General features: G+C 38.8%; 5 protein-coding genes, 1 long non-coding RNA gene and 1 pseudogene across 37 annotated transcripts in view; 3 read left to right on the plus strand and 4 right to left on the minus strand.

Moving 5' to 3' along the window:
• Positions 1–40,697: 40,697 nt before the first annotated feature.
• On the plus strand, positions 40,698–49,860 carry ANKRD1 (ankyrin repeat domain 1). Its single transcript, XM_082423910.1, has 9 exons — positions 40,698–41,110; positions 41,770–41,949; positions 42,860–42,997; positions 43,125–43,232; positions 44,278–44,376; positions 45,907–46,005; positions 46,148–46,246; positions 46,384–46,482; positions 49,016–49,860. Exons 1-9 carry the CDS (start codon positions 41,084–41,086, stop codon positions 49,124–49,126), a joined length of 960 nt encoding a protein of 319 aa, XP_082280036.1. The 5' UTR covers positions 40,698–41,083; the 3' UTR covers positions 49,127–49,860.
• A 14,716-nt stretch (positions 49,861–64,576) lies between these two features.
• RPP30 (ribonuclease P/MRP subunit p30) lies at positions 64,577–92,573 on the minus strand. 4 transcript variants are annotated; one of them, XM_082423921.1, is made up of 11 exons: positions 92,453–92,572; positions 90,899–90,954; positions 90,295–90,351; positions 89,010–89,084; positions 86,286–86,357; positions 79,321–79,410; positions 70,358–70,474; positions 69,775–69,804; positions 69,362–69,399; positions 68,896–68,975; positions 64,577–65,391 (listed from the first exon to the last, which is right to left on the minus strand). In XM_082423921.1, the coding sequence occupies exons 1-11, from the start codon at positions 92,532–92,534 to the stop codon at positions 65,282–65,284; spliced, it is 807 nt and encodes a 268-aa protein (XP_082280047.1). In that variant the 5' UTR covers positions 92,535–92,572; the 3' UTR covers positions 64,577–65,281. The 4 variants fall into 4 exon arrangements, with proteins under 4 accessions (XP_082280047.1, XP_082280049.1, XP_082280050.1 ...); XM_082423923.1 differs by lacking the exon at positions 89,010–89,084 and having other exon boundaries at positions 92,453–92,573; XM_082423924.1 differs by lacking the exon at positions 79,321–79,410 and having other exon boundaries at positions 92,453–92,573.
• A 14,525-nt stretch (positions 92,574–107,098) lies between these two features.
• On the plus strand, positions 107,099–787,414 carry HTR7 (5-hydroxytryptamine receptor 7). 12 transcript variants are annotated; one of them, XM_082423804.1, is made up of 9 exons: positions 107,099–108,037; positions 190,899–191,657; positions 477,586–477,680; positions 634,620–634,700; positions 731,155–731,339; positions 765,906–765,968; positions 766,361–766,454; positions 783,954–785,036; positions 785,763–787,414. In XM_082423804.1, exons 1-3 carry the CDS (start codon positions 107,493–107,495, stop codon positions 477,614–477,616), a joined length of 1,335 nt encoding a protein of 444 aa, XP_082279930.1. In that variant the 5' UTR covers positions 107,099–107,492; the 3' UTR covers positions 477,617–477,680; positions 634,620–634,700; positions 731,155–731,339; positions 765,906–765,968; positions 766,361–766,454; positions 783,954–785,036; positions 785,763–787,414. The 12 variants fall into 12 exon arrangements, with proteins under 12 accessions (XP_082279930.1, XP_082279934.1, XP_082279932.1 ...); XM_082423808.1 differs by lacking the exon at positions 477,586–477,680 and having other exon boundaries at positions 783,954–787,414; XM_082423806.1 differs by lacking the exons at positions 477,586–477,680; positions 634,620–634,700; positions 731,155–731,339; ... (2 more) ...; positions 783,954–785,036; positions 785,763–787,414 and adding exons at positions 193,278–193,406; positions 201,576–201,594.
• Positions 127,400–306,051, plus strand: LOC309642336 (heterogeneous nuclear ribonucleoprotein A1 pseudogene; annotated as a pseudogene). The gene is made up of 3 exons (XR_014268605.1): positions 127,400–129,863; positions 130,191–151,367; positions 300,798–306,051. The product of XR_014268605.1 is annotated as a heterogeneous nuclear ribonucleoprotein A1 pseudogene (transcript).
• On the minus strand, positions 385,976–434,751 carry LOC309642536. Its single transcript, XR_014253248.1, has 2 exons — positions 413,196–434,751; positions 385,976–410,172 (listed from the first exon to the last, which is right to left on the minus strand). It is a non-coding gene; the product is annotated as an uncharacterized lncRNA (long non-coding RNA).
• Positions 681,260–950,078, minus strand: LOC309642373 (uncharacterized protein). 17 transcript variants are annotated; one of them, XR_014253109.1, is made up of 9 exons: positions 932,972–948,117; positions 930,343–930,746; positions 763,126–763,162; positions 756,508–756,618; positions 720,989–721,223; positions 707,299–707,432; positions 705,476–706,051; positions 700,407–700,972; positions 681,260–685,650 (listed from the first exon to the last, which is right to left on the minus strand). XR_014253109.1 is itself a non-coding variant. In XM_082423953.1 (9 exons), the coding sequence occupies exons 1-5, from the start codon at positions 933,073–933,075 to the stop codon at positions 728,923–728,925; spliced, it is 312 nt and encodes a 103-aa protein (XP_082280079.1). In that variant the 5' UTR covers positions 933,076–950,078; the 3' UTR covers positions 700,139–700,972; positions 705,476–706,051; positions 707,299–707,432; positions 720,989–721,223; positions 723,598–728,922. The 17 variants fall into 17 exon arrangements, 3 of the variants coding, with proteins under 3 accessions (XP_082280079.1, XP_082280080.1, XP_082280081.1); XR_014253110.1 differs by having other exon boundaries at positions 681,260–685,647; positions 932,972–948,115; XR_014253111.1 differs by lacking the exon at positions 681,260–685,650 and adding an exon at positions 698,968–699,926.
• A 148,294-nt stretch (positions 950,079–1,098,372) lies between these two features.
• Positions 1,098,373–1,153,433, minus strand: part of KIF20B (kinesin family member 20B) — a 71,245-nt gene continuing 16,184 nt past the window's right edge. The window contains exons 10-30 of the mRNA XM_082423519.1: positions 1,153,018–1,153,180; positions 1,152,170–1,152,460; positions 1,148,106–1,148,245; positions 1,147,690–1,147,828; positions 1,146,369–1,146,597; positions 1,145,509–1,145,561; positions 1,142,348–1,142,501; positions 1,131,893–1,133,132; positions 1,131,413–1,131,551; positions 1,125,057–1,125,176; positions 1,122,716–1,122,776; positions 1,117,059–1,117,184; positions 1,115,974–1,116,101; positions 1,113,983–1,114,138; positions 1,109,938–1,110,114; positions 1,108,062–1,108,172; positions 1,106,465–1,106,662; positions 1,103,768–1,103,869; positions 1,103,211–1,103,361; positions 1,099,768–1,099,910; positions 1,098,373–1,098,620 (exon numbers count right to left, since the gene is read on the minus strand). Of these exons, the coding sequence (XP_082279645.1) occupies positions 1,098,543–1,098,620; positions 1,099,768–1,099,910; positions 1,103,211–1,103,361; positions 1,103,768–1,103,869; positions 1,106,465–1,106,662; positions 1,108,062–1,108,172; positions 1,109,938–1,110,114; positions 1,113,983–1,114,138; positions 1,115,974–1,116,101; positions 1,117,059–1,117,184; positions 1,122,716–1,122,776; positions 1,125,057–1,125,176; positions 1,131,413–1,131,551; positions 1,131,893–1,133,132; positions 1,142,348–1,142,501; positions 1,145,509–1,145,561; positions 1,146,369–1,146,597; positions 1,147,690–1,147,828; positions 1,148,106–1,148,245; positions 1,152,170–1,152,460; positions 1,153,018–1,153,180 (4,099 nt within the window). The 3' untranslated portion in view covers positions 1,098,373–1,098,542. The remainder of the gene's footprint in view (positions 1,098,621–1,099,767; positions 1,099,911–1,103,210; positions 1,103,362–1,103,767; positions 1,103,870–1,106,464; positions 1,106,663–1,108,061; positions 1,108,173–1,109,937; positions 1,110,115–1,113,982; positions 1,114,139–1,115,973; positions 1,116,102–1,117,058; positions 1,117,185–1,122,715; positions 1,122,777–1,125,056; positions 1,125,177–1,131,412; positions 1,131,552–1,131,892; positions 1,133,133–1,142,347; positions 1,142,502–1,145,508; positions 1,145,562–1,146,368; positions 1,146,598–1,147,689; positions 1,147,829–1,148,105; positions 1,148,246–1,152,169; positions 1,152,461–1,153,017; positions 1,153,181–1,153,433) is intronic.

Consider the following 1,153,433-nt stretch of genomic DNA (forward strand, 5'->3'; position numbering starts at 1 on the left):
CTGGCCAATGGAATGCGGCAGAGGTGATGACGTCACCTCTTCCGTGATCACAAGGAGTTCAGCCCCCTCTCCCCCATACAACCACTACCTCATTGTGACACAGGTGAGAAGTAAACTTTTCTTGTGTTATTCCAGTGAGATTTGAGGGTAGCTTGTTATAGCACTCAGAATAGACGCTTTCATAGACCAAGGTTAGAAATACTAACTTTGAAGAATTCTTCGTTACTATGTTTACTATGGCTTAAAGTTCAGACCGAGTAAATTTCTTGTTGACTGTATATATACACACAGAGTAACTCCCATCAATACAATGCCTATTGTCTGGTGACCCCAGAAGGGCTTGCAATGCTGGAGTTCTTTGTTCTTTTCCATGCCACCCTGCATTGCATTGCATGGGAAGGGTTTTAAATAGTTCATACCATTTTAGTGCACATAATATGAAAGAGTGTTCCCCACTGTGCAAAATTCATTCCTCTCTGGTTCCTTCTGGGTAGTGGTATCAACCAAAGCTCAGACTTACCTCTTCCCATCTTGGCATGTGAGCCACATAAGGCTGTATGCAAGCCTGGAAGACAGAGGCCTTTCTGGATCTCCCTTGTTTGAAGATATCTTTTATTCCTGAGAGATCCTCTCTGTTCGTCTTCAGCATCTGTGGAGCAACAGGACAAAGTCATAAATAGAGAGGCAGTCATTGGCTGTGCATAAGCTGAGACCTCTCCTGAGCCCAGTAAGTTCAGACAGTTCCATTATTTTTGAGAACTGGAGAGCTGGAGCAACAGTACAATATAGATTAGTGGAAAGGGCAAAGTATTAGGTTATCGACCTGGATTATTATTATTTATTTATTTATTTATTTTTATATTTATTTACTTACTTACTTACTTACCTGGATCTTAATCCAGACTCTTCCATTAACTTGCTGGGTGACATCAAACAAGTTACAACTTCGCTTGACCTCTGTCCTTTTGTTTTCTTACCTATCATAGCAGGTAGTCACTTTCTCTGGCTAACCTGATGGGATTCTTGAATTGTTACAGAACAAAACAGAAAATATGTATAGAAATAGGGACTTCCCTGGTGGTGCAGTGGTTAAGAATTCACCTTCCAATGCAGGTGGTGTGGGTTCGATCCCTGGTCGGGGACCTAAGATCCTATATGCCTTGTGGCCAAAAAACCAAAACATAAAAACAGAAGCAGTATTGTAACAAATTCAATAAAGACTTTAAAAATGGTCCACATCAAAAAAAAAATATGAAGGAAGTTACATTGGGAAAAATGTAAGAAATTATTTAAAGAAAACGTCTGTATAGTCAAGTAGTTATATTATAGACTGGCCAGACCTCTGTCAGAAAGAATTGCTCTTTGAAAATGGACATTTTTTTCTTGGGGTTCATTTGATGGTTTTCCCACTTTAGTACACGTACAAAAGTGTGGTGCAATGGTTTATGTGTGGAATACATATCACCACTTTTCTGGCTACCTTGTCAGATTAGAGTTCTTACTCAGTTCCAATGTCTACTCAAGAGTATTAGAGTTAAGTTTGCCTATGTTAAAAACTATTAAAACCATGGCTAGACAATTCCATGTCTGGGAATTTATCCTCTGAGTAGATATAGGTGAGAAATGAAACATATTAGAGGCTCTTTGGTGTTTGGAATAGCAAAAGAATACAAACATCTAGATTTGCACCACAAAGGAGGACTAGTTAAATCAACTGTGAACCATCCACGCGCTGGCAAAATAGGTAGCTATGAATGTTGGAACTCTGATATACTGATACGGAACATTCCCTAAGAAATTTCATTAAGCTAAAAAAGCAAATTGCAGAACAGTGTAAGATTTGTGTCAAAAATTTTTTTTTTAAGTATTTGCTTGGGTCTGCATAAAATATCTCCGAAAGAATATCAAAATGCTGGTATTACTGTTTGCCTCTGTAGAAGAAAATGGATTGGCTAGGAAATAGACCGTAGAGGTGCCATTTCGTTTTTTTAATTTAAAACCTTGTGAATATATTAACTGTTCAAAACAAAGCAGAACAAAACCAAAAACAGGATTAGATTCAGTTTGTTTGTTTGTTTTACAATAGTAAGACATATATAAAATTTATCATTTTAACCATTTTTAAGTGTATGGTTCAGGGGCATTAAATACATTCATATTGTTGTAGAACCATCACCATGCATGTCCAGAACTTTTAGATCCAGTTCATTTTTGATTCAGAGCTGCTGTACATTTCCATAAAGGACAAGAAACTTATATTCCTTCCCCAGGAGGGAAAAGCATCAGTGGAAGGTTTTTCTGAAGCCTTCTCAACTCTTCACTCCCCCTCCCCAAGGGTAGGTGAATGACTAAGCTGACTGATGATCTGGGAGAAGACTGAAATTCAGCCTTTTCTGGATATTCTCTTTCATAGTATCCTGCCGTAGGACGCACATATTTTCTGCTCCACCAATGAGTAAACTCACTTAGGCAGTCCCTGCCCCTGCCCAAGAAGGCCTGCAGTTCTGGGAAAGTGAGATCAACTCAGGAAGAAAGCATAGAAAGCTTGTTTGGGTGAGACTCAGAAAGGTATGCCTTAATTTGTCCAAGACTGATTCTTACCAATCAGCCTTCTAGAAAAAGAGTTGGTTGCAAAGATCCAAGGAAGCAAGTTACAGCCCCGGATTGAAAGCAGCCAATCCCAGGTAATCTCTAGGCTTGGATCCAGTCTCCTGAACAGGCCAGGAGAAAGGTGGTACTTCCCCAGTCAGGAATCCAGGGATGAGCCTTGCTGCTACAGCTGCAGAGGCAAAGCCTGGACCCATCCCCCAACCCCAATTATGCAAGGGCAGGGGCCAGGGCCAAGGTTCTACCATTCCAGAACCTTGTGTTGTACTCTGACCACCAGTCACTCCAGAGGACGGCTTGCTGTTTCTTTAATAACATAGCTTTAAACTTCACAGCCTAAGAGTCAGGGTCTGTTTCCTGGAATCTGATGTCTGGCTCCACTCATCACTGTCTTCTGCCCTAGAAGGCGGAGGGCAGTGGGGACCCACACACCTGTTACTGTTCCTGTCTCTGTGTTTTCCCCAAGGAACACTGCCCCATCAGAGCTGGTGTGTCTCCTGTCTGGTCATTTGCCACGTTTGTATGTAACAGCCAAGTCAGTGCTAGTGGTAATTTGCTGACATTTTCATATTTTGACCCCTATGTCTAAATCTCTGTCCACTCCAAATTTGGAAGGGGGGTATGGGATTGCTTTATCATGACCTACTTAAATGCCAACAATTTTTATTAAATTGCTAAACTATGACTTTGGCCACCGCCTGCTCCTGTAGACTTTCTCCCAGCTATTTCAGAGAATCCCTTATGGGGTGTCTGATGTCCCATGTCTATTAACAATATTTCCTTGCAAAGCCACCAAGCCCCCACCACTGCTGCCCATGGTACCCAGGGATTGCTGCTCTGTGGCACGTGGCATTTTGTATAATGCTTTCATCACACTGGCCTCTGGGAGGGGCCCTGCTCTGCCCTTCCTCACTAGGACCCAAACATGTCCCAGATCATTCTTCATTCCCCACAACCTCGCTTAGGCTGAACTTGACTCAAGGTTTGGGGAAGCACAGGAAGAGAACTGACAGCTAATATAAGATATGGTTTCTCTGAATCTATGCTGACTTACAGTTGCTTAAATGTTGACCGGCCTACAAAGAAGTCATCTCACACATCTTTGGAAGTACTACTCAAAGCATGGCCAGACCCACTACTCGAGTTTCAGTGAAAGAAAGGAGCGTCTCCTCCTCTCTAGTCTGAGCTCAACCTTCTCAATCTTTATTTCCTGTCCTAGGATCTACTTCTTCCAAGGGTGACTGACAGCACTGATGTTCACTCTTTTCAAGAGAAACATAGCCCTTCCCCACAGGAGTATTTCTGGGCAACCACATTATAACACAGCAGTCTTATAATAGTACTTTCTGAGCTAACCAATCTTCAGTAATACCATGGGCAGGAGACCAGAAGTTCAGTCCAGATTGAATACTGCCAAACCCAAACCAGTCCCCTTGGTAAGGTGAGGTCATCTCCGGCTCACCATTCCCACCGTTTTGCCTTCTGGCCTCCTGTGAACATTGCTGAACAAGAACACACCCGTTCAAGTAGAACACATATATCTGCCAGTGGGTAAAAGAAACCATTTTTCTAGGAGAAACATATCTGCAGAGTTGCAGCTCTTTCTGCACCATCAGTAGTCACCTCTTCCCTTATCTTACAGAGGATCTTAGCCTCTGGAGTTAATAATATCTCCATTTTAGAAAGCCACACTTATTTTACATTTTTGTAGTATAAAGACTCATTCAGATGGTTTCCTAAGAAACAGAAGTCTGTACTTTTTAAATTTAAGTTTCTACTTTTTGAGTGACATAAAACTACTTGTGGTTTTAAAATTTCAGTTTTTCCAGGTTGTATTCATTAAGGTTTCAAATAAAAGTCTCAGGCTGGGCACCACATACATGCTAATTTCAGTTGGAATCCAAACTCCTTAGCATAACTTTCAAGACACAACACACTTGGGCCTATCTTACCAGCACATATGAATGTTATCTTCCCATCACCTCAAACATGCGTATATCTGCCCAAGTTGGGGAAAAGCCTTCCCAGAAGATGCTACACTTACATCTTTATTCATGCCACATTCCCATCTAAAATTCTCCTGATCACTCAAATCCTCCCTGATTTGATGAAGTCTTTTACTTCATTTGATGAAGTTCATTTCTCCCTTTGGATTTCTCCAAGGGTCCTCGGATTCAGCCACCCACCCACCTGCCCAACAGGAGTACATCAGAGGCCTGCCTTGTCCAAGATGCCACGTTGGCTCTATAGGGTTTCCAGAAATAGGTAACACATGGGTCGTCCCTCAAAGAGTTTACAATTTTGTAGAAAAGTATACAAACAACAAAGTCATGTTACTTTTCCACTCAAGAACTGTTTACGGGGCTTCCCTGGTGGCGCAGTGGTTAAGAATCCGTCTGCCAATGCAGGGGACACGGGTTCAAACCCTGGTCCGGGAAGATCCCACATGCCACGGAGCAACCAAGCCGGTGCGCCACAACTACTGAGCCTGCGAGTCACAACTACTGAAGCCCACGTGCCTAGAGCCCATGCTCTGCAACAAGAGAAGCCACTGCAATGAGAAGCCCTCGCACCACAAATGAAGAGTAGCCCCCGCTCGCCACAACTAGAGAAAGCCCGCACACAGCAACGAAGATCCAACGCAGACCAAAAAAAAAAAAAAAAGAACTGTTTACATTTCTTTTCTCACTTCAAATCTTCAATACTCTTTCTCTTGTTCCTCATCCCCAATAGTCAGAGGAGTCATTTTGGACAACAACATTATTTACCCATTCTATAGCTGATACACATTTGGTGGTGTTTTTTTTCCTTCCAGTTCTTAGTCATTTCAAATAAATTTGCTATAAACATTAAAAAAAAAAAAAAGAAAAGAATAGTCATTCTCTGATTCCAAACAAGTCCCATGCCATACAGAGAAAATAGATGCAATCAGATGAGGACACCTCATGTTCCCAACACCAAATCCATCCGCCTACCTGCACTGGTAACCAGATTCTCTACCAGCCCTCTGTCCTTGCTCTTACTTAAGCTAAATGCTTCCATTTAGACCCAGATCCCTCTGCAATTATCCCCATTCTTTCCTACATCATCAGTTTTCCTCTCTATTGGCTCATTCCCATCCACACACAAATATGCCTTAATATCACACATTTGAAAAAATCCAAACACACTCCTTTGAGCCCACACCCTCTGCCAGCTACTGCTGCCTTCTTCTGCTCCTCATTATAGCCATGCTCTGCAAGAGGGTTGTCTACAGGCACCGTCATTGCTTCCTCACCGTCCATACTCTCCCAAACTCTCTCCACACCCAGTTGTGATTTACCCACCATTTTGGGGAAAGGGCTCTTGTCAGAGTCACCAATGGCCACATCCCTCGGCCAGCTCTGTCTTCGTCTTTCTTGGCCTCTCAGCAGGGTTTGGCCTGACTGACCTCCCCTTTTCCATGGGGTCCTTTCCTCTAGTCCTCTGGGCCGCCCACTTTCCTGGCTTCCCCGCTGTGTCATTGGCTACTGCTGCTGAGCCTCCTTTCCTGAGTCCTTTTTTTATACTAAATTTCTAAATGTTGAGGACCTCAGAGCTCTGTCAGGAACTCACTTCTCTTCCTTCTCTGTAAACTCCTTCCCTAGCTAATTTCTTAGACTCTTGGGCTTCAAACACCAACTATGCACTGATTACACTCAAACTGATATCTCCAACCCAGAACTCTTGAACTCCAGACTTATTGATCCAACTGCCTAGATTCATTTGGATGTGTAAGAGTCATTTCTAATTTAACCTAGGTTCACCCCCTCCAAAAAAAAAAGCCTATTGATAATCCTACATACACCATATGCCCCCCAAACAACAACAATCTTCTGCTCCCTGCCAAGACTTCCCCATCTTACAAGTGATGCCACTAGCCAGGGGCAGGTTTTGTGGGCCTAAAGCTGAAATAATTTGTAGAGCCCTGTTTAACATAAAGAATACAAAATTAAAATACAAATTGAGTATGAAGATAAATATTCATTTAGGCTGAGAAATCAAATGAATTACAAATTTCAAAATGCTGAAAAATACCATAATCATCACAAAATCAAGAAAGATCACGGAAGGACCTCCCTGGTGGTCCAGTGGTTGGGACTCCGTGCTCCCAATTTGGGGGGCCTGGGTTCAATCCCTGGTCGGGGAACTAGATCCCGCGTGCTGCAACCAAAGATCCCACACGCTGCAACTACGGATCCTCATGCAGCAACTAAAAAGATCCTGCACACCGCAACAAGGATCCTGGGTGCCGCAGCTGGGAGGACCGGGCGTAGCCAAATAAATAAATGAATAAATAAACATTAAAAGAAGAAAGATCATGTAATGTTTTATTAATTGCCTGCCTGGCACACTCTGTAACACTTTTCTCCTTACATTTTGGCTGTGCTCTCTTTGACCACCTCTTTGTATAACCACACTTTCTACAAGCAAGAGAGATCAGCTCGTTTCTTTTGCTAAGTTATTCAAAATTAATTTTCTAAAATTATGGATAATTTCGAAACATTTATTTTACCATCACAACTCCTATTTGGTAATAAAGCAAATTCACTTAAAACTTGATAGGCATGGAGTTTGGACTAACCAGAACTGTGGCAATAAGAATTCCCCTTCAAAAATGGACCTCATTTTGAGAGATTTTATGTGGCAGTTTTCATAGCCTGGTACGTGTATGGTGGCTTGGAGCAATGACCCATGAGTGGGGTCCATATCATTGCTTATCCAGGTAGATTTTCAGATTGGTGTTCTTGGTCACTTAGTGCCATGACCTGAATAGCTGCCCAGTACTTCTGGGTTCAAATTTTCTGATGTTGAAATATGTCCTAGACATAGTTAAGCAATCCTACTTTTCGGATTTATCCTACAGGTAGATTCTTTCCCTTTCTCTACACTCTATATCTCATCCATCAGTAATTCTTGTAGGCTTTTTCTACAAATTATTGCCCCAATTCAACCCCTCCTACAGCTTCACTCTTCTCCTCTATCCTGAGCCACTGTCCTTCCCCTTGTGGACAACTGCCTTAGTCTATGGCCTTGCTGCTGGCTGGCTTTATTCTTAATTCCCTGTCATCGGCTGCCTCGTTTCCTAGCATCTGGAATGATCTTTCTAAAGCACAACTCAGCTCCTATCACTCTCCTGGTTAAACTTCGAATGGCTTTGGGCTGCACTGAGAATAATATGCAGTTCCCTCAGGGCCCCACCCATTCTGGCCCTGCCTGTTTCTCTGGGCTCACTTCCCTCCACTCCTCCCCCCGGCACCGTGCTCCAGCCACACTGGCCTAATTCCTGCCACTCCAAACGCACAAGCTTATTCCCAGCAGGGCCTTTGTACTTGCTGTTCCTCCTCCTTAGAATGTGCTTCCCCAGCTCTGTAAACTGCCTAAGCTCATCCTTGGACTCAAATTCAGTGGCACCTGTCACGAGGCCTCTCCCATTGCCTTATCTCACATAGCACCCTCCCTCCAGGATTTTACCATTTGCTGCTTCTTTACAGCACTGTTTAGTACAGTTCCTATATTTTAATAAATTTTTCCTTCTTTACTGGAACATTGACACTCAAACTGAGATGCACATTTTGTTTCATATGTTTAATAAGTACCTTTCTAAGGGATGAAGGTATAAAAAGTGAGTTTTAAGGGAGCCTTTTTCCAGAGCCTTAATTTCCATATGACTATTGACTGGCAGAGGAGACATCATGCCAGTCCTCCTTTCCCTACTCTCATCACAATTGTGCTTCTCTGCTTTACGTGCCATTCATCCATCCTGAATCTCACAATGGTTATAAAAGTCTGCGGCTTACAGAAAGGGGCAATTGAAATGGATAGTTTTGAGAAAGTAAATGACTTTAATGATAGGATTTAAAGAATCATTTTCTAAGTATTATGATGTCCAATGCTTTGCTTTCAGCTAAATTAAAGGAGGCCAAGGGACTTCCTTGCTGGCGCAGTGGTTAAGAATCTGCCTGCCAGTGCAGGGGACACGGGTTCAAGCCGGGGTCCGGGAAGATCCCACATGCTGCGGAGCAACTAAGCCCGTGCGCCACAACTACTGAGCCTGCGCTCTAGAGCCTGCGAGCCACAACTACTGAGCCCGAGTGCCACAACTACTGAAGCCCGCTCACCTAGAGCCCGCGCTCTGCAACAAGAGAAGCCACCCAATGAGAAGCCCGCGAACCGCAACGAAGAGTAGCCCCCGCTCGCCGCAACTAGAGAAAAGCCCGCGCGCAGCAACAAAGACCCAAGGCAGCCAAAAATAAAAAAAAATTAATTAATTAAAAAAAAAAGGAGGCCAAGTAATTTTTTCAAAGATCACTAAAAATTATTTTAACACGGATCACTGTGATTTTCTGAATAAAACTTAGAATATACAAGAATCATATACATATGAATATACAACATATTATATATTAATTATATGTTATATTAATTAGAAGAATATATATAAGAACTTAGAGTCCAAATATAAATAAAGACTATAACTAAGAATATAATTAAGTTGAGAAAACAAAATCCTTTCCATTCCCATCTAATTAGTTATGTGAACCAGGTTTATTAATGCTTATGCTTATAAAAACAAAAAGAAGAAATAGAATTGATGTTGAATCCTGTCTCATTCTATCAGTAAGTAATACTCATCCATGCGTATATGAACTAACTGAAAAAAACCAGTCCCATCTATCTCATTAAGAGGAAGCTATTTCATAAAATGTTATGTCTTATGTTTAATAAGTACTTATTATAATTTGTAATATAGTATGTTGTTTTGATCAATTATGTATTAATATCTATGTAATGTTAACTGAATTCAGATGAAAATTTTAACACTAAGAATTTTATAGCCACAAGAATAAAAAGAATTAATTTCGATTTATGAAAGTATATTTGTTCAAGATAAATATCAATAAAAGACTTCCAAATATAAAAATATATTACATTAGAATGAAATTCTATGGAAGAAATGAAATGGAAATACAAGGAGGAAAAGGGAGAAATTAAAATTCATGCCTATTAGAGATGAACCGGTTCATACATTTTAAAAATGGATAATGGCCATATAAATAAAAAGAGTTGGTTGGACACTGCTGGGCTGCACCCCGCAGGCGTATAAGGCCTGTGCGTGCCCAGCTTCAAGACCGAAGAAATAGCCCGGAGTCAGCAACACAGACATCAATGGTTTAACGGAGGGGGGAGCTTACATGTCTGAAGCAAGGTCCTGGAGCAACACCCCACTGCGTCAGGTAGGACACGGTGGCAGTCTTCACTCCCGGGGAGAAGAGGAGGTTACCAGTTATAAGGGAATTGACGTCAGGTGGGCTCATTAGTTACCAGGGAAACCAGTAGAGGGGCACGCCCCTCACTGGTCCCTTTGATAAGAACAATCACCAGCTGGGGCCTGGGGCAAGTACGTAGGAAGGTCAGTCATGACTAGGGTGTAGGGGTCAGTCATGACTAGGGTGTAGGTGAAGCAGGCACTAGTCAGGCAGGAGATGTACGGAGAGCAAGAGAACAGCCAACTTGAGTGGCCTGACCGTACAGACACACAAAATGCTAGAAACCTAGCTTCCAAGATTATATTCAGAGGGTGAAGTGTTATTAGGGATTTTATAGACTTTTCCATCTCAATGGGAGCAGAAAACCTTTATTAGATATACTTCTAGGGTGCAATTATCACACATTCAACTCACATGTGTTAAGAAACACCTTCTGTCACCAAGCAGGGGCCGCCTGCCTTTGAAATCCACAATGCTAGCCACACGGTTAGCGCTGCAAATCATAACTACAGTGAGGTACCACCTCACACCAGTCAGGATGGCCATCATCAAAAAGTCTAAGAATAATAAATGCTGGAAATGGTGTGGAGAAAGAAGACCCCTCTTACACCGTTGGTGGGAATGTAAACTGATGCAGCCACTATGGAGAACAGTATGGAGGTTCCTTTAAAAACTAAAGATAGAACTACCACATGACCCTGCAATCCCACTCCTGGACATATATCTGGAAATAAAACATAATTCGAAAAGATACATGCATCCCTATGTTCATTGCAGCACTATTTACAATAGCCAAGACATGGAAGCAACCTAAATGTCCATCAACAGATGAATGGATAAAGAAGATGTGGTATATTTATACAATGGAATACTACTTAGTCATAAAAATCAATGAAGTAATGCCATTTGCAGCAACATGGATAGACCTAGAGATTATCATAGTAACTGAAGTAAGCCAGATAAAGACAAATGTCATATGATATCACTTATATGTGGAATCTAAAAAAAAATGATGGAAATGAAATTATATACAAAACAGAAATAGACCCACAGACATAGAAAACAAACTTACGGTTATCAAAGGGAAAAGGGGGGGTGGGATAAATTAGGAGTTTGGGATTAACATATATACACTATTATATATAAAATAGATAACCAATAAGAACCTACTGTAGAGCATAGGGAACTATACTCAATATTTTGTAAAAGCCTATAAGGGAAAAGAATCTGAAAAAGAATAGATATATATGTATGTATAACTGAATCACTTTGCTCTACAGTTTGCTGAAACACTTTGTGTTAGTTTCCGTACAGCAGAAACTAACACAGCATGGGGACTTCCCTGGGGTCCAGTGGTTAAGACTCTGAGCTTTCATGCAGGGGCATGGGTTCGATCCCTGGTCTGGGAACTAAGATGCCACATGCCACATGGCACGGCCAAAAAAAAAAAAAAAGAAAAAGAAAAAACTAACACAACATTGTAAATCAACTATAATTCAATTAAAAAAAATAGCAATCTCATCTAAAAAAAAAAAAAGAAATTCATTAGATTAAAAATCCACAAAAATCCTGTGTCTCTGTCAGATCGCAGGCAGGAAGGCGCCTTTAAATCAGGGAGGGATCCCTTCTAGGAAAACTAGAAAGGAAGCCTCCCTCTCCTGGCCCACTCTCTTCTTTGCATATGACATAGTTTTATGGCATCAGAGTAAAAATGGTTTTAATAGACAATGATTCATCCATCTAATTACCATAGAATATAAGATGCAGATCAGCTTCCCAAAGCAAAGGAATTGTAACTGGTTTATGGCCGCCAACCATTCAGTCACCTAGAGGTACAGTGTGCAGCTTGTTTATCTTAGAGGGGTCACTTTGACCAAGCGTGTTAGCAGAGAGCCATATACAAGATTGGCATCACTCCCCCCACTTTAAAGCTGTCCTTGTTGAATTGGGCTTTGGTATTAGGTCATCAATACGCTTCGCAAGATGTTATAAGCAACAGTCCCATGTAAGTTATTAATGCATTGTTGGATTTATTGTAAGAATATTGTTGAGGGTGTGATTCACTGTTTCACACAGCATCTTTACAAGGAGCCCGAGGGGGAAATTCCTTTCAATTTTTATAATCAGGAATAGTAATCTTTCTCCTGAGCATTTGCTTAGTTTTCTTCTTCTGAGTCCTCTAATTAATGTTAGTGAGCAGACTCCGCCCCTGCGGACTGCTATGGAGTGTGAGGTGAGTTTGTGGGCCGGCTCTAACCAGGATACTGAGTTCATGGCAAGCATTTTGTGGGTATGCCCGCTCACCTTACTACTAGTCTTATTTTTTCTTCTCTATGCTAATTTCTTTTTCTCTCTCTACTTTTCTCATACACTGAATTAATCAGGACCCTCAGCTGAGAGTGGCTAGAAACTCAACTTAATGAAGAAAAAAGGGACTATATTAGGTCTACTAAGAAAACCCACGAGCTGGTCTAGCTTTAGCCATGGCCGGAACTAAGAATTCAAAAATTCTCATCAGTGGGGACATCCCTGGTGGTCCAGTGGTTAAGACTGAGCTTCCAATGCAGGGGCACGTGTTCGATGCCTGGTTGGGGAACTAGGATCCCGCATGCCGAGTGGCACGGCCAAAAATTTTTTTTTAATTTTAAAAATTAAAAAATATTCTCATCAGTACTCAGTCTCTTTCCTTCCATCTCTTAGCTTTGCTCTCTTCTATGGTGCCTCCGTTCTCAGGCTCCTGCCTCCCCACCTGGTGGTTCCTGGCACCACCAGGCTTACATCACCCTACAGACAGCAGTGCCAGTGGAAGAAGAGCTTCTTTTTCCCCATGATTCCAATGAGATCTCAGGAATTGAGTTTCCATGGGGGACTTGGCCAAGCCCCAGAGACCAGGCTCATGGAATTCTCATATTGGCCGGGTGTAGGAACTTGTGATGAGATGGTACCAGATTCACCTGAGAGGTAGCTAGTTCTCTCCAAGAAAATGTAGGTGAATAAGGATAAAATGGACATAGGGCAGGGACTTCCCCGGCGGTCCAGTGGTTAAGACATCGCCTTCCAGTGCAGGGGGTGCAGGTTCGATCCCTGGTCGGGGAGCTAAGATCCCACATGCCTTGTGGCCAAAAGGCCAAAACATAAAACAGAAGCAATATTGTAACAAATTCAATAACGACTTAAAAAAAAATGGATATAGGGCAGGCAAGACCCAAAACCCCACAGTAACAATTTATATTAAATTTTATTTTTTAAATGGAAGCATGTGCACTTTCACAAGCTCCCTCATATCTTTTTAGAACAAAGTGGGGTATTAATAAATACATGGGAAATCAAATTGTAATTTGATTACAATTACAGTGGCTTAGTGAACATGAAATCAGAAGAAGGGGAATTGCGTGTATGATTCAAATATTTTATGGCTCCAGGCTCTGGGAGCTGAATCATCTGTCTGTACAACCCGGACAGACAGGTCACACCTGAGGGTCAGCGCTGGAGACACATTGCAGGTTCTTTCTTCCTGGTCTGTCCTTTACTAGAGCTACAGTTGTCCGACCATCCTTATGGGTTATGGTAATACCATTCACTCCATGAAGCTTTAGACAAGTCAGTGGAGACAGAATTGCCCAGCCTTCCAGCTTCAGGCCTGGAAGCCAATCTGTCTTTTGCCTGTCTTTGTATACATCTCATCTCATCCATTATGGGCTGAACCTACTGAACATTTACAAGGGAGGCAAAAGATTCTTTTCTTTTCACAAAATGTTGTGTGCAAGGGGTGGTGGGAGGGCAGCTAGTATGCCCTTAGTTGCTGGTGGTGGGGCAGCCTTTGCCCTCAGATGGCTCACGGCCTTAGGTGGGGAGTGGTAGAGATGGATAAAACAATTACACTTGAGTTGTGTGTGGTATTCTTAGTATACAGGAAAGGGTAATTCAAGCAGCTTCTCTAGAAATCGTGGAGAAGGCAGTTCGATTTCTCAGGGGACCAACACTTCCTTGGAATCCTATGGAAGGATGCTGTGTGAATTGACATTAGCTCTTGTAATCCATTGTTATGAGGTTGGCTGAACCTCCACCATTACCTGCCTCCTATTCTTTAACCTGGAAAGGGGGAGAAATCAGGGATAATAGGCATCCATCATTGTCAGTTAATGCCAGGAAGCTTCACAATTACCCAGAATATGGAGGAGACAAACTCTCTCTGCTCGATAAGGCCAGAATTTTTATTTCACCAGAAACAGGACCAAAGTTCTGTTCAGAGAAGGAGTAGGAACTCCTTACCCAGGTTACACTGGAGTGGGTATTAGCAGAGGAAAGTTACTCTTCTGGCTCGCAAATAGTGTGTGATTTTGGATTTTAGATTATTGAGGAGGAAATTAATGGCAACCTGAAATGGAAATTTCCTCCCCCTCCCCCTCCCTTTCTCTTCTGCTGCATCCCCCTCCCCTCATCCATGGGACCAGAACTCACACTCCTCCAACCTTAACCTTCCACCCTGGAAGATGAGAGAGAACTGGCTGGAGGAGAAAGAGCTGGAGAAGGGGGAGGGCGTCCACGGGAGAGGCCCTGGGTGCCTGCAGGGTGAGGACTTGCTCTTTTCTGGGGTGCAAGGAAATTAGGAGAGGGGGCAAAGCCAGAAGGACGATGCACAAATAACTCTCCTCTTCACCTCTGCCCTGCCCCCCAGCTTTTGCAGCTCCAGATCTCTGAGGCAATAAGTGAACATTTTAGAAAAGAATTGCATAGCTCCTTAATGTCCAATACGTATTTGTTTCAGGAAAACGGGGCAGCTAACGGATAGCAGCAGCCCCCTCTCTGTATCTCTGTAGGCCACCAGAAAGCCAGAATCATCTAGCTAGACGACAACTCTGGTCCCAACAGTTTCTACTCCCAAGTAATTCCCTAGAGTCACACACTGTGGGAGAGAAGAGGAGAGACTGCCAGGTCAGTTACCTGAATTGAACATTCCTAAAGACAAAGCTTATTCCTTGATTGTCCTTCTCCCTCTTCCCCCAGCAAAGTAACCAGATTTGATGTGTTGCCCAGAGTGAAATTTTAATAAATGATTATAAATATTTTTTGCCAAAATCAAGAAAATGATAAACATTTACTGAACACGGGCTCCCAGCTTGGCACTGTGTCAACAGTGGTGGAGGAGATAGGATGAAGTATTGTAGGTGAGAAACACTGCATCTAAAGAGTTAAAGAATGTAACACAAATGACACACCACAAGAAAGCTAACCATTCAAGTCTTTATGAGAAAAACTTAGAGAGGTTAGGTGTATTCCCAAGGGCACATAGCTGGTAAGCGATGGAACCAGCAAAGCATTTTGCCACCAAGGGCAGCAGCGAAGGAACTCTGTGGCATTCATCAAACTCCAGGCTCCAGGGAGAAGGTTTTTGAAAAATTAGTGTCAAAGCCTGGGCTAGGATCTGGGCCTGTAACTTTTGGCTCAAATTATTATGAGGTCTGGAAATTATTTCCAAAAAGAAAGAAAGAAAGAAAAAAGGCCAAAGATGTCTGAATAATAGGCAAAGTTTCACTTTTTCTTACTGAAGTCTCTTTCTCAAATCTTAACGTGGTTAGCAGGTTCTGACACTGTCATTATTTCTAGCCAAACTTTTTAAATGACATCTTCAACTCAACAGGACAACTGTCTCCAGAATCATGAGCTAGGGATGTGGGAGTCTTCAGGCCTTGTTCCCATCTTTCAGGGAGTTGAAAGTTTTCTTTTTAAAAAAAAAATTAATTAATTAATTTGTTTGTTTATTTTTGGCAGCGTTGGGTCTTCATTGCTGCGCACGGGCTTTCTCTAGTTGCGGTGCACGGGCTTCTCATTGCTGTGGCTTCTCTTGTTGCAGAGCACAGGCTCTAGGTGCGCAGGCTTCAGTAGTTGTGGCACACGGGCTCAGTAGTTGTGGCCTGTGGGCTCTAGAGTGCAGGCTCAGTAGTTGTGGCGCACTGGCTTAGTTGCTCTGCGGCATGTGGGATCTTCCCAGACCAGGGCTCAAACCCATGTCCTTTGCATTGGCAGGCAGATTCTTTTTTTTTTTTTTTTAACAGATGTAACTTTATTTATTTATTTATTTATTTATTTTTGGGTGTGTTGGGTCTTCGTTTCTGTGCGAGGGCTTTCTCAGTTGTGGCAAGCGGGGGCCACTCTTCATCGCTGTGCGCGGGCCACTCACTGTTGCGGCCTCTCTTGTTGCGGAGCACAGGCTCCAGACGCGCAGGCTCAGTAGTTGTGGCTCACGGGCCCATTTGCTCCGCGGCATGTGGGATCTTCCCAGACCAGGGCTCAAACCCATGTCCCCTGCATTGGCAGGCAGATTCTCAACCACTGCGCCATCAGGGAAGCCCAACAGGCAGGCAGATTCTTAACCACTGTGCCACCAGGGAAGCCCAGGGAGTTGAAAGTCTTCAATCAACTCTCCCTTTCTTGTTATCCAGTGCTTTATCTTTTTTTTTTTTTACTGGTGATCCTAAGGCACCTTCAATTTAAGCTTCGTAGGCACTCCTTGGCAGCAAAGGCCATTAAAACCAGAAGCACAAGTAATCAAAACTCAAGACTTAGTTTTATTAAGAAAAAGGCTCACTGAGATATTGGCACTTTGTCATACACTGTGTCATCAGTTTGTCAACCCTGCCTACACCTCCTCCTCAGTAAAAGGGAAGTACAGGCATATCTCTGTTTTATCATGCTTTGCTTTGTTACATTTTTTACAAATTGAAGGTTTGTGACAACGCTGCGTTGTCAGATGATGGTTAGCATTTTTTATCACTAAAGTATTTTTAAATTAACGTATGTGCATTTTTCAGACATAATGCTATTGCATACTTAATAGGCCACAGCGTAGTGTGAATATAATTTTTATATGCACTGGTAAACCAAAAAACTCATGTGACTCACTTTATTGTGGTGGTTTGGAATTGAACCCACACTATCTCTGAGGTCTGCCTGTAGATATGCAGACAGAAGCCGAGATAAAAGGCCATGTGCCTGGATAGCTGGTAAGGAGGTCTGCCCCAGCCCCTGGGACCAGTCCCCATGGGGTCTGCTGCCCGGCCTGCCCTTGGGTTCCAGGAGATCCCCATGTGTCCTTCCAACAAACCCACCTTGTAGTTTTAAGATCATTTTAAAAGTCCTGGACAAAGACACCCCTGCTTTTTCCTTATCCATTTGTCATTGGACTCCTTTAAGAGATTCTATGAGTTACAGTTGACATCTTTGCCATGCCACTCTAGTTTTACGAGTTTACTTACCAGTTTGAAGTACAAGTTACTTGATTTTTGTTTTTATTTAATCAGGACATCTATTTGGCTTAACTCACAATGGAATATAACAGTAAGCCAGAGAGTAAATTGGGGATATTTGAGATAGGAAAAGATTATCTTGGGTTATAAGTCTGAATTCTATCTCTAGTCACAAATTGTGAAGGGGATTTCCAGATAGCTAAAAAAATGACTGGTTTCTTTTATTTATACAACATCAGCACATTCCATCATCTTAACTCTTAAAAATCTGAGCTGGGAAAACCAGGCAGACTAATTCAATGCTAATTTTACAGGTCAGGAAACTGAGTCTTAGAGAGGTTAAAGGTCCCATTAGGCTGCTTGGCCCAGAGAAAGTTATTTTAGGCCAGAATCTCCACCCCTGGCCTTGACATCGGTGGGAAATGGCTATTTCCACATCTCTTCTGTTGATAGGAATTTCCCTCATTGCCTTGGGCAGGGACCGCTATTTCTGATGTGTGTCCTTAGGGACAGACAGGGCTCTCTTCATGGCAACAACTCATCCTGTACATCATGGGATGTTGTGAAGTATTGATTAAGTTTTTTTTTTTTCCCTGCTCCTGAGTTTGCTTTATGGAGCAGAGATAATACTAGTGAGATCTTAAGTTCTCAGAGCTCCAATTCAAAGAAAGTCCCATTCCGGCTATAGGACCACTCCTCTCACCTGCTGCCACCCACCATCATCACCTGTGCAAGACAGGGGCTCATGGGGAGAAGAGATATAAGAGGGGACTGGAATCTGGAAGGAGGTTCCCTTTGAGAAAATGCATCATTTTCAAAGAGAGGCTGCCCCTCTCTCAGGGAGAAGGCCACCCACCATCTCTCCCTCCAGCTAGGGAAGTGAGGCCCAGGATAACTGTCTAAACTCTGGTGGATAGATTGCCATTTCGATCCCTAGAGATGAAAGTCTGCACTGACTCTTGAGCTACAGACCCACCCCAGTGGTCTGAGCCCAGGGGAGAGAGCAGGAGCAGGCGGGGAGGCAAAGAGGAATAAGGACATCACCCTCAAGTTCTCATTCCCCTAAAGGCACATAAAATGGAGCCCTCTTGCGCCCAAAGTCTCCAAAGGGTAGATGAGAGTGGGCACCAGAGGGAGAACAGGGCTGCCCGGGACCACCATAGTGAAGGGCACAGAGGTGCTTGCCCCAGATAAATGCGGGAGCTGCTTGGAGCTGAATAACTGCCCACTGGGGGTCACTGTGTCCAGCACGTGTCCAACCCATGGAGAAAGAGCCAGGATCCAGGGAAGGACTTTGCCTGAGCAGCCATATTCGAAGAGTTTGTCTTGTGGCGTCTTCCATCTCCATACTCCACATGGAAGCGCCACCCTCCCGATTACTCAGAGAAACCCCTGGGGGTCATCTCTGACTCTCCTCTTTTTCTCACACTCCACCACTTTTCCAGCAGAAAAATTTGGTTGGTTCTACCTTCAAAACACATCCACGCTCTGATCACCTTTCCTCACTTTTCCTTCTACCATCATCAAGCCACAGTCAAATCTCAGCTGTCTTATTGCAATAGCTTTCTAACTGGCCTCTCTCTCTTTGCAATCAGTTCTCATCAGAGTGGCCAGAAGATCCCTGTAAAACTTACATCAAGAGTTGTCACTCCCACCGTAAAATTTTACCTCCATGAGAGCAAGGAGTCAGTTTTGTTTGCGGCATCCCCAGAACATTACCTGGCACGGTGTTAACATTCAATATGTGAACGTTAGATATTGTCAGGTGTTATTAGGCATTATGACTGTTAGGTAATAAGTGAGGCATTATCATACTCGTCATTTGTAGAGAAGATGCCTGAAATGCCCCAGGATGAGAACTTGGGTCTTTTACCTCTTAATTCTGTGATCCCTCTGATACATTCTGGAAACTTGACTGCTGTGTTCGAGGCAGGAGCTCCAAGTGGGAAGATTCAGACTCAGGTTTTCCCAGATCTCACAGGTCCCAGCTTTCATTGTTAGAGGCCGGAAACTGTACGTTTCTGTTTCTGTGGTTAGGCTACGGCTGCGTCTCCTGCACAGGATGTCAGTTAACCATGGCAGTACTCAGAAAGCAAACTGATGCAAGGTATTTCTTCTCAGGTTCGTCTCGGAGCAGTTCAATTACCAGTGATGAGGACGCCGAAGGAAGGAATAAACTGTTTTCAGCTGTTTTCAGGCGTTCTCATCTGAATCATAGGCTACCAGTCTGTTGGCATGAAATCCTGAAAATCAGAGATAAGGAAGAAATCCATTGTGAACCGAGGGCATTTAACATAGTTCAGTGGAGACTTTTGGTTCTACTAATTATTTGCTCTCTAGACTGTTAAATATAATTACCTGAAAAATCACAAATGTGTACATGAAAAAAAAAAGTTTGAGAAGTTTGGTTTAGATCCTCAATGTTTTGAGAGGTTTTTGGTTTTTTGCTAAAACAGACATGTTTTGTTTTGGCTTCATATTAGAAATTATTTTTCACTTAACTGGAAGTCAGATAAATAAGTATTTTGGTTATCCATTGCTGTATAACAAGCCACCCTTAGACTTAGTGGTCTAAAATAAGGATTTGTTTTCCTGATCCTGCATCAGGAACACGTCCTAGCCTCTCCTTGCTTCCTTTGTGCCCACTCACCACCCAGCTGTATTCAGTTGGAGACTCAGTTGTGCTTACTTTTTTTTCTATAAAGGGTCAGCTATTAAATATTTTAGGTTTCTATGGTCATATGATCTCTGTCACAAATACTCATGTCTGTTATTATAACACAAAAGAAACAATAGACAATTTGTAAACAAGTAAGTGTGGCTATGTTCTAATAAAGCTTTATTTGTGACTAAAATTTGCATTTCATATAATTTTCATGAGTCACAAAATATTCTTCTTTTATTGATATTTTCCAACCATTGGAATGGTTAAAACCATTCTTAGCTCATAGGCTATACAAGAAGAGGTGGGCTTGATTTGGTGCACGGACTGTAGTTTGCCAACCCCTATTTACAAGGTCTGGGATGGTCTCACTCATATGCCTGGCAGTTGCTGGCTGTTGTCTGGGGCACCTTGGTTTCCCTCCACAAGGCCTCTTATCCTTGGCTTCGGTTCCTGGCGGTCTCAGGGCTGCATTCCAAGTGGGGGAAGACAGAAGCTACAAGGACTCTTGAGGCCTAGGCTCCAGACCTCAAACATCAACACCGTTATATTCTCTTAGTCAGAGTAAGTAACAAGTCCTGCTCACACTCAAGGGATGAGGGAACAGACTCCACCTCTTCTTGGGAGGAGCTATAAAATATTGTGGCCAGGGCTTCCCTGGTGGCGCAGTGGTTGAGAATCCGCCTGCCCATGCAGGGGACACGGGTTCGAGCCCTGGTCTGGGAAGATCCCACATGCCGCAGAGCGGCTGGGCCCGTGAGCCACAATTGCTGAGCCTGCGCGTCTGGAGCCTGTGCTCCGAAACAAGAGAGGCCGCGATAGCGAGAGGCCCGCGCACCGCGATGAAGAGTGGCCCCCCGCTTGCCACAACTGGAGAAAGCCCTCGCACAGAAACGAAGACCCAACACAGCCATAAATAAAATAAATTAAAAAAAAAAAAAAAAAAAAAAAGATGGCTAGCAGGACATCAGAGCCGTTTAAAAAAAAAAAAATATTGTGGCCATATTTTTCACTCTACCATAATGAGTAATTGTTATGGGTTAAATTGTGTCTCCCCAAAATTCAAATGTTGAAGTCTTAACTCCTAGTACCTCAGAATACAACCTCATTTGGAAATAGGGTTGTAGCAGATGTAAGTAGTTGAGATGAAGTCATATTGGAGTAGGGTAAACCATTGGAGTAGAGTGAGTGACCTTATTTGGAAATAGGGTTGTAGCAGATATAATTAGTTAAGATGAGGTCAGATTGGAATAGGGGATGGGCCCTAATCCAATATGAAATGTCCTTTATCAAAAGGAAAAATTTAGAGACAGACATGCACATGGGGAGAACGCCATGTGAACATGAAGGCAGAGATCAGGGTGATGTGTCTACAAGCCAAGGAACAGCAGATTGTCAGTATGTTAGTTTCCTAGGGCTACTATAACAAAGTACCACAAACTGGGTGGCTTGAAGAACAGAAATTTATTGTCTCATAGTTCTGCAGGCTAGAAGTCTGAGATCAAGGTTTTGGCAGGGTTGGTTTTTTCTGAGGGCTGTGAGGGGGAATCTGTTCCAGGCCTCTCTCTTTGACTTACAGATGCCTGCCTTCTCCCTGTGTCCTCATGTCTTCTTTCTTTTGTGTGCATCTGTGTTCAAATTTTCCCCTTTTATAAAGATATCAGTCATATTGGATTAGGACCCACCCTAATGACCTCCTTTTAACTTGATTAAATTTATAAAGACCCTACCTCTAAATAAGGTCACATTCTGGGGTACTGAGGGTTAAGATGTCAACGTATGAACTTAAGGGGAACATAAATCATCCCATAACAGCCAGTAAACCAACAGAAGTTAGGTGAGAGACATGGAACAGTCTTCCTCAAGACCTTCAGAAGGAACGAATCCTGCTGACACCTTGATCTCAGAATTCTACCTTCCAGAATTGTGAGAAAATAGATTTCTACTGTTTAAGCCACCCTGTTTGTGGTACTTTGTGATGGCAGGCCTAGAAAACTAATACAGTAACCATAAGTAAAAGGCAATTTTTCAAGAGCTGAAGCTGCAACTAGAAATCAATGACAGGTTATAACACATTGAAGATCTGAAGTTCAGCACTCAGATGCTTCTGTTCAAATCTGTTGACAGATAAAAATATTTCAGAAGTCATTTTGAAGGATTTTACATGTGTTAGTTACAAATACCAAGGGTTGGGAATCTTCACATATCACACTTTTTCAAAATAGAAATCCAGGCAATATTCTTGATCTTAATTTATATTCCTACACAAACATGAAAACATAAATTGAAGCAAATCAACAGTCAAAAATCAAAATATTTAGGGATAAAAAGGGGTATTTGATAACAGCTAGTCTAAATTCACTTAATAGCTGAGAAAAATGAAGTTTAAAAAAAATGTATGCTTTATCTAAATCCAGGAAGTTAGTCAAAGTGTTAGGTCATTTCCTGGGACCCACTATGCAAGAACTGTGATTTTTAAATTCTTGACCAAGTGCTCTTCCTGCCAGCCAGCTAGCTCGTCTCCTTCTTTTAAATTTAACTGAAAAATGTCATATTGCATAATTTCAATTTAGGGTTTATATATTTTTTTACATATATATTCTCATCTTTGTCCCAAATGATAGGATTTATTATCTCAGTTTTATAGATGAGAAATGGGAGCTCAAGATCACTCAAGATAACCAATTTGGACTTTCCTGGTGGTCCAGTGGCTAAGAATCTGCACTCCCCATGCAGGGGGCCCAGGTTCGATCTGTCTTCAGGGAACTAGATCCCATATGCCACAACTAAGAATACGCATGCCTCAACGAAGATCCTGCGTGTCGCAATGAAGGCCCAGCACAGCCAAATAAATAAATAAATATTAAAAAAAAAATGATAACCAATTTAAGTGGACAGAACTTGAACTCAGGTCTTCAGATTCCAAACTCGATCCACTTTCTACTACACTTCAGCTGCCTCCCTAATAATGAATGAAGACATCTCAGAATACAAAGCCAATTGGACCAGAGAATCAAGGAAATTAGCTCTCACCTTAAGTTGTGAAACCAAAGCTTCACTGTAAAAGCTCTATGAGTCAACTTATTTTTTAAACCAATATTTACTTATAAATATATTTTATGTATTTATTATATATTTAAAATATATATGTATGTATGTATGTTTATATACATGTATATTTCTCAAATTCCTGCCCTAAATTTGGTGAGAGGGATATGGATTCTCATTTTGTGGCATGAAAGACGAACTAGCATGGAGCGTATCCCATAGTGGGTGGAGTTTTCAAACACTGTTAACCATTGTCATCATATTGCTGTTTCCCCATACTGTGAGAGGTCACCAGTGTATTCACTCCTCAGTTGACCAGAGCACCCTGGTCCTTGAGCACCTGGGCTAAGAGGGAGCTATCAGTATTTTCTCATTTCTCATAACAGCATTACAGAGTTGGGTTTAGTGAAGACTGTGGGCTTAGGAACCAGCAGACCTGACTTCAGACTCTGGCTCTGCCACTTGCTAGCTGGGTCGACATAGTCTAGTTACTTAATCTCTACAAGCCTCAGGGTCCCCATCTATAAAATGAGGACGACAACTAGAAGTACTAGCACTGTACTCAGCACATGCTTCTCCATTTTAGTCATCAGTATTATTCATCTAAAGCATACTATTAACTGGAGGGCATAGCTAAGCATTAAAGCGATGGAGGACAGGGAATTGGACTGTGACAGCTACTGGTGTTCACTGCTTAATCACACTGCACAGCGTCCCGAGCATTTTTATTTTGGAAATTGTTAGCGTATTTTATCCCTGTTATCAGTTAAGGGGTCAAGTTCCTCTTTCTGCTTTGGCTGCTAGACAATCAGAACCAAATTAGTGACTTAACCCCAATGGCAGGGCAGGACTGGAAGGCCTGTGGATCTTTGACTCGACTTTTCTTTCTTCTTGATGATCATACTATTCAGTTTGTAGTTTTTTTTCTTATCATAGTTTTCATCTTCCATTGTATCAAATGGCTTCTTATAAACAACTTTAAGTCTTTTGTGGGACAAGGTCAGGCATGTAACTAGGTTACTGAAGAAATTTGACTTGTTGGAGTATAAACATGAAACATTTTGATTTCTTTCAATAGCTGTTCCCAAGTCCCAATTATACTCCATCGAATCATTCTTTAGGCTTTAACAGAAGTTAGGTATATTCCATAATCTTGCTGTCACTTTCTGCTGTTACAATTTAGCCTGATACAGTATAAAACTTCAATCTCTTACGTGGTTCAAAGCTCTATACCTTTCCTCTCCACTTGTCAGGGTGGTAAATATATACAGAGGGGACTATACTCAATATTTTGTAATACCCTATAAGGGAAAAGAATCTGAAAAAAGTAGATACATCTGTATGTATAACTGAATCACTTTGCTGTACACCTGAAACTAACACAACATTGTAAATCAACTATACTTCAATAAATAAAAAAAAGAAAGAAAAATAAATATATACACAGAGAGATTTATTGTAAGAATTGGCTCAGGTGATTATGGAGGCTGACAAGTCCCAAGATCTGCAGTGGCAAGCCGGAGACCCAGGGCAGCTGATGGTATAATTCCAGTCCAAGTCTGAGTCTGAAGGCAGGTGAAGACAGACGGATGTCCCAGCTCAAAAACAGTCAGGCGGAGATCAAATTCTCTCTCACTCAGTCTTTTATTCTATTCAGGCCTTCAACGGGTTAGATGAGGGCAATCTGCTTTACTCAGTCTATGGATTCAAATGTTAATCTCATCTAGAAGCACCTTCACAGATACACCCAGAATGATGTTTAACCAAATATCTGAGCACCCTGTGGCCCATCAAGTTGACACATAAAATTAGCCATTGCAAGTGGAGAAGGGGAAGGAAGAAACAGAAAACTTGTCTTCACTTAACTAGTTAAGGTCCTCACCTGTTGCTAATTATCCAGCTTAGGCCGGTCAATGTCCATGCCACCCATGTGATAGGTGTGCATGCAGCAGCTCTTCGGAGGATCCTGAAGACCCCCTGTTCCTCCCCCTGCTGTGTAACTCCCTGACTAAAACATTTGGCTCCAGCTCCATGTCCTCTGCTCCTGGGCTCTCCTTGCATCTCAGCTCCCACTGAAGGTGGCATAGGCAACATCCTCTTGGTGGGTATCTGCACTGGATAGACAACCCTCTTAGGTGGAATAACAGCAAGATGGCTCAAGCTCAGCTCGCTGCAGTGCACTGTGTCTAGCTGTCCCATGGGCAGCTCAAGCTCATTGCCAGGCCCAGTGGTGGGCATGCAGCTCCAAGTGGTGGATCATTTCTCTGCACCTTCCACATCTCTCCAATCCTCTTTGATGCAGAGACAGAGGAGCTGCTCTGCTGTGAATATCCAGCCGGGGGAAGGAGATGTCAATCTCCTTTTCATGCTTCTTCAATCTCTATACTCAATTCTCTTGGCACCTGCCCTCCTTACCATGTAACATCTTATTACAGATATAAATTAATTAATAATATTTAATATTATTAATTTATTGGTGATTTCTGGATATTGGAAATGTCAGATAGGGAGATGTTCTGTATTTTCCTTCTCATAAATTCTAGCTCTGTTCCTGTTTTATTGAACTATTTCACTGTGTAATACATTGATCACCAGGCCTACCATATTTACTTTGGTCCAGGTACATTTACTTTACCTTAGTTCATTCAATTCAGTTCCAGTTCAGTTAGAATCAACTCAATTCAAATTCTGAGAATTCTCAGAATTTCTGAAGCTGGTCTCCATTTCCTCTTCTGTAAAATTATGGGATCGCACAAAATAGATCCGTGATGACATAATTGTGGCAAGTGCGCTGCCAATCCTCACTCTGGTGTCCATGCCGACATGACTAATCAATCATGACACTTTTTTCTTGCCAAGTCTTGATCCATCCTGAGACTATTTTTCAAAACAACACTTCAGACTAGTAATGCTCAATTGATTGTAGTTGGCCCAGGAGAAGTCGCTCAAAGGACAAAAGTGAGATGAACCTTGGCCCAAGTTTTGGCTCTGTCAGTTCCCAGGTATGTGACCTTGAGGAAGTCACTTAACCTCATTGAATCTTAGTCTCTTTTTCTGTTAAAATGGGAACAACAACCTCTCAATCGCTAAATTCTAGAAAAGATCACCTGAGATAATAGATATCAGGCTTTGCAAATGTATAGGGCTTAACAAAGCTAAATAGTTCTTACTACAATGGTCTCCATAATCTTCCCATCTGGGACATTCATTCCCATTGTGGCTTGGAGTCAATTTTCTCCCTGTAGCTGAACTCCTGATGTCAAGTCTAGCCCTGGGACAGGTATTTAAAAATACAGACTGTAAGGTCAGCAGACCTGGGTTTGAATCCCAGATCTCTTCCTTCTTAGCTGTGTGAACAAACTGCTTTAACTCATCGGGCTCAGTTTCTTCATTGTAAAATAGGGACTATTAATCTTATCTGTATTAAAGGATTACTGTGAGATTTAAATGAGCTAATTAAACATTTATCCCATGATGTGGCATATGGTGAATGCTCAGTAAATGGTAATAAATAGGCTGGGTTGAGGGGAAGGTCCCATTACAGTTTAGAATTTGTCCTATAGGATGGAAGTTTCACACCCTACATAGCCCTTCCACAAGACTTAAAAAAACCTTTCTAATCAACTTCATGAGCCATGAATTTAAGGGATAGGCTTCCCTACCTTTTTGATTTGGACTCCTCTTTAAAAAAAAAAATCACAAAAGGAAAATACAGAAAAATGAAGCTGTACCCTTGACATACCGCACTATAGCCTATCTCCCCTAACCCTCACTGCAGCTGTGTTCTGCAGCTGATGTTAGTGCTGTCCATTTTAAAGTCTTTCTGCAGGTTCTGGAAGGATTCAATAAAAGTGAAATCCCTAAAATGCCATAGACGAATGCTTGATTAAGCAAAGTCCCTTAACAAAAAAGTTATTTCCCCATAGGTTGGTTGAACGTTTTTCCATCAGCCTTTTGCTCAAGGAGGACCTTGGAAAAATACTTCTCAGGTGGGTTAAAGCTCAGGCAAACAAAATTATCCTTTATCCTTCACTCTAAAGAACAAGTAATTGCAGTATTCTAGAATGTTCCTGGCATTAGCTACGGCAAGAAATGAGAGGAATTCTTGACATTTCAGAACTCTGATGTGGCAATTTCTTTGAACATTCTTTTAAAAGGAGGGTGAATTTAAAAAAAAAAAAAATCTTTCAATAGTTTCATTGTTGTACCTGAGCATTCCTTATCCGGTGGATTTACTCTAATTATCTAAATGATTCTAAGGAAGACAGTTTCCCCTCCAGTAAGGGCACAGCAAAGTGATCCTTACAGAGACATGAATGTAAATTGCTTTGGGATGGAAAATTGACTGAATTTTAACAAGTGGCTGGTGCCAACAGAGAGCCTCTGATGCCTTTTATAAACCGGGATCTGGCTACATCTCTCTGTCTCCTCTTGATCTCAGGAGCCTGGATGTGAGGTGGGCCAGTGTTTGCGATAGTCCTGAGTTTCCTGAGCACTGTGCAGGGTACAAGCACTGCTTGGCTACCATGATCTCAACCCTGGCTGAAACCCGTTACCGTATTTGGTCATCCTGAATGCTCACGCCGTCAATAGAAAATGCATCATAGCACAGGGGCAGCAGCACATCCAGAGCCAAAGGCAAAAGTAAGAAGAGGAGGGAGACAGAGAGAGGAATAGAGAAGGGCAGACAGCCTATGACTGACAGAAATACACTGAGCTCCATGAAGAGACACGCAGAGAAAAGAACTACCTACTGGCAGGCACACAGGGAATGAAAAGCAGAGGCAGAGAGTTAGGCCAGAGAAAGGGGGGAAAAGAGAAAAGAGAACGCAAGGAATGGAGAGGGAGAGATAGAAATAGGACCCAAATTAATATCTGCCTATCTACTTATAGGTATATACATGTATAGACATACACATACATAAATAAAAATACATATGTGTGCACGCATGTTCAATCCATCTACACACCAAAAAACTTTGTCAATCACCTAGTAGGGTTTCCATTCTACATTCCCACAGAGTTTGGAAGTATTTATTGTTTTTTGTGGGTTTTTTTGCCATGTGGCATGTGGGATCTTAGTTCCCCAGCCAGGGGCCGAACCCTTGCCCCCTGCCGTGGAAGCGCGGAGTCTTAACCACTGGACCTCTAGGGAAGTCCCGGAAGTATTTATTGGATTTGGATGTAGAACATAAGGTACCTGTGAGCTCAACTACATTAATTTTCCCTCAAGTGTTCCTAATTTATTCATTGCTTAATTTACACTTACCAGACAAAATAGTCTAGATTTGCACTTACTAGTTTTAGGTTTGCTTTAATATCAACTCAAATTGTGTCCCCCTCAAAAGACATCATTTAGAACCTAGGTGCCTAGTCCACAGACAACCTTCACCCTCATTAGCCTCTAGACCCCTTTCCTCTACTGGCTCAAGCCCTGCTGGAGAAGATGAGGTTTGTTTAAGAACTGAGTGCTTTAGTTCCTTACTTTTCCTTACTTCTCATCTGTGAGAAGCTCTAAGCTACATCCTCACTCTCTTGCCTAAAACATGGTATATATGAGTTGAAGTAACTGGGTTTCTTTCTGTATTTATTTCCATTTCTGGCAGGAAGGGGTTCAATTTTCTGGCATAAATTCCTTTCCTGGATTCATGCCCACAGTCCTGGAAGAGTTTAGCTATCAATCCTTTAAAGTTTGATTGATTTGTCATTTTCTGATGCTGGAATGAGTTTGTTAGGGGAAATTTATGAACACATTACCCTAACTGGCAAGGGCCTTGAGTGCTTGAGGATTTCCTGAAGAGACACTCCAAGAACCTTCTGTGGCTTTTTGTTTTTCCTTAGGATGTGGTGTGATCTTCACGGTCTATTTGTTATAATGCTTCCCTGACGTAAAACACTGGTAAAGCGTAAATAAGCTCTCCCTGAAATACTTTGAATCTTTCCAATCTGGAAGTCTGAGCTTAAGCTCCCTGCTTTAAATACACTGCATACAAATTATCCACTGGAAGAGACAGCAAATTCCTATCGAGCCCAAAGAGTACTTTTTACTCAAGGGTACCCGTTCTTAGCATGCCTGAGTACACAGATTTGGTCTTTAGAAATTTTGATGTTATGTTGTTGACTGCATAAAAATTAATTATTGGTAGAAATTCTTGTTGGATGGTGTTTTTCATCATTCTTTGTCTCATTTAGTGCTTTTTTGCTTTGAATTTATTTTGTCTGATACTAATATTGCCCCTTCTGCATATTTTGGTAGCACTTACATGGTATCTCTTTGTCCATCCCTTTATTTTCATCCTCTCAGTGTCATCCTGGTATAAGTGTGTCTCTTACAAAACAGCAGATAGTTTGGTTCGTATTGTTTTACCCCATATAAGAGCATCTGTCTTTCAAAAGAGGCATTTAACTCATTCATATTTATTGATTTGGACATATTCCTGCCACTTTATTTCACGTTTACACCTATTCATTTACTGACGTGCTTAGCAAATATTTTCTCTGCTTTCTTGTTGTTTCTCAGATATGGAGTCTTTGTAAATTGCATTTGAGTTGTGGTTGTAACCATAGTGATGTTGATGAATAATGAAAGTGCCGCTTTTGCTAGCATGCCTTGAAGAAAGAATACTTGTCCTGAAGTTAATGATGTCGGAACTTGGTGAATCTTCTTGAGAGTGATTGCCATCGGGGTCATGCGTAGTTGTGATGGGATTTAACTACAATAAAAGTGCTTTGGACTTGGAGTCAGCCTAGGGTTTGAATTTGCCCCTCACCATCAACACACACACACACACACACACACACACACATACACACACACCCCATTTGTTATGTGACTGTGAATATTTAATTAACCTCTGTACCCACTAATTTCCTCATCCGTAAAAATCCTGAGATGATTGAGGGGATTAACTCAGGGAACAGCAGTAACATGGGAAATCACTAGGCTTATTGCAGAGTCTTAACAATGTCTATATAAAAATAAAAACTCCATCTCTCTTGGTTTGTGGTGCATTTCCTTTTCGAAGCTGGGGTCTGGTTGGTATGCAGGAAAAGGAGAAGGCATGTGAGCTATGTTATCTGCTTGTCATCACAAGAGGAGCCAAGTGGCAGGCCATGGATTGAAGCACATCCGGAGCACTGGGGTGGGCCTGGGAATTCCACAGTGAAGACTGTGAGATAAGGAAGTGCCAAGGGGGGAAGCTGCTGAATGGCTTGGGCTTCTGCTGACCAGGGTCAGGGTCTTATGGGATGAGAGATGAGGAGGGAATGTGGCTTCCAGAGCCACCAAATAAGGAAGAATGTCATCTCTCTCCATCTCACCCAAGTGTAAATGTCAGCCACCAGAGCAACTCACCCCACACCATCTCAGGAACTCCAAACATGGTTTTGAAAGGATCTAGGACAAGCTCTGAGCTAAGTGGTACATTAGGAAACATTTCTTTTATTTTTCAATATGTTTTCTCACCTCTCAATTTTTTTTTTTCTTTTTCTTCTTTTGCAAAACATAATTTACCAAGAGGACAGCTGTCCTTTGAAGGCAGGAGTTGCTTTAAACACCACAAAGCTCCTGTGATCCCAGCCCCCTCGCCTGCCCCGCCTAGTGTGCTCTGCCCAGGTTGGCAGTTCTGATCTGTCACTCACCCAAACTGCTTCCCCAGGGAGCCACTGGGCTGAGCCTCCAGAGGTCATTTCCTTGCCAAACATTCCTTTTCAGTGAGAGGACGTTTTCATCCCCTGGTAAACAATCCCAGTCCACACAAAGCAGAGAGGGGTGCCTGTCCCTCTTCACGCTCTCCACTCAGTCCTGAGCCCGTTCCAACCCCAGAGGCGTCAGTCTGCTCTATAAATTCCTTTGTGAAACCTGAGCGCCTGGGCTCCGAAGGGGAGCAAAGATCTTGGAGGGGTTACAGTTTCCCTCCTCTCTAAAGATCTGCTTGTGTTGGCAGCAGAAGGGGATGTTCTTCCAAACAGGTTCTTCCCTTTCTTATGTGAATTCAGTTCAGAAAGCACTGCCAGTCTCCTTCCAAGTGGGAGAGGTAAGATCACCTCCTTTGCAGGTCTACACAGGAAAGAGATGACAGGCCTGGGGGGATTTTCTGAGTTAAGAGGGTCTGAACCTCTTTCTTCGACTGTCACTATTAGGAGGGACATGGCTCCACTTACAGGAGGTGTAGGGGTGGAGGCTGGGTTCAGCTTGAGCTTCATGTGATTTTTTTTTAAGAAAGAGAGAAAAAAAGAAGCAAAGAAGGAAGGGAGGGAGGGAGGGAGGAAGGAAAGAAAGAAAGGAGACAGTAAAAGAAAGAGGATAGAAGAAAGAAGAGAAGGAGAAAGAGAAAAAGAAAGAGGAGGATGGAGACATTTTTCGCGGCAGGACTTTCACTGAGCACCCTAGTCCCTCACCACCAACTCCTCCATTAACTTTCAGTTCATTCTTTGAATTCATATTGTATCATTTCTTAATATATACGTTTCCTTAACCCCAGAATTTAGAAACAAAGTAGTAAGCCATCAACTGGTAGAATCTTAGAAAACTCATCTTTGAAAAACAATGTATTGTTTTGGTGGCATTACAGGAGATAAAATGAAAAAAAGAAGTCAGCTGCGGCTCTCCTATAAGACTTTCCATTTCCCCATTTGCCCGGGGTCTACTGGAGCTTGTGGTCCAGGAGGTTCTCCCCTGAGTCCACGGGGCTGAACCCGTGTGTGCCGACGGGTGCCTACATCTTAACACTCTCATCAGAAGCGTCTCCTGGTCGTTTCCAGTTGGATTGTGGCGAATGCTGAGAAAGCAGGTCATGGGAAAGCCATTCTGGCTGAGTGACTCTTCTTTCCCCCAACCTTCTACCTAGCTGGCAGCACCAGGCGAGTGCTGGAGCCTCCTGAGGGAGCTCAGAACCACGCTGACAGGCAGGGCGCTGCTGGGCAGACACGCCTGCTCCCTGGCCTCCAGCCAGCACCCTGAGTCCAGGCTGGGGCCACCTTTTTTGTTTGTTTTTCATTAAACAATGTTTACTGAGTGCCTACTATGTGCCAGGGGCTGCTCTAAGGACTTGCGGAACGCCAGTGAGAGAAACAGACAAACGTACATTCCTTGCTTCATGGAGCTTATGTCCTAAGGTTCCTATTTTACTAAGAGGTTTTATTTATTTATTTTAAAATTTTGAAAGGGACAGAAACATGGAAATAGTACAGTGAGCACCTGTATACTCTTCACCTAGATTCAACTGTTAATATTTTAAAGCTGTGCTCTTTTTCTTTTCACCTCTCTCTCTCAACACACACACACACACACACACACACACACACACACACGCTTTTTTTGCTGAACCATTTGAAAGCAGGTATCATGACACCTCACCCCTAAATAATTCAGAACGTATTTCCTAAGAATAAGGACATTCTCCTATACTACCTCAAAATCATTATTACACACAAGAAAACTATCATTAAGTCAAATACAGTGTGTAAAATACAGCCCAAATTCAGATTTCTTTAATTGGCCCCAAAATGTATTTTATGGCTTTTGTTCCTTAAATTACAGGATCCAACCAAAGTTCACGCATCTTGTCTGATTGTTCTGTCCCTTTTGTTTCTTTTACTCTAGAACAACTCCCCACTTCTTTTTTGTTTGGTTTTTCAAGTCACTGACCTTTTGAGGAGCTTAAGCTAGTTGTCTTGTTGACTGTCCAACATTCTAGATTTGTCAGAATGTTGCCTCATGATTGGATTCAGGTTAAACATTTTTGGTAAGAATATTACATAAGTGATGCTACTTCTTATTGCAACACTTCAGGAAATGCATAATATCAGGTTGTCCCTGACAGGACTTAGATAAACATTTGTTGAATGAAGGAATTATATATATGATGTATGTATTTTTCCCCACAGTCTTAGTAAAGGTGGAGTGTTTAACAATCAAAATTCTGAGACCATGATAGGGATGGCTTATTTGTTTACTACAACTTCAGGAATATATATGTACACATACATACATATTTGTGTAAATCTAAACCCTGGGATGGTATTCCCAATTCTGGATGGAAATTAGAATCAGCTTGAAAATTTTTAAAAAATGCCGATATCTGGTCCCTAGCACTTCTCTTGATAAATCTGGTCACTTGTGAAGGTGGTGCCTGCCAGATTTCTCCATTGTAAAGGTGCTTTTTGATCCTTCGTATTTAATATGTAATCTCTGTGTGATCTTTTAGTACTATGAGAATATCCTGATGCCCAACGACCTTTTATAAAATGGTCTTAGCATTCATTGATGATCTTTGCTTGAATCAGTTATTTCACTGGGGGTTGTAAAATTGTGAACTTTCTAATTGTATCCTTCTCTCCATAACAATTAGCTGGCATTCTTCTGTAAAGAAGAGCTTTCCCCTTTCCTTTCCTTTCCTTTCTCTATTTATTTACTTGTTTATATATTTATATTATTTATTTATTATCACTATGGACTCAATAGATTATTTGTTTTATTCAGAAGTTACCATCATCATACTTTTTGACATGACATATCCCAAATTTGGAGAGCAGGAGCCCTTACAGCCGTTACAGCTGCATCTTTGGGCAAGTTCCCCATAGTCCATGAGTACCTCCTTGCTTTCCAGCACAGTGTAGTCTAAGCTCATCTTGTACCTTCCCCATTCCAGACCTGGAATCAGCTATTTCTCCAAGGAATGGGAGCCTATATATATTAAAGTGACCAAGGTATAAACCTCTGTATAGGAGGAGACAAAACATGAAATGATACAGTGTGGGCATTTAAGTACTTTGAAGGGAATAGACCACTAAATATCAGCTAGCGTGAAGAAAAATAACCAAGATACTTTTAAGCTGGGGATGGAGTACTGGCCTGGAAGTAGGGAGACCTCGATTTGGATCCCGACTCTGTGTGTGATTTGGGATGAAGTACTTAATCTCTTCTGGTGTCACTTGCTCCACTGTGTTTAATTTGGGGACTGGGCTAGACAGTACTGAAACCCTTTCTATGCTCCAAAATTTGATGTCCTGAAGAGTTTAACAATACATAGTTATAAGAAGGGTTTTGAGCCCATAGAGGGGATTGTTCCTGTCAGAGTTCAAGGGCAGAAACTTCACCTTTTAGCTTTTTCTCCTCTTGATCTAACAAAACTCATTGTAAATGTGCTCAATCAACGTTTTTGGTGGTGATGATCTTTCCTGAAGCTAGAATGAAACAAACAGACTGAACTGCCAAGATTTAGGTAAACCATAAAAAAAAAAAAAAAACAAAAAACTATGTTAAAGTAAAAGTTTAAGCATTGGGATGTTTACAAAGGGAGGTTTTAATCTTTAAAGTAAGAGGGTCCTACTTGCCTTAACCTGGCCCTTCCTGATGATCAGCAAATGGACTCAATGACTGCTCAGTGCTTTTCCTGGCCCTCGAGTTCTCTTCTTCCCAAAGAACCCAAACTTAAGATGTTTTGCAGCATTTTCTCTTTTATTAGGAAACTCCAAACTACACTAAGAAAAATTTTTTTCCAACACTCCTTGAAGTCAGAAACTGTATTTTAAAAATAATTCTCCTCTGCTTTAATAAATTGGCCAAAAAGCTTAAATGGACTTTCTTTCTATGTTTGCAGTGACAGAAGCACTTATCTCTCACCCCAAGTGGATGTCCTACGTAATTGAATGTGAAGTAATTCCAAAGTTGCATCAAAATCTTTTCAGAGTGTTACTATGACAATCAGACTTCTTTTTAAAAAACCACTTCAATGCAAACTCTCCATCATCCCACTGTCCATTCAGTACAATTTCATCGCATGAAGTAAGTTTAGCTTTTCAGAAAGCTTAGGGGCAGCAGGGGGAATCATTATGCACTCACATTAGCTGCTTCTTCCACACACCCCTTCTTCTCCGAGTGGTAAAAGGCAGTCCACTCGGGACTTCCCTGGTGGCACAGTTCTTAAGAATCCGCCTGCCAATGCAGGGGACACGGGTTCAAACCCTGGTCCGGGAAGATCCCACATGCCACGGAGTAACTAAGCCCGTGCGCCACAACTACTGAACCTGTGCTCTACAGCCCACGAGCCACAACTACTGAGCCCACGTGATGCAACTACTGAAGCCCGCACACTCTAGAGCCCACGCTCTGCAACAAGAGAAGCCACCGCAATGAGAAGCCCGTGCACCACAATGAAGAGTAGCTCCCACTCGCCGCAACCAGAGAAAGCCCATGCACAGCAATGAAGACCCAAAGCAGCCAAAAAATAAATTAATAAAAAAAAAAAAAGGCAGTCCACTCATCCTCATCACCATCTCAGAATGCTGGTTGTTAAAGGCTCTGCCTTACTAAGACTGGGAATTAGTACCGAAGCCTAAAAGAGAACACACTGAGGAAACAAAGTCACTGACAGCTCTTCCTGCTTATTGATACCTTTCCTGCACGGACTCTGGCAAAAGCAAGAACCTGGGCAGAGATTCTCAGAGGGGAAGGAGGAGGGAAGGAGCCTTATCAATATCTCTAAGGCCTGGGAAACTTTGGAAAAGCATATTACCACTTCTTTCATTGGTTTGGGCCCCAGGCTGATCTTGGCATTTCTATTCATGTTAACAGAGGGTGTGAGATCTTTATGTTTATCAAGTGGGGCATGTCTTAAAAATGGTTGAAATACACTGGGCAAGTGAAGGCTTTACCGGCCATTTCCTGTTTTAGAGGTTTTGGAGAATCAACTTTGTGGTCTGCATGTGATGCTTCACATGTGAGTGTTGTTTATTTCTATCGTTTGATTCAGTGATTTTGAGACCTCAATAAAACTTTAGGGGCCCAGAAATCATTTGGTTCAAAGCTCTCCTTTGGTAACTTGAGGAGTTGAAGGGACTTGCTCAACTAGTCCCAGGGCAGAGGCAGGATTAAAAGCCAGGTTCCCTAATTCCTCATCCTACACCCTTCATCCTTTACAACTTCATATATATACAACTGCTGCCTTCCCTGACCCTCCTTGGCTTTGTGCCAGAAGAAGCATATTATATTGCCTGCAGTTTTCCTTAAATAGCTCAGTAAAACTGAAAACTCCACAAGGGCAGGAGAGTTTGTCTCTTGTGTGCACTGGTATATCTCAGCTCTAAAAAATGCCTGACACATAGTAGGGCCAAATAAATATTGATGAGTAAATTTTACGTGTGTGTGTGTGTTTGTTTCCCATAGTCGTAGTAAAGGCAAAGCCTTTCACAATCAGAATTCTGAGACTGGGATAAGGATGGCTTGACTGCCTTCTACATCTTCAAGGATATACGTATGTATATTTATGTACATATTCATTTAAATCTATACCCTGGAGTGGTGTTCTCAATGCTGGGTGGAAATTAGAATCAACTGGAGAGTTTTGCTTTTTTTTTTTCCAAGACAATACCTGGATATTAAAGCAAAAATTCAGATTTCATTCACCTGGGTTGAGGTCAGGGCATCAGCACCTTTTAAAAGCTTCACAGGTGATTCTAAGATACACCCAGCCTTGGAATCACACCCTAGGAAGGGGCACTTCTGAGGTGCCCTAACTGGGAGGTTATACTTGTGGTTAGTTAGCATTCGAAAGATGCTAATAAGTTGCTTACACTCCAGAGTAGGTCACCCACCTTAACTATCTTTACCTCTAATTAGTATTAGCAGATTATTTGTTATTTAAGAAAGGAGGATTTAAGATATGTGGTTTGGCTAGAAAAGAATGTAAGACTCTTGCCAGGTGTCAACTAAATATTTAGCCTCACTATGTGTCAGGCACTTTGCTATGCCCTTTAGAGTCCTAGGCCTATATTCAGTAATAGGAATTGGTCAGATCTTGTGTTGGGTCATACACAAACGGTTCTGTCATCTGATTAGACTAGAAAGTTAGCTGAAATCTACTGCTAGAATGGTTTCATTTGCCTCAAGTGAACTTTTTATGCCGGGCACTCTTAGGATCTAAATGGGCAGGGGCTGCTTCATTGAGTTTACAGAACAGTCATGTGGCTGTGTGTACCTGTTGGCCGACATGAATCCATATGTGCGGCAGAATTTGGCTGGAGACATAATTTACAACAAGGCACCTGCTGCTGTAAGGTGTGGAGGAGAGACCTACAGCCTTCACCTACATCTACCAAAGGAGGCCGCCGATATCTGCCAAAAGGCAGCTTGTACCGGGTTGCTTACAGCAATGTGCATGCACTTTCTATACAGAGCCCTGGATACAGGAGGACTTTGGTCTTGACTCTGTCCTTTGAGAGGAGATGAAGGCAGATGTCACAACCCTGCTCAAAATGTCCCCAGTACGTGCGGCTTTTCAAATGCACGCGATTCCATCCCTGGTTGGCAGGGGAGGGGAAACAACCTTGAACCTTGTTTGCTTCAGCTTTATGACCTCCCTTTGGTATTTCTGAGTGTGTAACTGAGCCTTGGCTTCCTTGTAGGGACACTTGGGTTCCTAGTTGCGCAGAGTCAGCTATTTCACTGAGCCAAGAGTGGTGAGTAGCAGCTGGGACTGGGAAGGCAATTAGGAGGGATGGCAAAATGAGCAATTAGAGGTGCAGCAGCAGAACAATGTGGCTTCCAAGTCAGAATCTGGCTACAGTCCTCCAAGTCCTTCCTTTTAGTATCAAGGTGGGTGCTCTAAGGGCAAGGAGTATTAATAACAATAACATTTTATGTGCTATAAAATACCTTGGATTGTAGCAAATAAAAGGACCATTTTGAAAAACAGCCTGAATGTCCATAAATAGGAGTATGGTTAAATAAGCAAGGGTATGTCCACACAGAGAAATCCATAGAGTTGTTGAAGATAATGAGACAGACTTATCTGTGCTGGTAGAAGATGATCTCTAAGACAAGGATCAAGTGAAACAAATCAAGTACCGAATCAACACTCAGCAAGATTGCAACTAAGCAACCTTCTCTCTGTGTTGTTTTAATTTTCAACAACATATTTATACATTACTTACACAGTCAAGAAAATATAGTAAAAATAAAAAGTCTGAGTAGAAGTATAATATCCTAAAATTTGGAAAGACACAATTGTCCTTGGAGCTGAGCTGTGGCCCACGAACCCTCGTGGTGTCTGGGCATGTCTCTCAAACCCTGGAGGACGGCAATAGGTGCTTTAGGCCCTGCTTCTCTGCCTCTCACTTTCCTCACCTGTAAACAGGGTTATAATTCTGGTCTCACTGAAATGCATAAATCCTGAGGGGAGGGGAAAGGCTCGTCAGGTAACTCTGGCCAAGCTCAGGACCATTCCCCTGCTCATTCCGGCCATAGATAGTTGACACTGGGTTGCTAAATCATTCTAGAACCAACTTGCAGGTCTGTTGTCTTAATTCATCTTGGTAAGGAAAGGTTACGCCTAGTTTGAGGTTATGATCAAGCCAAATATACAAATTTCAGAACTTATCCCGCTAGGGGAACTTTTATGGGAGGGAAGCTCCTGAAAAACAAGTGACAGAGAACTCTCCTCTAGTTGCAAAGTTTGGTTCTCAGTTTTGATGAATAAGAATGATTTGAAAATACAATTTTGTCTGATGTGTTGTTAGGGAGCTAAATGTATCTAGAATTTCTTTCTGAAGAGCAAAATCCTCTCACGTTTTATAATGACAAATGGGATCAACATGGGAAAGGGGAGTGGAGAGGCTGGCAGTGATTTTCCTCGTCTAAAGATACCCGAGGATCTGGCCAGCAGGCTCCTTCTCTAAGTTCTGCCCATTCCATCAACCCTTCCTCAAGCGTTATCCTCTGCAAAGTTTTAATACTTCTTGGACTCTCCTGCATACAACCAGTCAGGTTTGAGGGGATGATTAATTGACCAGAGGAAGGAATGGGCTTGGGGAGCCATCCCACCCACTTTCACTTGCATTTTTTGAGGTGATCTGAACACAGAAGAGCCCTTTAATCAGTTTTGGTTGCGCCCTGAGTGGGTCTAGGTATGAACCACCATGGGAAATCTGCTCTGGCCTCAGTGATTCTCTGCTTCTGATGGATGGAATCCAAACTCGTCAACCTAGCATCCACCAACTAGCTGTGCGTCTGCAGCCAGTGACTTAACACATTTCTGTGCCTCAGCACCCTCTCTGCAGAATGAAAGCACTGGTCTTGTTTGAACTTTGAGGGCACTAACAGCTCTGGGATTCTATATCCAAGACGCTTAAACGACACACGACCCTTCCCTCAAAGATATCTCCTAAGGCTCCCCTCAGTTTGGGTCAGGCCTGGAACAAAAAGGCATAACACAAATGGTAGGAAAAGCTTAAATGGCCACTTCTTATTTAAAGAGACCAATGAAAATGGTTATAGCTGTCTCCACCTCAAAGAAAACACCAGGAAATTTCCTTTAAGTAAAACCTTTTAGGATAGAACATTAGGAGACCAGAATAGATAACAGGAGTTATTGGGAGGGTCCCTCTTTGCCAGCACTTTGGTTTTGGGGGGGATGTGTCAATGTCTCATTCTGAAAGTTCCAGAAAAACCATCAGTTCAAGGGGGAAGAAGAGACTGGCAGCCATGTTTGTTGTGTGGGCACGTTTAAGGGAGTGATAAACACAGGTCAACATAACATCCTAATGAACACACTTGTTTCATTCAGACTCTCACTCCCCCCCTCCTTTCTTTTACTGAGAAAAATTAGGTTTTAAATGGCTTTGGAGATAGTAACCTCAGTTTCTCCTTGAACTATAAAGAGACCTAAGTATTTTCACATAATTAAACACCTCAGAGATGAGAAACCAGAAACAGAGGTCTTTTCACCCCACCCCAAAGCAAAGCTCTTTGCTCCTCTGGCAACCTGCCTCAAGCCTTCATGCATCAGAATTACCTGAGTGCTTTGAAAAATACAGATTCCTAGGACTCACCATAAATCAACTCAGAATGACTGAGGTGGGGCCCAGGGATATGTATTTTTTAATTATTATTATTTTTTTTACTTACTAATTAACTTTATTTTTTTTCAGGAATTTAAAATTTCTTTTTTTTTTTTCCACAACTCACACACACACACTGTATTTTATTTTTACAAGAGATAAAGAAACTGACACCAAGCATTGTAAATGGATGACCACAACAAAAGCAACAATGGTTGCAATTACCAAACATGAAACACACTCACACTATGTCATAATATTGACATTCAGTCCAGTAATCCTCCACTGTAACAGCTCCTTTACTTTGCAGTGAAAATTGATTTGTATATTTTTTGCCTCTGAGTCCTTGTGGGATTTTTTTTTTTTTAATTCAAACAGAAAGTCACAAAAATTATAATCATCCTCATCAGTTCACTCAGTCCCATGTAATTAATTTTTTTTTTCATCTTGATCTTTTGTTAGCACTTTTATGAATTCGTCAGTTTTCCATTGACCAGCTCCCACAGGTTAGTCTTTTATCTACAGCACCTGAGCACTTTGGCTCTATGACCTAATCAAGGTTGTACTGTTACTAATAACCGGTCTCATATAACCTATCTTGGGACATTTTGGAAACTTTTTGAATAAAAATTGCTCCAGTAAGCATGCTGTTTTAGAAGACAGTGAGCATGTCATGTGCTAATTATGGCCTGTGACACCATAAAATAAAAGTGCATTACTGAATGCTTTCAATTTCTTATAATGATGGGAAGGTGGCATGTCATGGGGCCTTTTTAGCCCCAGACATCACCCCAGAGAATTCCAAACAGATATAGACAAGGGCAATTAGGACCCGGATCCTTTCCTCTCAGGCTGTTTACCCATGGGAATAGGATGTCCTGAAGCAACACTTCCCCCAAGTGACGTGTCGATAAGTCTGGTTATCAGAAAGATATTATTGGTGGTGTGATACACAGGGCATTTACATTTTCTTGATAGGGTTAGTCATATGAAAGCTGACAAAGAAGGAAAAGGAGCAGTGGTGTGGTGCAATGTCAACAGACAGCTGTCCCCTGGCTTCCCGATAAATAGGATGACTTGCATTGCTGAGCGGTGTGGTCACTGCCAAAGGAATGGCCCTCTCACATTTCTTCCTGATTCACATATTCAGTGGGGTTACTTGTCATCCCCTCCCTCTCCTGCTTCCCAGACACTGAGTCTGGAATGAAAATTCACCTGCCTCTGAGTTGGCCCCGGGTGGGGGGGGAGGGGTGTTACTTGGGTTCCCAGGTTGGAAGATTAGCTCACCCGGCCCTAGCTATATAAGCTGATCAGAGCAGGGGGGGCTCCCCAGGGCCGACTCAACGTTTCATCCCCCAGGAGGAAAACAGACAGACGTACTTCAGGTCAACATGATGGTTCTGAAAGTAGAAGAGCTGGTATGTAAAGCACATTATTTCTACGCAGTGAAAAATGGGGCAGCCTTGATTTTTATTTGAAAATTGAAATGCCCTTTTCTTTCTCGCATAATGTGCTGGTACTCTGAAAATATCATATATGGAAAATGGTTGGTTTATGTGATGAAATAAGTGAAACTGGAAAAAGGGAGCTGGCAGTAATGAATTCTCTACATATTTCCTATCTATTATCTTCTCCTTTGCTTTTATTACTAAAGTGTGTAATCATGTATAGTTATCAAAATGCCTTAGGGGAGAAGTTCTATTGCAAGAATATATGTCTGGAAACTATAACTCAAGGCAAGGGATCATCAACCTAAAACGAAAGAATTTTAAATAATCGGTGGGGATGGGGAGGACAGATTGTGATTTTCCTAGGAGAAATGTGATTAAATGGATTAAAAGTAGATTTAAACATTTCAACCTAACCTAAACCTTGATTTAACCAAGAGAGGGGGACAAGCATCTGAAGGTTATCCTGGAACACTGCAGCAACTCGTTGCTGCCTGAGATATGAGAATGTGCTGCATGGAGGCCACTGTCAGCAGGGAGGGAGGGCCGGGGGCTGCCTGCAGCATCCTCTGTGGAGAACGACCCCAGGACAGGCCTGCTACTTCTGACCCTGCCATCTTCCCTTGTAGGTTACAGGGAAGAAGAATGGCAGTGGGGACGCTGGGGAGTTCCTTCCTGAGGATTTCAGAGATGGAGAGTATGAAGCTGCTGTCACTTTAGAGAAGCAAGAGGACCTGAAAACACTTCCAGCACATTTTGTGAGCCTGCGGGAGCAACAGTGGAAAACTGATAAAGAGCGAGAGGCAGAGGTAAGACCCTTCCATGAAATTCATGAGTGGGAGGTTGGGGACGGGGCAGCGGATGGAGGTGCCAGACAGGAAGGAGAAGAGAGAGAAACCAAACAAATGCAACCATTCCAAAGATGTTTCTTTGCCAGATTCTAACCTATAAAGAGGCAACTTCTATGGGATAGGCTGCAGAAAATAATTCTTTGGCAAGACTATGACCTCTGGATTCCGAATCAATCACTGTATGTTCTGTGACTGTGTTTTGATTGAAAGACTTGGAAAGAGAAATGTGTCCAGTGAATTTCTGATGTCTTACACTGTCTAGTTAATCCCAAAAAAGGGAGCCTTCTTTTTCTTAGTAATGTGGTTTGTGGTCCACGGATCATTGTTTGACTGTGGCCGCTTTCTGTGTTGACAAAATGTGTTGCTGGGTGAATTTTCATTACTTACTAACCACAGATAAAACATGCATTTGTTAGCTGTAGTCCAGGATAGTCTATTTCATGAGCCCTGCTTAGTGGGCCACCTGAAAGACACTGGCACTGAAATTTTAGAGCTTAAAACTTATTAGTGGAGTCTTTTGGGTAAAAAAAAAAATTCATGAGCATGATACAAAATTCTACAGAAATCTGGGGTTTGTTTATGGAAATAATTACAAAATCATCACTTAGAGACTAGATCCTATCTCCAGTGAAAAGCTGATGCTATGAGCAAGGAAAGTGAAGATGAAGGCAATTAGCTGAAAAATTTGACCCCTAAGTACTTGAATAAGAAATCACTAAATCCAAGTCAAAGATTTATTATAAATTTTTTATCTTTTTGCGCAAACTGCTCACATACTTAGCTCAGACCTTGTAGATTCTGTTTTGACACAACCAGAATGCTTGTCAGTAGAACTCACTGTATTTTGAAACATGGATTTCTTTTTTAGCTCAAGAAGAAAAAACTAGAACAAAGATCAAAGCTTGAAAATTTAGAAGACCTTGAAATAATCATTCAACTGAAGAAAAGGAAAAAATACAGGAAAACTAAAGTTCCAGTTGTGAAGGAACCTGAACCCGAAATCATCGTAAGGGCTGCTTGGTTTTGCAGTATTACACCTCGGCATTAGGCTACAGGGGAGTAAATATCTGTGGAGGGTTTGATTGAATGTTGGAAAACCCATGGTAACTCTCACACTGTTTTTTTGGCTTTAGACAGAACCTGTGGATGTGCCTAGTTTTCTGAAGGCTGCCCTGGAGAATAAACTGCCAGTAGTAGAAAAATTCTTGTCAGACAAGAACAATCCAGATGTCTGTGATGAGGTAAGGCTTACACAAAGCACTGCAAAATCCAGCTCATTAATTTTGTGTTTCTTATGCTTTGCTGCAGCCTTGCTAATCTGGTGCCAAAAATCAATCCACCTGAAACAGTCTCCCCAGCTGTTGCCACATATGCCAATAGCATAACAGGGGAGTGCAGTGGTCCAAAAAAAGAAAATGCTGGATTAGAGCTATGGATTGCATTATTTTTTTGCACTCTAATATACTTCTGACTGCTTTTTCAGCTTGTCTTTAATTTTTAGATCTTTGAGATAGACTCTTAATATGGCAGGACCAACGAGTCACCAATGGAGAAATATATTATTAGCATTATCTTTGACTGGACTCAAGTACATCAGCTCTACACAGGGAATCTGTAGACTGGAGTTCAAGTGCTAGCTCTGTCACTACTTGCCTATTTGATTTTTAGCAGCCAATCTGCATTTTCTGGACCTCAGTTTCCTTATCTGAAAATAGAGGGCATTGGAGTGAAATAATGCCTAAAAGGTGTTCCAGCACAGTCTATTAATCCATTTATATGAAGCCATTTACCAGAAATCACTAATCCTTTTTGTATCCTTTCCCCCATGAATTGAAATGGGGAATCATTTCTGAAGTTGAATGAAAAATGTCTCCCATTTTCTTAAAAATGAATTGAATGCTTTTTGATATTCAACCTATCAACCGTCCCAGATGGAAGAAAACAGCCTGAACTGCATGGCAAATACTACAGAAACCATGAAGGCACAAAATATAAGAAAGGGAAATGTCAGCATTTAGGTAGTTTTGAATCTTTAAGCCCATGTGCCTCGATGTAGACCTCTAAGCACTTAGAAATGTATGTTGCAGGAGACGTAAATCTCAGTTGCAGAATAATTGTTCTAGACAACAATTTTAGTAAATTTGACATTTCTAATTCATAAAGAAGCACTCAAGTTTCTATCAACTAGGTCATCAGAGTCCCCAGCTTCATACTTCTTAGAAAGGATTTATGCTCATTTTTATATGCATTGCTCCCTCTCTCTTTCTTAAATCTCTGTTTTGACAGTATAAACGGACAGCTCTTCATAGAGCATGCTTAGAAGGACATTTGGCAATTGTGGAGAAGTTAATAGAAGCTGGAGCCCAGACTGAATTCCGTGATATGGTAAATATATTTCTTTGTCTGGAAGTGAGCCAAAGTAAGTAGACTATGTGAAACTTGAGAAAACCTACAATGGAAAAGGGGGCTGACTGTATTGAAAATTGATCTGCGAGAACTAGGCAGAAGCTCGTTTCTCCATACAAAGGGAAGTTGGGAGATGGGACTAGGTCATGTGGGAAGTATTTTTCACACATACTGAAAGGAGAGGAGTGTTCCAGGGAAAAGAAGGAAGTGAGAGCTGCTGGACAGAATTCAATATCCTCATCGAAGACTTGAGTCATTATCAAGTCAGTAGCCTTACTGAGAAGTAATGCAGTCAACACTTGCCTTTCAGCCTCCATGTCCTTCCACCATTTGTGGCCGCCTGCTCCTGGCCCCTTGGCTGCCAACAACATCTCAGAATTCTCTAGCTGCACACCTTATATGATAGATGCTGATTGTCATCAGTGAGATTTGGGGCTAGACTGCATACAAAATGAATTGCATCTACGGAAAGTAGCTGCTATTCAGACCTCAGTAATTCAACCACTGTGATTTCTACACAGACCGGTACACAGCATATTTTATGACCTGAAGATTGAGCTGGGAAAATGCTTTATTTAAATACAGCTCAATTTGACTTTTAAGCAAAGTGGAAAAGGGACTGGAAAAGTCCAAAGGAACTGGCCAAAATTGAACCCAAAAGATGTACACACAGAAAAACAAGAAAAGAAACAAAATATAAAGTTTGTATAGAAAGACACAAAAACTCATGAGCATGGGATTTGGAGGGCCAGGGATATACCAAACTTACTCCTATGAGTAAGTGCAGTGACCACGAGTGATGATGGTCAAGGTACAGAGGGTGTGCTGGCACAAATGGCAGGAGAGACCCAGCAAGGGATGAGGAAAAAACAACAGGGACAAGGATAGGTGTCAGATCCAGATGAATATCTTTTAGAAGGGACTACTTTTACTCTGCCAGAATTTTAAAATACATTTGTCTAGAACTTTTGAGTGCATATGGCAAAAGTGGTTAAAAGTTCCAGGCAGACTGTGGGTTGGAATATCTCTTCTGCCACTTACTAGCTGTGTTTCCTTGGGCAAGAAACTTGAATATTTTGGAGCCTTGTTTTTCTCATCTGCAAAACGAGCACAGAATACCCACTTCATAATGTTGCTGGGAGCATCACTGCGTCTGAAGTATGAGGCACTATGTCGGCACGAGGAAATTCCCAATAAATTGTAGTTCTTATCCTCTTTTAAAAAGATTTATTAGGTTTATTAAGAACCTCCTAATGATGCAAACACGCACATAGATACATACACAGGAGCGCATACACTCACATTCACACACTTAAGAGTTTAGCCAAAACATTTGGCAAGAGCCTTCGACTACAATAGTTACAATTGGCAACCTAGACGAGGACAGCCCAGTGTCACCCACGGATGCCCTAGCAAACCTGGCGTTCCTGGGCTTTAGAAACGAAGTACTAATTCCTCTGTCTAGGTTCTTCTTTCACTAACTCCTGTCCTTTTACCTTCCCGGTACAGCTTGAATCCACAGCTATCCACTGGGCAAGCCGCGGAGGAAACCTGGATGTCTTAAAACTGTTGCTGAACAAAGGAGCAAAAATCAGTGCGCGGGATAAGGTATTTCTCCTCCTCCTGGCCCCCTCCTTCTTCCCCTCCGCCTCCCTGTCCCTCCTCCACTTCTCCCCTTCACACACGCCTTGGGGTCTGGGCAGCCTCTGTCCTCACGCCCAGGGACACAGCAGGCTCTTGCATTTTGCAGTTGCTCAGCACGGCGCTGCACGTGGCGGTGAGGACCGGCCACTACGAGTGCGCAGAGCATCTCATTGCCTGCGAGGCGGAACGCAACGCCAAAGACCGAGTGAGTAGCCCGGCAGAGTTTGGCCTCCTAAAGCTTCACTCATTTACATATTTGGAATAACTGCCCCAGCCGGGCACCCTTGCGGGACCCACTTCCTGGCCTCAGGCTTACCTTGTCTGTTCACTCTGCTTCTCTAGGAAGGAGATACCCCCCTGCATGATGCCGTGAGGCTGAACCGGTACAAGATGATCAGACTCCTGATCATGTATGGCGCCGACCTCAACATCAAGAACTGTGTAAGTGCTCAAGCAAGGGGCCCTGCTTGCCAGCTTTCTAATGAACAAAAATATGGCTCACATACTTGGAAATATTCTTACAACGGTAGTGTTGATATTTCAGGGGTCTCTTGACGGTTTAAATGCCCCTGGTCATTCCCATAAGGACATTGCTGAGTTTGGCAAGGACTCAGATCACCTGGTCAGAGATGGGGAAGCCATAGTGACTGCTATGACCTCGGTGCCTAATATAGCCTGTAGTAATTCTTTAAAAATTTGGCCTTGAAGATAAAAGATGGCCAAACCGCCCACACTTACAGACATAAGCACAGTCTGCCTTGGCCATCCCTGGCTGAGCAAGGTCTGGGGTAGTCAGGAATAAAGACACCCACCATTGCTGAAGTTGTCAAAAATTCCACAGTGGTCAATGCAACCAAGGGCCAACGAACTCAAATTAATCAACATCTAATCCAAGTAATTCTGAATAGTCCTCCCCTCCTTACAACAGCATGACAGGCTACCACTTTTTCCAGGGGTAGCCATGCTTTTGCCTATATTTTTGAGATAATTTCTGTTCATTCTCCTCTTTGGTTTATCTGCACATCCCTCAAAATACTTTCCTATATTTAGGCCCTGAAAATGCTTGTATAAGTCCCCTTTATGAGTACGTATTAATTAAGCTTCATCTGTAAGCCAGGGAATGTAACCAAATTTTCCTCATGGTCCCGATTCCCAGTCAAGCATCATCTAAGCTTTAAAAATATCACTGGGAGGAATGAGTGTAAAGTACTGAAGAAGTAATTTGAAAGAAGCTTTTGGAGAACCACTTTACAAAGAAGGAAAGAAAACCCCAGTCATCTTATACTGTGAATAATTTCTTCCTCTTACTGTGTTACTATAAGACTGAGAGGAATACTTCATCATTCAAAAAAAAAAAAGAAGTCTTGGTGACAGGAACAAAAAATAAATGCAATAGAGACTGCGTTAACAGTCGGGTCCCCTCATTCTTGATATTGGGATTGGTCTCATCAAATAATTTAAACAAACTATCAGAAAGAGTAGATTCAATGAAATCCCCAAGGCTGCAGAAAATATGATTTTTTTTCAGGCAGTGAGAGACACTACCTGCAGAGATAAATAGCGTACAGATTTGGGGAGACTGTGTAAGTAGCCAGGGAATCATGAGATAAATTTCAATACAGAGGAGTTCGAGGAATTCATGAAAGAATAGCCCCAAATATACAAATAGGGATCAGGGCTCTGAATTATCAGTAAGACCCCAGCATAAAGGTTCTGGAACTGTTAATGTCACTGACCCAATGGATGGATGTTCCCAAAAAAGACCACTAAGCCATTGGACACCATCTTGAAGGGAACTGGAAACAATACATTACTGCATTGTTGTCCAAAACTCTGTCTTCATGTTTGCTGATGAGTGTCCCTCAAGGCAGGATGCTACAAGGTGAGAAGGTCCAGAATGAAGGTTGCAGGGCCACTAACTCAAATCCGCACAGGGCCCAGGCAGATGGGATAGATGACTTACATAGTGGCTGCTGGTGCCATGCACACAACTTACTTAAAGATAGCAGCCCTTCCCCAACTCCGTCCATTGCTGCTCCGTGAAACCACGGGAACTGTGCGGCCAGGTCTCCCAGTTTTTTCGCAGAGATCACACATTCAGTTGGGAAATCTCTTAATTTCCAACTGTTGCTAATTAATTCCAACTTTTAAAAAAAATCTAAGCTCTATTTGGGCCAAAACAGGTCTCTAGCTTTATTTGCATCTCAAAGCTGCCAGTCTGCCAGTCTCTGGGATAAAGAGAGACTTCTGAATGAATAGAGATGGAAAATTTTAGGACTTCTCAAATTTAAAGACAAGAATTGAGAGGTGACGCAGTTTTAATTGTTGTAAATATCTTGAGATGTATGCTTAAGGTAAAAAAATTTTGGTCTCAAAAGTTATTTATTCGTACATCATTGATATCATCTCCAAGAAAAATAAATTTCCCGGGAGAGACCAATGTAAGTTCTGAGCAGCTGTGAAAAATCTACCCCTTGGAGTGGTACTTGTGTACTTAAGCCAAGGTGTTGAAGCAGCTCATTCCCCACCAGTTTTTATCAATCAGGAATCATTTTCCAAATTGATAGGAACTGGTTCTTGACCAAGAGGGATACTACTACCTCCCCACACCCATTTTGCAGGATACTGGGTAAGTATGGAGGCATTTTTTGAGTTTGAAAATGACTTGGCTTACTCTTGCTGTTTAGTGTCTAGGGACAGGGATTTTTACCACCACCTGGGATATCCCACAGGAAAGAAAACCATTGCTAATCTGAAATGCCAAAAGCATTCCTGTGAGAAACAGTGAAGGGCTGGTTTGAATATAAACTGCAAATCACTCATAGTGGAAAACATAAAACACTTCAATAACATACACCTATCCATTACCTCATTAAATACACACACACACACACACACACACACACACACACACGAGATGAATTTATAGATGCCTCCCACCTGGAAGTCAAATTCCCTCCTCTATTTTGATTAGGCTGGGAAGACTCCGACAGATCTGGTGCTACAGTGGCAGAATGGAACCAAAGCAATATTTGACAACCTCAAAGAGAACTCCTACAAATCCTCTCGCATAGAGACATTCTGAGAAAAACGACGATAGAAGCTTCCATTGGCTTCTCTTCACTGCCCCAAAGAGCGACTCATCATGAAAACTAGCTTCTCTTTATCAACCTGTTGTAAAGCGGCACCTAATTATGTTTTGAGAAAGCACAGGGACGTAGGTATTGACATTTCCCTTAGTGAAACCCACTGTATTTATTTGTATTTATTACTGTTTATTTATTTATTTACTGCGATACCACTGATATTCAGATCCTTCGTGATCACCCATTTGGTGAACAAGCTTAGTTTGTATGTGATGCGTCAGAGCCTTCCCATAGGTAGTTCTTAAACCGTGTTAACCAGAAGTGCTGTCAGTGCCAACTTACGTGTCACCTCGCTCATGGAAGATGTTTCAAGGTGTTTTTGAAAGACAAAGGGGATTATTGCAGCCCTCTTTTCTCCTGAATTTTTCATGCTGAAGTGTGAGGCCGTGGAAAGCCTGTAGCGACAGGAAAGGAAACAGAATGAAAGTGATTCTGTGAGGACAGTAAAGCCGGCCATTCGACGCCTGGGCCTGGTAATTCTTACTAGGTCACACGCTGTACGTACCAAGGTAAAGAGAATGTCTTGAGTGTAAGTGGAAGGAGCGGGCCACTGGGCCGTGCAGAACTGAATGAGTTCAAAAAAGATGAAAGTAACTGCGAATTGTAAATGTGTAAATGTATATTATGCTGTATGTATATTTTATGTTCATAATAAAAGCAAATCCTAACCCTCTTTCCTCCTTTTAGTGGGAAAGAATCATGCAAAAAGGCCATTTAGATGGGGGTTTCTTTGTCTTCCAAGCTTTTCATATTAGGAATGTCCTGTAGAACCACACCTCTCAGTATTTAACGTGTACACAGATCACCTGAGGATCTTGTTAAAATGCAGATTCCGATTCCTCCAGTGTGGGTGGGGCCTGAGATTCTGCATTAACGACAAGCCCCCAGGCGATGCAGAGGTGGTGGTATGGCACAGCCACATTGAGCAGCATGGCTGTGAAAACCATAAAGATACCCAGGAGTTCAAGCTTTTTTGGCCCCAGTGATGGGGAGAAAGAGACCCCTGGTGGGCAAAATGATTACTGCAAGTTAAGGTGTTCCCTTAAGATGTTCCCCTGGGGCTTAACTAATCTGAGGTTTAACAATTATTGTGCACACCGGGCGGTAATGTCAAAGACTGCCCACGAGAAAACACACCTGGCCAATGATTGTTGACCTCCAAGGGGAGCTACTTTGCTGCCATGTGCTGGGCCAGGTGCTATGACCTGTGATGAGAAAACCAAATTGTCCCCACCCTGCCTTCCTGGAATAGATGAATATTAAAGAAATAATCACAGAAATCAATATACAGTAACAATCTGAAGTAAGTATATAAAGAAGTAAAAAGTACAGAGTGCTGAGAGTCTAAGCTGTGGAGGCCCATCATTCGATGGGGAGGCAGCGGAGGGGGTTTCTACAAAGACTTCTTTGAGGTGGAAACCTTTCAGGGGAGTCTGAAGGATAAACTGGAGTTAATTCAAGCACAGTGTTCCAGGCAGCAGAGAGAACACAGAAAAGGGCAAGGTTATGGGAAAAGTATGAAGGCCAACATGAAACACTCGCACTAGTACCCCTCCCAAAAAACACCCCAGATAGGATAAAACTCATAACCTCTTCGCTATGCCTCTAACACTTTGAGAGGGCATGTAGGCACAATGCATAACCAGAAGATCCTCCAGTTAGCTGATCATGGAGTTGTGAGGATGGTTTGAAATATTTTTGTACCTTTTCTATCTAGTCTCTGAACAATCTGTAGAGTCCACCTCCTGGGGGCGTTGGGAGCTTCATTCTCTCTGTTATCTCCCTCTCAATCCCCTTCTGCCACCCCCTACTCTCCCTTGAGGGTCCTGGCTCTAACCGGTCAGATCCTTAAGGCTTGGGGTCCTTCCATTTCTTCCAAGTAAAGCACCTACAACAGAGGCAGCATCTCCACTGCTGCAATGATGTCTCCCACAGCATAGCTTGGGTGTGTTATTATTTACGTGGCCAAGTTTATCCTTGATGTCTTCCTCAAGTTCCCCTCCCCACAAGAGCTGGAAGGTAAAGGAGAGAAGGAAGTAAGGGGTTAAAACACTTTTGTGTTGCTGCATATAAAGATCTGCACTAGTACAGAGGTAGGGGGCATGAGAATCAACATGGAATAAGTCCCATTATAACAAAGCCAACTCAGTGACCTTTGCTAACGGAAAAGATAAACACTTCAGGCAAAACCTTCAAGTTTCTGTCACACTGGCGGTCAACTTTTATAAGCTCCCTGTCTTCCCAACTAAGCCAGCTCTTTGCCCACAGTCTGCATCTTGTGTTCTTTTACCAGTGAAGGGAATGTCCCACTGGCCGATGGAGACTCTTGGAAGTTGTTCTAGACTTTCCCTTTGCCTCATCCCTCTTTCAACCAACCACCAAGACTTCTTATCAAGCATACTACCTAAGGGGTGCTGTAATCTGTCCACTTCCTCTCATCCTAGGGGCCACTCCCCTAGTTCAGATCACCATAGCAGCTCCCGGATTACTCAAATGCCCTCACCTTACTTCCCTCCAGCCTGTTCCTCAAGTTGCAGCCAGGGTGATTTTTCTAAAATGCAAATACGATCAAGTCATTCTCCACTTCAAAATTTTTCAGTGGCTGCCCATTTCTCTCAGGATGAAATAAAAGTGCCTTAACGTTTTCTAAAACTCTTGAAATCTGGATGCTGTTAACTCTTTATTCTCATCTATTTCTCATTACTTTCCTAGCTAAACAGCAAATTTCAACTCTACTGAATTTTCAGTTTCTTAAAAAATCCAGGCACTAGCTTTTGTTCTCATATACTGTGCCAACTCCCTGGAAGTCTCTTCTTCCCACCCCAATGCATAATTTCTCCTCATTCCTCCCCTTCAGGGTAGCTGTATGTCCTCCAGGAAGCCACCCTTAACTCTTACTTAGACTTTGTTAGTCTCAAGTGTGTTCCTGCTGTACTTTTTTTCTCCATGTCATAACATCTATCATACTGCCTTTACCCCCAAATGAAAAAATCTCCTCTCCCCTTGAACAAGCAATACATGCTCATTAAGTATTAAGCCAATTATAGAAATGAAGAAAGCAAACGTCACCAATAATCCTAATTTCGTGACACTGATTATTTCTGTGCACATTACATATGGGCACTGTACATTTAGCTTTATAACTCTGTTTTCAATTGAACAACTTATTCTAGACATCTTTATAAATGGTAGTCTTATGTTTCAGTGTACAATGGATCATTTAACCAATCCTATCATTATTGGGCATTCAGGTTGTTTCCATTTTCCCATTTTAGACATTGTTGCAATGAATATTCTTATCCATGCATCCTTTACACCTAACCAGTTATTTCTGAAGAAATACATTTATAGAAATACCTATAAGGTTGGTATTAAATTATTCCTTCCACAATGTTATTGCCTTTTCCCACAACCATGAAAATACTCATTTTATAAATCTTTTATTTTTTCAACCCGATCAGCAAAAGAAAGATATATTTTTGATGATTTTCCCTTGATTACTAAAAAAGTTCAGCATCTTCAGGTTTATTGAGCATTTTTCTGGGCCAATCTTCCTTGCTCAATTTTCTACTAAGGCAGGTTCCCTGGAAGCGGTGCTTGAAATAAGGATTCTTGTGGAAGTGATTTCTTGACAGTGGTCTATCAGGGACTGAGGGAAACAGGACAGGGCAGGAGAAGAAAAGAGGCAAAGACATGGTTTCAGAAGTCTCTCCTACACCTAACCCCATGGGGAGCTCAGGAGCATAAACTGCACCACAGAGGCCAGAAGGCCAGGCTGTAATGCCCTGCATCAGGCATTCACCGTGGGCCAACCTCCAGGGGAGGGTGAGGATAAACCATTAATATCCAACATGCAGCAGCTGGAGACGGGGTACCCAGCCTGGTAAAAAGGATCTGGATGGACACTAGCAGTATTTGTCATGTCGCATATTTGTTTTTTAAAAGCAATTTCTTTAAAGAAGCTAAAGATGCTACACCTCTCTGGAATATGCACTGTAAATGTTCCTTCCTAGTTGTTTGTACTTTTCTAACACTACATTTTTATAGACAAATTGATCAAGCTTTTATGTTTTCTGGCTTTGATGACCACGTTTAGGTCTTTTCCAATCCAAGCTTTTTTTTTTTTTTTTTTAAATAATTTCCTTTTTCTTTAGTATTTTACACTTAAAAAAAATTTAAATCTTTAATCCACCTAAATTTATTATGCGTGTGTACTGGGTATGACATAGGGAATGGACTTCTTGTTTTTCCTAAATGACAGAATAACAGTTGATATTTAGTAGGTACATTCTATATGACAGGTTCTGCTCTGGGCCCTCTACAAATTTTAATCCACTTAACCCTTGCCATAATGCCACAGGGAGAAGAGAAGAAGCAAGTGAGGCACAGAGTGGTTATGTCATTTGTCCAAGGTCACAGGTAGCAAGTACTAGCAAGTTGGAGTTTTAATACAGGCAGTGTGTCTTCAGTCTTTGCACTTAACTGTACTGTACTGTGCTGTCCTGCCTCTCCTGCCAGGTAAACAGTTGTTCCAACACCACTTACTGAACAATCCATCATTTCTCCCTATAACTGAAGTGTTCCGGACTCCCAGCTCTTTCATTCTTCTGTATGAATTTCTGTACCAATTATACAGTTTTAGTTACTAGAGTTCTGTTGTACTCTGTAATACTCACCAATATAAGTGTCTTTCATTGTTTTTCTACAAAATTCCCTGGCTATTCTCAAATTTTCTTTCAAAATACCAAGCCTAAAAACAAAACCTATACACAAGCAAACAAAAATACATACAGACACTTTGTTTTGGATTTTGTTGAATTCATAGATTAAATTGGGGGAGAATTTGATGTACCATGTCTCCCTTCATGTATTCCAGTCTTTAATTTCCCACGTGACTTTTATTTAAGAGTTTTCTTCACAGAGTCCCATCATTTCTTGGTAATTTATGTCTTTGTGATTAGGGCCACCTTTTTTTTTTTCCATTTAAAAATAGACTTGTTTTATTTTTTTTAATTTTTTAATTTTTTAACATCTTTATTGGAGTATAATTGCTTTACAATGGTGTGTTAGTTTCTGCTTTATAACAAAGTGAATCAGTTATACATATACATATATCCCCATATCTCTTCCCTCTTGCATCTCCCTCCCTCCCACCCTCCCTATCCCACCCCTCTAGGTGGTCACAAAGCACCGAGCTGACCTCCCTGTGCTATGCGGCTGCTTCCCACTAGCTATCTATTTTACATTTGGTAGTGTATATATGTCCATGCCACTCTCACACTTTGTTGCAGCTTACCCTTCCCCCTCCCCATGTCCTCAAGTCCATTCTCTAGTAGGTCTGCATCTTTATTCCTGTCTTGCCCCTAGGTTCTTCATGACCATTTTTTTGTTTGTTTTTTAGATTCCATATATATGTGTTAGCATACAGTATTTGTTTTTCTGTTTCTGACTTACTTCACTCTGTATGACAGACTCTAGGTCCATCCACCTCACTACAAATGACTCAATTTCGTTTCCTTTTATGGCTGAGTAATATTCCATTGTATATATGTGCCACATCTTCTTTATCCATTTATCTGTTGATGGACACTTAGGTTGCTTCCATGTCCTGGCTATTGTAAACAGAGCTGCAATGAACATTGTGGTACATGACTCTTTTTGAATTATGGTTTTCTAAGGGTATATGCCCAGTAGTGGGATTGCTGGGTTGTATGGTAGTTCTATTTTTAGTTTTTTAAGGAACCTCCATACTGTTCTCCATAGTGGCTGTATCAATTTACATTCCCACCAACAGTGCAAGACGGTTCCCTTTTCTCCACACCCCCTCCAGCATTTATTGTTTGTAGATTTTTTGATGATGGCCATTATGACCGACGTGAGATGGTATCTCATTGTAGTTTTGATTTGCATTTCTCTAATGATTAATGATGTTGAGCATTCTTTCATGTGCTTGTTGGCAATCTGTATATCATCTTTGGAGAAATGTCTATTTAGGTCTTCGGCCCATTTTTGGATTGGGTTGTTTGTTGTTTTGATATTGAGCTACAGGAGCTGCTTGTAAATTTTGGAGATGAATCCTTTGTCAGTTGCTTCATTTGCAAATATTTTCTCCCATTCTGAGGGTTGTCTTTTCTTGGTCTTCTTTATGGTTTCCTTTGTTGTGCAAAAGCTTTTAAGTTTCATTAGGTCCCATTTGTTTTTGTTTTTATTTCCATTTCTCTAGGAGGTGGGTCAAAAAGGACCTTACTGTGATTTATGTCATAGAGTGTTCTGCCTATGTCTTCCTCTAAGAGTTTGATAGTGTCTGGCCTTACATTTAGGTCTTTAATCCATTTTGAGTTTATTTTTGTGTATGGTGTTAGGGAGTGCTCTAAGTTCATTCTTTTACATGTAGCTGTCCAGTTTTCCCAGCACCACTTATTGAAGAGGCTGTCTTTTCTCCACTGTATATTCCTGCCTCCTTTATCAAAGATAAGGGGACCATATGTGTGTGGGTTTATCTCTGGGCTTTCTATGCTGTTCCATTGATCTATATTTCTGTTTTTGTGCCAGTACCATACTGTCTTGATTACTGTAGCTTCATAGTATAGTCTGAAGTCAGGGAGCCTGATTCCTCCAGCTCCGTTTTTCTTTCTCTATTGCTTTGGCTGTTCAGGGTCTTTTGTGTTTCCATACAAATTGTGAACTTTTTTGTTCTAGTTCTGTGAAAAATGCCAGTGGTAGTTTGATAGGGATTGCATTGAATCTGTAGATTACTTTGGGTAGTATAGTCATTTTCACAATGTTGGTTCTTCCAATCCAAGAACATGGTATATCTCTCCATTTGTTTGTATCATCTTTAATTTCTTTCATCAGTGTCTTATAATTTTCTGCATACAGATCTTTTGTCTCCTTATGAAGGTTTATTCCTATTTTATTCTTTTTGTTGCAATGGTAAATGGGAGTGTTTTCTTAATTTCACTTGCAGATTTTTCATCATTAGTGTATAGGAATGCAAGAGATTTCTGTGCATTAATTTTGTATCCTGCACTTTACCAAATTCATTGATTAGCTCTAGTAGTTTTCTGGTAGCATCTTTAGGATTCTCTATGTATAGTATCATATCATCTGCAAACAGTGACAGCTTTACTTTTTCTTTTCCGATTTGGATTCCTTTATTTCTTTTTCTCTTCTGATTGCTGTGGCTAAAACTTCCAAAACTATGTTGAATAATAGTGGTGAGAGTGGGCAACCTTGTCTTGTTCCTGATCTTAGAGGAAATGCTTTAGGTTTTTCACCATGGAGAACGACGTTGGCTGTGGGTTTCTCATATATGGCCTTTATTATGTTGAGGTAAGTTCCCTCCATGCCTACTTTCTGGAGGGTTTTTATCATAAATGGGTATTGAATTTTGTCAAAAGCTTTCTCTGCATCTATTGAGATGATCATATGGTTTTTCTCCTTCAATTTGTTAATATGGTGTATCAAATTGATTGATTTACACATATTGAAGAATCCTTGCATTCCTGGGATAAACCCCACTTGATCATGGTGTATGATCCTTTTAATGTGCTGTTGGATTCTGTTTGCTAGTATTTTGTTGAGGATTTTTGCATCTATGTTCATCAGTGATACTGGCCTGTAGTTTTCTATCTTTGTGACATCTTTGTCTGGTTTTGGTATCAGGGTGATGGTGGCCTCGTAGAATGAGTTTGGGAGTGTTCCTCCCTCTGCAATATTTTGGAAGAGTTTGAGAAGGATAGGTGTTAGCTCTTCTCTAAATGTTTGATAGAATTCGCCTGTGAAGCCATCTGGTCCTGGGCTTTTGTTTGTTGGAAGATTTTAATCACAGTTTCAATTTCAGTGCTTGTGATTGGTCTGTTCATATTTTCTATTTCTTCCTGGTTCAATACGGAAAGTTGTGCATTTCTAAGAATTTGTCCATTTCTTCCAGGTGGTCCATTTTATTGGCATATAGTTGCATGTAGTAATCTCTCATGATCCTTTGTATTTCTGCAGTGTCAGTTGTTACTTCTCCTTTTCATTTCTAATTCTATTGATTTGAGTCTTCTCCCTTTTTTTCTTGATGAGTCTGGCTAATGGTTTATCAATTTTGTTTATCTTCTCAAAGAACCAGCTTTTAGTTTTATTGGTCTTTGCTGTTGTTTCCTTCATTTCTTTTTCATTTATTTCTGATCTGATCTTTATGATTTCTTTCCTTTTGCTAACTTCGGGGGCTTTTTTTTTGTTCTTCCTTCTCTAATTGCTTTAGGTGTAAGGTTAGGTTGTTTATTTGAGATGTTTCTTGTTTCTTAAGGTAGGATTGTTATTGCTATAAACTTCCTTCTTAGAACTGCTTTTGCTGCATCCCAGAGGTTTTGGGTCATCGTGTTTTCATAGCCATTTGTTTCTAGGTACTTTTTGATTTCCTCTTTGATTTCTTCAGTGATCTCTTGGTTATTAAGTAGTGTATTGTTTAGCCTCCATGTGTTTGTATTTTTTACAGATGTTTTCCTGTAATTGATATCTAGTCTCATAGCACTATGGTGGGAAAAGATACTTGATATGGTTTCAATTTTAAATTTACCAAGGCTTGATTTGTGACCCAAGATATGATCTATCCTGCAGAATGTTCCATGAGCACTTGAGAAGAAAGTGTATTCTGTTGTTTTGGGATGGAATGTCCTATAAATATCAAACAAGTCCATTGTGTTTAATGTATCATTTAAAGTTTGTGTTTCCTTATTTTCATTTTGGATGATCTGTCCATTGGTGAAAGTGGGGTGTTAGAGTCCCCTACTATTATTGTGTTACTGTCGATTTCCCCTTTTATGGCTGTTAGTATTTGCCTTATGTATTGAGGTGCTCCTATGTTGGGTGCATAAATATTTACAATTGTTGTATCTTCTTCTTAGATTGATCCCTTGATCATTATGTACTGTCCTTCTTTGTCTCTTGTAATAGTCTTTATTTTAAAGTCTGTTTTGTCTGATATGAGAATTGTTACTCCAGCTTACTTTTGATTTCCATTTGCATGGAATATCTTCTTCCATCCCCTCACTTTCAGTCTGTATGTGTCCCTAGGTCTGAAGTGGGTCTCTTGTAGACAGCATATATACAGGCCTTGTTTTTGTATCCATTCAGCCAGTCTATGTCTTTTGGTTGGAGCATTTAATCGATTTACATTTAAGGTAATTATCGATATGTACGTTCCTATTACCATTTTCTTAATTGTTTTGGGTTTGTTATTGTAGGTCTTTTCCTTCTTTTGTGTTTCCTGCCTAGAGAAGTTCCTTTAGCATTTGTTGTAAAGCTGGTTTGGTGGTGTTGAATTATCTTAGCTTTTGCTTGTCTGTAAAGGTTTTAATTTCTCCGTCAAATCTGAATGAGATCCTTGCACGGTAGAGTAATCTTGGTTGTAGGTTTTTCTCCTTCATCACTTTAAATATGTCCTGCCACTCCTTTCTGGCTTGCAGAGTTTCTGCTGAAAGATCAGCCATTAACCTTATGGGGATTCCCTTGTGTGCTATTTGTTGTTTTTCCTTTGCTGCTTTTAATATATTTTGTTTGTATTTAATTTTTGATAGTTTGCTTATTATGTGTCTTGGTGTTTCTCCTTGGATTTATCCTGTATGGGACTCTCTGTGCTTCCAGGACTTGATTATATATTTCCTTTCTCATATTAGGGAACTTTTCAACTATAATCTCTTCAAATATTTTCTCAGTCCCTTTCTTCTTCTCTTTTTCTTCTGGGACCCCTATAACTTGATTGTTTGTGCATTTAATGTTGTCCCAGAGGTCTTTGAGAGTGTCCTCAATTCTTTTCATTCTTTTTTCTTCATTCTGCTCTGCAGTACTTATTTCCACTATTTTATCTTCCAGGTCACTTATCCGTTCTTCTGCCTCAGTTATTCTGCTACTGATCCCTTGTAGAGAATTTTTAATTTCATTTATTGGGTTGTTCATCACTGTTTGTTTGTTCTTTAGTTCTTCTAGGTCCTTGTTAAACGTTTCTTGTATTTTTTCCATTCTCTTTCCAAGATTTTGGACCATCTTTACTATCATTATTCTGAATTCTTTTTCAGGTAGACTGCCTATTTCCTCTTCATTTGTTAGGTCTGGTGGGTTTTTACCTTGCTCCTTCATCTGCTGTTTCTCTGTCTTCTCATTTTGCTTCACTTACTGTGTTTGGGGTCTCCTTTTCACAGGCTGCAGGTTCGTAGTTCCCATTGTTTTTGGTGTCTGCCCCCAGTGGCTAAGGTTGGTTCAGTGGGTTGTGTAGGCTTCCTGGTGGAGGGGACTAGTGCCTGTGTTCTGGTGGATGAGGCTGGATCTTGTCTTTCTGGTGGGCAGGTCCACGTCTGGTGGTGTGTTTTGGGGTGTCTGTGACCTTATTATGATTTTAGGCAGCCTCTTTGTTAATGGGTGGGGTCGTGTTCTTGTCTTGCTACTTGTTTGGCATAGTTTGTTCAGCAGTGTAGCTTGCTGGTTGTTGAGTGGAGCTGGGTCTTGGCGTTGAGATGGACATCTCTGGGAGATTTTCGCCGTTTGATATTATGTGGAGCTGGGAGGTCTCTTGTGGACCAATGTCCTGAACTTGGCTCTCCCAACTCTAAGGCACAGCCCTGACGCCTGGCTGAAGTACCAACAGCCTGTCATCCATGTGGCTCAGAATAAAAGGGAGAAAAAAGAAAGAAAGAAAGAAAGAAGAAGATAGAATAAAATAAAATAAAAAATAATTATTAAAAAAATTTTTTTAATAAAAAAAAAAGAGAGAGCAACCAAACCAAAAAACAAATACACCAATGATAAGAAGCACTAAAAACTATATTAAAAACAAAAAAGAAACAAACAAAAAAAAAACGGACAGACAGAACCCTAGGACAAATGGTAAAAGCAAAGCTATATAGACAAAATCACACATAGAAGCGTATACATACACACTCACAAAAAGAGAAAAAGGGAAAAAAATATATATATCATTGCTCCCAAAGTCCACTTCCTCAATTTGGGATGATTCATTGTCTATTCAGGTATTCCACAGATGCAGGGTACATCAAGTTGATTGTGGAGATTTAATCCACTGCTCCTGAGGCTGTTGGGAGAAATTTCCCTTTCTCTTCTTTGTTTGCACAGCTCCCGGGGTTCAGCTTTAGATTTGGACCAGCCTCTGCGTGTAGGTTGCCTGAGGGCATCTGTTCCCGCCCAGACAGGACGGGGTTAAAGGAGCAGCTGATTTGGGGGCTCTAGCTCACTCAGGCCTGGGGGAGGAAGGGGTAAGGAATGTGGGGTGAGCCTGTGGCGGCAGAGGCCAGAGTGACATACCAGCCTGAGGTGCGCCGTGTGGTCTCCCGGGGAAGCTGTCCCTGGATCACGGGACACTGGCAGTGGCGGGCTGCACAGGCTCCCAGGAGGGGAGGTGTGGATAGTGACCTGTGCTTGCACACAGGCTTCTTGGTGGCTGCAGCTGCAGCCTTAGCGTCTCATGCCCGTCTCTGGGGTCCGCACTGATAGCCACAGCTCGCGCCCGTCTCTGGAGTTCCTTTAAGCGGCACTCTGAATCCCCTCTCCTCGCGCACCCCGAAACAATGGTCTCTTGCCTCTTTGGCAGCTCCAGACTTTTTCCCAGACTCCCTCCCAGCTAGCTGTGGCACACTAGCCCCGATCAGGCTGTGCTCACGCAGCCAACCCCAGTCCTTTCCCTGGGATCTGACCTCCGAAGCCCAAGCCTCAGCTCCCAGCCCCCGCCCGTCCCGGCGGGTGAGCAGACAGGGCTCTCGGGCTGCTGAGTGCTGGTCGGCACCGATCCTCTGTGCGGGAATCTCTCCGCTTTGCCCTCCGCACCCCTGTTGCTGCACTCTCCTCCGTGGCTCCGAAGCTTCCCCCCTCCATCACCCGCAATCTCTGGCCATGAAGGGGCTTCCTAGTGTGTGGAAACCTTTTCTCCTTGACAGCTCCCTCCCACTGATGCAGGTCCCATCCCTATCCTTTTGTCTCTGTTTTTTCTTTTTTCTTTTGCCCTACCCAGGTACGTGGGGAGTTTCTTGCCTTTTGGGAGGTCTGACGTCTTCTGCCAGCATTCAGTAGGTGTTCTGTAGGAGTTGTTCCACATGTAGATGTATTTCTGATGTGTCTGTGGGGAGGAAGGTGATCTCCATGTCTTACTCCTTTGCCATCTTGAAGCTCCTCCCTCAGGGGCATCTTTTAAAATGGTATTTTATAACACGTTATTGTTAATTAGAACTATTGGCTTTTGTATTTATAATTGACCAGTTTGCTGAACTTTTATTGAAGGTACTGTCATCTTGTTGCAACTAAGTTCATGTTCTAACAAAAGCAAACTTTAAAGAAGCCCACCTGCTGCTCTTCACTGGTGACCAGCCATCATGCCCTCCTATTTTGAACAATAGGATAAGCACCTGTTCATAAACAGAAAGCAGGCACAACTGCAAATACGTAACAAATGTATTTGAAATACAGGTGCTAAAAAGCACCTGTATTTCTAACCTTTACCCAGTTGCTTTTCTTGAATTTTTCAAGAAGACTCACATTGTGCCATTAACTTTTCCTCCTTTCTAACATAACATGAAAGACCTGAATATTATACCTGGTACAGTTGGGGCTAAAACATAGTCAGTTGGTTGAAAAGCAGATTATGGTGGGGCATCAAAAAAAAGTTGAACATACATCCCCTTAAACATTTTAAGTTTAAAATATATAAATGTACACTCACGTGCCAATCTTTTAAAGAAAGGTCAAAGCCTATTCTTGGAAGTATGGCTCCACTGATGGGAGATCTACAGTTTGTTCTTGAGTTCCAGTCTCTTTAAAGAAGAAAGAAAAGTGATATTTCATTTAGCTTTGATTTGCATAATTAGTAATGTTGAGCATCTTTTCATGTGCCTATTGGCTATTGGTACATCTTCTTTGGAAAAATGTCCAAAGACATATTGGACATTTTTCAGATCTTCTACCCATTTTTATTTTTATTTTATTTATGTTTGGCTGCGTTGGGTCTTTGTTGCTGCACGCAGGCTTTCTCTAGTTGTAGCAAGTGGGGGCTACTCTTGGTTGCGGTGTGTGGGCTTCTCATTGCGGTGGAGCATGGGCTCTAGGCATGCAAGCTTCAGTAGTTGTGGCACGTGGGTTCCGTAGTTGTGGCTTGCAGGCTCAGTAGTTGTGGCACATGGGCTTAGTCGCTCTGCGGCATGTGGGATCTTCCCGGACCATGGCTCGAACCCATGTCCCTTGCATTGGCAGGTGGCCTCTTAACCACTGCGTCACCAGGGAAGTCCCCTCTGCCCATTTTTAAATTGGGTTGTTTGGTTTTTTGTTGTTGAGTTGTATGAGTGTTTTATATATTTTGGCTATTAACCCCTCATCAGATATATGATTTTAAAATATCTTCCCATTCAGTAGGTAGTCTTTTTTTTTAACCTGACAAAAACTTTTTTACATACACACACACACACATATATATATATGTATATTTCCAGATTCTTTTCCTTTATAGGTTATTACAAAATACTGATTATAGTTCCCTGTGTTATACAGTAGGTCCTTGTTGGTTGTCTTTTCGTTTTGTTGATAGTTTTTTTGCTGTGCAGCTGTTTAGTTTTGCATTTGTTTCCCTTGCCTGAGGAGATATATGCGGAAAGATAATGCTAATACCTATGGCACGCCTGATAGCCTGTTAGAATGGCTATTATAAAAAAGGCAAGAAATAAGAAATGTTATAGAGAGGATGTCGAGAAAAGGGAACCCTCATACACTATTGGTAGGAATGTAAATTGGTCCAGTCACTAAGGAAAACACTATGGAGAGTCTTCAAAAAATTAAGAATAGAACTACCATATGATCCAGCTATTCCTCTTCTGGGAATTTATCCAAAGAATATGAAAGCACAAATTCATAAATATATACATACTCCTATGTTCACTACAGCATTATTTATATAGCCAAGATATGGAAAAAACCTAAATGTCCATCAACAAATGAATGGATAAAGATGTGGTGTGTGTATATACACACACACACACACATATACATACACACACACACACACACACACATATAAAATGGAATACTACTCAGCCATAAAGTTAGAGGAAATCTTGCCATTTGTGACACCACTGATGGACCTTGAGGGTATTATGCTAAATGAGATAAGTCAGAGAAAGACAAATACTGTATGATTTCAGTCTTATGTGGGGGGAAAAAAAAGAAAAAGAACAAACTAAATGAAACAAAAACAAACACACAGATAAAGAGAACAGAGTAGTTGTTACCAGCGGGGAAGGAGGGATGTGGGGGGAAAGCAAAACGGGTAAGGAGTCAACTGTATGGTGATGGATGGAAACTTCTGCTGGCAAGCTGTTATGTACACGAGTTGAATTATAATGTATACACATAAAACAATGTTATAAACAATGTTACCTCAATTAAAAAAAAAAGAAGATGAAAAAAGAACTTATAAAGGCTCTGGAAAGCAATCCAAGTGCAGAATTTCCACTGGATCTCCTCTAAATCTAGTTGTCTTGCTCACACCTATTTTGACAGTTCTTTTTAATGACTCATCTTTTTCAAACTTTTCAAAAGCATTAATTTTCCAGGGAATTCCTTTTTTTCCCCTTCTGGTTCATCAGTTTTTATAATTTTAAATTAACTTATATTAATTGTACAATGCTAAATACAATGGCATAAAACAGACTTGTGAATAAACACACACCTAACTTTTGGTGAATCCAAGTGGGGTGAAGGCAGAAGCAAGCTGGCACTCTCAAGGAAGTGGCAGACTCTGGGTGTGAGGGTTCAGGAGCAGTGGCCATGAGTTTTATGGAGGGAGTGTAGTAGGCTAATCCATCATATTGCTTAAGAAGAAGTAAAGAATGTTTTATTTTTAGAACCATGATGCTTAATATATATACAGTATATAAAGAGAAATGAACATATACATGTATGTGTGAAATATTCTTCTATTTGTATTTTGTCAAGGGTTTTTATTCTTGTTTATTTTTTTAAAATCAGGAGTGGACTTTAAATTTTATCAAATGTCTTACTGGCATCTATTAAGATGATTCTGATTTTTTTCATTTGACCTATTAATATGATAAAGTATAGTACATTGAAAAGAACTGAAAAATCCTTACATTTCTAGAATAAATCTCACCCGGTTATGGTATACTCTGTTTTACCAATATCTTATTTAAGGATCTAAACTCATAAGTGAGGCTGGTGTAAAGCTTTCTCTTTTTAAAATTATCTTTTCTCTGACTCTCAGAACAGTGTTCTTAGTTTCATTTAAATGATGTTCTTAATATCAATATAGTATAAATACAGATATTTACAAAAAAGGCTACTTCTCCTTAATATAATGATCCTGTTATTAAAAAAATTATTTCCAAAGTTGATTGAGTCCAGTGCTTTGAGATTTTTTACTACAGCAATTAGAAAAATCAATATTAGGTTTTCAGGGGCTTCCAACTCAAAGGAATCCTATTTCAAGGACATCACGGAGGTAAGAAGCAGCAAAGGAAGAGGCCAAGTGTGATTTTACGTGCACTTTCCCTTTTCTTCCACAAATTTTATAGCAATTCCTTTTAGAAAGGACTTGGACTTGATGACTATAATGAAAGAGAGGCTTAAAGCAAGAGTAGATCAACCAAAAGCCAACCCCTTAACATAAGTTTTAAGAGTCCTCAAAATAACCACTTTTTGAGTAGTAAAATTAAAAAATAAGCCATGTGTATCAAGTAAAGCTGAAAAGCATGAACTTTTAAATGAGGAAGAAACATTTTTAAAGAGTCTCTTGAAATATTGAAACATCTTATTCAATTATACCTTCCATTTATCACTTAACGGAAAGGATAAATGAACTGGTCTTTGCTTTTCTCTTAAAATATCTAAATTCATTACGGGGGCAGCCTTTTTTTTTTTTTTTAAATGTTTTACTAGGTTTTGTTATTTTAATGGCTTAAATATAAGACTGCTTTTATAGACTACCAGTATCTAGCTCCAAGTGAAAATAGTGAATCATACGGAGGTTCCGTTTCTGTTGTGGCTGATGGATTCTCAAAAGGCAGAAGGGAGTGTTGACACAGACAGGGGGACTTGTTTCAGCTCTCACACTTGGCTTTCTTGCAGGCTGGAAGAGAATCATCATCTACTTCTGATGTCCGAGGTTTCTTCACCGTGGAAATAATTCCAAAAGCAGTTTTTCTAGTTTCTATAAGACAAACAGGGAAACCAAAGTGCCCGAAGTTAAGCCATGATTTCAAAAGAGGTGGTTTTAACAAGCATCCCCATGTTACTGTGACTTACAGCATGAGTAAATGATGAAACCATAATAAACTGCTATGACTGTTGATGCCATTTACAGTTCTCACCTTTCCCCACCACCAGCTTCTACAAATATCTGTATATTTTTAACATCTAGTTCATTCCAAAGGGACTACCCCAAGGGTAAAACTATAGGGCAGGTTATCTCTAATGGTCTGTCCGAGGCATCTTATGTAGCCAAAACCCAAGTTTCAGAGCTTGGTGCAGCACATGCTTAAAGTGTGGTAGAAAGACAAATGAATCAAGACGGCAACTACAACAGTCTGCTTCCCTGGTTGTGTGTGTGCTCACTTCATTTTACAGCACAGACCATTCATTATCTGTGTCCCCCACTAGATCATGATTATACCTCTGAAGAATCAATTGTGTGGTGAACATCCAACAATGCCTGGTTATTTAACAGGTGTTTAAGAAATACTTGTTGAGTGAATGAGGAATAACGCACATGGTTATTGATCTCTTATATATTGGTGACAGTGAACAAAGAAGAACGGGAATTATTAAATGTTTAGGTTAGGTTGCTAGCAGAGTTCAACTTAAATGTAGCTAACTTCTGCTAAAAATGTACTAAGGAGCCAGGCTCTGTGTCATCTACAGAGGATCTCAGGATGCCTAATAGAGTGCTTTCCTACCACACACTGAGATAGCACATCTGGGGCAAATATAATAGGAATGGAGGCACCACAAGAAGTAACTCTGCCTGGATGAATCTGGAAGGTATCATGAAAGAAGTGATGCTAAGAATAGGGAAGAAGGAAAAGGAAAAGAGAAGAAAGTGTTCCTTTGCAAAGGCATAGAGAGAGAGGTACGAAGAATCTAATATACTTTGGGGACGATATGGCCGGTGTAAAGGAGGAGCATGAAAAAATTAGGGGGAAACGAGGCTGGTAGCTTGTGAAGGGCCACAGTGCTGTGAAAAGAGATTTAAACTTAGTCCTTAGGAAACAGGGAAGGACTGGGGAGGAGAGAAAGAGTGACCCTTTGGATACAAAGGAGATAAAAATCAAAAGGATTTGATAAACATAAATTTAGTTAAGAATTATTTCTTATTTCATGTACAAAAGTCAATTCTAAAAGTTAAACATTACCTTCTCATTTATCAGGATTAATTTACCAAGTCTACTAAATCTTTGCCAGTTATTTAAAAGCATTTTAATTTACAAAAGGGACAAAACTGATCTCAAGGTCATTAAAATACCAACATAATCAGAGAACCTCAAAATAAAAAGAAATTGCCCATGATTTCCAAAAAATGTTACATTTAGAGATGTTTATTTTATCACTATGATTATGAATAAAAGTCTAAAAATCAGTAGAACGAATAAAAAATACAAAAATTAAATTGTGAAAATCAATACTCTGTAACAAAACAAAATGCATTAGTTTCAAAATTATTTTAGTTCCACCTCAGAAATATTTTTTTTTACATCACATGAACATTTACTTCTTAATCTAAGACAACGGATTATAAACCGTTGAAAAAGAAGACTTTTATAATTATCAGATAAAGTAACTCTTTTAGATCTTGAACCTCTTTCCTCTGTCCCCTCCCCACAACCTCCTTAGAACTGCTATTCATTGGTTTCTAGAATCTCACAGGACCCATCTAACTGTGATGCCTTGTAGCAAGCCTTCCAATGTAGAAGCCCAGCTACTGCGTGTCCCAAGTCTTCTGTTTTCCAGGTATCCATTCCTGCACTGCTTTCAACAATTGCTCTCATGATAAGGTTTTCACACCCTCCAAGAATTAACCATCTTCTGGTAGTGCTTCAGTGCAGTGCTGTCCTTCTTAAATGTGGCACTCAGGATGATACAGATGCCAGCCGGGACTTATCAGTGCAGAGGATAATGATGACACTTTGAATCTTCCTGCCTCAGAATCTTGTATTTCTTCTAATGTAACCTTAGGCTGAATTTGCAGTCCTAGTAAATTGAATTTTGAAACTGCTGTCTCAATTCATCCCAATGTCAACTAAAGTCAGGGTAATTATAACATCCTGTAGATATGCTGTTAATTCTGCAGGGACAGCAGGCATAAACTAGGACTGTCCGGGCACAACTAGAATGAATGGGAATGCTAAAGTCCACAAGGCTTCCTTTTAGTTTAGCTTCTGTAAAAGCCTAGCTTTATATATAACTTATTTTGAATAGCTGAGTTTTATGAAGCACAGATCTTCATATTTTTCCCTACTAAATTTTAAAAATTAACTTCCCTTCCTTGTCTCAGTCTGTTTTAGACCACTAATTGTTATCCAAAATCTTGACGATTCCTTACGTTCATTTAAAGTAGACAAAAATAATGGCAGAACTACCAGTGTGAACCAACTGTTCCCTAATTTCAAGAAAATCTTGATAAAGTTTTAATTAATTTGGTCATTCCCAGAGCTTATGTGATGGGTCTAGGCTATATAATACAATAATCTCAAACTAAAAATGTTGAAAACAAAAGCAAAATCATCTAATTCATGGTAAGTTAATACAGTAACCAGTTCTATGAAGTGGAAATCAGATCACTAAAATCCAGACATAATACACAAGCCCTCAATAACCTAACTATTCATATGCTAAATCACCCAGTTTATATGTAGCAACCAATTCTGAAGTTTAACATTCATCTGGGTGATATCAAGTCAATTACTTCTTGACCACTACCATTAGTGCTAAAAATTACAAAGAGAATGAAGATAAAACAGCAGATGAAAAGTGTAAATTGTTTTCTTTTAAAAAGCCTCATTTTTATTCTCCAAAGTCCTAGCATATCAAACACTTCTAGTTCAATTTTTATCATCTGATAAATAAGAAATTCAGTGCCTTCAAGTAGTGAAATTAAGGTGAGGAGGAAGATATATGTAAATGAAATGTGAGTAAAAAATGTGTAGTCTGTGCATAATTGAACATGTAAATCAAAAATGAGAAAAGAATCACAAGTTGTAATAAATGTGAAAAGTTATGATTTGAGTTTGTTAGTGGGATTTTTAAAAATGTATTTGGTGCTTTTGTGTTCCTCATAACTGGCTTAACATATATTTTTCACCGTTCAGTTCTCTAAAACAGTGATTTTCAGCAGGGAAAGCATGTCCCTATGGAGGAAAAAGGGAGATTAGAAGCCTATCAAAATGTAGGCGGGGACACACATGCAGAACTGGAAAGAACGCATTCAATACTCATTTCTGGAAGGCAAACTATGTTCATTCCACAAATTACAGGAAATAAAACCTGAAGTAAAGGGTGAGAAAGCACTGATGGGTATGGCTAAACAGGTTCAGAAAAGATGACCCTAAAGGAACTCTGAGGGGCAGGATAATGAAAGTAGATATGGCTCAACTGTTTCATAGAAATGACTGGTTCTTAACATGACCACTCGGTGTTTTTCTTGGAAGGACTTGCTCACCTCCGTGCAGAAGCACCGCTCGGCAGTTGGTGGACACTGCGGCCTTGGCGTCACTTTCCGACAGCCCAAACAGCAACCCTCTGGGGCGTCGTTAAAGATTTCAACCCAGCGTCAGCTGAGGACAGGAGACTAACAGAAACATAACTGACAATGCCAGTTCACCAGAGAGAGGCACTGAGAGAGACACTTTAATTCTATAGTTCTTAGTCCAAATGGAACAGGCATTTGAGAAAAGACTCATTTAACTCTAAGCTTTTATAGAGTCCGTCTTTCCCCCTTTTTCTATTTCACCCTTAATCCAGAAAACAAAAGGATGAAGTTTTCACAACCTGATGTAATTTGGTTTTGAAGCTATTAATTGATAAATTTATAGTAAAAGGTTAAAAAATCTTGTTAAAATATAACATACCAAATTCCAAATTTCCTAAAAGAAAATTACAATGACTTCTTACTCAGAAAAGGATACAAGTTTGCCACATCGTACGGGCCTCTTATTTCTAAAGGCTAAAATAAAATGAACAAAAAATAGATATGAAAGAAGTTATTTATAACATTTCAGTGACTTCATCTGCAGTAAACAGGATGCTTAAGTATCTAAAAACAAGGAAGTCAACTGCATAAATTTAAGTCCTTATAATTTTGACGGGTTACTTACATTTTTGAAAATATAAAAGATCCTTGAAAAGCATTTTGCAATAATTTAAAGGAAAAACTATTTATATAAACAAAATGTGAAGCCCCAAAGGAATGAAGATAAATTTTACTCTTCAGCAATTACAATGAGCAAATGCAATTAAAAATGAAAACATGCAATAAACCTTTATTACATGACTAATTTAACTTGAAAAGGGAAAGTAAAGTACTTAATGCCAGACTTACCCTTTCAGCAGCACTAGATATAATTACATTCTACGAAATAGAAAGTAATCAATATTAATCTTAGATAAATGTCAAAAAAATTGAAGTCTTATAATACAAATAACCAGTAATCAAGTTTTAACATAAATACCAACTTCTTCTAAAGTTAAGGTAAATAAAGTGAAAGGATGAAAGACCGCATGTCAAACTAAAGGCAGCCTAAAATAAGAAACAGAACAGAAGCCTTCCCAACAGATCTTTGAAAAGATGCATTAGTTTAAAAAACTAGTTGAAAAGGTCATATAACCTTAATTCAACTCAATGATGACAACTGTATCTAGATGATTCTTTCACAGTAGGTAAACGGCCAATTCTCCACTGAAAGATAAAGACTTTCAACACAACTTCTCCCCCCTCATATTATTCTTCCCTAGGATATTTTTCTTTCTCTTAAAACTTGCAGAGCTCATTGAAATGGGAGAATCTGTTGCTGAGCCTTGAGAACTTTCTGCTTTAAGGAAATGGGGTCAGCTTGATAACCCCAGTATATTAATAATAATAAACTGCTAGGTTTGAAAAATATCCTAAAATTATGGAACCATACCTTTCCTTTGCAGACCTGCATCAAATTGAGGGCGTTGGAAATTGTGTACCTTCTCATTGTGGAGTCTTTGATAGCAGGGCTATAGACAAGTTCAAAGCCCACACCTCGGTCAATGGCCTTCACAGGAAATAAAGAAAATAAACTGTCAAAGCTAAACACACACTGTCTTACTTTATTTTCACTGAACTTCCCCCTCACCTCCCTCCTCACACCCCTCCCCCCGCACTGCCCACCTCCTGCATGTCCAGGTACAGCCTTGAATAAAGGCGGATTTGTGCCCGAATGGCACCATCTACGGGAGAAGAAAACAGATCTGTGGCCCTGTCTCAACAGAGTTTATCTTAGCTGTGGGGAAGCTGACTTTATATAAACAAGAATCATCAAGAGGCTGAGGAGAGCAACGTCCCAGTGGGGTGGCAGCAGGGCTACTACTCCATGAACCATCAAAAGGAAACTGGAGATGTGTTCCCTACATGCAGGATAAACTGTTTGCAAACATAGAAAACCAAGTAATTTGACTCAAGAATGAAGAGACAAAGAAATGAGCTGAAAAATGTCCAAAGAACAGGAGTGGAATGCCTCTCAGGTAAGTCATTTATTATGCATATGTTGAAGGAAGAAACTAACAGCCACAGTTGAGTGCCATGCGCTAGGCACTGTGCTAAGAGTCTTATGTATTTATTTAACCCCTACGATACCTTTAGAAGGCACTGCGGCAGAGACAGCTAACTGCCCCGCTATCTCTTCTCTTCTCCCCTTTTTCTTTACTAACAGAGCCCCTGATCTTAAACGGGGCTCATGGATGCCCAGCAAAAAAGATGAAAGCAACCTGGGCCCTTGACAATTCTGCCCAGCTTACCATACCAGCTTGGCCTTTTACATGAGATAAAGAAACTTCTTTCTTATTTAAGATGTTCTTAAGAGGTAGGCATCCACAGGTAAGAAAACAGCCTGGAAGAAGAGGCAATTGGATCTACTACACTGTGCAGCTTCCCTGATGAGTGATTCAAATCTTCATCCATTCACAACAGATAGGTTTTTAAGCCAGCTGTGCGGGGGAATGGGTGAGCAAAAGCTGACATGGTCCCTCTCTTGTAAGAGCTTCCAGTTTAGTGGGGGAGACCATCAAATAATTAATTACACAAAAACACAAAACTTCCACTGTGCTAAGTGCCATCAAGAAGTCTGGGAGTGGGTGAGGAAGGACTTAATCAATTGACTAGCAGAGAGAGGAGCGTTTGCAGAGGGAGGGGGCAGTATGTGAAGAGGCTCTAGGGTTGGAGGAAGCATGGGAGCATGCAGAGGAAGTCAAAGGCTGGGGAGGAGAGAATGAGGAGAGCCCTGTGGTGGGAGAGCGGGGGCTGAAGAGGATGGGAAGTGCCAAACGGAGACAGAATTAATCTTAACAGCCACACGAAGCATCTAAGGATTTTAGCATGGAAGTGATAATCAGAGTCAGGACAGCAAAGTCGCTTGGTTGCAGCGGTCTTTCAAAGGAGCAAAGGGGGAAAAGCAGGCAAAGACCAGGCAGTATGGTCCAAGTCTCTGCCTGGCAAATGATTTTCTATTTATTACCCAGAGGATGAGTTGGGACTGGTCCAGCTGTGACTGCTGGAGGTCTACTCCTGAGTGTTACAAGGACTGGAAAAACCTGTCTTCTTCAGATCTGGCAGTCCACCCACGTTGATTTAATTCACATGTGCCTGGCAGATTCCTTCCGCTTACCCTTCCTGAACACAGACTTCTTTTCTTCTGCCCCACCCCCCAATCTTCCCTTTCCTTTTCTGCCTGCCTTGAGGTGCCCAGATTTTATTTTAGATTTCCCTATATATCTGATATTAGTTTAATTAGCATTTACATGCTATTTTCCACACTGCAACCTCCCCCTCTCCCCTTTTTAGACAACTTTTTCCTGCCTCCAATTCTTTGGCTTGTGTTAATTATATCTGGGAATGATGTCTGTTATGATACTCTTTGTGCCATAAATATATACCTCATTCTCCCTGCCTAACTTGTACACTTGAGAGCTGGTATCATGATACTTCTTTGTAACACAGAACTGTCTTTTATACAAAAAACATTTAATATATTTATATTCCGAGTGACTAAATAGTAGCTTATGGAAAAGAGGTCATGTGATAATGCTGTTCACTATGGATTATCCATCACAAAAGAAACCAGGGTTAACTTGGCAACCTGAAATCCACAGATAAACCAAAACATGTCCTTTAACCGTAGTCTCAACTATCCCCCTGGCTATTTCTCTTACCAAAACTACTAATTAGCCAAAGAGGCTTACTTACAGGTATTTCTTTTCCTCATCCCTCTAGCTGCTGAACTAAAACACAAGTCGGTAGGATGGAGAAGAGGGGACATAAAAGATGTGATGACACACAGAACTAGGTGACCAGGTCCCAAAGGATTCTGGAAAATTTGCTGCCCCCCACACTTGGGGACCAGATCAAAATAAAAACTCCTTTTTGTGGGGGTGGAGAGGGTTAAATGGGCATAATTATCCGCTTAATTATTTTTTAAGAAAAAAGTTCTGATTCTGATCTTAGTACATTAATCAAATTCACTTTCAAGCTGAAAACTCTCAGAGAAACTGAAGATAATGTGCTACTGAAGGTTGTGAACATTTCTTTCATAACACCTTATTTAAAATTTTTAGATAGATGAAATACAGACTCATTACCTGAGCTCCTGCTTCTAAGACCATTTTAATGTAAATTGCCTTAAGCTCATCAACTGATTGTTCATAACAGCCTTTTCATAAAGAATGCCAGTGCCCGCCTGATTGGCTTTTGTTTGCATCTCTGACCAAAGGTTCTGGAATAGGCAGATGATTTCTTTACTAATGAGAAATAACAGTCATAACGATGCTACATACCAAGAACAGGTGTGTGATATTTGAAAAGAGATGGTGATGGTAAAATTCCAAGAACTAAGCAAAGCTTAAGAGAAAGAAGAGAGAAAGGAAGTAGGGGGTTGATTACCGGGACAATATACAGATTCCCTGTTAATTGCATAAAAATTAGTTCTTTATTGAATTCGAAAGGATGATACTCTTGGTGTCATTCCTGGTATCATTCTTTGAGACAGGTAACTTGTTCACATGATTCGCAAATCAAGTAACATAAGAAAGCAATAAAAAGTCTTCACTGTATCTCTGCTCCCACTTGCCCCACCCACACCTCCCATAATCACTTTCACTAACTTCTTGTGTCTTTTTCCAGAGTTTCTTCATACAAATACAAGCAAACATGAATATATATTATTATTTTTCCTCTTTCTTACCCCACAGGTAGCCTACTACATTCTGGTTCTGACTTGAAGGGTTTTCCACGTCAGCTCCTAACTTCAGCATTGCTTTACAGCTGCAGAGTACTCCACTGCAGCGGTATGGCATTTACCCAAGCCTCTACTGATAGATTTTGGGTCGTTCCAGTCTATCTGTAGAATAAACACTAAAGTGGGATTGCTGGATATTATGGGTTCAATTGTTTCCCCCCATAAAAGGTTATGCTGGGGTCCTAATCCTCAGTACCTTAGGATGTAACCTTAATTGGAAATAGCGTCATTGTAGATGTAATTAGTTAAGATGAGGTCACACTGGGATAGGGCGGACCCCTAATCCAGTAGGACTGGTGTCCTTATAAGATGATGGCCATGTGAAGACAGGGAGAAAGAACATGTTGTAAAGACAGAGGTAGAGATGGGAGTTATGCAGTTGCAAGCCAAGGACCACCAAAGATTGCCAGCAAACCATCAAAAGCTAGGAAGAGACAAAGAAGGATTCCCCTAAGGTTTCAGAGGGAGCATAACCCCAGTAATGTCTTGATTTCAGACTCCCAGTCTCCAGAACTGTGAGCCAATACATTTCTGTTAGTTTAAGCCACCCCATTTGTGGTCCTTTGTTATGGTAGCCCCAGGAAACTAATACACTAGGTCAGAGGGTAAAGCATTTATAATTTTGATAGTTGTTGCCAAATTACCCACTGCCCCATAAGCATTGTTCCAATTACACTGCTACAATCAAAGTATGAGAATGCCTACTTTCCCACAGCCTCACAAAAGTGTATCATCAAACTTCTGGGTTTGTGCCAATCAGAGAGGTGATTTTAATGTGAATTTCTCTTAGCATGATGAATTTAAGCATCTTTTCATTTGTTAAAAGGCCATTTGTATTTCCTTTCCTGTGAAATGTCTTTTCCATATTCTTAATCCATTTTTTTGGATTGATCATCTCTCTCTTTTTTTTTTTTTTTTAACCGTATCAACTTCTAGGAGCTCTTTATATATTACAGAGATTAGTCACCTGTCTATGATATAAGTGAAACTATTTCTACCAGTCTGTCATTAGTCCTTCTAACTTTGTTTCTGATGGTTTTTTTTTTTTGGCCACACAGACATTTTTTTGATCCTGACAGGTTTGCTGGCACTGCTCCAAGTACTGGATCGATAAGGTATTTAACATAGTTAGGTTCACAATATGTGTGATGAAAAACAAAGTTTATAGAGCACTCACACCCAACTCAAGGATATATGGCAAGACTCCTGGAACAACCTCACTGCTTCAGATACTATTTACTGGATTTCTCCTAGTGGGGACTAACTGGACCATGAAGACAGAAATGGATTAGGGTTAAAGGAAATGCTGAGGGGACAACGTCGGAAAGAGAGCATAAAACATACAATCACTGGAAATGGCTCAATAAACTTGCAGTTATTGTTGAATGGCACTAACACTGTAAAAAAAAAAAAAATCAAAGGGAAGGTGAAGATACGTGCTGCTTAAAAAAATTCTTCTCAAAACCTGATTCATAAAGATCACGTTTTAAAATATGGAATTATTCTGTGCTTAACAAAGAGCTCTGCTGTAAAGTAATTTTAAATAGCATTTCCCAGTGGGAAATGACAGCAGATTTAGGATCAAAGCTTAAGTACAAATCCCAAGTCAACCTTTGAGAGAGACATGTATCTGTTGTGAGCCACAATCTACCTGAGTCTCAATTCCATCACCTGCATCAGGGAGGTAATTCACATCTACCCCACCCTAAAGCTGCAGGGCTAGAGCAGGTGTGAAAGTGCTTAAGCCTTAAAATGCTAAATAATTAGAAGCCATCTGGCTATCCAAGAAGAGGAGTTGAATTCAACTTTTTTGAAACCCAACTATTACATGATAAAATGATTCCCATACAACTTACTTAAGACTCCAGAGGAGGTTTGTAGGAGATTTTAGCGGGAATTGACATAATTGAAATTATGGTGCCCTAAGCATGTGGTGAAAATAACAAAAGGATTGGGAGCTGAAAGTTATACATAAGGAGTGCTTTGGTATGTTTTAGCTCCTGGGCCCTCCTTTATAATCCCAACCTCCTTCTTTTTTTTTTAACTTTATTGAGGGATCATTGACAAATAGAATGCATATATTTAAAGTCTACAACGTGATGATTTGATATACATATACTCTACATTGTAGAATGATTACTGAGATCAAGATAATTAACACATCCACCACCTGACATAGTTAACCATTTTTTTTGTTTTTTTTGTTTTTTTGTGTGTGTGGTGATTGTGGTGAGAGTGCCTAGGATCCTCTCTCAACCACTTCTGAGTTACAATACTGGACTACTAACTACAGTCACCCACGCTGTACATTAGAGCCTCAGAACTTGTTCTTTTTTTAAGTGAAAATCTATACCCTTTGACCTAAAATCCCAACCTTCTGAGCTGATAATTCTCACATGGCTTACAGCCTCTAGGTTAAAGGCTAATGAATTAAATATCTTAATGCTCCCATTTTTCACCACCCCATCCAAATTAAGATCTGTGCTCAATACAGTGATCCTTATAAAGCCAACCTATCCACTTTCATGGCCAAAGACAAGTTCATTCTCAGGGCCAAAAGAGCATGCAAGGACCAAGACTTAAGACTGAACTGTTCCCCACATTCACTACATCTTCTATACTTTCATGGTGAATATATTTCCATACTTTAATCATACAGCTCCATATCCAGAATAGATATTATTAGGTACAAATAATATACACATACCTATAGAACTACTATTATTTACCCTGAACAATAAGGTGGACACCTTTTATTGTATGTTTCTACCTTTTAATTTAATTTTAATTAATTTAACTTTTAATTCCAGTTTCTCTTAAATAAAAAGGAGGTGAATGAATTAATAGGGACTCTTCTGCTTCCTGACCAATTCACACTGCAGCCTACTTCTACACTAGACGAGGGCTAAAAATAATCCTGCACAGCCTTCCCTCTACTCCATCATGTAGTTTTTATTAAACAACATATGTAAAATGTTCATACCAGATTTTTAAAAAAGCAGACACTGTGTTAAATACTGCCTATCCCTCTCACTTGTCAAATTTTTACTTTTCAGAATTCTTAAATTGAAAAATGTGGGAATGAAGCCAAAAATATCCATCAAAAAATAGCACCTTCAGGAACTTACAGATGGAATCAGGAGGTGGGCTGTCCTAGCGCTGCCGCCTCCAGTGCACCTCCTCCTCGTGCTGCCCCAACGCCCCACTCCCCCCACGGCGGATGCTGCCTGCCAAGCCCTGACAGCCAGCTGAGGACTAACGGTTCACAGGATTTGGCTGTGTTCCCCAAGCTGTACCCAGACATACAAAATTAGACGTATACTCGTTCAATTGACAGATTTTAGGGAAGACCTCTTACAGGCAAGGTATTTGGGTAATTAAAAAAGGACCATGACACAGCTGGTGCTCTCTAGAAGCTCACAATCTGGGTTGGACAGCGGGGCACATTCCTAAGAAACCAATCAAAAGACGAAGCCAAAACAGCCACTGGGCAGCTTAACACTGTTGTGGGACATGAGGAGTTACGTGCTGTGCACTGCCGTCCATGCCATGGACTCGGCCTTAGCATCACATGCCACCATCTCCGCCCAGCCAAGGACACAGTATCGTATGTGGGTTTACTCAGGCAAAGCCGTCTAGAAAACGGCCTTCCTAGTTCATTAAGGTGAAGAGAAAAGTAAAAAAGTTGTAAGTTTAAGAGCAACTTATGGAGGGTGCCATCTACATGGAAAATGGATTGGCAGTGTGAAGTTGGTAAAAAGCCTTGGCAACCTTCTAGAGACAGAGTGTACTAGCTCTGGGGAGGAACAACATGTGAGGCCAGTAAGACTGTCATCACCTTGTGTACTGTGTTAGTTTGAGCCTTTTATCATGGTAGCTGGGGCACATCGGAGATCTCATCTGATGGGGAGTCAACCAGGTCTGTCCCAACCCTGTGTCTGAAGAGCTGAACAGCTTCTCCTTCTTCATTTTACCACTTTTAACAACATAGATCTCCAGTTCTAAAATGTGATGATTAAGGGTCTTTTTTTTTTTAGTGTTTACTTATTTAAGTACCAGCAAGAATGTGGGGAAACAATGATTTGAGCTTAACCAATATTGTTATATGTTCAGTAGTACTCTCATTATTGGTCAGAAAAGAGCTGTTTTATAGTTTGCCCTTTAAATATATAACTTTAAAATTTTGAATACTTTTCAAGTACAGCTTTAGTAGCATACACTTAGGGGTAGAACACAAGCCATCTTAAATTTTTCCACATTGGATTCAATTTTTCCATACCATACAGATCATTTTCTCCTCTCACTGTCTCCCTACTCTCAGCATCAAGCTAATTCCTTAGCAGTGGAGAGGGAAACAAAAATGGAAGAACTTGTGATTCTACAGAGACAAAAGAATAGGGGAGTTATCTATCCTGAAAAAAATCCATATATTTTTAATTTTCCAATTCTGACAGGATTGGGGATGTAATCTAGGCTGCCTGTCAAACCATCTTTCTCCTTCAACAGCACTTCTTGAGAATGGGAGAGAGCTTCGGAAGCCTCTATTCTAAAAAAGCATCCTAACTCCTCCCAGGATCTGGTTGCCAATGCAAATAGTTGACAGCTGTGCCAACCTTACAGCTCCCATTGTGAAACAATATCACTTTTATGATGGAGTAAGACATAAAAAGGTGTGACAGGTGGAAGATACGGAGTAGAGGAAAACAAGAGAAATTATGTAGAAAGGTAACGAGAAAAATTCTATAGCAGAGGAAGGAGCACAAGATCTGTTGAATGCATGGCCCCCCCTCTTAGGTTATCATAAAAGTAACCCTGGGGGGGCTTCCCTGGTGGCGCAGTGGTTGAGAATCTGCCTGCCAATGCAGGGGACATGGGTTCGAGCCCTGGTCTGGGAAGATCCCACATGCCGCGGAGCAACTAGGCCCGTGAGCCACAATTACTGAGCCTGCGCGTCTGGAGCCTGTGCTCCGCAACAAGAGAGGCCGCGATAATGAGGCCCGCGCACCGCGATGAAGAGTGGCCCCCACTTGCCACAACTAGAGAAAGCCCTCGCACAGAAATGAAGACCCAACACAGCCAAAAATAAATAAATAAAAATTAAAAAAAAAAAAAAAAAAAAAAAAAAAGTAACCCTGGGGTTTTGTGTGAGCCAGCATATTTCAATGCAAATTTTAATTCTGCAGAGACCACGCTTACCGTGCTTTCCAGGCCCCGCTCCCTTCAGTCCCTGCCACCCCACCTTTCCAGTTTGCTGGTGCCTTGGGAACCCTCTCTCTATTTTGTCCTACTCTTTTCTTGGCTGCTCTGTCCCCTTAATGTTCAACAATCAGACTGTAAGTGTCCATCATTATTAGCTATCCTCTTAGGAAATTTCCTTCACAAATTTGAGCTTCTAAGGCCTTTCAAACACATCTTGGTAATTCACTGGATATTTTTTATTTTAAGCTTTCTTTCTACCTTTAGTCAGTTTAGAAAAAAAAATCCTCTTTTTAAATTGCCTATTTATTACTAGTCTTTGTTTTTCCCCTCTAAGAACAGCAGTTTCTTCTGCCCCTTTTCCAGTGTGTTAATGCACATGTAGAGATTCATATAGAATGGAAAGTGTGACTTACCACATTAATAGGGGGTCTTTTGAAGTAAAATGGTAGCTTCTCTGCTACAGTTATGCAGACTAAATCCACATCTAAATGTGTACAAGCAACCTGTCAAGAAGAAAAAAACAGGTAAAACCAAAAGGAAAATTGGCACATGTTAAGAATGGGGTAGGGTCAAACGTGATACAAAGAAATGTAAATAGATATGGCTCACTCCACAGGCATTACATGGTTCTGTGTTCAAATACATCTGTCCCTTTACAAAGTCAATGGTTAGCCATTCCTTCACATTTGGTTTGAATGGTTTAGCTGTAATCTAGCTGAAGCAGTGATATGTCTATAGACCATCTCAACAGATAGGGTCTAGAGACCCTCTAATTCATGGTCAGCTACATAAGGAGAGGTTGCTAAGAGAGGCTCAGTTTCTGGAAGGTTACTTCAGATTGTTCTAGAAAAAGGAAACTAACTGCTCTGAAATCCAAGAAAAAATAAATAAGCCAAAAGGAATGTATGCATGGTCCACTTACTCCAGAAATTATTTATTTTTGTGCCAGTAATTGGCCCACGCCTGTGGCTCCTATCAGTCTATTGACTGGCCAAAGAAATACATGGCACTACCAATGGCATTTTGTTCAAATGCTAATAGAAAGAGAGCATCTCCATAAACGGTCAAAGCAGAGCTGTTATAAATCAAATGGCATTGAATGCATTTTTTTCAACTTTTAACTTCCCTTTCCTTTGTTCTCATTTTTGCTATTTGTTGATACTCTGCATTTACTTCCAAAAGAGATTTGAAGCTGCTTATAAAAAAAGACATTCAAGATAAAATAAATAGATAAGGAAATCAGGATAAAAGGAAAATCAGGGAAGGAACATAAAGCCAGGGAAAGGTTACTAGCATAACAGTGCAGGCCAAAAGACAGGGCTAGAAGCTGCATACCCGGCTCTCGTTTTGCCATTATTTGATTTACAGCAATAAAAGGAATTGGCTGTTTTGTACCATGACAAAAATAAGCCTTACTATCAATGCTGGTGTAATCAGGCTTGACAAACAAATCCAAGCTGCCAGGGTGGCTGTGCTGGCAAACTAACATCCATGGCACGGACCAAGAGAAAGGGGTCAAGAGGGGGTGACAATGCCCCATAGGGTCAGCTCGACCTTCAGCAGTGACAGGAATGTCACATCTTATCCTTTCTCTTCAGAATCCCCACTTCAGTCGTTCCTACCCCCACCCCAGGGCTCCAGGAAGCAGGTAGTGATCAGAGGCTGCCTGGCTTTAAGACAGTCGTAGTAACTTAGTAAGCCTGGGAAGTAATGATGGTTTGGCAGAAACACTTGGCTTATAAAGAATCTGCCCCATCCCAACTCTACAGCTGTCCAACTCATAAAAGAGTCATTGAAAATTTGATAAGAATGGATGAAGTAAAGGTCTGAATAGCAGATGAAACATAAAACACGCTCGGCTTCTGTTTGCCATTTTTAAACTACCAGATAGGCAAAGATGAAAAAGTTTAGTAATATACAGGTGACACAAAAATAAACAGGGACTCACAGGGTCTTTAAATCAGTACAGGGTCTTGAAAAGCATTTCAGCAATAGGTATCAAAATTTTATAAGCACACACCAGCAAATTCCTATAAGTATAGGAATGTATCCTATAGAGACTAGAAATGCATTCTATAGCCATATACCTTACAAATGCTTGAGGATATTGGTGAAAGGACAGTCGCTGCAACACCAATCACAAAAGACTAGACACACTAAACATCCCTCAACTTTACTTAACAAAAATTATGGCCCCTTTATGCAATGGAATATGCTGACTCCTTAAACGGAATGAGGTACCTCTCTAGTGGATATTATAGAACCATCTCTGAGATATACTGTCAGGTGAAAAAACCATGGTATTAGGAAGGAAGGAAGGAAGGAAGGAGAGGAAGAGGAGAATGAAGAAAGGAAGGACGGACTAGGTAAAAATACTTCTGAAAAGAAACACAAGAACTGCTAGCAGTGGTTGCCTCTGGAGAAAAGGCAGAGGGCGTTTTGGGTGGGAGGAAGGTGTACTTTTCAGTGCATACCTCTTTGCACTGTTTCAATTCATTATTACAAACACAAATTATTTTTCATTTCAAAAAGCTGATTCATTTCTTAAAAGCCTGTTAAACATTCTTCCCCAGAGTAAAGCTAAATTAGGTTACCTTTTTACTTATGTATTGCTCCTTTCTTCCCTCTTTTATGTAAGAGTAGTTAATTAAAAAATATCCCTTGTGTTGGTTTAAGTACATGCATTATAAGAAACTCTCAGTTACAAAGGATGGCTTCACTTGGCTCCCTCTGACACCTCAGACTTAAAATGTTTCAAACCGAATTCTTTTGTTATTTAGCTTTCTATTAATCCAAATGTTCAACTGATACATTTAGATAACTATAAAATAAGAGCTAATGTTCACACTATAATGAAATGCTTTCTAAATCATTAAAAAGATTAAATTAAGTCCAAATATATTTGTGGTTAAGAATTTGATTATAGTGGTTTTGGCAGGTTGTATATGAATTCATATCAACTGTTCTTAACCTTTTCTTTGGCCAAGGATTCCTATGAGGATTTAAGGAAGGTATTCCCCAAACTGCACATATACACACATACATTTATCTTTGATTTTATGGAACAAGCGGAATAAGAGAAGGGGGTTCAGTCTCCCCCAGCTCCCCTTCATGGACGTCAGGTTAGTACATTCTGATATTTTATTCAAGGGAGAGCCAGGCTTGCCCAGGGAAAAAAGAGATGCCCATAAATGGGGCCTCCCAACCTAAACTGTTTAAAAAAAAAAAAAAAAACCTCCCTGAAGAATTTATTTAAAATGGAGATTACCAGGCCCTACTCTCAGCAGTAAATTCAGTAAGCAGGGTCTAATAACCTGCGTTTTAAAAAAATTTTCCTGGCAAATCTGACACCAGCAGAGCCAGAGCACACCTTAAGAAGAACTGCCTTGAAAGATACGCCCTTTCAGTAGCCTCAGGTATTAGCAGCATATACTACAATAATGCTCTGCAAAGAGTAAGGCATGGATTTTGGAAGCAGGAAGAAAACAGAACTTCTATTTTCATTTATTTTTAATTCCTTCCCTTAAAATGTTTTGTTCAGTGTGTGTATATTATTTCATAAAGCACACTGATATAATGGAGCATGCAAATAATTTTTTTTTATCGGAGTATAATTGCTTTACAATGGTGTGTTAGTTTCTGCTTTATAACAAAGTGAATCAGTTATACATATACATATATCCCCATATCTCCTCTCCCTTTCATCTCCCTCCCACCTTCCCTATCCCACCCTCCTAGCTGGTCACAAAGCATCGAGCTGATCTCCCTGTGCTATGCAGCTGCTTCCCACTAGCTTTCTATCTTACATTTGGTAGTGTATATATGTCCATATATACACTACCACTCTCTCACTTTGTCCCAGCTTACCCTTCCCCCTCCCCATGTCCTCAAGTCCATTCTCTAGTAGGTCTGCGTCTTTATCCCCGTCTTGCCCCTAGGTTCTTCATGACTTTTTTTTTTTTTTTTTTAGATTCCATATATATGTGTTAGCATACGGTATTTGTTTTTCTGTTTCTGACTTACTTCACTCTGTATGACAGACTCTAGGTCCATCCACCTTACTACAAATAACTCAATTTTGTTTCCTTTTATGGCTGAGTAATAGTCCATTGTATATATGTGCCACATCTTCTTTATCCATTCATCTGTTGATGGGCACTTAGGTTGCTTCCATGTCCTGGCTATTGTAAATAGAGCTGCAATGAACATTGTGGTACATGACTCTTTTTGAATTATGGTTTTCTAAGGGTATATGCCCACTAGTGGGATTGTTGGGTCATATGGTAGTTCTATTTTTAGTTTTTTAAGGAACCTCCATACTGTTCTCCATAGTGGCTGTATCAATATACATTCCCACCAACAGCGCAAGAGGGTTCCCCTTTCTCCACACCCTCTCCAGCATTTATTGTTTGTAGATTTTTTGATGATGGCCATTCTGACCTGTGTGAGGTGATACCTCATTGTAGTTTTGATTTGCATTTCTCTAATGATTAATGATGTTGAGCATTCTTTCATTTGTTTGTTGGCAATCTGTGTATCTTCTTTGGAGAAATGTCTATTTAGGTCTTCTGCCCATTTTTGGATTGGGTTGTTTGTTTTTTTGATATTGAGCTGCATGAGCTGCTTGTAAATTTTGGAGATGAATCCTCTGTCAGTTGCTTCATTTGCAAATATTTTCTCCCATTCTGAGGGTTGTCTTTTTGTCTTGTTTATGGTTTCCTTTGCTGTGCAAAAGCCCCCATCCTAAGAAGCCCCAGCCAATGGACTCTGCTTACAGCCTTTCATCTTTGCCTTATCCCCTGGGGTAACTATGGAGAAAAAGGATTTATCTATGAGATATATTCCAGATACTCTGAGTGGAAAAGAGTATGTTATTTCCCATGGAAACAACTCTATTTAAGGTGGTTAGATTTTATACTACTAATTGTTAACATATGTGTATAGGAATGCTTTTATAACTCATTTTAGAGACCTTAGTTACAGAATATCATATCTACAGGGATACTTGTTTACATTCTAGATAATCAACTTACAAACCAAACAAATGAAATCACTTAACAGAACATAACCTGTTAAGCAACAAACTGCTTGCATTTGACCCAATTCCAAACCATGATATGCTTACAAAAGTTTTATAATTAAAAGAAAAATGTCTTTTTAAATTGATTTTCTATATAAAACAGGGAGAATGCCAACTTCAACTGAATCTTAAAGGATGGCTAAGATTTGGAAAGATAAGATGTTCTGATTTTAAAAACTGTTTTCTCTGCAGTCAATTCCAAACAAATACTCTGTCAATTATTTACAGCTTTCTTCCATCTTCCAGAATATTTCTGACTGTTCCACCCATCATCATGAATTATGTGTTCACAGTTTTGAATTAAAACTTGTGAATAATCTGAGAAAAACAAGTAATAAGATAAATTCACTAAATCAAATTATAATGTAGTCTAAGACTCCAAAGTCCTATCTCTATGACATAACTACTTTAAGTTTAGAGCAAATCATTGAGCCTAAGTCTCAATTTTCTTTTCTACAAAATGGGGATAATAATAAGCCTTTGTCCCAATTATCCCCAGGATTGTTGTTTTCTCTAATCACCAGTAAATGGCTATGGAAATTTTAAGTTGTATGCTCTTCAAAATTCATTCTAAAAACAAGTGTACAATAAAAAACTGGGTACACTACCAACTTTCAGTCTACAGTATAACTGAGTCGTTAATATTTAATAACAAAACTAAATTGCTGTTTAACAAATTTGGACATATCCATGGTCCATCTTAGGGTTTCGGCACTGAATCAGAATCCCCTGTGGAACTTAAAAAAAAGATACCCAAACTCAACCCCAAACCTACTGGATCAGAATCTCCAACAGTGGAGATCTGAATGTGCCTGATTTTAAAAGGTTCCACAGGGGTCTCTGATGACTAAGAACTACTCAATCCTACTCCCCTTTTTTCTGAAATGAAATTCTTGAGAATTACTATAACTGAGCATTTTAGAAAAGGAGTTACCAAAAAACGGGAATTCATAGATAACTTGTACTGTTTCTCTGCATTAATACAGTAAGTCCCCTATATATAAACCTTAAAATTACGAACTTTCAAAGATGCAAACGTGCCCCTGTATGCCAGCTGTTGTACTGTACTTTTCAAGGTACTGTACTGTAAGATTAAAAATGTTTTTATTTTTTGTGTTTGTTAGTTCTTTATGTATTATTTGTGTGAAAAGTATTATAAATCTATTACAGTACAGTACTATATAGCCGATTGTGTTAGGTGGGTACCTAGGCTAACTTTGTTGGACTTACAAATTGGACTTACGAATGAGCTCCTGGAATGGAGCTCATTCGTATATAGGGTACTTACTGTATAAACAATTAAGAATTGTTAATGTGAATTGAAAATGAAATTTGCCACACACCAGTCTCCTTAGTCAACAACTCCATCTACTGGATAAACTTAGGGAAAATCTTGTAATTTTAGAACAGACTTTGCTTAAAAACAAATTATGCTGTAAAATTAAAACATCAAAGACCAGTGCTTTTCTTTCCCCCCATAATATCCCTTTGGTGCATACACTTTCGGTAGATGGCTACTTTTCTGAACCTAAATAAAGACAACATTCCGAACTTCCTAAAAGTAGCTATACCTCACTTTACACAGTAAAACATATTCCTGAAAAACTATATTACAGTTGATTTTTTCTTTTCTGTGATCACTTACAATGCCCAGTGTGTTCTGTCTCAAGTTGACAAAATGACCATACACATTAAACAACTTTCCCTCCTGAAAAGTCATAGAAATGGCCATTTGAAAAGGACAAAAGAAATTAAATTCATAAAGGTTCTCTTATACAAAAAGGAATAGTATCAGCAGATGGTTGATTTTGAAGGATTTCTAGAAGACCAAAGGCTGACATGATCATGCTGGCATATGGACCACACCTCAGAGCACACAAATGAGAAAGCTAAAACAGAGAAGGGATCTTTTATGCCACAGTAGAACCTTGCTCCCTTCTTCTGTCACAGGCAGCAGCGAATAGTAAGAAGGGCAGAAACTGAAGTGCTTTTAGAGCTAGAAAGAGATGGACCATCATTTACCTAAGAGAAGTTTCAAATGAATGAATGAAGCAGAGATAAAGAAACAGAAGAAAACTTGATGGACTCTTTAAATCTCAGCCCACCAAATATCTAGCAGAATAAATAAAACAAAATATGTCACCCAAATACACCCTTGTGCAATTCCAGAACAACAAGTATAAATGAAAAATCCTCAAAGTTTCCAGATGAGATGATACAGGTCACCTACAAAGGTATAATATCAGACTTCTTATATAAAATAATGAGTACTATTTTCTTTTACTATCTATTACTTACATGGAAAAGTTTTTCTGTCTTTGGAAAAACTGCAACGATATCATACAGCCGGACTCTTGAGGAAGTTGCTCTCTAGTAATATAAAAAGAGTGTTACCATACAGTATCAACAACAACAAATGCATATGGAATTCTGACTAGTGTTCTGGCTGCACTTATATTTCAATTGTGTAACACTTCTAATATGCCACTGACATTTCTGCTTTGCTTTGTATGTTGTCAGAAAAGACTTTCTCAGCACATGAGACTCCAGATACCAACATCCATCCCACTAAGGAGGAAGGAATCATCCTCCTTCCTTCCTTCCCACATTGTTATGCTTTAACTGTGTACCAAACATTTTGTTTGAGATACAAAAATCAAATTAGATAGCTGCTGCTCTTACAAGCTAGTGGAGGAGCTTGCCAGAAATTTACTGAGCACCTGCTGTGTGTGGGGCACTGGGGATACAAAATCATTTAAGGCATATGTCTGCTCTCAGTGGAACTCACCATTTTTTGGTGAGACAAGAAATACACATGACTAAGTGTGATGTGATTAGGTTCACAATGAGAATACTGTTAAAAACAAATTAAACTGCTAAGCATGCAAGAAAATACCCGAGAGTCCTAAGAGAGAAAAAGAGGAATTTATCCGTTAAAGATTGTTTACAAAAGAAAGTCTCAAACTTGTATCATATGTGTATGCATGTGAAAAGGCTGGAAAAATATATATTCAAGAGTACAATCTCTGAGTGATGAGATATGTGATATTTCTTCTTTGCCTGTTGGCACCTTTAAAATTTTTTACCTCTTATTCTGTAAAAAGAAAAGGCATGATAAAAATTAGAGGAGGAAAGAGACAGGCTGGAGAGAAGCAGCAGGTACTGTGCTTGAGCAGGTAAGAAAACCTGCTGGGCAGATGTGTGCTGAGACAGGGCAGGCTCCAGGTCTCAGAAAAAGTCAGGATCCAGGACTCTTTGTCCTCTGCTTGCCCACTCCCACCTGGGATGTGGACAAATAGGGGCCACCAGGATGTTCAGGATAACAAGAGAAAATCAAACTCTTCATGACCATAAAAAGTCAGCTCCATTTATGTCTCCCTGGGCTTAGAGAACCAGAATGCTGCCTGCAGTTGTATACTATCCCAAAATTCAGCTTTCCGTAATTCCTTTAGCAATGCTGATGTTAGAAAGGAAGCCAGCCCTTCCTTGACTACGCCTGTTCTGTGAGAGAGGAGGCCATTCCAGCTAAAGATGAAGCAGCTCACCTGCTCAGAGATCTCACTTTCTCTCTCCCTCACTGGATCCGTCCCACCAGCACCAGGCGTTCTCAAGTCTCCATCTAACGAACAAAATCTAGACAGCAGGTTCTCATCTACCAGCTTCCTATGCCTTCTGTTCCTCCACAGAATCAAGTTTCTCAAGCAAAGTCAGCAGCACACACTGGCTGCATGTTCTCACGTCCCTATCATGTCCGTGGAAATGGCTTTTACTAAGGCAACTGATGACCTCCACGTCATTAGGAGACTTGCCCATCCGACACACGTTTTAGCCCTTCTCTGACTTGACTACTCAGGCACATTGATGCTGCTGAGCCTTCCCACGTTCCTCGCTGTCAGCCCCACCTCCATCTCTAATCCTAGCTCATCCCTCATCCTTTACTCCACCGTTAAATACCGAACTTCCTCAGGGCTCTGTCCTAGACCTTCTCTTCCCACATTGTATTTTTACCAAGGAGTCTCATCCAGTCTCATGATTTCAGTTACTCTCTACAGGGTGACCACTTCCAAATCAGTATCTTTAATTAGGGTCCCTCTTCTGAGGGCCACACCCTTTTTTTCCAACCCCGCATTTGACAAGCTCCATTGGAACTCTCACAATAACCCATCATGTCTGAAACATGATGATCTAAACTCACTTCTCTTTCTATGTCCCACCTCAGGAAATGGTACCATCTACTGACCTGGCTGCTGAGGCCAAGGCAGGGAGTCATCACCTTCTATCCAATCAACAAATCCATCCAAATCCTGTCAATCCTCCCCTCTCCCCCAGCCCAAATGCCTCTTAAATCCCCTCCTTTATCCCCTCTAATCTATCCTCTATAATGCAAACTTCATAACTGTAGCCCTTGGTTAAAACCTTCAAAGGCTTCTTCTAATTGCTCACCCAGACCCACCTCCCTAACCTCATCCCAGGACAGACAGCTCAACAGGCTCAACTCAACTGGTGTTTCATCTTCCAGAATGCACCATGTTTCTTCTTGGATTCAGGACCTTGCATAATCCATCCTGTCTGCGGAAACATTCTCTCCCCCACTTGGCACCTGTAACACTGATTCTTCTGGCCCCTGTTTGAACATCAGCTTCCTCGGGGGGCCTCCTGTTGCACATTCCTAGGACATCCCTTATTTGTTACCTCCCACTTTTTAAACATTCCTCCCATTTTTAAAAGGATTGTGCCTGTATTATTCATAGCAATATCCCCAGTACCCACCTATGTCTACTTCATGTAAGTTCAATGAATATCACTTGCTGAAAGATTCTTTAATTGTGGTATTCTTATACATGTGCCGTGAGTAGAAGAGATTCTGTTATACTATGTGAATTCTGAGCTAAGGAGAGCAGTCAAGTGTCACACGGGGGGTCAGGGGAGATGTAAGAATGGGAGGAGTTGGAAAAACAACAGTATTCAGCAGAAATCAATACAACTTACAAGGCCAAGAGAGAAGAAAAACAACTAACCTACCAAAACATTGCAGTGAGATGGATCCGAAACGATAATTGTCAGTCTAGTTAAAATCTTAATTGGTTTTGATTTTCCCTGTAATCAAAAAAGCACAAAATAGAAATGACTGATTTTCCTCCGTACCAGTGGGAAGTACTCATTAAAAGGTACTAACAATAAAGGATAGTGAAGATCAGTAAAACCTAGTCCTCACTCTCAAGGAATTTATAAAACAGGCGTACCTAGTTTTATTGTGTTTTGCTTTGTTGTGCTTCACTGACACTGCATTTTTTACAAATCGAAGGTTGGTGGCAACCCTGTATTGAGCAAGTCTATTGGCACCACTTTCCAAAAGCATTTGCTCACTTCATGGCTCTGTGTCACATTTTGGTAATTCTCCCAGTATTTCACACATTTTCATTATTATCATATTTGTTATGGTGATCTATGATCAAGGTGAACCTGGGCCCTCGCAGTGGAAGTGCCTAGTGCTAACCACTGGACTGCCAGGGAATTCCCTGATCACTGATCTTTGATGATACTATTGTAATTGTTTTCAGTGCCAAAAACCATACCCATATAAGACATCAAACTTAATCAGCTGTTGAAATGACAACAAAGGATTTAGAATATTATATAAACTTAGTTGATAAAGCAGTGGCAGGGTATGAGAAGACTAACTCCAATTCTGAAAGATCTGCTGTGGGTAAAATACTATCAAACAGCGTTGCATGCTACAGAGAAATCATAGTGAAAGGAAGAGTCAATTCATGCAGCAAACTCACTGTTGTCTTATTTTAAGAAACAGCCACAGCCACCCCAACCTTCAGAAACCACCACCCTGATCAGTCAGCAGCCTTCAGCATTGAGGCAAGACCCTCCACAGGCAAAAAGATTACAACTTGCTGAAGACTGAGACGATGGTGAGCATTTTTAAGCAATAAAATACTTTAAAATTAAGGTGTATACATTGATTTTTTTTTTGTTTTAGACATAATGCTACTTCACACTTATTGAACTACAGTACAACGTAAGCGTAAATTGAATATGCACCAGGAAACCAAAACATTCGTGTGACTCGCTTTATTGTGGTGGTCTGGAACCAGACCCGCAGTATCTCTGAGGTATACCTGTACAGCCAGAGAAAAAGAGATGTACATAATGTTTCGTGGAAGAGCTGAGTCTTCATGGAAAGGTAAGACTGGCAGACAGAGGAAGGGGCAGTACAGATTAGAGAACCACATATATGACTGGGCATGTCTGAACTGGATGAATAAGTACTATGTTTCTTAAACAAAACACCTACCTGTACAATTGGGAAAGTTGTAAAGAGTTCAGAAACAGCTACTGGTTTTTCAATTTCCTACAACAAAGAAGAATATTTTTTTTAAAAAGCTGATTTCTGACACTCAGAAACACTAAATAAGTTGTGTGTATGTGCATGTGTGTGTTTTTTAATGAAGAAAGCTGAAGCAGAGAAGCAGCTGAGAACATCAATGGATAGGAGGGATGAACAATAGTTTTTAGAATGAAACAATCTGTAAGGAACAGTTGTTGGCCTAAAGGGAGATATACATATTTACTAGTATGTTTGGGAGGGAAATCAATTAGTAATGAGTCCATGACTACAATAAAAAAGATTAAATATTGTAATTACAGTTTAATCAATAACAGTGCACTTTTAAGAAGTTATTGAAAGTTACTTAACATCAAATCAACTTTAAGAATCCTTACACCATGCCCTAGCACTTCACAAAAAACTATCATTTGTACAAATACGCATCAGCTCAACTATTAATATTAAAATAAGATAATGCACAAAGAGTGCTCGTCTGTAGCTTCAATATTACCAATATACACAAAATAACTATAAATGCTGGTTATTATTAACTTCAGAAATTGTATTTTACCTGTTTCTTTTCCTTAAATTCAACAACATGATTGATGGCAACAATTGAATAGCCCACTGAAAAGAAAAATTGAACATTCTTGTTAAATACAACAACCTTTTTTACACATAAACTCATCCCAATTCATGTCAAGACTAGAAGGTAGTAAGAAGAATGGTTATGGGCTCTGGAGTCAGACGGCCCATTTTCAAATCTAAGCATTACTACTTAGAAGTTACTTAAGTTTCAAGTTCTTCGTCTGCCAAATGGTGATAATAACAGAACTCACCTTATATGACTGGCAGAATCCAATGAGATAACACACAAAGGATGTTTTAGAACAGTGGCTGGCACAGAGTCAGGGCTTTGTTTGACTTTGGTGGTGCATTATTAGCATTATACCAAAGACACTTAACTTTGCACAACTCCTTTAAACCATCATTCTCCTTCGTGTCCCTTTGTTCATTTTCAGCCCATCAAGTGTATACTTTTTCACCTTCGTTCTTACTCGTTTCTTTTGCTTTTTACCCTTTCTACTTCAAAGGCCCTTTTGCTAAGGAGAAATGGAGTAACGAACGACTCCCTCACACCACTGTCCACACACGCCTTTGAGCTACCCACCAAGAGACTGGGAACTCTTTGAAGCCAGGGCCTTGCTTTATCAGCCTCAACAAAGCCCTGTTTTGGACATGTGGATTATCAAAAACATGCCTAAATCATGACTCCAATCTTTAAGTTATTTAAACACCAATGGGAACAACAGGATCTTAATATTAAAAGATAATGCATATTAATGCCAAAATAGTGGTCCCCCCTCTCATTAGTTTGTCCAGTTTCCTTCTTTTCTTCCTCCCTCAATTATTTACTGAGCAACCATTACTTAACAGGCCCTGCAGAAACCTTTATTTTTAACCCCCTCTATCCCCACGTAGACATTTTACAGTCTAAGGAAAGAGACAGCAGTCGCGATTAACTCCAGTATTTAAAATGGGGTCTTACCTCTCAGAGCTTTTGCTTCCCTTAGATTCAAATATGAGTAACATGCTAGCATTTTGGCCATGCTGCTCCCCTCTCACCCTCCTAGTATGTCCTCCGCCCCCACCAACCCTCCCTCTACATAATATTATTCAAACACTCGCGACCCCATGTCCCTCCCCCACTTCTCGGACCCATAGGTGCACCAGTTTCCTGCATTTGAGTGTCAGAACACTGTCGTGAGACGCAGGAAGGGGCGATATTAAAAGCACTGGTGTAGGAGACTACACTTGGAAGCCCTGGCTTCTGCCATCCCTCAGCTGTGGGGCCCTATGCAAATCCCCCGCCCTGTCAGGGCCTCAGTCTCCTCAATTTGCAAGAAATAAGGAGCTAGACTGGGTAACAGCTCCCCAGTGCTTTCGAGTTTCCCGCGCCCGGGATCAGAGCAACACCGCAGGGGCCTCAGCTTCCAGGGACAGCCGGGAGACCCCACGAGACCGGAACGAGGCCCGCCCGGGTCCCTCCCGAACGTGGCCCGACAGTCTTGGGGGACAGCGAGACTGGGCAGGCACCGCGGCCCGCGAAGCCGGGGAGACTCACGGTGAGCGGCATTCTCCACGAGCCCGCGCAGCGCCTTCAGGTCGGAACCCGCCCGCAGGTCCAAATCCGCAAACACCGCCATGCCGAAATCACGTGACGGCCGCACGCCTATCTGCGCAGCCGCCGGGCCCGCCCCCTCGGGCATGCCGGGAATTGCAGTTTACCTGCGCGGTCTGCCCCTCCCTCCCGTGGACTAAGGTTCGCAGGTTCCTCGCTCGCCTTCAAGTACCGGCAGAAATTAGTGTGCGGGCATCTACAGCCTCACTTCAGTCCTTCTTCGTCTTCTTCCGAATGAGAATGTTTGGTTTCTCCCGGAGGAGTTCACATCTTCCACCGTTCCTCCTATGAAATAATGTAGAAAGTGATTCTTTCAAAATGTACGTATACAGCGTTTATTGAGCGCCTACCGTGAACCAAACCCTTTTGCTAAGGGCCGGAAACGCTTAAAAAGTAGTAGGGAGCCCGTTTTTCTTTCCCTCCTCTAAAGTCCATTCCGTTGTTTATAAAATGGACTTAACGGGGAAATGGAGAAACTGACCTAAAAGACGACTGCCCGAGAAAAAGGTCTTTTTGGCCAGTCACATCTGGCGGTGCCACAGCACGCTACGCTTCCTTACAGTCAACGTCCTCAGCCACGAGATGACAGGCTTCTCTCTAGGATGAGCGGTTAGCTCCAACACTGGTTTAGCCAAAAACCGGTTAGACAAGGAGGGGCAAAATTAAAATGTTTTACAGTTTTCCATCTAAGAAATGTACAATCAAATCCCACGCATTTGATGTTTCTACATTTTTGAACTTCGTGTAAATGAACTCTTCTTAAAGATTGATAAATCAGTGATCCGAGAACATAAAACTGTGGAACTATAGTTTACATCAGTGCTTCTTAAAGGTCTGTGATGAAGGGCCAGGTCTCCGCCGCCCGCCGCCCCCCGCCCCCGCCCCCCCATTCTTCTAGGACCAGTACGTGGTCCATTGTGTATTACCAATAGGTAGATCTGGCCTCAGAAGACTAATCTAACATCGAACTGCTCTGTGCTCAGCTGAATAAGAAGAGTCCACTAACTGGGGGCTTGGGCATCCAGACAATGCCTAATGGCTGTGGAAGTTTCTAAACATTTCCAATTTCTGTGCTAACTTATCACAAACAATACAGAGTCTCTGGTCTATAGGGCCGCATCTTGATCTGTACTCCTCTTCATGATTTCTTTCTTGGTCTCAGAAGAGAATTTTAAGAGGGATCTGTCCCATGTAGTAGCATGTAATTCTCCTTTTGGTTTAATTTAGTAAAGAAGAAATCTTTTGCTTTCCCAATACTTGGTATTTCCTGAGTAAGAACAGAAGAAAAATGTACTTCTGCAAATAGAACAAAGTCATATAATGCAAACCCTTCGCTTTTCATCAGAAAATCTGGTGTTAATTTCACAGGTCTTCACCTATGACCACAAAATCTAGATTGGTCAGAAATATGTGTGGTGAAGGTGACTAAGATGACTCATTATTTGATGCCAGCATTAGACTACAGAGAGCTTCTTTCTTTGAAAGTCATGGTGCTGTTCCTGTGAACTCTACCCTTTAGACTTCTTTTCTCATCTTCACCCTGGGCTTAGGTGACAAGGAAGAAAAAGGGCAAGAAGGAAAATGGATGGATAACACTTGAGCACTTTACTGAGGGCAAGCCTATTTGCTAAGTAATTACCTACATATCTATTTAATTTTCAGAGCAACTGTGAGTTAAGTCCTGCTTTTTAGCAACATCTGCATTTTACATCTGAGTCATCTAAGGCTTAGTTAATCGTGGTAGACCTACATTTGGATCCAGGTAGCTTGGTTCAGTTCTCACTTGGTGTACTGTCTCCTGGGCAAAGCAAGCAGAGAGGAGAGTTGGAGGATGGGAAGGGAGGAGGGAGAGAAGAAGAGGGAAAGGAAGAAGAGAATGGAGGGCTGGAGGAAGAGGAAAGAGGGAGTAGGGAGGGAGAGAGGTGGAAAGGATGGAGTTGGAAGAGGGGAGGAGGAATGGGAAGAGGGAAAAGGGACGATGGCATAGGGGAGAGGAGCAGGGAAAAGGGGTCAGAAGTTGGCCTGGGGAGGGTGGGCTCCTAGAGCAGAAAGGATCTGGAGTTAGAAGACCTTGGAAATTTCTGACTGGAAGATAATAGTATTGTATAATTACTCTACATACTTCCTGTCTACTGTCTGATTTAATCCTCACAACCAGCCAATATTGTTATTGTTATTCCTGTTATATCAAGTAGGAGTCCTGGGCTCGAAGAGGATGACTCTTCAGTTATTTCCTCTTCCTTAGGGAGCTCAGAAAGAGAAAATGGGCTTTAGCATCCACAGCAATGTTCCAGCCCTTTTGGGTCTCCCTGAGGACCTCTCTTTCTTGGGCTGGCCCCTCAGTGTCAGTGCATGCTCAGTTGGTCTGTGCCCTTATCTTCTTCTGACTTGGCTCACCCTTCCTGAGTGAGCTGAGAAACACTCCTCTGGGCTCCCTGTCCTCTGTCAGCTTAAGGCTGAGGTGGGGCAAGGCAAGAAAGCAATATTATAACATGACTTGCACAGGTGTGTCAAAAATATCTGGCAGGGTCTTCCAGATTGAGGGAGAAGTTTGGGAGATTTGGAGAGGATGTGGGACAGTTTCCTGGAGGAGGTGATGCTTGAATTAAATTTTGACGCATGAAATCGAGGAGCAACAAGATGCAGAGGTCTGGCACGTATCTAGAACTGGCATAAATTAGGTGGTACTCGGTAAAAAGTTGCACACTTAATAAATGAACCCATGACCTCTTGTTTACCTTCATACCCATGTCAACCCAGTTGTAGCACTGTTGGATGTATTCAATTACCTAAACACATGGCCAGAAATTCACTGAACTATGCATGTGGTAGACTGACATGATACACCAGCAACCCAAATAGAACACCCCTTCTTGTTCCCAATGATGGAGCACTTACTGGAGCTCCTGTGCCGATGAGAAAAAGATGCCCTTCCTCCGACCAGACTCGCATTTGCCCCTATTCATCACATGGCTGGTAAGTCTGTACAGTGAATCACCTGTCCAGCTTTTCCCAGGGGCCCTGGTAAAGCATACTAGAGGAGTTAATTGCTAAGTCTAGAACTCAAATGGGACTCCACAGGACATCACCAATTCAAGGAGCCTCTCTCAATAATTCCTCCCTCAGAAACTCCCCTTACTGACCTGATAGCATAAGAATTTGTCCATCTTCTAGGCTGTGAGTATCCCTGCTTGCGATGGTAGGGTTTTTTTTTTTTAAGTGCGATTAAGATGAAAGTGAATTTTTTTTATATCTATGTTTCTATCAAAAGTTTGAAAACGAAACACAGGTGAAGAAGTCTAGTGTATTATAAAAATTATCATTGTACAAATAAGGAGTATTCCTACCTTTTTAAGATGCAAAGTATGCCTGTGACAAAAGAATACAACTTAAGACGTTATTACGAAAGAAATCCAAAGAAGAACTATGATTGGTATCTGGAAAAGATGTGTGATGGAAACGAATGGAAAGAAAAGGGCTAAAATTTCAGTACGGTTGTTTTTTTAATGCAAGTAAAATAAGTGATTGTATTAGTGTCAGGGTCCTCCAGAGAAACAGAACCAAGAGTGTATATGTGTGTGTGTGTGTGTGTGTGTATATATATATATATATATATATATATAGTGAGAGAGAGAGAGGGATTTTTAAAAAGAAGTCGACTTGTGTGATTTTGGAGGCTGACAAGTCCCAAGATCTGCAGTTGGCAGGCGGGAGACCCAGGAGAGCTGATGGTATAGTTCCAGTGTGAAGGCAGGCAGGCTCAAGATTCAGGAAGAGGTGATATTTCAGTTTGAGTCCAGTGAAAGGGGAACACCCCTGACTCAGCTTGAAGGCAGTCAGGCAGGAGGAATCCTCCCCTATTAGAAGGGTCAGTCCTCTTGTTCTATTCAGGTCTTCAACTGATTGGATGAAGCCCACCTACATTATGGAGGTTAATCTGCTTTACTCAATCTACTGGTTCAAATGCTAATCTCATTCAGAAAAAAATCTCAAACACACAGCCAGAATGTTTGCCACTTATCTGGGCATCCAGTGGCCCAGTCAAGTTGATAGAACCACTGCAGTGATGCTGCCTTGAATTGTTGTGTATTTTGTTTGGGGGAGGGTATAGCTGTTTTACAATGTTGTGTTAGTTTCTACTGTACAGCGAAGTGGAGTTCCCTGTGCTATACGGCAGGTTCTCATCGGTTATCTATTTTATACATATTAGTGTGTATATGTTAATCCCAATCTCCCAGTTCATCTCACCTCCCCTTTCCCCACTTGGTGTTTGTATGTTTGTTCTCTACATCTGTGTCTCTATTTCTGCCTTGCAAACCGGTTCATCTGTACCATTTTTTAGATTCCATAAATATGCATTAATATTTGATATTTGTTTTTCTCTTTCTGACTTCACTCTGTATGACAGTCTCTAGGTCCATCCACGTCTCTACAAATGACCCAATTTTGTTCCTTTTTATGGCTGAGTAATATTCCATTATATATATGTACCACATCCTCTTCATTCATTTGTCTGTCGATGGACATTTAGGTTGCTTCCATGACCTGGCTATTGTAAATAGTGCTGCAATGAATATTGGAGTGCGTGTGTCTTTTTGAGTTATGGTTTTCTCTGGGTATATGCCCCGTAGTGGGAAATTGTTGTGTATTAAGTGAAGAAAAGAACTGCTCAGGCAACTAAAACTTTCTTTTTTTACTGAAGACTAGTTTGCAAAGAATATTTATTGAAGGCAAAAGAAAGAACAGGTCCTAAACAGAAACTAGCATTTGCAAACTCTATTCTCAGTATGTTGGAAATATAGCTTAGGACTTGCAGGGTAAATTGCATGAAAAAACTAGGTTATTTCTGGCATTTTCTATTACAGCTGATAAGTAAGTAGATATATAAAAGTTATGTGTGTTGAGAATTTTGATATGACTAAATATCTTTTGGAAATGGTGCTCAAACAAGGCACATCATTAGGAAGTGGCTTATTTTTGTGTATGGAGAAAAATTTTGAGCATTTTAAAGTAGACGTGTTAGAATTGGTAACCATGACTACAGATGGGACTCCTGCAGCGGTCAGTGTTAACATCAGACTCATGAAACATAAGCACAATGCGACATTTTGTCAAGACACAGAATTTTAGCCAATTTATTATACTATAGGCCAGAACCACTTTGAGCTTTAAACTTAGAAACTATACAAATAATAGCCATCATAATTGACCATGACCCACACAGTCTGTGCTCCAAATAGCTGTAGTGCATATAGTGGATGCTGAGAAAATTTTGAAGTGCTGAAAGAAATTTACTTACTGATGCTATCAAGGAAAAAAATCTCCACCTCGGCTCACCGCAGGAGGCTGGACCAGATTTGCTTCTTTTGTCGATGCTATAACCCCTTTAAATACTCTCTCTCACGACCTTTTGAAAAAGCATATAAACTGATTTGTTCATATATAGCAAAATTGTGTCTTTGGGAAACTGATCTGGCTAGGAATAACCTAGCTCATTTTTGGCATAGAAACTGGTTTCCAGATGTGAAAATGGTCTAACTTCATAGTGCAGCACCAATGTGGAGTTGAAGACTATGATCCAAAAAAAGATACTATGATTTAAACCTTGAAACTTTATGACAATCTGCTTAACTTGCCCTTTTCAATTAATATCACTAATGTGATTAAAAATTACAAAAGGAAGTTTTTCTATTTAAGCACCTACATAATAGCCTCAATTTTGCATCTTGGCCCACAAAACCTAAAATACCTTCTATCTGTTGTAAATTACAGAAGACGTTTACTGAACCCTTCGTTATTTTTTTAAAAATTATTTTATTCAAGTATAGTTGATTTCCAGCTGTAAAATTACAGCTGTGTTAATTTCTGCTGTACAGCAAAGTGATTCAGTTATACATATATATACATTCTTTTTCATATTCTTTTCCATTATGGTTTATCACAGGATATTGAATGTAGTTCCCTGTGCTGTACAGTAAGACCTTGTTTTTATCTGCTCAACCCTTTTTAAATCAGAGGTCCACAACAGTGTTCAGACCCTCTATTCTACCTCTCAGCTAACCCTAGGGGGGCATTTGAAAATTTGTGTGGGTATGTTTTTTTTTTTTGCTTGTCATAGTAATTTGTTGTTTTAATCTTATCATTCACTATAATTGAGAAGTGAGGTGGTTGACACTAGCTTTTAGTAGGAAGGGGCCAGAAGTGTTAACTATGCTGCAGTGAATGAGAAAGTCTCATACAATGAACACTTGTCCCTCATCTTGTATGACTTTTGAATATCAAGCCAGACATTCACATGAGGTGGAACTTGCTTATCACTACCTGAGCCTAGAACCTAAATAGGTTTTACATATAAAAGCACGGCAATTTTTTCACAATTTTTATAGGCACAGAACTTTCTAGGAGTATAACTATTGAGTAAATAGAGGGAAGATTGTACTTTGCTTTGCTTGGCACTATGAGAGTTGGTTGGAACTACATATATAAGAGAACTATAAGAGTTGTTCCCCATTTCAAAAAATTATGTCATTGCAGCAACACTACTTTTGTTATTCGAGTTGACAATGTGGCACACCTGTATCACTCTGCATTTACAGCAGTCACATTCATGGTGATTCATATATGTACATATTACCAGACATACCCACACATACATACATATGTCATCTTATATACTATCTGATATATGTTAAATAAGTAAATATATATATGTATTTAGCTCTTACTTCAAAATATTATGCGTAAGTTAGAACTATTGAGAATATTCAGTTAGTTATCTTAAATCTATATTTAAACATATTAAAATATAAACATATTTGTTATAAGTAGATATAGGCATCTGCTATATTTTTGATACAGTGGTGCCCAAGCATTCATATACTTAAATACATATTTATTTATTCTCTCCTCTATTACTACAAAATATATTTTATTTAAAAAGCAGGTGCTATGGACTGAATGTTTGTGTACCCCCAAATTCATCTGCTGAAATTCTAACCCCAAATGTAATGGTATTTAGAGATGGGGCCTTTGGGAGATAGTTAGGTCATAAGGGTGGAACCCTCATGATGGGATTAGTGCCCTTATAAGAAGAGACATGAGAAAGCTTGCTTCTTCTCTCTTTGATCTCTGCCATATGAGCACATAGCAAGAAGATGGACATCTGCAAACCGGGAAGAGGGTCCTCACCAGAACCTGACTTCTCAGCTCCAGAACTGTGAGAAATAAATTTCTGTTGTTTAAGACACCCAATCGTTGGTAATGTGTCATAGCAGTCTGAACTGACTAAAACAGGGGGTTCTGAATCTCATAAGTTGAGAATTATTGCCTCGAATATAAAATCCATTGTGCAAAGAATTTATCTATGTTCAGAAGTATTTTTATTTCTGTACAATAGTTTTTGGTTATAAAAATGAATACAACTAAATATTGCTTCCAGTTGGAAGAATCAAGGTTGGATTCTGTACTGTAGACAATGATGCAAAATAATAATAATAATAATACCTGAAACTAACTCTGTACTTTATTTTCGTTCAGGAAAAAAAAATTCATCAAGTTTCCAGTCTAAATCAAAGGAATAAGGACTTCCCTGGTGGCACAGTGGTTAAGAATCCACCTGCCAATGCAGGGGACACAGGTTCAATCCCTGGTCCAGGAAGATCCCACATGTCGTGGAGCAACGAAGCCCATGTGCCACAACTACTGAGCCTGCGCTCTAGACCCCACAAGCCACAACTGCTGAGCCCATGCACCACAACTACTGAAGCCCGCGCACCTAGAGCCCCCGTGCTCTGCAGCAGGAGAGGCCACCATGATGAGAAGCCTGAGCACCACAAAGAAGAGTGGCCCCCACTCGCCGCAACTAGAGAAAGCCCGTGCACAGCAATGAAGACCCAACGCAGCCAAAAATAAATAAATAAAAGTATTTTTAAAAATTTATAAATCAAAGGAATACTGATTTTTAAAAATCAATTAAATATTTTTATTTCTCAAGTTGTGCATTTGCAATTTAAAATGTAGTCAATAACATAGTTTCCCAACCTTAGCACTGTTGCCATTTTGGGCCAGACAATCCTTTGTTGTGGGAGGTTGTCCTGTGCCTCTAACTACTGATGCCAGTAGCATCCGTCCGGTTGTAATAACAGTAGGTGTCTCCACACATTGCCAAATGTACCCCGAAGGGCAAAATCCCGGGCCAGTAACATTTAAGTGTTCATGCCAGGTAATTGTAGGGTCAGTGTCTGTTTTTTGGGGAGGGTGGTTTTAGAAAGTGAAAGGAATACATTTCCTGACTATAGGGAAGATGCGGTTTGCTTTTCCTCACGTAGTAGGGACCCTCAGGGAGGCGGGCAGACCTATTGCGGGATGGCTGCTCCGTTCACCGAGGGCCGTGGACCCTTAGACTCTGGGTGTACAGCCTCAGCCAAGGTTCCCATGCTCCTGAAGGACACAGGAGCAGCAGAGCTGCTTCGTGGGATTGTGTGGGCTTGGACAACAGGGAGCAACAGAGCAGCCTTGTGGAATGGTCTGCTTTGGGTATAAGACTCCAGGTCCATCAGTGGAACCTCAGGGTAGGGCAGGGGAAGAGGGAGCCACAATAATGACTGGAGCTGAATTGCCCATCAGATAAATAGGGTGGGGGCTCAGAGTCATATTTAATTTTAGAAAAATATGACCCTTCTTGCAGAGTAAAGTTCATACGTACCTTGCATGGCACACGTGATTCTTTATGATTGGCCCACAAAAGTCTACCCTCGCCGTTCCCACTGCATTTTATATGATGCAGTTATGGCAAGTGTTCCACATATTAATGGACCCCTGTTGGCATTGCACTCCCCTTTCCTCCAGTCTACTGATGAAACTTCTGCCTGAGAGGAAGTGTTAGCTCTGTGAATTCTTTGGTCTCCCCAGGAAGAGCCAATGCTCCTTTCCTCTGGACTCCCACATCTTTGTTTCATACTTATATTATGAGGCTTTTCATATTGCACTGTGTCTAGTCTGTCTCTTTCTCCAGGTAATGAACACCTGCAGAGTGGAGAATTTTGCCTTATTTGTTCATCCCTAGCACTTAGCAGAGTGCCTATTAATATATAGCTGGTACATGTTTATTGAATGACTGGATCAGGGATAGTTTTGCCTGGAAATGCGGACATGAACATAATGGCAATTTTCATATCACATATTATTTTGATGACTGTAGAAGGATTCCTGAAATTCTACAGGGGATTAGAAAATGTAATATAAGATGCAGCCTATCAATTCTTCAATGAAAGACTTTCTTACGTCTTTCTATTCTACTTATCTTTAAATACCACATGTCCCTCTAGCTTCTGCCCAATTCTCTGCTACTCTTTTGAATAAAACTACTCCAAAAGTTGTCTGCCCTCCCAGTTGCCATTTTCTCTCTCCTCATGATCTCTTGAACCCATTCTAGTCTACTTTTATTCCTGCCACTTCACTGGAATAGTTCTTTCCTTACTTGGCATTTGGCCGAGTTCATCAATTTCTTCTCCTTGAAACATCTTCCTCCCTTGTCTTTGAGCATCCAATCTCTCTTGGTTTTCCTCCTAACTCAATGGTCTCTCCAAAGGCTTTGTTGGTCTCTCTTCCTCTCCCCAACCTCAGGATGTTGGAGCATCCTAGGGTTAATTCCTCAGGCTTCTTCTCTATCTGCTCTTCTTCTTGAGAGATCTTCTCCTGAACTTGTATCTGTATATGACATCTCCACTTGGATGTCCAATAGGATCTCCAACTTAACGTGTCCTTTTCAAAAAGAACTAAGGAAAAAAAAAAAAAGGTCATGAAGAACCTAGTGGCAAGACGGGAATAAAGACACAGACCTACTAGAGAATGGACTTGAGGATATGGGGAGGGGGAAGGGTAAGATGTGACAAAGAGAGAGAGTGGCATGGACATATATACACTACCAAACGTAAAATAGATAGCTAGTGGGAAGCAACCGCATAGCACAGGGAGATCAGCTCTGTGCTTTGTGACCACCTAGAGGTGTGGGATAGGGAGGGCGGGAGGGAGGGAGATGCAAGAGGGAAGAGATATGGGAACATATGTATATGTATAACTGATTCACTTTGTTATAAAGCAGAAACTAACACACCATTGTAAAGCAATTATACTCCAATAAAGATGTTAAAAAAATTAAATAAATAAATAAATAAATAAATAAATAAATAAATAAATAAAAAAGAAAAGCTGAAAGCCACAATTCAAGCAAATGTGTTTCATGGTTAAATAAGTGAGTGATAAATTATAGAGATCCTCACTCATGGAATCACACATGGAAATTTATATCTCAAATTTGGAGACAATAAATAATATTCTTTTGGATGTGTCATTACTGTATACAAAATATTTTATTTTACATACTGATTACCACAAATAAATGTTCAAATAGCTCAAAAAAAAAAAAAACTCTTAAAACAATACCTGATATGTATTAGACGCTCAATAAATGTTGACTCAATCAATGAGTGAATGCTCGTATTATCTGTTTTTCTTTAAGGTGAAGGACTTAATTTTTCTTTCAATTAGTCCTTCAGGTTTGGACCATGGAAGCTGACATTGTCCAATTTGTTCCCTAAAAAGAGCTTTCCATGGAAGTTCTCTCTGTGTGGAATTTGTATGAGGAATAGATTCACCACTAGAGGGTGAGCATGTACCACTTATATTTCGAGATGGTCACGGTAAGAAAAAATGGAGTAATTAGAAAAATAAGTTAAGTGCTCTTGGATCTATCCATTCTCTGATTTTCTGTTCATATTTTCTTATTGTTGTTGAGAAAAAATTTTACAGGATACATTTACTTTGTAAAGAGAATGAACATTTTCTAAATAGAACCAAAGGGGGGAAAAAATACATTTTTTCTAGTTAGCATTAAGGGAAAATGCAAGTGAAAGTATCACAATTAAAGGACATATATATCTGAATCAAAACAAAACTCACCATTCACTTTTAAGCTGAGGAATTATTTTAAATCACGAACGACTCTTGGTTATAGGCATTTTTCTACACTTTGACAAACATTTATTGAGCACCTAGTATGTAGCGGGAATAAGAAAATATCCTTGCCTTTGGGGAGTTCACAGTCTGCTGGAAAAGACAGTCATGTAAACATAAAGCGTAATGCACCAGTAAGTGCTATAATAAAGATGTGAAAAAAGTGCTTTAAGAGCCTTCAGAGCCTAGAAAGGATGAGACTAGCCATGGCGAGGGGGATTGTCACAGAGATGGGGACATTCTTGTGTCCCAGACTACCTTTTATCCCAACTGGGCCTCCCAATATCTGTGTTGACAGTTGCTAGGATGTGTGTTCTGGCTCTGTGCTACTGCTCTACAACCCGACTGGTACACAGGGTAGGATTTGGATATTTATATGCACTAATCTTAGCACTATACCTATCTAAGCATCGTTTTCCTAGTCTTTTCTCATCCAATTCTGGGGTCAACACCCAGACAATTAGTTTAGTTGAGTGAGCCAATGGGGTGTACAAGTAAGTAGCTGAAAAACTTTGGAGAAGTGCAAGAGTAGTCCTATAGAAAGTCAGCCTCATTGGGCACTGGAAATTACTAGAGCCCCAGTCAGCATGACGTTAGTATGCTTAACTGACCAGTGTGTTGCCAATGAATCCTATGGCAGAGAAAGCTTTATTTTACTTGTGTTTCTTAAAGTAAATCTAGACTGTCAGAGTATGCTGGTTTATGGGAAAATAAACTCTCCTAACCTTATGTCCTCCGGATGGGTATGTGTGGGCTTGCAGAGATATGATTAAGCACATGCATTTAGATGAGCCAGATGTGTACCTACAGGAAGAAGAGCTTATAAAAAGACGATAATTCTTATTGTAGGATGCGGCTACTCTTCTGTACTCCCCCAGAGCAGTTTTGAGTGCAGAAGATTGCCAGTTGGAAACCTCAGAAAGCTGTCGTTTCAGGTACCCTCAATGACAATCTTAGGAAAACACTGTTATAGGAAATGAGAGTCTACACAAGGTTTGGTACTTTTTAAAGTAGCAGAGTTATTTTTTCAATGAAAGAAATCAAAGGGATTAAAAACTAAAGACGTGATTTGATTTAGATGCCAACCCCTCTCTTATTATCTCCAATATAAGAGCCAGAGTAGGCTGGCAGGGGGAGGGGAAAGGCAGCAACACCTTGATATGGATTTTAAAACCCCAGGAAACCAAGGGCAAAACAACACATTTAGGTGAATGTTTAGGTATTTTTATGAATATTTTGTGAAGCTGTATCTTTAGCATTTTTTGTGTGAGAAAATTATGGAAAAGGATAAATGAGATTTTAATATTTTTATTAAGATATGATTATTTGTTATTCAAGGTTAGAGGGGAACAGAAAATTCCAAATTGTTCTGTCTGGATTTTGGAATGATACAATGATAGATGAAATTTAAACTCAACATAAGCAAGGTAATGCTGCAGAAGCTGAGATTTTCAATAACTGTGTTTATGCACTGTGATAACTTATAAATTAAAAACCTAGCAACTCTCAGGAAATACACTCAGCCATCACCAGGGATAATATAAGTGACTTCTGTATAAAAAGGGGAGTTTGGACCTGATGCTATATTGAAAATGGAAGAGGAAGTAAACTTGAAAGTAGTATTTTACTGATTATTTGGTGCATTTATATGTTTACAATGAAAAAACAAAAGCAGAAATCATCAGAAGCAGCCATGAAACATAAGTGGGCTGGGTAAGGGCTGACCAGAGTGTAGGTGGCAAATTATATTGACTGTAAACTCAAATAAAAATTATTGCTTTTCAAATTCTTTGTATAATTAATTAATGTGGAATATTATTTAAAAGAGCCAAGACATAAAGTAAGCTGACCCTGATTAGAGTACTCAAGGTAGATTTAAAAAATGAGAAAAGTCAAAATGAGCTAAAATAAGTTAAAATGAGAAAAGTCCCAAGTAGCTTGTGAAATTTACTAACTTAAGGAATTTTTAAGAGTCCGTGAGACAATTCTAAACCTCAAAAACCAAAAACCTGAGACATTTCAATGTAGTCATGAGTGATCTTGAACAAGTCATTAAACTTGTCCCAGCCTCTATTTCCCTCTCTGTATTGCAGGGTGAACAAATGGTTTCTCAGATGCCTTCCAGCTACAAACTAGTATTCTTTTGTCTGAAATTATGTTTAATACTAACTTAAGTAAGGTTGAAGAAATTTCCTCACCCATCCTCTTAACCATGAAGTAGTATTGTTTTGTGGTCTACATGTTACGCTCCACTCTTCCTCTGAATGTGTTGATCCGCTTACCCCAGACAGAAGAGAGCCTCTGACATGTTCACAGTAGTGAAAGAGCTGTCAGCATTGGCCCATGATTTAGGGATTTATTTTTTCTACTTAAAAAAATTTTTTTTGAACGTGTAGAGGGAAGAATGTGAACATAGTAATCAGATAAACCTGGGTTTGAAACCTCTTACTTACCAGCTGATTGCAATAGCAACTGTGTTTCCCGATCTGGAAAAACAGGGCTAATACCCACCCTGAAGAATGAGGAGTGTTACCCAGCACTCACATCAATACATTTTGAGGTTTCTGTTCCTTTTCTTATTTATGATCCGCTAGGGTCTAACTAGAAAAGAAAACAGATTTGATTATTCTTAGTCTTTAAACGAAAGAAATCACTGCTGGCTTCCGATAAAATCTTTAAACAAAATGGAGTGAAATAAGTCTCACAAATAATAAAAATCAGCCACTCTGACAGGGTTTCCATACCAAGGCGATTTTAGGCAATAGGCATTAATTAAATCAACATACACATCCAGGATTCTGCAGAACATTTATAACCGGTCATTTCTTCTCTTATGTGCAAGATTTCCAGAATGCCATGGGAGAATTAACCCTCATTTTAATATATTAGGCATTGAAGTCTGAATGTAAAAGCAGCCAAGGTCTATTTTCAGAGCTGAGAGGCCTGTTTCTAGACGCCTGGAGGGTTGGTCACAATGGGTTTAAGCCCTCTGGAGGTCCCTTCCCCAGAGCCCCCATCTCCTCCTAGGTGTCAGGACCCGGGAGTCCCTCCCTCTCCCTTTTCTCCTTCTTCTGCGCTCCCACCCCCACCCCCATTCAGCCGCTTCTCTTTTTCCATCTTCGCTTTCTCCCATCAGTGGTCAAAATAGGAAACGGAAGTATGTTTGTTGCTTGGTGGAGTGCTAAGAAAGGCTTATTTTAAATTAAGATTAAAAAAAAAAAAATCCCTCCCCGGGTTCTTCATTTTGCAATGAGTCCGAGCGTCCGCGGGCTCCCTAGTCCTCCCCCCCCACCAAACTGTCGTTCACTAGTGAGGCGGTTCGGGTCTGTCGGAGGGAGTGTGAGCCTCCTGCGGAAAGATCCCCGGGCAAAGCGGCTCGGGATCCCGGGAGGCACGTGGAGCACCGCCCCCGCCCAGTGCCGGGGGGCGCTGGAGAGACGGCGGCCCCTGCCCAGCCGGGAAAACCCGTCCGGGAGCCCGGGGCGCGCGGGCAGCGGCCGGACGCGGCGGCGGCGCTGGCGGCGGGGACGCGGCGCGGTTGCCGCAGGGGAGCGGCGGCGGCGGCGGGCGCGAGGGGCGGGGCGCTCTCCGCAACTTCTGCCGCTGCCTCCCGGGCGCTCTCGGCCGAGCCACTCGGCGGCTGAAGGCTGCGAGCGGTGCGAGCGGTGCGCTGCGGCCAGCCGAGCCCGGCCCGCCGGCCCGCGATCCCGCGCGTCCCGGGGGTCCGTCGGGTGCTGGAGGCGCCTCCCGCAGGGAGTCCCCGGGTGGCCGCGCTCCCGCGTCGTCCGCTGCTGTTGGGGGACCGGGACGTGCGGGGCCGCAAGGCCGAGCCGGGGCGCCCCCCAGCGGACTGCACGGGCCCCATGGCTGGGCCGAGCGGAGCGGAACCGACGAGGTGAAGCCCCCGGGCCGGCAGCCGGAGCGCGTGGCGGGGGCGCCGGCTCCATGGGCAGCGACGCACAGCGGCACGATGATGGACGTTAACAGCAGCGGCCGCCCGGACCTCTACGGGCACCTCCGCTCTTTCCTCCTGCCAGAGGTGGGACGCGGGCTGCCCGACCTGAGCCCCGACGGCGCCGGCCCGGTCGCGGGCTCCTGGGCGCCGCACCTGCTGCACGGGGTCCCTGAGGTGACGGCCACCCCCGTGCCCACCTGGGACGCACTCCCGGACAATGCCTCCGGCTGCGGGGAGCAGATCAACTACGGCAGAGCCGAGAAAGTTGTGATCGGCTCCATCCTGACGCTCATCACGCTGCTGACGATCGCCGGCAACTGCCTGGTGGTGATCTCGGTGTGCTTCGTCAAGAAGCTCCGCCAGCCCTCCAACTACCTGATCGTGTCCCTGGCGCTGGCCGACCTCTCGGTGGCCGTGGCGGTCATGCCCTTCGTCAGCGTCACCGACCTTATCGGGGGCAAGTGGATCTTTGGCCACTTCTTCTGCAACGTCTTTATCGCCATGGACGTCATGTGCTGCACGGCCTCGATCATGACCCTGTGCGTGATCAGCATCGACAGGTAAGGGCCGGGCCGCCCCGTCCCGGGGTCCGCCTGGGGATGTGCTGGCAGCTCAGCCCCGCACACTTGCCTTTCCTGGTCGGATAAACCAGACTCCCTGCGGGAGGAAGGGCTGCGCTTAAAACACCCCCCCCCCCCCCCCCCACACACATCAACCCGACACCAACCAAACAACTTCAGTTACAGCGTAGCCTATATACACCTTTAAAAGAAGGGCTCGAAATGTTCTGGTTTACAGTAGTGAGAATTTTAAGACCAAAGTTAAGAGTATTTTAAGCGTTAGCAGTTCCACCAGGGGGTCCCTTGGCTTGGTTTTCAGAAGGGAGGGATTTGATCCTCTCTGAGCCTGACAAACCCTTGCTGTGAGCCTGAAAGAATCAGTTCTTACTTTAAGAAATCAGCAGGAGAAAAGCCACCTTGCTTTCCTGATTGTACGAGATACTTCTCAGGCCAATAAAAAGACCTAGAATGGTCCCAAAATTGGGGGGTCTACATGTTTTAACGTTGCACCTCTATGATTGCTGATTCTGAGTCACATTCTTTTGGAAGTCTGGTTTTACTCTCTGGCAAGGCTGTCTGTATCCTACAGGCTTACTGGAGCGTTATTCCCTGTCTGAATGGTTGGTTCTAGCATTTCATCATATCCCTTGGGAATCTTCTCTTGAGAACTCCCCCGCTGGAGTAATTGAAACAGAGGCTGACCGTCTGTCAGGGATGCTGGGGGGAAAAAATTCCTGTCTTGGATGTCAGATTGGAATAGGAGACCTGCAAGGTTTCTTCAGACTCTAGGATTACAAGATTCTGCAGTGGAGCTAGTTGTTGGTCCTAGAAATATTGTGTAGTTGACAACTTGAAGTATGGTCCTAATGCTCTGGCAACAGAACAACTCTTTGCTTCTCTGGAGACTGAAATAGTAAACCTTAATATTCACAGTTGGAATTTTGCTAGTGTTTTAAAACCAGCACAGGCTGGTATCCTGTTGTGTTTAATGATACAGAGAAACAGTTGCTTATTTTCTTAGTGGACCTACAGAACCTTTAAATGTGTAGACCTTCCAGCAAAGGAGAGATAATTGATGCCTCCACACTTAAAATGAGAGTGTCTCAAAGGATGGTGTAGCACAAAACTGAGGTTTTCCTCCTTTCCTTCCTGTAAACACTGCTATATTGTGTGTGTGGGTTTTTTTGTTTTGTTTTTTTAATATTTAACATGTTGTGCTGTTTTACTGCTTGGCCAGGGTTTATAGTTACTGAAGGAAGGGGATATTTTCAGGGAAGAAAAATACATTGTATTTGCATTTAGTTAAAGATCTATATTATTTTAAAAAATTGATCCTGCCATTTTGTATATTATGTTAGGAGCTTCTAATAGCAAACAAGGAATTATTTTTAAGAGTAGAGCATGAACTGCATATGTGAGAATATTAGCTCCAAACTTGACAGCTGAAGTTCTGAATGACTGTAGTTAAGCATGACCACAGATATGCATTTACAGTCTGGCTGTGGCAACAGAAACTGGGAGAGTGCACTCAATATACATAGTAAGTATATGCTTGAATTATAAGCATAAAAATCCGACTGTTCATCCAACAAAAACGGTGCTTCTTGCATGAATGGAGTCCTTTTAAACGGAACTTAGTGTAATAAAGCGAATAACAATTTCTGCTGCAAGTAATGCATTTATAAACTTTTTTCATTTCATAATTGATAAATGATAAACAAACAGCACAGTGTGCTAATTTGTCTCCTAGGATGACCAGGTTTGGGTGGGACCGTGCTGACATTCCTGTACATGAGCTAAAGGTTTTCTCTGCTCGTGATGCACGTGTGACTTAGCAGCAGCAGGAACGTCTCCAATACAGAGATGAGGTTAATCCTTTCTCTTTTTTTAACATCTTTATTGGAGTATAATTGCTTTACAATGGTGTGTTAGTTTCTGCTGTATCACAGAGTGAAACAGCTATACATATACATGTGTCCCCATATCCCCTACCTCTTGCATCTCCCTCCCACCCTCCCTATCCCACCCCTCTAGGTGGTCACAAAACACCGAGCTGATGTCCCTGTGCTATGCAGCTGCTTCCCACTAGCTATCTGTTTTACATTTGGTAGTGTATATATGTCAATGCCACTCTCTCACTTCATTCCAGTCCCAGCTTACCCTTCCCCGTGTCCTCAAGTTCATTCTCTACGTCTGCGTCTTTATTCCTATCCCGCTCCTAGGTTCTTCAGAACCTTTTTTTTTCTTTAGGTTCCATATATGTGTGTTAGCATATGGTATTTATTTTTCTCTTTCTGACTTACTTCACTCTGTATGACAGACTCTAGGTCCATCCACCTTGACAAGAGCTTCTAATTTCTTTGCCAACTATATCCTTATGATTGTCTCAAATTGTGTTAACATAAGGATAAAGATTCTGTCTCTTAGTTTTTTTATGAGAATTGCCCCATTGGTGAATTCTGCTTAACAGTTATTTTAGAAGATGAACATGTCATTTATTTAGATAAAATGAAGAATTTATAGCATCGGAAGACACAGATTGCCTTTCTTCCAAGAACACACAGAACTAAAAATGAGAAAAAGGAAAATGCATTTGTTATCGGTTGATTGATAAGGCGCATTATTTCTATTTTTTCTTCAGTTCCATTGTGGAATATGGCCAACGATATAAAAATGTGCTAAGAAAATATGAAAAAGATTTAATCTTCATTCATTCATTTATCCATTCTCTCTCGGGTACCTAATATGTGTTATGCCATGCTTTGTGCAGCATAAGCAAAGATGAATAATAATGTTCTAAGCCCATGCTATGTTACAAGAAGTTGGTTACCTGTTGGGCATTTAACCTGTCTAAAATGGAACCTTTGATTTTTCTTAACCCCTCCCCACCATGCTGGGATGCTTTTCCAGCCTTTTCCAATGGAATTTCGTGCCCTTCTTCTTCACAGGCTTCAACACTCTGATCCCCACCCTTTATAGATAATGACCCATGATCACTGAAAAAGTAGCAGCCGTTGGATGGAAACTACTTTGTCTTTCCACCACCAAACGAGTTTTCCTGCATCTCTACCCTTTTTATTTCCTTCCAGTTAAAAAACAAGAAGACATGGTGTCCCAGCAAAGACCAAACCACCTGCACCTCACATCCTGTTCCCTCTCACATTCTGGAGGACTTGGTTTTTCCCTTGGGTCCTCATCTCTTCTTTGTCTTCAGTGTCGCCTCTCAACAGGGTCAAGCTTGATGTTCCATTTTTAAGAACTCCTTCTTTGGCTTCACTCGTCCCTCCAGTTACTGCTCCACTTCACAGTTAAGCTGCTCAAAGAACTGTGACCACAGCCTGACTTTATTTCCTTACTCCTCAGATAGGTGAGTTTGACCCTCACCAGGTCTGCTGTAATACTTTAACTGGCCTTCCTGATTCCACTTCTGTCCAGTCCTCGTCCATTGCCTGCGAAGAAGCTAGAATGATCTATTTTATTTTTTAAATGGTTTTAAGTGAGATAACATTTCCCTATAGTGAAATGCACAGATATTAAATGTACATTTTGATGAGTTTTGACAAATGTATGTACCCATGTAACCAACACTCCAAATAAGATATAGAATATTTTGTCATCCCGGAAAGTTTCCTTGTGCCCTTTTTAGAATGATCTTTAAAAAATAGAAATCAAATTATCTTTTATATACAGTTTAAAAGCATGCAAAACAGTTCTATATATTGTTTAGGTGAACTTGTATAAGGAGTCAAAGTATAAAATAGTGCAGAAGAATGGTGAGCACCAAATTCATGAGAGTAGTTATCTCTGGTGGGATGGGTGGAGGTGTAATCAGGGAGTAACATGCATATCAATGATATCGGTCATGCTTTGTTTCTTAATCTTGATGCTTGATACAGTCTTGTTATCCTGCATATAACTTTCTGTACTTATGAAATATATTTTTAGAACGTTTTTTGGAAATACATATAGAAAAGTGAGCAATCCTAAATGTAGAGCTTGATGCATTTCCACGAAGTGAACCCATGGAGGTAATCTGCAGCTAGATCAAGAAATTGAACATCACCTACCTCCCAGAGGTCCTCTCTTGCTCTTCTCCAGTTTCTAATACTCCCAAAGATAACCATTGTCCTGACTGTTAGCATCATAGATTAGTTTTTCTTGGACAAAACCTCATAAAATGGCATCATATAGTGTGTACTCTTACATCTGGCATCTTTTGCTCAATAATAATGTCTGCTGTGCGATTCATCCATAGTTTTTAGCCTGTCAGTGTTTTATTCATTTTTTTTGCTGATTAGTGTTCCATTTAATTTGCTTATTGGTTCACCTGTAGATGGACATTTGCATTGTTTCCATTTTCTATATATCACTAACAGTGCTTCTATAAATATTTATAAGTCATCCTGTGTACATATTGTCATTCCTTTTGGGTAAATATAACACTGGATAATAAGGTACCTTATTGTATTTTAATTCTATATACCCCCCTCACATCTTTTGTGTTATTGTCATGCATTTTAATCTACATATTTTAAAAACCTATTAGATATTATCTTTATTGTTATTTTAAGCAGTCAGTATTCATTCTTATTTACCCACATGTTTACCTTTTCCATTGCTCTTTATTTTTTCCTATATTATCATGTCTTCATCTGGGATCATTTTCTTATGCCCGTTAGACTTTCATTAGCATTTTTAAAGTGAGGGTTTGATGGTGACCGATCCTCTCAGTTTTTACTTATCTAAAAATGTCTTAATTTTACTATCATTTTGAATGATATTTTCTCTAAGTATGGAAGTCTATGTTTGAGTTTTTGTTTGGCACTTTAAAACATTATTCCATTGTCTTCAGGCTTCCATCATTTCTGTTGAAACATTAGTCATTTACCAACAGTGTTATTACTTCTTTGAAGATAATGTGTCTTTTTTCCTCTGGCTGCTTTCAGGATTTTCTTTTTGTCTTTAGTTTTTATGCATTTTTCTGTGATGTCCCTAGGTTTGGCATTATTGGTTATTTTCTGTTGTTTATTTGCTGTCAACCCTGCTGAGGTTCTTAGTAACTTTTGTATTTGTGTATTGATATCTCTAATTAGTTTGCTAGTATCTCTTTAAATACTTTTACTGTCCTATTCTTTCTCTCTTCTATGTCTTCAAAGTTACATAATTTAGATTGTTTTACTTTATCACACATGTATCTTACACTCTTTTCTTTCTTTTCCATTTTATATTTTTCTCTGTTCTTCAGCTTTGAAGAGTTTTGACCTACCTTCCAATTTATTAATCATCTCTTCCACTCTGTTTAATATGTTGTTTGGTCTTATCTACTGAGTTCTTAATTTTAGAGTACTAGAAATTATACTTGATCTTTATTTTTTATTTTTTTGCATTTGATCCTTTTTATTGATTCTAACTCTCTGGTGAAATTCTTTGCCTTTTCACTGAATTTCTCCAACTTGTTATTATACTTCTGAGCATAATAATCATAGTTAGACTCTTTTTCTACCAACTCTAATATCTGAATCACTTGTGGTGTCTTTGTGTGTGGTCTCTCCCCTCCGACCCAACCCCCAGCTCTGGGTTTTGGCTTTGTGTCTTGGCATGCTGAATAAACTTTAATTGTATACTCAACATTTTGTAGGAAAAACTGTGGATGTTGTATATGATGTTATTCTACTCCAGAGAAAATAGCTTCTAGGCAGGCATATTGGGGAACTGATTATTGTAATCCAGTTAGGGACTTAGCTGACTGTAGGCTTTGTTTTAGTTTTGATAAAGCTGTGTCTGCCACTGGCCAATGCCTCTTTCTAGGGTGTAGCTTTCTTGGAACTTCAGCTAAGAGCATAGGGGGTTCTCAATGACTTCTCCCCCTGGCTAGTTCAGAACTCTGTTTTTTTTTCTCTCCTTAGCAGTGTGAGACTATCACAACTCTCACTGAAATTTTTTTGGGGAGCTTTCTCCTTGGCTTCTTAGCCTCCTGCCCTGCACAGCTTCAGAATTCAGCAGATTCTGAGAGGAATACCAGCCAAGTGTTGGGCATAGTTTTCTGTTCCTTCCTTCTTATTTGGATCTTGGCATCTCAGGTCTCTAATTTTTGTTTTTCTTTCCTCAAGAGACTACCAAAATTTCTTCTGGTATTTTTGCCTCTTAATAGCATTTCTGTTGAGGCCCTTTGCCTGGATCCTCAGCTCCTTACCCCTCACCTAGTTTAGGCAAATGTCCCAAGGGAAAGAGTGGCTGCAGAATTTTGGCTCATCTCTTTGTGGTTCTCTCATTTCTAGGATTTTTGTCCCCTCAACTCCTGGTTTTCTCAAAAACTCTGTTATGCCTTTAAGCAGGGGTGTGTGTGTGTGTGTGTGTGTGTGTGTGTGTGTGTGTGTGTGTGTGTATGTATTTGTGCTTTATCCAGCTTTTCTAGTTGTTTTCAGCAGAAGCATTAGTCTGAAGCATTAAGCAACCCCATCATAGGTAGAAGTGGATGTGTGCCTGAAAGATTTTAAATGTATGCAGATATAGAAATATAATGATGTAAACTTTGTGCTTAAAACCCTTCATTGGCTTTTCATTTCACTAGGAATACAATTCAAAGTCTTTGGCACACCTACAAGGTCCCTGATTTGTTCCTCCCTTACTTCCCAACAACATTTTGTACTGTGTTTCACCTTGCTTTCCATAGTATAGTCATACTGACCTTTTTCAGTTTCTCCAGCATGCCAAATTCTTCCTGCATCAGGCCTATTCCATTGCAAACCCACCAACTAATATATTTGCAATACTATGATTTCATGTCTGGAGTTCTGTTCCCTAATACATGTTTTTTGATCCCAACTTGGATAGCTTAAAAGTGTTTAACCCTCTAAGATGGCAACAGTTAAAATGTCTGAAAAATACCAAATATTGGCAAGGATGTAGAGCAGAGGGAACTTTCGTATGTTACTAGTGGGACTGTGAATTGGTGAACTACTTTGAAAATAATTTGCCATTATCATGGAGTGTTGATGGTACATACACCCTATGATTCTGGGATTCTGTTATTTTACCACTAGGTATATGTCAGAGAGACTCTTGTCACCAAAAGTTTTGTACAAGAATATTTATAATATCCACAAATTTGAAACTCCCAAACTTGAAATAATATATAAGTGTATCCGTAGTAGAATGGATAAATCAATTGTGGAACATGCACAGAATAGAATACTATTGAGTAGTGGTTATCAAACTTGAGCATGCATCAGAACTATCTGGAGGACTTATTAAAACACAGATTACTGGGCCCCATTCCAAGAGTTTCTGGTTCAGTAAGTCTGGGGTGGAGCCCAATTATCTGCATATTTGCATTTAAACAAATTCCCCAATGATTCTGATGCTCCTGGTTTTGGGACCTTACTTAGAAAACTGTTGCTATACAGCAATGAAAATTGTTGTAGTAAAATGAATCTCACAAAGTAATTTAAACAATTTTTTATTATAAAAATTTTGAAACTTATTTAAGAGTCAAGAGTATAGTATAAAGAGCCTAATCCATCCATCACCTAGCTTCAACAGTGATGAATTTATGACCACCGTATTCAAAGTATACTTTGCAACTCCTCCTTCCTCACAGTATTTTAACTCAGATGGCAGACATCATGTAGTTTCACCCATAAATTCTTTGGGGCCACAAACATAATGCTGAGCAGAAGTAGAGTCCAGAAGAACACATGATTCCATTCATATAAAAATGAAAGAAACAGCATTGTTTAGAGGCATACATAAGTGTAAATATCGTAAAGAAAAGGAAGGAAGTATACATCATGAGAACAAGGATAGTAGTTAATTACTTCTAGGTGGGAAGGAGGGGTGTTGTGATCAGAGAGGTGTGCTTTTGAGGTGGTGTAATGTTTTATCTCTTGCCTGTAGAGGTAGTTACATGAGGGTTCACTTTACAAATTACTATTAAAATATTCATGTATATTTTAGGCACTTTCCTACATATGTATTTTGTTTTACATTAAAGGGACAGAAGTATTTATTTGATGACATCTTGTGAGGTGTATATGGATTTACATCAGATGTATGGTTAATCTGAGCAGATACAGTTATTGTTTTAATGCTATCAGCATCCATTAGTTTTCAGCCTCATGTTTGTGGGCAGGGGTCGTTTTTGGGTTGTCCACAGTTACAGGAACTCCTCTGGCTAATTTGCAAGAGCCATAATCTTTAGTTCTGGCTGGTGTCTGGCTGAAGCCTTGCTTCCTCGCCAGGTACTATGACTCATTTGCTTCGATGATCTGAGTTCTGCTCTTGGCTTTAATTCTGCTGTGATCAGCAGTGCAGGGTGCATTCTGGTTTCCCTGGATCCCCTTTCTCTTTGAAGGAAGTCATTCTTGCTCATCTCTGAAATTAATTTTCAGCTTGTATATACACTTTAAGAGTTGATAGAATCCTCTTCTTTTTGTCTTTTTCTCCATCTTGTCGCCTGGCCTTCATCTTGGTCAAGACAGACAACCAGAGCCACACTTGGGAAGGAGGAGCAGTGCCCTGGGAGGGTAGCCAGGATTCTGGAGGACTGCGGACTCCACAGGATTGCGGGACTCTGACTTCTTACTGACAGATGAACAGATGCCATCATGTTGTCTGTCATAACTGCTAAACCTAAGTGCCAGTTTCTTATCTTATGTGCTTATCCTTCACACCATTGTCCATATACACTTCCTAAAACATCATTGTGAGGTGTCACTGTGTCATTCTCCTTTAGGAATAACAGCTACCATTTTTGAGGGTCTTTTGTGCTACATAAGTTTCTAGAGATTCACATAATATCTCATTTAACCTTCACAACACCTTTGTAAGGGTATTTATTGAGGCCTGTGCTGTCATTGAGGTCGGCTGGCCAAAGGTATAGGAGACAGAGTGTGAACATTTTAAATCCCATTCTGTAGATGAGGAAGCTGAGGAAGCACACACACTGCATGTGGCAGGAACACCATCTGAATCAAAAGCCCGTATGTGTTCCTCTACATCATTGTAGCCATTGTCTGCTATATAAAGAGAACATTGTTAAGATAGCATTCAAGGCCTCTTGTGACTTGACCCCAGCCTCCTTTATAGCCTCGGTCTGACTAATCCCATCATAGGCGTCCTCCCTTTTAACAAGATGTCAGAACAGAACTCATGTTCTTACCCCCCCAAACTTGTTCCTCTTCCAAGTTTCCCATCCCAATAAATTGGCATCAGGCCGCACCCATTTGCTTTGGTAGACATTTAGGTATCGCTTTTGAAACTTTCCACCCAGCCCCCCACTGTCACCAGTGCCTCACCAAGCCCTGCTCACTGTCCCTTCACTTTTCTTCTCCCCGGTCCCAGCGCCAGAAACTCAAGCCAAGCCTCTGCCAGCTTTCACTTGGACCGTGCGAAGTAGCCTCCCAGGGCTTTCCGTGTATCTACCCTTGCTGCACATTAATGCAGAGTGCGTAACCTGAGCTGCACATTAGAATCACCTGGGCAATGCTCGGAGCCCATCTCTAGAGATCCTGATGTAATTGGTCTGGGTGGGCCTTGGCATCAGTATCTTTGAAAATATCCCCCAGGTGATTCTAATGTGTATTCAGCCAGAGGGAGAAGCCCTGAGTTAGCGTGATCTTGTAAAAATGCAAATGCGATTTTATCCGTGGTTCCCAAAGTTACTTGCACATTAGCATCACCTAGGAATCTTCAAAAAATTCCAAAGCCCATACCCAGGCCGTACACAAACCCAACTGATGCACAGTCTCCAGGGGTGAGACTCATGCATTATATTCTGGAAGCTCCCTAGGTTAACCCAATGTGCAGACAGGTCTGGGCACTGCTGAATTATGCTGTTCTCCTCTTCAGACTCTTTAATGGGTTAATGAGTTCCCCTGCTCTTGGGATAAGATCCTAAAATTTTAATATGATTTAAAAGATTTTATAATCTGACTTCTGCCTATCTCACTAGATCAGGGGTTGGCAATTTTTTTCCATAAAGAGCTAGATAGTAAATATTTTAGGCTTGTGTGCCATATAGTCTCTGTCGCAGCTACCCAACTCTGCCACTGTAGTGTGAAAGCAGCTATAGACAATATGTAAATGTACGGGCATGGCTGTGTTCCAGTAAAACTTTATTTATGGCTACTGTAATTTGAATTTCATAAGATTTTCACAATGTTATTAAATATTAGTCTTTTTTATTTTTTTCAACTATTTAAAAATATGAAAACATTCTTAGCTGGTGTGTTGTGGGGAGGCTATACAAAACCAGGAAGGGACCAGATTTAACCCTGCTGGAGTTTGCCGACTTCTGCCAAAGATTCCGTTCAAGTCAATTCAGTTCTCTAACTATCGTGTAGATCATCTCTCTTCCTCCCCTGCCCCTCTTCCCACCCCCCCAACCCCCATATTCTGGCAACTCTGAGCTTCTTTCCATTCCTTGACATTTTGCAATTCAGGGACTTTACAAGTCTTTTTATTGCCTACTCCCCACCCCACCCCCCTGACACACTTATGTGCCTCTTGGGCTGGTTAATTCTTATCACTCTTCAGACAGGTCCTTGACTAGATGTTACTGCCTCATGGAAGCATTCCGAGAATCCCCAGACTATCTTAGACAGTCGTATAACTCCCTGCATTTTTTCTTTCTTGCGCTCACCTCAATTTGTAATTACCGGTTTGTGAAATTAACTGTAATGGGTTCATGATTTGTGGGGTCATCCATACAGCAAGCATGGTAGGACCAGGGTCTCTCTTGTTCGAGACTGAATCCCCAGCCCCCAGCCTAGTACTTGGCACATAGTAGGTGTTCAGTTAATCCGTGTGGATTGACTGAGGAAGGAAGAGAGGGAAGGTGGGTGCCTCTGATTCCCAAATGTCTGGCCTTGCCTTCTTATTCTCCACTTTCTTATGAAATATTCTTCTTGGTGAAATTTTTTTGGGAAGCCAAATTAGCGTCAGGAGATTGTATAATGAAACAGAAGCAGCGTGGAGGCAGTGGGACAGTCCCAAGGGGTCATCCCATCAAGGCATAGTAGGCTGGTGAGCCACTTTCTGCTCTCCACGTGTGTGCGGAACACTGACATAAACAAGGCCGTAGTGATGCAAAAGATTTAGCAGCTTAGAGCCAGGAGTCAGCTCTTTATTATAATCATTGCTGTGCCATGAAGCAGGGTGAAAAGGCAGGCAAAATTAAGCAAAAATCCCAGATCCTTTTCATTTCAATGAACAAAACATATTACGACCAAGCTCATGCATCCCAGAAGGAAAGCCATAGGTGTCAGGCATGAAGGAGATACCCAAATAGGGAAGCACAGTAACTGACAGTCGCAATATCATTTATTGAGCACGTACTATGTGCCGGGCCCAGTGCCACGGGATTTATGTGATGCATCTCATTTCATCCCCATGGCCACTCTGTGGTTACTCTCATCCCTGCTACCCCTGCAGGATGAGGAAAGGAAGGCTGAGAGAGGTTAAGTAATTTGCCTAAGAGCACACAGGAGGAAAGCAGTGAATCTTGCTTGGCTGAGGGAAGGTCTGACTCCAGCTCAGAGGGGTGTTGGCTTTGTGAACATCATCTCTGAACCATGTCAAGTGATAAGTGTTTTCTCCTGCTGTTCAGACAGGACAGTGATGATGTTAATAGCAATTATTATTATATTGGTATCAGTCCGAAGTCTCTTATCTAATATCCTTGGGGCCAGATGTGTTTTGGCACATTTTCCTCTAGTGTTGATCCACGGTATCTCCCACTCCAGTCCATCTGTTAGCTTTGGGGTTATGGTTAAGGTGAGGTCACTATGGGTTATTAAGATCCACATCTTCATAGTTTTAAGTTAGATGAGCAGGAGGCCCTAACAAAGAGGCCAAGTGTGTATACGTGTGTGTGTGTGTGTGAGAGAGAGAGAGAGAAGAGGGGTGGAGAGAGGGTTAGGTAGGTGGTGGGGATATGGATGGAGAGAGAGAGAAAGAGAGGGAGGGGAGGTGAGAGGGAGAGAGAGGATACATGGGCGAGCAATCTAGAGGAGATGGTGGGGGTGAGATTTATTTACTAAGCAAACCCTTGTTGTTTGCCTACTGGATATTGAAGTACTGTGGGGATACAAAGCTGAATAAAGACACAGCCTCGTCCTCAAGAGGTTATCTAGTTGAGCATAAATTAAGATTATTTTATTCACGTACCAGAAAATTTGGACCTTTAAAAAGTTAGGGGGGCTTCCCTGGTGGCGCAGTGGTTGAGAGTCTGCCTGCCAATGCAGGGTACACGGGTTCGAGCCCTGGTCTGGGAGGATCCCACATGCCGCGGAGCGACTAGGCCCGTGAGCCACAATTGCTGAGCCTGCGCGTCTGGAGCCTGTGCTCCGCAACGGGAGAGGCCGCGATGGTGAGAGGCCTGCGCACCGCGATGAAGAGTGGCCCCCACTTGCCACAACTGGAGAAAGCCCTCGCACAGAAACGAAGACCCAACACAGCCATAAATAAATAAATAAATAAATAAATAAAATTAAAAAAAAAAAAAAATTAAAAAAAAAAAGAAGTTAGGTTGTACATATTGCTTTGCAGTCAATCCCTGTGCGATATGACCTTTCTTGAAAGAGTTTATGAGTCATTTAGCTTCTGGTTGCAAACAATTGGCTAGTTTGAGCACTTCCATCAGTAAAACCCCCAGTACTCTATGGTCTGTTTTTTTTTTTTTTTTAAGAAATTCACGTTCTTTTTTATTTATTTATTTATTTATTTATGACTGTGTTGAGTCTTCATTTCCGTGCGAGGGCTTTCTCTAGTTGCGGCAAGTGGGGACCACTCTTCATCGCGGTGCGCGGGCCTCTCACCATCGCGGCCTCTCTTGTTGCAGAGCACAGGCTCCAGACGTGCAGGCTCAGTAATTGTGGCTCACGGGCCCAGTTGCTCCGTGGCATGTGGGATCTTCCCAGACCAGGGCTCGAACCCGTGTCCCCTGCATTGGCAGGCAGATTCTCAACCACTGCGCCACCAGGGAAGCCCTATGGTCTGTTTTTGAACAGCCTTTCTGTGCCTGGAGAATTCTTGTTAAGAACTGCTGCAAAACGAGGACTGCTAGGTCAGAACTAAGCGCTCATGCTTCTGATGTTGCCTGTTGAAGTACAGGCTGCCAGCCTCTGGGGGCTGAGCAACTGTGGGCCTTTGGGGGAACATCTCCAGTGAACCTATTTGGGAGCTTTATTTTTGCCCATTTAGCCGGTTTGTATTCTCACTTTCATCCTGGCCTCTGTTCTGATTCAAATTCTGTATTTCTGGGCATTCTGATAATATTTCTGAATCTTTCAAAGAGAGGCAGCTGGATAGCTTTCTTCCTTCCAAATGGTTCTTTCATCTGGAACATCAGGCAGAACCGTCCACCTAAAGGGGGCTATCAATATTTATAGTCTATCATGGGGAGACTTAAATGACATGCTTCAATCCATCTATAATCAATCCAGCCCAGCTGCCTGAATATTTCAGAATTTATTTTTGGGGAGATGTATGTTCTATATGTTTGGTTTGAAAAAGTCTCTGATATTCACAAGAAAAGTCTTTGCAGATTCTCCCGTTTAATAAATAGATTGCCTCACGGTTTTATACTTGATAGTTTTCTGAATACTGCCAGGCTCCTACCACTCTGGCTTCCTTTCTGGGTCACAAAGGTGATAGTCCTTTGTTAGCAATTTCTTCTTCTTTTTTTTTTTTGTATTTTATTTTATTTATTTTTTTATACAGCAGGTTCTTATTAGTTATCCATTTTACACATATTAGTGTATATATGTCAATTCCAATCTCCCAATGCATCACAACACCCCTCCCCTGCTGCTTTCCCCGCTTGATGTCCATACGTTTGTTCTCTACATCTGTGTCTCTATTTCTGCCCTGCAAACAAGTTCATCTGTACCATTTTTCTAAGTTCCACATATATGCGTTAATATATGATATTTGTTTTTCTCTTTCTGACTCACTTCACTCTGTATGACAGTCTGTAGATTCATCCACGTCTCTACAAATAACCCAATTTCGTTCCTTTTAATGGCTGAGTAATATTCCACTGTATATATGTACCACATCTTCTTTATCCATTCGTCTGTTGATGGGCATTTAGGTTGCTTCCATGACCTGGCTATTGTAAATAGTGCTGCAATGAACATTGGAGTGCATGTGTCTTTTTGAATTATGGTTTTCTTTGGGTATATGCCCAGTAGGGGGATTGCTGGGTCATAAGGTAATTCTATTTTTAGTTTTTTAAGGAACCTCCATACTGTTCTCCATAGTCACTGTATCAATTTACATTCCCACCAACAGTGCAAGAGGGTTCCCTTTTCTCCACACCCTCTCCAGCATTTGTTGTTTGTAGATTTTCTGATGATGCCCATTGTCACTGGTGTGAGGTGATACCTCATTGTAGTTTTGATTTGCATTTCTCTAATAATTAGTGATGTTGAGCAGCTTTTCATGTGCTTCTTGGCCATCTGTATGTCTTCTTTGGAGAAATGTCTGTTTAGGTCTTCTGCCCATTTTTGGATTGGGTTGTTTGTTTTTTTAATATTGAGCTGCATGAGCTGTTTATATATTTTGGAGATTAATCCTTTGTCCGTTGGTTCGTTTGCAAATATTTTCTCCCATTCTGAGGGTTGTCTTTTCGTCTTGTTTGTAGTTTCCTTTGCTTTGCAAAAGCTTTAAGCTTCATTAGATCCCATTTGTTTATTTTTGTTTTTATTTCCATTACTCTAGGAGGTGGATCAAAAAGATCTTGCTGTGATTTATGTCAAAGAGTGTTCTTCCTATGTTTCCCTCTAAGAATTTATGGTGTCCGGTCTTACATTTAGGTCTCTAATCCATTTTGAGTTTATTTTTGTGTATGGTGTTAGGGAGTGTTCTAATTTCATTCTTTTACAGGTAGCTGTCCAGTTTTCCCAGCACCACTTATTGAAGAGACTGTCTTTTCCCCATTGTATATCCTTGCCTCCTTTGTCATAGATTAGTTGACCATAGGTGCGTGGGTTTATCTCTGGGCTTTCTATCCTGTTCCATTGATCTATATTTCTGTTTTTGTGCCAGTACCATATTGTTTTGATTACTGTAGCTTTGTAGTATAGTCTGAAGTCAGGGAGTCCGATTCCTCCAGCTCCATTTTTTTTCCCTCAAGACTGCTTTTGCTATTCGGGGTCTTCTGTGTCTCCATACAAATTTTAAGATTTTTTTCTTCTAGTTCCATAAAAAATGCCATTGGTAATTTGATAGGGATTGCATTGAATCTGTAGATTGCTTTGGGTAGTATAGTCATTTTCACAATATTGATTCTTCCAATCTAAGAACATGGTATATCTCTCCATCTGTTTGTATCATCTTTAATTTCTTTCATTAGTGTCTTATAGTTTTCTGCATACAGGTCTTTTGTCTCCCTAGGTAGGTTTATTCCTAGGTATTTTATTCTTTTTGTTGCAATGGTGAATGGGACTCTTTCCTTCATTTCTCTTTCTGATCTTTCGTTGTTAGTGTATAGGAATGCAAGAGATTTCTGTGCATTAATTTTGTATCCTGCAACTTTACCAAATTCATTGATTCGCTCTAGTAGTTTTCTGGTGGCATCTTTAGGATTCTCTATGTATAGTATCATGTCATCTGCAAACAGTGACAGTTTTACTTCTTCTTTTCCAATCTGGATTCCTTTTATTTCTTTTTCTTCTCTGATTGCCATGGCTAGCACTTCCAAAACTATGTTGAATAACAGTGGTGAGAGTGGACATCCTTGTCTTGTTCCTGATCTTAGAGGAAATGCTTTAGGTTTTTCACCATTGAGTATGATGTTTACTTTGGGTTTCTCGTATATGGCCTTTATTATGTTGAGATAAGTTCCCTCTATGCCCACTTTCTGGAGAGTTTTTATCATAAATGGGTGTTGAATTTTGTCAAAAGCTTTTTCTGCATCTATTGAGATGATCATATGGTTTTTATTCTTCAATCTGTTAATATGGTGTATCACATTGATTGATTTGCATATATTGAAGAATCCTTGCATCCCTGGGATAAACCCCACTTGATCATGGTGTATGATCCTTTTAATGTGTTGTTGGATTCTGTTTGCTAGTATTTTGTTGAGGATTTTTGCATCTATATTCATCAGTGATATTGGTTTGTAATTTTCTTTTTTTGTAGTGTCTTTGTCTGGTTTTGGTATCAGGGTGATGGTGGCCTCATAGAATGAGTTTGGGAGTGTTCCTTCCTCTGCCTTTTTTTGGAAGAGTTTGAGAAGGATGGGTGTTAGCTCCTCTCGAAATGTTTGATAGAATTCACCTGTGAAGCCATCTGGTCCTGGACTTTGTTGGAAGATTTTAAATCACAGTTTCAATTTCATTACTTGTGATTGGTCTGTTCATATTTTCTGTTTCTTCCTGGTTCAGTCTTGGAAGGTTATACCTTTCTAAGAATTTGTCCATTTTTTCCAGGTTGTCCATTTTATTGCCATAGAGTTGCTTGTAGTAGTCTCTTAGGATGCTTTGTATTTCTGTGGTATCTGTTGTAACTTCCCCTTTTTCATTTCTGATTTTATTGGTTTGAGTCTTCTCCCTCTTTTCTTGATGAGTCTAGCTAATGGTTTATCAATTTTGTTTATCTTCTCAAAGAACCAGCTTTTAGTTTTATTGATCTTTGCTATTGTTTTCTTTGTTTCTATTCATTTATTTCTGCTCTGATCTTTATGATTTCTTTCCTTCTGCTAACTTTGGGTTTTGTTTGTTCTTCTTTCTCTAGTTCCCTTAGGTGTAAGGTTAGATTGTTTATTTGAGATTTTTCTTGTTTCTTGAGGTAGGCTTGTATTGCTGTAAACTTCCCTCTTAGAACAGCTTTTGCTGCATCCCATACGTTTTGGATCATTGTGTTTTCATTGTCATTTGTCTCTAGGTATTTTTTGATTTCCCCTTTGATTTCTTCAGTGATCTCTTGGTTATTTAGTAGCATATTGTTTAGCCTCCATGTGTTTGTGTTTTTTACATTGTTTTCCCTGTAACTGATTTCTAATCTCATAGCTTTGTGGTTAGAAAAGATGCTTGATATGATTTCAATTTTCTTAAATTTACTGAGGCTTTATTTGTGACCCAAGATGTCATCTATCCTGGAGAACATTCTGTGCGCACTTGAGAAGAAAGTGTAATCTGTTGTTTTTGGATGGAATGCCCTATAAATATCAATTAAATCTGTCTGGTCTGTTGTGTCATTTAAAGCTTGTTTTTCCTCATTAATTTTCTGTTTGGATGATCTGTCCATTGGTGTAAGTGAGGTGTTAAAGTCCCCCACTATTATTGTGTTACTGTCGATTTCCTCTTTCATAGCTGTTAGCAGTTGCCTTATGTATTGAGGTGCTCCTATGTTGGGTGCATATATATTTATAATGGTTATGTCTTCTTCTTGGATCAATCCCTTTATCATTATGTAGTGTCCTTCCTTGTCTCTTGTAACATTCTTTATTTTAAAGTGTATTTTATCTGATATCAGTATTGCTACTCCAGCTTTCTTTTGATTTCCATTTGCATGGAATATCTTTTTCCATCCCCTCACTTTCAGTCTGTATGTGTCCCTAGGCCTGAAGTGGGTCTCTTGTAGACAGCATATATATGGATCTTGTTTTTGTATCCATTCAGTGAGCCTGTGTCTTTTGGTTGGAGCATTTAATCCAATCACGTTTAAGGTAATTATTGATATGTATGCTCCTATTACCATTTTCTTAATTGTTTTGGGTTTGTTTTTGTAGGTCCTTTTCTTCTCTTGTGTTTCCCACTTAGAGAAATTCCTTTAGCATTTGTTGTAGAGCTGGTTTGGTGGTGCTGAATTCTCTTAGCTTTTACTTGTCTGTAAAGCTTTTGAGTTCTCCATCGAATCTGAATGAGATCTTTGCCAGGTAGAGTAATCTTGGTTATAGGTTCTCCCCTTTCATCACTTTAAATATGTCATGCCACTCCCTGCTGGTTTGTAGAATTTCTGCTGAGAAATCAGCTGTTAACCTTATGGGAGTTCCCTTGTATGTTATTTGTCATTTTTCCTTTGCTGCTTTCAGTAATTTTTCTTTGTCTTTAATTTTTGCCAATGTGATTACTGTGTGTCTCGGCGTGTTTCTCCTTGGGTTTATCCTGTATGGGACTCTCTGCGCTTCCTGGACTTGGGTGGCTATTTCCTTTCCCATGTTAGGGAAGTTTTTGACTATAATCTCTTCAAATATTTTCTCGGGTCCTTTCTTTCTCTCTTCTCCTCCTGGGACCCCTATAATGCAAATGTTGGTGCATTTAATGTTGTCCCAGAGGTCTCTTAGGCTGTCTTCATTTCTTTTCATTCTTTTTTTCTTTATTCTGTTCCACAGCAGTGAATTCCACCATTCTGTCCTCCAGGTCACTTATCCATTCTTCTGCCTCAGTTATTCTGCTGTTGCTTCCTTCTAGTGTATTTTTGATTTCGGTTATTGTATTGTTCATCTCTGTTTGTTTGTTCTTTAATTCTTCTAGGTCTTTCATTTCTTGCATCGTCTCGATCTTTGCCTCCATTCTTTTTGCGAGGTCCTGGATCATCTTTACTATCATTATTCTGAATTCTTTTTCTGGAAGGTTGCCTATCTCCACTTCATTTAATTGTTTTTCTGGGGTTTTACCTTGCTCCTTCATCTGGTACATAGCCCTGTGGCTTTTCACCTAGTCTATCTTCCTGTGAATGTTAGCAATTTCTTGACATAGAAAAATTGCCTTTTCTTTTTATGGGAGTCCTAGGGGACTCATCTATTCACATCTTCAGTATTTATTGATTACTTAATCTTCATTGGTTACTCTTTTATATCCTCAACAAAGCAAATATGGCCTCTGCTGTCTTGAATCTTACATTCTAGTAAGAATAAATAGGCAAGAAACAGATAAACTAAACACACACACACACACACACACACACACACACACACTGATTCATTAGTAATAAGTGCCACATGGAGAATTAAAACAGAGTGATGTGTTAGAGTGGTTGGTCATGGAAGGCCTGTCTGAGGAGGTGACATATACATCGTGATGTAAATAACATGATGGAGCTGGCTATGTGAATAGCAGGAGGAAGAACATTCCAGGCAAAGGCAGCAGCTGGTGCAAAGGCCCTGGGCCAGTGTGATTGGGGTAGAGAGATCAAAGGAAAGCCCAGAAGGAGATGAGAGTAGAGCAGTGGTCACAACTCATATTGGGATTTGGGACAGGTAAAGAGATTGGATTTTATTCTAAATGCAGTGGAGGCCTTGGAGAGTTTGAAGTCTCGGGTGACATGATCTGATTTGTACTCTTAATAGTTCCTTGTGGTTACTTTGTAGAGAATGAAATGGAGAGGAGTGTGAGTGAAAGCTGGGAGAAAAGATGATTGAGAGGAGTGAAGATGGAGAAAAGTGGAGGGGTTCAAGATACGTCTGGGAGGCACATTGGCAGGACTAACTGATGGATTGGATGTGGTGGGTGAGGGACAGAGAAGAAAAAAGGATGACTATGTGCTTTGGGCTCAAGCAACTCAGTCGATGGTTATGCTGTTGATCAAATAAGAGAGTAGCAGAACTGGTGGTGAAAATCAAGAGTTCTATCCTGGTTTTTAAAAAAATTTTATTTTATTGATATACAGTTGATTTACAATGTCATATTAATTTCTGCTGTACAGAAAAATAATTCACTTATATATATATAATACATACATACACACACACACACACACATTCTTTTCCATATTCTTTTCCATTATGGTTTATCACAGGATATTGAATATAGTTCCCTGTGCTATACAGTGGAACTTTGTCATTTATCCATTCTGTATATAATAGTTTGTATCTGCTAACCCCAAACTCTCAGTCCTTCCCTTCCCCCACCCTTGGCAACCACAAGTCTGTTCTCTATGTCTGTTTTGTAGATAAGTTCATTTGTGTCATATTTTAGATTCCACCTATAAGTGATATCATTTGGTATTTGTCTTTCTCTTTCTGACTTCACTTAGTATGCTAATCTCTAGGTCCAGCCATGTTGCTGCATATGGCATTATTTCATTCTTTTTTATGGCTGAGCACTGCATTCCATTGTATATATGTACCACATCTTCTTTATCCATTCATCTGTTGGTGGACATTTAGGTTGCTTCCATGTCTTGGCTATTGTGAATAGTGCTGCTGTGAACATAGGGGTGCATGTATCTTTTTGAATTATAATTTTGTCTGGGTATATGCCCAGGAGTGGGATTGCTGGATCATGTGGCAACTCTATTTTTAGTTTTTTTTTGAGGAACCTCCATACTGTTCTCCATAATGGCTGCACCAATTTACATTGCTACCAACAGTGTAAGAGGGTTCCCTTTTCTCCACACCCTCTCCAGCATTTGTTATTTGTAGACTTTTTAATGATGGCCATTCTGCTTTCTGCCTGTGGATGCCACCGAGTAAGCGTCGTTGACGTCTCCCCCCACCCCGCCCCTCCACTGCCGTCATGTCTAAGTCAGAGTCACCCAAAGAGCCTGAACAGCTGCAGAAGCTCTTCATCAGAGGTTTGAGCTTTGAAACAACCGATGAGAGTCTGAGGAGCCATTTTGAGCAGTGGGGAATGCTCACAGATTGTGTGGTAATGAGGGATCCAAACACCAAGTGCTCCAGAGGCTTCGGGTTTGTTGCGTATGCCACTGTGGAGGAGGTGGATGCGGCCATGAAGGCAAGGCCACACGAGGTGGATGGAAGAGTTGGGGAACCAAAGAGGGCCGTCTCAAGAGAAGATTCTCAAAGACCTGGTGCCCACTTCACTGTGAAAAAGAGTTTTCTTGGTGGCATTAAAGAAGACAGTGAAGAACATCACCTAAGAGATTATTTTGAGCAGTATGGGAAAATTGAAGTGATTGAAATCACGACTGATGGAGGCAGTGGCAAAAAGAGAGGCTTTCTTTCGTAACCTTTGATAACCATAACTCTGTAGACAGGATTGTCATTCAGAAATACCACACTGTGAATGGCCACAACTGTGAAGTAAGGAAAGCCCTATCTAAGCAAGAGATGGCTAGTGCCTCATCCAGCCAAAGAGGTCAAACTGGTTCTGGAAACTTTGGTGGTGGTCGTGGAGGTGGTTTTGGTGGGAATGACAGCTTTGGTCGTGGAGGAAACTTCAGTGGGCGAGCTGGCTTTGGTGGCAGCCGCGGTGGTGGTGGCTATGGTGGCAGTGGGGATGGCTATAATGGATTTGGTAATGATGGTGGTTATGGAGGAGGCGGCCCTGGTTACTCTGGAGGAAGCAGAGGCTATGGAAGTGGTCGACATTATGGAAACCAGGGCAGTGGCTATGGCGGGAGTGACAGCTATAACAACGGAGGAGGCAGAGGCGGCTTTGGCGGTGGTAGTGGAAGCAATTTTGGAGGTGGCGGAGGCTACAATGATTTTGGCAGTTACAACAATCAATCTTCAAATTTTGGACCCATGAAAGGAGGAAACTTTGGAGGCAGAAGTTCTGGCCCCTATGGTGGTGGAGGCCAATACTTTGCCAAACCCCTAAACCAAAGTGGCTATGGTGGTTCCAGCAGCAGCAGGAGCTATGGCAGTGGCAGGAGGTTTTGATTACTGCCAGGAAACAAAGCTTAGCAGGAGAGGAGAGCCAGGGAAGTGATAGGGAAGCTACAGGGTCAAAAGATTTGTGAACTCAGCCAAGCACAGTGGTGGCAGGTCCTAGCTGCTATAAAGAAGACATGTTTTAGACAATACTCATGTGTATGGGGAAAAAAACTCGAGGACTGTATTTGTGACTAATTGTATAACAGGTTATTTTAGTTTCTGTTCTGTGGAAAGTGTAAAGCATTCCAACAAAAGGTTTTGTTTTTTTTTTTTAAATTGGAGGTTTATTTATTTATTTATTCATTTATGGCTGTGTTGGGTCTTCGTTTCTGTGCGAGGGCTTTCTCTAGTTGTGGGAAGTGGGGGCCACTCTTCATCGCGGTGCGCGGGCCTCCCACTATCGCGGCCTCTCTTTGTTGCGGAGAACAGGCTCCAGACGCGCAGGCTCAGCAATTGTGGCTCACGGGCCCAGTTGCTCTGCGGCATGTGGGACCTTCCCAGACCAGGGCTCGAACCCGTGTCCCCTGCATTGGCAGGCAGATTCTCAACCACTGCGCCACCAGGGAAGCCCCCCAACAAAAGGTTTTAATGTAGATTTTTTTTTTTTTTTGCACCCATGCTGTTGATTGCTAAATGTAATAGTCTAATCATGACGCTGAATAAATGCGTCTTTAAAAAAAAAAATGGTGGCCATTCTGACTGGTGTGAGGTGATGCCTTATTGTTGTTTTGATTTGCATTTCCAAGAGTTCTGTTTTGAATGGTAAGTTTGATATCATTAGACATTTGGATATAAGAGTCTAGGATTCCAGAGAGAAGTCAGGACTGGAGATACAAATTTGGGCGTCATTGGAAATGATATTTAAAGCCATAGGGTGGGGTCCAGCTACCCCTCCTTAGCAAGATAAAATATTTAGAGGTCAAGAGAAGAGGAAGAGCCAGCAAAGTTTAAAAAGGGATGGGCAGTGAAATAGGAACACCTGGAGAGTGCTATCACGGAAATTAAGAGAAATGTTTTGACAAGGATAGAATATCAACTGTGTCAAACGATGTTGTAAGATAAAGCTAGAAAAATGGCCAATCAATTGGGTGACCTTGAAGTCACTGGTGATCTTGAGAAGAGGTTTCAGTGAAACAGTGGCATGGAAGCCCCGGTGGAGCGAGGTGAGGAGAGATTGGGAGGAAGGAAGGAGAGGCATTGACTAGAAACAGCTCTTTCAAGAAGCTTAGCTACTCACCTGGGAGTCGGGAAACCTGCATTCCAACCCTGTATCTGCTGCGTGTACCTTCGTGATAATTATTTATATGCCTGTCTTAAATTCCATTAGAATGGGCAAGAACTTTGACTTCGATTTTCCTAGCATTTGCAGAGCTCCTGGCACCCAGTAGGCGCTGAATCATATTTGTTGAATGAATGGATCAATGGATTAAGGAATATCCTACTAGAATAGAAACACTTTAGGCTCAAGACTGTGTCTGATTCACCTTCTTCAGGCTCATGTACACTAGTGGGGATGCAAAAATATCCCTGAATGAATAAATGAGTCTGGTAAACTTGGGAGTAGAGTAGGGGAGCTTGGTGTGGAAAGGTCAGGGATCGGGGCTGTTTAGACCAGGATTCCCATAGGATTGGGGAAGGGCACAGAAAGCTCTGTTAAGACAGAAGCCAGGGGACAGGATACAGATTCTGTTTCTGTGACTCCTAACTGTGACCTTGCATAAGTCACTGTACCTTATTTCTAAACCTCGTTCCTCATGCATGATAGAAATATCTCCATGAAGTTAATAGGAGGAATAAATGAGGTTATATACATGAGGAGTTTAGCCAAGGGCCTGACTCATATAAAACAACCACTGATTGAGAGCATTGTTATTATTACTAATATTAATATTAATAATAGCTGTGCCAGGGAATTGAGTTCTACCAGCTAGTCAGGGCAGCTCTCTGGGACTGGAGAGTTGTTTGAACGGGAAGGTTCACTGATGCCCTTTCTGAGTCTTTTCTTCTTTCATCCTAAAAGGAAAAAGTATCAATAAATCAAGTTTGCCTTTAGGAAAAGTCTATATGGGGTCTTGATGAGGCTTCAGGGAATGCCAGCCTGGCTGCACACCACCCTACCTGTCCAATGATGCCAGAAATAGGGACCAAGGTCAGTTCCATGATTTACTTCAGATGCTGCTTGAGGCACATCAGGGACTTGAGTTCATTCATGCTGAGGTGCGCTCAGTGGGTCAGTCGGGAAGGATAAATGATTGGTACCTCGTATAATGTTGTGGAGAATGGGGAGGGGAGGGTTTGTGGTACACCATCACTCCTCAGATAACATCCTGGCTGTCTCTTACTCTTGCCCTTTCCTCTGTGTACTTCCTATGTGTCACAGGAAGTATAGGGGCTGCTTCTGTTTTCCTGCATATACCATGTCGTCCTTTGCTTCCATGTCCCAGTACATTCTGTTTCCTCTGCCTAGAATGCCCTCCTCTTTTCTGCCTATTTCCCAAGCATTCTTCATGACACAGCAAGTGTCATGGTCTCCAGGAGGCTGTCCCTGACACCTTGGTCTGGCTTAGGTGTTCCTCCCAGGCTCTCCCTGACCACTCTGAGCTTCCTTCTCTATTACCATCAGGCTGAAATGTAGTTGATTATATTTCTCTGTCCCCCACACACCAAGTGCTGAGGTTTGTGGGGACAGAGACATCTTATTCATCTCTGTTTGCTCCCAGCTTCTGTTGGTGTGTGGAAAGTCTCAATAAATATTGGCTGGAGAAGTGAACGAATGAATGAATGAATGAATGAATGAAACTGGCAACAATTGACTATTTAATTGTGTCTTGAGTATGAAACAGGAAGGGAAAATGAAAGAGGGACATAGAAGCCACACCATTTATGACACAGTTCTGCTTCGGTGGGTCTTGTTTCCTTACTCCCTTGAGTGGGTACCTCATCATAGCTGCCAGAGCCTTTTTTCTGTATCTTTGAAGGCACAGTTCTGCTTCTCATGACTTATGAAGATGCTGTGGATTTCATTTCCAGGATGTCCTGTCATCAAGGTCTCCGTGTAAGGATGGTCAGTATAATAGGGTTTTTACCTGCAGAGCATATTATATGAGCGTCCCCAGCAGCCTTATTGGGTTAGCTTCCAAGCCCCAGGGGCAAGACTAGACACTGGAGACAGTGTGATGGGATGCACTACAGCCACAGATATTTCAAATATACTTGTACAAAAAGAAATCATGTGATGAAATCTAACCTTGCTTCCAGAACCTCTCATTGCTCCATCTTTGGTGAGTCCGAGGCATTTTTCCATTTACATGCTGGTTCCTGTCTTGATTCTTCTTCCAGGGAATAGCTCCTACCCTGGTAAATTCCTAGGAGACTGTTACATTCCCCTCAGATATCATTTGTGTGTAGCCTTGTGCTAGATTATAGAAATGGCTCCCAATTCTTCCCATGTCTGTTATGCCTTTCAAGTGTGACTTTACAGCCCTTCCCATATTGACTCTTGGTGTGGCCTTCTAACTTGCTTTGGCTGATGGGACTTTAGCAAACATGATGTAGGCAGAGACTTGGAATTTGCCTTCTTTTGCTGCTTTTGGGAACCCTGTGACTGCTATCATGTGAGGAAGCCCAGGCTGGATGACGAGAGACCCAGGGCTTAGTCCTCCGATTTCCCTGGCTGCCAGTTACCAGTCAGGTGAATGAAGCCATCCTAAACTACTCAGGCACCAGCAGGTCTGCCACCTGACCACAGACATAAGAAAACCCACTCGAGATGGACTGAAGTTGCCTGGCCCAGAACGGCCCCCCTAACCCGCCAAATAGGGAGCTGAATAAATGGCTGGTGTTTAAACCACATGGTTTTAGATTAGTTTTTACACAGCAAAGGCTAACTGACAGCAAGCCTTTGGTGTTTTGACCCTCCTTTCCCCTGAATTTATGTTCCCATGTTGATTTGTTTGTGTTATAGCACAATGTCCATAATGTTCTCTGGATGGCTGTTTATAAGTCTACCTTCCCAGTAGACCTTGGATACTCCAAAAGCAGCAGTGGTGTCTGGAGGACTAATAGGATTTGCTCACCTAAGGCCTATCCCAGTGCCTGGACCAAGAACGCACTCTGGAAATGTGGACGGGCCAGATGAGAATGTGCAGCTCAGTTGTGAGGTCTTTGGATCTTGGCTTCTGTGTCACCAACAGTCTCTTCACTTATTTCTTCCCCTCTCCCCAGCTAGGTATCCAAAACCTGATGTTTGCTATACTCGTGACATTTTGTATTTTCACATTCTCTTTTATAGTTATGGTGGTCTTTTACCCATCCTTATCCTATCTTTGGGTATCTATAGATAATAAAGTCCCCCAAGTTTTTTAAAAATAGGATTATATAGTCATAAAAGACACTGCCGGAATAAATCCTTTTGGTGGAATCCAAGTTTCCTTTTTCTAAATTATAGTTTTCAAATGGCATTACGTGATGACTGATTTATATTTTCTTTGGATTTGATTTTATTTTCAATGTGGAAGATTTATATTTTCAAAATGAACAATTTTTCCACTGAAAGCTATTAATTTCATCTTGTCTAAGGTGATAACTCTTCAAACAAATTCGTTCAATGTGTAGCTTCGGTAAAAATCTGTGATTCATTATTGGCATTTTGGGAACCCTAGAAAGTCAGTCATAGGAAGGAGTCCTTCAGAGTCAGTATGAAGGAAGAGGAAGGTAACTCAGGTAATAGTCATTAACAACTCCCCAAGAAATTTTTGTTGGATAAATGCCCAGTGAAGGATTAAATGTTGCCTTGTATCAGTCAGACTCTGGGCTACATGCTGACCGTCTCTTTGAATCTTCCCAACAGCCCCACGCGGTAGGTTCTATTATCTCCATTTTACAAACGAGGAGAGGCTTAGAGAGTTTAATCAGGTTATCCAGAGTCAGAACCTGGAATCAAACTTGGGTGTGTCTGATTTCAGCGCTGGCATCTTAACTCTTAGGCTTCACAGAGAAGTGGATAGAAAATATGGTCTATTCCTTTTAGGTCATGTATCCTCTTTTAAAGATGAAAATCAGATAACATATCTAGACCTTGGAGGTTCACCTAGGAGCATGATATCAGCACCTTGAAATATTCTGTACAGTGATCGCATAGGGGCCGACCTTGGTGTGTATGTTGCCCCATACCCATTCCTAACTGGCCAGAAGTTCCAGGTTTGGCATGTCAGTGGTCAAATTAACAGACAAACAGAATCAGTGAGTGTTAAAACTGGAAGGGACCTGTGCTAGTTCCCATCTCCAGGTCTTACCCTCTACCCTTCTCCACTGTGTTCTCTTCCCTGGGAAACTGATATGTTCTTTGGCTTCTGGTTGAGTTCAGCCAATGGCAAGTCCAGGGAAGGATATCAAAGGGAGATCGAGCCCTTCCTGCAAGGTGATCACCTTGCCCTGACTGGGCCCCTTGATGGGAAGTCGCTGCTCCTCTCAAGGTGGCCCTTGCTACATGACTCCTTCCTTTTGGATCCTGTAACTGCCTCCTTCCCTCCTCCCTTTGGACCTTGGATGGTGATTATTCTTCTGTGGCTGCCCTGTCCTTTGTAGTTTCCCTACCTCCTGCCCATACCTCCGTGAATAGTCTCCTTGAATTATCCTAATTTGAGTCTATTTCTTGCTGAGACCCTGATTGATAGAGAATTCTAGAGATTATGTAGTCCAACCTTTACATTCTATAAAGAGAAAACTGAAGCACAGAGAAAGTGAGTACCTGTTGAAGCAACTGACTAAGTGGCAGAACCAGAACTTGGAAGGCACACTGGACTGACTTGTCCAGTGACTCCAGTGACGAAAGACAGTGACTGGCACAACATAAGTTGAGGAAGTTGTTCATTTATTTCCCTTTTTTGTAGAGCAACTTTTCTGGGTCACATCTTCCTGTGATGACTTTGGCCCATGTCATTGCTCAACTGTACTTGGGCAACTTCTCAGCTATGACTTTTGCCTTACCTTGGGTGCTCTAGAATAACAAAATTCATGAATAAGCTTTATAATAAGTGTTTATCTGGTTACAGATTTAAAAGCAATGTAGGCAGATGGTTTGTGTGTGAGTGTTATTAATGTCTTTCAGGGTAAATGCTTTTTGTTCTTTAGGAAAGGCAGGATTTTCATCAGCTTAATAACATCCACAAACCAATATGGCAGTGAATCAGGTTCTTACCATCAAGGGAAGAATATCATTACACTGTTTATTGATAACAATTATTGAACGGTATTCAATTGTAATGACTGAAACTTGGCTTTTGTCAATGCACTAGCACAAGATAAACAGTCAATAAATAAAAGTCTGTTGAATTATTGAATGAATGAATATTCATATTGTTGAGTGGGAAATGGTTTAAAGTCAGCAGTAGCACCTAATCTGTCTAGAGCAGTGCTTCATTCTTTGACCTCTCAGGTGTTCTCTGTTGGCTATTGAAATCTGATAAAATTAATTAAAATTGTATTGATGCCCTTTTTTTTCTTGTTCCTTTCCCATACCTGTGTTGATGTAGAAAGAGCACTGCTTTCAGAATGGAAAGGCCCTGCTTTTAGTTCTCATTCTGTGACTTCCTTATTAACTGTAAGGTATCATTTCACTCTCTTTGAGCCTCAGTTTCCCCATTGTGAAGTTGGGTTGGTAATACCTTTCTCCTAGGGTATTTTGGTGGTAAAAATAAAAATGTATATGCAAGAGTGCTTTTTTTGTAAGTTGTGGAGATTGTTGCTTTTACTGTAGTATTAGGGTGTTACAACTGTCCTTTGAAACAACAGACTTGGCAGAACTGTGGGGTCTGTGTTGATGTTTTAATCCTTGTATGTACTAGTTCAGATGCTTGGGATCTTCTCCCGGTATCTGTAAAAGTCACTTGTAGTTCTTATGATTCTAAAGAAATAACTCAAGAAAATGATCAGAAACCACATTTCCTATAGTGGATATCCCCCTTTTGTGGGTTGGGTCATTCTAAGAGCCTCCAGGTCCTTGCTCCAAATAATAATGGTCTGAATTCATGTTCAATTCCTCTTCTCATCAACTCTTTTCCCCCCAACATCTCTTTCAGTGTGTTGGGGTCCTTCCTTCCCTCTTTGCCCACACCCTCCAACAACAAAAACAAAACCTAAAAGCCGTTACTCTCTTAAGCTGCCTGGGAACAACTTAAAAGATCTGTATTATTTTATTATGTAGAACAATTTGTTTCCCTTCAGCCCCTTTCTCTCTCATCAGATTAGCCTAGAACCTTCCCTTTCACGACCTAGGGGCCGTGTCATCCTAAGCAACAGAATGACTTTTTCCCCCAGAGGTGAATTTTTCACTTTCTCAGAACACAGAAGCAGCTTTAGTAAGTGTTTCCCCCTTTTTCAAAATAGGAGATTTTCCTTCCTGATAAATATAGATGTAGTTATGATTAATAAAATGCAAATTTAGTTAAGAGCATTTAAGCTATCATAGCTTTTCGTCATTCTGTATTTTTTCAGACAACCGATACTAAAAGTACAATTACTACTAAGTGTGGGCTTGAAAAATGTTTTGACATTTAAAAGGGGTCCTCATTCTTGAAGGAGGATAGGAATCCCTGGGATATACCTTTTAGATTGTGAGATACTGCCTGAACTCTATTCCTTCCCAGAACTAGTGGGAAGCTAGCTGGTGCCAGTCTAAATGAGGTTCTTTGCGCAGGATCTAGGATGGAATTGAGGGGTTTTGTTTCAGGTTTATACACTGAAGAATAAGGCTGAACCAAAGCTAGTGTCCAGGACAAAAGTGAGCTTGGGAACCACGAGGACAGTTCGAAAGCAGGTAGGCCACAGAAGTAGAAACCATATATCAGGTTAAGCCTTCATGGGGCAATTTGGGGTTGTGACTCCAAATTATCCACAAATCATTGGCTGTTTGGGAGAAGTTATGGGGGAATGGGGTATGCTGTTCAAAGACAATGTCCCAAACCCAGCAGATCCCTCTTGACTTGGTTCCCAGCCCTAGACATGTCTGCTTGCCATGGTGGATAAAGAAGCAGTATCAGTGAAAAAGGAGTAGGAGAGATTTTCTGAGAGGGAGTGCAATGAACACGTGTTTCCATAGTGGTTTTTATTTCATCTTTTCATTGTTGTTTAACAGCTTTAGTGAGGGTAATTTACATACCATAAAATTTACGTGTAAAGTACACAGATCAGTGATTTTGAGTGAATTTATGGAGTTGTGTATATATCACCTTGATCCAGTTCTGGAAAATTTTCAATACATCCCCAAATTCCCTGTGCCCTTATTTCCCATTTACCATTCCTAGGCAACCAGTTTTCTGCTTTCAGTATCCATAGATTTGCCATTTTTTTTTTGAAATTTCGTGTAAATAGAATCATACAATATGTGGTCTTTTGTGTCTTGCTTCTTTCAGTTGGCATAATATTTTTGAGGTTCATCCATACTGTAGTATGTATCAGTAGATCATTCGTTTTATACACACACACACACACACACACACACATATATTTGCAGAATAGTATTCTACTGTATGTATATACTGTGTTTTGTTTATCCACTCAGCAACTGAAGGACATCTGGAATGTTTCTACTTTTTTGGCTATTATAAATAGTTCTAAGTCCTCGTGTGGACATTGTTTTTATTTTTCTTGGGCAGATAACTATGAGTGGAATTACTAGTAAGAATATGTTTAACTTTCTAAGAAACTATCGAACTATTTTCCAAATTGGTTGTACATTCCCAAAAGCGATGTATGGGAGTCCAGTTTCTTTATGTTCACACATCTTTTTTGCTTATAGCCACTTTAGTGGGTGTATAGTGGAATTTCGTTGTCATTAAATTTGAATTTTCCTATCCATTCCTGATTTTGAGCAATTTATTAGCCAATCGTGTATTTTCTTTGGTGAGATGTCTATTCAAAACTCCACCCCCCCTTTTTAGTTGAATTGTTTGTGGTTTTATTATTGAATTGTAGGAGTTCTTTATATATTCTGGACACAAGTCCTTTATCAGATATATGATTTGCAGATACTTTCTTTCATCCATATATTTTCTTGGTAGTATGTGAATTATTTTATTCATTTATTGCTGGCAAATATTGATTAGCACTTACTATGGAATGGATTCTGTTCAACACATTGGGAATAGAGAGCAAACAAACCAGACCAAATCCTCGTTCTCACAGAACCTTGGATCTAGTGGAGGGACTCAAATAACACATAAACTAAAAAGTGTAATAGTAAGTAATTTGTGCTTTGCAGCAAATTAAAACATGGTGAGGTGAGTAGAGAAGTGCCTTTTTAGAGTGAATGGTCTGGGACACATTTTCTCCAGAATTTGGACATTTGAACAAAGACCTGAATAAAATTAGGCTGTAAGCTGCATGGCTGTCTATGCAAAGGGTCCCACTCATAATCTTTACAAATCATGACTCACAGTGTTTTCACCCTCTAAATTTCATTGCTCTGGGGCAAAGTCCTAGGTCATGAACACCAGGGATGATATTCAAGATATTTAACTATGACCACTGACCAATCACAGTGGATGTGGGTCTTAGGGCTGGATGATGGAGATAGTGGGGGCCACTCAGAGAGCGTGGGGCAGTAGCTGTTTGCCAGCTAGAATGGAAGTATTATATTAACAAGTGGTACAGTCATACCAGTGTATATACCTGGTATGAGATCAGACTTACACCAGACATTGTCATGGAATTTGAGGGAAAGAGGAGTTGAGTCAGGGGAGGGTCTCAAAGTTATCAGTGTGGAAGCACCAAGAAGAAACCAACCCAGAGTCTGGCCAGTGGACAGGGGGCTTTTAGGGGTTCTGATCCGACGCAGACAGGCATGGAGGCTCAGCACGACTCGAGGTCTTTCTCTCGAGTATTAACTCACAACCTGGGCTCCTATGAGAATCATCTGGAGACCCTTTAAAAAGTGTCTGCACCTGGGTCCCAACCCAGGCCAGTCAAATCAGAATATCTGCAGGCGGGGCTTAGGCAGCAAGCATTTTAAAAGCGCCCAGATGATTCTAATGGTATCTACATTGAGAAGCCCTAGGGAGAACCCATTTTGCTTTGAGCAGGATTGCATCCAGTCCTGAAGGAGATAAGTAAAATGAAGATACTACAGAGCATCTGCAAACACGCCTTCTTGTGCTGCTTGAGGAAAAGCAGAGAGAAGCAGCAGTCGCAACTCCCGTTTTTTCAGCACTCATTAAAGCACATGACTTGATGTAATCCGTTAATTATTATCCAGGTAGACTTTGTTCCCTTTATACACGTGACCAAACCGAGGCTGAGAATTACATGATTACATGTGTGATTACTCAAGATCACACAGTTCATAAGGGGAAGAAGTCCTCCTTCTCAGAGGATGAGCATTCTTCATGTGACAGTCCTGGAAACCTTCAGTTTCTTATTGCAAACAGATTTGCAAAACCTGAAGTTTGGAAAAGAGGCTTCCATGTTCCCACAACGTATGGCCCAAGAGAACAACGTTAAAAGTCATACTTTGTATTCTTAGAATATTTTTTTTCCATTTCAATTATTGTTATTTTTGGTGTAGTTCTGACAAGATTGCTTATCTGGTTTCCCAGTTGTCAGATTAGAGGCAGAAAATCGGAAAATGGAGAGGAGTTCATCACGGCAGGAGCATTAAAATGGCATTAAGTTAGAGGCAGAACTTCAGAGTGAAGGAGGAAACGGCTTCCTCCTCTGAGATGAGTGGGTTGAATTGGTTAATCTCTGAGTTCCCTTCCAGCTCTAAAATTCAATGTATTTAAGATAAAGCTTATAAAAAGCTGCCAAAAACACATACAAGAATGAGAAAAACCTAGAAATCTGGACCCAGTCTGGGGGAAATAATCCTAGAGAAACCAATAGCTCTTGAGAGCATGTGAGAGCTGGGTCACAGGCAGCATAATACTTGATTCTTTGGGTGATGACACTGAGTCATCAGGAAAGCATTCGATTTTGTTCCGCTGATGCTGTTTCAGGATGCAAAGAAAGCACATTATTTTTGAAAGATTTCATTCAAAAATGCTTATCAAAATGTTTGCTGCCCAAACGTGCACTGTTTGAACAATTTGCTCAGTGGGACATCTTCCTTGATATATTTTCCATGGTTTTATGGGGGTTTTGTTCCTCAGTGGAATAATTCAGATAGTTACGACAATATCTTGCATCTGCTGGTTTATACTAATTCAAAGTATTTTTCCATCTTAGATTCTAGTTGGTACTTTGACAAGATTTCTAGTTCTTCTTATAGTGTATGCTTAGTACGAAGCATTCTTGCAGTGCTTCTCACGTGGCTTTATGGTGAGCTGACTATGAGTCTGTTAGATTCACGGCTACTTGAGGGCAAGGACTGGGTCTTCTTCATTTTAGTTTCCTTTGGATATCGATAAATGTGTGTTAGATCAGCGAATCAGCAAATGAATGAACTGCAAAAGGATAAAGTTCCTCAGTGGCCCTGCTCCTAAATCCTGTAGATTTGTCTTTCACAAGGCAGTGTCTCTTGTTTACCTTTCTTTCATGCCCATCACCCCTCCCCTGTTTTTTTTACTGCACTCCAAAACAACCATTGAAAAATAAATCCCCACATGCTGGTTGTAGAAAGTTTAGAAAATACATAAATGAATACATGTGAAAAGGAAAAAAAAAATCACCAGGAATCCTGTTATCCAAAAATAACCATCACTGACAGTTAGGGGGTATCCTTCCAGTCTTTTTTCCTAGACATTTCTTATATAACCCAGGTGTCAGCTGCCACTCAGCCTCATCTCTGAGCTTCCCCAGAAGAATCCACTTGCACAAAAGTATTTATAAGCCATTTCTAACGTATTGTAAATTTTCTTTGGCAATGGAGTTTTTGTTTTCCTTTTAATCCTCCTCTCCCTTTTGTGGGCTCCCATCTTACTAGATCCTGCCTTCTTCCACCTACCTCTTTCCTAGACTTCTACTATCTTATGGAAGATACTATTTTATTATTTATTATTCAGATAACTTTTAAGCTTTTGCGCTCATACCATCAGTCTCCTTAGAAAATTGTGGTAGTGGAGGTGATTGAGGGAGGTGATAATTTTTTTTCTCTTACATATCAATGTCTTTCAAAAGTGGGTTCATGCTTAGTTTTCTCCCCCCATTTAAAAAAGTGTGGTAGGATACACATAAAATTTGTGATCTTGACCATTATTAACTGTACACTTCTCTTCATCTTGCAAAACTGAAATTCTGTACCCATTAAATAACTCTCCATTCTTCTCTCTCCTCAGCCCCTGGCAACCACCATTCTATTTTCTATCTATGAATTTGACAGCTGCAGGTACCACATCTGTGTGGAAATCAGACAGCATTTGTCTTTTTGTGAATGTTTTATCTCTGTCAGCATTATGTCCTCAAGGTACATCCATGCTGTAACTTGTGTCGGAATAACCTTCCTCTTTAAGGCTGAATAATATTTCATTGTATGGGTATATCACATCTTGATGATGCATTCATCTGTTGATGGACACTTGGGTTGCTTCCACCTTTTGGCTATTGTGAATAATACTGCTTTGAACATGGGTGTACACATGTCTCTTCAAGACCCTGCTTTCTGTTCTTTTGGGTGTATATCCAGAAATGAAATTGCTGGGTTATATTTTGCTGGCTAATTCTATTTTCAATTATTTGAGGAACCACCATACTGTTTTCACAGCAGCTGCACCATTTAAAATTCTCACTGTAGATAGAATTTTATGTCTTGCTGTTTTCATTTAAAATTATCTTGGGTGCAGTTACCCCACAATTAAGTCATTTTTCAAAAGGATGTCTTTTGGAGACTGCATAATTGTGTACCATAATTTATATAGTTATTTCCCTATTTATTGATATATTCAGGTTATTTCTGGGTTTTGACTATTATTAAAGAGTATGATGAAAATACTTGTTGGTGTCTGCCCGCCACCGCTGCCACCACTGTCACTGCCGCTGCTACCGCTGCTGCTGCTGAGGCTGAGGAGTTTGCTGAAGCCCTGGCCTCAGAATCGGCCCAATCTTACCGCCTGCACTACAGGGACCAGCGCCGGGAGCACTGACCGCTCTGACCGGTGCAGAAGAAGGAGCTGCCTCAGCCTGTGGAGCAGCGGGGATGGCACTGGCTCCCCTTCCCCTCCCTAACCCCTTCCTTTCATCGTCTCAGTCATGGGGAACGTGGTGACTGCCAAGAAAGGCAGCGAGGTGGAGAGCATTTGCTTTAGACAAGTGTTTTAATACATCCAAGCTGTACTATAAAACTGAGAAGGATGAATTTGATAAAGAGGCTGTGGTCTTTTCCAGCTTTGTAATTCAATGATTCCCCTACACTTATTAAAAGAAAGAAGGTATATTTTAAAAGTAGCAAGACTTGGGAATAAATTATAGAAGGCTCTCACAAAATTATGTGGGTAGGGGCTTCCCTGGTGCTGCAGTGGTTGAGAATCTGCCTGCCAATGCAGGGGACACGGGTTCAAGCCCTAGTCTGGGAAGATCCCACATGCCGCAGAGCAACTGGGCCTGTGAGCCACAATTACTGAGCCTGCGCATCTGGAGCCTGTGCTCCGCAACAAGAGAGGCCGTGATAGTGAGAGCCCCGCGCACCGCGATGAAGAGTGGCCCCCGCTTGCCACAACTAGAGAAAGCCCTCACACAGAAATGAAGACCCAACACAGCCATAAATAAATAAATAAATTAAAAAAAAATTATGTGGGTAGAGAAGTGGCAAATGAGCCTCAGTGTGAGCAAATACAAGATAATGTATTGAGGGGAAATTATTGATCTGTACTTAAAGAATGATAGCCTCTGATCCACCAAAGGGCAGACAGCAGAAGCAAGAAGAACTACAGTCCTGCAGCCTGTGGAAAAAAAACCACGTTCACAGAAAGACAGAGAAAATGAAAAGGCAGAGGACCACGTACCAGATAAAGGAACATGATAAAACCCCAGAAAAACAACTAAATGAAGTGGGATAGGCAACCTTCCAGAAAAAGAATTCAGAATAACGATAGTAAAGATGATCCAGGACCTCGCAAAAAGAATGGAGGCAAAAATCGAGAAGATGCAAGAAATGTTTAACAATGACCTAGAAGAACTAAAGAACAAAAAAACAGGGATGAACAATACAGTAACTGAAATGAAAAATACACTAGAAGGAATTAATAGCAGAATAACTGAGGCAGAAGAACTGATAAGTGACCTGGAAGACAGAATGGTGGATTTCACTGCAGCAGAACAGAATAAAGAAAAAACAATGAAAAGAAATGAAGACAGTGTAAGAGAACTCTGCGGCAACATTAAACTCAACAACATTCACATTATAGGGGTCCCAGAAGGAGAAGAGAGAGAGAAATGACCCAAGAAAATATTTGAGGACATAGTTGAAAACTTCTCTAATATGGGAAAGAAAATAGCCACCCAAGTTCAGGAATTGCAGAGAGTCCCAGGCAGGATAAACCCAAGGAGAAACACACCAAGACACATAGTAATCAAACTGAAAAAAATTAAAGACAAAGAAAAATTATTAAAAGCAACAAGGGAAAAACGACAAATAACATACAAGGGATGTTAACCTATGGTTAACAGCTGATTTCTCAGCAGAAACTCTACAAGCCAGAAGGGAGCGGCACGATATATTTAAAGTGATGAAAGGGAAGAACCTACAACCAAGATTACTCTACCCGGCAAGGATCTCATTCAGATTTGATGGAAAAATCAAAAGCTTTACAGACAAGCAAAAGCTAAGAGAATTCAGCACCACCAAAATAGTTCTACAACAAATGCTAAAGGAACTTCTCTGAGTGGGAAACACAAGAGAAGAAAAGGACCTACAAAAACAAACCTCAAAAAATTAAGAAAATGGTAATAGGAACTTACATATTGATAATTACCTTACATGTGAATGTATTAAATGCTCCAACCAAAAGACACAGACTTGCTGAATGGATACAAAAACAAGATCCATATATATGCTGTCTACAAGAGACCCAATTCAGGCCTAGGGACACATACAGACTGAAAGTGAGGGGATGGAAAAAGATATTCCATGCAAATGGAAATCAAAAGAAAGCTGGGGTAGCAATACTCATATCAGATAAAATAGACTTCAATATAAAGAATGTTACAGAAGACAAGGCAGGACACTGCATAATGATCAAGGGATCAATCCAAGAAAAAGATATAATAATTTTAAATGTTTATGCACCCAACATATGAGCACCTCAATACATAAGGCAAATGCTAATAACCATGAAAGGGGAAATCGACAGTAACACAATAATAGTAGGGGACTTTAACACCCCACTTACACCAATGGACAGATCATCCAAACAGAAAATAAATAAGGAAACACAAGCTTTAAATGACACAACAGACCAGATAGATTTAATTGATATTTATAGGACATTCCATCCAAAAAGAGCAGGTTACACTTTCTTCTCAAGTGCACCCAGAACATTCTCCAGGATAGATTATGTTGTGGGTCACAAATCAAGCCTTGGTAAATTTAAGAAAATTGAAATCATATCAAGCATCTTTTCTGACCAAAACACTATGAGATTAGAAATAAATTACAGGGAAAAAAAACATAAAAAACACAAACACATGGAGGCTACACAGTATGTTACTAAATAACCAAGAGATCACTGAAGAAATCAAAGGGGAAATCAGAAAATACCTAGAGACAAATGGCAATGAAAACATGACAATCCAAAACCTATGGGATGCAGCAAAAGCCGTTCTACGATGGAAGTTTATAACAATGCAATCCTACCTCAAGAATCAAGAAAAATCTCAAATAAACAATCTGACTTTACACCTAAAGGAACTAGAGAAAGAAGAACAAACAAGACCCAAAGTTAGCAGAAGGAAAGAAACCATAAAGATCAGAGCAGAAATAAATGAAATAGAAACAAAGAAAACAATAGCAAAGATCAGTAAAACTAAAAGCTGGTTCTTTGAGAGATAAACAAAATTGATAAACCTTCAGCCAAACTATCAAGAAAAAGAGGGAGAAGACTCAAATCAATAAAATTAGAAATGAAAAAGGAGAAGTTACAACGGACATGGAAGAAATACAAAGCATCCTAAGAGACTACTACAAGCAACTCTATGCCAATAAAATGGACAACCTGGAAGAAATGGACAAATTCTTAGAAAGTTATAACCTTCCAAGACTGAACCAGGAAGAAATAGAAAATATAAACAGACCAATCACAAGCACTGAAATTGAAACTGTGATTAAAACTTTTCCAACAAACAAAAGTCCAGGACCAGATGGCTTCACAGGTGAATTCTATCAAACATTTAGAGAGGAGCTAACACCCATCCTTCTCAAACTCTTCCAAAAAACTGCAGATGAAGGAACGCTTCCAAACTCATTCTGTGAGGCAACCATCACTCTGATACCAAAACCAGACAAAGATACTACAAAAAAAAAATTACAGACCGATATCACTGATGAATATAGATGCAAAAATCCTCAACAAAATACTAGTAAACAGAATCCAACAACACATTAAAAGGATCATATACCATGATCAAGTGGGATTTATCCCAGGGATGCAAAGATACTTCAATATATGCAAATCAATCAATGTGATACACCACATTAATAAATTGAAGAATAAAAACCATATGATCATCTCAATAGATGCAGAAAAAGCTTTTGACAAAATTCAACACCAATTTATGATAAAAACTCTCCAGAAAGTGAGCATAGAGGCAATTTACCTCAACATAATAAAGGCCATATACGAGAAACCCAAAGTAAACATCACACTCAATGGTGAAAAACCTAAAGTATTTCCTCTAAGATCAGGAACAAGACAAGGATGTCCACTCTCACCACTGTTATTCAACATAGTTTTGGGAGTCCTAGCCATGGCAATCAGAGAAGAAAAAGAAATAAAAGGAGTCCAGATTGGAAAAGAAGAAGTAAAACTGTCACTGTTTGCAGATGACATGATACTATACATAGAGAATCCTAAAGATGCCACCAGAAAACTACTAGAGCGAATCAATGAATTTGGTAAAGTTGCAGGATACAAAATTAATGCACAGAAATCTCTTGCATTCCTATACACTAACAATGAAAGATCAGAAAGAGAAATGAAGGAAATAATCCCACTCACCATTGCAACAAAAAGAATAAAATACCTAGGAATAAACCTATCTAAGGAGGTAAAGGACCTGTACTCAGAAAACTATAAGACACTGATGAAAGAAATCAAAGATGACACAAACAGATGGCGAGATATACCATGTTCTTGGACTGGAAGAATCAATATTGTGAAAATGACTATACTACCCAAAGCAATCTACAGATTCAATGCAATCCCTATCAAATTACCAATGGCATATTTCACAGAACTAGAACAAAAAAATCTTGAAATTTGTATGGAGACAAAAAAGACCCTGAATAGCCAAAGCAATCTTGAGGGAAAAAAACGGAGCTGGAAGAATCAGACTCCCTGACTCCAGACTATACTATAAAGCTACAGTAATCAAGACAATATGGTACTGGCACAAAAACAGAAATATAGGTTAATGGAACAGGATAGAAAGCCCAGAGATAAACCCATGCACCTATGGTCAACTAATCTTTGACAAAGGAGGCAAGGATATACAGTGGAGAAAAGACAGTCTCTTCAATAAGTCGTGTTGGGAAAACTGGGCAGCTACATGTAAAAGAATTAAATTAGAACACTCCCTAACACCATACACAAAAATAAACTCAAAATGGATTAAAGACCTAAATGTAAGAACGGACACTATAAAACTCTCAGAGGAAAACATAGGAAGAACACTCATTGACATAAATCACAGCAAGATCTTTTTTGATCCACTCCTAGAGTAATGGAAGTAAAAAAAGTGAACAAATGGGATCTAATGAAACTTAAAAGCTTTTGGACAGCAAAGGAAACTATAAACAAGACGAAAAGACCACCCCCAGAATGGCAGAAAATATTTGCAAACGAATCAACGGGCAAAGGATTAATCTCCAAAATATATAAATAGCTCATGCAGCTCAATATTAAAAAAACGAACAACCCAATCAAAAAATGGGCAGAAGACCTAAATAGACATTTCTCCAAAGAAGGCATACAGATGGCCAAGAGGCACATGAAAAGCTGCTCAACATCACTAATTATTAGAGAAGTGCAAATCAAAACTACAATGAGGTATTACCTCACACCTGTTAGAATGGGCATCATCAGAAAGTCTACAAACAGCAAATGTTGGAGAGGGTGTGGAGAAAAGGGAACCCTCTTGCACTGTTGGTGGGAATGTAAATTGATACAGCCACTATGGAGAACAGTATGGAGGTTCCTTAAAAAACTAAAAATAGAATTACCATATGACCCAGCAATCCCACTACTGGCATATACCCTGAGAAAACCATAATTCAAAAAGACATGTGCACCCCAATGTTCATTGCAGCACTATTTATAATAGCCAGGTCATGGAAGCAACCTAAATGCCTATCAACAGATGAATGGATAAAGAAGATGCAGTATGTATATATAATGGAATGTTACTCAGCCATAAAAAGGAACAAAATTGGGTCATTTGTAGAGACGTGGATGGACCTAGAAACTGTCATACAGAGTGAAGTAAGTCAGAAAGAGAAAAACAAATATCGTATATTAACGCATGTATGTGGAATCTAGGAAAATGGTACAGATGAACCAGTTTGCAAGGCAGAAATAGAGACACAGATGTAGAGAACAAACGGATGGACACTAAGTGAGGAAAGCGGGGGTGGTGATGGTGGTGGTGGTGGGATGAATTGGGAGATTGGGATTGACATATGTGCACTAACATGTATAACATAGATAACTAATAAGAACCTGCTGTATAAAAAAATAAAATAAAATTCGAAAATACTTGTTTGCTGCTATGATTATTTTCTGAGGGTAATTTCCTGTAAGTAGAAATTATAAGAGTTTGTTATTTTTAATACTTACAGTATAAATTGCCACGTTCTTTGGAAAGATTATACCAGTTTAGTTTCCACCACCAAGAGTATGTGAGAGTATCTGTTTCATTGAATTCTTGCCAACACTTGGTAGTATCATTTAGAAAAAATTGTTTTTTAAACTTCGGCAATTTAAGAAACAAACATGGCATCCTATTTTATTTTGTAGTTTTGATTAGAGATGTCCACATTTTATCATGTCTTAACTGGCCTTCTGTTTCTTCTTTTGTGAATTGTCTTTGCCTGTATGTTCATCTTCATTTTACTGATTTGGAAATAACTTTTATTTCTGATTATAAAAATACTGTGTTCATTGTAGAAAATTTGGGGTATACAAAAAAATATAAAGGAAGTAAAATTTTTACTTTTACGACTTAGAGATAAATACCATTAAAATGGTGAATATTCAAAGAATCTTCTTTCTTTGTATCTCAATATCTATACTAATTAAAAATTAAGTCATAGGGGCTCTCTATATTTGGAGGCTAATCCCTTTTTTGTCATATATTTTGCAGATATATTTTTCTGATTTATCGTTTGCTTTTTATTTTTGTGTAGTATTTTTAATACAGTCAAAACTATCTTTTATTTCTTAGATTGCATTTTTGCTTGGGATGTCTTTATCCTTTGATAATTTAAATATTTGTGAATTATTTTAGCTATTTTGTGGATTTTTTTTTTTTTTTACAGTCAGTTCTTTCATTATTTTTGTTGTTGTAGTAAGGTTTAATACATACCGAGGTCTGTTTCTGGGCTATTATTCTATCTGATTAATTATCAATTCTTATACCACTATCTTGCTGTTTTAATTTTTTATTATCTCATAAGAGCATTTATTTCCTTTCCAAAATTTCTTGGCTAATATCATCTAGGTATTCTTCTAGATGAGCTTTAGAATTACTTGACTCATTTTGAGAACACAAATATCCTATTATATTTCGAAGATACAATTTCTTTATAAACTTTTACTTTTTAATGACTAATATCTTGCCTGATCATTTTGGGATTATTAATTATGCTTTTAAAAATTATACTTATTTTAAAGTCTCTCCCTGTTTGTTACAATAATTCTTCCTCTGGTGTTAGGTCTTGTTGAGTTTGATGATTTTGGTTGTCCCCAAATGTTTTGGAGTTCTTGGTTGTGGACTCATCTTGCCTGTCTGCTAATGGTGTCTCTTTCACTGAAGCAGCCCAGTAATGATAAGGGAGGGAGGATGCATTTCCAGGTGGGCTGTTCTACTGGTCAGCGTTTGGGGCACAGGGGTGAGTGGGGAGTGACAGGTTTTGCCTGTCTGTTCCTACTGTGATAACTGTCTCCACTCAGATCACACTATTGGTTGCCCCGGATCCCTCTCCTATATCCATCCTACTTCTTAGCTTAGAACACCCCCAGAATCTCCACCACATTGTTCAGCAGTCATTTTCTCTGAGTATTTTGGACTGTGGTTCCTCTTTTCATCTGATCCAGTCTACTTTCTGTCTTTAAGGGATTCCATATGAGTTTTGGTTCACTGAATGTTCCCCTTCTTGCTTTCCAAAACTGTTTTGGGTTTTTAAAAAATACTTTTTTATACATCAAGGAATTGGCATATAAGGGTTAAGGCCGCAGTTTACACTGGTCTGCAATTCTGAGCTGATCTTATTTTTTTTGTTGTTTTTTAAGAGTTTTAAAAAATTTGTTTTTAATATAATTAAACTTTTCACTAGCTATATATTAGCATGTGTGTATATATATATTAGATATGTTGATATATGACTATATTATATAAATAAATTTCTTTTTTTATTGATTCAGGTACCTGAATCCATGCCCCAGAACTTTATTTTATTTTACTTTTTAAAATTTTTATTGGAGTATAGTTGATTTACAATACTGTGTTATTTTCAGGTGTACAGCAAAGTGAATCAGTTATATATATACATATATCCACTTTGTTTTCTATGTCTGTAACTATATTTCTGTTTTGTAGATAAGTTCATTTGTACCCCCTTTTTAGAGTCCACATATAAGCGATATCATATGATATTTGTCTTTCTCTGTCTGACTTATTTCATTCAGTATGACAATCTCTAGTTTCATCCATGTGGCTGCAAATGGCATTATATTGTTCTTTTTTATGGCTGACTAATATTCCATTGTATATATGTACCACATCTTCTTTATCCGTTCCTCTGTTGATGGACATTTAGGTTGCTTCCATGTCCTGGCTATTGTAAATAGGGCTGCAATGAACATTGGAGTGCATGTATCTTTTCGAATTAATGTTTTCTCCAGGTATATGCCCAGGAGTGGGATTGCTGGGTCATATGGTAGTTCTATTTTTAGTTTTTTAAGGAACATCCATAACGTTCTCCGTAGTGGCTGTACCAATTTACATTCCCACCAACAGTGTAGGAGGGGTTCCCTTTTCTCCACACCCTCTCCAGCATTTATTGTTTGTAGATTTTTTGATGATGGCCATTCTGGCCTGTGTGTGGTGATATCTCATTGTAGTTTTGATTTGCATTTCTCTAATAATTAGTGATGTTGAGTATCTTTTCATGTGCTTTTTGGCCATCTGTATGTCTTCTCTGGAGAAATGTCTACTTAGATCTTCTGCATATGTTTTGATTGGGTTGCTTGTTTTTTTTGATATTGAGCTGCATGAGCTGTTCGTATATTTTGGAGAGTAATCCTTTGTCGGTTGCTTTGTTTGCAAATATTTTCTCCCATTCTGAGGGTTGTCTTTTCATTTTGTTTATGGTTTCCTTTTCTGTGCAACAGCTTTTACGTTTAATTAGGTCCCATTTGTTTATTTTTGTTTTTATTTTCTTTACTGTAGGAGGTGGATCAAAAAAGATCTTGCTGCGATTTATGTCAAGGCGTGTTCTTCTGCCTATGTTTTCCTCTAAGAGTTTTATAGTGTCTGTTCTTACATTTAGGTCTTTAATCCATTTTGAGTTTATTGTTGTGCATGGCCTTAGGGAGTGTTCTAATTTCATTCTTTTACATGTAGCTGTCCAGCTTTCCCAGCACCACATATTGAAGAGGCTCTCTTTTCTCCACTGTATATTCTTGCCTCCTTTGTCATAGATTAGGTGGCCATAGGTGCATTGGTTTATATCTGGTCTTTTTATTCTGTTCACTAATCTATATTTCTGTTTTTGTGCCAATACCATACTGTTTTGATTACTGTAGCTTTGTAGTATAGTCTGAAGTCAGGGACCCTGATTCCTCCAGCTCCATTTTTCTTTCTCAAGATTGATTTGGCTATTCAGGGTCTTTTGTGTTTCCGTATAAATTGTAAATTTTTCTGTTCTAATTCTATGAAAAATGCCATTGGTAATTTGACAGGGATTGCATTGAATCTGTAGATTCCTTTGGTTAGTATAGTCATTTTCATAAATAAATTTCTTAACATTAAACTATACTTGCATTCCTGGGATTAACCTCCTCTGTGGTCACTATGAATGATTCTTTTAGTTTATTTTAAAAATTTTTGTCAATATTTTGTTGTGATTTTTCACATATCTACCCCATCACACTAATAATTACTTGTTTAATGGCTAAACTGTAAGTACCAGGAAGACAGAGAACATATTTTTTCTTATGTTTTAGCATAGTGCCTAGTAGATAAGGGACCCTATGTAATATGTATTAAAATTAAAGACATGGGGCTGGTCCATAGTTAATTTCAGCAATTTGTTTTTAACGGGAGCTAGTTTTCTCAGATATTAGAATTATATTAGATTTATAAAATGAATTGGTTGGTTTTACATCTTTTTGTCCATATTAGAACATCTGGTTCTGGAGCCTTTTTCTTCCCTTTAATTTTTCAGTTTCTTTCACTACTAATTAGTCTCTTTACATTGTGTACTTCTTTGGGGGGTTTATCTGTGAAATTTATATTTTCCGCTAGACATTTCAGGTCAGCTGAATTGTATACTCTACTTCATCTGAAATTAATATGGCCATCTGCTTTTTTAAAATTAGCGTTTGCCCAGTGACTCTGTTTATCCTTTAACTCTCTGTGATTTTAATAGATGTGTTTATTTTAAGCTATCTCTTGTTGAATATTTTTAAAGATAATCTGAGGGTTCTTGTTAATAGTTAGATTATTTACTTCAGTGATTTTATAAGTCTTACGTTTTTGTTTTTCATGACGGGTGGTTATTTTTGTGGGAAGCAGGGTGTGGCTGCTACTGGAATGTTGGCCAGTTGTCATTTTCTGTGACATTTTGTTGTACAACTCTGAACTTTCCGACTTTGGTTTCCTTCCCTTCGGACTGTTTTGGTTATATCCATCCTGCTGATTTTCCCCAAACACTACTTTGATCATTCATTTCCCTTTTGAGGATCTCCCCATTATCTTCAGAATAAACTTAAGACCCCTTAGGTGGCGTTTAGAGCCCTCTACCCATAAGGTGTATCTTCTATTGTTTCTTATTAAGCCCGTTCACAAATTATTATTCCGCTGAATCGGTCTTTGTATCCCTCCTACTCCCTCCACAAACCTGCCTTGTAGTTTTTTGTGTTTGAACTTTGTTCAAGATTTTATTCACGTTTGGATATTATTTTCCATGTATCCAAATGCTAGTGATCATCCTTGGCTCAAGTTGGACCGACTCCACTGAGTCTTCCCTTATTAACAGCAGGAAGTGGGCTTCCCCTCCTGTGTGAGGGAAGGCAGAGAAAGGGACAGGAAGGTGCCCATGGGTAGATATGATCGTCTGGATCGTGGTTCTTGGGATGGATGGGGCATTCATGGTGTTCACTGTATTTTTAAAGATAAATAAAATAAATGAAAAAGAGGGTCATACATGGAGCAATGTTGAGAATGTGTTATAAACGAAGAATTATGATTATTTCCATCTGGTATGGCTGTAGCCAAAAAAAAAGTCTTCTATTTATAGACTTTATCTGTTATTTCCCCAATTAGACATAGAAGTCTTGGAACCAGGGACTTGGTGTTGCCTTATTTTTAATCCCCCACTGGACCCTGCAAGAGGATAAGCTTGTCTCGGAAGTCAAGAAACTTAAAAATTGGAATCATGCTATCATGTTTATAGTCCTAACACTGAGAACTTGTGTGATGAACTTGTTTGACACTTAAAAAAAAATTTGTTTTAGTGGTTTTTGAGTTAAAAAATGGTTTCATGCTCCATTTCATTTCATCCTTTCAACAGAGTCATCTAACCTTTGTGGGTCATAGATGCCTTTGAAAATGAGGAATTTGAGTTACATGATTTTATGGTTCCTTCCCTCTTCAAAGTTCTTTAATTTCATGATGTATTTTTTTGTAGACTATACTGAAAGCAGACTTGGAGATTTCTCAGGTAAATACCAAAGAATTATAGGGAGCAGCTGTGACCAGATACTTCAAATCTGAAGAATTAAAACTCTTGTCAAATACTGGAATAATTTTCACATTTGTGAGAAATTGTTAGGAAAGATCAAGAAACAGGAGGATTATCAAGCTTCAGTTTACTGGAAATTATAATGATATCCTGACTGAAAGAAAAAACTGGAAAGGAGGGAATATCAACAGTTCACTTTAAACATTTTCTCTTTGGGCTCATTAGATATAGGATAAATACCAAATGTACATCTTTATTCTAGGTACAGTTTTAGGGGCTACAACATATTTTAATTTAAGCTAGCCTTATCTCAGGTTGTTCTCTCTCCTCCCCTCCCCCCTTCAGTGCATGTGAACAAAAAAGTATATACACACACTGGACCATGCATTTTTCTTGAACATTTCCTGAATCTTCTACCTTTGAACCTTTCCATTTAACCCTCCTATTGAATTCTATTCAGTATTCAGTGTGCAACTTAAATACTAATTATCTGTATAACTTTTCCTTTAACTTCCCAGTTGAAATTGATCATCCCCCAATCTACCTCCTCATTCCTTCAGGTATTATATATAATTACACACACACACACACACACACACACACACACACACACACACACTTTGATGGCACTTCCCATGTACTGCCTTATTGTAAATGTGCATATGTCTGTCTTTTCTAGATATAAAGCTTGTGGACAGGTACTTGGTAATATTTTTCTTTGTGTCCCACCTAGGAATCCTAATAGTTACTGGCCTGTGGTAATTGCTCACTAAAGAGAATAGCTTGGAACAAAGTTTTCTGAACCCCCCCTTTTCAATGAAATATCATGTAAGATTCAAATATGAAGAAGAGATTAAAGGGACATTTTGTTAGTATAAGCTGTTAGTTTGAATTTGCGACGTTCGATTACTATAAAGTAATCCAAAAGATCAATGAGGCTGATTTAATAAATATCCAATGAAATTTGTGTTTATAGAAAACAGTTCTAGTCACATCAATCTAAGCATCCAATTTAATTTTCTCTCTCTTTTCGTTCTGTGTCTCTCTGTATCTCTTTCTCTCTCTCATATACACACACACTCTCTCTTTACATGGTATCAAGAAAATCTGGGTTCACACAGATGAGTAGCTGCACATGGTAGTATCTTTTAATAGCTTGCTCTTCAATTTAACTGTTACAGTAGCTCAAAAGAGTAGGAAATGCTCATTTCAAATTAATATCACAGCAAGTAACAAGTGCATGCAATTATTAATTAAGTGTTCAGTTTAAAGAGTCAATTAATGTGTTCCTTGGCCATCTTAATTTGTCACCATTTAGCAGAAAATACCATATGAACGTATCTTGTCATTTAATTGAGTGGAGCACACGTATGTTGTGCTGTATTGGCTTGTATGATTTTATGTGAGTAGACATGGGTAGGTCTGAATTTTAGCAAACCAAAACAAGAAAAGACCTGCAGTCTTCTTAGTCAGCATCACATTCCCAAGAAGTTCAAATATATCCACAAGGAAACTTTATCATGAGGGCTCCAGAAAAAAGCAGAGGTAACCAGGCAGCACAAATTAAATCATTTGGAGTCTGATTTTTGTTAAAATTTGATAGAGAACACAAGTGAGTGTGGCTGATGCTTTATAGCACAGTTCCAAAAAAATTATTGATATATTTTAACAATGAAATTTGAATCAAATATTTGCAGAACCCTAGTAGCCATGTTTGACTACTCACACAACTAGGATAAAAGATGTTGGCATTGGAAAGTTTCATCATGTCTAACCCTTTCATTTTTCCAGGTAGGAATCGCAATGGTGTGTGAAAGTCTCCAGCACAATGTTTAGTGTCTGCATTAAATGTTTATTTTCTTGAACTAATGAATAAATAAATGAGATAAGAGAAAGAATGGTAAGTGTTAATATTTATTGAATGTTTACCATATGCCAGACACTCTGCTAAGTGCTTATAACAAACCCGGGATTGTACTATTATTATTCCCATTTTACAGATAAGAAAACTGAGGCATAAAGAGATCAAGTAACACGTTCAATGTTGCCCAGCTTATACATGGCAGAGCATGGATTTAAATTCTGCCTCTGTGATCTCCCTAAATCCAAACGTTTAACCATGGCACTATACCAGCAAGATGCATTTAGCAAGCACAGTGCTTTCTCTAGTGGCTTATTTTTGTTTAATTGTAGCTGATTTTATGCAACCCTGCAAGGCTGATCTTTCTGTTTTATTCATCATTTTCATGGAACTACAGTGATTCTTAATTGTCTGTTAACCTTCAGCCATACATTTGTCAAGAGCATTTAAAGAAAGAGATCATGTCTGGGCACTTGGATTTATAAAGTAGGTTTGATGTTCCCAGTGAGCCTTTCCGCATTCTTTTCAGTTCAGGCAGATGCACTGATGTGTGTGGGGTGTCCTTACTGACAGTTTTATCGTGGGCAGAACAGACAAAAATAGCATTGAAAACCAAAGTCCTTGGTTATTTCTTCTACTTTACATTTCAGTGATGGTTGATTTTGTAGCTCAGCAGGACTAGTTTTGAAGACCATACAGGAAAAAAAAAAATCACAAAAGGAGAGTCAAAGTAAAGGCCTTGAGAATTGCTGGGTCTTTATGCTGCTTTGAAGAGCTTTTTGTTGTGCAATAATACAAATAGCTTAGGAAGAAGGAAATAATATTTGTTTAAATGATCATTGTTTACTTCTCGTTTCAGTAGTTATTTAGCTGGTGGATGTACTGAGAAACTTCATAAGGAAGGCCTCATATTATCTGTGGGAGAAGGATGTCAGTGCATTATGATATGATATGATATGATATGATATGATATGATATAATAGTGTTACTTCTCAGGTGCTATAGGATCTCAGTAATGAGAGTGAGCAGCTGGAGGTGGGGCACAGAAGGGAAGAGCTTCACAGTGGAGGTGACACTTGAGCAAGGTCTTGAAGGATGAATAGGAGTTTACTAGGTTAGGAAGTGGGGATTAGAAGTGTACAGACTCTTCCTGATGTTTGCATTTTGGCCTATGACAGTGTTTCCCAGCATTTTTCATTGACTTCTTCTCTTTCTTTATCTTCATTTTATATCAGAGGGGAAAAGCAACCAAAAGTGACTAACTGAAATAAGATACTCTTATTTTTTTCTATTATTTTTGATAAGAGGTCTTAAAAAAGCAGTTAATTCAGTTTGTTTGGTTTAGATAGTGCCTTTATTCTTATCTCATACTAATACATTGATATCAGAATGTATTAGTAAAAAAAATGTGCAAAGAGAATTGGGTTCCTGCAGAAGTAGAGATCAGGAACAGTCATTTTCTTCTGGGCTTTATATCTGGACCCAATTGAATTCTTGGTCTCCAAATGATTGGTTTTATTTGCTTTTCACAAGATTAGTACAGTCTTTTGTAACTACATATATGTAGGTTTTTCCTGGAAGATTTGAGATCTTCCTTGTTATGTTGTGTCCATGATCACGGAGTTTTCAGAAGAGCTCTGTTTAAAATGTTCTGCTTTGTTGATCCCTTAAGAATACTGCGGATTGATTGGTTTTGGGTTTGGAATGTTAACTTTATATACTAGGCAACTAACGTTGGTTATCAAATCAAGCGTGAGGTGTGTAGCATGATGGCAAGGCACCTACATGGAGACATTTTCCTGACATTTTCAGTTTCCTCATCTGTAAAATGCGAATAATAATGGTACCTCCCTCACAGGGCTGCAGTGGGAATTGGGGGAGCTCATGTGTAAAACACTTAGCACTGCAGCTGACGGAAACGTTGGTTCTTCGTCCCCATCCCCAGCTGCCGGCGGAAGGCAGTGAGCTTGGTCTGCACTGTTTACTGAGGGACCCTAAGCATGCCAGGTAATTGCTATAACCTTTCGCTGCCTTTGACTATGCTGTCAACCACTCGGTAATATTAGTAGTCTTTCCTGTGCCAGGCCTCTTTCTACTCGATGACACTAATACTTGCTGTTGTAGCTCCAGGGTAATTTCATAGTAATAGAAGGTGAATCATTTATTCAGTAAATATTTATTGAGTACCCACGACCCAAACTCTATAGGGGTTGTGAGTGGTGGTTTCCCAAATAACTAGGGTGTGGACCCTGCCCTTGGGAGGGTGCGCTCATTGTTGTAAACAAATAGTAAGGCAGCAAGTGGAGGAGGCCATAGCGAGAGGTAAACTAGTGAAGTGGTTAAAGCATGCTGATTCTGGAGCCAGGGTGCGTGGGTTCACACCCCAGCTCGACTGCTTACTAGTTCGCTAGCCAAATACCCTCTCTGTGCCTCAGTTTCCTCATCTGTAAAATGGGAATAATAATAGTACCTCCCTCACAGGGCTGCAATGGGGATTGGGTAAGCTAATGTGTGAAACACTTATTACTGCAGCTGATGGAAGTGTTGGCTCTTCATGCCCATCCCCAGCTGCCAGCAGAAGACAGTGAGCTTGGTCTGCACTATTTACTGAGGGATCCTAAGCATGCCAGGCACATAGTAGGCACTCCTCCTGAATAAATATGTTGAATAATAAGGGAGGGTGTGAGGATGGGCTTTGTGAGTCTAGCTGAGTGAGTAAAGGATGGAGTTATGGGTCCAACAGGGAGTCAGAAACTTTCTAGTTTACTCAGTTTCTAGATTTCTGTCCTGCTCATTCTGAAGAGAGATTGTTGTGATTAAAGAATGCCGTTTTTATGAGAAGGTCTTCCTGAGAAAATGCAACAGTGCAGAAGATGGTTCTTCCCGTGTCCTCTGCTGGAGGGGAAGGAGGGCTCCCAGGGTAACCTTTCACCCCCTGAGGGCATCTTATGGGGGGCTGGCCTCCTGGGGGTTGTTGTGGCCACTCCTCTCATCTGCTTCTTCCCTGCTCTTTCTCTCTACATTGAACAAACATCTTGAAGGTAAATATCAAGACTAGGAATAAGAAGAGCTTAATTTGTCACATTGAGTACAGCTGTGTGTGGAACTGCACTTTGCATTTTAATGTCCTGCTTATTCCAGAAAAGTGGCATTTTACAGATTTCCTGTATTATTCATGAATTTCAAGGCTTTGTGGTTTTAAAAATAAAAGTTCAGGTAATAACCGAGAGTAAGGGAAGTTAGACTCTGTCAGGGTTTTGCACTCTTTCCCCGTCTCATCGCTTTTCCATTTTTTAATCATTTCTTATCTTGTTCCTATGTCATGTACCCTGATATCAGGAACAGACACACAAGGGAATGTTAACCCAGGCATCACAGCTGGCCTCTTTATTAGCTTCAAAGTTCCCAAGAGAATGTGTGTGGGAAGAAAAAAATCACTGACCTGCGTAGAGAAATATGAACAGGTCTCTAGCAGCAGGCAAGTATACCCAGCCTTTTCCTGCAGCTGAAGCGGATGAACCTTTCTTAGCTGAGGCCTACCCTTGGCCACTTGGCACTGACAGAGTGTGAAGGCCCCCAAGGCAGTTATCCTGCTTGTTGGGTGCGTGGGCAAACGCTGAGCTGGTGGTCCTCCAGCTGCTTTTCTAAATTATGTGTTTTTAATGCAAACAGAGGTTGGTTCAGGTTGGAGATAAACCTGGGCAGAATGTGCTGAGGAAGTTCCTCCCCAGAAAGGCCTGGAAGGAGCAGTATTTTAGCTGGAAGCCAGGTGGTGTGAAAGCTCCTCACAGAAAGGCCACATCCCCATGGTCACATGAATCTAGGTTGGGAAGCACACTCCAGGGGCAGGTACCTTCTCATGTTGGGTTGCTTAGCAGGCCACACAGTGACTATTTCCTAGCTCTCCTGAGAAGTGCTGCTGAGGGCTGGAGGACTTTGTGGATCTCTGTATTCAGGGCTCAGTCCTTATCATCAGGCGTTACAGTGCACTGTGAAGAGCAGTAAGAAATATTGGTGAAAAGAGCCCACGATTTTAAGACTGTGTAAAGAATAAGGATCAACTATAAAAAAAAGTCACAAACAATAAATGCCGGAGAGGGTGTGGAGAAAAGGGAGCCCTCCTACACTGTTGGTGGGAATGTAAATTGGTGCAGCTACTGTGGACAGTTATCCATTCTATGTGTAATAGTTTGCATCTGCTAATCCTAAACTCACAGTCCATCCCTCCCCCCTCCCCTTGGCAACCACAAGTCTGTTCTTTATATCTGTGAGTCTGTTTCTGTTTAATAGATAAGTTCATTTGTGAAAACACTATGGGGGTTCCCCAAAAAAAACCTAAAAATAGAGTTGCCATATGATCCAGCAATCCCACTCCTGGGCATATATCCAGAAAAACAACTATAACTCAAAAAGATACATGCACCCCTATATTCATATAGCAACACTATTTACAATAGCCAAGACATGGAAACAACCTAAATGTCCATCAACAGATGAATGGATAAAGAAGATGTGGTCTATATATACAATGGAATATTACTCAGCCATAAAAAAGAATGAAATAATGTCATTTGCAGCAACATGGATGGACCTAGAGATTATGATACCAAGTGAAGTAAGTCAGAGAAAGACAAATATCATATGATATCACCTATATGTGGAATCTAAAATATGACAAAAATGAACTTATCTATGGAACAGAAACAGACTCACAGACATAGAAAACAAACTTACAGTTACCAAAGGGGAAAGCTGGTGGGGAGGGATAAATTAGGAGTTTGGGGTTAGCAGATACAAACTACTATATATAAAATAGATGAACAACAAGGTCCTACTGTATAACATAGGGAACTATATTCAATATCTTGTAATAACCTATAATTTAAAAAAATATGTAACTGAATCACTTTGCTGTACCCCAGAAACTAACACGACATTGTAAGTCAACTATACTTCCATAAAAACAATAAATTAAAAAAATGCCCAAATCCCAAAATTAATGAAAGGAAAAAACACCTGGCCATATACTAGTGAAATATTAGTGATTACCTGATATAACATGTATTATTTTTAAAAGTTCTTAAATGATATTAATAAAATACTGTGTATGTTCATTGAAAAACAAAAGGGTCAACTGTAGTAAATATTACTTAAAATACATCACAAAAACGGAGGCTGGAGGTGGATTGCTGGAAGTTAACACTTTAACCACAGGCAAAGTGTTAGGATTGATGGGGGGAAAATATAGGGATGCCATTCAGTTATTCAGATAATATTTATTTAGTGGCTATGTACCAGGTACCGAGTCATGTACTATATGGAGGTATGTGTGTGTATCAGAGAGAGACAGAAAGAAACAGACAGACAGATGGGGGACCTTATATAGGTGAAAAGGGATTTGCATCTAGGATTTAAAAATCCCTTAGACTCTTCTTGGCTCTCACCAAGAAGACAGCATTCAATGTGTATGTCTCTGCCACTTCTTCAGTTCGATTACCTCAATTAGATATTTAGGTCTGTCTGAGTGATCAAACACCTCTGATATCTCTTATACCTCTAAGTGATGTCTATGGGACAAATAAGTCTTTTGCTACAGTTGTTTGTATGTTTCATTCATTCATTCATCCAACCAATGTTTAATGCCTGTCAGCCGTTGTACTAGGGTTTGGATTTCGTGCCGATCAAGGAGGAATGTGGCTACTATCCTAATACCTCTTACCTTACTGAGGATCCAAGCAAATAAGTGTGTAGTCATAGGCCAGGGTGGTTGAGGCTGTGATGAGGAGATGCTCTAGGAACTCAGAGCAGGGCTCTCAGTGACACTGGAGAGTCTGGAGGAAGCCGCATCCAAGTTGGCATGTAGAGAATGAGTAGGACTTAGCCTAAGGGAGACTATGGAGTATTCCAGGCAGAGTAACATCCAGGGCAATGGCTGGGAGCTTGAGTCTTCCCCAGAGTGGTCAAGAGCACGAACAGCTGATGAATGAGCTGGGCAGTGGAATAGAACTATATGTACTTACTTGTGCTAATGATGCTGAGTCACACAACCAGCTATTACAGATTCCGAATTGAGGCTTTATCCTGACTGATCACCTTGGAGAGTGGGTTAGCTCCACAGAGGACCAAGTAGAAGAGTGGTCAGGTCAGCACACATTCATTCCCAGTCCTTAAACAAACCTCTTGGCTTCCTTACACTTTACTGATATTGGCCCCGTTGTGCTCACTACTCCATTTATGAGAATTCTGGGTATTTTTTTTTAAACTATGTATTAATAGGATTCGTTCTTTTAGCTGCTGTTTATTGAAGACCACCTATGTGCCAGGAACTGTACTACCAAGGATTTTACAGCTGTTCTTATTTAAACCCTGATGTGGTCCTATAAGGGAGGAGCTATTATCCCTGTTGTGCAGATGAGGACCAGAGGCTCATAGAGATGAAATGACCGGCTCCAGGCTCTCACCTATGAGGATTAGAGCAGGGATTCAAACCCAGGTTGCTTATCTCAGAGGCTGGGCTTGGAATCCCAATGCTTGAGCGTCAAAGAGAGAACAACATGGAGGTATTTAGTATGTTTTGCGGGGGGCTATTAATGGATCTTTTCAGAGTCCTTTGTGATTAATTTTAAGACAATGAAAGTGTTATAGGATGTAGATGGTTATATCCCCTGAGGTGGTTGGCAACATAGTTAGATAGTTTTGTGTGTGGTGTATTTTATGACAGATAATGTATAAAATGCCATAGTATTCCACATCATCTCTTCAATAGGACTTGTCTTAGTGAGAATGTAATTAATCCCCATCTTTCTGTGTGTAATTTTATTGTACCTGTCAAGAACTAAATTTTCTAGAACTCTTGCTTGAAGTCACATAATAAAAATAATAATTATACAGTAACCTGTCTCCTCTGGGCAGACCTGGTTGGAAAAATCCATGGTGAAGAGCCAGAGCTTAATGGAAAACGAGAGGAGATAATAAGAGACAACTCAGGCAGAGGTGAGTTTGAGGGGGCTCCACAGTATAGCAGGAACATCATGATTATTGAAGCAGATGACAAGGAGAGGCAAACAAACCATTCAAATAATGGGGTGAACAAAATACTGAGTAAACTTTAGCATCAGATTAAAATCCAGGCTATTTCTGGTAGTATTATGGATGGACTAGTTATTCTGTAAAGCCTATCTAATGCAAAACCCTAGCATGCCGGATAAAATTAAAAAGAATATATGTCATTTAAACTGCATGCTTGATCTGGCAAGAAAGTGAGAGGAATCCTTATAAGCCTGAAATGGAGAAAAAGCAGGCAGTCAGAGGGGAAAACCAGCCTGGAAGCTGGTGGCCTCCCTTGGGAGAGCTGCTGATTTTTGGCGACCTAGAACCTTGACTGCAAAGACTGCAATCTGTAGGCAAGAGATAAACCTGGGGTTTTTACAAAACGGGGAATGAGATTGAAGCTGCCACTCGAATTCAGGACCCTTGAAAGGATGCCCTGTGGGTGTGGGGACTTGCAGGCAGTTAGCAGGGAAATCTGCTTTTCTTAGCCCTGGCACTGCACAGTGCAAAATCTCTCTTAAGGATTTGTAACCAGAAGCAGGCACTGACGGGGTTTAGGTTCAAGTTCATACTACTCCTGAGGTGTAAGGAAAACAAACAGAAACCCCCAAACTAGGGATTATGGATTGACAGTGCTGCCCGGCCTGGCAGAAATGGATGCAAACGGTCTCTGGAGAAACACGCGTTCATTACAGGCCTCGGAGAATCCCTGCAGTTAAAGTCCCAGTAAGCCCAGGCTCACAATCACCACATCATAAAACTCCTCAGGAAACCAGGCCCTACTAGCAGACACTACACACAGCCCAACTGGGTCTGTAGACTTTAGATGTAATTATAAAATACTGAACCTCAGATACCCATGTTTACTGTTTTTAAAGAAGTAAAAGAGGGCTTCCCTGGTGGCGCAGTGGTTGAGAATCTGCCTGCCAATGCAGGGGACACGGGTTCAAGCCCTGGTCTGGGAGCATCCCACATGCCGCAGAGCAAATGGGCCCATGAGCCACAATTGCTGAGCCTGCGCGTCTGGAGCCTGTGCTCCGCAACAAGAGAGGCCGCGATGGTGAGAGGCCCGCACACCGCGATGAAGAGTGGCCCCCGCTTGCCACAACTAGAGGAAGCCCTCGCACAGAAACGAAGATTCAACACAGCCATAACTAACTAACTAAATAAATAAATAAAATTTAAAAAAAAAATGTTTGAATCAACTATTGCCTAGAAGTTGTTTTAAAAAAAAAAAAAAAAAGGAAGTAAAAGATGGAATCGAAAGTATGAGCAAGGAACAAAAACAATCAAAAATGACCAGGCAGATTTGTGGGAAGAGGAAATAAAAGGCTCCAGGATGAGTATTAGAAAATTGTCCGAGCCTCACATGAGCTTTTGGAAGCCTCAGGAACATGGAAAGGGGCAAGGGTTTGCCTTGTTTTGGAGGATCCTGGTTGAGTCTACTTGGCCATTTCAGGGCACTGTCATAGCTTTGTCAGAGTGCCTTTTCCTCTGGAAGGATCCAGGCATCTCATTCCTTGATATCTAGGAAGGGTAATGGGGCATGCATGATTCTAGGGAGTTAATTACTTAGGAAGTCCGTAATTCTAAAGACTTTTGGAGAGCTCTAGCATCATTATCATCACTATCAGCATCACATCTCCACTAACACTTATTAAGTACGTACTGAGCTTCATGCATTGTGCTAAGCACAGTAATACTATTATGACTTAACTTTAACTGAGCACAATAAATAATAGGGATTATTTAATCTTGTTAAGTAAGATTTTACCTTACTTAACCATATTGTATAAATGCTGTCATTAACCCAATGTTACCAGTGAGATAATGAAGTCTTAGGTTAAATGGCTCACTCAAGCTTATGAATTAGAAGTTGGGTGTGACCCCAAGTCAGACTGACTTCTGAACTCACATTCCTGACTTGACTGCTTCTAGAAGCTGCTCAGTGTCTTCTTGGAGAAGTAGAGTAGCCACTGTGGTATCCCGAGGAGGCTGGGGCATTGGGTGCATTGTCTCTTGCACAATGACTAAGACAATGACTGTGGAATTGGAGGTGCTGTGGATCAGCTAGTGCCAGTATCCAGGAGCCTCTCCAGGACATGGGAGGATCAGTCCTTGCTGTGTTTGTGATGTCCCATGAATGATAGGAATCAGCCTCCCACGGGGGAACCAGAGCAGAGCCAGAGGTCAATGCTCCGTCCTGGAGTGCAGTCTGATCCAACTCAGGCAGAGGAGTGAGAGAGCCAAGGTCTGGCACCAAAGGAGAGTGTGCCCAGAGCAAGGAGCCTGGCTGGGGGAGTAATTCTTGAGTAAGGTGCAGATGGCGGCTTGATTGCTGTGTGACCTCACTGTGGCCGCAGGCAAGGTTATGCCAGGAACATTATAGTGGTCAAAGAACAGCAGAGAGAGGGCTTTTCCAAGCAAAATGCTGATTTTGATAGAGAAAATTTGACGCATGAATATTGCTTTTAAGTTGATGGGGAGAGACTTTAATTCTGATTCTCTGCTTATGAGAAAATAAAAGAAGAGGCCTTGTTATATAACAAGACAGAATGTTTGAAATAAGGACATTTGAAATCAGATTTTTCTTCCTGGTAGAATCACACACGCTTTCTAGGAAAGTAAAATACTTATTTTCTCAGATTCTTATTTTCAGTTAAAAGATGAATAGTTGCATTGTATTGACCATATAGTACTCTTCTGTTGTCTTCTGGATTTTCTGTGGAATATGAGCTCAGTTTTCTCATTGTTTCTATAGGAGAATGTCTTAAACTCTTCTTCTCTTTGAAAGGTACATTTAAAAGTAAAACTCCAAAAAATTGTGGCTCATTGGTTTGGCTTAAATTCCTTATTCTCACTATTCAGCTTTAAAATAAAGGAGACATAATAGAGACATGTCGGATATATACAGTGAAGAGAAAAAAGCAGGTTGTAGAATTTGTAGGGTATGATCTCATTTATGTGAAAAGATTACATATCAACACGTCTGAATGCAGTATGTGCAGAGACTTTCTAGAAGAATACGCTGTTATAGCGATTTCTTCTGAGAGTAGTATTGGGAATCTAGGGTAGAAATGGGCAAGGAGACTTCCACTTTTGAATTCATACCTTTTCATATTATTCAAAATTTCTGCTGTGGGTCTCATATTACTTTCTAATATAAAAACTGAAAAAGGTTTCAAAATTTAAAATTTCAAGTCTTATATGTCATAGATGTAAATATTTATTCCTTGTAAGGGAGTTTTGATTGTCCTTGTTTTCTTCTTCAAGAGTACCAGTGGTACTCTTAGGAGAGAGGGAGAAACTTAAGACATACAGAATCCTACAATGTTCTAGGCACTGGGCTATGTCTGTCTCTTGCTGGGACAAACAACTACAGCACCACCTAAAAATCTAACAAAAACTCAGATAACTTCCCATAATTCCATTGGATTTTACTTCTTAGATTTACAAATGTAGGGAGCTTGATTTTGTCAGTCTTAGTGACGATTGACCTTCACACTGAACGTGAGTCTGTTCCATTTCCCTGCGGCATTGCGCCTCTCACTATTCCTTCGTACCCCCTGAGCTGCTCTGTGTTTATTCACTTAACCCTTTATCGCACATTGATGAATCCCCTACTATGTGCCCCTTCTGTACCATGTACTGAATTCCATACTTGAATTTTTAAAAGACAAGTAAAATACCTTTGGAAGCATGCAATTTTGTGAGTAAGACAAATAATAACATGCTGTGACAAGTATAATGATAATCAGCACCGTTCTCACTTAGCCTGGCTACAGGGCTGGAGGGTGAGGAATAAGTGATGGGAACGGAAGTTAACCAAGGTCCACTCTGAGGGCCTAGCGTGTGGAGGTGGAAGAGAACACGGACCGTGTGGCAGGGATTAGCCTTGCTCACCAGTGTTTCCATCGTCCTCCTTTTGGACACGTGGCGGATTGACTTCCTGTCCCACTGTGGTTAGTTAAGGCTGCATAATATGCCATAGCCAATGGAATGTGGGTGGAAGTGACAAGCTTTCCTTCTGGGTGGGAGCACTCATCGGTGGGTGTGGGGCTCCAGAGCACACTTCCCCTGCCACGGGGTGGTGGAAGCAATGCCTTGACCCAGAGAGGCACCGCTTAGCCACCACTAAGGAGGAGAGCTGGCCTACCGTGTTGCCTGGACTCATAGAAGACGTGACAGGAGTGAAAAATAAACAACTGTTGTGATCTTAGAGTTGCTTTTGCTCAGAACGTCACCCAGCTTCTTTCAACCAACACAGTATGTGAGAAAGAAAAAGCAGGTAGAGGGCAGGAGTAGCCTGCGGTGAGGTTGGAGCGGAAGGCAGGGGTCAGATCACAGAGGGCCTTGGCTGTCTCTTGCTATTTCCTAGCTGGGATGTAACACTGACCGCTTTCCAGAGTCACATCAGATTTTATTTCTTAGCCGACTCAGAAACGCAGGGAGTTTCGTTTTGTCATTTCTGATGATGTTAGTCCCTCTACCCCTGTCATTTGTAACCCTCTTCTGTTCCAGCATTCTCTGCTGCAAAGGGGAAGAAAAAGGAAGAGAGCTTGCTGGAATTCTGTTTATTATTATTATTATTATTATTTACTGTTTTGGCTGCGTGGGGTTGCCGTTGCTGCGCGCGGGCTTTCTCTAGTTGCGGCGAGCGGGGGCTGCTCTTCGTTGCGGTGCGCGGGCTTCTTATTGCGGTGGCTTCTCTTGTTGCGGGGGACAGGCTCTAGGCACGCAATCTTCAGTAGTTGAAGTACGCGGAATCAGTAGTTGCGGCACGCAGGCCCTAGAGCGTGCAGGCTTTAGTAGTTGCGGCTCGTGGGCTCTAGAGCGCAGGCTCAGTAGTTGTGGCGCACAGGCTTAGTTGCTCCACAGGATCTTCCCGGATCAGGGCTCGAACCTGTGTCCCCTGCGTTGGCAGGTGGATTCTTAACCACTGCACCGCCAGGGAAGTCCCTGGAGTTCTTTTTATGAATCTTCAGGGGGGCACACACATTTCCCCAGGGACCATGCTTGGGGGCTGTGCAAGACAACAGCGCCATCAAGTGGCCCGTGTAAAATCCTCCCTCCCACTGGCACTTCACCAGTGTTCCCAGCCAGGATCGGGGTGGCAGCTCTCCCACTTCCAAGTAGAAATTTAGGGGTGCCTGATCTCCTCTCTGACAGGTGGGACAACGCCAGGTGGGGGTCACCCAGGAACAAGGCGAAGGTCAGGTTGCCTGGGGCTGGAGGAAGAGTGCTCTGAAGTCTGGAGGGATATTGCAGTCAAAGCTGAAAAATCAGCTTCAGAGTTGAGCCATATTTGGACGGTGGAAGAAACAGGAAAGCCCTGTGTGAGAGGCAGTGGGTGCGGGCAAGTGGGAAGTGGCCTGGATTAATTATAGAGGTAGAAAACGAATATCTAGCGTATGTTTCTGTGGGGGACCCCAGCTCGTTTAAAGGGGTCATGTTTGAGCAGCCGGAGCCGTGAGACTTGTCTTTCATTTTAATATTAGTCTCTGTTTTTAGGTTAGTCAGGAGCCTCAGCGCGTCCAGTGGTCTAGCCTGCTGGCTGACACGGCTGGCGTAGAGTCATGCCATTGTCCACATCCTTTGGGATCCATGGTTCAGCTAGTTAGAATCAACTTCAGGGGAATCAGAGGAGGAAAGAACAAGTAGGAATTGTACACTTGGGAGTGTCTGTCCACGGAGGAATTTCCAACATCAAGTGAGGAGGAATTGATGAAGAGGCATGTGTGGATGTCAGGTGGCATTGTTACTTGTGGATACAAATTGTGCCCTCTCATTACTGATCCTATTTACTTCTCACTTCCTGTTCAGCTGCCACAAAACGTAGGGAATTCAGGAGCCAACTCCCTGTTTCCCACAGTGGGAATTCCTTGTGTGCAACTGCCGGTTGTCTTTTCCAATACATTCTACCATTTTTCTTTATTAACAAGACGCTGGTTGCTTTGGATGGCAATGCTTCCACTTGAACTACTAGCCTCCCAGCCTCTCTTGGCACCAGAGCGGTCATTTTACACAGTCCTGGCCAAGGAGACTGAGATGGAAGTTCTTGGGGGCAGCTCCTGGAGAAGGGCTTACAACTGGACAGACTTGGTTGGCTTAATCTTTTGCCTTTTGGCCTTTCTTCTGTGTTTTTGCCTGGAATGTGGAAGTTATGCCTCTCTTTGTAGGAGCTATCTTAAGGTCACAAAATAAGTCTGTTAAGAATGGGAATTTAGAAGGATAGGTCCCTGATGGCATTGCAGAGTCACCATACCTGTTTGGGACCCCTGACCTCCATGGGAAAACAAACCCCACTTTGGAGAGGTTATTATGTTCAGCCAAAAGCATTCCTAACTGGTACACTCTCACTTACTCTATAAAATAATAGTTATTCTCAGTTGCCATGCAGTAGGGAATTCTGGCCAGACCTCAGCTAAACTAAGACCTTAAATAATTGGATTTTCTTTGTATCTCTGTACAAGAATGGCTGTTATTCAGAATAATAACACCGAAGCTGCACAACTTCTGGAATCATCAAACAAAATTATGTTATAGTAAGTAGACTATACTTATTTAAGTGGAAGTCTGCCTAATATATTTTAGAAAGATTTTTCACAATAAGGAACAAACATTAACCTTAGAATTAACAAAACCTCAATTAGCAAAACCATCTTATTCCCTAAGTATTCTGGTTAATCAGCATTTTTATACCTGATAATTTTATTTTACTCTGCTTAAATGCTGCTTTTAAAATTAGAAAACGATGTTACATTCTTTCAACCTCTGAGAAGTGTGAGGTGTGAAGTTTATGAAATTACTTACTTGACTAAATCAAATTTAGGTCATGAACTTAAAAGAAAGAAAAAATGATTCGGCTTCACATCTTTTCTAAGGTTAATAAAATTTATCCAGTTAATTACAGGATATAAAGATTGCCAGTATTCTACTTTTTTCAAGTAAATATCCTGAACTAGAGCTAGCCAGCCTACAACTATATGAGTGTGTTTTTTAATTAAAAGTATTTGAAAATAAAAAGTTAATCTAAAGAGATAACAGAATGAGACAAGTTCCACCCAACAGATCTGAGTGATACTGGATATTAAAGTTAGCCAGACCTTTTAAAATTAAAATATTTATGAAGTTAAGTCCTCAAATATTAAAGGTATGATATAGCATAAGGGACACATTAGAAGGAATACAGAACAAGTGGAAACTATTGTCCCAAACTTCCAGGTCCAGTATGGTAAGCAGTAACTACATGTGGTTAGTGAGAATTGTGATGTGCTGTATGTATAAAATATACATTAGATTTCAAAGACTTTTATACAAGGAAAAGACTGTACAATATCTCATTAAAAATTTTTATATTGGTTATATGTGGAAATTATATTTAGGAAATATGGGTTAAATAAAATATTAAATTCAAGCTCACCTATTTCTTTTTACTTCTTTTTTTTTTACTAGAAACTTTAAATCTGTGGCTCTCATTATACATTTCTCTTGGCCAGTACCTTTCTACAGTAAGGAATTGAAACAGACTCTCAGAGACATAGGAGAAAGCTAGTGACTAGACAGCATTGTTCTTATAAATGAGGAAAAAATGACATTAAAAAGCTGTCAGAAATTCTTGAAAGAGGTCTGCTTACTAGAATTTTGTGTCCACAGAGTCTCTCCTGCATAGAGCAGCCCGAGTGAACGTCGCAAAATGTAAGTCAGGCCCCGTCTCCCCTGCTCAGCCCTCCAAGGGCTTCTCGTCTCATTGAGAATAAAACCGAAGGCCTCATAAGGGCCCGCCAGGCCCCACAAGGTCCGGCTCCTGACCAGATGTGTCACTTACATCTCCCTTTCTTGCTCACCCGATGATGCTGGCCACTCTGGCCCTTCAGCTGGCTTTTGGACATGGCCGTGTGCTGCTCTCAGGGCCTCTGCATATAGGAGTCACTTTCTCGGGATCCTCCTGTGACTCAACTGTCACCCGTCTCAGGACTCTGCTCAGATCGGCCTGCCCTCACCTCACCACCTCTCCGCGCCCACTGCACTGTCCTCGCTCTCAATCCCATTTTAATTCATCTACCTGGCACCTAACGCTGCCTGGAAAAGCCGTATCCGATGGTTTCCTTGCCTTTATCACCACCATATCTCCATTGCCTAGAACAGTAGTGGGAAGCAGTTAGGTTCTCAATAAATATTTGTCAAGCAAATGAATGAATGAAGACATTTTAAGAGAAGCAACCAAAAAAAGACGGGAAAAAAGTTTGGAAGGCAATACACCACAGTGTTAATCAGATCTATTTCTGGGGTGATGAGAGTATGATTGATTTTAACTTTTTTCTGCTACCTCCCCAAGTATGTCCCCTCTTCTTCCTTGTTAAAAGAACCTCATTTTGTTCAGGCACCCCCTCTTCTACACGTGGTCATGTTTCACTCAACCACTCATGGTTGTCTTGTGTTTCTATCTGTGATTGGTTTAGGGATAAATATGTGATGTCATTCACAGCTGGCAAGCTTTGAGCAGAAGTCTGTGGAGAAGGCCATCTGGGAGGGTTTTATTGCTTAAAAAGAGATGCTCGTGAAGAAACGGTATGTCAGAGTCCTACTGGCTTTGGTTTGTGTGTGATGCTTGGAATGGCAGTTTCCCTATCCTGTCCGTGGAGCTGCCGGTCCCAACACTGAGGATGTCAGAGTGAAAAGATGGAAGGAAACCCAGTCCCGCATGATGTTCTTGGGCTGGCAAATTAAGTATCTCAGAGCCAGCCAACTTTGTGACTTCATGTTTGGGGACATAATAAATCATTCTCAGTGTTTAGGCCATCTTGAGCTGGTTTTTCTGAAAAAAAATTTTTTTCCAAGCCAAATGTATCTAACTGATCCTCTGTTATAACAAAATTCAAGTGAAGCAGCCTCCAAATTATAAACCTGTCAGACAAAAGTGCAGAAGTCATAATAAGAGATATGGTTGTAGAATCTCCCTAAGGAATAGGCTAGGGACACAATTAGCACAAAATGAGCGCTCAGTACTTGAGAGAAGAACAACTCCAACAAAGAGGAAACACCTTGACTTACCAATATAATTATATAAGCTTGAATTATAAATCTAACACACAAATGTGAAAAAATGATTCTGCTTTTCACGTAACCTATGCTGGTTCAGGCACATTTGGAGTCCTGAGTTCAAGTCTGTAGTCATGTTATAAGATCACTGACAAATTCTACTGAAAAGAAGGACGATTTGTTTTCAGTAGAAAACAACTATTATTTTTGTCTGGGAAACTATCCCTACCCCTGTTCTTATTCCAGGTGTTTTGGTGAAGTGGTTGCCCCAGTCTGGGGTGTTGGGTATTTTTCCTGGCCTGCATGATTTGTTCAGGGATGGATGTGTGAACTGATCAGAGCCAACAAAACACAATAAGACATTTTCTGGCTGTGCTGGGGGAAAACATACACTTTTGAATCAGATTGAACCTTGCAAAATATAACTCTGGAGCTGCTGGACACCATATTGCCATTCACTGAGCTTGAGAATTAAGCCACGTTGATGGGAATAGAGGTGAGAATTGGAGAGAACCCAGATTCTGGTGACATCATTTGGAGCCCCTGGATTGAGATGTGCCTGAAGTGTAACCTCAGCTTGTTTTATTTGTGAGCCCTTACACTTGCCTTCTTGCTTAATCTTGTCTGGGCGTGGAGTTCTGTCATTGCCAATGGAAAGGACCTAACTGAACAGAAGATGTGAAAAGATCACAAATGGCTGCAGTCATTTGAATAGTTGTCATATGGAAAAGATTAAGAATTAGTCTCAGTTGCTCTAAAAGAATAACACCCATGGAAGGGAATCCATTAAAAGGTACAGTTGTCCTGGACTTAGCGTCGAACTTTTTAAACATTTGTGACCATCCAACAGTGTAGCTGTTTGCTTCAAACAGCTGTGACTTCTCTGTCAGTGTATGAATTTAACTAAAAGCTAGTCATGCTGTAAGTGGAAATTTCCATATTGAGTTAGAGTCAGGGCTTCTAAGCTCTTTCCGGCTAGATATTCAATGATTCTCCAATATAAATGGGAAACAGGGATTATACTAGACTAGGTATATGGATGTGCTTTGTAACTGATTCAGTAGAAAAGTGTGTATTGGTTAAGGGGAGGCTCTGGAGAAAAACCCATGTTTGAAACCCAGATTTGAGCTTTATTAACAATGTGACATTGGGAGAGTAAGTTAACCTCTCTGAGCCTCAAATTCCCCATTTGTAAAATGGGGATAATACCTACCATTTAGGGTTATAAGGACTGAATCCAATGCTGTGTATAAGCATTTATCACAGAGCCTGGCATGCTGTATGCTCAGTAGATATCTGCCGGTATTATTCAAATGCTATGAAAACATGAGGCAGAATTATTTTTGCTCTTCTTGTTCTTTTAGCATAATCATTCTGGGGATAAAAGGAAAAAATAAGCCATATTTCATTAAACTTACACAATGGAGGGTGGGTTTATGGGTAGACAAATATATAAAAAGAACACAATTTTTTTCCCCCATACATGTAGAAAGTAAGTTTATCAGCTATGATTTTTAATTCTGGAAGGTTTTTGCTTTAGTGTAAAGACACATGTCGTGAAACGGGACTAAGGGAAAGAAGAGAAGAATAGAAATAGCCTCTGCACTAAAAGTTGTAGTGTTTTTTTTTTTTTTTTTTTGGTCATTGAATTTTTAATTCTGTTTCTTTTTCAATAAACTCGTCCCATTTGATGACTTTCCTAGAAAGGGTGAGTATTACATGGACAAAACACTTGCATAGGCCAACATGAAAATTACAAAAGGAAAAAGGATAAAGAGATTGCAACATTTGATTGAAAAATATTAATAAAAATTTTATTCCTTTTAAGTAGTTCCCCTCTCTCCTTGGGGGATAAATGTCCCTTTCATATGCCAGGTAACCTTTAAATTAAAGTTGTAGTGGTTTTTTAGTGATTCGTGTGCCAAAGGAGGAAGGAAGAGGAGGGGAACGTCTCTCTCTTACTGATGTACTTCATGTATCCTAGGAGAGGAAGACAGCTAAGCTATTAGACTCTGCGATGGCTCATATAGACTACTAATACTGAATATTATTTCAAACTGATAAATAATGCCATTTTATGGGGAAATAGTTTTAAAAATGTGAGAATAAAGGACTAAAATGAAAGACAAGAATAAGTCACCAAATACCTGATGCCTATTTGCTGTTTTAAAGTATTACGTAGATAAGAATAAAATTGTGCTGCTATGATGTGGAGGTTTCGTTTTTAGGAATTTGTCTTAATATCCTCTGAACTTAGGAGGTTATTGAATTATTTGATGGTAATTTTGTCATCAGTTTTCAATTGAGATGCCTTCCTAAATACTATTTTTAAAGATATACTGATTTATGGTTCTTACCAAGAGGTTTTTCTTAATTCTTTGTTGTATGTTTTAATTTACTTTGAAAATTATTGGTCTTTCTACCTGATATTTTCTTTCTCTTTTCATTTCTTTCCTCTTTTAATTTCTTTCTCATCTCACAGTCCACAAAAGGGATTTTCGATTTTACTCATTTTTTAAAAATATTTATTTATTTATTTTTGGCTGTGTCGGGCCTTCGTTTCTCTGCAAGGGCTTTCTCTGGTTGCGGCAAGCGGGGGCCACTCTTCATCGCGGTGCGCGGGCCTCTCACTATCGCGGCCTCTCTTGTTGCGGAGCACAGGCTCCAGATGCACAGACTCAGTAGTTGTGGCTCACGGGCCCAGTTGCTCTGCGGCATGTGGGATCTTCCCAGACCAGGGCTCGAACCCGTGTCCCCTGCATTAGCAGGCAGATTCTCAACCACTGCACCACCAGGGAAGCCCCCAGTTTTACTTATTTTGTTCAAAGCACTGACTCTTGGCATTTGGTGTTTTGCCAACTGGTTCTGATGTTACTGTTGTATTTTTGCTTTGGTTTTTAGAACTTAATTTTTAAAATTCCTTTTGTAGGTTGGAATATATTATATCATTGATTTTCTAATTGTAAAACATCTTTTGTTCATTGTTCTCATAATTATTTAAAGTATGTGTTTGGTTATAGTTAGTCGTGAGGTATAAAACTGAGTATGTTTAAAACTTTAAGCGAGAAAATGCATTTTGGTAAGTACATGCTGATTTACATTCTACTCTATTTCAGTGGAAATATGTGAACATTTGTGATGGGCCTAGGTCAGATAAGCAATTCAGTTCAGAAAGAAAATAGGTTGGAATTATCTATTCATATGCATATATAATATGCTTTTGAAGATTAAATATACTTGCTGGTTGATTGCTTTGGGGGACAATTAATGGAAATGAGCAAATTAATTATCAACAATAATGAATAGAAAAGAGAGTATAGAGTAAATTTCATGTGTAACTTTCTATACAATTCATTTAAGGGGAAGTGGTGTTTTCAAAGTATTAAATAGAGAGACATGTGTCTTTCCCAAAGCTATATATGCCATATTTTTCTATGCTTTTTAATAACTTGAATATCGATGAATTTAGACTGCTATGCATGATATTCTTAACGTAGGAGTAAAATGATGTTCATATTCAAATGGTGCAGCAACTTGGGGTACATTGAGGAAACTTGCCTTCTTGTCTTTTCTGCAAGGATGGCTCAAGGACACACACCTTCAGCCATTGCAGGATTTTTGTGAACTAGGCCCTGGGCTCCAGATAATGGGAGTGTTCTCGGCTAATGGGAAGAAACATCAGTTCTGTGCTGTGTGTCAGTGGGACCCTGAGTGGCTGAACGCCAGCCTTTGCCAGCCACATCCTGCCTTTTCTTCAAAGGCCAACTGAAGGACAGGTGGCCCCTATGTTTTAGGGTTCATATCACCAAGATGTTGGAATTGTTTCATCCTTTATATGTCTGGGTGTTCGCATCTGAAGTGTGGATGTCCTTGATTAGTGGATGGCGTAGGTAAAAATGTTGTTGATACCACTTGAATTTATTTATCCTGTTATTTATGGATTACTGGATAAATAAATGATGGCAAAGCCCTGCAATGGAATGCTATGCAGCTCTGAAAAAGCATGAGGGAGCTCTCAATGCACTAGTGTAATAGTATCTCCAGGATATATTGTTAGGTGAAAAATGCAAAATAGTGTGTCCAGTATGCTGTCTCACGTGTAAGAAAGTGGACGTGAACACGTATTTCTATTTGCTTGCCTTTGTACAAAGAAAAGCTGGAGGAGTGCACAGGATTCTAATAAAAGTGATACATACACGAGGCGGGGGTGAGGAGGATGGAAATAGGATTTGAAGTAAGACTTCTCAATATACACCTAATTATGTAAAATTTTGAAGTATGTGAAGATGTTACTTATCCAATGAAATAAGTTAACACTAAAAAATTTAAAAAGAAAATATCACCCTGGATGCATGAAGAGAATGGATTAGGAAGGAGAAGAAGAGATATGGAGGGCCGATTTAGAGGCTGTTGTGATCCATGGAGAGAGAATGATTCTAGAGTGTTAGCAGTGGAGACAGACAGAAGCGGGTAGGTTTTAGAGGCACTGAGGGGGTAAAATAGGCAGGGCTGTGTCGATAACTGGGAGGGGAATGATGAAAGAGGAGGCGGAGTCAAGGATGACTCCCAGGTTTCTGGACCACACCCTTAGATGGATTCACGAATCAGGGAAATAGAAGAAGGCTCAGTTGGTGGAGATGGTGATACATTTGCACATGTCGAGATGGGGCCAGACCCATACAAGGTGTTTAATAAAAGTCTGTTGAACAAAGGAGTGAATAAAATGTTTTAGAGATAGCAAAGTAGAGACGTGACGGAGGCAGTTGGATTTGTCAGTCCGGGTCTCCAAGGGGAGGTCCGGGCTAGGGATTCGAATTTTGGGATTATCAGCCAATAGAGGTTTTTGAAGCACTGGTAATTGTGGAGGACAACTAGGAAATTAGAAATAGAAGAAAAGTGGGGTTGGGACCCAGCCTTGAGGAATTCCAAAACATCAAGGCCCGCTAGTAGAGGACGAGGCAGCAAAGAAGACTGGGCAAGAGTGGGCAGAGGGGTGGGAAAACTGAGAGAGTGTGGCAATATTGGACCAAGGAAAGAGTTTCAAGAAGGAGGCAGTGAGTGCATACTGAGAGCTGCAGAGCTATCGGGTATGATGAGGATGGAGAAATGTCCTCGGGATCTAGAGAGAGCATCAGTCATCCCAGCGAGATCTGTCTCAGAGGTCTCTTGGGTGAAAGGTGGATTACAGTGGATTGAGAACTGCTTCCTTCAGATACTGGCCCACCATCTTCCCTGTCATCCTGGCTTAAAAACAGGTGAGCTTCTTCAATTCCTCCTTTATCTTTATCCCTATCCCTCATCCTTACTAAACCATTTTCAATTTCTGTTTACTCTGTTTCAACATTATCTCTTGCTTCTGTCTTCTTTTCACCATTCGTACTGCCACTTCACCAATTCAGATCCAGCCAGCAATCTCACCAGTGAATTCTACAAACACCTACTGTGTGCTGCTATACTCTGTTGTATGTAGAGATAACTCCCCTCTAGTCTTACTTCCTTTCTCAGATGCTTTGTATTACAGCCCTCTTACTCTCTTACTGGATCGACTCAGGTTACAGTTTTATTTGCCCATTCCTTTCTTTAAAAGGGGGTTCGGAGGAAAGGAAGTCAGCTATATATTTTGAGTGGCTGCTAGGTAGAGAGTGGGGCAAAAGCTTTAATTACATACATGTTCTCATGTAATCGTCATAGCGAATCACAAGATAGATATTCTTTTGCTGTTGCTTTATGTGTGAGGCAGAGAAAGCTCAGGAAGGTTGAGGAGCTTTTTCAGAATACTTTAGCCAGTTAAAAGGACAGAGCTAGAATTCAAACCAGATCTGCCCAGTGCAAGGTTTAGATTGTTTTCATTTTCTCTTGAGGTTAAATATCATCTAGCCACTACAGAGATGGTACCTCTCCATGCAGCCTAAGATAAGGAAGGGGGGAAGGCAGTGCCACAGAAGTTGAGGGTGGAGAGCATTTTGAGAAAGACTGGGCAGTCTGCAATCATACTTCAGGGAGGAGAGAAGTCGAGAGTTATCAGAAATGAGAAAATAACAATTAGAATTGACTAAAAGGGAGGTAACCTTTTAGAGTAAACTGCTTTTGAGTGATGGGGGTGGAAACCAGATTATTGGGAGAATCAGAAGGAAGTGGGTGGGTAGGAAATAAAAGCAGCTGAGATAGACAAGGTGTTCCATAAAATTGGGGTGAAAAGGAATGAGAACTATGGAGGATTGAATGGAATATAATATAGACATACAGTAGAAACACATGCACCCACCCATACATTTCTACCTGTAGGTGGAACAGAATAAACCTGTAGACTTGGAAAGTTAGAGAGAGAGGAAGAGAAATAATTTAGAAGCTGGGCCTTAGAGGAGGGAAGAAAGCACAGGCCCACAGTCAGTGTTCTTTAAATACGTCCTTGCATGGGGAAGGTTTAGATTCTGTTGAATAAAACTTGTGTAGGAAACTCCTGCTTGAGATAATGGGGATCTTCAACCCAAAGGGGCATGCCAATCTCAAATTTCAAGGAAAAGCTGAGGTCCAGACACCTAGCCTGGCAGGTAGAGGTGAAAGGGCTTCGAGGTTGTGATCACAATGCAAATCTGTGTTGCAGCTTGCCCCCAACCCCACCCTGAACTCCCTAGTCCCCTCCCCTGCCTTATTTGCCTCCATTGCACTCATAATTATCTGACCCTATTATATGCTTTTACTTATTTATTTATAAGTTGTCTCTCCGCCCCACACCAGTTTGTCAGCTTCATAGATTTTTGTCTGTTTCATTCACTACTGTATCTCCCCAGTCCATAAAGCAGTACCTGGTGTACTGCAGATACTTAAGATATAGTCTTTGAATGAATAAATTAATCAGTCAAGATGGAGTCAAAGTCCCAGTGTAGGCATGGAATGGATTTTAGAGTTGCTTCAAACACTAGTGTTTGTGGCTCACTTTTTAGAGGATGCAGGTGTCAAGTTAAAACAGTAGGGTTGGACAGACTCATTCCTAGTGATGCGGTGAAGTACTTGCCAGCGAATCCAGTTTCTAAGGTCACGTGCTAGTTAGGAGAATAAGGCATTGTTACGCTGTCTCAATTATCTACTGTTGCCTCATAGACCACCCTGTAACTTTATTTATTATTGTTCCTAATTTCCTGGGTCAGGAACTTGGGCAGAGTTCATGTGGGTGGTTTGTTGACTCCAAAAGGCATCATGTGGGATTACTCACTTGGCTGCACTCAGCTGGTATCTAGGCTGGACTGAAAGGTCCAAGAAGGCTTCATTTATATGTCTGACTCCCCAGTGCTCCCCCACGTGGCACTGTCTTTCTTAACAGGGTTAGCTTGGGCTTCCTCGCAGCATGGTGGACTCCTAAGAGGGAGTTTTCCAAGCAGTGAAGGTGGAAGCTGCAGATCTCCTAAGGCTCAGCCTCAGAAGTTACACAGTATCACTTGCCCCACTCTCTGTTGGTAAAGATAAGTCACAAGGTGAGTTTAGAATAAAGGAGAGGGGAAGAGTTTACCTCTCAAAGAGAGAGGGGACAAAGAATACATAGCCATCTTTAGTCCACTGCATCTCATTAGGAGATTATATTGTTAGGATGCTTAGAACTGGCTTTCACTCCCAATTTACTTTGCAGTCCAAGAAGTTAGAATTCAGAGAGCACAGATAATTTGCAAAAATTTCTGAGGAATTGAATACGGTTAAATTAACAGTTAATTCCAAACTTGCCAAGTTCATGGAGAGATTTGTAAGGAACCAACTGGCAGGTGAGTTAAATGACTGGTTGAAATCATTATTTTTAAAAAGGCCTTGCTATATTTTAGAGAAATAATTTAATTTTTGTGAAAATTAAATGTGCTCATTATAAAAATTTCAAGCAATTGTAAAAAATACAAATAAAACAACAAATCATCTAAACTCTCCCTGTGCAGAGAAAAAAACCCGTGATAACATTTGGTGAGCATCATTTTAGATGTCTCTTTGTGCTTATGTCCACTTAGAAGGATGGCTGGCTGTCTGGTCGGCTGACTCAACAGGCAGGTAGATAGAAAGTTGACAGATAAAATCTTATAAGAATGAGATCACACTATACATGTTATTTTCATGAAATATTAAAACTGAGTTTACTTGAATTTAAAAGAAGAAAAATGAAAAAGAAGGAAGAACTACAAGTAAGAGCTATTAATTTTAGAGCTAGTAGTTCCTAAAAGATTGTATGAAGGTCATGGGGAAAATATGAAAACCAGTGAGAAATTGGATTTACATAAAGTATATATTAAAATTTTAGACAGTACCAATTGTTCCCCACTGTGAAAGTTGACATGGTTAGAATTCTAACACTGTATCCTACGCTGTTTCCCTCAGCTGCTGATTCTTGTGGTTTATATTATTTTTACTTTGTGAAATTTACATTCTGTTTTTCTAATATCATTCCCACAGGTGTTAGTTTCTACATTTAAACAGGTTCAGTGATAACCTTGGTTTAGAATCATGGTTCTAAATTCTTCAATTTGATTCATCTTTTGGTTGGATGAATTTTGGGTTTCCCCCCAAAAAAGGGATAAACCCATAAAGGGCACTATATCCCCCCAAATTCTTTCATGTTTGAGAAAGTCTCCTTGTTGATTTCATAACCTTAAATAGCAGGTATAATGTTATTGTACACTCACATCTTTCTAGACTTTTTTTAAGTTTGTCCTGTTACGGACTGATGCTGTTGAGAACCAGCTGGATTTTTTTCCCCCTTGCATATTCCTCGATTTCTTTTTTCATTTCAGATGTCTGCGTACATTTTTCCGCGCTTTGAAGTTCAGTGACTTTACCTGGATAGATCTCGTTGATAATAATTCTGTCATTTTTTCCCCCACTATGTTATGTGTCCCTTGGATCATAACGTTTAGCTCTTTCATTAAGGAAAATATCCTATATTATACTTTTTATGTATTGTACCTCTGTTTACCTCTGCACCTCTGTTTTCAATTTTGTTGTTTATGTTTGTTGGGTTCTTTCTTTTCTTTGGGAACACCCGTGATGTTTAGGTTGCATTCTCTTTGTATGACTGTTATCTTCTTTTTAATTGCTTGAATGCATTTTTCCCTCTGTGTTATTACCTCAAGCCTTTACTTCATGCCATTGATTTGCTTTTCAGGTGTGTCTGTTCTATTCCAAGCTGCTTCTAATTTATCTGTTAAATCTGCACTGGTGGTGTTTTGGCCTCAATTTATTTCCTTAACTCTACAGTCCCTTTTTTTTAAAATTTATTTTATTTATTTATGTTTGGCTGCATTGGGTCTTTGTCACCGCAAGCAGGTTTTCTGTAGTTGCAGAGAGCGGAGGCTACTCTTCGTTGTGGTGCGCGGGCCTCTCACTGTGGTGGCTTCTCTTGCTGCGGAGCACGGGTTCTAGGCGCGTGGGCTTCAGTAGTTGTGGCTCGCAGGCTTAGTTGCTCCGCGGCCTGTGGGATCTTCCCGGACCAGGACCAGGGCTCGAACCTGTGACTCCTGCATTAGCAGGCAGATTTTTAACCACTGCGCCACCAGGGAAGTCCCTACAGTCCCTTTTTGTGTCATGTTCTGTTGTTTTAACATCTCATCTTTGAGCCTCTGCTGTAGTGATAACATACACTTGTTAAGGTCCTTCACAGTGAAAAGTGTTTGTAGGAAAACTGCTTCTCTTCTGAGGGTTGTGTTTTCTTTTTGAACTTTGTTCTTCAACAGTCTTATGCATATTCAGTTGCTTCTTTCACCGGGGTTATTTTTATAGCATGTTGGTATAGTTACTATATCATTTTTTTCCCATCTTGCTCATTCATGGGTTATTTAAAGCTTAATGTTTGTTCTGACATAGTGTGGTTGAATTCTTCTTGATATTCAGCCCTATTTGATATCAGTTAATTTTATTCTTTAGACTACTGTTTTATTGTATCTACTTCTCCGTAGCCTGAAGGTGCAGGGCTGGAGGAAGGGAAGGGAGTAGACTTCACTGCAGCTGAGTGTAGCCTTTAATGGAGGACTGTTCTTTTTTCTGAGTTCTCATTCAATGTCCTGTACTTGAGTACTTTCCACTAAGCTGAGGGTTACCCCTTGTGGACCTTGGTGTATCCCGGTTCAGCCCAGTGTCCTAAAAGAGAGCAAATTCTGGTGGCCCTTCCTACCTTTGCTGAAATGGTATGTTGGGGCTTCTGTTCACGATGGTTTTTCATTACTTTTTTTCAGGCTGGCTTCTTACCACCTCAGTTTGCTTCTCTCCAAATAAGAGGGTAGTAGTCCGAATTTTAAGGATTTTATTCACTTACCTTCTTTCTTCAGTACTGCTTCTGGGGGTGAGGTGGGATTAGAAGCCCCTTAGTACAATCATACAACAGAAAAAATATATATATATATTTTTTCACTTCCTGTAATCTTTGAACTTTTTAGCTAAGCTTTTATGCCATTCCTTTGTTTTATTGTTGTTGGTAAATTTGGGGCTCACTCTTTGCCTTGCCATTTCTCTGTTTCTCTGAGTGGAAAAATTCTGTGGTGGGAAAATTCAGAGTCTGTTGTAAGTTCAGATACAACTGCAGTGATTAACACCAGGCATAATGTAGGGGTCACTAGTGATCTCCTATATTGTTCATTTTCATGACTTTCTGTAATTACCTAAAAACACTGCTTTGATAGTTTTTAATAGACATAAAGAGTTTTACGTAATAGGTGACTAAAAAACCAAGTGGACAGTAAGAGGACCCTTATGTTTTTGCATTAAATGACAGAAAAATTCAGCAGAAAAACCATTGCCTTATGATACAGACAACATTAGTCTCACTGGAAGGCTTGTCTCAGCTTGAGTAGGTAACAAATAGGTCTTTGCTGAGCTCCCTTGGTGGGATACTTTCTGTCTCCTTAGCTTCTGTTATGACCAAGTGTCTGTGGTAGGCAGAGTTCTAAGATGGCCCTGAGATTCCCCTTCCCGAGTGTGCATGCTCTGTATACTTCCTTCGCCTTGAATGTCAATGGGCCTGATCTAATCAGGTGAGCGCTTTTCAAAGAGGGTCTAAAGATCAGAGAGGTTGAGAACTGCAGCCGATGCTTGAAGGCGGTAACCTCTGTGAGTTCTGTAGCTACAGGAAAATGAATTCTGCCAACAAACACATGTGCTTGGAAGAGTACTCTGAGCCTCACGTGACACCTCAGCCCTGGCCAACACCTTGATTTCAGCCTGGTGAGACCCTGAGTAGAGAACTCAGTTGTGCTGTGTCCAGACTTTTGACCTACAGAACTGTGAGGACACCTACAGGATTGGTGTCAAGTCACTAAATTGTGGTCATTAATTAGGTAGCAACAATATATGAATATTTTAACAGTACTTTTAAGCGATTTGCTTTATTTTAATTAATTCTGATTCTCTCCCTAAAGGGAAAAGCTCATTTCTTGTTTCATAATTTACTTTTTCAAAGAGGAAGCTTTTGTTATGCTTTCCAAATTTTGTTGAATTTTGTTATTTTTGTCCCCGCTCCTCTGCCCACTTCTCTTCCTCGACACTGAGGTCAGAATAGGGATTTTAGATTGTTAACTGGTTTTATCTATAATTACAGCTTGGATGCACTGATGAAAATGGTTTAAAAGTATAGTGGAACCCCATTTTGAAAATAGTTTTATCCCACTTGATCATGGTGTATCATCCTTTTAATGTGTTGTTGGGTTCCGTTTGCTAGCACTTTGTTGAGGATTTTTGCTTCAATGTTCATCAGTGATATTGACCTGTAATTTTCTTTTTTTGTGGTATCTTTGTCTGGTTTTGGTATCCAGGTGATGAAATAGATAACTTATAAGGACCTACTGTATAGCACAGGGAACTCTACTCAATACTCTGTAATGACCTATATGGAAAAATAATCTAAAAAAGAGTGGATATATGTATATGTATAACTGATTCACTTTACTGTGCAACTGAAACCAACACAACATTGTAAATCAACTATACTCCAATAAAAATTTAAAAAAAATAGTTTTAGAGAACAGGTCAACATCCAGTTCAATGGCATATGTTAAGTCCATGGTGTTTTTTAAAATTTTATTTTAAAAATTAACTTTATTTATATATATTCTGAACATTACACAAGTCCTAACTGCACAGCTCACTTAATTTCTACAAAGTGAACATACCTATGTACACACCCAGATAAAGAAATAGAACATTTCCAGAACATGCCCTCTGCCCTCAAGGCAACGACTCTTCTGGCTTCTATCACCATAGGTTAGTTTTGCCTGTTTTGGGACATTGTGTTCTCTTTTGGTTTTGGCTTCTTTAGCTCAGTGTTATGTTTGTGAGAGTCATCCATGTTGATGCAGTAGTTGGTTCATTCTTGTTATTTTATAGAATTTGCTGTGTAAACGTACCACAATTTATGTATCCATTCTACTGTTGCAGAATTGTACTTATTTTATTCTTGTAGAATGGGTTGGTTTTATTTGGGGTTATTACCATTAGCACTGCTTTGAACATTCTTATACATGTATTCTGATGAATGTTCATTGTATACGTAGAAGAATTGCTGGGTCACAGAAAGAAAAATATATGTTTTTTTTTTTTTTTTCAGCTTCAGTAGGTGTTAAGAAATGGTTTCCCAAAGTTACATCAGGTTACACTCCCACCAGCAGTGCATGACAATTAAAGTTGCTCCGTATCTTCACAAAACACTTGGCATTATAATTTATTATTCTTACTATTATTGTCACCATCATCATTATTTTAAATTTTAACCAGTCTGATGTATATTGGTATTATCTCAGTGTGTTTTTAATTTGCGTTTCCCTCATGACTCCTGATGTTTAATACCTTTCCATGTGTTTATTGAAGGCCAGTAATTTTCAAACTTTGGACCATGCTCCGTTATTGGGTCATGAAATCAAATTAGTGCATTAAGACCAGCATTTAAAAAATCTGAAGTAGAGTAGCATGCACTAGAAGAGAGTGAATTGCAAGTTGTAATGGTAAGTATGGTATATATTTATACATATGAAACTTTGTTTCAGTTTCATATGTATAAATATATGCATCTGTATCTATATACCTTCATAGATGTACACCCATATGTATGTATCAATTCCTTATTTGTATACATAAATATATATATTTGCACTGAGCGACTGTGGGAAATGTATTTCTTGTTGTAAAAATATTCTTATTTCTTACTGTCAGAAAGATTTATGAAACCCTACTGTGTATTATGCATTTAAACAAATCTACAACTTGATGAAGACGTAAAAACCATGCTTACCTCATTTGCATTTAGCACAGTTCTGAAAGATAGAACTCATAACTGAGATATTGGAAATATGATTCGTGACGATTTTGTTAGGCCAAACTGGAAGCACATCATTAAGATGAAATATGAAAAGTAAAAGTAAAGTCCTTCATACAATAAGTGTATTGTATGTAAAGTCTTTGTATTTGAATTTTGTATTTTGTATTGAAGTGTAAAGTCTTTATAATTGAATGAAGGAAAGTTCCCTAAAAATGCATGGGGTAAAGAACCAGAATCATCAGTCCTAAATACAGAACTCTGAGTCTCCAGACCTCGAAAGAGAATCTGTGGATGGTGGCCCCAGAGTCTGTATGTTTCAAAAGATTCTTGGTGAGTCTGATAATCTGATAATTTCAGGAACCACTGATGTAGGCTGGAGATTGCAGTGAATTTCACCTACTGTAAGGGAGGAGGTCTCATGGAAGAGAGATTCTAAGTGTGCAAACCTTTTTTAAGCCTAACATTCCCCAAAACACTATATTTCAGAGTAATTCTACCCAGTTTCCTTTATCCTGTAAAGTATTATTCTATAGCAACAAAACTCAGGAGAAGCCCTTTAATTAAAGAACCATTATCTATAATTTCTATACAGTTAGGATAGAAGACAGGCAGCGAGTTAATTTGCTTTCCAATCCCTCTCCATGTGTATTTTAACTCCCTAATCCTCTTTTTCTCTAAACCCCCACTATAATGGAACCCCTAATGTGAGCTGCATACATTTTTCAATTATATAATACTTTGGTGCCTTTGTCTCTGAGATTTACTGTACTTACACATTTGTATGCATTTTAAAGTAAAATTCTGAAGGCTTTATAAGCACCCGCTTTCTAATTAACAGTGAGCATAAAATGCTAGTGTGACAAATGTTAACCATGCATATTAGGGAATATTTAGAATCAATCTAGGTTGCTTCCCCCCGCTCCTCCCCGCCCCGAAAGGTAAGATTTATACTATACAAGATTGGGGAGAATGAATTTGTAATTTGGACAAACACTTCCCTGAATACCAATATTACTTTATATAGTAATTATGGGATTTTAAATGCCAATGAGTTCTGTTTTCTTTGTGTGAACTTATGAATGTAATAAAACACTTTTGAAAAGCTAATTGAATAAAACTATCTAAGATTTAATTATCAGCTTCTTAAAGATTTTATGCACCAGGTCATCTCTGTTGCCAAAATCACTTACGTGACTTAGGAATCACAGAATCATCTTAAATCTTTCATTTTGTTCTTAGAATTAAAATGGCTTTTTAAAAATTATATACAGTTAAAAAATTATGCATAAAAAAAGAGAAAAAATTTAAAACTAATCAAATCTCTACAACTCAGATAAAATTGCTATTAATATTTTGGTGGATATTTTTCGAGACATCTCAGTATATACACATGCACACACACTCATACACCTAGTTTTACATAAACAGATTAATAGAATATATGATATTCTGTTACTTGTCCTTTAGGGCTAGTCATTGTTTTCTATCTACTTTTGGTTGGGTTGTTTTCATATCAGTAAATAGATATATACATCATAATTTTTAATGGTTACATGATATACACACACACTATACTTTAATCTGTTGATAGATATTTAGATTGCATCTCTTTTCTCCTCTATTATATGTTTAGTTAACATCCTTCCTCGCATGTTAATCATTTTGCACCTGTACAATTATATTCCCAAGACAAATTCCTAGAAACCTGACTGAGCCAAAAGGCAAATGTTAATGTATATTAATTACCAAACTGCCCTCCAAAACTGTTATCTCAGTTGAAACTCCCGTTAACAAAATGATAGAGCACTTGTCCTTATTTTAAAATTTGTATATCTTTAATTATTAATGAAGTTGTACATATTTCCGAGTGCTTATTGGATATTCTTATTTCTTTTTTGTTTAATTGTTTCACTATTTTTGTTGAGATGGTTGTCTTTTTCTTACTGACTTGTAAGAGATCTGTGAATGTTGAGATATTGTTATTTGGACTGCAAGTTTGCATTTGACTTAATTCTGTACGTAGTGATTTTTAAATTAAACTAAATGTCATTTATTTGTTTATTTTTTAATAAAATTTTTGTCAAAAATTTATCAATGAATCATTTGATAGTTTCAAGCTTCTGTATCATGGTTAACAATGACCTTTGGCCGAATTGCAGCTATACCCATAATTCCTCATAGTAGTCTTAGGGTTTAATTTTTTTACATGATAATCTTTGATCCATCTGGGATTTATTTTTGAATAAAGAGAAAGATAATTCAGATTTATTTTTACCCCAATTGCTAGCCAGTTGTCAGACTTCATGAATATCTAATCTTTTACTCTGATTTAAAATGACTTACTTTCTGATATTAAATTCCCTTATATATTTGAATATACTTCTGGGATCTATTTTGTTCTATCGATCTGTCTATTTCTGAATAATTATTATTGAATTTTTATTTCTGTGGCTTTATACTTTTTTAAATAAGTATCCCTTCATTTTTCATCTTTTTCAGATTTTGTCTATTTTTGCTTATTTACTTGATGAACTTAAAAATCATTTGATTGAACTAACAAAAGAAATGCTAAGATTTTCAGCTAGAGTTATGTATTTTTATATTAATTAAGGGAAAATTGGCACTTTTATAATACTAGATTTTCTTATTAACATTTTTTTTTTCTCACAGATTCAGGCATTCTCTTAGGTCTCTCGGTATCATTTTATGTTTTCTTAGTATAGGCCTTGGTCATTTAAAAAGATTTTTCTAGATATTTTAATTTTTTGATTGTTGCTGTGAATGAAATTATTTTCTTCCATGATATTTTCTGATTGTTAATCCTGTTTTAGAAAGTTGTTGACTTTTGTTTATTTATTTTATTTCCAGACACTTTAATGAGCACTCATATTTTTTTCTGATCATCTTTTGGTTGATTTTAGCCTTCAGAAGTCCCAGGTGGTACCCAGGAGACTAAAGAAGAAAATATAATTCCCTTACTGTAAGACATTACTTGAGGCCGTTAGAGAATGGAGCCTAAAATAGGGGAGTTTATGGAATATAATTTGTATATCCAGGAAGGACTGAGTCCTCATCACTGAAATGTAATGTAAGTCAGACTAAATATATTAGGATGAATAAGTATGTTGTTCTTATGAGATTATTTAATACTCTGAGGTGTCCTTTGATACTCAATTAATTAATCTCTCAGGATTAACCTTTGTAGATTTGATATTACTTATGTGAGCAGGAGAGAGGCTAGATTTAATTAAGCCTGAAGATATAAATCCCTATTTAAGTAATGAAAATGTGAAGGATGGAAGGGAAAATGGAACTGACTTCCTCAAGAATTGGAGTTTACCAGGTTGTGAGTTCCAGGCTTGCTAATTTTTTGTATGACCCCCCCCAAATACATTATAATTTCTTTTCTTGTCATGAGTAATCCTCCTTCCAACAAACACCTACAGTATTGCTCTACCTACCATCCCAACCCCCCAGTAAGTAGGTGTAAGATGGTCTGACAATGCCATCTGGTGGCCACCTAGGAAACTATATGAACTAATCTCTGTCATTGGACCTCCAACCTGGGTTGGTACAATATCCTGGAAGCTAGGTCCAGGCTTGGGAACAAGCAGTTTATGCCTGTGGCTACAGGCAAAGGGAGAAAATAATCAAAGTCCAATCCCTGGCAAAGGCTGCCTGGGGAATCTGGGAAGAAGCCCAAAGGCTCCATTCACAGGAGTTGATAGAGAGCAAGGACTAGGTCCAAAAAGAGAGGTTTGCAAAGGAGTTCCAGCAGGAAAAACTTGAGAGAGCTCCTGAACCAAAGCAAAGAAGGGGAGTTTGTTTTTTTTTTTGGGTTGGGGGAAGCTCTGCATTCAGCCTCAGGGCAGGGAGGAGCTTAATTGTGAGCACACAGTCAGTTCTAACACCTTTCTTCAGGGCTTTCCTCATCTATCTTTTTTTTTTTTTTTTCCTTAAATTTTTTTTTTTCCCATAGCTTAAAACTCAGATAATTTGACAATTCCACATAAGGTCGAGGCTACTTCACATTCCCTTCTCTCTATCTTTCCCCTCTTCTTCCCTTGCTCCCTCCTTCCCACTTCCTTTTCTCTTTTCCCTTCCTTTTCAGCTCTTATTCTTGATTTCTCAGGAGAACCTCCCTCTTTCTCATCCTTCATTCTATCCAGGAACCAAAACATAATCCTATTTACAGCTGAAAAACCTAGAGATAGTGCTTGTGGGTCAGCTTTATCAAGGACAAGGGAAGGCAGAGGTGAAATGAAGAACTGGTACCACTAGCGCCTGCATCCTTGGGAGGAGGGATCAGAAGTCCCTTCAACATTACCACGAGGCTCAGTCCTCCCATTCACCCCCTGCATGATTTCCCCATGTGCCTGCATTCACGATTTTTGTTTCTTTTGTTCACTGCCATATTCCCAACATTTAAAACAGCATCTGGCATATAGAAGGAACTCTATTGATATTTGTTGAAGGATAGAATGAATATTCTCACTGAATAAGCAAATCTGGCTTACTCTTTTTTTACTGTATTTCAATTTTGCCTTGTTGTAAGTGTTGCAGTGATGCTAATTTTCATTGTGAAAGCATGATTTGTGACTTCTGTGAAATAATTCAAACGTAACATGTGAGGCTATTTCTATCACAAAAATAATTATTTTTTAAATTCCAAACCACCAAGTGACCTACTTTCAGAAAATAATTTTTCATGTTTCACGAGTGTATCTTTTATGTACATAAATGAAGTAGAAAACCAACAAAATGGCGGGCTTTTACCTATCTTAGCTTCTCAAGTGCTCTTTGAATCCTCCCTCAAATAGAAGCTAAGACTATTAAATACAGAGGAGAAAACAAATTTGGAAAGCTGAAAACTACCAAGCATTTGACAGAACATCTTGCTAACTATGTTTTCTCTGTTTGCTGAGTCTCTTTTGCATTATAAATCCTTGATAACAGAGACAGAGAAATATTTATTCTCTATATAGAACTAAGCACAGAATTTGCCTAATATTTTTCAGAATTATGCCCTTCCTTGTGATCCTCCTTAGAACTGGAGAGACGCGGCAGGCTGTTTTTATTTTACAGATTGTTCCTTGGACATTACTCTTGCGTGAGAATTTTCTGGGGATAAAAAAATGATCACTTGGTACTTTCCATTCCAAAACCCTAGGATTTCCTAAATATCTCACAGCTCTCTGTGATCGTAAAGAAATGCTTTCATTTCAGTGCAAAGGGGAAGTGAAAATGAATTCAGAGCTGGCCTGAATTAAGACCACAGAGGAGATCAGTGGGTGTGTAACATCCGAGTGTGGTAGAGCTTGGCTAGCTCGTGAGGATGCATCACAACATCCCATCAGGCTTGACATTTTGTTCCTGGCTGATTTCAGTGGCAGTGGTCATGGGGAGGGAAGGCATATGTTGAATCTATAGTTCATTGACTACACAGACTGTGAGAAGCTACAAGGTATGAAAAGAGCATAGACTAGCATTACAGGCAGAGGGCTCTTCGGCTGAATGCTGGCAGTGCCTTTGGCTGACTGTGTGACCTGGAAAAAAATAGGTAACCTCTCAGAGTCTTAGTTTATCTTTCTATGAAATGGGAATAATGATGCCTACCTAGAAGGGCTGTGTGAAGAAGGGAGCTACTAGGTACACAGCCTAGTCCCTGGCTGGTGGTACTCCCCAGTTGATCTGCTGTGATCACGGCAGTCACGTTGTCTCTTTCCATTTCTCTCCCAGGTACCTTGGGATCACGAGGCCGCTGACGTACCCTGTGAGACAGAATGGGAAGTGCATGGCCAAGATGATCCTCTCTGTCTGGCTTCTGTCCGCTTCCATCACTTTACCACCACTCTTCGGCTGGGCTCAGAACGTAAATGATGACAAGGTGTGCTTGATCAGCCAGGATTTTGGCTACACGATCTACTCCACCGCAGTGGCATTTTATATCCCCATGTCCGTCATGCTTTTCATGTACTACCAGATTTACAAGGCCGCCAGGAAGAGCGCCGCCAAACACAAGTTCGCCGGCTTCCCGCGTCCCGAGGAGCCCGACAGCGTCGTCTCCCTGAACGGCATGGTGAAGCTCCAGAAGGAGGTGGAGGAGTGTGCAAACCTTTCGAGATTCCTCAAACATGAACGGAAAAACATCTCCATCTTTAAGAGGGAACAGAAAGCAGCCACCACCTTGGGGATCATCGTCGGGGCCTTCACTGTGTGCTGGCTGCCATTTTTCCTCCTCTCGACGGCCAGACCCTTCATCTGCGGCACCGCGTGCAGTTGCATCCCGCTGTGGGTGGAGAGGACATTTCTGTGGCTGGGCTATGCAAACTCTCTCATTAACCCCTTTATATATGCCTTCTTCAACCGGGACCTGAGGACCACCTACCGCAGCCTGCTCCAGTGCCAGTACCGGAATATCAACCGGAAGCTCTCGGCTGCAGGCATGCACGAGGCCCTGAAGCTTGCCGAGAGGCCTGAGAGACCTGAGCTTGTGCTGTAAGGTCATTTATCACTGTTTTCCTTCTATCCCCCCAACCCTTATATGGGACTCCTTTTTGAAGCACATCGTAGAAAGCTTCCAGAATCAGTAGCGAGCTTATTTTCTACTAAGCGTATCAGATTTGAATTTAGAATACTGTAGACTCTAGTGTTCCACCCAATAGAATTCCAAAAGCCGAAGATAGGTTTTTAGTTGGATTGGAAGAAGAGACTGATTCGCTGATGAATTGCAATTGATGTCAGTGCTGACAAGGACGGTGATGTTTTTCATCCTTTCTCCATAAATAACATCCACATTAGGTCCTTGTAGCTCTGATTCTTGTAACATTATCATTTTAGTTGCTATTACTCTTAGATCCAGTAAAACTGTTTTGATGACCTCATCCTTCACTGGTGGAAATCATGAAGGAGGTGATATTTGGGGTGGGTCTTGAATAAAGAGTAGGATTAAGGGATGACAGGGGTGGAGGTGGGTTTGGGACTACTCAAAGCAGAGGGTACAGGATGGACAGAGGGACACAGAAATGGATGGAGGTACATAAAGAATCTGGGGCGTGTCTTCAGCAGGACCTAGAAGCTGGATAGATTGGGGTCAGCTCGGAGGGCAGGTAGGCAAAGTGGGTGGGGGGAGAGCTGAAGGTTTTTGAGCTGGAGTGAGACAAGGTATGCAGTGTAAATAGGGGTTTACAACAGGAGAAGGGAAATGGGTAGGAGACCAATGTAAAAGAGAGGTCTCCTGTCAGGAGGGCCTGCACGAGGAGGGTGGGGGAAGGGCCTGTATAGTCTGGGGCAGTATGGAGTGGTTCGTGTGGGGAGATACCAGGATGGAGCAAAGTCTTGAAAACTACAGCGCTTTTAGAAAGTACTACCCATCTTTAGGAGTTGAGAATTGATAGAGAGTTGTTGAGTTTGTCTGGGAAGCACTAGTAGCCTTCCAAGAAGCAATTACAGTAGGGCACTGGGATCCAAAAAAGGACCACAAAGGGCCAGTGGTGATAAGGCAATGGGTTTTACATGTAACACACATATGACTGAATTTGGCATTGTAAAGAAGGAAGGAGACAATATTGCAAAGTTGGCAGGTCCAGTGAAGATTTTGTTTTAAATTTGAGGTAGAGGAGACATCTGCATGTTTGAAAGCTGAGGGGAAGAAACTGGATTGAGGAAATAGAAGGTGCTGGTGAGAGAGAGAGCAGATCAGTGTTGGATGTGAGAGAAGAGGTATCCCTCTTCATTGAACATGGTTCTCTGGAATAGACCAGAGAACCATGGACTGTGGTAGCTTAGAGGGACCTCCTCAGTCATCTTGTCCAACCCCTTCATTTGACAGAAGAGGTAACTGAGTCCTGGCAAGTGAGATATCCCACAGTGATTAGCGTTACCACTGGGTCTAGATTCCCACATCATGTGAGTCTTGCCTCTATATACTCTCCATATACTAGCCTGCCTTTATTTGTGATTAAGATGGCCAAGGAGACCTCTGTGCTCTCAGCTGTCTCAGAGGAACAAAGTGCCCGCATGGATTACAGTAGACTCTCGGGGCTCCCAACCTAGGATACACCCCAAATGACTCTGAAAACCTCAAGGAACTCAGCTTGTTCTCTAACTCATCACCAGGATGAAGGAGGCAGAAACATCTCCTTAATATGGATAAGGGAAACCAGAGATCATCATTTCCTGTCCTAGGAACTCAAAGTTGTAAGACTACAGATATGCTAATTCTTGAGCTGTGAAATAGCTTCACAGGTATTTATTTTTACTTCTATTATATACACTCTTTGGTACATATGAAATTGTTCGCAGTAAAAAGTTAGTTTCTTTTTTAAGAAAGAATACAATCTTAGGTTTCTGAATATATGCAATGAGCAACCTATATCCCCAGGGATCTTTCCAGGCCTATAAGATTCTTACTGAATTGACCACTAGTGTTTGTTCACCAGGACCAGATTCTAAATTCCTTCAGGGAAAGAGCTATGTCTTAGTCAAATTTCTGTTTGCAGAATCTAGTACAGTGCCTGACACTGTACTAGATAATAAAAGTAATAATTTCTAACAATTATTGAACACCTACTACATGCTCTCATGGTGTACATCATTCTACCTGTAAAGCAGGTGCTTCTGGCATCCCCAGTTTTCAGAAGAATAACTGAGGCTCAGGGACGTAAAGTAACTTACCTCAGATCACATAGCCCCTAAGTGGTAGGTATGGTATGAATCACTCCAATGCATGTGCTCTTAGCTATTATGCAACACTACTTGTCAAATGACTTGAGTCTGTAGGAGTGAAGAGCTATTGAATGTTTTGAGCTGGGGATTTTAGCCATCAGCTCTCTAAGAAGACATTTAGAAAAAACGTGTTAATAGAAGTAAGTTAAGTTTATTAGACTTACTGCAGCTTAGGAGGACACCTCCTTGACAGAGACTTGATAGTTTCTCAGATGGAGGGAATAAGCAAAGGATATTGATAGAGTTTTAGAGCTTGGGCTGGGTCATGTTAAGGTAAGGAACTGGTAAGGACTGGGCAGAGATTATGACATGATAGCTTTGGATTGGTGGGTATAACTAAGTGAGGGCCTTTTTTTTTTTTTTAACTTTTTATTTTATATTGGAGTATAGCCAATTAACAATGTTGTGATAGTTTTGGGTGCATAGCAAAGGGACTCAGCCATACGTATACATGTATCCATTCTCCCCCCCAAACGCCCCTCCCATCCAGGCGCCTTGATGCCAGTATTAATAAGCAAACTATCAGTAAGTCTAATAGTCTTACTATTGATGAGTAAGCTTGTTTAGTTGGTGCTCAGTCTTATCTTTTGGAAACAACTATTTCCTGGAACAAGCACTGGGTGATTTTGCCTGGCCCCAGAGTTGTTTAGCACAGGAGCTGAAAAGCATGCTGGTTCCAGTTCCCAGGAGTAACATGCTGAAAGGTGCGTTTGAAGAGAGTCTCCCTGGCAGCAGTGGGAAGGGTGGATAAAATAGAAAGACTGGTGGCAGGGGGTCCAGTTAAGTAGCCAGTATAGAAACTAGGAAAGAACCATTGAAATCCTGAACTAGGAAACACCACTCTGTTAGTTTTCCTCCTATACAGTCAAAGAACTTGAGAATAATTTTATTGATTATTTTAGCTGATAATTCACACATAATTCAGATAGTTTACAAAATGCTAATTTTCAAATGTCACACAAACAGGCTTTCCAGTTTGAAATAATAGTCACCCACATATATTGATGATTCACTCTCATGTATTATGCTGAGCACTCCATGTGAATTATGTCACTTAATCCTTATGACTTTATGAGAGGTTGGGTTCCTTCATCTCCATTCTGCTGGGGAGGTCAAATAATTTTTTCAGTCATCCATGTGGAGCTGAATTTGAGCACAGGACATCTGTGTTTAAATGTACTTTTAACTTCCATACTACTATGACTTTTATAAAAGTAAATCAGCCAACATAACATCCAAGGATATTTGCCTCTGTGCCTTTAGCTAATGCGGAGTCTTGGGTATTATTTTCCTGTTAATCTAAGACAGGGGTCAGCAAACTTTTACTGTGAAGGGCCAGATGGTAAATATTTTAGGCTTTGCTAGCCATACGGTCTCCACTGAAACTACTTATTTCTGGCTTTGTAGTGAGCAAGCAGTCCCAGACACAAGTAGCCAAATGAGTATGGTGGTGTACCAATGAAACTTTATTTACAAAAACAAGTAGCCAGCTGGATTTGGCCCACGGGTCATAGTTTGCTCTCCCCTGGCCTCAGAAAATGACTGTGTCCTCATTACATCTCTCTCTGTTTGAATTTATAATTATTGATCTTATTTATAATTATGGAATGTTAAAATCATTTGGGATGAATGGCCTAAATATTTATTAACTCTAGGAAGTTTCTAATTAGAGAGTTGGGATAGCTGCTATTGAAAAAATTCTATACCAGGCAGCTTTCTTTTCAGTTCCAATGTGGGAGGACTCCTTTTTAAATTCTTGTTTATAACTGTGTCAGGCATTGAGGAGGATACAGAAAACACATGATGTCTTTCCTGCCTTAGTGCATGTATTTCTATTGCACAGACTGTACATAAACATGCACACGCTCATTCACTCTTTTTGTGTTGAGAACACAGGAAAAGTGGAGACAGGAAGAGCTATAGGATTCAAAGGAGAGGAAAATAACTCAGTGATTTCCCTAACTCTGATCAGGGAAGACTTCCGGAAGGATATGGGCTCGAGTATATCTATGAAAGTTAAAGCATTTATAACTAAAGGAGACTAGAGATGGCATTCCACATGAAGGAGACATTTGCTATAGAGGCGTCAGTGTGGGACCTTATGCAAAGGACAGGCTGCCCAAAGCTAAGCATTGTTGTAGGGGAGATTTAGGGATCATAATGGAAAGGTCGAATAAGTTAAATTATGAAGGATCTTCCATTCCAGCCCCAGAAATTTGGGATTTTTAGTGTAGATAAGTGGTTCTCAACCTGGGGTGATTTTGCCCCCAGGGGACATTTGACAATGTCTGGAGACATTTTGGTTGTCACAGCTGGGGGAGGGGAAGACCTCCTGGCATCTGGTGGGTAGAGGCTGAGGATGCTGCTTACACAGGCAGCCCCCAGAGCAAAGAATCACCCAGGCCCAAATGTCCATAATGCTAAGGTTGAGAAACCCTAGTGTGGGCAGAAGGAAGCCATTAACTGAATCTCTGCAAGTAGGAAAATGGAATCACCAAAGCCATGAAGACTGATTTAGTGGCATCATGTGGAATGAATTAGAAGCTAGAGGCTGGAAGTAAGGCATCTCCTCATTGGCTTGTTTTCTCCAGAAACATTTGAGGGCTTGTTGTGTACAAGGCATGGCGCCAGGCATGGCTGGGATATAAGGATGAATAGGTGACAGTCCTTGCCTCTGGAAGCTTACAGTCCAGGGGGCTGGGGTGGCTGTAGATGTGGTGGCGGCTAGTAAAAGACTAGTAACCAGAACTCCCACCATGGTCCACGCTCTGCACAGCTGCATTCAAGTAAACGCCAGTTGGATAACCCCAAGCCATCCTAACTCTACTGGAGTCTCTGGAAGAATGATGTGGTGTCCAGTCCATAGCTCACAGCAAACCTTAGAACCCTTTGTTCCCCCTCCCTATCTCTCTAGCGCTCACACTTCTTGGCCAACCTAGAGACTCCGGGCTGCTCCCTGCAATCTCTCTAGCTCTTTTCTTCCCCTCTGGCTGCTTGGGTTCTAGTCTCTTTTACTTTTGTCCATAATTCCACCTTCTTGGCTCTATTTTTTCTCCTATATAATAGTTTTCCTCCTTTCCTATAAAAACAATCTACTGGATTGTGTATTGCTACTTCCAAATATTTCCCCATTTTCTTGATCAACATAATGAGAGGCTCACGAGTCTGGCAGGCACTCAGGAGTCTTCCTTAGGTAGGGAGTGAATAGAGGGAAAAGGCTATAAATACTTCACTGGTAATTGTAATTCACTAGTCTAAATTACAGTCTTTGTCACCTTTTCACAAGTATTCAAATACTGGTAATGTAAAACCAAATGTGATAATGTGATAGAAGCAGGGATTTTTTTTTTTTTAATTTGCTGGCTTTACTCATGGATTTGCTTTGAATCACTGTAAATGGCTTTTAAGTGTCACATTTAGATGACTTTTGTTCTTTGACACCATTACTGTGAACAATATTGAACAGCAGTTTCTAAAATACTTCCATCTAAAAGAATTTCATGAAATTGTTTTGAAGTAGCTCTGCCTTCCCTTCTCCCTTCTTTTCGTCAATGAGCCTCTTATAATCCCTGTCAGTTGCAGTTCTAGTGGAATAACCTTGAGTTCCTGCCATGAATTCTGTCAATATGCTGCTCCCTGGTTTGTACTGAAGCTTTGCAGTTCAGGGTGATTCTACCTTTTCTTTACAGAAACCAGTGATTAAAAAAAGAAAGATGAAATGGGTCCCAGTGGAAATTAGGAAGAAGCATCAAGCACCTGGGTATCTGTGGTGGGTTGTTGTCTTAAAGACAGAAACAAACAAAAATTTGGGTGTTTCATGGATTTTCTTTCCCCAGAGTAGTATTTTCCTCATCATTCACTAGCTGGAATTCAGCTCTTTATTTTTATTAAATCATCAGTTAGTACTAATAATAGCTTGTTCGCTTCATGCTTTGTAGTTGCCTACATTTTAACTTTGCGGTGTCTCTTTAAAGTAGGAAATGCAGGCAATTGACCTCTCTTGCTTTTTCTAATATTTTTGTTTGTTTGTTTTCTTAGTAGACAGTAAATACACATAACACAAAATAAAATGAAGCAATACAAACATACCTACAAGAAAAATAAGCCTCGGGGGGATGTCTTAGAAAGAAAATATCCATGGTGGAAATCATGAAGGAGGTGATATTTGGGGTGGGTCTTAAATAAAGAGTAGGATTAAGGGATGGCAGGGGTGGAGGTGGGTTTGGGACTACGCAAAGCAGAGGGGACAGGATGGACAGAGGGACACAGAAATGGATGGAGGTACATAAAGAACCTGGGGTATGTCTTCAGCAGGACCTGGAAACTGGGTAAATCGGGGTCAGCTTGGAGGGCAGGTAGGCGAAGTGGGTGTGGGGAGAGCTGAAGGTTTTTGAGCTGGAGTGAGACAAGGTATGCAGTGTAAATAGGGGTTCACAGTAGGAGAAAGGAAATGGGTTGGAGACCAATGTAAAAGTGAGGTCTCCTGTCAGGAGGCCCTGCACGAGGAGGGTGGCATTGAGACTAGGAAAGAGGCCAAGGATGTCTGGACATTTGGAAGTTGACTAGCAGGTGGGTGGTGAGGAAAGGGAGACTTCAGAGATGGTGCTGGAGCCTGGAGAGATTCAGTAAAGTTCATGAGCCATTGTGAGCTACAGAGGAAGTGCAGTCTCCTCTATGGGAGAAGAGGCAGAGGCCCCAGGCTAAGAGTAAGTGTGGAGCCCCAATGGGGACACAGCCTTTTTCCAGTGTCTGCTCCTACATACCCAGCAGCCTGGAGCCACGGGTCCGAGCTGAAGCGCGGTCCTTCTCCTCAGGCACCATCATGTGGGGTAAGGCACAAAGCGAGAGATGGTGTCTTATGGAGAAACTGATCCTGTCACCAGGGAAACCCATCCGACAAGTCTTGACAGCCAAGTGAGAGGGGCACTTTCAATGGGATGGGAAGGCAGAGGCCCTGGACCCTCTTAGACCTGGCTCTCATGCACATGGATGTAGTTCGGTAAGTTGAGTCCTGTGATGGTACAGAGGTAGGAGAGTGTGTATCTAGAGGGACTGTGGCTCTACACTAAGGAGAAAGAGACTTCCTCAGCTGTTGGCCAAAACTTCTCCATGACTCATGGCACTTCTGTGAATCTAGGAGGAAGGAAGTCAGGGAGGTGGGGTTTCCCAGTCTCTGCACACAGGGTTTACTATAGTGCACCCTCCTAGGTTTGACGGGGAGAACACTCGCGTTGTAGTCAACATTATTATTTTCAAGTATGGCAAGTGCAGTAGTATTTTGCAAGGATTATTGAGAGTAGAGCCATTTTGGGCTAAAGCTATATTATAAAAGTGGGTTATCTGGAGCTGATTTGCAAATATATTAAGGCCCTGGAAACTTGTAGAAGCTATGAAATGTATGAAAAGAGCCATAGCACTTTTTCTTTCCCCTTAGATGCTCATAACCCCTTGGAAACCACAAATAATTCAAATTACTGAATGCAGTAAAAATTAAATCCACCCACCACAGAATGAAAACTCACATTTACAGTTCTGCTAAATCATTTTCTTGCCTCCTTTTTCTCTCTCTCTCTTTCTCTTTATAGACAAAACTCTGACTACTGTAGAAAAAAAAGTCATGATTCATGATCAAAAGCAGAATAATGGAGATGAAATAAACAAGGCAAGACAGAGGTGGAAACAGAACGAAATCATTTGCTGAGACTTCGGAATGGAATGAGGCTTCTGTCCTTTCTTGGGATGGCTAAAATGTGACCAGCAAAGTATACCTGCTGTTCAAAGTATATTATGAGGGGGATGGTGACCTCTCCTTTTTATCCTGTGGATCACTGCTATTGTGTGCAGATGAAAACAGCCCAATCAGCTCAGCAGTAAGCACGTGCACAGAACTGAGTTCCAGAAAGGAAACAGTTTCTGGTGCTTTGCTTCTGTCCTAGTCTATGCAAGTGAAGAAAGTTCCCATGCACGCTTCCCATGCTTCTGAGTCTAGGCCTTGTGGTGAATATTCAGGAATCATTTATGAGACAGATGTATTTTGCTGTGGGACAGAAGGGTGTTTTCCCCAGCAAACTGCGGTAAGATGAATACCTTGCATGTCCACGTTAGAAAACAGAACCCCGTCATCAGCTACGACAAATGATCTCCCAGAGCAGTGTCTGTTCAGCTCCTGTCAAACAGTTTGGCTTTTTTGCAGGGTCCCTGTGACGTCCCCACCAGTGTACTTTCTTTGTTAACTCGCTTCTCTCGTTATGGTGTAACTCAGGAACATCTCAGGATGGAGAGAATCGTAAAACCTGAATAAAGCTTTTACTCGCACTCGCTCTTCTTCTGGGGGATCCTGAGAGGTGAGGGCAGTTCCTCCTGTGAGGAGTTTTCCCTGGATGAAGAGCGGGGGCTACCTCACCACACCGTGTAGTGACATGATTGTTGGCACAGAACTTGTGACTGTTGTTTACACCTGGGCGCAGTGGGCCCACAGGCTGGTCCCTAACTGTGAGGTTTGGGGGAGGAAGTATGGGAATAATGGGGTTTCCATGGAAGACTGTGACGCTTCTGGAGATGGAACATCCACATGGTAATTCTCATTGAGCAGCTTTGTATTAAACTGTGTGCATCGGAGGTCACCTGGGCCGGTGTTAGGAACCCTCCAGAATACCATTCTGTTCCTTCTGGAGGATTGGTTTTTGTGTCCTCTGTACCTTAAATCAAATGTGCGCCTGGCCAATTCTGTTCTTCTCCTCTCCCTCTCCCCAAAGTGGTAGACGTTCAGGGCAGGTCAGGAAACAAAAGATCCCTTTGTAGATAGTATTTTTTTTTAAAATGGTTCTGTGTAATATGTATGAGCTAGGGGGACAGAAAGACAGTAGATCAGAGAAGAGTACCTCTAAGGAGACAAAATGAATACCAACCTTCATTTGACAAAAGAGAACTGAAAGAGAATATTATTTTCCTATAATATATATAGCTGTTCTCTCACAGGATAATGTGGAATTCCAACGTGGATGGTGGATTTCTTCCAACTTTCACTGACACCGCTTCTTACAACACATGGGGAAGGGTCTGCCTTTCTGAAAGGGGAGGTGGGCACTGTCTTTTCCAACAAAGCTTGTACAAATTCCTGAACCGCAGATTTGCTAAAGTAACTGTAAATACTTATATTCATAATTTAAATGATTATTTCTGGTCAGATAAATGTTGTTAAATTTGAAAATGTTTTATTACATTACATCAAATAAAGTTTATTTGTAGCTGTAATAAAGCAACTTAAATGACTTTTAATTGAAGGTCTGATGTTATAAATGTCACTCTACATAGAATAACAGAAGGACAAACTTTATATATCTGCTACAATCCTAACAGGTAGTTAAGACAGTTCTGTAATTAATTGCATCCATTTTGTAACTTTTTTAAAAAAATAGTGACTCCTTGATTTGATTAATGAGCATTTATTGGGTTCCTGCTACATTCAGCACTGTGGACATTGAGGAACCAGAATGGGTAAAGTAAGTCCTTCCTTTTGAGGAATTTGCCATCAGAAGGCAGACATTTCTCAGCTTGTCACCATATAGTATAGTAAGTGCTGTAGCGCTTTGTAGGGAACGACATGTTTCTTTCCTGTAGTTTAAGACAGGGCATTATGGTTAATTGGGTTGATGCAGGTTTTCATATGTGTTTAATTTTTTTTATTAGGACCTTAGTTTTTCATATTGGCTCTTTATCCTGCCTGACTTGAACGCCTGATCCTTGAACTCTCTGCTTCATTCTGGCTACAGAGGCTGGACATTGGACACTGTGCTTTCCGTGTGTGGCAGCCAAAGGAAAGGAAAAGGTAGAAATTGAGAGAGAATGAGAAAAAATGTCAAACAATTTATACTATTTCACCTATGATATAATTTGTGCCAAAGGTACAGCTTTTGCTTTAACTAAGAATTGGGAAGATCACTGAGATAAACATTTTACATATATTTTTGGACTATTCAGCAAGAATGACTATTCTAAGCTCTCTTCTCACTCTAGGATATCAGCTATCATCTTTTGGTAAGACTGAATATTGGGAAAGGATTACTGAGCAGTAATGTACTTGTAAGAGATAACATAGTGACTGTTGCCTCAGTGTTTAGTTTGATTCTGTAAATATTAAACAGGAGGCACTCATAGAGCCTAGGTTTTCTGGAAATTGTTTCATAAATTCTTAAAGCGTTTACCATGGTGTCATGTGCTTGAGATGCCTGTATGTGGTTTTATTTTTTTCTGTTTTTCTTTTTTGGTTTTTTTTTGAATTTTTGAATTTTATTTATTTTTTTATACAGCAGGTTCTTATTAGATATCCATTTTATACATATTAGTGTATATATGTCAATCCCAATCTCCCAATTCATCACACCACCATCCCTACCCCCCACCGCTTTCCCCCCTTGGTATTCATACGTTTGTTCTCTACATTTGTGTCTCAGTTGCTGCCCTGAAAACCGATTCATCTGTACCATTTTTCTAGGTTCCACATATATGTGTTAATACACGATATTTGTTTTTCTCTTTCTGACTTACTTCACTCTGTATGACAGTCTCTAGATTCATCCATGTCTCTACAAATGACCCAATTTCGTTCCTTTTTATAGCTGAGTAATATTCCACTGTATATATGTACCACATCTTCTTTATCCATTCGTCTGTTGATGGACATTTAGGTTACTTCCATGACCTGGCTATTGTAAATAGTGCTGCAGTGAACATTGGGATGCATGTGTCTTTTTGAATTATGGTTTTCTCTGGGTATATGCCCAGTAGTGGGATTGCTGGGTCATATGGTAATTCTATTTTTAGTTTGTTAAGGAACCTCCATACTGTTCTGCATAGTGGCTGTATCAATTTACATTCCCACCAACAGTGCAAGAGGGTTCCCTTTCTCCACACCCTCTCCAACATTTGTTGTTCGTAGATTTTCTGATGATGCCCATTCTAACTGGTGTGAGGTGATACCTCATTGTAGTTTTGATTTACATTTCTCTAATAATTAGTGATGTTGAGCAGCTTTTCATGTGCTTCTTGGCCATCTGTATGTCTTCTTTGGAGAAGTGTCTGTTTAGATCTTCCAGCCATTTTTGGATTAGGTTGTTTGTTTTTTAAATATTGAGCTGCATGAGCTGTTTATATATTTTGGAGATTAATCCTTTGTCCATTGATTCGTTTGAAAATATTTTCTCCCATTCTGAGGGTTGTCTTTTTGTCTTGTTTGTAGTTTCCTTTGCTTTGCAAAAGCTTTTAAGTTTCGTTAGGTCCCATTTGTTTATTTTTGTTTTTATTTCCATTACTCTAGGAGGTGGATCAAAAAGATCTTGCTGTGATTTATGTCAAAGAGTGTTCTTCCTATGTTTTCCTCTAAGAATTTATAGTGTCCGGTCTTACATTTAGGTCTCTAATCCATTTTGAGTTTATTTTCATGTATGGTGTTAGGGAGTGCTCTAATTTCATTCTTTTACATGTAGCTGTCCAGTTTTCCCAGCACCACTTATTGAAGAGACTGTCTTTTCTCCATTGTATATCCTTGCCTCCTTTGTCATAGATTAGTTGACCATAGGTGCATGGGTTTATCTCTGGGCTTTCTATGCTGTTCCATTAATCTATATTTCTGTTTTTGTGCCAGTACCATATTGTTTTGATGACTGTAGCTTTGTAGTATAGGCTGAAGTCCGGGAGCCTGAGTCCTCCATCTCCGTTTTTCTTTCTCAAGATTGCTTTGGCTATTCAGGGTCTTTTGTGTTTCCATACAAATTGTGAAATTTTTTGTTCTAGTTCTGTGAAAAATGCCAGTGATAGTTTGAGAGGGATTGCACTGAATCTGTAGATTGCTTTGGGTAGTATAGTCATTTTCACAATATTGATTCTTCCAATCCAAGAACATGGTATATCTCGCCATCTGTTTGTATCATCTTTAATTTCTTTCATCAGTGTCTTATAGTTTTCTGTATACAGGTCTTTTGTCTCCCTAGGTAGGTTTATTCCTAGGTATTTTATTCTTTTTGTTGCAATGGTAAATGGGAGTGTTTCCTCTCTTTCAGATTTTTCATCATTAGTGTATAGGAATGCAAGAGATTTCTGTGCATTAATTTTGTATCCTGCAACTTTACCAAATTCATTGATTAGCTCTAGTAGTTTTCTGGCAGAATCTTTAGGATTCTCTATGTATAGTATCATGTCATCTGCAAACAGTGACAGTTTTAATTCTTCTTTTCCAATTTGTATTCCTTTTATTTCTTTTTCTTCTCTGATTGCCGTGGCTAGGACTTCCAAAACTATGTTGAATAATAGTGGTGAGAGTGGACATCCTTGTCTTGTTCCTGGTCTTAGAGGAAATGCTTTCAGTTTTTCACCACTGAGAATGACATTTGCTGTGGGTTTGTCATATATGGCCTTTATTATGTTGAGGTAGGTTCCCTCTATGCCCACTTTCTGGAGAGGTTCTATCGTAAATGGGTGTTGAATTTTGTCAAAAGCTTTTTCTGCATCTGTTGAGATGATCATATGGTTTTTCTTCTTCAATTTGTTAATATGGTGTATCACATTGATTGATTTGCATATATTGAAGAATCCTTGCATCCCTGGGATAAATCCCACTTGATCATGGTATATGATGCTTTTAATGTGTTGTTGGATTCTGTTTGCTAGTATTTTCTTGAGGATTTTTACATCTATATTCATCAGTGATATTGGTCTGTAATTTTCTTTTTTTGTAGTATCTTTCTCTGATTTTGGTATCAGGGTGATGGTGGCCTCATAGAATGACTTTGGTAGTGTTCCTTCCTCTGCAGTTTTTTGAAGAGTTTGAGAAGGATGGATGTTAGCTCTTCTCTAAATGTTTGATAGAATTCACCTGTGAAACCATCTGGTCCTGGACTTTTGTTTGTTGGAAGATTTTTAATCACAGTTTCAATTTCATTACTTGTGATTGGTCTGTTTATATTTTCTATTTCTTCCTGGCTCAGTCTCGGAAGGTTGTGCTTTTCTAAGAATTTGTCCATTTCTTCCAGGTTGTCCATTTTATTGGCATAGAGTTGCTTGTAGTAGTCTCTTAGGATGCTTTGTATTTCTGTGATGTCTGTTGTAACTTCCCCTTTTTCATTTCTAATTTTATTGATTTGAGTCCTCTCCCTTTTTTTCTTGATGAGTCTGGTTAATGGTTTATCAATTTTGTTTATCTTCTCAAAGAATCAGCTTTTAGTTTTATTGATCTTTGCTATTGTTTTCTTTGTTTTTATTTCATTTATTTCTGCTCTGATCTTTATGATTTCTTTCCTTTTGCTAACTTTGGGTTTTGTTTGTTCTTCTTTCTCTAGTTCCTTTAGGTGTAAGGTTAGATTGTTTATTTGAGATTTTTCTTGTTTCTTGAGGTAGGCTTGTATTGCTATAAACTTCCCTCTTAGATCTGCTTTTGCTGCGTCCCATAGGTTTTGGATCATCATGTTTTCATTGTCATTTGTCTGTAGGTATCTTTTGATTTCCTCTTTGATTTCTTCAGTGATCCCTTGGTTATTTAGTAACGTATTGCTTAGCCTCCATGTGTTTGTGTTTTTTACGTTTTTTTCCCTGTAATGGATTTCTAATCTCATAGCATTGTGGTCAGAAAAGATACTTGATATGATTTCGATTTTCTTAAATTTACTGAGGCTTGATTTGTGACCCAAGATGTGATGTATCCTGGAGAATGTTCCGTGCACACTTGAGAAGAAAGTGTAATCTGCTGTTTTTGGATGGAATGTCCTATAAATATCCATTAAATCTATCGGGTCTATTGTGTCATTTAAACCTTGTGTTTCCTTATTAATTTTCTTTTTAGATAATCTGTCTATTGGTATAAGTGAGGTGTTAAAGTCCCCCAATATTATTGTGTTACTGTCGATTTCCTCTTTTATAGCTGTTAGCAGTTGCCTTATGTATTGAGGTGCTCCTATGTTGGGTGCATATATATTTTTAATTGTTATATCTTCTTCTTGGATTGATCCCTTGATCATTATGTAGTGTCCTTCCTTGTCTCTTGTAACATTCTTTATTTTAAAGTCTATTTTATCTGATATGAGTATTGCTACTCCAGCTTTCTTTTGATTTCCATTTGCATGGAATATCTTTTTCCATCCCCTCACTTTCAGTCTGTATGTGTCCCTAGGTCTGAAATGGGTCTCTTGTAGACAGCATATAGATGGGTCTTGTTTTTGTATCCATTCAGCAAGCCTGTGTCTTTTGGTTGGAGCATTTAATCCATTCACATTTAAGGTAATTATTGATATGTATGTTACTATGACCATTTTCTTAATTGTTTTGCATTTGTTTTTGTAGGTTCTTTTCTTCTCTTGTGTTTCCCACTTAGAGAAGTTCCTTTAGCATTTGTTGTAAAGCTGGTTTGGTGGTGCTGAATTGTCTTAGCTTTTGCTTGTCTCTAAAGCTTTTGATTTCTACATTGAATCTTAATGAGATCCTTGCTGGTTGGAGTAATCTTGGTTGTAGGTTCTTCCCTTTCATCATTTTAAATATGTCATGCCACTCCCTTCTGGCTTGTAGAGTGTTTGCTGAGAAATTAGCTGTTAACCTTATGTGAGTTCCCTTCTATGTTATTTGTCGTTTTTCCCTTGCTGCTTTCAATAATTTTTCTTGGTCTTTAATTTTTGCCAGTTTGCTTACTACGTGTCTCGGCGTGTTTCTCTTTGTGTTTATCCTTCCTGGGACTCTGTGTGCTTCCTGGACTTGGGTGGCTATTTCCTTTCCCATGTTAGGGAAGTTTTCAACTATAATCTCTTCAAATGTTTTCTTGGGTCCTTTCTCTCTCTCTTCTCCTTCTGGGTCCCCTATAATGCGAATGTTGTTGTGTTTAGTGTTGTCCCAGATGTCTCTTAGGCTGTCTTCATTTCTTTTCATTCTTTTTTCTTTATTCTTTTCCATGGCAGTGAATTCCACCATTCTGTCTTCAAAGTCACTTATCCGTTCTTCTGCCTCAGTTATTCTGCTATTGATCCCTTCTAGTGTATTTTTCACTTCAGTTATTGTATTGTTCATCTCTGTTTGTTCTTTAATTCTTCTAGGTCCTTGTCAAACGTTTCTTGCATCTTCTCGATCTTTGCCTCCATTCTTTTTCTGAGGTCCTAGATCATCTTCACTATCATCATTCTGAATTCTTTTTCTGGAAGGTTGCCTATCTCCACTTCATTTAGTTGTTTTTCTGGGGTTTTATCTTGTTCCTTCATCTGGTACATAGCCCTCTGCCTTTTCATCTTGTCTATGTTTCTGTGAATGTGGCTGTTGTTCCACAGGCTGCAGGATTGTAGTTCTTCTTGCTTCTGCTCTCTGCCCTCTGGTGGGTTAGGCTATCTAAGAGGCTTGTGCAGGTTTCCTGATGGGAGGGACTGATGGTGGGTAGAGCTGGCTCTTGCTCTGGTAGCCAGAGCTCAGTAAAACTTTAATCCTCTTGCCTGATAATGGGTTGGGCTGGGTTCCCTCCCTTTTGGTGCTTTGGCCTGAGGTGACCCAACACTGGAGCCTACCTGGGCTCTTTGGTGGGACTCATGGCGGACTCTGGGAGGGCTCACACCAAGGAGTACTTCCCCGAACTTCTCCTGCCAGTGTCCATGTCCTCACGATGAGACACAGCCACCCCCCACCTCTGCAGGAGACCCTCCAACACTAGTAGGTAGGTCTGGTTCAGTCTCCTATGTGGTCACTGCTCCTTCCCTGGGTACCGATGCACACACTACTTTGTTTGTGCCCTCCAAGAGTGGAGTCTCTGTTTCCCCCAGTCCTGTCAAAGTCCTGCAATCAAATCCCGCTAGCCTTCAAAGTCTGATTCTGTAGGAATTCCTCCTCCCGTTTCCGGACCCCCAGGTTGGGAAGCCTGACGTGGGGCTCAGAACCTTCACTCCAGTGGGTGGACTTCTGTGGTATAAGTGTTCTCCAGTTTGTGAGTCACCCACCCAGCAGTTTTGGGATTTGATTTTATTGTGATTGCTCCCCTCCTACCATCTCATTGTGGATTCTCCTTTGTCTTTGGGCGTAGGATATCTTTTTTGGTGAGTTCCAGTGTCTTCCTCTCAATGATTGTTCAGCAGTTAGCTGTGATTCTGGTGCTCTCGCAAGAGGGAGTGAGAGCACGTCCTTCTACTCCGCCATCTTGAACCAATCTCTGCAAATGGCATTATCTCATTCTTTTTTATGGCTGAGTAATATTCTAGTGTGTGTGGGTGTGTACCACATCTTTATGCATTCATCTGTTGGTGCACACTTAGGTTGCTTCCATGTCTTGGCTATTGCAAATAGTGCTGCTGTGAACTTTGGGGTGGACGTATCTTTTCAAATTAGAGTTTTTGTCTTTTCCAGTTATGTGCTCAGGAGTGGGATTGGTGGATCATAGGGTAGCTCTACTTTTAGTTTGGTAGCTATATTTTTACTTTCCTAAGGAATCTCCATACTGTTTTCCTTAGTGGTTATATCAATTTATATTCCCACCAGAAGTGTAGGAGAGTTTCCTTTTCTCCACACCCTCTCCAGCATTTATTCTTTGTACACTTTTTTTTTTAGTTAATGTATTTTATTTATTTATTTTTGGCTGCATTGGGTCTTCGTTGCTGCACGCGGGCTTTCTCTAGTTGCGGCGAGTGGGGGCTACTCTTCGTTGTGTGCAGGCTTCTCATTGCGGTGGCTTCTCTTGTTGCGGAACACGGGCTCTAGGCATCTGGCCTTCAGCAGTTGTGGCACACAGGCTCAGTAGCTGTGGCTCGCAGGCTCTAGAGCGCAGGCTCAGTAGTTGTGGCTCACGGGCTTAGTTACTCCGTGGCATGTGGGATCTTCCTGGACCAGGGCTCGAACTCGTGTCCCCTGCATTGGCAGGCAGATTCTTAACCACTGCGCCACCAGGGAAGTCCCTCTTTGTAGACTTTTTGATGATGGCCATTCTGACCGGTGTGAGATGATACCTCATTGTGGTTTTGATTTGCATTTCTCTAATAATTAGCAATGTTGAGCATCTTTACATGTGCTTCCTGGCCATCTGTATGTCTTCCTTGGAGAAATGTCTATTTAGGTCTTCTGCCCATTTTTTGATTGGGTTGTTTGGGTTTGTTTTTTTCGTTACATTGAGTTGTTTAAGTTGTTAGTATATTTTGGAAATTAACCCCTTGTCAGTTGCATTGTTTGCAAATACTTTCTCCAATTCTGTAGGTTGTTTTTTCTTTTTGTTGATAGTTTGCTTTGCTGTGCAAAAGCTTTTAAGTTTGAATAGGTACCATGTATTTATTTTTGTATTTATTTCTTTTCCTTGGGAGACTGATCTAAGAAAATATTGCTATGATTTATGTCTAAGAAAGTTTTGCCTATATTCTCTTCTAGGAGTTTTATGGTATCATGTATTATATTTAGGTCTTTAAACCATTTTGAGTTTATTTTTGTGTATCGTGTGAGGGTATGCACTAACTTCATTGAGTTACATGTGGCTGTCCAGCTTTCCCAATACCACTTGCTGAAGAGACAGTCTTTTCTCCATTGTATATTCTTGCCTCCATTGTCTAAGATTGATTGACCATAGGTTTATAGGTTTCTTTCTGGGCTCTCTATTCTGTTCTGTTGAATCTATATGTCTGTTTTTTGGGCCAATACCACACTGTTTTTTTGTTTGTTTTTTTTTAAATTGGGGTATAGTTGTTTTACAGTGCTGTGTTAGTTTCTGGTGTACAGCGAAATGAAGTAGAGTTCCCTGTGCTATACAGCAGGTTCTCATTAGTTATCTGTTTTATACATATTAGTGCCTATATGTGAATCCCAATCTCCCAGTTCATCCCACCCCACCCTTTCCCCCCTTGGTGTCCATACATTTGTTCTCTACATCTGTGTCTCTATTTCTGCCTTGCAAACTGGTTCATCTGTACCATTTTTCTAGATTCCACATATATGTGTTAATATATCATATTTGTTTTTCTCTTTCTGATTTACTTCACTCTGTATGACAGTCTCTATGTCCATCCACGTCTTTACAAATGACCCAATTTTGTTCCTTTTTATAGCTGAGTAATATTCCGTTATATATATGTACCACATCTTCTTTATCCATTTGTCTGTCGATGGGCATTTAGGTTGCTTCCATGACCTGGCTATTGTAAATAGTGCTGCAATGAATATTGGGGTGCATGTGTCTTTTTGAATTACTGTTTTCTCTGAGTATATGCCCAGTAGTACCACACTGCTTTGATTACTGTAACTTTGTAGTATTGTCTGAAGCCTGGGAGGGTTATGGCTCTAGCTTTGTTTCCCCCCCCCCCAGGATTGCTTTGGCAATTCCGGGTCTTTTGTGGTTCTGTATAAATTTTAGGATTATTTGTTCTAGTTTTGTGAAAAATGTCATGGATGATTTGATAGGGATTGCATTAAATCCGTAGATTGCTTTTGGTAGTATGACCATTTAAACAATATGAATTTTCAATCCAAGAGAATGGGATATCTTTCCATTTCTTTGAATCATCTTCAACTTCCTTTATCAGTGTTTCCTTTTTCAATGGAAGAACTTATACTTATCCTTCTCAAACTATTCCAAAAGATTGAAGTGGAGGAAACACTTCCAAAGTCATTTTATGAAGCCACCATCACCCTGATACAAAAACCAGACAGACACTACAAAAAAGGAAAATTACAGGCCAATATGTTTGATGAATATAGATGTAAGTATCCTCAACAAAATTTTAGCAAACCAAATCCAACAATACATAAAAAGGATCATACACCATGATCAAGTTGGATTCAGTCCAGGGCAGCAAGGATGGTTCAACATATACAGATCAATCAGTATGATACATCACATTAACAAAAAAAAGACAAAACCACATGATCATCTCAATAGATGCAGAAAAAGCATTTGATAAAATTCAACATCTATTCATGACAAAAAGTCTCACCAAAGTAGGTATACAGGGAACATATCTCAACATAATAAAAGCTATTTATGACAAACTCACAGGCAACATAATACTCAACAGTGAAAAGCTGAAAGCCTTCCTGCTAAAATCTGAAACAAGACAAGGATGTCCACTCTTACCACTTCTATTCAACATAGTATTGGAAGTGCTAGTGACAGCAATAAGGCAAGAAAAAGAAATCAAAGGTATCCAAATTGGAAGGGAAGAGGTAAGTTGTCATTATCTGCAGATGACATGATACTGTATAGAGAAAACCCTAAAGACTCCAGACAAAAACTATTAGAAATAATAAATGAATTCAGCAAGGTAGCAGAATACAAGATTAATATACAGAAATCTGTTGCATTTCTTTACACTAACAATGAAATATCAGAAAGAGAAAGTAAAAAACAATCTTGTTTAAAATCACTTCAAAAACAATAAAATACCTAGGAATAAACCTTAAAAAGGAGGTAAAAGACCCATGTGCTGAGAACTATAAAACATTGATAAATATTTCTTAATAGGAAGGAAGGTAAAAAAGGAGAGAGGGAAAGAGGAGGAGGAAAGCCAATGTTGACTTGGCATTCTTTTTAATTTTCAGATAAGGAAATCCAGGAGACTTGGTGTAATCAAGTGACACGTGCAGTGAGTGGGCAGGAAGGAGCTGGAATTAAGCTTTCCTATGTGCAACTTAGGGCAGGCCCTCCGCTACATGGTGCTGCATCTTTAGCGTGAGTTTCTCGTGTCAGGAGAGCAACCTTTTCTTAATTGTCTGCAGTAGTGAAGCAGTGCCATGTATGTGTTATGGTTCATATGTTGACACTTGTTTATCTACAGCTAGCCATATGGTCCCTAACAGCTTACAAAGAAGCCATTTGGAAACTTTCAGCAAGTCAGCACATTTTGAAAGCACTGGGAGTAATGCATATTGTGATGTCATTCCTTACTCTAAGCAGAGTAAATCCAAAAAGGAAGGCCTTGTTAGTATTACGTGTGAAGCATGCAGACCTTGGGAATCTCATGCCCAGAGACAGAAGTTTATTTAATTGGGTCTCTCTTTCAACTTGCTTTGTCTACACTTTCTCTGGAGAAAAAAAGTAATTTCTTAAATTAAAACACTTTGCTTTTTAAGCTCCTGCTGGCTAAATACATTAAAAAAGAAGACAAAACCAAAACCCTGTTTATGCAATGCAAGCAAGAGAGGTGTGATGTGATCATCAATAAAAATCTAAAAACAAAATTTATGATGTCTAATCCAAAACAGAAAGGGAGAGAGGTTGATAACTTATCAGAAGTAGACTTAACAGATAACAGTTATTCTGGGCATTTGGCACTTTACAAAAACCTGAGAAGGAATTAAGACATCTTGTAACTATGGCTCCCTGAATAGACACATGAAATCTTAGATTCTATTCAAACTATATAATTTGTGCTCAGAGATTATGGAACAAAAGGAAGGTAATGGACAAGAAATACTCAGGAGACAATAAAGAAATGAAAGACTAATCCATGTTTCTTCCTCTAAGAAATTCATTTATTCATCCATTCACTCATTCAATCACATAAATATTTATTAATATGTCAGAGGCTATCTAAACAGTAGAACTAAGTGGTGAGTAAGACAGAAGTGCATTCCATTCTTGTGAAGCTAAATGTTTAGCAAAGAAGCTGAAATGTTACACAAATGATTATAATAAAATGTGATTTCTACTATGATAAGGCACATGCAGGGAGTTCAAAAAGAAATGCATACTTCAATACATTGATATAAATATTTAAATCTCAGTGGAGAAGAGAAGTGGTAATTCAAAATAGCAGATGGCAAGGACTATGTAGAATTTATTTTTGATATGTATTATATGATATTTTTGGTGCCAAATTACCTTTCTTAATTACATTTTGATTGGGCTATTATTAAAATGTTCTTTATTCTTTAGACCTACACGGTCTCACAGTGGGAGAGATGGTGCAGAGCTATGAGGAGAGGCAGCAAAACATCAGTGTAGATATAAAAGTTTATCATGGATAATTCACAAGTGAATAATCCACCCATAGGAAAATGAGATATACTGTATACACAGAGAATTACAGACCTAGAGAATCTCATGGCTGATCTAGTACAACCCCCTCCTGGTTAGCAAGTGAGAATATGGTAAATTAGAGCTGTTTTGTCTGAAGTTGTTTACAAAATGGGATATAGAGCAGTGCTTTGCAAACTATTTTTGGTGAAGGAATGTTTTATAAATCTGTGACACAGCTATGCATTTAAAAATATAATAAAAATGATTATTACAAGACAAGTGAAGTGAAAAAAACCTACAAAATATAAGTTCAATTTTTTTCCTTATTAAGTTCAATAGATGTAAAACTGCATTGCAATAAATATGGTCAGAGCAAACATCACGTGGAGGAAAAGAAATGAATCACAAAAACTGACCGTCATCCACTGAGACTGTGCAGTTACTCAATTAGGGAAAGCCTAGCACTTCCCCAGCTGAGAAATGACTGTAGCATAACCATGACATGTGCAGAACACCAAATGTGCAAGGCACGTGTGCAAGGCAGGACACAACACGTGTGATGAGCGTGATATAGGGAGAGTGTACTGATGGGACAGGTGAGGAATAGCTCACCTCTGAGAACTACCCCTGGGGTAGTAGAAGTGCAGAGAAGTTACCCATGGTCACAGATCAGAGCCTTTAAACAACTGAACTTTCCCTGCTCTGTGTTTCTGCTCTTTAATTATCTACAATTAAATTGAATCCAGAATGCTGACCCAAAGGCATGGAAAAGTGTTTCATTTTTTGAATGATTCTATTAACTGAATTGTTCTTAAATAAGGCAAAGAAAGAGACTGAATTTTGATAGAATGTCAGCCACAGAGTTTGAAGGCGAAGGGCTCTGATATTAGAAATGTTAATTCTAACATTAGCCATACCACCTTACATCTTAAACCCAGCGTCTTCTGAACTTCACTCTGAATAAGAATGATCCAGGGAGCTTGTTAAACATAAAGATTCCTAGGCCCCATTTACAGAAATTCTGATTCATTATGCCCTGGGGTGCAGTGGAGGGCGCCTAACAGGTGATTCTGGTACAGCTCACCCAGGTTCCAAATGCTGAGAATCACTCTTCCCACAGATGCTGGAAAGCTGAATCATCTAGCTGATTCTGTGTGCAATTAGTATAGAAAGCATGATTAATGTGAAATAATATTTAAATCATTTGTATATGGTTACAGAATCTTGTCGGAGGAATACACAAGATTCTCACAAACTCTCTCGTAAGTACCCTTTAGGATTCCATGCTACTGTTGGTACCAAAAATCCAGCAAGCTTGTGGAAGGAAATAACCCACAGGTCATCTTAGGTAGTTTTCAGTTATATTTAAAGACATACGGGTTTTAAGTTTAAGTGCAGACCTGGCTAATTCCTACATTATTGAGGAATTCCTGGCATAAACTAATTAATATTGGTGCTAGTACAGGGTCGGCTAAGAATCAGTGCATCATATTTCTGTCCCCATGGCCAAGCAGCTGATCAGAATGTTGTCAACAAAACAAAGAGTTGATCTTTGTCAAATACGTGTTGAATATTAGCCATTGAGAATGAGATGTTGACCTTGGCCAAGGTCCAGGCTTTCACCATCGTGTGTGTGTGTGTGTGTGTGTGTGTGTGTGTGTGTGTGTGTGTGTGTTATGGCAGCGATTGATACAGCTTACATTCATTGAGTGTTTTTTACTCACCAGTCATTTTGCTAATCCTCAAAACAACCCTAAAAGGTCTTATCTCCATTTTTTGGGTAAGGGGACTGAGGTTTACGGAGCTCAAGGACATTAACTTGTAAGTAATAAATGTGAGCTTTCCAGCTGATGTGTACTTTTCCTGACATTCTCCCTTCCACAAAATGCATCTCACTGGTTACTGGCTGTTTTTGTGGGCCTGGAAATATGCATCTGAACTCAGAGGGGACTCACTCTTGCTTCTCCAAATACCTCGTCTTACACTGAATACCCAAAAGCAGTTGTTCAAGGTTAAATCCCAGATCATGGTGAAGGGAACAAATGTTGTGATTCCTGCTTCCAAACCCTTTTCTTGGATTCCTGCATTTCTAGGTACCTAGTATCTCAGTGCTTTCTCCTGGTTATCCCTTTCTATTGCAGCCTGCCTGTGATGGTTAATTTTGTGTATTAATTTGACTGGATCACGGGGTGTCCATATATTTGGCTGAACGTTTTTTCTGGGTGTTTCTGTAAGGGTGTTTCTGGATGGGATTTGAAGCCATAGATTGAGTAAAGCAGATTGCCCTCCCCAATGTGGGTGGGCTTCATCCAATCCATTGAGGGCCTAAATAGAACAAAAAGATGGCAGGTGGGAAAATTCACTCTCTGCCTGACTATTTGAGCTGAGACATCAGTCTTCTCCTGCATTTGAAGTGGGACCATCAGCCCTCTGGTTTTCAGGCCTTTGGACTCAGACTGAACTGCATCACCAGCTTTTCTGGGTTTCCAGCTTGCAGATGGTAGATCGAGGGACTTCTCCACCTCCATAATCACGTGAGCAATTCCTTATAATAACTCTCTTTATATATGTATGTGTATAAAACTCTCTGTCTCTATATATGTATAGATATTGACATAGATATCTATATATATGCACATATATATCTCAATAGAGTATTGGTTGATATGTAAATATATATATATATGATGTATGTATATTAAAAACCTATATATTATATATATAAAATAACACTGGTTCTGTTTCTCTGGAGAACCATAATACACTGCCCTAACTGCTATTGCCCTTTAATGTGTGCCTTTCTATAGTCCCCTCATTAAAACTTAACTCACCTGTGTCCCATTCTCTCATCTTTTGCTGTCTCTTTGTGGTCAGCCAGTTGATCAAATACACTAATCCATTATTCGGAGGCAATGTCCCCTTCTTACAAGATACATTCCTTGGATCAGTGTCTGAACCGGAGAGAGTGTTTATAGAAATTTCAGACAGTGTTGGCAATAGTAGCTCAAATCAGACCTTGTTCGGTTACTTACAGACCCCCCCCACGCCAGGTTCTCTTGCAGCTGAAAGCAAGCTGTTAACCAAATCCATCTACGCCATGGGCCAGGTCTCTCTCCCACTCCATTGGAGCTGAGAACTGAGGGAATTCCCTAGCTTTTTAAAGCAAAGACAAATGAGGGTAATTAGGTAATAGCTGAGGTTTGTCAGGAAGATTTGGCCAGTTGCCCCCAGTCCTGGTCTTTGGGAGATCTGCTCCTGTGAGACAGCTTTGACTGCTTTTTCTGGCTCAAGAGAGCAATTGTAGTGAGGAATGTTGCCTCTCATTCCCGTTACTCCATTGACTTTCTCATCAATGGCTCTGAATGGAATGTTAGAATATATTTTAGACATGGAGATAAAATTAACACCTGAAACTATTTCTGGGTGCATAGTCAAAGATTACTCTTTATACTTGTTTGCTTGGCTCTTAGAAATTTAATTGTAGCAAGCTTTTAAATACTGGCTTTTAACTTATCTGCAAAAGTAAAAAATTTAGTAAATTAAATCAATTAAGGGAAAATTTGGCCTAATTCCCAATCATCCATTTGGATCATGCAAAGCACAGATCTTTTGGATGTAAACCATCTCTTCAACATTATAACATGAACTGTAGTGGAGCGTGAGCTTTTATAGCAACACTACCTAATACAGGCTGAGGTAAAATGTTTTCATTTCCATTTCACCACAGCAAAGATAAAAAAGGGCACTAATTTATTTATCTACCATTGGTGAGGACAGCTGAGAAAAAGACATGTTTTCTTGAAAAAAAATCTTAACCAGAGTTTTAGAACGATCTTATTAGACAAGTTTGAGTTTCTGAAAGAAGTTAGTTTGAATTGGGTTTCTGACATGCGCAACTAGGAGAATCCTGCCTTATAGAGAACCTCTGCTGAAAGAATATTGCAGAGGCTCTCCCAGTCTATTTCTAGGGTCTCAAAGTTCAGATTTTTTTTAAAAATTAATTAATTAATTAATTTATGGCTGTGTTGGGTCTTCGTTTCTGTGCGAGGGCTTTCTCTAGTTGCGGCGAGCGGGGGCCAGTCTTCATCGCGGTGCGCGGGCCTCTCACTATCGCGGTCTCTCTTGTTGCGGAGCATAGACTCCAGACGCGCAGGCTCAGTAGTTGTGGCTCACGGGCCCAGTTGCTCCGTGGCAAGTGGGATCTTCCCAGACCAGGGCTCGAACCCATGTCCCCTGCATTGGCAGGCAGATTCTCAACCACTGCGCCACCAGGGAAGCCCTCAAAGTTCAGATTTTTGAAAGCGAACATTTTACCTCACCAGCCACATTGTATATTTTATATTTCTCTACCTACTAATTATGACATAAAACGTATGTATCAAACATGGCATATGTGGACAATTGGAATTCCTGGGACTATTTGCCCAGGGTTACTGTTGCAGGTAGGTTTTCTAGACCTGAATGATCTTAAGTCGGGGGCCAAATGATATAAAGATAAACCTATGTCAATCTTCCATAGCCATGTTTATTAATCCATTCACAAATGAAAGTTGACAGCCCTCAGAATGGGATTGTCTTACAGATAATTCTCATTTTCAGTACATTTTCTTTTTAACTCTGAAACGTTAAAGAATTACCATGCTGGAGGAGGTCTTGTTCAAGGGAGGTGGGCACCTTTGGCAAAATGGAACAGCACAGCTAATCTTTAGGAGACACTCTAAATACCCTGAGGGAAGAAAGTTAAGTAACAACTGCTGCAGTTGTGGAAACAGAGATCTTTGCACATAGAGGATTCTTATAATATGGGAAAGAGACAAGTTAGTGGAGAAACGGAGTTGCAAGAGCTCTTTCAGTATAAACAGTACACGGTGCGCCAAAGCTCTGGCTATCCTAATGATCCTTTTTAATCCCTTTTTTGGGAATATAATCTATTTTTCCTTGACATGTCAATAATTAGAATTATTGAAAAAACAGGATTCATAATTGTTGACATCAACTTGACAGTCACCTTTGAAATAATTTTTTACTCAAGAAAGTGTTAACTGAATTTTTATAAGGTAGTTTCCACAACCAATTAGAGTCTGCATGCTCTATTTTGGTAAGTTTCAGAAGAATCAGTAATGTGTCAAATGAAAGCAAGAACAGGTCCCTTTACCCATTTCTACTTGCAAAGAACATGCCTAGTTTTCAGTGCAGTGTACCACTGGTGTATCTGGCAGAATTGAAATGCCTAAAATTTTTAAGCAGATTTCAAGGTGATTTAGGAGGTTCTGGCTTGCTTTCCACCAGTAAGACACAGAGATATGGCTAAGAGTGGGCTCATGCCTAAAAGTGTTCAACAAATAGGCTCACCTAAATAGGTTTAAAACTATGAAACCTAGGTGTCCCCAGACTTCAGGGAGCTCCCCTCTCCTTTGAGACCCCGAGTCACATACGACAGCAGAGGTTCCCCAGGTATCTGAGACTCCACGAAGAAATCATCCATGTCCTATCCATTCTGATTCTTACTTATCCCTTCAGTCAGCTGTTTCTATGTGAGCATTCTCCATCCTTCTTAGGTCATTTCTTGCTTTGGCAACAGTCTCTCCTTCCTGCTGCTCTTGTACTTCTGCTACACAACAAGGGTAAATTTGGGCCTCGCCTATGTCACAGATGAGATCAGGCTGTAACACCAAGCAAACATAACTGAAAGTGTGTTTGTAGCACAAGGGCATTACAACAGAAAATATCACAGTGGATCACGCCCATAGAGCCCAGTGGCCATGCCTCTCTACAGGAGAGAATTTGCCTGATGTCTCTCCGCTTAGCTTCCAGCTTCACCAGCCTACCTCCCCACAGTGGGAAGGCCTTGGACAGGCCAGTCTCTGTTCATCCTGTTAACATGTTAAGTGAAGTCACTTCTAAAGCTGTGTTTAATCCATTCTAAGATGCCATTAGTTGTAAAATGCAGCATTATTCTATAAACCTCTTGACCAGTCAGGGACTTATTTACAAAGGCACTAATTACAAAGGTGTAGGGGAACCCGAAAGGAAAGTGTAGAAACCTAGGGCTAACATCTGAGGAACTGTCACTACCTTAGTATAAAAGAAAGAGGGATGCAGATGTTACATAAACCTGGAAGGGGAGCGAATTGTAGAGCGACAACCTGAGTCAGGAGCTCACAGGCAGAGAACAGGTAAGTGAATGCTCTGTCCGCCTGCCCTCCCTCCCTCCCTCCCTCCCACCCTCCCATCTCCTGCCGGGCCTCTCCACTGATCCAACCCAACCTGAAGCCAGTGGGCACAGGAGCACGTCCATCAGCCTCGCAAGGAGAAGTGTGGGAAGTGGACCCGAACAGGTGAATGGAAGACATCTCTGCAACAGACACCAAGACAGAATAAATTCTGCCAATTAAACTATGAGACACTGCTCCCTTATCACTTGAAAGTTTTATTTTATACCTATTGAAAGAGTTCTGTTAGACATAAAGAAAGGGATTTGTTTTTATCAGGTAGTACTTTTCTGGATTTAAGATAACTTTACATTTTAGTGCTAAACACAAGTATAATCTTTTTTTTTTTTTTTTTTTTAATGTCTGAAACATTTCACAAGTATAATCTTTTTGAGAACATTTTGTGGCAGATATTTTTTTCCCCAAAGGTGATCACAATAATAGCTCTTGTCCCACATGTGCTTCTAGAAGCTTACTACTGCCGCATTAAGAGGGGAAGTCTAGTTTCTCATTCCTTGAATCTAGGCTAGTTTGTGGCTTGCGTGTAACCTGTGGAAAGCATCCGATGTGGCACTGCATGACTTCTGAAGCCAGGTCTGAAAAAGATGATACAAATTCCACCTTGTTTGCTGGAATATTTGCTCTAGAGCCCAGAGCTTCCATGTTAGCAGTCTGGCTGGTCTGTGGCCGCCATGCTGCAAGGAAGCCCAAACTATTCTAACTCAGAAGGATCACATGGAGAAGCCCTGAGACTAGCGAAGAGAGAAAGATGCTTTGCCAGTTTCCAGGTGCTCCTGCTCCCTCCGCCTCTGCTGTTCTGATTCCAGCCGCTATGGGACTGCAGTCTCATGAGAGATTTCTTAACCAGAAGCATCCGGTCAAGCTCTTCCTGAATTCCTGGCCCACAGAAGCTATGAGAGATAATAAAATGATTATTGTTGGGCTTCCCTGGTGGCACAGTGGTTGAGAATCTGCCTGCCAATGCAGGGGACACAGGTTTGAGCCCTGGTCTGGAAAGATCCCACATGCCGCAGAGCGACTGGGCCCGTGAGCCACAATTACTGAGCCTGCGCATCTGGAGCCTGTGCTCCGCAACAAGAGAGGCCGCGATAGTGAGAGGCCTGCGCACCGCGATGAAGAGTGGCCCCCGCTTGCCGCAACTAGAGAAAGCCCTCGCACAGAAACAAAGACCCAACACAGCCATAAATAAATAAATAAATTTTAAAAATGATTGTTGTTTTAAGCCATTAAGTCTTGAGGTGATTAGTTATGTAGCAACAGTAACCAAAGCAATTTTAAATGCCAGTTATACTCAACAGATGTAGTACCAGTGATGTCTGCAATTAACTGAATTGATGACAATACAAATAACTATAACCAAGTTTGCACATACACAGGCACTGACAGCTAAGTCATGTCAGCCTCCTGGCCAACAGCAATTGTGAGATGCCATATATTTTAAGATGGCTCCTAGTGGGAAAAAAATGTGCAATTTAGTATTGAAGAAATGTGGTACTGTTGGTATAGAGGGAGGGACAGAACCAAAAGGGTTGGGGAACTGGTTGGCAAGGTGACTTATTTTGGAAAAGCTTAATATTTTATAGTTAAGACGGTACATGCTCATTTCGCAAGTAAATAAATGAATAAAAATAAAATGAGAAAAAAAACATTAGGACCATAAAATCACCAAATCTCACCATCCAGAGATAAACTTCCAGATTTCTAAATGTACATGGACAAATGTATAGATATGTGGACATATGCTTTATAAATGAATTCATCCTTTACTGCAGCCTATTTTTTTCCCACTCAAAAATGTGCTGATTTTGTGTTTCCACCTCAAAAGATAAAAAACTACAGCCTTAAATTTTAATGGTAGCCAAGTGTCTCATTTACTTGACCAATCACCTAGTGATGGACATTTTGTCACGTTTTGCTTTTTCAGTTTTGCTTTTATCATTATTAAAACAACGGGCATGTTTACACATTTTCCCCCCTATGCTGTAACTATGTCTTTGTGGAGAATTTCTACATATGAGATCTTGGATTGAATGAGATGTGCCATTATAATTGTGATATAGATTGATAAAAATGCCTCCCAGAAAGGTATCCATTCATACCTCTATCAAAAGTTTTGGAAGAATGCCAGTTTTTTTCCTCCTTTGCCAGTGAAGGAGTTCAGAGCATGTCACCCCAAAATACGCAGATTTGGCATATTGATTATTTTGCGTTAAAGGCACTTGAGACACAGCAGAGGCAAGATGGGCATTCAGACCCTCCTTTTTATTCCTGAAAGCAGGAGATAAAACTCCCATGTGAAAGGTGTGATCTCTGTGCCACGAAAAAGGAAGACGTTCTTATCACCAGAGACACGGAACTGAGGCAGAAAGAACTCTGTACAAACAGACCTTGTTCAAATAATTCTTACCTTCCTTTAGCCTCTCTACATTGTTTAGTTACTTTTCCACAATTGCTTCTTTTTTTCAACCTAATATAAAAGCATGTAGGTTCTGCCATTTCTTTGGGTCTTCATTCCTTATGAGGGCTCCTGTGTCATGTAAAACTTAATTTAAATGTGTATACTTTTCTCCTGTTAATCTGTCTATGTCAGTTTAATTCTCAGGCCCAGCCAAAAATAGTAAGAGGGTGGAGGTAAAAATTTGCCTCCTCTATACCAACATTTGGTTCACCTGATGCCAATCTTATGGTTTAAAAAGATTTGTTTTTTGTTGTTTTGTTTGTGTTTAGAAAATAATGAAACTGAACATCTTTTCATACTCTTCATCCATTTTAATTTGTTCTTTCATAAATTAATTATTCATAGTCTTTGACCATTTTTCTTTTTACAGTTGATTTGTAAGAGCTCTTCATCCTTTAGTAGTAATTCTTTGTCCATCCTGTGTGTTACTAGTTTTTTCTAAGTTTTTTACACTTCTATAATTGTGTTATTTTGTTTTTGTTTTTGCTGCCAGGAAGTACTTAATTTCTATGTAAGTGCATTTTCTTTTGTGGTTTCTGGCTTTGGTGTCAAGTTAGGAAAGACTTGTTCCACTTTATTGTTATTAAAAGTGTGTACTCAGACTTTTGTTTCACTTTTGACATTTATTAAAAATTTTAATCTACCTGGAATTGAATTCATGACATGTAATTTTTCCCTTAAGGTGCCAGTTGCCCCAAATTATTGAGTGAATAGCAAATCTTTCCCCTGTGATTTGAAATGCCACATTTATCATACACTTGTTGGAGGAGGTCACGGTGAGGACGTGACTACTAGTTGACCTGAAAGCTGGACCCTGGGCAATCAGAGACTTCTCGTCCCCTCCTCTACCCTCGGAATGCATGTACCACCTACTCTGCCTACCTAGAAGCCCTTCAAGGACACAGCTTTGAGAGAGTATTGTGTTGTTGAGACCATCTGGACTGTATGCATGACTGAACCCAGTTAAGGCCTCTGTATAAACTTTTAAGATTCTGGGGGGCAGGTGCAGAGAGCTACTCATCTTGCAGCCACCCATGGCAAGCATCGTTAAGTTCCCTTCCTTATTAAACCTGCCACCCACCAACAGGGAGTGGCTTGCCTCCCCATGGAGGGGTGGGGGGGACAGTTTCAGATGTCACCCAGGAAGCTCCTGAGTTTGCAAACCAACAACACTAAGCTTTCATAATACTTGAGTCTGTTTCTGTGATTACCTACCCCCTCACCCCCCCGCTTCACAGTCTGTCTTTTCCTATGCCAATACCATCCATGTTGTTGTTGTTATCTGCCAAATACAAGATGTTACTATCTAATAGGGAAAGTGCGTACCCCCTCCCTACCACTCTTTTGTTATGGTCTTTGCAGATGAACTTGAAAGTGATTTTTGTCATGTTGTAAAATAATCTTGTTGGATTTTTATTGAAATTTCATATAATTTGTAGTCTATTTTAAAGAGAATTGACATCTTTACAACACCAAATCTTTCTGTCCAGAAGCAAGGTATGTCTTTAAATTCATTTTTATTGAGGTATAATTGATAAAGCGTTATATTAGTTTCAAGTGTACAACATAATGATTTGATATTTGTATACATTGTGAAATGATCACCACATTTATATGAGTTCTTTATATATTTGGATATTAAACTCTTATCAGATGTGTGATTTGCAAATATTTTCTCCTGTGCAGTATGTTGCCTTTTTATTTTGTTGATTGCTGCATTTGTTGTGCAGAAGCTTTGTAATTTGATGTAGTCCCAGTTTATTTTTGCTTTTGTTACTCTTTCTTTTAGTATCAGATTTAAAAATCATTGCCAAGACCTATGTATTTCAAGAAGCTTACTGACTATGTTTTACTCTAGAAGGTTTATGGTTTCAGGTCTTATGTTCAAGTCTTTAATCCATTTTCAGTTAATTTTTGTGCATTGATAGAGTTTTATAACTTGTATTACTGTATATTTCTTTTTAGTAATTTTTCTATTTGATTTTCTTTATTTTTAGTTGTTGTAAATGTGGTAGTTTTCTCACTAGTTATCATTGGTAAATGAAAAGACTGACTGCATTTTTGTATATTTATTTTAAAACTAGCTACCTTACTGATACTCTTAATAGTTCCAAAAGTTTTACAGTTTGTTTTCCTGGCATTTATGAGTATAAAATTATATTAGCTGGAAATTATGATAATTTTGCATCCTCCCTTCAAGGATGTATACCTCTTATTTCATTTTCTTCATTAATTGCATTGTCTCAAATGTTCAGAATAGTACTAAATAATTGTGATGACCTAAGAAATCCTTATTTCTGACTTTAATGGAAACATTTCCGTTATTTATCCACTAAATACTGACCTTAAAATTTCAATATGTATTTATCTTATATATTCAGGCAATATCCATTCCATCCTACTTCAGAAATTTTTTTAAAAATCAGGAATAGATTTGGAATTAAACAAATGTTTTTGGCAGCTAAAAGAGTATGTTAAATTATTTACTTATATCAAATTATCCTTGCAATCTAGAATGAATTACACTTATTCATGATCTACTATCCTTTCAGTGTCTTATCCAATTCTATTTACTAACATTTTGTTTAGGATATTTTTTGGTTGATATTCATAAGTGAGATTGGTCAGTAGCTTTCTTTTAGTTTAGTAAGATTTGGCAATAGTGTAATGTTGTTTATACCATGTATTTGGAATATTTCCTTTTTCTTTAAATTGTTCCAGGGCTCAGTAACAAAATTTATTCCGTATAGATGTTTAAAATTTGCTCACAAAATTATTCTACCAGGTCTTTTTGATAAGTGGCTTTTAAAAGCTTTTTCATTTTCTTCTGGCTTTGGTTTCAAGTTAAGAAAGACTTGTTTCAGTCTAATTTTATTAAAAGTGTTTACTCATACTTTTGTATTGCTTTGTTAAAATTTTCTATTGTTAGTTAATTTTGTGCCTGTTTTTCTTTAAATATATATTATATTTTGGGTTAAATACTAATTAAACATTTTATGCTAACATTTTGATAAAGAATGTATTTCAAGCAGCACAAGTTGGACAACAATAACAAAATACTTGGCTGAGTTGGCCACACCTGAGGTAAATTTTACCCAGTGACAGTTATTCCAATTTCACAGTTGGATATTATTGTATATGAATTGCCCAAGGAAGGGAAAAACAACAAATAACACACAAGGGAATCCCCATAAGGTTAACAGCTGACCTTTCAGCAGAAACTCTGCAAGCCAGAAGGGAGTGGCAGGACATATTTAAAGTGATAAAGGAGAAAAACCTACAACGAAGATTACTCTACCCAGCAATGATCTCATTCAGATTCGACACAGAAATTAAAACCTTTACAGACAAGCAAAGGTAAGAGAATTCAGCACCACCAAACCAGCTTTAAAACAAATGCTAAAGGAACTTCTCTAGGCAGGAAACACAAGAGAAGGAAAAGACCTACAATAACAAACCCAAAACAATTAAGAAAATGGGAATAGGAACATACATATCGATAATTACCTTAAATGTAAATGGATTAAATGCTCCAACCAAAAGACAGAGACTGGCTGAATGGATGCAAAAACAAGACCCGTATATATGCTGTCTACAAGAAACCCACTTCAGACCTAGGGACACATACAGACTGAAAGTGAGGGGATGGAAAAAGGCATTCCATGCAAATGGAAATCAAAAGAAAACTGGAGTAGCAATTCTCATATCAGACAAAATAGACTGTAGAGTAAAGATTATTACAAGAGACAAAGAAGGACACTACATAATGATCAAGGGATCGATCCAAGAAGAAGATATAACAATTGTAAATATTAATGCACCCAACATAGGAGCACCTCAATACATAAGGCAAATACTAACAGCCATAAAAGGGGAAATTGACAGTAACACAATTATAGTAGGGAACATTAACACCCCACTTTCACCAATGGACAGATCATCCAAAATGAAAATAAATAAGGAAACACAAGCTTTAAATGATACATTAAACAAGATGGACTTAATTGATATTTATATGACATTCCATCCAAAAACAACAGAATACACATTCTTCTCAAGTGCTCATGGAACATTCTCCAGGATAGATCATATCTTGGGTCACAAATCAAGCCTCAGTAAATTTAAGAAAATTGAAATCGTATCAAGTATCTTTTCCAACCACAACGCTATGAGATGAGGTTCCTTAAAAAACTAAAAATAGAACTACCATACGACCCAGCAATCCCGCTACTGGGCATATACCCTGAGAAAACCATAATTCAAAAAGAGTCATGTACCAAAATGTTCATTGCAGCTCTATTTACAATAGCCAGGACATGGAAGCAACCTAAGTGTCCATCAACAGATGAATGGATAAAGAAGATGTGGCACATATATACAATGGAATATTAGCCATAAAAAGAAACAAAATTGAGTTATTGGTAGTGAGGTGGATGGACCTAGAGTCTGTCATACGGAGTGAAGTAAGTCAGAAAGAGAAAAACAAATACCGTATGCTAACACATATATATGGAATCTAAGAAAAAAAAAAAAAAAAAAGGTCATGAAGAACCTAGGGGCAAGACGGGAATAAAGACACAGACCTACTAGAGAATGGACTTGAGGACCTGGGGAGGGGGAAGGGTAAGCTGCGACAAAGTGAGAGAGTGGCATGGACATATATACACTACCAAGTGTAAAACAGATAGCTAGTGGCAAGCAGCTGCATAGCACAGGGAGATCAGCTCGGTGCTTTGTGACCACCTAGAGGGGTGGGATAGGGAGGGTGGGAGGGAGGGAGACTCAAGAGGGAAGAGATATGGGGACATGTGTATATGTATAACTGATTCACTTTGTTATAAAGCAGAAACTAACACACCATTGTAAAGTAATTATACTCCAATAAAGATATTAAAAAAAAAAAAGTAAGGGTGAGATCTTTACAATGATAAAGTGTTATTAAAAGTTGGTTATTATATGTCAATAAAGTGTAATGCTGTAGATAAAAAAAAAAAAAAAAAAAAAAGAATTGCCCAAGGTATGCAGGGCTCAAACAAGCTTTTCCTCTTTTTGGAAATTAAAAAGAAAAATTGTCTTTATCTTTCTTTTTGAGATACATGAATATCTGTATGCCAGATTTTCCCATTTTCTTTCTTAAACCAAGAAGACAAACCAACCCTCTATGAAAGAATTTGTCTTCATGCAACAGCAAAACCTCATGGGCAATTTCATAAAGACCTGACTGACTTATGTGGGCAGAACTTAGTGGCCTGGTGCTTCATGGAGGTTAAGAGACGTCCCAGTGTGGAGGAAAAGAGACAAGAATAAAAGAGAGGGGACCAAGAATGGCTTCCACTGAAACTGAGATCTGAATTGACCATGACCAAAAGCAAATAAGCGACTGAAGGCTCACTAATGATACGGCACAACTTTTCTTGCCATCCTATTGCAACTGAGGACACAGCTTTCTAGAAAACTCACACTGTATCTAAAGTTTCTGGAAGGATTTCCTCACTTATGATTAGATTCATCAACCTAACTTTAACGCTAGGCTGTGTGATGCGTGCTTTCTTGTGTTTGCTATTACTTATAATGATGAAAACACAATTTCTGAAGCTGAAATGGAATGTTTATGATATGAAAAGATTTTGTATAGGTCTTTAAATGAAATACATAATTAGGGTTAAAATGCTTTTTAAAAATATATTTGGTCTAGGCATTTGGTTTAGGGAAATAATTGGAAATAAGGTAAAGATTTATGTACAAATCAGTTTATCTCAACATTATTTCTGTAACATTTATAAAGCCATCATCCAAAAGTGGTACTATGAGTGAAGAAACACAGATTAGTAATAATAACAAAGGAACATAATTCAAAGAGAGTTCAAGTTCTGTATTAGTTAGGGTCCTTTGATTATAAGCAACAACAAATAGCTGTAGCTAACTTAGGCAGCAAAGGAATTTGTTGTAAGGATGTGGGTAGATTATGGATATGAAGGAAAAGTAGAATATCTAGTTCTTGTAAAAGACAGTTCCCAGGCTACGGTGGTCCCCCTTGCAGGAACAAAGGAATGGTTATTACAGGGCACTGTCATCAGAATGAACCAGTCCCAAATGTTTTCCATCTTTTTGTCACTTTACTCAAGATTCAAATAATTGGGAAGGAAGGAGATTCCGAATAGCCTTACTTGGGCCCTGTCTACCATTTGGCCAAGAGGACACAGATACCTTGAGTAAGAGTTTTATCAAGACTTCAGAGAATAGGAAGTGATAACAGAGACTAGCCATCTCGGGGACACAATAAACTACATTCTCAATTTCCCTTGCAGCTAGATGGGGGCTACCTGACTGAATTCAGGAAAACAGAACGGAGCAAAAGCGATGTACTCCACCTCCAAGTCTGGCCCATTAAACCTCCTGCAGAGTCCCTGGTGCTCTCTCTGCTTCTTTACCTCCAGGCAGGATGTAGAAGGACCAGTCCAAGACTCGGGAGACCCTGTGGGATGTCAGATCCACCGCATGGAAGGAGTTGAGTTCCTGTGTCACCACCTGAAGTTCAGCCACTGAACACCCCAATGGACAGTGACATGAGCAAATCCTAACCTTTAATGATGTTAAACCACTGAGATTTGGGGGCTGTTTGTTTCAGAAGTTAGGACTCCCTAATCCTAAAGGATGAATGTTGGGCAGGCAAAGAAACCCACCTGATTCACTTCAATTTCTGTACTTACATTTTAAGAACACAGTGAAGAGGCTACACGGACCACTGCAATACTTTTTGCCTCCCATCTAATTCTCTCACATAGCTACTCCCACATCTTGTGCTCCAAAATTCTCAGAAAATCCCTCTTCCACTGCTAGCGCCCACACACCTCTTGTTCTTCAACTTCAGCTTCACCTCTTTCCTTCTAAATCTGCATCACAAAAGCTCAGAGACTTAACAGGCAAAATAGAGCTCCCCTCTGAGGGTGGGAGAGAGATAGAAACAAAACAGCTGTCAAGTAAAGGGGAAAGACTGGGAAAAGTCATACATTAAGAATACTGTAATATTTATGAGAGTGAAAATTTGGAAACCACCTAAATGTCAAACAATAGGAAAATGGTTAAATAAATTATGGCATACTTTTTACTGGTTATACGAACAAGATAGTCCCTATGCTTATGGAGCTTATAGTCTAACAGCCATTAACAATAAACACGTTTTGGAAATATAGTTAGTAATATGTTGGTCTGCACCCCGCAGGCCTATGAGGCCTGTGCTTGCCCAGCTTCAAGACCAAAGAAAGAGCCCGGAGTCAGCAACAGAGACATCAGTGGTTTAATGGAGGGGGGGAGCTTACACGTCTGGAGCAAGGTCCTGGAGCGACACCCCACTGTGTGTATCAGACTGCAGTGGAGGGCAGGACATGGCAACAGTCTTCGCTGGGGGTTGGCGGGGGAAAGGTTACCAGTTATAGGGGAATTGATGTCAGGTGGGCTCATTAGTTACCAAAGAAACCAGAAGAGGGGCACGCCCCTCACGGCCCCTTTGATAAGAACAATCACCAGCTGGGGCCTGGGGCAAGTACATAGGAAGGTCAGTCGGGTGAGTAAGATACAGGAGAAGCAGGCACTGGTCGGGCAGGGCATGTTCTGAGAGCAAGAGAACAGCCATCTTGAGTGGCCTGACCGTACATAATACAAAAAGAAAATTAATGGCACAATTTCAAGTGAAAACTTCCAGGTAAGAAGCTGCATTTGCATATATAGTAGTAAAATCCCAATTGAAGAAAAGCTTATATGTGTAAGTCCTTGTGTATGTATGTATATCAAACTGTTAAAGTGGTTATCACTGAATATTGACATTATAGACGATTTTTATTTCCTTTTTTACACTATTCTATATTTTCAAAATGTTAATGGTAAGTATATTTTTAAGAGTAAATGCGATTTACAGCCTATTCTTTTCCCTTATAATTTTCTGCATAGAATGTATAACTGGAAAAAAGCATCAATCAATTCACAGTATTGATATCACTGTGTACTGAGAGACTGTCTGCAGAAGTGGCTTCCTAATTTAGTAGACTTTTGCCTCCAATAGCTCTGTAGACCTGAATATATGTGTATGTGTGTATGTGTGTGTGTGTGTGTGTGTGTGTATGTATTTATATTATAAATGGATTTTTACAACAAAGTGGATTATTCCTAAAGTGCAGTTTGAATATGCTTTCCTAGACTGTGTCACCACGGACTCTAATGAGATTGAGCTTACCTGCCCTTCAAAATACAGGCACTAGAATTTCATCAGATGGCTTTTAAGCAAGCAAAGTCGTGTCCTTAAAATATGGAGATATAATAACACTAGACCATCCCGTTCAAATTTATTTAGTAAATTTGCTTTGCTTTCTTCTTGTCAATATGGAAATCTGTAGAGATATTAAAATGTAATTTATGTTGTGCTTAAAGAAAATAACTGTTGCTCAATACAATACAAAGCCATTGAATGCTAACACCATGCCCCTCCTTGAACTACCAAATACCATTGAGAGGAGTGCGTGAATTATCGGAGGTGATTTTAATTTAGATTACTAAAACATTTCCATAGACATAGAAGTCTGAGTTGATTAAACTTTAAACTTATCTGATTATAGCACTTATTATATTATGGTTGTAATTACAGGAAAGTACTTCAATTGATTGGGTAATTATGAATGAATAGGGAAGGATATGAATTAGAAAATTTGTTTCAATTATTTAAGTGATAACTATATGAAGGAAATTAAGAAACTGAAGTTGTCTCAACATTGTATCAAATTGCCAGGCAGAAGCTTTGAAGATGAATGGCTTCATGGTGCCTCTGATGCCTAATTATCTTCTGAGACGTTGTTTCCTTAGTTTAAGAGATAAAAAGATAAAGATAAAAACATGCAAGTTCCACTAATAGAAAGGCTGACCTATTGAATATTGTGTTTCTCTAGCTTATTTCCTTAGCTGTTTTTAGAGAAGTCCCCCAGCAAAAGTGTCGTTAGGTGTCCTAAACAGATCTTCCTCACTGAGAGCTTTTCTTTGTTTGCAGCTATTCTGTAGTTAGCCTTCCTGATTAATGAGCATGATTAGTGGGCAGTTACACATTTAAAGCTGCTGACCTCCACAGAGGATGTTTAATAGTGATCCCTGTTTTCAACTTAAACTCAATCTGGGAGTTATGTTTCTTTCCCCAAAGCTAAGAAATGAAACTTCCTTTATGCTGTAAAATGAATCAGAAGAGGGACGTGGACTAACATGGGTAGAAGAACTAGGGAGAGAGCATCTTTTGGGGGAAAACCCATTTAAATATTCTCTGCCTGTCCATGTGCTTAAGTTAACTGTATTGTAAAACTGTACATGGATCTTGTTGCAAATTGGGATTAGTCATTCTCATAAAATTGTTGGCATCTCCATAAAGGCATGACTTAAAGAACTGTTCCATCTATTGTAACAGACAAATATCTGCTCCGGATGCTCACCTGCTGTTTATAGACAGAGGAGAAGACAGTTATAAAGCTCTTTCTTTAATCCACAGTCACTGCTTCCCTAGCCAGTCTCCCATCAGTGAAACAATGCTCAGCTCCCAATGATAGCCCGATATTGAGCAATTTGTATGCTTACATTCCTAATATCTCTTGCTGTCATCTCTTCAGGCTTCATCCTTTTTTCAGATACCAGGGGGAAGTTAAGTTTGAAATCAATTGATAATGTCAAGCATGACTGTAAGTTGCTTTCACAGAGATTGTAGAAAATAAAATTCTTAAATAATACAGGTCTGTGAGAGTATAAGATTGGCAACTTATATTCTTAGGGCAGAAGTAGCCTTCCTTCCTTCCTTTTCTTCCTTCTATACATTACCTTATTCTATATAGGACTTGAGAAAATTTCTATTCACTCATTCTAAGCTTTCCTAAACTGCATGGCTATAAAGAGGAGAGGTGCGCCACCTCTGTCTGTTTTGGTACTTTATTTTCTCCAATACCTGCGGGAGGCAGAGGGTGACTCATGTTCCTTGTGCACCTGTCTGATGAGGGTCCATGGGTCAAAGTGAGGACAAAAAGAGAGAAGTTCCAAGTTGAGACCCTTACTGTGAGATCTCAGACAAGCCACTTCTATTCCTTATCTACATAGTGGTAATTATAATGTCTGACTCAGAGTGTTACTGCACCATCAAAGATAATAATGACTACACACTTGCCTTGTGAAGTGCCATGCATGCTTCCATCACGGGTTGGTACTCTATCCCACTGATACATTTGTGGGATAGAACTACAAGAAAGTGTCGCATATTGTTCCTTCAGGGAAAAGAATGCTGTATTTTCTTACTTGGATGTACAATAGGTATAAACACTTGAGCATTAGTAGGGTCTATCCAGATTTAGGTTTGGCAAATCAATCAATACTTCATTGTTACTTTAAGCTGGCACTTTTAAGGCAAATTTATAATAACAGTTAAGTAGTATTTTTTTGGTTCCCCTCCTATTTGCTCAATGTTTAAAATGAGTTATTTTATTTAAGCCCCCAAATAAGCTTATCATTAAGATTTTATTATCTCCATTTTTTTCCTATGGAGAAACTGAGGCATAGAGAGATTAAGTCACTGGTCCAAGATCTCATGAGTGATAGGGGTAGTGTTTAAACTGACTTGAAACTCAATGCTCTAAACCCCCAAACTCCCTCTGCACATACACTGTGAATTGTAATCAAAATGTGCTAAATATTTAAGCCAAACTTAGGGAGTTTCTGGTTAAATACTTGTAAAAGCATTTTTACTCCTCTTTCCTCCCTTAAAACTCACCTAAAGTAGCAAAAAGAATGAAAAACAGGGGGGAAAAACCCCCTTATATTCAATGCAACAGTAAAATGGCCCCAACTGCAACCTGCCCCAAACTGCCCCAGATTTCTCTCAAATGTCCCAAACCTAAAGACTCATCCTATAATTCTTTAGATTCCCAGAATATCTTCTATGCTATGACAGGACACAGGTCACTAAGTGAGGAATGCCCTATGGAGACCCAGGTTAATAGTTCTCACGGGCAATGATGGCATCTCTAAAAGAAAAGCCTCACTGACATTCCTTTTTTTTTTTTTGCGAGTTTAATTCTTTTTTTTATTGAGATACATTTGCTTTACAATATTATATAAATTTCAGGTGTACAAGATAGTGATTCACAATTTTTAGAGATTGTACTCCATTTATAATTATTATAAAATATTGGCCATATTCCCTGTACAGTATATCCTTGTAGCCTATTTATTTTATACACAGTAGACTGTACCTCTCACATATGAGGAAACTGAGGTCCAGAGAGGTTAGAGTGTCGAAGCTTACCCTGGGAGTAAGGAAGTAAATGGTAGAGCTGAGATCAGAGTCGAGGATATTCCTCTTGTCTAAATCCATCCAAACAGCAGCAGGATAAAGGAGAGCAGGGAAGCTGTTTTTCACCTACTCATAACCTAGAAAGGACTTGATGGACAGTGGCACTAACCCTCAGAGTCAAAGGGGGGACATCCTCCCAGGGCAAAGCATTAGGTCTCCCACCTCTGGACTTGCCCTCTGGCAGATTTCAACCACATCCTCTTCCTTCTCCACCTTGATGTCCCCATCCACAACGCCCCCCACCCCCACCCGGCTTCTCAGCTCCTGGTCTGAATCAGTTGGGGCTTCTGAATTCCTAGGAATGGCAAGAGGAAGCACTTGGGAAGGAGCAGAGCAGTCAGGGCTGTGATTTGAATCCTTCCTCAGCTTTTGGCTTTTCCATGTAGGTACTAGAAATATGAGTCAGGAGGATAAATGTGCGTAATCAGAGCTTAATTGATTGTCTAACCAGTGGCACAGATCAGTTCTGAAATTCTGCAGTACTCAAGCTCTAAATCCCAGTACTAGAATTTCTTATACGCTTAACTCTGCCTCCTGCATGATTCTGAGTATGAGTCATCCCCTTTCCCCCTCTCCCAAGCATCCCTTTCAGTTACACATCTTTTGGTTCTAACTCATTTTGCCCCTGCCTATCCCTGGGTCTATTATTCACCAGCAGTCTTCATTACCATTTCAGTATTTCACTGGGGAGGAGAAAATATTCCACTGCGATGCTGAACAACACTGAGGTGAAGTGTTACCTCCGTGAATTTTCACTCCTAAGGAAGGCTGGAGAAAGACAGAGAGGGGTCTGTCTGTAGCTGAAAGTGACGGGTCCACAGCAGGGGCTGTATATATTCCAGTCTCTTTGGTAATCTATATGTTGCATCAGCCAGGAATGTTGGCAATGAGCACTCTTTCAAAGTGGATGAAGGTGTCCAGATGGCTGTTTCCTTTCATTCTGATTAGAACTGTTGGCTTAACATACGCACCAGAGCTCCTAGCCCGCCATATAAATTGAGATAGACTCAGTGAGACTGTGTCCACAGCCATGAACCTGAATTGACTTTGTGGATTGCTCTAGATCGCTCTCCCCTGTCCACATTACTCCTTAGCTAATAGTTGGCTCCATTTAAAGAAGACTGACTATTTTCATTTTAAAGGGTAGAAAAAAATACATCACAAAAAGAATCACCCCCAAAAAATTACCCACAAAAAGGAAGAGTTCAGACAAATAAGTGTATATATTTTTAAAGAAATTACATTATGTTTTCCAAAAGAGAGCTCAAAGGGTTCTGTGAAGAGACTATAATACATCAAGCAGGAAATGAATAGTGTGCCAGTAGAATTTAGGGAAGAAGTGCAAGAAAACAAAATCATTACAGAGATGAAGCACACTTCAGAAGCGACAAGAATAAAGGACGCAGTGCTGAAAACACAGCCAGAGGTAAAAGTGGTGAATAGGCTTGAGGAATCACAAAGACAAAAAGGAAAAGACAGAGATATTAAAAACGGTATATGGGAATTCCCTGGTGGTCCAGTGGTTAGGACTCAGTGCTTTTACTGCTGAGGGCCCAGGTTCAGTTCCTGGTGGAAGAACTGAGATCCTACAGTGTGACCAAAAAAAAAAAAAAAAAAAGGAAAGAAAGGTATAAAAAAAGTGGTCAGATTGGAAGACAGAGAAAGCATAATCAACAAAACTATAATTGATTTTCTGAAGAAGAGAACAATAAATGGAACAGAAAAAGTATTCCAACATATCATTTATGCATTCAAGGAATATTGATTGCATACTAACATAACTCTTGACATAAGGGAAAAATTATTGAGTAAAAATATAATAGAAGACAACTTTTTTGAACTAAATAAAAACATGAAGTTGCAGATAAAAAAGGCACAGTTTATCCTAGGAAGAAAAAAATAACAACCTTGATATAGAATAACTGAAGTTAAGGCACATCTAGGAGAAATTACTATAATTTAGGAATAAAGGAAAATTCAGTGGTGAGAAAATTTAGATCTTATACAAGGGAAAAATACGTTTGATCCCAGCTTTCTTAATGGGATCAGTCAGTGTCTGAAGACAATGGAACAGTATCTACCAATATCAAGTGGCTTGGTTATGCAAGTGGAAAGTTGTAAAACAGACATTCTAAATCATGTGGTATCTGTGATCCAATCTTGAAAAGTCTACAGGATGACAAAATGTAACACATCAAGAGACAGATGACGATGTCATGATTTGTGGAGTAGTGGTGAAACTCATGGAATTAGAGACCAAACAGCTATGAGGAATACGACCACAGAACAGACTGTAATATTATAAACTTTGACAATGTAAAATAATTGTGTAACTAATACAAAGTGGGAATTGAGGGAGGGATCGTGGGAGAAAGTATGGTGTTAATTTCCATATCTTTCAAGAAGGGAATGACTAGGCATTAACTAAACTTAAAATAAGTAATTAAAAAAGAATCTTAGCATAGTTTAAAAAAATAACTCTATGTCTTTTTGTTTGGATTCCTTTTTATAAATTAACTCTCAGAAATATTGATTTGAGATTTAGTAATTTTTCAGTTGTTCTTTGGTACCTTCCAGCAAATTTCAAGAACACTGAAAATTTTTATCTTGCTTAAGAGATAGGTTTTAACATGATCCCAGAATGTGAATATTACATGTAATCAAAATTTTCTTTGAAAATCTCCTCAGAAAGTGTGTGGCAGTGAAGGCCACTTTTGCTTAGTAAGTTCAGCATGGCCAATTTAATCTCCAGCTTTGGAAAAAATCATTGTTTCCTCATTAGAGTACTAGGTAAGGTAGTAAGTTTGTGTTTGGAGGCATATTATGCAAACAGTATCTCCTCTTGAATGCCAAAGCTCGTATTCAGTTCAGCGAGATACTTGCACTACAGAGGTACATTGTCGTTGACTGTGAATGAGGAACAGATAGAAATGTCTCTCATGCTCCTTAAGTGAAAGGGAAGGTAAGTTGAAATGTCTGCACTATGTAAATTTTTAATTTTCTTCTCTGTCTCTTTCTCTCTCTCTTTATATAAGTGTATGGTTGTATATGTGCAAGTTAAAGAAATGCTTAGTGTTGACTTTAAAAAAAGACAGCGTAAGATTTGTGAGTTTAAGTTTTATTCAGGGTCTTGCTGAGGACTAGAGCCTGAGAGACAGCTACTCAGTAGCTCTGAGGAAACTGCTCCAAGAAGGTAGGGGAGGAACCAGTTTATACATGATTTTTGGTTAGGAAATTCATGCAATCAAGCATACATCTTAGTAAAAGATTGCTGCTAATCATGAGGAACAGATATCTCAGACTAATGATTTTAATGCTTTTCTGTGTATGGGAAGGTGCGAGAATCTGGGGTCACTGAAATTCTTCCTGAAGTATGCATCTAACTGTTTAAGGGCTTGCTTCTCCGGAAGCACAGAGTGCCTCATCCTGTTTTTCATCCTGAATTCCTTTCTGGGTTTGCTGTGGGTGGTCAGCTGCAGTGGGTTCTGACTTAACCCTTGTAGAACTGAGTGGTGAGTAATGTTCTGTGTCTTAGCAATCTTAATTTTTGCTGTATCCACATTAGATAATGTGACTCCCTGGAAATATTTTAATGAAAACAGCAGGTAGTGTAAGTTCGTTTTGCAAAAGTTTTCTTTCTTTCTCTCTCTCTTCCTTCCCTCCCTCCCTCCCTTCTTTCCTTCCTTCCTTTGTCTTTTATTTTTGCTTGCTTGCTTCCTCTATCTTTTATCTATTTGTTTTGTATCTCTCTGTGTACATCCTTCTGTTCATCCAACCATGCATACAGTTATGTGTGTGACATATATGTGTATGTGTGTGTGTGTGTACTTAGACAGATATGTGTGCTTGTATATATATATGTTTATATATATATGTGTGTGTATATGGATAGATATAGATATAGATATATTTATCTGATTTACCTGAAATGATGTCTACCATGTGGTAGCAATGCTAATCTCCAGTAGGTGGGATTTGGATACTTTTTTATTGTCTTTTTTTCTACTATTCAGTATTTCTAGAATTGTTTCATGAGAATGTATACATTTATAGAACTATGAGTCATTCTTTTCTACTCTCTATACATAAAGAATTATACAAAATTGACTCCTAACATGTTATGCCATTATATCTACAGGCAGACCTGCACAAACACTGCATTTTGTACTTAGATCAATAGGGAGCTGGCAAAAACTGATAAGCCAAAGAAGAGGGTCTTGGTCTCTCTCCGTACTCCATCTCCTCACCTGTTAGCCATCTCTGTTGGTTTCTCCTATGGAGCAATCAGTTCCCAAAGATTTACTGATCGTGTTGCCCCTTGGGCTGTCATCTTGGAGGTGACCTACTCTCACTGGGGACCATTCGCTCGCTGTCTGCTTGTCGTTGTCAGCTTTCTAATCATTTCTTCTCTTTGTTCCCTCACTTTCTTCTTTCACTTTGCTTTTATGTTGCTCTCTGCTTCTTTCCTCCCTGCTTTCCTTCTATTTCTCCCTACTCTTTCTGTGGTGCCATGCATTCTATGCTATGGCCTCGATTTATTTCATTTGGACTTTCTTTTCTATTTTCTCACTCATGGAGTGGGGCTCTTCATAACACTCCTAAGGATAGTTTGTTATTTTGCCCAGGAGGAGCTGATATAGTGGACTCTGCCATCAGAGTCTATCTCTTTCCAAAAAAGCACTCTCTATCCTGGTTCTCAGGAACAACTGAAAGCATCTTTAGTAGAAGCTACAGGACATGGGATCAAGGAAGAAAGGCAAATAGATTCCCTGGAATGCTGCCAAACATTCTTATCCCAGGTGCAGGCATTGCCCAGGGAAAAGAGAATCAGATTTGAGAACAACATTATGCTGTAGTCCTATTTCCTTCATCTTTCTTCTTAGGCATATACATATATATATCTGCATCACTTTACTGTACACCTAAAACTAGCACAACATTGTAAATCAACTATACTCCAATATAAAATAAAAATTCAAAAAACTAAACAGAACAAAACATTGTATCTTAAACATATTGTTTCTCCCTTCTTGTCTCTGCTCTCTCTTCCATGAATTCCCGACAGACATTTTTGGAACTCATGTAATTTTTCTTGCCTCTTTACTTTTCCATGTTTTTATCTCTTTATCTCTTTGTGCTGTTTTATGTGAGACTCATCTGGGGAAGCCTCAGCATTCAAGCTAATGTGGTTTTGGGGAGTGTTCAGTTCCTCGCAGGCTGTTGGGCTGAGGGCCTCAATTTCTTTTCAGCTTTGGCCAGAGGCTACCTTCAGCTCCTTCTTGCCTGGCCCTTTCCATATGGCAGCTCACAATATGGCAGATTTCTTCTTCAAAGAAAGCAACAGAGAGAGAGAGACTCCTGGTGAGATGGGCTAGTTTTATGTAACGTAATCATGTACACACACACAGTCACCTACATTCTGTTACCTTTGGCATGTTCTCTTGATTAAAATCAAGTCACAGGACCCACCCACAGAAAGCATGGGAATCATGGGCTCACCCTAGATTCTGTCTGTCACAGTGTACACATTAAAGTGTATACCTCTATAATTTAATGCAAAATGAACCCACACAACCACTAAAAATAGAATGTTGCCTGTACCCTTTAAGTCTTCTTTGTACCCCCTCCCAATCATTTTTTCCCTTCTCCCTAATGATAACTACTCTGTAAAACAGCCTCATTTTTTAAAAGAAAACATATTTATTTATATTCCACTTAGGAATGCATCCCTAAACAGTATGGATTAGTATGGGCTATTTTATTTATTTTGTTGTTCGACTTCTGATTTATTTTAAGGATACAGAAAAAGAACTTAAAACTTTTATTCCCACTAGTCCCCTACTGCCAGGCATAACATCTTCCAGACACAACATGAGGGAATTCACTCATGCGTAATAACTTTTTTCATTATGATCACTGCATCTTCCTGACCCCCGCAGCTCTACGTGACATATGGTACTGCAGCATGAGCAGTGTAATTTATTTCTTCCCCAAATTACACTGAGGTATACACTCTTATCAGTCAGTTTGTCCTGTTGGTTTGTGTAGATGTTAAATTTCTCTATGCTTTGTTCTCTTACAAGTGTTGTTAACTAGAACACTTTCTATAGGGTCAGAACTCAATCTTTTTTTTTTTTTCTTTATTGTAGTTGATTTACAATGTTGTGTTAGTTTCAGGTGTACAGCAAAGTGATTCAGTTATATGTATGTATATATATATTCTTTTTCAGATTCTTTTGCATTATGGGTTATTACAAGATATTGGATATAGTTCCCTGTGCTATTCAGTAGGTTCTTGTTGTTTATCTATTTTACATATAGTAGTGTGTATCTGCTAATCCCAAACTCCTAATATACCCCCTCCCTCGTTTTCCCCTTTGGTAACTGTAAGATTGTTTTCTATGTCTGTGAGTCTGTTTTTGTTTTGTAAATAAGTTCATTTGTATCATTTTTAAGATTCCACAAAGAAGTGATATCAGATGATATTTATCTTTCTCCCTCTGACTTACTTCACTTAGCATGATATTACTCAGGCATAAAAAAGAATGAAATAATGCCATTTGCAGCGATATGGATGGACCTAGAAATTATCACACTAAATATCAGCTATTTTAAATGGAACCATCTTTTTTAAAGTGTTCCAGGTTTGCTTTATTTAGCTCAACATTAGGTTTGTAAGATTCACCTAGGTTCAGTGTGTAGCTTTATCTTGTTCGTTTTTATTGTGTTATAATAGTTCATTGTATGAACACATCACACTTTATCAAGTTTACTATTGATGGACATTAGCTTATTCCAGTTTGAAGCGATTGTAAATAATGGTGCAAGGAACATTCTTGCACCATGTGTACGCTTACACTCATTTATGTGGGATATATATCTAGAATTGGAATTCCTGGGTCATAAGGTCTGCATATTTTCAATTTTAGTAGTTATACCAAACTGTTTTCCAGAGTGGTTCTTCCAATTTACACCCTCCACCAGTAGTGGGTGAGAATTCCTTTTGCTTCCCATCCTGACCAATAGCTTGTATTGTCAAGTTTTTTTTTAAAATTGTTTTTAGTTTTAGCCCTTCTAGTAGGTTTATAGTAGTACCTCATATGACTTTAATTTGCATTTTTCTGATCTTTGATGAGGTTTCACGTGTCTGTATATGGTTATCAGCATTTTGGATAGACTTTTCATATAGTACCTGTTCAAATTTCTTGTTCATTTTTCTGTTGAGTCGTCTGATGTTTTCTCATTCATTTGTAGGGATAATTTTCTTTTTAAATGTACATTAGAAATGAGCACTTTGTCAGTTATAAATAATATTAATAACTTCTCCCACTCCATGGGTTATCTTCTTACTATCTTAAAGGTGTCTTGATTTTAATTTATTCAAATTTGTCAGAGTTTTCCTTGATAGTTACCATTTTGTGTGTCAGACTTAAGAAGTCTTTCCTTTTCCTTAAACCATGAAAATATTCTCTTCATTACCTTCTAGGAGCTTTATTTTTGGCCTTTGCATTTAGATCTACAGTTTACCTCGAAATCATTTTTCTGTATGGTGTGAATTAGGGGGTTATGTTTCTTTTATTATAAATGGATTTACAATTGTGCTGGGACCATTTATTGTAAGTAATAGCCTTTCTCCACCACTCTGCCATGTTATCTTTGTCATAAATCAAATTTCCATAAGTGTATGGGTCTGTTTCTGGGCTCTCTATACTTATATTTTCTGATATTTCTATCTTTTCATCAATACTGCAGTCTAATTTTTTAAAATAAGCTTTATTTTTTAGAGCAGTTTTAGGTTCTTAGCACAACTGAGTGGAAAGAACAGAGATTTCCCATATACCCCTTGGCCCTCACACATGCATAGCCTCCCCTATTATCAACATCTCCTACTAGAGTGGTACATTTGTTACAATTGATGAACCTACACTGATACATTATTATTAACTAAAGTCCATAGTTTACATTAAGGTTCATTCAATGTGTTGTATAGGTCTATGGATTTTGACAAATGCATAAAGTTATGTATCTACCCTATAGTATCATACAGAATAGTTTCACTGCCCTAAAAATTCCCTGTGCTCCACCTATTCATCCTTTTTTCCTTCCCACCCCAAGCCCCAGGAAACCACTGAGCCTTTTGCTGTCTCCATAGTTTTACCTTTTCCAGAATATCATATGGTATGGAATCACACAGTATGTAGCCTATTCAGACTGGCTTCTTTCACTTAGCAACATGCATTTAAGGTTCCTCTGTGTCTTTTCATGGCGTGATAGCTTATTCTTGTTTAGCACTGAATAATATTCCATTGTCTGGATGGACCACAGTTTATGTATCCATTCGCCTACTGAGGAACGTATTGGTTGCTTCCAAGTTTTGGCAATTATGAATGAAACTGTTATAACCATCCATGTGTAGGTTTTTGTGTGGACATAAGTTTGCAACTCCTTTGGGCAAATACCAAGAAGTGCAATTGCTGAATCCTATGGTTAGGGTGTGTTTAGTTTTGTAAGAAACTGCCAAACTGTCTTCCAAAGTGGCTGTACCATTTTGTATGCCCACCAGCAATAAATAAGAGTCCCTGTTGCTCTACATCCTTGCTAGTATTTGGTGTTGTCAATTTTCTGGATTTTGGCCAGTCTAGTAGGTATGTAGTGGTATTCCATTGTTGTTTCAATTTGCATTTCCCTGATGACATATGATATGAAGCATCTTTTATATTGCTAATTTGCCGACTGTGTATCTTCTTCGACAAGGTGTCTGTTAAGATCTTTGGCCCAGTTTTTAATTGGGTCATTCGTTTTCTTATTGTGCACAATCTAATTTAATGTAGCTTTCTATCTTCATAAATAAAGTCTCCTACCTTGTTTCTTGTAAAAACCCCCTGCACCAAACCCAGCCTTTAAAAATAAGTTACTAGGTTTGTTTTGCCAATATATTGTTTAGGATTTCTTGTGTCTGTGTTCAGGACTGAGGTTTTGCTTGTAACTTTCTTTCTTGCAGTGTCTCTCAAGTTTTGATAATAAAGCTATTATGGAATTGTTACCGAAAGCAAGTTCACATGCCTGATGCACAGTGAGGCCAAACAAACTGAAACACTGAAGTTTCAAGCAGAGAAAAAAGTTTATTGCAGGGCCAAGAAAGGAGAATGGGTGGCTCATGCTCAGAAGACCTGAACTCCCCAGTGGGTTTCAGGGAAGAAGGTTTTATAGGCAAAATTTGGGAGGAGGGTTGCAGGGAGTGTAACTCTCCTCTGATTGGTTGGTGGTGAGGTAACTGGGTGGTGTTCCAGGAATCTCAATCATTAGCCTTCTAGTTCCAGCCAGTTTGGGGTCCATGTTCTTGTGTTTAGCCTGTAGTTACCATCCTCCACCTGGGTGGGGGCCATAGTTCCTGTCAAAGAACTCAGAGGTATGTATCAGATTGCTATGAACATTGGCCAAGGAGGAACTAGGACCCTGCCCCATTGCTGCATTATCATTTTTCTGTGTTCCCTCACTCCTCTCTCTAATTACTAGCTGTTTGAACCTGCCCTTTGTAACTCAGAGAAGGTCTAGGAGGCTGAAGCCTTTTTCTTACAAACAAGAAATGGGGAACACAGAAAGGCCTTTATATATACTTGGGAGGGCCCCGTAGGGTCCTACACGGTTTCAGAATCATAAAATGAATTGGGTCGTGTTCACTCTTTGTGTATATTCTTTGGTAATATTTTCCTGTGAGCCAACTTTCTGTGAGCCTTGTAGGGTTACAAGGTTTTTAATTACAGAGTCAGACTTTTAAATTGTTAGTAGACTGCAAATTTACTATACCTTCTGTATCAGTTTTTCTAAGTCTTATTTTTTAGGAATTTATTTAATTCATCTCTTTTTTTAAAATTTTTTTAAAAAATTTTCTTTATTTTTTGGCTGTGTTGGGTTTTTGTTGCTTGCTCTAGTTGTGGCGAGTGCGGGCTACTCTTCGCTGCAGTGCACGGGCTTCTCATTGTGGTGGCTTCTCTTGTTGCAGAGCACGGGCTCTAGGCGCGCAGGCTTCAGTAGTTGTGGCTCGAGGGCTCTAGAGCGCAGGCTCAGTAGTTGTGGCGCATGGGCTTAGCTGCTCCGCAGCATGTGGGATCCTCCTGGACCAGGGCTCGAACCCGTGTCCCCTGCATTGGCAGGCAGACTCCTAACCACTGCACCACCAGGGAAGTCCCCATCTCTTTTTTTTTTTTTTAGTTGACTAATATCTCCAAGATTTGATAAGTTTATTCATTTTTTTAAAGCACACACATTTTGGCTTGGTTGATATTTTCTATTGTATGTATTATTTCTAGTTCATTAATTTTGTTATCTTCCATCTTCTATTTATCTTCATTTGGTAGGTTTTTGTAATTTCTTGAGATGGATGTTAGGATGTTTCTCTCATTGATTTTCAGTCTTTCCTCTTTTCTAACACATGCTTTAAAATTATAAATTTGCCTCTAGTTGTTTTTCATAAGTTTTGATATGTCATTTAAAAAACAATTGGGCTTCCGTGGTGGCGCAGTGGTTGAGGGTCTGCCTGCCAATGCAGGGGACACGGGTTCGAGCCCTGGTCTGGGAGGATCCCACATGCCGCGGGGCGACTGGGCCCGTGGGCCACAACTGCTGAGCCTGCGCGTCTGGAGCCTGTGCTCCGCAGCAAGAGAGGCCCCGGCAGTGAGAGGCCCGCGCACTGCGATGAAGAGTGGCCCCTGCTTGCCGCAGCTAGAGAAAGCCCTCGCACAGAAACGAGGACCCAACACAGCCAAAAAAAATAAAATAAATAAATAATAAAAAAATAAATAAATAAAAAAAAATAAAAAACAATTTACATACCTTCTAATTTCCATTTGAATTTTTTTTCTTTGACTCAGAGGTTACTGAAAAGTGGTATTTCTGAAGTTGCAAACAAATGAGGATTCTCTCTTATCTTTTTGTTATTGATTTCTTTGTGGAAATAATTGTTTGCAAAAATAATATTAGGTGATAGTATCTTCCTCCAGTGAAGATCTAAGTTTGCTTTTGCTAGGCATCTGGGGACATAGGAATCCAGGATAAGCTTCAGAGGTTGATATGATTCGAAGCTGAGCTGCAGGCTCTGTGAAAGCCTATTGATTTCTAGGAAACTCCAACTCCTTGAGTGTAGCTCCTCAGGCCCTAGAACAAATCTAGGGGCACTCACCGGTCTTCACCTTTGGCATGCCCTGGACTTACTACTTAGCTCTTTTAGACCATTTTGCTCCCACCACTCAGTTTTCTCCTGGAATGGGCAGACACTCATAGCAGAACAGCATCCTCCAACACTCTTGGACCACCAATTATCCCAGAATCTTTGCATCACACTCCTCAGTATCCTGTGAGCTCTCCAGTGTCCCTAAGCAGATGTGTTTGACATTCCACCCTGCTTCTCTAATTGTCCCCGGTGGAAAGGTTTGTCTGTTTTCCTTAGTCTGTAATTATTGAAAGTGGAAATTTTATTTAGTTCTATTTCATGTCTGGTCAATTCTGATAGTAACTTGTTCTTGTCTTATACTTAAGAAGAAGCCTCTTTTATTTCTTTAAATATATTAAACATAAACATTTTGTATTCTGTATCTGATAATTCCAATACCTGAAGTTTTGTGGATTTGATTCTATAGGGTTTTTTTTTCCCCCAGTTGTTGATTTTTTACTATAGTGTCTTCTTACCTCATAAGATTAGGGATTTTTTTCATTGTGTGCTCAATTTCCTGGGAACCTTATCTTAAATTCTTTGAGTCCTGTGCCTAAAATATGTTAATACAGAAAGGATTTTCTTTTGCTGCTGCCATGTTCCTGGGGGCATAACAAACCTAAACCACTTTAAACTAAAATTTTAGTTTAGGTTTTCCTGGGCCGCACAGGCTACTTGAGTTTTAGCCCCAAATTTGCCTGGTTATGAACTTATGATTAGGAATTCTAAGGAGCCTTTTCCCCAGCTCTTTCCACGGCCAAGGCCAAGAGAGTCAGGCATTCCTGTCCTCTCCTTCAAGGGTGAAAATCCTTGGTGGGGGGAGCGGTTCCAGGTTTAATTAGAGTCTCTGATTGACCTCTTATCTTATTCTCATAGGTTTGTTTCCAGCCTTCCTTATGCCTGTTAAATCCCAGCTCTAGACCTCCCAGGATTAATGGTAGATTGGTGCTTACTTTTGACCCGTATTTCTTCTTTCCCTACAAGCTCAGCTATAAATTTTTAAAGGTTTTAAAAGATTTCATCCAGAATTTTAAGTTTTAGTGCTGTTTCAGGAGCGGTTTCCATAAAAATCTGCCCACTGATCAGAAGTCTCCCCCCTTGTCATTCTATGCTTTGTGATTCTGAAATGACTTTGTTAATGATTATTACATTATGGTTATGCTTGTCACACAACACTCCTTCCCTATCTGCATTTGCCTGGGGTCTATAGGAATCCAGTACATTTTGACCAAAAGGAGGGGGGATCCAGCCATTAGTCTGGATGTTTAGTATATTACACAGGTCAAACATTTAGGTAATTGATTAGATTCTTCATCACTAAAATGTGCAATGTTATTTAGATACATCGTTAGTTTGCATGTCCTGATTTGCTGCTATCATTTTAGATATATCAATAAATATGAATAATTCATTCATGTCGATTTTGGCTCATCTTGTCATCTCACTGCTGCTCTTTCTTTTGTGTAAATATACCAAGATAGGAGGCATTATTTTAGAACTAGATGTTAGTATAAGGGTATGGCTAAGCTACAGTGGCATGAAATTCTGATTATAATCAATTCCTTTCTTGGCATATTCTCCTGAGGATGGGATTACATAGCAGAGGACATTAGCATCACCACTTACACTGGTCTATCTATTTTGGAGCATTAAGAAAAATGCAGAATCCAAAGAATAATTTGGAATTGTTAAGGAGTTTACTTACTGGGTGATTTCTGTTATAATGTTTTAATCCCATTTTATCCACAAGGAATCTCATACTAGTAATCAAATGACTTACTGATTTAATGAGAAGTACCATAAACTAGGAGAAAATAGAAGCAAACCCATTAGTTCTTATGGATCAACCAAGCTTCTTCCTAGAATTTTGTTCATATAGTTTCTAAATAATGAGAAATGTGCTCAGTTCACAGCAGCAAGGCCCATAACGTGTATTGCTCTGCTTGTTCTACACGTTGAAATAAAATGGAGGACTTCCCTGGTGGCGCAGTGGTTAAGAATCCACCTGCCAATGTAGGGAACACGGGTTTGAGCCCTGGTCTGGGAAGATCCCACATGCTGTGGAGCAACAAAGCCCGTGTGCCACAACTACTGAGCCTGCGCTCTAGAGCCCGTGAGCCACTACTACTGAAGCCCGCACGCCTAGAGCTCATGCTCCGCAACAAGAGAAGCCATGACAATGAGAAGCTGTGCACCACAATGAAGAGTTGCCCCCGCTCGCCGCAACTAGAGAAAGCCCGCATGCAGCAACGAAGACCCAACGCAGCCAAAAATAAAATATAAGTAAATAAATAAATAAAATGGAAACATATTCAGTAACATCCATCTGAGGTCAACAAAGCACAATGAGCAGAAGACCTAAATAGACATTTCTCCAAGGAAGATATACAGATTGCCAACAAACACATGAAAGGATGCTCAACATCACTAATCATTAGAGACATGCAAATCAAAACGATAATGAGGTATCACCTCACACCAGTCAGAATGGCCATCATCAAAAAATCTACAAACAATAAATGCTGGAGAGGGTGTGGAGAAAAGGGAACCGTCCTGCACTGTTGGTGGGAATGTAAATTGATACAGCCACTATGGAGAACAGTATGGAGGTTCCTTAAAAAACTAAAAATAGAGCTACCATACGACCCAGCAATCCCACTACTGTGCATATACCCTGAGAAAACGATAATTCAAAAAGAGTCATGCACCACAATATTCACTGCAGCACTATTTACAATAGCCAGGACATGGAAGCAACCTAAATGTCCATCGACAGATGAATGGATAAAGAAGATGTGGCACATATATACAATGGAATATTACTCAGCCATAAAAAGAAATGAAATTGAGTTATTTGTAGTGAGGTGGATGGACCTAGAGTCTGTCATACAGAGTGAAGTAAGTCAGGAAGAGAAAAACAAATACTGTATGCTAACACATATACATGGAATCTAAAAAAAAAAAAAAAGGTTCTGATGAACCTAGGGGCAGGACAGAAATAAAGACACAGACGTAGAGAATGGACTTGAGGGCATGGAGAGGGGGAAGGGTAAGCTGGGACGAAGTGAGAGAGTGGCATGGACATATATACACTACCAAGTGTAAAATAGATAGCTAGTGGGAAGCAGCCGCATAGCACAGGGAGATCAGCTTGGTGCTTTGTGATCACCTAGGGGGGTGGGATAGGGAGGGTGGGAGGGAGACGCAAGAGGGAGGGGATATGGGGATATATGTATACGTATAGCTGATTCACTTTGTTATATAGCAGAAACTAACACAACATTGTAAAGCAGCTATACTCCAATAAAGATGTTAAAAAAAAGTAAACATTTAAAATAAAATTTTAAAAAGGCAAAATGAAACCACAATGAGCACTAGAACAAGTTTGTTATTGTTCTAAGCTCACTGGTTTCCACAAATATTATCCTTCTTATATGAAAATGAGAGACCATAGTAATTCACCTTAAGAAGGAGGTGAAGGTTTGGGGATCATATTCAGGAATGAAGATAGATTTGACCCAGACCACTCACGCTTTGCTGGTTGAACTAGCCCACAGTTCCTCTGATGATGATAGTAAGAAGAGTAACAATTAAACAGATCTATGTTACTGTAGCATTTTGTAACGTGCAAAGAGGTTTTTATTTACCTTCTCTTAATCTGATCCTCCCAAGAGCCCCTTGAAGTTGAACAGGCAAGGATTATGAATTCCTCCTTTTACAAAGGAGGAAACCAAGGCTTAGAGAGATTCCATGACACACCTGAGACTGAAATCCAAAGATCCTGATTCTCAGCAGAGCGTCCTGTCCCTCCACCAGTCTAGTGATTTGGCAGGACTCTTGCTGCTGCAGGAGGAGAATCCAAACAAAACTAAGGGAGCATTTTGGCCACATGACCTTGATGTGGTCTGTGACATGATTCCCTGACACTCTTATGTTATGAATTTCCTGGGGATTCTCATGTTATAACCTCTCTGTGCTTCACCAATACCTTGAGCCTTAATTATTTTGGAATAAAACAAACACATCGACAACTTTTCCTGGAAAGTATTTGGTGAATACAATGAGTGGAGGGTTTGGAAAAGTGAGAGGGAGGGATGCTTTGGAAGGTTTTTCTTTTATCTTTTGTTTATTTCTGTTATTAATCCAGCTAATCTTGTTTCCTTGCTTCTCAATGGTATGAAGTTCTCTGGAATATTCCTCCTGTTTCTTGTCTCTCACTTTTTTTTTTTTTTTTTTTTATCCTGCTGTTGGTTGACAGTGGATGGAGGTGGCTGACATCCTAGAGCACAGTGAAGTGACAAGTAGCATTTCCTGAAGAAACTTTAGCCAGGTGATGTGAGGGTTTGACATCTTTTCCTTCTTTTGTATGAAGACCTAAGCTCTCCCTTCATTGACTTTTCTAAGCCCTTTTCAGGTTTTGCCTTACTGTTCTATGTCCAAGAGGAGATTAGCTTCCTGAAACATTAATTTAGGAATTGTCCATTAGAGGGATTCAGAGTGGCAACAGAAGACAGCGCCCAGACACTCATCAGACTATTGATTTGGCATATTTGAACCAAATGTTTCCAGTTCTCATTGAATTTTTTTTTCTTTTCTTTAAATTATGGTCAATTGATTTTTTTTAAATTTTTATTTATTTGTTTATTTATTTATGGCTGTGTTGGGTCTTCGTTTCTGTGCGAGGGCTTTCTCTAGTTGCGGCGAGTGGGGGCCACTCTTCATCGCCGTGCGCGGGCCTCTCACTATCGCGGCCTCTCTTGTTGCGGAGCACAGGCTCCAGATGCGCAGGCTCAGTAGTTGTGGCTCACGGGCCTAGTTGCTCCGCAGCATGAGGGATCTTCCCAGACCAGGGCTCGAACCCGTGTCCCCTGCATTGGCAGGCAGATTCTCAACCACTGCACCACCAGGGAAGCCCCCACCTTTTTTTTTTTTTTTTTTTTTTTTTTTTTTTAAATAATGGGTGCTTCTCTTTTTCAACTACCATATCCAACCTGTCACAAGCCCTGTATGGCCCATCTTTTCAAGGATGTACCTCCATTCCTGTCTCTGGAGCCCACTGCCATTGCCCTGGTTCAGGCCTGTGCAGTTCTCAAATACATCAATCCATCAACGTTCTAGCGGGTCTCTCTGCCTTCATTTTGGCTCCTCTCCCACCTGCCCTTCCTTGTGCTCTCCAAGAGGGATTATTATACAATGCAGTTCTTATCATGGTATTCCCTATTTAGACTCTTTCACCATCGTCTCCTTATAATTTTCACGAGTTTAGCACAGAAGACTTTCCGGATGTTGGCTCTTACTTCCTTTAGAGCTTCATTTCTCACTCAGGTACCCTGTGTCCAGACAAACTAAATCACTTGCAGTTGCCTGAAGATGCCATGGTATTTGCTGCCTTTGACCTTCATGTCTATGCAGTTCCATGTCCCTTACGTCCTTGTCCACCTCATGCACCTGGTGGGCTTTCCCACGTCCTCGCAACTCCAGAGAAGCCTGGTTTTCTCTGGCTAGCTTCCCCTGCCTCGTCTCTCCCCCAGCCAGCTTAGCTGCTGCCACTTCCACCTGCCATCCAGCCTCACCTGTCCCACAGCACGTGTCTCCTGGGACTCTAGTCATCTGTGAACTTGTCTGTCTTTCCCACGAACCTGTAGATTCTTTTTTTAAAATATATTTTATTTTTTATTTATTTAATTAATTAATTTATTTTTGGCTGCATTGACTCTTTGTTGTTGGGTCTTCGTTGCTGTGCACGGGCTTTCTCTAGTTGCGGTGAGTGGGGGCTATCCTTCGTTGCAGTGCGCGGGCTTCACATTATGGTGGCTTCTCTTGTTGCGGAGCATGGGCTCTAAGCGTGTGGGCTTCAGTAGTTGTGGTTCGCAGGCCCTAGAGCTCAGGCTCAGTAGTTGTGGCTCACAAGCTTAGTTGCTCCATGGCATGTGGGATCTTCCCGGACCAGGGCTCGAACCCGTGTCCCCTGCATTGGCAGGCAGATTCTTAACCACTGCGCCACCAGGGAAGTCCTGAACTTGTAGATTCTTGAAGGAAAGAACTGTGTCTTATTTGACTTGGCATCTCTATTAACTCTCTAGGTTCTTTTACATGATAGGCACTTAAAGAATGAGAATGAGTAAGAATGAGCAAAAAAATGACCCCCGAGATATCCTGGAGAAGTTACTTTAACTGTGCCATGTCAGGGGTAACCCTGCTGCACACCCAGGTGCTGGACTGATTCTAGAACTTTCACAGTCAAGGATGATGTGGCAGTGCGGGCCTGACAGCTGGTTCAGCTCCTGCCTGGTTATGCCAAGTGGCTGCCCACGTGTTATGACTCAGGGACAAGCAGGGTCCCTCTCCCTCCTGCTAGCTCCAAATGCCTGGAACTGTGCTGTGAATGCAATATTTCCCCAGGAGAGTCATTGCCCCATTAAGATTTCGTCTTTAAATGTCAAATACAACCAAAGTATGAGTGGCCATAAAGGTGTTCATACCGATTCTTTAGGAAACTGAACTAGAGAGAGACTCCTTGAAAAAGTAATCCCTAAGGCCACACAGCTAACAGTGACATCTGGGCTAGAACCTCAGTGTCTTGGCCTTCTGTTCGGATGTTCCCTGTGATATGATTCTGCTGTCCTTCTCCATTCTATGTGTGGAAGGATGACCTAGCATGGTGACTGCAGTGGGCTCCTGGGCCCTACCCTTCGTACTTCTGAGTCAGGAGGTCTGTGCAGATTTGGGAATCTCCATTCAGCATCGTGCTCTGGGGAATTTTGATGCAGGTTGGAGGTGTAAGACTAAGCTTATGAGAGTGAAGAAGTTCCCTCTCAGGATTAATCCCCTCTCAGGTAGTTTGTGCATCTATTGGGTAACTTATGTCTGCCAGGTAGGCTTATAGGGGATGGAAATATGTGAGAAGGGCAAGGATTATCATCTGCCGCCTTGTGCTTTTTATGTAAAATGTTATTTATTTACTTTTTTTAAAAAGAGCAGAATTGGGCTCTACCATCTACTTGGAAACATTAAGTAGAAGTAAGTGGAATAGCAGTGCCCTCAGGGCTCTGCTCCCGGATGTTCTCTCGGATGCTCTCTCGGGCCAGTCCCTGCCCGTGGCGTCTTGGGGAGCAGAAGTCGATCACTTCCCAAGCCTCTGTGGTTGGGGCTATTTTCAGCTTGCCTCTGGGTTTCCTGGTGTTTTATCCACACGTGCGTCACCGAAGGGAGTGGTACTTTATCACTTGCCACAGGATTTCTAACCTTACTGCAGAGTTTCCCAATATTGTTGAAAATGGTTCCTCTTTCTTCTAACTAGAAGATTTTCTTTTAAAAAAGGAGGCGGGACTGGTTTCTTCTAAACATATGAAACTTTCAAATTAAGTAGAAAGCTGTTTAAAATCTCTTGCTTATAGACCAGAGGGAGCTCTTTGGAGCTCCCCTCAGTATTGGTGTTGAGTGCAGTCCTTACAGGGTGGTCATTTGGTTCTAACACTGAAGAGTGCATGAATTTATCACTTCAAGCTTCAGGGACCTTAATGAAAATCTGATCCAACCATTATATTTTACAAGTGAGGAAATGAAGGCCAAGCAGCAGAGGATAGAATAAGAGCGTATTAGGTGCCTATGAATAAAGGGTGCCCTGAATGGGAAGAAAGGCATCTCGTTTCAAAAGGCATGTGTGATTCTCTGATTGACCAATTTCACAGGCTTGCCTCCATCAGGGTTGCAGCCCACAAGACAGTGACACATCACTGGACAGGTTTGTTCCGAGATTCTCCAGGGTTTTAAATCCAGGCGCTCTCTCGATGGCTCTCTGAGCATTTTAATTTGATCTTGTCTTTGTTCATAAACACGTGATATAGAGAAAGGGAGGGCCTGTGATTTAGAAGGGCACATTCATAATTCACTTCTTCTGAGGGGAGGAGTTTGGGGTTTCAGCTAATAGTGGAACCATTTATCTTTGGCAGAGAAGGGAAACCTTGTTTCAATTTACCCTGGGTCTCAGTGTTAGATATATGTATATATATTCACACACACTGTATGATGTATGTATATATATACTACATGTATGCCTACATATTAGTATATATATGCATACATATTAGCACATATATATATATGTTTACACACACACACACAGTGTCTGTCTGGCCCTGAGGCTGTGCCTGTTGCCTGATTTTATGGTGTCAGTGTCTCTTGTCATCTCAGTTGAGGACTCCCCACTCTAGATTTCAATCCAGTGGAACCTAGACTCTCTCTCTGCCTCTCAGTGACTTTTTAGGCAAGGACCGTGCTAAGGGAGCTAAATTAGACACCAGGGGCACTCAGACTTGTATCTTTTATTAAGTCTCCCAAAAGGATCATTTTGATATCCCACCCTTAATTATAACATTTTATCTCCTTACCAAAAGAACAGGAATTTCAATAATATTTCATTAAACATGTCTTTAAAGGTGATAGTAAAAAAAAAAAAAAGCTTTCAGTGTAAACTAAATCTACAATAGCCTTTAATGCTTTTCTCTTTTTCCCTTCCTTTCCTTTTTTTTTTTAAACATCTTTATTGGATTATAATTGCTTCACAATGTTCTGTTAGTTTCTGCTGTATAACAAAGTGAATCAGCTATATGTATACATATATCCCCATATCCCCTCCCTCTTGTGTCTCCTTCCTACCCTCCCTATCCTACCCCTCTAGGTGGTCACAAAGCACCAAGCTGATCTCCCTGTGCTATGGGGCTGCTTCCCACTAGCTATCTGTTTTATATTTGGTAGTGTATATATGTCCATGCCACTCTCTCACTTCATCCCAGCTTACCCTTCCCCCTCGCCGTGTCCTCAAGTCCATTCTCTACATCTGCATCTTTATTCCTGTCCTGCCCCTAGGTTCTTCAGAACCATATATATTTTTTAAATTCCATATATATGTGTTAGCATATGGTATTTGTTTCTCTCTTTCTGACTTACTTCACTCTGTATGACAGACTCTAGGTCCATCCACCTCACTACAAATAACTCAATTTTGTTTCTTTTTATGGCTGAGTAATATTCCATTGTATATATGTGCCACATCTTCTTTATTCATTCATCTGTCGATGGACATTTAGGTTGCTTCCATGTCCTGGCTATTGTAAATAGTGCTGCAATGAACATTGCGGTACCTGTCCCTTTTTGAATTATGGTTTTCTCAGGGTATATGCCCAGTAGTCGGATTGCTGGGTCATATGGTAGTTCTATTTTTAGTTTTTTAAGGAACCTCCATACTGTTCTCCATAGTGGCTGTATCAATTTACATTCCCACCAACAGTGCAGGAGGGTTCCCCTTTCTCCACACCCTCTCCAGCATTTATTGTTTGTAGATTTTTTGATGATGGCCATTCTGACTGGTGTGAGGTGATACCTCATTGTGGTTTTGATTTGCATTTCTCTAATGATTAGTGATGTTGAGCATCCTTTCATGTGTTTGTTGGCAATCTGTATATCTTCTTTGGAGAAATGTGTATTTAGGTCTTCTGTCCATTTTTGGATTGGGTTATTTGTTTTTTGATATTGAGCTGCATGAGCTGCTTGTATATTTTGGAGATTAATCCCTTGTCAGTTTCTTCATTTGAAAATATTTTCTCCCATTCTGAGGGTTGTTTTTATATCTTATTTATGGTTTCCTTTGCTGTGTAAAAGTTCTAAGTTTCATTAGGTCCCATTTGTTTATTTTTGATTTTATTTCCATTTCTCTAGAAGGTGGGTCAAAAAATATCTTGCTGTGATTTATGTCACAGATTGTTCTGCCTATGTTTTCCTCTATTAGTTTTATAGTGTCTGGCCTTACATTTAGGTCTTTAATCCATTTTGAGTTTATTTTTGTGTATGGTGTTAGGAAGTGTTCTAATTTCATTCTTTTACCTGTAGCTGTCCAGTTTTCACAGCACCACTTATGGAAGAGGCTGTCTTTTCTCCATTGTATATTCTTGCCTCCTTTAGCAAAGGTAAGGTGACCATATGTGCGTGGGTTTATCTCTGTGCTTTCTATCCTGTTCCATTGATCTATATTTCAGTTTCTGTGCCAGTACCATACTGTCTTGATGACTGTAGCTTCGTAGTATAGTCTGAAGTCAGGGAGACTGATTCCTCCAGCTCCGTTTTTCTTTATCAAGTTTGCTTTGGCTATTCAGGGTCTTTTGTGTTTCCATAAAAATTGTAAAATTTTTTGTTCTAGTTCTGTGAAAAATGCCATTGGTAGTTTGATAGGGATTGCATTGAATCTGTAGATTGCTTTGGGTAGTATAGTTATTTTCACAATGTTGATTCTTCCAATACAAGAACATGGTATATCTCTCCATCTGTCAGTATTGTCTTTAATTTCTTTAATCAGTGTCTTAGAGTTTTCTTCATACAAGTCTTTTGTCTCCTTAATAATGTTTATTCCTAGGTATTTTATTCTTTTTGTTGCAGTGGTAAATAGAGTGTTTCCTTAATTTCTCTTTCAGGTTTTTTGTCATTAGTGTATAAGTATGCAACAGATTTCTGTGCATTAACTTTGTATCCTACTACTTTACCAGATTCATTGATTAGGTCTAGTAGTTTTCTCGTAGCATCTTTAGGATTCTCTATGAATAATATCATGTCATCTGCAAACAGTGACAGTTTTAATTCTTCTTTTCTGATTTGGATTACTTTTTTTTCTTTTTCTTCTCTGATTGCTGTGGCTAAAACTTCCAAAACTATGTTGAATAATAGTGGTGAGAGTGGACAACCTTCTCTTGTTCCTGATCTTAGAGGAAATGATTTCAGTTTTTCACCATTGAGAGTGATGTTGGCTGTGGGTTGCCGCAGACCGGCTGCAGAAAGCTAGAAGTTCCTGGCGGTGAGGGGTAAGGAACTGAAAAGCACCAGTATGGGGTCAGAAGGGCCAAGACAACTGATGGTTGCAAGGCAAGTTTATTCAAAGAGCATGAATGTATATATAGGTTTAGTATGGAACGAATATTAGACAATAAATCAGTAAACCTTGTATTTCCACATAATTCTGTCGCCACTATCTATGCGCCACTATCAATGCGTCAGCATGCCTTATGGGCCATTCTTTGGAGATACAGACTTCCCCCTCAGGGCAGCACGTCCTTCTTCTGGGGAACAACCAGGGGCTCTTAGATCCAGAGCAGGCACCTGGAACGAAACTGGCCGCAAGCCATTTTCCTTTTTTACACTCAATACCGCAGCGTCAGGAGTGCATACCAAGAAAGAGACAAGCAGTTCTCCGGAAAGCAGAAAGCTGAATAAGCTTACAGCTTGGGGGCCACCACAGTGGGTTTGTCATATATGGCCTTTATTATGTTGAGGTAAGTTCCCTCTATGCCTACTTTCTGGAGGGTTTTTTATCATAAATAGGTGTTGAATTTTGTTGAAAGCTTTTTCTGCATCTATTGAGATGATCATACAGTTTTTATTCTTTAATTTGTTATTGTGGTTTATCACATTGATTGATTTGCATATATTGAAGAATCCTGGCATTCCTGGGATAAACCCCACTTGATCATGGTGTATGATCCTAGCTGTTGGATTCTGTTTTCTAGTATTTTGTTGAGGATTTTTGCATCTATGTTCATCAGTGATATTGGCCTGTAGTTTTCTTTCTTTGTGACAACTTTGTCTGATTTTGGTATCAAGGTGATTGTGACCTCAAAGAATGAGTTTGGGAGTGTTCCTCCCTCTATTATATTTTGGAAGAGTTAGAGAAGGATAGGTGTTAGCTCTTCTCTAAATGTTTGATAGAATTCGCCTGTGAAGCCATCTGGTCTTTTGTTTGTTGGAAGATTTTTAATCACAGTCTCAATTTCAGTGCTTGTGATTGGTCTGTTCATATTTTCTATTTCTTGCTGGTTCAGTCTTGGAAGGTTGTACTTTTCTAAGAATTTTTCCATTTCTTCCAGGTTGTCCATTTTTTTGACATATAGTTGCTTGTAGTAGTCTCTCATGATCCTTTGTATTTCTGCAGTGTCAGTTGTTCCTTCTTTTTCATTTCTAATTCTGTTGATTTGAGTCTTGTCCCTTTTTTTCTTGATGAGTCTGGCTAATGGTTTATCAATTTTGTTTATCTTCTTAAAGAAGCAGCTTTTAGTTTTATTGATCTTTGCTATTGTTTCCTTCATTTCTTTTTCATTTATTTCCTATCTGATCTTTATGATTACTTTCCTTCTGCTAACTCTGGGGTTTTTTTGTTCTTCTCTCTCTAATTGCTTTAGGTGTAAGGTTAGGTTGTTTATTTGATTTGTTTCTTGTTTCTTGAGGTAGGATTGTATTGCTATAAACTTCCTTCTTAGAACTGCTTTTGCTGCATCCTGTAGGTTTTGGGTCGTTTTGTTTTCATTGTCATTTGTTTCTAGGTATTTTTTGATTTCTTCAGTGATATCTTGGTTATTTAGTAGCATATTGTTTAGCCTCCATGTGTTTGTATTTTTTACAGTTTTTTTCCTGTAATTGATATCTAGTCTCATAGCGTTTTTGTCGGAAAAGATACTTGATATGATTTCAATTTCCTTAAATTTACCAAGGCTTGATTTATGACCCAAGATATGATCTGTCCTGGAGAATGTTCCATGAGGACTTGAGAAGAAAATGTATTCTGTTGTTTTTGGATGGAATGTCCTATAAACATCAAGTCTATCTGGTCTTATGTGTCATTTAAACCTTGTGTTTCCTTATTTATTTTCATTTTGGATGACCTGTCCATTGGTGAAAGTGGGGTGTTAAAGTCCCCTACTGTGATTGTGTTACTGTTGATTTCCCCTTTTATGGCTGTTAGCATTTACCTTATGTATTGAGGTGCTCCTATGCTGGGCCCATAAATATTTACAATTGTTATATCTTTTTCTTGGATCGATCCCTTGCTCATTATGTAGTGTTCTTCTTTGTCTCTTGTAATAGTCTTTATTTTAAAGTCTATTTTGTCTGATATGAGAATTGCTACTCCAGCTTTCTTTTGATTTCCATTTGCATGGAATATCTTTTTCAATCCCCTCACTTTCAGTCTGTATGTGTCCCTAGGTCTGAAATGGGTCTCTTGTAGACAGCATACATAGGGGTCTTGTTTTTGTATCCATTCAGCCAGTCTATGTCTTTTGGTTGGAGCATTTCATCCTTTACCTTTAAGATAGTTATCAATATGTATGTTCCTATTACAATTTTTAAAATTGGTTTGGATTTGTTATTGTAGGTCTTTTCCTTCTCTTGTGTTTCCTGCCTAGAGAAGTTCCTTTAGCATTTGTTGTAAAGCTGGTTTGGTGGTGCTGAATTCTCTTAGCTTTTGCTTGTCTGTAAAGGTTTTGATTTCTCTGTCGAATCTGAATAAGATCCTTGCTGGGTAGAGTAATCTTGTTTGTAGGTTTTTCCCTTTCATCACTTTAAATATGTCCTGCCACTCCCTTCTGGCTTGCAGAGTTTCTGCTGAAAGATCATCTGTTAACCTTATGGGGTTTCCCTTGTATGTTATTTGTTGCTTTTCCCTTGCTGCTTTTAATATTTTTTCTTTGAATTTAATTTTTGATAGTTTGATTAATATGTGTCTTGTCATGTTTCTCCTTGGATTCATCCTGTTTGGGACTCTCTGTGCTTCCTGGACTTGATTAACTATTTCCTTTCCCATGTTAGGGAAGTTTTCAACTATAATCTCTTCAAATATTTTCTCAGACCCTTTCTTTTTCTCCTCTTCTTCTGGGATCCCTATAATTCGAATGTTGGTGCATTTAATATTGTCCCAGCCGTCTCTGAGACTGTCCTCAATTCTTTTCATTCTTTTTTCTTTATTCTGCTCTGCCACAGTTATTTCCACTATTTTATCTTCCAGGTCACTTATCCCTTCTTCTGCGTCAGTTATTCTGCTATTGATTCCTTCTAGAGAATTTTTGATTTATTTTATTGTGTTGTTCATCATTGTTTGCTCTTTAGTTCTTCTAGGTTCTTGTTAAACGTTTCTTTTATTTTCTCCATTCTCATTCTCCGTTTCTTTTATTTTCTCCATTCTATTTTCTCCTGGATTTTGGATCATGTTTACTATCATTACTCTCAATTCTTTTTCACTTAGACTACCTATTTACTCTTCATTCATTTGGTCTGGTGGGTGTTTACTTTGCTCCTTCATCTGCTGCATATTTCTCTGTCTTCTCATTTTGTTAATTTTCTGTGTTTGGGGTCTCCTTTTCACAGGCTGAAGGTTCGTAGTTCCCTTATTTTCGGTGTCTGCCCCCAGTGGGTGAGGTTTGTTTAGTGGGTTGTGTCAGCTTCCTGGTGGAGGGGACTTGTGCCTGTGTTCTGATGGGTGGGGCTGGATCTTGTCCTTCTGATGGGCAGGGCTGTGTCCGGTGGTGTGTTTTGGAGTGTCTGTGAACTTAGTATGATTTTAGGCAGCCTCTCTGCAAATTGGTTGGGTTGTGTTCCTTTTTAGCTAGTTGTTTGGTCTGGGGCGTCCAGCACTGGAGCTTGCTGGCCGTTAGGTGGAGCTGGGTCTTAATGTTGAGACGAAGATCTCTGGGAGAGGTCTCACGAGTTGATATTATGTGGAAATGGGAGGTTTCTGGTTGTCCAATATCCTGGACTTGGTCCTCCCACCTCAGGGGGTCAGGCCCGACACCTAGCCAGAGCACCAAGATCCTACCAGCCACATGGCTCAGAAGAAAATGAAGAAAGAAAGAAAAAAAATGAACAGACAAAACCCTAGGACAAATGGTAAAAGCAAACCTAAACAGACAAAATCACACAAAGAAGCATACACATACAGACTCACAAAAAGAGAAAAAGGAAAAACAATAAGTAAAAAATATAAAATTTAAAAAATAAATTAAAAATACAAAAAAATAAAATAAAAGGAAGAGAGCAAGCAAACCAATAAACAAATCTACCAATGATAATAAGCATTAAAAACTAAACTAAGATAAACATAAAACCAGAAACAAATTTGAAACAGAAAGCAAACCCCAAGTCTACAGTTGCTCCCAAAGTCCACCACCTCAATTTTGGGAGCATTCATTGTCTAGTCAGGTATTCTTCAGATGCAGGGTTTATCAAGTTGATTGTGGGGATTTAATCCACTGCTTCTGAGGCTGCTGGGAGAAATTTCCCTTTCTCTTCTTTGTTCTCACAGCTCCTGGGGTTCAGCTTTGGATTTGGCCCCACCTCTACATGTAGGCTGCCATCAGGAGTCTACTCCCTGCCCAGACAGGAGGAGGTTAAAGCAGCAGCTGATTAGGGCTCTCTTGCTCACTCAGGCTGGGAGAGGGAGGGGTATGGTAGTATAGTTGGAATGCAGGGTGAGCCTGCAGTGGCAGAGGCTGGCATGACATTGCAACAGCCTGAGGCGCACTGTGTGTTCTCCTGGGGAAGTTGTCCCTGGATCTCGGGACCCTGGCAGTGGCGTGCTGCACAGGTCCCAGGGGGGTGTGGGTAGTGACCTGTGCTTGCACATAGGATTCTTGGTGGCAGTCGCAGCAGCATTAGCGGTTCATGCCCATCTCTGAGGTCTGAGCTGATAGCTGCAGCTCACGCCCATCTCTGGAGCTCACTTAGGCAGTGCTCTGCCTTCTGTGGGCACGTGGGGAAGGAATCCCCTTTCCTCACGCACCCGGAAACAATGGTCTTTTGCCTCTTTGGCTGGTCCAGACTTTTTTCCTGGACTCCCTCCTGGCTAGCTGTGGTGCACTAGCCCCCTCAGGGTGTCTTCACGCAGCCAACTGCAGTCCTCTCCCTGGGATCCAACCTCCAAAGCCTGAGCCCCAGCTCCCAGCCCCCGCCTGCCCTGGCAGGTGAGCAGACAAGCCTCTCAGGCTGGTGAGTGTTGGTCGGCACCGATCCTCTATGTGGGAATCTCTCCACTTTGCCCTCTGCACCCCTGTTACTGTGCTCTCCTCCGTGGCTCCGAAGCTTCCCCCCCCCCGCCCACCCCCCGTCTTTGCCAGTGAAGGGGCTTCCTAGTGTGTGGAAACTTTTCCTCCTTCACAACTCCCTCCCAGAGGTGCAGGTCCCATCCCTATTCTTTTGTCTATGTTTTTTCTTTTTTCTTTTGCCCTACCCAGGTACATGGGGAGTTTCTTGCATTTTGGGAAGTCTGAGATCTTCTGCCAGCATTCAGTAGGTGTTCTGTAGGAGTTGTTCCACATGTAGATGTATTTTTGATGTATTTGTGGGGAGGAAGGTGATCTCCATGTCTTACTCCTCCGCCATCTTGAAGGTCTCTCCCTCTTTCCTTCTTATTTAAAATTAATTGTCTTAGAGTCAAAGACTCTTCCCAGGAATAGATAGCATGAGCTGACTTACTGTGCAGTGTCAGGGCATTCCTCAGCTGTTCACCTCTATTAACCAATCACATTCCCTCAGTGATCTGTGGTTTGCTCCCATCTCTCCTTCAGGGCTCTACTCAAACCTCCCCTTAAAAAGCAAGGCCTTCCCAGGCTGTTCTTAATAAAACAATGATCCCTGACTGCCCCTTCTCAGCACTCCCTATTCTCCTTCCCTCCTTGTGTTTTCTTATCGCCAACCACTCTATTTGTTGGTTTGATGGTTGTCAGCCGGCTCCACTAGAAATTGAACTCCCTAAGGATAGGGATTTTTGTGTGTTTTGTTCACTGCTGTGTCCTTAGCACTGAGTCTCTCAGATGCATAGTAGTTGCACAATGAATGTTTGTTGAATGAAATGTACAAGCAAATGAAATACTTAAATAAAGTACTTCTATTTAGTACTTTACTTTAGTACTTTTACTTAATAGCAAAACAAAAATAAACACTAAACAAAAGCTGAGCATATGCTATCTCCTGCTTCTAGCACTCCTGGATTCCATCTTCTAGGACAGAAGAAAAGAAAGTAAGGCACTTACCAGTGTGGGACCAGAGTCTGTGTTAGACAAATAGGTTACGGACAAGAAAGACAGGGAACACTATACTGTCTCTTATAACTGGGAAACAGAGGGATGGGTCTGGGGATGCAAAACAGCTTAAGGACTGTGGCTCTCTCTCACTTTTCAGCTCTTTTCTGAGCTTCTACGGTACTTCTTGGCCTCCTTCTTCTAGTGCCATCACAGGGCAGAGGACGTGGCTGGTGGGAGCTCTGGGATCATATCATTACAGCTCTCAATCAAGGGGGAAAAAAAGGAGTATTTTTTTCACCATCTGCATGTAAAACTCTAGAAAATATCTCCAACTGGTCTAATTTGGCCAACTCCTCCAACTAGGATCTAAGCTCCAAGAAAGCAGGAACTTTTTCATTTTTTGCTCACTGCTGAATTCCAAGATCCTAGAATAGCACATGGCACAAAATAGGCACTCAATAACTAATTACTGAAGGGATGAATGAATCACTGTTACCAGGAGCAGGACACTGATTGGCAACTGTGGTCTAATCAGATAGGATGGGGCAGATGTTGTTCCCCCCGTGCCCCACCAAAAATATTAACTCAGGGGAGGAAGGGATACTGGGCAGCTAAAATATTAGGTGCCCATCTTAGAGTATAAAGTCTTTTTTTTTCAGTCAGAAGTGGTGATTTTCCATAATCTTAGAGTCCCTTCCTGGGAGAGCACAATCTTTGGTTGAAGGGATTAAACATTAAGGTTGAAATGAACTGTGGGCTTCTTGCAGTTATAAGCATGATGGGACAAAATGCCATTTTTTCTAGGTGCGTAATTTTTACAGAAACAAAAGGATTAAAATGTAAAGGGACTGAAGGATGAACGCATAGGCAAACAGATGTAGTTAGTTAACAATATCACACTTGATTTTTAAAAATTTAAACGTAGGAAGGAATATATGCAGTACATTTTCATAGATTGAAAGAATGAAAAGTCCTTCATGAGCAACTCCACAGCATTTATTAAAAATTTCTAAAATTGTTTGTATTTTTTGACCAGCAAAACTAGGAAGTTTTCTAGATTTTCAGAAATCTCTCCTAAGGAAATAATAAGGGATGTACAAAAAATTTATGTAAGGTCACAATTACAGTTACTTATAATAGAAAAAGAACCTCACAACTGTCAAAAAAAATGGCAATTAAATAATATGTGGTATATTTATATAGAGAATAAGACAAAAATCATGTTTTAGGACACTAATAACACAGGAAATTGCTCACAGTATACTGTTAATTGAAAAATGCATGATTGTAGGTCCTGATGTAGAGTATGATTCCATTTTTATAAAAAAGAAAACCATCATATTAACAGTGTGGTTCTCTTGACAGAGAATATTAAAGTATTACTGGTGGATTTTATTTTATTTTCTTCTTTGTGCTTTTTTGTGAATTTTGAATATTTACAGTAAACATGTATTTGTTTTGTAACAACATTAAACATAAAAATATTTGTTCTCCAATCTTCTTTGTATATAAAGCTTAAATAGCTAACCAATCTTATGAAGTACTCCTAGTTATGTTCAACATCCTGACATTTATAGAGAGACATTTTAAAATGCACGTAACCTGTGGACCTTTTATTTATTTATTTATTTTTGGTTAGAGGAATTTGATCCTGCAGCATTTGTTTTTGCAATAATTGCCCATTTCTCCACTTTTTAAATGATCTGCACTGAAATTTCCTGCAAGAAAAAGATGTGTAGAAGTTACTGCAGGGAGCCCACAGTAAATATATCTGGATGTGAAACTTTAAATGTAAAAAAAGTGTTGATTTGCTTTTGCTTATGAAATCAACCACCAAATGGGACGCTAGCAAGTACTGTGAACAGCTCAACAACGGGATCTATGGATAGAATTAGAACAACGTGGGAGGAAAGTGAAAGGTGATTTCGAGAGGACTGGTTAATTAAAGGAGTAGCAGAATGGTGCCATGCAGGTGGGAAATCAGGAACATTTCTTATTTTCATGCAAACAGACTTGGGGAAAAGAGACAAAAACTAAACAGAAACAGAGCAAGTCCACTGGATTACTCAGGAAAATGTTTTCCTAAATCTGTCTTCAATGCACCAGAGTGGTTCCACAGATCAAAATGTTGTACAGTTTAATTCAACCCAGAAAAAATGCTTAGTGTCACTACTGATTCGTTTTTTATGTTTAGTTCTTAAAGATACCACAACTTTTATTTTAATTAGTGTGTTTTATTGATGGTAATGGTTTCGTGTTTGTATAACAAAACGTTGACAGAAAAAAATATGTTGTTTACCTGGCAGAAGAATAAAGCAGGCAGAAAAAATTGTGGAGAAGGACTAGTCATTCAAGAATGGATGTAGACTTAAATTAGTGAAAATTGCAGCAAAAATCTTCATTAAGATTTTAATCACCTTAATTTTGCAAGGACTTACCATAGTTTCAGCAAGAAAGCTCGAACTCAAAAGAAGATAGATTACTCAAAATAGGTTTCCAAAAAAGAAAAAAAAAAAGGTTTCTTGTAGGGAACTTAGGGAAACAACAATATGGGAGGACTATTTTGCTCAAAATAGTTGAAAAGTTGGAAAACTCTGTATGTTTAGTAATAGAGCAGTGGTTGTATGGTACATTATGATATAGTCACTCACTGTAATATGATATAAGTATTAAAATGATGGTTAATAACACTCTGAGGGAGCATATAAATATTTATACCCTAATGTTAGTTAAAAATCAGAACATTAAATTATATATATAGATAGATATACATGTATATTTATAAATAGCATATAAGGAAACATTCTAGTACATACTAGAAAAATCAATGGAAAGAAACATTCTAGTACATACTCCATTTCATTATTTTTTTCTTATCCATGCTAATAATATCAATTAGGATAGTGGTGTTTTATTTTTCATTTTCCAAAGTTTCCATATCGTGATTATATGAAAAATAACTTTTAAAAGATTTACTCATATTCATCTCTAAAATTAAAAAAAATTGCTGAGTCAACTCCTCTAAGTATCCTTCTAAGGTTAAGCTGACCCCATGTTAATTTGCTTATTTTGTAAAACATAACAAAAAGTATCAAGTTTATTATATTTTTAACATTGGCATGGAATATTATTGTTTCCCAAGGATTCTAAATTTATTTTAAGGCACAGACATTTTTTTTTTAAAACATTGTAATTTTATTTTTTCACATTTAAACACATTATAAATCACACTTAGGGAAGAAATGTTTCTCTATTGGCTATATAAACTATAGAAACATAGATCTGTTCAAAGATCTGCCCAATTTACATTTCTAAACAGACCCCTTGGCTTCAGATGGAACAGATTGCTTCTGGGTTTGCATTTAGGTCTTCCCTAGAGCCAGTGGGTGGGCATTGCACAACCAAAGGACCCACTCAATTGGGTTTTCACAGAACTAAAGAACAGTCATCAAAAACTCAAGCCACTACCTTTGAAGAGGGAGTCTGCCTGCAACTCTTCCAGCTTGAAAATAAAATATACTAAAGAAGAATTATGAGGAAGAACTAATCCTACCAAGTATTAAAATGTATAATAAAGTTAGAGTAATTAAGGCAGTTTATAATCAAGGTGTAAATAGAAAATCAATGAAACAGATTACAGAGTCTAGAAATAGACCTGCATATGTTTTCAGACTAGACATGCTGGATAGCATTTGACATCACTAAGGCAAAATTAGATTATATAATAAATTATGTTTGGACAACTGGAAATTTGGAAACAATCCTTATGTCATGTCTTATACCAAAATAAATTCCAAATTATTAAAACATTTATACTTAAGGAATTAAGTAATGAAAGGGCTAGAAGAAAATACCAGTACTTAAAAAAATAATTTTGGAGTGGGGAAGCTCCTGGGGTCTGACATAAAACCCAGAAGTTATGAAGCAGAAAGTTGATAAATTGGGTTACGTTTAAAAATGTATAAAACTTAAGTATTTTAATAATACTTGTAAACAAAGTAAAAAATTTCGAAGATCAAAGTGGGAAAAAATGTGGATGCAAATGATAAAGATATTGTCATTTCCTATATATGTACATCATCTTACAAATCCAGAAGAGTAATTGAACAGTCCAAAAGAAAATGAGTCAAGGATATGAATAAGCAGTTCATGGAGGAAACGTGTTTCTGTAAAACTAAGCATTATAAATGCACACTGAAGATCTATTGTGAGTAGGTATATTCCCAATTTTATTCATGATTAAAGAAATGGAGATTAAAACAATAAAATCCCATTTTCACTTAGTGGTGAATACTGGGCATGGGCCAAGCTGTGGAAAAGCAAACACTTTACCTTCAACTATTGTTGAGATCAATCTGACTTCATCTATCAGAATTTACAATGTACATACTTTTTAAGCCTAGGATTCCACTTCGAAGATCTGCTTGCACAGCTACACAAATATATGTGTACAAACAATTTAACTGCAGCATGGCTGGTAACAACCACCAACGAAAAGTCACCTAATGGTCTCTTCTGAGAGGACTCATTAAATTACAGTCTGCCCAAACAATATTCAGTTCTTAAAAAGAACAAATTAGATCCGAGCTTACCGATATGGAAAAATGTCCAAATACATTAAGTTTAAAAAGTAAGCAATGTGCTCTGTGATCCCCATTTGAATATTTAAAAAATTATTATCTATAGAATCAGTTGCATATGTATAAATCATTTCTTAAAGGATATAAACTGTGAAATGTGATTACCTATGGTAAGGGCACTTGGGGGAGTCAGGTGATAAGGAGAGGAATTTTATCTTCCATCATATACCATTCTGCATAAGTGAAGATTTTACTCTGAATATGTAATATTCTTACAATATGTAATGAATCTAATCTTTGGGACCAGTCTTGGCTAGGGCAGCCCATTATATAGAGGAGCTCCAGGTATTTGTGTTTGCCTGCAGACTGACAAAGCTGGATGGGGTAAGAAGCACGTGGGATCACTCCAGAAAGAATGGCTTCTTACCGCCTGCCGCCCTAAGGAATACAGTGTCCCCAAGAACCTTTGGTTAGCACTGAGGTGAAATGGGACAGTCTCTAAGGCACACAATTCCCATCTTGCCTCTTCTCTCAGCTGCGGCGCGGTGCAGAGGGTGGTCCCTGGCACAGGTCTTCCTCTCTGGGTTCTCTGGGGAGCCAGCTCTGCCCTAGGTTTGTGCTACCTTGTCCTCGTACCCCGGGTCTCCCCATCCTCTTGAAAAAAAGAAACAAGAAGATGGTACAAGAGAGTAGCCGTTGTAACTGAGAAGACTCCTCAGCTTCCTCTACTAGGCTCCAGCATTAAGGTTCTGGAATGGTAAGAAGCCTCCCATGTCTAATTACTATAAATGTGCTTATGCATTAGAAAACATTAGCTTAATGACAACAGCTTGAGAATTGCTCAGGGAGTGTTAGGAAAAATGAGAAATCTTTGACACAGCCCTCATTTATTATCACTAGGGGAAGAAAGGACTTACAGAAGGAACTCTGGAATTTGACAGCTCTTGAATGTTTTTTGTCTTTTTTCTTTCTCCCTTCTTCTCTGGGAGGCCAGACATAATCCTTTCAGCTGAGTTTTCATAACTGCCTGGGGAGATGCCTGCTGAATATATTTTTCAGCTAACGTTCTTTTTCTTCTACACCCAAAGTGGCGTTTAGGCCGCAGTCAATGGTGTGCAAATGATAGGATTCTCATGACAGGATGGGAGGCTAAGGACCTGGAAAATTTCATTAATGATAAGTCACTGCCCTCAGGGAAAAGCTGGAAGGGAGCCCAGCTCAACTTGGCTAGAGAGGAGGGTAGCTTGAGCCCCACTGGGCAGGGCGGGCAGCTGCCTCTGGCCAGCACATTTCCTCAGTCTGGGGGTATGTCCTCGAGAAGTCAGTCTTCAGAGCTGCTTTAATCATCCGAGGTACACAGCTCCTACTGGCTGGGAGAATGCTAGGGTGTGCAAGCCAGATGCTGTGCGTGTGTTAGGGGGTGTCTATGTGGGCTGTGGACGGGAAAAACTGGGACCAACTGTACTATTTCTCCTTTGGACCTTCCAAGCGGGCTCCCTGTTCAGGTGGCTTGTCTGGGAAGGAGTAAATTCTCAGTCCCTCTCAATGCGATGCAGTGATGTACCCACATGGTCACCCTGCAGAGCGTGTGTGGGGTGTGTGTGTGTGTGTGTGTATGTGTGTGAGAGAGAGAGAGAGAGAGACAGGGAGAGGGAGAGACAGACACACGGTAAAAGAAAACGATAGAGCTAGAGATACACTGAGAAAAAGAGGCTTGAGCTTCATGTGAACTAGTTTCAGACAAAGGAATTTTTGCCATATGTTTGTCAGGTAAGAGCTTCCATTTTATGCAGACTCTCTATTAATTAGGGTATAAGCTAACTTCTGATAAAACGGTTGTCTATATTTGTTTCTGAAATCAAAGGGTATTCTCCTAACTGTCTCATTGGTATGGCATAATTGGTGACAGTAGAGTGTCAGAGCCAAGGAATTGAGAGCTTCTGCTTCTCACCTCAGCCCGAGTCCTCTCCTCCCTAGAAGGTTCTCTGGGAAGGGATAACCATATGGAACATGCAGAAAGTAAGCTGAGAAAACTACATGGTTGAAAGGGGGTTTGGGCTTGAGGTCTCAATTCATAGAACTCTGGGAAAGCTAATGGGACTGTATCAGCCTAATTTTTAATTCCCCCCCAGCTGGTTATACCCAATCTATCACATCCGCAGCAGCAGGGGTACGGAACTACAGAGAGAGGGAGGAGAGAGAGACTGTAAGGAAAAATGCAGTTGTTTTAAAATCCAGTGCCTAAAATAGTGGAGGCTGCAGATGGGCTTGAGCTCTGCCATGGACAGGGAACAAGGGAGGGCAGAGTGGTACAGAAAACAAGCCTTGGGCCAACTTTCCACTTCATCTGCATGGCTAAGAGCAGGGAAGGGAGCTACGGCCAAGTGCATCCCACTCCCAAGTGTGCGTTTGACTGCACGGAGACCCCACTCAGCAGTGAAAGTGCCCCCATCAGTATCTTGGAGTCTGATCATCAGACAAGTCTGAGATGTCACTCCTGTTTCCAGTGGTGTTTGCAATGGGAAGGGAAGAAGCCAATGTGTGTACGGGATGGGGGGTGGGGAGGGTAGAAGAAGGAGCCTTAGAGCTTGAGCTTTCTGGAAGACCTCAGAAATCATCTCGTCCAAACCACACGTTTTGGAGATGAGGAAATATATTGAAATGAAGTGAATTCTACCAACAGATCCAGGATTAGAACCAACGTCTTTGTCCTGGAAACCCTTCTAGTTGCCCTAAACCACTTGCAGCTGTGAAAGCCACTGAGGTGACTCTGCAAATCTCAGGATGAAAGAGCCTTGTTGGGAAATCATATGCTGCACGAGTCAACCTCACACTCTGGACCACATTTTAGAGACCCATCATAAAAACAAACATCCCACTAATGGACAGACTACCCCACAGTTTAATAATCGCAACATTGCTCCTATGATGTGAATTTATATGTTTATAAGGATATTTTTTCTGAACATGTCACATAGTTCTGGATACTGTAGAGAAGAATTGTTATTAAAATAGAGCTAGTGATGGCTATTTTTCTTTTAAGTTTGGGCTTTGAGACCAGGCCCACTGAAATATGTAAGAAATCAACTACTGTGTGAAACGTGGTGGTTTTAAAAGAGCTCACAACCTCTTTTTCACAAACCACTGTCCTCATTTAGCAAACCCATGGAGATGGATAAGGTAGACTCTTCCCAACTTAATGACTGTTCTTCAGAATAATTTCGTAAAAATAGACCTAGTGCAGCCCAATTATTTCCACTCTTGTCTGAAAAGCAAGTGAAAGGTCTGAAGCATGCCTTCAGGAACTAGTCCTGGGGGGTGGAATTAGCGTTGCTATGATTCTCTTGTATTTCTGATTATGAAACCTATTTATGAAAATACAGGCAGACCTCAGAGATACTGCATGTTTGGTTTCAGGCCACCACAATAAAGCAAATATTGCAAAAAAGCAAGTCACGTGAATTTTTTAGTTTCCCAGTGTATATAAAATTATGTTTACACTATACTGTAGGCTATTACCTGTGAAATAGCATTGTGTCTAAAAAATGTATCTACCTTAATTAAAAAATCCTTTATTGCTAAAAAATTAGACTAACTATTATCTAAGTCTTCAGCAAGTCAAAATCTTTTTTGCTGGTGGAGGGTTTGAAATATTGTGAGAATTACCAAAACGTGATCAGATGCTGTTGGAAAAATGGCGCTGATAGACTTGCTCAATGCAGGACTGCCACAGACCTTCAATTTGTAAGAAACACAGTATCTGTGAAGTGAAATGAAGTGAAATGCAGTAAAATGAGGTATGCCTGTGAACGGAAAAGGTGTTGGAGGCAAAGCCATGAGTTGGGAGAAGTTGGTGAGTGAGGAAAACTTCCTATATGTAAGCAGTGGATCTAAAACTGGCCCATGATACAAACACAACAAAATCATTATAAGTAGAGACTCCAGAATTTTAGAGTTCTGTTGGAACCAGTTGATCTCTAGAGAGATCAAGATCTAGCTTATTCCTCATTTGACAGACTATTTGGGGTGCACCTTCATTTTGTTGGTATAAATAGAGAGGTCATGAAGTTTTCCTCCTATATGATAATATCTGTTACTGTATATTAGTCAGAAAATGAGATCCTATACCCCTACTTGCTCCAATTGTAAGGGTCAAGATTTTACCATCTGCTGAAGTCAACAGTAGGAAACATGAAATGGTAGCATGAGAAATCTTAGACTTCAAATCCAGATTTCAGGGTTTAAGTTCTGAACTTGCCACTTCTTAGATAAGGAACCTTGGGCAAGTTAGCTTTTGCCTTGCAGTTTTCCCAGTTGGAAAATAGGATCTGTTTTTTACCAACGTCAGAGAATAGGTGTGATGGTTAAATGAGAGAACATGGGCATAAACATGCTTAACAAAGAGCTTGGCACATGGGAAACTCAGTGAGTGATGGTAGTTAAATATACTAGCTTCTGGGACATTATATGAATTTTAAAATAGTAGCTTCATTTCTCTTCCTTTCCTCCTTGAATCCAAGAGTCTGCTTCTCTTAGGATCACATTGCTAGTGGTAGCAATCATCATTGTACGCTTATTAAATGGTTTGATAGGCAAAACACGCTTTTCATATTTTATGGCCCTTATCACCATATAAGCACAAATATTTTCTGTGACTCAGTCAGATGCTCTCAGTACAGGAAACAAAATTCCTGACAGGGACCAAGATAATCTAAGAGGCTTCTCCATGTGTTATCAGAATAACATGTTAGATTGAAATCTTCAGAATATGGAATAGTCAAGAGTTCTTTTCTTTATTAAAGTTGTTTGGGAAGGTGGTCTGAGAGTAACATCAGTGAGGACCAAAGCCTAGCAGCAAGCTAAGTATTTCTGGAAACTACGTAAATTCTTTCATTTAGTGAAATGTATTCTCATTATGAGCGTAACACCACTGACTTGCCAGCGCCATGGTGATGAGCCCCACTCTTGCCAAAGCTCCCTTGGCACATTGCTAGAAGAGATCACAATTCTTCTGAGAGGTTCAGTATCACATGGGGGATACACATAGACTGTTTGAAAGATAAATTGGTAATTATCTAATCCGCGTGCTCTTAGTGATAAAAGTGAGGCTTTTAAAAAATTACATGGAGAAGGCGCCTAGAATGAAAAAGTATTCAGCCTCTTCCCATTCTACTCTTTCTAGCCATTTATTAGGCATTTCCTGTATGCCAGGTACTCTGCTAGCCTTTAAAAAATATTATCTAATATAATTCTTACAACAACTCTGGTATGAATTATTCTCTTGATTTTTAAAGGTGAGGAAACAAGAGGTTAAGAGAGGTTCAAAATGCAGCTCATAAATGGTGGAGTTCAGATGTGAATTTAAGTCTGACCCCAAAGACCAATTACACTAAATTACTTTGCAAGTGGGTTTGCGGTACATGCCATGGGTGGGCAGAGACCTTTACCTTTAACCTGTGGTCAGATGCTGGTCTTATAGTCAACAAGTCCTGTGGCTACTGAAATTGTCTTAGAGGTATGCGTTTGAACAAAGATTTTCCTTGGCTGCTATGTTTCAGGTTGCATATCCTGCAGAAATTCTAGAATAAATTGGAATAGGAGTCTTACCTCGTTCCCTCAAAGCAGGAATGGAAGCAGACTCACAGGGAACTCTGTTGTCCCAACTCATTCATTTACCAACGTTTAGTCAGCATGTTCAGTGCCTACTCTCTGCTAGGCAACTGCAACACATTTGTGAGCAAGATAAATAAGGCTCTGGCTCTCCTTACACTCTGGTTTATAGTTTAGGCTCTGAAAGTTCCAGAATCGTGCTGGATTTCCAAAGAGGAATGGAGTTTGCCAGTTTGAAACTCTGCAGTGGAGATGGTCCAATGATTTGATTGCTTTTGTAGACTACAGTATTTCTTCTCTATTCCTCGAGTCTAAGTAAATGTTAGGAATACTGAAAAAGTTGAAACTGACATGTTTCTATCAACAAATCCATATTGGTTGGATGCAGAGGGATAAAACAGGCTTAGAAATCACCCACCCTCCAGGTATGCTGCTCTGCTTGTATCATTTGTGACCTATGTTGGTGCTTTTGGTATTCGTTGGATTCTTAATGTGTTAGAGCTGTAAGTGCAAATGCAGGTCTCAACTCTTGTTTATTTCTGCCCTGGAAGGTCAGATAAACATGTCCAAAGGTTCTCTGCTAGACAAACATTATGATACTTGTTATAAGGAGTCTTTTTTCAGTATCAGAAACAATGGCCTCCTCCAAAAACAAAACCAAACAAAAGCCCCCAGAACTGGGTTTTCTGAAATCTACCCTTCCCATGAACCCCCAGGCAAGTATGTAGCTGACCATTTCTTTCTTTATCTCTGAGGCCTGGAAGAGGAGGGCAGTCAGCATAAAACTTCTACTCTGAGAGGAGGCTGGAATACAGTGGCTAAGCTCAGGAATTCTGAAGCTGGAATGCCTGAGTCCAAACATTCGGCTCTGCCTCTAACCAGCTGTGTGACCTTGGCAAGTTACTTAACCTCTCTGTGCTTCAATATTCTCCTCTATAAAATGTGGATGATAAGAAGAGTACCTCATTGTTGCCCTGTGAAGACTAATCGAGTTAAAACATGTAAGTCATTTAGAAAGGTGCCTGGCACACAGTGTTCAAAGGTAGCTATTATTGATTATGAGGTTCATTGTGTTGTGAATCTTCTTTATGTGTCCTCCCAGACAAATACCTGTGAGTCCCTACAAAAAGCCACGTACTTAAGACTAGTCTGAGAATTCTCTGACCTGCTGTATTCAGTAAACCACAGGATATGTCCGTGAGATGCTTCCATCTGGAGGGTCAAGGGGCAGATGGGGGTAGGGGAAGGGAGAGAAATGGTGTGTTGCTTTCTGTTTCCAGCACTAAATGGGCCATTGCTTAAAAGCTTGGGAGTCTAGAATCCTTCATTGTATTAGCCTCATCATTTGGGGAGGAAAGTAGGAAGTAAAACAAAAGCTAAAGAGCTATACATTTTCCTTGTTGTACATATTGGAACCTGAGGCCATTTGTTAGCTAGAATTTACCTAGGATTTAAAATGTGGCAAATTCTATTTTGGAAACCGAGGTCTGTATAGTGGTTTAAGTAAAAGTCTCACTTAAAATTCATAAGACATTTGCACCTAGTGAGGGAAGCAGTATGTAACTGTATTTAAAAGCTACTGTTCTTTCTAAATTGTGCTTTTAAATGTTCCAGGAGCAAAGGCCCCAGTAAGGAATCATTTTTGCTAAGCACAGCTAAGCCAGAGAGGTCAAGTGGTGTAGCAGGCAACTCCTGGGCCCGGGGAGGAGGGCTATTCGAATGAACGAGCAACTTGGTTCCTTCATGAGTTTTTGGGTTGAGTCATGATAATGGCTAGAATAGCCATTTGGGGGAAACTCTTGGGGATTTCAAAAGTCTCAATTTTCCTCGTTCTGATACAGAAAAAGAAATAGAGTATGGAATCACCACAGGTAACACAACCCCCAGGAACAGACAGCGGTTTTCTTTACCCAGAGTATGAATATTTAGTGAGAACTAGCCTCAATTTAACTTTGTCAGCAGGAGGACACACCCTGTGTTATATAACATGCAAACTACAAATAGTTAGGAGGGGAGCCCTGGCCTCAGGCGTGGAATTATTTCTTTTTTCAAGAAAATAAAAATTTTCCTAAACCAAGGTTTAATTAAGTGGTGATGGAAACAAAATGTAGTGGCAAGAGGTACTATTCTTCACCTATGTTTGTTTCAATATTGTTTCAAAATACAGTCAGCCCTCCCTAACCGCAGGTTCCGCGGATAAGGAGGGAGGAGGGACAGTACTAGGCCATTTTATAATACATCAGACACTTGAACATGCATGGATTTGGGTATCCATGAGGGGCCCTGGAACTAATCCCCCACGGATACCGAGGGACAACTGTACCTGCTTATCATGTGATCTTAGGTAAGTTACTTGCCTCTCAGTGCCTTAGTTTCTTAATATGTAAAATGAGATTAATAGTAGCATCTACTGCATGGGGGTCTTGTGAGCATTAAATGAACTGATACATGCAAAATGCTTAAAATAGTGCCTGCTCACTCACAGTATTTGCTTTTATTGCTATTACAATATACATTTATGTTTAATAAGTACTGTGTTTAGATGACCAAATACATTATTCTTCTAATAGTTCCTCTGAAGAGAAAAATCATCAAGCAGTGTGGAAGTACACTTTAGCTCATTTTCCTCTGTTAACCATGCCAAATGGGGACCTACTTGGTCTGGTCCACACACCCACAGCAGACTAGGCTTTGGAGAGGAAGGGAGTAGTCTGTGTAGGGCTGATCTTTTATTTTTAAACCTATTAAGCAATGGCAAACATCTCTCACACACAAAGACAAACTCTAACTGAATGATTTGTTTTATTTATTAGCATCACTTATTCCCACAAGTATTTGGAATGGCATTAGAAAACCACTCTAGACTGTTATATATGTATACTGCTTGGGATTTTAGATGAGGATCTTAACATTAGAAATTCAGTAGCACCATAGGGATAGATGCAAAACTCACCTCTCCTGTATCTATAATAATTCTCTACTTATTGTTCCTGGAGAGACACACAGGTTGCACTGTTCCTGTCACATCTGTCTTGAAAGAATGTTTGAAAGATGAAAATGGTAAAATAGCCGAGAAAATAGCCAAGTGGTATCCTGATTAAGCAGATCACTGAGCCATTTTTTGTTTAATGGAAGCAGAAGTAGGTTCTTTTCTGCTTATATCAAGGCTTCCTATAAAGCGATCAAACATCCTTGTTTTCACCTTCTTGTCCCAGCTGCTTTGAGGTTTGGGCTCCTACCGAGAGCAGCATAACATAGGGAGAGGGAGTCCTGTTTTTCTCAGGAGAATGATGAAAGGAAAATAAGAGGTGAGTCAGCCGGCCAGCAGGCGGCCACTGCATAGGGAACACTCGGTACTGCTCGCCCCCTCCTGCACCTGGTATTCTGGCTGTTCCTGAATTAGCTCCTATTGCTGCATACAATGCAGCAGACTTGATGGAGGGGTTCTAGGCTCACCCCACCTCCCTCATCTCCTGAAATTCTTGACATTGACTGTCCTCTATGGCTAACTCAGAAATATCAGAAACTGCATGAAGAACATGGCTACTCTAAGAAGGGGCTGGAAGCCTGGAACTCCCCCTGCCCAGGGCCCCATAATGATGCAGTAGAAAAGTTGACAAAGAGGCCTTTGACTTAGGAGAGAAGAGCTGTTACCTCATGGTGATGCATTAAAACGACACAGCTGAGTGTTCCTGCCACCAGTGCAGAATCAAAATGGTCAGAGTTAAATGGGATAGAGGGACGTGTAGGGAAATAGCCAAGAGTAAAGAGTAATTATGTACAGTTGGTCAGTGTAATTGCATTTATACAGTCTGGAAGGTTTGCCACCGAGCCGTGAGGGGTACCTCCATTCAGCCTTTCTCAACTGAACACGGAAAAGGGTTTGGGTGCCGATTTTCTCAGAGTCCCTAAGGATAATATAGAACATTCTAGATGCATAAGAGAGACATTAATTTATGACATACAGTGGATGCCTTAGGGCAATAAATCTTAATTCTCTCAGGTTAAGAAAGTGTCCCCACTGTTCTTGGCATAGCATGTTTCAAAGATGGGGCTAGTAACATAGACAGCCCATGGTTGGGGATGTCCCTTTGGTCAGGGGGTAGGATATGTTTTCTTCAACCCCTTGACTCAGGTCGGGTTTTGGCATATATATAATTGTGAAATGCCATTCATTCATTCACTCAACAAGTAACTGAATCTCTTGCCCTTTTCTAGGCACTGTGCCAAGAGCGGAGGTTAGCATGGTAAACAAGAAACAGACAAACACAAGTAAATGATAATCCACACTATGTTGAGGAAAAATTCCAAGGGACCAGGAGGGAGAAAAATAATGGGTTTGGGAGTGTGGATGGTGGGTGTGTTAGGAGGTAGGCATACTTTAAAGAGGGATGCATTTATGCAGAGAAAAAAATGTTATCTCACTGCTTCGCAGTTATTTCATAAACACAAACAATTCCTTCTCAGGATCTCTGCCATGGTGCTGGGTATCTCTGCATTGCCAGCACATAAGAGAGGGCCTGGGACATAGCAGGCATGCAATAATGTTCAACAACATTAATGGATAAATGAAAGGGACTTTTAGAACCATAGGATGTTGAATCTGTGGTGTCATAGAATAAGTCAATTCCACATTTTCTCTACTTATTGTTGAATTTTTGGCAATAATAAAGCACTTTCATTTTTTTCTTGATCGTATTTTCTGAAATCAAAAAAATCACAGAGAATGTAAACTCCTGAAAAAAGTTGCATTTCTCTTCCATATAAAAGGGGAAAAAAACCCTCAGGTTTCTGGTGTAGTGAGTATTATGTGTGTGTTGATTTTTGCCTGTGTTGCTTCAATTACTGTCATGTACTTCTGTGGAGATATGGCATTGGATATCTGACCTTAGAATGCTTTCAAAAACATTCTACCAATTTATTCCTATATTTATAAAGAAGAACCTTGCAATATTTTAGAGCTTTTTCTTTATCTTTAAACAACTCTAAAGCTTACTTGTGACATAATTTTCTCCTTTACTACTAAAAGAGCTATGCCAAGCGTATGAAACAATCATTTTGACATTTCTTGAATTTCTTTTAGAACGAGAAAAGTTATACATTTATTACTCTGGTAGAATGATATGTAAATAATTAAATTCTAGAAGATCAGTAGTTTGAGGCATCAGTAGGACTGGGTGATGGTGAAATTTTATGTGTCAATTTGGCTAGACTATGGTGCCCCGTTGTTTGATCGAACACTACTTTAGATACTGTTGTGAAGGTACTTTGTGGATGTGATTAATATGTACAGTTCCAGTTGACTTTAGGTAAAAGAGATTACCCTTTATAATGTGATTGGGACTCATCTAATCACTTAAGACCTTAAAAAACAGAAACTGAGGTTTCAGGAAAAGAAGGAATTCTGCCTCAAGACTGGAACATAGAAATCTTGCCAGAGTTTCCAGCCTGCTGGCCTGTCCTGTAGATTTTGGACTCAAGACTACAACATCACCTCTTGCCTGAATTTCTAGGTTGCTGGTCTGCCCTAGGGACTTCTTTTTAAATTGAAGTATACTTCACTAACAATATTATATTAGGGATTTTAGGCTTACCAACTCGCATAATTGAATAAGCCAATTCCTTCAAATAAATCTTTCCATATATATAAAATAGGATATACCATATATATAGGTATATACCACACATAGGATATATATATGTGCGTGTGTGTATCTCCTATATCTATATCTGTCCATGTCTCTCCATGTATATGGATATACACATATACATATATTTATGGATTGATATACATGTATTTATGGACACATACATATATGAGAATGATTCTGCTTCTCAGGAGAACTCTGACTGTTGCAGACTGTTAGGTTTGACTGTTTGGTTCTTCTCTCCTGCAATCCAGTTGGACCAGGGAAAAATTGGTAACAGTTTCTAGATTTCTACTGCTCTGATGTGAGACCAGAGAGATTAAAAAGGAAGCCAAGGCAGTGTCCCACTCTTAAAGCTGCCCCCTCCCAAAAGGAAGAAAGCTTGGTGCTGGGGAGAGGAACAGTGAGTACACCCATTCATTTGATTCATTTTGTTGTATAGTTGGCGAAACAGAAAAACATGGGTAAGATTTTGAATCTTCATAAACCATCACGTGGGTCTGGCAGGTATGCTATGAGTCATGAGCCTGTCCTGGAGGGAGTGGCCGTGCTTCAGCACTTCTCTATATGATGGGGCTCAAGGAGCACTGCCACTGGCAGCATTCATCTCGTGACAGCATTTTTATCACCTCTAATACGTGGCGTGAAGTGATGTGAAGAGGAAAACTAGAAAAGATATAGTGGCTATAGTTCTAGAGTCACAGATTCAAATATTTTGTAGCTAAGATTGATTTTGAGATATTTCTTGGTATTGGGGTATTGGTACTTGAGGTGACTCACTTTGTTCTATTGCCCTAGCTTGTATCTGTAATAGAACCAGCCAAACATCTGGAGATTCCAAAGGTTGATACCAGTTGGTTGCATATATCATTGGTTGTATATCTCATTGTAGTATATACCATTTGCCACCACTGCCCATCACTTCACTCACTGATGGTAGCAAAATGGCTCCTAAACAGCTAGACCAAGATTCAGAAGCAGAGTTTCTGTTTCTGCCCCATCCTCTCATCAATTTCAAGTCATCCCACCCTGGACCTTCCATCCTGTAGCAGCATTTTTTCCTTTCTTGTCCCATGTTCTGTCAACCTGGGTGGCAGGGTTAGCTCCATACTCTGTCCCTTTGTTCTTAGGATTGTATTTCCATTCCCCTTTCCCCAAGACCAACTTTACTCCACATTTCTAATAGCATACATCTTACCTACCTCTAGTGTAATTAGTTTTCCTTGTATTTATACAAGATCTAAATAGACTCTGAAATCTTGATCACTGAAAGGCTGGGTTGGGGAAGGATAGTGTAATTCAGGTCATGGAGTTTCATTCCAATTTTACAGAACATAAATGGGGTTCCATGTCTTTCCCAGGACACACAACTCCTACTACTTAAACTTATACCTGGTCACTACTCTCTAACTTGATTGCTGACATCAGCACAAAGAATGTTGATGTTTTATTATTCTAGAGTATGGAAGATTGCTTGAATTGTCTCTCGTAGATCCTTGGGGTAAGATGATTTGTAGATAAGAATAAATAGTAGAACTAAAATGAATCTTAAGACATCTAATAGGCCTCACTGCTTTCAGGTAGTTTCTAGACCAGAAATGGCAAAACAAGTTTAGACTCACATAAATGGTCTAATTAATTGCCGTGACTGCCTGAAAGCCTCTGTTGATATGAACTCTGTGATCAAATCCAGGCTCTGGATTTGCCATGATTGATTAGTGATGTCTGACACGGGCAAGGGATAGGAAAGTGCTGATACTCCTGATACATAGCTTCCATTCCTGGTTAAAATCAGCAGAGATGGAGAATTGCTTCTTCAGTTTAAAATGACTTCACACAATGAGAAAGGGTTCCTGGTGAGCAAAGGCAGGGGAAAATTCATCTTGCTACAGAGGAAAGAGGATGTTGACAAATAGCCATATTTTTTGAGTATGATAACTTTTCCAAAAATGTGCTGAAATAGAACAGTACTCTTGAGATGATTATGCGGACTGTGAGGGAAACTTTAAAGCCTAATAGAACGCCTTTGCTTGTTTTCCTAGCTCAGAAGGACACAATACTTAGAGTGAAAGTATGAAGTCAATGAAAATTGGCCTTCTTCACAACTGAGGGAAGATGATCTTTCCATGGTCAGAAAACATTCTTAAATTGGACTTTCCGTGCTCTAAATTTAAACATATAAATTTTTAAAAATACTGTTTTCCATTTAATGGAAAACCCATTTCCTCATAAAAACAGAACTTGCTGTTCTTGATTCAGATAGCTTCAGAGACAGTTTTTTTGTTGTTTTGTTTTAAAATATGGTTACCCTATACTTAGCTTAGAAATAAACAGAAGCCAAAATAAATTTCTTTCAGAGACGTTAGCCTGGAAATATGATTCTATTGTGGCTAAGGTCCAACAAAACGTCTGACGGGCTAATGATGTCTTCGTAAATGCAGGCAAATGGATTTACAACCCCCTTCATAAAAAGTGCATAGTGACAGCAATAATAATCACACCTACTTTTTGAATAATAAGCCACCATTTATTATTATATGCCTGCTCGCTTCCTGACTTCCTTCTTTCCTTTCTTCCTCTCCCCTCCCCTCCCAGCACTTCCTCTTCTTGTTTCCACAAATACTGAGTTCCTATTATGTTCCAGGAACTATTTAAGACTCAGGATATGATGACATTGGGTTTCCAGACAGACAAGGATTCTGACTCCACAGAATTTACACTCTAGTGGGGAAAGCAGGGTATTCATTAAGTATTAACAATGATGTGTTGTGTCAGGATGGGCTGAAATGTCTATCTGTATCCTTTTTGGTGGACAAAGGGGAAATTTGGGGACTAGAAAAGAGTGATTTCAGTGTGCAGCTATTTATTGCTTACTACTATGAAGAAGGGAGAGGACAAATGTATCTCTACTATGAAATGACGTGGATATTGTTTTGCAAGGAATTGGGTTAAATTCATATTAATAAGAGAAATCAAACTTTAAAAAAGTATATAGACCAGACATAGAGAACAGACTTGTGGTTGCCAAGTGTGGGGGGCGGGAGGGAGAGGGGTAGACTGGGAGTTTGGGGTTGGTAGATACAACCTATTACATTTGGAATGGATAAACAACAAGGTCCTACTGTAGAGCACAGGGAACTATATTCAGTATCCTGTGATAAACCATATGGAGAAGAATATGAATAAAAGAATGTCTCTATGTGTTTAACTGAGTCACTGCTGTACAGCAGAGATTGCCACAACTTGAAAATCAACTCTACTTCAATTAAAAAGAAAAAAGAAAAAAATGTATATAGACCAAATATCTTGATCTTTAGAAAGAAATTTACCTTTATCGTGGTAAGTTCTGTCCTGTCAGGTGGGTTTGATTCTGCTGTAATATGGGGACTGCCAGAAAGTGGCTCCAGACTTCCTCACTTTCTCTCTAATCCCTACGTATAGGTCTCTCTTGATTTCAGGAGGGTGGTTGAGGGTGATGAACGTTATTGTGCTATTGAATGTTAATTGTTATCAATATTTTTACTAAACAAATTAGTCTGTCATGAATCTAGCTATAGCTTAAAGAGTTTTAATCAAAACAGCATACGTTTGTGGTTTTTCAAAGCTGTATCTTAGTTTAAAAAACACAATGGAGGACTATTACAACATTGAAGATGAACAATCAAAGCCCTTAGTTTCTTTAAAAAAGAAAGAGGTGGTTGTCAATGATGAAACAATTAATACTTCTTGGATTAGTGCAATTTAAAAATATCCAAATATCTCAAGACATAAAACCTGTGTGCTTCTACCTTTTACTCCATGGACTTGTGTGGACTGGGATTTCTACATAATGCCATAGTAAAAATAAATATAAGAATCATCTTGGTACTGTACCAGAATCAGAGATATACCTAATAGTTAGAGGCTTTGTAATAAAAATAAAAAACCCCACTTCTTTTAGTAAAATATTTTATATCCAAAATTTATAATAAAAATGTAAGATTAAATATATAATTTTGATCTTAATAAATTAAGATGATTTAAGCCTCTAATATTTTTGTTACTTCATAAGGTAAAATACGCTGAACATTTCTAACATCATTTAACACATCTGAATGACTTTTCTTCTTTTTCTTTTAATTATGTTAATTCAGTCATGGATTATGTCATATAAGCGCCTATCTGAAGGTGTTCAATGAACTACCTTTTAATCGAATACCGTGGTCAGATGAGTGGTGGTGGCTGGTGGTGGGGAGGGCGCTGCTTTAGAATGAAGACTCTTCAATAGGAGAGTAAGACTACTAGTTTCATAAGTGTGATGCAGTGGGATTAGAAGAAGCTTAGAGAAAGTAAACAATTAAAAATTTTAATCATGCAGTTATTGGAGCAGCAACATAGAGGAATGAAACCAGCCCTTGATGGGGACCATTGGTGGAGAAATCTAATCAAGCAGCACACACCTGAGGTTGGCCGGTTCCTTCCCGCTTATGGCTAATGTATCACAGGTGGAAAGTTGCAACCCTATAGAAAGTTGCAGAGAAAGATTATGCAGCAAAGTAGGCCAGGGCTCTGGAAGGAGAGATGTTGGAGTTCAAATTTATGCTTCTTATGCTCTCAACCTGTATCTCACCACCTCAAGTTGGAGTTGGGAAGGATGACCTCTTAATTCTTTCATTTTATACCTTCCTTTGGAACAATGCAATCCATTGAAAATAAACAAATGCATCTTTTAAGAACCATTTACTAATAACATTAAAATCTGAACTTGTTACATATTTTTTGCATTTGAACTTCACCTGGCATTTCCTTCCTGTTCTTCTTCCTTGATTCCGTTCCCTGCCACATGGTAATGCAAAATGATAACCTTGTATATATCTTTCCATGCTTAAGTAGCTCTCTCTTGCCTGTTTCTTTTTGTCATTGTTTTAGAAAATGAGATATTATTCCCATTTCAGTGCATTTGGATTTTATCAATTAATAATTCCTATGGAAATTTCTCTAGGATAACTGGGTTTTCTAGGTATAGAGACATATATCAGGAATAACATATTTTTTTTTTCTTTTTTAATGCTCACATTCATTGTTTTACTTTTTTTTACTTACTGGATTTTCTAGATGCTTCATGGAAATAATAAAGAATGTTGGTCTTATATATCATTTCCTCTGTAATACTGATTAATTTAAAATACTGTATCACATTAGGATATCATATCAGCATCTGTTGATATGATATAAATATTTTGACGTGTCATCAAATTCGGTTTGCAAAAATTTATTTTTAGTTTTGGCATCTATGTTCACGAGGAGAATTGGTTCATTATTCACTCAAATGTTGTTTATTGAGCACCTGCTTTATGTCATGTATCAGTCTGGGTACTAAGGTTGTAGTATTTAAGCATAAAAATCCCTGTCCTTATTGAGTTTATATCTAGGGAAAAGGATTCTTTCTCGTTCTCCTCCCCCTCCCCCTCTTCCTCCATCCCTTCTTCCTCCTCCTCCTCTTCCTCTTTTTCTTCTTCTTTTTTGTTTAATACCTTTATCAGTTTTGATCTTAGAATAATTTTATCTCCCAAAATTTAACTGAAGAAATTTTCATCTTCTTCCTAGGAATGGAATAGATTAAATAAATATTTGTCTGTTCTTTAAAAGATAGCAATACATGGCTATGACCCCACCTGGTATTGATGCCTTTTTGAATGGTGGACTTTTAATCTCCTTTCCAATTTTATGATGATTGGAATATTTGAGATTTCCATTTCTTCTTAGGTCAGTTTAAAGAATTTGTGTTTTCAGCAAAAGCATTTTCAAATGTGTTTTGAATGCATCTTAAACAGTTTCGTGATATATTCTCTTATAATTCTTTTAATTACTCCTACATCTGTGGTTATATTTCTTTTCTCAACTTTAATATTGCTTAACTTTTGCTCTTGTTTTTCCTTATTCAAGAGCCTGATGGAAAAAATTATCTATTTTTTTCCTCCAAAGAACCAGTTTGTGGATTTCTTTATCTTTTTTCAATCCTTTCTTTTTTTGTTTTCTATTTTATTAGTTTCAGTTTTTATCTTTATTCTCTCTTCATTGCTTCTTGGTTCATTTTATGGTTCTTTTTTTCCAATTTCTTAAGATTAGTACTTAGCCCCTTTGCATTATTCTTCCTTACTCATTCTTCTTTAATAATAAAGACATTTAAGGCTATAACATTTCTATGAAGTAGAGCTTTCCCTTTATCCCATAGATTCTGAATAAATGGTTCTCTCATTGCTTTCTAGATGATACTGATTTCTCTTTTATTGTACTTTTTTGATCTAAGACTTACTAGAAATATGTTTCTAGATTTTTCAGTGGTAATTTTTGTCACGTATTTCAAGTTTCATTGGTGTATGATCAAAAAGACATAGTTTGTAAAAATCTTCATTTTTGGAATCCGTTAAGTTTTTGAATCGAGTACATGATTAACTTTTCAACGTGTTCCATTGACATACAAGAAAAATTGTATCCTCTATTTGAATTTAAATGTTCATGCAGAGACTCAGTGGTGTGCTGATAAATGTTTAACAGCCAAATCTCTAGATACGATTTGTAGCATTTATAGCATTTCTGTTTTCCATGGTGTATATACTCCCACCATGACCTATTTCTAGTTACTAATGTGACATCACTGAATATGAAGATGGGAAGAGATACTCACAATTGGCTTCCAAAAGCTGGTACAAACTAGTTCCTCTACCCTACCACATAATTTATTAAATCAATCTTATTGACCGTATTATTAAATTTTTCTGTAACCTTAACTAACTTTTGACCACTAGGTTCTGAAAGAATTGTATTGAAGTCTCCTATTTCAATTGCGTTTTTCAAGTTTTCTTTGTATATCTAATAGTTTTTGATTCACATATTTAGCTGTCATTTTTTAGTATGTATAGTTTGTAGTGATTTAGCTAAATTCCTCAATTATGCTTTTTATCACGACATAATATATATATAATGTTTTAGCCTTAAATTCCACCTTATATGATATTAATGTCGCCATTTCTGTTTTCTTGTCTGGTGTCTCCTTGCTGATCCTTTTATTTTCCATCTTCTTTACCACTTAAACTTAAATGCAAGTTTGCAAATAACAAAATGTATACAACCTAATCCAACAGTCTTTATATTTTAATAGGAGACTTCAGTCTATTCACATTCAATGTAATGACTTTATTTCTTCATTCTTTGCATTTCATTAGTCATTTTCTTATTTCTTCTGTTTCCTTTTTCTTAACCTAGCTGGTTTAAGTTGATATTCATTCTGTTTCTTTCCCCTTGTTAAATTGGAATTTCTTGTGTATTTTTCTCTTTTAGTAATGATTGTCTTCCACCAGATGAATAAACCCTGACTTGGTGTGCACTCATTGTTTGATGCTGTTTCTCCAGTTCTCCCTGCCCTACAGGATGAGATCATTAAAATACTTTCACTTCTCTCACCTTTCTTTCCCCTCTCGCTACCATTAATCTTGTGGAATGCTTTTCGTTTTTCCAAATGCCTAGATTTTGTTATCACAATTTAGTACCTATTAGAGTTTTCCTTAGAGTATGTCCCTGCTATTTCAAAAGCCTTCTTTACCCCTTAGTTAAGCAATATCATGTAGTTTATCCTCATCTTTTTATGTCTGTATCTTCAGCTCTATATCTGTATCCATCTTTATGTACAAATACATCATGTTTATTTTGTTCACTGCTCTTTTATCTTTCTCTTTTTCCATCTTTCGGTCAGTTTTTGGCTTCACTTATTATTTGGTTAATGTTCCTGAGTATTTTCCTTAGATGGAATATATAGGTGATTCACTCTCTGGGGTCTTGCACATCCTGAAAGGGCAATCATAGCTTGATAGGGCATAGAATTAAGTTGCAGTCTTTGCTCTTAGCTGTAGATTTGATTCTACTGTTTAACTTCCAGTGTTATAAATGCTAGTCTGATTTTTCTCTTCCTGTGTAGGTAGTAGTTGTTATTGTTGTTTTACTTGGGAGCTTGTAGGATATCTCTCTTTATCCTTAAGAGATCAAAAACTTTATTACAGCATGCCTCAGTGTCTCTTTTTCTTATTGCTGTCCTTGAAATCAGAGAGCCCTTTCAATCTGCGGACTAAAGTCTTTCATTATCTCAGAAACATTTTTCCTTTTATTTGTCTAAATACTACCTCCTCTCATCTATCTCCATTTATCCTTCTAAAATATCTGTTATTCATATATTAGGTCTCTTGGATATAGACTCTAAGTCTCTAAAATTTTTCTTCATGATTTCCATTTCTATATTTTTTTCCTCAAGTGTTTGGGATATTTCTTGCAGGCCATTTTTTGGCTACTAATTCTGGTTTCAATATTGATCCTCCACAAAAAAGTGAAACGCTACTTTTGTTTGATAAAATTTCTCCTTTAAATTTATCCAGAGTTCCAGAAGCATGGATGGATTTTGAAGTCACAGAACAGGTGTTGGACTCCTAGTTCATCCCTTATTAGCTTGTGACCTTGGATAATGTACTTGCTCTCTTAAAGCTCAGTTTCCTCGTCTATGAGGAAGGGACTGATTTCACCCACTTAACTATAATAATGATTAAAAAATAGGAAATAAAGAGATTTTTTTCAAGGTACTGGAACCTAAAGAATGTTCCATAAATATTTCAGTGTATCATTTGATTAAGCATCTATATCAACTAATATAAAATTGAAGCATGTGGGAGGAAATCATAAGGCTTTTCTCAACATTAAGTTTGTGTTTTTATGTATTTTTTGGTGGCCTTTGCATAAAAAGCTTTTAAACTTTGCTAATAAATCATAATGTCTTACATTTGTATAGCCCTTGACAGTTTATCTGTAGCCCTGTGCTTGAAAACTGGTATTATTATTATAATGCTACTGCTGAGGTAAATGATTTTCCAAAGATTACCTGGCTAACAGGTGGTATAGACTGCACTCATTCTCTGGTCTGAAAACATTTCTCCTGTTGAGAGTCAATGCCACAAATATCAATAACTGAGTTTTTAAAAATATAATCATCCATTTCGGGTGGGATTTTATTCATTCAGTTATGTATACAATGAATAGAAATGAAAATATATGCGGAAGCATCTTACTATGTGCCATACATTGTTTTGAGTGCTAAGGAGAAAATGGTGAACAAAAACAGATGTTTTTTCTGCTCTCGTGAAGCTTACAGTCTAGTGAGAGAGAGATATACATTAATCAAAGAATCATATACATACATGTAAACTTACCACTGAGAAGAAGTACATATGACAAGATGATTTTACATTTTTAGGAAGGTTAGAAAAGGCTCCCTGAGGAAATGATGATCAGGTGAGGTCAGAAGGAAGAGTTCTGTTAGCCAGGCAAAGGAGGGTTAAGTGGGGAGAGGAGCCTTCAAGACAGAGGGAATAGTATACACAAAGGCCCTGTGTCAGGCGGAAGCCTTTCAGATTGAGAGACTGAAATCACACCAGTGTCACCAGAACAAGAGTGAAGGGGAGTGTGTGAAGGGAGGCTGCAGAGGGAAGTGGGGACCAGAAGATGCAGGATTCTGAGAGGCATGTTAAATACTTTGGTCTTTACCTTAGAGTAATAGGACGCCAGCTAGAGTTTTAAGAGGAGTATGTGTGTGTGTGTGTGTGTGTGTGTGTGTGTGTGTGTGTGTGTGTGGTGTGTATGTGTGAGCTGATTGGGACACATCTCTCTGGCTGAGGTGGGAAGAAGGGATTAGAAGAAGGCCAGAGTGGACACAGGTAAACCAGCCACCTGACTGGTTTGAAGAAGTCCAAATGAGGGACAGTGGTGACTTGGAGCAGGAGGTAGCAGTGAAGACAGAGAGAAAGGGACAGATTTGTGAGGTAATTAGGAGGTCAAAGAAATAGGACCTGATGATGAATTATATATAGAGGCTGAGGTAGAGAGGCTTGTCAGTATGAGCTCTAAATTTCTAGCTTGAATAGCTGGGGTATGGTAAATGCACTTATTGTTTTAAGGAATTCCAAGAGAATGCCAGATTTGGGGGGATTAAGATTATGAATTTGGTTGAGTATATTCAATTTGACACCATATAGAGATATGAGTTTCAGTTGGCTACATATGTCAGATGCTCAAGGAGTAGTCTGGACTGGAGATAAAACATGTTGTGTCATCTACTGTAAATGGTTATTGATGTCATGGGTGTAGTTGGAATGATGAATAAGATTCTGTCTCTTGTACTTCCTCGGACATTTATTTCTGGAACTCTTTTGACCACTTTATTTAGGAGATTTAGGAGCAGGGGCCAACATGACACTCTACATCACCAGGATTAGCTGCATCTCCACAGACACTGGTAGAGAGTGCCTAGGAGCCTGTCTGCACCAACACTTGCATCGTAGAACTGTGAGGTAAGGAAAGCAGGTAGACCAGATGGCCCAGTCCTATGAGGAGAGGATGCATACTCAGATACTATACTGTGAAGAAGGAGGGAATAGGAGAACACTGAAATTGAAGAAAGAGGGGAAAACTGCTGAGAGAGAGTTTGAGTAGACTATTTGCTCAAATGAAGTTGTTACACTGAAGGAGGCTTTTTAAAACTTGAAACTAAATAACCTTGAATTGTCATATTTATTTCCTTTTTCCACTATTGGTGGGAATGAGAGCCCCATAAAGATGTGATTAGTTATGGGACAAAAAGGACTTTTGTTTGTTTTGTTTTTGTTGCACATGTGAATTGTATTGTGCATATCAGTGCCCTGCCTCACCATAATTTAAATTGTCTGACCCATAAGCTTGTTATGGACCTCACTGGATCTTATAGATTCACTGAGATAGTTAGTGGCAGAGCTGGAGGAAAACCAAGCTCTTTCCACCATGTTTACTCTCAAGAACTATAATTAGATAAAGTTTGTATTCCTTTAAAATTTATTCTCCTGGGTATTTTATATCCATGCCATGTATTAATTCAATCATATGAGTACTTGTTTTGATCTATAAATAGTTTTAACTTTCGTGTATTTTTATGTATGTGCAGCTAGTAATTGGGCTTTGATATATGTGTATATATATATACACACACACATATTAGGCATTATACAATGTCATATGAGATATTATATAATTTATACATTATAAATTATATAATTTATATATTGTATGTGTTGTATATGTATAATACTATGTATTCTATATGTATTACATAGTATCTCTCTCTATATATATTTTTTGGATTTAGTTCCCATGAGTCCAGAAGTGGTAGCTGGGCTACTCAGTCAGCAGTTTCTACCATCTAATAGCAGCAAAATCCAGAAGGGTGAGGTAATTTCAGCTGCATTTAGATAGCTGCATTTATTTTTATTTTTATTTTTATTATTATTTTTTTAATAGATCTTTATTGGAGTATAACTGCTTCACAATACTGTGCTAGCCTCTGTCACCCAACAAAGTGAATCAGCCACATGCACACATACATCCCCACATCCCCTCCCTCTCAAGCCTGCCTCCCACCCTCCCAATCTCACCCCTCTAGGTGGTCACAAAGCACGGAGCTGATCTCCCTGTGCTATGCGGCTGCTTCCCACTAGCTATCTATTTTACACTTGGTAGTGTATATATGTCTATGCTACTCACACTTCACCCCACCTTCCCCCTCCCCCAGAGTGTCCTCAAGTCCATTCTCTACGTCTATGTCTTTATTCCTGTCCTGCCCCTAGGTTCATCAGGAAATTTTAGTTTAGATTCCATATATATGTGTTAGCATACGGTATTTGTTTTTCTCTTTCTGACTTACTTCACTCTGTGTGACAGTCTCTAGGTCCATCCACCTCACTACAAATAACTCAGTTTCGTTTCTTTTTATGGCTGAGTAATATTCCATTGTATATATGTGCCACATCTTCTTTATCCATTCATCTGTGAATGGACACTTAGGTTGGACAGCTGCATTTAGATTGCAAACACAGGACAGCAAAAACCTGACTGTAGAGGACAGCTGTCTCCACTCCTCACCTCGTGCGAAGGGACTGACCAGGAAATGAACAGCTTCAGGAGGCCTGGCCTTGCGCACATAAATCCATAAGCTAGTTGTTACCATTATTCTTCAAGCGTGCATCCAACTAGCTCATCCGTGTGCACCTGGAATATCCACTGCATGACCTTTCAGCAGACTCTGGGAGCTGGTTCAGAGAATAACCATCCAGCCCGGCCTCAGCCAGCTGTCGGCACCCAACTCAGCTCTCTTTGGACTAACCGTGAAATCTTGGAGAAGCAGAACCCCAGTGTTGAGATTCTTATTCCAGATCACACAGCCAGTGACTCAGGACATGTTTTACGCCGAGGTTCATACTCTAGCCATGGTCCACACTGCCTCTCTTGGGGCAGTGATTAAAAACCAGGGCATTGGAGTCAGACAGTCCTGGATTCAAATCTTCTACTTCCAAGCTGCTTGGAAAAGCTAATTAGCATATTTGAACTTCAGTTTGCTTGTCTGGAAATCGGAGATGATACTTGTATCATGGAGTTATTATGAGGAGTAAATGTGATAGCAGAGGCCACATGCCCTTGGCACTACATCTGAAATGTAGTTAGGACTCAATAAATAGCACTTTATTGATGGTGCTGTTTTTGTTATTTTTGCTGTTATTTCCTTTAGAGGAATATTCCTCTGAAACTGCCATAAAAGTTCCAGATTCTTAAAGAAATCAACACCTGACCTACAGCTCTCTGTAAATGACTTTTGGTGCTGATAGTAAGTATAAACCACGTGGGTTCTGCACGAAGCACTTCAGTTGAAAGTTCTCTCTCAGATTGGGTTTAGCATACCACTCTTTGGGTGCAACATGAGTTTCCTCAGCTAGTTTAAGCACCTACCTTTTAATATTTTCACTAAGGGAAATAGAGATAAATAACACAATTTGAATCTGATAAACCCCTGGGAGATCAAGGAGGGTAATATTGTTGCTGACAAGTTAGTAAAATCACAAGTACCCTGAGAAATTATATATGGGCTCTAATCCTCATCCAGTGCTAATGTCCAGAGTCTTCTGAAACAGGCATTGCATACTAGGGAAGCTTCTTGCTGCAACTCTTGTGGGGCATGGTGGTAGACACCATTGATCTGAATGTCTGTTCAGGTCCTCTTTTCTGAGAACTGTGTACCCTACTCTGATGCAAGAAGCCAGATACCTTAGTGAGGCTGTGTGGATCAAAAACAATATGGGCAAAAACAAAAACAAAAACAAAACAAAACAAAAAACAATATGGGCTGTGCAAAGGAAGAGGCTGCCTGGCTCAGAGCTTGTCCCTGGCTGCACTGGATAAAGGCTGTCTCCATGGTGCTTAGTGAGGAGGAAGTGGATACTGACATCAGAACCCGAAGGGCCTTTCTGTTCCACTGTGTACCGGCTGGTATCATCACAAGCATATTTGTCTTTACTAACAGCCTCATCTTCACCAAATCCTCATAAAGGTGAAAACAAAACCTAACCTTATCGGACCAAAGGAAATCGACTTAATTCCAGCACAGGTGCTGACACCCAATGTAGGAAACTCTGGTAAGTAGTCGCCCTGCCCTCTCATAGAAAACAGTTCCATGAGGCTTCCTTCTGTCTCTGTGTGGGAAGTATCACTCTTTTAAAGCAGAACCCAATCCTGGCTTGGTTTCAGAACCCTAAGGAGATTAGACTTCCCTTGATATTTCTGAATCATGCTTGGAGTTTAATTTAATTGCATTTAATTGGGCCTCAGAGTAGCTCCAGATTTCTGGGACAGTCCTGGAGCCCACTTTGGCTTCTATCCACAGGAATTTCCTTAAACTGAGTCCCCTGTGGTTTCAGTCCAGAAGCTTCCTGGAATAACAGAGCCCACCAGAGCCATTTCTTTTCCTCCTAGAGACGATGAAAGGGCAGGCTGCTGAGAGAGGCTTTCCCCCCTCCCGTTTTCACCTCCACCTTGTATCTAATACTGTGTTTCTCAACCCTATCAGACCCAACACCTAATTACAGCAAACATTTGGTAATGTCCCCTTTACTATCCTAAAGGAAGATACCTATTCACACAATTAAAACGTTAATATAACATTTTAGTGATAATATAGAGGGGAAATAAAAAGAAAACAATTTCTGCTAAAGTGATATATGTATTTCAATATGTAAATTTTCAAACATAACCACAGTGGAAGACCTAATGAAGGCATTATATACCAGGTATTTATATATGGAACCTCTGTAAATGCAGAGACTACAAGTGCAAGCTCACACAGTCTAAGATCCAAAACCTACCACCCGCGTTGCTCTAAGTCATGGTACTGTCCAGAATGGTGAACAGCTTGTGGAAATTTCAAACAGTGAAAACTCTTTGGTTTACCTGGCGGTTGTTGTTTCTGCAGAATTAATAGCTTGCAAAAGATACTTTGTATTTCTATGTAACACAGAACTGTGTTCTAGGCTCTGATAAGTATGCCCAGATTTTGCTCGTCATGGCTCTCTGGAGTGACGTGTAAAAATCGTGTGGAATGGAGGATAATTGTTTGGTAGGTGGGACCCTCCCAGGTGTTGTGGGACATCTGACAATTCCTGCCTCTCCCCATCACTGTGACAACCAAAAGTATTGGCTGGACAAATTCTCTTTCAGGATTTCAAACATTGGAATTTAAATCTGCACAACTCAACCCATAACCCACACTGCTCTTCTTAATGGTGTAAGCAGTATGCTGGTAACTTTGCAAAAAGTGATAGAGATTTGTCTCCAGTGTGCTTTGGAGACCTCACGGATTGAAAGGAGAGTCTGGGGTAAATAAGAAGACTCCACTAGAGGACTTCCAGCTGGGGACTATTTGTATATTGGACCCTGTTCTCTTAGGGGATAAGCTCACCAGAGCAAGTCCAAGGTAATGGGAAAAGAGAGCAAAGAGCACTCCAGCCTCTATAGCTTTAGAGTGTGGACTCTGGAATCCAAAGACATGGGTTTGGATCTTGTCTTTACCACTTATTAGCCGTGTGACCTCAGATAAGTTAAAAAAATCCTCTTTGGTGATAAAAACAGTGTCATCCTGATAGTATTGTTGTGAGGATTAAATGAGCTAAAATACCTAGAATAGTGCTTCTAAAATAGTATTTCCTATTTTAGTATTCTTATTGAGGCTGTTATGAGTACTGTTATGTCCATATTGAGAGAGATTTACAACGGGTACTCAGAAAACAAGAACCAATAAAACAGCTTTCTAGGCTGCTGGCCTCTGTTCAGTTTGGAGTGCAATCCCCAGGGCATTTTCCTCAATTCTAGCCCCTTATAAAAGTGCATTTCCATCCCAACCCCCGGCCTAATGTCTGCCCCCTGCCCTCCCTGGTGGGGCTCTGTTTCACATGACCACACACAGGCTGAGATGGCTAAGACCTGTCATCCAGGCCAAGTCTTAAGGACTGGGCCCTTCTGCTATTTGCTCTCTCCCTTCCAGGAGAAGCCTTCTGACTAATAATATTAAATTCTTTTTCTCTAGTCATGAATCTTTCTCTAGAAAGAGCCTATTAGCCACCAACAAATGGAGCCCAATGGCATTAGCAGACAAATGGAATTAAAAGTAGGTCAGGCCTGGTATGTTCCAGCTGTCGTTTCTGGCAGTGGAGAAATGACAGACACTTGAATGTAAAGGGAAGGGGGCGCCTGTCAGCAGTGTTTCCCACTGCTTTGCCCTTCCAGCCATCCCCTTTTGGAAACAGCCTTGATGGGCCGGGCCTCCCTCTGACTGAGTGCGGTCCAGTTCTTAGTCCAGCTGCCAGGTCCTTTCTGATCTGGCTCTTCCCACGTCAGTGTCCTGTTTTGTGACACCTTTCCTGCCCACTTAATGCCCTGACAACACCAGAGGGCTCAATAGTATCCACATCTTTACCCAAGCTGTCCTGCTTAGGAGGCCGGCCCTCCCCACCTCCTGATTCATTCCAGAAAATTGCAGCTCAGACAGTGCCTCCCTCCTAAAAGCCCACCTTTACCACCCGCAACATTGGCATTAACCCTTCCGTTTTCTGTGCAGGCTCTGCACATTCTACATGCTTCCATCCTTACACATACCACACTGCATTACAATTTAATTACTTGTCTCCCCCGTTACTCTGGGAGTTCCTTGTGAACCTAACCCATATCTTTAAAAAAAAAAAACCAAAACTTTAGTTTCTAGAACAGTTTTATATTTGTAGATAAATTGCAAAGACAGTACAGAAAATTCCCATATACCTCTGCAGTTTCCCCTACTATTAATGTCTTACGTTGGTACAGTACATTTGTTACAATGAAGGAACCAATATGGTATGGTATTATTACTAGATCCATACTTTACTTAGATTTCTTTTGTTTTCACCTAATATCCTTTTTTGTTCTAGGAACCACCACATTACTTTTAGTTTTCATGTCTCCTTAGACTCTTCTTGGCTATGACAGTTTTTCAGACCTTTCTTGTTTTCGATAACCTTGAAAGCTTTGAGGAGTACTGGTCAGGTATTTTGTTGAATGTCCCTCAACTGTGATGTATCTGATGTTCTTCTCACGAGTCGGCTGGGGTTAGGGTACATGCAATTAACCTGACGCATCACTGTTGATGGTGACCTTGGTCATCTGGCTGAGCTAGTGTTTTGTCAGGTTCCTTAAAGTTGTCGGTCCCCTGACACGTTCTACACTGCGCTCTTTGGAAGAGAGTCACCGCATGGGGCTCTCACTTATGAGTGCGGAGTGATGCTTGATTATCTACATAAATTATTTGGAATTCTTCTGCATAGCAAATTTGTCTCTTCTCCCCATTTATCCATATGTTTTTACATTATTGAATGGACCGGGGGAATGGTAGGCACTCAATATGTTTTATTGGTTCTTGTTTTCTGAGTACCCGTTGTAAATCTCTCTCAATATGGACATAACAGTACTAATAACAGCCTCAGTAAGAATACTAAAATAGGAAATACTATTTTAGAAGCACTATTCTAGGTATTTTAGCTCATTTAATCCTCACAACAATACTATCAGGATGACACTGTTTTTATCACCAAAGAGGATTTTTTAACTTATCTGAGGTCACACGGCTAATAAGTGGTAAAGACAAGATCCAAACCCATGTCTTTGGATTCCAGAGTCCACACTCTAAAGCTATAGAGGCTGGAGTGCTCTTTGCTCTCTTTTCCCATTACCTTGGACTTGCTCTGGTGAGCTTATCCCCTAAGAGAACAGGGTCCAATATACAAATAGTCCCCAGCTGGAAGTCCTCTAGTGGAGTCTTCTTATTTACCCCAGACTCTCCTTTCAATCTGTGAGGTCTCCAAAGCACACTGGAGCAGAAATTCTTAAGAAGGCATAAGACGCCTCCCTTCTGAAGCTTTCTTCAGAACAGTAATCAAGTTCCCCAAGTTATGGAGGCCAGACCCCAACACTGTGTCCTGGAAATGGGCAGGCAATACTCAGCTATTAGGAACAGGAGGAGCTGCCTGGGCTCATGGTCTTAATATTTTTCACACCTTAAAATGGAACACTTGGCTCTTCAGGGTTATAGGGAAGTAATAAAAAACCACTTAGGATTTCGAATTTCCCGGGTGATCTGAGAGTTTATGCTAAGAATAGGCCAGAATATTTAACATTGGAACTGGATTAGGAAATCAAGATATATGGTCAATATACTAATTAGGTATGAGTTGAGGGCATAAGTATCAGCCCCAAACATCTGTTTTTTTTTGTTTGTTTGTTTGTTTTTACAGTGTATGAAATCTGACGATTACAGAGTAATTCCTTTGCGGCTTGAATATCCTGCTGCCAGGTTGAATAAAATGGATGGATTAATGCTTTTATAGTCTGTCCCATGTCTAGATTTCAGAGTGAAATCAGTCATTAGAAGTGAGGAAAAGAGAAACTAAAGATAGAGAGGAAGCTGACATTTTTACAACAAGCAGCTGCTATTCTTTAGTAGCAAGGAATCATGGAATCTTGTACAATTTATCTTGGTACAGTTTGTTTACATACTGTGTAATAATTTCCCAAAATAGAATCTATCCTAAGCCCAGAGTTTGAGAGATTTTAGCAATTTATTTTTAACTCCATTTAAAAACATAACAAACAACATCTCCCAAAGCATGATCTTATATTTTGATTTACAGCCATAAGGAATTTAAGAATAAACCCATTGAGTCATGGAGTTCCTTTAAGCCAAAAATAGCGGAATTCCTTTAAACCAAGATAGTCAAAGATTTCAGACTAAGCATTGAGCCTTTTAGATGCCCCTATGGGACGGGCCAACCTGTTTGTCATCAAATAATTGTGCTAAGCTCCCACATGTGCAGGCAGCTGGAATCTGCTCAGATGAAAAAAAAAAATTCTTTATGCAAAACTGCTTGTTTCACTCATCCTTTAGAGATGATTTATTGAGAAGTCCAGGTTCAGCAGGCTACAGATAGTGATGGCCCATAACCAGTGACTCTATTACAGCACTCTTGACAGCTGACGCTGCTCAACGATGAGAGAGGGAGGTATTTTCCTTCTTTTCCTCACCATTTCACATTGAGGTTCATGATTGTTTTCTTATCTGCATGCTTTCAGGATGAATTTAGGCCATCACGAAAGGGGTTTCACTTAGCTCTTCTATTTGGTTGAATGGCAGGCGCTACTCTGAGTACTTTAGGTGTATTAACTCATTTCAGCCTCATAACATCCCTGCGAGGTAGATACTATTATTCCTCCCTTCGTACAGATGAAGAAACTGAAGCACAGAGAAGTTAAGCAATGGGCCCAAGATTGCACAGCTAATAAATGATAGAGCTGGGATTTGAACCCAGGCAATCTAAACTCAGAGTCTAGGCTCATAACCAAGATACCATGCTGCCTTAGTCAATTCACTGGTATAAAATCATAAGGAATTAGGGCTTCTTTATTTACATCATCTGTCTTAAAGACCTCCACTCTCTATTTTCTGTGCTGGCAAAATGAATTTGGTGGAAACTCCAGCTACTCTGCTTATTCAAGTTCTGTGTGAAAACCACCTCTTACAGAAGTCTGTGATGTTTATTATCCTGTCAGGAAGAAAACTGGGGCTGCATATGAACATCAAGACATATTTCAGAGGATTCCTGTATCCTAAGAATAGTCAGAAATATGGAGTAAACCTAAAGAACAAGAAAGTTTGTCACAGTGTAATTTATGAGGTCAAAAAAGAGAACCAGTTGGATGTTTCTCTGGCCCTAGTTGGGAAATCAACTTAATTACATTTGACCCTTGAACGACACAGGCTTGAACTGTGTGGGTCCACTTATTTGCGGATTTTTTTCAACAGTAAATACTGCAGTGCTACAGGATACTCGGTTGTTGAATCCAAGGACCCAGAACCTTGGATATGGAGGAACCTCAGATACAGAGGAACCTCTGACACGGAGGAATCGCATATAGGGAGGGTTGACCCTGACATTGTTCAGGTCAACTATATTTTATTTAATTGGAAAACACATGTATAATTTAGCATTTGCTAGGCAGTGTTGTCAATAAATATTAACTTATTTAAGCCTTAACAAAATACTGTGAAGTGGATACTATTATCTCCAGTTGACAGATATAGTACCTGATGCACAGGGAGATTAGGGAATCTGCCCAATGTGCTGGAGTCAGAAATGTAACCTGACAGTCTGGCTCCAGAGTACCGGCTTGAACCACTCTGCACCTGATTGCTTGGAGGCCACTATAATTGTGCTTTTTGAAGAATTTTGTTTTCTGGTTTTTTCATTTTTCTGTTCTTTTTTCTTGCCTTCCTGAGGGCTACTTAAATTCAGTTTTGATTTATCTATAGCAGTTTTGAGTGTTTCTTTTTGTATAGTTTTTATAGTGGTTGCTCTAGGTATTACGTTATATGTAAACACCTTATCACAGTCTACAGGTGTCCACATTTACCAGTTTGACTTAAGTGTAGAAAGCTCACCTCTCTTTTCAATCCCTTTACTTTCTCTCATTATACTTGTCTTTCATATTTCCTCTATATACATTGAGAGCCACAGCAGACAGTGTTACAATTTTTGCTTCAACCATCCAACACAATTTAGAAAATTTAAGAGAAGGAAATATTTCTGCATTTACCCATTCTTTTGATTTTTCTGTGCTCTTTCTTCTATCCTGATTTTCCAAGATGTCTTCTTTCATCATTTTTCTTTCTGTTTCGAGAACTTCCTTTAGTCATTCTTTTCTAGTTGGTCTGCTGGCAACAAATTCTAGTTACCATTTATCTGGAAATATCTTATTTCCTCTTTATTCGTCAAGGATATTTTTTGCTAATTATAGGATTCTGGATTCATGGTTCTTGTCTTTCAGCACTTGAAAATTGTTGCGCTATTTTTTCTCATGCTTTAGGGATTCCAATGAGAAGCCTGACTCATTCAAACTTTTTTTTTTTTCCTATAGGTATGCATCATTTCTCTCAGGCTGCTTTCAAGATTTTTTTGTCTTCAGTTTCTAGAAGTTTAGCTATAGTATGTCTTGACATAGATTTCTTTGGGTTTATCCCGTTTGAGTTTCTTTCAGCTTCTTGTATCTGTAGGCTATGTCTTGCCAAATTTGGGAAATTTTCAGCCATGATTTCTCTGAATACTTTTTTTTCTTTTAATTTTTTTAAAAATACTTATTTGTTTTATTTATTTATTTTTGGCTGCATTGGATCTTCGTTGTGGTGTGTGGGCTTCTCACTGCAGTGGCCTCCCCTGTTGTAGAGCACAGGCTGTAGGCACATGGGCTCAGTAGTTGTGGCTCGCGGGCTTTAGAGCACAGGCTCAGTAGTTGTGGCGCATGGGCTTAGTTGCTCCGTGGCATGTGGGATCTTCCCGGACCAGGGCTTGAACCTGAGTCCTCTGCATTGGCAGGCGGACTCTCAACCACTGCGCCACCAGGGAAGCCCCCTTTGAATACTTTTTCAGCCCACCCTCTTTCTCCTTTATTCCTGGACTTCAGTGACATGAATGTTAACCTTTTGTCATAGTCTCCACGTCCCTGAGGCTCTATTAATTTTTTCTTTTTTTTTTTTTACTGCTTTCTCTCTGTTGTATAGATTGGGTAATTTCTATTGTTTTAATTTTCAACTTTATTGATTCTTCTCTGTCCTTTCCATTCTGCTGTTGGACCCATCAACTGAGTTTTTTATTTCATTTATGGTGTGTGTTAGTTCTAAAATTTCCATTTGGTTCTTCTTCATATCTTCTGTTTCTTTTCTATGACTTTCTGTGTTTTCATTTGGTTCAAGCATGTTCATATGCTCACTGAAGCATTTTTTTTAGATGGTGCTTTAAAATCCAAGTCAGATAATTCCAACATTTGTGTCATATTTGTTGATTTTCTTTTCTCATTTGATTTGAGATCTTCTTTGTTCTTGGTACGAATGATTTTCAGTTGAAACTTGCACTTGTGATGTTATAAGACTGGATCTTATTTAAATAGCTTATTTTAGAAAACTTTTTTTTTTAAAATATGGAGACTCAGGGCTCTAAGCAGGCAAAAACAAAAGCTGTAAATCCTCTTAAAGCCTAACATCATTATTTGTAAATGTCATTCTGCCACATTCTACTGGCAAACAAGCTGCGATGTCAGCCCAGATTCACGGGGAGGGAAAATCAAACTCCATCTCTAGATAAGAGGAGTGGCAGTCACATTGCAAAAGTGCATGCAGGAGGGAGAGGTGGTTGTGGCCATCTTTGTAAATGATTTACCACTTAAATAGTTATTTTGTCTTATGAAATTGTAGATTACTCTCGTTTCATCAATTATTTGTGTGTGTGTATGTGTTTCCTAGTTTTCTATATTAGAACAATGCTCCATTTACACTTGACCCTTGAACAACACAGGTTTGAAATGTATGGGTGCACTTATATGCAGATTTTTTTCAATAAATGTATACCAGGGTACTACATGATCTGCCATTGGTTTAATCCCTGGATATGGAACTGTAGACATGGAGGGCTGACTGTAAAGTTATTCATGGATTTTTGACTGCATGGGGGGTCAGTGCCCCCAACTCCTGTGTTGTTCAAGGGTCAACTGTAGTACAAAAATGTACATCAAAAAACACCAGAAAAAGTCATGTAAGTGTCAAATTATACTGTCAGGTGCTTTGCAGATGGAATTCAACAACCGTGATCTTTGCTCTTTAAAACTGTAAAATGTCTAAAGGTAATGCCTGGGATGATTTCAAACACTTGGAAGCGGTGACTTGCATGTGTGTCTTTTTCATCTGATCATCCAGTGTAAAGCATGGGAAGATACTCGCTGTATACCTGTCATCTTTGCCTTTATACATGTTCAGGCAAAGGAGAAACTCTGCAGCCTTCTCACCCACAGGGCTGCTGGGAGTTGGAAGATGCCAGATTTCACTCAGAATCTCCCCCGCCCCATTCCTCCACTCATCTTATTGGCATAGGTGGGAACCATGCCTGGATCTCTGTCGCCATGTAACTATAACGTCCATGAAAATAACAGCAACTCTATTTTCCTGGATATGCATTAGGGAGGGAAAGGAAATAGGAGAGATTCTCTAGCTTCTCCTTAAGGGTAGATTAGGGCTCTGTACCTATGGGGTCAGAAGCTCCTTGAGGGTGGAGGCTGATTACACACAATAGTGGGTGCTGAACATGAATTACTGAATGCATTTTAAATTCAATAGAATTTAAATGAATTAGATTTTAAATTCTGTGATGAAAATGCATTACTTTAATCTTTGAAAGGAAGACTTGGGAAACATTATACTCCTTATCTTGAGGAATTATAACACCTTATGCTAATGTACAGTTTTCAGAGCGTTTTCATGTTACTTTTACTCTTCACATGACTTTCAGTGTCTGATCTGTAAAATGGAAATAATGATATCTACAACCAGAATGGTGACACTTAGATAACATCTACCACTTTAGATAGAAGCTAAGAGTTTTGTTTAGAATTTTTTTTTTAACATCTTTATTGGAGTATAATTGCTTTACATTGTTGTGTTACTTTCTGCTGTACAACAAAGTGAATCAGCTGTACGTATACATATATCCCCATATCCCCTCCCTCTTGCGTCTCCCTCTCACCCTCCCTATCCCACCCCTCTAGGTGGTCACAAAGCACCAAGATGGTCTCCCTGTGCTGTGCAGCTGCTTCCCACGAGCTATCTATTTTACATTTGGTAGTGTATATATGTCCATGCCACTCTCTCACTTAGTCCCAGCTTACCCTTCCCCTCCCTGTGTCCTTAAGTCCATTTTCTATGTCTGTATCTTTATTTCTGTCCTGCCCCTAGGTTCATTAGAACCTTTTTTTTTTTTTTTTTTAGATTCCATATATATGTGTTGGCATATGGTATTTGTTTTTTTCTTTCTGACTTACTTCACTCTGTATGACAGACTCTAGGTCCATCTACCTCACTACAAATAACTCAGTTTCATTTCTTTTTATGGCTGAGTAATATTCCATTGTATATATGTGCCACATCTTCTTTATCCATTCATCTGTCGATGGACACTTAGGTTGCTTCCATGTCTTGGCTATTGTAAATAGTGCAATGAACGTTGTGGTACATGTCTCTTTTTGAATTATGGTTTTCTCAGGGTATATGCCCAGTAGTGGGATTGCTGGGTCATAGGGTAGTTCTATTTTTAGTTTTTTAAGGAACCTCCATACTGTTCTCCATAGTGACTCTATCAATTCACATTCCCACCAACAGTGCAAGAGGGTTCCCTTTTCTTCACACCCTCTCCAGCAAATATTGTTTGTAGATTTTTTGATGATGGCCATTCTGACTGGTATGAGGTGATACCTCATTGTAGTTTTGATTTGCATTTCTCTAATGATTAGTGATATTGAGCATCCTTTCATGTGTTTGTTGGCAATCTGTATATCTTCTTTGGAGAAATGTCTGTTTAGGTCTTCTGCCCATTTTTGGATTGGGTTCTTTGTTTTTGTGATATTGAGCTTCATGAGCTGCTTGTATATTTTGGAGATTAATCCTTTGTCAGTTGCTTCATTTGCAAATATTTTCTCCCATTCTGAGGGTTGTCTTTTCATCTTGTTTATGGTTTCCTTTACTGTGCAAAAGCTTTTAAGGTTCATTAGGTCCCATTTGTTTATTTTTGTTTTTATTTCCATTTCTCTAGGAGGTGGGTCAAAAGGATCTTGCTGTGATTTATGTCATAGAGTGTTCTGCCTACGTTTTCCTCTAAGAGTTTTATAGTGTCTGGCCTTACATTTAGGTCTTTAATCCATTTTGAGTTTATTTTTGTGTATGGTGTTAGGGAGTGTTCTAATTTCATTCTTTTACATGTAGCTGTCCAGTTTTCCCATCACCACTTATTGAAGAGGCTGTCTTTTCTTCATCGTGTACTCTTGCCTCCTTTATCAAAGGTAAGGTGACTATACGTGTATGGGTTTATCTCTGGGCTTTCTATCCTGTTCCATTGATCTATATTTCTGTTTTTGTGCCAGTACCATACTATCTTGATTACTATAGAATTAAATATGATGATAAATGTGAAAGGAGCATTTAAAATTTTATGATGACATTCAACTGTGAATAGTTACTATTCTTGTTCTTATTCCTTTAGGCACAGCATTTCCTTTTTTTCCACTTAAAAATGAAGAAACTGAGATTCGCAGAGGTTAAACAATTTGCGAACTAGTTAAATGATGGAATTTGCCTCTTTTTTTTAAAATTTTATTTAATTATTTATTTATTTTTGGCTGTGTTGGTTCTTCGTTTCTGTGCGAGGGCTTCCTCTAGTTGCGGCGAGTGGGGGCCACTCTTCATTGTGGTGCGCAGGCTTCTTACTATCGTGGCCTCTCTTGTTGTGGAGCACAGACTCCAGATGCGCAGGCTCAGTAGTTGTGGCTCACGGGCCTAGTTGCTCCGTGGCATGTGGGATCTTCCCAGACCAGGGCTCGAACCCGTGTCCCCTGCATTAGCAGGCAGATTCTCAACCACTGCGCCACCAGGAAAGCCCTGGAATTTGCCTTTAAGTTCCATGTTGTGGCTCTTATTTCAGTGATCTTCATGTTACTATTATTATTGCAAATTATTTTATAGCTTTGCAACATTCCCCCAGACTCCGTCCATAAAATCTATCAGGCCTTGAATATCTCTGTAAAGATAAGACCATGACTTATATCAGGAGTCAGCAAACTGCAGCCCATGCGTCAAGTTCCCAACACGTGTCTTTGTACTGGACACAGCCATACTCATTTATTTGTTGTCTGTGTCTGCTTTCACACTATAAAGGCAGGGTTGCATAGTTGCAACAGCGACTATAGGCATGCATAGCCTAAAGTATTTATTATCTGACCTTTTACAGAAAAAGTTTGCTCACCCCTGACTTTTATTGTCATCCCAAATACTGTAGAACCCTTGCCCACAAAGAATGATTTTCCAGAGTTCACAAGCAACATTAACAAATGCCCTTTTCAGCTCTTCACCCCCGTTAGATCAAGGTGGGAAAATGGAGCCCTTTAATTTTCATGTATTTCCTCCCCAGGAGAAACCTGGGTTCTGTGTACACTGGAAGCATTTATTCCTAGGAATCCCTCAGACCCTAGCTTCATTGAACATTAAATCAGGAAGGAAGGGACCTTAGATACATGTGGTTCAGCATCCTCACTCGAAGGATGAGAACACTGAGACCCACAGAAGGAAAACAACACCTCTTAAGTTAGGTAGTGGTTGGCAGTTAGATGAAAACCCAGGTATCCTGACTTCTAGTGGTTCTGTTACACTGAAAACTGAGTTAGACTGAATTATGGTTCCTCACTTGTGGATTGTAGGTATGAATTTTTATCCAGGTATTTTGTGCTGGGTAGGAAAAGGCCACAGATTAAATGAATCACAAGACATCACCCAGAAAGTTTACATTAGGATCTGGAGCCCTTGAGCCTAAGTATATAGATCAAGTATCTCCTTGCTTTGCTAAGAAAAATTACAAAGAATAGCCTGCACTATTCATTTTGGTCTGTTTTGCCCCTGATTTTCCTCATCTCCTAATTCCCTCCTGGCTAAATATAGTATTGATGTTACTGTCTGACCTGATGTCATGGAGGGTTCAGAAGACCAGACTGAGCCTGTGACAGCTGTTCAAATAGCATAAGGGAGTTCACAGAGGAAGGGAGTTCATGGAGAGGCTACATTTCTGCTCTGGTTTCTGAGTTTCTTTGTGTTGTTTCTGGGTGAAGATCACAGTTTTTAAGTTTTTTTGAGTCATCAATTTTGTGGAGTTTGTTTGCATCTCTAAGTGAGAAAACCAAGTCGTACATTTGGAGCACCTAGGCCTACCCATTGGATTGATGGTGTTTTATGGCCCAGTTAACCCATAAAGAGCTTTGACCCCTAAAGGCAATTAAACTCACCAGGACTTTCAATGGGAAATTGGCTGGGAGCACAAAAGGCCCAACAGGCAGGCAGGTTGGGGAGCAGGAAAGGTCATGGCAAGGATATAACCAGAGGGTGATATCACTGAACAGACCATTAAAAAAAACCAACAACAACAACCCAATAATGCCTTTTTAGAAGGATTTAACCTTGTGTAACATTCATGATGACTCTCAGGACTGGGTGTGGAATATGGTTTCTCTCTTCCCAGCAACGTCTGTCCCTTATTCTGGTAACAGTACCTCCTCCCTTCAGGGATGTCGCCCCTCTTCACTTCATACAGCTTGAACGGGGTTTTCCATCACACAGCTCTTTCCCTTCAACCAGATGTCGTCGTATGATCCAAGCTAAGCCAGTCGGGTTATGTCTCCCGGCAATTTCCATCCTAAACACAGAAGGTAGTTGGGGCAGAGACCCAGGTAGGAACGTTCACTCTACTGTGGGGATGCCCAAGTCTGCCCTGGGCGCGGTCCTTCCAAGGTCTGGTTGCTCTCTCTTCAGTTTTCTGAGCTCACTCAGTAGCATTCCAATTTATTATTATTTTTCTGCTTAAGTTAGTAGTTTTCTGTTTTTGTTGCCTATGGAGTGTTTAAATGATCCCAAGGGGCACAAAATAATTGGGCTTAACATATGTTATCTTATGTATTTAACAAAAATACCGTCTATTATTATGTATGTAGGTTAAATATATATTATTAGTTCTGTTGCACGCATGAGGAAATTAAAATTAGAGCTTAGGTAATTTGCCAAGGTTTATGCTGGTAATAAGAGAAAGAGCTAAGGCTGGAGCTCAGGACTGTCATACCCTGGATCCATGACTTCACAGAGCCCGGGGATGCAGTGTGCAGCTGACAGAAGGCACGACAAGTCTGGGTCTCAGGAAACATCCAGGAGAGCTGCAGGGAAACCAGTTGTTCCTTTAGGAACGGGAGCCAAGCATCAATCCCACCCCTCCCACACCCTTTTTGATTTCCTGGAAGCAGTCAAATTTTACCTGCTTGGTTTTATCTCTTGGTATAAAAGGGTTAAGGCACATATCTCAGAGTCAAATTCATTTTACAGGTGAGGGAACTGAGCTCCAGAGATGTCAAATGACACACAGCAAGGTCACATAGCTCTTGGTCACATAGCAAGTTAGTGCCAGATCAGGGATCAGGTCCAGGGGATCCTGATTCTTAGTCTGGCACCCTTTCCAGCTCTCCACATACTCTTACTTCCTTGATGACTCTGGAAGTGATGGCATATTATGCTTTCCTGAAACAGGAGAGTGGAGTTGCACCAAATACACATTTCACTTTTGTGAATTTAAGTGTTTAAACACTTGGCAATGGAAAGACACAGGAACAGAGAAAGAGCAAATTTTAATATCCCAAGTGATTCCATCTGTCAGTCTGGCTTATGGGCCAAAGGAAAAATGAGATGGGAAAGGTGAGTATGATGATCATTCAGTGGGTTTCAAATCTCATATATCTCTCGTAGTGTGAGCATCTAACCATTTATAAAATACATGGTCGTGTGTGTATATATTTTTCTTTTAAATTCAACCTGGACTCTGAAACTCAATCTATCTATTTATACTGACCCCTCTCCCTCCCAAACTCTAGCTGTCTGTTCAATACTGTAGGAAAAAACTGACTCTGGTGTACTTCCTGACAGCTGGTGTTGTAATTTATAGACAAAGACATTTTCAAGGATAATTTGAACTGCAGTTATTATTGGCTTAGTGTACTGATGTTAGAATTTCAGCCCTGTGTAAGTTGCAGCTTTATGCTTTACCATAGTGAGAGGCAGTAGAATATAATGAAACTGTAGGACATGGGCTCTTGTGTTAGAAAAATTCACATTCATAAACGTTCCCTGTGTGATTCTGAGCAATCTTTCGTTCCCCCAGATTATAGGGAAAAACCGATGTAAAATGTTTAGCATAATCATCTTTCTATATTAAGTGCCTAAGTGCTAGTTAGTAATATGTTTATTGTAATAGAACTGATCAAAGAAATTTTGTAATATTAGCTAAATGTAGTAAAGAAAAGAGCCGGTGCTTCTGACTCTTAGTTCATGTCCTTTATGTTTTACCTTTATATTCACAAACTGAGGAAATTAGACCCAGATTCTTCCCAAAGATCTATATCTCTGATGATGGCACTATGGATGCTCTCATCTATTTCTGTTTTAGTTATCTATTGCCTAACAATTTGTATAAAACCAAATCTTAGTGGCTTAAAAATACAAGTATATTTAGTTTGCAAGTCTGTCAGCTAGGCAGTTCTGGTCTCCCATGGGCTCATTCTGTGTCTGTGAGCAGCTGTGGGTTGGATAAGCAACTCTGCTGATCGTGACGAGGCTCTCTTACACATATGTGGATCAGCTGGTTGTAGGCTGGTCTAGGACAGCCTTGACTAGTACCACTGAACTCTCCTCCAGCAGGCTAGCTTGGGTTTGTCCATATGATTGTGGCAGGGTTCCAAGAAAGAAAAGGGAAGCACATAACGCCTCTTGATACTTAGGCTCAGAACTGGCACAACATCACTTTCTCCATATTGTATTAGCCAAAGCAAGTCATAGGACTGGCCTAAGTTCAAGGGGTAATAAAGAGACTCATCAGGGGCTTCGCTGGTGGCGCAGTGATTAAGAATCCGCCTGCCAATGCAGGGGACACGGGTTCGAGCCCTGGTCTGGGAAGATCCCACATACCGCAGAGCAACTAAGCCCGTGCGCCACAGCTACTGAGCCTGCGCTCTAGAGCCCGCGAGCCACAACAACTGAAGCCCGTGTGCCACAACTGCTGAAGCCTGCGTGCCTAGAGCCCATGCTCCGCAACAAGAGAAGCCACCGCAATGAGAAGCCCGCACGCCGCAACGAAGAGTAGTCCCCACTCGCCACAACTAGAGAAAAGTCCGTGCTCAGCAACAAAGACCCAACACAGCCAAAAATAAATGAATAAATTAATTAATTAAAAAAAAAGAGACATCATTTTCATAGGATAAGCTGCAAAGATACATTTGAAAGGAGCGTGGATACAATAAGGCCTATAATTGGGACTATTTTTTTAAACCAATTTTTCATAACTTCAGATGTCTTGGTATCTGTCAGTGAGCTCTGATGTGTTCTCCAGACAAATCTTTGTCTTCCCTGGGGGAGAATTCAGGTTCTCCAGTAGCTTATGGTGATTGACACATGTAGGCCACTAAGTTTTCCCTCAGTCTGTTCTCTCCCAACAGGATTCCTGAAGTTGAGACAAGGTTTTTAAAAGAGATGGTTCTAGCCCTGTCAGAACTTGACCTGGAGAGACAAACATTTGTTTCAGATTTGGAATAAAATGCTATGCCTATTAACTCATAGAATTGTGACCATCTGGACATGGCCTGAATTGACAAATGCATTTGTCAATTAGGATTGCTCAAAAAGGCAATTATTGCCCCAAATAATGACAGAATAATCTACTTCATGATCTTCAGAAGAGGGGAACATAGGCAAACATATGGTAAAGAATGCTACTTTTGATAGCTAGAATATAATTTGTGTTCTTTTCCTTAGCAATGGTAGACATGGTGGTAGTGTGTGTGTGTGTGTGTGTGTGTGTGTGTGTGTGTGTGTGTTTGTGTGTGAGGAAACTTAGAATGTCCAGCAAATGTTCTTTGAATAGGACAGTGGCTCATTATCATTAGATGTCAGCCAAGTGGTGTATAGTGTTCTTGTTGCTGCCACTGGTGCTGATACAAGTATAGTATTTGTCACTGATGAAGATGAGGGTCACTAGCTCTAGAGTTCAAGAATAGAGAGTGTGACTTCTGATATCATGGTATAAGGTCCCTGAGGGCACAAAAAATACTAGTTCTACTATTAATTGCTCAAGGGAGTAGAAAATGCAAAGTCTGTAGCTGTGTTTTTTTGTTTTATATATATATATTTTTTGTTTTATATTTTAAAATTTATATTAATTATATATACACATATATACACATATTATTAATATTCAGCTTGATAAATTTTCTTTGTATGAACACAACTTTGTAACCAACACCTTCATCAAGAAATAAAAAACAATATGGGGACCAAGGAGCCTCTCTTTTTCCCTCCCAGTCTCTACCACTCTGCAAATGTATCCACTCTACTGTCTTCTAACAGCATGATTGGTTTTGCCAGTTTTTCTGCTTTAAATAGGTGGAATCATCAGAATGTTTTCTTTTTCCCCCCTGATTTCTTTCATTCAACATAATGATGTATATATTCATCCAAATTGTTGCATCTATCAGTAATCCATTCCTTTTCATTGTTGAGTAGTACTCCATTGTGTGTGGATAATTCACAGTTTGTTTTCTCATTCACCTCTTGATGGACTTTTGGGTTGTTTCCAGATTTTGTCTGTTATAATTAAGCTATAGATCAATTTGGTGAGAATTGCCAACTTTACAATATGAGTCTTCCAATCCATGAACACGGCATATTTTTCTATTTATTTAGGACTTCCTTAATTTCTCTCACAATTTTTTACAGCTTTAAATTTCAAGGTATTGGGAGTTTTTTGTTAGATTTATTCTTAGGTATTTTATATTTTGGATACCACTCTAAAAGAAATTTTTTAAATTTTACTTTGCAATTATTTTTGCTAGTATATAAGAATACCATAGGTTTTACAAATAATAACCTTGTATCCTGCATCCTGGATAATGTTTTTATTGATTCTACTAGTTGTTCTGTAGACTCATTGAAATTTCTATGTGAAAAATTATATCATCTGCAAACAATGATGATTTTCTTTTCCTTTTCCAAGTTTTGTCTTTTTTTGTCTTTTTCTTATCTTATTGCAATGACTAGAAGTGCCAGAACAATATAGGTTAGAAGTGGTGAAAGCAAGCATTCTTCCTTTGTTACTGATTTCTGGATAAAATAATTTGCACTTTCACCGTTAAGTATGACATTAACGGTAGATTTTTTAAAATACTGTTTACCACTTTGAAGGTATTCACTATTATTTCTAGTTTGTTCAGAGCTTTCATTATGAATAGTGTTAAAAATTTTCAAATGTTTTTTTCTGCATGTATTGAAAGTATTATATAGCTTTTCTGCTTTATTTTTTTAATGTAGTAAATTATATTGATTGATTTTTGTATGTTAAGCTAACCTTGCATTCCTAGCATAAACCTTAGTTGGTCATTATCTATTATATTTTTAATTTATTTAAAAAATTATTTGCTTATATTTTCTTAAGGATTTTACTTCTGTATACATGAAGAATATTCCTTTGTTCCTTCTCTATTTTTAAAAAAAGTTTGGGTAATGTTGGTGATATTTCTTCCTGGAATATTTGGTATTCACTCTTAATATGAATTTTATTGGAATTTTCTTTTTGGGGATGTTTTTGATATAAAATTTAAATTATTTAATATATATTTAACTATACCTGTTTTCTGTTTCTTCTTGTGTCAGTTTTGGTAAATTGTGCCTTTCAAGAAGTTATCCAGGGGCTTCCCTGGTGGTGCAGTGGTTGGGAATCTGCCTGCCAATGCAGGGGACACGGGTTCGTGCCCCGGTCTGGGAAGATCCCACATGCCGCGGAGCGGCTGGGCCTGTGAGCCACAACTACTGAGCCTGCACGTCTGGAGCCTGTGCTCCGCCACGGGAGAGGCCGCGGCAGTGAGAGGCCCGCGCACCGCGATGAAGAGTGGCCCCCGCTTGCCACAACTAGAGAAAGCCCTCACACAGAAACGAAGACCCAACACAGCCAAAAATAAAAATAAGTAAAATAAATAAATTAAAAAAAAAAAAAAGAAGTTATCCATTTCTTCTACATTGTTGAATTTGTTGTCACATAGTTGTATGTAATTTTCTCTTATTATCATTTTCATGTTTGTGGTGATAACCTTCTTTTTGTTCCTACTAAGGGTGACTTTTGTTCTTTTTTTTTATTGATCAGTTTATCTAGAGGTTTCTCAATACTACTGATATTTTCAAAAAAGCAGCCTTTTATTTTTAAAATTATCTATTATCTGTCCATTCTAAAATTTCATTAAATTCTGTTTTTTATTATTTTCTTCCTTCTAGTTTCTTTGGGGTTACTTTGCTCTTTTTCTAGTTTATTTTTAAGGGGGGACATTATATCATTCGTTTTAGATCTTTCTTCTTTTCAAATTTAGGCATTCAAAACTATAAATTCCTTTTTAAGCAATACCTTAGCATCATCTTGCACACTTTGATGTATTGTATCTGATGGTTAATTTTATGTGTCAACTTGTCTTGGCTATGGTGCCCAGTTGTTTGGTCAAATACTAGGCTAGATGTTACTGTGAATGTATGTGTGGATGTAGTTAACATTTACAATCAGCAGACTTTAACTAAAACAGATTACCTTCCAAAATGTGGGTTGGCTTCATCCAATTAGTTGAAAACCTTAACAGCAAAAAATGGGGTTTCTTAAAGAAGAAATTCTGCCTCAATATTGCAACATAAAATCTTGACTGAATTTCCAGCCTGTTGTCCTGCTTGCAGATTTCAGACTTAACACTGCAACATCAACTCTTACTTTGAATTTCCAGCCTGCTGGCCTGCCCTACAAAATATTTTCAAATTTCTTTGGTTATTTCATCTTTCAGTCACAAATATTTAGAAATATATTATTTAAATTCTATCTATTTCGAATTTTCCCAGATATATTATTTTTAGTAAATATTTTAAAATCAAATACTATTGTGGTCAGAGGATACACTTTGTGTGATTTCAGTGCTATAAAATTATTGTGACTTGCTTTATGACTCAGCATATGGTCTCTCTTGGTGTATGTACCATGTGAACTTGAAAAAAATTTGTATTTTACATTTGTTGGATGTAGTGTTCTATGAATGTCAATTAAATTGAAATGTTTCAGGGTGTTGTTCAGATCTCTTTGTCCTTCCTGATATTTTAATGTTTAGTTTCTCTATCAATTATTGAAAAATAGATGTTAAAATCTTCTCCTCTATTTGTATAGTAGTCTATCTCTCCCTTTAATTCTTTAATTTTGATCCATGTAGTTTGAGATTCTGTCACTAGGTGAATACACATTTTAAATTGGTGTATCTTTTTTTTTTTTCATCATTATGAAAAATCCTTCTGCATCTCAGGTAATATTTTTTGTCTTAAAGTTTATTTATTTTGATATTTGAAATCTTTTCTTTTGATATAAAAAGTCATTCTAGCCTTCTTATGCATATTGTTTGCATGATATATCTTTATCCCTCCTCCCTCCCATTTCATTTCACCTATCTTTGCCTTTATACGTAAAGTTTGTCATTTTTAGGGAGCATATAGTAAGTTTTTGCTTTTTAAAATATATACTATTAATTTCTGCTTTTTTAAACTGTAGTGTTTTCTTTAGACCATTAAAATTTAATGTAATTAATGATATGGTTGGATTTAAGTTGACCATTTTACAGTTGCCTCTCTGTATCCATGGGGGATTGCTCCCAGGACCCTGTGAATACCAAAATCCATGGATGCTCAAGTCTTCTATATAAAATAATGTAGTATTTGCCTATAACTTAGAGGCATCCTCCCATATACTTTAAATTATCTCTAGATTACTTATCTTTTATAATTTAAATGCTATGTAAATAGTTATAAATACAATGTAAATGCTATGTAAATAGTTGCTGGAGTGCCACAAATTCAAGTTTTGCTTTTTGGAATTTTCTGGAATTTTGTTTTCAAATATTTTCAATCTGTGGTTGGTTGAATATGTGGATGCAGAACCCATGGATATGGAGGGCTGATTGTATTTGTTTTCTGTTTAACTTTGGTTTTTATTCCCCTTTTCTTTCTTTCCTGACCTTTTTGGATTACTTGAATATGTTTTTTAGTATTCCATTTTAATTTTCTATTGGCTGTTTGGCTATATCTCTTTGTATTATTCTTTTTAGTGTTTGCCCTAAATATTATACTACACATAGACAATTTCTCACTGCCTGCTTAGATTCAATACTGTACCACTTCAAGTAAAATGTAGATTCTTTGCAACCATTTACTACCTTTCACTAACCTCTATGTTATAGTTTCCATATGAATTTAATCTACAATTATTGAAATCCATTGAGATCTTATAATTTTTGCTTTCATTAGTCACATATATTTTAAAGAACTCAAGGGGAAAAATAGATTTTTACATGTGCAAAGATATTTACCATTCTCTTGCTCTTTCTTCATTCCTGAAGATTTAACTTTTCCTCTGGCATCATTTCCCTTCAACCTGAAGAATATCCTTCATCCTTTATCAGTTCTTTTACAGTAGGTCTATTGGTGACAAATTCTCTAAGTTTTCCATCATCTGATAATGGTTAGTTTGCCTTCATTCCTGAAGGATATTTTCACTAAATATAAAATTCTGGATTGAGGGTTTTTTTCTTTCAGTATTTTAAAGGTGTAGTTCTACTATCTTCTGGTCTCTGCTAAGAATTCTGCCATCATTCATATTGTTCTTCTCCTGTATGTAATGTATCGCCTTACTCTAGCTATTGTAAGATATATTTTTCCCCTGTGGTTTTCTGCTATTTGATTATGATGTGTTCAATTGTAATTTTCTTTGAGTTAATTCTACATGGGGCTCACTGTGCTTTTTTAAATCTGTAAATTTATTTCTTTCACCAACTTTGTGATGTTTTAGAACAGTGCTTATTAAAATATTTTTTTTCTACCTGAATCTTTCTGTCCTCTCTTTCTAGGACTCAAATGACATGGAACTGAAGATCTTGCCCAACCTTCTGATTATGATTTGAATTTCCTTGTACACTTTCCTGTAGAGATATAAAGAGCTATCCATACAGGCTTAAATATTTCAGTACTTACATATTATATTTCTCAAAATAAATTAACAAAAATGGACAGTCTGGTCTTATACGTCAGGCTTGTGAGTTTGTAAGTCTGCCCCAAGCAATGAATTTACATTCATGTGCCCTTAATGTCAGATTTCTGAACCTTGCAGGAGTAAAATCAACGTATCCACATTCTAATTCCTGTATCTATGTTACCTTATATGGCAAAAGGGACTTTTCACATGCTACTAATTTAAAGATCTTGAGATGGGAAGGTTTGCATCTTCAATTACCTAAGTGGTCCCAATGTTATGACAGGCATCCTTAGAAGATGGAGGCAGGTGATTAGGATTGGAGAAGACAGTGTGACAACAAAAGCAAAGACTGGAGTGGTGTGGCCACCATCCAAAGAATGCTGACAGCCACCAGAAGCTGGAAGAGGAAAAGAAGGGATTCCCCCCTTGGAGCCTTCAGAAAAAACCTAGCTGACACTTTGATTTTTAGCTCCACTTCAGACTTCCAATGTCCAGAACTAAAAGAGAATAAATTTGTGTTGTTTTAAGCCACTTAGTTTATGGAAATTTGTTACATCTGCAATGGAAAACCACTAAGCAAGTGATCAAGAAAAAAGTCAGAAGGGTCAAATATTTAATGGAATTAGGCTAAGATGGTTTGGTTTATCTACCTAATAATAGGGATGAATGATTAAAGTCTACTGAACAAAATTTCATAAGGTGTGAGTGTGCACTACTATAAAATCATTTTGTGAAGTCTTTTAAATGCTCCATTGACTGACCTATCCATTCACAATTGTCACAGTCTTACTTTGGATATTCATTATATTCATATAGGTCTCAGGTAAGTTGTGCTTTTATGAGACTAACTCTATTTTTATAGGTTTGATTGTGCATAATTTCACTTTGATCAATTCTCTGTCGATTTAAAATTTTACTGTCATAGGTCAAGCTAATTCCCATTATTACTAGTGATATGGCAGAGTCTCATTCTGGACTCCAAACACCATGCCTACTTATCAAGAAAGAGGTTTATATTCAAACAAAAAAATCATTTCTTGAATTCTAAAGTCCCTTTTTCATCATGTAAACTAGAAAACTTGGTACCTACCTAATAATCATGTGGATAAGACAGCAGTAAATGTTTATTTGGATAAGTCTTCAGATCATCCCTCCTCCTCTTATTTTTTTGCTCTTACAACATAATAAACTTTCCAATAAAAAACTAAAATTTGCTGATATTCCTTAGTTTTACCTTTACAATTGACTTACTGTATTTGACGTCTTTAAATGAGGAGAAATGACAACAAAATTTTTCAGTGTGTAATGCCACATCTTGCAACTCACTAGTAATGCTCGATTCTATAACCCTCAATTATTGCACATAAAATATTATGAAACATAAATTCCTAAGAAAGTTTACAGGAATAGATGATAAAATAAACTGTATAACCACACATGCCAAAGCTCTTTAGCGTATGTGTGTGTATGTGCATTAGCAATTCAGATCCGACTCCATTTCTCCACTTTAATGCTAAAATTCTTTATTTCTTTGCATATCCTCTGAAGTACAATTGTGTCCTCTTCAAAACATATTTGCATTTTAAAAACTTTTTCCAAAACGATTGAAAAAGAAAGCCCCTTTAAGCAGAGGGCTTCTAAGACTGGTAAAACCGCCAGAGTAAGAGGCATAAGACCTCTCCTGGCATGTTAAAGACTATTCTTGGAGAAGGAAGGTAAAATACTAAGTGATTGTCTGAGAAATCTTTTAAGTAATAATTTCTGATTAAAGGTAGCAGTCTCAAACGCTCCAAGTTGGGAGACAGGTAAAAGGAACTTGAAAAACAGAGGCTTGGCCTCAGAAGGGATAACTGCAATTGGAGGGGGGACGTTTTAGAAGCTCAACCAGGGAGCAAGCCAAGACAGGATGGAAAACGGAGACAGGCAGCGCAGCCCGAAAGCAGGTTCTGAGGAACACCTGGGGGTGGGTAGGGTGGGTGGGGAGAAGCCCATAGCCAGGTGCAGTAGGTTAGTTTCAGAGATAGTTTTCCTAGAGGAGTCAAAATGATATCAAGATGATATTTAAAAGTAGTATGTTGTCCATTACTAAAACAGATGGTGTTTGCAAGGCAGAGTAACTGGACCAAGGATTTTTAGCCAGAGGTTCATGAACTCTTCAAGAATCCATGGACAAACTAGGAAACATGCAATTTCCTGAAACTGTTTATGAAATGTGAGCATGTGTGTTTGTAGATTTTTATGGGGGTAGATGTCCCATAATTTATAACAAATTCTCACAGGGGCCATAGTCTCCAAAATGTTAAGACTGCCCACTCTAGGCTCAGAGGTTATAAACTGGTGGGCTGTGTACCATTATTTGCCATTGTGTTCTGGCTGCAAAGCATGTTAAAAGGCATGTGATTAGGCTGGTCTGAAGCTTAGTTCCAGCCCAACCAGTTTAGCACCCATTTTAAAATAAATCCAATTCAAGTATTTATTTATATAACCACATGCTCCCAGCAGGCATTTGGGTTGTGACAACTCAACTCACTGAATCAGTGTAAGGCTAGTGGTATAGAAACAGTCAGAAGGGGCTTGATGAAATTGCAGATCTGTGAGAAGGTTTGGGGTGGTACTTTGGAATTTGTAATTTTATAAAGTTCTCTGTGAGGTCACTACTTAAAGGGGGAAGCATAGCAACAATGACAACACTTAGGGACTTATAAGAAATGCAGAATCCATGAGCTTCCCCCTTTGCCCCTTCCCCTACCTACTAAATCAGAATCCACATTTTAACACTATCCTTGAGTGCTTTGTATATGCATTAAAGTTTGAGAAACACTAGAGCAAGTTTTAGGAACTATCAGCCCAAGTCTTCTCTCTCTCTTTTTCTCTGTCCTCACTGATATAAAGGAATTGTAATTAGGGTAATAAAAATATTTTATTAGGTATGGCTAGTTGTTTCAAAGCATCTAATATATTTTCACATTTGATTATTTTAAAAAACAAGCTATATTATAGGTTCTTAATAAAGTAACATTATATATATTAGTTAATGTCCTCCTAGGAGATGAATAGACACATTGAAATGTCATTAGAAGCAAGCCTGAATAAAAAGGGAAACATTTAGGTAAAACAAGTTTCCAGTATAGTATCAGAACTGTGTTGATCTCTTTACAAATGTACTTTCAGTGTCACTTGATTCTTCTAGAAGCAGCAACTTGAACCTTCAAAACACTTAGCTCTATCTGTGTAGCAACCCTTGTAGGGTTTTTTTTTTTTTAATCAGAATGAGATATCAGGAGACTGTCCATCTCTCCTTAGGGCATTAAGTGAGTGGACGTTCTCCAAATACCAATTCAAAGGAGAAACAAAACAAAAGCAAATACATTTCTGCATGGGCTTGCCCTACTCAGATTTTGCCAAATTTTTGTTTGTTTGTTTGTTTTGTCTTTCATTGGTTGGTTGGTATCCAGTCACGTGTCGAGGGCCTCTTGGCACTGAGGATCTCTTCCATGGTTAGAAGACAAAACTTACACGTGCTTATGGAGCACGTGTTTTCTTGCTATGCCTGTTCTAATCAGAACATGATTAACTGACTCAATGATCAGTCAAGAAGCTGTAGGTTTTCCCCTCTCTCCTCCTTTAATCCTCTTTGTTCCTTCACTTATACCTAGTGAACTGCTAACAGTAAATGAATTTTTTAAACCACTTTCTGCATTTTATAATCTCTACCTTTTTTTCTGCTTGGTAACCCAGAGCCATACCAGTCACTGCACCCACGTGCTCCAGAAAGTTTTCAACCAGAAGAAAAAAAAAAATCATTGTTTAGCCGTGAAATTAAGCCCCAGAAAACCATAAATTAATTGGAAATTGGACGCAGGTGATTACAGTAAAAGTTCGATTCCTTTCCAATTTAATTTAAAATTTTGTTTCAACTAAAAAAATGTAAATGTTGGTAATTGTGGTGGACAGAATAATGGCTCAAAAATGTCCATGTCCTAACCTCCAGAATCAGTGAATATGTTACCTTTCATGGCAAAAGAGGCTTTATTGATGTGATTAAATTAAGGGTCTTCAGATGGGAAGATTATCTTGCGTTATCCAGGTGGGCCCAATGTCATCACAAGCGTCCTTATAAGAGTGGGGCAGGAGGCCCAAACTCAGTTGTTGCTACGAAGTTGGTAGGGAGAGTTTGTGGTGATGCCAGGAAGCCAGAGGGAACTAAGGGATGCAGGAGGCCTTCAGAAGTTGAAAAGTCAAGGAAAGGAATTTTCCCTGAGAGCTTCCGGGAGGAGCCAGCCCTGCCAGCACCTTGATTTTAGCTCAGTGAAACTGATTTTGGACTACCTACCTCCAGAACTGTAAGAGAACAAATTTGTGTTAAGTCACTAAGTTTGGTAGTTTTTTTATAGCATTAACAAGAAAACTATTGCAGTTATATAGATATTTTACTAGTTATTCATTCTATAATTTTATATAAGTGCATTTTTATTTAAAAATGGCTGTATTGTGGATATTACTAGCTTTTTTTCCCTAAAAATGTTGATTTAAAAAACCCTTTATTATTTTGACACCGTTATCAACCTGGTGAATGTTTAGAAACAACCAGCCTGTAAGGGTTATGAGTGAATTATGATTTGGTCTGAGTTGACTGTGTCTCATCCCCCGACTTGGCACAGAGCATTGCATTGTCATGGCACGTTCTCAGAGTTTGTGGTTAACCGTTTGCTTTTGGGAGTCAGAAAGGTGTGTATTCAAATCCTCGTTCTACAACTTCTGAATTCGTATCTTTGGGTAAGAACTTAACTTTCCTAAGCTTGGGATTCCTTACATGTAAGATAGGGATCACAGGGGTGTTATGAAGATTATATGAAGTAATGCATGCAAAATGCTTAGCCAAGTTTCCAATAATGGCAACTACCATTGGTTGGTTAAAACTGTAGTATGCTTGGACGTGGTACACCAATGTTTGTTAATTATGATTGCATATGGGCCACAGCTGATAAACTGTCATGGATGAACCTAAAGAATGTAGGTAATGAGAAATCTCTGGTAATCAATCAACCAGCTGCAAAGAATAATCTTAAGGGTGGAAAGAAACTGTATCTTAAGAGCAGGTATTCTCATTTGCAAACATGGTATCCTCCCAAGGGGGAAATGTGTAGCCAGCTCTGCTCTACATGGGGCAAAGAAACACCGCCTGATGTGCTTAGTGCATGGGAGGCCATTCTTTCTTACGGTGTATTAATCTCCTAGCAAAAGATGACATTCTGCTGTGGTTCCCATTAGAGAATCATATAACTAGGGAGTCGTAAATGTGAAAAAATAGTGTTACAACGTTGGATGTAATTACGCTGTTTGCTAATTGGGGATCACTGCTTAATTTCAAAGCACTTTTTTGTATTTTCTCACTTGTGAAGTTGAGGCAAAACATTCACTATCCTATAATAAACTCACTTATTGATCTCCTTATTTCTGAAATGAAGGCCTAAATGTTCACATACAACCTAGAAGATGTAACAGAGAAGGAAGTCACTTTCAAAAATGCTGCACTAGAAAGTTTCCCAACTAGGTGTGAAGTAGGTGTAATAGAACTGAACAGGATGTGTGAGCACATTAAGGCCCACTATATTCTCTTTTATGTTGTCATACTCCTAATGGAATTATCGGACAGCATTTACTCAGGATTGACAGGACTGGTTCTTGTCTCAGCTTCACCAACAACCAGACATGTGACTGTGGGCATCAGTATCCTCATCAGGTCCCCAGGTGTCAATTTCTTGATTGGTTAAAATTAGGGGTTGAATTTCAATTTGTATATTGCCTCGGCAAATTTTGCAACATGAATATATCTGTGTTCTAATTTATCTAATACTCTTTTAAGTTGACTTGTTTAAAAAAATTTTAAAGGAAATGTTCTATTGTGACTGCAAATTAAAAAAAAAATTGATATGACATCACAAATAGCAGGTAACCATAAAATGAATAAATTAAAATAAAACCTTGTTAATCCAAGATAGATGAGGTGGTCAGAAGATTCTGAGACAGAGGCTTCTCTATGTAAAAGGCAGTTTAGGAAGTGCCAGAGAGGTGTTGAAGATATATTAGCACCAAACTGAAACCTTCTCCTAGACCAATCAGGGTGGTTGGAAGAGAATTGAAAAGAGAATACTATCTTACCATGTGACTCACTGTTATTTATTGTTCTATGTATTCCCCACAATCTTGTCATTCTCTAGTGGGATGCATCCCATGATTTGGGAATCACTCAACTAGGTTATTTCAACAGTCCTTTCTAAAGGCAAACGTTTTATAATTTTGTGTCCCGCTGGAAAACCTTTTGACCCCCAAATATGATCAAGTCATACACAAAGAAAGACATGCTCAGATGGAAAGGAATTGTCTTTTAAGGGAATTCATGATGAAGATAGAGACAGTGTCTCTGCCAGGGAAACGCAGACAGGGCTACATCTCCTCTTGGTGCAGTGAAGCTCAGAAACATTACCCTGAGCAGTGGTAGTGGCTGGCTTCCTCCCTGGGAATTCAAAAGCCAGGAGCCCATTGTCTGAACAAATAAACATATCTAGACACTGAATAAATGAAGAAAAATTTGCAGCCCCTCACCGTTGACTTAGTTTTTGTGTAATATAAAGACCAAAAGATGTTTGAGATATTTACAAACCATAGAAAATGGATTAAACTTAAAACTTTTTGGCTCCTGATCTTTTGCTGCAATCTGTTTGCCATGGACTGTGTACTGACTTCTGTATTTGACATACCTATATTAAATGATTCTTAGATTAGACTGAAGTATCAAAGTAGAGATGGAGGAATAGAGTTGGGAGCAAGAGGTGAAACCCACAAGTGCCAAAGAGATCAAAGCTTTGATCAGCAGGCAGGTGAGGGATAGAGTGTTTTGGAAGCAAAGGTGGATAAGATCCCGGTGTAAGTGTGACTCTGTGGCACACTCATAACTCTTACCAAAGAGGAGGGAGCTGGCTGGATTAGTTTAACTCCTCCTTCTCATGAGGGATGTGGGGACATGTATTAGGGCATCAGACTAATAGGTAGCCTGGCAACTGAATAGCAAGTTTGATAGCAAATTTGAGAGATGAGTCCCATGTAGGCTGAGGATAGTGGCTACTTGGGGAGAGGTCTGCTTTGAGGGAAGGCTGTGAGTCGTGTGTTGGAGGCTTGAAGATGGATGGTGCTGGTCATAGACGTGCTCTCCAGAGGAAAAGAGTTTGCGTGAATTAGGTGAAAGGTTCAAGCCCTCTAAGTAACTGGCTGGAGTCTAGGGCTCACTTCAGTCTTTGAGATGAACCAGGGAGAGATTGGGATCGGAAAGCAGTAGAGAGGGTGATGCAAGCACTTTAGACATGGCAGAAAGATCAGTCTACCACATAGGACTGGGCCCATCTGCCACTAGTGGCGTGGTCTGCTCTGGGCATGAGGTGGTTCCTCATGGGCCACCAGGCTGACTTCTCCCTGGCCCGAGGTGTGGTGTGACTAAGCTAATAGTTGGTACTCATGACAGGCAGCCCAGACTCTGATGGGACATGAGATTTCCTTAGTCGCTAGTATAATCTAAAGCGCATGGACTTCTGGGTGGTACACTTATATTAAGAATAACTCACATTTACTTGAGATTACTATGTGCCAAGCACTGTGCTAACCTCTCCACGTGCTTTATATCCTATAATTATAAAGCAACTTTAACAGGCAAACACTATCATTATCCTCTTTCTTAACTGAGCAAAATAAATGAGAGAGGTTAGGTAATTTGCCCAAAGTCACACAGGTAATACGTGGTAATGTTGGAATTCAAACTTGCGTTGTTTCGTCTGGATAACCTGTGTTCTTAAACCACTCAGGTATGCTACCAAGTCCTGAGACTCTCAGAATTGACCCCATTATTTATGGGAGACAGGAACTGGCGGAGAGGAAGGCTTTGGGCTTGGCTTCCTCCCACTGTAAAATGCTCCCTCCTGGCCCCAGCAGCACAGGTACTAGTGTCCATCTCTGTAGGGTACAGGAAAGTTTTTTGCACTCCATCCCTGCCTCTTTGTGGGAGCCCATTTGGCGTAAATCAGGCTTTTCCCCCTTTTGTAGCTGGGCTGCCTTGACCATAAGTGGAGAATCCATTGCCTCCTGCCGTGAGGAGTCTGCCTTGCTACCACGGTATAATAAGCAAGGTGCACAATGTTACCCATTACTCTGAAAAACTGGTGACAAACTCGGGTGAGAGAGGACCAAGCAATTGGATCAGACATTGGTATTTGGCTCTGTCATTGAGAACAAACAGTGGCACCAAGACTGAGGAAGAACAGAGCAAGAGGGAATAGTTCCAGCAAGAGGCTAACACACATGCATGAGCCACTGAATCTCAAACCAAAACCAGTTCTCAACAGTGACACTGGACTGATTTTTTTTTTTCCACTGACCCATTGCACAACTTAACCAGGGTGTCCAATCTTTACCATATTTCTCATCTTTACCGTATTTCTACCCCCAGCAAGAATGGTGTAGATGATAGTGCAGACAAGTGAGCACTTAGGTAATTATAATCAAGAGCCTAACATGTAGGACTGTGTAAATCAGTGTAACATCTGGGACCCTCGACCCTGGCTACAGAATCACTTGGGAGCTTTTAAAAACTATGAATGCTTTGGCTCTACCCCTAGATGTTCTAATTTAATCGGAGCTCAGGCATAAGTGGCTTTTAAAGCTCCCAGGGTGATTTTAAAAGTACAGCCAAGTTTGAGAATCTTTGTGTGAATCATTCCAAGTAAGCCTTCCTTTGATTTCTCTGGGAGGAAAGCGTTTCTCCCCAGCAGTATTGCCTAGAAATGAAAATCTGAGTGGAGAGTCCTGTCTGGGGGCTGGGATGGGGCATTTACATTCTGATGGTTTCCAGATCATGTCTGTGTTGCCCCAGTTCACCTGTCCCTTCTAGCATGTGGGTGCCACCCACCACCTTGGTAGAATGTTAGACCCCATTAGACAGAAAAGAGAGGGAAGCAAGAGAATCCCGTAATGCCTGGCACACAGTACGTCCTTATGTGTTTGAATGAATGTAAGAGGATAGGAGATGATCTATTCACTTTGGACTTTTATATACTTAATGTATTGGGTTGGCCACAAAGTTCATTCAGGTTTTTCATACCATCTTATGGAAAAACCTGAACGAACTTTTTTGGCCAATCCAATAATAGTTTCTATATGTCGACCTGACTGGGCACAGGGTGCCCAGATATTTGGAGAAACATTCTGGGTGTGTCTTGTGAGAGTGTTCTTGGATTAGTTTAACACAAATCAATGGACCAAGTAAAGCAGATTGCCCTCCCTATGTGGGTGGCCCTCATTCCATCAGTTGAAGACCTGAGTAGAACAACAAGCCTGACCCTCCCCTGAACGAGAGGGACTACTTGCTGGACTGCCTTTGAACTGGGATAGAGGCTTTTTCATGCCTTTAGACTCAAACTAAAACTTTGGCAACTCCTGGGTCTCAAGTCTGCTGACATTTAGTCTAAAATTACACCACCAGCTCCCCTGGTCTCCACCTTGCCAACCACAGAAGTTGGGACTGTAGCCTTAATGATTGCTGGAACAAATTCCTTATAATAAATCTCCCACACGTACATGTATACATATACACCACTGGTTCTTTCTCTGGAGAATCCTAACACATTTAATTCTTCCTCGTCTATGAAAAATCAAAAGCCTACTCTTTTTGCATCAGTATTTTCTGTAATAACTAGTGGCTATTACATTTCTTTTCCCAACCTCTTCTAGAATGACTTTCAGGATGCAAAAATATTCAATCCAACAAATTGATTGAGGACCTCTTATGTGTCAAGCAGTGAGGTAAATACTTTGGATAGATAAATGAGACAAATTATCTGTCCCTCTTCCCCAGCGTTTCCTCTTCTAAAGGGAGACAAATAATCATTTAAAAAGTACAAGAGGTTAGGGGCATTACAGTAGAAGTGTATAAAGGTTATAGTTGGGTTGAAAGAAAAGTAATTATTTCGCTTTGAGAGATCTGAGAGAGCCTTCACTGTGCAGAGTAAAACCTCAGTGTAAACTTTGTTTTCCTCATATTCTCTTGTGTGACTTAAGGCAGCAGCCACCTCAGAAGCTGCCATACCACTGAGCAGATTATATTTGGGACATTAGTGCTATACAGGCTCTTTCTTTCCCCCCAAGAAGGACGGACATGATAGAATTCACATTGCTGTTTCCCGATGGAGTGCCAGAGGCCACACTTGTCCTCCAGCTTGGAGAGGGCTGGTTAGATGACTGATACAGGGCAATTTGGTGACCTTCAGTCTAGAGGGCACTTGATGGTAGGGGAGAGAAAAGAGGAGTTTCTAATAGAAGAATTAGAAGTCGGAGAATCTGAGGGCCAGATTTGTTCAGCAATGGAGCTGAAAATCCAAGCAGCTCCAGGACTAAATGCAATAGCCTCTACCCTGCATTTTCTTCTCCATCAGACAGTCAGCAGATGAGAAGTAACATGCTATTGGCTGATAAATGTTGATCTGTAGGCGGGAACTGTATAATCGCTTACGTTTGTTTGATCTGATTTGCTACAAGCACCAAGATACTTGGAAAGCCCAGATCCTTTGGAGACACAAGACAGCAAGTGCGTACAGCAAAATACAGATGGAGGACAATTTCTAATGGGAGGCTGATGTCTCCCACCTCTCCTAGCAGCACCCACCTGCTTCCGATCATATGATAAGGGGTTAATAAATCGGAATGGGGGTAAAACTGAGAGGGAATAGCAAAATAGTAAACGCTTGTTCTAGAAGAAACTCTCTGTGTTTTCCTGTCAACCTGCAAACATCCATTTTTGGAGCTAGGCTGGAGATGCTTATGATTGCTCTTTCAGCATGTCTCGTTAGAAATCATAGGGTTCAGAAAATTTCCCAGGACTTCTCATCCAAAAATTTTCTATCCCCTCTTGATGATCAAGATGCTAATGTCTCTAATGGCTTATTACTAAGCACATAAGTACTCAGTGTCAATTCCTTTTTCCTTTACTGACTTGCCCGTGCACCCAGGCAAATCTTTTAAGGGCCCAATGTCTTCATTACTTCCCGGTCTCTGTCTTTGTCACTGTGCCCGCCCTGCTGCTGCCACAAGCACCCACGTATTCTATTGCAGCCAGGATATTTACTATGGAAAAAAATCTGTGTATAAGTGGACCTGCACAGTTCAAACCTGTTATTCCAGATCAGGTATACTGGAAGTGTACTGACAGACTGCCTTGGATAAGAGAGTTGACAGTTCATTGTTTCACCAGTCATATTTGTTTGCCAAAATGGAATCATGCTCAAAACAACTTACACTTGCTCAGGTGAAATTTGTATACTCATTACTAAACATTTCACAGGAATAATGTCTTTAATTTTAGCTAAACATTGACTTACTGGGAATATGACACAGGATGAGAGTTTTGAAGAGAGGAAGCAGCAAGAAATGAGGGCGAGGTTTGAGATAAACAAGAGGATTTGGAGGTTGATCTGACATTGTCGATGAAAAATTAGTTGATTTAAAAGAAATGGAAATTTTTATTCTAGCCAAATTGAAGATTGTAACCTGGGAACAGCATCTCAGAAAGCTCTGAGAACCATTCTGCCCATTAGAAGTCAAAGGTACAGTTGTATAAGCTTTTTGAAACAGAGGGCTGTACATTAAATGATGTATTATTGACATTTTACACAGTCCACATCTAAACGTCATTGTGGCCCTTTACGAGATGAAGAAAGAATGTTATCTTTTAAGGAGTTGTCTTGTTGATGCTGGGAGAATGTTGCTGTTTATGGTTGAGCAGGTATTTCTGCTGATGGGGGAGGTTTGGTGGATGCATAATGTAGGTACACAATGCACAGTAGAGGGGAGAGAGGAGGCCAAAGGACAGAGAACATTTTTTTGTGTGTTTTAAATTTTTCTTGTCTTGCCATAAAATATAAGTTTTATTTCACAATATAAAGAACATGACAAAAAACTGAATTTTAGTAAACATGACTTCATTGCAAACCTACTTCATCTTAACAGACAGTTTCTCTTAAATTCCTAAAGGGTATTTGTGTAACAAAGGCTCTAAATGATTTTAGGGGTCAGCTCCCTGTCCATATGCATCGAGGGTGGTACTCTTAAACTGGTTTGGGGAAAAGGTTCCAAATATCAATCTGTATTATGCTTTTTTTTTTTTCTTAAGCCAGTCTGTTCACTGAGGTCGTATATTATTACCTCCATTATAAAAAATTGACTTGTGGAAGGTACCACAACTGGCAGATAGTACAGCCAATGTCTTAAGTATGATGACACCTGCCTCTATGAGAAGTAATGTTATCTGCTGATAGAAGTTTAACTTCTTCATTTTGACCAGAAGATCACTAGCGGTTTGATTTGGACTCCTTTTTTTTTTTTTTTTAAGAAAAAGTAGTGCTGATGTTCTGAGTGCCTTTGCTTCTTTTAATTATTTTTTGCTTTTGATTAAATCAGTTTTGATGAGTTGAAGTCAAAGCCTCTGTACTATTGTCCTATGAAATCATTTTTTCAGAGGTGAGAAAGAAATGAACTGTAGAAACTTACCCCATACCATGTGGGCCCCATCTTTCAATCCTGTGCAACTAAAGTGAATCTACTTCTCAGGAAGTAGAGAAACCTCAGTGAACAATGCTACCAGAGCTCTTTTTGTTTTTTGTTTTTTTTTAACATCTTTAGTGGAGTATAATTGCCCCACAGTGCTGAGCCAGTCTCCGCTGCACAACAAAGTGAATCAGCTATACGTATACATATATCCCCATATCCCCTCCCTCTTGCGTCTCCCTCCCACCCTCCCTAACCCACCCCTCTAGGTGGTCACAAGCACCTAGCTGATCTCCCTGTGCTATGTGGCTACCTCTCACTAGCTAGCTATTTTACATTTGGTAGTGTATATATGTCCATGCTACTCTCTCACTTCGTCCCAGCTTACCCTTCCTCACCTGTGTCCTCAAGCCCATTCTCTACATCTGCGTCTTTATTCCTGTCCTGCCCCTAGGTTCGTCAGAAACTGTTTTTTTTTTTTTTAGATTCCATATATATATGTGTTAGCATACGGTCTTTGTTTTTCCCTTTCTGACTTACTTCACTCTGTATGACAGACTGTAGGTCCACCCACCTCACTACAAATAACTCAGTTTCATTTCTTTTTATGGCTGAGTAATATTCCATTGTGTATATGTGCCACATATTCTTTATCCATTCATCTGTCGATGGACACTTAGGTTGCTTCCATGTCCTAGCTATTGTAAATACTGCTGCAATGAACACTGTGGTACATGTCTCTTTGAATTATGGTTTTCTCAGGGTATATGCAGTAGTGAGATTGCTGGGTTGTATGGTAGTTCTATTTTTAGTTTTATAAGGAACCTCCATACTGTTCTCCATAGTGGTTGTATCAATTTACATTCCCACCAATAGTGCATAAGTGTTCCCTTTTCTCCACACCCTCTCCAGCATTTATTGTTTCTAGATTTTTTGATGATGGCCATTCTGACTGGTGTGAGGTGATACTTCATTGTAGTTTTGATTTGCATTTCCCTAATGATTAGTGATGTTGAGCATCCTTTCATGTGTTTGTTGGTCATCTGTATATCTTCTTTGGAGAAATGTCTGTTTAGGTCTCCTACCCATTTTTGGATTGGGTTCTTTGTTTTTTTTGATATTGAGCTTCATGAGCTGCTTGTATATTTTGGAGACGAATCCTTTGTCAGTTGCTTCATTTGCAAATATTTTCTCCCATTCTGAGGATTGTCTTTTCATCTTGTTTATGGTTTCCTTTGTTGTATAAGAGCTTTTAAGTTTCATTAGGTCCCATTTGTTTTTATTTCCATTTCTCTAGGAGGTGGGTCAAAAAGGATATTGCTGTGATTTATGTCATAGAGGAAAACATAGGCAGAACACTCTAAGAGTTTTATAGTGTCTGACCTTACATGTAGGTCTTTAATCCATTTTGAGTTTATTTTTGTGTATGGTGTTAAGGAGTGTTCTAATTTCATTCTTTTACATGTAGCTGTCCAGTTTTCCCAGCACCACTTACTGAAGAGGCTGTCTTTTCTCCATTGTATACTCTTGCCTCCTTTATCAAAGATGAGGTGACCATATGTGCGTGGGTTTATCTCTGGGCTTTCTGTCCTATTCCATTTCTATTTTTGTGCCAGTACCATACTGTCTTGATTACTGTAGCTTTGTAGTATAGTCTACTACAAAGGTGGGCAACCTTGTCTTTTTCCTGATCTTAAAGGAAATGTTTTCAGTTTTTCACCATTAAGAATGATATTGGCTGTGGGTTTGTCATATATGGCCTTTATTATGTTGAGGTAGTTTCCCTCTATGCCCACTTTCTGGAGAGTTTTTATCATAAATGGTTGAATTTTGTCAAAAGCTTTTTCTGCATCTACTGAGATTATCATAGGGCTTTTATCCTTCAGTTTGTTAATATGCTGTATCACATTGATTGATTTGAGTATATTGAAGAATCCTTGCATTCCTGAGATAAACCCCACTTGATCATGGTGTATGATCCTATTAATGTGTTGTTGGATTCTGTTTGCTAGTATTTTGTTGAGGATTTTTGCATCTATGTTCATCAGTGATATTGGCCTGTAGTTTTCTTTTTTTGTGATATCTTTGTCTGGTTTTGGTATCAGGGTGATGGTGGCCTTGTAGAATGAGTTTGGGAGTGTTCCTCCCTCTGCTATATTTTGGAAGAGTTTGAGAAGGATAGGTGTTAGCTCTTCCCTAAATGTTTGATAGTATTCACCTGTGAAGCCATCTGGTCCTGGGCTTTTGTTTGTTGGAAGACTTTTAATCACAGTTTCAATTTCAGTGCTTGTGATTGGTCTGTTTATATTTTCTCTTTCTTCCTGGTTCAGTCTCAGAAGGTTGTGCTTTTCTAAGAATTTGTCCATTTCTTCCAGGTTGTCCAATTTATTGGCATATAGTTGCTTGTAGTAACCTCATGATCCTTTGTATTTCTGCAGTGTCAGTTGTTACTTCTTTTTCATTTCTAATTTTATTGATTTGAGTCCTCTCTTTCTTTTTCTTGTTGAGTCTGGCTAATGGTTTATCAATCTTGTTTATCTTCTCAAAGAACCAGCTTTTAGTTTTATTGATCTTTGCTATTATTTCCTTCATTTCTTTTTCATTTATTTCTGCTCTGATCTTTATGATTTCTTTCCTTCTGCTAACTTTTTTTGTTTTTGGTTCTTCTTTGTCTACTTGCTTTAGGTGTAAGGTTAGGTTGTTTATCTGAGATGTTTCTTGTTTCTTGAGGTAGGATTGTATTGCTATAAACTTCCCTCTTAGAACTGCTTTTGCTGCATCTCATAGGTTTTGGGTCTTTGTGTTTTCCTTGTCATTTGTTTTTAGGTATATTTTGATTTCCTCTTTGATTTCTTCAGTGATCTCTTGGTTATTTAGAAGCATATTGTTTAGCCTCCATGTGTTTGTACTTTTTATTTTTTACAGATTTTTTTCCTGTAATTGATAGCTAGTCTCATAGCGTTGAGGTCGGAAAAGATCCTTGATACGATTTCAATTTTCTTAAATTTACCAAGGCTTGATTTGTGACCCAGGATATGATCTATCCTGGAGAATGTTCCATGAGCCCTTGAGAAGAAAGTGTATTCTGTTGTTTTTGGATGGAATGTCCTATAAGCATCAATTAAGTCCATCTTGTCTAATGTGTCATTTAAGGCTTGTGTTTCCTAATTCACTTTCATTTTGGATGATCTGTCCCTTGGTGAAAGTGGGGTGTTAATGTCCCCTAGTATTATTGTATTACTGTCGATTTCCCCTTTTATGGCTGTTAGCATTTGTCTTATGTACTGAGGTGCTCCTATGTTGGGTGCATAAATATTTACAGTTGTTATATCTTCTTCTTGGATTGATCCCTTGATCATTATGTAGTGTCCTTCTTTGTCTCTTGTAATAGTCTTTGTTTTAAAGTCTCTTTTGTCTGATATGAGGATTGCTACTCCAGCTTTCTTTTGATTTCCATTTGCATGGAATAGCTTTTTCCATCCCCTCACTTTCAGTCCTATGTGTCTCTAGGTGTGAAGTGGGTCTCCTGTAGAGAGCATATATACAGGTCTTGTTTTTGTATCCATTCAGCCAGTCTATGTCTTTTGGTTGGAGCATTTAATCCATTTATATTTAAGGTAGTTATCCATATGTATATTCCTATTACCATTTTCTTAATTATTTTGGGTTTGCTTTTGTAGGTCTTTTCCTTCTCTCGTGTTTCCTGCCTAGAGAAGTTCCTTTAGCATTTGTTGTAAAGCTGGTTTGGTGGTGCTGAATTCTCTTACCTTTGCTTGTCTGTAAAGGTTTTAGTTTCTCTGTCGAATCTGAATAAGATCCTTGCTGGGTAGAGTAATCTTGGTTGTAGGTTTTTCCCTTTCATCACTCTAAATATGTCCTGCCACTCCCTTCTGGCTTGCAGAGTTTCTGCTGAAAGATCAGCTGTCAACCTTATGGGGATTCCTTTGTATGTTGTTTGTTGCTTTTCCCTTGCTGCTTTTAATATTTTTTCTTTGTATTTAATTTTTAATAGTTTGATTAATGTGTCTTGGTGTGTTTCTCCTTGGATTTATCCTGTGTGGGACTCTGTGCACTTTCTGGACTTGATTGACTATTTCCTTTCCCATGGTAGGGAAATTTCCAACTATAATCTCTTGAAATATTTTATCAGTCCCTTTCTTTTTCTCTTCTTCTTCTGGGACCCCTATAATTCGAATGTTAGTGCTTTTAATGTTGTCCCAGAGGTCTCTGAGCCTGTCCTCAATTATCTTCCTTCTTTTTTCTTTATTCTGCTCTGTGGTAGTTATTTTCCACTGTTTTATCTTCCAGGTCATTTTTCCGTTCTTCTGCCTCAGTTATTCTGCTATTGATTTCTTCTAGAGAAATTTTAATTCCATTTATTGGGTTGTTCATCATTGTTTGTTTGCTCTTTAGTTTTTCTAGGTCCTTTTTAAACGTTGCTTGTATTTTCTCCGTTCTATTTCCATGATTTTGGATCATCTTTACTATCATTACTCTGAATTCCTTTTTAGGTGGACTGCCTATTTCCTCTTCATTTGTTTGGTCTGGTGGGTGTTTTCCTTGCTCCTTCATCTGCTGCATATTTCTGTCTTCTCATTTTGCTGAACTTACTGTGTTTGTGGTCTCCTTTTCACAGGCTGCAGGTTCATAGTTCCCATTATTTCTGGTGTCTGCCCCCAGTGGGTGAGGTTTGTTCAGTGGCTGTGCAGGCTTCCTGGTGGAGAACACTGGTGCCTGTGTTCTGGTGGGTGGGACTGGATCTTATCTATCTTGTGGGCAGGGCCATGTCTGGTGGTGTGTTTTGGTGTGTCTGAACTTAGTATGATTTTAGGCAGCCTCTCTGCTAATGGGTGGGATTGTGTTCCTGTCTTGCTAGTTGTTTGGCATGGGGTGTCCAGCATTGGAGGTTGCTGGCTGTTGGGTGGAGCTGGGTTTTAGCTCACACAGTGGAACTCTCACTGTTTGATATTACATGGGGCTGGGAGGTCTCTGGTGGTTCAGTATCCTGAACTCAGCTCCCCCATCTCAGAGGCTCAGGACTGACACCAGGCTGGAGCACCGAGACCCTGTCAGCCACACGACTAGGAAATCAGATGTTTCCCGAAGGTCCCCATAGATGGTTTCTCTTGTGAAATCCAAAGTCCTCTGGATGTGGTTCTGTAGTATGAATTGATTGTACTAGATTACCAGTTTATTACACAAGGATATAACTTAGGAACAGCCAGATGGAAGAGATGCATAGAGAAAAGAATGTGGGATGGGTCACGAAGCATCCATGCTCTTTCCAGGTGCCCCAGTCTCCCCACATCTCCACGTGTTCACTACCAGGGCTCTTTAAAGACAGGACTCTGAGCCTGATTATCTCTTCAGATTTCATCCAGTGGTAAAGCCTCATTTTATGACATACTGGCTTCCATTTATAAAAAACAATTATTTTTTATTTCCATTACTCTAAGAGGTGGGTCAAAAAAGATCTTGCTGTGGTTTATGTCAATGAGTGATTTTCCTACGTTTTCCTCTAAGAGCTTTATAGGGTCTGGTCTTACATTTAGGTCTTTAATCCATTTGGAGTTTATTTTTGTGTATGGTGTTAGGGAGTGTTCTAATTTCATTCTTTTACATGTAGCTGTCCAGTTTCCCAGCACCACTTATTGAGGAGGCTGGCTGTTCTCCATTGTATGTTCTTTCCTCTCTTGTCGTAAATTAGGTGACCATATGTGTGTGGGTTTTTCTCTGGGCATTCTATCCTTTACCATTGATCTGGTATATTTCTGTTTTTGTGCCAGTACCATACTGTCTTGATTACTGTAGCTTTGTGGTATAGTTTGAAGTCGGGGAGCCTGATTCCCCCAACTCCATTTTTCTTAGGATTGCTTTGGCTAGTCAGGGTCTTTTGTGTTTCCATACAAATTGTAAAATTTTTTGTTCTAATTCTGTGAAGAATGCCATTGGTAGTTTGATAGGGATTGCATTGAATCTGTAGATTGCTTTGGGTAGTATAGTCATTTTCACAATGTTGATTCTTCCAATCCAAGAACATGGTATATCTCTCCATCTGTTTGTGTCATCTTTGATTTCTTTCATCAGTGTCTTATAGTTTTCTGAGTACAAGTCTTTCACCTCCTTAGGCAGGTTTATTCCTAACTATTTTATTCTTTTTGTTGTGATGGTAGATGGGATTGTTTCCTTAATTTCTCCTTCTGATTTTTCACTGTTGGTGTATAAGAATGCCAGTGATTTCTGTGCATTAATTTTGTATCCTGCAGCCTTACCAAAATCATTGATTAGTTCTAGTCATTTTCTGGTGGCATCTTTAGGATTTTCTATGTATAGTATCATGTCATCCAGAAACAGTGACAGTTTTACTTCTTTTCCAATTTGTACTCCTTTTATTTTCTAAACAAATGAGACTTAATGAAACTTAAAAGCTTTTGCACAGCAAAGGAAACCATAAACAAGACAAAAAGACAACCCCCAGAATGGGAGAAAATATTTGCAAATGAAACAACAGACAAAGGATTAATCTCCAAAATATAAAAACAGCTCATGGAGCTCAACAGTGAAAAACAAACAAACAAACAAACAAACAAAAACCGAAAAAACAAAAAAAAAACCCAATCCAAAAATGGGCAGAAGACCTAAATAGACATTTCTCCAAAGAAGATATACAGATTGCCAACAAACACATGAAAGGATGCTCAACATCACTAATTATTAGAGAAATGCAATCAAAACTACAAAGAGGTATCACCTCACACTGCTTAGAATGGCCATCATCAAGAAATCTACAAACAATAAATGCTAGAAATGGTGTGGTTGAATAAGAGAACCCTCCTGCACTGTTGGTGGGAATGTAAATTGATGCATCCACTATAGAAAACAGTGTTGGAGGTTCCTTAAACTAAAAATACCACTACCATATGACCCAGCAATCCCATTACTGGGCATATACCCTGAGAAAACCATAATTCAAAAAGTGACATGTACCACAGTGTTCATTGCAGCACTATTTACAATAGCCAGGACATGGAAACAACTTAAGTGTCCATTGACAGATGAATGGATAAAGAAGATGTGGCACATATATAAAATGGAATATTACTCAGCCATAAAAAGAAATGAAATTGAGTTATTTGTAGTGAGGTGGATGGACCTAGAGTCTGTCGTACAGAGTGAAGTGAGAAAGAGAAAAACAAATACCATATGCTAACACATATATATGGAATGAAAAAGAAAAAAACATGGTATTGATGAACCTAGTTGTGGGGCAGGAATAAAGATGTAGACATAGAGAATGGACTTGAGGACATGGGGTTGGAGGGGGAAGCTGGGGTGAACTGAGAGTGGCATCGACATTTATACACTACCAAATGTAAAATAGTTAACTAGTGGGAAGCAGCAGCATAGCACAGGGAGATCAGCTCGGTGCTTTGCGATGACCTAGAGGGGTGGGATACATATGATGGGAGGGAGGCTCAAGAGGGGGGGGATATGTGAACATATGTATACATATGGGTGATTCGCTTTGGTGTACAACAGAAACTAACACAGTATTGTGAAGCAATTATACTCCAATAAAGATCTATTAAAAAAACAATTACTGTGAGAAATAGTGGAAAAGGGGGAGTTTTCTTAGGTGGAAAATATTTTGAAGTTAGTAGTAGTAAAATATGCAGTTCAAGTGCTGTTGCTTTGGGTCATCCCTGTTACTTTATCTATTGTACATAGAATTTTTTACCCAAACGAGGATATGTCTTTATATGTGAAGATTCTTCACAACAGAATGTCAAAGTTAGTGTTTGGAACTGATGACTGAGACAACACACATTTTCTTGGAGGCAGTTGACCACAGTCATCAACCCAGAAAACCCAGAAAGAGTTAACAGGAAAGCAGAAAAGAAGTGAAATTCTGCTATACTTTGCTTGTGGTTGATGATCACCTTATTTTCAGCAGGAACAAATCAGGGTTATAAAGCAACAGATCTGTCTGCAAATCCAGATCTCAGTCCCATCAGTCTAGGCCTAGGTCTAGTATGGACGGTAGCCAAGTAGGATATCTCTGCCCTCAATCTGGAGACTTCTAAGTAATTCCAGTGGGCTTGAGGTGGTTTAAATATAACCTTTACTGAGAGCCAGGCTGGTTTGATGAATAGGCTGCCTTTTATCTTGTGGGAATTGGGGCTTGTTGCCAGGAACTTTCTTGTGGTTGTTCTACACCGAGACACAGGTCTGGCCAATCATGGTTCTCCGTTCTCATAACCACAGTGCTGTGTTCACTGTGAGACACACAACTAGTGAAGGCCAGTCACTGAGGCTGGGGGATGGGGTCCTGATATTGGCAGCCCCGATCAAGAATGCATGATTTTTCTGAGAGAAGAACATTAGCCAAGGAAAGAGGTGGTGCTAGGCAGACACAAATGGCAGATACCCACTCTAGGGGAAGTGGGATGACAGATGTGAGCCAGGAGAGGGGAAGAGAGAATGAGATTTCAGTTAAAGCAAGAAGTAGAAGGGGGTCAGTCTGCAAGTGAAAAAATAATTCAACCAACAGTGCTTGTATTATGGGGGTGAGGGGTAATTTTGAGGAAATGATCACTTTTTAAATTACATAATTTTGTGGTATTTACATTTCCTGCCACACAGATATTTTTAAGATCAGAAAAACATACTAATTTCAGAAATATTTAGTGTCTACCTATGCATCTAGCATTTGAGATATAATAGTGAATAAGACAGACATACCCCAAGGAACTTACTGCAGAAGACTTATAGGGGATTTCTACCAGGCAACCCAGAAAGCTTTATGCTCTTCTGTGGAATAGCTGAGGTGCATGCAGTTTGGACTTAAGAGTTGGCACTTCCCTGGAGGCACAGTTAAGAATCTGCCTGCCAGGACAAGGGACATGGTTTTGAGCCCTGGTCCGGGAAGATCTCACATGTCGCAGGGCAACTAAGCCCATGTGCCACAACTACTGAGCCTGTGCTCTAGAGCCTGTGAGCCACAACTCCTGAGCCCGCGTGCCACAACTACTGAAGCCCGTGTGCCGAGAGCCCGTGCTCCTCAAGAGAAGCCACCGCAATGAGAAGCCCATGCACCACAATGAAGAGTAGCCCCCGCTCAACACAACTACAGAAAGCCCGCACACAGCAGTGAAGACACAATGCAGCCAAAAATAAATTTATTTTAAAAAAGTTAAATTGTATAGCATGCCTACTGCAGCGTGCAGGTGTCCAAAAGAAGTTATACAATAAATGCTAGCTCCCTTTCCTTTTCCTACATCTTCAAAATTCTTTGGACGTTAGTCATTCTTGAATTGAAAAACAAGTACTTAATTACCAGGAAAATTATCTTTTGGAGGATCAGTGATATTGCTTCTGTTAAGACAGAATTGAATTCATTGAACACACTTAGAAAATGATTTATGAGGAAGCGGAAGGTATTTTCTTCCTCAAAGTCTCAAGGACTTGAAGAAAAACAAAAGTGGAGAAGAGAAGAGTTAACCTTGTCCTAGGTCCAGGCAAGAGAAAGTACGTGAGCCTAGAGGCAGCATGTGGAATTTCTCTTGCGCGTTATTGATTCGGCAGCTTCTCTAAAGATCCTACCAAACTTCACTACGCTAAGAGTGGCTTTTGTATCAAAAATCATTATTGAGGGTAATGTCCTAAAAGCTCATGCCTGAACAAAATCACAAGATAAATTCTGCAGGATCATGTCTGGTTTGCATTTCAGGGTGAGCTAGGTGGCAAGGTGGGGTCACTACCCACGTGGAAGCTCTAGGAATAAACTAAACCAGGAGAGGGTGCTAACCATTGAGAGGTAGGGGCAGAGCTCTGGTGGGAAAACAAAAGGCATGAGGCAAATCCAAAGTTAAAAAGAGGATAGAGATGAGTGTTAGGGGCATCCTGAAGTCAGTCAAGTAGCATGGCCAGGGCAGCTAGTTAAGTTCTCAGGGTCTGTGTGGGCGTCAGAGAATGCCCAGGGTGTGCTTGACAAGACCATATTCTAGTGGTTCAAAGCTGCACTGTCCAACTCAGTGCCTGGGAATGAAGAAGGTATTGGGCCTGGGGGAGAGAACTTTATTTTTGCAGAGAAATTCAGCAAGACCGTTAAAAAGGAATTAGAAAAATGCCCTGCCTGCAGTGTAGAAAATAAACTGAACTAGAGCAAGCCTAGAAGTATCTAAAAGAAGTGTTTCTCCCTCATACATACTCCTTATAAGGAAGACAAGGCAACCACTTTTCTGCCTTCCGGGCTTGAGGACCACAAGTTCCTCTTTTTCAGAAAGTCCTAATTATTTTCTCATAAAGTTTCTATCAGCTGCCAGATTTTAGGATTCTTGTTTGGAGAATGTTGGAAGCAGTGTGTTTTTGCTTTGTTAACCGTGAGTTCCCAAGTCCAGTTCAAGGACATGCCTAAACATCCTTGTATTTTATTTCTAAAACAGTGATTCTGTAACATAAACCTGCTTTGGCACCCAATTTTTCATGCCATTATGGCAAATGTACTGGAAGGAAAACCTGATCTTTCGTCACCTCTTTCTCACACAGATGTAGTGTCTATACCTTTGACTCTGCGACAAGTGTATATGCTTGTGAGGATTAAATCATGAAGTATTTCACCTAAATCCTGACACATAGTCAATCAACAAATGCTAGTTTAGCTGTCAGTTGTAATCAGAAGCATCAGCATCATTATTCTCAACAGCTGGATGCAAGTCTAGCATGCAGACATCATAGTAGTGAAGAGTATTTCTTGAACCTACCCTTTCTATGTGGTGGAAAGTATAAGGGCGTACTCCCATCTTGGGGGAGTGCTCATTGAAAGTGCCTCTTGGAGGTATTCTGGAGAATTCTGATATCACTGCCCTTGATTTGGCATTATTACAAAAGGTAGACTAGCTTCCATTCCAGGGACCAAACCAGGGTGATGTATGGACTTTGCTTAGTGATTGGGTTAAGGCTCGTACTTCTACAGATTCGTCTTAAACCACTTTTTTTTTTTTTTTTCTAACATCTTTATTGGGGTATAATTGCTTCACACTGGTGTGTTAGCTTCCGTTGTATAACAAAGTGAATCAGCTATACATATACATCTATCCCCATATCTCCTCCCTCTTGCATCTCCCTCCCACCCTCCCTATCCCACCCCTCTAACCACATTTTTACCTCTTGACCCTGTTTCAGCTGCACTGATCTCCTTTGAGCTCCTTTAGTTCACAGGTCCTTTCCTCCCTTGGTACATCCTCTGCGCTTGCCCTCAGTCTGGGCTGTCCTGCCTCCAGCTCTTCACATGGCTACCTGGCCCTTCTCATCTATTAGGTGCCAGTTTACCTTCCCTCCTCAGCCAGGTCTTCCCTGAAAACCTCACCTAAGCTGTTCTCTATCCCCTGTCACAGGATTCTCTCTACCACGTTCATAGCACTTTTCTGAATTTGCAATTCAATATGTGTATTGCTTATTAAAAATCTGTATTTACTATAATGTTTAATACAATGCTGATATTAAATATAAGTATTGCATATTGAATATTTTCAGCTGAAGGAGTTTGAGAAAATGGCAGAGGCAGGAAGGTCACTGACCTTCTACCCCCATCCCCTCTTTCCCTTCTCCCCTGAAGTAGGTCATAAAACCCTTGTGTGAGGATTGACATCCCTATAACCTCTCTATAACATCCATATCTACAAAGACAGAGGGACGCCCCAGGGGAATCCAAAGAGGCTTCCCTAAGTTTCCCCTGGTCTGCTACACTTACCTCATACTCTTGGCCCTGTCATATTTCTCTGTGCCTGTCCATTCTTCATCAACCCTAGCATAAAAATACCCCATTTAACCATTACTTCAGGTCTTCAGTTCCTTATGAAGGTTCTCACTCACAAAACTTAAATAAATTTTATACTTAAATAACGTAAGCTTTTCTCCTATTAATCTTTGTCAGACCCAGCCAGGAACCCTAAAAGGGTTGATGAAAACTTTTTCTTCCCCTACAATACCATAAACTGAGTGGCTTACAAACAACAGAAACTTTTGTTTTGGAGACTTGAAGTCTGAGATCTGGGTGCCAGCATATCCGCGTTCTCATAAGAACCTTTTTTGGGTTGTTGACTGCCGCCTTGTGTCCCCATGTGGTGGAGAGCAGAGAGGAACAAGCTCTCAGGACTTTTATAAGAACACTAATCCCATTCACGAGGATTCCACTCTCATGAATTCATCTAATCCTAGCTACTTTGCAACGGCCCCAACTCCCAATACCATCACATGGGAGGGTGGGCTTTCTGACATGAATTTTGGGGGGACACAAGCATTCAACCCATAACACACTATCTTTTTAGAGGGCAAAAATGAGAGCAGCCTCCTCAGTGGGGGAGTAATCAGATGATTTGGCCACTGGGCAGTCTGGATTGTAGTGCTGGCTATTTAAAGGAGTTGTCTGGGAAAGCCAAGTGATCAGTTCCTGAGGATCTTGCAGCCCATGGGAGGTTATAGCATCCTCTACTGCAAAAGGAAGCCCCTGGTACCATAAGGCGTTAAGTGCAGGTGTAACCCCTTCTGGGGAAGCAGACTCTTTTGTCTCAATTTGCTTATTGTCCAGACAACCTAGAATGAACTCCCTGGATCACTTTTGGTTGATTCTGCTCATTGCATCAATGTATTAGAGTGACTGGGATATAGAAATATTACACAATTTTTTTTCCAATACATGATTCAACTAATGAAGGAGCCTGGAGACTGCATGGAAATTAGAGTTTTGGATTACTCATAAACCAACAACGTATTATTCCAGAGTATCCACTAAGTAAGGATCCTAATTTATATCTCTGCTGGAAGATCTGCTTATGGCACATAGCCTGAACATGATGGAATTTCATGGTTTCCTGGAAACTCATGGTGACAATCTCTTTTCCCCAGGGATCAGGAGGCATCCTGGAAGCCACGTTATGATACGGAATCTAGAGAAGTAGGGCCTTGAGATATTTGGCCCAAAGTATCCACACTTCCCAGAATGCATATGATGAAAAGGATGTGTGGAAGACCTCATTTACTTTCTGAATATTGCCTCTTTGGCCCTTAGAATCCACATGGCTTCCAGATCCTCTCAGGGCTGGCAGGATTGGTAGATAAGGCATACTTTGCCTAAGGGCACCTCAGAAATGGTTTCTCTGTTACGGCTTATCTCACCAATAACTAAGATACCTCCAGGATCACTGGAAACTTGGAGATGCATAGAATCCTTTCACCCTCAGCTCAGCCTCCTAAAGACAAAATAGCAGAGCTTCCCAGAGCCAATGATAGGATACTGCCAAGTTAGCACTTAGGGGGAACAGGAGATGGGGAGCCAGGGAACTAGAAAGACATGGGAGATAAGTATCAATGGTGAGGGAGGGGAGTAGAGAGGAGGGAGTAGGGGAGTGCATTTAGTCAAGGGGAGTGATTTCTAAGGAGGAGACAACAATTCTAGCCAACAATGAATAAAAAGAGGAAGAGGCAGGGGTGTTTCATGGACAGAAATGGCTGAAAATAGAAATTAGTAATTCAACCGGGACTCTCTCCATCTCTTTCTCTGTACATCCTTTTATCCTTCTCCTCTCTCAGCTCATCAGCTTTCTCTACTTCCTAGTCTGCATGGAGGAGTAGGATTGTCCCGTGGTGACTTAGTTTTTGGTTTTTAACTTAACACTTCAAGCTACAGCTGAGACTGCCTAGCTCTTTAACTTGCTCTTCAGATCCCTTCAGTAGGATAGAGTACTCGTCCACCTTGGGTCAGAGGTCCAACTCCAGTCCAATCACAAAAGGTTAGAGATCTGGCTCCTGTAGTAAACAGCTCCTAAAAGTCCATCCCTGTTGGTGGGCAATTGGGGTGTAAGGGGGGGTTGGCGGGGAATATTGGGTCTCATCAAGTCCTGGGCATCTACTTCTAGGAGTGTCATTTCAGGCAGAAGATAGACTTCTGCAGGGGTTGGAGTAGGGAAGGAGGGGAACTAGAGGGAACTTGATAGATGAGCTGGTATGCTCCCCAAGTTCTAGCTGTCTTTATTCATCACCTGTTTTTTATAAGAGTTAGTCTTTGAGTGAAACTTTCCTAGAGACTAGGAGGAGGAAGCAACTAGAAATGGCTGGCTAGGGTGAAAAAGCTGGAGTAAGAGACTGGACAAGAGTTTCTTTTCCCTTTTTTTTTTTTTTTTAAACTACTTTATTGAGGTATGAGTGACATAGAAAAAGCTGTACAGATTTTTTTTTTAATTAATTTATTTTTATTTATTTATTTTTGGCTGTGCTAGGTCTTCGTTTCTGCATGTGCGCTTTCTCTAGTTGCGGCAAGCGGGGCCTACTCTTCATTGTGGTGTGCGGGCTACTCATTGCGGTGGCTTTTCTTGTTGCACAGTACGGGCTCTAGGCGCATGGGCTCAGTAGTTGTGGCGCACGGGCTTAGTTACTCCGTAGCATGTGGGATCTTCCTGGACCAGGGCATGAACCCACGTCTTTGGTATTGGCAGGCGGATTCTTAACCACAGTGCCACCAGGGAAATCCTGTACAGATTTAATCTACACAGCTTGATGAATGTAGAGAGAAGTATATACCTCTGAAACCATCACCACAATCTGTGCCATAAACTCATCCATCACCTCCAAAAGTTGCCTCCCACCCTCTTATTTTGTGATAAGAACACCTAATATAAGGGTTACCCTCTTAGTAATTTTTTTGTAATATACAATACAGTATTGTTAATTATCTGATATAGATTCATTTACTGGTTTAGGCAAGTACATGTTTTTAGACTGCCCTGTGTACCCTTTTTCATTCTTTCCTATCCTTTCCTATCCTCTGTGACCAAAGGAACACACTTGAAGATGGTTTGGGTGGGATTAGAGTCGTCTTCCCAGAAATAGAAATTGTTCCTTCAGGAGCTTGAATGCGATCTTTCTCCTGACCTCATTAAGGATGGGCTGAGCCGACCATGTTAGGCAAATCCTGGAGTTACATGGGATTTTCTTTAATCTCCTGGCCCTGGGTCTTTTCTACATAAAACTTTATTTTATCCTTTATTCTGTGATATTTGCTTTGGCTATTATCTCCAGAAGTTAAACTACGTCAAAAGGTTTTTGAAAAATGAGTGTATTGCCCTCACTGACTCATTGTCATGAGAATAGACAACTTCAAAGGCTGCAGCAGGTATTAAGACAAGGTCTTTTTTTTTCCCCCCCTGAATCTAGGCTGGTGATTCTTAATCAAAATGTTCTTCTTTTTCATAACCTCCACCCATGTTTCTGAAGTGCCTATCAAACAATTTATTTTAGAATCTTTGTGTTTTATTTAGGTCCCTATGAACATCATGCATTAAATTTAGAGAAGTACTCTTCCTTCATGCCCTCCCCAAGGCAGTTTGAATTCCTCTCCTCATACTCAAATTTCCCCAGCACAGTTTTCTCCATTCCCTTGTTTAGTGTTGTTTTCCACTAGGGTTTTCCCTTAAGACCTAAAGAAAATACGGAAGTAAGTGGATGTATTGGCTTGTTGGCTACTTAAGGGGGTAGGGAGTTCCCTAGAAGGTTTCTTCTCTAGGAATAAAGATCTGGATGTGATGTCCACTTAATTTCTTCCTCTTAAACCATCTGAACTAGGTTTCCCTACTTTTGTGAGTAAAAAGGGGATTTATTATTAGAACAGAAAAAGATACAATAAAAAAAGAAAAAGGACATATGTAAACTGTAATCATGGTGATATTTGAACTTATCTGGTACTCATCTTGGCTTTCCTCGGAGGCTCTTTCCAGCCCTTGTGGTCTGGCACCTATCCTTGGGATGCAGTCAAAGTAGGATCAGAAGTAGAGTCCGTACTGGGCAAAGCGAAGGTATCTGTTCCCCAACCTTGGATCTTGCCTGAGGAATTTGTGGGGCACTGTTTCACAGTTAGAGATGTGAAGTTTTTGAGCCCATTATTGACTAGAGAGCTTGGACCCTGTTTGCCTTAAGTGGAAAATAAATTGCAATTGCAACATATTTTGGTATCGCAAGCAGGAACGATGTAACAGGGGCATGTGGGTGTCAAAAGCAATCATCTTCAATGGCCAGGACATTTTTGCAAGGGAGGAAAATATATGGGAGGCACCAGCGGGCAAAATCAGAGATGAGGTAGGCCTAAGGAAAAGTCTCAGGATGCATGGAGTCTCCCTCCTCTAAGATTGCTGATTACTCTCTGACTGATGTTGAGCTAGTTTTCCAGGTTTGATCTGGAACAAAGGAAGCTGTGATAATATTATGCTAACGTGAATGTATAAAATACGAAAGGTCTCCTTCCAAAAACATCACTCATACTTCCTTAGACACCTTCCATGTTCCTCTCCCTTTTACACCTCCTTCTGTAAGTTTATGGAGTTCTGTGCTTTCACCCATCCCTATCAAATATTACTCCCAAGAAAGGAGCTTATCAACTTGATTATACTGAAGACAAAAGTCGCCTTCCCCCCATCCCCTACCCCAGGGCATTTGTCATTCAATAGAAAAATTTAAGCCAGAGAACCATGGAACATTAGAGTCTCCATATTTCAAGTTTTCTTTGGCTGCCTTTTTCTGTTTTCCATGTGCCAATATGGAAAAATCTGCTGTCTAAAGTTTTAGCTTTTTTTTCTTAGCAATTAACTTCTTTGGTCTACCTTTTTTATCCCATTAGATTGCAACTAACAGTTTAATTAAAAGAGACTACAAAGTTAGAATTTGATAGGTCAAAAAAAAAAAAAAGCCTGCTTTACATATAGTAGCAATTCCTCTACACAGCTGCCACCCTAAAGATAATGAGCTCCGCTTTACATACCTAACTCCTCTTACTGCCATATCTACCTGCTTGGTCTTGTGGGAGAGACTCAGCATCTCCTTGGGTTGTGTGGTCAGTGCCTTCTCCCAATTCCAGACCTCCCCCCTAGTGGCCTAGTGCACTCTGCATTTCTAAGTAGGGAATTGTCAACAGGGCAGTGCTGTTTATAGGTAAATATTGGATAGTTCTCTCTTCTAAAAAGTGATTTGAGGGTTCTGTGTTATAAAGATAAAATACCAAAGAGGAGACAGGCATCCAAGATGGGAGGAGGCTGACTGATTGCTAGGGTAAGAGAAGGGAAGCAGCTAGATATTAATGGAAATTTAAAGGAATGATAGAATTTTCTGGAAGCTTAGTAAGTAAGGTAGAAACCAGTGGCCCTCATCTCTGGCTGCACTAAGTCACCTGGTACTTCTTGAAATACTTATACCTGGAGCCGCATGCTCCGGGGTTCTGATTTAAGTAGTCTGAGTAGAGGCCTGAGCATCTGTATTAAGAAATGTACAGCCAGAGTTGAGAAACACTGATCTAGGACCAGAAGAGTCTTCAGATTTTTCAGTGTTTTCAGAAATGGCTCCTCAAACTGAGGGATATAATAAGATTGTGTCTTCTGCTATACAAATCCGGATTCTCAATGGAGGGGGTCCTAGAACATGATTTTTTTTTTGGTAGAAGCCTCTCTGATACTAATTCAGATGGTTCATGGACCATCCTTGGAAAAATACTTTAGAATGGAAAGAGAAGAGAGTGTTTCCTTTCTATATACTAATTGTTTATGACGAATATGTTTTATTTCAGCTTCATAAGGATCCTATGAGGAAAGCAATATTATCCCATTTTACAGTTAAAGAACTGGTAAAAGAGATGAAGTAACTTGTCCAACAACACAGAGCTAGTAAATAGCGAAGTCTGAAATCACTCATGACTGTTGAACTGAAGTGCTAAGGACAACGAAAGCTTTAACCATGAATTAATTTTCCTACACTTTGCCGTGCTTCCTGTTGGTACACTAGCTGAGCCCCAAGGGTCATCAGCTCTTGGCTCAAAGAGGATGGATGAGAGGACCTGGCTGAGAAGCAGAAGCACAGCTGTTGACATAACCTGGCCCAGGCAGGGAGAGGTTCTAGGGAAGTGCTAGGGTCAGAAAGATGTTCCAATGCTGCAAATTCTGAGAAATTGTAAGCTTGGCCAGCCTTGCATGTAAGAAAAAGATGATAGTTTTAGAGAAAATTAGAAAGCCTCACTGCTTTAATTCTTGTTTTTTCCTGTTGTCTGTCAAATGTCAACTCCTTTTGTCCCCGTAAGGATATAAGCCCTCTACCAGTAAAGAAGGTCTGCAAGCTCCGTTGACAGCCATGTGTGGCTATAAATGTAATGGGCAGAAGGGCAGCAGTGTTAGAGCTGTGAAGGTTTATGAATGGAGAAGGGAGTGAACTCACGGTAGTGATCTGGTCTTTGCTGAATCTGGCTTCTGAGGAGGGGAGAAGCCCATTTTCTGTTAGTTATTCTCTCTCCCTCATCAGAAGGGACCATCTCCCCTGAGTTCTACACATTTTAGCCTAAAACAAATACAGCTCAGATGTGGTTCAAGGTTCTCTGTATTCTGGACTCTGTATACCACTGCTTGCTCAATACTTCCATGTGGATTCCTCAGTTGGTTAAACATGTTCGTCTTCTAGCACATTCTCAACGTCAGAGACTCACTCCATTGTCTTCCTAGTTACTCCAAGCGGAAACAGAGCGTCTCCCCCTCTCACCCGAGAGCTAATCTAGCGCCAAGTTCTAGGGCTATATCCTCACAAATACGTCTTGGATCCGTCTACTTCTCACTATCCTCGTTGACACCTGCTTCTTCAAACTGCCATTATAACCCGCCTGGACCACGATAGGAGCCCTCCCTTTCACTGCTTTTCCTGCATCCATGCATGGCCGTTGAATCCATTCTTCCATGGTGTCAGATGAGTGATCTTTTCAAAATGTTAATTTTTATTTTAAACCTGTAGATTTCTAACATACTGTTTTTAGAATAAAGATCACAACCTCTGACTTGGCTGGTTAGCCTTGGCCCCTGTCCACTTCCCCAGCTGCCTCCCCCTTGCTTTCTCAGTCCCATTCACGCTCATCTCCTTTGGTCTCTTGAATGTTTCATACTTGTTCCTTCTTTGGGGTCTTTGTACTAGTGTTCCTGCTGCTGGGATTCCCTCCCCTTTGCACGTTAATGCTTTCTCACCCTTCAGATCTCTACTTTAAATATTATTTCCATGGGTGTCCTTTCCTACCCCTCCTAATCCTCCAGCAGTGGGCCCTGCCTTCCTACATACACCTTCCAACTGCTTATACAAGCCTGCAGGGCCAGGGCAGGGGCTCAGCCTGTTCTGTCTACACTCTATCCCCATCATAACTTGAGTGACTAGCACATAGCAAGTACTCTATTAGTAAGTGAAGAAATAAAGGCATAATAAATAATGGGCATGACAACACCCACCTTCCCCTATTCCCCCCCCCCCATTCTTATATATAAACACTTTTACATTTCCTCTATCTGAGCTACAGAGGATTCCAGGATTTCACTTCTTAAAAACTTCAGTTGCTCAACTCACATTTTTAATATGATCACCTGGCTAGAGTCGAAAAGACTATGATCAAAGACTATTTACTAAACACCCTCTACTATTCTATCCCACTTGATCCTGTTAAGGACTTGGTGAATTGGGTAGGGCTGCTGTAACTGTCTACAGAAGAGGAACCTGGAGCCCAGTGAGATGGACTGTTGAGCACAAGGTCAGACTGAGATGAGGCATGAAAGGGAAAAGAGTCCTTGTTAGGATTTCTTTCTAGCGCAAGTGATGATAATGTTAGTAATAATAATAGCTAACTTACTGAGTGTTGGAAATATCTTGACACTGTGCTCATAGCTTTGTATAAACTGTCTTACAGGTACCATAAAACCCTGTGAGGTAGTATGATGGAATCTGAGCCTTAGAGGGGGTGAATGACCCACTGTCAGTGAGGTACAGAGAGAACTAGGCCCTGTGGTGGCAGCTCTCTGTTCCTCTGTCACCAACATTCATAGGGGCTCCTGGCTTCCTAGATGCCATTTCTATCATGTGAAAAAAAAACAAAAACAAAACCTTCAGTTAAAAAATCTTGTTGTTGTTTTTCTTTTTGCTATTCATTGGTTCATTGGCCTTCCTTTTGTGGTTCCCTGTTTCCTTTGGACCACATCCTGTTTTCTCCTGGGACTCTTCATTCTTCATGGAATGTAGGAAGTTGGGTTGTTGCTGAAGTAGCAGCCACAACAAAAACAAAGCTTGCTGAAGAATGGGTTGAAGCCTTTGTAGTTGCTCAGGTAAACTCATTGGTGGAGTGAAAAACGTTCTGAATTTCAATTCAGAAGACTTGGCTTTTAAGCCCTGCTTTGTCATTTAGTCGTGTGATACATGGCAAGTCACTTAACCTCTCTGAACCCAAGTCTCTTCATCTATAAAGTGAGATGATAGCTTTGTCTTGTGGACAGTCATCTTGAATTGTAAAGCATCTTTCTATAATAAGGGAATTACTGTGTTATACTTCTTTTAGGAAAAGGCAAGAACATGAAATAGAACACTTTCATTAATACTTTAAAGTAGAGTGCTAAAGAAACAGACTCTCTTCTCAAATTAGCCAGCTGGTGCCATTGAATACACTGAGTAAGTTGCCAAATGGCCAATGTGTGATGGGGCTCAGGGAAAGGAGGGGTGGGGGTGGGGTGAAGGAGGAGGAAAAAGTGAATACTTTCTCTTCTTTAGGCTTTGAGTTGAACACGCTGGCATGGCTAGAGTTGAGGGGTCACATAAAGATTGTTACTCTTTCTCTGTTCTCAACAATCCTTAGGGATAGGAAATTGATTTTTTTTCTTTCGTATGTTTCAATTTAATGCCTGCCAGGAACACTTTGTTGAGGCCATATCAGGGCTCTCTGGGAAATGGGCCACGATGAATCTGCAAGCTTAGGAGTGCAAGGTGGCCTCACTTAACACGAATTTGCTATCTCATCCCTAGATCTAAGTTAGGGTGATGGGAAAGATATCCAGTGTAAGGGGGATTTAGAAATCTTAGCTTGGGGACTCTCCCTGCCCTCCTGTGTTTTATGCAGTACAAAGCGCCAGGGTTGAAAGATGGCTTTTCATGGTTAGGGGCAAAAGTTATAACCAGCTAACTCACAATGCATACTCACCAGCTTATATTAGGTGTAGCAATTTGTAAAACAGGCCCTATTCTTCACGATTATTTCTACACCTGCCTTTCAGGGGCTTATTGACTTTGGAACTCAGAAGCACCAAGGGCCTTTGGAGATACCTTTTGAACTGTCGGATGTTGAACAAAATCTGGCTCCTTGGTCATCTTGGTGACATGGCTGTCTGGGAATAGGCTGGACCCAGGTGAAGGCTTTTAGGACAGAGATGGACCTGCTAGTAAATTCTCCTGTGCATTAGTACAGATTTATTTTCAATTTACACCATACACAGGCCTGTGAGACAGCTTCACTGGTAGCTGACGTTTTTTGTTTATTTCCATTCATCATCTAGTACTGTGATTCTTTCTTGCTCTAGGTCTAAGAGGAAGGTTTGGTAGTTTGGACCTTGCTGCCTCTGAGACCAGATTCACGTTCATCTAACATTTGCTTAGCCTTTATAATGTCTTGGGCCCTTCCATATGTATCAGCTCATTAAATTTGTTTCATGCAGTCCTGCAAGGTGCCTATTACCATTTTGCTCTTTCTACTGAGAAAACTGAGGCATAGAGGGGGTTAACTAACTGCCTAAGCCCTACAGCCGATGACTGGCTGATTGGGGCTTATGCCCACGTGTTCTCAGGCTCACTCCTGTGCTCTCTCCTTAAGCCCCAACTGCCCAGTGCATGATGCTACTGACCTTGCCGCCAGGATGTCCTGTGCAATTCAACTTTGTGCAGCCGAAGGTGGGGGGCTCTCCACTCTCATCTGAGTCCCTTTCTCAGGACTTGTTCACTGACCCTTTGACTAGGAGGTGCCCTTGAGGTTGTCATCTCCCAGAGCCTGTCATCTCCTGGCCCTTTAAACATGCTGTTCTTGTGAGAAGTTACTTTCTATGCATCTGTTGCCTTCCGACTCCAGCACTGCACTGAGGATTGAACAGTGAACAGAAGTAAAAGTTCATGCTCTTGGGAAGCTTTTTCTAGTATAGGAGACAGCAAAGAAATACTATCATGTCAGATAGTGATAATCCCTCTAGGATAAGCAAAGTAGGACATGAGGATTATGAATAATGGGGATACTATGTTAGATGGAGAGATAGATAGAGGAGACCTCTCAGAAGAGGCAGCATTTGAGATTAAACTTGAATAATATGAGCAGTGAGTCTTATGGATATCTGGAAGGAAAGTGTCAGAGGAAACAGGCAGTGCAAAGGCCCTGAGGTAGAAACACACTAGATGTGCTCACGGATGAACAAGAAGCCTGACTGACTGGGGTGGGTGAGGGAAGAGTGAAAGGAAATGATAGGATTGGTATCTGGGAGAAGTGGGCACAGCAATTAGACTGTGGTAGGGGCTTTGGGTATTCAGTGTGATGGGAATCTACTGGAGGGTTTCTGAGCTGGGATGTGATACACTGTTTTTAAAAGATGCTGTATTGGTAAAAAAAACTGTGGGGGGGTGTGGGGGGACAGTAGAGCAGACAATCCAATTAGGAGGCTGCCACCAGGTTAGGCATGTTGGTGGACTTGGGTGGTCAGAAGTGGCTGAATTTAAAATGTATTTTGATGGCAGACAAGATGGGATTTGCATGTGTATTAGATGTTGGGGTTAGTTCACTCACTCTGGCCCAAGGCCAACACTCTCATGTACATACTTGGAACTGGTGGCTACGACCATGAGAAGTGTCAAAGAGGCAGAATGATGGGCACTTGTTCTCAGCCTCTTACCTTCATCCTGGGGTACTCGATCCTTCCATTATGGAGGGGTGTCCTCTAGAGGTACGTATAACTTTGCTGTGTCTTCTGTTATGCATTGCTGTCTCCTGTACCTGGGAAGCTGAGATGATTAAAATATACATCAACTGTTTACTGCCCTCAAGGAGCTCTTAATCCAATGAGAGAGGTTACATTATAAGATGGAGTGAAAAAAATGCTATAAAGAGGTAAAAAGTGCTCTGAGGGAACAGGGATGTGAGTGACTGATTCTAACTTTGGTCAGAAGACTAAAAATCAGGGTTTGATAAGGGGAAGGGGCAAGGGATCTGAGCTTTAAAAGAGATCATCCAATTTCATGTTCATGTCTGTTCACGGTCAGTTTCCTAAATTTTTCCCCTTACCCTTTCTCCCTCTGTGACTATTTGCTCCTTTGTATTTATTGTTCCATAAATGAGTAATCCTCCTTCAGTCTGGAGGCAGGGGTGGAAGAAGTGTGCATTTGTCTCAGTGACTAAGACCACACGCCAAATTAGAATGGAGACCCAAGGCTATTTTGTCCTGTGGTCACAGTCATCAGGTTTCAGAGTGAGCCTTGATTGCCCAGTGACCCATCAAAGCCAGGACAGTGAGGGAGCTTGTTAGAACTTTGTAACATGAAACTTGTGAAATCCTCTAACCCAGGGAGCTTGTGCCTCCGGGCCTAGAGAAGGTCTATTAACCTTGCTCTTCGGGCCACCTGATAGCTTTCTGACCTGCTAGGGAAGAGCATTTCCAGTCATTACCCATCTCAGACTGAGGCAAGTTCTGTGAGGGTTTGCTTCTATCCTGCAGAGCTCTTTTTCTCTGGCTTGACCAAGCATTCTTTCATAATACAGATGCAAACATCATCATGACAAAAGGCCTAAGGTTCCTGACGCTGTCAGGGCCCTGATAGATTCTCATGCAGAATTATTGTAGATCTGTTTATAATGTCCATGCTTCCTGAGGAGTATGAATATGTTGCCATATTGTCAAGTGTTATTAGCTGACATTGATAGGAGAGACTCCTATTATTGGGGGGTGGGGGTGGGGAAAGCAGTCTGTCTGGACTGTCTGGAGCACTTGCCAGCTAAGCTTGTGAATTGTATACATGTGTCTCCCATACTGAACTCTAAGCTCTTGGAGGACAGTGTGTCTTACTCATTTTTTTTCCTTCCAGGATTAGAATAGTCATGAGCAGACCATGCTTCAAATTAAATATTAGTCAAGTTGTTGAAATCTTCTGTGCCTTAGTTCCTTTAGGTAGGAAATGGAAAACATAAATAGTTACAAAGTTATTGAAATATTAAACAAAATGATGCAGTTATAAACACACTTAGTACTGTGCTGAATTCACAGTAAGCACCCAATAAACAGGACTACTGCTGTAGTATGGCAAGTGCTCAGTACTTTATACTGAATGGATGGAGGCTGTTGGAGATGAGAGGGGTCTGCTGGAGGAAGTGAAGTCCTATGACTGGCACAGGGGAACAGGCAAGAGCTAGTGGCGTCCCAGGCCCACTCCTTTCCTAATAGGTCAGAGCTGGGACTGTGGTTGGTGAAAGATGTCAGTTTGTTTTGGGTGTGCCCTAGTAAACCAGGACACTAGCCTATGGAAGGCATTTGCCAAAGGTTGAGGACCCCCTCCTTCGAGTAGCATAAGGAATGTCAAAGGCTGGAACTGGACTAATGTTTGGGCCACTTGTCTGAGAGGCAGCTCGACTCATGGGATGGAGCAGAATGGATTGACACCTGGTTCTAATCCATTTCTATTTCACCGACTTACACCTTCATTTAATGTTGACTTTTGCTGAGTAATATCTATCTAATGACATGGGATGAAGTGTCATGAGCAACCGTATGGGGCAGAACACACCTCCTCCGGTGTGAGGGGTGGGTCTTCGGGGTAGACCTGTAGTGACTCTGGGGTGTGTTTGGGGAATTCTGGATCAAAATAAACCAACTCCTGTGGTTGCCTCTCTAAGCATCCCAGGTACTACACATGTTTTAAGTGTGTGTGAGTGGTTGCCTTTCTTGACAGGACCAGAACCCAAGAGTTTCCAGATAGCTTCTCATATCAGCTTTACTCTAGGCACAATTTAATTGGAGATAAAGATGATTCCCAATTGTAGATTTCCTTCTTGATACCTTATCTTGTTTAATCCTCACCAAAATCCTGAAATAAGTATTGTTATCTCCATTATCCACATGAAAGTAGAGATTTAAGTAACTTTCCCAAGGTCATAGGATAGGAAGGATTTAAATTTAATCTTTTAAGCTTCAGCTATACCACTCACCTCCCAGTAGGTGTCTCACTTACTAAAAAGTGAGCTTGCAGTGTTAACGTGAAAATAATTTTAACTTATTAGTAGACTGAGCCTATTCTAGTGCTTTAACCATTCTCTGGTCACTAATTTAATAGCTTTTGTTAATAAAGGAAATAAAGTGTTAATAATTTCAGAAAAATTTTCTTAGACTCGTCTGGTAAACTGAGTAGTTTTTTCTTTTGTACCATGCAATACTGAAACATTCTCTAGTAATACAGGTACATGTAGAAGTATTTTAAAAATTCAGTGCCTTTCACCCTTTTTGAGCTGTGATAAAAGAATTTTTATGTATGTGAGCATGTATTGTCCTTCAAAGTATACACTTTAGGAGGTCAAATATTTATTTCAACTTATATTTATAGTAAATATTTATAGTCACTATTGGTCCCTCACTTTGGGAATTATTTTCAGACTGAGTTAACAAGCTGTGAAAGAATCTGTCCCATTTAAAAAATTTCTTCTACTATTGAGATTACAAATACATGTGTAACAGTCACTAAATTAAAGATCTGTTGCCCAGCTCATTTATATTCAAGATCATATGCTTTAGAGATGATGTGGGAAATTGAGATCTGTTGTTTAAGATTTCTCCATTTACTACATATGGCATGCCCAATTAAAAATTGGAAATATTTTTATCCATTGAAACCCACCCACCTTCTATTTTGCATGACATTGTCAAGGGTGCTTCACCTTCAGACATGTCTAAATATAGTTTAATTGGACCCAGTGTGGAAATCTACAATCTGCACTACCGCTTATGAGCAGTGCTCCAAATCCTACTTTTGAATTTTTATAAACATCGTTAATATTAGTTCAATTTTGTATTTGCTAAAAGACACACATATGGTTTTTCTCAAAATTGCAGTTCTTGAATTATTGAGAGAAATAAGATTTTTTTCTTTATAAAGATGAGATAAAGACAACTGTCTAGGATATTATTCAGAAAGGGGCACTGTAGTGTTGACAAATGTGAAGTCAGATGTCTTTAATTCCTGACTGTGCCACTACTGGTTATCGGTCTTTATGGAGCAGACCTGACCTCTCTGTGACTCAATTTCCTCATCTCTTTCCTAGTGTCCGTTTTGCTGTTGAGAACTCTATCAGTGTATTCCTTTGCTGGGTAATCTGTCTTTTTCTTTTCTGGTAACGTCTAAGTTTTTATTTTCAATATCTTTGATATTCTGCTATTTCTCTACGATGAATGTAGATGTAGATATTTTGTTTAATTTGCTCAGGACTTCTGGTGCTTATTCAATCTGAGATTTCACGTATTTTTATTAATTCGGGAAGTTTCACAGCCATTACCTCTTTGAATATTGCTCTCCTTCATTCTCATTTTCTAATATTCCTAATAGACAAATGTTGGATGCTCTCCTTCTGTTCTCCATATCTTTCAACATTTCTTAAAATTGCATCACTATCATTCAGTGATACCTCTTGGATTATTTCCTCAGCTCTTTGTTAATTTATTCTCCCATTGACTATATTAGTTTTCTCAATCAATTGGACTTTAAATATCAATGAAAAATATATTCATTTCTAGAAGTCCCATTTTTTCTAGATTTCTTGTATTTTTTTATGGTTCTTTACATTTCTTATTTCCATTCTTTTATCTCTTTAGGCATTTAAAATATTCTAAGCTGATTCAGATTATTTGTCATTCTTAGGGGCTATTAGTCTTACTTATTCTGTCTGCTGATTATTTTCTAATGTGTCTCATAATTTTTGACTGGGAACCTCTTGTATGTCATTTTTCCCTCTTTAGACATTTCACATGGCACTGGTTCAGCCCAGTTTTCCATTTTCTTGTGCTGTGTGTCTCAGTGGTGTCAGCTTGGATTTTCATCACTCATGGGCATTGTAAATTGGACTCAAAACCCCAGATGATGTAGGCTAGAGGTTTTGACTGAGGTAATTTTTTTTTTTTCTTATCCAGAATCCAAGATAGTGAAAATATTATTGAGATCTCACTGTGAAAGTAGGCACATTTTTATCTGTTCCCCATTTTCTGAGGGTGTAGCACTTTGAGGGTCCTGGCTTTATCCAGGGATTTACATGTCAATTCCTGATCTCACACAGGTCAGATCACCCACATGGGCATTAGGATCTGAACCCCTAGCAATTAGAGGGAGACCTCCTGGGTTCTGTATCCTCCTGCATACCACTCATGTTGACCCCTGGCTATTGCAGTGTCAACTTGTGTACTTTCCACTATTTTAGTTCCTGATGCCCACGGCTTCTGCTGCTTTTTCTAGCTACCTCAATAGTGTATTTAAACATGCTTTTTAAAAAATGCTTTTTTTTTATTCAGAATTTCTAAGCATTTGCAGTGGGAGTAGTTATTTATTAGTTCAGTCCATCAAGGTTACACCATATGGTTTTATTAATATGAGGATTAAATGAGATTTTGCGTGTATGGAATTTAGTACCTGATGGTAAACTTGACATTTTCAGTATTAGCAAACTGACAGGACAATTTTCATAGAGTCAAAATGACTCTCAGGCTACTACTGAGAGGAGGAAGAAGTAACTAGAGCATATATTTTTGGTTATTTCCACATGAAATCCTTTGATAAATCATAGGATTTGGTATTGATAAGCATATGTCAATTTGCTAGCACTGTTCCTGGAAGATCTCCATTTCCTCATCATAGCCTCCCAATAGAGAGCTCTCTAGTGGCTTCTTGTTTTTGTCAGCCTTCTTTTAACCATTTCACCATTGTTTTCACAAGAGTTTTATGGAGAACATGGTTTAATTCTTTGCCTACAATGATACATAATGCCAAGTATATACTTCACTAGGCTACTAGTAAAAGTAACATGATTTGCAAAGGTGACAGAGTTTTTTCCAATAAAATGAAACCCGAGACCATCTCAGGGCAATGAACAAAGAAAAGCATTAATGTTAGCCCTTCTTGACCATGTCTGTCATTGACCACAGTTAGTGTCCCAGGTCTTTGATGCTAAACAGATGGTGATAATTTTCTTTGTCAATTAATAAAAACATACTACAAATAACATGAAAATAATATTTAACTCTGTAAGTCTGGGGGCATTAAGAAATGTATTCTAGAGTCTTTAGTGCAAAGTGTCCTTTTAGCTTTTATGAAATTTTCTGGTTTTTATAATAAATATGTATTACTATACCCACTAAAGTAGTATTTTTAATAAAATAAAATTATTTATAATGAACCAAAAAAATTGAACTAACCTACAAGCAAAACTGAGAATAGTTAATATGTTTAGTCTTTTCAAAGCATAGAATATTTCATTGTCATTAAATAATTATGCAAACAAAAATGATGTAGTATCACCAAGCTATATTCAGAGCAATATGATTCACTGCAAATGGTTTATTAACAGCAAAGAATAAAAATCAGGTATTCTATTCAAGAATATAGACAAACTAAAAGCTAAGGAAAATAGGAGATGGAATCAATAAGGATAAAAACATAAAAATAAAGCCATGAATAGACTTTTGGAAAGACCAGTAAATACCTCAAACCCTGGCAATGCAAATAATGGAGAGACCACACATACATAGTATTTGAATGAGAGGATATAACCAGAAACCTTAAGACAATTAAAAATATAGGTAAAAAAATAGAAAATAGATAAAATAGAAAATCTCAGTCAAATTTTAAAAACATCAACTAATAAAAAATCTTGAGTAGAACATATAAACAGTGTAATGATCATGCTACATTTTATAATTTATTAAGGATTCACTATTAGGCTTCAGACTGGAGTACCTCACAGGTTAGTTCCTTCAGATCATTCTTAAGCTGTTAAAACTATTCCAGATTTCTGGTAGAAATATTCAAGTTAAAACATGTTTATTCCCCTCATCTTCTTAAAACCTGCCAGAAACAGCAAGAAAAAAGCATAACTCATTTACAATGATAGAAGGCAGTGATGTCTATTATAACCTCAAATTACAAAGCACTGGCCAGAGATACTTACGTAGCTCAGGGAAGAGACTTTGCTGAGAGCTGAGAGGTGCTCTTGACCTTCTGCAAGATAAGGAATGGAATACTCATGGGAGATATAGAATGTCCCTGAAGAGACTTGGTTCAAAACCACAAAAAGTCAAGGAAGTACAATTGAACAATATACTTTGTTATGGCATTTCTACTGTCTCTAACCAGCCCTTTTAATTGAAGTGGGTACTTGGGGTAGGGGTAGAGTGACCCAAGAAAAGGAAGGTAGCAGTTGCATATTGAAGCAGAGAGGTCATAGAGCCATATAATAGTTAATAATGTTAACATTTAATCTAGAGCAGCTCCTATCACATACTAATTATTATATAAAGGTTATCTTGATTAATTTTCATAACCTATCAGAGTTTACTATCCTCATTTTACAGATGAAAAAACAAAGAGATTTAAAATTACTAGTTCTTGGATCTTAAGCTAGTAAGTGGCAGCACTGAGATTTTAATCCAGTGAGTGGCTTCAGAGCCTATGTTTTTAATTATAATCCTCTGTGCCTTGCCTCCTCCTCCCTGCCAATTTTACTACTTGCTTTTCCCTAGATCAATAAAATATTTAGTGAGAAGGTAAAGGAGATCAAAGAGGAGGCTGCAGGTTGCCACATCACATCCTCTTCCTCCATAGAATGTTCTTCATCTGGAATGTGGCAGATGAATCATACAAAGATGGGTAAAAGTATTAAACAAAAAGAAATCAACAATACACATTGTAAAATGAATTGCCCAAAGAAACATAGGGTTCAGTTCAGTAATTCTCTATATTCTCTTTTGTTATTCCAACAAAGTATAGATAATACAATTCTAAAAATAAGAAAAGCTCGGGGAGAAGGTTATATGATGACAGGATAATCTGAAAAGCCAGTAGGAAAAGCTAAGAAAAGAAATGGAAGTGTAACCTTAGATATTACAGAATGAAAGCAACAAAAACTAGAAAAATAACAAACTCTAGCAAAGATACAATGGATGGCTTGGAAGATCATCTAAAATGAAAAAAACTAAAAGAGTAAAGGTTTTATAATATATACAGAAGGTAAATAAGGGAGGTCTAATATATGTACAGCTGGTATTTTTGAAAATGAGAACAGAGCAGATAGAACAGATTCAAACATTCAATGCCAAGGAGGGTGAGTTTTAAGAATGCCAAGAGCTTCAATATTAGAAAAAATAGCTAGATGTTATATTATCAATGAAAATATATTGGTAGATCCTAAAAAGGCACTTAAAGTATGAAACACATCTTGATTTAAATATTAAGTTTAGTAAAATAGGATTAGATGAAATTGATATGGTTAAAAGCTCAAACTACCAGACATGTTTAGTTATTGGAAGACTAGATTTATTCTCATTAAAACCAGGATAAGAACAAAGGTTCTGTTATTAATTAGTATTTAACTTCACTCTTTAATGTTAGCCAATTCAATTAGATGAGAAAAATAAATACCAACATTAAAAATATGGAAGATAAAGGAGTAATATAAACTCATATTTTTAAATGGTTACAATAACAAATAAGCACATCAATAAGTTAAGCCTAGAAATAGAAGAAAAATATAGTCAGTAATTCTATGAAAAATTATTTAGCCTTGATAGTAATCAAAGGAATTCAAATTAAGACAATGAGAAATAATGTTTTTCCTACTGGATTAAAAAGCTAAACTTAGTAATGGTATTCAAAATTGCTAAGAGTGTGTGAAACGAACATTCTTAGGTACTTTCAGTACAACTGCATATTTGTACAACCTTCCAGAAATCTTGGAAATAGTTTTTAAAATGTTACTACAGTTTGACTCGGCAGTTTCACCTCTAGACATTTCTCCTGAGGAAACAATTGGACACATGTCCAATATAAGCAAGGATATACCTTAAAACACTTTAATTTCAGTTTTTTAATAACAAAAAATTAGAGATACCTAGGATGTCTATGATCTATTGTTAAATAAGAAACTGGTCAGAAGGTTTTGTATAACTTTTTAAAAAAGCTTGGAAGTACATAGAACAAAAATTGTGTATACTAGGTGGCAGGATGAGTTTTTATTATTTTTTCAATGATCATCTATTTGTATAATATAAAATTTCATAAGAACTTTCAATATCACATTACATGGAGAAAAAATAAATATTTCTTATTCAGTTTGATTCCAAGTGCTAACCAAAATGCTTAGAAAAAAACATGAAATTAAACTAAAATGTTAATGGCAGTTGCCTCTGGGAAATGAAATTATGAATGATAATTTTTCCTCATGCATCTTTCTCTACTTTTCCAAAATTTTCTTTTTTTGTAACTTATTAAAAAAAAGCAGAATGCCAAAAACAGAGCAAGAAACATGAAGGAAAGTAACCCTTATCCTATTGATTAAATTAAAATTTGCTCTTCCTTTGTCTTATTTCGTTAATAAGGGGCTTCAAGTGTGGCCCCAGTAGGGGGCTCATTTGATTTTGCACCGCTTTCGCATCCAGATTTTACATTTCCTCCAGGCGGCTTCTTTTGAGGAAATATAAAAATTAAGACTATAAATGAAGAAATGGAAGTAAAAAGAGCCCTACCTCATAGTCCCATGGTTCTGACCATTTCAATTTTCAGTTCTTTTGGCTCAGACACAGGACTGTCTCTGTCCATGGGTTTCATTTCATTACCTTGAGGTTGAAGTAATTAAACGGGGACAAAAAGATAATCTGTTTATACTGAAATAAAGTTTAAAGGAGCTCCACATTCTTTCTCCTCTATTTTCTTCTTAAATTGTAATGTTATCATTTATCTTAGTTTTATAAAAATAAGCTTATTTAAAATTCAAGCAATAGAAAAATATGGGAGATGTAAAATATCATTTAAAATTCCAACACAGAAGTATATTGTGTGATGTTCACCAATTGTTAATGATACCTTCTCTGGATGTACTCAGAGGAAGATGACTAGATCAATAGCAAGAAGTAATTTAAGAAAAAAGGCATCAGTCGATACTCCTTAAAAAAATAAAAATAGTGAATTTACCTTGAACTAAACCAAAAGAAGAAAATTAAATGGAGTTAATTTGTAGTTTAGAAATTATTATTTCACCAGCAGAAGACATCATAGGTCCTTAAAAGACAATGCTAAAGTTAAGGAAAAACAGATTAAGAGAAACTTTATAAGAATAAAGTCACACATATATAAATATATTCATATATGTATGCATGAATATATATACACATCGTTTAAATATTTTTATATTTTAAAATGTATATTTTAAAAAATTTAACTTTTTTCGTATGAGTGCCTTTTTATCCTTTGTTTATCTATCCCACTAAGATGTGTAGAGTTTGGAGTTGAGCTGAAGGAAGCCACTGCAATATTAACCATTGGAGGCCAACAGATTAATTTATACCAACAATGAAAAGGATGAAAAACAGGAAAGATGTACCCATCAGTACGCACCACCACTGCTGGATTCCAATATTCCTGCTTCTGCAATTCACAGGGATACCAGTCAACAACTCAGTGTTCACACCACACGTGACAGTTGTCAGGGCTGACCTTACAATACATCAGAGGCGGCTTACACTTATTTGCACATGAAATCTTAGGGAAAAGAAAAGTAAGAAATCTCCCATTCCTCTCACCCTCTTTCATGGTCTCAAACTAGCCGAACAGATGTAGGTTTCCCACCCGCAACCCCAATGTGGTCATTCATCACTTTCCAGGCAGACCCAGATTTCTCTAGTAATTCATAGTCAGGGACTGCGGTTTGTAAATGAAAGCTGGTAGGCTGGTGGAGCAATAATGAGAGACCTTGCCTGCATTCATGGAGTCTTTGTAAAAGGCAGAATTGAAGCATTGCCTAGGCAGTAGTTTCTCATGTTAATACTTTGACGGATTGTGCTTCACATGACGTAATATATACTGAGATTCTTTGCTGGTTCCTCTCATCACTTTCCCTCAGTACTGGAAATATGGCTTCAAATGGATCAAAGCTATGCCCTCCACTGAAATTGCCCTCAGCTGCAGGAAACTGCCTCACCCAAGGTTATACTCCCTGGTAGACAAGGCCTGTGGTCTATGAGGCCGGACTTGAAGACGCAGGCCCAAGGCTCAATTTGGGGTAACTCTGAAGAGTCTTTCCAGGTCCATTGCTCCTTGTAGGATGGAATGAGGTCAACTACAATCCTTTTTTTTTTTTGGTCAGCAACTGGACTTCAATGAGTAAAAAAGTATTTTTGCAGATATGCAGGTATAAAACACATATAAAAAAATGAACAAAAATTCCTTCTCTCCTTAAGTATGTCTTAGAACAGCCATGACTAAGTTTAACGTGATGTATATTTCAGAGCTTAAAACCCAAGAGACTAATTTTTGCACAGTTTAACTTGAGGCACATGCATTTATTGTCCTAACACTGGAAATACTTTCTTGACATTTGATGTGAGGCTCTTAATGGCAAGCTTTTGCCTTTTAAAAGTTTTCCTAGGAGAAAATACAAAAAAAAAAAAAATGAGGTCAGCATTGTAAGTCAACTTCACCTTTGACCCAGTCTTGCCTTCCTCACTTTATTACAGCTGTATCTTTTGAGGGTGTTCCCCAAAATACCTCTGCAGAAAATGTAAGACAACATTCTCACTACTGAGAGGCAAAAGGTGGAAAATAAATATATAGTAAGTTTTTCATAAAGCTAAAATTTAAAGGATATCTTTTATCCTTTCTGGTGTGGGTTAAAATGTTCTTTTTAGAAAAACAAATTCATAGTGATGATAGATGGTAATTACAATGTATGACCTCAGCTCTGGAGTTTGCTTCCAAGCAGTAATGCCAACAGGCAGACAGGGAGTGCAATGAAATCATAAGTTCACATTTTTTTGTCCTGGCTGTGACCATGCCAGAGGGAATAATGACAGGTAACTAACTATGTGTCCAAGATGATCTCAACACCCAGTCTAGGGGTTTCCCTTTGAGCGACCAGCTAATCTCTTCCCCTTATGATTTTACTCTGTGCCCCTCCCCCAAAGCTCATTATAATGTCATCAGCATGGTAAAGTTACCATGTAAGCGGGGATGGGGAGGGCAAACTGGAGGGGTCCTGTGAATCTCTGTTCACCTGGCCAAATGCCAACTGAGTTGGTTGCACAGGTGACTATTAGAGCTGAATCCAGAACAGACCCTTCTGCCTTCTCCTCCCTGTGTCTTCATATATAATTGTGACTCTGGCATGCCCTACTAAAACACGCACTTCGTACATTCTAGTTCAATTGACATAGCGTGCAACGTATTTTCAAGCACATAAAGTAATAATTGAACACACAAATTTTTCAGTGACTGTATTTTATGCATATATTAACTAATACATTTCTTCCCAGGCCAACAGGCTGCCAGATCTGCTCCTTTCCACTAGGCTACTGTCTTTGTGGAAACAATCTCTTCTAAGCTCACCCCATCTCTCCCAGCCCAGGTCACCCTCACTTAGTCTGGGGAGTCGATGTCTTCCACTGTCTTTCCAATCTATTGTTCTGCCCTGCCTCTTTCAGAGCTTTCTCTTTGATTCTTAAATAGTTGTTACTTCTTTCAGCCAAGCCCTCTCATGATTCAAAACTTTCACAACTATTGCTTCTGTTAATAGATAAGAAAATCTATTTTAAGAATAAAAATATCTTAATATTTACTGTTTTTCTTGGTTATCTTGCTACAAGGAATTTAATTCTTCTAGAGACAATGTGAATGCTTCTGACCCACTGAGAGAGAGACCATAGGATCTAAAGGAGTACAGAAAACAATTGTAAGATACATTGGGCAGAACAAATCAAGCATTTACAAGGCTATATTGTATCCCTGTTCTGATTGCTGAGTCTTCTGTTTGCAGAGACTGCTGCCAGGTGTTAAGTCACTACCTGTGATGCCACTACTCACCCCTCTCGTAGCTTATTTATCAAAATCTTTCCCAATACTTTTCCCTATTGTGCCAAGACGCATCTTCTCACAATCCCATTCTTTTCAGTCCCTATCATTTGATCAGTGTTAAGTTTAATCAAGATTAAATCTATTACCTGTCACCTTGGTCTTCTGGGTGTATGTTTTAAATAGGGTTTGGGAAGGGAAGCATGAATACAAATGCAGGGGCTCTCTTGGGATATCTCTCTCCAATATTGCCTAGTGGTGGTGATTCGTGGAACCCACGGGTTTTGCAGAATGGATTCAAAATCACTATCTTCCTTAATTCAGCACATAGAGGGTTTTTAAAAAATCTATAACAAAGATGCAGATGAAGCTTTGTAACTAACTACAGAAAGCCTTGTTCCAACTAAGCTGCTTTCTATTTCTAATTAAACCCTAATTAGAACTCAATTTAACTGAGCTGCATTAACATTCCCTAAGATATGAAAGCTTACTATGGTTGTTTAAAACCCATGGGTCTTGAAATAACAGCAAAGCTGTCTCACCTGGTTGTGGAGAGATTTATATATAGAATAAACGCCTCCATTTGGTAGTAATTTCAAGACATGTTTCATAAAATGTACTTCCCATAGGCTATCAGTTCTTTCCCCTCTTTAATCCATCTTTCACGCTGTTCAGTTACCATTTTAACACATAGCTCTGATCTCACACCTTTGCCTCCATCCATGTCTTAAAACTTCTGTTGGCTACAAGATATGTATTGTCCAAAATTTCACCTGACACATGGGACCCTACCTAACCTCCTAATCACTCCTCTCACAAATGCCAGCATTCTCCATATCTCCCTCCACCAAGCTTACTCTTGGACCACATGTAAACGTTTGCCATGCCAGGAACCCAGAGATACAATTTCTTTGTGTTTTCACACACGCTGTTTTCTGGTTGGGCTGTTCTTCCTCTCTTTTCTGTACTACAACTACTAATCATCCTGAAGACGACATAGCGATGAAGTGTGGACTCTGGATTTAGACAGTGTTGGTTGGGTTTGAATGTCCGTTTGCATGTTGCTTACTAGCTAGATGACATTCTACAAGTTACATCATTCTCTCCTACCTGGTGAGAAAACTAGTTCTTGTGTTCTGCTCAGATGAAAAGTAAAAGCAAACAGAGGCAATTACATGTTTATCGTCATGATCAAAGGGGAGGAAATTGTGTGAAACTGGAGATTGTTACTTACAGTTTTGATGTGGGGTAGTAGTCAGTATTTCAGCTTCCTTTTCTGTACTTCAAAGTGGTAGGCATAACTATTTGAACAGCTTGAGAAACTGTGATTTCACTTCAACAGGTAATTGGCTTTCTTGAAGATAGGTGATGACAAGTGTCAATGCCCTCCAGCCAAACGCCACCAGGAGTATACCTGTAGTTGAAGTTGGGTTTATTACTCGTTGCAGTGAGAGAAAGCGCACACATAAGAAATTGTGGGGCCTCTCTGTAAGAGCGTGTTAGAAAGATCTATTATAAGATTTGGGCTTTGGTTGGGTGATTTTTAGAAGGGTCTAAGGAAGTGAAGATTGCTTTATATTGGGTGCTGTCAAAAAGCAGAGCAATCCTATGATAAGATTGATTGAGATAGGCTATCTGTAGGAAGGGCAGAAGAGAGCAAGGATAATGCTGTAATAGGTAAAGAAAAGCAGTCACTCATATACCAGCCAGGAGATGGGTATAGTTGGTCTTTAGTAGGTTACACAGTGATTGTGCGTTTTCCTATGTTTAGACAAAGTTATGAAGTGGCTTTGTTTTGTCTCAATTTATCATGGACTCAGAGTGATCATATCTAATATTGGTGTTCCATAAGATTGTTTATGTCCAACATGAGAATAACAGCCTAGCTTGAATGCCAGGCCAGCTTCAAACAACACAGAAGCCTAGTTGCAAGTGTCAGACCAGTTCCCAGATAGCAGTATTTGGTGGTGGTGGTTGTTTTGTTTGTTTTTTTTTTTTTCTTTTCATGAGACAGAAAAGTGAGAGATCCTATAAAAAGTACCTCTGTAGTTTGTGGCCTTTTTGGATCCTCTGTATAGGAATCACGTAGAAATATGATCAACTGTCTGGAGCCTTCTGGCTGAGACTTGAATTCAGAGGTGATTGGAGGCAGTGGGTAGGGGCTGAAATCCGACACAAGTTTTACCCTCCCAAGTGAGAGTGAGAGCTGTCTTTGCTGCAAGTGTTGCCAGAGGATGTCAGCCTGGAGGGATCAATAGTAAGAGTCCGGACAAGCAGTCATTTCCTCTGTTTTGTCCATTGACTTCCAATCTCCCCCCATCTGTGTATTTCTTGGTAGTGCTCTAAGTCTGGGTCTCTATAGATGACTGTAAGAGTCCAGGTGGGCATGCTTCTGTTCCTTAGTGTCATTTTCAGTGCTGACTTTTCTCCCTCTGTGTCAGGTCTTGCTTATGTCTTTGAAAATGTCAAACTTATTATACAGTATTAAGACACCTGAAAGTCTAAAAAAAAATATAACAAATATTAACATACCTACTACTATTTTATTTTGACAACTCAGCTTCCATGTCTATAGCCCTCTCTGATCACCCTTCCTTTCCCCTTCCCTGAGGTAACCATTATCCTGAATTTGGTGTTTCTTTCTCATACATTTATTTATACTTCTATACCTATTTATATCTCAGAAAGCAATGTATTGTGCTGCTTTGAGTGGTTTTAAATTTCATATGAAGAGCTTCAAATATATTCAACTTACATCTTTTGTTCTACATGTTTGAGATTCATCCGTGTTGAAGAACATACAGCTCTAGTTCACCCAGTTTTTTGTTATATATCAATCATTTTTTTGAATATGCTATAACTACTGACTTTCCTGTTTTGGATCTTATAAGAGTTTTCAACAACAACAAGAAAACTATTTTGTTATGAATATTTTCATATGCATTTCCTGCTATATAGGTAGGTGAAATTCTCCAGAATGTACATGTAGGAGTGGAATTTCTGACTCATAGATTATGTCTCCAACTTTAATTCTTAAAATTGATCACATCACTTTACCCACCCACTAGCAGTGTAGGAAAGTTCCCCAATCTCCTTTTACTGCCAGTGTTTGTTATTGGACTTTAAAGTTTTTGTGATGTGATAGAGTGAAATGGTATCATTTTGATTTTCATTTATATTTTCCTATTTACTGGCTAGATTAGATAATTATTCACATGGTATTTGCCATTCTAGTGGTATTGGTCACCTGAATTGCCTGTTCATATCATTTGCCTATTCTTCTACTTGGTTGTTTGCCTTCTTATTAATTGGAGAAGTTCTTTGCCTGCACTGCATACGATGTTTGGTATGGTTGCAAGTATTATTTTGTAATCTGCAGATTATCTTTCCATTCTTTATGATATTTTGAATGACTGGAAGTTTTTCAATTTGAATATAGCCAGACTGTTCCATTTTTTAGTGCTGTATAAAGAGCATCCCATAGCTTTGTGGCTTAAAACATTAACAGTTATGTTATTACATCCCATGGTTTTTCTGGATTGGAATTTGGGAAGAGCTCAGCTGAGTGCTCTGATTCAAGATCTTTTGTGTAGTTGCAAAGGGATGGTGATTGGAACCAGAACAGTGGGAAGCTGACTGGGCATTTATTTTTTCATGTAGTCCCAGAAATTCTCTATATGACGCATCTGTAGGATCTTGTGTGGGTTTCTTCATGGCATGGCATGACAGGGTTAGGTAGTTGGGCTGCTTGCTTGGCAGTTCAAGGCTCCAGGGTGTATGCTTCAATCAAGAAGGAAGCTGTTGTGCCTTTAATGACCTAGCCTTGGAATTTTGTTGTCAATCCTGCTGTATTCTTTTGTCAAAACAGCCACAGAATCCCACCCATTTTCAAAGAGAGGTGACATAGACCTCATCTCTTAATGGGAGGAGTGTCAAGGTCACATAGTAAGAAGAGCATATGGAATGGAAAATATCATTGTGATCATCTTTGGAAAACATCTGCCACATAGATTTATCAATATTTCCCCTTACTGTTTATTTTTAACATCTTGATTTAGAAATCCTTCACTAACTGAAAGACAAAAATTTTCTCCTATGTTTGTCTTTATAAGTTTGAGTTTGCTTTACACAATTATGTCTTGAATACATCTGGAATTCTGTGCATTGTATGAGGAAATAACCTAACTAAGTTCTAATTATTCTAGCATGGATTAATTATTTTTCTTCTTACCGTTGATCTGAAATGCTAGATTCGGTATAAGTTTTTCATGTATGCATGATTCTACCTCAGAGCTTCTAATTCTGTCACACTGAATTTTTATTAATTGCTATAGCTTTAAAAAAATTCTCCCCACATTGTTCTTAAAAACTATTGTGTGTTCATTGTCTTTTATTTTTTCATAAAATTTGAGTCATTTTAAGAACCCAAAACACCCTGTTGGAAATTTCTTTGTAATGGAATGGAATTTATAGAATAGTTTGGGCAGAATTGTCATCTTTATAATCCCTTGTCCTGTTATATATAAATATAGTTATAGTCCTCATATATTTATTCTATAATGCAAACAGTTCTATATTTCTCCTTGAAGATCAGACATATCTTGTTTATTTTTTAAATAAATTGTTTATTTTTCTAAATTGTTTATTTTTTAAAATTTTCTATTTGCTCTAGGAAACAGAAATGCAAATGATTCTTTTAAGCTGATCTTGTATACAAGATTTTTGCTGAACTCAATTTCTAATAAGTCTAAAATGTCTATGTGAAGAGAAATACTGCATGATACCGCTTTTATGTGGAGTCTAAAGAATAATACAAATGAATGTATATGCAAAACAGAAACAGACTCACAGATATAGAAAACTAGTGGTTAACGAAGGGGAGAGGGAAGGAGGAAGGGGCAACTTAGGGGTGCGGGATTAAGAGATACAAACTACTATGTATAAAATGGGTAAGCAACAAGGATATATTGTATAGCACAGGAAATTACAGCCATTACCTTGTAATAACGTTTAATGGAGTATAATCTGTAAAACAACAACAACAACAACAACAAAAAGTCTATACATTCTCTTGGGGGTCCTAGTGAAAAATGAAAGTTTCTTTTCCTTTTCACTGTATATATCCTCTTATTTTTCTTGTCCTATCCCAGTGGCAGAAATCTCTAATAATATTGGAAAGAAGAGGTAATGATGGGCATTCTTGACTTGTTCTTGATTTTTAAAGCAAGTGGCTCTAAACAGTTCCCCATTAAGTAAGGTAGTTGACGTAGGTTTTTGGTGCATACTCCTTATTTGGTAAAAGAAGTTTCCTTCTATGCATAGTTTATTAAGAGCTGTTAATTATGGTATTGACTTATATGGAATTCTTTTCCAGCATCTATTGTATTGATGGTATGATTTTTCTTAGTGGCAGTTTATATTACTCAGCTTTCTGTATTTAATCTCATCCTGTATTTATATCTGTTATAAATACAAATTTATTATAGTGTGTGTATTTATTGCTATCTTTTACAAACTAGTATTTCATTTAGGTTGTTTGAGTTCATGTCACTGAGATTGAGTGGGCTACAATTTCCCCTTCTCGTGTTGTCCTTACTTGGTTTTGTTTTTAAGATTATACTGTGATCATAAAATTATGTGAGGAGGGTGATGTCAGTGAAAATAGCAGAATAAGGAACCCCAAAGTACATTCCTCTATAAAAGCAAAGCAAGAAACTAGCAAAAATGGCCAGAATCAAAATTTTTGGAACTCTGGAAACTAACCAAAAGCTTTCAGCAATCAGAGGAACACTTAATGAAGAAAACCTAATAAATCTTGGTAAGAACAGTGCTTTGTGGTCTTTTAACTTATCTGGGTCCCATACTTCACTCCCTAGATGAGGAGTGGCATCAAAGATAATACCCCTGTGCAGATATCTGTACCAGAACGAACTTTATTTACAAACAGTTGTGGTTTTTATCTGTGTTTTTCAAGAAATGTGTCCATTTGATATAAATTGTCTAATTTATTGGCTTAAGTTTATATTATTCCTTTTTTACCCTTTATTATCTGTAGTAATATCACCTCAATCAATGCTGATATTTTTATTTTACATATCATCTTTTTCTTCAGTACCCCACCTAGAGGTTTATCAATTTTATTGATCTTCTCAGTGAACTAACATTTGGCATCATTGACTTTTCTCTACCATTTTTCTGTTTTCTATTTCACTGAGTTCTATTCTGATTTTATTTGCTTGTTCTTTCTGGCTTAATGTGCTCTCTTCTTGTTTATAAAGATGAATATGAAATTGCTGCTTTGAGATCTTTCTTATGATACATATTTAGTGTTATAAATTTTCCTCAATGCACTGCTTTAGCTGCATCTTGCAGATATTATGTTGTACTTTATTTTTATTCAGTTTAAAATTCCTGAATTCCTTTTTTCCCTAAGCTTTGGGATATAATTGAGATATAACATTGTGTAAGTTTAAGGTGTATAGCATCATTATTTGATACACATATATATTGTGAAATTATTAACATAATAAGGTCAGTCAATATCTCCATCTCACATAATTACTCTGTGTGTGTGTGTGTGTGTGTGTGTGGAGAACATTTAAGATCTACTCTCTCAGCAATTTTCAAGTATATAATACAGTACTATAAATGATATTTACTGTGCTGTACATTAGAGCCCTAGAACTTATTTATCTTATAACTTGAAGTTTGTACTCTTTACCAATATCTCTCCATTCTCCCCCACAACCAGCCCCTGGCAACCACTATTTTACTCTGTTTCTGTGAGTTCAGTTTTTTAAAATTTCACATACAAGTGAGATCATAAATATTTGTCTTTCTCTGTCTACCTTATTTTACTTAACATAATATCCTCAATTTCCATCCATGCTGTCACAAAAGGCAGGGTTTCCTTCTTTATTATGGCTGAATAATATTCCATTGTGTGTATATAACACATTTTCTTTTATTTTTCCATACTTAGTATGATATAATTGAAATACAGCATTGTATAACTTTAAGGTGTATAGCATGACAACTTGACTTACATACACCATAAAATAATTACTACAGTAAGTTTGGTGCACATCCCTCTCATATAGATACAAAATTAAAGAAATAGAAAATTTTTTCCTTGTGTTGAGAACTCTTAGGATTTACTCTCATCAACTTTCATATATAATATACAACAGTGTTTATTATATTTATCATGTACACTACATACCTAGTACTTATCTATTTTATACCTGGAAGTTTGTAATGTTGACTGCCTTCAGACAATTTGCCCTCCCCCCACTCCCCGCCTCTGCTAACTACAAATCTGGTCTCTTTTTCTATGAGTTTGTTTGTTTTTGAAGTATAATTGACCTACAACACTATGTTAGTTTCTGTTACACAACATAGGGATCCAATATTTCTATGTGTTTCTTCAAAATGATTACCATGATAAGTCTAGTTAATGATCTGTCAACATACAAAGATACTACATAATTATTGACTATATTGCCCATGCTGTACATTTCATACCTGTGACTAACTTATTTTGCTATTGAAGTTTGTACCTCTTATCTCCATCACCTGTTTCTTCCTCCCCTCTGGCAATCACCTGTTTTTTCTCTGTATCTATAACTCTGTTTTGTTATGTTCATTCGTTTGTTTTTTTAGATTCCACATATAAGTGGAATCATACAGTATTTATCTCTCTATTCATGACTTATTTCACTTAGCGTAATACCATCTAGGTCCAACCATGTTGTTACAAATACCAAGATTTTATTCTTTTTTATGGTGGAGTAATATTCTATTATATATATACACACAAACATATACACATGTGTGTATGTATGTGTGTATATATGTATATTTATATATATATATGTCACATCATCTTTATCCATTCATCTGTTGATGGACACTTTGGTTGCTTCCATATCTTGGCATACTGTAAATAATGCTGCAATGAAAGTAGGAGTGCATATATCTTTTCTAATTAGTGTTTTCATTTTCTTCTGATAAATACCTAGGAATGGAATTGCTGGATAATATGGTAGTTTTATTTTTAATTTTTTGAGGAGTCTCCACACTGTTTTCCACAGTGGCTGCACCAGTTTACATTCCCATCAGCAGTGCACTAGGTGTGCCTTTTCTCCGCATCCTTGCCAACACTTGATATGTGTTGTCTTTTTGATTATAGCCATTCTGACAGATGTGAGATGATAATCTCATTGTGGTTTTGATTTACATTTCCGTGATTAGTGATATTGAGCATCTTTTCATGTGCCTGTTGGCCATCTGTATGTCTTCTTTGGAAAAATATCTATTCAAGTCCCCTGCCCAGTTTTAAAATCAGTTTGTCTTTTTTGATGTTGAGTTGTATGAGTTCTTTGTATATTTTGGATATTATCCCCTTGTCAGATAGCATTTGCAAATACCTTCTCTCATTCAATAGGTGGCCTCTTCATTTTGTTGATAGTTTCTGTCACTGTACAAAAGCTTTTCAGCTTGAAGTCCCATTTGTTTGTTTTTGCTTTTGTTTTCCTTTCTTGAGGAGACATATCCAAAAACATATTGCTAAGACTAATATCAAAGAGTGTACTGCCTAGGTTTTCTTCAAATTTTATGGTTTCAGTTTTACATTTAAATCTTTAATCCATTTTAAGTTTATTTTTGTATATGATGTGAGAGAGTAGTCCAGTTTGATTCTTTTGTGTGTAGCTGTCTAGTTTTCCCAACACAATTTATTGAAGAGGTTGTATTTTCCCCATTGTATACTCTTGCCTCCTTCATTGTAGATAAATTGACCATATAAGTGTGGATTTATTTCTGGACTCTATTCTGTTCCGTTGATCTATGTGTCTGCTTTGTGCCACTACCATACAGTTTTGATTTCTGTCGCTTTGTAGTATAGTTTGAAATCAGGGAGCATGATAGCTCCAGTTTTCTTCTTCTTAAGATTGTGTTGGCTATTTGGGGTCTTTTGTGTTTTCATACAAATTTTAGAATTATTCTAGGTCTCTGAAAAATGCTGTTGAATCTATAGATGGCCTGGATAGTAAGGTAGTGAGGTCATTTTAACACTATTAATTCTTCCAATCCATGAGCATTGTATACCTTTCTATTTGTCTTTTCTTTAATTTCTTTCATCAGTGTCTTATACTTTTCTGAGTACAGGTCTTTAACATACTTAGTTAGATTTATGCCCAGGTATTTTATTCTTTTTTGATGTGATTGTGAATGGGATTATTTACTTAATTTCCCTTTCCGATAGTTCATTGTTAGTATATAGACATGCAACTGATTTCTGTGTATTAGCGTTGTATCCTGCAACTTTACCAAATTCATTGTGTTCTAGTGGTTCTGTGGTAGCATCTTTAGGGTTTTCTGTGTATAGTACCATGTCATCTAGAAACAGTTGACAGTTTTACTTCTTCCCTTGGATTCCTTTTGTTTCTTTTTCTTGCCTGATTGTTGTGGCTGGGACTTCCAATACTATGTTAAATTAAAATGGCAACAGTGGGCATCCTTGTCATGTTCCTGATCTTAGAGGAAATGCTTTCAGCTTTTCACCATTGAATATGATGTTAGATGTGGGCTTATCACATATGGTCTATATTATGTTGAGGTATGTTCCCTCTATACCCACTTGAAGAGTTTTATCATAAATGGATGTTGAATTTTGTCAATAGCTTTTTCTGTGTCTGTTGAGATGATCATATGATTTTTATTCAATTTGTTAAAGTGGTGTATTACACTGATTGGTTTTGCAGATATTGAGCCACCTTTGCATCTCTGGGATAAATCCCACTTGATCATGGTGTATGATCATTTTAATGTTTTGAATTCAGTGCAAAATAATTTGCAATTATTTTGTCGAGGGTTTTTGCCTCTATGTTCATCAGTGATATTGGCCTATAATTTTCTTTTTTGATATCTTTATCTGGTTTTGGTATCAAGGTGATGCTGGCTTTGTAGAATGAGTTCAGAAGCATTCTTTCCTCTGTAATTCTTTGGAATAATTTGAGAAAGATAGATTTTAACTCTTCTCTAAATATTTGATAGAATTTACCTGTGAAGCCATCTGGTCCCAGAGTTCTGTTTTTTGGGAGTTTTTAAATTACTGATTCAATTTTGTTTCTGGTGATTGGTCTATTCATGTTTTCTATTTCTTCATGGTTCAGTCTTGGGAGATTGTACATTTCTAAGAGTTCATTCATTTCTTCTAGGTTATTCATTTTATTGGCATAAAATTGTGTATAGTAATCTTACAATCCCTTATATTTCTCTGTATTAGTTTACCTTTCCCATTTCTGATTTTATTTATTTGGGCCCTCTATCTTTTTGAGTCTGGCTAAATGTTTATCAATTTTGTTTATATTTGCAAAGAAACAGCTTTTAGTTTCATTGATCTTTTTCTAATTTTTTGTTCTATATTTTATTTATTTCTGCTCTGATCTTTATGACTTCTTTCTACTCACTTTGAGTTTGTGTGTTCTTTTTCTAGTTCCTTTAGGAATAAGGTTAGGCTGTTTCAGATTTTTCATATTTCCTGAAGTAGGCTTGTATGCTATAAACTTTCTCCTTTGGACTGCTTTTGCTGCATCCCATAGATTTTGGATTGCTGTGTTTTCATTTTCATTTGTCTTCACGTATTTTTAAATTTCTTTGATTTCTTCAGTGATCAGTTGGTTGTTTAGTAGCATATTGTTTAGCCTCTCTTTGCATTTTTTTTTGCAGTTTTTTCTTGTAACTTATTTCTAGTCTCATAGCATTGTGGTTGGAAAAGATGCCTGATATTATTTCAATTTTCTTAAATTTACTGAGACTTGTTTTGTTGCCTAGCATGTGATCTATCCTGAAGAATGTTCCATATGCACTTGAAAATGTGTATTCTGCTGCTTTTGGATGGAATCATTTATATATATATATATATATATATATATAAAATCTATCTCTATGTGGTCTAATGTGTCCTTTCAGTCCAGTGTTTGCTTATTGATTTTCTGTCTGGATTATCTGTTCATTGATGTAAGTTGGAGTGTTAAAGTCCCCTACTATTATTATACTGTCAATTTCTCCCTTTACATTGGTTAATGTTTGCTTTATGTATTTAGGTGCTTCTATGTTGGATGCATATATATGTACAATTGTTATCTCTTCTTCTTGGATGGATCCCTTGATCATTATGTAATGTCCTTCTTTGTCTCTTGTACAGTCTTGTTTTTAAATCTATTTTGTCTGATTGTTGCCCGGGCTTTCTTTTTGTTTCTATTTGCTTGGAATACATTTTTCCATCCCCTCACTTTGTCTATGTGTGTCTTTAGATCCAAAGTGATTTCCTTATAGGCAGCATATATATGGGTCTTGGTTTTGTACCCATTCTGCCACTCTTTTGATTGGAACATTTATTCCATTGACATTTAATGTAATTCTTGATAGGCATGTACTTATTGCCATTTTGTTAATTGTTTTGGGGTTGTTTTTGTAGGTCTTTTTGTTCCTTCTTTTGCTCTTTCATTGTGATTTGATGACTGTATTTAGTGTTATGTTTTTCTATTACAGATTCTTGGTTCGTGGTTACCATGATATAGATATATAGATTCAGTTGCTGATGTCTGCATTTCAAATGCGCTTTAACCACCCTGCATTTTTACATCCCCCCATGTTTACTGTTTTTGACATTTTTTACATCTTTTGTGTATCCCTCATCTACTTATTGTGGATATAAATGATTTTACTGCTTTTGTCTCCTACTAGCTTTATACATGGTTGATTTACTACCTTTACTATATAATTGTCTTTACCAGTAAGATTTCTTTCATATTTGTTTATATTTCTAGTTGTGGTCTTTTCTGCTTAGACAAGTCCCTTTAACATTTCTTGTAAAGCTGGTTTTGTAGTGATAAACTCTTAGCTTTGGCTTGTCTGTAAAACTTTGATCTCTTTCAAATTTGAATGAAAGCCTTGCCTGGGTATTCTTGGTTTTAGGTTTTTCCCTTTCATCACTTTATATATTTTGTGCCACTCCCTTCTTGCCTACTGAGTTTCTGCTGAAAAGTCAGCTGATAGCCTTATGGGAGTTCCCTTGTATATAATTTGTTACTTTTACCTTGCTGCTCTTAATATTCTATCTTTAATTTTTGCCATTTCCATTACAATGTGTTTTGGTGTGGTTCTCTGTGGGTTGGTTAGACTTTCTGTGCTTCTTGGACCTGGATGTCTGTTTCTTTCCCAGGTTAGGGAAGTTTTCAGCTATTAAGTCTTCAAGTAAGTTATCTGCCCCACTCTGTCTTATTTTTCTGGAACCCCTAAAATGTGATTGGGAGTATGCTTGATGTTGTCCCATATGTCTCTCATACTGCTCTCATTTTTTTTTTTTTTCTGTTCAGCATTACTTATTTCCATTACTGTCTTCCAGTTCACTGATCCATTCCTCTGTATCATTTAATCTACTGTTGAGTCCTTCTAATGTATTTTTTCAGTTTAGTTGTTTCCTTCATCTTTCTTTGGTTCTTCTTTATATTTTCTAACTTTTTGTTAAAAATGTCTAACTTCTCACTCTGTTCATCCATTTTTCTAAGTTCTTTGAGCATCTTTACAATCATTACCTAGTTCTTCTGGGGGTTTTGTCTTTTTCCTTCATTTAGTACATACTCCTCTGTTGCCTCATTTTGCCTAATTAGCTATTTTCTGTTTTAATTTCTATGTACTTGGGTTTATAATGTTTCCCAGTGTTGGAGAAGTGACCGTTTGTAGGAGATGCCATATTCATCCCAACAGCGTACTCCCTCTGGTCACCAGAGCTATATGCTATATGGGTGCCTCCTATGTGGGCCCTTCTGTTGTAGTGGGCTGACTGCTCTGGGCAGTCTGGTAGGTGTGGCTGGCCCCTGGTCTGGTTGGTTGCCAGGCTTTTCCTTGTGCAGAGCTTAATGTCCACTGATGGGTGGAGCCCAGTCACGAGGTGGCTGGTTGCTGAGCCCTGGGGGTTCCTGGAGCTAGTACTGGCCCACTAGTGGGCAGAGCCATGTTCTGGGGTGGGTGATTGTAGGCCAGTAGTCTGAGATCTAGTGTCAGCCTGGTGGTGGTGGGGCCAGTTTCTGACGTGGCTGGCTATGGGGTCTGGGGTGTCTAAATACTGATGTTGGTTCACTGCTGTGTGGGGCCACATTCTGGGTCATCTGGCTGAGGGGTCCAATGGCTGAGGATTCCCAAAATGGCACTTGCCAGCACCAGTATACTTGTGGTAGAGTAAGCTCCCCCAAATAACTGCTATGTACCCAGAGTGAGCTCTGATTGCCTCCTGCTTCTCTGGGAGGCTAAGATCAGCAGGTGGGTTTGACTCAGGCTTCTTTCCAACTACTGCTTCTGCCCTGGATCCTGGAACATGTGAGATTTTGTGTGCCCTTTAAGAGTGGAATGTTTATTTCCTATGGCCCTCTGGCTCTCCCAAAAGTAAGCTCTGCTGGCCTTCAAAGCCAAATGTTCTGGGGGCTCATCTTCCCCAAGCAGGACCTCTGGGCTGAGCCCTATGTGAGTCTCAGACCCCTTGCTCCTTGGGGAGAACATCCACAATGTTATTACCTTCCCATTTGTGAGTTACCCACCCGGGAATATGGGTTTCGATTATACTGTATCTCCACCCCTCACTCATCTCGTTGTAGTTCTTTCTTTGTATCTATAGTTATAGCAAGTTGTAGATCTTTTCTGCTAGTCTGCAGGTCATTCTCATCATTAGTTGCTCTGTAAATAGTTGTAATTTTGGTGTGTCCGTGGGAGGAAGTGAGCCAAGTTTCTTCCTACTCTGCCATCTTGGCCACTCCCCCATAACACATTTTCTTTATCTATTGAACTGTTGATGGACACTTAGTTTGTTTCCATGTCTTGTCTATTATGAATAAGGCTGCAAAGAACATAGGCGTGTAGGCATCTATTTGAGACACTTATTTCATTTTCTTTACATACATACCTAGATGTAATTACTGGATCATATGGTCATTTTGTCTTTTACCTTTTGAGGAACCTCCCTACTGTTTGCCATAATGGCTGTAAAATTTACACTCCCACCAAAAGTGCACCAAGTTTCCCTTTTTCTTCACATCGTTGCTAACACTTGTGTTGGAGGAGGTCATTGAGAGGATGTGACCACCAGCTGACTCTTGAGCTGGACCTGGGCAATCGGAGGCTTCTTAGCCCATCCCCTTGGGGATGATATCTTTTTGCCCTAGGCTGCCTGGGTTTGGGGGAGGTATGACAGGTAATTGGAAATCATCTTTCCTATGTTTTTCAGTGTGTCTTTTATTTGTTTTACCCAAGCGCTGTAATCCCTCACCTGGAATCCTTAACTCTTGTGAAGGTATTTTTGTGTGTGGATAGTTATTCAAACTGATGTTTCTGGAAGGGGCTGAGTGCTAGAAACTCCTATACCATCATCTTGCTGACATCACTCCTGAATTCCCTTTTAACTTATTCTTTGACCCATGGGTTATTGAAAACTGTTTTAGTGTCCAAATATTTGGAATTTTCCCAGATATCTTTCCATTCTCTATGTCAAATTTTTTATTCTGGTGGTGGTTTAAAAAAAAAAAACAACTTTCTATGACTTGACTCTTTTAAAATTTATTCAGAATTTTGAATGGTTTATCTTGATAAATGTGCCAGATATACCTGAAAAGAATGTATCTTCTTCTGTTTTTAGGTATTCTAATAAATGTCAATTGTTTGTTGTTCAAATGTATGTCCTTACTGACTTTATTATATTAATTATTCAGACAGCGGTGTTAATCTGTGAATTTGTCTATCATTCTTTGTAGTTTTACAAGTTTTTCATGTATTTTGAAACTCAGTTGTTAGATGAATGAACATTTTGAATTATCTCCCCCATATTCTGAATTACTGTGTTCATGCCTTATAATTCTATGTTTTAAGTCTGTTTAAACCACACATTATGTAGACATTATGTTTTCATTTATGTTTACTCACATATTTCCTTTCCACTGCTTTTCATACTTTCCTACATTCCCATGTTTCCCTCTGGGATCACTTTCCTTCTCCCTGAACAACTCTTTAGAATTTTTTTTAGAGCAACTCTGCTCAAGGTAAATTATTTCAGATTTTGATTTCTGAAAATATGTATGTGAATGATATTTTTGCTCACTATAGAATTCTTGATTAGTAGTTATTTTCTTTCATAAATTTAAAGATGTCATTTATTGTTTTCTGGCTCCCACTGTTTCTGCTAATTCAGGTGTAAGTCTTATTGCTACTCCTGTGAGGATAATGTGACTTTTTAATCTGGATGCTTTAAAAATCTTAATTTATGTCCTTGGTTTTCAGTAGTTTTACTAGGATGTGTCTAGGTGTGGTGATTCTTCATATTTATTTTGCTTGGGGCTTGCAGAGCTTCTTTTATCTGTGGGCCTTTTATTAGTTTTAGAAAATTCTCTTCAAATATTATTGTTTTTGCTCCATTCCCCTCTCCTTCTGGGATTCTAATAAAAATATATATGTAATACATGTATATATATATTGCATATTTCCTTTTCTTTCATTTCAAATATTTTCTATTGACCTGTCTTACATTTCACTAACCCTATATTCTGCTATGCATAATCTGCTATAAACCTAACATTGTGTTATTAATTTCAGATGTAGTAATTTTCATTCCAATATATATTATAAATTTCAGTCTGTCATAATTCTCCATGTTTTCTTCTATTTCTCTACTTAAAACACTCTAAGTCATTTATTTAAAACACTCTATTAAGTCACTTACTTAAAAATACTTTCTGCCAACTCCAATATATTGGTTTCTGTCTGTCTTCTTCTGCTTTTATGGTTCTGCCCCTAGGCATGCCTAGAAATTTTTATTACATATAGGACATTGTGTATAAAAATTATAAAGACTCTAGATGAACTTTTGGTTAAGTTCCATAAGACAGGATTCACTCTTCTGTTAGATACAGACAGAATGTGAAATGCTTTAATGTAATCAAGGGCTGAATAGCGTTGACCATGAGCTTGGATTGGAGTTTTGGTAAGGCTCAGTTAGTTTCTGTTTAAACTCCCATTCTTTGGGTATAGGCATCCAGTGTTTTCAACTGACAGAATGGTGTTTATTCTGGGGACCCCTTCTGGTGAAGATTCCCCTTCCCTCTCTTGAGAATTTGGCAAATGTCTTGGAAAACCACCTGTGCCTAAGGCATTAATTTTCTCTCTGCAGACTCTCAAACTGCTGAAAGCTCTTCTGGTTTCTCACTAGCCTCAGCAAATTTTATGTTCTGTGCACAATATCATCAATAACCCCAGTAAAAAGTCTTTATGTTGTCACTCATCTCTTTGAAGCTCTCCTTTTCCCCGAATGTTTACCCCTCTACTTCAATTTTTTTGTAGCTCTAATAGTATTAGTTACGTGATTTTTAAAATTTATCTAGAATTTTTAGTTCTTAAAGAGAGAACTGGCCTGCTGCAAGTTATTCCCATCCTTTGAGCTTTTAATTTCAATTATTATTTTCTTTTCACAAGTTCTTTATTAGATCTATCTGGCCATTATTTATAGACTCTTGATTCTTCTTATCAAATTTCTCCTTTATTTTCTATGAACATTTTAACCATACTATTTTTTTCCTGTTCTGTACCCAATAATTTCATAATCTGAAGTTCCTGAAGGGTATAATTGTTACTTGTTACGCCACCTGACACTTACTGATGGGGGCTTGTTTCCTCTTGTAGTGGGTAAATATTGTTAGTGAACCTATGCTTACCTGATTATGTTAAAACTTAATAGGCCTATGCATTGAGGGGCTTATATTGAAGGTGTATTCTTCCAGAGAGGATTCATGGTGGCTTCTGTCACTAAGTTCCTGACTCACCGTCCCCTGGGCCATTCTAAATTCAACCCTCAGATCCAACTCAAGGCTAATGTACTGGCTTAATAATGGTCCCCAAAGATATAAACAACCTAATCCTTAGAATCTGTGAATATGCTACCTTATGTGGCAAAAGTGACCTTGCAGATATGATTCAGCTGAGGAATGTGAGATGGAGAGAATCGTAAATAACCAGGTGGCCCTGAGAGAATCATAATAGTCCTATTAAAAGGGAGTTGGGAGACCAAAAAGAAGAGATGATGCTGGCTTTTAAGGTGAAGAAAGCCATTAGGAGTGGTGCCTGGAAGCTGGCAGAGGCAAGTAATGAGTTCTTCCCTGCAGCCTCCAGAAGGAACACATTCTTGGTCTTAGTTTGATTTTAGCCCCAAAAGACCCATTTTGGACTTTGGACTTCCAGAACTCTTTGAGAATAACTTTGTGTTTTAAGCCACAAAATTCATGGCAATTTCTTATGGTAGCAGTAAACTAATACAGCTAGCTTGTGATTACAGATTTTCTGGGAGATCCCTAATTTTTTTCCCCAAACAGAGGCCTGGGATGGACAATCTTCTTGCCATTCCTCCTCCTATGGTCCTGGATGCCTACAGAAGTTTCATTCTAACACCTCAACTTGTGAGGGCCCAAGATTTTGTCTTCTATTCCCCTGTTACTGTTAAAACAAAATATTTAGGGGTTTTTTTTTGTGTCAGCAGATACTCCCAGGCAGCCTGGCAATCCCATGTTCACTTCTCTCTCGTGTTTTTAATTGTGTCTTATCCAGAATTTCTAGGTATTGGTAGAAGGAGAGTGTCAGATTCTAAGATAAATTGCTTTGTGCTGTTATTTTTTTTTAAACCTATAAAATGAACATTGTCATAGAAATTACATAATAGAATGAAACATTCAATAAATATTTCAGTGATGATAGAGATTATTATGATGACTTATGGCTTCTCTAAGCAAACTGAATTAACCATTTTTTCCTTTGCTTCCATACCAATTTATATAAATATATAAATCTATTTTGTGACAATATATGACACACTCTGACAGGCATTGCATTAAAGACTATATTTTGTATGGAGTGTTTGCAAATTTGTCTGGCTTTGTTAGGAACCAAAAACTTAATTGAAACTATTATTTGAGGTATGTCTATTTCAGATTTCTACCTTTTAAAAATACCTGAAGCAATTGCTTCCTTAATGTGAAACTTCAGAACACAAGAACAAAAGAGTGATTTAGAAGGATGGAACCTGCATTTAATTAATTTATTTATTTTTCCTTTCACAGTATACTTTTTTCTTTTTAAACATCTTTATTGGAGTATAATTGCTTTACAATGGTGTGTTAGTTTCTGCTTTATAATAAAGTGAATCAGTTATACATATACACATGTCCCCATATCTCTTCCCTTTTGTGTCTGCCTCCCTCCCACCCTCCCTATCCCACCCCTCTAGGTGGTCACAAAGCACCGAGCTGATCTCCCAGTGCTATGCGGCTTCTTCCCACTAGCTATCTATTTTACGTTTGGTAGTGTATATATGTCTATGCCACTCTCTCACTTTGTCCCAGCTTACCCTTCCCCCTCCATGTATCCTCAAGTCCATTCTTTAGTAGGTCTGTGTCTTTATTCCCGTCTTGCCCATAGGTACTTCATGAACTTTTTTTTTTTTTTTAGATTCCATATATATGTGTTAGCATACTGTATTTGTTTTTCTCTTTCTGACTTACTTCACTCTGTGTGACAGACTCCTAGGTCCATCCACCTCACTACAAATAACTCAATTTCGTTTCTTTTTATGGTTGAGTAATATTCCATTGTATATATGTGCCACATCTTCTTTATCCATTCATCTGTTGATGGACACTTAAGTTGCTTCCATGTCCTGGCTATTGTAAAGAGAGCTGCAATGAACATTTTGGTACATGACTCTTTTTGAATTATGGTTTTCTCAGGGTATATGCCCAGTAGTGGGATTGCTGGGTCGTATGGTAGTTCTATTTTTAGTTTTTTAAGGAACCTCCATACTGTTCTCCATAGTGACTGTATCAATTCACATTCCCACCAACAGTGCAAGAGGGTTCCCTTTTCTCCACACCCTCTCCAGCATTTATTGTTTGTAGATTTTTTGATGATGGCCATTCTGACCAGTGTGAGATAGTATCTCATTGTAGTTTTGATTTGCATTTCTCTAATGATTAGTGATGTTGAGCATCCTTTCATGTGTTTGTTGGCAATCTGTATATCTTCTTTGGAGAAATGTCTATTTAGGTCTTCTGCCCATTTTTGGATTGGGTTATTTGTTTTTTTGATATTGAGCTGCATGAGCTGCTTGTATATTTTGGAGATTAATCCCTTGTCAGTTTCTTCATTTGAAAATATTTTCTCCCATTCTGAGGGTTGTTTTTATATCTTATTTATGGTTTCCTTTGCTGTGCAAAAGCTTTTAAGTTTCATGAGGTCCCATTTGTTTGTTTTTATTTCCATTTCTCTAGGAGCTGGGTCAAAAAGGATCTTGCTGTGATTTATGTCATAGAGTGTTCTGCCTATGTTTTCCTCTAAGAGTTTGATAGTGTCTGGCCTTACATTTAGGTCTTTAATCCATTTTGAGTTTATTTTTGTGTATGGTGTTAGGGAGTGTTCTTATTTCATTCTTTTACATGTAGCTGTCCGGTTTTCCCAGCACCACTTATTGAAGAGGCTGTCTTTTCTCCACTGTATATTCTTGCCTCCTTTATTAAAGATATGGTGACCATATGTGCGTGGGTTTATCTTTGGGCTTTCGATCCTGTTCCATTGATCTATATTTCTGTTTTTCTGCCAGTATCATACTGTCTTGATTACTGTAGCTTTTGTAGTATAATCTGAAGTCCGGGAGCCTGATTCTTCCATCTCCGTTCTTCTTTCTAAAGATTGCTTTGGCTATTCAGGGTCTTCTGTGTCTCCATAGAAATTGTGCAATTTTCTGTTCTAGTTGTGTGAAAAATGCCATTGGTAGTTTGATAGGGATTGCATTGAATCTGTAGATTGCTTTGGGTAGTATAGTCATTTTCACAATGTTGATTCTTCCAATCAAACAACATGGTATATCTCTCCATCTGTTTGTATCATCTTTAATTTCTTTCATCAGGGTCTTATAGTTTTCTGCATACAGGTCTTTTGTCTCCTTAGATAGGTTTATTCCTAGGTATTTTTTTCTTTCTGTTGCAATGGTAAATGGGAGTGTTTTCTTAATTTCACTTTCGGATTTTTCATCATTAGTGTATAGGAATGCAAGAGATTTCTGTGCATTAATTTTGTATCCTGCTACTTTACCAAATTCATTGATTAGCTCTAGTAGTTTTCTGGCAGCATCTTTAGGATTCTCTATGTATAGGATCATGTCATCTGCAAACAGTGACAGGTCTACTTCTTCTTTTCCGATTTGGATTCCTTTCACTTCTTTTTCTTCTCTAATTGCTGTGGGTAAAACTTCCAAAACTATGTGGAATAATAGTGGTGGGAGTGGGCAACCTTGCCTTGTTCCTGATGTTAGTGGAAATGGTTTCAGTTTTTCACCATTGAGGATGATGTTGGCTGTGGGTTTGTCATATATGGTCTTTATTATGTTGATGTAAGTTCCCTCTATGCCTACTTTCTGGAGGGTTTTTATAATAAATGGGTGTTGAATTTTTTGAAAAGCTTTCTTTGCATCTATTGAGATGATCATATGGTTTTTCTCCTTCAATTTGTTAATATGTTGTATCACATTGATCGATTTGTGTATATTGAAGAATCCTTGCATTCCTGGGATAAACCCCACTTGATCATGGTGTATGATCCTTTTAATGTGCTGTTGGATTCTGTTTGCTAGTATTTTGTTGAGGATTTTTGCATCTATGTTCATCAGTGATATTGGCCTGTAGTTTTCTTTCTTTGTGACATCTTTGTCTGGTTTTGGTATCAGGGTGATGGTGGCCTCGTAGAATGAGTTTGGGAGTGTTCCTCCCTCTGCTATATTTTGGAAGAGTTTGAGAGGATAGGTGTTAGCTCTTCTCTAAATGTTTGATAGAATTGGCCTTTGAAGCTATCTGGTCCTGGGCTTTTGTTTGTTGGAAGATTTTTAATCACAGTTTCAATTTCAGTGCTTGTGATTAGTCTGTTCTTATTTTCTATTTCTTCCTGGTTCAGTCTTGGTAGGTTGTGCTTTTCTAAGAATGTGTCCATTTCTTCCAGGTTGTCCATTTTATTGGCATAGAGTTGCTTGTAGTAATCTCTCATGATCCATTGTATTTCTGCAGTGTCATTTGTTAGTTCTCCTTTTTCATTTCTAATTCTGTTGATTTGAGTCTTCTCCCTTTTTTTCTTGATGAGTCTGGCTAATGGTTTATCAATTTTGTTTATCTTCTCAAAGAACCAGCTTTTAGTTTCATTGATTTTTGCTGTTGTTTCCTTCATTTCTTTTTCATTTATTTTTGATGTGATCTTTATGACTTCTTTTCTTCTGCTACATTTGGGGTTTTTTTGTTCTTTCTCTAATTGCTTTGGTGTAAGGTTAGGTTGTTTATTTGAGATTTTTTTGTTTGTTAAGGTAGGATTGTATTGCCATAAATTTCCCTCTTAGAACTGCTTTTGCTGCATGCCATAGGTTTTGGGTCCTCGTGTTTTCATTGTCATTTGTTTCTAGGTATTTTTTTTTTTTTTTTTTTTTTTTTTTTTTTTTTTTTTTTTATAATTTATTTATTTATTTATTTTTGGCTGTGTTGGGTCTTCTTTTCTGTGCGAGGGCTTTCTCTAGTTGCGGCAAGTGGGGGCCACTCTTCATCGCGGTGCGCGGGCCTCTCACTATCGCGGCCTCTCTTGTTGCGGAGCACAGGCTCCAGACGCGCAGGCTCAGTAGTTGTGGCTCACAGGCCCAGTTGCTCCGCAGCATGTGGGATCCTCCCAGACCAGGGCCCGAACCTGTGTCCCCTGCATTGGCAGGCAGATTCTCAACCACTGCGCCACCAGGGAAGCCCTCTAGGTATTTTTTTGATTTCTTCAGTGATCTCTTGGTTATTAAATAATGTATTGTTTAGCTTCCATGTGTTTGTATTTTTACAGATTTTTTTCCTGTAATTGATATCTAGTCTCATAGCATTGTGGTCGGAAAAGATACTTGATATGATTTCAATTTTCTTAAATTTACCAAGGCTTGATTTGTGACCCAAATATGATCTATCCTGGAGAATGTTCCATGAGCACTTGAGAAGAATGTATTCTGTTGTTTTTGATTGCAGTGTCCTATAAATATCAATTAAATCCATCTTGTTTAATGTATCATTTAAATCTTGTGTTTCCTTATTTATTTTCATGTTGGATGACCTGTCCATTGGTGAAAGTGGGGTGTTAAAGTCTGCTACTATTATTGTGTTACTGTCGATTTCCCCTTTTATGGCTGTTAGCATTTAACTCATGTATTGTGGTGCTCCTATGTTGGGTGCATAAATATTTACAATCGTTTTATCTTCTTCTTGGATCGATCCCTTGATCATTATGTAGTGTCCTTCTTTGTCTCTTGTAATAGTCTTTGTTTTAAAGTCTATTTTGTCTGATATGAGAATTGCTACTCCAGCTTTCTTTTGATTTCCATTTGCACGGAATATCTTTTTCCATCCCCTCACTTTCAGTCTGCATGTGTCCCTAGGTCTGAAGTGGGTCTCTTGTAGACAGCATATATATGGGTCTTGTTTTTGTATCCATTCAGCCAGTCTATGTCTTTTAGTTGGAGCATTTAATCCATTTACATTTAAGGTAATTATTTATATGTATGTTCCTATTCCCATTTTCTTAATTGTTTTGGGTTTGTTATTGTAGGTCTTTTCCTTCTCCTGTGTTTCCTGCCTAAAGAAGTTCTTTCAGCATTTCTTGTGAAGCTGGTTTGGTTGTGCTGAATTCTCTTAGCTTTTGCTTCCCTGTAAAGGTTTTAATTTCTCTGTCAAATCTGAATGAGATCCTTGCTGGGTAGAGTAATCTTGGTTGTATGTTTTTCTCCTTCATCACTTTAAATATGTCCTGCCACTCCCTTCTGGCTTGCAGAGTTTCTGCTGAAAGATCAGCTGTTAACACATAAGGGAATCCCCATAAGTTTATTTGTTGTTTTTCACTTGCTACTTTTAATATTTTTTCTTTGTATTTAATTTTTGATAGTTTGATTAATATGTGTCTTGGCATGTTTCTCCTTGGATTTATCCTGTATGGGACTCTCTGTGCTTCCTGGACTTGATTAACTATTTCCTTTCCCATGTTAGGGAAGTTTTCAATTATAATTTCTTCAAATATTTTCTCAGTCCCTTTCTTTTTCTTTTCTTCTTCTGGGAACCCTATAATTCGAATGATGGTGCGTTTAATGCTGTCCCAGAGGTCTCTAAGACTGTCCTCAATTCTTTTCATTCTTTTTTCTTTATTCTGCTCTGCAGTAGTTACTTCCACTATTTTATCTTCCAGGTTACTTATGCATTCTTCTGCCTCAGCTATTCTGCTATTGATCCCTTCTAGAGAATTTTTTATTTCATTTATTGGGTTGTTCATCACTGTTTGTTTGCTCTTTAGTTCTTCTAGGTCCTTGTTAAACGTTTCTTGTATTTTCTCCATTCTATTTCCAAGATTTTGGGTCATCTTTACTTTCATTATTCTGAATTCTTTTTCAGGTAGACTGCCTATTTCCTCTTCATTTGTTAGGTCTGGTGGGTTTTTGTCTTGTTCCTTCATCTGCTGTGTGTTTTTCTGTCTTCTCATTTTGCTTATCTTACTGTGTTTGGGGTCTCCTTTTCACAGGCTGCAGGTTCGTAGTTCCCATTGTTTTTGGTGTCTGTCCCCAGTGGCTAAGGTTGGTTCAGTGGGTTGTGTAGGCTTCCTGGTGGAGGGGACTAGTGCCTGTGTTCTGGTGGATGAGGCTGATCTTGTCTTTCTAGTGGGCAGGTCCACGTCTGGTGGTGTGTTTTGGGGTGTCTGTGGCCTTATTATGATTTTAGGCAGCCTCTCTGCTAATGGATGGGGTTGTGTTCCTGTCTTGCTAGTTGTTTAGCGTAGGGTATCCAGCACTGTAGCTTGCTGGTCGTTGAGTGGATCTGGGTGTTGGCGTTGAGATGGAGATGTCTGGGAGATTTTCGCCATTTGATATTACGTGGAGCTGGGAGGTCTCTTTTGGACCAGTGTCCTGAAGTTGGCTCTCCCACCTCAGAGGCACGGCCCTGATGCCTGGCTGGAGCACCAAGAGCCTGTCATCCACATGGCTCAGAATAAAAGGGAGAAAAAAAAGAAAGAAAGAAGAAGATAAAATAAAGTTATTAAAATAAAAAATAATTATTAAAAAAAATTTTTTTAAGTAGTAAAAAAAAAAAAAAAAGAGAAAGAAGAGAGCAACCAAACTAAAAAACCAATCCACCAATGATAACAAGTGTTAAAAACTATACTAAAAAAAAAAAAGGACAGACAGAACCCTAGGAAAAATGGTAAAAGCAAAGTTATACAGACAAAATCACACAGAAGCATACACACTCATAAAAAGAGAAAAAGGGGAAAAAAAAATGTGTCGTTGCTCCCAAAGTCCACCTCCTCAATTTGGGATGATTCGTTGTCTATTCAGGTATTCCACAGATGCAGGTACATCAAGTAGATTGTGGAGCTTTAATCCGCTGCTTCTGAGGCTGCTGGGAGAGATTTCCCTTTCTCTTCTTTGTTTGCACAGCTCCCGGGGTTCAGCTTTGGATTTGGACCCGCCTCTGCGTGTAGGTCGCCTGAGGGCGTCTGTTCTTCGCTCAGACAGGACGGGGTTAAAGGAGCAGCTGCTTCGGGGGCTCTGGCTCACCCAGGCCGCAGGGAGGGAGGGGTACAGATGCGGGGCGAGCCTACAGCGGCAGAGGCCGGAGTGACGTTGCACCAGCCCGAGGCGCGCCGTGTGTTCTCCCGGGGAAGTTGTCCCCGGATCACGGGAGCCTGGCCGTGGCGGGCTGCACAGGCTCCCGGGAGGGGCCGTATGGAGAGTGACCTGTGCTCGCACACAGGCTTCTTGGTGGCGGCAGCAGCAGCCTTAGCGTCTCATGCCCGTCTCTGGGGTCTGCGCTGATAGCCGCTGCTCGTGCCCATCTCTGGAGCTCGTTTAGGCGGCGCTCTGAATCCCCTCTCTTCGCGCATCAGGAAACAAAGAGGCAAGAAAAAGTCTCTTGCTTCTTCGGCAGCTGCAGACTTTTTCCCGGACTCCCTCCCGGCTAGCTGTGGCGCACTAACCCCTTCCGGCTGTGTTCACGCAGCCAACCCCAGTCCTCTCCCTGGGATCCGACCGAAGCCCGAGCCTCAGCTCCCAGCCCCCGCCCGCCCCGGCGGCTGAGCAGACAAGCCTCTCGGGCTGCTGAGTGCTGCTCGGCGCTGATCCTTTGTGCGGGAATCTCTCCGCTTTGCCCTCTGCACCCCTGTGGCTGTGCTCTCCTCCGTGGCTCCGAAGCTTCCCTCCACCCCCCTCCCCGCCCAGCCCCTGTCCCCACCAGTGAAGGGGCTTCCTAGTGTGTGGAAACCTTTCCTCCTTCACAGCTCCCTCCCACTGGTGCAGGTCCCATCCCTATTCTTTTGTCTCTGTTTTTTCTTTTTTCTTTTGCTCTACCCAGGTACGTGGGGAGTTTCTTGCCTTTTGGGAAGTCTGAGGTCTTCTGCCAGCATTCAGTAGGTGTTCTGTAGGAGTTTTTCCACATGTAGATGTAGTTCTGATGTATTTGTGTGGAGGAAGGTGATCTCCGCATCTTACTCTTCCGCCATCTTCAAACCTGCCTTTTAGAATTAAAATTTTGTGGAAACTGATTTGTGATCTTCACCTTTAGACTAAACTCGGGATTAAAAGGGTATTAAATCAGAGTCAAGACATCAGTGGGGGTAAATGCACTTTCCAGTACACTGGAAATCTGAAGGCAGAGACATGAATCAGGGACCTGTGGAGAATGACTAATTTCTGTTAGAGCGTAGAGCATAATTTCTGTTAGAGCACCTATTAGGGCATAGGTTTGATGCTGAATTTTTTTTTACTTGCTGATCTTTTACTTTCTTTTTGCAAATTTGTCATGAATATTCTTTTTTACTCAAGTATAGTTGACTTACAATGTTGTGTTTCTAGTGTACAGCAAAATGATTCAGTTATACATACATATATTTTTCAGATTCTTTTCCCTTATAGGTTATTACAAAGTATTGAGTATAATTTCCTGTTCTATACAGTAGGCCCTTGTTGGTTATCTATTTTATATAGAGTAGTGTGTTTATGTTAATCCTAAACTCCTAATTTATCCCTCCCTCACCGTTTCCCCTTCAGTAACCATAAATTTGTTTTCTATGTCTGTGGGTCTATTTCTGTTTTGTATATAAGTTCGTTTGTATCATTTTTTTTAGATGACACTGAATTTTAAGAACAAAGGAGCTTTCTGTAATTCTCTAAAACAAAAATGATACTTGGTGTTAGTTCTTTCTGAAAAGAGAATTCTAGAGTAAACGATGGCAGTGGGATAGCAAAAATTGAATTTCTTACATTTGGGGAGATCCTAGCTTGTAAGGACAATGTGACTAGCTACTGAATATTTTGTGAGGGTTGAGGCCACCCATGATTAGAAATGCTGCTTCTGTTCCTGTCCTGTATTGCCACGGTACGTTTGGTATGTTTGTGTAGTCTTGGTTAAACAAATTGGAAATTTAATCTTATGGTAATCTTCGGTCTATGAGAAGAGCTGCAGAGATTTATCTAGCATTTTATACAATTACATTAGCTATAATTACATAAATAATAGCATCTGGCTACTATAAATTATAGTTCTGTATTTTTCTACTATGGGATTGGCTTTAAGTCTCCCTTGAAAATAATTGATAAAACCCTAAACAGTGTGGGCAAATGAATTTTAACTTTTCTGATGTGGTATTTTTATTTTCTATTGCTTTTCAGATATTGCTGTGTAACTCAGGGCTAATATTTGCATCTCATGCTGTATCGTTTCTGTTTCAAATAATATATGTGGACCTCAAACTAAATTTTGCAGCTGGGAAGTCCATGACCAAACAAGGCTTAGGCATGGCTGCATCTGGGTTCTCAGATGAGGTTGCCCAGCAATTCCCTCCTCTTCCTCTCTCCCTCCATTTGTTTCCTTCCTCTCTGGCTTCTCTCTCCTCTTTTCCTGATTCCCTCCCTCTTTGTCTTTCCTTTTTCTCAGTATGGACTTTGTTTTTATGAGCTCCTTTTTCCCAGATAGCAGGAATGATAGTGACCAGAAACTCAAGATTTAGATGGTACCTAGAGCTCTTCACTCCAGAACAAGACTGATGCTCTCTCTTCAGTTACCTACCTGACAAGCCTTAGAGATGATCTGATGGGGCCACGGTGATCTGATCAGTGTGGTCAGATGTGTGAAGTACTCTTTGGCTAATCCCAGGAAGAATGACCTGTGGAAAAGTGAGAGGCAAAATCAACCACACTGAAACTACAAGGAAGGTGTTCGCCACAGCCAAGGGGAGATCTTGTATAAGAAGATAGAGAGTCATGATAGATCACAAATAAGCTACACAGTTCTGTGCATCCCATACTCTTCTGCGCTGAAGTAGCTTTTATATCAGGGCGTTAATCAAATATGCAGAGTTTTCAGCATCTTGGTCTGTATTTGTTTAAAGTTCAGACTTTAAATGCTGTCTCTAATGCTCTCATTATTTTCACTAATGTTAACTCTATAAATATGTCTCTGACTGCGTAGAAGGTAAGAACGGCATTTCTCCTCTAAAGTACTTTGCAGAAATATCTGCTGATAATTATTGAGTGACATCTCACTCTTCCCGTTTGTGGGAGGTGAAGTTTGCTGGATGCTTCTCTAGCTAAGTATTTTTTGACCATCAATTAAAGGTAGATGCAGCTTGAGACCCAGTGGGCTCTTTGCCATCAATTGATCTGAGGCAAATTGTAATCTTCCCAAGTAGAGTTTGGCTTTCTGCATAATCTCATTCAAATCGTATGCCTTTGTCTTACCTCCATTTAGAGACATTTTTAATTAGTATTAGTCACAGTAATTACTGGAAATTCTCTTTTTCGATTGATTTCTATTGCTTATAAAGTGCGTCATTAAGTGCCACCACAGTTCAGTCTCTCAATTCTGAGGGTGGGCAGAAATAAGCATCTCTGTGCATGAGTAGCATATCATGGGGGGAATTGCTAATTTCTAATTGGTCATATTCAATTTTGGTTCAGAATTCAATCAGTGATATACATTCATAAGTTGTAAATTTTGATAGCCTTTTAAAAATAAAGTTGAATTCTTATGATTTATGCAGTGATTCTTACTTTGAATAGCCAACAAAGTTAGATCCTGAAACAGTCTTTTCTCTCTTAAGGTCACTGCGAAATACGTGCAAAATGTGTGTGTGAATCAGTGGATACATGTTTGTGTGTAGTAAGCTGCAGTTGAGGGTTGAGACAAGTGGTCCCACTGAGGTGGTGGGAGTGAAGTGGGGTGAAGGGGGAGTCCTATCATTGCCGCTGGCTCACCGTGTTGCCCCCTCAGCCTCTCTGTTCAGCTGCTCGTCAGTGCATGGGTGTAAGATCCAGTCCTTTTGAGAAAAGGATTACTTTTGTAGTAAGCCAAACTATCTTAGTACTTATCGTTTCATGCCTTCTATTCTGTGGACTACAGTAGCGCTTGTAATTCTAATACTACTGGACTTTTTAATTCATGAAAAATATAATTTTGATTATATACTATTTGATATAATTCATATGGTACATAAAAATGTAAAGGAAGCATAAATCTCCTTTTCAGCTTATCTTGAGAAAACTACCTTTAAGATTTTGATGAGGATTTTTTCTCCTTCTTTTCTTTCCTTCCTTCCTTCCCATAGTTTTACATAAATGGGGGGATAAATGCTGGTTTTTGTCATTATCTGAAACATGAACCTATTCAGTTCATCTACTAAACATTTTTATGATAATCATATTTCATAGATTCAGTAAGTTATTTGTGCTGTGATCAAATGGCATTTATTAATCTCTTTAACCAACTGCCATCTATTTCAGTAATTTTGTTTTCCCAAGAGTTTCCTGCTCTAGATTGTCTCTACATCTCTCTATTTTTCTCCTCTCAAGCTGAGTTAGTGAGTGACACAAAGGAACATGACCTGAGGCTCAGGTAAACAGTTTGGTCAGTCATGCTAGTGACGCTACTAAGCCCAGCAGAATCTGCATCTTGGGACTGGTTGCCTATTGGACAGTACCAGCTGCACTCGCAAGCATTCCGTTCTGTCAGTCTCCTCTCAAGGCATCTGACACAGGCCCCTTTGCTTCCCTTCCCATCAGCTATAAAGGCCTGCATTCTCCCAGGTTTATTATATAGAGAACTCAACCTACTTCCTATTTGCTTTGAAGGTCCCTGAAGACCAGAATTCTTCCCAGAGTGTTCAGGTAGGCCAGCTCTGCCCTTCCTCCCTGGACTCCTCAGAGCTTACAGGACAAGTTCTTTCCAGGAAACTCTTGCTGATCACCCCAGGTCTCTCTTGCACTGGGGTCCACGCTCTCCTGCAGCACAGAGGTGGGAGAGTTTGACCTCTATGTCTGGATCCTGGACCCTGCACCCTCCCTCCAAGCCATACTCAATTTCCAACTCCAGCAACTGTCTGCTGTAGGAGAAGCAATCCACTGGAGTTGTCCTGAGAGGGTGGCTGGGCTTCAAGTCTCCAAAATTCCCAGAATGTCCCCGCACCCAAATACAGGGAGCGTTTTCTTGTTTAATCTTTACAACAACTCTATGAGAAAGCATTTTTATCATCACTAATTTAGTTAGTTGTTTATGTATCTCCTCCTTCAGAACTTTGAACTCAAAAAAAAAAAAAAATGCTGAAGGAAGCAAGAAAGAATAGCAGTGATAGAAGATATTTCTTCATTTGGAAGCTGAGTTGAAGTGCCAAGATGATGTAATTTCATTAGAAGGTAAAAACCTAATGTCCGTTGTCTACTTCCCAAATGATGAGAATAGGTGAAGTTTCAAAGTTGTTTATGGACCTCTGAATGATCTGTTGAGGTGCTCTAGCTAGAAGGCTTCTTTCTTTCTTGCATTTTCCTTCAATAGTCTCTCTCCTAAAAGTAGGAATGTGCCATCATTCTGTTCTAGATATCCTAATACATCACAAAATTCTTTCCTATTGAGTTTCCATAGTGCTATATAATAATTCTCAATACACAAGCGGAAACAGCTGCTACTGTCAGAGTCTGGGTTTGGCATTAGACTCTGCTGTCCTTTGAGGTCTGGTCTCTCAGTCATTCAGCTCATTTGAGTATCAGTTTCGTAAATGGTGAGAGTAGACCTGTACATCCCAGTTTTACTATGAAGATCAAATGAGAGCCCATATATGAAATCAATTTGAAAACTAGACTTCTTTGGCTGGAGAACACATATAACCATTGCATTCCTTATAGACTTTCTCCTGCCTCTCCAGACTTTAGTGCTACTTTGTATTACATTATATAGCTTTGTCTCCTCCAATAGACTTTGAGGTTCTCCTGGGCAGGGAATGTATCTTACTATTTCCTGAGAGCCTAAAACTATGCTTGCTTACAAAATGAATGAGTGGATGAGTGATTGAAATTAGATATGTCATGCTTCTGCCAAAACTCCTCCAATGACCTGTATTGCACTTAGAAAAAGCAATCCAACCTCCCAGTTTTGGTCTGCAATGCACCTGGTGACCAAGACACAGCTTATTTTTCCAGCCACATCTTGCCATTTCTTGGCCCACATCACTCTACACCAATTCCTATTCTTTGACCACATCAAGCAGATACCAATCTGTTTACTTATGTGGAAGTTGTATACATTATATACAAATCTTTCCTCCTGAACATCTCAGAATGCTGATCTATGACTCAAACAAAATCAGCTGCAGACAGCATACAACCATGTCATGAGTTTTGAAATGTGCTTGGCAACAGAGATTCATTTCATGCATTAAGACCAAGAAAGCACAATATCACCCAAGTCTTCCCTGGAAATTTTTGTTTCTTATCTATAAAATGAATAGATGATCTCCAAAAGGCCTTTCTGAGTCCATGATTCAAATTCATTTTTGAAGGATAATAATGCTTCAGCTCTCCTTACTGATTAATTCTAGGCAGTATGGAACTAAGGGATAAAAAGATTATACAGTGAGTTAATTATACAGGCCATTTCTTTTTAGTTGACTGAGGCAACCACAATGCCTTGCATTTAACCTCACAATTGTAATGAAGCTCATCTTATCATATTCTCCATCTTTAGGGGAACTTCAAGGCTCAGAGAAATCAATAATAAAGAGCTTATTAGCAACTAATCTTCTTGGCAGTGAAAATACATATGCCAGCTGGGAGAGTGAGTTTTTTTAATGCTCAACAGTTTCCTCACAGATGTAACTTCTTTTTCATGATCTGGTACCCATCATGGGGCTCTGACTTTTAACTGACTTTGCTTTCTTCCATGCCATCAGCACTTGGCCATTTTCTTTCCTCTTTTTTCTGTAAATATTTGATCAGCTTTGGGTCAGTCTTGTGCATTATGGCCTTCTGAAGTGCCTGCTTGATCATTCACAGAAGCTCTAAATAAGCACCCATCTCATTCTTAAACTTCGTCTTGCCTGGAATGACTAGGGTGTTTTGTTTTTATTTGTTCTCTTACGGATATCGTAGCACAAAGAAGCTTGGCTTGGGGTAACAAAGATCTGAGTTTCATTGACGATTTCTGTGACCTTGAGCAACTAACTTAATTTTCCTGAATCTCATTTTCCAATTTAAAAAGTCTCATAGGTAGTTACGAAAACAAGTATTCTGTTCCCTTTCTAGCACCTGGTAAGGACACAATGATTTCAGGTTCCCCGTTTCTTAAAGTCCCTCTCCAACCTTCCTTTTTTAAATTATTAATTCTCAGGCTTCATTTTATTACTTTGAACTTTTACCATGCTTTGCATTTATCTTTTTTCCAAATAGATTATCCCAATTCAAATAATATTTCTATAATTAAAAATCTTTAAGCTATTTCTAAGTCTGAAGATGAGGTATACAATAAAAAGGACATTTCATTTAAAAGAAAACAAATTGCTATTTATTATATATTCCCAACCCTAACCATCACTTGTCAATATTTTGGGGTTAAGCTATTGTTTACTCCTGTTTAAAAAAAATAAGTTTGAGGAGGATTGACTATAAGTTTGCTCTCAGTCAAAATGAAACAGCTGTGATCTACCAAGAGGGAATCTAATAGATGGTTAAGAGCAGAGATGCTAGTGCTGAATGACTAGTGTCTAAATCCCGGTTCTATCACTTTTTTGGTATGACCTTGGAAAAGTTTCCTAATCACTGCACCTCAGTTTCTTCATCTGTCAAGTGGGAATAAAAAATAGTAATTCATAGAATTATCATGAGCATGAAATGTGTGCATATATGTAATACACAGACATACCTAGAAGAGTCCTAGAATGTAGTAAGCACCATATCAGTGTTAACTGTTTTCGTCATCAGCATTATTCCTATTACTATTTCTACTTTGCTATGCCCACTGTAATTGATAAAATAGTGTATTAAACAATATAGAAAGTTTATTTCTGGTTCACATAGAAATCCAAGCTGGTAGGTAGTCAGAGGGGAAGAGATCTCTCTGCTCTAGGATGTTGTCCAAAGACCCAGGTTTCATCTGTTTCACTGATCTCCTATTACCTACGGCAGGGGCCAGTAAGCTTTATCTGTAAAGGGCTAATGGTAAATAGCTTAGTCTTTGTAGATCCTGTGTTTTTTGTTGCAGTTACTCTACTCTGCTGTTGCCATGATGATATATAAATGAATAGGTGTGTCTGTGTTGTTGAGCACCCTGACCCAGCATGATGCTCTCATTGATATGATGAGTGCTGTCTTCGTGCTGCCACAGCCATTCCAGCCTATGGGAACAGGAAAGGAAGAAGCAGAGGGCAACATCCTCCTTTTAAGGGAATCAGCTAAAACTTGCATACTTCAGTTGTCACTGATGTCCCATGGGTTAGAATGTAGCCACATGACCATCCCTGACTACAAAGGAAGCTGGAGAGAGTGGCTTGATTGCCATAGTCCCAGCTGAAAGCAGGGAGATTGCTGTATAGGAGCAGAAAGAAAGAATGGATATTGGGAGACAATCATTTCTCCTAGAAGTTGGACTATAAATGTTATAGTGGAAATAAACATTTTCTTGGAGAAAAAAGTAATGAGCAGTATGGTTCTTTATAGAGTATAATATATATAAAGCATGTTCTTATTTATCCCTTTTGAAATCTGATATTTTTAACTATTCTCTAAAATAAGCGAGTCTTATTATTCTCAGTATCTGAGATAATATTAAACCTCAGGAAAGTTGAGAGTTTTCTCAAGGTCACATTGCTACTTGTTAGTTGAGTCATGGCTTCAGCTACAAACTTCATGTCCTTCCTGCTTCATCTAAACTTCTTTAAAATCTTAAACTATTTTGTTGATTATTATTGGGAAGTTACCAGCCCCTGCTACTCTGTGATGAAACAGGAACAATCATGGACAGGAAAGATACTGGATGTTTTAGTTTTCTATTGCTGTTATAACAAATCACAACAATCTTAGTGGCTTCATTATACAAACTTAGCAACTTACAGTTCTGTAGGGCAGGAGTTCAACACAGATCTCACTCAGCTAAAATCAAGATGTTGCCTGGGCTGCATTCCTTTCTAAGGGCTCTACAGGAGAATCCATTTACTTGCCTTTTCCATTTTCTAGGTGTGGCCTGCATTCTTGACTTGCGGTCCCTTTCTTCTACTTTCAGAGCTAGCAATGGCAGATTGAGCCCTTCTCCTGTAACATCTTTCTGATCAATTCAGATGGGAAAAGTTATGGACTTTTAAGAACTCATGTGAAAAGATTGGGCCCATCGGATAATCCAGGATAATTTTACCATCTCAGGCCCATACCCTTAATCACATTCTCATAATTCCTTTGCCGTGCAAAATAATATGGTCTTTCGTGGGTTCCAGGGATTAAGGTGTATGCATATTTGAGGGCCATCATTCAGCTCACCAATTTGGACAAACTTTTCTTTCCACCTTCTTTTCTTCACATCTTAATAATTGCGTCCTAAAAATTGATAATGACGGAGTATAACATTTGGGTCACGTATTTTGAAAAATTCTGAAAGAACAGAGTAATAAGACAGTCATCATTAGGGTATGATATTAGCATAAAGAAACTAGAAAGGAAAAGAAAATCGGTAGCCTGATGTAGACTCAGATGTAGTTATAAACTTCAGCGTAACTTTATATTACCCGTCACCAAACATTAATGAATCAAGGCTTTTTTTTGGCTGAAGTGTATGTTGCCTTATGAATATAAAACTTGTTATTTTGTGGATATAGTATAAAAAATAAGAAGAGTTGCGAAAAATACAACTGCAGGCCTATCTCTCATTTTTCCATCCAAACTGTGAACACTCTCTTTAGGCCAAAGTCAATTTTTCTGTTTCTGGGTACCTCCAAGCTCCTAGTCTATGCCCTCAGTCCCCAGCATGGGGCCAACTGCATGCTTTCTTCCTAAAATTGACATTTCACATAAATCTCTCTGGTATATAGACTGTAACCCGTGCCTTTATGTTACATATGTTTTCTACACCAGGACCTGCAATCACAGCACAAACCCTGATACTTATCATAGTGTAACAAATCTGGATTTTAGCTGTAAATTTGATAAAATAATAATTTTGAGTCACTGATTATAATACCAGTAATAAAACCTGTTTGGCTGAGCAGAACAACAAATATAAACATTTATCAACCCTTCAAGGGCAAGCATACAAGAGCACTGGATTTGGTATTTGTGCAGAGGATAAATCCCCAGACACCATCCAGATGAGCTAATTCACCACAAAGGAAAAGAAAATAGAAGAAAATCTTAAAATGCCTTTCACATAGGAACAGCTCAAAATTCATTTCTGTATTCTATTGGCCTGTAAATCCTCTACAGGAAAAATCAAATTACCTCAGGATGCTATAGTCATGAATTCTTCATGTGAAAGAATGCCTTCAGTTAGAATATCCTTGGAACCAATTACTGTTACCACAGAATAGTTGATAACCAGATTCCTTTCAAATAAGGTAACAGAATAACATCTCAGTTTACAGCCTGCGATTTCTCAAGGATCTGTATTCACCTGAAGGTAACGTTTGAATTCCTGTACTAGAATTGTGTGGCACGTACAACTGTATAGTCCTAAAGGTCTAGATTCAAGGACTTAAAAATATGCAGGGCTGGAAATGATCTTGGACATTATAGTCAAGTGTCCCTAAGTCCAGCCGTACCTCACAATCTATGTGGAAGAATTTTAAAAACATGGATTCCTGGGACCAACCAGAGAACCACTGAACCAGAATCTTTGGAAATGAGGCCCGTGGATTAAAATATGCAACAAGGTCTGCAGATTACTGGTCAAAAACAGTTTCATCTACAACATTCCGGACAGTAGTTTATCTGGTGTCTGCTTGTACATCTCCAGTGATGGGAACTCACTAGCTCCTGAAACAGCTGCTTGCATTTTCAGAACATACCAGTGCTGGATATTGTTTCTAGCATTCAACATTCTGTCTTAATCTCTTCTATGTGCTCATCTGTATCACAGAAGTTAGGAAGCTAAAACCTGCCTTCCCAAGATTTCCTTGCAACTAAGGATCCGGACTTGACATAGATTTCACCAAATGTCCCTTCTATGAGATTTGAAGAGAGAATGGAAGAAGAGGTTTCTTATCTCCAGCTTCTGGTTGTATGTGCTAGCCAACAAGAATGTGATTTTTCCAACAGAAGTTTCCAGAGTTCATTTTCTAGTCTTTTGGCTGTCAGTAATCAGTGGGTTTAGGGGCATCTGACTGCAATCTCTGGATTGCTGGTCTGGGTGTCAGTTATGCAGCTTGGCCAGTATTCACAGGCTGCTGTGCAGTGAGTGAATGGTGCACAGTGAGATGCAGGCCAGCATAAGTCCAGTGGTGGCCTCAGAGGTAGCTGCTTCTTTAGGGGGTCAGTTCTGTGCTGGTCTGGAGACTTTCCAAGAGGCTGACCTGGGGCCTGCTCCTTCAGCCTTCCAACAGCAACGTCAACACTTAATTTCTTGTGCTAAATCCACTTCATTTTATAAGGAAACTAGAGCCCAGGGAGAGAACTGACTTGCTCAGAATTATACATCTTTATAGTAGAAGAGTTGAGACAAGAATCCAAGCGTTCTCACTCCCATTCGAGTGCTTTTCTACTCAAGCCCGCATAGCCAAAGGAGAAAGTAGTTCATGCGGGGCTCCAGTGTCACTTCATGGGTGTGAGTGGTGTGTATGTATGTTTCTGTAGACGTGCCCAGAGCATTTGTATGTATCAGAAAATGTGAGGAAGTGAGTTTGAGTGTGTGAGTGCACATCATTGTCTATACCTTTTATAGGTCAGTTACCCTCTGATATCTTCCTTTAACATAAAAGCCCTGTGGTGATAGAGCATTCAGTGCTCAGCATCTTAGTATTATAAATTTATCAGGTTGATATTTTTTCTATGCAGATGCCAGGGTAGCAAAGGATGATGGGGATGCAACTGGGATTTGACTCGGAGAGGATGCAAGAAAAAGATCAAGGAAAGACAGAGCTCCCAATTTTGACCTCTAGCATCTACTTCATTGCTTCCATTGACCTGTTTTAGTCTTCTCCAAGGCAAAATTGATAGATGAAACCAATCCTGTAATTATCCCAGGTGCACCATAGTACTTTAATTTCAACAAAGCATTAGCACTCCTGGCAGGTAAGAAGAAATGTGTGCCTTAAGGTAGAGGAACATGGATTAATAAAAGAAAGGAAAAAAATCACAAAAAATGTTGGAAGAAAAATGGTTCAGTTAGTACTCTTTGCAAGCATTTGCCCAATACGCTTTCATGAAGTATCTATTATGTGCAGGATACTGTCAATAAAGATATCATATGAGCCCTTGTTCAATGTCTTGCAGAAATTGAAAGTTTCCGGTGGTTTTCTAAAATGTTTTATTAACCCTAGACAAGAAAATCTGGCTGCCCGGCAAGAGCATTTCTAGGTGAACCCCCGATGACCCCTATTGATCACAGCTCTCCATTCAGTTATTCAGTATAGAATTTGGCCGGAGATCAACAACAGAATACATCAGTGAACGATTTACCAAGTATTTCTTCTACTTTTGTAAAAATCAGGCAATTGTCTGCTCTGTCTTTTCCTTTTCTAATCCTCTGTTTTTTAATGTTCCCTTTGGGTGGATCAATATACTAATTTGCAAGTTTTCTTAGTACCCTGATTTGTAATTAAGGAACTAATAAAACACACATTTATTGGGAACTTTGTGCTAAGATAGGCACTGAGGCTTCAACTGTGAACAGAGAGTACAATGCTTATGCTCAAAGTTTTGACCTTCTAAATGAGCAATAATAAATTACAATAAATTGTGATTTTTACAAGGTAACCCAGCATGTCGTGGATACCTAAAGCCAGATGGAAGTCCTCCCAGAAACAGCGATAGAATCACTGAAGCCAGACCTCATGTAGAGCAACCAGAACTCTTTTATATCCTTCTCACTTACTTTCCTTTTCACTGTCCTTATTTCAGTGCTTAGTTCTACCTTTTCTCACTATCATCCTTTAAAGAAGACAGTAGTGAAATAACAAGTGAGAAGTTTTGATTTTTTTTTTCTTATCATCTAACCCTGCACTATCTTAATCAGTGGCCTATCAAATTTTTATCTCCTTGCTCTGAATATAGTTTACCTCTCCCCACGTCCCTTTTTTTTGTTGCTTTAAGCATTTTTACAATTCTTGCTCATTAGAGAATTTATTTTCCTTGACTCTTGCTACTGGTCTGAGCCATTCCTTTATAGTTGGGTGTTCTGCAGATATTTTTTGAACTTCAATCGTGCAGGGTCAGTCACGGTTCTAGGAACCACCAAGGAAGTAGCAGTGGACAAAACCAAGTTCCTGCCCTCCAGGAGCTGACCTATGGGAATAAAAGGCCAAAACAATGTAAAAAATAAAAATATTGCATGTTAGATGATATGATAGGAAGTGCTATGGAGATAAGCAGGAGGGGAAGATTGAGGGTCAAGGGTGGAAGTTGCAATTTTAAAAAGAGAGCCAGGGAAGCTGACATTGATTAGGTGACATTTGAGAATGACCTCAAGGAGGTGAAGTATTTTACTCACACTCTCATTTTTATCTTTGTTTCTATGCCCTTTCATCTTTTATACATAAACTAAAAAACAATTAAAAATCATTGTTTATTACAAAACCTTATTATAGAAAACAATAGAAAATACATACAAAGGAAAATTGGAAAGACTCATATTCCCATCCTATACCTAGGTGTGTGTGTGTGTGCATGTATGTGTCTGTGTGCACAGACATAAAAATGGGATCAAAATGTTCTTACTCTTTGGAACCTGTGCTTTTCACTGACATTATGCCATGGACATTTGTAACAACATTTTGAATAAGTAAATAATCCTCTATTGTTGGGCCTTAAAAAGAACTCAAAGGAACAACCTTGTAACTAAGTCTTTGAATATATCCATCACTAAACATTTTCCTACCAGAAACTTTTAGAATTGTTGAGACAAGTATATACAGTTGGCCCTTGAACAACATGGGTTCAAACTGCGTGGGTCCACTTATATGTGGATTTTTTCCCATAATACTACAGTACTACATGATCTGCAGTTGTTTGAATTAATGATGGGGAACACAGATATCTAGGAACTTTGGATACGGATGTTCTGACTAAGTTATACATGGATTTAAAAAAATTTTTTCTTTTCCATTATGGTTTATTGCAGTATATTGAATATAGTTCCCTGTGCTATACAGTAGGACCTTGTTTATCCATTCTATAGATAATAGTTTGCATCTGCTCATCCCCAACTTCCACTCCATCCCTCCCCCACCCCCCTCCCCCTTGGCAACCACAAGTCTGTTCTCTATGTCTATGAGTCTGAACTTATCTATGAAACAAACATTTGTGTCATATTTAATGTTCCATATATAAGTGATATAATGGTATTTGTCTTTCTCTGTCTGACTGACTTCACTTAGTATGATAATCTCTAGTTCCATTCAAGTAGCTGCAAATGGCATTATTTCGTTCCTTTTTATGGCTGAGTAGTATTCCATTGTATATATGTATCACATCTTCTTTATCCATTCATCTATCAATGGTCATTTTGGATAAAGAAGTTATACACAGACTTTTGACTACACAGAATGTAGGTGCTCCCAACGTCCACATTGTTCAAGGGTCAATTGTATTTTAGCAGCTGATACATACTTTTTAAATTGCTCTCCCTGAGATGAAAGAGCCCAAAGTTGTAGGATGGTGCTCAGACGTAGTTTCCGAGAAGCATCAACATGTGGGGCTAGAGCTGCTATGGCCGTATGGACTCCACTTCAAAGTGAAGGTGAGCCTTTAGTTGGGACAGGCAGCTGGAGGTTGAGGACAGGCTGTACATAGCTAAGGAGGCTCAGGCAAATACCTGGAGTTAGGGAAAGGCCAGCAGTTCCTTTAGTCATGTCCTTTGTCTTCTCGTGGTCAGCGAGGCACACCTGCCTTCATGAGGGCATTTTTCAGGGTTTTAGGATATAGAAATAATTATATTTGTAGCTGATTTACATACTTATAGATGCACATTCCCGAAGGCCAAAACCTCCCTGTTCAATCACCTCACTTAAATTGTTAAGCCAATATCATTTCGAATATACTCAGCTTTATGATGTCTTTTAAAAGAAAACGATTTATTATTCTGAAATTCCTTTGCCATAAAGATGTGAGTAGATTGAAAGTCTTTAAGCCTCAAGAAGGACTTACTTAGAAAGTCTATAATAAGTAATTCATATGGTTCTTGAAACTGCAAACCAAAGCTATCCTGAAAAAGTGCCTTTCAGAAAAATAGTGTATGTCTCTTTTCTACTGTCCTGCTGCCCAGTGCACAGAAAAAGGATGAGGCCTCAGTGCAGAGAATTTGTTGTCATGGTCACTACAGATGGATTTCTATTTGTGAGGACCTGACAAACAGGAAACTGACAAAGCAATATAAATGTCTTAAAAATGACCTTCTGTAAGTGCCTTGAAGAGGCACTTGCTAACAAAACCTAACTTCTAAGTGGTTTGGGGAATATAAATAAACTAATGTGTGTGAAGTGCCTAGCACATTGAAATACTCAAATATATTGGTTGTTATTACCATTGTTATGAAGTTGTCATTATTAAGGTATGAATGTGAGCCAGTATCAGCGATGACGTCTAAAGTCAGCACAGACTATTCTGATGACTCTTTTGCAATTTTTTTCCCCTCTTGAATTTCCATCTCCTCAATAAGAAAATATGAGGGTTGGCCAAGATGTCTTCTGAGACATCTCCCAGCTCCAAATGTTGTCTTCCGTTAGCTCTACAATGTAAGAAATGTTTTATGGTGTTTTACATTCACTTTTTTAGATAAGTTTTATGTCATTTTAATTTGGGCCTGTTGGAGGTGAGCAATCCCTCTGTATTACTCTGTATTATTTATTTCTTCTTGACTGTGTATGTGCGTGTATTCATGGCCTGCTTCAGAAAGAAAGGGATGGAGTTCTCTATAACCAACCACAAAATACCAATTTTCATCATAAAATATTGTGTGAAGAAGCTGCCATATTAGAAACAACAATTCCATGTTATTTCAGGAAATTAAAAAGACAAAAGATTTGGATGCAAAGTAGTAGGTAGCAAAGTTTGTGTGGAAGGTGAGACAGGGGCACTTAGAACAAGAATTTTGAGCCCAAGGAGTTTTGTTTCAAGCCCCAATCCTTTTTCATCTAGCAGTTCCCATTCCTTTAGCCTTGAGGAGTTTTAACCATCAGCTTCAGGAAGGCATAGGGTGTCTTAGTCATGATCTTTGAGCTGAGTGGGAGAACTTGAAACAAATGTTTTAGTGGAACGTACTCCTTTGATTTTTGTTTTTCTCAGCATAAAGTTGTTTGTCTTTGTTTTACTTTTACTTTTTTTTAAACGAGTGTGTGTGTGTGAATATATATGAAAAGTACTATCTTCATTTTTCCTCCTTTCTCTGTATTTCATCAACAAATGCAGTGTTTTTTTTTAACCTGTGCATAGTCAACTCTATCAATTCCAAATTAGAAGAGATCCAAATCCAAATAATAATGTTTGCAGGTTTCTGGGTTAATATGAAAAAAATTAGTACAAACTGTATATCTTGATCTGCATAGAGAAACTCCAATATATTCTACCATTCTCTAGTTTCTTCCTGAAATTTATTTCCTTAGGTAACAGAAACTTCTAGACCTTTCTAACATCTGGCTCTGAATGCAGATCACCTGGGTTCAGACAGACACCACTTGGTAGATTTAAAATTTGGGATAAGTCATTTTTCTGCACCTATTTCCTCATCTGTAAAATATGTGTCATTGTAGGGAGTCACTGCCTAGGTAACATGGTAAACACTTAATAAATGTTAGTTATTACTGTTACTTTACGCACAAGAGCAATCTTAACTGTATCTGAAGATCCTGTTCTCCCATCAGGGACTATAAGTTTGCATTCTCATTTAACCACATGACATATTAAATACAGCCACTATCTTAGACAATAGCTCCATGTTTTTATATTATTTAAAATACATAAGTATTTAATGAGAGTATGCTACTCAAAAATCTTAGTACAATGTTCATTAAATATTTATCCATTTTTAAAATTTGATCTCATTTGCATCTATGAGGTTCAAATAAAGATGTTTCTAAGAACAATTATTTGAAATATGTATTTATTAGTAGATTAAAAATATAAAATTATAGCAGAATAGAGTGTTCTTATGTGATTGAGTTTTGTCTGAAACCACCTTGAGAACTCCCTAAATGTACTTTTACTCCAATTACCTTCCTTACTGTCAGGGTTTCTATCTGACAACTCCAATCAATGTGTCTTGTAGGCAGAATAATAAATGCCCCCTCACCCCCCGAAAGATGTCCATGTCCTAATCCCCAGAACCCATGAATATGTTACCTTACATGGAAAAAGGGACTTTGCTGATTAAATTAAGAGCCTTGAGATGGGGAGATTATTTTGGGTTATCTGGGTGGGCCAGTGTTATCACAAGGCTCCATAACAGGGAGGTAGGAGGATCAGAGTCCTAGAGAGAGTGGCTGATGCTATACTGCTGGCTTTAAAGATGGAGGAAGGGGTCTATGAGCTAAGGTATGTAAGGGACCTAAGCAGCTGGGTAAAAGAATGGAATGGATTTTCCCTTAGAGCATCCAGAAGGAAAGCAGCTCTACATATACCTTGATTTTAGGACTTCTGACTTCAAGAGATGCAAGATAATAAATTAGTGTTGTTTTAAGCCATGAAGATTCTTACAGCAGTGGAAACTAACACAATGTCGAGTAGCTTCGTTCACCTGTATGGAAAAGGATGTTCTAGAGGATCCCCTAAGTATCATGAAGAACATAATCTTATGGTCAATAATTGCATTTTGTGGGCTATTGAATGTCTCAAGAGATTTTGTTCTTATAATTGCAACCTTTTCATCTTCTCTAGGGCAGTTTTATGAAGCTATTTATATTTTGGATGATAAGGCACGTTTAAAAGTCTTTCTCACCAAAGGATAAAATGCATATTTTATTGTCTAAAGTGTCCCTATTTTCCTATAACACTGAAGTAAAAATTTGCATCTCCTAGAAGTGTAATGTATTTTCATTAATCTCCAGAAATGAGATCATACCCTAAAGAATACTTTGGCTTTTGAAAGGAACAAAAGTGGTGAAGTATAGGAGTTGGTTTCTTGTGGACCATTCCTTTCGGATTTTCTCACTGGGCTCATGCCTTCTTCATTGCCTGGGGATAAATGAACCACCCATTTTGTTTGCTAGGGCAGAATAGGGCATCAGATTGTAGCCCCTGAAACACATCCTTGAATGATGGCTTTTGCACTAGAAATTCAGCTCTGTGACACTGTGGCCCAGTTACCACCTGTATCCAGGTACTGGTCTACCTAGATATGCAGAGAGTTTTAATTAAATGCATGGTATTTACCATTCTGCCTTAGTTTCCTGTCGGATGGTTAAAAAAAAAAAAAGCCATATGCAAGCTAGTTAGAACTGAAGTTACTGAAGAAGAAAAACTGGAGCTATATCCCTCCTTTCCTGTTAATTTTCATTATTCCTCCTTCAAACCTTAAATCTCCTAACCCAAGTCCTTTTTCTTCTTTATCTCACCTTTGATCTCACATTGTCAACATAAACATGGAGATTTTTCAATCTCAATCTCTGTTCAGGGTTGCAAGCTCACATGCTTACAGGGGTCCAGTGGGCAGCACAAATAAGTGAGTCAGGCAGTGGCTACTGAGTGGTGGGGATTATGGTGAACTGGAGCCCATATGCCCTCTCAAAGGGGTTAGCTGCTCCCCAGTTAATTTTTGGCATGTTGAAGCATAGGAGTAGTGTTGCCAGATGTTCTGACTTTTTAAGAAAGAGAAGCCAGAAATCTTTATTTAATGTCACCCAATCTTTATACTTTGTGGATCAGACCTAACTTCCCTAGAATGGGTTCAGCCTGTGGAAGGATAAAATCTTGGTTTATAATATTTCTATTTTATTTTTATTATAGAAATGCAGTGTTTTCTGTGTTGTTTTTTCTTCCTAGGACCTCATTTATTAATTCTCGAAGGATTAGATTATGCAATGGCAATTCCTAGGAATGTCATTTAAAGAGAATCTAAGAACATCAAGAAAGGAGTCTTTGAAAAAATTGCAGCTAAACTGAGGTCTGAGGGATAGATAGGAACTGGTTCAGTAAAATAGGGGAAGGTATACGTGTGAGATGTGGGAGAGTTCTAAGAGCAATTAGTAAAACAAAGTCACAGAAAAGAGGGTACGATACTTGAGAAGAAGCCAAAGATATTCAGTTTGGCTGGAATTCAGTGTGAGAAAAAGGGAATCATAAGAAATGACCCTGCCCTGGTAGGTAGGTGCCAAAATGGGGAAAATCCCCTGTGCTGTAATGGAATTCAGCTTTAACCTGAGGCGATAAGGGACCCATCCAGTTCTCTCCTGAGGCTACCATTCTTCTCCATCCCAGCAATCCTTCTCTAATTTATTTGTTTGGCTCAAGGCTACCCAATTCTCCTGTAATGGTGAGCAAAGAAATGACTGGGGCTTGGGGTGGAAGGCAACCTGAGAAAACTAATTTGTTGGGCCAGGGATTTCCCTGGAGCTAGGGACTGAGTCACTGGACCAAGTTAAAGTGGTCTGGAGGCCCTGTTGCATGAAATGTAGAAGAGCTCTTCCTTAGAGCAAAAACTGATTTAGGCATATTAGTTTTCATGGCATTTCCAATGGCCGTTAGAGTATCAACACAAGAAATGTGAACTCTCTGATGGTTTTGGACTTATGCTTGGTGTGGCTCAAAGAAGAGACCATGTAGATATTAAGTATGGGCATTGAGAGGGGGCTGATATATTGAAAGTTTTCTGACCTATTTCCTAAGGCAAAGGAGAATGGCTTCAAGCCTTTGTAGTGACCAGACATCTAGGAAAACAGATGAAGGAAATAGCAAATGAGAAGACCATCTGAAACATGGAAAACCAAGTCAAGTAGCAGTTTGGTCATGTAGAAGTAGGTCATTCTATTAACAAAATACATAATTTTATGTTATTTCACTGTTTCAAGATGTATTATGCATAATAATATCCTAATGGCTATTTTCTGGGCTGTAGTCTAATCATTTTCCTAGACTGAAATTGTTAGAAAGATGATGACACCAAGTGAGAAAGATACTGCCTTTATCATTGAACAAGCCATCTAACTGCTCTTTTTCATAAATGAGAAACATTGGGTGTAAATTAGTTTGAAATTAGCATAATTTGCTGTGTTTTTATTTTCAGTATGCAGGAAATAGTATACCAAGCTCCATTATGAGTTGCAGAATGATTTCATTAGCATAACTGAAGCAGATGCTATTTCTTGAGATAATACGTAAATGTGTGTGCTACTACCATTTTTGGATTTTTCTTGTGTTGCACTGTTTGTAAGCAGACACCTTAACCATGAAGTCCAGAAGCATACAGTCAACAGAATAAAAGACATTAAAAAATTGCAGCCAAGTTAGACTTCCCTTGGGAAACACCAGGTTGGAAAATTAGTCATTTTTCTTGGCAAATTAGCACGATATAATTGGAATAAATTGTTTCCTTGAATATCTTAGCACAGTGACTACATATCTGTAAATATCTAGACTTTATCCCACTACTATATACATACTTATGTACATATTTTCTTTACATATGAAAAGGTACATATTCCTCTAATTAAAATAGCATGGAGTCCTCTGTCCTAAATTATATTCAAAATTATCTTTAAGTACTTATGTGTCTAAATCTGATTCCTTACCCTAACTTTCAATGTCTTTTATAAATTACTCCTCTCATCATATATAAAGCTAAATAGCCTTGGGACATCCCTGGTGACGCAGTGGTTAAGAATCCACCTGCCAATTCAGGGGACATGGGTTTGAGCCCTGGTCTGGGAAGATCCCACATGCCACAGAACAACTAAGCACGTGCGCCACAACTACTGAGCCTGAGTGCCACAACTACTGAAGTCTGCGTGCCTAGAGCCCATGCTCCCCAACAAGAGAAGCCACCGCAATGAGAAGCCCACGCACCACAACAAAGAGTAGCCCCCGCTAGCCGCAACTATAGAAAGCCCGTGAGCAGCAAAGAAGACCCAACGCAGCCAAAAATAAAAAATTAATTAATTAACTAAAAAACAAAACTAAATAGCCTTATCTCACTCATTTCCAGAAAAATATCATTGAAAAAAGTAAATTGGTCACCTCAAATTAATCCCACAATGATTTGCCTATTTATAATATTTGTAGCTTAGTTCACAATTTTTAATAACTACTGATTTTGATCACTTTTGTGTCAACCATTATATGCGCATTATCTCATCACAACAACCCTGAAAAATAGGTATTATTTCCCATTTTATGAATGGAAAAAGTGCAACTTAGGTTTAAAAGTGTGCTCAAGGTCACATAGCTAATAAGTACCACTGCCAGAGTTTGAGCTAAAGTTGACCTCACACCCAAATTTGGGCTTTTAACCTCAAATGCTACATAATCTCAACTAGAAGTTCCCTAGTCTTTCCCCACCTTTTGGAATCCCACTCTTAAGGCTCAGCACAAGTCCCAATATCTTCCAGATGCTTTCCTCTACAAAGTCAATAGACATCATGCCTTCCTGAGTGTCAAGGACAGTGGATCTCAAACTTGTCCTCATGGTGCACAACCTTGGAGGTTCTGACACCCTTTGTTAACACTAGGGAGTATTACTATGTTTAGTTACATCATAGCAATTAGAAGCACATTTGTAAGTATAAAATATGATTCTATTAATTTCAATATGAATATAGGTCTCCTTATCAAACAAAAATCCTCAGCAAACTGATGACATAGATTTAAGAAATCAGACTTCTAAATATTCCCATTAAAATTTGAGTCTTGTCTTACTGTGATATTTGTTAGCATATTCAAGCAAGCTGTTAAAAGCAAAAACATATGTTTTGAAAATGTATTGGAGAAAAAACTAAATCTGAGAATTTTACAAGCTTATTTTCATTCCTTTGACTTGGGACAAATCCACCATATTGTATTTTTTTAATACACTGCCTTAGTGTTGCCCAGAGTACCCTGGAGAACCAAATTAGAAATTCACTGGCATATTGTGTGAATTATCTGAGACAGTGATTATAAGGCCATTATAAGTAGAATTCTTAAAATTCGTGCATTGATAGCTTTTGTTTTTATGTCTGTAGCGTGTGTATATGTCATTTTTCTATGAGGCTGTCTTTTACTTTCAGTACTGCTTTTGCTCTCAGTTTTCTTTAAAATCTACATTCAGTGAAATGCACAAATTTAACGTGTACAACTCAATGAGTTTTCTCAAATATATACACCAGTGTAACTGCTAGCCATATCAAGAGGTAGAACATTTTTGTCATTCCAGAGAATTCCTTCTCAGTCAATGACCCCTGCCCCCAGAGGCAACGCTTTTCTGATTTTTTTGTTTTCAATGTAGATTAACCTTGTTCTAGACTGATATACACAGAATGGTACAATACGTGTGCTCTTTACTGTCTGGCTTTTTCTGTTCTGTGATTCCTCCGTGTTGTTATATGTACCAGTAACGCATTTTTTTTTAAATTGTGGAGTAGTGTTCCTTTTACAAAAATACTGCAATTTGTTAATCCATTTTCCTACTGGTGGGTATCTGTGTTAATGACGGAAGTCATCTAGAGGACGTGACTGCTAGTTGACCTGCAAGCTGGACCCGGGCGATCAGAGGTCCTTCATCTCCTCTCCAGTCCCTGAAGGTACTCTCTGCCTGCCAGTCTCATGGTGGGAGATGTTTTCAGAGACACAGACTTGAGAGAGCAATGTGTTGTGGAGACCAATGGGACTGAATACATGATTAAACATAGTTAAGGGGTCTGTATAAACTTTTAAGATTCTGGTTGTCAGGTGTGAAGTTCTACTTATCTTGCAGCCGCCCGACACAAACCTGGTACTTAATTTCCTTGCTTATTAAAATTGTCACCTACCAACCTGGAGGGGCTGCCTCTTTCTTTGGTCATTCTTTGCCCTCTGTATATGGGGATCAATTTGCAAACCAGGTGGTGTTTACAAGGTTTTTTTTGCATTATGAATATATGTTACGAATAGTCTGGAACAAGTCTTTTCATAGACATGTGTTTTCATTCTTCTTGGAAAACAGGGATGGTATATGTTTAACTTTATAAGAAACAGTTAAACTGTTTTTCCAAGTGGCTGTACTATTTTACATTTCCACCCAACAGTATATGAGAGTTCCAGTTTCTCTATGTTATCCCAACATTTGATTTTGTTACAGAACTCAGGTTCGGCTGCTCGCCACTAGAAAGCCAATAATTGAGAGACTAGTGTTGGTTGGAAAGGAAAGGTTGCTTTATTTAGGGAGGTCAGCCACCTGGGGAGAAGGCAGACTCATGTTCAAAAACCGACTCTGAAGATTCTGCTCGACCATGAAAGTTTTCAAAGGGAGAATCATTTGGGGAGGAGGTCAGAATCTTTGTTACCTTCCACTGTGTGCAGACTTCTTTCTGATTGGTTGGTGGTGAGGTAAGAGGGTGCTGTTCCAGGAATCTTGTGTTCAGCCTGAAGTTACCACCCTCCACCTGGGTGGGGGCCTTAGTTCCTGCAGAAGAACTCCGATACTGTTATGTCTATTCCTTGAAGAAGAACCAGGACCCTGCCCCATGCTACACTATAGTTTCTTGATCTCTCCTCCTTTGTTTCTGCATTCCCTCACTTCCCTGATAAGCAACTGTTTAAATCTACCCTTTGCAACGCAAGGAAGGTCAAGGAGGCTGAGTGAAACCTATTTCCTACAAATGAAATGGGGGACACAGAAATGACTTGTACCTGGGAGGGCCCCAGAGGGCCCTGCTTGGTGTCAGTTTTGTTAGTCTTGTTGCCATCCTACTGAGTGTGTACTGGTATCTCCTATGGTCTTAATTTGCATTTTTCTGAGGGCTAATGATGATGAGTGCTTTTATTTTTGAGCTTATTAATCATTTGCGTATCTTTCTTTGTGAAGTATCTGTTCAAGTTTCACTCATTTTTATAGGATTGTTTGTCCTTTGGTTATTGAATTGTAGGAGTTATATTTTCTGAAAGCAAATCCTTTGTCAGAAATATTGTTTCATAAACATTGTCTCCCGGTGTGAGCCGTACCTATTCATTTTCTTAATGGTATCTTTTAATGATCAGACATTTAAAATTTTAATTTGTCTAATGTATCCGTTTTTAAAATGATTATTACCTTCTGTGTCTTGTTTAAGAAATGTTTGCCCAACTCTAGGCCACAAATGCAGTGTTCTGTGTTTTACCCTAAATACTTCATTGTTTTAGCTTTTATGTTTAGGTTTATGTTCCATCTCATAATAGGTTTTAGTTACGGTGTAGAGTTTACAGTTTATTTTTTTCCATGTGAATATTAAGTTGTTATAGCACCTTTTATTTTTTTAAGGGAAAGACTTTCTTTTCCCCAGGTTATTAAATAACCAGGTGTCTTGTGGGAAATTAATTGGCCATATAAGAATTTGTCTATCTCTGGACTTTATTAGGTTCCATTGATCTATTTGCCTGTTATTAGACCAGTATTACATTATCTTTATTACTGTAGTTTTCTGCTAAGATTTGAAGTCATGTGATGAAAGTCCTTCAGTTTTGTCCTTCCAGATTGTTTGGGCTATTCTATGTCCTTTGAATTTTCATATAAATTATAGAATCAGCTCATCAATTTCTATAAAATGTCTTATTTATTCCGTAAATGCTTATAGATGGCCATCTCCATTGACATGGCTTTCTTCTTGTATGCATGTCTGTCTCCAAATATCCCCTTTCATAATTATACCAATTCTGTTGGATTAGGCTCATCCTAATGATCTCTTTTTAACTTGATTTCCTCTCTAAAGACCCTACCTTCAAATAAGGTCACATTATTAGATACTAGGGATTAGAACTTTAATATAAATTTTAGACAAAATTCAACCTATAATACCTCTATTGGCTTTCTAGTTATACCTCTTTGGATTTACTCTTATATTTTCTCTAGGAGTTGTACTATATATCTTCAACTCATCACAATCTTTGTAGAGTTGATAATATGCAAACCTTCAGTAGTATAGTGTCATTTAACCTTCTACTCTATCCTTTGTGCTCTTGATACCATGTATATTACATATGCCTTATTATGAGTCTTACAATACAATATTATCATGTTTTCTTTAAACAGCAAAGGCTTTAAAAAAATTCAGTGAGGAAAAGTATAATCCATTATATTTATCCACTTGCTTTTCTGATGCTCTTCAGTTCTCTGTAGATCTGAGGTTCCACACATTGTGATGTCTTTCAGCCTGAATAATTTCCTGTAGCATTTAGTTTAGTATAAACTGCTGTCAATGAGTTCTTTTGCTCTTGTTGTCTTTATTTTTCCTTCATTTTAAAATAGTATTTTCTCTGTCTATAGACTTCTGTGCTTGACAAGATTTTTTTCTTTCTATCGTCTTTTGGCTTCCATTACTTCCATTATTTATAGGGCATAAGCCATCATTCATATTTATCTTCTATGTACTATATTCTCCAGCTTTTTAAAGATTTCCTCTTTATCTTTGGTTTTCACCAGTTTGACTCTGTGGTGCTCTTTAATTTGTTTCTATTTTGGTCCATTGAACTTCAGGTATCTAAAAGTTTATATTTTCATCAACTTTAGGAAATTCTTGGCCATTAGTTTTCCAAAATTTTTTTTGTCTACAATTTACTGTTATGTTCATCAAGTGACCTTTTTACTTTACATGCTATACTTTTAGTTCTCGAATTTTGATTTAGTTATTTGTTTTCCTTTTTCTGTTTATTTTCCACATACTTTCACTTCTTATGACTGTAATTTCCTTTAAATTATTGAGTATATTAATAATAGGTATTTTAAAGTCCTTGTCTGCTAACTCTAACATCTGAGTCATCTCAGGGTTGGTTTCTCTTAACGGATTTTTTTTCTCTTGACTACTGGTCAAATTTTCTTGTTTGTTCACTTGTCTAATAATCTTTGATTATTTCACTGATGATGTCTGTTACACAGAGACTCTGAATTTTGTTATTGTCCTCTGAAGAGTGTTGATATTAGTTCTGTTATGCTGTTAACTTGGTTAGACTCCAACTCCAAACTCCATATCTTTTGTGGTGGTTAGCATCTGAAATCTGCCTAGTTCTTTCAACCTTCCAGTTGTTGCTTTCTACCAGGCTCCTTGGGATCTCCCACACAGGCGCTGTTCAGTGGCCAGTCAAGAACTCTGGTGTTGTGTATTTATGCATGTATGTATTTATCTGTTTATCTATATTTATTTTGGAATTCCTGATTTGACATCCTCCCCTATGAACTCATCCCTTAGCTTTCAGGGACTTTTGCAGCCTTGAAATTTATCCCCTGACTCTTAAGCCAGCAAGACTGTAAGTTTCTGCTTGAGTACTAGATAATCTACTATTTTGGGAGCGCCCATAGGCACAAAGTCACATAAACACAAGTCTTACCCACTGTAGTTTCCTTACTTTGAATGTTGACTTCTATTTTTCTTTTTTTTGACTGAATTTGACCACTGTCTTTAATTTTTAAATACTTGCATTTTATTTAAAAAAAATTTTTGTCTTGAGTTTATAATTATAATCTATGGTAAAGTTAATCCAATACAAACTACTCCACCATTACTGAAACCAGAACTCTACATGTCTTTTTGATATTAAAACAGTAAACTTTTTGAGCACAGCACTGAAGCATTTTTTCAAAGTCCTAAAAGGATCCACTAATATGCTATATATACATTGAGATATCAGTAAATATATGCTGAAGTAAATGGTTCTGGCTTAACTGAATTATTTGGCAAATCTACATAATAATTCAATTAAATTGTTATTAAAATACCCCATGATGGTGTGAGCTAGGGGACTGTAACAATTCAAGAAATTTGGTACAAGCCACTTTTTTAATATAATAGCTTAAGTTATGTTTGCCACTATTTGTGAATCTGAATTAATGAATTAGATTTAAGTTACTGGTTTCCTTCTCCTGAGGTTAAGGCTACAATTCAAGGTGTTGTCACCAGGTAAAAGCTTATTTCCTTGTTGTAGTTATATAAGTCAATAACCTAAGTCTAGGATATTAGGCCAACACTAAATTTATGTAATATTGGTAAAAATTCCAAATGAGTGTTAGTGACCCCCTGGAGCTCAGTATAAAGAAAGAGTCTAAAGTTAAATCTGGGTAAAGCAGAAAAGAATGACATGAGCAAGTAGTCCTGTCTTCATAGGCTCTGGAATGGGAAGTGATGTCATATATGCCATAGGTTTTTTACTTTGAACTAGATTTTCTACTGCATTAATTACTGAGAGACCTAGCCTACTTTACACAGTCTAGTTGTTTTACTCTCTCTTGGTTCCAGAAGAGAGCCCCAGTCAATATTCTGCCTAACCCGTATAAAAATGTTACTTGCTTAAATTAATAAGTAACTGCAGTTTTAAACTTAACAAAAACTGTATGAAATCCAAAAATCTATTTTAATCTTTTTGCTTCATAACATGGTTTCTAGGAACACTTTATTGTGAAAAGTAGAAATTTACTGTTTGTATTATGGAGTTTACTTCTCTGATGATGCCCTAATTTTACCCAAGAAGGGAATTACTGAAAATTCTTCACCACAGGCAAAGTAAATTCTCAGAAATATCTAATAGCATACACAGTCAACCATGGAGCATTGCCAACATTTTTGTAGAATAATGTTGCATTTAAGTATGCTTTGTAATTTTCCACTTATGCATACTCATAGGGAATGCTTATAACACACATTGCCTTTAGAGGGAAGGTAATAAGGTCTTATTCTAAGGTAAATCAAGGTATCTTGACAAACTTGTAATAATTGGCGTGGTTTTAGGAATTTTAGTCTGCATGTTCACTTCCCTATGCCTTGGCTATCCAGTGTGGGTATCCATTGTGGAAATCTCTCTCTAAAAAGTTTATATCCTGCATGTAATTTCCTTGTAAAACCCTCAGGAAAATAAAAGGAAAAAGTGTATTATCTTTTAAAATATGAGATGAAAAAATAGAACGTAAATATTTAAATTTTCAGAAATAAAAACATTTGGAAATATGGTAGAACTCTATTGATACTTTTATTCATTCATTCATTTGTTAATTCTACAAAGATTTATGGAGCACTAAACATGTGCCAGGCACCATCCTATATGACGAAACATAGTTGATGCCCAGAGGGATCACAGTAGAGGAGAATGCACATAAAAACAAATTATTTCAATGGAGCATGTTGCCTGCTATAATAGAGGTTTGTGCACAGTGTCATGTGATTAGATAACACTTATCATGTATCAGAAGGTCTTAAAAAGGATGCAGGGGCAGAATCTAGCTTCTGTTAATATTTATCCAAGATTAAAACAGTATCAAAACAAGAATAGACAGACATTAGTTAGACGAACAGGTGGGAGAACATAATCTTTGTCAAAAGGAATTGTGGATCCTTCCTATGGTAAGCCTTATGCTTCTCTGTTTAAATATCTCATGGCAGATACTACTGAGTAAACATTCAGTATCCATTCTCTCTTTTTCCCAAATTTTATCTAGACTGAAATATGCCCACTGTTAAATTAGTTAAACAAGGAGGCCATTAGATGGAGATGGCTCTAATGCTGTGGCAACCTAGTTAAGGAAACAAAATCTAATCCTATAAATGCCTCAAGGTTATGAAATTGAAACCTAAGGACAACCAATCACAAAGAGCCAACTAGGCGTTAAGCTATAACCAGTCAATAATTTACTTGCATTTGCTTCCCCTTTTTCTCTATAAAAGTCTCTTCCCAAGTTCCTTTTGGTGGAGTGCTCCTAACCCCTTCCGGTTTGGTACTGCCCAATTTAAATTGATTTTTGCTCAAACTCTTAAAATTTTTAATATGCCTCAGTTTATCTTTTAACACCACTGAAAGATACTTACCTTCCAAGACTCCCTTCTAGTCTCTTAGACAAAGAAAAACCAAGCCAAATAAATCCAAAAAAGCAGTGTTTCTAAAGGCAGTGAAACAGTTTCAGGAAATAATTTCCCTGGGTGAAGAGATTTGCTGAGTTAGTTTTAAAGCCAAATAAACAGATTTTAAAAATTGTATTATAAAACTAACTGTGCTAACTAAAATTCATGTCACCAAAGTACTTTTTCTCTATTTAATTTCTTTGACTTTAATATTTGTTAAAATTCAGATTCTGCTGGAGAACTTTATTTTATTCTGACAATTGAAACCCATTAAAAATGCTCAATTAGTGCTCTTAAATATTCAAATAAAACGAATTTGCATTTCAGTCATAGATGGTGAAGATCTCTAAAATCCATTAAAGCCTTACCATTATGCTTAGTAAGCAGGTCTCCTTTTTACTAATGAGGTTTCAACAAAGGTATAAAAGGTTAAGTGATTAGTGACTGAGAGGTTGGGATAATGAAGGTAGGGACAGTTAATGTTCTTTTTATCTTAAGCTGGTATTTGCCTTAACTCATTGTTTCTTTGCATGACAAATAGCACTTCTCAGACTTTATTAAAGATTTCAGTGAGGTTCATTCAGTCAGAGGTCTTTGCTTCCCATAATTATTGTAACAGAAACCATTCCCCAGTTATTTAATTATTCTTAAAATCATATGTATAATTATGATGTTATCTTAGAAGAGAAAATGCCACTTATGGCTCTGATTGTATTAAAAAGAATATGACTTCCGGTGTATGGAAGGTACTTTATCTTTTTGGGCACCATTATTCATTTGGGTATAAAGTTTAGAAATTATACTGCATAATGGTGGGAGAAGAATTTGAAACACTATCAGCAATCTTCGATGAGAGAGGAGAGAAGGGAAGAAGTCATGAGTAGGTGACAGATAACATATTCTGCAATATCACTCTAAAGAAAATCCACTAAGATCATAGATGTTGCGTAATCAATTTTTTGAGGAAATCAATATTTTCAGTTTCTTCATGGGCAGGAGCTGTCTCCTGCCTTTTTCTATTCTTGAGAGACTAACCCAGGAGTTCATTAAATACTGAAAATCATAACATTTAAGAACCAGAAGAAGCTTCATTTGCCATCTTGTTCACACTCACTCTATCTTCATCTTCTTTTAATTGGTTGTTCATGGAAAACTAGGTTGTGGAGAAATGACGTTTTTCTGCAACATTCTCCATGGACCATTATCTAGGCTCCTGAGTGTCTAGAGGCAATTGTGGTGGTGACAGTAGTGGCAATTGTGATAGCATCCTAATTCCACTGGGTATCAGATATGGATGTTAGATATGTTGGTTCCTTCATTCAAAACACTAAGTGGTGGCCTTCACAGTAGTGGCTTTCCTGGTGGGTCAGTTCTGTATTCTAAGACTCATTCCTGAAGGTCCTGCCTAGATCTTGCTGAAGAGTCTGGTTCTTCACCAAAAATTGCCTTTGTATGATTTTTCAGGCCTGACCATAGGCTTTACCTGGCAGACCTCACAGGGAAAACTGCCAGTCACTATACACAAGACTTGGTGCACATTATAAGGGAGTTAGAATCAAACACTCAGGCCCTCTGGCCCACCATGCTCTTAAACATATTTGTGTTTCTAGACTAAGCATCTGCATTCAGAAGTCTTTTTATCTGGGGTATTGTTGCCAAGGTCCTCTTCAGGTGCTTCTGCTGAGGTCTCCTTATGGGGAAGAGGATGGGGGGACCCTTAAAGATAACTTCCTCCACTCTGGCTCAGTGCTTTTCTAGTCCTAGCCCTCCCCCTCCCATTCTATTCCCCTGATCCAGAGTCCATAAAATTGCAGGAAACTTTTGTTTGGAGTGCCCTCAACAGTGAGAGCACCTCCCATATCTGTACTGGGTCTATCCCATGTACTGTATTGGTCTACTGGTCGACCCTCCACCTGTGTACCTTTCCATGGGAGAAAATGGAATATCGTGGGAGAGTCAGCATTTTCTGAGGTTTTACCCTCCTGCTTATATTACCACTGTAAGTGATCAAAGACTTGATTGTAACTTCCATTTTGGCTTGTTGCTTTAACCAGCATTTCTGACACTTGGCAGCTCAGTTTTCTTTCAGGCTCTACTGAGATCTTGACACTGCTACTCTAGTGATCTAATAGTTTTGTTTAATTTCTTATATAAAACTCCTTCCAGTTTAAAATCCCTAGAATGATTTCTTTTTCCTATGCTGAACCACCACCATTACAGGATTTGTTGCTTAGAAGTGGAGCTGCTTTGGCTTAGTGGTCAAGCACATATTGTAGGCTGGAAAGTTGATTATCCTTGTCATGCCATAACAAATACTTGGTAAAATGAATACTGTGATCCCTTGAAGACAGGTGTGGGATTCCTGAATCTGAAGCTCTATGGGAATAGGTTAGTAGAAGTCAGAATGCTGGTAGGTGATAAATGCTACTTGCTTCTTTTAACAAAGTTTTAGAGAGGGAAACCAAAGTAAGAATTAGCTCACTTGCAAGCAAGGATGAAAATAACACAGCTCTGTTAAGGGTAGCTTTTGCCAGCTGTAACCTGTAATTAATACTGACTGATAGTCCAGTATTTTGGGGCTTCACATGTTGGAAAGGTCAATTGCATCTGTATCTTAGACTGTAAGAGATAAAATTGTGATCTCATCCTTCTTAAAAGTCCCAATAAGTATTTTTTTGGCCAGAAAATGGGAACCAACCCAGTGGCTGCTTTTGGAAGGAAGCTTGTTGTTTCAGATGGCCTCACCAATGGCCAAGCATAGAGACCAGTGTCTGACACATAAGAAGGATCAATACTAGTTGTTACTGTTGTTTTTTGAACTAGAAAGAGAGGGCTATGATTTTTATTCTGAGAATCTTGGGGCCTTTTGTTAAAAGAAACTGTTTCAACCAGCAGTCATTTCTAATAGACTAGGATTTAGGATTTGTGGGTGATAGACAAGATCTGTGATGCTGTTTTCTAGTTAATAATTCAATAGAGAAAATCAGATGACCACCATGCACATTTAATCTATGAAGTCTTTTTCTTCAAGCAGCTCATCAGCCTATCTAGGTAGACCAACATGTTATCCATATGGTATATTCTAGGACAATGTATGCTATTACAGAACTTCAAAAACATTAAGGAGGGTGCATTAGTCTGCTAGGGCTACCATAACAAAATGCCATAGACTGGATACTTAAACAATAGAAATTTATTCCTCATAGTTCTGGAATCTGGAAAGTCCATGATCAAGGTGTTGGCAGGTTTGGTTTCCCTTGAGAACTGAGGATAATGTCTTCCACTGATAACCAACCCACTTCTGATAGGAAAGTGGTGGGTCAAACATCAGAGTATGGTTGCCAGCAAATTACTAGCAAAGTTAAGAAACTATTTAAAAACAGACACTTATTTTTATTAAATGCAAAATAAAAGCTAGAGAGAGAAAAGGGAATTTTCAAAGTAACAGGATAAATTTTTAAAAGTAGATATAAGAAAAGAGGAAAGAGAATCTCTTGGATGTAGTTTGATTTGGTGGTTAATGGTCTCCTTTTAATTTAGATTTTATTTGAAAAATAACTTTCAAAAGGTAAATATATTCCATTAAATATATAGAAATCAAAGGGTTTTCTTGAGCATTTGGACTAAAGTTGTGGTTGACAACATTTGACAATGCCTGGAGACATTTTTGGCTGTCACAGCTGGGGAAGGAGAGTGCTATTAGCAGCTGGTGAGGAGAGGCCAAGGATGCTGCTAAACCTTCTACAATGCACATTCCAGCTCTCACAATAAAGTCTCATCCAGCCCAAATTGTTAATAGTACAGAGATTGATAGAACTCTGCACAAGAGCCAAAGACATTTTCAATATGTTCCTGGCTTTCAGTATTGCTTCTGCCTCTTAAAAAGTCTTTGATATGTATATATGGGTTACTGCATAGAATATATTGCTTTTGCTCTGTCTCAGAGCCTAAAAGCAACAATACCCCAGTAACAATGAGCACTCCTAGTGCCCAGATACTGGTTTCTAATTCCATGCTCCAATAAAAGGAGTCAGAAATTCTTGGAGAAATCACTGATTCTAAGACTGCAAAGGCTTTCCTGCTCTACCCAAAAAACCTCACTATATAATAGTAATAGATTTTTCATAACTTCTTGATGTGTGTGTGACATTGTTGATCTTGATGTCCAGACCAGAATTTTGGTGGGGGTCTATCTGGTTTCTTCAGATATACAGATTACAATACTAATGTAAGATGTTAATACTAGGGGAAATGGGGGGTGGGGGTGGGCATGGGGTACATAGGAACTCTATCCTTGCAGTTTTTCTGTAAATATAAAACTTTAAAATTTTATATTTCAAAAACTCTTAGCACCATAGTTCAAGAAGATGGAGCTGTAGAGGAGATCAAGAAGACAGAGTAGGAGGACACTGAGCTCACCTGCCCCTATTAACACATCAAAAAAATCTACATGTGGATCAGTTCTCACTGAAAACCAACTGGACACTAGTAGAAAGATTCTTGTACAACCAAGGCTGTAAAGAAAGATCCACACAGAGTTGGGTAGTAAAGGAAGAGAAGTGATCAGGTCATTACATGCACCCCTAGGAGTGACATCAAGTGTGCCAAAATTTGCATTTATAGGGGTCTCAGAAGGAGAAGAGAGAGAAAGGTGCTGAAAATGTATTTGATGGAATTATGACTGAAAACTTAACAGATATCCAGGTATAGGAAGTGCAGAAGGTCCCAAACAAGAAGAACCCAAAGATACCCACACCATGACATATCCTAATTAAACTGGCAAAAGTTAAAGATCAAGAGAGAATTCTAAAGGCAGCAAGAGAAAAATAGTCACATGCAAGGGAACCCCTGTAAGGTTATCATGTGATTTTTTTTTTCTGCAGAATCTTTGCAGGCCAGCAGGGAATATCATGATATATTTAAAGTGCTGAAAAGGAAACCCCTACAATTTAGGATACTCTACCCAGCAAGATTATCATTCAGAATTGAAGGACAGATAAACAACTTCTCAGACAAGTAAAAAAGTAAGAGTTCATCAATACTAAACAGACACTGCAAGAAGTGTAAAGGATATTCTCTAAGTAGAAAAGGAAAAGCTGCAATAAGAAGAATGGATAGGAGAGGAAAAATCCCACTGGTAAAGGCAAACATATACTAAAGGCTGTAGATCAACCACTTAAATAAGCAAAGTGAAGATTATAAGATAAAAATTATAAAATAAAATATAACTACAATAAATAGCTAAGGGATAGACATGAAGATGTAAAATGTGGCACCAAAAAACACAAACTGTAAGGGAGGGGAGTAAAAAATGTAGATCTTTTAGAATGTGTTTGAACTTAAAGGGCTATCTGTTTAAAACAAGTAGATATAAGTCGATGTATATGAACCCCATTGTAATTACAAATCAAAAACCAACAATGAATACACAAAAACTAGAGAGAAAACAACACAAGAATACCACTAAAGAAAATTATCAAACCACAAGGGAAGTAACTAAAAGAAGAAAAGAACAGAGAAGAACTGCAAAACAAACGGAAAACAAGTAACAAAATGGCAATAAATACATACCTATCAATAATCACTTTAAATATCAACTGACTAAATGCTCCAATCAAAATACATAGAGTGGCTGATAGGATAAAAAGCAAAACCCATCTATATGCTGCTGATAAGAGACTCATTTCAGAGCTAAAGATATGCACAGGTAAAAGTGAGGGAATGGAAAAAGATATTTCATGCAAATAGAAACAACAGAGCTGAGATAGGAGTCCTCATATCAAACAGAGCAGATTTTAAAACAAAGTCTATAACAAAAGACAAAGAGGGCATTATATAATTATAAAGGGATCAATACTAAAAGAGGATATAATATTTGTTAATATATATGCACCTAATACAGGAGCAACTAAATATTAATATATAAAGCAAATATTAAGGGACACAAAGGGAGAAATTAACAAAAATACAATAATAGTATGGGACTTGTCCACTTATATCAATGGACAGATCATCCATATAGAAAATCTATAAAGAAACAGTGGTCTTAAATGACCCATTAATCCTGTTGGATTTAATATATATCTGTAGGACGTTCCTTTCCCAAACAGAAGAATATACATTCATTTCAAGTGCACGTGGAAGTTTGGCTAGGATAGACCACATGCTTGGCCACAAAACAAGCCTCAACAAATTTGAGGATGGAAATTTTATCAAGCATTTTTTTCCAACCACAAAAATATGAAACTAGCAATCAATTATAGGAAGAAAAGGGGAAAATCACCACCACGTGGAGACTAAATAATATGCTACTAAAATCCAGTGGGTCAATGAAGAAATCAAAGAGGAAATCAGAAAATACCCTAAGACAGAAACAAAACAAACAAAAAAAAACTTTCCCAAATCTATGGGATGTAGCACAAGCAGTTCTACAAGGGAAGCTTATAGCAGTACAAGGCTACCTCAAGAATCAAGAAAAATATTAAACAACTTAACCTACCATCTAAAAGAATGAGAAAAAGAAGAACAAACAAAATCTGAAGTCAGCAGAAGGAAGGAAATAATGAAGATCAGAGAGGAAATAGAGACAAAAAAAACAATAGAAAAGATCATTGAAACCATTAGCTGGTTTTTTGAAAAGATAAACAAAATTGAGCCTGACTAAAGGCTTATCAAGAAAAAAAGATCTAAATAAAATAAGAAATGAAAAATGAAGATAAAAAATAATCATGAGGATACTATGAACAGTTATATGCCAACAAAGTAGACAATCTGAACAGATCAGTCACTAGTAGTGACATTGAATTAGTAATCAAAAAACTCCCAGCAAATAAAATCGAGGACCACGTGGCTTCACAGGGAAATTCTACTAAACACATAAAGAAGAATTAATACCTGTCCTTTTCAAACTATTCTAAGAAATCAAAGAGGACAGAACACTCCCAAGTTCATTCTACAAGGCCTCCATTACCTTGATACCAAAACCAGACAAAGATATCACCAAAAAAAATTACAGGCCAATATCTCTAATGAATATAGATGCAAAAATCCTCAACAAAATATTAGCAAACTGAATTCAACAATACGTAAAAAGGATCATAAACCATGATTAAGTAGGAGTTATTCCAAGGATCGTTCAATATCTGCAAATCAATCAATGTGATACAACACATTAACAAAACAAAGGATAAAAATCACATGATCTCAATAGATCCAGAAAATGCATTTGACAAAATTCAACATCAATTTATGGTAAAAATGCTCACCGAAGTCGAGGGGAACATATCTCAACATAATATAGGCCATATATGAAAAAAAGCCTGGCTAACATCATACTCAGGGTTGAGAAGCTGAAAGCTGAAAGCTTTTCCTCTAAAATCAAGAAGAAGACAAGGATGCCCATTCTTGCCAATTTTATTCAACATTGTATTTGAAGTCCTAGCCACAGCAATCAGGCAAGACAGGAAATAAAAGGCATCCAAATTGGAAAGGAAGAAGTAAAACTGTCACTATTTGCAATTGACATATAGAAAACCCTAAAGTCTCCACCAAAAAACTATTAGAACTATTAAAAGAATTAAAGTTTCAGGATACAAGATTAATATACAGAAATCTATTGCTTTTCTATATACTAATAATGCACTATCAGAGATAGCAAAACAATCCTGTTTAAAACTGCATCAAAAAGAATAAAATACCTAGGAGTAAACTTAAAGACGTGAAAGACATATACTTTGAAAATTATAAGACATTGATGAAGGAAATTGAAGATGATACAAAGAAATGGGAAGATATCTTGTGTTCATGGATTGAAAGAACTAATATTCAAATGTTCATCCTACCCAAAGCAATCTACAGATTTAATGCTATCCCCATCAAAATACTCATGCCATCTTTCATAGAACTAGCACAAATAATACTAAAATCTATATGGAATCACAAAAGACCCCAAATAGTCAAAGCAATCTTCAGAACAAAGAACAAAGCTAGAGATATCACACTCCCAGAATTCAGACTATACTATGAAGCTACAGTTTGGTACTGGCACAAAACAGACTCAAAAGTCTTTGGAACAGAATAGAGAGCCCAAATATAAACCCACACACTTATGGTCAATTAATCTGACAAAGGAGGCAAAGATACACAATGGGGAAAGACAGTCTCTTCAATAAGTAGTACGGGGAAAACCAGACAGCTACATGTAAAAATAAAATTAGAACATTTTCCAATATCATATACAAAAATAAACTCAAAGTGGATTAAAGACCTAAATGTAAGTCATGAAACCATAAAACCCCTAGAAGAGAACGTAGGGAGAACACTCTTTGACTTAAATTGCAGCAATATGTTTTTGCATCTGTCTTCTAACGCAAAAGAAATAAAAGCAAAATAAAGAAATGGGACCTAATTAAACTTAAAAGCTTTTGCACAACAAAGGAAACTGTCAACAAAGCAAAAAACAACTTAATGAGTGAAAATATTTGCAGATGATATGCCCAAAAAAAAGAATGACCTTACGCCATTTGTAGCAACATGGATGGACTTGAGGGCATTATGCTAAGTGAAATAAGTCACACAGAGACAAATACTGTATGATATCACTTATATGTAGAATCCAAAAAAAATACAACCAAGTAGTAAATATAAGAAAAATGAAGCAGACTCACAGATATAGAGAACAAATTAGTGGTTACCAGTGGGGAGACGGAAGGGGGCAGAGAGACATAGGAGTAGGGGAGTAAGAGATACAAACTACTAGGTATAAAATAAATAAGCTGCAAGGATATATTGTGCAGGACAGGGAATATAGCCAGTATTTTATAATATATTTAAATGGAGTATAATCTTTTAAGATATTGAGTCATTGGGTTGTACACCTGAAACTAATGTAAGTCAACTATACGTTAATAAAAACATGATGGAGCAGTGTGTAACTATGTGGTCTGTTATGGGTTGAATTTGTGTCCCTCTCAAAATTCATATGCTGAAGCTCTAACCCCCAATATGATACTATTACAGGGTGGGGCTTTGGGGAGGTAATTATGTGTAGATGAAGTCATGAGAGTAGAGCACCCATTCTACGACGAGGAGGAGATACCAGATCTTCCTCTCTCTACCATGTGAGGATACAGTGAGGATGTGACTGTCTGCAGTCCAGGAAGTGGGCGCTCACCACGAACTGGATCTGTCAGCACTTTGATCTTGGGCTTGTCAGACTCCAGAACCATGAGAAATAAATGTATGTTGTTTAAGCGTCCCAGTCTATGGTATTTTGTTACAGCAGCCCAATCAGACTAAGACAGTGCCCACAGAAACTTCTAGGTGAGGCCCCTTTTTCAAGAGACCATTTAAAACATAGAGAACGGGCATGTGGTTGCCAAGGGGGAGAGTTGGTGGGGGAGGGATGGAGTCGGCGTTTGGGGTTAGCAGATGCAAACTATTATATACAGAATGGATAAATAACAAGGTCCTACTGTATAGCACAGGGAACTATATTCAATATCCTGTGATAAACCATAATGGAAAAGAATATAAAAAAGAATGTATATATGTATAACTGAATCACTTTGCTGTATAGCAGAAATTAACACAACATTGTACAATTTAAAAAAAAGAAAGACCATTTAGTGTTGCCAGAAGATTCTTGCCCTAGGTTTAAGTCAGATTCAGATTAAGCCAAATTTCACTATGAGGTAAATTGGGTTTCCTTGTGATTTCCTTTTCTTAGGCAATTTTTTTAGACAATGCAGATAATAGATTTGTCTTTCTCTTCAGTCAGTCATAGACAGAGCAGTTTCAGACACAAGGCTACTCCTTGTCCTTTCATCCGGAATAGTAATAACCTCAGGATTGTTGCTCTGAAAATATTCTAAACATATCTTAGGAAACATGTTCTATTTGTGCTGCTTTTGTAAAGGGCATGTGTAGCTCAGAGCAGAGGTCTAATCACCAGGCAGAATAAGTTGCTTTCATGGAACATTGCTTGTATTTCTATTAGCATTTGTTTATTTGTACTTTATATAATAATAATGATGGTAATTTTGCATACTACTACCTGGAGATGTGCTAAACCCTTTCCATGTATTATCTGCTTTAATCCTCACAGTACCTCAGAAGGAAGGCATTCTGGTTTATAAGTGAGAAAATTAAAGCCTGGGAGAGGTTAAGAAACTTGCTTAAAGTTTCTCAGTTAATAAGTGGCAAAGCTGAATTCATGACCGTAGACTCTAAGTTTTCCCCACTTGTTATTTATATACCAGTGTCCCTCAAATAGATTTGAATTCCTTGTGAGCAAGAACTATGTTTTATCCATTTTTGGATACCCAAACATAACTTAGAACCATACCTGGAAAAGATGTTCATTACATTCATTCTTGATTTTCCCTTAATATGTAAACTTGGTTATCTTTCTTAACCACATGTAAAAATAATCCTTCCAATTATTCTCAACTTCTAAGTTATAATTTTTATGGGTAACTAATACTGCCAGAAGCCTGAGCTTATAGAATTACATAGAAGAAAAAATTCATTCCCACTTGAAACTGGATAGTAATTATATATGCTGCTGAAACTCATTTGTGTTGTGGTTCTGAATTATTACTTGGCATTCACTTTTCCCTAGGCTGGGAAAGCCATTCTTGTCCTGCTTCTTAAAACTCAGGTAGAGGAGAGACCATCTTTAAGAGCTCTTGTGGGAGAGCATGTGAAATTATTATTGCTTGTATATAGATTCTGGATAATGACCTTGCTGGTGAAAATCTCAAGGTCTGTTCAAATTGCTATTAGCTACCATGCAGCTCTCTATCATGAAGGAGCAGTGTAGTATGTAATAACAATTTTATAACTTAAAATATTTCTGTATCAAGAGCCAGCAGACTGATGTAATAAGAACTATATGTCACGTTCTATGGATTTATTTGTACTCTACCCTGATAAAATGAATCTGGTACAAAGTACCATTCTCCATTTATCTGAAGAGGTACTTTATCATCACAGATGTGAAGTGGATTAGGTCCTGCTCTCCTGCATAATTAAAAGAGGACAATTCCTTTGCTATAGCTAGTAATATTCTAAGCTATATTGTAGATCTTCAGATTTCTGAAGAACTTTCAGCTAAATCCAAAACGTGCTCTCATCCGTGGTTCTCGCTCTCTGATCTTGTGTAGAGTGGAAATTCATTACAGGTTTTTGAACAAGTTGAATTAAATTGCTTAGATCATTGTAACCTATATTAACTCAGACATCTAGTGCAATTAAAGTACTCAATATTCAGGACTCACAATGAGGCCAGTACCTGAGACTTGAGTGGGTGGTGAGTAAGCATTGCAGACATGAAAATGAAGCCCCAATTTCTAGCCTCCACTTTGCTGCTACCTAGCTCTGTGACATTGGCACAGCCTTGGCTCCCTCCTGTGTAAAGTTTAGAGTGGATTATTTCTGAACCTAACATTTTATATTTCTGGAATTGTATTATTGGAATGAGGGCGTGCAAGGCACACCATGGTCTATGAGGTTGCTACACTCTGATTTCATTAATAAGTTTGAATATCTATAGCTCTGAGTTCTGGAGGGAACACAAGTGCCTGAAAATAATTTATGTACTTAGATTATTATTTAGGGAGACTGGTATTCAAGAATATGTATAAGTTTGGTCTTATTTACAATTTTTATGGAAGTACCTTATAAAGGGAAATTGATACTAGAAAGCTATGTGAATATATTGGGTTAAAAACACTGGCTCAATTAAGAACCTACCTGCTTACTCAGTTAATTTTCTGCTACTAAAAGGCTTTTTAAAGCTCTTGTTCAACTACTGCTTCAGAAAGTGCCTATTTTGGAGGTACATCCTGGGTTCTTTATGGTCCCACTTAGAGAAACAGATTTACCTGACAAAAGTAACTGATAGAAAGCACCAGATTGTAACAAGGGTGTGGGAGGGTCATAGAGCTAAAGGGAGTTGGAGAAATGAGTCGTCAGAAAGGATTTTGGAGGTGTTGATTGGATTTGAATATGGTTTTTTCCCCAAGGTAGGAAGAATAGTAGAAGTATATCATATTTCTTATTTCTGTGTGTGTCCTTGGGTGGACAGTAGTCTGGGCAGGTACAACTCATTTGTAGCCTGTGGAATTGCAGAGCTTTATGGCATTTCTGCCCAACTAAACACAAGCAGTGCTGTCAGTGATAAAGAGATAAAACAATTTTCCTGCTTCTTCCAAGAGTTAGAACATGTTTTGTTGGCCTTGGAAAGCTGGGAGGTTTAACAAAGATGTAAATGTTAAAATTATAAACATTAATATTTATTGAGAATTTTCTGAGTGTAAGAGCTGTGTGTTATAAATACCTTTATAATGTGTTATTTAATTAAGTCAATAAACATTTACTGAAGATCTAAATGCTGGGTACAGTTTGGGCACTTGGAACAGAGGAATGGACGAAATATAAAAATCTCTATTTCTCATGGACTTTATATTCTGATGGGTAATGGTGACAAGACATATAAAAAATATGTTTGTAAATTACATAGTACATTAAATGATGACGAATGCTTGAAGAAAGCTAAAGCAGGAAGTTTAGGAAATGTTGCAGTGTCAATACACACACACACATTTTAAAAATAAGGTGGCCATGGAAGCCCTGATTGAGAAGTTGACTTTGGAATCAAGACCTGAAGGAGGTAAGGGAGCAAGCCATTCAAATATCTGGGGGAAGAGACTTCTAGGTGAAGGGAAAAACAACTGCAAAAACCCTAAGATGGACCTATGCCTGGTGTGATTAATAAAGATTGGGAGGTCAATGTGGCTGGAGCAGCAAGAGTGCTAGGGGAGTGTGGTAGGAAACAAGGTCATAGAGAGAATAGGGGGCCAGATAATGGGCTTGGAAGGTCATGATGGACTTCGAAGATTGATAGAGGGTTTTGAGCAAAGGAGCGTCATGATTTGACTGAAATGCTTGCAGGAATATAATGGATGCTGTGCTGAGAACAGGTTTTTGGGTTGCAAAGGTGGAAGCCCTGAGATCAGTCAGGATATTATCAGAATGATCCAAGTTAGAGTGTCAGCGTGGTAGCAGTGAGGTGGTCAGAAGTGGTCAGATTCTGGGTATCTTTGAAGGTAGAAACTACAGGATTTGCTGACATTTTGTATATTTGATATGAGAAAGAACAAGGAGTTGAGGATGATTGCAAAAGGTTCAGCATGAGAAACTACAAGGTTTTGCCCTGAGGACAGTAGATTGGAGTTGTCATTTCATGAGATGAGGAAGCCAGTGAATGGAGCAAGTTTTGGAGTAGTAGAAAATCAGTTTGGTTTTGGATATTTCAAATCTGACATGGTTCTAACACATCCAGCTAGAGATTTCCAGTAGTCAGTTGTATACACATGTCATTTAGTCCTCCCAACAAATTTATGAGGTAGGCTTTATTATTATCCTGGCAAGACATGTAATTATTATCCTGATTACATGTGTCCAAGAGCATGCAGATAGTAATAGAGTTGCCATTTGAATCCTGGCAGCTCGAGTCCAGAGCCATATTCCTTACCATGTTCCCAAGACCAATATCACATGAATAATGATGTAAAAGTCCTCAGAAAAAGATAATCCAACAATAGATAAAAGGATAAAAACATCATGATTATTCGGGGTTTATCCCAGGAATGTACAGTTCATTCAACATTCAAAAATCCATCAGTGGAATTCATCACCTGAACAGAGTCAAAGAGAAAAAGTATGTTATCATGTTAATAGATGTAGAGAAGGTATTTGACAAAACCAACATACACTCATGCCAAAACTCTCAATAAAATATAAACAGAAAAAATATCTTCAATCTGAAAAAATACACAGATGAAAAACCTTGTATTTAATGGAAAAACATTTGATGCTCTATTCCAAAGATGAGTAAAAAGCAAGGAGGGCCATTTTCACCCATTTAATTTCACTTTGGTCTGGAGTTCTTAGCCAGGACAACTAAGTAAAAGAAATTAAAAACACAAAAGTTGAAAAGAAAAGAAAACTATTTTTATTTGCGGCTGATGTGATTGCTTATGGAGAAAATCCTAAGGAATCTACAAAATAATAGTAGAATTAGTAAATGACTTTAGTAAAGTTACTGGATACAAGGTCAATATTCAAAAGTTAATACATTTCTTTATACATACACAAAAAATAGAATATTGCTTTTTATTTTCTACTATCTACAGTAACATCATTAAATAGTTAGGATTCATGTAAAAGATGTGAAAGACTTCTACACTGAAAACTATAAAGTATTCCTGAGCAAAAGTCCTAGACAAATGTTGATGGTTTGGAAGACTCAATATTGTTAAGACTTCCATTTCTTCCCAACTTGATCTATACATTCAAGGCCATCCTAATCAAAATCTTAACATGCTTTTTCCAGAAATTGACAAGATCATGCTTAAATGCTTATATATATGTAGAAATGTATCAATCCTAGAAGAGCTAAAACAGTTTTGAAAAGGAAAAATAAAGTTAAATGAATTATACCACCTGATGTCAAGGCAATGTAAAGCCACAATAAGCCAAGGTATTTATGTAAGGAGAAACATAGAGCAACATAACAGAATAAAGAGTCCAGAAATGGAGCTATACATATGTAAGCTATGGATTTTTAACAAACTTTAAGGTAATTCAATGGCAAATGGCTTTATATTTTTAATAAGTGCTTCTGGAACAAGTAGACAGCCTATACCAAAAATAAATAAACAAATATCTGCCTCCCCCATGCCAGACATAAAATTTAATTGAAATTTACTGTAGACCTAAATATAAGAGCAAAACCATAAAATTCTAGAAGGAAACAAAAGAACATCCTTGTGAACTTTGGGTAGGCACACTTTTTGACAGAATACCAAAACCAGTAAATATTAAAAATATAAATTAGGCTTATCAGGATTAAAATCACCCATTCTTCAAAAAGATGTTAAGAGAATGAAAAGATAAGCTATGAACTAAGAGAGAATATTTGCAATATATTTATCTCACAAAAGAATTGTATCCAAAAATAACCTATATAATGCCTTAACTATAACCTAAGGAGAAATAATTTAAAATAAATAATTAATTAAAAATAACATGTGTTACAATGCATAAATGAAGCAGTCAGATGCTTACTTAGAGATATCTCTTAATTAGAGATAGAATTATTCTGAATGTGACAGCTTGGAATTTAGAATACCAGGGAGAGGGTTGCTATCTGTGACGTGGAGAATTGTTGTAATTCTCTGAACAAAACTATTTTGTTTTCATGGTTTTTGAATTCTTGGAAACTTGAAAATGTAATTTGTGTTTATGTGTAAAATACAGTTAGGTTCTCAGCTTGGATTATTATTAACAAATTTCCTCCCACAAGAGAAAGTCCTATGGTACATTCAAAAGTTACTCAGGCTACAATTCTTCAATGTGTGAGACTGTCCAACTCTTTACAGACCCCAACTAATAAACACAGTTAGGGGTCCTCAAACATTTGACAATCAAAAAAACCTCCCCCACAAATTCCTAAAATGTCCCCTAGCAGCTGGTACCAGCTCTGAAGGAAACCACTGTTACATTAATGCAACCAAGAAAAAAATTAAGGTTTCCTGCTTGGGTAATACCTGAATGGGGACTTCTCTGTTCCCATTGGCTTAGTTTCTTCCCACAGATGAATGCATAAATAAAGTCCTACCACTTTCTATGTTTGAAAAATACTTATTTATTTATTTTAGAAATAAGAATATTCTTCTAGCAAAATGATGGAGATCATCTCTGCTGAATTGTTGCCTGGCACATGTAAAGAAGCTAGCAATTACCTCCTTGGTTGGTTGCCCATAAAAGCTGACAAACTGAATACTTACAATCCTGACGGTGAATGAAATACATTTAGAGAGGTGCCAGATTAAAAGCTGGTCCCTGAAAATAGCTTGGCATAGATAGGAAGGCTGTGTAGGCTAGACCCACGAGTCCCAATGGGCTTTGAGTTAACAGTGTCTGCGCCCTGCTCTCCCTCCTGGTTTGAAAAATGCCCCCAGAGCATCTGTCTTAGGTAATGGCTGTGCATAGAAGCTTTGCTTTCCAGAGTGACCTCTTCTTGACAGAAATCTTGAAAAGTGCTTCTCTTGGCTCTCTGTGGTTTTGTCACTATCATAAATCTCAGTTTTCCATCTTGATGGTGCTACTGAATAAACTAGCTAAAAAACAGCATAGCTTTTCCATCAGGCTTATAGGTACCTTCATGTTTTTGATACAAATGCCCTTAAGCTCCAGAGTCAATGTACTGTAGACAGTCCCTCAGATGCTTTTGAAAAAATGGGAAAATAGACAGTTTCAGAAATTCACTGTGTATTGTTTCAACTATAGTTTCTGCTTTGAAAGTCCCACTTCTGATTGGGACCTTTGTTGGCAGCCTCTGTCATAGAAAATGGTGACTCATTCCAAGACTATGTTCTTGGGTTTTTGCAGATATTAAAGTGTCAGTCATATGTGTCCAATAGTCAGTCATATGTGTCCAACAGAGTCAAGGTAGCAATAAAATGATCTAGAATGATGTGGAAAACATTTATTTCATTCTATTCTGGAGTCAAGAAAAAGTGGTGATTTGAAAATCAAGTGTATGTGCCATTTAGGAAGAGAGCATCTTCATTTCCTTTAACATATTAAAAACATTTTCACAGATGTATTGAAAATAAGGGCTGGAGGTGTCCATAGTTGTCATTTAGTGAAACATCAGATACTTATATCTTCTTGCAGTCTATCATAAACACAGAAACAAATCCCTTGCCATTTGAGAACTTGTGAGATTTATAAACAAGGCAGAACTTTGGAGACCCTGATGGGATAGAACACAAACACTTGCATTTAAAAAGTGCTCTCCTTCAAATATTAAAAATTTTCTTCTCTGGTACCAGCACCCTTAGCTCCTGATTTGATGTGGCTTCCAGACTTAATACGATCATGTTCATTTTTCTTTATATAGGAATCAGTTTGTATAAGTCCTTCTTAAAAACTGACTTCGAGAGCTGAAAAAAGTTCTTCCAGGTGTTTTCTGACTGGTGAATAATACAATAGGACTTTCATGATTCTTTCTCTTGGTGGATGCATATTTTTTCCTTTTAGTTTGAGTAGTGATTATTGAAAGAACGCTCTTAATTCAAAGCAAAAGCATTAAAGCCAATCCAACTTTCTAAGGCTAGCTTAGAACCAATCTCTGCCATTTTCTTGTGATTTCCTTGTCAGAAGTGAAGAAGAGGGACTATTAGGGAGAAGTTACTAATTAAGACGACACCATTGACTAATTGCAGCATTCAGGTCTTTGGCAATCAGTCATTGTGTCAGCTAATGGGTACAATACCTGGAAACTTACAAATATTACCAGGATTTGACCAAACATGCGAATAAAAAAAGGCACCTATCAGTTGCGTCCTGTTAGATAACTTCATACACATGGGGATGCATAAGTGTTGTATACCTCAGAGGGGACAATCTTCCCTGAACTCTGCTAAGCAGTACTGTTCAATGAGGTTGGATTAGCAAATCCATCTTTGCCTGTGCCCTGTTACAAAGTACTGTGACAGGATTAAAACAGCCTAAAATCTTAAATATGGGGGGAATTAATTCTCTAAAATCTTGATCTGTTGTAAATAAATCATGCAAAATCCAGAACGTTTATTAGTATAGATTCAGCCTCTTCCATTCCCATCTCTAACCTTGCACCAAAAGATTTTTGTCATTGTGTGGTATATTACAGAGAGCCCTCAGGATCAAGGAATAAGTGGGTACTTTTATTTTTCTCTTTTTCTTTTAGCTATTGCAACTCAGGCAGCAAGTGGAACTCATCATACTCCTGCGTATATATCACATGATGATAATTGATTCACACAGGATTTACTCCTACGAATTTAATTTTTCCCTTCTAGTAGATCTGCTTTACATTCTTAACTATATTATATATGTTTAAGTATATATATTTCTATATATTTTAATACGTGTCCTTGTAAAATATATGGTTTTGATTTGTGTGTTTATTTTTAATTTACACAAGTGATATTGCACTATAAATCCCATTCTAATAGTTTGCTCACTTCTTACAATGTGTTAAATGTTGGTCAGCGTTATTGTATGTGTGTCTAGTTTGTTGAGCTTAGAGCTTCATAGAGCTTCATAGAATTCCATGATATACAGCTATTTCATTTTACAAACTTCATACTAGAAATATACATTGAACATACCTCCTATTCCTGTCATTAAAAACAATGTCATGCTGAACATGCTTGAACATGTACCCTTAAGACATTCTCTGAGAGAGCTCCCCTGAGATATAAATCTCCAGGAGTGCATCACTGAGTCGTAAAGCATACACATACTTTATTTTCCTGGACACTACCATACTGCTTTCTGGCATGCCTGGATCAGTTAATTATTGTTCTTACTTGCAGTGCATGAGTGCTCAGGTCCACAACTGGCCAACATTAGATGTTACCCATCTTCCTAATTCTTGCATTCTGATGGGTGTACATTAATTTTTCACTGTTGCTTTTTTAGAAAAATTAGTACTTTTCCTGTTAGTTTTGACTTTGAACATGTTCTTGTACTGGTTGGTCTTTCTCTAGTTTTCTATTATACTTCTTATCTTTTTCTTTATTGTCACGATCATTTTTAGAATCTAAGTATTGTTTCCTTATCAGTTTTAAAGGTTGTAAATATCTTCTTCCAGTCTTCTATCTGCCCAGTTTTTTATAATATCTTTTAGGAAATCCTTCTTATTTCTCCAACTCCCTTTAGCTCTATGATCTTCCCACACCCATGTTACAGTCTGGTGCTTCCTATGAGTTACTTTTTCAGGTAAATCTGTTTCTCCAAGTGGGGGCATCGGGAACCATTGCACCTCCAAAACAGGCACTTTCTGATGATAGTAGCTGAGCAAGAATCTTAAAAAGGCTTTTTAGTGGCAGAAAATCAACTGAGTAAGTAGGTATGTTCTTAATTGAGACAAAAATTAATTTTTGCTTTTTTTTTTTAATCAGTAGATTCACATAGCTTCCTACTATCTCTTCCTTATTGCTTTGTGGTAGCATCTTTATTATATATCAAGTTTTCATATGTGCAGGGATCTATTTCTGTTTCTTTTATTGTGTTCCATTAGTCTGATGATCTAATTACTATGAATTAATAATATATGTTAATATCTTGTAGGGTTGATCTTCCTTCTTATTACTCTTTTTCAAAGTTGACTTTGATTTTTCTTCCATGTAAACTTTAGAATGAGTTTAATGCCTCCAGCTATACTTTCTATTGTTATTGTGTTGAATTTGCAGGCTGTTTTGTGAGATAATAGACCTCAATGCCATATTAATTAGCCCATGCATAAACATGTTGTGTCATTCAATTTACTCAAATTTTCTTTCATGTCCTTTAATAGAATGAAAGCATTTTCTCTGAAAGATTTTCTGCATTCATTATTAGGTTCATCTCTATACACTTTACATTCTTTGTTTCTATGGTTAATGTATCTTGTTTTCAGACTGAGCCCACTTTGTGAAATGAATCAGGTAAATCGAAAGGTCTTAAATGTGGGAAATGTCCTGGCAGGAAAAGTTGTCTCTTGGCAACACAGATATTTGTCCCAATTCCTGTGTTAAGCCCCTTATTTAGGCAACAAGAGACCCTATTTTCCTGACTGAACTTAGACTGATTTAGACTTACATTACCCATGGTGACATTTTTTATTTGAATGTATGAAGAAATTCTTGAGAGTTTTCAACCTAAATTGGCTCCTGAAGCATAGAAAAAATTTTCCAAAAATATAGGAATTAGTAGAATTAGGAAAGAAGTAAAGTAAGTTTCCCAGCCTTGGGAAATCTCTGGGGTAATTCATGTCCTAGATATATAGATATATTGGCACTAGTCAATTTGTTCATGTTTTATATAAGAGAAAAAGGAGAATGATAATGTTATTTGAACTTTATTCCATAACAATTGCACTAAAGGACAATTCTAAGATCATGTACTTAATAAATAATATTTTGGGATTTTGCAAAGCTAGGCAATGTATTAGAAGAACAATACATTGTGGCAGAGTGCGTTATTGGCCCAAATTCTTCACTCTTACTGATATCAATACCCTTTGCCATGTAATTGTGCAATTCCTCTCACAAAAGGTGGAGTGCACTTCCCAACCATTTGACTTGGGATTTTTTTAATGTGCTATTTTTTGGTCAATGGGAATTTGGTAGAAATGGTACAAGAGCTTGGAATGAGCTTGTACAATAAAGCTGTTTCTTGTCCCTCTGCCATCTTCATGGGAAGAACACGTAAGGGCTAAACCTGCTCTAACCTGCTTGTCTAAGGGGGATGAGTTGTGTGGAGCAGAGCCAGTTGGCTAACATACAGACTGGCAACTTGATAGAGCTGCCCAGCTCAGCCCTGCTTAGATCAGCTGACCAGCAGACATGAGCACAAACTCACAATCTTAGGTTAGCAGGTGTTCCAGATGCCACTGGTGAATCAGCTTCCTTTGCCATTCCATCCACCTCAGCTGACCAATGATCCATGAGTGTAAATGATTACTGCTCCAAGTCACTGTGTTTTAGGGTGGTTTGTTAATGTAGCATTACTGTGCAATAATATTAATTGATAATACACTATGGAAAACTAGGCTTTTAACAAGATTGCCAGTTTGGTTTAGCTTTAGAAAATGTATTGAGATAATTTACCTCATCCAGATAAATGTAGACAGATATTTAATAAAATTCAACACCCTCTCATTAATTGAAGAAAAAACTTAAAACTTTGCAAACTAGAAAGAAAAAGACTTTGCTTAACCTGGCCAAAGGCACATACCAAAAACTTACAGGAAACCCAAAATTTAATGGCACAAATTTAGAAATATTTTCTTTAAAATCAAGTGGAAATGAAATTTCTCATTACCCAACTTTTATTCAACATTATAATGGGGGTTTACCAGTATAGTAAGAAAAGGAAACAAAATAATGAGAAGAAAGATAGAAAGGAAGAAATAGGCTGTTGGATATGGATATCCATATTGGATATGATTATCTCCATAGAAAATCCAAGAGAATATACAAGTTTTAGAATTGAGAAGAGAGCTCAACAAGGTTACTGAACATAGATCAATAAACAAAGATAATTTGGTTTCCTATATACCAACAGCAAAAATTTAAATACTATATATATAATATATAGCCACAAATATAACATACCTATGAATGAATCTTCAAAATGAAGTGTGAGAACAAGATAATAAGGTAATATGATTTAATATCATTAATATTCTAGTTCTTCCAAGATTAATCTACATGTTCTGAACAATTCCCATTTAAGAAAAGTTTAAAAACATACAAGTCTTTGAAAACCTGATTAAAAAAAAAATACTCAGAAGAAAAGGACCAAGAGTTGCTAAGACAATTTGTGGAAAAGGAAATTGGTGGGGCAGTTTCTCTTCCCAGAGAGCAAGACTTTAGTAAATAAAATAGCATGATTTAGGCCAGCAGTGTTAAAAGAAGGGAAATTGGTCCGTTGAACATAAAAAGAGCTCCAAAATAAACATATATGGAAAGTTGATATATGACATAGTTCTTTTGGCAAATCAGTTGGGACAGGATCAACATCTTAACCCTAAGAAAATAAGAAAGAAATGTGATTATATCTCAACATAAGCCATACAAAAAAAAAAAAAATCAATTCTAGGTGAAATAAAATCTAATGGTGAAAGTAACATTTAACAGCTTTAAATTAAAATATAGGATTATATCAAACCTCAGTCTTGGTCCTCGGGAAGATGGCGGAAGAGTAAGACGCGGAGATCACCTTCCTTCCCACAGATACAGTAGAAATACATCTACACGTGGAACTGCTCCTACAGAACACCCACTGAACGCTGGCAGAAAACGTCCGACCTCCAAAAAGGCAAGAAACTCCCCCCGTACTTGGGTAGGGCAAAAGAAAAAAGAAATAACAGAGACAAAAGAATAGGGACGGCACCTGCACTAGTGGGAGGGAGCCGTGAAGGAGGAAAGATTTCCACGCACTAGGAAGCCCCTTCGCGGGCGGAGACTGCGGGTGGCAGAGGGGGGAAGCTTCGGAGCCACGGAGGAGAGCGCAGCCACAGGGGTGCGGAGGGCAAAGCAGAGAGGTTCCCGCACGGAGGCTCGGCGCCGAGCAGCACTCTCCAGCCCGAGAGGCTTGTCTGCTCACCCGCCGGGGCGGGCGGGGCTGGGAGCTGAGGCTCGGGCTTCGGTCGGATCGCAGGGAGAGGACTGGGGTTGGCGGCGTGAACACAGCCTGAAGGCGTTAGTGCACCACAGCTAGCCAAGAGGGAGTCCGGGAAAAAGTCTGCAGCTGCCGAAGAGGCAAGAGACTTTTTCTTCCCCCTTTGTTTCCTGGTGCGCGAGGAGAGGGGATTCAGAGCGCTGCCTAAACGAACTTCAGAGACGGGCGCGAGCCGCAGCTACCAGCGCGGATCCCACAGCAACAGGGGCGCAGAGGGAAAAACGGAGAGATTCCCGCACAGAGGCTCGGCGCCGAGCAGCACTCTCCAGCCCGAGAGGCTTGTCTGCTCCCCCGCCGGGGCGGGCGGGGCTGGGAGCTGAGGCTCGGCTTCGGTCGGATCGCAGGGAGAGGACTGAGGCTGGCAGCGTGAACACAGCCTGAAGGGATTAGCGCACAACAGCGGGCTGGGAGGGAGACCGGGAAAAAGTCTGCAGCTGCCGAAGAGGCAAGAGACTTTTTCTTGCCTCTTTGTTTCGCGGCGCGCAAGGAGAGGGGATTCAGAGCGCCGCCTAAACGAACTCCAGAGAAGGGCGCGAGCCGCGGCGATCACCGCAGACCCCACAGCAACAGGGGCACAGAGGAAAAAAACGGAGAGACTCCCGCACAGAGGCTCGGCGCGGAGCAGCACTCACCAGCCCGAGAGGCTTGTCTGCTCCCCCGCCGGGGCGGGCGGGGCTGGGAGCTGAGGCTCGGGTTTCGGTTTCGGTTGGATCGCAGGGAGAGGACTGGGGCTGGCGGCGTGAACACAGCCTGAAGGGGTTAGCGCACCACAGCTGGCTGGTAGGGAGTCCGGGAAAAAGTCTGCAGCTGCCGAAGAGGCAAGAGACTTTTTCTTGCCTCTTTGTTTCGCGGCGCGCAAGGAGAGGGGATTCAGAGTGCCGCCTAAACGAACTCCAGAGAAAGGCGTGAGCCGCGGCGATCAGCACGGACCCCAGAGACGGGCGTGAGACGCTGGGGCTGCTGCTGCCGCCTCCAAAAAGCCTGTGTGTGAGCACAAGTCACTCTCCACATCGCCCCTCCCGGGAGCCTGTGCAGCCCGCCACTGCCAGGGTCCCGTGATCCGGGGACAAGTTCCCCGGGAGAACGCACTGCCCGCCTCAGGCTGCTGCAACGTCACGCCGGCCTCGGCCGCCGCAGGCTCACCCCGCCTCCTCTGTACACCTCCCTCCCCGCGGCCTGAGTGAGCCAGAGCCCCCGAAGCAGCTGCTCCTTTAACCCCGTCCTGTCTGTGCGGGGAATAGACGCCCTCAGGCGACCTACACGCAGAGGCGGGTCCAAATCCAAAGCTGAACCCCAGGAACTGTGCGAACAGGGAAGATAAGGGGAAATCTCTCCCAGCAACCTTAGAAGCAGCGGATTAAAACTCCACAAACAACTTGATGGGCCTGCAGCTGGTGAATACCTGAATAGACAACGAATCATCCCAAATTCAGGAGGTGGACTTTGGGAGCAGGATATATTAATTTTTCCCCTTTTCCTTTATTTGTGAGTGTATATGTATATGCTTCTGGGTGCGATTTTGTCTGTATAGCTTTGCTTTACAATAGCTTTATTTTACTTCACTATATTATAGCCTCTTTCTTTCTTTCTGTCTTTCTTTCTATTTTTTCTCCCTTTTACTCTGAGCCGTGTGGACGAAAGGCTCTTGGTGCTCCAGCCAGGCATCAGGGCCGTGCCTCTGAGGTGGGAGAGCCAACTTCAGGACACTGGTCCACAAGAGACCTCCCAGCTTCACGTAATACCAAACGGCAAAAATCTCTCAGAGATCTCTATCTCAACATCAAGACCCAGCTTCACTCAACGACCAACAAGCTACAGTGCTGGACACCATATGCCAAACAACTAGCAAGACAGGAACACAGCCCCATCCATTAGCAGAGAGGCTGCCTAAAATCATAATAAGGCCACAGACACCCCAAAATACACCACCAGACGTGGACGTGCCCACCAGAAAGACAAAAGCCAACCTCATCCACCAGAGCTCAGGCACTAGTTCCCTCCACCAGGAAGCCTACACAACCCACTGAACCAACCTTAGCCACTGGGGACAGATACCAAAAACAACAGGAACTACGAACCTGCAGCCTGTGAAAAGGAGACCCCAAACACAGTAAGATAAGCAAAATGAGACGACAGAAAAACACACAGCAGATGAAGGAGCAGGGTCAAAACACACCAGACCTAACAAATGAAGAGGAAATAGGTAGTCTACCTGAAAAAGAATTCAGAATAATGATAGTAAGGATGATCCAAAATCTTGGAAACAGAATAGACAAAATGCAAGAAACATTTAACAAGGACGTAGAAGAACTAAAGAGGAACCAAGCAATGATGAAAACCACAATAAATGAAATTAAAAATACTCTAGATGGGATCAATAGCAGAATAACTGAGGCAGAAGAAAGGATAAGTGACCTGGAAGATAAAATGGTGGAAATAACTACTGCAGAGCAGGATAAAGAAAAAAGAATGAAAAGAACTGAGGACAGTCTCAGAGACCTCTGGGACAACATTAAACGTGCCAACATTCGAATTATAGGGGTCCCAGAAGAAGAAGAGAAAAAGAAAGGGACTGAGAAGATATTTGAAGAGATTATAGTTGAAAACTTCCCTAATATGGGAAAGGAAATAGTTAATCAAGTCCTGGAAGCACAGAGAGTCCCATACAGGATAAACCCAAGGAGAAACACACCAAGACACATATTAATCAAACTGTCAAAAATTAAATATAAGGAAAACATATTAAAGGCAGCAAGGGAAAAAAAACAAATAACACACAAGGGAATCCCCATAAGGTTAACATCTGATCTTTCAGCAGAAACTCTGCAAGCCAGAAGGGAGTGGCAGGATATACTTAAAGTGATGAAGGAGAAAAACCTGCAACCAAGATTACACTACCCAGCAAGGATCTCATTCAGATTCGATGGAGAAATTAAAACCTTTACAGACAAGCAAAAGCTGAGAGAGTTCAGCACCACCAAACCAGCTTTACAACAAATGCTAAAGGAACTTCTCTAGGCAAGAAACACAAGAGAAGGAAAACACCTACAATAACAAACCCAAAACATTTAAGAAAATGGGAATAGGAACATACATATCGATAATTACCTTGAATGTAAATGGATTAAATGCTCCCACCAAAAGACACAGGCTGGCTGAATGGATACAAAAACAAGACCCATATATATGCTGTCTACAAGAGACCCACTTCAGACCTAGAGACACATATAGACTGAAAGTGAGGGGATGGAAAAAGATATTCCATGCAAATGGAAATCAAAAGAAAGCTGGAGTAGCAATTCTCATATCAGACAAAATAGACTTTAAAATAAAGACTATTACAAGAGACAAAGAAGGACACTATATAATGATCAAGGGATCGATCCAAGAGGAAGGTATAACAATTGTAAATATTTATGCACCCAACATAGGAGCACCTCAATACATAAGGCAAATACTAACAGCCATAAAAGGGGAAATCGACAGCAACACAATCATAGTAGGGGACTTTAACACCCCACTCTCACCAATGGACAGATCATCCAAAATGAAAATAAATAAGGAAACACAAGCTTTAAATGATACATTAAACAAGATTGACTTAATTGATATTTATAGGACATTCCATCCAAAAACAACAGAATACACATTTTTCTCAAGTGCTCATGGAACATTCTCCAGGATAGATCATATCTTGGGTCACAAATCAAGCCTTGGTAAATTTAAGAAAATTGAAATCGTATCAAGTATCTTTTCCGACCACAACGCTATGAGACTAGATATCAATTACAGGAAAAGACCTGTAAAAAATACAAACACATGGAGGCTACACAATACATTACTTAATAACGAAGTGATCACTGAAGAAATCAAAGGGGAAATCAAAAAATACCTAGAAACAAATGACAATGGAGATACGACGACCCAAAACCTATGGGACGCAGCAAAAGCAGTGCTAAGAGGGAAGTTTATAGCAATACAAGCCTACCTCAAGAAACAGGAAACATCTCGAATAAACAACCTAACCTTGCACCTAAAGCAATTAGAGAAAGAAGAACAAAAAAACCCCAAAGCCAGCAGAAGGAAAGAAATTATAAAGATCAGGTCAGAAATAAATGAAAAAGAAATGAAGGAAACAATAGCAAAAATCAATGAAACTAAAAGCTGGTTCTTTGAGAAGATAAACAAAATTGATAAACCATTAGCCAGACTCATCAAGAGAAAAAGGGAGAAGACTCAGATCAATAGAATTAGAAATGAAAAAGGAGAAGTAACCACTGACACTGCAGAAATACAAAAGATCATGAGAGATTACTACAAGCAACTCTATGCCAATAAAATGGACAACCTGGAAGAAACGGACAGATTCTTAGAAAGGCACAAACTGCCGAGACTGAACCAGGAAGAAATAGAAAATATGAACAGACCAATCACAAGCACTGAAATTGAAACTGTGATTAAAAACCTTCCAACAAACAAAAGCCCAGGACCAGATGGCTTCACAGGTGAATTCTATCAAACATTTAGAGAAGAGCTAACACCTATCCTTCTCAAACTCTTCCAAAATATTGCAGAGGGAGGAACACTCCCAAACTCATTCTACGAGGCCACCATCACCCTGATACCAAAACCAGACAAAGATGTCACAAAGAAAGAAAACTACAGGCCAATATCACTGATGAATATAGATGCAAAAATCCTCAACAAAATACTAGCAAACAGAATCCAACAGCACATTAAAAGGATCATACACCATGATCAAGTGGGGTTTATCCCAGGAATGCAAGGATTCTTCAATATACGCAAATCAATCAATGTGATACATCATATTAACAAACTGAAGGAGAAAAACCATATGATCATCTCAATAGATGCAGAGAAAGCTTTCGACAAAATTCAACACCCATTTATGATAAAAGCCCTGCAGAAAGTAGGCATAGAGGGAACTTTCCTCAACATAATAAAGGCCATATATGACAAACCCACAGCCAACATTGTCCTCAATGGTGAAAAACTGAAACCATTTCCACTAAGATCAGGAACAAGACAAGGTTGCCCACTCTCACCACTATTATTCAACATAGTTTTGGAAGTGTTAGCCACAGCAATCAGAGAAGACAAAGAAATAAAAGGAATCCAAATCGGAAAAGAAGAAGTAAAGCTGTCACTATTTGCAGATGACATGATACTATACATAGAGAATCCTAAAGATGCTACCAGAAAACTCCTAGAGCTAATCAATGAATTTGGTAAAGTAGCAGGATACAAAATTAATGCACAGAAATCTCTTGCATTTCTATACACTAATGACGAAAAATCTGAAAGTGAAATTAAGAAAACACTCCCATTTACCATTGCAACAAAAAGAATAAAATATCTAGGAATAAACCTACCTAAGGAGACAAAAGACCTGTATGCAGAAAATTATAAGACACTGATGAAAGAAATTAAAGATGATACAAATAGATGGAGAGATATACCATGTTCCTGGATTGGAAGAATCAACATTGTGAAAATGACTCTACTACCCAAAGCAATCTACAGATTCAATGCAATCCCTATCAAACTACCACTGGCATTTTTCACAGAACTAGAACAAAAAATTTCACAATTTGTATGGAAACACAAAAGACCCCGAATAGCCAAAGCAATCTTGAGAACGAAAAATGGAGCTGGGGGAATCAGGCTCCCTGACTTCAGACTATATTACAAAGCTTCAGTAATCAAGACAGTTTGGTACTGGCACAAAAACAGAAATATAGATCAATGGAACAGGATAGAAAGCCCAGAGATAAACCCACACACATATGGGCACCTTATTTTTGATAAAGGAGGCAAGCATATACAGTGGAGAAAAGACAGCCTCTTCAATAAGTGGTGCTGGGAAAATTGGACAGGTACATGTAAAAGTATGAAAATAGAACACTCCCTGACACCATGCACAAAAATAAACTCAAAATGGATTAAAGACCTAAGTGTAAGGGCAGACACTATCAAACTCTTAGAGGAAAACATAGGCAGAACACTCTATGACATACATCACAGCAAGATTCTTTTTGACCCAGCTCCCAGAGAAATGGAAATAAGAACACAAATAAACAAATGGGACCTAATGAAACTTAAAAGCTTTTGCACAGCAAAGGAAACCATAAACAAGACCAAAAGACAACCATCAGAATGGGAGAAAATATTTGCAAATGAAGCAACTGACAAAGGATTAATCTCCAAGATTTACAAGCAGCTCATGCAGCTCAATAACAAAAAAACGAACAACCCAATCCAAAAATGGGCCGAAGACCTAAATAGACATTTCTCCAAAGAAGATATACAGATGGCCTACAGACACATGAAAGAATGCTCAACATCATTAATCATTAGAGAAATGCAAATCAAAACTACAATGAGATATCATCTCACTCCGGTCAGAATGGCCATCATCAAAAAATCTAGAAACAATAAATGCTGGAGAGGGTGTGGAGGAAAGGGAACACTCTTGCACTGTTGGTGGGAATGTAAATTGATACAGCCACTATGGAGAACAGTATGGAGGTTCCTTAAAAAACTACAAATAGAACTACCATACGACCCAGCAATCCCACTACTGGGCATATACCCTGAGAAAACCATAGGTCAAAAAGAGTCATGTACCAAAATGTTCATTGCAGCTCTATTTACAATAGCCAGGACATGGAAGCAATCTAAATGTCCATCGACAGATGAATGGATAAAGAAGATGTGGCACATATATACAATGGAATATTACTCAGCCATAAAAAGAAATGAAATGGAGGTATTTGTAATGAGGTGGATGGAGTTAGAGTCTGTCATACAGAGTGAAGTAAGCCAGAAAGAGAAAAACAAATACAGTATGCTAACACATATATACGGAATCTAAGGGGAAAAAAAAAAAAAAAAAAAAAAAAGGCCATGAAGAACCTAGTGGCATGACGGGAATAAAGACACAGACCTACTAGAGAATGGACTTGAGGATATGGGGAGGGGGTGGGGTGAGATGTGACAGGGTAAGAGAGTGTCATGGACATATATACACTACCAAATGTAAAATAGATAACTAGTGGGAAGCAGCCGCATAGCACAGGGAGATCAGCTCGGTGCTTTGTGACCATCTAGAGGGATGGGATGGGGAGGGTGGGAGGGAGGGAGATGCAAGAGGGAAGAGAAATGGGAACATATTGTATATGTATAACTGATTCACTTTGTTATAAAGCAGAAGCTAACACACCATTGTAAGGCAATTATACTTCAATAAAGATGTTAAAAAAAAAAAAAAAAAAAAAAACAAAACAAAAAAAAAAAAAAAAAAAAAAAAAAAAAAAAAAAAAAAAATAAAATATAGGATTATATCTTTGACCTAAGTTCAGGAAAGTATTTCTTAAACGACAAAAGAGTAAACAAAGGAAAATGAAATCTGTACGTCTGATTACATAAAATTAAAAGCTTATATGTGTCATGACATGCAAACTATCAGAGCAAAAAGGAAGTACCAACTGGGAAAAATCATTGGAGCCTATTTATCAAAGGATTAGATATTATCTAGAATATTTGGATAAATAACATCTGAAGAGAAATTGGTGAAGATTATGAACTGGAAGTTCACAGAAGAAAACTACATAGCTTACACACTCAACTTCTCTAATAATTAGGAACACAGCAGCTATCACTTCATAGCTTATGGACTGGCCAATAATAAGGGTGGGCAAAACACAAAGAAATGGGAATTCATTTAGTATGGATAGAAATGAAAAATGAAATGAAAAAATCACTCTGGATAGCAATTTAACAAAAACTAGTAAAGATGAATTTGCATGTTCCCTCCCAGGCAGCAGTTCTGATTCTAGGCATTTACCTGAATGTAACTCTGGAACATAAGCCCAGGACACATGGGTTATAATGTTCATGGTAGTATTTTTTGAAATATCAATGACTTGGAATCAACTTAAATGTCATCAAGGATAGAATAGATACATTTATTGTGCTTAATAATTAAACACAATGTAACATTAATTAATTAATGTACATTAATACAATGTAACATTGTATTAATACAATGTAACACTATTCACCAGTGAAAATGAATTAGAGCTGTTAATATGGATATGGCTCACAAATATACAGTGAAGGAAGCAAGTTGCAGAAGGCTCTACCCATTATGACATCATACGTATAAAATCTAAAGGTATGCCAAAGAGTATATATTGTTTAGGAATACAAACTCACCTAACACAGTAGAAAGACATTCACATAAAAGATAAATACCCAGTTCAAAATAATAGTTACCTGTAGTGAGGGAGAGAAATTTGAATAAAATTGTGGGAGTGTGCACATGGGCTTCAAGAGTATTGGTCACATTTTATTTCTTAAGTAGGTGGTAAATAACAGGAGCTTTATTTTAAAATAAATTTGTATGATAAAAATTTCATAATCAAAACCCTGATAAAAGTTGTTTGTAGTTAGACTCATAAAGTTATCCTGCAGAGTCTTCCTTGAGGGGAAATTTTGGGGTGCTTTCTTTTCCATATAAGTGAGTGGGTGCTTGGGAATTAATTTTTATATTTTTCCACTAGACTGCATTCCTCCAATGCAAGAATTATGCCTGATTCATCTTTGTACTCTTGTAATCCCCACTAATCTGAGAACGCAAAACAAATATTTTATGAAGGAATTAATGAATGACTCAGATGAACATAAAGTTTAGAAACCATGAGTATAAAACCGCAGATTTCCATGTACCAGCTCAAATTGTTTTGGCAACCAGGTAGAGGAACCATTCCAAAGTTTTCTCTCATCTCTCTCTAGAATCGATCTTATTTGCTCCTGAGGGCAAATTTGATCTGTTACTCCTGAATAATTATTACCATGATAAGTTTTTCCTGTGTTCCATGGAACACTATTGTTCAGTGAAACATTAATAAGTGTCCTTCAATTGGGCCTCATGGTCAAATAAATATGGAAAACACGGAATTTAAGAAGTGAGAATAATCTACAAAAAAACCTACAGCTGACATAATACTTGATGGTGAGAAATTGAAAACAAGGAATGATGTCTTTTATCACTCTTATTTCATATCATGTTGCAAATTCTAGCTAGCACAATAAGACAACAGAAGGAAATAAAAGATACACCTGTCAGGAAGGGAGAAATAAAACTCTGATTGCAGATGACATGATTGGCTATGTAAAAACCCCAAAGAATCAACAAAAATCTCTTGGAAATAATAAGTGAGAATTCAAGGTCACAGGTTACAAGGTTAATACGCAGAAGTCATTATCATTATAAATATAATCATATTAATGTAAGATGGTCACTAATAAGGGAAACTGGGTGTGTGATGTATAGGAAATCTCTGCATTATCTTCCTAAATTTTCAGTAAATCTAAAACTGTTCTAAAAATTTAAAGTCTATTACACGTGGGGAAAAGAGTCAAAATAGCTTTGATACTGTAGGACTCCTCAGTGGTGTGTCTGTATTAGGGCATCATTCCACCATTTCCAAGGAAAAACGTTTTAGGAATATGGCTCTGCTTTTTCCTGCTCAGTGTAGGATTCGTCAAAGTTAAGTCTGGAACGTCTGTGTTCCCAAATAGGAATTACCCTGCAGTGATAACTGGAGAATTAAAGGCATTTTGTCTTCTATATTTATGTCAAGAACTCACCTGTAAACCATTTCCCTTGTTCTGGTTCTTCTTCCTTTCCATATAAAAAGTGGGGGAGGAATTAGCTAAAAATAAATAAAACTAGGCTAAAGCAAAAATTTACAGTAAAGTCTTGCAAGTCTGGTTGGCATACCACCCCAAAGGATGTGCTTTGTGTGAATTAAAAATAGTTAAGGACAGTACAAAGCTCTGCAAAAGCAGGCCTGAGGATCTCTGCAGGGAAGAATTCCCAAAGGAAGGTTTGCTTGCAAAGTGGTCAGAGGGTGAGGCCACTGGCCCCCCTTAGGAAAGTTATCTGAGTCTTTTAGCTCTCACCCTTCACCCTGCCCTTCACTTTGTCTCACTGCTGATGTGTTCACAACGTCTCCTATGCCCAGGAGGTACACTGTAATCAGCGGTGACAGGCTCAGCCCCTTCCTTCCCAGCAGCTGTGCTCCTTGTCAGAGACACCCAACTCATTGGGACATCTGCCTTGCGGAGGTCCGACCAGGGCTGCTGGAGGAGCGAATGACCTGGGGTGAAAGGAGCGTTCCTCTGGTTGAAATGAAATCATCGTAGGCTCGAGCACAAACTGCCCCACATTCTCATTTCCGTTTTCACCCTCTGACATGATACGGCTGGTATGGCACAAATTCTGTCACAGTGTCAAGTTTAAAAGATATCCTGGCCCAGAAGAAGGAGCAGCAATGGAAAAGTTTGGTGAACAGATTGTGCTCTTAGGTAGGCTACTTAAGGATAGATGACATTTATTGAGTACTTACTATGTTTTAATCCCCAAATGAGGATCTTTGCATTTGGTAGTTCATTTATTTTCACAACAACTATGTGAGCTAAGTTCTGTGTACCCATTTAATGGATGAGAAGTAAATTAATCCAAGTCACACAGTTAGAAATTGTGGAGGCAGAGTTCTAACTTAGACAGTTTGCCTCCAGAACTACATTCTTACCTATCATTGTCAACTCTCTCTACACAATTTGAGCCTCAGTTTTCTCTTTTACAAAACAAAGTCAGTGCTTAATAATTGAGATGTAGTCTTAATTATTAATTCTCTGCTATTCCCGACAGGCATGAAATTTTGAGGGATAAAAGATAAAACTATTTTAAAAAAGAATCAGTGTATTCCACTTGACTTTATGGAAGGATTTCACTGCTAGTAAAAGAATTAACTCTCAGACCAAAATGCTATTAGGCATCCAGTTAGGCTTTTGGATTTTGCCTTGCCAGAAATACGTTCATCAAGAATTGTAACTTGCCATGAAAATCTGGAAAGAAATATGCCCTCATTTTCAACAAATGAATGTGATTTGGTTGATATAACTGTGTCTAACCAGACAAGACTGAGCGGTTCAGTGGGTAACATTGTAATCTAGACCATCTCAGAATGAAGCAGTTTCCTACTGTTAGACATAAAATTAATTGGCATACACAAAAGGGCCAACTCTCGTAAGACAAATGACTTAGAGGGATTTGATTACTGCTAGGGAGTAATTGGGTGCAAGTAATTAATGGCCAAAGAATAGGAGGAAAGCAGGACATTATTTAAAGTTGAAGCTTGTGCTCTAGGTGGAGGGGGTGCAGATAAGTCAGAATTCAGGGACGTGTAGACATTTTTCAGTGGAACCATAACCAGGGATGGGTTCAAGTGAGGGTTTCTTCTTTGCCATGAGTGGTAAGACGTCATTTAAGACTGCTAGTGGAAGTATAATTTGGTGACTCTTTTGTTCTTCTCATTCTCTCTGGACACATCCCAATCAGATTTTCTTAATCCTCTTTCTTAGTGTATCAGCAGCATCTGATACAGTGGTTCATTTCCTCTTTTTAAAATAACTTTACTCTTGGCTTCTGGCACACACTCTCTTAGTTCTCTGAACTCACGGACTGCTCCTGTTTGGTTTCCACCACTGATTCTTCATCTCCTTGACCTTGCTGAAATATGAACTAAGGGAAATCATGCCAAACATGTCAGTTCTCAGCTGAAAGATATAATGTGTGTGTGCTTTAAGACTATCTCGGCATTTAAAATGTTAGATGTGAGTTCTCACAGGCAAAGTATAGTTGGGAACTATTCTATATAGTTTTTCCAGTGAAGTGGAGGAGTTACAAGTACATTTCGGGGAGTGGGGAGGTATACATCAGAAGAGATGGGCATAGTGATGAACATCTTAATGCAATTTTAGGACTCAGTTCTCAGATTTTTTTTTTTAATTAATTAATTTATTTTATTTTTGGCTGCACTGGGTCTTTGTTGCTGCGCGTGGGCTTTCTCTAGTTGCGGCAAGCGGGGGCTACTCTTCATTGTGGTGCGTGGGCTTCTCATTGCGGTGGCTTCTCTTGTTGCGGAGCATGGGCTCTAGGCATGCAGGCTCAGTAGTTGTGGCTCGTGGGCTCTAGAGCACAGGCTCAGTAGTTGTGACGCACGGGCTTAGCTGCTCCGCGGCATGCGGGATCTTCCCGGACCAGGGATCGAACCCGTGTCGCCTGCATTGGCCACCAAGGAAGCCCATCAGATCTGTTTTCTTAACCTGTACTCACTCTCATATGTGATCTCATCCTGCTACATGACCTTATACATTATCTTTACACAGGTGATCCCAAAATGTATGTATCTCCAATCCATACATTTACCTAAATTCCAAAATCCTATATTCATTTGCCTAATTGAATTTTCTCCACTTAGAGAGGTTCATGTCCAAAATCAAACTTCTATTTCCAATTCTCCCACAAGCTTCCCCATGCCAGGAAATGGAAATTTCGCCTTCCCAGTTGTTCAGTCAAAAATCTCAGGCAGCTTTGCCACCTGTGTCTCATCCCACTTGACAACCATTTAATCTTTTCACCTCTGCCTTCATAATATATCCAGAATGTGACAAACTGGCACCAGTTCTGCTGCAACCACCTTAGTCTGTGCCACCATCATTTCATAGACTACAATTGCCTCCTAACTACTGTGTTTCTTCACTGAAATTTATCCCTAACATAACAACCAAAGCCAGATTATACTATAATATTTCTTTGCTCAGAAACCTCCAACGGCTTCCCTAGTTATTCAGAGTAGAATATAAATTGGTTTTTGTGATTTACAAGGTCCTGCATTATCTGGGCCCTGTTTCAGCTCTAAGCTCCCCTCCCTAGCCTCTTTCTTACTGACTCTGCTCTCGCTGCATTGGCTTCTTTGCTCTATCTCAACACATCAGTCATTTCCCCCACTCAGAGTCTTTGCATTTGTGTTTCCTTTTCCCTACGGTAACATTTCCCTAGATATCTACAAGGCTTGTCCCTTTACTTCCTCATGTTTTAATAGTGACAGGCCTATAAAAACCAGAAATGCCTCTGTCCCCATCCCTCTTTTTAACTCCTTAGCATCTACTGCTATCTCACGTATTTCACATTGACTTGTATAATAGTTGTCTGTCTTCCCCTATTAGAATGTAAGCTCCAGCTTAGCAACTGTGGGATATCACAGGTTCTTGACCTAAGTTTCAGTTTTCTCACCTACAGAGTATAATCAAGACCTCATAAGGGTGTTGGAAGGATCAAATGATATGATGCATGGGAAGTACTTAGCACAGTGCCTGGAATGTTGTATGCACTCAGTGATTAATCATCGTTGCAGGTCACTCACCTGCATAGGCAGCTATGTCCCAATAGCCTGGTGAAATCTACAGAAGGGTCCTAGTGATATAGGTGACTTCCTCTATATAATAATTACAATAAATACAATAATTACAATAAATACAATTCTGTGGGAAAACCGTCTTGAATTCCATGATCTCATGGTGCTGGATCAGTAGCTTTGTCTCCTTAAATGATTTGAGACACTGTATTTGAAGATTCTACTAGGAAATGAATTATAACCTCATCCGTATTAGCCTTTGGGTTAGAACTAAGGTAGCTGTAAAAAGTCATACCTCTAAACCATCTCCAATAGGCAGCGGTCTTGGGAGCTCAATGAGTTTGAAGGAATAAAACATTTCAGTTTGAGATCTGGCCTTGCAGGCCGGAGACTTGTCATAGCCAACTCCTTTGATTGATTGCTAAGGCTTCACGTATCCTGTTTGATTAAATGAGTGCATTCAGGTGCAGTTGGCTAGAGCTTGAGAAGTTTGGATGGAAGTATGCAGATGAAATATCTGTCTTTTTTATTCGTTGTTTCAATGAAGCTCTTTATTCTGCCACTTAGAGTTCTCCCACTTAGAATCATTTTGGCTTATTATTTGCTCATGCTGCATCCCCAGCAGGGTTGTGGCCTTCCTTCTGTGCCTTGATCCCTAAGACACATATAAATAGCATCTGTGGCAACTCAGATCTTAGTATCCTTCTACTTTCCCATGACCTTAAACATTCAGTAAAGACGCAGGTTCCTGCTGAGTCAGCTGACCTAAAGAACTTTCTGGCATCCTCTTTGGAAATAAACGTATTCAAACTCAGTCAATGTTACTGGAATATCCATGTAGGGATATCAGATGATGGGACATGGCAAGGGGATACCAGGAGGCTTCCAGCGGTGCCGAGCAAATGGCTGGTCTACCAGGCATTTCAAGCTCTTGTGCCTTTATGTTTGCAATCTCTTCCACCTCTTTCCACTGTTTCCATCAGATGTAATTCTGCTCATCATTCAAGGCTCAGAATCAGCACTAATTTTTTTGATTTTCCTTAATGAACTCTCATTTCACGTTTCATATACTATGTGTATACCTCTGCTATAATCTTTGTATGAGAGTTCATGTTTTTTCTGCCCTAGAGCCACCTCTCCCCCAACCCATGGGAGAGGTCATGTCTGATTCATCTTTGCAGACAGTTCTGTCTATGGAAATCCTTACTTATTCGTGTATTTACTTCAAGTTACTTGACTTCACTGACCTCAGTTATGGTCTCTAACTCTAGGAGGGTCTTGTTTGTTTGTTTTGTAAAGAAATTATATATATATATATATTTTATTTGTATTATTTTTTTATTTTTGGCTGAGTTGGGTCTTCGTTGCTGTGCGCAGGCTTTCTCTAGTTGTGGCGAGCAGTGCCTATTCTTTGTTGCAGTGTGTGGGCTTCTCATTGTGGTGGCTTCTCTTGTTGCAGAGCATGGGCTCTAGGCACGCAGGCTTCAGTAGTTGTGGCATGCAGGCTCAGTAGTTGTGGCTTGTGGGCTTTAGAGTGCAGGCTCAGTAGTTGTGGCTCACGGGCTTAGTTGCTTCGTGGCATGTGGGAATCTTCCCGGACCAGAGATTGAACCCGTGTCCCCTGCATTGACAGGTGGATTCTTAACCACTGCACCACCAGGGAAGTCCCACTACGAGGGTTTTTTTTTTTTTTTCTTTTTTGTGGGATAACTAGATTCTGACAAAATGAGAGGAAATAGGTACTATTTTCAGCTGACTTTTGGTTGCTGAGAAGGTGTGGGACTTTGTGTCGTTCTCAATTTTCTTTGTCCTACTCATTTCTTTATACGATTTTAAGGATAGATAAAGAATCTTGTCACAGAAGCCCAAAGACCTGTCTTGCTTATCCTTTAGTGTTTAAAGGTTGAGATTCTTTCATTTTAAGGGTCAGGGAAGAGATGCCAACCCCTTAGGTCATGTTGTCCTCACAGATGAAAACACAAAAAGAACCAAATTTAAAGCACATTATTTAAAATATGCTTTAAAATTCCTACCCTAGGGCCTAATTTGAATGAAATTCTACACTTTTTATTTTTCTTGAAAGTTAGTTATTTGATTCTAAATCATTGCTGCCCATCATATGTATAAAAAATAATTTACTCTTGGTGAGTAACTTCTGAATTCATTGTAATTTAAAGTGGCACCAAAAAAAGTGGTGAGGAAGAGCAACGTTTCATTTATTAAGTTTTATAATTCAACCGCTGTTCCACATTTTGGGAGATAAAGATACTGATCAACTGAAATGTTCTGCGTTTCAGAAATCATACTTTCTAACTGCCACAGTTAAGTCTTTGGCAATTTTCATGTACAATCATGCAACGTTTCTGAGACATTGACAAAATAATTCCTGCTTGCTTTCTGCTTCCGAACGCTATTTCAAGTATATTGGTATAAAAAATGTAGGAAAAGTGTCACATTCTCTGTGGAGTTTGTCTGCTATCAGAAAGTATAAAAGATAAGTGACAAAGTAAGTGAATTTTATAAATAATTGTTTTGAGTCCATTTTTAGAAAAATAACCTCCAAAAAGTACAATATACATCTTCCTCTCAATACTTTCCCTTGTTCTTTAGGGTATGTATGCTTTCTTGTTCTCTCTGTGGCCTTTTCACCTGTTCTCCATTTCTTTCTTGATATGCCCCATCAGATACACTCATGGTTAGTGTTCTATCTTTCCTCTTTTAAATCTAAAATTCCTTAATTTCTTCCTCACCCCATGCTAGCCATTTCCATCAGGTATCAGTTTCAATATGCTTTTTTTTTTTTTTTTAATCAAAGAACCTCAGAGATCATTCAATCCAACCATATCTTCTTTGTAAGAATTTTCCAACATCCTTGAGAACCATTCTCCTTTTCAGTCTCCTGTAATTCCAGGTGGTGTTTAATCTATACAGACCTCCATGGAATTATTAATTCCCTTGATCTGAAGTTCCTTAATCTTCCTTTGGCCTAAGATTGCATTGAATTTCCTATCAACTATGTCACTTTTTTAGCTCATGACAAATTTTGTGTTTATGAAGACCACTAGTCTTTTACTCAAGAATTATTTTTAGGTATGACTTTCCTTATATTGTGTTTGGACAACTTAATTTTTGAAAAAGAAATGAGGGTTTTTCCTTTCGTTAAGTTGTATTCATCATTCGAACCAAATGAAGTCATTTGAAATCTTTTGTCATCCAATAGCAATTTTCAGCCTTTAAAAAAAGAAACAAACAACCAGGAAGATGCACTTTTATTTGCTTGCCTATTTCCTAACTTTAATTCAACACCTTAATTTTCAACTCAAAAACTTGTAATGCCAGTGAACGGGAATATTTGTTAACTTAAGTGAGACATAAAATCTCAAACTCTTTATTAAAATGTCTCTACCAAGTTTCTTATTTAATCTTACATCCTTTCAACTGGGGAAAGAAAGATGTGGCCCTAGAATCTTGTTCTCACTCAACATTATGAGTATTAATACATATTTATACTTTCCAGAAAATAAAACATCAATTTAAATATTATCAGGACAAAGCAGTATGTCATTGGATATTATAACAAGGCTGGATATCTCATTTGCCCCCCACCTTCACTTTGCAGTGATTTGTACCCAGGGAGGCTGACCTGTATGAACTGCATCAAGGGCTATTTGTCCTTTGACTTCTGGTTAGGTCAGGGGTTGGAGACTACCAGAAGGAGATTGGTACTGTTTACATAGAGATACCAGCGGGAGATTGGTAATACATAGAGGTAAGAGTGAGGACAGGGTATTAATTCTTCTGACACCTTCTTGGCTAGGTCCCCAAACCCTGGTTATATCCCACTGTTAAAGGTGACAGCTCCTTCCCCAACCCCTCCAGGTTTCTCATTACTTACCCTGAAGCACTACTCCCTCTCTTATGAATTTCCCTTAACCTTGGCCACACCTTTGTAAATAGTCTCTTCATTGAAGTCTCCTCCATTATCCCCTTGATTGGGCCTTCTGTTTCCTGCATGAACACTGAGTGACCTGGCAATCCATCAGAATTCTAGATTTGTAGAGGTTGAAGGTAACTTTCATGAGACTTACCTACTATGCAGCTTCTTCACAAATGGCATATGCCTCTACCAACGTTTGTCTTGAGATGACTCCGCGCATCCAGATTTTCTCTGCAAACGGTTGGAAGCTCTTCATCCACCAGCAAGTTCCAACCTCATTGGACCTTCACTTGGTGTGCACTTAGTTGAAAATACTAAGGCAAATATGGGCCCTGTAATCATCTGTCAGTAGTCAGATGGAAGGTGCTCATCCAGCTAATTCACAGGTTGTGCTTTTCTCAAAATGAGAGAAAAAAAATATGCCTAGACTTGCAGACCCTTGAGAAAAAGACAGTTGACCCCAGAAGAGCATAGATGCTGCTGTAGCCCTTTCAGGCCGCTGTAACAAAATATTGCAGAGTGGGTGGCTTATAAACAATATTAATTTATTTCTCACAGTTCTGGAAGCTGGGAGTCTGATTTCAGGGTGCCAGTATGGTCCAGGTTTCAGGCTTCTCATTGTATCCTTATATGGCTGAAGGGGTAGGAAGCTCTCTGGAGCCTCTTTTGTAAGGCACTAATTCCATTCACGCGGGTTCCACCTTCAAGACTTAAATCATCTTCCCAAGGCAGCACCTACTAATACCATCACCTTTGGGAGTTAGAATGTCAACATATGAATTTTGGAGGGACACAAACATTCAGACCATTGCAGATACCCAGTTTAAGAAACACTGGCACAGTGAATAAGCACATGAGCTTTGAAAGCTTGATAATGGTCAAATCCTAACTTGGTCACTTTTAACAATGTGATATTACATAACTTAATGTTTCCTAATCTCAGTTTTCCTATCTGTGAAAGTGATATAATAACAGTATCCACTTTATTATTTGGTGGATTAAACAAGATTTTGTTTTTAAAAATCTCAATGTAGCCTGGCATTTTGAAAACACTCAACAAATATTTAAGAAAAATATTTTGATGGTGAGATGAGGTCAACTGCCTATTCACACGTTAAAAACAGACACTGGTCTTCAGTTTCCTCATTAATAAAAAGGAAAGAGTTTGAAAAAGGGTGAGAATGGGCTTATGGCCTGGTTACCAAATTTTAAAAAGAAAGGCCCACTTAGAAGGAACACAACACAATATATATATATTGCCCCTTTCAATTGAATTGTTAAAATTTCCCCCCTGAAATAGCTCTTAAAGCTTTATAACAGGTAAAAGATATTTTTGTTTAATGGTATAATCATCATTAAAGGCAAAACAGTGTATTTTAAAGAAAATCAGAAAAGTTATTTTTAAGCAATCTATTACTAGATGCTGAATTAAAGAACTTCGATAGCAATGCAACAATATTTATATCAAAATTAATTAAATCACACAAACATTATTTCAAAAGTGGTAATGAAAAACCAACCTTATACCACTAATAAAAATGAATAAAACTTGGGCCTATCACACATTGCCAGTGTGAAAGGACTTGGTCTTATTTTCCTAAATTCAGTTTTTTAATTGATTTACTCTAATGATTTTCTGGAACATTTTTCTGCTTTTTTCTTTAATCCAATTTAGATTGTTTTTAGTCTTTACAGTGGTAGTGCCCTGAATTTGTTTGAGCTATGTTTGTCACAGCTGTTACCAATTTTATCCCATATGCTTTCTATCTTTCAAGGATTCTTCACAATTTGTGTTCCTGTCCCATTATGGCTTTATCCATGTCTATATCATCTATAGCTATATCTGAATAAATATGTATATTTACATATATGTTTCTTTTCTCTCACTTTAGGAGATTTGATGTAGAAAAGAATATTGGAACAGGTGCTCCATCTATTATTTTGATTTATTTTGACAGTATTTTTACATTTGGAGACAGATGTATGGAATGTGCTAGATTTTCTCTTGGCCGTTTGGCAACGTTTCTCCCTGCTCTTCTCTCCCCTGTGTTGCAGAGGCTGAAAGCCTGGTACTGTATTCTCCAGAATTCCTAACATCAAGGTACCATGTTACATTCTGCCAACAAGGGCGCTTATAAGAATAGAAGAAGCGACTCTTGCTCCTGATGCAGAGGCTCAAGCCCATTGGCTGCAGAGGTGACAGATCTGAGGTTTGATGAGTGCCTCCCTTGTGTCAGCCTGTGAATTAGCAGTGGCAGTTTCCTGTGATTCTTAGTCTTCCTGAATTTTTGAACACTAGCAATGACTTCCCTGACCCTTGCTTCACTGGTCATCCCAATGGTTTGGTAACTCTCCAATCTCTATATGACATCTCTTTCTATTTGAAATACCTTAAGCAATTTCTGCGTTCTTGACCCAACTCTGATACATAGGGTTTCAGTAACTTGCCCAAAGTTTCACAGTTAATTAGGATTTGAATCCAGATCTGTCCAGCTTTTGACAATGTGTATATTGGTGAGTTCTAGATCTTTTTTCAGACTCTTCTGGATGCTCTATGTCTCTCAGTTGTGAAAAGTATGTTTGGAGTTCTATAGGGGGTGAGATTGTATATATAAAATCTTAATAATACTTTGTATCACTTTGAGCTTTCTTAGGTCCATTTGAGAACTCTGGGGTAAATTAAAATGTATAGCTACAAGGGAATAAGAAAGAATTATTTGAAGATTTGAGTTATCCTCTTTGTTATTTTTTAAGCCATGGGTTAAAGAGAGAGGATAGTGAAGACTAGTAAGAAGGGAAAACAAGAAATTTATTGTGATGTGAGGTGATAGGACTCACTGATCTAGCTATAACCGACCATCCCTGTATTTATATGTGTATGTGAGCATTTTTGAAATATTCAATTCTAGTCGTTGTCAATATTTGTTATATAATGTGACTATTAGGTGGAATTGATTTAGTTTCAAGTTCAAGTCTTTAGTTTGACACAAGAAGAATAAATTAAAAATCACAGTTTTTTTTTTTTTTTTTACTACTTTTATGATTTGCCATCATTTTATAAAAGCTAACAATTAAATTTAGAAACATGCTTATTTGTGCATTATATTGTCGACATTTCAGAAGCAGTCTATTTTATTTTCTTGTAAATAACTAGTCTGTAACAACATTTTACTTTTCATCAGTATGCTTTAAGAATTCTCTGAAAGGACAGAAGTGAAAGTTGGGTTAACAATAAAGTAATTGATTTAATTGCAAAATAAATGCCTAAGATATTGTTTGAAAATTCATGACTGGGCAAAATATGAAGTGTAAAGGAAGAAATCTTGAGAAGTACTTGTGTCGCTATGGGGACAGGATTTATAGACCTTAAAAAGAGAATTAATTTGCTTGGATGTTTGTTTTGCACAGTTTTACTCTCAATCTGAAAATGGTCAAATATTGCAGGTTTGACAAAAAATGGATTGAAAATGGTTATTCTAGATATTTAGTATTTTCAAGAGTTTCATGACAGATCAGATAAATCACACAGGTGATTTGATATATACCCCAAATAATCCAACTAATATAAATTGAGTGTCTTTCATATTTTTAAAATTGTTCAAACAATTTTCAGACTTCAGTTTCCTATAGTGCTGGACCAGATTTTCAGCTTAGTCTCCTCCCTTTCACCGCCATTCATGTATATACCACACACAATTATAAAGAAAAAATGCTGGAGAAAATATTTTTTGAAAGTATAATCAAAATCATCAAAAAGCTGATGAAATAACAAATAATTACTTGATTAAAATTGAATGAACAGTGAAAATTCAGAAAGATAGACTGATCCAAAGCTGCTCTTGCCTGGAGGAAATTTACCAACTTGAATTTTGATGTAAAGCAGTACCAAAGGGTAACAGAAACAATAAAAAATGACCTAGTTGATTTTAAATAACCAATCAGAAATTCTATAAATTAAAATTACATTAACCAAAATTAAAACTCAAAAAGTAGGTGTAGCAATATATTAGACAAAATCTGAGAAAGAATTAGTAAACTGAGAAGACAGGTGAGAAGAAAATACTGGACATGTAACACATAGAGACAAAAAGATGGAGAATATGGAAAAGAGGTTAAGAGGCATGGAAGACAGAGTGGAAAGTTTTAAAAGACGTTTATTTTTAAATAAATAAACTAAAGTTTTTAAACAGTAAACAAATGTTTTGTTTTTCAAAACAAAAATAGTCTTATAAATGATATTTTGTTTACAAAAATTTCTCTAAAACAGGTCATAACAGTGTTTAAAATCTCAGTTTCTTGCTTAGGTGACTTGCAACCTAGTGCACTGGCTTATAGGTTGCTGAGAAGCTGATATTTTGAAAGTGTTTACAGACCTTTGTTATAAAAATGAATGTCCTAAGAAGCGGGGCTGTGGGTGCAAGTGTGGTTCAACAACATAAGAAACAAGAATGTAGTGGTGTTTAAATTTACAGTAGTTAAAAATGTCATCTCAAGTCAAGTCACTGGTCTGTTTGCATTTGATACATTTTTATACTAACTAGCAGTGTAAAATTATTTCATGATTAGAAAATACCTGTGGATATTTGTATAAAAGTGTTAAATAAATTTTTTTATGAAAGTGTTCAAAAAAATAATAATAAGTTCCAAAATGTGATAAAAGAGAGAATAAGACATGGGATTGTATTTTTGCATTCAAATTCATGGTACATTTATTTAAAATTTTCCTGCCATTGTGAAGAGGCATGAATTGTATAATCTGTGGATATATATGTGTTTTAAGAACAGTGCAGTATGATTTCTTTTTAAAACTTACAGTGTTAACACATCACTACTACATTACAGTACTACAAATTTAAACAAATGTTAAAACTACTTTTAAAATACTGACTACAGGAAAAAATGAACATCATTTAATAAATTGTAGCTACTGAATTTAATGTTTTATACACTGAATTATAATTATTGTCTTACCCAGATGTACAAACTCAAAAGAAGCACTATTTCACAGGAACACTTTCTGAAGTAAAACATTCTTCTCATTAAAAAGAGAAAACAAATAAATGCACTGCACTTGGTATACACATGGCCTTTCAAGTTTATTGATCCGTTGAATTCACAAGCATCACATTTTTTCCCATTTTATAAGAGCAGTATTTAAAAAAAAAAAAAAAAACAGCTAAAGTTACCAAAGTAATTAACTTTGGATGTCTATGGCAATTAAACCATTGTCATTACTTTAAAAGAGGACTGGAAAAGTCATGCAGAATTATGTAAGCAGGAGGTATAGCAGAATCATAAAAGTACCTGGTGTTTTAAAAAATATTCATGTGAAATCTCTTATCTGGGACACAGAATGTCTGGAATGTGTCGACCTCTATGATAAAGGCCATAGATTCCAAATCACAGAGATAAAGGACCTGAGATGACATTCAGTTCAATCTTTAGAAAATAACTGTCTCTGAAATGCCTGGACGATTTTCGTTCATACTTTTTTAAAACAGCTTTCCAGTGATGGGTAACTTAGTGTGACCAAATAATTCCATCACTTGTCCTCTGCTGCAACCCCTTTATCTTCTATACCTGTTTTTGTTTTTTTGCTGTTGTTGCTTTTTAATCTTTATTGAGTTATAATTGACATACAATAAACTTCATAGGTTAAAGTGCACAACTGATGAATTTTGACACACAGACACACCCATAAAATCATCACTACAATGAGGAGATCAATATTTCTATGACCCCAGAAGGTTTCCTCATGGTCATTTGTAATCCATTCCTCCATTTACTTTTTATCCTTGAAAATATCTATTTGTAATAATACTCAGAGGCTGAGTACGAAGACTCCTTCTTCCAGAGAGGATTTGTTTTCACTTCTGGCAGGTCTCTGGGGACATTTCTACTCTGGGATCACTTTTTGAGGGATTTTTCTTTATGACAAAGTTTTATGATTTATAGATGTGAATCTGCTGATATGGAATGTCTGGAATGTGCTAACCTCTCTAACGGGAAAGGCCATAGATTCCAAATCACAGAGATAAGGAAACTGAGATGACATTCATTTCAATCTTTAGGAAATAACTGTCTCTAACAAGAGATTTATGGTTTTTTTCTTTTCTAGTGTTTTTGTTTATTTTTGTTTTTGATTAGTTTTTTTCCCCTTCTCTGCAGCACAACTTTCTTTGCAATTGGGTGGTAGGAAATAGGGCACATATTTTCTTAAATTTATTTTACTGAAGTATAGTTGATTTACAGTGTTGTGTTAATTTCTGCTGTACAGCAAAGTGATTCGGTTATACATATATATACATTCTTTTTCATATTCTTTTCCATTATGGTTTGTCACAGGAAATTGAATATAGGTCCCTGTGCTACACAGTAGGACCTTGTTGTTTATCCATTCCATAAATAATGGTTTGTATCTGCTAAACCCAAACTCCCAATCCATCCCTCCCCTGCCCCCTCTCCCTTGAAAACCATAAGTCTGTTCTCTATGTCTGTGTGTCTGTTTCATATATAAGTTCATTTGTGTCATAATTTAGATTCTACATATAAGTGATAACAGATGGTATCTGTCTTTTGCTTTTTGACTTACTTCACTTAGTATGGTAATTGCTAGGTCCATCCATGTTGCTGCAAAAGGCATTATTTCATTCTTTATATGGCTGAGTAGTATTCCATTGTATGTATAATATACCACATCTTCTTTATTCATTCATCTGTTGATGGACATTTAGGTTGTTTCCATGTCTTGGCTAGTGTGAATAGTGCTGCTATGAACATAAGTGTGCATGCATCTTTTTGAATTATAGTTTTGTCCAGATATATGCCCAGGAGTAGAATTGCTGTATCAGATGGCAACCCTTATTTTTAGATTTTTGGGAACCCTCCATACTGTTTTCCAAAATGGCTGCACTAATTTACATTCCCATCAACAGTACAGGAGGTTTCCCTTTTCTCCACAGCCTCTCTAGCATTTGTTAGTTGTAGATTTTTTAATGATGGCCATTCTGACTGGTGTGAGGTGGTACCTTATAGTAGTTTTGATTGACATTTCTCTAATAATTCGTGATGTTGAGTGTCTTTTCACGACTAGGGCACATATCTATTCTGGTTCATCTTTACCTGGGATGTTACTTCTCTGAGTTTCCATCTTAATATTAAGTGGGTCTCCTACTAGTCTCTTTACCATGGGAAAGCTCTAGGTTTGATTTCTTTCTTTTTTTTACTGTATAACATTGTTGAATCTGGAGTTTAATTTTGCCAAATTTGGTAAATGCTGTAGGAACAAAAGCAGCTTGAGTGCTCCACTTACACTTAGGATTTCATGATTTTCCTTAGTATTTGAACTGCTAATGCTATCTTCTCAACTGTTCTGTACTCTTGAGGAGTTTTAAAAAAGTACATTTTACCCAGTATTTTTAGATTTTCTTCAGCAAAGGGATCAGTTTGATAATCTAACCTAACATTTTCTCTGAAATGGGACTTTTTACTTTGAATTTTTATTATAGTTCTATCAAAGAAATTTCCCCTTTCCACCTGAATGGTTTTATTTAGACTCACTTATTCTATTCAATTTAATCTTGGCATTCTAATCAATTAAAAAACACCAAGTCTGTTTTTGATAAACAAGGTTCTGTTCACTTGTTCAAAAAGTTTTTCTTTTTTTCTACTTATATTTGATAGCTTTATCTAGAGTCTTGCTACTGAAAACTCAATCAAAAAGTACATTTTTTTTTAAGTACATATGGGTTAAGATAGGAATGCATATATTTCTCTTTAATGAGATTATTATTCAGTCAAGATTCTTCCTTAATTTCCGGTAAATCAATCTTTGATCAGTGGATGACACCAGAACTGGTTATCAGCTTACAGTATAGTTTGTGGTGAGTAAGGAAGAGATCTAATTTTTTTCATTCAGAGGGGAAGAATTTAGAATACATGTTATCTTCTAACCATCAGAGTTTCTCTTAAATAGCAAACCAATCACATTTGTATCAAGGAATATAATCTCTTTCCATATGTATTAATTCACTTTCATATAAGTTTTAATTTTGAATGAGGTTTTGACTTGCTGTTGATGAAGCCATCCCAGAGGACCATTTCTGAATTATAAAAGTGAAATTTTAGGGTCCAGACTTTAGTTTTAGCTCTACCACTAGTTTCCATTCTCTGAGCCTCAATGCTATCATTCAGAAAAGAAAGGCAGAAATGTAAGTTTGCCAGTTTAGGATCAGCAGTGTCTGTTAAATATCATCTAAATGCATCCTAGATTTCATGAATTGGAAACCCTAGGGATGAGTCCTGGGGGACCTTTTAGGTCCAAGGGCTATGTTACTTGTTTGTAATTGAATCCTTGCAACAACCCAAAAGGTGGGTATCGATATCTTCATTTCACTAATGAGGAAATTGAGTCTCAGAGCAGTTAAGTGTGTGAGGTTACACAGCTAGAAAGAGGAAGAGGGAATTCCTTAACGGTCCAGTGGTTAGGACTTGGTGCTCTCACTTCCAAGGGCCCGGGTTCGATCCCTGGTTGGGGAACTAAAATCCCACAGGTCGTGGGTATTATTTGGTGCAGCCAGATAATAATAAATGATAATCATGATAATAATGATAATAATAGAAAGAGGAAGAATAGGGTCTCAGAGCCAAGTTTACTGACTCCAGATTCAGCCCTTTTCTCACCACACCAGAGCTATATACTATATTCTAGGTTGTTAATGTATCAGGAAATACTACAATAAGGGGAAAAAATACATTGCAAAGTAATTATTTACAATATTATAAAAAATTATGAAACACTGGGTTAGAATAATATACTTCCCTAAAACAAAATATCATCATTCATATATTAATTTTACTTAGGAGTTACCAAACAATAACTTCCACAAATCATAATGCTATTAAATCTGCCTTTTAAAAACACAAATATGTTCTTGACATTACGTTGCTTCAATTTTATACATAGTGGCTACTGAATGCAATTCAAACTTAAAATCTTAACAATAGGAGTCAATTTTGACTTGACCCTGCCTAACTCTCAGTCTCATTTCCACTCATATAAATTGCTGTAGGCATACCAAGTATCCCATATCATTTCTCAAAACTCCTATGCTGTCTTATGGCTCTGTTCCTTCTCCTTGAAATGCCCTCCCCTAAACATTCCTCTCACACCCTCCTCCACAGCCCTTCTTCCTGTCCAATGAATTTCTGTTCTCCATTTAAAACTGCTCAGATGTCACCTTAGCTGTGAGCCCTTCCCTGACCATATAGACACAATTTTCCAAACCTCAGTTCTCTGGTGGTACCATGTTTATACTTCAATTAACCTTTAGCTCACTGCATTGAAATTATTTCTTTATGAGTTTATGTTCCCCACTGGACAATAAGTTCTTTGAGAGTAGAGTGACTTATTCATCTCTGTGTACCAAGAGCATGGCACTGCATAAATGCTTAAATAAACTAATTAATTAAAAATACCAGACTTCTATACATGAGACAGTTCTTTTACATGATTACAACCTTAAAAGTTTGAGTCTCTTCTATCTCTGTTCCTCCTCCCTCCCACTCCTTCATGCCATGCCTAGAGCCATAGAGAGGACACGGAGGACCTTCTACACTCGCAGCATAGGAGTAGAAAGGCTCTAGAGATTTACTCTGGAGGCACATTGCCAAGTCTGCTATGGTGGAAAGTGAGATAAGTCAGACTCAAGAAAGAGTTTGCAGCTATTTAGGAGATGGGGGATACTCTATTATCTGTGTATCTGTGCCTAGATGCCTTCTACAGAGGTACTCTGATTGTGCGGGAATAAGATATTGTAGGGAGACAAAAAATGTCAGCAGGAAATGCTGAAAAGAGTAGGAGAAAGCTTTGGTCAGTGAGGGTCCAGCACTGCCAATGGGGCAGAGTCTGGGTTTCCTTACTGAGACTGGCTTCATAAGCAGGAATTTATAACAGCAAAGATTCAAGAGCATCCTTCTATTTCAAGATTAATTCCACAGATCATCTAGTTCTCTGTGCTTTGATATCGTACTTCCAAGAGACTCTTTAAACTTAATTCATTTTTCTAAATTGCTTCCCTCTGGGGTCATCTACTGACCATTGACAGGAGGATTAAATGAAATCATGGGTAGGAAGGCCTCAAGCTCAGTGTTTGACACATAGCATACTTGAAACAAATGGTAGCTGAATCTGAATCACTGTGAATTAGCAAAGTGATTTTCTGGTTTACAAATCAGCCTTGGGTGAGCCTGAGTGTTGTGAGCTATTCTCCTGTGGTTTTAATGAGTCGACCTACAAGGGCCTGGAATATCAGGAGGTAGAAAACCTTGGCAGACAGGGAGAAACCCCTGCAGCTCAGCCAAGCATGGCTGGCCCTCACATGGCAAAGCAGGACAAGCAGCAAACTCATCTTTGTATACTGCCCTTTAGTCCATAGCAAGACCTCCACTCGAGACTTCTGGAGTCCTGGGAAAACCAGTTATTTTCCTGTCCTCTACTTCTGTCTGATCTTAATTGCTTTCTCGTCCTCAAAGTGAGACTGGAAGCATGTGATCTGAATTAGGAAACTTGGAGGCAATGGAAGTGAGAGGTCATAGAATAAATCACTAAAATTATAGAGGCTCAAAAGAGGAGGAACAATTGCCAAGTCTAATCCTCGAAACTCTCCCACTGTTGGTGAAGTAGGTAAGATTTGTGTTAGTAGGTGCATAGCTCATGCTTGGGTTATTTCAGGTATTTATGTCCTTGGAGTGTTTCTCTATTGCTGTATTTCTTTTCTTTTTTTTTTTTTTTTTTAATCTATTTATGGCTGTGTTGGGTCTTCGTTTCTGTGCAAGGGCTTTCTCTAGTTGTGGCAAGTGGGAGCCACTCTTCATCGCGGTGCACGGGCCTCTCACTATCGCGGCCTCTCTTGTTGCGGAGCACATGCTCCAGACGCGCAGGCTCAGTAGTTGTGGCTCACGGGCCTAGTAGCTCTGCGGCATGTGGGATCTTCCCAGACCAGGACTCGAACCCGTGTCCCCTGCATTGGCAGGCAGATTCTCAACCACTGCGCCACCAGGGAAGCCCTATTGCTGTATTTCTATTATTCAAAATTGTGAAAGATTTTGGAGTTTGATTAAACATTCTTACCTCAAATTTACATTAGAAAGTTTAAAAGATAGGGAATACTACATTAGTCATATGTACCCTGAATACCTCCAAGCTATCCAGCCTTTTGAAGGTAATTTATTTGACATTCACATGAAATAATTCAAGCTTCCAACTTAAATAACCAAGAGAAGTCCAAGACTCTCAGTATTTCTGCAGGTTCCCAAGAAGAGAGGCTAACTCTGGCCTAGAATTATGTATGATTTCCTGCTTTGGATCACTGCGAACTTCCTACCTTCACTTCACCATGGACGTTGCCTGCTCCAATTCTGTCTTATCCCTTCTCTTCTAAGTGGAAATGAAAACTCCTCTCCTTTGTTATCCAAAGCAGTGCCATACTAATTCTATGCTAATAGGGTAACAGAATTGCCCTGAAGATTTAGGGATAGTGGAGGGCATTTCTGCCCAGATCCACAAACAACTAAAAATCAAATACCAATCATCACTCTTCTAAAAGTTTCTTGCCTCCCCACCGTTATTAATCAGTGCTCTCTCGTAGTACCTGTCCGTTGTTCTGTTGCAAGAAACTCCTGCTCTACCTTCACCTTTCTTCCTTGAATTCTAGGGCTCCAATTCCTTATTTCTCAGCTAACTAACCACTACCTAGATATGTATATCTAGAGAGAGAGAGACAGAGATGGGTAGAGAGAGAGAGAGAGAGAGATATCCAGGTTCATGCTATCTCTCTAACAGGATATTAACTGTGGCTTTTCCCTCTATCTAGGGGTTCTAGAAGGGATTCCAAAGGCTGAGAACAATAGCTGCCAGATCATCTGTACAGGGCATGCTAAGATTGTGGGTAACTGCAGGAAGGTATAGAAGAGATGAGTAGAGGGGTGTTTAACTCTGGCCTCATATCTCCTGAGGGATGCTTTAGATTACCACCCGGAGAGCTTGACCTGTGTCTGCTGATATTTAGGAACCTGATTTATACCTAAATATTGTAAAGGAAAGAGCTTAAGGGGAACTATTTGTAGCAGGAGAGCAAAGACACAGGGCTGCATTCAAGATGGTCTGCTTGTCTAGACGTGGACAAGATGTAAATTGATGTAGGAGCTGAAAATGGGCCATCTTGAAAGATCCTGCCCTGAAGGATCTCCTGGTGGGTATGGGGACCCCATGATGGGGGATATCCGTGGGATAAAGCACTGGATACTAGAGCTGTGGGGAGGGTCATGAGCAACCAGCTAGAGGTGGTATCTCCTGTGACAAGGGAACAGCAGGTGAGAAGTGCACAGTAATTGAGGTTTCTGAAGATTCCACATGAGTTCCAGTGAGAGACCACGAATGAGAGAGGAAAGGGAGGAAAGGGGCTGCTCTCTCAGTGGTCACCAATGTCAAGGGCAACCATACCAGTCAAGTAAATCTTTTCATCCTCATCTATCTCCTCTGGAGCCCTGGAAAAACCAGAGACTGTCTAGTGGGAAAAAGAAAAATAAGAACAAGGGCAAAGTGCAGAAGTTGGTCCAGCTCCCCTCCCCCACTGCAACTCTCCGAGCCTCAATCAGCCCAAGATGCAAGATGGTAGGGAAGTAGATTGGACTCACGCAGGAAAATAGGCTTTGATATTAGGTCAGACTAAACAGGGCTTTTATATTAAGACTATTTACTTATATGTGAGAGTGACAAGAAAAGCTATTTTATGTTTTTGAGATTTCATCCAGAGGCAAGAAAATGATTGACAAAACTTGTCAGAAGGCAGTGGCATAGAACAACAGAGAAAGCTAAGTTAAAATTTCACCCCTACTGAATACAAATCATTCACTAAAGCAGTTTCTCAGTCTTTGTCTCTCTGCATCTTTGTCTCTCTGCATCTTTGTCTTTTTGCATGTCACTCTCCTCTTTCTTCCGTCTTTCTCACACACACTTACATTTCTGTTATATTTTGTGTGCAAGTAAGTTTATCTTTCTTTGTCTCAACTTCTTCTTTCTAGACAAGCATAGGACCTTCCCTTTCATAACCAAAAGTCCATGTACTTGTTTGTTTGCTTACTTTGGTTTTTAAATAAAAGGACGTGTTGCCCTCCCCATATGAATTCTAATTGAATTCTGCTGCCCCCCTTATGTGTGAGCTGCCGCAGTTGTCTTCCTTGACCAACTTGTTCCTCCCTGGTATACATTACATCTATTAAATGCTGCGTATCTGAACATGGGAACTGAATCTCCCAGGATTATTTCTTGATGATCTTTGATCTAAACCTATATAAAACTTTGACATATATTCTGATTTTGGTGCAGACTTCAGAGTGTCTGTAACTTGGAATTCCATAAGAGATGATGAATTAAGTTCTTACCATGGTCAAATACTCAACACATCTTCACAAAGTTATGTACCATACTTCGCTCCCCTGTGCCCTTAAAACACACACCAAACCTCAGGAGTTGGCAGAAACCCTCTAAGATAAAGTCCAGCAGAAACACAGCATTGCTACTCTTTGCCTGTATCCTTGGAACTTGTGCTATAATGTCATAGTGCTACAATGCTACTTTCAAACTTATGGGCCATCAATCCTTGCAGATTACTTAGCAGGCTCTCTGCCTCCCAGCCAGAGAACTCTTCTGAGCCTGCTGGGAACAGGGTCACCATCTTTTTTATATATCCCATTATTTCCTGCAATCGTCAGCTTCCTTCCTGGCCTATTTCTTCCAATTAGTCCTCAGTGGGTCTCAGCTAACACAGGTTCTAACCTCATTCTTCTTTTCAACATATTCTTGTATTTTAGCCTTTTATATATTCATATCAGTGTGGAATTGGCTGTAGAGTACACGTGGCTATTTTAACAGAAGGGGTCTCTCTTGTTTGGGCAAAAGAGGCTCTTGGAGAACAGAGTAAATATTTGGTTTAAAACAATGGTTGCAAATAGGCAGGCAGGAACCAGAGACATGTTTTGTTTCACCCACTCAGTAATTACATATGGTTTTAAACATTTTGAAAGCTTTAGAATTCTATTCATTTTCCAGTTCACCTCCCTTTTACCATTTTTGGTCTGTTTCATTCATTTGTTATCTACCTGCCTTCTGTGGATTTTGGGTTTATAGCTTCTGGAATAAAGCCTTTATTGACAAATTTGTCAGTTCTAGACTGAATAATGGTGCCCCAAAAGATATCTACATTCTAATCCTCAGAACTTGTGAGCATGTCACCTCACCTGGGAAAAGAGACTTTGCAGATGTGATTAAATTAAGGATCTTGCGATAGGGAGATTATCCTGCATTATCTGGTGTCCCCAATGTAATCACAAGGGTCTTAATGGAGACAAGAGGGTCCAGGTTATAAAAAGGAGATATGATAACAGAAGCAGAGATTGGAGTAACAATGCACTTTGAAGACAGGGGAAGGAGCCACAGTGAAGGAATGCAGGTGATCTCTAGAAGGAAAAGCAAGAAAACAGATTCTCCCTTAGAGTCTCCAGAAGGAATGCAGCCTCACCCATATTTTGATTTTGGGCTCATAAAACTCATTTCAGACCTCTGACCTCCAGAAATATAAGATAATACATTTGTGTTGTTTCATACCACTAGGTTTGTGGTAGCTTGTTACAACAACAGTAGCAAATGTATACACGATCTAAGTTTAAAAACTGCCTAACCTTCATTTATACCAGTGTCTTCTCCACTTGGTCTTAGTGTCCATACTGATGTAGCTTTAGTGGCAAAAGAACTGATTCATTGGAGTGTGAGACTCAATGGTTAGGAGTTTGCTTCCTTTCTAAAACATGACATATGACAAGAATTGTTTCTTTCCATCTATTGGATAAATAATGACTCATAAACTAAAGTTCAGTAAAGTAATGCCTCCACGGGCTCTAGACTCTTACCTTTAGCACTCTTTCACCTAGTTAGTAACCAGAAAGGGACTAAGACAAGCCTTTTCCTTCTTTTATCTAAGACTTTTAATAATCATCCACTAGTTGTTTTCCCACATGCCCGCTCAGTCATACATATGAATAGATGATAACTTCAACTTCTATTTTTCTTACTTTCATCTCTCTTCTCCCTACGTGTTATTTCTTGCTCACCCTTCCTTCAATGTCATCACCTCAGGGACACTCTCTTGTTTCTCATGCTTGAAAACAAACCTTCATTTTAGCAACTGGGATATGGGTTCAGGAGAAGGAGCCTCTAGTGCTCATTTTAAAAAGCCACTTCCTATGTTAGCAATTATTATAACAATCAGACGTGGTAAAGGAGATAAGGAGGAAGGTTTTATATTTTACCTCCCCAGTGGTGCCAAGGAAGATGTCTTTGACTATTTCTTCATTTCTTTCACTGCCAACTGTAAAATGTAATTTGGTTTGGCATATGGTGGCAAAGCCAGGAGACAAGTACATTTTGGGTTTTCATCAACATTTGCAGATCAACACCATGGACCTGGATTTCAAGGGAGATGGTGATAACAGATGCCATCCCTGGAGGATCTCCAAGTCAACCAGGTGTAAAGGCTAAAAAAGAGACATAAATACGAGTGTAGGATGAAACACCTGTTGGTATGATGCCTGTTGTTATTGGCTGCTAAAGAGTTTGATTTGAAATAGTCAACAGAGGGAGATAAAAATGGGTCATTTCCCACAACCAGGTATTTAAAGCTTATAGGAAGCAGATTGCATGAATTTGGATGGAAATTCATCATTTTGTTTCATTATGAGAAAAATATCTTGAATTATCCAGGGTTCTTACATAGCACAGACTCAGGCAGTCACCATCTTTCCTTGCTTTATATCATGTAGACCTGGTCTAACCAAACAGTGGAACGTCGTAGGGCAGGGATCCCAAACCAGCCACCTAACACCAAGTCAGGTCTGGGTTGTATTAGTTTGGCTAGTCTAGTATTTTTTAAAAGTATGATTGACTTTAGGTAAGACATATGCAGTGCACATCATTCCCTCTTCTCTTATACAAAGCCGTTTTGCATATTATGCATATTTTTGCATACTTGCCTATGATACACAGAATAATGGTTCCCCAAATATGTCCATGTTCAAATCCCCAGAATCTGTGAATATATCACCATACATGGTAAAAGGGCCTTTGCACATGTGATTAAGTTTAGAATACTGAGATAGATTATACTAAATTATCTCAGTGAACTCAATGTAATCACCAGTGTCCTTATAAATGAAAACGGTTAAAGATGGAGGCTGGAGTACCAGACGCTTTCTGTATGTTAACACATTTACTCCTCAAAACAATTGTGTGAGGCATGTACCAATATGAACCCCACTTTTCAGATGAGGACTGATGCCCAGAAAGGACAAGTTTCTTGCCCAAAGTCAGGTGACAGTGACAGGGTATGAATTCAGGTACCTGGGCTCTAAAACTCATGTCCAGGGATACTACCTCCATGTTAATGGACATTAGAAAATCTGAGCAGGTCCTAGTCATCTATTACTAACTTGATCAATCACTTAACCTTTCTGAACCTCAGATTCCTCATCTATAAATCAAGGGAGTATGGGGATATATGTATACATATAGCTGATTCACTTTGTTGTACAGCAGAAGCTAACACAACATTGTAAAGCAATTATACTCCAATAAAGATGTTAATCAATCAGTCAATCAAGGGAGTTGGTGTAAATCAGAGTATTTTAAACTTTTAAACAGAATTCTTTTATTCCTACCAACTGAAACCTTGTGTGGGATTCCATTTTTAAAAATTTATTTTGCTGAAGTATAGTTGATTTACAACGTTGTGTTAATTTCTGCTGTACAGTAAAGTGATTCAGTTATATATATATACTCTTTCATATTTTTTCCATTATGGTTTATCACAGGATATTGAATATAGTATACTGTATACTGTGCTATACAGTAGGACCTTGTTGTCCATCCATTCTATATGTAATAGTTTGCATCTACTAATCCCTAACTCTCAATCCACCCCTCCCCCACCACCCCTCCCCCTTGGCAACCATAAGTCTGTTCTCTATGTCTGTGAGTCTGTTTCTGTTTCACGGATAAATTCATTTGTGTCATACTTTAGATTCCACATATAAGTGATAACAGATGGCATTTGTCTTTATCTGACTTACTTCATTTAGTATGGTAACCTCTAGGTCCATCTGTAATGCTGCAAATGGCATTATTTCATTCTTTTTTTATGGCTGAGTAGTATTCCATTGTATATATGTACCACATCTTTATCCATTTATCTGTCAATGGACATTTAAGTTGTTGCCATGTCTTGGCCAGTGTGAATAGTGCTGCTATGAACATAGGAGTGCATGTATCTTTTTGAATTATAGTTTTATCAGGATATATGCCCAGGAGTGGGATTGCTGGATCATATGGCAACTCTATATTTAGTTTTTTGTGGACCCTCTGTACTGTTTTCCATGGTGGCTGCACCAATTTACATTCTGTGGAATTTCATTATTAAACAAACAAATGAAACAGAGAAGAGGATTGCTGCTTGAGTTGAAGCAAGGCAGGGAAGCTGGATCTTGTTCTCCCCAGTTTGGTCCCTGAGGTGTCACATCAGGATCCAAAGGCACTGGGGCTCACCATTTGAGAAGCACCCAGCTGCATGGTGTCTAAGATCTCTTCTAACACTAACAGTATCTGATGCTACATGTGACATCTTAGAAAAAAAATGTGGAAGTTGAACAAATAAATTATGACCCCTCTGGCCTGATGAAACAAAGGGTATGGGCCACTTTCTCCTTGATTCTATGTCATTTTATATTTTCATTTTTGGTCTTGTTCAAATGAGTTTGGAAGCCTCTCTGTGTTGGGCACATTTCCTATTTCCAGTCCTTTGGCACTGTCCTCTCTTCCGAGGCTGAACTAGGTCTGCAGTGGGCAAATCTCCAGTGTAAAGACAGAAAAAAAGAGCATTCCAATTTTGTAAGCTGATGCATTGTAAACCCTGGGTTGGTTCTTACCTTCACAAGAGGATGAAGATTTGCTTCATGTCATTTTCCTCACTCAGTTCTTACTTTCCTCATAATGTTTAGGAAATCCAGTCGAGCTGTGTGCCTGATAAATGGTCTGAAATAACTCATCAATAATAACACACATCTGCATTGGTACTTGACAGAGACCCACACATGACAGACTGAAAGGGACTCTAAAGGTGATCAAAGGAGAATCCATCTTTGCATTCCACATCTGTTCTTCCCACTCTAACCCTGCTCGTTTTTACAGGAAACGTCACAAAACTGCCTTTAAGGAATTTATCCAAGAGACAAGATTCAGACATCAAATTTCCAAAGCAACTTAGGCTATTGGCATAATAGGTGGTAGTGTTGAAAAGCTGTTGAAGTAAAAATAACTCTTTTTTTTTTTCCAAGTCAGCCTCACCCATATTGGCATGTATACATTCATTTGAGTCAGTTTCTTCAGAATACTGCCTCTGACTCTGTCTAACACAGTGATGAAGGTGCAAAGTTGTATAAACAAAAATCTTAACTTCAAAGAAGGTATAACCTAATAGAAGATAGATAAATACAGAAAAAAATATTTTGAAGGGACAATTATGTATTTTAAATATATTCAATGTGTAGAGGGAAAGGAGATTCTAAGATATCAGGAGTCAAGAAAAATTTATAGAGCGGATATTGAGTTTAAGACTTAAATTATAAGTGATAGTTTTATGGATGGACAAGAAGGGGTCAGGATTCTGTGCAAAGAACAACCCAGGTGTGCACAGACCTGGAGATAAGAGTGAGCAAAGGCATTTTCTAAGAACTGGAAAACAAAGTGTTTAGGGTCATATAGGACTTGAGGTCACGAGGAGGGGGAAGGGTAAGCTGGGATGAAGTGAGAGAGTGGCATGGACATATATACACTACCAAATGTAAAATAGATAGCTAGTGGGAAGCAGCCACATAGCACAGGGAGATCAGCTCGGTGCTTTGTGACCACCTAGAGGGCTGGGATAGGGAGGGTGGGAGGGAGACGCAAGAGGGAGGAGATAGGGGGATATATATATGTGTATAGCTGATTCACCTTGTTATAAAGCAGAAACTAACACAACATTGTAAAGCAATTATACTCCAATAAAGAAATTAGGAAAAAAAAAAAAAAAGACTGGTGAGAGAGGAGGCAGGAAGTCAGGTCAAAAAAGGTCTTGTAAGCCACGTGAAGGAGTTTAGATAATATTCTGTAGTGATGAGGAGTCATTACGAATGTTGACAATGGTAGTGATGTGATCAGAGTCATGAATTAGATAAATCCCATGACAGTATGGAGTGCAGACTCCCATGACAGTATGACTGTCTGATGGGAAGGCTGGACACGTAGAAGAAAAACAGCTACTTGTAAAGCTGTATAAATTGTTCAGATGAGATAGGATGAGGGCCTGAAGTGAGGCAGCAGAGTTGGTAATGGAGAGGCAAGAAGGATTCTAGCTGTATTTAGGTAGAAGAATTCAAAGAACTTGCTGATGAACTGAATATGAAGGGTAAGGAAAAAAGAAAGACTCCAGGGTAATTTCTTGGCTTCTGGTTTGAGGTATTAGATTCTCATTCAGAGAAGCAGAGGATGTAAATGAGAGAATGGTTTCATTCAGGATAACAAGTTCTGTTTTCACCATGGTGATTTTGAGGCATCAGCAAGATAACTAAGAAGATAAATTGATTAGCTCTTAGATTCTGGAGTTAAGAAGTGAACTTTTGTCAAGAGCTGCAGGTTTTGAAGTCACAAACTTAGATTAGTTTAAGCCATGGGCATGGATGAGATTGTCCAGTTTCTGGGAGACCACAAATACTAGGCTAAAAATATGGACCATTTCTTTTATGCACATGATTCCCGGTAAAAGTATTTTTCTTTTGGGAATGACGGAATAAGATGGTAGTGGTAGATTGGGCTAAGATTTTGAAATAATTTTGCCAGTAGTATATTTGATAAATATTGGAGGCCCTCTGAAGCACATTATTTTTCTTAACAAATGAAAATTTGGTGAAACAGGTGAGGTGCCTCAAGATTAGTCTGTGACTCCTCAAGGGAGTCCAAGTAGAGTTGTATTTTGTACCTTATAGAGGCTCAATCAAGATTTGTATTATTACTTTCCTTGAGAAGAGGATAGAACTTAACAACTGTAAGAAATTCTGCACAATAGAGGTCTCAGAGTGCTACTCTGAAAACTACCTAGCACCTGTTTAATTAATACAAGAAAACAACATAATTGGGAATTTTCACCTCACAGAATCTGCTCAATTTTTCATTCCCCCTGTATCAGAAAACTGTCATTATAAATCAGTCTGAGAATTGAACTATTCACTCTTTTCATTACTGTCTTTTGTATTTACAACAAATAGCTGTCAATGAGAGATGTGGCTTGGTTAAAAAATGAATTCTTTTGACTGGAAGGCAAGGCCATATAACTACGAATTTTTTTTTTTAATCAGTCATCGATTTTATACACATCACTGTATACATGTCAATCCCAATCGCCCAATTCAGCACACCACCATCTCCACCCCACCGCAGTTTTCCCCCCTTGGTGTCCATATGTTTGTTCTCTACATCTGTGTCTCAACTTCTGCCCTGCAACCCGGTTCATCTGTACCATTTTTCTAGGTTCCACATACATGTATAACTAGGAATTTTTAAAAGTTAGAAAACCTTCTTGTTGTTTTTGCTTTTGTGGTGACTCATTCAAATTGCTGCAGGATTTCATTGCTATACTCATCAGGCTAGATGGAGGGAAGGAAACGTGAAAAATGAAGTCCAGTCTCTAAAAACGAATCCCTATACTGGGAGCCTTCACTGGCATCACTAGTGATGTTCTCCTAGTGATCCAGGTTCATAAATCTTTCTTTTAAAAGATTACGTGATTACTGAGTATGGACATAGTTTATTCTTTTGTAAAAATTTGGGCTACATATAAAAGAATAAAGAATAAAATAAAAATCACCTGTGCCTTATGGGATAATTGTTAAGAGACCAAATAAGGTAAAAATAGAGATCAGCGTTGGCTTGGAGTATTGTTTTTCTCCTTTTGTGCACAGCCAAATACTAGTCATCCTTGTGTCTTAGCTTAAATACTTCTTCCTTTCTCTCCTTACCAACCTTGGCCCCATTTGCTAATGTTAGTGTGTGCCAGTAGAGCTTGTATACTCAACAGAGAAGATGGAAGAAAGGTGGAGGGCAACCCCAGGCAAGCCGTGTAACGTTTGAAATGTCCAATGAACAGCAGGCAGAGATTTGAAATAGGAGTTTGGACACATTGGTTTGTAGCTCAGTGGTGAGACCAGGCCTGGAAATAAACTAGCGATCTGCATAAATCACCAAGTGAGAGAATGTAGACAGAGAGGAGGGCTGCGGGGCTGAGCAACATTTAAATGTTGAGTAGAGGCTAAGCCTGCATAGAGGATTGAAAAGAGGTGGCTGGTGATGTCAGTCAGTCCAAGAAGGAGGACGCACCGATTCTGTTGGGTCTGTAGAGAAGTCAAGAGAGATGGTAACAGAGGGATTTCCTCATCTGAGATACTCTTTTCCTCTTCCTTGCGTGGCTCTTAACTCAGCCCTTTGATTCAGATGAATACCGCTCCCTTGAGCAGATCTTCTACTATCACTCCTTGGGGAAGTTTCTCCCGATCCACTCGACTTTCTTTAAGATAGTTCTTGCAATTTTGCTATTACTAGGCTAAACATGTGTCTCCTTTATTGGATTGTAAGCTCTTGGAGGATAGGAACATGTCTTTTGTGTTTACCATCATGTTTCCAGGACTCAGCTCTGCAATACCACATAGTAGCTATGAAGAAATCTTTATTGAATGAATGAATAAATAATGAACTAGACCTTTCACATTTTTCTTCTTTTCCCCCAAGTCAGGAGAGTGTATACAACTGTCCTTCCCTCTTCCACAATTAATATTTTGCTGTTATTTTAAAGAATTAATGCCTAGCATGATTTGCATCTCCCTTCTTCCTTGACTTCCTTTCTAGTCACGTCTTTCAGGCAGTGTACTTGGACTAGTTCTGGGCGTATCTTGAAGAAAGCCTTGATTTTTAGCTTATAGACTAACGTCTAGGGGCTTCCCTGGTGGCGCAGTGGTTAAGAATCCGCCTGCCAATGCAGGGGACATGGGTTCGAGCCATGGTCAGGGAAGACCCCCACGAGCCGCAGAGCAACTAAGCCCGTGCGCCACAACTACTGAGCCCGTGTGCCACAACTACTGAAGCCCGCTCACCTAGAGCCTGTGCTCCGCAACAAGAGAAGCCACCTCAGTGAGAAGCCTACACACTGCCACGAAGAGTAGCCCCCGCTCTCTGCAACCGGAGAAAGCCCACGCACAGCAGCGAAGACCCAATGCAGCCAAAAATAAAAATAAATAAAATAAATACATTTATTTAAAAAAATATGTTAAGAGCACTTAAAAAAAAAAAAAGAATACCGTCTAGGGCATATCTATATTCTGTGTTTCTATGTTTTGTTTTTTTTAAATTTTGGAGTATAGTTGATTTACAATGTTGTCTTATCTTGTGCTGTACACACACAATTTGAGAGACCAACTGAGAGACCAATCAGTTATACATGTATATATCCACTCTTTTTTAGATTCTTTTCCAATATAGGTTATTAGAGTATTGAGAAGAGTTCCCTGTGCTATATAGTAGGTCCTTATTAGTTAGCTATTTTATATATAGTAGTGTGTATGTGTCAATCCCAATCTCCCTATTTATCCCTCCCTGCCCCCACTTTTCCTCCTGGTAACCATAAGTTTGTTTTCTACATCTGTGACTCTATTTCTGTTTTGTAAATAAGTTCATTTGGACCATATTTTTAAGATTCCACATATAAGTGATATCATATAATATGTGTCTTTCTCTGTCTGACTTACTTCACTCAATATGACAATCTGTAGGTCCATCCATGTTGCTACAAATGGCATTATTTCATTCTTTTTTATAGCTAAGTAATATTCCATTGTATATATGTACCACATCTTCTTTATCCATTCCTCTGTTGATGGACATTTAGGTTGCTTCCATGTCTTGGCTACTGTAAATAGTGCTGCAATGAACATTGGGGTGCATGTATCTTTTCAAATTATGGTTTTCTCTGGATATATGCCCAGGAGTGGGATTGCTGGGTCATATGGTAGTTTTATTTTTAAGTTTTTAAGGAACCTCCATACTGTTCTCCATGGTGGCTGTATCAATTTACATTCCCACCAACAGTGCAAGAGGGTTGCCTTTTCTCCACACCCTCTCCAGCATTTGTTGTTTGTAGATATTTTTGATGATGGCCATTCTGACTGGTGTGAGGTGATACCTCATTACAGTTTTGATATGCATTTCTCTAATAATTAGTGATGTTGAGCATCTTTTCATGTGCTTTTTGGCCCTCTGTATATCTGCTTTGGAGAAATGTCTATTTAGGTCTTCTGCCCATTTTTTGATTGGGTTGTTTGTGTTTTTGATATTGAGCTGCATGAGCTGTTTGTATATTTTGGAGATTAATCCCCTGTTGTTCATTTTGTTTGCAAATATTTTCTCCCATTCTGTGGGTTGTTTTTTCATTTTGTTTATGGTTTCTTTTGCTGTGCAAAAGCTTTTAAGTTTAATTATGTCCCATTTATTTTTTTTTAATTTTCATTACTCCAGGAGGTGGATCAAAAAAGATCTTGCTGCGATTTATGTCAGAGAGTGTTCTGCCTATATTTTCCTCTAAGAGTTTTATAGTGTCTGTTCTTACATTTAGGTCTTTAATCCATTTTGAGTTTATTTTTGTGTATGGGGTTAGAGAGTGTTCTAATTTCATTCTTTTACATGTAGCTGTCCAGTTTTCCCAACACCACTTATTGAAGAGACTGTCTTTTCTCCATTGTATATTCTTCCCTCCTTTGTCATAGATTAGGTGACCATAGGTGCTTGGGTTTATCTCTGGACTTTGTATTCTGTTCCCTTGATCTATATTTCTGTTTTTGTGCCAGTACCATACTGTTCTGATGACTGTAGCTTTGTAGTATAGTGAAGTCAGGGAGCCTGATTCTCCAGCTCTGTTTTTCTTAAGATTGCTTTGGATATTTGGGGTCTTTTGTGTCTCCATACAAATTGTAAAATTTGTGTTCTAATTCTGTGAAAAATGCCATTGGTAATTTGATAGAGATTGGATTGAATCTGTAGATTGCTTTGGGTAGTATAGTCATTTTCACAATATTGATTCTTCCAGTGTAAGAACATGGTATGTCTCTCCATTTATTTGTGTCATCTTTGATTTCTTTCATCAGTATCTTATAGTTTTTTGAGTACAGGTCTTTTGCCTCCCTAGGTAGGTTTATTCCTAGGTATTTTATTCTTTTTGATGGGATTGTAAATGGGATTGTTTCCTTAATTTCTCTTTCTGACCTTTTGTTGTTAGTGTATAGGAATGCAAGAGATTTCTATGTATTAATTTTGTATCCTGAAACTTTATCAAATTCATTGAGCTCTAGTAGTTTTCTGGTAGTATTTTTAGGATTTTTCTATGTATACTATCATATCATCCACAAACAGTGACAGTTTTAGTTCTTCTTTTCCAATTTGGATTCCTTTTATCTCTTTTTCTTCTCTGATTGCCATGGCTAGGACTTCCAAAACTATGTTGAATAAAAGTGGTGAGAGTGGACATCCTTGTTTTGTTCCTGATCTTAGAGGAAATGCTTTCCATTTTTCACCATTGAGAATGATGTTTGCTGTGGGTTTGTCATATATGGCCTTTATTATGTTGAGGTAGGTACCCTCTATGCCCACTTTCTGGAAGGTTTTTATCATAAATGGGTGTTGAGTTTTGTCAGAAGCTTTTTCTACGTCTATTGAGTTGATCGTATGGTTTTTATTTTTCAGTTTGTTAATATGATGTATCACATTGATTAATTTGCATATATTGAAGAAACCTTGCATTCCTGGGATAAATCCCACTTGATCATGGTGTATGATCCTTTTATTGCATTGTTGGATTCGGTTTGCTAGTATGTTCTTCTGTTACTTTTCTCTATTTTTGTAGGCTCAAAGTGGTAGAATGGAAAGAAGTCTAGAATAAGAGCTAAGAAGCACATGCTTTAGCTTCAGCTTGGCCAATAACCAGCTGTCTCAATGGAGGTGAGTCAGAGCTCTGGGGCTGCTTGTTTCCTTATCTGTGAAAAGCTGTAAAAATGTCTTCTCACTCTATTAAAAGGTCTGTATCTTTTTGTTTTTCTCATTTATGTCTCAGCATCTGTTGAGTATTCTCTACTGTAAGATGTGCTGAACATTTAAAAAATTCTTCAGTTAACATATTCAAGAAGTAGAATTTACAGTTTGCTTGGCTTTATAAACTTAAAAAAAACCTGGAAATTATCTTCAGGGTTGGTGATTCCCACATCCTGATGCAATGTACACGTTTTCTTATGATCATTTTAATATGTGGTTGAATTCAGTTTGCTAGTATTTTGTTGAGGATTTCTGTGTCTATGTTCATCAGAGATTGTGACCTGCAGTTTTCTTTACTTGTAAAGTCTTTTTCTGGCTTTGGTATCAAGGTAATGGTGACCTTGTAAAATGAGTTTGGAAGTATTCTCTTTTCTTCAACTTTTGAAAGCATTTGAGAAGGAATGGCATTAATTCTTTAAGCGTTTAGAAGAATTCATCAGTGAAACCATCTGGTCCTAGACTTTGCTTTGTTGGGAGATGTTTGATTACTGATTCAAACTCCTTGTTTGTTATTGGTCTGTTAAGGTTTTCTATTTCTTCATGATTTAGTCTTAGTATGTTGTATGTTTCTAAGAGTTTATCCATTTATTTAGAAGTTCTCCGTCCACCCCAAGACAGTTACCCTCCCCATCTCCACTGGGGGGAAAAGGGTGTTTACTCTGTGGAAATGCTACACACTATGTTATTGGGAACAGCAGATACAGTTGGGAGTGCAGGGGGAAAGTGAGGCACCATATGAAAACAAGGGGATTGAATGAAAACCATACTGAAAGGTGAGATACCCTGTCCCCACACCCAGACCTCATTGGACTCCCAGAACACTAGCAGCCAAGCTTCTGACCTCAGGGCAAAAGACTGAAATGTATCTTTGGAGAAACTGACCAAACTGAGAGCAAAGGTTCTAACCCTTGGGAGATGCAGGAACTACATCCAACAAAACTGCTGAATCCAGAGCTCCTCATTCATAATGTGGCTTGCCAATTCACCAATTCTTTCATCCAGTCAGCTTTTTAACATCTCGCTCTTAAATGAGAGGCTGCCACCAATCTCCTGGGAGAGGAGAGGGATTGGAGGTTGAATCAATCACAAATGGCCAATGATTTAATCAATCATGACCATGTAATGAAGCTCCCATTAAAAACCCAAGAAGACAGGATTTGGAGAGCTTCCAGGTTGGTGAACATGCGGAGACTAGGGGGAGTTGTGCACTAGGAGAGAGCATGGAAGCTCTGCACCCTTCCCCTATGTAACTCTTCCATCTGGCTGTTCCTGAGTTATATCCTTTTATGGTAAACCAGTGATCTAGTAAGTAAAATGTTTCTCTGAGTTCTGTAAGCCATTCTAGCAAATTTATCGAACTTCTGATTCATAGCCAGTCACTCAGAAGTACAGGTGACAACCTGAACTTGTGACTGGTGTCTGAAGTTTAAGGAGGATGTCATTGGAACCCTGCTATTAACCCTATAGCAGGTTACTCAGAAGAAGCAAAGGTAATAACCTGAAGCTTTTTCTGTTATTTATTAAGTTGAGGTGTTCCCTCCTATTCCTGGATTTCTGAGAGTTTTTATAGTTTTTATCATGACCAGGTGTTGACTTTTATCAAATACTTTTTCTGTATCAATTAATATGATCATGTGATTTTTTGTTTTTAGCCTGTTAATATGGTGGATTATATTGATTGATTTTCAAATATTGAATGAGACTTGCTTCCCTATTCTAAACCCCATTTGATCATTTTTTATATATTACTGAACTCTATTTGTTAATATCTTGTAACAAATTGTGCATCTATCTCCATGTAGGATATTACTCTGTGGTTTTCTTTTTTTGTTCTTGTTTAATGCCAGGGGAATGCCTATTTCATGGAAGAAGTTAGAAAGTATCCCCTTTTCTCTAATTTTCTGGAAGAATTTCATAGAATCAGCGTTAATTCCTCTTTAAACATTTGGTCGAATTCTTCAGCAAAACCATCTGGCTCCGGCGATTTCTTTTTTGGAGGAAGTTTCAAATTACAAATTCAGATGATCTGTGTAATATATTTTTAGTGTTATATATTTCATATGAATTTCATAGTTTTGAACAGTTTATACTCTGAGAAATTGGTACATTTCATCTAATTGTCAAATTTATCTGTGTAGAGTTATTCATGGTATTCCCATATTATCCTTTTGATGTCTATAGGGTCTGTAGTGATATAGCCTGTTTCATTCCTGGGACTAGTAGTTTGTTTCTTTACTCTTTTTTTCTTTGCCAGTATTACTAGAGGCTGATCAATTTTGTTCTTCAAAGAACCACCTTCCCCTCCATCCCATTAATTTTCTCTGTTTTTCTATATCCGTTTGTATTTATTTCCATTCTTTATTTCATTCCTTTTTTCTTGTGTTGGGTTTATTCTGTTCTTTTTTTCTAATTTCTTGAGTTAGGAGCTTAGAATATTGATTTGAGACCTTTAATTTTTTTCTAATATGAGCATTTATTGCCATAATTTTCTCTCTGAGTGTTGTTTGGCTGTTTTGATACGCTGTATTCTCATTTTCATTGCGTGTTTATACAGATATCTTAAGATTTCCTCTTTGACCCATTATTTAGAAGTGTTGTTTTATTTCCAAATGCTTGAATAATTGGAGATTTTCTGGTTATCTTTCAGTTATTGCATTTTACTTTGATTCCACTGTGGTCAGAACACAGTACGATTTTAATTCTTTTAAATTTGTCGTGGTTTGTTTTATGGCTCAGGATATGGTCTATCTTGGACTACGTTCCCTGAACACTTGAATAGAAAGTTCGACATACCTTGTTTAAGCACACTTCACTTTATTGCCCATTACAGATATTGCGTTTTCTACAAATGAAAGGTTTGTGGCAATCCTGCATTGAGCAAGTCTTGGCACATTCCAAAAGCATTTGCTCACTTTGTGTCTCTGTGTCACATTTTAGTAATTCTCACAATGTTTCATACTTTTCATTACTGTATTTGTTAAGGTGATCTGAGATCAGTGATCTTTGATGTTACTACTACAACTCACTGAAAGCTATGGTGATTTTTTAGCAATAAAATATTTTTAAATGAAGGTATGTACATTGTTTTATTTTTAAACATAATGCCATTGCACACTTAATAGACTGCAAGATAGAGTAAACATAATTTTTATATGCACTGGGAAAACAAAAATTTTGTGTGACTTGCTTTATTGCAATATTCACTTTTTTTTTTTTTTTTGTAGTGGTATGAAATCGAACCTGTAATATCTCCAAGGTGTGCCTATATGATCTGCTGTTGTTGCATGGAGCATTCTATAAATGTTGATTAGCTCCTATAGGTTGATGATATTATTGAATTTTTTCTATACCTCTGATGATTCTCTGTCTAGTTTTTTCATCACTAGTTGAGAGAAGGATGTTGGGGTCTCCAACTGTATCTATGGATTTCTCTCTTTTTTCTTTTAGTTCTATCATTTTTTACTTTACATGTTTTGAAAATCTCTTATTTGGTGCATACAAATTTAGGATTACTGTGTCTTCTTAGTGAATTTATCCTTTCATCATTATATAATATCCCTCTCTGTCCTTGGTAAATTTCTTTCCTTTTGTCTGATATTAATATAACTATCCCTGCTTTTTTTTTTTTAACTAGTGTTTGCAAGGTATATCTTTCCATCTTTTAAAATTTCAGCCTCTATATTTTTATATTTAAGGTGAGTTTCTTATAGAAAGCATATAGTTAGGCCATGTTTTCTCTTGTAGTTGTAGTTGTTCTTTTTAACCAACTGCCAATCTCTATTTTTTAATTGGTATATTTAGACCATTACTTTTAATGTAATTATTGATGTTTTAGAAATGCTATTTTTTGGTAGGCTCTCTCCTTTTCATATTTCTCTTCTCTTTCTCTTCTTCACTGTTGTTTATTTGACCATTTTTAGATTCCCATTTGATTTATTTGAAGTGTTTTTGAGTGTATCTCTTTGTGTAGCTTTTTTAGTAGTTGATCTAGGTATTAAGTTACACACACATAACTTACCACAGTCTACTGGTGTTAACATTTTACCAGTCTGAATGATGTGTAAAAATCTCCCCCCCTTTACATCCATTTACCCTTCACAGTTGTAAAATAATTGTCTTAAATATTTCTTATATATACATGGAGAACCACTTGCTAGTGATATTAATTCTGCTTCAACGAACAAACATAATTTAGAAAACTCAAGAGAAGAAAGTCTATTATTATTTTTCTATATTTTTGTTCTATTCATTGTACTTTCCTCCTTCCTGATGTTCTGCAATTCCTTATTTTATTATTTCTTTCTGTTTAGAGAATTTTCTTAGCCATTCTTTTTAGGGTAGATCTGCTGGTGACAAATTCTCTTATTTTCCCTTCATCTGAGAATATCTTGATTTTCCCCTTCATTTATGAAGGATATTTTCACTGGTTATAGAATTCTGGATTGACAGTTCTTTTCTTTCAGCACTTGCATAATCCTGTGCTACTTCTGGCCTCCACAGTTTCTGATGAGAGATCTACTGCTTTTTTCTGTAGTGTTTGACTGGGCTGGAACATTTACTGGCTAAAAATTTTATATCTTGGTAAGCTGTTCCTTTCCTGGTCCTTTGACTAGAAAGGACCAGGACTCTTATTTCCTTGGGGCTTTTTTTGTATCTTCCCAGTGCCATTTCCTGGTTACTGGCTTCTCTAGCATCCAGTTTGGGATATGTGAGTCAAAAAGAAAACCCCTGGGAACTCAAAACTATGTCATTCCATAAGCCCCTAGCCAGTTTGCTTTCTTCACTTTACCATTCAGAGTCTTCTTACATTTGTTTTACATATAAGGTCAATCATTTTTAGCTGTACTTAGTTGGAGGACTAGGAAAAAATGTCTACTCCATCTTTAAGGAAGCAGAAGTCTTCATCCTTATTGTTTAATTTTGTTTTGTTTTTCTCTGACCCTTCTATAGGGATCTGCCATGCATGGCCTTCCCTTGCAGTGTTTTGCACCTCTCTTTATTTTTACTCTTTGTGACAGAATTATAAGAGACTTCAGTCATACAAAGCTTTTGTGTATTTAAGAAAAGGCCTGATAAATTAATTCACTTTAAGATATTACTGATTAAATCTGACTTATTACGCTATAAAACCAGGTCTATTTTCATTTTAACAGATAAGAATTCTAAAGCCAAATAAATTAGTCTCAAGTGCTTGAATTAGTGGCCCATGGCAGTCCTGTCAAGGTAAGCCTTATAGTTAAAGACACTTTCTTTTGGTAACCTAAGTCACTTTCAATTTTGATCGTATCTGTAGGTGAGTAGTTTTGCAATATAAGTCAGATGCTTAGCTTCAGAATTAAATCTGGGCCATTTAGGTATGTCGTCAAAGGAGAAGCTTCTCCCTAGTAGCACCATAATATCATTTTTAAAACATTGTCATTTTTTTTCCCCAAATACTCTAATGTTGCCATGGAATGTTTGTAAATCAGCAGTTTTAATGAATATTTTTTGACTCATGGAAAATGACATTACTGCATTTGACTGCCTCTTAAATAGACATGTTAGCTGAACATGAGCAACATTTTTCCTTTACTTGCTTTCTCAGGGAAGATGAGTCCCTGAAGAGTGGTTGAAATGCAGTGCCTGTGGCAGCCCTCGTCCCAGGGGAATTTTCTCCAGTGATAATCAGCAACCCATGATCGTGGTATAGTTTAAAGACTTCCACGCAGTTACCTCATCTAAACTTCTGGAGGAATGCAGTGTGCCTTGGGAATAAAAGATTTGACAAACTATCATTCTTTACTTGGTAGCACTGTTGTCTTCTCCCTTTGATCCTCCTGTCTCCTTTCTTCAAATTAGACAAGACTGGCACAGGCTCTGACATGGGGGGCTTGGGAAAGCAGCTTTTGGTGGTAACGGAATGGCTAGATATGGAAAGGCTGGCAGATAAACAACAATATCTTGGGGAGCACTGAAATTCAGAAACAGACAAATGGGCTTCTTACCACGTGGGGAGCGAAGCCGAAGACATTCAGAGCCAGCTTTCATTGGAATCGAGTGAGGTTAAACAAAAAAAGGGAAAAGGGCCAAGAAAATTCATAGGACTGGATCTGTGAGGACTAATTCTTAATTTTCACTGACTGTTGGTTTGTGATTTAGCCTAATTTAAAAGCCCAGGCCCAAATCCTGTATGACCTTAAATGGGTTCCTGGCAAAATCTTCAAATTTCTTTGAATGGAACTGTTTAACTGTGTGTGCATACATGTGTGTGCATGTGCGCTCAACATGCAGGCACAAGCATGTTCACATGCACACGTGTGTGTCAGGGAGTGCAGTGGTAGTAATGGAGATACAAGACTGGGTGAAAAAATAACATCAAAGTAATTACTTCAACCTGCTTTTTTTCAGCAGGATTCTAAAAATATTGAAGATTTTTAAGTGCCTGTTGCTTATTTGCATTTAGAAAAGAAGATCATATCATTTAAGAAAATAATAGCCTTAAATAAAGGATTTGTTTAATTATGAGGTGATATAAGGGTCAAATAGACCAAAATATCTTAAGTGGATCACAGTCTATCTTTGCATTATGATTAGTTGCATAAAATATGCAGAAATATAATGGCCAGTCTTCAAAATCATGACCTCCAAAGTGATGAAAACCAGAAAAAGAAGGAATTAAGCCAGAAAACAAAGATTTAATACTTATATAGAAATTGTTAGTGATTACTTAGGTTGAAGTCATTCTAGTGCCAATTCATTTAACAATGGTTGAAAAACTAAGCAATTTATAGTCTATAGCAAAAGTCCAGGAAAAATCTGGTCAGCTTGACTGATTGAAGCATAACTGAAATTTCTAATTTAGAATTTAGAGATGCAGAGACTTCAGTGGTTACCAATATAAGAATTATTTGTTCTACTTCTCAGCCACCTCACTATTAATTTGACTCTTGGACTGAAGGGAACTGTGCTTGTCTGTAAAACAAATCATCCCATTGTAAAACAATTCAAAAAATTACGAAGTAAACATTCCCCCTAATATCTTCACATCTGTAAATTTGGCCACTGGAGAGGAAATGACATCGTAGTGGCCAGGACACTGGATCTGCAGTCACAAGTTCAAGTCAACATTCTGGCTCTTCCATTCACCAGCTTTGCTCCCTCGTAACACTTAATCACTTTTTGGAGGTTTCCTCCTGTATGAAATTGGAACAAAATATCATTTCTAGCCTATGGGGCTGTTATGAGATTTCAAGAAACATTGTGAAAGTGCCTTGGAAATCAGCAAATGTTAAATACATAAAAAGCATTATTGCTCATTCTAATAGACTTACATAAAATAAGTCTACAAGCTCATCCACATTCACAATGTGACTTAATTTTAGTAAGTCAATGATCATAAGATTATAAGCTAAAGGCTCATAAATCACCTACTGCATAAACAATTTCAGGATTCTGCTATGAATATTACAAGCTTATAAAATCTGTAATTTACAGCATTTTGCCTTTTTTTTCTCTTTCAAGTATTATTTGCCAGTCTCTACCTATCTGGCAATGCCCCCATTCTCCATGTTCTCTCAAATTCAAGGGTACAAACTTTGAATTATAAAATGAATAAATTCTAGGAATCTAATGTCCAGCATGGTGATTATAGTTAACAATACTCTATTTTACACCTGATATGCTAAGACAATAGATCTTAAGTGTTCTTATTAACACGCACACACACACACACACACACACACACACACAAATGTAAGTTGATGGAGGGGTTAATTAGCTTGATGTAATTATTTCATAGTGTATACTTATATAAAATCATCATCCTAAACATAGACAATTTTTATTTGTCAATTATACCTCAGTAAACGTGGGGGGGAAAACAGTGGATCTATCATCACATCAACTATTTGAGAGATTTGCCATTTTCAAAGGAATCAGAGCTTCTTCTAATATTTTATGTTTGGGATTTCTGAGCCTTTTTGAAGCCAAAGTTAAATTAAGTGGGAGAGTACAAGACAGGACCCAAACCCTCAAAATAACTTCAAATCTTTCTTTTGGTCTGAAAATTATTGATCTAAATTGAGGCAGAAATAAACTAGGGAATATGCTTTACCTTCTTTACCTTCTCTATGACTTCTGGAAAGTTCTTGGCACTGAGAGACCATGGGTTAAAGGGAATATTTAAAAAATAAAGTTCACATAGTGTTTGCCTGAACTGAAATATCTAGTCTGATATCACTCAACTGAATTATTTAGTCTGATAATTTTTATTGCTCAGAGAAATGACTAGTATCTCCCAGGGTCCAGGGCCCAGTGATGGTATCTAACTAGATGTGATAGTCCAGATGCGTGGCTGCTTCTGTGACTCAAGTGCCTTGCTCCTGCCTGGTTTTAATGCAGGTTGTCTCTGCAAGGCAGGGAGAAGTGAACAGAGTTGACCTAACATGGAGGTAGACCAGGCAGCCTATCACATAGTGTATGATAATGTAAATGAGTTTGAAGGGCAACATCCATGGCTGTACATCCATGAATGCAATGTTTACAAATACGTGATCTCTTGAAATCTTGTGAAGAAGCTATTACAGTTATAGTATCTAATATATTGACAAAGAAACTGAGACCCTTAGGAGTTAAGAAAACTGAGCAAGAAAGTGGCAGATATGGGTCTCAAACTCAGGTCTTATGATCTCCAACTCATCTGACACCACTGATCCCTTAAACACATATTGCTCTGTGATGTAGCTCACATTGTTGTTAGTTTTTAAAACTCTGGTATTAATTAGTTGTTCTTATTTATAGTCTCCCAAAGTTGGGTATAAGAGCCAGGCTTGCTATTTCTTTATTTTTCCCCAAGCACCTAACATGTACCCTTATAACAAAGTGTTTGTGAAAAAATTTTTACCGAGTCATAGTTAGTGTATTATCTCATTAGCATCAATTGGTATTTAGCAGACATCAGGATGTATGCATTTTGACAGATAAGAGAGGTATAAATCCTGAGCAAAGGACATGGACAGAAATAATATGCAATTCTGGGAATTACGAACTTAAATTCATAAGGGGAGCTGAGGTTGGGCTCCTGGAGGAACTGCTGAAGAAGGAAAAACAGCTGAATGATAAGAGTGTATCTGAGGTGGAAGTGATACAGTACAATATTTTACCATCTGGCCAATGGACCGTAGGCATAGAGAAGAACTTCAGGGGAATTAAAGGACAAAGTCCTTTTGTGGATTTTGTCTTTTATTCTGATCTTGTTACTTTTTCTGCATTAGCACTCTTTGCTGCCAAATCTTTGAGTTAGGGGATGTCGCTACAGATTCTTCTCCATCCTCTTCCCAGCCTCCTTTCTTCCATGTCTTTCCAGAATGAAAATGACCATAATGTTTAATGTGTATCTAATTATAAAAGGAATATATATTCAAAAATCACAGGAAATATGACCAAATTAAAAAAGAGGAGAAGAAAATCTCTAAAAGGAGTTTTAAGAAATAACCACCATTCAGGGACTTCCCTGGTGACACAGTGGTTAAGAATCCGCCTGCCAATGTTGGGGACATAGGTTTGAATCCTGGTCCTTACGCTGCGGGGCAACTAAGCCCGTGCACCACAACTACCGAGCCTGTGCTCTAGAGCCCACGAGCCACAGCTACTGAAGCCCACACACCTAAAGCCCGTGCTCCACAATGAGAAGCTGGCACACAGCAATGAAGACCCAACTCAGCCAAAAATAAATAAAGTTATTAAAAACAAAAAGAAATAACCATCATTCAGATTATATGGCTCTTCAGACTTTCTATATGTATAAACACACACAGTAGAATTCAATACTATTTTATCAACCTCTTTTTTAACTTAGCATCACTTCTAACAGTTGCAGAAGACGCCGTTGCAAGGTGTGGTCCATATTTAAAACCGATTTCCTGTTATTGGGCATTCAGGTTGTTGTAATGAACATCTCTATACAACCATCTTTGTCAGTTTGCATGATTATTTTCAATAGATAAAGAATAGAAATGGAATTTCTGGGTCAAAAGAACTGCAAAATTTGAAGACTTTTCAAAAATATTTTTAATATTTCCTTGAGAAGTCTTCTAACAAGAATGTCCTTGTACTCTCTCCAATACAGGTCATTATCAAACTTTTTAATCTTTACAAGTATAAGAGTTTTAAAAAGATTCAATTTGTTGTTGTTTGATTGAAGTATAGTTGATTTACAATGTTGTATTCATTTCTGCTGTACAGCAAAGCGACTCAGTTATACATATATATACACTGTTTTTTATATTTTCCATTATTGTTTATCTCAGGATACTGAACATAGTTCCCTGTGCTATACAGTAGGACCTTATTGTTTATCCATTCTATATGTAATAGTTGGCATCTACTAACCCCAAACTCCCAGTCCATCCCTCCCCCACCCACTTCCCCTTGGCAACCACATGTCTGTTCTCTGTGAGTCTTTTCATAGATAGTTCATTTGTGTCACGTTTTAGATTCCACATATAAGTGATATCATCTGGTGTTTTTCTGAGTTCACTTAGTATGATAATCTAGAGTTGTATCCTCATTTTGTATTTAATTACTAGTAAAGTTGATCATTTTGAAAATAGAAGTGGGACATATTTTATATTATTTCTTAATTTTGTAAATTTTCTATTCGTGTTCTTGCAGTGATAATTATATTTGTTCCTGATTTGTAAATATATTTTATATATATTTATGGCTGGGTAATGTTCTGAGATATAAATTTTATTTTTCTTCCTGCATTCTCTTGTCACCCCCTGGAATTTTGTCTTCCCCTCATTTATGACTTTGTGCTTTACTGCCTTAGGGGAGATATGAGTTGTAGGAAACAGAAGTAGCCTGCAAGAAATTCTGGTTTCCCTTCCATCTCCCTCCACCTCAAATCCTTAGGCTCATTGAAGAGCACAAGATTTGAGGAAACTGGTGAAGGGCCAAGAGAAGTGGGAAGGGGAGAGAGTTTTCTCCTAGACCAAAAAAGTGATTCTTCTGTCTGGGGGAATTAGCAATATTTGATCTGACAACCAAATGTTTATATCCATATTCATGAGAGAGTGTAACTAAGCTGGGTAGCTAAGTTTACAGGAAACAGCTCTTTTATAGCTATCTCCAACATAGACACATCTCTGAGACTCATTACATTGTTTGCAGCCACTGTAGGTATTTAACTCTGTCACCATGAAGTTAAGACAGGTGATTGCTGGGAAATAGGATAGTGTTGTGGAAAGGTCACTCTCAGGACATCAGAAAAGTCATCTAAGATGTGCTTCTGTCTGCTGCTGATTGACCTTGGATACTCATGGAACTTCTTAAAACTTCCCTTCTCATTATATGAGAGACATAACCAGTAATACCAACAGGAGGAAATCATTTCAGAGTCCTTAGAATCTGTCATGTCACTTATCAGACATTGATTTAGTGCCTGCTGTGTGCCAAGCACTGTTGTAGGCACAGAAGCTACCAGAAAGAAAGAAACAACTTCTCTGCCTTCAGGGAATATAGACACATATACACAGGGAATTCTAATACCTCATAAAAACCTATAATGTAATATTCTATATTTTATAGTTTTTATATAAAATGTTTATTGTAATTTTATAGCAGTATTATTCAATGCTCCAATTGAGTGAACAAAAATCACAGTAGAGCAAGTAAAACAATAACTAATTGTTTATAAATTATAAAAAAAATTTCTCTAAAACACAAATGGTTTAGTACTACTGGATTTTTGGAAAAATAATTATTCAGTGCTTGATGATCTAAATGGTAGGCAAAGTTCATGCTCAGGAACAGTAAAACAATTGTAACCTCAAAATGAATGAGCAGAAGTATTTGTTCATAATTGAATATTAGGTATCTCCAAAGAAAGGGAAAATAATCATGAAGGGTAAAATGAGTGTTTTATTGGGCTTCATCGCATTTCATCTTGTAATTTAGAGTCTTTTACCTTTGAAGGAAAAATGGTGGGAGCACCAAAGGGCTTCACCCAGTCATGCTGCCTGCAGGTACCCTGATTTAGTGGCAGTCTATTGCAAGAATCCTTCCTTTGATATATGGATCACTCCCTGGACTGTCCTTGCAATGAATGGACATTTTATTCAAGCATTCCCACTACAAGGTTAGCAGATGTGGGCAAAGAAGAGGAAAGCAAAAAAGCTTGATATTGGAACTTGCTGGCAAGGGTTTTGTGGCAGGGGGCTATTCAAATGAGGCCTTTCCTTGGCTTCTCTGCTATATTCATGTAAGCAGTTAAGAATTGGCCTTATATCTAAAATTTATTTGGGCACCTTCATTCCATTAGGATTACTATCAATGTCTCCAGACTCCCCACTTCCAAAGTGAGAGACTAAATAACTTAGGATTTTTCACGAGTCTCATTCTTTAAGAAGGTTTGCTAATACTCAGTTGGAAAGGTTAAAATCTACAAGCTTGATGACTTAAATGTTCTTGAAAAATCACTTAAAAAAAGGTACCTCCTGCCAGCCACTGGAACTGCCGATGAGTTGAAATCCTTTCAATTTCTCTTGCTATTCAGAATAAGTCTCTAGTGTTTTTGCACTTTAGCCCAAAGCTTTTAGGCTTAGTAAAAAGCCCTCTGAGTCACAAGATAAAATGTATGTGCGTTTTCCCATTGCCTATCTTCAATCCAGATTTTCCATGTTTAAAAAGGAAATAACAAAAATGCAAATTTAAGAAGTCCCTGGTCACCTGCAGTCAAAACTGCCTTTTACTCAGTTAACATTCTCTAAGCTGAACACAGGACTGAGTGCTACATTATCCAAGTAGCTTCTTATTTTTAGCATCAGAAGAGATTTGATGGTCTATATTAGTCTGATCACTCTCTTTAGCAAATGTACCGAGCTATAAGAAAATATCTAGGGAAAGTGGGCTTTTTAAAGATTGAAACCCATTGTGTTCTATATTGCTTCTTTGTAGGATGGTGCTCAACTCTGTTTTCTTGAGTAGGAAAGGAAGATGGGCAGGCTCAAACCAAGGCTGCGCCCGTGCATGAGTCGGGCAAGGCAGTGAGGAGGTGGGTGGCAGACACAAGCAGTAGGTGTTGTACCCAAGGTCATGTGACACCATGCGTATATTACATATCTTGTCTTATTTCATCTTCATAACAGCCTTGCAGATGTGGGCATTACTATTGTTCTACAGATGAAAAGACCAAGAATTAGACAAGTTCAGTGACTTGCAAAGATCAGGTAGCAAACACCTGGTTATGAATTAGTCTCAGGTTTAGTCTACTCGAAAGTCTATATGCTCCATGCTGGTTTTCTACATCTGCCTGGGAGCTCAGAAAAATGGAAATTCTCCCTCTACCTGCTGTGTTCCTCACAAAAGGACCATATGATTATTCTGATGGTTTAGTGGAAAGTATACCAGATTCAGGATCAAAGGCGCTTGGTCCTAGATCTGGACCTTGGTCCCACTACTGATCAACAATGTGATCCTGGCCAGGTAGAACTTCTCTTCGGTTTAGTTCAGTGCTGGGTTTAGAGAAGGTGAAAGACCAGACCACCCGCTGCCCTAGGAATCTAACAGTGAAGTCTGCTCCTTTCCTTCTGTTTTTATATTAGACTTTGCCTAACTCAAAAGTTGCTTTAGGATCAAACTAGTCTTGTATTCTCTGAGAAAGGACTTTGTATAGTACAAAACACAGTGTTGATCTATGGGTCTTTTTTAGACTGATATTATCACCTCTGCTTTAAGGCACTGAAGACATTTATTTAAATTAAAATGTTATATGGGAGTGGTAAACATACTGAGCCACTGTATAACATTAACAACTGAGCATAATTCATGACTAGATTAGCTTTCTGGTGATCTAATTCGGGTTCAAAGAGAATTATTAGAGGATAGTACAGATTTTCATTATTTTAAATATCTTTACATTAAGAAGCATAAAGCCTTATGAAAAGTTTTACAAATAAAAAAGTTAGGAATAAAAGATATACTATTTTATTATCCAAAAATAAATACTGAAAGTTATTTGTGTATTTCAGAAGCCTTCTTTTTCTCCCTTGCCTTCTCTCTCTCTTTGGGAAGTAGTTGTGTATGTGTGTTTTTGTGTGTACACATACACGTGTGTGTGTGTTTGAATATATGATATAGGGGTCATTCAATAAACACAGCTTTATATTCTGCTAATTTCACTTTATGTTACACTGAATTTTTCTATGCTCTGATTGATTTTAGATATTCTTTAATTGCTTCATAAGAGTCCTCTAATTTTGGACATTAGAGTCTTTCCAATTATTTACAACTCTAAATGATGTTTTAGCAAATATTCTTTAATGTTTCTGATTCCCTAAAATTCTGATTATTTCTTTAGAATAGATTTCTTGGACTAGGTCAAAGAATATAAGCTTTTTAATCCTTTGCATAATGCCTAGTTTCACGCTAGAATGTTTACACTAATTAATATTCTCATCAGCAGTTTCTAAAATTCTCAGTTTTACTTTCTCCTTGCCTACACTGAATATTTTTACAAGCCCATTTTTTTACTAGATGGAAAGGACATAAAATTACATTTCAAGAAATGTAATTAGAACAAACAACATAGGATGAAAGAAAATAATTACAAAAGTGCCCATTATTCACTGAAAGTATGCATATAGGTGATTAATATGGAGAATCACTCTTACACTCCCAACTTTTTGTCATTTCACTGTGATAGCAACTAAACAAAAAGTTGGGAGTAAAGTAGCAATTCCCCACATTACATGCTATACAAGCACTGTCTACATTGAACGTCATTGTTCAAAATCATAGCTGAATTGGTAAGTAACAGCTTGCTGTTTGTTTGATTTTTAGTTCTTTGATTATTAGAGATATAAGCATGTTTTTCGATACTTATTGTCTCTTTCATTTATTCTTGAAAGACAGGACTTTCAGTCTTTGAGAGAGTGGTCTTTGGAGTCAGGCAGCCTGGTTTGAATCCAGGAACTGACGCTTTCTAGATATTTGACCTGTATCAGATTATTTGCACTTTTCTATACTTTAGTTTCCTCACCGAAAAAGTGAGGGTGATGTTACTAGTATGTATCTCATAAAATTAATTCATGTAAGTAATCAGTGTGTTAACCCAAGTACATATAAGAATGGTATATTAATCCTTAACATATGTCAATTTGATTTTATTTGTTTATTTATTTGTTCATTTTGTATATGGATTCATCGATATCCTTTTGTCTATTTTCTATTACAGTTCTTTTCTCCTATTGATTAACAAAAATGTTAACATTAGCTTTACGGTTTGCTGTTTTCCTTCTTTCTGAGAGTGGGCGGTAAAGTAAGAGATCAGAAGGAAGACGAGACTCAAAACTGGCACAGAAAACACACACGCTCTTCTTTTTGTACAAGGGCTAGCCTGGATATTGCCTCTCATCACTAGCCTATAACTAGTGCAGTGGAAAGAGTCTGGGATAGCACAGATCACTGAATCTGTATGCATAATGAATTCCGCTATCCTAAACACATCCAAGGTATCTCAAAGCACCCAAGGTATTTGTGTGTTCTTTTGAAAGACCTCATGTTTTGTGTAGGCAAAAGATGAGACTCATTCACAATTTAATAAGATGATAAAGCTAGTGCAAGTCAGACTGCAGGACTTAAAGGTTTGGCTTGTCAGTCCACTTTTGAGATTGGGATCTAATATGTCATCAGTCTGTGCAGCTCCCTTATGAAGTGGTTGCTGGGCAACCAGACTGTGATTTGGTAGAAATAGTAAGCACTTCTTTGAATCATGATCTCACTGACCATTTTCACTAACATATTTACTGTTCATCACAATTCCCTTCCATTTGGTTTTCTGACAATCTAATGTCAATGTTCTCTGACTAAAAATACTTTCAAGTTTAATGAGATTTCCACTTTTTACACTGCTCATTCTCATCTGCAAAACTACTAATGGGTTGCCAAGACATTTTTTTTTTTCTGTCACAGAGGTTATAACCATAACTTTACTAACACTCTGAACTAGAATTGGAACCTCCTGATGATCTAGAGCTGCCAGCTTTCTGGATGGCTATAAATCCAGAAGGCTATGAATGCCCCTATGGCATTCACTTATGAGCTACATGTGGTAAATTTTTGTTGTGGTGTTGATGTAGGCAATGGTACCGTGAAGCAGGAAAAATCGGTAATCCTTTGATTAAATTCATCCAAGCAGCCTCATTCATTCTGTAAGTCACCATTCCACAGATTTTTTTCAAAGTATCTGCTATGTGACTAGCCCTGTGCTACTGGGCTCTGAGGATTCAATTATGAGTATAATAGAGCCTCTGTCTCCAATTTGCTTGTTGTCAGTGGAAGAGGCAGAGAAGAAGAGAAGCTTTCATCAATCAGAGGGACAAGTACTAAGTGAGCACAAAGGAGGGGCACTTAACCAAGACTTAGGAGGTCAGGGAAGCTCTCCCAGAGTGACAGTATGAAACATGAAGTATGAGTTAACCAGGAGATTAGGAGAAGAGAGCATAAGGGAATAAGATGTTCAGAGACTGAAAGAGACTTCACAGCAGGGTTGGGGATCTGCAAGTGGTTGAGTGTGACTGGAGAATGATTGGAGGATGAGAAAATTCAGACTAAGAGTGTCTGCATTTGGAGGAGAGGTGTTAGGTCTGTTCCCTAAGCTGCTGTCTCATGACTTTAGCTTTCCATTCCAGACAAAATATAATATTTTATGCCCCTTGGCTACTGCCCTAAAATTTCAGGAACTTAATCCCATAGAGAATAGGGTGCTATAATTATATGATCCAAGCTTTTCCATATATATTTCTTGTAATAAAGATGGTAGCTTTTCATTGCAGTTTAAGCATGGATTCTCCACATTTTATTTACAGCAAATATAACAAGCACTGTACTTTCAGTTAATTATCTCCTAGCAGCAGCTTTGCCAATTGTGCACCCACAGCATTGGATCTTGACTCTTTGCTTTTGCAGGACCACATTGTATAGGTAGGCAAGTAGGCAGACAACCACAGGTAGTTTTCAATGAATGTAATTGCCCACAAAACATACTTTAATGGTCCCTGCCAGAAATAAGTGACTGTCTTTTGGATTATCAGTCTGTACTGCAAAGCAACTGAAATATATCAGTTCTCTCAGCAGTTCTCAATTTTCTGATTTGGAAGAAAATAATAGTTGTATTCAAATGAGCACCATACTTTTTTTTTTTTCACACACACACACACACACACACACACACACACACACACACACTGTATTTTATTTTTACAAGAGATAAACAAACTGACACCAAGCATTGTAAATGGATGACCACAACAAAAGCAACAATGATTGCAATTACCAAACACAAAACACACTCATACTATGTCATAATATTGACATTCAGTCCAGTAATCCTCCACTGTAACAGCTCCTTTACTTTGAAGTGAAAATTGATTTGTATATTTTTTGCCTCTGAGTCCTTGTGGGATATTTTTTTTTTATTCAAACAGAAAGTCACAAAAGTTATAATCATCCTCATCAGTTCACTCAGTCCCATGTAATTAATTTTTTTTAAATCTTGATCTTTTGTTGGCACTTTTATGAATTCATCAGTTTTCCAATAGAGTTCTGAAAATGCTTATTCATTCAGTTCAACAGTATAGTCAGTTACCAGAAACCTGTACTTGTCAGAGTCTTCTCCATGAATTCCTTGAAGATGAAATTCATTTATAGGAACATTTTTGAAAAAGCATCAGAGTACACCCAGAACTGTCTGTACATGACAAAAGACTTAAAAATGACCACGGTTAAAGATTTGATGAAAGTTCATAATAATGCAATTGAAAAAGGAAATTTAGTTATTTCTGAGATATACGTTTTAAAGTAACAACTAGAATTATGACTTATAACATTATACCAGAACATATAAGATTTTTAGAAATTTCATGCAATGTCTGAAACATTTATATTAACATATTTCCATACAAATAACCCAAAGAAAGTTTAGTATTAGTTGTTTTTTGTTTGTTTGTTTTTTTATACTGTAGGTTCTTATTAGTCATCAATTTTATACACATCAGTGTATACATGTCAATCCCAATTGCCCAATTCAGCACACCACCATCCCCACCCCACCACGGTTTTCCTCCCTTGGTGTCCATACATTTGTTCTCTACATCTGTGTCTCAACTTCTGCCCTGCAAACCAGTTTGACTGTACCATTTTTTCTAGGTTCCACATACAAGTGTTAACATACGATATTTGTTTTTCTCTTTCTGACTTACATCACTCTGTATGAAAGTCTCTAGATCCACCCACATCTCAACAAATGACTCAATTTCGTTCCTTTTTATGGCTGAGTAATATTCCATTGTATATATGTACCACTTCTTTTTTATCCATTCGTCTGTCGATGGGCATTTAGGTTGCTTCCATGACCTGGCTATTGTAAATAGTGCTGCAATGAACATTGGGGTGCATGTGTCTTACTGAATTATGGTTTTCTCTGGGTATATGCCCAGTAGTGGGATTGCTGGATCATATGGTAATTCTATTTTTAGTTCTTTAAGGAACCTCCATACTGTTCTTCATAGTGGCTGTATCAATTTACATTCCCACCAACAGTGCAATGCTCCACACCCTCTCCAGCATTTGTTGTTTGTAGATTTTCTGATGACGCCCATTCTAACTGGTGTGAGGTGATACCTCATTGTAGTTTTGATTTGCATTTCTCTAATAATTAGTGGTGTTGAGCAGCTTTTCATGTGCTTCTTGGCCATCTGTATGTCTTCTTTGGAGAAATGTCTATTTAGGTCTTCTACCCATTTTTGGATTGGGTTGTTTGTTTCTTTAATATTGAGCTGCATGAGCTGTTTATATATTTTGGAGATTAATTCTTTGTCCGTTGATTCGTTTGCAAATATTTTCTCCCATTCTGAGGGCTGTCTTTTTGTCTTGTTTATGGTTTCCTTTGCTGTGCAAAATGTTTGAAGTTTCATTAGGTCCCATTTGTTTATTTTTGTTTTTATTTCCACTACTCTAGAAGGTGGATCAAAAAAGATCTTGCTGTGATTTATGTCAAAGAGTGTTCTTCCTATGTTTTCCTCTAAGAGTTTTATAGTGTCCGGTCTTAGATTTAGGTCTTGAATCCATTTTCAGTTTATTTTTGTGTATGGTGTTAGGGAGTGTTCTAATTTCATTCTTTTACATGTAGCTGTCCAGTTTTCCCAGCACCACTTATTGAAGAGACTATCTTTTCTCCATTGTATATCTTTGCCTCCTTTGTCATAGATTAGTTGACCATAGGTGCGTGGGTTTATCTCTGGGCTTTCTATCTTGTTCCATTGATCTATGTTTCTGTTTTTGTGCCAGTACCATATTGTCTTGATTACTGTAGCTTTGTAGTATAGTCTGAAGTCAGGGAGTCTGATTCCTCCAGCTCCGTTTTTTTCCCTCAAGACTGCTTTGGCTATTTGGGGTCTTTTGTGTCTCCATACAAATTTTAAGATGATTTGTTCTAGTTCCATAAAAAATGCCATTGGTAATTTGATAGGGATTGCATTGAATCTGTAGATTGCTTTGGGTAGTATAGTCATTTTCACAATATTGATTCTTCCAATCCAAGAACATGGTATATCTCTCCATCTGTTGGTATCATCTTTAATTTCTTTCATCAGTGTCTTATACTTTTCTGCATGCAGGTCTTTTGTCTCCCTAGGTAGGTTTATTCCTAGGTATTTTATTCTTTTTGTTGCAATGGTAAATGGGAGTGTTTCCATCATTTCTCTTTCAGATTTTTCATCATTAGTGTATAGGAATGCAAGAGATTTCTGTGCATTAATTTTGTATCCTGCAACTTTACCAAATTCATTGATTAACTCTAGTAGTTTTCTGGTGGCATTTTTAGTATTCTCTATGTATAGTATGTCATCTGCAAACAGTGACAGTTTTACTTCTTCATTTCCAATTTGTATTCCTTTTATTTCTTTTTCTTCTCTGATTGCTGTGGCTAGGACTTCCAAAACTATGTTGAATAATAGTGGTGAGAGTGGACATCCTTGTCTCATTCCTGATCTTAGGGGAAATGCTTTCAGTTTTTCACCATTGAGAATGATGTTTGCTGTGGGTTTGTCGTTAGCTCTTCTCTAAATGTTTGATAGAATTCACCTGTGAAGCCATCTTGTCCTGGACTTCTGTTTGTTGGAAGATTTTTCATCATAGTTTCAATTTCAGTGCTTGTGATTGGTCTGTTCATATTTTCTGTTTCTTCCTGGTTCAGTCTTGGAAGGTTATACCTTTCTAAATATTTGTCCATTTCTTCCAGGTTGTCCATTTTATTGGCAAAGTGTTGCTTGTAGTAGTCTCTTAGGATGCTTTCTCTTTCTGCGGTGTCTGTTGTAACTTCTCCTTTTTCATTTCTAATTTTATTGATTTGAGTCCTCTCCCTCTTTTTCTTGATGAGTCTGGCTAATGGTTTATCAATTTGTTTATCTTCTCAAAGAACCAGCTTTTAGTTTTATTGATCTTTGCTATTGTTTTCTTTGTTTCTATTTCATTTATTTCTGCTCTGATCTTTATGATTTCTTTCCTTCTGCTAACTTTGGGTTTTGATTGTTCTTCTTTCTCTAGTTTCTTTAGGTGTAAGGTTAGATTGTTTACTTGAGATTTTTCTTGTTTCTTGAGGTAGGCTTGTATAGCTATAAACTTCCCTCTTACAACTGCTTTTGCTGCATCCCATATGTTTTGGGTCATCGTGTTTTCATTGTCATTTGTCTCTAGGTATTTTTTGATTTCCTCTTTGATTTCTTTAGTGATCTCTTGGTTATTTAGTAAAGTATTGTTTAGCCTCCATGTGTTTGTGATTTTTACGTTTTTTTCCCTGTAATTCATTTCTAGTCTCCAGCGTTGTGGTCAGAAAACATGCTTGATATGATTTCAATTTTCTTAAATTTACTGAGGCTTGATTTGTGACCCAAGATGTGATCTATCCTGGAGAATGATCTGTGCGCACTTGAGAAGAAAGTGTAATCTGCTGTTTTTGGATGGAATGTCCTATAAATATCAATTAAATCTATCTGGTCTGTTGTGTCATTTAAAGCTTCTGTTTTCTTATTTATTTTCATTTTGGAAATGAAATTCATTTGTCCATTGGTGAAAGTGTGGTGTTAAAGTCCCCCACTATTACTATGTTATTGTCGATTTCCTCTTTTAGAGCTGTTAGTACTTGCCTGATGTATTGAGGTGCTCCTTTGTTGGGTGCATATATATTTATAATTGTTATATCTTCTTCTTGGATTGATCCCTTGATCATTATGTAGTGTCCTTCCTTGTCTCTTGTAACATTCTTTATTTTAAAATCTATTTTATCTGATATGAGTATAGCTACTCCAGCTTTCTTTTGATTTCCATTTGCATGGAATATCTTTTTCCATCCCCTCACTTTCAGTCTGTATGTGTCCCTAGGTCTGAAGTGGGTCTCTTGTAGACAGCATATAGATGGGTCTTGTTTTTGTATTCATTCAGCGAGCCTGTGTCTTTTGGTTGGAGCATTTAATCCATTCACGTTTAAGGTAATTATGGATATGTATGTTCCTATGACCATTTTCTTAATTGTTTTGGGTTTGTTTTTGTAGATCCTTTTCTTCTCTGTGTTTCCCACTTAGAGAATTTCCTTTAGCATTTGTTGTAGAGCTGGTTTGGTGGTGCTGAATTCTCTTAGCTTTTGCTTGTCTGTAAAGCTTTTGACTTCTCCAACAAATCTGAATGAGATCCTTGCCAGGTAGAGTAATCTTGGTTGTAGGTTCTTCCTTTTCATCACTTTAAGTATATCATGCCACTCCCTTCTGGCTTGTAGAGTTTCTGCTGAGAAATCAGCTGTTAACCTTATGGGAGTTCCCTTGTATATTATTTTTCATTTTTCCCTTGCTGCTTTCAATAATTTTTCTTTGTCTTTAATTTTTGCCAATTTGATTACTCTGTGTCTTGGTGTGTTTCTCCTTGGGTTTATCCTGTACGGGATTCGCTGCACTTCCTGGACTTAGGTGGCTATTTCCTTTCCCATGTTAAGGAAGTTTTTGACTGTAATCTCTTCAAAGATTTTCTCTGGTCCTTTCTCTCTTCTCCTTCTGGGACCCCTATAATGCGAATGTTGTTGTGTTTAGTGTTGTCCCAGAGGTCTCTTAGGATGTCTTCATTTCTTTTCATTCTTTTTTCTTTATTCTGTTCTGCAGAAGTGAATTCCACCATTCTGTCTTCCAGGTCACTTATCCATTCTTCTGCCTCAGTTATTCTGCTACTGATTCCTTCTAGTGTAGTTTTCATTTCAGTTATTGTATTGTTCATCTCTGTTTGTTTGTTCTTTAATTCTTCTAGGTCTTTGTTAAACATTTCTTGCATCTTCTTGATCTTTGCCTCCATTGTTTTTCTGAGGTCCTGGAGCATCTTCACTATCATTATTCTGATTTCTTTTTCTGCAAGGTTGCCCATGTCCACTTCATTTAGTTGTTTTCCTGGGGTTTTATGTTGTTCCTTCATCTGGTACATAGCCCTCTGCCTTTTCATCTTGTCTATCTTTCTGTGAATGTGGTTTTGGTTCCACAGGCTGCAGTATTTTTGTTCTTCTTGCTTCTGCTGTCTGCCCTCTGGTGGATGAGGCTATCTAAGAGTCTTGATGGGAGGGACTGGTGGTGGGTAGAGCTGACTGTTGCTCTGGTGGGCAGAACTCAGTAAAACTTTAATCCACTTAACTGTTTATGGGTGGGGCTGGGTTCCCTCCCTGTTGGTTGTTTGGCCTGAGGCAACCCAACACTGGAGAGTATCTGGACTCTTTGGTAGTGCTAATGACAGATTCTGGGAGGGCTCAAGCCAAGGAGTACTTCCGAGAACTTCTGCTGTCAGTGTCCTTGTCCCCATGGTGAGCCACAACTCCCCCCCCTCCCCGCCTCTCCAGGAGACCCTCCAACACTAGCAGGTAGGTCTGGTTCAGTCTCCCCTGGGGTCACTCCTCCTTCCCCTGGGTCCCAATACGCACACTACTTTGTGTGTGCCCTCCAAGAGTGGAGTCTCTGTTGCCCCCATTCCTGTCGAAGTCCTTCAATCAGTTCTCACTAGGCTTCAAAGTCTGATTCTCCAGGAATTCCTCCTCCCGTTACCGGACCCCTAGGTTGGGAAGCCTGAAATGGATCTGAGAACCTTCACTCCAGTGGGTGGACTTCTGTGGTATAAGTGTTCTCCAGTCTGTGAGTCACACACCCAGCAGTTATGGGATTTGATTTTACTGTGCTTGCGCCCCTCCTACCGTCTCATTGTGACTTGTCCTTTGTCTTTGGTTGTGGGGTATCTTTTTTGGTGAGTTCCAGTGTCTTCCTGTCGATGATTGTCCAGCAGCTAGTTGTGATTCTGGTGTTCTCGCAAGAGGGTGTGAGAGCACATTCTTCTACTCCGCCATCTTGGTTCTTGTCCCCCAGCACCATACTTTTGATTGAGAATATTACTGCAGGATTGAGGGAAAAATATGTTGAATCAGACTTCCTTTGCTTACACTGTAGTCACCCATACAGGTTCTACTCATTTCGGGTATGAGCTTTGAAGAGGAGCTTGCTTTCTTTCAGGGTGTGTCTTTCATAGTCTTCAAACAAGTTCAAGAGAGTTTTCTAAAAAGAAATGTTTTGAAGCAGCATATTAGCTGGGGCAATGATTTCTCCTTCAGTTATCCCTAAAGCCACCTCCATACCCTTGAGTTAAAGAGTAGAAGTCAATTCACAGAAGGGGAAGCATATGCTAGTAAATGACTCATTCAGGATAGCACAACCAGTAGGGTTGGGGCTGAAATTAGAGCAGGCTTACCAGGGTTGCTGATTGCACAGCAGTTATACTTGGCCAGAAGTTGGTGCTTTGTACTGTGGTTTGCTATCTGCAAATACTCTCAGAATGTGGACAGTCTTTCTTTGGTTGGAGTAACCATTTGTCTCAAAGGATAAAAGTCCTATAATAATATTGGCTAATATTATACCATTGGTTTTGTGCTACACACTGTGCTATGTTCTTTACATGTATTATATCATTTAATTCTCGCCATTTACTCTCTGTGAGGTAGATATTATTCTCCTTACATTACAAATGAACCAGTTATAATGTAGAGTGGTTAAGCAGCTTTGCTAAGATTGCACAGCTATAGTAAGCATTGTTTGAATATATTTTACTAAATAGCCAGGAGCTATGGGAATTGGAGATAATTTTGATGCAGTGAGCAGATTTATGTCATCCCCAGATCCTCAATTTCCCGTCTGTACAGAACCCCCTCATCCTCGTCTTTTCCACATGAGCTCATGGACCCTCAGCACACTATTTCCCTCTTCCCACTCAGCCTATCACCTTTCTCTTTCTGATAACTCATCTTTGTCTCTCTGCCTAACTTTGGGCAGCTCATGTTATGGCTATCTCTTTCTTTACTCAACTTACTGTCCTTTGTGTTTCCTATCATGTTCCTCCCTCTGCTGGACCTCTATTTTGCTCTACTTTCCCAAGATCATACCCCAAGATAATTTTTGACTTGTCTTATTCTCTTCATCTGTTACAACATAGACTTTGGAGGCAGACAGTGCTGGGTTTTAATCTCAATCTAGCTATATTCTAGCTGCAGTAACTTTGAGCAAATTATTTAATCTCTCTTTAAAAAACTTGCCTAAACATCTACAATAACTCATTCACAAGTACAAAATCCAAAAACGTCTGAAAATATATTTTGCAAATATATGGCAAGTTTATTGATGATTACTGATGTACCTTTTTTAGTGTGTGTGTTTTTAATCCTACTTAATATGATGACTCATGTGGTTCACTGAAAATATTTTATTTGCTTCCAAAACACTATACCAGATCTCACTTGGTTGCAAAACATGTGATATATGCACCTTATTATCTTTTTCTTTTTTTTTGGCCTGTGCCACGGGGCTTGTGGAATCTTATTTCCCCAACCAGGGATTGAACCTGGGCCCTCGGCAGTGAAAGCACGGAGTCTTAACCACTGGACCGCCAGGGAATCCCCCCCTCCTTTATCTTTTAAAATCCAAACAATTCTGAATTCTGGAACACACAGGGCTGCAAGGATTTTGGATAAGGGATTGCATATCTGTAATACTTTCTTACATTGTGTTGCAAGGATTAGAAATAAACTATATAACCTGTTTAACACATTGGCACACAGTAGGCACTTAGTAAATTGTAGCACTTAATTCCAAAATATTTCTTTTAAGTTCCTGTTTCTGTGTTTTACATAGGAGGAAAACCCCAAAAAGGATTATGAGAGTACAGTGAAGCAGAGCGAGCGAAAACCCTGCATTGCAGTGTTAAAAAAAAAAAAATCACTATTCTTATAAATTATTTTTAGTTCACTCATGACTATTGTTATGCATCAGTAAGCTACTATCTCTTTTAATGTCCACCCCAAACCTAAAAATTATTTCCAGGCTTGATTTGTTACCTGCCTACTTCTTAAGGAACAATTTGGTCACAGAGAAAGCATTGATGGGGAAGCAATGTGTTTAATTAGACTTGAATTCTCTGCTCTGGGAAATCACTCTATAGAAGCTGGGCTTGCTTTAAGCATAAATCAGTATTTTGAAGCAGAAAGTTAAATGCTACTGCTCATCTGGAAGAAATTATACATAATGGCATCAAGTTCACTACCACTAATAGGAAACATGGTGTCCTCTGGTGAGTGACAAATGCAAGACTGTGCTGCCTCTGCAGATAATGACAGTGACTATGCATTATGTATTGTGAGGCTATAAAAGAGGAAAAAATAAACTTTCTTTATTGTGGGTGTTAAAGGAGTGAAAAAATAAAAGGAACTACTGCATAAAGTGTCACAGCTGTCTATGACAAAATGTAGCTTAAAATGGCCTGATATTTCTTTCTGCTAAACAACTAGAACTATGCTTGGAGGAACAAACTTATCCTACTCCCAAAAGATAATTGCTGTACCAACCTCCTTCAATATTTCTGTATATTATCTTCCTGAGTGGTCCTAAGTCTCAGATAAGAGGATGCTTCTTGGCAATAAAGCAACTGGAACACCCACACCAAATGCCTTTTTGGTACCCAGCTTTGTGCTAGAAACTGGAGCAAGGTAGTCGCCCAAGATAAAAACTTATCAGCAGGACAACTTCCACCTCTGATGAAATCCAAACTCAATTACAACCCAGGCAGTGTTTTCCTCATATAAAACCTGCAGTCAGTCTGTTTGCCAATCTCATGGAAGTAATTCAATTTCCAGTGACTGTAGAAGGGCAACTTCTGAGAATACCTTCATAATCAAGACACTTGTTGTTAAAGCAGACCATTAGAGCCAGACCTCAAATCTGTACAGTGTGGAGGAAAGGTGCTTCACTAGTTCTTCCTATATTTAATCAATCAAGAGAAAAAAAAAGATAATACTTCCTGTTAATATATCCATTCCAAGCACAGTAGCATTTTCATCTAATTTTTATTTTAGTCCTCCAAACACTGTTACCTAAAAACAGTTCATCCTGGAAAAAGTCGGACTAGAAGGATAGAGTTTAATGAAGAAGTTAAAAATAACGAAGATGGCAAAATCGATGTTAACATGAGGTTAAATAGAGATAAGCAAAGATAATTTTTGTTTGCTGGTTTCTAAAAACATCTTGGAAGGAAAGAAACATAACTCTCCTCCAATTGTTAGAAATTATCTGTTTTGCTTTTTCTGAGGTCCTTCTCTTTATAGCCTATGTGATTTACTATGGAATGAAATAATACATTCAATGTCACCCCCCCATCCATATATTAAAGCCCTAACCCTCAATGTGGTGGTATTTGGAGATGGCTTTTGGAAGATAATTAGGTTTAGATCAGATCATGAGCATGGAGCCCTAATGATAGGATTAGTGCCCTTATAAGAATGGTCACCAGAGGTTGCTTTCTCTCTCTGCCTCTCTCCCTCCCTCGCTCCCTCCCTCCTCCTACCATGTGAGGACATAGTGAGAAGGCAGCTATCTGCAAGCTAGGAAGAGAATCCTCACCAGAAAACAACCGTGCCTGTGCCTTGATCTTGGACTTGTAGCTTCCAGAGCTATGAGAAAATAAACTTCTCTTGTTTAAGCCACCCAGTCTATTTTGTTATGGCAGCCTAAACAGACGAAGACAAGATCCAACCAGTCAAATCTGAAATTTAGTTCACATGGACATGAAGACCAGGTCTATTGGACTGCTATTTAAAAGTTTTTGGTAAATTGTTAAACAACTGAACAAATATGAGCCATCAATTTGTTGTACAGAGAAACAACAACACCATGTTAACTCATACCAACTGTGTGGTTCTTTTGGAAATCTAGCAATTGACAGATTTACTACAATGATACCCTCAATAGCTAATGACATCTTAAAATGGGAATATTAGTATGTAGATGCATATATAGAAATGTAGCTATCTATATCTATCTAGCTATCTTAAGAGCAGGAGCAAAGATAAATTATACAATCATAGAATGTCAGAATTAGAGTCTTCATATTTGTCTACCATAGAAGCTTTCAACCTACCCTTGAAGTTATGATTTCTTGGGCAGATATGTGGACATTTTAGTTGATTCAGGATCACTCTTGTGAGATAAGACTCCCTCATTCTAGCTTCAACAAGAGTGTCAGTAGGTTAATTTGCTTTACATATTGGAGCTCCACAAGACTTCATTTGAAGAAAGTGTTCTCACACCCTTTGCTGTACTTCAGCCTTTAGTTCTGCTAATGAGGAGAATGAATTCCTGAAATTAAAGGGTCACCTCCTTCTTTCTCCAGTCCAGGCAATATCTATGTAGTTCCCTCCAGCCTCTCTGAGAGATCCACTTTCCTGTTGGCTTTAGCATCACTATAATGCTATGGTCTTCCTTCTGCCTTCTATTTCCTGCTCTCCTGATCAAGAGCCTATTGTCTTGTGATGGACATTAACTTAAGCAAACCTCTTTCCCTCTCCCACCCTAGGCAAAAAGAATAGCCTAAGCCAGAGGTTGGCAAACTACAACCTGTGGGCCAAATCTGGCCCACTACATATATTTGGTTAAAAAAAAAAATTACTGGAACAAATCAGCCACCCTGATTTGTTTATGTATTGTCTATATCTGTTCTCATGTTACAATGGCAGGGCTATAGCAGTTTCAGTAGAGATTGTGTGGCCTGCAAAGACTAAAACATTTACAGTTTGTCCCTTTATGGGCAAAGTTTGCCAACCCCTGACCTACATCTTGAAGGCTGTCCGGCCTACTGGTTATTTAGAATTGAAAGCTACAGTTTAGATAAATTTGATTCTGATATTTTTCCTTCTTGTTTCACAAAGTTCCCAGTTAGGTGATCTTCTAATTAGACTCTTCACCAATGGAAGCAATCACCCAACATCTAAGCAACATTTAGAAGCCTTCAGAAAACACCAAAAACATCTTAAAGTTGTTTTTCTTTTTGTTACGTCTTATTTCTTTGATTTATAGTCCACCGCTCAATATTTGGAGAGTTAGTTTCCAAGTGTTGTTGTCGTCTCTATTTTCTGTGATGTATTCAGTTTAACAGATGGTCTAAAAGGAAAACTTGACATCATGATGATGATTTTATGTATAATTTTTTGTTAATCTGTTGTGAATTGCAGTGATTTGCACTGGGCTTTTTGCCTAGATTTCAACTATCCTTTGTAGGAACGTAGTCAAATCTATTTCCCTTGACCTTATGCTAACAAGCTTAAGTCTACAACTTAACCAACAAGGAAAGTAAGTGACGCATAGGAAGTGAGAGGCAGGAAGATGGAGTCGTATGGACAAAGGCTTTAGAATGAAACAGACATAATTAGAATTCCAGCCCTAATACTCATTAGTTGTGTATTTGGGGGCAAATTAGTGAGCCTCCTGGAATCTCAGTTTCTTCATCTGTAAAACTAAAGTTATAGTTCCTTCTGTACTGTGACGATTAAATGCAATCATGTATGTGAAACTACTTCCCAATATTTGGCACAGAGATGTTCACAACGTTATAATTACCTTCTTTTGTTCTCTTCCTCCTTTTCTATCTACTAGGCTTAATTATTAACATTTTAGAATACAGAAATTCATCATTACTTGGAGATAGTAAATATTATGTGAAATAGTTTTTGGTGAAAAGAGTGGGTTTATCTAGCTTAGGGTAATAAATAGATCAAACATCACTAAAGTCCTTGACAAAGCTCAGTCTTCAGTTCAGCCAATAGGTGAATTGAGAAGGTTGACCAATACCATGGTACAAGTCACATTCTGTGCAAACATCATTTAGGGCTGTGTTTCACAAATGTAGATTGAGCTAGACAATTGATAGTATGTATATTCTTTTTTTTTAATTTTTTTTTGATGTGTACCATTTTTAAAGTCTTTATTGAATTTGTTACAGTATTGCTTCTGTTTTATGTTTTGGTTTTTTGGCTGCTAGGCATGTGGAATCTTAGCTCCCCGACCAGGGGTTGAACCCTCACCCCCTGCATTGGAAGGCGAAGTCTTAACCACTGAACTACCAGGGAAGTCCCAGTATATGTATTCTTGAAAGTGACCAAATATCCCTTATTGCCTCGATATTCCAGGTGAATATGTTTTGTGCTATAGATGTCCCAGATTGATTAATTTACTTTTCATTTTCACTGGGGCATACACAGTCCTCATGGCTTAACTGATTGGATAACTTGTAGTTAGATATAATTTGAGCAGATTATTTGTGGTTTACTTAGGAGTCACATGGACTTTATGACTTTATTATCTCCATCAGAGTTACCACTCTCTTCCGTAAAAATTTCATTCATTACCAGCCTTCCCGAGAAGAGTAGGGGAGGGAGAGATAGAGAAAAAGAGGGGGAAGGGGAGAGGGGAAGGAAGAGAGAAGAGAAGTAGAGAGAGATAATATCTATTGGCACTGTCTCAATTCTGATAGCAACCTTTCCCTATTGCTGTTCTAATAATGCAGGATTTGTGCTTCCACAGTGATTCACCAGCATTTAAAAACAGTTTAGCTATACTTTGGTGACGTGGGTCTTAGAATAGAAGTAGTAGGAGAGTATTTTAAGAGGTAAAATAAGAACCAGTGCCCATATCGGTTAGATAAATATGGCTTTATGCTCTATAAGTTATATTTGTTATCAGAAAATGACAGGAGATGTTTTATTATTTCTCCAAACTGATATAAAACCAAAAGCTTACTGGGCTTTAATCTTTGTCAATATAAAATAAATAAAATTAAAAGATGGACACAACTTTCCTAAAATTATTTACCTAATTAACTCTGTAATTTACCTTTATATCTTCTATATGGTCTGAATTAAATGTCTTTTTTCCTCATTTTTGGTACAGACTCCTTTTGAAGTTGTTTGTGGTAGAAAAATCCCTTAGTTGTGTGTGGACCACCAAAAAAAGGTCTTACATGACTAGAATGGCGGGGGCCAATTTTGCTGGCCCCATCATATCAGATATAAAAGTACAGCTGTCCAAATGTTCTTCAAATGGCCTGTCTTAGCAGCCCTGGGTATGAGCTGCTGGATACTGGAACTCTGTAGATAGTCAAGCAGTACTGCATGGATAGAGTGGAATTGACAATTGGCTTCTGTCTAGGAGACACTTGACACCCACCGTTCTCTGCAGCAGACTTTATTAGTTGTACAATGTAATGGTTACTGGGGGCTCAACTACAACCCAGAAAGTCAGCTAATGCCTTATCATTGAGGTCAATGGATAGTGGCTCTAGGTTCTTTATAGCAGGTACCGAAACTCCTGGTGCTTGGTAATTAATTTGGACTTCCCATCCCTGCTTTTTCCCCCACTTAGCTACTGAAGTATGTCTCCTGCCATTTGATGCCATAATTAGCTTCCCTATAACTTTTATCAGTCAAATTGTGCCTTATCAAGGTCCATTAGAAAGTTATTTATGGCAGTGTTTCTTTGATTGGACTTGGGGACAAGACAATGAAATTTCAAGGGGACACAGAGGCTGGAACTGGCTGTCTGCAAACACATGATCTCCTCTCTCTTCCTAGGTGTGTGAGGTCTAGAGGAGTGGGTGGATTTATAAGGTAGATAGCCGCCTTAGCTAGGCAATTGGGTACAGTTCCAAGCACCCACAGATTGTATATGTGCAGTTAAGTGGTAATTGCCTAAGATAGAGTTCTAGAGAGTTCCCTAGTCAGTAACAAGGTAGTCATGTAATCATTCAGGGACCTACGCTAGTTCTGTCCTCTGCTTTAGCTTTCTCTTTTCTTTCATCCAGCACCTGGGGAAAGAGACCTCTCCTAACCTGGGGGTGACACACGCCACTTCCCCTCACATTCCACTGGAAAATTCTAGTTACAGAGTTCTACCTGCATGCAGGGAGCCTGGGAAATGCAGTCACTGGCTGCCCAGCCTTTCCTTGGAAACAGTTCTATGTGAAGGAGGACATGAATGGTTGATTGTAAGCCATCTTTGCTACAATAACAGATTTGAGTAAGGTTGAGTCAGAAAGGGAACCAAGATGGATGAGGTGCACCAGGAGGAGAAAGAGGAGTCTGAAGGAATTTCCTAGGTCAGTCAGAGTTCAGATGACTGCAGCAAAGTATATTACATTTCTGAATCTTTTAAAATGTTCTGTGAAATTTTAAAGGAGTAAATATGGACCAAACATAGAAATTCAAAAAAAGATTCTTTTCCTTCTTTCATTCATCTTGGCCTAAAGTGTGGATCTTCTTCTCTCCACCCCTCTTTACATAGTGCCCTGGAAGTCAGCTTTTGCAGAATCCTCTCTTCTGCATCATTACACACGTTAACGTTTAAGAAAATCCAGCTTATAGAAGTTGATTGGCCCAGGCTCCCCCTTCCAAACTGCTACCATTACTGAGTGCTTGGTATGTACCTGCCCTTTATTAACGTTATCCCACTCAGTCCTCCCAATGACCTAAAGAGGTACATATTTTAACTTTAACATTACTATTAAAATACGCTTTAAAGATATTCTCTACGAACAAAACGGTCTTCTTAGACTTTGCTTGTACATCCAAATCTAAAACATTGTTAAGAGGACAAGAAGATTCTCTCAGATGGATCAGAATTAATAATGGGAATAGTGATCTTAGTAAAAGAAGTAAACAGAATAGAAAAAAAAAAAAAAGAATATACTAAACAAAGGTAATAGGAGGCTGAACTCAAAAGAAAAATTGTTGATTTGTTGTATCTTCTTCCTTAAAAAAGGCTCATAAGTACTCTCATAATTCTTCAATCCAGTTAAGAAAAGAAAATACCCTCTGCCTTCCTCTCTTGAGGTTTCATTTATTGGTAAACCATTATTGTGGCAGTTGCAGACGTTCTACAAAGAATAAAAAAGTTACCACAGGCTCACAGTGTGTTATGACCCAAGTGGTTTTTACAACTATTTCCTTCAAGTCTATGTCCATATGCCTGCAAGTGAATAAACCATCTTGACATGCACTTCACAAGATAATATTTCCAGCTTTATTTGCCCTTTGGTAAATGCTAAAATGTTCTCAACCAAATGTGAAAATTTTAAATGTAGAAAATAAATACACATATAAACTAATTTTTAAATAGGCTAAACTGTTAAAAGTAGTTGTTCATGAAAGGTTGAATCATAGGTAAATTTATTTTTCTTATACTCTCCTAGGTTTTATAAATGGCTATTTGTTACATTTTTGTTACATTTTTAAATCTACAAGAGGATATCTCATCACAGACCTGGTATTGTTTTTTTGGAACTCTAAAGGAAATAGCTATTTTCCAGGTTTAGGTAGTTGATTTTTTAAGAGAAGCTAAAGAAATGCATCCATTTAAAGTAATAACTTCAAGAAAGGCTACTATTTTAGATTTTTGATCAATTATTAAATTCAAGTTTTTTATGCCTTCAGTTGAAATTATTTAACAATAATTTGTAGAATGAAGCCCATGTTGCATGTCTAATCTGACAGATTGCTAGACAGTGCAGTAGACCCTCTCTAAGATAGCCCCCAATGATCCCCACCTCCTGGTTTTCATGTCCTAGTGTAATCCCCTCCCCTTGAATAAAGACTAGACCTAGTGACTCAGTTCTAACAAATAAAACACAGCAACAGTGATAGAATGTCACTTCTGAGATTAGGTTACAGTGAGGCTGTGGTTTCCTCTCTACCTCCTTCATACTCTCTGCCTCTCATTCACTATCTCTAAGGAAAGTCAAGAACCATGTTGTGAGCTCTCTTATGGAGAGGACCATGTGATAAGGACGACATGTCTCTGACCAACAAAGACCTAATGTGGTCTGTTCCAGCCATATGAGTTAGCTTAGAGGCAGATCCTAACCCAGTTGAATTTTTGTCTTGAACCAGAGGCACCCAGCTAAGCTACACCTGTATTTCTGATGCACAGAAATTGTGAGATAATAAATATTTGTTGATTTTGGTCACTAACCAACATGTTAGGGTAATTTAAACAAAGCAATGGATAGTTAATGCATATTAGTACTGGCTGCCTGGAGTAGGGTGCTGCAAAGGATTTTGAGGCTCTTTTTACTCCTTAGGAAAGTACAGTCCTTCAATTATAATTGTCTGCCATGGACATAGGACAGGAAGAATGGTGACATATGTTATTATTTTAAATTCATTGTCTAGTTGGTCTTGATTATAGTGAGCAGAATGGTAGTCAACAGAATGGATTCACTTAGGGACTCTGAGAACATGCTGGCATTAATATGACCTATTATTCCACTGTCAATCATTAATATCATGACATATTAATTGGTCAGATTGGTCTGTGTGGGACCTGATTTGGGTCTATCTCCTTGGGAATACTGATTATATCATTCAAGGGGGCAAGCAGGAACAGAGGCAAGATTCTGTACAGCCCAAACCAGCCCAGGGTACTGGTGTTTCCTGGAGTGAGCCCCAGAACAGGGACACAGACAGTGAAAGAGATCAGAGAGAGAATGAAAGATGATTTTCTTATACTGCACAGTCGGCTTGATGTCAGTCCCAATTTCTAGAAGATTAAAGAGCTCATGAGTGCAAATCAAGTGGCCCAAAAAAATATGACTCTTACATGTGTTAGCAGGATGACTGGCTCTGAGGAATTGCTGCTTTCCAAATATTGACACTGAAATATCCCCAGAAGACCTATAAACCCAATGTTCGTCAAAACACATCTTGGAGCACTGTTGAAATGACAATATGTTCCCTTATCCCTGGGGGGTGGGAGGACTGGGGGGGTTCCAACAAGTCTCTAATGAACATTGACCTGTGATCCAAAGGAGTGAGAAACTTTAATAAATTATATTGAATGAAAGTTCCATATATGTCAGACCCATTTCATTTCATAGGCAACTCAAAGTTCAGGCATGTTCCTTGTTTATGGGTGGGGGGTATACTTTGCACAACCAAATGCCATAGTTTTGAAAGCCTGAAAGGAAGTTTTCTGTAATTCCTTAGAAGTTGAAATAAAAATGAGTTTTTTGTGAGATATGCCTGAGGACTGCTGAGGATATACTTATATAGATGAAGCATGAACAGTGCTAAGAAAACGTTTATGTAGCTGAAGTATACTGAACCTATTCTTCAATGTCTAGTTTGAAGGCTGTCCTAGAATTTAAATGACTTTAGTCAGACACTTAGAGTATTTTCATGGACATTATGTAGAGAAAAATAAGTGTGTGTGTGTTTAACCCAGGTAGATTATACTTGCTTCTTATTGAGTTATTTGCGGTTCCTGAAGAATCAACTGTGATAGGAGCTTGCACATTCTCATATTTAAAGAAATTCCGAAAAGGATAACAAAATGTGTGAGAAGTTTGAGGTTTCAATGGTATTTATGTTCTGCTTTCTTATCTTGTTAAACTATGTTGAATATAAATACAAATATTATAAAAGACTCCCACATGAGATTTCTCCCCATGGCTGGAACATTCCTTTATTTCTCTCTATTAAAATGTTCTTATTTATTCAACCTCAGAAACCTTTGTGCATAAGGGAAATATTTTTCTATTTCATTTTCTTCTGACCCCTTTGGAAGTTCCTGGAAGGCTTTTTGTCATTCAAGTCCATTGGGAGACACACGCATACATACACACCATCTCACAGAAGCAGAGAGAAAAATGTCTTGTTTACCTAAAGCTGACAAGAGAAATGCTAATAATTTCCTTAGCTTAGTCCCGGCAAGTCCAATACAATGGAGAAGGTAAAAAGGACCTAGTGGGTAAATGACTGTTTAACGCTTATAGTGGAAAGAATGAGGCCATCTTGAGTCTGAATCTGGGGTCCTAGCTTGGCACTGACACATTCATTATCCCTTAAGAAGCTAATGGTGTTTTAAATATTATTGATAGGAGAGGTAAAAGATGCTTCCCCTAAGACTTTCAAGACATACTTGATTTTTTTAAGCCCAAGAATAACATATTCAGTTACTTGCCTGATGTTTTCTCAAATTGTTTCCTGGACAGACTTTGAAATGCCAGCTGGTTTGGATCAAAAGTCAGTGCTTTTTCCTTATCCCACATTGTTCCTCTGCAACCCCTCTTGTTTCTTCCCCACCATTTTGATCACCTATCTCTTTACAATAGAGTCTGTCATTGCAAACTGGATTCAAATTTTAGTTTCACCTTAAAGTGTTGGCTTTCACAAGAACTAGTGGAATTGAAGATGATTAAAATATTCAGTTATTCTCTGGCCAACTGAACAATCCCCAGCGTGATAAAGCAGGTGTATCTGCTCCCTTAATATTGTGGACTCCTATGGTTCCTGTGGTTATTTTCAACTGAATATTGCAACCCTATCCATTCCACCATGGACACTGATTATATATTCTACATCTTCCTGACAACAGACTGTATTATTTCTTAATAAGGCTCCAAAGGAAATCTATGCATTTTCTATACTACTCAGAGGGTGAACTTTGGACCTGCTCTGGTTGGTGCCACCTGAGCTGTGGGTGTGTCATCTGGGGTTATGAAACAGAGTCAGACACTCAGCCAGCTCAGTAGGGACACAATTAGAATTAGGAAGTCATAGAATATCCTACTAGAGTCCTAGGAAAACAATGAAACTGAAAGAACAGTTTTCAGTTATCGGTACAAAAAATTCTGGCCCCAAACTAACTTCATTTATTTACGGTCTATCTGAGCAGAAGCATGAATAGACGCCCTTTCCCGTGTCCTTTCATTGGAGTCAAAACCAAAATGTCAAGAAGTGAGTCTTGATGGTCCTTGAAGTTCCTAGGTGCTTCATTTATAGGTTTCAATGGATTGAAAACCTGGTTGCTTTGAGGAAGAGGCATAAATAAGATCCTTATGTGGGACAATAATGAAACTGTTGCCCATCCCGGTTAACAGCACTGTCATGCTCTTAGTTGCTCAGTTGCCCCAAATTGGAAATTATCCTCAGTACCTCACTCTGTCAACCCTGAAATCCAATTAACCACCAAAAATATTGATAATCACTTCCAAAATATATCTCAAATGAATACACTTCTCCTCATCTCCACTGTCACCACCCTAGGTTTGTCTACCATCAGCTCTTTTTTTTTTTCTTTTTTGCTGCTTAAATAGTTTTTATTTATTTATTTTTATTATTATTTTTTAAATTTATTCTTTTTTTTTAAATTGGAGTATAGTTGTTTTACGATGTTGTGTTAGTTTCCACTGTACAGCGAAGTGGTGTTCCCTGTGCTATACAGCATGTTCTTATTAGTTATCCATTTAATACATATTAGTGTATATATGTCAATCCCAGTCTCCCAGTTCATCCCACCCCCACCCCAGCTTTCCCCCCTTGGTGTCCATATGTTTATTCTCTACACCTGTGTCTCTATTTCTGCCTTGCAAATTGGTTCATCTGTACCATTTTTCTAGGTTCCACAGATATGCATTAATATATGATATTTGTTTTTCTCTTTCTGACTTACTTCACTCTGTATGGCAGTCTCTAAGTTCATCCACGTCTCTACAAATGATCCCATTTCGTTCCTTTTTATGGTTGAGTAATATTCTATTGTGTATATGTACCACATCATCTTTATCTATTCATCTGTTGATGGACATTTAGGTTGCTTCCATGACCTGGCTATTGTAAATAGTGCTGCAATGAACATTGGGATGCATGTGTCTTTTTGAATTATGGTTTTCTCTGGGTATATGCCCAGTAGTGGGATTGCTGGGTTATATGGTAATTCTATTTTTAGTTATTTAAGGAACCTCCATACTGTTCTCCATAGTGGCTGTATCAATTTACATTCCCACCAACAGTGCAAGAGGGCTCCCTTTTCTCCACACCCTCTCCAGCATTTATTGTTTGTAGATTTTTTGATGATGGCCATTCTGACTGGTGTGAGGTGATACCTCATTGTAGTTTTGATTTGCATTTCTCTAATATTTAGTGATGTTCAGCAGGTTTTCATGTACCCCTTGGCCATCTGTATGTCTTCTTTGGAGAAATGTCAATTTAGGTCTTCTGCCCATTTTTGGATTGGGTTGTTTGTTTTTTCTGATATTGAGTTGCATGAGCTGTTTACATATTTTGAAGATTAATCCTTTGTCCGTTGATTTGTTTGCAAATATTTCTCTCATTCTGAGGGTTGTCTTTTCATCTTGTTTATGGTTTCGTTTGCTGTGCAAAAGTTTTAAGTTTCCTTAGGACCCATTTGTTTATTTTTGGTTTTATTTCCATTTCTCTAGGAGGTGGGTCAAAAAGGATCTTGCTGTGATTTGTGTCATAGAGTGTTCTGCCTATGTTTTCCTCTAAGAGTTTTACAGTGTCTGGCCTTACATTTAGGTCTTTAATCCATTTTGAGTTTATTTTTGTGTATGTTGTTAGGGAGTGTTCTAATTTCATTCTTTTACGTGTAGCTGTCCAGTTTTCCCAGCACCGTTTATTGAAGAGACTGTATTTTCTCCATTGTATATCCTGCCTCCTTTGTTGAAGATAAGGTGACCATATGTGCATGGGTTTATCTCTGGGCTTTCTATCCTGTTCCATTGATCTATATTTCTGTTTTTGTGCCAGTACCATATTGTCTTGATTACTGTAGCTTTGTAGTATAGTCTGAAGTCAGGGAGTCTAATTCCTCTAGCTTTTTGTTTTTGTTTTTGTTTTTTTCTCAAGATTGCTTTGGCTATTTGGGGTCTTTTGTATCTCCATACAAATTTTAAGATATTGTGTTCTAGTTCTGTAAAAAAAATGCCATTGGTAATTTGAAATGGATTGCATGGAATCTGTAGATTGTTTTGGGTAGTATAGTCATTTTCACAATATTGATTCTTCCAATCCAGGAACATGGTATATCTCTCCATCTGTTTATGTCATCTTTGATTTCTTTCATCAGTGTCTTATAGCTCTCTGCATATAGGTCTTTTACCTTCTTAGATAGGTTTATTCTTAGGTATTTTTTGTTGTTGTTGTTGCAGTGGTGAATGGGATTGTTTCTTTAATTTCTCTTTCTGACCTTTTGTCGTTAGTGTATAGGAGTGCAAGGGATTTCTATGTATTAATTTTGTATCCTGATACTTTACCAAATTCACTGATTAGCTCTAGTAGTTTTCTGGTAGCATCTTTAGGATTCTCTATGTATAGTATCATGTCATCTGCAAACAGTGATGGTTTTATGTCTTCTTTTGCAATTTGTATTCCTTTTATTTCTTTTTCTTCTCTGATTGCCGTGGCTAGGTTTTCCAAAACTATGTTGAATAATAGTGGCAAGAGTGGGCATCCTTGTCTTGTTCCTGATCTTAGAGGAAATGCTTTCAGGTTTTCACCATTGAGAATGATGTTTGCTGTGGGTTTGTTGTATATTGCCGTTATTATGTTGAGGTAGGTTCCCTCTTTGCCCAATTTCTGTGTTTTTATCACAAATGGGTGTTGAATTTTGTCCAAAGGTTTTTCTGCATCTATTGAGATTATCATATGGTTTTTCTTCTTCAATTTGTTAATATGGTGTATCACATTGATTGATTTCAGTATATTGAAGGATCCTTGCAACCCTGGGATAAATCCCACTTGATCATGGTGTATGATCCTTTTAATGTGTTGTTGGATTCTGTTTGCTAGTATTTTGTTGAGGATTTTTGCATCTAAGTTCATCAGTGATATTGGTCTGTAATTTTCTTTTTTTGTAGTATCTTTGTTTGGTTTTGGTATCAGGTGATGATGGCCTCATAGAATGAGTTTGGGAATGTTCCTTCCTCTGCAATTTTTTGGAAGAGTTTGAGAAGGATTGGTGTTAACTCTTCTCTAAATGGTTGATAGAATTCACCTGTGAAGCCATCTGGTCCTGGACTTTTGTTTGTTGGAAGATTTTTAATTACAGTTTCAAATTCATTACTTGTGATTGGTCTGTTCATATTTTCTGTTTCTTCCTGGTTCAGTCTTGGAAGGTTATACCTTTCTAAGAATTTGTCCATTTCTTCCAGGTTGACCATTTTATTGGCATAAAGTTGCTTGTAGTAGTCTCTCATGATGCTTTGTATTTCTGCAGTATCCCTTGTAACTTTTCCTTTTTCATTTCTAATTTTATTGACTTGAGTCCTCTCCCTCCTGATGAGTCTGTCTAAAGGTTTATCAATTTTGTTTATCTGCTCAAAGAACCAGCTTTTAATTTTATTGATCTTTGCTATTGTTTTCTTTGTTTCTTTTTCATTTATTTCTGCTCTGATCTTTATGATTTCTTTCCTTCTACTAACTTTGGGTTTTGCTTTTTCTTCTTTCTCTAGTTCCTTTAGGTGTTGATGGTTAGATGATTTACTTGAGATTGTTCTTGTTTCTTGAGAGGTAGGATTGTATTGCTATAAACTTCCCTTTTAGAACTGCTTTTGCTGCATCTCATAGGTTTTGGGTTGTCGTGTTTTCATTGTCATTTGTCTCTAGGTATTTTCTGATTTCCTCTTTGATTTCTTCAGTGATCTCTTGTCTATTTGGTAGTGTATGGTTTAGCCTCCTTCTGTTTGTGTTTTTTACATTCTTTTTCCTGTAACATTTCTAATCTCATAGCACTGGGGTCGGAAAAAATGCTTGATACAATTTCATTTTTCTTAAATTTACTGAGGCTTGATTTGTGACCCAAGATGTGATCTATCCTGGAGAATGTTCTGTGTACACTTGAGAAGAAAGTGTAATCTGCTCTTTTTGGATGGAGTGTCCTATAAATATCAATTAAATCTATCTGATCTATTGTGTCATTTAAAGCTTGTGTTTCCTTATTAATTTTCTGTCTGGATGATCTGTCCATTGGTGTAAGTGAGGTGTTAAAATTCCCCCACTATTATTATGTTACTGTCGATTTCCCCTTTTATGGCTGTTAGCATTTGCCTAATGTATTGAGGTGCTCCTTTGTTGGGTGCATGTGTATTTACAGTTGTTATATCTTCTTCTTGGATTGATCCCTTGATCATTATGTAGTGTCCCTCCTTGGCTCTTGTAACATTCTTTATTTTAAAGTCTATTTTATCTGATATGAGTATTGTTACCCCAGCTTTCTTTTGATTTCCATTTGCCTGGAATATCTTTTTCCATTCCCTCACTTTCAGTCTGTATGTGTCCCTAGGTCTGAAGTGGGTCTCTCGTAGACAGCATATATATGGCTCTTGTTCTTGTATCCATTCAGTGAGCCTGTGTCTTTTGGTTGGAGTGTTTAATCCATTCACATTTAAGGTAATCATTGATATGTATGTTCCTATTACCATTTTCTCCTTTGTTTTGGGATTGTTTTTGTAGGTCCTTTTCTTCTCTTGTGTTTCCCACTTAGAGAAGTTCCTTTAGCATTTGTTTTAGAGCTGGTTTGGTGGCGTTGAATTCTCTTAGCTTTTGCTTGTTTGTAAAGCTATTGATTTCTCCGTTGACTCTGAATGAGAGCCCTGCTGGGTAGAGTGTTCTTGGTTGTAGGTTCTTCCCTCTCCTCACTTTAAATATATTGTGCCACTCCTTTCTGGCTAACTCAGGTGTTAACCTTATGGGGATTTCCTTGTATGTTATTTGTTGTTTTTTCCTTGTTGCTTTTAATAATTTTTCTTTGTCTTTAATTTTTGTCAATTTGATTACTATGCGTCTCGGCGTGTTTCTCTTTGGGTTTATCCTGCCTGGGACTCTCTGCACTTCCTGGTGGCAAATTCCTTTCCCATGTTAGGGAAATTTTTGACTATAATCTCTTCGAATATTTTCTTGTGTCCTTTCTCTCTCTCTTCTCCTTCTGGGACCCCTATAATGTGAATGTTGGTGTGTTTAATGTTTTCCCAGAGGTCTCTTAGGCTGTCTTCATTTCTTTTCATTCTTTTTTCTTTATTATGTTCCATGGTTGTGATTTCCCCCATTCTGTCTTCTGGGTCACTTATCCATTCTTCTGACTCAATTATTCTGCTATTGATTCCTTCTAGGGTATTTTTCATTTCAGTTATTTTATTGTTCATCTCTGTTTGTTCTTTAATTCTTCTAAGTGTTCTTTAATTCGTCTATGTTTTTGATAAACATTTCCTGCATCTTCTTGATCTTTGCCTCCATTGTTTTTCTGAGGTCCTGTATCATCTTCACTCTCATTATTCTGAATTATTTTTTGGAAGGTTGCCTATGTCCACTTCATTTAGTTGTTTTTCTGGGGTTTTATGTTGTTCCTTCATCTGGTACATAGTCCTCTGCCTTTTCATTTTGTCTGTCTTTCTATGATTATGGTTTTCGTTCTGCAGGCTGCAGGATTGTAGTTCTTCTTGCTTCTGCTGTCTGCCCTCTGGTGGATGAGGCTATCTAAGAGGCTTGTGCAAGTTTCCTGAGGGGAAGGGCTGGTGGTGGGTAGAGCTGGCTGTTGCTCTGGTAGCCAGAGCTCAGTAAAACTTTAATCCAGTTGTCTGCTGATGGGTGTGGCTCTGTTCCCTCCCTATTGGTTGTTTGGTGACCCAACACTGGAGCCTACCCGGGCTCTTTGGTGGGGCTAATGGCAGACTCTGGGAGGGCTCACACCAAGGATTACTCCCCAGAACTTCTGCTGCCAGTGTCCTTGTCCTCATGGTGAGACACAGCCACCCCCTGCCTCTGCAGGAGACCCTCCAACACTAGCAGGTAGGTCTGGTTCAGTCTCCCCTGGGGTCACTGCTCCTTCCCTTGGGTCCTGATGCGCATACTACTTTGTGTTTGCCCTCCAAGTGTGGAGTCTCTGTTTCCCCCAGTCCTGTTGAAGTCTTGCAATCAAATCCCGCTAACCTTCAAAGTCTGATTCTCTAGGAATTCCTCCTCCCATTGCCGGAACCCCAGGCTGGGAAACCTGACGTGGGGCTCAGAACCTTCACTACAGTGGGTGGACTTCTGTGGTATAAGTGTTCTCCAGTTTGTGAGTCACCCACCCAGCAGTTATGGGATTTTATTTTATTGTGATTGTACCGCTCCTACTGTCTCATTGTGGATTTTCCTCTGTCTTTCGATGTGGGGTATCTTTTTTGGTGAGTTCCAGTGTCTTCCTGTTGATGATTGTTCAGCAGTTAGCTGTGATTCCAGTGCTCTTGCAAGAGGGAGTGAGAGCACTTCCTTCTACTCCGCCATCTTGAACCAATCTCCCTGCCTGTATGTGTTTTTGATAATCATATTTTGATGATCATGCAACTTTATTAGATTCATCGATTACAGGCATGAGCTCAACACCACGAATAGAAAATTCAGTCAGTTTTTCAAATAGTTATGCTAATATAATTATGTCTGAATTGCATCTGGATACGATGGGAATTTTCCTTTCAGCATTTTGATTGTCATCTGAGTCCTCAGTTTAATGGATAGAAATGTTTACAAACCCTGCATTTTTTTAAACAAGATTTTTTTCAAAAAAATCTATGCTCCTCCCCATCTGAGTACCTTCACACTATAATTCTTTTAAAAATATGTATTTCTTTATTTTTAATAAAAATTGTGTATATTTTTAGGTATACAACATAATGATTTGGTATACATATACAAGGTGAAATGATCACTAATTAACACATCTCCCATAGTTACCTTTATATATGTGTGTGTGTATGACATAAGAGAGAGATAACCTGAAATCTACTCTCTCAGCAAATTTCCAGATTTCAATACAGTATTTGTTAACTGAGTCCCGTCAAGTCCATACAGCAGCCAGGATCTTCTAAAATGCAAATTTGATCACATCTCTACTCCACTTAAGGTTTCCCTTTGTACTTAGGCTCCATGTGGTGTGCTTAATACTTAGTGGTCATTCAGTAAAAGAATGACTGAATAAATTAATGTATTTTGGCTAATCATACTTTGTGGTCTAGATAAGTAGCAAGAATTTTTTGTTTTTTAAAAAGGAATTTCACGTACCCCAAAATTATAGAGTTTCTGGCTCTAAAGTCTATAAAAACTGCCCAAACACCTTCAAAATCATTATCTTCAGGGTCACTTACTACAACAGATCATCACTTTGCAAAGTATACTGTTCTCAAGACAGTGAAACACATTGTTCTGTATGTTGTTGACTTCTTATTTATAAAGAGGAAAGTATTGGCAGTATTTCAAAACAGAAATAGACCCACAGATGTAAAAAACAAACTTAAGGTTGAGAAAGGGGAGAGGTGGGATAAATCAGGAGTTTTGGATTAGCAGATACAAACTACTATATATACAATAGATAAATAACAAGGACCTACAGTATAGCACAGGGAACTATACTCAGTATTTTGTTATAACCTGTAAGAGGAAGGAATCTGAAAAAGAATATATATATATGTGTATATGTATATTTCTTAATTTAAAAAATTCTAGTTTATCTCTTGATGTAGAGAGATCTCATATTTAACTCTCATTTTCCAACCACCTTCAGTGGATTTCCCTTACCCTCATTCACTCAAATACAATTATATCAGAATTTTTGGTTAAATCAATATTCAGTGTTTACATCATCATGATTATGAAAATACCATTTCTAGCTGAGTCACCTAATATATTATGATCACATTTCCTTTCTTGCCTACTTTATAGAATTAATAATTGCAATTTTTTTTTGGTTTTGTTTTCCATATGCTTATCACTGCTACTCCATACTCTCTGACTGAGTGGGATTCCTCACTGTGATCAAATACACTAGGTAATCTTGATCAGTTCAATTTTTTTCCCCGTTGAAAACAATCTATTTTTCTACCCAATCTGAAATACTCAATTTTTAGAGCTGCTTCACAGTTTTTATCCCAGAATTTCCCACTACCGTCATTCTAGACATATCTTCCTTGTCTCTCTCCTTTTCCTTTCTCCTGGGCTAAATCCCTTGTTTCCTGATACAATACTGCTTGTTCTGGAGAAGCACACCTGCTGGTAGCTTTCTGACCTTTTGTGTCTGAACATGTCTTTATTCTGCCCTTAAACATCCAGCATGGTTGCATTGAGTATGGAATTCCAGGCTGAAAATAATTTTCCCCAGAAGCTTAAATACATGACTCAGTTGTTCTCTATCTTCCAGCATTTGTGGTGAGAAATCTGAGAGTGTTTTTATTTCTGATTATTTGTAAATTATCTATATATTTTTCTTCTCTGGACCTTTTTGGATCTTCTCTTTAAACACAGATTTCTGGAGTTTAAGAATCATGTGCCTCAGTAAGAGTTTTTCAGTCATTAAGCTGAGCCTTCAGTGGGTTTTTTTCCTTCTAGAAAAGTAGGTTTTGAGCATTTTTTTGTGAGTTATTTCTTCGATATTTTTTTACACACCATTTTTTCCTACATTCTTTTCCTGGTGTTTGAACTCTCCAACTGATTCCAGTTAGAGTTGATCATGCAGATGGCAGAGTAAGAACGAAGGCCCAGGTGATTACACGGCATAGTTTTTTCCATAGAACTTCAAGTAGAACAACATGAATTCAGGTAGTAGGTGAGAATCAGAAACGAGGCTCTTAATCAAGTTCAGGTTATAGGGCTCCTTGTGCTCCATTCTGAGGCCTGGTACAGAGCATCATAGGTAATGAAAAGTGGACAAGACTTTATTTCTTCCTCAAGCAGCTCACAATCTAATATGGATAGAGAGATATAAAAATAAATTGCAGTAATGTTGGGCATAATTGTGAATTGAAATGTGTTTTCCAAGGAGAAGGAGATTGCATCTGAATGAGAGAAAAAGTTTTATGAAGGAGGAAACATTTGTAAGGCCTCAAGTTTACATAAAGAGAACTTTGGTGAGAACAAACTGAGATGGAAGGGAATAAAATGAGGATAAACATGGCACTGGACACGGAAAGGATAACTGGAGAAGAACAGGCAGTTCAATCTGGTTGGTAGGCAGGTAGGCAAGATAAATCCAACAATTTGCCTGGGACATGAGGTGGATGTTCTTGGTTGCCAGGCTGGGCAATCTGTGCTGAATCATCTAGGCCAAGAGGACTTGTGCACACAGTCAAACTTACTTAAAATGAAAATCAGTGTCCCCAGTGTACACTTTTATCTATAATTTAACTATAATTAATCTGCATTTCCTCCTTATGTTCATCCTCCCCTTCAGTTCATTCTTCACACTTTATCCAGTGAGTGGAAAATACAAATTGAGTAATCTAATCTCTGTTCTTAATGGCTGACCATTGCCCTTTTTATGAAGTTCAAACTCCTTACTGTGGCCTGCATGTCCCCAAAGGTCCTGGCTCCAGGCTGCAGCTCAGACCTCATGTCATACCACTTTCCTTTTCACTCTCTACCCTCCCATCAGATGTCAAATTGGCCTTCCTCTACTACAAGCTCACTCCCATCTCCAGGCCTTTGCACTTGCTACTCCCTTTGCCTGGGAGGTTCTTTTACCAGATCTTTGCATAGTTGGTTCCTGTGTGGTTTTTAGGTGTCAGATAGAACGTCATGTCCCTTCAGGGTCTTTTCCTGGCAATCATGTTGAAACTATCTCTGCCCCTTCCTCCTCTTACCCTGTTGCATTGTCCTATTTATTTCCTTTGGAGCACTTTTCTTAGTGTATCGTTATATTGCTTAGTTATGTGGCTAATCATTAATTATCTATTTCTCAGTCCACTAGAAATCACCCTTCAAGAAGTCAGGGACCTCATCTTTTGTATTTTCTGCTGCATCCCTGATGCCTAGCATAGTGCTTGGCACAAAATAAGTACTTAATAAATATTTGTGGAATAAAGGAATAAATGGATAAATGATTATGTGAAATACCTCTCCTCATTATCGTTACACCAATACCGTAAATATTGAGTGGATCCTTAAGGATTTTTTCTTTAGCCAAATCATTTCTTTCATTGTTTTTATTCTATATACTTCCTTGTTCCTATAAATACTTATATACTGTAAGCTCCATGAGGGATGAGACCAGGTTCTATCTTTAAATATTTTACTCTTGGTGTCTTAATTATAGTAGATTCTCAATAAATATTTTAAAGATGCCTACATGTTGAGGAAATGTACATAAGGCAGTAAGAGATAAAGGATGGATGGGACTCCCTCTTGCATGGGAGGCAGGAGATTTGTTTCTATTCTTCCATAAAACATTTAACAATTTCTTCTTCTCCTTCCCCTCCTACTCCCCCTTATTATTATCATCATCATTATTATTATTATTATCATTAGTAGTAGTATTAATTATTACTTGTCCTGCTCTGCTGATAAGTGGGTCTTTGACCTTGGGCCCGCACATTTGTATTTCTGAAATGCAAATTTTTCATCTGTCATGTAGAAGTAACGTTGCTTCAAGTGTGGTTCTGTGGGCCAACTGCATCAGGGTTCCCTGGAGTGCACATTAAACATGCATTTTCTTAGTTTCTAACTTTATCTCCACCTGCCCAGCATCTCTGGGGCTGGGGTGAAGGGATCTGAATTCTTAGCAAGCTCTTTCAGTGATTCCTATGCAGATTGAAGTCTGAGAAGCACTGCTGAGTGGTTGTATTAAATAAGTTTCTATGATTCTGATTTCGCCCATGGAGCTGAATTAGTATATATTGGCCATCTGGTGAGAGAAAGAAAGAGCTATATTCTTTGGTTATTGCTCATGTAGATTGCTGTTGCAGGAAGTCTCCTAGTAATTCTTGTCAGCTGCTAAGCAATGTGCTGTTTCTTGTGAATAATGGTCTATTCTTTGCATTATATTGTACTAAATTACATTATTTCTCATGCTTTGTGTCTCAGGGAAAAATAAAACTGTGGTATGGTAATTTCTCTTAGGAAATGTTTCTGCTTATATAGATCACATAGTTCATGAGTCAGATTCTTCAAATATATAACTTTTGGGGAGTAACACTTATATTTTGGGGAAGCTGCATTAACTTCTTCCAGCTATGGGTTCAACTTGGTACACTGATGCTGTTTAATCTGCAACATGATGACAACAAGGCATCATGGAAACTCAGTGGTCATTGAGGACCACTGAAGACCAACTGGGGAAAAGTGACTATCAAGGCAAAATAGATGATACCAAAGTTGAAAAATAATTGCAAAAATACAAACAAGGAGTAATTTCCCTCTCCCTGGCAAATTTAGAGAAGGTCTTAGGGAGAGGGTAAATTGGATGAGCAATAACTGCCGACAGTGTTTCCATGGAAGGAGGGGAGTACAGAAACTGCCAGCGATCACTGTGCACATGTGCAGGAGTGGGATAGAGGTGGACTCAAGAGGAGAAATACCTCTTCCAGAGGCCCAGCTCAAAGGAAATTAATTTCTGTCTGCATCCATGGTTCAGCAGATTTAATAGAGTTCTAGAAAATGTTCATAAGCTGAAAATGGAAGCAAAGGCACCCCTAAGAACTCACATGGACATTTGAGGAAAGCCTGACTCTAACAGGGATTTGGTATGAAGGCAATATTTCTCAGTCTCAGTATTTCAGACTGAATTTCATGTCTATATGACATTTACCCACTTAATGCTTGAGATACACACACATACACATATAATAGTTTCTATTAATTTCACCTCTTAATATAACTTGGCTGAGAACTCTTGCCTTATGTTTCAGATATTCCCAGGAATGCTGAGAATCACTCAACAAAGCTCTAAAAATTAATTATGTTGGGAAACTCATCTAACTTTCATTTATGCATAAACTAAATTAAACATAAATTATTACTAAGAATAATGACATGACACTTAATATTGGTGCCACAATTTTATAATTTATAAAGCATTTCTTTTTTTTTTTTTAGAGTTTTTTTTGTTTTTTTGTTTTGTTTTTATTTATTTATTTTTGGCTGTGTTGGGTCTTCGTTTCTGTGCGAGGGCTTTCTCTAGTTGCAGCAAGTGGGGGCCACTCTTCATCGCGGTGCGCGGGCCTCTCACTATCGCGGCCTCTCTTGTTACCGGGCACAGGCTCTAGAGCACAGGCTCAGTAGTTGTGGTGCACGGGCTTAGTTGCTCTGCAGCATGTGGGATCTTCCCAGACCAGGGCTTGAACCCGTGTCCGCTGCATTGGCAGGCAGACTCAACCACTGCACCACCAGGGAAGCCCTATAAAGCATTTCTAATTCCTTTTTGTCATCCTCATTTCCTAGCATCATCTCATTGAATTCTCACCACAATCTGGTAAGGCAGGTCTTATCTCCCAACTTTCAGAAGGCACAAGTGCTTTGTCCAAAGTAAAAATACTACTTAGTAGTTTGGATGGCTAAGAGAAATAGTCATCCACCTTTGCATCAGGGTAGGCTTATACCCAGCCTCGTTTGTGTTTTAAAAGAAGTGTCTGGAAGTTGTGAGGTCCTGGATAGCAGGCAGAATTTTCCCTTTTGAATTTTGGGACCCATCCTCAATGGTCTAGGGTAGAAACTCTGAAGGAGAAACAGAATGTAGGAAAAATGTTTGGACTGGAAGTTAGCTGACACCCAAGAGCATCCCTGGGGGGTTTGGAATTGGACAGGGTCTCATGGCTCCTTTTTCATGAACAGGGAAATGGACAGCTGAAGTGGGCATTGACACAGTGATGCATGATAGTCAATGCCCAGATTAGAGGACCAGTCTCAGCATCACTTTTCCAGCAATAACTTGCCTGGGCAGATTGCCACTCTGAGGTCAGATACAGGACTGTTTATTTACTTTGGTAACGCCACCTGCTAATTTTCCAGTTCATATTCTATGTAGTATTGAAACACCCTCAGTACTCATGAGCCTAAGGAGATCACAGGATAGCTCATGGAAAGTGGGAACAAGAGTTTGTTTCTGACTTGATGTTATCATGTGCTGGGGCAGAGTACCTACACTCTAGCAAAGAAATGGTACACCGTATGAATTCCTACCTGAGGAAAAGAAGAACGTTGTTGTATAAAAGATGTTCAGGAGGCATGTCTTAGCAACCAGCAAAGGGCATTGAATGAGGACAAGCAAAATGGAACTGCCACATCGAGGAAGAATCTAAGCAGTTGATTTGAAAGGTTAACAGCATGTTATAGTATATTTGTGACTTATATAGTATATTTGAGCTTCCAGAAAAATTAAGCCACTTAGTGAACACCAGACAGGAAATCACTGGAGAAGCCAGGAGAAGAATCCCCAGCCCAGAGTTCTTCCCTGGTTTCTACTCTGTCTCCCAAGGTGAGCGTTTCATCCATGAGCAAAATCATAGGCACCGGTCTGCCCAGCGTAACAGAGAAGCCCCAGAGTGCTGACCTATGTCTTTCCCAGTTCAGGAAAGCATGTTAATAAAATACTTATACTAATCCTTCCACTAAAAGCCCCGCATTTCCCTTTTTAATGCAGAAAGCAGAGTGTAAAGACCTACAATTGCACTGCAGTGGAGAAATACATGAGCTGTAAAAAAGCAATTTTTGGTAAATTGTGCATCCTCTCTATTTAGTATGCCATAGGTCATTTTGGATGAAAAAATCAGAGCTCTGAAAGTCATCTCCTCCTGCAGCCTGTTTCCCACATGGAGACCTAATCACCTCTGCTACAGTGACTCTGGGTCCTTGGCAGTGCTTGGTATGACTTATGGGGTTAGACCTCCAAATGCGGCAATACCCAGCAGGAGCAGATGGACTTCTAAGCAACCAGACAATAATTTCCCAATGCAAGTACTGGGAGCTGGAGCCAAGCACGTTTCATTTCTTACCCTCCCTATGGTGCAGAGATTGATGAACAGACATGAGGTTTTCCAAGATAACGTATGCAAGCAACCTACTTACGGCAAGCTTTTCCCACGTGTCACCATCTCTCTCTACTTGCAAGTGGAGCCAGTAAGACGATCCAACAGTACCCCACAAGGTGGGACAGAAAGCTTTAGGGGTTGAAGACTGTGGTAGACAGCGCAGAGGATGATTTAAATGTATCATACTTGTCCTTTTCCTTGGGTTTAGTGTGACTAATGTATGGGACTTCGTCTGCACTTACATTTAAATGAAGCAATACTTGTTAAAGCACATGAGAAAGTGGCTGGCCCAGAGAACCACTGCTAAAATAACAACCACTGCTAGTAAAATCTCGTATGAATAGAATTAGGGTCAGTACTGCCATTATAATCTTAATGATAATAATTATTATTAGAGTCATTGTGACTATTGTCAGGTTTGTTGAATAAGACATCGCAATGTAGTACAAGAAAGAAGAAGGATGCCACATCCAAATTAAGAGACTGAACCTATAAAAATCAATTCCTTTTTTCCAGCTTTATTGAAGTATGATTGACCAATAAAAACTGTATATATTTAAAGGGTACAATGTGATGCTTTGAGAAGTATATATATATTTTGAAATATATGTATTTACAAGTATGTATATTGAAATAACTACTACAATCAAGCTAATTAACATATCCTTCACCTCACATAGTTACATTTTTTGTGTGGTTAGAAAATTTAAGATCTACTCTCTTAGCACCTTTCATGTATATAATACATCATTAACTGTAGTCACCATACTGTATATTAAGTCTCCAGAATGTATTCATTGTGTAACTGAAAGTTTTTACTCTTTGAACAGTAGCTCCCATTTCCTTCACCCCATCAGCCCCCAGTAACCATTCTTTTACTCTCTGTTTCTATGAGTTTGGTCTGGTTTGGTTTTAGATTCCATAAACAAGTGAGATCATACAGTATTTGTCTTTCTCTGTCTGGCTTACTTCATGTAGCATAAGGTCCTCTAGGTTCATCCATGTGGTCACAAATGGCAGGATTTCCTTCTTTCTTGTGGCTGAATAATATATGTATACGTAACATCTTCTTTATCCATTCATCTGTCAATGGACATGTAGGCCGTTTCCATGTCTTAGCTATTGTGAATAACGTTGCAATGAAAATGGGAGTGCAGATATCTCTTTGAGATACTGATTTCATTTCCTTTGGATATATACCCAGAAATGGGATTACTGAATCATTTGGCAGTTTTATTTTTGATTTTTGGAGGAAACTTAATTCTGCTGTCCATAGTTGCTGTACCAATTTACATTCCCATCAACAGTGCACAAGTATTTCTTTTTCTCTACATCTTCGCCAACCCTTGTTACCTTTTGACTTTTTGATAAGAGCCATCCTAATAAGTGTGAGGCCATAACAACTGTTTTTTTCTTTTCATTGAAGTATAGTTGATTTACAATATTGTGTTACTTTCAGGTGTACAGCAAAGTGATTCAGTTACATATATATATTTCAGATTATTTTCCATTATAGATTATTACAGGATACTGAATATAGTTCTCTCTGCTATATAGTAAATCTTTGTTACTTATCTATTTTACATACTGTAGTTGGTATCTGTAATCTTAATTTATCACTCCCCTTCCTACCTTTCCCCTTTGGTAACCATAAGTTTGTTCACAGACATAGAAAACAAACTTATGATGATATCATTGTGGTTTTGATTTGCCTTTCCCTGATGATTAGTGATATTGATGATCTTTTAATATACCTGTTGGCCATTTGTTGTCTTTGGAAAGTGTCTATTCAGGTCATTGCCAATTTTGAATTGAGTTGTTGGGGTTTTTTTTTGTTTTTTGCTATTGAGTTGTATGAGTTCTTTATATGTTTTGGATGTTAACTCCTTATAGGGTATATGGTTTGCAAATATTTTCTCCCGTTCTGTAAGTTGCCTTTTGTCTTGTTGATTGTTTCCTTTGCTGTGCAGAAATTTTTAGTTTGATGTAGTCCCACTTGTTTATTTTTGTTTTTGTTTCCTGTGCTTTTGGTGTCATATCCAAATAATCATTACCAAGATCAATGTCAAGGAGCTTTTCCCCTATGTTTTCTTCTAGGAGTTGTATGATTTTAGGTGTTGCATTTCAGTCTTTAATCTATTTTAAGTTGATTTTTGTGTATGGGATAAGTAAGGGTCCAACTTCATTCTTTTGCCTGTGGATAGCCCTACTCCCCACCATAGATCCTGAAGCAGCCCTGTGACCCAGGCCCAGTCCTGCTCATCCAGGACCCAGTGGGAGTCACACCTACCCATGCTGCTGGTAACAGGCCTGCAAACCTGGAACCCACCTTTGAACCAAGAGCAGCCTTGTGGCCTGGGGCCAGCCTCGCTTGACTGAGATCCCAGAGGCTATCCCATCAGTCAGGGGACCCAGCAGGAGAAGTTCTTTACCTGCTGAAAAGACAGAAGGAAGTGTTTTCTCCTTCAAATGCATAGACACCAAGACAAGGCTACACAGATCATGAAGAATGAGGGAAACATGATTAGTTTACCAAAGGAAACTAATAAAGCTCCAGCACCTGACCCTAAAGAAATGGAGAGCCAGAAATTTCCTGATAAAGAATTCAAAATATTTGTCTTAAGGAAGTTCAGTGAACTACAAGAGAACACAGATGGATAACTCCACAAAATTAGGAAAAATCAATTCTTAAAACACCAATATCTATGTCATTGCTCTTAAAAAAAAAAAAAGCTTTGGCAGTGCAACAGTTTCCTGAGAAAGTCCCATTCAAAAATGGGGTTTCTAAAATCATAGCAGCTTCATATAATACATAATTTTAACACATAAATCCTTTCTCATACCCCTTCAATCTTATGAAATACTGGACTATCTCTTGATCTATCACCCTTGTGCCCCAGGACCTACTCTTCTAAACTTGTAGACAGAGCATGAGAAGCTTATGCAGGACTTTATGCCTTATACAGAGTGGGTGTGAATACACACTTATGAAATTGCCAGTGTGGGGGGAAGCAGTGCTGAGCAGTGGTAGAACATGAATTCTGGCTCACAGAGTTCCAGCTATGAATCGGTACCTGAGTGATTTTAAGAGGCTCCTGAAAAATTCCGAGCTTCAGTTTCTTCCTATGCAAAATGGGAGATAATAATACCAACTTCTCAGTGATATTGAGAAAATAGAATCAGTTAATGTAGGCCAAGCACTTAGGGCAAAGCAGTAGCTCAACAATGATATTTTCTTTCTCAGCTTATTGTCCCAAATCAGGCCCCCGACTCCTACCTCCCTGTTCTTAGTGCTATTCATGTCCAACTCACAAATATCCTCCCACTTAAAGTTTAAAATACTGAGAAGGCTAGTAATAAACAATTTATAAGTAGAGATCTAGGTCACAAATAGAGAACGTGGAGAGGATCAAAACCTGCAAATCTAACAGCCAATAAATATATGAAACACATTGATTTCTCTAGTGGCTAGGGAAATGCAAATCAATGTGAAATATAAATATATAATCATCAAATTGTCAAAAAGTCTAGAAAGTGATAATACCTACTCTGGGATTGCAAGAGAAGGGGTACACTCAAGTATTGTTTGAGGGAATGTGAATTTTTACACCGTTTTTGGAAAGAAACCTCTCTGTGTGAGTATGTGATATCTGTCTATCTATAATTATATCTTAGAAGTAGGCACTCGTACAAAGATGTTTATTACAACACTGAGGTGGTAAAAAATCTAGAAACAATGTAAATATTCATAAAAAATAGGGTTCAAATATTTGTTTAACTTGTGCATTTATTTGGTGGAATATAATGCCACAAGAGAAATCTATTTTACTTGGAGAAATTTCCATGATACATTAAGTGAAATAGCAAGACACAGGAGAATAGATGATTCCATTTTGGAAAAAGAAACAGGGGCAAAAATACCTCTTGTCTCTATGCACAAATGTGTATGTAAGTAAGTATATGAGCATGGAGAAGTCAATATGAAGAGACCTACTGAGTAACTAACATTACTTACCTGCGGTATGTCTAGGGCTTGTAGAAAAAAGTGGGGAGCAACAGGAGGGAACAGTACGTAAAATCAAAAGTTTACATAATATATGTTGTAGGTCTATGCACAGTATATACGGGATCTATGATTACAAAGAAATGGCATTTATGTTCCAAATTTTGGAAAACTATATATGTATGTATATGTAAAGAAATGTATGAAAGGCTAGCTGCCAAAGCATTAAAGGTAATTATCATGATAATATTCATATAACTTCTCTTGTTTATTTTTATGTTTTGTTAGAATTATATTGGGTCTGTATTATTTATATAATCAGAGAAAAGCTATTTTTACTGTACAGAAAAGGAGAGCAAGCAATACCACCCAGGCTGGCTCTAATTGCACAAGGTGAACTTAGAAAGAAGGAAGAGCCTTTGGAACCTGTTTTGAATTTGTTTCAAATCACGGAAAAAATTAGGATGCAGGTTTGGAACTTAGGAAGCAGACTCTGAGATGCAGTTTATGTGCAGGCTGCTTATTAAGGAGAGCACTTGAGATGCACACCTGAGAAGGGGGGGAGAGGAAGGAAGGTCGAACAGAGGGCAAGGCTGAGCTGTCATGCTGGTCCAGTGACAGCCTCAGCTGACCCCACAGGGAGCTCTCAAGTTGAAATGGCCCTTCAGGGTTGACCTCGGTTGAGTTGAGATGGCCAGGCCTTTATAACTCCAGTCAGGGATAAGGGTGTACCTGGAGCAAGGACAGTCAAGTTCCATCCCTGAAGGGGCTGAAGCTGAGTGTCTTATGACAGCATTGCCAGCAGTTGGGGCATCAAGTCCTTCCCTGAGAGGGACCTGGGCAGTGGATCTCATTGTCTTCCCAGAATGGCCCCAGTGATCCCAATGGGCTGGGAACGCTGGTTGGCCTGACTGAATTTAGGCATATTCCGCAGGATCAAATCTGTGTTCAGTCGAAAGAGACAATTGCACAGGATAATTGATTTGCTGTCAGGGTGAGTTTCTTATGAAACCATCCCGGCACTCACTCCAAAGCTGTAATTGGAGCATTTCATCAACCAGGATCAAGGATTTACTATGCTCCTACCATGGGCCCGGCACTGAGCTAGGCTCTGGAAAAAAATAAGGATCTATGAGGCTAGTCACTATCTTCCCTCAACTTTACAGAGGAGATAAAGCATGGTGCACAGCACCAGCTCTTCTTCAAGACAGTGAGTGAGAAGTGCTGCCAGATGGGCTCAACAGAGTGCCAGAGGAAGGTGGAGAGGAGGGAGCATCTCGATATTAAAACATGAGTGTCATGAAGCGAGCAAGTTAGATGACTTTGGAAGCTACGTTCATATTTCTGGATGTAGTAGGGCAGGTTTGCAAGAAGCAGGCAGCTGTGATGTTGCAGAAGAACGTGAAAGTGGAATTTAGCATACCTGGGTTCAAATTATGTTCCTGCACTTACTTGTTCATGGATTGGGGGCAAATTGTTTAAAACTGTATAAGCCTCAATTTCCCTATATCTCAAAGGCAGATAAAGCTTATCTTGCACATTGTTTTTAAGATAACATGAGGTAATGTCACGCTAGATGTTGTGAGGATGACAGGGAATAAGGATGCTTTGTAAAGAGTTAAACGCTACACAGACATGAGGTATAATTTTTGTTATGTTACTAAGTTGTAGTTCACTGCTCCATGACATTTGTAATGAGTTTCCCAGATAATCAATTTCACAGAATATTGTTGGATGACCTACCATTCTCCATTGGCTTCCTGGGAAACTCTTGAGAATATCTGAAATTGAAGACAAGAGCTCTCAGCATAATATTATATTACACATGTTAATTGATGGGGTTATATAATAAATGTATCAGATATTAGGTGGAGGGACTTTTATATTGATACTGGTAAGTCCTGAGCAAACTCAGGCATCATGTCTTTCCCTTACCCCAACTCCTGTTACTAAATCCTTTTCCCAAGTGACGACACAGAGTCTTGTGGATGGTATTCCTTTTTTTTTTTTTTCCAGTTATTTATTTTTTTTATTGGAGTATAATTGCTTTACAATGTTATGTTAGTTTCTGCTGTACAATGAAGTGAATCAGCTATATGTATACATATATCCTCTCCCTCTTCAACATTTGCTAGGACTCTATTAAATCATTTGCTGAATCTTGGAAGCAGGCAGAAATTTCCTTTTAGCTAAGTCCCCAACCAAAGTTTATTCTTTTTCCCCTGATGCCTGCCACACTTTTCCTGTTGCTCAGGTACAAAAAGGAGCAGAAATTGTTCACCTCACCCCATGTTACTCTAAGTATTATTATTTATTTAGCATCTCTGACTTAGGAATCAATTGTACCTTATTCCCTGGACCCTTTTCTTCCTTAACTTCAAGGCAGAGGTGTTGCCCAAGAATGCATTAGGAATAGGAGACTCCCCTTTTAACTTCTCAATCAACTGCTCTGCACCCAAGTCCCTCCTTGGAGGCTTTTTTATTTAAAATAGACAGTTATCATTTTCTAAACCTGAAGTAATGTGTGAATTAAAGCATCTTTACCAAGCTTTTCTCTTTTTATTTATCTGTGATATAAAGCATGGATTAAAAACATCAATTGCATGCTTGCTTGGCAAGTGTAGTTTCAAAGCAAGTGTCAACAGACTCTCCTTTCCAACCAGGTTACTGCTCCTAAGCTCCTGCTATAAAGAAAATTTAAAGCCACCACTCCCTAAATGCAACTGTGTTTATGAATATTTCTCAGTTCTTGATTCTCACACTTTTCCCCTCTGGCTGCAGTGAGACCAAGAATTACCAACCATGATCATAGCCTGATGATGCCAGTCTTCTAGTGCTATAAGAGGAGCCCAGTGCCTTACTCAGTTTGTTTCCAAACATCAGACTGCAGAGCCAGGACAGGTAAAGGGACTCATCATGGGGGAGTGGGCACTATCATGGGGTGGAGTTAGGAGAACACAGGTGCAGAGCATAGAAATCAGAGAGACTGAGAGCTGCCATGTCACAAAGGCACTCATAGTAATTACTCAAATGGCAACCAACACATTGCAGCACATACTAGAGGGAGGAGAAAGTTACAGCTGTAATTGTATCAGATGCTCCCTTTTTCCTGACTAACAGAACTCTAAATGTATTCATGTATCTTGCTGTAAACCGGAAATCCATGTGCTTCTAGGAAGTCTAATGACGTTGCTAGTTATAGTGGATGGGTCTTGATTAAGTCTTAACCAGTGATTCTCAAACTCTTTGGTCTCAGGAACTCTCTGTATTCTTAAAAAATTGAGGATGACAAAGAGTTTCTGTTTCATGGTTTATATCTATCGACACCGTTGTAGAAGTGAAATCTTAAAAATATTTCATAATATTTATTTATACTTTTTTAATTGAATTATAATTGATGTACAATATTACATAAGTTACAAGTGTACCACATGGTGATTTATAGTTTAAAAGATTATATTCCATTAATAGTTACTACAAAATACTGACTGTATTTCCTGTGTTTTAGAATACGTCCTTGTAGCTTATTTATTTTATACATAATAGTTTGTACCTCTTAGTCCCCTTCTCCTATCTTGAGCCTACCCACTTCGCCCTCCCAACTGGTAACCACTAGTTTGTTCTTTATGTCTGTAATTCTGTTTCTTTTCTGTTATATTCCCTAGTTTTTTTTAATAGTCCACATATAAGTGACATCATACAGTATTTATCTTTGTCTGACTTCTTTCACTTAGCATGATATCCTCCAAGTCCATTCATGTTGTTGTAAATGGCAAGATTTCGTCCTTTTTATGGGTGAGTTGTATTCCATTGTGTGTGTGTGTGTGTGTGTGTGTGTGTGTGTGTGTGTGTATGTATCACATTTTCTTTATCCATTCTTCTGTTGATGGACACTTAATGCTGCTTCCATATCTTGAGAATTGTAAATAATGCTGTCATGAACATTGGAGTGTATTTATCTTTTTGAATTACTGTTTTCATTTTTTTCGGATATATATGCAGGAGTAGAATTTCTGGGTCATATAGTGACTCTATATTTAATTTTTGGCGAAACCTCCATACTGTTTTCCACAGCGGCAGCACCAATTATGTTCTCACCAATAGTGTAGGAGGGTTCCCTTTTCTCCACATACTTGCCAAAATATTTTGTGTTTTTTTAAAATTTATTTTATTTTTTTTAACAACTTTGTTGGAGTATAATTGCTTTACAATGTTGTGTTAGTTTCTGCTGTATAACAGAGTGAATCAGCTGTATGAATATATATATCCCCATATCCCCTCCCTCTTGCGTCTCCCTCCTACCCTCCCTATCCCACCCCTTTATGTGGTCACAAAGCACTAAGTTGATCTCCCTGTGCTGTGCAGCTGCTTCCCACTAACTATCTATTTTATATTTGGTAGTGTATATATGCCCATGCTACTCTCTCACTTCATCCCAGCTTACCCTTCCCCCCACCAAGTCCTCAAGTCCATTCTCTATGTCCGCGTCTTTATTCCTGTCCTGCTCCAAGTTTCTTCAGAAACATTTATTTTTTTAGATTCCATATATATGTGTTAGCATATGGTATTTGGTTTTCTCTTTCTGTCTGACTTCACTCTGTATGACAGACTCTAGGTCCATCCACCTCACTACAAATAATTCAATTTCATCTCTTTTTATGGCTAATATTCCACTGTATATATGTGCCACATCTTTATCCATTCATCTCTCGATAGATACTTAGGTTTCTTCCATGTCCTCGCTATTGTGAATAGAGCTGCAATGAACATTGTGTTACATGACTCTTTTTGAATTATGGTTATCTCAGGATATATGCCCAGTAGTGGGATTGCTGGGTCATATGGTAGTTCTATTTTTAGTTTTTTAATGAATCTCCATACTGTTCTCCACAGTGGCTGTATCAATTTATATTCCCACCAACAGTGCAAGAGGGTTCCCTTTTCTCCACACCCTCTCCAGCATTTGTTGTTTGTAGATTTTTTATGATGGTCATTCTGAGTGTCGTAAGGTGATACCTCATTGTCATTTTGATTTGCATTTCTCTAACAATTAGGGATATTGAGCAGCTTTTCATGTACTTCTTGGCCATCTGTATATCTTCTTTGGAGAAATGTCTATTTAGGTCTCCTACCCATTTTTAGATTGGGTTCTTTGTTTTTTTGATATTGAGCTGCATGAGCTACTTGTATATTTTGGAGATTAATCCTTTGTCCATTGTTTCATTTGCAAATATTTTCTCCCATTCTGAGGGTTGTCATTTCATCTTCTTTATGGCTTCCTTTGCTGTGCAAACGCTTTTCAGTTTCATTAGGTCCCATTTGTTTATTTTAGTTCTTTTTTCCATTTCTCTAGGAGGTGGGTCAGATAGGATCTTGCTGTGATTTATGTCATAGAGTGTTCTGCCTATGTTTTCCTCTAAGAGGTTTATAGTCTCTGGCCTTACACTTAGGTTTCTAATCCATTTTGAGTTTATTTTTGTGTATGGGGTTAGAAAGTGTTCTAATTTCATTCTTTTGCATGTAGTTGTCCAGTTTTCCAAGCACCACTTATTGAAGAGGCTGTCTTTTCTCTATTGTATATTCTTGCCTCTTTTATCAAAGATAAGGTGACCATATGTGTGTGGGTTTATCTCTGAGTTTTCTGTCCTGTTCCATTGATCTATATTTCTGTTTTTGTGCCACTACCATACTGTCTTGATTACTGTAGCTTTGCAGTATAGTCTGAAGTCAGGGAGCCTGATTCCTCCAGCTCCATTTTTCTTTCTCAACATTGCTTTGTCTATTTGGGGTCTTTTGTGTTTCCATACAAATTGTGAAATTTTTTGTTCTAGGTCTGTGAAAAATGCCATTGGTAGTTTGATAGGGATTGCATTGAATCTGTAGATTGCTTTGGGTAGTATAGTCATTTTCACAATGTTGATTCTTCCAATCCAAGAACATGGTATATCTCTCCATCTGTTTGTATCATCTTTGATTTCTTTCATCAGTGTCTTATAGTTTTCTGCATACGGGTCTTTTGTCTCCTTAGGTAGGTTTATTCCTAGGTATTTTATTCTTTTTGTTGCAGTGGTAAATGTGAGTGTTTCCTTAATTTCTCTTTCAGATTTTTCATCATTAGTGTATAGAAATGTAAGAGATTTCTGTGCATTAATTTTCTATCCTGCTACTCAGCAAATTCATTGATTAGCTCTAGTAGTTTTCTGGTAGCATCTTTAGGATTCTCTATGTACAGGATTATGTCATCTGCAAACAATGACAGTTTTACTTCTTCTTTTCCGATTTGGATTCCTTTTATTTCTTTTTCTTCTCTGATTGCTGTGGCTAAAACTTCCAAAACTATGTTGAATACCAGGGGTGAGAGTGGGCAGCCTTGTCTTTTTCCTGATCTTAGAGGAAATGGTTTCAGTTTTCACCATCAAGAATGATGTTGACTGTGGGTTTGTCATATATGACCTTTAGTATGTTGAGGTAGGTTCCTTCTATGCCTACTTTCTGGAGAGTTTTTATCATAAATGGGTGTTGAATTTTGTTGAAAGCTTTTTCTGAATCTATTGAGATTATCATGTGGTTTTTATCCTTCAGTTTGTTAATATGGTGTATCACATTGATTGATTTGCATATATTGAAGAATCCTTGCATTCCTGGGATAAATCCCTCTTGATCATGGTGTATGATCCTTTTAGTGTGCTGTTGGATTCTGTTTGCTAGTATTTTGTTGAGGATTTTTGCATCTGTGTTCATCAGGGATATTGGCCTGTAGTTTTCTTTTTTTGTGATATCTTTGTCTGGTTTTGGTATCAGAGTGATGGTGGAATTGTAAAATGAGTTTGGAAGTGTTCCTCCCTTAGCTATATTTTGGAAAATTTTGAGAAGGTTAGGTGTTAGCTCTTCTCTAAATGTTTGATAGAACTCGCCTGTGAAGCCATCTGGTCCTGGGCTTTTGTTTGTTGGAAGATTTTTAATCACAGTTTCAATTTCAGTGCTTGTGATTGGTCAGTTCATATTTTCTATTTTTTGCTGTTTCAGTCTTGGAAGGTTGTATTTTTCTAAGAGTTGTCCATTTCTTCCAAGTTGTCCATTTTGTTGACATATAGTTTCTTGTAGTAGTCTCTCGTGATCCTTTGTATTTCTGCAGTGTCAGTTGTTACTTCTCCTTTTTTCATTTCTAATTCTGTTGATTTGAGTCTTCTCTTTTTTCTTGATGAGTCTGGCTGATGGTTTATCAATTTTGTTTATCTTCTCAATGAACCAGCTTTTAGTTTTCATCTTTGCGATTGTTTCCTTCATTTCTTTTTCATTTATTTCTGATCTGATTTATAGGATTTCTTTCCTTCTGCTAACTTTGGGGTTTTTTTGTTCTTCGTTCTCTAATTGTTTTAAGTTTAAGTTTAGGTTGTTTGTTTGAGGTTTTTCTTATTTCTTGAGGTAGGATTGTATTGCTATAATCTTCCCTCTTAGAACTGCTTTCACTGCATCCCACAAGTTTTGGGCTGTCGTGTTTTCAATGTCATTTGTTTCCAGTTATTTTTTGATGTCTTCTTTGATTTCTTCAGTGATCTCTTGGTTATTTAGCAGCATAGTGTTTAGCCTCCGTGTGTTTGCATTTTGTACAATTTTTTTCCCTGTAATTGATATCTAGTCTCATAGTATTGTGGTTGGAAAAGATACCTGATACAATTTCAATTTTCTTAAACTTACCAAGGCTTGATTTGTGACCCAAGATATGAGCTATCCTGGAAAATGTTCCATGAGCACTTGAGAAGAAAGTGTATTCTGTTGTTTTTGGATGGAATGTCCTATAAATATAAATTAAGCCCATCTTGTTTAATGTATCATTTAAAGACTTATGTTTCCTGATTTATTTTCATTTTGGAAATGAAATTCATTTGTCCACTGGTGAAAGTGCAGTGTTAAAGTCCCCTACTATGATTGTGTTACTGTCAATTTCACCTTTTATGGCTGTTAGCCTTTGCCTTATGTATTGAGGTGCTCCGATGTTGGGTGCATATACATTTACAATTGTTGTATCTTCTTCTTGGATTGATCCCTTGATCATTATGTAGTGTCCTTCTTTGTCTCTTGTAACAGTTTTTACGTTAAAGTCTATTTTGTCTGATATGAGTATTGCTACTCCAGCTTTCTTTTGATTTCCATTTGCATGGAATATCTTTTTCCATCCCCTCACTTTCAGTCTGTATGTGTCCCTATGTCTGAAGTGGGTCTCTTGTAGATAGCATATATACAAGTCTTGTTTTTCTATCCTTTTAGCCAGTCTGTGTCTTTTGGTTGGAGCATTTAATCCATTTACATTTAAGATAATTATCGATATGTATGTTCCTATTACCGTCTTCTTAATTGTTTTTGGTTTGTTATTGTAGGTCTTTTCCTTCTCCTGTGTTTCCTACCTAGAGAAGTTCCTTTAGCACTTGTTGTAAAGCTGGTTTGGTGGTGCTAAATTCTCTTAACTTTTGCTTGTCTTTAAAGGTTTCAATTTCTCTGTCAAATCTGAATGAGATCCTTGCTGGATAGGGTAATCTTGGTTGTAGGTTTTTCCCTTTCATCACTTTAAATATGTCCTACCACTCCCTTCTGGCTTGCAGAGTTTCTGCTGAAGGATCAGCTGTTAACCTTATGGGGATTCCCTTGTATGATATTTGTTGCTTTTCCCTTGCTGCTTTTAATATTTTTTCTTTATATTTAATTTTTGATAGTTTGCTTAATATGTGTCTTGGCATGTTTCTCCCTGGATTTATACTTTATGGGACTCTCTGCACTTCCTGGACTTGATTGACTATTTCCCTTCCCATATTAAGGAAGTTTTCCACTATAATCTCTTCAAATATTTTCTCAGACCCTTTCTTTTTCTCTTCTTCTTCTAGGACCCTGATTATTCAAATGTTGGTGCCTTTAATGTTGTCCCAGAGGTCTCTGAGACTGTCCTCATTTCTTTTCATTCTTTTTTGTTTATTCTGCTCTGCAGCAGTTATTTCCACTATTTTATCTTCCAGGTCATTTATCCGTTCTTCTACCTCAGTTATTCTGCTTATTGTTTCTTTCTAGAGCTTTTAAAATTTCATTTAATGTGTTGTTCATCATTGTTTGTTTGCTCTTTAGTTCTTCTAGGTCCTTGTTAAAAGTTTTTTGTATTTTCTCCATTCTCTTCCCAAGATGTTGGATCATCTTTACTATAATTACTCTGAATTCTTTTTCAGGTAGACTGCCTGTTTCCTCTTTATTTGTTTTGGTCTGGTGGGTTTTTACCTTGCTCCTTCATGTGCTGTGTGTTTCTCTGTCTTCTCATTTTGTTTAACTTACGTGTTTGGGGTTTCCTTTTTGCAGGCTGCAGGTTTGTAGTTCCCGTTGTTTTTGGTGTCTGCTCCCAGTGAGTGAGGTTTGTTCAGTGGGTGTTGTAGGCTTCCTGGTGGAGGGGACTGGTGCCTCTTTTCTGGTGGGTGGGGCTGGATATTGTCCTTCTGGTTGGGTGGGCTGCATCTGGTGGTGTATTTTGGGGCGTCTGTGAACTTAATATGACTTTAGGCAACCTGTCTGTTAATGGCTGGTGTTGTGTTCCTGTCTTGCTAGTTGTTTCATGGGGCATCCAGCACTGGAGCTTGCTGGATATTGGGTGGAGCTGGGTCTTAACGTTGAAGTGGAGATCTCTTGGAGAGCTCTTGCTGATTGATTTTACATAGGGCCGTGAGGTCTCTGGTGGTCCAATATTCTGGACTTGGCTCTCCCAACTCGGAGGCTCAGGGCTGACAACTGGTCAGGGCACCAAGACCCTGCCAGACACATGGTTCGGGAGATAAGGAAGAAAAAAAAGGAAAAAAAAAAATAGATAGAAGCCCAAACCAAATGGTAAAAGCAAAACTAAACAGACAAAATAACACAAAGAAACATGCACACACACACTCATAAAAAGAAAACAAACAAAAAAAAATGGTTACAATCCTAGTACAAATGGTAAAAGCAAACCTAAACAGACAAATCACACAAAGAAACATACACATACACACTCACTAAAGGAGAAAAAACAAACAAATAAATAAAAATGAAAAAAGGAAAATAAAAGAGAACAACCAAACCAATAAACAAATCCACCAATGATAACAAGCACTAAAAACTAAACTAAGATAAACATAGAAACCAGAAACAAATCAGATGCAGAAAGCAAACCCCAAGTCTACAGTTGCTCCCAAAGTCCACTGCCTCAATTTTGGGAACCTTCATTGTCTATTCAGGTATTCCACAGATGCAAGGTTTATCAAGTTGATTGTGGGGATTTAATTCTCTGCTCCTGAGGCTGTACGGAGAAATTTCCCTTTCTCTTCTTTGTTCGCACAGCTCCTGGGGTTCAGCTTTGGTTTTGGCACAGCCTCTTGTGTAAGTGACCCTCAGGCATCTGTTCCTGGCCCAGACAGGAGGATGTGAAAACAGTGGCTGATTAGGGCTCTCTTGCTCACTTTGGCTGGGGAGAGGGAGGGGTACAGTAGTCATAATTGGAATGCAGAGCAAGCCTGCGGTGGCAGAGGCTGGCCAGACATTGCAACAGCCTGAGGCATGCCATGTGTTCTCCCTGGGAAGTTTTCCCTGGATCACAGGTCCCTGGCAGTGGCGTGCTGCACAGGCTCCTGGGGGGGAGGGTGTGGGTAGTGACCTGTGCTTGCACACAGGATTCTTGGTGGCAGTGGCAGCAGCATTAGTGTTTCATGCCCGTCTCTGGGGTCCAAGCTGATAGCCACTGCTCACACCCATCTCTGGATCTCACTTAGGTGGTGCTCTGCCTTCTGTGGGCACATGGAGGAGGAATCCCCTCTCATCCTGCACCCCATAACAATGGTCTCTTCCCTCTTTGGCACGTCCAGACTTTTTCCTGGACTCCCTCCCGGTTAGCTGTGGCGCACTAGCCCCCTTCAGGCTGTGTTCATGCAGCCAACCCCAGTCCTCTCCCTGGGATCTGATCTCTGAAGCCCGAGCCTCAGCTTCCAGCCCCCACCCGCCCTGGCGGGTGAGCAGACAAGCATCTCAGGTTGCTGAGTGCTGGTTGGCACTGATCCTCTGTGAGGGAATCTCTCTGCTTTGCCCTCTGCACCCCTGTTTCTGTGCTCTCCTCCACGGCTCCAAAGCTTCCCCCCCGCCTATCCCCCATCCCCACCAGTGAAGAGGCTTTCTAGTGTGTGGAAGCTTTTCCTCCTTCACAGCTCCCTCCCAGATATGCAGGTCTCATCCCTATTTTGTCTCTGTTTTTTCTTTTTACTTTTGCCCTAGACAGGTACATGGGAATTTTCTTGCCTTTTGGGAAATCTGAGGTCTTCTGCCAGCCTTCAGTAGGTGTTCTGTAGGAGTTGTTCCACATGTAGATTTATTTTTGATATATTTGTGGAGAGGAAGGTGATCTCCCCGTCTTACTCCTCCACCATCTTGAAGGTCTCCTGTTTGTGTTCTATTTGATGATAGCCATTCAGATAGGTGTGAGGTCATTGTGGTTTTAATTTGCATTTGCCTAATGATTAACAGTACTGAGCTTCTTTTCCTGTGCCAGTTGGCCATCTGCATGTCCTCTTTGGGAGAATGTCTATTCAGTTTTTCTGCCTATTTTTTAATCGGGTTGTTTGATTTTTGATGTTGAGTTGTATGAGCTATTTATATATTTTGAATATTAACTCCTTATTGGTCAGATCATTGGCACATATTTTCTCCCATTCAGTATGTTGTCTTTTCGTTTTGATGATGATTTCCTTTGTTGTGCAAAAGCTTTTATGTTTAATCAGGTCCCATTTGTTTGTTTTTGCTTTTGTTTCCTTTGCTTTAGGAGAGAGATCCAAAAAAATATTTCTATGACATATGTCAAAGAGATACATGTCAGAGAGCCTATGTTTTCTTGCAGGAGTTTTCTGGTTTCTGGTCTTATACTTAGGTCTTTAAACTGTTTTGAGTTTATTTTTCTATATAGTATTAGAGAATGTTCTAATTTTATTCCTTTACATATACCTGTCCAGTTTGCCCAGCACCACTTATTGAAGAGACTGTTTTTTCTCCATCGTGTATTCTTGCCTCCTTTATGGTAGATTAATTGACCATAGGTGCGTGGGATTATTTCTGAGCTTTTGATCCTGTTCCATTGATCTATATTTCTGTTTTTGTGCCAGTACCTTACTGTTTTGATTATTGTAGCTTTGTAGTATAGTCTGAAGTCAGGGAGCCTGATTCCTCCAGCTGTGTTCTTCTTTCTCAAGGTTGCTTTGGCTATTTGGGGTCTTTGGTGTTTCCATACAAATTTAAAAATTTTTTGTTCTAGTTCTGTGAAAAATATCATTGGTAATTTGATAATGATTGCATTGAATCTGTAGATTGCCTTGAGTAGTATAGTCATTTTTGACAATAGTGATTCTTCCAATCTGAGAACACTATATCTTTCCATCTGTGTTGTCTTCAGTTTCTTTCATCAGTCTCTTACAGTTTTCAGCGTACATGTCTTTTACCTCCTTACATAGGTTTATTCCTAGAAATTTTATTATTTTTGATGTCATGGTAAATGGGATTGTTTCCTTAATTTCTCCTTCTGATAGTTTTAGTGTATAGAAAGGCAACAGATATCCATATATTAATTTTGTATCCCGTAACTTTACCAAATTCATTGATGAGCACTAGTAGTTTTCTTGAGGTGTGTTTAGTATTTTTCTATGTATAGTATCATGTCCTCTGCAAACAATGACAATTTTACTTCTTCCTTTCCAATTTGGATTCCTTTTAATTCTTTTTCTTTTCTGATTGCTGTGGCTTGCACTTCCAATACTATGTTGAATGACAGTTGCAGAGCAAGCGTCCTTGTCTTGTTCCTCATCTTAGAGGAAATGCTTTCAGCTTTTCACCTTTGAGTATGATGTGAGCTGCAGTTTATCATATATGTGCTTTATTATATTGATGTGTGTTTCCTCCTGGAGCAAGGTCTGAAGGCATCCACATCCTCAAAGCAATGTCATTTAGTCGTCTTAGACCCTTGTATGAGGAAGTGCCTCTTAGGCTGTATATATAAGAATACTTGTATAAAAGTGTCTTAAACAAATAATAGAGGTTTATTACTCTCACATAGCAAAAGATCTGTAGGTCAGTGGTTCCAGGGACAGTTTAGCTGCTCAATAATGTCATTAACTTCTCTTCCCCTTTCAGCTTTGTTATCTTCAACATTTCAATCATGCCTTTTCTCAGGTTGCTAAATGGCTAGAGCAGCTCTAAACATTATGTCCTCACAGGACAAAATCTAAAATCAGGAAGGAAGAGGTGGCAGGGTAGGATCGTCTCCTTTTATACCTCTATCTTTCATCAGAGAGAAAAACCATCTCTAGGAATACCCAGCAGTCTTCTCCTTATGCTTCATTGACCAGGATGGAATCATATGCTCACCCCTATAATGCAATCATGAAAGAAAATGAGACTATATGATTCCAACTGGGCATATTGCAGAAGCTTGCAAATGAGGGTCTGTCAAAAGGAAGAAGAGGAAATGGCTGCTGGGAGCCAATAAGTAGTACCTGCTACAACCTTTTCCCATTTCAAAGCCACAATGCAGAGACTGACAGCTGAGTAAAGAAATCAGTAGTAATTGTGCTTTATTAAGCTATCTACTTGGTTATCATCAGCCTCAGATTAAGCTGACAAATGCATGGCTGAACTATAGAAAATGCTTTTAGAAACAATTATAGGTGACCTACCTAAAACACACTTTAGATTAGGGTGTCAATCTGACCTGGAACGCTCAAGCTGGAGATATGAAAAGTAATCAAAGAATGTGAAAGTACAATGGAATGTCAAAAATCACCTGGCTTCACATCACTATTTACTAGTGAGGTAACTGTGGCTAAGTGAGCTTCCCAAGTCACACACTGAGTTCAAGGACTGGTCCTTCCAGAGAATCACTAAGTGGGTTGGGTACAGTGTAGGCAATTCATTTATTAATCCTAAAGAGGCAAGAGGCCCACATGCTGGACCACAGAGACTGTTCTTTTCTGGGGATAACCTCTCTTCTCTGTTGGAAAAGAGGGAGGAGCTGCCCCCCCCGGGCTTTGGTAATTAGGTTGCTCTGGGTTTCAGGGACCTGAAGCCTGGACTCCTTGGCATATATTTGGAAAATTCATCCTAATTCTTCCACATTTCATTTGCTACTCAGAGCCCTCAGAGCCCCTTTTCCTTGCAAATCATGAAAGTCCTCAGTACCTTCTGTGACATGCAAGGCTGAAAAACTGCAGATGCTTTGGTGCTGAAAATAAAATTCTTGCATTTTTATGTAGTTTTTTTTCTCTTTGTCTCCACTTTTTCCCACTGTTATCTCACTGATTACATTATAAGTTGGGCAGAGATAAAGAGGCATCCTAGAAATAATAAGATAAGGAAATATTTTAGTTGGAAGATGGAAAGGATTGTTAAAAAATTTTTTTTGTTACTCTTTTTTCAAACATGTTCCCTGTAGTCTTTTCATCTTAAGCCTGAGGATATGTATTTGGATACTGGGTAGATCTTTTTTATATGGGATGCCTTTGGCTCTGGAAGGCTAAGAAGCCAAGGTGAAGCTTCTCTGGACTCTAAGGTTTAAGAAAGAGAAATGAAGGGGATGATAAACAGGTTTTACCTTATATGTCAGTTTTGATAAATTTGTAATAATGGCCTTGAGTGCTGTATTAAGAAGGATTAAAAGCACTGGGTTTGACTGGAGAGAATGTTGGCAAGGATGGAAGCAAGTAGAACTCTCCTCCACTGCTGGTTGGAGTATAATTGGTTCAACCACTTTGGAAAACAATTTGACATCATCTCATAAAGTAAATGTGTATATCTTCTGGTCTGACAAGCCTACCTTTAGCTATCTACCCTAGAAAAACTCTTTCAATGGGCACCAAATGATTTATATAAGAACATTCATAACAGAATTGTGTGTAATAGCTCAAGTATGAAACAACCTAAGTGCCCATCAAGAGCAGAACTGACACCTAAATTGTTGTTAATTTATATAGTGGAACAGTATACAGAGATGGCCCTAAATGAACTATAGCTTTACACATCAACAGAAAAAATTTCACAAAAATTATATTGAATAAAAGAAGCAAGTCTCAAAAGAAAATGCAATATATTTTCGTTTGCGTAAAGGTCAAAACCAGGCAATGCAAAACTAGGTTGTTTAGATATGTACATTAGGTGTAAAGCTATAAGGAGAAGGAAGAAAATAACTGTCATAAAAGTCAGCATACAGTCACCACCAGAAAACAAGTGGATGACACAGTCATCCTCGGGAATAGTATTTGCATGATTATAATGCTGTAGGGAAAGCTTTAGTTGAAGTACATCCTGAGTACAACATTTTCCCATGTGCTTCATCAATTTGAGGAATTAGAGAATTAGACTATGTCCTTAACATCACTTCCTGTCTGAGAACATTGGAGACCTAACAGAAGATAGAATTCTGAAAATGAGACAGTGCTTCAGAGCTGTTTGTAAGAACATACATGTAAGCAATAGCTTCGAGAATTAGAATTTGACAAGCCCACAAATTGATTGAAAGTAATCCACAGGAAGGAAAAGTGGAGAGGGAGATCAAATATGGGCAGGAGGGAAGCAAGAAATTTTTGAATTATTTCATTTACCTGGTATAAACTAAAATGCTTAAGTAGTGGGGGAAAAAGTCAGAACAGCAGTTTTCTCTGAGATCAGTATGCACACACACACAAGTCTGTATCTATGATGTTTCAAAAACACTTTTTTAATTTAAAAAAGAAAAATTTTGCCACGGGCACAGGGATGAGAAATGATGGTGCGTGTGCCATGTAGAGGTCAACACTCTTCAACATGGACCTGTCTAGCTCATCAAGCTAGAAAAGGGTTAGGACTTAGGGGAAGAAAGTATGTTTAAGGATAACTGCAATGTGTTTGAGGGTTCTGTATGATCTGTCTCTCAAGAAACCCAAGTTGGCAGAAGGTAGCACTGGAATATGATGGTCAGAATTAGAACATCCTCCAGTATGTACAGATGAGCAAAGATAATTTACAGGTTTAAAGGAAGAAGTATACTTAGTGTTTACTGTGGGATGGGGCACTCTTAACAAGCATTCTTGCAAGTGTATTAAATTGATTATTTTTTCTAACTTTACTTGCTGAAGTAGCATATTTAGGTTGGATTTTCAACCAGAATATCCCCAGGATAATTCATCAGAGTTTGCCAACAATCCAATTGAGGATTGGAAGTGTGCCCAATTTCTTTTCTCCTACATTTTTCTGCAGGGAAGGGAAATAGGAACAGTCTTCTTCCTTGATTGATGGAAGGAGCCAAGGAAAAACAGAACTTTCCCACCACCAGCCACCAGCCACCTGCCTCATTTACTTCTCCCCTTTCTTCCCAGTGACCACAGGTCTAAGATCTTTCTCCAGAGGGTTTTATGTTTTGTTTCTATTCTCTAGCTGCATAGAGCCTTGGCAGGTTTGGGGGTAGGGTAGTGTCAGAGGATGCTGGATTATTCAGAGAATGAGAAATGGGTAAAATGAAAATGTTGAAATCTCTATTTTAACACCTGTGACTATTCTAATCTATGTCCTCTTAGATGATGTACATCTTTAAAGCAGCTATTCCTTATTTATTTAAAAAAGAGTAGCACTTTTAATACTGCTACTTGGGTTGGAGGAGGGAGAATACCATTACTGAGAAAGTGGCTAGATTTGATATGCAAGGTTAGTAGGTCAGAGATCTGCTGTTTAAGTCTCACAGAATTTTATTCATGGATCTTTGGAGCTAGAATACAAACCCTGAATCTTCGGGAAGACAATTTTGTACTGCGAGTACAGCAGATGATGCTTTATAGGCCATTCTTAGGCAAAAAATAGGCTTGTCTGTGGGTTCTGAAATAATTTCAAGAAATGCTTCATCAACACTGAACTGATTTGAATGCTAAAATACTCCTATGCTCCACAGTGAGCAATTGATTCTTAGTAAAAATTAGTTCTTACATTGGGAACAAAGGAGCAAAACCTTTTTTCCTTCTATAATCGAAAGCAAGTTGAAGAGCTCAGTTGGGAAATGAGCAAAGGGCACATTCAGATGTTAATAATCTGACTGGAGTAATCATAGAATCCCAGGGCCGGGAGCAGACGGTGGGAAGATAGATCACTTACATAGTAATCAACTGTACAGGGGTGGGTGATTGTTAAGCCCTGGACCTCCCTGACTGGCTGAGTCAGGCTCCCTGAGGGTGCAGCCCAGGAACCTGAGTTTTAACAAGCTCTCTGGATGATTCTGACACAACTGTTTCAGAGTATCATCCAAAACCTCATTTGTAGGTGAGAATACAGCAGTCAACCCCTGAATTAAAGGTAAAAAACATTGAGCACTGACAAACTACCAGGTACAAAACTGAGTAAGCTATAGCTCTAACCCTTAGAGGGCTTGAGGTTTAGCTGGAAAGGCTCACGTGCCAAGTTCTTTTGCAGCAGACTGAACGAAGCCCAGCAGGGTAAAAGGCTTCTTCTGTAATGTTGGGAAGCCGATGAAGGGGTTACAAAGTTGCAGTTAAAAAAGGTTTCACAGAAGGGATGACATTTGATAATGACCCCCGGATATGTGTTTTAGGATGAGTGCCATGTGTTTTCCAGACAGACAGCTTGCTTGAGGGCATGAGTATCCCTGTTTGGTTAACACAGATAGATGAGTATTCCTAGAATGTAAGATTTACTCATGTAAGTATTGTCGTTAATAATAATAATAGTAACTATCATTTATCAAGTATGTAGTACGTACCAGACTTGATTTTAAATGCTCTATATCACTTATTCTCTGTGACTACCCTGCAAGCTGGTATTATTATCTTGTAAAAATGAATAAACAAAAATAAACAAAAACCTTAATCAAAATAGAGTCAGGAGGCCAGAAGCAAGAGCTCTCATGCCCCCAGACAATAACAGAGCCCAACAGGAAGAAAGACTTTCTCTGCTTGCCCGGCAAGAGGTCAGCCAATGAGAGACTGCCACAGCTCAGCCAATGAAAAGCCACTATACTTCAGACTCTCAGTTCCTCCAGTGGACTCTTTGTTTACTTCCCAACTTCCTTTCCCCCTAGAGGAGTTCTCCCCTCCATTTTTGGGGGGATTTGCACATGGCTAGCCATGGTTGCAGAACTCGAATTGCAGTTCTTTGTTGATCCCAAATACACCCAGGAAAAATAACTGGAAGCCTCTTTGTTTTAGGTCAGTAATTCTCATTTTACAGATGAGGCCATGCCAGAGAGGGTAAGTGACTTGCTCAAGATCACTCTTTCTTGCAGAGACAACATTAAAATTTAGGAATGGGATTATGAGGGTGAGGTAGATTATAAAATTTTGAAAACACACTGAGGGAGGAAGAGGATTTACTAGGTTTGAATAAATACCTGCCAAGCAACTCTGCTACACTTCATTTATGAGGTATTTGACTTCGGAGCCTCACAACAGGTACATACAACATGCAACTCCCTTAAGCCTCAAGACTGCTCACTTTTTAGACCCCAGATTTCCCATTCTGACCAAAAAGACTTTTTTTGCCTCGCCAATTCCATTTAAAATTTAGGCCGTTCCATTGGTTTCTGTAATCCAGTCTTACTACTAAAATGTTACCACTTGTCCCTTCCTGGGCCTAACTGAGAGGATGAAGCTACTTGGGAAAGGGGAAGGTGTGATTAAAGAAGGTGTGATACTGTGATTTATAATAACAACTATAGATTTGTTCTTTGACCCTGACTCTTGCACAAAGCTCCTAAAGCCCTTGGAATTTCCGATGTGAAGAGGGCAATAAAGGTGTCTTCTGTTATGTTAATGAGTGACTTTTGGAAAGCCCCTAGGTAACCAAAGGATGGGGGCTGGTTGCCAGGGCTACCAGCTAAATGATTAGAGGGTTGGAAATTTCAATTCCATCCTCCTGACCTCCAAGGAGGAGAGTGGGGCTGGAGATTGAGTTCCATCACCAATTGACAATGATTTTATTAGTCGTGCCTATTTAATGAAGTCTCCCTAAAAATCCAAAAGGATGGGGTTCGGAAAGCTTCCAGGTTCCACTCTAAGGAAGCAGGTTGGTGAACATGTGGAGATTTGGGGAGGGTGTCCTGCTAAGAGAGCATGGAAGCCCCATGCCCTTTCCCCATACCTTGCCCTATACGTCTCTTCCATCTGGCTGTAAAGTAAAATGTTTCTCTGAGCTGCTCTAGCAAGTTAATCAAACCTGAGGAGGGGGTTGTAGGAACCTCCCATTTACAGCTGGTCAGTTAGAAGCACAGGTGACAGCCTGGACTTGCAATTGGTGTCTCAAGGGGGACGAGAGAGCACTGTCTTGTAGTACTGAGCCCTTGGCCTGTGGGATCTGATGCTCTCTCCAGGTAGTGTCAGAATTGAGTTGAATTGTAGGCCACCCAGCTGGTGCTGGAGAATTGCTTGGTGGTGGGAAAAACCCCCCTACACATCAGAATTATCGTCAGAATTGTTAGTAGGATATAGTCTGCTCCTTCCAACCGTCTCCCCTGGTGATGGAAGGAGGAAAAACACTTTCTCTCGCTGATGGCCAATATGGTGGCAGTTCCAAATTCACCATCCCCTTTTAGTGGGTTGCTGTAGCTTTATTGACCCCAAATAGACAGACACTCAGATATTTCTCCAGCAAAGATGGGTTTATGCGGGATCAGCAAAGAATTGCAGTTCAGGGTCTGCAACCATGGTGAGGATCATGCAAGTTCCCACGTGGCAAGGGCAGGAGAACTTTTTCATAGGGAGGAAAAGGAAGTCAGGAGGGCTATAGTAAACGAAGAGTTCATGCTTTTCGTTGGCTGAGTCTTTGCCAGGAAAGGACTCTTCTTCCTGTTGGGCTCTGCCAATATTGCAGGCATAAGAACTCCCCTTTCTGGTCTCCCAACTCTATTTCACTGAGGTTTCTGTTTATTAATTTTTGTACAGCTCTTATGTCTATCCTTAACTGGCTGTTGGTCGCCAGTGCCACCTAAGTCTGAATTGCAGAGGGCATCTCACCTGTCGCTTGTTCAGGGGCTCCTCCAGGTGAGGGCGTTTTCCTGGGCTGTTCCCTGGCATGAGTGAGTTGGCAAGGCTGGGCTTCCTGCTGACCTTCATCCTGCCAGTAGTGAATTTTCCCCAGATCTCCTGCAACGGGTCCCCTTGCTCTAGTGGGAGGCCCTCCTAGGGGAAGGCTTTGTGCAGCACCCACTCAGCCCGCAGGAGACTTAAGTGTTGTCCCCACAACAAGCAGAGGATGGTTCCCTCCCAGGTTCACCTCCCAACTCCTGCCACCCTTCCTTATACTGGCAGCATCAAAGAATCAGGTACCCTGCAGATTTCAGTGACTCAGCAACCTTCAGGTCAGTGACCACTGACCCTACCTAGTGGAGGAAAGATTTGGGCTCATTCTTTGAAGGAGAAATGGGTACTAAGTCCAATGTATCCTCTTCTCCCATGGGGAGAGAAAGATGGAGGTATAGTGTATTAGTCTGATAGGGCTGCCATAACATCATACCGCAGACTGGGTGGCTTAAACAACCAAAATTTATTTTCTCACCGGAAGGCTAGAAGTTCCAAGTTTTCTAGCCAGAAGGCTAGAAGTTCAAGATCAAGGTGTCAGCAGGGTTCGTTTCTTCTGAAGCCTCTCTCCTTGGTGTAGATGGCTACCTTCTCACTATGTTCTCATATGGTCTTCCCTCTGTACCTGTCTGTGTGCAAATTCCTTTGCTCAGAAGGACACCAGTCATGTTGAATTAAGGTCCATACTAATGACCTCATTTTAACTTAATTACCTCTGTCCAGGCCCAAGCTCCAGAAACAGTCACATTCTGAGGTACTGGGAGATAGGACTTCAACACATAAATTTGGGAAGGGACACAACTCAGCCCATGATTCTCAGCTTGGGGACACGCCCTAGGCTCAGCCTTCTATATATAGGTGCATCAGGTGGGACTTCCAGAACTGATTTTTCTGAAATAAACCCTCTTGGTGAGCTCTGTGGTAACACAGCAGACACATTAATAGCAATACCAGTTGTACCTGTGAATTTAGAGGGTGAAACATTTATTGCCTTTTGATCCCAGCTGAGGCCCATCTCCCTAGAAATTCCCACACTCTCTGGTGAGAAGTTGGGTGGAGACTTGCAGCTGTAGAGACCCTCTAAGGTAGCAGGAAGGGCCTCTCTTGGTGATACTTCTTGTGAGCGGTTTTTACACTTATAAATACATTTGTTTTACACTTCAGCATTTCAAAGCACTTTCCACATTATCTGGGCAGCGGGCAGGGCAGGCATTCTTCCCATCCTGTTACATGTGACGAAACTAAGCTTTCCAGAGATAGTAAGTGATTTACCCAAGGCACATGGATACAGGGAAGCCCAGCTAGGACTGAATTTCCTACATCCTCACTCCCTATGGGAGGTAGAACAGAAGCGGAGATACAGGTGGGCTTGTTAGTTATCTTACCTATATGGAGGTTACTATATGATAAAAAAAGGAGAATTAGCAAAGAGGAGACTGTACATGATAAACTTTCTTTGATATGTTAATGTCCACAATGTTTACCTAAGATTAGAAATTATGTTTTAAACATATTTGGTAACATGGCACTGAAAGAAAATTATTATTATTTTTTTTTAATTATTTATTTATTTATTTATTTATTTTTATTTTATTTATGGCTGTGTTGGGTCTTCATTTCTGTGCTAGGGCTTTCTCTAGTTGCAGTGAGCGGGAGCCACTCTTCATCGCCGTACGCGGGCCTCTCACTATCGCGGCCTCTCGTTGCGGAGCACAGGCTGCAGATGCGCAGGCTCAGTAGTTGTGGCTCACGGGCCCAGCCGCTCCGCGGCATGTGGGATCTTCCCAGACCAGGGCTCGAACCCGTGTCCCCTGCATTGGCAGGCAGATTCTCAACCACTGCGCCACCAGGGAAGCCCGAAAATTATTTTATTACTGCTAAATTATTCTGTTTTATTTTTAATATATGTTGTAGTATTTTTTAAAAAGCCTTTGTCAAAAAAAAAAAAGCTTGTATTAAAAGCCTTTAGAAGAACTAAGTTGTAAAATGCTAGCTCTCAGCTTCATTACTTACTTTTCAGAGTAAAAGGCTGATATTTGCTAGGAGAGAGATATTCCTTTGTTGGTCACCAGTTCATTCATTTATCAGTCAATCAATAAGCATGCATCAAGGGATTACTCTGTGTAAGGTACTGAGTTGCATATCTCTTGGAGAGTGTTTACATAAAGATAGAGCTACCAGAATATTTATATCACTGGAGAAAAGATTGTCACACAGCAACAAACCATCACATTGCTAGAGTTCTTGATCAGGTTATGAAGAAATGTTAACATTGACATTTTATAGGTTAATTTCTATCATTCTGATACAGTTCACTAGTTTTCTGGATGGACAGATGCTATGGTTCTGAAACATGCTTTTCCCTGACTTGGGCCCACCAAGTCCTGTCTGATCACTGTGTTCCATCCTTTTAACCTAAGCTAAGGAAATGTCAACAACGAGGTTGGGTCCAGGAAGTCATGTATCTGCATACTCCAATACAGCTGAATGCCTCAGAGTCAAGGGCAAAGGCACATGACCTCTTTCCCTGGATGGAGGTCACTTGCTCTGCCCCTCACTTCTGCTCTTACTCACTCTCACTCCACAGACTCAAGATCCCACCTACAAACACTGCCTGCCTTAGCTGACTTGGCTGGATTGACATCCTGACTCCTCCAGTTATGTTCTGGAAGGGGACTTGTAAGATCCAATTTGATATGACGAGAGCCAGAAGGATAAGATGACTGAGGATTTTTGACCTGATGGTGAAAAGTACAGCATTCTCACAGAGAGGAGAGTTGAGAGTTCAATAGGAGAAGAAAGGTGTTACCTTATATTATCAGACAATTAGCTAATTAAAATGCTCATACAAGGTCTTCCCAGCCATCCCACAGCCTGAGAGTCTCCTGGCAGAAAGCATCAAGTTCAAATGAATACCAAAACTGGGAAGTTTAAACACCATGGTTTTAGCAAGGAGACATACCTGTCTTGCTAGTTGTTATTTTTTTTTTTTTTTTTTCAGTTTTGCTCTATTTTGCATTCTATCTCTCAGAGTTAAAGAACAGACAGAAGTCCAAAAACTCTCCGCTTGCATTCTGTTTTTTATACTTAAAATGGCAGCAAAATGAATCATATTTTTAAGACCAATTTCTTTTTTTATTTGAATATATAATTAATTAAAATCCACAGTTTATACCATTATGTCAGAAGACAAGAGATAGCAATTTTTAAGAAGAAAGTTGAATCTCACAGAGAAAATTTTAATACTCTCTTTTTGAACTTCAAATTGAAATGTAATCCACAGATATAACATTATCACAGTGCAAATAATATATGATTAATAGCAAAAAAAATTACTAGCTTTAATAAATTACGTGATTTTCATTTCATGAGATGGAAAAACTGTCAAAACTTATTAATACAATATTTGCATTTATTTTGTGGGTATTTATTGCCTTCATCAATATAAGATTTTAATTTGTCAATGAAATGATTTTTGTAACTTTATGAAAGCTAATACACCACCTCTTAGAGCTAGTCATTGCATGTTGCCTTGTGAAGATTAAATGAGATTCTTTCAAGAAATAGCTTTGAATGTTGACTGTGGCACTATTCTGGAAGATAGGAGTTACAGCAGTGAACAAAACAGACTCACATCTCTGCCTTTATGGAGCTTATAGTCTAGAGGAGAGAGGCTAAGCAGAATAAATAAGGACATTTTACAGCTCTTTAGAAGAAGATAAATGCAATGGAGAAAAATATAGCAAGTATGCAGAGGGTCTGGAGAGATGCAATTGTAGATGGTGTGGATGGAGAAGTCCTTACCAGGGAGGCAAAGGTTTGAACAAGGTAAGGAACTGAGCCATGGGGTGATCTGGACAAAAAGCATTACAAGCAGAGGCAGTAGCAGCTGCACAGGCTTTGAGGCACCACCTGGCTGGTGAGCCCAGTGAACAGCAGAACCAGAGGTGGAAGTGAGCAAGGGAAAGTAATCAGAGGTTAGAGAGGGGATGCACCCCATCCCTGTTCATATTACTTTAGGAACTCTGACACTACTCTCACTTGAGTTGCCCAGAGAACATGTTGAAATGAATGTAAATGAGTTGCCAGCGAGGGTTTTTGCACTGCTTTCTCCATAACAAACTCCTCCCACATCCTTGTTGGCTGCCTTTCAATAGCTCCAGCCTGCCAAGCCTTGCCCCCACCTCAGGGCCTTAGCACACACTGCTCTTCCTTCCTGAGATGCTCTCCCTGCCGCTTCTGTCCCCACTCTTCTCACTCCCTTTCCTCTTACGCCTTCATGCCTCAATGTGAACATTAGTTCCTGGAGCTAATGCCCAAAGAAGGTTTACTCTGTTTTCTCTCAGGACTCCCTTTTTCTCCTTCTCTCCAGGGGCTGCATTATAATTTACAAAATCATGCTTATGGGTTTTTGTTGTTACATTGATTCCAATTATTCTTATTTACTTGTTATTATCTATCATAGGCTCTGCAAGAATAGACTAAATATCTGTTTTATTATTAATGCTGTTTGTGGAGTGCCTAGCACATGGTAGGTACTCTGTAAATATTTGATGAAAAGTTGAAGGAACAAGTGAAGGACTAAATGAATGAATGGGAACAACTTGGAGGGTAACAAAACCAGGATTTGTGTCATCGTTTGACTCCCAATCTCTGCTTTACTGATAGAGATCCCAAGACCCAGACAGTGTTTCAGGGTTAAGCGTGAGATGGGCACAGGCTGAAGTTTCCTAAACCTCTTGTCATTCACGTGCCTGAGAACAACACACTCTCTTAATGAACCTCCCCATTCCCTGTCACTGAGGGCGTTCCTGCTTCCTGTTGAGGCCACAGAATGTTGCGCCTTATTATACTTATTAAACTCACTTTATATCTTTCAGTGAATCCCTCCGGCACTTGAGAGCAAGGACCTAGTTTTATTTGGACAAGGATGGATGGTACATGGCACACAATAGGGGCTCAAAGTTTGGGGAATGAAACTAATTATCTGCTATGTTCCTGCTGTGTAGAGGTATTCTGCTAGGCACTTTATTTTTTTCCCCCCAAGATGGCTTCTGAGTTTAACCAAATCCACTTATATATATGCCCGTTTCAGTTCTCTCAGTCCATCACATATTTGGATCAAGTTAAATATGTATTAATACTAAGCCAAGTTCCAGACACAAAAGAAAAGGTAGAAATGGTATCAATTGTCTTTGGCATTCTTAGGTTGGACAGAGCTGGACACAGAGCAAATGCTGATGACTTCTTTTGGGTCGAGACTCGGTTGCTGCTGAACCCTGATGTTTTCATGACTTTTCTCCTTCTCAAAGGAGAAGTCTGAATTGGTTCTCAAAGTACCACATGAATAAAAAGACATGTACTGAGATAGCCCTACTTCCTGGCTGCTCTGTCGGAGCAAAACTAGCTTCTCAATGGTCCCCCAAAGTTGTTATTTTTAAAATAGGGACTTTGTTTTCAACTACTTTAATTTACTTAGGCAACATGATTTGGCCTACTAGAAATCAGAATGTCTAACTATCAAGATCGTGCTCACCAGTCTAAAATTATCTCCAATCCACAGTATGTGGGAAACCAAAACGCTCATTCTTTGAGCCCTGACAATTAACAGGGCTTGCGTTTCTCTTCTTCTATGGAGGATATGTGATTAATATCACTATGTTGTAGAAGTAACTCCAGTACAAAGTTTATAAGTGCTTTACTTTTCCTCATCTCAATCAAGATTAAATAATTATAAATTAAACTTTACGAATTATCCTTACAGCAAGGGCATACTCCACAATGCTACAATGACATATTGGTTAGGTATTTTATATATTCATTTCTATTTTACAATGAGTAACTGAGGCCCAGAGACATAATTAATATTAAACAGTAGAGTCTGAATTCAAGTCCAGGTCTGCTCAGTTCCAAACACCTATGCTTTCTCCATATTAAGCTTCTTCTATTGTGGATAAATGGATGAATGGATGGATGGATAAATTAATAAGTGAATGAACACAAGAAGCAATTGTTGTATGTATACTTGGGTCACATCTGACTAGGTGGATGTAGCTTTTGTACAAATTACCTAGGAAAATATTACCTTTGGAAATCGGTAATATTTCATTTGGGTCATAATTTGTGTATAGAGGTTTTAATAATGCTAGATCTATTTAATGGAACTGTATTCTTGTGATGGAAATGTATCAGAAAATAGTTGGAATTTTCCCACATGATAGATACTACACCATGGATAATTAAACTTTATTAAACTCAATTTAGAAATATATGTTGAATATAGTAGTCACCTAGGTTTGACCTAACCTAATGGAATCCTCCATGTATAATTAGTGTGTAGGCTGTAATTTTCTGATGGTTTTATTTGTATGGAAAATAAAATTTGCAAATCTGAATTTTCATCCACAGGATGTCAATATTCTTTCTCTTCAAAGTAGGAATGACAGTGAAAATGGGTAGCTCCAGTTATAATACTCTGGGGGGCTGTTACAAAGTCTGGGGGGTGGTATTTTTCCCTAGTACACTCAACTATGCTATCTCATGTGTCATCTACATGCATATGGGCTCTGCCTCCAGACTGTAAGCTTCTTGAGGGCTTTCCTTCCCTTTTACAGAACACTGAGTATATTGCTAGACATGCATTGGAAGTTCAATTAAGCTTATTGAATGAATATATCTCTCAAAGCTAAAGGGAACCCTTGGTGCAAAAATGGACTATTACATTTCAGAGTAAGTAAGTACCTGCTCAAAGAGGGAAGTTAGTATAACATGGAAGTAGGGGAGATAGGAGAGACCCAAAGATGAACCCTCATTGCAGACCTCATTCAATTTTGAATTCCACTGCTATGCCCCTTCCCTTCATACCAACCCGGCAAGACATAATCTGGCCTTTGGTATGAAGCCATATTACTGCCAGCCTCCAGGACAAGTGTGGAAGTAGATACTTCCCAACAATAGATACTTGTTAGAAAAAGAAATATGTTTTCAGGTAAATTTCAATGGCTGAAGGTAGGTAAGTAGTCTCTAAGGCTGTGAAGAAATAGAAATAATATATTCTTGTTTGCTTTCCATCCTGAAGTTTTTATTGGAAGACAGCAAGTGGTGAGATTTTAATATTGCCTCCTCTTGTGTAACAGTGAGAATAACTTACACTGCATATCATTTTTGCATATATTGTTTCATTTGAAACTTGCAAAAACCTAACCAGATAGGGAGAGTGGGTATATTTTCCCCCATTTAGACAGGAAAAATACTTGAGGTTCAGAGAGGTTATGTAACTTACACGCGCAAGTCTGTATAACGGAAAGATGACTTCTGACTCCTAAATCCAGCTCCCTTCCCTTTCCACCCTGCTGGCTCTCTAATAACAATAATTGTAGGACAGTCATCACTCAGTTTTATGTGAGGAGGCAAAGATTTTGTACTCCTTTTCTCTCTCATGCTTTCCTCTTGTCTCTACCTGCCTGCCTTTTGCTATTCTGAAGCCTGTTGTTTTCTCTGTATACCAAAGGAATGAAGAGCAATGTTCAAATGAAACCTTGGTTACTTTTTTTTAGCTGATTTTGGAGCATTCGGCTTAATAGTCTGAGAGGCTCTTGGCTTATTTCACCATTTGGCCATTATAGAGAGTGTTTTTTGGGGGAAAAAAACAGCTCTTGGGGATAAAGATAGAAATCACTCACCAGTATTTATGAGATCAAAATGACCCTCATTAAGACTATTGAAAATGAAGTGTAAATGGCATTCTATCATGCTGCTTGGCATGGCAAGGAGGAATTTTAGAGAAATTCCTAAAAGCAACAGGGAAATTGCAGTAAATAACACAGTATTGAGCAGCAGGGCAGCAGAAATGGTGAGGGAGGAGTAGTGCAGATGAAGCACAGGAGGTTGGCTCTGCCAGCAGTTCCTTGAGGCTTGCACTGTCCAATACAGTAGCTGGTAACTATGTGGACTATTTAAATTTAAAATAAAATCATATTAAAAAACTCTTTAATTACACTGGGCACATTTCAAATGCCCCATGTGGCTAGTGACTACCATATTAGATAGTGCAAATACAGAACATTTCTCTTGCAGAAATTTAATTGTATCATGCTGCTCTAGGCAGGAGAGCAAAGCCCCTCATGCCATATCAGAGTCATTTAAATAAGGAAGAACAATGAACTATCCCTAAGGATTCCTTCCTTCCTCTTTCCCTCCTTTCTCTTTTCTCTTCCTTCTCTTTCTCCCTCCTTCTCCCCCTCCCTCCCACCCTCCCTCCCTCCTTCTCTCCTTCCCTCCTTTCCTTTTATCTTCTCTTTATTGCTTTGTCCCTCCTTTTTGTTTTTTCTTCCAGTAAATATTTAGTAAGCAAATACAATGAGCCTAGCCCTGTTTAAGCATTTGAGCTACCATGGTAAACAAGAATTAATGTGACTCCCGCCCTCAGACAAGTCACAATCGAGTAAGGGATTCAGACAAGTGAAAACTGGTGTTGGGAAGAAAAAAAAACTTTCCTCTACTTTGTAGGTTCTTTGGCTGATCTAATGATTAAATTGACACAAGTCAGATTGACAGGAGAAAAGCAAATTTAATCTCATAAGTACAGGATCCTCATAAGAATGTGAGACCCAAAAGAAGTCAGGCAGTTGAGACTTATATGCCATTGTGAGCTAAGGAATCCTCAAAGCGGAGGAAGACAATTTACACGAAGATAGGAAGAGCAACTGTTTGGTAAATGTCTACCAGGCTCTGCAGAGACAACAGGACACAGAGAGGAATTTGCTCTCCACGCCCAGCTGAGCTCTTCCCAGCTCTCCACACCTAGCCCATATTCTTTGTAGTTATCTCTGGTGATAGTTCTCTTCTTGGACGAGACTATCTAAATTCTTTCAGGCAATTAAGGGAGAAGTAAATGTTTTTCTTAAATCTTCTGGGTTTTGATTGCTTTCAGTTCAAAGTAGTCCAGATGCCAAAGTGGACCATTTTGGGGAGGCTCATTCTGAACCCTTTAACTGGCAATTATGATCCAGTGTGATAGGTTCTATGTGACTTCTAACCTAGTTTTTGGGCCTCAGGTTTACACAGAGAAAGAGATGTTAGAACATCAAGAGCTAGAAGATTAGTATAAGATGTCTAGGTATAAAAGGCACAAGGAGAAGGAAGGAAGAAGAGTGTTCCCGATATATGAATAGGAATGAAAAAAAAAGAACAGGATGTATTCCAAGAGAGAGACATTGAGGATGAACAGAGGATACAATGCAAGCAGAAAGAGAAGAGGCTACAGAAATGTGCAAAAAGCAGATCCTAAAGGGTCTTATAAGCCATGTTAAGATGTTTGTATTTCATCCTAATGGCAATGGGGAGTTCCCAGGAGATTTAACATAAGAGGGTGACTCAATTATATTTGTGTTTCTGTTAGACCACTTTTTCTGCATTGTGGAAAATAAACTGTGGTTGGCAGAGCCAAGAGGAGGATGAGAACTGAGGCAGAAAAACTAATTAGGAGTCTGTTAAGTTGGTCCAGATAAAGATGTTGGTTCGTGGCATGGACAAGGGTTGTACAGGTGGCAAAGAGAAAATTTATTTTGACTAAAGAGATGTTACCCCAAAAATTGGGTTCACCTTTTCGTGGGTATCGAGCCAAAAGAGAAAATGAAGTCAAAGATCAGAAGGAAGAATTTATTATTACTTGCAGCATGTAAGGAGAACACTGGGAATCTTTCCCAAAATAGTGTCTCTCTGAACAGCAGAATTGGGGAAGTTTTAAGCTAAGGGAACATGCATATTCATGGAGGGACTTGAGCAGAGAAGAATTCAGCATAGAATTGGGGCAAAGGTTGAGAGAGTCCAAGTTTTAGTTGATTAAAATCACAAGAGTCAACATCATTATTCCATCCTCCACCTGGGAAGGGGCCTTTGAGTTCCTGCAGAACTCAAAGACATGTATCAGATAGTTATGTATATCCCTTGAGGAGGAACTAGGACTGTTTTATCACTAAACTATTGTTTCTTGATTGCTTTTCCATTGTTCCTGCATTTCCTCACTTCCCTTAAGATCATTAATTACTGATACCTGTTCAAGGGCAAGCATTATGACCAGGCTTAGATTGCAGAATGGCTTAGGCCAAAAATGGCTTCTTTTATGTCAAGAAAGCCATGCCTGGTTCTCTTTCTCTGGGGACCCCCTACCCTATCTGCTGACAGAGAGACAGAATCTCATGATTCAGTGGGAGAAGAGGAAGAAAGAGAAATCAAAGATGAGTTCTGTATTTCTTTTTTTAGCAAACAGATAGATAGTGGAGCCATTCATAGAGATGGAGAATGCATACAAAGAAGCGAGATTGAGGAGAAGGTGATAGATGTAGATCTCAGCTCAGATCCTACTTTAGAGGGCAATCCTCCTTAATTCCCCCAGACCATGACAGGCCCAGGAAGTGTTATTCCTTCTCACAGCACAATGAGCTTTCTTCCACAGTCATTACAACAGTTGAAATTTTATATTAATTTGTAGGATCACCTTACTATTTGATTGTCAGGCTCTATCACTGGATTGCCAGATCCATGATGGCAGAGGCTGTTTGATTTCACTCACCATGGAATCCCCATACCTAACACATTGTCTAATTTTGCCCTGACATGGTGAGTTCAAGAGCAATGTGATAGCAGTGCCTTCCTTCGTTTCTCTGAGCACCATTTCAGGACATGCAGATACAAAATGATTTTCAGCCTTTCATTCTAAGTTCCCAATCTAACCTTTTAAAGGGAAGGAAAAATAATTTTCTCCCTATCCTTCTAGGTTCTTGGCTGAGACACCCCCTGTAATAGAGGACAGATTAACAGGAGAAAAACAAGTTTAATAACGTGTATACTCCTGTATACATGGGTGATATCCAAGAAAACTAAGTAACTCTCTGAAATAGCCCAACTCACCACCTTAAATACCATCTCCAGTTAAAGACAAAAGAAAACATAGGGTGGAAGGGGAGTCAATTATGGGAGGTGACCAAGAAATCACAGTAAACACGGGTAAGGTTGTTATACAGATTTAGGTCATTGCCTTCTCCACTGATTTAAAGTCATCTGTATCTTCCTGGTACAGAGAGGGAAACACCCTTATAGATGGAGATTTCCCTTATAAATGTAAATGTCTCTCACTAAAGGGTAAATTCTACTCAGTTTTCAAAGCTTCTCCTTTGGCTGTTTCTTAGAATTAATCAGTCTAAAATAATCCTTATGCCAAAGAGCCATATTTGGGGGTGGCAAACCCTGTTCCCCCTCACTTTAGTCCCAGTGCCTTCACTGCCCTATGAGCATAAATCTCAAGAACGGAAAGAATCTTTATGAGTCATTTATACATGTGAAATTAACTCCTTGTGTTGCATTTTTGTTTGCAGTTTAACACTTTATTCTCATTACATTTATGAAGACTTTACCCCTCTTGAAGGGTAGAGAAAGAATAGTCTTTTGGAAAAGAGGCTTTCCCATATTAGACCTTGTATTCTGCTTCCTTGTAGTGTAAGTTCTACACCCCTTTTTGACTGTGAATGTAGAGAGATCTGTCCCCAAACCATTTCTCTCTCTCTCTCTCTCTCTCACTCATACACACACACACTCACACACACTCACATAACTTACCCTGCTATTGTCAACCAAGACCTGAGTGGGGACAACACATTGCAACTCAATGTTGCCTGGAGAAAAAAAATCATATAATATAAAAGTGTGGGTTCTAAAATCAGTTGAACTTTGTTTTAAATGTCAGCTTCACTAATTCTATTTGTAAGATTTGGTCCATGTTGCTGAAAGAGAACAGTTGATATTTATTAGATGAATGATGGAATGAACTCATTTTTCTGAGTCTTGGGTTTCTTATCTGTCAAAAGGAAAAACAATAGTACTTACCCCATAGAACTGTTGGGAAGATTAAATTAGGTCATTGAGAGAAAGCACCTACCACATAGTAGGCACTTGATAAATGACTTTATTTTTCTGCCCTCCAATTGTGCTCTCCCCTAGGAAAGTGTTACCAACCTAAACTCGGGTCTGATTGCCTACCATGCAGCAAAGCCAGTTTACTGACACTGGGTTGTGGTGAAGGAGAGTACAGGGTTTATTGCAGGTCATCAAGCAAGGAGAATGGGAAGCTCATGCTCAAAAGACTGGAACTCCCTGACAGTTTTCAGGGAAGGGTTTTTAAAGGCAGTTTGTGGTCTTTCTTCTAATTGGTTGGTGGTGAGGTAATGGGGGGATGTTTCAGGAATCTTAATATTCAACCTTCTGGTTCTAACCAGTCTAGGGTCTATGTGGTTGTGGTCGGCATGTAGTCACCATCCTCCACCTGTGTTGAGCATCTTTAATGTCTGTAGAACAACTCAAAGATATATATCAGATTGTTAGCTATATCTCTTGAGGAAGAACTAGGACTCTGTTTTATCCTGAACTATTTGCTTTTCCTTTGTTTCTTCATTCCCTCACTTCCTTAATTAGTTAGTTCTTCAGTCAGCCTTTGGAACTCAGCAGAGGGCCTAGGAGACTAGATCCTTTTTCTACAAACAAGAAAGTGGTGACACAGAGGGGCTTTTGTACCCTGGAGGGCCCCACAGGGTCCTGCTTGGTTTCAATGCCCCCTTTCCTTTGATACTCCTCAATCCTAAGGGGGGCAGGGGGTGGGACAAGAAAGAGAATGAAGATTTAGATAGAGAGGTTAATCTTAACTGGGCAGGGGAACTCAATTTTAGGGGAACTCATTTTCAGTGTTCTTCCAACATCAATATAAAGTCTCAAAGTACAAAACTTCTGATGGTGTTTAGTTCCTACGGATGCTGTAAACATTCTCTGCTAAGTTCAGCACAGAAATTGTGGCCAGAATCTCTTGTTCAGTGAAGTAATTAATATAGCTATCCCTTCAAATGTTGCCATAGTAGTTACCATGATGATGAAACAAAAATGCAATTTGAGTAATTCATAATACATAACTCTTCCCAGAAAAACAAAAGGAGTACTTTTAGGATAACTGAATCATTTTGGTGATGTCTCAGTGCAACCTGTTACTCACTTGAATGATTCAGACAAAAGACTGTAATGAATAGAAGATTAGATTGTTTACATTTGCAACCAAATGTACCAAATACATTCCTAATGTGTTAATTAACATATTCTCCAAATGCAAAAGAAAAACATTCCATTTGAGAAGACAGGTAAGAATCTGAATGTAATGCAGACTCATCTGGCATTCAAAAGAAAAAAAAAAAAACCTTTGGAAAGATGAGTTAAGTAACCACAACATTCAAAAAAGAAAATTCTAAATTGCTAAATCATAAACAAGGTCATTTCTGGTAAACAATGAAATGGATAAAGAAAGAGTGGCCATTTTATAGGTATTCTGGTATATCATATGCTTATCTTCAAGATTTGAAGAGCTAAGTAGAAAACATCACTTTGAAATTCTTTTTTAAAAAACTGGAAAGCAGTTTAAAATGTTAATACCAGAACATTTGTATAACAATATGCAAAATATTTTCTAGATAAATGATAAATATAAAAATATAACCCCAAAGTCTCACATCGCTCCATCAGCCCCTATGTCTCCCAGGGTACAAAAACTGGTCCATCTATGCCTCCCCACTCCCCAAGGTTTTTCCTCAATATCATCTTTACTTTCAAAGATCTCCGGGTCTATGAACTGACTCAAGTCAGAGAAATGAAAAAGGGACTTGTGACTCTCATGGAGCCTCCAATCAGATCTCTGTGCACTAGCTTTGAAGTTTATTGGGTTTCTGCTCTTGTCAATACAAACCAAGTAACACCTTAGTGGACTCCACATCTATTTTAGACCTAGCTAGTCACTGACCAACTGAAAATTATTTAAGAGCTCTGTGTGTCAGACCATTCTGATATATGCCATGTGGCATGTCCATGGCCATGCCCCTTGCGATTTCCTGATATTACTTAGTTTTTTCGCCACCTCAGAATTCTCCCATCCACATTGAAATCAAAGGCTCATCTCATCTCTAGTGCCTCTGACCAAGCATTCCTTTCATCTTCAAATACACTGACAGTCCCCTTGCCATTTCATTGGTGAAATGACTAGTTTCTGGGCCTATTGGTAACTTAATTGGGGAATGTATATGCTTGGTCAGATTACACAAGACAAGGTTATTCCAGACCATCTATTTCAATCATTGGATTCCTTTCTCTACTTCAGTCCATTTCACATTAATATTATGTGAACACCATATTTAGTTCAGGATTTCATTAACTGAGTAAATAATTAGAACTATTCTCAGCTGCTTGACTAATATACTTAATGCAGAAACTCTGGGACTCATATCGATAAATTCACATTGATCCATCCTTGACCAACCCCTCTTAGAATCCATTTCAACAGGTATTCTCAAGGTTCTAGCAGATATAAATTAATGGAGTACGAGGATGTTTGTAAGCCTTCTCTTCTTTTTCTTCCCTGATTTGTCCTTGGAGACAAAGAGGGGGAAAGAGTGAAATATGAGAAGAATTAGCTCCCTTGGGAAGGTAATTCCCTTAGGTGAAGGAAGACAGTGTCTTCAAGCCAGGGAGGATGGCCTCATTGACAGGGAGGAGGCTGGCAGAGGATGTAGGTGAGGATTCGGGGTACTTCAAGTTTTTACAAACCTCCTGTATATTCTCAGGAGTACCACCAGCCCTGGAATAATGGGAGTGAATTCAACAGACATAATTTTCTGAGCCACTTTGCATCAATAGATACAACATTCTTTTAGCTTGGTCATAAACAGTCCCTGTTTCATTTAGTGTCTTTATATGAGAACTTTGGAGACTGTTACTCTCTTTCAGTGAACTTTCCAGGAAAGCGACAGACCAACATCTCACTCTGTAGTCCTTGACTTCTACATTCCTTTCAGTTTACTATGGATGTGGCAAGTTGACCCCAGAAAGACTTATCTTCGCTGGGCATTTCATTCCTGGTAAACAGCAATGAGAATTTAACTGGCTGATGGCATTACATTCTGGGGTCTTTCAGATTCCCATGCTCATGGGATTCTCCCTGACTTCAGAACCACATGGTCCATATATCCAATCTCAGGTTTTTCCTCCATCATTTCTCTGAGGATGTGTTTTCTGTTACCTACTGGCTGGTACTAGTTTTGGTATCAATCAGCATTCTGGATTATAAGCAGCAGAAACTGAACTGACCAACTAAAGCAGAAAATACATTTATCAGAAAGAATCAATCAGAAGGTTGGAGAACCACTCTTGGAGAGTGGGCTGGAGCTGAAGGGGGTAACTTTACACCCAGAAACAGTCTGGTTATGATGCTGCCATGGGCACTGCCAATACTGTTCATTCGCTGCTGCTGTGCCTTAATCATCAACACTGACACTGGAAATTCTCTATAGTCTCTGTAACAGATATTATCATGACAGGCCCTCTATTTTTGCACCACTTCTTCAGTTTCAAAGTGCTAGACGTGACAATCCAAATGGTCAAGCCTTTCATTAAGACTTTCGTATTGAGGGACACTGCCAAAGAGAGAATGTTCTCTGCTGTTGTATAAACATCCCTTACCAACCTCCTATTTCTCACCAAATAAAAACAGCTTTCATCATAAGGTATCTGCAGACTTTGTGGTTCCTCCACTGTCATCTAGACAATATTTATGCTCAAAACATGAAAATGTTTTTTAAATTAATTTTTAGTGGCATATAGTTGATTTACAATGTTGTGTTAGTTTCTGCTGTACAGCAGAGTGAATCAGTTAAATACATATATCCACTCTTTTTTAGATTCTATTCCCATATAGGTCATTACAGAGTATTGAGTTCCCTGTGCTCTACAGTAGGTTCTTATTAGTTATTTATTTCATGTATTGTAGAGGGTATATGTCAATCCCAATCTCCCAATTTATCCCTCCCCCCCCTTTTCCCCTTTGAAAACATGAAAACGTTTGAAGGACCTTTTGCTTTATGCTCCCAGATGATACTGAAAGTAATGGAAATAACAAAATACCAATTGGGCACATAGTGCATGGGGAGAGAGCAGCAAAAACTTGCCTCAGCTCCTAAAAGTTATTTCATAAACTCCTTGAGGATAAAAGCTGCTTTGTGTTAATATCCTTATTACCTTGTGCTTAAAACATATGGGCACTCAATGTACATTTGTTGAATGAGTGAGTGTTAGATATATCTAAGGCTGTTATCTTTTGAAAAGAAGGATTGGGATTTGTATCCTATTCTGGATTTCCTAGGCCACTGCTGTGGAACCTAAATCTTTAGATTACCTGCATTAGAATCATGTGGGGTACAAGTTAAAATGCAGATTCCTGGGATGCACCCCAGACCTAAACTAAATCAGAGTAATGACGAATGAGTCTCAAGAATCTACATTTTAAGCAAGCACTCCAAATTATCCCCATGCACACTCACTTTGAAAGCTAATGCTCTTTGTGGGTTATTACTAGGGGCTGGAGTTGAAGGATTCTAGTTAGCAAAAATTAGAGTGTTGGGAATAAAACTCTATAAAGCCTCATTTATAAAGCCTTAATATTTATTTTAATGACTGATATGTGACTCTTAGAGGATAATTTCTCCCACTGTGAAATTAGTGTTACATGGGAAGAAAGCTTATAAGTGAGAAAGAAAGTAAAAGCCCAGTTTTATCTTTTAAATTAGGATATTATTCTCATTTCTCTTGTTTCCCTTGGCTGTAACCTGAAGTGAAAAAACAGAGAAAGCAAATCAAAAGATAAATAAAGCTACTTTGGCCACCTCTCAGATAACCATGCTAATAACCTCTCCCCGGTTCAGAGTAGGGAGGGAGAGGATGGGCGGCCTACAGTGAAAACATTCCAGAAGTATTCTTTGGCAGGTCCAAATCTACATGGGCAGTCATTATTATAGGATTTTCAGAAGCCTGGATTGATGAGAACTGTGCAAAAACAAAGCTTTTTTCTACCTTCTGGAATGACAATGCTTCTACATAGGTATTTTACGTATACCTTGGTTTCTCAACAGAAATTTTAAAAAAGACTAATCTCATGCTTATATTAGATTGTTTCTCCAGCTACAGAACATTCTTGGAAGCATCAGCTCATTTGAGCTTCACATTTCTGGTCAGAAGGGCGTGCCCTTTTAACAGAGTTGGAAAATAAAGATAAATGTGAAGAAATTTTTTTCTTCAAATTCCCACAACTAAATGGGGCTGCAAAACACAGAATTTTATTTTATAAGTATATATGTTTTTTAAGAAATATGGACAGACACTAAAAGAAAGTGAAATCTGCTACTACTGCCATCAATTTTTTTTTTTAACATCTTTGTTGGACTATAATTGCTTTACATTGTTTTATTAGTTGCTGCTGTAAAACAAAGTGAATCAGCTATATGTATACATATATCCCCATATCCCCTTTCTCTTGTATCTCCCTCCCCTATCCCAACCTTCTAGGTGGTCACAAAGCACCTAGCTGGTCTCCCTGTGCTATGCAGCTGCTTCCCACTAGCTATCTATTTTACATTTGGTAGTGTAAATATGTCCATGCCACTCTCTCACTTCGTCCCAGCTTACCCTTCCCCTTCCCCGTGTCCTCAAGTCCATTCTGTACGTCTGCGTCTTTATTCCTGTCCTGCCCCTAGGTTCATCAGAACCATTTTTTTTTTTAAGATTCCATATATATGTGTTAGCATACGGTATTTGTTTTTCTCTTTCTGACTTACTTCACTCTGTATGACAGCCTCTAGGTCCATCCACCTTACTACAAATAACTCAATTTCATTTCTTTTTATAGCTGAGTAATATTCCATTGTATATACGTACCACAACTTCTTTATCCATTCATCTGTCGATGGACACTTAGGTTGCTTCCATGTCCTGGCTATTGTAAATAGTGCTGCAGTGAACACAGTGGTCCATGTCTTTTTTTGAATTATGGTTTCTCAGGGTATATGCCCAATAGTGGGATTGCTGGGTCATATGGTAGTTGTATTTTTAGTTTTTTAAGGAACCTCCATACTGTTCTCCATAGTGGCTGTATCAATTTACATTCCCACCAACAGTGCAAGAGGGTTCCCTTTTCTCCACACCCTCTCCAGCATTTATTGTTTGTAGATTTTTTTGATGATGGCCATTCTGACTGGTGTGAGGTGATACCTCATTGTGGTTTTGATTTGCATTTCTCTAATGATTAGTGATGTTGAGCATCCTGTCATGTGTTTGTTGGCAATCTGTATATCTTCTTTGGAGAAATGTCTATTTAGGTCTTCTGCCCATTTTTGGATTGGGTTGTTTGCTTTTTTTGATATTGAGCTGCTTCATGAGCTGCTTGTATATTTTGGAGATTAATCTTTTGTCAGTTGCTTCCTTGGCAAATATTTTCTCCCATTCGGAGGGTTGTCTTTTTGTCTTGTTTATAGTTTCCTTTGCTGTGCAAAAGCTTCTCAGTTTCATTAGGTCCCATTTGTTTATTTTTGTTTTTATTTCCACTTCTCTAGGAGGTGGGTCAAAAAGGATGTTGCTGTGATTTAAGTCATAGAGTGTTCTGCCTATGTTTTCCTCTAAGAGTTTTATAGTGTCTGGCCTTACATTTAGGTTTTTAATCCATTTTGAGTTTATTTTTGTGTATGGTGTTAGGAAGTGTTCTTTTTTAATTATTTTATTTATTTTATTTTTGGCTGCATTGGGTCTTTGTTGCTGCATGCAGACTTTTCTCTAGTTGCGGCGAGCAAGGGCTACTCTTCGTCGTGTTGCATGGGCTTCTCATTGCAGTGGCTTCTCTTGTTGCAGAGCATGGGCTGTAGGTGCTTGGGCCTCAGTAGTTGTGGCACATGGGCTCAGTAGTTGTGGCTCACGGGCTCCAGAGCACAGGCTCAGTAGTGGTGGCACACGGGCTCAGTTTCTCCATGGCATGTGGGATCTTCTCAGACCAGGGTTTGAACCTGTGTCCCCCCCATTGGCAGGCAGATTCTTAACCACTGTGCCACCAGGGAAACCCTAGGGAGTGTTCTACTTTCATTCTTTTACATGTAGCTGTCCAGTTTTCCCAGCACAACTTATTGAAGAGGCTGTCTTTTCTCCACTGTATATTCTTGCCTCCTTTATCAAAGATAAGGTGACCATATGTGTGTGGGTTTATCTCTGGGGTTTCTATCCTGTTCCTTGATCTATATTTCTGTTTTTATGCCAGTACCGTACTGTCTTGATTACTGTAGCTTTGTAGTAGAGTCAGAAATCAGGTAGCCTGATTCCTCCAGCTCCATTTTTCTTTCTCAGGTTTGCTTTGGCTATTTGGTGTCTTTTGTGTTTCCATACAAATTGTGGAATTTTTTGTTCTAGTTCTGTGAAGAATGCCATTGGTAGTTTGATAGGGATTGCATTGAATCTGTAGATTGCTTTGGGGAGTATAGTCATTTTCACAATATTGATTCTTCCAATCCAAGAACATGGTATATCTCTCCATCTGTTTGTATCATCGTTAATTTCTTTCATCAGTGTCTTATAGTTTTCTGCATACAGATCTTTTGTCTCCTTAGGTAGGTTTATTCCTAGGTATTTTATTCTTTTTGTTGCAGTGGTTAATGGGAGTGTTTCCTTAATTTCTCTTTCAGATTTTTCATCATTAGTGTATAGGAATGCAAGAGATTTCTGTGCATTAATTTTGTATCCTGCTACTTTATCAAATTCATTGATTAGCTCTAGTAGTTTTCTGGTGGCATCGTTAGGATTCTCTCTATATAGGATCATGTCATCTGCAAACAGTGACAGCTTTGTTTCTTCTTTTCCGATTTGGATTCCTTTTATTTCTTTTTCTTCTCTGATTGCCATGGCTAAAACTTCCAAAACTGTGTTGAATAATAGTGGTGAGAGTGGACAACCTTGTCTTTTTCCTGATCTTAGAGGAAATGGTTTCAGTTTTTCACCATTGATAAGGATGTTAGCTGTGGGTTTGTCATATATGGCCTTTATTATGTTGAGGTAAGTTCCCTCTATGCCTACTTTCTGGAGGGATTTTATCATAAATGGGTGTTGAATTTTGCCGAAAGCTTTTTCTGCATCTATTGAGATTATCATGTGGTTTTTATCTTTCAGTTTGTTAATATAGTATATCACATTGATTGATTTGCATATATTGAAGAATCCTTGCATTCCTGGGATAAATCCCACTTGATCATGGTGTATAATCCTTTTAATGTGCTGCTGGATTATTTTTGCTAGTATTTTGTTGACGATTTTTGCGTCTACGTTCGTCAGTGATATTGGCCTGTAGTTTACTTTTTTTGTAACATCTTTGTCTGGTTTTGGTATCAGGGTGATGGTGGCCTCGTAGAATGAGTTTGGGAGTGGTCCCCCCTCTGCTATATTTTGGAAGAGTTTGAGAAGGATAGGTGTTAGTTCTTCTCTAAATGTTTGATAGAATTCACCTGTGAAGCCATCAGGTCCTGGGCTTTTGTTTGTTGGAAGATTTTTAATCACAGTTTCAATTTCAGTGCTTGTGATTGGTCTGTTTATATTTTCTATTTCTTCCTGGTTCAGTCTCGGAAGGTTGTGTTTTTCTAAGGGTTTGTCCATTTCTTCCAGGTTGTCCATTTTATTGGCATATAGTTGCTTGTAATCTCTCATGATCCTTTGTATTTCTGCAGTGTCAGTTGTTGCTTCTCGTTTTTCATTTCTAATTCTGTTGATTTGAGTCTTCTCCCTTTTTTTCTTGATGAGCCTGACTAATGGTTTATTAATTTTGTTTATCTTCTCAAAGAACTAGCTTTTAGTTTTATTAACCTTTGCTATCGTTTCCTTCAGTACTTTTTCATTTATTTCTGATCTGATAGTTATGATTTCTTTCCTTCTGCTAACTTTGGGGTATTTTTGCTCTTTTTTCTCTAATTGCTTTAGGTGTAAGGTTAGGTTGTTTATTTGAGATTTTTCTTTTTTCTTGAGGTAGGATTGTACTGCTATAAACTTCCCTCTTAGAAATGCTTTTGCAACATCCCATATGTTTTGGGCTTCGTGTTTTCATTGTCATTTGTTGCTAGGTTTTTTTGATTTCCTCTTTGATTTCTTCAGTGATCTCTTGGTTATTTAGAGTGTATTGTTTAGCCTCCATGTGTTTTTATTTTTTAGAGTTTTTTTTTTCCTGTAATTGATATCTAGTGTCAGCATTGTGGTCAGAGAAGATACTTGATACGATTTCAGTTTTCTTAAATTTACCAAAGCTTGATTTGTGACCCAAGGTATGATCTATCCTGGAGAATGTTTCATGAACACTTGAGAAGAAAGTGTATTCTGTTGTTTTTGGATGGAATGTCCTATAGATATCAGTTAAGTCCATCTTGTTTAATATATCATTTAAAGGCTTGTGTTTCCTTATTTATTTTCAATTTGGTTGATATGTCCACTGGTGAAAGTGGGGTGTTAAAGTCCCCTACTATGATTGTGTTACTGTCAATTTCCCCTTTTATGGCTGTTAGCATTTGCCTTATGTATTGAGGTGCTCCTATGTTGGGTGCATAAATATTTACAATTGTTATAACTTCTTCTTGGTTTGATCCCTTGATCATTATTTAGTGTCCTTCTTTGTCTCTTGTAATAGTCTTTATTTTAAAGTCTATTTTGTCTGATATGAGAATTGCTACTCCAGCTTTCTTTTGATTTCCATTTGCATGGAATATCTTTTTCCATCCCCTCACTTTCAGTCTGTATGTGAAATGGGTCTCTTGTAGACAGCATATATATGGGTCTTATTTTCGTATCCATTCAGCCAGTCTGTGTCTTTAGGTTTGAGCATTTAATCCATTTACATTTAAGGTAATTATTGATATGTATGTTCCTGTTACCATTTTCTTAATTGTTTTGGGTTTGTTGTTGTAGGTCTTTTCTTTCTCTTGTGTTTCCTGCCTAGAGAAGTTCCTTTATCATTTATTGTATAGCTGGTTTGGTGGTGCTGAATTCTCTTATCTTTTGCTTGTTTGTAAAGATTTTAACTTCTCCATCAAATCTGAATGAAATCCTTGCTGGACACAGTAATCTTGGCTGTAGGTTTTTCCCTTTCCTCACTTTAAATATGTCCTGCCACTCCCTTGTGGCTTGCAGAGTTTCTGCTGAAAGATCAGCTGTTAACCTTATGGGGATTCCCTTATATGATATTTGTTGCTTTTCCCTTGCTGTTTTTAATATTTTTTCTTTATATTTAATTTTTGATAGTTTGATTAATATTTGTTTTGGCATGTTTCTCCTTGGATTTATCCTTTATGGGACTCTCTGTGCTTCCTGGACTTGACTATTTCCTTTCCCATATTAGGGAAGTTTTCAACTATAATCTCTTCATATATTTTCTCAGTCCCTTTCTTTCTCTCTTCTTCTCCTGGGACCCCTATAATTTGAATGTTAGTGCATTTAATGGTGTCCCAGAGGTCTCTGAGACTATCCTCAATTCTTTTCATTCTTTCTTTTTTCTGCTCTTGGTAGTTATTTCCACTATTTTATCTTCCAGGTCACTTATCCGTTCTTCTGCTTCAGTTATTTTGCTATTGATTACTTCTAGAGAATTTTTAATTTCATTTATTGTGTTGTTCATCATTGTTTGTTTGCCTTTAGTTCTTCTAGGTCCTTGTTAAAAGTTTTTTGTATTTTCTCCATTCTATTTCCAAGATGTTGGATCATCTTGACTGTCATTACTCTGAATTCTTTTTCAGGTAGACTGCCTATTTCCTCTTCATTTGTTTGGTCTGGTGGGTGTTTACCTTGCTCCTTCATCTGCTGCGTATTTGTCTGTCTTCTCATTTTGCTTAACTTACTGTTTTTGGGGTCTCCTTTTCGCACGTTTCTGGTTCATAGTTCCCATTGTCTTTGGTGTCTGCCTCCAGTGGGTAAGGTTGTTTCAGTGGGTTGTGTAGGCTTCCTGGTGGAGTGGACTGGTGCCTGTGTTCTGGTGGGTGGGACTGGATCTTTTCTTTCTGGTGGGGAGGACCACATCTGGTGGTGTGTTTTAGGGTGTCTAAACTTACTATGATTTTAGGCAGCCTCTGTGCTAATGGGTGGGGTTGTGTTCCTGTCTTGCTAGTTGTTTGGCATAGGGTGTCCAGCACTGTAGCTTGCTGGTCATTGAGTGGAGCTGGGTGTTAGTGTTGAGACAGAAATCTCTGGGAGAACTCTCACTGATTGATATTATGTGGGCCAGGAGGTCTCTGGTGGTCTAATGTCCTGAACTCGGCTCTCCCACCTCAGAGGCTCAGGCCTGACACCTCGCCAGAACACCAAGACCCTGTCAGCCACACGGCCAGGTACTTGGGGAGTTTCTTGCCTTTTGGGAAGTCTGAGGTCCTCTGCCACTGTTCAGTAGGTGTTCTGTAAGAGTTGTTCCACATGTAGATGTATTTTTGATGTATTTGTGTGGAGGAAGGTGATTTCCATGTCTTACTCCTCCACCATCTTGAAGGTCCTCCCAGGGCCACTTGTTTCAGGGGACAACACAGTATGTAGCACCAGATTATATAGGTGTTCAAGCCCCAATTTATAACTGGGTTATGTTCCTCATACTCAGTTAAGTGTCACATATACTCTCTGCAGCTGAAGTGTTCTGAAAAATATTCAGAGAGAAGGGGCTGAGGACCCACCATCAATTTTAAACCTTAGTATGTGTAATTAAGAAGAGAGAGTGCTTTCCTCCACCTATCTTATTTGACAATGAGAGATAAGTATAGTAAACAATTTGGCCAATTTGGTATGCTTTCAGACATTTCTCTAGGCTCATACAGACATATCTATCTATATGTGTGTGTGCACACATGCACTCTCATACATATACATGCAAAACATAAACACATACATACATTTTTTAAAAACGCAGATGGGATTATGCTTTGTTTTTCTCTAACTTTTGATTTTCCCCCAGTATGTTTTCACTGCACTCTGAAGCTTCTAGGAAAGAGCAAGGTCGGTTGCTTAGCTTTGCTCTTTTAATTTTTCTGCCACATAGTGGCTTTGGGATGCCTTTCCTTCACAGATCACTTTTGTGGGCCATGAGGTTGCTGCACATGACATGCTTGGCATGAATAGTGCTGCCACTGTGTTATCAGCAGCTTCTGAACAACATTGCTTGGCTCCCTGACCCTTTGGCTCCTCTGCCGTAGTCTACTTGGTCCTACCCTCCATCCGTCATGTCCAACATCACAGCACTCTCTCCATGATGCTGTGTCTTCCCCAGCTAACCATGGCAACTGCTGCTCTGCTGTCCTTTAGTTTTCAGAATGCCTGCCTGTTCTGATGGACACCTGTCTTCAGAAGGGGCGTGGAAGCCTACTTGTCAACGTGGCAGACCAAGCCACCATCAGTGAGGGACCTGGCTGTTCTCCCCTCCAGCCCATAGCCTATGCTTTGCTCTGTTCCTTCTTAGGCTTAATCATGAGCTCCTGTTGTAGAATATTGAGAGCTGTTCTGTAATTTCATCATCCAGTATTTTAAAAAGCTCAGGATTCTAGCCAGCCAGCCAAAGACCAAATACCTTTGGCTACAATTAAATATCCAGATTGAACATTGGCTAAAAAGGTGCTGCAGCACTGAGGATTTGGTTCCTGGTGTGGTTGGTGTGGTGAAGTGAGGGGTGTTTATGTTTATGGAGCAGGACCACTCTTCTCTGCATTTAGAGGTAGAATGAATATTGCTGGTAAATTTCTAGAAAAATAAAGTCCTTAAAAAGCATCTCAAGGTGCCCCTGAGAGGGAGCTGTGAAAGAGGAAATGTTCTCCCACCCTGGGGAGTCCCCTCACCAGTGGGGAGATCAGACAGGATGGAGGGGGAGCCTCAGAGCCACAGAGGATAGCACAGCAACCGGTTTGCAGATGTTTTGTGTTTGTATTGAACTATTCTGTTATGCAGCAGACAGAAATGAGGTATTTAGAAACGTAGGGAACACATATGAAGGTGATATACTTTTGTACCATGTGATTCCACACAGCTAAAGTTTGAATGCCTTTTGAAACTAAGAGAAAATAACATACTATTTGTTTACGCTTTCATAAAAGCATTTTTATGGCATATTCTAAAAGAGATTTGTAGTCACCAGAGATTAAAATTTCTAAAACTATAAGAGTATTTGGGTTTACCTCTCAGTTCTGCCATATTGGATTAGGATTGGTCAGTTTCTTTCTCTGAACTTCAGTTTCATTATCCAAAAATTAAGCAGTTTAGAGTTTTCCCGAAAATCTATCAAATTCTAGCCCTTTCAGTTTCTAATACATATGGTGTTTCTATTTTTATCTAGAGATTTTTCAAACTCTCACTTATGTGTGGTTGGGGCTGTAGAATCACAAGACTTCGACTTAGAGGTTGACATGTGCTCTTTGTGAGCCTCCGTGAACACAGTTGCAACCTACACTGGGATTGGATACAGAAGTCATCTTCAAAGGAGAACAATCACATATGGTCCAAATTACCCTTGAGGATACCTTAGGAAGTGGTTACATCAGAGCCTGACATACGGTCTCTCAGTAAGTCCAACACAGCCCGTTTTCCCTGCAGCAATGGAACAGATTGAGTCCCAGATGAAGTGTTTGACTTTTGTTTAAAGCCAATGTTTTATGGAAAATACATATTCTTAAATATGAGAATCACACTCAGAGGGGCTAGTTGGTCATGAATAAAATGTACTTGATAATGAAAGCTCCAAGGAAACAGTCTCACACACAGTCTGGAGTTTGCTATCATTGAGTGCAGCGGCAGGCTCACTATCCTGAAATAAATAAATGACTCTTTCCCTCATTTAGTTATTTTTGGCCAGGTGCATGCAGTTTAATTTATCTAAGAAACACGTGTTTGTGACTGCACTATACTGCTAATATTGGCTTAGTTCAGACCTCATCATCACTTGACTAAATCTTGCAAAAACTGCCTAACCTCTACTCTTGATCTTTCCTTTCTCTCTCCTCTATTGACTTTCCTGTAAGTGACTTTCCTAAAATGGAAATCTATTCTGCATGAAATCCCTGCAGTGGCTCTTATGTCTAGTGTAGCTTTTTCTAAAGTGTACTCTGTGGAATAGTCATTAATATACTTCATAACAGATGAAGGATTTCATAGGTTTTTTTTTAAGATAAAGTTACAAAATGGTGGGTAGTCTATCTCTTCATAGAAAATTCAAAACTCATACTACTACATTAAAGGCTGTCAAAAGTCCAGTGTTTCCCATTTATTTCATCGTATTTTTTTTTTCAATTTACCTAATAACATTCATTGCACAGAAAAGTAAGACATGTTGGAAGTTCTTACAGATAAAATTTAAGTTCCTGAGCATGGTATTACAAGGTACTGCATGAGCTGGCCCTAGCTTCCTTTCAGTACTGCCCTTAGACTTGGGCAAATTTCGGCCCTGATCTAGGCTTGGGCTTCATGAAGCCTACTATGTTTGGAGCAACTTCCTTGAAATTTTCTCAGTCTCCTTCCTGGAAATCCTGGGACCAGCTGGGTGGAAATACCACCTACATGAGGCACTTTGAGGTCAGACTGGGACCCATGGGGGCCCTTGACTTCATATATACCCTTCAAGGTGCTCTACAACCTGTGAAGTTGACCAGACACTTACAAGAAACTCAGGGACCCGGGCTATGGGGTTTTCCTGGGGCCTGTGGCTGGCCCTGGTTGCAGGATCTCTCTTGCCGAGTAGCACAGTACTTCTTTGGAATGATTACATGAAGATGGACCACCAGAAGGGTGCTGACATGTTGGTTTTGGGTGACTGCCCTCATAATAAGCACAGGATGAGTTCAGAGCTGTGGGCTATTGACAGTTCCAGTGCTGGCCTTTGGGCTTGTGCTACATTTGTGGCTCTCACCCATTTGTGTTCTGACTGTGGTGCCATCTCTAGCCTACAGCACCACAGGGTGGCAGGAGTGGTGGCAGGTGTCACTTACTCTGTGTAAGCCTTCATCAGCTCCATGCCAAACGTTCTCTTCAGTTCTCTGCAGGTGGATGCTTGTATAGCATCTGAGGGCTTTTATGATGGCAGCACCAACAGCTCTTTCTGACTGATGGCCTCTCTTATCCACACCCACGTGGTGATGTGTTCTCCTCAATCCGTCATGTGCTGGATGAGGGGCAGGCATTACTTATATGAATGAGAATACTGTTCTTACCCTGTCTGGCCCCTAGCCTATATTTCCTGTTTGTGGCAGTGTGTGGGTACAGATTCACATAAGAAAATCACATTTTAGGAATGCTGTGATCGTGGCCCAAAGAGTTCAAGAGAAGGTACGGAAAGAGAAATGTTGTTCTACCATAACATTCTGAATGATAAATCTGTTATGGCCATTAAATTATCCTTCACATTTTCCTGCATAAGGGTTGCATTTATGATCATCATCAAGGAAACATAATAACAACTTAAAGAGAATCACTGGAAGCCAGTAGTATCCACAGGTGGCATGAGGGATGATACAGAATCATTAATAATGATATAACCAGCATTAAACAGGTGGTATTAGGGAACTTCAGAGTCAAGAAAGGCTATAGCGTTTCCATACAAGCAGGTTCTGAGGAACTATGGCATTATAGAGTTATAATACTGTCACTATATTTTTCTTATGGTGGGAGATAAGAAATTAGGCAGGAATGGTGCATTTGACAATATAGCACTTGAAGAGATCATTACTTGACATGATCAGGAAGAGCCTAACTACTACAAAAAAACTTCACATGCACTGAGACACAATAAGAAAACATGTATAAACCTCCTTTCTACCCATTAGTCTGAATCTTCACCAATAAATCACTATACCTCACATGGGTCCACAAATTTTGTAATACGGCTTTAATCAAATTACTTATATAAACAAGGACGCTGCAAAATATATTTGCCTGAGGTCCCACATGCTCTCAGGATGACCTTGCTTACCTTGCTATACTCATCTCCTGCCATTCCCATGTGTACCCTTTGATTTCCAGCAACACCAAACTGTTGATTCCATGATTTTGCCCATAGTATTCTCATCCTTTAAGACTCATTTCAGGCTTCGTCTGGTCTATGAAGACAGCATGATCTTCCCACCCAGGCCATATTGGGGCACCTCCTCTGTACTCCCAGAATGCTTGGTCCACCTTTACTTGAGCATCTACTGCCCTGTGTCAACATTGGCTGTTTATGTCTGCCTTTCCTGAGAGATTAACGCTAAGGCAGCAACTCTGTCTCCTTTATCAACTTATTCCTAATACATCATTTATCCATTTATGCCTAATACATTATATGGCTGGCTAATTTAGAGAAACTAAAATGACTATAACAGATAATCCCATAAAGTCTTTATTGCTGTAAGAGCCTCTGAACAGAGAAAGCCAATTGTGTGATGCTGACATTTACAAATTCCCTTGTCCTACCTTCACATCTATGATACAAGCACGCTTATGTTCTCTGGGAACTTTGTATTAGTTAACTTACATAAGATGAAACTACCTTCCCCTTCCTGCACAATTCTAGCTTAGAGTTGGCCAAAGAGACATTTGTGTAATATCTGGATGGGAGAATTAAAGCAGCAGCTATTACTCTCTGAAGGCCCTTCTGGTTAGGTGGAGTGAGAGACACATGCAGAGGTATTGGCAGATTCAAGCTTGTCCTCACTCAACATGCAGTGAGAGACATAGGCAAGATACTGACGGACTCCAGCATGTACTTGATCTTCCTTGATTTGATTCCTGCTCTTCTTCCTCACCGGCAACATGGTGATCAACTGTGAACCCAGGCTCATCATCAGAGGCAGAGGCATCAGTGCTCGAGAGGTCCCTCTACCAGTGCCTGGCAGCTAGACATGCCTGGCTTCACAGATTTCCCTGCTGGCTCTAGCTTGCCCGCCTCTACCAGTGCTTCAGCAGGGCTGGCTGGTGACTTGCCTCTGGTCCTCCAGCTCCCTTTCTGGGACTTTAATTCTCCAGCTCCTCCCATAGCCATGTAAATGATAATTCCTATAATCAGTCTTTTATTCCGTAACTTGTAGGGTTGACTTCCCTGATTGAAACCAACAGATTCAGTCTCCTTGTTTCTTTCTACTCCTTTAAAAAATTAGTTTGCTATCCTTTAGGGTTCAATTGACATGCGAGACTGAAAAATTAAAGGTGAAGAAAGGGCAAGAGACGGGCTGAGATCAGGAAAGGAAAGAGTAAAGAAAAAATATATGATATTGAAAATGAAATAGGGGGATTTCCCTGGTGGTCCAGGGGTTAAGACTTTGCCTTACAATGCAGGGGGTGCGGGTTCAATCCCTGGTTAGGGAGCTAAGATCCCACATGCCTCGTGGCCAAAAAAAAAAAAAAAGAAAGAAAATCCAAAAACATAAGACAGAAGCAATATTGTAACAAATTCAATAAAGCCTTTAAAAATGGTCCACGTCAAAAAAAAAAAATCTTAAAAAAAAAAGAAAATGAAATAGGAATGAGAACAGCAAGGCAAGTTTAGGTAAAGGAGAAAGACAATTTACAAAGAGTCCTATATGGTTCCACTCCACTAGGAATTTATAACCTGTTTAGGAAAGAAAAGATAATCATACTTAAAAGTCTATCATAGAGTTTTAAAAGTTCATTATCACATGTACTTAATACACAGTAATTCCGTCTAATCAAGTGGGTACACACACGTACATGCACGCACGCAAAGTAATATTACCTCTAAGAAAGACTGGGAGACAAAAGTTGAATTTTCCTTTCTCCTCATAAACATTGGCAGAATCTTAATCTCAGGGTAACCATTTGATGAGGTATTAACTGCCTTTTTATTTCCTACCTGATAAAAAGGGTATAATACCTATTGATATTTTCTATGAATGACATAGCCTGAATGTTTGTGTCCCCTCAAAATTCATATGCTAAAATCCTAATCCCCAATGTGATGCTATTAGGAGGCGGGCATTTGGGAAGTGCTTAGGTCTTGAGAGCAGAGCCCTCATGAATGGGGTTAGTGCCCTTAGAAAAGAGACCCCATAGAGCTCTCTAGTGCCCTTCCAACATGTGAGGATACAGGGAGAAGACGGCTGTCTATAGGAAGGGGTTTTCACAAGACACTGAATCTGTCGGCATCTTGATCTTGGACTTCCCAGCCTCCAGAACTGTGAGAAATTGTACTGTTTATAAGCCAGCCAGTCTCTGGTATTCTATTATAGAAGCCCGAACTAAGACAATGAATAAAGAATCATAGATTTTAGACTCTGTGGGTGCCAAGTGCTGAGCAGAGTTGCATTCAAGGCATAAATCAGAACAAGTAATTTTAAATGTCTTCACTCTGATTTTCAAAGAACGTGAATGGATCCAATTATATAACATGAGGAAACGTTATCAAATCCCTCTTTATCTTTATCCTAACTTGATACCTATGGATTCTCATTTGTCCACAAAAGAGACAGTAATTATCCAGTTTATCTTTTCCCATGTTTTTCTCTCCCCAACTTCCACAAACATTTTCCCATTCTGTGTTTTGATAACTGCTGGGCCTTCATAATTTCTGCTGCCATTGGAGGGCTGGGATTTATCATTGGAAAATGCCAAGAGGACACAGTCACTCTATCTTCCCTGATCGTCTACCACCCCTCCTGGGAGTAAGCGTACGGAAACCCATGAGAAGCATCGTCCTGATGTTCCATTAGGTCCCATCTTGCAATCTTTGTATTTAAGGATCGGAGAGTTTCCTGCAGGGAAAATGACAGTTGAAGGTTTCAGTTTTCTCCTCTCAAAGGTCTGTGACCCTGGAAAGGTGAGGAATATGATGTTTCCTAATTTCCCTGTCTCTTGTGAACAGAAGGCTGCTAGTTGTTCATTGCTGTTCTAACTGAAGGCAGAGCTCTCTGAAACTGTTAAAACTGTAGACAGCGCGACCATGGTTATTTAGAGTGTTCCATTATGCTATGGAAGAGGAAATATGAGGGAATGATTATAGCAACACAACCTCATTGGAATCAAGTTTCAGAATTCAGCTTCCAACCTTCCAGGGGTCCGTCCCCAAATTGGGATGAAGGAGCTTCTTACTGCACTTACCAAGACCTGGCTTGGGTAGGGAAGATCTGGCTTCGGGAGACCTGATTTCCTTCAGCACCCAGGCTGCCTGAGTCCACTTGGTCATCACTGAGCAAAGCTCTAATATTCTGCCTCATTGTGAAAGTACCTATGTGAAATCCTTCTTCCATCCCTGGGCTTTGATTAGCTTCACTTACAGAGAAAATTCCGGGAACCCCTTTGCGTTACCGTGAATTACAAAATTGCTTAGTGAATCTGGGCCCTAATTGGTTCCACCATTTGCTCCAACATTTTTTTCTGTTGTTTTGGTTTGGTTTTAATACTCCAAGCATCATTTTACAGCCCTGGTGAGAAATTCACTGTTGGAGTTCTGCTCTGAACACTTAGCCTGTAGCAATTCTGCCCTGTCCACTGATACCTGATCATAAGTTAGTCTTGTAAGTCCCAGCTGCTCTCTACCTACCCCACACTTGTCTTACAAAGTACCACAGTTCTCCCTGGGGACAACTGTCTCTGTAGCTGCACAACTGGGAACAGCCTTGAGGGTGTGTGGGCTCTCACTCAGCAAGAGCATTTATCAGCCTCTGAGGACTTAAATACCGGCACCGCATTAATGACATATTTAAACCATGACTCAAAGGTCTTTTCTCTGTCCTCTGGCTTGGTTCTTCATGAGAATTTATTGTTTCTGGAGGAAGACCATTTATACCCATGGATTAAAACCCTGTTTCACTAAAGTTCCACAGAAACAGCCCAGTCCTTGGGGAATCCCACTCCACTGGGGCTGCAATAATGTACAGCTGTTCCAAGTGGGTCTTACATTGACCTCCTTTTTTATTGAAATATAATTGATTTATTGAATACAATATTATGTTAGTTTCAGGTGTACAGCATAGTAATTCAGTATTTTTTCAGATTATACTCCATTAAAAGTTATTACAAAATAATGCCTATAATTCCTTGTGCTGTACAATATATCTTTGTTGCTTATCTATTTTATGCATAGTAGTTTGTATCTCTTAATCCCTTACACCTATCTTGCTCCTCCCCTCTCTCCTCTCCAAAATAAGCACTAGTTTGTTTCCTATATCTGTGAGTCTGTTTCTGTTTTGCTATATACATTCATTTATTTTATTTTTTAGATTCCACATGTAAGTGGTATCATCTAGTGTTTATCTTTGTCAGACTTATTTCAATAAGCATGATATTCTGTAGGTCCATCCATATTGCTGTAAATGGCAGAATTTCATTCTTTTATGGCTGAGTAATATTCCATTTTGTATAATATATATAAAGTAATATATATTTTGATTTTATTATAAACATAATATATAACTATTTTATATATATATATATATATATATATATATATATATACACACACTATACCTCATTTTCTTTATCCAGTCATCTGCTGATGGACACTTGGGTTGCTTCCATATCTTGGCTATTGTAAATAGTACTGCTATGGACATCAGAGTGCATGTATCTTTTTGAATTAGTATTTTTGGTTATTTTTTCAGATATATACCCAGGAGTGGAATTGCTGGATCATATGGTAGTTCTATTTTTAGTTTTTTTTTTTTTGAGGAACCTCCATACTGTTTTCCATAGTGGCTGCACCAATTTACATTCCCACCAACAGTTCACGAGTTTCCCTTTTCTCCACATCCTCGCCAACATGCATTATTTGTAGACTTTTTGATGATAGTCATTCTGACATGTGTGAGGTGATATTTCATTGTCGTTTTGATTTGCACTTTTCTAATAATTAGTGGTGTCAAGCACTTTTTCATGTATCTCTTAGCCATCTGTATGTCTTCTTTGGAAAAATGTCTATTTGGATCTTCTGCCCATTTTTTGATTGATTGTTTGCTTATTTGATATTGAGTTATATGAGCTGTTTATATATTTTGCATATTAACCCATTATTAGTCATATCCTTTGCAAATATTTTCTCCCATTCAGTAGGTTGTCTTTTTGTTTTGTCAATGGCTTCCTTTTCTGTGCAAAAGCTTTTAAGTTTAATTAGGTCTCATTGTTTATTTTTGCTTTTATCTATTTTGCTGTAGGAGGCAGATCCAGAAAATATTGCTGCAATTTATGACAAAGAGAATTCTGCCTATTTTCTTTTCTAGGAATTTATGGTTTCCAGTCTTACCTTTAGGTCTTTAACCCATTTTGAGTTTATTTTTGTACATGCATGAGGAATGTTCTAATCTTATTCTTTTATGTGTAGCTGTCCAGCTTTCCCAGCACCACTTATTGAAGAGACTCTCTTTTCTCCATTGTATATTCTTGTCTTCTCCTTTGTCATAGATTAATTGAACATAGGTGCATGGATTTATTTCTAGGCTCTCTGTTTTGTTCCATTGATCTACATGTCTGTTTTTGTGCCAGTACCATGCTGTTTTGATTTGGCTTTGTAGTATAGTCTGAAGTCAAGAAGGGTGATATCTCCAGCTTTGTTCTTTTTTCTCAAGATTGCTCTGGCTATTTGGGGTCTTTTGTGGTTCCATATAAATTTTAGGATTACTTGTTCTAGTTCTACGAAAAATGTCATGGGTATTTTGATAAGGATTGTATGAAATCTGTAGATTGCTTTGGGTAATATAAACATTTTAACAATATTAAGTCTTCCAATCCATGAACACCGGCTACCTTTCCATTTCCTTGAATCATCTTCACTTTCCTTCTTCAGTGTTTAATAGTTTTCAGAATATATGTCTTTCCCCTTCTTGGTTAAGTTTATTCCTAGGTATTTTATTCCTTTTGGTGTGATTTTTAAATGGAATTTTTAAACTTTCTCTTTCTGATAATTCATTATTAGTGTATAGCAACAGATTTATGTATATTAATCTTGTATTCTGCAACTTTTCTGAATTCACTTATTAGTTCTAATAGTTTTTTGGTGGAGACTTTAGGGTTTTCTATATAAAGTATCATGTCATCTGCAAATAGTGACAGCTTTATTTCTTCCCTTCTAATTCGGATGCCTTTTATTTCTTTTCCTTACTGATTATTGTGGCTAGGACTTCTAATACTATGTTGAATAGAAGGAATGAGAGTGGGCATCCTTGTCTTCTTCTTGAATTTAGAGGAAAAGCTTTCAGCTTTTCACTGTTGGGTATGATGTTAGCTGTGGGTTTGTCATAACTGGCCTTTATTATGTTGAGAGATGTTTTCTCTGTACCCACTTTGATGAGAATTTTTATGAATGGATGTTGAATTTTGTCAGATGCTTTTTCTGCGTCTATTGAGATGATCAGGTGATTTTTTATCCCTTTGTTAATGTAGTGTATCACATTGATTGATTTCAAAATTTGAACCATCCTTATAACCCTGGAATAATCTTATTTGATCATGGTATATGATCCTTTTTATATGTTGGATTTGGTTTGCTAATATTTTCTGAGGAGTTTTGCATTTATATTCATCAAAGATATTGGCCTATAATTTTTTTTCTGTAGTGTCTTTTTCTGGTTTTGGTATTGGAGTAATGGTGGTCTCATAGAATGAATTTGGGAGTGCTCCATCCTTTTCAATTTTTTGCATAATTTGAGAAGGATAGGTATTAGCTCTTCTTTGCATGTTTGTTAGAATTCCCCAGTAAAGCCATCTGGTCCTAGACCTTTGTTTACTGGGAGGTTTTTTATTACAAATTCAATTTCACTACTAGCGATCGGTCTATTCAAATTGTCTGTTTCTTCTTGATTCAGTCTTGGCATGCCATAAGTTTCTAGAGATTTGTTCATTTCTTCCACGTTGTCCACTTTTCGGCATATAACTGTTGTGGGGTCGCAGTGCAGGGCAGGCAAGGCCCGCGTGGACCCTCAGTGTATATCTGGGTGTGAGCAGATCAGAGTTCTGGGCTTCTTCTGATGCACTGCTTGAGTATGTGTAATAATGGCTGCTGCCCCTCCCCAAGCCAGGCTCCATCCTGGGACTAGGTTGCCGCTGCATCCCATGGCCAAGTTTTCTCTTTGGTTGTGACAGCCCTGGATCCTGTGCCATGGTGTGATGTGGAGAAAGTGGGGCTGGAGGGTTGGCTTGGCTCAGGCGGGGTCTCACATAGAGGCAGTTGCAGGAAAACTGGCAGCCACTAGAGCATTCTTCTAACTGCCCTCTCCACTCTGCTTTTGGGGGCAAGCCAGTGGGTACAAACTCCTCATGAGCAAGGTCCAGGGTTCCCACAGCCCTCCTGTTAGTCCCAAAGGTCCTCCAACCAGCCAAGGGAGCTCATCTCCTCTGTGTGGGACCCCAGGCCTAGGGTACCCAATCTGTGGTTTTCACCACTCACTCCGCAGGGGTAGGTCTCCACCTGTGTATTCTCCCTTCTCCTCTGAGTCCCCTCCAGGGGCACAAGTCCCAATCTGCTCACTTTTCTTCCCTTCCTACCTGATTACATGTGGATCTTTCTAACAGCTTTGGCTGTACAGGAGTCCTTCTGCCAGTTTCCAGTGAAATTGTTCTACATGTAGATGTATTTTTGATGTGTTCATGGAGGGAGGTGAGTTTCATGACCTCCTACTCTGCCTTCTTGACTGATTTCCCCTGACTCCTCTTGCTGCCCTAAAAGGACTCTGATATCTTATGATTTTGAGGATCCATGGAGTTCAGATTAAAAACTACACTCCTTTCAAGTTTACAATTTCATGTAATGCTGTGTGAGTCTGTCTGCCTGCAGCATCCTGTCCTCAATTGTACATTCTGCCCACTGACCTTGTACTTATATTCCAAGAACCATAATTTCTCACATCTAATTTAGCCCTACTCCCTACACCCTGTATCCAGTGGTCAGGCAGTCATGGCGAAAATATCCCCTTGGCATAAGATCTGTGTTGATTTTGTTCATCAGAAGCATAGCTGAGAATTGTAACTAAGTACAAAACCACAGGCAAGAAATGAAATCCGAAAAGAACAACATTAAGGAAAAACACCCACAAAAACCAATAAACAAAAGCCAAACCAAAAAAAACACAACCCTGTGGCCCAGTCTCTGCACAGCACTGCAGTCCAAAAAAAAAACCAGTCTAAAAGCCAAAAGTAATTAAAGAAGGAATTCAGTATTGGTTAAAATGTTAAAATTACAATTTATAATCCACAGCAATACTTACCTTTTTCCTTTTCCCTGCCTTCCCAGTCCTTGGCCCTGCACAGCTGCTCTCTTTTTTTTGCAAGACATCTTTATTTTATTGTCACCTTAGTCCACATTCTTCAGTTTCTCTTCCTCTGCCTGTAATTCTGCACCAGCAGCTGATTGGAGTGACTGGCCCCCAGGGCTTCTGGTTCCCACTGCAGGTCCCACCAGGCCAGGCTGAGATGACTGGAGGACTCTGGTTCTGGGCCCCAAGTCTTCCCTCTCCGTGGACATAAATTCTCAGAGTCCCCTGGGAAATTTGACCTTTATGGCTCCAACTGGCTTTCTTACGGGCAGCTCACACGAAGCATTTTTGGAGAATCAAATTCTCCACCAAAACATATACTTGCTTCACATATTAGGAGAAGAAATTTTCAACCTTAAGTGGAGATTCTCTGTAGATTCTCTGTCCCTAAATCCAGTTTTCCCAAAATCTTATCTGATGCTTGCTGACTTTTGGGGTTATCACGAGGGTCCAAGGATTTCCTCCATAGTGAGGTTTAAAAAGAAGAGTGAAAAACTACGACTGGAGAAAGTGCTGACAAGCAAGAAACCTCCCCCAGGTTGCGGAGCAGGCAGGCAGAAAGGGAGTGGAAGCATGCCGGGCTTTAATCCCAAAATACCTGCTAGAAAGAGACAAGACAAAGGCAGCAGAAACAGATTTGAAAGAGACCTGTATATGGCTCTCTGATCTTCAGCAAGAACCACAAAGACAAGGAGTATAAGAAAGAAAAGGAAAAAAAGTGTGGACCACGGTGAGGGGAAGAGGCTATTTAGCGAACGTTGTCAAGAGGAGATTGACCTTGGTCTGCTTCACAGGCATTGAGAGGAGCTCTTTAGCCATAGAGTACAGGGGAGACTCTTACAGACAGAAACCATACGACTCTGCTGAGCAAACTAAGGCTGAAAGAATCAACAGCTACATATTGGGAATTGATTAAAGAGATATTTTGAATCTCTGAGAGTTCAGCAAATATGCTTATTTGAATTTGGACTGAAAAGTATAAATATAAAATTCTGGAATGGAGGGAAAAATGAACCTTCTGCCTGGCATGTTGTATTATAGTAGAGGATGATTAGCTTTGGTAGAGGAACTAGTCAAAGAAGAAGTTATATTTACCATGAGAAGTAATGGGAAAGGGATGTGCAAATCACATGTTCATTTATTCATTCATCCATTCAAGGTATTACTGAGAATTTACTATCTGCCAGGCATGGTGGTAAGTGCTGGAGTTGTATCCTTGAACAAAACAGCAACTTATTGTCTGGTGCAGGAGGCAACCAGTTGACAAATAAATATAGAAGTAATTTAATTTTAATAAATGTGTCTCACAGAAGCACAATATACACTGAATACGTAAAATGAGAAACCTGAGAGATCACACTAAGTTTCCTGACATCTAAGTTGACATATAAAAGATTTTAAAAAAATTGATCACGTAAACAAGAAAGAGAAGAAAATTCCAATCAAGGGGCCAAGCAGGCAGGAAGACCCAGAGCCCAGAAACAGATTGGTGTGTACATCAAAGTGAAAGCTTATCACTCAAATTAGAGTCAGAGAATGAGAAAGCAGGAGAGTGATGTCAAATAAAGCTGAAAGAGGGAGGCAAAAAAGAGTGCGGAAGTGTGAAGGGGTAAGAACCTAGCAGTAGCCTCTGTAAATTCAATAGATGTGAATTTTGTTTGTAACTTAATGGACCAAAGGGGCAAAGTTATGAAACTTCTCCAAGACCTTTATTCTAAAGCAAAGGGGACACAGTTGGCCCAGCTGCCTGGCCAAGGAAGACAGGGAGAGGGAACAATTGGTGCTAAGGACACCTGCCCAGGTGAACACAGAGAAGATGCTCAGATGGCAACAAAAGAGAATATAGGGAGTTCAGGCTTTGCATAGAAATAGAGACGAAAAACCATTGGGCCTTGAGGGAGGAATGATAGAAAACAGCAAAATAAGATAGAACTGAGAAACCAAGAGAAAAGAGCAAGATGCACAGAGAGCTGAGGAGTTCCCCTAGAGGACAGTTGTCTAATGTTATAAAATTTCTATATGGGAATCATGCCAATTTTTCTCCCCCTGATATCCTTAGAAGTAGAAAGGAATAAGACAAAAGACCTAGAAAAGTAGATTAATAATCTCACTTTACATGAATCCCAAAATGAAATAATAATGGCTAAGATTTTGAACATTTACTGTAGGCATGGAGTATTGCCTATTTCATTTAATCCATCTAACAACCCTAAAAATAGGTACCATTATGTTCCCTTATTAGAAATGAGGAGATTGAGTCATAAAGAGATGAAATAACTTGTCCAAGATCATGCAGGTATTAAATGGACCAGATGGCTGATTCTAAAACTTGATAATAGTACTTTGCTATTTTTCTACATTGCCTTCCTAGGATAGGAGGGAATCATACTGGGCAGATGATAGATTGAAATGCACCAAGTAAGGAGTCAGAGAAAGAAGGAATAGAGAAAAGGAGTTGACAGAACACTTGGCAGATGGCATCAGTTCCTCACACAAGTGTCACAGATTATTTCTAGTTGGATGGGTCAGGGCCCTCAGATTGATGTTTTTAATGTTAATATTTTTAAATACAAAGTTCATACATTTGTGGGAGCCAGCTACCCTGGGTCTCCTTTTCTACATTAACACATGGCAAAAATGTGCCTTCTGGGTTTATGGAAGGGAAAAAAATACATTTCCTCTGCTGCCCTAGCAAGGAGGCAATGAACTCTGCTTGCCAAGAGGCAGCTTTTTTTTTTTTTAATTTATCTTTTATTGAAGTATAGTTGAATTACAATGTTGTGTTCATTATTGCTGTGTAGCAAAGTGACTCAGTTATACATATATACATATATATACACACATTCTTCTCATATTCTTTTCCATTATGGTTTATCACAGGATATTAAATATAGTTCCCTGTGCTATACAGTAGACCTTGCTGTTTATCCATCCTATCGATACCACTTTGCATTTGCTAACCCCAAACTCCCAATACAACCATCTCCCACCCCTCTCCCCCTTCACAACCACCAGTGTACTCTCTATGTCCCTGTTTCTGTTTCATAGATAGGTTCATTTGTATCATATTTTAGATTCCACATATAAGAGATATCATATGGTATTTGTCCTTCCGACTGACTTCACTTAGTATGATAATCTCTAATTGCATTCGTGTTGCTGCACATGGCATTATTTCGCTCTTTTTTATGGCTGAGTAACATTCCATTGTACATATGTACCACATCTTCTTTATCCATTCACCTGTTGATGCACATTTAGGTTGCTTCCATGCCCTGGCTATTGTAAATAGTGCTGCTATGAACATAGGGGTGCATGTATCTTTTTGAATTAGAGTTTTCTCTGGATATATGCCCAGGAGTGGGATTGCTGGATCATATGATAACTATTTTTAGTTTTCTGAGGAACCTCCATACTGTTTTCCACAATGGCTGCACCAAGTTACATACCCACCAACAGTGTAGAAGGGTTCCCTTTCCAAGTGCCGACCTTACCTCCACTCTGCCAGGACTCTCACCAACTAGTCAGGGAAGAGGCCTAAGTTATTTTTAATGATTTTTTTCTTTCTCTTTTAATAAGAGTTGTAACATTCTATGACTTACAAGGTCAAACTAACTGAAAGGAAAAATGGAAGTTTGGGTAATCTGCCTTGTACTAATAATAAGAATGTCTTAGTCCCATGGGAATGACTTTAAAAACATCTAGGGGTAAGAATTGGTACTCTTTTATGTACTTAGAATTTCTTGTGTGCAATAAACTTTTTTTTTCTTTTTTATGTGCTGACATCTATTTGAGGGTATTGCTAAATCTCAGGTACCTAAGTCTACCATGGCATTAAAACGTGATTGCTTTTCAACTGACAAAGGATTAATCTCCAAAATATACAAGCAGCTCATGCAGCTCAATATCAAAAAAACAAACAACCCAATGCAAAAATGGGCAGAAGACCTAAATTGACATTTCTCCAAAGAAGATATACAGATTGCCAACAAATACATGAAAGGATGCTCAACATCACTAATCATTAGAGAAATGCATATCAAAACCACAATGAGGTATCATCTCACACCAGTCAGAATGGCCATCATCAAAAAATCTACAAACAATAAATGCTGGAGAGGGTGTGGAGAAAAGGGAACCCTCTTGCACTGTTGGTGGGAATGTAAATTGATACAGCCACTATGGAGAACAGTATGGAGGTTCCTTAAAAATCTAAAAATAGAACTACCATATGACCCAGCAATCCCACTACTGGGCGTATACCCTGAGGAAACCATAATTCAAAAAGAGTCATGTACCACAATGTTCACTGCAGCTCTATTTACAGTAGCCAGGACATGAAAGCAACCTAAGTGTCCATTGACAGATGAATGGATAAAGAAGATGTGGCACATATATACAATGGAATATTACTCAGCCATAAAAAGAAATGAAATTGAGTTATTTGTAGTGAGGTGGATGGACCTAGAGACTGTCATACAGAGGGAAGTAGGTCAGAAAGAGGAAAACAAATACCGTATGCTAACACATATATATGGAATCTAAAAAAGAAAAAAAAAAGTTCTGAAGAACCTAGGGGCAGGACAGGAATAAAGACGCAGACATAGAGAATGGACTTGAGGACACGGGGAAGGGTAAGCTGGGACAAAGTGAGAGGGTGGCATGGACATATATACACTACCAAATGTAAAATAGATAGCTAGTGGGAAGCAGCTGCATAGCACAGGGATTTCAGCTCGGTGCTTTGTGTCCACCTAGAGGGTTGGGATAGGGAGGGTGGGAGGGAGACACAAGAGGAAGGAGATATGGGGATGTATGTATATGTATAGCTGATTCACTTTGTTATACAGCAGAAACGAACCCACCATTGTAAAGCAATTATACTCCAATGAAGATGTTAAAAAAAAAAAACGTGATTGCTTTTGTTGATCTCGAGACAGAATCTTGATACTGAGTGAGCTAGTATAAAGCCAGTAATTTTAAATTAGAAAAATAAAAAACACAAATGAGTTTTCTACTGCTTGGTATCCTGACATATAATGAGCACAGAGGTGGGTGCTAAAGACCTTAAGGATTTCATTTCACATGGGTGCTGCAAGGCAACATATTGTTCAGTATTTTCCTTCTTTCCCAGAGTCTCACCAGAGAGCAGATTCTTTGCATGCATTTTTCCATTCACCCCATGTGCTGGTGGTGGACCAGTAGGCATAGTCCATACCAGTGAGACATTGGCAGCCTAAGACAAGACCTTAAAGTCCCACATATATTTGACTGTCATATAAATTTTCAGAATTTATCTCCCAAACAAGACTGAGATATGAATCAATTTTTCCTTCAGGAATAAACGTCATTTCTAGAAAGGTGGGCAGGTTGGTGTCTTAATCTGCTCAGGTTGCCATAACCAAATCCCACAGGTTGAGTGGCTTAAACAAGTGAAACGTATTTTCTCACAGTTCTGGGGACAGCAAATCCAAGATTAGGATACCAGCAGAGTCAGTGTCTGTAAGGGCTGTCTTTCTGGCTTGCTACTGGTCGCCCTCTCACTGTGTCCTCACATAGCAGAGAGAGAGAAAGAGAAATCTCTCTCTCTTTCTTGTAAGGCCACAGACCTATGAAGTTTTGGCCCCACCCTTATAACCTCACTTAACCTTAATTACCTCCTAAAGGCCTTCTCTCCAGATACAGTCGTCTTGGGGGTTTGAGTGTCAGTATATGAATTTGGGGGATACAATTCAGTCCATAGCAGTTGGGAACAGTGTAAAGGCATTTGGCTAAATTTCTACCTCAATCAAAACAGTATTTGAATTTTTACAATTTAGTGGATTAATATTATACAAACTTTGTGTTAAAAAGGATTTAAGATAACCTAGTCTCATCTCCCTCTTAAAAATAGAAACTCCTTTTCCAACCAGGATGTTTCTAAAAGAAATACTTCAGGATTCAGTGATCCCTATATTTCTGTATTATCTTTTATTCTACACGAGTAAAAGTAATAAATTCTTTAATGTCTTTAAAAAGTCCTTGACTCTCTGAAAAAGACCAAAATCACTTTGCCAAGACTACCTGTTAAAAATAGGAAGTTTTATGGTGATTTTCAGATACATTTCTCGATTGAGGGAAGAAAAATGTGGCATTAAATCATTGTTCTTTGGCTTCACTTTCCCTTTCACTCCCAGGGACAAGAAACAGTACTGGCTTACCACCCTATTCACGGTGCACTGTCCAGGAACTGTGGTCCCCACTGTGCTGCCATTACAAGGGGTCAGGAAAGGTCATGGTGACTTAAGGCGAGCACTGGAGGTGAAATGAGCTGGGTCCGTGAGTCAGTGATGATTCACGCTCATATACTTCTGCCATGCAGAGCTGAACAGCGTCTGGCATCACAGGGTGGGATTCAGACACTGTAAAACTCCACAGATACTCCAAGTTATGCAGTATTTCTTCATCTACCTTATCTCCACTGTTCAAATCTAACTAATGTTTATTGATGCCTTATCTCAGTCAACAAACTTTTACCGAACTCCATCTTTTGCATTGGTTACAAAGCATGGGTTACAGTAGTTACACTTCTGAACTAATTTCTTCCCTTTATCCTCTTTTGATTGACTCAGGTCCAGCCACACGGGCTGCCCATTTTTTCTTAGACCTGCTGAATACTCTCTGTTTCCTCTGCTTGGAACACTCTTACCCAGATCTACATGGTTTGCTTCCTCAATGCATTCTGGCCTTTGTTCAAGGGTCATCTTCTCAAATCCTTCCATGACCATTCTATTAAATTACAATTCGCCCTACCAATCTCTTCCCCTGAGATTTCTTACTCCCTTTTTTTTTTCTGTAGAATTTATGACGATCTGACTTTCCATGTATTTTATTTTCTTATATATGCAGTCAGAGAAATCATCTTTATTACACTAGAAAAGAAGTTTCATGTGAAGAGGAAATGTTTATTCCTTTTAAAATTTATATCTCTTGTACCTTAAATCATTTCTGGCATATAATTGGCTCACAGTAAATACTTGTTGAATGACTAAGAAGGAAGTTGGCAGTCTAATTGGGGGAAAAGCTGAATTGAAATAACAAGCTGTGCATTCCAACCTGCACAGGTGCACCTTCTTGACACTCTACTTTATAAATCAAGTCTTTCACTCATTCATATGAGTGTATTTGTGAAATAATCAGAACCTTTAACCATGATGAACTTCATGTCCATCTTCTCAATGTCCTACTGATAAGAATTGTTAATCTTTAGCTTTTATTCAAAGACTGCTCTTGAAGTGTAGCAGTGTTTATTATCTTGTAGAGAAACTCTCCTGTTATGGCATTTCTTTTAGACTGTGTTGGTGTATTTCTGGTGTTTGTCCTAGTCTCCTGGGCTCAATCCTACGTGGTTATGAGTTGTGTGGAGACATCTAAGATATCTGGCAATCAAAAGTCTCAATAATTATCCACTAGAATTCTCACACAAAGAAGGGGAAACCACATGGGTAACACTCATTCATCCTGTTTTTCTTTCTTTCATTAACTCATTCAGTAGATTAGTTTTCAGTGTCGACTATGTCCATTCACCACTGGAGTATGCTAGGTCTAATAGTACTGCACTTAAGGATCAGAAAAATCTCAGTTTTAATTTCACCTCTAATACTTTCTCTCTGTGCATGTTGTCCTGTTTTTCCCTCTGTTCCCTATAAAAGGATTATAGTCCCTCTACTTCTAAAAATAGGCTTGAACATGTAACTTGCTTTAGCCGAAGAAATGTGAGTAGAGTGTTGTATGCTAAGTCTCAGCCAAAGCTCTAAGAACTATACGTGGTTCCACCATTTCCCTTTCACCTCTGCTATGCAAATGAGAGAGCTGCTACTTCAGCCTTGGTCCTAGAATAAAGGAGATATGAAACACAGCCAAGGTAATTCACAACTACCCTGTACATGAGTGAGAAGTAGACACTTGTCTTTGTAACCCACTGAAATTTGGGGGTTATTATGCAGCATGACATAGTGGATAAGTGTCACAGTTTTCTCATTTATACAATGAGGACAACAATGGTATCTTCCTTGTCTATCTCAGAGAGTTGTTGAGAGGATCAAATGAGAAATAGAGGTGTGAAAAGTTTCATAAAATTCTGCTATACTTTTTGAATACTTGTTGGCACTCTTAGCATATGATATTCCAAGATCTAGAGGTACCTGTGTTTCTTCATCCCTGTACACCACTCTTTCAGTGGAAATAGAGCACTTGTGGGCACTCTGCATGGACCTATTATGCTTTCCTCATTCTTATTTATTTAAAAAAATAAGGCTGATGTCTGGACAATCAATGAAGGATATTAGTGAGATATAAAAACCATATCCTTAAGACTTTATTCCTTTAAGATGGTGCCTGCCTCACCTCTCTGCCCACACACATTTATTACATAAATCTCACATTGCTTTTCTCTTTCCTCTCACCATTGCATGATATCGCTTTTACAGGATTTCTAGTTTGTGTCTGAAGTCTTAGAACTCTGAGTTAACTTGATGGGAATCCTGAGGGGCATGTGTCAGTCAGCGTGAGTGGCAGAGACTGCCCAGTGTTGACTTAGTGTAGGCACAAGGTTAAGTGCAGCTTCAGACTTTGTCCCCACTTCCCAACAGAGGCAAGGCTCATCAGTGGGCTGGAAGGAAATGCACACTGAGACCAGCGTGCTAGTTAGTCCCTGTTGGGTGGGGTGGGAGGCAGTGAGGCATATATTGTCTCATTAATCTTCACCACAACCTTACCACATACATATTATTTACATTTTGCAAATGAGAAAACTGAGGCTCAGAATGGTGACTTTTTTGAACAAATTGGTAAAAACCAGAAACAGTTCCACAACCCAAGGCATTCCACTCCAAATTCCCAAGTCTTTTCCATCATGTGTTTTATCTGGACATTTTAGCTTGTATGTGGCATCCTGTCAAGTACAGAACTGCTAACTTTGACACAGCATTTATACACCTTATTTTTTAGCATGTAAGTGAATCCAGCTTCAGTGAGAACCCCTGGATTTTGTTTTGTGGCAGGGGTTTTGAGGAGTAGGCAGAGGAGGTTGAATGGTGACTATGATTCCAGTCTTAATGATTTTAAAAAGTAAAATGAAAGTCTCATCAGATATCAGGGAGAGCCTAAATTTGTTTACACAGCACAGCTGAAATGGGACTGATAAGGAAATCGGAAAGATCATAAAATACTGAACTTTTTGTAAGATTAACTTTGATAAGTATTGGAAAAAAAGCAATTGTTAAGAATAGGGTCAGTGGCTAGCCTTCTATAATGGAAGGTAATTTTATTATACTCTGAGTTACTTATTTATCAATATTTTTTTGCCTCGCAGAGGGACTACTCCCATATTCTCTACATCTGGCCTGTGTAGACTAGTAATCCAGGTTATTGGCCTCAATCATTTTGGTAAATAGAGAAGTCTGAGACAGCTATGGTTTCTGCTTGTAAAATAGCCTTGAAGATACCTTAGAGATTGGTTGAGGAAACTTTGGGCAGACTAGCCTCCCCTGAATAGAAATCTCAGAAAACAAAAACCAAAGAGAGAATGGGAGAAGTGTGATTAGGGTGCTTTTAAGTAATGTGAGAATGTTGCATTTTGCTGTAAGTTAGCAAATAAATTTTTTGCTGGAAGACATCATGATGCAGTGAAAAAAGTTTTGCTGTTGAAAACATGAGTTCAAATCCAGCCTCTTCCATGTGCTAGCTTCCAGATATCAGGAAGTCACTTAACTCCTTTTGTCCTCTTATCAGTTAATGAGTGAAAGACACTTAAACTTTGGTATAGAATAAGCACATAGCAGATGTTAGCTGTTATCATTACTGATGACAAATTGAAATTAGAATGGAGTAATCACTGTTCAGGCACACACAAATCGAGTCTGGTGGCCCTTGAGGACCTGGCCTCAGACACATCCTTGCACCACTGAGAAAGTTCAAGTTAATCTTAATTTATACCTAACCCAAGGACAGAAGCTGTTTTCAGAACAATATCTGCTAGCTGTAACCTTGTATCTTAAGGTTTTTCCCCCTTGTAACTATGCAATCATTTCAGACCCCAGCCACTTCTTGTTTAACAAGCACCCTTACTTTTTGCCAGCTCCAGTGATAATTCTTGATACACAACTCATGTAACTGACTATGGCCTTGCAATTTTGGCCTTTATAAACCTCCCCCATTTTGTAGTCCAGCGGAACACAATTCAAGCGCTTCTTGAATCTGTATCTTCCAGGCTGCAGTCCTAACAAACCCCAAAGAAACACCTCTTTATTTCAATCAGATCTCTGTTTCTGAAATTTTGGTTAACATTATTGTTTATTATTATTACTATTACTATTATTATTATTAGTGTAACATAGCTGTTAACATCAACTTTATAGGATTTTTGAGAGTAATTTAAATTGATTGTTGAGAGTATTTTAAATAAAATAACTAATAGAGTACTGAGCAGTGCTCAATGCAGTAGATAGATTACATCAGTATCTAACAACTCCTTAGCCCTATTACTCACAGATTCAGGAAACCTGAGTAGGACCTGGATTTTGTTTTACATTACCCAAGTGGTTCTAATATATATAGGTTTGGGAAAAACTCACCTAATCACTAAAAATTGTGTTAGGAAGATTAGCTATTATATTTATTCCGCACCTACCATGTTCCAGGTGTAGTGCTGAGTCCTAAAGAAAAATTTAAAAACAAATAGAAATCGTGTTTATCCTTAAGAGGTTATCATCTAGACAAAAATGAAACACACATATTAAAACAAAATAAAACAGTAAAATGATTTGTGGATTGTATAAATCAGACATTGAAAAGTTTTATAGAGGTTGAGAAAAGTTAGAGGGCTTATTCTACTAAGGTAAATGCAAACTAAAAAGGTAAATTGGAGTGGCCACTTGAGCCTGCCCTGAAATTATACATTGCTTTTTCTATCCTGAAATTTGTCATCCAAACTTTTTATGATTTTAGACAAAGAAATAGCTTAAAAATTTTGAAGAAGATTCTCCCATTTCCCATGAATAGTGATGATTTCCTATAGAAAATGCACTCTAATTTAAAATATATTTATTTTCATCTTACATATTAATAAAAGAGAAACACACATCCAAGGAACCTCAATCGCTTCTCAAATAGGATAGCAATTGCCATTTATAATGAAGAATTTTTTTAACATTTCATATTCCTTACAAGTTCTTATCAACAGATGTTATTGATTTATAGTATTAGTCTAAAAGGAAATTTAGATTTGACTCATGGTCTGTCTTGACATGCATGTAACAAAATATGTCTTTTAAATACGTTTACTTGATAGAGAAACATTTTAAGAACAGAAAATATAGAATTTTAAACTTAGATGGGAAGACTTAAGTCTTTACCCATACTCTGAGTGATCAGAATTCAATTCATACAACTTCAGGAAAAAAAAAATACTTCCTTGTATCAACTATAATTAAAATAAGGGACTTTTGATCTACTTATCACTGACAGAGTTACAGCCACATCTCTGAGGAATTAATTATAAAAGCTGATGACCAGAGAGCTTATTGTGGTCTTGAAGCCCTTTTCTTTGAATTTATACTCCAAAATGAAAAGAATTGGTTATGAACACCAAGGAAAAGTTGAGTCATGGAAAGTGAGAGTCAAAAGTCTGCATTCTCTTATTATGAGCTCATTTAAGAAGAATCAAAACAGAACAAAACAAAATAGTACTGAGAGGGATTGAGTTCTTGATCTGACATGCTTTTTCCTACATGGCAGCATGCTGATCAATGATTCTTATGGGAGAATAGTCTTCCTTCACCAAGGAGAGTTAGCCACTGTACCTTCAGAAAGGACACACATGGAGTGGGGAAGGATGGAAGGACTCCCCCTTGTCTAGCCAGAGAAATGGAATGAATCCTGCTGAACAGTGAGGTGACAGGTGACCCTTATACAGTGATACCACTTTTTGTAATGACAAAATCTAGAATATGACCAAGTGAGCAGGTAGTAGAGGCGGTGGAAGAAGGAGTAGTTAGAAATGAGCAAACTACAAGCTTAAAAACCAGGGTATTAAATGTAATGCTAAATTCACCAAAATGAGAGGTTGTATAGTTGGTTGGAATGAAAACCCTGGTCCTTATTTCTGCGTGGAAACCAACATCATTATATCCACTTAACTGTGTTTTCCTTTTGCCCCAGTATTTTCCCCACCCATTTTTTCCTGCTGCTAAATTCATGTTACTGGGAAACATATTTTGACATGGCTATTCCTTTGCTCAAAACCTGCTGTGGCCCCTTACTGCTGGTAGAACTAGGGGAAAAACGTTTCTTATTCTGCATTTCTAGGTCTTCTGAAACACCCATCCTTTCCAGCATATCTAAATCATCTTTCCCCTTTACTCTCTACTCTCTGTTCTCTTATCCGGCTACTGTCTCTTTAAAAGTGTGCAAGGCCTTCAAAATCATTGGCTGTACGAGTGAGTGGTCAAGAAAGGTATTAATAAAAACCTTAATTAAGATGATTCATGAGACATTTTTTGAAGGAAAGTCCTACGGAGATTAATATGTTACTAACTGAATGTTAGGGTAAACTGTGGTAGCACAGAATCTGTTGTCTAGTAATTATTTGAATGTTTCTTCCTTTCCAGGTTATAGCCCTGGACAAAATGCCAACAGATGCTTCTCTGCTTCCAAGCAACTTTATTTTGTGCCCTGGACTAGGGAACAATGAAAAATGAGATCTCCAAATTGGGAAATAGTTATAGGGTTCCAAATGTGTGCCAGTTTGCAGGACCGCTGTGAGAAACATCCCTGCAGCTTCCAGAAGCATTAGTGTCTAAGAGACAAATGGTAGGGACCATACTTGGTAGGAATATCCTGTAGTTTAGGAGCATTGAAAAAATGATAAATATCATGGATTAATAACTTGGTCCCTACATCTATTTTCTGTAACTACGTAAATCCAATACTTTTTTTAAGTTTCTTTGAGGTAGAAGGAGGCCCTAAGAATGACAGTGAGTGAGTAGGGGATTGAAGGACATTAAATTAAAATTAGAGAAATATAAGAATGCATCATTTCTTATAGCCTGATGTTGGTGTGTAAAATTCTTTCTCTGTGTCTCTCTTTGTCTTTCTCTCTCTGTCTCTGTGTTCTCTCTCTCTCTGCACACACAGACACTTGCAGTGTCCATGTGCATAAAACAAATTTAAATTCATAATTTATATACCAATTTCAACTTGCTTTTTAAAAAATTAAATGTACTGATCATTTCCTAGTTCTGAGTATTCCCAAACATGATATTTTATTGGCTGTATGGTTTTCCACCATCTGTGTAGCTGTTGCATACTTCATTATCCATTCTCCTAATGGTGGTGGAACAATGGTTGTTTCTAGGATCTCCCTATTCTAAAAGTGCTTCAGTGAACATATTTTTCACAGAAACTTTTGTGTACAGCTCTCACTGTTTCTTTAGAATATATATATTCCTGGAAGTGGGATTACTAAATTAAAGAGAATATTCTTTTTTAGACTTCTTGGTACCTAATTCCAAATTACCCTTCAGAATACTTGTAATAGATTACATCACACCAACAATGTGTGAGGGTGCCGTGTTTCTCCTCATTTGAGAATGGACTGAAGATTTGAACCATGTCACTTCTGAAGGAATTGCTTCTGGTATACTCTGACAAAATCTAACTAGCCAGAATTGTGAAAAAGGAATGGATAGGATAATGGTGCTGATGTTTTCTGAGTTTTCAAGAAAGGAGAATGTAATGGATTCTGAATACTGCCTAACAAAATTGATGTTGATTTCTGGGGAAAAATTCTAGAATAGGTGCATTGTTAGAAAGCTTATGACCGCTTGAACTTTCATTTGGCTTCACAGGTTTACTTGAATAACTAAACACAGCAGCACGTGGCCAATTTAATGACATTTTCACCCCCTAATAGAAATCTGTTTAATTAGGTGCTGTAGTACTGACTATATCTATTTAAAGAATGTCCTTTAATCTTCTTCCTGGATTTGGAAATCCTGATAACTGTTGTTTTAAGATATTCTTGAATCATGCAGGGTGTTAGGCAATGACTCATTAATAAGACTGTCTATGTCTTAGACAAGTCAGTCATTGGGACTGATTGGCCCCAAAAAATAACATCCTGAGTAAATACTGTGAGGGTAATATAAAAGTGAATAATTGGCTGAATATGATGATTCATCGATTATCTTTAAAAAGCTATGTTAATATCAAAATCTCACTTCTCATGTGATTTTGGGGAACTTGAAAATGAAACCCTGGCATATGGCCCATTAGAAGATGTGGAAATATGCCAACTCCCAAAATATCTTTAGCTTATTCAGGTCCAGATGGGATCGGTGATAACTACTGAAAGGAAAATCATTCTAAAACTAATGATCATGTTTTTCTATTGAAAGGCAGACGTTTTGAGAGAGATGATGATTCTGGGTGTATAATGGAAAAGTTGCTGCCCCCGGCCCCAGAGGAATACTTGGCATTGATCTCTCAGGTTCCAAACCGCTTTCAAAACGTCTGAGTCATAGCAAGAATTCAGCTAAGAAAAATTACTGAAAGTGATCCTCTAAACAGGGCAGCTCATCATCTTAGAGGTTGTTCTTGGATAATTGTCATGAGAGTGCTTATGGCAATTTATGGACTCCAGGAGTCCATGGGAAAAATGAGATAATGTTTTGAGATAATGTTTTCAAGTCTTCCATGAGGTGAAAATTTAAACAGATGTATTTTAATCATAAAAGGCAAGATGAGGGAGATTCTAGGAAGGCAGTAGAGGAAGTGTGGTTTAGGTAACTTCCCAATCCCCTTAGATAGAGGAACTAGATAATAAAACTAAAAACTTACAGATAACAAAAATGGTGCTCCCTCTAACCCCAAAGTACAAGTTTGTGACCAAAAAATTCACCAATTTCTAGAACTTTCTAGTGTCATAATTTCTGAAGGAAGAAGCACAAATGGAGTGACTGAAAAATGGAGTGACCTAAAGAATATAGAATCCCAAATAACCCAGATACTCACTGAAAAGCAGGGGGTGCCAACTTGGGAACAACATCTAAAGCTAACAAGGGTTTTGACCACTCTAAGAGTAGAAGACACACGAGGGACCCAGGGAAAAGTCTAAAGAAATTGAGCAGTAGCTCCTGTGAACTCTTTACACTGAGCAGGACTCTCTTCCAAGAGAGGGCTCAACATTGAAGAGAAATTGGTGGGAGTGGAATCAAAATTGAAAAGGGTATGGACAATGGAGACAAAGGACAGAGAAGGTCAAAATAAAAATTGAGAGGGAGACAGAGCTAGAAAATTCAGAAAGCAAATCACCATATTCTCGCACACTATGTGAATACAATAGAAAAGGGGGTGGGGGGGCCTGTTAAACTAGAAAAGATATCCTGAATTCTGCCTTCTAAAAGTCCAAGAAAACTAGTTGCAAATAAAATTGATCAGTATATACTGTATTGGGAACAAATCCCACACAAAATTACTATAAAACAAAAGAGAATATAGAGCAAAATAATATTCCCATAGACAACTAAAGCATACCAGATAGGCATCCCATAAAACAGATTTAAACTGTAACTTACTATTTCAAAACAAACAAAAATATGTTAATAAAATGATGTGATATAAAGAGCCACATAAATCAGAATTAGAAAAACTCAGAAATGAGAAGACAGAACTCAAGAATTAGAAATAAGGGGGGAAATAATTTTAGAAATTAACACTGGACTAAAAAATACAGTGGACAAAAATGAATAAACACAGTAAATAATGTCTTAATATAAATAAAAAATAAAAAGGAGTAACACATAAGAAAATGAGATGAAAATAATTTGAGGGAAAAACCAATACTGAAGATAGACAAAGAAAATCCAACACACAAATAATATGCATTTTTGAAGAAAATGCCAAAGCAAGGGAAAAAAATATGATAAACTATAATTCAAGAAAACTTTTCTGAATTAAAAATAAGATATCTGTAACTACAATTTGAAAGAGTATACTGTGTACCTATGAATATCAACCTAGAACCATCAACAGAAAGATACTTCTTTAGTATGGACCCTAAAAATAAAGTATTTGGGTGCCTAGACAAAAAATAGTAAATGAGAAATAATATTAGATTATCTTCAAACTATTTGACACTAGTACTTTATACCACAACAAACTGGATTAATATATTTTAAATATTTTAGGAAAGGACTTTATATCCAGCAAAACTGACTTTCAAGTTTAGATAGCACGTGTGTTATCAGCATACAAGAACTCAGGAAATGCTCTTGCCATGTTCCCTTTCTGAGGAATTAAATAACAAACTTCAGAAAATCAATATGTATAGAGATACATCAATATAAGACTGGTGGTGAGCATCAAATATACACTTATAGAATTAATACTGAATGTAAATAGAAGGGAGAGAATATAGTATGTAATGGCTATATGCTCTTATATGCAACATACAATGCTAAAAGCCACAAGAAAATAGAGGAAATGGGAACAACCAAAAAAATTTCTTAACTATTTTCAGTAATCATAATTGGTGGTAATAGTATTGGTATTACATATGGAAGAAGAGGTAAAGCAAATGGATAATTATGAGACTATTCTTATTCGATCATCTCCACTGTACTTGAGAACCAGAATTCTTGGTGAGGAAGTATGGTGTTTTAGATGTAATAAAGAAGAGGTTAAGTGAAAAAGATGATATACCAGCTAAGTAACACTTACTTGTCTTTTAATTTCAGGACATGCACACTCTCTGTCATATATATAGAATATGGCTTTTCTCTCTGGAAAGCTCTTCCTCCAGCTTGGTCACCTCCCACACTTATTTCACATCTTGATTTAAATATCACCTTCTCAATGAAGCTAATCCTAACTCTGCAATATGCCCCACAACCCAGTCACTCTTATCTCTTCTACTTTTTCCATTCTCTGTAGCATATATCCATTTCTAACATACTATGCAATTCATATATTTATTACATTTATTACATATTGCTTGTCTCCACTGCCAGAACGTGAGCTTTAGGAGCACAGAAATCTTTCTCTATAATTCAGTGATGTAGCTCAAACATCTAGAACACTTAGAAGATACTCAAAATATGCGTTGGATGAATTGTTGAATTTCATTAGACTAAGAACTAAAAGTTTGTTTCGTTTAGGTTACCTTAACTGATATAGATACCACCTGGCTCATACTGTAAAGAAAAGCATTTTCAAACTCAGTTGAAAGCTGTTAGAGATACTTTCACTGGATTTCAGTTTATGTACTTCCATCTAAATCAAGAGAGGACTAGGCTGTGTAGATGCTCCTTTAGTGCCATAAGGGTATAATTAAAAGAGCAGTCAAGTGGGTAAAATGAACTCTCACATTTTAGATTATTACTTGCAGAGGCCAAAAGCAAACAATGTAAAATGAAAATAAATTACAGTCATACTTCATTTTAGTGCACTTCACAGATACTGCATTTTTTACAAAGTGAAGGTTTGTGGCAACCCGACGCAGAACAAGTCTATCAGCGCCATTTTTCTAACAGCATTATTTTTTAATTAAGGTATGTACATCTTTTTAGACATAATGCTATTACACACTTAATAGATTACAGTATAGTATAAACATAACTTTTATAGGCACTGGGAAACCAAAAAATTCATGACTTGCTTTATTGCAATACTCACTTTATTACAATGGTTTGAAACGAAACTGCAATATCTCCAAGGTATGCCTCAAAGAACATAAAAAAACTTTTATAGAACAGTGAGAATAAATATACTTCTCTATACTGTTTCTAAGAAATTATTTTTTAAAATTGATCCCTCGAGGACTCTTTTTGTAAAGCATCAAAAAATAGTACTATTTGAAATTGGTATTATAGACTAAAATGCTCTATTTTTGTAATCTAATTTTGAGAATAGGTTGTTTTGTAAAGTATGTTCCCAGTAGAAAGATAATTTATGCACTTGAATCAAAAGAGGAATTTTAATATAGTGTTTAAAACTAGCCTTTTTAAAATAATAATGTAAAAGAAGTTTTCCATTTCCTAGTTAAAAATTGTTTTGTCATGTATGTGCATTATACATTTTTTAACATTTAATAACTGTAGACATTTGTCATTTGGGAGGGGCACCAAGCATCAGAGACTCTGTGTCAAATATCTTTGATCCATCCTTCCAGATACACTCTCTACCCTGCCTCATCTGCTACCTGTGCTGGCAGTCTGGCCATATGGACTATATCCACATGTCCATATCTCTCTAGTTTCTGGTTCATTTAAGCCAATAGGGAGCTTTGGCAGGAGATCAGAATGAGGTAGAGGAGTGAAGTGAGTGCATTTATTTCCCTTGGCTCTCTCTCTGAAATGTTGTCTTGATCTGGCTGCCTTCAAAGTCACTGTTTCTGGGTCAATGCTTCTCTCAAGGGTGATGACTCTACCAAAGTAACCTACGTGAAATTGCATTTTATTGGTTAAATCTGCATTTCCTCCTGTTATTTAATTTGCATTTCTAGCAAAGTTGACCATAGTTTCATATTCCTGTTCCTTTGTTCATTTTTCTGTTGGGTTATTCAGTTGTAAACTTTCCCTAAAAATTCAGAAAAACAATTCTTTTTGGTTGTATGCATTGCAAATAACTTCTTTCAGTCTTTGACTCACCTTTTGAATTTATTTGTGGGTTCTTTGTAATAAATAACATTTTAATTTTAATGCAATAAAGTTAAAATCTTTTACTTGTAGTTTGTTCTTTTTTTTTTATTTTTTTAATTTTTGGCTGTGTTGGGTCTTCGTTTCTGTGCGAGGGCTCTATCTAGTTGCGGTGAGCGGGGGCCACTCTTCATCACGGTGCGCGGGCCTCTCACTATCGCGGCCTCTCTTGTTGTGGAGCACAGGCTCCAGACGCGCAGGCTCAGTAGTTGTGGCTCACGGGCCCAGTTGCTCCGTGGCATGTGGGATCTTCCCAGACCAGGGGTCGACCCCGTGTCCCCTGCATTGGCAGGCAGATTCTCAACCACTGCGCCACCAGCGAAGCCCTGTGGTTTGTTCTTTTTTGTGTTTTTTTACGTAGTCTTCTTTTCTATCCGTGGGTAAAAGACAGTTTCCTATATTTTCTTCTTAAATCATTAAAATTTTGTTTTTGACATTTGGGACCTTAAATATTATTCTAACTCTTCTAAAGTCTGCAGAAACAGCAATAAAATAAATAAATAAAACTTCACCTCATAGCTTACCTTAGCATTATTTTGAACTCATCTACTATATTGGGCACCATATTGAATTATAAAAGATGTGAGAGTTACCATTAGAAAACCTTATACTGAATTCTATTCTGCCACTTACCTGCTATGTGTCTTTGAGTTGCATAACCTCATATTTATTCATCTATAAAACTGGAGTAATCATAAACTTTCTAACTAGACTAAAAATTAAGTTCTTGTGATTATACTTTACAAATTATAAAATTATAAATATTCTTTTTTGAATTTCTGTCGGGACTCCCTGTTAAAAATACTAACTGGCATTAGTTTTATATTCATTCATTAAACTAATATGTACTGAACAGCTAACATTAGCCAATTTCCCTCATAAAAATCTCTACTCTCTTCCTGAGAGTAAATTTTAGAGCCAGCTTAGGTGAAAATGAGAAAAGCAATAGTTATCATTCTACTTCAAAATTGTTCTGAGTGAAAAATTTACTTTGTGTCTATATAAGATTCAACATCTGGATAAAAATATAAAAACATTAATTTATTACCCACATTTCAAATGTTTTTGGTTTCTACCTAGATGCCTGTTTAATCATCTACATGATTTTATCCAATTATCTATCTTGCAACCAATCACCATGTAAGACCCGTGGGCGTAGCCAGTGCCCTGACACTTTGAAAAACATATGGTAAAATTGGTCTACTCTGGTGTGTAAGACGCCAGAAGTATCAGGATTTTCAGCAACACCAACCAACCATTTTGGCTACCATGTCAACTGATTCAGATTGACTGAGGAGCAATTTTATGAACTCTGTGGGGAGTATGTGTTGTTATATCTGGGAACATCAGGTGCCAAGTGGCTTACTCTGGTCATTCAGCCTTAGATGAGAAAGTGCATACAAATCAGTGTGTTCACATTGTTACCATGGTGACCATTGGGCTAAATGGCAGTCCTGAAAAATGCCCATCATAAGGTTGTATGTTGTTTTAAAAGCATGAGTAGAAAAAACATATATTTATATCACAGATTTGGTCTCACTGGGGGTTGAGTTATGTTCCTAATGTGCGGTCAGATGTTTTATAGCACTCTCTTTTCATAAAGTAGAAAGTCTGATACACAGGCATTCTTGTTTATGAATATTAGCATACATGTTTCCACAGAGTATATTTTTGGGGGAGGGGGGAGGAGGTGGTTTCCCATGTGGCCCAAAAAACCTGCTAGACAAATTCTAAAAGAGCTGTAACACTTCCACAGAGTATTTTAAATTGGTTTCATGTAGTTTGTATTGAGGGAAAAAAAATCTCTGAAACATATCAACGGAATTTCTGAAAAACTGTTACATATACAAAATTTATCATCTTTTTAAAATTTTTATTTTATTATTTATTTTTATTGACATATAATTGATGTATAAGATTGTGTGTGGCTAAAGTGTACAGTGTGTTGATTTGATATATTTATATATTGCAATATGAATACCACCATAGCATCAGCTAATACCTCTCTCATGTTGCATAATTATCATTTCTTTTTTACGGGGAGACCATTTAAGATCTAGTCTCTTCACAACTTTGAGGTGTATAATACAGTATTGTTAACTATAATCACTAGATTATAGTGATCTCCAGAACTCACTCATCTTGTAACTGCAAGTTTGTAGTTTGTACTCTTTAATGAAGATCTCCCCAGTTTGCCCAACCCTCAACCCCTGATAACCACTATTCTGCTCTCAGTTTCTATGAGTTTGGCTTTTTTAGACTCCACATATATCAATACCTGCTATCTTAGAGTATTTATCATTCTCTCTGACTTATCTCACTTAGTATAATGCTCTCAAGGTCTGTGTTGTCACAAATAAGATTTCTTTCTTTCTCGTGCTGAATAATATTTCATTTTATATAGATAGATAGGTATACATAAAGAAGATCTAGAGATAGAGGTAGAGAAGATATATGTATCTTCTTTATTCATCCATTTATGGAGATTTAGTTTGTTTCCATATCTGGGTTATTATGAATAATGCTGCAATGGGAGTTCAGGTATCTCTTCAATATCCTGATTTCATTTCCTTTGGATATATACTCAGAAGTGGGATTGCTGAGTCAAATGGTAGTTCCATTTAAAATTTTTTTAGGAACCTTCATTCTTTTCTCCGTAGTGGCTGAACCAATTTATACTTACATACTGAGTAATGCACAATTCTCCACATCCTCACCATCACTTGTTAAATCTTGTCTTCTTGATGATAGCCAGTCTAATGGGTGTGAGGTGATATCTTATTGTGGTTTGGGTTTGCATTTCCCTGATGATTAGTGATGTTGAGAATCTTTTCCATGTACCTGTTGGCTATTTGTATATCTTCTTTAGAAAAAAATGTCTATTCATTCCTCTGCCCATTATTTATTGTTTTGTTATTGAGTTGTATGAGTTCTTTATAGATTTTGGATATTAACCCTCTATCCAATGTATGTGTTCTTTATAGATTTTGGATATTAACCCTCTATCCAATGTATGGTTTGCAGATATTTTCATCCACCCAAAGGCTACCTTTTCATGTTGTTGATTGTTTCTTTTGCTGTGCAGAAGATTTATAGTTTGATGTAGTCCCATTTGTTTATTTTTTATTTTATTGCTTGTGCTTGTGATGTCATATCCAAAAAAATCAGTGCCAAGATCAACATGAAGGTTTTTCCCTATCTCTTTTTCTAGGAGTTTTACAGTTTCAGGTCTTCTGTTGAGGTCTTTAATCAATTTTGAATTAATTTTTGTGAATAATGTAATATAGGAGTGCAATTTCATTTTCTGCATGTGATTATCCAGGTTTCTTAATACCATTTATTGAAGATACCGTTCTCTCCCCATTGAGTATTCTTGGCTCCCTTGTTAAATATTCCTTGATCATATATATAGGTTTATTTCTGGGCTCTTTATTTTATTCCATTGGTGTATGGGTCTATTTTTATGGCAGTATAGTATACTGTTTTAATTGCTATACTTTTTAGTATAATTTGAAATCAGAAAGTGTGATGCTTCCAGCTTTGTTCTTCTTCCTCAAGATTGCTTTGGCTATTTGGGGTCTTTTGTGATTCTATACAAATTTTAAGATTGTTTTTTCTATTTCTGTAAAAACACCACTGGAATTCTGATAGGGATTTCATTGAAACTATAGATGGTTTGGGATAATATGGACACATTAATAACATTCTTACCATCCATAAATGAGAGATCTTTCCAATTGTTTGTATCTTCTTTAATTTCTTTCATCAAAGTCTTGTATTTTTCATTGTACAGATCTTTTACTCCTTTGGTTAAATTTATTTATGAGTATTTTTTTGGTTTTGATGCTACTATGAATGGCATTGTTTCCTTTATTTCTTTTCTAGATATTTCATTGTTAGTGTATAGAAATGCAACTGATTTCTGTATGTTGATTTTATATTCTGCAACTGTACTAAATTTGTTGATTAGCTCTAACAGTTTTTTGCTTGGGTCCTTAGTATTTCCTATATATATACTATCATGTCATCTGCAAATAATGACAATTTTACTTTTTCCTTGCCAATTTGGATGCCTTTTATTTATTGGGACTTACTGAACTATGTTGAATAAGAGTGGTGAGAGTGGGCATCCTTGTCTTGTTCCTGATCTTAGAGGATAATCTTTTAACCTTTCACAGTTCAGTATGAATTTAGCTGTGGCCTTTGTTGTATATGGCCTTTTTCAGGTAGATTGCCTATCTCCACTTCACTTAGTTGTTCTTCTGGGGTTTTATCTTGTTCCTTCATCTGGGACATATTCCTCTGCCATCTCATTTTGTCTAACTTTCTGTGATTGTGATTTCCGTTCCTCAGGATGCAGGGTTGTAGTTCTTCTTGCTTCTGCTGTCTGCCCCCTGGTGGATGAGGCTGTCTAAGAGGTTTGTGCAGACTTCTTGGTGGGAGGGACTTGTTCCTGCCCACTGGTAGGTGGAGTTCGGTCTTGTCCCTCTGAGGGGGCAGGGCCATGCCAAGGGCCGTGTCCACAGGGCTGTGGACTCAGGAAGACTTGAGGCAGCCTGTCTGCTGATGGATGGGGCTGTGTTCCTGCCCTATTGGTTGTTTGGCCTGAGGCATCCCAGCACTGGAGCCTACAGGCTGGGGGGTGGGGCCAAGTCTTGGTAAGAAAATGGCAGCCTCCAGGAGGGCTCACGCCAATGACTACTCCCCAGAACTGCCACTGCCAGTGTCTTTGTCCCTGCAGTGAGCCACAGCTGCCCCCTGCCTCCACAGGAGACCCTCCAATACTATCAGGTAAGTCTGGCTCAGTCTTTTATGAGGTCACTGCTTTTATTCCCTGGGTCCTGGTGCATGTGAGACCTTACGTGTGCCTTCCAAGGGTTGAGTTTCTGTTTCCTCCAGTCCTGTGGAATTCCTGTGATCAAACCCTGCTGGCCTTCAAAGCCAGATTCACTGGGGGCTCCTCCTCCCATTGCCAGACCCCCAGGCTGGGGAGCCTGACGTGGGGCTCAGAACTTTCACTCCTGTGGGAGAACTTCTGTGGTATAATTATTTTCTAGTTTGTGGGTCACCCACCTAGTGTGTATGGGATTTGATTTTATTGCACTTGTGCCCCTCATACCGTCTTGTTGTGGCTTCTTCTTTGTCTTTGTATGTAGGTCTTTTTTGGATGTATCTTTTTTGGTAGGTTCCAGCATTTTGTTGTTGTTGTTGATGGTTGTTCAGCAGTTAGTTGTGATTTTGGTTTTTTCATAAGAAGAGGTGAGCTCACGTTTTTCTACTCCACCACCTTGTCCCATAGATGGCCTTTATTATACTGAGGTATGTTCCTTCTGTAGCAAATGTGTTCCTTCTATGAGCTAATGAAAAGATGTATTTTGTCAAATGCTTTTTCTGCAAGTATTGAGATGATCATATCTTTTCAATGAGTTGTTGAATTCAGTTTGCTAATATTTTATTGAGAACTTTTGCATCTATATTCATGAGGAATATAGGTTTATAGTTTTATTTCATTCTCCTTATCTGGCGCTGGTTTTAGCATCTCAATAAATAGCTGTTCAATTAATTAAAGAGGTAAAAAGTACTAACAGTATAAGAGGAAATAGTCTACATGTCTGATCATCAGTAGAAATGGTAATAAACAGAAGTTGAGACACTTTTGATATTCCTATTTTATTCTTAATGCTTCTCTGAATTTTATAGCATTTTATATATTTTATTTGATTCTTATAAAATTTGATACATTTAAGGTAAGTTATTGTTATCTCTATTTTGTGCATGATAGAAATGTCCCTATATAGCATTCAGAATAGAGCAAGTCATGCTGTAGTAACAAACAATCCTAAAATTGTAGTGGTTTAATAAAAAACATTTTATTTCTCATTTATGCTACATGTCTACCTTGAATTGTTAGTGTCGCTGCTCCATGTTGTCTTCAGAATAGGAATCAGGTTGATGGACGCTTCACTCTGGGTTATGGCAGGGGTCAGGGGAGGACAACTCATATAATTCAAAGTGGAAGGCCCACATTTTATCAGCCAAAGGAAATCACAGATCATGTGTAATTTCAAGTAAGCTGGGAAGTGCAGTCTTACTCTATGATCAGAAAGAGGATAATCAGAAATACTAAATGGACAGCACTAGGCTGTTAGAGAGGTATTAGGACTCAAGCCAGGATTCCTACTACTATCCTTACCATTCTGCCTAATTGTTTAAGTCAAAATGACTAAATTGTTAGGGAGATAAGGTAAATAAACTTCATATGAATATTCAATTTAATGAAACAGGAGGGGAATTGGTATCATAATTCAAATATGACAAGAACTTACATTTGTTGCAAATTTTAGTGGGGGGGGGGTGGTTGAATTTGAAATTGATCTTAAAATACTAGTAGAATTTGGAGAGAGAGAGCTGGGGAAGGGCTCATGATAAAAGCATATTAAGTGATCTGATAATGAGAAAGGAGAAGCAAAGTGTTATGCAAAGAAGTCATTATAAACTTGCATTTAGTTTATTTGAACTCAATTACAAATCTGGTGGTGTGAGAAAGAAATAAGAGATAGAGGTAGAGACAGGGGAAGAGAGAGACAGACAGAGGCAGACAGACAGACAGAATTTAAACTATGTGGGTGCTTCCATCCCCCATAGCACTGAATGAGCCATATGTCCTGGTGAGAATGTGAAATAAGGGATTTGAATCTGCTTTTCCACCCCTTGTTCCTCAGTCCCCTCCTATCTCTGAATGTACATAGTATGAATATCACAGAAAATTTGGCATGATCTAATGTTTAGCACATATTTTTCATGCAATCTGATCCCTAAGCCAACTACTTCACAACTTGTTCAACTGAAGCAACAACTACTTTTTCAACATTAAAAAATAAACAAGCTATGTCGAACTTGTGTGTTTATTTATAAACCTAAGAGATTATTTATCAGTCTCCAAAACAGTGTCTTCTAAGTGATTTCTAAGGGTAACGTGGCTGTCTGTGAAGTTAACCTTATGTTTTGACTTTAGAACCTAGCTTCCATAGACTGTGAATTCATAACTGCACTGTATAAAGACACTAGTGTCCAAAAGTTAAGGGGGTATTAGAATTTCTATTTATATTTATTATTATCCTCATTTTTAAAAGTATGTGTGTGTTTGTATATTTATATATATTTATATATACCATATTAACACAATAGTGCATGTATGATATTCATAGGTAAATACTGGATTGGCCAAAAATTTCATTTGGATTTTCCCATAACATCTTATGGAACAACCTCAAAGAACTTTTTAGCCAACTCAATAAATACTAATATATTGGGGGTACTTGCCCAAAAACTATGGGTATATAATCAAACATGTTTAGAAATCTGACAGAATCAATTTATCAGAAGTGTAAATAAGCACAGGTGTCAATACAACCAATATGATTTACCTGAATGGTAAGAAGGCCCACATCAGAAAATTCTGGGGAGTTGGAAGATACATTTGTATAAGTAGGTTGGGAGTAGAGATAGGCAACGTTGAAAACTAATCTGGTCTTCATATTACCTTTAAACTAAGCAAAGCAGCATATATCAAAACATTATTCAGATATCCAATGCTAAGTTATTAATCTGAGAAGAATTCTAGGTTACATCTTAGCTCAGCAACAGCAACAACAACAACAAAAATGCTGTAAACAATTAGCGATGTCTAGACACTGGAAAGGGGAATGGAAGCAGGGCTGTAATATTTTAAAATCTTCTTGATATCTCAAATCCTTTAGTTAAATAAATACTTGTAGTTGTTGCTTGCAAAAATGAGCAACAGGTCTACCTGAATGATTTTTAAAACCATATACCTTATTCTGTTTGTAGAGACTCACCTACTACCTTATATTTTACAAGTGAAAGAAGCTAATAAAATTCTAATCTGATGCTGAATTTCTATTACACAGACTGAAAATATTTGATATCCACAGCACTAATTTGATCTCTATAGGAAAAAAGTACGTAATTTAAAGCAATGCAGTATTTTTTAAAAATATGAATTATCCAAGTTGACCATGAAGACAGACTAAATGAATCATATAGTGCCCCAGGGCTGCCTCTATACTTCCACCAGGCAGGCACTAAGGTCAACTCCACCTGTGACAGACATAGTATGGAGAGAATTCAGGTGGTTTAGAGAGAAAGTTGGGATAGAACATGTCCATGGGTGCTGCTCCTTTGTGCTGCAGTGTTCTGTGAGGCGGTAACACTTGGTCCAGGACTTGTGATCCCTACTTGTGGGTCCTACTTAAATTGTGGAAATTTCAGACATCTCTACTTTACATGCCCAGCAGTGTTTCCAGCGTACGTGAAACAGAAAGAAGTTGCAGCATTACTTAAAAATGAAAAGTAACATCTGTGCCTTCCAGAGACATTTCTAACCACACTCTCTTAAGAGCTGTTCAGTGGAGAGGCAATCTGAAAGAAGAAAGAGATGACACAGACCTACTGCTTAGTCTCAGTTCTTTCACGTTCCAGGTTATAATCTTAGGCAATAAAATAATCTCCTTGACTCACAGTCTTATCAATGACAAACATAGGGATTCCTATGTGTCAGGATTGAAATAATGTAAATACCAAACTTGTGCCTAGCCCATAGTAGATACAAATAGAAAGGATTTATGATATTATTATATTGTAACTGAGTCTAGTGTCTTCTCTGCATAGCTACCCTTAACTGCCACTTCCAAGATAAGAACCAGTAGTTCCTAGTGGTGTAATACATAGAAACAAGGAGATTAGTGTCAGTTACACATATTTCTAAGTGGAGCTCCCTGTTACTGGTTCTCATTCTGACTCTGAAAATAATTGGCTCATCTTTAAGGATGAGTTGGGTCACAGGAGGAAGAAGTTTCCCATAATGAGGGGCTAGGGCAAGGATATAATTTATCACCCCAACAGGCTCAATTTTGACAGTGAAATAAGGTAAAAAAAATAAATTATGTGATTTTTGAGATATTTACTGACCAACCAATTGATCTTATTTTATTGAGAAACTTAGAAAATAGTTCTATTCAAATTCTATTTTCAAAAATAAAAATTTTAAGTAAATGGATGGAAGAAAATATACCATGTTAGAATTCATTTTTAAAAAGCAAGATTAGGTATGTTAATTTCAGAAAGAGCAGACTTCAGAGCAATAAAGGCTATAGGGGATAATGAAAGGCATTATATAATGATAAAGGGGTCAATTCTCCAATAAGACACAATAATCCTTAACATGTATGTGACTAACAAAACAGCAGCAATTTATATGAAGCAAAAGCTAATATAATTGCAAAAAGGAATAGATAAATCCACTATTATAGTTGGAGAGTTCAGCACCCCCCCCATTAGAAATAGACAGCTCTAACATGCAAAACATCAGTAAGTTGAATAAGTAAAATAGCAGACAGTAAAATCAGTAAGTTAGACATAGTTGATGTCTAACTAACATCAATCAACTGGATATTATTGACATCTAAAGACCACTACTTCCAACAGTAGCAGCTCACATGGAATATTCACCAAGATAGACCAAATTCTGTGCCATAAAACACACCTTAGCAAATGTAAAAGAATAGAAATCATACCATGTCTGCTCTCATACTGCAGTGGAATTAAACTAGAAATCAATTACAGAAAATAAATGGAAAATACCCAACTACATGGAAATTAAACAACACATGTCAAATAACACATGGGTGAAAGAAGAAATCTCAAGATAAATTAAGATATAGTTTGTACTAAATGAAAACAAAAACACAGCTTATCAAAATTTGTGGTATGCAGCAAAAGCAGTGCTTAGATGGAAATTTATAGCATATAATGTGTGTATTAGAAAAAAAGAGCTAAAATCAATATTCTAAGCTTCCTCCTTAGGAAACACACTAATGTGTGTATTAGAAAAAAAAAGCTATTCTAAGCTTCCTCCTTAGGAAACTAAAAAAAAAAAAGAGCAAATTAAATCCAAAGCAGAAAGAAAGAAAGCAAAATTAGAGCAGAAATCAATTAAATTGAAAAGAAGAAATCAATAGAAAAAATCAACAAAACCAAAAACTGGTTCTTTGAAAAGATCAATCAAGTTGATATGCCTAGCCAAGCTAACTAAGGAAAAAAAGAGAGCAATCACAAAGTACTATTACCAGAAATGAAAGTGAGAACATCACTGCAGATCCCATGGCCATTAAAAAGACCAATTTAGATGCTGAAAAATGTAGGTCTTCTTAATTACATCCCATTCCAGTTCATAATAAAAGTTTATCTACAAATTTATTTTCATAGACGCTCCATTAAAAGCATCTTCTTACAAGGTGAGATATCAAAAGTAAAATTGCTGGAAATTAAAACTAAATCTTGCATATCATTTTAGTTCTCATTAAAAATATGTTTAGTTCCCCTTTTTTGAGATAAATTTCTAAATCTTTATAAGCTTTATTTTCAGTAATTATAGTTTGCTGAAAGCTTCAAAGGCTGAAATTTTGTGGCAGTCCATTTGTTGAATAGTTGACTACAGATTTCCAAATAATTTTGGAGAAGGAGCACCAAAATTTACCAAACTAAGAGTATTACAAAATTTATCAAAAATTTTAAAAGAATTTAATACAATTATAGGATATTTAAATTGACTTTAAAAACAAGTCTTCAAGTGTGCAAACATTTTGAAAATCCTCTTGAGAATTGTAAGTGGAATGTGAAATTGTGTACTGTCATGTGGAAGTTTATCTCATATTTAAAAAAACTTCAGTATTAAAAATAATACATCTGGAGTAGGTGAAATAAAAACATTTTGAATCAATAAAAACTACAAAAATTTTGTTGCCAGCTGAAGTACTATAAAATCATTAAAGGAATTTCTTGAGACTGAGGGAAATGATAACAGAGGGAAACTCAGATCTTCAGGAAGAGATAAAGAATATCAGAAATGGTATATATCTGTGATATAAAATATATTTTCCTTTTAATTAAAAATAAGACTGTAAAAAATTATTATTTTGTTGGATTTTATAATGCATTCAGATGTAATACAAAGGAAAATTAAAGCATAAAAATGACAGGTTAATTGACTTATGTGGTTCGACTTTATGTCAAGTTGTATATTAACTAAAGATTGACTGTGAAGAATTAAAAATGAATATTGTAATCATTAAGCAACCACTAAAAATGCAAAGATCTATTACTAACAAGTCAACAGATAGAGTAAACAGATGCTTTAAAATGTGAAAAACCTAAAAGAGTCAAGGAAAAAAAAAAAGAACTGATGGTCTAAAGAGATAGCAAATAGTAAAATTATAGACCTACTCATTTCCAATTCAAACATGTCTATAATTACATTTAGTGGACAAAACACTTTAATGGTCAGAGACTGTCAAATCTGATTTTAAAAACGAGGTCAAACTATAGGCTTTCCATAAGGATGTATTTTAAATAAAAGGCATCCTGTATTTTAAATAAAAGATGTATTTTAAATAAAAGATCCTGTGTCATTTAAAAGATGAAAAAAGATATGCCATGAAAATAATAAGCATAGAAGGTTAGGGATATTAAAAGAAGGGATATCAAAAATAATGTAGGCTTTGCAAAGAGTTTTACCAGAGACAGAAATTATTACCAGAGACAAAGAAGGATATTTGGATATTTAATAAGGAAAATTGGTGAATTCATAAGACAGATAGAGCAATCATAAATATTCATGCATCTAACAACAGAGCTTCAAAATATAGGAAGAAAAATTTGAAAGAATTAAAAAGAGAAATAGATAAATCCATTATCATAGTTGGAGAATTTAACAGTCCTCTCTCAGAAATTGATAGAAAAACTAGGCAAAAAGAGAGTAAAAACATAGATCTGTATTTACAACCTAAGTGTCCATCAACAGATGAATGGATAAAGAAGATGTGGCACATATATACAATGGAATATTACTCAGCCATAAAAAGAAACGAAATTGAGTTACTTCTTGTAGTGAGGTGGATAGACCTAGAATCTGTCACACAGAGTGAAGTAAGTCAGAAAGAGAAAAACAAATACTGTATGTTAACACATATATAAGGAATCTAAAAAAAAAAAAAAAAAGTTCTGAAGAACCTAGGGGCAGGACAGGAATAAAGACGCAGATGTAGAGAATGGACTTGAGGACCCAGGGAGGGGGAAGAGTAAGCTGGGATGAAGTGAGAGAGTGGCATGGACATATATACACTACCAAGTAAAACAGATAGCTAGTGGGAAGCAGCCGCATAGTACAGGGAGATCAGCTCTGTGCTTTGTGACCACCTAGAGGGGTGGGATAGGGAGGGTGGGAGGGAGACGTAAGAGGGAGGAGATATGGGGATATATGTATATGTATAGTTGATTCACTTTGTTATACAGCAGAAACTAACACACCATTGTAAAGAAATCATACTCCAATAAAGATGTTAAAAATAAATAAATAAAAATAAAATAAAATAAAAATAAAATATTTAATGTATACAACAAAAAACATAGATCTGGAAAATACTATCAACTAGCATACTCTAACTGACATTTATAATACAACACACACAACAAATGCAAAATAGACCTGTTCTTTTAAAGTGCACATGGTAATTTCAACAAGTTGTATTATTTGTGGGCCATACAAGAACTCAATAAAATTTTTAATGAAATTTTACATAGTATATTCTCTTATCATAATAGAATTATGAAAATAGCTTATCATAATAATAAGCTATCCAGAAACTTTAATCTTTTTCCTGGCTCAGTCTTCTCTGCTAATTAAATCATGTGGGAAGTATATTAGTTATCTATTGCTGTATGACAAATTACTCTAAAACTTAGCACCTTAAAAGAATAAGCATTTGCTTTCTTACAATTTCTGAGCGGCTGGGAGTTGTTTAGCTGGGTAATTCTGGCTCAGGGTGTCTCATGCGGTTGCAGTCAAGATGTGGACAAAAGATACAGTCATTGAAAGGCTTGATAGGGCTGGAGAATCGACTTGCTAGCTCACTCACATGGTTATTGGCAAGAGGCCTCAGTTCCTTGCCACATAGGCCTCTCCATAGGGCTGCTTGTGACATGGTGGTTGGCTTCCCCAGAGCAAAAATCTGAGAGAGAGAGAGAACAATTAAGATGGAAACTGCAGTGTCTTTTATAACCTAATTATATCATCACTTCTGCACTGTTTTATTGGTCATGTAGAACAGCCCTTGGCACAGTGTGGGAGTGCCTTACCAGGATGCAAGTACCAGTAGGTGGAATTCATTGGAGACCATCTTGAAGGCTGGCTACTAAGGGGGGCATTGAAAAAATACTTAAGCCCTGGTTCTACCTCAGGTCTATTAACTCAGACTCTTTTGGGGATTGGGCATCTGTTGTTTGTTTTTTTTTTTTTTTTTCCTCTTAAGCTCCCAAAATGATTCTCAATGTACAGGGTTGAGGAATATTATAGTAGAGGAAATCCACTGTAAATCATCAAGTAATATCTGTGCATTAAGATCTGGGTAAACTTAATGAAACTCCAATCCTAAAAGACAGAAAAGGAGTCATAAAAGGGACATAGATTTATAAATCAGTTAATCAAACAGAAATTCAATCAGTAGGTCAGGATTTTCAAAACATATTAATGGAAATTTCCATAACACCACTGAATATTTGCAACCTTTGTGAGCAGCTAGTAATTGTAAAGTTCCGCAGATTATTCCAATGAGCAACCGTTTGGGAACCAAATCTTTACATGATACACGCCACTGGAGCTCACTTTCTTTCTACCTAATTTGTTGCTGGGGAGGCTCTCAGACTCACTCAGGCTTTCTGAAAGGATGGTTTCATCTAACTGGCCGTCTTGAGAAATAGTAAAGCTGAAGTTGGAAGAAGCCACCTTCGGCACTGGGGAGAAAAGTCTGTATTCCATGTTCCAGGGCAGCTTTTCAAAGCTGCGCATAAGGTTTTCATGACTTTAAAACTCCAGGTAGATAAGAGGAGGCCTGTATTGTCTTTCAGTTTCATGCTCATCTTTGAAAATATTCCCCTTAGATCCAGACCTCAGAAGCACCAGGCTGATGGAAGTAATTTGGTTAGAGAGTATTCTCAATTGCAAGACCTTCGTTATATTTGAAAGTTCCCCATCTTAGGCATCTCTGTATTTGGAAAGTACATAGAAGGTGAACATCATTTTCAAGAATGAATTCACAATTTTATGAACAGGAAGAAGTTTTTAAAAATAGCCTTTTGTTTTAGTTTAGATGAACCTAGAAAACACACTCAAAAGAAAAAATATGAGTTAGTATTTGACTCTCATCTTTTTCTAATCATACTTGTTACTTACAGATTTAGGCTTAGAAATGAATATCAATTACAGGGATTTAAGTACTGCAGAGGAGGCAGGATTTTATATTAGGAAGAGCATACCTTTTAGTATCAGAAGACCTAGGTTTGATCATGGCTCTTTTGATAACTCCCTGTATAAAAATGGACAGTCTATCTTAATCTTGCTGGACCTCAGTTTCTAATTTCAAACAACCAGAAGTTGAACTTCCTCATTTTAAAAGTTATCTTTCATCTCTAATATTTATAGGTTGTGATTTAAATGTGCTGCTCCTTAAAGGGCTGTGGGTAACTTTACAGTGTGAGGTTCAGCTTAAGGAGAGAAACCTTCACAAATGAAAATGAAGAAAAACTTGGAACAGTAGGAAGCTCTTTTCTGGATATAGCTTGTGATCTTCATGTTCCTACAACTAGGCTTTCTGGGGTGCATATGGTGAAGGGGGTTGTCTGCATTTCGAAAAGCAAAATGTTTTTAGTAAGATTTACTGGGACACAACTGCCACCTAGGAGCTGGCTAAAATATGACGATAAGAAAGTCAAGTGTCCTCTAAACAAATCCAGCGTATAAACATTTGAATTTATTTTTAAAAGAACAGAAATGATTGTTTGCATTATAAAAACATTTGTTGTTGTTATGAAACAATTCTTTTTAGGAAGGCTAATAACACTGATAAGTGATTTACCTTTTACAAATCTCATATGTGATTTTGTATAGTTCCCAAATTATGACTAAATTTTAAGAGCATATCTCTTATGGGACATGAGGTGTGTCTATATCTCTCTAAGGCATTTATGAGCCCATCTGTGGATCTGTAGCTTTCCTTTAGGACATGGGAGTTTCGGGAAAGCTAAACATAACATAAGGGTCTTCCAGGTCGTAAGACTTGATTTGTCCTGGTGGATTTGCTGACTAGCCAAAGAAAATTTCAATTCCAGTGTTGCAGTTCAGATACATCAGTAACTTTCTGTGCTGGTATTTACAAAGATTAACAGCTGGATTCTCCAAACTGAGATGTTAAAGATCAGCTATTGAAATGAAGAAATTGGGGTTCCAGGCTATTGGATGTAAATTTCTACCACTTTATGGTAGAGTTATAATGGTAGAAGGTTTTATTTTTCCTGGCCCATGAATTAGAAAGAGGTGGTTTAGCTGAATGCCTGAATCAATCCGAAATATCCAGAGACTGGTTAAAGCATTCATCCCCACCCTCACTTCTTCCTTCAGCAATGGAAGTTGCTGTTTTCCTGAGTTGCTATTTTGTAATTTACTCCCTAAGCCCTGATTTAATGTGGGCTATAGATGAGTGATGTGGGATTTAAGGTGATTTAAGAGATAATAGGCCATTTCTCCAAAATAAAGACCCTGTACAAGGCTGTGGGGAAAACTGTCACTTTTGTTGGAAGATGAGGAGGACCAAGAGAAAAAATGTTTCAGATTTCCTGATGCTGACACCTCAAAGTGATGATGTTTCCCTGAAATTTTAGCTCTTTTTTGATAAGTTTTTTAAAAATTATGCATTTTCTATCTTTTTAACAAGAAGACAATTTAGTTTAGTCTTTTCTTGATATGTCCAAGGCATCAATACATATTGAAGACGGTGACTTTCTGTGCAGTGATCAGCTTGTTTCTCTCTCTTTCCCTTTCTTTTTATCTTTCTTTAATTTCATGCTGACATTTATTCTTCTTTCAATTTGTCAATCTTTAATTGTTTTCTCCATTATATTTTTTTCAGCTTGCTCTTTCTAGTATGATAGTGAAGAAAAAAACAACTCAGGAATCAGAATTTGTAGGAGAAAAGATTATGGGCTGCACTTAAAAAAAAAAAGTCTACATATTTATATCTGGAAGGAAATATATCTTAATGTAGTGGCAGTTTTCTCTGGATTGCTAGAGTAATATAAATTTTATTTTCTTCTTTTTAGTATTTTTCCCAAATTTCTGCAATGACCGTGTACTTACTTAATAATTTAACAAATTTTTGATGTAATATTTTAATATACTTTACTGGTTTTGAATCTAAGATCTGCCAGTACAAGTTAGAAGTCATCTTGGTTAAATTACCACCAAGTGACTTTTTAAATTAGAATACCTCTCTGAGCATCAATTTCTTCATTTGTAGAATATCTCCCTCATAGAACAGGGAGAATTAAATGAAATAAACTAAGATGAGTGCCTGGAACACAGAATGATTAAAAAACATAAGTCTCATTTTTAAGAATTTTGTGGTAATTGAGGAAAAAAGACTTAAGAGGCCAAATTACCTAGATTGAAACTAGAGACTTGGTGAAAATGACAATTATTTTGGTACTTGGAGTTGATTTCTCCTAAAGTTTGCATTTCATGCTGTGTTCCAGAAAGCTTGACTTATGAATAAGTGGGTGTACTGTACCCCACTGAGTTGTAATATTTTAGAGTTAGGGGACTTCAGAAACCACTGAGCCTAAAACTTGCATTTTATAATTGAAAATATTGGGAGGAAGTTTTATCTAAGTCTTATAGTAGCTTCGTCTGCAGAACATTCTCCAAGAGTGGATCTTCACTTAGTTTTTGGCAATGTACTTGGGATTATTTGCTATCATCTTAACAGTATTTTTCTGAGCCCCTGGGCCTCAGGTTAGTGGCTGGAATGGAGAAGAGACCGGGAGAGAAAAACCAGAAGAGAGGAAAAATTCGCTCAAGAAAGGATATGTTAAGGCATCAACCCAGCAGCAAGTCCAGAGTGATAACAGTTATCTTCAACTCTAGCTAAAATTATACTTGCAGAGGGCAAAGCTCTTCTGTGCAATTTTATAAACTGTGGAACTAAGCAAATCAGGTATTTCCTCACTGACATGCTGGGAGTTCCATATTTCAGAAGAATTTGCATGCCTTGTATGGTGTCAGTGATGAACGAACTCAGCAGAGCTCCCTGTGCTGCATTTGGAAAAGAGGCAGAGCTGTAAGAAGAGTTACTGTTTAGCAGGAACCTTTTTTGTGTCCCTAAGGTTGCTGGTGCTAACGGCAAAGAGAAGTGTGGTATTTAGAAGAATTTCTATGCGATCTTTTGTTCTTCAACACAAAAATCCCTCATGTTCTTAATTTGAGTAATAAAGCTCCTAGAAATATTTGTATTTCCTAGACTAATATCAGACTTTCCCCCCTTGGCTAACCATTCTCACAAAGAGGCTAATTTGGGGGAGGAGCAAGGGGAGAGTTCCTTCTCAGCTTGTGAAAAAAGTGTTAATTATTCCTTTGACAAGGCTTCTAACTCTTGGGAAACAGCTCTCCCATTGATGGAACTGTTTCTGTCTGTGGCTGTTATCTGAAAGCAGCCACCTGGTTTCAGGTCAGACAAGGGGAAAGAGTTTAATTAACTTTCCCTAATACTGATTTGATTTCGAAAGACTTAAGAAGTACAGACACAGTAGTTGTGCCTATGATCTACCTGTCTCAGTCTCTCACATCCTAGACCACCCTCCCTTCCAGATGATTTCGCTAACTTTCCACATTCTGGATTTCAGCTGGATGTTTTTCTCCACCTGAAATTGTCTTATAACAGGTGTATAAAAATTATGAAAGAAGATACAGTTCCACATGCCTTGACACAAGACACTCACTGTGTACAGATAAACCAGTGTGGAGAAATAGTAACATTAGTCAGTTAATTTAAAGTGAAACAGTTAAGAAAGATAGTGGTTTGAACATCCACTTGGACATTTACTTATGCATTCATTCAATATTTGAGAATGTACTGAGCATCATACTAACAAGTATTGATAGAATGACAAAACACATTTGGTCCTTGCCTTCCAGAGGTTATTATCAAACACAAAGAATATTAGAGAGTATTCTTATTTTAGCCTGGAGTCCTGAGCATTAGTATTGGCTGTTCCCTTCCATAGTTGTATGTCTCGGATTGGTCATTCTGTCTCTCTGTGCCACAGTTTCCACATCTGTAAACCAAGGGACCTGGTTGTGACCTATAATAGTCTTACTCAAAGCATGGTTCAGTGCCCGTGTGCAGATGGTTCAATTCTAGTTCTGACAAGTTTAGTGCAGAAATTAAGAATGGGCATTTTAAAATGTTCAATACAATTTGACATACTTCACTCTGTATAACAGTCTGTAGGTCCATCCACATCTCTACAAATGACCCAATTTCATTCTTTTTTATTGCTGAGTAATACTCCATTGCATATATGTAACACATCTTCTTTATCCATTCTTCTGTTGATGGACATTTAGGTTGCTTCCATGTCCTGGCTATTGTATGTAGTGCTACAATGAACATTGGGGTGCATGTGTCTTTTTGAATTATGGTTTTCTCTGGGTCTATGCCCAGTAGTGGGATTGCTGGGTCATATGGTAATTCTATTTTTAGTTTTTTAAAGAACCTCCATACTATTCTCCATACATGTGGAATCTAGAAAAATGGCACAGATGAACCAGTTGCAAGGCAGAAATAGAGACACAGATGTAGAGAACAAATGTATGGACACCAAGGGGAAGAAGGTGGGTGGTGGGATGAATTGGGAGATTGGGATTGACATATATACACTAATATGTATAATATAGATAACTAGTGAGAATGTGCTGTATAGCGCAGGGAACTCCACTCCGCTGTACAGTAGAAAAGAATGCAACATTGTAAAACAACTATACCCCAATTAAATATATAAATAAAAGTAAATAAATACAATTTGACAGAGTAATTCTACGTATCTAAACTCTCATAAATATTGGAGGTTTGAATTGAAGTCTTTGATTATTTCAGTTTTTACTAATTCATTTTTGCAAAAGTATCAGTTCATGGTGGATTTGAAAATATAAACTGGTCTATCATCACAGATAAGTGGTCATAAGAGAATTTTTATAAAGAAAGAGTTCCATGGCCAAGACTATTGGAGAGTTGAAACGTAAATTAGTGTATTAAAGATACTGAACATACCTACAGAAAACAAACCTGTAGACCTTAGCATTTCCAAGACATAGTGCCATGGCACTTTTTCTTTTCCCCAAAATTTTGTCAGCACTGATCCCCTGTGCATGCCCTCCTCACTCTTCTTGGTTTCTGACATTGCTGCCAGGCCGGTCCCCTGCACAGATGCCAGCCTCATCCTTCTCAGGCTCTGATTCTGTTCCCCGCAGTCACCCTCTTCATCCCCTCACTCTCACGCTGGCATCCCACTGTGGGTCATTGAGCCCCTACAGTAGCCCAGCACAGACCTCACTAATGGTTTCAGGAAGGGATGGGAGGTAAAGAAAGAGTCAGAGGAAAATGTATTTTTTGTTAGAGATTTCCTATTATAGTAACTTCCTTTTATCCACAGAAAATGGTCAGTTTTTTCTCTGATTATAAATGTCTATATAAAGGATGCTAATATATTTTCTACTTGTTGAATATCTACTTCAGTTAGTCATTGTGTGTTATTTCTAATTCTCACCACACTCTGTGAAATTAGTATTATTTTTCCTGTTATACATGTGAGGAAAAACACTCACAGAGCTTCAGTAATTTTCTAAAAGCTAGCAAATAAGAGTATAAAATCTGAATCCAAGTCTGCTAGGCTCTTTTCACCATGCTGTGCCATCTCTATACTTCAAATCATCAAAACGGCTAAGTCAGTGTGGTTTCCTGATCGAGGACCTCTTTAAGAATCAATGGAACTCTTAAGACATAAAACACTCCTACTTCAGAAAGACAGGGCCCAGAATTTGGGGTTTAGCTTTAGAAATTTGGCAAACTGTAACCTAAGAGACTAGCTATAAGCACACCTTAAAAAAATACAGGCAAAGTACTAAGTCCATGCAACTATGTACAAATATAGCCTATTCCTAAGATAAGGGAAAGAACATTTTCCTTGATGTTTCCTTGCAGCCTTTTCTCACAATTGTTTCTCAAAGATAATGAAAAATCCTTTCACATCCTGTCCGCATTTTTTTTCTTTTTTTTTTTTTTTGAAGGGAGACTGAGCTGATTTCTTTATTTCAGTATGTGTAGCTCCTACAATGACTAGTTACTAAAAGATGGCCTATTTAAAAAGAGAGCCCCATTCTGACACAGGAGAGAAATAAATGTCTGCAGGTCGGATACTTGTCACCTAGTGTGCCTGCCCAGTTAATTCAAACAATCAGTCAGAAAGCATTTGGCCTTTACTAGTGGAGGAAAAATAGAAGGAAAAAATAAATAGGAATTTTTCATGTGTTTATTGAAATTCTGTATTTTTTAACTTTTCATTCCCTTCTTCTCCTAAATGTTACAGACTTTGGGAAGTTCTTATTTGATTTTTATTCCAGTGGAAGTGAAGCAGAAAATTAAACCATACTATGATTTCTTTAAATAAATTGGCTTTTTGAAATCATTTTTCAAAATTTCTAAGGCTGCAACTCTTAGTATGATTCTCTCTGAAGTAGAATTGTGGAGGATTTTGGTTTTCTTCTTTATACTTTTTCTGTATTTTTCAAATTTTGTATGATGAACATTTACTACTATTTTATTCAGAAAAAAAAATTGCATGAATGTCGTAAAATATATGTAAAAAGAAACTGATTCTATAGATGTTTAAAGGTGCAGGACATCCTTAAATATGCAGGTTATGCATATCGAAACTATTTATGAAATTGGACCTGAAGTTCGGATTTCTTTTGTAAATTTCTCTTTTAAAACGTGAGTGGTTGTAGCCTTTGTGGTAATGTGACCCTGCTGACTTACTTTTTTTTATTAGTCTCCAATTAGGACATTTTATTTAAGGTTAAACAGGGGACATATCCCCCTCTGAGGAAAGTGCCCTTCCTTCTGGCCCTTGATCCTTTACTGCCGGAAGTTCCTTTTCCTTGGTTGGAGATTTGTCTCAGACGGGGATTTAGCACAAAAGGAAGTGGTGAGGGGCCAATATTTAGTGATTTTGATCAATGTAGATAGAAAGCCAGAGCAGATGACTCAGTGCAAACAGTCCCCACTCTAGGGCCAGGATTGGTCAATTCATCAGGCTTCTCCAACAGAAACTTGATCAGGGCTGCCCTAAGTGATTAAGTGATTGATCGTATATATGAAAGGACCAAGTCTGGAGGACTGGCCACATGCTCTTCAGGTTGAGGTAGATGGCTTCTCATCTCAAAGGCAGTATTCACCACTTTACTGTGACCATGAACAAGCAGCCTCTGCTCTTCTATGAAAGTAGGGCTCTTGACTGAAGGGAGTCCTTTCCCATCATTCCCCTTGCCTCTGCGTGATACTGAATTGAGAAATAAACCCAGACTCTGCTTTTGCCTCTAGATTCCCAAGAACTGTAGCTGGGAAATACAGGAGTTGCAACTAATCATATCCTGACATTTTGCTCTGTACAAATAAGTAGCCAAAGAAATAGCAAAAATGTGTTTCACTGCTCCCTGATAATGGGAGAAGGACTCAGAGATTTTAATAGAAGCAGTGACTTCATCCATATGTGAACCATTCCAAGAAAATATATTTGAAGCAGGCAACAGCACATATGCCCTAAAAGGGCTGCTTTATTTAGATACCACATGTCCTTTTCAAGATGGAAAAGCACTCGTCTCTGGAAAGCCTTCTTGGGTAAATACAAAAAACTAAATATGTTTTGTCTCTCTCTCTCTCATATGTATATACATTTATTTATTATAGCCCTTTTAATAAGTTTTATATATTTTTTTACATTTCTTCTCCATTAGATTATCAGCTACTTAAGGGCTTGAGGTGTTAATTATCCTTGTTTGATTAAGAACATTGTCCAGAAGGAAGTAGGTGTTCAAATATGTGTGCTCAGTAGTAAAGTAATATTAGCTAACTTTTATTGAGATCCTGTGGTGTCAGTTACTATGTCACATGGGGAATTTCTTCTAGTCTCTGTGAGGTGAGTGTTATTATACAGATTGTACTGGTGGAGGAAGACACTGGGGTTTGGAATGGTTACTGTGCCAGGTCACATGTTGGCATAAAGCGGGACAGGTAACCCCTACACAGGGGGGCTGACAGGGGGGCCTGCTCTTATCACTCTGTGATCGCTTCTACTCACATGAAAGACAAAGAAAATGCCTTGTCCACAAACTACACTTATTTTTAGGATCACTTATTGCAAGATTTCAGCCCTCTGAACTCCTTAGGAATATTCTAGTTGAGAGGCCACATGATCAGGGAGTCAAACAGTCCTGAGGTTGAATTCTAGCTTGGTCATTCACAAGCTATAAGGTATAGCTTCTCTGAACCTCGGTTTGTTTATCTTTAAAGAGGATAATAATAAACACTTTGCAAAATTATTGAGGATTAGCATTAAGGTGTGATCTTGGCACAAAATAGGTGTTCAATAAATGTAGCTATCATTTATTTTTTTTCTTGTTTAGAATGAGTGGGTCTATAAGGCTAGGGCTTCCATATTTGAATTAATCTGAAAGGGGAAACATTTCTAAAATGAATTCCATATGCTTTTGTTTTCTAAAATAGGTTATGGTATATAGAATTTATTTTTTTTCCTTGATGGACTCAGAATCAACATTTCTGGCAGCTTCAAAACAGTGATGCTTGAGCCCTAATTATTAAGTGTTTGAGTCTTTTGTCTCCCTACTGAATAATCTGAAATTGCTAGATATTGAAGGTTCATGTGTTTGCTTTTCCCCATCATTTTGTTTAATGTAACTCTTATTTTCAGTCAGCCTAATCTTTTTGTAGGATGTCTGCTAAAGGAAGTCCCATGTACCTTGTTCACATTTGTTACATGCTTTAACACAGGGTAACAGTGACTTTTAGAATTGTATACAAAATCTGAGGTTATAGACCTGAAGCTCTCCTAAAAACAAAACAAATGTTTTAATATGTGAAAATTTGAAATATCCCTTTGAACCTCTATGAGGCTACCCCCCCACACCCCTCTTTCCTGAGTTTTTGCTGCATTCTCAGTACTTGCTTTTGTCAGCTATGTGACAGTCTCCTTCTTCTCAAAGTCGATACATTGTCCGTCAGTCATTTTGATGCCCTGTGCCTTCCTTCCCCCTTCGACATTCCACATTTCCAGACTGTTACCTCCTCTATTTCTATATTTCAACATCTAAATCTGGCAACGCTAGTTATCGTTCAACCAAACATTTTTTATTACTTTTTTATAAGCTGTCAGAACAGCTGAGTGCTAAACAATTGGTCAGTTGCCAAAAACAGCATTAAGAATGGGGATAGAAGAAGTGATTAAACCAGCGCTGTGAATTATTCACTCTGAGGCAACATCTTGGAACCAGGAAATGATTACGTTCATAAGGGTGCTTATAAAAACAATTTGTTGATCTTAATTTCAGTTTTTCTCCCATCTGAATCACAGGGGAGTTAACACACCATTGCATTGATCAGCGGTGTAGGAAGCCAGGTTCATCATATGATGCCACAGGGCAAGCTTCAGCAGTTTCTTCAGCGGCTGATTAAGGAACAGGAGAGAATTTAACATCAACCGAAGCGCAGATGGGCCCCTTTAAAGGCTTTGCCACGATATGGCAGGCACAAAGCAGTAGGTCACAGAGACACCATTTGGTACAGCCATGTCTCAGGTCTCTAGTCTGGCCTTGAGGTTGGTGGATAGCTTACGTTCCCTCAGCCTTTTCCAGTTTCAGGATGGCAGCTGAGGCTACCAACCAATTCACTATATCCACCCTCCTTCCAGTGTCCAGGAGCCCCCAGCAGAGTCCATAGTCATAAGTCAGTCTCTCAATATTTCACATACATCAAGTTAGGTAAAAAAGCCAAAGGAGCCCTTTTTAATTCATTTTTGTTTTAACTGACTTGACTTTTTAGAGAAGTTTTAGGTTCATAGCAAACTGAGGGGCAGGTACAGAGATTTTCCATATACTCCCTGCCCACCCAGCCCGCAGGCATAGCACCCTCCATTATCAACATCTGCATCAGAGTGCTACATTTGTTACAACTGATAAACCTACATTGACACATCAGTACCACCCAAAGTCCATAGTTTACTGATGCAAATAGGCCTTCGTAACGTAGTGGTGAGGTGAGGGGAGAGGGGAAACATTCTGTGGTCCCATGATGACGGTCAGTCTTTAAGTGAGCCTATGTCTCCAGATTTGTGAAATTCACGCATGCTTTCCAATCCCTCCGCCCCCATATGTGGGACGGGGTGATTCATGTGGGCTGGAGTTGGGTATTTTCTTTCCCTCCGGTTAGTTAGGCTCTAATAAAGTCTCAGCAGATTAGGATCTGGTTGAACAGTTTCTCCCAAGGTTAAACTTTGTAAAGAAGGACCGAATGCTGTGGTTTATTTCAAAACGGTTCCTTTTCCTCTCCTCCTGCAGGAAGCACAAGGGGATTTTTTTTCCCCCTGATGTTCACTGGGAGAACCTGGTAGAGATCGGAGAAGTAACACTCACAAAAGTGGGGACCACCCCCCTCACCCTGTGATTGCCCCCACCTGGGTTTTTTAACTCTGAGTTGTCCTCTCTGAGCCTCCAGAAATTAATTATAGTGCAGGTTTCCCTACCCCAGTCCTGGCTCCTATGGAGGTTTCTGATCCAGTAAAGTGTGATTCTCTGAATTTGCCTGCCAGTCTCCAGTTTCAGAGGCAGCGATTTTGTCTATGACCTCTCTTCTCTTACAGATCTGAGAGAGTTGTTGACTTTTCAGCTTTTTATTTGTTGTTAGGATGGAGTAGTGACTTCCAAGCTTCCTGTGTGCTGGACTGGAAACTGGCAGTGCCGTTTTTCCACTCTTTATCCTTTTATTTTTGAAAATTAAATATGTCAGTCATAAACATCATATATACATCTATACATATATATTCAAATATTACCAAGAAATATATAATAAACAGTAATTCTTTCTCCCATACTAGTGCTCCCAGCTCTTCTCTTTGAAGGCAAATTCTGTTTGTAGTTTCTTGTGTCTCCTTCCAGAAATATTTTCTATATACGTAAGCATATATATATTTTTTTTAATAATTTTAATTACACAAATAATAAACTATTTCTCTGGAGGTACTGGTGTCATAGAATGAGTTGGAGAGCATTATCTATTTTTCTATAATCTGGAAGAGTTTGGGCAAGATTGTGCTATTCTGTAAATGTTTGGTAGAATCTACCAGTAAGATCATCTGGAGCGGGGGTTTTCTTTGTTAGGAGATTTTCACAAATTCTTTGATTTTTTCTTTAAAGAATTGAAATGATTCAATTCTTTTAATAGCTGTAGGACTATTCAAATGTTCTATTTCCTCCTGTCTCTATCTATATTTTTAAATGTAGTATCATAAGTTGTCTGAGTGTTCTCTTACTATCAGTATTATTCCTGAATTAGCTATTTACGCCTTTTCTCTTTTTTCTTTGTCAATCTTTTTAGAAGTTTATCAACTTTATTAGTCTTTTATTTCTGTCAGTTTTTGTTTCATAGATATTGAGACTCTGTCATTATTATATCTTCCTGGTGTATTGACCTTTCGTTATGAAATATCCATTTTTAGTTCTAATATTACTGATTGCTTTAAAGTAAATTTATCAGTATAACCACAATAGCTTTTATTTGGTAATTTTTGTAAGTTTTTCTGTTATGCTGACACTTTGTGTATTCTTATATTTAACTTATGTCTCTTGTAAGAAGCATATATTTGTTTTCTTTCATCCAAATTGACAACTGTTATTTTAAAATGGAATATTTATTCCATATTTTTTGTACTTGAGTTTAAATTTATTATCTTAATATTCATTTTCTATTTATCCTGTCTTATAATTTATTTCCTTCAGTTTTACTTTTTTTTTTTTTGTTTTAGATTTTTATTTATTTATTTATTTATGACTGTGTTGGGTCTTCATTTCTGTGCGAGGGCTTTCTCTAGTTGCGGCAAGTGGGGGCCCCTCTTCATCGCGGTGCACGGGCCTCTCACTATCACGGCCTCTCTTGTTGCGGAGCGCAGGCTCCAGATGCGCAGGCTCAGTAATTGTGGCTCACGGGCCTAGTTGCTCCGCGGCATGTGGGATCTTCCCAGACCAGGGCTCGAACCCGTGTCCCCTGCATTGGCAGGCAGATTCTCAACCACTGCGCCACCAGGGAAGCTCCACAGTTTTACTTTTGATTTTGTGTGTGTGTGTATCTGTTATGGTCCTTTCTTATTTTACTAGTTATACATTCTTTTGGTAATTACCATAGAGATTATGACATATGTCCATGACTTATTAAAGTTTCATGAAATTAGAAATTTAACATCTTCCAGGAAATGCAAGGATCAAAGAACAATTTAATTCCTTTCACCCAGCTACCCACCAGATTTTGTGCTATTATCGCATGGATTTTAATTTATATATTAAATGTCACATGATATTATATTATTATTGTATTATATTATAAATATTCATTTTATTTTTACCACATATTTACCCCCTTCTTTGTTCTTTTATTTGTTCTTGCAGAACTTTGTTTTCATTGTGAATAATTTACCTTATTTTTGAAGAATACACTTTAATATTTTCTTTAGTATAAGTTTGATTATAAAAACTCCGAGTTTCTGCTTGTTTAAAATTTTCTTTATATTTCTTTCACTTTTAAAGGTTGTATTTGTTGATTCAGAATTCTAGGTTAGCAGGCATCATCATTCTTTACTTCAAAGATACTATTCTACTGTCTTTTGTCTTTCATTATTTCTGTTGAGAAATCATTGTTAATCTTATTGATGCTCCTCTTCAGGAGGTATGTTTTTTTGTTTCCTGGCTGCTTTTAAAAGATTTCATATATCTTTAATTTTCAGCAGTTTTCCTATGATGCAGTTATATATACATTTTTGTTGTTATTTTCCTACTTAGAAAACTACTTGGGGTTCATACACTTATTGAACCTGTGTATTTATACCTCTTATCAGTTTTGAAAAGTTATTAGTCAGTATCTCTTCAAATACTTACTCTGCTTTACTCTTTCTCTGTTATCTTTCTGGAGCACCAGCTGACTCTTGTGACAACTTTCCTCTGTGTATTATATGCCTTTTAGACTCACTTCTGTATTTTCCAGATTTTGTCTCTTCATATTTCAGGCTAGATTTTTGTCAGTCCTATCTTCCATTTTATTCTTTCTTTTTCTAGGTCTAATATGCTATTAAACTCATCCTCTGAGTTCTTAATTTCAGTTTTGTATTTTTCTTAGCTATATACTATTTATTTATTACTTTAGTTTTGCTTTCTTTTTAAATTCTCCACTTGTAATTTAATTCCTTGATCATATTAAGCATAGTTTTGTGTTCTTACTAAGTATGCGCCTTAAAATGTCAACATCTTGATCTTTTGGGGGTCTAGTTCTAATATTTATTTCCCCTTTGATCAATTTGTGTACTTGTAAGTCTCAGTAGTTTTTATTAAGGGCTGAAAGTTGCATGTCAAAAATTGTAGAAATAATTTAAAGTTCTGTATGATGGTATTTTCCTCCAGAAATAATATATTTCACTTCTGGTAGGCAGCTAGGCTAGAGACAAGCCACATGAACTAAACCTGATTTGAGATAATTTAAAGATGTGCTTCAGTCCTTCTGAGATCTAGCCTATTTTCTGTTCATTGTAAATTTCAGAGTGTACCCCTTCAGAATCTGATTTTGAAATATGGAATATTAACCCCTGACATTTCTTCTTCTTGAGTCTTAATTTTCTTTCTTTTTTTTTTCTTCTAGTTCCACAGACTAATGAAAACTGTGCTCAGCTTTTTACCTTTTCATTCAGTGCTTTTTGTGGAATCCATAGTCACCCAGCAGGTAAGTGATATTCTAAGTGCATAAATACTTCTCTTAGTTTCACTATTTTTACAGGTTATGGCCTGAAAATTCTCACGTCCTTGATAGCTCTCCAATAACTTAAATCAGATGGTTTATACATTTTGGACAGATTCTGTAGTTTTTCTCAACTGAAAAGTTAGTCCTAATCAACCCAGTCATCCATGCTGGCAACAAAACTTAAGGTTATAAAATTTGAGGTAAAATAATAAAATGGTGGCTATGAATCCATCACCTTACTTAGAATATTACTAATGTAACTGAATCTACCTATATCCTATGTTGTCTTGCCAATCACCCAGAAGTAACCATTATCTTGAATTCCTTTGTTTAAAATGTATTTTACTCTATATATTTATAACTCTAAGCAGTATATTGTTTGGTTTTGCTTTATAAAAGTATATACTTTCTATAGTCTTCTGAGACTTACCTTTTCCCCTGAGTATGGTGGTTCTCAGATTAACCATGTTATCATGAATATCTGTAATTCTTTTATTCATATATATATATATGTATTTCAAATATATATTTTCTTTTTACTGGGCATTTATGGTTTAGATCCCTGCTTTTTAAAAAAATTAAACTAGTTGCTCTGAATATTCTTGTACATGTCTCATATTGTCAATAGTCAAGAGATTCTGTAAGGTATACAACTAGGAGTGGGATGTTTGTGTAAGAGCATATGCACATTTTCAACTTTTTAAGATAGTATCTGGTTCTTTTTCACAGTTGGTATATTATTTTACACATTCATAAACAGTTGCTTATGAGTTCTCATTGATTTTTATATTCACTAATACTTGGTATCATCAAACTTCTAATATTTTGCCAAGATATTGCATGCAAAATTGTAATCTTTGTGGTCTTAATTTACATTCCTCTGATTACTAATGAGGTTCAGCAGCTATTTATGTACTGATTTACTATTCATGTTTCCTTCTCTGTAAAATATCTGCTCTTAATATCTGTTCTTTGCCCATTTTACTCTAAAAAATTGACTTCTAAGCATTATATGTATTTGGGATACTAGTCTTTTATTAGTTAGTTGTATTGTAAATATCGTCTTCCAAACTGTGACTTTTTCCCTTTGTTTTGGTGTATTTTAATGAAAAGAAATTGTTAATATTTAGAATCAGTTGCATCCTCAAAAATAAATAACTGGGCAAAATTGTATTTCACTAGTTGTTGCAGTAGAGAACACAAATACTTTCTTTATTAAAATACATTTATTTATTTATTTTTTAACATCTTTATTGGAGTATAATTGCTTTACAATGTTGTGTTAGTTTCTGCTTTATAACAAAGTGAATCAGCTATACATATACATATATCCCCATATCTCCTCCCTCTTGCATCTCCCTCCCACCCTCCCTATCCCACCCCTCTAGGTGGTCACAAAGCACGGAGCTGATCTTCCTGTGCTATGCAGCCGCTTCCCACTAGCTAATATTTAAAATAAAGGTTAATATTTATGTTCATATTTGTAATCAAAACAATAAAAATAATTTCACATGTTTTTAATTTTTAAAAGTATTATAGATTACTGTGGTATTACTTCTATATTTTGAAATCAGAAATAAAATATGTGTACCATTTCAAAAATCTTTATGGACCACAAAGAGTTACATACAAAATTTTGACATTAAGCCAGCATGTAATTGAGATGGAATAACATCAGTATATGAAATGAAATTTTATAGTTACCTAAAAAAAATCTTGACATTATATTGTTCAACAGTTTGGCAATTAGAGCCTAGTACCTCTTGTGGCCTAAAAACTTTGTACTTTTTGACGTTTTTTCTATTGAGCTTATTAGTCCAAAAGTCTTTTGTCAATTTCCTTGCCCATGAAATTTTATCCAGTCAGAAATAAGAAACACCAAAAGAATATCTGTGTGTGTTACATTGCAGTATAATACAGTTTTAATAAGTTGTATGGCACTGCTAACAGTATGAAACAGAAATTTTCAAACTGTAAAACTTAAATCACTACTAATATTAATTAAAATTAATACTTTTGCTGTGAAAGACTAACAAAGATTTTAAAATAAATTGTGTCGATTTTAATTTTTTTTTTCAGTGTGAAATTGTTCAAAGGATATTTTTCTCTTTTATTTATTTGTAAGTTGAAACTTACTTGCCATCCTTGGGTTAGAGCAACTCCAGCCTTCTCAGCAATATGAGAGCCATCTCTTCCACCAAGAAGTCACTAGTGTATCTGTTTATGTCAAGGGTCCTCTTTTCTGGGGAGATTCAGTCTTAAATTTGGTGAGCCCTTCATGCATTCAGTCAGTTATTCACTCAGAAGTATTTACTGAGAGCCTAGTGCTAAGCTTCTTTTAGGCACTGAGGATTCAGTAGTAGACCAGATAGGCAAGATCCCTGCTCTCAATAGGACTTATATTCCAGAGGAGAGAGTAAGATAAAAACAAACACAAAAAAGCAATAAATTAGTAAGAAAATATCAGGTAATTCTACATTAAGAATAAAAACATGGTGGGACATCTGACGTAAAATAACTGGGTGGTTGTAGAAGGACATAGGCAAAGATCAGGAATAACAGCACTACTGATAGAGGGAATAGACAGTGCATAGTCCCTGGATGGCATTTGAGAAACAGAATAGCATTGATGTTGAAGGGGGGGATCTATATGAGGTGAAGTTAGAGAAATAGTCAGGTTATGTAGACGTTTCTAAGATAAAGAATTTGGGAAATATTCTAGTTGCAATGGGGAGACATTGGAGGGTATTAAATGACAGATGGCATGATGTGATTTGGGTTTTTCAAAGATCACACTGACTGCAATGTAGTAAAAATATTGTAAGAATATAATTGTAATGGGGTGAATAATTTTAAGAATATTTTGTGGACTCACACCCATCAAACATATGCAAATTCATAATGATAATAAAAACAGAACTAAACAATAATTTAAATATTTTTGATTGTTGTAAGTTTCCAAAGCACTGGCTCATTATTCTGAAAATTGGTAAATTAAGGGCAAAGATTTAACATACATCCCGTCTTTCCTGTATAAAGCGGCTTTCAGGATAACGAAATAGTTGCTGATGGAATGTTCTTTACAGAGGAGTTTCAGCCAACATATGCATGTGAAAGGACAGAATTTTTTAAAATCACCTTTTGTAACCCATACAGAAACAATGGATCTAGACAGTGGTCATCACTGTTTCCTAGAACATTAAAGCAAAAAGTTATTTGAGAATTATATAATGAATGGGCCAAACTGACATCACCTGAACCCACAGATTAATCTCATTATCACTTAAAGTGGGACAACCAGACGTTTGATACCCCTGATATGATGCAATTGGAAGTACATAGCACATCACTTATAAAGTGAAATTATAATAAAAAAATAAGATTGGACCTAGATATAGTCAAGTCTCTAGGTCTGATAATCTAAGGAAAAATGTGGAGAGAGAAATATGTTTAAAGAACTATGAATATGCAACCAGCCAATCTAGAATGTGGGTAACACTACAGGACAAATAAGTTGGTTTCTTTAACAAATGGATGACATGAAATACAGGAGGATATTATAGGTTAAAAGAGGTATATACAGTGTGTGGGCCTTGTTTGGAGTCTTATTCAAATAGAGCAACCATAAGAAGACATTTTTGACACAATCTAGGAAATTTAACAGTGGATTGGATATTGGATGATGCAACAAAATTATTGGGGTTTTTTGTTAGGTGTATAGTTATATTATGTTAAAAACATAAGTCACTTTCTGCTATTGATAGATACTGGGATTTTATAGTGAAATCAAATGATGTCCATGCTTTCTTTTATAGTACTTCATTGATCAAAGGAGGCGAAAGAGAAGATGATAGGTGAAACAAGACTAGCAGAATGTTAATTGCTGAAACTAGATGAAGTTTTTATTAGGGATTCATTATAATATTCTCCATAGTTTTGTGTGTGTTTAAAAATTACTCTAGTAATAAGTTAAAACATAAACAACAAAAGATAATATCCAATCATGGAGTAAGGGGGAAAGGCTAATGTAGTAGTTCAGGCAAGGCATAGAAGTAGATAGGACTTGGGTAAAATAGTTGAGATGGGAAGAGTGGATGGATTTTGAATACATGTTGGAGATAAAGTAAGTAGGGTTTGATATTGCATTAATTTGAGGTGGGAAAAAAATTGTACCTGGATTTTTGGTTTATGTAAACTGGGAGAATGGTGATACTGTTCTAAATTAGGGAAAGCAGACAGAGGAACAGGTTGGACTCAAAGTCAATAGTTCTGCTTCAGTCATGTGAGGTTTAAGATTCCTGTTGGACATCCTAATGGAAATTGTAAGTAGATAGTTGGCTATTCCAATCCAATTCCAGGATTATATGAAGACTAGTGGTAAAAATTTCAAAGATGGGGCATAGCTGGTATTTAACATCATGAAAATGGATAAGACTGTGTAGAGAAAGAGAGTGGAAATAGAAAAGAAAGGAATTCCAAGACTGAACTTGGGAAGTACCAATATTCAGAGTTCAAGCAGAAGTACTGAGTTAGCAAAGGAGTCTGAGAATAAAATCCAGGAGAGAGTGCATCACAGAAACCAAGAAAAGTAATTTTAGGAAGGAAAAATTGATCAGTGATATCAACTACTGCTTAGAAGTCAAATAAGATTAAGGATAAAAAATGACCACTGGATTTGGTAGTGTGAGGTCCATTTTGGATATGAGAAACAGAACAGGGCCTAGAAGAAAAAGCAGATTGGGAATAGAGGCAGGAGAGTGAAAGATTCCTTGTGTAATGATTACCACAATCAATCTAATTAACATATCACTTCACATAGTTACCATTTTACGTGTGTATCTGGTGAGGACACTTAAGATCTCCTCTCAGCAAATTTCAAGTATACAATACATTATTATTAACCATAGTTACCATGCTGTACATCTGATGATCACTGGAACTTATTCATTTTTAACTGAAAGTTGTATCGTATAATCACAACCACCTAAAACACCACAATAAACACCACCTAAAACACCTAATACACCTTAAGTATTTACAGTTTTAATTTGTCAATTATACCTCAATAAAGCTAGAAAAAAAATCCAGTTTATAAGAAAGGAAATGTAATCATAGTATACTAAAGGATTCAACTGTAATAGTTATATAACCATAGCCATTTGAAAATTAAGTAGAGGAAGTAAAGTAGGTGAATGTGTGCATTATCATCATCCATAGTGGGAAATAGTATGTAAAGAATAAAACTTAAAATCAATATAAAAGTTTTCATATGATATGTACTTAATTTCATCAAGTTTGTTGCAATACCTTTTAGGGCTTCTCCTCAAGGGATGATATCTACGAACTGCTTAATATCTGAGTTATTATGAAAGATTCACACTCATGACAATGAGTTTTTTAGAGCATATAATATCTAAGGAGTCATAGAAACTTCACTAGACAATATTATCATCTTAGTAGCAGCATACATTAGAAACAGGTACATTTAATGGCAGCAGGAACCCACGTTTCTTGAGATCATGGTTTCTGTCAAATGGGCTAAATTATGTTAAAAAAAAAAATCAGCTGTAATGTAGAAAACTCTTCTTCCCTGGGTTTTCATTGAGATATGGCTTGCAAATGGTACACTGTATGTTTATTGTAGATTTTGCTTCCTGCAAGAAGGATAGGTGATCTAAAATAGGTGGTCAGGCTGATTTCCTTTATAATCCAACTCAAGTCATAGAAGCAATGTTCACTTTTCTTTTTCCTGTCAACAAAATAAAGTACGCTCATTGTTCCAAAATGCTGAAATACAAATGAGCAAAAACAAGATAAGGCATGAAAATTCATCTGGAAACAAAACAAAACAGAGTGAAAGATTCCTTGAGGACTAGATTGTAATCACAATTCTTACATTATGGGGAATAGAAACTTTCACCTCTTCAATCAGAGCTCTTACCCCAAAAACACTGAACTTTATTTTTATTTATTTATTTATTATTCTTTTTGTAATCAAAGATAAAGTTAGGTTTATTGAGCTTGCTGCAGCAAAGGAGAACGCACACTGAGGAATCATGGACACCTCAGTAGGAGGAAGCTGGGAGGAGCTTATCACAACATTAGGGCTTGTGCCTAAGGTTTATAAGGAGGGTTTAAGAAAGCCAGGGGCCGGTTGACGACTGGTTTTTCACTTTCTGAGGTCCTTGTGGATGTTGATGCTTATCAGAGTGTGGATTAATTCTTGTCCTGGCTCATGACACTGAACTTTAGAAAGCACAAAAACAGATGGAGATGAGTAGAGTTCAAGATCAGAGAGTCTGAAAGTACAAGAACCCTCTTGTGCCCAGGGGTTGCTCCTTTCCTTAACACATGATTTGTTCCCATCACACCTACTGTCTCCATTGTTATAAGGTGAAGTTAAAAATAGGTATTTTTTGTTCTTCAAAATTGCTGGTTTGGCTCTAGTGCCAAGCTGGTTTAGACCGAATCCTTGATCATCTTATTTTATAGGCTATGTTACTTGCAGAGCTCGATCTTGGGACGCCCATATCAACTTCTCAGAACATAATTTCAGCTGTTACATTCCGTCATGAACCATGACCAGACGCTTACCACAAGAAATCAATGCCTCTCATAGACGTTGTCATTACAAACTAAGAAAATAGTCCCCTAAAAGTTTTTCCTTATTAGCCTAAAAAATGGAAATAAGATGTTCAGCCAGAAAAAAATAGCTTTCAAGTCCTTATTAAGAGTGGTAGGAAACATAAATCTGAGTCCCAGGGGATAAAAGCTAAACACGCCCTTTAAAGGAGTCAATATTTGAGAAATGTGTGAAGCAAATATCTTAGCACATCTGCTCAAACAGTTTAAAATAAAAACTTTAGAAGATATACAGTGAATTTTCTAGTGGTATAATTCTTCCAAAGAGTGCCACTAGAGGCCATTTATTGGGGAAAAAAAGATTACATGTCATTCTTGAAATGTTCTAAAAACTATAAGGTCTAGCTTTGTTCACTTTTCCTAAAATGGAATAATCTGCAACCTAACATCTCGGTTCTCATAAACGTAGTTTATAAATGGAACATGAGCTCTCCCAGTGTGATTTCTCTATGAAAAAGATAATCTCATTGGACTGAACTAGGGAGAAAGTGAAAGAAAAAAGAAAACACCTCAAATAGAAAATTATTTAAAACCTTTTGTGCTACTCCTAAGTCTTTATGGTTGATAACAACGTGGCTCTTTGCAGTGGTCCTTACCAAGAAGTGGAGCTATTTCCTTAGCCCTGGATTCTGGCTGGGCTTGCTACTTGCTTTGGTCAATAGAATGTAATGGAACCAAGCAAGTGACATTGTGTGTATTCTGAGCTTTAGACACAGACAGCTTTGAAGCTTTCGTTCTTGCCTTCTTGGAGTGTTGTTTCCATGTGAATGAGTCTAAGTCAGCCTGATGGAGAGGTCATGTGGAGGAGAACTGAGGCATCCAGCCTAAAGCTCTTCCTGCAAGTCACGTTGAATGAGGCCACCTTAGACCATTCAGCCCCTGTTTACTTGCTGTCCCATAGGTGAGTCCAGGCAAAACCAGTGCAAGAATCTTCCAGCTGAGCCCATTCCAAATTGCTGACTCACAGAATCATGGGAAGATAAACGATTATTGTTTTAAGCTTCTATATTTTGGGATGTTTGTTACTCAGCAAGGGTTAACCAATACAGTCATCCTAAATGTTTCCCAGTGCTGCCAGTCTCTTACTGACAGATGCATAATTAGCCAATCCAAAGGAAACATCTGTTTCACACTTAAGACCTTTCATGTGAATGCTAGAATTATTTTTATTTTTAACCACCATCAGGCATTAGTGGTGGCCAGATCTCAATTAAACAAGTAATTCATTGCTGTTGTCCCTATCATCAAACTTGTTTCCCTTACACACACACACACACACACATACGTGTGTGTGTATATGTGCATGCATTTTCATCTGTGTTTGGATTGCTGCATGAGAACCATTGTTATTAACCTTGGTATGCTGAAGAATTTTGTGAAACCAGAGTAAAACCATATTTGGGAATGAGATGGCCAGACAAAATTGAATTTAATTTCTGCTGCCCTTCCCTAAATCTCTTTTCCTGTCAAAGCCTGACTTTTTTTTTTTCTTCTCTTTGATAAGTTGTCTAAAAATTTCACTGATGATAGATTTATTTGAGTTAACAGGCTTTCTCTTCCAAAAATGCAAATATCTGGGTGTGTGTAAAAGATCAGTCATTCAAGTCTTTCTGTGAATTGGTTTAATCAGCTGCATTCCTTCATACCCTTGTCTGAGCCAGCTGATAGAAAACATGAGGGTTTGGGGTAGAGGTAGGAGATAGGAAATTAGGAACTTGCAGACTTTTAGAAGTAGAGTAAGCCAAGTTGGGAAATCACAGTATCATAGTATCTTAAGGCATTATGATGGTATGGGATTCGTGAAGGGCTGTAAGAGGTAGAATGAACATATAAGAGAAAGGCAGGGAGAATATATAAGGTAGAGTCTTTATTAAAATATGTACTAGGACCAGCTCTTCCCCTGGCACTGGGAACAAATTCATCATTAGATTCTCTTTCTATCATACGATGCTCTGATTTCAGGGTCTGGGTTTAAAGTATACCATGTATGCTATTTTTTCAGACATGATAAAGGAAAATAGGTTTTTGTGGGTGAAGATGGTAGATTTGAGTTGTTACTCTGAAAATCTAGCTTCTGTAGAGTCGTGAGAAGGATGTGCAAGAGGGAGATTCCTGGTAATGGTACTCTATTATTAAAGCAGGACTTCATCCACAAACTCCTATTTGGAACCTCTTAGGTGGCTTTGGTCTCAAACTCTCAAATAGCACTTGGTGGCATAATTTGTCCCTTCTGTCAAAGCTTTGGCCATAAGCATGCTGAGAGCCCGCCTCTCCTTCTCTACCTTTGATCCACTCCTGAATCTTGGCTTCCAAGGCAGGTCTAACTCTGATTATTTAAGAAGGAATGAGCCTTTTCTCTGCAAATATTAGAACAGAGCTAGTTCAGACCTACTATCTTTTAATACAGTCCTCTGAGACATGTTTCTGATGGGTCATCTCATTGGTGGCATGAGAGGAAATTATTCAAAAAAGGACCAAGATTAAAAAGCTATAGATCATAGAGAAAAGGCCAAGAGAGAATCCCCAAACAGTATGCTTTGCAAAAGTAGGCACATTTAGCTACCAGGTAGATCATCCTACCTGGTTTATGGCTGATATATTGGTGTCTTAACTGATTTAGCATTGATTTCCTTTTTTTTTTTAATTTGTTTCTGCACAAGAATTTTAATGACCTTGGCACACTGCATTTATCATAATTTTTTGCAGTTGTACATCACTCTATACAGAGGATACTGTCCTCTTCTTTCTGATGAGGAAAACAAGGCTCAGAGAGGTGGGGGAAAGTGTCTAAATATTATCTGCCCTTCTGCATTATATGATGTTGCCACTACATAATCACCATCTCTTCCCTTCCTGTGGTACTGACCAGATCTGTTTCTAAGTTTTTTACAATGATTCCCTAACATATTATTAAAAACAAAAGGAAAAAAATCCTAAAATAAAAAACAAACCAAAAAATCTCTCACCTCTCAGGCATTTCTCCCTGCTACAGTACTATTCTCAGACTTACCAAACCCATGTCTAAGGTAAAAGTCACTGGTGTTTAAGTTTTGCTGGTCTTTGGAGAAATTCAAATTGTGATTTCACTAGATTATTCTGCCCATTTGTTCCCTAGAAATTCTTCAAAAATCCCAATTTGAATTTACTTGCTTAGAAAAAACTGGTGTGCTTATGTTTTCAAAAGCTTTATAGTCTTTCTCTATAAGATACTTAGATGTGTTTAACTGGAAAGGAGGAAAATGTGTTTGGTAACAGCCGTGTTTTGGAGAAAGCTGTGCATAGAGTAGCTAAATTCAAATCATATCAGAGCAATTTAGATTTTTTTTTTCTTGTAGAGAAGGAAGCACCAAGAGAATCTTTGTTTAATTTTAATGATCTGAACTCTGTCAGAGGGCTTAAGCAATAATGATCAAAACATATGTGTATATGTCGGAAAGTAAGAGAATATTTGTCTCACAGTGCCTAGGACCAGGGGAATATACCAATTAAGATTATATGGGCATCTTCTACATTAGTTGGGTAGGATTATCAACTTGGAATATAAGATTACAACTGAATGTATCTAACCCCAAATTATCTGTGAAATATGGGATCAAATTCTACAAAAGTAGAGGCAAAAGTTAAAATCAAATTTAGTTTGTGTCTAAGGGAAAAACTAAAAATAAATTGAAAACTCCACATTGCAATAAACTAGAAGCAGAAAATTAGGCATAGAGCACATTTTTAAAACTAGTAAGAGGTCACTGGCATACAGTCTCAGGAAAGATTTGTTTTTAATTCCTGTATTTGCCTTTTACATTTAAGATAAAGAGAAACTTGAGCATCTTGAGAGAGGTGGAAATCAAATGGCTGCAGAGTGGGGCTGAGAAAGGAAGTTATGGAGGTGAGAATTTAGGGAAGACCCAGAGGCAATGTTAGTATGTTCAAAATGGATTAGTCTGTGAATGAGAGAGTTCTTCTGAAACATGTTCCTAAATTAAGAGATTAGGTCAAAATATGTAGTGATGCAAAAGTGACTGTTTACTTGGTAAAAGAAAAGGATATTTAAATGATGCTAGAATTTGTACTATTAAAGATTAGTCAATGACCAGAGTACAAAAATTGTGTCAAATTACTACTGTTAGTTATGCATGGCAGAAAAGTGCTTCTTATAATAGAATTGACAAGGTAGGAATCAGCATTTGTGAAACCATTAAGAAATGACCAGGTTTTGAATTTTGTACTTGAAACCTAATGAAAAAATTATTTTTACTCCCACTAAATTTATCTAACACTTTAAATTGAAGTGAAAGTATGGTAGCTACATTTTTACATTTTTAAAGATATACCTTGTGAGCATCCAGAAGTTTCCACATAGTACACTATTGTCGATATTAACTCTTTCCTCTCACCTTTCCAGATGAAAGGAAATGCAATGCATGTGGATCATTCCCTAATAAAACAAAGTACTATCAGGTACTAGCAGCGGGGATAGCTACCTACTTCCTGCCCTGAGTGGTAGTGGGAGAAGTAAGGGACGCAGATGCCCCTGCTGGCCAGCTGTGGCCAAGGCCAGGAAGAAGCATAAAGGTACCAAGCCACCAGTTGGCAAGGTCAATAGTGAACAGGGGAAGCTGCAAGTTAGACATACATGAAGTCTTTATGAGAAGAGGCTGAGCAGTTCTGCCATGGAGTGTAAAGAGAGTAGTCTGGCCTTCCTAGAGCAGTTTATCACCTAATATATGGTACAAAGCTATACATATTTATTTCTTGGTTATGTATATTTATTTTACAATAAACCCTTTATGCAACAATGAGCCAAAGAAAGAAGTGTACATTTAATGAAAATTTAAGGATTGAATTTTGTTTTTCATTCTCAAGAAAGGTGATACTGACCATGTACAAAATGCTTATTGATATTTACGCAATATCATGGTATCATGTCAAAATCACTAAGCTCGTGAAAATCAGAGGAGACATATCTGCTGAAGAAGAATTAGAATCACCTTTAATTGTTCGGAGGTATTTTAGGGATCCTGTCTCTGATGATGGTGATTTACCACAAGCAGCTGTCCACTGTGAAACATCACTTTTTTTATTTAAGCGAAATGACTCTTTTTTTAAAAGTTAATTTTGCTCATTTTCAAATCCAAGGTTCTTAAATGTCTAAGAAAATTGAGGTGATGTTAGTGACTACATTGGCTCTTTTAAAAGCATGATTTTTCTAACGGTTAAATGATGCCAGTATTAAATCAGTACTAATCATTCAATTTTTAATAACAGTTTTTGAAATCAAAAGTAAAGCTTTTAAAAGATTACTCTGCCAAAAGTAAAACATCTGATATCATTATATATGCTATTGTAAGTTCAATTAGAAAGTTAAACAACTGAAGAAAAAATGATTTTTTTAACAGTTATGCAAATAATAAATTTTGGTGGCTCATAATGTCATTGTAAAAATAACTTTTTTTTTATAGCATAGGCAGAGTTGTGTGTGTGTGTGTGTGTGTATGTATGTATGTATGTATGTATGTATGTATTTATTTATTTATTTATCTATGGCTGTGTTGGGTCTTCGTTTCTGTGCGAGGGCTTTCTCTAGTTGTGGCAAGCGGGGGCCACTCTTCATCGCGGTGCGCGGGCCTCTCACTATCGCGGCCTCTCTTGTTGCGGAGCACAGGCTCCAGACGCGCAGGCTCAGTAATTGTGGCTCACGGGTCCAGCTGCTCCGCGGTATGTGGGATCTTCCCAGACCAGGGCTCGAACCCATGTCCCCTGCATTGGCAGGCAGACTGTCAACCACTGCGCCACCAGGGAAGCCCAAAAAATAACATTCTTAATAAATGTGGCAGAAGTCTACTTGGAATCCGTTGTGGTTCAGAAACAATTCATATTTGCATTTGAACAATCTGATCAATGGATATAAAAGTTGTCAAAATTTTGTAAACAATTTATATCATGTAATTATAATTGCATAATATAAGCTAACTATATTTTATATAAAGAAATGTTGCTCATATATAAGTATACCATAAATTTTAATTTATAACATTATTTAAAATATATAAGAAAATGAAACTAATACAACTAATTATAAACTTTTACAATATGATTATGATATTATACATATTTTGTACCAAAAATGACAACTTGCAATAATACCTACTTAAAAATTTTTATCATTTATTTATTTATTTTTATTGGGTATAGATGATTTATAATATTAGTCTCAGGTGTATAACAAACTGATTTAATATTTTTATAGATTATACTCCATTTAAAGTTATAAAATATTGGCTGTATTCCCTGTGCACTATAATATATCCTTGAAGCTTATTCATTTTATACGTAGTAGTTTATACCTCTTAATCCCCTACCTTTATCTTGCCCCTCCCCCTTCCTTCTACCTATGTGTAACCACTAGTTTATTTTCTATATCTGTAAGTCTATTTCTGTTTTCTTATATTCATTTGTTTGTTTCATTTTTCAGATTTCACGTAGAAGTGATAACATACAGTATGTTACTTTCTTCATCTGACTTATTTCACTAGGCATAATACCCTGCAGGTCTGTCCATGTTGCAAATGGCAAAATTTCATTCTTTTTCATGGCTGAATAGTATTCCAGTGTATGTATATACCGCAGCATCTTTATCCATTTGTCTCTTGATGGACACTTAGGTTGCTTCCATATTTCGGCTATTATAAATAGTGCTGCTATGAACATTGTGGTGCATATATCTTTTCTAATTAATGTTTTCATTTTCTTTGGATATATACCCAGTACTGGAATTGCTGGATCATATGGTAATTCTATTATTAGTTTTTTTAGGAACCTACATACTGTTTTCCACAGTGGCTGCACAAAATTACATTCCCACCAACAGTGTACAAGCGTTCCCTTTTCTCCATAGTCTCGCCAACATTTGTTTGTGATCTTTTTGATGATAGCCATTCTGTCCCTCACTCATGGTGGTTTGCTTTAACCATAATATGTAATTGTAATTATATCCTTTTACTTATTCAAACTTTTTTTGAGGAATTATGGGTGGCCTGCATTGAGGGTATGAGCCTGAAACATGATTTGCTTTTCCTTTGCCAAGTTTCTTGGGTTGCTATTAGCTCTGGACACTGTAAATTAATTTTTTAGGTTAAAGTATTCTTGATTGCAGAGGGAGAATACATTGGAACTCAATTCTATATGAGGACAAGCTTATGGTTACAGAAATTTTTTTCTATCAAAGACCGTGCTGAAATAGAAGAGTTTTACGTTATCTCCCCTTGCAATGCATAGATTTCTTCTCTAATTTTCCTTTTCACTAAGGGTTTGCCCTTACGGGGTCTCAGCTTTATTCAAGACTCTCAGTAACAATTGTCCTACCTTATACAAGCCCAACAGCTTATCTTATATCTTCATGTGGCTGCTGAAATCCCAGACCCTTGTAATGGGTGTTGTAAATGCCAACCATTCGCAAGGCAACCATAGCATTGGTATTAATTTAACACTTTTCTTTCTCTTGCTTTGTGGCCCTTGGGGGTTTCCCTTGCTTTCTTGTGAGCTCACTTATGAGTGGAAAATATATTCTTTATGCTTATCATTTCTGAGTGCTTTGCAGCTTTTTAAGCTATTTATTTTTTATTTTCTCATAGGAAAACATTTAAAGAAAGAGCCTCTTTACTTTTCATGAACTTCCATTTCAAAAGATCTCCACCTTATAAAATCAAAATGATATAGTACATAGAGATTCAAACTGTAATGCTCTGAATTATTACTTCAGCTTGTTGGGGGGCTGGGTACACACAGTGGTTTTACTAGGAAGTACTCCATGCTGAGTACTAGTTTCCAGCTTTTGATCTGAGCAAGAAGTGACTCTTTCCACTAAAATCAGTTTAAAATTCACCTCCCATTTACAGTGTTTAGAAGTTGGTGATCACAGAAGAACAACTAGGGGTGTAAAGAATTTGTACAGCCAGAACAGTATTGATTATTTTGGAGGAAGCAAAGCCTTCTGTAGAAATTGATTCCAAAAGGCTCAGAACGAAATGATTCTACTTTAATCAAGTACCTACATAAGTTCAAGAAATCATAAATAATGGCCCTGAAGCCATATGTGACGCCCCTTATTCTGTTCCAGAATTCACGGGACAGAATAAGGTGACATCGAGTTTGAAGAAAGGAGAAGGAAATCTGGATAAGAATCATCTCTTTTGCCTTTCTGTTAAGGGATTGACACCAGTTCTTTATTGGGGAAGAATTATAAATAAATATATCTTTTAAAATGTGCCATCCCTAAATGTATATTACAAATTGGTTACAGAACTAAGAGAATGGTTTGAAACATGGTCAGCAAATCCTTTTGCCATCTTCTTAAAGTCCTGAGTTTAAGTATCCACATTATGTATTTTTCTAGAAGGAAAAACGTCCTTGATTCTTGTTCTTACAGAAGATAAATCAGGCAAGGAGCCCTCCTTAGAAGATTTTTGTCTAAGCAAAACTTACCTTTCTTCCATTACACAGAGTGTCACACATTGCATGGGAAAGTGGGGCAACATTCTTTCTTGAGCCTTTGAACATGGCAGCTGTTTAAGTGCTCAGTTGGTCATGCTACCATCAGACCAATTCAATTGTAAAGACATACTGGTAAACCCCATCACAGAATAGCCTGGTTGGTTGTTTGTTTTAGTTGTGGTAGAGAATATATAACATGAAGTTTACCATTTAACCATCTTTAAGCATATAGTTCAATGGCATTAAGTGCATTCACATTATTGGGCAACCGTCACCACCATCTATCTCCACAAATTTTTCATCTTCCTAAACTGAAACTCCATACTGATTAAACAATGACTCCCCATTCCTCCCTCCTCCTCCCCTCTGGCGATTACCGTTCTACTTTCTGTCTCTATGAATTTATTCTAGGTACCTCATATAAGTGGTCCCATATAGTATGTGCCCCTTTGTGATTGGCTCATTTCACTTAGTACAATTTCTTCAAGGTTTATCCATGTTGTAGCATGTGAATGCAGTAAAATACATAGCATAAATTTATTCTCTTAACAAATTCTAAATGTGCATTACAGTATTGTTAACTACGTGCAACAGTGTGTTAACATTGAACAACAACTCTCCATTTCCCCCTCCCCCAGCCCCTGGAAACCACCATTCTATTTTTCTATTTCCATAAGTTTGATTCTTTAGATACCTCATATAAGTGGAATCATGCAGTATTTGTCTTTTGTGATTGGCTTATTTCATTCAACGTAATATCCTCAAGGTTTAACCATGTTGTAGCATGTGACAAAGTTTCCTTCTTTTTTAAGGCTGAATAATATTAGGCAGTCTGCTTCAAGTATGAGAAAGAAAGTTTGACCCATTCAAGGACAGGATATGACTATACAACTTTTTTTCTTGCAGAGCCCATGATGAAAGAGAACATTTTCTTGTATATTTTCATCTATTTCTTATATACTGATTTTTTCTTGACAAGTATGAACTTTTTCTGAAAAAGCAAAATTATAATAATATTCATTAAATTCATTGTGGGCTCTGTATGTGCCAGGCAGTGTCCTAAACGCTTTACACACGTTGCCTCAGTTAACCCTGACAGTCATCCCATGTGGTAGACATTACCATTACTGTTTCTGTTTTAGAATGAGGATATCAAGGTGCAAAGACACTAAGTAACTTTTCTGAGGCTAAGGTCCCACCACTAATAAGTGGCGGGACTGAGATTTCCACAGTCCACTGTGCTACCAAGAACACTGTCTTCAATGGCACATTCAACTACTTTCCTGTATTTTGGCCAATATGGTGTAGAAATTATTTAATCTGCAGATTGAGCATAGCCTAATTTGCTAAATCTGCAGCTATTCTCCATCAGGAACATCCTTATTTTTCACACCCTCATTTTCTTGGCTATACTGCCAGTTCCTCCCTACCGCCACACTTTGAGTTTGATATACACAACTCTTCATCAGTCTTCCTCCAGCCTTTAATTTCTTTCATTGCTTCTCACTCTTTGTCTTTCAGAGGTAGAAATGTAAAACCATTATGAACACAATGCAGTTTGAGCTATAAGAATTAAATCATTTAAAAAAAAAGCAAATACAGCCCCATGTGAGAAGTATCCTTGGGAGTTAGTTAACAGCTGGTTTAACAAAGAAACAGCTGTACCGAAAAAGGTTGTTTGAAGAAAGTATTTTTAGTCCCTTAGGATTTTCATCTTCTTTTCGGAACTTTCGCATGAGTTTTACTCCATACCATATGTTCTGAGAGTTTATAGTTTGCAGTTGAGTCCCTACTTAAGAAAATTCTAAAATATCCTAAAGTTTTCCCTGATGGAAAGTGGCAAATGATAAAACTGCTGGTTGCTACAGGAGAAAGGATCCATGTGTTCTGTGGCTTCAAAGGCCAAGTTCCGATGCTTGTACACATAGCCTACAGAGGAGCCGGTGAGTCCAAAGTCCCTTCTGTACTATCTGGCCACAAAGTCTATCCAGGAGCATTGATCTTAAAAAAAAAAAAAAAATCAAATCAACTGATGAACTGTGTTGGTCACTAGGATGATCCCAGTAGTGAAATGCAATTCCACTCTGAAATTATTTTAAGTTATTATTATTATTATCATCACCATTTGTTGTAATACATGATTTCATTTAATACACCCAACAACCTTACAAGCTTAGAATCTCCATTTTATATATTATAAATTGAACCTCAGCATAGCAGAGCTGGGATATGGGTTGGCCAAAAAGTTCGTTAGGTTTTTTTTCCTGTAAGATGTTATGGAAAAACCCGAACGAACTTATTGGCCAATCCAATAAAACCAACTTTTAGGTTCCAAACCACTCGTTTAAATTCAGAACCTATATAACTAAGCTGTTTGCTAAGATGCTTCTGGAAATTTTCCTTGCTCTCAAATTGAGACATAAAGAAAAAAAGATACCTCTTAGTGCCAGAGACTTCCAATTTCTCCTCCATATTCATTCTCCTTTTATTCTTTGTTAATAAATTTCTAATTTTTAACTGGCTATGTTGCGGTCCTGCTGTAAGACCACATGTCACAGATTTCCTTGCTGTTACATGTGGCATTGTGATTAAGTACTACCCAATGAGATGTGAGTGGAAGTTTTGAGTGTACTTTTGGAAACTCCCCTTAAAACACAAGGGGTATACCTATTTTCTTTCTTCCTCATTGCATTTTACTGGATAAAATAGCCGGAGCTCCAACAGTTATATTTGTCTCTGAGGATGGGGTCTCATCCTAGGGATGATGGCAGTAAAGAGCTGGAAGGAACCTGAGTCTGAAAACTTTAGGGAGACACCATACCAACTCCAACTCCAGGTTTCTTTTACACAAAAAGAAATAAATTTCTGTCTCTTTAAGCCCCTATTATTTGCTTTATTTTAGTTACTACCATTAAACTTTTTCATGTCTGCAAGTTGCAGAGTATAACTTAGGTAGCCATCTTGCAATCATGGAGACAAAACAGTGTGCTAAGGATGACAGAACAGATGGATGTAAAATACCTGGGTCTTTGAGGGCTCTATCGAAGTGTTAAGTTAACCATTTCTGGAGCTACCCTACTTCTGGCATGTACTATGTAAGATAATAAATCTTCTCCCTTTTAAATGTCAGTTAAGTTAGGGCATTCTAACATTTGTAGATGAATGCATTATTGATGCTACACTACTACACGTAGAATAAAATACAAACTTCTTACCCAAATCTCTATGTCCTCTGTGACCTGGCTCCTGCCTACTTTTCCTACTGTCAAATGTCACTTGCTCACTGTATGCCATGAGGGCATTTTTTCCCTGAATTTTTCTGTATCCCCAGTACCTAGGACAGTGCCTGAGTTGTAGTAGTTGCTCAATAAACATCTGTTGAATGAGTGAGTTAGTGGATGAACAGTGTTTCCCAGAACTGGTTATTTTGCTAGATGTTTTCTCAGAATTTCTCAATTACTCTGCTCTTTCTTCCCACCTGAGCCTTTAAGTTTGGAAGCACCGATCCCAAATTTTCATCAAAATTATTAATGTCTTATTTCTGCGTTCCCCAGGACTCACTTCTCTCCTCCGCCCTTCAAGTTCCCCCTCATTTTAAAATGTAGACAGTGGTCATGTCAATCTAGTAAACTTGGGGCTTTAGTATGCACCTAACGTAGTTAGATCAGAGTTATTTTGAATGTTCCTCAGGCTTACAGTTAAAACATAAAGTCACAAATTCCTTATCTTTACAAATCCAGGAGAATGAAATTCAAAACCTCAGAGAATTCCTTCCTTTAAGCTGAGATTATGTTCCTATCTGAGAGAAACCAAAAACAATCAGTGCTACCAGCCGTGAAAATATTGATTAGTCCCTTTACAATTGGTCCTCATGGCCTGGTAAGGCTGGGGACAAGAATATGCCTTCCCAGACACTGTTATATGGCTCAAGTGCCTCATTTTTTTTCTTGGATGTGATTACAGAACTACTCTGTTCATGTTAGAATCTCTGATAAATAAATCAAACTTCACACGTTTCTATAAACCATAGTCATTGCTCTAAAGGGAACACTTCATCATCCTCTAGGAGCTAAGGACTATCAGTGTAATGAAGGATTGCCTCTGCCCTGCTACCAGCCCTGGGTGCTTTTAGGTGGCTTGGACCACCACTCCCCATCCTCCACCCACAGAGACTGTGCAGTAAATGGATAAATTGACTTAAAGGCACTATAGAAATAATGGTGCCAGATGGATCCAATGAATTTTCATGCTAGTGTCACTTTTCTTCTTTGACAGAGCACTGCTTTGCAAGTAACATATATCTAGAGGTTACCTAAGTCCTTTGCAATCATTGTCTCTCATTCAGTGAGCAAAAGCAAAACAGACAAAACTTTGAGATGGGCACTTTTGTTCTCTATTTTGTACCAGTAGATTGTTATTAGTATTGATTGTGCAGAATTTTTCCAGTTTGCCTCTCCAGATCAACCCTCTACCCTTCTCCATCCTGCTCCATGCCTTAGGAGGCTGATGTCTATGGACTGCATCAGTGGCCTCCCATGCCTTCTGACTTTCAGCTGGCTTCAGCCAAAGGGAGGTACTGGCAGGAGATGAGTGGGTGGGAAGAAAGAGAGGTTGGAGTATTTATTCTTCTGACACTTTCTTGCCAGGTCTCATGGAGTTCTTTTTATTGGCCCCGGCCCATTGCTCTAGAGGTAGTAGCAATTTCCCTAGGTTGCTAATTTCAGAGTTTTTCTATTCCTTCTTGATTTTTTCTTAACCCTCCTACAACTTTGCAGATAATCTCTGAAACTCTCTTCAATCATTTTAGTCCTCTGTCTCCTGCTAGGACCTGACTGATAGACTAGTCCAAGGTCTGGCTGTTCAAGTCTAGTGGCAGAGCTAAGGTGATATTTAGGCTGTCTGATTCCAGATGTATGAGTTTGTTCATGGGGCATGACTTCTTCCTCCTTCTCCCTTTCCTCTTCATTCTCTCCCAGGCGAGGAGAGGACACATTTTGTCCAATTATGGGAAGCGTTCAATGCCACCCTTTTGTAGACAATATATTACAGTCCTTATCCATGAGCCCAGCAATGATTGTGTTCATCACAATGCATTGCTCCAATAGCACCTGTATATTGTGGGTGCTATCGGAGCACCCACAGAACCTTGTATATTGTCAGGGTTCTCCAGGGAAACAGAACGAATGGGAGATATATGTGTGCGTGTGTGGAGAGAGAGAGGCTTATAGGAATTGGCTGACATGGCCAATTGGCTGAGAAGTCCCACAGTCTGCCATGTGTAAGCTAAAGAACCAGGAAAGTCAGTGGTGTCATTCAATTCAAGTTCAAAGGCCTGAGAATCAGGGGCCAGTGGTCTAAATCCTGGTATGAATCCAAAAGCCCTATAACTAGGAGTGCCAATGACCGACGGAAGGAGAAGACGGATGTCTCAGCTCCAACAGAGAAAGAGAATTCTCCCTTCCAACACCTTTTTGTTCTATTCAGGCCCTCAGTGGTTTGGATAATGGCCACCCACATTAGGGGAGGGCAATCTGCTTTACTCAGTCTACAGATTCAAATGTTGATCTCTTCCAGAGACAACCTCACAGACACACCCAGAAGTAATGTTTTCCCAGCCATCTGGGCATCCCTTGGCTCAGTCAAGTTAACACATAAAATTCACTACCACATCTTCCACTGGTCACACTCCTTGCATACACTGGCTATAACTGAGATGATCCAAGGAGCCCACACCATGTGTAGGATACAAGCAGAAGACAAGGCATGGGAAGGTCTGCATTCTAGTTTTAGACCTTTAATTTTCCAGCTTCAACTCACTGCAACTCTATGACTCAGATCTTTTGTCCATAGAATGGGAATCATGTATAAGTCCTGCCTAACTGATAATGACTTTGTGAGGTTAGAGTGCTGTCAGGAATGTGAGATTAGAAGGAGAAAAAGGACTAACCTAATATACAGTTAATGCTGGCTGCAGAATTCTTGCACGCAAGAACTGTTTTGTTTAGCCAAACAACCTATGGTTCTAGAACAAAAGCCCTCAAGGCCTGGTCAGGATGAGCAGAGAGTGAGGTAGAGAGAATTAAATCGCTCTGCGTAATAAAGTAGGAAGAAGTTGAAACTTGCTTGGAAAGTCTGAATGTGTGAGGAGGTAATATGGGGAGATGAGGGTAGGGAGGGGAGAAGCAGCAGAGCAGCATGGCGCTGGGCCAAGGCTGTCCTTGGAGTAGCAGCCCAGGCTAGAATCGTTAGTGAGAGGGACAGTGGAGGCACTCCAGGTGGTTAATATTCCTTCCAATCATTGGTGTTCTAGCGTGTAAAACACCTGATGCCCCCAAACATCAGGAAAAGTCAGGTGGTACTTTGGGAATCAAAAGAATGTGGGTGGTATCCTAGGGGAAACCCTGACAGAAAAGAACATGTGTGCATGGGTACAGCTGCGTGGAAAGAGGGGATTGGACTTCAGACCTCATATGAGGTATAGAAGGGTAGAGAGACACTCTGTGACTCCCGACTGCTTTTTAACAAACAATCAGTGAAATCAGATGTCAGACTGGTGTGCGTGGAGATCTATGTCCTAGGTACTCAAACCCTTACTAAAGTACCTGCTGGAATTTCTGAATCTGTCAGCAAAAAATTTGTTTTCCATGTGCTTATAGATCAACGAAAATAAATAAATATCCATTTTGAATGTCCCTAGCAAAAGGCAGCATTCAGATTACGTATATTTATTCTCATTAGTGGAATGTTGAAACTGTATTGGACAGGCTTACAACGTGCTGCCCTGCCAAGCATGTGCAGTATTAGAGTTCATTTCTGGTTTCCGAATCACAGCACCGATTTATAGGAAGGGAGGGAGGGAGAGGGGGGAGACAGAAAGAGGTCCTACTGTACCACCACCAAGAACAAGAGATGTCTGAATGATATACGGAGCATGGCTGACCTGACTATTTGCAGAAGCCCCTGTTTGCAACACAAAAGAAAAACGGGAGGCTCATTAGCAGAAGGAAGTAATTAAGTCTTTATTTTAAAATTTCTAAAATGTAAATTGTTTAACACTTATTACCCACTGGACTTAATAATATTATGGGATCACTCTTGAGACTTCAGTGACAGGCACCCATCCGTTTCCTATTTTTATTTCCATTTTTTAGTTAAACACTTTGCATGTAAGCTCTATAAATAACAGAGACTGGATAATTTAGGTACCAGAAATGGATGCTTAATGTTCCATTAAATTAGAAACCGAAGCAGTGTGATTTGGGCTGTGCCTTGCTGGCCAGAAATAAGTAGAATCCAGGGAGATTACAGACACATTTTGCTAGGTACTGAAAGATTTGCTCATAGTTCTAAGAGGAAATATCGATGTATATCATTTGGAAATGGATTGAATGTTAAAATAAAGGCGTGTGACTGCATGTGACTTCTCATATAAGCATAGCCTAAGATTGCGCTAGAATGTTTTTGCAGTTGTGGGCTCTAGATAGTAATAGAAAATTCATGCTGAAACTATTAGTGAGCAATATGGTAGAAATCAAGACTGCATACATTTTGGGTTTTGTAATCTTTTATTGATATATGTAAGTTTTATTTCTGTCTCAAACATTTACTGAATTCCTTTGAGCTGAATGCCTTTGGGCAGTTCACTTAACTTCTCTGAGTTTCAGATTCTTCATCTGTCAGATGAGCATAGTAATGTCAACTTCATGGATTGATTTTTAGGATTATATGGATACAAAGCACTTAGCACACAGCCCTAACACTTAACCCACCCTGCTCAATCGTTACTAGTATTTCTTGACTCTGAAGACTTTTACAGCTTTAATACTGCATGATTCTAATCCTCAGCCAGTTGGAATATAGAGAAATATTACCTTGTCAAGAACTCCTTTGTTTCATGTTCCTTTTCTCTTCCACTATAGTCATATTTACCCATTTGCCCCAATCTTTGAACTCTGGGACCAGCTCTTGCCCTGGGCAGGAAGTACTAAATAAGTGACTCAAAACAAAGTAAATAGCTAGCTGCCTTCTGACTCTAATACCTTATACCTGTTACTTGGAACTTTGTGTAGGTATCTAGATAATGTCTGGAGTTTCTGCTACCTTTCTGCCTAGAACCACTTTTTGATTTCCTGAACCTTTTATTTCCAAGCTCCTACCCTTTTCTTTCTGTGCCTCCCTCCCATTCAAGTAGACCATAGGCTTTGTAATTCATGTACCTGGTGATAGATAGAACTAGTCAGGAAGCAGAAAGTGAAAAGGTGTCTTCTAGGCTTTGGTTTCTAAAGACCCAAACTCATCCAGGTGACTATGAGAAAACATTTCATTTAGAGAGAAGTAAATATTTCCCTTATTTCACCATATTAGAGAGAAAAAAAACATGAGGTTGGGGAATCGGAGGTCCTAAGAGAAAAGCCAGACCTGAAGGGCCATAGCAGTTGCATTGAGAATTTGTCCTCAAGAAGCTACCATGAGAGGTATAGTTGAAAGAGGTGTTATTGAAAGTCAGGGCTGATTCATCAGTAGCAAATGGACCACACTTCACTCAAAGAAGGCCCATCCCTCACATCTAGCTATCCATCCCAGAGACCTCTGCATCCATGAGATATTCCTTTCAATGTCTTGGCATGTGTCTTCCTGGTAGAGGCTTTTATCACTCTCATGTGTGTTTGAACAAAACCAATTGCATTAGTTTTATATGACTGCTGTTACAAATTACCATAAACTCAGTGGCTTAAAATGACACAAATATATTACCTTACGGTTCTGGAGGTCAGAGGTCCTAAAATCAAGGAGGTAGAAAGCCTGCATTCCCTCTGGAGGCTCTAGGGGAAAATCTGTTTCCTTGCCTTGTTTAGCTTCTAGAGGTTCCCCACATTCCTTGACTCATGGACCCACATCACTTTGACGTGTGCTCAGGTAATCACTTTGTCTCTGACCCTCCTGCCTCCCTCTCGTAAGAACTCTTGTGATTACGCTTGCCCATCAGGGTAATGCGGGATATCTCCCCATCTCAAGATGTTTAACTTAATCACATCAGCAAAGCTCCTTTGACCATGTAAGATAACATATTCACAGGTTCCAGGGATTAGGACATAACATCCTGGGGGGGTGGGGTGTTATTCAGCCTACCACATCCATCTTCCAAGATCATGTGACACCAGAACCTCGCTCCTCTTATCTACTGCAAATTCGCATTTCTTGAGCTTCTCGGCATCTGGCCGAGATGTTAGCTCTTCCTCTTAATGTATCACCACCCTGGGTAATTGAGCTGCCAGGTGGATAATCCAACGTCAGGGCCTTTCCTTCCACTGGCGCCCTCAATCCTGGGATTTTTATTTCTATTTCTATTTTTATGTTTATTTCTACTCCACTTCAGTTCTACCACAGGCCTTTTCATCATCCCCCAAAATGGCTCTAAATCAGTTCACTCAAAATAACTGACTTTTTTTTTACCACAATCTCCCATCCATTTCATTCTTTTATACCCCATTTCTCATGATTCTCTATTTTACATCACTAAGTCCTCCAAATATTTCTATCCTTTCTTTTCACCACTTCTCTAGGCTTCACTTACTTCTTCACTCTGCCAGAGCCTCATGGTTATTTCACCCAACAGCTCTCTCACTGGCACCTTCAACCCAGTACTCTTCTGCTACAGCACCCATTCAGTAGAACACTCGGCCATTGGGAATCAGTACTGCAATATATCATATCCATTCCGCACAGGCTACTGAGTGCTATTGGGGAAAGTTGTACACCTGATAGACCCCAACCAATATTTCTTTCACTTTTGCTTAGTCTTCTCCTTTCCCTGACTCTGTTCAAAGTCATTTTAAATTCTCACACTTTCACCAAATATCCCATCCAGACTAACACCCCTCACTCTCAAAAGTGTGCCTTTTCTGGAAAATTTCAAGCACACCTCACCCTGAGACAATCGCCAATATCACCTTCCTGCTTCTAGGTTCAGAGGATGGGGTTTCTCTCCATCTGTTGTGGGACAATTCCTCATGATGGTCTTGATACCAGCCTCTCCCATCTTTTCTGGTATAGTTCTCTGTTAGTCATCACCTCTCTTTCCTATATTTTCAACATTATCCTCTTTACTGTTTTCTTTCCCTCACTCTGCAAACATGCTGAAGTCCCGTAAAAAATAAAAAACATTGGATGAAGATGAGTTTAAGTTTGAACCTGTTAATTTTGCTGTGCCTGTGGAACAGAACATATAACTTGGGATGTGCAGCAGGCTGCAGCTTAATCATCAAAAAAATCTTTTCATTTTACCTTCCACTCTAGCCCCTGCTTTTCTTACTTTTTATTACGCATTCTGTGATTTCATTCATGCTCTCATTCTTCCTTCAAACTCACAATATAGTGGCTTAAAAATTTCTTCAAGGAGAGGATACTTCAGTCCTTACCTTGGTGGACTTTTTTGTTGTTTTTCACCTTACAGACTACTCTGATTTTGGACACCCCTTCCTTGCACTTGCTATTACATCAGACTCTCCAGTTCCTATCTTATCCTGATTATACTTTCTCAGTCTCCCTAATAGCCATTCCTTCCTTTGACTGCCCCTTTGATGTTTGCACTTCCAAGAGCAAGTACCACTGACCCACAATCCAATACCTCCAGCCTTGCTTTGATTTTGAATCCAACTAAACAAACTCCTATAGTCTCCTTGTTAGATGGCCCATAGACCCATGAAACTCATCACATCCAAACCTGAGCTCTTCATCTTCTCTTCCGGTTTTGCTTTTCCTTATATGTTCTTTATTATATGCATAACCATTCTCCTAGTTAGCACTTTGGTGATAACTTGATTTTTGACCTACTTTATTCTCCCTCCCAGTTATAATTAATCACAAACTTTCACTAAGTTTATCCTATATGTGTATGGTTATATAGATATGTATATAAATATGTATATGTACACATACATAAACACGTATGTATGTGTATATGAGGCTTTGACCCACTGTAATCTACTTACCACCCCATGAAGAGAGTTATCCATCTAAAATACAGTCTGTCCTTATCATTATAAATTTCAAAGGTTTTTCTTGTCGAGGCAACCTTTCAAAAACTACCCATCACTTCATAAAATGTGAGCCCTTTGACATGTCATCTAAAGGTTCTCCATAACATGGCCATTGCCCATCTCAGCAGGTTCTTCCCTGCCACTCCTCACCTTTCAGTAGATCCCATTGCTTGTATTTCCCCCAAAACACTATTTTGTTTCTTGTTTCATGTCCTTCCTCTTTCTATTCCTTCTAACTAGAATTCCTCTGGCCCTTTATTTTAGCTAATTCCTAAAATAACAATGATATTAATCACAAACTTTTTCTTTTTCATTGCTGCTCTATGCCAGGTCTGTGCTACCTATTTTACATGGATTATATCTAATTTGCAATTATTATTAGGCCCATTTGACAGATGAGGACACCGAAGCTCACAAGGATTAAGGAAATTGTCCAAGCCTTACAACTGGCAGAGCTAGGTTTCAGACCCAAGTCTGTCTGATGCCAACGTCCATGTTGTTAAACATTGCCCCAATCTGCTTCCCCTCATTTTGGTGCAGCTCAGGATCTTGTTCAGATCTCATGCTCAGTGAACTTGGTTCTGAATGACAGATGGATAGATTATGGCATTTGTGTTAATATGTAAGTGCTACATTGTCATTGTAGGCCTGGTTGGAGAGCAGAGGTGGACTCAGTCCCATGCCATGGCCTACACACCGTCTCTCCCTGCAGCCTGCACTCTACTCTCACCATCACCAAGTTACCTTGAAACTAGAAATTATCAAGGTGCTAGACTGTGGATGAGTGGGCATTTCATGGTCACTATTTGCCCATATATGTCTCCAGTGTATTAGCACGAGGATTATTTAGATTAATAATAATGTCTGGGGAACATATTTGATTTTTTTCTTGTATAATTTGTTCTGTCTTTGGTTTTGTCTTTGATGTTGTCTTTTGGAGGAATGCATTGATATTTTGCAAGAGACCTACTACTTCATATATTTTTGTAAGCTTTCATGGGTATTAGAATAAAATCATCTATTTTGGAGATACAAAGTTGATATACAACCAGATAGGTCTATTAGATCAAACTTATATTTTGTGTTACTCAAATCATCTATACCAACACTGTCCAATAGAAATATAGTGTGAGTCACATATGTAATTTTAAAATTTCTAGTAGCCACATTAAAAAACCAAAAGGGTGAAATTGATTTTTATAATATATTTTGCTTTACCCAATATATCCAAAATATTACTCTTTCAGTATCCAATCAATAGAAAATTAATAATAAGATATTTTACCATTTTTTGGACTGTTTTTAAAATTCAGGTGTGTGTTTTATACTTACAGCACATCTCAATTTGAATTAATCACATATCAAGTGCTCAGTAGCCACATATGGCTAGTGACCGCTGTGTTGGACAGCACAGCTCTGTGCCCTTATACTTTGTCTCCTAATTGATCTGTCGATTTCTGAGAGAGGCCTGTAAAATTCCCAGTAAGTTTGTGGATATTGTTAATTCTTATAACAACTCTTTTATAATAACTTCATACATTTTGAAGCTATATTTTGAAAAGAATAAAGGCTTATGTTGTATTTTCTAGGTGGATTATGCCTTTCATCAGTATGAAATGTCTCCCCCTTGTCCAGTTCAATTATTTTGGGCCTTGAATTTTAGTTTGATATTAATATTGCCACTCCTAGTTTTTGTGATTTTTATAGGCTTTTATATCTTTCACCCCCTGTATATCTTACCTTTCTCTGTTATTTTTTAGGTATACTTATTAAAAGAATAGAGGGAGGTTTTCTTAATTATAAGCTAAGTTTTTCAAGCTTTTAATAGTACAGTTTAATCCATGAATACTACCGGGGTTCCTAAAACAGAGTTAAACTTTCAGTTTAACTATGCATTCTACTGGATTCTTTGCTCACTACTATTTCTTGCCTCCCTTGTTTTGGCATTCATTTTTTATTTTGCTGCAATATATTCATAAACAGCTCTTTAGCAAAGTTCTGTGGATGGTCACCTTTGCAGATTTACATCTTTACTTTGCCTTCACATTCTAATGCCAGTGGGGCTGGGTATGAAACTCTAAATTTGAACTCCCTTTCTCTCAGAACTCTAAAGCTACTGTTCCACTATCTTCTAGTATCTGCATCTGTAAAGAATTTAATATTTATCTGGTTCTCCTTCTTATGTAAATAAGCTGCTTTTCTTCCTTCTGAAATCTTTGAGAATACTCTTTTTATGTTTGAGTATTTGCAATTTTATCAGGATGGATATCTGTCTGTCTGTTTATCTGTCTATCTACCTATCATCTTTTGTCTATATGTTTACCCCATTCATCCCATTTTGGCACTTAGAGCTTTCCACCTGTGACTTTCCTCAGCTTGAAAAAATAATCATCTTTTAAAAATTATTCCTCCCATCTTCACTTTCTAATTCCTATGCTTTTGGATCTCCTTTACATAAATATTGGACCTCTGGAATAATTTTCCACATCTCTTCATTTTCTCCATTATTTTTCTATTCTTTTATTGCATTATTTTATTTGCATTGTCTTCTAGGAGATTGGCCGCACTTTGTTTTCCAGATCAAAATTTCTGTCTTCAGCTATCACTCTAGATCTTTTACATTTTAAGGAATTATGTTTCTAATTTCTAAGATGCTATCTTGGTCCTAAATATCTTAGTTTGCATTCCAAAATAGTTTTATATTACGACTACAATATATTTTAAAATTTCTCTGAGAAAAAATATTATTTTTAAATTCTTTTTTGTTTGCTACATTATCTCTAGTTCTTCTGGTATCAGTTCTGTTAATTGATCAAAACCTTTCCCTTTTATATATTTTCTCCCTTTCAACTATCTGATGATTCTTCTCATCTCTACACATGAATTAATTTAGTGACTAGTTAATTAGAAAGGGACTGTGTAGTTTTCCTCAGTGTTTAAATAAGTCTGTTCTCCCAATAGTTGTCTCTCTCCTGTATGGAAAAGGCAGAAAGTCTGGTTCCACTCAAGGGAGAGCAAGCAGAAAGCAGAGTCGAGTTTTGGACCTCTTCAATTTCTTTTCTTTCTTTTTTTTAATTAATTAATTTATTTATTTACTTTTAGCTGCATTGGGTCTTCGTTGCTGAACACGGGCTTTCTCTAGCTGCGGCGAGCAGAGGTTACTCTTCTGTTGCGGTGTGCAGACTTCTCATAGTGGTGGATTCTCTTGTTGTGTAGCATGGGCTCTAGGCGCGCAGGCTTCAGTAGCTGTGGCTCGTGGGTTCTAGAGCTCAGGCTCTGTAGTTGTGGCGCACCACTTAGTTGTGGTCTTAGTTGCTCCGTAGCATGTGGGATCTTCCTGGACCAGGGCTCGAACCCGTGTCCCCTGCATTGGCAGGCAGATTCTTAACCACTGCGCCACCAGGGAAGTTCCTGGATCTCTTCAGTTTTCTAAGTAAGAAGGACTCCACCCTCGAGTATAGAGAATTCTAGAGTATTTCTCTTTTGGATAGGGCTGCTGTTCCATCGTGTAACCCCTCCTTATCTGTTTGGGGATTGGGAGTTACATCAAGCTCTTCCATGCTTCTTTCTCATCTCCTAACATTCACAGGGAAATTCCTCTCCAGGCATGTGGTTCACTTACTTTATTGTAGAGCTCATACTGCTTGCTCAAGTATGGGGATTAGGAGCAGGGTGAAAGCTGCTCCAGAAAGATTCCAACTTGTTCTATGTTTGAAAATGTAGTTAATTAAATAACTAAGCTTCCAGGACTCTTTTCTGTTTTTTGTATTATGCATTCTTGGTGTTGTGCTGTGTTCTTTACAGGGCCTTGTTCATATCTGGTATCCTCATTTAATCATCTCAACAGCCTAGCAATGTGGGTAGAGCAAGAACTATTGTTCCTATTTTGCCAATAAAAACTGAAATTCAGAGAGTTAAGAAATTTACCCAAAGCTGGTGTGGTGGGAAAGAACCAGTTTTCTAAATTCTCAACCAGGGCTTTTTTTTTTTTTTTTTTTTTTTTGCTACCAAAGCTAGAGAATATAGAAAGAGTAATACCTAACCTAAAATGCAATGCAAAATAAACAGTTCGGACCCTCTGAATGAACCAAAAGGAAAAAATTGAATATGAGCGATCTCTGCACCTTTTATTTGGAAGATAGAGCCTGGTTTGGAACAAGGTTGGAATGCTAAGGAGGATGAAAGAAAGAAAAATGAACTTCTAAATTGGGACCCCTCAGATTTCCAGAAATATGCATGATGAAAAATTGCAAGTAGTATGTGTAGTTGCAATTTTAACTTCCAAGCATTTGTCAATTTTAAAACATAGCAATTTCAATGACATGCAAAAAAATTTTTTAAATTATGCAGTGTTCATGCATAAATTGATAAGCAGTTTTGATCTGGCTAAAGGTTTTCAGTATAATACAGATGTTTCCAATTACACAGTTGAGTGAATTAGAGGAAATTTTTGTATGTTTCTGAAGTGTCTGGCCTATGCCAAACTAGAGGAACCATTGAGGAAAAAGGAACAAAGTAATTCAAATCATATTCCACTGATGAAGCTGAGTCATGAATGTATCTTTGGTTTCTTCCTTCTTTAGAGTCAGGGTTGTAGTTGGGCATCCCTGTGATGTTCACAAACTTCCTCCAAGGTTCCTAAGGAAGCAGACTTGTGACCATTGTGACAGTTTGAGAAACACATAGACCCATGATGGTCCTGGTAAAGGGAACCAAGTTCATTCCTGGTGGCTGAGCCAAGTGAGTGAAATCAAGGTGAGAAGATGGCTGTGCTATGGTATAACCCATCTCAGCCCCCTAAAAGGGACCTGCTCAACCTATACAGGTGTATGTGTAAATTTGGCCTCTGAAATATGCCCATCTTTCCTGTTCACAGTCTATATTTCATCTTATTTTCATCTTCCCTTTTTTTTTTTTTTTTAACTTTGGACCTTAACTATCAATTCTTCTTTTGTAAACTGCTGGCTTTGAATGTCCACACTGAATTTATTACCCTGGTCCCACCTTGCTGCCCCCATCCTGCCACGGTGCATGAAGCTGACCTTCTGAGCTCATGCACTGACACTCATATTGACAGGCATTCCAGTACCTTTCTCCCATCTACCCTAACCCAGAACAGACAAACCAGTCCCACCACATTTCCAGACACCTAGAGCCTCCCATTTCATGTATATGCTCTTAGCTCAGACTGCTATAACAACATACCATGGACTTGGTAACTGAAACAACAGACATTTATCTCTCACAGTTCTGGAGGCTGGGAAATCCAAGATCAAAGTGTTGGCTGACTAAGTTCCTGGTGAGCTCCCTCTTCCTGGCTTGCAGTTGGCCGTCTTCTCACTGTGTTCTCACCTGGTAGAGAGAGAGCAAGCTCTGGCTCTCTTCCTCATCTTATAAGGACCCTAAAACCATCCTGGGGGGCCAACCCTCATGATTTCATCTAAACCTAATTACCTCCCAAAGGTCCCACCTCCAAAGACCATCACATTGGGGATTAGGGCTTCAACATAAGTATAATGGGGAACACAAATATTCAGTCCATACATATGCTGAGCATCTTGAGTCCTGATATAATCTCCCAGAGACTTCCCATATTCTACCATAGCCAGGAACAGGATCAGCCACCTAAATTAGGAAGTGGCCTAATCCAACACAAGTCATGCAATTTCAAGAGTCCCTACAATATTAGAGACCAGAGTGACCTTTTTTTGGCCTAGTTCCAGTCCTTAATGGAGAGAGGTTATTGGCACAACTTATATTGTTCAATCTTTTTTTAGCAAGTGATACAGGAATAAAGCTAAAATAGGAAACAAGAGACTACGGTCTGGTCCTCCAACTGGCTGGCTATGTTACCCCCGACTGTACATATGCCCATACACTCCACTGTGCTGGAAATATCCCTCTGTATCTGTATCCCACCATAGAATCTGTGCTCCTTAGGGATAAAGGTCACCATATCAGCATCTTGTAACCCTAACACCAAGCAGGCAGTCACAAATTTTGTTTGAATGAATGGCTAGATTAAGGAAGAAAATGAACTGAAATGTACTTCTCTGGGTTTCATTTTGCTTCCTTCTTTTCTTTCATTTCGTTTACTCAAATTAACAATTTTCAAGTGTGACATGTCAGGCATTGTGGTAACACCTGGAAATATATGGGTTAATTTTTGTTCTTGAGGATCCAAACTTTTAAAAAACAGGGTTGGAGTGTTTAAAAAAATAACGTCTAAATTCATCCCAGTTCTCAAATTCTTAGATGCACAAATAAAATTCTGGCCCTCTGAGGAAACTTTTCTGGACAGACTATACAGGTAAAACAACAATGACAAAAAAACAATAAAACTAAAGCCAGAATTGAGTATCAGGAAGCTGAATCAGGACAGTTGTAGTTACAGTAAAGATAACTGAAACTTTTTTTTTATTGTGGTAAAATATATATAACATAAAATTTGCCATTTTAACCATTTTTCAGTGTGCAATTTAGTGACACTAATTACACTCACAATGCAATGCAACCCTCACCATTACTTATTTTCAAATTTTTTTCATTACCCTAAACAGAAACTCTATAACCAATAAGTAGTAACTCCCATTTTCCCTTCCCCTCTGACCCGTTAACCTCTAATCTGCTTCCTTTCTTTATGAATTTGCCTATGCTAGATATCTCATGGAAGTGGAATCATACAGTATTTGTCCTTTTTGTGTCTGGCTTATTCCACTTAGCATAATATTTTCAAGGTTCATTCATGTTGTAACATGTGTCAGAACTTCATTCCTTTTGATGGCTGAATAATAGTCTATTGTATGCATATTGTGTTTTGTTCATCCGTTTCTGTGTTGATACTTCAGTTGCTTCCACATTTTGGCTATTGTGATAATGCTGCAAAGAATATTTGTCTATAAGAATCTGTTTTAGTTCCTGATTTCAGTGCTGGCTATATACCTAGGAGTGGAATTGCTTGGTCATCTGGTAACTCTATGTGAGCTTTTTGAAGATCCACCAAACTGTCTTCCACATAGGCTGTACAATTTACCTTCTCACCTACAGTGCACAAGTGTACCAGTTCTTCCACATCTTAACCAATACATATAATTTTCTGTTTCCTTGATTATAGCAATCCTAGTGGAAAGTGATCTTATTGTGGTTTTGATTTGCATTTCCCTAGTGGCCTGTGTCAAGCCAATGGAATGTGAAAGGGTCTTTGCATTGTATTAGAGAGCTTCTCCCTTGATCACTCCTGCCCTATCCTCATGTCAAGAACCCCTTGTGTATGAATTGCAAGGAGTGACAAATTAAAAAGTAAAGTACATAAACTTTAAAAATTAAAAAAAAATTTTAATTGAAGTATAGTTGATTTACAATGTTGTGTTAGTTTCAGATGTACAGCAAAGTGATTCATTTATATATATATGTGTGTGTGTGTGTACATGTATATATATATATATATATATATATTCTTTTTCAGATTCTTCTCCCATAAAGGTTATTACATAAGATTGAGTACAGTTCCCTGTGCTACACAGTAGGTCCTTGTTGGCTATCTATTTTATATATAGTAGTGTGTATATGTCAATCCCAAACTCCTAATTTATCCCCCTCCCCCCTTTCCCCTTTGGTAACCATAAGTTTGTTTTCTATGTCTGTGGGTCTTTTTCTGTTTTGTAAATAAGTTCATTTTATCATTTTTTTTTGGATTCCACATATAAGCGCTATCATAGGATATTTGTTATTTTTTATAAAGCAATATAATTATTAAGAGCACAGCTTTTGCAGTAAACAGACCTGAATTTGAATGCTGTCTCTGCCACCCACTAGCTTTATAACCCTGAACAAATTATATAATCTCTCTGAGCCTCAGTTTTTTTTAATGGGTAAAATGGGGATTACAACAGCTACTTAGTAGGATTGTTGTCAGAAAGGAATTTAATTGTGTATATAAAATTGCACAGTTCTATTTTGTTCTCACAACAATCCTACAGAATCCTGAATATCTACAATGTAGTGATTAGTAGTGACGTAGTGCACAGCACACAGCCACTCAGTGATTGCTAGCACTGTTGTGGTTTTTGTGGTTGTTGCTAGCACTCAGAAATGAGAATTTGCTAACCAAGCACATTTCATAAACGTTATAACCTGCAGACTTTTTGTAAAAATTTTCTGACAATATTAGCCTAGTTGACATGGAAAAAAACGGGTAGAACAGCATTTCTAATGATCTCTAAAATCTTATCCTAATAAGAACAGACCTACACACTAAGACATAATTTCTGTTAAAGTCTTAACATCTTCAACTTAGTGTCAGAAGATCCTTTCAGTTATGTAAGACTTTTAATTTCTCTTTCTAATTTTAAAGGTAGTTGTCATAGCAACTGCCACACACTGCTGCAAATGGTACTAGAGGGATATGCAAACATTTCCAAAGAATTTTTCAATATGTTGCAAAAACATTATACAATATTTAGTAGACGTGCTGCAAGTCATAGTGGAGGGAAGTCCTTCATGGAGAACTAAAACTCTACTTAACCAGGAATTTTAAATGGAAAGGATTTCAATATTTATATTTTCTTGAAGGGTGGGAGTGGAGAAGGCATTGTTAACAAGTCCTTCTGGAAAAAAAATGAGTGAATTATTGGGCTCAAGAAATAATCAACAGTTAGGAGGAAAGTGATGAAATGAGAACAGACAGAATGAGACTGGGAACAATTTCTTCTGTGGTGTCAGATTAGAACTTGCTCAGCTGTTACCATCTGGTGATTGTAACACTTGAGTTCTTGTTATTTTATAATAAAACATTTGCTCTGGGGAAAGGTTGAACCCTTAGGGTCTGGGGACCGAGACAAGGTTAAACTGACTGAAAGTAGTAAGGTTTGGGCTGCTGTAAGGTATAAGCCAGGATTTTGGCACTTTATTGATTTCCCAAAGTCTACAGTGAGATGTTTAACCTATTAAAACCATTAACCTATTAGAAATCTTGGCATCGCTCAGATTTCCAGAACCTATGATATACTTTGTTCATTGTGACTCTCCAGGAGTGAAAGAAGGTATTGGTGTGTCCCAGACTCAGCACAATGACCACATTTCTTGGAGCATTTCAAAAGCTGACTAGTACTCCGTGGATACATTTTGAGATTCAAGCCTATAGTCAGATAAACACAATCTAAAGTTTGCCTTCTAAAACTGCTTTTTACTCTCCCTTCCACCACCTCACACTCCAAAACATGTCTAATATAGTTTAAAGGTGAATTATATATGAACTTATTATATACATTTACCAAATGATTTCCATAAAATGGAAGAAAATAATTTCTTTTTCTAAAATTTTGCTATTATGATTTTAAATAATATATTTGTCATCTATTGCCATATAACAACTTACCTCAAAATAGTAGCTTCAAAGAACAAACATTAATTATTTCACAGTTTCTGTGGGGTCAGAAATCTGGGCACAGCTTCACTGGGTCCTTCTGACTCAGGGTCTCTCATGAGGTGCACCAGAGCTGCAGTCTCATCTGAATGCTCATCTGGGGAGTGACTGTTTCCAAGCTCACTCCTATGGTTGTTGGCAGGCCTTAGTCACTTACCACATGGACCACTCCACAGGGCTGCCCTACCACATGGCAGCTGCCTTCCCTTAGGGCACGCGACCCATGAGACAGTGAGAGGGAGCACACTGAAGATGAAAGGCAGTCATTTTATAGCCTAAACCCACAAGTGTCATTTCATCATTTATGCCATGTTCCATTCATTAGAAGTAAGGCAATAAGTCCAACCACACTCAAGGAGAGGAGATTACCCAAGGGCATGAACCCCAGAAGATGAGGACCACTAGGGCCCATCCGAAGCTGCCTAATGCATATGTCCCAGGGCTTTCATATAAGTGCTACCTTTTAATCAGTATCTAATATATGCCAAGCCCTTACTCACATTATATACATGACCTCTAATCCTCACAATGACCCTACATAGCATAATTATTATCTCTAATTTGTAGAAAAGGAAAATGAGAATCTGAAGCTTAAGTAATTTTCCAGTGATCACATAGTTTATAAATAACAGGGACAAAATTTGCAATAACCTCTACTGACACCTAGTCCAATGGCTCTTTCAACCATGTTTCCACTACTTTAGGTACCTATGTCACTGAAAGCATCATCTAAGGATATATTAGAATGTTTCACTTGTCAAGCACTAAAATGTAAATGAAGTCAGTAAACTAAAAGTAACATAAAACGTCAGAAAAGAAACATATTTCTATTATTCTGTTCACTGAGAATCTTGCCTTGAGATGAAAATTTATTATTGGTGGTCCTTTAATGAACAGATGTTTAACTCTGATTCCTGAATAATATAAGGTAAATAAGAATTTTGGAAGTGATGATTCTCCAAATGGAGAAATTTTTAATTATCAGAACATGACATAACAGGTAGAGGACAATGGTTGAAGATTCTGCTACTTTGAAAAGTATAAATGCATGCAGCTTAGTTTAAGAAGCATATATTCCATAGGATTCATGGTTAGTATTCTATCAAATATTCTTTGCAGAGAACCACGAGTTCAATTTTCATTGGAATCGGTGTAGAGCAAGAAAGGAGTGTTGTGTTTATCCTATGAGCCTTTATCTATACTTTGTCTGATTGAAGAGAACAGAAACAAATAAATACTGCCCAGGAACAGAGATTGAGTTGAAAGCATCAGGGAAATGTGTTTTTCTATCATCACAATTGGATTTCACCAGAGCTGAAATCACATTCCAGAATGATGATATCAGTGATGACAGAGATGTAGTATGTCTCCTGGCTTTCTAGACTCCAGGTAGGTACTACAAATCTAAGTTAGCTGAAATAATCAGGAGACTGTGTCAGGAGTTGGAAAGAGAGTGAATATTATTCAACCTAAGTTCATTAAAAAAAAATCTAAACCTGACATGATTGACTTTCTTATCTTAAATTAGTTCATTGTTATAAAAGATGTTAACTCCTATCATAGACAGACTCAAGGTTTGGGGAGAGACCAAAGCAAAACTAGGACATGAGTTAAATTTTGACTTCCTTACCCTTACCCATATCCCCATCACTCTTATCCTGCCCTCTACCTTGGCCACCCTTACCAGCTGATGCTCTAGAGGATTACATTATATTCTCAATTTTTTTTTGGCTTCCAGCAAAAACTGACCTAGTCTGAGTCCCATCCTCAGATTTTCTCTCTGCTACTATGGTAAAAAACACTTTTAAGCAAAGAATATCTTAGTTGATAATGGTTTTTCCCTACAGTATCAGCACAACTCCTTATAGAATAGACCTCAGTTATTTTGCAACCATTGAAAGTAACTCTTACTTGGGCAAATAAGAGTAACCTAAACATATTCCCCTCAAAGAACCTGTACAGAAGCCAATGATTTGATACTGAAATCTGTATCAGAGAATGAGGTACCCTATTAGGTCAGTAAAAAGGGAAAGAGGGGCAGGAGATAGTCAAAGTCCTGACAGGAATTTAGAATGAGCATAAATATTGTCTGTTCTGCTATGATATAGTAGTTGCAGATAGATATCATCAAGATGGCATCATGTTATTAAAAATTAAATTATAAAAATAAATGTTTCATTGGGGAAAAAGCTAGGAGCTAAGGAAATTTTAACTTTCAATGATAATGTTATCTTTCCTAGAGGGATTTTTAAAAAGGTTTTTAAGAATATAAGGATATATTCTTATTTCAAGCTAAAGATAATAATGTGTTGGAACTTCCCTGCTGGTCCAGTGGTTAAGACTCCACACTTCCACTGCAGGGTGTGCGGGTTCCACCCCTGGTGGGGGAACTAAGATCCCATACGTGGTGCGGCACAGCCAAAACAGAACTAACTAACTACATAAATAAATAAATTTTTAAAAATAAAGATAATGTGTTGATCATATTTGACTAGAGCAAGTGTACTTTACATTTAAAAGTCTGCGGATAGGATATAAGATAGGCAAAATGTATTCATTTTCTAAACTATCAAAATAAACTGTACCACAGAAGCCAACATCCAATGTAAATTAAAGAAAACAATTCCAAGTGAGCAGACACTCGAGAACAAAGCTCTATGTTACTTGTCACTGCATGCGGCAGCATGGCCCCATCAAGCATTTAACTTATGTCTTAAAAATGTTTTCTTTCTTCTCTGCTCTTTTGAGAGAGGGCTTAGACAGCCCCCATGTCATCCTTGGGAACGATTCTTCTCATTGAGACTTAGAGGTTCCTTCCCTTCCAGGTGGAAGTAGGAATTTAAGAACTCTCTTGAGGTTAAAAAGTTCTCCTGTTGTAGAGGCAATGTACGTAAAGAGACCTTTGTGTCTGAGGGTCTGAGTAAGATGAGCTGCCCATCCTGGAGAGGCAATTCCCCCACAGGAAAAAGAGTGGTTTTAGTTCCCAAACAGCAGGCTCCTGACCCACTTCTCTCAGCACTCCTGTAGTGACTGGCACCTTGGCAGGATGACTATTGCTGGCACTGAATGAGCCAAGAGCTAACAGCTGTGACCTGGAGAACCAAAATAAGGGATATCCTTGGTGGCACTAGCACCAGGCACTGAGGGATTTTTTTTTTTTTTTTTTTTTTTTTTGCCACACCACGTGGCATGCAGGATCTTAGTTCCCCAACCAGGGAATGAACCTGTGCCCCCTGCAGTGGAAACGCAGAGTCTTAACCACTGGACCACCAGAGAAGTCCCCACTGAGGGATTTGAATCATCAAAGATGACTGACCACCTGACCTTACAGGATGGGATGAATTTCCAACTGTGACTCCATGGGGCAGCCAGAAGTAATGGCAAGGACCAGCTGATGTGATCTCCAAGCTTCCCTCTCACATCCTACAAATTGGGTGTGGAAGTTGATAAGTTTTCTAGGTTTTTTGTGGTTTTTTTTGACCATTCACAGAAGAAGACACTCAAAAAAAAAAAAAAAAAAAAAAAGACACTAGACCTGATGCCAAACTGATGTATCAAAGTTTTAGTTTAATTTGATTTATAAAATAAGAGATATGACTGCATTTATACACCAGATTTGTATAGCAATTAATACTTTTGTAAGTACAACCATATTTTATGGTTTTCTCTGAAGTATAATCATCCCCACAGTAGTCACTGGATAGATTGATACATTTCATATGCAAAACATTTCCTAATTCAATTATCACATTTTAGCTAATACGCATTATTAAAATTCCTGTCAATGCCCTCCAGGCAAATTCCATCAGGAACACACTCTTAGCTCAACAAGTCAAGTTTATTGCTTGTTGCAGTGACAGAGAATACAGTGAGAGAGAATGAGCATCTCTAAGCCAGGGGGTGACTCAGGAAGAAGGTATTAGAAAGAATTTAGTATAAGGTTTGGGGTTGTGTTATGTGATTTGGGGAAGATTTAAGGAAGGGGAGCTTTGTTCTGGATCAGATGCTTTCAGGAAGTGGGAGCAAGTTTAATGATTTATTTTAATTAAATTTATCTACCAGGGGAGAGGACTAGACCAAGGCAAAGCTGTAACTGGGAAAGAAGCAGCAGTCACTCATATTAGCCAGATAAAGAGAGATTTGGTCTTTTGTGTGGTTTGGACAGTGTTTGTATCTTGCTCTGTGTTCAGACATGATTATAGAGTGGTCTTGTTTTTGTCTTGATTCATCATGTCCACAGTAGTTTTATTTATGTTCAACAGGGAACATCAAGGCCTGGCTGTAGTTGCCAGGCAGCTCATGGCAACACCAAGGCCTGGATGATCATACCCAGCCAGCTCCCGGATGTCAGGGGCTGTTTTTCTCTTTCTCGTGTCTGTATCAACAGTCTGTGAACACTTAACCCCAAGTATAAGAGCTGGGTCTTAAATAGGGGAGAAATCAGGAGTGAGGCACCAACAATCAGATGGATGTAGAATCTGAACAGGAGTTGGTCAAAAATAAGAGGATGGTATTATAGGTTGGATTATATCACCCCCAAAAGATATGTTGAAGTCTTAACCTCCAGATTCTCAGACTATGACCTTATTTGGAAATAGGGTCATTGCAGATGTAATTAGTTAAGTTAAAATGAGGTCATACCAGAGTAGGGTGGGCCCCAAATCCAGTCTGACTAGTGGCCTTATAAGAAAATGGCCATGTGCAGACAGAGGTACACAGGGAGACTGTGAGACAATAAATTTCTATTGTTTTAAGCCACCCAATTTGTCGTACTTTGTTACAGCAGCCCTAGGAAACTAGTATGGATGGGCTAGGGTAACTCCTGACAGTAATACGGTGCTTTATTGGATGAGAGACTCTGTTAAGTGAGTGTGGGTCTAGCTGGCCTCAACGATCAGCATCAGCAATGATCCAATTCTAAGATTTGGGAAACAGTTGCCATTTGGGGACCATTATAAAAACAGTCTTGGTTGGAGGTTCCTTTCCTAGATTCATTTGAATCATTTTCATGAAGGAAATGCCAAATGAATGCCAGGTTCAAGAGTGATTTTCATACCTGTAAAACCTGGGGTAGGAAAAGCAGAGGCAGAACAGGAAGTATAATGATCTCTCTGCCTCCTCACTCTTCTTCTCTGTCTCTGTCTGACACTCTCTGTCTCTCTCTCTGTCTCTCTTTCTCTGTCTCCCTCCATAATTGACCTCCTTCACCTGTAGACTCTGTAACCCCATTCCCATCTCACCCAGGCTCAGCAAGCCATCATATCTGTATCAAGAACCCTACTTTAAATTCCTCTGCACCAAGTTAACCTCACTGGAGGTCCTGTTTTGATTTTATGTCTATAGTATAGACAAATACTGTTAAGTCTATAGTATTTGATTTTATGTCTACAAAATCTTATGGAAAAACCCGAACGAACTCTGTGGCCAACCCAATACTTCACCAGCACTCTTGCTCTTGCTTCTTTCCTTAGTTTAGAGCTTTACTTTGTTTCAAGGCCAGCGACTTCTCCTTCATGACTGAAGTTTCCTGGAACCTCGTAAAGTGCCTGATACCTATAAGCTCTCAATAAATGACAGCTTTTACAGGGAGATTTTATGATAAATATATAGATTGCAGATAATGAAAATGAGATTTACAGTGCTGAGTGAACCAGTCTAAGGTAATAAAATTAAGAAAGAGTGTAGCTTAGGCTTGTATCCAGACCTTGAAACCAAAATCCAAGGCACTTTCCCATAGGTTGAAGATTCCTGAATGGACTCTTTGGTTGCCTAGAGTTAAGTCTGATCCAAGCACCAGCACTTCTCAGTAGGAATCTAATTTCCAGACCTTGATCTCTTCTAAACTGACCTTCCTCACAGCTGACCAATTCCTGAATTTCCTATATTGAAAACAAGATGGTGGACCAATGTAAACTGAACTTATCTGTCATGACCTCTCTGGTTAACAGGAAGCTCATAAATATATATATGGGAAAGCTACAGTTCTGGGAATAATTTAAAGTCCACAGAGTTAGAGCTTAATTACATGATCTAACTTTTCATATGAGTTTTGCTTGAATTTGTCACTGACTTTAAGCTCCCACCATAATAAACCACTTGTAGCTCATTCAACATGTTGTAGTAGACAGCTACTATTCCAATTTACCCTACATTCTTGTTCCCTTTCTTTTGGTAGAAAATCTCTCTTTTTTTCCCAAATTAATGGGCACATGACCCCAGCTGGGCTAATTGATATCATTCATCCCAAGAGCTTAGTTCAGTGATTGAACATTTGACTCAAAATAGACCAATCAGAATATTTTCATGGCATTTTTGCCAAACTGGAACCAAGATGGAAAAATATTTTTCTCTGAAATGCCATGATGTATGAGCCCAGGGCAGCTAGTGACCAGATCCCCTGCCCCATGGGGAAAGCTGCTCTCAGAGAATAAAGCCAATAGATTGAGAGAGAGAGAGTAGAGAGACACAGAAGATGGAGAATCTGGTTCCAGTTATACCTTCCCTTCTTGAGGCTTGATTTCCCAGCTCTTCCTTCAATTAAATTTCAAGTAAACTAAGTTTCAAGTAAATTTCTGCATTAGTTTCCTATTACTACTGTTACAAATTACCACAAACTCAGCGGCTTAAAAAATTTATTATCTTCCATTTCTAGAAGTCTGAAGTCCAAAATGAGTGTTACTGGGCTAAAATCAAGGTGTCAGAATGGTTGCATTTCTTTCTAGAGGTTCTAGGGGAGAATTTGTTTCCTTGTCTTTTCCAGCTTCTGGGGACTTCCCATTTTCTTGTCTCATGGATCCCTTCCATCTTCAAAGCCAGCAGTGGCTGGTTAAGTCTTTTTCATTCTGGTTCTTGTGTTTCTGCCTTCCTCTTCTCCGTGTAAAGACCCTTGTAATTACAATGGGCCTACTTGGATGATCCAGGGTAATCTCATCTTAATTAAATTTAGTTTATTACCAACCTTAATCCATCTGCAACCTTAATTTTCCTTTGCTGTGTAACACAACATACTTACAGGTTTCGGAAGTTAGGATGTAGACAGTTTGGGGCAGTCATTATTCTGCCTTCCTACTGCTATTTCCAATAAAAATCCCCTTTTCTTCTCAAATCAGTTTTTCTGATTTTTGTCACTTTCAACCAAGAGATATGAAAAAACACACATGTTGTGCTATTTTGTGCCTCCTCTGACTATAATGCTCTCCTTGGTCTACCTTGAAATGCCTATTAATCATTTTTTTTTAAACATCTTTATTGGAGTATAATTGCTCTACAATGGTGCGTTAGTTTCTGCTGCATAACAAAGTGAATCAGCTATATGTATACACATATCCCCACATCCCCTCCCTCTTGCGTCTCCCTCCCACCCTCCCTATCCCACCCCTCCAGGCAGTCACAAAGCACCGAGCTGATCTCCCTGTGCTATGCAGCTGCTTCCCACTAGCTTTCTATTTTACATTTGGTAGTGTATATATGTCAATGCTACTCTCTAGGCATTGGCCTCCTATTAATCGTTCAAGAACCTACTTAAGCCTTATCTCCTCTGTATGTGTATTCCCTGACTTCTCCAGGTAGAAAAAAGTAACTCCTTTCCCCCCACACTCATCATACCTTGTTTTTACTTACCATGCTCTATTGAAATTATTTCCTTACCAGAATATCTCTGTTATGAGCCCATGATTTATTTGCGGGCAGGGACTATGAATTATTCATCACTACATCTGCAACATCAAGCTCATAAAATCTTACTTGGTTCTTAATAGTGTTTGTTAAATGAATAAGTTATCTATGGTTTTCTACCATAGTCTTTAAGGCTAGTATTTTTCTCACTTTATGAGAAAAATAAAATAGCTGCAATGTTAGATAGTAGATCTGCAAATATTTTGTTTTGCCCAGAGAAATATATTTGTATATTAATTAAACAACCATATTTCCCCTAAGACTTTGCCTAAGTGCACGATAAGATTAGTCAGTCTTATGCTGGTCACTGCACTATTGATCAAATGGCAAATGGCTAATCGGATCTAGTCATTTACATGATTAAAATAGCTAGACTGTGTACAGGGTTGCTAAGGTTACAGCATCAGGCCACTTAGTGATCAATTCTTATTTAGTAATTGACCATTATGGTGGCTGATGAAACCAAATTGACAAACATAGAAATCGATTGATTATGTTGAGAAGCAGGAATGAAGTTATGCACAGAGATAAAGGTCATCTCTTTTCTATGATTGTCTCCATTCCAGGAGGAACACAATGTTCCATAATAAAACAACGTAAACACCTTCACATACAAATATGATGGACAAGTGTGCTCTGGACCTGTGTGGCTAAAACAAAATGAATCATTTCTTAAAGAACAGAGATAAAAACTCCTAGACACATAGCAGACAAATATAGTTGTGGGCACTTGTGTAGTAAATTCAAATTAGTTTAATGCGATTTATCAAAATAAGTGAAATAAATTTCAAATATACTTTTTAAAAAGTCTTTTATGGTGGACATCCTACCTAGTGTCAACTTCAACAATTTAGAATACTAGCTGCAGGGTTATAAAACTTGGATCTGTTGTGACAGTGTGAGTGATGTTTTAAAGTCAACTTCCGAAAAATAGCATCTCTTCAAGGATCTAATGCCCAGTGGTCTATCATGTCATCAAAGAATAAGTTTCAGCCATCTGGATGATTTGTCTTCCAGGAGTATTCTGGGTGAAAATATGACATCTATTTTGTTGGGAAGCAAAACTATATTATTCTGGAGAAAGCTGCCCCGTGGCATTAAGGTATCATTGGCTGCAGATCATCATGTCAACAGTGCTTGTTTGTATTGACCTAATTTCAAATATTTTAAATAGAATGTCTTCTGATCAGTTAGCATTTCCATTGGGTTATTTGTAATGTAGGATGAAATGAAGTGCCCTATACATAACAGAGCTGTTTTTTTATTTATTTTTATTTTTTTATTTTTTTTAAAGTATTTATTTATTTATTTATGGCTGTGTTGGGTCTTAGTTTCTGTGCTAGGGCTTTCTCTAGTTGTGGCAAGCGGGGGCCACTCTTCATCGCGGTGCGCGGGCCTCTCACTGTCGCGGCCTCTCTTGTTGCGGAGCACAGGCTCCAGATGCACAGGCTCAGTAATTGTGGCTCACGGGCCCAGCTGCTCCGCGGCACATGGGATCTTCCCAGACCAGGGCTCGAACCCGTGTCCCCTGCATTGGCGGGCAGATTCTCAACCACTGCGCCACCAGGGAAGCCCCAGAGCTGTTTTTTTAAAAATCACATTGTTCAACCTAATATATACATTTTTTGTCAGTCATATCTCAATAAAGCTGGAAAAATATAAATAAATAAATAAGAAATTCCTTTTCTCCCTTAAGAATTAATGGCTATTCCAGTGGTTCTTAATTCAAACTGAGCAATAAAATTATCTGGAAGTTTTTAAGATATTGATGCCAGGGCCACATTTCAGATCATTAAAGTCATAATCTCTGGTGGAAACCCTGAATTCGTTGAATTGCTCACATGTTTGTGCCACCCATAGTAGAGGCACTAAATTGCCCATCAAAATTCATGTTCGTTTTTCATGCAAAGCAACTGCCCAGCCAGGAACCCCATTTCTCAGCCTCGTGTATCTAGTTGGGTCACATGACTAATTGTCATCAATGGATGGTGAAGGTGGTTAAGGTGTCAACGTGACTTCATTCTTTCTTTCTTGAGGCTGGATAGATGAAGAAGGATCTGAGCCTCTAGAGGATGAAACAGGAATAATATGGGAAGAGCATCAATTCCTGGAAATTCCACATAAAGGAAGGTCATCTGCCACCCAAAATACCCTCATTCGACAGATATGTGAGGGAGAAATAAATTCTATTTTGTTAAACTACTTTACTGCTGGAAATTATGTGATATAGTAGAGAGCATTACCCTAATATATGAAGCACCAGTTTCTCTCTCAGGATTAAGTTGCCTCTTGGTACCTAAGCAACTATAAATATGTACTGTTAGTCTCAAAAATTGTATGGAATCTCAAGTATGTTCCATGCAATGCTACTTCTGCAAATGCTCTGAAAAAAGAGGATTATATAGACAAATAAATTTGAGAATGCTATATACATCAGGATAATAACCACTTTGAGAAAATACAGTTTAATTTTGTTTAATATGGGACTCCCATGGAACACACCTACTTTATAAAATTCCTAATTAGCCTTTCAAGCTCAAGACTTCCAACCAGTCTTTTTCAGTGTTAACAACATAACAGCCTCCTGCAAAGTATACCAAGTTTTGCTTCTTTATCTTAAGGATATGTGAAATTGACTTCTTTTTCTATGTTGACTAATTTCCAATTCCAGATAAGTTATTACATTTAAAATATTGCTTATTATGAGAAATGTCAAATATACAGAATAGCAAAGTGGATAGTGTAATGAGCCCTAGCTTCAACCAATTATAACACTTGGGCAATCTGATTTTATGTATACTTCCACCTACTTCTCTCCAAACCATCAGGTTATCTTGAAGAAAATCTCAGATCTCATTTTATCTATAAAAGTTTTAGCAAAAATTTCTAAAACTCTTAAATCTCTAAGACGCTGTCAGATTTATTGAGGTATAATTCACATACAGTAAAAGTCACCCTTTTAAATGTACAGTTCCATGTTTTAGGCTATGTTTATAGTCATGTAAACACCATTAAAATTAAGACATGGAACATTTCCATCACCCCCAAATTTCCATTATGCCTCTTTGTAATTAATCCTCCCACTAACTCCAGCATTACTCATCTGCTTTGTGTTGTATAATTTTGTCTTTTCCAGAATGTAATGTAAATGGAGTCTAGCTTCTTTGACATAGCATAATTGATATGCTATGTCATATAGCATATATGCTATATGCCCAATGATCTATCATGTCATCAAAGAATAAGTTTCAGCCATTCAATGTCATTGAATGTTGTTTTCCTCATTAATAGTTTGTTCCTTTTAATTGCTGAGAAGTATTCTGTGTTATGGATGTATCACAGATTGTTTATCTACTCACCAGTTGAAGGACTGGGATGTTTCAAGTTTGGGTGATTATTAAGCCACTATCGTCATTTGTATTCAGGCTTTTGAGTGAACATAGTTTTCATTAGACTTGGGTAAATGCCAAAGAATGGGATTAATAAGAACCTATGGTAGGTGCATGTTTAACTTTCTAAGAAACTACCTAACTCTTTTCCAGAGTGACTGGGCCATTTTTTGCCTTCCATCAGTAATGTAAGAAAGTTCCAGGAGACTTTTTAAACATGTGACTGCCATTATCACATGTGAAAATAATTGAGAATAATTATTTATTCTGTTTTTGCTTTCTAAATGATTACTTTTGCAGTTTTCTTTGACATTTCTTACCTTCTGTTGTCTTTCAGTTTAAATTTTTTTTAACTATTTGAGTTGGATAGTTAATTAATTTATTGGCATTTTAGAAATCTTTATTAACATAAAGTATTTAAAGCTATGTGTTTTCCTCATACCACTGCTTTGGGTATAACAATTCAGTAGGGGTGTTGGGTCTTTTTGTTATTGGCATCCATGTTTGTTTGGCTTGGGTTTTCCTAGAACAGCAGTATTATAGGAGTTTGAGTGGTTTACTTGATTTCTTGGTTTAAGAATGCCTTCTTCTATTGCTACAGTGGGGTATAATTTCTTTAATAAGTGACTTTTTTTGGTCTGTTTTCTTCTGAATCTTTGGTTTTATCATGTTAAGTTGTAGCTTTTACCTTCAGATGCTTCCTTCTTTCCCTTTACCTCCGAGTCACCAAGAGACACTTGCAGATTCTGTGGTGGTGCCACCTTTTTCCCCAGAAGTGGTGCCTTCCTACAACACTCACTTTCTAAGCTTCCTTCTTTAGACTCCTTAGTAGCCAGGGCTCCTATCCGCCAGGTTTCTGAACCTACACTTCATATTATTTCTCCATTCAGAGTAAGACCCAGTCCTTTTGGGGATAAACTTCAACTGATATTATCTGTGTCACAGTGACACTCAGGTGCCACTGCCCTCTCTCCAATTCTACAGAATTCCCATCTGATTCTCGACTCTTTTGGACTCCTGAGCAGACTTCACTGTTTTTAGACATGTTCTTTCACCAACATGCAAATTGAAATTTTTGGTATTCTTTTGCCTACTAAAGCTGTAGCTGTGAGCTATGGGAGATTTACTTTCCTCTTCTTGTTATCCTTTCTGCATTTTAGAAAGCTAGGTAGAGAGGTTCTAATTTAAGCCGCCTCCATTATCTTCTCCAAAACCCAGAAGCCTCCCCTGATTGAGTTTAAACTCCATGAATGGACGGTGTTTGCTTTATTCACTAAAGTGTTCTCCACGCCTAGCACAGTGCCTGGCTTACAGTCATCATAGTTGAAATAATACAGTTCAGGTAAGAAAACTGAGAAGATCAACTAGACTTACCTAAATTTACACAGCTGCTAAACAGACTAACTGAAATTCAAACGCAGGCAGACTGGCTCCCCTAGGCAGTCAATATTTGTCAAATGAATGAATGGATAGATGATGCCTTTTAATTCTAGAGGATATTAGTTATGATATTATACAATGGCAGTGTTAATGCAGTGTGTGTCCTGGTGCGTTTGAAATCCTGGAAGCCAAATTCTTTGAGATCTCTTGTCCTAAACATGAGAATAGGTGAGAGTTGAGGGAAAACAATGGTTCAAATAGAATCCACAATATATGAAAGCCACATATGACCTTGAGGATTTCTGCTTAGCACTGTGGCATTTGGAAACTTTGCTACATTAATGCCAGGCAGGAAATCAGGCTCAGCAAAAACCACACATAAAAGCTCAACTGACAGCTTGGATCACAGAGTCTACCAACTTTTCCACTGCTTTATACCAGGACAGGCAATCATGGAAAACAGCACCTCCATGGGGCGAATTCTGAGAAAATACTCGCAATGCTTAGAACTGTAATCCGGGAAGAGGTATTTTAAAATGTCTAAAGTTCAAACAGCAATGTGAATTAGAGCTGGAAATGGAAATTTTTATGAAGATGCCAATTATTTCTCACATTTCAATTTACACAGAAACTCAGTCACAGTTCAGTACCTCTCTGACAGTTCTGATTTGTGTTAGAAGAAACATTTTGCGCAGAGACAGAGAGACTTAAAGTTAAATAAAACTCTGCATCTATGCTACTTTTGAAAAAAAAAAAAACAGATACTAAGTAGATCTACTAAAAGTTGAAAAGTCTCCATGAGGTCTATCTTCATGGAGAGTTGGCTACTATTAAGCTTGAGTGTCCACCCAGAAGGGAGATTTTAGTGATGGTCATCGGAAAATCCAGCTATGAGAGTACATAACAGAGGGTAAAAAGATAGCCATCTAGTCAGTTGAAAGTGAGCTAAGAAGAGCAGAGCCAGCTTCTAGTTCTCCTGATATAAAGGATGATATATATTTATATAGAAGACAGTATGTCTAATATGTTTAATTTTAAAAACAGTAATGCAAATCAATAATAAAAATATTTGATAAATTGGCAACTGACATAAAGAGATGATTCAAAAACCGTGCACTAATAGTAAACTTGGAAGATTTTTCAAACTCACGTATCATTAAGAAAATAACTCTATGTATTTAAATCTATAAATATAGATATACTATATTAGTAAATATTTGTAAACAATTAGCGAATATTTTTTTAAAAATTAAAACCATGATGGGTCATGCGAAATCATCATTTTCATATATGGTTAGCCCTCCGAATCCGCAGGTTCCAAATCTGTGGATTCAACCAACTGCAGATTGAAAACATTTTTTTTTAATTCCAGAAAGTTCCAAAAAGTTCCAAAAAGCAGAACTTGAATTTGCTGCACCCGCCAGCAACTATTTATATAGTATTTACATTGTATTTACAACTATTGACATAGCATTTACATTGTATTAGTATTATAAGTGAACTAGAGATAGTTTAAAGGATGTGTGTAGGTTATATGCAAATACTATGCCATTTTATGTAAGGGACTTGAGGGGGGTTCCCAGAACCAAAACCAAAACCAAAACCCTGCGGATATCAAGGGACGACTGTATTTCTGGGGGTAGCAATTTGGCAATATATTATTTCTTATAAATATCTCTTCTATCTGACTTAGTGATTCCAATTCTGTGAATTTGTCCTAATAAATCAAAACATGCAGAAATATATAACAGGAAAATTAATAGGAGCATTGTTTATGATGGCAAAAAAGAAACATAAATGATCCAAGATAAATAAATGGTTAAGTAAACTGGTACATTCATTTAATTAAGTCCTTGACAACAATGTTTATGTCGTGATTTTAATATAACATTAGAAAATCCAACTATGTTAAATAAACAAAGCTTATCCATAGCAAAAAGGCTGAATGTAAATACAGAAAAATTACTAGTTGTTTGTCAGATGAGAACTATGCATTTTTTTCTGTACAAATATCTGTACTTCTTTCTACAATAAACTACATTACTATTATAATGGAAAGAAATTAATTGTTAATGCTACATCCTTTACTGTGTTGAAATTACTAAAAAAGAAATACAAACACAACATAAAGTCAAAATGGTATATGTGTATTCCCAGCTCCTAAGTTTCTCTTGTCTTCAGCAGAAAATCTACCTACTGATATAAACATTCTGCTCTGATCTGGGCACAGTCTTTGTGGATGGAGACAGCTCTGTCAGTACTTATGTTGTGACTAGTCAGTTCCATTGATCAGATCAAAATCATAGTTCAGTCTCCACACAAGCTTGTCACTTTAGTTCTTTTCCCTGACAATCAACTCTGCTTCTATAACGGTAGATCAGGCAGGAGATCATCACCCATCACCACCACCACATGGATTATCTTATTATAAATTCACAACCTTGTGTAAGTTGGATGCTATTTTTATTGCCATTTTATAAATAAAGAAATTGAGGCATAGAGAAGTTAAATAATGTTCTTAACATGCATGGTTAGTTAGTAGCAGAGCTGGGATATAAACTCCATCCATTGATCTTAATGACCTTATTCCTAACCTCTAAATGAACATGACCTTAAAATATAACACTTGCCACAAAATGAGCCTTTACTGTGCCAGACACTGCTCTGTGTTTTGCATAAATTATCTCAATTCATCTTTGCAAAAACCCTGGAGATATTCTTGGTCCTCTTCTATAGATGAGTGTTCAGTGATTCCTCAGAAACAAAGTTTCAGATTTCAACGCCTTAACACAACGCAGGGTTGTCACCACAGCACAGTCCTATGTGGGTTGGGTGGCTTTCCTGTGTTAGTCTTCTCCAAAGAGTGGTTCAGAGATCCATACTTCCTTCAACTCCTGCTTTGCAGAAGAGAAGAAAATGAGCCGAGGATCTCGGGGCAGATTTAAGGGGCCATGTCTGGAAGTTTCCTATCCCCGCAGATAGGACAGGAAGAAAATCCTATAGCCAGAATCTGTCTCAGGCCTCACTCCAACTGCAGGTGGGGTGAGTAAATATAGAGAAGCATGTGGATTTTTCTTTGATATTTCATGAGCAGAGAATAGACTCTGCCAGAGAAACTGAGGCTCAGAGAAGTGAAATGACCCACCAGGTCACAAAGGTAATAAACAGTACAGCCCAGATTCCCATCCAGGACAGTCTGAGATCTGTGTGCCTGAGTCCTTAACCTCCAGCCTCTCTATATAATGGACTAGACACAGGTTTTAGAAATGTTATCCCACAAGGCCTTTCATTTTCAAACTAACACGTCCCTGCCACGTTCCTCATTTTGACTCTGTCCTCTCTATGTCCCAGTTCAAGGCCTATGATCCATTATATTATTATTCCCAAGTATTCATTCACTTCTGTATAAGAAGAGTACATAACACTACCCCAGCCTGCACATGACTTTCAGGGCTTCTGTGTTGGTGACAGATACTTCCTCAGTCTAATATCAGGCTTAGTCAGATGATTTGTTTTGGCCAATGGAATGTAAGCAGTTGTGACATATGCCACGTCTGAAATGAATCATAGCAGTGAGTTTGTGTTTAAATATTGCTTCTTGTGTTTCCTTTCCCACGAGAACGCCATGTCCCAATAAGTGCTTCTCCTTCAGCCTGGATTTGCAGTAAAGGGATGTTGAGACAGAGCTACAGCTGACTCACAGCTAACATGAAATGCGCATAAGAAATAAGCATTTATGTTTGGAAACCATTGAGATTGAAGGGTCATTAATCACCACAGCAAAGCTGATAACTACGAAGACAGACTTCCTGCCTCAGGTCCTCTTACTTTGGCACAGCTGAGAGCCCTCTCTCAGGCATCTCCACCAGGCTCTGAGACTTGGGTCACACCCTTGAGGATGTGAGGTGCCAGTTCTTTATGAGGATGCCTTCTTGGATGATGATGACATCAGTTGGGTTTGATTATTTCTTAACAAACCTGAAATCCTGTTGATTACCTCTTAATTAAATACTTTTCCTGTATGTAATTGCTTGATTAAATTCTCAGAGTTTTATCACAGGCTACTATATTTAGTTTGCAATTTCTCAAGATTTGAGAATCTGTTTAACACAACACATCCACGGTTCCTTGTTCATATTTTCTGCCATTCTCACTTTATAAATCTTTGTTCTCAGGTTATATGTCGCAATTCATTATCTTGTAATCATCAAAGCATGCAAATGAGCAGAATCTTATATTCATTTTTATGAAGGGCAGCCAGGTGATTTTGACCTAACCAGCTCTGCATTTGCCCAATCTGCACATTTTTTTTATGAAAAGAAGTTAAGTGACAAGCAAACATGTTAATATCTGGTATTAATTTTAGAAAGAATTTTCTAGGGCACACGCTCAGGTAGCTAAAGATTCAATGTAAATAGTTTATCTGCTATCTTTTTTATAGTGCATATAGAAAACTGATATTTAAACTGATTAAATTTTTCATATCAAGGAAAGCAGTACATTCATTTATTTAATTAAAATACGTAGAGTGACTTCTATATATAGTCACTGGGTTAGGTGTTGGGTTTTTAATGGTGAGACTTATTACCATGAAGGTCCTTCCAGACTTGGGGACATAAAGAGGTAAACAGGGAATTTTAGTCCAAAATATAAGTGCTGGGATGAAAGATGTTTAGTGATCTTCTATGGGATCACTACAGATACATGCTCAACTGGGCTAAGGTTCAAAGACGTATCAGAGAGGCAGGCAGCACTCTTGGATAAACCTGTGGTGAAGCTGATATCTGAAGGATGGATATGAATTAGTCATGCAATGGGATAGAAAGTGTAGAACGGGAAGACAATGGTCCAGTCAAAGAGGCAGCAGGTACAGAGGCCTGGAAGCCAGGAAGTAGCCAGAAGCTTCTGCGACCTGAAAATCATTTTTCTAATTAGAGGATAGACTGAAGGTGTAGAGATGACGCACGTGTGCCGAGTGGGATTGGGATATAGAGAAGGCTGATGGATGTATGACCCTGAAAAGTAAGTATGGTCTAGACCATACTGAAAATTTTGAATTTTACCCTGAAAGAATAGCCATTGTTCTAAGCAGAGGAGTAAAATTATGAACTTCTCTTTTTAATAATCTCTCCAATTTCAGAAGGAAGAGTGAATTAATCAGGGGCGGGGAAAATTGGGCTGAGTCCACATACACGTATATTCCAAAGATAAATTTTGATAGGCCTTGGTGCTCATGAAATAAGTTAATAGATGGAGTTTGAACCACATGAAGATTCTGAAATTCCCTGTGACTGTGAAAGATAAGATTAAATGATGTGTTATATAGTGCTTGTGATTTTGCTTAATTTCTGGAAATGTATCATATAATTACCAGTTAACCAGAATGGTCAATTAACTGTTAGTGTCCATTCCTTAATTATTGTGCCTAAATGAGAGTTCACTATATATGTGTGAGCTGAATAGTAATATATGCAATTGATGGAGATTCATGAAGTGAAACAGTTGTGGGCAATCATTTGCAAATGATTTAGCTAGGAAAAAAAATCTGTCTACATTCTAATAACACTGTTTGATTAAGGAGAAAGGCTTATAATGGGGGAAGGAAGAAAAATTTATGTAAATTGAACCAACTGAACATTTATTTCCAGTCATTCACGGAATAGAATCCATGGACTAATTTCACAAACATGTACCTTAAAAATATGCGAAGCGCATAGTAAGTGCTCAAAAGACATGGCATTGAAGTAAACAATTCATGTTCTACCTGTCCACAGGTAGAAAAACCTGTATTAGTAACATTTGCTTCTGTTTACCTTATATTACTGGACCCAAAGTTAGCAACAAAGCTGGAAGAGTCTATTCTGTTTTAGGCTTGACATCTACTGCACAAATCTGGCCTCATGTAGCAGACTGAGCAAATGGTTTTGGAAGTTGAAAGCTCTTTTCCTGCCATTCATTTTTAGCTTCTTCCACATATATGCATTTACGCCTATGCAGGGGCAATCACTATTCACTCAATTGTACTTTGAAGAAGGTGATAAGCAAAATTCATTGCAAGAGTAAGAATAGAGCATCAATTGCTTTCTTTGTTCACTCCCTAAGAGCGTCATCTTGTAGACAAAATTATAGGCCTCATACAACATTCAGAAACTGAAGAAGATGAAATTCATGCATCCTGGATTGATCTTGATCATTTCTGCCCAATTCTCCAATCAAGAGAAGGATAAAAAGGTAGCTGACTTTGTGAGTCTGCAATTTGCTAGCTGTTGTAGGATGTCTGACTTTCAAATTCAAATTGCTGCTCTATTTTCAATCTTTAGAAAACGATTTGTAAAGAAATAGTGACTCTGGTATGCATCATATGTTAGGATATTGTACTCTTTGGGAGTACAAAAGTACACTGATCATTTATAAATATATTCAAGGAAAGAAATAGTTTTTATTCCTTGAGTGTTACTCATGCATAGAGTTATTCTTTACAGCCCCTTTAGAGGTGAATAAAACATTCCAAACAGTAGTCTTGACCATATATATCATAGAAATAATAGATTATTTCTATGACATCCAAATAGTTTAAAGTCATCAGTGTGAGGACATAGGACACCATCGACGTTTGAGCTGCGTGTCATAGAATTCATCAAAATTAAAAACACTTTCCTCTCTGACCATGGTCTTACTTTGACTCCTATAATCACTGTGAAGAAAAAGTTTTCCTAACCCTGTATTTCCTATTCAAGACACTGCAGGGAAATATTCAAATGCCCACACTGCTTCTAAGACTTAACCAAAGTTGATTTTTTTACTTTCCCAAGACCTGACCATTCCCAGATCCTTGGCTGCAGTGTTGCACTTAGCATTCAGGTAGACTTGTTCAGGGCTCTGCCCATGACACAAAGCCAAACTCTGTAAGCCAGAATGTAAGCAAGAAACCAACTGTTTCTAAGAGGGGAGATGCTCTGTCTCCTTTTCTTAACCCCAAACTGGGTAGAATTTGTGTTCCTGTGGTAGGGGGACCACATGATTAATATTTAAAACACAGATACTTTCAAAAATGATAAAGGGAGTCACTATTAATAATTACAGCAAGACAACAGGTAAAGACGAGGCCATCCTGGGCAAATAGAGACATTTCATCACTTTCGTCTGAATTGATATCCAGTCATCATTCTCTTATCTCATTTGGGATACTAAAGGAAAAGTTCTTCTGCCTAGTCTCTAAGTATAGAAGACAATAAGTGTTTTAATCGGTGACATCCCTATATAGATGTAAAGGCACATTTATTATGACTGCTTTTTATAATTTCTCTCAATTCAAGCAAATGGAGCAATGAAGGGGCCACAGATCATACAGGCAATCTTCCATGAATTTTGTATAATTTAGCTTTGGATAAAAACTCAGGCACTAGATAATGTTAAGTTATTCCTCTGAAAAATGTTCAGAGTTGCATGTATTCTGTATTGCTGACTCTGGACCATCTTTGGTCTTTAAAAACTGGTTGACAATAAAGAGGTTGATATCTTCTCAAAATTAAGGCCCCCAATCAACACTTCTGTTTGTGTAGAGATTACTCTACCTTTGTTGGTTGGTGGGAATTATTCAGACAGGAAGATTGCATAACACAGGAAAGAGTTGTAAGTTAGCACCAACAGAGAGTGAATGACTACAAGACTCAGCTCTAAACCACAGAGTATGATCACAATGATGATTATAGCCCAGGCAATTTTAATATGGAAGTCACCAATCACCCTTAGATTCACCAAAGAAAAACCTTAATGGTGAACACATCAAACTATCTTATTTGGAGAAATACAGCTTTCCAGGATACATTGTATTATGAAATATTCTAAACGACCCAGCCCTAGAGAGGTGGTAGTATAACTCAATGATATTCTCAAGTTGATTTCAGGTTTGAGTGATTGAACCCTGGCAATTCTTTCTGTGGACCTTCTTTAGATAATAAAGTGAATTTATTTGTTAAATTTCTAACAAAAATATCTTATTAGCTTAGAGGAAATATTTGGTATCTATTCTCATCATTCCCAAGTAGCTTCAAATTATTAAGAAACAAATTAAAAAGAAGGGAAGCCAGAATAATAGCTGCCTTCTATTTCTCAAAATTATTAGCTTATCTGTCCAGGGATAATTTCTGATGGTTGTTTTTCTTAAGACCATATTAAGATCCACCCAAAACAAATGGTCTCATCTAGATTAGCTGTCAGCTCTGCATTTACTTGCATTATCTCCAGAACACAAGCTGTTACTTGGTCGATTCAGTCAAACAATGAATTATTTGAGGAAAGAAAGAAAATCAGTCAACCTGGTTAAGGGAAATGAGTAATTGAAATGACCAGGAAACGGAGTGGTAATGAATAATCCAGGGGTCCCACATGCAAACAGCCTCCATGAATAAAAATTGCCTAGTTGCTGTGAATACCAGACAACAATGATTTAATGTAGCTGCAACTCTGTAAGTAGCTAGAAACTTGTTTTATATTATAAATAATTTGTTTGAATTTGGGAGGCCATATTTGATTTTTTTTTTAATTTCAAGGAATGTTTGCCATTATAAATTCTCAGTCCTATTTATCTCCACATCATATAGGGCTGTAGTGTTTATGTGTGCACGTGGTTAGGAAAATAGGAGGGCATGTAACATAAAACTTAGTGGAAACTTCCCTAGAGTTCAGAGACTGGGAAAAATATGGGCCATAGAGCAAAGTTTTTCAAACTGTGGGTTGTTACCCAGTAATTGATATGAGATCAATTTATGGGGTGAATTGTGTCCCCCGCAATATTCCTGCATTGAAAGCTGAATGCCCAGTGTGATGGTATTGGAGATAGGTCCTTTGGGAGGTAATTAGGTTTAAATGAGGTCATGAGGTACTAGTGTCCTTATTAGAAGAGATGCCAGAGAGCACCAGAGAACTTTCTGTCTCTCTCTCTCTTTCTCTTTCTCTCTCTCTCTCTCTCTCTCTCTCTCTGTCTCTGCCATGAGGACACAGTGAGTAGGCAAGCATCTGCAAAGCCAGGAAAAGGGCCCTCATGGGGAACTAAATCTGACCACCCCTTGATCTAGGACTTCCAGCCTCCAGAACTGAGAAACAAATTCCTGTTGTTTAAGCCATCCAGTCTATGGTATTTTGTTATGGCATCCCGAGCAGACTAATATAGGTGGATATCACTATTTAAGAAAACTAGAATAGACTAGAAAATATATTTTGCATATGTTAAGGGTAATAAACGTAAGTGATATTTTTCAGCTTATGTTAATGCATAGGTAAATGAACACAGGATTATAATGGAAAATGTATTTCTTTCTGTGGGATATATTAAAAAGTGTTTGTGCACACTGATAATAGTGAAGCATATGGTACAGTAGATACAGAGATGAAGAGGGTGATAAAGGTCCTTTCCTTTGTTATCCACATGGTTCAAATAACCACAAAGTGACTTTTGTCAATAGACTCTCCAGTGCAAACAGGTTAAAATTCTAATAAAATATCATAGGAAAAGGGAGCTGTCACAGTAGAATGAAATGAGAGAGGGAGGGAGGAAGAAACAGAGAAAGGGGCAGCTCCCCTTTTCAGCAGAATTCTTAACATTGTATGTGAAATAAATGAAATAGAAAATCATTATTTTCAAAGTCTATAGTATTAATTGATTCAAGGAAGAATCATTACAGATATTTAAACCATTGGCTAAAATGTTTATTTGGGAACAAAATACTTCCATAGTCTGAAAGTATCTCCTCACATATTACTATATTAGATACAATAATATACTTAATAGAGTGAAATAAAGCTTTTATACTATCCTTCCTTCTCTTTCTACTGCCAAATCCTGCACAGGATTCATTTTTAACCATATGATCAAAGCTAATGTCACCAATAATGAAACAAAATAACATCACAAAATTCCAGATTTGATGTGCTGAGACGGACACAACATTACTTATGTAGAATTTCTGCAAAAAAAAAAAAAAATCTTTGCCTGGATCTAATCATAAGGAAACCATCCTACAAACACAAACTGAGGGACTTTCTACAAAACAACTGGCCTGTACTCTTCAAAAATGTCTAATTCAATTCAACGAAAGGCTGAAAACTGATCTAGATATAAGGAGACTGAAGAGAATTATTACTATGCTGAGTCTTGAATCAAAAAATGTAACTTGTTATAAAGGCCATTACTGGGACAAGTGGTGAAACTTGAACATGGACTATATATTGAAGAATAGTATCATATTTGTGTTGAACTTCTTGATTTGATCATTGCATTGTAATTCTGTAAGGGAATGTTCTTATTCCTAGGGGTGAAGGATTGTGGCACTACAACATTCTCTCAAATGATTCAGCAAAAATTATACATATAAACTTTTCTGTGGGTTTGAAGGGTTTTTTTTTAATAAATAGCTTTGTAATAAAAATCTAGTTAGGTCTGAGCAATTTTAGATTAAAGATAGGTATTTTCTTCTTCATTTCTTAGACTCTCTTTACTTGTACTGTCAAACCTGCCACTTCTTTCATCTTCAAGCACCGACCCTGAATTTGTGTGACTGAAATAAACTGGCTTTCACCTGATTTTCATATAACAAGTCAAGGAAGATGGCAAGATATTTCAGCTCCAGCAAAGCAAGAACTACCAAGCTCGGAAGTAGAGAGTCATATGGTGGTCTGGACACTAAGTTATACAAGATAGGCAGAACCAAGCAGATGCTCTGAGTCCAAGCCTGAGACCAGATGCCTCCCTGCTATGGAGGGCACACTGGTCTCCTTTGATAATCCAGCTTTGTGTTTGCAGCCTGGGCTAAGTGCAGCCCCAGACATTCACAGGTCTGCAGAGGAATTCTCCTTCAACCTAAGGCAAGGGCAAAGAAGTATGAACAAACTTTCACTGTGCAAATGCCTCTTCCTTGATGTTCTCTCTACTTCCCTTTCTTGGACATTTTACTTCTATAGCAATAAGTCCCTTCAAGATGGCTATGAAGTTTTGGAGCTCTTGTGTTTAGGGAAAGAAACATGTTTGGGTACCCTGCCAAGGCCTTCCCTGGCCAGGCTCATGGCCATCTGTGGGGACACAGCATCAATTGATGACAACTTCCAGAGAAGGAAACAGATGAACAGTGTTTCAGTACCAGGCTGAGTTGAATAGGCATATTCAACACGCACTCTCTATTGTGAGCCTGCCTTTTTGCTCGGTCTACAACTACAAACTCTACTTGGGAATCACTGAGCCAGCCTCCATCACTAATCCTACAGCTTTCAGTTGAGCTTTTCTGCTCTTGTTCCCTATCATAGGCTGCATCTTATTCATGGTTCACAGGCTTGCTCAGGATCTGCCCTGGTAGCTTACAGGAAAGCACTATAACATTTAATAAAAAATTTTAAAAATCAACTATGTTTTTAGTTAATTATAGGGGTTGGGTGTGTGAAAGAATAGTGGATAGCTCTGTAAGATGCCCCTGAACAAGCACACAAAAATGATATACAGTCTAGAAAGACAGATGTAAAAAATTTTTACTGACAAAGTATTCTGAAATTATTTTCTCTTGAAAGAAATGAAAGTAACAGCATACCAAAATAAATATATCTGCTGTATAAATTGCAGGCATTCTGTGAAATTTGTTCAGGGAGAAAGCAAAACAAATAATGATGCGTGTAAGAAATATTAAGTCAAGAAACAAATAAAGGGTAAGAGGAAAGTTTTAGGAAAAGAAATGTCTCTCTCCTCTCTCCCTTTCCCCCATAAGCATATTTGTGTAGTGTACACCTATAAAGGTGTGTGTGCATGTAGCACAAAACCGGGTCTTTGCTCCCAGTATCACAGCGCTTTCAGCCCTGCCCCATCCCTAACCATATCCCAACTATTTCTGGTATTCTGCAAAAGTATTCCACAGGTGGTACTAAATGATTCTGCTCCTACTGGCATCATTGCCCTTCCTCCAGAATCATTTTAGCTCTAAAAAGGAAAAGAAGTCCCTTATTGAGTATCATTAAAGGATAGTCTTCCAACAAATATAAAATTCTGACTCTCATATAGACATAAAATGAACACGTGTCAAAAATATTTTTGACACATTAAGAAGGGAACAGGGGCTTCCCTGGTGGCGCAGTGGTTGAGAATCTGCCTGCTAATGCAGGGGACACGGGTTCGAGCCCTGGTCTGGGAGGATCCCACATGCCACGGAGCAACTGGGCCCGTGAGCCACAATTACTGAGCCTGCGCGTCTGGAGCCTGTGCTCCGCAACAGGAGAGACCGCGATAGTGAGAGGCCCGCCCACCACGATGAAGAGTGGCCCCCGCTTGCCACAACAAGAGAAAGCCCTCGCACAGAAACGAAGACCCAACACAGCCAAAAATTAATTAATTAATTAATTATTTAAAAAATGTAACAAATGTTCAAGTACAATTGGTGTCTTAAAAAAAAAAAAAAAAAGAAGGGAACAGGTAAGGTGTTAGAACTGGTCCAAATGAGGATTTGATTTACAGAGATTTATATTCTCTACTGAAAAAAATTCATTTGCATTGCCATGAACAGGAATCATTTACAGAGCTTTGCATTACCATCCATTTTCTACTAGTTAAATAACAGCCTAGTGAAAGACAACGGTTCACATCCCTGTAAGAGCAGACTATCCGGGGACTCTGGCATTTTGCTGAATAGATATCTAGTAATCCTTTTTCCCTTTCTAAAGTCTTAAATTTTTCCTTACAGAATAATGAACAAAAATAGGTAGATGATAGATAGATAGATAGATAGATAGATAGATAGATAGATAGATAGATAGATAGACAGACAGACAGACAGACAGACGGACAGACAGGGTTGTTTACTTTTTTTAACTCAGGGATTGCTGATAGAATTTTACCTTCAACTGTTGATGAGAATGAACTCACTTCAATCTTAAAGTCAGGTCTCAAACACCTGTGCAAGCAATAAGAACTCTACATAAGTCCTGCCCCTGACCAAGGCTCAGTGCTCTCTCATCTTGAGTATGATTTTTTATTTTTCTTTTTCCAAGGAGAATCAAAGGCATTGATTTCCATATCCTTTAGGAACCTCATCATATTCTCATTCCTTTCACCATCTCTTAGATGCTTGAGATTTGTGTCCTTGTTAAGCTAAGACAGTGAGCATTTTTGTTTCATTTGGTTGTATCTGACATTATAAAATCTGAAACTGGTCATATGTTTGAGAAATTATAATTAGGAAAAAGAGAGTGAAGCTCAGAAACCTTAGTTAGTCCTGAAAAATAAAAAGATAGTAATAACCAGAGATTCATCTAAAGGCTGAGCAATGGGGAGAAGCACAGAAATTATGAACGAGTCACAGAAAGATCTGGCTTTGCCTGGCACCAGTTCACGTCTGATCATGTCTACATTCAAAATGGATGACAGTGACCAATAGACTTCTCTACTCTATCCCTTTAAATCAGCATCTACTCTATATTATTTCCAGGGAAAAATAATATTAGTTTTAGTTCTATCTTTTGCATGGGTTCCTTCCAAAATCCAAGTTAAATCATTTTAGATGCTACATTAAAAACAACACAGTGGTAATGATATTTTACTATCATGATTCCTTTTTATGAAATTACCTCTGAATTACAAATTATCTCTATGCTAAGGAACTCTACCTCTGTAGTTTTTTAAATACATCATACCGGAATCTTCTCTGAAAGCCTGTGGTGGATTTTAGTCCACAGCAACAAAAAAATCTGAGGCTATGACTACAGAATTGATCCACATTTCGAGCAATGAGAAGTGATTTATAGGAGAGTGACAAAGAGCTTTTAATATGAGAATAAGAGTTCAGTTCTTCATCCATTTGAAAGTAGAAAGAGGTTTGCAATATTTTAGCATCTTTTCAAAAATTCTTATGAAATATTTCTCCCCTTTATCAGAATCTGGCTTCTTCTATAATGGAAGCAATCAGTATTATTTGATAGTAAATTGCATGTGTGATGATAAGTGTCTTTTCAGATGCCTAACATTTCTCAGCTTCTCGCCAGTTACTAATCCATCTCAATTTATTGCTTCATATGATTTTTAAAATATAGTTAAATGTGATGTTAATGTATCCTAGTTTGACTATCTTGTATTTGATCTATGGAATGTCACTTACTTTTCTGGAACTGATTATAAATTAGGCATAAGTGCCTTTTCTGAAGTCACAGAAACTTTGAAACTCTCATGTTTGATTAGTGGTGACAGGTTATATTTCACTAGCTGTCCTGATTATTAAAAGAAATCAGTCAATCTCCCTATTTCTCTTCTTTATGGGGCAGAGATTTTGAGAACTGGCCCAAGATGTGATTACAATCCCCAGTCTACATTTCCACGTGGAGCAATAACTTAGGTAGCTATGCATGAGCACGCTCCGAGCCTCGGGTCCTGCCCACATACAGAGCACCTCTGTGAAGCCCACATGCGGGGGGGACATAAGAGCATGGAGTGCTTGCTGATGCATGTGCACAACTGTGACAGAATAAGTGTGCACACTCACACATGGATAACATCACTCAGCGGGCCTAAGTCAGAGGACAGACAGTGCAGGAGAAGGAAGCTATTTCTGGTGTAACTGGTGGTTATAGTTGGCTGGTTATAGAGTGTGTATTGCAAGAGGACCAACCTTCCTCTTGTTCTTTTACCAAGGAATGGTGTCAGTTGAATTTGGGAGAGCCAGATTCAGCCCTCTGTGGAAAGCGTGCGCTTTGAGCAACTCTGGAAGGAGAGAATTCTCTGGAGAACAAAGACTAATCAAAATGAAGTACCCATTTTGACAAAGACAAGCATGGGAAATGGAATGAGCCAGGATGAGGATCAATGAAGGATGGAGAACATGGATGGCATGGAAAGATGAGGACACAATTGAGGCAGGGTCAGAGGCATTTCTCCCAATCCTTGGGAAGAGGGATGGAGAGTTAGCACTAAAACCATATTATGCATTCCATGTAATTTGCTAGGTTAGTTAGATGGAACGCAGCATGTAACTCATACCATAGAGAGGGTTTAGTCTCTCTTAGCAAATACTTTTATTGTTCTCAGTGGAAGATTCACAACTGACTGTGGTTCTGGTTCCCAATGAAGGTCAATCACAGTGTTAAAAATAGACTCTTTCCTGCCTGGGGGTGGCACACAAGTTCATAGCCCATAATGGCACCTGGAACAGGAGAAAAGAGGTAGAGATGACGAGACCCCCTGGTTACAAGGGAGTCCTGGAGCAGGTATGCTCCCAGGAGTGATTGGTAAAGTGATGGTCAGCACTGAAGAAATGTTAACACAGCTCATTCAAATAAATGTCATTGTTTCCACTATTAATCAGAACAATTATATACCCAGTAGAAATAAAGATGTGAAGAGAAGCTGCAGAAGGAAAAAAAGGAGAGGGGCCTTTTAAAAAATGTAGCAAGATGTGAGTACTAATAATTCATGTTTTATTAAGAAACAGTAATAGAATTTGTCCCGCTTGACTTATTACACCAACAAACTGATGATTCATCCAAATATAGGCTTTCAAAAATGTGAAATTAAGAGAGGGAGGAAACAAAACAATAACAAAAATGGTCTCCTTTTCCCTTCAGTTCCAGGAAAGTTCAAGGGAAAATATTGCATGTCATACAAACTCTGTGAAGCCATAGGTCTTACACAGATGATTTTTTTTTTTTCTCTTGGAACTAAAGAAATTGCCCAACTTGTGTAACTGTGCAGTCTTTGAAGATGCCCTTTGGAATATCTGTCTCTTCCTTATGTTTGTCTTGCTTTGGGTGCTTTTATTGTTACACTTTTGGTTCCATAATTTTGGGAAAAAAAATTTATTCCAAAGTTACACACACACACACAAAACCCAGCAGGAAGCACAAGTCTTGGAGTCTAGAGTAGGCTCCTATGACATTCTTTCACCTTCTCTTTGCATCCAACTTCTGCTTGCCTCTGGTTGCTTTGCTGATAAATGCTCCTAACTATAAGGTTGCTCTGCAGAAAGGGAAGTGGCCGGGCCAGCCACAGATGAACTGAAGAGGGAGCACAAAGTCTTAGTTCATTTGCCTCAAAGCAAAATCTCAATCTGAGGCTTCATCTAAAATTGCACCCTTGTCTGTTTCCTTGCCCATCCCTATCCTGCTTCCCTGCTCCTGGGAACACTTTCTTCTTCATCACTTGTACTCAAACTTGGCTCAGGGTCTACTTCTGGGAGGAACTGCTTCAAGACTTACCAGCTGCAAGGCCTTGAAACCTGTCATTTAACCTGGAGGTATGTCAGTTTCCACCTCTAAAAAAAATTCCACAACTCTTATTTTGCTGGGTTCTTGTGAAGATGAAAGGAGGTGATATATGGGAAGTGCTTAGCATGGGCCTTAGTGTACAGCTGGCACTCAATAAATGTTAGTTGAATGTGACTATTTACTGGCAAGTCTTGGCTTCCACTATTTTAAAATCAACAGTATCATTTTTAGTTTCCCACTGCTCCTCACCAGCTGGTGTGCTAGATTCATACTGATTGCACAGAATTTGTATATCTTTTTCCTGAGTTACTCAGCTCTTGTTGCCTTGTTTATTCATTGTGTTTAGCCGACTTGAGTAGAAGACAGGATTCTATAGTCACAGGCTGGTGGCTTTGACCCCAACATGTGGCTGGATTATGTGAATGGCCTCATCACTCAGCTCATGCTGAACCATAAAATAAGTTAATAAATGAACTAAAGAAATCCAAAAGGTGCTTTTGTCTCAAAAAAATGATGGCTGTATTTCCTTACACAAAATGCAACGAATATTTGGACAATTATCTGGGAAATTCAAGACCAAGAAAAGCTAACATGCTGAATTTCGCTTTAGTTTTCTCTAGTTCCTTACTTGCATGGACTGTGCCTTTTGAAAAAATATTTGTATGATACGGTCTTTGATACCCAGATAATTTTGTTTTGGGGAATAGTGTAAAACCCTCCTATATTTTTACACTTGGCTTATGTTTTGAGCTTAAAACCCTGGGAGCTGAAATACACTCTGAACTGAGAACTTTCTCGGGGGAAAAATTAGAGATCCGTTTTCCACTCTTTGAGGAGATGCATCTAACGTAAAATATGGGCATCTGAACAACACTTGTGGTTTGTGATCCTTTTAGCAAGTTGCCCAGGCTTGTTCGCATAATTGTCTTTCCCTTTATTCCTGGAATAGCTACGGACAAAAATCAAAAGAAATAATTATTTAATATTCTCAGGTCATATAATTTGGAAGGGCTTAAGACATCCTAACAGCTTTGAAATGTCACTGTCCTTAAAATAATAATGTGTTTTGAATATGGGTTTTTAGACTGTGTAGGGGTTTGATGGCATTGATTTTTCAATTCTATTATAAACATTCTTCCCTTTATGAATTTTCTCAGCATACATTATTCAAATGTTATTTTTATTTACCTTCAGCTGTTGACAAAGAACATTAGAAAAGAAAGGTTTATGAACATAAAATTGTATTTAAATTGTGATACAAGCAGTAAGTAATAATGTTGCCTTTTGAAAAGATAAAAACTTTATATTTCAAAAAAATTATCCCAAGGCCAAATTACAATGGTTAAGTGGCCTTGCCTTCTGTGATGGGATTCAAAACAAGTGCTAGAAAACAAGCATTCGAGAATTGGTCATTATTTTTCTGGCTTACCTCAATCTTTCACATCACACACGATTGATGAGGCATGTGATTTGACCATTTTTCTTGACTGTGCAGGCAAATTTCCAGATCTTCTCCTGGGGCTGGAAATAGCTGGGTATGACCTGAGGTCTGCCCATGCAGACCTCACCACCTTGGCTTGACCGTCCTAGTCTTACTCTCTTCTTATAAAGAGGCAGTTGAGCTAAGTGATGACACAAGGGGCTGGTGACATCATCCAAAGTCAGGATGGAGAGTATGAACAAGGCATGGGGGACTGGTTTGGAGGAAACCAAGGTCTTGAATCCTCAGAGAGCTCTCTAGGAGTCTATGTCCACTTAGGAGAGCCATTGCCCTTGCCATTTTGATTGTAGTTGAGGAGAAATGGCTGTGACGTCAGTGGTGAGTGAAATCTAGTGGTTATCTCTCCTTCTGTGCAGGGTGGTGCAGGGTGCATGACATTACTTTATAGAAAGGGCATGGTCTTCAGAATTCAAACAGGTCAGAGTTCAAACTGCACCTTTGTCCATTCCCAGTTGTATGATGGTGAGCAAATTACTTGAGTTCTCTGAGAGTTTCTATAAAGATTAAATGAGAAAAACATAAGGCTCTTAGCAGAATAATAAGTGTTTTGAACTCCATAAATATATATGTTGATGTAGTTGATTTTCTCTGCTCAACCAACCCAATAAAGATGGACTTTTCAATATTACTGTGGCAAAGGAAGAGGTTATTCAGAATGTCTTGAATAGACCTCATTTTAATTTTTTCGGATATAAAGTAGGCAGACCTTAGCTGTACTAGATGCATTCACAGAGATAACCTTCTTTTAAACTTGGGAAGAGAATAGGAGGAGGAGATGGTAATGGCAGTGTTTAATACAGTAATTAATAACTTAAAATTTACTGAGCACTAACTGCCACATGCTAGTCACACATCCCATGGTATTTTTTCTTTATTCCCAATACCACACACACACACACACACACACCCCTTAAGTAGATACTATTATAATATTCAATTTAAAGACAAGAAATTTGAGGATCAGAGAGGTCAAGCAACTTTCCCAAAATAACACAGCTAGAAAGTGTCAGAGCAGGGATTCAAATAGAACTGAATGAACACAGAGACAAATTTTTGTGCCAGGAGGCTATGCTGCCTGCCTCCTTAAGTGCAGGATCGCCACCAGCCTCATCTGGAGGTGCTGATGATGATTTGGAGCTAGCCAGAGCATCAATAGCAAGTTGCCTGCACTATTAGGATTTCCTATGAGTAGAGTATGCACTGAGCAAAAATGGGTTCATGCTGTATGGATGAGTGGAGTATAAATGTCAACTGGATCACATTTCACAGAACAGTGTTCATAAATCAAGACGCTGCCAACTCAGATCAACAACTTGGATGGATTTCTAAAAATGTGACGTAAAATTGCCTGGCATCATAATGACTGGAAACTATAGCTGTGGAGAGGGGGTGGTAGCAAACCTGTGAAGAGGTGATCCACTTCCCTAAGAATGTCAAGCATGGACCAAGAATAATCTAATTAGTGAAGTACAGTGACTCTCAAAATCTCTTGTCCACCCATTATCAAAGAGCTTAGCTTCCTCTTGAAAGAAACATGAACATTTTTTTCTGAAGAGAATATTTAAATGTGTATAGTATCCTCTCTCACATTCCACTTTCATGGTAGATTTTTAATTGCAGAGGCCTTATGGGGAATAAAGTTGCCGTAATTTCCGTTATGAAAGCCTCAAGTTCCACCTAAAATATTTCCACACTTCTTGGTGGTATGGGGTCAATCAAATGAGAATCACTGGGTAATGGAAAGAGCACTTGGGGTAGGGAGATCTGGGTTCTCGTCCTAGTTCTGACCCAAGCTGGCTTTGTGGGGAAAACCACTTTCCCTCTTGGTATCAATTTTGTCATTTGTCAAGGGAAGAGACAGGTGAATTATATGACCTCCAATGTCCTTCCAATGTTTAATACTCTGTGGTTCTTGGATATCTTTTCCAGAATAATACTCATCAAAGTAAAAGTTCCTTGAAAGGCTCAAGTTGATATTTTGTATGTGTTATTGCTTACAACTAGGACCAGTGGAGACAGAACTGACCCTTTCTTCTAGGAACCCGAAGCAGAATTTATTAAGGTTGAGGCTTCGATGTAGAACTAGAAGCTTCCAGCATCTGAAACACCAACCAGAGCTGGGAAGGCAGAAATCAAGGTGAGGTTGAAAAAGAACAGGAGAAGAAAGAAGAGGAACCAAAAGGAATAAAGTAGGAGGGGGTAAAAGGAGGAAAAAGGAGGGAGAAGGAGAGAAGGAAGAGGAAGGGGAGGAGAAGGGCAGGATGGAGAGAGAGAAAACAAGAAAAGGAGAAAAGATGGGAAAGGAAATTGAGAGATAAAACAGGTGAGGAGGGAGAAGAAATTGATTCGGGAGGAATCTATGGCCCTACAATCAAGGTCCTAGATCCTTGGTCTCTGAAGTGGATTTGCAAGACCACCAATAGTCTTGGCTAGACCTCCAATAGTTAGCCCTGCCTCAAAGGTGAGCCCCTGCTTCTTAGCCAAGTCTTGACAGGCAAAGCACTTGACATACAACAGGCATTAAATGAATGCTTGTTGAATGCTACAAAGTATTTGCATAAGAGGAATAAATGGTATCATGCCCACAAATTCACTGTAGGCTAACATTCAACAAATATTCCTGATAATATCCTGTGTGTCAGTTATTGCGCTAGGGGTTGTCATGCATGCCTCATTGAAGCAGAGGTTTCCACTCTTCACTCCGTGCACTCTGGGAGAAATGGTCAGAAGGTACAACTGCCCACTGTACACCCCCTGCCTTCCTAGTGGTGGCTGTCTCCCAAGTTGATTTACACAGTGACCTATTTTAATCTAGACAGATTTACGATGCTTGGATTCTAAATTCTGTACATACCTCGTATTATTTAAGGCAACTCTAGCTGCTGTAAAAAAATAAATACCAAAACCTCAGTGGATGAACACAATGTAAGAGGTACTTCTTTCTCATGCAGCCGTCCAGTGTGGGTATTGGGTGGATACCTTCCAACAGGTGACTGATGAACATTCGCTCATTCCCTTTTACGGCTCTATCATCTTCAGCACAATGTTTCCAGGCACATTGCAGAAGGGGGGGAGTGGAGAAGGCAAATGGGCTTCTTCTTTTTTTGTTTAATTTTTATTTTATATTGGACTATAGTTGATTTACAATGTTGTGTTAGTTTCAGGTGTACAGCAAAGTGATTCAGTTATACATATAAATATAACCACTCTTTTTCAGATTCTTTTCCCATATAGGTTATTACAGAATATTGAGTAGAGTTCCCTGTGCTATCCAGTATGTCCTTGTTGATTATGTACTTTATATATAGTAGTGTGTTTACATTAATCCCAAACTCCTAATTTATCCCTCTCCCCACCACCTTTCCCTTTTGTTAACCATAAATTTGTTTTTGAAGTCTGTGAGTCTGTTTCTGTTTTGTAAATAAGTTCATTTGTGTCAATTTTTAGATTCCACATATAAGTGATATTATATAATATTTGTCTTTCTCTGTCTGACTTACTTCATTATTGTGATAATCTCTAGTTGCATCCATGTTGCTGCAAATGGCATTATTTCATTTTTTTATGGCTGAGTAATACTCCATTGTATATATGTACCACATCTTCTTTATCCATTCCTCTGTCGATGGATATTTAGGTTGTTTCCATGTCCTGGCTATTGTAAATAGTGCTGCAATGAACAGTGGGGTGCATGTATCTTTCCGAATTATGCTTTTCTTGGGATATACGGCCAGGAGTGGGATTGCTGGATCATACGATAGTTCTATTTTTAGTGTTTTAAGGAACCTCCATACTGTTCTCCATAGTGGTTGTACCAATGTACATTCCCAACAACAGTGTAGGAGGGTTTCCTTTTTTCCACACCCTCTCCAGCATTTATTGTTTGTAGACTTTTTAATGATGGCCATTCTGACTAGTGCGAGGTGCAAACCGGCTTCTTAATCCCAGTGTTCTGGAACATGGGGAACAAACATTTCTTCTGCTCACAGTTAATTGGCAAGAACAAGTCACACAAGTTCATACTCAGATGCTGGTGGAGAAGGTGGAGTCAGAGGTGATTGGTGAGAAATGTAGTCCCTGGCTTCAGCTCCTTCCCCAAAATGACTCTACACTGTGTAAGGGGAGCGTGAATCTTGGTGGACAGCTAGCCATTTCTTCCACCCACCCTCGTCAGTAAAGAGAATAAGGCTGTGATTTTCAACCAGGGGTTGGAGTTCTACCAAAAGATAAACATGGAAAATTTACTTTATGAGGTCATTTTTTCCTATTAAAACAAAGATATGTTCTAGATTAGAATAAAATTTTCTCTTACACTTTTAAACTAAAACATGAGATTTCAAGCAAATGACGTTTCCATCATCACTTAAACACACACACGAGCATCCATCATCCTTGTTGTAAGCGGAAAGGTTTGAGGGAAATAATTGTTGAAAAACATAGATCATAAATTTTAGCAGTCTCCTTTTCTCCTTTTAAGTATTTCTTCTATTCCTTTGATAATGTAGTCTTACAAGAGATTTCAGAAATGAGAGATTGCCTCCTCTTTTCCTCTTCTCTCAAAGAGGAATCTCTGCCCAGAGCTTCCTATTGTAGGGAGAGTGGTTCTTCCTTCCTTTTGTCTAAAAGTGGACAGCCGTCATAAAGAAAGGAATAAGATGACAATCCAAAATCTCAGGGCATTGCATGTAAGTAACTTACAGTCCTAGACTGACTTACAGTCTAGAGGTAGAAGAGAAAATGGGAGGCAATGGGGGAAGATGTTATAAGACAAAAGGATAGACGTGGAGAGGTGAGCAGGCTGAAGCTTGGGAGTGCACCGCATTGGGGAGGGGACGGCAAGCTGCCCTGGGGGAGGTCACACGGAGGCAGGTGGGGGACTGGGGACCCCAATGAACCTCTTTTTCTTTCTCATCAGCTGCAGACAACTGTGGTATCTGGGTATCTCCCACCTCAAGAGAGTACGTTAAATTCCTGCCTCACAAATGAGGTGTACTCACCTGTAAAACCTGGGGTAGCCAACATGCGTCTGGAAAAGAAAATTTTCTCAAGAGAGAAAAGGGATTTTCAAAGTTCACCGAATTCATCTCTACATATCACAAGAGCAAGGCTTGGCTAGGAGTTGTAGTGTAAACAAGCTGTGATGTGGTGTGAGGGAACCACCACCTCACAGCAAACAGGTGAAAAGTTTTCTGGTTCTAGAGCCTGGGGAGCCTTATGCAAGTCTTACTCCTTTCTACATACGCTTTTGAGAGAGAGGAAATGATATAGCGGGCCCAGATATGTTGCAGCAGAGGGAGAAGCTGAGCCAGAAAGAATCCGTGTCCCTCTTCCTGAGAGAAGCCAGCCTCAGAGGATGCAGCCACACAGAGTTAAATGGTGGTGGTGGAGGCGCAGGGGTATTGGGTAGAGAAAGGGCTGCAGATAGGGCACCAGAAGCTCCCGTGGCCTCACAGGAGACAGTCAGGTAGCCGGTGACTCTGGTCCAATAAGTGCACTGAATGAGGGCTTCGAGGCAGATGGGCCAGGCCTCGGCTGGTCAGCACAGAGATGGCGGAGGTCCCAGGGAAGGTTGCCTGGATTGAGAGAATAGGACATGAGTTTCACCAGCCATGTACCTCAGATAAGAGCCGGTCACTCAGTGGACAAGGACATCTCAACCAGAGGTCAGTAACTCAGCCATTCAAAAGAATGAAATAATGCCATTTGCAGCAATGTGGATGGACCTAGAGATTATCATACTAAGCAAAATAAGTCGGAGAGAGAATGATAAATGCCATATGATATCACTTATATATGGAATCTAAAATATGACACAAATGAACTTATGAAACAGAAACAGACTCACAGATATAGAGAACAGACTTAGGGTTGCCAAGGGGAAAAGGGGGTCGGGCAGGGAAGGACTGGGAGTTTGGGATTAACAGATGCAAACAAACTATTATGTATAGAATGGATAAATAACAAGGTCCTACTGTATAGTACAGGGAACGATATTCAGTATCCTGTGATAAACCATAAGGTAAAAGCATATGAAAAAGAATGTGTATATGTATAACTGAGTCACCTTGTTATACAGCAGAAATTAAGCACAACATTGTAAATCAACTATATTCAATAAAATAAAATAAAAAAAAAAAGAACTACAGGATGACACAAGGACCCATACACCCAACAGCTGCCTCTGTCCTCCAAAGAACGTGAGTGATTTGCCATCCTTACAGATTCCATCTTGGGGAGGCAGGGAGGGAGACAATAGGAGATGAACACTTGAAAGGGAAACACAGCCTGGTAGGGAGATGAACCTTGAACCCAAAAGAGACTGAACTAAACAAGAGGAAACTATTTAATCCTAGCAGAGACGGAGATACATTGAGTTGTCAAGATGGTTCTTCCAACAACTCCCAGCCCCTCTGGAAGGAAATCTTTCTGATTAATATATATATCAACTCTTTTTTAGACATCTGAGTACATTGTATAAAAAAATGTTGACCCCATGATATCTGCATAACGTACACCTAGCAGAAGACTTATCACATCGCATATGCTCGGAATATATTTGCTGTATAAAGATTTCAGACATAATGCAGACTCCTCTATTTACTTAATCCAAAAAACATGTTAACACCATGTTCCATCTCTGTATATAGAGGTAACTTTCATAGTCATATGTATATGCATAATATATTTTTTAACTCAAGTCGAAAGCCAAAAATATTTTACCACAACTGATTAAAAGTACTTACAAAGACCAAGTCAAAACATTCAGTGTGAAATAATTAAAGCGATATCTGAAAAGTAAAGACCCACACCTCATACTCACCTCAATTCTGCAACTATTTTGAGAAGACTGTAATATTTTGTCCTATATTTTCTGCTCCTTTTTTCATTTCTCTGATTTATTTTGTTACTCAGGCTTGATGAGCCCCAAGGCAGTTTTGAGTCTCTGCACTGATTCTAAATAATGGGATAAAAAGATTTTCTTTAGGTAAAGGCAAAGGGCAAAAGTGGGTTAAGTATATGGAGGCAGTAATAACTTTTACATTTAATATGTTAACTGCAATCAGCTGGCTTCTCCAATTCCTTTGCAAAAGAAGAATGAATTTCATGCAGGAATGGCTTGAGGATTTTAATATTTACACAAGAAGCATACGGCAATATTTTTACAAAGATAAAACAGAAGTTGATAAAGGTTATCTACACCATAAAATATCTAGTAGAAAATTTAATATTATAAACAAAAGCTTTTGCACACACAGAAAATAAAAGAGGCTGAAGTTCTCCTGACAAACAAAGCAATTTAAATAAACTATAGAAAATAACAGCTCTAGCAATGGACTTCTGTCTTGACCCATTAACGTACAAGGACAAGGTTAAATAAAATGAAGCTCACAAATAGCACAATAATCTTGAACTGGTTGTTGGTTTGGTTGGTGCGTTTGTTTTTGCAAAATGTTATTTTCCCCTGGTAGCACCAGGCAGGACGTCAGCCCCATTCTATGCCCATACTGACAGAGCAAAGCGGGAGACTGTCGGGTTATCACATCCATAAAATTGCCCCAATTCTTAATTTTACTCTAGTAGATTATCATTAGTCTTTCTGCTGTAAGGCTCTATTGCATTATGATTCAAGTGTTATAGTGGACTTTTTCTAAGGAGAAAACTGCTTCTCTTTACATATTTCAACCTTATCAACCCATTGGAAGGGTAATTTCGTTTCTCCCCTGTCTAAAGTGATCCATCAGAGCCTGAACTGTTGACACTCTGTGCTGTCAAGTTATTTAAACCGGGTTAGTAATGGGGCCAGCTTGCCAGTGTGGAAGCGTCCATTGACTGCTTGACAATTTTCCTCAGTAAGCCTCCAAATGATCAATGTGCTATCCTGCTGAGAAAATCTATAAAAATCTCTCGTCAGTTGTATAACTCTGATGTGGCCATATGGGCAAGTGAGAAGGATGGAGAGCATAATTTGGCACTTGAAGTTCCTCACATCCTACTGCACAGATTTTCAGCAGCCATCCAGGATCTTCAAAGCAACTGTGAACTAAATTCCTATAAGGTCTATAAGCCTACAGAAGATTTGTTTTTCCAAAGCGGCCTCTCGTGATTCTTTTCTGTTGCCACTCTGTCCTCGTGTTCTCCCACATTCTTGACTATGAAAATAAGAACTTCTGACTAAAGTGATAAAGACATGCAGCCTCATGACAACACAGAAAAGTCCAAGGGACAGATAAGAGAATTTTTCGGGGCTGCTCAATAAGAATGTTATACAGAAATTCTCTTACCTTTGACTATGGGGATTAGAAGGGACTTCAAGAGTCATATGATCACCTGGAAAAGGAAACCCAAATCCCCTCAATAATCCCTGCTTACTAGAAGTGTCCAGGCTTGAGTCACTCAAGAACGCGCTTTCACTAGAGACAGTGCAATCTTGAGACCTTTCTCACTATTAGGAAACTATTCATGAAACCCGGATGTTCTAGGCATCACCAGCCAACTGAGAGTACAAGTGAAATGCATTTACATTAATTCCATGAAACTCCTGCTCTTAAGACTCCCCATTTGCTCTTTAGTTAGAAATACTCTTAGCCAGAGAGGAGGGTTGACCTTCCCCAAATAGTTCTGAGATTCCTCCAAAACACGTAATTCAAACGTTTCCCAGGTCTCAGAAATGGTGGGTCCTAGATACGATCACTTTCCCTTTTGAAGTCTCCACATCATCAGGTTGAAGGAGGCAGTGATGTCTCAGCATATAAACCAAACTACTGCAACTGCTTCTGTCATGTTCCAGGTCACCTGGAGTCATTGATGACCTCTTCCAGATCACTAAGCTATTTTCTCTGGGTCTGGGAAGGAGAAACATGACTTTGCTTCTTAAAGAGTACCTCTTTCAGAGGGAGTTCCTTCAGTAGAACCATTGAAATCTTACTGATTTAGCTCTTTTATGCCATTACCCCAAGGGTTGGAGGGCTAGATCGTGGTATTGAAGGACGTTAGGCAGTGGAAGAAGCCAGCAAGGACTTCTTTCTGGCATAACTACAAGGGACATCCCTATGGGTTGAGGAAGAGCTCTTTGTTAGTAGATGTTATGGAATGAAAATGCCTGGGTTGCAGGTTACATCACCCTGTTATTTATCCAAGATGTGTCAGGTTTATGTTTGCACAAAATTACATATTGTGAAAGCTGAAGCTGCTGATGTGTGGAGAAGCTCCATCAGCAAAGGAGGATATCCCAGGCCAGCCAGGGTGAGCTCAGCTGAGGCTGTGTAATCATCTGTGAATGACAAAGAAGTTTTGGATCACCTCTGGCTCTGAGGCAGTCTGTCCCTAGTGCCTGGTTGGACAAACTCCAAACTCTTTTCCTTCAAACAACTCACATCACAGATGGGCAGTAAGGGCCTGGGGAAGCTGACCAGGAGGCAGTCCTCCTTCCGACAAACAAACTTGGTAGTGAGTCCCTCTTGGGGGCACAGGAGGCTTCTCTGCTAACTGTCCCCCTAAGTACATTTGAAAATATTTAGATTTGTAAGACCAACTACTGCACATTTTTGTTGTTCTAACTGCCTGTGATAAGCACATTTCACCCTGTATCTGTAACCAGAGCACAGAGTACCTGCTGATTCCAGGCCCTGCTCTTCTCTCTGCCCACCTGATGGTAGCCTTTGGCTCTGTGTGTGTGTGTGTGTGTTTCCCATTCAGCTTTCCATCTAGGAAAGGATATCAAGTCCCTTCCTCACTTTGATCTCTATTTCTCTCAGATCTGCTCCTTGCCCTTTCTCTGCTCTGCTGTGTCTCACTTTGTTTTGCAGGCTCTTGTGTCAGCTGGTTTCTGGCTAAGTTTGGCCTGTGGAAGAACAGGCAGGTGATTGTGGAAAGGAAGGAAGGAAGGGAGGGAGGGAGGGAGGAAGGAAGGAACAGATTTTCCCTTCTCCTTCCCTATGTCGGGCATTGTCTCAGCAATAGCAGTGTCACTTCCATGGCTCCAGCTCCTGCCAAGAAGCAGGAATTCTACTTTCTGCCTGGTGACTCTAGTCCTTGGGCTACAGTAACCCCAGCTCCTTTCTCTGCCCCCACCCCACCCCTGCCTAGGGTTGTCAGCAGCTTCTTGCTATTGCTAATCTCTGAGTTATCTTACTGCTCCCTATATACCTCTTTAGATTCACCACTGGTGATACCCAGTCGCTCTGTTAAATCTTAAATACTTAGAGTATTTTGTTTTCTGGTTGGATCATGACTTATGTCAACGGTAGTAGCTGGATGGAAAACTTTAGGAGGAAGAGTCAATAGAACTTTCTATTTTATCGCATATAGGAGCTGAAGACAGTGACTAATAAAATACGACTCCAATATCTTTGTAATCAATCAATTTCAGTGCCAGAAAATGAACTTGAGAGATAGAGCAGTGATTAAGAAATGAAGACTGCTGTAGGTTTTCCACTAAGAAGTTGGTGTGAGAGGTGGATGGACCTAGAGTCTGTCATACAGAGTGAAGTAAGTCAGAAAGAGAAAAACAAATATTGTATGCTAACACATATATATGGAATCTAAAAAAAAAATTGTTCTGACGAACCTAGGGGCAGGACAGGAATAAAGATGCAGACATAGTGAACGGACTTGAGGACACGGGGAGGGGGAAGGGTAAGCTGGGGTGAAGTGAGAGAGTGGCATTGACATATATACACTACCAAATGTAAAATAGCTAGTGGGAAACAGCCGCATAACACAGGGAGATCAGCTCGGTGCTTTGTGACTACCTAGAGGGGTGGGATAGGGAGGGTGGGAGTGAGACTCAAGAGAGGGGGGATATGGGATTATAAGTGTACATATAGCTGATTCACTTTGTTATACATCAGAAACTAACACAACATTGTAAAGCAATTATACTCCAATAAAGATGTTTAAAAAAAAAGAATGAACATATGTACATGTATAACTGAATCACTTTGCTGTACACCTGAAACTAAAACAACACTGTAAATCAACTATACTCTAATAAAAATTCTTTTTAAAAAGATATATTAAAAAAAAGAAGTGGCTGTGAGTCTAGGGCAGGTTTCAGACCTATCACAGGCCATCAGACCAATCCTTTGAGCAAAATTTTGAGGGGTGAGGGTCATCATGGTTGATGATGCTGTAAATTAGTTCAATAAATGTAAAAATAACTGGGTTCTCAAAGTTAATATAAATGAAATCAGAAGAGTGAGGGTGAAGAGAAATGGCATAAGACATAAGGGAGGAAAAGAAGAGACTCAGCAGTGCTGGAAACAATAACCTTTGGACCAGAGGTGGCCAAACCACAGCCCACAGGCCAAATCCACTGGCTGCCTGCTTTGTCAATAAAGTTTTACTGGAACACAGCCATACCCATTTATTTTTTTTTTTATTTTTATTTTTTTTAAACATCTTTATTGAAGTATAATTGCTTCACAATGGTGTGTTAGTTTCTGCTTTATAACAAAGTGAATCAGCTACAGATATACACACGTTCCCATATCTCCTCCCTCCCGCATCTCCCTCCCTCCCACCCTCCCTATCCCACTGTTCTATGTTGTCACAAAGCATCGAGCAGACCTCCCTGTGCTATGCGGCTGCTTCCCACTAGCTATCTATTTCATATTTGGTAGTGTATATATGTCCATGACACTCTCTCATCCTGTCACATCTCACCCCTCCCCCTCCCCCTCCCCATATCCTCAAGTCCATTCTTTAGTAGGTCTGTGTCTTTATTCCCATCTTGCCACTAGGTTCTTCATGGCCTTTTTTTTTTTTTTCCTTAGATTCCATATATATGTGTTAGCATACTGTATTTGTTTTTCTCTTTCTGACTTACTTCACTCTGTATGACAGATTCTAACTCCATCCACCTCATTACAAATACCTCCATTTCATTTCTTTTTATGGCTGAGTAATATTCCATTGTATATATGTGCCACATCTTCTTTATCCATTCATCCGATGATGGACACTTAGGTTGCTTCCATGTCCTGGCTGTTGTAAATAGAGCTGCAATGAATATTTTGGTACCTGACTCTTTTTGAATTATGGTTTTCTCAGGGTATATGCCCAGTAGTGGGATTGCTGGGTCGTATGGTAGTTCTATTTTTAGTTTTTTAAGGAACCTCCATACTGTTCTCCATAGTGGCTGTATCAATTTACATTCCCACCAACAGTGCAAGAGTGTTCCCTTTTCTCCACACCCTCTCCAGCATTTATTGTTTCTAGATTTTTTGATGATGGCCATTCTGACCGGTGTGAGATGATACCTCATTGTAGTTTTGATTTGCATTTCTCTAATGATTAATGATGTTGAGAATTCTTTCATGTGTCTGTTGGCCATCTGTATATCTTCTTTGGAGAAATGTCTATTTAGGTCTTCTGCCCATTTTTGGATTGGGTTGTTTGTTTTTTTGTTATTGAGCTGCATGAGCTGCTTGTATATCTTGGAGATTAATCCTTTGTCAGTTGCTTCATTTGCAAATATTTTCTCCCATTCTGAGGGTTGTCTTTTGGTCTTGTTTATGGTTTCCTTTGCTGTGCAAAAGCTTTTAAGTTTCATTAGGTCCCATTTGTTTATTTGTGTTTTTATTTCCATTTCTCTAGGAGGTAGGTCAAAAAGGATCTTGCTGTGATTTATGTCATAGAGTGTTCTGCCTATGTTTTCCTCTAAGAGTTCGATAGTGTCTGGCCTTACACTAAGGTCTTTAATCCATTTTGAGTTTATTTTTGTGTATGGTGTCAGGGAGTGTTCTAATTTCATACTTTTAAATGTACCTGTCCAATTTTCCCAGCACCACTTATTAAAGAGGCTGTCTTTTCTCCACTGTATATGCTTGCCTCCTTTATCAAAGATAAGGTGACCATATGTGCGTAGGTTTATCTCTGGGCTTTCTGTCCTGTTCCATTGATCTATGTTTCTGTTTTTGTGCCAGTATCATGCTGTCTTCATTACTGTAGCTTTGTAATATAGTCTGAAGTCAGGGAGCCTGATTCCTCCAGCTCCATTTTTCGTTCTCAAGATTGCTTTGGCTATTCGGGGTCTTTTGTGTCTCCATACAAATTGTGAAATTTTTTGTTCTAGTTCTGTGAAAAATGCCAGTGGTAGTTTGATAGGGATTGCATTGAATCTGTAGATTGCTTTGGGTAGTAGAGTCATTTTCACAATGTTGATTCTTCCAATCCAAGAACATGGTATATCTCTCCATCTATTTGTATCATCTTTAATTTCTTTCATCAGTGTCCTATAATTTTCTGCATACAGGTCTTTTGTCTCCTTAGGTAGGTTTATTCCTAGATATTTTATTCTTTTTGTTGCAATGGTAAATGGGAGTGTTTTCTTAATTTCACTTTCAGATTTTTCATCATTAGTATATAGGAATGCAAGAGATTTCTGTGCATTAATTTTGTATCCTGCTACTTTACCAAATTCATTGATTAGCTCTAGTAGTTTTCTGGTGCCAGTTTTAGGATTCTCTATGTATAGTATCATGTCATCTGCAAACAGTGACAGCTTTACTTCTTCTTTTCCGATTTGGATTCCTTTTATTTCTTTGTCTTCTCTGATTGCTGTGGCTAACACTTCCAAAACTATGTTGAATAATAGTGGCGAGAGTGGGCAACCTTGTCTTGTTCCTGATCTTAGTGGAAATGGTTTCAGTTTTTCACCATTGAAGACAATGTTGGCTGTGGGTTTGTCATATATGGCCTTTATTATGTTGAGGAAAGTTCCCTCTATGCCTACTTTCTGTAGGGCTTTTATCATAAATGGGTGTTGAATTTTGTCGAAAGCTTTCTCTGCATCTATTGAGATGATCATATGGTTTTTCTCCTTCAATTTGTTAATATGATGTATCACGTTGATTGATTTGCGTATATTGAAGAATCCTTGCATCCCTGGGATAAATTCCGCTTGATTACGGTGTATGATCCTTTTAATGTGCTGTTGGATTCTGTTTGCTAGTATTTTGTTGAGGATTTTTGCATCTATGTTCATCAGTGATATTGGCCTGTAGTTTTCTTTCTTTGTGACACCTTTTTCTGGTTTTGGTATCAGGGTGATGGTGGCCTCATAGAATGAGTTGGGGAGTGTTCCTCCCTCTGCAATATTTTGGAAGAGTTTGAGAAGGATAGGTGTTAGCTCTTCTCTAAATGTTTGATAGAATTCTCCTGTGAAGCCATCTGGTCCTGGGCTTTTGTTTGTTGGAAGATTTTTAATCACAGTTTCAATTTCAGTGCTTGTGATTGGTCTGTTTATATTTTCTATTTCTTCTTGGTTCAGTCTCGGTAGGTTATACATTTCTAAGAATCTGTCCATTTCTTCCAGGTTGTCCATTTTATTGGCATAGAGTTGCTTGTAGTAATCTCTCATGATCGTTTGTATTTCTGCAGTGTCAGTGGTTACTTCTCCTTTTTCATTTCTAATTCTGTTGATTTGAGTCTTCTCCCTTTTTCTCTTGATGAGTCTGGCTAATGGTTTATCAATTTTGTTTATCTTCTCAAAGAACCAGCTTTTAGTTTCATTGATTTTTGCTATTGTTTCCTTCATTTCTTTCTGATCTGATCTTTATGATTTCTTTCCTTCTGCTAGCTTTGGGGTTCTTTTGCTCTTCTTTTTCTAATTGCTTTAGGTGCAAGGTTAGGTTGTTTATTCGAGATGTTTCCTGTTTCTTGATGTAGGCTTGTATTGCTATAAACTTCTCTCTTAGCACTGCTTTTGCTGCGTCCCATAGGTTTTGGGTCGTCGTGTCTCCATTGTCATTTGTTTCTAGGTATTTTTTGATTTCCCCTTTGATTTCTTCAGTGATCACTTCATTATTAAGTAGTGTATTGTGTAGCCTCCATGTGTTTGTATTTTTTACAGATCTTTTCCTGTAATTGATATCTTGTCTCATAGCGTTGTGGTCAGAAAAGATACTTGATACGATTTCAATTTTCTTAAATTTACCAAGGCTTGATTTGTGACCCAAGATATGATCTATCCTGGAGAATGTTCCATGAGCACTTGAGAAAAATGTGTATTCTGTTGTTTTTGGGTGGAATGTCCTATAAATATCAATTAAGTCCATCTTGTTTAATGTATCATTTAAAGTTTGTGTTTCCTTATTTATTTTCATTTTGGATGATCTGTCCATTGGTGAAAGTGGGGTGTTAAAGTCCCCTACTATGATTGTGTTACTGTCGATTTCCCCTTTTATGGCTGTTAGTATTTGCCTTATGTATTGAGGTGCTCCTATGTTGGGTGCATAAATATTTACAATTGTTATATCTTCTTCTTGGATCGATCCCTTGATCATTATATAGTGTCCTTCTTTGTCTCTTGTAATAGTCTTTATTTTAAAGTCTATTTTGTCTGATATGAGAATTGCTACTCCAGCTTTCTTTTGATTTCCATTTGCATGGAATATCTTTTTCCATCCCCTCACTTTCAGTCTGTATGTGTCTCTAGGTCTGAAGTGGATCTCTTGTAGACAATATATATATGGGTCTTGCTTTTGTATCCATTCAGCCAGTCTGTGTCTTTTGGTGGGAGCATTTAATCCATTTACATTTAAGGTAATTATCGATATGTATGTTCCTATTCCCATTTTCTTAAATATTTTATGTTTGTTATTGTAGGTGTTTTCCTTCTCTTGTGTTTCTTGCCTAGAGAAGTTCCTTTAGCATTTGTTGTAAAGCTGGTAAGGTGGTGCTGAACTCTCTCAGGTTTTGCTTGTCTGTAAAGGTTTTAATTTCTCCATCAAATCTGAATGAGATCCTTGCTGGGTAGAGTAACCTTGGTTGTAGGTTTTTCTCCTTCATGACTTTAAGTATATCCTGCCACTCCCTTCTGGCTTGCAGAGTTTCTGCAGAAAGATCAGCTGTTAACCTTATGGGGATTCCCTTGTGTGTTATTTGTTGTTTTTCCCTTGCTGCTTTTAATATGTTTTCTTTATATTTAATTTTTGATAGTTTGATTAATATGTGTCTTGGCGTGTTTCTCCTTGGATTTATCCTGTATGGGACTCTCTGTGCTTCCAGGACTTGATTAACTATTTCCTTTCCCATATTAGGGAAGTTTTCAACTATAATCTCTTCAAATATTTTCTCAGTCCCTTTCTTTTTCTCTTCTTCTTCTGGGACCCCTGTAATTCGAATGTTGGTGTGTTTAATGTTGTCGCAGAGGTCTCTGAGACTGTCCTCAGTTCTTTTCATTCTTTTTTCTTTATTCTGCTCTGCAGTAGTTATTTCCACTATTTTATCTTCCAGGTCACTTATCCGTTCTTCTGCCTCAGTTATTCTGCTATTGATCCCATCTAGAGTATTTTTAATTTCATTTATTGTGTTTTTCATCGTTGCTTGGTTCGTCTTTAGTTCTTCTACATCCTTGTTAAATGTTTCTTGCATTTTGTCTATTCTATTTGCAAGATTTTGGATCATCCTTACTATCATTATTCTGAATTCTTTTTCAGGTAGACTGCCTATTTCCTCTTCATTTATTAGGTCTGATGTCTTTTGATCCTGGTCCTTCACCTGCTGTGTGGTTTTTTGTCTTCTCATTTTGCTTATCTTACTGTGTTTGGGGTCTCCTTTTCACAGGCTGCAGGTTCGTAGTTCCCGTTGTTTTTGGTATCTGTCCCCAGTGGCTAAGGTTGGTTCAGTGGGTTGTGTAGGCTTCCTGGTGGAGGGGACTAGTGCCTGTGTTCTGGTGGATGAGGTTGGATCTTGTCTTTCTGGTGGGCACGTCCACGTCTGGTGGTGTGTTTTGGGGTGTCTGTGGCCTTATTATGATTTTAGGCAGCCTCTCTGCTAATGGATGGGGCTGTGTTCCTGTCTTGCTAGTTGTTTGACATAGGGTGTCCAGCACTGTAGCTTACTGGTCGTTGAGTGAAGCTGGGTCTTGATGTTGAGATGGAGATCTCTGAGAGATTTTCACCGTTTGGTGTTACGTGGAGCTGGGAGGTCTCTTGTGGACCAGTGTCCTGAAGTTGGCTCTCCCACCTCAGAGGCACAGCCCTGCTGCCTGGCTGGAGCACCAAGAGCCTTTCGTCCACACGGCTCAGAATAAAAGGGAGAAAAAAATAGAAAGAAAGAAAGAAAGAGGAGAAAATAAAATAAAGCTATTATAATAAAAAATACGAAAAAAATTATTAAGAATAAATGTATTCAGAAAAAAAAATTTCTTAATTTTTAAAAATAGATTTATTAATTTTTTGTAGTAAAAAATAAGAAAAAAATTATTAAGAAAAACATTTATTAAGAAAACGTTTAATTTTTTAAAATAAAAAATATCAAAAAACTTATTAAAAATTTTTTTAATTTCTAAAAATAGAAAATAAGGAAAAAATTATTAAGAAAACATTTATGAGGAAAAAAAAATTTTTTTGAGTAAAAAAAAAAAAAAAAAAAACACGGACGGACCTAACCCTAGGACTAATGGTGAAAGCAAAGCTATACAGACAAAATCTCACCCAGAAGCATACATATATACACTCACAAAAAAAGGAAAAGGGGAAAAATTAATATATTCTGCTCCCAAAGTCCACCTTTTGAATTTGGGATGATTCGTTGTCTATTCAGGTATTCAACAGATGCAGGCACATCAAGTTGTTTGTGGAGCTTTAATCCACTGCTTCTGAGGCTGCTGGGAGAGACTTCCCTTTCTCTTCTTTGTTCGCACAGCTCCCGGGGTTCAGCTTTGGATTTGGCCCCGCCTCTGCGTGTAGGTCGCCTGAGGGTGCCTGTTCCCCGCCCAGACAGGACGGGGTTAAAGGAGCAGCTGCTTCGGGGGCTCTGGCTCACTCAGGCCGGGGGGAGGGAGCGGTACGGAGGAGGCGGGGCGAGCCTGCGGCGGCAGAGGCCGGCGTGACCTTGCAGCAGACTGAGGTGCGCAGTGCGTTCTCCCGGCGAAGTTGTCCCTGGATCACGGGACCCTGGCAGTGGCGGGCTGCACAGGCTCCCGGGAAGGGTGGTGTGGAGAGTGACCTGTGCTCGCGCACAGGCTTCTTGGTGGCGGCAGCAGCAGCCTTAGCGTCTCCCGCCCGTCTCTGGGGTCCGCGCTGATAACCGCGGCTCACGCCTGTCTCTGGAGCTCCTTTAGGCGGCGCTCTGAATCCCCTCTCCTTGCGCACCGTGAAACAAAGAGGCAAGAAAAAGTCTCTTGCATCTTCGGCAGCTGCAGACTTTTTCCCGGACTCCCTTCCGGCTAGCACCGAAGCCCGAGCCTCAGCTCCCAGCCCCCGCCCGCCCCGGCGGGGGAGCAGACAAGCCTATTGGGCTGGTGAGTGCCGCTCAGCACCGATCCTCTGTGCGGGAATCTCTCCACTTTGCCCTCCGCACCCCTGTGGCTGCGCTCTCCTCTGTGGCTCCGAAGCTCCCCCCCTCTGCCACCCACAGTCTCTGCCCACGAAGGGGCTTCCTAGTGTGTGGAAACCTTTCCTCCTTCACAGCTCCCTCCCACTGGTGCAGGTCCCGTCCCTATTCTTTTGTCTCTGTTATTTCTTTTTTCTTTTGCCCTACCCAAGTACGTGGGGATTTTCTTGCCTTTTGGGAGGTCTGACGTCTTCTGCCAGCGTTCAGTGGGTGTTCTGTAGGAGCAGTTACACGTGTAGATGTATTTCTACTGTATCTGTGGGAAGGAAGGTGATCTCCGCGTCTTACTCTTCCACCATCTTCCATACCCATTTATTTACACATTATCTATAGCTGCTTTTGAGCTTTAACAACAAAATCGAATAGTTGCAACAGGTAACTATATATCTCTCAGAGCTTAAAATGTTTCCCTTTGATCCTCCACAGAAATTTGCCAATCTTTGCTTTAGTCTCACATGTAGCAGTCCACAAGCCCTTCCTGATGAAGTCCCAACCTTCCAAAGCAGAATTAAACCCACTTGCATCTGTGCTTTCATGGCTCTTTTTATATACAGTGTCATAACACCAATCACATGGTAATCGAGTCACTGCTGAGATTGTGTTTGCCGTCACCCATCTCCCCATGGGTTAGAGCAAAAACCAACTTCTTGACCCAATTCTATCTAGCCCCTGCATAAACTGCCAGAATAATCTTTTAAAAACATGAGTCAGGCTATTTCAATTTTCAACAACTCCCCACCACAGCAGCTCCTATCACACTTAGGATAAAATTTCAATGCTTTACCGTGGTCTCGAGGTCCCTGCCTATATCTATGACCCCATGTCCTGCTCTAGCCACGCTGGCTTGCTTATGGTGTCTCCAACATGCCAAACTTGTTCTTCTCTCATGCCAAACTTGTTTCTTTTGAAATTGTTGCTCCCCTGCATGGAAAACTCCTCTTTCATACGCTCACAGCTGGCCACTTCCTCATATTCAGATCTCAGCATAGATGTCACCTACTCAGAGAAGCTGTTCCTAATGATCCCAGAAAAGTACTATGCTCCCTAGTGCATCATCTGTATCAATTCACCTACTTTACTTTATTCATAGCTCTCATGGCCATCTGAAATTATCTTGTTTGTTTACTTATTCATTGACTGTTTCCTACAATGCAAGCTTACCAAAGCAGAAACCTTGTACCTTGGGTTCATTGTTGCATTCCCAATGTTTAGAATAATTCCTGACATTTACATGCTCAATAAAGATGTGTTGAATACATGAATGAATGATTTGCAGAAGCATTCATTTATTTGTATTTTGCATCAAGACAACATCAAGCTCTTAGAGGCCAGGGATCATACAATTGTTATACGTTCAGCACATAATATGCTGCCGGGAATTGAATTAATGCATTTAATAAATGTTTGTTGAACAAATCATTAACTTATTGAGTGAATACTTAAAGACAATGAAAATGCATGCAGCCATAGAAAATTGATGTTTCATCCTTGAAATATACAAACTACAATTGAGTTAAATATTAAGGTATTCTTATAAAATGACAGGTATTGATATATTGAACTTTACAAGTTTTGAAAAATTTCAGAGAATGGTAATGGTTCCAATTTACCTAATTGGCCAATTATTTTTGCCTTTAAACTACAACAAATATCTGCAAACATCTTTTTGCAGATTTTTGGTTTGTTTGCACTAGTATGTGCGCATCCATAGGTGAAGCCGACAAATTCTCTCAATTGGTAATAGAAAAGATTGCAAACCTGGCATCTTCTAAAGTGGTGCATTTCAGACCCAATCATGGAGTTAGATGTCTGACAGTATTGCAATGAAAAAAATAAGAAAAGAGTCTATTTCTCTCCAAGTTCTGTCTTTGATGACACTAATCATGCGTGCTTTTTGTTAGTTCAGGTTTGGTTCAAAATGAATAGGGAATAGAGTAGACAGCTGAATGTCATACTCGTTTTCTTTCTAAGGTAATTTACCCCCTGAAGAAAAAGAAAAATCAGTTTTTGCAGGTGCAAATTCATTCAAAGTCAGCTATCCAAAATCCCAGTGTTATAACTAAAGATACTCTGACTGAGGTTCAGATTCCAGCCATTGAAATGAATTGCTAATGAAAAAAGAAACTGGTCCGAATTCCATAAGAAATGGAACCTTAGACGCATCCTACCTTCTATCTGCTCACATGCACGTGTGTCCGGACCTGATGCAGTTACATGCCAGTACACTTGCGGTTGGAGAAGGGGTAAATGTGTCATCTGGAGAGGCAGCTGTTGGGCCTGGCAGGGCACGGTCACGTCTCAGGGTCACCGCATTCCAGCATCTGTTCCTCAGCTTTGCAGATCCAGAAAATGAAATGTGTCAGTGTGCTTGTAGTTGATTAATCCCTGGGAATTTACAAGAGACTGGGGTACAAAGCAGAGTGCCAATTTAGCGATTTATACTAAGAAATGTTACTGCCAAGTGGTTCCAAATGTTTATGTCAGCAGGAGAACGCAGCCTGCTAAAGACAGGAGGAGGTAAATCATAATCTGAAGTTTGCTGGGTGAGCATGGACTTGAGGCAGGAGGAGGAAGTTGGATGGCCTTAAGAACTGGTGTCATTAAGCCTGACACACCCATCTCCAAATTGAGATTGACCTGCCAGGAAGGCACGACACTTGGATTCTCTGGCCAGTGCTGGAAACAGATGAACAATTCTTGCTCACCGGCCTTCCTTTGTCTAGATTCCTTGCTGGACACCCGCATATTCTGTCTTCACCTGCATTAATGCCTTTGAAGAGCGTCTGTCTTTTTTCTACGTTCAATGACTCCTCATTATTAATAGTCATGAGCTAATATTTATTGAGTGGTAATAAGTGGTGGATATACGCTCACTCCGCAGTCCGTTCTGCTTAAATGCTTGTTTTGAAAACACAAATTTGTTCCAAAACAATTGATATATTAGGGAACGATTGGAACATAATGAGAATTCATTTGCTTATACACTATTTTGTCTGCAGGAACCTCTAGGCCAAAACAAAAACTCTACTCTGCTGTATCCAACTGTTATGAACACACAAAGCACATACATATACATACATGTAACACCTACCAGCTGCCTCAGTTCCCCACATGTTATGAGTCAACTCAGCCATATCCAGTGTCACAACCTTCCTTCCAATTTCAGGTAACCCTCCATCCACTGCTCCACGATAACCCACAAGCTGCAACACTTTGGACACTCAGTTCCACAGAAAACTCCAGGTCTTTTTCCCCATAAAGGGACATATTTATTGTAGTAGCTATAGATTTCTTAACCACTTATCATGTAAAATTGCACTACCATTTTCATTAAAGTGTCCTCTTCTTCTTTTTTGTTGTGTTTCACCGATGTTTTAGTGAAACTCATCTTTCCTGTAAGCTTGTGGTTTTTATTTTGTAATTTTGCATAGTACAGTGATTTTAGGGAATGCATATGTTATGTTACAGTAGAACTGACTGTATTATTATTATCTTGTTTAATTCTTACAAAAATTATCATTTTTCATAGCAGGACATTGAGATTTGAGGAGTTTGAGTAAATTACCCAAGAACAAAGAGCTGGCAAGTAGTTAAGCAAAGATTCAAACTATCTGCTCTAACATACTCTGAAAGCCTTGGGATCCTGATTCGATAGAAGAGCCAGCCTGTCTTTTAAGGTGGTTTTCACCAAGGATAATAGCTATAATATACTCAGAGGCAGTGCGGTAAAATATGCTTTTTGGAGCCCTGCTGCCTGGGTTCAGATCCTGGCTCTGTCACTTACAACCTGTATAAGAATGGGCGAGTTACATAATATGGCCAATTGTTGGAAAACAGCCCTAAGACTCTCCTTCTTGTATCCTCACCCTTTGTAACATGATTTTCCATCAAGAGACAGATTCTATTTTCCTCACCCCATGGCTCTGGGCTGGCCTTGTGACTGGCTCTAATGAACAAAATACAGCAGAAATGACATGGTACTAGTCCCAAGGTTAGACCTCAGGAGGCCTTCAGTGCTTCACTCGTTCTCCTGGAATGCTGCCACCACCATGTGAACAAGCCCAGACTGGCCTGCTAGGTGATGAAAGATGACATGGCCCAGTCACCCCAGTATCCCCAGATAACAACTCATCAACGGCCAGAAGTGTGAGTGAGTGAAGCCACTGCAGACGCCCCACCCCTCCGTGAGCCAGCAGCTACTTACAGATGCATGAACGAGGCCAGCTAAGATCATTTCAGCCACACCCAGATCAGCAGAATTATTATTTTATGCTACTAGATCGGGGGTTATTTGTTACACAGAAAAAAAACCCACCTGATGCATTTAACTTCTCTGTACATCAACTATCCAATATGTAAAACAGGAAGAATAATAGAGCTAGGAGGATTAAATGAGTTAAGCATACAGAGAGAAACTTAGAACAATACCTTAGGTGTTAAGCTCTGTTCTGGTATAACAAAAACAATGCCTTAAACACCAATAATTTATTTATTATTATTACTATTTCTCAAGGTTCTGAGGGTTGACTGGGCTCAGTTAGGTGGTTCATGCTGGGGGTCTCTCAGACAGATGCAGGTAGACAAGGGTTAGGGCTGGGATCGTCTTGAAAGCTTCTTCACTCACATGGCACCTGGGCTAGAAGACTCAGAAATTGGGCACTGGACCAACTGGAGCTCAGACACCTCTTTCTCTCTCTGTCTTTCTGTCTTTTTCTTTCTCCCTCTCTCTTTGGGATCTCTGTCCAAATAGTGAACTTGCATTAGTTAGACTTCTTACTTGGCAGGTGAAGACTGCCAGAATCCCAGGAGAAGACAGGCAGAAGCTGCATGGTCTTTTCCAACCTAAACTCAAAAGCCATGCTGTGTCCTTTTACCACATTCTCTTCATCTAGGTCATCACAAAGTTTTGTCCAAGTTTGAGGAGAAGGGACATACACTCCAAGTCTGGATGGGAACTGTGAATTTGCAATTATGTTTTAAAAACACCATGATCTTTTTTTTTTTTTTAATCTTTATTGGAGTAGAGTTGCTTTACTATGTTGTGTTAGTTTCTACCGTACAGCAAAGTGAATCAACTATACGTACTACACATATATCCTCTCTTTTTGGATTTCCTTCCCATTTATGTCACCGCAGAGCATTGAGTAGAGTTCCCTGTGCTATACAGTAGGTTCTCATTAGTTATCTATTTTGTACATAGTATCAATAGTGTATATATGTCAATCCCAATCTCCCAATTCATCCACCCCCCCTTTTCCCCCTTGGGATCCATACATATGTTCTTTACGTCTGTGTCTCTATTTCTGCTTTGTAAATAAGGTCGTCTATATCAATTTTTTTTTCAGATTCCACATATATGCGTTAATATACAATATATGTTTATCTCTTTCTGACTTACTTCACTCTGTATGACAGTCTCTATCTCCATCTATGTCTCTACAAATGACCCGATTTCATTCCTTTTTATGGCTGAGTAATATGCCATCATATATATGTACCACATCTTCTTTATCCATTCCTCTGTTGATGGACATTTAGGTTGTTTCCATGTCCTGGCTATTGTAAATAGTGCTGCAATGAATATTGGGGTGCATGTGTCTTTTTGAATTATGGTTTTCTCTGGGTATATGCCCAGGAGTGGGATTGCTGGGTCACATGGTAGTTCTATATTTAGTTTTTTAAGGAACCTCCATACTGTTCTGCACAGTGGCTGTATCAATTTACATTCCCACCAACAGTGCAAGAGGGTTCCCTTTTCTCCACACCCTCTCCAGCATTTAATGTTTGTAGATTTTGTGATGATGGCCATTCTGACCAGTGTGAGGTGATATCTAATTGTAGTTTTGATTTGCATTTCTCTAATAATTTCTTTTCATGTGTTTGTTGGTCATCTGTATGTCTTCTTTGGAGAAATGTCTATTTAGGCCTTCCACCCATTTTTTGATTGGGTTGTTTGTTTTTTTGATATTGAGCTGCATGTGCTGTTTATATATTTTGGAGATTAATCCTTTGTCAGTTGCTTCATTTGCAAATATTTTCCCCATTCTGAGGGTTGTCTTTTCATCTTTTTTATGGTTTCCTCTGCTGTGCAAAAGCTATTAATTTAATTAGGTCCCATTTGTTTATTTTATTCTCATTACCCTAGGAGGTGGGTCAAAAAAGATCTTGCTGCAATTTATATCAAAGAGTGTCCTGCCTGTTTTCCTCTAAGGGTTTTACAGTATCTGGCCTTACATTTAGGTCTTTAATCCATTTGGAGTTTATTTTTGTGTATGGTGTTAAGGAGTGTTCTAATTTCATTCTTTTACATGTAGTTGTCCATTTTTCCCAGCACCACTTATTGAAGAGGCTATCTTTGCTCCATTGTATATTCTTGCCTCCTTTGTCATAGATTGGGTGACCATAGGTGCGTGGGTTTATCTCTGGGCTTTCTGTCCTGTTCCATTGATCTCTATTTCTGTTTTTGTGCCAGTACCGTACTTGATTACTGTAGTCCTGTAGTATAGCCTGAAGTCAGGGAGCCTGATTCCTCCAGCTCCGTTTTTTGTTTTTGTTTTTTCCCTCAAGATTGCTTTTGCTATTTGAGGTCTTTTGTGTTTCCATACAAATTGTGAAACTTTTTGTTCTAGTTCTGTGAAGAATGCCATTGGTAGTTTGACAGGGATTGCATTGAATCTGTAGATTGCTTTCTGTAGTATAGTCATTTTCACAATTGATTCTTCCAATCCAAGAACATGCTATATCTCTCCATTTGTTTGTGTCATCTTTGACTTCTTTCATCAGTATCTTATAATTTTCTGCATACAGGTCTGTTGCCTCCTTAGGTAGGTTTATTCTTAGGTATTTTATTCTTTTTGTTGCAATGATAAATGGGATTGTCTCCTTAATTTCCCTTTCTGATCTTTCATTGTTAGTGTATAGGAATGCAAGAGATTTCTGTGTATTAATTTTGTATACTGTGACTTTACTAAATTCATTGATTAGCTCTAGTAGTTTTCTGGTGGCATCTTTAGGATTTTCTATGTATAGTATCATACATCCATAATTAGATCCTTCTCACAGCAACACTAATAAGGTTAGTAAAAACAGTATATCTATATCTTTTACTATTTGAAGACTCATTTTTACACAGCTTTAGGTTCACAGCAAAATTGAGAGAAAGGTAGAGACTTCCCATAAATCCCCTACCCCCACACATGCACAGACACCCCCATTATCAATATCTCCTACCACAGTGGTATCTTTGTTACAACTGATGAATGGAGATTGACACATCCGTGTATCCATTTTTAACATGAGGAAATCCTGACTCAGAAAGATTAAATAATTTGCTGAAAGTCACAAAACTGGACATTCTCAGAGCTTTCACTCCACCCAGGATGTTTTTACCCAAAGATACTTTTAACCCACATGTGATACTACTAATCTCACTCATCACATCTAGGTTTCATGACCATCACATTGAGTGAGCACAAAAACCTCTGAGTTGAGAAAAAAGCAACTGTCACTCCCACATGGAACACCGTATATACTAATGGACACATAAATAGCTAATCAAGCCCTTTTTCTGGACCTTCCTCACAAGCCTGTTTATACTCCGCTGTCATAAAAATTGTTAGTTTCCTGGAAAGATGAAGAAGAAAGCTGTGAGGCATCAAACTTGAGAATTCTTTCTTCCTTCTAACAGAGAGGCTCACATATCTCCTACCCACACAGTCTGATTCTTTTTGGACTCTTAACCCAAGCTTATGCCCTATAAGCATGCGGGAAACATCTGCACGGGGGTCAAAATTACAAAACTACTGGTTTACTACAGATAGAGAAACATCAAACAGTAGACAGTTATGAATTTAGAGACAGAGGAAGCAGAAGAGACAGGGCAAAGGTAAAAAGAGGCAGCCTAGTATAGATAAAATTATAACAATATAATTCCTTATATTTATACTAGTATTTTAGAAGTCAGGTTTACATGGATTATTTCACTTACCAGCAACGAAAAGAAAAAAAGGAGATATTATTTTATTCAACATCTGTGAATGGACAAAAATAACCCTCATAGGCACAGAGATGGTAACAACAGAGCTGGGTCTGTAACTCAGGCATTTAATCCTAGTCCTGACCACTGCTTACTACCCACAGGGTGGGGTTGGGGTAACTCATTCTAGTCTTGTTAGATGTGCCATTTAACTTCTTCTGCCTGAGTTTCCTTGTCTTTATACTTTAAGGGGGTTGTTCCAAATGGCTTTTAACGTCCCTTCTCTGATATTGCATATGTCATGATGAAAGTGTCATGGTATGCTCTGATGCCAGCAGAAGGTAAGAATGAGCCTGATCAAAATTATCCTTAAAAATCCCTAAGTAGGGTGCCATATTGGAAACTGATACACATCACTCTTTAAGAGCAGTTTTCTTCCCTGGGTTTTTTCCTGTTGGGGTTTCCTTTGATGAGCCCTAGATGAAGTCAATGACTTCAGCTAAAGGTTAAGGGTCCATTTGAAATACATTCAACATGGAGACGTGCTCAGCCTGGAAACTGAGATTAGCAAAAGGGGCAATTGATTCATTTCTCTACATAACAGTCACAACCTCAATGGAGTGGCTGGCAGATAAAACTATAGTATGAAATTGCTATTTAACATTGGGTTATTGGATTTTCATTTGTTTGTTGTTTTTTCCTTTTGTTTGTTTTTGTTTTTTCTTTTTTTTTTCTCTTAAAGGGGGCTGAGCACATAGAGATCACTTAAGTATCATTCAATACTATTATTAAGTAAGTAAATATAAAGAATTATGAGCCACAGTTAGACAGAAGAAGAATAATCTATCTATATACATGGAGCATATGAACTGAGAGATAAACACCTAGATTCAAAATCAGACTCTTCTTCTAATTCCTTGGTAATCTTGGAATTGGAATCTGTAAAACTGAAACAACAACACCTACACGTGGGCTTGTAAAGAGAAGTAAATGAAATAATATGCATAAAGTGCTTAACACAGAATCTGGCATACCACAAATGCTCAGAAATGTCACTGAAAATAATTATTTTTATATTATCACCAAAGGGCGAGAATCTGGGCAGGAAGTAGCCCAAGGAAAGAATATTGTAGAAGCCATAAATAAGCCTAGGGATATACAAAAATGTATCATCCCATCAAGAATTATCCTTTCAGATGGGGTAAGCAAATGTTTCTGTGAGTAGATATTTTGGGAAGATGGTACTTGAGTGTGTGTTGCTGATGTCTTATTCTTTCCAAGTCCCATTCTGCATTATCTCCAAAGCAAAACAACAACTAAAATGGGCACCCTGGAATAGCCTTTATGACACACCTGCTATAAAGTTAAAGGCAAGAACAGAACTTAGTTTACCTCTGCATTAGGCAGGAGCTACAGTCCCAGGAGTGGAGAGGCCTAGGGCAAGCATTTGAAGGTTGAAGTTCTTTAAGAGGGTTGGCCATCAAAGAAATATCCCTGGGAATTTGTGTAGCTGTGTGTGTTTGTGTGTGTGTGTGTGTGTGTGTATGTGTGAGAGAGAGAGCAGGTTTTCTGACCCCTTGGGAACTCCAAGGGATCAGAGAAGTTATGCATTTGAGCCAAAAACTATACCCCAAACCTGAGGCTAAGGAAAAGCAAATCCTATAGCATTGCAATTGGAGAAACAAGGAAGCAGAGAAACTTTTCCCCAGTGTTTCAAGAGGGGACAAATTCATGCAAATTAATATGACTACCTCACAGGGGCAAAGAATAATGTCCCTTCTACCACTCCAGGGTTTGCTGTAGCTAGGAGACCCAATACCTTGATCTGACCACTTCTCATAACAGAACTTCCAGTATTATGCCAACAGATCCTCAACCATTTTTCATTTTTACCCAAGACCTCAATCAAGGAAGGAGTGAGATGCGGTAGAAGAAAAAAGAGAGTGAGAGGGGAAGAAATCTCCCACATTCAGATTGAACAGACCACTAGGAGCTAGTCTGTTGAATACTGTATTTACCTGGGTCATGAAGACCATGTCACATATGGTGCAGCGGTGGAAGAAAATTTATCTTAAGAGAAATGGGTAATGCCAGTGTCAGTAAGGCTGAGGTGAAAATGGGTTGTCTTTATACTGGGAAAAAGGAAAAGAATCATTAAACTCTGGAAGCCAATGGATGGTACCCTCTGACTGTAAGATAAAAAGGTGTGGAAGTATGTCATTAGAAGGAGAAACAACACTCTAATACAGGGGTCCCCAACCCCCGGTACTGGTCTGTGGCCTGTTAGGAACCAGGCCACACAGCAGGAGGTGAGCGGCAGGTGAGTGAGAGAAGCTTCATCTGTGTTTACAACTGCTCCCCATCACTCGCATTACCGCCTGAGCTCCACCTCCTGCCAGATCAGCGGCGGCATGAGATTCCCATCGGAGTGCAAACCCTAACGTGAACTGTGCATGCAAGGGGTCTAGGTTGCGCACTCCTTATGAGAATCCAATGCCTGATGATCTGAGGTGGGGCTGAGGTGGTGATGCTAGCCCTGGGCAGTGGCTGCAAAAACAGATTATCATTAGCAGAGAGGTTTGACTGCACAGACACCATAATAAATCAATTGTTTGCAGACTCATATCAAAGCCCTAACAGTGAGTGGCAAGTGACAAGCTGCATCTTACAGAGCAGACTGGACATAAGCAACATACTTCAGGTGTCACTGTCTCCCATTACCCCCAGATGGAACCATCTAGTTGCAGGAAAACAAGCTCAGGGCTCCCACTGATTCTGCATTATGGTGAGTTGTATAATTATTTCATTATATGTTACAATGTAATAATAATAGAAATAAAGTGCACAATAAATGTAATGCACTTGAATCATCCTGAAACCATCCCCCACCCCCACCCCTGGTCCATGGAAAAACTGTCTTCCATGAAACCGGTCCCTGGTGCCAAAAAGTCTGGGGACCGCTGCTCTAATACATGGGATCCTGTCAAGAGCTAGGCTCTAGAGTTTAGGGTCAGTGACTACTTAAAACAACCATTTAATATGACAGGATGAGTTATTCTCAGCCCTATACTTGTGCTCTTCACATGCATTCATTTAGGTTGTATTAAATGGCCTTTGCTATGTGTGGTCAGCAATGGAATTGTTTGCATATATTCCTATTCTATGATCCGGTGTGAGGATCGCCCTTCTCTTCCCGCTTTGAGGTTAGATGTGGTCCCATGACTTGCTTTTCAAATATGAGCAGAACTAACATGTGTCACTTTCTGGCAGAAAACTTTAAGAAAGATGATTTACTGCATCATCTTTCCTTGCTTTGGTGACTATAAAAACATGTATCAAGATAGAGCCTCCATCACCCTGTGTCCCTAAGTGGCTACAATGAGCGGGACACGCCTGCTGACCTGAGATGGATATGTACTGTGAATGACAAGTAGGCATTTACTATGTTGGGTCATTAAAATGACTGCTCATTATCTCCTCCCCATTTCACAGTTGTGAGATTGCTTTAGAAACCACCACTTGTGCAAGTCGCTAAGACTAGTGTGTATTGCATCTGAAATTAAAACTTAAATCTTATTTCCTCTGGCTCACTAAATCTCCCTTCCTCCCACAAAGGCCTTCAGATGGGTCCGAGTTGCCAAAATCCTGTGAGTTTTTGACGTCCATGCCTCAAATCCATTGTCTTCGGTTAGCAAGTCTAAATTTAGATGGTAACTTATATTTGCTTCCATTATTAAAAATAAAAGTGAACCTCAAAAAATTATGGAATGAACTCCATATACAGCTGTCTAAACCTTTACCCTTTCACCAAAGAGTCTTCAAAACCATGACCTCCTTACATTATGCCTTTAGTGAAAATTTCGTCCACATAGAAACCACAGGTGACATCTAAGCAATTACATATTTTTCAGTGCTTGTCTTTTCGATTTTCCCATCTTCAAGTTCTTTTCTTGTGTCAAAGCTGATTTTCTGTTTCCCTGTTCCTCCCACATGCCACTTTAGGAAGCTTTGTATTAAAGGCTGCTTTCCAAGCCATGGAAGAGGAAGCAGGACAGTTTCCACCCCTTTAGACACACGGAAGAATCCTCTTGCACTTCACGCGTCTTCAGAAAGGAGTCTTAAAAGTCCAAAAGAATAGTTTAAAAGCTTTGCCAATTGCTAGTGACCATGACTCTTTCCATCTAATTTATCTCAATCTGCAAGGCCTGCATTAGTCTCTATTCCTATAGCAAAGTAACAGACTGTCTTTAAGGCTTTCATTTCTTATTGTTATATTATTTTCTCTCTCACAACACTTTTTTCATTTTCCCTAAACCTTTTTTCTGTACACTTCTCCAACTCTACATTCATCTTGACAAGAAACAGGGAAGTAACTTGGAGAAAAGAAGGACAAGGAGAAAAAGGAAAAAGAGAAGAAGTGGTTACCTGCTTTCACCAAGAGAAGTAACAGCACATTCCCATCTGCGTTTGCCTGGGGGTGAAGACACTTATGAATCAATGACCAAAAGTGAGAGAAGTATTGCTAATAGGAATGAGAAGAACAGGTAAACTCTAGATTCCTCTCAATTATATTGAACTATATATAGTGTATATAGTGTGTATCTATTGCTATACTGGACCCACAGAATGGTTTGAGGTCGAATACGGTTTTTAAAACAATCTTACACAATTCAAAAAAGCACTTTGGCATTCTACTCCAACAAATTATTTATATATACAATTCAATCTTGAATAGGTGGGGGTTTCTTCATTGAAATATAGTTGATTTATAGGATTGTGTTAGTTTCAGGTATAGAGCATAGTGATTCAGTATTTTTGCAGATTATATTCCATTATAGGTTATTGCAAGATAATGGGTATAATTCTCTGTACTATAAGTAAATCCTTGTTGCTTATCTATTTTAGATATAGTAGTTTATATACTTTAATCCCATATTCCTAATTTATCTTTCCCCCCGCCTCCCATTTGGTAACCACAAATTTATTTTCTATGTCTGTGAGTCTGTTTCTGTTTTACATATACATTTATTTGTATTGTGTTTTTAGATTCAGGTGGATTATTTTTACATCATTTAGTTATTCACCGAGAAAATTGCCTAACAGTCTTATGACTGTACATATCACAAAAGGTCATCAGACCATGGAATTACAAACCTGACTGTGCACAAGAGCCACCCGTGGAATTTTTTTTAAATTTTGACTTCCAGATCTTTCCCCTTTATTTTTAATGAGTTCCATGTGTGATTCTGATGTACATCCAGCTTGAGAATCACTAGTTTGGTCTATCTCTCTCTAAATTGTTCATCTTCAGTCTTGAAAAATTAAAATTCCCAAAGTGTGAATGCTTATAGTATGAATCAACTTCTTACTCATATTAGTATTTCAGTTTAAGAACACAAAGGCTCTCCTTGATGACTGTAAGCTGTCTAGATCATTTTATGGGTGTAAAGTACGTTACTAGAACAGTTGTTTATTTTACCATTTTTTTTAACATCTTCATTGGAGTATAATTGCTTTACATTGTTGTGTTAGTTTCTGATGTACAACAAAGTAAATCAGCTATATGTACACTTATAATCCCATATCCCCCCTCTCTTGAGTCTCCCTCCCACCCTCCCTATCCCACCCCTCTAGGTAGTCACAAAGCACTGAGCTGATCTCCCTGTGTTATGCAGCTGCTTCCCACTAGTTATCTATTTTACATTTGATAGTGTATATATGTCAATGCCACTCTCTCACTTCATCCCAGCTTACCCTTCCCCCTCCCCGTGTCCTTAAGTCCATTCTCTACATCTGCGTCCTTATTCCTGTCCAGCCCCTAGGTTCTTCACAAACTTTTTTTTTTTTTTTTAGATTCCATATACATATGTTAGCATACGGTGTTTGTTTTTCTCTCTCTGACTTACTTCACTCTGTATGACAGACTCTAGGTCCATCCACCTCACTACAAATAACTCAATTTCGTTTCTTTTTATGGCTGAGTAATATTGCATTGTATATATGTGCCACATCTTCTTTATCCATTCATCTGTCGATGGACACTTAGGTTGCTTCCATGTCCTGGCTATTGTAAATAGTGCTGCAATGAACATTGTGGTACATGACTCTTTTTGAAATTAGAACGTTCCCTAACACCATATACAAAAATAAACTCAAAATGGGTTAAAGACCTAAATGTAAGGCCAGACACTATAAAACTCTTAGAGGAAAATTTAGGAAGAATACTCTATGACTTAAATCACAGCAAGATCCTTTTTGACCCACCTCCTAGAGAAATGGAAATAAAAACAAAAATAAAAAAATGGGACCTAATGAAACTTAAAAGCTTTTGCACAGCAAAGGAAACCATAAACAAGATGAAAAGACAACCCTCAGAATGGGAGAAAATATTTGCAAATGAAGCAACTGACAAAGGATTAATCTCCAAAATATACAAGCAGCTCAATATCAAAAAAAACAAACAACCCAATCCAAAAATGGGCAGGAGACCTAAATAGACATTTCTCCAAAGAAGATATACAAATGGCCAACAAACACATGAAAGGATGCTCAACATCACTAATCATTAGAGAAATGCAAATCAAAACTACAATGAGGTATCACCTCACACAGGTCAGAATGGCCATCATCAAAAAATCTACAAACAATAAATGCTGGAGAAGATGTGGAGAAAAGGGAACCCTCTTGCACTGTTAGTGGGAATGTAAATTGATACAGCTACTATGGAAAACAGTATGGAGGTTCCTTAAAAAACTAAAAATAGAACTACCATATGACCCAGCAATCCCACTACTGGGCATATACCCTGAGAGCAGTTGTTTATAAGCTGCAGGGCCCCATTTTGTATGATGGTAAGTGTTTTAACTACTCCTTAAACGTAAATTGCTGGGTAAATTTCACTTTTAAAGAATTGTATTCACTCTTTCAGATCAGCTGGATACCACCTAATAAAGTTTAGCATCCCTGGTCACGGTCAAAAATGTAACATTTTCCCCCAAAACAAGTTGAAATCAATATTTTGAGAAGAGTGAGTTATTAAATATCTGGTCTCTAGCAGGAAGAGAGGAAATGGAGATTCTCCTCCACATAAGGAGAGGAAAAACATAACAGGAAATGCACAGGCAGGAGAACAGTCCACTTAGATCTCAGGCAGAACTTGTCAATCCCTTGAATCCTCTTCTTCCCACAGCTGCACTAAAATCGTTCCCCAATCACACTGCATTCTCTCCCACTCCGATGCCTCAGAACAGACTGTTCTGTACTCCTTGATGAAGTCCTGGTCTCTTAAGACCAGCTGAAATGTTACCGCTTCTGTGGAGGTTTCTTCAGTTCTCCAGGTCTGTCCTCTGCCCCCTCAAAGTCTCTATTTAGCTTCCATGATAGTGAAACTATCTGGTTTGATGTCAGTGTCCCCTGTTTGGCTATCAATTACATGAGAGCATTTCTGAATTTCCAGTTCCTAGCACAGTGCCAGACACCCAAAACCTGCTCAGTAAATGCTCACTGAATAAATATGAAATAATTTGCTTAATTAAATTTCCATTCTACTGGATCTAATCTGACCTAATTGTCTCTTAAAGTGGCAACTAGAAAGGGCTAGTTGTCCCCTAGGGTTCCATGACACAACAGTAAATCCGCTGGCCTTTTGAAACAATAGACAGAAGTCCCTGTCTGGCAGCTGCATTCAGCAACTTGCCAACAGAATTCTGTGACTGGATTGCTGTGGTTTGGACCCAGGAAGAGACAGATGATAGAGGAAAAACCTGGAGTGAAAAAGCCAGGAGTGTGTAACCAGGTGAGACAAATGAGCAGTTTGAAAACCGAGGAATATCAGCTGTATTCTGGCAGTAGGTATTGAGAACTGTCCCAAACCAAGAGGAGGACAGAGATAAAAGATCAGGGACATAGCCATGGATCCCAAGTCCCTGTATAGGTTACAGGGACTAGGGAATGATGATCCCGGTTTACTAGAACTAAAAGACTATCAATAGCCAGGACCCTAGAGTTACAAGTGATAAAAATCAGAAAATGAATGTAACTGCAAAAGAAGATATGGAAGAAGATATGTCCCTCCACTAGGACCTCAAAGCCCTCTCTGGTTGTCCTTACAATGTATCATATTGTCTTATCACCCTACCAGACTGTGAGCCCCTCAAGAAAAGCCATTTCAACCTATTCTTCTTTCTGTTCCCAACACCCACTAGGAACCCAGCATATTGTCTGACACTTAATTTACACCTAACATATTTTGCTGTTGAACTGACCTCTAAGAATGGAGAAGTGTCTAACTTACACCCTCCAAGTCCTAGAGCTAAAGACAAGATTTTAACCCAATGTGTTTTACTATATGAATTTCAGGCTACTTCAGGAGTTCCTTGATTCTGTCATTATGAGACATTTTTCCCCTAAATTACATGTGATGACTAGGGCTTCATACATTATAGAAATAAACAGATATGAGCAGAAGAGGAAAAATACACAGAAAGAATGTACTTTTTCTTAGTAATGATACACTCAAACATTTCTAGTGCCTGAGAAAGTAAAAGCTTCTTTAATTCCACTGCAGTTTTGCAATGAAATCTGCCACTGTACTGACTATTCGTTGCTCCAAACAAGCTTGGGTGTGCTGGCTGATATTTGGTGCAGCAACTCTGATACAGTGTAAGATTTCTGAGTGACAGAATGATATCAGCCTTTTGCAGAAGTTAGCTGCAATTTTATTGGAAAAAAAGATATCTGAGGAGATTGAGCAGTAACTGAATATGCATATACATGCCCCAGCAGTCAAAGAGCTGTGAAGTATTCACTTTTTCAAATTGACTTATGCAATAGAGAGAAAAACTCCTATGTTTCTTCAGGCCTTATACATCATGAAATGGGCACTATAAAACATTGCTTTCCTTTCTTGCTTTTTATCACTATGAGTCCAGACATAAGGTTATTTTAACAGCAAAAGGACATTCTATCCTATGCTTTCTTCACAAGGAGAATCTCAAATTTTTAGTTATTGAAATACAGCACATCCTGAACTCTCCACAGACTGGCCTGTGACTGGCAACACTGTGCCTTCTAGAATTGCAGTTCCTTTGCTATTCCCAAGTAAACTCAAGTTCAGAAACCCCATTGAAGGCTCTGGCCTAGAGTTTTCTCTTGTCCTGTCTTTGCCACCTGACCAAAAACTGGAGCTTCCTCTGTGGCTCTGCATGGCATGCAGTGACTCCCCTCTGGGATCTCCATGTGGTTGACAGGGTCTTGGTGCTCTGGCCGGGTGGCAGGCCTAAGACTGTGACATGCGAGAGCCAAGTTGAGGACATTGGACAACCAGAGACCTCCAAGCCCCACGTAATATAATCGATGAGAGCTCTCCCACATATCTACATATCAATGCTAAGACCCAGCTCCACTCAACGACTGGCAAGCTCCAGTGCTTGACACCACATGCCAAACAACTAGCAAGACAGGAATACAACTACACCCATTAGCAGAGAGGATGCCTAAAATCATAGTAAGTTCACAGACACACCAAAACACACCACCGGACGCGGTCCTGCCCACCAGAAAGACAAGATCCAACCTCATCCACCAGAACACAGGCACCAGCCCCCTCCACCGGGAAGCCTACACAAGCCACTGAACCAACCTTACCCACTGAAGGGAGACAACAAAAATAATGGGAACTCCAAACCTGCAGCCTGCGAAAAGGAGACCCCAAACACAGTAAGTTAAGCAAAATGAGAGGACAGAGAAATACACAGCAGATGAAGAAGCAAGGTAAAAACCCACCAGACCAAACAAATGAAGAGGAAATAGGCAGTCTATCTGAAAAAGAATTCAGAGTAATAATAGGAAAGATGATGCAAAATCTTGGAAATAGAATGGAGAAAATACAAGAAATGTTTAACAAGGACCTAGAAGAACTAAAGAGCAAACAAACAATGATGAACAACACAATAAATGAAATTAAAAATTCTCTAGAAGGGATCAATAGCAGAATAACTGAGGCAGAAGAACGTATAAGTGACCTGGAAGATAAAACAGTGGAAATAACTACTGCAGAGCAGAATAAAGAAAAAACAAGGAAAAGAATTGAAGACAGTCTCAGAGACCTTTGGGACAACATTAAACGCCCCAACATTCAAATTATAGGGGTCCCTGAAGAAGAAGAGAAAAAGAAAGGGACTGAGAAAATATTTGAAGAGATTATAGTTGAAAACTTCCCTAATATGGGAAAGGAAATAGTCAATCAAGTGCAGGAAGCACAGAGAGTCCCATACGGCACAAATCCAAGGAGAAACATGCCAAGACACATATTAATCAAACAATCAAAAATTAAATCCAAAGAAAAAATATTAAAAGCAGCAAGGGAAAAGCAACAATTAACATACAAGGGAATCCCCATAAGGTTAACTTGCAGAAACTCCGCAAGCCAGAAGGGAGTGGCAGGACATATTTAAAGTGATGAAAGGGAAAATCCTACAACCAAGATTACTCTGCCCAGCAAGGATCTCATTCAGATTTGACAGAGAAATCCAAACCTTAACAGACAAGCAAAAGCTAAGAGAATTCAGCACCACCAAACCAGCTTTACAACAAATGCTAAAGGGACTTCTCTAGGCAGGAAACACAAGAGATGGAATAGACCTACAATAACAAACCCAAAACAATTAAGAAAATGGTAATAGAACATACATATCAATAATTACCTTAAATGTAAATGTTTTAAATGCTCCAACCAAAAGACATAGACTGGCTGAATGGATACAAAAACAAGACCCGTATATATGCTGTCTACAAGAGACCCACTTCAGATCTAGGGACACATACAGACAAAGTGAGGGGATGGAAAAAGACATTCCATGTAAATGGAAATCAAAAGAAAGCTGGAGTAGCAATTCTCATATCAGACAAAATAGACTTTAAGATAAAGACTATTACAATAGACAAAGAAGGACACTACATAATGATCAAGGGATCAATCCAAGAAGAAGATACAACAATTGTAAATATTTATGCACCCAACATAGGAGTACCTCAATACATGAGTTAAATGCTAACAGCCATAAAAGGGGAAATCGACAGTAACACAATCATAGTAGTGGACTTTAACACCCCACTTTCACCAATGGACAGGTCATCCAACATGAAAATAAATAAGGAAACACAAGCTTTAAATGACACATTAGACAAGATGGACTTAATTGATATTTATAGGACATTCCATCCAAAAGCAACAGAATACACTTTCTTCTCAAGTGCTCATGGAACATTCTCCAGGATAGATCATATCTTGGGTCACAAATCAAGCCTTGGTAAAATTAAGAAAATTGAAATCATATCAAGTATCTCTTCTGACCACAACGCTATGAGACTAGATATCAATTACAGGAAAAAAAAGTGTAAAAAATACAAACACGTGGAGGGTAAACAATACACTACAAAATAACCAAGAGATCACTGAAGAAATCAAAGAGGAAATCAAAAAATATGTAGAAACAAATGACAATGAAAACATGATGACCCAAAACCTATGGGATGCAGCAAAAGCAGCTCTAAGAGGGAAGTTTACAGCAATACAATCCTGCCTCAACAAACAAGAAAAATCTCAAACAACCTAAGCTTACACCTAAAGCAATTAGAGAAAGAAGAACAAAAAACCCCAAAGTTAGCAGAAAGAAAGAAATCCTATAAAACAGATCAGAAATAAATGAAAAAGAAATGAAGGAAACAATAGCAAAGATCAGTAAAACTGAAAGCTGCTTCTCTGAGAAGAGAAACAAAATTGATAAACCATGAGCTAGACTCATCAAGAAAAAAAGGAAGACTCAAATCAACAGAATTAGAAATGAAAAATGAGAAGTAACAACTGACACTGCAGAAATACAAAGGATCATGAGAGAGTAATACAGGCAACTATATGCCAATAAAATGGACAACCTGGAAGAAATGGACAAATTCTTAGAAAAGCACAACCTTCTGAGAGTGAACCAGGAAGAAATAGAAAATATAAACAGACCAATCACAAGCACTGAAATTGAAACTGTGATTAAAAATCTTCCAACAAACAAAAGCCCAGGACCAGATGGCTTCACAGGTGAATTCTATCAAACATTTAGAGAAGAGTTAACACCTATCCTTCTCAAACTCTTCCAAAATATAGCAGAGGGAGGAACACTCCCAAACTCATTCTATGAGGCCACCATCACCCTGATACCAAAACCAGGAAAAGATGTCACAAAAAAAGAAAACTACGGGCCAATATCACTGATGAATATAGATGCAAAATCGTCAAGAAAATACTGGCAAACAGAATCCAACAGCACATTAAAAGGATCATACACCATGATCAAGTGGGATTTATCCCAGGGATGCAAGGATTCTTCAATATATGCAAATCAATCAATGTCATAAACCATATTAACAAATTGAAGGATAAAAACCATATGATCATCTCAATAGATGCAGAAAAAGCGTTTGACAAAATTCAACACCGATTTATGATAAAAATCCTCCAGAAGTAGGCATAGAGGGAACTTACCTCAACATAATAAAGGCCATATATGACAAACCCACAGCCAACATCGTCCTCAATGGTGAAAAACTGAAACCATTTCCACTAAGATCAGGAACAAGACAAGGTTGCCCACTCTCACCACTACTTTTCAACATAGTTTTGGAAGTTTTAGCCATGGCAATCAGAGAAGAAAAAGAAATAAAGGAATCCAAATCGGAAAAGAAGAAGTAAAACTGTTACTGTTTGCAGGTGACATGATACTATACATAGAGAATCCTAAAGATACTACCAGAAAACTACTAGAGCTAATCAATGAATTTGGTAAAATAGCAGGATACAAAATTAAGGCACAGAAATCTCTTGCATTCCTATACACTAATGATGGAAAATCTGAAAGAGAAATTAAGGAAACACTCCCATTTACCATTGCAACAAAAAGAATAAAATACCTAGGAATAAACCTACCTAAGTAGACAAAAGATCTGTATGCAGAAAACTATAAGACACTGATGAAAGAAATTAAAGATGATACAAACAGATGGGGAGATATACCATGCTCTTGGATTGGAAGAATCAACATTGTGAAAATGACTATAGTACCCAAAGCAATCTACAGATTCAATACAATCCCTATCAAGCTACCAATGGCATTTTTCACAGAACTAGAACAAAAAATTTCACAATATCTATGGAAACACAAAAGACTCCAAATAGCCAAAGCAATGTTGAGAAAGAAAAATGGACCTGGAGGAATCAGGCTCCCTGACTTCAGACTATACTACAAAGCTACAGTAATCAAGACAGTACGGTACTGGCACAAAAACAGAAATATAGATCAATGGAACAGGATAGATAGCCCAGAGATAAACCCACGCACATATGGTCACCTTATTTTTGATAAAGGAGGCAAGAATATACAATGGAGAAAAGACAGCCTCTTCCATAAGTGGTGCTGGAAAAACTGGAGAGCTACATGTAAAAGAATGAAATTAGAACACTCTCTAGGGCTTCCCTGGTGGCGCAGTGGTTAAGAATCCGCCTGCCAATGCAGTGACACGGGTTCAAGCCCTGGTCCGGGAAGGTCCCACATGCCGTGGGGCAACTGAGCCCGTGTGCCACAACTACTGAGCCCGTGTGCCACAACTCTGAAGCCCATGAACCTAGAGCCCGTGCTCCACAACAAGAGAAGCCACCACAATGCGAAACCCACGCACCACAACAAAGAGTAACCCCCACTCGCTGCAACTAGAGAAAAGACCACGCGCAGCAACAAAGACCCAATCCAGCCAAAAATAAAATAAATAAAATAAATAAATTAACACTCTCTAATACCATACACAAAAATAAAATCAAAATTGATTAAAGACCTAAATGTAAAGCCAGACACTATAAAAATGTCTTAGAGGAAAACATAGGCAAAGCACTCTATGACTTAAATCACAGCAAGATCCCTTTTGACCCACCTCCTAGAGTAATGGAAATAAAAACAAAAATAAACAAATGGGACCTAATGAAACTTAAAAGATTTTGCACAGCAAAGGAAACCATAATCAAGATGAAAAGACAACCCTCAGAATGGGAGAAATATTTGCAACCGAAGCAACTGACAAAGGATTAATCTCCAAAATATATAAGCAGCTCATGCAGCTCAATATCGAAAAAAAAACAACCCAATCCAAAAATGGGCAGAAGACCTAAATAGACATTTCTCCAAAAAAGATAAACAGATTGCCAACAGACACATGAAAGGATGCGCAACATCACTTACCATTAGAAAAATGCAAATAAAAATTACAATGAGGTATCACCTCACACAGGTCAGAATGGCCATCATCAAAATATCTACAAACAATAAATACTGGAGAGGATGTGGAGAAAAGGGAACTCTCTTGCACTGTTGGTGGGAATGTAAACTGATACAACCACTATGGGGAACAGTATGGAGGTTCCTTAAAAAACTAAAAATAGAACTACCATATGACCCAGCAATCCCCCTACTGGGCATATACCCTGAGAAAACCATAATTCAAAAAGGGACATGTACCGCAATGTTCATTGCAGCATTATTTACAATAGCCATGACATGGAAGCAACCTAAGTGTCCATTGACAGATGAATGGATAAAGAAGATGTGGCACATATATACAATGGAATATTACTCAGCCATAAAAAGAAACGAAATTGAGTTATTTGTAGTGAGGTGGATGGACCTAGAGTGTGTCATACAGAGTGAAGTAAGTCAGAAGAGAAAAACACATACCGTATGCTAACACATACATATATGGAATATAAAAAATAAAAAAAGGTTCTGAAGAACTTAGGAGCAGGACAGTCATAAAGACACAGATGTAGAGAATGGACCTGAGGACACTGGGATGGGGAAGGGTAAGCTGGGATGAAGTGAGAGGGTGGCATTGACATATATACACTACCAAATGTAAAATAGATAGCTAGTGGGAAGCAGCCGCATAGCACAGGGAGGTCTGCTCGATGCTTTGTGACAACATAGAACAGTGGGATAGGGAGGGTGGGAGGGAGACGCAAGAGGAAGGGGATATGTGGTTATATGTATTCATATACAAATTCAAATTCAAATCCATGAAGTAGAGCCTAAAACAAATTTACTTTCTGAAGGAGTGATTCCAAGCCCTAGATGTTCCCAATTATGCAAAGAGTTATCACAAGAGATATTCAAATAAATTTATAAGAATAAATATATTACTTTAAAACATTAACATGTATAATATCGTATTTTTAGGAAGTATATATCTAAGACATAGAAAAGATATTGTGAAATGAGAAAGTGATAAGATGTTACAACGGCGAAATCTTTAGATTCTAAAGAGATTCCAATTCCACATTCTAGAATAAAGATTCTAGTTTTGCCCAGGATGGTTACTGTGGCTATTTTGAGGTGAACGGGGAGGCTCTGAGCCATGTCAAAGTGGAGGAGTGTGGGCCAATGGGAAACTTTATTATACTGATACAAGCAACACACATTCATTGTAGAAAAAGTAGAGAATACCAGGAAGCAAAAGATTTTTTTTTAAAAAAACCCTATAACCCCATAACTTATTAGATAACCATATTAGTAAGCTTTTAAAGTATACTTTCTAGAATTTTTTCATATGCTTTAGTTGCAAAAAAAAAAAAGGAATTATACCTACATATAATACTTTTGTAACCTGTTTCCATTGACTTCACAATACATTTCAAGCTGAGTGGTATAGCATTGTTGAAATTTATACCATGATTTATTTAACTAGTACTATAAGTACCCTATTGTTGGCTAGTTTGATTGCTTCTGATTTCTATCATAAATAATTTTACAATGAAAATCTTTGTAAATGAATCTTTACACACATCCTAAATTCCATTAGGATACATTTTTAGAAATGGAATTGAGGAGCGAAGGGATGGGCACATTTTTATATTTTCTCAAAGTATTCCCAAATTTTCCTACAGAAAGTTGGTATCAGCAAAGTAGGAGACTGCTCATACCCGTAGGCTGGTTATTTGTATTCATGGATGCTATTTTCTTGTACTAACTTGTGTCACTCGTAGTGCCACAATATTCCAATAATGACTGAAGGGATCTTGGACATTCCAAAGCTCACCACAGCAGTAGAGAGTAAGGTTCATTTCCTTGGAAACCTCTTTCTTTTTCCTGAGTAGTTACACATGGCTATCACATGATCTTTTTCAGATATCCCCAATCAGTTAACAACAGTTTAACACAAATGAGAGTATTTCACTTATGGATGATCATTACAATAGGCTACAATTTATGCTAAATCATGTGTGAGATTTCTCAATGAGAAAAATGTATACTGAGAACAGATCTTGAATGATTTAGTATTTGAACACCAGCACTCACACACTGCACCATGTAGATTATGCAAAATTTTGGTTCAGGAGAGAGATGCTTGAAAACACTTTTGTTTCTCTTTGAGGCCAGTAGTTGAACGTGTTTTAAACACTTATTTCATTAAAATCAATTAATTGGTTAATTTCCCTAGCCCCAGAAGGAAATGTTGAGAGGAAAAGTCAGTTTCAATCTGTGGGGAAAATGATGGCAATGCCACTTTTAACAACTAATTATAGGAATTGTCTTCTAGAACACCTGGGCTGCAGTCTCGAACTAGATTCCTTCTGCTGCTTTTTATTCTTTTCTTTTGATTTTTTTTTTAACAAGAAAGAAGAAATTACAACAGGCAATTCTGTCTAAGAAAAGGAAAGGATTAAAAAAGAGAAGGCTTCATTTTGAGGCATCCACAGGACACCATGGAAAGCTCCCAGGCACTAGAAAAGAAAATCTCATTCCACAGACATAAATAAGAATCAATCCTTCTGGACAGAGCTTAAGACAGGAGGTGGGGGTGATAAAATTACAGTACATTTTTAAAGCATGGGCTTTGCAAGCTGCATGTCCTCAAGAAAAAACTAACTTTAAGGAATTGAGGTGAATTCAGCATGTGGAGATTGTGTCACTTCCTACTATTGTTCTATGGTCTTTTAATTATGGTAGGATCTGGCGTCTGGCCCTGGAATGCATAGGTTCTACTGTTTGATGAGACATTTGTTCCTCATATGCATTCTGACCCAACAGCTACGGATGCAGGTACCATGACCCAGGACTGAGCTGGAAGGAGGAGACTGTACAAACATTGGTAACACAGCCAATTTAACAGGATTGTCAGTCCTCTGATTTTCCAGCGACAGTTCTTGAATCATTCTATAAGCAGCTTGCTGAACCACAAACGTATTTCAAGCATTTTCTCTTTACCAAAAGGGTTCTCTATTTTCAAACTTTCACAGACCTCAATTTCAACTTAAAGTCATAGTTTTAATTATATTCCACCAAATTAAATTTTAATTTATAAGTCTTCCAGAAAAAAAGCATCTAAGATCTATCAAATAGGTAACACAATTCAGTGTCTTTACAAAAACGCTTTTAAAATTCAACATAAAAATCAACACCACATAAAATAAGTCCTTTTCATTTCTAAATTGTTCATAAGAGAAAATAGTACAAATAAATCACAAATGCAAGTACATATGTTCCTTCAATGCATCAACCATTTTTTACCTGCAAAATTGCCTTTACTTCCTTGGGAGCAAAGTCAGGTGATACAACAAAAAGAATAAACTACTTTTGATTTGCTAGTTATTTTGCTGACTCTAAAGATATCAAATATCATTTCAAAGAGAAAATGGTTTGTTGCAGAGATAATAGTAGTAGTCACCATCTTTATATGTGTGTTATGTTAAAATGTATAACTTCAACCTGCTTGTTAGCTACTTAAGCTGGTAACAGTTCTTTGAAGCATTATGTTTCCCATTTTACATGAGTAAACAAGCTCAGAGATGTTAAATTATTTGCTAATATGTGACAGAGTCATATATGAATTAAGATATAGCTCTGAAATGTGTTACAGCTAATGTGTCACAAAGGCTATGTCGCCAAACTTTCTGTCGTGTCTCAGTTTTTCCATGGTCACCTCAGCCTTCCTCTGAAAATGGTGATGCGGTTTAGAAAACATCCCAGGTCCTTCCTTCTCACTTATCTGTCTAGTTATAAATTCATTTCTTCAACAGATAATTAATGATTACTGTATTTGGCACTGTAGAAACAAGAGGACTGATTTTATGGTCACGACCTCCAAGATCTCAGTTTGGTGAGCCAAATTTTAAAAAAATTAGTTAAAAAGCCTAGGATAAGTGTATGTGATGGTAGAAGGTACTATGAGAGCCCAGAGAAGAGGAGGAATACATTTAAAAGACAGGAAAACCTTAACCAAGGAGACATTGATTTTGCTGAGTTTTAGACCATAAATAAGGGTTTCTTGGTATTTTCAACCTCCATTCCTTGCCTTTTACTTAATTCAGTATGTAATTGGACAAATTCAGAATATCCTTCACAAGTGGTGTCTTCTTTATGTAAGCTTTAAATCATAGTTTCAGTGGGTTTCCTTTGGTCATTCAAAGGAATGGAAGAAAGACAACTTGTTCTAGAGAAAATATTAGAGTTCTTTAGGCAGTGTCTGTTGATAGTAAAAAGAAAAGGGCATTTCTTTCTTTCAGAGAAGGCTGAGGGCCCTCGGTTTGAGCTGAAGTTTGGGGGGTTTATTGTTGATGTATGTTTTGTTTTGTTTGTTCATCTAGGGTTCATTATTAGTAAAGTCTGTTGTCTTTAATGTCAGAGTAGTTGTCTATAGAGTTAAGACTAAGGAATGTATCAAATCGAGAGAGGGTAAGAAATGTGGAGTTTCTTTAACAAAGGTGCATTTTGTTCTTTGTGTCTTTTACTCTAGTTGAAACTATTTGCATAATGTTTCCTGTTAGAAGAGGGGAAAGGTGTTCTGTTTGTTTGTTTGTTTTTGTAATGGATCTGCTAACCAGGAACTCCAAAAGATGTAGAGACCCTGTCTTTTTCAAGCCTTTACTGCTTTGCAGTGGGCTTTGCAGTGTGGGTGCTTGCTAAACATAGGGTGACCAAACAGGAGATCCCAACCCAAGCTCCCTCCTTTCATATTTTATTTCCACTCTCAGACAAATTTGCCTCCCCTGCCACCTATTGGCAGGAGGAAACATCGTCTGGCTTAGGTCATCCTAAACACACAAACCTCAACTCAGATGAAGATTATTAACCAAGAAACTGGTGTCACCGTACATTATCCCCTCCCCTGGATGTGTTATAGATCAGGAGAAGAAAATATTGATGGCAAAAGTGAGTTTTGGGTTTGGAGAATTAACCTAGCTATTACTTCTCTGTGCATTATATTTACAGTTACTATACTGAGCGCCCTCACCCTGATTTTTCCTCCAGTAAGTGCTTCAGCTTCTATGAGCCTCAGTTTCCTGCTGTATCAAAATAATATAAGGATATCTTCACTGGCCAATTCACAATGAGGTTTGGAGACAAATGTGATAAAGTTATGTGACCACTGAATTATCTATCCCCATGGATTTTCTCCTCTTCACCTCCCCTCTCAAAAAAAATTCTTGGAAATAGCTGTTAAATTCATTTGCTTCATTTTCCAGAGGAGACAACAGAGCCCCAGAGAGATGATGCTCTATGGCATTTTAGTGAACTTGAAGAGATAAAGGATAGGTCTGGCCTAATGGTTAGAACTGAGAAGTAGCTTAAAGACCCACAACAGAACAGCTGCAACCCCTCACATTTTGTATCTTTATTTGTGGCTCATATAACATTCTGAGCCATGGTGTGTATGTGTGTAGCCCTTATAGAAATGTGTCTTCTACACACTGCAGAATTGGGCACTTTATAAATATTAAATGGATGAACTGGTGAATGCAATAAGCTGAGATTATTTAGCACAATACATTTACTATGTAGATGGGTCAACTGAGGCCCCCAAAGTCTCAGTGATCTGTTCAGTATGACAGAGTAAATCAGAACTGGGGCCAGAAGTCACTCTGAGGTTCTGATTCTAGGCCCTTTACCTTTTCCCCCATTGTTCCTCTCTTCCAGTGGGAACTCCAGACTGCCAATGTCTTGAAGTAGATTGGTCTCCTCTGGTCCTCTGAAGTTCTGGAGACTGTGGTCCTTTCTTTCTCCAGAACCTATATGAATCAGTGACGGCTGTGTTGGAATGGGGTGGGGCGGGGGAGGTGCTTCAAGAGTAGAAACTGATGGGATTCAAACTAGTATAAGATGAGATGGGCAGAAACCAAGCACAGGGGTCAGCCAAACCTGCAAATGGCTGAAGGCAGTGGGATTGGTTTGTACAGGACCAAGCACAGCAAATATGATGACCTATGTTGGACATGACGATCTTTGGTCTGGATAAATCCAGCTCTGGGAAGGTAACACATTTGGATATAATTGCTTGTAAGAGTAGGGATTAATTGAAACAGTGCAGGTGGTTTCCCACAACATATGTCTACCATAAGAAAGATAATTCAGGTAGCATCTTTTCTTAGGCATAGCCATATCATCTGTGTAAGAAACAACTTTACTATATGTATAATGCTGGTGACAGCTCAGGGCCTCTTGGCTAGCTTTATTTCTGAAAGATATACACAACGAAAACCAAATTTGATACATTTTATTGGTGGTTAGGTAAATGTACTATTAATAATTTAGGGGTCAGTTTGGTTATTACTTATATATCTCTGAGCACAAATTATATGTAATATTATTTAGGGCAATAAATAGCATTGTGCTAAATACTTATGCTTTACTTAATCATCACAACAATCGTATGTGGTTGACATTGCAGATGAGGAACCTGAGGTTCAGATACGTCAAAGGATTTGCCTGGGGATGTACAGGTAGGAAATGATAGAGACAAGCATAGACTATCTGCCGACCCCTTGCCCTTAACCAATATCCTGTCAAATCCAACCTTAAGTTTCTGTTACCTGTGCACTTGACTTATCCCTCCCACTAGACAGCAAGATCTTAGAAACCAGGTCTTACTGTGTTCCCTCAGAAAGCATCTGTCACAATGCTTTACAGAAATGTGTCCTAAAATGACAGGATGGTCAGACACAGAGATTTTACAAGTTGATGCATAGATGGATGGATGGTTGGATGGATGGATGGATGGATGGATGGATGGATAGATAGATAGATATAGGAAAGGTTCAATTATTTGGGGAAGGGGAAATGAGAGAAGGAAGAGAATCAGTGGACTAGCAAAGGGAAGAAAAAAAGACATTTCAAATGTAATACTTGAGTTCTAACTTATATCAGCCGACTCTAGTAATAAAGTATGTCCTTGCAGAGAAATGGCTAACATCTCTCCTGATTTACACATAAAAGGATTTATTGCTGTTCTTGCCTCTGTAAAGCAATGTAAGATCAACAGGATTAGTGGCATTATACTGTGCTCTCTGCAGAGTTTAATGCCATTTCAAGCTGTTAAAAATTTATAGAAACAAATAAGAGAGTCCAAAATCAGCTGAAGCGCTAATCCCCTCGAAGTAAAGGATTGTCCCTAGGTTACCATTTCCCTTGCAAATGTAAACTCAAGCGACTGCAGTTTGCAGATAACATTACCTTCCTCTTCAGCCAAGGCTGGGCATTCGTGGAAGAGTGACTGAAGGCAGTATAGTGTATCCGTCTGCCTCATTTCTTTATTAAGTCCATACGTATAGCGAGCAAGGAATACAGGGTGACAGTAAAATGATCCTTCCTATCCAAGCGTGAAAGGAAATTGGACAACCGAGAAATTATCATCTCTGGTGCGATGATAGGTACAAAATCATCCCACCAGAGTGGATAGGTGAAGTCCCTTGAAGGAGGCACAATGACTTCTAGGCCATTCATATTTATTCATTCACCCATTCATTTGTACATTCATAAGTTTAGAAGATAAAATGTATCTCTCAGAAAGGAGATTCATAAACAATGGAAGGCTAGAAAACCAAGTGTTTCTAAAATAAGTACGCATGGTGTTCCACGTAGGGAGCAGGAAATCTGTCCCAAAGACTGACGGGTCTGGTCCCAGTGGCACTTACACCTTAGCATGGACAGAGATGCATCAGGTCACTCCAACATGTGATTCGTTTGATTCTCTCTACTTATCATACATATAGAATGTAAGACTTGAAGAATCAGTTCAAAGACGTATTCTATTTTATATACCACTAAAGCAAAAAAAGAGCTACAATTACACTAAGCTATACTTTTTGAGTTTTATTTTAACTGAATATAGTTGATTTACAATATTGTGTTAGTTTCAGTTAGACAGCAAAGTGATTCAGTTATTTTTTTCAAATTATTTTCCATTATAGGTTATTATAAGATATTGAATATAGTCCCCTGTGATATACAGTAAATCCTTGTTGCTTATCTGTTTCATGTGTAATAGTCTGTATCTGTTAATCCCATACTCCTAATTTCTCCCTCCCCAAACCCTTTCCCCTTTGGTAACCATAAATTTGTTTTCTATGTCTGTGAGTCTGTTTCTGTTTTGTATATAGATTCATTTGCATTATTTTTTAGATTCCACATGTAAGTGATTTATGATGTTTGTCTTTCTCTGACATCTCACTAAGCATAGAATTTTCTAGGTCCATCCATGTTGCTGCCAGTGGCAGTATTACATTCTTTTTCATGGCTGAGTAATATTCAATTGTATAAATATATACCACATCTTCTTAAACCAATTGTCTGTTGATGGGCAGTTGGGTTGTTTCCATGTCTTAGCAATTATGAATACTGCTGCTATGAATATTGGGATGCATGTATCTTTTCAAATTAGAGTTTTCATCTTTTCCAGATATATGCCCAGGAGTAGGATTGCTATATCATTTTCCATAGTGGCTGCACCAATTTACATTCCCACCAGCAGTGTGGGAGGGTTCCCTTTTCTCCACACTCTCTCCAGGGTTTATTATTTGTAGATGTTTTGATGATGGCCATGCTGACCGGTGGGAGGTGATACCTCATTGTGGTTTTGATTTGCATTTCTCTAATAATTATTGATGTTGAGCATCTTTTCATGTGCCTGTTGGCCATCTGTATGTCTTCTTTCAAGAGATGTCTACTTAGGTCTTCTGCCCATTTTTTTATTAGAGTTGATTTACAATGTTGTGCCAATCTCTCCTGTACAGCAATGTGACTCAGTTGTACACACAGAGACATTTTTTTATATTATTTTTCATTACTCTTTATCCCAGGAGACTGTATATAGTTCCCTGTGCTATACAGTAGGACCTTGTTTATCCATTCTAAATATAATAGTTTGCCTCTACCAACCCCAAACTCCCAGTCCATCCCTCTCTGTCCCCCACCCCTGTTCTGCCCATTTTTTTAATTGGGTTGGGTTTTTTGTTTTGTTGGGTTTTTTTGATATTGAGTTGTATGAGCTGTTAGTATATTTTGGAAATTAATCCCTTGTTGGTCTCATCCTTTGCAAATATTTTCTCCCATTTCATAGGTCATCTTTTTGTTTTATTGATGGGTTCCTTTGATGCAAAAGCTTTTAAGTTTGATTAGTTGCCATTTGTTTATTTTTGCTTTTAATTCTTCTGCCATGGGAGGCTGATCTAAGAAAATATTGCTATGATTTATGTCAGAGGTGGTTTTGCCTGTGTTCTCTTCTAGGAGTTTTATGGTGCCATGTCTTATATTTAGGTCTTTTAACCATTTTGAGTTTATTTTTTGTATAGGTTTGAGGGAGTGTTCTAATTTTATTGATTTACATGCAGCTGCCCAGCTTCCCCAACACCATTTGCTGAAGAGACTGTCTTTTCTCCGTTGTATATTTTTGTCATAGATTAATTAACCATAGGTGTATGGCTTTATTCCTGGGCTCTTAATTCTGTTTCATTGATTTATATGTCTGTTTTTGTGCTAATACCACACTGTTTTGATTACTGTAGCTTTGTAGTATTGTCTGCAGTCTGTGAGGGTTATGCCGCCAGCTTTATTTTTTTCCCTCAGGATTGCTCTGGCAATTCTGGGTCTTTTGTGATTCCATATAAATTTTAGGATTATTTGTCCTAATTCTGTGAAAAATGTCATGGGTATTTTGATAAGGGATCACAGTAAATCTGTAGATTGCTTTGAGTAGTATGGTCATTTTAAAAATTCAAGAGCATGGGATTTATTTTCATTTCTTAGAATCATAGTCAATTTCCTTTGTCAATATTTTAGAGTTTTCAGTGTATAGGTCTTTCACCTCCTTGGTTAAGATTTGGTTAAGATTGTTCCTTATTATTTTTGACAATTTTAAATGGGATTTTTTTTTTTAACTTTCTGATATTTAATTGTTAGTATAAAGAAATGCAACAGATATCTGTATGTTAATCTTGTATCCTGCTACCTTGCTGAATTTATTAGTTCTAATAGTTTTTGTGTGGAGTCTCTAGGGTTCTCTATATAGAGTATCATGTCATCTTCAAACAGTGACAGTTTTACCTCTTCCCTTCTGATTTGGATACCTTTTATTTCTTTTTCTTGTCTGATTGCTGTGACTAGGACTTCCAATACAATGTTGAATAGAAGTGGTGAGAGTGGGCATCCTTGTCTTGTTCTAGATTTTAGTGGGAAGGCGTTCAGCTTTTCACCATTGAGTATTATATTGGCTGTGGGTTTGGCATAAATAGCTTTTATTATGTTGAGATATATTCCCTCTATACCCATATTGTTGACAGTTTTTATCATGAATGGATGTTGAATTTTATTGTTTTTTTTTCTGTGTCTACTGAGAATGATCATATGTTTTTTGTCTTTTGTTAATGTGGTGTATCACGTTGATAGATCTGGGTATGTAGAACCATCCTTGCAACACTGGAATGAATCCAATTTGATCATGGTATATGATCCTTCTCACGTATTGTTGGATTCAGTTTGCTAATATTTTGTTGAGGTTTTTTGCATCTGTATTCATCAAAGATATTGGCCTATAATTTTCTTTTTTTTTGTAGTATCTTCTGGTTTTGGTATCAGGGTGATGGTGGCTTCATAGAATGAATTTGGGAGTGTTCTCTCCTCTTCAATCTTTTGGAATAGTTTGAGAAGGATTGGTATAAGTTCTTTGTATATTTGGTAGAATTCCCCAGTGAAGCCATCCAGTCCTGGACTTTTGTTTGCAGGGAGTTTTTTTTTATTACAAATTCTATTTCACATCTAGTGACTGGTCTGTTCCAATTATCTATTTCTTCTTGACTCAATTTTGGCAGGTTGTATGTTTCTAGAAACTTGTCCATTTCTTCTAAGCTGTCCAAATTGTTGACATATAGCTGTTTATAGTATTCTTTTATGATTTTTTTGTATCTGCAGTATAGGTCGTTATTCCTCTTCTTTTATTTCTTATTTTCTTTATTTGGTTCCTCTCTCTTTTCTTCTTGTTCAGTCTGGCTAGAGGTTTGTTGATTTTATCTTTTCAAAAAACTAGCTCTTGGTTTTTTCTATCTTTTCTATTGTTTTTTGATCTCTATTTATTTCCTCTCTGATCTTTATTATTTCCTTCCTTCTGCTGACTTAGGGTTTTGTTTGTTCTTTTTCTAATTCTTTCAGGTGGTAGGTTAGGTTGTTTATTTTTTTTCATTCTTGAGGAAGGCCTGTATTGCTCTGAACTTCCCTTTTAGAAGCGGTTTTGCTGGATCCCATAGATTTTGTAAAGTTGTGTTTTCATTGTCATTTGTCTCGAGGTATTTTCTGATTTCCTCTTTTGATTTCATCATTGACCCATTAATTTTTTAGTAGCATGTTGTTTAATCTCCATGTGATTTTTTTTTCTGTTTTGTGTGTGTGTGTGTGTGGTTGATTTCTAGTTTGATGCCATTGTGGTTAGGAAAAAAATGCTTGAAATAATTTCTATCCTCTTAAATTTGTTGAGGCTTATTTTGTGTCCTAGTATGTGGGCAATTCTAGAGAATGTTCCATGCACACTTGAAAAGAATGTGTATTCTGGCTTTTTTGAAAGTAGTGCCCTTTAGATATCAACTAAGTCTCACTGTTCTATTGTGTCATTTAGGATCTCTTGCTTTATGTCTGGAAGATCTGTCTGTTGATATCAGTGGGGTGTTAAAATTCCCTACTGTTATTGTATTCTTGTCAATTTCAATTTCTCCCTTTATGTCTGTATTTGTTTTATATATTTAGGTGCTCCTATATTGGGTGTAATATCATCCTCTTGTATTGATCCCTTTATCATTACATAGTGTCCTTCTTTTTCTTTCTTTATGGCCTTTGTTTTAAAGTATGTTTTGTCTGATATGAGTATTGCTACCCCTGCTTTTTTGTCATTTTCTTTGGCATGAAATATCTTTTTCCATCCTCTCACTTTCAATATATGTGTGTCTTTCACCCTAAAGTGAGTTTCTTGTAGGCAGCATATTGTATATTCTTGTTTTTTTAATCCAATCTGCCACTCGTTTTGATCAGAGCACTTAGTCCATTAACATTGAAGGTAATTATTGATATGCATGTATTTATTGCCAAACCTTGCTGTCCAGTTGATTTTATAGTTCTTTCTTCATTTGTTCTTTTTGTTTTTCCTTTCATGGTTTGATAGTTTTCTTTTGTATTATGCTTGAATTCCTTTCTTTTTGTTCTTTGTGAATCTACTGTATGTTTTTGATTTGTGGTTACTCTGGTTTTCATGTATATTAACCCATAACTATATCTATTTCTTTAGACTGATGGTCATATAAGTTCAAACGCATTCTAAAAGATCTACATTTTCTTTACTCCCTTCCCCCCCCCACATTTTGTGATTTTGATGTCCTATTTTACATCTTCATGTTTACCTTCTGCTGTTAATTGTGGTTACAATCACTTTTACAAAAAAAAATTTATTGGCTTTTAATCTTTCTACTGACTTATTTGATACTCAATCTTTTTTATCTATTTGCCTTTCCTATTGTGATTTTTCCTTTCCTATAGATTCTTACTTCTTTTCTATTTAGAGAAGAAATAGAATATTTCTTTTAGGTTAGGTTTAGTACTGCTGTAATCTTTTAGTTTTTGCTTGTCTGAGAAATTCTTTCTCTCTCCTTCTATTCTAAATGATAATCTTGCTGGGTAGAGTATCTTAGGTTGCAGGTTTTTCCTTTTCAGGACTTTGAATATATCATGCAACTCCCTTCTGCCCTGCAAAATTTTTGCAGAGAAATCAGCTGATAGCCTTATGGGAATTCCCTTGTAACTGACTCTTTGTTTTCTCTTACTGCCTTTAGAATATTTAACTTTTGCCTTTTAAATATAATATGTCACGGGACTTCCCTGGCCATCCAGTGGTCAAGACTTCGCCTTCCAATGCAGGGGGTGCAGGTTCGATCCCGGGTCGGGGAGCTAAGATTCCACATGCCTTGTAGCCAAAAACATCAAACAGAAGCAATATTGTAAGAAATTCAATAAAGAGTTTAAAAATGGTCCACATCACTCACACACACACACACACAAAATAAAATATATATATATATGATATGTCTTAGTGTGGGTCTGTTTGGGACCCTCTGTGTTTGCTGTACCTGGATATCTGTTTTCTTCAAATCCATTTTTAATCCCTTTCTCTCTCTCATCTCCTTCTGGAACACCTATTATGCAGAGGTTGGCATGCTTTATATTATCTCATTAATCTTGTATGTTGCTTTCTTTTTTTTTCCATTTGTCTTTCTGTTGTTCTGATTGGGTGCTTTCCATTATCCTATCTTCCAGATCACTTATTCGTTCTTCTCTGTTATTTAGTCTGCTATTCATTGCTTCTAGATTGGTTTTTATCTCAGTAATTGAGTTGTCTAATTTTGATTGGTTCCTAGAAAGATAGTTTCTAGTTCCTTGTTACACTGATCTGAATTTCTATCAATAATTCTTAATTCCTTTAGCATTTTATTACTTCCTTTCTGAACTCAGGGTCTAGTAGACTGGCAAGGTCATTTTCATTATTCTTTTGGGGTATTTCTCTTGTTCTTTTAATTGGAAGTAGTTTCTCTGCTTTTTCATTTAACTTAACTATTCTTCCTAAATTCATAGAAACGGAGAAAGTTATCTACTATGGTCTTAAAGTGTTGTTATTATGTGGGAGTGTCCCTGTATAGACTGTGTTTGTTAGTCCAATATTTTTATGCAAGGGCTGTTTTTGGTATGGATGCTGCCACATCTTTCCTCAGAGTATGATGGCTGTTATCCCCTTGATAGGGGATGTGATTGATGTTGTGGTGTCTAGAGCCTGCAATGGATATTGGGTGGGGCCTCCTCTTTTTTCCATGACTGTCACAGCCCTGGCAGGGTCTGTGCTCCAGTTGTTGAAGTAGAAGCCCTGAGAGTCAGGTTCAAAAAGGGTCCCTTAAGTGCGTGCTTAAGTGTGTGTTCTGTCCCCAAGGAGGTTAGTGCTGAAGCAAGTGATGCCCATGTGGTCACAGTGAACCTGTGCAGCACCTGTGCAGGTATCCACAGTTCTGCCCAGAAGCAGCCCAAGGTCATATTCCTTTCTCTACTGTGTTCATTCCAGACCTAGTTCTGGGCTGGCACCAGAGCCTGGGGCATGGCGCCTGCAGGAATAAAGGCAGTTTTGCTGTTGCCTGAGACCTGAGCTGCCTCTCTATTAGGGCTTTCCCAGGACCTGTCTGCCCCAGATCCGTCTCCAAGCTGCACTGTGAGGTAGGTGGAACCAGAGTGTTCCCACCAGGAAAGGAACCCCTGCATACTCCTCTCCAGGGGCTTTCCACTGGACTTGTGCAAATCTGTGATGCTGTCGACTACCTGGTGTACATGCCAACAAAGTCCACAGGTGCTGGACCCACCCTCGGATCTCCCCTCTGCCCCAAGTCTGTGAGTGCTGATAACGGGCTCAGATGTCAGCCCTGCCCCAGCCATGTGCATGCTAACAAAGTCTGCCACCTCAGGAGCCGTGCCCTGCTCTAGGCACCTTGACAATGGGCTCTAAGGTTCAGCCCCGACCACAGGGTTTGTCTGCCCAATTTTCAGCACGTAGGCGCTGTGCGTATTAGCAGCCCCACAGGGCTCATGTTTCGGGCTAGGTGGCAGCCATCAGCACTGGTCTCTCTGTACCCTGATTGCTAGCAAGCTAGTACACAGGCACTCCTGTGGACAGAGTCCAGGCTCCTACAACCCCTCTATCTGTCCCAAGCTACAGGGAGGTTTCCCAGGATGAGGGCCTGCCTGTGGGGACCTTCCCTCCTTCACAGATCCCTCCTAGGGATGCCAGTCCCATCCTGAAGCCTTTTTTTTTTGGATGCATGGTGGGGGGTTGTCTTTCTTGCAGCTTTGGTTGTATAAGAGATATTCTGCCAGTTTCCAGCTGATTTTCTGTGAAAATTGTTCCACTTGTGGATTGATTTTTGATGTGTTTGTTGGGGGGAGGTAAGGTCCACATCCTCCTACTCTGCCATCTTGATCCCATCCACTGTTGAGTTTCTGTTGTTACCTGTACACTTGACTTATCCCTTCTCCTAAACTGCAAGCTCTTAGGAACCAAAGATTAAGTAGTCTTATAATTGAGCTTTGTTTTTTATTTTATACTAAAGCAGAGTGCTGATTAAGGCTTTATTTTGTATATCTTCCTGTTGCCCACCACCACTCCAAAATCTACTCCTCACCTTTCTCCATGCTGCCTTCTGACCCAGGGGACTGATCTGGATAGGCTACCTCAGCAGTTCTCACAGTATAGTCCCCAAACCCCTGGGTTTCCTCAAGACTTTTTCAGGAGGTACACAGGTCAGAAAGATTTTTATAAGAAAACTAAGACAGTACTTGCCTTTTTCAATTTGAATTGATGGTGCAAAAAGCAAAGGTGGATAAAACTTCTGGAGCCTTAGCAGGAATCAAGGCAGTGGCACCAACTGGCTGGTAGTCACTGTGTTCTTCACTATCCCAATTTTTTAAGAAATGCCAGTTTCATTTAAGAATGCCCATGACAAAACAGCAAATAAACAGTATTAATTTCATTCAGTCTCACATCTTTTGCGTCCATGTCTTTTTAATATTCCATGTAATGAAATGGGAGTATGCATAAAGCATACTTCTGCAATATACCAAAGCATGATGGTTATTTCCAAGAAAAGCATCGACAGGATTGTTTCAACTGCAGGCTGAATATCTGCTTTTCTCATGGAACACCATTTGGAAATAAGACTAACAGATAAACTGTAGTTATTCAGAATTGGCTTTTGGCAGGTATTTTCTTGAAAATAACACAAGTGAGTCTGTCATTTTGAGAAAGACATATTTGTTGCCAATGATAAAACTTGAGCTTTTAAGCAAATATTAGAATTTTTGAAACATATCTGCCACAGTGAGATTGACAATTTCCCAAAGTTTAGAGATTTTTCAGATGAGATTGGTGGTGGTGTTAACAAGTTATTTTTTTTGATATTGTATATTCAAATGTGTCAATATGTAGTAGATCTGCCTAATTCACTAAACTAATATTTTCCAAATGACCAAGGACGAAGGCATAAAACTACAAAATCATGCATGGGTAAAAGGTACATTCAAAGTGCAATACAGACCAATGGATTTTAATGTAACCAAATACAAAAAGTTCATTGTTATAATTTCAGATTCCACATTTCACTAACCTTTAAGAAACTACTTGCTGAGCTTTGGTGCATTATTAAAGTAGACTATACATGATTTTTGGAAAAGATACTTAAAAGACCCCTTTTCTAACTGCATGTAGGTATGAGGCTATACCTTCTTCATACACTTCAATCAAAATAATATGTCACCACATTTTGAATGCAGAAATCAATATGAAAATCCAGCTGTCCTCCATGAAGCCAAACATTAGCATTTCTCCAAAATGTAAAACAATGCCACATACTCACTAGTTTTTGAAACAAGGAGCTGTTTTTCATTGAAATGTTTCTTATATTAACATACAATGGAGCAACAGTCAGCTCTACCCACCACCAGAGCCTACCATCAAGCCTCTTAGATAGCCTCAACCACCAGAGGGCAGAGAGCAGAAGCAAGAAAAACTACAATCCTACAGCCTGCGGACCAAAAACCACAGTTACAGAAAGATAGAGAAGATGAAAAGGCAGAGGGCTATATACCAGATGAAGGAACAAGAAAAAACCCCAGAAAAACAACTAAATGAAGTGGAGATAGGCAACCTTCCAGAGAAAGAATTCAGAATAATGATAGTGAAGATGATCCAGGACCTCGGAATAAGAATGGAGGCAAAGATTGAGAAGATGCAAGAAATGATTAACAAAGACCTAGAAGAATTAAAGAACAAACAAACAGAGATGACCAATACAATAACTGAAATGAAAACTACACTAGAAGGAATCAATAGCAGAATAACTGAGGCAGAAGAACGGATAAGTGACCTGGAAGACAGAATGGTGCAATTCACTGCTGCGGAACAGACTAAAGAAAAAAGAATGAAAAGAAATGAAGACAGCCTAAGAGACCTCTGGGACAACATTAAACGCAACAACATTCGCATTATAGGGGTCCCAGAAGGAGAAGAGAGAGAGAAAGGACCAGAGAAAATATTTGAAGAGATTATAGTCGAAAACTTCCCTAACATGGGAAAGGAGATAGCCACCCAAGTCCAGGAAGCGCAGAGAGTCCCATACAGAATAAACCCAAGGAGAAACACGCCGAGACACATAGTAATCAAAGTGGCAAAAATTAAAGACAAAGAAAAATTATTGAAAGCAGCAAGGGAAAAACGACAAATAACATACAAGGGAACTCCCATAAGGTTAACAGCTGATTTCTCAGCAGAAACTCTGCAAGCCAGAAGGGAGTGGCATGATATACTTAAAGTGATGAAAGGGAAGAACCTACAACCAAGATTACTCTACCCGGCAAGGATCTCATTTAGATTTGATGGAGAAATCAAAAGCTTTACAGACAAGCAAAAGCTAAGAGAATTCAGCACCACCAAACCAGCTCTACAACAAATGCTAAAGGAACTTCTCTAAGTGGGAAACACAAGAGAAGAAAAGGACCTACAAAAACAAACCCAAAACAATTAAGAAAATGGTCATAGGAACATACATATCGATAATTACCTTAAACGTGAATGGATTAAACGCCCCAACCAAAAGACATAGACTGGCTGAATGGATACAAAAACAAGACCCATATATATGCTGTTTACAAGAGACCCACTTTAGACCTAGGGACACATACAGACTGAAAGTGAGGGGATGGAAAAAGATATTCCATGCAAATGGAAATCAAAAGAAAGCTGGAGTAGCTATACTCATATCAGATAAAATAGACTTTAAAATAAAGAATGTTACAAGAGACAAGGAAGGACACTACATAATGATCCAGGGATCAATCCAAGAAGAAGATATAACAATTATAAATATATATGCACCCAACATAGGAGCACCTCAATACATAAGGCAACTGCTAACAGCTATAAAAGAGGAAATCGACAGTAACACAATAATAGTGGGGGACTTTAACACTTCACTTACACCAATGGACAGATCATCCAAAATGAAAATAAATAAGGAAACAGAAGCTTTAAATGACACAATAGACCAGATAGATTTAATTGATATATATAGGACATTCCATCCAAAAACAGCAGATTACACGTTCTTCTCAAGTGCGCACGGAACATTCTCCAGGATAGATCACATCTTGGGTCACAAATCAAGCCTCAGTAAATTTAAGAAAATTGAAATCATACCAAGCATCTTTTCTGACCACAACGCTATGAGATTAGAAATGAATTACAGGGAAAAAAACGTAAAAAAGACAAACACATGGAGGCTAAACAATACGTTACTAAATAACCAAGAGATCACTGAAGAAATCAAAGAGGAAATAAAAAAATACCTAGAGACAAATGACAATGAAAACACGACGACCCAAAACCTATGGGATGCAGCAAAAGCGGTTCTAAGAGGGAAGTTTATAGCTATACAAGCCTACCTAAAGAAACAAGAAAAATCTCAAGTAAACAATCTAACCTTACACCTAAAGAAACTAGAGAAAGAAGAACAAACAAAACCCAAAGTTAGCAGAAGGAAAGAAATCATAAAGATCAGAGCAGAAATAAATGAAATAGAAACAAAGAAAACAATAGCAAAGATCAATAAAACTAAAAGTTGGTTCTTTGAGAAGATAAACAAAATTGATAAGCCATTAGCCAGACTCATCAAGAAAAAGAGGGAGAGGACTCAAATCAATAAAATCAGAAATGAAAAAGGAGAAGTTACAACAGACACTGCAGAAATACAAAACATCCTAAGAGACTACTATAAGCAACTTTATGCCAATAAAATGGACAACCTGGAAGAAATGGACAAATTCTTAGAAAGGTATAACCTTCCAAGACTGAATCAGGAAGAAACAGAAAATATGAACAGACCAATTACAAGTAATGAAATTGAAACTGTGATTAAAAATCTTCCAACAAACAAAAGTCCAGGACCAGATGGCTTCACAGGTGAATTCTATCAAACATTTAGAGAAGAGCTAACACCTATCCTTCTCAAACTCTTCCAAAAAATTGCAGAGGAAGGAACACTCCCAAACTCATTCTATGAGGCCAGCATCACCCTGATACCAAAACCAGACAAAGACACTACAAAAAAAGAAAATTACAGACCAATATCACTGATGAATATAGATGCAAAAATCCTCAACAAAATACTAGCAAACAGAATCCAACAACACATTAAAAGGATCATACACCACGATCAAGTGGGATTTATCCCAGGGATGCAAGGATTCTTCAATATATGCAAATCAATCAATGTGATACACCATATTAACAAATTGAAGAATAAAAACCATATGATCATCTCAATAGATGCAGAAAAAGCTTTTGACAAAATTCAACACCCATTCCTGATAAAAACTCTCCAGAAAGTGGGCATAGAGGGAACCTACCTCAACATAATAAAGGCCATATATGACAAACCCACAGCAAACATCATTCTCAATGGTGAAAAACTGAAAGCATTTCCTCTAAGATCAGGAACGAGACAAGGATGTCCACTCTCACCACTATTATTCAACATAGTTCTGGAAGTCCTGGCCACGGCAATCAGAGAAGAAAAAGAAATAAAAGGAATACAAATTGGAAAAGAGGAAGTAAAACTGTCACTGTTTGCGGATGACATGATACTATACATAGAGAATCCTAAAACTGCCACCAGAAAACTGCTAGAGCTAATTAATGAATATGGTAAAGTTGCAGGATACAAAATTAATGCACAGAAATCTCTTGCATTCCTATACACTAATGATGAAAAATCTGAAAGAGAAATTATGGAAGCACTCCCATTTACCATTGCAACAAAAAGAATAAAATACCTAGGAATAAACCTACCTAGGGAGACAAAAGACCTGTATGCAGAAAACTATAAGACACTGATGAAAGAAATTAAAGATGATACCAACAGATGGAGAGATATACCATGTTCTTGGATTGGAAGAATCAACATTGTGAAAATGAGTATACTACCCAAAGCAATCTACAGATTCAATGCAATCCCTATCAAATTACCAATGGCATTTTTTACGGAGCTAGAACAAATCATCTTAAAATTTGTATGGAGACACAAAAGACCCCGAATAGCCAAAGCAGTCTTGAGGCAAAAAAATGGAGCTGGAGGAATCAGACTCCCTGACTTCAGACTATACTACAAAGCTACAGTAATCAAGACAATATGGTACTGGCACAAAAACAGAAACATAGATCAATGGAACAAGATAGGAAGCCCAGAGATTAACCCACGCACCTATGGTCAACTAATCTATGACAAAGGAGGCAAAGATATACAATGGAGAAAAGACAGTCTCTTCAATAAGTGGTGCTGGGAAAACTGGACAGCTACATGTAAAAGAATGAAATTAGAATACTCCCTAACACCATACACAAAAATAAACTCAAAATGGATTAGAGACCTAAATATAAGACTGGACACTATAAAACTCTTAGAGGAAAACATAGGAAGAACACTCTTTGACATAAATCACAGCAAGATCTTTTTTGATCCACCTCCTAGAGTAATGGAAATAAAAACAAAAATAAACAAGTGGGACCTAATGAAACTTCAAAGCTTTTGCACAGCAAAGGAAACCATAAACAAGACGAAAAGACAACCCTCAGAATGGGAGAAAATATTTGCAAATGAATCAACGGACAAAGGATTAATCTCCAAAATACATAAACAGCTCATTCAGCTCAATATCAAAGAAACAAACACCCCAATCCAAAAATGGGCAGAAGACCTAAATAGACATTTCTCCAAAGAAGACATACAGACGGCCACGAAGCACATGAAAAGATGCTCAACATCACTAATTATTAGAGAAATGCAAATCAAAACTACAATGAGGTATCACCTCACTCCTGTTAGAATGGGCATCATCAGAAAATCTACAAACAACAAATGCTGGAGAGGGTGTGGAGAAAAGGGAACCCTCTTGCACTGTTGGTGGGAATGTAAACTGATACAGCCACTATGGAGAACAATATGGAGGTTCCTTAAAAAACTAAAAATAGAATTACCATATGACCCAGCAATCCCACTACTGGGCATATACCCAGAGAAAACCGTAATTCAAAAAGACACATGCACCCGAATGTTCATTGCAGCACTATTTACAATAGCCAGGTCATGGAAGCAACCTAAATGCCCATCAATAGACGAATGGATAAAGAAGATGTGGTACATATATACAATGGAATATTACTCAGCCATAAAAAGGAACGAAACTGAGTCATTTGTTGAGACGTGGATGGATCTAGAGACTGTCATACAGAGTGAAGTAAGTCAGAAAGAGAAAAACAAATATCATATATTAATGCATGTATGTGGAACCTAGAAAAATGGTACAGATGAGCCAGTTTGCAGGGCAGAAGTTGAGACACAGATGTAGAGAATGGACATATGGACACCAAGGGGGGAAAACTGCGGTGAGGTGGGGATGGTGGTGTGCTGAATTGGGCGATTGGGATTGACATGTATACACTGATATGTATAAAATTGAGGCCTAATAAGAACCTGCAGTATAAAAAAACAAACAAAACAACTAATACTAAACTTTCATTGGGTTATTTGTATGGAAATATGTTAATATAAATGTTTCAGACATTACATGAAATTCCTAAAAATCTTATATTTGTATTTGTATGGAAATATGTATGGAAATATGTTAATATAATTGTTTCAGACATTACAAAAAAAAAAACATACAATGGGTTTATTATTTTTTAATTGAATTAATTTTTTTTAGTTTCTTAGCTTTCATTTCTAACATGGTAAGTATCAATGGATATAAGCTACATAAACAGAAGTGCTCAATAATTTTTAAGAGTGTAATGGAGTTCTGAGACCAAAAAGCTTGAAAATTGGTAGGTTACGTAAATGGATCCTCTTACCTCCGACTTCCAACTGGGTTTGACCAATGGGGAGCCCCTGCAAGAGATCAGAGAATGAGGGAGGGAGAGGTGGGGATGTTTATTCCCCCAACTCTCTCCCTGCAGGGTCACTTGTGCTGGTTGTACCCCTCCTCCTAAGCCCTGTCTCACAACTCTCTCACTCTGGCCTCTAGTTTGCACCCCAGCCCTTTGCCCAGTGGTGGCAAAGGCTTTGCTGTTACCATTCCCAGGTCACAATACTATTCCACTACCCCTGTGTTTCCCTACCGCATGTGTAAATAGCCTCTTGTTGAGTCTTAGCTGATAGAAACTGATTTAGGCATTTTTATCTTCTACCCACATAAATTGGAAAATATAAGTGAAACAAAAACTCTTTTTGAAATTTCTTCACAATGCAAACCTGATTCTTCCTAAGCACTTTCTGTGTAAGAGCCACTCATGTTCTTTCCCACCCCCTGTGCCATCAATGTCATGGCGAGTTCACATTTCTTAAAACAGTTATTCACATTAGTCTCCAGATTTTCTCCCAAGGTGCTGACCTATTTTGCAAGTTTTTTGGTTTTTTAAATTGGGATATAGTTGCTTTACAATGTTGTTAGTTTCTGCTGTACAACAAAGTGAATCAGCTATATGTATACATATATTCCCTCCCTCTTGGACCTCCTTCACCCCCCCCCACCCCACCCATCTAGGTCACCACAAACCACCAAGCTGAGCTCCCTGTGCTATACAGCAGGTTCCCACTAGCTATCTGTTTTACACATGGCAGGGCACATATGTCAATCCCAATCTCCCAATTCATCCCACCCTCCTCTCTCCACCGTGTCCACATGTCCATTCTCTACATCTGTGTCTCTATTCCTGCCCTGTAAACAGGTTCATCTGTACCATTTTTCTAGATTCCACATATGTCCATTAATATACCGGTATGTTGAAAAGGGAACCCTCTTGCACTGTTAGTGGGAATGTAAATTGATTACAGCCACTATGGAGAACAGTATGGAGGTTCCTTAAAAAACTAAAAAAAAAAAAAAAACAAAAAACTAAAAATAGAACTACCATATGTCCCAACAATCCCACTACTGGGCATATACCCTGAAAAAACCCTAATTCAAAAAGACACATGCACCCATTATGCAAGTTTTGATGCTGGCACTTTTGACTTTATGTGTATGCAGATTTTAACAAGCCACATCTCGACTGCTGCCTGGCCAGCATGATAATAAGACACCATTGTCTAATACATATCATAATTTTGGAGATATTAAAATGTGATAATATATGTATCTTAGAAGTAATGAAATATGATCGTTTAATTCCATGCTCAGCCAGCAACCTCTAATTATTTGGCTTCATATGAAACTTCATCCACTCCCAAATCCTTCCATTATTGCAACCTTCGTTCACTCATTTCACAGGTGCTTTAGAAATGAAGAGCAACTTGCAAAATTATAAGGAATTTTGAAATTCCTGGCTCTAGGGAAAGAGGGCGATTACTAGTCCATAGCTGTCACCAACTTGTGCTTAGCATGTTTTTACAGGTGAGCAGGACTTTTCAGTTTGAGGCTATTTCACTCCCAGAGAAGATAGGACCCCTCTTCCCTGAGCTTTGAGGATGCCTGGTCCTTTCTGGTGAGATCTGGTGTGAGTCTCCTGTCCCAGGCACAGCTTTAGGCTGCTAAGTGGGTTGCTCAACCCTCAGGTATCCATACATAGGAATTCCTGGTCCCTCTCCACCACAGCTATGCACCCTAGTCCTAGGACAGATTCCACAGGGAGATTTTCTCTTTGAATTTTTCTCACTTTTTACCTCATTTTTTCTTCTGACTCTTTCCTCTTTTTTTTTTTTTGAAAAAACACTTGTCATTCTGGACAGCCCGTCCAACTGCTCATCTTAATTAAATTTACTCTGTTTACCTCAGGCCTTCTCTTCATAATTAGTTTGCAATTTCTGCTTTCCAATAGCAGTCAGTCACCTTTTCTCCCTATTGCTCGAAATCTAAGATGCCAAATCCTTGTTTTCCAATTTTTGTCAGTACATTTCTGGTCCATCATAAAGCCATCATTCACAAAGCCCCATTTTTCATCAACACGCATAAACTCATTTTTCAGATAATGAAGAAAGGGACTGGCTACAGTGGGCATAGAATGCAACATGAAGCAACATAGTTCTTAACATTTAACAAACATTGATCCAGGCAACAGGTATTATTATGCTGAGAACTGTGTGCGAGTTTATCATATAATCCTAAAAACAAATAACTAATAATAAACTCTGAAATTTGGAGAGGTTGCTAATTCATCCAAAGTCACATAGCTAATGAGTCCAGCAGCCCAGACTGAGTCTGTGTTTCTGGACACAGAGCCTAGGCTTTTTTACCTTATTTCCTGAACACCTGATTGACAAGACACTGTTCTAGGCACCGAGAGGGAGACAGAAAAGCAGGGAGAAAGTGATCCCTCCTCCCAAGCAGTTTACGTTCCAGCAGGGGAAAACAGACTATGTATAGTAATACCAGTGCCTGGTAGAATGCAGTCTGCACCCAGTGAAATCCAAACCAAACACAGAGCACAGAGAATTCCAACTGCATAGACAGGAGGGCTTCGAGGAGAAACTGGCAATTGAACTGCACTTGAGTGATGGGTAGAATATAATGAGAAAGCTGTTAAAAGGAGCAGAAAGTAGGCTGAACGCCTAAGGGTCTAGGGGAGGGAAGAAAGGGAAGCTGGGCAAGAGTTATTTATTACCGCCTGTCACTATTTGTGATTCTGCTTCTTAGGTTCACGGTCAGTCCAAAGTCAAGCACGGCTAGGACAGCCCGCCCCTCCCAGCAGCCAGTCAGGTAGGTCTGTGAGCTGCTGCCTGCCATTCCCCAAGCAGCGGCAGCTCTGCCCTGGTGCCGGAGGCTGTCAGTGAATTCTTAAAAGGTTTCTCCTGTCTCCCTGCCTGCGATCCCCACTCTGGCTGTCATTTCGTTCTTCACACTTGCCTAGCCTGGAAGAGGTGGTCTGTGCTAACAATGGAATTATCACCACGGAATGACAGAACCTCGGGACCCTGCAGGATCACTGGGACCAGGGGTTATACAAAGAAAAACAAAACACCTGACAGCCTCTGGGCAAATCTGACCCCCCACTGCTCAGCTGGCACAGAGTATTGAAAAGGTTGGTATGCCTCAGGTGGGGCAGGGGCTCTCCATTCCCCGAAGTACCCACCTCTGCCTTTGTCTTACAGAGTTCCTTGGACCCCTGAAAGCACTGAGCTCTGATTTCTGAACTGATCAACACTTGACTTTTAAAAGAACAAATGCCCCAAAGCCCTGATCAAGGTAATACTGTTAGTTGACACCAAAGCTAACAATTAAAGCCCAGAATTTCCTCTCACTCCAGTGATTTTCCCAGCTATACCGCCCCTATCCACCTTGTAAGGGAAGCAGGGGCTTACAGGATTTGCAGAGAAATCTTGACATAATATTCAAATGGCCAGAGAGCTTACACAAGGAATCAACAAATACATACCTCTGTCCTTTTGCTTGTGTCGACTTGCCACCCTACAGACAGCAGCCAGTTGTTTATTGATATCCAGCTATATTCCGAAAAAGATTTACATTATCTTTCAAAGACATATATGTCAAGATGAGAAATTAGAGATAGATGATGACGATAAAGCACGGGAATACAATAGTAATGAAATTAGGCTGATATAAAATACCTTTCATGAAGCACTATTTGCCCGTTATAGGAAAGTGGCACATTTGCCTCCAAATTTTCTAACGGTTAAATTTTTTTGTCCATCATATGATTCTGCTTCCCAAAGATAAAATCAAACTATTTGCCAAGAAGAAAAGCAATAGTTTTTCATAAATAAAGTGAAAAATTTCACTGACGGGGTCTGGCATTGTGTGGCATAACAAACCAGGCCCTCAGCCCCCTCCAAGAGATGTTTTTGTTTTTCATCTGGTGATCGCACAGCATAATTTACTTAGGTTACTCTGTGACTTCTAGCTTCTGCACAACAAATTCCTGGGGAAACTTAAAGTTTTTGCAAAGGTAGTGCCCATATATTTATGCCATAAATAATTGTCTCACTCACTGATATATGAACAATGTTCAAATATGTATAGATATTATTATTATTGTAAAATACACTTAAATTTGGTACAGAATTCATGGAGGCTTGTTTTCTCATTCTCTACTTGACAATAGACACTAGAAGCAAAATTATTATCATGTGGAAATGGTGGGTGAGGGGCTCCACATGACTTCACAATACGCAAACAAACTCCATCTTCAAAGACACAGCCCGTATAGTATAGTCCTTTACAGCCAACATCCATCCCGACTGGTCAGTGCAAGTGCTGTACCAGGTGTCAAAGAGCAACGTTGTTTTTAATAAATACTAATTTTATTATCTCCCTTGTTAAAGAGAAATTGAGAAGCACTCATTTGGAGGACTTAATAGATTGTCTATCCTACAAGCTTCTCTACAAATATTTTTCTCTTGACTAAGTGTTTGAATAGAGCTCAAGAGAATTCAGATTTGTAATCCTTGACAATTACCTGGCTTGGGCACTTTAAACTTGCAGCTGAGTTAGAGGATCAGTTGACATTCTTTTGTGAAATTTGAGAAGTCTAACAAGGATATACATCTCACCTCCATTCTGCGAGGGGATTCAGGCAATATGTGGGAAGAAAGTTGAGTTTGTATTCATCTTTATATCTGCATCCCTCTACCTTAACCTCACAGACTAAAAAGCAATCTACATTCCAGAAGGCTCTAAATAGAATGGCCAAAATTGCTTAAGCCAGAATATTCCATAGCCAAATGACTGCTCCACCATTTTAAAATGTCATTCACGGAATGCCTAATTTTGAGGAATGTTATTTCCTGCTATTTCTTACATGAGAAACATGGACCAAGAGCACTGAGGTGACTTGCTATGTGAAATTATTAAATATGAATTAATTAAAAAGTAATTCTCTGTAGAATAGTTTTCCTTTTAGGATACACAATCTGTAGTTTTTCTCTTCTGTAATAATTAGATGGCATGTTAGGTTGTCTACTAAGATCTCTCCTAGATCACAATATTGAAAACACAGCAGCCTTACATAAAAGAATGTTCATCCCAGTGTATTATCAGATGATAAGAAACTAATTAAAATGAAGGGAAGTCAGGACATAGCCATGCTTTGTCTCACTGAAAAAGCTTGACTATTTGATTAAGAGGCACCCCTACTCACTTGGAATCTTGTGGAATATTATTTTCAGATTCTTTATAAGCATCAGTAGGTGAGCATTGGGCGGGGGGAGAGAGAGAGAGGTATTTTGAATTGACTTAATCAATTTTTTTGTTCACAACCAAAAGCTGACTGAAGGTCAATAAAAATGACAAATAATTCTATATTATTCCTGATAGAATCCTGTATGAAGTGACTATTATCCCCATAGAACAGCAGTGGCTAAATCCCACAGGCCCTTCATCTAAAATATTAGCTTGAGAAACTCATAGTTTCAAAAAGTAAAGTGGCCAGTATTTTGAACGGAATGTGTTTTAAGTAACAGGTTTTAGTTAGGAACTGTAATGTTTATCTTTTCAAAAAATGTAGTCTATTATACTTTGGTCGTAACCAAATTGTGCCATATCTATAATCTATCAAAGGCAAATAAATCAGCAAGAAACATGGCACCATTCAGCATGTGCTCTGAACTTAGGCTGGTGCAGGCGGCATTTCCTAGGTGATTTATTTACTTTGAGCTTCATGATCACAGGTACTGGGGAAGAAAAGTGGGTCAGCGATTAAGTAACTTTATTTTTCTTAACTATTTTTTTTTTTAATTGCAGTATAGTTGATTCACAATATAATAGTTTCAGGTATACAACATAGTGATTCAAAGTTGTTATAGATAATAGTCTAAAATATTGGCTATATTCCCTGTGCTGTACAGTATATCCTTGTAGCTTATTTATATTATACATAATAGTTTGTACCGCTTAATCCTCTACCACTACCTTGTTCGTCCCCACTTCTTTCTCTCCACTGGTAACCACTAGTTTGTTCTCTGTGAGTCTGTTTCTGTTTTGATATATTCATCCATTTGCTTTATTTTTTAGATTCCACATATGAAATGATAACATCCAGTATTTGTCTTTCTCTGTCTGACTTATTTCACCAAGCATAATACCCTCCAGGTCCATCCATGTTGTTGCAAATGGCAAAATTTCACTTTTTATGGCCATGTAGTATTCCACTGCATATGTATACACATCTTCTTTATCCAGTTCTGTTGATGGGTACTTAGGTTGCTTCCATATCTTGGCTATTGTAAATAATGCTATGAACATTGGGATGCATGTATCTTTCTGAATTATTGTTTTTATTTTCTTTGGATATACACCTAGGAGTGGTATTGCTGGATCATAGGTAGTCCTATTTTTAGTTTTTTGAGGAACCTCCATGCTGTTTTCTGTAATGGCTGCACCAAATTTCTTTCCCAGTGTACGAGGGTTCCTTTTTCTTCACATCCTCACCAACATTTGTTATTTGTGGTCTTTTTGATGACAGTCATTCTGCAGGTGTGAGGTGCATATCTCATTGTGGTTTTGATTTGCATTTCTCTGATAATTGGCAATGCTGAGAACCTTTTCATGTGCATATTGGCCATCTGTATGTCTTCTTTGGAAAAATGTCTATTCAGGTCTTCAACCCATTTTTTAATCAGATTGTTTCTACTTTTCATATTGAGTTATATGAGCTTTTTATATATTTTGCATATTAACCCCTAATCTGTTATGTCATTTGCAAGTATTTTCTCCCATTCAGTAGGTTGTCTTTTCATTTTGTCCATGGTTTCCTTTGCTGTGCAAAAGCTTTTACGTTTAATTAGGTCCCATTTGTTTATTTTTGCTTTTGTTTCCTTGCCTTAGGAGGCAGTTCCAAAAAATTACTGCTGTGACTTATGTCAGAGTGTTCTGCCTATATTTTACTCTAGGATTCTTATGGTTTCCAGTCTAACATGTAAGTATTTACTCCATTTTGAGTTTATTTTTATATATGGTATAAGAAATTGTTCTAATTTCATTCTTTTACATGTAGCTGTCCAGTTTTTCCAACATCACTGATTGAAGAGACTGTCTTTTCTCCATTGTATATTCTTGCCTCCTTTGTCACAATTGCATTGGCTTATTTCTGGGCCTTCTATTCTATTCCACTGATCTATGTGTCTATTTTTGTGCCAGTAGCATAGGGTTTTGATTACTATAGTTTTTTTTTTAGTATACTCTGAAGTCTGGGAACATGAACCTCTGGCTCTGTTCTTCTTTCTCAAGACTGTTTTGGCTATTCAGAGTCTTCCATGTTTCCATACAAATTTTAAAATTATTTGTTCTAGTTCTGTGAAAAATGCCATTGGTATTTTGATAGATACTGCATTGAATCTATAGACTGCCTTGGGTAGTATGGTCATTTTAAAAATATTAATTCTTCCAATCCATGAACACAGTATATCTCTCCATCTGTTTGTGTCACTTCAATTTCTTTCATCAGTGTCTTATAGTTTTATAGTTTTCCAAGTACAGGTCTTTTACCTCCTTAGTTAGATTTATTCGTAGGCATTTTATTCTTTTCGATGTGATTATAAATGGGATTGTTTCCTTAATTTCTCTTTCTGGTAGTTATTAGTGTAAAGAGATACAATGGACTTCTGTATATTAATTTTATATCCTGCAACTTAACTGAATTCATTGATGAGCTCTAGTAGTTATTGATGAGCTCTAGTAGTTTTTGGTAGCATCTTTAGGATTTTCTATGTATAGTATGATGTCATCTGCAAACACTGATTGTTGCTTGGACTGAGGTGTCCCAGTATTGGTGCCTACAGGCTGGTGGGCAGGGGTGGGTCTGGGTCCTGAGGCTAATAAGATAGAGGGAGGATTCCAAAATGGTGGTTGTTAGCACCAGTGTCCTCCTGTTAGAAGAGCACTCAAAAAGGGCTGCGACTAGTGTCTATGTCCCCAGGGTGAGTCCCAGTTGCCTCCTGCCTCTCTGGGAGATGCTCAAGATCGGCAGGTGGGTCTGACCCAGGCTCCTTTCAAATCACTGCTTCTGCCCTGGGTCCCAGAGCATGTGATATTTTGTGAGCCATTTAAGAGTGTCTCTATTTCCCACAGCTCTCTGGGCCTCCCAAAAGTAAGCCTCATTGGCCATCAAAGCCAAACGTTCTGGGAGTTCTGCCTGCTGGTGCAGGAACCCCAGGCTGGGGAGCACGGCATGGGGCTCAGACCCCTCGCTCCTTGGGGAGAACTTCTGCAATTGTAGTTATTCTCCCATTTGTGGGTTGCCCACCTAGGGGTATGGACCTTGACTATACTGTGGCTCTGCCACTCCAGCCTGTCTTGTTGTGGTTCCTTGTTTATAGCTTCAGTTGTAGAAGGTCTTTTCTGGTAACTTCCAGTATTTCTCATCAATAGTTTCTCTGTAAATAGTTGTAAGTTTGGAGTGCCTGTGAGAGGAAGTGAGCTCAGGATCTTCCCACTCTGCCATCTTGAGAACTCTCCAAGTAACTTGCTTTAGATGGACCTCATAACTGCAGTGTAGAACTTGCCTCTTCTGGGATATAGTCAATGGCTAAATTTCCAAGCAAAAGTACTCTTCCTATTCCTTGCTTCCCTTTGCCATATCAAATAAACAGCACTACCACAATGAGATACCACTTCATACAATTAGTATGGCTAGTATCAAAAACAAAAAAAAAAAACAGAAAATAACAAGTGTTGGCAAGGATATGGAAATATTGGAACCCTCATGCACATCTGACGGTAATATAAAATGGTGCAAACTTCATGGAAAATAGTTTTATAGTCCCTCAAAAAGTAAAACATAGAATGACTGTATGATCCAGAAATTCCACTTCTGGATATATACCCAGAAGAATTGAAAGCAAGGACTTAAAAGATACTTGTACACCAATGTTTATAGCAACATTATTCACAACAGAAAAAGGCAACGACCCAACTGTCCATCAACAGATGAATGGATAAACAAACTGTAGCATATCATATAATGGAATATTATTTAGCCATAAAAAGAAATGAAATTCTGATACATACTATGACATGGCTGAACCTTGAGAACATACTAAGTGAAATAAGCCAGACACAAAAGGACAAATATTGCATGATTCCACTTATATGTGGTACTTAAAATAGGCAAATTCAGAGAAACAGAAAGTAGAATAGCTCTTGAGGGCAAGATGGTGGAAGAGTAAGACGCGGAGATCACCTTCCTTCCCACAGATACAGTAGAAATACATCTACACGTGGCACTGCTCCTACAGAACACCCACTGAACACTGGCAGAAAACGTCAGGCCTCCCAAAAGGCAAGAAACTCCCCACGTACTTGGGTAGGGCAAAAGAAAAAAGAAATAACAGAGACAAAAGAATAGGGACGGGACCTGCACCAGTGGGAAGGAGCTGTGAAGGAGGAAAGGTTTCCACGCACTAGGAAGCCCCTTCGCTGGTGGAGGCTGCGGGTGGCGGAGAGGAGAAGTTTCGGAGCCACGGAGGAGAGCGCAGCCACAGGGGTGCGGAGGGCAAAGCGGAGAGATTCCCACACAGAGGCTCAGTGCCAGCCAGCACTCACCAGCCCGAGAGGCTTGTCTGCTCACCCGCCGGGGCGGGCGGGGCTGGGAGCTGAGGCTCGGGCTTCGGTCGGATCGCAGGGAGAGGACTGGGGTTGGCGGCGTGAACACAGCCTGAAGGGGTTAGTGCGCCACAGCTAGCCGGGAGGGAGTCTGGGAAAAACCCTGCAGCTGCCGAAGAGGCAAGAGACCACTGTTTCAGGGTGCGCAAGGAGAGGGGATTCAGAGCGCAGCCTAAACGAACTCCAGAGAGCGGCGCGAGCCGCGGCTATCAGCGTGGACCCCAGAGACGGGCATGAGACGCTAAGGCTGCTGCTGCCACCACCAAGAAGCCTGTGTGCGAGCACAGGTCACTCTCCACATCGCCCCTCCCGGAAGCCGGTGCAGCCCGGCACGGCCAGGGTCCCGTGATCCAGGGACAACTTCCCCGGGAGAATGCACGGCGCGCCTCAGGCTGCTGTAACATCACGCCGGCCTCTGCCGCCGCAGGCTCGCCTCGCGTCCGTACCCCTCCCTCCCCCCGGCCTGAGTGAGCCAGAGCCCCTGAAGCAGCTGCTTCTTTAACCCCGTTCTGTCTAGGCGGGGAACAGACGCCCTCAGGCGACCTACATGCGGAGGCGGGTCCAAATCCAAAGCTGAACCCCGGGATCTATGCGAACAAAGAAGAGAAAGGGAAATTTCTTCCAGCAGCCTCAGAAGCAGCGGATTAAAGCTCCACAAACAACTTGATGTGCCTGCATCTGCTGAATACCTGAATAGACAACGAATCATCCCAAATTCAGGAGGTGGACTTTGGGAGCAGGATATATTAATTTTTCCCCTTTTCCTTTTTTTGTGAGTGTATATGTGTATGCTTGTGGGTGAGATTTTGTCTGTATAGCTTTGCTTTATAATAGCTTTATTTTACTTCATTATATTTTATCCTCTTTCTTTCTATTTTTTTCTCCCTTTTACTCTGAGCCGTGTGGATGAATGGCTCTTGGTGCTCCAGCCAGGCATCAGGGCTGTGCCTCTGAGGTGGGAGAGCCAACTTGGGGACACTGGTCCACAAGAGACCTCCCAGCTCCACGTAATACCAAATGGCAAAAATCTCTCAGAAATCTCCATCTCAACATCAAGACCCAGCTTCACTCAACGACCAGTAAGCTACAGTGCTGGACACCCTATGCCAAACAACTAGCAAGACAGGAACACAGCCCCACCCATTAGCAGAGAGGCTGCCTAAAATCATAATAAGGCCACAGACACCCCAACACACACCACCAGATGTGGACGTGCCCACCAGAAAGACAAGATCCAGCCTCATCCACCAGAACACAGGCACTAGTTCCCTCCACCAGGAAGCCTACACAACCCACTGAACCAACCTTAGCCACTGGGGACAGATACCAAAAACAACGGGAACTACGAACCTCCAGCCTGTGAAAAGGAGACCCCAAACACAGTAAGATAAGCAAAATGAGACGACAGAAAAACACACAGCAGATGAAGGAGCAGGGTCAAAACACAACAGACCTAACAAATGAAGAGGAAATAGGTAGTCTACCTGAAAAAGAATTCAGAATAATGATAGTAAGGGTGATCCAAAATCTTGGAAACAGAATAGACAAAATGCAAGAAACATTTAATAAGGATGTAGAAGAATTAAAGAGGAACCAAGCAATGATGAAAAACACAATAAATGAAATTAAAAATACTCTAGATGGGATCAATAGCAGAATAACTGAGGCAGAAGAACGGATAAGTGACCTGGAAGATAAAATGGTGTAAATAACTACTGCAGAGCAGAATAAAGAAAAAAGAATGAAAAGAACTGAGGACAGTCTCAGAGACCTCTGCGACAACATTAAACGCACCAACATTCGAATTACAGGGGTCCCAGAAGAAGAAGAGGAAAAGAAAGGGACTGAGAAAATATTTGAAGAGATTATAGTTGAAAACTTCCCTAATATGGGAAAGGAAATAGTTAATCAAGTCCTGGAAGCACAGAGAGTCCCATACAGGATAAATCCAAGGAGAAACACGCCAAGACACATATTAATCAAACTGTCAAAAATTAAATATAAAGAAAACATATTAAAAGCAGAAAGGGAAAAACAACAAATAACACACAAGGGAATCCCCATAAGGTTAACATCTGATCTTTCCGCAGAAACTCTGCAAGCCAGAAGGGAGTGGCAGGATATACTTAAAGTCATGAAGGAGAAAAACCCACAACCAAGGTTACTCTACCCAGCAAGGATCTCATTCAGATTTGATGGAGAAATTAAAACCTTTACAGACAAGCAAGAGCTGACAGAGTTCAGCACCACCAAACCAGCTTTACAACAAATGCTAAAGGAACTTCTCTAGGCAAGAAACACAAGAGAAGGGAAACACCTACAATAACAAACCCAAAACATTTAAGAAAATGGGAATAGGAACATACATATCGATAATTACCTTAAATGTAAATGGATTAAATGCTCCCACCAAAAGACATAGACTGGCTGAATGGATACAAAAACAAGACCCATATATATGCTGTCTACAAGAGACCCACTTCAGACCTAGAGACACATACAGACTGAAAGTGAGGGGATGGAAAAAGACATTCCATGCAAATGGAAATGAAAAGAAAGCTGGAGTAGCAATTCTCATATCAGACAAAATAGACTTTAAAATAAAGACTATTACAAGAGACAAGGAAGGACACTACATAATGATCAAGGGATCAATCCAAGAGGAAGGTATAACAACTGTAAATATTTATGCACCCAACATAGGAGCACCTCAATACATAAGGCAAATACTAACAGCCATAAAAGGGGGAATTGACAGCAATACAATCATAGTAGGGGACTTTAACACCCCACTTTCATCAATGGACAGATCATCCAAAATGAAAATAAATAAGGAAACACAAGCTTTAAATGATACATTAAACAAGATGGACTTAATTGATATTTATAGGACATTCCACCCAAAAACAACAGAATACACATTTTTCTCAAGTGCTCATGGAACATTCTCCAGGATAGATCATATCTTGGGTCACAAATCAAGCCTTGCTAAATTTAAGAAAATTGAAATCGTATCAAGTATCTTTCCTGACCATAACGCTATGAGACAAGATATCAATTACAGGAAAAGATTTGTAAAAAATACAAACACATGGAGGCTATACAATACACTACTTAATAACGAAGTGATCACTGAAGAAATCAAAGGAGAAATCAAAAAATACCTAGAAACAAATGACAATGGAGACACGATGACCCAAAACCTATGGGATGCAGCAAAAGCAGTGCTAAGAGGGAAGTTTATAGCAATACAAGCCTACATCAAGAAACAGGAAACATCTCAAATAAACAACCTAACCTTGCATCTAAAGCAATTAGAGAAAGAAGAACAAAAAAAACCCAAAGCTAGCAGAAGGAAAGAAATCATAAAGATCAGATCAGAAATAAATGAAAAAGAAATGAAGGAGACAATAGCGAAGATCAATAAAACTAAAAGCTGGTTCTTTGAGAAGATAAACAAAATTGATAAACCATTAGCCAGACTCATCAAGAGAAAAAGGGAGAAGACTCAAATCAATAGAATTAGAAATGAAAAAGGAGAAGTAACCACTGACACTGCAGAAATACAAACGATCATGAGAGATTACTACAAGCAACTCTATGCCAATAAAATGGACAAGCTGGAAGAAATGGACAGATTCTTAGAAATGCACAACCTGCCGAGACTGAACCAGGAAGAAATAGAAAATATGAACAGACCAATCACAAGCACTGAAATTGAAACTGTGATTAAAAATCTTCCAACAAACAAAAGCCCAGGACCAGATGGCTTCACAGGCAAATTCTATCAAACATTTAGAGAAGAGTTAACACCTATCCTTCTCAAACTCTTCCAAAATATTGCAGAGGGAGGAACACTCCCCAACTCATTCTACAAGGCCACCATCACCCTGATACCAAAACCAGACAAAGATGTCACAAAGAAAGAAAACTACAGGCCAATATCACTGATGAACATAGATGCAAAAATCCTCAACAAAATACTAGCAAACAGAATCCAACAGCACATTAAAAGGATCATACACCATGATCAAGTGGGGTTTATTCCAGGAATGCAAGGATTCTTCAATATACACAAATCAATCAACGTGATACACCATATTAACAAATTGAAGGAGAAAAACCATATGATCATCTCAATAGATGCAGAGAAAGCTTTTGACAAAATTCAACACCCATTTATGATAAAAGCCCTGCAGAAAGTAGGCATAGAGGGAACTTTCCTCAACATAATAAAGGCCATATATGACAAACCCACAGCCAACATTGTCCTCAATGGTGAAAAACTGAAACCATTTCCACTAAGATCAGGAACAAGACAAGGTTGCCTACTCTCACCACTATTATTCAACATAGTTTTGGAAGTGTTAGCCACAGCAATCAGAGAAGAAAAAGAAATAAAAGGAATCCAAATCGGAAAAGAAGTAAGGCTGTCATTTTTTGCAGATGACATGATACTATACATAGAGAATCCTAAAGATGCTACCAGAAAACTACTAGAGCTAATCAATGAATTTGGTAAAGTAGCAGGATACAAAATTAATGCAGGGGGCTTCCCTGGTGGCGCAGTGGTTGAGAATCTGCCTGCCAATGCAGGGGATACGGGTTCGAGCCCTGGTCTGGGAAGATCCCACATGCCGCGGAGCAACTGGGCCTGTGAGCCACAATTGCTGAGCTTGCGCGTCTGGAGCCTGTGCTCCGCAACAAGAGAGGCCGCGATAGTGAGAGGCCCGCGCACCGCGATGAAGAGTAGCCCCCGCTTGCCACAACTGGAGAAAGCCCTTGCACAGAAACGAAGACCCAACACAGCCATAAATAAATAAATAAATAAAAGCTTTTTAAAAAAAAAAAAAAAAAATTAATGCACAGAAATCCCTTGCATTTCTATACACTAATGACGAAAAATCTGAAAGTGAAATTAAGAAAACACTCCCGTTTACCATTGCAACAAAAAGAATAAAATATCTAGGAATAAAACCTACCTAAGGAGACAAAAGACCTGTATGCAGAAAATTATAAGACACTGATGAAAGAAATTAAAGATGATACAAACAGATGGAGAGATATACCATGTTCTTGGATTGGAAGAATCAACATTGTGAAAATGACTCTACTACCCAAAGCAATCTACAGATTCAATGCAATCCGTATCAAACTACCACTGAAATTTTTCACAGAACTAGAACAAAGAATTTCACAATTTATATGGAAACACAAAAGACCCCAAATAGCCAAAGCAATCTTGAGAACGAAAAATGGAGCTGGAGGAATCAGGCTCCCTGACTTCAGACTATATTACAAAGCTACAGTAATGAAGACAGTTTGGTACTGGCACAAAAACAGAAATATAGATCAATGGAACAAGATAGAAAGCCCAGAGATAAGCCCACGCACATATGGTCACCTTATCTTTGATAAAGGATGCAAGCATATACAGTGGAGAAAAGACAGCCTCTTCAATAAGTGGTGCTGGGAAAATTGGACAGATACATGTAAAAGTATGAAATTAGAACACTCCCTGATACCATACACAAAAATAAACTCAAAATGGATTAAAGACCTAAGTGTAAGGCCAGACACTATCGAACTCTTAGAGGAAAACATAGGCAGAACACTCTATGACATAAATCACAGCAAGATCCTTTTTGACCCACCTCCTAGAGAAATGGAAATATAAACACAAATAAACAAATGGGACCTAATGAAACTGAAAAGCTTTTGCACAGCAAAGGAAACCATAAACAAGACCAAAAGACAACCCTCAGAATGGGAGAAAATATTTGCAAATGAAGCAACTGACAAAGGATTCATCTCCAAGATTTACAAGCAGCTCATGCAGCTCAATAACAAAAAAACAAACAACCCAATCCAAAAATGCGCAGAAGACCTAAATAGACATTTCTCCAAAGAAGATATACAGAGTGCCAACAGACACATGAAAGAATGCTCAATATCATTAATCATTAGAGAAATGCAAATCAAAACTACAATGAGATATCATCTCACACCAGTCAGAATGGCCATCATCAAAAAATCTAGAAACAATAAATGCTGGAGAGGGTGTGGAGAAAAGGGAACACTCTTGCACTGTTGGTGGGAATGTAAATTGATACAGCCACTATGGAGAACAGTATGGAGGTTCCTTAAAAAACTAAAAATAGAAATACCATACGACCCAGCAATCCCACTACTGGGCATATACCCTGAGAACACCATAATTCAAAAAGAGTCATGTACCAAAATGTTCATTGCAGCTCTATTTACAATAGCCAGGACATGGAAGCAACCTAAGTGTCCATCATCAGATGAATGGATAAAGAAGATGTGGCACATATATACAATGGAACATTACTCAGCCATAAAAAGAAATGAAATGGAGGTATTTGTAATGAGGTGGATGGAGTTAGAATCTGTCATACAGAGTGAAGTAAGTCAGAAAGAGAAAAACAAATACAGTATGCTAACACATATATATGGAATCTAAGGGAAAATAAAGGTCATGAAGAACCTAGTGGCAAGATGGGAATAAAGACACAGACCTACTAGAGAATGGACTTGAGGATATGGGGGGGAGGGGTAAGATGTGACAGGGTGAGAGAGTGGCATAGACATATATACACTACCAAATGTAAAATAGATAGCTAGTGGGAAGCAACCGCATAGTACAGGGAGATCAGCTCAGTGCTTTGTGACCACCTAGAGGGGTGGAATGGGGAGGATGGGAAGGAGGGAGACGCAAGAGGGAAGAGATATGGGAACATATGTATATGTATAAGTGATTCACTTTGTTATAAAGCAGAAACTAACACACCATTGTAAAGCAAGTATACTCCAATAAAGATGTTTAAAAAAAAAAAAAAAAAGTAGAATAGAGGGTACTAGGGTCTGGGAGAGGAGGGAATAGAGATATTGTTTAATGGGTACAGAGTGTCCATATGGGATGATTAGAGAGTTCTGGAAATGGACACTGGTGATAGTTACATAATTTTGTGAAGTATTTAATGCCACCAAGTTGTACACTTAAAAATGGTTCAAATGGTAAAGGTTGTTATGTATACTTTACCACAATTTTTTTTTTTTAGAAATACAGCACTAGAAGCCAATATGCCCACTCCTGACTCTCCCCCCTGCCAGATATTGTACAAACCATGATTCTATTAGCATTTGCTGCATCCTATCCTAGGACCACTGAAAGCATCTCATCCTAGGACCACTGAAAGCATCCCAAACTGTCTGTACTGGGCAACCCTGATAAATCCCCTGTGAGGACAAGCATGTCCCTGATAGGAAATACTGGGATGGTTTCAGGAGGCCACTGCGCTCCTGGGCCCTGCAGTTTTAAACAAGTTATTAATGAAACAATGGCTTGAATTGTGTATTGGCAAGAATTGTATGACTCTCCAAATTCAATGGGTTTAATTAGGTTATAAGAGAATTAGTATTATGAGTATACACCTGATAGAATAATTTAAATCTTTAAAGCATTTGAATGTTATTGGTTGAAAAAGTGGGCATTTGAAATAGAACCCCCACTTCCAGAAAAATTTGACCCTAAGGAAAAAGTTATCCATTAATAAATGAAAGCTTCCGTCAAGGAGCTACATTGGCCTAAGCAAAACGATGCTTTAAGCATATCTGGAAGGACAGGTAATGAGTGCCTGAATCTAAAGAAAAATTCTCTGCTATCATCCAATTTATCATCCAACTAGCAGTTAGAAACCAACCCCATCCCTCAGACAGGTGACTGCTCCACCACATCCCTGCCACAGATAAAACAGTTCTATCCTCTCTGCCTTCCCCATTTCTCCTCATCTTGAGGTAAGGGGCAACGTCGAAATCCAGGAATCATAATAGCAAAGCACACAAAAGTGCAATGGAACTACTGGCTACTGTGCTTTCCTTTGCCATGACAAAGGCGGTTTCCTGGTAAGACACTAGGTAAGTAAGAACCTAGTGACTCCCTCTAAGGTACAGAAACATCCTCGTGCAAATTAAAGTATTTACTACCCAAGTGATAACTCTGTATCTTCTACCTCTCTTGGCCACAGTGCTAGTTGAACCAGGAAGAACTCCTCAGCACCTGCTGTGCTCTGAGGTGTCCCTTACTCCACGCATTAGCTTTTCTCAATGGGTAAGAAAATACCTGGAAGCAATAACATCACCAGTACTGGAGTAAGAGGACCAGAAATCAACAATTCTTAGAACCAGAACGACCTCTAAGCCTATGTGGTCTAACTCTTTCATTTTACAAATGAAGAAACTGAGGCAAGGAAAATTGAAAAGACCTGCCTGGGGTCATAGTTTTCATTAGTGATGGATAAGGAACTGACCTTGAGCGGTCCCCACTCTTCATTTGATGAACTCACCTTAAGAATCGGTTTCTGTTGCAGACACGATAGAAGCCATCCAGTTCTGGAAGGTAGTCATGACGTGGGTAGGTTCATTTCATTTGAATAATGGCTCCAAGTAGAGAGAAAATAGGTTTTTCTCTCTTCAAGCTATTTACTCTGAGTCACTGCTCAGGACGGTGGCCTCCCTCTGAATGATTCATGTCATGACAGCCACTACAGACTTGAAACTCTTGAAATGTCATTGGGCCTATGATGTATTGGATTTTACTTAAAACAGGGAAAATGCAAGTTGTTCAAAAGTGATATTTTTCTATCCCTCTGTGGCTGGGATTTGGTGAATAGCACATAAGAAATTCCAAATGGCAGCTTTCAGTTTTTGGGGGTTTTTTTCCCCCCTACTAGCACAATTTGACTAGTGATACAGATTTGGCTTTCTAGTTTGTTTTGTAAATTATTAAAATATGGTCACAATTGAGTTTGTGGCCTAGACTCCACCAGTTTACCAATGCTCTATGATTTGTTTCTTATCCCAATGGACAGCCTTCTCTACAAAGTCTCATATGTTACCAAGAAGAAAAAGACTAGATTCAAGTCCAAGTTTTACCTCTACCACCCCCTGCAGCCTTAGAAGAACCATCAGCTTTTCTGTATCCTGGGTTTCTCATCCCTGAATTTTTGATAGCAGTTCTGATCTTGGGCTACGTCATTAGGGATATTGTATAGGCTAGCTGAGATTAACACATTCACACTTAAAATCCCAATTTATTTCTGATCTGATTCTTGTACTTAGTCGCCAATACCAGAAATGTTGTCAGAACATGACCCTTAAATCTGGCCTTAGGTAACAATTTCTTTACTTACCAGGACACTGAGTTTTAAAAGTCAGAAGCCCATTTAAACATGGAAACTATGGTTGTGGCAGCCTTTTCTGCTGACTTCAGCTGACTCCCTCTGGCCCAAAAATAAATGTACTTTAATCAATACATTAGGCAGATCTCATTCAGTTGCAAGATACAGAAATCAAACTCATATTGACTGAAAGAAAAAGTATTTTATTGGCTTCCTAACAAAACTGTGTGCTGGGGAAGGTCATGGCAGCAAAGAAAGATGTGCAGGAATCAGGATCTTAGGCTCTATCTGAATTTCTACTTGGCTTCCTAATTGGCTTCATCTATAGACTCTCTGTGAGACAGTAGACGAGATGGCTACCAGTGGTCTCAGACCCAAATCCTCTGATGTGATAACCCATTAGGAAAAAAATATGCTTTCTTCCAATTTCAATCCTGGTGAAAAGTCATAGCTGGTTAGTCCTGGGTTCTGTTCCCACTCCTCTGGTGGTTATGGGGCAAGTGGAGGAGAAGAGGGACAGAGCAGGTTAGCAGAAGAAGGATTAAGGGAAAGTTTGTTGGACAAATACTTTAGCCACCACTGTCCACTGTATTCACAGAACTCATCAATCAATTAGCCACAACTACACAGTAGAAAAGATACTGCTGTCTTTCACAATTAGAAACAGACATTGCCACAGAGCAATGTCTGGTGAGCTTTTCTGAACTTCAATAGGACTTTAAATACCAAAGCAAATCCTGAACCCCCATCACAACTTCCTATCAGTTATTCATTCATTCATTTATTATTTTATTCAACAAATATTTGTTAAGTGGCTACCATCTCCCAAGCATTGAGTTAGGTGCTGGCTGTGCATCAGTAAGCAGCATAGCCGTGATCTTCACCTTCATACAATTAAACAAGTAATCCCATTAAGTGAAATAAGTGGTCTGATAAGTAATGTACCTTATTCTACCAGACGATACTAGGGCAGTGCATAACATATTTTGGGGTTGAGGATGGAGGTGAAGTATTCAGGGAAGACTTCTTGGGAGAAATAACATTTAAAATGATATCTATATGATGAGTAACAGTTATCCAAGTCTGAGGGGCAGAGTGAAGTCCCTTTAAACATGCAAATGTCCCGTGTCAATAAGGTCATGACACGTGGAAAAATGAACGAGTTAAAGACAGCCAGCCTTTCTATTTCCATTCAGTAGCATTGTTTTCACTTATTTTCTTCTGAGAAGGATAAAACACCCCAGCACATTTCTACTTCATTGCTTTCCCTCCAGGTCCCTTTTTATTATCCCTAAAGCTAGAAGTGGCCCAAATGGGGAAATGCTGCAGTTTAGGAATCAGTGGAAGTGACCAAACAGGTTTCCTTTCCATTCACCTTCAACCCATAATTTCAAGTAATGTCCTACTGCCTCTAAGTGTCACTGCTCCTCCTGTCCCATGAAATGGCCTCTGAGGGAATAACAGACAGGCAATAACAGCTGGCATTTTCCCTAGAAATAGTTGGCCTTGCCTCAAATGTGATTTTTCCTCATGCAGCTTGACGCTCATAAGAGCAGTTGACCTGCATCAGAATTATGTCCTTGCCTGTGTCTTCTTGTTAGATGTGAGATGGGCTGTTACTAAGCTCTGTCCAAGTAATGGGGGCCATGCATAAAAAATAAATAATTGAGCATGACTATAATGAATAATCTATTATCAAGTATTAAATATTTGCATATTTAAGCTTGCTCCAAAAAATTGGCAGAGCACAAACCAGCAAAATGGCATTGCATAATATCGACCACAAAGCCCTGGAATGTGATTCTAGCAAAACACAAGGAAGTCAAAGCTCTGTGTGTACAGATTAGATAAACGCTTCAGCTCAGTGACTGGAGAACAAACAACATGCTTAGAATTTTTTTTAATGTAGCTTCTTCTTTTCGTTCAGAATAATAGGACTTCTAACCAAGAATGGAGGCTTGAGAGAGGCAACTTATACCAACAGCAAGAAGCCAGGTTGGTTGTCAGAAGATCTGGGGCCTAGGGTCAGTTGCATCTCTGATGTGTTTCTGATGTCCTCTAGCCAGACACATAGCCATGCTTTGCTTCCACTTCATTTCTAAAATGGTGTAACAGTAGATTCTCCACCTACCTTATGGACTATAAAAAGCACAAAGAAAGCACAGAGATATCTGCCCTGGCTCCCATCCCACTGTAGGAACACAAGCAGCCTCTGAAGGCCCACATCTTCACCCTGGAGTTGGTGGTGGGCATGGGTTTGCTGTATGCTCTACGGCAATTCATCTTGAACTGGAATAGTTGTCCTTCTGACCTTTCCTCTGCCTGCTTCTCATATTGGAGAGAAGCATCAGAACCAGCAGCAAACAAAGGCCTAGGGCTCTAAATCAGTATTTCTTTTAAAGGAATTTCTAAGAGGGAAATACAGTTGAGAAAGGCTGTGTGGTCTCCTCTAATAACCTAGAAAGGCAGAAGTTGGAAAGTCAAGGAGTATTTATCAGGGTATCCTAGTATTGAGAGAAAAACTATCAGCTTAAAGAAAACCCCAGACTTCTGTTTTTTTCTTTTCAACTTCAGCCTTTTTACAACACCAAGAAGAGAAAGCAGGCCACAGGCCAACATTTATATTGCCACGGTTCCTGTTTGGTTTCGTGAGAAGAAATTCTACTCAGAAGCATGATCTATCAACGACATCTGTCACACACTGGTTACCAGGCTGATTTAATTTCTCTCTCCTTTCTCATGCTTCCTACTAAAGCTGCCTTCTAGGTCAAAGAAGACAACCTTCTGAAATAATGAGGACCAAATTCTATCAATATCATATGATATTCACATGTCACTAATTTAAATGGCACCATTTTATTTATTATACTCTGCTAGGAGGCCTCAAATCAGTTAAAATGGCTTCGTAGAGATCATTCCAAAGGCCTTCTTTCCTTCAATATCTGATGAAATTCAATTATCCAAATCAAGTTGTGGTCCCATGGAGTGGAAATGTATGTCCTTCAGTAGGGTGAGTAACTGTTGGGGACATTGCAGTAGACCTAAGTGAAGAACAAGAAATGAGAGAGTAGAGGGCAGTGATGACAGGGAGTGGGGGTCTGTTCAAACCATGCAGAACCCTGGGGTGAGGGGGGGGCAGAGTCAAGGTGGGAGGAGCCTCTTCCATGGGACCAGAGATCAAAGGTCTGCCCTGTGAGTCCTTCAGAGTGAGACTGTCTCATTGAGAGTGAGAGAGTCTCTCAGGCGCCTCTGTATCAGCCTCTTAAAAGTGGCCAGCAAGATACAACTGAAGAATTGGAATGGGAGAAGTCAGAGTAGAAAAGGAGAGGTCAATGTGAGAAAGATGGGAAAGAAAGAAACTAACATCACTGATTTCTCCATCATGCCTTTCCTACCAGCTACAGGAGTTGAGAAGGAAGGCAAAAAAGTAAAAGGGAAACCTCTTGCAGAGAAGGGCACCATTATATAAAGATTCACTGGGATGATCTAAATAAAAAGGGATACAAAACACTGCCTGGCACGTTGTTACATGGTAGAAATGCCTATTATTGATTTCACTAGGATGGACCCAAGAGACCCGCTTGCAGCAATTCAAATCTCTGGAAATAAGTGATTCAGTGTGAGCCACAAAGCATTAGAAAAATTGGATTTTGAAGAGTATTAAAAGAAAAAGAATGAGCCAGTGAGAGAGCATACTTTGAAAGCTAAGATTAAAAACATGTTTTTTTCTCTCCAGGGAGGAAACAATTGCTGTAGGAGGCATTGTGATTGTTTTCAAAGGCATTATGATGGACCAGCGGTCTCAATAAAAGGAGTGGCAGACTTGAAGTCTGAACTTGGAAACGAAAAACTGAAAGGCAACAGTGGAAAATATTCGCCACATATTTTCATCTTAGGGGTCCAATATTAAAGCTTTATTAAGGACAGTAAATATATGCTAGAGATGGGGCTTGAAGAAAATCTGAGAGCTTTGTACGGACAGGAAAAATGTTTCTGGTGTAAAAAATATTCCTTCACGTTTGTACAAAATTCCTTCTTTCCTTGACACTCTTAGATTCCGGCTATTGCACCATTTACGCTTTCTCATCTCTGATCTGTTGACCCTCAGGGTCTACTCACTATGTTCACTAAAGACCTTACCTGTGGTTCATGATCTTTCTATCTGCCTCATGACTCCTCTATCATCCTGAACAACTTCAATCCCTCCAGACACCTACGAGGTAGACAAGTCTTTGGCCTTCTCAATTCTGGTGACTTTCAACTCCACCTCTATTCTGCCACACAGAACCATAAACACACCATGGCTTTTACCATCACTGGAATTTTCTACCTGTGAAATTTCAATCTTTCATTTACTCATTCATTTTACAAATGCCTATTGAATACCTTCCTTGTGCGACCATTGTGCTAGTCACTGTAAAAGTAGTTACAGTTAAAAAAGACAATATTTCTTCCTTTGTGGAACTTACAATCTAATGAAGGAGACAGAAAAACTAACAGGCAATTACAATAGAATGACATAAATGCTTTGCTGGCAAACCCACAGGAAGAACATCTGATCTGGATATAGGTTATCATGCAAGGCTTCCTGTACAAGTGAAGTCTAAGCTGAAACTTTAAGAATGAGTATAAGCGCTAATTATTAGAGAGATGCAAATCAAAACTACAATGAGGTACCACCATTAAAAAGTCTACAAATAACAAATGCTGAAGAGGGTGTGGAGAAAAGGGAGCCCTCCTACACTGTTGATGGGAATGTAAGTTGGTACAGTCACTAATGGAAAACAGTATGGAGGTTCCTAAAAAAACTAAAAATAGAGCTACCATGTGATCCAGCAACCCCATTCTTGGGCGTATATCCAGACAAAACTCTAATTTGAAAAGTAAAAGGCACCCCTATGTTCATAGCAGCACTATTCACAATAGCCAAGACATGGAAACAACCTAAATGTCCATCGACAGAGGAATGGATAAAGAAGAGGTGGTACATGTATACACAGGAATACAACTCAGCCGTGAAACAGAATGAAATAATGCCATGTGCAGCAACATGGATAGACCTAGAGATTATCATACTAAGTGAAGTAAGACAGACAGAAAGAGAAATACCATATGAGACCACTTATATGTGGAATCTAAAATATGACACAAATGAATTTATCTATGAAACAGAAACAGACTCACAGATATAGAGAACAGAATTGTGGTTTCCAAGGGGGAGGGGGTGGAGGAGGGATGGATTGGGAGTTTGGGATTGACAGATGCAAGCTGTTATGTGTGGAATGGATGAACAACAAGGTCCTACTGTATAGCACAGGAAACTACTTTCAATATCCTGTAATAAACCATAATAGAAAAGAATATGAAAAAGAATATATATATGTATAATGGAATCACTTCAGAAATTAATATGAAATTGTAAATCAATTATACTTCAATAAAATAAAAGAAAAAAAAGAATGAGTATGAGGAGGCCAAGAGGAGGGACAGGATCCAGATCAAGATGGTGGAGTATGGAGATCCTGAGCTCACCTCTCCCCACAAACACATCAAAACTACAACATCTATCTCTGAAAATGACCTGAAGAACAGCAGAACAGATTTTTAAAACTAAGGATATAAAGAAAAGGCCACATCAAGACAGGTGGGAGGGACAGAGACATGGTCTATTCAGAACCCATACCCCTGTTGTAGCAATTCACAAGCAGAAGGGATATCACAACCATGGAGGTCCCCCCTGAGGTATGAGGGGTCCAAGCCTCATGTCAGGCTCCCCAACTTGGGGGACCTGCACCAGGAAGATGAGCCCCCATAATGTCTGGCTTTGAAAACCAGTGGGGCTTACATCCAGGAGAGCCAGAGGGCTGTGGGAAACTGAGACTGCACTCTTGAAGGACTCTTGCACAAACTCACTCATTCTAAGTCCCAATGCAGAGGCTGCAGCTGAGCCATACAAGCACCTGGGCCATGCAAGAAAATTTACTGACTAATTTTAGGGTGTGTGGTAGAAGGACAGTGATCTGGTAGAACTTCTTCCAGAGACAGAAACACTAGCAGGTGACATTTTTTTTTTTTAACTCTTCTTTCAGCTAGCTGGTCCTGCACTGGCAGGTGTCATTTCTGTCATTCTCCATCAAATTAGCTAACACTGGACACCTTGAGTTCCCCTGAGAAATAACCAACTCAACCCAGCCAGCCCCTCCAAAGCGGCTCCCACCCTCCTCCACCCAGTGGGCAGCCCTGGCTGGCACTGGCACCCCTCCAAAGTGGCTCCTGCTCTGGAGGGCTAGCCCTGTCCATCTGATGGGAGGACTTAGCCAGCATAAGCACCCTTCCAAAGTGGTTCCCACTCCAGGGGATCAGTCCCACACACCAGTACACCCACATATTCATGGTCAGGTCTACTAGACAGCCAGGTGAGGGACCAGCCCCACCCTCTAGAGTGTCCACAGCATTCTCTGCCAAGCCACACAGCCAGCTAGTCTGGGGGACAAACCCTGTCTACCAGGGTGCCTGCATCAATAGCAGCCCAACCACAATAGGAGGGTACACACAGCCCACACTGGGGATACCTCTGGAACACCTGGCTCTGGGTATTGTGCCACTGGTCCCCAAAAGGACAACTTCTACATAAGGCCACTCTTTCAAGACCAGGAGATGTAGACGGTACACTTTATACATAAAAAACAAACACAAAGAGGCAAAATGAGGAGACGAAAGAAGGCATTCCAAACAAGAGAGCAAGACAAAAATGTCAGGAAAAGAACTAAGCAAAACAGAGATAAGTTATTTACCAGATAAAGAGTTCAAAACAATTGTCCTAAAGATGCTTATTGAACTTGGAAGAAGAATGGATGAACTTAGTGAGAACTTCAACAAAGAGAGAGAAAATATAAAAAATAACCAATTGAAACTAAAGAATACAATAATAAAAATGAAAAATATAGTAGAGAAAATCAACAGCAGATTAGAAGATGCAGAAGATGGATCAACAATTGAGAAGACATGGTGGTGGAAATCACCTAATCAGAGCAGAAAAAGAAAGGTTTTTTTAAATAAGGATGGTTTAAGAGACCTCTGGGACAACATCAAGCAAACTAACATTTACATTATGGGGGTTGAAAGATAAGAAAGAGACATAAAACATATTTGAAGAAATAATGGCTGAAAACTTTTGTAACCTGGAGAAAGAAACAGACATCCATGTCCAGGAACACAGAGATTTCCAAACAAGATGAACCCAAAGAGGTCCACACCAAGACACATTAATTAAAATGTCACAAGTTAAAGAGAGAACCTTAAAAGTAAGAAGAGAAAAACAACTAGTAGTGTATAAGGGAACCCCATAAGACCATCAGCTAGTTTTTTAGCAGAAACTGTACAGGAGAGTAGGGACTGGTATGATATATTCAACTTTCTGAAAGGAAAAAAAGTACAACCAAGAATACTCTACCCAGCAAGGTTATCAATCAGAATTGAAGGAAAAATAATAAAATATTTCCCAGATAAGCAAGAGCTAAATGAGCTCATCATCCCTGAACCAGCCTTAAAAGAAATGTTAAAGGGACTTCCTTCAAATGGCAAAGAAATGGTCATAACTAGAAACAAGAAAATTATCAAAGAAAAAAATCTCAACAATAAAGGCAAACATATAGTAAATCTAATGGATCAACCACCTATAAAATTAGTATGAGAGTTAAAAGACAAAATTAGTAAAAATCATCTATATCTAAAATATTTATGTAATACATAAAATTAAAAGATGTAAAATATGATGTAAAAAACATAGAACTTGGAAGGGGAGGAATAAAAATGTAGTGCTTTTAGAATGCATTCAAACTTAAGTCAACATCAACTTAAAACAGACTGCTACATATAATTATTATATATGAACCTCATGGTAACCACAAACCAAAAACCTATAATAGATGCACAAAAAATAAAGGAAAGGAATACAAACATAACACTAAAGAAAGTCATAAAATCACAGGAAAAAGAACAAGAGAAGAAGAAAGGCACAGAAAAAACAATCAGAAAAGAATTAACAGAATGGCAATAAGTACATAACTATCAGTAATTACTTTAAATGTAAATGGACTAAGTCAACTATACCTCAATTAAAATTTTTTTAATTAAAAAATGAATGGACTCAGTGCTCTAATCAAAAGACATAGAGTAGCTGAACGGTTAAAAAAAAACAAAAAAAGCTAAGGCCCATATATATGCTGCCCACAAGAGATTCACTTCAGATCTAACGACACACACAAGACTGAAAGTGAAATAATGGAAAAGATATTCCATGAAAATTAAAATTTTTAAAAAAAGGCTGGAGTAGCAATAATTAACATCAGAAAAAGTTGACTTTAAAACAAACACTATAACAAAACACATATATAAGTGCATTACATAATGATAAAGGAATCAATCCAACAATAAGATATAACACCTGTAAATATCTATGCATCAACCTAGGAGCACCTCAATACTTAAGAAAATATTAATAAACATAAAGAGAGATACTGACAAGAATACAATAATAGTAGGGGACTTTAACCCCACTTACATCAATGAATAGATCATCCAGATAAAAATCACTAAGAAAACATTGGCCTTGGGACTTCCCTGGTGGTCCAGTGGCTAAGACTCTGTGCTCCCAATGCAGGGGACCCAGGTTCGATCCCTGGTCAGGGAACTAGATCCTACATGCTGAAGCTAAGAGATCAAACGATCCTGCATGCTGAAGCTAAGAGACCACATGATCCTGCATGCTGCAACTAAAAAAGGTCCTGCGTGCCACAACTAAGACTCGGTGTAGCCAAATAAATAAGTAAATATTTTTAAAAAAGAAAGAAAGAAAACATTGGCCTTAAATGAAACATTTGACTCAATGGATTTAATAAATATAAACAAAACCTTCCACACCAAAACAGCAAAATACACATTATTTTTGACTGCACATGGAACATTATCCAGGATAGGTTACATATTATGCTACAAAACAAGTCTCAATTCATTAAAAATATTGAGATCATATCAACCGTCTCTTCCACCACAATGGTATGAGACTAGAAATCAAGTGCAAGAAGAAAACTGCAAAAACCTCAAACACATGGAGGCTTAACAACATGCTACTAAACAGACAAAGGGTCAACAAAGAAATAAAAGAGCAAGTCATAAAATACCTTGAGACAAATTAAAATGGAAACAAAATGTTCCAAAATCTATGGTATGCAGCAAAAGGAATTCTAAGAGGGATGTTTATAGCAATACAGGACTACCTCAAGAAACAAACAAAAATCTCAAACACATAATCTAACCTTACACCCAAAAGAACTGTAAAAAGATGAACAAGCAAAGCCCAAAATTAGTAGAAAGAAGGAATAATAAAGATCAGAGCAGAAATCAATGAAATAGAGACTAAAAAAGTAAATAAATAAAAATAAAACCAGAAAAGATCAATGAAAGTAAGAACTGGTTGTTTGAAAAGATAAACAAAATTGATAAACCTTTAAACAGCCTCATTGAGAAAAAAGAGAGGATCCAAATACAATCAGAAATGAAAAAGAAGTTATAACCAACACCACAGAAATACAGAGGATCAAAATGCATCACAACAATTATATGCCAACAAGTTCAACAACCTAGAAGAAATGGATAAATTCCTAAAAACATACAGTCTTCCAATACTGAAACAGGAAGAAATAGAAAAGCTGGACAGATACTAGTAATGAAACTGATTCGGTAATCAAAAAACTCCCAACAAACAAAACATTAAGACAAGATGGTTTTACATGTGAATTTTACCAAACATTTAAAGAAGACTTAATACTTATCTTTCACAAACTATTCCAAAAAATTGAAGAGGAAAGAATGCTTCCAAACTCATTCTACAAGGCCAACATTACCCTGACACCAATACCAGATAAAAACACTCAAAAAAAAAAAAAAAGAAAAATTATGGGCCAATATCCCCGATGAACATAAATGCAAAAATCCTTAACAAAATATTAGCAGACTAAATTCAACAATACATTAAAAGGATCATAAACTATGATCAAGTGGAATTTATTCCAGGTAGGCAAGCAAGAATGACTCAAAATCTACAAATTAATTAACATGATATACCACATTAACAACACAAAGAATAAAAATCATATGATTATCTCAATAGATGCAGAAGAAAACATTTGACAAAATTCAATATCCATTTATGATTAAAGCTCTCAACAAAGTTCGGATACAGGAAACATACCTCGACATAATAAAGGTCATATATGACAAACCCACAGCTAATATCACACTCAATGGTGAAAAGCTGAAAGCATTTCCTCCATGATTAGGAACAAGACGAGGATGTCCACTCCCACTACTTTTATTCAGCATAGTATTGGAAGTCCTAGCCACGGCAATCAGAAGAAAAAGAGATAAAAGTCATCCAAACTGCAAAGAAGTTAAACTGTCACTATTTGCATATGCCATGGGGCAACTAAGCCTGTGTGCCACAACTACTGAGCTCACGTGCCTCAACTAAAGCCCACGTGCCACAAACTACAGAGCCCATGCACTCTGGAACCCACACACCACAACTACAGAGCCCACGTGCCCTGGAGCCTGCACTCCACAACTAGAGAAGAGAAAACCCACACACCACAAGTAGAGAGAAGCCTGTGCACCACAATAAAGAGCCCGTGTGCCACAATCCTGCAAGCCTCAATGAAGATCCTGCATGCCGCAGCTAAGGCCCAACACAGCCAAAAATAAATAAATAATAAATAGATCTTTTAAAAAAAAAAAAAGACTTATACACTCCTATGTTCACTGCAGCATTATTCACAGTAGCCAAGTTATGGACACAACTTAAGTGCCCGTTAATAGATGAATGGATAAAGAAGATATGGTTGATGCACATGCATGAGCACATGCACACACACACACACACACACACACACACACACACACACTGGAATATTACTCAGCCATAAAAAAGAATGAAATCTTGCCATTTGCAACAACATGGATGGACATGGAGGGTATTATGCTAAGTGAAATAAGTCAGACAGAGAAAGACAAGTACCATATGATTTCACTTTTATGTGGAATCTAAAAAATGAAACAAATGAACAAACAAAACAAAAGAGAATGTGACTCATAGATGTGGAGAACAAATTGATGGTTACCAGAGGGGAAGGGGGTGGGAGGTTAGGCAAAATGGGTGAAGGAGTTTAAGAGGTACAAACTTACAGTTATAAAATAAATGTCACCAGGATGTAATGTACAGCATAGAGAATATAGTCAGTAATGTTACAATGACTTTTTGTGGTGATAGCCAATTACTAGACTTGTCGTAGGGATCAATTCACAATGTATATAAATCTCAAATCACTAGGTTGTACACCTGAAACTAATATAATATTGTATGTCAACTGTAAGTCAATTAAAAAATAGAAAGAAACCAAAAAATGAGTATGAGTTAGCCAAGCTAAGGTGAGTGATGTGTGAGAGAGGAACCCTGTTCCAGACAGAGGAAATAAACATTCAGAGATAAAAGGAGTCACGACATATTTAGGATATTGAAAGTTGTTCAGAATGGCCAGACTTGGTAACTGATGGATATATATGTTTGTTGAGGGACAGGATGTACTAAGATGTTGCCCAACTTTTGGATGAACAGTTAGGTGAGTGTTCGTGTCATCTACTGAGGAGAGAATGGTAGAAGAAATGCAGAACTAGAGAAAAAGATAAGAGTTTAATTTAGGATATGTTGAGCCCTATCAGTATGACATCCCTGTGGAGATGCTGACTCTTCCTCATCATCATGTCCCACCTCCACTCGCCTCTAGCTGCCAATACACAAGAACACACAAATACTTCATTACCTGCCTATGTCTTCTCAACAACTAAAACTCAGTTTAGATGGTAACGTTTCTAGAAAATATACTATGATGACCACTGCGCATGCACGCCATCCCACGTTTACCTCTGTTGTATCACACTGTGCTACAATTTGCTCTTTGCTTATCTGTCTCTGTTACTAGTATGTAAAGTCTCTAAGCAATGGAAAGGTTGTTGTTGTTGGTGGTGTTTTTCAAGCAGTAGCCTTAACAAATGTGATTTCTTTCTTTTATCATTCATATTTTAGTTTTATTTTTTAGCCCTTATGCTAGCGGGAATTCCTAAAGCTATGAGACAATTCATTTCTTTCCTTCTTATTCTAAATCTTCCTTCTTAATGCAATAGATACTAAATTATAACACATAATAGCTAATAGCACCACTTAAAAAACTATTTGACACAATTTTTGCCTTTCTTTTGCTTCACCATGTTTAATGGACACTAAATAGGTACTTGTTAAAGTTTAATGAATGAATGATTACTTGCATAAACAAAGCAGAGTGAATAAACTATCATTTTAATAGCTTTTTAGGAGGGAATTATCTTTGGGTAGGAAAAGTGAATCTACACATTACACTTTGGAAGGCTGTACTGCAACAAAGAATTAACTAAACTGCTGTCCAAATGAATCAAACAGGAATTGTGGGTTTCAGAACAGAGAGGAGGAGATAGAGTAAGAAGAAGAGGACACAGCTGAGGCACCTGGTGGGAGAAAGATTCCCATTGAGGAAATTCTGAAGGTGGAGTGACTGGGTATTTTTTAAAAAATAGAACTATCGACTATATAATTTTGATTTATGGCACTGATATAGTATACAATTTCTGTTTCCCATCCCATCTGTAGGTCTAGCTATCTTCAAATGCCTTATGTGAATTTGCACAGAAAAGGTTCATTCTTTCTCTGTATCAGCGTGGAAGAGAAGTTAAAAAAAAAAAAAAAAGTAAAGAGTTCATTGAGAACAAGACCTCAGATCCATAAAACACCAAGGGAAGGTGAGTCCTGAGGGATTCACCAGGTCTTGGATGCCTACCAGATATGGATGAGCAGTTGAGGTAATTTTATTTAACTCTCTGAGATGGCTAGTTTTACGTGTCAGTTTAACTGGACCACAGAGTGACCAGATATCTGGTTAAACATTATTCTGGGTGTGCCTGTGAGGATGTTTCTGGATGAGATTAACATTTGAATAGACAGACTGTGTAAAGCAGATTGCCCTCCCCAATGTGGGTGGGCCCCATCCAATCTGTTGAACGCCTGAAGAGAACAAAATTGCTGAGTGAGACTCTCTCTGGCTATCTTGTCTTCAAGCTGGAACATCAGTCTACTCCTGCCTTCGGACTTGACTAAAACTGAAGTTTACACCATTGGCTCTCCTGGATTTACAGCTTGCTGACTGCAGATCCTGGGACTTCTCAGCCTCCAAAACCACATGAGCCAATTCCTTATTTTTTATTAGGAATACATACATATATTCTGTTTCTTTGGAGAACCCAGACTAATACATTCTTCCCCTTTTTAACCTCTGGAACTACAAAGGACCTACTCAGACAAATTTCCTAAGAACTGGCCATATTCAGACAGCCTGAGTAAGCTGGGATATCAGCCTGAATGAATGCAGAAGAGATACATGGGCCAATAAGAACACAGTAAGATACGACTCCAGGAACAGCTCAATGAATATAAAGAAGAAACTTTATGTTCCAAGAGGAAAATAAATAAAAGGAAAAGGGGAAGAGTCTAGCAATGGAAAAGAGCTACCATGAGAAAAGTGTAGGAAGAAAATTGTTCTTGCAGAAGAAAACAGACAAAGGTACCTGCCTCAGTAGGAGCAGCTCTGTCAAACACCCAGACAGAATGAATGGAAGTGAGGAGAAAAGATGCAAGGGGATTAATGTAGAGGGAGACCAAAGCCAAAGAGAACAACAGGCCCATTGCAGATGGAACTTGAGTCCAAAAGAATGTGTAATACCCCAACCTAAATGAGGGCAAGAAGCACAGCAAGAGACAGAGAAGAAGAAAGCTTAGAGGAGTACTTGACAGAGTAAGAAAAATCACATGAACTTGGGACAAAAGCACAATTCACAACAGGAACATGTAACAGATGTGCCAAAGGAACTCAAGGTTCCTATAGGTCTCTGAGGGAAGATGATACTAATGTAGACTCTGTGAGAAAAACAAGATGGAACATGAAGAAGGGAATTTGCTGTTTCCAAAATACTATATTGGAGGCGCTTCACTTCTTAATAACATGACTTTGTCACAGTTCTTCTAGTGGTACCAGAAAGTAATTGAAGCGGCCTTAGGAAAGGGAAGAAAAAGTTATTTGGAGGATATTGAGTAACACACCAAGCTCAAGGATAGCCAGACCTCAGGGGCTTTGGAAACAGGAAAGTTACCAAGAAAACCAGCCAGGCTTTCTCTCCATCCCTACTTCTGAGAGTTCACTTCCTTTTCCCAGCACAGAAGGTGGTGGAAGATGACTTTCTCACAGCTTTATGTCATTTCAAGACACCCACACAGGCTCACTCACAGAGAGAAAATATGACTGGACATCCAGATCAGGTGTTTTGGCAAAGGGACAGAGTCATACAAATTGTCTGCAAAGACCCTTCCTTACTGGTGGGGACAGTTCTCAGAGAAATGAAGTTGTTATGAGCTAAGAATCATCCTGAAGTCACTAGTGCATTAGAAAATGGAAACATCAAAATGAGAAGGTAAATAGAGATATATTTAAATATATATATATACACACACATATATATACATGTATATATACACATATATATACATATATACATATATATACACACATATATACATATATATATACATATATGTATATAAATGATATCACATAGATGAGATTTGAAAAAGGGATACTGGTAATTAAAATACAGGGGGAAAAAGTAAGCATCTAAAACCACATCATGTGACAAAGATAAAGTCTAACCAATAGTTAAGAAGCATAATTATTTTTCTGCTTATACTCCCTAGTTAGCTGTGGATCTTTAGCTGTAAAACGATTCTACCTGGTGAAATGGAAGCTATAATTACCAAACAAGAAAAGACTGAATACTTTCCAATGCCAACTGTTAGTCTCACTGAGATCCTAGCAGTGAGGCTGGCATGCTGTGAACTGGGGACCCCTGCCATGTCATCCTCATGAGGCCACAGTGGAGCCTTCACCTCAAGACAAACTATTCTAAAAACAAAGTCATAAAATAAATAAAAATTGATGCAAGACTGAGTGACAAAGTTTTCATCCCTAAACAAAAAAGGCTCAGAAGAGAATTATGCAAAGAATTATTTTAAACTATACTTATAAAAATAGAAATTGATGGATTTCTTAATAAATAAATTTTTAAGAGGATGTGTACCAGACAAATTAAGACAAAACAAAAGGCCATGGGGTATTTTACAAAATCAGGTGCTGGCTAAAACATTGTACATGAAATTGGAGGAGGAATACACCCTTACCAAAGGAAAGGAATGGGGGAGAAGGAAACAAACAAAAGACTTGATAGTCATTGGACAAGGTAACGGAAATAAATGGCAGGGGCGTACCCAGAAGTATCATCTTAAAAGAAGTAACAAAAATATTTTTATCTTCTTATATTTCATTATTTTCCAATAAGAATTTAAATTTATAATATTCATGAGCCAAAGGAAGATAAAATAGATTATAAGTAAGTAGGTAACCAGAAGGCATGGATATAAGCTGAATCCAAGAATGAGGTTAATTACAAACCAGAAATGAGGTTAAATTTTATAATTATGCATTTTCTATAAATGGGAAACAAATTTATCTCTATGATTTTTAGCTAACAACAAAAATGGAGAAACATGATCAATTATGTAACCCATAATGTTCACAAGATACAAACAGAACAATTTTCCAAGAGAAGTTCAACCATTCCTAGTAGAGTGTAATTGTATTTTATGAGAACTTCAAGTAATGCAATATAAAACTAGTAATAAACTCCCACTTTTGCACAAATTTTGAAATAGTGGTTCCCCCAATTTTTTAGTGCATAACTTCATGATTGTTGTGTCAAGTGAATTATAGACTGTGGTCACGCTATTGCCTCCTAGTGGTGCCAAGTGAGGTTGCAAACAGAAATATCCACCATCTTCTGTCTCATTCAATCTTAAGATATGAGTACAGTATATTAAAATAGACATTGGATTCACAGAACAAATTATTGCCCCTGTCATCTACTGAAGTTGCCTTATACCAAGACAAGACAGGAATTTCTAACTAGGGTCCCCATATAAAGACAATGAGTAATGAAATAGACACTATCCTAAATAGTATCCTTTCCAGCACAAATGTCAATATATTATGTGGGCTCTTTCTTAATGGATCCCAATGTATCTGCTGATTCCCTCACTCCAAAGTTTAGATTCTAAAAGGGGCCAATGCAAAATAATCGAGGATTATAGCACTCTGCTCCTGTAACTAAATTCAGGGATAGAAATAAGATTTTCTAGAAGAGAGTTTTTTCAGATCATTTTCCATAACTAGCCAAGATTTTTCACTGACCTCATGTAGTGCAAAACCATATGTAAAAGTCCTTGGTATTTATATTTTTGCAGATTCTTTTGGTTATAAGGCCTGAAACCCAATTCCAACCAATTTAGGCTCAAAGAAGGGATTTGGATTAACTACCATGTGGCCACTTATAACATTTTTGAGCAATACCTAATGGTACTGAAATTGCTCATGACATTAAGTGCAAAAAAAGCAAATTTCAAATAAAAGTTCATACTGTATATCCCCAATATATAGATTTTTAAAATAAATACATATTGGGGCGCCTTCAAGATGGCAGAGGACTAAGATGTGGAGATCACCTTCCTCCCCACAAATACATAAAAACTACATCTACATGTGGAACAACTCCTACAGAACACCTACTGAACACAGGCAGAAGACCTCAGACTTCCCAAAAGGCAAGGAACTCCCCACGTGCCTGGGTAGGGCAAAAGAAAAAAGGAAAAACAGAGACAAAAGAATAGGGCTGGGACCTGCACCTCTGGGACGGAGCTGTGAAGGAGGAAAAGTTTCCACACACTAGGAAGCCCCTTCACTGGTGGGGATGAGGGGTGGGTGGGGGGGAAGCTTCAGAGCCATGGAGGAGAGCCCAGCAACAGTGGTGTAGAGGGCAAAGTGGAGAGATTCCTGCACAGAGTATTGGTGCCGACTAGCACTCACCAGCCTGAGAGCCTAGTCTGCTCACCCGCCGGGACGGGCGGGGGCTGGGAGCTGAGGCTCAGGCTTCGGAGGTCAGATCCCAGGGAGAGGCCTGGGGTTGGCAGCGTGAACACAGCCTGAAGGGGGCTAGGGCGCCACAGCTAGCCGGGAGGGAGTCCAAGAAAAAGTCTGGACCTGCCTAAGAGGCAAGAGACCATTGTTTCAGGGTGCGCGAGGAGAGGGGATTCAGAGCACCGCCTAAACGAGCTCCAGAGACAGGTGTGAGCCGCGGCTATCATCGCGGACCCCAGAGATGGTCATGAGACATTAAGGCTGCTGCTGCAGCCACCAAGAAGGCTGTGTGCAAGCACATGTCACTATTCACACCTCCCCTCCCAGGAGCCTGTGCAGCCCACCACTGCCAGGGTCCCATGATCCAGGGACAACTTCCCCCAGGAGAACGCACGGCATGCCTCACGCTGTTGCAAGGTCATGCTGGCTTCTGATACCGCAGGCTTGCCCAGCATTCCGTACCCCTCCCTCCCCCCGGCTTGAGTGAATCAGAGCCCCCTAATTAGCTGCTACTTTAACACCATCCTGTCTGGGCGGGAACAGATGCCCTCAGGCGAACTGCAGGGCCAATCCAAAGTTGAATCCCAGGAGCTGTGCAAACAAAGAAGAGAAAGGGAAGTTTCTCCCAGCAGCCTCAGGAGCAGCGGATTAAATCTCCACAATCAATTTGATGTACCTGTATCTGTGGAATACCTGAATAGACAACGAATCATCCCACAATTGAGGCAGTGGACTTTGGGAGCAACTGTAGACTTGGGATTTCATTTCTGCATCTAATTTGTTTCTGGTTTTATGTGTATCTTATTTAGTATTTAGAGCTTGTTATCATAGGTAGATTTGTTTATTGACTTGCTTGCTCTCTTCCTTTTTTAATTATATATATATATATATATATATATATATATATATATATATATTCCTTTTTCTCTTTCTGTGAGTGTGTATGTGTATGCTTCTTTGTGTGATTTTGTCTGTATAGCTTTGCTTTTGCCATTTGTACTAGAGTTCTGACTGTCCGTTTTTTTGTTTGTTTTTTTTTATTTTATAGTATAGTTTTTAGTGCTTGTTATTATTGGTAGATTTATTTTTAGTTTGGTTGCTCTCTTCTTTCTTTTTTTTATTACTTTTATTTTTTTATTTTTAATAATTTTTTCTATTTTACTAACTTTATTTTATTTTATTTATTCTTTCTTTCTTTCTTTCTTTCCTTCTTTCTTTCTTTTTCTCCCTTTTCTTCTGAACAGTGTGGCTAACAGGGTCTTTCTGCTCTGGCTGTGTGTCAGGCCTGAGCCTCTGAGGTGGGAGAGCTGAGTTCAGGACATTGGTCCACCAGAGACCTCCCGGCTCCACGTAGTATCAAATGGTGAAAGCTCTACCAGAGATCTCCATCTCAACGCTAAGACCCAGATCGACTCGATGACCAGCAAGCTACAGTGCTGGACACCCTATGCCAAACAACTAGCAAGACAGGAACACAACCCCACCCATTAGCAGAGAGGCTGCTTAAAATCATAATAAGTTCACAGACACCCCAAAACGCAACACCGGACGTGGTCCTGCCCACCAGAAAGACAAGATACAGCCTCATCCACCAGAACACAGGCACCAGTCCCCTCCACCAAGAAGCATACACAACCCACTGAACCAACCTTACACAATGGGAGCAGACACCAAAAGCAATGAGAACTATGAACCTGCAGCCTACAAAATGGAGACCCCAGAGAAAGTTAAGTAAAATGAGAAGACAGAGAAATACACAGCAGATGAAGGAGCAAGGTAAAAACCCAGCAGACCAAACAAATGAAGAGGAAATAGGCAGCCTACCTGAAAAATAATTCAAAGTAATGATAGTAAAGATGATCCAAAATCTTGGAAATAGAATGGAGGAAACACAAGAAACGTTTAATAAGGACCTAGAAGAACTAAAGAGCAAACAAACAATGATGAACACCACAATAAATGAAATTGAAAATTCTCTAGAAGGAATCAATAGCAGAATAACTGAGGCAGGAGAATGGATAAGTGACCTGGAAGATAAAATAGTGGAAATAACTACCGCAGAGCAGAATAAAGAAAAATGAATGGAAAGAATTGAGGACAGTCTCAGAGACCTCTGGGACAACATTAAATTCACAAACATTCGAATTATAGGGGTCCTAGAAGAAAAAGAGAAAAAGAAAGGGACTGAGAAAATATTATAGAGATTATAGTTGAAAAATTCCCTAACATGGGAAAGGAAATAGGCAATCAAGTCCAGGAAGCACAGACAGTCCCATACAGGACAAACGCAAGGAGAAACACACCAAGTTAATGAAACTATCAAAAATTAAATCCAAAAAAAAATATTAAAAGCAGCAAGGGAAAAGCAACAATTAACATACAAGGGAATCCCCACAAGGTTAACAGCTGATCATTCAGCAGAAACTCTGCAAGCCAGAAGGGAGTGGCAAGACATATTTAAACTGATGAAAGGGAAAAACCTGCAGCCAAGATTAATCTACCCAGCAAGGATCTCATTCAGATTCGATGGAGAAATTAAAACCTTTACAGACAAGCAAAATCTAAGAGAATTCAGCAGCACCAAACCAGCTTTACAACAAATGCTACAGGAACTTCTCTAGGCAGGAAACACAAGAGAAAGAAAAGACTTACAATAATAAACCCAAAATAATTAAGAAAACGGTAATAGGAACATACATATCGATAACTACCTTAAATGTAAATGGATTAAATGCTCCAACCAAAAGGCATAGACTGGCTGAATCGATACAAAAACAAGACCCGTACATATGCTGTCTACAAGAGACCCACTTCAGACCTAGGGACACATACAGACTGAAAGCGAGGGGATGGAAAAAGATATTCCATGCAAATGGAAATCAACAGGAAGAGGGAATAGCAATTCTCTTACCAGACAAAATAGACTTTAAAATAAAGACTATTACAAGAGACAAAGAAGGACACTACATAATGATCAAACGATCAATCCAAGAAGAAGATATAACAACACTATGAGACTAGATATCAATTACAGGAAAAAATCTGTAAAAAATACAAACACATGGAGGCTAAACAATACACTACTAAATAACCAAGAGATCACTGAAGAAATCAGAGAGGAAATCAAAAAATAACTAGAAACAAATGACAATGAAAACACAATGACCCAAAACCTATGGGATGCAGCAAAAGCAGTTCTGAGAGGGAAGTTTATAGCAATACAATCCTACCTCAAGAAACAAGAAACATCTCAAATAAACAACCTAACCTTACACCTAAAGCAATTAGAGAAAGAAGAACAAAAAAACCCCAAAGTTAGCAGAAGCAAAGAAATCATAAAGATCAAATCAGAAATAAATGAAAAAGGAAATGATAGCAGAGATCAATAAAACTAAAAGCTGGTTCTTTGAGAAGATAAACAAAATTGATAAACCATTAGCTAGACTCATCAAGAAAAAAAGGGAGAGGACTCAAATCAATAGAATTAGAAATGAAAAATGAGAAGTAACAACTGACACTGAAGAGATACACAGGATTATGAGAGATTACTATAAGCAACTATATGCCAATAAAACGGACAACCTGGAAGAAATGGACAAATTCTTAGAAAAGCACAACCTTCCAAGACTGGACCAGGAAGAAATAGAAAATATAAACAGACCAATCACAAATACTGAAATTGAAACTGTGATTAAAAATCTTCCAACAAACAAAAGCCCAGGACCAGATGGCTTCGCAGGTGAATTCTATCAAACATTTAGAGAAGAGCTAACACCTATTTTATCAAACTCTTTCAAAATATAGCAGAGGGAGGAACACTCCCAAATTCATTCTATGAGGCCACCATCACCCTGATACCAAAACCAGGAAAAGATGTCACAAAACAAGAAAACTACAGGCCAATATCACTGATGAATATAGATGCAAAAATCGTCAACAAAATACTAGCAAACAGAATCTGACAGCATATTAAAAGGATCATACACCATGATCAAGTGGGATTTATCCCAGGAATGCAAGGATTCTTCAATATATGCAAATCAATCAATGTGATAAACCATATTAACAAATTGAAGGATAAAAAACCTATGATCATCTCAATAGATGCAGAAAAAGCATTTGACAAAATTCAACACCCATTTATGATAAAAACCCTTCAGAAGTAGGCATAGAGGGAACTTACCTCAACATAATAAAGGCCATATATGACAAACCCACAGCTAACATCATTCTCAATGGTGAAAATCTGAAACCATTTGCACTAAGATCAGGAACAAGACAAGGTTGCCCACTCTCACCACTAGTTTTCAACATAGTTTTGGAAGTTTTACCCATGGCAATCAGAGAAGAAAAAGAAATAAAAGGAATCCAAATCGGAAAAGAAGAAGTAAAACTGTCACTGTTTACAGGTGACATGATACTATACATAGAGAATCCTAAAGATGCTATCAGAAAACTACTAGAGCTAATCAATGAATTTGGTAAAGTAGCAGGATACAAAATTAATGCACAGAAATCTCTTGCATTCCTATACACTAATGATGAAAAATCTGAAAGAGGAATTAGGGAAACACTCCCATTTACCATTGTAGCAAAAAGAATAAAATACCTAGGAATAAACCTACCTAAAGGAGACAAAAGACCTGTATGTAGAAAACTATAAGACACTGATGAAAGAAATTAAAGATGATACAAACAGATGGAGAGATATACCATGTTCTTGGATTGGAAGAATCAACATTGTGAAAATGACTATACTACCCAAAGCAATCTACAGATTCAATGCAATCCCTATCAAACTACCACTGGCATTTTTCACAGAACTAGAACAAAAAATTTCACAATTTGTATGGAAACACAAAAGACCCCAAATAGCCAAAGCCATCGTGAGAAAGAAAAGTGGAGCTGGAGGAATCAGGCTCCCTGACTTCAGACTATACTACAAAGCTACAGTAATCAAGACAGCATGATACTGGCACAAAAACAGAAATATAGATCAATGGAACAGGATAGAAAGCCCAGAGGTAAACCCACACACATATGGTCACCTTATCTTTGATAAAGCAGGCAAGAATATACAATGGAGAAAAGACAGCCTCTTCAATAAGTGGTGCTGGGAAAACTGGATAGCTACATGTAAAAGAATGAAATTAGAACACTCCCTAACAGCATACACACAAAAAAAACTCAAAATGGATTAAAGACCTAAATGTAAGGCCAGACACTATAAAACTCTTAGAGGAAAACATAGGCAGAACACTCCATGACATAAATCACAGCAAGATCCTTTTTGAGCCACCTCCTAGAGAAATGGAAATAAAAACAAAAATAAACAAATGAGACCTAATGAAATTTAAATGCTTTTGTACAGCATAGGAGACCATAAACAAAATGAAAAGACAACCCTTAGAATGAGAGAAAATATTTGCAAACAAATCAATGGACAAAGGATTAATCTTCAAAATATATGAACAGCTTGTGCAGCTCAATATCAAAAAAACAAACAACCCAATCCAAAAATGGGCAGAAGACCTAAATAGACATTTCTCCAAAGAAGATATACAGATTGCCAACAAACATGTGAAAGGATGCTCAACATCACTAATCATTAGAAAATTGCAAATCAAAACTACAATGAGGTATCACCTCACACAGGTCAGAATGGCCATCATCAAAAAATCTACAAACAATAAATGCTGGAGAGGATGTGGAGAAAAGGGAACCCTCTTGCACTGTTGGTGGAGATGTAAATTGATACAGTCAGTATGGAGAATAGTATGGAGGTTCCTCAAAAACTAAATATAGTACTACCATACGACCCAGCAATCCCACTACTGGGTATATACCCTGAGAAAACCATAATTCAAAAAGAGTCAAAAAAAAAAAAAAAAAAAAAGTCATGTACCACAATGTTCATTGCAGCACTATTTACAATAGGCAGGACATGGAAGCAACCTAAGTGTCCACAGACAGATGAATGGATAAAGAAGATGTGGCACATATATACAATGGAATATTACTCAGCCATAAAAGAAACAAAATTGAGTTATTTGTAGTGAGTTGAATGGACCTAGAGACTGTCATACAGAGTAAAGTAAGTCAGAAAGAGAAAAACAAATACCATATCCTAACACATATATATGGAATCTAAAAAAAAAAAAAATGGTTCTGAAGAACCTAGGGGCAGGACAGGAATAAAGATGCAGATGTAGAGAATGGACTTGAGGACACAGGGAGGGGTAGGGTAAGCTGCGACGAAGTGAGAGAGTGGCACGGACATATATACACTACCAAATGTAAAATAGATTGCTAGTGGGAAGCAGCTGCATAGCACAAGGAGATCATCTCAGTGCTTTGTGTCTACCTAGAGGGGTGGGATAGGGAGGGTGGGAGTGAGATTCAAGAGGGAGAAGATATGGGGATGTATGTATATGTGTAGCTGATTCACTTTGTTATACAGCAGAAACTAACACACCATTGTAAAGCAATTATACTCCAATAAAGATATTAAAAAATTAAACAAACAAATTCATAGAAAAAGAGATCAGATATGTGGTTATCAACGGTGGGGGGAAGGGTAGGGAGATTGGATTAGGTAGTCATAAGGTACAAATTTATAAGATAAAGAAATAGTAGGGATATAATGTACAACATGATAAATATAATTAACACTGGTGTAAGTTATATATGAAAGTTATGAGTAAATCCTGAGTTCTCATCACAAGGAAGAATATGTATTCTTCTATTTCCTTCATTTTGTGTCTGTATGAGATGATGGATGTTCACTAAACGTACTGTGATAATCACTTCATGATGTACGTAAGTCAAATCATGATGTTGCACACCTTAAACTTATACAGCGCTGTATGTCGATTACATCTCAGTAAAACTGGAAGAAAAAAAATTCATAAACTCTTCTTTTTGAGGTAACTAGTTCTACGCATCTGGATACTGTTCATGCTAGGCATCTGAAACTGGGGCTAATGTTTGTGGGTGGGGTTCCTTTTAGATTATTATATTGTACTATTTTTACAACTTTATTGAGGAATAATTGATACAATAAAGTGCACATATTTAAAGAGTACAATTTGATGAGTTTGACACAAGTCTATACCCATGAAACCATCATGGCAATCAAGATAATAAATATCCTTCACCCATCAAAAAAATAAAAAATAAAAAAATATATATATTACACTAAAAGCCAGAGATAACGCAACTTATATTAATGACTTGCTGACTGATGGTCAGTAGTTTTATACTTTCTTTGCCATATTTATGTTTTCCAAATTCTCCACAATATGTACTACAACTTTAAGAAAAAATTCAGATTTTTATGAAATATTTAAATTCACATTAACAGAGACAGGTGAACAATTGAGTTCCCAAACTTCTACTCTACCAAGCACAGATTCAATAAATTTACCATGTAGTTTAAGTCAAGCTAATTCCTAATATACCCATATATCCACAATGAACTAAATTAAAGATATATATACCAAGCTAAGTAAATGAGATTAAATTGCTATGAAGGCTACTGTCTGTTTATTCAGCATGTATTTGTTGAGCATCTACTGTGTTCCAGGCTTCAGCTAAATCATAAAGATGCAATAATGAACAACTCAGACATATTCCCAGCCTCATGAAAATTATATCCTACTATGACAACAGAAGCAAGAGAATTGAAAAACACAGTGACAAATTCTAACAAGCACCTGAGGGAGGGAAAAGTTCATCATACAGTGTAACATATTTGATGGTTCATGAGGGCCTCACTTAGGAGGTGGCATTTAAACTGAAGGGGGGAGATGAAAAGAAAGGAACAAGATATGTGAAAGCTTGGAAGCAGGAACATGTTTGTAGAACCGAAAGAATATTAATGCCAAGTGAGTGATGGGAGAAGGGGATGGATAAAACTGCAAAGAGATGACATCTATAACATCTATAACCAGGCAAAATCTGAGTACAGCTACCAAAATCATAACTTTCCAGATTCATAACTCTGAATCAACTTCTAGAACAGTTGATCTGTGACCCTTCTCCAAAGCAGGGCCAACTCTCGGTTGAAGCTGCTGCTTGCTTTAACAATGAAACCACCTTCTATCTGCAAATACAGTGTTTGCCAATAGCGTTGATTCTTGATCTTGAGGGACAGTCCCCATGCGTGGGCAGAATGCAGAAGCCTAGCATAGGGTAAGAAGAGTCAGAAGAAGAAACAGCCAGAAATCAAACCAAAATTAGAGAGAGGAACAGAAATAAAAGTAAAATAATGAAACTTTAAATAAATTAAGTATATGAGAAATGACAGATAACATTGCAAGGCTAAATGGTGTGCACAATTCTTTGCAACTTTTCTCATATAATGCTTTCTATCATTTATTTAATGTCCCCATAATACATTTGTTCTATTACTAGGAGAGAGGCATAAATACTAAATATGTGATATACAATGTGTGAATTTCTTATATACCTGGTGGTACAGAAATGTTGAGTATATCATATGTTAAGTGTCTTCTTTTAATCCTCTGAGGATCTACATAAAAAATATAATTATCAAATGAAAAGAAAGATAAAAAAAAAGGGACTGAGGAGACAAATTTTTCCACCACAGTCCTCCCACCGCAACCACAAACCCTCTCAGGGATTGGAGAGAACAGAGCCTACCCTCTCTGATATCCAGGTAAGGTGTGCAAAATTCTGAGATAGAAACCCCATGCCTTGTTACGTGTTATATTAAGATTGCCCCAAGCTGTACAAACGGTTGTTCAGGATCTGGTATCCTCTCTCAGTCTGTTTTGTTTTTTTTTTAAAAAGGAAGATGAAATAAGCAAGTTAGTCAATTATATAAAAAGAGCTCATCTATTCATTGAAATCAAAAAAAGCTTATTACTGAAAAACACTGGAACACAATGAAACTGATCTTTCTTTATTGGTGCTGCCAAAAAACTTAGCATGAGCTCTGAAGTCCTGGGCCAAAGAGAATTCTGAATTTGTTGGAAAGGAAATGCGACACAGATCTAAGGCTTAAGCAGAACATTCTATGGCTCTTTTGTGGAATGGGTAACACCCTGTTTGCAATGAAACCTGCCTGTGAAAGCCCCCCAAAAGTAAACAGAAGAGGGGAGACAGGACATGGGCTAGTGACTCTGCAGCCACTCCCACTAAACTGAAATCTCTTAAATGGAATAAGAAATTATTATTAAGGAATAATATTAAAAATCCTGCAGATGTTAATGATAAGAAAGCCGAATAGGTCCTATAACAGAGAACTTTCAAACCTTCCGTCTTCCCTCCTCTCTGCCAAGGCTCCACAAGGCAGATGACCTGGAAAGGTCAGGCATTTATATAATGTTCTTCCTTTTGCCTCAAATAATTGCTTTAAACACTACGTTTAATATCACCTCCCTGATGAAAATCAGTCTAGCCGATAATTCGGAACCTATTGGTGATTTTGCAAATCATAGAAAGATCTCAGGATGTGACAAGATTCCCAATTAAGATAGAATCTGAACCATCTCTTTCCTCTTTTATTATGTGGATCACCACGTGTGTGGGGAGGGATAGAATTGGTAGAAGAATTGGGGATGGTGAGTCGTTGGGGTATTTTAACTTGCTGGCTTGAAGCTGAGCATTACCCAGCCCCTATGCACAGGAGCAAGTCGGGCCAAAGACATCTCTTAAGAATCTTCCATTTCATTCACCATAGGATGCCAAATGGCCACAGCTACTAAAACAGGAGGAAAAGGGCTACTAACTAAAAGAATTCATGTTTCTATATCTTCATTTCCCCTTCAGTACTTAAGGCTCTGCAGAAAGGAACTCATTAAGTGTATGTTGAATGAATTCATTAAACAAAACTGACAGCCAAATTGCAGAATTCATACCAGACACCGTTGGTTGCCTCAGATGAATGACTTACGGCCCTTGGAATATGGATAATTATTTCTACCTCCATTTTTCAGCATTAACATGCCTCAGATGGAGTTGCCACAGGCCTGGACTTGAGCCTGGTAATGCAGGTAAACTTTGATGAGGGGAGACACACACAGGAAACCCGGGCCAGTCCTCTGTCCTCAACTTTACGATCAGCTGAGAATGCTTAAGGCCTTGAAGGTTGTACCTCCTTGTGGGCCTTTAGGGGAGCATTACTTTCTTAATGCCTTATATGGCTGGAATCTCTACTTGGAAAACCAGCGTATCTGGAGCTTAGATACCATTGGATTCCTTGAAATAATAGGCTTCTGCCATGCGTTAAAAATAGGATTTCACAATTTCATAACTTTGAAAAATGATTACATAAGATTATAAAATACCTAAATGTTACATAAAATAACAAATAGATAATCAGTGTCCCAGTGGTCATCCACCTTCAGGTCAGTCTGATGTTTACTTGTCAAACATCTCATATATACACAAAGAGAAACACCATGGGATTTAACCATGTTTGAGCAATTCCCCAAGTTTTGATAACTTTTGGAGGACACCGGTATGCCCATATCACAACTTCTGAAGCTACACAGATTTAGTCTGTATCAGGCCTCTGAGGGATTTGTTTTATTCTTAGGTTCACCCACTGATAGGAGAATCAGGGGATATGTTTGTTTTGTTTATGTTTTTATTATAAAAAGCAGTCCTTCATTGAACAGTAAGATACAAAACTCCTTAAAATGATTACATGAAGAACGAGGACCCTGAAACCTTACTCTGCTGAAGGAAGAGACCCCTCTCAGTGGAAAGGATACTGGATGGGTCCCAAATGTTGGAAGTTTAGCATGTAGTGTCACGTGATGCAAGCAGCATCATAGAAGGTTCAGCCTTTCCCCTGAGAGAGCCCAGGGTCCAGCACATCACTTCCCAAGGGGTGCTCTCGTTCATGCTAATTCACTGTAAATCATTCAAATTCACTCTAAGGAGACATCGAATTTTTAAGGTCTATGAAGTGGGCCCCAAGCTTCATAGACGGATCCCTTCAAAAGTATTTTTCCTTTGTTCTAGATTCATTTTCTCTTGTTCTGCCTTGGGTCCCTGAATCTGACCAAAGAAGGTTGGAAAATGCTGCCCAGAGCTGTGGCATTCCTCTGCCATTTGGGATCAGGTTAGACTGTGAGGAACTTAAAGCGCTCACCAATCCAGTAGCTCCTACACCAGAGTACTTTTGCTATTTTTTCCTGGTGAACAATCACTTCATTGCAAAGGGTCAGTTGGTTTATGAAGGAAAAGCAGTATTGACTTAGGTTCTCAGGGTGAAAAGCAGTTAGAGGAAGGAAAAAGGAGAAATTCCAGAAGTTTTCCTTCTAGCCCATGATCTGTAGAATATAGCCAAGCCAATGGTGTTCTGCACATGTTTAGTCTCTCTGTGCCTCATGTTTAGAGCTCATAGCTGCCTTACCCCGTGAGACGTACCCTACCAAATTATCAGGCAGAGTTTAGCCTGATATTTGCTAAATGGGTTTTCTCTACTAGCCTGCAGCTAAATATAAATAAATGTAATAGGATGCATTTATTTATGAAATGGGAAAATGCCAAAGAACCTAGTGCAAAATGAGTTCCAGGGGATTTACATTCATTTGCATCTGCTCATCCTGTGCCGGCTATATACTCAGAATGTCTGTCTTATCTATAGCAAAAAAAAAAAAACAACACAAAAACCTAAAAATTATATTGAAGTATTTGATATACTTATTACTTTCTGAATACTCAGAGACTTGTCACTTTTTTAACTGCTACATCTAAATAATCAAATGATCATTAATTTTTTCTAATTATTTTATATGTTATATAAAACATGTTATATTTATGATCTTATGGCTGAGAACTTTATATTTTCAAACTTCAACAACAATACACTATCAATAAATTAAAAAGCACTATGGAAACAAATTGTTCAAGTTAGTTCCCCTTGCCAAAGCATATACTGACATTAATATACCAATGTTAACTTGGTATTTAAATTGGTTTCTGTCCTCTTTTCTTGAGACAATATCTTGCTTTTACCTCTATACTCAAAAGTGTCTTTTCCTCAGAGCACATGGCTTAATTATGCATTGGCACTGTTGATGGAAAAGGAAAAGATGGCAAGTAAATTTCTATATAATCACAGCCTAGTAGCTCTTAAAATGGCAGTGAACTGAGGAAAATTAATAGCAATTTCACAAATGCAATAGAGTGCATAGAAAATACCCTGCTAATACTCATATCCAAATGCTTTCCTTTTTGAGGCAGCCTTTGAATTAAAGGGGAAATATTCTTAGACTCCACTGACTATACAATACTGAATCCAATTGAGTATTTAATGAAAATTTCAATAAAGAGTTTAGTAAAGAAGTTATCTACCTAGGGGCATGCTATTCATTCATTCAGGGAATATCTATGTAGCACTTAATTATACCAGACTGTATTCCATGAAGGTTCAAGAACCAACTTGTAGTAAAATCTAGAACCTAGAATGGAATCTACTTCTGTGGCCAGTCTCTTTCCTCAGAGGACAGTGGGCATATTCTCAAAGTGTCACATAAAATTGGGAGGTGGAATTCCAACAAAGGCAAAATAACTTGGGGATTAATATTGTTGGCATAGATTTGGACTGCCTGGGTTCAAATCATTGCTCTGTCACTCACCAACTGAGTGACCTTGGGCAGCTTACAGAAACTTTCTGAGCTTCAATTTTCTCACTTGTGTCATAATAAAAGTACCTACCGCTTACCGTTCTTGAGCATGAAAAATGACAGCATACATTCTAAGCTGTGTTAACTTTAGTTATTCTGAATGCTTAATGTTATCCCATTGGATTATGGGACAAAGAACCTGAGCCTCTGAAGCTGTCTTATTTTCCTGGTAGGTCTGTGTGTAAAGACAATTCAGGCAGACTCAATAATGTATGTCATATGCATCCTTCAGATTCTGACTTGAAACCCCTCTGGCAGATTGGGGAACAAGGCTGAAACCAGCCTATTAACATCAGTAATTTTTATATGACAAAAGGAAACGCTTGAACTGATGGGAAAGTGTAGAAAATAATGAGGTGCTCTATCATTTCGACCCCTGAGCAGTCTTCTGCACAAACTCTTTTAGTTTTTAATCTCCAAAGCTTTCTGATTTTAAAAGATGTTAAGAGCTAACACACATATAACAAACAATTGAAACCCCATGAGTTCAAAATTATATATCTTTATATAATTTTCTACCAAGGTTATATTTCATTGTCTTTGGAGAATAGTTTGAAATAAATTTCAAAACCATTTCCATAAAAACTAGGTATTAGAATAGACTGGGCTGTGCCCAGGAGACATTACAGAGAACAGAGAACTTCAATATCTATCCATCTGATCATTTTATTTTTTAATCATCTGAAATATAGCTCGTGGAAGTTTGACCATGGTGGTGGTATCTGTCATGAAGAAGACAAATGACTGAGACAAAGACTACTTATACACACAAATACAAAGTAAAGATTGAACAATTACCTAGCTCATTTTAGTCAATAAAGTCTTCCTAAACTCCCACTCTGTACTAAAGACTGGGCTGAATTAAAATAACACACAAAACCATACCTGCCCTCAAGGCGCTTATAAGCCAAGTACATAAATGAAACACATACACAAATATCCACAGTCCTAGGTATGTGGTTTGTGCAAAATAATCATCACCAATTAAGTAGACCAGAAATGCAAAGAAGAAATCTTTGCTGAGATGTTCCTGGAAAGCTTAAATGAGATGGTAGCATTGATTGAGCTGTAAAGGTGGAATAGAGTTTTTCACAGAACTTCGTAGGCTTTCAAATAGTATTTGATAAAATAATGATTCATTCACGACTTTTTATCAACCAAAATGTAGGGTAGCCATTCTAAGTGGAGAGACCTGCATGAGTCAAGGCTTATAGAAATCTTATCCAGCCTTCAAGATCCAACACAAATGACATCTCTTTTGTGATTATTTCTGATTCCCCCGATACTATTTATAACGGATTTCCACTGTTACAGTCTACTTGGCATGGTAGAAATGCCCGTGCTTATTTTATGCCCCATTATTCAGTAAGCCATAAGCTCCTAAGAGCAGCATTCTCATCCTATTCTTCATCCATAAATACCCCCTTGACACGAGCAATAATTTGTTTAAAGAACGAAGGAACCCAGGAACAAACTTCAAAGAGTGGTGAATACTCTAAAGATAACCCAAGGCCCCGCACATTTTGTGCTAGGATGTAGCCAATTTCAGAAAAGTACAAAATTGAATTGGAGCCCACTACAAGAGCAGCTTAGAGAATGGATCTGTTTATTCTCAAGCTTTCTCCTCAGAGATAAAATCTCTGAATTGAGTCATATCGTTTGAACTAGTTGATCCTGATTTATCTTTATGACTCTTGGTTCCATTTATATAAAGAAAAGAGAGGAATTGGGCAAAGACCCAATAGGTTGAATCAATGTCAAAAATCAATTTTGAACACCCTTTTCTTCCCCTTCAGCAGCAGATTATTTTTATTTTTCCCTGAGCTGCTCAAATGACAAGGTGAAATTTCTATTTCACTTTTCCTGGTGATATACAACCTATTAGCTGAAGCTAAATCTTTGCTACATGTACACACACCTACCCAGAATCCCAAGGTCCAAAAACAGAGAGAGAAATGAAGTGAGAATTATTGGTAACTATAGATCATATAGACCAAGAATCTGAATTATTCAAGCCAAAAATACTATCTGTTTCCATTATTACAGTGTGAAAAGAGCCACTAGAAGTTGGGCAACCAGGGGTTTTATTTGTGTACTGCCATTTTCCACAATCTGTAGGACCTGGGACAAGTCATCTAGTTATATATTCACTCAGTTTCCCCATTTATAAAACCTATTTCCCTTCCAACACTGAGATTTTATGACTGTAAAGGTGAAGCCTCTTCCCTGCGGCTGTAAAAATCAGCTAAAATACTGGGCTTACAGTATCATGGTCCAACCCATTATAGCAGTTCCTACTTTTTAATATCTCCCATATGAGGCTTCATTTTATAAGTACAAATACACTTCACTATTCAGCCTTTTCATCTGGAAAGTTTTAGAAACCAGTCAGCAGTTTTTGTCTTTTCTTTATTTTGTAACTTTTTTGCAATTTGAGTGAAAAGAACATGAAACAATTTTACGTAGCAGATAACAGAGAGCAGTGTTGGCTTCAGCAAAACTATTAAATAGGCCAAATTAGTTTCACCCCAGTTTACCTTTCTCCTGTCAGTGCAGGTTTGTGCAGATTCAGCTCTCAAGATGTATTTCCTGGGCTTCCCTGGTGGCGCAGTGGTTGAGAATCTGCCTGCCAATGCAGGGGGCACGGGTTCAAGCCCTGGTCTGGAAGGATCCCACATGCCGCGGAGCAACTAGGCCTGTGAGCCACAATTACTGAGCCTGCACGTCTGGAGCCTGTGCTCCACAACAAGAGAGGCCGCGATAACGAGAGATCCGCGCACGGCGATGAAGAGTGGCCCCCACTTGCCACAACTAGAGAAAGCCCTCGCACAGAAACGAAAACCCAGCACAGCCATAAATAAATAAATAAATAAACCCAAAGTTTAAAAAAAAGAAAAAAAAAATATATATATATGTATTTCCTACGCTGAGTAATTCTTCACTTAACCCATTAGTAAACCAGGGGTTTCCATCTCAAATGTCTACCAGGGCCAGAAAGTCAACATTATTGGGTTGAGTATAGTACAAGAAAAGGAAGTAGTAGGGTGAAACAGAGTATATACCATACCTAAATAAATTTAAATCAATTGAAAATAAAAAACAGAACAAAAATAAAAACGTGTCAGCCAAATAAAATAATTCTTCCTGTCCAATTTAGCCAGTTTGTAATCCTTATTATAAACTTTTTAAAATCAGGGACCATATTATTCATCTTTATAGCTCCAGCATCGTCTAAGAGAGTGTCTTACCTATATTAAGTACTCAATAAATATTTGTTGAATTGAATTAATTTACCTGAGGAACATCCCTGGAAATTTAGATATACTGACCCCTGGTGGTGGGGAATAGGGATCGCTATGACTGTAGGGTTAGAAGCCACAGAACTTTCTTAGAGCCAACATTTGCCAAATGTTTAAGTAAGGGTTTCACATGGATCTCATTTGATTCTCACAAAAGCTCCAAGAACTAAATACCATAATTACCACATTTAAAACTGATGAAACCAGGTCTTCAGTTAAGACATTGCCCAAGGTCATTAGCAAAGGGACTGAGATTTGGTTGGAATTCTGTCTGAATTTGAGCTTTAGGATTAAGGGAAAAAATATTTAGACTTTTTTCCTGTGTCATATGAAAAATAGTGAAAAAATGTTTATCAAACAACTTCACCTTAACACCTTAAGTTATTAGAACTTTCATGGAATATTCAAAACCAAATGTGTTTCTCTTATTCTTTTGTTAGATAAAGCTTTGTTTCTATAACTGCCTACTCTAATTCTTATAATTCTCTCTAGTGCTTAACAGGGTGTCAAAAGTCCCCCCAAAAGTTGGTTCTAAACTCCTCCTCAGACTTATTTCATACCACAGTTGAAAGTGCAGAGAGGAAGAATAGTATTCAGCCATGAGAAAGAAAGAACTCCTACCATTTGTAACAACGTGGATGGAACTTGAGGGCAATATGCTAAAAACACACCAGACAGAGAAAAACAAATACTGCATGGTATCACTTACATGTGGAATATGAAAAAAAATCAAACTCATAGAAAGAAAGGTAGAAAAGTGGCTGTCGGGATCTAGAGGGTGAGGGAAATAGGGAGAGGTTGGTAAAAAAAAGGGTACAAACTTTCAGCTATAAAACGGTTAAGACCTAAGAATCTAATGGAAAACATGGTGACTATAGTTGATAACACTGAACTGCTTAATTGAAATTTGCTAAGAGAGTTGAACTTAAATATTCTCACCAAAAAAAAAAAAGAGATAAACATGTGAGGTGATGGATGCATTAATTAACTGGATGGGATGGGGGGAATCTTTTCATAATGTCTGTATATATCAAATCGCCAGGATGTACACTTTAAATACCTTATAACTTTATATGTCAATTATACCTCAATAAAGCTGAATTTAAAAAAAGAACAAAGTGGAGGGAGGAGAAAAGTGGAGCCTTCTATGACTTGTCTGATTTTCCTTTTAGGCTAAAATTAAAATGTTGGTCCTCCAGACACCTCCTACCTACTCAACATCTGTTCACTCCTGGTCAGGATGCCTTTTCTTGGTTCTTTTTCCTACCGAACTCTATTTATAGAAGTGTTATTTCTGTTCCAGAGCTCACATCTCATTTGTAGATTCCAACAGTCACACTGACCCTTCTAGTTTATTCATCCCCATCTTCCTCCTCCTGCCTACTAGTTAATCAACAGACAATGACTGTAGGTAATTTAACAGCCTTCCTTAGCTCCAGAGCCCCCTCAAATGAAAACCACAAAGAGTTTTTTCCTAGATATCCCAAAGGAAGGCAGTATAACATCATGGGCATGAAAATAGACTTTCATGTGGAGAAAAGGGAACCCTCCTATACTGCTGATAGGAATGTAAATTGATACAACCACTACGGAAAACAGTATGGAGGTTCCTTAAAAAACTAAATATAGAACTACCATATGATCCAGCAATCCCACTTCTAGGCATATATCCAGAGAAAACCATAATCTGAAAGGATACATGCACCCCAATGTTCATTATAGCACTATGTGCAATAGCCAAGACATGGAAGCAACCTAAATGTCCATCGACAGAGGAATGGACAAAGAAGATGTGGTACATACATACAATGGAATACTACTCAGCCATAAAAAAGAATGAAATAATGCCATCTGCAGCAACATGGATGGACCTAGAGATTATCATACTAAGTGAAGTAAGTCAGACAAAGACAAATATCGTATCACTCATATGTGGAATCTAATCTTTAAAAAGATACAAATGAACTTATTTACAAAACAGAAGCAGACTTATGGATATCAAAAACAAACTTGTGATTACCAAAGGGGAACATTTTGAGGGGGCGGGGGGTGGATAAATCAGGAGCTTAGGATGAACACACACACACACTACTATATATAAGGTAGATAACCGACAAGGACCTACTGTATAGCATAGGGAACTCTACCCAATATTCTGTGATAACCATATGAGAAAAGAATCTAAAAAAGAATGAATATATGTATATGTATGACTGAATCACTCTGCTGTACACCTGAAACTCACACAACATTATAAATCAATATACTCCAATAAAATTAAAATACTAAAAAAAAAAAAAGAGTACAATTCTAGTTACAAGAGACATGGATTGGGGTCTTGCCCTGCACCTCGGATGTCTCAGCTGCAAAACCCCATGTGGCTACAGCCAGCATGCATGAATCTGTTGTGAACTGGGAAAAGGCCCTTAAACCTCCCAGTGGACACAGTCTGGGGAGTGGAACAGAAGCTGGATTTCATGCCCCACTTACCCCTTTGCCCAACTGTATGAAGCCACCCTGGAAATAATCCAGTACTTATTTCATAGGTGTTTTGAGATACAAAGTGCTTAGCCTAGTGCTTGGCACATGGTAAGCACCCAACATATAGTAGCTTTTTCTTTCTATCCATCAGACACAGCACTGCCAGGGCCCTATTCTCTAATCTTGTTCTTCCATTTCACAACAAACAAATATTGAAACCTTCATATAAGTGGAATGTTTTATCAACTCATCTGAAAGACTCACTGAAAATATTTTGAATGTTATGAAGGGAAACTGGAAATATTTATAAAAAGACTTCATCAGTATTTCCCCAAATTAAATGGCAGTGGAGAATGGATAAAGAATATTCTTTTTATCGCTTTCTGGTGTTAAAACAAGACAACAGCCCCTAAATGGAGTCACTTAGGAGACCCCTGTCACAAACTGAGACTTAACTACAACTTCAGCTCTCCCAGAAATGGAATCTTAAACCAGACAATCAAGAATCACCAGATCAGTACTAGTTAGGTAATCTGTCTGATACACCCCCTGCCATCCCCTAAAGGAAAGTAACTTTGCAATAACCAACCTGCTTTTTTGCCTACTATAACTTCCTGGTTCCTGCTCCCTTCTGGCTATAAAAGTCTTTCATTTTGTGTGGTTCTGTGGAGCTCCTTTTTCTCTGCTAGATTGGATGCTGCCTGATTCAAATTTATTTTTGCTCAAATAAACTCTTCAAGTTTTTAATACGCCTTAGTTTATCTTTTAACATTGGACAGTGTCAAATAACTTGACATTTTCCAAAGAAAATCATCTACAGAACATTCAGTGGTTTCTTGAAACAAAGTTTTCTTGAACAAAAGTTTTAAAATATGAGCTTAATATTATATGATGTTAAGAAACTACTGTTGTTTGTTAGGTATGACAGATACTGGTATTGTGGTTATGTAGGAAAATATTTTTGGAGATGCATGCTAAAAAATCTAAGAATGAAGTATATCATTAATTTACTTTAAAGTAGTTCAGCAATAATGTCTGTCATGTCAATAGAAAGTTTACATAAAAATAATTCAGCTGAGAAATGAAGTAAATATGGAAAAAATGTTAATATTTATTGACTGGAGGAGATGGATATTGCACATTTATTGTGGTATTCTTTCTACATTCTGTGTCTGAAATTTTTCATTAAACAGGAAAAAATAATAAGGTGAAAAAACCAAATCCCTGGCCAAAAAAAATTTTTTTAAGAAATCAGTTCTTAATATCCAACTCTATCTCAGAAAGTGTTTAAATAGCATTTCGCCTTTTTGACTATGTGCACAGAGGAATCAACATTCTCTATCAACCAGAAAACAGAATTCTCTCGATAATGAATCCTCATAATTATCCAAAGTAAGCAACAGTGACCAGATTGCTTCTATTACTATTTGATTATTATTGGCTCCTTTCTTCTCAAGAGGGACTTATCCTCAAGCATGCATTTTTATACATCAATTTAACATTGAAGGAGAGCAGAATATACCACCTCAAATATGCCTCTTTGGCATAAGGATTATTGTAGGCTGATTATTTTTGGGAAACAGCAGACATAAGAAGAGTTCTGAAAACTGAGTAGAAGTTACCCTTTTGTGAGAGACATTTACATCTACAAGGGAAATCTCTATCTGTAAGGGGGTCTCCCTCTCTTAACCAGGAGGAGATAGATGACTCTAAATCTCTAGAAACTCTTATCAATGAAGAAGGCAATGACTTAGACCTGCACAGCAACCTTACCCTTGTTTACTGTGCTTTTCCGGGTAACCTCCCATACTTGATTCCTCTCCCTCCCCAATATCTTCTTTTGTCTTTAGCTAGAGATGTTAAGTGAGGGGTTGGACCATTTTAGGGAGTTTCTCAGTTTCCCTAGGCACCTTCCATGTTACAGGAGGTACACGTGTCATTAAATTTCTGTTTGTTTTTCCCCTGTTGGCCTGTCTTTTTATTACAGGGGTGCCTCAGCCAAGAACCTAGATGGGTAGAGGGATAATTATTTTTTCTCCCTCACAATATATAATTGCCTGTATTTCACTATTTACTTTTAGTTTATTTTTGAATTTATTTTACTAATAACTTTGCTTCATTCTACTGAATTTCATGATTATTTTCTATTTATGGCAAGTGATCCTTATTTTCCCTTTACAGTAATTTCCTTTTCAAATAAGTTTATTTAAGCAAAAAATGTTCCATAAAACATTAGTCTCAAAATATGTTCCCAGAAGAAAAAAAAATGCTTCTCAGTAAAATGAGTTTGGGAAAAGCTGTCTACTACATCACCCTCTAAGAAATTCACAATGCACATTAGCATATTAAAAGCTTGGAGAAGGTCTGCCATAAAGAAGCTCATTTAATTTTGGAAACTGCTCACGTAAATGTTTTTGACCAGAAAAATTTTTTTTTTCTTAAATAAAGCTATTAACATTGAGATACATTTTAGGAACCGCTAGTGGTAAGGGATTTCATGTTTAGAGAAGAAGGGCTTGCCTGGATTAATGAGGGATAGACATCACCTGGGGCCTGCCTTTCTCCTTCTCCTCCCAGGCTTGGTCCTTTCTGAGGACCAGAGGCCAGATAAGCTGACAAAACCCCAGGGGCTGATATGGAAGAGAGAAGACCCAAATAAGAGACAAGATGTTGACTAGCTCAGCAGCAGGTCAGATCCCATAACAGAAATAACTCAGCAGGAATCTCAGTGGTAGCTGACTCTGCATAAGCAGACCGGAGGGGAGGAGGATTGAAGGCTGAGTTAAGGGAAAATGAAGTTGCTCTGTAAGTTACAAAAGTAAATCAGTAGAATTCAAGTTTGAGTTTTAGGAGTCTTGCTTGCTTTCAAAATGCATTCTAGACATTAACCCTCAAATACGGGTTACCATTTGATTTTCTGACATCTGCCTACTCTGTGCCATGTACTTGAAAATAATCTAGGTGATGAAAACTCCTGGCTAAATGGTGAAAAAGTGCTCATAAAATTTAAAAAGAACTTTAAAGAATTATTTTCAATGTCTGTTTAAGGTTTGTTCAAATCTGCCTGTTTAGTAAAAATGCTTTTAAAAAGTATCAAAAGGTCCAAAATTCAGAGAGAAATATATGAGTGGAATGAAGAAGAAGAAGATCATCTGAAATATCTGGAAATGGGTTCATTTTGTAGGCCCAAGATGCAAAATGCAAAGAAGACATGGAAAAGAGTTTCATCTTATAAACCCTGAAATGGTAAACACAATAGCATTGGACCAGGAACACTGAGACTCCCTGGGATGAACAGCACTCAACTATGAAAGGCTTGATGCATTTCCAAAGAAAAGAAGTGAAGCCCAAAAGACATCTATGTGCTAACACATAGCAAGCATGTTGTAAACATCAGCCATTAATTTCTTCACAGAAACCATTTTGTCCATTTTTTTCCCCAATGTCTCTCGGTGTGATATGCCTGGGAGGGCTTATATTCTTCCATTATGTTGGAAAGAAAAAGGAAATGATATGACTTGAGAAATTAAAGCTGATTCATTGCAGTAGACAACAGCTGAAGAATTGGGGAAGGAAGCCAACATTCTCCCAAAACACGTAAATTAAAGAAATCTGAAAGAGAAGAAAAAATTCCTAAGTTTCCCTTGTTTTTCTAAATATGAATGTGCTAGAAGCAGACTATGAATTACTGACAGTGTGAGAACCAGCAATGTCAATCATTTTCAGATACTGGGAGCTCTACATGATGCCTGCTTATCCCCATAAAATCTTATAGTCTTTCCATAACCAACCAGACTTGTTTTCTCCTGGAGTGGGTATGAAGGCAGAGATGTCACGAGTAAGCTTGGTGCGTAGTGACATGGCACGTGACACTGTTACAACATGATGGGATTTTAGGGCCCACCAACATCACACCATCCATGCTCAACTTCACTTAGGAGTGAACTGCAGAAGTAAAGAGAAAAATACAGTTCAAGTGGAGTTGAACAATCTTATAGATCTTCTGGAATGGTCTGAGTCTACAAGCCAAGATCACTTTCTCATCCTTCAAGGCTGTTCACCCTGCCTCTCAGAGCTGAGAACACAGTCTCTGTTCATCCATTTTCCCATCTGCAAAACGAAAGTAGTGAATGGATGGTACCTCTCAGGCATTTCCAGGTTTTTAACGCTATAGAAGTTTCTTTGTCTAGATTCATTTTGCTTTTCTTTTTGATTAGGCCTCCCAACCTCAGCCAGGAACTCTCGTTGGATGTCACTGTCTTCTGTAATCACCACCAGCAAAATGACTTCACCACACTTGCTTTACATAATGATCAGTGAGGAAGCAGTTAACACACAGCTGACAGAACACTGAATCCCAAATGCAATTGCTCTGACATGGCATTTCCTAGATTCCACAATCACTAGAGACCAGAGACAGAGTATCTGGGCATGGAGCTTCCTCTATGAAAAGAAACAAGCTACTTGTCTCCTCTCTCCTACTCTAGACACTAACACTTACCTCGGCTGGGCTGTGCCCTTAGGTGAATATTGGACTGTGTGTTCTTTAAGGCACCTTTGGGATTCAACAATCTGTGATTCTAAGCTGACTTCATCATTTCTGGACTCTTATTCTAGTTCCATGGGATATAGTAACACATCTAGGGCTTGCTCATTAGCCTAGAGCATGAGTCCTCAGAGCCAGGGGAAGAAGAGGCTCACCCTTTGGGTAATGTTTGGGGAACTTTGAGCCAAAAATTTAAAACAAGCTTATCACATACTGACAGTATGGTCAGAAAAATCTGCTTCCCTCCAATGGATTTGAACTAAGATCATGAAGGCATTTTCAGCAAGCCCAACTCTCCAAAACCATCAAATCACATCCTCCTTGTTAGGAAAACAAGGCTTTCTGTTTTGTTTTGTCTTTGTCTTTATTTCCAAAATCAGCTGCCTATATCTGAATGGTGTAGAGACGAATATAAATTACATAAAGTAAGAGGCTCAATTCTCCCTGTTGAAAATAAGGGAATAAATAGACTTCCCCCTAGAATTTCCTTTACCTAGGGCATTTACACCTTAGAAAACGTATAATTCTAAGTTCTTTCTCTGTCTTTTTGAAATGTATATAAATCTTTTTAGACACTACATAAGGCTGGGCACAGCATGACCCTAAGTGTCTGCTATGATTAAGTGTGATCATGCCCCAGGAAAACTCGGCTTCACATGCTATGCTTTTGAAGCAAAAGACTTCAAATGACTCAAAGTGCCTAGAACAGTGCTTGACACTTGCTAGCTATTATTTCCATCATCCTTGAAACCAGCAGTTTTCTCCCTGCTATACCCAGTCTTTGGGCTCTGAGAAGCCTGTTAGAAAATCCAAGTTGTGGATCTGCACAGCTGAGGACCAGACCCTAAACTCCAGTGACCTCCACCAAGGCTCAATCACCCTAGTGCATCCAAAGAAACAGCACATTCACATCCACGGCTTTTTTGGTCATCTCCTTAACTTTAATATATTGAAATAAAGAAAAACACAGACTTAAGACCCAATTGATCTAATTAATCAGACTGTGCTTAGCTATATTTTTTCATATTTAATGAAATCATGGAAAAATTCCCTAAGACGTTAGGACTGAGACACTGAAAAAGTCTTTTCTGTAAGATGACATAGGTCAACTTTTTGGCCAAGACCTAAGCAACAACAATTCCCTGGCTTCTCTCAAAGCCCCTGTCTTAGTCAGGATCAACTTATTCTCTTTCCAGGGTGGAGTTATCATTAGGGTGACCATAAATTGTACTGTCCAACCACAACAAGCGTAAGGGGAGCTATAAGTAATTATGCCAAAACAACAGGCATGAGCCACAATGGTTCTTCCGCAGATATATGATTATCCTACCCTCTGAAAAGTTTGTCTGAACCATCCCCCATTTAGGACATTCGCTCTCCTCCATGCGTTGGTCAAGTCCCTGTCTCCAGTTCAGTAGAAGAGATGGGTTTTTTGAGATAAGAATACAATAAGCAATTCCACATCAAAGGGTCATTCTCCATTTCCATGGCTACCACACAATGAACATATTAATTTATAATTTACTCCTGCCTGTTCCAAAAATATTTAAAGGTGTCTTATGGCCACTTAAAATTGAACAAGATACATAAATTCCAAGTATGTAAGAAAAAAATAATAATATCTGTAGAGTGGTTACTCTGGAATGAGCACAGTGCCAGACACTTTATATACACGATCTCAATTAAACCTCCTAGAATCAATACTTTCCGCATGAGGAAAGCAGAGCATAAAGAGGGTGAGCCCTTCATCCAAAGTCACATAGCTTGTAAATGTCAGAACCTGGATGTGTTTTACTGCAGTGATGTGTTCTTTAATAAAAATTTCTAATTTGGTTATCTTTGTGTTCTGTTTCATTTTTATCAGTATTTAAAACTGGATATGCTCTTACTTCTAAATAAGTCCTTTTTTTCTTGAGATGAGTAAATGTATTATGATTGAATTAAGCGATAAGTTAGCATTTTACTTCTTTCACTAACACAAGGGCCCATGGGATATTTTACTTAAAGGATTGTTAACGATCTTTGGTAGTTCCTACAATGATTAGTGATAAAATGCCTCAAAATGTTTTGGAACAAAATTAATTTCTTTTTCAAAAAAAATTTAATTGTATAAGCTGTCATTAAGTTCTATAAAATCCTCAAATTGCTTTCCTAAGATTAAGAGCAACTTGGAAGTATGTATACTCAATTTAACGAGTTTATATAACTTAAATCATATTCTTTATTTCTGTGTTCCTGAAAATCAGTAACTTTGTTGATATCCATAGCCTCAAAAAATGATGAGTTTGCAGATTGTGTGTTTTTGCCTGTGAAAATCTAATTCATCCACAATACTGAAGAAGGAAAGTCATTAACCTGAAGCTGGAAGTTGAAATGGGAAATGTTAAAAGCATAAATAAACCATCTTTCCGTTTATCAAGCACCAACAGTCACATCAGAGAGATGTACAGAGTCTTCAAGAGCTGTCCTGGCTGTCCAAAAAAAAGTGACATCACTTTTCCAAATCCTGATCTCCTAGAGTTAAAGTGTCACCTCATCCGTAAATACCCCTGATCTCTAATAACCTCTAACCCCACTCCCGGAGCCTGGTAATGTAAAAGTAAGTGCTTTTTCCTCAATGTCCGAAAGAGCTTATCTGCTCCCTGGATGTGCAATAACCTTGTTACAAATGTCACCTGTGTTAGTAAGGAATTGATCCTGGATTACTTTAATCCTTTTTACTTCAACATGGTCTGATCAAATTGAGCATTTTAAAAGAGGAAAGTGGACAGAGAAAAAACGCAACACCAATCATCCATCTCTCCCATTCTTTTATCCTAGTCTCAGGAAAGGATACACCAATGACCTAGGCTTTCTGAAGATGAAGATGAAGATGGATGGTGATGGATACAGTATCCCCACCCCACCCCCAACCCCACCCCACTCCTAAACTGTGATTAGGCTGGATTGAGCTTTACCTGACAAAGCACTTGGTTAGGAGAAAGTTGGAAGAATAGGGTGGGATCTCAGAAGACCAGAGGATGGATCCGGTTGTCCTCCAAGTCCCACCATGTGACTGCAGTGTAGTCCTTTCATGGTCTGGTCCACATTCTCTGTTCCACTGGCTCCTTCCATTAGGCCCAGTTCGTTTGTCCACCCCCACTAATGTGTGAGAAATTGAGGTTTACTGCTCACTGACTTACTCAATGACTGTTCAAAGAAGGTCCAGTGATTAGTAGTTCAACTGCTTTATCTTGCTTAGAAAGACCTAGTTTATTAGGCAGTAAAACCTAAAGCAATTGTGGCCGTGTTAGGCTGACCAGTTAAAATCTGTATTTACTCTATGTACTTAAAGGGGTATGTTATCAAGCAACACATATTCAACATCTAAACCCAAACCTATGTAGGGAGGGATCTAATTTTACCTTTCCTCAAGGTATGATAATCTCAACTTTTTGATAGAAATATTCTCCTATAAACATTTAGGATCTTTTGCTTTATTCTAAAATTTCAGTCAGGCATATGTGTACCCAATAGTGTCCTGAATGAACAAAGATGAGATAGGTATCAATGTTTAATTTTCCCATGTTCAACAGCAATGGCTCACATTCCCAGAAGTCACTGTGTTGAAGAAGGAGGTTCTTTGGTTGCAAAGGAGCTTGTGCTTCTTTTCAGGAGCTCTGAAAGCTCCCAGCTGTGCCAGACTTACTCTACCACTAGAGTCTTTGCATGTCATTTCCCTGCCCTGCCATGGTACTGTGAGGAGGCGCTATAGCAATCCATATGATAGCCCTTTGATTCTAGGAATGGAGAAAATATGGAGCCCAGCTCTGCCATTACTTTTCTGAGCCTTACTTACCCCATTAGTGAGCTAGAATGTCCAATAATGGCCAGCATTCACTAAGTGCTATGTGTTATGCCCAGATCTAAATCTTTACTGCCATTGTCTCAGCTAACCCTTCTAAACAACTCCATGAGGTTGCTTTTATTATAAACCTGTCCTATGATGAGATCAACAAAGCCAAGAGAAATTAAACAGTTCACCCCCAGGTCACACAGCCAGTGAGAGGGAGAGCTGGGATTGGAACCCAGGTGATCTGACTCCATGGATGAGCTTTCGAACCCTACACTCTATGTCTACAGTGGTTCCTTCTAGCAGAGTCAACCCAAAAGCCTAAAAGATGTACTATACTGTGTTTTTAAATCTTGGAATAATTTCCTTTATATCGTCTATCATCTCCAGGCAGGTATTATTTGCCTGCTAATTCTCACTCTGCCCTGCTGACTTCTCCACCTTGGTCTAGTCCTACGCCCTGACAACATCTGTGGTCGGGATCCCTAGCCTCAGATAATCCATGAGCACACATTCATCAGAACCCAGCAGCACCTCTGAGCCTGAAGAAACCTGCTCACCACCAGGAAACTCTGTATTCCAAAAGGCCGAAGATCTTCCAGGGACATTCTATTTGAAGATTAAGTGTCTTGCCCTGGATCTGAAAAGTCTACAAATCCTGAACATCTTTTTCCTGCAGTTCAAATATTTGAAACTGTTTTTGCAGCTTAAATTGCCTCTTACCCCAAGGCAAGAGCAAGATTAGTCAGAGAGCTAATTATGCAGATATCTCTATTCGATTTCTTCAGCCTAACAGATTCTGAAAGCACTTGCCTATCTACTATGGAGAAAACATTGATTTCCGTGGTTAGGCACGCACTGGGCAGAAATTTCAGAACAGGCCCCACTGTGTTACACGTGGATTTGAATAATAATGCTGGCTGGAGTGGCCACTGCAAAGACCCAATCTGAGGCTGTCTGAAGCTGTTTTATTATAGTCAGGCAGCTACTTACCCCCTTACCCACTGGCCCACCAGCAGTCAGAGTATACTAGGAATAGCACAGAATCCTCACTGGATTTTTTGGCTTCCTTTCTCCTTGGTGGGAGGATGGGCTGGCAAAACATTTGAGTGGGTTGGAATGCTTTCATAATTACGTAGCAGCAATCCAAGGGTCTGTTTCTTTCCAATATTAAAAAAAAAATTTTAAACTCTCAGTATGTGTTTGAGAGTTAATGGACACAAGTTTAAAGACCCTTTTATACCCAAAAGCTAAACTGTACAAATAAAAGAGTAACATTCGAAAAGAGAGAAAAAACTTAAGACCAGCAACACAGCCAAAGTCACTGTGAATGTGCTTTTCATTTATCAGCTGAATCTCCACTTCCCATGACCAGCTTGTTTAAGGATGCCTAAGTTGTAGCGCAACCTCTGCTACAAATTAGTTATATAATTTTGACCAAATAACTAAACTGCCTGACTTCTGCTTACTTATTAAAAACGGGAGACGTGACAACCTCAAAAACATAACTCATCTGAAAATAGGGGCTTTGAGTCAATATAGGTCTGGTGTTTTTTTCTGACATCTTTATTGGAGTATAATTGCTTTACAATGTTGTGTTCGTTTCTGCTATATAATGAAGTGAATCAGCTATACATACACATATATCCCCATAGCCCCTCCCTCTTGTGTATCCCTCCCACCCTCCCTACCCCACCAGTCTAGGTGGTCACAAAGCACCGAACTGATCTCCCTGTGCTATGCAGCTGCTTCCCACTAACTAGCTATTTTACATTTGGTAGGTGATATGTCAGTGCTACTCTCTCACTTCTTTCCAGTTTACCCTTCCCCCTCCCAGTGTCCTCAAGTCCATTCTCTACGTCTGTGTCTTTATTCCTGTCCTGTCCCTAGGTTCTTCAGAACTTTTCTTTTTTAGATTCCATATATATGTGTTAGCATACGGTACTTGCTTTTCTCTTTCTGACCTCATTCAAATCCTGGCTTCCACATGTATTACCTATGTGACTCTAGTAAAGTATAACTTCTGTAAGCCTCAGTCTTTTCACCTACGAAATGGGCACTAATACATCTGCCTTGCAGGGTATTGTAAGGAATGAACTAGATAACACACATCAAGTGTCTGGCACAGTGGTTCTTACCAGGGGCAACTGTGCCCCCACCCACACAGGATATATTCAACAATGTCTGAAAACACTTGAGGTTGTCACAATGGGAGATGCTAATGGCACCTGGTGAGTAGAGGCAAAGAATGCTTCTCAACATCCTACGTGCACAGAAAAGTATCCCACAGCAAAATGTCAATCTTGTGAAGGTTGAGAACCCCGGAACATAACATCTGTCTGGCTCACCGCAAGCACTCAGTAAACGGTGGTGATGATGGTTCTTGTTGGCTCCAGAGACCAACAAATTGGAAAGAGTACAGATATCTTGGAGCATGTAAACACTCTATGAGGGGACATTTTCCTTTTGAAGAAAGACAGTTTTGCTTTTAGGGCTCTTTGAACAGATCAGAAAAGCTCTGGGTCTGGCATGAGGGCTGTGTCTTCACACCTAAGTCCTACAGACACCAACACAGCGTTTAATCCCATATCCCAAGTCCAAATTCAGCCAATAAAATAAGGCCCTGGAATTTTCCACTGTTCTATCAACCTAATCAGAAAGGGCTCCAAATTTAATTAATTTGCATTAAAATTCCTCCCTTTTCAAATTAAAAATCTACTGTAGGTCAACCATAAATCATTTACTCCAAAAAGTCCTGTGCAGTAATTACTCCTTTCCAATTCAGTGCACTAAATTAGATGATAATTATTAGTCACACTTGGAGCTTTTATTTAGACTCCAACTCCAGCCAACACAAAACAATGTTTAGAATGTTTAGAAGCACTTTCTTTCTATTTAACTTGGCAGGCTTTTTGTTTGTTTGTTTGTTTTTAAACATTCGATAGAAATCATTCTATAAAAGTTGGGTTTGCTTGACGTCATGCAAATTACAAGAATGAACAATCTGGCTGACACCCACGCACACAGTTCCTTCACCCCCGTGGACTGGGAAGCCAGAAGAAGGGGATGTTATCGAAGGGTAATAAGAGGTCCACTGGCCCTAGATTTGCCTTCCAATGGGTCTATAAGACAACCTGAAATTCTCGTGTGTTTATTTGTGCTTTACTGTTAGTGTCTATGCCCACCGTAGCATGGTGATAAGAAGAATGAACTTTGAAGTCAGGGTTCATATACCTGCCCTAACCTGTTCAGCTACCAGCAACAGGGCCTTGGGAATATCCTTCTTCAAGATTCAACCTCTCATTTGAAAATTGCATATTATATTAACAGTATCTATATCAGAGTTGTGGCGAGAGTGAAATAAAATAATACCTAGGACCTAGTAAAAGCTTAATAAATATTGCCCACTATTGTGCCATTATTAGGGCGAGGACTATGTCTGTTCTGTTCACCATTGTACACTTTAGTCCCCAGTTCACTGCTTGCAGAGATTATGGGCTCAATTAACAGTTGTTGAATGACTGAATGTCAGACTGAATGCCTGAATGACAGGCAGGGTGACCCTGGGCAGCTTACTCAGCCTCCTTGCACCTCTATTTATTTATCTACACGGGGAAAAGGTTTATTATGAAAATGAAACAAGATTGCATTTGTGTCAAAGCTTGACACAAAGCATTTGTTATTATTATTAAAATTACTACCGTTATTAACTATGTGTGCCTTAAATAAATCTCTTAATTCTGAGCTCCGGTTTCCTTATGTGAAAAAAGAGACATTGGTTCAATTTCTCAGGGAGCTGGTCTAAGACAGTGTGGAAGGTTCGTCAAGAAGATGCGATGACAGGAGGGAGGGACAACTAATGGAGTGAGGGTATTTACAAAGGACTTATAATGAGGAACTATGGAGAGTACGAATGGCAGTGAGGAGGTAAAGGGTAAATCGATAAGGAAAAATCTGTGGCCTCACTGGAGTGGAGTCCTTCTGTTCTCTGCTGAAGTGAGAATGCTAGCAGGCTGGCAGTCAGATGGGATGCTTGAAATGAGCTTTTGGAAGAGGGATGGATAGAGGTGCAATGCCAATTCCTCCCATAATACTTTATACACATTAGCATGCCAAAAACTTTGCTGTTGAATAATTATCTGGAGCCATTCCTTTTTCTGGAAGAGTTTGCGAGAAATTTTTCAACCATCAACGAAAATGTTTCCCACACACTCCTTGCTGTCCTACTGATGTGCAGAATCAGTGCTGCTTCTATATTATTCAATCAATAAATACTCACTGAGGGCCTACTATGTACCGGGCACGGTTCTATATTCTTGGGACATCATACTGTATTCATCTCCCAAAATGGAATTTCATTTTATATGGTTCAATTGAATTTTCATGAACCAAAAAAAGATCTCTGCCTGTGTGGCACTTACATTCTAATGGAGAAACATGGGATGATGAACAGTAAACTTAAGTTATTAATAAGTTATGTATAACATACAGAAAAGATAAGCGTTATGGAAAAGGTAGAGTAGAGCCAACAAAAGAGGATCAAGGAGTGTTACTGAGTCTGATTTTAAATAGGATGTTCAGGGTAAGCTTCACTGAGGTGACCATTAAGTAGTATTCAAAGGAAAAAAATCCAACTCTGTCTTCTCTTGGGGATCAAACCTTGTTTTTTTCTCTGCCGCTAATGTGACTGAGCAGCTGACTACTCAAGGCATCCTTCTAGCTCTCAGCATTTGGGTGGTCCAGATCATCACTATTTGTTCCCCTATTTCTAAACATGATTTTCTTCTCTCTCCAGCAGAATAAAATTCCCATCATGAAGAAGCTATGATAAAACCCATTATGTAATCCCCTAACACTGCTGAAGAAAACACCACGCCTAGTTTGTCAGGATAACGTCAGCTCTTCAGATGGCCAATTCTCCCTCTCGGGCTCTGGGGATGGGACCATGTACCTATGGCAATATGAAACTGGCACCAGCAGTACCAGCAGTGTACTGATTATGCACTACCCATCTAAAAACCACGTGGGCTTCTCTGGCTCCTAAAATAACGACAAGATAGAATACAGTAGGTGTGAAAGTATACCTTTCAGGAATAGACCTGGGTCCATTTCTCACCCAATTATATCAACCACAGAGGAGACTAGAAACAAGTTACCATTAGCCCAGTGACCCCCCCTGGGGCCTCTGCAGGAATAAATGCAGACTATCCCTGGAAGATCAATGAGGATAAGATCCCATTAACTTCACCTGAAAGGGATATTAGCAACTGCTATTGGTTTAGTGAAACATGGAGATCAAGAAACAAACAGAAGACCCGAAGCAAGAAGTGACAAACAGTGGACAACAGTGGTGCCAGGAATACACCCCAATCGATAACCCCATCTGGTACATGGATGCCCAGACCCTGTTTACCAGCTTCTCAATTTGATACCAGAGAAGTAACAGCTAGAAGCCTCCAAAAGTAACTCCTAAGAAATGAAGAAACTGAGTTTTAATAAAGAGATATTTCTCCACTCAACTAATAAAGCTTACCTGTAAATGTTTAGAAGAAACACCTGTAAAAAATACATATGTCAGGGTGATTGCCACAAGAGTAAGAAAGCAAGCAAACATCTATCCATCTAATTAATTTAATCAGGACAAAAAACTCAACTAGACAATTTGAGCCCCTAAAGAAGAAATCGTTCCTGTCTAGTATGCAATTAAGATAAGAGTTTAAATAGTTTAAGCTAGTTCTTATATATTTACATAATTGCTTCATCCCTTGCTTTCCAGCCACACTGTGAATGTTTTTTGAGTTGGGAAGATTCTTCACTCACTCATCTCAGTATTCTTCTTAATGCCTAAAACAAAATCAGTTAAAAACTCAAGAGTAGAATCACTTTCAAAGCATTTTTAATGCAACCTCAATTTTGATTTGATAATTCAAGATCAATTCTGCATGCATAATTGTTTGAGCTTTGGGCTTCCTGTTACTCTACAAAGCATACCAAAACTGTTGGGAGTTTTCCAGTATGAAGGAGAAAATGAGTTTTTTTAATCTTTTAAAGAAAATAATAAAATATTTCTTGCAATTGAACCAGTCATTTAAAGCGAGTGCAAGCATATGGTTTAAAAATCAATAAGATAAAGATTGAATAAATGCTTTTCTTTTTTGAAATGGTACTGAATCAATATTCACCTGGGCTAGGCTTAGAAATAATCTAGTCTAGAAGTTCTTGTCCTCTTTTGGGTCAGGGACCCCTTTTGAGAAACTAATAGAAGAGATCCTCTCCCTCCAAAATCCACATATGTATAATTTCAAAAGGTTCATGGACCTAGGGGCTCTGTGGAATCTATATCCAAAATTCTATAATCAAGATCAAAACCTTTGTTTTTTGATTAAAATAATCTATGGCTTATAAAAGGTAAGGAACTTAATGTCAAACAAGTACTTAAAATGGAAGCGCAAGGTTAACCTTATTCCCAGAACCTATTTCCTACTATGCCACGTCATCTCTGAGAAGGAACGACAAAGCCACTGTCTCTCACAGTTCTCTTATTTTCTCCTCAAGTTTTACTCAAATATAGAAACACAATAGAATAGTATTTTCCATGCTGACATACCATGGGACAGCTAGCGAGGGGGAAAAAAGGAACTTAATAATTAATTTCCACTTCCTGGAGATTTACAAAGAACCTCAACATATTAAAGGTTCTGAGGAGTCCTGCTGCAAGGTTTCTTAAGACCTAGACTGAAATCCCTGAATGTCACTTTCACTACATTCTGTTAGTCAAGCCAATCACTAAGGCCAGCCTGTATCAAAGGGGAGGGAAGTTAGACACCACCTCTTGAGGAAGGAACAGTAAAGAGCCTGTAACATTTTATTTCACACCTAACACATGTTACTTTGTATTAGAATTGCCTGTTTTCTTGACCCTCTGTCCTATTATATTCTCTTTGGGGGTATTACTCTTTGGGGGTGCCTTGGTCATTACTGTATTCTAATAGGAATCATATAGCTGTTTGTTAAATGTTTACATACAGAAAGAAAAGAGACAATAGAGTGGTTGAAATTACAGGAAGGAGAACAAATGATGGGTAGAACCAAGTTCCTTATGAGATCAAAAGGACGTGAACAAGGTGTAGGAATTAATCTTAGGAAAGAGGAGAAACAGCTCCACAAAAGAGAAAGGAAAGACTGTAAGCGTGAGATAAGCTTGTGATCAGAAACAGGGGCAATGGAGAACTACACAGCTTGAGGGGATCTATGTAAAATAGGGAAGGAAAGTAGAGCTGCATTCTAGCTCATAATGCCCTAATTTCTTCAGGGACTTACTCATTTATTATTGCTACATGTCAACTAGGTATGCATTCGGTAGAACACTGCTACAGGCTAGTGATTTCTGCCAATAGCGGGGTGAGCATATCAATTTCCAAACATTTTGAAGGACTCCTCAATCTTGATTATAGACATTTTTTATAAAATCACTCTGGTTATTTAAATGTCCATTATTTAGAAGCAAAATGAATTTGGGGAAAAGTCTTAAGGCATCCCACTACTGCTTGCCCTTCAACCTCCCCTTGACTCTGACATATTACCACAAAGCCACAAAGAAATTTGTGGTTGAGTAGCTTCAGAAAGAATATAGGGAGTGGGGTGAGATGATTTTAATTAATAACCAATGACACATTGTAAGCAAAATATATACACTAAATTCCTCCTCCTAGAATCCAGAGTCAGGAAAAATATTACATCCTTTAATGAACTCTTCTTTTTCTTTAATTTGTTAAGTATTGTTTCTTTTTTAACCACAAGTAATAACAGAGCTTAACTAAGGACATGATTACAATAATTATCTCATCCTAAGTATCTAATATAACTATACCTCTTCTTTTTTAATTTCATTTCTGGTATTTTTTTTTTTTTTTTTTGCAGCAAAACAAGTTTTGTTTTACAGTATGCCAAATAATTTTCTTAAACTTTTCAACCGTTTTGTTTGATATCACATATAATTAACATCCTCAAGTATACTGATCCTTTATATGGTCTGCATAAACAGTTTATCCCTTCTAATATCAACATTAATCTTTTTCTTTAAATTTATTTATTTTTATGTTTTTAAACATCTTTATTGGAGTATAATTGCTTTACAATGTTAGTTTCTGCTGCATAACAAAGTGAATCAGCTATACATATACATATACCCCATATACCCTCCCTCTTGCATCTCCCTCCCACCCTCCCTACCCCACCACTCTAGGTTGTCATAATGCACCCAGCTGATCTCCCTGTGTGAAGCAGCTGCTTCCCACTAGTTACCTATTTTACATTTGGTAGTGTATATAGGTCAATGCTACTATCTAACTTCGTCCCAGCTTACCCTTCCCCCTCCCCATGCCCTCAAGTCCATTCTCTACGTCTGTGACTTTATTCCTGTCCTGCCCCTAGGTTCTTTAGAACCTTTTTTTTTTTTTTTTAGATTCCATACATATGTGTTAGCATACGGTATTTGTTTTCCTCTTTCTGACTTACTTCACTCTGTATGACAGACTCTAGGTTCACCCACCTCACTACAAATAGCTCAATTTTGTTTCTTTTCATGGCTGAGTAATATTCCATTGTATATATGTGCCACATCTTCTTTATCCATTCATCTGTCGATGGACACTTAGGTTGCTTCCATGTCCTGACTATTGTAAATAGAGCTGCAATGAACGTTGTGGTACACGTCTCTTTCTGAATTATGGTTTTCTCAGGGTATATGCCCAGTAGTGGGATTGCTGGGTCATATGGTAGTTCTATTTTTAGTTTTTTAAGGAACCTCCATACTGGTCTCCATAGTGGCTCTATCAATTTACATCCCCACCAACAATGCAAGAGGGTTTCCTTTTCTCCATACTCTCTCCAGCATTTGATGATGGCCATTCTGACTGGTGTGAGGTGATAACTCATTGTAGATTTGATTTGAAATTCACTGATGATTAGTGATGTTGAGCATCCTTTCATGTGTTTGCTGGCAATCTGTATATCTTCTTTGAAGAAATGTCTATTTAGGTCTTCTGCCCATTTTTGGGTTGGGTTGTTTGTTTGTTTTTTCTGTTGAGCTTCATGAGCTGCTTATATATTTTGAAGATTAATCCTTTGTCAGTCGCTTCATTTGCAAATATTTTCTCCCATTCTAAGGGTTGCCTTTTCATCTTGTTTATGGTTTCCTTTGCTGTGCAAAAGCTTTTAAGTTTCATTAGGTCCCATTTGTTTATTTTTGTTTTTAATTCCATTTCTCTAGGAGGTGGGTCAAAAACAATCTTGCTGTGATTTGTCATAGAGCGTTCTGCCTATGTTTTCCTCTAAGAGTTTTATACTGTCTGGCCTTAGATTTAGATCTTTAATCCATTTTGACTTTATTTTTGTGTATGGTGTTAGGAAGTATTCTAATTTCATTCTTTTACATGGTCCAGTTTTCCCAGCACCACTTATTGAAGAGGCTGTCTTTTCTCCATTGTATATTCTTGCCTCCTTTATCAAAGATAGGGTGACCATATGTGCATGGGTTTACCTCTGGGCTTTCTATTCTGTTCCATTGACCTATATTTCTGTTTTTGTGCCAGTACCATACTGTCTTGATTACTGTAGCTTTGTAGTATAGTCTAAAGTCGGGGAGCCTGATTCCTCCAGCTCTGTTTTTTTTTCTCAAGATTGCATTGGCTATTTGGGGTCTTTTGTGTTTCCATAAAAAATGTGAAATGTTTTGTTCAAGTTCTGTGAAAATTGCCATTGGTAGTTTGATAGGGATTGCACTGAATCTGTAGATTGCTTTGGGTAGTATACACATTTTCACAATGTTGATTCTTCCAATCCAAGAACATGGTATATCTCACCATCTGTTTGTATCATCCTTAAAGTCTTTCATCAGTGTCTTATAGTTTTCTGCATACAGGTCTTTTGTCCTCTTCGGTAGGTTTATTCCTAGGTATTTTATTCTTTTTGTTGCAGTGGTAAATGGGAGTGTTTCCTTAATTTCTCTTCCAGATTTTTTGTCGTTAGTGAATAGGAATGCAAGAGATTTCCGTGCATTAATTTTGTATCCTGCTACTTTACCAAATTCATTGATTAGCTCTAGCAGTTTTCTGGTAGCATCTTTAGGATACTCTATATATAGTACCATGTCATCTGCAAACAGTGATGGTTTTACTTCTTTCTTTTACGATTTGGATACTTTTTATTTCTTTTTCTTCTCAGATTGCTGTGGCCAAAACTTCCAAAAGTATGTTGAATAACAGTGGTGAGTGGGCAGCCTTGTCTTGCTCCTGATCTTAGTGGAAATGGTTTCAGAGTTTCACCATTGAGAATGTTGTTGGCTGTAGGTTTGTCATATATGGCCTTTATTATGTTGAGGTACTTTCCTTCTATGCCTACTTTCTGGAGAGATTTTATCATAAATGGGTGTTGAATTTTGTCGAAAGCTTTTTCTGCATCTACTGAGATTATCATATGGTTATTTTCCTTCAATTTGTTAATATGGTGTATCACATTGGTTGATTTGCATATATTGAAAAATCCTTGCCTTCCTGGGATATACCCCACGTGACCACGGTGTATGATCCTTTTAACGTGCTGTTGTATTCTGTTTGCTGGTATTTTGTTGAGGATTTTTGTATCTATGTTCATCAGTGATATTGGCCTGTAGTTTTCTTTGTGACATCTTTGTCTGGTTTTGGTATCAGGGTGATGGTGGCCTCGTAGAATGAGTATGGGAGTGTTCCTCCCTCTCCTATATTTTGGAAGAGTTTGAGAAGGACAGGTATTAGCTCTTCTCTAAACATTTGATAGTATTCACCTGTGAAACCATCTGGTCATGGGCTTTTGTTTGTTGGAAGATTTTTAATCACAGTTTCAATTTTAATGCTTGTGACTGGTCTGTTGATATTTTCTATTTCTTCCTGGTTCAGTCTTGGAAGGTTGTGCTTTTCTAAGGATTTGTCCATTTCTTCCAGGTTCTCCATTTTATTGGCATAGAGTTACTTGTAGTAATCTCTCATGATCCTTTGTATTTCTGCAGTATCAGTTGTTACTTCTCATTTTTTAATTTCTAATTCTGTTGATTTGAGTCTTCTCCCTTTTTTTCTTGATGAGTCTAGCTAATGGTTTATCAATTTTGTTTATCTTCTCAAAGAACCAGCTTTTAGTTTTATTGATATTTGCTATTGTTTCCTTCATTTCTTTTTCATTTATTGCTGATCTGATCTTTATGATTTCTTTCCTTCTGCTAACTTTGGATTGTTTTTGTTCTTCTTTCTCTAATTGCTTTAGGTATAAGCTTAGGTTGTTTATTTGAGATTTTTCTTGTTTCTTAAGGTAGGATTGTACTGCTATAAAATTCCCTCTTAGAACTGCTTTTGCTGAATCCCAGAGGTTTTGGGTCATCGTGTTTTCATTGTCATTTGTTTCTAGGTATTTTTTGATTTCCCCTTTGATTTCTTCAGTGATCTCTTGGTTATTTAGTAACGTATTGTTTAGTATCTATGTGTTTGTATTTTTTAAAGTTTTTTTCCTGTAAGTGACATCTAGTCTCACAGAGTTGTGGTCAGAAAACATACTTAATACGATTCTTAAATTTACCAAGACTTCATTTGTGACCCAAGATATGATCTATCCTGGAGAATGTTCCAGGAGCACTTGAGAAGAAAGTGTATTCTGTTGTTTTTGGATGGAATGTCCTATAAATATCAAAGAAGTCTATTTGGTCTATTGAGTCACTTAAAGCTTGTGTTTCTTTATTTATTTTCATTTTGGATGATCTGCCCATCGGTGAAAGTGGGGTGTTAAAGTCCCCTACTATGATTGTGTTACTGTCAATTTTCCCTTTTATGGCTGTTAACATTTGCCTTATGTATTGAGGTGCTCCTATGTTGGGTGCATAAATATTTACAATTATTATATCTTCTTCTTGGATTGATCCCTTGATCATTATGTAGTATCCTTCTTTGTCTCTTGTAATAGTCTTTATTTTAAAATCTATTTTGTCTGATATGAGAATTGCTACTCCAGCTTTCTTTTGATTTCCATTTGCATGGAATATCTCTTTCCATCCCCTCACTTTCAGTCTGTATGTGTCCCTACGTTTGAAGTGGGTCTCTTGTAGACAGCATATATACGGGTCTTGTTTTTGTATCCATTCAGCCAGTCTATGCCTTTTGGTTGGAACATTTAATCCATTTACATTTAAGGTAATTATTGATATGTATGTTCCTATTACCATTTTCTTAATTGTTTTGGGTTTGTTTTGGTACATCTTTTCTTCTCTTGTGTTTCCTGCCTAGAGAAGTTCCTTTATCATTTGTTGTAAATCTGGTTTGGTGGTGCTGACTTCTCTTAACTTTTGCTTGTCTGTAAAGGTTTTAATTTCTCCGTCGAATCTGAATGAGATCCTTGCTGGGTAGAGTAATCTTGATTGTAGGTTTTTTCCCTTTCATCACTTTAAATATGTCCTGCTACCCCCTTCTGGCTTGCAGAGTTTCTGCTGAAAGATCAGCTGTTAACCTTATGGGTATTCCCTTGTATATTATTTGTTGCTTTTCCCTTACTGCTTTTAATATTTTTTCTTATAATTTAATTTTTGATAGTTTGATTAATATGTGTCTTGTTATGTTTCTCCTTGGATTTGCCCTGTATGGGACTCTCTGTGCTTCCTGGACTTGATTATTTCCTTTCCCATATTAGGGAAGTTTTCAACTATAATCTCTTCAAATATTTTCTCAGTCCGTTTCTTTTTCTCTTCTTCTTCCGGCACCCCTACAATTTGAATGTTAGTGCATTTAATGGTGTCCCAGAGGTCTCTGAGACTGTCCTCAATCCTTTTCATTCTTTTTTCTTTATTCTGCTCTGTGGTAGTTATTTCCACTATTTTATCTTCCAGTTCACTTATCTGTTTTTCTGCCTCAGTTATTCTGCTACCGATTGCTTCTAGAGCATTTTTAATTGCATTTATTGTGTTGTTCATCACTGTTTGCTCTTTAGTTCTTCTAGCTCCTCGTTAAACGTTTCTTGTATTTTCTCCATTCTATTTCCAAGATTTTGGATCATTTTTACTATCATTACTCTGAATTCTTTTTCAGGTAGACTATTTCCTCTTCATTTGTTTGGTCAGTTGGGTTTTTACCTTGTTCCTTCAGCTGCTGCATATTTCTCTGTCTTCTCATTTTGTTTAACTTACTGTGTTTGGGGTCTCATTTTCACATGCTGCAGGTTCATAGTTCCCGTTGTTCCTGGTGTCTGTCCCCAGTGGGTGAGGTTGGTTCAGTGGCTTGTGTAGGCTTCCTGGTGGAGGGGACTTGTGCCTGTGTTCTGGTGGGTGGGCCTGGATCTCGTCTTTCTCATGGGCAGTGTCGCGTCCAACAGTGTGTTTTGGGGTGTCTGTGAACTTAGTATGATTTTAGGCACCCTCCCTGCTAATGGGTGGCATTTTGTTCCTGTCTTGCTAGTCCAGCACTGGAGCTTGCTGGCCGTTGGGTGGAGCTGGGTCTTAGCGTTGAAACGGAGATCTCTGGGAGAGCTCTTGCCAATTGATATTATGTGGGGCCGGGAGGTCTCTGGTGGTCCAGTGTCCTGAACTCAGCTCTCCCACCTCAGAGGCTCAGGCCTGACACCAGGCCAGAGCACCAAGACCCTGTCAGCCATATGGCTACATCACACAGCAAGCTTGTAATAGGGCTGAACTTGGAACTCAGGTCCCCTGGTGCACTTCACTTTCCACTATGCCATGCCAGCTTCTATGTTCTACTTTGTGATGATGCATTGCGATGCCTCACTGCTGGGACTGCAAACTGCAGGTCCCCTGGATTTGTTTTCCTGGTTTCTGATATTTTAAATAGTATTTTTATTTTCTGCTTGTTGGGATTAAGCGTGGAAGTTATTGCAAAATTGCACTGAAAGAAGCCAGGGTAAACATTAATTTTTAAAGAAATGCTGAACACAATTAGGAGAATGGCTGGCCACTAAGGTAGTCAATCTATCAGCCCTGAAGCAATGCTTTTCTTAATACAACTCCACCAAGCTGAACATACAAGAAAAATTGATGACAAAAGGTCACGGAAATTGTTGCTATGAGTCATGTAAGAAGTTAATTCATGGAGCTCTCAGTCTGGTAAAATGAAGAAATGCTTCCAGTATTCTAGAAAGCACTTAATGCAGTTCATAAAGAGCTATCTTGCATCATACCGTATCTTTACACAAGTGTTGGTCTGATCCTTTAGAATTCATTAGACACTTCCCCATTCCGTTATAGGTTGAGCAGATTGCTCAAGGCTATGGCTGCAGATTAAATGTAAACAGAGATGCAGTAATACATAATTCATAGATTTATTTACTTATACCACAATAACTTATTTATTGACTATTAGTTAATATTAGTTAAATGGATTGGGTACAGTGCTGGAAACTAGGGATTTATCAAGAGAGAAAAGGATATGATCTTGACTTCAAGTTTAGGAAATAAAACAACCAGATATTTGGTAGGAGGGCTGGTACAAGAAATGAGCTAAACGGTGGGTCCAAAGATAGGGCCACATCCTAATCCTTGGAACCTGTGACTATTACATTTTATGGCAAAGGATGTGATTAAGTTGAACATGTAGACAGAAGGAACTTATCGTGAATAAGCTGAGTCAACCCTAAGTGTAATCTCGTGTATCCTTATAAAAGAAAGGCAGAAGGAGATTAGACAGACACATAGAGAAGGAGATGTGAGGATGGAGGCAGAGAATGGAGTGATGTAGCCACAAGCCAAGGAACACAAAGGAATGGCTGCAATCACCAGGAACTAGATGGGGCAAAGAACAGATTCTCCCACATAGCCTCCACAGAGTGCATCCCTACCAGTATTTTGATTTTCTGACTGTGGCTTCCAGAACTGTGCAAGAATACATTTCTCTTGTTTTATGCCACCAAATTGTGGCAATTTGTTATGGCATCCCCAGGAATGTAACACAGCACACAACTACTATATACTACAGTATTTGATGTGTCAAAAATGAAGAGTACAGAATTCTATAAGAGTATAACACAGAAACCTACTTCTTATTGAGTGTAGTGGTGTGGGGAACACAGGAACAATAGAATTATAGACTTGGTGTATGGAATTTTGGGTTACTAACCATACTGCTAAATATAAGCACATACTGGTATGCACGCAGGCCCAGAAAATGCCCTACCAAGCATGTGTCCCAAAATGTAAAATTATTTGTACATGTAGATAGTCAGATTTAAAACTGTTATATGACCATATTCAAAAATAAAACTCAAAATGGATTAAAGACCTAAATGTAAGGCCAGATACTATAAAACTTTTAGAGGAAAACATAGGCAGAACACTCTCTGACATAAATCACAGCAATATCTTTTTTGATCCATCTCTTAGAGTTATGAAAATAAAAACAAAAATAAACAAATGAGACCTAATGAAACTTAAAAGCTTTTGCACAGCAAAGGAAATGATAAACAGAAACGAAAAGACAACCCAAAGAATGGGAGAAAACATTTGCAAATGAAGCGATCGACAAGGGATTAATCTCCAAAATATAAAAACAGCTCATGCAGCTCAATATCAAAAAACAACCCAATCCAAAAATGGGCAGATCTAAGTAGACAGTTCTCCAAAGATGACATATAGATGGCCAAAAAGCACATGAAAAGATGCTCCACATCACTAGTTATTAGAGAATGCAAATTGAAACCTCAATGAAGTATCACCTCACATGAGTCAGAAGGGCCTTCATTTAAAAAATCTACAAACAATAAATGCTGCAGAGGGTGTGAAGAAAAGGGAACCCTCTTGCACTGTTGGTGGGAATGTAAATTGATACAGCCACTATGGAGAACAGTATAGAGGTTCCTTAAAATCTAAAAATAGAACTACCATATGACCCAGCAATCCCACTACTGGGCATATACCCTGAGAAAACCATAATTCAAAAAGAGTCATGTACCACAATGTTCATTGCAGCTCTATTTACAATAGCCAGCACATGGAAGCAACCTAAGTGTCCATCGACAGATGAATGGATAAAAAAGATGTGGCACATATATACAATGGACTATTACTCGGCCATAAAAAGAAACGAAACTGAGTTATATGTAGTGAGGTGGATGGACCTAGAGACTGTCATACAGAGTGAAGTAAGTCATAAAGAGAAAATAAATACCGTATGCTAACACATATATATGGAATCTAAAAAAACAAAAATGGTTCTGAAGAACCTAGGGGCAGGACAGGAATAAAGACGCAGATGTAGAGAATGGACTTGAGATCACGGGGAGGGGGAAGGGTAAGCTGAGACGAAGTGAGAGAGTGGCATGGACTTATCTATAGTACCAAATGTAAAATAGATAGCTAGTGGGAAGCAGCCACATAGCACAGGGAGATCAGCTCGGTGCTTTGTGACCACCTAGAGGGGTGGGATAGGGAGGGTGGGAGGTAGACGCAAGAGAGAGGAGATATGGGGATATATGTATATGTATAGCTAATTCACTTTGTTATAAAGCAGAAACTAACACACCATTGTAAAGCAATTATACTCCAATAAAGATGTTAAAAAAAAATCTACAAACAATAAATGCTGGAGAGGGTGTGGAGAAGAGGGAACCCTCCTTCACTGTTGGTGGGAATGTAAATTGGTACAGCCATTACAGAGAACAGCATGGAGGTTCCTTAAAACCTAACTACAGAACTACCATATGATCTAGCAATCTCACTCCTGGGCATATATATGGAGAAAACCGTAATTCGAAAAGCTCCATGCACCCCAATGTTCATTGCAGCACTATTTACAATAGCCAAGACATGGAAGCAACCTAAATGTCCATCGACAGAGGAGTGGATTAAGAAGAAGTTGTGGTACATACATATACTGGAATACTACTCGGCCATAAAAAACAATGAAATAATGCCATTTGCAGCAACATGGATGGACCTGGAGATTGTCATACTGAGTGAGGTAAGACAGAGAAAGACAACAATCATATGATATCACGTATATGTGGAATCTAAAAAAAATGGTACAAGTGAACTTATTTACACAACAGAAATAGAGTCATAGATGTAGAAAACAAACTTATGGTTACCAGGGGGGAAAGGTGGGGGATAAATTGGATACTGGGATTGACATATACACACTACTATATTTAAAACAGATAACTAATAAGGACCTACTGTATAGCACAGGGAACTCAATACTCTGTAATGACCTATATGGGAAAAGAAACTAAAAAAGAGTGGATATATGTGTCTGTTAACTGATTCACTTCACTATATATGTGAAACTAACACAACATTATAAATCAACTATACTCCAATAAAAATAAAAACTGTTATATGAATATATATTTTTACTATGAACAGATAAATCATTTGAAATTAATTGAAATGCAGGCTTGATTTCTTTAGTTATTGGCACAGAAATGACTCTACATGATGCTTTTGAAACCAATGCTGATTATATTATTCTAATTCTAGATTACAATTTCTGTAATGTTGTCACGGATTTAGTTTAAGTTTTGATCTTTCTAAAACTCTTCCTAAATTCTAAACAAGACTAACAGGACAGTTTTTTTTTAATCCATTAATATCATCAGCACCACCAGGTGATGGGGAATCATGTGAATGCCGCAGCATGACATGGGATCTAATACTCCAAGGGCTATAGGAGCTGCATAAAATCAAGACTGAGTGGCAGTAGTAACAGAAAGTGAAAAGGGACAAGCAAGGTAACCAACAAGATGCAGAAATGAAAAAAATCCGAAGTTACTTACTCCCCAAAGTGAAGAACGTTCTCTGAGTAGAACCCAGGGTTGAGGATCTAAGACAGTAGCAAAATTGGGGAAAATTCTCAGAGGCTTCAAGTTGCAAATGAGTGCAAAATGGAACAAGGTTTTGCTGGTCTGAGCCCTCAGGAAACCCAGAAATATCCATAAAATATTCCCTTCCAGAAGGACAGGACCTCACTCTAAGGAAAGATTACTGGAAATAGCCCAATTGAGCAGGACAGAAACACTGGAGGTCAAGGAGAATGAAGGCTCCATCTCAGAGGTAGAGGCCCAGAGAACACAGATCCTAGAAAGTTCCCAAATGCCATAGCAATGATGCATTAAGATGACAGCCAGGCCTTAGATGAGCTGGGCCTTAGATGAACCAGGCATCAGAGGCAAGGGGCACAGGCTGAAGCAGACCAATTTCTGGATCAGACTTAACTCTGAGAGACAGAGAAGAATATTAGGTCTTTCAACATAATAAGGGAGGGAACCATGTAGACATGAAACTGTGAAAACCACCCTGGCCTGTTACCCCTTCCGTGGCAACCTCCTGAGAATAGCCCAGGAAAACCCATCCCACTTAAATATGCAAAAGAAAAAAGGGATATAATCTAATGCATTAAGTAGTAATTATGGGGTGGGGGTCAAAGAATGCTTACTGAAATAAAAAATGTATTAGGAAAAAAATGATGTTTCAGAGGTAAAGACTAAATCAGAAGGAATAAAAGAACAAACACAAACATGAGAAAATAAGCACAATTAAAAGCAAAGAAAGGGAATAAAGTGTAAAAAGAGGTAGGTATAAAAAGAATCACATAGAAAAAAAAAGAAATAAAAAGCTTCTAGAGGAAATGATAGACCAAGAAGCTAGACAAGGGAAACCTGAAACACACTTTATCTGAGTCCCCAGAAAAGACAACCAAAGCAATGGAACAAATATTTAAAACTATAATCCAAGGAAATATTGTTGTAATAGAAGACTTGAAATATATATGTATATATATTTCAATATTTATATTGAAAGGGCATTCCATAACTTGAAAGGTTGACTCAAAATGTTCAATACCAACAAGTATTCCAATACAATCACTGGGCTTTCATTATAAGGAAAATATTCTTTGGGCATAATACGAAAAGTCCAAATCACCTATAAACCAAAGAAAAGCAAAAGAAAATCAGCATTGGCATCAGACTTCTTGTCAGTAACATTTTGATTGAGGAGGCATTCTCATGGAAGAGTGTGAGCCAAGGTATTTAATCCTAGCTAAACTATTCTTCAGGTATAACTTTAGGCCACAGACAACCAGTTATGAACATGTACGAAGCTACCATAGGCCAACTTTAAGGAAAATACAAAATTGTTTTAAAGCTTCAGCATAAGTCTGTGGGTTAATATTAAATGTAGTAACTGAAGAACTAAAATTAAAGGATGGGCAAAAAGGAGACAAAGCTATAAGTAAGTGTCAAATGTTTTGAGAATGTAGAAATAATGCAACTAATGAAAAACTGAGAGAATAAGAAAGGCAATAAGTATAAAATAGAATAAGGTCTCTGACTGCCACTGGTTATTAGATGAGAATAAAACAATATCATTTGAAACTGAAAAATCAAGTAACAGATGTTTATCTCAGATTACAAAGATAAAACCCTGAGCAACAAATTAGTGGGCAAGGGAGAGGTAGAGGAGAATTCATAACTCATGTCAGAATGGTTCATATTAGGAAACCAAGAGACACTATCGAAATATCTAAAGAGATAACTAAAGGTACTTTATAAAAAAAAGTATTTGTTAATGATAATCACTAGAACAAAAATAAACACCTTCCTAAAAACCATGAAATAAGAAATAAAAATATTCCAACTAGTGAAAAACTTTATTTGGTATGTATAACATATAGTATGAATTTATGTAATGTATGAAATATAAAGCAATATGATATATGTCATAATTTTATATATAAATGGATTTCAATCATTTATAAAGAAAAAATATTTTTAAACAGGTTTAAAAAATCCAATTCAGTGCTATATATATAAAGAAATATACATCAAACAAAATAATTCATAAATGTTAAAAATAAAAGATCTTTTATTACTAAAAGTATATAAAAAGCAGACAGACACATACTAGTAAGCGAGATTTTTCACCTCTCTCAGAGCTAAACAGATCACGTAGATCAAAAAATACTAAGGGTATAGAAGGTCCAGATCCAAATATTAGAAAATATACTTCCAAGTACACAATGAATATATATAGACATTGACTACTTATACAACCACAAAGAAAACCTCAGTAAATTAAAAAATAGTAATAAAAACAGTATCATGCTCTGAACACAATACAATGAAACTATTAGATAATAATAAAAGTTTAAACCCCAAAACAAAAAGGTTTTTTCCACCTGGACAACATAAATAAACAACGTGTATTAAATAACTCTTGGGATAAAGGGGAGATACAAAACAGCCTTTTCTAGAACTCCTAGAAAATAATGAAAACAAAACGTATCAGAATCTGTGGGATGTAGCTTTAAAAAAATGCTCACAGGAAAATTCTTAGCATTAAATAAAACTGTAAAATAGAAGAGCTAAATGAATGATTCAAAAAACTAGATATAGAACAGCAAACTAATAAAAGACATCAGAAAGAAGTGATTGATCTAAAAGAATAATAATTTAGAAAATAAAAATAAGTCAATCAATAAATAAGCATTCGGACAAAAAACTCAAAAAACATATAAAACGTTAACCTAATTTTTGTAAAGGTAGAGTGAAGAATATTCAAAATGAGAAGTGGCAAAATGACAAACTACTGATACATATTTTAAAAATCATAAGTGAAACCCCAGTAAATACAGAACTTATAAACAGACCAATTTCCATTAAAGAAATTGAGAATGTTTTCAAAAAACTTCTCTATGAAAAAAACACCAAGCCTGAATGGTTTCACAGGGAAATTCTGTGAAATTTTAAAATAAGTTAATTTCCAAGGTGTTTAAATTGTACCAGAGTATAGAAAGAAAAAAAAAAAAAGGAAAGTCTCCAAATCCTTTTTAAGAAGTGAATATAACAATAATATTGGTACCAAAACCAGACTAAGATGGCACTACACAAATCTTATTTATGAATATTGACACCCAAAAAGTTAATAAGAACTATCAAAGAGAATCTAAAATTACAATAAAAATAATACATCACAAGTAGGATTCATTTCAGAATGCAAAGAGGTTTTAACATTAGCGAATCCATTAATATAACTGATGATATTAATAGAATGAAAGAGAACATATTATTTCCACAGGTTATGAAAAAGCTCTGTGTCTTGATGGTGAAACTTTGCCAAATTAGTGTCCCATGGGTACAAGTTACAGAATTTAGATGAGGAGAGAAGACTCTACAGGTGTCACTAAGATGAGGAGGTGACACTTCAGAAATTAGAAATCTGCTGACACTTCAGAAATTAACAAGTGAATGTAAAAGTCCCTAAAAATGTTCTAGATACCATGGAAGTCATATAAGTCAACACATACAAGGAAAAATGAGCAAATACATTCTGAAAGGCAGCTGAATCTCAGTATAGTACTGTCTCTCGAGATGGTAACATAACCCAACTTAAGGCAGACATTCACAAGCAGAGAAGTAAAACCTCATAAACTTTAGCAAGAGCCTAACCCTTCTTGGGGGTAGTGTCTATGGACATCAGGGATCATGGTAAGAGCTCTGGAATGAGAGTCAGAAACCTGGGTTCCATTCCTGCCTCTGCCACAGTGACGAGCTGTGTGATCTTCAGCTGGTCACTTCCTCTCTCTGGGCTTCAAGCCTCTCCATTTGTGAGGAAATCTCTTAGATCTTCTACTTCTTAAATTCTATATTTCCAAATTCTAAACTTAAAGGGAACTAGGAAGCTCCATAAGAAAAGTAATAAACATGATGAAAGGAAAGGAGAGAAGGAAATCAGTTTGATTTAAAAAATGAAGGACCTCCAAGTTCTTTAGCCTGGAATTTCAAAGCAAAGGATAACACTGTCCCCGATAGCGTTTTTTCATTTCCAGAATCACCTTAGCAAAAGGAAACAAGCTTTTGGAAGCTTGCAGGACCAAGGAAGAGCCTAATTCTAAGTATGATGATTTTCTCCCACAGAATTCAGAGTTAAGCTCTGGGTACAACTAGTTACCCAGTGTTTCTCAAACTTTCCACCTAAGGTACCGCTAGAAGTTGACAAGAATGAAAGCCCACCCCTAGGGAACCAAGGACACAGGGCCAGGACACTGACAACAAAATCAAAATGACTTTAAAATCTCTTGATTCATAGTAAACATTGAAATACTACTTAAATTCCACTGCATAATATGTGAATGCTTGTCTTAATTGTAAGTCATGTTTTAATTGTCAAACCTAGAAAATGCTCTTAGTTTATGTTTGGTTCCCACACTCCCAGCACACCCCATGGAACACCTCCCAGTACACCCCAGTGTGGGATCTGATACCAGTTGAGAAATAAGACTAGGCCACTCACAGGCTGAACAGGATCCCATAGGGACCTAGAGGATAGAAGGGGTGCTCAGAAGCAAAATTGTAACTGGGCCCTCTCCTCTGCAAAATTTGTGAAGTTGTTCTCAGCTTCATGCCCAAGACTGCAGTGGTGGCCAATCAAACCTCCCAAGCTTGTGTTTACACAACTTGTGCCTCCACAAGCAAACCCAATGAGGTGTTAGTATCCCATTAGGGCTTGAAGGAAAAAACTGTTCTAAGGGATGCAAATCGAAGTCCTGTGACCTTCCCTGCCCTCTTATGCTCTATCTCCCTCTTCGAATGCAGAGAATCCAACTAAGAAATCTTCCTACTGGAGGGCTGGTGGGTGCTTAATAAAATATTTTGAGTCCTTCTGACTGACTGCATTCCCCCAATGACCAAATGAAGATAAGCCTCCTTCCAGCCAGCAGACAACGCTTCATCAGGAGGGCCATGCCCAGCTAACCTTGAACACCCTTTGGTTGTCTCTGAGTTCCAGTTTCTTGTCTGTAAATTGAAGAGTTTGGAAAAATTCTCTAACAACTCTTCCCTAAATGGTCACATTTCTGATATAGAGACTCCACCCTTAACCCCACCCAATCCCACCTCCCAGCATACATGTAACACACCTGCTTCAGGTAACAGAGGTGGGCACATGGCCCAGGTTAGGCCTGTCTTAGTACCCCAATCCCTGATCACAGTAAGCAGTCCAAAGACAGGACATCTGACCAATTCCAGAGTCTTTCCCCAGAATTTTTTAAGCAGAAGGTGAGAGAGAGATACTGTTTCCTCACTGGTTTCCAAGCTGTTAAAATATGGCCCTGGAAATTGCCAGTAGCCATGATCCATGCTTCAAGGGAATACGTCATTTGATAATAGAAGAAAATGAAGCCAACAAGCAGACATGAGAGACAGTCAGAGATATAACTGGTGGCTTTCAAGACCCAATTTTATTTATTAATATAAATAATTTCTACAGTACTTTTAGTTCCACAAGCTGCTCATACTGTTGGGAAACACAGTGACATGAATGCAGTTTTTCTACTCCAACTTCACCACATGAGAATGGGGGCCTTGGCCAATATCTTTGATAACTATAGTTGCAAAAATCCTCAACAAATTATTAGCGAACCAAATCCAACAATAAATTAAAACGATCATACACCATGATCAAGTTGGGTTCATTCCAGGGCCGCAAGGATGGTCCAACATATGCAAATCAATCAGTGTTATACACCACATTAACAAAAGAAAAGACGAAAACCACATGATCATCCTAATAGTCGCAAAAAAAAAAGTTTTTGTAAAATTCAACATCCATTCATGATAAAAACTCTCACCAAAGTAGGTATAGAGGGAACATATCTCAACATAATAAAAGCCATTTACAGCAAACTCACAGCCAACATAGTACTCAATGGTGAAAAGCTGAAGCCGTCCTGCTAAATTCAGGAACACGCCAAAAACACCCACTCTTACCACTTCTATTCATCATAGTATTGGAAGTCCTAGCCACAGCAATCAGATAAGAAAAACAAAAGGTATCCAAATTGGAAGGGAAGAGATAAAACTGTCTTTATTTGCAGATGACATGATACACTATATAGAGAACTCTAAAGACTCCACACAAAAACTATTAGAACTGGGCTTCCCTGGTGGCGCAGTGGTTGAGAATCTGCCTGCCAATGCAGGGAACACGGGTTCGAGCCCTGGTCTGGGAAGATCCCACGTGCCGTGGAGCATCTGGGCCCATGAGCCACAATTACTGAGCCTGCGCGTCTGGAGCCTGTGCTCCGCAACAAGAGAGGCCGTGATAGTGAGAGGCCCACGCACTGCGATGAAGAGTGGTCCCCGCTTGCCACAACTAGAGAAAGCCCTCACACAGAAACGAAGACCCAACACAGCCATAAATAAATTAAAAAAAAAAACAAAAACTATTAGAACTGAAATGAATTCAGCAAGGTAGCAGGATACAAGAGTAATATACAGAAATCTGTTGCACTTTTTTATAGTAACAATGAAACATCAGAAAGAGAAAGTTAAAAAAAAATCCCATTTAAAACTGTGTCAAAAAGAATAAAATACCTACTCAGCAATAAAAAAAGAACAAAATAATGCCATTTGCAGCAACATGGATGGACTAGAGATTGTCATGTTGAGTGAAATAAGTCAGTCACAGAAAGACAAATATCATATGATATCATTTATATGTGGAATCTAAAAAAAAGAGGGTACAAATGAACCTATTTACAAAACAGAAGTAGAGTCACGGATGTAGAAAACAGACTTATGGTTACCAGGGGACAAGGGGGAGGAGGAATAAATTGGGAGATTGGGACTGACATATATACACTACTATAAATAAAATAGATAACTAATAATAACCTGCTGTATAGCACAGGGAACTCTACTCAATACTCTGTAATGGCTACATGGGAAAAGAATCTAAAAAAAAAAAAAAAAAGAGTTGGTATATGTATAACTGATTCACTTTGCTGTACACTTGAAACTAACACAACATTGTAAATCAACTATACTCCAATAAAAATTAAAAAATAAAATAAAATAAAATACCTAGGAATAAACTTAAGCAAGTTGGTGAAAGACCTATATGCTGAAAACTCTAAAACACTGGGCAGGTGTTATGTAGCACCTGCCCAACCCCAGTACTACATCTGTCCCTTGTGGGGAGGGGACAAGGTCTCTCTCCTGCAGCACAAGAGGAATGCATGCAGGCCAATACCAAGATGCAGTGATTAGAAGTGTTTGGACTTCTGCTCCTGATAAAAGGCAACATACGTTCTTTGCCCAACACATTACCCCTTCCAATAAATCCCCTTTTGGCTTTAAGTAGATTAAACTGGGTTTCTGTCACTTACAACCAAGAGAATCCTGATGGATATACCTATTCTTCTTTAGTGATTTCACTGCTTCTAGACCTCTGGAGAACTGGGGTTCTCTCTACTCTTCACTGGAAGGAGCATTTCACTATGTACCTCTCAGGTATAAAGGTAGAGGTTAATAAAGATTAATAATCATAACTACTCTTATTTGTTGAGAAATTACCACATCTCAGGCTTTATGCTAAGCGCTTTCATGCATTAGCACCTTTAAATCCCCACAGTTCTATCAAGTAGGTAATATGATAACTTACAATTTACAGATACAGAAATTGAGACTTTGAGAGTTTCCATAATTTAATCAAGATCATACAGCTCATAAATAGTAGAATTAGAACACAAATCTTTCTCATTTCAGAGCCTTGGTGTTTAGCTACTTATGCTGTACTCAAGGTGCCTGTGTAAAGTAGACAAAATACTTCCATCATTCTATTGGGAATTTTTAAACAGATTCTTTTAAATAAATTTTTAAATTTTCTATAGATATTGTAGTAACCCACAGGAAAGGAAACTCAGTGAGTTGGGATGGCACTTGAGCTGCTTAATCACTTTAACTTCTACCAGAAAAAAACAGCAGTCTCTTACCTTGCCCAGAAATGTTCCCAAGTTTTTACAAGATTGATATAAATTCAGGTAATATAGAAAATTCAAAGAGCCATTATTATTTGCAGGCCAAATTCGGTCCTCATTTAGAGGAACTACTGAAATTAAATATTAAAATTCTGAGATATCATTATTTTATTCAAAGTCATTTTTTGCCATCTACTCTAAGAAAGATGAATCTCAGGAGAAGGAGGGAACATCTGCTTAAGTGTTTTTTCTAGAGAGTAGTCAGAGTGGTCTTAAGCCAAAGAGATAGCTTTGCTCTGAGGTAAATGTCCTGAAATACTTCCAATGATTTACTGGGCTTTAAGTCCTATGTTATAAAACCAAGTTAAATTAGCGGAACAAGATAAAATGGAAGCATCTGCCTATATATTCAGAGTGTAGATGCCTGAATTTGTATATAATATACATTATGCTACTGTATCACTTTACCATCTTTGCTACAGCCAATAACTCAACAACTTTATGCCAGCTTAGGGGAAAATAAATAGCAGACCTCAGTGTATATTATGCTGCATTAGTGCATCGCTTCAGCTAGCTAACAGTCGTGACTTCCCAACCTACCTCCTTTATTAGCTAACCTGAATTTATAGACAGTCTCTTTCTCCTAGAGCACAGAGCAGCTCCTGTGGCCCATAATACATTGTAGCTTCAAACCTAAATCAGTCACAGATACAGGATTTTCAGAATTTGGAAACTAATCCATTTAACTTTTTCAGTATTAACAACCGCTTTCTCCTTTCTGAGACATAAAAAGCTATTTAAATAGAGCCTGTCTCTTTCTACTTCTTTCCTTATACTCACTGCAATTAGTTGTCTAAAATCTGTTTTCCTCATTAGTCTATAAACCACAAGGGAGTAGGAATCAAGTCAATCTTGTTCACAGAATCTAGCACAGTGCCTGGTACACAGTAGATGCTTTATAAATATTTGATGTAGTTTTTACCAATATGTGATCAAAAAAAAAAAATGCCATGCTAGATCACATTAGTAGTCCATTCAGAAATGCATCTGCAATGACTATCCTGTCAATGACCATTTATTTAGTGCTTATCACGAACTAGCTACCTTGAAGGGGGAAACAAAGATAAGTAAGACCGGGCTTCCCTGGTGGCGCAGTGGTTGAGAATCTGCCTGCTAATGCAGGGGACACGGGTTCGAGCCCTGGTCTGGGAAGATCCCACATGCCAAGGAGCAACTGGGCCCGTGAGCCACAACTACTGAGCCTGCGCATCTGGAGCTTGTGCTCCGCAACAAGAGAGGCCGCGATAGTGAGAGGCCCGCGCACCGCGATGAAGAGTGGCCCCCGCTTGCCGCAACTAGAGAAAGCCCTTGCACAGAAACGAAGACCCAACACAGCCAAAAATAAATAAATAAATAAATAAATAATAAAAATAAAGGAATTCCTTTAAAAAAAAAAAAAAAAGATAAGTAAGACCATCTCTTCCCTCAAGCTGTTACAAGTTTAGAAGGAGTAATGAGACAATCGCATCTATAATCCAAGATGAATAATGTAGGTGCTATAAAAGAAGTGCAAAACAAGTGCTATAGGAATTCAAAAGAGGTAGATATTAAATCTTCATGTTGGAATCCAGAAAGGAGAAGGTGGCTTTTGGATGGAATAGGGAGGATGGCTAGAAATTGGAAGAAACTGAGAAGGGAGGAAGAAACAAACCAGAGAGGACAGCAGGAACCAAGCCAAGGAGGCCAGAAAGCGCAACAATCTTTGAGGGAAGGTCCAGTTTGCAGAGAATTTGGGTTGTATGTTGGGAGCAGTAGAAATAGGGTTGTCAGAGCTGCCTGTGAAGTCCTTGCATGTCAGGGTAAGGAGTGAGGAACTGGGGCTTAATTCAGATGCACACAGCATCCTGCATGACAATGGTCTGTAGGAGACTGTAGTCATCCTCAAAGTTTTGTTATCCCTAGATGGCCCTGATTTCCCTTCAATCACTCCCTTCAGTAACAATATTTTTCCCTAAAGTCAAATGCCTCTACTCTCTATGCCGCCCCCAGCAGTGGCTCCCTTGCCTTTCTTTTTTCTGTTTTCAAACTCATCAATTGTTCTCAAATACGGATGCCTCACATGAACTGTAAATGATTCCCTGTATTTTTCTTGAATTTCTATGCTAGTAGTCCTCTTGGAGACAGGGAAAGAGTTCACTATGGGTCAGGCACAGAGCTGCAAGTCTTATTAAGTTGGGTTTCATTTAATTCTCATAACAAGCTAATCATTTAGTTGCTATTATCATTCCCATTTTAGAGATTTGAAAAATAAGGTCAGACAGCTAGTAAGATACAGAGATGCACTCAAAGTCAGGTATGTCTGATTCAAAAGCTGAACTCAACCACGGTACCATATTGATTCTCTTGAACAGTTCTTTCCTAACAGCTAACTGTCAAAATGTGATGCTTTGTCCTTGGTTTTCAGCGTCTCTACAGTTATCTCCACATGTGAATGGGATCTGACTACATAAAGAGAGAAATCTAACTGCAAATAAACTGGCTTATTCTGCCTATACAAAAGGGACCACAATGGCCTTGCTCTCCACACTGTCAAATATTATTTTTAAGTCTGGGAAATTTTCCAAATCTGAGATGTTGCTTTTATTTTCCCCAAACCGAATAATAACAAATGCCTTGTTTCCAACAAAAATAGAATGACAAAATTATGTTTGCTTCTGGTTTTTATTTCTCCAGATTATATCAGAAAACACAGAGGGAAACAATATTCTCAGAGTACATTAGGCAGCAGTGCTAGATAATATATTTCTGAAAAGTAGTAAAAACATAGCCATGGTAAATAAATATAGTATGTTGATTTGGTTGATTTATTCATTCCTTATGTACTAGAAACACAAAAGGCTATCTATAAAATGTAATAACTGACTTGAACTTAGTATCTGGTTTGATATATTCTCTCAGTCACTAAAATTATAGAGAAATCCAATCCTGAAATAAAGTTTTACTTTTGGAAACCAAATGTTTTTATTAAGATAATGCTCTCAGCTGTAAAAGCAATTGCTACTCAGTTTGAATCATAATACAAAATCCAAATATTCACTATTTAAAAAGCAGTTAATTTGTTACAAGATAGCTTTGTGAATGAAGAATTCTAAATGCCAGAGGGTATTCTTGGACTCTGGTGACAAAACAGATGGGGCATCAATTTAGTTTTATACCTTGGGTTCAAATTATGGTTGGTCATGGAGGCATGAACATTCATTTGGAGAAAAAAGAATTGTGAATTTTCTGAAAGAATTCTTTAGAGAAGGTAAGAATTTGCTATTACATCAGAGTCTAGTGTCAAGATACCCATGGGAAATAATAATAAATAACTGACAAAATTTTTCCAGCAATAGCATGCTAGCAGAGGAGTGAGAAGCAAGGTTTTCCAAGGCTCTGACCTCAGTATGGTGTCCAAGTTTAAAATTCTACCTGAAGATCTCCTGGGGAATAAGCTTCAGGGCCCTTGGATGAAAGTTGTAATCACAAAGTTCAGAATCTAGTCAATCATAGGAAATATCTCCATAGATATTATTATTGAATAAAAGAGTTGTTTGCTAGGACATGTATCCTCACCCTTCAATTTGGCTAAATGTGGACTGAGCCCCAACTGGAGGTAGCCTCACTCCTTCCAACATTTCTATGAGTTTCATCTCAGGCTTTTCTACACCTCTTGCTTTCTTTGAGGATTATTTTATTGTTTTTTGCAGTCATGAGTTAAATACTTAGTTCCTTAATTTTCAGTCTTTCTTGTTTCTGAATATACGGTTTTTGGCTTTTCATTTGCTTTTGTTTTGCTTGTTTAGATTATTTTTACTGATGTATAATCAACATACATTATATTAGTTTCAGGTGTACAATGATTCAATATTTGTATATATTGAGAAATGATCATTACAGGACAGTTAATATCTGTTAATATCAAAGTTACAGAACTTTTCTTATTCTTGTGATAGCAATTTTTAAGAATTACTCTTAGAAACTTTTAAATATGCAATATAGTATTACTAACTATAGTCACCACACCATATATTATATCCCCATAACATTATTTTATAGCTGAAAGTTTGTTTTTATTGAAATATACCTGATGTACAATATTATGTTAACTTCAGGTATACTACATAGTGATTTGACATCTGCATATATTATGAAATGATCACTATGAAAAGTCTAGTAACCATCCATCCCCAAAGTCATGATAATACTACTGACCATATTCCTTATGCTGTATATTGCATCCCCATGACTTTTTTATTTTATAACTGTAGGTTTATACTTCTTAATCCACTTCACCTATTTTGCTCAACCTCCCAGCCCCCCTCCCCTCTGGATACCACCCATTTGTTCTCTGTATTTATGGGTCTGCATTTGTTTTGTTTTGTTTTTTAGTTCCACATACAAGTGAGATCATATGGTATTTGTATTTCTCTGACTTATTTCACTTAGCATAATATTCTCAAGAGCTATCCATGTTGTCATCAATGGCAACTTTCTTATGGCTGAGTAATATTCCATTGCATATATATACACGTGTATATACATATGTGTGTGTGTATATATATATACATATATATATACATATATATGTATATATATAAACCACATCTTTTTTTTTTTTTTTTTTTACCATTCATCTATTGATGAATGGTTGCTTCCATACCTTGGCTATAGTAGACAATGCTGCAGTGAATTCTGGTGTGCATATATCTTTTTGTTTCTTTGGGTAAATACCCAGAGATGGAATTGCTAGATCTATCATAGTTCTACTTTTTGTTTTTTGAAGAAGCTCCATACTGTTTTCCATAGTGGCTGCACCAAGTTACATTCCAACCAAAAGTGCTTGAGGGTTCCCTTTTCTTCACATCCTTGCCAACACTTGTTATTTGTTCTCTTTTAGATGACAGCCATTATGACAGGTGTGAGGTGGTATCTTACCGTGGTTTTGATTTGCAACTCCCTGATGACTAGTGATGTTGAGCATCTTTTCATGCGCCTGTTGGCCATTTGTGTCTTCTTTGAAAAAAATGTCTATTCAGGTCCTCTGCCCCTTTTTTTTTTTTTTTTTAACATGGGTTATTTGTGGCTTTTTTTTTGACGTTGAATTACATGAGTTCTTCGTATATTTTAGATATTAACCCCTTATCAGATATATCTTTTGCAAATGTCTTCTCCCATTCAGCAGGCTGCCTTTTCAGTTTTTTGGTAGTTTCCTTTGCTGTGCAAAAACTTTTTGTTTGATGTAGTCCAATTTGTTTAGTTTTGCTTTTGTTGCCTTTGCCTGAGGAGACAGATCCAAAATATATTGCTAAGACCAATGTCAAATAGCATATTGCCTATGTTTTCCTCTAGGAGTTTATGGTTTCAGGTCTTACATGGAAGTCTTTAATCCATTGTGAGATTTTTTTAACATGGTGTAAGAAAGTAGTCCAGTGGGATTCTTTTGCATGTAGTTGTCCAGTTTTCCCAAAACCATTTATTTAAGAGGCTATATTTTCCCCATTATATATTCTTGCATCCTTGTAAATTAATTGATCATGTAAATGTGAGTTTATTTCTGGGTTCTCTATTCTGTTCCATTGATCTATGTGTTTGTTCTGTGACAGTACCATATTGTTTTGATTACCATAGCTTTGTATTATACTTTGAAATCAGGGAGCATGATACCTCAAGCATTGTTTTTCTTTCTCAAGATTGCTTTGGCTATTTAGGGTCTTCTTTATTTCCATATAAATTTTAGAATTATTTGTTCTGTGAAAAATACCATTGGTACTTTGATAGGTATTGCATTGAATCTATAGATTGCTTTGGGTAATATGGTCATTTTAACAATATTAATTCTTCCAATCTATGAACACAGTACATCTATTTGTTTGTTTCATCTTAATTTCTTTCATAACACTCTTACCAATTTCAGAGTACAAGTCGTTTATCTCCTTGGTTAGATTTAGTCCTATTTTATTCAGTTGTTCTGTAGAATGTGCCTCAGTAGGGCTTGTCTGATATTTCCCCATGATTATATTCATGTTATGCATCTTTGGCAGGAATACCACAGAAGTGGTGTTGTGTCCTTTTGAATGCATTATGTCAGGGGTCACATGATGTTCCATCCAATACTGATGATGTTAACTTTGCTATATGGTTAAGGTCACACGTGCCAGTATTCTCCACTGTAAAGTTACTATTTTTCCTTTTGCAGTTACTATGTATTTTGTAGAGAATTTTGTGTGAATTGTGTTAATAATCCATTCCTCAACAAATTTTCACCCACGAGTTTTAACATCCTTTGATAATTCTTACCTGAATTATTTTTTGATGGCTGCCAAATGATAAAATTTGGCATCAGGGATAAATAATAAAAGGAAAGAAAATAAAAAGAGACACATGGATGTGTGATAGATTTCCACAAATTCAGGAACAAGCCAAGAATGCCACACTCCTAGTCAACATTGTAGTGGAAGTTTTAGCCAGAGCAATTAGGCATGCATGTGTGCGCGCACACACACACACACACACACACACACACACACAGAACAGAAATAAAAGGCATTCAAATTGGAAAGAAATAAAGTTGTCCCTATATATCCCTATATCCCGGATGATGTAATCTTAATCTCAAATATAGAAAAATCCTAAATACTCCACCAAAAAAACTGTTGGAACTAATAAATGAATTCAGTAAAGTTGAAGAATAGAAAATCAACATACAAAAAGCAGTTGTATTTCTATACACTAACAAAATATTTGAAAAATAAAGAAAGAAAACAATATCATTCAAAATAGCATCAAAAACAATAAAATACTTTGGAATAAATTTAATCATAAAGGTGAAATATCTGTACACTAAAATTATAAGACTTTGATGAAAGAAATTGAAGAAAATACAAATGAACGGAAATATATCCCTTGTTTATGGATCAGAAGAATATTGTTAAAATTAACAATACAACCCAAAGCCATCTATAGATTCAATGCAAATAATTCTTATAAAAATTCCAATGCCATTTTTCACAGAAATAGTAAAAACAATCCTAAAGTTCACATAGGACCACAGAAGAACCCAAGTAGCCAAAGCAATCTTGAGAAAGAAGAACAAAGCTAGAGGCATCACACTTCTGATTTCAAACTATATTACAAAGTTATAGTAATCTAATTGGTATGGTATGGGCATGAAAATACATACATAGACTAGTGGAACAGACTCAACATCCCAGAAATAAACCCACGAATATATGTTCAACCTATATGACAATGGACTGTATATCCATATGCACAAGATAGAAAGTGAACTCCTATCTTACACCACTCACAAAAATTAACTAAAAATGGATGAAGGACTTGAACATAAGACCTGAAACCATAAAACTCCTAGAGCAAAACATAGGGAAAAAGCTCCTTGACATCAGTCTTGTCAATAGTTTTTCGGATATGACACCATAAGCACAGGCAACAAAAGTAAAAATAAATAAATGAAACTACATCAAACTAAAAAACTTCTGCACAGCAAAAGAAACAATCAACAAAATGAACAGGCAACCTGCAGAATGGGAGAAAATATTTGCAAACCATCTAACAAGGGGTTAATATCTAAACTATATAAGGAACTCATACAACTCAATACCAAAGAAAAAACCAATTAAAAAAATGGACAGAGGAAATAAGTCAACATTTTTCCAAAGAAGGTATACAAATAGTCAACAGGTACATGAATAGGTCCTCAACATCACTAATCAATCATCAGGGAAATACAAATCAAAACCACAATGAGATATCACCTCACACCTGTTAAAATGGCTACTATGAAAAAGACAAGAGGTAACAAATGCTGGTGAGAATGTGAAGAAAAGGGATTCCTTATATATCATGGTATATCCCCAAAGGTATGAAAATCACCATCCATGTTCACTGCAGCATTATTCATAATAGCCAAGACATGGAAACAACCTTAGTGTCTGCCTACAGATGAATGAATACAGAAAAGTTATAGATAGAGATAAATATCATTCAGCCGTGAGAAAGAAGGAAATCGTGCCATTTGTGACAACATGGGAAAAATTTTGAGGGCATTATGCTACGTGAAATAAGTCAAACAGCGAAAGACAAATACTGTATGACATCACTTACATGCAGAATCTAAAAAAGCCAAACTCGGTTGCCAGGGTCTGGGAGGTGGGGGAAATGGCAGATGTTGGTCAAAGGGCACAAACTTCCAGTTACAAGATGAATACGTTCTGGGGATCTAATGTACAGTGGGATGACTATTGTTAACAATACTGCATTACATACTTGCTAAGAGAGTAAATTTTAAATGTTCTCACACAGAAATGGTAATTGTGTGAGGTGATGGAGATGTTAACAACCTTAGTGTGGTAATCATTTTATAATATATAAGACTATTAAATCATAATGTTGTATAACGTAAACTTACACAATGTTATGTATCAATTATATCTCAATAAAGCTAGAGAAAAAAAAAAAGAATACCTTCTTCTGTCAGTATAATGAATGGCTCCTTTAATGGATTTTTTTTTTAACGTTGGGAGAGGATTGTATACTCATTTGGGGGGCCAGTTTGAAAGTATTTAGTGAAAAATTTTATGTCTATATTTTATAACTAGGAATGTTTTCCAGAAAAAAAACACATATACACAAAGAGACATGTATGAAAATATTTGCCGTGCACCCTGTAATGGAGTTTGAAATCACCTGTGTGTTCACCAATAGGAAATGAAAACCAAAATGCGTTATATGCAAATGTTGAGGTAATTAATATTGAATGTAAAAAAGTAGGAAGCAGAATAGGGCAGATATTTAATACAATAATATTTATATAAGTTAAAAAGCACAAGAATGGGTGCTTGTGACACTTTTAAGAGTGAAAGGGCATAATCGCCAGACAGATGGCAGGGAAGCACACTTAAACGGGGACTGTCCTGGGAAAACTTGACTGTATGATCATCCTATACACAGCGAGTGATAAACGCTCATAAAGTTGAATTGGTGAATAAGAGAAACAGCTGAAACTAACCTGAACTCTTACTTGGGAGTGCTTTCTTCTCTATGGCTTGAATTAAGTAATTGTATATACCCTATAGAATTTTTCCTTCCTGCCAAATGAGGGTTTGGAAGGTCTGCCCAATGCTATTTCTGTTTAAAAAAATTGCTCCCTAGTTAGAGTGATCTGATATAAAAAATTAACTTTGAAAAGGATTAGATATTCTTAAAAGGGTTAGAGATTCCCCCAGATTAGAGAAAAAAAGGGAAGGAAAAATGCAGGGATCATTCAGCCTTTTATGTCTTTCCTGCTTTAGAAGCTGTATCATTTCCTCTTGAATCAAACTGCACCATTCTTCCATCAGATATTTAAAACTTTCCATAAAGTACAAAAAAATATGGTTGTAGAACAAACATACCACTTGACAAATAAATCTGCAAATACTAAAATTTTTGCATTGTGTTAAACATAATTTATATAATTCTAAATCTAGTAAGACTGAATTGACTAACTAAAAAGAAAAAGAAAAAAAAAAAAAACGGGAGAAATGAAATTTGGGACCAGGGATCATCAGTAAAAGGAAAAAAAATAAATGAAAAGAGATAAGTGGATGTATGCTACTCAGACTCAGGATTATAAGTAATCCAATTTTGTTCATCTAAAGTTCATTTTTTAGAAAAATAAGTATAACCACGAAAAGAATACAAATACAAAATCATTTGCTTAGAAGCTGCTGATGCCAGCCCCAAAGGAGCCTAAGTGATCGAGAAACATAGCCAGCATTTCCTAGCCCCATTCCCCATGCCAATTCACCTCATTACATATAGCATTTACCATTTTTTACTCATTTAGAACATGATAAGAGAGAGATGGTCTCAATTTCTGAGCCATATCCTTGACCTACAACAGTGACCTGGCTATCATAATAGCCTAACACCACAGCCAAGCATTTAGCAAAACGAGCCCAGGATAAACACCATTGAATAGATGAATCAAATTTGTGTGGCCCTACCAAACGTAAAATAGCTAGCTAGTGGGAAGCAACCGCATAGCACAGGGAGATCAGCTCTGTGCTTTGTGACCACCTAGAGGTGTGGGATAGGGAGGGCGGGAGGGAGGGAGATGCAAGAGGGAAGAGATATGGGAACATATGTATATGTATAACTGATTCACTTTGTTATAAAGCAGAAACTAACACACCATTGTAAAGCAATTATACTCCAATAAAGATGTTAAAAAAAAAAAATTTGTGTGGCCATCCCAATGTTATTGACGCCTCTAACTTTAGAGAAAATATTTGAAATGTCAACCTCACAATCATCAATCCAAACATTTAATTTCCTGCCAAAATTGTGTAGTTTTCAAGTAGATGGAACTCCAGCCAATTTTATGATTACAATGAAAAAAAAAATTGGACAAATAAAGTGTCAGCTTCCAGTAGCTAAAAAGAAGGCTTAATTTACTAGCAGCCTTCATCTTTGTTTTGGAGCACAAAGCCTCAACACTTAGCTGCTTACACTCAGCAACAACACGGACAACCAGAACAGGCAGTAGAAAAATTGACTCAGTGGTTCTACCTTCTTTTCTGGCTTACCTGTCCCTACTCACCTTGACTGATTCCAAGGAAATTTTCTGACTTCCGCCTGTCCCAAATCTGCTTTCCAGTAATTCTTTTCATTTGGCTTAAGTGAAATCCATTGCTGGCCTGTTCGCTCCCCCAGTTAGGTAAAAAGCTTAGACTCTGAACTGGCCCACACCACTTGGTCCTGCATTTCCCTAATATAGACTACTCATGATTACTTTGCAAAAGCTGCTACATCCCAGCCTCACCCAATTCCTCAATCTGATTTTATTCTTCACTGCCCACCATCTGGCCTTAAAAAACTGGCCAACAATTTTACCTTTCCACGTCACAGTGCATCTGTATCCAAGTTGTTTTTTTTTAATCAAATGTGGAGAATTAGCATTTAAAGATGCATTTGAGACTACATGTGCTGGTTTTCCTTTACAATGATTCCCCACTCTTGCTAGACAGGAAGAAAAGAAGGAAAGGGAAGAGTCAAGGATATAAGTCTGTTCAAAGTTTATAAAGTGGCTCAAACACATCATGAATGAAAAGTAATCAGACACTCTGTCTGGGTCTTAAGAGGGAATAAACTAGTGACAAAGTTTCTGCACGCACACATAAACATGCCCGCATCTCTCCCCTGATGTGGCAACCTCGTAGGAGTGCGGCAGTGAGAAGCTGGAGCTACAGAAGGTGAGGTAGGTTCTACAGCTGCTTTTGCTGGCTCCCTATCAAAGTTATGCCCTAGGACCAACCTCCTCTCCCATGATTGGAAGCATGAATACACTCACCCTTACGACTGCTGTAGCCTATATGATCTGCAAGAGGAACTGTGCTCAGACCTGAGAGACCCTTCTGCCTCAGGCCCAGAAGTGGCAGGATGAAGAGGTTTAAGACAATGTTGCCATTTCTATCTTTACTTTTCCATCTATGTCCCCAATAAATGAGGTTCTCTTCTTTGTTAAGTGCACTGGGTTAAAGGACACTTGGAGAAATTGAACCATGCAGGTGAGCTAGAAAGAAAGAAACTAAGCTGCAATTTACTGACTTTAACCAACAGAAATCTACGACACAGTATGGGTGCAGAGACAGGCTCAATCAGCTTGATTTTTATCTTCACGCTCATTCCAATCCTAGGGTCTTCCCTGCCCTCGGGTAGTTCTAGCAGCCACCAGACAGACAACCTGCCAGTCTGCTCTGCGGAACACAAAGTGATCTTCAGGTTCTCAGCAGTGTCTGGTTTGCCTTGAGACTTGTCTTCATTTTAGACTACGTGAAAGCCTGAATCCTAACATCTTTGGGCGTGTGTCCCTTTGTCTTCTCTTTGATAGTGAGCAGATCAGATTGAAATGTGGTGCTCTTTCACGAGAACTGGTTACACATGTGTTCTAGGGATGGCGTGAACCCCAGCAATAGATCTCTCCTCCCATTCCCTCTGCAAGGCTGAGAGCAAGAAAGGAGAGTTCGTGCGTGCATTCAACACCATTTAGCAACCTAATACGTGGCTGGTTCTTTGCTCCATTGTTGAGTGCACAAAGCAGAAAAGAACCACACAGAGTACTGTGGTTATGTGATTATCTCCGTTTATAGTCCATCTTCTGGCAGGGGAGGGCAACAATTTGCTTCTAACTATAGTTTAATATCCTACTAGATCACAGGGGTTCGACATGTAGCTCAGTTCAGAGAACTCTGCATGTGCTCTGGTTTGTGAGGAAATGTGTGCATGCATTAAGAGGATTCCCATGGCTTTTTGAAAGAGCAAAGCAGAGGACAAAAAACCAATCTGGAGTGATCCTGATGGAGACGAGGGCCCTGGACACCAGTCAGCCTCCTCTGTTTGGCAGACTGAGCTCTGAAGCTCAGAGGCTGGGGTCTCCCCTTCAGGGGCGATGTGTGTTTATTCTTCTGTCCCGGAACTGTGAACATGCTTTGTTTTCAGGTTGTTCTGTGACTTCAAAGCGATTCGGGAAGCCAGAGTTAGCAGGGTCAGCTTTCAAAATGCGGTTTGAGGATACTTTTTGAAAGAGGTATACATGAAAGCGAGGCAAACCTTTGGAAATGTGAAAACATGTTTTTCACCTCACAAGCTAACTACCTCCCGCTTCTGGGAGCTCCCGAAGAGGACTCCTGCCCGTAAATGTTTACTGCAGTGGCTGCTCCGTCACCCCAGGAAACTGACGGCGCCTCACCCAAGGGTGCACACTGCCAAATTAGAAACTGAAAGGCGTGTGTTCACGAGGCATTCGATTTTCTGATTTTTATGTAAAATCTAATAAAACTTAAGCCACAAACACGGGAGCACGCTGAAGCTGGCACTCACTTCTAAGATTCAGCCCTCATGCTGGCCCCGCATCGGTCCCCTCCCCCAATGATCAGACAAGCTCCCATGGGGCGCTCCTAAACACCAGGGATTGTGCCAGAACTGAGTTGTCCCATAGGGTAGCCATCAGCCACTTATGGCCACTGAGCATTTCGATGGTGGCTGGTCCGAATTGAGATATGCTACATGTGTAAAACTACAGACTGGACTTCGAAGATTTAGTCCCAATAAATGAACGTAAAATATCTCACTAATAATTTTATATTGATTACCTGTTGAAATGATAACATCTTGGATATATTGGGTTAGATAAAATAGAGTCTTAAAATGTACTGTGCGAGTATTTTTCTTTTTTAATGTGGCCACTGGAAAACTTAAGATAAATATAATTTGATCCATATAAGTTATGTTGAACAGCAGCGTGCCGGACTCTGGGAACTGAGTGGCAGAGAAGACACATACTTGCCTTTAAGGAAGAGCCCCCATCTATCCATGCGACAGACAACTCAACAGGGAATCAGGGCAGCATCTATGGGCACTCACAAGAGGGGTACCCAGTACCATCTTGGGGCAGGAAATTCTTCTCAGGTGTGGTAGCAGAATAACGTACACCCTAACCACTGCCATTCCCCCTCCCCAGGGATATCCATGTCCTACTCTTTGGAACCCTGTTAATCTATTACCATATATGGCAAAAAAAGAACTTGGCAGGTGTGATTAAGCTAGGAATCTTGAAAGAGGGAGATTAGTGTAGATTATCCAGGGGGGCCCAGTATAATCTCAAGGGTCCTTAAAAGTGTAAGAGGGAGGCCACGGGGGATTTGACTACAGAAGAGAAAGTTGGGGTGACGTGGTGTCAAGAAAACCGAACCCCCTGTTGATGGCTTTGGAGACGGAGGGAAAGGATCATGAAGCAAGGATATGGGTGGCCTCTAGGAGCTGGAAAAGAAAGGAATGCAGCCCCACTGACACCTGGATTTTTAACCTAGTGAGAACTGTGCTGCACTTTTCAACTACAGAACTGGAAGATAAAAATTCATCTTGCTTTAAGCCAATCAGTTTGAGATCACTTGTTATGGCAGCAGTAAGAAACTAGTACATCAGGCAAAGTGATATCTAAGCTTAAAGCTAAACAATTAATAGGAGTGATACGGGTGGAGTATGAAGGGATGGAGAGAAAGTTCTAGCAAGGAAATATGTGCAGTCATGTGAACCTTTACACCCATCTGCTGCTAGATGGGACAAAACTCCTCCCCGTTTCAGTAGCTGCTTTCAAATTAGCCTACAGTGTTTTGCAGTGAATACCTGTTATCTATTTTCGGGTTCTCTTGTTTTTATATCCATCAGACACTCCAATGCTTCTCTCCTCTTCATCCCACACAAAAACTGATGCCACACAGGTTTCGTGGTGGCTGATGGTTATTCTTGCCATTTGTCTTTGGGGTTTGTGAGGACACTTTGTCAAAATTTCGTTGTAAATGCTCCCCATGGGTTTTGTGGTTTGCTTCTTTTGCTATTTAGTTGTTCTCTGTTTATGGGTAGAGTGGGCGTGATTAGGGAAGATTATAAGACTAGAAACTGCTGCCCCTGACATCTTTGCAGAATCAGACAAGGAAATTGAGGCTTAAAAGTAATTTTGGTCACATTTTACGTAAGTGGCAACATTGTGATAGAACTTAAGTCTGCCTGACTCCGAAGGCCGCATTCTTTATACTTAGATCAAAAAAGATCACCCAGTTCTGACTTTTACATTTTGACAGAGCAAAGAACGACCGTAAGTGAACTGTCAGATCCATTCATTCATTTTGCAAAGACCTACTGAGCACCGTTCCATGTTTCTGGCTCTCTTCTAGGGGCTGGAAACTCAACAATGACAAGGCAGAATGGCCCCTGCCTTCATAAAGCTCACATCTTACTAGCATATGAGAAACAAATACAATTCAAATACAATTAATTGCATCTGACTCATGCCCCAGCCCAGGCCAGGGAGCTAGTGAGCTCTCCTCAAATCATAGCTATTATTATCATGATTTATTTTTTTCTACAGGTCCTAGTAAGTATCCTGCTAAATACATTTACCTAAGAGTCTACCAACTTACCCAAGTTCTTTGCCTCTGGCCCACTCAAGACTCCAGAGAAAATTAAAATGGTTCATTTAAAAAAACCAAAAAACAAAAACAGCAAGAATGCCCATTCCCTAAATACAAGGAAACAACATACCAAACAGATTACAGCAGTTAAGCCTCCAGGCATTTCTTCCTCCTGGGTCTATTCAAGCCTCTTCATTGAGACTGTGTTGGGACTCAGAACAGCCTGCCTCAAAATATGCTTCAATGGCATATTGGTTTTTTTTGAATTAAATTTACTGAAGAAATAACCAACACAAGAGGGACATTCTGACCCTCTCTGTCTCCCTGAAAGCAGGAAATAAATCTCTCATGTGAAAGGGGCAACTCCTTGCATCTGGAGGTAAAAGAACACACTTATGTCAGGAGATAGGAAATTCAGGCAGAGAAGCTTATATAAACAAACCTTGTTACTTCTTCAATTTACTACCCCAAGACCAAAGTCTGCTTAGATTCCTCACTAATTAAGCACCCAAAGCCTAAGTTTCTTTGTCTTCTAAATTCCTCCCAAATTTCTTGTTTCTTTGTCTAAAAAGTAAAAAAGCTGACTGCTTTGACCACTTCTTAGGTCCTACTTCTATGAGACTTCCATGCATCAAATTAAAATTTGTATCTTTTTCTCCTGTTGAACTGTCTTTTGTCAATTTTATTATTAGTCCAGCCACAAAAGCTCAAGAAGGGTAGAGGGGGAAATTTCCCCTGCCCAACAACCGCAAGCTCTTTCAAGGCAGGGAGTCTGTATTATTGTTTTTTCTATCCTCTCTACACCTACATGGGCACTGGATCCACAGTTAGTACTAAATGTTGATTATTTGATCTTTCAAAGGTTTGATTCTTCTAAAGGTGACAATTTCAGACACTATGACGAATAATGAGAGATTTTTCAGGCAAATGTGCTTTGGGACCCCAAATCATCCTTATGCATAGCAAACTGCCTTCTTTGAATCCTGGATCTACCCTTTACCAGCTGTATTACCATGGTCAATTTACTAACCTCTCTAAGACTGTTTCCACACATGTAAAAGAAGGCGTAAAAGAATAAATAGTACCTTCCTCCTAGTGCTGAGATAAATGAAGTAACACACAGAAAGCACTCAGAACCAGTGCCAACACACAAGAAGCAGTCAGTAAATGTTAACTATTATCATCATTATTATTGATGATGATGATAATGATTACAAAGGCCAGTCTAAGGGGACTGTTGGTATTCCCTGAGGTGGTATCTTTGAAAACTAAATCTCAGAGACTGAAGTTTTGCAATTAGAATTTTATTTTCTATGCATCCATGAACTATAGCTCACTCTTAAGATGTTAGAGCACCATCTAACCTACAATAATCTTCCATGAGCCCATTCAGTGGGCTCTGCTAAACATTAAGTTAGGAAATTATATCAGTGCCTGGTAAATTCCACCTCGTGGAGAAATGAGTTTTAAAAAGTAGACTCATCAGGGACTTCCCTGGCAGTCCAGTGGTTGAGACTCTGCGGTTCCAATGTAGGGGGCAAGGGTTCGATCCCTGGTTGGGGAATAAGATCCCACCTGCCGTGCAGCATGGCCAAAAGATTTTTAAAAAGTAGACTCACCTAAGTCTCTGTGATAGTTAATTTTATGTCAACCTGGAGGGGTTTGTTTTTTACTTTAATGATATTAACATTTAAATCAGTGAAGTGTAAGCAGCAGGTTGCCCTCCACAATGTAGGTGGGACTCATCCAATCACTTGAAAGCCTGAACACAACAAAAACACCAGCATCCCTGAGCAAGAGGGAATCCTCCAGCAGATTGCCTTCAGACTGGAACTGCACCCACTGGGTATCCTGGGTGTCCGGCCTGCCAGCCCAACCCTGCAGACTTTGGACTTGCCAGCCTCTGTAACTGCAGGAGCCAATTCCTTATAATAAATCTCTTTCTATACAGATACGCATCCTTTTGGTTCTGTTTCTCTGGAAAACCCTGACTAATACAGTCTCCTAAGAAATTTTGTTATGTGAGTTTCTTCTAGAAAAATCCAAAAATATAACACCTATGCTACCCAGAGTTTTGCCTGGAGGCAGGGTGATATAGTGGGGAGACTTAGGCTTGAAAGAAACATGGCTGTTGCCAGTTATCAAAGGACTAGCCTTGGGTGAGTCATTTCAACTCTCCAGCCGCAGTCTCCTCATCTGGAAAATGGGTATCAGTCTCTCACCCAGAGAGCATTGGTAAAGATTGGTCAGTGCTTAGAAAGCACTGAGCACACGATGAGCACTCAATAAACTGTACTTAACAGCATTAACTAGTAAAAACACTATTTCTACCCTTAAGTGGTTAAGATTGTCACTACCTTATGTAGGCCTCACTAGAGCTGGAAGAAAAGTATACTTCTTGGATCTCAGAGAAAATCCTGGCTTTCATTCACTAATCAATATCAGCCAAGGACTCTGGCCTATTTTTGTCATTTCTCTGAATGCTGTAAACCTCAGGTAATCAATCTCAATGTTCAGCTGCATTTCTCTCTACAAAGTTATTCCTAACAAGATCACAGTTAGGTGCAATTATCTCTACAGACTAAATTGTAATCACCACAGAATGGAATTAAATTTCCATATTATAAAAAAATTTAGGAAGGCATCTTGCCCCTTCTGGTAAACTATTCATTCGCTTGTCTTTTTGCACAAAATTATAATTTAGAAAATTATTTTTCCACCAAAATCCAATGGGGAGGCTCACAAGTTTTCCCCTCAATACTGGAATTTCCCTAGATAGGACTCTTCACAGAGGAAGATTTCAGACTTATTGAGCACAGGGTAAATTCTAGGCACTGCATTTCCATACGTCACACCTTTTATCTGGTTTCATCCTGACAGTACCTCCATAAAACTGGACAGTACCTCCATAAAACTGGCATTAAAAATTCTATTGTAGTGACTTGAAAATTCAGGCTGAAAGGAGTAAGTTAAATTATGTAATGGAATCAGCATTCAAATTCAGTTTTGTCTTACACCAAAATCCACTATTATCAACACCACACCCAACTCCCTCAGGCCAGCAGCAACATATTCTTTCTTCTAGAAGCTGCTCAGTCCCTGAGCCTAATGAGAATTCCACAACTTAACAAAATAGTTGATTCTTTCTCATTGTTGAGTAAAGTTGTATAACATTTGGCTATTTCCCTCTTGTTCAGATAACATAGCACAGTATAACTAACATAATGAAATATAAAATACTTCTGAGTCAGCGTCTTCCTCCCCACATCAAATCCTTCCATAATTTGATTGACTCTAATGTCCACTTGGACATCCCATCCAGCCCTCTCATTCCTTGATCTCATCTCAGTGACTTTTCTCCAACCTCAGCCACTCAGTCTCATGACCCTGAGACTTTGTTATGTAAAAACTGTTCTAGGGGCTTCCCTGGTGGCGCAGTGGTTGAGAATCTGCCTGCCAATGCAGGGGACACGGGTTCGAGCCCTGGTCTGGGAAGATCCCACATGCTGCGGAGCAACTCGACCCGTGAGCCACAACTACTGAGCCTGCGCGTCTGGAGCCTGTGCTCCACAACAAGAGAGGCCGCGACAGTGAGAGGCCCGCGCACCGCGATGAAGAGTGACCCCCGCTCACCGCAACTAGAGAAAGCCCTCGTGCAGCAACGAAGACCCAATGCAACCAAATATAACTAATAAATAAATTAATTAATTTAAAAAAAATGTTCTAATACTCAATCATTAACTATGCATCCCACCATTGGTTCACTTTGCTTTTGCTTTAACAACTATTACCACTTTCACCATTCTTTGTCCTTCTATGTGACCTTCAACCACTGATCCTCTTAATTTCCTGCAATTCATTGTCCCTTTCTTTTATGCCTTCTTATCCAACTTGGAGTCAACAGTATATCATTTTAATCACACTCTTACCAATACCATAAAACCCTTTCTCTCTTTATGCTTTGCTGCTCCTCTCTGACAAAATCTTTAACCCTGGAGAGGTTGAGCTACCTATTTATTCCATGTCTTTCCTTGAGCAGCTAAACCCTACTAGAAAAATGTCACACAATAGGTCATATTGGTTTCACTAATAAATGTATGACGAACATCTTCAAATTCATATGCCCACTTACCAGCAATCCTATCATGTTTCACAGAATGTTCTCTTGACCAACACAACCATTTCAAATCTTTATTATTCTCTGCTATCCTCCCTTACCACACTTTCCTGACCCTACCCTCTAGCAGGTTTTTACACAAAAAACTAAAGCCAACAGAAACTCAACCACCTCATGCTATCAGCCCTCCACATCAATACTATCTCCTGCTTCCTAGGATTATAACAGAAGAAGCATCCCACCTCCTATCAATAGCCAACCTTCCACAAGTGTTGAATTTCATCCTTCCAACCCTTCTAAAGAATTTCATATGAATTATTAGACCATATTTCTCTTAGCTATTCTAACTCTTCCCCTTCATTTGAATCCTTTCTATCAGCTTTTAAACAGGGAGTGTTATAGATCAGAAAGAGAAATTAAAGAAACAATCCCACTTACCATCTCATCAAAAAGAATAAACTACCTAGGAATAAACCTACCTAAGGAGGCAAAAGACCTATACTCTGAAAACTATAAGATGCTGATGAAAGAAATCAAAGATGACACAGATGAAAAGAATACCATGTTCTTGGATTGGAAGAATCAATATTGTCAAAATGACTATACTACCCAATGCAATCTACAGATTCAATGCAATCCCTATCGAATTACCAATGGCATTTTTCACAGAAGTAGAACAAAAAACTTTTAAATTTGTATGGAGACACAAAAGACCCTGAATAGCAAAAGCAATCTTTAGAAAGAAACTGGAGTAATGAGGCCCCCTGACTTCAGACTATACTACAAAGCTACAGTATTCAAAACAGTATGGTACTGGCACAAAAACAGAAATATAGATCAATGGAACAGGATAAAAGTCCGGAAATAAACCCCCATACCTCTGGTCAATTAATCTACAAAAAAGGAGGTAAGACTACAAAGTGAAGAAAAGACAGTCTCTTCAATAAATGGTGCTGAGAAAACTGGACAGCTACATGTAGAAGAATGAAACTAGAACATTCTTTAACACTACATACAAAAATATCCTCAAAACGGATTAAAGACCTGATACTATAAAACTCTTAGAGGAAAACATAGGCAGAACACTCTGACGTAAATCACGGCAGTATCTTTTTCAATCCATCTCCTAGAGTAATGGAAATAAAAACAAAAGTAAACAAATGGAACCTAATTAAACTCAAAAACTTTAGCAGAGCAAAGGAAACCATAAAAAAATCAAAAGACAAACCACAGAATAAGAAAATATTTGCAAATGATGTGACCAAGAAGGGATTAATCTCCAAAATTTACAAACACCTCATGCAGCTCAATATCAAGAAAAGGAACAGCCCAAACAAAAAAATGGGCAGAAGACTTAAACAGACATTTCTTCAAAAACCTACAGATGGCCAAGAGGCAAATGAAAAGATGCTCAACATCACTAATTATTAGAGAAATGCAAATCAAAATTACAATGAGGTATCACCTCACACCAGTCAGAATGGCCATCATCACAACGTCTACAAACAATAAATGCTGAAAAGGGGGACCTTCAAGATGGCAGAGGAGTAAGATGTGGAGATCACCTTCCTCCCCACAAATACATAAAAAATACATCCACATGTGGAACAACTCTTACAGAACTACTGAATGCTGGCAGAAGACCTTAGACTTCCCCAAAGGCAAGAAACTCCCCATCTACCTGGGTAGGGCAAAAGAAAAAAGAAAAAAGAGAGACAAAAGAATAGGGACAGGACCTGCACCTCTCAGAGGGAGCTGTGAAGGAGGAAAAGTTCCCACACACTAGGAAGTCCCTTCCCTGGCAGAGACAGAGGGTGGGTGGGGGGAAGCATCAGAGCCATGGAGGACAGCGCAGCAACAGGGGTGCAGAGGGCAAAGCAGACAGATTCCTGCACAGAGGATCAGTGCCAACCAGCACTCACCTGCCTGAGAGCCTTGTCTGCTCACCCACTGGGGCAGGCGAGGGCTGGGAGGTGAGGCTCGGGCTTCAGAGGTCAGATCCCAGGAAGAGGACTGGGGTTGGCTGCGTGAACACAGCCTGAAGGGGGCTAGTGAGCCACAGCTGGCCGGAAGGGAGTCCGGGAAAAACTCTGGACCTGCCTAAGAGGCAAGAGACCATTGTTTCTGGGTGCACGAGGAGAAGGGATTCAGAGAACCACCTAAACGAGCTCCAGAGACGGGCACAAGCCACAGCTATCAGCTTGGACACCAGAGATGGGCATGAAATGCTAAGGCTGCTGCTACAGCCACCAAGAAGCCTGTGTGCAAGCACAGGTCACTATTCACGCCTCCCCTCCCAGGAGCCTGTGCAGCCCACCACTGCCAGAGTCCCATGATTCAGGGACAACTTCCCCGGGAGAACACACGGCACACCTCAAGCTGTTGCAAGGTCACGCCAGCCCCTGCTACCTCAGGCTCGCCCCGCATTCCAATTATAACTACCATACCCCTCCCTCACCCCGGTATGGGTGAGCCAGAGCCACCTAATCAGCTGCTGCTTTAACCCCATCCTGTCTGAGCAGGAAACAGAAGCCTGAGGGAAACCTACATGCAGAGGCGGGGCCAAAACCAAACCTGAACCCCAGGAGCTGTGCGAACAAAGAAGAGAAAGGGAAATTTCTCCATGCAGCCTCAGGAGAAGCAGATCAAATCCCCACAATCAATGTGAGGTACCCTGCACCCGTGGAATACCTGAAGAGACAACAAATCAACCCAAGATTGAGGCAGTAGACTTTGGGAGCAACAGTAGACTTGGGGTTTGCTTTCTGTGACTGATTTGTTTCTGATTTTTATGTTTATCTTAGTATAGTTTTTAGCACTTGTTATAATTGGTGGATTTGTTTATTGGTTTTGTTGCTCTATTGTATTGCTTTTTGATTTTTTTCTTTTAATTATTTTTTATTTTTTTATTTTAATTATTTTATTTTATTTTACTTTATTTTTTAATTTTATTTTTTATTATTCTTTTTTTTTTTTCTCCCTTTTCTTCTGAGCTGTGTGGCATCATCCGCAAGGCATCATCACAAAGTAGAACATAGAAGCTGGAATGACATAGTGGAAAGTGAAGTGCACTAGGGGACCTGAGTTCAAAGTTCAGCCCTATTACAAGCTTGCTGTTGTGATGTAGCCGTGTAGCTGACAGGGTCCTGGTGCTCCGGCCTGGTGTGAGGCCTGAGCCTCCCAGGTGGGAGAGCCAAGTTCAGGACACTGGACCACCAGAGATCTCCCAGTCACACACAATATCAATCAGTGAGAGCTCTCCCAGAAATCTCCATCTCAACGCGAAGACACAGCTCCACCCAAAGGCCAGCAAGCTACAGTGCTGGACACCCCATGACAAACAACTAGCAAGAAAGGAACATAACCCCATTAGCAGAGAGGTTGCCTAATATCATACTAAGTTCACAGACACCCCAAAACACACTGCTGGATGCAGCCCTGTCCACCAGAAAGATGAGATCCAGCCTCACCCACCAGAACACAGGCACCAATCCCCTCCACCAGGAAGCCTACACAACCCACTGAACGAACCTCATCCACTGGGGGCTGACACCAAAAACAACAGGAACTACGAACCTGCAGCCTGCAAAAAGGAGACCCCAAACATCATAAGTGAAGCAAAATGAGAAGACAGAGGAATATGCAGCAGGTGAAGCAGCAAATAAAAACACCCACCAGACCAAACAAATGAAGAGGAAATAGGCAGTCTACCTGAAAGAGAATTCAGAGTAATGATAGTAAAGATGATCCAAAATTTTGGAAATAGAATGGAGAAAATAAAAGAAACGTTTAACGAGGATCTAGAAGAACTAAAGAGCAAACAAACAATGATGAACAACACAATAAATAAAATTAAAAATTCTCTAGAAGTTATGAATAGCAGAATAACTGAGGCAGAAGAATGGATAAGTGACCTGGAAGAGAAAAGAATGGAAATAACTACCACAGAGCAGAATAAAGAAAAAAGAATGAAAAGAATTGAGGACAGTCTCAGAGACCTCTGGGACAACATTAAATGCACTAACATTTGAATTATAGGGGTCCCAGAAGAAGAAGAGAAAAAGAAAGGGACTGAGAAAATATTTGAAGAGGTTATAGTTGAAAACTTCCCTAACATGGGAAAGGAAATAGTAGATCAAGTCCAGGAAGTGCAGAGAGTCCCATACAGGATAAATGCAAGGAGAACCACACCAAGACCCATATTAATCAAACTATCAAAAATTAAATACAAAGAAAAAATATTAAAAGCAGCAAGGGAAAAACAACAAATAACATACAAGGGAATCCCAACAGCTGATCTTTCAGCAGAAACTCTGCAAGCCAGAAGGGAGTGGCAGGACATATTTAAAGTGATGAAAGGGAAAAAACCTACAACCAAGATTACTCTACCCAGGAAGGATCTCATTCAGATTCGATGGAGAAATTAAAATCTTTACAGACAAGCAAACGTTAAGAGAATTCAGGAGAGGCTGCTTCAAGATGGTGGAGTAGAAGGACACGCTCTCACTCCCTCTTGCGAGAACACCAGAATCACAACTAGCTGCTGGACAATCATCGATAGGAAGACACTGGAACTCACCAAAAAAGACACCCCACATCCAAAGACAAAGGAGAAGCCACAATGAGACAGTAGGAGGGGCGCAATCACAATACAATCAAATCCAATAAATGCTGGGTGGGTGATTCACAAACTGGAGAACACTTATACCACAGAAGTCCACACACTGAAGTGAAGGTTCTGAGCCCCACATCAGGCTTCCCAATCTGGGGTCCGGCAACAGGAGGAGGAATTCCTAGAGAATCAGACTTTGAAGGCTAGCAGGATTTGACTGCAGGACTTCAACAGGACTGGGGGCAACAGAGACTCCACTCTTGGAGGGCACACACAAAGTAGTGTGCACATTGGGACCCAGGGGAAGGAGCAGTGACCCCCTAGGAGACTGAACCAGACCTACCTGCTAGGGTTGGAGGGTCTTCTGCAGAGGCGGGGGGTGGCTGTGTGTCACCATGAGGACAAGGACACTGGGAGCAGAAGTTCTGGGAAATACTCCTTGGCGTGAGCCCTACCAGAGTCTGCCATTAGCCTCACCAAAGGGTGTGGGTAGCCTCCAGTGTTGGGTCGCCTGAGGTCAAACAAATAACAGGGAGGGCACCCAGCCCTACCCATCAGCAGACACGTGGATTAAAGTTTTACTGAGCTGTGTCCACCAAAGCAACAGCCAGCTCTACCCACCACCAGTCCCTCCCATCAGGAAACTTGAACAAGCCCCTTAGATAGCCTCATCCACCAGAAGGCAGACAGCAGAGGCAAGAAGAATTACAATCCTGCACCCTGTGGAACAAAAACCACATTCACAGAAAGATAGACAAGATGAAAAGGCAGAGGGCTATATACCAGATGAAAGAACAAGATAAAACCCCAGAAAAACAACTAAATGAAGTGGAGATAGGCAACCTTCTGAAAAAAGAATTCAGAATAATGATAGTGAAGATGATCCAGGACCTCAGAAAAAGAATGGAGGCAAAGGTCGAGAAGATGGCAAGAAATGTGTAACAAAGACCTAGAAGAATTAAAGAACAAACAAACAGAGATGACCAATACAATAACTGAAATGAAAACTACACTAGAAGGAATCAATAGCAGAATAACTGAGGCAGAAGAACGGATAAGTGACCTGGAAGACAGAATGGTGGAATTCACTGCTGCAGAACAGACTAAAGAAAAAAGAATGAAAAGAAATGAAGACAGCCCAAGAGACATCTGGGACAACATTAAACGCAACAACATTCGCATGATAGGGGTCCCAGAAGGAGAAGAGAGAGAGAAAGGACCTGAGAAAATATTTGAAGAGATTATAGTCAAAAACTTCCTTAACATGGGAAAGGAAATAGCCACCCAAGTGCAGGAAGCACAGAGAGTCCCATACAGGATGAACCCAAGGAGAAAAACGCCGAGACACATAGTAATCAAACTCGCAAAAATTAAAGACAAAGAAAAATTATTCAAAGCAGCAAGGGAAAAACGGCAAATAACATACAACGGAACTCCCATAAGGTTAACAGCTGATTTCTCAGCAGAAGCTCCAGAAGCCAGAAGGGAGTGGCATGATACACTTAAAGTGATGAAAGGGAAGAACCTACAACCAAGATTACTCTACCCGGCAAGGATCTCATTCAGATTCGATGGAGAAATCAAAACCTTTACAGACAAGCAAAAGCTAAGAGAATTCAGCACCACCAAACCAGCTCTACAACAAATGCTAAAGGAACTTCTCTAAGTGGGAAACACAAGAGAAGAAAAGGACCTACAAAAACAAAGCCAAAACAATTAAGAAAAATGGTCATAGGAACACACATGTTGATAATTACCTTAAACGTGAATGGATTAAATGCTCCAACCAAAACACACAGGCTTGCTGAATGGATACAAAAACAAGATCCATATATATGCTGTCTACAAGAGACCCACTTCAGACCTAGGGACACATACAGACTGAAAGTGAGGGGATGGAAAAAGATACTCCATGCAAATGGAAATCAAAAGGAAGCTGGAGTAGCAATACTCATATCAGATAAAATAGACTTTAAAATAAAGACTATTACAAGACACAAGGAAGGACACTACATACTGATCAAGGGATCAATCCGAGAAGAAGATATAACAATTGTAAATATTTATGCACGCAACATAGGAGCACCTCAATACATAAGGCAACTGCTAACAGCTATTAAAGCAGAAATCGACAGTAATATATTCATTGTAGGAGACTTTAACACCCCACTTTCACCAATGGACAGATCACCCAAAATGAAAATAAATAAGGAAACACAAACTTTAAATGACACAATAGACCAAATAGACTTAATTGATATTCATAGGACATCCCATCCAATAACAACAGAGTACACTTTCTTCTCAAGTGCTCATGGAACATTCTCCAGGATAGATATCTTGGGTCACAAATCAAGCCTTGGTAAATTTAAGAAAATTGAAATTGTACCAGGTATCTTTGCCGATAACAACGCTATGAGAGTAGATATCAATTGCAGGGAAAAAATGTAAAAAATACAAACATATGGAGGCTAAACAGTACGCTACTAAATAACCAAGAGATCACTGAAGAAATCAAAGAGGAAATCAAAAAATACCTAGAAACAAATGACAATGAAAACATGATGACCCTAAACCTATTGGATGCAGCAAAAGCAGTTCTAAGAGGGAAGTTTATAGCAATACAATCCTACCTTAAGAAACAAGAAAAAGCTCAAATAAACGACCTAACCTTATACCTAAAGCAATTAGAGAAAGAACAACAAAAAAAAAACCCTCAAAGTTAGCAGAAGGAGAGAAATCATAAAGATCAGATCAGCAATAATCTGGTCTTTCTTTCTTGAGAAAGAAAAATGGAGCTGGAGGAATCAGGCTCCCTTACTTCAGACTATACTATAAAGCTACAGTAATTAAGACAGTATGGTACTGGTACAAAAACAGAAATATAGATCAGTGGAACAGGATAGAAAGCCCACAGATAAACCCACGCACATATGGTCACCTTATCTTTGATAAAGGAGGCAAGAATATACAGTGGAGAAAAGACAGCCTCTTCAATAAGTGGTACTGGGAAAACTGGACAGCTACCTGTAAAAGAATGAAACTAGAACTCTTTCTAACATCATACACAAAAATAAACTCAAAATGGATTAAAGACCTAAATGTAAGGCCAGACACTATAAAACTCTTAGCGGAAAACATAGGAAGAACACTCTATGATATAAATCACAGCAAGATCCTTTTTGACCCACCTCCTAGAGAAATGGAAGTAAAAACAAAAATAAACAAATGGGACCTAATGAAACTTAAAAGCATTTGCACAGCAAAGGAAACCATAAACAAGACAAAAAGACAACCCTCAGAATGAGAGAAAATATTTGCAAACAAATCAATGGAGAAAGGATTAATCTTCAAAATATATAAACAGCTCATGCAGCTCAATATCAAAAAAAACAAACAACTCAATCCAAAAAATGGGCAGAAGACCTAAACAGACGTTTTACCAGAGAAGATATACAGATTGCCAACAAACACATGAAAGGATGCTCAACATCACTAATCATTAGAGAAATGCAAATTAAAACTGCAATGAGGCATCACCTCACATTGGTCAGAATGGCCATCATCAAAAAATCTACAAACAATAAATGCTGCAGAGGGTGTGGAGAAAAGGGAACCCTCTTGCATTGTTGGTGGGGATGTAAATTGATATAGCCACTATGGAGAACAGTATGGAGGTTCCTTTAAAAACTAAAAATAGAACTACCATATGACACAGTAATCCCACTACTGGGCATATACCTTGAGAAACCATAATTCAAAAAGAGTCATGTACCACAATGTTCACAATGTTGCAGCACTATTTACAATAGCCAGGACATGGAAACAACCTAAGTGACCATCAACAGATGAATGGATAAAGATGTGGCACATATATACAATCGAATATTACTTAGCCATAAAAAGAAACGAAATTGAGTTATTTATAGTGAGGTGGATGGACCTAGAGTCTGTCATACAGAGTGAAGTAAGTCAGAAAGAGAAAAACAAATACTGTATGCTAACACATATATATGGAATCTACAAAAAAAAAAAAAAAAGGTTCTGAAGAACCTAGGGGCAGGACAGGAATAAAGACACAGACGTAAAGAATGGACTTGAGGACACGGGGAGGGGGAAGGGTAAGCTGGGGCGAAGTGAGAGAGTAGCACTGACATATATACACTACCAAATGTAAAACAGATAACTAGTGGGAAACAACTGCATCGCACAGGGAGATCAGCTCAGTGCTTTGTGACCACCTAGAGGGGTGGGATAGGGAGGGTGGGAGGGAGACACAAGAGGGAGGGGATATGGGGATATATGTATACATATAGCTGATTCACCTTGTTATACAGTAGAGACTAACAACATTGTAAAGCAATTATACTCCAATAAAGATGTTAAAAAATAATAATAGGGCTTCCCTGGTGGTGCAGTCATTGGGAATCCACCTGCCAACGCAGGGGACACGTGTTTGAGCCCTGGTCCTGGAAGATCCCACATGCTGCGGAGCAACTAAGCCTGTGCACCACAGCTACTGAGCCTGTATTCTAGAGCCCGCAGAGCCACAACTACTGAAGACCCGTGTGCCTAGAGCCCATGTTCCACAACAAGAGAGACCACCGCAATGAGAAGCCTGCGCACCACAGTGAAGAGTAGCCTCCGCTCGACACAATTAGAGAAAGCCCACACGCAGCAACGAAGACCCAACGCAGCCAAAAATAAAATAAATAAATTTATTTTAAAAATAAATAAATAATAATAAATAAATAAATAAACGCTGAAGAGGGTGTGGAGAAAAGGGAACCCTCCTACACTGTTGGTGGGAATGTAAATTGGTACAGCCACTATGGAGAACAGTATGGAGGTTCCTTAAAAACTAAAAATAGGGGCTTCCCTGGTGGCGCAGTGGTTGGGAATCTGCCTGCCAATGCAGGGGACACGGGTTCGAGCCCTGGTCTGGGAAGATCCCACATGCCACGGAGCAACTGGGCCCGTGAGCCACAATTACTGAGCCTGCGCATCTGGAGCCTGTGCTCCGCAGCAAGAGAGACCGCGATGGTGAGAGGCCCGCGCACCGCGATGAAGAGTGGTCCCCACTTGCCGCAACTAGAGAAAGCCCTCGCACAGAAACGAAGACTCAACACAGTCATAAATAAATAAATAAAAGAACGTGAATTTCTTAAAAAAAAAAAAACAAAACTAAAAATAGAGCTACCGTGTGATCCAGCAATCCCAATCCTGGGCATGTATCTGGAGAAAAACATGGTTCAAAAGGATACATGCACCCCAACGTTCCTTGCAGCACTGTTTACAATAGCCAAGATATGGAAGCAAACTAAATGTCCATAAACAGATGAATGGATAAAGAAAATGTGGCACATATATGCAATGGACTATTACTCGGCCATTAAAAAGAATGAAACAATGCCATCTGCAGCAACATGGATGGAACTGGAGATTATTATACCAAGTGAAGTAAGTCAGACAGAGAAAGACAAATATATGATATCATTTATAAGTGGAATCTAAAAAAAAATGATACAAATGAACTTATTTACAATACAGAAACAGACTCACAGACTTAGAAAACAAACTTATGGTTACCAAAGGGGAAAGGTGGGAGGCAGGGATAAATTAGGAGTTTGGGATTGACATATACACACTACTGTATTTGAAATAGATAACCAACAAGGTCCTACACTGTATAGCACAGGGAACTCTGCTCAATATGCTGTAATAACCTAAATGGGAAAACAATTAGAAAAAGAATAGATACACATATATGTATAACGGAATCACTCTGCTGTACACCTGAAACTAACACAACATTACTAATCAACTATACTCCAATATAAAGTAAAAATTTTTAAAAAGACTTTATTCCATATTTGAGGGAAGAAATTGAAGTCCTGCATGTAGCCTGGATAAGGTCAGCTATCTTGGATCAGGAGCAAGATGGAGGATGAGGCAAAGACCATGCAAGACAGAGCCTAGAAAGGGAGCAACACCATCTCTTTTGTGACATTGCTGGGTTATTGCATCAACTCTTGCTGGAAACCCAAAACGTTCTGAATTTTTCAATTACTCGAAGGAATTTATTCCTATATTGTTAAAAGTAATTTGAGTTGGGAATTTTATAGGTAAAATAAATCCTAATTGATGTAACTTATTTTAAAAAATAAAATAAACAGGGAAGATTTAAATCTCTCCCTCTTGATAACAAGCAAACAAAATTAAAAACAAAACAAACAAAAAAAAACAACCTCTCAAACAAAATTCTCCTGCAGCCAGAACTGAATCTCTCTTCTCTTTATCATGGTCAAACTTCTCAAAAAAAAATAGTCCAGGGGGCTTCCCTGGTGGCACAGTGGTTGAGAATCTGCCTGCTAATGCAGGGGATGCGGGTTCGAGCCCTGCTCTGGGAAGATCCCACATGCCGCAGAGCAACTGGGCCCATGAGCCACAACTACTGAGCCTACGCGTCTGGAGCCTGTGCTCCGCAACGAGAGAGGCCACGACAGTGAGAGGCCCGCGCACCACGATGAAGAGTGGCCCCCACTTGCCGCAACTAGAGAAAGCCCTTGCACAGAAACGAAGACCCAACACAGCTAAAAATAAATTAATTAATTAATTAAATTTTTTTAGAAAATCGTCCATACTTGCTGTCTCTATTCTTCCCACTTCACTCCTAATCCACATTAAAGTGGCTTCTATCTCTATCACTCTAAGAAATCAACTCTGGTAAGGTCACCAATGTACTCATTCATGACCACACTCTCCTTTTTAAAAATTCCCTTCTACAATATCCTAATTTCCTAATTTTACTCCTACCTTCTTAAGTGTTCCTTCTCCAGATCCTTAGAAAGCTTAATCTAGTCTACAGAGTTCTCAAATGTTTGAGTTCCTTTAAACTCAGTCCCAAGCATTCCTCTCCTGTAACTCTGTACTCACTCCCTGGGTAACCTCATTCATAACCACAAGGTATTATACAATACAATCACTCAAAATGTCCAGCCAGAACTCACCTCTAAGCTTCCAAACCATAGAGCTACTTGACATTTCTTTACAACTGCCTACTTGACATTTCTCTTAAAATGCCTCAAAGGCATCTCTAAATCAGTATGTTCAAAACCGAGTTTATAAATTTTACCACAGTAGTTTATAGGGGTTAAAATAACAGACTCCAGTGTCAGATTTGAAATCTCAACTCCACCACTTACTAGCTCTGTGTCCTTTGGCAAGTTTCTTAACTGTTTTAAAAAATTATTTTTATGAAAATGTAATTAACATATAACATTAGTTTCAGGTATAGAACACAATGATTCGTTATTTGTATATACTGAGAAATGATCACCATGGTAAGTATAATTAATATCCATCACTATACACAGCAACAAAAATTTTTATTCTTATGATGAAAATTTTTAAGATCTATTCTCTTAGCAACTTTCAAATGTACAATACAGTACTGTTAACTATAGCCATTGTGCTATATATTACATCTCCATGACATTTATTTTACAGCTGGAAGTTCTACTTTTTAACCTCTTTTACTCATTTTGCCCACCCCCTCGCCAACTGCCACAATCTCCTGCCTCTAGCAACCACCAATCTGTTCTCTGTATCCATGAGCTTGGGGTTCTTTGTTCCTGTTGTTAGATTTCACATATAATCATATAATACTTTCTTATTTCACTTTATTATTTCACTTGAAATAATAAGAACTTATTTCACTTCGTATAATGCCCTCAAGGTTCACCCATGTTGTCACAAGGAGAGATACCTTTCTCTCCTTCAATTCTTGTGTCAAATTGTCTGCTAATAACTCAACACCATTTTCTCCCTTCTGTATCTCTCCCCTGGAGGATAAAGGGTAGAAACCTAGAACTCTATTCCCAAGGGTATCTGCCAGTGGATTCTTGGTTAGATTGCCATAGTAAGAAGCATTACCATGAAATTTAGAATGTGAAAGAATTGAAAACCTTTGTCTTTTTCTTCAACATCAGCAGGCAGACAATTTTACAGTGGCTTACAGATATTTTCCTATGAATCATTCACCCAGGTACAAGAGACATATGTGATCACGGCAGTCCTTTCCTACGGTTCTTGGAACTTGCTGGCTCCCTGAAAGCTAGCAGTGAAACCTGAGATCTAATGATAGCTGTCCCTCACCTTGATTTCTCCAGCCCTTCGAATGTTTAATAAATACCCAATCCCATCTCTTAAATTCCTTCTTGCTCGTAATATCTTAGGGTAGTTTTATTTCTCCAACCAAACTCTGGCTGATGTTCTCCCTAACGCAGATCTTGATTATTTTCCTTTTAAATATTTTAAATTCTACTATTTCTCTCATCTCCCTTGCCCATACCTGAGTCTAAGTTACTATCAACTATTATTTAGGCTACTAAAATCTCCCCCAATGATCCCCTTACACACACTCTTGCTCTCTCCCAGTCTTTATCCCAATTTCAAACTAAGTGCATTTTGTTTGCTTCAAAATGTAAAAATGATTATGCTGTCAATTAAAACATTGCCTTGGCTTCCCGTTGCCCTGAAACAAAAACTAACGGGTCTTTAATAGGACCTAAAATACCAGGCCCACACTTACTTTTCCAGCATCATGTAACACTACTCTCTCCTGTTCTGACCTCCACTCATACTAGCCTTTTTTTTTTTTTTTTTAAACAAACCCTTGACATCACCAGGCACCCTTTCCACCTCAGGGCCTTTGAACATACTGTTACCTAAACCTGGAATGTTCTTCTCTTTCCAATCTCCCTTTTCACCTACTTAATCTACTCATTCTTCAGATTCCAACTCTAAATTAGTGTGGAACATGTTGAGATAAACAACTAACTATTAGAAGCAAATAAAGTTCAGTCCCTATCTTGGATATTGCATCAAACGGAATTCTATGTGAATTAAAAATTTGAATGAAAAATACAAAACCATAAATTAGAAGACAATTTAATTAATTAGAAGAAAAGTATAGACTTGGAGTGAGGAAGACCTTTCTAAGAAAAACACCAAACACAGAAACCATAATGAAAAGGACAATTAGATTTTACACATAAAACTTTTAAAGACTTCTATATGACAAAAAAAATAGAATAAAAGGATAAACAGGATCAAATACTGCAGTGCATATGACAGACATAGGTTAAAATCAAAGACATATAAATACCTTACAAATCAATTTTTTTAAAAATCAAAGTACATAACAAAAATGAAAAGTATACCATTCACAAAAGGACTAAACGTGGTCAAAAATATGAAAATATGTTCAATTTCACTAGTAGTCAAATACAAATTAAGAATCAATTAGGTTTGTCTTGGTTTCTTATTAAATGGGGGGTACTTTTTTTTTTAAAGCAGGCAAAGGTGTGTGAAAATGAACACTCAAAACTGTAGGAAAGACAATAACTTTATAAAACCTTTCCAAAAGGTAAATAGGCAAAATGTGTCAAAATTTATATGATATATCACTGGCCTGTCTATTCCACTACTTGAATTACAACATAAGGAAAGTATCACACACATTTTCCACATTCCTTCCCTTCTCATTCTACTGCCCATGCCATCCCCTCAACTCCACCAAACTGCTCTCAGTAAGGTCATCGGTGGTCTCCATGATACTATATCCATACTTCTTACTTCCAACATCACCTAACCTGCCTCAACATTTGACACAATGTACCACTTTCTCCATCCAGAGCAATATTTTTTCTCTTGCTTCTTGTGATCCTATACTCTCTGGTTTATTCTTTCTTGGTACCTACTTCTGCCACCAAATCCCCAACACCACCCTCAATTATAGGAATTTCTCAGTGCTCTGTCCTGACCCTCATCCTATTGTCCTTGAGTTATGTCTCCTCTCCCATGGTTTTAATTACCATCTAGGTGCTGATGACTCGCAAAGCTATGTCTGTAGCTCAGTCCTTTCATGTGAGCTACAAAGTTTACTTACAGACATCTCCATTTTGACATCTAGATGTAACTCAAACTCAAAGTGTCTTAAACTGATAACATCTTCCCTCCTCAAAGCTGCTTCTCTACCAAGGATGTGGCAAGTGGCACACATTTTCCATGTATACTGCTCAAGCCAGAAACTTGAGATTCTCACTTGATCCTTCTCTTTCATGCTCAAAATACAAACAACATAGAGCACTATCAATTTTATAAGTAAAGTTTTAAATTCAGAATGACCATGTCACTCCCTTGCCTAAAATCCTCCAGATCATCCTTAATATTTCTTTCACTAAATCTAGCCCCTGCCTCATTGTCAGGCATCATTTTGTGCCTCTCTCCTTCTCACTCTCTACATCCTGACCTTCCTTGCAGTCATGAATATGTATGTCATGCTTTCTCTGACTCTGGCCCTTAACATGCTGTTCGCTTCACCTAAAGTGCCCAGTGCCCCTAGATCAATTTCAACTGCAAACTTCGTGTTCATCCTTCAGGTATCAGTTTAAATGACTTATCCTCTTATAGGCTGTACCTGACACACCAAAACCAAGAAAATCTATTTACTATACATCCCCATGGTACTTTGAGTTTCCCCTTTAACAACCATCTTGTTTTTAGTTACGTGTATAATGGCTAATTTCAGTCCTCTACTCTAAGCCTACTAGAAAGACAATGTCTCTCAATCAGGTACATACCTCCATTACCTGGAATAAAGAAATATTTGCTGACTTAATATGAAGACCAGCTGTAGAAAGATATATGTGACTGGAGATTGTTTATAATAGAAAACAATGAAAGCAACCAAAGCGCCCCTCAACAGGGAAAGGATATGTAAGTTATAGTACACTCATACTACGAAATAGTTAAAACAAATCTGTATAAACTAATTAGATGACAACAACATATTGTTAAGTGAAAAAGCAGGTTTAAAACTATGAAAAATAGTATTTCATTTTTATAAATAATCTGTAGGAAATAACATACAAAATAAATATTATGTAGGAAAATACTCAGAAGAATATTCACCAGAATATTAAACAATATTTTGGGGGGATTTATAAACTATTCTGACTTTCTTTCTTTATAAACATGTATTAATTTTATAATCAGGAAAAATGCTATTTTTTAGATTAATAAAGAACTATGGAGGGATATTCTGACACTTTTCTTTTCCCTTCTGGAGAATCAGAAAGTGCTCTTATTTGTTATTGAAACAAGCTTTTTCACATCAGGATTACGCTCATACACAACAAAAAGGCAGAAAGTACCAAGAATAAAGTCTGTCCTTTTGACTTCGAAAAAATATAAAAACACAGATTCTCGGGCTTTCCTGGTGGCGCAGTGGTTGAGAATCTGCTTGCCAATTAAGGGGACACGGGTTCGAGCCCTGGTCTGGGAGGATCCAACATGCCGCAGAGCAACTGGGCCCGTGAGCCACAATTACTGAGCCTGCGCGTCTGGAGCCTGTGCTCCGCAGCGAGAGAGGCCGCGATAGTGAGAGGCCCGCGCACCGCGATGAAGAGTGGCCCCCGCTTGCCACAACTAGGGAAAGCCCTCGCACAGAAACGAAGACCCAACACAGCCATAAATAAATAAATAAATAAATAAAAACATCTGATTGTCTTAAAAAAAAAAAAAACAGATTCTCAAATAATATGTCATAGGCTCAAAGAATAATTTATCCCTTAACTAACATAAGAGAGATCCATAAACTCTAACATTTCAGCCATTTCTTTTATCGGCATCAAATAATGAAAAGACAATAAAATTTCAGTTGCACACAATTAGAGATTCCTGTGAAGTTTTCATAAGGAGAATACCTGTCAAAAGCAGCATGTTAATGGGCCATATAAACTGGTGTACTCTGAATTTCAATTATGTTTTTAAGAACAATGTAGGTTTTTCTATTCATTGACATTGCTCATTAATACATACTTTTCAAGAGTTAATTTATACACTAACATTTCCAAGTCAAAATGCTAAATGTTTATTACGTCTATTAGTGTCTGCTCATTAACACATGGCTGTTACCTTTGCAGAATACATATTGTTTCCTCTTATTTGAGAGTCTTAAATAAAACTACATGTGTCAGGACAGAATTTTTGTAAAAAATTTACTAACCACATATTAAATATTATTACTAAACTATGAGCTCCTTAATTGTAGGGAACATTCCACATATATACTAAAAGCTTGAGTTCTGCCATCAGACCTGAATTTGATTGTGAGCTTGGCCAATCACTTGCTTTGTGACTTTGAGCAGGTTATTTAACTTCTCTAAGCTTCAGGTATTTCAGAAGGCTTTTGTGAAAATTAAAGGAGGCATTAGGGTAAAACTCCTAACTCATTGTCTGGTATATTGTAGGTGCTCATTGTAACTATTAGTCCGGGATCATTTTCTCTCCAGTAACTTTTCTTGAGAAAGCCTCTGTGTCAACATGCAAAATGTGCCTTGCTGGCCTGGAGATGGGGTACTCATCCCACAAATATTAAAGTACCTACCATAAACCATACACTAGAGAGTCAATGGTGAACAAGAAAAACACAATGCCAGGTGGAGTTTACTTTCCCTGCTAACTGAGGTAAGCTGAATGGAGGCTCCCCAAATATACTCACATCCTAATCCCAAAGCCTGTGAATGTTACCTGAAACGGCAATAGGGACTTTGCATATGCGATTAAATTAAGGATTTCAAGATGGAGGGATTATCACGGATAATCTGGGTGCCTCCAATGTAATCACAAGGATGCATCTAGAGCCTCCAAAAGGAACCAGCCCAGCCAACACCTTAACTTTAGACCAGTGAAATCAATTTTGACTTCTGGCCTTCGGAATCATAAGAGAATAGATCTGTGCTGTTTTCAGCCACCAAGTTTGTAGTAGTTTGTTACAGAAGCCATAGGAGATTAATACACTGGGAAGCATTAAACTCCTAATTACACAATAATCTAATACAATTGTGATAAGTGCTAAAAAGATTAAGTAAGTGAAAGTTTATAGAAGAGAGACAATCTGGGAAGCAAGAACTGACTTCTGATCTTAGATTTTCAAACTGTAAAGATATTTCCTAGGCAAGGGGAAGAAGACAAAGAGAGAAAGAATTCCAGGCACAGGAAGAGCAAGTACAAAGGTCCTAGGCAGGGAAGCACAAGCTCAGGGTGGCTGGAGCACAGGGAGCAAGGTGGAAGAAGGAACACGAAGTCAGTACGGTAGGTTGGGGCAAACACTAAGATTTTAGAAGGAAACATCCAACTACCTTGTTTCAGATCAACCCTCCCACTGAAAACAATTAGAAAAGCTGACACAATTGTTTTTTAACCTATTAAAAGCATCTGAGAGCTCCCAAAGCCATGAGCGCTTGGAGAATTAAGATTTCAGACAGAAGGGAGTTCAGAGAGGTGGGCCTGACATCTGGCAACATTTTTTCTACCAAGGCATTTATTGACTCAGAAGGAGCAGCTAAGAGCCTACACAACTGAGCACAGAGTGGCAATTGAGAGATGGGGCAGACCTTCGGAAAACCTCATAGGCTGTGGTTGGAGCTGACGGTCTGTCAAGAGGTGGAGCCCTATTAAACATTTCACACTTTCATTTGGAAACCCTCAAAAGCTACACTCTTGGAGTAAGGGAGAAAAAAATAAGTAATCCTCAAAAAGTCTGAAGCCTGACTTCGAACAGCTCAATCCCTAACTGAATTAAGGTGATCTTCCCTGCCCCAACCGCCTGCCAAAAGCAAAATTAAATCCTCTCTGCAGGGAGATATAATCTTATGATAACTTCATATTATCTCTACAAATGTTATACATGTTATGTCCAGCAAGAATTGTTTTTAAAGGCCTAAAAATAAAATACTTGACTGAAAACAAACAAAAAGCAATTGTCACACAAGGCATCCAGATTTTCTATCATGGGTTTTCTATCATGGAATTTTAAATGATTATGCTTAATATGTACAAGAGAAAAAAAGAGGAAAAGAAGAAACTATAAAAGTTCTATTTCAGATGGAAATTTGTAGAACAGGAAACATAGTAATGGAAATTAAGAAAATAGATGGATTAAACAGAATATTAGATTCAGCAGCTAAGAAAAAAATTAATGAACTGAAAGATAGATAAGAAAATATTCAGACCAAAGAAAAGTGAGAAAAAAAATAGAAAATTGCCAAGAGTAGATTAGAGGCAGAAAAAACATAGTGAAAATTCTCATCAGTGTATAATTAGAGTTTCAGAGGAGAAATGACAGAATGAAGAGGAAGCAACAAATGGAGATGATGAATTTTTTTTCCCAAATGATGATGAATGATGACTGAATTTTTTTTCCCACTCTGATTATACACATCAGTTCAAATTCAGGAACCACTATGAACTCAAGCAGGATAATAACAAAGAAAACCAAACCTGCATACCTTATTGTAAAACTGGTGAAAAGCAAGACAAAAGTAAAAATCTTTAAAGCAGCAAAAGAAAGATAGTTTACCTCTAAAGGAATTATAGCTAATGTCACATTAAAAAGAGTAGAAGGTAGAAGACAGTGGAATTATGCATTCGATGTTTTAAAAGAGAGTAACTATCAACCTGGATTCAATGAAAGAAAAATTAAGCCAACGAAAATTGACACAAAAAGTGTCACCAGTGGACCTTTAAGGAATGGTACAGGGTGTTCTTAAGGTAAAATGATAACAGAAGAAAGAAATACAGGAAGAAATGAAGAATATTGGAAAGGGGAAACATGAATAAATATAAATGTTTACTGACTGTACATAAATAACAATAATGAGATAGAATTTAAAAACACAGCAAAAATGACAAAAGGTGAGAAAGAGGTCGTTGCATTTACCATTCTGGAAAATGGTAAAAAATACTAATGTATGTTATACTTTAATATGTCAAAATACAAAATTGTTAAGAGAGTAAACCCTAAGAGTTCTCACCACAATGAGAATTTTTTTTTTCCTTTCTTCTTTCTTTTCTTTCTATTGTATCTATAGGAGAAGATGGATGTTAGCTGAACCTACTGTGGTAATCATTCCACAACATATATAAATCAAACCATCATGTTGTATGCCTTTAACTTATGCAGTGATGTAAGTCAATTTTTTCTCAATAAAACTAGAAAAAAATGTCAAAATACAGGTCATAACCTCTGGGTTAATCACTCCAAGAAGAGTAAAATAAAGCATATAAAGAAGCTAATGGAAGGAGAGGAATTTTCTTTAATGCAAAAGAAAGCAAAAAGATAGAAAAATGAATATAAAGTAGGTGGAAAAAACAGAAAGCAAATAATAAGGTATATTTAAACCCAAATACTTCAGTACCTGTAGTTATATTAAATTTAAGGGGACTAAATACTTCAGTTTAAAGACAAAGACTGTCAGACTGGTTAAAAGCAACAAAATCTGACTATATTCTACTTACAGGAAAACACTTTATATGGAAATGTTGAAGGTAAAAAAAAATGAAAAAAAAAATCATGCAAACCAAAATAAAGCTGGTGTAATTACTAACACTGTGGAAACTGTTCTTTAAGACAGGAAGCATTACATGAGATAAAGAGATATTTAGTACTGGTAAAGGGGTCAATCCAACAAGAACTAACAATTTAACGCTGTATGCACTTGATATCAGAATCTCAAAATATATAAAGTAAAACTGTCAGAATTGAAAAAAATAAATGGAAAAAATATATGATCATAGTGGGAGATACTATCATTCCTCTCTCAGTAATTTACAGAAAAGCAGACAAAAAAGAAAAAAGTGTAAAAGCTTTAAACAATATTGTAAACAAAAATTATATATATAATTTTGTGACATATATATAATATACATATACACACATATGTAATTCTACACTCCAAAACACATTCTCTTCAACTTCAATATGGAGACTTACAAAAATTGAACGTGTGCTTGTCCAGAAAGCAGCTCAACAAATTCCACAGTTTTGAAATTATACAAATCATGTCTTCTGGTGACAGTAATATTAAGCAGGAAATCAGTAACAAAAATATAACTATAAAATTCTCAAATATTTGAAAATTAAACAAATGATTTCTAAATGCCCTATGCAGTTTCAAAAAAATCATAATGTAAATTTGTAAGCAATGCCTTTAGCCAAACAATAATGAAAATATGGTATATGAAAACTTGAAGCACTGAGAGATACTCTCAAAAGGAAATTTATAATGTTTCTTGCATGTATCAGAAAAGAAGAAATTCCTAAAATCATTATCCAGGTGTCCATTACAAGAAGTTAGAATAGAAAATTAAACCCCAAAAGAACCATGAGAAGGAAACAAAGACATCAGAATAAAGTAATTAAACAGATGTGTTAGAGTGGATAAAAAAAGGCAACTGTTGTTTTTTTGACAACACTAAGAATATTGACACGTCACTGGTAAGACAGATCAAGAAAATAAAAAGAAATAAAAGATAAAACCAATAGCATTAATGAAAAGGGGGATATCACTTAAGATCCTACATTTACAAAAAAAGATAAAATATTTTGCAATTTAAATAAAATGGATAATTTCCTTAAAAAACACAACTTACCAAAACTGCCCAAAAAGAGAAATCTGAATAGCTTTTTACCTATAAAATAAATTGAATCTATAATTTAAAACTTTCCTAAAGAAAAATTCTACACAACACTCCCTAATTTCGAACTATATTACAAAGCTATAGTAATAAAAACAGTATGCTAATTAGCATAAGGACATATAGATCAATGGAACAGAGTAGAGAGCCCAAAAATAAACAAACACATATACTGTCAATTAATTTACGACAAAGGAGCTAAGAATATATAATGGGGAAAAGACAGTCTCTTCAGTAAATGGTGCTGGGAAAACTAGACAGACACACGCGAAAGAATGAAACTAGACTACTATCTTACACCATACACAAAAATAAACTCAGAATGGATTAAAGCATTGAATGTGAGATCTGAAACCATAAAACTCCTAGAATAAAACAGGCGGTAAGCTCCTTGACATCAGTCTTGGTGATGATTTTTTTTGTTGTTGTATTTGACACTAGAAGCAAAGGCAACAAAACCAAAACAAACAAGTGGGACTACATCAAACTAAAAAGCTTCTGCACAGCAAAGGAAACTATCAACAAAATGAAAAGGCAACCTACAGATTGGAAGAAAATATTTGCAAATCATGTGTGATGAGGGGTTAATATCCAAAATATATAAAGAACACATATGATTCAATGGCAAAAAAATTTTTTTTTCAATTAAAAAAAAAATAGGAGGATTAACCAAGATGGCGGAGTAGAAGGACATGCTCTCACTCCCTCTTGCGAGAGCAGCAGAATCACAACTGGCTGCTGGACAATCATCGACAGGAAGACACTGGAACTCACCAAGGAGGATACCCCACGTCCAAGGACAGAGGAGAAGCCACAGTGAGACGGTAGGAGGGGCGCAATCAGAGTAAAATCAAATCCCATAACTGCTGGGTGGGTGACTCACAGACTGGCGAACACTTATACCACAGAAGTCCACCCACTGGAGTGAAGGTTCTGAGCCCCACGTCAGGCTTCCCAACATGGGGGTCCTGCAACGGGAGGAGGAATTCCTAGAGAATCAGACTTTGAAGCCTAGTGGGAATTGATTGCAGGACTTCGACAGGACTGGGGGAAACAGAGACCCCACTCTTGGAGGGCACACAAAAAGTAGTGTGCACATTGGGACCCAGGGGAAGGAGCAGTGACCCTGGGGGACACTGAACCAGACCTACCTGCTGGTGTTGGGGGGGGTCTCCTGCAGAAGTGGGGTGTGGCTCTGTTTCACCCTGGGGACAAGGACACTGGCAGCGGAGGTTCTGGGAAGTACTCCTTGGCGTGACCCCTCCCAGAGTCTGCCATTAACCCCATCAAAGAGCCCAGGTAGGCTCCAGTGTTGGGTTGCCTCAGGCAAAACCACCAACAGGGAGGGAACCCAGCCCCACCCATCAACAGTCAAGTGGATTAAAGTTTTAAGGAGCTCGGACTGCCACAGCAACAGTCAGCCCTACCCACCACCAGAGCCTCCCATCAAGCCTCTTAGATAGCCTCAACCACCAGAGGGCAGACAGCAGAAGCAAGAAAAACTACAATCCTGCAGCCTGTGGAACAAAAACCACATTTACAGAAAGATAGACAAGAAGAAAAGGCAGAGGGCTATGTACCAGATGAAGAAACAAGAAAAAAACCCAGAAAAACAACTAAATGAAGTGGAGATAGGCAACCTTCCAGAAAAAGAATTAAGAATAATGATAGTGAAGATGATCCAGGATCTCGGAATAAGAATGGAGGCAAAGATTGAGAAGATGCAAGAAATGATTAACAAAGACCTAGAAGAATTAAAGAACAAACAAACAGAGATGACCAATACAATAACTGAAATGAAAACTACACTAGAAGGAATCAATAGCAGAATAACTGAGGCAGAAGAACGGATAAGTGACCTGGAAGACAGAATGGTGCAATTCACTGCTGCAGAACAGACTAAAGAAAAAAGAATAAAAAGAAATGAAGACAGCCTAAGAGACCTCTGGGACAACATTAAATGCAACAACATTCGCATGATAGGGGTCCCAGAAGGAGAAGAGAGAGAGAAAGGACCTGAGAAAATATTTGAAGAGATTATAGTCGAAATCTTCCCTAACATGGGAAAGGAAATAGCCACCCAAGTGCAGGAAGCGCAGAGGGTCCCATACAGGATAAACCCAAGGAGAAAAACGCCGAGACACATAGTAATCAAAGTGGCAAAAATTAAAGACAAAGAAAAATTATTGAAAGCAGCAAGGGAAAAACGACAAATAACATACAAGGGAACTCCCATAAGGTTAACAGCTGATTTCTCAGCAGAAACTCTGCAAGCCAGAAGGGAGTGGCATGATATACTTAAAGTGATGAAAGGGAAGAACCTACAACCAAGATTACTCTACCCGGCAAGGATCTCATTCAGATTCGATGGAGAAATCAAAAGCTTTACAGACAAGCAAAAGCTAAGAGAATTCAGCACCACCAAACCAGCTCTACAACAAATGCTAAAGGAACTTCTCTAACTGTGAAACACAAGAGAAGAAAAGGACCTACAAAAACAAACCCAAAACAATTAAGAAAATGGTCATAGGAACATACATATCGATAATTACCTTAAACGTGAAAGGATTAAATGCTCCAACCAAAAGACACAGGCTTGCTGAATGGATACAAAAACAAGACCCATATATATGCTGTCTACAAGAGACCCACTTTAGACCTAGGGACACATACAGACTGAAAGTGAGGGGATGGAAAAAGATATTCCATGCAAATGGAAATCAAAAGAAAGCTGGAGTAGCTATACTCATATCAGATAAAATAGACTTTAAAATAAAGAATGTTATAAGAGACAAGGAAGGACACTACATAATGATCAAGGGATCAATCCAAGAAGAAGATATAACAATTATAAATATATATGCACCCAACATAGCAGCACCTCAATACATAAGGCAACTGCTAACAGCCATAAAAGAGGAAATTGACAGTAACACAATAATAGTGGGGGACTTTAACACCTCACTTACACCAATGGACAGATCATCCAAAATGAAAATAAATAAGGAAACAGAAGCTTTAAATGACACAATAGACCAGATAGATTTAATTGATATATATAGGACATTCCATCCAAAAACAGCAGATTACACTTTCTTCTCAAGTGTGCACAGAACATTCTCCAGGATAGATCACATCTTGGGTCACAAATCAAGCCTCAGTAAATTTAAGGAAATAGAAATCATATCAAGCATCTTTTCTGACCAAAGCACTATGAGGTTAGAAATCAATTACAGGGAAAAAAACGTAAAAAAGACAAACACATGGAGGCTAAACAATACGGTACTAAATAACCAAGAGATCACTGAAGAAATCAAAGAGGAAATCAAAAAATACCTAGAGACAAATGACAATGAAAACACGACGACCCAAAACCTATGGGATGCAGCAAAAGCAGTTCTAAGAGGGAAGTTTATAGCTATACAAGCCTACCTAAAGAAACAAGAAAAATCTCAAGTAAACAATCTAACCTTACACCTAAAGAAACTAGAGAAAGAAGAACAAACAAAACCCAAAGTTAGCAGAAGGAAAGAAATCATAAAGATCAGAGCAGAAATAAATGAAATAGAAACAAAGAAAACAATAGCAAAGATCAATAAAACTAAAAGCTGGTTCTTTGAGAAGATAAACAAAATTGATAAGCCATTAGCCAGACTCATCAAGAAAAAGAGGGAGAGGACTCAAATCAATAAAATCAGAAATGAAAAAGGAGAAGTTACAACAGACACCGCAGAAATACAAAGCATCCTAAGAGACTACTACAAGCAACTTTATGCCAGTAAAATGGACAACCTGGACGAAATGGACAAATTCTTAGAAAGGTATAACCTTCCAAGACTGAACCAGGAAGAAACAGAAAATATGAACAGACCAATCACAAGTAATGAATTTGAAACTGTGATTAAAAATCTTCCAACAAACAAAAGTCCAGGACCAGATGGCTTCACAGGTGAATTCTACCACACATTTAGAGAAGAGTTAACACCTATCCTTCTCAAACTCTTCCAAAAAATTGCAGAGGAAGGAACACTCCCAAACTCATTCTATGAGGCCACCATCACCCTGATACCAAAACCAGACAAGGACACTACAAAAAAAGAAAATTACAGACCAATATCACTGATGAATATAGATGCAAAAATTCTCAACAAAATACTAGCAAACAGAATCCAACAACACATTAAAAGGATCATACACCACGATCAAGTGGGATTTATCCCAGGGATGCAAGGATTCTTCAATATACGCAAATCAATCAATGTGATACACGATATTAACAAATTGAAGAATAAAAACCATATGATCATCTCAATAGATGCAGAAAAAGCTTTTGACAAAATTCAACACCCATTTATGATAAAAACTCTCCAGAAAGTGGGCATAGAGGGAACCTACTTCAACATAATAAAGGCCATATATGACAAACCCACAGCAAACATCATTCTCAATGGTGAAAAACTGAAAGCATTTCCTCTAAGATCAGGAACGAGACAAGGATGTCCACTCTCGCCACTATTATTCAACATAGTTCTGGAAGTCCTAGCCACGGCAATCAGAGAAGAAAAGGAAATAAAAGGAATACAAATTGGAAAAGAAGAAGTAAAACTGTCACTGTTTGCGGATGACATGATACTATACATAGAGAATCCTAAAAGTGCCACCAGAAAACTGCTAGAGCTAATTAATGAATATGGTAAAGTTGCAGGATACAAAATTAATGCACAGAAATCGTTTGCATTCCTATACACTGATGATGAACAATCTGAAAGAGAAATTATGGAAACACTCCCATTTACCATTGCAACAAAAAGAATAAAATACCTAGGAATAAACCTACCTAGGGAGACAAAAGACCTATATGCAGAAAACTATAAGACACTGATGAAAGAAATTAAAGATGATACCAACAGATGGAGAGATAGACCATGTTCTTGGATTGGAAGAATCAACATTGTGAAAATGACTATACTACCCAAAGCAATCTACAGATTCAATGCAATCCCTGTCAAATTACCAATGGCATTTTTTACGGAACTAGAACAAATCATCTTAAAATTTGTATGGAGACACAAAAGACCCCGAATAGCCAAAGCAGTCTTGAGGGAAAAAAACGGAGCTGGAGGAATCAGACTCCCTGACTTCAGACTATACTACAAAGCTACAGTAATCAAGACAATATGGTACTGGCACAAAAACAGAAACATAGATCAATGGAACAAGATCGAAAGCCCAGAGATAAACCCATGCACCTATGGTCAACTAATCTATGACAAAGGAGGCAAAGATATACAATGGATAAAAGACAGTCTCTTCAATAAGTGGTGCTGGGAAAACTGGACAGCTACATGTAAAAGAATGAAATTAGAACACTCCCTAACACCATACACAAAAATAAACTCAAAATGGATTAGAGACCTAAATGTAAGACCAGACACTATAAAACTCTTAGAGGAAAACATAGGAAGAACACTCTTTGACATAAATCACAGCAAGATCTTTTTTGATCCACCTCCTAGAGTAATGGAAATAAAAACAAAAATAAACAAATGGGACGTAATGAAACTTCAAAGCTTTTGCACAGCAAAGGAAACCATAAACAAGACGAAAAGACAACCCTCAGAATGGGAGAAAATATTTGCAAACGAATCAACGGACAAAGGATTAATCTCCAAAATATATAAACAGCTCATTCAGCTCAATATTAAAGAAACAAACACCCCAATCCAAAAATGGGCAGAAGACCTAAATAGACATTTCTCCAAAGAAGACATACAGACGGCCACGAAGCACATGAAAAGATGCTCAACATCACTAATTATTAGAGAAATGCAAATCAAAACTACAATGAGGTATCACCTCACACCAGTTAGAATGGGCATCATCAGAAAATCTACAAACAACAAATGCTGGAGAGGGTGTGGAGAAAAGGGAACCCTCTTGCACTGTTGGTGGGAATGTAAATTGATACAGCCACTATGGAGAACAGTATGGAGGTTCCTTAAAAAACTAAAAATAGAATTACCATATGACCCAGCAATCCCACTACTGGGCATATACCCTGAGAAAACCGTAATTCAAAAAGACACATGCACCCGAATGTTCATTGCAGCACTATTTACAATAGCCAGGTCATGGAAGCAACCTAAATGCCCATCAACAGACGAATGGATAAAGAAGTTGTGGTACATATATACAATGGAATATTACTCAGCCATAAAAAGGAACGAAATTGAGTCATTTGTTGAGACGTGGATGGATCTAGAGACTGTCATACAGAGTGAAGTAAGTCAGAAAGAGAAAAACAAATATCGTATATTAACACATTTATGTGGAACCTAGAAAAATGGTACAGATGAGCCGGTTTGCAGGGCAGAAGTTGAGACACAGATGTAGAGAACAGACATATGGACACCAAGGGGGGAAAACTGCGGTGGGGTGGGGAGGGTGGTGTGCTGAATTGGGCGATTGGGATTGAAATGTATACACTGATGTGTATAAAATTGATGCCTAATAAGAATCTGCAGTATAAACAAACAAACAAACAAAACAACTAATACTAAACTTTCATTGGGTTATTTGTATGGAAATATGTTAATATAAATGTTTCAGACATTACATGAAATTTCTAAAAATCTTATATGTTCTGGTATAATGTTATAAGTCATAATCCTAGTTATTACCTTAAAATGTATATCTCAGAAATAACTAATTTTCTTGTCAACTGCATTATTATGAACTTTCATCAAATCTTTAACTGTGGTCATTTTTAAGTCTTTTGTCATTTACAGACAGTTCTGGGTGTACTCTGATGCTTTTGCAAATATGTTCCTATAAAAGGCTTTCATCTTTAAGAAATTCATGGAAAAGACTCTGACAAGTACTGGTTTCTGGTAACTGACTGTACTGCTGAACTGAATGAATAAGCATTTTCAGAACTCTAATGAAAAACTGATGAACTCATAAAAGTGCTAACAAAAGATCAAGATAAAAAAAAATTAATTACATGGGACTGAGTGAACTGATGAGGATGAGTATAATTTTTGTGACTTTCTGTCTGAATTAAAAAAAAAAAAATCCCACAAGGACTCAGAGGCAAAGAATATACAAATCAATTTTCACTGCAAAGTAAAGGAGCTGTTACAGTGGAGGATTACTGGACTGAATGTCAATATTATGACATAGTATGAGTGTGTTTCATGTCTGGTAATTGCAATCATTGTTGCTTTTGTTGTGGTCATCCATGTACAATGCCTGGTGTCAGTCTATTTATCTCTTGTAAAAATAAAATATAGTGTATGTGTGTGAAAAAAAAATAGGGGTAGGGAATTAAGAGGTACAAACTACTATGTACAAAATAAATAAGCTACAAGGATATATTGTACAGCACAGGAAATATAGCCAATAATTTACAATAACTTAAATGGAATACAATCTATAAAAATTTTGAATCACAAAAACAAATAAAATAAAAAAATAAACAGAGGACCTGAATAGACATTTGTCCAAAGAAGACATACAGATGGCCAACAGGCACATGAAAAGATGCTCAACATCACTAGTCATCAGGGAAAGGCAAATCAAAACCACAAAAAGATATCACCTCACACCTGTTAGAATGGCTATCAACAAAAAGACAAGAAATAACAAGTGTTGGCAAGGATGTGGAGAGAAGGGAACCTTTGTTGCTGGGAATGTAAATTGGTGCAGCCACCATGGAAAATAGTATGGAGGTTTCTCAAAAAATTAAAAATGGAGCTACCATATGATCCAGCAATTCCACTTCTGGGTATTTATCTGAAGAAAATAAAAACACTAATTCTAAGAGATATATGCACATCAATGTTCACTGCAGCATTATTTACAATAGCCAAGATATGGAAGCAACCTAAGTGTCCTCCAAGAGACAAATGGATAGAGAAGATGTAGTGTATATCCTCAATGGAATATTATCCAGCCATAGCAAAGAATGAAATCTTGTCATTTGTGACAACATGGATGGACCTTGAAGGTATTATGGTAAGTGAAATAAGTCAGACAGAGAAAGACAAATGCCATATGACCTTGTTTTTTTGTGAAAACTAAAAAACAAAACAAATACACAAAGAACCAACCAACCAAAGCTCATAGATACGGAGAATAGACTGGTGGTTGCTAGAGGTGGGAGTGGAGGGTGGGCAAAAATGGATGAAGTGAGTCAAAAGATGCAAGCTTCCAGCTATAAGGTAAATAAATCATGGGGCTATAATGTACAGCATGGTGACTATACTTAATAATACCACATTGCATATTTGAAAGTTGCTAAGAGTTGCTAAGATCTTAAAAGTCCTCATTACAAAAAGGAAAAAAAATTGTAACTATGTTTAGTGACAGATGTTAACTAGACCTATTGTGGTGACAATTTATTGATTTATCATTATGTTGGACACCTGAAACTAATGTTGTATGTCAATTATACCACAATAAAAAATAAATTTTTAAAAATCCATCAGATTTTGTAGTAATTGATAAACTGGGTCTAAAGTATATATATGGAAATGCAAATGACCAAGAAGAGTAAAAATCTTGAGGTTTTGTAGATGGCTAGCAATGTTCTGTTCTTGGTCTGGTTACATGTATGGTCATTTTGTGAACATTCATTGATATGTACACTTTTTTGTATATATTTTATACTTTAGTAGGCACATTTTTTAATGACCTGTGAAAGCCACTTTTATGCAACGCTACAAGTTCTCTTTAGATTCCACATTATAAAATCTTCAAATATAGTAGTTCCCTTTATCTTCAGGGGATACGTTCCAAGGCTCCCAATAGATGCTTCAAACTGCAGATAGTATACATAGGGTTTGGCACTATGTATTTTTCCTACATATACACACTTATAATAAAGTTTAATTTATAAATTAGGCACAGTAAGAGCTTAACAACAATGATAAGATAGGACAATTGCAAACATATACTATAATAAAAGTTAGTTGAATGTGGTCTCTCAAAATACCTTATTGTACAAACTTAAGGCCTTTTCCATCTTAACTAAGCATTTATCACTCACTGTGGCTGTAACTTTGGCAGTCTGAGGTGCAACAGCAAAGCTAGCATGAATTCCTTTTTCCTTCTTCACAATTTCACAAATAGAAGATTTGTTCTTACCTTGATCTTAGCAACCTCAGCATACAACGTTTTCTCTTTTCTTATTGAGAGCTTTCACCTTTTCACTTAAAGGAAGCACTTCACAGCTTCTCCTTGGCATATCCGAATTGCCAGTGTCACCACTCTTGTGCTTCGGGGCCATTATTAAGTAAAATCAGGGTTACTTGAATACAAGCACTGTGATACCAGGACAGTCGCTCTGATAACCAAGATGGCTACTAACTAATGGCAGGATATGCTGGGCAAAGGGATGAATCACATCCCGGAAAGGATGGAGCAAGATGGCATGAGATTTCATCATGTTACTCAGAATAGCAGGCAATTTAAAACTTATGTTTCTGGAATTTTCCATTTAATATTTTTGGACTGCAGCTGACTGTAATTGAAACAGTGGAAAGCAAACCCTCAGATAAGTGGGGACTACTGCTTTAGCATCCTGAGCATGAACTTATCTCCTTGACCTGAGGTGTCCTATATGGTAGCCACTAGCCACATGTGGCTATTGAGCACTTCAAATATTATGACTAGTGTAACTGAGAAAATGCATTTAAAATTTTTATTTTATTTTATTTTATTTTAAAAACTGGTATTTGACAGTTATTAGAAAAAAAATTGTGTTTGGAATAACTTGGGAACGTGAATTTACTTTTCAACTGTAAATTTTTAGAATCCAAACAAAGTATTTCTAATAAAAAAATTAGCGTCTGGGGCTTCCCTGGTGGCACAGTGGTTAAGAATCCGCCTGCCAATGCAGGGGACACAGGTTCGAGCCCTGGTCTGGGAAGATCCCACATGCCGCACAGCAACTAAGCCCGTGCGCCACAACTACTGGGCCTGCGCTCTAGAGCCTGCGAGCCACAACTACTGAGCCCGTGTGCCATAACTGCTGAAGCCTGTGCGCCTAGAGCTCGTGCTCCGCAACAAGAGAAGCCACGGCAAGGAGAAGCCCGTGCACCGCAACAAAGAGTAGCCCCCGCTCACCGCAACTAGAGAAAGTCCATGCACAGCAACGAAGACCCAACACAGCCAAATAAATAAATTAATTAAATAAATTAATTAATTTAAAAAAAATTAGCGTCTGAATTGACAGCTACTGTAAGTTTAAGTATACAACAGATTTGAAGAGTTCAGTCTGGAATAAGGAATGTAAAAATCTCATTAATAATTTTACATTGATTACATGTTGAAATAATATTTTAGATATAATGGGTTCTATAATACATTATTAAACTTAATTGCGCCTGTTTTTTAATGTGTTTACTGGAAGATTTTTAATTATACAATGGCTTGCATTGTCTTGGTGAGGGACAGAACTGACCTAGATGAAACAGACGTGGGACAAACATGAGAGGGAGGACCTCTTGCTAGTCTTTGCTCATAAAATGCATCAGCCTAATTAAAGATGAAAAGTCCATTAAAAAGTCAATAAATATTGCTCAATTTGCATTTAATGCAGAGGTCAAATTTTTCTCAATGAGTCACTACTAAAGTTTTCTTAATGTAAAAAAAAAAAAAAAAATTTTATGCATTTTCCAACCTGCCATGTAGTGTTTGCTCTCATTCCAAACATATCAATGCCTCCCTAGCTAGACAGCAAGCTCCTTGAGACGTGAGACCAAGTCTTTTATCTCTATGCACCATTAATGCTGCTTGTCTGAACAAGTAGTAGGCACTCAATAAATCCTTGTTGCTTAATTTCCAGAAGCCCTCTGTGTAAAAACTGAAGAGCAGCCATTCAGTGAAAAGTGTTTTGAGAAGCTAGGCTTTTTCATTCTTTGTTGCTACTACACTGACTGAAAATGGAAATATCAGTGTTTGTTCTTGTTCAGAAATTTATCAATTGCTGCTTTGGATTCTAGTGAACTACAAAGCTTGTATTGAAATCAAAGGCAAAGTATAAAAGTAGGTAATTAGAAATAAAGGAGAGCAAGGACATTTTTGTTTCATGAAGAATTTTCTCAGGGCTGACTTCCAAGACTGGGATTTTTCAATATGTTTATGTATGCTGAAAAAGCAGCAGAATTTTGTAATATTCAAGAAGGTTAAACGTGGTCCATTGAATTTCAGCTCAAAATAAAAACAAACATTTTTAACAGTACGCACTAGCCTACAAGTGGCAGACTTCCTTGAGAGATGGTTAGCTCCCAATTGACAAAAGTATTCACATAGACACTGAGCGGTATTGCATTAGAAATATCAAGGGAGCAAGAGAGCAAACAAGATGAGCTCTAAGGCCCCTTTGAACACTTGGTTGTATCATTCATGCTGAACTTATTTGCCCAGTGAGACTTTCTAGAGACAGATCTTCTATGTCCCAATATGTTATAGTGACATATAACATCACTGAACCTAGATATTCTGAGAATAAGTCCCTGAATCAGTTAGAAGTAGGATGGGAAAAGCTTTTAACAAAGCAGCCAGAATCACATCACACACCATTGTGCTAGGAGGGAGCACAGGCCCCTGAAACTGTGTTCCATGGCCAGCACGTGGTAGGCATTTAAGAAACACTAATCACCTTCCAAATGGGCATGATGCTGGCACTCATCCCTTCTCTTTGGACCCAGAGGGTATTTCCTTTTTATCTTCCAGGTCTTACATTGGAAAATAAAGCTCTGTTCACCCTCCTAACAGCTGCAAGAAAGGAGTTGGGGAGTTCGCAAAGTAACTATGAGGATTCCTTTGTTATAATGCCTCCATGATGACGTTTTGTCTGTTTTTTTTCTTAGGTTGGAGTTAACTTTTTCTTCTAGATTATAAATTCTGTTCTGGATTGTACATTCCTCAGAATAAGAAAATGTCTTTTTCACCTCTGTATTCCTCACATGATCTTTAAATACCGAAATTCAACCAAAGCAAGATGCCATCAATGTTCACTTAAGTTAATACAAACACCTACATCATATGCCATCCTTTTTACTGACAGCCAAACTTATGTGCAATCTTGTTAGAAACTTAGCCAATGTTTTTGACTTAATGTAGTATTGGATTATGATTGCCTAAAACTGAATGACGACAGTAACTCAGAAAAGCATCTCAGCTTCCCAAAGGTATCATTGCAGATTGGGCTTGTATTTTTCTCCCACTTAGGTATAGTTGTCTAATTGCAGACAGCGTTTTTCATATGGAGTTGCTTTTTGGTAACAAGGCGGTGTCTGATCTTCTCAGAAGTTTCTGCAAGTGGCCATCCAAGGCAGTAAGGCAGTCGGTGAAGTTTCGGACTACAGTACAAGAGCACGTGCTCATGTGTACAAGTGCACATGCCATCTACACACTCTGAAAGGGGCACGGCCAGACTCCAAGCTGTCGAAACTACTATGGCTCAACAACTTGAAGCAGACAGCTGGAGTAAGCCCAGCCCAGGACTTTACTAACCAAATTGTTGATGGATATTCTCCACTAGATTGATCCAAATATCAACAAACCTATGAAAAGCAGTGGGTCTCAACTTTCGTTTTAGTAGCACCTGGAATACTTTAAAAAATCCCAATGTTCAGAGTTGGAAGGAGTGTGATATGATGGGGGTAGACACAGTGAAAGAAGAGTGTGTGCTGGTGGGAAAGAGAAGTGAGCAGCTGCTTTGAGTGGGAAATTGTGGGCTGAATGAGCAACGTCTGCAGAGTGTTTTGAAGAAACTTTACTATGATAAATATGGACTATGAAAGCACTAGCAAAGGTCTACACTTTGGGTTTCCTGTTTAAAATATTTACAGGTTAATTCTTCATATTTACCTCTCCTTGTTCCTAAAATACAACTCTGTTCCAGAAATGGGATAAATGCAGACACCCATGAGGATAAAGAGAACAGGAAACAGCAGACAAAGATAGCAGTTTCAGAACTTGGAAACACATGGAGATGGGGCATCTGCCTTGGTAAATCGTAAAGAGCAGAAAGCAAACTGTATGTGGGGAACCAAGCCAAGAAGCAAGAGCATTTATGATACAGAGCCCCAAAAGTCTCAGAAACTGGAGATTCTAGAAACCTCTGAAGTATGGTAGATGCCAGGAAGATGAGAAGGGTTGAAAGTCACCAAGGGGAGACGACTTCAATTTCTTTGCCTTACTATCTCCTTTTCAGAGGAGAATGTGTTTAGCTCCAATTTTCACTGAGGGCAGAGCCCTCTGGGAGTTCTAACTACATACAAGGGTCTCTGATCTGAACTACAAAATGTTCCCAAGCATGGGGCTCTGTCAACTGTCCTTGAGTCTCCATGAAATCAAAGGCCTAAAATCATCAGGGATTAGCAATTGCTCTAGCACTTGCTTACCTCTCTAGATTCATAGTATTGCTTCAGTTTAGTCTCTGGTTATTTTCTCTATGTTCCTGGCAGCTTAGCCATTCATTTTAAAAAGTGTGTGGGGTGTGTGTGTATATGCATCCAATATTTTACATTTTATTTTGGTGTACTTAACAGGACGTTTTTTTCTAGATAAGTATCTGGAAATATGGTCATTGGTTAACTCTATCATTCTTTATAGCTTTTGAATGTCCTAAATATTTCCTAATAATTTAAGAGAGACCTCTAGAACACCTCTCCCACACTGTCAGACAACCAACCATCCCTCTACCACCACACAGAAGATTGGGAATTTACTCTCCTGGAGAGGTTAAACATGGGACAAAAGGCACAGGTAAGGAAAGAGGTGATCTTCCAAAAGGTAACAGGGATTAGGTGACTGCATGGTGAAGTCCTAAGTGCCTTCACCATATGTGCTTACAGAATACTGGCAACTAGCCAGTTCCTCCAAGCCTGCATTGGAGGAACCATCTGTAAAGTGACCAGCCCAAAAGAAAAGACCAATGATGCTGACATTTGAGGATCCCCAACAAAATAGCAAGTCTCTGCTTGATAAACCTATACTAAAGCCAACCTCTCAAATAACCCCATCCAGTACATATGCACCACTGCTTCTAGAGCAGACAATCTTAAATGTGAAACAACCACTAAGAAGATGTTTAAGAAAACCCTCCGCATGACAGACATATTAAAATACACAAATAAGTCTAAGAGACAAAGCATGAAACAGAAGAAAATTTGCCCAAACGTACTCAGAATTAAATATGCAAAAAAGAAAATTCTGTCTCCATAAAGCAAGAAGAGGAGGCTATAAAAAGGAATATCATTGTGGTACATATATACAATGGAATATTAGCCATAAAAAGGAATGAAATAATGTCATTTGCAGCAACATGGATGGATCTGGAGATTATCGTCCCAAGTGAATAAGTCAGACAGAGAAAGACAAGTATCATATGGCATCACTTATATGTGGAATCTAAAAAAAAAAAAAAGATACAAATGAACTTATTTACAAAACAGAAACAGACACAGACTTAGAGAATGAATTTATGGTTAATGGGGGGAAGGGTCGGGGGAGGGATAGATTGGGAGTTTGGGATTGACATGTACACACTGCTATATTTGAAATAGATAACCAACAAGGAACTACTGTATAGCACAGGGAACTCTGCTCAATCTTCTATAATAACTAAACGGGAAGAGATTTGAAAAAGAACAGATACATGTACATGTATAACTGAATCACTTTGCTGTACACCTGAAACTAACACAACCTTGTGAATCAACTATACTCCAATATAAAATAAAAATTTAAAAATAAATAAATAAGGTGGTTAAGGAGAGAGGGAGGACAGAAGTGAAAATTAGCTACTCTTCTCAGCCTTCAGAACATACAAATAGATACTGTATAATGCTGCTAAAAATCAGGAAAAATGTGCATATTATATATATCTACATCAATATCTACATACATAGATAAAAATAACTACTAAAATAACTCATAGTCAAAATGCACGTATATAGCTAGCTATCCATCTGTACCTATATCTTTTTGTCATATGGGCAAATAAATATTTATTTGGAGGAACCAAAAAAAAAAAGGAACATTGGATCAAAAAGTAGTTCATAACTTTTGAGGTAAAGAGTAGATTCTAAGATCTTTTAGAGAGGGAAGAACAGTCACACGAAAATCAGTAATCAAAATTATCAGATTTCTCAATCACAATGTAAGAAGCTAGAATGTATAATGACAATGTAGAAGGCAACGGTGCAATGCTTTCAAGGTCTTTGGGAACAAGATGCACACTAGATTTCTATATGCAGCTAAACCATTAATTGACGGTAGAGGAAGGACAAGAAACGTTTTCAGATATTCTAGATCTCAAATAATCTACTTCCCAAGAACTCTTTCTCTGGAAATTAATGCAAGATATGATACCAAAATGAAGGCACAATCCAAGGAAGAAAGAAAGACAGAGGATCCAGAAGACAGACGTTCTACCCACAGAGTAGTGAACAGAATTTCCAGGCCCACGGAGAAGAAAAAATTCCAGGATGCTTACCATGCAGCAGCCCATATTTAAACACAGCAACAGAGAGCACCAGAAGGAAAACATGACACTGCGTGTGTTTGAACATATGGAGATGAGATCTATACTTCTGGTGCCAAGTTTGGCATAAATTATTGACAGATACATTAAAAATTCAGCAAAAATTTTTAAAATGAAGCAACTGTTAACTTCAGTCGAAACAAAGCTTAATCATTGCAGGAGATACATGACTCAGCTCTGAATAATAAGGTAAACACTGAATACTGATTTAACCAAAATGATGATATAACTATATAAGGGGCAGGGAAGTGTGTGTGCGGTGGTGGGTAGAGCCCAGTTCAGCAAACTCTCACTTTTTTTTAGTAGTTTATCAATGGATACTAAGATTGAAATATCAGTAGATACCAGTAGATATCTGGTGCTGATATCAACAGAAATATGCTATTTAGAATTCAGGAGATAAATTCCAGGAGATATACTCCTCCCAAAATTTCACAGTGATTGTTTCTGAAGAATCACATTCTGGAAATTGAGGGACGTGTGGAGGATAAGGGACTATTGATTTCATGAGGTCTTATAGGACTATTTGTTCCTCAACTATATATATGCAATGATTTTTTTAATCCTAAAATTTAACTTTTTAAGTGAAAAACATATAACACTATTCAACAGTTTTGAAATCACACGTGCATCTCATTTGAAAGTGACTCACCGTTGGGCTCTTTGCAGTCCCAGCTTCACTGAGTTTACCCTGAACATACCTTAGGTCCCTGGTGCTGGATGAGATCTTTTCCTGACTCACTTATTGGACCCTCACAACAACCATATAAGAAAGTTCATTGAATTTCCCTTTTCAGACAAGGAAATAGAAACTCTGAAACAGAGTAAAAACTAATCTTCTAGCATTGCCTGGAGCTAAGAGTGATTTGGTGACACAGTTCTGGCCAAGGAGATATAAGCAAACGTCTGCAGGTGCTTCATCTTCCCTCTATGAGGAATGTGGGTTCACTACAGCCTTCTTGTGGCCAAGGAGCCACACACAGAGAACAAAGGCTAGAAAAAGCCTGGACCACTGATCTTCTTAGTAAGCCATCAAGCCATTCAGGACTATCTATCCCCAGACTTCTTGTTAAATGAGGAAAATTAAAAAGTGTTTAAAATGACTTAAGCCACCCTAGTAAGATTTACTATTGCACATACCTGTACACCACTCAGCTGATACAGGCTCCAAAGCCTCTTGTCTTTCCCAGATCCTGTTGCCTCTCAGACTCCCAATTAAAGCTGTAAAACAGAAGTAGAGCATAGCTCCAAGCACACATTTCCCCCCTTGGATGTTCTCACACCTCTCTCTGAAGGATCATGAAGGTGGAAATCTCTAGAGAAAGTGTTGATAGATGGCAATGTCACAGAAGCAGCCAACTTCCTGAGACATGAGTAATAATTTCTCTGGCTTAGTGGGCTAATCAAAAGAAACCTTCCTTTTGAAGCCCGTGGATGGGATCACCTAAGATGGCAGAATGGCCTAGGACAGTTGGAGCCCAGAACAAAGCAGGAATTGCACTGGACTTATTTGGCTTTTTCTTCCCTTTTTTTTTTTTTTCATTTTGAATTTTAACTTATTTTGGTATAGTAACAATATTAAAGAGCAAGGGGGGGTGGATCACATACATACCCCAGCCCTACCTCAAATCTTTCCATTTTTGAGTTTTGAGTTCATTTAGAGTCTGTGTATTCACGTATTCTTACTTTTCATAGCTGTAATCATATATATAAAAATTTGCTTTGTCTCTTACTTAGCATTAACACAACAAACCATGTAAGTTTTTCCATGCACAGTCGCCATAATTTTCATTTTAATAACATTCTTTTAACAAATAACTACTACGTGATAGGCACTAATGTGGAAGCTACAGATTGAATAATAATTCCATAAAGTAGATATATCATGGTTTACTTGCCCCTTCTACTGAGGATGGACATTTAGTTCATTTCCATTTTTTCCTTTTATAGATAAAAGATGCAGCAGTGATCATCTTCATAAGTCTAACTTTTGGCTTCTGATAATTATTTCCAATTTTAAGCAGTGAGATTACTCAATCAAAGGGTAGGCATATCTTAAGGCTCTTAAGATATAGTACCATAAATATTTTCAATGTGGACCTTTACCAGAGTTGCACTGTGCGTCCTTCTTTAGGTCAATGTCTTCTGAATCAAAATCTCAAATGGGTTTCTTAGGTTAGAAGAGCCCAAGTTACATGTCCTTGCTCTAGTAGCAAGGAAGGTCAGGGAAGAAGAGAATGTCTATTTTCTACCTTGGGACATCAAGATATAAGGGGAAAATTTCCCAATAGAGATATGTGTTTCAGGTGTACTAGCAGCAAAAACTCATGCTATCTTTTAGTATGAGTGAATTGACTGGGCCAGTTATCCCAGCTGACCCTACAATATGGCTTCATCTTTTATCACTCAACTGAAACTATTCTTGCTAAGGTCCTACTTGACCTTATATCCACCAAATCTACTAGTCGATCATTTGCCGTTTCTCATCAAGTGCCGTTACTTTGGCTAATTCCTCCTCCTCTTTGAAACTTAATGCTTTGGTTTTCATGACATTATACCCCGCTGGTTCTCTTCCTTTGCATCAGACAGTTCTTTTTTGGTCTTATTTCTGGTCTTCCTCCACTGATCTCCAAGTATTCGTATTGCCCAAGGTTTCACACGTAAGTAAGTATCTCTCTTCCCAACTGGAGACGATGCTCTCAATATCAATCTCCCTCACACATTTAACTGCCACCTTGTATCAGTCAGCTTTTGGATAGGAAAAAAGACACCCTTTATGTATGTCAATATAAAGGGCTTAAAATACAGAGGACAACGAATCTTGAAAGAGCGAAGGGTGGCAAAGGTCAAAGAAGGCACCAAATATGTTCTCTGTGGTCATTTTGACGCTCTTGACCTGAGTGGGTAGTTCTTGAGAGCTCTCCTGGTGACTACTTTGAGCCTCACATCTGCCCCTGCATTTACCTGCCATTGGCTCTGGAAAATAATGTGATCTCCGGGGAGTCTCATCTGTGCATTACACGTTCCAGAGCAAGAAGGAGTATCTGGTCACAGAATCCCCAGAAAAGTTGAGATTCACTGTGATTAGACTCTTTTAGGTAATATGTTCACCTCCAAACTAATCCCCAGCTCCATAGGTGATGCAAGGCACTTAGTCAATGCTCTTCAGTACACTCCATCCTCTTCAACCCAATGTGATTGGTTTAGCCCGAATCACATGCTCTACCCCAATGGCACCACAAGTGGAATCAGCTTCCTCACAACCACATAGATCCCAGTTGAAACCCAAGCCTCTTGGAAAAGTGGGAAGAAGGAAGTGAGGAATCCTCAGATGTCCAGTATCCAACCCTACTTCCACTGCCTTCATTTTCTCCTGCAAAACCATAGTAGTCTCATCATGACCAGTAACTCTTTCTCTAATCCATTTTCCTCTCTACAGCCCAAGCCATTTACATAAAACATGTAAATCTGCCCACAGCACTCCTTGCTGAAAACCTTTAATGGCTGCCCTTCACCTAATTCTATACAAAGTCTCTGTGATTTGGTCTCATGGACCTCAAGCTCATCTCTCTCTAATCCTGGCCTTATATTTTACGTTCCAGTAGCTTCCAATCACAACATCCCTGGCACAGAGCCTGACATGCATTGTGTGCTCCACCAATGGTTATTAAGTAAATGAACGAGTCAATGAGATGAAGAGGAGATAATTTATTTACATCCCAAAGTAAAACTAAAGCTAAGGTAGACTTCTGGTTCTTTTGTATTTCACATCCCTCTCATTCTGTGTGGGGCTCAGTGAACAGCAGGTGTTCAAAGCTGCTTGTTAGCTAGCGAAATTAGCACATTCATTTTAATATCCAGGAAAGAACTCCACTGAATTTTGATTCCTAGCAATTTTAAATGATTTTCTGGGTGTTATAATTACTGGCCCATTGTAGGATAAAAAGTGGATGAAAGAATTCATTCGCTCATTAAAATACAATGAAAGGAACATAATTAAAACATTTAGGCAACTTCTGAATCACAGAAAATGAATAATCAGAGGTGCAAAACAAACCCTCAGCCAGGTAGTTGGCTACAGCAGGCCCACACTTCCTGCTTTCTCAAAACACTGTCAACTGGCTGGTTCAAAACCCTCCCTTCTACCCCCTCCTCCAAAGAGGACTTGCTTTAATGAGTTTTATTCTTAGCCCAGAGACCGGAAGTAGGGGCAGCATAAACCTCGGCAGGGAAGCCCTCTGAAAACCTGAGGAGGGGAAATTGGCATTTCCCACTGCTGCCCCTGCTTTTAGTAGTTTGTTTTTAACCCAAATGTACCTGCCACTGTGCTCAGTGTTTACACACATCCCATTTAATGCTCACAAATGAGGCAAATATCATTACCCTTCTTTAATCAATGACACTAAGGTTGAGCAATATGCCCCTGCTTTCCATCGCTATGCAAACCTCAATAGTTAGACTCTCGCCAGGACTCAGCCTGCCCCGCCCAGCCCCGCGCCATCAGATAGGGCAGCAAGCTCTCCACATATTTGTTGGGTGGCTGATGTCTATTCCTGGCCTCTTCCCCTCCCAGCTTCTCAAAACTTTTACCATCACCCCTCTTGCTGCTCCTTTATTCCTTTACTCCCTCGCATGTCTCCCCACTGCCCACCAGTTCCCACCCATCACCAAATGTCCTTGTTCTTCCCAGTAACATAGGAAATCTCTGGATAGCAATACCTGGCGATCTGATGGCACAGAAGGAACAGCAGTTTCTCTCGTGAAGATGCTAAGAAAATATATAATATAAGTCACAGGATTATAAGCCTCTGGCAGAAATACCCAAGGGGTGAAATACCATTGGGCATTTGGTCTGGGACCAGGAAATGGGAACAAGTCCAATTTCTACTTCAAAAAACCTTTTTTGAGGGCATCTCATATGAGACCCTATACCAGATGCTTTCATATTCACTGTGTAATATAATTCCACTAGGAAGCCATGTATCTCATCTGGCTTATTTACTGTCACATCCTCTGTAGAGCCATAAACTGGAATTTTGACACCCAGGACAAATTTCACAAGATAGCCTATCAAATCAATTTTGTGAACCAGGCCTTGCTTATAAGTGAACGTTAATAAAATGCTTTATCTTCTCATTTAGGTTAATTATTCTTGCTACGGAGAAACTAAGTTCTTGTTCATGAGGGTACCTAATAAACTTTTTAAATGTAAAATCATTTTTAAATATTATGGAAAAATTATATGCCCTCTGGTATTGATGCCCAAATATAGTTCTGAATCTCAAGACACATAACAGTGCCTGGCACATGACAAAGATGGCCTTTATCTCCTCTGCTTGACTAAACTTTAAACAGGTTTTTTCCTGACTATAGGCCCTTGACCTCCCTTTCCTTAGAGCATTTACTTTAGAAAACTTGCAATTGTCAATTCTCCTTCTGCCTCGTTGAGATGAAAATCTCCCAGCCTTTGCCAGTTTTTACAACTCAAGGATGTCTTTCTCAAGAACCCAGGAGCCATCCCTTTAAAATGTAATCATTGAAGGATATAGCACCCCCGTCCCCCAGTCTCTGTAGGATGGCAGGAGCCTATGTTAGCCTGGGTTCTGCAGAGAAGCAGAAGGACACAATCCAGCCCATAGAAGATGTAGACACATCTTTCACACTCTCCTCCTTGACACGGTCCCAAAGCCTTCAACACTGAAGAGAGTGGTGGATACCAAGAGTGGAATCTGAAGCCAAGTTCTATCGACCATCTAAAAGGCCCAAGACAGAATGGCAGCTGTCTGAATTTCTGCCTGAAATCTTGAAAAAAAAAAAAAAATGTCTGAAGAAATAACAGGGCTAATATCATAGACGTTCAGTGAAGACAGACAGGCAGAGACGGCAGAAAGAAAAATCTATCAAGGTGAAACATGAGCAAGACTCTATTCTTCCAGAAGAACTGAATAAATGCAGACTGGCCAAGAGAACTGCCCATCCAGGGAGGGGTCACTCTGCATCCTCAGCTCCAGGTACCCCTATGATTCCTGCTTCTCTACTTTGTGGCCCCTCCTATACTATACAGCGCCCGTTATACTGCTAACTCCTCCATCTGAAAAAGGGCAAGGAAAGGGGAGAGGAGATGAGAGGGATGATAAAATTCAAGCCCATCATGACAGTTCTGGGCATGGACCTAAATTGGCTTTCACCACTTTCTGTTACCAGGACAAAGATAAAAGATAGGAGAAAGGGGTTTTCTTCCTGGTACCCCTCAGATCTCCTGCTTGGCGGAGTCCCAGAACAGGCCCGTATTACCCATTTTTTGTAGGTTTCTTGGCAACACAAGCCTCTTGCCCAGTTAAGTCTTCTTGGGGCTCCAGTAGCCATGGTGGGGGGGTGTCAGTTTCTCTAGGAATCATCTAATTGTTTGGCATCCCAGCTCCTGGACCTTCCCCTCCCTATTCTGGTGGCTTAGCATCATGGAAAGTTTGGCTCCATCCATAGTTTTTTGGTTTGTTTTTTTTTTTTTTAAACTAAGGGTATATGCATGTAATTTTAAAAATTCAAACATCCCCCCAAACCCTCCTGGATCTGCTCCCCAGAAATAACCACTGTTCCCTGTGCATCTGTGCAGAGAAGCTTTATACTTTAAAGCACTTAATCAATACAAATGACTGCATATTACATACGGTGAAAATAAACAGAAACCTCAATTAAAATAGAGTTGGGAGGGCAGAAAGGAAGTTTTCACATCCTATGATGATAGGAAAGCCCAACAGGAAGACAGCCCAACAGGGGGCCAGGCAAGGCCCCTCTTCTTGCCTGGCAAGAGTTCAGCCTATGAGGCAATGTCACAACTCAGCCAATGAAAAGCCACTATACTTGGAACTCTCAGTTCCTCCACTGAACCCTTCATTTACTTGAGCCTTCCCAACTTCCCTTTCTCCTCTTGAAGAGAGTTCTCTCCTTGTTGTGTGGGTACTGACACATGACTGGCCATGGTTGCAGACTCCAAACTGCAATTCTTTGCTGATCTTGAATAAACCCATTTTTGCTTAAGTAATTGGCAGTCTGTTTTAGGTCAACAATACAATGATACAGCAATCTGTGCCCATGGCCAGTGGATATATGTAGACACATATGACCATCTGTTTCAGAGTTGTTATAATCTGTTTTACTATTATGAGTAGATCTCACCAGGGTGAATTACATTCAAGTTACAAGCTATGAATCAACCTGACATTTTCACAGTGCTAGACAAATATGTTATCATTTGTTGTTTGCTTTTATTAATAGAATTAAAATTTTATTTCAGTTTCCATAAAGAGTTCTACACAAAAATGAATGGGCTTACACTGCCAGCTCTCATATGATGGCACTTAAGTTCGTTTCCACTGTCATAATTCTTCTAGCTGTTTTTCACAGTCCTCCCAATCCAAGCCACGTGGCTGAATCAAGCAGTTTATAAAAAGGTAGTATTTTTACCGTGTGTAGTAAACGAAGAAGAAAGTGGTACCAACTTCCCATGTTCACCAAAACCCCACCCCTGCCCCCAGGAAAGAGTTTCTGTATAGCCAGGACATTCTCTTCCTTAGAATATATTTGGCTGGTGACAAATGCATCTCTCATGACTCTTCCTGAAACTTGACTCAGTTTTCCCCTCCCCCAACAAGACCCCTGTTTGAGAAGGGGAATCAGAAAAGAATCAAGACTCAGAGCAAGGGAACAGGACACCTGAGTTCAACAGGGTCTCCTTTCCTATGGAGGTTAGCTCCAAAGCCCATGCACAGGGTAAAAATTGCATATAGACAAATTATCCTTGAAAATCCCCTGGAAAGGCACTACCTTGTTGATACATAACCTCTTAATAAATCCAAGAAAACAAAAATCACCGATTCTTCAGCTGAGCTCCAGTTGAAGCCATTGGTTTGTGTGTGGAGGCCATTTTCATGAGGAATGCAAATCGCTAACCACTAAAATCATCCTTGATACAGTAGCATGCTTATGCTAGAAGAGGCACTTGGGAATGAGGGAAAAGAAGATTCACATTCTTTCACAGTGGGCTTACACTCACTCCCATTCATTCTTTCTCCCAGGCTTGGACTCACTGAGTGCAATAGGCCACAATCACCAGCACTATGAAATTATATTTCTCCTGAATTCTACTTTTACCATCTTACATATTGCTTACCGAGTTTGGTTGAATGCCTAAGGGTTACCAGCATAAAAGATGCAACTGAATTCCATAAAAACTAACAGCCCCAGACTTGTGAATATGGCTCAGAAATTTTATAGTGCCCTCTCTGTACGCTGCATTATTGCCCAAAGACCTCAAGTCTCCCTCCCCCGAGATTACAATATAAGAGACAAGCACTTGCTTCTCATTGGCTTTCAATGTCCCACTGATTAAAGTGGAGGCCTAATTATTGATATTACTAGCTGAAGAGCTGTATCTTCTTTCACAATAAATTCACTAATTCTAAGAACCAACATTTTATGACCAGGTCATGTTAACCAGTACAAAGTTATTTCTACTTTATTGTGAATTTCTAATTAAAATAAATTCAGTTCACGTTTTACTTCTTTCTCAAGACAAAATCGTATTTGAATAATATTCTGAAGGGCAACTGCTTTCGTTTCTTCTCCTCCTAATGTGAGGTAATCACAAATAGAACCTTAAGAAATTTCCTCTACAGGTGCAAAAGGGATTTTGTGGTCATGGGAATGTTCTATCAAGAGAAAATGTTTGCAAAGTACATTCTATTCTCTGCTAGACCTGATAACTATCAGTAAATCTCACTTAGCCTAACAACTTAAGCAGAAAACCCAGCACAAACTGTGCTCTGTGACAGTATGTCCCCAAATTTGTTGTTTGGAACACTATGTCTATGGAATTTTTTTAAGTAGCAGTACAAGCAACTTGGGGAAACATTTTTGTTTTTAAAGAGTTTCATTTACTGAAGGACTTCTCAGAGCCTTTAGTGTGCTAATATTCATGGTATGTCTCCAAGAGGTGGATTTAACATCCTCTGCTTCCCATTTATGGTCACAGAACTCTTTTCACAGAATATCTCATAGGACTAGCATGCTATGTAGCATATTTTGGGAAATATTGCTCTACAGAATATATTGAGGATAAGCCAAGATAGGAATGGTCCAGAGACAATTGAATTGTTCGAAAGTACAAGTATCAACAACTACTATCTTTCCAAGTCCATTTGCAGAATTGGGCCCTGCCTCTTGGGTCTACATGAGAGAGCAGTAAATGTTTGTGGGAAATCAAGAGCCACATCAAATAGGGCTAGTTAATGAAGAGGACTTGCCAGGGAAAGATGACTTGCCAGGGGAAAGATAGCAGAAACCAAAGTTCAAAAGCCAAAAAGTTCTGGAACAAAGAAAGGTACAGAAGCAAGATTAGAGGTAGAATGGAACTGAAAACAGGAAAATAAAAGGCAAGATATGATACGAATAGGAGAAGAGGAGCAGCTCTGGAATTCCACATTCCCTTAGCATCCACCAGGCACTCGTTACTGAGTAGATTGGCATATTTTGCTGGGCTAGGGACCCTCTATCTAGGTCTATGTTACCCTTCATAGAGTCCAGACAAGCCTCCTCCCAATTTCTTTACGGCCCTAACTGGCTGACCACAGCTTCACCCAAGGATAGATCTTCCTAAAATCTTACCTTGTCCAAGTTACCGACTAATCCAATCTCAAAGCTGACTGTATATGCACAGATTATATATACACAGATTGGTATATGCAGATTATAATAGGTGTCACTCTAAGATTCAGCATGCCAGTGATAAGAAGTATGATTACAGGCTGCTTCCCAAGTCCTGTTTTGCCAGTTAGAACAAGGAATAAAGTCCCAGGTATGACCTCCCATATTGATGGACCACCCATACTGATGGACCTCAAACCGTCCTCAACTATCCAGCCCCTGCCTTTGGCTCAGTCAAGGCCCCTGCCTTATCCTTATACCCAAGTTTCAACTCATTCATCCCCCACCACCACAAGGACTCCTATTTCCTTTGGCCCAGAGCCTTAACTTTGATCCCTCAAACTCTGTTAAGTACCATTTACCTGAAAAAAGTTCAGCTAATAGTCCATCATGGATTCATTATTGCTATGGCCTTCTCACCTAGTAGAATTTGACTATTTCATCTTGGAGGGTCGTTTCACTGCATCTCTGCCTCTGGCTAAACCAGCCCCTTACACCTACCTGTGACTTGCTCACTTGAGTGAGAGCCCCAGGGCTTAAAAGCAGTCTGCTTTCTTCCTTCTGCTGTCTTCTCCTGCAATGTTGTTTTCCAAGAGGAGTTGTCTAGCCTTCTATATCTGTGCTAATATGCTAGAGTGTTTCATTAGTCTAAGTTCATTGGCATCACTTTCATGTTGGGACTTTCAATATTTATTCCAGAATAACTGTGGTATCACCGCTCTCTGTTCAAGGTCCATACAGGAGGGTTTCATAACCTGCATGACACATCTGGTATCTCCATGTCTGAGATCAAGGACTTCAGTTTTAGCATTTACAATTAGCTAGCAAGACTCTTCTGGAAGAATTGGGACCTCAGTGTTCCATTATTGTCTGGTCACTACACCTAATTGACACTCAAAAAAAGAAAATAAAAAAGACATTCACATGTTTTGGTCTCTTCCAGATCTTTAATTCAATGGAAAAATACACAAAATCAGCAACTCTCTCTCTGAGCCTGCCTGTATGTCTATCCACATGTACCCTTTTTCCTCCTAATAAACAGTTTGTTTCACTACTTTCCATCTCTATGTGGAAATTCATTTCTACACAGCTGACAGGCCAGGGCCTTGTCACCGGTCACTGGTCCCTGGCGGTCTAGTGGCTAGGATTCAGGGCCCTCACTGCCGCGGCCTGACCTCAATCTCTGGCCGGGAGCCGAAATCCTGCTTCAAGCCACTGCAGGCCGAGGCCACCCAAGATCAAAACAAAAACTCCTATGTATCCTGGCTCCTCCTTTACCTCTTCGGAACAGTTCCTTAGAGCCCTCTGAGAGACTGTCTCCCAGGCTGTCATCTTCAGTAAGATCCCCAAATAAAACATAACTCACACAAAAAAACCCAGAATCAATAATATTCCACAGCTGATTAAAAGTCTTTCATAATAGGACACAAATCGATTATCAAGATGCTACTTTCTTAGTGCGGTATTAGCACAAAAACAGACATATAGATCAATGGAACAGAATAGAGAACGCAGAAATAAATCTGCCATCTACAGTCAATTAATCTTCAACAAAGAAGGCAAGTATACACAATGGAGAAAAGACAGTCTCTTCAGCAAGTGGTGTTGGGAAAGTTGGACAGCCACATGCTAATCAATGCAATTAGAACACATCCTCACACCATATACAAAAATAAACTCAAAAGGGCTTAAAGACCTAATTATAAGACAAGACACCAGGTCCTCGGGAAGATGGCGGAAGAGTAAGACGCGGAGATCACCTTCCTTCCCACAGATACAGTAGAAATACATCTACACGTGGAACTGCTCCTACAGAACACCCACTGAACGCTGGCAGAAAACGTCCGACCTCCAAAAAGGCAAGAAACTCCCCCCGTACTTGGGTAGGGCAAAAGAAAAAAGAAATAACAGAGACAAAAGAATAGGGACGGCACCTGCACTAGTGGGAGGGAGCCGTGAAGGAGGAAAGATTTCCACGCACTAGGAAGCCCCTTCGCGGGCGGAGACTGCGGGTGGCAGAGGGGGGAAGCTTCGGAGCCACGGAGGAGAGCGCAGCCACAGGGGTGCGGAGGGCAAAGCGGAGAGGTTCCCGCACAGAGGCTCGGCGCCGAGCAGCACTCTCCAGCCCGAGAGGCTTGTCTGCTCGCCCGCCGGGGCGGGCGGGGCTGGGAGCTGAGGCTCGGGCTTCGGTCGGATCGCAGGGAGAGGACTGGGGTTGGCAGCGTGAACACAGCCTGAAGGCGTTAGTGCACCACAGCTGGCTAGGAGGGAGACCGGGAAAAAGTCTGCAGCTGCCGAAGAGGCAAGAGACTTTTTCTTCCCTCTTTGTTTCCTGGTGCGCGAGGAGAGGGGATTCAGAGCTCTGCCTAAACGAACTTCAGAGACGGGCGCGAGCCGCAGCTACCAGCGCGGATCCCACAGCAACAGGGGCGCAGAGGAAAAACGGAGAGATTCCCGCACAGAGGCTCGGCGCCGAGCAGCACTCTCCAGCCCGAGAGGCTTGTCTGCTCCCCCGCCGGGGCGGGCGGGGCTGGGAGCTGAGGCTCGGGCTTCGGTCGGATCGCAGGGAGAGGACTGAGGCTGGCAGCGTGAACACAGCCTGAAGGGGTTAGCGCACCACAGCTGGCTGGTAGGGAGTCCGGGAAAAAGTCTGCAGCTGCCGAAGAGGCAAGGGACTTTTTCTTGCCTCTTTGTTTCGCGGCGCGCAAGGAGAGGGGATTCAGAGCGCCGCCTAAACGAACTCCAGAGAAGGGCGCGAGCCGCGGCGATCACCGCAGACCCCACAGCAACAGGGGCGCAGAGGAAAAAAACGGAGAGACTCCCGCACAGAGGCTCGGCGCGGAGCAGCACTCACCAGCCCGAGAGGCTTGTCTGCTCGGCGGGCGGGGCTGGGAGCTGAGGCTCGGGTTTCGGTTTCGGTTGGATCGCAGGGAGAGGACTGGGGCTGGCGGCGTGAACACAGCCTGAAGGGGTTAGCGCACCACAGCTGGCTGGTAGGGAGTCCGGGAAAAAGTCTGCAGCTGCCGAAGAGGCAAGAGACTTTTTCTTGCCTCTTTGTTTCGCGGCGCGCAAGGAGAGGGGATTCAGAGTGCCGCCTAAACGAACTCCAGAGAAAGGCGTGAGCCGCGGCGATCAGCACGGACCCCAGAGACGGGCGTGAGACGCTGGGGCTGCTGCTGCCGCCTCCAAAAAGCCTGTGTGTGAGCACAAGTCACTCTCCACATCGCCCCTCCCGGGAGCCTGTGCAGCCCGCCACTGCCAGGGTCCCGTGATCCGGGGACAAGTTCCCCGGGAGAACGCACTGCCCGCCTCAGGCTGGTGCAACGTCACGCCGGCCTCGGCCGCCGCAGGCTCACCCCACCTCCTCTGTACACCTCCCTCCCCGCGGCCTGAGGGAGCCAGAGCCCCCGAAGCAGCTGCTCCTTTAACCCCGTCCTGTCTGTGCGGGGAATAGACGCCCTCAGGCGACCTACACGCAGAGGCGGGTCCAAATCCAAAGCTGAACCCCAGGAACTGTGCGAACAGGGAAGATAAGGGGAAATCTCTCCCAGCAGCCTTAGAAGCAGCGGATTAAAACTCCACAAACAACTTGATGTGCCTGCATCTGGTGAATACCTGAATAGACAACGAATCATCCCAAATTCAGGAGGTGGACTTTGGGAGCAGGATATATTAATTTTTCCCCTTTTCCTTTATTTGTGAGTGTATATGTATATGCTTCTGGGTGCGATTTTGTCTGTATAGCTTTGCTTTACAATAGCTTTATTTTACTTCACTATATTATAGCCTCTTTCTTTCTTTCTTTCTATTTTTTCTCCCTTTTACTCTGAGCCGTGTGGACGAAAGGCTCTTGGTGCTCCAGCCAGGCATCAGGGCCGTGCCTCTGAGGTGGGAGAGCCAACTTCAGGACACTGGTCCACAAGAGACCTCCCAGCTTCACGTAATACCAAACGGCAAAAATCTCTCAGAGATCTCCATCTCAACATCAAGACCCAGCTTCACTCAACGACCAACAAGCTACAGTGCTGGACACCCTATGCAAAACAACTAGCAAGACAGGAACACAGCCCCATCCATTAGCAGAGAGGCTGCCTAAAATCATAATAAGGCCACAGACACCCCAAAATACACCACCAGACGTGGACGTGCCCACCAGAAAGACAAGATCCAACCTCATCCACCAGAGCTCAGGCACTAGTTCCCTCCACCAGGAAGCCTACACAACCCACTGAACCAACCTTAGCCACTGGGGACAGATACCAAAAACATCAGGAACTACGAATCTGCAGCCTGTGAAAAGGAGACCCCAAACACAGTAAGATAAGCAAAGTGAGACGACAGAAAAACACACAGCAGATGAAGGAGCAGGGTCAGAACATACCAGACTTAACAAATGAAGAGGAAATAGGTAGTCTACCTGAAAAAGAATTCAGAATAATGATAGTAAGGATGATCCAAAATCTTGGAAATAGAATAGACAAAATGCAAGAAACATTTAACAAGGATGTAGAAGAACTAAAGAGGAACCAAGCAATGATGAAAACCACAATAAATGAAATTAAAAATACTCTAGATGGGATCAATAGCAGAATAACTGAGGCAGAAGAAAGGATAAGTGACCTGGAAGATAAAATGGTGGAAATAACTACTGCAGAGCAGGATAAAGAAAAAAGAATGAAAAGAACTGAGGACAGTCTCAGAGACCTCTGGGACAACATTAAACGCGCCAACATTCGAATTATAGGGGTCCCAGAAGAAGAAGAGAAAAAGAAAGGGACTGAGAAGATATTTGAAGAGATTATAGTTGAAAACTTCCCTAATATGGGAAAGGAAATAGTTAATCAAGTCCTGGAAGCACAGAGAGTCCCATACAGGATAAACCCAAGGAGAAACACACCAAGACACATATTAATCAAACTGTCAAAAATTAAATATAAGGAAAACATATTAAAGGCAGCAAGGGAAAAAAAACAAATAACACACAAGGGAATCCCCATAAGGTTAACATCTGATCTTTCAGCAGAAACTCTGCAAGCCAGAAGGGAGTGGCAGGATATACTTAAAGTGATGAAGGAGAAAAACCTGCAACCAAGATTACACTACCCAGCAAGGATCTCATTCAGATTCGATGGAGAAATTAAAACCTTTACAGACAAGCAAAAGCTGAGAGAGTTCAGCACCACCAAACCAGCTTTACAACAAATGCTAAAGGAACTTCTCTAGGCAAGAAACACAAGAGAAGGAAAACACCTACAATAACAAACCCAAAACATTTAAGAAAATGGGAATAGGAACATACATATCGATAATTACCTTGAATGTAAATGGATTAAATGCTCCCACCAAAAGACACAGGCTGGCTGAATGGATACAAAAACAAGACCCATATATATGCTGTCTACAGGAGACCCACTTCAGACCTAGAGACACATATAGACTGAAAGTGAGGGGATGGAAAAAGATATTCCATGCAAATGGAAATCAAAAGAAAGCTGGAGTAGCAATTCTCATATCAGACAAAATAGACTTTAAAATAAAGACTATTACAAGAGACAAAGAAGGACACTATATAATGATCAAGGGATCGATACAAGAGGAAGGTATAACAATTGTAAATATTTATGCACCCAACATAGGAGCACCTCAATACATAAGGCAAATACTAACAGCCATAAAAGGGGAAATCGACAGCAACACAATCATAGTAGGGGACTTTAACACCCCACTCTCACCAATGGACAGATCATCCAAAATGAAAATAAATAAGGAAACACAAGCTTTAAATGATACATTAAACAAGATGGACTTAATTGATATTTATAGGACATTCCATCCAAAAACAACAGAATACACATTTTTCTCAAGTGCTCATGGAACATTCTCCAGGATAGATCATATCTTGGGTCACAAATCAAGCCTTGGTAAATTTAAGAAAATTGAAATCGTATCAAGTATCTTTTCTGACCACAACGCTATGAGACTAGATATCAATTACAGGAAAAGACCTGTAAAAAATACAAACACATGGAGGCTACACAATACATTACTTAATAACGAAGTGATCACTGAAGAAATCAAAGGGGAAATCAAAAAATACCTAGAAACAAATGACAATGGAGATACGACGACCCAAAACCTATGGGACGCAGCAAAAGCAGTGCTAAGAGGGAAGTTTATAGCAATACAAGCCTACCTCAAGAAACAGGAAACATCTCGAATAAACAACCTAACCTTGCACCTAAAGCAATTAGAGAAAGAAGAACAAAAAAACCCCAAAGCCAGCAGAAGGAAAGAAATTATAAAGATCAGGTCAGAAATAAATGAAAAAGAAATGAAGGAAACAATAGCAAAAATCAATGTAACTAAGAGCTGGTTCTTTGAGAAGATAAACAAAATTGATAAACCATTAGCCAGACTCATCAAGAGAAAAAGGGAGAAGACTCAGATCAATAGAATTAGAAATGAAAAAGGAGAAGTAACCACTGACACTGCAGAAATACAAAAGATCATGAGAGATTACTACAAGCAACTCTATGCCAATAAAATGGACAACCTGGAAGAAATGGACAGATTCTTAGAAATGCACAAACTGCCGAGACTGAACCAGGAAGAAATAGAAAATATGAACAGACCAATCACAAGCACTGAAATTGAAACTGTGATTAAAAACCTTCCAACAAACAAAAGCCCAGGACCAGATGGCTTCACAGGTGAATTCTATCAAACATTTAGAGAAGAGCTAACACCTATCCTTCTCAAACTCTTCCAAAATATTGCAGAGGGAGGAACACTCCCAAACTCATTCTACGAGGCCACCATCACCCTGATACCAAAACCAGACAAAGATGTCACAAAGAAAGAAAACTACAGGCCAATATCACTGATGAACATAGATGCAAAAATCCTCAACAAAATACTAGCAAACAGAATCCAACAGCACATTAAAAGGATCATACACCATGATCAAGTGGGGTTTATCCCAGGAATGCAAGGATTCTTCAATATACGCAAATCAATCAATGTGATACATCATATAAACAAACTGAAGGAGAAAAACCATATGATCATCTCAATAGATGCAGAGAAAGCTTTCGACAAAATTCAACACCCATTTATGATAAAAGCCCTGCAGAAAGTAGGCATAGAGGGAACTTTCCTCAACATAATAAAGGCCATATATGACAAACCCACAGCCAACATTGTCCTCAATGGTGAAAAACTGAAACCATTTCCACTAAGATCAGGAACAAGACAAGGTTGCCCACTCTCACCACTATTATTCAACATAGTTTTGGAAGTGTTAGCCACAGCAATCAGAGAAGACAAAGAAATAAAAGGAATCCAAATCGGAAAAGAAGAAGTAAAGCTGTCACTATTTGCAGATGACATGATACTATACATAGAGAATCCTAAAGATGCTACCAGAAAACTCCTAGAGCTAATCAATGAATTTGGTAAAGTAGCAGGATACAAAATTAATGCACAGAAATCTCTTGCATTTCTATACACTAATGACGAAAACTCTGAAAGTGAAATTAAGAAAACACTCCCATTTACCATTGCAACAAAAAGAATAAAATATCTAGGAATAAACCTACCTAAGGAGACAAAAGACCTGTATGCAGAAAATTATAAGACACTGATGAAAGAAATTAAAGATGATACAAATAGATGGAGAGATATACCATGTTCCTGGATTGGAAGAATCAACATTGTGAAAATGACTCTACTACCCAAAGCAATCTACAGATTCAATGCAATCCCTATCAAACTACCACTGGCATTTTTCACAGAACTAGAACAAAAAATTTCACAATTTGTATGGAAACACAAAAGACCCCGAATAGCCAAAGCAATCTTGAGAACGAAAAATGGAGCTGGGGGAATCAGGCTCCCTGACTTCAGACTATATTACAAAGCTTCAGTAATCAAGACAGTTTGGTACTGGCACAAAAACAGAAATATAGATCAATGGAACAGGATAGAAAGCCCAGAGATAAACCCACACACATATGGGCACCTTATTTTTGATAAAGGAGGCAAGCATATACAGTGGAGAAAAGACAGCCTCTTCAATAAGTGGTGCTGGGAAAATTGGACAGGTACATGTAAAAGTATGAAAATAGAACACTCCCTGACACCATGCACAAAAATAAACTCAAAATGGATTAAAGACCTAAGTGTAAGGGCAGACACTATCAAACTCTTAGAGGAAAACATAGGCAGAACACTCTATGACATACATCACAGCAAGATTCTTTTTGACCCAGCTCCCAGAGAAATGGAAATAAGAACACAAATAAACAAATGGGACCTAATGAAACTTAAAAGCTTTTGCACAGCAAAGGAAACCATAAACAAGACCAAAAGACAACCATCAGAATGGGAGAAAATATTTGCAAATGAAGCAACTGACAAAGGATTAATCTCCAAGATTTACAAGCAGCTCATGCAGCTCAATAACAAAAAAACGAACAACCCAATCCAAAAATGGGCCGAAGACCTAAATAGACATTTCTCCAAAGAAGATATACAGATGGCCTACAGACACATGAAAGAATGCTCAACATCATTAATCATTAGAGAAATGCAAATCAAAACTACAATGAGATATCATCTCACACCGGTCAGAATGGCCATCATCAAAAAATCTAGAAACAATAAATGCTGGAGAGGGTGTGGAGGAAAGGGAACACTCTTGCACTGTTGGTGGGAATGTAAATTGATACAGCCACTATGGAGAACAGTATGGAGGTTCCTTAAAAAACTACAAATAGAACTACCATACGACCCAGCAATCCCACTACTGGGCATATACCCTGAGAAAACCATAGGTCAAAAAGAGTCATGTACCAAAATGTTCATTGCAGCTCTATTTACAATAGCCAGGACATGGAAGCAATCTAAATGTCCATCGACAGATGAATGGATAAAGAAGATGTGGCACATATATACAATGGAATATTACTCAGCCATAAAAAGAAATGAAATGGAGGTATTTGTAATGAGGTGGATGGAGTTAGAGTCTGTCATACAGAGTGAAGTAAGTCAGAAAGAGAAAAACAAATACAGTATGCTAACACATATATACGGAATCTAAGGGGAAAAAAAAAAAAAAAGGCCATGAAGAACCTAGTGGCAAGACGGGAATAAAGACACAGACCTACTAGAGAATGGACTTGAGGATATGGGGAGGGGGTGGGGTGAGATGTGACAGGGTAAGAGAGTGTCATGGACATATATACACTACCAAATGTAAAATAGATAACTAGTGGGAAGCAGCCGCATAGCACAGGGAGATCAGCTCGGTGCTTTGTGACCACCTAGAGGGATGGGATGGGGAGGGTGGGAGGGAGGGAGATGCAAGAGGGAAGAGAAATGGGAACATATTGTATATGTATAACTGATTCACTTTGTTATAAAGCAGAAGCTAACACACCATTGTAAGGCAATTATACTTCAATAAAGATGTTAAAAAAAAAAAAAAAAGACAAGACACCATAAAACTAGAAGAGAACATAGGCAAAACATAAATCGTAGCAGTATTTTCTTAGATCAGTCTCCCAAGGCAAAAGAAATAAAATCAAAAATAAACAATGGGACCTAATCAAACTTAAAAGCAAAGGAAAGCATCAACAAAATGAAAAAAACAATCTATGGAGTGGGAGAAAATATTTGCAAAGTGTGACCAAAAAGTGGTTAATATTCAAAATATTTAAACAGTTCACACAAGTCAATCTCAAAAATATAAATAGAAACAATCCAATCAAAAAATGAGCAAAAGACCTAAATAGACATTTCTCCAAAGATGACACACAAATGGCCAACAGCCTCATGAAAATATGCTCAACATTGCTAATTATTAGAGAAATGCAAATCAAAACCACAATGAGGTATCACTTCACATCTGTCAGAATGGCCATCATCAAAAAGTCTACAAACAATAAATGTTGGAGAGGGTATGGAGAAAAGGGAACCCTCCTACACTGTTGGTGGGAATATAAATTGGTGCAGCCACTATGAAGAACATTAGAGGTTTGCTGGGCTGCACCCCACAGACCTACGAGGTCTGTGCTTGCCCAGCTTCAAGACTGAACCAACAGCCCTGAGTCAGCAACAGAGACATCAATGGTTTAATGAATGGGGGAGCTTACACGTCTGAAGCAAGGTCCTGGAGTGACACCCCACCACCTTGTGTGGCGGACAGCAGGCAGGACGTAGCAGTAGTCTTCACTCGTGGGGGTAAGTGGCGGGGATTACCAGTTATAGGTAACTGATGTCAGGTGGGCTTATTAGTTTTCAGGCAAAACCAGCAGAGGGGCATGCCCCTCACAGCCCCTTTGATAAGAACAGTCAGCAGCTGGGGCCTGGGGTAAGTACGTAGGAAGGTGAGTCAGGTGTGTAAGATACAAGAGAAGCAGGCACTAGTTGGGCAGGGGATGTACAGAGAGCAAGAGAACAGCCATCTTGAGTGGCCTGACCATACACTCCCCCACTACATACCCTGCACAACCCTTACAATCTTGGTCCGCCTCTCTTCCGCGATATCCCTGGGGTCAGGTATGTAGGGGGCACTGCAACCAGATACCACAGATACAATACAGACAGCAGCAGCCAAGGAGCCTCAAGAGTAAGATACCTAGGATGCTCAGGACAGCCATTTGCCAGGATGTGGGCACATTCTGGAGCCAAGTGCTTACTGAGTCAATGGAAAGGGAGTCAGCAGCAGTGCCCTGTGCAGTCATTGATATGAGGAAGGTAAGGCTAACCCTGGTTTTCACAAGCCCAGAGCCATCCCCATGGGGAAGGGAATGCTTGACCTTAAAAGAAACAGTCTGGTGGCCTAGCCAAGAATCAGCAGTCACAGTACAGATCTATCACCCCATGTTATGTTGAGTGCCATTAGGGGTGGACCCATTAGGTCTTTCCAAAACAAAAAGCAGTTAATCCCACTAGTTGGACCGTGTGTCCAGAAGCCAGCCTATTCCATTCCACACAGCACAGCCCAGGGGTGCTCATGGGCAGTCAGTTGTTCAGTAACGTTAACCAACAGGGGTCCTTCTGGCGTATTGGCATGTGGTACCAGAAGATGGTGAGTCTTTTCCCCCATTGTCAGTAGTCCCCACCTAGTCACATTAGCCGGGTCGATTTTTCATGGAAGTCCAGAGGAGGACAATGGCATCTCACTGTAGACCCAGCAATTAGACTCATTTCACAGTGAGGCTGGTGTTGCTGCTCAGCCCTCAGACTAGGGACAAAATGTAAAACATCTAATAGGCACAACACAGGGGAGATCATGACCATTAAGCAAAATACAAGCAGTAACCACATTCTGAGATAATATCACACCCACCTGTGGTTTTTGTCCTAGCCTGCAATACAGTTCAGAAGACTCAACTCTTCAATAATACAAGAATGTGTCTAAAATCACGTATACAGGGACTTACCTGGTGGCACAGTGGTTAAGAATCTGCCTGCCAGTGCAAGGGACACGGGTTCGATCCCTGGTCCGGGAAGATCCCACATGCCGCCGAGCAACTAAGCCCGCGAGCCACAACTACTGAGCCCGCCGACCTCAACTGCCGAAGCCCACGTGCCTAGGGCCCATGCTCCCCAACAAGAGAAGCTGCCGCAATGAGAAGCCCGCACACCGCAACGAACAGTAGCCCCAATTCGCCACAACTAGAGAAAGCCCACATGCGGCAACAAAAACCCAACGCAGCCAAAAATAAATTAAAAAAATAAAAAAATAAAATCACGTTTACTATGGCCACCTAGTTTTACCTTGGATGTCTGAACGACAGCTACTCCATTTTGACTTTCAAATGCATTCCCTTCCTCAATGGCCAAAGCAGAGTTACAATGCTTGTCTGAAAGACCACAAAATGGGCTGCTCTGGTCAGTAAAATTTAAGTTAAACCATGTATATAAGCCAGAATGACTTCCCTATACCTCAGTAGGTATAGATTTTCCCATCATTTCCCCCTTTGATTGCAAATCTTTCAAATGGAAAGTGTTGATTATCAAAATATCCATCCTTAGATGCTGGGGTGCTGGCTCCTACCCCAGATTAAGATCATGTCCCTCGGTGCTAGGCCTCCTTTATATTGGCCTAGTCATTCCCACTGGGGGAAAACTAATCAGATCTCGTGAACAAGCTCTGAGGTATGTTAATGGGGGAACACTTTATAGGCTATACATTTTATCACTTATACCCAACTGTCACACAAGCATTGCACATATGCTTTTAGCAGCAGACTTAAAGCAGTGTCACACTTCATGAGTAGCTATTATACTCTGACAATTTCACTAGAATTTCACTAATTTTCTTTCTATCCGGAACATCGGGGCAAAAGTATAGCTAACTCAACAACTGTCATAAATACAGACCTCAATTAACAGAACTAGAATTTAACATCCATTGAAACATAATATTGTTCCCTCTAAAATTACCCTCACCTCCACCAAACACAGCCAATCAAAACCAATTTGTTTGCAAAATAAGTCTGGTCAATTGACCACACAGGCTTCTCCAAACTGGCTGAAGGGGAACTCTTCACGAGTCTCAGACTGAATTCCCAAAAGGCCTCTCAAGGCCAGGAAAGCCATGCCAAAGGCCTGCTATCAGGCTCCGCCTTGGTGGATTTTTCTCTTCTAGAGGTCCCCAAAATATTGAGATTCCTGCACATGACAGGAGACAGTCTTTTCCATTCCCCTGATAAGGCTGCTCAGAACCTGAGAGTCTTCAATTTCTGGGGGGACCAGGCAGAGACAAAAAGGAAAATGCTTCAGTTCTACCCACAGATGTAGTTTACCAAATTGCTATAAAACAAATCATAACCAACTTGAGGGGAAGGGCTTCCCTATATCTGGAAAACACAGATCAAAACCAGTAACATTCCAGACAAAACCCATGAAAATTATAACCATATTTACCAGTTCACTCAGTAACCAATCCTTCTGTTAACTTTTTATGAAGCCATTGGGTCTTCCATTAAGATTCTTTAAGTTCTTACCCAGTTAGGCTGTATAATCTGAAATTTTTCAGAGACCTGTTGTCAAAAGGTCCTTCTGAGGCAGGAGATAGATGGGCCCCAGGATGAGCAGCTAGAGTTTGTCCCCTGTGGACAGATACTCCAAGATGAAATTAACAGGAGAATAACAGAAGACACTGAGCCCTGCCCACATAAAAATAGAGACCATATATTTCTCATTCTTGAGGTCAAGGAGACCTTCCCACATATACATGCGCAGAAAAGCTCCTTGGAGGTCAAAAGGGGAGTGATGTCAACCTACCCATAGGTCTCTTCGCTGGAATCCATCTTGGCTAAGAGATGCGCACACACACATGGGAGGATCCTGAGATATACCAAATATGGACTCAGAACCAGGCAAAGCAAGATGATTGGCCAAAGGAAACCTGAAAGAAATGCCCCACGTAAGTGATATAAACTACCACGAGGGCGCAACTCTCTCTGAGTCCACCCATGTGTCTATCCACACGTACTCTTTTTCCTCCTAATAAACGCTTTACTTGTTTCACTACTTTCCGTCTTTGTAGGAATTTATTTCTGCCTAACTTCAGTCTCTGGCCAGGAACCAAAATGCTGCTTCAAGCCGCTGCAGGCTGAGGCCACTGCAGATCACTTCCTATGAATCTTCTTTAAGATGAAGCATTTTTGCAAAAGCATCAGAATAAAACAATAACTGTCTATAAAAGACAAAAGACTTAAAAAGACACGGTTAAGCACTTGATTATGATGTTATTGATAAAGAAACTTGGTTACAATAACTAGAATTATGACTGATCATAATTTTAACCCTTAAAAACCTTAACCTCTGACAAAAACCAAAAAGCAAGTAATTGTGCATTTCCTGATTGGAAAACTTAGGCTTTAGTCTTCCTCTCCTATGAAGGCAAGGGTAGGTAAACTTAGACCCCCCCCCCCCAGTAATTAGCATTCCAATATTTTAACCTATTTGAAATGACCCAGATAGTCAATGAATTCTCTTCATTCCACCTAGTTTAGTTACCAAAATCTGGAAAGACTATTTTAGATAGACATTCCCCAAACATAATCATTTCTCTATAGAGTTTACCTAAAAGCTCTTTTTTTCTCCTTTGCTCTTAGACATCACATGTTCCACAGAGCTCAGATTATTTACATCTCAAAGGCACAACAGAAATAACGATTCCAATAGCAGAGCCATGAGAGGCCACTGGTCTCCAGATCTCTCGGCAGCCCCCCTTCAGCAAGGATGGCCACCACAGGGCCCTACATACTAGTAGGCAGCCAACTCGGGATTTCCCCGTAATTTTCGGGATCAACCCTAGAACTTCTTGGGTCCCAAGCGTTAGTGGACGACCACCTCAGGATTACACCCACAACTTTTGGGCCCGACATGCTAGTGGACAGCCCCTGCAGCTTTCCATACCCCATCCTGTATTTGCCGACATCTCGGTGCTCATGGGAGTTTTCTCGGTCTCCTGGCTGCTCTGCCAATTGTTGGGTTGCACCCCACAGGCCTACAAGGCCTGTGCTTGCCCAGTTTCAAGACCAAAGAAAGAGCCCGGAGTCAGCAACAGAGACATCAGTGGTGTAATGGAGGGGGGAGCTTACACGTCTGAAGCAAGGTCCTGGAGCGACACCCCACTGTGTGTATCAGACTGCAGTGGAGGGCAGGACATGGCAGCAGTCTTCGCTGGGGGTTGGCGGGGGAGAGGTTACCAGTTATAGGGAATTGATGTCAGGTGGGCTCATTAGTTACCAAAGAAACCAGCAGAGGGGCATGCCCCTCACGGCCCCTTTGATAAGAACAATCACCACCTGGGGCAAGTACATAGGAAGGTGAGCCAGGTGAGTAAGATACAGGAGAAGCAGGCACTGGTCAGGCAGGGTGTGTACTGAGAGCAAGAGAACAGCCACCTTGAGTGGCCTGACCATACAAAGTTCCTTAAAAAACTAAAAATAGAACTACCATATGATTCCACTCTTGGGTATATATCCAGAAAAAATGAAAACACTAATTCAAAAAGACACATGCACCCCAATGTTCCTAGCAGCATTATTTACAATAGCCAGGACACAGAAACAACCCAAGTGCCTATCAACAGACAATTGGTTTAAGATGTGGTGTATATATACACAAGGGAATATTACTCAGCCATAAAAAAGAATGAATAATGCCATTTTCAGCAACATGGATGGACCTAGAGATTATCATACTAAATGAAGTCAGACAGAGAAAGACAAATATCATGATATTACTTACATGTGGAATCTAAAATATGATGTAAATGAACTTAATTACAAAACCAAAACAGACTCATAGACACAGAAAACAAGCTTATAGTTACCAAAGGGGACAGAGAAGGAGCAGAGGGATAAATTAGGAGTATGGCATTAACAGATACAAACTACTATATATAAAATAGATAAGCAACAAGGATTTATCGTACAGCACAGGGAACTATATTCCATATCTTGTAATAACCTATAATGGAAAATCTGAAAAAATTATATATATACACATATACAACTAAATCACTTGCTGTACACTTGAAATTTACACAATATTGCAAATCAACTATACTTCAACTTTTTTGAAAAAAGGTTAAAAAAAAAATGCTGTTTTGCCACTTACTTTAGATAATGTACCTGTTGGACTGCACCCTGTAGGCCTGCAAGCCTTGTAGCTGCCCAGCTGAGAGACCGAAGAGCCCGCCGCAGAGACACCAACAGAGGCATCAACTGTTTCTTGGACAGGGGATTTTACACGTCCAAAACAAACGTCCTGGAGAGATACCCCACCGTGGACGGCAAACGGCAGGCAGGAAATGGCAGCGCTACTCTAGGGAGAGGTTGGCTACCATTTATAGGGGGAACTGACGTCAGGTTGGCTCATCAGTTACCAGGGAAACCAGCGGCTGGGGCAGGGGGCAAGCACGTAGGCAGTTACTGATTAAGCCGTATAATTAAGAGGACTGGCTACTCATGTGAGTGAAGCCCGGACTGGTCGAGCAGGGCAAGTCCAGAGAGCAGGAAAATGGCCATCTTGAATGGCCTGACCACACAGTACCTAACCTTTCAGAGCCTGTTTCTTTTCTTATTAAATGGAAACAACAGCTATCTCATAAAGTTTGCAAAGGATTCAAACAGATAAGGCATACAAAGTATTTGTCACATTGCCTTACTCATGAGGAACATTTATTAAGCTCTACTGATTCTATTATTATGGAGAACACTAACTTCACATTTGTGGATTTGTGGAGTTCATGATTTGAAATAATCACTTAAATTTCAAAGAAAAGAAGAAGAAAAATTCACAGTAATACAAGGCCCACGTGTCTCTGCTCACCAAAGCCACGTTTAAAAGTGATTATCTACATCACCTGACCCACTAACCCTCTACTCCAAACATCTTCCTGAAACACAATAATAATGAAAGCAAAAAAGCAAACCAGAAAGTGAGATATGTTTAGCAATGTACCGTAAATTGAAAAGGAAGGAAGAAAGGATTAAAGTACAGGGGAAACATTACACAGAGGCTTGCTATGAAGCAGCAGCTAAGCTGGCTTGAAGAAGTCTCTGGCCAGACTAAAGGCAAATTCCATTAAAAATTGCAAAACACGAGTCACAAGTATAAGGATGCTCTCTAAATATTTTGGCCATGGTGAAACAAGAAAAATAGAGCATTGAAGAGAAATTACAGAGTTGCAATGCTGTGTTGGAGTCAAAACTTACTACTAATAAAGTCCCGTTGTTTTTTCTCATATAGCATGTTCCCAGAGGCAGTTAAGGGACTGCTGCTGTCAGAGCAATCAAAAGTTAGTATCCATCTTCCCCTGCAAACACCCCATTTGCCCTAATGGGTTTTCCCCAGCCTTTTCCATACCACACCTAAGAATAAATCCTGAAAACAAAGAGGAGAAGATAGGCACCCCGGCCTCACAGATTCTCAGTCTTCCACTCCTGGGGTGGAGCCAGCCGCCACTACAGAGAGAAAAGACTGAAGGCACCAGGGTGTCAACATCACTCTCGCCACAGCTGGTACCCACCAAGCTGGGGCAAAAAGCACCCGCAGCCAGGGGTCCCGAGAGTATGTCACAGACCTTCTCTCTCCCCTTTCCTCCCACTGTTTCAACTTATGTGTTGTGTTAGGCAAAAATTTTGAAAATGAAGACAGAGGCTGAGGGAAAAAGAACAAATCTAGTACCTTGCACCTGGGGTCCAGGTGCGCCCTCCACCACCACTGGAGAGCTGAAGGGGGTCTGCTTTAATAGCAATCTTTTCAACAGTTTCTATCAGCCTTGCATACTTCAGGTTTTGTTGCTCTGAAGCAAAGACCCTATTCACTGTCCGGTGGTAAAATGTCTGTGTTTGGGTCTGTGCAATTCCCCAAAACTGGACTTGAGCACCTCTTAAAATGCAGTGAACAGTTCCTTGAAATTCCCTAGAGATGTTGTTGCTGGTTTCCTGTTCTGATGGCTGTCCTTTAATGCCAGTCCTAATGAGCCCAGGCCTGAATGTTGCCAGCTGCCCCTGATAAACACGCCAGCCTCTAGGCTGCCGTGCACAACCCCACAAGAATAATCTTTGCAACCTGTACCTTCAGGGGACCCTCTTCACACACACTCCCAGGCTCCTCGGCTGACTCTTCTCACCTCCTACCTTCCAGCTCCCACTATTGTCTTCAGTTATGGAGATCATCTTTCTGGCCACACCTCCTTGCCCTTCCGACCACTGTCATGATACCTGCCATCCCCCTGCCTGTGGCTAGCTCCTACCTCCCTGCCTCTACTTCTCCATCAAACCACAATCCTACTGCCTGCAGAGCTTTGCCTGGGACTCATCTTTAATCACAGGTGAACTTCCTCTTTTCTGTACCTTGGACTGCAGCCTAAGAGCCTCAGAGCTCTAAGACGGCTCGGGGAGACCACGCATTTTCTCCAATCGTTCTCAAAGTGCGCTTGTAAACACCTGTAACAGAATCATCTGGGAACCGGTTAAATGCAGATTCCTGCACCTCACCCCACACCTACTACATCAAAATCTTTAGGAAATAAGCCCCCAAATATACTTTTTAAACAATTTCCCCAGGTCATATGCCCATTCAATATGAGACCCAAAGACTTCTCCAACCTACTCATTTGATAAATAATGACTTCCATTCACTGAGCACGGACTGACTGCCAGGCATTTTACATGCTGTAACTTATTTAATCCTCACAATGTCCTTATGAGATGAGGGCTATTCTTTACTATTATCGTCTCTAGTTTACAGATAAGGAAGCCGAGTCTCCTTCTCGAAGTTAATTAATTCACCTAAGATCATACTGGAAGTGGCAGAGACAGGACTCACAGCCAGGTATGACTCAGAGGCTGCAGAATGAAAGCCTGGCCAGGTCACATTTAGAAGTTTACATTCCATTCTAATCCTGTACTACGAGAGTGGCATTGACATGCCTGCATTCAGCCAGGGGAGCAAGAAAGTGAGAGTACTTGATGGGTTCATGTAGATACTGGGCCTGGATGACTCAGAAAAAAGCATAATGTCAATATTTCTTCAACAACAGAAACTTTTGGTCTTGTTCATTTCAGATCTTTGCCTCTACTTCCCACTTCCCTGGTACAGTAGGAATAGTCTCAAGGAGACTAAAAAAAAGACAAAACATCCCACCCAGCCCAGTAAGTGTTTTTCATCATGCCCGGTGGAAAGTGTTTCTGTGATGATGAACAGCTTCATTACCTCTTCAGTAAGGCCCTTTGTTAGTAACTGCTTTTGAGGAAATTGCAGTCTGGGGTTCATCTCAAACACCACTCAGAGATATGAGCAAGGTCCCCCAAGTATAATTCAGATGGTTCTAAGGAAAGCAATCTTTCAGATGATACAAAGCCCCTCTGAAAATTAATTACGCTCACAAGCGGTCTCCGATGGCATTGTTTTCATCTCAATCTATCCCTTCCTTGCATCTTATAAATACTGTCTGATTGAAAAACAGGCAAAACAAAGGTAATTTGGTAGTTGTTTCATTAATTTAGTGGGTGGATACAGAGATCTCGAATAACTGAATTAAGTGTTCACTTACTGGTTCGAGCCAAAATGCTAAAAACTGTTGCCTACAGTGGATTAAAACCCAAAAACAAGTCTAGACTCATTTGATAGGGCTTCAGGGCTCAATGAGACTTATTTTTATATGAAGGAAAGAAAAAATGAATCATCACCTCCCTACAGGGTTCTCCTTTGCCCACAAATCCTAGGATCGTGAAACACACACTCCCTTGACCCAAGCTTTGCCAACACAAGGTGGGCAGGGTGAGGTGGGGCAACGGCCTGGAGAAGAACTTTGGATCTGAGGAGGAAAGGAGCCAAAATTATAATAGTTTATTTCATCTTAGCATTTCTGAGGTTCAACTTGTGCTAAGACTTTTTTTTCCCCACATAGTATGATCTCTTTTGTGGATTTCACTTCCTCTGCTATCTCTTAAAAGCCAGTGGGTTTTGGCTTCATATTTCTATACATGGGTCTCTTGGGCAATTTCATCTACTCCTAGAACATTAATTACTCCAAGTTGACGATGCCTAAATCTTTGTTTCCGGCAAAATCTTTGTCTCCTGAGCTTCAGATCCAAAAGTCTAAATGCTTCATGGGCATCCTTGAATATCCCACAGACCCTCATATTTACCACATCCAGTCCTGAACTATCTTTCCCCATGATCATTGTAAGCACCCAAGCCAGGCATCTGGTCATGATAATAACACCTTCCCTTTTCCTATCAAACCAATCAACCTGCCAGCCAACCAGACACATACTGTCTCCAAACTCTTTCTCAGACTTACCTCCCCTTCCTTTCCATCCTCTTAGCGCATCTCAGCTCAGGACTCATCCTGCCCTAACTAAATAATTTCACCAAGCTTCTCTCTGATCGCTCTGTCTCTAGTCTCTCACCCTTCAGACCATCCTCCTCCACATGGCCCTGAGGCCTCAGTTCCTCTCTTCACAGGCCTCTGCACATTGCTACTTGAGCGTCCTCACAGCATGGCAGCTGGCTCCCCCAGAGTAAAGCTGTCCGAAAAACCAGGTGGAAGCTGTAATGTATTTTATAAGGTAGCCTAGCAAGTCTCACATCATTTCTTCCACAGTATTCTACTGGTTACACAGATCAGCCCTGCTCCCAAGTGGGAAAGGACCACAAAGACCATGATTACTAGGAGGTGAGGATTATTGTAGGCTATCCTGAAGGTTGGCCACCACATTGGAAAACACAAATGTCTTCTCACATATCTGAGGGAGGTCTCATTTCTATGCTTGTTGATTTTCTTTTCTTATACTAAGACTCTCTGACAACCAGTGTCTTCTGTGTAGTAGGCTTCCTAATGATGAATATCTTGTGGCGTCCTTGCCAGGCTTCTCTGGAGGGCCCTGTGGGGCCTCCCACTGCAGAGTCCCAGACATGGGAACTTTAACTCTGGCTCAACCTCTTTCGTCATTGCTTCAGTATCTCCCACCAGCAGCCAAGGTCGCAGCCTTTCACTACTGACGCTCCTACACCCAGAAAGCGTCCCTCCTTGGTGGGGATAGACAAACTGGGCCAAGCTACCTTCTGTTGTGTCTTCCCAACTCTTGGAAAGCTCATGTTTCCTTGACATACCAAGTGTCAACATGCGGGCACTCTACTGCTGTCCCATCTCTCCGATCCACCTCGTCGCTCCAGTTCTCATTTCCCCTGCTCAGACAAGCACAGAAACATGAGAGCAACTTGTTCAAATGAGGAACAAACGTAATCCAGTCTTCCCTTCTTGAAAACACCAACTATCTTCACAGATGTTTTTCTTGGAGCCTTACCTCCCTCTGTGTGGGGAGGGAAAATTCCCCCAAATCCCAGAGGACAATGATGACTCTTTCCCACTTCTCAGGCTTCTCTCACAGACCAGGAAGGAAGACAGTGGTGATTAGTGGTAGTGGGGCTGATTTGACTACTTTTTCATAAACAAACCCTATAAGGAGGTTTCGGACTTCCACTCAAGGCTGTTCGTTTTCAGCTCTCTCTAGAATGTGGGAGTATTTAGCAACTTTGGTTTTCAGTTTGGGCCCTCGTTTAAAGACTATAGGAGCAGTTTCATTCAACTTAAGCATAAATAATATTCAATCAGCCATGTAAAAGAATCACATCTGATTTTGAGTAAGACTTTCTTTGTACCTTATCTTCTCTCTTGCCTCCTATGACATTTTATTTTTTTATTTTTTTACTTTTTTTAACATCTTTATTGGAGTATAGTTGCTTTACAATGGTGTGTTAGTTTCTGCTGTATAACAAAGTGAATCAGCTATACATAAACATATATCCCCATATCTCCTCCCTCTTGCGTCTCCCTCCTACCCTCCCTATCCCACCCCTCTAGGTGGTCACAAAGCACCGAGCTGATCTCCCTGTGCTATGTGGCTGCTTCCCACTAGCTATCTATTTTACATTTGGTAGTGTATATATGTCCATGCCACTCTCTCACTTCGTCCCAGCTTACTCTTTCCCCTCCCCATGTCCTCAAGTCCATTCTCTATGTCTGCGTCTTTATTCCTGTCCTGCCCCTACGTTCTTCAGAACCTCTTTTTTTTTTTTTTTTTTAGATTCCATACATATGTGTTAGCATACGGTATTTGTTTTTCTCTTTCTGACTTACTTCACTCTGTATGACAGACTCTAGGTCCATCCACCTCACTACAAATAACTCAATTTCATTTCTTTTTATGGCTGAGTAATAGTCCATTGTATAAATGTGCCACATCTTCTTTATCCACTCATCTGGCCTCCTATGACATTTTAGAATACTTCTCTGATACTTGAACAAAGAAGCCTTTCAAGTCTACCTGAGAGCCTTCTTTGGTGACTTAAGCTAAATCAAGGAGAGTAAGTAAGTTGTACCTTAGATATCAATTATGTGATTCTCCCTGGCTACTTGGAAAACTGTACTGACCACTGCAAGACCGACTGTAGGCCCCATGGTAAAGTGAGTCTTGATCAATTAGCAATGTCTGCCAGGGGTATAGGTTGGAGGGAAGAGGAAATAGTCATGTTGAATATTTGCTGGCCAAATTCAAGGGGTGGGATAGGGAGGATGGGAGGGAGACGTAAGAGGGAGGAAATACGGGGAGATATATATATATATATATATATATATATATATATATATATATATATATATATAGCTGATTCACTTTGTTATAAAGCAGAAACTAACACACCATTGTAAAGCAATTATACTCCAATAAAGATGTTAAACAAAAAAAATGTGTTAATTGTCCTCAAACAGGCTAAGCATTCAAGTCACTTAGGAAGCTATTTTTTAAAAATTAAAATTGCATAGAAAACAAACTTATGGTTACCAAAGGGGAAACGGGGGGGGGGATAAATTAGGAGGTTGGGATTAACATATACACACTACTATATATATAAAATAGATAATCGACAAGGGCCTACTGTATAGCACAGGGAACTATATTAAATATTTTGTAATAACCTATAAGGAAAAAGAATGTGAAAAAGAATATACATATATATATATATATATATATATAACTGAATTACTATGCTGTACACCTGAAAGTAACACAATATTGTAAATCAACTATACTTCAATTTAAGAAGAAAATCAAGATTGCTAGGTCCTGACCCAAAAGCATAGGATGTTATTTTGTTATAAATTCCGTCTTTGGAAAACACTGGTTTGTCCAAGGACACACAATAAGCCTTAACCTGGCAAAACCAAGTATCAAATATTTATCTTCTGTCTTCAAAGACAACCAGACCATTTAATACCCCTAAAAGCCTGTTCCACAGAAAACTTTCAGCTGTATCTCATGTGATCCATATTGTGCCACATAGTGACGTAATGAAGGCTAATCAAAGATTGCTGTGTGAGGGTTTGAGTGTGTATGTGTGAGTTTTGTCAAACACAGAGTTAGAAGGTGAAGGTCCAGATCTGCAAGGCCCTGAAAGGAACAAGGTTTGTTCCAGTTTGTCAATATCTTATTGCAAAGAAATGAAGGAGAAAGAACGTCACAACCTGACAATAAAAAGAAGCTTTAAAAAACAAAGTCTTTGGGGACTTCCCTTGTGGCACATTGGTTAAGAACCCGCCTGCCAAGGCAGGGGACACGGGTTTGAGCAATGGTCTGGGAAGATCCCACATGCCACAAAGCAACTAAGCCCGTGCGCCACAACTACTGAAGCCTGCGCTCCTAGAGCCTGCGAGCCACAACAAAGAGAAGCCACCACAATGAGAAGCCCGTGCACCGCAATGAAGAGTAGCCCCCGCTCGCCGCAACTAGAGAAAGCCTGCAAGCAGCATCAAAGACCCAACACAGCCAAAAATTAATTAATTAATTAATTAAAAAAAAAAAGTCTCTGGAAAACAAGGTTGCTGATGAAGTAGAATTTCACTTATTTTAGGCTTCTCAACCCTCCCTATCTAATCATATTAATTTGGGTTATGCATGCACTTGGGGATGACCACACCAATCAAGGCCACCATATACCTCATGCTCTGCCCAAAGGCACAAAAATATGGCAGAAGGTACCCCAACTTCCTCTAATGTTATGGCCTTTCCTAATTCTGCCACCAAAAGGAGACACTGTTTCCTAACTAACGTTAAGCTGTAGATGTGCTAATAAACGACGTGGTGGGAATCCTTTCACAATGTCTGCATACATCAAATCACCACTATGTACGCTTTAAATGTCTTACAGTTTTGTCAATTATACCTCAACAAAGCTGAAAACATTAAAAACTAAAGAATTAATATTAAGATGCAATATAAGTTAGAGCAGTACTTCAAAACTTTATTATCGCGAATTACTGTCTGGGGATTTTGTTAAAATGCAGATTCTGATTCAAGAGGTCTGGGGCCTTGAGAGTCTGCATTTCTAACTGGCTCCCAGGTGATGCTAATGCAGCAGGAGGCCTGCCCACAGTCTGCGTTGTAAGTTGCTAAAGTAGACTCTGATACCACCACTTAAGATGAGAAATGGCCGCTTCTCCATCACTAACTAAGGTAACACATTGACAGGAATCAGAGGCCACAAGACCCGAATAATTAGAACAAAATATAAACAGTTCTTGTGAAAAAAAGAAAAAATCCTTTACATGTTGCTTCATTTAAAATGTAGGGTCACCCGAAGGTGTTTTTGGGTCCCAGACTGACAAGGAGGGCTCTGGGAGCTATAAAATTTAAGGCAGTTTTCCTGAAACCATACAGCTGGGACAAATAAGCATCTCAAGCATCAACTGACACCCATGCCTCAACAGTTCCCTTTGCTTGGATCTACACCATGAGCTGCCATTGCAGGATCCATGTGCGGGCAATCATGAATAACCTCTTAGAACTGGGAGATGAGAGGACCAGGGACCAGTGGGGAATTGGGAAATAAAACATCCCCTGAGAGTTAAACTCAAAGTGAACCGAAACAGAGACATGCAAAGTCACCTTAAAAAGACAGAAAGCCTCCTAAACCGATAACATTTGACTCTAATCTAGTTGGAGAATGATCACATCTAAAGAAAGTCTTAATCATGAGGGGGAGGGGGCCATAGAGGCCTGCAAAAAGCCAAGTCACAGACACTAATATCATCTCTGCTTAATTAAGGGAGAGAAAGCCCTGATTCACGAATGTGGCACCTCATGTAAACAGACTGTATCTCTAGCAACATGATGGAGATGGAGAGGGATACATCAGACATGCAGGACCTGGTGCTGCATAACAGGGGTTGGTAAACTATAGCTCAAAGGCCAGATCCTGTTTTGTAAATAAAGTTTTATTGGACCACAGCCATGTCCATTCATTTACCCATTATCTATGGCTCCTTTTGCATTATAACGGCAACAGTGTGTAGTCTTGACAAAGCCTAAAATATTTACTCTCTGACCCTTTACAGAAAAAGTTTGCCAACCTCTACCATAAAACTTTTCAATCATTTCAATCCTGTTAATAATTCCCCTTACTCTGATCTCATGCTCACTAAGCAAACTTCTGATTATAATTTGACTTCCTGGGTAGTATACCAACAAAGGAGAGAGTGACTTGGCCATCTATTATTTCTAGCTGTACCTGCAGTTTAGGTTTTCTGGGGATTTTTTTTTTTTTACATCAATGTCTGGGGCCTTGGCTTACATGAATCACTCCCATGAGTGATGATTCCTTTCTAAATTTGCTAAAAAACAAACAAACAAACCAACAAAAACCAACAGGGACTTCCCTGCAGTCCAGTGGTTAAGACCCTCTGCTTCCACTGCAGGGGGCGTGGGTTCAATCCCCGGTCACAGAACTAAGATCCCACATGCCATGCGGTACAGCCAAAAATAAATTTAAAAAATTAAATATTAAAGAAAAAAACCCCAACATTTTTTTAAGTCTATAAGACTAAGGGCTAGATGTCTAGATTGTAGTGGGTTCACTTTTCTTCTTGTTAAAGTACATTTTTAATAATTCTGATCAAGACTTTTGGGAGTTAAATGCAAGCAGTGAGCCTGGGCCCAATTCCCCATCCCACAAGGAGAGCATTTTCTTTGTTTTCCCCAGGAGCAAAGCTCACAAATCTACTGCTTGCTCCTACACAGGGAGCCCAGTATTCTATATCTTCAGCCTCATTCACTGCTTTGTCATTGTGTTCCATTTCTGGTTCACGTAAGTCTTTACCTTATTTTTCAACTCGACTTTGCCTTTTGATCCCTTTTCGTATTTTTGGTTCATATTTTATATTCTCTTATATATTTGGATTGAAAGGGGAGTGTCTTCTTACAAACATCCTATAACAACTTGACCAAAAACCCCCCTTGCTGACCTCCAATAGGATTCTTTTATTTAGTCTAATTGACTGGATATTTTATTACTCATTATTCAACCAACATTTATTGAATGTATACTATGCTCTCTGTAGGAACTATGTTCTGCTTTGAAGATTCAGAGGTGACATATACACGCCTTTGCTGCCCCTATGGAGTTCACAGGTGAGCTGAACCATTTGGCAATCCACCTCTAACAATGAACAAAATTGCCAAATTGATGGTTCCCCAACTCAGGTTCATTGGCCATTATGACAAAACTAATCTTTCCCCTCAGTTAACCTTCGTGTACCTCTATGCTCATAGCCACCCACCCCATCAAAGTTTGCTTGTCATCTAAGCGACAAGCAAATGTCCTAAATACATAGTTCTTCTACAACACCTTAGATAACATTCACAAATTAATGCTTGGGTAACCAACAAAAAATTTAGCAATCCTGAATTATTAAGCCCACCAGAGCGTCTTTGAGGAGGACAGTTATATTTGCATTTTTGCTGCTCATATACTGCATTCTGCAAAGCTGAGGAAGCAACAGGACCTGCCTCATAGTACAGCATCCTTGAGCAGGGTAGGGAGTGAGTGGGCCTCCCCCTGGGTGCACCCAGGCATTTCCCTTATACACTCATCTGCTTCACACATAATCACTATCTTATTGTCTTCAACTCCCCGCTCAAACCACACACAGAACCTGCCATCCTGCCCACCACTGAGTTTGGCACATTGCTGACCATCGGTACATGCCACCATGGCTACAAAACAGTAATTTTGTTTTCAGTGCACCAAAATGGCCATTTACTTTACAGCATCGTTCAGAACACACAATAATAAATGTCTTAATTCAAGAAAAACCGAAGAAGCCTGGTGAGCCCTTAATGGAAATATAGCTGAATCAAATATGATCCCTTCAAGGATTTTCCTACATAAAATACTGAAAAATCTTTAGTTATTAAATCAGGTCTTATAAATCAAAATGTATGAAATTGCTTTTCATTGCATGTTTTTAGATATGAAGAAGGACCACACTGTGTATATTTTAAATTAACCTTAATGCCATCTAGTGGTCACTGAGAATTTGTCTCAGAAAACTGGTAACGACTTTAGAAATTAAAAAATTATTTTTTTAAAGATTTATTATTTATTTATGGCTGCATCGGGTCTTAGTTGTGGCATGCAGGATCTTTCGCTGCGGTGCGCGGGCTTCTCTCCACTTGTGGCGTGCGGGGTTTTCTCTTCTCTAATCGTGGCGCGCGGGTTCCAGAGCGCATGGGCTCTGTAGTTTGCGGCACGCCAGCTCTAGTTGAGGCGCGAGAGCTCAGTAGTTGTGGTGAGTGGGCTTAGTTGTCCCGCGGCATGTGGGATCTTAGTTCCCTGACCAGGGATCGAACCTGCGTTCCTGCATTATAAGGTGGATTCTTTACCCCTGGGCCACCAGGGAAGTCCCTAAAAATTTATTAATAATAACAATACTGCTGCTGTTAAAGAGACTTAGTGAACACCTACAGTATTCCAGGACTGTGTTCAGCTCTGTATGTGCTTTATCTCGTTTTTTCTTTACAATAACCTTAATTGGTACTATAGCTCATTATACAGACGAAGAAACTAAGGCATAAGGGTATTAAATAACATGCCATATTCACGGATATCGTAAATGCCTAGCTGGAATGCAAACCCAAGTAGTTTGCTTTCCTACGCAGGCAGAATGCTATACTATTACTAAACCTCAGCTTTGACTAAAAGAATATGATTGATAGGGGTTTCCCTGGTGGCGCAGTGGTTGAGAATCTGCCTGCCAATGCAGGGGACATGGGTTCGAGCCCTGGTCTGCGAGGATCCCTCATGCCGCGGAGCGACTGGGCCCGTGAGCCACAACGACTGAGCCTGCGCGTCTGGAGCCTGTGCTCTGCAACAAGAGGGGCCGCCATAGTGGGAGGCCCGCGCACTGCGATGAAGAGTGGCCCCCGCTTGCCGCAACTAGAGAAAGCCCTCGCACAGAAACGAAGACCCAACACAGCCAAAAAAAAAAATTTTTTTTTAATATATAAAAATAAATAAATTTAAAAAAAAAGAATAAAAGAATATGGTTGATAGACTAACACACACTCTTACTGCTAATGTGTCTGAAAGAAGGCACAACCCTCACTTTTCCACTCCATGTCCAACTCCCATCATGATCCAGTTCCCGGGCTTCTCCTTCAAGTACGATTTCAATGGCATGGGGATTTTTACACATTTGAAATTTACACCTGGCATCTAAAGATGTGATGGATCCACTTGTTCATGCAACAAATAGGTACTGAGTTCTTATGTACTGGACTCTGTGCCAGGTGCTCAGAGGGCAACAGGGAGCCACAGAGACACAGCACCTCCCTTCATGGAGCGTCAAGGGCAGCAGGAGGACAGGTGGACATAAATTACACGGAGATACAATCACACCACGGAAAGGGCTCCCTGAAGAAATGTAAGGTGCTGGCAGGGTGCTTTTAGCAGGTCACTTCCCCTGAGACCTGAGTGGTAAGTGAGAAGAGAAGCATGGGAAGACTTCCCTGAAAGAACGACCTCTCAGCAGGCCCTGAACCGGTGGGAGTGGGAGTGAGCCAGGTGCAGGGAGACAGAACGCGAGCAGCAAGCAGAGGGCATCGTCTATCACTGTGCTCCCAGCATCACACTCACCCAGGGCAAGCTCAACAGGAAGTCTACATGCAATCCAGGCCCTCTGGATTCTTTTTCCATAAATGGAATTTGGATAAAAAGCCATGATTAACCCATATCTTTTTCATACTTTGAACAAATCATTTTTACTGAAAGTACTAAAATTGCATGACATTGAAACCATTTTAAATACCCAAACATAATGGTGACTCTGGTCATTAAAGTTTCCACTGGTACTTAAGAATAATTCAAATGTCTCTCTTTTTTAAAATTAATTAGTTAATTAATTTTGGCTGCGTTGGGTCTCCGTTGCTGCGCGCGGGCTTTCTCTAGTTGCGGCAAGTGGGGGCTACTCTTTGTTGCAGTGCACGGCCTTCTCATTGTGGCGGCCTCTCTTGTTGTGGAGCACTGGCTCTAGGCACGCAGGCTTCAGTAGTTGTGGCATGCGGGCTCAGTAGTGGTGGCTCGCGGGCTCTAGAGCGCAGCTCAGTAGTTGTGGCACACAGGCTTAGCTGCTCCCCAGCATGTGGGATCTTCCCGGACCAGGGCTCGAACCCATATCCCCTGCATTGGTAGGTGGATTCTTAACCACTGCGCCGCCAGGGCAGTCCCTCAAATGTCTCTTAAATGAGATTTTTTAGTTTGGTTTGAGATTATGAAAATAACACTTATGCCAGAGAATATGAATAACACAGAAAGAATAGCAAAAAAAAGAAGGGAATAAAGCTCACATCCATATATTGTAACCCAGAGGCAAACAATCTTAACGTTCTGGAATGTTCCTTCCAGCCTTTTTTCTATGGGTATTTCACAAACATTAGATTATATAAACAAGTTTTAATTTAATTTATTCATTTAACATAATATTTTTACTTGTTTGTAAAAAAAAAACTCTTTGCTAGCATCAACAGCTAGATGATATTTCATTAAGTGGCTGTATCCTAGTTTACCTAACTCATTTCCCAATTTTTGAGCATGTGGAGTGTTTCCAATGTTTAATATGTAACAAATAATATATGAATAATAAATAGCATATAACAATAATATACAATAAATTATTGTATTGCATAAAACTTATTTCTTTAAAACACGGTTTATTCATCAGAATAGAACTCAGTAAATAGTAGGCATTATTGTCAAGTGATTAATAAGAATAAGACAGCTTATTTGTATGTCTGAGGAGAATTTAGGACAGTAACAAAGCAGATTACAAAGGCAAAATCACTGCTCAAGAACATTGACTTCCAACTTGTGTTCCCTCCCCCCACCATTTCTTTCTTGAATTATTTATTAGCTGGCTCTACTTCAATCTTAAGACAAGCTGCAGTAAAAGTTAATAAGTATTTTTGTCATGTTGGAGAATCCCAGAAAGTTGTGAAATGATGTGTCACGTTAGCACATTTTATGGACTTAATCTTCTGCTGCCTAATTGAATAATTTAGTATTTGTGACACTTGCTTGACTCACACAATAACACACTGACGCACACACGCACACACACATACAGAGGAGTTATAAGTGATTACATCTCAGCCTTCTATACTCTGAACACGCGCTGGTGCTTTTCAAGCTGATATTTAGTACCACTAATATGAGCCAACTGATGAGCCATTTATGAGCCAACTTCCGTCTCTTTGACATAGCATATTTCATTGACGTGAAAGCAAATTGGGATAGATCAATGGAACAGGATAGAAAGCCCAGAGATAAACTCACGCACACATGGTCTCCTTATTTTTGATAAAGGAGGCAAGAATACACAATGGAGAAAAGACAGCCTCTTCAATAAGTGGTGCTGGGAAAAATGGACAGCTACAAGTAAAAGAATGAAATTAGAACACTCCCTAACACCATACACAAAAATAAACTCAAAATGGATTAAAGACCTAAATGTAAGACCAGCCACTATAAAACTCTTAGAAGAAAACATAGGAAGAACACTCTATGACATAAGTCACAGCAAGATCATTTTTGACCCACCTCCTAGAGAAATGGAAATAAAAACAAAAATAAACAAATGGGACCTAATGAAACTGAAAAGCTTTTGCACAGCAAAGGAAACCATAAACAAGATGAAAAGACAATCCTCAGAATGGGAGAAAATATTTGCAAACAAAGCAACTGACAAAGGATTAATCTCCAAAATTTACAAGCAGCTCATGAAGCTCAGTATCCAAAAAACAAACAACCCAATCCAAAAATGGGCAGAAGACCTAAATAGACATTTCTCCAAAGAAGATATACAGATTGCCAACAAACACATGAAAGAATGCTCTACATCATTAATCATTAGAGAAATGCAAACCAAAACTACAATGAGGTATCACCTCATACCAGTCAGAATGGCCATCATCAAAAAGTCTACAAACAATAAATGCTGGAGAGGGTGTGGAGAAAAGGGAACCCTCTTGCACTGTTGGTGGGAATGTAAATTGATACAGCCACTATGGAGAACAGTATGGAGGTTCCTTAAAAAACTAAAAATAGAACTACCATATAACCCAGCAATCCCACTACTGGGCATATACCCTGAGAAAACCATAATTCAAAAAGAGAAGTGTACCACAATGTTCGTTGCAGCTCTATTTACAATAGCCAGGACATGGAAGCAACCTAAGTGTCCATTGACAGATGAATGGATAAAGAAGGTGTGGCACATTTATATAATGGAATATTACTCAGCCATAAAAAGAAACGAACCTGAGCTACTTGTAGTGAGGTGGATGGACCTAGAGTCTGTCATACAGAGTGAAGTAAGTCAGAAAGAGAAAAACAAATACCGTATGCTAACACATATATATGGAACCAAAAAAAAAAAAAAAGGTTCTGAAGAACCTAGGGGCAGGACAGGAATAAAGACGCAGATGTAGAGAATGGAATTGAGGACACGGGGAGGGGGAAGGGTAAGATGGGACAAAGTGAGAGAGTGGCATGGACATATGTACACTACCAAATGTAAAACAGATAGCTAGTGGGAAGCAGCCACATAGCACAGGGAGATCAGCTCGGTGCTTTGTGACCACCTAGAGGGATGGGATAGGGAGGGTGGGAGGAAGACGCAAGAGGGAGGAGATATGGGAATATATGTATATGTATGGCTGATTTACTTTGTTATAAAGCAGAAACTAACATACCATTGTAGAGCAATTATACTCCAATAAAGATGTTAAAAAAAAATTGGGATTGAAACTTTTCTTCTTCTAACTGGGTTCTGTTGAGTAGGTATATGCCCATTTTTCAGATGCTAGGACTCTTGGACAGAGGTTCCTCAGAGAGGCATTGACAAGACAGAGACAATACATCCATTGTGTCATGAATAAGGACATACTAGATGAAAGGTGATGCTCCAAACAGTGGTTGACTAAACCTTTCAGACCCTTCAGTAACACCTTCACTCCATGCCAGCATCTGAAAAGAGTGACTATGCAGACCGGTCCACAGTGACCACACAAATGGATGCCACTTAGCCTGAATCTGATGGAAGCAGGGGATGTTTGGAGTTAAGACTGACATTTCAGAGTCAGACTCTCTAGGTTTGGTTCTTGGTTCATCCATACACTATAAATGCCCCCAGAGCAAGTAAGTTACCTAACCTTTTTGTAAATCACTTTTCTTCTTTTAAAAAGATAGAGATAACAAGAGTGCCTACCATATGGGATTGTTGAGAAGACTGAATGAAATAATCCATGGAAAGCTCCTAACACAGCATCTGGCACATGGAAAACACCCAATAAATTATTTTTATCATTATAACTATTGTTTATTTATATCAATGAGTTAAATAGTTTTCTTCCATTAAATCAGTCTGATGAGGAATGTACTTCTCAAACATCCCTTACTCCTCAAAAATCTGTTCCTCTTGGCACCAATCTATACTTGAAATGTGCAACTTGTTGGAAGGGAAGAAGGACAAGTAATGAATGCCTTAGAATTACCTCCACTCAAAGAAATATTTCCTTGTATTCATCTCAAAACTTCATGAAGGCAGGAACCTTGTCTGCCTTGTAAACCAGCAGCAAGTACAATGCCCGGCACGTAAGAACATGCATAGTATAGATTTAAGTAGGTAGATAAGTAGTCCTAAAACAACTCCCCAGTTTTGAAACATCTGTTTCAGAGTTCAAGTGAACATATTTTTCTCTCTTTTTATAGAAGTCACCGTAATGAAACCTTTTTGTCAAGCTTTTCCTTGACCTCAGACATGCCACTGCCCTTGGTGAACAGAGAGGCAGTGTTGGCTTTCTCAAGAAAAAGCACCATGTGTCAATTCACAGAACCCAGTTGGTGCTCACACAAGGTCCACGAGGTTTTTCTAACTCTTCAGAAAAAGTATTAGCCTTTTTTTTTTTTTTTTAATTTATTTTTGGCTGTGTTGGGTCTTCGTTTCTATGCAAGGGCTTTATCTAGTTGCGGCAAGCGGGGGCCACTCTTCATCACGGCGTGCAGGCCTCTCACTGTCACAGCCTCTCTTTTTGCGGAACACAGGCTCCAGACGCGCAGGCTCAGTAGTTGTGGCTCACGGGCCCAGTTGCTCCGCGGCATGTGGGATCTTCCCAGACCAGGGCTCGAACCCGTGTTCCCTGCATTAGCAGGCAGACTCTCAACCACTGCGCCACCAGGGAAGCCCCAGTATTAGCCTTTTTAGAAGCTGGCAACTTAGTAAGTAGGTCTCACTCCATGCAAACTAGAGACTTCATTTGAAAGTTGCCATTTCATTAAATTTGCTGTTTTCTGAGCCCTCAACCAACTGGGACATCTGTTTACAGCACTAAGAGGGTATGAAATATCCACATTGTGGTTGAAGTTTTGTTCAAACCATTACAGGATGAATCCACGGCATTTACCTCTAGCAACAGCCCAACCTGCATGACTTTCTATGTGCCTCTCCTCTAGCCAAGCAACCCTCCTCTTCCCTTATGAATCTCTCATCTCTGTTTTGTGTTTTTTCAGAATGCTCAGGCCAGAGCTATTTACAGAGACATCCAATACACATTTCAGGATATAACCCTCCTTCCATAAATTCTGCAACAGATCTCTTTGCAACAATATTAAAGATGCCATACATCCTAGTTTGATTAGAACAGTCCCACTGCACTTTGATCTAGTTTACCATTTTTCCAGATTATTTTCATTTGTAATAAAGTACTACTATTAGTAATAGTTACTTTAAAATCAGCCTATATGGGATTGGTTGACCTTTACTTTGACTTTGCAACATCTGTCATGCTCTCGCTTGGTAGCATGTGAGATGCATTTGCAGGAAACAGACCTCTCCTCTTAACTTGTGGCTAAATCTAGACAATAACCGATGATCACCCTCTCTCTTTTCCTGACCTTTCCCCAGACCCTTTCAAGGACAGTATGCAGGATGCTAAAATGAAGTGTGCTTACTCCTTCTGGTTTTAGGAGGTGGCATTTCATGTATCAAGTGCCCAAATTTTCAGCTTTTGAAGCTTTTAGCAAATTGCAATTATTAAAAACAAATCCTTATAACAGAAAGGAAAAAAAATTTAAGCAAGGGGTCAAATGATGTAGAAGATTTAATTCTGAAATTCTATAATTGCACTTTGGAATATCTTGATTTAGAGAAAGAAAATTTGATAGCGCCCAGGGGAGGAGAGAAGAAACAGCTCACATACCAGAGACAGCTAACCAAATAGCAATGGACTTCTCAAAAGCAATAGACTTCTGAGCAGAAATTATTTTCAACCCAGAAATATAACCCTTAAAATACTATCAATTAAGTAGGACATAGAATAAAAACACTTTAAGACAAGCACGCTCTTAAGAAATGTATCTCCTGAAAGGGAACCCTCCTACACTGTTGGTGGGAATGTAAGCTGGTGAAGCTACTGTGGAAAACAGTACGGAGTTTCGTCAGAAAACTAAAAACAGAATTACCATATGATCCAGAAATCCCACTCCTGGGCATATACCCAGACAAAGCTATAATTCAAAAAGATACATGCACCCCTATGTTCATAGAAGCACTATTCACAATAGCCAAGACATGGAAACAACCTAAATGTCCATCGACAGATGAATGGATAAAGAAGATATGGTACATATATACAATGGAATATTATTCAGCCACATAAAAGAACGAAACAATGCCATTTGCAGCAATATGGAAGCAACTAGAGATGATCATACTAAGTGAAGTAAGTCAGAAAGAGAAAGACAAATAACATATGATATCACTTATATGTGGAATCTGAAGTATGATACAAATGGACCTATCTGTGAAACAGAAACAGAATCACATATATAGAGACAGACCGGTGGTTGCCAAAGTGGAGTGGGTTGGGGGAGCGATGGAGTGGGAGGTTGCAGTTAGCAGATGTAAGCTTCTATATATAGAATGGATAAACAACAACGTCCTACTGTATAGCACAGGGAACTATATTCAATATCCTGTGATAAACCATAATGGAAAAGAATATGTTAAAAAAAGAATGTATATATATGTACAACTGAAACACTTTGCTGTACAGCAGTAATTAACACATTATAAATCAACTAGATTTCAATAAAAAATAATTTTTAAAATAGGTATCTCCTATTCACCTTCCTCTGGAAGCTACTGGAAGGTGTGCCTCACCAAAATGAGGGCAAAAAACAAGAAAGAGAAATACATGGAACTCAGAAATAGAGCACCCAACATAGGAGAGGGACAAAGCAAATTCCTAGGATGCAAGTGAGGGTGGACCCAGAACAATGCTGTGTAGTTGGTCTCAAGAGCAATTAGACCAGATTGACGCAGGAGACTTCAGAAGGGAGACCCAAGAAAGAAAGAAAAAAAGTAACTGATAGATGACTTGATTTTTTTTAATAAACTTATTTATTTATTTATGGCTGCGTTGGGTCTTCATTGCTGCGCGCAGGCTTTCCCTAGTTGCGGTGAGCAGGGGTTACTCTTCATTTTGGTGTGCGGGCTTCTCATTGCAGCGGCTTCTCTTGCTGCGGAGCACAGGCTCTGGGCACATGGGCTTCAGTAGTTGTGGCACGTGGGCTCAGCAGTTGTGGCGCAAGGGCTTAGCTGTTCCGTGGCATGTGGGATCTTCCCAGACCAGGGCTCAAACCCGTGTCCCCTGCATTGGCAGGCGGATTCTTAACCACTGAGCCACCAGGCAAGTCCGATGACTTGATTTCTTGCCTACACTGTGAGAATTTCTTTTGAGAAGTTTGGAGCTGATTTAGTTAGTTAAAATTAAAATAAGCATTAAAAAACAAGGCATTTATTAACTTAGACAAAACCCAAAAAGTTGAATACGAAAGAAAACATAACCATAATACACTATGTGACGGAGCTCATAAAAACACTATTTTTGCGTCCAGTTGTGATATAGCCATTTTGAGGGTTTAGCAGAAGTGTGTGTGTGTTGGGAAGGTGGAGGTTGGGATCTAAACTTATTAAATTACATTCATAGAAAACCGATTGATAATGTTCCATATCCAAAAGCAAAACTAAATAGGCTCATAAGCAGATTATTTAGACATGGAGGTAAATGCCAGGATAAACTGCTAAAATAGTTGAAAGTGGTTGCATCTGGGTGGTACAAGAAGGAGATGAGGAAGAAAAGAGGCAAGTGACTGTGCTTTTTTAGTTACTAACCTTGGAATATTCTTTGACTTTAAAAAAATACGTATTGATACATGTATAATACATGTATTTTTTCTATTTAAAAATTAACCCCTTTCCAATTTCTCCTCCCTGTATCCGCAACCCTTTTTCAACCAGTGATGGGTAAAGGCATCTTGCAGAGGTATAGAGAGAGAGAGAGAGTCAGGGGAGGGGTTGGGTAAGAAGGAACTTTGGGCAGCGCTGAGGACAGGTGAAGGCGATTGAATCCATAGTTAGCTTGAGGCCGGCCCTGCAGAGAACAGTATCAGAGAATCCCGTCTCTGAATCCTGGGCTTGGCGCACTCATCAGCAATGCCTTTCGTAAGGACAGCGAAGACACGAGCTCCAGCCTGTCATCAGAGCTCCTCCTGCAAGCGATCTGGAAGAATGAACAAATACCCTGGCAGGCTCTGGCAGGAGATATTTGTTCTAACTAAGGCTGGAAGTCTGGTCAGGTATTCTTTTTTCTGATAAGTTCCTGCATGTGTAACTCTTCAGTTTCTACGTGTCCAGTAATTCAGCAGACAACGGTTAAAGGACTAGTTAATGGTATGTGAATGTGTGCCTGGGTCTTTAGCTAGGCTGTCATTCCTCTTACATTATTAGCTATGCTTTATGCATTCTTCCAGTGATTCTTCATTAACTTTTTAAAAATACTTATTTGTTTTTCCGGCTGTACCAGGTCTTAGTTGCGGCACGCAGCATCTTCATTGCTGTGTGCGGGATTTATTGTTGCGGCATGTGGGATCTAGTTCCCTGACCAGGGATCGAACCCGGCCGGGCCCTCTGCATTGGAAGCATGGAGTCTTAACTGCTGGACCACCAGGTAAGTCCCTTCATTAACGTTTAATTGCAGGTAATAAGGCGGAAGAAGGCTTCAAAATGCTTAAGCAAGAATCAGCCTCATTATTCTGTAGACCCCGCCTAGGAGACTCCATCCTATTCCATTAAAACAATATTTAAACAAGGACCTACTGTATAGCACAGGGAACTATACACAATATCTTATAATAACCTATAATGGAAAAGAATCTGAAAAAGAATATATATGTGTATGTATAACTGAGTCACTTTGCTGTACACTTGAAACTAACACAACGTTGTGCATTAACTATATTTCAATTAAAAATATTTAATAAACATCACCTGGATGCTGTTTGGGATTAAAAGACATAAGAATCAGACCTGGATTCAGCTCTCTAGGGACTCACCACAGAGCTGTAGAGAGAGCCAGGTATGGAAATATCTCTATCCCCAAAGACTTCAGTGCTAAAGGAATGCAGGTGAGTGTCAGGTAAAAGTAATTCTGGCCAGAGGCTCTGGATGAGATATGAGCTGGGCCTTGAGGAATGAGTAGGATTACTCAGTGAAGATGAGATGACTTGCACGGAAATCAAGTCGAGGGAATGGTGTGGGGAAACAGAGCACATTTGGAGGATTAGAAATGGAAGGATGCTGTTGGACAACCACATATGCAGGGACACAGGAGTATACAGGGAAGACACAAAGAAGCTGAAAGCAGAAAATATTTTGGAGAAAAGATAATGACTTCAGTTTCCTACTAATTAAATTTTTCTTTTGGGTTGAAGTCTCTGTTGCCTGGAAGATTGAAATAACTCCCAAGAGAGAAATGAGATGACTGGGAAAGGGAAGTGCTTTGGAATTCAATTTTGCTACATTGATTTGGAGAGCAAATGGTGGTACTTTATTTTTAATTTTTTACTTTTTATTTTTATTGAAGTATAGTTATTTTACAATGATATATATGTATTCTTCTTCAGAGTCTTTTCCATTATAGGTTATTACAAGATATTGAATATAGTTCCCTGTGCTATACAGTAGGTCTTTGTTGGCTATCTTTTTTTTTTTTTTTAACATCTTTATTGGAGCATAATTGCTTTACTATGCTATGTTAGTTTCTGCTATATAACAAAGTAAATCAGCTATACATATGCATATATCCCCATATCTCTTCCCTCTTACACCTCCCTCCCTCCCACCCTCCCTATCCCACCCCACTAAGTGGTCACAAAGCACCGAGCTAATCTTCCTGTGCTATGCGGCTGCTTCCCACTAGCTATCTATTTTACATTTGATAGTGTACATATGTCCATGCCACTCTCTCACTTCATCCCAGCTTACCGTTCCCCCTCCCCGTGTCCTCAAGTCCATTCTCTAGTAGGTCTGCATCTTTATTCCCATCTTGCCCCTGGTTCTTCATAACCTTTTTTTTTTTTTTGTATTCCATATATATGTGTTAGCATACGGTATTTGTTTTTCTCTTTCTGACTTATTTCACTCTGTATGACAGACTCTAGGTCCATCCACCTCACTACAAATAACTCAATTTCGTTTCTTTTTATGGGGGAGTAATATTCCATTGTATATATGTGCCACATCTTCTTTATTCATTCATCTGTCGATGAGCACTTAGGTTGCTTCCATGTTCTGGCTATTGTAAATAGAGCTGCAGTGAACATTTTGGTACATGACTCTTTTTGAATTATGCTTTTCTCAGGGTAATGGGATATGCCCAGTAGTGGGATTGCTGGGTCGTATGGTAGTTCTATTTTTAGTTTTTTAAGGAACCTCCATACTGTTCTCCATAATGGCTATATCAATTTACATTCCCACCAACAGTGCAAGAGGGTTCCCTTTTCTCCACACCCTCTCCAGAATTTATTGTTTGTAGATTTTTTGGTGATGGCCATTCTGACTGGTGTGAGATGATATCTCATTGTAGTTTTGATTTGCATTTCTCTAATGATTAATGATGTTGAGCATTCTTTCATGTGTTTGTTGGCAATCTGTATATCTTCTTTGGAGAAATGTCTATTTAGGTCTTCTGCCCATTTTTGGATTGGGTTGTTTGTTTTTTTGATATTGAGCTGCATGAGCTGCTTGTAAATTTTGGAGATTAATCCTTTGTCAGTTGCTTTGTTTGCAAATATTTTCTCCTATTCTGAGGGTTGTCTTTTCATCTTGTTTATGGTTTCCTTTGCTATGCAAAAGCTTTTCAGTTTCATTAGGTCCCATTTGTTTATTTTTGTTTTTATTTCCATTTCTCTAGGAGGTGGGTCAAAAAGGATCTTGCTGTGATTTATGTCACAGAGCATTCTGCCTATGTTTTCCTCTAAGAGTTTTATAGTGTCTGGCCTTACATTGAGGTCTTTAATCCATTTTGAGTTTATTTTTGTGTATGGTGTTAGGGAGTGTTCTAATTTCATTCTTTTACCTGTAGCTGTCCATTTTTCCCAGCACCACTTATTGAAGAGGCTGTCTTTTCTCCATTGTGTATTCTTGCCTACTTTATCAAATATAAGGTGACCATATGTGTGTGGGTTTATCTCTGGGATTTTTATCCTGTTCCACTGATCTATATTTCTGTTTTTGTGCCAGCACCACACTGTCTTGATTACTGTAGCTTTGTAGTATAGTCAGAAGTCAGGGAGCCTGATTCCTACAGCTCCGTTTTTCTTTCTCAAGATTACTTTGGGTATTCGGGGTCTTTTGTGTTTCCATACAAATTGTGAAATTTTTTGTTCTAATTCTGAAAAATGCCAGTGGTAGTTTGATAGGGATTGCATTGAATCTGTAGATTGCTTTGGGTAATATAGTCATTTTCACAATGTTGATTCTTCCAATCCAAGAACATGGTATATCTCTCCATCTGTTTGTATCATCTTTAATTTCTTTCATCAGTGTCTTATAGTTTTCTGCATACAAGTCTTTTGTCTCCTAGGTAGGTTTATTCCTAGGTATTTTATTCTTTTTGTTGCAATGGTAAATGGGAGTGTTTTCTAAATTTCACTTTCAGATTTTTCATCATTAGTGTATAGGAATGCAAGAGATTTCTGTGCATTAATTTTGTATCCTGCTACTTTACCAAATTCATTGATTAGCTCTAGTAGTCTTCTGGTAGCATCTTTAGGATTCTCTATGTATAGTATCATGTCATCTGCAAACAGTGACAGCTTTACTTCTTCTTTTCCGATTTGGATTCTTTTATTTCTTTTTCTTCTCTGATTGCTGTGGCTAAAACTTCCAAAACAATGTTGAATAATAGAGGTGAGAGTGGGCAACCTTGTCTTGTTCCTGATCTTAGTGGAAATGGTTTTAGTTTTTCACCATTGAGGACGATGTTGGCTGTGGGTTTGTCATATATGGCCTTTATTATGTTGAGGTAAGTTCCCTCTATGCCTACTTTCTGGAGGGTTTTTTATCATAAATGGGTGTTGAATTTTGTTGAAAGCTTTTCCTGCATCTATTGAGATGATCATATGGTTTTTATTTTTCAATTTGTTAATATGGTGTATCACATTGATTGATTTGTGTATATTGAAGTATCCTTGCATTCCTGGGATAATCCCCACCTGATCATGGTGTATGATCCTTTTAATGTCCTGTCGGATTCTGTTTGCTAATATTTTGTTGAGAATTTTTGCATCTATGTTCATCAGTGATATTGGCCTGTAGTTTTCTTTCTTTGTGACATCTTTGTCTGGTTTTGGTATCAGGGTGATGGTGGCCTCGTAGAATGAGTGTGGGAGTTTTCCTCCCTCTGCTATATTTTGGAAAAGTTTGAGAAGGATAGGTGTTAGCTCTTCCCTAAATGTTTGATAGAATTTGCCTGTGAAGCCATCTGGTCCTGGGCTTTTGTTTGTTGGAAGATTTTTAATCACAGTTTCAATTTCAGTGCTTGTGATTGGTCTGTTTATATTTTCTATTTCTTCCTGGTCCAGTCTTGGAAGGTTGTGCTTTTCTAAGAATTTGTTCATTTCTTCCAAGTTGTCCATTTTATTGGCATATAGCTGCTTGTAGTAATCTCTCACGATCCTTTGTATTTCTGCAGTGTCAGTTGTTAATTCTCCTTTTTCATTTCTATTTCTATTGATTTGAGTCTTCTCCCTTGTTTTCTTGATGAGTCTGGCTAATGGTTTATCAATTTTGTTTATCTTCTCAAAGAACCAGCTTTTACTTTTACTGATCTTTGCTATTGTTTCCTTCATTTCTTTTTCATTTATTTCTGATCTGATCTTTATGATTTCTTTCCTTCTGCTAACTTCGGGGTTTTTTTTTGTTGTTGTTCTGCTTTCTCTAATTTCTTTAGGTGTAAGATTAGGTTATTTGAGATGTTTCTTGCTTCTTAAGGTAGGATTGTATTGCTATAAACTTCCCTCTTAGAACTGCTTTTGCTGAATCCCAGAGGTTTTGGGTCGTCGTGTTTTCATTGTCATTTGTTTCTAGGATTTTTTGATTCCCCTTTGATTTCTTCAGTGATCTCTTGGTTATTAAGTAGTGTATTGTTTAGCCTCCATGTGTCTGTATTTTTTACAGATTTTTTCCTGTAATTGATATCTAGTTTCTTAGTGTTGTGGTCAGAAAAGATACTTGATATGATTTCAATTATCTTAAATTTACCAAGGCTTGATTTGTAACCCAAGATATGATCTATCCTGGAGAATGTTCCATGAGCACTTGAGAAGAAAGTGTATTCTGTTGTTTTTGGATGGAATGACCTATAATTATCAATTAAATCCATCTTGTTTAATGTATCATTTAAAGCTTGTGTTTCCTTATTTATTTTCAGTTTTGTTGATCTGTCCCTTGGTGAAAGCTGGGTGTAAAAGTCCCCTACTATGATTGTGTTACTGTCGATTTCCCCTTCTATGGCTGTTAGCATTTGCCTTATGTATTGAGGTGATCCTATGTTGGGTGCATAAATATTTCCAATTGTTATATCTTCTTCTTGGATTGATCCCTTGATCATTATGTAGTGTCCTTCCTTGTCTCTTGTAACATTCTTTATTTTAAAGTCTATTTTATCTGATATGAGTATTGCTACTCCAGCTTTCTTGTGATTTACATTTGCATGGAATATCTTTTTCCATCCCCTCACTTTCAGTCTGTATGTGTCCCTAGGTCTGAAGTGGGTCTCTTGTAGACAGCATATATATGGGTCTTGTTTATGTATCCATTCAGCCAGTCTATGTCTTTTGGTTGCAGCATTTAATCCATTTACATTTAAGGTAATTATTGATATGTATGTTCCTATTACCACTTCCTTAATTGTTTTGGGTTTTTTATTGTAGGTCTTTTCCTTCTCTTGTGTTTCCTACCTAGAGAAGTTCCTTTAGCATTTGTTGTAAAGCTCGTTTGCTGGTGCTGAATTCTCTTAGCTTTTGCTTGTCTTTAAAGGTTTTAATTTCTCTGTCAAATTTGAATGAGATGCTTGCTGGGTAGAGTAATCTTGGTTGTAGGTTTTTTCCCTTTCATCACTTTAAATATGTCCTGCCACTCCCTTCTGGCTTGTAGAGTTTCTGCTGAAAGATCAGCTGTTAGCCTTATGAGGATTCCCTTGTGTGTTATTTGTTGTTTTTCCCTTGCTGCTTTTAATATTTGTTCTTTGTATTTAATTTTTGAGAGTTTGATTAATATGTGTCTTGGCCTGTTTCTCCTTGGATTTATCCTGTATGGGACTCTTTGTGCTTCCTGGACTTGATTAACTATTTCCTTTCCCATATTAGGGAAGTTTTCAACTATAATCTCTTCAAATATTTTCTCAGTCCCTTTCTTTTTCTCTTCTTCTTTGGGACCCCTATAATCTGAATGTTGGTGCATTTAATATTGTCCCAGAGGTCTCTGAGACTGTCCTCAATTCTTTTCATTATTTTTTCTTCATTCTGCTCTGCAGTAGTTATTTCCACTATTTTATCTTCCAGGTCACTTATCCGTTCTTCTGCCTCAGTTATTCTGCTATTGATTCCTTCTAGAGAATTTTTAAGTTCATTTATTGTGTTGTTCATTGTTTGTTTGCTCTTTAGTTCTTCTAGGTCCTTGTTAAACGTTTCTTGTATTTTCCCCATTTTGTTTCCAAGATTTTGGATCATCTTTACTATCATTATTCTGAATTCTCTTTCAGGTAGACTGCTTATTTCCTCTTCATTTGTTTGGTCTGGTGGGTTTTTACCTTGCTCCTTCATCTGCTGTGTGTTTCTCTGTCTTCTCATTTTGCTTAACTTACTGTGTTTGGGGTCTCCTTTTCTCAGGCTGCCAGTTCGTAGTTCCCGTTGTTTTCGGTGTCTGCCCCCAGTGGCTAAGGCTGGTTCAGTGGGTTGTTTAGGCTTCCTGGTGGAGGGAACTAATGCCTGTGTTCTGGTGGATGGGGCTGGATCTTGTCTTTCTGGTGGGCAGGTCTGCATGTGGTGGTGTGTTTTGGGGTGTCTGTGAACTCAGTATGATTTTAGGCAGCCTCTCTGCTAATGGTTGGGGTTGTGTTCCTGTCTTGCTATTTTTTTGGCATAGGGTGTCCAGTACTGTAGCTTGCTGGTCGTTGAGTGGAGCTGGGTCTTGGCGTTGAGATGTAGATCTCTGGGAATTTTTCACCATTTGATATTACGTGAAGCTGGGAGGTCCCTGGTGGACCAATGTCCTGAACTTGGCTCTCCCACTTCAGAGGCACAGCCCTGACACTCGGCGGAAGCACCAAGTCCCTGTCATCCACACAGTTCAGAATAAAAGGGAGAAAAAAAGAAAGAAAGAAAGAAAGAAAGAAAGAAAGAAAAGAAAATACAATGAAATAAACTAAAGTTATTAAAATAAAAAATAGAAAATAATTATTTTAAAATTTTTAAAAATTAAAAAAAAAGAAAGAAAGAAGAGAGCAACCAAACCAAAAAACAAATCCACCAATGATAACAAGTGCTAAAAACTATACTAAAAAAAAAACAAATGGTAAAAGCAAAGCTATACAGACACAATCACACGCAGAAGCATACATATACACACTCACAAAAAGAGGAAAAGGGAAAAATATATATATATCATTGTTCCTTAAGTCCACCTCCTCAATTTGGGATGATTCGGTGTCTATTCAGGTATTCCACAGATGCAGGGTACATCCAGTTGATTGTGGAGATTTAATCCGCTGCTCCTGAGGCTGCTGGGAGAGATTTCCCTTTCTCTTCTTTGTTCGCACAGCTCCCGGGGTCCAGCTTTGGATTTGGAACTGCCTCTGCGTGTAGGTTGCCTGGGGATGTCTGTTCTTGCTCAGACAGGATGGGGTTAAAGGAGCAGCTGATTAGTGAGCTGTGGCTCACTCAGGCAGGGGGCTGGGAGGGGTACAGATGCGGGGCGAGCCTTAGGCGGCAGAGGCCGGCGTGACGTTGCACCAGCCTGAGGCTCGCCATGCGTTCTCCCGGGGAAGTTGTCCCTAGACCACGGGACCCTGGCAGTGGCGGGCTGCACAGGCTCCCAGGAGGGGAGGTGTGGAGAGTGACCTGTGCTTGCACACAGGCTTCTTGGTGGCGGCAGCAGCAGCCTTAGCGTCTCATGCCCGTCTCTGGGGTCCGCGCTGATAGCCGTGGCTTGCGCCCGTCTCTGGAGCTCGTTTAGGCGGCGCTCTGAATCCCCTCTCCTCGCGCACCTGAAACAATGGTCTCTGGCCTCTTCGGCAGCTCCAGACTTTTTCCCAGACTCCCTTCTGGCTAGCTGTGGCGCACTAGCCCCTTTAAGGCTGTGTTCACACAGCCAACCCCAGTCCTCTCCCTGCGATCCGACCTCCGAAGCCTGAGCCTCAGCTCCCAGCCCCGCCCGCCCCGGGGGGTGAGCAGACAAGCCTCTCGGGCTGGTGAGTGCTGCTCGGCACCGATCCTCTGTGCGGGAATGTCACTGCTTTGCCCTCCGCACCCCTGTGGCTGCGCTCTCCTCTGCGGCTCCCAAGCTTCCCCCCTCCTCCACCCACAGTCTCCACCCGCGAAGGGGCTTCCTAGTGGGTGGAAACCTTTCCTCTTTCACAGCTCCCTCCCACTGGTGCAGGTCCCGTCCCTATTCTTTTGTCTCTGTTTTTCTTTTTTCTTTTGCCCTACCCAGGTACGTGGGGAGTTTCTTGCTTTTTGGGAAGTCTGAGGTCTTCTGCCAGCGTTCAGTGGGTGTTCTATAGGAGCAGTTCCACACGTAGATGTATTTCTGATATATTTGTGGGGAGGAAGGTGATCTCCACGTCTTACTCTTCCACCATCTTGAAGCTCCTCCTGGTTATCTACTTTATATATAATAGTGTGTATATGTTAATCCCAAAGTCCTAATTTATCCCTCCCCCCATTTCCCCTTTGGTAACTGTAAGATTGTTTTCTATGTCTGTGAGCCTGTTTCTGTTTTGTAAATAAGTTCATTTGTATCATTTTTTTAGATTCCACAAACAAGTGATATCAGATGATATTTGTCTTTGTCTGACTTACTTCACTTAGTATGATAATCTCTAGTTCCATCCATGTTGCTGCAAATGGCATTATTTCATTCTTTTTCATGGCCAAGTAATATTTCATTGTATATATGTACCACATCTTCTTTATCCATTCATCTGTCGATAGCAAGGTGGTACTTTTTTTTTTAAATTATTTATTTATTTATTTATGGCTGTGTTGGGTCTTCGTTTCTGTGTGAGGGCTTTCTCTAGTTGCGGCAAGTGGGGGCCGCTCTTCATCATGGTGCACGGGCCTCTCATTATTGCGGCCTCTCTTGTTGCGGAGCACAGACTCCAGACATGCAGGCTCAGTAGTTGTGGCTCATGGGCCTAGTTGCTCCGTGGCATGTGGGATCGTCCCAGACCAGGGCTCGAACCCGTGTCCCCTGCATTGGCAGGCAGATTCTCAACCACTGCGCCACCAGGGAAGCCCAAGGTGGTACTTTAAATGCAGGTAGCTCCAGTAAGTGTTTGTAAATGTGTCTTAGAGCAGAGAGCCAGAGTGTAGGGTTGAGTTTAGAGAGTAGGTAGTCAGTGCTACAGAGGTCACAAACCATTAGGGTAAATGAGCTCACAGAGGAGAGAACAAAAATAAGGGCTGTTAGTGGACCGGGGGAACAGAGAGATGAGAGATTCGATCTCTCTCTACAAAGAGGTAGAGATTAGAAGGGTCACAGTACTGTAAGAGAGAAAGAATACGTCATGGAAACCCAAAATGGACTGTTTGAATTGGTGAGTGGTCGCCTATTAAAAGCCCTTCAGGCACAACTGGGTGAAGACTGGGAAAAGGCTGGTTAGCCTGGCAACTAAGCAACGCTAGTAAATTTCAAAAGTAAAAGTGTTTGGGAGCAGGAGTAAGCCATCAGAGAAAAAATGGAAAGAGATGAGAGGAGGAAGCAGTGGAAACGTCTTGTTTAAGGAAAGATAAAGTTGATGAAAACTAGGCTAGATAATTAGCCCCATGGTAACTGGGTTTAATTACATTAAAATCTGTGGATTTAACCACACCTGTCAGTAAACAAAAGAACAGATACATCTTCCTGTGGTGATATATAAATATTTCTATTCAGTGTCTGTATCTTCTTACTACTGTATTGCATTCTCTTTCATTTTGCTTGGCACTTGCTGATTTATTCTAGAAGAGCTTGAAACTAGACAACTGGGGGAATTAATTTAACCTCTTCCTCTTTTCTATAACACCAGTATTTGGCAATTTCATGTGGTTCAAACCAACTAAAAGGGAGTAGGAAATGATTTTTGTAATAAATAATTACAAAAGGCACATTCAGAGCATCAGAGACTTGAGACATGGTTTTGGGTTTTCTGGTCTACCAACCTTCTTGACCATGGCCAGCAGAGCATGTCTGGAGAGTATGAATGCGAGCTAGAATACAAAGAGGGGAGTGTGGTTGGAGCAGAGTCAGCCAGGAGAGAGGGTTAGGAGAATGGGTCATGGAGAAAAAGAGGCCTGAGCACTTTAGGAGAGCCTCAAAGGCCATCCTAAGGACCTTGGCTTTTATTCTGAGTGAACTAATACATAGCTCCCTTCACTATCCAGTTTCTCAACCACACCTGCCTTTCATATCATGTAAGAGATATTTTTCCAAAGAGTTTTTCAATATAGATTTATGATTTTTAAGTTGTTCAAAAATTGCCTGCAATCCTCTGGAAAGTTACACTTTATGGTTAATAAATTAGACATTGTTGACATCTTCAATTGACTCTTTTTGTAGTAAGAGCCATAATAAGTTTTAACTGAGAAAATATTCTCCCTATTGGTGCCGGAGTATTTGGTAAATGTAAATTCTGCTTGCTGATGATGTTCTCAACTCTAATTTTCTTCATAGTGAAATTTTAAATATTTCGGGCCAGATATCTTCATGGATTTATCTTTTTGCCTTCATTCATAGCACTTCTTCTTTGACAAATATATATATATTTTAAAATATTTATTTATTTATGTCTGTGTTGGGTCTTTGTTTCTGTGCGAGGGCTTTCTCTAGTTGTGGCAAGCAGGGGCCACTCTTCATCGCAGTGCGCAGGCCTCTCACTATCGCGGCCTCTCTTTATGCGGAGCACAGGCTCCAGACGCGCAGGCTCAGTAATTGTGGCTCATGGGCCCAGCTGCTCCGCGGCACGTGGGATCTTCCCAGACCAGGGCTCGAACCCGTGTCCCCTGCATTGGCAGGCAGATTCTCAACCACTGTGCCACCAGGGAAGCCCGACAAATATTTTTATAAGACAAAATTTCTGGCATAAATTGTCTCTACTCATGATTACTTTGAATGTGTTTCCATAGTTAGATGCTACAAAATTGTAGATTTTATCCATTTCATTTCATTCCAGTATAGAATATGAGTTTGTCCTGTTTAACTGAAAACCCTTTAACATTTTTAAGCAACAAGTCTGTGCCAGGCATTGTATTATTTCAATGTTTCCCCAATGATTTTTAGTATTGCAATTGACCCCTGATGCTAATTACCTAAATTAGGTCAAACTTCATAGGTTAAGGGCACAGTTCCCCACTAGACTGCCCTCACTTCAGCCACAAAATCAGGGGTTCCTGGGCCACCCACATTTCTGACCAACTGGTTTGAGAACATATATGTCTGGTTAAGAAGATGGCGGCTCCAAACTCTTGTATACTATTTGTTATGACTAACAACTGTGCTCTTTTTATGATTCAAGCCCTTTGGTCTCCTTAAAAGAATATAAAGGGCTTCCCTGGTGGCGCAGTGGTTGAGAATCTGCCTGCCAATGCAGGGGACACGGGTTCAAGCCCTGGTCTGGGACGATCCCACATGCCACGGAGCAACTGGGCCCGTGAGCCACAATTACTGAGCCTTCGCGTCTGGAGCCTGTGCTCCGCAACAAGAGAGGCCGCGATGGTGAGAGGCCCGCGCACCGCGATGAAGAGTGGTCCCCACTTGCCGCAACTAGAGAAAGCCCTCGCACAGAAACGAAGACTCAACACAGTCATAAATAAATAAATTCTTAAAAAAAAAAAAAAAAAGAAAAAAAAGTAGGAAACATAAAAATGTGCACACTTATACAAATTTAAATCAGAGATCCCTTCCTCCAACACACATTTTTGCTGTCTTCTCCCAATTCCATCCCCCTCTTTCCCACATTGTAGCCATCCACATCTTATGGTCAAGTATGAAAGGATCATTATCCAGAAAGACAAGTGGACTCACTGCTACAAATCTCACCCTGTATCCCAAGAGAAGCCAACTCACCAATCTGTTAGCTCTTGGCATCCTCAACATCTACTTAAGAGCGCAGGCTTTTATGGGTATCTTTGTGCTTGGGGCCCTCCCATATGCTTCAGCATCGTTAGGTTGGGTGGGGGGATGCCCAGAATTCATGGATTCTAGACACAGGAGAGTTTCTACAGATGCAATAGATAACTGCAGCTTTGTGCTCTATAGATTGTCTATTGCAGAATGGCAGTGAGGAGAAGCACTGCCTATTACTAGGGCAGCAACACCTTCAAATCCCCTGTGCTTCACTGGGAAACCTGAACAGTCTCCCAATTCTACTGACATGATCAAAACATTAACTAGCAATTACATTTGCCGTCAGTAAAGTGTTCCACTGATTACGGCCTTTGCCATAATTGTATGCTATGATGAAGTCACTATTAATAGATTCAAGAAATTGATGCTAGAGGGAAGAAAAGACTGATGCATCTATCATTATTCCTGTCCCCCCAGGTTAATGTTTTAGGGTTACAGAATTCAGGAGGTAAGAAGCTACTCCAGATGCAAAGTCTCAACTCCCACTCCCCACCCCATCCCTCTCCTGCCCATGTGGAAAGACTAAAGGGAAAGGAAGATGCCTCTGGAGAGAGACTCAGGGTGGACACGGAGGCATATTTCAGGAAAAAAAATTTCTTTGATTTAGGAAGGGGAAAGTAGTATAGAACATGAAAAATCAAGGTGACAGTCACTAAGGAAACACCTAAAGAAATTTGACTTTCATTTTGACATTATCTTTTTAAATGGCAAATATGTATACTCTTCTGAATGCTGCCATCTCTGAGAACCATTCAGCAATTTTTCTCTTGAGGAATCAATCTTCCACAATCCATCACATTCTGAGTCATGCTGACAATTTTTACCTGACACCAATCACAAAGGACTCTGATACAAACTTTACTTTTTAGTGGATCCAAAAAAATACCAAATTCTGCAAAAGAACTATTTGAAGAATAAAACATGAATTCAATTATATGTCACATTCTGATCATTTTTTCCTGATTAATTCGAAGTGCTTCTATTGGATAGATATCTACTCAAAATTAGAAATATATAGAATATGTCTTTTCATATCTTCCCTAGAAGTGCTCAGTCATTAGACTGAGTCCATTAGCCAGGTAAACGGTAGAAAGGAAGTGAAGCCATGCTTTTTTGTTTGTTTCTTCCCAAGGACCCAAGAGTTAAGGAGGAAACCACAACAAAAATACTTCTGAGGAAAAAATATGTATGGGGCTTGAATTCTTCTGTGAACAAATTCTTTAGACTATATCCTATTCCAGCTTGCCTGCACAGACACAGCCAAAAGATTGTGATGAAAAAAAAAGTTCAATGCATTCCTTTGAGTTTAAAATTTATCATTTTCTAATAAGCAACCAAAGAATTTGAGGCCCAGACAGGCAGCTGTGAGGCTTTGTAACACACACAAATGCCAAGCCCAGAGAGCGCAAAGGGCTAAAAGTGGTTCAGCAAATCCTCATACAAAAATGAATCCCAAAGAAATACTCAAAATGGGAAAAGATGTATATTCCAGGAGTTTCTGTGAACATTTTCTTAAATGGCAATAAAGTTAGAAACTTCCTGAATGTCAAATGTCTTAACAAATAGGATTGTTAAGAATGGAGCAACCATACAATGGAATACAGTACAGCCTTTACAAATAATGATGCCGAGATACACTTATTGATGTAAAAAGCATTTTTCATTACTAAGCCAAAAAAGCATGTTGCTCTTCAGCATGCTTAGTATGCCCCTATTTTTGTTATATGTGAGGTTTTATATACTCATTCACGTAGAACACATCTGAGGAATGCACACAATATGAATATGATTTTATGTACAAGGTAGAAAGATGGGTACTTTTTCCTTCCTTTCACTATTCTGTATTTTTTCAATTTTTCTGCAATGAATGTAGATTTCTTATATAATGAAAAATTTAATATTTAGGAAAGATTGCAAATATCAATTAAAAGAATAGCTGGTTTCCTCAAAGAAGTTGTAAGAATTCCTTTCTTCAGTGAATGAAAAGTAAATGCATTCTCATCAGGAAAAATCTTTTCTTTTGCTACTTTCCCTGAAAATCAGAAAGCTAATGTATTTTTTCACATTAGCAAGTGATGGCTCGCTGGCCACTTTATGCCTTGTTCAGCCATTTATTAAATCGCTCATGTGTTGATTTAGTCAACCACTGATCTGCCAGCAGTTGAGAGATGACAGCTGAAGGCTGTGTGGTGGTGGTGTCGTGTAGGGGTGCCCCTGGTGGGGAGGGCAGAATTGTCTCAGGTAATGCCTGCATCAGCTCAGCATATTCCAAGCTTGGCAAATCCCAACGTTTGCTTTTTTATGATACTCAGAAGTGATCCAGCCCTGGGAAAACTTCTATTTGCTAAAATTTACCCCAAACTGCAAGAGCGGCAGAGAGCTAATTGATTGATTTATAGCAAGAAACTAAGCCAAGCAGAGCAGAACGCTCCAGTCATTAGAACAGTACATGCGTTCCCCTTAGACACAATATATGGGAGATCAAGTGACAGGGTCAGACAAGTGTTTTAGAAAGAACATTCTAACAGCTGTGCAGGATAAATCAGAGGATTATCCATATGTCCTAATTTGCCTGGGACAGTCCTTGTTGATGTCTGAGTGTAATGTTTAATAACACCCCGGCTTCACTCTCAAAAGTGTCCTGATTTGGTTGACAAATTATATGTCAGTCTAGTTGGAGAAGACAGTAGTGGGACCTGGGAAATGAGCTGTTAGAAGACCATCGAAATATCCACTAAAGAAACAATGAGAGCCTAAACCTACACTGAGAAGTGAGATTCGAAAGAATGAGATGAATTGAGGTGAAGCAACATCTAGGTGGTAGAACCTGCAGGAATTTGATGAACAACTGCGTATGAGGAATGAAAGAAGAGTAAGAATCTGATATGACGTCAACATTTCTGCCTTGGAAAATTGGTGTATGGTTATTCTAGAAGAAAATTTGGGAAAAAAGACTCTGAGTTTGATTTTGAAATTGTTGGAATTGAGGAATCTCTGTGATATTCAGGAAGAAGCTCCTAACAAGCAGCCAAAAATAGGCTTCCTGAACCCAGAAGAAGAGGCTAACCAGAGAGAGGTTTTGGAGTCATCCAACGTATGACATGTGTGCATGCCAGGACCAGGACAGGAGTGAGCCCTCGTGTGTGGGAATGGGAACTGGGTGGGCAGTTCCAGTTCTCTCTGGGTGGGCAGAGAGAAAAAAAGCAATTGAAGACGAGATGCATGGAGAAATAAAAAAAAATTAAATATACAGAAAAAGGATATTAAATTAATCATTAATGTGTATCAATCATTAAAACTGTGCCAGAGATGTGTAGTATCACATGTGTAGTATCTCATTTTACCACACAACAATCCTACAATGAAGGTATTCTTTTATGAGGAAAGAGACACACAAATAAGACAAGAAACTTGCTCAAGGATTCACTCCAGGCATTCTGGTACTGAGCCCAAGCTCCTCACTTGCACTCTACCATCCCTCTCAAGGGACATCTGGAAGCATAATTAACACTCCCTGGGCCTTCCTCGCAGAAAAGTACTGCACCTCTAATGTTTTTCTGCAAAAGACAAAGCAAAGAAATAGCCTATCACTTCAGCAAAGAGGGCATACAAATATCTAACAGGTATATGCAAATATACTCACCAACACTAATCATCAGGAAGATGTGTTTCAAAACCACAAGATATCACTTCACACCTGTCAGGATAGCTATTATCAAAAAAGGAACCAAATCTTCTGGCAGCTTGGTCTTGGACTTCCCAGCCTCCAGAACTGTGAGACATAAGTCTTGTTTAAACCACCCAGTCTATGATATTTTGTTATTGCAGCCAGAGCTAAGGCAGTGTGCAGTCCCAAGATTCTGATACCACCAAGAGGTCTAGGAAAGGAAATATGCTACCCAATAATAACTCCACATAACTACTTAGGGGAATCCATAAAAAATGACATGGCGGGGGCTTCCCTGGTGGCACAGTGGTTAAGAATCCACCTGCCACTGCAGGGGACACGGGTTCGAGCCCTGGTCCAGGAAGATCCCACATGCCGCGGAGCAACTAAGCCCATGCGCCACAACTACTGAGCCTGCACTCTAGAGCCCGCGTGCCACAGCTACTGAAGCCCGCGCGCCTAGAGCCCGTGCTCTGCAACAAGAGAAGCCACCGCAACAAGAAGCCCGCACACCGCGACGAAGAGTTGCCCCCGCTCACCGCAACTAGAGAAAACCCGTGCACAGCAACGAAGACCCAATGCAGCCAAAAATAAATAAAATAAATTTATAAAAAAAAAAAAATGACATGGTGGATGGTCCTATGTATAAGAAGCTAAAGGCATGAGTGTTGATGAGATCACCTAGAAAATAAATGTAGTTTGGGATGAGAAGAGGGCTGAGGCTGGGAGCCTAGGAAATAATATTTAAGTAGGAAAGAGCCAAAGGAACCCTTAAAAAGATCTACAAGGAGTGCTCAGAAACATGGGTGTCTAGAAATTGCAGGTATTAAAGTAGGAAAATTAGACTAGCCTGTATTATAAACACAACATAAGCCAAAGTTGGCTTAGTGGATGCTCAGATCCCACTACCATTTCCAGGACTGAAACGTTACTTCCCCATCTTCTCAAAGTGTTGACAACTGACAGCTCACAACTCAGCCCCCTGCTGAGGAACACCACGCTGCCCAAAGTCAGAGACCCTTCTGTGGAGTCAGCTTGCATCCAAAGACTAGTCAACACAGGGGTTCAAAAACTCAAAGCTTCTTATGGGATCAGCTGAGGTCTTTGTTGTATCACCACCCAACTTCTCCCTCTGATTCATCCTGCTTCCTTCATTTCCCCAAGGTGTTGATCCTAAGACAGAACCTTAATTAACCTCGTATACACACATCTCCATCTCATAGTCTGCTTCCTGGGAAACCTGACCTGTAACAGCTGCCATCACACTTATTACAGAACAAAAATATGTCTTAATTTGATCTCTTTTCATTATGAAAGTTAATCCCTACAGGTAGGGGATTAGAAGAGTGCCTGGTGATAGGAAATGTTTAATAAACCTTAGGAACAGTAATCATCATGGGTATAACACTTCCAGTGTTAGATTTAGTACCTGACTGCCAACTAGGTAAATTTCAGAACAAGCTAAACATACAAAAGGAGGGGTGGCCACATTTATTTTCTCCCCTGATTCTGAAAAATTTCAAGATCAGATAGTCTCATTGTAATGATTCAAAGGGAGCTACACCTTGCTCTGTAACTCCCAGCAAACACATGTCTATTTGAGTGCTAAGACCCACAAAACTGTGCCCACCCCTTCATCTTTGCAGTCTCAGGACCCCTATCAAATGCTATCATCAGAAATACAAGGGGAAGAGAATGAGTTCTACCCAAATAATTCAAAAGCAATGCACTGCTCTAAATAACTCATATATAAGCTACTCCACAAACAAGGTAGTCACATCACTTTTATTTCCCAGTTAATCACTGGAGCCCCGTCTTCACCACCACCACCACCACTCTACCCCACCTCCTTTACTAAGAGCAGAAAAACTTAGGGATGCTGTCCTCCTCTCGAATTTTCCAAGAGCTTGGAAACCTAAGTGGAATAAGAGAGGCACTCAGTCCACCTCTCCCACCTACCGCAGCAGGGTGAGATGCTTTTACTTCTCTCTACCACATGGGATCACTAATAGAGACAGATCCCAAATCAGCCTGACAGAGGCATATCAAAGCATGACACAAACTTGACTCTTAAGCAAATAAAGAATGAACACATGCCAAAGCCTTATTCAACTCATTCATGGGAAAGCTGGGTCCAAGACCATTCGAGGAATTCGGGATGTTTGGTATTTGATTTTCTTTTAATGTTAGAATAAGATACTAGGTTGGATATAAAACTGATAATGTCCTAAAAGGCATTAAAAAGATAAACTTTAGGGTTATCTTTTCTACAAGACAGACCCATTTTAATCTGCAGCAAACAAAATGGACCCGCTAACCTGAAACTTCACAGAATCTGAGCTTTAATCAATAGAAAATAGCAAGTCAAAATGAAAGTAATTAAGAACTTTTGGATGACGCCGTTAAGCGATGCTCCATCATGACACTGAAAGAACATGCTTCCCTCCCTTTGCCATATATCCAACTTTTAGAAAATTGTCAACACATGGCTGGCCCAGATCCCTGCATGGACCACACTGGTTCACAGGGATGAAGAACCCAATCTCTCGATGCTAAGCTCACTCCAGAGTAACCCATGATTGGGATCCCAAACTTTCATAGCCCAGCTTTTCCACTTCACGTACCCATCCCCATTCAGAGCATCAGCCCACCCAAGGAATACTGCATCAGGATTGGTTCTTGCCACCACTTCATAATCATAAACCGGGAATCAAAGCCTTTTGCTCTCCCGATGGATTAACTCAAGGAAGCAGGTAGCTTTTTCCACACAAAGGATCTGACTGTACTCCATTTCCCTGGATAATGGAGCGCTACACCCTGCACTGACCCCTGGGCAAGCTTCCCGGAGATTCAAAGTAATCACATCTTCCCCTCTGGTGGATGGGATGGAGTGTGGCTGTCTCTGGTGATTCCAAAATGATTTCTCTGGCACCTTTTTCACTAGAAAAGAGAGGGGAAAAAAACTAATCTCCAGAGGTACATGCTGCTAATGAAGGGAAATGAGGTCTCCCTCTAATTGCTCAATAGCACATAATGGACCAATAAAGAGAAATGCAGAGCCAGAGAAGAAATGACTCCTGACTTGTAAACAAAGTGAACAATTAATATACAGTAGAAACTCCCTGGACTAACGCAGCTTCCCTAATGCTGTCTATGATGTAACTGACTGTACCCTAGCATGCTGAATGCTCACTTCTGGGTGACTAGATATTCTCTGATATACCAGGTTGAGTTCAAGCACATAAGAGTCAATTATGTTTTTTCTAAAACTATTTACTTAAATTATTTAATTAAACAACAAGCAGACAGATGAAATATGAGTGTGAAAATAATAATTGTTCTTTTCTATTAAATTTCAAACTTTGGAAAGATTAAAAAACATTGAGAAGGAAAAAAGTAAACTGCTATCAAATGAGGCACATTTAAGAAAACTATAAAAAGCGTAATGTGAGGGGGGAATCATAAAAATCTAGAAAGATTCTGCCCTCGGATTGCTTCATAAGTGTCCTTACATGGTTATAACACGTACATGCCTTAGAAATCATAGAAGCTACATAATGGGTATCATTTATGCAATCCAAACTAAGACTCAAAGAAAATGTGATACGGTGGTACTACATCAAAATATTAGGGGGTGAATTTACATTGATACCTGTTAATTTTTTTTTAATTTAAGTATATGTGCATCATTTTTAACAATTCTTTAGTTTAGTCAATTTTGTTGTTTAACTCACCATCTTTCACTTCTACTCTCTCCAGAGAAGAGGAGATTCTACTAAGAAAAAAAGTGTGTCAATCCAAAGGGAAGTGGAGGATTTCAGTCATCCATGGAAATATACAAGAAAGAGTCTCAGAGGCCACCAGAAGCCGTGCTGGTAAGAATGTTCAGGGGAAAACGTTCCATCATGGCTCAAGGATGCATCCTGATGGGTTCTATTATCAAAGGTGCCCTCATTTAGGAAATGGATGCAACAACAGTGAATTAGGCGTGATGCCATCATATTCTGAAATCAGATAACTAAACATCCTGATTGTGATTTTGTGGCTCCAAGCGAACTTCTGCTCATGTAAAACGACGGGGAAAAAATACTCTGGTCAGGCTAACAAAAATGTCCTGTCCAGTGAGGGTTATAATTCCCATTGTGGATTAATAAATCGTTTTTCTGGATTTATACATTAAACTTTTATAAGCTTTGTTAAACCAAGTCAGCATCACTGAATGCAATCAACTCTGGGACACTGAGAAGTCGGTTTTTCACACTGAAATACTGTGAGCCAGTCCTTAGGACACTAGTGAGTTCACCAAGGTAAATACCACATTGTGAGACCCCACCTGGTATCCAGCCAGCCCTCTTGCTCTGATTTGCCAAATGTAATGGTGTCCTTTCCATTAGAATCATCTATAACCACACATACATGCACACACTCAAACACACTGTGAATGAAAAGTACTGCCTGCTGTATTAGTAAAAGATATTGCAGCCCTCAAGTCATGACATTACAGCTACCCCGACAGTGAGCCCTGAGGTAACTCAGGACAGAAACAGGATGCCCGCCATCTAGCAGTTAACTGCTCAAGCAACCCACAGTGGTGCACCCTGAGGGGACTCAGGATGAGAAAGCACAGGATACTGGCCCCAGAGAGCTGAGGTGCATATCAAAGGAATGTTTCTAGTGAACCCAGTCTCCCGCATCGTCCCACACATGGAAAAGCACTAAATTCCTTAACTTGAGGTACCTTGTTTTCTTTAATTAACAGTAATTTTTTGATGTTCTGACTACCTTGTCTTTGTTGCAAAAACTGCCATATAGCCTGGCTCTTCCCTTCCCTCTTGGGAGCCGTCCCTCAGAGTCATCCTGGGATGCTGCATCTGGGCTTAAGTCCTCAGTTTTGTCCACTGAATAAAACATAATTCTCAACTTATAGGTTGTGCATTTTTTTTCAGTCGACAACTCCTATACACACAAACACACATATACGCACACACTTCCATCTAAATACTCCTCTCTTCTTTAACCCACATCACCCTTGAGTTGTACTACTCCTGGAGCTTGTTTCACACTGAGCTTTCTGTTGCATTCAGATACATAAGTACTTATTACCCCTCTGGCCCACTCCATGATCATAAGCTATTTAGGGGCACAGCTAGATTGTATACATCTATCTCATCCTTCATTCCATCTTGCAGCATGCTCTGAACAAGAACATTTGAATGCAAGTGAACTGGGTCCTATGAATGATTTTTTTTTTTTTCCTATAAGCTTACACCTTCAGTCAATAATGGAAATTAGGGGGGAAAGAATATATATGAAATGTATCTCCACATATCTATTTCATAAATCTGAGGATCCCAGTATTCTTCTGCCACAGTGTAGAGAGGGTTGTGTTCTTAAAAACTGTGATTTTCAGTTCATTTTCCTCCCAGTGAAACCACATAATTTCTTGCTTGGAAAAACAAAAGGTTTGATTTTTTCCAACTATCTCCTATATCATTTCTGCCTAAATTGTGTCAGCATAATTTTCTCTGGATAATAACACTCCTCATCTTAGCAAAGACATAAAATTACTCATATCCAACACAGGGCCCTTAAGGTAGACTTTTCCTTATTTATACCTGGAAGAAATGGTCCAAAGGAATACCAGCCCCTTAAAATCTGTTGCTATTAAAGAGCCCCCTGTTGCAAGAGCACAGTGGGTCATAGGTCAGTTTTATGGGCTGAGTACCTCAGCTATTTACTGTAATGCAATTACCATAACCACTCAACCATTACATGACACAGGGTCTGCTTCTCATTAGAATGAGAACATTTAAAAATAGCAGAGAACTTTGCAAAGCCTGAAATCTTTTCAGGAAAGCAAAAATCCACAGGTAGCAATTATGTCTTATCTCTCCCTCCACCCTCCCTACTGCAGTTCCCAGGTTGCAAGTTAATTATTTTGGCAAGGAGGCTCAGCGGGGAAAACAATGGGAACTTCTAAGAACACCACCAGAATAACATGTTATCAGCAGATTTCTTTCCCAGGACACCATCTTTGGTTTCATTAGGAATGGCACTATAAGCTACCCACAATTAAGCTGGTCTTTTCCAGATTCTAATTTAGCTCAACCAGCAACTGGATTGAACTCTTCACTTTGCTTCCTCTAGTTAATCTCAGTGGAGATATACTGAGAGGTCAACAGCCAGAACTGTTCTCCTCAATCTAGGTCATCAAACAAGCCCCAGTAAAAGAAGGAAACCCAGTAACTACATGCAAGTTAACACTGAAAGGATTTAGGGTGCAAATAAAATGCTAGGAGGTGTGCACATTTGTAAACTGATGGTATAACTCAAGGAGAAAGAAACAATGGCCATTAAAAACTTTTCTCTGGCCTATGCTCTCATTTCCTTTAAAGTATACATTTGGTTTGAGTTTTTATCATTTGTTAACGTGCTTATGCTAAAATTTAGAAACATATGAATTCTTATCATGTAATTCTTATTTATAAATGCTATTTGGTGGGAGTTTGGGGGACTATGTAAGTGTGTCCCTGGAGAAATGGCTCATTTCTGGGCTGAGACACAGAAAGTACAAGATGAGCCTGGAGCATCCTTTTTTGTTCCAGAAAGTAAGAAAATAGTCAATGAATAATGGAAACGTATTTAAGAGGCTCCCACTGTTCAAACTGTGGAAAATTTGAGCATCAAATAAATAATGAAAGTAACAAATTACAAACCACTAAATAAAATAGGAATCCATGTGTGATGGTTAATTTTACATATCAACTTGACTGGGCTATGGGGTACCCAGATATCTAATTAAATGTTACTTCTGGGTGTGTCTATAAGAGTGCTTTGGGAAGAGATCAGCAGTTGAATTGGAGGGCTGAGTAAAGTATATTGCCCTTCCCAATGCAGGTGGGCACCATCTAATTCACTGAGGGCCTGAATAGAAGAAAAAGGTAGAGGAAGGTGGGATTTGCCCTCTCTCTGCCTGACTGCTGGAGATGGGACATCTTGTCCTGCACTCCTTGATGCTCCTGGTTCTCAGGTCTTCAGACTTGGGCAAGAATCTATATCATCAGCTCCCTTGGGTCTCAGGCCTCCAAACTGCACCACTGGCTTTCTGGGTCTCCAGCTTGCAAATGGCAGATTGTGGGATTCTTCAGCCTCCATTATCACATGAGCCAATACCATATAATAAATCTCCTAGATAGATAGATAGATAGATAGATAGATAGATAGATAGATAGATAGATATTTGTTCTGCTTCTCTGGAGAACCCTGACTAATACACAATGAGTCCATGTATAAGCTCAGCTTTTCAGTAGAATGGCAGCTAATAAATGTAGAAAGAGTGATGGAAATGGAGCATCACCATTTGGCAACCACCAGAGAAGTGGGAGGATATTAGTGTGACCTTGGAATACCTCCCAGAAAATTCCAATTAAGTGCACAGGGAAAACTGGTGGAGAAACTTGACAGACACCAACATGACCAGGTGATCAAGGTTCACATCATCAGTAGTGGGACCAGTCAAGAGAGTGACCCCGATATGATGCCCTGAAAAGGGGTTACTTCTGTGGGGGACACCTGTCAAAAATGCACAACCTGAGCCTGGCTGTGAGGAAATATCAGACAGTTGAGAGTCATCTTACAAAATGAAAGGGCTGTATTCTTTAAAACCATCAAGGACACAGAAGACAGGGGAAAACCAAGGAACTTTTCCACACTCGAAGAGACTCAAAAGACCTGAACACTACATATACTACATGTGCCTGATGAGACCCTGGACCAAGAACACAGGGTGATGGAGCAGGTGCAATAAAATATTATCAATTGGAAAGTCTGGATGATGGGGAAATAGGAGTGTTTTGTACTGTTCTGGCAACTTTTCTGTGAGTTTGAAATTGTTTCAAAATAAATTATTCTTAGGAAAAAGAAAAAAGAAGCATTGTTTGCCTCTGTGATATGCTATCACTAAATATTATTGCAAGCATATATATGAATGACAAGGAAAGAGCGGTTACTGCAGTGAGCATCTCCCCAGCTCCGACTCCAACAGTCCCTCTATTGCACTCTATATTTTCCCAGTATAGGTCAGTGGTTCATCAGGAGTTAACCCTCAACAGGTTGAGTAACTCAAAGTTTCTGCCCAAGGAAGGAATTCAGCTGAAACCAATTAAGAGCACAGCCTGTGACTCTTTAGCCCTAGAAATATCACTGCACCAATATCCCTTATTGAAAGAAATAGCCTAATCTATAAATAGGTAAAAGGCTACCACACACTCTTGTCACTCCAGCAAGCTTTGGAGAGACATTTGTGTAGCAGCTAGTCTGATGCATTACATACAAATTTTCAACTGTAGTCCCAACAGGGGCAAAGCTAAGGGAAGATGAGTAAGGTGTCCAGGGTGCAAAATGTAAGGAAGCACTCGTTCTTAGGGTCTGCACTTGCACGACCCTGAAAGTGACTGCATCTTCCATTTGCAGCAACGTGGATGGAGATTATCATACTAAGTGAAGTAAGTCAAAAAGCGAAAGACAAATACCATATGATATCGCTTATATGTGGAATCTAAAATATGACACAAATGAACTTATCTACCAAACAGAAACAGACTCACAGACATAGAGAACAGACATGTGGTTGCCAAGAGGGAGGAGGGTGGGGGAAAGGAAGGATTGGGAGTTTAGGATTAGCAGATGCAAACCATTATATATAGAATGGATAAACAATAAGATCCTACTGTATAGCACAGGGAACTATATTCAATATCCTGTAATAAACCATAATGGAAAAGAAAAAAAACATTTTCAGTGAGTGCATCCTTATTTTTGTACCCTGGGTGCCTTACTCACCTCACCCTGGTCCTGGCCCAGACTCCCAGAGATTCTGAGGCAGGCAGGGATGGGCTTCAGGCATCCTCATTGGTCAGAAGTTCCCCAGATGATTCTGATAAGCAGTCAGCGTTAGGGTCTATTTGTCTAGCCCAGGGGTTGCAGGAGTGCCATCCCAAACTAGCAGCGGCAGCAATCTCACCTGAAGATTCATTAGACTTGCAAGTTCTCAGCCTCATCCCAGACCATCTGAATCAGAAACCCAAGGGTTGGGGCCAGCAATCCATGTTTTAACAAGCCCTTTAGTTGACTCTGATGTACACTGATGTGTAAGAACCACTGAACTGACCTAAATTTAACACAAAAATATGCTGAAGCCCAGAGAGGGTAAAAGATTTGCTCAAGGTCAGTTTGTCTGTAGCACACAGAGGTAGAAGGAGAATAGAGGTCTTTTAAAAAGAAGTGAGGATAATCTCAACAAATAGTAGAAAAGAGCTTCTCCGAGAATTACAGTTATTTTGATGGAAAATTTCTGAAAAAGCAAGAGTGAATACTGAAGCGAAAGTCAATGCCAAATAGCTTCTCAAAGTTGATGATAAAATGCTCCAAAAGTAATTGGGCCAGAGAGTCAACACATGATTTTCCTTTGAGAGAAGCAAATTAATTCACATCTCCCTTTCTACCCTTAGATAGAATTATCTGTCAGAAGACTTACCAGCTACTCAGTAGCAGCCAACTCTTAGGTTATAGATGGACGAGTCATCCACCAGGTGTTACTGATTTTTTTAATGACTCCTGGGAACTGGAATCTTCTTCAATAGAGCTAACTTTGGAGTGGGATGATACACAGCTGTAGGGAACCATCCTGATCGACTTTGCTGTGATGGTTGTGTAGGAGATGCGTTTATCAGCCCTGCTGCATCACGTCAATTGGCTCGACCTCACCTCTTATTTCAGCCATTGACCAGTCCCTGAGGGGGGCGGGGTGGGGGATGGGGTGGTCAATCAGCCTGCACAGGTGCAACCTGAGAGTGTCTTGAGTCAGCACCTGGAAACATGGGGTGGGGGGGGGTGGCATTTACTGCCATGTGACCATTCTTGACCAATGAAAGATGGAGCACAATATTCAGTTCCCCTGTGGCCCCAAACACCACCCTGGGCTCTTCATTTTAAATTCATGTGAAAATCTATTAATTCCCCAAAACATATATCTAGAGAACTAATGAGCCCCAATCAGGAGGGAGAGCAGATCCAGGTTTTAAGAGTCTAAAGTTTATACAATTTGGAGAGTAGGAGCTTTTTAAGAAAACAAATGCAAAATTACAAGTACAGAACTAGGTACAGAAGTAAATATTTGCTTAGAATGAGAAAATAAATCACAAGTTACTGGCACCCTGGAGATCCAGGTGCCTTTCCTATGAGATCTCCTTAGGCAACTGATCAGAAATGCTTATACAGACAGAAGCTTCCTGATGGCCATCCCCACTTGATAGCTCTCAGTACCGACAGGGGTCTGTGCAATAAAAGAGCTCTGAAGCCCAAGTTTCATTAGCTTTATGGTCACTCTGCCTCGCTCTGATCAAGAGACATTTCCAGTAATAGCCACACCTCCTATGGTCCAGAAGGGAGGCGCTGCCTGCACGTGGAAGGTGTCCAGGCAAAGAGGGGCTGGAGGCACGTCTGTGCAGAAGCAAAACAGGTCTCACATAGCACAGCACACCTATGTCTTCTGCTTCCAGGTGGTCTGGAAAAGGGCTTCTGCCATCACAAGTGAGCAGTGATGGAAACTGTCCCTTTTGCCTCCCTTTGCCCTTGACCTTCAGCCGGGACGTGATGTCCTACGAGACAGGACACTCCTCACTGGGCAGAACTACGTCACGCATGTGAGGACATTTGCATCTCTGAACCGACCCCTGTCATTTTGGTAACCAACCCCCCAACACATTCCCAAATGCCCAAGCGGGCTGGGGGTCAGTACTACCCACATTTGGGCATCACTGCTAAGAGGCTAAGGGCTCAAACAACAAAAACAGAATTACCTTTGAGGCTGACCTTACATGTGAACCCAGTGTGATTTCAGGGGACTAGACATCGCTGGAGCTCATAAAATCTTTCCACTCTTGCTCATCAATGCCTGAGACACAATCCCAAAATCTCTCACTCCCCTGTCAGAGGTCGGGTCAAAACATAAATACCACTGAGAAAGGTAACACATGGACTGCACCTCTGGCATCTTCAAGTATAATCTCAGTGACTCTCAGAATTTAATGTGCACAAGAATCATCTGGTGGGCTTGTCACACAGATTCCTCTGTCCCTTCCCTAGGGTCTCCCAAGTGAGACCCAGGAGTCTACATTTTTCGTAAGAACAATTCTGATGAAAGTTATCCTCAGACCACAGTTCTAGATCATCACTTTGGTGTTTTCATAGAAGAAATAGGAGAAATTTCAATAACTAGCAATAATTCTCATTTATTGACATGTATTATGTACTTACAAGGGGAAGTAGGTCACTCTGTTTGAGCTGGGGTTGAAATTCAGATATATCTGACTCTCAAGCCACTCTCAACAACTATATTATTTCAAATCTCTCATTAAATTGAGGGGAGCAGGAACCAGGGAGTTAGGGGGTGTGGTGGAGAGAGAGTTCTCAGAGCAGAAAAAGAAAACAAACACAGAAATAAATCAGACTGACTTTAAACTCTTCTTACAATCAGCAGCAATCTTTACCTCAAACCATACGAAAATAAGCAAGAGCTATGAGCAAGGAAGATTTTACGACCTTTTTGTTTGAGCATAAATGCAACTTCAGGGTAACCTTGGGTTGTTATAATCAGTTTCTTTGCATAGTTTGGGTAATTAAACCCCCTGGAGAGGATCTGTGGGATTCCTGGATGAAGTGAGGCATAATATAGCAAGGTCACTGAATGGTTTCAGAAGGTTTCTGCTATGGTTTTCCCAAAGGGAGATGAGAAAGCAAGACCGTCGGATTACGTCACAAGCAGCAATGCAATCACAATCTGCCCTTATCTTGTTCAGGTCTCTTCCGAGGCATTAAAGCACTGTCTAAGCATTTTTTATACCAGGATTAGAGTAACTCTATGTGTCTGAAAAGTTGACTTCATCCATTGCCTTACACCAGTTGAGTGGGCAAGCACATTTCTTTCCTATTTGTAGACTTGGCTTGTATCAGAATAATTGCTAATATTTATTGAGTGGTTAATATATGCCAGGTGCTCTGTCCAATACTCTGTGTGAAAATCTTCTTTAATCCTGACACCACCAAGTGAGGCTTCCATTTTATGGATGAGAAAACCAAGGCCGAGAGGAGTGAGTCATTAGCACAAGGCTACTCACCTGCTGCCCCTAAACAGCAGAGCTGGACTCCCGAGCACAGCCCGTCTGACTCCAGAACTTGAGTGGGTAACTACTGCATAGCACTGCCTGCTAGTAAGAGCCCCTAGACACAGCCACAGGAGGTGATGGCTGAGAGCATGCAGCCTGGTACTGAGGTTCAGATGCAGGTACAGAATAGAACCTCAGCAGCTGAGCCAAGTGTGTGGTCTCTTAAGACTCTTCAAGCCCCCAAAGATTTCCTAACGGGCAAGCTCACAGAGCAGGAGGTCAGAGGGCCTTGTGCTCTGTCCCATGACCATCTGTCACCACGCGGTGAATTAGCAGGTTTATTAAAAGAATACTGACCTATCTCACATAACCAAACTGCAAGATAGATGCAGAAATAACTGGACCTTGGGAACTATGGGAGCCAAGGACGTGCTACCATTAAAATGTTCACCCTCCCCTTCTTTCCTCTCTCTCCTCCCACCCCCTCCCCTCTCCTTTTCTTTCTCTCTCTCTCTCTGTCATTTTTGCCTGGGTCTCTCTTCACATCCTTTTCATGCAGGCCAGGGAATGTCACGTGGTCATCAGCAGTGACCAAGACTTGTATCCTGCAGCAGCTACCACCGAGAGAGACTGATTCATATTCTTTCTTGTCCCAACTCCAAACTCCCGAAGATGGAATGGGATTGGCCCAGCTTGGACAGGTGTCAGCCCTGGATCCACCAGCTATAGCCAGTGTAGACACACAGCCACTGGAGGCCATTCTCTGTGTGGGCACCGTCCCAAAGAAGGGAAACCACCCTGAGCTGGGCACTCATCGCTTTGTGTATTTGCTCCAAACTGAATGCAATTAATTATTTAACTTTCGGGGCAGCTCAAATTTAATTCCAAAAAGTTCTTTTATTACACTGGGGCCTCAGTCAGATTTTTTTTTTAATAAATTTATTTATTTATTTTTATTTTTGTCTGTGTTGGGTCTTCGTTGCTGTGCGCAGGCTTTCTCTAGTTGTGGTAAACGGGGGCTACTCTTCGTTGTGGTGAGCGGGCTTCTCACTGCGGTGGCTTCTCTTGTTGTGAAGCACGGGCTCTAGTCGCACGGGCTTCAGTAGTTATGGCTTGCGGGCTTAGTTACTCTGCGGCATGTGGGATCTTCCCGGACCAGGGCTCGAACCCGTGTCCCCTGCACTGGCAGGTGGATTCTTAACCACTGCACCACCAGGGAAGTCCAATAGTCAGATTGTTATTAAACAAAAAATAATTAAAAACTAATGGTGCCCCAATGCCAAGGTAGTACTCTGGATCACTGAACGGACTGTGGGCTCTCTCTGGTTCAAATGAGTGTAGGTTCTTTCCTATATGAATTTCGTGATCAGACATTCATTAACATATGGGCTGCCTAGATGTTTTACTAATAAAGTGCTTCAGGAGAGAGCATTAACTCTTGGCATATAATTCTTGACATTAACTTAACCTGGGTTAACTATACCTGGAGACTTTCTTCATCCCTAAACCATGTAGGTGATGGATCATGAAGGTAATATTTAAAAAGAAAACTAAAAGGAATAAATTGTGGGGGGGGAAGGGTGACTGAATGGTTTAGGTAATGACATCCATTTCCAAAATAAGAGATATATGGACTGATACTGCGACCCAGGAAGAAATTAGTGATAATTAATAATGCTTATTTATCTTCATGACTCAGGCATCATATCCTCCAGAAAGCATGCCCTGACCACTTAACTCTGGGTTAAGTTGGTCCCTCATATGGTCTCATAGCACAGATCTCACAATATTGCAATTGCCTCTTGATTTGTCTGTATCCCCGCTGGCCTGTGTTTAGGCCCTGTGTTGGCAAGGGTCACATATATACAACTCACCACTGTATGTATCCCCAGTGCATAACACAACACCTGGCATATAGAATGCACTCAGTAAACATCTGCTGTGTTATTAAGCTGTGTAAAGTTAACATAAATTAACTTCAGGGCTTAGACAAGGAATATCACGGTCCTAGTGGTAGTGCTAATATCCATTTCTGAGCTCCTGCTGTCCTAGGAAATCTTCCTCTGTCCATAAATATTACAAGATAATTGAACAAGAATAAAATGAGGATGTTACTCATGCACGTGTTATGGAACGTAGCAAGATTTGTAAGAGTTAGCCCTGAGGAGTCTTGGGATGTCAGCAAAGAAGGGAGGCGTAGTGTCTATAAATGTCTTTGTGGCCTCTGGCTAATTGGGTTCATAGTCTTCTCCTTTGGAAGTTCCAAGTCAGGGGATGCATATAATCTAACCTTTTACTTAGTACAAATGTCTCCTCTCTACGTTGCCCAGTGACCTCACAGTACCTAAGACTCACAACGCTCTTGAGAGAATGTTCGAAAGCAATAATTTTCAGAGAGCAAGTGGCCAATACAATCCCACGGGCAGAGAGGGTGAGAGAGGCTGCTTGTTAATGTCAAACAGAAAAGTCATCAATACGCCTTCTCTGCTGTCCTCAGTGGAATAGTCGACGGTAACCACTTTTTTAAAAAAAAGAAAAAGTTTTGCAAGATATTCCTTTGTTTCTTGAAAATTTATTATTCCCTCCACCAGCTGCTCTAGCTGAAATAATCCCAATTCTCTTAACCTTTCTTCAGAAAGTCTGTTTAATCAATTTTTATTGCTCTCCTCTGGGCACACTCTGAGTTCATTAGATTTTCTTCCATCCTGAAATGGACAAAGTACTTTAATAAGTGTTGCCTCCCACTTCTGCAGGAGTGGGCAGTGGCAATGTCCTGGTGGGGAACTGCCAGGAGATTGTGTGTGTGAAAGCACTCTGTGAACGCTCGAGCAGCACCCAAAGGGAACAGATGATCACTGGACCACACATCTCAGAGTGAGCGCCTCACTCCCAGGAAGAATGAAGAAGAAATGATTCTATCACCTTATTCACCTGTGCCTGCAACAAAACTGTACTGTGCCAGACACTGTACTGGGCACGAAGGATATATAATGATAAATAAGATGTGCCCTCTATTCCCCCAGAAAATAATGGCATTGGTAATAGAAGGACTTGGAAAAAAACTGTAGTGTTGCCAAGAAATACTCCACATGTTTTTGCATACATCATGTCGCTGGAACCTTACAACAAGCCCATCTGGTGGGTATTTTTATTCCTGGTATATAGGAGAAACTGAGGCTCAGAGATATCCTACCTGGAGCTGTGCTGAAGAAAAAACATGTGAATCTGGCCAAGTTGGAATTTTAGGCAGCTAGTTTATGTCTTCCTACCTGCTTTTAGGATGATAGTTTTATTGGAATCATCCAATGCCCTGTTACTTCTTAGTGCAGAATTGTGTGCCAGACCCTCATTCCCCCTGCCTGGAATGGCATGTCAGAGCCCCTCCCACACCATCCACTTAAAAACACTTGGCAGAGCTCAGACCCTCCCTTCGAGGCCCTGCTGACCCTGATGAGAGGTCAAGCATCTTAGCCCTGGAGAAATACAGACTTGGGTTAAAGAGCTGGCAAATGCTTGTGAGACTCTGAGGATGTTACCTAGGTTCTCTATGTCTCATTTTTCCATCTGTAAAACTGAGATAATTCTCCCCACCTCATTCAGTTGTTGTGATGATTAATAATTTCATACGATGCATGTGTGTTCGATAATGTTAATTGTTGGTAGTGGTATTACTGTTATTGCTTATGCTGATGGTGACAGCTCTAGTAAATGAGACAAACCAAAGCCTCTTAATATTTTCCTGAGTAACTTCAGAGATTCTTGGCATCACTCTATAACAGGGGCTACTATAAATACTAATATTTCAAAAACTCTACTTATTTCCTCTACGAATTTTGTCTGAATTTGGATAAACCGCCACCAGCTCCCTGTGATCCAAACATTCCCAAATATAAATTCACTGAACATGGCAGAGAGTGGCTAGCTGTTTATCCAAGCTGGCCTTTCCTTCCAGGCCCACAGCTAGACGACCTTCCCGAGCCTCTTGCAGTTGGGTTGTTAGGTGTGATCATGAGTCACTCTAGGCAACTGAATGGGGTAGGAAGTAGTTTATGGTACTTGCGGGCCCAGAGTATAAAACCCTCCCATGTACAATCCTTCACTCTCTGTATTAGTTACTTATTACTGTGTAACGAAACCTTAGCAGCTTAAAGCCACAAACATCTCTTATCTCACATAATCTCTGAAGGCCAGGAATCTGGGAGTGGTTTTCCTGGGTGTTTCTGGCTCAGGGTTTCTCACGAGGTCATTGCGGTCAAGCCATCACCTGGGACTATGTCATCCGTAGACTTGCTGTACCTGCAGGATCCACTTTCCAGGTGGTTCCCTGAGAGAGCTATTGGCAGGAGGCCTCACTTCCTTGCTGGCAATTGGCAGAAGTCCTCAGCTCCTCACCACGTGGGCCTCTCTCTCCACACGGCTGCCTAAGTGTCCTTGTGACACGGCAGTTGGCTTCCCCCAGAGTGAACAGTCAGAGAGAGAGAGAGAGAGAGAGCAAGCAGGAAGCGGCAGTGCCTTTATGATCTAATCTCCGAAGCTACACACCATCACTTCCATTTTTCTATTCTTTAGAAGAAAGTTCCCACTCAAGGGGAAGGGAATAAAGTGCCACCTCATCAAGCACATAGGAGCTGTGTGCACATAAAAAGACCACAAAGGATATGTGGCCATTTTCAAACCACCTCACACTTTTCCACCATCTTCCAATTGAACAGAGAAAACTACAAGGAGCCATAAGAGGGTGGAGCTTCAAGACAGAAGGAGCTCAGATTCCCGGACGACCGCCCCCAGCAGTGACTTCCTTCTATCCACTGACACTGTGATGTGATGTGAGAAATGAACTTCTATTATGTTAAACCACTGAGTTCAAAGGAGTTCTGCCTCCCCTGATGAGTTCACTAAATTACAAAGAATGGAGCACCTGTTTTCCAATGATGTTTTGGCAAAAACATTTCATAGTATGCAAATATTAGCTAATTATTATATTTATAAAAGTAATACAAAGAGCGATATTTTTAAAATTCAGTATAAAGGTTGTATTTATAACCCTTCTTCCCATTATGAACTCTGAACTTTTCTTCCTTTTTTGCAGAGCACTGAAGGGAAGAGGTCTTAAATTGCTTTCTTTCACTCACTCTACCACAGAGCCCCCAGGTCTTAAGGTTATACAGATCTGAAGCTTTTCCCACCAGGTCCGATTTCTGCATTCTCAGTCTCTGCCTTATTGAGTAATTTCCCCAAAGGTTTTGGTTCAACTGACTTCAAAGCTCTATACGTTCCTTCCATAAGCCTTCGTGGAAAGAAAACATATGGGTTCCTCGAGTGACTTTGCCAATAAAGAGAAGATTTTCCTCCATCGAGCTGCCCTGCTTGTTTCTCTACCCTTTGAAGTAAGAGCTTGTCTAAATCTTAGTTGCTTCAAACTTGGATTTACGACTTTTAAACCACAGTTCTCTTCATTTACTGATTTTTGCAGACTTAAAAACCTGCTTTTGATTTTTTTTTTTTTGGAAAGAAAGCAGTGTGCTTTTATCAACACTTTTTTTTAATGTGTGAAGAGAAAATAACACCATTATCCAACAGAAAATGTTTTCTCTATAATTCCAAGGTAAAAAGCCTTAATCTTTGGGGTAGATTATTTTAATGACAACCCAACACCCCTCCCTGTAGCCATTCCCTTTGCCATGTGGATCAGAGCCATTTATAATTAAAACTTAATAACTGATTGTTATTTTAAGCCAACGAGTTTGGGGATGGTTTGTTACATAACAATAGCTAAGTGATAACAGAAATTGGTGCCTAGAAGTGGGTCCTACTGTAACAAAAAACCTAAATTATGAGGCATTAACTTTGGAACTAGATGATGTGTGCAGGCTGGGAAAGTGGCAAAGAAAGTGTTAAAGCTGGAGAAGTGGTTAGAAAAATGTATGAGGCTAAACAAATTGTGGTCTGCATTGCGTAGACATGAAACATTTGGTTAAACTGGCACCTGTGGTCACTTGGAAGATAGAAGAGGTATATAATAAGCGTTTGAACTTGTCCAAGGTGGTATCAAGACACAACGCTGAAAGCATCAGCTGGTTGCTTTTAATGTTTATGGTCCGGTAACTACAAGAGGGAGATCAGTGCAAGCAAGAACTAGCAAACTTGCAAACAAAACTGAGCGGGAGCATAGCCTAGAAATGCAGGGAGCTGCTCACCTGAAAAATAAATTGGTTTCTCCTATCCAGCCTCTCCAACCACTAAAAGATTCTCAAATTAAGAGCAATCCTGGGGGCAAAGATCTAGGGCACTAGTTAGACACGCCCTCAGGGTAAAGATCAAATCAATAATTTGGTTGCACAGCCCTTCTAAAAACCACTGGAAGAAATAAATTATCTTCTCAACTGCACACACACACACAAAATGCTTCTATAAAGCTTAGGGCATAGCCCCACAGTAACCAATTATGACCAAGATAGGAGTAATTAAATCCAGAGAGAAAAATCTACCTAAAAAAGGAGTGCTGGTGTGATCTTTGGCACACAGAGTAAACTCAAATCATGTATGTATAAAACCCACAAATATACAAAGAGGTGTGTTGATATAGACACTGCCAGCCTGAGCTCAAGGAGACGGACGACGCTCAAGTTGGGAAAGAGTCTGTGGGTCCCCAACATTCTCTGGGCAGGAAGAAAGCGAAAAATGTACTCAAAGGATATATTCCAATTCCATTTTCAGAAGTGGCCAACAGGTTTATGGAAAAAGAAAGATCTCTGGGGGAGAAGCCAGGAGCTATAGTGAACAGTGAACTGGGAGCCACACCAAGGAAACAGGACGCAAGCCTAACCTAGGACTCCTCACCACCCTGAGAGTAGGAGGACCTGGCAGCACCTGCCCAGTGAAATTTCAGAAATGCAGTAAACCAGTGATTACTGAGTACCTACCAGTCTTCTCCTTTTGTAATGGCTGGATTTCTTCCACACTAATAGTACATATTATTATTTCACTATTTTATATTATGTGTTAGAAAGCAGAACATTTGTCTTCTTAGTTCATAGATCTTTGAGTCAAGAGGAACCTCATCCAGACCCGAAACCGTTCATTTATTCACTCGTTGCTTCATTCAGTACATGTATATTGAGTGCCTACCATTTACCAGGTCGTGTGCTGGGAGCTGGAAATAAAGTCATAGAGAAAAGGGGCACCGTCTCCGCCCTCACAGAGCAGCACAGGAGACACCTTAGAAGTCAGGCCAGCACTTCTCCAGTCATAATACTGGGGGCTGCAGAGTGCCTAGGAATGCTACCCCTCAGGGAAGACTTCTTGGAGGACAGGACATCTAATCTGAGACATAAAATAACCAAGAAGTTGATGACAACAAGGAGCCTGGGGAGAGGGTGCTGGGGGGAAGGATGTGACCAAGAAGATAATGAGAGGAAACATGCAAGAAAGCTTTATAACAGCCTGAAGCTGTATCTCCAGGGGAACTGGCACCTCCCAGAGGAGAAGCAGTGATTTATGCTTTTTAGGACAAAAAGCCTGGTACTAGAAGGCTTTAATTTCTTGGTCCGCAGTAAGAAGCACTCAGACCTCAGTGATAGCTTCTTGGAATGACAGAGATTTGGTTCTCATAAACCTGGCATGTTCCCCTAGTGGCTGTCCCTCTAATGGAGAATACGAAGGCCATGACAGTTACCCTCTCCCTGCTTCTACTGATTCATGGGAAGATTGCCAATTCTTCCACAAGAGGCTTAGAAAACATCTCTCAGGATGATGAAGTTTGTGGAGGAAAGCTGGAGGACTTGTAAATCTAAGTGGAATTTTATACATTTCAACTTAGAGTTGAGATTTGGGGATCTGCATGAGATTAAAATGTGGGAAATGAACAACTAGCTGCATAGAGGGGTTGCAAAATTAATTTCCATCTTCTGGACCTGGTAATAGAATGATGGGCTAAGGCCATGATGCAAGTCACAAAAAGAGAGAGAAGATATATTTTCCCAGAGAGCTGTCAATGTGATTACCAGTAATTGAAACCGAAAGTGAGGTAGGAGAGAGAAAATGCCCAGATCTTTGTAAAACCAAATGTAATGGGAAATTCTGTGTATTACATAGGAAAAATAATATTAATCATTGTGGGACAGAACTCAGTGACCAACAGAAGAAAATAAGCTAGATTGGAGTCAGGGATAAGTTTAGGCTATAATATGTTGGAAAATGTTTAACAACAGCTCTTTGAGGAAAAAAAATGTATATATAATACATATTCATAAAAGTTTATTATAAATTTTATGTATATAAAAATGTATAGCTCACCATTTACAAATAATGATAAAATATGATACTCTTTTTTTTTTTAACATCTTTATTGAAGTATAATTGCCTTACAATGGTGTGTTAGCTTCTGCTTTATAACAAAGTGAATCAGTTATACACATCAATATGTTCCCATATCTCTTCCCTCTTGCATCTCCCTCCCTCCCACCCTCCCCATCCCACCCCTCTAGGTGGTCACAAAGCACCGAGCTGATCTCCCTGTGCTATGTGGCTGCTTCCCACTAGCTATCTATTTTACATTTGGTAGTGTATATATGTCCATGACACTCTCTTACCCTGTCACATCTCACCCCACCCCCTCCCCATATCCTCAAGTCCATTCTCTAGTAGGTCTGTGTCTTTATTCCCATCTTGCCACTAGGTTCTTCATGGCTTTTTTTTTTTTTTTTCTTAGATTCCGTATATATGTGTTAGCATACTGTATTTGTTTTTCTCTTTCTGACTTACTTCACTCTGTATGACAGACTCTAACTCCATCCACCTCATTACAAATACCTCCATTTCATTTCTTTTTATGGCTGAGTAATATTCCATTGTATATATGTGCCACATCTTCTTTATCCATTCATCTGTCGATGGACATTTAGGTTGCTTCCATGTCCTGGGTATTGTAAATAGAGCTGCAACGAACATTTTGGTACATGACTCTCTTTGAACTATGGTTTTCTCAGGGTATATGCCCAGTAATGGGATTGCTGGGTCGTATGGTAGTTCTATTTGTAGTTTTTTAAGGAACCTCCATACTGTTCTCCATAGTGGCTGTATCAATTTACATTCCCACCAACAGTGCAAGAGGGTTCCCTTTCCTCCACACCCTCTCCAGCATTTATTGTTTCTAGATTTTCTGATGATGGCCATTCTGATCGGTGTGAGATGATATCTCATTGTAGTTTTGATTTGCATTTCTCTAATGATTAATGATGTTGAGCATTCTTTCATGTGTCTGTTGGCAATCTGTATATCTTCTTTGGAGAAATGTCTATTTAGGTCTTCTGCCCATTTTTGGATTGGGTTGTTCGTTTTTTTGTTATTGAGCTGCATGAGCTGCTTGTAAATCTTGGAGATTAATCCTTTGTCAGTTGCTTCATTTGCAAATATTTTCTCCCATTCTGAGGGTTGTCTTTTGGTCTTGTTTATGGTTTCCTTTGCTGTGCAAAAGCTTTTCAGTTTCATTAGGTCCCATTTGTTTATTTGTGTTCTTATTTCCATTTCTCTGGGAGCTGGGTCAAAAAGAATCTTGCTGTGATGTATGTCATAGAGTGTTCTGCCTATGTTTTCCTCTAAGAGTTTGATAGTGTCTGGCCTTACATTTAGGTCTTTAATCCTATGATACTCTTTACTATAAATTCTGTATAGCCAATTGATTCTGACAAAATGCTTCTGTTGATTTTTGCGGAACTCCTGTATCTGTATCCAACCTCTGGTTGCAAATGACAGATGAGCATTGTTCTGAAATGAATTTTGGTAGATGTTTTCATTTACGTTAACAAGTAAGGACAAAAGCAAAACAACAAAGACATATGTTGGAACTTTGCTCATTTGTCCATGATGTGAGTGCTTTCCTTGCTGAATTGGAAAATAGTTTTCAGATACTGGAAGAATATTTTCCAATTTTTTTTTACGCTACTCCCAATGGAATGGCTACAGACACAAACACACTTTCATGTTTAATCTGCATTATTTACATTTGCTCCCTCACCTTCTTAAGTCTAGGCAGTCAACAAAACAATAAATCAATCCCTGACTCACGGTGTTTGCTGATGTCCGTGGTGTAAATATTCCTACCATGGCCAATTTCAAGCTACCAACTTGATGTAATAAACAGAGTTGGGAAAGGATATGCAGAGCAGCACACCATTATATAGTGTTTCTACCACACAGGAGCAAAAGACATAATCTTAAGAGTGCAGATACTATACAGTGCAGTGAAATGTAGTAAAATAATTGGAAAGTGGTGAGTTTTCAGTATTTATTATCTTTGTATTTAACTTAATTTCATGTAATTTTTAATAATGGCTATGTTCAACAATCAACCTGCAATATTCCTAAGAAATTCAACAGTCAATAGGAATCAGCTCCAGCTTTATGTATCTGTGGAAAACAGACCAAAAAGAACTTAAGTTTTTAAACCAAAGAAGGAAATATAACAATAGAGTTATTACTGAGAATTGCTGGGGTGGAACTGAGGACAAGAATGCTGCCAAGGGCTTTCCTGGTGGCGCAGTGGTTGAGAATCTGCCTGCCAATGCAGGGGACACGGGTTCGAGCCCTGGTCTGGGAAGATCCCACATGCCGCGGAGCAACTAGGCCCGTGAGCCACAATTACTGAGCCTTTGCGTCTGGAGCCTGTGCTCCGCAACAAGAGAGGCCGCGATGAGGCCCGCGCACCGCGATGAAGAGCGGCCCCCACTTGCCGCAACTAGAGAAAGCCCTCGCACAGAAACGAAGACCCAACACAGCCATAAATAAATAAACAAATAAAATGTTATATAAACAAATAATTAAAAAAAAAAAAAAAGAATGCTGCCAAGTTCTTTGGTTGAGTTTAAAGACTCTATGACATCTGATCTCAGACTTATTCTCTAGCCTCAACTCTTGACTCTCCCTGCCTTGAACTCCACATTCCAACAACCCCAATGGCTTCTATTTCCCAGCTCACATCATGATGTTTCTACCTCCATGCCTTTGCTCATGGCTTGCCCTCTGCCCAGAAGAACTTTTCCCCACCGCCACACCTCACCCTCCACTTTTACATAGCTAATTCCTGTTAAGGGCTAATATCTACTCATGTCTGTAGGCTGATCTTGAATATCACAACTCCTGGGAACCTACTCTTATCCTACCTCACTGCACAAGCAGGGGCAGAACTGTCCCCAAGAGCTCCCATGAAGTCTGTGCCTCTCTTTGGCACTAGCTCAGAACACTAAATTGAAATGTTCCTTTTGAGCATCTATCGTTCTGAGAGGTCAAAGTGCTCCTAGGAAGCAGTAAAGGTATCTCATTTATTTTTGTATCTTTGTGCCTAGTAAAAACTAAGGACTCAATAAATGTTTGCTGGATGCATGACTGAATGAATGGTATTCTCAATTTTGATTGAGAGAAACAGGCTTTTGTAAGGAGGAGCAAAGAACAGCCTGGATGTAAAGAAGATGTATCTAAACCAGAGGATGTACCTTTGTTAAATACCATCAAGATAAAGTAACAGCAGAATGCAGCAAACTGCAGGCTTCCCAGCCATAGAGAAAATGGGAAACGTGTGTCCCTGGTGTGAATCTGCTACAGATTCTAGCACAGAGACAAGATACAGGAGATAGAAGTTACATTCTGCTGAAGATAGAGATTCTGACCAAGGTTGGACCTGCTTGCTGTCACAGTACATCCCTTTGAAGGTAAGAGAATGAAAGAGCAAGAGTAACTCAACAGCTAACTTTATCCAATTAGGAGAAGCTGAAAGAAAATGAAGATGTGATAGAACTCTAGGAGAAAGCAACCATGACATAAGTTCACAATTGTCCTGGAGGAGAGCCATGGGCTGAGTTGGGCAGGTTCTGTCTTCAATAAACAGAGAGAGAACAGATTTGTAAACACTAAAATGTAACACAGAATTAAAGAAGGGAAAAGAGATACACATCTCTATTCTATGAGAAGTTGCACTTAACCCTGATTGGGGGAGTTGAGAAGGCTTCACTAAAACATTGAGTTGTATCTCAATACATGAATAAACTTTCAAGAGACAAGAGTGGATAAAAAGGGTATTCCAAGCTCCAAAAATGGCAGAAGGTAGAGTTGCATATAATTGTTCAGAAAACAAAGTCTGATGAGGAACCCTGTTTAATAAAGCACGTAGAAATTATTTTTAAGAACATATTGTTCATGAACCCTTGAGAATTTGAGTGATTACTGTTTCCTGTTCTAAATGTTCAGTAACTATCTTTCAATAATTTATTCTAGAATCCCTCCCAACATTGGTCTCAAGGGCACTAGTCTTTGGTTTGCAGATTCCATTCTCTTCTCTCTTTTGTGAAAGAATCAAATTCATCCAGAAATTTATTCCAGTATTTTGGCATCATTTCCATTTTCTGTAATTCCTCAAATATTAGAAACAGTGTGTAAACAAACTCACCTATGAGTTTTAGCAAAACCCTAGACTATAAATACAAAATTAAGAGGTGAACAATCCAACCACACATTGTAGTCAAAAATAAACATAAAACACATCTTACTGCCTCTCATTCTATGGAGAAGTTGGATCGATGGATGGAAGGATGGATAGATAGAAAGATGGATAGATAGATGATAGATAGATAGATAGAAGATATAGATAAATAGAGATGGATATATAGATGATGGTATAGATGATGGATATATAGATGATGGTATAGCTATAAATATAGGGATAGAGATATACAGAGATGACTTTAGCTTTAAGCTCCAACACCCAAAATTCAAAAAATGTATAAGAAGGTCCCTTGTAATTCACACTTGAATTAATGTATGAAAATAAACATGCAACTCTGGGCTTTTAAAGAAAAAGCCTACAGAAGGTCATATACTTTTTTAGTTCAAGACTGAAACAGAAATAAATATCTCATCTTTTTAAATGATAGAATCCGTGGTAATTAGTATTAATATGTTTTGCTAGCACTACAATCAAAAAGCAATTAGGTCCAGTCAACAGTTTTTGAAATGAAGAGGAAGTTTTACATAAATAACTAGGTCATTTGAACAGCCCCATGAGCAATACACTTTAGAGATTATCCGCCGCACAATATTCACTTTATTCTCTTGGAAGAAAATCCTTTTCACTCTCCTCTAAGCAACTGCTGAAAGCTTAAAATAAAACTAGTAAATGGAAATGGAAATAACCAAGATTCCTTATCAGAATAAGTAAATACAATATTAATAAACATTCACAAATGAACACACTCAAAAATAAAGTGTACATTAACCCCGTATTTCTCAGTGAACGAGTCACTGAACGTGGAGAAAACTCCCACACATTGACTTCTGCTCAGCCTACGCTAAGAGTTCCACATCACGGGCGATGGACATTTTCTTGCACTTAATAGTTATGTTAGTCACTATAAATGAGAAAAGAAATGAGGAGGAAATAAGGAGGCTGGCCACAGGACCAGGAGGCCTGATGGCATTGCCCCCATCAGTCCAGAGCACCTCTCTTCATTCCCACCCAGCTGCCAGGCACCATGCCAGGCAGCAAAGATTAAAAGAGGAATGAGATATGATCCCTGTTCATGAATATTTTGAATAATCTGAGTTGTCAAAGCTGGCTAGAATACAGGACTGGAAATGGTAAGTACCACAGAAACACATGGGAACGAGGGAGACCAAGAACAGCTTCAGAGGGGAGGGCCTGCAGGGCTCATCAGTCGTTGATGAGATGAACAGGAGGGGTCACTGCCATCAGGGATCAGGGAGACCAGAGACACAAGGTTGGGGAAACCCAGGGAACATCTGGGGAAGAGAGTGCTGACCGTGGGCACGATAAGGAAAGTGCCCGTCTGATTCACTCTCTCCCTGGTGCCCAACACAGAGCTGGTCCATGGTGCGGCCAGCACATAGTTGTTGAATGAATGAGTCCAAATGGGCTGAAGCCTAAGAGGCATGAGGGAATAACACTTCATGATTAGGAGATAACACAGGGGCTTTCTCTGCACATCGAGCCAAGGCGCTTTAGCATCGTTCTGTGAGCACCGGGGAGCCACAAAATGTTTTCAAACAGGAGTTTGTCTTTATCTATAAAACATGAATGATGCTGTTGGTGATTACTCATTTCAAAATCACTGTTAATTATATGCACATGACTATATATAAAATAGATAATCAACAAGGACCTACTGTATAGTACAAGGAACTCTACTCAGTATTCTGTAATAACCTATATGGGAAAAGAATCTGAAAAAGAATGGATATATGTATATGTATAATTAAATCACTTTGCTGTACACCTGAAACTAACACAACATTGTGAATCAACTATACTCCAATATGAAATAAAAATTAAATTTAAAAAGAAAGAAATGAAATCAAAACACATCTACAATATGAGCATCCACTCAAGGTCAGTCATGATCTTCTAGTGTCTCATTCTCTGGCTGCAAAGACCCAGTGCTAGAGATGAGCAAATAAAACTGTATCTCTCAAAGGACATTAATCAGACTTATGCTCTTTGAGACTAAAGCACTAAAAATATTAGGACATTTTAATTGGTTGTCTTAAGATGAAATGCAAGGTAGAGGAGGAAACAGATAAAACTAAGGAAGAAAGGAGGGACACTCAAAAAAAAAAAAAGATCACTGTTAACAACTGACAACGAGAAGCTGTCTGCAGACACGTGCTCAAGCCACTGAAAAGTACTGGAGAAAGGTTGGGTCCCAGACAATTGTGTGACTTGTTGGAGAGGCAATTGTGGTCACATCTCTGAATCGGGTTCTCTACGCTGCCAAAATCATGAAGCTGTCCCAGGGCACTGAGCTTGGCTGACTGTAAACAATCTGGGCAGACTTTGTGCAAACGTGCTTTCATTCCATTCTTGCTTACAGTAGTTCTGTGTGACTCCTCTTTGAGGGGAGGTGCCCTTCTGATAACGTCTCCTTTCTAGGACTCTCCAAGCAGCCTACCTTGCTCAGGAGGAGGATGTGATGACCAAATAAGGCAGCACCCACACTAAATAGACAATCCGTGAGCAGTCATTTAAAATTGCCATTGTGCTAAGTCGGGTTTGTTCACCCAGCTACACAGACTGGGCCAAATAAAATACTTTCTTTGAGCAGAAAACACACACATGAGTAATCTGCACATCCCTGCTGCATGATTCAAGTTCAGGCCATTTTCGCTGCCCTCATTGGGAAACTGGGCAGGGAAAGGTTCCTCTCATAACTTTTAACAAATAAAGTTCAGCTTTAACAATCTTCGTATTTGCAAATTCTAGCAATGTGTTGAGTTTTTTTTGTGTGCTATAAAATTGGACAATTGGTTTACAGCAGCATTCAGCCACTAGAAAGACAATAAGGGATCTGGATCCCCGTTCTGACTTTGTCACCAAACTAGCTGCATGACTTTATTAGCAAGTCTCTTCGTTTCTCTGAGCCTGTTTCCAAAAAGGGAGCAAGATGAAGCTCCTTTCTGGGCTCACAGTCCGAGGTTTGCTACTTCTGCCCTTTGAACAAATCTGGGTGAAGGAGAAAAATTAGGTGATCCTTTCTTATAACCGCAAAGCTAGTCATTTTCAACTCTGAGTGTGCTGAAATACAAAAGATCTTTCTTAAGGAAATGTTCTAAGAATGATCGTTAGGCTAAATGTGCTTGTGTTTCATCCTGAGGGGGCTAGGGAAAACTTTCAATCAAGTCCAGAGCACATCTCACCTCCGTGAGGCTGGGAGAAGTGACAGAAGGAGCCGTGGAATAGCTGGGGACCGGCTGTTGGCCCTGCCCATTGCCTGGAATAAATATTGGCTGCCCCAAACCTCTCTCTTTGCTGAGCAAGAAGTGTTGGCGCCATCACTCAGCAGTTTTGCAAAGATGGAGAACTAGGAAGTTCTCCCAGTCTCTCTGGAAAGGCAACACCTTCCTGCAACCCAGGAAGATCTCCCTGAAGAAGTTTCCATTTGGGTCACTGTAATATAGTTTTTTTGTATGTGTTTTCTTGATCCACTTTTGAGGTCTTCGCTAGAGGTTGGTCAGCTCCCCTTCTTGAGCAGCAGATTCAGTTCATACCCCAAGCACCTCCCGTATCAGGTTCTTATACTCCAGGCCACTATACAATTACCCTAATCACCTCAGGACCAGGTACCAGACCACCAGGGGCAGCCCCTGTGCCACCAGAGCCCTCTGGAAGTGTTCAAATTAGCCAATCCTAAGCCTGCCTACCCTGCCTTGCCCATTCCTTCCCACAAAAACCACAACAAAGGCATTTACCCACAGTTCCCCTCTCCCTCTGCCTCATGACCAACCCTGGTACTTCCCTGTGTGGTCCTGCATGGTGTGTTGGGTTCTCCCCAAGGAACTGTGAGTATAACACAACTGTAAAGCTCCCTTCCAGTTTCTTCTCACCATACCTTACCCCAGGTAATAAGGTGAAAACAATCACATCTGCTTAAACATGGCTGAAACAAGGATGAGTATTCCAAAGGTTAGATTAGCTGTCAAATGACTAACACATAGGGGTGTAGTTGGTTGACCCCTTGCCTCAAGATGGAACAAATTCTGTGCCGTAATCTGTGCTCCAGAATTTTCCTGAGGGATTAGATTGGAGAAAGTCTCACATCTAGGCTGGAGGGAGAGAAGGAGGCAGAGATGGGGGGAGAGGGTGTGCAAAAATGGGACAAGAAGATGACTAGCATTTGCTGAGACGTGGATGGATCTAGAGACTGTCATACAGAGTGAAGTAAGTCAGAAGGAGAAAAACAAATATCGTATGTTAACGCATGTATGTGGAACCTAGAAAAATGGTACAGATGAGCCAGTTTGCAGGGCAGAAGTTGAGACACAGATGTAGAGAACAGACATATGGACACCAAGGGGGGAAAACTGCGGTGGGGTGGGGATGGTGGTGTGCTGAATTGGGCGATTGGGATTGACATGTATACATTGATGTGTATAAAATTGATGACTAACAAGAACCTGCAGTATAAAAAAAAACAAACAAAACAACTAATACTAAACTTTCATTGGGTTATTTGTATGGAAATATGTTAAATGTTTCAGACATTACATGAAATTTCTAAAAATCTTATATGTTCTGGTATAATGTTATAAGTCATAATTCTAGTTATTACTTTGAAATGTGTATCTCAGAAATAAAAAAAAAAAAGATGACTAGGGTCACCCAGTGAAAGCTGGAACCCTAGTGGGCCTGCCCTGCAAAAGCTGGGGTCCTTGCAGAGATATTTCTGCCACAGGAAGCCTTCATTGTCCAAGGCAGAGAGGTAGGGTCAGAAATACCCCGGTCTCTCCCTTTCTCCCCAGCCCCCGTCTCCAATGCGTCCCACTGGCCAGGCAGAGCCAGCTGACATGGGAGACCAGGAACCCCAGCCTGTGGGGATCAGCCCCGACATTTGAGAGCGGAGAAGGGGGGAATGGAGGAATAAGTCTGAGGGCAAAAAGGACTGACTGCTGGGCCAACACTCTTGAAACAATCAGAGTTTGCAACACTGGTCCTGTGTAGCTTCCGTGGACTTGGGCTGAGCAGCAGCTGTGCTCCCTAACCCAAGCACACGCCCCTCAGTTTGCCTCACTCGGCACCTGCCCCTCTCCTCTCATGCCATTACCCGCCAGGACTACACAGCTGTGAGTCACAGAGACTGGGCATCACAGGACACTGGGGCTGGGGGACACTGCATGGACTATCGCATCCAACCCTAGCATATTAGAGAGGAGAAAAGTAAAGCCTGGAGGTGGGGGGCTAATTTACCTAATTTGCTCGGGTGGCAGAGCAAAGTTGCCTTTTCAGTTGGGTGTTTCTTCTACACACCTCTCTGTGGCAGAAGGGATTTAAAATTCTCCCTCTAGGACTTCCCTGGTGGTGCAGTGGTTAAGAATCTGCCTGCCAATGCAGGGGTCACGGGTTCGAGCCCTGGTCCGGGAAGATCCCACGTGCCGCAGAGCAACTAAGCCCACGCGCCACAACGACTAAGCCTGCGGCTCTAGAGCCCGCGAGCCACAACTACTGAAGCCCGCGAGCCTAGAGCCCGTGCTCCGCAACAAGAAAAGCCACCGCGATGAGAAGGCCCATGCACTACAACGAAGAGTAGCCCCACTCACCGCAACTACAGAAAGCCTTTGCGCAGTAACGAAGACCCAGTGCAGCCAAAAATAAATAAATGAATCAATCAATGAATAAATAAATAAATAAATAAATTTAAAAAATAAAAATAAAATAAAATTCTCCGTCTAAATCAGAGACAGTGCCCTGGGGAATGACTATATTTTAAAATGCAAAACAACAATCCAGACTTTTGAAGAACAAAATGGTTGGTTTAAACCGTGTGGAAAACCCTTTTACAAAATGGGTTTAATAATAAAAAATCTCCAAACCTAATCTAAAGGGGTTTTGCCTTCCTGTTTTTTTACTACATCTGAACAACATGTTCTTTTTCCTCTTAAACGGCTTTAGAGTAAGTGCCTAATAACGAAAGCTATTACAATGAAGCTTTTTTATGAATTGAAAGAGCCGTTTCGTTGTTTCGGATGGCGACACTGGTTCTCTCGGTATGTTAGTCTATTAGGGGCTTTGGCTTTCATCTAACATGTAAGAAAATGTGGTGGGGGGGAGTCTTTCCTGGTTACTATATTCATTTGCCTCTTTTCCTATCTTTCAGGTATTCTATGACACCTAATTTGGAGGAGAAGGTGTTTTGGGGTAGTTCGGTAGGTTGAATTTTAACAGCAAGAGTTCTGAAACTTCAGATTTACCAAAGATATATGAAGCGGCTTTAATTGAATTTGAGTAAATTTAATTGAACTTAAGTAAACTGAAGAGCTAACAGTTATCACAATTGTTCGTCAGCTCCCGGCAGGGTAACTAAGCCTCTTCTCTCAGTTGGCTCGTTCCTGCCTCTAAGCACAGAAATTTGCCAGGGAAGGTTGCTGGAAATTCAGCTCCCGGTGGCAATACTGCTAAGGTCCATCCTTGTCAAAGCCACTACCCTCAAGGCCTCCTCTCTTCTCATTTTAACTGCAGACTATTTACATAGGAAAATTTATGCTAGTAAAAATGGTAATCACCACAAGTTTTTATTAGTTTTTGGTTTGTCTTGCTATTTCAACCATAAAATATTAAGTCATTTGGGTTCATTAACTGTAGACTTCCTAAGAGGGGTTCCTAGAATTTTAACAGAGTATTAACATGGGCAACAGAAATGTTTCATGGTAGAATAAAAGAAGGAAGAGATTCTGTTTGAAGGGAAAAGACTAGTTTTCCTAGCCTTCCCAATACATCGCTTTTTCTTACGTTGAAAAACCTGTGTCATTTATAGAAACGAGGTTACAAATGAGCTCATTGCTTCTCATCAGTAGCTTATTAGCCTCAATCTTTTTAATAATCTCGCTGATATTTCTCAGACACAAATAGCAAACTGAAGATCACTTTGAAAAATAACTGCCTTTCGCATAGAAACACAGTCATGTTTTGAGGAATCTCTGAAAGAAAAATCCACATGCCACCAAATAACCCCCGAGTCCTCTGATCCCTGGGGCCAGATTAGGTATGCTTCCAAGTCTCTCTCTTGCTCAGCGAGCTTCCTATTCCCCTCCACACCAAAACCAGAAATCTCAGGCCACAATATGAGACCTTATTTCTCACTCTTCCAAGTCTCACTGATGCTCTTTCAAATAAGGATAGTGTTGTACACTATTACATATAAAATAGATAACCGGGGCTTCCCTGGTGGCACAGCGGTTGAGAATCTGCCTGCCAATGCAGGGGACACGGGTTCGAGCCCTGGTCTGGGAAGATCCCACATGCCGCGGAGCAACTAGGCCCGTGAGCCACAATTACCGAGCCTGCGCGTCTGGAGCCTGTGCTCCGCCACAAGAGAGGCCGCGATAGTGAGAGGCCCGCGCACCGCGATGAAGAGTGGCCCCCGCTTGCCGCAACTATAGAAAGCCGTCGCACAGAAACGAAGACCCAACACAGCCATAAATAAATAAATAAATAAATAAATAAACCCAAAGTTTAAAAAAAAAAAATAGATAACCAACAAGGACCTACTGTGTAGCAGAGGGAACTATACTCAATATTTTGTAATAACCTATAAGGGAAAAGAATCTGAAAAAGAATGTATATGTATATATAACTGAATCACTGTGCTGTATACCTGAAACTAACACATTGTAAATAAACTATACTTCAATAAATAAATAAATAAATAATAAAGATAAGGTGAAAACAAACAAACAAAAAGGACAGTGTTGTAGAATGTACCAGGATGTGTTTTAATCAGGTATGGGAAGACATGCAGACAGAGAAGTGACTGTCGTGAAGGAAGAAGTTTATTCTCACAGATGCTTAGACACAGGAGGCATGGCACGGCACTGCACCGTTGGGGAGCCAAACAGGGAAGCACCAGGGTCAGTCAGGAGGCAGAAGGAGTGAGGAGAAAACATGGGGAGGAGACTTCACTGTGGTTTCCATGGAAGGAACGAGTGAGGCAGGGTGAGAAGACGTAGGACTGGCTACTCTAAATACTTCCAGCTGGCTTTGGGGTGTAGATGTGTCATCTCCTACCTGGCCCTGGTGTGATTAGGGCAGGTGGATGGCAGCCCAGAGTGTAAGAGCTCAATAAAGGAGGTAGTGGGAGGGTATGGCCTCTGGATTGGCTGGTGTGCATGTACCTGCAGGCAAGTCATTTACTATCATTTACTATCTCTAGGAATTGGCTAGCCCTGGGAGGAACGGTCTCTCCAGGTCAGCAAGGTCCCAGATGCCAAGCATCAGAATACAAAGGCACACTTAACATGGTCTCAACTCTTCTCAGAAGGTGATTTCCTTCTCTGTCATTAGACAATGCTTAGCCAACTTCCCTGCCTTTACTGATGCAATCCCTCTGCTTGGGATGCTGTTTCCTTTCCCTACCACTTACCTTAATCCTACTCACCCTTTAATTCTAGTCTTTCATGAGATATTCCATGACCATTCTTGTCCTCACTGATCTTTTCCACATCTGAATCCCTACAATCCACACTTAAGCATACACACCCATTGAGAATAGTTATCAGTAAGGTGGCATCCTTGTCCAGACTGTTTTGAGAAAATTGGGAAAGAAGAGCAACAACATAAAGATACTTCTGAAGTGGAACCAATATCCAGACGCTTCTTTTTTTCTAAACAGCACCCCAATTTTGTTTGGAGGCAGCAATTGCCTAGCCCCTGAGGATCAGTCATGGTTGGCCATACCAACGACTCCAATCCTGTTCCTCACATGCCCAGCCTCCTTGCAATTACACATGGACATAGGACATAATTCTGGTCTAGGAGATACATGCGAAAATGGACTGATAAAGGATCATGAATATCCTGATCCTTCCCCCTTTTTCCTGATGGCCGGACCTATTGCAGCCATCTTGCAACCATGAGGCAACAAACAGGAGAATGAAAACTAATTTGCTAAGAATGACAGCACAGGAAGATAGAAAGTCCCTGGATCCCTGATGGCATAGCTGATAGGGTGCGCCTACACCAGTAGCCGCCTACTCCTGGAATGCCAATTATGAAAAAAAAAACTTAACAAACAATATTGTTTTAAGCAACTAATGGCATTTCTAACTGCTATTACCTGATTTTTCCAGAAAAACACTAGAAACTTTACTTGTGAAATTATTATTCTGTTCATTCCAATGTGGATTAAAGAAAGAAAATATCTTGTTGTCCATATTTCTACATAATTAAAACAAAACACATAGGATTGGGATTTTCATCAGTTCGACAAATTTGCTGAAGTGTAATTTACTATTGCACCAGAAAAATCTTGTAAGTCCATCAACTGATTATTTGTAACATGAACTGTTATTTGGGTAACAGTGTATTTTATTTTTCAATTGCATTTTGTTTAACAAGTAAGATATCCATTTACAGAACTACTGCTGCTATAAAGTGTTATTATTAAAGATCTATATCCTTTAATTTATTCACATATAATCCATTATAGTATACAATTTGAATAGACTGTGGTTATAATAATGTCTCTTTTAATGTCAGAACAAAACAAAAACCAAAAATCAATAGATTACATGAACAAATTTAATCTGTCAACCTTAATCTTAAACTCCAGATAAACTCTGCTTTACCCACCTTGAACAACTGAAGCAATAGTGATGAGAAGTTAATGAAGTCATTGTATAGTATGAAGTAGGTGCTACACAAAGTTAATGGCTCAAAATATAATAATAGGATTCTGACTACTAAGGGTGCTAGTTTAGAGTATTTGAAGTTTCAGCAAATAAGTTGAGTCCAAGCTGGCTCTCACCCTAACTAGCTATACCTTATATTCTGTAATATATAAATGCAGTTATCAAAACAGACTAATGAAGCCCAAAAGAATAATAAACACCATATGGTTATTTCACAATCTTCCCAGGTTTTCATAAAATCTTTAACCGAATCAATCACAAAGTTGTTGATAAAATTAACTAATCAATTCAGGTATCTAGCTTTTTTTCATTTTAGTGACCAATCACTAGATTAAGATATCTCCTATATAAAATGTATCCCATGTAGAATGACCTAGTAGGAACCATAACGAAAGGCTATGTAATGTGCTGGGCAGTACACAGACTTGAGAGAGAGACAGACCAGGGTCTATTCCATCCTTGGCCACTAATTACTGTGCCTCCTTGGGCAAGTCATTTCACATTACTGAGCAGAGCAACAGAGACTCTGGGCCTCAGTATGAAGCAATTGATCCGCTGTATGTGTTCTTCTCAATCCCCATTGGTAAAGAGATCAAAAGCAGTTTGATCTTTTGTAGAAAGGACAGCACTGTAAATTCATGTCTTGCCCCAAAGCAAGTCACCTCCTGCTCTCTGACACAATGGAGTCCAAAAGCACCTTGGTCATCTTTACTGTCTACAGAACATCATGCTGGTCCACTATATTGATGACATCTTGTTAATTGGCCCTGGTGAGTGCTAACTAGTAGTCAAAAGAACTCTAACACTGAAGTCAGAACTGCTGTTAAATCCTCTTCTACTAGAGAAAGAGTTTTGTGACCTTAGGCAATTTTTTTTTTTAAACATTTTTATTGAAGTATAATTGCCTTACAATGGTGTGTTAGCTTCTGCTTTATAACAAAGTGAATCAGTTATACACATACAATATGTTCCCATATCTCTTCCCTCTTGCATCTCCCTCCCTCCCACCCTCCCCAGGCAATTTTTTTAACCTCACAGATTTTCAACTTTTTTTCCTCTAAAATGGGGGGAATAGTTCTTAAAGAATTATTAAGAGAATGAAACAAGATGAATATATATTAATTAGTTTAATGCCCAGCACATAGTAGATACACAAAAAACTAATTAAAGAAATGGAAGCTATTTATACTGATATTTTTTAAAAAGCTTTAGTGAGCCTTAATTTATCTATTCTGGGTGTGTGTGTGTGTGTGTGTGTGTGTGTGTGTGTGTGTGTGTTTCCCTTCAAAAGTCTTTGTGTGTTTTTAATTCATATTTTCCTCATAGGTTTTACTAAGTTAAAGCCAGAATTTTGTTAGAAAAAAGCTCAGAATGATGACAAATGTGGGTCCCCATTGTAACCTTCAGGCATTGTTGAATGTTAATCTCTAATCTTTTTTATTTAAATTAAAACTTCTTTGAAAATCCAGTCAAGTTACAGCCAAAGAAGACAAACCAATTTTTTTAAATAGCTTTTGAATGTCAAAGAGATTTCTCTGCCTAGGGCACCAGCTACATAAAATTAACAGCCCCTCCTCTGACATGTTGAAGCAGAATAATTTTAAACCCTAAATAATTCCTTCATGCACATGCAATGCTTTCAGAATATCACAAAACATTAATCTTATAGTTCAAAAATAAACTTTCACATTTAAAGACAAAAGATATTATTCTATTTTCCAGAACCAACAGTCTAACAGCACACTATTTCTGCAAAGATAGACCTCTAATCACCATTTCAAAGATTAGTGAAAGCAGGTAATTTACTCCCCAGTCCCAGCCTAGGTGGGCAGCAAGGCACAACAAGAAATATAAATAATTTAAATCAAATCAACACATCTATATAAGACCCTACTCTAGGATTTGTTTAATCATTTTTATTGCCAGAAAAATGGAAAAAAAACCAAACTGAAGTCAATATTTGAATGAATTTGTACATGCTTATAGGAAACCTGTACTGGGATGTTTCTGGAGGCAAGAAATGGTAAATATTAAATTCAAATCAATTATTCACTTGCAACAGCTGAGAAGGTAGAAGAAAAAAATATTTCCACTTCAAAAATGGCTTCAGGGTATGGGGATATTTGAAAAGAAGAACCTAAAGCTGAAAGAATAATATTAAATATGTTCAAGTGGAACAAAATGACACCATTAATTCTCCGGATTAGGGTGCAAAATGCTCTTACAGTTTAGATATTTTTAAGCTATAACTTGCAGCACATGTATCTAAACAGTGGTATTCAAATGGTTTTTCATCCCCAAAACCTAAGGACACGCTCCCAAAAGTAAGAGTGAGTCTCAAAGTTGTTGAGACCTGTTAGAACATTGAGAATGAGAATTCCTCTGGTTCTGTTGTGTTCCCCCTTTAAGGTGATCTATTCTCCCATCCTAAGCACCACTGATAATCACTGATCAAAATCCTGCCAAAGTCTATATTGTATACATTAAAATATTCTGTAGCAGGAGTTGCAGATTTTTTTAAATATTGGAAAATACATCTTTTGATATACAGAATCCCAGATGGAAAACTTCACAGAGCAGGCCCCTGTGTTGTTAAAAGCCCTAGTTGTTAAAAGTTCTTCTGTTCAATGAGCCATAAACTGCCTAGTTCCATCCTTCTGGGAGAGTACCCCAGTTTACTAATCATTCTACACAAAGGAGCTTCAAATCCTTGAACATAACATGACTTTACTAGAAGAAATGTGGACTCTATAGTTAGAGAGCTCGAGATTCACAGTCTACTTATTTGCACCATGACCTTGGACACATGATTTAACTTCAAACTCAATTGTCTAATCTGTCAAATTGGGATAATTACCTACTCTGCAAGATTGTGTAGGGGAGGAAAAATAATACCCTCCACCATTCTGAGTTCTTAGCTGAGATCCCTGTCATAAAAGAGATTAACAAGAGAAAAACAAATGGAAGTTTATTAACTTATATACCTCATGGATCCATGGGAGATATCCAGGGAAAAAATGAGTAACTCAAAGAGGTGGCTTAGAACTCCAACTTCAGTACCATCTTCAGCTAAAGATAAAAGAACGAAAAGTGTGGGTGGGAGGGAGGCCAGTGTTAGAGAGGTTACCAGGAAAATCATGGTAAGCACAAGTGAGGTTTGTTACGCAGATTTAAGTCACTGCCTTCTCTACTGAGAGGAATTTCTAAAGATTTAGAATCATCCTTCTCTTCCTGGTACAGAGAGTGAAATACTCTTACAAATGGAAGTTTCCTTTATAAATATAAACGTCCCTTACAAAAGGGTAACTTCTACTCAGTTTTCAAAGCCTCTCCTGTAGCTACTGTTTCTCAGAATAATCGTCTCAAAATAATGAAGAATTAAATGAGATAATATCAAGAAAGTATCCAGCACAAGTACCTTTGACCATTCTTCATCTGCTATAATTTCCAAATTGCTCATTTCTTTCCCCCATTTCAACGCTCTGATTGGATCATTCTTATGGTATATCTGAGTTATAACAGGAATCACTGAACAGTTGAACGGGTATAAAAAGGAATGTCTATGGCTGATGGAGAGTTTTGGGCCAGGACCCTTTCATCCCAGACACAGGAGTCAGCAAGGTTGTCTATAAAACCAGATTAAATATTTTTTACGTTGAGGGCAACAGTCCCTGTTACATGCATATTTTTGGGTTTGGTCTTGGTTTTTAATAACCTTATTTCAAAGACAAAACGCACCAGACAATTAAGGTGCTGGTTTTATTCAGGCTATTGGAATAGGGTCAACGTGCATTAATAAGGAACGTCTCAGAGAAAGGGGAGGGTACCTGAGCTACACAGGGGAACCATCCATGAGTTTTAGAGAAGTCTTAAAGGAGACTGGAGACAACTTTGATCTCAGAATATGCCAGGGTGGGATGGTCCTCTACAATTAGTCTCAGAAAACAAAAGATGAAGAGATTGTTTAACAGTTCCTTTTCTCCAGGCGCACAGGGCTCAGGTGAAGTTCATTCAACGTTGTCACCTTTAAAAATGTGATTCATGTGGACTAGACAGAAACAGGCTGCCAGCCAGATTTGGCTCTCAGGCATATAGTTTGCCATACCCTGTTTTGGAGGATTGTTAAATTAACAGTGGGCTATCCTATCGTGCACCCCCGTCTCCCAACCTGCCTCATCCAGGCACTAAATACAAATAGTTACTTGACACACGATGGATTTTTACCATGCCCCACTGCCAGGCCAAGTGCTTTATGTGCACCACCTTGCTTAAACTTCACAAAACCTTCTGAGGTAGGTAAAATGGCAATCCCACTTTACAGAAAAGAAGCCTGGAGTATAAAAAGGTAACAAAATGGACTCAAGACCACCTGGATGGAAAAAGGCAAGGCTCGGCTCCAACCCAGGAGTGGGGTCTTTAACTCCAATACCAGACCCCTTAACCACTAAGTAGTAGGTCCCCTTCTAAGTTCTCATGATTTGATCAGCCAATTGCCTCAACTCCCTGACTTTCTTTTGCTGTGCAGACTCAGCCCGGATATGGCCAGGTTGTTGGGGTTTTGTTTTCAGTTTAACAGCTACCAAACCTTAAAATGACTTCAATTTGAAAACATAGCTCTTTATTTCTGTAAACAAGTAAGAATTTGGTACATAATGTATTCACTTAGTTACTAAATTCGGAGAGCAGCATGTGATAAAAGTCCCAAAACGCTCTGTAATTCTTGCCAAAACATTTTGGGCGCAGGGCTAGATTTACAGAAAATTTAAGATATTTATGAGCATTATTTGTAGAAAAATATTACCCTCAGCAGGTTATAAAATGTTATCAGTGGTCCTGATTCTAATCATAAGTTTCTTAGAAGGATTGGATCCATCAGAGCCGAGCTGCTTTGCTCGGCACAATGCCAAATCAAAGCAGCTTTGGTTCAGAAAAGAGCGGAGTACAATTATTTCTAAGCTTTTTTCTGATATCTACCAAGGAAGGGAACTGCCCTGGGAGTCATGGCCAAAATATAGCTGTCCGGAGCCACCACTGAGCTAACTGGACATCACCTCTGGGAAGCTTCTATGTAAAATGGCATGCCCAAGCCAAGCATAAAAAAAGAACTATATTCAAGGGTGATACAGGCAAGAAGCCTCTGTTAAGACCTATGTTTTGCCAGGAATCTAGTGTGTTATGTGTTTTACTTAGACTCTTTTGTTGCAAGTAGCAGAAACCAACTCAAGCTAGCCAGGAAAAAAAAAAGGAGAGGGGAGAATTTCTAAGAGGAATACAAGAGAATCTCATGGAACCCCATAGCAGAAATGTACATGGGTCTGAAGAAGAAACTGCAGGAAGGGACGGGAAGGACATTAGGACTGTCCACAGATTTGTGGTTACCAAGGGGGAGGGAGTTGGGACAGGGAAGGAGTGGAAGGCTGGGGTTAGCAGATGTTAAGCTATTATATATGGAATGGATAAACAACAAGGTCCTACTGTGTAGCACAGGGAACTATATTCAGTATTCTATAATAAACCATAATGGAAAAGAATATTAAAAAAAAGAATGTATGTATATGTATAACTGAATCACTTCACTATACAGCAGAAATTAACACAACATTGTAAATCAACTGTACTTCAATAAATCAATCAATCTCTCTTTCCATCTCTCACTTACGCTCATCTTTACACAATCTTCACGCTTCTTTATGCTCTTCTTTCTTTGCTTCCCAATCTACATGGTAGATGTTCACCCTGCAGCTCCCAAGTTTACATGTTAAAGGTCCAGCTACAGGAACACTCTCAATTTTAAATTACCAGGAGAAACAGCCAAATTTTCCTGTTAAACTTTAAGTTTCTACCCTTCATCCAGTCGACCAAGACCAGGAGACCTAGGGTCACACAGGATAAAAACTTCAGCCCGGAAACCAATCTTTACAAATCATGGGACAAAACAGAGAGAAGACCAATTCTCATAGAAATAGATGGTTATTTACCTCTGTATCTAGACGAACAATTCTAAAAGTTCTATACGCTAGCCACCATAGCTCAGAACCTACAATGCACCGGGGTCTCAAAATGGTAGAGCAACACTGTGAAAATTATTATATCACCTCTTCTGGACTAAATGTGTGTGTCTCCTCATCATCTCATTCACTGAGTCCTACCTAGTCCACCTCTTAAGCATTTCTTGAACCCATCACTTCTCTCCAATCCCACTGCCTCCGTCATTATCCAAAGTACCATTCTCTCTCAGCCTGGATTTCAAAAGCCTTCTTAGCCCTCTCTCTTATCTTTCCCCATCTCTACTCTTGCCCCCTCCAATCCTCTCTCCGCTCTGCAGCCAGGAGGAATGTTCTAAAACACAAAGCTGATCCCATCACTGCCTTGTTTAAAGTTGTTCAGACACTTCCACTGCATTTAAATTAGAAACCAAATTCCTTCCTGTAGTTTAAGGAGGTCCTCCAGAATCTGATTTCTGCAGTCTCTCCACCATTCACTCTCTGCCTCCGTCTCTTACCCTCCAGACATACAGAACAGCTTTCAGATGCTTGAACACACCCTGCTATCTCTCACCTCCAGGCCTTTGGACATGCTGGTCCCTCCACCTTAAACACTTCCTTCTGCTTTCCCCATCCATGTAGTTTTCAATTTTCTGCTTAAACATCTCTTCAGAAAACCTCCCAAGCTTCCAACACCTGAGTTAGATTGTCCCACCCATGGGCATCTACAGGACCCTATACTTTCCCTAGCCTGATATGTAATAGGATTGCTGTTTACTTAGTATTTTCCTCCACTGGGCAATAAGCTCCACTAAGGCAGGAACCCTATCTGTGCTGTTCAGCATTAAATCCAGAGTGTCTACCACAGACTAGGCACTGAACAGGTATTCATGGCAGAAACAGCCTAAAATCTATCTGTGCTTTTCTCTTTCTGTCAGGCAGAAATCTTTATAGTCTTTTACCACCCTGCCGCCACCAGAAAGCTCCCTACTTCTCACTGACTTCTGGGTACGCGGCCCGCGCACACACAGTGGTCTTGTGGGTCTTGCTTGGCACAAACATCAACATAGTCAGCTCTTACTGAGCCACCACAGTCAGAGGAGAGCTGATGGGAGAGGTGTTTCATCTACTCTATGCTTCTTCCCTGAGCCTCCCTGGCTGCCCCCATCCCCGCGCTAGATGCTCTGGGCAGCACCTTAGGTGGTCCTGAGTTGCAAACAGTTGTGATCTTGAAAATACCAAATATCTCTGACTTTGTAAGCATCCCCCAGTATGTTTTAAAACCCCCTCAATACCTCAGAAATGGATTCGGGGGAGTGATTTGTATACTCACATAGGCTTAGAGCTGAACAGCAACAATGAAAATATCTTTGAAGGCACCCAGTTCAACTCAGACTTTCTAGTTAAGGAAACCAAGACACAGGGAAAAGATGTATCTTGCCCCAGGTCATAAACCTTCAAAATAAAGAAACTAGGAGGCCCAAGACCAGGATTCATGACTTCTTACACTTTCACCTCCAACAGGACTTCCCCAAAAAGGAAACACGTCAACTTGAACTTATGGCCCAAGGCACTCCCTGAACATCCCAGCGCCCATCCCCACATGGAACGTTCTCTCTTCCATGATACAAGACACAGGTACCTGCTGTCCTCCTGGCTGAAGAACCCAATTCTCCTAGGCCTCAGCTTTGCAAGCAGGTTAGTTCTTAAAACAGTTTCTGATTGACAGAAACATTTTTCTGAAAAGTGATACAATTAAGGTACCCCCTGTAAACAAGCTGATTCTGCCAAATTAAACTTTCTGAACAAAATGACAAGTAACTTCAGGAAAATCACCAGTTAATCTGATTTTGTAACTGAATTTTCAAAGATGGTATGGGCTGCCTTTTTCACCGAATTTCTTCTTTTGTTTTAATATCATATTGGCTCACTGTCAATAAAAGTAAAGCACTTTATTTCTCAAACCCTCACCTTAAATTGGTTCGTCTTACACTCCACTAGGCAACATATCCACTTTCAGAGATTTTTGAGGAGTTTAAGTGGCTTGTATCATTTTGATTGAGGCTTTTGTTTTCTCTAGAATTGAGGGAGAATTAGTTGGATTGACCAGTGACAGATTAAGTATCTCTAGAATTTGCCCAAGCTTGTACACAGTACTTGGCATCTAATCTTGATGACCCAAATAATCTAGCTGTGAACATAAATATGTAAATACATCTGCCTACACATATAGGCAACTAATTTTCCCCAGGAATTAAATATGGAATGTGGATATTCATTTACACGTTCATTCAAAGAAAATTTTACTGAGCATCAAATATGTACCCAGTGGCCCTGTGCTAGTGATAAAAATAAAAAGATGAATACAACAGAAGCCCTGTCCTCAAGTAGCTGACTGTCTAGAGCAGAAAAGATGGTCAAATAAACAGATACAGGAGGAAGGAAATGGAAGAGTGATCACTCCATGTCTCCCTATGGTGAAGCCTGTGTTGTACATTCATCCAAGTGGATGACAGGGGATCTTTCATTCTAGACAGAAATACTGGCTCACAGAGCAAGACACCATGCCCAGACACACTACTCAGAGGTCCAGGATGTGAAAAAAAAATGATAACTTAGATGATGCTTATATTTACTCCTATCTCAGCTTTCCCCTCTCCCCACTCCTAGCTTCAGCTACAAAACTATCCCTCTGTTCCAACATGGCCATAACTAGAAATAATAACAGCTAACACCTATGACTGTCTGGCAGGCATGGCCCTGTGTTCCTGACATATGGCTGTGCATTCCATCCTAATGGCAACTACTAGGTAGTGTCATTATCCTCACGTCCTGTATAAGGAAACAGAGAAACAGAAAAGCTAAATAATTGGCACAAAGAATTTGGACCTGGGTTGTCTCCTCAGAGCCCAATGTCTCTACCTCCTCATTTCTCAGAATCTGATGCACTGAAATGATTTCTCTGGCTACTAGTTAGTTTATGGTTTCCTACTCGCCACCCACCCCCCAAAAGAGCTATTTTCTTTCTAAAGAAGCACTTGGATCCATTGCGTTGGAACATCAGGCACTGTGGAATGATGGAAAAATGAGTAGTTGGGGAGAGGGGAACAGATCCTGACACTGCTCCTCAGGAAACAGCAAAAAGTCATCTGACTTGTACTTTTTTTTCCAGTTTTATTCACATATAATTCACATACATCACTATATGAGTTTAAGGTGTACAGCACAATGATTTGACCGGTATAAACTATTATGAAATTATTACTGTAAAAAGTTTAGTTAGTATCCATCATCTCGTATAGGTACAATAAAAGGAAAAAGCAAAAAAAGGAACAATTATTTTCCTTGTGATGAGAAGCCTTAGAATCACTCTCTTAACAGCTTGCATGTGTATCACACACAGTAGTGTAAACTATAGTCAGCACGTGCTGTATGATACCCCTAGTACTTACTTTTTTTATAACTGGAAGCTAATACTTTTTGACCACCTTCTTCCAATTTCCCTTCCTCCCACCCCGATGACTTGTACTTTTAAGAAGCAAGGAGCTGAACAAATTTAGCCTTAGATCAATATGCAAATGGCTCACGTAACAATCAACAAGAAGATGCCGAAGTCTGTTCCTGACTCATTCTGTTCTCTCTTGAGAGCTGAGTGGTAGGCTCCAAACACTCTGGCATTAACCCAATAATCTCAGCAATTACTGTGCACACATGAGTGGCATGAGTCATCTTGGCTCAGGCAAGATGAAAGGTCTGAGGAAACAACCACATTTTTCAGGCACTTTAAGCTCTTTTAAGCAAGGTTTTTGGGGTGTTTTGTTTTGTTTTACCTGCATTACATTTCTTCCCAGATTAGAAGGGTAGGTATTATAAGACCCATCCTAAAGATGAAGACACTCAGGGCCAGCAAAGCCTTACCCCCAAAGCATGTGATTCTCAAATGGCAGAGTCCAACTGAGTATGAACATCTCTCCCCTGCACCTTGCTTTACTCCATGTGAACTGATTCTTATCCTTCCAAACTCAGACGCATCTCCTCTGAGAAGACTCCCCCAGGATGAATTAGTCCCTCTCTTTTTCTGTGTGCTCCCCAAGTCTCTCTGGTCACCCCTTGCATAGTGGTTCTGGTTGGAAGGAATTCTTTATACACCCAAGGTGGTTAGTAGAGGACAGGGGTCAGCAAACTACATAATGCAGGCCAAATTCAACCCACTGCTTTTTGCACAACGCTTGAGCTAAGAATAGTTTATATTTTTAAAGAGTTTCAAAAGAAGAAGAAGAAAGAGGAGAAGAAGATGGAACAGAGTCTGTGTATGGCCTGTAAAGTCTAAAAAATGTCCTATCTTGTCCTTTACAGAAAATGTTTGTTGAAGCCAGAACAGCAGAGGCACATCATGGGTGACTGTATGAAGTCATTCATCATTGGGCTTCAATCTGCCTCTCTGGCCATCATCTCACTAAACTTGATGCTCCAAACATATGGAACCAAGGATTCGTGCCACTGGTTCCATATAATAGACTTTTTCCACACCTTCATATTCTTTGCTGATGGTGGACCCTCTCTTTTGGCTTGCCTGATAGTGTGTGTGTGTGTGTGTGTGTGTGTGTGTGTGTGTGTGTCTGTGTGTGTGTGTGTCTGTGTGCATTCTGTCCTCCTTTCATTAACCAATTTACTGTTGGTATGGCAAATTTCAATTTGCTTTTCTTTATTATTCAGATACAGTTTAAATGCAAAGAAATGTACTGATCTTAAGTCTACATAGTTCAATAAAATCTGATAAACCATACATCCTATCAAGATATAGAACTTTTCCATCACCTCAGAAAGGTTTCTTCTGTTCCTTCCCAGTCAATTTTATTCCCCACCCAAAGCCAAGAGACAACCAATATTCTGCATTTCTAACTCCATAGATTAGTTTTGCCTGATATAGAGCTTCATGTAAATTGAAGGCTTTTCAGCCTGTTTTTGAGATTCATCCACTGGTGTCCTGGAACTGGCTCATATTGGTCCACAAGAGCTGAGTGCCAAATTTTTAGGAATTCTGAAAGTTAGAAACAAATACTATTTAAAATTAAATTGACATTCACAGAAAGATAGACAAGATGAAAAGACAGAGGGCTATGTACCAGATGAAGGAACAAGATAAAACCCCAGAAAAACAACAAAATTAAATGGAGATAGACAATCTTCCAGAAAAATAATTCAGAATAATGATAGTGAAGATGATCCAGGACCTCGGAAAAAGAATGGAGGCAAAGATCGAGAAGATGCAAGAAATGATTAACAAAGACCTAGAAGAATTAAAGAACAAACAAACAGAGATGAACAGCACAATAACTGAAATGAAAAATACACTAGAAGGAATCAATAGCAGAATAACTGAGGCAGAAGAACGGATAAGTGACCTGGAAGACAGAATGGTGGAATTCACTGCTGCGGAAAAGAATAAAGTAAAAAGAATGAAAAGAAATGAAGACAGCCTAAGAGACCTCTGGGACAACATGAAATGTACCAACATTAGCATTATAGGGGTCCTAGAAGGAGAAGAGAGAGAAAGGACCAGAGAAAATATTTGAAGAGATTATAGTCGAAAACTTCCCTAACATGGGAAAGGAAATAGCCACCCAACTCCAGGAAGCGCAGAAAGTCCCATACAGGATAAACCCAAGGAGAAACACGCCGAGACACACAGTAATCAAATTGTCAAAAATTAAAGACAAAGAAAAATTATTGAAAGCAGCAAGGGAAAAACGACAAATAACATACAAGGGAACTCCCATACGGTTAACAGCTGATTTCTCAGCAGAAACTCTACAAGCCAGAAGGGAGTGGCATGATATAGTTAAAGTGATGAAAGGGAAGAACCTACAACCAAGATTACACTACCCAGCAAGGATCTCATTCAGATTCGATGGAGAAATCAAAAGCTTTACAGACAAGCAAATGCTAAGAGAATTCAGCACCACCAAACCAGCTCTACAACAAATGCTAAAGGAACTTCTCTAAGTGGGAAACACAAGAGAAGAAAAGGACTTACAAAAACAAACCCAAAACAATTAAGAAAATACTCATAGGAACATACATATCGATAATTACCTTAAATGTGAATGGATTAAATGCTCCAACCAAAAGACACAGGCTTGCTGAATGGATACATAAACAAGACCCATATATATGCTGTCTACAAGAGACCCACTTCAGACCTAGGGACACATATAGACTGAAAGTGAGGGGATGGAAAAAGATATTCCATGCAAATGGAAATCAAAAGAAAGCTGGAGTAGCAATACTCATATCAGATAAAATAGACTTTAAAATAAAGAATGTTACAAGAGACAAGGAAGGACACTACATAATGATCAAAGGATCAATACAAGAAGAAGATATAACAATTATAAATATATATGCACCCAACATAGGAGCACCTCAATACATAAGGCAACTGCTAACAGCTATAAAAGAGGAAATTGACAGTAACACAATAATAGTGGGTGACTTTAACACCTCACTTACACCAATGGACAGATCATCCAAACAGAAAATTAATAAGGAAACACAAGCTTTAAATGGCACAATAGACCAGATAGATTTAATTGATATTTACAGGACATTCCATCCAAAAACAGCAGATTACATTTTCTTCTCAAGTGCACACGGAATATTCTCCAGGATAGATCACATCTTGGGTCACAAATCAAGCCTCAGTAAATTTAAGAAAATTGAAATCATATCAAGCATCTTTTCTGACCACAACGCTATGAGATTAGAAATCAATTACAGGGAAAAAAATGTAAAAAGCACAAGTACATGGAGGCTAAACAATATGTTACTAAATAACCAAGAGATCACTGAAGAAATCAAAGAGGAAATCAAAAAATACCTAGAGACAAATGACAATGAAAACACGACAATCCAAAACCTACGGGATGCAGCAAAAGCAGTTCTAAGAAGGAAGTTTATAGCTATACAAGCCTACCTCAAGAAACAAGAAAAATCTCAAATAAACAATCTAACGTTATACCTAAAGGAACTAGAGAAAGAACAAACAAAACCCCAAAGTTAGTAGAAGGAAAGAAATCATAAAGATCAGAGCAGAAATAAATGAAATAGAAACAAAGAAAACAATAGCAAAGATCAATAAAACTAAAAGCTGGTTCTTTGAGAAGATAAAGAAAATTGATAAACCATTAGCCAGACTCATCAAGAGGGAGAGGACTCAAATCAAAAAAATTAGATATGAAAAAGGAGAAGGTATAACAGATACTGCAGAAATACAAAGCATCCTAAGACACTACTACAAGCAACTCTATGCCAATAAAATGGACAACCTGGAAGAAATGGACAAATTCTTAGAAAGGTATAACCTTCCAAGACTGAACCAGGAAGAAATAGAAAATATGAACAGACCAATCACAAGTAATGAAATTGAAACTGTGATTAAAAATCTTCCAACAAACAAAAGTCCAGGACCAGATGGCTTCACAGGTGAATTCTATCAAACATTTAGAGAAGAGCTAACACACATCCTCCTCAGACTCTTCCAAAAAATTGCAGAGGAAGGAAAACTCCCAAACTCGTTCTATGAGGCCACCATCACCCTGATACCAAAACCAGACAAAGACACTACAAAAAAAGAAAATTACAGACCAATATCACTGATGAATATAGATGCAAAAATCCTCAACAAAATACTAGCAAACAGAATCCAACAACACATTAAAAGGATCACACACCATGATCAAGTGGGATTTCCCAGGGATGCAAGGATTCTTCAACATATGCAAATCAATCAATGTGATACACCATATTAACAAATTGAAGAATAAAAACCATACGATCATCTCAATAGATGCAGAAAAAGCTTTTGACAAAATTCAACACCCATTTATGATAAAAACTCTCCAGAAAGGGGGCATAGAGGGAACCTACCTCAACATAATAAAGGCCATATATGACAAACCCACAGCAAACATCATTCTCAATGGTGAAAAACTGAAAGCATTTCCTCTAAGATCAGGAACAAGACAAGGATGTCCACTCTCACCACTATTATTCAACACAGTTTTGGAAGTCTTAGCCATGGCAATCAGAGAAGAAAAGGAAATAAAAGGAATATAAATTGGAAAAGAAGAAGGAAAACTGTCATTGTTTGCAGATGACATGATGCTATACATAGAGAATCCTAAAGATGCCACCAGAAAACTACCAGAGCTAATCAATGAATTTGGTAAAGTTGCAGAATACAAAATTAATGCACAGAAATCTCTTACATTCCTATACACTAATGATGAACAATCTGAAAGAGAAATGAAGGAAACACTCCCATTTACCACTGCAACAGAAAGAATAAAATACCTAGGAATAAACCTACCTAGGGAGACAGAAGACCTGTATGCAGAAAACTGTAAGACACTGATGAAAGAAATTAAAGATGATACCAACAGATGGAGAGATATACCATGTTCTTGGATTGGAAGAATCAATATTGTGAAAATGACTATACTACCCAAAGCAATCTACAGATTCCATGCAATACATTTCAAATTACCAATGGCATTTTTTTTACAGAACTAGAACACAACATCTTAAAATTTGTATGGAGAAACAAAAGACCCCGAATAGCCAAAGCAATCTTGAGAAAAAACAAAAAAAAACGGAGCTGGAGGAATTAGACTCCCTGACTTCAGACTATACTACAAAGCTACAGTAATCAAAACAATATGGTACTGGCACAAAAACAGAAATATAGATCAATGGAACAGGATAGAAAGCGCAGAGATAAACCCACGCACCTATGATCAACTAATCTATGACAAAGGAGGCAAGGATATACAATGGAGAAAAGACAATCTCTTCAATAAGTGGTGCTGGGAAAACTGGACAGCTACATATTAAAGAATGAAATTAGAACACTCCCTAACACCATACACAAAAATAAACTCCAAATGGATTAGAAACTTAAATATAAGACCAGGCACTATAAAACTCTTAGAGGAAAACATAGGAAGAACACTCTTTGACATAAATCACAGCAAGATATTTTTTGATCTACCTCCTAGACTAATGGAAATAAAAACAAAAATAAACAAATGGGACCTAATGAAACTTAAAAGTTTTTGCACGGCAAAGGAAACCATAAACAAGATGAAAAGACAACCCTCAGAATGGGAGAAAATATTTGCAAACGAAGCAATAGACAAAGGATTAATCTCCAAAATATAGAAGTGGCTCATGCAGCCCAATATCAAAAGGACAAACAACCCAATCCAAAAGTGGGCGGAAGACCTAAATAGACATTTCTCCAAAGAAGACATACAGATGGCCAAGAAGTACATGAAAAGCTGCTCAACATCACTAATTATTAGAGAAATGCAAACCAAAACTACAATGAGGTATCACCTCACACCAGTTAGAATGGGCATAATCAGAAAATCTACAAACAACAAATGTTGGAGAGGGTGTGGAGAAAAAGGAACCCTCTTGCACTGTTGGTGGGAATGTAAATTGATACAGCCACTATGGAGAACAGTATGGAGGTTCCTTAAAGAACTAAAAATAGAATTACCATATGACCCAGCAATCCCACTACTGGACATATACCCAAAGAAAACCGTAATTCAAAAAGACACATGCACCCCAATGTTCATTGCAGCACTATTTACAATGGCCAGGTCATGGAAGCAACCTAAATGCCCATTGACAGATGAATGGATAAAGAAGATGTGGTACATATATACAATGGAATATTACTCAGCCATAAAAAGGAATGAAATTGGGTCATTTGTAGAGACGTGGATGCATCTAGAGACTGTCATACAGAGTGAAGTAAGTTAAAAAGAGAAAAACAAATATCGTATATTAATGCATATATGTGGAACCTAGAAAATGGTATAGATGATCCGGTTTGCAGAGCAGAAATTGAGACACAGAAGTGAGAAAAAACGTATGGACACCAATGGGGGAAAGCGGCGGGGGGTTGGGGGGGTGGCGTGATGAATTGGGAGATTGGGATTGACATGTATATACTGATGTGTATAAAATGGATGACTAATAAGAAAAAAAGTTTTTTTAATAAATAAAAAGTAATATAATAAATAAAAATTAAATTAAATTATATAAACTTACAATTAAATAAATTATATTCAAAAACAAAGATAGTCAAAACACATCATTTCCTAATATTTTACTGCATTTTACTACTATCTATTCTCTTCAGGTTATTTACATCCATCCTTTCTGTATAGCAGTTGTGCTACTGTGCCTTTCTTCCCAATTCTGGGCTCAGCGTCATTACATTGGTAGCTGGAAATTGGACATCATAGCAGTAATAATAGCATGAAAATAAGAAAATATTACAAATCAGAACTTTTTCTACTTGCTGTTAGAAAGCCAGTTATTAAGCATTTACCATCACACCACTAGATACATCTATGTGCTTGCACGTGTCAATAGCTCATTCCTTTTTTTTTTAATAAATTTTATTTTATTTGTTCTTTTTTAGTTTTGGCTGCGTTGGGTCTTTGTTGCTGCGTGCAGGTTTACCCTAGTTGTGGCAAGCGGGAGCTACTCTTCGTTGCGGTGCGCAGGCTTCTCGTTGTAGTGCCTCCTCTTTGTTGTGGAGCACAGGCTTTAGGCACAGGGGCTTCAGTAGTTGTGGCACTTGGGCTCTGTATTTGTGGCTTGCGGTCTCTAGAGCGCAGGCTCAGTAGTTGTGGCACACGGGCTTAGTTGCTCCACTGCATGTGGGATCCTCCTGGACCAGGGCTTGAACCTGTGTCCCCTGCACTGGCAGGCAGATTCTTAACCACTGCGCTACCAGGGAAGTCCCGCTCATTCCTTTTTATTGCTAAATAGTACTCCATTGTAACTTTATATTACAATTAGTTTTTACTGTTGATGGATATTTTTATTGTTTCCATTTTTTACTGGTATGAGTAAAGCTGCTATGAACATTCTTCTATGAGCATTTCTGTTGACTTGTATTCCCATTTATTTTGGAGTTCCCATTTTGTTTTGTGTTTCTATTATTTCAGAGAATTGAAGAGTAGGTGTATGTTTGATTTTGTAAGAAACTGTCACACTTTTTCCAAAGAGGCTGTACCATTTTACAATTCCATCAGCAATTTATGAGCATTCCAGTTGCTCCACATTCTTAATTACATCAGTTTTATTTCTGCCATTCTATTAGGTGTGTAGTGCTAACCCACTGGATTTTTCATTTCCCTGATCACTAATAATGTTAAGAACTCTTTCATGTGTTTATTGGCCATGTGTATATCTTTTATTATGAGGTTTCATATAAAGAAGATATAGAAAGTTTCATCAACTCCAGAATTTCACTTGTTCCTCAATTCTTTGCCTGGTTTTGGTATCAGAGTTATACTGTCTCATAAAAGAATTTGGTAACTATTAGTTCCCCCTCTGTTCTCTGAGTTAGTGTAAGATTGGTATTATTTTTCCCTTAAACATTTGACAGAACTCACAAAAAAATGCATCCGGGCCCAGAATTTTTCACATGGTAAGGTTTTTAACAACAAATTTAAATTTTTTTGTAGGCAACTCAGATTATAGGGTTCTTCTCGTGTCAGTTTCAATAATTTGTGTCTATCAAGGAATTTGTTTTGTCTAAATTGTTTAATTTACTGGCATGAAGTTGTTCATAACATTCCTTTACATTCCTTTCAGTGACTGTAAGTCTCTAATGATATTCCATTCTTTTATTCCTGATATTGGTTATTAAAAGTCAATCTAGATAGATGTTTTATCAATTTTACTGATCTTTTTAAGAACCAACTTTCGTTTTGATAATTTTGTCTGCTCTTTGTCTATTTTCTATTTCAACTTTTCCACTCATATTTTTATTATTTCCTTTCTTTTATTTATTTGGGCTTAATTTGCTCTGACTTTTCTAACTTCTTAATGTTGGAAACTTAGAACTTTATGCCAAAGTTTCTTTCTTTCTTTTCCGATAAAAGTACTAAAAGCCAAAAGTTTCTCCTAAGCATGCTTTAGCTGCATCCCACAATTTTGATATGTTAGTTTTTACTTTCAAAATTCCCATTGATTTCCTTTTTTCCTATTAGTTAGGAAAAATGCTGCTTAATTTCAAATATTCAAGGATTTTCTAGATATCTTTTAGTTATTGGTTTCTAATTTGTGGTCAGAGAACATAGTCTGTATGATTTCAATCCTTTGAAATGTAATGACATTTTTAAATTACTTACTGTATAGTCTACCTTGATGAATGGTCCATACATATTTGAAAAGAATGTGTACTTTACAGCTGTTAAGTACAGTTTCTATAAATATCAACTAGGTTAAGTGGGTTGTTAGTGTTGTTCAAATCTTCTGCATCTTTACAGATATTTTTTGGTGTTGAATTCTCCGATGGTAATTGTGCATTTGTCTGTTTTTCCCTTAAGTTCTTTCAATTTTTTTCTTTCTGTATTTTGAAACTCTGTTACACAGTTAGGACTGTGATGTCTTCTAAATGCACTGCCCATCATAAGAGTTATAAAATGTTCCCTTTATCTTTACTCATACCCTTTTTCTGGGTCTGATGTTAACATACACATGCTAGTTTTCATTCTTTCTCTTTGTAGAGAATATTGTTTCCATCCTGTTCCTTTTCATCTATCTGTGCCTTTATACTTAACATGTGTCTGTTACAAATATATCATGGGATCTTGCTTGTAATCCAGTTTATTATTCTCTACCTTTTAATTTAAGCAGCCATTTGTCTATGGCAAGAGTACCCCTATTCTTTCTTTTTTTTTAAGGATTTAATTTTATTTTATTTTTGGCTGTGTTGGGTCTTCATTGCTGCACGTGGGCTTTCTCTAGTTATGGCGAGCGGGGGCTACTCTTCGTTGCGGTGCGCGGGCTTCTTGTTGTGGTGGCTTCTCTTGTTGCAGAACGCGTGCGGGCTTCAGTAGTTGTGGCACATGTGCTCAGTAGTTGTGGCTTGCAGGCTCTAGAGTGCAGGCTCAGTAGTTGTAGCACACGGGCTTAGTTACTCCACGGCATGTGGGATCTTCCCGGACCAGGGCTCGAACCTGTGTCCCCTGCATTGGCAAGCGGATTCCTATCCACTGTGCCACAGGGGATGCCCCAAGTAGCCCTATCCTTAAGGTATGATCTTTCTGGGCCCTTAGCTGTATGTCTGGAATGTTTGGCAAGGCCTCCCACTCTAGCTTTTCAGAGCTCCACTACCTCCCAGCACCAGGGAACCCTTGGAATCTCCAGTTGGCTCACAGCCCCTAGCAGCTATTTTCTGCCAGGTATCATAGAGACTCATCTTGCACATGCACAACTTAAAATCTGTCCCAAGACTGAAGAGAACCTCTATGCAGATTTCTGGAAGTCCTTTTCTAAGCAGTTTCCTCCTCTCGGGTACCCTGCCCAGCCAATTCCAGTCATCCAAGAGCACCAAACTCTGATCCCTGTTTATTCTTCTCAGTGAGACTACAGATCTCCAAGTGGATTCTCCTTCCTTGTGCAGAGGTTTGGAAAGTATACCCAAGCAAAAAATTGAGGTGAACAGGAAGCTCACATCATGCATTTCCTTATTCTCAAGAATCTATCCCCATGGTTTTAAACAGTTGATTCATATCATTTTCACAGTTTTATATTTTCTTATAACAAGAGGATAAATCTGTTACCTCATCACGGCCAGAAAAGGAAGTCGGTATCTTCTGATCTTTTGAGATTCAGCTCAAGACTTTCCCTATCCCTAGTCCTCTGTTTGGTTCCCAAACTCTACATTAAACATAATTTTTTGTAGTCTCATTTATACACATCCCTGCCACTACCTCTTAGGGTGTGAGCCCTTTGTGAGAGTGGACATTGGCTAGCATGGTATGGAACATACTAGGCATTCAATAAATGCACTGGAATGGTTTTTTAAATAAATTGGATAAATGCTTTCTGCTTAAGCCATGGCATCCCTATTTATAGAATTAACATAAGTGTCCCACATATATGAAAACTCTTTGAACCAGCTGAGAAAAAGGATGGAAAAAAATTGGACACTAGAACCTCAAGATTTACACAAAGGGACAAAGATACTGCCCTTGGTCTAAGAGAATAAGACCGAGTTAACAGGAAACTTGCCCTCATGTAGGAATGAGCTGGGAGGCCTGGGTTGTGTTCTGGGACTCTGGGACTGAATGGCTAAAGGGAGAGGAAATTTGCTTTTGCTTCAAGGAGAGAGAGCTGTCTTTCAAAGTTGCTCTGACCCAACCCTGAGAACTTGTTCACACTACTTATTAGAGATTAAAAACTGAAATAGCTAAGAAAAAAAAAAAAAACGATACAAATGAACTTATGTAGAAAACAGAAATAGACCCACAGACATAGAAAACAAACTTATGGTTACCAAAGGGGAAAGGCGGTGGGGGGGGGATTAATGAGGAGTTTGGGGTTGACACATACACACTACTATATATAAAATAGAAAACAAACAAGGACCTACTGTACAGCACAGGGAACTCTACTCAATATTTTGTAATAACCTATAAGGGAAAAGAATCTGAAAAAGAATATGTATATATATATGTGTGTGTGTGTGTGTGAATCATTTTGCTGTACTCCTGAAACTAACACAACGTTGTAAATCAACTATACTTCAATTTTTTAAAAAACTGAAAAAGCAAGTACAGCTGTCACATAGGCGTTTAGAGGTAAAGACTCTTGAGATGGATTTTGCCCAACTTCTAATGCTTGTCTAGCACTTAGTATTTGCTAGGAAGATTATTGTTGAATAAATTAATGAGTGACTAAACAAGTGAAGAAATATTTAAACCTTACTTCCAGAAATGAGGAGCCGGGCTCTAGGTGCGCAGCCAAGCAGCAATCATCTCCTCCATCTGGGGGCTGCTTTGGAGCCCACAGAGTGCTTTCTCATGCAGCATTGCCCAGTGACCTGCACTGGAACAATGGAAGACAACCTTTATTAAACTACTCTGTTCAATTCAGAATTGAACAAAACCTAGTGAACTCAGAGAGGTCTACAGAAGAGCAATTTTTTAAAAAAAAGGATTAAGCAGACATTCTGAGGAAAGGTTAAAAGAATAAAGATTATTTCAGCTAGAAGAACAGAAGGTGACTATACATTTTCAAGCGATGAAAGAGTATCATACAAACAGTGGCAGTTAGCCATGAGCCCATTCCACTGAGCACAGAAGAGAAGAACTGACAATCCGAAGAGGGAGAGATTTGCATTAAATCTAAGGAAGAAATGGGAGGAACTGTGGCTTAGGACTAGTAAGAATAATCAGACATATGGATTTAAGGAAGTCTGTGTTTACATGACACATATAATGCACATTCATTAAGTTCTGTTTGAAGTCAGAGAGTTCTTATTTTTCAGAGTGATTTTTATGTCACAGTTCTACATATGTGGAAATTTCTTTGTAATGTAAGGCAGTATTTGGACAGGAGATTACCATAAAATGAAACTGGATTTTTTAGTGTACCACAACCTGAGCATCCTTAGGAGAGACCTGTCTTATTCTCACTTCTATTTTACTGTGAATAATAACATTATGGAGATGTCAGTGAGTTTCTACCATAAAATTTGTGATCGTCAGGCTAATGAGCCTGTAGCTGTCTACATATTTGTTATGCTTTGGGAAAGAAACAGTTAGCTAGTTTTGCATAAAAACATATGCTACTGAAAAGAGCCTCAAAAACAGTTGCTGAGACACAGATTTGACTGGGGCAACGAAAACAAGAATAAGTGATTTCACACTGGAGAGAAAAACATCAAATTTCCAATCAATTAAATCTAGGAAATGGAAAAAAATTCAGACAACTTTGGCACTGGGTAAGCCAAACATTAGAAAGATTATCTGAATCTTTTTATATTTCATCCAGATGTTCTGAAACCCAGAATGTAGGCCAAGAGAGAATTTAAAACCAGTATAAAATTTTAAAAAGTCTTGGAGACAAAACACCTACTAGACTTTATTAAAAGATGCAGAGTGTTGTGAGGATTTAAAGAAGTAATCATTGGACTTCCCTGGAGGTCCAGTGGTTAAGACTCCATGCTTCCACTGCAGGGGGCACGGGTTTGATCCCTGGTCAGGGAACTAAGGTCCCACATGCCACGTGGCACAGCCAAAAAAATAAAATAAAGAAGTAATCATAAAATTCTGTGAGGTACAAATGGTTAGAACTCTTTACTGCAATGGCAGCTTTTGGATCATTGAAGGATGCTGGAATGTTATTAGGGCAGTAACAATGCTGGAGACGTACAAAGTAATAGAAGAACAACCAAGGCTTTACTTGGGAACCAGAGACCATTTCATTTGTCTGAACTTCATGGTATATATAATTGTTGGGAGCTACAGAGATCAATTGGAAGCAGAAAGGGGAAACCCTGAATCACCTATCCAAGGCATTATAAGAGAATTATACTACCCATTATACAGTGGGTAGTATGCCTAAGTCACAATGGGCAAAGAGCTTTCATCTTGAATACCACCTCCCATGAATCAATAAAGAACCAGAATGGTTTGCTGAGAAGGATTCTGAGGTCCTGTCTCTGCACAGTGTGAAAAACACTGTGATCAGTTAATGATGTCTGCCGTGGCCACTAAAAAGTGTGCTAGTACAGATTCCCCAGGGGTTTAGCTATGTCAACTCCATGGGCTCTTTTAGTGATTTGAGATTCTAAGATTCTAGATTCTAAGCTTCCATGCACTCTGAAAAGCATGTGTTTTTATTGAAGACATCATCTATTTCTCTGTTTTTTAAAGTTAGTTTCCTTTTTTATTTTGCAAAGAGTATAATAGCCAGGCAGTTGATTTGGTCTTAAGTATCTTAACTCATTGAACTTCTGTTACAGTAATAAGAAGGTGAAAGAGAGAGGAAAAAAAATTGGAGAAGGCCAACTTCTGTTGAATGGAATGTCTGAAAAACACCTATAGTTTTCTTTTTCTCTGAGCTTGCTGTATGTATTGCATAATCTTCGACAAGTGGTGTAGGAAGAGAAAAAGGAATCACGCTGCCTAGTGGCCACTCCATCTACTCTACTTGCCACTGAAAGAGACCTGTTTGACACAGGCGCCAGGACTCAGCTTTTCTAAACAGAAACTACTGGGGGGAAAAAAGCAAAGGAAACACTTCCCACACAAAGGATGTGTTGGTTCTGGAAGGTCCTTCTCAGATGCCAATAAAAAGAAGACTATCTTTTAGTTAGCTTAATTCTTCAGGTATCAGAAATGTTAAAAACAATAAAGTTTACAGAATCATAGACTGGGTGAAATTGCGTGCATGGACATCCTTTGAACCATTCAAATTCAAAATAGCAAGACATGAGTTTTGGTTCTCACATTTTTCCTCTAGAGGTCTTAAGTTCTTTCAGAATTGGAATTCAATCTTTAGTGTTTACCTACGGAAAGTCAAAATTATAACCGAATATCAAGGCATGTCAGCTTGTCCCCTCTTTCCCCATCTCCTCCACCACTCACTTTCAGCTTCAGAAAGCAGAACAATGGACAGTACAAAACACTCTTGGGAAAACCCACTGGGTGTCACACATGAAAAGAATCTATGTAAGTCCAGTTACCTGGATGCAGGAATCATGAAAGCTCACCTCCTCAGGGCTCAACTAAGCACTGTGCACAGCAGATTTAACTGTCAGCTTAGAATGCCACTTCACCAAAATGGGAAAAGCCTGATGGAGGTGGGTGTCCGCCATGACTCGGTGGGGGCGGGGAGGTCTGCTCATTGACTCAATACTCATGTTTATTTAAAACATGTCCTGAAACTACACAGTATGCTTGATGCTGTGCTGCGAAGATGAGACATGAGGTGTCCTGAGATCAGGGAGCTCCCAGTGTACTGGAGGAAGTAGAAACACACACCTGAAATAGTCCAGTGCAACGCAAGAATCGTCGTCACTGTGCCTGGGCACTCCTGGGTGGTCTTTTGGGGCAGAAAAGGCCAGAGCTGTGGAAGATATTTCAGAAGTGAATATTCAACCCCTGACCTCAAAATCAGGTCAGGAGGTCTTCTTTAATACTGCCGTACAAACACACTCAACATCCAAAATTTAGGCATCAGGATTTCATCTAAATGATGGAATATATTGCACTTTTTAAACATTTTAAGTTTCATACATGTATTTACACACATATATATATGTTGTGTATATACATATACACATGTGTGAAGAGATATATATATATCTACACACATCCATATATATATATATTTTTTTTTAATGGACAGGGAAAATAACCAAGAATATAAAATAAGAAAAATTTTAACAGGATAAAAACTCTGTGTGTGTGTGTGTGTGTGTATATATATATATATATATATATATATATAATAACAATATCGTTTTGGATCAGTCTCAGCCTATTGATAGTGATGCCACTGACCAGAAATGCCTGGGGACATTAAACTGGGCCTGTACTACTTGTGGCGAGCCCCACAGACATTTCCTTTTTGGAGCCAATATTTTGGTTGGACTGACTGTTGTGGTTCTTATTGTAATTGCAAGACACCCTCAGCAATAACTATCAGGGAATTTTGAAAACTCAAGACTTATTACTCACATGTCCTGGAAGGTATATGGTACACCTGAGACCACACAGAGAGGTCACAGGTAGACAGAGAGAGAGAAAGAGAAAGGACCTGGAGTTTTGCCTTTATTGGGGTCAAGGGTGGGGTGCCTAGTGTTTCACGTGTTCACTCTTTACTGGTGAATTTAAAACATAAGATCCAATGGAAGCAATCTAAGTGTGTATTGACAGATGAATGGATAAAGATGTGGTATATATATATACAATGGAATATTACTCCCCATAAAAAAGAATGAAATAATGTCACTTGCAGCAACACGGACGGACTTAAGGATTACCATACTAAGTGAACTAAGCCAGAGAAAGACAAATACTGTATGATTTCACTTATATGTGGAATCTCAAAAACAAAACAAATGAACAAACATAACAAAACAGAAACTGAGTCACAGATACAGAGAACAAAGAGGTGGTTGCCAGTGGGAAGGGGTATAAGTGAAATAAGTGAGGGAAATTAAGAGGTACAAACTTCCAGTTACAAAATAAATGAATCACAGGGATGAAATGTACAGCATGGAGAATATAGTCAATAATTATGTAATATTTTTGTATGGTGAAAAAGATAGTCAAAAGGTACAACCTTCCAGTTACAAGACAAATAAGTACTAGGCATACAACGTACAATATGATTAATATAAATAACACTGCTGTATGTTATACATGAAAGTTGTTAAGAGAGTGAACCCTAAGATTTCTCATCACAAGAAAAAAATATATTTTCTTTTTCTTTTATTTTGCATCTATATGAGATGATGGATGTCCAGTAAACTTATTGTGATAATCATTTCATGACGTATAGAAGTCAAATCATTATGCTGTAGACCTTAAATTCATGCAGTGGTGTATGTCAATTATATCTCAATAAAACTGGGGGGAAAAGAATATTTAGAACAGGATGATAAAGAACACATCACATTTAAAGAGTTGTGAGATGTAACTACAATAGAGATAAATATATCTTAAATGAGCAAATCCAAAGAACAGTGCAATTGAAGTAAGCATTCAACAAATGGCTAGTAAAAAAGAAAGACAATTTTTTAAAAGATGAGAACATATGACAAAAACAGGAAAGAAGAAAACAATAAAGGTACTCAATAAAACAAAAACTACAACAGAAAAACTAAATCAAGAAAAAAAAAGAGATAAAGCATAAAAATCCCCAGAAGACCCTGTGAATCAAGAGTCACAACTCACTTGTGGAAGAAAAGACTACAGAAGAACCTTACTCTCCCTCCAGAATCTTGTATTTTTGAACTTTGTTATTATTTCTGAGATAGGCTGGGACCTGGGACCTGAGATCCTTTACCAGCGTACTTGCACCTGAACAAACATCTCCTCCATCTCCTAGGGCAGCAGCATGCAAAGAAACTATAAGGAACCAAAAATAACTGCGCACATGAGCAGATGGGGCAAATTATGAACAACAAGGTACAAAAAGGCCATAAACCAACTGCCACTTTTGAGGTGCAAAAGCAGGGTACTGCATTATAATCCCTGCACACAGTACCACCAAGGGGGTGGGCAGAACACCTAAGCCACCCCTGCAGCTCAACCCACTGATCTGCCCCTACCCTTACCCCATTTAAGGAACCAGCTCCCAGGGAGCAAACAAGGGCACCTGTTTCTTATTTTCTCGCCCTTGTGCTGCAGCATGAGTGCCTGAATTCCTCCTCTGGCCTCTTATCAATTTCTATTAATTAAAGGGTCCAAGAACCTAAGTCGGTAACATTTCTATCAATGACACAAGGAAAGGTGAAGAATTTCTGTCTATGTCCCTGCAGTTAATAAAAATACGTAATAAGTTCAATACACCCCTTCAAAAAAAACAAACCATTAAGATCCAGGATTAAAGCGCAGGAAGGAAAAGCGTGGTCAGTCAAAAGGTCAGTTATCTAGGGCAACCAGAGCTTTCTAAAAAAAGGGGAAACTTCATGGGTGGAAGGGGTCTGGCTCTTTATCTAGCTGTGTAGCTGGCAATGTGTTTGTTGGAGATGTATATCTTTGAAGTGGATGCCTCAGCAATCAAAAGTTTAATGTCAGGCACGTTACAATCAAAAAAAGCAAGTAAGATCTCAACGATAAATTTCTAGCACGACACATAACCCAGCTGGATGTTTTCCTTCCCCAAATTTCTGGATATAGCTGACTCACCCCTGTCAGTCCACCACAGACTGTATAAGTCCAAACGCCCGCCCCGAGATTTCTGCAGCTTCACGTGGGTTTCTGTGCTCATGGCCTGCTGAGTTCCCTCTTCCCAGACTCCGTGTTTATGCTGCTTGCTTTGATCTAGACCTGAAATTAACACCTCCGCACCGCACCCCCAAAATACCCATTCACACAATGCAACAAATGTTCTTTAAATTTGTTGCAAAAAAAAAAAAAAGCCAGGTCATCCAGCCTCCTCCCACGTCTGAATCCCCTTTGTCAGAGGACACCCGGTCCCCACACCCCCATCTCTCTCCTTCTTGCAAGATGTTCTCCAGAAAATGTACCAGTTTATTTTTCTCAAAAAAGAAAAGAACCAGAAAATGTACCAGTTTATTTTCTCAAAAAAAGAAGAGAAAGAAAAAAGAATTTCACCCCAAAGATGAATGCCGATGCCAGCTGTTACTTAATTTAAAAAAAGAAAAAAAGAATTCAACTCATTACACACTAAAATGCTAACAGAGAAATTCTTTAGTTCAGGTATTGTGGGCAATTTTTTTTTTTTTTTTTTTTGTCTGTGGTCTTCTGTATTTTCCAAATTTTCTGTATATTCGTTTCGAAATAAATAACACAAAAGGAAAATGGTGTTGTTTAAAGTACTCACTTGTGAAGAGGGTGTGAAGGCCTCCATGGGCGAGGAAGGTGGAGGCCCCCCCACTCCCCCCGCACAGGCCGGCTGCCGAGGGGCTGGTGAGTCGGCCAAGCACGCCCCCTAGTGGGGGAGCCCGTCGGCGCCCTCCGCTTTCCAGGGCCTGTGAAAGCTGCCCTTGCAAAGGTCACCCAATCTCCAGCTTCCACAGCCAATGAATGACCTTTTCTCAGCCTCATCCTTCTGGGCTTGCCCCTACTGACAGAAAAGGGGGAGGCCGTCTCATTCTGGGTGTACAGGAAGCCAGGAGGGAGCGCCTGGCGTCCAGGAGGGTGCAGGGCGGAGAGCCGCAGTGCAGAGCCGGCTTCCTCACAGGCTGTGGTCACCTCGTGCATTGCTCAACGTTAGTTATAAGAGCGCAGCTGCAGGCAGCCCAGCATCACAGCAGCTGAATAGCTCCAACAGAGCAGTTTGCTTATTTGGGGCTACATATTAAAAGGCCCTGTTTCATTTTGTGTGTTTCCTAAACTTTAATTTGCAGCCTTAATCGTTTTCAGGCTTCTTTGGCACAGGCTTGCCGCTGTTTGCTAAAGTAAGCAGCACCCCTCGGGCCTCCCCACGGTCTCGCTCAGCAGCCCAGGGCAGGGAAGGGGGCGTGAGCCTCGAATTAGTTGCGGAGGAGGGTATACACTCCAGTGGGGCCGGGAGAGGTATTTCTCTGGTGAGTCCTGCTTTGGAAAGGTATCCTGCACCCCATCCCACATACACCCCAGCACTGCCCCGCAGTTGACTTCCCTCTGGGGCTGCTCTAGACTTCCCAGGTATCTGATCTTCTCCCCTTAGCTCTCTCCTCCCTATGTCACAGCCTCAAAGATGCTCTCTGCGATTTTACAGTTTGCACCCAACCTCTGCTCCAACTGGGAAGGGGTGGGGTTTACCCATTGTTCCCTCAACACCCCCTGAACTTTGGCCTCTGGGCCTTGGCTCCCCTCAGGTCCTGCCACTCAAAACACTTCCTGCTCTCCCGGGTCTGTGGGACTCAAGCTGAGACAGGCTGGGACCTGGGACCCAAGACCCTTTGCTGCAGTGCTTGCACCTGGACAAAGGTCTCCTTCAGCAACAGAATACAAAGAAACTATAAGGGACTAAAAATACCTGCGTGCATGCACAGTTGGGGCAAATTATGGACAATAAGATACAAAAAGACCAAAAATCCAACTTCCACTTCTGAAGGGCCAGGAGCAAAAGCAGGGTATTGTGCATGCGCCCTGCACACACCTAAGCCACCCCTCCGGCCTGACCCCCTGGACACACCCCTACCCTCACCCCATATAAGGCAAAAGCCCCCACCCCCGTCAGGGAATGAGCAAGGAAACTGTCCCTTGTTTTCGCTCCCCCCCTGCTGCAGCAGGGGCCCCACTAAAGCCTTGCCTGAATTTCTTGTCTGGCCTCTCATCAATTTCTATTGATTAAGGAAGGCCAAGAACCCTGGTCAGTAACAAAGCCACAGATCTTTAATAAAGGTTGCCTCCACTGTTCCAAGGCCAGTCACTAGGTGATATGTTGATGACACTTTCAAGGCCATCTTACAGCACATCTGCCTGACGTCACCTTTTCTCAGATCCCCCCACCCCAGAAGCCTCTTACTGCCTAAATCTCTTCCCTCTAGTAAATCCCTCCAGGAATTTCTTCCATCCTCAGGAGTCTGGCAATTCTTCCTGCTGAAACAATAATAGCACTATTTTTGAGAGATTATTATGTGCTAGTAGCTGTGCTAATTGGCTGCTTTTCATAAATCAGCTCTAGTAATCCTCACGGCAACCCAGGAGCAGATACAGGCAGGTGATGTGCTCATGCCTCTATCCCACACCTCAGGGGACCTGAGCTTTCCTGAAGGGACTTCCTCACAATTTTCTAGGTCGTCCACCAGCACCTGGGACCTGACAGGATGCCAGTTCCTTTACATAAGGGTAGTGTCGACCGGGTGACAAGGAGTTCTGAGACCCGCACCTAAGGGGTCAACCCAGGCCACTGGGAGTTCAGAGCCCAAGCTCTTAGCCATTACATGACACCGTCCTGTTGCTTTCTTCTCTCTTCCTTTTCTAATTTCAGTGTGTGTTCTCTCTCCCTAAACACTCTTAAGGGTGGCAGCAGTATATAGAGCCCTGCAGATTTCCCCACTCTGCCTAGCACACAGCACCTTGCCCATGGTAGCTCAGTAACCACAGTACTTAATTGAAAAGCAGAACACTTCCCCACAATTAAAGGTGACCCAGTGGGAGTCCCTGATCCCCAGGATTCCCAGCTGCTCTTCCAGGAGAAGCTGCTGGGTACGTGGAGGCCTGAGTGGAGATGCTGAGACGCTCCCAGATACTGGACACCTCCTGACTGACAGGCCTGAGATGGCTGAGAGAGACCGAGGCGAGAGAGGAGAGCCACAGAGACATTTTCTGGAAGTTCCTTGGAGCAGTACCTTCACTCAGAGAACCAGGAAGCCCCCTGAAGCGTTACACATCCTCATTACTGAGCTGGCCCGGGCAGCAGAGGAGGAAGGAGCAGGACCAAAGCTACCCTCTCACTGCAGGTGCAGCTTTTGGCCACACGACTGCAAGTTTATGATGCGAACAGAACAAAGGATAGGATGCCCTTAATGTGTTCTAACCCTGGAGATTTATTGCGTAATTCAAGTTGACTATCCACATCTATACAAAATAAATTATCTTTATTGATCAGTTTCACTAAATTGCAAGTTTTATAAGTTCTTTTCATTGGCTTTTAAAAGTGAGCTTATGGTTTTTCAATGAGCTCCAGCACTGACGGCTTTCAGCAGATGTGACTGGCATTAGACCCCTACTGTCACCAGTGTTTCCCAGGTCATTCCAGCCTGGAGTCAAAACCGGCATCTCCATAAGAGAAACAGAAGAGAGAAGTAAAACCCTGTTTCTCTGGCTCCATTTCCACCCACAAGAGCAGAATCCAGCCCTGCCCTAGTCCAACCCCCACTCCCAAATGTGTCTAGGAGCTCCATGGAATCTCCATGGGGCTTCTCCTCCCTGCTCCACGTGCCATGGTGACACTCCTGCCACTGCTCTCTCCAAAGCCCAAGCTGAGCCTGGTGTCCTTGGCCAGGCCACCTGTTCCCCAGTGAGCTGGCAGAAAGGTTTGCCTTCACTCCCTGCATGTACCCGAGTCACCACGTATGGAAACTGCAGTGATAGAGGAGCTTTAATGTACTTTATCTCAGTCTCCACTCCTTGAGGCTCTGGCACAAGTGCCTCGGACAGGGAGGGAGGGAGGGATGGCAGGTGTGGGATGCAAAATACTCCCAAAGTCTCCCCTCCCTTTCACGCTGAGCCACGTTCCCCAGACCAAATTCGTGTTCTCCCATTCTCTCTTCCCTTACCTTAAATTCTCTCTCAGGAAACTCCTAGGCATTTCCGCAAATGGCCCCCGGAAGGGCACCACCCCATACAGTGACACGCCAGTAACAATCGCCTCCATGAAAAGCCTTCTTCTCCTGCTCCTGTGTGCAAAAGTAGAGGGACAAGTAGAGGGGCACGGTCTGGATATAGGCTCTTGCGGGTGGGAGCAGGGCAATGCCCAGAGAAAGAGTGGGACCTCCCTCAATCGTCTCCTTCCAGGTCTCTCATCGTTCCAGCCTCCTGACCTTCACAAGAGGAGGGAAAATGTATTTGTACAGAATCAGATCAGGTAGGTATAGTCACGCCTGTTGATTTGGGGCCATTGACACAACTCTCTGAATAAGACAGGAAGTAATTATTAGGTCTTTTGGTGCCTTTGATTCTATCATAAAAGGAGAAGAAAAGAGAGAGAGTAGCTGGAGAGAAATCTAGATAAATGAAGCTCAAAACCAATTGGGGCTGAACTCTGAATCAATGGAAAATGTGGTGAAGCTGCGTGAGAATGTCTGTCTTACTCCAGTCAGGTTGCTATAACAAAATACCATAGATGGGTGGCTTATAAACAACACTTTATTTCTCACAGTTCTAGAGGCTGGGAAGTCCCATGATCTGGATGCCAGCAGATTTGGTGTCGGGTGAGGGCCTGCTTCCTGGTTCATAGACAACCACATTTTCATTGTGTCCTCACAATGTGTTCCTTGCCTCTTCCAGCTTCTGGTGGCTTCTGGCATTTCTTGTCTTGTGGCTGCATCACCCCAATCTCTGCCTTTGTCTTCATATGGCCCTATTCCCTACGTGCCTCTGAGTCTTTTCCTTCTCTGTCATGTATAAGCACACTGTCATTGGATTTAGGGCCCATCCTAAATCTAGGATGTTCTCATTTCAAGATTCTTAGTTTAAATACATCTGGAAAGACCCTATTTCCAAATGAGGTCACATTCACAAACACCAGAGATTAGGACCTAGATATATCTTTTAGGGGCCACAATTTAACCTACTACAGATTATATTCTCACCTGGCTAATTTTCCACTTTCTCTCTGAAACAACCCAGTGAAGATTACACAAAAGGCACCTAAATCCCAGAGAGGGACTTTTCTGGCGGTTCAGTGGTTGAGACTCTGTGCTTCCATTGCAGGGGGCAGGGTTTGGTCCCTGGTTGGGGAACTAAGATCCTGCATGCTGCACACTGTGGCCAAAAAAAAAAAAAAAAACCACTTTGGTAAATATGTGCTTCTTTAGTAATGCATTAAATAACAAGATCGATCTAATGGCAGGCAAAATAATTACCATAATTTCAAACTAGCAAGAAGCATAAATGATATTCTGAAAAACCTGCAACAACTGTGACATAATATGATTAAGCCTATGATTTCTATTGCTGACAAAGTCACAGGTTCTGCTCATACTACCGGGGTCTGTTGCCACATTCATAACCATAGGAAGTGCTAAATTTCAGTCAGAGGTTAATGAAAATGAACACACAGTTTTCTTTTTTATCCAGGTTTACAGAGCACCTGAATTTTCTCCATGGATCTCTTGTCTGTGGACCCCCTGACCTAGATACACACTGTGCCAAGCTTTCCCTTTCTATTGGGTGATGCTTTTCTAAATAATCTGTTCTTCTCTTAGCAACATTAAGAGTACTGGAGAATCACTGGCAGTCAGATCATTTTCTTGTCACCTGGAAAGCAAAGCCACGTGCCAGAGGCCCTGGGTGGGAGACGTCCCCTCTTACACAAAGGAGGAGGGATGGCCACCCCGCCACACCATATGTGCTCAGCCACCCTGTCCCACAGTGTGTCCTGGGAGATGCTAGTCCGATGAAATACTCCATGCCATGGTCAAGTGAGTTTAGGAAATGCAGCAGCAGCTCTCTCCCTTTTAGAAATTCACAATGCATATGAGCAGAGCAAAGGCTCCGCAGGGTACTACAAAGTGGTTTACCTAACCCCAGCGTGACCCGACCATAGGACCGCCCTCCCCCCTTTAGTCCATGGCTGAGCTAGCAGCTTCAGAGAGCACAGAACTCACCCTGGGAAACACCAATTTGTGTAGTATTAAAAGTACCACAAAACAACTACCCAACCAACCAAAATAAACTGGCTTCAAATTAAACCCACGGGTTTTTCCTAGAACAAATCCAGAACTCGCTCCAGGAGGAAAAGAGAAACTGTGTGCCTGGGTAGTTTTTGTCACGTGCAGCAGTGCACACAGTTTAATGAAGACTATACTTCTTCCTGTGTGCCATGAAGGAGTTCTGGGGTCAGCTTCTACCTAGTGAGTAAACATCCCTCTCATAATCCCCACTCAACCACGAGAATCACAGTGGTTTTCAATACAACTTTAGTGATCTGATTTTTTAATTAGTACTCTTGTTTCAAGTCACAGAATCCACCATAAGTGATCTTAAACATCAAAGCATCAGAAGGTAAAATGGCACAAAACCCAAAGACAGGAATGCAATCAACCCTATCTATCTGTCTGTCTGTCTGTCTATCTCTGTCTGTCTCTGTCTCTAGCTCCTTCTCGCTCTCTCCTCTTTTTCTGGGTCTCTTCGTTCTTCACTTTCTCACTCTAGTATGCTTTTGCTTTAACACAAACGCTCACGCGCTCTCTCCTTCCTTCACTGAATGGCTGCCCATGTCCCCTTCCCCCACTTCCCAGTACTGACTGACTTCCTCTGACTTTCCAGCCCCTATGGCAGAAAAACACGGCTACCATGAGCTCCTGAGCTTAAAGTCACAAGTACAACTATGACAAGAGAGACCGAAGTCAGCCTGGTCCAGCTTGGGTCACGTGTGCTCCTGGCCTGCCAGGAACCACCCTTCCAACATTTTGAAGGGTAGCTGAGGAAGGGGAACCGTTTCCACAAACGGGGGTGGGAGGCGGGTAGAGGGGACAGGATGAAAGATACACGACCTGTGTCTATTACATCTGGGAAACTGCTTAAACACAACAAAGATTCACTTGGCTGATCACACACGTGTTATTCATTCCATGACTGTTACCAACCTAGATGTGACTTCAGGCTAGAATGTAATAGGAAATCAGTATACAGGGCAAAATGTGTTCATTCCCTCTTCTCAACTAAACACGGGGACAAAGGCCTCTTGGAAACAATTAAAATCAGCAGGATAGAAGGTGAGAAAGAATTACTCAAATGCAATGAATAATCAATAATTAAAAATCATCCCACCCACACACTGGGATTCTACCTTTATTGTTAATAAGCTAAAGAATCAAGGGCTGAATATTTTTCTGTGTTTATTTTTTAAATTTCTTTCCAAGCATTCTATAACTATTCCTCAAATTAGCCTTCAGTGTGAGCTTGAGTCTAGAGGGGAGATTCTTATTCTCTCATGACATTTCACAACGTGATCCCAATACACCCCCAGGTTCACCTGTGTTCCAGCCACTGACGGGGTATACTTATGCTAAACATTATTGTTTATCTGAAATTCAAATTTAACTGGCTGCGCTCTATTTTTTGTTTTCTGGCCCCGCCACTTGGCTTGCGGGGCCGAATCTTAGTTCCCCGACCAGGGATAGAACCCATGGCCCCTGCAGTGGAAGCAGAGACTCCTAACCACTGGACTGCCAGGGAATTCCCCATGCTCTATTTTTGTTTACTAAATCTGGCAACCCTACCCGGATCACACTTTGTGCTTTCAAACCTCCATGTCCTTGTCATAGGACTCTTCCCCTTAGGATACACTCCACCAGTCCCCTCCCCTTAGCAAACTCAGTCTTCAAGAACCACCTCAAATGCCCTTTTCTCTGTAAAACCTTCCCTAGTTTCCTCAGGTAGTTTAGATCATCCTGCGATATTTTCTCAACTATCTATTAAAGACTTGCAACAGTGAATTGACTACCTGTCTTCCCTGCGGACTGTGAGCTCTTCAAGGGCACTACTGGGTCTGGGTATCTTTGTATCTTCATGCTTGGTATGTAGGAGATACTTAATAAGTGTTTTTGATGGAATGAATTAATGAATTTTGGGGTAAATGAACTATTGCTGTTCCCTATGAACAGCCATCCTACTCCTATTTCCCCTCATCACATTGATTCATCTCCTTAAAACAATAGTTTTCAAACCTCGGGCCATTCCTGAGTAGGAAGAAAAATCAATTTAGTGAGTAAAAGCCAGCATGAGATAGAACAGAGAGAAGCGGCACAGAGAGAGGTGGAGAGTAGTCGAATGGAATGGGAAATAGAGGGCAGCTCACGTAGTGAGGCTGAGTCGTGTTCTGTTAAACTTAAGTTTCAGGCGTGTGTGTGCATGTGTGTGTGTGTTACTAGGTTTTGGTGTAAAATGTATTTCTTACCATAACATGGTCAGAAGAGTACGAAAGCCACTTCTGTGTTAGGAACATCAGGGTGACCTGTGAGCGCTGGTTAATATTTCTTATGATTTCTTGGCACTCCTTCCAAACATCTTCAGTGGCTCCCCATTTCCTACATTCAAGGCCTTCTATAATCTGGCCCCAACCTATTGCTTAGCCCTCTCTTACCGCCACTAACTGCACAAACCACCCACCCCAGACAAAGGGCCTACTGTTTGCCCATCCCACCCCCCAAATGAACAAGATAAACTCTCTGCTTCATTAATTTTGTTTGCCTTCTCCCACAGTCAGTCCTCCACTCCTGCCGTTCCTGATGGCTTGTTGAGCAGCACTCCGCAGGCCTACCAGGCCTGTGCTTGCCCAGCTTCCTGACTAAAGAAAGAGCCTGGAATCAGCAACAGAGACTTAATGAATGGGGGAGCTTACAGGTCTGAAGCAAGGTCCTGGAGCGACACCCCACCACGGCAGGACATGGCGGCAGTCTTCACTCCTGGGGCGGCGGGGGGAAGATTATCAGTTACAGGGGAATTGATGTCAGGTGGGCTCATTAGTTACCAGGGAAACCAGCAGATGGGCACGTCTCTCATGGCCCCTTTGACGAAAACAATCACCAGCTGGGGCCTGGGGCAAGTAGGAAGGTCAGTCAGTTGAGTAAGGTACAAGAGAAGCAGGCACTGGTCCAGCAGGGGATGTACAGAGAGCAAGAGAACAGCCATCTTGAGTGGCCTGACCATACATGGCTTCACTCCTCTCTGCCTTTTTTTTTTTCATAGAATGAACCCAGCTTCCTGACATCCAATTCAAAGCAAACTCCTGCTTCCTTAAGCCCTCCACAAAATCACCTAAAAGAAACCAAATCCTATAATAGGCACGTCCTAATACCCTCTTACTGAGAAGCCTCTCAGTTCCTTATGATGTGCTTTCTCCCTTGCTGCAGTGAGTAATAAGCCCAAATGCTACAACTAGTGATGTGTTCCTGGTGGTTTTGGCAAGTAGGCATTGACCCTTGGCTCATGGCAAGCACATACATAATGTTTGCTGTAAAATTGTATTAGGATTTTTGTACCACCAGATGAGTCCTTGTTTTTCACATGGTGAAAATTATCTGGATTGTGTGGCAAATGTTGTTTGGAAAGCACAGAATAAGAAGTTGGTTATGTACACAGTCTATGTTACCTGTGTCAGATCTGCACGAAAAGTGTCAGGCCCACTGCAACCTAAAAGTTCTTTTAATTGGCTGTGTCTTGTTCTCAGTCACACAAATGACAGATCCCTCAAACTGCTAGCCCCACTACTCATGACTGATGTCAATAAGCCATAAAAAACTGAAACAACCAAATGCATTTTGGGGTTTGGGGTTTTAATTTAAACTACCTCAAAGCCTTTTGGAGAAAGACGCAGGGTGTAAATATAACACAAATGCTTTACATTTGTGTTTCACTTCATAGATTTCAAAGGTCTCTAACATCAATTACTTTCCGGTGATGTTCAATCCCACCAGTCATGACTAAAAGTGGCTTATTTAACATTTGTGCTCATTGTAAAAAGAATGCATATAAATGCAGGAAATGAATGTTTTCTTTCTCCAAAAACTCCTACGTGATTTTCATAAATGCTGAAAATCAATTTATAAGCTGAAAATCAACATATAATCAAATTACATGTAATCTGTTCAATCTACTTATATAAATTCTAAGTTCCTCTTATCATCTCCCCTCCTCTCAATAGTCTAGTGCATAGCAGAAGTCTACCAAATAAATTGATACACATTTTAAAGTCAAGTACTAAGTGTCTACTACATACATCTCCTTATTTGGTCTTCAGGCCTACCAAGCAAGACACATACGAGATACAAACTAAAATTAAGCAACATTTCTACAGTGGACTGGATTGTATCCCACCCCAGCCCAGCCCCAATTCATACGTTGAAGTCCTAACCCCCCAATCTGACTGTATTTGGAGATAAGGCCTTTAAGGAGGTAATTAGGGTTGTATGAGGTCATAAGTATGGGGCCTTAATCCTATAGCACTGGTGTCTTTATAAGAAGAGGAAGAGACACCAGAGATATCTTTCTCTGTGTGCACACGCAGAAGAAAGCCATGTGAGGACACAGTCTGCAAGCCCAGGAGAAAGGCTTCACTCATCAATCCTGATGGTACCCTAGTCTAGCCTCCAGAACTGTGAAAAAATAAACTTCTCTTGTTTAAGCCACCAGTCATTGGTATTCTGTTTGGCAGCCCAAGTCAAAAAGATAATAAATGGTAAGGAAGGGATTTAAAAGCAGATCTCTGGACACCAAGTCTAGTATTCTAATACACCATGCAAAAGTATTTACTAAATGCCATTTCAGACCTGACTTTAGACTAAGCTCTGCACTTTCCAGGAACTCAGAGAGGTAAAATGAAACCTTTGTACACATATACACTGATGTGCTGTTGTTTCATCATAGCTTTTCTCATTGGAAGTGACTGAGACTGGCGCTCTAGCTCAGCCCGCTAGAATTCAAGCTTGCCCAGCATCAGAAAGTACCTTCACTTACTCTTACTTTCATTTTAACCTGACCTGGTGGCAGCGGGCCTGAGGCCAGAGGCTATACCATGGACAGGCTGGGATCCAAGTTTTGTCCAGTGTCAGGATCTACCCAAGACTTTCTTCTGCTTTTCTTTTTACCCATCGCTAGGGGCCCTGAGGCTAGAGGATGTAACACAGAGTGGCCAGAATTCAATTTTGTCCCAGTGTCAGGATGTACCACACACTTTTTTCTTTCAGTTGAACTTTACCCAGTGGCAGTGGTCCTTAGGCTGGAAGCAGAAGCTCAGTCCTGCCAAAATCCAAGCTCGGTCACTGGGTCCAGCACTCCTCTCGATTACTTTTATATTAGCTCTTTATAAATAACAATAACCAAAGAACTGTGTATTCTGCCTTTTTCTTGTTACTTTGCATTTCCTTATGCATCCAATGAGCTAACTCCTGAGGAGTTGGATTCATCATTTCTATATTCCACTTGTGACTTTTTCTACTTCCAGTAACTGATTACAGCACAGCCATCATTCCATACCATGGGTGACCTTGTGGCCAACCAGGAATCAAAGGTTTGTCAAGCCCTGCTCTCTCATCCTTTCTCTTCCCAAACCACATATTTCAGTGAGTCAGGGTCATTCCCCTGAATCCCACTTCTCCTAATGCCAACTACTTGAAGTTAGCCCAAAGGTGAGGTTTGAGGGTATAGTCCTTCAGAATGTCAAGTCTCCCAAAACTTCTGATACTAACTGCCAGGATAGAGTCCAGCTGTAAAGTTAAAAGGCACAGTCTCCAAGGCTGTCCTCACTTATGACACAAACTGTAAATCCAGCGGGTTCCCAAAACCACCCTAAGGCTTGATCATACACTAAAAGGACTCACAGAGTTAACTGAAAGCTTATACTCATGGTTACAGTTTATTACAGAGAAACGATACAGATAAAAAAAATTAGCCAAGTGAAGAGACACGTAGGGAAGAGTCTGGGAGGTTTCCAAACATAAAGCTTCTTTACCCTCAGGACAGATTACCCTCCCATCACTGATATGTGACAATATGCATGGAGCATGGCCAACCAGGGAAGCTCACCCAATCTTCAGTGTCTACAGTTTTTATAGATACTCCCTATGAAGGCATAATTAATTGATTGATTGGCCCCATGTCCTTGAACTCAGCATTCAGCTGTCTCCCTTACCCTAGTGGTAGGGTTGATATCAAGGGGCCCAAGGGGCCCACCAGGAGTCACCTCATTAGCATAAGTGTGACACTAAATTAAATAGACATTCCTATCACTCAGAAAATTCCAAGGGTTTAGAGGTTACCTCCCAGGAGCCAGGGACAAAGGCCAGACCTCTCTTTGGGAAAGGCCAAGTTCTTCACTACAGTCTTTTCATCTGTTTATGTCTTACAGATATGGCTAACAAAGGCAGTTAACAATGAAAAATAAAATTAGTAGCTACATTGAGAGGGTAATAGCTGCCAGGCACTGTACACTCATTTTTGTCTAATTCTCAAAATAACCCTGAAAAGTTGGTGTTATTGGTCCCATATCACCGATGAGAAAATTGAGGCTCAGAAAAGTTGCCCCAAGTTTTAGAAAGGGAAAACAACAGATGTGACCCTGTTGACACAGCATAACCCTTGGGCTATTACATCCATCTTGCCCACACATTCACTCTTTCCTTCTACAAACATTTATTTTATGTCTACTATGTACCAGGAACTGTTCTAGGTGCTGGAGATACAGCAAAGAACAAAACAGACAAAAATCACTGCTCACATGCAATAGATAGTCTAATGGGAGAGGGACAGAAAAATAGCCAATAAGTAAGCAAAATATGTAGCATTTGAATGGTAATGTTGGTATGGGAAAAAATAATAGAGCAACAGGTACATCTTGATTAGACCTTTATTCAAACATATCAACTGTAACAAAACATCTTTGAGACAAATGGGAAATTTGAATATGGACTAAGATTATATGATACTATTACTTTTTGTTAGATTGGATGGTGGCATGATGTCTGTGTTCTAAAAAACAGGTATTTACCTATTAAAGATGCAGGCTGAAGTATTTATGGATAAAATAAGATTGCAATAAGATTGTGAGGAAGGGCCTTTATACTAATATTTCTAATTTTGTGTATGTTTAAAATTTTACATAATACAAAGTTTTAAAAAAAGAAAGAAAGCAATGGATTGGGGGTGGCAGATAGTTCTTGCAACACACCTTATAAGACCAAAGATGTAAATCAGGGAAGGCCTCACTAAGAAGGTGACACTGGAAGGAAATACTTGAAGGAGGTAAGGGAGAGGGCTAAGTGGATCTGGGGAAAGAACATTCCAGGAAGAAGTAGGAGCTAGTGCAGAGCACTGAGGTGGGAGTGTGCCTAGTAGGGCATATTCAAGGAAGAAGGAAGTCCAACTGCAGGGAAGGGATGAGCAATTGATAAAATAGTAGAAGGTGGCATCAGAGAGTTAAAGGGATGGGTGGGGAGGAGAGGAAATGTATGTCCAGGGCCAAACCCAACAAAACATTCACGCCAAACTATGTAAGAATACCTACAAACCAGTAAGAAAAATGCAGGCAACCCAATAGAAAAAGGGACAATAGACTTGATCCTGCATTTCACAGAGAAGGAAAGGGCCAGTAAACACATGAAAAGGTGTTCTACTTTATTAGGCATCAGGGAAATGCAAATTAAAACCACAATGCTGCACTTCCACACACCCACGGAAAGATTAAAATTAAAGGGCAGGCAATACTATGTATTAGTATTGGTGGGTGTATAAATTGGTACAAATTGCAGTGTCTACTAAAACCAAAAATATGCAGCTCTCTTAAGCAATCAATCCCATTTCTAGGTATATATCCAACAGAAAGCCATGTAAATATTCACCAAACACTGGAGAAGGATGTCAGAGCAGCACTATTCTTAACATCCAAAAACTGAGAAATATCCAAATGCCCAGTGACAGCAAAATGGATAAAAAACGGGCTACCTATACAGCATTTAGAATAACAAAGTAAGCAATATAGATGAATCTCACAAAAACAGTGAGCAAAGGAAGCAGACACAAAGGGTTTAATACTGTGTGATTCCAGTTACGTGAAGTTCAAAAACAAGCAAAACTCACCTATGCTGTTAGAAGACGAAACAGTGATTACTATCATGCAGAAAGTGACTGGAAAGGCGCTTGTGGCGGGGGGAGCTGGTAACATCTTGTTTCTTGACCTGGATGCCGGTTAAGTACGTGAGTTCAATTTGTGACCAGCCACCAAGTGGCACACATGATTTGTGCACTTTTCTGTATCTATATTATCCGTCAATAAAACGTTTTCAAAAAATCATGCAGGGGCATCTTGGTTTCCTTCTCCGAGCTACTGGTGACAACACCCAGATGCCGCTACCCTACCCGCCATCCCAAGCCGAATAAGAGGGACACAGAGCATGGTGGATTGTTGGCTTAAAACGAGTAGATATGTTTTCTCAACTCACAGCTGCAACTTCTACATTTAAAGATGCTGAAACTTTGGCTCATGGAAGAGAGGAATCCACTGCAAAGAAATGGGGCAAAACTATAAACAAGAAATGGAAATATGATGATAGCTATCTTCCCTCAGATGTTAATAAAGGACCTTATTGTGTCTTATGCAATAGAACATTTTGGTATAGAATCGTGATACCAGTTAAATTGTGGCACCATCTTGAGAACAATCACTTAGAGTTTAAAGAAAAGATGATTAAATATTTTAAATGTAGACATAATGAGCTCTTTAAAAGCCAAAAATTATTACAGCTTTTCAAACTAGAAATGAAAAGGCTGCAGAAGCATCCTACAGGTTTGAATTTCTAACAAGGTAAATACTGATTGCTCCAGCCTACATAAACAAAAAGCTCTTTGGGGTACTCAATATTTTTTTAAAAAACGAGTAAAGGATTCTGGAGACCAAAAAGTGAGAAATCACTGTGGATGATCCCAGTCATGACAGGTCGATTTCTTCTATGACCTCAAATGGAGCCATTGTTTTTAAATTCCAAGAACTAAATATATCTCTAGCTGAGCCTAGGTTATCAGTCCTTCTAGCTCAGAAAGCTGCTTTTCAGTGACCTGGGAGGATTTGACCAAAGTTAGCTTTTTCTGCTTTGGCACTGTGGGTTTTCTGTTTGTTTTGTTTGTTATTCGTTTTTCTCTTTTTTTCTTTATTCATTTTTTGTTCTTGTTTCTTTATTCTTTTATTTCTACTTTTCTCAGTTTCTCTTTATTTTACTTAGTTTCTTCTTTTTAAATTACTTTGTTGGTATTTGCTTTTGATTATTCTTAGTTTTGTCTGGCATTGTGTTTTGATTCAGTCATAAAGACCAGTTCATGGGGTGAACTTTGAACTGGTTTTCTTTTGATTTGGACCAAGCTTCTCCCCAGCTCTTCCCAGATGTAAGCTGACCTTAGGACGCCTCGACTCCAAGCACAGCAGTGAGTCCAGCGTGCTGCGGGGTCTCTGAGCCATCTCTGTTGAGGAGAGACTCAGATTCACATGGTCTCCTCCAGACCCTCGAGACCATCATCAAGGGAGACTGGACCACGGTGAAGTTGGCCGGCACATCCTGGCTGGGAAAGCGAGAGCCGTGAAGATTGTTGATGAGACTCAGCGGAACTCCTCCAGCTTCCGGAGACTGTCCCGCAAAGCAGGAATCATGAAGGCTTGGATCATCCCAACATAGTGAAGTATTTGAAGTGACAGAGGCTGAGGAAACTCTCCGCCTTTGCGGAGAGGAGGACGCTAGTGGAGGAGAGGTGTTTGAGTACCTCGTGGCTCATGGCAGTAGGAAAGCAAAGCAGCTGAAAGCAGAGTCCACCAGGAGGGTACTGTCCACAGAGACTTAAAGGCAGAAAACCTGCTCTTGCATGTGAACACGAACATCAGACTTTGGCTTCAGCAACAAATGCACCTTTTACAGCAAGCTGGACACCTTCTGGGGTGGTCCCCCTCATGCTGCCCAGAACTCTTCCAGGGAAGAACCACAGGAAGTCATCCTGTCTACACTGGCCGATGGATTCCTGCCTTTTGAAGGATGGAAACTCAAGGAGCTGCGGGAGTGGGTTCTGAGCAGAATATATCACATTCCATTCTTGTCAATGGAATGCAAATATCTGCTAGAGAAATTTCTCATTCTCGATCCCAACAAGAGAGGCCCTTTAGAGCAAACTGTGAAGGATCCGTGGATTACTGTGGGTCATGGTTATGAGGAACTAAAGCTCTACATGGAGCCACTCTCTGACTACCAGGACCCCGGGCTGACTGAATTCATGGCGTCCATGGTTACACGTGGAGACAGAGATCCAGGACTCACTGATAGACTGGAAAGACAAGGTAATGTTCTAGTATCTGCTCCTGGGTCATAAGAGATCTGAGCCAGAGGGCTACCGGGTCACCCTGAAGCCTCAGCCTTCAGCGGATCTAACAGCAGCACTCCTTCCCCCGCCCCCAGGAACGGCACAGGGCCCCCGCCAGCTGCAGGCAGCACATTCCCACCTCTAACTGCTGCCCTGAGAACACTCCGAGGAGGAATGCAGATGTGCAGGAGGATGAGGGCACGGGGCGGAGGGCCACAGCGCAGCCAGCGAGCCGGCAGGGGAAGAAGACCGCCGCTGCCGCCCACCGCCCAGCGCCCTCTCCACCGGCACAAATCAGAGCAGGAACCCCCCGCGCTGGGAGAGAGCCAGCCTCGGCCAGGCCTCCGTGCAGAACGGCCAAGGCAGCCTAACCGTGAGGGTCCGGGGCCCCCTTGGCTTTGGCTTCGGCCACAGTGTAACCCGGCCCCGCCTGCACCAGGAACCCAAGTGCAGCCCACGCCGGCCTCCGGCCCCGCCCCACGGAGAGTACCTGTGAGGAGCCCAAGGCCAGCACAGCCCCCAGCCTGTGCCCGAGTCCACCCGTCTACCTGCAAGGTCGGTAGGGAGTGGAGCCCCGGGTCTGTCCAAAGGGAGCTCCGCCCACAGGGGCAGCCCGACAGGTGCCAGACCCAGACATCCTGCCCTGAGGTGAGACCCCAGACTCTGCCAGTGGCAGAAGTCACAATCGGCTCCACTGGGAGCTTCTTCAGGAAGTTCAAGTCCAAATCGACAGGAAGAAATCGAGGTTTGCCCGAGGAACCTGAATGAACCTGAAAGCAAAGACAGAGGGAAGACACTCCTCCCTCACGTGGTGAGCAGCCGAGGCAGTGATAAAACAGTGAGCCGCGCTCACTGCACTTGAGATGGACGACGGAGACCATGAGCTCCGTGGAGCGGGAGGAGATGATGCTGAGACAGGAGAGGGTGCGGGGGCAGGAGAGGATGCGGGGACAGGAGAGGATGCGGGAGCAGGAGAGGATGCGGGGGCAGGAGAGGATGCGGGGGCAGGAGAGGATGCAGAGGCAGGAGAGGGTGCGGGGGCAGGAGATGATGCTGAGACAGGAGAGGGTGCGGGGGCAGGAGATGATGCAGGGGCAGGAGAGGATGCAGGGGCAGGAGAGGATGCGGCGGCAGGAGAGGGTGCGGGGGCAGGAGAGGGTGCGGGGGCAGGAGAGGGTGCGGGGGCAGGAGAGGATGCGGGGGCAGGAGAGGGTGCGGGGGCAGGAGAGGGTGCGGGGGCATGAGAGGATGCAGGGGCAGGAGAGGGTGCGGCAGCAGGAGATGATGCGGAGACAAGAGAGGGTGCGGGGGCAGGAGAGGATGCGGGGGCAGGAGAAGATGCGGGGACAGGAGAGGGTGCGGGGTGGGGGGGTGGCGGGCGGCGCTCCAAGCGAGCAGCTGCAGGTGCGGTCAAAGCAGGACCAGCCGCTGTGCGGGCAGCCGGGACTCGCGAGCAGGGAGGGCGGCCTTCCGACCCGGGGGATCGAAACGCGGACCCTGGTCTCCACAGCTTCCAGAAGCATCGCCTCCAGAAGCACCGCCCGGGGACCAGAGGAGGGGCGCTCCGTGCTGAGGCCGCGCTCGCCCACCTGGTCCAACTCGCAACCAGGCCGAGCGCCTCCCTGGAACCCTGCTCCCGCCGCGGCCTCTTCCTCTTCTCTTCCACCCACTGGAGAGGCGCTATGCCCTGTAAGATAAACACAGGCGACTCTAGTGAGAACACACAGCTGTTTACTCAGAGTCGGCGGAGTGGCCACCATCACTTGCGTCTGGTGGGGACCCCAGGCAGGCAGGCAGGGCGGTGGGAAGCTTGCAGGTGGAAAGGGAAGGCTCGGGGTGCGTTGATGGAAGCTGCTGGCCAGCGGCCCCCTCTCCTCCCCGCTCCACTGGGACACCCAGACTGGATCTCTGGAGTTCCCCGGGAGGGGCTCGGGCCCCTAGCAGGGCCCACTTCTACTCTACCCGCTCTGCCCCACTTTCCCCTCCAAGCAAACCACCAGCGCAGCCTGCCCCGACCTCGGCCCTTGGGCTGCACAGGTGAGGTGGGGGGAGCCTCTGGTCTCCTTCCACCGCGAGCCCTGAGCCCTCCCTCCTTCCCCAGACCTGGCGTTTCTCCACAGGGCGCTGTGCAAGGGGTGGCTGTCCTCCTTGCCAGCTCTGTGCCATCCCTCCCCCACGCACTCTGGGGCTGGGAGTGTGGAGGGGCTGCAGGGACATTAGGCTCCCCTGGGGCCCCTGGGTCGTTAGTCTCCCTGGTGACAGGGACACAGCATTCTCCGTTCTAGGAGAGCCTTTGTCTGAAAGCACCACTACACCACCACCCACCATCCTCTTCCCCATCGCTTCCCTGGATTGCACTGATCTGGGCCACATCTAGTTCCTCTGCAGTGAGCTCCTCCCACCGGACCCTGCTGCCTCATCTTTCTGTCTCCCAGCCATCCCTTCCTGACAGTGTCGCCTGTCCATGGGCTGGGGGACAGATTGGGCAGAGTGGCTCCCTGCCTGCTAACCCCACAGCTGGCGTGGAGACGGATGGTTATGGGCGCTGGCCGGTGATGGCGCTGCATCCCTCCCTTAGACCAAGGGCTCCCCTTCCCTCCACTCCCTATTCCTGCCCTGTGGAACAGCCTGGATGCTCTGAGGGGTCCAGGAAAACATGGCTTTGCTCCCAAATGGGGTGGGGGCCAGGGGGACCCCAGCAAGTGGCCCCTCCCCTCCCAGCATCCCCTCCTGCACTTAGTTTCTCCTGGGATCAAATGCAGAGTAATGAGAATGTTTTGAGGGGAAAAACTTTAGTCCTCTATAAAGACTTTTAATCTGAGAGGAATGGGGAGACACTGGAGAGTTTTCACAGAGAACTGACATAAGCTGATTTATGCTTTATCAGGAAAGCAAGAGTTTGGCATTTTCATCTCCCATGGGGTGAGGCAACCTCTCCATCCCACTATGGCTAATAAGGTTGGGGAAAGACCAAACATCCAAGGGATTGCAGATGCAATACACAAGTGTCCATAAGAGAAAGTATATCAGATGAGAACCAGTGAATGAACTATGATTATAAAATTACCAGACTGATTTCTGTGGCTTTAATTCATAAGGAAATCCAAAAGAAAAATTATAAAAATGTCTTTTGCTTTTAGTAACTGTTTTAGCCTCCTAAAAAAAAGACCTTAAATTATTAACATTCATTTGGATATTTGTCTGAATATTATTGACAACATGATAAAATTTTTACTGTAAAATGTTTTTATGATATAGATATATCTGTATACACATATAGATATAGGTATACATATATATATATATAGAGAGAGAGAGAGAGAGAGAGGGAAACGCTAGAACCCTGACAATATCTTTTAACACCCGCTTTGACCCAGCTATAACTAGAGGTGAATAGAATAAACTCTTGGAATTCCCAAGTATTCATAAAAATTAATTACCTTTTGGGTTTCAGTTAGTTTGAGATGCGTTTCCATCACTTGTACCCAAGAGATTCTAGAATTAAAAATATATGTATTTAAATATTATTGGTATTTAACATTTGTTGATTCTATTAGTTTGGACTACAGACTTATATAAATGGACTTACATGAGAGACCTTTAATATCGTAAGTAAATGAGTTAATAAAAACGGAAATGATTACAGATGTCTTTTTATAACCCTCATATCTACAGCTATTACAAATTTTATATCTTAAATTTTTCCAAAGTTTTTCAAGTTTAGTTTTTCCTAATGGGTGTAGGTGGGACACAAGCATGTTTAACAAAAAGAACAAAGAGGTCTAATGTGTCTTGAAAAATTATTTTTAAGTTACAAGCAAGACAGGTTCCATTCATTCCTGGAAAGGAACTTGTTTTGACATAGATTTAACATTAGTGTGTGAAAGAAAGAATAGATTTTAAAAATTAAGCTATTTATAACAATGTGGGAAAAAATGAGTAAAGGAGATTAATTTGTGATTTAAATAAATATAGTAATAGCATAAAATTAAGGCTCATCTACCATCTGATGCCCTCTTATCCTCAATACACACACACGTGCGCGTGTGCGTGCACAGCAAAACAGTTACTCTGCTCTAAGGGTTCTAGGACACTAAAGTTAAATAGTGTATAAAAATGTGTATAAGAATTTTATGAGACACTTCCCACAAATCATCAAAAAATGAACAAGGGCATTTACCTCCACTCCCCTCCTATAACTCCTAAAATGACAGTAGAGGGAATAATTTACAAGGTCAAACCACAAGGATAAGCAGAAATGGCAGGAAGACAATAGCAATGAAAGTTTGGAAGCAAGAATGCGTGTGTATGAGTAGTAACTTCTCTGCAAACGTGGGAAGCCAAACCCTAACCAGCAGCAACAGAGTGTGAGCAAGCTCCTCCCTGCTGCGGCTCCTGGGAAGCTCTGGACCGGAGGCGTCAAGGACCCTGTGGAGGATCAGGTGGGTGAAAACTCGGGGGAGTCAATGCAAGTCTGAACACAGTGGCTGGAAGCCCATATCCACTCCACTGGTTGAAGACTGGAGGTTTACTCCCTGGAGATGCTCATTCAACAAAGCTCTGGCATCTAGGGCCCCAGCCTCCTGTGTAGGCAGTAAGGCTGTGCTGAAAACATGGGAACAAGTGAGAAGCTACACACCAAACAGTGAGCCTCTTGTCCACTAGGCTCCCTGAATACTGGGGGTTAATTTAGGGTGCAGCTTTCAGGCTACCTTTACTCTCTTCTTACTGTTTATATGTTTTTGAGTTCTATACAATGACATGTATGTAGTTAAAATTTCGAAGGTGAATTATTTCCAACCTATAACTCTATATCTAGCCACACTATCAACCAATTATAAGGGTAAACTGAAACCTTGATCTGAAATGTAAATTTACCTCCCAGATATCACTTAGTAGGAAACTTCTGAAAGCTGCACTCCATCAAAATGAGGGAATAATACGGGGGTGGGGTAGATATGAGATCTAAAAAAATAGAGGATCCAATATATGTAAGGAATGAAAGGAATTGTCAGGATGAAGGTAAGGGAAATGCCAGGGCCTAGAGAAGAAGTCCAGATTGGAGCAAGAGAGAGGAAGGCTCCAGGAGCCATGGATGCCATCAGAAGAGCCAACTCTTCCACTAGTCACAATAGACACAGTGCCAAGGGCCCATGACACCTTTAGGGACTTACAAATATATTTTCTTTTTAATTCTTTTAAAATTATGAAAAATTTTAATAACAGTGAATATATAATAATGAATCCAGCCTAGATTATATTCATTGTTATACCAATGCAGCTGTAAAGTATAATTTTTATTTTTTATGGAGGAAGGGGCTCACAAAGGCAACACTGCCTAGGATCTACAAAAGTCATAATGTGGCCCTGGCCTCCAGGGAAAAAAAGAAATTGGGTAGCTTTATTTGAACAGATGGAACAGTGATTTAGACTTCAGTCAGAATTTGGCAGAATGGACTTGTAATAAGTACACAGAAAAAACTAAGCGAAGAAAAAATAAGACAATACATAGTAAAGGGAAGACAAGTCTATAGGAAAGGAGATGTAATCTTAATATATACTAGATCAGCAGTGAGCAATACATTGTCAAAATAAGCACTGAAAATTGATATAATATACATTTCTAGATTAGGAAGACGGGAAAGGGGGATGTGTGTCCAACTGTAAGAAAACCAACTCATCTTCTACAGTAGGAAGGAAAGAGAAAAAATAAATGGAAAAATTAAGAAACAGTATTAGACAAATGAACTTATTTACAAAACAGAAATAGACTCACAGATATAGAAAACAAACTTACGGTTACCAAAGGGGAAAGGGGGGTGGGGAGGGAGGGATAAATTAGGAGTTTGGGATTAACAGATACACATTACTATATATAAAACAGATAAAAAACAAGGACCTACTGTACAGCACAGGGAACTATCTTCAATATCTTGCAATAACCTATAATGGAAAAGAATCTGAAAAAGATATATATACACACACACATATACATAAAACTGAATCACTTTGCTGTACCCCTGAAACTAACACAACATTGTAAATCAACTATACTTTAAAAAATAAATAGTATTAGAGACATGTTATAGAAATGTGAAGCTAAATAATAGAGGAAACAGTTAAAAGAGGTGTAAGTTGTTGCCTTTGGGGAGTGACAATCGGTGGTGGTGAAGACTAGAACAGGGTGCTGGCTTGCATTATGACTTATATAACATTTTACTTCATGATGGAGAACATATGTTACTTTAATGAAATTAAAATTAAAGGAACTATAAGCATTGCTGAGTGTTAATATACTCACTTGAAGAATTTTCTATTTTTCTAAGTATTTGTGTCTTAAATTTGTAAAAGTTTAGAAAGTGCAAAAATGACTGAATTGCATGTTAGAACACTTAGAACCCATGAAAGATGTGCTCGTGGGACATTAAAGAGACTGAGTAGACTGTGAGGCCAAAGTGAAATTCTTAACATGATGGAGATGAAGAGAAATACTTCAAAACGAGGGAAATGACTGAAAATGAGGAAAGTGAAAAACGCTGAACCTGATCAAACAGAAGTTCCAGAAACAGCCAATATGTTAGAGTCAGTATGGAAGAATATAAAATAGGTTATAAATATGAGCTCCCCATAACAAGACACTGAAGGAAGAGCAAAACAAGAGAATAAATACCATTAATATTTTATGAATGACTATTATGGTCTGTTAAAATGGCATATATTAGGTAGGATATAGTATATCAAAAACCTTGAAGGTATTTGAAAATCTATTCCCAGAAAATTACTCTCCCCCAAAATTCAGAATGTGTCTTTCATGGATTCTTTAAAGTCCTTAACAACTTTCCAACAACAGCATGTTCATACCACAATGCTGTGCGCTCATCCATGGATGGGTGAGCTGTGTGATTTTGAAAAGGAAATAAGGAAAAAAGATACTCTGAGCCAAAACAAAAGCAAAGAAAATGGTTCTTCTCTCAGACATGAATAAATAGTTATGTATAAAATAATGAGTGTTTAAAGAAGTCCACGCCACTTTACGGAAGTAGGGAAAGAAAATTCTGCAGACCATAGCATATTGAAGAGGAAAAAAATCTAGGAAAAGCAGAGAAGAGTTATGATGAAGGTATCAGTGAGCAGTGAGGTACAAGCCAGAAGTTTTCAGACCACCCTACCTACATCACTCAAGGCAATTTGGGGCTTCCCAGGGACTGGAATGAATTTAGAGGCCCAGGAGACCCTCAAATGCCGAGCAAAATATTACAAAGTAGTTTTCCTTAATAACCTTTTTAAGCCAGATAGTAAAAGCAAGTTGCTTATGTATCTTCTTTCTCAGGCCACACCCTCATATTTGAGAATCTGAGTACTGGGTAAATAATAGGCTATCATTAATTGTGTGCTCATTATGGGCCAAGTACATGTATTAGGTCCTTTACTAGTTCAACAAATGTTTATGGAATTTCTTCTAGATGCTAGGTGTCGGGGCTATAGCTGTGAACAAAACAGACACTATGCTTACTTTCCCAGAGTTTATGGACTAATAACTTATAGAATTAGAACTTACACAATAATAGGAGCAGCTGAGGAAGGAAAGTCCACACTGAGGAGGGAGAGGAGCAGAGAAAAGCCACTGTCGAGTCCTCGCAAAGCAGTCATGTGAGGGACACCTCAGAACTTGCAGGAAAATCTGGGGAACAGCACGTCCAGCTGTAAGAATGGGACACAGACAAGAGCTGGTGAAGAAATCCAACGAAGGCTGTGGCCTCTGCATCTGATGGTGGACTTGGGGTTGCTATTAGCCAGCAGGGCAGAGAGGAAGAAGCTGGAAGCAAAACAGAGGAGACGGAGAACAAGCTAGAACCCGCTAGCACATCTGCCTCTACCTCTCACTACATCGAAGCTCCACCTACAGCCACTAACAGCTGTGGCTCCACTTCCACCTCCTAAATCTCGCACAAGTATCTCTCTTGCCAAATCGGACACGGAACCTTAAAGAAAATGTAGTTCCAGCTTAGGGCAGTTGACCATACAATACCAGCACTGTTCACCCCTTGTCAAATTGACATCTTACTCACCTCTTTTAGCCATATTTAACTTCCAATAGCAAAATCTAGCCTTCCCCTAGGAGGATGCAGCTATTCTTGATGCACCCAAAAGCACGCTAAGTCTCTCCCCAGATGAGGATATGAAGTCCCCCAGGTTACTTTATCTTTAGGGACTGTCCATTCCTTTTCTAGATAAATCACACTCCCTTTTAATATCCTACGAGATAAGCGGAACTACTGTTAACACATTTTACGTTTAATAGGAGAATGGAGGGTGGAAAAAAAGAAAAAGTCGGTTTACATAATTTGCAAAGTAGTTACCCAAATAAAGAACCAATTCTTCTCCCGCAATATTTGATTTTTTTTCTGAAAGAAGTTCAAATCGTGACTGGCTTTCGAGACAGCGGTTTGGTATTGTACCAGCATCCTTAACGGCCACGATGGGCACGAGCAACGGGGCTGCAGGGCTGTCCACAGGCCTCTAGCCTCGCGCCCACGCCCCCGAGGCCACGCTTGGAGCTGCAGCTCCCGGGACCGTGTAGTCTGGCGGAGTTGCCAGAGGCCTTGAAGCACCAAGAGAGACTTTTGCGCTACAACCTACAAGTTTTGTTTTGAGACTTTATCCTAATGAAATTACCATGAATGTGTAGTTAAATATTGGTTTCTAAAGATGGAAATAACCTAAACAACAGTAAGGGGATCGGTTAAATTATGGTACCTCCAAGTGACAAAATCATACATGCAACCATTAAAAATGATTTTTTAAAATATTGAATGACATAGAAGGATTTCCATTATTAAGTGGGGTTAAAAGCAGATACCTAAATCGTATGCATGGTGTGAGCATGTTTTGTAAAATTATGTAGGCAAAGGAAAATAAGGTTCAAAGCCCCAGAAAGTACCTATATTGAATCTACGTAATAAGAAGCCATTACTAATAAAGAGAATAACATTCAGCCATAAAAAAGAAGGAAATCCTGCAATTTTTCAACAACATGGATGGACATTGAGGGCCTTATGTTAAGTGAAGTAAGTCAGAGAAAAACAAATAATATGATCTCATATGTGGAATCTAAAGAAAAAACCTCATAGATACAGAGGACAGACTGATAGTTGAGGGGGGCAGGAATAGGTGGGTGAAATAGGTGAAGGGTGTCAATAGGTCCAAACTCCCAGTTATAAAATAAATAAGTTCTGGGGATGTAATGTACAGCATGGTGACTATAGTTAATAACACCAGAGTGTCTATTTGAAAGTCACTAAGAGAGTAGATCTTAAAAGTTACATCACAAGAAAAAAATTTGTAAATATGTGCAGTGAGGGAGGTTAACTAGACTTACTGTGATGATCACTTCACAATATATACATATATTGAATCATTATGTTGTACAGTTGAAACTAATATAATGTTATATGCCAATTATATCTCAATTAAAAAATAATAATAATCTAATTTAATTCAGAAAATGGAATTTACCGTGAGGAAAACAGAAACAATAAAAGAATAAACAAACTGAGGAAAATATTTGCAAAACATAACAGATAATCTCTTTAATATATCACTAATTCCTTCAAATCAATAAGGAAAGGATTAACAATGCAATAGCAAAATTGAAGACATATATAGAAAAGGAAATAAAACTGATTTTTAAACATTTGACATGTTTGATCTCACTCATAGTAAGAAACACACAAAATGAAACCAAATCTAAGTATGATTTTTTAAGCTATATGCTTGGCAGAGATCAGAAAGTTTAACACAATGAGTTGGCAAGAGTATAGGAAAACAGGCATTCTAATGTACTGCTGGTGGGGGTATAAATTGCTTAAACCTCCATGAAATGAAATAGGCAAATCCAAATTTCAAATGCATGTGCCTTTGTACCCAACAATTTTACTTAAAGGAATTTCTCCCACAATTATATTCAATCATGTGGTAATGACATATGTAAGGACATGCATTACAGCATTTCAGCATTTTTCATAATAGGAAACAACTAGAAACAACTTAGGGACTGGCTAAATAATGGCACAGCTATACAGTATAATATTCTGTGATGGTTAAAGATAGTAAGGCACCTCTTCATACACTTACATGGAAATACCTCCAAGATATATTAAGTGAAAAATTCAAGGTATATAATGGTGTGATAATTGAACACTACCATTTCATAAAAATAAAGTTAGAAATGAATGTGCACGTATATGAGTCTAAGTAAGTATGTATACACACAGGTTGTATACACGTTGACACCCACACAACTGTGTGGTCACAGAGCACATCTGGGAGGGTACAACAGCAACAACAAACTGATAAACTGCTTCCCTACAGTGTTGAAGTCAGGGTAGACAAGCTCCCAGAAGTTAATTCTAGTTCTTTGCCTCAAACTTGCCCCTTCTTTCATTTCTTCCTATTCAAAAAGGTACTACCACTTATCCCATGGATAATGTCAGGAAAGTGGAAATCAATTTTCTTCCTTCTCTTTCTGTCACCTTCCCCGCATTAAATCAATCATTAAATCCTGCTAATTTTACCTCCAAAACATATCTCAACTTTGTATACTTCTGTGGCAGAAGATGTTAGTTGTCTCCATTGTTCGTTGTTCCCTTTGTTCTTAGTCATAAAACCCCAGGTTTTCAACTAGACCTGTAGTCCTAGAATAACCATTTTATTTCTCAACACACCTTGCAACCACATGGGGCCATGTGACTAAGTTCTGTCCAACGATCTGAAACTAAAATGTCATGTGTAATTTCTATAAATGCCCTTAAAGGGAGGGGACATAATCTTTTCTTCCCTTCCTCATTCATGTTGACTGTAATTAAAATAACATGGCTGGAATTAGAGCAGCCATCTTGGACCAGGAGGTAGGGACTACATGTTGGAAAACAAGATGGAAGGATCTGGTCCCCGTCGATTGGGAAGCCACCAATCTAATTCTAGGCTAACTATGGGCAGAGTTCAATTATATGAGCAAGAAATAAACATCTTATCTTCCCAAGCTACTATAATACAGAGTTTTGGGCTTCCCTGGTGGCGCAGTGGTTGAGAATCTGCCTGCCAATGCAGGGGACACGGGTTCGAGCCCTGGGCTGGGAAGATCCCACATGCTGCGGAGCAACTAGGCCCGTGAGCCACAATTACTGAGCCTGCGCGTCTGGAGCCTGTGCTCTGCAACAAGAGAGGCCGCGATAGTGAGAGGCCCGCGCACCGCGATGAAGAGTGGCCCCCACTTGCCGCAACTAGAGAAGGCCCTCGCACAGAAACGAAGACCCAACACAGCCATAGATAAATAAATAAAAATTAAACTTTATAATACAGAGTTTTCAGTCACAGCTACTCCTAATTTCAAATGATAAAACATCTCTCCATTTCAACCATCAACCACTTGGTCCAAGCCCAGCCCATCTCACCTGAACTACTGCAATAGCATCCTAACTGTTCCTGCCACATCCAATCTCTACCTCTCTCCATTCAACCCTACACACTCCAACCAGCGTATTCTTATAAAAATGTACTTATGATTAAATCACTTTTGTTTACAATCCTTTAATGAATTCCTATTCATTTTAGGACAAGTTTAAAATTCTTAAGACAGCCTATTCAATCTCACATTGGTCCCTAAAACTTCAGCTCATCCCTTGATATTTCCCATCCCACAATCTGTGCTGCTGTTGCATTCAGTGTAAATCTCTCCCCAATCCCTAGTGCTTAACTAACTCTTACTGATCTTTCAGGTCACTGATAAATTGGAACTTCCTCAGGAATTATAGTGAGGAGCCACTTCCTCATAACATCTTGCACTGTTCTTGATAGTATTTTTCTCCTTTCCACCTACAGCATTATTTGTGCAATTTTCCTTTAATGTAGAGGGTTCAAATGGTGTATGGGTCTAAAGTGCCTACAGAAAGGTACATCCCATAGAGCACTTTCTTCTTCATTAAACTTGAAACACTTCAGTCAGTAAATCCTCCTTTTGGTTTGTCACAGGTTCCACTAATTCATGTCATGTCACTGACTTCGGTCCCTCTCCTCTATTATCTAGGCCTTTGTATCTTTGGCCTGTCTCCCCCACTAAACAAGAAGCTCCATTAGGGTAAGGATGGTGCTTGTCTTCCACATCATTCTATGTCCTCTATCTTAATATGTTTGGGACATATTAAGGTGTTATAGAAATCCTTGTCCAATGATTGAAGGCAATGAATGAACCACCCTTGCCACCATTTTTAATAGACTTTTTTTTCTTTCTTTTGTTTTTTTATACCACATACTATAGGGAGATAAATGTGGGAAGTATCCATTTGGTAATTGTTGCATACCAAATTTTGAACAAATTTAGCATTCTGAAATTTAAAAGAAACTTTTCCCTTCTTTTCTACTAGTGGACTAAATAGAAAGTAAAATCATATATTTACACTCTTGAAAGTTTTGAGAAGGACACAAGAACATTTCATCTGGGCCGTTTTAGTTCTGCTCTCAAGGAGTTAGGCACTTGGATGTCAGTGACCCAATTCCATATTGGTTTTTTAAACTCAAGATACTCTGAAATGTGTGTTTCTATAAAGAGTCTGTCCTTGCCAATGGCAACACCAAAAATAAATCCAGATCACATTGCTGAAGATCCTTATCACATCAAACATGGTGCTAAATACAAAACAGGAATTTTTGCTTTATATCAATAGTTTTAAATTGAAGATACAGAATAACACATCCTTGTACTGCCTAGATATTTTATTTTTATGTTTTCTATTTCCTCATACCTTGAAATGGCAAAAGTTTGAGGATTTGTATTTATTTTCTTATTTTTTGAGGTTACAAAAACTAGAGACTCTTCTAAAGCCCTGGGTCTTCTACATTTTGACAGAGAGCATTGGGGATGAGTTACTTCTAAAAATTATAATTCCACGTTCTACACCCCTACACATCACTATGCATTTTCATTGCTCTGAAAATTTCTTATACCACCTTAACACATACACACACACATTTTGTTAGGTTTTCCTCACTTGGTGAAAACTGCAATCTTGTTAATATCTCTAAGCATTGTAGAGTTATCTAAGCTCTAGATAAAAATACCAGAATCCTTTTAAAAATTTTCCCCTGTACAGGGGAGGGGGGGAGGAAGGGAGAGAGAGAGAAATCAGTTTAAACTTATAATGTTCAAAATCAAAATTTTAAATGGAATATAAATAGTTTCTTAAAAGATCTGTATAGAAAATATTTCCATAAGCAAAATAGTAAGAATATTTTCTTCCATTAAAACAAAGTAACTCTAGTGATGTTTATGAAAGTCAATCATAAATGTGACAACTGACGTCATGAGTTGTTTTTTTCATCAGTGTAATATCTCACCAAGTATGAAAGCCAAAACATCAGACCACTAGTTTTGTTCTATGTTTGTACAAATAGCTAAATGATTTGTTGAAACATTATATATTTTTCTATTTCTCTTCCTCTCCCTTCTACTCATACTTTTTTTGATTTGAAGACCAAAAGTAATCATCTTCTGTAACTTCACTTCTCCATTTAAAAATATTTCTACTGGGCCTTCCTTCAACTCATTGGAAAGACAAATCACATTGTCTAAAAGTTATGGATTGTGTGCTGCTGTAGCTGTTTCTTTTTTGCTGAGAGCAATCTGTCCAGCCACCCTCTGCCCTTCAAAAATGAGTTTCCACAAAACTCATAGTTCTCTAAAATACCCTCACAACATTTTTCAGATGATTAAGTTGTTCCATATTTCCATTAGATGTCTCAGAAAATCCAAAATCATTTGAGTCTGTCACTGATGCAATCACTGATAATAATAATAACAGCTAGTATTTATTAAGCACTTAGTCTCCTCCAGGTGATATGTTAAGTATTTTATATGTGCAGACTCATTTTATCTTCTCAATAACCCACCATTAGTCAAGAATCTTTGGGTTGCAAATGGCAAAATCCACCTCAAAAGTTTTTAAGGAAAAGAAAAGGCATAGGCTTGCGTACCTGGAGGTCTTGGAACATAGTTGGCTAAAGACATCACACAGCCTCACTGATATCATCCAGACACGTTTTTCTCTCAGCTCTACTTCCTTCTAAATTGTTTTCTTCTCAGGTTGTCTCTATGTTATTTTGAGATGAATGCCATTAGCTCCATGTTTACATCCTATCAACAAAACAACCTGCTGTGAACTGTCTTGTGTCCCTCCCACCTAAATTCATATGTTGAAGCCCCAACCCCCAATGTGACTATACTGGAGATAGGGCCTTTAGGAGGCAGTTAAGGTTAAATGAGGTTGTAAGGTTGGGGCCCTAATCTGATGGGATTGGTGTCTTTATAAGAGTAGATGAAGACACAGGAGAGTTTGTGCTCTCCACTACGTGGGGACACAGCGAGGAGGCAGCCACCTACAAGCCAGAAAGAATCCTCACCAGAAACCGACCCTGCTAGCATCTTGATCTTGGAAGCTTCAGCCTCCAGAACTGTGAGAAATAAATCTCTGTTATTTAAGCCATCCAGTTTAGGGTATTTTGTTACGGCAGCCCAGCTGACTAATACACAACCCTCGAAGGGTTTCCCCAGCAACCTCAGCAAAAGTCCCAGAATTATTCTGATTGGCCTTGTTCAGGTCACAGTCCATCACTGAAACAATCACTGCAGTGAGGGTTCTCTTATTACCGCGTCTGGGTCACCTGCTGACCCTTCGAGCTCATTCTGTGAGATCAGTCTTGAACTATTTGGATCAAAGTTAAGGGGAGATTATTCTCTATAGGAAAATTATTATCAAAAAAAAAAAAGAAAGCAGAAAGTGATGCAAAGAAAAACAAAACAGGAGTAGATAGCTTTACATACACTACGGAAAAGGTTATTTCCACTTTGTATAAGCGGAAACAGGCTGAGTTAGGTGAAGTTACTTGCTGAAAAATTCAAGTCTGGCACATAGCAGAGCTGGGTGGGACTCAGACTCTCAAGTCTGAACTCAGAGCCACTGTACTCTTCAACCTTCTTGATGTTGAAGACCTTAGGGAATGATATATAATGCTGTTTGAGCCCTCTTCATGGCCACCGCCCTGCTTCCCTTATCACAGGGAAATTTAGCAAGATGCTAAATAAGTAGTATGCCTCTTTCTCTATAATTTTTATCAAAATGATAAAAACAAAACCCCACAGCCAAAACAAAAACAATAAACGATAACTTTTCTGGATTGGATCAATGGTCCATTTAGTCCAACAGCATCTTCAGCAATACATTTGGGATGTAATTTGCCCCTGATTATAATTTTAACAAGAACAACATTTCCCAAGCATTTCAGGGTCCTTTAATCATGGCTCTTTTAATGGTGAATATATCAAAATATTTTTAATCTCTTAATAATATTTCTCTCAACTCACTGTCCACCACAGGAAGTAGTATCTCCTTTTTTTATCCTAAGCATGTCTCACTTAAGCTCCAAAGGAGGCTGTTCTCTCTTGTGTTCAGGATTTGGTGGGACAGTTTCTACTGACGCCCAGATCAGACTGTTGATCTCATAGATTAGCTGGGATTTTACTTCCCGATGCACCTCTCCTCTTTCCGGGTTAGATCTTGGGTAGTTAAGCTCATCCTCATGAGCCATCCTCCCATGACATCTTTTCTGAAAAAATGCACTTAGCATTTGAGATATGGCTCATAATCATTTAAGGAAAAGCATGCTCCAAGACAAGGCTCCTATAGAGGCAAAGACTAAGCCATCTCAGTGTCTCTGGTCCAGATCAGTTAGGAACAGGAATCACTGTGCAGTGAGGGAGACAATGGAGAAGCAGGAAAGGGGTTGGTAAGCAGTAGGCAGTTGAAAGAATCCTCATGCATTGGATTTATAATAAAACTAGATTCCACAACAGAGATGTGAGTCTAGAGTGTTCATGAAAACCCTTCAGGCTATTTACCTATGGGCACTGTCACAGTTTATTACAATCTTGCTGCAAGGGCGAAAGTCTCTAGTAAGGGGATCAAAAATGCATTCTTTATAGGAAAATGTTACAGGGAAATACAAAAGGAAAAGAATGTTTGCTGAAGATGCTAGATTGTTGAGGGTCAGTCAGCAGGGTGGACAGGTGACAGGTTTCCCAGAACACGAATTTGTTCCATTAGTTTTTACCAGAAAATTACTTAAGCATTTTATTGGGAATGTTCGTTTCTTCCCAGAAAGGAGATTGCAAATTATTATGTCATATACAAAGATTCTTTCCTACACCAGGTTTGGGGCAACTTCTCTTTTATAGTAGCCAGCGTGTTTAAAGGTAATGGCCATGGGAATTCACGTGACACTGTTAAGAACTGGAAGCTGTATAGCAGAGGGGGGTCTGAGTGTGGGTTTTGCAGCCAGATGGACCTGGGTGTTCAACCTTAAACCTTAGTTTATTCATATGCAAAATGAAGGTGATAATCACTACTTCGCTGAGAAGGGAATATTAATAAATACTACTTTATTCTTATATTTTTCTCTGAATGTTTATAATTAATCACTTTTATATTGATCACTTTCATAATCATCATTATCATAAACAATAATATTTATTATTACTATAAAGTCTTCATAGCAACCAGGACCTGTGTTTATATCTACCATGCTCCCTTTCAAGGCCCCAGGGTAACTTTTAAAAATTTAGAAAATTTGGGCACCAGAATCTTAGGGAATAGTGAACACTGAGTTTTCCTCACTATGGGAATCAGGCAAATTCCTAGACCAAATCCAATTCTGAGCAAAGTTTTCACACACACACAAATTTGTAAGTAGAACTGTCTCCTCCCAATGGCCCATTGCCATGGTAATCCACTAAATAAAATAGGCTCAAAGGAAATATTTTTAATGCTTTCTTGTTCAGAGGCCTTGGTTCAGAGATCTTGTCTTCTAAATGGACCATCAGCAAGTTCCTGTTGCCCTCTGTCAAACATCAAAACTCCAGAGCAATTCAGGTTTACACATCACATAAGGAAACATACCTTCATCCCCTTCTCCACCTTCAAACTTGTGTCTGGGGACCGCAGCAGACCTGAGGTTTGGTGGCCTGCTTGTTCAACAGTGGAGTCCTCTCCAGCACGAAGGAACAAAGGGAATCCATCTAGCCATTGTCTATTCATTCTGGGAGACCCCTGAGCAGCCAGGACAGAGGCATGGCAAGCCCCCCCTCAAATACATCAGGCCTCTGTATGATTAGTCATATTGCTCCTTGGCAAAAGCAATGTCCGTATTTTAAGATGTAAATTAAAGAAGCATTTAATGGGAATGCAAACATTGCATTTTTCAATGCTGGTTAAACCTTTTCTGTTTTACAATCAATAATGCACTTACATCACCTATCTCGGTAATCATCACACTTTAGTGTAATTCCTTGTTTAATCATCTGATGCCCTTACTAGACTGTGAATTGGGGGTTCTGGAGAGAGCTATGTCTGCCTTGCTTAGTGCTATACATCTGGAGCCCAATACAGAGCCAGTACATTTGATGAACAAATGTACAGAGGATAGGTGACTGAATAAAAATTTCAGTTGATTACTTGAAATCGTGAAAAACAAAATGTACTGGACAATTAAGGAGATGATGATTTTATCTAGGTTATGCAACAGGGAGAATGTTCATTTTGTCAAAGAAAGGGAGGGAGTCTGGGCTTTTACAGAGTTGGATAGACAAGGGCGTCATCCTCAAGTCTCATGAAGAAGGATGGAGACAGGTCCTACCTTGGCATATGTGAGGGCAGTTAGCCATTTCCCAGAACACAAGAATGGGGGGATTTCTCTACCGGTGCTGCTCTCCAGGGACACAGGGCTCAGATAAAGTTCCACATTGTCAAAATAAAGTAGATAAAGCATTTAGCACAACGTCTAAGAGCACATAGTAGGCCCTTCTAAGTGGCAGCAATTGTTGTATCAAATCAACAGAAGAGTAAAGGGTATCCTTCCTAAGACACCATCACTGTTTCCTTATCAGCAGCCGTTCCCACCAGTGCCTGAGGTTCTTGGCTGCTTCTCACTCTAGGCTGCCTGCCAGGCTCCTGGTAATTTCAAGGACCCTCACTGGTTTCCTCCCATCACTTTCACTTATCAGATGTGGCATACTTATCAGTCCATCTCCCTTGGAGGCCTGTTCCTATTCAGCGCAGTGCCAAACACACGTTTCGCATAGTAGGTGCTCCATAAACACATAAATTAATGCATGATCAAGAGCCTGAGCTTTAGAAAATCTAACGTCATATTTATGATAACAATTGTCCTTGTTTTCCCTCTCAATAATACGCATATTTGGCTGCAGAAGCTTGTGGGTTTATGTCATTAGGCAAAAATTTACCACTACTCTAGAGTCCTTTTCCTGTCACATTTTAGAATCATCCTTTTCAATTTTTTGAATATTCCTGTTCTAAATGCATTACGTTGCACTTGTCCACACTTAAACTCATCTACCACTTTCCTGCCCATTAGCACAGTCTCCTAAGTCTTCCCTGCTCACCGGGGATTTGGTACTCATCAACTTGGTTTTTCCCTATTCAGAATAGTTCAGCAGCATTAGCTGTAGACTTGGAGATTTCACAGTACAAACCCTTCTGCAGATCATTTATAAAGGTATTAAATAAGACTGACTCAGACCAACCCCTGAGGAACCCCACTGTGTTTATCCTTTTCCTTCAAAACAAATGTGCATTACTCCCTACTCAGTTTGCTTCCCGTCTGTAAGCCAGTACTGAATCTGAGACAAAATACCCTTACCCAATCTACGGTGACAACAGTTCCCATTAAACTGTACTTTGGGGTCTCACAAAGCACAAAATATCACCTGAGGGACAGAGGCAATTCGTAGTTTGCCAATATGACAATATCCTCACCATAGTGCCACTTAAGAACTATTTAACCCAAAGGTTAAATGCTGTCCCCATAGAAATTCAGGCACAACAGATGGCCAGCAGAACTGAGGTGCAATGGAATATTTGAAACCCACATTTCATCAAGAGCATTTATTTAGTAGATGGGGTTTCCAAATCCTGAAGACTTCAGCATGAAGATGTGCCCATTTAGGAATGTTGCTACCTTTGAAATGAGGCTTTGTCAGTTGTTTCACAGAAACCTTGAAGGGCTCTTTGTGAACTTAAAATTCTTAATATCCATGAGCCTAAATTACTCATTTTGGCTCAGTTTGCACCTATGCTAACTTTAACATCTGTTAACTTCAGGAGTCACTAAGAAGGACTCAAAGAGCTCCTCCTGTTCAGAGCCTTCCTCTACCCCTACTGCAACAAGAATGCCTCTCTATCATTAAACTTCTCACACTGTAATGCAATTATCTGTTTATGTATTTCTTCACTACCAGAACATGAGTTGACTTACAGTGGGGATCACATCGTATTCATCTCTACGTCACAGGAGCCTAGCACATAGTAGGTACCTACCACATATTCCTTGAATGAGTGAATGAATGAACAAATGAATAACCAAACAAGCCACACAGCACTCTTCCCCATCCCCAGCCACTCTACCTGAAATGGGAGCCATGAAATGAGAGCAAGGCTTATTAAGGAAACCAGGCAAGTAGCCAATGTGTTTCACCCCTGCAGAGTGGAAAGAGCACAGGGACCTAGGCAAAAATCCCAGTTAGCATATGATTAAGTTTCCAAGCCCATTTTTCTGCCCACTTCCCCTTTTCTCCTGCCAGTTCTAACCAAGACAGGAGCAAAAACTCTCGTGTCATATACTACCTGTCTGCTAGAGCTGCCACAACAAAATACTATAGACTGGGGGGCTTATATAACAGAAATGTATTTCTCACATCTAGTTTTGGAGGCTAGAAATCTGAGATCAAGTTGTTGGCAGGTTTGGTTTTTCCTGAGACCTCTCTCTTTGGCTTGGAAGAGGGCCACCTTCTCACCGTGTTCTCATGTGGCCTTTTCTCTATATGCACACATTTCCTGGTGTCTCTTCCTCTTGTAATGACACCAGTCCTATAGGATTAGGGCTCAACCCTCATGACGTCATATAATTTTAATTATCTCTTTAAATGCTCTATCTAAAAATATAGACACAATAGGGATTATTAAGGCTTCAACATATGAATAGGGAGGGGAAAAATTCAGTCCATAACCACCCCATGCCCAACTGTAGCCCCAAGGTGGCCTGGGCTCCAGAATGACTTCTTACCCTTTTCCCCCTATCAAAGGGTTTCCTCCCAATCCAAATCAAAGCTCCCACTTTCAGGGCATTTTTTAGTCCATTTGCATCCATTCATTCAATAAATATTTATTGAATACCTATTGTGTGCTTGGCCTTTGAAATATATCAGTAAATAAAACAAATAAAAATACCTGATCTTGGGGAACCGCCACGGTGGATAGTGATGACAGACAATAAATGATAAACACAGTAAATTACACAATATGTTAAAAGCTGTAAGTGCCCTGAAACAAAGAAAAAACAACAGGTAAGGGAGGTTGAGGGTGGAATGAAGAGGCAATTTGAGTATTAAATAGGTTGGTCCAGGTCGGCCTTATTGAGAAAGTGATATTCAAGTAGACATGAAGAAGATGAGTGATTAGGCCAAGCATACATCTTAGGTGTGAAGAGATGCAAAGGAGACAACCAGGCAAAGAGCCACAGCCAGGGTATGCCAGGACTGGAGAAGTAGCAAGAGGCCAGTGTGGCTGGAGAGAGAGATAGGAAGAGTAGTAGGAGATGAGGTCAAGGAGGTAAGAGGTGGGAGTGGGCCATTATAAGCCCTTTGACTTTTACTTTTAGCATAACTGGATTTTGAACAGATAAATGACTTGATCTAACTTTTGTTTTGAAAGATCATGCTTGACATCCAAACATAAAATGTGGCAAGGGGGTGTAGTAAAAGGGTAGAGTTTTGTATGCCATCAAAGTTAAGTTTTTATCAGCATGAAATGGACTGTTTTATATCTATCTATAGATAGATAGATAGATATAGATATATAGAGATATATGCTCAAAGAAAATAACGTCAACCAAGAACACTCTATCTAGCAAAACTGTCCTTCAGAAACAAAGATGAGATAAAGACTTTTCCTGACAAACAAAAGCTGAGGGAGTTCACCACCACTAGACTTGCCTTACAAGAAATGCTGAAAGAAGTTCTTCAAGCTGAATAAAAGAATGCTAATTAGTAATAAGAAAACATATGAATATATACAACACACTGGTAAAGGTAAGTGTATAATCAAATTTAAAATACTCTAATACTGTAATATGTTGGAGTGTTAAGCACTTAACTGTAGTACAAAGGTTAAAGGATTAAAGTATTAAAAATAACTAGAGCCATAATAATTTGATAATTAATACACAATATAAAAAGAGGTAAATTGTGACCTCAAAAACATAAAAAGGGGGAAGGAGTAAAAGGGTAGAATTTTATATGTGATTGAAGTTAAGCTGTTGTCAGCATACAACAGACTGTTCTGTCTATAAGATATTTTATGTAAGTTTTGTGGTAACAACAAAGCAAAAACCTACAGTACATAAACAAATAAAAAAAAAAAAGAAGGGACTCAAAGCACACCACTACAGAATCATCAACTCACAGAGGAAGGCAACCAGAGAGGATCAAAGGAACAAGAAAACTACAAAACAGCCAGAAAATAATTAGTAAAGTGACATTAGTAAGTTCTTACCTATCAATAATTACTCTAAATGTAAACAGATTAAATCCACAAATCAAAAGGCATAGAGTGGCTGGATGGATAACAAAACAAGACCCAATTATATACTGCTTCTAAGAGACTCATTTCAGCTTTAAAGACACATGTAAGCTCAAAGTAAACCAATGGAAAAAGATACTCCATGCAGATGGAAACCAAAAGATAGCAGGCGTAGCTATACTTACATCAGACAAATTAACTTTAGGTCAAAAAAATGTAACAAGAGACAAGGTCATTATATAAAGATAAATGAGTCAATTCATCAAGATGAAATAACAATTGTTAAATAATATGCACCTAACATTGGAGCACCTAAATATAAATATTAAGCAAATACTAACATATGCAGGCAGAAATAGACAACAATGCAATAACAATAGGAGACTTCAGTATCCTACTTTCAACAATGGATAGATCATCCAGAAAGAAAGTCAGTAAGAAACATTGGACCTCACTATACTTTAAACCAAATGGACCTAACAGACATATATAGAACATTTTATCCTACAGCAGCACAAGACACATTCTTCTCAAGTGCACACAAAGCATTCTACAGGATAGATCATATGTTAGGTCACAAAACAAGCCTTAAAAAATTTAAGAAGATTGAAATCATGCCAAGTATTTTTTCCAGCCACAATGGTATGAAACTAGAAATCAATAACAGGAGGAAAACTGGAAAATGCACAATATGTGGAAATTAAACAACACACTCCTGAATAACTAATGGATCAAAGAAGAAATCAAAAGAGAAATTGTTTAAAATCTTGAAACAAATGAAAATGGAAACACAACATACCAAAACTTATGGGTTGCAACAGAAGCAATTTTAAGAGAGCTGCTCATAGTTATAAACAACTACATTACTAAAAGAATAAGACCTGCAATAAACAATATAACCTTACACCTCAAGGAATTAGAAAAGAACAAACTAAGTCCAAAGTTAGCAGAAGTAAGGAAAAAAACAAAGAGCAGAGGAGAAATAAATGAATAGAGACCAGAAAAACATGAGAAAAGATCAACAAAACTAAAAGCTGGTTTTTCAATAAATTTGACAAACCTTTAATTAGACTAACCAAAAAAAAAAACCAAAACATAAAAAGAAAACAAATAAAATGAGAAGTGAAAAAGGAGACATTATAACTGATACCACAGAACTGCAAAGGATTATAATGAACTAGTCTAAACAATTTTATGCCAACAAATTGGATAACCTAGAAGAACTGGTTAAATTCCTCAAAAACATATAACCATACAACCTAGAAACATACAAGACAGAATCATGAAGAAATAGAAAATCTGAACAGACAAATAAAAAGTAAAGAGATTGAATCTGTAATCAAAAACCTCCCAATAAAGAAAAGTCCAGGTCTAGATGATTTCATTGATGAATTCTACCAAGCATTTAAAGATGAATTCACACCGATCCTTCTCAAACTCATCCCAAAAATTGAAGAGAAGGGAACATTCCCTGCCTTATTTTATGGAGCCAGTCTTACCCTGATACAAATCCAAATAAGGACACTACAAGAAAACTACAGGCCAATATCCCTGATAAATATAGATGTAAAAATTTTCAACAAAATGCAAGCAAACCAAACTCAACAGCATATTAAAAGGATCATACACCATAATCAAGTGGGATTTATCCTTGGGCTGCAAGGATGGTTCAACATACATAAATCAATAAACATGATATACCACATTACTAGAATGAAAGATAAAAATCACATAATCATCTAAATATATGCAGAAAAAGTATTGGACAAAACTCAACATATTTTCACAATTAAAAATACTCTCAACAAGTTAGGTATAGAAGAAACATACCTCAACATAATATAGGCCCTATATGACAAGCCCAGAGCTAATACCATACTCAATGGTGAAAGGCTGAAAGCTTTTCTTCTAAGATCAGGAACAAGAAATGGATGTCCACTTTCACCACTCCTATTCAACATAGTACTGGAAGTCCTAGCTAGAGTAATTAGGCAAGAAAAAGAAATAAAAAGCATTAAAATTAAAAAGGAAGAAGTAAAATGGTCTCTATAGATGATATAATCTTGTATATAGAATAATCCTAAAAACTCCACCAAAAAAACCTGTTAGAACTTCTAAATGAATTCAGTAAAGTTGTAGGATACAAAATCAACATACACAAATCAGTTGCATTGCTATATACTAACAATGAAGTATTTGGAAAAAGAAAATAAAACAATCCTATTTACAATAGCATCAAAAAAGATAAAATACTTAGGAATAAATTTAACCAAGGAGGTGAAAAATCTGAACGCTGAAAACTACAAGACATTAAAAAAGACACAAATGGAAAGACATCTCATGTTCATGAATCGGAAGAATTAATACTGTTAAAATGTCATTTTACCCAAGGCTGTCTATTAGATTCAAAATTCATCATCAAAATTCCAGTGGTATTTTACACAGAAAAAGAAAAAACAATCCTCAAATTTGTATGAAACCACCAAAGACCCCAAACAGCAGAAACAATCCTGGGAAAAAAGAACAAAGCTGGAGGCATCACACTTCCTGATTTCAAACTATATCACAAAGCTACAGTAATCAAAATAGTATAATACTGTCATAAAAACAGACACATAGAACCATGGAACGGAACTGAGAGCATAGAAATAAACCCATACATATACTGTCAACTAATATTGACAAAGGAGACAAGAACATGCAATGGGGAAAGGATAGTCTCTTCAACAAACGGTGTTGGGAAAATTGGATAAGCACATGCAGAAAAACGAAATTGGACCCCTATCTTACACCACACACAAAAATTAACTTGAAATGGATTAAAGACTTAAACATAAGACCTGATACCATAAAACTCCTAGAAGAAAACATGGGAAAGAATCTCCTTTACATTGGTCGTGGCAATGATTTTTTGGATACGACACTAAAAGCACAAGCAACAAAAGCAAAATAAACAAGTGATACTACATCAAACTAAAAAGCTTCTGCACAGCAAAAGAAACAATCAACAAAATTAAAAGGCAGTCTATGGAATGGAAGAAGATATTTGCAACCACATATCTGATAAGGGGTTAATATCCAAAATATATAAAGAACTCATACAACTCAATAGCCAAAGAATACAAATAGTCTGATTTTTAAAATGGGAAGAGGATTGAATAGATATTTTTCCAAAGAAGACAAACAAATGGCCAACGTGTACATGAAAAGATGCTCAACATCACTAATCATCAGAGAACTGTAAATCAAAACTACAGTGAGATGTCACTTCACACCTGTTAGAATGGCTATTATGAAAAAGACAAGAGATAAGTGTTGGCGAGGATAAGGAGAAAAGAGAACGCTTCTGCACTGTTGTTAGGAATGTAAATTGGTGCAGCCACTATGGAAAACTGTATGGAGGTTCCTCAAAACATTAAAAATAGAACTACTATATTATCCAGCAATCCCACTTCTAGGTACATATCTGAAGGAAATAAAATCATTATCTCATAGAAATATCTGTACCTCCATGTTCATTGCAGCATTATTCACAAGTGCCAAGACATGGAAGCAACATAAGTCCCCATCAATGGATGAAATTAATGGATTAAAAAAATGTGGAATACATATACATTGGAATAGTATATATAATGGAATATTATTCTGCCATAAAATGAGGGAAATTCTGCCATTTGCAACAACATGGATGGACCTTGAGGGCATTAAGCTAAGTGAAATAAGTCAGACAGAGAAAGACAAATGCTGTATGTTTTCTCTTACATGGGAAATCTAAAAGAACCCAACTCATAAAGAGTAGAAGAGTGGTTGGCAGGTACTGGGGGGTAGGGGAAATATTGGCTGCGTACAAACTTCTGGTTACAAGATGAATAAGTTCCAAGTGATCTAAGGTATAACATGGTGACTATAGTAAACAATACTGTATTATATACTTGAAAGTTGCTAAGAAAGTAAATCTGAAATGACCTCACTCCCCCCAAAAATTGCAATTATGTGAGGTGATGGAGGTGTTAACTATCTTATTGTGGTAATCATTTCATAAAACATATGTGTATCAAATTATCACGTTGTGTGCCTTAAACTTACACAACGTTATATGTCAATTATATCTTAATCAATCTGAGGGGAAAAGATCACTCTTGCTACTGTGTTCAGGAAACTTTAAGGAGGTATGAGTGGTGGGATAATGCAACTGAATTACTAATTAGTGGCAATTTGGGCATTTACTGCGGGTCTCCTATGGGGGTCAGGCAGCTTGCTAAGAGTCAAAGATTCAAAGGTAATAGGATGTGGTCTCTGACTTCACAGATCTGGTCTTGTGTTGGCTGCGGATAGTTGATTACAGTGCGGAGCGATGCAGAAGCCACGGAGGATGCAGGATGCATAGGAGGAAAAGCACGCCCATGTCTGGAGTCAGATTAGCCCAGGTTTGAATCCTAGCTCCACTCCTTGCTAGCTGGATGACTTCACACAAACTGACCTTCCTGAGGTCGGTCCTCACCTGGAAAATAACATCACTTCAGTGCATTCCAGAGATGGTTAAATGAGATCATGCATTTAAAACACCCAGGAAGACACTTAACACAGAGGATTGTGCTCAATAAATGAGGTCATTCCTGTTACAGGGGATAAGCAGTACACTAACAAGGCTCAGAGGAAGGGGATCCACCCCGATAACCTTCTAATCCCGCCTGGGGAAGAGGGGAAAATGTCGCAGAGGAGGTAACATCTGAGCTGGGTCATGCAAAATTAGAGTTTTCCAGGTAGAGGAAAACAAGATGCTACAGAAAGAGATTTCTTGAGCCTAGGGTGTCATTTTGAATCCTGCCCACTCTACCTTCTGGAACAGCTTTTGGCAGTCGCCCTGGGATTCAGAAAGACCACCTACCTCAGAGGTCAAGAGAGCCAGGACAGCAAAGGTCTTCCTTCCACACACTCTTCAGTATTCAGGAAACACACCCACTGGCCAAAGAGGAGGGGAAGTTTGAAGCAGACGTTGGGAGAGATGAACAGCTGCAACCTTCACCTTGAACAGCTCCAGGGGGCATCATTCTTGTTGTACTCTAAGCGCACAGCACCCCCTTGTGGCAATACAAGGAATAGCCTCTGGGGTGAGGAGTACAGCCGGTCTGCAGAGGAGCGCTCACAGCCACCAAGACTCAGAGAAGCCAAGCCATGGGCTCCCTCTGTGCCAAAAGGGTTGAGACCCAGACCCCTGTAGGTCCTGCGCAATGCAGAGCTTTGCAGCAGCAGTGACTGCACCGCCAGGTGCCAAGCATTGTGCCTGTGGATACCAAGGTAAACATAAGGGAGTTACACCTAGGAGAGGGAAGAGCTTCACTGGATCTGCATGCAGGTGTGCAAAAAAATGGAATGCTCTAGGCTTCTCTACGTTGAAGGTAAATTCTCACCAAGATCACACTTCAAAAATGCTTTAAAACCATCTTCCTTTACCCCTTCAAACATTTCCCCTCCCAGCTTCCCCGAGGCGGCCACTTGTGCTGGGCTCTTTCTCCACCTTCCCTTAGATCCATTCACGGCTTTGTTTGCAAAGTGGACTGAGCGGGGAGGGTAAGCCTACACCAGAGGAATGAATCACTTTCCATGTGATTTCCATAGGTGGCTTCCCTGGGACAGGGAATTGTTGAACAGAGACTCTTCCCAGTATAACCCAGCTTATCTCAGTTGACACACCTGCATCTACCTGCTTCCAGACCTCAACCCCCTGACAAAGAAGGTCTTAACCTGCCCCTCAGCTTGACTAACCTTTAGACTGGTTCCTTTCTGACTATAGACCCATTTCTGACCTCCCTTTTCTTAGAGCATTAACTTTAGAAAATTTGTATTGTCCATTCTCTCTCTGCCCCTTTGCCACTTAACTTCTGCAACCTAGGAATCATTCTCTAGGAAGCAGGGGCGGGGGCAGACGGGAGCAGCCCTTGGAAATGTAATCATCGAAAAAGATTGGGCTCCTATTGCCCTAATCTATGGGCAGTAGGAGGCCAACGTCAACAAGCAAACACAGGTGGTCTAATCACATCAACCAACCTCCTCCTAACACTCTCCAGTACTTTCCCATTGGCACACCTCAGTATTAAAAGCCCTCCAGGCTTTTTATTTTCCCATGGAGTTGAGCTCCCTCCCTTGTTGCATAGTCTTGACCCCTATTGCAATAGTCTCAAATTAAGTCTTCCTTGCCTGTTTAACTCCACCCAGTGCAATTTTTCTTTGCCAACCTTTTCTCTTTTAAGTAGACTACCTCCTTCTGAGGCTCTGGCCATTCCCCAGCCTGTTCGCAGCAGGCCAAGGGAAGTCTCAATCATAGCAATGTTTCCCAGCTGCTACTTTGCAACTTAACAGCAACAACCTAGGAGATGCACTTGAGTTCCTTTTGTTATGAGCAAACTGGAGAACATATGCCAAATTGCATTATGCTGCAATGAGGATGCACTCTTCCTTTATTTCTTTTTATCCAAACTGTTCCAGTTACCCAAAGCTCAATTTTGTGTATGCGTAGAAATAAAATTCCTTTTCTATATTCCTATATCCTAGTCAAAACAAACCATTTTCTGCCAGCCAAAATCTGGCAAAGAGACAGCATGAAAAAAGAGGAAAGAGCACCAGATTCTGGCCACTAACCAGCTGGTTTAATCTTAGGACAACCTTCGCCCTTCTCCAGATATTCTTTTCTCTGAATAGTACAGAAGCACAACGAGACAGAGGATTCTCCATCTTTCATCTTTCGTATTCCCACTAATTACCAGGTCAAATAACGTGACTCCCACTGTGAGAGGGACCAAAGCCAACTCTCTCTGAAGAGGATATTTATATAGTTACAGGCCCCCTGTTGCTCTATTTATCATCTTGTTTGTGTTTAAACATTGCAGTGGTAGAGCCGAGAATAATTTTTTTTGCTCTCATTTCTAAGCACAAGAAAAATAGTAATTCCATTAGTGGCTGAAATTTTGTAATAATGCCATTAGCATATATGTTATTGCTACAGTAAATCTAAAACAAAAATATTTTTAATTGTAGTAGTATTATGTATAGTAATGGGAGGGGAGTGATTAAGAGCCATAAGAGATCCAAAATGAATCATCTGTATATAGAGATGTCTTACTCATCCATGAAACTGGGGTTTAAGTTATATAACAGGTGGGGAAAAAATATATTCACATTCTTTTCCCCTCCCCCAACAATTCTGACCATGGCGCTGCCTTTCTCCCTAACTCCCCACCTACCTCTCACTTCTGTGCTTCATTATGCTGATGGCAAGAATGGTGAGAAATCAGCAGGGAAGCCTAGATTTCCACAAGAAAGGAAAAAAAAAATGATGAGAGAAAAGAAAAGAGAGGAGACAGAGAAGTGAGTCTGGGTTTGGAAGAATATTTAAAGTTGTGAGTTGAGAGAAAATGAGAGCTTCTGGAAGCAACTTCTGTCCATGAGGAATATTTTAAGAGAGGCAATGATTGGGACAAATATTTTAAGTTCTGCTATACATTAGGAATGTTCTTTGCCACCTCGTTAGACTGAGAAAATTTTTTTTAATTATGCCTTTGTTGTTGATATGGGTTTTCTTAAAATCACTACCATGTATGACTGGTGTACTACACCAGAAAGAAGCACATGAATGCCTTGCTTTATTCCAGTTATGATTACAGACTTTTTTTTTTTAAATCATGTGTTCCACTATCCTGCAGTCTGTAATTTATATTAAGTATTTGGCATTATAATCCTGAGGGGTCCATCGCCCTAAGGGGAACACCACTCCATAGTTGGCAGCTAGCGTTTGAAAGATTGTGACAGAAAGTGACACCTCAGAGGTGGCTCCTACGATTGTCTCTACCATCCTTATCAATTCCCGGTAGTGATAATGAGGTATCGTTTTCCACTAGTACGAACGGTCTTCAAGACGTGGCTAAAAGTATTATGGAATCTCTTCCTGCCCTAGCATGAGCAGGGTAAACAAATCTAGCAAGTGCAGTAGTCTGTATCCTTTGAAATGTACCCCAAGCTTGATTCCAGACAGAACAGTTACTGATTCAGGGGATTCTTGCTGTCAGGGTATAACTGTAAAGTTAGCTGAGTCTAGCCACGTTTTCCTCTCACAGAGATACGGTGACAAAGATTTTCTCCTTGACCAAACTCTAATTGGTATCCTCTGAGCTCTTTTTCAGCTAAGCACCATCCTTGGGCATGTCCTCAAGAGCAAGAATCCTACTAAGTCAGTTTAGCCAGAATCCTCCATCCTCCACATCTCCATACCTAATTAGGGTCTCCATTCACCACCATTCCCCAGGTGACATCTGATCAACCCAGCCTGCCTTCAGCAAGAATCCCATTAGATCAATTTAGCCAGAATCCCTCCCCTCCCCTTGATGTTTCCTCTTAATAATTTTCCATGCACCAAGTCCTGCACACACACTGTTTCTTGGCTATAAATTCTCACTTTGCCTTGCTGTTTGAAGAGTTGAGCCCGATCTCTCTCCCTTACAGCAAAACCCCATTACACTAGTCCCTCTACCTACCTTGATAGTCCTGAATAAGTTCTGCCTTATTGTTTCAACAAGTATCACGAATAATTTTTTCTTTAACAATAGTCAAAAGGCCTCAAAGATCAGATCTGATCATTTGGGGGCCTGCTGGCTACTAAATGTATGTGTGTCAGGTTTGGTCTGAAACTTGCCTCCATCATAATCTAGTAGAAAGTTATGCGCAGGAGCTTCCAATCATTGAGAACTACTTACATTTGGCAGAAAGAACCTAATGGTTGTATCAGAGCAAATTAGTTTGGGTCATTTCACAATACCTACCTCAGTGATGATGCAGATTGAGGGAAGGTCAGAATCTCAAAGATCTCTCCCGCTACAACATTCCACAATTTCACAATTTCCCTGAAATATGCACAGCATCTGCCTCCCATGCCTGGAAGCAGTTATATAACCATGAAAGCGCTCCTTGTCTTTCGATCTTCATTTTCATGTTGATCTTTTCCATCAAAGTAAAGAAACTAACTAGGTTTTTCCAAAACCAGCAATCCCTATTTTCAAAGGTGCTATTAAGTAATGATGGCATAATTTATGTTAGCAGTCACTGGAACTCAACAATAAGGCCCCCTGAGAGAGTGAAGTGCATTTGTTCTCCCTTCTACCTGTCCAAGGAGGCTTCTCCCCGAGAGTCATGCCTCCCGAGGGGAGGTGTTGTTTGAAGAATGAAGCGTTCCACTCCTTTCCTTTTTACTTGTCTGGACTGAAAGCCTCTTACTGATGTCTCCTGCAGCTGTTTTAACGGGGGGTCCTTTCTCCTATAGCAGGAGTTCTGCCATTGCAGGAGAAAACCGGCTGGAGACCAGGAAATGGAATTTTAAACTATTGTGGGTACCTGGCACTGACAGGTAAAGGTGGCTACGTGAACTACTCGTAGAATTTCCATGGAAACATGTGCCAGTTTGGACAGGCGATGTTAGCATTAAGCAGCACTGTTCTATGGACAAGCTCTCTCTCTCTCTTTTAAAGAGGAGTCCCAAATTCAATTCAAACCAATATTTTACTGAACACCTACTATGGGCCAAGCACTGTGCTGCTGTGAGTACAAAGGTAAATGAAATACGCATAGTCCTTACCAAAGGGGGAAAGCAGGGCAGGGGGGTGGGCGTGCCGTGATGGTGGTGGGATGAATTGGGAGATTGGGATTGACATATATACACTAATATATGTAAAATACCTAACTAATAAGAACCTACTGTGTAATAAATAAATAAATAAGAAAGAAAATATATAGACATAGTCCTTTGCCCTCATGAAACTCCAGTCTAGCAGACTGGAATGTGTTCTGAAAAGAAAGATCCAAGGTATGATAAGAACATGAACCAATCCAATTAAACCATTCCCAGAGGTGTGAAATGTGAAACCTAAAAGATGAGTAGGCATACTAGAGGGAGAGAACTTTTTAAATAGATTCGTATACATATGTCGACGATATATATTAAAAAAGTTTTTTTCACTGCTAGGGGTGAGTGGTCAGAAATATTTGATGATTCTGCCCGAAAGCAAATGATCCCCAAACCTCACTTCATGTTAGAATTCCCCAAGGTGCTTATTAAAAGGACAGATTCCCAGTCCTAACCCCTAATAATTATGTTTGGTAGATTTGGGGTTGAGGGTCAGGAAACTGTTTAATAAGCACTCCATGCGATTTTGATGAGTCCTGCTCTGCAGACCAGTTCCCTAAAAAACTAATTTTTCTCTGCCTCAGGTCCAGAGGAGGTCTTTGAGCCTAGCCTACATTTCAATTTCGGGTGGGGAGTAGATTTTCTTCATTTCTGTGTTTCGGTGGCACAGAATTGATTATTTTGCTTATTGGTTATTCAAAGTGGCCTCAGTGACCTCCCCAACTTCTGGGTTTCCCCAGTAATTGAAGAGTTGAACTTTGTGACTCTGGGGGCCTACTTCAAGCAGCCAACCCCCTACCTGACTTCCCTTACTCCTGACCCTAGCCCATACCTCTATAGTTCACTGAGGCTGTCTCTTTCTCAGTGATTTTTCTTGGTCTTTTCCAGGAGGATGACCAACTGTCCTGGTTGGTCCAGGACAGAAAGGTTTACTAGAACTCGAAACTTTCAGTGATATAGCCAGGAAAAGTCCATCCAGGTAGATGGGGATGAGTTAGTCATTGTAGCAAGAAGCTTGGCTTTCAATAAACAGCTGTGCATTTGAAGAGCTAGAATGGCTACAACTGTGAAAAAAAAAAAAAGTTAATGCTTCCTAGTAGGGCTGGTTTCTTCACCCCAGCCATTTCTAAGCTTTCTTTGTTTTCATCCATCTAACTTCCACCTAGTTCCATGGAAATAGAACTAGAATTTGAAACTCTCTTGCCAATTTTAGCTGCTGGCTGCCTGCAGAGATTTGGAAATGCCAAGTTTTACCTGACCCTCATGCTGTTTAAAGGGGGACAGTAATTAATAAACCAGTGTCCATGTTCATAAGTGTTGTCAGTCAACCCAATCATCTCCCTCTCTCTCTGGCTCCAGATAATTAGAAGTATGTGTCTTCATGCCTGTAGCTTGAAGGGTTGCATCGGATCCAAATGACAGTCCTCCTGCAGAGAACTGCTCCGTTCCTTGTAATCTGTGTTAAAGCAAGAATTAGAAAGAGGGTTATGTGAAATCCCTTTCCCTCCAAGTTGAGTGCAGTCCCTGAGAGCCCCAAGCTTGCTAGATTACCCAGAGGGAAAGTGTTAGTTTCTGCTGAGGGAGGAAGAAATGAGCCAATAGTCACTGAGAACCACCTACGTGTTAGGACCCACCATAGCTCTTTTAAAAGCCCATCTCCTCTCATCCTCAAATCAACCCAGAAAGAAGGCATTTACATACAGTTCCCCTTGACAAATGAGGAACTCAGTACACAGACAATTTGGGGAGCATAGTCAAGGCTCCACAGCTAGAAGGTATGGAGTAGAGATCCAAGCAGTGGAAATGGACCAAGCAACAGCTTCTCCTTCACCTGGCACACTCTGCTTCTCCCTACAGGGTTCCTGCTCCTTTCCCATGTTCAGTTTAATTAGCATGGAGCAGGCAAGGAGGAAGTTTTTCAAAACCCGTATCTCAACAGTGGAAGCTCCCAGCATCCCTCACTTCCTCTGTGCAGCACGTGGATTCTTAGACAGCTGGGCAGCATGCATGCTCTCGACGTTGTCTCCCAAACAGCAGCCCATTTTGACCCTGATGTTTCCTGACTCCACAAGGACTCCACACTGCCTTTCTCACAGGGTGATCTTCCTCTTGCCCAGACTTTAGTTTCCTCCCCCCGCCCCCCAGCTGCTCTCCTAGCTTTTTCAGCAGCTAGATGTTTCCAGAGTGTTCTAACACGGTTCCTCTGCATCTGAGATGATTCACTTAGAGGCTCCCCATCCATTATGCCTCTTCTTTTCATAAGACTTAAGAAAAAAATGGCATTTCTATCTAATTGACTGATGTGTAGAGAAGCTGATGGGTCTTTCTGTAGCTCACAAGCCATGTACCGTTCATCAGGCTCTAGAGTTTAGTCAGGAATTAATCTATGCAACCCCACAAACACCACATCCACAAGCTTTCCCTGCCTTTTCATTAGGTAGAGGTTTTGTCCACCAACTCTGAAACTTTGGGTTCACTAACACACTCTCCAAGGAGCTTATGCTCTTCCAGCCAGAAGCCAAACTCAGATACCCACTAAGGAACCTAGAAAACGTTTCCACCTCAAATGTTCCATATCCCTCTTCCCCCCAAAAGCTGAGGCATAATGCAATGGAGGAGGAACTCTGAGTACCTGATTATTGTCCCCAGGTAAGTAGGAATATTTAATTTTTAATTATTACCAGAGTTACAATGAAATCAAAATATATATACAAGGTCTTTGTTTCAGTGGTCTCTTTTCTGTCCAGGTTAGATCCTGGGCTTTATAATTAGATGGAGAGCGGAGATTTTCAGATTCTTATTTGTGAGGGCCATGGAGAAGAAAGGCAAGATAAATCCCTACTGGCAAAAATAGAGAAGAAACAAGTATTTTAGATCTCTTTGTGGACAGTTTACTTTCTGTGATAACATGATAAGGCTGGAAACTAGATGTTAAACCTAATCTAACTCTTAACTCAATATTGTTCAAATTTCTAAAAAGCAACCTGGCCTTCCCTCTTCCAACACTTGGGAAAAACAATGGCATCAAATTACATGTTCACTATAAATTATCTGCCTCTCTTTTTAACTCAGTTACATCTTTATTAAAGCTGATTGTCTGTGTTAGCAGAAGATGCCCCGAGGCATATTTGATCTACAAATTCCTTCCGCAGATACGTCATCTGCCTAATGGACAGCAATGTTTTAATTCAGACAGCATCCAATTCAGCAAAGATGGCAAAGGCCTACTTCCTTAAACCTGCCCCCAAATCACCTACCACAAACCCAAATCCTATAAGTCCATTCTACCACCTCCCCTCTCCCTGCCCTGCCACGTTTCTCCATGACATTCATTCTCCCTCGTTGCAAGTCAATAAGCCCTATCCTGTTTGGTAACAGTGTGTTCCTGTGACTTTCCACTGGAGGCACTGAGTGAGCACAGGGGTTCCAGGACCAACACTGCTGCTCAATAACTAAATCCTTGAATAAATCGCTCCCTTTCTCTGGGCCTCATTTCTCACCTGAAAGACAGAAGAGCAGATGTGACTTAGCCAGCCATAAATAACTATATGCAAGAATAAGATTCACTTTATTTTTATAAATACTTGAATTTTTCTTTTATGAGTTCTCATTCGTTCTCAGAAAAGACGAAACTGAATTTAAGCCACTCAACCTAGTCATTTTCTCTCTATCACTTCCGGTTTAAAATGTCGCTTTCTTAAGTAACATCATTATCATCAGCCACCAGGGACTCCTAAGTCCTCTCCCACCACACCCGACCCCTCCCAGTCTGTGTGTCAGCGTCCAGGGAGCTCACCCCTGACCCCCATCCCAGAAGTCCAAGTCTTGTGGAGGACAATCCAAACATCTGGGTGCACAGAGGTGATAAAGACATTACTCATCAGATTCTTGGCTGTTCTTCTGCTGATTTTTTCCCACCTGGCGAGGTGTCATGGGTGATCCTACAGAGACAGGCCTGTTTCCTCCCCCATCAAACCCTGTGAGCGGCCCTGGCTTGACCCGCTGACAGCACAGGCCTCCAGCAGTGGAAAAGTGACCAAACAGTCCCTGCTCCGCACTCACTTCCCAGATCATTCAGGGCGCACAGGAGAACTCCAGTGTGTCTGCCACGTCATGCAGCAGGGACACAGCTGCCCCCTTCCCTCTCTCCCTTGCTCTCTCAGCTGTGCCTCTGCCCGGTCCTCCCCGTCCAGCACTTACAGGGCTCCAGATCAGAAGCAAGTACCAGCCCTTATCCCCAAGTCAACTCCCAACATCTGGGGGATTCTCTTGGGCCCTCCCCATGCCCAGAAGCTGCCACTTCTCGAAAAAGAGAAAAAGACTGGGCACTTTGGGTTAAGACATGACCTCTGCTTGCTTCAGAAAGCCCCTCACTTCCTTCCAGCAATCTTCATGTCTTCTTCTCTGGCAGGACAAAAAGACAAACCAGCTCAGGTCCCCTCAACTTTGCTTTCTGTTCCCCACCTGGGATGACCCAAGGGTCTCACAGAACCCAGCTTGAAAAACTACAGTTTTTCCTTCCTCCACCAAAGAATTTTTATGTCATAACATGAAATGAGCCTTGAGACTTCCTGAAATGACACCCCTTAGTGCCTGATTTTCTTCTCACAGCCAGAGACAGGAACTAGCTCCACAGTGCTTGACCCAGACTGGCTCTCTGTGCGAGCATTGCTCGGACTCAGAGCTGAGGTGAGGGTCTGAGCAGTGCAGCGTGTGTGTGTATGAGATGAGTCACGCAGCGAATGGAGAGGCTTCCCCAGCACCATCTTACGTGAAGCTCAAGTAGTTAGGGGACTTGTTCATCCTTTTATGTTCCTAAGAAAAAGACAAGAATAACAATAACATTGGAAAGAGAAAGGAGTGGGTGACTCTACTTTCCCTCTGCCTGCAGAACTGAAAACATGAGCAGTGTTCATCAGGTGAAACCTGCTAACACGGGTGTGGTGTAAAGTGAGAGATGTGTGACTGACAAGGAGGGAAGCAGGTCTTAGGTGGCCAAGAGGGAGTGAGCCAGGAATTGGGGAGCTGCACCACGAGAAAGTTTGACCGAAACACCGAGTGAAATCTGGCTGTAAGGTGGGTTAAGTGTAAATACTTCCTCTATGAATTGACCTAAGGGAAAAAAAAGTTTAATACATTTCACTGATGTGTGTTAAACTTTAGCTCCAATACTGTTCAGGGCAGCATGTTTTTAATAGGGAAAACCTGGGAAACCCAGATGACCAACAAAGTGGGGTAGGCTAAATGAATCATAGCACATCCATATGATGGAACACTACACAGTCTTTAAGGATATCAAGGGAAAAATATTTAATAAAATCAGAAGATGTTCACTATATATTGTTAAATGAAAAAGCAAGCTACAAAACAGTATGTACATTTTTTTCTATTTTTGTTGAGGAAAAAAATATATAGGCCTAGCGAAAAAAATCCAAAAGAATATACCTTAGAGATGTTCATCCCTCCCACCTCTCCTCCCACCCTGGGGAGGTAGAATTACATATGATTTTTATTTACTTTTTTAAAAAATCGGCACATGCTTAAATTTTATCAACAGATATTTTGTAATCCATGGAAGAAAAACAAAAATGTTTTTTAAAGACCAAAAACAAATGAAAAATAATACCTGGCCATTGAGAGCCATGTCAAAATGTTGACATTTGTTCAAACGTGCACCTGGGAATTTTCAGTAGCAGAAAGACAAGGACAAAGCAGTGGGTTCAAACAGCTTGCCTTCAGGTGGCCAAGGAGAACTTTTGCTGAGCCATGAAAAATATTAAAGAGAGGAAGAAAGAGACTTGGGAGAAGACAATAGCTGTGAGGTCAATGCGAGATGACCAGAACTTAGGTGAGGAAGCAGGCCTAGCCGAGGAAGAAGGAAGGAGAAAGCCAGGAATCCTAAAGAGCAAGAAATGGCGAAATTTGATAAAAGCCTCAGCATGTGGATGGGTGAAGATGAGAAGGATGTCCAAAATGACTTCTTCTACTACAGACCCGGGACATGGCATGCTATGGGAGGAGGCTGGGTCTCTGGAATGCCTTTTTAAAAAAAAACCACATTATAACTTCATCATCCTACACTTAGCAATGGCAGGGCTTCTTAGAAATATCCTAAATCAGGCAGGCAAATTCAGAGATAAAAACAAGTAAAGGAATCATCTCCTCATTAGTTTTAGAAAAATATTTGAAAGGAAATAAGGTTGTGATGAAAGCAGGTGGAAAGGAACAAGAACTGTGAGTCAGACCAATGTTCACGGAAATACTTTTTAAAATTGGAAGCAATACATGCCTATCACATAGCAAATCTTAATAAATGCAGATATAGTTACCTGTCACACGTTTTAGCTCTCCTACTAAATTAAGAGGTCCTTCTAAAGTTTTCTCTTTGTAGTCTCACTCCAAAGTGCCTAATACATGGCCTTGCCTGTAATAAGTGCTCAACAAATGTCTGTGGAAAGAATAAATGAAGGCAGTTAATAGTTCTAGTTTGTCCTTCCTAAGTGCCAAAGAAAAGGACAAGGTATGATTAACCACCAACTGGATGATTGCTCCCTGTAAAATGAATTCACCTGGACTCACAGTCACAGGTAGAAGGAATTCTAGAAGTCAAGTCCAGTGGTTTTCTACCACCTTGGGATGGGGCGTGACCCATACTCAGCATCAGTCAGAGCAACTCAGCTTTCATCTGTTTTATATATTGAGCTTCTGAATAAAATTTCACTCATGCAAAGTTTTTGAAGACAAGCAAAGTCTCAGAATCACTGAATCTGAAACCCTCTCATTTCATAAGGTAAGGAAACAGCAGAGGAAAGATGCAGAGCTGTGGCTAGTAAACCAGTTCTTCTGACACTTTTCCCAAAGTTCTTCCTAGCACATCAAATGAGCCCCTAATTTGGGGTATGTTTTTTCAAGCCATTTCCGTGCAGAGTTGCCAATTGGAACACCTGATGCCCATTACATTTGAATATCAGATAAACAACACAAAATTTTTTTAGTATGTCTCAAATACAGCTGCACTTGTCCAGCTGTCCAAACACCAGGGTCCATAAATGTTTCATCTTTGAAGCTGCTACAGCACCAAGGCTTTCAGTGTATCGCTATCAAGAGACTACTCTTTTTTTTTTAATTTATTTTATTGAAGTGTAGTTGATTTACATTTTGTTAATTTCTGCTGTACAGCAAAGTGATTCAGTTATAGGTATATTCTTTTTCACATTCTTTTCCATTATGGCTTATCAGGATATTGAATATAGTTCTCTGTGCTATACAGTAGGACCTTGTTTATCCTTTCTATATATAATGGTTTTCATCTGCTCATCCCAAACTCCCAATCTATCCCGCACCCACCCCCCGCCCCCTTGGCAACCGCAAGTCTGTTCTCTACGTCTGTGAATCTGTTTCTGTTTGGTAGGTAAGTTCATTTGTGTCATGTTTTAGATTCCACATATAAGTGATATCATATGGTATTTGTTGAGAGACTATTCTTTAATTCCCAGTTTGAACAACAAAAACCCAGCTCGTAAATCATACTCTCCATGTGCTATTATGGATGGAGCAACCATTACCCCAATAATCCTGACCTTCATTAGGGTAGATGAAGGCTTTCCTGTTGAAAGTGGAAGGCACAACTGGTCAGTGTTACCTTAAAGATAATGCCCTCCACATGTTCACAATTCAGTGGCTCCAGCAGATGTGCCCATTTGGGACTGATGAGAACATGTGTTTGTGTAAGGGAGTTGTAATATCTGTGTTGCTGACTTTTAGAGCCAGCTAAACACTCAAGCCATAAATTGTCAGTTGCTTCCTTGTCTTGGGCATCAAATTATCAATACATTTCTTTCCAGGTAAACAAATATCTTTTCACTCTGGTTCCATCCCATAATGAGTTCCATCATATATGGCATTTACCAAGCATGCTGCTAGACATAGAGACAGGTAAAGTAAGAGCCCCCCACCTTTGACGTGCCCACATTTTAGAAAGGGAGGCAAATGGGAAATATAATGTAGATCCTGAGTGCTGTAATGAGGGTAAAGAAGCATGAACCACTATGAGCAGAGGAGGGACGTGAGATAGAAGCAAACTGGAAGTTAGGCAAAGATGAGAGGGTGAGTTGCAACCACAGGGACGGGACAGCATGATTAAAGGCACAGAGGCATGAAATGTCAATGTGCTCAAGGAACTAGTAGTTTGGTGTTGCTCAAGCGTAAAGTTCAAGATGAGAAAAAATGACAAGGTTAAAAATCTGACCTGACTTTATAACATAAAATAGAAAACCACTAGGAAAGCTTTAGGCAGGAAAGTGACATGGTCAGGTATAGGTTTTGGGTAAAGCTGTCTGGAGGCAGTATAGAAAGGGATGCAGGGTGGGATGAAGGGCAAGGGAGAAAATGTACGAAGCCTGGCATCAAGGAGTCATGCCCAGTCTACATCGAAGATGGAGACAGTCTCAGCTAGGGTAATGAGGATGGGAAAGAGGAGATGGGCTTGAGAAATATTTAGGAGGTCAAATAGGCAAGACGTGGTGGTTGGTTGTATGTAAATGGTAAGAGAGGGAAAGGAGAGGATGACGCCATGGTGACCAGGTGGGTAATATTTTGCCTAATTAGACAGAAGTCCCCCTGTTGACTCTCAGATACCCTCTGGTGTCCATTCCTTTGTCAGCACAGATTGAAATATGTGCTCATTTGTGTGCTTATTTGCTTAGTAGCAGTCTGCCCCTCCAGACTGAAAACGCAGTGGGGTAGAATCATGTCTGGTTTTGCTCATCCTTGTACCACCAGCACTAGCAAAGTGAGTGGCACATAATCAGCACTCAATAAATAGTTGTCAAAGAGAAAGACAAATACTGAATACTGCATAGTATTGTATGTGTGGTATATTAAAAAAAAAGGGGGGAGTCTAACTCCTAGAAAGAGACAATAGAAAAGTTGTTAACAGGCTGGGGGTTAGGGAAAATAGGGAGAAGTTGATGAAAGAGTACAAACCTTCAGTTATAAGAAAAACTAGGTCTAAGGACCTAATGTATAACATGGTGACTATAGTTGACAATACTATTGTATAACTGAAATTTTCTAAGAGAGTAGAACTTAAATGTTCTCATCCAAAAAAAAAATGGTAAACATGGGAGATGAAAGATGTGTTCATTAACTTGGTGGGAGGAATCCTTTCACAATGTATACATATATCAAATCATCATGTTGTATACTTTAAATATCTTAGAACTTTGTCAATTATACTTTAATAAGGCCAAATAAATAGTTGCCAAAAAATACAGAATGAGAGAGAATATATAGGAAAAATGACACTTTTAATGAGTTCCTTTTTGGACACCGTGAGTTTGAAATGATTGCAAAACTCCAGGTGTAGATAACCAGGAAGCAGCTAGAAATGAGTTTGAAACTCGTGGAGATTAGGTTTGGAGATAAAGACTTGAGAGATACCCACATATAATAAAAGCCTAAAAGTGAGAAGCACATCAGGAGCAGACCTGATGAAGTTCAACATTTAAAGGGATTTACTTCCTCCTGCTTCTTAGTCAATTACCTTTGCCTTTTGTCTTCTGGAAGTACACCGTCACTGCCCCCTGGGCAGCTCCCAGAATGAGCATATGGCAGCTCCAGGGGACATGGTTCTATGCTGTGATACAGGGAGGGCCCAACCTTTATGACCTTTCCAAGGAGACATCATATGCCTATAATATCTTCCCACCTTTTTGCAACTCAATTCTCCCAAATTCTTTAAACAACCCCCGATTTCCAGGGAAGCCTCTTCCATGAAATCCTCCCACATTGAAACGCAATTATCCTGAATATCCTGGCCATCAAATAGCAAATTGCCACTCTGCTTTCTTTTTTTTAATTTATTTTATTTTTGACCTCATTGGGTCTTCATTTTTGCACGCGGGCTTTCTCTAGTTGCGGAGAGTGGGGGCTACTCTTCATTGCAGCGCGTGGGCTTCTCATTGCAGTGGCTTCTCTTGTTGCGGAGCACGGGCTCTAGGTGCACAGGCTTCAGTAGTTGCAGCACATGGGCTCAGTAGTTGTGACTCACGGGCTTAGTTGCTCCGCGGCATGTGGGATCTTCCCGGACCAGGGCTTGAACCCGTGTCCCCTGCATTAGCAGGCGGATTGTTAACCACTGCACCACCAGGGATGTCCCCCCACTCTGCTTAATCAAAATGTAGAAATCTTACTCTTTCCCAGTTCTTTTTCAAATTAGATACCTTTTTTTGACGTCGACCTTTAATATCAGATTCAGCCTGTCTTGATGTCCTGTTGGTCTATTACTATTTGGTTTATTGTTTCTAGTCGGTTGACTGTGTTTTTGGCCACAGCAGGGGTCTGTGTGCTTTAACCTAGTTTGGACCCTGAAGAAATCACAGGCTATGTCAGTTAAGATGACCAGACCTCCTGGATTTTTGAGCACCATCCTATTAAAAATATTCACCCTATAGCCAGGTGATATGTCAAACTATGTACTTTGGCTCAGAAAAGGTGGTTGGGGCAGGAATGCTTGGTAAATTGCCTGGTATTTATAATTTTTATGCTTTTTTAGAAATATATATGCTTTTTAGAAATAACAACTGAAAAAGGAAGTTGGGCTCCTAAATTCCTGGCTTTGTCTAAAACCCACAGGGCTTCTTTAACTTGAGTTTAAAAAAACAATAACTAGAAAGGATAATACCCAAGGTCAATGCAATAAATATATTTATGTCTATGTGCCACTATATAACTTTTCAGTGATGGGTCAGTTAGGAATGAATTTATCTGCAAATAACAGGAAGCCCTTTTCCCCCTAACAAGTTCAGAGATAGGCAGTCCCTCACTTGCATAGTAGCTGCCCAGGACCGATGGAGACCCAGGCTCCTCCTGCCTGTACACTCTGCCATCCTTAGCAATACTGGCTTTATCCTCACACTTGTCATCTCTTGGACAGGTTGCTCCACCTCCAAGTTTAATGTCCCCAAGCAGATGGAGAAAGTGGGGTGAGGAAAAGAGAGAAAAGAAATTCTTTGTCATTTTATTCATGAAGGGAAGCCCTCCCCAGTGATTTTCACCTCCATCTCATGAACCATCTCCAGCTACAAGAGGCCAGAGATCAAGTTTGTAGCTTTTATGGCTTCTATGATGGAAGTAGGCATGAGATGGGAGAAATGAAAATTGGGAGATGCCAATCAAGTACTTGTAGACTTAAAAATAAATCTAAGTCACATTATTATATCTGCATATTTCCTAAAATCTTGCGAGCATATCTTAAGCTAATTTATTTTTGCTGATGTTGATTTCTATTTGCAAGATTCTTGGAGTGATCTTATGTCAAAATTTCCCACTTTATATGAACAATATTACCCTCTTCTATCATATAGTCTATTTTATCAAAATGAGGTAGGAAAGGATTGAAAATATTTCTAGATGCTAGTCCAGATAATTGGGTGAATAAGATATATTTTTAACCACATTACTTTTAAAATTAGTTCCTGGAATTTTCCCCAGTGATAGCAAGAACTTCTTTGGTTGGCAAGCAACAGTACCAAAGATAATTTTACCTATCTTCCCACATTTTTGCCCTGCTTGGCACATTACATAAATTGGAGTTGATGCAGCTGTGAAGTCAGAGAATGGGTTTTGTTTATGTGGGGGCTTTTTCCTAAAGAAGTGCTTTGTCTCCCTCTGGTGAACAAACTTATCTTTGCAACATCACCTGTAGTTCTCAGGCCCAAGTACACTTTAGGATCACCAGGGTTGCAATAATCCCAATACCCAGGCCCTGTCCCAGACCAATTCAATCAGGTCTGGACTAGGACCCAGACATCAGTATTTTTTTTAAAAGATACGTAGGTAATTTTAATGTGCAATTAGGGTTAAGAACCACTGAGTTAAAAGAAGCTCTAAATCAATGATGAATACTGGACATTCATTCCTCCTCTAAGATTGCCACAAAGGAAAAAGACCAATCTATGTATGCAAATTCTATAATCTTCCAAAGGCCCCTTTACAATTTCTAGAGGGGAAATCACCAAGGACTTGTTAAGAATATGAGAAATCTAAATCTGGACTTCCCTGGTGGTGCAGTGGTTAAGAATCCGCCTGCCAATGCAGGGGACACAGGTTAGATCCCTCGTCCAGGAAGATCCCACATGCCGCGGAGCAACTAATCCCGTGCGCCACAACTACTGAGCCTGCACTCTAGAGCCTGTGAGTCACAACTACTGAGCCCGTGCGCCTAGAGCCCATGCTCCGCGACAAGAGAAGCCACCGCAATGAGAAGCCCGCGCACTGCAAGGAAGAGTAGCCCCTGCTCACCACAACTAGAAAAAGCCCGTGCACAGCGACAAAGACCCAACGTGCCAAAAATAAATAAATAAATTTCGTTTTTTAAAAAGGCATATATACAACTATAGAAGTTCTTACACATGTAATATGGAAGCTACGTCTTATTTATTCATTTTTACATATCCTAGAAGACTTCAAATGAAGATAGATTGAAACTGGTTGCTGTCTTTTTAAAATCTTCTTAAACTAATTCCTACTGATAATGGCTGTTTTCATCATAATACATGCATTATTGGTACAAAATTTAGTTATTAAAAAGGAGACCAGTTCTATTTCTGGCAATACTGGACTAGAAGGTTCTGATCAACTCTCTTACTAAGTATTACTTAAAAATTATACAAAATATGTATCATGAAAAGAGTGAAAAGAGTGAGAAAAAACATTTGCAACACATGTAAATGACAAAAGAGCTCATATCTAGACGATACAGAATTCCTAAAAATAAATAAGGAAAAGACTGACAACACAACTTAAAAATGGGCAAAGGACTTAGTAAAAGGAGATAGATAGTCAAAGAGTCAATAAATATATGAAAAGATCTCAACCTCATTAGTAATCAAAGAAATGCAAAATAAAACCATACAATACTAAGCGATTGTGAGCAACTGCAACTCTCATACCCTGCTGGTGATAATGTACTTTTCTACAATCATTTTGGAAAACTGTTTGGTAGTATCTTCTAAAGTTGAACATACAAATATATCCTATGACTTAGCAATTTCAATTCCTAGGTACACTCCATAGATATGCATGTTTATGGCAGCATTATTTGTAAATAACAAGAAACTAGAAACCTAAATGTCCCAATAGTAGAATGGATAAATTGTGATATATAATGGAATACCACATAGCAATAAAAGTGAAAAAACTATAAAGAAAAACATGGATAAATCTGACGAGTATAATTTAGCACAAATGGCATCAGACAAAACAAATGCATACATTTTTTAGCATTCTATGCTGTTAGAAATTAAGATAGTTGGGACTTCCCTGGCGGTCCAGTGGTTAAGAGTCCTCAGTTCCACTGCAGGGGGTCTGGGTTCGAGGATCCCTGGTTCGGGAACTAAGATCCTGTATGCCGAGTGGCACGGCCAAAAAAAAAGATAGTTGGTTACCTTTACCTTTTTTTTTTTTTAACATCTTTATTGGAGCATAATTGCTTTACAATGTTGTGTTAGTTTCTGCTGTATAACAAAGTGAATCAGCTATACATATATCCCCATATCTCCTCTCTCTTGCATACCTTTCAGTAATAGGGAGATGTCATGCCTGAGACGGGGAAAGAGAGTAATGATAGAATTTTTGCTTTGAGTTTTCATTAGATAGATGTATTCGCTTTGTGATAATTCATTGAGCTGTATACAGTTTTGTGTACTTCAAAATTTTTAAAGATTTTTGAAAACCAGGATATTAAAAAATAGTTTCGTTAAGAATCAAGTCTTCCTTGTGCTTTTCTCCTTAAGTGGAGGAGTTTTAATTGATGAGATGTAACTGGCAGTGCTCCTCAAACTTTACTGTACATGACTTATCTGGAGATCCTGTTTAAAAAGGCAGCTTTTTTCCAAGAGTCTAGGGTGGAGCCCAAGACTCTGTATTTCTAGCAAGCTTCCAAGTGATTCCCAGGCTGCCGGGCCATTGACTGCACTTTAAGTAACAAGGACCTCGGGCAGTCCTTCCAAACTATGCTCCTCAAAAAGTAATGCTTCACAAATCATTTATAGATGTTATTAAAACTATTAAAATTTTAATCAAAATTTACTTTTAAAAATAATACTAAGCACTTTTAGGCTCTTCCTCTTGTTTATGATGAACAAACATGTTTGGCACCTTGCTGGATATGTACCAGTTACCAACTGGCATTAGGTATGTTGGACTGTCTACTACAAGAGCCAACAAACTTTTTCTGTATAGGTTCAAATGGTAAAAATTTTAGGGTTTGCAGACCACAAGGTGTCACAACCACTCCACTCTGTCACTATAGTATGAATATAACTATAGATACATAAGTGAAGGGCATGGCTGTGGTCTACTAAATAGATCCCTGGTCTACTGGATCACTGGTCAACGATATGTATCTTGTCTTCAAATTTCCACTTAATGTGTTATCTGAGAGAATATTTTAGTAGTTTTTTTTTGTTGTTGTTTTTTGTTTTATTTAATTAATTAATTTTTATTTATTTATTTTTGGCTGTGTTGGGTCTTCGTTTCTGTGCGAGGGCTTTCTCCAGTTGCGGCAAGCGGGGGCCACTCCTCATCGTGGTGCGCGGGCCTCTCACTGTCACGGCCTCTCTTGTTGCGGAGCACAGGCTCCAGATGCGCAGGCCCAGTAGTTGTGGCCCATGGGCCCAGCTGCTCCGTGGCACGCGGGATCCTTCCAGACCAGGGCTCGAACCCATGTCCCCTGCACCGGCAGGCGGACTCTCAACCACTGCGCCACCAGGGAAGCCCGTGAGAGAATATTTTAAATCTCTCATTTGTTTTCTATTAAAATTTTCCAAAACTAGTTTTAACTTTTACCACTAATCCATGTGCATATTTTATCTCAAGAACATCATTTTGGTGTTGTAAATGATTATTCATGGTTATTCTTTGCTAAATAAGTTTTAAAATGGTCTTCTAAGGACAAGCAGAGTCCCAAAACAAATGATAAACAGAATGATAATACAGGGGGGCTAAGTGTTAATATATAAATTGTATTCTTGCAGCACACACTGCTAGACTACTGGCCTAACTGCACTAGTTTCGTGGGACTAGCCATCGGTCATCATATTGCTGAATTGGTGTACACATTGCACAGAAATTATCTCAATTTAGATTGTATATAAAACCTAGTCATGCCGAGTCCATACCACGAGGCCCATCTGCTATTTTACATAAATTTATGTTCTTGATGCACATGGAAGGTATAATCAGAGAAAATAAAAAGTGAGTTTTAGAAGCAAAGACCAAATTTTTAGCTAACTATTAATTAGACTAGTCTCTGCTAGCTCAAGCCTTAGGTTCAGAAAGCCACAATGAAGCCTCCCATTTATGAAAGTTTAGCCTACTTGGTCATGAAACAGGTCTAAGCAAAGCCTAAACTTCCTTTTTATTTGGGGGGGGGTGCGGGGGAGGAATGTAGATATTTTCTTACTGATTTTATTATTTTTAAAATTTTTATTGGAGTATAGTTGATTTACAATGTTGTGTTAGTTTCTGCTGTACAGCAGAAGTGCATCAGTTATACATATGCCCACTCTTTTTTAGATTCTTTTCCCATATAGGCATTACAGAGTATTGAGTAGAGTTCCCTGTGCTATACAGTAGGTCCTTATTAGTTACCTATTTTATATATAGTAGTTCCTTAATTAGTTCCATATTTGGGGAAACTAGGGACTTGACTATGTGTGTGACACTGAGACAGAGTTCAGATATTGGTTCAAAGTGCTAGTCACCTATAATAAATGAAAAGCTTTGAAGATTAATTCCAGTCTAGTGCCCAGTCTGGTCATTCTTTGGGATTTGGCCAAAGCAGATATACTGATAGCTACTATGCTTTACCAAATATGTGGAGGGGCAGGAAAACGCCCATCTTGACCAAACTGCAATCATAGCAATTACATCTGCAGTGATGGTTGTAGGCGGAGATCAAATATGTAAAGTACAGTACTTTTATCTTGCTCCAAAGTAGTGAAGACGACCAAGATTAGGGAAGCTGGGCAGCTGGGAAGTGAAGCACAATTTGGTATGGTGGATTATAGTAACCAGAACATCACGTGCACGGGTTCCTCCTTCTGGCTGAGATTCGAGACTCAGATCAGTGAGAATATTCAGAATATCGGACTACGACTTTGCAAAAACTGGTATAATTGGATCAAGTGATGAACAAACCTCTGAAAGCCATAGGGACAAAAAATAACAGACTTGTGTAACATACTACCAATAATATTTTACTAAATTTCTTTGAAGTTGTTCCCTTAACTTTAATATAAAGTCTTTATTTCTCTTGAATGCTACTGAAGACGAAAAAACCTGCAACCAAAAGGAGAACTCAACAGTATACATCCTCTTTCCATTTTTAGATATACAACATTTGGCTTTCTTCTGTTATGCTTTTAAATAGTATTTATCGGGCTTCCCTGGTGGCGCAGTGGTTAAGAATCCACCTGCCAATGCAGGGGACACAGGTTCGAGCCCTGGTCCAGGAAGATCCCACATGCCGCAGAGCAACTAAGCCCGTGTGCCACAACTACTGACCCTGCACTCTAGAGCCCGCGAGCCATAACTACTGAAGCCTGCGCACCTAGAGCCCATGCTCTGCAACAAGAGAAGCCACCGCAACGAGAAGCCTGTGCACCACAAAGAAGAATAGCCCCCGCTCGCCGCAACTAGAGAAAGCCTGCGCACAGCAACAAAGACCCAACAGAGCCAAAAATAAATAAAATAAATTAATTTAAATAGTATTTATCATCAGCTTTTGATAAGCATTTGCTAAACTGACTTGTAATCACAAATCAGGTATAACTTTACATAAGAAAAAAATAAAAATTTATAAAACACATAAATTAGAAAGTGATTACCCTGAGTATTAACACTTATTATTTCCTTTACAAAAGGCTTCACAACAAGATTCCTTTAATGATCTCCCCTAGGGCATTTAGAATTAATTCAAATTACACTTGTCTTATATTCCATTTTGAATTCCATCTACAGATTTTCAAACTGTCCCCCAAATCTGCTATCAACCACTTCATCAAGTGGAATTATTAATACCTGTATTCTAAAGTGAGCTTTAATAAAATGCTTCAATTATAATTCTATTACTTTTAAGTCACCATACCTTACAGTTCTTTGTCAAAATATGCCTCCAAAACATTTTCCAAAGTATGATCTCTTGCCACAATAAAGAATGAGTGCAGTTACTCTACAGGGGAAAAAAATTTTTTTTTCTTTTAAATATCATGCTAGAAGCCAAAATCTTTCACTTGGTATTGTCCATCTTTCTAATTTTAGCTATTCTAGTCTCCATAGAATGGTACCTCCTTGCAGTTTTTTTTTTTAATCCTTTTTCCCAGCTTTTTATTGAGGTAAAGTTTCATACAATAAAATTCATTCATTTCAAAGACAATTTTATTTTTAGAAATTGCATACAGAGTACAAAACAATCAAGACATAGAATATAGCCATTTCCCCAAGAAGTTTCCTCATGTCCTTGGATCCCATCTCTTGACTGCAGCCTCAAGGCAATCACTAATCTTCCTTCTCTCACTGCAGTTTTCCTTCTACTTGTGGCTTTAATTTGCCTTCCCATGATAACCAATAACCTTGAGTATCTTTTCATATGTATAGTGACAATATACAATATACATACAGTATACTGATCACTGCCTGTATCTTCTTTAGTGGAGCACCTATTTAAGTCTTTTACCAGATTTTTGTTGGGTTGGTTGTGTTCTCACTACAATTTTAAGAGTTTTTAATATATTTTTATATATACGTGTTCTGCCTGTACATAATCCAATATTTTCTCCAGGTCAGCGGCTTATCTGCAACCTGTTGTATTTCTCAAGACTTTGCTGGTTTTCCTATCAAAGTTTTCTCTTTATGGTTGGTTTTTAGTAGTTTGACTATGATTTTCCTAGGTGTACTATTCTTTGGATTTATCTTAATTGGAGTTTACAGTGCTTCAAAGCCAATGTTTCCTCATAAAATTTGTAAAATGTCTGGCCGTTATTTCTTCAAGTATATTTTTCTGCCCTATTTTCATTCTTTTAGCCTTCTGGATCTCCAATTACACCTGTTAATCCATTTGATATTGTTCCTTAGGACCCTCAGGCTCTGTTCTTTCTCCAATCTCCCTTCTTATCCTCAGACTGGACAATTTTAATTGATCTGTTTTCAAGTTCACTGATACTTTCTTCTGACCCCTCTAATCTGCTGTTAAATCTATCCAGATTGTTTACATCGGTTATTTTTGTTTTAAAAATTCCACTTGTTTTCTCTATACTTTCCATCTCTCTGCTGAGATTCCCTTTGCCTTACTCATTGAGATAGCATTTCCTTTAAATCTGAAGATGCGCTCAACAGCTGCTTGAAAGTTTCTGCAAAATTCAACAGTTGTTCCATGTCAAGGTTTATTTTCACGTTTTTTTTTACCATGGGACTCATTTTCCTGTTTCTTTCCATATATACTAATTTTTGACTGTATGTCACACATTATAAAAGATATGTTAAAGAGAATCTGTGCTATATCTTCCTCTGAAGTGTTGATTTTTGTTCCAGTAGGCATTTTGATTACTGATTGCTTTCAACTTATGCAGACTTGGTTTTATGCTTTGTTAGTGTAAGCGTGTGGAAAGCCCAAGGTATTTCTCAAGCCCTTCCAATTTGTCAAACTCTGTCTCCTTTGCAGATGTTGTTGAGGCTTGATTTCAGTCTACATTCTGGGATGTAGACACTCGTTTACAGTATGAGAGCTGAAACAAGAAGCCAGTGTAATCTTGTTCAACCTTGGCTGGGAACATGCATGTTGGGTGACTCCAATTTTTTGCCACTCTGGGGATGTCTGAGAATGACTACAAAAGTGCCTAGGTACTGATTTGGGGGTGACAAATAAATTTTAGCAAATAAGCAAATTTGTTATCATGTAATCTGTGAATAATGAGGATAAATTATATATATACAAGTGTGTGTGTGTGTGTGTGTATATATATATATATATATATATATATATTTTAGCATGAAACCATGTAGCATAATAAAAACATGTTCATGCTTAAAGAGGTTTCAGTTTTAAATTAACTATTTTGATGGAAATTTTCCCCAAACACATACATAAGCGTCTCCTAAACAAGACACCAAAGATAACTTTTATTCCTGTCTCAGGGGCATGATTATAGTAAACAATGCTAAAATCCAATGAAACCTTAAAGGTTTCAGATGCATAAATGTGTGCTCTTAAAAAGCCCCAGTTGGCAACAACTCTTGAGGCCTCTGCTTTGTTTTTTGTTTCTTGTTGGTATTTTTTTAAACCAAAGCTTAATATACGTTAGCTGTGTGATCTTGAAAAAGTAAATTTTATGGGTCTCAGTTTTCTCATCTATAAAATGAGGAAAGTGTATTTCTAAGGTCTCTCCAGGTCTAAAATTCTGTCTTCCCTAGATAACAGTATTATTTTTTGGCCTCTAGATGTTATCGCCTCTTCCCTTCTAACTTTTTGCTTCTAATCTTCTGTGTCCTGGAAAAATCAGAAAACCAACTCTATTCAATTATTTAAAAATAAAAGACATTCTAATTAAAGGCCTGAGATCTTTTCTAAATTATGTACATACATATTTTAGCAACTAGAAGACCTGTACACACTTACTCCCTGAACCTTAGCTATAATCCAAACAGATATGTAAAATTACCTGTGTTTCCTAACAGATACAGTAAAAGCAATTCCTAAAACACTGTGAAATATAAGTAAACCAAATACCTGACCTGCGATATCTATGTATAGAAAACCAAACAAAAAATAACAGCGTCTTTCCTAGGCTCCTCACTGGTCCCATGCCTGGGATAACAGGAAAATACACACAGTTTGAAAAGAAGCTATTATTTAAAAGCCTTAGAAAAGTAGACACGCAAACTTACTGTTGACTTATTTTCTTTATTGAATTAAAATTACACTACTATAAAATAGCAATGTACATACAGACGGATTTGCTGTATCATAGTATAGACAACTGTCTTTAAAAAGTCAGGATGCAAGTTACAGTGATTATGAATATAAATTTTATTTTAAAACATTCTCCACAAGTGATTTATTTGACTGTTTTGGTTCGAAGTCGTCGTTTGAGAATCTGATGATCACTTTCTTTCACTTTATGGTCCATCAAAATCTGAAATCAACAATTTCACAATTTTTTATAAATAAAAATAAAAATGAAAGCTTACTTACAATTAATAAGCTATGTTCATGTTCTTAATAATTGAAATAAGTACATGATAGTACTTTTTGTCTTCCTGGACTGCAGATATACAATCTTCTATAAAAAAGCATGCCTAAGGTAGTAGATTTTATAAAAGATTCTTTCAACACTACCTAATTCTGGAATTAAAATCATCCACACTTTTACTGAATTCATAGCTTGAAATAATTACTAAAATATTTGGAGACAAGTGCCTCAAATAATTTTTAGGAAATGATTTTTTGCAGTAACAAGTATATAACTTAGAAAGTAGAAACAGCATTATTTTGCAACTAAGAAAAGAAATAACTTCAGCCAAGGGAGAAAATTATGTACTTTCAGACAGATGGAGAAAAGTAACCAAGAGAACAGTACTTCCAAAAGCATGTCCTAATGATCCTAATTCTTTACTACTTGCTTCAAGTGTCTATCTTATATCTGATGGCTACTGTTGTAAAAGGTCTCTCCTGATTTTTCTTGGCCATTTTCTGTTGAAGGCTTTTTCTTTAATTCCTTTTCTATCTTCACTTCCATCCACTAGGCAGATGTAAGCATGATAGAAAATTAGAACTTTCCCTGTAATAGAACAGCCTGTTCTGAGTAAGGAGAATGAGTCATAGAGTCAGGGTGACAAACTATAGTCTTTTCTTAAGAAAACCTGGAAGCCTTAGAGGGAAAGTGGGAGGAAATGACTGAATGTCAATTCTATATTTTTAGCAGGCAGACTTAGGCCCAGATTTGTACAACTCTTGTGATAAAGATAATAAGAAAAACAGATGTTAGAAGCCAATAAATTATTAAATAGTGATAATTCTACTGATGGAATTAAAATTCCTCTTATGAGTTTATAAATGCAGATGTAAGTGACACTTGTATACATTAATGCAGCATTTATATTCAATTACTATAAATTTAACACATCCAGTACCAAAAGTACAACATTTAGAGCGTGTTTTAAGAGATATGGTCTACAGAATAAAATTTCAAACCATTATATAATTCAAATTGTTATGAATACTTCAGAATTAAAAAGAACATAAACAGTTTTACTTTTAAGAAAACTTAAATAGTAGCTTACCACTTGGCCAGATATATCAATAGGAGATGAAATTTCATTTGTGTATAATTTCCGTTTGGCCCGTTTTGGTCGAGACACATTTTCTTTACTTACTTCTACATTTGAGAGCTTTGAAGAGCTTATTGTTTCAATTATCTTCTTTGCTATGAAAAAAATACATTAGTTAAATCTTGAAATAATTTTCTAACTGCAAATATTTGAAATCCTTAATAAAGAACCATATTAAAAAGAAAAGCACTGCAATTTATAAATGGTAAAAGGACACGAATAGAAAACTCACAAAGAAAAAAATTAAATGCCTAATAAACACACACATTAATGATCAACAGCAAAAATAAAAGGGCAAATAAATAAAATATCACTTCACTAATGTTCAACATATTGAAAAGGTTTGGTAAATTATAGTACAACCAGTAAAACTCAGGCATCTTTAATGACTTGGAAGAGGTTTATACTACATTAAGGAAAAGATCAGGATACGTATATAGTGGACCATGCATCACTAAGAACAATATGGTGGTAGAGCTAGTTCAGTACTCACATGTAAAGACGTCCACAATGAATACTAAGTGAAAGTAACTTGTAACTGTGAGCCCTTTACTTCTAGTTAACAAACGCGTGCACATGCACACATAGAGTAAAAGAAACCAAATTGTTAACAGTTGATTGCTTCTGGTAAGTTGAATAAGAATTTAAAAATTTCTTACTTTGTACATATGCTTTATTTTTTTAATAGACACATATTGATTTTAACAGAAAACATACTTCCATTTGGGAAAACTTCTGGATAGAAAATCCATGTACATATGATATCAACTATATATTTTTTTAAATAGAAAACACATTTAAGGAAATATGCTGAACTGAGGTCTACTCGTCAAGGGCTGAGCTGAGCCTGAGAGCTGAGCCGCCAGATGTCAGAGTGGCTAATTAAGACAACAAGTCAAAATGAAAGTTAAAGCCTTTAACCACTTAAGTGCAATTGAATAAGCAAGAGGCTAAAAACCTGAGAAAGCACCACCTCCCACCGCCCTTCTACATTCCCGCATGGAATAATGCACAGCCTGGGTCAGGTGCATCAGCACGGAAGTTGGGGTGACCTTATCGCCAAGTGAGCCCTAAACAAAAGGCTCTTGCACTTGCAGTTTTATGGACCTTGGTGCTGGAGACCAGGGGGGAGGGCTAGGAGTGGAAAAGTAGAGTCAGAGTGGAAAAAAGTGTCTTCAAGTTTCCCTCCACTTCCCCGTCATAACGTCTTTGGCAGAGATGCCTGAGGATGTTCTCTACTGAAGGCCCCCAATTAATAGGATACAAATGAAGGCCCCTAGGCTAGGAATGCAGACATGTGTAAGAGTATGGCTGGCAAGAGACCTGGGTCCTTGACTAACTCCCTTCACAGACTGCGATGCATTGGCTGTGTGTATCAAGTTTTATGTAGGGACGGTAGCTTTCCCTCATGAGACCTAACACGTAAAACCTTTGTAATTGCCTAAGGTCAGCCTGAAACAAATCACACATAGGATTTTGACCTGGAGCTTCGAAATTCCTCACTACTGTGTGCCAACCACTATACTAAGAGCTGAGGATGTAAACTAGACAGACATTTTGCACTTGTAGAGCTTATATTCTACTGGAAAAGATAATAAGAAAAAAAAATTATATAGTTTAAATAATTCATTTTGCACTTTGAAAAGATCACTCTGGCTTCCATGTACTGAATGGATAAGAGATAGACAAAAGGGATAAACTGGGAAACCAGCAGTTACTGAGTAATGGATTAACAGTAGTTATCAGAGCAGCAGAATTTTAAGCACTAATCTCTGTTTTCTTCTTTTCTCCCTTTATTTCCAACTGATCAACAACAGACATGTATTGCAGTTACAATCCCAAACAGGGATACTTTATATTACTAGAAATAAGTTTTTAAAAATTCCACACCGGGTATATAGGTAGGGAAGCCGTTAAGGAGCTGAGTCAACCAAGCAAGGGAGTCATTACCAGGTGGGTACCTCCCTCTCCTCGAAAACATATTTCTTTTTAATATATAAGCAACGGTCAACATAATTTAAATAAAATACAGAAGCATCTAAAATAACAAGTCCCACCTCTCCAAATTTAGACATTTAACAGTTTGCTGTTTGTCTCTCCAGATATTTTCTATGCTTATACAAACTATACCTTTCAAAGAATGTATGTATTTTTTGAAAAATATATACAAATGGGTCTAAGTCTGAAGTTCCCAAACTGTGTACCAAGACATGCTGCAGCAAATTCACAAGAGCAGCTCAGAATATTTTAAATTTTTGAGGAAAACAGTGACACTCAGTAACTCAGGGTAGTTCAGTTTCAAAACGATATCACATTACCTTCCTTCTGATGATGACATATTTTGGCAACCTGGATTTTCAGGAGCTGAATTTTCAGTGATTGTTTGGCCTTAAGTATTAACGGATGGGACTATTAGGTGTTTCTTTGAGTGCATGGACACCATGAAAAAAATTACTGACACATTAAGGGCACTGTGAACCAAGAAAGTTTGGGAAGCTCTGTGGTTAAGCTTTTACAGAAAGTATTTTTACACAACCAATCTGACTAAATTCAACTGTCCCTGCTTTCAGTCCCTTTCCCTCCTCATTCTCCCCACCTCTAGTCTCCAATTTATCCTATTGCTACCAGTCAGGTACTCTAATGAAAACTCACTCCTTCCTGCCCACTTCCTCCCAATAATCTCTCCACATTCTAGATGCCAGATGCATATTGCTACCTGTAATTGCCTGCACATTCCCTACACTTTCCTGGTACTCTATTTGTGTTAAAACTGTTCCCTCTGGTAGATGTGTATATAAATATATATTTATGTATACGTGTATAGAGAGAATATATATCTTAGCACATATTAATACAAAAGTATTAGTATGTCTACATTATATTACAAAGAAAAAAGCATTAAGCAACAAAACTCAATACGTATTTATAGAAATATTTGCTTTTGATATATATGATTAGGTAATGTTTATACATGCAGAGAAAAAAACAGTAGAAGAATATATACCATAATACAAACAGTGGTTATCTCTAGGAGGTATAATCTTCCAACATGTCAACACCCAGGTTAAATCCCATCTCTTCTATAAAATCTTCCCATAGCCCCCAAACAAACAGCTCTCTTCCTCCAATACTACCATGCACTTTCCTTGTATCTCTACAACTATTACATTAAGTAGCCTGCTCTGCATCAATTACTTAAATACAGATCTTTCTCTTCCATTACACAGTGAACACCAAGGCATATCATCCTTTCATGTTTCCTCCCTAAATACCTAACATAAGACACTGTCTATTGGAAAAATAATAGTCACTGTTGTTGAGTTTATACACCAATCAGATATTAGAAAACACCATATATCTAACGTAAAAGGTCATTTAATTAATATTCTGCAAACCTTTTGATTGAAGAATAGTTGGAGAATGTTGTAAGAAATCTCCAAATTTCTGTAGCGTTCCTTCTTTTTTCTTAGCAGGCACGTTTATACTAATTGTGGATGCCTGACTCCGTAAAGAATAGGTTTTCTTAGATGATGGGCGTGTGGAAACCTAATAAACAAACACTTCTTGTTATTGTTGATGAGGAATGTTAGAAGGAAACAGTTATAGCCATAGTTGAATTAAAGAGGCCAGGCACAGGTTATGAATTCTCAGGCAGGGAACTTGGGATTAAGAATATAAGGAGAGGGATGAAAGGGCCAGAGAATGAGTGTGATAGAATGATAAGTCAGAGGTGAACACATCAAGGGGTACCTGCTACTTGCCAAATGCCAAAGGTTATATACTCTGAGCTGAATTAGATGAATAGAAAATGAAAGAGAAATAATTTATAACTGGACAAAACCCAACTTCTGAATAATTATTACTAATCAAATTTGACATTTTTATTTTCATCTTCTACTTTATAAATGTAAGTTATGAAAATGGTCAATTTTGGACAAATTAGAAGACAAACCTTTTGTTCCTTTTTGACAGAAGAATTTCTATGCTCAGAAACAGGGGACTTCAAATTAGTTCTGGGTGTAGTATTCTTCTTATTTTCAAATTTCACAAAGTCCTAAAAATAATGAATTTCAGCACTGATTAATTTCTTTTTTTTTTTTTTTGATTAATTTCTTGACAGTGTTTTCTTTCTCTCTCTAGACTCCAGGGGAGGAAAAAAAAAGAACAAAAGCAAACTAACAAACAAACAACAACAAAACAAGAAAATGGTTCTTAAACAGGGGCAATTCTGACCCCAGGGGACATTGGCATTGTCTGAAGATATTTTTGGTTGTCACTGCTGGGGATAAGGGGCAGGTTTAATGGAAACTAGTGGGTAGAGGCCAGGAATACTGCTAAAAACTCCTTAAAATGTATAGGGCATTGAACTCTCCCAAACAAAGAAATATCTGGCTGAAAATGTCAATCATGCTGAAGCTAAGAAACCCTGACTGAAGGTACAATGTTTTTTGCCAGCTTCATTGAAATATTACTCATATATAACATATGTAAGTTTAAGCGCACAGCATGATGATGTAATACATGTTTTTATTGCAAAATGATTGAAGGTATGAATTTTTCACATGCATCATGATGACATTACATTAGTTAAATGAAGGGATAACATCTTTTATTTGAACCCCATCTTGACAATACAACATAGCAATATATTTATCTACCCTTTTCCCAACTCCCAAATCATGCTGAGCATGACCTCTAACTGATGCTTAGTGACACTGAAAACAAAACAAAAATCTGCAGTATATTATGCACAGGTAAAATGTGAAGGTTAAGAAACACAATCTGTTTTTGCTACTAAAAAGGCATGACATCTTACTCTTCTTTTCCCCACTTAATCTTACTTAAGACAAAGTCTTTTGTAGTACATTAACTGAACTGAACTTGTGCAAATACTAATCGTACTAAAGATTATAAGCATAAAAGGAAAAAAAAAAAAGGCAAGAACAGAAGCAGAGAGATCATGACTGAACCTCAGAGTTCAAGTTACCAAGTAAAGTCTTAAGGATCACAAGAAGATTTCCTAAAAGAGGAAAGACAGATAGATGGTAATCATGGGAAGCAAAGGAAGAAAGATTGTAACTCCATCATACTTGTAGCGTTCAATAAAGAGCTCTTTGGAGTCTTCACTAGATTAGAATATAGCACTGTATAAATTATTTTCCTCAGGACTTTACAACACTCAGTTTATTACAGCAGTGAAGAGCTAGCAAAATCAGTTAAAACTTTTAAGTTTCTACATGGTTACCCTACAACAATCTGTGTATCTATTCTGAAATTGGGAGTATATGCCGGCAGTAAAATGAATAAAATAATTTTATCTTAACCCTGAGTATAAAACCAATTTTTCCTTTTCCTTTGAAAAAAATGAATCAAGTCAACATAGATGTTAGTCACCATGTTAACAAAGATGATGAAATTAACCTACTTAGTACAGTTGACCCTCGAACAAAACAGGTTTGAAATGCATGAGTCTGCTTATACACTGATTTTTTTCAATAGTAAATACTACATTACTACACAATCTGTAGATGGTTGAATCCGTGGATGAGGAACCTCACATACTGAGGGCCGACTGTAAGTTACACAAGATTTTTCTGTGCAGCGGCTGGCACCTAACCCTCATGTTGTTCAAGGGTCAACTGTATCTTAATGGTATCTAAAGTGTACTAAATATAAATTAAATAAATATAGAATAAAAGGTAACTAAGGCTCTCCAAAACAATTGCTAAAGGTGTTCTATGTGTAGAAGGAAATATGCTAAATAATGTTCATTCAGCAAATGTATTACCTGATAGAGAGCCTCAGGAGTACGGCTAATATTATTTCTGCTCTTCCACCAACTTGAAAATATACTACTCTTTAAAGGAGTGAAAAAGACAAGTTGGAAAAAAAGTTATTGTGCTAGAGAGTTTATAATTATAGTTTTAAACATAAATATTTCTGTTAACATAAATATTGCCATTTATTATGTATCTACCACATGTGGAACAAAAGCAAAACATTTTAAACATATTATATCTAATTCTTTATTTCCAAAAGGAGGAAAGTGAGGATTGGAAAGTTTATATGACTGACTAGAATATGACAGAAGGTTTGGTAACCCCACGATCAGAAAGCTGCAGCAGGAAGAAGTAAATCGCTCTTGGCCTACCACTAAATCGAGACCCAAATTTTAATACTGGCTCATAGAAAAAGAATTTCTCTTCTGAAACCTACTATGATCATAGAGACCTAAGATTTTAGTTAAATGACAAAGATTATATTCAAGCAAGTTAGTCGTTTCAGTTTCTCTAATTCCTTTTATCAACCCCTCTTCTCTTCCACTGGAGGGAAAGTGACTAAGTTTGAACAGGACTGGTATACTGAAATAGCTCGCTACTAAAATTCACCACCATTTGACCTGTCATAGCTTCACTAAAAGAAGGAATAATCTATATATTTTAAAATCTATAAGCTTTTTGTTTGAGGACTATTCACCACAGTAATATTCTTAAAACAGTATTAAATATACCATAAACTATGATTTTGGTCTCTAATAGCAGTGCTTATGAATAGGAGGGCAATGTAACAGAATTTAACTATATATTATCACTGAGCTTAATAATAATAAGGTTTACTTGTTTAATTCACTTAATAGTTAAGTATTTACCTCCTCAATTTCATTACTCTTCCTCTTCCGGGCCTTGGGAATCTTAACCGTCACTGGTGAGGTACAACCCAGGTGTTTCACTGCCATTTTGTTTGGCTGTAAAGGTGTAAATTGAATCTCTAACTCAGGTTTTGGAAATCGAGAACTTTGATTATTTTCTGTTGACACTTCACAAGAGTCAAGGACTACAGATCCATCCTACAACAGAATTTAAAAGGAAAACAAATCTTATTTGCAAAATATGAATTTCTAAATTGCCAAAAATTAACTCTCTCAAATGCCTATTAAAAACAATAAATTGGAAAAGATAAAAAGTTTGCTGGATCAAATTTGCTACAGTAAGGACAGAAAGACTGAGTTATCATCTACTTTCTCCAGGTTTATACATGGTATGTTAAAATTGAGAGAAACTTAGAGATCAGTATTTCCCAAACCTGTGTCATCATAAGAATTATTTAGAGAAATTGTTTAAAAGATTCTTGGACCCTACCACAAACCTACTAAATCAGAACTCTCCAAGGAAACAGTCAAGGATTTTTAATAAGCACCCTAGTTATGGTAAACTAAAGTTTGCTGTAAATTCTTTACTGTTCTTCCCATTGAGAGATAAGAGTCTCATTCCCCTTCCTTGAACTGGAGCTGGCCTTAATGGCTTCCATGACTAACAGCATGTGGTGGAAGTAACATGATTCTTCTGAAGCCTTGTAAGGAATGGCTTGTGTTATTTCCCCAGATCAAAATGCCTTTCTCTTCCCATTCTCTGCTTGGCAAACTTCTATTCACCTTCAAGACCCAGTACGATGTTACTTTTACTAATCCACGTCCACAACCACTCAGGCAAAATTCATCATATCCTCCTCATCAGTGTTCCTTCTTAGCACTCTCCTTATAGCACTTAGTCCATAAGGTGAAACAAGATAGTCATTCAATACCTGTCTTATTAGACTTCTTATTTCTTGAGGATGGCGATCATATCTTACTTATGTCTTTCTCCTCAGTGCAAGGTTCCCAACAATGAATGCTCCCAATAAATGTGTTTTTAAAATAAATATTTAAAAAGTAATTTTATTTTCAAAAAGTGACATAGAATTTTTATCTATTTCATAGGCAATCTGAGAAACTACATTATCCAACGCGAGTCACAGAACCCTAAGCCCACTTCAAACTAAGGAAACTCATTGTGAGGTTATTGGGATTTGGTGGTAAAGTTATAAAATGGGTAAAATTTCCAAAAAATACTATCTACTAGAATGCTTATTAAATGGACTGCTTATGAGGGAAAATAGTCATCCATGTTTTATCTTTTGTGGGATTTCCTATTTCTGACCATCAAATTTGTTTATGATCAAAGACCTGTTTGAGATCAGTATCATTTTGAGATGAAATTAATACCATTTGGGGATCAAATTTCCCCAAAAGAATTGCATCTCCCCTCAAAAGCCTTCAGTTTTCCTTTCCATAGCCAAGAGCACACACAGCTAACTGTACAGCAAGATACCTACAACAACTGATTAAATTATACTTGCAAGTGTTTTTTAGTAATTAATGGTCATTGGTAAAGAGGGTTAAAAAGTGGACTGCGTTATCAAATACCCACCTCTACTTCATCCCTGGAAATTTCAAAACTTGTTGACTGAGGTTCAGTTTCAACCCTGCCAGGATCCATTGAACTCATATGTCTGGTCTGGATATCCATGGTCTGTTTTTCCTAAAGTAAGGAAATATTGAAGCAACAAGCCACTGTAACCGAATATACATTAAAATACTTCACCTAAAGAATATAATATCAAGATCTGGGTGAATTCAATAGTGGAAGTAATTAAAGACTTCTTCAACGACCAACTAACTCTCCTTCTTCTCTTTCATCCTCAGAGAGTTAGGAAAGGCTGGGCAACTTTCCAGCCTCTTCTGAATCTGATCTAAAGAGAAATTTGAAAGATTACTTTCAACTTCCAAGGTGTTTTACATATATTCTCTCATTTTACTTTCACTGCAACTCTGAGATTTGGCAAGAATTGTTATTCCTACCTTCCAGATGAAGAAATAGAGGGAAATTAAATAACATGACCACGGTCTGTACTGAGTTGGAGCTTGAACACCCAAAATCACTTTGATAACACAATTTTCAAAAACTAGAGGTGTCTTAGGAATGCAACTATAGCATTAGCGTAGAAAAGACCATACTGATAACTAAATCTTTCCTTGCTGCACACTCTTCATCCCACTTAATCAGTCATAGGGTATGCTCTATTCCTAAGCCCTACTTAAGGGATCTATAAAAAAAATCAGAATACATTTTTAAACTTGATAAATTCCAACGTGCACCTTCTAATCACTACCATCAAAATCAAAAGTCAAATACATCTCTTATGTCACCTACCTATAATTGTCAAATAAAAAAGATCCTATTGCATTCATAATGGGGAAAGCAACTAGCATGTACTGACTTCCACTGTGGTAATAACTGTGCTAATTGTTTTACAAATGCTCTCGGTTAATTTTCACAGTTCTATTAGAAAGACATCATCATCTCTGTTTTAAAGTTTGCAAATGTTAAGTAATTTTCCTAAAGGCCCCAAAACCACACTGACAGCAGTTGATACCTAGTTTTTCTAACTTTCTATTCTGTGCAATATATACCACATGCTAATACCTCTGTTTTGAGCAGTCTTTCTCTTAGAATCATGAAGTCTTTTGATGTAAGAGACATATACACATAAACACATTTAATTTTATTATTGTCTGAAGGCTGTAGAACAGCAGATTTTCAAATGCAGATTATTTACTCTGGAAAGACTAGCTTCAGATGTACCCTGATTCAATTTACCTGGGAAATAGCTATCTGTGAAATGCAATACTTTCTTTATCTAGGGTTCCTAGCCCCAATGCAATATTACAAAAGTAGCTCCTGGGAATTCCCTGGTGGTCCAGTGGTTAGGACTCGGTGCTCTCACTGCCAGGGCCTGGGTTCGATCCCTGGTCGGGGAACTAAGATCCCTGCAAGCTGTGTGGTGCAGCCAGAGGAGGGGGAAAAAAAAAAGTAGCTCCTGAATGACTCACATCTCCTCACCATTGTGCTTATTTTCAAAAACAATTTGTATCTTTATCATAAATTTAGGATGGGTTCAAGTATTTAAATATCACCAAGCATTCAGGCTGAGTCACATTTCCACATTTTAAAGGCAGATTAGGGACTAAATCATCAGTTGTTTATTTTCTAATTATTCTATCTGAGAGATATGACTGAAATATTGGAGAAAGTACTATTTCTCAATTAGTCATTGATGAGTCAACCATAATGATAAACTCTGAAAACTCAAAATTCATGACAAATATCCAAATAATTTTTTCAAACTATGATTCCCCACTGATCTACTTACATTTTTATTCTTTAAAAGTTAATCAATTAAATAATTTTGAAAACTTCCTATGTTTAATTTAAAAAGGCATAGAAAGAACATGATTCTACTGACTGTTTCAGAAGTTTCTGATGTGATCTTTTTTAATTGTTCAATTTCACTATCTTTCTGTATGTTACTGGAGATCAGTGCTTTCAGCTGTATTTCTAAAGCTGCAACCAGTTGATCGCGTTCTTCCCGCCACTGTTGGAGGTTACCATCTTTCTCAGCCAATTGTGCTTTAAGCATTTCCTAAACAGAATATGGACAAAATATTAAAGTAAACCTTGCAAAATTATGAATCTAAGAATTTTTTGAAGTTATTATAAATAACACAATAAATACAACTGTGAACAGGATATATAACAAATTATGTAGTCAAGTCTCGATAAAATATTTACTTATAAAGCCAAATACATAATACCTTTATATACCTTAAATGTCCACACTGGGCACTTCTTTCAATAAAAAATTACCGCTTTTAAACTAATTCTAGCATTTCCCCCAATATTTGAGAAATGAGATGGTAAAATTACAATAAAACAAATGACAAAACTAGTAGCAACAAACAGAGAAATGAAAATTAAAAATAACATTTTCACTGGGTTCAAAAATCATAAAATAGTTAGTGGTAAATTAAAGAAAATATGTGCAAGACCTAAACATGACAAACTACAAAACATTGCTGAAAGAAATAAAAGAACACTTAAATAAACAAAGAGAGAATCTGTGTTCAAGGATCAAAAGATTCAATATTAAGATGCCAGGTCTCCCCCAAAAGATCTATAGAGTCACAGCAACTTCAAAATCCAAGCAAGTGTGCATGTGTGTGTGTGTTGATAGAAATGAAAAAGCTGACTCTTAAAAATAATATGAAAATGCAAATGACATAACGGTCAAAATTATGTTGAAAATGAAGAACAAAGTAGGAGCAATCACACTACATCATTTCAAGCCGACTATAATAATAATAATCAAGACCGTGGTATTGGCGTAAGGATACATAGACATCAGAAAGCAGAGGATAGGGTCCACAAATGTTATGGTCAACTGATATTCTATAAAAATGCCAAAGAATTTCAATGGAGGAAAGGACAGTCTTTTCAACAAAGAGTGATGGAACAACTGAATAGCCAAATGGAAAAAAAGAAAAAACCTTAATCGTAATCTCACACAATGTATGAAAGTTAACGCTTGGACAACTGATTTATGACAAAAGTTGCAGAGCAGTACAAAAGAAACAGTTTCTTCAATACGTACTACCAGGTCGATCGTTAATACACATTTACAATGACAACAACAGCTTTTACCCCATCTCACTACAACACAAAAATTAATTCTAGGGTTTACCTTTCATATGAAAGGTAAAACCCCAAACCTTTCAGGAATAATGTAAGAAAACATCTTCATGCCCTTGAGGTTCATAAAGGAAAAGATTGGGAAAATGAATTAAAATACCTAAGAATTTCTGTTCTAAAAAGGCAACAAGAGAGTAAAAAGGTAAACCAGAGATTGAAAGAAGGTAACTGCAACACACTCCTCTCCAGAAAGTATAAGGAACTCCTATAAAAAAAAAAAAGATAGTCCAATAGAAGATAAGCAAGGGGACTTGGATTGGCAGAGCCAATAAACTAAACATCCAACAATACTAGCTGGAGTATAAACGGATACAACTATTTTGAAAATCAGTCTGTCATTCTACTAGAGTTCCACATATGTTTACCCTATCAACTAGCAATTCTATTCTTGGCTATATAGGCAATAGAAATGCATGCACATGTGCACTAAGAGAAATATATAAAAATGTTAACAGGAGATCTTACGCATTAACAGCCCAAAACAGGAAACAATCCACATACATTCAACTTTAAATTGAATAGACTGAGGTATACTTATACACTGAAATATTCAGCAATGAAAATAGACTAACTCCAGCTGCCTGCAACAGTATAGATGATCCTCACAAACATGATACTGAGTGAAAGAAGCCAGACACAAAAAATGCATTCTATATATTTATATGTTTTCATTTATATAAAATTCATAAATGAGCAGAACTAAAGTGTAACATTAAAAGAACAGTTATTACCATTCAGAAGAGGGTTCTATTTCTTAAACTCGGTGGTAGTTGAGTGGGGGCTGGCTTTATAATAATAATTCATTGAACTATATGTTTGTTTTGCTTACTTACTGTGTTATGTATGTTACAATTTAAAAAGCTTTTAAAAAAATCAACAATTTATTTCTTAAATATCATAGACACATGTCCTAGGTATGATTGTAAAGAAATATATGGGAGAAAGGAGAAAGCTAGCTTTCTCTACGACTAAAAACTCAAAGGAGGTTTACTTGCTGGCATTGCTGCTAGAGGGACTACTGATTAGGAAAAGAAAGTAGGCCCATTCCTGGGTTGGAGGTAGAGTGACTATGACAGCCAACAGCTTTGATTTCACTTCTTGCCTCTTATTACTGTCCAGGAAGGTCGGATGGGCTATGGACAGAAACAGAACCAGCACCAACATTTCCTGTTAAGATAAATGCAGCATTACAATCTTGCTCAACCCAACACTTCCTGAAGATACCTCCAGTCATGTGGAGTTCTCACATGAAGTGAAATATACTGCCATCTCATTGCTGTAGTAATGACAAGTACTAGTCTCACATAACTTGTCACATGACAGAGAGAGTCAAGACTCTAAGGAAACACAACAACTAAATGGAACGTAGTATCCTAGATTAGATCCTATATCCAGAAAAAACAGTGAGAAAGCTGGTGAAATTCTAGTAAGGTCCATAAGTCAGCTAACAGTACTATAATAATATTGATTTGTTGGTTTTGATCATTGTACTGTTGTTAGGTAAGATCTAACATCAGAAGTTGGGTGAAATTCTCTGTACTAGTTTTGCAACTTTTCTGGAAATAAAATGATTTCAAAATAAAAAGGTAAAAAATTTTTTAAAATCATTGGAAAAAAATCATCCATAACTTATTGAAAATTAACATTCCTGTTTGTACAGGAAAGTTTAGCTGGTATAAGTAAAATTCTATCATTAACAAAGGAAATTGCCAATAGATGACAACGTGATACTGCCACGTTACTATTACCATAAATAGAGAACTAGTTTTTCATTTAAAAGTAATGTTAATGTATTACTCAACAGCTTTCCTAGGATCAATGATGACTTTAAACTTCTTTTTTCTGATTGTCAAACAGACTAAGTTGTCGATTTAAATAGGAGGAAAAAAGACAAGCTAAGATAGAATCACTTAAGAACTAGAGCCAGTCAATGTAAAACTGAAAGTTATTTCTACCTATAGTCTTCTAGAAACTATTGAGTTGACTTAAAAAAAAAGACCTGATAAAATCAGCTTATGAGGTAAAATATAAACACCATGTTAGTAGAATCTACAGTTCAAATTGTAAATGTTTTACAATACAGTAGGGATAACCCTGTGGCAGTCAAAAGAAGAGATTTTTAAGTTCTGAATCTAAATATTGAGATATAATTATTTTCCCAACAATAAGAACTTCAAGATAAAATGGGCTAGAAAAGTCATCTTACAAACAGACAAACTGCCTTTGAAAAAAAAAGAAACAAAAAGCAAAACCACACAACCATGTAGATACTGATAAGAATATAAGAATCCCATGGGCTTCCCTGGTGGCTCAGTGGTTAAGAATCTGCCTGCCAATGCAGGGGACACGGGTTCGAGCCCTGGCCCGGGAAGATCCCACATGCCATGGAGCAACTAAGCCCATGTGCCACAACTACTGAGCCTGTGCTTTAGCGCCCTCGAGCCACAACTATTGAGCCCACGTGCCGCAACTACTGAAGCCCGTGTGCCTAGAGCCCATGCTCCGCAACAAGAGAAGCCACCGAAATGAGAAGCCCACGCACTGCAACGAAGAGTAGCCCCGCTGGCTGCAACTAGAGAAAAGCAACAAAGCAGCAACAAAGACCCAGCACAGCCAGAAACAATAAATAAATAAAATAAAATAATAAAATAAAAAAATTTATTAAAAAAAAAAAAAAAGAATATAAGAATCCCAGGGAAAAATTTAAGAAACCAAAGAAAGCAGGCAAAATACATAGAAGAGAAAGTATAATTGTTACCAACCATTTCATTTTGTTGCTTCAAACAATGCTCTCTGTCTTCAGCATATTTTTTCATCTCTTTGTTTCGTAGATTCTCAGCTTCTTTTGCTTGAGTGAGAAGCATCATGTTTTCTTCTAACCATTTTTTTCTATCAGCTTTATATTTCTGTTCAGATTCCTATATGTATAAATAGCATAAGTAACTATCATATGCTTCAAAAGCAGTTAATAAATCTGTATTTATAACATTTCCATGTAATCCAGCACTTTTCATTTCACCTCTTCAAAAAGTTAAAAACAAGTGTTTTTCTTTAAATAATGACAAGATTTGAGTTTATTTCAGATTATCAAAAGAACATTGTTGGTTTGCTTTCCTAAATAGTTATTTCGTTTATAAACTTTATTTTGCTATAAAGTGCATTTGAAGACTTTCCATCAACAGTGAGCTTAAGAAGACACAATTGAAATTTCTCAAAGAGTTACAGAGAACCAAGCCTTCTTAAATGCCAGATTTAAAAAAAAAAATTGATTTATGGTAGTCATTTCTAATTGTATGGTTCCAAAAATAAAATTTTCCTGGGTATACAGGATGCCAAATAAAGAATAACTTGTGCAACAGGGCAAACGTTTATTAGTTTAAGGAACATTGGGAACAGCTGGACAGAAAATAGAGTTGATCAGTAAATTTCAAAGAGGTTTCCATAGATCCTTTGGGTTCAAAAATGTCTAATTTATACATTCAAAATTCAAGTAGGGCTTCCCTGGTGGCACAGTGGTTGAGAATCTGCCTGCCAATGCAGGGGACACGGGTTCGAGCCCTGGTCTGGGAGGATCCCACACGCAGCCGAGCAACTAGGCCCGTGAGCCACAGCTACTGAGCCTGCGCATCTGGAGCTTGTGCTCCGCAACAAGAGAGGCTGCGATAGTGAGAGGCCCGCACACCGCGATGAAGAGTGGCCCCCGCTTGCTGCAACTAGAGAAAGCCCTTGCACAGAAACGAAGACCCAACACAGCCAAAAATAAATAAATAAATAAATAAAATTTTAAAAAGCTAATTCTAAAAAAAAAAAAAAATTCAAGTAAAACTTCATTTGAAACAAAAACAGTAATATCACATTAAAAGCTATGTATTTAAAAATCTCGTTTATTATCTAAGATATGTGATCACATTATTTTAGAACAATGTAGAACATACCGGTATTCCTTAATATGAACATTCTCAATGTAATTAATGTTATTTTTTTCATAATTAATGGAGTGGAAAGGGTAAATTCTAAAGTATATAATTAATAGTTACAAAAGAAAGTAACTGATTTCTTTTGTATTTGTTCAGTATCTGATTATATACAGCCTGAATTTAAGAAAATAATTTAGATGCAGTCTTTTCAAAATCACTGTTAAGTTTTCTTCAATCCCAAAACTACAGCTGGATTGCAACTTCTAATAAATAAAATGCACAAAATTTTACATAGTATTTTTAAGTTCCGTTAAAAAAATATTTCCCCCATATGCTGTATTCTATACATAGTATGTGAAAGCTAAACATGGAAAAACATATAAACACAAAACAGAATATCTTCTCTGTAGTAGTATAGTTTCAAATGTATTCCAGTGTTCATTCAACTCTATTCTTTTCCAGCTTAATAATTAAATTTACAATAGTCAAAATAATTTTCCAAAGAGTCATCTTCTCCACAGCAGTATTTGATGAGTTAGAAGTTTAAAGCATAGAAAAATAGGTACAAAGACATAAGAAGTGATGATTTAAAAATTAAATATGTAAAACTGAAGACCCAACCACTGCATTTTCATTGGCACTTCCTTAGCTTGTATCTTGGGAATTTCTTCCCTGTGTCACTTGAGTGTATACTGAAAAATTATATATTAACATTTCCCAGCTATTGGTTCATCCATATCTAAATTAATTATAAAATATTTACTAAATTATCCTTTTATGAGAAATATAATGAATATATATAAAGATACAATTACATATATAGATAAAAATCATACCTGTAACTCATCTTGAAGCTTACTGAGCTTTATATTAAGTATATCTGTGTCATCCTCAAGTTCTTTATTTGACCTTTGATTGCTTTTGGTTTCCAAATCTTTGCATTTTTCCTTCCATTTTTCCAATTCTGATTTGAAAACATAAAATTATTTTTAAAGTACATGCAAAAGTTATACCACATAGAGCTATATGTGGCATGGGATACAGACAAGAATCAGCAGAGCCCAGAAGCAGAAGTACACAGACCAAGATAGAACCGAGACCATTCTAAGAGCTTACCAAATTCTTAGAGAAGAACTACAAAAACGTCTCAATAACCCACTGAATAGTGTTCTGAGTATACAGTATAAATGCATGCCAATATATAGGAAACTTCATGTTCTCAAAAATTAAAAACAAAAACAACCCACTGATGATATTCTGAAGGATAGAGTCAGAGTATTTATTGAGATAAACGTATAAGATGATACCAGTTGCTATACAGAGGTGACACTCAGTTGAAAGTTTATTCTTAACATCTGGGGAACACTGCAAGCTATCGTCCAGTTATTATGAAAGTGTCCTTATTCCTTCTCTGACTTAGGTACAACAATTTTCATCATAATGAAAAATGACAAGTGACAGGATGTTCCAAAAACACACCAAATACTTTTTCATTATGAATTATTATAAACACTAAACTATGTTTAAAAAGGAAAGAAATCTAGGAAAATAAAGAAAATGAAAGAGTATGCTGGGCTTCCCTGGTGGCGCAGTGGTTGAGAATCTGCCTGCCAATGTAGGGGACATGGGTTCGAGTCCTGGTCTGGGAAGATCCCACATGCCGCAGAGCGACTGGGCCTGTGGGCCACAATTACTGAGCCTGCGCGTCTGGAGCCTGTGCTCCGCAAAAAGAGAGGCCGCGATAGTGAGAGGCCCGCGCACCGCGATGAAGAATGGGCCCCACTTGCCGCAATTGGAGAAAGCCCTCACACAGAAACGAAGACCCAACACAGCCATAAATAAATAAATAAATAAATAAAATATTAAAAAAAAAAAAAAAAGAAAGAGTATGCTTTGAGATATTTAAGCAATCTTGTTTCACCTGTGGCCAGTCTTTCAGTTTCCTTTAATTTAGCCTCAAGCACTTGATCTTGTTCTACTTGAGTTTGTTCTTGTTCTTCTAGGGTCATTCTCATGTCTTCAATTATTTTCTCTTTAACGCTTAGATCTAAAAATTTGGAAAGAACATTTTAGAAATTACTAACATCTACATCTAGATATCCAATTTTTCTTTTGAGTTCTTCTAAAATTAAAATACACTTTTATTAACTATAATAGAATATGAGTTCCACATAGACAGAAACTTTGTCCTGTTCACTGCTATATGTTCAATGTCTAGAACAGTACTGGCATATATGAAGGATCAAATAAATAACTGATGTACAGATGGATGCTTGGATGAATGCAAGAATAAATGGATGGAAAAGGAATCTTTTCAGATAAAACTAACAATTTTCAATATAATTAAACTATTAATAAAAATAATAAAAACTATTATTTTACTGCACTTCGCTTTATTGTGCTTCACATATACTGTGTTTTTTACAAATTGAAGGTTTGTGGCAACCCTGCATTAAGCAAGTCTATCAGTGCCATTTTCTAACGGCATTTGCTCACTTCCTGCCTCTGTATCACATTTTAGTAATTCTTGCAATAATTCAAACTGTTTCATTATTGTTGTATTTGTTACAGTGATCTATGATCACTGATCTTTACGTTACTCCTGTGATTGTTTTGGGACACTATGAACTACACCCATGTAAGACAGCAAGCTTAATCCATAAACACTGTGTGTGCTGTGACTGCTCCAATGACCAGCTGTGCCCCGTCTCTCCCTCTCCTCGGGCCTCCCTGTTCCTTGAGACACAACAATATTGAAATTAGTCTAATCAGTAACACTACAGTGAACTCTAAGCGTTCAAGTGAAAGGAAGAGTCACACGTCTCTCACTTTAAATCAAAAGCTAGAAATGAAAGGATTAAGCTAAGTTTAGTAAAGAAGGCATGTCAAAAGCCGTGACTGGCCAAAAGCTAGCCCTCTTGCACCAAACAGCCAAGTTGTGAATGCAAAGTAAAGTTCCTGAAGAGACTTTAAAGTGCTACTCTAGTGAATACTCAAATGATAAGAAAGCAAAACAGACTTACTGCTGATATGGAGAAAGTTTCAGTGGCCTGGATAGAAGATCAAAACCAACCACAACATCCCCTTAAGCCACAGCCTAATCTAGAGCAAGGCTCTAATTCTCTCCAATTCTACGAAGGCTGAGAGAGGTAAGGAAGCTGCAGAAGAAAAGTTTCAAGCTAGCAGAGGTTAGTTCATGAGGTTTAAGGAAAGAAGCTGTCTTCAAGACATAAAAGTGCAAGGTGAAGCAGCCAAGTGCTAATGTAGAAGCTGCAGCAAGTTATCCAGAAGATGTGACTGAACTGCTGCAATTTCATGATAAAACCTGAACAGATGACGAGTTGCTTCTTATGGATGAACAAGGAAAGTGGTTTCTTGAGACGGAATCCTGGTGAAGACTGTTGAAATGACAACAAAGGATTCAGAATATAGCATAAACTGAGTTGATAAAGCAGTGGCAGAGTCTGAGAGGCCTGACTCCAATTTTGAAAGAAATTCTACTGTGGGTAAAATGCTATCAAACAGCAGTGCATGCTACAGAGAAATTGTTCATGAAAGGAAGAGTCAACTGATGCGGCAAATCTCATTGTCTTACTTTAAGAAACTGCCGCAGCCACCCCAACCTTCAGCTCCCACGGCCCTGATCAGTCAGCAGCCTTCAGCATCGAGGCCAGGCCCTGCCTCCACCAGTAAAAAGATTACAACTCCCTGAAGGCTCAGGTGATGGTTAGCATTTTTTAGCAATAAAGTATTTTTTTATTAGGTATGAGCACTGTTTTTTTAGACATAATACTATTGCACACTTAACAGACCACAATATAGTGTGAGCATAACTTTTATATGCACTGGAAAACCAAAAAAAAAATTGTGCGACTTGCTTCACTATGATCTGCACTTTATTGTGGTGGTCTGGAACCGAATATGAAACATCTCTGAGGTATGCCCGTACTAATAACACAGATCTTGGGATTTAGGGAAAACATTATTTGTCAAAACACTTATTTTTAGTGTTAATATTCTCAAACCAAAACTAAAACTTTTACCTCCTAAAAACAATACATTCTCAATCCCAAATTTAATTTTTAAATCTCAAGTAATTATTTTTTCTAGAAAAATTTTCAAAGCCAAATATTTACTCCTAGTGTTTTTAAAACCAGCTCATTAGGAATAACTGTACTATTATAACCTTACCAAAACTGTTTCCGGCCCTTGAAAAATGACTACAATAATGGCTTATACACAAGTCTATTCTAATCCTGCCTGATAGAAAGAGATAAGGAGGAACAATTGGCTTATCGTCTCTGGTGACAGACACATAGTAGCAGGGCTCACTTCTGACACCTCTTACCAAGACTGCTATGAATGTCAGAGGTGATGAATCTACAAATGCATAGCTCAAACTCAGGGCACTAAAAGTGACCAAAAAAATGACACAAATATCAAAAAACGGCTCCCTTAAAAATGCTTAATATAAAGTAAGCCTAAAACAAAACAATGAGAACAAATTTTAATGAGTAATTTTCAGTATTTCTGTTCATTGATGTAAGCTGCCAGGAGAGCTAATGAAACAGAATTCCTCTTTAGGATTACAGGAGTACTGGTATTCTATCTAAAACTTCTTCTTTCAAAAAGCATGATTTGCAAATATATTCAGATTATACAATTAATTATAATTTTATTCAAAGAATCTGTTCCTTTTACACCCTATCTTTTGCTCTAAATTAGAGGGTTCAAAAGAAGGAGTTTAAGTATCTAGATAGCAATCAGTAAAGCCCCAGGACACCAATGTTAACTTCGCTAATGGCTATCCACCTATTATTTAAAAGGTAGGAACAGTAAAAGAAACAAGAGCATTATTGTATCAGTCACTGCCTCCAATAACTTACATTTTATCTCAGGAAAGAATCCAGAAATATGCAACAAATAAAACAGAAAATAAAGCAACATAAAGACAGGAATGAGATATCTCATCAAAGCTATCTAAAGATATCTATGAACTATCATAGCTAAATAAATGCCTGGCAAATGAACAAGCAATCAAGTGTTTAACATTCAGAGGAGAGGATCATTGAAAGCTATATAAAGAAATGACACACAAATGTCATGTAAAACCCTGGATTAGAAATACTCAGTGACTGGGAATTCCCTGGCGGTCCAGTGGTTAGGACACGGCACTCTCACTGCCAGGGCCCCAGGTTCGATCCCTGGTTGGGGAACTAAGATCCCGCAAGCCGCTCAGCATGGCCAAAAACAAACAAAAAAAATACTCAGTGATAGTTCAAATTTATTTCAGAATACCAGTATACCAGATGTACATAAGTACAAAAGATTGAGACCATGTGATACCTTGTTTCACTTATCACACTGGCTATAAGTTTAAAGTGTGATAACACCTAATACTGGCAAAAATGTGGGGAAATGGGCACTCTATACACTATTATTGAAAATATAAACTGGTATAATGACTTTGGGGAGCAGTTTAGCAAAATTCATCAAAATTTTAAATAAAACATTTGGGCCAACAATTACACTGCTAGGAATTTCCCATACAAATATATTTACATGTGTGCCCAAAGACTTTTACACAAATATATTCATGTTAATATCTGTAACAAAAACTAATGTCTGAAATCACCAAAAAAATTTTTTGTTAATAAAAGGGGTCATATTACTGGAGAGTAGATTAGAAGATATGTTGATTGTTACTCCCTGTGAATATGACCTTACTTGGAAACAGAGGCTTTGCAGATGTAATCAAGTTAAGAATAAGGTCATACTGGATTAGAGTAGGCCCTAAATCCAATAAGACTGGTGTCCTTATAAGAAGAGGGAAATTTGGACAGAGACAGATAGGGTGAAGATACAGACACATTCAAAGGGAAGATGTCCATGTTAAGACAGAGGCAGAGATTGGAGTTATCCCAGAAGTGTGAATGGGGAGTGACTGCTAATGGGTATAGGGTTTCTTTCTAGGGTGATGAAAATGTCCTGGAATTAGATAGTGGTAGTGGTTGTACGAGCTTGTGAATTTACTAAAATCCACCATACTGTACACTTTTAAATGGTAAATTTTATGGTATGTATATCTCCATTTTAAAAAATTAATAAGATAGCTAAGTGAATGGCATTCAGTATTTAAATAGAAATGTAGAAGCCAGGGAAAGCCTCAAGAGCTAAAAATGCACTTTTTTGTTTGTCAGGGAATGTCTCATACGTAGTTAAAATCACAAGAGTGAATGAACTCTCAAGAGAGAAAAGAAAAAGAAAAAAAAAGATGATGGCTTAATCAGGAAATTTGTCAAAGTGGCTGAGGCTCATTCTGAGAGAAAGGCAGTAACCCGAAGAATAGATCACAAAAGCCGAGGTAAGAGTTTCAAAAGGGGGCAAGCTATGCCTTACCTTTATATTTAGAAAAAATATGCTCATACACAATAAATACTACTTAAAAAATGAAAATGAAAGAAAGTGAGTAGACAATAATTCAAAGTAATTAAAAAATAAAGGAAAGATTGCAAAAAGCTAAAAGATTTGAAAATATGTAGGTTACAAGTGATCTGGGAGAAAGTTTAAAGAGCATGGAGAAGATGGAAGATTAAAAGTACTCAGAATGGGCCTATGCCACACATCTCAATATCTGGCAAAGAAAGAAAAAATTAAAATACGATAAAAACTATATCCTGGTCCAAAGAATGCTTTTCAGAATATCTATTCACATCCACCAACAATGACAAAGGAGCCAAAGTAAAGGGAAGCTCCAAAAAGATTACGGAAATAGGAGATGTTAGAGGACAGTGGCCTAAAAAGGTAGGAGAAAATAGGACTGTGTGCAGAGATATATTTTCACATCCAAGTTACTGATCCAAGTGAACCCCACAAAAGTCCAAGTCATCTAAATAAGTAATAATCTTGTGGTCTTACACCTGCTCTTTAGTTGGCCAAGTACAAATGGCATGAATTAGTGAAGACAGTCTGGAACTTAAGACTGAAACAGACATGGGTTCAAATCCCAGCTCTACTACTCACACAACTAAGAAGTTAAGGGGTGACTGATGGGAAGGAGAGGAATCTGCATAATTTTATGAACAGAAATATGTATATATCATCTACAAAGATAATTTTGTAATATCTCAAATAAAAAGAATCAATCCAAATTGAGAAAAATAATTTAGCACATAAATTTGAATCTAAAGTATTAGTTTTTAAAAACATTTTAAAAATATTTTTTAATTTTAAAGATACTTTACTTGAAGTATAACCTTTATATTATTTTGACTAGAAATCCATTCCATTCATTGTGACCTATATAACTTTAATTTTATTTTTCACAAAATACTGGCCATTACCTAGAAATCAATGTTGCTTTGACTGAATATTTCTTAATGTTTTACTTCTCCAAGGATAAACTTTATGGTGGTAAGTTACCCTTTAGAATCAATGCTTTTCTCTTTTAATAAAGTTACATCTTATGTTGCCCTTATTTAACTTTACAATTTTCAAAGGAAAATATTAAACCAATTGTTATTCTAACTACTTATTTTGCAGTCATTTTAGTACTGGAAGTAGAGGTTTATTTCTGACCTTTGCACACTCTCTCATACTGCTGTATAGCTTCTTCCACTTTCTGATTACTTAACTGCTCCTGCAAAATGAAAGAATATGAATTAAATGCAAATGTAACTTAACTACACCCCATTATTTAATAGTGGGACTTGAAAACAGGGCTTAATATTAAGTTTGAAATCTGTCTCCTAGAAGGCTAATAGTCTCAAGCTCCCAAGTTTGCTTCACCTCAGAGAAAAGGGCAGGGTGAGAGTGGTCATAAGAAATAACAAAACAAAACCCCCAAACTTTAAACCTTTAATCTACCCCAAAAATGCCAAATCATTTTCTTCACTCAACATTTCAAGCTAGCATGTATGTTCTCTTACACAACACAAAAAGCATAAAGAGAGAGAAATGAAAGTTTACTATGTATTTAATGTGGGAGGAACAAAGAAAACCATAAATAAATTCCTTAACAGTAAACTCAAAATGCAGAAAAAATAGGGTCCCCACATGCCCTATATGTAAAAAGTAGCTGGGAAGTTTGAAAAGGACGCAAGGTTTATTTCTGGGCACTGGAAATCCTTCAATTCTAGTTTTAACCTGCCACGTAATCCAACCTTCACTCCTTCTCTCATCTAACTTCAGCAATATCTTCTCATTTTATAAGTTTTAGAATAATCATTACAGAACCTGGAAATGTCTGAATACTATTATGAAATCAGCTGGAGATGGAAAGACGGTGAAGAGACAAAGAATGAAGGAGAAAAACGATGGAGAACTACGGACGTGGACGGACAGAGACGGAAACAGACGGAGCACGAAGGAGGTGGACGGACGGGGAGGGAAACGGACGGAGAGTTACGGAGGTGGAAGGAAGGGGACGGAAACAGACAGAGAACCACGGAGGTGCTCGGACAGTGATGGAAAGAACCTATCAACAGATGGTGTCTGGCTACACAGGGGTGCACTGTAACAGGTTTTCAATCTGGTTTGAAACCTCACCATACCTTTGGGTTGACACTGAAATCATCTGTTATCACCAAGTACTCATAGCTGTTCCCCAAAGTCCCCTAAGGTGTTGGAATCGTGAAATAATTGTCTTCCTGAAAGTAGGATTTTTTTTAAATTAATAAATTTATTTATTTTTGGCTGCATTGGGTCTTTGTTGCTGCGTGGGCTTTCTCTAGTTGCAGCGAGTGGGGGCCACTCTTCCTTGCGGTGCGCGGGCTTCTTATTGCGGTGGCTTCTCCTGTTGTGGAGCACGGGCTCTGCTGCTCCGCAGCATGTGGGATCTTACTGGACCCTTAAGTCTCTAGGATTTTTTTAACAGCTTTTTTTCCTAAAGGCTTCCAAAAAGTCTCCTGAAAACATCATGACTCTTGTTCTGTGGGTGTAGGGGAACATGCAGGCAGACTAGGAGACAGTCCCCCCAGAAACCCTGCTCCCGAGGACTGGAAATCTCCCTAAACCTTGGGACGTCCTATTGCAGCAGCAGATGGAGAGACGAGACAGTTGGTCCGAGACCCAGAAGCAGGGGTTTGTGGAGTCGGCTCCACCGAGGAGAGGGTGTGGTGCTTGGGAGCCACAGCCCACACTTTGCAGCTACCTGCTGTCCAGACGGTGCCCAGGACACCGAAATCCAGGGTGGGTGGGGGGCCTCGACCTCGGGCTCTGCAGGCAGGGGTCCCCAGCTAACCCTGACCCCGGCAGAGCTGGGGCTGCAGGGCCCTTCCCTGACGGCAAATGCAAACGCACCTCTGCTGCAACCCCAGCAGTCCTGCGCACCCTGACCAGACAACTGGGTTGGGTTTACCACCTGACAGTTCTCACTGAGTTGTGATAAAACAAAACATTTTTAAGGCAGGATAAGGAAAAAAAAAAAATTTTTTTTTCAAATATAAAGTTCTCTCTGTGCCCACCCCCTACCCCACTTTAGTGTGCATTATGCATCTGCATTAACCCTTCCTTAGAGGACACAGGAATGCCTGCTGGATTGTAAAGAGCTATTTTCTCCTGGTGCCAGCAAGATAACGCCTTAGGAGATAACCTTCCTTCTTATGGTGAAAGGGGCCATGACTACCCACTACTCCCTTTGTACTGCAGATCTGGATTGCGTAAACTGTCAACAATATACCATTTGATGTATAACCCTTTGTCTCAAAAGGTATGTAAACCCTGCTTTGACCTCTAATGGGTAGAACAGTCTTAAGAGCTTTCTGAAAGACTGTCTCCCAGGTTATAATCCTCAGATTGGCTCAAATAAAACTATCCATTTCTTACTTTAAAAAAACAAAAAAGAACTGATACATTTAATTAAACACTAAAATATACCAACAGAATCTACTAAAATCACCTTTAAAAACAAAACTGTTACCTTAAGTTGCTGAATGGTTCGCTGTTTCATATCTAGTTCCTGAGAACACTGGTTTTTCTTTTTCTCCAGTTCATTAATTTTAATCCTCAACAATTTCTCCTCATCACGCATTACAGATACCTACAAAGTTATAAATCAAATTAAATATTTCTAGAAATACTAACTGCTTTTTGTTTAAGATTCATGGTCACTCGTTCAAAGATTCATGTCCCTTAAAGCACATTAGAAAAATTACAGATTCTAACATACATGATATGGCTTCAGATTATCAGAAAATTTCTTGATACTCCAAGGGAGGTACATATGAAGAAGCCATTTTCTTTTTACAATATTTTAAGACTCTCAAACCCTGTAAGTGCTCTCAAAAAAGAAACAACATAGACCCTTGCATGCAACAGCAAAATCATTATCATGGAAAAATCAATAGAGATACTCTAGGGGGAAAACACTGGCTCAGATTTCCAAGATCTATTAAGTAATGTGATCCAGTAATATAAGAAATACTTCAAAAGCTAATAATGGCACATAGAGAATGAAAATGGAACAATTACAAGATCAAAAGGTACCCATGCAAGTAAAGGTCAATTGACTTTTGGTATTACTGGTAATTTAATTCTATAAACCTATTAAAGAAATCAAAAAGCACTATGAATTAGTATGCAAATCTTAGAGGAGAGGAGGAGAGAGGAGGGGAAAGGGAAGGGGAAGGGAGGAGAGATAGCAGGTAATCTATGTACACCTTTAGGCCAATTTACATGATACCAATCCTTGAGATCTCAAAAACTGAAGGAAGTTAATTGAACAAAGTTCCCCTTCATAAAAAGCATGGTATCTCCATGCTTTTTATAATAATAAAATAATAAAAATAAATAATAATAAAATAATAGTAGTTCTGAGGAGTTTGGTTTCAGGTGATTTTTACACTTCTTTTTAGGCTTTCTGTATGTTCCAAATTTACTACAATAAATATATATTCCTTTTATAATCATACATTAATAATATTTATTTTTATTGTCTTACTTTGTTCAAAAATATGGGACTTCCAGTAATAAACACCATCTTCATCAATTTTACAGATATAAACTGTCTGCCAATAATATACAGAAACTATGTGTTGCACCAAGATGCACATAAGGACTGCTTCAGTTTCCGTCCTGGCTCTAACATTTATTGGCCAAGTGAACTTGGACAAGTTCTCTCTCAATGCCTACTTCCTTAGTCATAAAATGGAAGTTAAAAAAATGCCTATCCCTAATATTTGTGTGAAAATTAAATGAGATGATACATGTAAACTCAGAACAACCAATCCAGACTAAGCTCCTATTATTATTAGAATTGACATCATACATTGTTTATTTTGAAAAACAGAAAACATTATTAATACCCACCCTTAGAGGAATGTTAAATAGTCATCTATACAATAAAACATTAGTTAAAAAGAGATACCTCCTAAATTCTGCTATAAAAAAATCTTAAAATTATAATATATTTTAAAAGCAATTATTTATATATAGTTGACCCCATTTATAAAAATAAAACCATACAAGCACTATTTACATATATTTATTGTGTAAAATGCATATAAAAAGATCTAAAAGAACACAGAAGGACTGACTGTCAAGAGTGGTCATATTTAAGAAGAGAGAAATGAGATTGGGGAGAAGGCTTTCACTTTTACCTTCATTTCTTAAAAAATATTTCCTGGGCTTCCCTGGTGGTGCAGTGGTTAAGAATCCGCCTGCCAATGCAGGGGACACGGGTTCGATCCCTGGTCCGGGAAGATCCCACATGCTGCAGAACAACTAAGCCTGTGTGCCACAACTACTGAGCCTGCGCTCTAGAGCCCGTGAGCCACAACTACTGAGCTCGCGTGCTACAACTACTGAAGCCCACGCGCCTAGAGCCCGAGCTCTGCAACAAGAGAAGCCACTGCAATGAGAAGCCCACGCACCACCACGAACAGTAGCCCCCGCTCACCACAACTAGAGAGAAAGCCTGTGCGCAGCAACGAAGACCCAATGCATCCAAAAAAAAAAAAATTTTTTTTAAATAGATCAGAAAAGACAAAGGAATGGTGTTCTAGCCTATCCTGTGGTAAAGTCAAGAGAGGTAGACCAGATCTCACAATCAGTAATTCACAATCAAACTGCACAGGCCTTGCTCATACATTACATTTGATAGAAATGAGGAAAATGCATGAAGGCTTAAATACAGCCTAATGGTTATTTCCTTATTTGTTTTGTTGAGGATACTATGAACAACATGTGGACTGATAATAGGAATGTAAATCCAAAGTTCCCTCTGGACTACTTAGCTAAGTGAAAGGAACCTAACAAAAGGCAATAAGGTGCATAGGGCTAGGACTGCAGTTTATATTTTGGAGTATTTAATCCATTTACCTGTCATTTGCCCAGAATTTATAAAGCTTTCAAGCCTGTCTACCACCTACAGAAACTCTAGTCTTGATCCTGAGGTGTTAAAACCGAAATGTCATTCGAAATTTATTTTACAAGTTCAGAATCTACACTAAATCCTAAGGTAAGTAATATATATCCAATGAGGGGAGAAACAAAGGCTGCCCTGGCCAAAATTACATTCCTAGAAAGCAAACAATCCAAAAATTACATTCCTAGAAGGCAAACAATTCAGGCTTCTGAATGACAAACAAGTGCTTTTTCAAATTATGATTTTTAACTTGCTGATCTGACTAAACATTTTCCTATGCCTAATTACAGTTTAGGTCTTTACTCTCTTACATTTCTAATCTAGCCCACTTTGAAATACTTGTTGCGTGGCCTGGAAACTTTCTGTGTATAATTATCAGAAACAACATATATTTTGCATTTTATCTATGGTGGTATTTTTTGGATTTTTCTTCCATTAATCAAAAATTTTATTACATTTCCCTTATTATGAATGAATACATATCCATTATAAGAAATAATGCAATAAGTAGACCTTTTAAAAAATTACCTAGAATGCCATTACCTAAAATAATCAAAATATATATTTTTATATTTCTTTGCAGTCTATATTATTATACAAATTGTTTGCAAAATTTTAATCCTATTATATATATAAAATTGGGTCCGGTTTCTATTACTTAACATTATAACACAAGCATTTTCCCATATTATCATAAAAACTTAGTACTTATCACTGTACTTAAATCAAAATCCTGCTAAATAAATACACTAACATGAATCAGGGAACTTAACCACTAATAAAGCAGTGGAAAACACAATTTAAATATCTGTACAAATCATTTTAAATGATAAAATAGGTCTTAGGCCAAATCTTCCAGGTATCAGAGTGCTTAAGAAGCTGGCAGGGAAAAAAAAAAGAACCTCTGCTCACAGAAAAAGGAGATGGACGCAGAGGGTACCAGGTCCACAGCAGGAGCTTCTCCTTTACCAGTATAGGCCTAATAGTCATGAAAATTATAATTTATTTAATCAAAAAGTTCATATCCATTCTTTCCATTCATTTTTAATTTACATTAATGCTATACTATTGTGAGAGTTTTCTTATGCTAAATAAAAAATTATTCCAGGACTTCAATGTCAGGTAGTTTAGAAGAAAGTAACCAATCCTCTGTTGAAAACAACAAAAAATGCTGCATAAAAAAATGTTTTAAATCTTTTTGAAAGCACTGAGGAACTAACAAAAAAACAGGAAATACTGAGATAACAAAAAAATTAAGTGAAAAAAGAACCACAGAAATAAGTAGAGCACTGACTGGCTTTTATTTTGAGGACATTCATAGAAAGAGGAGCCCTGACTTTCAACAGGTAAACTAGAAGGTATTTGCAATATATTTTACTGACAAAGAATCAGAACCAAGAATAAAGAAATCCAACACAATAATAATTTTTTTAAAAGGACAGCAAAATTAAAAGAAAACATGAACAAATGGATTTCACAGAATGAAAACTGGAACAGACATATAGTGAATAAAAACAAAAACAGACACTCCATTTCATTAGTTATCAGAGGAATACAACTTAAAACCATAAGATACCCGTTTACATTCTCTGACCCAACAATTCCACCCCTTGTTATACAAATTCTTGCACATGTGTACCAAGGGCATGTATAAAATAGGATCACTGTTTCTAAGAGCAAATAATGGAAACATCTAAATGGTCAATAGAATAGATAACTAAATTGTATAGTCACACAATGGAGTATTACACAGCTGTGAAAGTGATTAATTATAACCATACATAAATGTCAGGAATATGATGTGAAAATGTCTCAGAACACATCATAATGTTTAGAGATAAAAAAACAAATATGATTTAACTTATATTTTTAAAAGATTAAAAAAAGATAAACACAATACATTCATTACAGTAACCTCAGTGGGGGTAGGAAACATAGAAAATGGATGAGACCCACAAGCATTTGTTGTATCAATATTCTTCAGACCTTACACATTTAAGTATTTTTTTGTAACTAACTCAAAGTAATGAAAAATATTTAAAATTACTTCAGCTTTTTAAAAAAGTCTAATTATGATACAAAATCCAACAGTCATAAAAGAAAAACAAGTTGCTCCAAGGCAAAAAAAAGGAACATAATCAAAATGAAAAATGGCAATGTGGGGGAGAGATAGGGGGATATCTACAATTAATATCCTTAAAAAGTTAATTTCCAGAAAATATACAAATCAATTTTCACTGCAAAGTAAAGGAGCTGTTACAGTGGAGGATTACTGGACTGAATGTCACTATTAAGACATAGAAAAAAATATATATATATATGTCATCTTGGGCAGTTACTTAACTTCTTGTCTCATATGTAATGGGATAGTAGTATTGTTGGGAAATTATGTGAGATAGTATATGTAATGTAGAGCACTAAGAATGGTATATGGTTCAACCAAAGACTATATATGTGTTTGCTTTCTTCATGGTATTTTATTGTGTATATGCAATATAATTAATTTAGCTAGTTTCCCATTGATCAATGTATAGCATTTTCAATTCCTCTGCTATTCCAGTGTTGTTGTCAATATCCTTACATATCCATTACCACTGGCAAAAAAAAAAAAAAAAATAGTCTCCTTATTTTTCTCCTAAAAGATTAGCTTTTCATATTTAGATTTTCATTATTCTTATGTTTGTTTGATTTTTGTATTTGGTTTGTATTAGAAATCTATGACTATTCCCACTGCCACCCTTAAATTAAAAAAAAAAAAAAAAGTTAATTTCCTAAGTATGTAACAAGCTCCCACAAAGCAATAATAAAAAGAAAAGCAATAACCCAAACTAAAATACAAAGAATATGAATATACAGACCACAGGAAAAAAAAATACAAATGAATTTTAAACCAAAAAATGTTCACTCATAATTAGAGATACGCAAGTTAGAATTATAGTTGAGATACACTATTTTCATGTCAAATTAGCAAATATCAAAGAAATATGATAAAATACTACTTTGTGGATAAGAGTATAGAGAAAAATACTCTCTTGTTCTCATACATTAGTTCTGGTGAGTAAACTGGCATAATCTCTAAAAAGCATAATAAATATCAAAATTACAAAGGTACAAACCAGTGACTCATAAATTCCACTTTTAGGAATTTATACCAGAGGAAGACTTGCAAATGTTCAAAATGACATCACTGTATGATTAACAAAAGACTGGAAATTACCTTAATTGTCCAACAATACGGGGCTGATTAATGGTAAATAAATGTTCAGAGTCATAAAAAAGAAAAAAAGCTCATTTGGAGACTCTTTATATCCTGAGATGGAAATATTGAGTGAAAAAAACCAAGGTTCACATAGTGTTTACAGGATGTTTCCATTTTTTATAGGAAGAGAAGGAAGGAAAAACAGAGGGAGGAGGGAGAAGTGAAGAGAAAAAAAATAGTTGGTAACATCTGACGCCTTGGAGGGAAACTTGATGGCTGGGAGGCAGTTTTTCCCCTCACTATACATATTTTCATATATTTTAAATTTGGAATCATGTGATTATATTTCCTATTTTTAAATCAAATTATAATAAAAACTTGTTACAATTGCACTACATACTCTCCTAAATACTATCTGCAAACAAAAGTTTGCTATTTACTTTTCTGGGGGGACTTGAACTTAGCAGCCCTTAAAAGAAAAAAAAAGGTTCTAATCGTACATAAGGCACATATTTTTCTTAATATTAGACATCCTTCAGTTTGTTTAATCTGACTAAATTTTCTTTTGTGAAATAACTTTTCTCATCATTTAAGAAAAATTATGGAGTTGACAAATGTTCTGGTCAATACTAAACTTAGTGTCTAAACTTGATATGTAAGGAAAACAATCTTTATCATTTAAATTGGCCACACACCTTTTCAAATAACCTACCTCTTTCTGTACTTGCTCAATCTGCTTTTTGGCATCCGCCAGTTTCTCTTTCAGCTCAGCATAATCTTCTTCCTTCTTCTGAAGATCTGCTTTCAGATTCTGGGTAAGAGCAGTGCTTGCAGAGAGCTCCTCTTTCAACCTAAAAAAAAAATCACTTATCTATAGTGACATATCACTAATCACTTAGAATCATATGCATGAGCTACTAATAATCTACAAACTTAGATCTTTTCACAAATTTGGAATGTCCAAACCACAAAGAAATCCTTCAAGGAGGATTTCAGGAGATTTTGTAAACAGATCTTTGCATATAACATTTGGTTCCAAAGGTTTATATAAACAAAATTGAAGCTCTTCAGTCATCATACATGCTATACTTAACCAGATTAAGATATGCCCACCCAAATTCTTTAAAAGCTACACAGAAAAATCAATAAATGCTTCCCATATTTTCAAACGTTTTAATAACTTTTAGCTTACTTTTCTGTTTCTTGCCAGTTTGTTTCTTTTTCTTCTTCCTTTAATTGAAGTGAATGCTTTGCATCTTGCAAATTGTTTGTTAATTTTGTGATTTCTTCTTTCAATTTGACTTCCCTTTCACTTAAATCTTTGGCGTTTTTGAGAGAATCTTGAAGATTTGCTTGAAATTCCTTCAGATTTCTTTCTTGCTTTAAAATGATAGATTCCTTTTCCATAATTTCTTGTTCTAACTTGGCTGAATGGCTACATTCATCTTTCTGAGTTTCTAACATTGCTTCAAGTTCCTTTATTTTCACCTTATAGCAAGTAACATCTTGTGTAAGTTCTGAAAGTGCTCTCTTTCCTTCAGCTACATGCTGTACTTGAACATCAAGACCAACAGCTTTTTCTTGCAATTCTTCCTTCAGCTGCTGTATAAGACTTTCTTTTTCTTTTAGTAGATCATCTTGATTTTTATTCTCCCTCTCCTCTGTTTTTAGTCTATTGTTTGCATCTTTACAGTCTTTTACTTCTGCCTGTAATTTTTCAATTTGTTGTTCCAGTTCCTGGATCTGATGTCTTTTTTTGGAGGAACTCTTTACAATCTCCTTACATTCTTCCCAAATGGCTTCAACAGTAGAGTGGAAAGACCTTTCCCTACCAAGTTCTTGAATACCATTTTCTTTAACTTGCTTACTTATCAAATAATCATTATCCAAAAGATGTAACTGTGTATTCGGCAAATTATCCTCTTGAGAACCATTTGACAGATCCCTGAAATTGAGTAAATCTATGTTTGAGATCTGAGAAACTGAATCAAGTGTACGCAATTCATCTATTTTTGTTTGCATTAATTTTATCTGTGAAACATTATTTGTGATGTTTCTTCTAGCAGTTTCTATCTCCTTTGACAATTTCATGATCCTCTCCTCCTGTTCTTGATTTATACCTCTCTGCACATGTAATTCAGAAATCGCATTGTCATAATTCGACTGAATTTGTTGGACCTCTACACTAAACCTACAACTCTTTTTTTCAGAAGAAGAGAGTTCCTGCTGCAAATTAACAAGCTGTTTATTTAATTCTGCTTTTTCTTCCTTTTCATTTTTAAGTTCATTCTCAACAATGAGTAAACGTGTTTTCAGCTCTTCATTATTTTCTTGTAAAACTCTAATGTTTTCCTCATCTTCTGAAATGCTCTCTTGCATTTCTTCACTTTTCTTTTGGTCTTCAGTGATGGTTGGACTAACATGTGTAGGTGCTTTAAAGATAAAAAAATTATTATTAATCTAGCAAACCTTAATAAAAATCAAAAAGTTATCATATAAGCCAATATTCAAACATAGGAAACGTATGAAAGCACACTTTTAATGAAAAACAGAAATAAGCTATTGAGTAAAAAAGAAAAATCAGGTTGCAAAACATACATAGCATACACCAATTTATGTAAAAATTGTAGTTCCATTAAGTCACAGCAGAAAAAGTTAAAAGGATGTGCAAGAAAATCCTGGTAACTACTTCTGAGTGGGATTACTAGTTACTTCTACTTTCTTTTTATAGCTTTTAAGTTATTTAAATTGTCTACCACAAATCTTTGTTATTACTATGAGATAGAAGGTAGGGAATTATACCCTAAGGCAGACTAAAGAACAGTTTTAAAGTACAATTATACTATAGATCTACTAAATTAGTGATTTGCAAACTGAGTACCTTACACTTTCACAGGTAAAATTAGGAGAAAAATGGTTAAATTTATGCCAAGTCTAATGTAGCCCTACCCTTCACTAGCTGCATAACTGTCAATAAACTGCTTGACCCCATAGCTGCTTCCTCAAATGGAAAATGGAAAATAATAGCAATAATACCACCTATCTCAGAGTTATCGTGAAGATCAAGATAATCAATGAGCTTAGAACACTGTGCTTGGGTTATAGTTAGATATTATTAGAAACTGAAAATCTGTACAGAAGAGTTCAGCTAATTAAAAATAAATAAAAGTTTGTCTTTTTCAGGCTTAATATCTACATTTCTAAAATAAGGATATTTCTACCTGCCCTACTTACTACAGAATAGTGTTAAGAGGGCCAAATAAGTTAATATGTAATGTATGTTAAAGCATTTTGTAAATGTTATATAAGTACAAGAACACAGTTGGTATAGATTAAACTATGTCCAAAGAAGATGCACTATTAGCTAAAACTTAATTCTTAATATTTGACAAATTAACTCATCTCACACAACTGTCCAGTATAAACTATGTTCACATTTTTCTCACAGATTACATGATTAACTCTTGAAACATAATTCTCAATTCTCCAGATACACAAATTTATCTTTTTATGTCTTCACACAATTTCCATTGATATAATAACTGATCTGATGAGTGTCTCATATCCTAGGAAAATTACTTCAAAACATATAAGAATCTGATTCTTTTGTTTTTAAATATTTTTCCTGGTCTATTTCACTTCATGGTTTGATGTTGATATGTGTGAACTTTACATACACAACTCTAATACAATTTTTATGAATTTTCTACACAATACTGTACTGATATAATCAACTCAACATGTCCTTTGACCTTCATTCACTCCCCCACTGGCCACTTATCTGTCAATTTCACCTATATTTTTATTTGGTAGTCTCACTAAGCACGTTGAGAATCGAATTCCTCATGCTTAAAGGCCCCAGATATAATATGAAATCCATAAGAGCAGAAGACAGTTATAAGGGAGAGATGGATTGAAATTCTCCTCACTAAGAAACCTGTTACTTTCAGTTGGTAACTGTCCAATGAATCTTTGAAAAGTGTATTTTATAGTTTTCTTTTTAGCGTGTGCCACCATATTATCCTATGCATCTGAGCACATTAGATTATACTGAAATAATATGTTTACGTGTCACTCTCATTTACTAGATTCCAAACTTCCTGACAGCAGACTCTCTGTGTCTAATGCATCTTTATATACATGAACAATAATCCTAAATGAATTTTTTAAAATATTTATTTATTTGTTTTGGCTGCGCCAGGTCTTATTTGCAGCATGCAGGCTTCTTAGTTGAGGCATGCGGGGCTTCTTAGTTGCAGCACGCGGACTCTTAGTTGCAGCACGCATGCAGGATCTAGTTCCCTGACCAGGGATTGAACCCAGGCCCCCTGCATTGGGACTGCAGAGTCTTACCCACTGGACCACCATGGAGGTCCCCCTAAATGAATTATTTTTGAAATTTAGCTACATCGTTTATGTTCTCCTTTTCTATCTCTAAGACATATCATTGTATCAGAAAAACATAACTTTTGTCATCAGTAACCTATTCTGGTTCTAGATATGTGCAAATTTATAATCTAACATGCCTCGGTTATATTAACTTGGTTACTTTAGTGCAATTTTATGTTTTAAATTTTAAGCTGTTCTCTTTACAGTGCCTTTTTTACAACAGTGGTTCTCTAGTTTTAGAGAATTGGCAAAAGAGCTTATAATGTAGATTCCTGAGAACAAATACCAAACATACTGACTTGATAAATCTGGAATGTATTGTACATGTAAACACTCTGAGGGTACATGCACACTGCTCCAGGAATTTATTTTTCTAAATTTCTGGAAGACCTTGACAGTCACCCCTGTAATAACATTTGGGATCTAAACATATCAGTGTGTTTCATTACTAAGCCCCTATATGGCAGCCCTACATGTAACTGTTCCATAAGAGAAAAATGTCAAATCTCACATAGTAATGACATACAAGCCCTTAAGTTTTTCCTCCTGCCTGTGGCAGGCTCTCATGCATCCTAGATGAGAGATGATATTACCCTATGTAATGAATCTGTTCAATTAAGAAGGCATTTTTAAGATCATAAAAAGATCTTTAAAATTAAATCTACTATCCTACATACAAATAGGTTTCTATCTTCCTATATGCTAATCACAGTTGACATTGTGAGAAAAATAAAGAAAAAGCACAAGCATTTATGAAAGGTCTTTCAGATGTTATTATATAATGTGGGAGAAAAAACTTAAGTGACTGTTCAAGATTTTTAATCTTATGACCCCATTTGATAAATTAAAATCACAGCTCTCTCCCAGCATTACCCAGATAAAAAAGCTAGACAAGGACACTAGAAAAAAGAAAATTACAGGTCAATATCACTGATGAACATAGATGGAAACATCCTCAACAAAATATCAGCAAATCGAATTCAACAGCACATTAAAAGGATCATACACCATGATCAAGTGGGATTTATCCCAGGGATGCAAGGATAGTTCAACATATGCAAATCAGTAAATGTGATATACTCTATTAATAAAATGAAGACTAAAAATAAAGAATAAAAATCATATGATCATTTTACTAGATGCAGAAAGAGTATTTAACAAAATTCAACATCCTTCATGATAAAATCTCTCAACAGACTGGAGAGGGAACATACCTCAACATAATAAAAGTCATATATGACAAACCCACAGCTAATGTCATCCTCAACCATGAAAACCTGAAAGCTCTTCCTCTAAGATCAAGAACAAAACAAGTATGTCCACTCTCACCATTTCTATTTAACATTAGTACTGGAAGTCTGAGCCAGAGAATCAGGCAAGAAAAAGAAACAAACTGTATCCAGATCAGCAAGGAAGAAGTAAAACTGTCCATTTACAGATGACAGAATTTTATATTATAGAAAATCCTAAAGACTCCACCAGAAAACCTTTAGAATACAGAAATCCACTAAAGTTGGAGGATACAAAATCAATATACAAGAAACACTATACAAAACAAGAACTGTACACTAACAACAAACTATCAGAAAGAGAAAATAAGAAAAAAATCCCATTTATAATAGCATAAAAAAGAATAAAATATTTATGAATAACTTTAACCAAGAAGGTAAAAAACCTATACACTGAAAACTATAAAACACTGGTGAAAGAAAATGAAAAAAGACATACAAAATAAGGAAAGATATTCCATGTTCATGGATTAGAAGAATTAATATTGTTAAAATGTCCATATTACCCAAAGTAATCTACAAATTCAATTCAATACCTATCAAATTTCCAATGGCATTTTTCACAGAAATAGAACAGCAATCTAAAAATTCACATGGAACCACAAAAGACCCCTAATAGCAAAAGCAATCTTGAGAAAGAACAAGGTTGGAGGCATCACAATTCCTAATTTCAACTATACTAAAAAGCTGCAGTAATCAAAACAGTATGGTACTGGCATAAAACCAGATTCATAGACCAATGAAATAGTTTCAAAAGCCCAAAAATAAACCCACACACATATGTCCAACTTATTTAACAAGAAAGCCAAGAATACTCAATGGGAAAGGATAGTCTCTTCAATATTGTGTTGGGAAAACTGGATATCCACATGCAAAAGAATGAAATTGAACTCCTATCTTACTCCACTTATAAAAATTAACTCAAAATGGATGAAGGACTTAAAACATAGCACCTGAAACCATAAAACTCCTAGAATAAAACATAGGGGAAAAGCTCCTTGACACTGGACTACATAACAGGTTTTAGATATTACACCAAAAGCACGAGCATCAAAAGCAAAAAATAAATAAGTGAAACTATATCAAACTAAAAAGCTTCTACACAGCAAATGAATCAGTCAACAAAATGAAAAGGCAACCCGTGGAATGGGAGAAAATATTTGCAAACCATCTATCTGACAAGGGGTTAATATCCAAAATATATAGGCAACTCATACAACTCAACAGCCAAAAAACCAAACAATCCAATTAAAAACTGGGCAGAGGAACTAAACAGACATTTTTCCAAAGAAGACATACAAATAGTCAACAGGTACAGGAAAAGGTGTTCAACATCGCTAATCATTAGGGAAATGCAAATCAAAACTACAGTGAGATATCACTTAACACTTGTTAGGATGTCTATTATCAAAAAGAGATAACAAATGCTAGCAAGGATGAGGGGAAAAGGGAATCTGCACACTGTTGATGGGAATATAAAGTAGTACAACCACTAGAAAAACAGTATAAAGGTTCCTCAAAAAATTAAATATAGAACTATCTTATGAGCTAACAATCTCACTTCTGAGTATATATCCAAAGGAAATGAAATTATTATCTCAAAGTTCATGCAAGTTCATGCCCTATGTTCATTGCAACATTTTTTACAATAGCCAGGACATGGAAACAACCTAAGTGTCCATGGATGGATGTATGGATTTTTTAAAATGTGGAATAAATATGTATACAATGGAATATTATCATTCAGCCTAAATAAGAAGGAAATCCTGCCATTTGCAATGACATGGATGAACCTGGAGGGCATTATGTGAAATAAGTGAAATAAACCACACAAAGAAAGACAAATACTGTATGGTATCAATACGAGGAGAAAAAAAGATCCAACTCATAGAAACAGAGAGTAGAACGGTGGTTGTCAGGGGATGAGGGGTGATGGAAATAGGGAGAGGCTTGTAAAAGGGTATAATTTTTCAGTTTAAGATGAATAAGGTCATAGGATCTAAGTATAATACGGTGACTATAATTGATAACATTGTATTGTATAACTGAAATTTGCCTGGAGAGTATAACTTAACTGTTCTCACCAAAAAAGAAAAAAGAGGGGGAAAACAGGTGAATAAGTGAGGTGACAGATGTATTAATTAATGGTGATAAGGTGGGAAACTTTTCACAATGTATATCAAATCATGTTAAACATTTTAAATATATTACAGTATTATTGGTCAATTATACCTCAATAAGGCTGAGAAAAAAATCCCAGTCCTCTCAAGATACTGATGTCCCCAGTGAGAGCATACACTCACCCCAAAAATCACTATATAATCTGGGAATCTCACCTCCCTACTCCATCCAAGAATTTATCCAGTTTTACATTCAGTAGTATACATGTAAAAGCAAGCTTTATTTGTAAGTTTCCATTTTTCAAATACAATGCATATTCTTTTCCTTCACCCAATTGTTTAAATGCTCTTGGGCAGCAGTAATTGTGTAATCCCATAACAGGATTCCAAGATCTCTTTAACAGACTAACTTTAAAAGCTCATTGGACAAGGTTTTATTACCTATAACTTACATTGTCTCTCCTGCCTCAAAAAGGAGAGGAAAAACATGGCATTACCCCTGCTCTATAGCCTGCTTTCTGAAAAGCTGATGAGTTTATTTTTGATGATTTTCCTATGTTTGTAGTTACATTTTCCTAATTTAGTTCCTTCATATTCTCAGTTTATCCTAAGGATTCCATCTACTCTGGAGACTTAGAGATTTACCCCTATTTACGTTTACAACAAACTTGCCCATTTACTCTTATGAATTTTTAAAAATAATGTTCAACCAGTGCATTATTTTTTATCAGATTGTCTCCTAACATCTTACAAAGCTGTGGCAAGTCATCCCAAAGTGGAATAACTGTCTTTTCCACTGATTCACACCTCTGTTCTACTCTCCCTTTAAGTAATTCTGAACTTATGATGTAATTTTCACACCTATGACTTCATCAGTGGAAATGACTAATCCTTTTGCCCTTTAAGAAGACAAGTTATAAAGATGTCTGAACCCTTTATCAGGAGAGAAAGATGGGATCTAAGCAAGTTAAAAATGACAAAAATCAGAAATTCAGAGCTCACAAATAAATCCTGAATATCCTGAGAGAAGAGATTTGAGTCATGCATACTCTATGGACATAGTCCCTAAACCCTGAAGTGAATTACAGTAAGTGCAATAAAGCTTTTGTGATTAATGTTGTTCTCTTAATTTTACTATATTTCAATAACTAGGATAGGACTTCCCTGGTGGTGCAGTGGTTAAGAATCCGCCTGCCAATGCAGGAGACACGGGTTCAAGCCCTGGTCCAGGAAGATCCCACATGCCATGGAGCAACTAAACCCGTGTGCCACAACTTCTGAGCCTGCGCTCTAGAGCCCGCGAGCCACAACTACTGAAGCCTGCGTGCCTAGACCCTGTGCTCCACAACAAGAGAAGCCACCGCAATAAGAAGCCCACGCACCGCAACTAGAGAAAGCATGCGCACAGCAACAAAGACCCAATGCAGCCAAAAATAAATAAATTTATTTAAAAAAAAAATAACTAGGATAATTACATAACATAAGGTACTGCAGATAATTTGTTTTGCACCTGATTTTCTTGTTCAGATATTCATATTATTCTTTCAGAAATTTTTATGTTTTATATCAAAAGATTCATAGAACATATTCAGAACAGCCTCGTCAGTGAGAAATTAAAGCATTAGTCTAGCAATAAAGATGAAATAGGTTTTACTGTATATAAATCTAAGATAGGTTAACTTATAAAAAGTAAACATAAACAATAGAAAGATAATTACTTTAATTCAATATTTCTATCACATTCAACCTATATATATACTGCTTACCTATATTTTGCTACAAAAATTAGTTTTGGTTGAAAAGTTACAGGTAAGCAGATTGTAGCATATCTCTGATTTGTCTCCTTTATCACTATTCTGAAGGCTTGTTTCTTGAACCGTTTACATGGTTATCAGCTTCCCAAAGTACAGATACAGTGACCTCAAACAAGTAAATTCACTTTCATAGGGAAATGGCTTTGCATTCCCTTTAGGAACAGAAAACATACATCCAGTAAAACTATCAACCCCCTAATCCTATCCTAGTATTTACAGGAGTCCCATATTTTGTTCTGGAGATTTTTTAGTAGCAGGTAGAGGGGAAGAAGGGTGGTCATAGCTACAATTTTCTTATGATCCTTTATGTAGTCCCTTTAGCCTCTAACAACAAATAATTGAGAAATAGCCACAGTGGTTATGAATTTAAGGAGGAAAAAAAAATACTTTGTTACCTAAACTTACTTAAATCTACCCACATCCAAATTATATATCGCTAACAACTAGAGTTATTATACAATCATCTTCTTCATGAATGGGTTACCGTTAGGATTAGTCGTACCATGTAGATAACTCGCTCCTGCCAGCTTTCACTTCCACTTCCTAGTGATCTACTATTCCTGCATTCTCAACTACCCTATATTCTCAACTACTCTATGGCACCGATCAAGGTGAAAAAATAGAGGAACAGTGCTATGGAAATCATAACAAGGTTATACTCCCTGTAGCTAAGGCACCACTCTTTTAATGATAACAGAAGGTGACCATGCATATTAGTCTCAATCTATTAGCTCATACTTTATTAGATTAATATATCTAGCGCTATATTATCCTTTAAGTCATCTACTTTTGAAAACATTAATTTTACTGAGGTTCTATGAGGTGTTTATTATATTGCTGTATTACCCAATTGTTTTCATTCTTAACAACCTCAGGAGGCAAGTATATTTAACTTATTTTACTAATGACCAAAGAAAGACTTAATTTATCCATTTTTCTCAAGGTGAAGCAGCTAACTAGTATATTTTTTTTGGTTCATAATTCATAATATATTATTACTCATAAATATTAATAACATTCTAAATCCATCTTTTAAAAAAAATTTTATTGGGGTGTAGTTGCTTTACAATATTGTGTTAGTTTATACTGTACAGCAAAGTGAATCAGCTATATGTATACATATATCCCCTCTTTTTTGGGTTTCCTTCTTATTTAGGTCACCATAGAGCACTGAGTAGAGTTCCCTGTGCTATACAGTAGGTTCTCATTAGTTATGTGTTTTATATATATAGTATCAGTAGTGTATATATGTCAATTCCAATCTCCCAATTCATCCCACACACGCTTTCCCCCTTGGTATCCATATGTTTGTTCTCTACATCTGTGTTTCTATTTCTGCTTTGTAAATAAGATCGTCTATAGCAATTTTTTCAGATTCCACATATATGCATTAATATACGATATTTGTTTTTCTTTTTCTGCTAATTAGGTTTCTAAAGCTAATGCACCTTCTCTTAGAAAGCCCTCCCTCCCTGTATCAGACTGTAAAAGTTTTCCAAAAGACAGAATGAATAGCTTAGAGACAAGGTGAAAGCTGCCATGTTCTTCCATATAACCAGGGATGTATAGTATAGAGAAGCATGCACCCACTTTTTTTTTTTTTTAGTAATTTCATAGAAAACAAAACTTGACCACATTTGTCTTTAGTAATGTTTAGCTCAAAGTCTTACTGTCAAATGGCTTTTTCTTCAAATGAAAAAACAATGTGGAGAAATTTTGGCAGAAAAGGTACTATAAATCATGAAGATGAAAGTGATGACTTTTAACTACTATAGGCACAGAAGTAAAAGAATTATTGTCATGTTAAAGTGATAAAAGCACAATATCTAAAAACATACTTATTAAAATAAAGGCAGCTTTAAATATACCCATCCTCTAGACAGTTCATAACATGTTAGTGTAAAACTTAGGGACATTTATATTTTCTCAGTTTTTTTTCCTTAGATAAGTAAATTTCCTTCTCTTTACAACTTTTCTGTTTCCTGCTTTAGGAGTTAGCTTTCTTAAAAGTCTCCTGCTAGCAGCTGAAGAGTACCTTTCTTTGCTGGTGGTTCATCTTGTTGAAGTTCAGTTTCATTTAATCTTTTTCTTCCTGAATACGTTTTAGTTTTGCTGTCCTTAGACATTTCAATCATTTCATTACAAACCAATTTATTGTTTATTATTAAAGGAGATATACCAGCATTGTCCTAAAGTAAAATAAATTAAAATTAGTTCACATATAGAAAGCTATAATACATTTAAGAACTATATAAATTATGATTCAATACTGCATCATAAAAATTTTATTTTCAAGTTTATTGAAACATTTTCTGAGTTATTTCGTAAATCTCACCCTAAGATAACCAATGACTCTAGGAAGTGAGCAATATTAACTAACTTGTACATTCACTAAGGAGGACAAAAAAAAACTTGTTAAGTGTGTAGTTTCACCCCGATACTAAAAACAAATTCATCTTTAGATTTTCTAAGGGAATCAGGTGGGTTAGACACTTATTTGCAGATAACCACAGAACCCTAAAACACTTACCTCTAAGTCATAAACAAAATGTGCTTTGAAAAGAAAAATATGAAAACACTATGACAAAATTGTTTCTTATAGGTACTTTTACTTAAAATCTTGAGTAATCTTGAGTAACTGGAGAAACTCATCAATTGTTTTACAACCAAAGCTTCTCAAAGTAATGTCAAAGACATCACTTCTCAAAGTAATGTCTTTGTTACTTTGTTCGCAAGTCGCAGAAAAGGTTCTAGCCTTAGCTTCTAGCCTATGCATATCAAAGATACACAGTCTACACACTGCTTTAAAAGTGAGCTCCTAGCACCACCTCCCATGACACCACCTTCAGGAGCTCCGGTGGCACATGCATCCGTGAGCCTACCCCCTGGGCTGCCTACCCGAGGCCCACCTCTACCCACAGTCCTGTATAGGAGTCGAGCAAACAGGATGTCTCTGGGCCCTTGTCCTCAGCAGGCTGGCCAAGGGCTGCCCGCCAACCTGGCTCCATCAACCCTGCATGACCAAGTGATAGCTGGCAAGCTCTGCTACCCAGTCCCTCTGCTATCTCCCACCCTACCATCTGGCAAGGGATGGGCCCTCTTCTGTGCATTGACTACCTGTGGAAATGTGACCAAGTAGTGTGAAATGCATGTTTAGCAAATGTTAGGTACTGTATTTGAAACAATAAATGTGAATCCTTCTGCACGTGGAAACAAACAAAAAAACCAAAAAAAAATGAGCTCCTAGTTTATCTAGATGATAAAAGCCATTTAGATTTTTATTTTTTAAGGCAAAGACTATGCCTCCCTAAAAGGACAGCAGAAGAAAAGGTACCCAGAAAGAGGAAGGGTAAAACCTTAGCAGTTAAGTGTATGTTTATAAAGTAATTAAAGGTATGGTAAAGGCAGAGATTTTTTTAAAGGCAGAGATTAATTAAATTCCTACATACTGGTAGCAATCCATTTTGGGGGGGAACAAAAACTATATGAGAAAACAAAACATCATTTTACATGGTAAAATCAGCAAATGTTCTTAAGAGATATAGATAAAATGACTTTAAGTCAAAAAGTAATGGATTATTACCAAAAAAAAAAAAAAAAAAAGCAAAGTCTTTTTAGATATCCCTAAACAAAGGATATCATGAAGAACAACCTCCATGCTTTTTCACAATTAGTCCCTTGGTGTCGCTGATAAATGACAAAATCCTGGGATAGAGGGATCAGACCTCTGACAAAGTTTGAGTTTTCAAACAGACCATGACAATTTCAAGCTGTCTCCTCTTCCACTCTCAGACCTATCATAATGACCTAGTCATTTTCTTCCTCCTTCAAATTATACAGTCTTCACCAAGAAAATCCATCCTCCACAAATCTCAGTTATTCAAAGGAATGTTTTCTGCCTAAGGTATGCTTGGTAGGAAGGATGCTAAAGAACCATGCAAAACAAACTTTTAATCATTAAAAGAGTCTGCTTTCAAAACAACCTTTGGAACAGTGACCCTAGATCAACAGTTAATCAGCACCATGAGGTTAAGTTCTCTTAACCCTAGGCAAGTTATTTGACACCTCCATAAAAATAAAAAATAACAGTATCTACATCATAAGATTGTTCTGAGATTTAAACAAGTAAATATATGTAAAGAACTTAAAAGAGTTCATAGTAAATGTTCTATTAAAATGGATATATATAAAAGTCTCAAAGAGCTACCAGCCAAGTTGGTTTTGTTTTGTTTTTGATGTAGGAGAGACATTATGGGGTACTATTGTACTTTCTACTTTACATAGTTTAATATAGCTGAATTTTTACAACTAGCAGCTATTTTTGTAACTAGAAAAAATAAAGGAAAAGGAAAAGATCATGAATTGTCTAAACAACAGCTGTAATATCTTGTACTAAGTACATTATTTTGGTTACCTTTTTAAGTACTGGGTATTAGATACCAAGATCTTGAATTATTTACATCTGATCATATCTTTAATATTCAGCTCTTTAGAAGGACAAATGTAAGTTAAGAGAAGGTCAGGAAAAATATTAAGTTTAGAATTTTAAATTCACTTCACCTCTATGTATACCTTCAATTTCATATTTAGATCGATCAGTGTCAAATTCATCTACAACCATTTAGAGTAATTATCTGATCTGAAGGTACAAAGTGCTAGAGATTTTTCAGGATTCCAATGCTGCACACTGCTCAGGCCATATCCTAAATTTTAAAACACTCAGTAACTTCAGACAAAATAAACACCATTTAAATATATCTAATCAACACAATGCACCTAGTAAAAGAATGACATAGATCTCTATGTGCTGCCATAGAATTATCTCTAAGACGTCTTCTAAGGGAAGAAAGCAAGACACAGAATTACAATCCCATTTGTACAAATTTTTTAAAAAGTCTGTTTGTTCCATATATATATATATATATATATATATATATATATATATATACACACACACACACACACACACATAAATCTTTTCTGGAAAGACTAAAAGAAACTTTCCAGAGGCCATCTTTGGAAAGAGGTATGAGGGTGAAGGCATTTATGCTCATCAATTTTTTTTACCATATTCTTTAAAAAAATTCTTTAAAAAAATTATTTTTAAAATAGACGTACCCAGTCATAATTCATGCTGCTTATTTTACTTAATGATTAATTTCCTTATCAAGACAAAATAAAGCTTAAAAGTATTACCTTAATAGATTTCTCAAGCTCTTGAACCAATGAATTTAAATTAATTTCTGATTCTGAAAAAATAAGAATATTAAAAATAAATATCTAAGCACCTAAAAAAATATATCACTGAATAATCATGAAACATAAGCTGCTCTAGTAGACGCTCTATTGTTATACTCAGGAAAAAGAATTTTCACAGCACTAGAAGCACACAAGCACTTAGCTACAAATTCTACCACCAGAGAGTAATGTTTCTGAAAAAGCCACTTTCAAAACTCAGGATAAAAATGAATGATGTATGCTCAATAGTAAAAAATTTCTGGTATAATGTCAGAAAAGAACTAGCTGGTACCTTTCTGATACACTTCAGAATGAGACATCACTTACCTGTTATTTTCTACCCATCTTGTTTCGCACAGAAAAAGGCAGAGTATTTCATCTAACACTTGAAACCCAGATGTGACAAACAATCCATATATATATATATAAATATATATATTATATATATACTTATATATAAAAATAAATATATATAATATATATATTTATATATAAGTAAATATATATAATATATATAAACAAAATTTACAGCTTTACAATTTCCTATGAGATTTCTTAATTTGCTGATAAAGCTATACTTAATTTTTGTTTTTTTTGAGAAGTTCGTTTTCTAGTAATATTGGTCTAAAAGTAAAGAAAAGCAAAAAAATATTTTTACTAGTAAGTTACTATAAACTCATACAAATGGTAAAATATTAAATACATTACCGCCATCATTTTCTGGCCACTTGGTAAATCAGCTGCATAAATTTCATACTTACCAACTGTCTTTTTATGAATTTATAACATCTACATAGGGGTAAAATACATCCACTTACCATTTTCTCTCTTTTTTAACTCTTCCTGGGTCTTGATTAATTCTTCTTTGGTTTTAGCTAATTCAGCTTTAACTTGATTAAACTTTAATTCTAAACAAGCAATAGCTTCCTGGGGGTCAGCAAGAGATGCAATACATAAGTGAGCAATTTCAGCCTGTTTCTTAATATCAGTGACATCATCTTGAAGAGAACCAATAATATCTTCAATTCCTACATAATTCTGTCCTTCCTAAAAACAGCAAAAACCACATACCTAATGTTAACAGTGGCTTTCACTATTTCAGTGTGGTATCATCTGATTGAGATAGTTTTAAAAATAAATAGCAAAAAAGTTCACAACTTAAAAATTTTTAAATAGATTATACAGAACTACCTCCAATTATGAAAAAGTTGTGCTCCATTACTCGTTTTCTGTTCTATGGAACATGAAACATTATGTGTCCCTGACATAGTTTGGGATTTGGTCTGAATTATGAAAATGGAAATTTGTTTCCTCAGCTAGCCGAACAAAGCCTTTGAAGGCTCATTATATAACTGAAAGTATACCTGAACTAGGCAATCGTAATTGTTCTGTAATGACTTATCGTAGTTTATGACATTGTTTTTATGCAGAAATAATGTTTCAGGTATACTTTCAGTTATATAATGAGCCTTCAAAGGCTTTGTTCGGCTAGCTGAGGAAACAAATTTCCATCTTCATAATTCAGACCAAATCCCAAACTATGTCAGGGACACATAATGATGGTTTGAAAGCAAGAGCCTGGACATCACAATCCCAGACCCCCTGAACTGAGTAATTAAAACACAAAGGAAAACAAAAACAAACAAACTTTCCAAAAAGATGAGATTAATTTCAGCTTCAGTAGGAGCAGCAGGAAAGAATAATGTTTCCTCAACAGTAGGGAATGGTCAATCAGCCAAGCAAGAGTGACCTTTCTATACATAAATGTTTTTGTTTTAATCAGAACAGAACTAAATGACCCTTTAGGTCTCTCAGCCATTTAAAATTCTTTAAGTTTAAGACAAATCTGAGAGGGGTATCCCATAATCAGACAAAAAGGAATCTACCTACAATCAACACAATGACTCAATCAACACCAAACTGAGATATAAATGTAACAGATATATATTTTTCTGAGTTCAATAGCTATATTTAAACTATTTGTGCTTACATTCTTAACAAAGCATGCTTAATTATAATAAAGCTACAAATTAAGTTTTTTGTTTTAATTCTAAAGTATATTAATGTTTCTCATCATTGATGTGGTATACTAAATCCTGGTACCTAAACCTCATGGATTTAATATTTCAGTTAACATACTTCAGTTTCAGCTTTCATGGCACGATCTTCACTGCTTGGTTCTTCCTGAGTGTCACATTTACCAACCAAATCCTTGAAGATAGCCAAACGACATTCAGCATTTTCTTCTAATATCTCTCGTTCCTGAAGGAGAGTTTCCCTTCATAACAGAAATTAATCCCATTAAGAAACAGAAAAAGCACTACTTTGTGCTTTTATTTTAAATTTCTAAGATTAAGTACATTATAAATTAAAAGTGAGTTTAAATAATCATTCATGTATAATTCACAATCACCGTGGGGATTAGTAACAGCTATTTTCAAGCCTGCATGAAGGTCAGAATTCAGAAGTCACCTAATATAAAATAAAAAGCCAAAAAAAAAAAATTTAAACAATAAAATATCAATTTTTACCAGGACATGAATGAAAAAACTTACTTAAAGTCAGCTTCCCGTTGAGCCAAATACTGAGTAAACTCCTGTGTAACTTCTTCACGGATTTTAAATTCCAATGTTAACTTTTCTTTTCTTTCATCTATTAGTTTTTTTTTCAAGTCTTCTATTAAATCCAAAAGTTTCTAAAATATAAATAATAAAATTCTAATTAAAAAAACAAATATATTCCAAGAGAAAGACTGTCCAAGTGTTCAAAAATAAAACTTTTTTCATTTAGATTGTAATTATGCACCCTTTTATTAAAGATGATATCTTCACTGAAAATTATGTATTTGCAGAGATTCACTAATCTGAAAAATCAAGTACGCCTTTCCACATTTTAGAAACAGACATACAGTAATTCAAATGTCTCACTGTCTAGCTACACAAAGAAAGAAGAGAAAATAAAATTTGAGGATCTACTATCTACCAGAAACTACTGTGGGGAGTTCATATTTTATTTCATTTAATCCACACAACCCTCTGTAAGCCTGGTAGCAGCATCCACATTTCTTAGGTGGAGAAAGTAAAGACCAGGTCTGTGGTACATGTTTAAGTTTGAGTTTAAAATTAGTCTGTCAAAATATAAAGTTGAAGTATTATATGGAGTAGTTACTAAGAACCCCCAAACACATTCCAAGATGACAAAGAGAATGTTACATAAACTTAACCTATTGGGGACTTCCCTGGTGGTGCAGTGGTTAAGAATTCGCCTTGCAATGCGGGGGACACGGGTTCGAGGTCTGGTCAGGAAGATCCCACATGGCGCAGAGCAACTAAGCCCGAGCGCCACAACTTCTGAGCCTGCACTCTAGAGCCCACGAGCCACAACTACTGAGGCCGTGCGCCTAGAGCCTGTGCTCCGCAACAAGTGAAGCCACCGCAATGAGAAGCCCGTGCACCGCAACGAAGAGCAGCCCCCGCTCGCCATAACTAGAGAAAGCCCACGCACAGCAACAAAGACCCAACACAGCCAAAAATAAATAAATAAATAATAAAATAAATTTTAAAACTTATCCTATTGGGCTTTTATAACTATTCAAATGAGAGCAACAACTGTCTTTGAAAGCACATACATAATTAATCACGTAATACAGACAATGAATAAGGCAATTACAACTTGACATCATAGCCAGTATAGATATGTAATAAATCATAGCATTCAAGAAAAAAGCCTAATATTCTTTTTTAAGGTTTTTGATTAAAGTTTCTCAATAATAAATTAATTAATAAACTCTCTCAAAGTTACAGATCTTTCAGTTTTTCGATTTTGTATTTGAAAATATTTCTATAGATACCCTGACTTTGAAATTCTGCTTCTAAGAACTTATACTGAGGAATTAATTATATAATAGGACCCAGCGTTTTGGCTGTAAGAATGGTCATTGTGTTTTTTGCAACAGTGATTGGTTGTACGTAAGTAAAGAAAAAGTGAAACCCAGCTCAACAGTCAAAGAGATGGGTTCAACTATGGTACCATCATACAGTAAACTACTGTAATGAATTATGATGACATATTTATAATTCATACTTTTCACAATTTATTTTTAAGTGAAGAAAATTAGGTTACAATATTATAATGTATAGTAAAAACCTACTAACTAACGTGAGCAGTAGATTAGAGAGAGATTTATATTTAATTATTTTCCTCTTTTTCTTTTTCTAGATTCCACCATGATTATATAATATCTTTATAATTTTAAATAACCACAGACTTTCCCACTGTTTAAAATAATAAATAATAACTACCAAAGAAGAACTGTGGGAGACTTAGAGAAATCTGCATGAATGTGGGAATACCTTGGAAAATTGGTTTCTTTCAATAATTCTCAACAACAATTACTTTTCTATCATTGTTAGCATCTGATAAAGTTTTTGGTGAAAAAAATTCTGGTTGGTTAGCCTAGTTAAATGAATTGTAAGTGTAAATATGCTAATATCAATATATTTCATAATGATCTTTAATACAATCCTCTAATTAAAATGCTAATAATATAAAGCATGCAAAGCCTATAATCATTTTCATTTTTAAAAATATTAGAAAAAAACTTCGATAAAATGTTAATTTTAAAGTACCTAGTCATAAAATAAATAAATAAAAATAAAGTACCTAGGCAACATTATAAGATATGCATTTACACTATATAATCCTTTATAAACTACAGCATTATTTTTCCCTAATAAATTCTGAAATTCTACTAACATTTTAAGTTTAATGGACATTCTATATAAACTTCAGTTTTGAGAAGATCAATAAAAACTAAAATAGGACTATTAACGGCTCATTTTGTCACTGAGGGAAGTACTACATTACCTTGGAAGAGATCCAAGGTAAACAAGGTCCAATCACATAGTAACCAGATAAACTGAGACTAGTGGCATCTGAAGCTTTCATTTTCATTTCCAAACAACACAGGCACAACTATAGCTTTCAGGAACACTGAAATAAACTATTAAAATGAGAGTATTTAACTCAATACATCATCCATCTACTTAGACTTCTACAGTCCAAAAGAGTACTATGATGTCAGATGTGGCAATACCACTGAAGCACATCCATGAGCACAGGGTTACCAGTGTTCCTGTGACGCTGGTAAGAAGACTCCATGTATACATATGTAATAGTTATGACAAGTTAATGAGGGGAACTGGTACTGTGGACATGATCTACATTTCAGGATTAATACAACTTAAATGTATGTGTGAACTGTATTTGGACAGAGGATAAAAGAACTGCCACTGGGCTTCCCTGGTGGCGCAGTGGTTAAGAATCCGCCTGCCAAGGCAGGGGACACGGGTTCAAGCCCGGGTCCAGGAAGATCCCACATGCCACGGAGCAACTAAGCCCATGCGCCACAACTACTGAGCCTGCACTCTAGAGACCGTGAGCCATAACTACTGAGGCTGCGCACCTAGAGTCCATGCTCCGCGACAAGAGAAGCTACCGCAATAAGCCTGCACACCACAACTAAGAGTAGCCCCCGCTCGCCGCAACTAAAGAAAGCCCACGTGCAGCAACCAAGACAAAACACAGCCAAAAATAAATAAATAAATTTAAAAAAAAAAGAACCGCCGTTAAATCTTATTTGTTTACCATAAATATAAGACAACCAAACAATTTTTGTTTTTGAATAAATAGGATAATCGGTACTGGGCAGACATTTTGCACAACTGTACTTAAGACTGCAAAGTAAAAGTTTGGTGGAGTACACTAAAATCACTGGGTGAAAGGATACTGGGGAACAAGATATTAACATGGCGTCAAAGCATCTTCACAGATGATATGCTTTTACAATGAAGAGAGATCTAAACACAAAACCTTAACCAAATGAGCAAAATTTAGCATCACCAAAAATGGGGAAATCAGACATCAGCTGCCTCCTGATGTGATGTAATGGGAAATTCACAACTTCACCTATATAACAGGCTTACCTAAAGTGTTAAACCTGAATCAGGAAATAATAAGACAAATCCAGACTGGAGATATTCTACAAGACAACTAACCACAATTTTTCAAAAACATCTACACTAGATTAGAGATTAACTAAAGAAACATGATAATCAAAAGCAATGTATTAACTTTGGTTATAGATCAAAAACAAAGTGGCTATAAAGGAAATACTGACCACTGGATAAATCTCAATATGGACAATATAACATTACGTTACTGTATCAATGTGAAATTGCTTAGGTATGAAAATGGTCTTTTGATCATGAGGAAAATGTCCATGTTCTTGGGAAACATGCTGAAGTAGTTTATTTGTAATGTGTCATTATGTCTGCATCTTGTTTTCAAATGATACACCAAAAAGATGTGTATTCACACACTCACAGAAAGAGAATTAAAGTAAATACGGTAAAATGTTAACTGGCAAATCCAGGTGAAGTGCAAATGTGTATTCATTGTATTATTCTTTCTGTGGATGTGAAAATTTTCAAAACATGAAGATGAAAGACAAAATTAGGGTACTGTTAAAAAAATGAGAGAAACAGCCTTAAGAATTATTAACCCTAACTTCAGAATAATAAATAAGCCAACTTTAGAAGTACGAGTTCTTAATACATACTCTCTTCTCCTCATGGCTACTGAAAGCCTTATCATCCTCTAATGTTTTATCTAGATCTTCATCAGTAAATTCACTTTCCACATTTTGCTTTTCTTCAGCTTTTTCTAGATCCTCAACCAAATCTTCATCTTCCACCACATCTTCTAGACTACTTTCCCATGAAATTGTGGATCTTTTTTCATTTAGTATTTTATTATCTGAACTATTAATATCTAGTGATACATCTTGAGAAGATTTGACAGGTCCAAATGATTTCTCTTGAGAGGAATTTAAAGTGTCTGGAACACAAACCTGTTAAAATATTCAATGTAACTTTTAAAACAGAAAAGGCAAGAACTGTCCACACAAAACAAAAATTTTATAAATTTAAGTCAAATGACAACTTGAGAATTAAAAAACAAAAACAATGCAAACAAACACGCAAGAAGGAATTAGCATCCTTAAATAAATATTTGATAAGAAAAAAGCTAATTACACATGTATACTACAGATAAATTTACTTTCCTGGGTTAAGTTCTTAGTAGCAATACTATTCCTAGCAGGGGGTTTCCTGATTAGCCACTAAATGAACCAGATGGACAGCAGAGCAGACAATTTGCTGCCAGAATTACTCGAAATTTGTAATGGGTAAGTTTATTTATTACTGAGGTCATTTTACTCTTAAGCAGGGGTAACTTTCAATATTTTTCCTATGTCCTACTACTTTAACAAATATTACAGTTTAAACTTTCAATTATTTTCTAGGTTTAGAGCTAGTGCAAAATGTATTACCTACTCCAAGAAAAAAATCATTAATACTCTAATGATAAGAGGCTTAATAAATTATGCAGAAATTTAATTATATTTACTTTTTGTGCAATGGCTGAGAACTTCAACACATTGAGTGTCTCATCATAGGCAAGAAAACATTGGCTGATGTTGACAATCATACATATTTTCCCTTTACCATTGAAAAAACTTTGAAAATAGTGGGTCAGTTTACTTTCCCGGAAAGGCACATGCTGTTGAAACCTATGGAAAAATTTTTCAAAAAATTGTAAGTTAAAACAAATCTCATGAAGTCAGTATGCTGATAAATTTTACAAAGAAATAATATAGTTATCATGGACTTAAATTCTAGGTTAATAATTAGTCCCACCTATAATAATCATTTTCTGTTTATTCATGTTGTTTTCTTTAAATACTACTACTAGTTTCAATAGTAATTCTAATACTAGGCAAAATGTAAAGAAAGTCACATTGAATTGGGTTGTGTTTTCTAGTG

This window comes from Balaenoptera physalus (genome assembly GCF_965194825.1).
Source record: "Balaenoptera physalus genome assembly, chromosome: 14".
In the NCBI taxonomy this organism is placed as follows: Eukaryota; Metazoa; Chordata; class Mammalia; order Artiodactyla; family Balaenopteridae; genus Balaenoptera; species Balaenoptera physalus.

What these genes read in the sequence shown, in the direction of transcription:
- LOC309642373 (XM_082423953.1), bottom strand. Translation starts at nt 933,075, where the DNA reads ATGCCTCTGTTGGTGTCTCTGCGGCGGGCTCTTCGGTCTCTCAGCTGG. An exon ending in CAACAGGTACATTATCTAAA is followed by an intron (nt 763,163 to 932,971) that starts GTAAGTGGCAAA and finishes GATCTCTTGCAG; the next exon opens with GGGCTCCCCATTGGTCAAAC. An exon ending in GAGGAACAATGGGGGAAAAG is followed by an intron (nt 731,267 to 746,773) that starts GTAAAGGGCCTA and finishes CTTCACCCCCAG; the next exon opens with GCAAACGCAGATGGGAATGT.
- HTR7 (XM_082423800.1), top strand. Translation starts at nt 107,493, where the DNA reads ATGATGGACGTTAACAGCAGCGGCCGCCCGGACCTCTACGGGCACCTC. An exon ending in TGCGTGATCAGCATCGACAG is followed by an intron (nt 108,038 to 190,898) that starts GTAAGGGCCGGG and finishes TTTCTCTCCCAG; the next exon opens with GTACCTTGGGATCACGAGGC. An exon ending in GAGAGACCTGAGCTTGTGCT is followed by an intron (nt 191,658 to 201,575) that starts GTAAGGTCATTT and finishes TTTTTTTATTAG; the next exon opens with GACCTTAGTTTTTCATATTG.
- RPP30 (XM_082423921.1), bottom strand. Translation starts at nt 92,534, where the DNA reads ATGGCGGTGTTTGCGGATTTGGACCTGCGGGCGGGTTCCGACCTGAAG. An exon ending in AATTTAAGGAAAAGAAACAG is followed by an intron (nt 90,352 to 90,898) that starts GTAAAATACAAT and finishes TCTTTGTTGTAG; the next exon opens with GAAATTGAAAAACCAGTAGC. An exon ending in AAAGACCCCCTATTAATGTG is followed by an intron (nt 70,475 to 79,320) that starts GTAAGTCACACT and finishes TTTCCTGTGAAG; the next exon opens with GCCATTGACCGAGGTGTGGG.
- ANKRD1 (XM_082423910.1), top strand. Translation starts at nt 41,084, where the DNA reads ATGATGGTTCTGAAAGTAGAAGAGCTG. An exon ending in AGACTGAATTCCGTGATATG is followed by an intron (nt 44,377 to 45,906) that starts GTAAATATATTT and finishes TTCCCGGTACAG; the next exon opens with CTTGAATCCACAGCTATCCA. An exon ending in AAATCAGTGCGCGGGATAAG is followed by an intron (nt 46,006 to 46,147) that starts GTATTTCTCCTC and finishes TGCATTTTGCAG; the next exon opens with TTGCTCAGCACGGCGCTGCA.